The sequence below is a fragment of the Musca domestica genome, unplaced genomic scaffold (assembly GCF_030504385.1).
Source record: "Musca domestica strain aabys unplaced genomic scaffold, Musca_domestica.polishedcontigs.V.1.1 29, whole genome shotgun sequence".
Lineage (NCBI taxonomy): Eukaryota > Metazoa > Arthropoda > Insecta > Diptera > Muscidae > Musca > Musca domestica.
In genome coordinates, this window is record NW_026712296.1 from 6,297,262 (window position 1) to 7,440,348 (window position 1,143,087).

The window sequence follows — 1,143,087 nt, forward strand, 5'->3', positions numbered from 1 at the left end:
ACATACCGTGCTTTTCTTCTTCCAAAATTCGTCGCAATTATCGCACACATTATGCAACATTAGCATTATTGTCAAAGTAATGTCGCATTATTTCACAGCTTTGTTCAAGCGTATGCACAACCATAAATATAAATAATCTATCAAGTCAGACATAAGTTAAATGTTACAATTCACAAAATAAACACTTGTTGAAAAAAAAACGTTAGATTGGTTACGATTAGCAGACCTGTTTCTTTATGGAGACTAAGAGATGTTACAAAGAGTATGACTAAATAAATATACCCTCCTTTCCATAGCGGAGGACTTACAGAAAAGTATATATTTTTCATATATGCCTTGGCTCAAATAAGCAGAAACTACTTTACCAGAATCACCCTATTGTTAAATTGCGTTGCGTGTTTTTTCTGTGTTTCTACACGTCACATATAGATGTCACTATCTGAATTAGTCCAGCAAAATAAAGAGCTAACAGCTAGCTAACAATGCGTTATCTTATCTTACCCACATGATAAGGCATTTAGATAAAAAAAAGTCCATTTGAACAAAACATATTACCACAAACTGTACATACAACAATATAGCGTTTAGTAAAGAAACGACTTTGAAACGGTTACAACAGTCAACGACATAACGAACGAAATTCTCATATTTAAAAAAAGTACAAATAAATAATAAAAAAATATTACAAAATGAAATTAATGAAAAATCCATCGACCTATTTCGTGATTTTCTTAAGTAAGAATTGTTGGATGTAAAGTAAAAACGACAAACACTTAATCCCACAAATATTTGAAAATATTGAATGTGCAACCAAAAAAAATTACTAAGACATTTACCTGTAATTGCTCATTGCCAGTTACGAATTACAAAACCATGCCATTGATAAGAAACAAAGTAGATAAGATAATGAACTTGCTAATGACAAAGTGTATTCAAAGGCAATATTGTGATGATTCAGTGTGGAGTCAAATCTCAATAAAATATTTTATTTTGAAAATAGTTGAATGACGTCACGCTAGAAAAATGGAAATAAAACATTAGAGTTTAGTTTGTCCTCGCAAGGAGCATAGTCAATTGAATTACCAAAACCTAGTTTACACCGAACATAGTACCTAAGATCGCGTTAACTCCTTTGATTTTACACGATTTTTTATAAAGAATATTCATAAAAATGTCGATATAATGCTGGCTTAAGGAATATATTATAAACGGAAACAGGAAATACAAATCGAATAGGTTGACCATTCATTGACCATTCAAAACATTGAATACTTTTAACAATTTTCAATGTTATCATTTTTTGTGTGTGTTTTTAAATGGAAAAGGAAACTTTCGCTATCCACCACAATCTAAAAGAAATATGTGTTAAAATTAGTATTAAGAATTTACAAATTAAATGCTACAATTATATGCATTTCGTTATTAATAAAAAAATATTACACATACCCCACCATTGTATATTATCAGTATTTCAATGTATGCTTTAACCGATTTCGGGCAAAATATAAAATACTAATATAGGGTAAGTGTACCAGTAGTCGGCACTTTTAGGATTTTCGATTTTTCAATCTTTCAACATTCTGAGTGAAATCTTTCAATTGCAGATAAATAAAGTTGTTCAGATTCCAAATTTTGTTTAGTTTTCGAAATAATAAACAAACATTTAATTTGTTTTTATTAAATTGGCAAAATTTTACTAAAATAGTAGTTTTTTTGCCAGTAATCGGCACCATTTTCCAATGCTCGGCATGTCTATTTGCCAGTAGTCAGCATATGGTATTTCCGTAAAAAAATATTATTTTGTATATTTTTTATTTCAAATAGTATAAAACAATGATATATTACTAATTCACAGTTTAATCCAAAATTTGAAATTAATTTCGTTTTTAAATAGTGTTTAAATTAATTATCATTCTAAACCAAATATAGGTAGAAAATCAGGAATGGTATGGTTACCTTCAGTAACGTATGGATTTTCAATTAAAATAAAAATGAGATTAAATAAAAAGAAACAAGTACCTTTCTTATATTTGGAATTTGTGAAATGATCTCTTTCCTTTCGATAGACAACATTTTTTTAAATGCCACCGCTATCTAAAACGTCAAATAGCTGATTTAAAAAACCTACTTAATTTAGAAAAGTTGGTCAAAAAGCACAAATAAAATCAACTGCTGACTAAAACTTATTTTTTTATTTGAATAGTTTTTGGATTATTATACCCTACAACACTATGTGTTGGGGGTATTATAAGTTTGATTGGGCCAGAATTAATGTAACACCTCGAAATATTGGGTTCCCATATAGGAAAATATATGTGGATCTTCCTAGCTCGCCGAGCTGAGTCGATCTAGCTATGTATGTCCGTCCGTCCGTCTGTCCATGTTAATTTGTAATCACTCTACAGGTCGCAATTTTGGTCCGATCCTAACGAAATTTTGCACGAAGGTGGGGTTAGGGTCAGAATAGAAGCATATTTCTTTTGGAGATGATCACCAAATGTTTAGGGGTTGAAATGGACCAAATACTGAAAAAATGTCGGATTTTGCAGTAGCTATACAGGTCGCAATTATAGACCAATCGACGCGGAATTTAACATGTAGCTAGAGTTTAGGGCGGGGAAGAAGCCTACCAATTTGGGTGGTCATCGGATAATATTTAGCGGGTAAAATAGACCATATCTTTTGTGTTGAAAAAATTCAAAATTTTTCATTAAACCGCGAATATTTTAAATCTTGGCGAAATCACAAAGCCATGACAAAGTTACTTCTGATCTTTACATTGATGTTAACATCCAACAAATCGGATATATAGCAAAATATGTGCGATATATATGTCTATCAAAGAAGATATGCTTGAAAGATCTCTTATATGTCGTGAACTGATTTCGGCAGTTCTCATTAATTCAGAATGGCCTCTTGGCAGGAAAGAAAAAAAAAAACGTCTAAAAAATCGCATAAAAATATCTCTCTAAAGATGAAAATATTGATTTTGTAAAATTTTCTCATATTTTTTCAATTTTGTCATATTTTTGGCATATTTTCATTTTGAATTAAACATTTGTTAATATTTCTACAGCTAACAAAACTAAGTAGTTAGGATATCAGGATATCATATACAGATCGCATTTATGGCCCGATCCTTACGAAATTTTGCATGGGAATAAGATGAGGGTCAGAATAGAAGCCTACACTTTTTGGAGATGATCGCCATATATTTAGGGGTTGAAATGGACCAAAAAACTGCAAAATTGTCAGGAGGTCGTAATTATCGCCCGACCCTCTCGCACAACTTTTGTAGACAAAATACGAAAATGTCCATTCCAGTGACTTTTTGGAGAATTCACCAAAACAGGAAAGACGCACTTCTGACTATTTCGTTAACGCTGATTTCGTTGAAGAATATAGTCAAATGTCTGTATCTAATGTAGATGCGTTTCAGTCAAAAATGTTAATCTTTTGCCACTTCTGAGAGATTATAGGTCTTTGGGAAATATTGGTTCCAGATCTAGGAAGACCATTTACGTGCAACATCTACCAATATATATATATATATATATATATATATATATATATATATATATATATATATATTCCGACTAAATTCATCCTACAGGCAAGTACTTCAAATATTGACCTAAAATTCCCTCGAAAAATACCGAAAGGAAAACCTTTATATGGTAGCTATACGAAGACATGGTCCTGCATATACAATTTTTGTCATAGGCTATTATACCCATAACGAACCATAAATAGGAAATTTTTAACAATTATGGTAACAAATGTTTCTAATATCATCAATCTGCGAACAATTCCGGTGACCAATTCTATTTCAGGAGCTAAAGTACTCACAAAGAACTCTTTGTGTAGAATTTCAGACAATTCCGTTGAAACATGTGGCTAAAATCATCAAAATGCAGAATATCGGGGGTACCCATATAACCCATCTTCGAACTTGACCTGCCTGCATCATATATAGGCCGAAAATTATTATTTCGATGAGTTACAAACGGAGTGACGAACTTAATATACCTTTTATACTATGTATGGTGGAGGGTATAAAAATATATTTCAAAGCTATACATATATGTTAAACAATTTTCACCAAATGTCGTATTTTTTCATAAAAAATTGATTCAAATATTTTCTTGATACATAATGAAAATAGAGAAATAGAAATTCCTGGCAGTTAGGTAACACTAAGAAAACACTAAGTATTTTTAATATAACACACAAGTTAATTAAATATATGTTGTTGGTATTTTATACCTATACATACTTTGCTACATCCTAAACTCACAGATGGAAGTAAAAATTATAAAAACATTTTAAAATTACACAGAAAGAGTTTATATTAAAAATTATCCTTCAGGTTATGAAAAATTCATCACACAGACTTATTGCAATATGTGAACAGGAGCTAGTTAAAACCACATTACTATGTTCCTATGGTCATTCCAAATGCAATTGTGTTTATTCACATTCATTGTTAGTTGGAAATGGTAATGAAAACTAATTAAATAAAAACTAAAGTGAAAAGAAAAAAACATTTCTTGCGCATCCTGAACATTTTCAGCATATTAAGAAATTATGATTTAAAAAATGTGCTGTTGTAAAATGTTTTATTATTTTTGTACTCTACGCCACAGTATGGTACATGGTATCATGTCATTGTGCATTTGTTTGTAACATGAATAAAGAAACAAAATAGACCAATAGTTTCTTCAGATCATATTCATAGAATCACATTCTGAGTCGATGTATGAATGTCCGTCCGTCCGTCTGTCCCTGTATTTTTGTAAGTAAAACAGGTCACATTTATTATCTGATTTAGAAGAAATTTCCCACAAATCATTTGTTTTGACCCGAGGCGAACTTTATTGAAATTATTGATAATCGGATCAAATTTGGATATATCTCCCTTATATAGCATCATCCGATTTCATACATACATATAGTTCACCAAATGCGTAATATCAGTGAAATGAATTTGAACACATATGGCCAGGTTCAGACCAGAAGTATTTTCGACGATTTTGGTGAATATCCGTTTTCGTCCGATTTCAATTTTATCGCGCGCCTTATGTCTAATATTCGTTGAAATGGGATGGATTTCGGCACATTCGATCGAATTCAGCAGGGAAACAAGTATTTCAAATCGGTTAAGATATAGCTATAGCTCCCATAGATATGCTCACAATATATGTTTCATTCTGTTTGGGATTTAATATCAGATGCAGCTCAGAAATACCTCTGCCAAATTTCGAAATCGGTTCAGATTTGGATATAGCTTATCCTATTTGAAGTTAATATATAATATCGGACCAAATGGTATGGATTTCTGCACATTCAACAGAATTTATCCCGGAAGCAAATACAACATTTGGCAAAATTCAGTTTCCATATATTATTACCATTATATGGGGGCTATACGAAGACCTGGACCTGCATAAAAAATTTCCTGCCACAGACTGTAGTACCCATAAGGAACTACAAATACAAAATTTAAAACAATTCCGGTGATTAATTTCGCTAAAATCATAAAAACACCGAATATAGGGAGGTACAGTTATATGGAGGCCATACCAAGACGTTGACCTATGTAGCTCATTTCCAATACCAAAATTCCTGCAGACTAAACACACATCTAAGTAAGATTTTGTCAACCTACTTTAATTCGTTCGGAAGCTACAGTGAGTTCCACTGACAGATGGACGAACGTCGCTAAAATGTATATTTGGAGGTGTTACAAACCGTATATTCGGTATTTTGATGATTTCAGCGACATTATTTATTGTATTTGAAGTTCCTAAGGGTACTACTATCTGTGAAGGAAAATTACCTATGCTGGTCCACGTCTTCGCACAGCCTCCAAATACTAGTAGTACCCTATATTCAGTATTTAACCACATTTTTCAATGAAATTGACAGAAAATCCACACGAGGAGTTAATTCTGAGTACTTTATCACCTGTAAAATATCGTATATCCCCCATATAACGGTACCTCCCGATATTCGATATTTTCATGATTGTAGCCATATTTTTATTGTTAGAAAAATTCCAATCTCGTTTCAAATGGTGAAGGGTACTATATGCTTTTATGGTTTAGCGGGATTTCTTATTTCTATTTTTTTTTTAAATCCAAATTCCTTCCAATTTGCATAGCGGTGTAAGGTATCAAAAAGTCGATCCATGTCTTAATGACAACTCAATATTTTGTCGGTTGCTAGAACAACTAAAGGATTGCCCATAACAACTTCAGAATTACTGCCTATATAAATGCATAATTGTATTATTTGAAACTATTTGTAATTCTTGTCATATTTGAATATTTTTTTAATATAACCTCTTTAATTATTTCTTTACAGTTATATGTGCCTGTTGCACCCAAGAAACGGAGGCCGTACGTCGTGTAATGCGAGGACGTCGTACTTTAACCCGTAGATATTTCAGTAAGTCTAAAATACATTAAGTGGTACATTTTTGAATGCAAATTATAAATAAGTCAAAGGAAAAGTATATCATTTAAAGAAGGACCTCTGTATATCGCATCAAAGCGAAAGTAATATATGATTCCCTCAAGATTTGTAGATTCAAATACTCCTGTCAACACTAGATCTAGAGCAGGCAAGTGCCATATCGGTCCACTCCTTAAGGAGCAGGGCCCGCGAAATTGCAATTTTTTTTAAAAAAATGTATATATATATATATATATATATATATATATATATATATATATATATATATAGCCTGAAAGCCTCTCAAAAATTACTGAAAAAGGTTATAGATATTTCTCATATAAGCCGATAAGATTATCGGATATAGTCCAAAATTTGGTATTTAAAAAATGCAAAATGTAAAAAATAGGTCTTCGTTACTTCCATACGTCTTTGGATTGAACAACTATTTCTGATAGCAACTCAAACAAAAAATGAATAATTTCGAATTCTAATAACTCTCATCAGTGTTCGACTTTTCAAACTTCGAATATTCCAATTACAAAAAAAAAATAAGCTCACCTTAAATATGTTGATCCAATTGTGGTTGTCTTCAAACTTCCCACATTGCTATATTCCTTTTAACATTAGGTCTAAAGATAGGATATGTATGTCCAATCTTTGTGGTACTCATCCCCTTTCCCCACACAAAATTGTATACATAACTAAATTCTCAAATGCTACATGTATATACCTGTCGAAGTCCCGACCAACATTTCCAATTTGTTTCTTAAATAAATTGCAATATAAAATTATAATGAAATTGCTTATTCTAAAATCAACTTTAAGGAACTATGGAAAATAACGTAAAGTCAATATTATGCTTTGCACATTATTTATGTGTAAATTTCTGAATTCTTAAATACGCCTTTGACAATTTATCAAAAATGAAATCTACATGCCAAATTTATAAATGCATTAACTCTAAACTTGGAAACTTTTTGGTATATTTTCTTTATAACCTATTCTTCTCTATCCCACTTTGTGATTGCAGCTGGATTGGCTATACCCGGTTGGGCACTTGTGACTCTGATTGGTATTAGTGAACTTTTGCTTGGAGCCGTACTGTACTTTGTGCTATATAAATTTGTCCTTAGCAAAGACTATGAACCAACCACAAACACATATGCACCAGCAGCAACAAATGAGGTTTAGTCGGTTGGAGCACAAATAGTTGGTAGCCGGCTAAACATGCAGATGTACAAAGAGCAGAGGAATAATAAGCAGACAATTTTAGATACATATATATTTACAAACACACCTTATGATGTAAGCAAATACAGAAATATATGAACAATGTCCACACAACACAATATGCAGTAACATACAAACACCTCTGTTATGATAACAAGAAAATAGAAAACACCTGGAATCTAAACAGCGCCCAACTGCTGCAAAACTAAATGCAACAAACAAAACTCTAAAAACCAAAAATATTTTTTTTATAAAGAACTACCTTAATTTGCCTCAATTTAAAAGTTTCTAACTATTCTATTAATTACTTACATATACACACTTGAAAATTTATATGTTTTTCATATTAAAATAAATATAAATACAGAAAAATATATTGTTGTACTCTTCAAAGGTTTAAATCTAAAGGAAAGGTAAGAACTATAGTAGCATTAAAGGTAACTTCATTTAAAATATGCATATGCAGCTCTTTAACTGGACTAATTTAAATGCATAAATGCCGGTCTCATGTACCAAGTAAAAAAAGCAGCTAAATTCGGCCGGGTCGAACTTTTAATAACCTCCCCCATCTTGAAGGAACTTGAAAAATGTCAAAAAATCATAAAAAAATACCTCTCAAATGATACCCAATGATATGGAGATTATGCGAAGACGTTTTCCTTCGTAAGTATTTTTTTTTCATAGGCAGTAGTTTTAATGTCCATACCCCTCATATGGGGGCTATACGAAGACGTTGGCCTTCGTAAGCATTTTTTTCGTATGCTGTAGTAATTGAAACAATTTTGGTGAATAATACCACTAAAATCAAAATACCGAATAAAGGGAGGTATCGTTATATTGGCGATATACGAAGGCCCTGCTTACGTGATTTTTATGTTCTGCACAACATGTGGTAGGTGTATTATGTCTTTGTGCATTTCTTTGTAACATAGAGAAAGAAGCGAGATAGACCCATAGTTCCTTTTGGTGATCTTCATGAAATCACTTTCTAATCTAATTATGCATGTCAGTCCGGCTGTCCATGTATTTTTGTGAAGAAAATGCAGGTCACATTAATTATCCGATTGAGATGAAATTGTACACACAATATTAGTTTTGCCCTATTGGAATTGGTGAGATTCGGTTCAAATTTTGACATAGCTCCCATATATATCTTCAACCGATTTCGGGTTAATTGTGCACCAAATAGCCAACATCAGTCCAAATAATCTTAATTTTGTCACGTCCGACCGAATTTAGACCAGAAGCAAGCACATCAAATTTGGTGAAAATCTCTATCTATAGCTCTCACATATATGTGTCATCCGATTAGGTGTTTTAAGTTCCTCACATGCGTAATATGCACTCCACAAGAATGATGTTTGGTACCACATATCAGATACAGCCCAGAAATACCTCTATCAAATTTAATAGAGATCGGATCAGATTTCAGGTTTATTGTGCACCAAATGACTAATATCAGCGTAAATGAACTGAATTTTGGCACTTCCGACTTAATTCATTCTAGAAGCAAGTTCTTTAATATATATATATATATATATATATATATATATATATATATATATATATATATATATATATATATATATATATATATATATATATATATATATATATATATATATATATATATATATATATAGTCCCTCACATCCATAATATTCACTCCACAACAATGATAGTTGATATCGGGTATCAGATACAGCTCGAAAATACCTCTGCCAAATTCTATCGAGATAGGTTTAGATTTTTATATACATCTTCATCCGATTTTACGGTTAATTCACCATATCATAATTATCAGCCCAAATTGAATAGATTTGTTCATATTCAACAGAATTTTTTCATGTGGTGAAACTCTGTCCGGTATATATATTGCTCCAATAAATATTTCTTTATATAATTATTATCGAAGTCATATCATGAACTATACAGCAATGTCATTAGCAACTAGAGTTGAATATAGTTCCAAAATTATGACTACGCGAAAGCCATGATACGCGTTCAAATAACTACCATAAACTTTGTTGTAACCAAAGCTCAAATACAAATTGTGGTGTAGGGTACTATATATTCGGCCCGCGTGACTTTTGACCTTTTCTTACTGGTTTGTTATATTACGAGCATCATATGGAGGCTATACGAAGACGTGGACTACATACTTTGTAGTACCCATTAGGAATTTCAACTACGAAATTTGAAAAAAAATCCGATGAAAACTATTCTAAAAATCATCAATATACCGAATATTAGGAGGTATCTTTTTATGGGAGCTATGCGAAGATGTGGACCTGAATTCGCAATTTTTTGTCATAGGCTACTACTATTACTACTCATTACGAACTTTAAATAAGAAATTTGAAATAATTTCGGTAAAAATGCCGCTGAAATCATAAAAATACCGGACACCAGGGTATGAGGGATATTTGATATCGTGGACAATTTTCTTCCAGGGGGTAAAGTATTCAGAAGGAACTCCTTGTGTAAAATTCCATTGAAAATGTGGCTACAATCATCGAAATACCTAATATCGGGCGGTACGGTTTTATCGTGGATAGGGCATCTTCGAACTTGACCTTCCTACTGACAAAAGATTGATCTGTGCAAAATGATTACAACAGACGGACGGAAGGTCAGGGCTAAATTTGCTTAGAATTTAACGCTGATTAAGAATATATATACTTTGTTGAGTCTAAAATTATTATTTCGATAAGTTACAAACGGAATGACGAATTTAATATACCCTCCATACAATATTTTTCAATGCTAAAAGTCAGGAAACATATGACCTACACATTGATGAAACCGGTTAGTATAAAGCCTTCAAAATACCATAAAGTAAGCGGTACAGTTATATGGGAATTGGACCAAAACAAAATAAAATAAAAATACACAATTTCCCGCTACAGTGGTTGTTATCTATTGCTAGTTTCACTTACAAAATGTAAAAAATATACATACCATCTCCTCCATTACAAACTCCACATACCGAGTTTTAAACTTTTCCGTTAAAAATTGGGATAAATTCTTCTGATTACCGAATAACGGCTGGTAGCGTTATATAAGGGCTATGGGAAACGTGGACATAACACAAAATTCCATTAGAAATGCGAGAGGAGGAATGACTCATTACAAACTCTAAGTACAAGGTTATAAACAGCTCCGTTAGAAAATGTGAATACAATTTTCAAAATACTAAATTTCGTAAGGTACCATTATATCGACAGACAGAGCCCAATTACGAACTTTTGTACTGACAATATACCCATCTATCCGACATTTTAGCCTTCTATTTCAATTCGTTTAAATTGTATTACGCAAATGCGCAAGGTTCAAATCACTTTAAAAATTATCAAAGTGGTTGAAATGTAATATTTTTTACGTTAGTATTCAGAACAATTTTACCTGGCCAAAAATCGATGACCTTTAGCCACACACAGATATTTTAATCATTAATTTGGGTAGTTAACACCAAAACGATAGAGATATCTTTATCCGACTAAAAGACCCAGATTTCACAAGGAAAATCAATAATGATTTTCAAGGGAGCAGTTTAGGGTATAAATATCTAATGAATCGCCAATAATATCTTATAATAAACTAATAACATAACAAAACCAGTAAAGAAAATTGACATACTAGCTTCTAGACTCAATTCGGTCGTATGTGCCAAATTCCATCCCATTTGGACAAATATTAGATGTTTGGTGCACAATAAAAAATTTAAATCGGCCGAAGTTATATATGGGAGCTATATCCAAATCTGAACCGATCTCGATAAAATTTTGCAAATGTATTTCTGAGCTGTATTTGATATATTTCCCTAAATATTATTGTTGCAGAGTGCATATTACGGCGGCGGTGGACAAAAATAACAAATCGGATGAACAATATATATGGCAGCTATAGCTATATCTGAACCGATTTCGATCAAATTTGGCATACATATTTTCAGGCCTAATTTGGTTGTAAGTGCAAAATTCCATACAATTCGGGCTGATATTACACGTTTGGTGCACAATAAAAGGCAAATCGGACGAAGATATATATGGGAGCTATATCTAAATTTTGACCGATTATCTCCAATTTCAATAGGGTTCGTCCTTGGGCCAAACAAATGATCTGTGCAAAATTTCATCTGGATCGGGCAATAAATGCGACCTGTACTTTGTTTACAAAAATACATGGACAGACGGACAGACGGACGGACGGACAGACGGACGGACGGACGGACATGCATAAATCGACTCAGAATGTGATTCTATGCAGATCATCAAAAGGAACTATGGGTCTATCTCGTTTCCTTTTGCCTGTTACAAACAAATGCACAAAGACATAATACCCTGACCACCTTGTGGTGTAGGGTATAAATACAATTAGTGCTTTCCACCAAAAAAAAAAAAAAATAAATAAAATCCGTTAAAAATTATGTTAAAATCTAAAAAATAATAATATAATCAAATACCAAATACCGGGAGGCACTCTAATATGGGGGCTATACGAAGATGTGGAGCTGCACAGACAATTTTTGTCATAGACTGTAGTATCCATTTCGAACTTCAAATACCAAATTTGAAGCATTTCTGGTGAATAATATCGCTTAAATCACCAAAATACAGAAAATAGTGAGGTAACATTATATAGGGGCTATACGAAGGCGTGGACTTGCACAGACAATTTTCTGTTTTAGGTTGTAGTATCAATTACGAACTTCAAATAACACATTTGAAACAATTCCGGTAATTAATATCGCTATAATCACCAAAATACCAAATATCGGGAGGTACCGTTATATTGTGGCTATACCAAAACGTGGATCCACAAGGCCCATTTTCAATACTAAGAGTCCTGCAGACATAATATACACTTGAGTAAAATTTTATCAATCTACTTCATTTCGTTCGGAAGCTGGAGTAATTTCCACAGACGGGGATGGGGTCTGAAATGTATATTTCGAGGTATTACAGACGGAATGACAAACCTAATATACCCTCCATGATGGAGGGTATAAAAACGAAGGCAAAATATTTTTCGCTTCAAAAGTAATTTTGACAGTTCGAAGGAGTAAATCAGCTGAAATGGTGATTATTTACAACTGTCATAATTATACCCTACACCACATAGCGGTAAGGGTATTATGTCTTTGTGCATTTGTTTGTAACATGGAGAAGGAAACGAGATAGACACATAGTTACTTTTGAGAACCTTCCTGGAATCACTTTTTGAGTCGATTTATGCATGTCAGTCCGTCTGTCCGTCCGTTCGTCCGTCCGTCTGTCCATGTATTCTTGTGAACAAAATGCAGGTCGCATTTATTATCCGATTGAGATGAAATTTTGCAACCAACATTTGTTTGGCCCAAGGACGAACCCTATTGAAATTGGAGATAATCGTATCAAATTTAGATATAGCTCCCATATATATCTTCATCCGATTTCGTGTTAAATGTGCACCAAATGTCCACTATCAGTCCAAATTACCTGAATTTTGGCACACCCAACCGAGTTCGGCCTAGAAGCAAGTATATCAAATTTGGAGAAAATAGGTTCAGATATAGCTATAGCTCCCATATATATCTTTCATCCGATTTGATCTTTAAGTCCCTCACATTCCTACTATGCACTCCACAACCGTGATATTTGGTACCAGGTATTAGATGGAGCACAGAAATAGCTGTTTTAAATTTTATCGAAATCGGTTCAGATTTGGATATAGCTTCCATATATATCTTCATCCGATTTCGGGTTAATTGCCCACCAAATGGCCAATATCATCCCAAATGGCCCGAATTTTGGCACATGTGACCGATATTAGCCTTAAAGCAAATGCAACAAATTTGGAGAAAATCGGTTCAGAAACAGCTATAGCTCCCATATATATGTTTTATCCGATTTGGTGTTTAAGCCTCTCACATTCGTAATATGCACTCCACAAGAATGATATTTGGTACCAGATAAAAGATACAGCCCAGAAATAGCTGTTTGTAATTTTATCGAAATCGGTTCAGATTTGGATATAGCTCCCATATATATCTTCATCCGATTTTGGGTTAACTGTGCACCAAATGGCCGATATAAGTCCAAATGGACTGAATTTTAGTACATCGGACCAAATTCAGCCTAGAAGCAAGTATGTCAAATTTAGTGAAAATCGGTTCAGATGTAGATATAGCAACCATATATATGTTTCATCCGATTTAGTTGTTTAATCCCTTACATTCGTAAAATTCACTCCACAACCGTGATATTTGTTACAAGGTATTAGATGGAGCACAGGAATAGCTGTTTTAAATTTTACCGAAATCGGTTCAGATTTGGATATAGCTCCCATATATATCTTCATCCGATTTCGGGTGATTGACCACCAAATGGCCGTAATAGCATCAATTTTGGCAAATCCGACCGAAACCAGCTTAGAAGCAAGTACACCAATTTTAGTAAAAATCGGTTCAGATATAGCTATAGCTCCCATATATATCTTCATCCGATTTCGTGTTAATTGTGCATCAAATGGCCAATATCAGCCCAAACGGCATGAATTTTCGTACATAAGACCGAATTCAGTCTAGAAGCTAATATGTCAAATTTGGAGAAACCCAGTTCAGAGATAGCTATTGTTCGTAAAATGCACGATAGAATTAGATAGATTTTGATTTTGTACCAAATATCTCATAGAGCTCTGAAATGCCCTGTATAAACCTTTTTACGAGAGTTGTACTAAATATGCATAGTGGTGTAGGGTATCATATAGTCGGCCCCGCCCGACTTTTGAGCTTACCTTACTGGTAATAATAATAATAATAATAATAATAATAATAATAATAATAATAATAATAATAATAATAATAATAATAATAATAATAATAATAATAATAATAATAATAATAATAATAATAATAATAATAATAATAATAATAATAATAATAATAATAATAATAATAATAATATTATTATTATTATTAATAATAAAAATAATAATAATAATAATAATAATAATAATAATAATAATAATAATAATAATAATAATAATAATAATAATAATAATAATAATAATAATAATAATAATAATAATAATAATAATAATAATAATAATAATAATAATAATAATAATAATAATAATAATAATAATAATAATAATAATAATAATAATAATAATAATAATAATAATAATAATAATAATAATAATAATAATAATAATAATAATAATAATAATAATAATAATAATAATAATAATAATAATAATAATAATAATAATAATAATATAATAATAATAATAATAATAATAATAATAATAATAATAATAATAATAATAATAATAATAATAATAATAATAATAATAATAATAATAATATAATAATAATAATAATAATAATAATAATAATAATAATAATAATAATAATAATAATAATAACAATAATAATAATAATAATAATAATAATAATAATAATAATAATAATAATAATAATAATAATAATAATAATAACAATAATAATAATAATAATTAATTATTTTTATTATTTCAATAACATCCGGAATAAGACTTAAACAAGCAGTTGTAAATCTCATGTTTAAGGATGGAATGGAATAATTCGATAAGAATGAAATATTTCGTATTTCAAATTAACCAATTTTAATTACAATCTAAATTCACGAACTATACTTGAAATGTTAATTGCAGTGAAAATTCTGTTTAGTTTTGTAAATTTATAATGAAGATAGACATAAAAAATGCAAACATTTTAAATTCCTCGCACAAAAGACTGTAGGTCCTGCTAGAAATCCGTTTTAAGTTAAATTGATTTCAAATTTGCATTAAATTGGCGAAAAGTACTACATACAAATTCGGATCAATATATGTCCCTTTTAAAAAAGGAAAATTAATAATGCAACCAAATAGTACATTTCTTCGAATTTATATCGTAACCTTGTTAACGCAGATACAATGAAGCCAATCCAATATGAAACTTTAGATTATTCGACGGCAAAGGAGAAAGAGGTTATCACCATCTCAATCTTTACATTGTCGAGAAAGGGAAGTAAAATAAAACGCCGACTTATGTTTTCCATGGCCACTTATCAAACCCAATAAAAAAATGGTTAAAACCCTCCCCTATGGGTGGACGTATAAACAAGAGTTTGCAGATGTGTAGAGTAGTTTTAATGCTGTTCTTAGGATATCCATAGATACAGGACGGCAAACGATAAATCACAATTTTGTCCTTTGGTGACAAAGATCCATGGATTTTGTTTTCAAGTGTCAAGACATATGTGAGTGTGTTTTCGACAATGTGAATAGTGCGTGTGTGTGAGGGTGTTCAATGGTACTATGTCAATAGAAAATATTGCAAACGTTAGTAGTTCTATGGTAACGATTTGCCAACACATTTTATTCAACACATATATAAATCCACGGCATTTAAAGTGAATGAATTAGGTCTAACTATAATGGTATAAGGTTGCGGGTATGAAAAACTTGTATTTTTTGAAAAAGCTATACATGTTATAGACAGTTAAACTCAATTTTTGTTTGCGTATAATTTTTTATTTAACGAAATTGATGAGTAACTTGGCAATATGACACAGAATTTATTAGACTTAACAATGCAGCATTTTGCCTTATTTTCTTGATGTTAGGGATTTCTTTTGCATCCAATCCGAATTGTCAAAATTGTATTTTTTAATGTCGGAAATAGCATCCAATTTTAGAATAAGTTTAGATTTGTTGGAATTGGTCACCTTTGGCACGAATTATGGCCTTCAAATGGCCAATGAAACCGTCACACGCTGCTCGGATGTTGCTTTGCGGTATTTTGGCCCATTCCCGGCGAAACGCTTACATGTGGTGATCGACACATTGACATTTTTTAGTGCCAACGTTGCTTTCCAAAATACTCCAGACACAATAGTCCAACGGATTGGTATTCGGAGATTTTGGCGGCCATTGTGCGCTGGAAATGAAGCGAGGACTGTTATGGCGGCCCACACCCACACCAATGCCGACGCTTGTAAACAATATAGTGAGCTGTCACTGGAATAACTTTAAAAGGCGTCGGACGAGTGGCTTATAAATGACAGCAGTTTGAATTTAATTGCAGTTTTTTCATCTCACCATATATTAGTGTCAAATTCGATTTTATGTTTTGTGTCTTAAAAATAATAACAAGCACCATATTAGTTACGATTAAATATTAGTTTTACATTTTAAAATATATTTATTTAATTTTCCTCTTGGGAAGTTGGAAACTGCATTCTTTACCCTCCACCTTAGAAAGGAGAGCATAATAACTTTGTTATTTCGTTTGTAACATCCCTAAATATTCGTCGTAGACGAATAATCAGTATAAAATTCTAAGTCGATGTGTCTAGGGTCGTTGGTATTGAAAATGAGATATATCGGTCCACGTTTTGGTATAGTCCCCATATAATGGTACCTTTCGATATTCGGTATTTACACGGATTTGTCTAAAAATTGGTAATTGTAGGAGATAATGGCTCTAGTTCCTTTGGCGAAACATTGTATGTGTAGGACAACGTTTTTGTAAAACCCCCATATAACGGTATCTCCCGATATTCGGTATTTTAATGCATTTTGCAGCATTTTCCACGTATTTGTCCAAAAAATTTTATATGTAGTTCGTAATTGGTTTTCGTATAGCCACCACATACATAATGGTACCTCCGGATATTCTGTATTTGGATGAGTTTTTTATCACATTTTCCCAGGATTTGTTTAAAAATTGGTATTTGTAGTTCATAATGAGTTGAACGTTGAATATTTAGGTCCAAGTTTTCCTATAGCGGGCATATAACGATACCCACCGATATTTGGTATTTGGATAATCCTAGTCACATTTACCCACGAAACTGTTTCAAATTTGGTATTGAAGAAGATTTGTTAGATGTCAATCTTTGAAGTAAAAAATTGGCTATGGAGGTTCCCCTTTTGGTATGGCCACCATACAACGGCTTCACCCACTTTACATTTTTTTTTTTGAAAAGTTTAACAGTATTATCCAATTGGTCTTACTGGTATTTGTACTTTAAAGTGGAACACGTTTAAATTCAGATACTTTTATATAAAAATGTTTTTTTTTACCCAAAGATGGAGGGTATTAAAAGTTCCGCCCGGACGATCTTAATGTTGTTTTACTTGTTATGTTTCTTATGTAGGCAACACAGGTAAAAGTATTGGATTCTTCTTCAGGTTTTTCAGTTTAATTACAAATTAAAAAAAAAAATAAACCATTAAAAATTTTCTATATGGTTGTTGTTGGCCAATGTTCGATTATTTAAATATTTTTTGATTTCTGTTATGATTATTCAAATTGTTGACCCTCTATGGAGTAGGTTCCGAAGGTATGGGCCAATATTGCCCATTTCGTATCGGACCTAAATAAATATTATATAAATATTGCGATGCGCCAGGTTTGGACTATGTTAGTTACTTCCTTCACTTTACATGAGATAAGTGATATTTTTTTGAAAATGTTAAAATGTGCGTGATGTACCAGATATAGTGGACCGATTCCATATTCCATTCTCATGCTTCATCTAATGCAGATAAAAATATTGGTATGGGCAATAATACAAGAAAATGGAATATTTATATCCAATTTTATGCGAAATCATAAATTACATATTCAACTCAAATTTTTGGTTGATAGAAATATATTGATATAGCAAGTTGTAAAGAACCTGACTGCTGACTTATTTTGCTAGTTATGACAGATAAAAGTATTGAAATTTGTAACCCTTTACGGGTGAGATACCAGAATGGGTTCACAGATATATATCATATTCACCACAGATCTTGTGTTAGTAAAAATGTTTGCATGTGTGAAATTTGAACGTTTTGTTTTTCAATATCTTGAGCGCTATATGGGGGAGGTAACACAAGAAATGGTCCGATCTCTACCATCTTTATAACATATCTTGTGTTAATGAAAATAATGAAATGTGCCAAGTCTGAATGGAATCGGATGCGGTTTCTGAGCTTCATGGGGGAGGTATCAACAGGAGTGGAGCGATATATTCTATTTTCACACCAGAAGAGGTTTAATAAAAATGATGTGATGTATGCAATTTGAAGACAATCCAACTCTTACAATACATTTTATAAGAGTTATAATTATTCCAAATTTTGACTCGTTGTGGGAGAGGTACTTGATGGAGTGGACCTATATTGTCCACTTTGACCCCTGACCTAGCACTGATGCAAATATAAGGGTTTGCAAAGTTAGTACAAAATCGGAGTATCTTTTCCCTTTCTGTGTGTGGACGAAATCGGATATATCCATAGAGAGTTATCGTGCGCACCAGCCAACCAGACGGACGCTAGATCGACTCCCTATAGCCATATAGTTGAGAGTATACAAAATGTGGGCCCTTTCCATGGTGAAGGGTATAAAAACTGTATATAATATATTTATTTAATGCTTTCCTATAAGAATTAGGCTGTACAAAATTTTATTTTGTCAGACTGAAAAGTTATAAACAGAAAATTAAAAAATTAGAAGGGATTATAAATAAATGGACTTCAAACAGAAAGTACCATTCAAATGAGGCAAAAAAGAAAACAATTGAAAAGCCAGTGAGGAAGAAAAATGTGTGGAGTTGTAATACATTTTCTTGTGGACGAATTGTTCTCATGTCATTAAGCCAAAAATTTAATGCTGAAATTATTCAAATTATTTGTATTTTGGAAGAATCGGAATTTTGATTTAATCTGCAATGATATGTTATCATATAGATCCTCCATCAACATACCTCAAGAATGTTTGGAAATAATTGTGTAAGTCCACAAATTAGTTTGACCATTTGATATATACCCATAATTCAAAATCAAACCAATATCTAACTTTCTTTTGCGATACGACCGGATTTCATCCCTTTTGTTGCAATTATTTTAGGTCAACATTGAAATTCTTCATAATATTTTAATAACCAACATTTATATTCGCGCTTTGTGGTGAAGTTTGAAGTAAATCAGGGAGACATTTTGCATTTTATTAGAACAATTACTGCAGATGATTTCTTGTTATTTTTTTACTGAAAGTTATCTGTTAACTTTTCGCATTGTTAACTAATTGACTAATCTTATTCTTCTACAAGAAGTTTTGAATAATTCATGTTCTTCTTCATCTACAGCATATACGGCGTTCTTAATAGATACTAATTTATTTTTCGGAACTTGTTTAAACGTGTAAAATTGAAATGGGTTTTATTTTGAATGAATATGAAAGGAAATAGTTTTAACAAATTAATTTTGTAGTCAAATTCTTCACCTAATTTTTACTGTATATTTAATTCGGATGTTCTTTTCTTTTAATTTAGAAGTTACTAAATGGTTATAAAAATATGGAATCTAACTACATGTGAAGAATATTATATCGGCATGTCAAAAACTGGCAATTCTACCTTATTATTGCACTTTAGTTGATGCAAATTGGAAAACTTAATATTTTAATTAAGGGATAAAGTTTGTCCCACTTTTAATTTATTTTGTGTTTTAATTTAAATGTATGTGAATTTTTTAATTATCAAATCGGTAACTTAATCGATTTTTTCGAACCCTGTCTGTAGTTTACAATTTAAATGTCAAAATTATAGCATATTTTTAGGAGCAAGAGTTATACAAGTTCTTATTTCATTAAGATTTCTCTTCTTTAATATTTGGAATTTTATTCATATAAAAATTACAGTTGTTAAATAATAGTGGGTGAACAATGCTCTAACAAATTTCAGTTTTTTTTAGGAGTTCGAATATTTTTTAAATCACATTTCCTGAGAGCTATATTGAAGTATCTTAATTAATAAATGACTTTAAAATGACGTTTATTCTAAGTACAACAAATGACGAAATGATGAAAATCGGTTCAGTATCGTTATATATATATATCGGTATATATATATATATATATATATATATATATATATATATATATATATATATATATATATATATATATATATATATATATATATATATATATATATATATATATATTTATTAATATATATATATATATATATATATGTATATATATATATATATATATATATATATATATATATATATATACCGATATATATATAACGATACTGAACCGATTTTCATCATTTCGTCATTTGTTGTACTTAGAATAAACGTCATTTTAAAGTCATTTATTAATTAAGATACTTCAATATAGCTCTCAGGAAATGTGATTTAAAAAATATTCGAACTCCTAAAAAAAACTGAAATTTGTTAGAGCATTGTTCACCCACTATTATTTAACAACTGTAATTTTTATATGAATAAAATTCCAAATATTAAAGAAGAGAAATCTTAATGAAATAAGAACTTGTATAACTCTTGCTCCTAAAAATATGCTATAATTTTGACATTTAAATTGTAAACTACAGACAGGGTTCGAAAAAATCGATTAAGTTACCGATTTGATAATTAAAAAATTCACATACATTTAAATTAAAACACAAAATAAATTAAAAGTGGGACAAACTTTATCCCTTAATTAAAATATTAAGTTTTCCAATTTGCATCAACTAAAGTGCAATAATAAGGTAGAATTGCCAGTTTTTGACATGCCGATATAATATTCTTCACATGTAGTTAGATTCCATATTTTTATAACCATTTAGTAACTTCTAAATTAAAAGAAAAGAACATCCGAATTAAATATACAGTAAAAATTAGGTGAAGAATTTGACTACAAAATTAATTTGTTAAAACTATTTCCTTTCATATTCATTCAAAATAAAACCCATTTCAATTTTACACGTTTAAACAAGTTCCGAAAAATAAATTAGTATCTATTAAGAACGCCGTATATGCTGTAGATGAAGAAGAACATGAATTATTCAAAACTTCTTGTAGAAGAATAAGATTAGTCAATTAGTTAACAATGCGAAAAGTTAACAGATAACTTTCAGTAAAAAAATAACAAGAAATCATCTGCAGTAATTGTTCTAATAAAATGCAAAATGTCTCCCTGATTTACTTCAAACTTCACCACAAAGCGCGAATATAAATGTTGGTTATTAAAATATTATGAAGAATTTCAATGTTGACCTAAAATAATTGCAACAAAAGGGATGAAATCCGGTCGTATCGCAAAAGAAAGTTAGATATTGGTTTGATTTTGAATTATGGGTATATATCAAATGGTCAAACTAATTTGTGGACTTACACAATTATTTCCAAACATTCTTGAGGTATGTTGACGGAGGATCTATATGATAACATATCATTGCAGATTAAATCAAAATTCCGATTCTTCCAAAATACAAATAATTTGAATAATTTCAGCATTAAATTTTTGGCTTAATGACATGAGAACAATTCGTCCACAAGAAAATGTATTACAACTCCACACATTTTTCTTCCTCACTGGCTTTTCAATTGTTTTCTTTTTTGCCTCATTTGAATGGTACTTTCTGTTTGAAGTCCATTTATTTATAATCCCTTCTAATTTTTTAATTTTCTGTTTATAACTTTTCAGTCTGACAAAATAAAATTTTGTACAGCCTAATTCTTATAGGAAAGCATTAAATAAATATATTATATACAGTTTTTATACCCTTCACCATGGAAAGGGCCCACATTTTGTATACTCTCAACTATATGGCTATAGGGAGTCGATCTAGCGTCCGTCTGGTTGGCTGGTGCGCACGATAACTCTCTATGGATATATCCGATTTCGTCCACACACAGAAAGGGAAAAGATACTCCGATTTTGTACTAACTTTGCAAACCCTTATATTTGCATCAGTGCTAGGTCAGGGGTCAAAGTGGACAATATAGGTCCACTCCATCAAGTACCTCTCCCACAACGAGTCAAAATTTGGAATAATTATAACTCTTATAAAATGTATTGTAAGAGTTGGATTGTCTTCAAATTGCATACATCACATCATTTTTATTAAACCTCTTCTGGTGTGAAAATAGAATAGAATAGAATAGAAAATAGAAAGAAAATAGAATATATAGAATGAAAATCGGTTCAGTATCGTTATATATATATATCGGTATATATATATATATATATATATATATATATATATATATATATATATATATATATATATATATATATATATATATATATATATATATATATATATATATATATATATATATTGCTGCCATACATATCTTCATGCAATTTTAGGTTTATTGTTTACCAAATGGATAATATTATACTAAATGGACTTACTTTTGGCTCTTCCGACGGAATTCAGCCCAGAAGCAAGTACTTAAATTTTGTGAAAATCGGTTCAGATATAGCTATAGCTCCCATATATATGTTTCATCCGATTTGGTGTTAAAGACCTTCACATGCGTAATATGCACTCCACAACAATGATATATGATACTCGGCATCAGACACTGCTCGGAAATACATTTGCCATATTTATCGAGATCGGTGCAGATTTTTATATAGCTTCGATATACATCTTCATACGATTTTACGGTTATTGCTCACCATATATGTAATATCAGACCATATTGGATAGATTTTTGTTATATTCCTAAGAATTGTTCCATTTGGTAAAACTCGACCCGGTATATCTTTTGATCCAATAAATATTTTATATTAAAATCCTTATCGAAGTTATATCATGCACTATACAGCAATGTTATTTGCTACTAGAGGTACAAAAGCCTTCGTCAAATTTGTTGAAAATCAATTCAGAGTTGATACGCATTCAAATAAGGTTCATAGTTCGTTAAATTCCAAAATTCTTAAGCCGAGTACTATTTACAACATTGCTCGCTATACCCTCAGCCATATGGGTAAAGAGGGTATGTATCATTTGATACGACCCTTGGTCTCTTTCGACTAAAATCCTTTCAGGACATTTGGAGTCAATTTATGGGTGTCCGTCTGGCTAGCTGGTGCGCACGTTAACTCTCGAAGGTAGCATTTAGTCCAAACTTGGTACATCGTAATATTATTGTGAAACTCTTGTCGGATTCGGAGATGGGCAACATCGTTCCACTCTGGTAACTCCTCCACAAAAAAGTTTTCAAAAAAAATATTTTTCCTCATAAAAAGAAACAAATTCATTCGATTTTGTACAAACTGTGCAAATCCTTATATTTTTGTCAGTGCTAAGTGATGTGTGCAAATGGACTACATCGACCCACTCCATGAAGTACCTCCCCCACAAAGGGTCAAAATTTAGAATAATTATAACTCTTATAAAATGTGATCAACATCCAAGCTCCTCAATTTAGAATAAATTATAGCGTAATGAGCTTCATTCCATCAATTCCATTGCGAATATGTCAAATATAAAATTTAGCGGATTTAATTTGACCTATACGAAATGGAAATGAAAGTTGACCTGTTATGTGTAAACATACTTTGAGTTATTGTTACAAGTCATTATTTCAATAATAGCAAACATCAGCCTGAAAATATGCAACAATGTGATAAATTTTACAAGTTGAAATTTTTGATACCAAATATAAGTATAGTATTTATACCCTACACCACAAGGTGGTCAGGGTATTATGTCTTTGTGCATTTGTTTGAAACAGGCAAAAGGAAACGAGATAGACCCATAGTTCCTTTTTATGATCTGCATAGAATCACATTCTGAGTCGATTTATGCATGTCCGTCCGTCCGTCTGTCCATGTATTTTTGTAAACAAAGTACAGTTCGCATTTATTGCTCTATCCAGACGAAATTTTACACAAATCATTTGTTTGGCCCAAGGACGAACCCTATTGAAATTGGAGATAATCGGTCAAAATTTAGATATAGCTCCCATATATATCTTCGTCCGATTTGCCTTTTATTGTGCACCAAACGTGTAATATTAGCCCGAATAGTATGAAATTTTGCACACACAACCAAATTAGGCCTGAAAATAAGTATGCCAAATTTGATCGAAATCGGTTCAGATATAGCTATAGCTCCCATATATACTGTTCATCCGATTTGTTTTAATTTTTATGCGGAGCTCTACTAAATTAGCAAAGTGGTGTAGGGTATCATAAAGTCGGCCCCGCCCGTCTTTAAGACTTTCTTTACGGGTTTATCTTGAAATAGTTATATACTTAAAGCTCCCACTCACAATTCGGCATTTTAAAATTTTGAAAATGTTTATTTACATATTTTATGAATGATAGAAGTAGTATATTTTAATTAAAAAAATAAATGAATGAAAAACTTGTCAGAATTTTTATTTCAAATTAATAAATTGATAAATTTAAATAATAACAATTTAAAATTTAAATGCTAGTTTTGGATACAACATCAATCTTTTTGGAATACGGAGGAAAGAGTTTGCCACATACTATTCAATGTCACACATACACCTACAAAAGTTCATTGCCGTATTGCAAGCTTAACTTCAATGTTGGATAAAGTTCGATCATTGCAGTCTTAAATCTTCAACAACAATGCATATATAATCAATCTTTTTAGTTTTTCAATTATACTTTGAATTTTTTTATGTAGGAATCGCCTCTAGTTTAATTTAAAATGCATTTGATTGCGTTTCGTCTTCTGGTCCTATTATATATTTATAGGAATTTTTATACACGCAAGGTTGCAACAATTTAAAGAAATTGTTTCAAATTGTTTTCTTTTGTCTGGACACACAAAACGGCCTTTTGCTCTTGTGTACGAAAAATTATTGGGATATTGAGGACGGTAAGTGACTTCTTTTACTATATAGTGGTATTCTCGCAAACAAATGACAAAGATAAAATAAACTTGTAAATCTGTGGGATAAATAATACAATGTACATAGAAGGGAAATGTCAACCATATGCAAGTAAAAACGCTGGCCGAACTTTTAATATCCAAATGAGAACAATTTGGCTAAAATACAACAACTGATAGGAAAATATGAAATATTATCTTCTTTCGAACGGAAGATATTGTATCAGTAATTTTGCACTTTTCACACAAATTTGTTATTATACCTTACAACACTGTGTGTTAGGGAAACTTTGTAATGCCTCGAAATATTGGTCCTGGAAATAGGATGTTATGTATTGAACTTCCTATTTCGCCGAGCTGAGTCAATCTTGGCATGTTTGTCCGTCCGTCCGTTTTAATGCCCGATCCTGACGAAATGAGGTAGGAGTAGGTTGAATGGAAACCTATTGTTTTGGAGATGATAGCAATATTGTAAAGGGTTAAAATGGACCAAACACTAAAAAATTGCTTACTTTGCAGTTGCTTTACAGTCTACAATTATAGACCACTTGACGTGATTTTGCGTGGAGTTAGAGTTTAGGGCTGGACAGAAGCTTACCAATTTGGATTTTTATCGGATAATATTTAGAGGATGAAATGGCCCATAAGATGTCCATTAAACCGCAAATATTTTTAGTCCCGGCTAAATGGCCCCGGAATGATTTTTTCACATTTGGTAACATTTATTCCCTTTGAATTTGCATGTGATTTTTTTTAAAAAAAAATAAAAAAAAATCTGAAATGACATGCGAAAACAATTTTGCAGTTATCAGCAAATATAATTTAATGTTCGAAAATACCAGCTGATTTTATTTGTTCCCATAATTTGGTAATAGCAAATCAATGTGAATGGGAATTCCCAAGACATTTTATTTTATGAATGGGAATTCGCATTCCCTTTGTGAATGGGAACTCCAATTTATTCTGTAATAATAGTAATTAGCAAAATATGTACAATTTATGTGGATGAATGGATTTTTATTATACCGCTTATAGCTGTAGAACGGCTAGAGTGATTTTGACAATTTTCATCAATTCTGAATAGCCTGTGGAATAGAACAAAAGCCTAATATCTTAAAAATCGCATAAAATATTCCAATAAAAAAGTGAATATTTTTATTTTTAGGCTATGCCCGCTTCAAGTCAGAATTTTTCAAAATTATAGGCAACAAGTTCTTTTCAATTATTTGATATTTTTTGTTCGATGATGAATGAAATGCCTGGTGGTTCTCTCAAAAATATGATCCTAAGTGTTCAATCTTTCAATTCCATGGCAAATCTGGTTAATATTTTTAATGCGCGATCCACAATTTAGGTTTCTTCCAATCATTGATTTTGAAAAGGTTTTGTTTTTATTTTTCAAAACATACATACACAAAATTCGCAGAAGTCGGGCACACCATTTGGAACGAATTTGGAAATTTTCGAAAAAGATAACATTCGCCAAAAATTCTGTTAACATCTTAAAAATACCGAATATAGCCGTTATATTAGGGTCTGTACGACATAGGCATTGTTTGTCATAAGCCATTACCATATTCAAATTCAAAACTTGAAAAAAACAGTGAATATTGTAGCTAAAATCGTCAAAATACCGTACATAGGGAGGTACCGTTATATCGGAGCTATACGAAGACCTTGACCTGCATAGAAAATTTTTTGTCACATGCTGTAGCTTCTATTACTAACTTCAAATACGACATCTCAAACAATTTCAATTTACAAAAAAATTGGTATGCCGACTGTTGGAACATGCCATACCGACAATTAGCAAGTGATGCCGACTACTGGCAAAAAAGCATTGTTTTAATAAAACTATAAATTTATGAAATTTAATAAAAAGTTATTAAAAATTTATTTATTATTGCAAAAACTATACAAAATTTCGAATCTGAATAAATTAACTTTGTAATAATTGAAATTTTCCACTCAGAATGGTGAGCGATTATAAACGTGAAAATCCTAAAAGTGCCGACTACTGGTACACTTACCCTATGGAGCCTATACGAAGACTTGGACCTTCATAGACAATTTTCTGTCACAGACTGTAGTTCCAATTACGAACTCTAAATGCGTAATTTGAAACCACTACGGTGAATAATGTCGCTAAAATCATCAAAATACCGAATATAGGGAGGTACCGTTATATGGGGGCTATACGAAGACGTGGGCCTGTCTCAGGCTGTAGTATTCATTTCGAACTTCAAATGCCAAATTTGAATCAATTCCGGTAAATAATGTCGCTAAAATCATCAAGATACCGAATATCGGGAGGTACCGTTATATAGGGGCTATATGAAAACGTAGACCTACAATACACATTTACGAACTTAACCTGCCTACTGGCAAAATAAACATATCTGCAAAATTTTTATCTCGATTCATTCGAAAGATAGCGTGATTACAACAGACAGACGGACGGACATCGCTAAATCGACATAGAATTTTACGCTGATCAAGAATATATATACTTGGTTGAGTTTTACATGAGTATTTCGAAGAGTTACAAACGGAATGACAAAGTTAATATACCCTCCATAGTATGGTGGAGGGTAGGAAAATTGTAATCAGCTGGGAGCTCTACCTTACCTTTTTATTGTACCATGGATTTAGATTAGCAAGGTTAAAATTTTTCACACATGTGTACATTGTCAGCCGACAGTTAAAGTTCGTAAATGGGTCAAGTCTGTCCACGTTTTTGTAAAGCACATATACCATATATACCGTGGACCTATATAGCCTATTTTCAATACCAAGAGGCCTACAGACCTAACACTCATCTAAATAAACATAGAATTTTATGCCAATAAAGAATATATACACTTTGCGGGTCTACAGTTTATGTTTCGAGGTGTTACAAGCAGAATGGCAAACTTATGCTGGATGGTATAAAAACGGTAAATGTTACCCATATATATGTTTTAATAAATAACATATATGTGTTTTAAATCATCGAAATGCCTAATGCCAGGAGGTACCTCAATATGAACTTATGCAAAATTGAAATTGTTTAAAAGTCTAAACTGCATCAAACAGCGATGTAATTGACAAAGTATAATTTTAAGAACATTTTTTTTCCAGAGTACACACGATTAACTTCATAAATGGAACCGAAACTTATTTTTCCTGGTCACGATTATTATCCGAAATTTTGCAAGAGGTTAGTGTTTATAATGTCATACTTACTTATCTTACCCTCTCTCTTTACACAATAAACCTCACATCTGGATAATTTTGAGCCAAATCCAATTATTACTAGAATTTCTTTCAGCAACAGTATAATTTAAGACCACTGTTCCCACTAAATTCCTACCCTAACCCAATCAGGAAAATCATTTTTTGTTTTTAAATTGTCTTTGCTGCTATTCAATCATTTATACAGAACGATTGCTCTTGTTGTCGGTTTTTCGTATGGCGTTCATTGTTTTTGTGCCATAGGCCTTTGTTTACCCATCAACGTGAACAATAACGGCGACGGGAGGTGCCATGGACGTTATGTTTGTTTTGACATGAGTTGGATATTGAATGTCGGACTTTTAAAATTGCTTTTTGTTTTCTTTTATCATTATTGTAAGGTTTTATTTTTCGTATATGGTGCACACAAGTTCAATACATTTGGCTTTTGATAGCTTAAAAAGTGTTAATTGGTTTAAAATGCCGATCATTCGATACCAACTAAATTTAAACTGGAGTTTAATACGTTATGAATGAGGTGTTAAATGTGACGGATAAACAACAAAACATAACGTATGTTAATCTTGTGATTTGAAATGTATGTAAACATACATGTGTACACTGCATAAAATATACACATTCACTTTTGTATTATTAATGGATTTTCGAATTTTTATATAATGAAATTATGATGGTTTTTAGTCAGATGGACCTTCGAGAGCAAACAATGAGGGTCTAAAAACAGGGAAATAAAAGCTCCTCCACCATATGGAAATCAATACTTTTTGAAACATGTCTATAAGTAATGGGATCTGGTGTTATAACGACATATTTTTTCTGTAATCAGGATTTTGTAATTATAAATTTCAAAACAAGTTAAAAAGTATCAGTCGGTATTGACGACAGATGTATACCGTCAGCCAATTTTTGATTATTTAAATATATGTTGACTTCTGTTATGATCATTCAAATTGTTGAACCTCTATTCCGAAGGAATGGGCCTATATTTTCCGTATTGTATCGGACCTAAATAAATATGATATAAATATAGCAACGTGCCAGGTTTAGACTATCGACTACTTCGTTCACTTTATATGAGATATGTGTAATTTTTAGAAAATGTTAAAATGTGTGTGAAATATCAGATATAGTCGACCGAATTATTCCATTTTAATACTTCATCTAATACAGATAAAAATATTGGTATGGGCAAAATTACATGAAAATCGAACATTTCTATAAAAATTTATTCGAAATCATAAATTCCATATTCATCTCAGGTTTCTAGCTGAGAGAAATATTTAGATATTTAGCAAGAGAATTGTGAGAATTGTGACTCTTTATGGGTGAGGTACCAAAAGGGGTTCACAGATATATATCATCTTCACAACAGATCTTGTGCTGGCAAAAATGTTTGTATGTGTGAAGTTTGAAGAGAGTTGGATGCTTATTTCGCTTTCTTTGAGCGTTTTGTTTTTCAAAATCTTGTGGGGGGTACCAGAAGAAATGGTCTGATCTCTACCATCTTTATAACTGGTCTTGTGTTGGTGGAAATAGGGATATGTACCGAGTCTGAACCAAGTTTTATGATCTTCAGGATATTCCAAATGTTGACCCTTTGTGGGGGAGGTACCTGAAGGAGTGGAGCGATATATTTCATCTTCACATCAGACCTCGAGTTGACAGAAATATTGTGATATGTGTAATTTGAACACAATCGGACTTTTATATCACATTTTATAAGAGTAATAATTATTCTAAATGTTGACCCTTTGTGTGGGAGGTACTTGATGGAGTGGACCGATTTTGACCATTTTCGAGAGTTATCGTGTGCACCAGTCTGAATCCTTCCAACCTAAATCGACTCCAAATATCCTGAAACAGATTTAGTGCCAAGAGACCTAGGGTCTAAAACCATTATTTCGATGAGACACGTTTTGGCCGTATCAAATGATATATACCCTAGGTAGCCATATGACTGAAGGTATAAAAAGGATAAAATGATCCAAATACTGATTTTCGGTGGATACAGTGGTATGGGTCTTATGGAAACGTCAACCTGTGTAATTAATTTTTGTCATAGGAGGTGATATCAATTTCATACTCTAAATATCAACTTTGAAAGCATTCCATTATCCATTATCGGGAGGTACCGTTAAATGAGGGCTTCACGAAAACGTTGACCGGTATAGACAAATTTCTGTCATAGAAGATGGAACGCATTACAAAACCCACATATGGAGATTCAGTTATAATGGGCTGTGTAAACCCCTGTGGACCTGTCGCAGGCTTAAAATCTCCAAAAACCGCGTATCGGAAAGTATCGTTATATGAGGTCTGTAGGTATAGTCCTTTATAGAGCTTCACAGACAGTTCTTCCAAAGAGGTTTCATACATAACAGGCAAAGTACTTAAAATTTGGCGTTGCCGCTGTGTTGGTTGAAATGTCAACAGTTAAGCAAAGGCTATAGCCATGTACCATGTGATACACCCGCTAAATATAATCCGATGACCATCCAAATTGGTAGGCTACTTCCAAGCCCTAAGCTCTAACACCCTGCAATTTTTTAAGTTTTTGTGTTCATTTCAACCCATAATAATATTGGGGTCATCTCCCAACCTCTATGCAAAATTGAGGATCGGGTCATGAATGCGGCCTGTAGCGTGATTACAATTTAACGCGGACAGATGGACGGGCATCCATACCTAGGTCGACTCAGCGACGTAAGAAGGTTCATATATAACATGCTATGTCCAAGACCTAAAGTCACATTCTGTGATTATAATATATATATATACTAGCTGAACCCGGTGCGCTTCGCTACCCCTTTTGATTTTATATGCATTCAAAATTTTATTTTCGAATATATGTTGGATAAAGAAAACAAATTTAAAAATTTAAAAAAAAAAATATTGCACTAATTTAATGCGTTAATAAACAAAATCGTTACAAAAGCAGTAACATGACATGCATACACGAAGGGTTTGTCCTTTGTTAGTGAATTCGAGATAGCAACATACTTCGCCGTAATAAGCGTATTTCAAATAAATTGTTGTGTTGTTTTTTAGTGTTAGCCTAAGGCGTTTTGGGTCAATGGTTCTTATTAAAATCATATCCCAATCTGATCCGATTTAAATAAAATTTTAAAAAAATTACTTTTACACCAAACTCCGCCACACCTTTCATATTTCATTGAAATTGGTGCGTCAAATATGTGAAATCGGCCGAGAATACATATATGGGAGCTATATCCAAATCTTAACTAATTTCCAATTAATCACATTTATTATTATAACCAAATTCCGCCACACATTCTGAATTTCATTGGAATCGGTCATATATATCGTGTTTGGTGCATAATATGTATGAAATCGGCCGAAATATATATGTTAGCTATATCCAAACCTCAACTGATTTCTAATTATTTTCTAATCAAAATCCCGTTACATATTCCAAATTTCTTTGGAATCGAACATACATATCGTGTATGGTGCATCAAATACATGAAATCGGTCGAAAATATATATGGGAGCTATATCCAAATCTGAACCGATTTCAATTTAATTTGACAAATTCATTTTGGCTCCCAATTCCGTTACTTATTTTAAATTTCATTACAATTGGAAATACATGTCGTGTTTGGTCCACCAAATACATGAAATCGGCCGAAAATGTATATGGGAGCTATATCCAAATCTGAACCGATTTCAATATAATTTGGGAAATCAATTTTTTAGATAAAATCTATCACACGTTTCAAATTTCATTGAAATTGGGGATACATAGCGTGTTTGGTGCATCAAATGCTTGAAATCGGCCGAAAATATATATGGGAGCTATATCCAAATCTGAACCGATTTCAATATAATTTGGCAAACTTATTTTTGTTCCAAATTCCGTTACGTATTCCAAATTTGGAGACTGTATCTTCAACCAATCAATAGATATGTGCATATAAAATCTAAATTTTTGGGAGGTACCTCCGGTTCTGATGCTATATCTCCAGTTCCAAGTGGAAATTCAAAAATGTATATAGCCTATGTTACTTTCAGGCGATGTTGCAGTATATATGGAAATTTTCAGGAAAATCTATTCAGCGGTTTTCGAGTCCATAAATTACAAACAAACAAACAAACAAACAAACAAACATACAAACATTTTCCTCTTTTATAGATATAGAAGAAGATATATATATATATATATATATATATATATATATATATATATATATATATATATATATATATATATATATATATATATATATATATATGTCATTCCTAAGCCACTCGTCCGACAGCAGTTAAAATTATTCCATACAAATTATTCAAAAGTCAAAATTTTGCTCGGGTCTGTCTTTTGTCTGCAGGCAGGTCAAGTTCGAAGATGGGCTATGTCGGTCCATGATATAGTACAGCCCCCATAAAACAGTATCCCCTGATATTCGGTATTCTGATTATTGTAGCCACATTTTTCGATGGAATTGTCTGAAATTCTACACAATGAGTGCTTTGAGAGTACTTTACCCCCACAATATCCCCCATATATTGGGACCTTCCGATATTCGGTATTTTTCACATTTTAACAGAATTTTTGATGGATTTTATTTTATTTTTTTTAACTTCCTAATTTGTTCCAAATTGTGGAGGATGATCCAAGTTTGGCCCGGTCGAACCTACTGCTTTTTTACTTCTTTATTATAATTTGCTATTACGAATTCTCAATGGATATAGATATTTAGTATTTTCAGCAATTTAAGGGCATGATTAACCTGTATTCACATACAGAATTTTTACAATAACAAAATGTCCTTAATACTGGAATTCGTTCCATATTTTTGTCCGGACATATTTTTCAACGTATTTACTGAGCTTATTATTCATTATTATTCATTTTTTCTTTTTATACCCTACAACACTATGTGTTGGGGGTATTATAAGTTTGATTGGGCCAACAATTATGTAACACCACGAAATATTGATTTCCCACATAGGAAAGTATATATGGATCTTCCTATCTCGCCGAGCTGAGTCGATCTAGCTATGTATGTCCGTCCGTCTGTCCGTCCGTCCGTCTGTCCATGTTAATTTGTAATCACTCTACAGGTAGCAATTATGGTCCGATCCTCACGAAATTGAAAATGGAGGTGGGGTTAATGTCAGAATAGAGCCCTATTTGTTTTGATGATGATCCCATAATATTTAGGGGTTGAAATGGACCAAAAACTGAACAATTTCCTGATTTTGCAGTTGCTACAGGTCACAATTATAGACCAATCGAAGCGAAATTTAGCATGGGGCTAGAGCTTTGGGCTGGGCAGAAGCCTTCCAATTTTGATGGTCATCAGGTAACATTTAGTGATTGAAATAGATCATAGCATTTGTGTTAAATAAAAGTCAAATTTTCCATTAAACCGCGAATATTTTTAATGCCGGCGAAATCACAAATAGACGAACAGGTCAATTCTGACCGTTATGTAGATGCCGATAGTAAAAATATCGGATATATTTGGCGAAATATATACAATGTATATATACAAAGGAAGGGGATGTTAGTTAGAATGCTTATATCTCCAGAATGGCTGGATTTTGAGAAATTTTGTCAATTCAGAATGCCCTCTTGGCATAAAAGTATAAAATCTAAAAAAATCGCATAAAAAGATACCAATAATGATGTTATTATAGATTTTGTAGTATTTTGTGACATTTTTTTCATTTTTTTCATATTTTTTATCGCATGCGATTTTTTCAATTTGACTTATAAAATTCAAGTGTACATTTTGTAATATTTTTTCACCTTACAACACAGGTTGGGGTTATTATTTATATACAGATTGCAATTATCGTTCGATCCTCACGAAATTTTTGGCAAAGGTAGGGTTAGGCTCAGAAGGGCTTCAAAGATGTCCGCAATATGGGGTTGAAATGGACCAGCAACTCAAAATGTTCCTGATTTTGCAGCCGTTATAAAGGTCACAAATAGAAACCAAAGGACATGAAATCTTGCATGAAGTTAGAATTTAAGACAACGGGTAGAATGGACCACTACTTTTGTGTGAAAAAATACCAAAATTACTTACATGTGATATCCGAAATACACAATAGGCGAACTTTTAGCTTTTTTATGCTGATTTCGTTGACGAATATAGCCAAATTGTTTTTGGAGATGATCGCAAAATATTTAGGGGTTCAAAAAACAGAAAAAAATCCTGATCACGCAATTGAAGCCAATCGACACGCCTGTAAAGTGAGAATTCTAGCATTTGGATGACCATTGTTTTATTGATTATATTTAGCCGTAAAATGGACCACAAAAACTAACAGCACGACGCAGTGCATAAATATCGGGAAAATGTCCCTGGTCAAAATGCTAAGGGTAATATCTGGGCTATTCTCTGTGACATAATTTCAATAAAGGGGGCTTCTCACATATTATAGTGTTGTAGGGTATCACATGGTCGGCCCCGCACGACTATAGCCTTTGCTTACTTGTTTTTAATATATTGTTTTGTCGAAGGTTATATTTGACAATAGAATAAAATTTTTGTAACTATACAAAATTATAGAGCATTTTCGAAAAATTAAAAAACACAAAAATCTGAAAATCTTAGCTTTTTTCGCTGCACTTTGTATGTTTGATAACGCTTTGTAACAATTTATATTGGATTTACTTTGAATTTACTTATCGCAATTTTGGTTGTTATTCTTACAAACTTTTTCATCTGGCTGTTGATGCCTTAATAAAACTATCTGTTAATTTCCAAACCTTTCAATCCCACCAACTTTTTTTCATTTTGTTACAATTTTGGGTTTAAATGGATAGATTAGATAGTAGTTAATGTGACAACATTACAGATATATACTCAGATATATACCAAAAATAGAACAAATTTGCATTCTAATTTTTAATAGCATTTATTTGTTCTGTGCTTTCTCGGTCGCCGAATGTGTCACAATATTTCATATACTATGTAATCGCCGCTCATTTGATTATTCGTTCACAAATAATGAAATAATTATTTAATGCCGACATTAGGAACAGAAAAAAACAGATTTGCCAGTAGTCGGCATACTAGAAAAATATAATTTGACCTATTTCACCAAAACTTGAGAAATGTATTAAAAAGTAATCCAAAAACTACTTAAATAAAAAAAAAGTTTTGAGTCGGCAGTTGCTTTTATTTGTGCTTTTTGACCAACTTTTCTAAATTATGTAGGTATTTTTTAAATCAGCGATTTGACGTTTGGCATTTAAAAAAAAATGTTGGTTATCTAAAGAAAAAAGATCAATTCACAAATTCCAAATATAAGAAAGGTACTTTTTTATTTAATCTCATTTTTATTTGAATTGAAAATCCATACTATTCTTGAGTTTCTACCTATATTTGGTTTAGAATGATAACTAAATAAAACACTATTTAAAAACGAAATCAGTTAATTAAACTGTGAAATAGTATTACAACGTTGTTTTATACTATTTGAACTAAAAAAATATACAAAATAATATTTTATTTAATGAAATAGCATATGCCGACTACTGGCAAATTGACATGCCGAGCATTGGAAAATGGTGCCGACTACTGGCAAAAAACTACAAAAAACTAATTGCAAATTTTGCCAATTTAATAAAAACAAATTCAATTGTTGTTTATTATTTCGAAAACTAAACAAAATATGGAATATGAACAACTTTATTTTTCTGCAATTGAAAGATTTCACTCAGAATGTGAAAAGCCTAAAAGTGCCGACTACTGGTACACTTACCCTATATTATGTTTGTTATTTCGTTTGTAACGCCTCGAAATATAAAAATCTATGTCGACTCAGCAATGCCCGTCCCTGTCCTGTTCGTCTTTGGAAATCGCCCTACATTCGGAACGAAATAAAGTAGGTTGGTAGCTTATTACTCAGATATTTAATAGGCTTTCGGTATTGAAACTAGGCAATATAGGTCTACAGGGGAGACCTATATTGTTGTAACCAACTTCAGACTGCTGTCATTTCTAAGCCACTCGTCCGACAGCTGTTAAAATTATTCCAGTGATAGCTCATTTTATTGCTTGCAAGCGTACAAAAGCATTTTGGTGAGGACTTTCCAAATGGTTCGAAAAGTAAAGAAGCGACTTGATCGAAATCCGCGTCGCAGTGGCCGAAGTATGGCTAATGTGCTGAACATATCGCCATTATCCTCGGGGTAAAGCCATTGAAATTCCAAAAAGTGCAAGAACTTACACCGCAACAGAAAGAAAATAGACTCAAAAGAGCTAAATAGTTGCTTTGCTTGGCCGAAAGTGGTGATCTGCGAATTTTTTTCTCCGTTGTCCAGCAGTTTGTAAACAAACAAAATGATCGTGTTTTCTTGCCAAAGAGGTCAGCTGAAAATGTGCACCTTCGGTTGGCCACCAGAACTAAAGCGCCGGCCATGGTGAAGGTATGGCCCCTCGTATTAATCGACCGTGTCATCAGAATAAATGCCGAATATTATCGCGAAATTATTCTGGAGGGTGTATTAAAGCCTTGAGCACGCAAACATTTTGGCCGCAGATCTTGGACATTCCAATAGCACGCGCCACCCTAGAATGGTTACAAAATTAGGTTCCTCTCTTTATTTCCAGCACACAATGGCCACCAAAATCTCCGGATACCAATCCGTTAGACTATTGTGTCTGGAATATTTTGAAAAGCAAGGTTGGCACTAAAAAATACCGAAGTGTAGATCACCCGAAGCAAGCGCTTCGCCGGGAATGGGCCAAAATACCGCAGAAAAACATTCAGGCAGCGTATTGCGGTTTCATTGGCCGTGTGAAGGCCATAATTCGTGGCAAAGGTGACCAATTCGAAAAAATCTAAACTTATTCTATAATTTGATGCTATTTCCGACATTTTTTGCTTTCATTCAATAATATTAAAGAAAATTTAAAAATTATGGCGTTTGATTTTGTTGCAGTTTTTATCACACCCTGTACGCTTTGGTAAAGCCCCCATATAACTGCACAAACAGATTTAAGGTTTTTTGGGTGTTTTAGTCACAATTTAGCCCGAAGTTACTGTAAATTGTCAGATTGGGTTCCCATTATGTAAGAAACATTCTTGCATAGAACTGTCAATATATGTCTAAGTTTTGGTATAGTCTCATATTATTGTACTGATTACTGATATTCGGTATTTTGATGATTTGTGTCATACCTTTCACCGGAAATGTGGAATTTGAAGTTCCTATTGGGTACTACATCCTATGAGAGGGAATTGCTCATACATGTCTATGTCTCCGTATAGATTCCATATAACAGTAACCCCTGATATTCAGTATTTGGATGATTTTAGCGATATTATGCTCTATATCTTTACCACCCTATATTCGGTATTTTTATGATTTTAGCAGCATTTTTCAACGAATTTTTTCTAAAAATTTCCAAATTCCTTCCAAATGGTGGAGGGTATCCAAAGTTCGACTTTTAACAATGATTTTACACACAATGATCATGGGGAGAACAAGAGTTCCCAGCAAGCACTTGGAAGATTATTTTTGAAAAAATGATTTTGCTGAGTCTTTTTCGAGTCCTTTACGTAATCTATCTATCTATATTCTCTATATCTATAAAAGAGGAAAATGTTTGTATGTTTGTTTGTTTGTTTGTTTGTTTGTTTGTTTGTTTGTTTGTAATTTATGGACTCGAAAACCGCTGAATAGATTTTCCTGAAAATTTCCATATATACTGCAACATCGCCTGAAAGTAACATAGGCTATATACATTTTTGAATTTCCACTTGGAACTGGAGATATAGCATCAGAACCGGAGGTACCTCCCAAAAATTTAGATTTTATATGCACATATCTATTGATTGGTTGAAGATACAGTCTCCAAATTTGGAATACGTAACGGAATTTGGAACAAAAATAAGTTTGCCAAATTATATTGAAATCGGTTCAGATTTGGATATAGCTCCCATATATATTTTCGGCCGATTTCAAGCATTTGATGCACCAAACACGCTATGTATCCCCAATTTCAATGAAATTTGAAACGTGTGATAGATTTTATCTAAAAAATTGATTTCCCAAATTATATTGAAATCGGTTCAGATTTGGATATAGCTCCCATATACATTTTCGGCCGATTTCATGTATTTGGTGGACCAAACACGACATGTATTTCCAATTGTAATGAAATTTAAAATAAGTAACGGAATTGGGAGCCAAAATGAATTTGTCAAATTAAATTGAAATCGGTTCAGATTTGGATATAGCTCCCATATATATTTTCGACCGATTTCATGTATTTGATGCACCATACACGATATGTATGTTCGATTCCAAAGAAATTTGGAATATGTAACGGGATTTTGATTAGAAAATAATTAGAAATCAGTTGAGGTTTGGATATAGCTAACATATATATTTCGGCCGATTTCATACATATTATGCACCAAACACGATATATATGACCGATTCCAATGAAATTCAGAATGTGTGGCGGAATTTGGTTATAATAATAAATGTGATTAATTGGAAATTAGTTAAGATTTGGATATAGCTCCCATATATGTATTCTCGGCCGATTTCACATATTTGACGCACCAATTTCAATGAAATATGAAAGGTGTGGCGGAGTTTGGTGTAAAAGTAATTTTTTTAAAATTTTATTTAAATCGGATCAGATTGGGATATGATTTTAATAAGAACCATTGACCCAAAACGCCTTAGGCTAACACTAAAAAACAACACAACAATTTATTTGAAATACGCTTATTACGGCGAAGTATGTTGCTATCTCGAATTCACTAACAAAGGACAAACCCTTCGAGTATGCATGTCATGTTACTGCTTTTGTAACGATTTTGTTTATTAACGCATTAAATTAGTGCAATATTTTTTTTTTTTTTTAAATTTTTAAATTTGTTTTCTTTATCCAACATATATTCGAAAATAAAATTTTGAATGCATATAAAATCAAAAGGGGTAGCGAAGCGCACCGGGTTCAGCTAGTACATAAATGAAAGTTGTGTTAGTTACTACGCTTATAACTTAAGAACCGCTGAACTGATTTTAATGATTCATACAAATTCGGAATTGTCTCTTATCCGAAAAGGATAATATCCAAAAAAATCGCTTAAAAATGTTATATGTTAACATTTTCATTTTGACTTTTGAAATGTACAATAGTAATGTTTTATTTTGCATGATTTTTTTCCATTTTGACTTACTTTTTTCTAATGTACATTTGTAGTGTTTTTTATATTTTATTTTTGAATTCGAATATTAATGACTTGATTTCTTGAGAACTGAAATTGATGGCGGGTTACATCACGGAAAAAGAGATCTCATTGCAACAATTCTCAAAACGGGAAAATATCGAAAAAATTTCCAATGGAATTGAATTTTAAAATAAAAGTACATTCTATTGACGAACTTTGTAAGGATCTTTAAACAGTTGCTGTAAAAAATCAGCGAACAAGTATTGTCAATTTTTTCAATTTGTAATACCATATTGAATTCAGTGGATTTTTTGTGAAAAAAAATAAAGAATTATTTTTCACTATATACAATTTTTCACCAACAAAATGAAATAAGTGCGAAATACGATGGTAACTGACATCTTCCTTTCAACTCCAGGGCCTACATCGTGCTTCAGCTGGAAGATGCGCAGACATTTAAACAAACAAAAATGACCGAAAAAGATTAATGGGTCTTATATCAAAGCGTGGCCCTACTTCTTTCATGTGACAATAATCCGTCCAATGAGAGCTCAAAATGCAAAAAAATTTGGGAGTATAATCAGTAAAATACCAAATATAAAGGGTGCAAAATAGTAGAGCAAATGGGATTCTTAGTAAGAAAAAGATTTCTATCCTTCTAAATATTTTTCCTGAACATTTAAGATACCTTAAATCGCTTTTGCAGGTCATGATATCGATCATAAATAACCATCGTATGATTTAAGCCATTTTTGGAGTCTTCGCCACTTTCTTCTATTTTTGGCCCTTATTTGGCATCTTTGTTTCTAAGGGCGTAGAGAACCTCTTCGCATAAAATTTTCGGAGTAGGGCCCATATTGGTCTTGACCACTAAAAAATTGTATTTATGCTACCCTGGGGTAAGGAACCATCGTACAGATAATTGCCACATAGAAATTTATTCATGTAAAGTCTCCACATTGGAGTATCCCCAAGTCCACTTTCACATCTAATGTGTGGTCAGAAAAGAAAAATTTGTATTCTATTGAATTTGTAACCCCCAAGAGAATATTGGTTGGGAACGTAGATTTGGGATATACATCTATATGAAAAAAAATTGTAAAAGCATGAACAAATTACAAATATAAGAAAGTAGCACGGGACCGAATATTTGTTGAATCGTCATTGAATTATACTATGATGAAAAATATGGACTTTATGGGGACTCCAATTTACAATTTAAATGACAAATAAAATTAGTTTCCATATTACGGTAATGAGTGTAAGATAGTAATTATATTTGACTATTCTGAAATTAGTCTGACCTCAATTATGAGGTGGATAAACCTATTTTTACTTATTTAAATCACCTGATTTTTTTTCAGTTTGACATGCTATGTTGTTCTGCTATATTTTCGATTTGGCCTCTATTTGTCATCTTGGATTATAAGGGGTGAAGAAAGTTTTCAATGTAGGTCGATGTTTCGCAATTTACCATATTTCAAAGGATTTGGCTAAAAATGTATATTTGGGGGGGTGAAAATCTTACACAAAAATTTCAACATATCTACAAATTTTAGAATTTTCTCCATGTAATAGTACCCTCTCAAGTCCACCTTTTGGCGGACAAACAGGCCGACATGGTTAGGGGGACTTATGAGGACTCTAATGCACAATCTGAGGTGCTAATGGGTTTAAAAAAGTAATTAACTTTGGATATTCTTAAATCAATTAGCCCTCAATTATGAGATGTACAAAGTACAGTAAATTCCAAATTACTGCTCATTTGACTAAACATTAAAAACTAATCGACCAGTACGTGAACATTTATAACATTCATATCTTTGAATAATTATGCTTTGACAAATATGTATAATAGACAAAAACTACGGGCCGGCAACGCGGACCGGGCCAGCTAGTCATAGAATAATTAACTCACTTGTATAATGAGCAAAAAGAGATAATTTAAATATGTACAATAACAAAATGTATGGGAATCGCAAATCAATCATTAATTACTCTCGAATTCGTCGTTTGTGTGTGTGGTCGGAAACAGCTTCATATGTATGGCTAACCTATCCCCGCTTTAGTCCCATCCGATTTCAAATTTAAGCCGCTTTAGAGACTAAACACTAAATGAGTATAAATTAAGTCTGTATAATTTACTACACATAAAAGCCCAATATAAACGTCTAATTGTAGAGATAGTTCTACTAAATCTGGATGGTGACATAGGCCTTGGTAGCTATTTTGAAAAATATTAAGTTTATAGAGCCATGTATTCATTTTTATTCATTATAAATAAAAAATAGGTTATAGACGTTATCAAAGTTTTATTTGTTATACTTTCTTCAGTTTGCTCACTCATAGCTGACAAACTGTATATTCCACGGATAATGGAAGGAGCTAAAGTCGATAAAGCAAATAATGTCTGCGATAACTAATTAGGAACACACATGACTTGTTGTTGCGGTGTTATTCCTTAATTGATACAAATTTGACTATTATTTGGTATCCTACCATCACAAAGCAGACAAACACATTGACCCCGTTATTCTACATTCGCTGGTGTGGCTAATGGTCACATTGCTCTCACATGCGTCGAAAATTTCTTTTATATTTACATATTTGTAAAGAATCAACCAATTTAGTCCATTGGTATCCTTATCAGAACATGAACAGAACATCAGAACATTAGCTTAACAAAAATGGTTAAATATATTTCTTTGTAATAACTTACCGGTAGACGACGGTTTGTTTATCGGAAAACTTACCCTCATACACTGTGCATGTAAAAACTAAGAAACAAAAATTTCTGGCGAAGATACTAAACAAAATTTCGTGAAATGTAATATGAATAAATTTAGATTTATTAAATATTAAAATATGTTATCTCCAACACCCTAAAAAAAGTTCGGCTGAGAGGTAGAAAATTGGTGATAGATTAAACAAAAATGGTGATAGATTAAACAAATTGTTGTAAAAATTCATGCATCAGTGATTTCGAAAAACGCGCAGAAAATATGAAAAGCACCACTTACATATATTTACAAAGTATTATTATAGACGAACGTATTAGAGTTTGTCCATTTTGTGAAATAATTGCGTTTGACAGATATTAAAATGTATATAGAAAATTTATGGTCTATGGAAAAGAATTTTCAAACCAAAATTTTGGATTATTCAAACTTTTATTTGTCATGCTTTTACATATTTGTGTTCTTATACCCTCAGCCATATGGCTACAGTGGATATACAGGGTGAGATGAAAAAACTGCAACCAACTTCAGACTGCTGTCATTTCTAAGCCACTCGTCAGGCAGCTGTTGCAATTATTCCAGTGACAGCTCATTATATTGTTTACAAGCGTATAAAAGCATTTTGGTGAGAATTTTCCCGAACAAAAAGTTATTCGTAATGGAATTCAAGCGTGATAGTGTGATTTCTTTATATTTGGCTGGAAAACCACAAGTGGCTATCGTTAAAGCACTCCAGCATTAAAATGTGAATAATACTGGTAGCGTAGCCCGACGTCAAGGAAGTGGACAGAAGAAAACAGCAACATCAGTAGAAATGGTTCGAAAAGTAAAGAAGCGACTTTGATCGAAACCCGCGTCGCAGTGTCGGAAATATGGCTCGTGAGCTGCAACCATTGAAATTCCAAAAAGTGCAAGAACTTACACCGCAACAGAAATAAAATAGACTCAAAAGAGCTGAATAGTTGCTTCGCTTGGCCGAAAGTGGTGAGCTGCCGAATTTGGACTTCTCCGATGAGAAAACATTCGTTGTCCAGCAGTTTGTAAACAAACAAAATGATCGTGTTTACTTGCCAAAGAAGTCAGCTGAAAATGTGCACCTTCGGTTGGCCACCAGAACTCAAGCGCCGGCAATGCTGATGGTGTTGGCCGCCATAACAGCCGCTTTTCGCTCTCCCCTCGTATTAATCGATCGACATCAGAATAAATGCCGAATATTATCGCGAAAATATTCTGGAGGGTGTATTAAAGCATTGGGCACGCAAACATTTTGGCCACAGACCTTGGACATTCCAACAGGACTCAGCACCATCGCACTCAGCACGCGTTTCAAAATGAGGTACCCCGCTTCATTTCCAGCGCACAATGGCCACCAAAACATCCAGATACCTATCCCTTGGACTATTGTGTCTGGAGTATTTTGGAAAGCAATGTTGGCACTAAAAAATACCAAAGAGTCACCTCAAGCAAGCGCTTCGCCGGGAATGGGCCAAATACCACAGAGCAGCATTCGGGCAGCGTTTGAAGGCCATAGTTCGTGACAAAGGTGACCACTTCGAACAAATCTAAACTTATTCTAAAATTTGATGATAAAAATGGTGGTCCGGGTATTATGTCTTTGTGCATTTGTTTGTAACATGGAGAAGGAAGCGAGATAGATGAGGATCTCCATAGAATCACTTTCTGAGTTGATTTATGCATGTCAGACCGTCCGTCCGTCCGTCTGTCCATGTATTCTTGTGAACAAAATGCAGGTCGCATTTATTATACGATTGAGATGAAAATTTCCAAACAATATTTGTTTGGCTCAAGGACGAACCCTATTGAAATTGGAGATAATCGGTAAAAAATTTAGATATAGCTCCCATATATATCTTCGTCCGATTTGCTTTTATTGTGCACCAAACGTCTAATATTTACTCAAATCGGATGGAATTTGGTACATACGATCGAATTGAGTCTAGAAGGTAGTACGCCAAATTCGGTTCAGATATAGCTATAGCTCCCATATATATTGCTCATCCGATTTGTTATTTTATGTCCTTCGCAGCCGTAATATGCACTCTGTAACTACAATATTTAGGGAAATATATCAAATACAGCTCAGAAATACCTTTGCTAAATTTTATCGGGATCGGTTCAGATTTGGATATAGCTCACATATATAACTTCGTCCGATTTGCTTTTTTTGTGCACCAAAAGTCTAATATTTGCCCAAATGGGATGGCATTTGGTACATACGACCGAATTGAGTCTAGAAGGTTGTATGCCAAATTTGGTGAAGATCGGTTCAGATATAGCTATAGTTCCCATCAGATATAGCTAGAGCTCCCATATATTTTGTTCATCTGATTTGTTGTATTTGTTACCCACAGCCGTAATATGCATTCCGTAACAACGATATTCAGGGAAATATATCAAATACAGCTCAGAAATATCTTTGCAAATTTTATCGAGATCAGTTCAGATTTGGATATAGCTCTCATATATATCTATATCTGATTTCAAATTAATTTTGCACCAAATGGGCAATACAAGTCCGAATTTAAAAGATACAAATGCTTCGGCATATTTAGTCCTTTCAACTTTAAATTATAATTATAATCATAGCGTGTACGATTGAATTCTCACATAAAAACTTTTAATTTTTATGTGGAGCTCTACTAAATTAGCAAAGTGGTGTAGGGTATCATAAAGTCGTCCCCGCCCGACTTTAGGACATTCTTTACTGGTTTTATCTCGCCCTGTATATCATTTGATACGTCCAAAACGTGCCTCATCGTAATAACGATTTTAGACCCTAGGTCTCTTTGGATCAAATCCGTTTCTGTCTGCGAAACAAGTTAACGATTCTTCTCATACTTGGTATGTGTTAATATTTTTCTCAGCCAGAGATCTGATGTGAATAGAATGGAATTCATCGGAATCGCCAACAAAAGTTCAACATTTTGATTATTCTCATACAATTGGAAGTATATGTTTGATTTTCTTCAAATTTTGACCATACCAAAATTTGTATCAGTATTAGATGGAGTGGAATACTTGGATCCGCTATACATGGTACCTCACGGATATTTTCGCATTTTACAAAAAAAAAATATATTAACTTTGTAACTCTTCGAAATAATCATGATAGACCCTACAAAGTACATATATTCGGGATCAACGTAAAATTCTAAGTCAATTTAGCGATGTCCGTCCGCTTGTCTGTTGTAATTTTGCACACATGTGTATTTTTCAAGTAAGCAGGTTAAGTTGGGCCATGTCGGTCCACGTCTTCATAGAGCCCCCATATAACGCTACCTCCCAATATTCGGTATTTTTATGATTTTAGAGACATTATAGACCGGCATTGTTTGAAGTTCTACGTCTTCGTATAGCCGCCTATAACGGTTTTCATTTAAACGCTATTTTTCGACGGATTTTTTTTTTTTTTTTACAGTTTTCAAGTTCTTTCCAAATGGCGGAGGGCCGGGCCGAACTTAGGAGCATTTTTATACCCTCCACCTTGAAAAGGAGGGTATATTAACTTTATCATTCCGTTTGTAACATCTTTAAATATTCGTCGTAGACCCCATAAAGCATATTTATTCGTGATCAGCATAAAATTCTAAGCCGATTTAACGTCTATCTGTCTGTCGATACATTATTAGACGTAGAGCTTCAAAATTTGGCCGAACAATTTGTATTGTGTCTAGGATGGTTGGTATTGAAAATGAGATATATCGGTACACGTTTTAGTATAGCCGCCATATAACGGTACCTCCCGATATTCAGTATTTTGATGATTTTTGCCATTTTTTTCCACGAATTTTTCCTAACAATTGGTATTTGTGAGCCATAATGGATTCTAGCTCCGGTGTGGAAACATTCTGTATATAGATCTACGTTTTGGTATATCCGCCATATAACAGTAAACTATAACAGTGGCTTCCGATATTCGGTATTTTTATGATTTTTGCCCCATTTTTCCACTGATTTGTCAAAAAGTCGTTATTTGTAGTTCATAATTGGTTCTAGCTCCGGTGGCTATACTTTGTATGTATAGGTCCACGTCTTCCTATAGCGTATAACGATACCCACCGATATTTATATTTACCTTTAAATTGGTTATTCTGCTCATACTACTTCCAAGAGTTTGCGGGGTATTCAGCCTAGCCTGGCTTTGGTTCAAAACTTACTATGGCACATGAGGTATACTCAAACGTTTGTTTTTGTTTATTTTGAGTTTGAAGCAAAATTTCATCCATGACATGTTTTTCTCCAACTCAAATGAATAGCAAAGCAAAAGTAAACCCATGTAATCATTGATGGCATTGGTTAATTGCTGTAGTAAATTAGGGAAGGCTATAATCATTATTGACCGAAGATCTCATGTGCATGATAAGCGACAACAAAATGCTTACAAAAACTTTAAGATACACAAAGGCTAAATGGAATGCAGCTTATTAACAAAGCCTTGTCAATTTAGGCAAAACTTAAACCATAAATAATGCGTGGATCCGTTTATTTGTTTACATATTTGTTTTAGATATTATGTTTTGATGTTATTGATTGATAAAATTGCCGAACGGGAGGTGTTTACAAACTATCTCTACTATCTCCAATTTATTATTTATGCTCTGAAATCAAAGGTTAGGTTTTGTAAATCAAGTTGGAAACATTCAGTCGGTATTCCTTTAATTTTACATTTTAAGAGTGTTATTGCCTAGCAAGTTCGAGACTTGGCATCAGCAAACGAAGAAAAACATAATAAAATACCATGTCTTCTTGGTGTAGATATATGACTTGAAACAATAGAATAGAACACTTTTGGAATATATTTGTCAAGGTCTATCGTTCCAGCGGGATATATATATTTTTGTTATTAGGAATTTGCAGTACAAAATTTAAATAATTTCAGTAAGGTTCATCCTCGAGCCCAACGAATGATTTGTGGAAAATTTAATCTCAATCAGACAATAAAAGCGACTTGTAGTCGCATTGAACAGACAGACGAACGAACATCCATAAATCGGCGATTCTATAATGGATCCTGATCATATGTCCTCACCACATACAAATATAAACGTGACAAAGTAAGCAATGAAAATAACAAGTGAAAACACATCCACAGGGTGAGATGAAAAACTGCAACCAACTTCAGACTGCTGTCATTTCTAAGTTTCTCGTCCGACAGCTGTTAAAATTATTTCACTGACAGCTCATTATATTGTTTACAAGCGTACAAAAGCATTTTGGTGAGAATTTTCCAGAAAAAAAGTTATTCGTGATGGCATTCAAGCGTGACAGTGTGATTACGACTTGATGGAAATCCGCGTCGCAGTGGCCGAAATATGGCTCGTGAGCTGAACATATCGCAAAATCCATTCGGCAAATATTGAAAAATGAACTCGGGGTAAAGCCATTGAAATTCCATAAAAGTGCAAGAACTTACACAGCAACAGAAAGAAAATATACTCAAAAGAACTAAAGAGTTGCTTCGCCTGGCCGAAAGTGGTGAACTGCCGAATTTGGTTTTATCCGATGAGAAAACATTCGTTGTCCTGCAGTTTGTAAAGAAACAAAATTATCGTGTTTACTTGCGAAAGAGGTCAACTGAAAATGTGCACCTTCGGTTGGCTCAAGCGACGGTCATGGTTATGGTGTGGGCCGCCATAACAGCCGATGGACGCTCTTGGCTCGTATTAATCGACCGTGGCATCAGAATAAATGCCGAAAATATTCTGGAGGGTGTATTAAAGCCTTGGGCACGCAAACATTCTGGCCGCAAATCTTGGACATTCCAACAGCACGCGCCACCCAAGAATGGTTACAAAATGAGGTTCCTCGCTTCATTTCCAACGCACCATGGCCACCAAATCTCCGGATACCAATCTGTTGGACTATTGTGTCTGGAGTATTTTGGAAAGCAAGTTTGACACTAAAACATACCAAAGTGTCGATCACCTCAAGCAAACGCTTCGCCGAGAATGGACCAAAATACCGCAGAGCAACATTCGGGCAGCGTGTGACGGTTCCATTGGCAGTTTGAAGGCCATAATTCGTGCCAAAGGTGACCAATTCGAACATATCTAAACTTATTCTAAAATTCGATGCTATTTCCGACATTTTTTGCTTTCCTTCAATAAAATTAAAAAAAAAAATGTAAAAGTTATGGCATTTGACTTTGTTGCCGTTTTTTATCTCACCCTGTAAGTTCTGCAGGACCGAGCTTTTGAACTTGAAAAATTTAAAAAAAAGAAAAATTCCGTAGAAAAATACCTCTCAAATGTAATTCTGTGTATGGGCTGTAGAACCCATAACGAACTTCAATTACGACATTTGAAACAATTCTGGTGAATCGTCAAAATACCGAAATAAAATCGACAAAGTATCGAACATAGGTATAGTTATAGGGGGCTATATGAAGACAAGGACGTAGACATAGGCTCGAGTACTTATTACGAACCTTAAACACGAAATTTGAAATAATTCCGTCAAAAAATATCGCTAAATATCAATATACCGAATATTGGGAGGTACCCTTATATGGGGCTATATAAAAACGTTGACCTATATGGCTCATTTACAAACTTAACCTACTGGCAAAATACACATGTGTGATAGCGTATACAGCCGGACAGACAGAAAGACACACAGAGGGATACACTGACAGACAGAGAGACAGACGGAAATCGCTAAATCGACTTATAATTATATGCTGATCAAGAATATGTATACTTTGTTGGTTCTGACATGAGTATTTCGAGGAGTTACAAACGGAATGACAAAGTTAATATACCCGTGGTTTAAACAATAGTTCCTAATAACTGCACTGCTAGGTTAAGCTTTAGGTATAGCTCAACTCAACTTTATGAGCTTTATTCGATACTTGTAGGCTTTAAACTATAAATTATAGCCGAAATTCCTAGCAAACACAATAAGTGCAGATCAACTATTCCGTATAGCATTATAACATTACTTATAACAAAACGTGTTGCTCTTTAAAGAGCACTTGATGAATTTTTACAGCACGCAACGTGAGAACTATGCTATGGAAAGCTTTGCTATATGTACATACAAGCACTTCGCAACAAATGTTGCGTATTTTAACAGGCTTATCGTTAATAGAACTCGACAAAATACCACCAGTATGTGCTTGTTGAACAAATTGCAAATTAAGTCGATGGGAAATTGCTCGCTGCAAACCACAAAAACAACAATTTAATTTTAAAATATGTATAGCTAACATCAACGGACACACTCACACACATACACACCATTCAATTTTCGTCTACTTTAAGAGAGTGTCATGCAATGGTTACCATGATCCATGCTAAGTAGAAAAGCTAATGTTAGCCACTGGAGAAATACAAAACATAAGCAACGAATTCGTCAAAGTATAGCAAACAGCTAGAAAAAAAAAACAAAAAAAAAGGAGAAGAAGAAGCATCAAGATTTGCTGTTATCGCCATTTCAACGGCTACTAAATTTTCAACGTGAAAATATCGCACATACGCTACGATGAGTCTCATTCGGAAGTGTAAATAACAAACGGCATTTAGCGGCCGCTAAGAACAGACGTTTCCTCGACTAGCTGCTCGGTGCATGAGAAAACGAACAAACTATTTAGAGCGGAAGATACAACCTAATAGGAAAACGCAAAAGAGAAAAATCGAACAACTAAATGTGTTGCATCATTGTGCATTCATATCGGCCATCCATTAAAAGGATTTTCTAAAGAGTTATTGTGAAACGTGTTTTCTAAACCAACAATAAGTTTTTCTCGATAAAGACTTCAATTCGTCGGAACTGTGCGCGTGTGTAACAAAAGAATTTCCTCCGTCGAGGAAAATCCCTGTTAGAGCTTCGTCTTTGTATTGTGCAAGTAACATATAAATCTCCATCATCGAAGACTGCCATCGTATCAGTGAAAATGCATTCGACTGTCACTAAGCAAACGGGCTTTGTTGCCCTAATGATTGTTCAAATCGTCTTTTTGGTTCTTTACTGGGTGTTCGTGCGTTATGGCAAGGAAGCATCACCAATCGATAAGAATCCACAAGACGCTGGATTAAATGAACAACACGAATCGAAATATCCTCGTGAGTACTGGTTCAAGTATTTTAAAGTGTACATCTCTAAATGTATATATATTTACAAGGTGCATGATGGTGTATAGGTATATGTACGTTTCTCAAGGGGGTTTAATACATCTCAGTTTGTGAATAAAAAACAAAAAAAGATAACTAATTAAAAACAGTAAATGAATAAAATGAAGTGTACTATAGTATTCAGTAAAATTTACTCATAATATTGGCTGTGCATAAGGTCTAATAACTGTGTTACAAAAGTTAACAGAGAAATTTATTTATTTATTTTTTGTTTGCAAAATGTGCAGGCTTTATCCCTTTATTGTTGTTTTTATAAAGTTTTTATTAGTGGAGAACGAGGGTAATGTTTACCAGGGGGTAAGGCAGGGAATACCTAGGTTTCGGAAAGAGCCACCAATCCTCATCAGTTTCCCTGTTTTTGTGTGGGATATTCTCCCCAGAAGTTATTTTAAAAATAACTTCTATAACAAAAAACATTTTTTTACCCAAGTGACGAGATCGTAAGCTCAATATAAGAGGAACCAAAGAATTAAATAAAACATAAACCAACAAAATACCATTTTGCAACAACAAAATACTATGGTATCCCGAACAAACAAGCCAACACTGTTCTAGAAATTTATTTGTATATATAAAACCCGTGAGATAAAGTCAATAGTCGGTCAGAGCCAACTATATGATACCCTACACCACTTAATGCAGTTCAACCTTTGGCTTTAGAGCAGTTATAATTTGGTTTCAGAGGGAACTAATATATAGGAATGGTTTTCACTAAATTTAACGGAGACATTTTTGTCTTTTATACCAGATAATATTGCTATAGAGTGCTTAACAACGTTTCGAAAAGGATTATACTAAAAAAATATATATAGGAGCCAGAGTTCCACCAAATGGAGACGGGCGTCCCGAAATTCACTCCATTTGGGCTGATATTAGCCATTTTTTGCACAATATTCTTGAAATCGGATTAAGGATATATGAGAGTTATATCCAAACCTGAAAAATTTGGCAGAGGTATTTTAGAGCTCTTGGTAGATTATCTGGTACCAAATATCGTTGTTGTCGAGTGCATATTACAAATGTGAGGGACTTAACCACCAATACCAATACCAACCAATATGCGAGCTATAGCTATATCTGAAGAGATTTTCATCATATTTGATGTACTTGCTTCTAGAATTTGGTCTGATGTGCCAAAATTCAAGTCATTTAGACTGATATTAGCCATTTTGTGCACTATTAATCTGAAATCGGTTGAAGATATATATGGGAGATATATCCAAATCTGAACTGATCTTGATAACATTTTGCAGATGTATTTCTGGCCTGTATCTTATATCGGGTACCAAATATCATATTACGAATGTGAAACATATATATGGGAGCTATAGCAATATCTAAACCATTTTTCACCAAATTTCCTGAAAATTGCTTCTAGACTGAATACCGTGGGATGTTCAAAAATTGTCATTTGGACTGGTATTGGCCATTTGATGCACAATTTACCAGAAATCGGTTAAAGATATATATGGGAGGTATATCTAAATTTGAACCGATTTTCGCCAATTTCAATAGAGTTCGTCCTTGGGCCAAACAAATATTGTTTGGAAAATTTCACTTCAATCGGATAATAAATGCGACCTGCATTTTTTTCCGAAATACATGGACAGACGAACAGACAGACGGAGTAACATGTATAATCGGCTCAGAGAGTGATTCTATGAAGATCCTCAAAAGTAACTTTGGGTCGTATAGCCACCATAAAACAATACCTTCCGATATTTGGTATTTTGATGATTTTAGTGACATTATACCATAAAACAATACCACCATAAAACAATACCTTCCGATATTTGGTATTTTGATGATTTTAGTGACATTATATACAGGAATTGCTTCGAATTTCGTATGGGAAGATTTTAATGGATTCTTTAATCTATGGCAGAAAATTTTCTATGCAGGTCCACGTTTTCGTATAACTGTCCGCATATAACGGTACCTGCGTTTTTCTGGATGGATACTAAATCCGATGTGTGAAGATCTTAATAGGTTCTTTGACTCTGATAAAAATTGTGTAAATATGTCTGCTATTGCCTAGAAAATGACCCAAAGTTTTTCTGTATTTTTTAGACTAGAGGGCGTTTATGAAATTTGGCGAAAACCATTCAGATATCAATTCATTCGATTTGAAATTTAAGCGCTTCGAAGCTCTAATATTTCGACGACGTCGGTTCAGATTTAATTTTTTTAGCTTTTGGTGCGCACCATCACTCTCGAAGGGAGTATCAGATTTGGTCCAAACTTGGTACATCGTAATATTATTGTCAAACGTAGATTGAGTTCGGAGATGGGCAATATGGGTTCACTCCTTCTGGTACCTATCACACAAAAAGTTGAAATTTTCAAAAAAAAAAAAAAAAAAACTACACAGAAGGAGAAAGGATAATCCTGTCTTGCTCCAACTTTGAAAATCCTATTATTTGCATCAGTGCTATTTCAGTGAGAAATTAACATCCGATTCCATTCAGACTTGGCACATCTAAATATTTTCATCAACACACGATCATTTATATATGAGGTAGAGATCTGACCATTTCTTCTGGTACCTCCCCCACGTAGGGTTCAAGATTTCACACATACAAACTCAAATTTCACACGTACAAACATTTTTGCTACCACAAGATGTGTTGGAAATATATCTGCAAACCCCGTCTTGTATCTCACTCACAAAGGTCACAATTTTCAATACTTTTATCTGTCATAACTTGCGAAACAAGTCAGCGGTTCTTTACAACTTGCTATATCTAAATATAAAGTAATTTAAATCTATCTAAATATTTCTCTCAACCAAAAACCTGGGATGATCATGGAATTTATGATTTCGAGGAAAATTCGATGTAAATGTTCGTTTTTCTTATTGTTTTGCCCACACTGATATGTATTAGATGAATGAAAATGGAATACTTCGGTCGACCATATCTGATACCCTACTCACATTTCAAACATTTCCTAAAAATTATCACATATCTCATATAAAGTGATAGTCACCAATATTGTCCAAACCTGGCACGTTGGGTCAACAATTTGAATAATCATAACAGAAGTCAATATATATATTTAAATATTCGAACATTGACTGAGGGTATACATCTGTCGGCAAAATCGACTTATACTCTATAACGTGTTTTTTTACTCAAAGAGTTTTTTTATCGCAAATCATTAAGTTCGAGAAAACCGTAATTTAAGCCGAACTATATAAACCCTCCACCATTTGAAAGGAATTTTCAAATTTTCAAAAATAAAAAAAAACTGTTGAAAATACTACTAAAGTCATAAAAATATAGAATATGGACTGTTACCGTCATATTGGAGCTATACAAAGACCTGTTTTCGGCAATTTTTGTCATGGGCCCATTAGGAGCTTCAAATTGCAGAATTGGCACAAATCATCGAAATACCGAATATTTGAAGGTACAGTTATATGGGAACTATATCAAAACCTACTTTGAGTTCTATGCAAGAGTTTTTCTTACAAATTAATTAAATTAATTGTTGCCAATTTAATTTAGGTAAAAATTGTAACCAAAGCAACCAAAAAACCTTAAATTTTTTGGTACAGTTATATGGAGGTTATACCAAAACGTGGGCCTATATAGCCCATTTTAAATACTATATGGAAATCAATTTTGTCACTGTGTTCGATTCTTATGAAATATCGGCCATCCCTAACAAAAGAGAGGCTTTAACGATTAAAGTAAATCATGACATTCAAAAATGCAAGATATAAAAACAATTAATATAATTTGAAAACTTTTCAGGAAAACTGAAAGTCATGAATGAAAAGTATAATGTTGAAAGTTGGCGTATGTACATTCAAACGAAAAAACATTTTGTTACTCTCTCATATAACTCATTCTTTTTGTCCACGAGTTGAAATTTCCGCAGAAACCAGGAAACAAAAAAAGGCATTAAGATGTGAACTTGTGTTTCGACGAAAACAATGTTGACAAGTGTCTCTACGGTTGAATTTTATACTTTATATATAAAAAAATAAACATAATCAAAAAGTTTATAATTAATCATAAAATATATCTTTGAAAAAAAAAAATACATTTATATTCTCTTTTCATATTAGGCATATTTTATGTATTTTCGTTCACATTCCAATAAAAATCAAGGAACAAAAAAGGAATCACATTACAATGAATTTCGAATCATGCGGTGTGAACGCGTAATTTTGTTTGCGTCCATCCTAGTTCAAATTTCAATGAAAACATGGTATAAGATTCGTTAAAAAAATATGCTTCTACGTTTGTATAAAATATTGTTACCTCTTAATTTAAATGCCGTTGAAACAAAAACACAATAAGGAAAACCTCTCATAGAAATACGCAATGCAACTGCTCCTATGGAAATTATAGTCAATTGAATACTGACTATTTAATTGCATATTCCATCAAATATTTTCAGGGATGCAATTAATTCAATTGCAGTTTGTTTAGTTCCCCATATGACTTGGAAAATAAAAAGACAGCAAGGAAAAGTCAAAAGTCGGGCGGGACCGACTATATGATACCCTACACCACTATGCATATGTTGTGTAGATCCCGTTACAAAAGAATTTATTTGACGTGGATCATACCAACTTTCAAGATTTGGCTTTAGACCAGTTATAATTTGGTTTCAAAGCGAACTAATATACGGCAGGGATATCCAATTCTTAATCGATTTTCACTATATATATGGGAGCTATACCCAAATCTTATCCGATCTCAATAAAATGTGGCTCTATAAGATATCTGGTACCAAATATCATTGTTATCAAATGCATATTACAAATGTGAGGGCCTTAAACACCAAATCGGATGAAACATATATATATGACAGTTATAGCTATATCTGAACCGATTTTCTCCAAATCTGAAGTACTTGTTTCTAGGCTGAATACATTTGGTGCACAATTATCCGAAATCGATTGAAGGTATATATTTGGGAGCTTTATCCAAATCTGAACCGATCTTAATAAAATGTGGCAGGGATATTTCTGGGCTGTATCTGACATCTGGTACCACATATCATTGTTGTGGAGTGCATATTATGCACGTGAGGGATTAATCCGAAATCGGATGAAACATATATATGGGGGCTATAGCTTTATCTGAACCGATTTTCACCAAATTTGATGCATTTGTTTCTAGACTGATCGTTCGAATGTGCCAAAATTCAAGCTATTTTGACTGATATTAGACATTTGGTGCACAATTAACCCCATATCAGTTATTGAAGTATATGGGAGCTATATCTAAATTTGAACCGATTCTCAACGATTTGAATACGGTTCGTCCTTGGGCCAAACAAAAATATGCAGACGGACGGACGGACCGACAGACGGACTGACATGCATAAATCGACATAGAAATTGATTCTATGAAGATCCTCAAAAGTAACAATAGCTTTATCTCGCTTCCTTCTCCACGTTACAAATAAATGTACAAAGACATAATATCCACACCACTATGTGGTGCAGGGCCAAACAAAAATATGCAGACGGACGGACCGACAGACGGACTGACATGCATAAATCGACATAGAAATTGATTCTATGAAGATCCTCAAAAGTAACAATAGCTTTATCTCGCTTCCTTCTCCACGTTACAAATAAATGTACAAAGACATAATATCCATACCACTATGTGGTGCAGGGCTAGTTTGCTCGATACTCTACACCCTTATGTAAATGTTTCAAAAATATTTTAGATCTATGGAAACTTTACCTCTAAGTATAAAGGCGTAGGGTATCACATTATCGGTCCACCCGACTACGACCTTTGTTTACATGCTTTTCAATTGGTATCGCTGAATTGTTTATAGTTTCTCATCACTTTCGATTTCAATTTAAAAATTCATTGACAAGCTATAAACTAGAAATCACGTCCAGAACATCAATTACATCCGCATGAATAGCATTTGGAAAACGGAAAAATGTTTGTTTACTAAAGCATAGTTTGCCGCAGGAAAATGCACACAATATAAATTTAATAAATTTATGTTATTGTTTTTGTTTCGTTTTTAATTATTTATTGTGTATAAAGGTAACACTTACTAAATTCATTTTATAGAAATCTAAACAATTAAATTGAAAGAAAAATAGCTTTCCAATAATTAACAACAATTTACTTGTATGGGAAAAATTTAATAGAAATATTTCTAATAAAGCTATCGCCACGAATTATTGAACGTATGTTTATAATTAGCCAAAAAGGTAGAAAAAAATTGTGGATGTAAAAATTATTATTAAACTCAGGTCGATTTCGGAGATGAGCAATATCGGACCACTTCCCCACAAAATGTCAAAATGTTGTCTAGAAAGAGAAGGAGCCTTCGATTTTGTTCAAACATTAGAAATTGTAATATTTGCTTCAGGTGTGGAATTGGACAATAGCGGCCTACTTCTTCAATTATCTCCCCCACAAAGGGTTAACATTTTAAATAATCATATCTGTTATAAAATGTGGAATTAGAGATACATTGAGTTTAAATTTCGTTTAAACCAATATTTCTATCAACACACGATCTGAATATGAAGAACAAGCACTCGTTAAAGTACCTCCCCGACAGCGGTTCACAATTTTGAATGCCCATGACGCCAAAAAAAGGAAAAATCATCCAAATCTTTCCAACCTAACTCAAGCTAATAGATTTTCCACAGATCTAGTGTGGAGATGATGTACCTCCCCCACAAAGAGAGAGTACACTCTCATCACATGCGAACCAAATCAACGATTTTTTTAAAATTTACAACACAATATTTTATACCAACCAGAGATCCGATGGAATATGAATATAGATTTTTTCGGCTCACTCTTCCTGGCACCTTCCCGTCAAGGGATCAAAATTTTGAATAATTATAACCCTTAAACGTAACCGATTTGCTACAAATATCGAGTATCTGAATATTTCTATCAATAACTGATGTTTAAGATTTGGATTAACAGTTAATAGCATAAATTTGGAAATTCGATTTTCATTAAACTTTGCAAATCTCAAAATCAAAAATTTCCAAAAAATAAAAAATTCCCAAAAAAAAACGTGGCTAAGTTCGGCTGAGCTAACCTTTTAATACCCTCCGTCATTTGGAACAAACTTGAACATTTTTAAAAAATTCCGAAATAAAACCGCTTAGATGAAAATCGTATGGAGCTTAACGAAGGCGTTACGAACAGCAAATATGAAATTTGAAGAAATTCCGGTGAATAATGTCGCTGAAATCATTAAAATATCGAATATTGGGAGGTGTAGTTATAGGGGGCTATACGAAGATATGGACCTGCATACGCAAAGTGTTGGCACGAAATTTGAAACAATTCCGGTAAATAATGTCGCTAATATTAAAAAAATAACGAATAGTGAACGGTACCGTTATATGGGGGCTATACGAGGGAGGTGTAGTTATAAGGGGGCTATACGAAGATATGGACCTGCATACGCAAAGTGTAGTCACGAAATTTAAAATAATTCCGGTAAATAATGTCGCTAATATTAAAAAAATAACGAATAGTGAACTGTACCGTTATATGGGGGCTATACGAAAACGTTGACAAACATGACCCATTTTCGAACTTAACCTGCCTACCGGCAAAATACCGATGTGGGCAAAATTTTAGCCTTCTATCTCAATTCGTTCGTAAGACAGAGTGATTACAACAGGTAGATAGACAGACAAACGGACATTGCTAAATCGACTCAGAATTTTACGCTGATCCAGAATATACATATTTTGAAGGTCTAACATGAGTATTTTACAAAACAAGCTGAACCTTTAATACCTTCCACCATTTGGAAAATTTTCAAATTTCGAATGTAAGATCATATGGGGCGAATATCAGATAACAAGATCAGATCATATCTATCATATAGTACCTATTACAAAAAAACAAATAAAATACACATTTTGGAACAAATCCGATTAAAAGTTTGACACAAATCATTAAAATACCGAAAATCTTGAAGTTCAGTTATATGGGGCCTACACTAAACCAATTATCTGCGGAGATGGTGCCTATTACAAACTGCAAAGACCAAGTTTGAGATAATTCTGTTGAAAAATGTGGCTATGTGGGGGCTGTACATAGGTATGGATGGAGGTAGTGTTCATAGCGAACTCCAAATACTAAATTTGAAGTAATTCTGGTTTAAAATGCAGCACAAATCATCAAAACAGCGAATATCTTGTGGTACAGTTATATGGGGTCTATATCAATACCTGGGACTATATTTACAATATTTTGACTAGATCTAATACTTTTTGGCTAGATCTAATTGGTTGATACACAATTTGTCAAACTATGTTTGTATTTGTTTGTAACATGCAGAAGGAAGCGATATATATTCATAGTTACATTTGAGGATCCTCTTAGAATCACTTTCTGAGTCGATTTATGCATGTCAGTCCGTCTGGCCAAGAATTTTTGTGAAAAAATGCAGGTCGCATTTATCAAGCGATTAAGATGAAATTTTTCAAACAATATTTATTTGGATCAAGGACGAAATCGGTTCAAATTTAAATATATAGCTGCTATATATATCTTCAACCGATTTCGTGTTAATTTTACACCGGATGGCCAATATCAGTCCAATTGATCTGTCACATATGACCGAATTAAGTCTACAAGCAATACATAAAATTTGGCGAAAATCGGTTCAAATATAGTTATAGCTCCCATATATATGTTGCATCCGATTTGTTGTTCAAGTCCGTCACATTCATAATATGCACTCCACAACAATGATCTTTGGTACCAGATATAAGATACAGCCGAGAAATACCTCTGCCAAATGTTATTAAGATCGGTTGAGATTTGGATATAGCCCCCATATTTTATGTTTATTGCTCACCATAGATGTAATATCATCTCAAATTGGATAGATTTTTTCTGTGAAGCTCGGTTCGGTATATCTCTTGCACATAAATATTTTTTAATATAATCCTTATCGAAGTCATATCATGCACTATACAGCAATGTTATTTGGTGCAAGAGGTAAAAAAGCCTCTGTCAAATTTGATGAAAATCGATTCAGACTTGTTGTAGTACCGAATTGTGACTGATCTAAAGCCATGATACGCATTCCAATAAGGTTCATAGTTGGTAGATCTGCTTCACATAAATTCCCAATATAAACTTTTTTTGTTACGGGAGCTCCACAAAATATACATAGTGATGTAAGATATCATATAGTCGGCTTCGCTTGGCTTTTGACCTTTCCTTACTGTTTTTTTTTTAACGCAGCATCGACATATCTCTCTAGTGTTGGCTTAGAACAGTGTAAATTCTAGAGCCATGTTTAGTGACCACAATTTTAAAAATTTTGATTTTTTTAATTATTAGTTCTGATGCTAACGAAAATTTCATTTAAGTGTATTATTTACAATAAGAATCTTTGAGAATTCTCCTATCTAGAATTAACATTTTTTGGCCTCTCTGATGTCTCTATACTCATCATTATTATTTTTTCTGTCCTTTCTGTACTCATCATTGTTATTTTTTGAAATTAAAAAATAATAGTTAAGCTATTTTACAATATATTCCACTCTTTCATCATATTCCACCTGACGTTTTATAACTTCACCACAATTCTTATAAATCCCCTGAGAAGACATACCTCTCTGTTATTGGTTTTTTTTTGTCATGTCTCGTTTTTTTCAGTAAATACACTTCCGATGTGAAAAGCTGAATGTTGACATTTTGCCAGTTTCTTTAAAAAACAGTTGCATTTAATTTTTTTAACAGCTACTAGATCTCCTGTTAGTGTAAAGGAATAAATTACATAGAAAACAGAGCCCATCGGAAGTGTAGGAAAAAGGGAAATGCAAATAAAAAAAAAATAAATTTATTGATCACTTCAAAAAAATTGTATTAAAAGGAAGGTTACTCCAGCTAAAAAGATTAATTTTGAAACAATGAATTTTAATATTTCCTTTCAGTATCAAAAAAAAATGCGTTCATTTATAACAAGTTCTTGGTTTTAATAAAATGCTTCGAAGATAAAAATAGAAAATTTTTCGTTAAATAAATACATAAGAATATATGTTAATATAATACTTTCTTATATCTGTAAAATCAACTTAATACAGATTCAGTAACGATCATAGTTTGATAGGATTTACTTTACACAAATCCTGAATACAGTCATACATTTTTCATGAAAAGTTCTGATGTTAAATATGACTTATATTCAGCCCATCCAACTTTTTTCCCTTTATTTGAAAATACTTTAGCCGGCAAAAACCCTGACCAGAACAATATTCACACACACACACACTTTATTCGTCATTTTTGGAAATTGTTTAATTTTAGAGAATGAGAAACACAGTATTCTTATCTGACAGACTTCAATGACAATTTTATAACATTCAAAGTTCAAATGCTCAAACTTTTTGTATTGCATTCCAAACATGTTTGTACCGCTCAATGTAAAGATCTAAGTGACATGTCGTACTTTCCATGTGTCTCTGTTCTCATTTATTGTGATCTTGATAAGATATTTTATGACATTTGTCAATCAAAGGTATCACATGGGATTAATGAGTAACAAATGTTCAACACTTTGGTTGCTGTTTTAGGTTTAAATCTCAGATGTGAATCATTAAACTGTCAATTGATTATTGAACAAAATTAAAAAAATAGGTTGGTGGAGATTTGAAAATCTATTTGGGGAACTACTTTTTAGAGATAACATACGTAAACATACATATATTTATTTAATCATTCAAATAATACCTATCTTCCCACAAGTTCGAGTAGCTGGTGTTGAACTGTAAAGTTGACTGGTTTAGAACAATTTTTGTAACTATTTTATATAATCTCAATAATATATCACATGCTATAGAAAAATAAAATTTTTATGGTGCCAGGTCAAAAACTATATATAAAAGAGAAGAAAAATAACGAATTAACTGGACTAGAATCATCCCCCAGACGTAACGCCTGAAACCAGAATCTTGAATTTTATACGAGGTGTGATAAGGTTGGGTTTTTGGAAATATACGCTAAAAGGGTACAAAAATTACTAAAATGTACTAAAAATTTAATACTTTTTATTTGCTAAACGGAAAGAATTACAATTCTGAAATTTGAGATTAGAGTCACCTGTGAAGTGCAGGATTCGAGCTTTAAGGTTACAAAAAAGTCTAAATTGGTATCAAGGTTGGAAAGAAAGTATGATATATAAAGATGATTTTGGAAATGTGTTCTAAGTGTGCTGTAACTGTACTATATTGATACTTAATTTGGAACAGTTTGGTTTAGGGTGAAAAGATGAAGCTTAAATTTGTTAAGATTGTATTGGGGTGCCTTTTGGTTGGAGGTTTATGATAAAGACGAAATGTGGACTACAAGTGCACAAAAAACTACTGAATAGTACTATATTCGGTCCAATTTTGTATTGTGAAAATATATGTATATTGCTTGAAATCTGAAATTTGGTATTAGGTTCGCTGTTCCTGGACATTCGCTTCTAAACTGAATTCGGTCGGATGTACCAAAAATTCAGGACTTGTGGACTGATATTGGCTATTTGTATCTAAACCGATATTGATACAATTTGGAGCTATATCTAAATCTGAACCGATCTTGATAACATTTGACAGAGGTATTTCTGGACTATATCTGATATCTGGTACCAAATATCATTGTTGTTTCGGAAATGTACAATAATTGTATGAAAAGTACTGAATGGTGCTATATTTGGTGTTGGGTGATATTTCGATTACTGATGGTATGTGTGTTTTGCGATTAAGCAGTGGTTTGGAAATGACTCCTATATTTGTACGAAAAGTACTAAATGGTACTAAATTTGGATAGCCCAGGAATCCTCAAATTTGATATTGAAGTCTCCGTTGGTAACTGGAATTGAGATATGGAGGTGGATTTGGAACTGTGTACTTTTATATACGAAAGGTACTAAATAGTATTAAATTTGGTATTGCGTGAAGGAATAAAACTAAAATTCAGAAATTTGATATAGATGTCACTGTTGGTGTTCGTGGTTAAGATATGGAGGTGGTTTTATATCTAGAATCGTTTAACTGTATGAAAGGAACTAATTGCTACTAAATATTAGTTGAAAGCATAGAGCTGAAATCCTTAAATTTGATATCGATGTCACTGTTGGTATATAGTTTTGAGAGAATGAGGTGGATTTGGCCAGAGTGTTGGCCAAAATTGGATGTGGAACCATAGTGCTAAGGTTTAACAAATATGCTCTTCGGAACATTATTCCATCTATGCTTATTGGGAGCTATATCTTAATTGATTTCCGCTAAAGCATATTTTATTAAATATGTTCCTAAATATTTAAAAGGAGCATAATGACTCAAAATTCAATATTTCGGTCGATTTTAAACATATTGTTGACCTCGATAGCGAACCTATAGATGCTAGTTGCCTTTTTTGCATTGAAATGTTAAATCGTATTTCCGTTTGTTACATGTGAAAATATCCATTTTACACATTAGAAAACAAACAACTGTCCATATAGGTCGACGTTTTGGTATATTTCCCATGTAACTGTATCTTCTAATAGTTGGTTTTTGGATGATTGGGTAATATTTCCTATAACAGAAAATTGCCTATAGAGAATCAGATCTTCGTATAGCCCTGTACAACTCCATATCCGGTACTAAAAAATTTTTAGCGCATTTTCTTTTTTAAAAATTTTCAAGTTTCATCCGAAAGTTGAAGGGTATTTAGAGTTTGGCCCCTTAGCTGTTTCTTTCTGTTTATTTTTTAAGTTATGACAATTTTTGAGTGAATGAGCGATTTAGAGTCAGATGGATTATTTCGATGAGTTAAAACGTCATACCGTTGTGGGGGCTATAGGAAAATCACATCAATTGTTCAAAAAGCGCTTTTAAATGAGATAATAAAAATATTTTGAAGATTTTTAAATATTGATAATAGGTCTTCAAAACAAAAAACACACTTCTAACTAAACACATCTGATATGATACCCTACAAAAGAATTTACTTGAAGTAGTTCATACCAAAAATCAACTTTTGCCTTTAGAGCAGTGTTAGTTTGGTTTCGGGGGAGGCATATCCAATTCTGAATCGATTTTCACTAAGTGTGACTTTTGACGGATTAAGGATATTTAGCCGATCTCGATAAAATTTGGCAAAGGTACTTCCGAGCTATATAAGATATCTGGTAATAAATATCATAGTTGTCGAATGGATATTACGAATTTGAGGGACTTAAACACCAAACCGGATGAAACATATTTGATGTACTTGCCTCTAGACTGGATTCGGTTGGATGTGCCAAAATGCAGGTCATTTGGAGTTTTTTTGGCCATTTGGTGCTAAGTTAACTCGAAATCTGTTGAAGATATATATGGCAACAATATCCAAATCTAAACCGATATTGATGCAATTTGGCAGATGTATTTCTGGGCTATATCTGATATCTGATACCAAACATCATTCTTGTGTGGCGCATATTACGAATGTAGGGGACTTAAACACCAAATCGGATGAAACCTATATGTGGGAGCGATAGCTATATCTGAACCGATTTTCTTCGAATTCGATGTACTTGCTTCTAGACTGAATTCGGTCGGATGTACCAAAATTCTGGACTTGTGGAATGATATTGGGTATTTGGTGCACAATTAAACCCGCAATCGGTTGAATATATATGTGGGACCTATATCCAAATCTGAACCGATCTTGATAAAATTTGGCAGAGGTATTTCTGTACTGTATCTGATATCTGGTACCAAATATCATTGTTGTGAAGTGCTTATTACGCAAGTGAGGGACTTAAACACCAAATCGTATGTAACATATCTATGGGAGCTATAGCTATATCTGAACCGATTTTCACTAAATTTTACTTCCTTGCTTCTAGACTGAATTCGGTTGGATGTGCCAAAATTCAGGTCATTTGGACTATTATTGGCCATTTGGTGCACAGTTGACGCGTAATCTGTTGAAGATACATGGGAGCTATATCTTAAAATGATCCGATTATCACCAATCTCAATCGGATAATAAATGCGATCTGCATTTTGTTCACAAGAATACATGGACGGACGGACAGATATGCATAGATCGACTCAGAAAGTGATTATATGAAGATCCTCAAAAGTAACTATGGGTCTATCTCGCTTCCTTCTCCCTGTTATAAACAAATCTACAAAGACATAAGTATAAGAACATATAAGCTCCCCCGGGCCAAACTTTTATTATCCCCCCACCATTTTGAAGGAATTTCAAATGTATCTTAAATGAAACCCCTGATATGGGAGCTATACGAAGAAGTGGTTATTCTTATGCAATTTCTTGTCGTAGGCCGTAGCACCGATTCCGAACTTTTTATACGAAATTTTAAACAATTCTGGTGAATAATGCCGCTAAAATAATACGAATATTAGGAGGTACGTTGTATACGATACGGGGCTATACGAAGACGTGAACCGACATGGCCCATTTACGAACTTAACCTGCCTACTGGCAAAATACGCATGTTAGCAAAATTTTAGCCTTTTATCTCAATTCTTTCCTTAGATTACAACAGACAGATATTCTAAATTACGTAACCTTCCCTATATAATAATTATTTTAAAATCGCTGGACGTTTCATGGCGCACTCAATTCGGATCTTCACAATTGCACAAATTAATAGAGCAGAACAATACTTATGCATGTTATTTAATTAATAATTTATAGCATTTTAATTCAGCAAAGGTCGAACCTCTTTTTACAGTTAACAACACACTTAACTATATAATTTGAAAATTGTTACATCTAGAAATACCAAAGACTAAGCCGCTTTCGCTCCCATTTATAGCTATTAGGAAACGCTTAAGCGATACTTACATACTTAGAATTTAATGATTATTTATGTCCATTGGCGACAATGCAAATTAATTAATTTCAATTGTTTGTCATTTATCCAAACAATTAAATTGCCATGCGAAAAACAAAACACCCGCATCGTTAATTATACAAAAAAAAAAATAAATAAAAAAAAAACAACGATATATGTGACCCATCGAAGACACATCGATTAGAAAATACTCATATACAACTTTACATATTTATTAATTTTAATTTATTGTGGGAGCCTTAATAGTCACAACAATGTGAATTATATGTGAAATTTGGATGACAATAACCGGACAACCGACATATGTATTCTAAGTGGATGTAGTATTTAAGCAAAGTGGCTTCAATTAATTTACAAATGAATATTAATTATTATTTTTAATTGTATTTTGAGCGTATGAATGTACGTGAATTAGTACTACATTATTAGTTAGAAATTGAAACGAATTATGCAACAAGGATTTTCAAATCAAATAATTTATGTTAATGATGACACTGTAGTACTAAGTGATAAGGACCTAAGCTATGTGCTTAGGAATAATTTAAATTTAAAGCTAACCTTATATGGGGGATATACAAAAATGTCTATATCTGTCAATTTTTAATATCCACGACTCTATAAATAATCCAAATTTCTGAGCCTTATCTTGAATATTGCGAATCATAGCGATCAGTTTCTTAGGGATGAAATGTTGAATATTTTTAAATTACCATAACTCTATAAATATTGAGCTTTCAACGTTTTTCGCTATGATTTGTGATTACTTTTTTAGGCATGAATTATTGACCCATTTTAAAATGGTAATAGCTCCTTAAATATTGAGTTTTCGGCGTTTTTAGCTATTATTTGTAATCACTTTTTATATCCTACACCACATAGTGGTAATGGTTGGTTTGTAACATAGAGAAGTCAGTCCGTCTGTCCATGTATTTTTCTGAAAAAAATGCAGGTCGCATTTATTTTCCGATTGAAATGGCATTTTTCAAACAAGATTGGTTTGGCTCAAATTGGAGATAATCGCTTGAAATTTAGATATAGCTCCCATATATTTCCACAACCGATTTCGGTTGGAATGGCCAATATCAGTCCAAATGACCTGAATTTTGGCACATTCGACAGAAATCAGTCTAGAAGAATGTACTTTAAATTTGGTGATAATCGATTCAGATATAGCCATGGCTCCCATATATACAGGGTGAGATAAAAAACTGTAAAACGGTATTTTGGCCCATTCCCGGCGAAGCGTTTGCTTGAGGTGATCGACACTTTGGTATATTTTAGTGGAAACTTTGCTTTCCAAAATACCCCAGACACAATAGTCCCACGGATTGATACTCGGAAATTTTTGTGGCCATTGTGCGCTAGAAATCAAGCGAGGAACCTAATTTTGTAACCATTCTTGGGTGGCGCGTGCTGAGTGCGGTGGTGCTGAGTACTGTTGGAATGTCAAAAGCCTGTGCCCAAAATGTTTGCATGCCCAAGGCTTTAATACACCCTCCAGAATATTTTCGCTACAATATTCGGCATTTATTCTGATGCCACGGTCGATTAATACGAGCGGAGAGCGACTGTCGTTATGGCGACCCACACCATCACCATGGACGGCGCTTGAGTTCTGGTGGCCAACCGAAGGTGCACATTTTCAGCTGACCTCTTTGGCAAGTAAACACGATCATTTTGTTTGTTTACAGACTGCTGGACAACGAATGTTTTCTCATCGGAGAAAACCAAATTCGGCAGTTCACCGCTTTCGGCTAAGCAAAGCAACTCTTTAGCTCTTTTGAGTCTATTTTCTTTTTGTCGCGGTGTAAGTTCTTTCACTTTTTGGAATTTCAATGGCTTTACCCCGATCTCATTTTTCAATATTTGCCGAATTGAATATTGCGATATGTTCAGCTCACCAGCCATTTTTCGGACACTGCGACGCGAATTTCGATCAAGTCGCTTCTTTACTTTTCGAACCATTTCTGCTGATGTTGCTGTTTCCTTCCGTCCACTTCCTTGACGTCGGGCTGCGCTACCAGTATCACGTTATCGAGCGATGGTACGAGACACAAAAGATTTATTCACATTTAAATGTTGGATAGCCACTTGTGGTTTTCCAGCCAAATTTAAAGAAATCGCACTATAATGCTTGAATGCCATCACGAATAACTTGTTTCTGGAAAATTCTCACCAAAATGCTTTTCTACGCTTGTAAACAATATAATGAGCTGTCACTGGAATAATATTAAAAGCTGTCGGACAAGTGGCTTGTAAATGACAGCAGTCTGAGTTTGGTTGCAGTTTTTTCATCTCACGCTGTATATCTTCAACTGATTCCGGGATAATTGTGCACCAAATGGTCCAAATGACCTGAATTTTAGGTCAGGATCTTTGTGCAGGAAATGGCTAATGGCACTTCCGACCGAATTCAGTAAGATGCTGGTCGCATTCATTATCCAATTGAGATGAAATTTTTCCAAACAATATTTGTTTGGCCCAAGAACGATCCCCATTGAAATTGTAAGAATCGGTTCAAATTTCACTGATTTCAAGTTTGTTGTGCGCCAGATGGTTAATATCAGTCTAGAAGCACTCCACAAAAATGATGTTTGATACCAGATATCTTATATAGCTCGGAAATACCTTTGGCCAAATTTTATCGAGATTGGCTAAGATTTGGGCATATCTCCCATATATATCTATAATCCGTTTTCAGGTTTATTGTGCAAACAAGGCCTAATATCAGCCCAAATGGAGTGAATTTCGGGACGCACATTTCCATATTGTGGAATTCGGCTCCGAAATGTATTTTTTTTAACATAATTCTCCTCGAAGTGATATCATGCACTTTATAGCAATTTTATTTGGTATAAAAGATTAAAATGTCTACGTCAAATTTAGTGAAAATCGATTCAGAATTGGATATGCCTCCCATATATTAGTTCCCTCTGAAACCAAATTATAACTGTTCTAAAACCAAATGTTGATAGGTGGTATGATCTACTACGGGAGATCTACTAAATATGCATTGTGGTATAGGGTATGATCTACTACGGGAGATCTACTAAATATGCATTGTGGTATAGGGCATCATATAGTCGGCCCTGCCCGACATTTGTCTTTTCCTTACTGTTTTTTACTCATTCTTTGGTAGCATTGTCATACCATCGAATTATATTACAAACCAAATATTGCAGATACACCTTTGATACAGATTCAAATATTTTTCCAATAAGTATGGTAGGGATTGGTTAATGTTCGGTTTAAAAGATACGATTTTTAAATTATTTTACGTTAGCACTTATCTTCAAAGTTATATATCAAATAATTTCTTGTTTAAAATCTCAGTTGAAAAACTTTTCTTAACATCAACATATTTCTACAGCGATGTTATTATAGAACCTGATAGCATTTTCAGTGCGCCAAAATTTCAACTATACACTGCAACATCGAACAAATGCTGAGTGTTGTTATCGTTGTCACGCTTGTTGTTCGGTACCAACACGTATAAAACAATCAACATTTCAACAACAACAACAAACTGTGTTTACTTTTTATCTCAAACAAACTTCTATTTTTAATTGATTTATTTTTAAAAACAAACAAAAACTTTAGATGTGTTGTAAATTAACGTTAACGATGTTTAAATCACTGCAATCGGTGAACACATGAACGCGCCGATAAGAATATGTAGGGCCAGATTTCGTGTATCATAATGAGCAATGTTGATAATTTGTACAGTACTTAATTATAATATCAAAGTCAAATGAATACTATTGAAAAATAGTTAACGTAATAGTAATATTATCAAAGGTTTTCAACAAAATACTTTTTTAACCCACTGTATTGATGTTGACAAGGGTCAAATATGTGTTTGGGAGGTGTGATATTTGCTTTGAGCACGTAACAAATAAAACGAAGGTCTAATGAACAGAATGTATGCATCCCGTATATTTACTAAATTAAATTGTATTAAATAATTTCATTTAAAAAATGGGTTAGGTCGTCACATGTTTATTTGCAGTAAATTGCAACAAGTAACTGAAGCGAATGCTTGGTATTTTGGTCCGTCAGAATATATGTAAAAAAAATCGTTTCTTTGATTTATTTTCGCACTTTTCTGAAAACCACAAAATTGTTCATGTAAAGTACAGAATAATTATCCTATGAGTGGCGTTTAACGATTTTATGGTGTCAACTCTTTAAGATAATTTATGATTTTACCCCCGCATGTATAAAGCTCTCCGCTGACTGTCAAGCATGGTGTCCAGAATGAATTTTTCCTTTTAAATGTAAAACTAAATGCTGTATGGAAGAGAATATTGCCTATATTTACAAATTTAGAGGTTTTTCATCACATTTAAAGCGGTTTCATTATTTGGTTTTTAAAATGAAACCGTTTTAAATATGATGAAAAATCTCTATTTTCTTCTAGCATAAAATACATACTGGATATATAGCAAAATATAAAACCATAATAAGTTGCATTGTGTTAGTCATTGAAGTTCTCTGGAGTACGTGAAACGATTGTATTTCTTAGTTCTAGTTACAGCTTTATTAGTGACTTTTTTTGAGAAGCTAAAGTGAATTACTGACCGAATCAATTCCCAACGATTTTATATCTTAGTTCTAGTTACAGCTATTTTAGAGACTATTTTTTTTGTTTTTTGAGAAACTTAAGTGACTTATTGACCAAATCAACGCCCAGGCCCAGAAACGGCTAAAGCTAAAAGCTCAGAAGAATAAAATGTATATTATATGATAATATATTTTAACATTTGACAAAATGTGCGACAAAATTCACTTTTTTCAATAATTGCAGGTAAAATCCAGTAGATTATGAAAGTAAACCTAACAAGTTCCGTTTGGAACGAATCTATTTTTTTTTTTAATTTTTTAAATTAAATCTGTTACAAATTCTGTTAAAATCTTAAAAATACTGAATATAGCTGTTATATTGGGATCCGTATGAAGGCACCTTTTGGCATAAGTTATTACAATATTCAAATACGAAACTTAAAAAAACCGGTGAATAATGCCGCCAAAATCATCAAAATACAAAATATCGGAAGGTAATGTTACATGGGGACAATGCGTATACGTGAACCTGCACCGACAATTTTCTCTCTTAGGCTGTGGACCTCCAAATACGAAATTTGAAACAACTCCGGTGAATAATGTCGCTAAAATAATCAAAATACCGAATATCGGGAGGTGCCGTTATATGGGGGCTATACGAAGGCGTGGACCTGCATATATAATTTTCTGTCACAGGCTGTAGTACCTATTAGGAATTTCAAATACGAAATTTCGAAAAATTTCGGTGAATACTGTACCTAAAATCGTCGAAATACCGAATATGGGGATGTACTGATATAGGGAGCCTATACGAATACCTGGACTTACATAGACAATTTTCTGTTGTAGACTGTAGTTCGCATTAGGAACTCCAGATACGAAATTTGAAACAACTCCAGTGAAGAATGTCGCTAAAATCATCATAATACCGAATATCAGGAGGTGCCGTTATATGGGGGCTATACGTGAACCTGCACGGACAATTTTCTGTCATAGGCTGTAGAATGGATTACGAACTTCAAATACCAAATTTGAAACATTTTTGATGAATAATGTCGCTTAAATCACCAAAATACCGAAAATAGGAAGGTAACATTATACGGGGGCTATACCAAAACGTGGACCTACATGGCCCATTTTCAATACCAAAAGTCCTGCAGACGTAATATTCGAGTAAAATTTTGTCAACCTACTTCATTTCGTTCGGAAGCTAGAGTGATTTCCACAGACGCAGGCGGACGGACATCGCTAAATCGACATAAAATTTTATGCTGATCAAGAATATATATACTTTGTGAGGTCTAAAATTTATATTTCGAGGTGTTACAAACGGAAAGACAAACTTAATGGTGGAGGGTATAAAAAAACAGAAAATATTTCCATTTGTGGAGGGTATATAAAAAAAACCGAAAATATTTCCATTTTATAAATTTTTCATCGGACTTTTTGGCGAGTTGACACCATAAAATTTCATTCTAGTCGGAAAATGTCAAAAGACGAAATATTTTATACAAAATTTCAAAGGAGTTTTGAATTCTTATGCCGGATTCTGTTAAAGCCGTTATATAGCTTTGGTCATATACCAAGGGACCCCTATAATTTGAGATATATTTCGCAATTTCTAGGATAGAGCTTTGAAATTTGACTGAGATCTTTGGATACATATCTGACTACTTTTTGAAATAGCCCCCTTGTGAGGATAACTCTGATTTCAGGTAGTTCTGTCTTCAACGTAATTCTTCTTTGCATAACATGAGTTTTTAATATATATGAATTCCCGGCGTTTATGAAGACTCTTGACGTCTTCTTCAAATACCAGTAAGATCGTTTGGATAATGCTGTTAAACTTTTCAAAAAAAAACTGACTGAGGCAGTTGTATGGGGGAGATACCAAAACGCGAATCTCTATTGGCAATTTTATACTTCAAGGATTATAATCTACTAAAACTTCTTAAATACCAAATTTGGAACAATTTAGTGGATTAATGTGACTAGGATTTTAAAAATACCGAATTTCGGTGGGTATCGTTAGAACCCATTACCAACCACAAATATCAATTTTTAGACAAATCCGTGGAAAAATGTTGCAAAGATCATCAAAATACCGAATATCGGGAGGGATGAGAGCTATATCCAAACCTGTACCGATTTCAATGTAATATACCAAATTAATTTTTAGACCAAATTCCATCGAGCATTCCAAATATCATTAAAATTGGAGATATATTGTTGGTGCATCAAATATTCGAAATCAGCCGAAAATATATATGGAAGCTATAACCAAACCTCGACCGATTTCAATATAATTTGGCAAATTTATTTTTGTACCAAATTTCGTCACTCATGCCGAATTTGATTAGAATCGGACATACGTATCGTGTTTGGGACATCAAATATATGAAATCGACCGAAAATATATATGGGAGCTATATCCAAACCTGAACTGATTTTAATATAATTTCACAAATTTATTTTTGTACCGATTTCCGTTACACATTTCAAATTCGGAGACTTTATCTATAACTGATCAATAGTATTCAAAAACTAAATTTTCTAGAGGTACCCCCGATTCTGATGCTATATCTTCAGTTTCCAGTTGAATTTTAAAAATTTATATAGCGATGGCGATGCTATATAACCCCGAAATCGTTCTTCAAATGTCAGCAGCTTTTTTAGGTGGTAGCAGTAGGTGAATCGAAAAATTTTTAAACCTATATCAACAAAACAATGATTTATTTCAAATTGTACGATATCTCATATTTCCATGCATTTAGTTAATGACAATGTGGCTTTTGTTCAAAATATACATACAAATATATGTGCACATTAATCCCCCATGACTCAAATGATAATTAGTCATTTACAAGTCTGCCCTTCAACTTCCACAAATGAAACATATTTTAATTAGTAAATTTACAATGTTAAGCTTTTCAGACAGAACGAAACTGAGCACCTCTTAATTGAAATTACATCTATCATTTCAGATTTCCAAGATATACAAGTTATGATATTCGTGGGCTTTGGTTTCCTCATGACATTTCTGAGAAAGTACGGTTACAGTGCTACTGGATATACACTCTTCCTAGCTTCATTGGTTATACAATGGTCGGTGCTAATGAAAGGATTCCTGAAAATGGAGGATGGCAAAATAGAGTAAGTAAACAGAAATGAAAATATTTTCTATTTAATTGACAGCAGAAACATGAAACGTAGCAACCTTTGTCAATTGTTTAAATTAACCGTGTATATTCAATAAAAGAATTAATTTTGGCAATATATGGAGTGGTCTGCTAAAAACTATGATGGAATTTTCCCACCACTTGTACGTGAATGTTTTTTGGCATGTAACCACACCAACTCCTGAGTTCTCCATAGATATTCTTTATGAAAAATTCCTCTTTTATACACTCCACCATACATAGTATGGAGGGTATATTAAGTTCGTAATTCCGTTTGTCACTCATCGAAATAATAATTTCAGACCAAAGAAAGTATATATATTCTTGACCAGCGTAAAATTCTAAGATTTAGCACTGTCCGTTTGTTGTAATCACTCTAGAGTCAAAACGAATAAAGATAAGAAGCTAAAATTTTTCACCGATCTGTCTTTTGTCTGCAGGCAAGTCAAGTTCGAAGATGGGATATATATAACCAAATTTGTGAATGGAATTGTATGAAATTGTACACAAGGAGTTTTTCGTGGCTAGTTTACCCCGTGAAGGGAAATGTCTATATAGGTCCACGTTATCTTACGTCCCCCATATAACGGTACCTCCCGAAATTTGATATTTTGATGATTGTAGCCAAATTTTTCAGTATCTGGAGTTGCTTCTGAGTACTTTATCCCTTGTAGGAGAATTGTCTATATAGGCCCACGATATCGTATATCACCCATATAACGAAATTGTCTATAAATCCACACAAGGAATTTCTTCTGAGTACTTCATCCCCTGGAAGGGAATTGTCTATATAGGTCCACGATATATAGGCACCATATAACGGTACACTCTGATGTATGGTATTCTGAAGATTTTAGCGACATTTTTGACCGGAATTTTTTAAAATTTCGTATTTAGTTTTAGTTTGAAGCTCGTAATGAGTACCACAACCTTTGGCAGAAAATTGTTTATGCAGGTCCACGTATTCGCATAGCCCACATATAACGGTACCTCCCTTCATCCGGTATTTTGATGATATTAACAACATTGTACACCGGAATTGTTTCAAATTTTATATTTGAACTTCGGAATCGGTACTACAACCTATGATAAAAAATTACTTATTCAGGTATACGTCTTCGAAAATCTCGATGTAACGGTTTACATTTAAGTGGTATTTTTCGACGGATTGTTTTTTTTTTTAAATTATTAAAGATCCTGCAAAATGTTGGAGGGTATTAAAAGTTCGGCCCGGCCGAACTTGGCTGCTTTCTTACTTGCTTTTTTTGAGCGACACGCGTTTTTTTTTGGCAATTCACGGAAAAATTTTGTTGTAAAAATAATTGTACATACATGCATGTATGCAGGACAGCATTGCAAAGTTTTTTATTTTTTTTTTAATTTCTACCAGTCAGGAATGTATGTGTACAAATTTGAGATAGTATGAAAATTATCTTGAGAAATGGTTGTTTATCGGCCTTTTTATTTGATTTATAAATAATAAGATTTTTTCGAGCTTTAGGCCATTTTCGGATTTATTTTATTGATTACAATAATATGTTCCCAATATTTCGCAATTATCAAATTGCATCTTCAGGGGCAATCTATTTTAGAAAACATAATTATTAGTATCACAGCATTTTGTTATGGGCACAATTATTTTCCAAAAAAGAGATTTCTTACATTTACATAAAATTGTCAGATTTACTTAACAGCTAATGTAGTTTTTACTACCATTGTCTGGTGTTATTATTGCACTGATTATTTCTACGTATTGCACGATCTCTTCTTTGTCAAGTGTCGATAACAATAAGCTGCATTATCGGTGTCGCTTTTGTATACCAAAAGTAGAATTCCGTTAAGTGAGAGACACAATGTAATATATAGCATTGAATGTGATGGAACAAAAGACGAAAAATGTGGAAAAATATATGTTGGTACCACAAAAAACAAATTAAAAACTAGAATATCGGGACATAAATCAGACATTAAATTAAGGAGCCAAAACAATATTCAAAAAACAGCACTTGCGGAACACTGTAAACTTAACAACCACATACCAAACTTTGACAAAATACGAGTATTACAGGCGGAGAACAACTACAACAGAAGGTTAACATTGGAGATGCTGCATATAAATAACATACCAACAAACAAAAAGATCAATTACAAAAGCGACACCGATAATGCAGCTTATTGTTATCGACACTTGACAAAGAAGAGATCGTGCAATACGTAGAAATAATCAGTGCAATAATAACACCAGACAATGGTAGTAAAAACTACATTAGCTGTTAAGTAAATCTGACAATTTTATGTAAATGTAAGAAATCTCTTTTTTGGAAAATAATTGTGCCCATAACAAAATGCTGTGATACTAATAATTATGTTTTCTAAAATAGATTGCCCCTGAAGATGCAATTTGATAATTGCGAAATATTGGGAACATATTATTGTAATCAATAAAATAAATCCGAAAATGGCCTAAAGCTCGAAAAAATCTTATTATTTATAAATCAAATAAAAAGGCCGATAAACAACCATTTCTCAAGATAATTAAAACACGGAGAGCACGCCAAAAACCATAATCATGATCTACAAGAAAACAAATAACAACATACGACACAGCATAAACAGACACAAAAATATGAAGGTAAAAATTGAAAAAATAAAAACAACGTTAACCTTTCTCATACGCTGCCGTAATCATGGAATTATACCTAACTTCATAAAAAATGCAATGAAAAACATATACAATATTTTTAAAACTCCATACTTTCATCACATTCCAAACACTATAAAAAAACACATAGATATATTTCAGAACAAAATCCTTAGTTTAGTGATACAACAAAAACATAAACAACTTGAATATAAAAACAAAGAACTACAAGCACTAGATGAACGTCTAAATAGCCAAATGAGGAAAGAGGATTTTGATAACATTCACGACAACGAAAACATAATTATGTCAAGAACACACAACAAAACCAAAATAGTCCAACAACGAAAATTTGACAAACTAAAAGAAAACCAAATGAGAGAACTAAACATCACTCTCAACGATGGCTGGTTCGTGAATAAAACTAACGTAGAATTCCCAAAAGATGTAAAATGGTTACTCTCGTTAGGAGAAAAATTTGGATTACCAACTAGCAAACAGAACTTTCCACTATTCAAAGTCATTGCTGACGGCGACGACATCATACAAACAAACAACGACAAAGAGCAACAAGAAATAATGAGAACCAAATTTACAACAATGCTAGACTCACATCTAAACAAAATGAGAGATAGCTACAGAGACAAATTTATTAACACAACAGTGGCTCACAGCAAAACATTTTTGAAACAAAATAAAAATATTTTAATTTTAAATGCGGATAAGGGTAATGTGACAGTAGCAATGTATAAAGATGATTATCAACAAAGAATGAATGAGATATTAGGTGACATGATGACTTACCAACGATTAATTAAAGACCCCACATCTAACTTGTCCAAGAAAAACAATGAACTCGTGGAAGAATTGTTTAAAAACAATATACTATCGACGGCAGAGAAAAAATGTCTGAAAACTGACGTGGCTATAGCACCAAGACTATACGGACTACCCAAAATTCATAAAGAAAATTTCCCCTTGAGACCTATATGCTCATCGGTTAACTCACCTTCAATACAATTATGCAAATATGTGGTAAATATTCTAAAAAATCTGACCAAAAACTCCAAATACAATGTAAGTGACTCGATGCAATTTAGAGATAAGATTAAAAACTTGACGATTAAAGACGAAGAGCAGATGGTCTCATTTGATGTTGTGTCACTTTTTCCAAGTATACCTGTGGACCTGGGACTAGAAATAATAGAGAAAAGATGGAACGAAATTGAGGAATACACCAATATGTCAAAGAGCTTATTTTTAAGTATTCTAAAGTTTTGTATTAAAGATAATCGATATTTTCAATATGAGGGCAGAATATACAAACAAAAGAAAGGACTACCTATGGGTTCACCAGCTTCTCCGATTGTAGCTGATATAGTGATGGAGAAACTACTTGACACCTGCATGGAAAAACTTAAGACGAAACCTGTGATATTAACAAAGTATGTAGACGATTTATTTATGATTGTTGGGGAAAATGCAATACAAGAAACATTGACGACTTTCAATAATTTCAACAAAAATATTAAATTTACCATTGAAAAGGAGCATAATGGTTCCATCCCATATCTGGACACACTTGTAATGAGAAAGGACAATAAAATAGAAATGAACTGGTATCAAAAACCGACGGCATCGAGTCGCATATTAAATTTCCACTCGAAACATCCAAAACAAATGATTATTAACACAGGTAGGAATCTTATAAACAGAATATTGAATATTAGCGACCATAAATTCCACGAAACTAATAAAAACAAAATACGAAAAATACTGTCCAAAAACTGTTTTCCAAAATTATTAATTGAAAAATTAATAAATGAATATAATATACCGAAATCTAAGGACAAATCTCAAGAAAAATATTACAAATCAATGATTTATATTCCTGGATTATCTGAGAGATTCCAAAATTCCGATTTATATGACAAGGATAAACTGCAAATAGCAACACGGACAAACAATACACTAAAAAGTTTATTTACTAATACCAAAAGTAGAATTCCGTTAAGTGAGAGACACAATGTAATATATAGCATTGAATGTGATGGAACAAAAGACGAAAAATGTGGAAAAATATATGTTGGTACCACAAAAAACAAATTAAAAACTAGAATATCGGGACATAAATCAGACATTAAATTAAGGAGCCAAAACAATATTCAAAAAACAGCACTTGCGGAACACTGTAAACTTAACAACCACATACCAAACTTTGACAAAATACGAGTATTACAGGCGGAGAACAACTACAACAGAAGGTTAACATTGGAGATGCTGCATATAAATAACATACCAACAAACAAAAAGATCAATTACAAAAGCGACACCGATAATGCAGCTTATTGTTATCGACACTTGACAAAGAAGAGATCGTGCAATACGTAGAAATAATCAGTGCAATAATAACACCAGACAATGGTAGTAAAAACTACATTAGCTGTTAAGTAAATCTGACAATTTTATGTAAATGTAAGAAATCTCTTTTTTTGGAAAATAATTGTGCCCATAACAAAATGCTGTGATACTAATAATTATGTTTTCTAAAATAGATTGCCCCTGAAGATGCAATTTGATAATTGCGAAATATTGGGAACATATTATTGTAATCAATAAAATAAATCCGAAAATGGCCTAAAGCTCGAAAAAATCTTATTATTTATAAATAGATAGTATGAAAATTAATGTGTTTTTTTTTGGGTTATATTTATTTTGAGTTGAGCTAAATGATCTGAAATTTGTAGTGAAAAAGATAGCCAGACACCAACACACACTCTTCACTGTGCGACGTGTTTTGCTGTTGATTAAGTGGCTCATGGTGTGGATGAGGCCTTACAAAGACCGTTCGTATTAATTTTGAAGTTATTGCGATTAAGCATATGCGAATAAAACACCTTAACAATCACAGTTCGACGCATGTTCTACTGGACCATTTTTTCAACAGCAAATCTTTTTTTTGTAGCATTCGGCTTATTTCCTACAACAACTACATTGCTTCCAGTGCATAACAGGCGTTGAAAGCCACAATTCAACATTGAGGAGCACCTTTTAGTTTTTTTTTTTATTTTCAACAAAAGAAAGGAAAATATTTGAAAGTTTGATTGTCTTTAATTTATAGACTCAAAAACTGCTAAACAGATTTTCCCGAAAATATCCACATATACTACAGCTCCGACTTAAAGTAACATAGGCTACATAAATTTTTCAAACTCCACTTGGAACTAGAGATATAGCATCAAAATCGGAGGTTCATCTATTAATCAAATTTGGAATGTGTGACGGAATTCGATACAAAAATAAATTTGTCAAATCATAAAGAAATGGGGTCAGATTTTGATACATCTCCCATTATGTTTTCTGCTGATTTAATGTATTTGATGGACCAAACACGATATGTATCCTCAATTTCAATGAAATTTAAAATTTAATATTTAAAATTTTTAAAATAATTTTTGTCAAATTATATTGAAATCGGTTGAGGTTTGGGTATAGCTTCCATATATACTTTCGGGCGATTTCACATATCTCATGCACCCATCACGAAAAAACTTGTCCGATTCTAATGAAATTCGGAAAGAGTGACGGAATTTGTTCAGAAAATAAATTTGCCGAATTATATTGAAATTGGTTCTGATTTGGATATAGCTCTCCCATATATATGTTTGTTCGATTCCAACGTAATCTGAAATTTGTGACGGAATTTCTTAAAAAATAAATTTGCCAAATTATATTAAATCGGTACAGATTTGGATATAGCTCATAATTTTATATTCGACCGATTTCGTTTATTTGATGCACCAAACACGATTGGTATGTCCGATTCCAATGAAATTCGGCATGTGTGACTAAATTTGGTAGAAAACATAATTTGTCAAATTATATTCAAATCGGTTCAATTTTATTTATAGCTCCCATATATATTTTCGGCCGATTTTACATATTTCATGAACACCACGCGATATGTGTGTCCGATTCTAATAAAATTCGTACAGAGGGACGAAATTTGGTGCCAAAAACAAAAAATGCCAAATTATATTGAAATCGGGTTAAATTTGAAACGAAAATACATTTGCCAAATTGTGTTGAAATCGGTTCAGATTCGGATATAGCTCTCATATGTATATTTCGGTCGATTTCAGAATGTGTGGCGGAATTTTGTTACAATAATAAATTTGACAAATTAATTGCAAATCGCTTAAGATTTGGATATAGCTCCCATATATATATATTCTCGGCCGATTTCACATATTTGAAGCACCAATTTCAGTGAAATATGAATTTGGTCTAAATTCTCTAATTTCAACAGAAATGCCACTCAGCTTCAAAAGATTGCAGTTCCCTGCACGTTTGGCATTTCCTTTGGAATTAATAAATCCGAATGACAAACCCTTCGTTACCTAAATTTAGCATGTTCCTGTTTTTCCCATGGTCAGCTGTCCCTGGCATGATCACGCTTTAGTGAACTGAGCTATTTGTTTGTTTACGCATTAAAGTATTACAATAATTAAGTTTTTAAATTTTTGAACTTGTTTTATTTTTGTTTTTTAAACCAACAATTTTTAAAATCAATCAAATAGGGTTCCGAAGCCCACCCGGTTCAGCTAGTTAAGTTATAAATTACATATAATCACATATATCCTCTATCAGAATTTTTCCAATTTTTAATTACAGAAAAACGCTCTTACCTACTTGACATAGGCTCCATATAAGACCTTCTTTCTAATGTTAATTTTGAATATTCTCCACATTAAGGAAAGCATACTTAAAATTAACATTAACAAAATTAACAAAAAACCCATACAATTGTAATCTCCCCAGTAAATCAAATATTTAAAAAAAAAGTTATTGGTGACAATCAAACTCATTTCTTTTTATTCGAATATTATAAGATGTATCAAAAATTTACTCAAAAAAAATTGAAGATTTTTGATTTTATTTTGAGAAATTTTGTGACGTTTTTTGAACTTTGACTAATGCATTGAAATTAGTGCATCCCATTCCTAAATTATATTTGACGTTATTTATATTATTTCATTCTTTTTCTTTTTTGGATATTATTTCAGTCTTTCATTGGAAAACATAATTGATGCCGATATCGCTGCGGCTGTGCCACTCATTAGTATGGGCGCCTTATTGGGTCGAACCACGCCCATACAATTGTTATTTATGGCTTTATTCGAAATTGCATTGTTTGCCGTTAATGAATACGTTGCATTGGACATTTTGAGTGTAAGTAAATTATATTTTTTTTTTCTATATATATTCACCGCAAATAAGGTTATATTTTATAAATCTAGCTTCACCCTTAAATGTGGTCTACGGCTGTATTACGAAAGTATATAGCATGTGGATTTGGAAATTTCAATAGTTTTTTGTCAAAAACGTGCCTCATTAAAATAACGGTTTTGGACCCTAGATCTGTTTGGGCCAAATCCGTTTTAGGACATTAGGAGTCGATCTAGGGATATCCGTCTCTCCGGATATCTCTCGAAGATAGCATCCGATTTGGTGCCAACTTGCTGCATCGTAATATTATTATATCAAATTCAAATTCAAAGTTATATCAAATTCGGGGATGGACAATATCGGTCCACTTCTTATGAAACCTCCTCCACTACGGGTCAATATTTCGAATAATTATAACTATCATAAAATGCGAAATAAGCATCCGATTCCCCTCAAATTTCTCACACCCCAATATTTTAATTGGCTGAAGATGGGATCTTTCGGAACACTTCTATTGCTACATCTTCCACAAAAGGTAACAATTTTTAATAATAATAACAATAATGCGAAATAAATTTCGGTTTCTTTCTGGAATATGTCGGCCTACTCCATACGGTACCTTTCCCACAAAGTGTATCCGATTCTAGTTAAATTTCACACATCCCAATTTTTGATTTCCAACACAATATTTGGTGAGAAGAAGTTAGTTTTCGGCTACCACTTCTGGTACCTCCCCCACAATTGATAAATATCTATATTTCAATATTTATGTCTCTCATAACTAGCGAAACAAGTCAGCGATTCTTTTCGAACTTGATATATCCAAATACGTCTCTCAACCAAAGATCTGATGTGAATATGGACTACTCCTTCTCGTACCTCCGCCACAAAGGGTTAAAATTTCGATTACCAATTATTGGCATAAAATTGGAGACAAATATTAGATGAAGAGTGAGTGGAACACTTCGGTTTTTTAAAAAATATTATATGAAGGAACTGCTCGAATAGTCCAAAATTGGCACTTTGTGTTATTTATTTCACACTTAGGTCAAAATATATGTAAAATATATGTAAATGAACTGACTGAGGGTATACATCTGTCAGCAAAACTAACTGATACGTTTCAACCTGTTTTGGGTGTAATTTAACTAAAGCTCAAAAAACTCAAAGCTTCAAAACTCAAAAAAACTATACAGTTGTATGGAGAATTTGGCAAATATACCTTTGCTAATATTAAATATTTCCACAAGATGGTCATCTACATATATATAGGAGCTATGGCTATATCTGAACCGATTTTCACCAAATTTGTAGCACTTGCTTTAAGGCTGAGTTACATCCACAACGCATTTCATTTGGGCTGTTATTAGCCATTTGGTGCTCAAAAAAACCTGAAATCGGATGAAGATATATATGGAAGCTATATCCTAATCTGAACCGATCTCGATCAAATTTGACAGAGGTATTTTCGAGCAGTATCTGATGTCCGGTACCAAATATCATTCTTCTGGAGAGCAAATTACGCATGTGAGGGACTTGAAACCCCAAATCGGATGAAACATATATAAGAGAGCTATATATAACTATATCTGAACCGATTTTCTCCAAATTTGATTTGCTTCTAGAGCGAATTCGGTGGCATGTACCAAAATTCAGGTCATTTGGTGCACAATTAACCCGAAATCGGTTGAAGATATATGTGGAGCTATATCTAAATATGTACAGATTTCCACCCATTTCAATAGAGTTCGTCCTTGTGCCAAACAAATATCTTTTGGAAAATTTCTCTCAATCGTATAAAAAATTCGAACTAAATTATGTTTATAAAAATACATGGACAGACGGACTGACATGCATAAATTGACTCAGAAAGTGATTCTATGAAGATCTTCAAAAGTAACTAAGGGTCTATTTCAGTTCCTTCTCCATGTTATAAACAAAAACACAAAAGAAATAATACCCCTACCGCTGTGTGGTGTAGGATATAAAAAAATTTCAGATACAACGTGCGCATGACCACGCAGACCGATCCCACTAGAATGATTTCCACAGACGTATATGCAGACCCATAGTGGGAGACGTACAAAATAGGAGACCGGTTTTTCAAAAAATGTTTACAGGGTGAAACTAAAATTCCAAATTACTGTTAGATATAGTGCTTTAAGCCTTTAAATACTTAAAATATGATATAGTATAAACCTTTTTGGTAAATTGCAAGTGTTTGTCTTATTCCCATTTTTTTATTTTCAATTCGCCGCCATACCATTTATTGCATCAATGTTATCCATAAAATTTGTCTAATCATTTGGAAATAAATCTGCAAATCTGCCATTTTATATAATAAAGGACAACTCGTTAAATATTTAAAGAGCATGAATAATAAATTATCTAATCCATTTTTGTGGCATTTTATGCAGATTTGCGATGTTGGTGGTTCAATTACCGTCCATGCCTTTGGCGCATATTTCGGTCTAGCTGTCAGTCTAATGCTGCGCCCCACCAAGGATCAAAACGATGCAGGCAAATATGAAGGACCCACCTATACATCAGACATGTTTGCTATGGTTGGCACACTATTCCTGTGGATTTATTGGCCAAGTTTTAATTCGGTTTTAGCCGATGGCACTGGCCAAGAGCGAGCCATTTTGAACACGTATTTGTCATTAGCAGCTGCAACAGGTAAGCACGTATTTCTCATTTACTGTAACATGCATATCACTGTCTTGGGCCGGAATGTCATATGTTGTAGCAGCAAGTATGACATATCGATATATGTCCTGTCAGCAAGCACATAGCCGAACTGGCATAGACAGAGCAGAATATAACAGAATAGATTCACAGAGAAACAGAAAAGAACACTTAAATGTTTACGTGCGATTCATGATAAAATGCCAGGGCCGACACAGAGGTTGTAAGGAACAACAATAAAGATTCGGGCTAAAATACAAAATTGTATGCAAAAAAATTAATATATGTATGTTGCTTAAGTTTCGAAAAACGGGTAAAGTAATTTGAATATTTAGTTAAAGTTTCGGCATTATTAATGACCACAGACTTTGAGCAGTCAAATAATGGAACATTGAAGAGCATTGCACTACAATATTAATTAGAAACAAGTAAAAAAACATTAAGTTCGGCCGGGCCAAACTTTTAATACCCTCCACCTTAGGGTAAAAGAAACATTAGAAGAAATGTGGCAAAAACCATTAAAATGCCGAATATCAGGAGGTACCGTTATATGGGGGCTACACCAAAACGTGGACCTATAATTACAATGTTTCGCCACACGAACTAGGACCCATTATGACCCACAAATACCAATTTTTAGACAAATCAGTGAAAAAATGTGGCAAAAATCATCAAATTACCGAATATCGGGAGGTACCGTTATATGGGGGCTATACCAAAACGTGGACCTATAAATACAATGTTTCGCCACACGAACTAGGACCCATTATGACCCACAAATACCAATTTTTAGACAAATCAGTAAAAAAATGTGGCAAAAATCATCAAATTACCGAATATCGGGAGGTACCGTTATATGGGGGCTACACCAAAACGTGGACCTATAATTACAATGTTTCGCCACACGAACTAGGACCCATTATGACCAACAAATACCAATTTTCAGACAAATCCGTGAAAAAATGTTGCAAAAATCATCAAATTACCGAATATCGGGAGGTACCGTTATATGGGGGTTATACCAAATCATGGACCCATACATGCAATGTTTCGCCACCGGAGCTGGAAACCATTATGACCTACAAATACCAATTTTTAGACAAATCCGTGAAAAAATGTGGCAAAAAAACTAAAATACCGAATATCGGGAGGTACCTTTATATGGGGGCTATACCACAACGTGGACCTATACATGCAATGTTTTGCCACACGCTCAGGGACCCGTTATGACCTACAAATACCAATTTCCAGACAAATCCGTGAAAAAATGTGGCATAAATCATCAAAATACCGAATATCGGGAGGTACCGTTATATGGGGACTATACCAGAACGTGGACCGATATATCTCATTTTCAATACCAACCATCCTAGACACAATACCAATTGCTCTGCTAATCGTGATTTCAACAGACAGACAGACGGACAGACAGACAGACAGACAGACAGACGGACAGAAAGACGGACATCGTCAAATCGACCACTATGCATATTTAATAAACCTTATTTGAAGTAAATCTTACTAAATACCTATCAACATTGGGCTTTCGAGCAGCTATAATTCTGAATCGATTTTCACTAAATTTGGCGGAGAAGTTTTTTTCTTTTATACCGAGAAAAATATGTATCGCAGTCGTGTTCCGCCAAATGGAAACGTACGTCCCGAAATTCATTCCATTTAGGCTGATATTAGCCATTATTTGCACAATAAACCTGAAATCGAATTAAGGATAAATATTGGAGCTATATCCAAATCATAGCCGATCTCGATAAAATTTGGCAAAGATATTTCCGAGCTCTTTAATATATCTGGTACCCAATATCATTGTTGTCGAATGAAAATTACGAATGTTAGATACTTAAAGACCAAATCGTATGAAACTTATATATGGGAGCCAAATTTGATGTACTTGGTTCGCGACTGAATTCGGTCGGATATACCAAAATTCCAGTAATTTGGACTGATATTGGCCAATTGGTGCACTATTATCCCGAAATCGGTTAAATATATATGTGGGAGATATTGCTATATCTAAACCGATCTTGATATAATTTGGCAGAGGTATTTCTGGGCCATAGCTGATACCAAACATCATTGTTGTGGAGTGCATATTACGAATGTAAGGGACTTATACACCAAATCGGATAAAACATGTATATGCGAGCTGAAGCCATATCTGAACAGATTTTCTTCAAGTTTGATGTACTTGCTTCAAGACTTCGGTCCGGTGTGCCAAAATTCCAAACATTTGGACTGATATTGGTCATTTGGTGCACAATTAACACGACATCGGTTGAAGACATATATGGGAGCTATATCTAAATTTGAACCGATTCCGAATTTTTAACTTTGGAATGAGAGTCACGGGTGGAGTGCAGGATGGCTGGTACCAAAGTATTTTTAGAAAATTGAACTTTAAATTTGCGAAAAGTTCTAAAATGATACAAAACTTTGAAAATGGTACCATTTGGCATTATGTGAGCGGATAGAACTAAAAATTTGAAATTGGGCATGACGCAAACTGTACTAAATGGTACCAAATTTAGAAATTTTGTATTGTGGTCCCTTTTGGTGGTAGGTAGGTTTTTGATAAAGAGGTTGTTTTTTGGAAATGTGTACTAGAAGTGTACAAAAAGTACTGAATGGTACTATATTTGGTACAATTTGGATTTGGTGAAAAAAAGAGCTTTAAATCTGAAATTTGGTACTGGTGTCGTTGTTCATGTGTAGCCTGGTCATATGGAGTTGATTTCGGAAATGTGTTCTATAATTGTACCCTAAGTACAAAATGGTACAAAATTTGGCATGGGGTCCCTTCACCCCGCGTTGGGTGGAATTCACAAATTTGATATTGAGGTCTCTCTTGGTATCTGAAATTGAGATATGGACGTGGCTTCGGAAGTGTGCACTATAATTGTACGCAAAACACTGAATGGTACTAAATTAGCACTTTGCTGAAGGTATTGAGAAAAAATTCTGAAATTTGATATTTACAAAAAGTACTAAATGGTGTTGGGTGAAGCGATAGGGCAGTAATCCTCAAATTTGACATTGAGGTCTCTGTTGGTATCTGGAACCGAGATATGAATATGATTCTGTAAATGTGAAAAAGTACTAAATAGTACTTAGTTTGGTATTGAGTAAATGTATAGAGCTGGAATCCCGAAATTTGATGTTGAGGTTTCTGGTGGTATCTTGTGGTGGTTTTGTAAAAGCGTTCTATAATTTATCGAAAAATACTAAATTGTCTCATTTTGAATCCCTGTTGGTGTCTAGGATAGAGAGATGTAACCTGTTTTAGATATGAGTTCTAAAAGTTTCTAATTTGGTATTGGTATTAATAGAGCTGAAATTCTGAAATTTTATATTGAGGTCACTATTGGTTTCTAGGGTTTACATATGGATATTTTGGGACAGAAAATTGGATGTGGGTCCATTCTGCAATGGTTTTACTAATATTATCCTCGGCAAACTTCAAGAAGAAAGATTTTGAAGACTATTTGGAGTAAAAGGTAAACATTGTTCTTTCCGAAAAAGGAAAAAAATAATAATATAAGAAACCTTGAAAGTGTGAAAATTTAGTGTTGATTAAAAAATGTTGTCAAACAAAACAAATTGTGAATTTTTAATACGGGTTTGAATCTCTACTCAAACAAGTATTTCGTTATATGGGATATGGCAATATAGAGCTATACGAAGACGTGGACCTGCACAGACAATTTTCGGTGTTAGGCTGTAGTATCCATAACGAACATCAAATACCAATTTTGAAATAATTCCGGTGAATAATTTCGGAAGCTAGAGTGATTTCCGCAAACGAACAGAGGGACGGACGGACGGACAAATGGACATAGAATTTTATGCTGATCAGAATATAAATACCAAAAGTCCTGTAGACATAATATACATTTGAGTAGTATTTTATCAACCTTCTTTATTTTGTGGGACATAGGGACGGACGGACGGACAAATAGACATAGAATTTTATGCTGATCAAGAATATACATACTTTGTGGGGTCTAAAATGTATATTTCGAGGTGTTACAAACGGAATGAAAAACTTAATATACCCTCCATACTATGGTGAAGGGTATAAAAAGGCACATCTTATGTATCAAATTCATTTCAAAAGGTTGTGGTGCCGATTGTTTCTACTCCTTAGCAATAGTAAAAATTATACTTTAGCCTTACCCTTGCCACTTAATAGGTACTATTATGTGTAACGTGCAAATTCATTTCAAAAGGTTGTGGTGCCGATTGTTTCTACTCCTTAGCAATAGTAAAAATTATACTTTAGCCTTACCCTTGCCACTTAATAGGTACTATTATGTGTAACGTAAGAACGGGCCACAACAACAAAATCAATTAAAATTTTAAGAGCATTACAACGTCATATATAAAGGACTTTAAATTGTGTTACGGCAATCTATTTCGATCGTAATTTAATTCTTATAACTAAACTATGGTAACGGAACTAATGGTTGGTCTCTACTCTCTGTTGACCACTAAATGGAAAACAACACAATGTTTGGGGGTCTGCTGTGAAAAGTGAGACAGAAAAAATGAAAAAAAAACAAATAATACTCTAAATGCATTACATCTATAGAGTAACGTATAAAGCACTTTAAATTGTATAATGCCAACCTCAACACAATCAACAAATTGTTGCAAGTTGCAACTCTAATCCTAATGTACTAATGGTACTAACAAAAGTGGATTAATTTAAAGCACAGTAGTTTGAAACCTAAAAATATGATATGTGGGATTTTAGTATAGGGATTTTTTCAACGAATTGTACCCAAATCCCAAATTTAGGATATGTGTGCATTATAAAATTTATAATCGAAAGGAAAAATTGACCCAAAATTGAAGTCATTTTTATACCCTCCACCATACATAGTATGGACGATATATTAAGTTCGTTATTCCGTTTGTAACTCCTCGAAAAAATAATTCTAGACATAACAAAGTATATACAGGGTGAGACAAAAAAAACTGCAAAAAATAAGACGTCATAATTTTTGCATTTTTTTTTTTTTAATTTTATTGAATGAAATCTAAAAATGTCGGAAATAGCATCAAATTTTAGAATAAGTTTAGATTTGTCGAACTGGTCTCCTTGGCACGACTGATGGCCTTCAAATGACCAATGAAACCGACACACGCTGCCCGAATGTTGCTCTGCGGTATTTTGGCCCATTCCCGGCCAAGCGCTTACTTGAGGTGATCGACACTTTAGTATTTTTTAGTGCCAACCTTGCTTTACAAAATAATCCAGACACAATAGTCCAACGGATTGGTATCCGGATATTTTGGTGGTCATTGCTGGTTGGCCGCGCTTGATATGAAGCAAGGAACCTCATTTTGTAATCAGTCTTGGGGTGCTGAGTGCGATGCCGCTGAGTCCTTTTGGAATGTCGAACAACGAATGTTTTCTAATCGGAGAAAACTAAATTCGGCAGTTCACCACTTTCGGCCAAGCGAAGCAACTCTTCAGAGGTGGTACGAGACACAAAAGATTTATTCACTCACCAAAATACTTTTGTATACTTGTAAACAATATAATGAGCTGTCACTGTAATAATTTTAACTGGTGTCGGACGAATGGCTTAGAAATGACAGATTTTTGATGATTTTAGGGACAATATTCACCGGAGTTACTTTAAATTTCGTAGTTAGAATTCGTAATAATGCCAACTACTTCGCATAACAAAGGTAACTCTCAATATTCGGTATTTTGATGATTTCAGCATCATTATTAACCGGAGTTGTTTCAAATTTCTTATTTAGAGTTCGTAATGGGAACTACAGTCTATGACATGATGTCTACGTATAGACCCCATATATCAGTATTAGGTATTTTTGACATTGTTAAAAATTTCGTAATTAAAGTTTCTAATAGGTACTACAGCTTGTGACAAAAAATTGTCTTGCAGGTCCAGGTCATATAGCCCCGATATGACGATACCTACTTGGTATTTTTACGATTATAGGTGCACTTTTCACCGAAATGGTTTGAAATTACATATTTCAAGTTCCTAATAGGTACTACAGCCTACGACAGAAAATTGTCTAGGTCCAGGTCTTCCTATAGCCCTGATATGGTACCTCCCTATATCCGGTATTTTGATGATTTTAGCTACATTATTCACCGGAATTGTTTCAAATTTGGTATTTGAAGTACAGCCTAAGACAAAAAAATGTCTGTGCCGCTCCACGTCTTCGTATAATGGCTTATGACAAAAGTTACCTATGCAGGTCTATGTCGTCGTATAGACCCTAATCTAACAGCTACATTCGGTATTTTTAAGATTTTAATAAAATTTTTAACGGATTTAATTTTTTTGAAAATTACCAAATTCGTTCCAAATGGTGGAGGGTATTCAAAGTTCGGACCGTCCGAACTTACTGCTGTTTCACTTGTTCTTTACACATTTTGATAAAAGGTAATTCCACTGTTGTTCCACATTGCATTTCAGTTACCTATGCATATGGTATGCATTGGAAACAGCTCCCGAAAAAAACAAAAAACAAAAAAAAAACAACTTTGAAAGTTGCATGTATTTAAGCCTAACTTACAGCTTGTTAAGTGGTTGAACAATTTTAATGATGCTCATTTGTATTGCAGTTGGTATTAGGTTTCTTCCATTCGTATGGTTACATTCGCCACTGCCACAACACCATAGCTTGTTGAAGCCGTTTTGTTGATACTACTGTGAGCTGTTAAATTAACACCGAAGGTGTCGTTGATTCTCGACAAATATAAACAGAGTTTCCTGTTTGAAGAGTGGGCGGTGCTCTTAGAATATTTTACCTTTAATGTTCCATCCGAATATCCCATGTCCGAAAAGACCACGTAAAAACATCAATACAATGTCGGTAGAAGTTTTAGCAACCTAGGCTAAAGTTACATTTGGTGTGTTGCTGCTAGTCCCGTTTTTTCAGTTCAAGTAAACAGAGCAACAAAAACAAGTGGCTTCTAAAACCCACATTATGTTGCATTAAATTTACATGCCCAAACATCCTCTAAAGGAATGGGAAAATTCCCGAGGCAGCCAAAGTTTAATTACAATATGGAGGGCAGAAAGCAAAATCGTACAGAGTGCATAGTTTGGAGTAGAGCAACCAACTCCTGTAGATTTGGTAGTGTTGCTTTATTTAGCAAAAAAAAAAAAGACTTTTAAAAGGTAAGGATACTTTAATTGAAAGTAGAATATTTTCAATAGCAATGCTAAATAAATTGTAAAATTGTATTTAAAACAGATAAATATAAGTAAGATATTATTGTACCTTCCCCACCAAGGGGAATTATTGTACCTTCCCCACAAAGGGTCAAAATTTTGAATAATTACAACACTTAAAAATGTTCTGTAAGAGTCCGATTGTCTTCAAATTTCACACATGCCAATAATTTAATTAACCCAAGGTCTGGATAGATATCGGAATATATCGGTCCATTCTTCTCCCCCACAAAAGGTCGACATTTTAAATATACATGAAGCTCATAAAACGCGATATAAATATCCGATTCCATTTAGACTTACCACATCTGAATATTCCTATCAACACAGGATCTATTATAAAGGCGGTAGAGATCGGACCATTCCTTCTGGTACCTCCCCCACAAAGGGTCAAGGTTCTGAATAAGCAAAACGTTTATAAAATCCGAAATAAGTATGAGGTTCTCTTTATATTTCACACATTTCTTTATTTCTACTAACACAAGATCTGTTGTGAAGAAGGGTAAAAATTTTGAGTATCCATGGAGCTCATATAACGCGAAATTAACATCGGATTTCATTTAGACTTGGAACGTCTCACTATTTCCATTAACACAAGATCTGTTATAAAGATGGAAAAGATCGGACCATTTCTTCTGGTCCGGGTGCAAGATTTTGAGAAACCAAACGCTCAAAGAGGCCAAATAAGCATTCAACTCTCCTCAAATGTCAAACATGCAAACATTTTTGCTAACACAAGATCTGTTGTGAAGATGATATATACACATCGCGAAACCCTTCTTGTATATCACCCACAAAGGGTCACGATTTTCAATACTTTTATCTGTCATAACTTGCGAAACAAGTCAGCGGTTCTTTACAATTTGCTATATCTAAATATTTCTCTCAGCCAGAAACTTGGGATGAATATGGATTTTATGATAAAGTTACCATTATAGATCAAACCTGGGACGTCGCAATATTTACATCGTATTTATTTAGGTCCGATGTGAAATGAACAGTATTGAGGGTCAAAAGTTTGAATAACCATAACCGAAGTCAAAATATATTTATACAAACTAACATTGGCTGAGAGTGTACGTCTCTCGGCAGAACCGTCTGATCCTTTTTAACTTGATGGTATTTACAATAGGTGTCTACTCCTCTGACAGAAAATTTTCCAACCATATAACTGTACCTCCCAATATTCGATACTTTCAAATTACATATTTGGAGTTCATAAAAATTTCGTAATATAATTTTTAGAATGGTTTTGCACAGTTATCAAACGCATTTTAATTTAAGAATTTAAAATGAAATAAAAGCACATCAGAAACGTAACCGTTCGTCCCACCTAAAGTGTTTTTTGTAGCAAAATGTGACAAAGTAAACAAATGTATATATGGCCGTGGGTGTTTCAAATTTTAGACACATACAAAAAGGTTTTTAAATTTTGAGTAACATTAGGTCTCTCTGGTTATTCAAAAATGTTGAAAGTTGAAAAAATGGGAAATTCATTAGCATTAGAATAAAACTACCTTTTTTTCTGAATAATCTACTGGGAATCTACTGGGCAATTAAAATTAAAGGTATCATAATTATGCCTTTCATTTGCAAAACTTAGAAATATTCTTCGGAGATCCCATTTAGCGAAATATATAGCGATACCGAGCGATTTTATGCATTTCAAGTTTCCCTGCGAAGAACATCTCCTATATCAAATATTTTAAGATACATCCACAAATACATATAAATTGCAAAGATATAATTAAGCATCCCAAATATTTATGTTCTACAGTTCCTAGTCACATTAAATTTTGTTACATATCTTATATCATCTATATAACGGTAATATGTGCAATTTTAAAGGTTTTATAATTTAAATGTCCTAACTGTGGAGGATGTAAAAAGTTCATCCACGTCGAACTTAACTACGTTTTTACCTGTTTTGCTTGCAATCATATGACTATAGATAACAAAATATGTTCATGGCCACGTGGAATGATCATTCATGAATCTCTGTGTGTACGTATGTATGTGTACTTCCTACTACAGTCATAGTACTTGTATGTCGGTGTGTGAGGTGTCGTACGCCTTTGGTACGTGTTTAAAATATATTATACGAAATGCGTTAACGCAACTATTTGACATTTAATTAGTTTGCGAGCTGAATATCAAAATATTATTGTAACATTTCGGTCGGGAAAGTCAGAAGTTGACCATTTCAAACAAAACATTTAAAAAGGCATTGAGCATGCCGGTGTTCCAGCCGACGCGGTGCTCCATTGCCACCACTGAAATGTTGACCACATCCCAATTGGTTTCTGTGGCTTAATTCCGTGGCTAGTCATCGTCGCTTGCCATACACGCAAATATGAGGCTATTCAAGTCACCGGGAATGCTGGCACATTGTTTGGACGCCATTAATATTTACGAAATTGTATAATAGTAATGGGAATAAGGAAACATGGCATTTTGAGAATATATTTGGGAATAATATTCACTTATAGGTTTTTTTGTACAACTCTAACATTCAGAATTATAAAAATGTGCCTTATATATATTCGATCGCTAATAACAAATTTTAATGAAACTCCAGGTAATTTAGCATTCCGTTCCAGATTAGCACTTTACGGGTTTCTTTCTGTACAGTTAACTTTATTGTAACAGAAAATACACTGAAAAATACATAGCTCTACAAATATCCAAAACTACTACTACGCCTTTTAGTTTATCAAATACCAAAATTCAGAACTGTAGCTCATGACTATCGTTATTATTATAATGCCAAATTTCTGATGGATTTTTTTTGGAAACCATTATAGTTATAATGACCAATATTTTATTCAAAAAATGTTATACAAATTAGTCCTTATGTACTTTTCGTGATCTTTTAGTAGGACTTAGTTTACAGTTTATACCTTCAAAATACATCGAGCCAGATCACAATATTTAGCACTTTCTGTGCATTTCGTATTGTTTCTGTGGGAATTACCAATTCGCCAATCGTTTGCCATAGCCAAACCTTACACAAACATTTAGATCCATAGCATTTTTATACCCTCCACCATACATAGAATAGAGGGTATATTAAGTTCGTCATTCCGTTTGTAACTCATCGAAATAATCATTTTAGACCCAACAAAGTATATATATTCTTGATCAGCGTACAATTCTAAGGCGATTTAGCCCTGCCCGTCCGTCTGTTGTAATCACACTACTGTCAAAATGAAGCTAGAAAGCTAAAATTTTGCACAGATCTCTCTTTTGTCTGCAGGCAGGTCAAGTTCGAAGATGGGCTATATCGGTCCATGATATCGTATAGCCCCCATATAACGGTACCCCCCGATATTCGGCATTTTGATGATTTTAGCCACATTTTTCAATATAATTGCCTCAAATTCCACACAAAGAGTTCTTTGCGAGCACTTTACCCCCTGAAAAGGGAAATGTCTATATAGATCCACAATATCGTATATCCCCCATATAATGGTACCCCCCGATATTCGATATTTTGATGATTTTAGCCACATTTTCCAATGGATAGCCTGAAAATCCTCACAAGGAGTTCCTTGTGAGTACTTTATCCTTCGGAAGAGAATTATCTATATAGGTCCACGATATCGTATAGCCCCCATATAACAGTACCCCCCGATATTTGGTATTTTGATGATTTTAGCCACATTTGTCAATGGAATTGTCTGAAATTCCACACAAGGGGACCCTTGTGAGTACTTTATCCCCCGAAAGAGAATTGTCTATATGGGTCCATGATATCGTATATCCCCCATATAACGGTACCCCCCGATATTAGGTATTTTGATGATTTTAGCCAAAGTTTTTAACGGAATTGACTGAAATTCTACACAAGGAGTTCTTTGTGAGCACTTTACCAGCTGAAAGGGAATTGTCTATATAGATCCACAATATCGTATATTCCCCATATTCGGTATTTTGATAATTTTAGCCACATTTTCCAATGGAATGGTCTGAAAATCCACACAAGGAGTTACTTGTGAGTACTTTATCCTTTGGAAGAGAATTATCAATATAGGTCCACGGTATCGCATAGCCCCCATATAACGGTACCCTCCGATATTTGGTATTTTGATGATTTTAGCCACATTTGTCAATGGAATTGTCTGAAATTCCACACAAGGAGTGAGTGCTTTACCCCCAGACAGAGTCTATATATGTCCACAATATCGTGTATCCCCCCATATGTCGGCACCTTCCGATGTTAGGTATTTTAAAGATTTTAACATAATTTTTTAATGGATTCTATTTTTTTTTTTTTTTTTTGAAAATTTTCTAATTCGTTCCAAATGGTGGAGGGTATTCAAAGATCGGCCCGGCCGAACTTACTGCTTTTTTACTTGTTATAATTTCTCTGTTCTTAGTACATTTTTATACCCTCCACCATACATAGTACATTCGATTTAGCCCTGTCCGTCCGCCCTTCTGAGTGCTTTACCCCCTAGAAGAGAAGTGTCTATATCGGTCCACGATATCCCCCACATAACGGTACCTCCAGATTTAAGTGGTATCTTTCGACGGATTTTTTTAAAATGTTCAAAGTCCTTCAAAATGGTGGAAGGTATTAAAAGTTCGGCCCTTAGCTGATTTGTTACTTATTTTGTTTTACAAAGCAGAACAGGAACTACAGTCTTCAAAATACAATAAATCGGGGAGTACAGTTGTATGGGTTTTTATAAAAAAATTTAACCTACAAAGAATTGTCTTCCACCAGGTTTGTTACCTGTTGCTAGTTTCAAATTCCAAAAGTGAACGAATTCCTTGGAAATACGTGTCTAAAATTACCAATATTGGGAGGTATAGTTTTAAGGGTGCTATAGGAAATCACTGACCTATATAGAAAATGTCCTACCACCGGAGCTTGAAGCAATTACGAACTTCAAATACCGAATGTAAAAAATCCGTTAAAAAATGAAACTTAAATCTTCAAAATACCGAATATACTAATGTGGCGTTATATGGAGGCAATAGTAAATCTTGGACCAATACAGACAATGTTCTGCCACCGAACGTGGAACCCATTATAAAGCATAAACATTAAATGTGCAACAATTTCGTGAAAAAATGGTTAAAATAATCCAAATACTGAATATAGAAAGTTAACGTTATGAGGGGGCGATACCTAATCGTGGACCTATATAGCCCATTTTGAATACCAAAAGTCCTTCAGTCCAAGGACACATTTGAGTAAAATTGTATCAACCTACTTCAATTCGTTTGGAAACTAGAGTGATTGCCACGGACAGATGCACGGACAACGCTTAATGGGATTAGAATTTAGGCCGATCAAGAATACATATAATTTATGTCGTCTAAAATGTATATTTGGAGGTGTTATAAACGGGATGACAAACTTTGTATACCCTCCATGCTATGGTGGAGGGTATAAAAAATTAAATAGTTCCAGAAAAGTTGTTGTGGGTTCCAGGAGCATTATTTAAAAAAAGTTTTTCTAATGAAATTGTTTTTTTTTTTTGTTTGCTACAATTTCAATAAAATCATTAATAAACTTTTTTCTTTTTTATTTTTTTTTTCTGGTCCAATACATACATTTATATATCGATTGATTTTGCCCTCAATCGAATGTGAAACCAACATTGGCTACCATCAACGCTGGTGGCAACGATTACAGTCACAACGTTTGTTTTATCGGCACTTGTTAGCCACGAGAACAAATTGGATATGGTGCATGTTCAGAATTCAACACTGGCCGGAGGCGTTGCCGTTGGTAGTGTCTGTAATTTGCTGATTGGAGCTCATGGTGCCGTTTTAATTGGAATCATTGCTGGTACAATATCGGTGATGGGTTATCGTTTTATAACGGTGAGTGATATTTTTTTTTTTTTTTTCATATATATTTGTTATATATGTAGGCAATTTTTGTCCATATAGCATTGGCTTTGATGTGTAAACAATAAACAACACTGTGCAACAGAATGGAGCTCAAAGAAAAGAAGAATACTTTTTAGTGATAGCCTGAATTTGTCAAGTCGAAAAATTATTATATCCCTGTTAATTCTTATTGTAGCTCACTGAAGAATTCCACAGTCAAATCGATTCAGGCATCAATCTTAAATATTTTTATACCCCATTTTTTTGTAACAGGCAAAAGGAAACGAGATAGACCGATAGTTCCTTTTGATGATCTGCATAGAATCACATTCTGAGTCAATTTATGCATGTCCTTCCGTCCGCCTGTCCGTCCGTCTGTCCATGTATTTTTGTAAACAAAGTACAGTTCACATTTATAGCCCTATCCAGGCACTTACGACCGAATTGAGTCTAGAAGCTAGTATGTCAAATTTGGTGAAGATCGGTTCAGATATAGCTATAGCTCCCATATGTAGTGTTCATCCGATTTGTTATATTTGTTACCCACAGCCGTAATATGCACTCCGTAACATCGATATTTAGGGAAATATATCAAATACAGCTCAGAAATATCTTTGCCAAATTTTATCGAGATCGGTTCCGATTTGGATATAGCTCCCATATATATTTTTATCCGATTTCAAATTAATTGTGCACCAAATGGGCAATATAAGTCCGAATTTAAAAGATACAAATGCTTCGGCATATTTAATCCTTTGAACTTTAAATTATAATTATAATCATAGCGTGTATGATTGAATTCTCCCATAAAAACTTTTAATTGTTATGCGGAGCTCTACTAAATTAGCAAAGTGGTGTAGGGTATTATAAAGTCGGCCCGCCCGACTTTAAGACTTTCTTTACTGGTTTCGTTTTAACTTTAGTCAATCAATGTCCTTTTTGTCCTTTTTATACCCTCGACCACAAATAGTATGAAGGGTATATTAATTTCGTCATTCCATTTGTAACTCATCGAAATCATAATTTAAGACAGAACAAAGTATATGTATTCTTAATCAGCGTAAAATTCTAAGCCGATTTAGCACTGTCCGCCCGTCCGTCTGTTGTAATCACGCTAGAGTCAAAACGAATAAAGACAGGAAGCTAACATTTTGCACAGATATGTCTTTTGTCTGCAGGCAGGTCAAGTTCGAAGATGGGCTATATCGGTTCATGATATTGTATAGCCCCCTAATAACGGTACCGTCCGATATCCGGTATTTTGATGATTGTAGCCAAATTGTTCAATGAATTTGTCTGACTGAAATCCAGAAAAGCAGTTCCTTCTGAGTGCTTTACCCCCTGGAAGAGTATTGTCTATATAGGTCCACGATATCGCATATCCCCCATATAACGGTAACTCCCTATATTCGGTACTTCAATGATTTCAGCTACATTTTTCAATGGAACTGTCTGAAAATCCATATTAGAAGTTATTTTTAACCACTTTACCCCCTGGAAGAGAAATGTCTATATACCCCCACGATATCGTATAGCCCACATACAACGGTACCCCCCGATATTCGATATTTTGATGATTTTAGGAACGTTATTCACCGGAGTTGTTTCAAATTTCGTATTTAGAATTCGTAATGGGAACTACAGTCTATGCGAGAAAATATATGCAGGTCCACGTCTTCGTATAGGCACCATATATCAGTACCTATATTTGGTATTTTGACAATTTTAGGTAAAATATTCACCAAAATTGTTTGAAATTTCGTATTTGAAATTCCTAACAGGTACTACAGCCTGTGACAGAAAATTACCTATGCCGGTCCTGGTCTTCGTATAGCCCCGATATAACGGTACCTCCCTATATTCGGTATTTAATGATTTTAGCTAAATTATTCACCACGTCTTCGTATAACGGCTATATTCGGTGTTTTGAAGATTTTAACATAATTTTTTAACGGATTTCAGAGTGCAGCCCCGCCGAACTTATTGCTTTTTTACTTGTTCCCTCATCATAACTCTTGGATTTTTAGTTGCCGTCTATTTCCCCCACTACCCCTTGCTAAACTAGGCAAATAAAAAGCAGTAAGTTCCACCATTTGGAACAAATTTGGACATTTTCAAAAAAAAAAAAATTAAATTAAATTCGTTAAAAAATTCTGTTAAAATCTTAAGAATACCGAATATAGCCCTTATACTGGGGTCTTTACGAAGACCTACATAGGCAACTTTTAACATAATATACATACAATATTCAATACAATATTCAAATACGAAACTCGAAGGATGTTCCGTTACATCGGGGCTATACGAAGACCTAAACCTGCATAGACAATTGTCTGTCCCAGGCTGTAGTACCAACTAGTAACTTCAAATACGAAATTTCAAACAATTTCGGTGAATATTGCACCTAAAACCGCCAAAATATCGAATATAGGGAGGTACTGATTTATAGGGCCGATGCGATGACCTGGACCTGCATAAACAATTTTCGGTCATAGACTGTAGTTCCCATTACGAAATCTAAATACGAAATTTGAAACAGCTCCCTTGAAAAATTTGGCAACAATCATCAAAATACCGAATATAGGGAGATACCGTTATGTGGAGGCTATACGAAGAAGTGAGACTGCATACACAATTTTTTGTCATAGGCTGTAGTACCCACTACGAATTGTAAGTACGAAATTTGAAACAACTCCGGTGAATAATGTCCCTAAAATTGTCAAAATATCAAATATCGGGGCGGTACCGTTATATGTGGCCTATACGTGCACCTTTATAGACATTTCTCTTCCAGGGGGTAAAGTGCTTAGAAAGAACTTCTAGAATGGATTTTTAGACAATTCCATTGAAAAATGTATCTAAAATCATGAAAATACCGAATATAGGGAGGTGCCGTTATATGGGGGATATATTGTTGACCTATATAGACAATACTCTTCCAGGGGCTAAAGTACCCAGAAGAAACTCCTTTTTCGGATTTTCAACCAATTTCAAAATTTAAACTCATCAAAATATCGAATATCGGACGGTACCGTTATCTGTGGACCGTGGACCGATATAGTCCATCTTCGAACTTGACCTGCCTGCAGACAAAAGACTGATCTGTGCAAAATGTTAGCTTCCTATCTTTATTCGTTTTGACCCTAGCGTGGTTACAACAGACGGACGGACAGGACTAAATCGTTATAGAAATTTACGCCGATCAAGAGAATATATACTTTGTCATGTCTACATTTATTATTTCGATGAGTTACAAGCGGAATGACGAACTTAGTATACCCTAAATTCTATATATATTGTGGAGGGTATAAAAAGCAAAGTTACGGACACTTATTAGTATGATGTCTTGTTATCTTTTTCCTTTGAATCTGCCATTAACAATTCTTCTGTTTGTTAAATGCATTTCCGCTGTTCATTACATCATTCCATGTATGAAGCAGAATCCAGTTTGCTTTTATAGGAATACCAACTATAACTATACAGATACCAAGAATTATTCCTATTCCATAATAATTCTCTACTCAATGCTACAAGCTACACGTATGGAAGGTGCCATTGACAATCTTTATACCCTACAACACTATGTGTTGGGGGTATTATAAGTTTGATTGGGCCAGAATTTATGTAACACCTCGAAATATTGGTTTCCCATATAAGAAAGTATATATGGATCTTCCTAGCTCGCCGAGCTGAGTCGATCTAGCTATGTATGTCCGTCCGTCCGTCTGTCCGTCTGTCCATGTTAATTTGTAATCACTCTACAGGTCGCAATTATGGCCCGATCTTCACTAAATTTAAATGTAGGTGGGGTTAATGTCAGTATAGAACCCTATTTCTTTTGGAGATGATCGCCAAATGTTTAGGGGTTAAAATGGACCAAATACTGAAAAAATGTCGGATTTTGCAGTAGCTATACAGGTCGCAATTATAGACCAATCGACGCGGAATTTCGCATGTAGCTAGAGTTTAGGGCGGGGAAGAAGCCTACCAATTTGGGTGGTCATCGGATTATATTTAGCGGGTAAAATAGACAATATCTTTTGTATTGAAAAAATTCGAAATTTTTCATTAAACCGCGAATATTTTAAATCCCGGCGAAATCACAAGGCCATGACAGGGTTACTTCTGATCTTTACATTGATTTTAACATCCAACAAATCGGATATATAGCAAAATATGTGCGATATATATGAAAATATGCTTGAAAGATCTATTTTATGTCGAGAACGGCTGAACTGATTTCGACAGTTCTCATTAATTCAGAATGGCCTCTTGGCAGAAAAGAAAAAACGCCTAAAAAATCGCATAAAAATATCGATCTAAAGATGAAAATATTGATTTTGTAAATTTCCTCATATTTTTTTCAATTTTTCAATTTTGTCATATTTTTGGCATATTTTCATTTTGAATTAAACATTTGGTAATATTTCTACAGCTAACAAAACTAAGTAGTTAGGATATCCGGATATCATATACAGATCGCATTTATGGCCCGATCCTTACGAAATTTTGCATGGGGGTAAGATGGGGGTCAGAATAGAAGCGTACTTTTTTTGGAGATGATCGCCATATATATAGGGGTTGAAATGGACCAAAAAACTGCAAAATTGTCAGCAGGTCATAATTATCGCCCGATCCTCACGCACATTTGAATGGGGGTTACCGGACATTGCAAAAGCCAAGCAGTTTTGGATGGCCATCCAAAAATATTCAATGTGTGAAATAGTTTGCCATCTTTTGTAGACAAAAGACGAAAATGTCCATTCCAGTGACTTTTTGGAGAATTCACAAATACAGGAAAGACGCACTTCTGACTATTTCGTTAACGCTGATTTCGTTCAAGAATATAGTCAAATGTCTGTATCTCATATAGATGCGTTTCAGTCAAAAACCAATAATAAATGTTAATCTTTTGCCACTTCTGAGAGATTTTGGGTCTTTGGGAAATATTGGTTCCAGATTTAGGAAGACCATTTACGTGCAACATCTACCAATAAATTGGAGATGAGCAAATTAGTTTAAGTTACTATTATTCGAAAATTAGAGAACGAAACCTGATGGTTTTCTTTTATTATTTGTCACAATATCTTGTGAAATTCTTTCGAGTATCTCGCCTGTATAAACTGTATCCTTTATTATAGTGTTGTAGGGTATTCAACGGTCGGCCCCGCTCGACTGTAGCCTTTGCTTACTTGTTTTTATTTACTATTAAAAAAAAATCATGACAACAACTCATATTCATGATAATACAATAAATATTTCTTTTATTTTCCCCGTACGCACAACATAAAGTGCTGTCAAATGGATTTGCAACTAGAATCACATTTGCTTTTTAAACTGCGTTATTTGTACATTGATAGTTTTATGCATCAAGACATGGGTGAGTGTAGTTGATAGTCACCTTTATCGGTTTATAAGTAGGTACGTAGGCTGTGGTACCTATTCACGAACTTCAAATAAGAAATCTGAAACAATTATTGTGAATAATAGCGGCATATGAGAAAAATACCAAATATCGGGAGGTATCGTTATATGGGCTATACGAAGTCATGGACCTGCATAGGTAATATTCTATCATAGGCTGTCGTACCCATTACGAACTTTAAATACGAAGTATAAAACAATTCTGGCGAATAATTCCGCTAAAATCATCAAAATACCGAATATAGGAAGGAAAGCTATATGGGGGTATCCGAAGACGTGGACCTGCGATTTTTTGTCATAGGCTGTAGTACCAATTACGAACTTTAAATACGACATTTGAAAAAATTTCTGGGCAATATGAAAACGTGGACAGACATTTACGAACTTAACCTGCCAGCAAATTCGGGTTAAAGTTAAAGTACAGTTGTATGTAGGGCTATACCAAAACGTGGTCCTATATAGCCCATTTTTAATGTCAAAAGTCCTACGGACATAAAATACATCTAGTAAAATTTATCAACCTTCTTCATTTCGTTCGGAAGCTAGAGCAATTTCTATAGGCGGACAGAAGGAGAAACGTCACTAAATCGACATAGATTTTTATGCTTATCCAGAATATATATGATTTTTGGGTTTTAAAATGGATATATATCTGAATGTTATAAACGGAATGACAAACTTAATATAACCTCCAACACTATGGTGGAGGATATAAAAGTAAAAAAATTACCTTCATGATCCTATCCTGATTTTCATACCCTCCACCATAGTATGGAGGGTATATTAAGTTTGTAATTTCGATTGTAACACCTCGAAATATACATTTTAGACCCCACAAAGCATAAAATTCTATGTCGATTTAGCGATGTCCGTCCGTCTATCCGTCTATGGAAATCACTCTAGCTTCCGAACGAATTAAAGTAGATTGATAAAATTTTACTCAAATGTATATTATGTCTGCAGGACTTTTGGTATTGAAAATGGGTGATGGAGGTCTACGTTTTGGTAAAGCCCCCATATAACGGTACATCCAGATATTCGGTTTTTTGTTAATTTTAGCGACATTATTCACCGGAATTGTTTCAAATTTGGTATTTGAAGTTCGAAGTGGAAACTACAGCCTTAGACAGAAAATTATCTGTGCAGGTCAACGTCTTCGTATAACCCCCATATAACTGTACTTCCCGATATTCGGTACTTTGTTGATTTTAGCAACATTATGAACCGGAATTCTTTCAAATTTGGTATTTGATGTTCGTAGTGGATACTACAGCCTATGACAGAAAATTGTCTGTGCAGGTCCACGTCTTCGTATAGCCCCCATATAACGGTACCTCTGGATATTCGGTATTTTGACGATTTTAGCGACATTATTCAACGGAATTGTTTTAAATTTGGTACTTGATGTTCGTAGTGGATATTATAGCCTATTACAGAAAATTGTCTGTGCAGGTCCACGTCTTCGTATAGCCCCCATATAACGGTATCTCCGGAAGTTCGTAATGGATACTACAGCCTATGACAAAAAATTGTTGAATTTTGAACGGATTTTATTTTGTTTACTTTTGGAGAGTATTCAAAGATTGGCCCGGCCAAACTTACATCTTTTTTACTTCTTTTTGTTTTTTTGTATGACAAAGTTATAGTTATTAACTTTGTCTCCGAGATGAAATTAAAATTTATAACAGTTTCACATGATATGAGTTTCACAAAAATAATTCCTTCGGACCCTGGATCCTCAAAGAATCACTTTCTGAGTCGACTTATGAATGTCCGTCCGTCCGTCTGTTTGTCCATGTATTTTTGTGAACAAAGTACAGGCTGCATTTATCGACATGGCATTTTGAGCAAATCATTTCTTTGGCCCAACGACGGACATTATTAAAATTGGATAAATTAAGATACAGCTCCTATATAAATTCATCCAATTTGGACTTATATCCTGGAGCCAGTTGAACTCATATCTTGGAGCTATATCCAAATCTCGATATAATTTAGCAATGGTTTTTTCCGAGCTCTATGAGATATCTGGTACCAAATATCATTGTTGTAGACTGCATATTACAAATGTTAGGGATTTAAACACCAAATCGGATGAAACATACGTATATATGAGTGCTGCGATTTTCACCAAATGTGATGTGCCAAATTGAGGTCATTTGGACTGATATTGGCCATTTGGTGCCCAATTAACCCGAAATCGGTTGAAGATATGTATACGTGAGCTATATCTAAGTTTCAACAGATCTCGAAAAAAATTGAAGCAGATATTGCTGGGCTGTACATGATATCTCGTATTAGAATGTGAGGGACTTAAACACCAGATCGTATTAAACATATATATTGGAGCTATAGCTATATCTGAACCAAATTTCAAGTACTTGTTTCTAGAAATCGGTCGGAAGTGCAAAAATATAGGTCAGTTAGACTAATATTGGCCATTTGGGGCACAGTTAACCCGAAATAGCTTGAAGATATTTAGGAGCTATGTCTAAATTTTAACCGATTCTCATCCCAATTCGTCCTTGGGCCAAACAAGTATTGTTTGGAACATTTCACCTAAATCGGATAATAATTGCGAACTGCATTTTGTTCACAGAAATAAATTGACGGACAGACGGACTGACATGAATTAATCGACTCAGAAATTGATTCCATGAATATCCTCAAAAGTAAGTCTCACTTCATTCAAAAATGCAAAGTCATATAATGCAAAAAGACACAGATACCACAGATAACGTTATTGAAATTTATACAAAACTCTAAGTATATCAGTGAAAAACTCTTGTTAAAGCAAACCACGTCCGAATAACTTTTTGATAGTCCTACATGTATATGGACACCGAATATTGCTAACCTATAAAGTATAAAAGTTTATTTTAAAAACCCCTGTATAATCTCTCATTTCTCATGTTTTCTTTTTTTCCCCTTTTAGCCATTTTTAACACAGAAATTACGTTTACACGACACCTGTGGCGTACATAATCTCCATGGTATGCCGGCCGTAATCTCTGCCATTGCCTCGGCCATTTTTGCTACGATGGTAACTAGAGAAGAATATAAATCCGATTTTGGTGCTATCTTTCCGGCAATGATAAACGAAACGGAAATATCAGCCAACAACATGACCGAAAACGATGCAACAATCCATATAATGGGGGTAAGTAGAACGGCATAAAACTTCGAAGAAGAAACCATGTTGATGCATTTTTTTGGAAACACATCGATTCTGTACATACAGTCTGTCGTAAAAATTAGTATGCACCAGTGCAAACAAAATATGCATTGATGCCCAATCAACTATTAGGGACATTAAGGTATATAGAGAAATGTTCGGCTCAAATGTATATCCCAAATGTTATTGTATATCATATAGGGTGAGATAAAAAACTGCAACAAAGTAAAACGCCATAATTTTTACTCTTTTTTTAAATTTTATTAAATGAAAGCAAAAAATGTCGGAAATAGCATCAAATTTTAGAATAAGTTTAGATACATTCGAATTGGTCACCTTTGGCACGAATTATGACCCGCATATGCATGTTGCTCTGCGATATTTTGGCCCATTCCCGGCAAGCGTTTGCTTGAGGTGATCGACACTTTCGTATTCATTGCTTTACAAAATACTCCAGGCACAATAGTCCAACGGATTGGTATCCGGAGATTTTGGTGGCCATTGTGCCCCGGAAATGAAGAGAGGAACCTCATTTTGTAACCATTCTTGGGTGGCGCGTGTTGAGTGCAATGGTGCTGAGTTCTGTTGGAATGCCCAAGGTCTGCGACCAAAATGTTTGTTGCCCAAGGCTTTAATACACCTCCCAGAATATTTTCGCGATAGTATTCGGCATTTATTTTGATGCCACGGTCGATTAATACAAGCGGAGAGTGATCATCGACTGTTATGGCGGCCCACACCATCACCATGGCCGGCGCTAGAGTTCCGGTGGCCGACCAAGGTGCACATTTTCATCTGACCTCTTTGGCAAGTAAACACGATCATTACATCAAATTTGGTGAAAATCGGTTCAGATATAGCTATAGCTCCCATTTATATGTTTCATCCGATTTGCTGTTAAAGTCCCTCAAATTCGTTATATGCACTCCACAAGAATAATATTTGGAACCATATATAAGATACAACTCAGAAATACCTCTGCTAAATGATATCAAGATCTGTTCAGATTTTGATATAGCTCCTATATAAATATCTTATCCGGTTTCAGGTTTATTATGCAAATAATGCCTAATATCAACCCAAATGGAGTGAATTTCGGGACGAAGGTTTCGATTTTGTGGAACTCGGCTCCGATATTTATTTTTTTAATATAACCCTTCTCGAAATTATATCATGCACTCTATAGCAAAGTTATTTGGCATATAGGATTACAATGTCTCCGTCAAATTTAGTGAAAAGCGATTTAGAATTGCATATGCCTCCCATATACAAGTTCCCTATGAAATCAAATTATAACTACTCTAAAGCCAAATGTTGATAGGTGGTATGATCTGCTTTAAATAAATTCTAAATATGTATATTGGTCGCCCGACTTTTGAGCTTTCCTTACTGTTTTTATACCCTACACCACATAGTGGTAAGGGTATTATGTCTTTGTGCATTTGTTTGTAACATGGAGAAGGAAACGAGATAGACCCCTAGTTACTTTTGAAAACCTTCATAGAATAACTTTCTGAGTCGATTTATGCATGTCAGTCCGCCTGTCCGTCCGTCCGTCCGTCCGTCCGTCTGTCCATGTATTCTTGTGAACAAAATGCAGGTCGCATTTATTATCCGATTGAGATGAAATTTTCCAAACAATGTATGTTTGGCCCAAGGACGAACCCTATTGAAATTGGTGAGAATCGGATCAAATTTAGATATAGCTCCCATATATATCTTCATCCGATTTCGGGTTAAATGTGCACCAAATGTCCACTATCAGTCCAAATTACCTGAATTTTGGCACACCCAACCGAGTTCGGCCTAGAAGCAAGTATATCAAATTTGGAGAAAATCGGTTCAGATGTAGCTATAGCTTCCATATATATCTTTCATCCGATTTGGTGTTTAAGCCTCTCACATTCGTAATATGCACTCCACAAGAATGATATTTGGTACCAGATATAAGATACAGCCCAGAAATAGCTGTTTGTAATTTTATCGAAATCGGTTCAGATTTGGATATAGCTCCCATATATATCTTCATCCGATTTCGGGTTAATTGTGCACCAAATGGCCGATATAAGTCCAAATGGACTGAATTTTAGTACATCGGACCAAATTCAGCCTAAAAGCAAGTATATCAAATTTAGTGAAAATCGGTTCAGATATAGATATAGCAACCATATATATGTTTCATCCGATTTAGAGTTTTAGTCCCATACATTCGTAATATTCACTCCACAACCGTGATATTTGGTACCAGGTATTAGATGGAGCACAGGAATAGCTGTTTTGAATTTTATCGAAATCGGTTCAGATTTGGATATAGCTCTCATATATATCTTCATCCGATTTCGGGTTAAATGTGCACTAAATGGTCAATATCAGCCCAAATCACCAGTCTAGAAGCTAATACGTAAAATTTGGAGAAACCCGGTTCAGAGATAGCTATAGTTCGTAAAATGCACGATAGAATTAGATAGATTTTGATTTTGTACCAAATATCTCATAGAGCTCTGAAATGCCCTGTATATACCTTTTTACGAGAGCTCTACTAAATATGCATAGTGATGTAGGGTATCATATAGTCGGCCCCGCCCGACTTTTGAGCTTTCCTTACTGGTTTAATAAATAATTTTGTTTTCTTTTTTATCTTCGGCACATTTTGATTGCAGTGGCATATACTTACTTTTGCAACAGACTATACTTGTATCAAAGATTTGACTTTTACATTTTTAAAAAGATGTAAATATGTGTAAAACAAGTTTACACACAATACTGTTGTTATTGAAATATGTGTTTTGGTTACTTATTTGAAACACGATTTATTTAAGCCTCCAATGACATTTTCGATGTCTCTAAAATTTCAAATATACAGATTTACTGCAGAGATATTAATAACACTCATTGTTTGCCCATATCAAGGCTAGTTAAAATCTTAATTGAACTCAAATTTATATTAAAATATGATTTTGATTTGAATTCGCCAGTTCAATATATGAAAACATATCTAACTCATGAGGGCTTTATGTGTACTCGATGTTACATGGTAGACGTCTCACATACACTTTACTCTAACAAATACATACATATCTGAACAGACCTGTTTAGAACTACAAAATTTCAATGTGTTTATTATTGTTTCTTTATTCTCCTATTTTTTTCAATTTTTTTTAGGGCTACGACCGCACTGCCAGTGCACAGGCTGGTTACCAACTATTCGGTATTGCCATGACCATTCTGGTTGCCATAGTTGGTGGCATATTAGCAGGTGGGTAATCCTATTCACATTTATATTGAGTAGGAAATGTCCAACATTTAATATAAAAATATAATAATTTATTTTTCCTTCCTCTTGTTCTCTTCCTCACACTGCTTCATTTATCAACGACTTGTGCTATTTTACTCGATTTCCTTTTTATGCTAACATCATCATCATCGTCATCCACAAACTTCTCTATGGGGCCAATAACCACGAAAACTTTGTTGACTTTATCTTCCGGTCACCGGTCATGTGGGCCCTGGCTGTGGACCATCGAACGTTTGCTGGCGTGTTTCCTTTGTAACTATGGTGATTGTGTTGTAACACACACAGGTTTGGTGCTGAAATACACCGGCTTCCGCAAGTTACAAAAGGAGGAACAACATCAGGATGAACTCTATTGGGAGGTGCCTGCCGAACGCAAGGATGAATAGTAAAGTGAAAATAAACGAATTTTATTTTGCAACGCAAGAAAAGTACAGAACAAAATAAACATTCACCCTGCACTATCCAGAAAAGATCCAAAGGAATCACTTGTATAGCAATCTTTAAATGTGTATTTACAAAAAGAAACTATAGATATTATTAAATTTTATTTAAGCACACAAACACTCATTGGTTTTTTATAATTTATTTTTTTCACATATTGTTTTTGGTTAATAATAATTTTAGATGGCTTGATATGAAATGCGTGTCCACCTTCTTACTAATTGACATCAAACAAGTAAAAAAGCTATAAGTTCGGCCGGGCCGGTATCCATTACGAACTTCAACTACTAAATTTGAACAAATTCCGGTGAATAATGTCGCTGAAATCATAATAGGTTAAATTTGAAACAATTCCGGTGAATAATATCGCTAAAATCATCAAAATACCGAAAATATGGAGGTACCGTTATATGGGGGTTATCCCAAAACGTGGACCTACATGGCCCATTTTTAATACCAAAAGTCCTGCAGACATAATATACATTTGAGTAAAATTTTATCAATTTTATGGAAAGCTAGAGCGATTTCCACAGACGGACGGATATCGCTAAATCGACATATAATTTTATGCTGATCAAGAGTATATATACTTTGTGGGGTCTAAAATGTATATTTCGAGGTGTTACAAAGGGAATTACAAGCTTAATATACCCTCCATACTATGGTGGAGGGTATAAAAACATTAAGTTCGACCGGGGCGATTTTTTAATACCATCTACGTTTTGGGCAAAGAAAACATTTTTTTTATAAAAGTGTCTGGATTCGAACGTGTTTCAAAAAAACCATAAAGTGGATGAGGCCGTTGTATGGGAGCCATACCAAAACGGGAACCTCCATAGACAACTCTATACCTCAAGGATTGTCATCTACTAAATCTTCTTATATACCCAATTTGAAGCAATTTGGTGGGTAAATGTGACTAGAATTATCAAAATACCGAATTTCGGTGGGTATCGTTATATGCCCTCTATAGGAAAACTTGGACCTAAATATTCAATGTTCTACAGGAGCTAGAACCCATTACGAGCTACAAATACCAATTTGTAAACAAATCTGTGGGAAAATGTGGCAAAAATCGTTAAAATACCGAATATCGGGAGGTACCGTTATATGAGGTTATACAAAAACGCGGACCCATACATACAATGTTGCGCTACCACAACCAACAAATACCAATTTTGAGAAAAATCTGTAGAGAAACGTACAAAAATCATCAAAATACCTAATATCAAAAGGTACCGTTGTATGACGGCTATACCAGAACGCTGTCAGACATACGGACATCGTTAAATCGATTTAGAATTTTATGCTGATTAGGAATATATATACTTTATGGGGTCTATGACGAATATTTAGGGATGTTACAAACGGAATGACAATGTTAATATACCCTCCTTTTCAAAGTGGAGGGTATAATTATACGATTGGTACAATTAGACATACAGCAGACATATTTCCCTTTTTATACTTTTCAGAAATAAACAGGTAAGAAAACGACAAAGTGCGACTGGGCCGGATATATGATGTCCTACACCACTCTGTAAATTAAGCATATTCATGTAGATTTAAATATAAGTTCAGGTTGTAATAAGTATCACGTCAGAGTCAGTATTGGTGCATAGGCGTGTGATAAGGCTGGGTTTTTGCAAATTCCTACTAAAAGGGTATGAAAAGTATTAGAATGTACTAAAAATTGAATACTTTGCATTGGATAAACAGAATGAGCTAGAATTCTGAAAGTTGAAATGATGTACCAAAGGGTTTTTGGAAATTCGAACTTTTAGGTACCATTTGGTATTATGTGGATGAATATAGGTAAAAACTTGAAATTTGGTATGAGAATCAAGGTTGGAAAGTGTATTTGATATATTACGGTGGTTTTAGAAATGTGTACTAAGGGCGAAATGTACTAAAGGTACTAAATATGGAACAGTTTGGTTTAGGGTGAATGGAAAAAGCTGAAATTTTTAAATTTTGTATTGGGGTCTCTGTTGGTATCTCGAATTGAGGAGGTGATTTTGCAAATGTGTACTACAAGTGCCCGAAAAGTACTATAATCGGTACAATTTGGTATTGGATGAAAAGATAGTGCTTGAAATTTGATATTAGGGTCGCTGTTTATGTGTAGCATGAACATTTGGAGATGGTTTCTGGAATGTGTACTATAATTGTACGAAAATTAATAAATAGCTCTAAATTTGGTATTTGGTGAAGGGATAGAGATTATATTCTGAAATTTGATTTTTATAAGACTTATGGTATCTGTGTTTGAGATTTTACGGTAGTTCGGAATTGCGTCTTATATATTGGTACGAAAAATACTAAATGGTACTAAATTTGATACTCGATGAAGAAATGGGGCTAGAATGCTCAAATTTGTTGGCATCTGGAATTGAGATAGGGAGATGGTTTTGGAAATCTGTACTATAATTATAGGAAAAATGCTAAATAGTACTAAATTTGGTATTGGTTGAAGGAATAGAACTGGAATCGTGAAATTTGACATAAATGATACTGTTGGAGTCTGTGGTTACGGTATGAAGGTGGTATTGAAAATGTGTACTATAATTGTACGAAAAGTACTAAATTTGGGATATAGCTGAAATCCTGAAATTTTATGAGTATGTTACTGTTGATGTCTGTGGTTGAGAGAAGGATCTGGTTTTAGATATGCGTCCTATAACCGTAATAAATTGCTAAAATCCTGAAATTTGACATTTGATATTGACTGTTCCCAAAGAATTAAATGCTTTAGTTGAAAGAAGGAGGTGGTTTTGGAAATGGACGTACAAAGAGTGCAAAATACCACAAAATGTGCCGTTGAGTGTTGGAATAGAGATGAAATTACGAAATTTGGTATCGAAGTCGCTGTAGTCTTATGGAAAAGTTGAAATCGAAAAATTGTATGTAACCATTGTGCAATGATTTTACTAATATCCTTCTCAGAAAAATTGTAGAATTAAAATTAAAAAATTAAATTGTTGGTGTAAAAGTTAAACACTTTCCTTTTCTTCTTTCCGAAAAAGAAGAAACTTGAAAGTCTGAAAATTTATTACGATGTATGAAGTCTTGATTGAACAATTTTATCATACTGGACAAATTGCACATTTTGAGTACTAACAAGTAAGCAAAGGCTGTAGTCGTGCGACCATGTGATACCCTACAACTCTAAAATATGTTAGAAGTCCCTTTATGTCCAAATCCATTTTGGAAAATTTCGCTTTTGAAATTATGTCACGGAGCATTGCCCAGATATTACCCTTAGCATTTTTACCAGGGACATTTGCCCAACATTTACGCACTCAGTCGTGCTGTTATTTGTTGTGGTCCCTTTTACAGCTAAATATAATCCAATTGTCATCCAAAATGCTAGAATTCTTACCTGTCCTTAGCTCCCTTCTCTTGATAGGCTTCAATTGTGTGATAAAGAAATTTTTTCTGTTCTTGGTTCATTTGAACCCCTAAATATTTTGCGATCATCTTAAAAGCAAGATGTCCCTCTTTTAGACTCATCTATATGATTTGCTTAGTCTATAATTGCGACCTGTAGAGCAATTGCAAAATCAGGATTTTTTTTCAGTTTTTGGTCCATTTCAACCCCTTAATATTTTGCGATCATCTCCAAAACCAATAGGCTTCTATTCTGGCCCTAGCGCACCTCCATTCTAAATTTAGTGAAGATCGGGCCATAATTGCGACCTGTAGAGTGATTACAAATTAACATGAACAGACGGACGGATGGACGGACGTACATAGCTAGATCGACTCAGCTCAACGAGATAGGAAGATTCATATATACTTTCCTATGTGGGAAACCAATATTTCGAGGTGTTACAACATTTTTGGCCCAATCCAACTTATAATACCCCCAACACCTAGTGTTGCAGGGTATAAAAAGGCCTAATACGAACTGTGGAAATAATATAAAATTTTGGATTTTTCGATGACAAAGTAGCCGGCACTTGCTAGGTTAAATATAACAATGAGCAAAAACCTCAAAAAATCTTCAATAAAAGTCCAGATTTCAGGATATTCCCCATAAAACTGACCAATCCAATTATTGGAAATTAGATACTAGTCACAAGTTACAGCGAATTTACTATAAGGTATGTAACTAATAGAATTGCAGGGAGGGAGGGCGCCCTGTGTTACGGACTTCCTCCCAATTTTTGTATATTTTACATAGAACACTTATGTTTGCTACTTGACCCCCTGAATGGTTTTTAAACGATTTTGAATTGAATGAAAATTGAATATTCAATAACATTTTATCTGATGTATATTTAACACAAAATTACAATATAAAATATACCGAAATCGATGGGTATAAAATAGAAAATATAAATAGAAAATATTTAATTTTATTTGATTTTAGCTTGAATGACCGTATTCTGCTTTTAATGTGTTGTTCGCTATATTTGCACGTCGATTTTACGAAACACACAATCCCAATTTGCAATATTATTTATAAATTTTTCAGAAATCATTAAATTTTGTAACTTTTTTTTTTTGAAATTGAATTGCAGTCCTGTTGCTCGTGGCGCTGATGTTCACCAACATCCCAGATTCCATTGTGATTCTCCCCCGTTGGTTTGGTATCCCGCCTATGTACGACATGTTATTGTATCATCACGAGGAGTGAGATAGTTGCGGTATTTTGGTATATTTTTAAATTCACAGTTATTAATATTTAATTTAAAGTTGTAAATAAAAACGTATTATTATTGTTATTAACTTATAAATAACAGCGTTTTATTTCATATTTGATTGTTTTCAATATTTTAATTTAAACTTTTAAACACAAGCAAAAAATAATAGTACCGTGCGACAGCAAAAATACACACTTGCTCTAATGTTCCAATTCTGGTTTGGGGGTTGCCCACATATGATGAATATGCCTATGGTTTTTCTGGGTCACTTCGAAAATTGATTTTATAACAGTAAATATAGGGAAAATCCGAGTATGTTGGATTTTCAAGTTTAAACCTGCATAATTTCTATTTTTAACAAACGCATTATTAGAAGAAGTGTTTTTATACGCTCCACCTTAAAACGGAGGTTAATTAACTTTGTCATTACCTTAATAATCGTCGTAGACCCAATAAAGCATATATATTCATAATCAGCATAAAATTCGAAGTCGATTTAACGAAGTTCGTCTGTCTGTTGAAATCACGATACAGCTCACATTATTTGATAGATATAGCTTCAGAATTTGACTGAATATTTTGTATTTTGTCTAGGATAGTTGGTTACTATAGCTTCAAATTTTGGCAGAATAATTTGTATTGTGATATTGAAAATGAGACATATCGGTCCACGTTTTGGTATAGCCGACATATAACGGTACCTTCCAATATTCGATATTTTGATGATTTTTGCCACATTTTTTAACGGATTTGTCTAAAAATTGGTATATGTAGGTCATAATGGGTTCTAGCTCCGGTGGCGGAACATTGTATGTGTAGGTCCATGTTTCAGTATAACCCCATATAACGATACCTCTGGATATTCGGTATTTTCATTACTTTTGCCACATTTTTCCACGGATTTGTCTAAAAATTAGTATTTGTAGTTCATAATAGATTCCACGTTTTCTTATAGCGCAGATATATAAGTATAAAAATGTCTATGGGGGTTCCCGTTTGGTATGGCCCTCATAAATGGCCTCAACAACTTTATGTTTTTTTTTTTTTTTTTTTTTTTTTTTTTTGAAAAGTTAAAGAGCATTATCCAAACGGTTTACTGTTATTTGTACTTTATAGTGGAACATGTTTCAACTCAGTTACTTTAATATAAATATTTTTTTTTTTTAGAAAATGGTGGGGGTTTTAAAAATTCGAGTACATCTATATCCCATACCCCATCAGCGATACTCATTCCATATTTCAGCTAATTTCTAGCTCTATCCGTTTGCCCAATACAACGGATTAAATTTTTAGTACTTTTAATACTTTAGTACTTTTACTTCGAATTTCTACAAATCCAACCTATTTTACTCCTACATACCAACATTGCCAAATTTCAAGATTTTAGTTTCAGTCGTTTTACCTGGGTGTTGTCAGTAACTCATTACTCCACTCTTTTACACACATAGATTATTAGGTTATTTTACATAATATCGACATAACAGCTAGCAATGTAAACTAAGTTTCAAGAGAGTCTCATAGAACTGAGCGCCTTGAATTATATTCCCTCCCCCATACTTCTCGATATAATCATTCACGAAGTATATTTTTCCTTGATCGGTGTAAAATTCTTAGTCTTTTGTAATCACCAACCAATTAAGATACAAAGCTTATTTATTATTTATGAAGATTTCCGTGAAGAATTTTCCCCCTAAAAATTTACAATTGCCAGTAAGATAGTATTTGGATTTCTACATAGTTCGGTTTTGTATTATCGCGATATATTCCTCCTAAATTATTATTTATCCACTCAAATCATAAGTCTTTCGACTGTATACACTAGTCACATTCCAACGATTTTTAAAACGGTAATAATCGAATAGAGCTCTTAAGCCTTTTCTATTTTCCTTAACTGCATTGTTTGCTCTACCGACTAACTGCCAATGAGCTCAAGTGTTAATTATAAGACAATAAGAGTTTTTTTGCACAAAATCAGTGTTAATTAATCACAAGAGTGCATAAACAGATTGACTAAAAGTTGGTGCTGCCTTTTAGTTTTTTTTCTTTGCAATGTATTTCGATGCCGGAGCAAAGTCAATAAAACGCCTCGTGCTTTCAATTTCACACAAAACTGTGATTAAGGCCAATGTGGAATACGACATTGTTGTTGTTTTGTTTAACTCTATGCTCGCACACATGTATTATGTTTAATAAAAGAAGAAAAGTGTTGAAGTTCATTACACATATACATATCCCAGCAAAAATATCGATAACATATAATAAGTTCGGGTCTTTCTTTTTTTAGAACACTAACTTGAACATTATCGGCTCACTGACTCTGGTACATCCCCGCATAAAAGTTCAAAATGTTTTGCATTAAAAATATTAAAATCTCATATTGGGTAATGGAAGTATTCGATGTAGTTCAGAGTTCCTACATCGTAATATCTAGATAAGACTTAGGCCAGGTGCAAAAATATTCAATAATTGTCCACTGATTCAGACTCCTTCCGATACAAAGGTCAAAATGTTGCATTCTAATATTTTTGTTAATATGAGTGAGAGTGAGAAAAAACAGTAAGATCGGCCAGGACGAACTTTGAATACCCTCCACCATTTGGAACGATTTTGGAAATTTTCAAAAAATAAAATTCGTTAAAAATTCTGTTAAAATCTTAAAAATACCGAATATAGGAAATTGCCTTTATATTAGGGTCTATACTAATACGTGGACTAGCATAGACAACTTTTGACATAGGCCTTACAATATTCAAATACGAAACTTGCAAAAATCATCAAAATACCGAATATAGGGAGGTACCGATTTTTCTGTCACAGGCTGTAAAACAATTCAAATACGAATTTTCAAACAATTTCGGTAAATATTGTACCTAAAATCGTCAATGGACCTGCATAGACAAATTTTTGCTGTAATACCAATTACGAACAATTCCGGTAAAAAAGAGATGAGACAATTCCGGTCAAGGGAATTGGTGGCTATACATACAATGTTTCGCCACCGGAACTAGAACCCATTACGAACGAAAAATACCAAATACCTATACATACAATGTTTCGCCACCGGAGATAGAACCCTTACAAATACTAATTTGTAGAGAAATCCGTGAAATAATGTGGCAAAAATCATCAAAATACGGAATATTGGGAGGTACCGTTATATGAGGGCTATACGTACCGTACATAGGCAATTTCGTGGCACATGCTGTACTACATATTTGGAACTTCAAATACGAAATAGGAAAAAATTTACTAGATATCAAATACAACTCAGAAATACATCTGTCAAATTTTATCGAGATCAGATCAGATTTGGATGTAGCTCCCATATATATCTTTATCCGATATCAGGTTTATTGTGCACCAAATAGCTAATATCAGCCCAAATGGAATGAGTTTTGACATTTCCAACGAAATATAACTAAGAAGCAAGTACATCAAATTAGGTGGAAATCTGTTCAGATATAGCTATAGTTATTATAGCTACAGTTATTGTTGTTAAAGTCCCTCACATGCGTTATATATACTCCATAACAATGATATTTGATACCGGACATCAGATACATCTCTGCCAAATTTTATCGAGATTGGTTCAGATTTTTATATACATTCGATACACATCTTCATCCGAGTTTACGGTTATTGTCCACCATATATGTAATATCAGCTCAAATTGGTTAGATTTTTTTACCATTTGGTGAAACTCGGTCCAGTATATCTATTGCTTCAGTAAATATTTTTTAATATAATTATTCACTGTACTGAAATGTGAAAAGGATTTGTACTAGAGGTACGAAAGCCTCCGTCAAATTTTTTAAAAATCGATTCAGAGTTGGGTATAGTTCCCAAATTGTGAAAATCATGATATGCATTCAAATAAGGTTCATTGTTGGTATGATCTACTTCACATAAATTCCCAATACAAACTTTTTTGTTGCGGAAGCTCTACTAAATACGTATAGTGGTGTAGGATATCATATAGTCGGCCTCGTCCGACTTTTGACCTTTCCTTACTAGAATTATATTTTGGGTAAAAAATCACACAAGAATTCACCTAATATAAATTCTTTATTCGTATACGAAGTATTGGACATTTGCTAGTACTTACAAATATGTTGTTCAAATTCGAATCAAATGTGATAATAAGATTACAAGAACACTACATAATTAAAAAGTGGATAGAAAACATTGAAACGCAAACGACAGACATACAACACCGAAGCAACACCAACAACATGTCAAGTTAAAAGTAGTAGTAGATACCTTTTGTTGCATACATGTGAAAATATACGATTACATGCAACCCGGATACAACCCTGAATTTTTAAAATGTAACGAAGTTGAAGATACGAAGCCAACCTGACAAGGCGTACTAGTTTAAGCTCGTATAATTGATTTTAATAAACGTTTGTGAATTCTTAATTTAATAAAAACGGTCGTTGTATTTCATTTGAGTATACGGAAACCAACAGACTTCAATCGATCACTTGACATTTTTTCTCAGAAGTGGGATACGACAAGTCTTATTGGAAGAAGCGTCTACCAACAAGAAATATGGAGAATTTGCACAAATGCACGGTTAAGCAGTTGCAAGCGAAATGCAGAGAAATTGGTGTTTCTCAAAGTGGTAACAAAAAGCAATTGATCGAACGACTTGAAGTCAACAACGAAAGCGAGCTGCACGGATTCGCATCTCCTCATGATATGCAGGAGCGAATTTCGCATTTGGAAGATATGGTAACTGAATTGCGTTCATCTATGGAGCAACGTGGACAATCAGAATTTGAGCCGAACAACGCATCATCCCCTTTGAACACGTTTTCGACACCGGATGGTAATATGTCCCTGCAAGGCACACGGCCTAGCTTGCCAAACGTGGCAAACGTTGTGACAATATTACCGGAATCACGTTCGATTCCATCGTATGTTCAAACGAATACTTCTTTTGGTGCATTTCAGACTACGTCAACAATTCCAACGGTCCACACGTGTGCTTCTGCTGGTTTACCAACGTTTACACCTTCATTGCACGGACATGCTCAACTTCCACGAAATACAACGCAAAATGTAGCGACGTCATGCTACAACGTACCAACACATATAACGACACATTCGAATTTTACAACAGCAACACCGACAGGAGTGTTCACGCAGCCGAACAATGGATATGTTCAATCAACGCAGCCCTACAACGCATATCTACAACCGCCGATATTTGCAACAAGTGTCTATTCAGCGCCGCCGCAGTCAGAAATAGTTATGCAGCCTTCACAACGTTATGTTCAGCACAACCCCTTTGGGAACGTTAAGGAAATAATTCAACTTTTGCCAGAGTTTAATCCGTCATCTGAAGAATCGATTAATCCTTCACAATTCGTGCGACGTGTGGAATTATTGAAGACAGCTTATAACTGGGACGACGCATCAGTTATATTTGCAGTGCAACAGAAAATGGCTGGCCCAGCCAAGTATTGGGTTGACTCACTGCAAGAGGTATTTCTGTCTTGGCCTCAGTTTGTTAACAAATTTCTTTTAGATTTCCCTCAAAATGTAAATGCAGCCGATGTACACATTAGAATGGCACAGACAAAACGGCAGTTCGACGAAACGCCGCAGGAATATTATTACAGAATGTATGCTATTGGAAAACGGGGCAATATAAATGAATCATCCATAGCACGGCATATAGTCAACGGAATTAATGATCAAGGATTGAAGCAGAAAATATCTAACGAGTATATTACCTGTAATCAACTTTTGAGTGACATCAACGCATACTGTAGTTATAACGAGGTAAGAAGAGTGCTGAACCCGATATCGAATAAGACGAAACGTAGCAATGAAAATAGAACTGCCCCAGAAAGGAAAAGCGATGAAAGAGTGAATAAATTCAAATGTTTTAATTGTGGTAATACTGGTCACAAAGCCGTAGACTGCCCAGATCCACAGAAGAAGAATAGATGTACGATATGCAAACGGACTTCACACGGTGCAAGTGAATGTCCAACAAAAACCCTGAACACAAATGTCAACAATATAAGGGACAGCGTAAAGTCCAACGAAATACTATGTAAACGTGTCAAAGTAAAGGACAAGGAGTTTGAGGCATTTATTGATTCGGGAAGTGATCGGAGTCTGATCAGACGAAGTTTTGCAATGATAATTGGCGAAACGGAAAATTGCAGTATGGTTTTAAATGGCTTTGCTGGTGGCAAATACGAGTGCACAAAGGTGGTTAAAGTGCCAATTGACATTGATGAGACGAGTTACGACGTGAACCTTTATGTTGTGGAAAATTCTATGATCCCGAATGATGTTCTTTTAGGTCGAGATGTTTTATGCCAAAAAGGTCGACGCACCATTATTGAAGGAGATGAGTGTTGGATGCAAAACGTAAATGCGATTAGTATCAACGAAGGCTTAACATCTGAAGAGCATAAGAAGTTGCAGTTGAACATTCAAGAAAACCGACAATGTTTTTCAGAAAAGTCAAGCGAATTGGGTAAGTGTAACTTAGTGAAGATGGAAATCGAAGTTACTACTCCAGAACCAATACGATGCAAGCCATATCGACTAGCATTTGCCAAACGTCCTATTGTGGCAAATATTGTGAAAGACTTACTGGATAACGAAATCATAAGGAAATCGAATTCTCCGTATGCATCGGGAATTGTTTTGGTCGAGAAGAGAAATGGTGAACACCGTTTATGTATAGATTATAGACAGTTGAATCGAATAACCGTACGTATAGCGCATCCTATGCCTGTACTGGATGAACAGATTGCACAACTCGCCGGAAATCGTTATTTCACCACACTCGACTTACGTATGGGTTACCACCAAATTGAAGTAGAGGAAGAATCGAAAAAGTTCACAGCTTTCGTGACTTCAGATGGTCATTATGAATTCAACCGGATGCCATTTGGTTTGGTAAACGCACCTGCAGTTTTTCAGGCAACGATGAACCGAGTTATAAGCTTTATGAAACCAGGAGAAGTTTTAGCGTATCTGGATGACGTCATAATTCCCAGTAAAACAGTCGATGAAGGTCTGGACCGAATAAAAAGATTTTTGGATATCCTTAAGAAATGTGGTCTCACGTTACGATTGGCGAAATGTTCGTTCCTAGCCGAAAAGATTTCTTATTTGGGACACATAGTTACACGTGACGGAATTTTACCTGGAGAAGAAAAAGTAAAAGCGATTAGAAATTTTAAGGTACCAACGAATGTAACAGAAGTACGACGATTCCTTGGCCTAACTAACTTCTTCCGAAAATTTGTAAAGGATTATGCAGCCATTACGAAACCTCTTGCGATGTTGACACGAAAGAGCGAAGAGAATAAATTTCGTTGGGACGTACACCATGAAAACGCATTCAGAAGTTTAATCCAAATTTTGTGTAGTGAACCAGTTTTAGCAATCTACGATATGAAAGCAGATCACGAGGTGCACACGGACGCTAGCAGTCTCGGATTAGCAGGAGTGTTATTACAGTCCGATGGTAATGGTAATTGGCAACCAGTGTTTTATTTTAGCCGCCACTGTTCTGAAACGGAATCGAAATATCACAGTTACGAGCTGGAAGTTTTAGCTGTGGTTGAAACGGTGCAGCGTTTCCGTATATATTTACTTGGAAAGCCATTCCGAATCGTCACTGATTGTGCCGCAATTACTAATGTGAAGACAACGAAGGAATTACAACCTCGAGTAGCACGATGGCTGATGAAATTACTTGAATTTGATTGTGAGTATGTACACCGACAAGGGTCACGTATGGCTCACGTTGATGCTCTCAGCCGTTCACCGGATCAGCCACAGACGGAGATTGAACCAGCAGGGTTCATAATGAATATTGATAGCGATGATTGGATTCTCACGATGCAGCTAAACGACGACCACATAAAGAATATTATGAGAGTCCTGCGAAATGAATTGAAATCTGAGCAAGAGAAACAGATAAAATCTGAATACTTATTGGAAAAACATCGACTATACCGGAAAACGAAAAATGGACTACGATTGGTCATACCGAAGGCTATACGATGGCGCATAGCTAAATACTGTCATGATGATATTGGCCATTACGGGTTGGAGAAAAGCCTCTCACGAGTCGAACAAACGTTTTGGTTCCCCCGCATGAGGAAATATATGAAGGAATACATTGCAGCGTGTGTAGAGTGTTGCTACAACAAGGCAAAAGGTGGTAAACACGAAGGAGCTCTACATTTTAGTAATGTCGAACCGCTACCATTTAGGCAAGTACATATTGATCACTTGGGACCGTTTATAAGAAGCAAGCATGGTCATACACATATAGTGGCAATCGCCGATTCCTTTACGAAATTTGTGGTTATTAAAGCTGTAAGGAATACGAAGACATTGCCCGTCATCAACGTTTTAAATGAGGTTAGTGGATACTTTGGTTTACCTCGAAGAATAATTTCGGACCGTGGGACAGCTTTTACGTCAAAAATGTTTGAGGAATATTGCGATCGAAACAATATTCAACACATTAAGAATGCCGTTCGTACACCAAGAGCCAATGGACAAGTTGAGAGGGTCAATCAACTTATCCTGTCTTATTTACGAACTACCACTGAAGAACCGAAGGATTGGGACTCGGCACTTCACGTTTTACAATGGTCAATCAATTCAACCAAAAATTCGACAACAGGTTACAGTCCGAATGAGTTGATTTTCGATTACAAGCCCACCGACTTAATACAAAACCGATTGTTAGCAGCTGTACAAGATGATGTACAAAACGAAGAAATTTCCATCAACGAAAAACGTATCATGGCCGCAGAAAACATCAAAAGCGAACGAGAACGATGGAAGAAAAGATTTGACAGCAAGCATTCGAATCCGAAATTGTATGTGGAAGGTGACTTGATCCTTATACAGAATGAACCACCAGCGACAGGTGAATCCCGGAAGTTAGAACCTAAATACAAAGGTCCATACATAATAGCACGAGTATTGGGCAACGACAGGTACCTGATAGAGGACATTCCTGGAATAAACATCACGAATAGGAAATTCTGTTCCGTATTCAGTTCCGACAAGTTGAAGAAATGGTGTGAATGTTCCCCCGAATTGGATGTTTCAAGCGAAGATGAAGCCGAGGACGACTTCAGGTCAGGAAAGGCCGAGTTGTCAAGTTAAAAGTAGTAGTAGATACCTTTTGTTGCATACATGTGAAAATATACGATTACATGCAACCCGGATACAACCCTGAATTTTTAAAATGTAACGAAGTTGAAGATACGAAGCCAACCTGACAAGGCGTACTAGTTTAAGCTCGTATAATTGATTTTAATAAACGTTTGTGAATTCTTAATTTAATAAAAACGGTCGTTGTATTTCATTTGAGTATACGGAAACCAACAGACTTCAATCGATCACTTGACAAACACAAATACAGCGTTATTGATTAATCACATACGGAAAACGGTGATACCCTGCACTAACATACATACCAGTACTTCAGTAATCAACGAGCAAATATCAATACAAACTACTGAAAACCGATACCTACCTGTTTTCTGAAAAATTTAAGATTAACATTAGAACAGGTAGAAGACACACACACACGCATACGCATAACACTATATTTGCTTTCAAGCATCAGAATGTAAAGTAACATAACTGAGGTTTTTTAAATTAAAAAAAAATAACTTCTGCTTTACATGAAAATATTTTCAACGCCTTAAAAATAAAAATGCATTGTATGTAGCTTAATTTTGGATAATCAAATTTTATTTTATATGGCGACCAAGGAGATTTTGTTAAATGAAATTGTTTTAAATAAAACCATAAATCGCATACTTATAGGTAAATAAATAAAAAAAAAATATAAATTTGATTTTTTTTTTGGTTATGCTCAATTTGTATTGAATCAGACCAAACTTTTATTACATCACGTGAAAACAGAAACTCATGTAGTCAGTTCCCAAAAAACATTATGATTCGAATTACTACGTCATTTTTTATCCATGATATGTCACTCAACAAAAAAGTTGATATTTTTTTGTATCAGAAAAGAAATAACTATTTAAAAACAAATCCGAAATAATATCTTAAATAAAATCCCGATTATAACCTCCACCACGGAAAGGAGGGTATATTAAATTTGTCATTCGTTTTGTACCCCCTCCAAATATTCTTTGTAGACCCCATAAGGCATACATAATCATGATTATCATAACTTTCCACATTATTTGGCATTTGGCACAATAGTTTGCATTGTGTCTGGAATGTTTGATTTCAATATCAAACATATGAGATATCTCAATCCACGTTTTTGTATAGCCCTCATAAAATCGAAACTCCCGATATTCAGTATTTTCATGATTTTAGGCACACTTTTTCACGGATTTGTCTAAAAATTGGTATTTATAGTTCAAAAAGGATTCTTCTTCCGGTTGCAGAACATGGTCTACACAGGTCCCCATTTTACTATGTTTACGATTTCATCCACATTTACTAACGGGTTTTGTATAAAAGGCAGTATTTTTATTTTAGTTCGTAATTGTTTCTACCCTCGGTGGCAGGACATGGTATGTATAGGTACACAATTTAATATGGCGCCCATATGATGGTACATCCCAATATTCGGTATTTCGATAATTTTATCTAAATTTTTCAGGAAATTATTTCAAATCTAGTATTTAGAGTTTATAATGGGGCTTACCTCCTGTGGCGGAACATCTTCTTGATGTTCTAAATCTATATAAGAGGAAAATGTACGTTTGATTTTTTGTTTGTAATTTATAGGCTCAAAAGCCACTAAACTACTACTACGACATCGCCTGAAAGAATCATAGGCTATATAAATTTTTGAAATTCCACTTGGAAAAAAAACTACTTTTGTTTGCACATATCTATTGTTCGGTTACAGATACGATCAAATTTGGAATGCCCAACGGAATTCGGTACAAAAATTATTACGATAATGTGTGTTGATGCAATGAAATTCAGAATGATTGGCGAAATTTGGCCCAAAAAAATATTTACCGAAATTTATTGAAATCGGTTCAGATTTGGATATAGCTTTTATATATATATTAGGCCGATTTCGGGTTAATTGTGCACAAATATCAGTTCAAATGATTCGAATTTTGGAAAATCCGACCGAATTCAATCCAGAAGCAAGTATAACCAATTTGGTGAAAATCGGTTCATGCACAAATGTCTCCGTCTAATTTAGCGGAAAACGATTTACAGGATATACGTTCCACTCTAAACTGTTCTGAGGCCTAAATGTGCATTCAAAAACTATCATAGTTTCTATGATCTAATCTTCATAGGTTCCCCATAAAAAAGTTTATTTATATTTCGGATAGCTCTACTTAATAAGCATAGTGGTGTAGGGTATCAAAAAGTAATTGAATTTGTTTTATTTTTATTTACAAATCCCAAAATATTTGTGTATAGAATTTTGAATGCATATAAAATCAAAAGGGGTAGCGAAATGTACCGGGTTCAGCTAGTTGTCTACATAGGTTCACGTTTTCCTATATCCCTTACAATTCATAGTTCCGCTATAAGAGAGCTATACCTATATTAAATATTGTGTTCTACTTCATCAGAAAGTGGATTTCAATAAAAAATTCTGGAAAATGTTGGAATTTTTCACAAAAAATTATAGTTTATTTTCGCCCGCTAAATATTATCCGCTGAAAACTACGCTTCGATGGGACTAATATTGTGACACAGATAGTGACTGCAAAATTAGCAAAAATAAGTTTTTGGTCCGTTTCATCCTCCTAATGTTTTGCGATCCTCTGCCCTAACAATATTCTGACACTAATCGGTCTACGAGATCGTATAGCACCCATATAACGGTGCCCCCAGATATTCTGTATTTTTATGATTTTAGCCTCCTCCTCCTCCTAAATGTTTTGCGATCCTCTGCCCTAACAATATTCTGACACTAATCGGTCTACGAGATCGTATAGCACCCATATAACGGTGCCCCCAGATATTCTGTATTTTTATGATTTTAACATCATTTTTCAATGAAATTGTCTGAAAATCCACAAAAGGAGTTTCTTCTGAGTACTTTACCCCCTGGAAGATTATTGGCTATATAGGTCCACTTAATCATATATCCCCCATATAACGGCACCTCCCAATATTCGGTATTTTGATGATTTTAGCGACATTATTCACCGTAGTTATTTCAAATTTCGTATTTAGAGTTCGTAATGGAAACTACAGTCTATGACAGAAAATTTTCTATGCAGGTCCAGGTCTTCGTATAGGCCCCATATATCAGTACGTCCCTATATTCGGTATTTTATCTATAGGTGCAATATTCACCGAAATTGTTTGAAATTTTGTATTTGAAGTTTCTTATATGTATTATAGCCTATGACAGAAAATGGCCTATGCAGGTAAAGGTCTTCGTATAGCCCCGATATAACCGTGACTCCCTATATTCGGATTTTGATGAGTTTAGCTACATTATTCATCGGATTTTTCTTCGAGTTTCGTATTTGAATATTGTAATGGCTTATGACAAAAATTGCCTATGCAGGTCCACATCTTCGTATAGGGCCCCATATAACGGCTATATTCAGTATTTTTAAGATTTTAACTGAAATTTTAAGGAATATATATTTTTTTTTTTATCCAAATTCGTTCCAAATGGTGGAGGGTATTCAAAGTTCGGACCGGGCGAACTTACTGCTTCTTTACTCCGTTCCAAATGGTGAAGGTTCTTTAAAGTACGACCAGACCGAACTTACTGCTTCTTTACTTGTTTTTTTTTTTTTGAGTTTTTACAAAACTTCTTAAAGTTAACCACACACTGTTACAATAAATGTGGCACGTACCCAAAATTTTTCCTATTTTAGCTTCCACAGCTCCGTCTTTGCATTGATTATAATTTTTTCGGACGGATATTATAAATACTAGATATATACTTTTTTGACTCTCCGATAAATATTTTGAGCTGTTGCAAACGGAATGACACATTAAATATACCCTCCATTTCATGGCGGAGGTTGTAAAATGTGTAATGTGAATACCCAAATGAAATAATGAGAGACAATAAAGAGCCGCTGTTTCGATGCCTCTGCCACACCGTAGTGCAATGAATGACAACAACAATAACCACAAAAAATAACAGCTGGCACCCACTACCACATAATAGACCTCACTGCAACGATTCATTACGAATTGGAAAATTGTATCTGCTGCATCGTGGTCGCCCTGTTGCACCCAACGCTCGTCAATGGGAGACGAACCGAATAGGGGCAGTGATTTGGATTTTGTTGTTGATTCTCAGTTGCAAAAGCTAATTTGATGTGAACGGTTTCATTTGTCCAGTGATTTCGGTTCTATAAGTTCTTTTTGGTGTGAATTCTTGTGCGTTTATTCGGAGTGTTTGTTTGTGTTTACATTCGTCCAATTGTATGTACGTACATATGCATGTAATGCCAATGACGTATTGCTGAATCTATGGTGCAATATTATAATGCTCTGCACTGTGTTTGCGTTCGAATGATTTTTGTCAGTGTCCATTATTATCGGCCGAATGATGGAACATCCGTATTTTATGCTTCTTGCCTTCACATGTCTACATATGTATTTGTAACTGATGAAGTGTCATTTGTAATTTTCGAATGAAGTTTTGTGGCATTTATAATGTGATATGTTCAAATGTGGTTGACTTTGATTTCTCAGTGAATGAATACAAATACGTTTCACTTGTTTACTCAAAGAGTGACTTAACTTAGAAATATACGGTGGACCTAGAAATGCATATTATTTAAATTTTTTGAAAATGGTATGGAGACAACCTTATGAGTGAAAGTTCATAATATCCTTAGCCATATGACAGCAGAGAGTGTATGCTAAATGTGCTACATCGAAGTAACAATTTTAGACTGTGCGTCTAGCGGTATTCGTCTGTCTGTCTGGTCGATTTGTGCGTTTGATAACTGGTTTCCATTGATAGTTTCAATTATCAATTTTTATACCCTCCACCTTGGAAAGGAGGGTATATTAACATTGTCATTCCGTTTGTAATATCCTTAAATATTGGTCGTAGACCCCATAAAGTATATATATTCATAATCAGCATAAAATTCTAAGTCGATTTAACGATGTCCGTCTGTTTGTCTGTCCGTCTGTCTGTTGAAATCACTATACAGCCCACATTATTTGACGTAGAGCGTCAAAATTTAGCAGAGCAATTTGTATTGGTATTTAAAATGAGATATATCGGTCCACGTTCTGATATAGTCCCCATATAACGGTACCTCCCGATATTCGGTATTATGATGATTTATGCCACATTTTTTCACGGATTTGTCTGAAAATTAGTATTTGTAGGTCATAACGGGTCCTAGTTCGTGTGGCGAGACATTGCATGTATAGGTTCACGCTTTGGTATAGTCCCCATATAAAGGTACCTCCCGATATTCGGTATTTTGATGGTTTTTACCACATTTTTTTACTGATTTGTCTTAAAAATGGTATTTGTGGGCCAGAATGGGTCCTAGTTCGTGTGACGAAACATTGTATGTATAGGACCACGTTTTGGTATAGTCCCCATATAACGGTACCTCCCAATATTCGGTATTTTGATGATTTTCGACACATTTCTTCACGGATATGTCTAAAAATTGGTAGTTGTAGATCATAATGGGTCCCAGTTCGTGTGGCGAGTCATTGTAATAATAGGTCCACGTTTTGGTATAGCCCCCATATAACGGTACCTCCTGATATTCGGTAATTTGATGATTTTTGCCACATTTTTTCACGGATTTGTTTGAAAATTGGTATTTGTAGGTCATAATGGGTTCTAGCTCCTTTGGCAAAACATTGCAGTGTAGGTCCACGATTTGGTATATACCCCATATAACATTTCTTCTAATGACTGAGGAACCCCGACTTAAACTTTCTAACTTGCTTTATTGAAAAACGACAAAGCAGAAATTTTCAAGTTCCTCGATTTATATAATTTTAATCAAGTCGGATCAGCTCACATATTTTATAGCATTTGACCATTTATTTATGGAGAACCTTTACATTACACTTTCTTCAGTTGTAAGTAAATTTATATATAATTTTGTACGAGCTATAAACGATAAAATACTTATGCCTTTCGGATTATCTTGAAATTATTCAATTAAAACAATAAACTGCATTTTTTTTAATTCGAAATTTTTGAGTTATATCACTGTTTGATTCAATAGACACTATATATACATACATTCACGCATGGTACCATGCATTCACGTTTCCCTTGTAGCTAAAACTCAGTACCAGTTGTACGAACGACCACTGTTCGCCACTGCTTCGTCAATAGGATTTCAATTAGAATAATTAGTAGGAGCTATTTCTATAGAACCATGGCATGCTTACAGGTGACAATCAATAGGCATGGATTTCAACAAAGGTCTAAAATCAATCAATGAAAAAAACGGTTTTATTTGCGTATGTTAGTAGTCAAATACATTGAATCGGCACAATAGATATTGCATTAGAAATTATCGTTTTGAGTATGAGTAGCTTGTTGATGACAAAACCATAACATTCAAGCGACGAAACACAAATAAACAAGTGAATAGTTGAGTGAAAATTTCTCTTATTAATTTGCTCGATAACTAGCTAGAAAATATGGTGAAAGATTTCAATGTATTTCAAATTGACGGAATTAATAGGTGTATTTATACCCTACACCATTCTATGGAGGGTATAATAACTATGTCATTCCGTTTTTAACTCCTCAAAATACTCATGATAGACCCTACAAAGTATATATATTCTGGATCAGAATAAAATTTTAAGTCGATTTAGCGATGCCCGTCTCTCTTTCTCTCTGTCTGTTGTAATCACGCTATCTTTCGAAAGAATTGAGATAGAAGGCCAACATTTTTGCACACGTGTATATTCTGCCAGTATAAGTTTGTAAATGGGGCATGTCGGTCCACGCTTTCATATAGCCCCCATATAACAATACCTCCTGATATTCGGTATTTTAATGATTTTAGCGACATTATTCGTTCGTAATGAATACTTCAAGTTCCTTACAAATGGTATTTTTCGGAATTTGTTGAAAATTTTCAAGTTCCTTACAAATGGTGGAGGATATTAAAAGTTCGGACCGGTCGATCTTATCTGCTTTTTTACCTGTTTATATATTAGGAGAATGAAAGTAGAATAAAAAGGTCCAAAGTCGGGCAGGGCCGACTATATGATACCCACACCACAATGCGTATTTAGTAAAGCTCCCGTAACAAAAATGTGGAATTTACCAACTATGATGCGATAAGGATTATATTAAACAATTCCGGTGAATAACGTTACAAAAATCATCAAAATGCCGAATTTCGGGAGGAACCGTATTATAGGGACCTATATAGACAATTCTCTTCCAGAGGGAAATGTACTCACAAGGAACTCCTTTTGCGGATTTTCAGACAATTCCGTAGAAAAATGTGGCTCAAATAATCAAAATACCGAATATCGGGTGGTACCGTTATATGGGGGCTATACGACATCGTGGACCTATATAGATAATTATCTTCCAGGGGATAAAGTACTCTCAAGAAACTCTTTGTATGGATTTTCAGGCAATGCCATTGAAAAATGTGGCTAAAATCATCATATAGATAATTATCTTTCAGGGGATAAAGTACTCACATGAAACTCTTTATGTGGAATTTCAGACAGTGAATAACGTTGCAAAAATCATCAAAATACCGAATTTCGAGAGGAACCGTTATATAGGGGATATATGATATCGTAGACCTATATAGACAATTCTCTTCCAGAGAGTAAAGTACTCACAAAGAACTCATGTATAGAATTTCAGACGATTCCATTGAAAATGATGGACCGATACAGGGGATAAAGTACTCACAAGGAAGTCTTTGTGTGGATTTTCAGAACATTCCGTTGAAAATGTGAGTAAAATCATCGTTATATGGGGGCTATACGATATCATGTACCGATAAAGGCCATCTTCGAACTTGACCTGCCTGACGGACAGAAGAGGGATTTGTGCAACATCAGTAGAATTTTGACTATATATAGTAGAATTTTACTATATATATATACTATATATATATATATATATATATATATATATATATATATATATATAGAATTTCAAGTTTATTACCCCCATTCATATCTGTTGAATATTGTTTTCGGCCATATTATATGGGAATAATACTATTTTATTCACAAAATAGAAAGGTCGAAAACTCCGTATATTAATTAGCATACAATAGTTATATGTACATAAATAGGGTGAGATAAAAAACTGCAACAAAGTAAATCGCCATAAGTTTTACATTTTTTTTAAATTAAATTGAATGAAAGCAAAAATAAGTTTAGATTTGTTCGAATTGGTCATCTTTGGCACGATTTACAGCCAATGAAACCATCACACGCAGCCCGAATGTTGTTCTGTGGTATTTCGGTCCATTCCCGGTGAAGCGCTTGATTAAGGTGATCGTTCATTACTTTTCGAACCATTTCTGCTGATGTTGCTGTTGACCTTGACGTCAGGCTACGCTACCAGTTTCACGGTGACGAGCGATGGTACGAAATACAAAAGATTTATTCACATTTAAATGCTCTAATGATAACCACTTGTGGTTTTCCATCCAAATATAAAGAAATCACACCATCGCGCTTGAATTCCATGACGAATAACTTTTTTTCTGGAAAATTCTCAACAAAATGCTTTTGAACGCTTCTAAACAATATAATGAGGTTCACTGGAATAATTTTAACAGCTGTCGGGCGAGTGGCTTAGAAATGACAGCAGTCTGAAGTTTATTGCAGTTTTTTCATCTCACCCTGTATAATATTTTGGATACCCGGGCAAATATTGAGAAAATATGCTATTCATTTACTTAAATATTTATTATTCACAAAAAAAAAACGCCAAAAACAAACAACAGCAAAAAATATAACTGACAATGGAAATGATAGTTTGTGGCCTGGAAATATGTATGTATATGTGTGCATTCCATCGCATTACGAGTATTATTACAGAAATTGAAAACACAGTATTTCGATTTATAGAATTATAATATTAGGATGGGCAATTTTATATAATTAAGTTTGTCCGTTGTTTTCACGTGCAACTAACTTCGAACAAGTTCAGTTTTATATTATAGATCCCATCAATATTTTAGAAATAAATGTGGACTAAAATTGACTTTGAAATATAATAATAATAATAATAATAATAATAATAATAATAATAATAATAATAATAATAATAATATATAATATATTATTATTATTATTAATATTATTATTATTATTATTATTATTATTATTATTATTATTATTATTATTATTATTATTATTATTATTATTATTATTATTATTATTATTATTATTATTATTATTATTATTATTATTATTATTATTATTATTATTATTATTATTATTATTATTATTATTATTATTATTATTATTAATAAAAATAACAGATTTTCTTTCCGAACAACCCAATAATTTAAACAACTAATGAAATTCTACTGCACAACCACCCACATAATTTTCCTATATGCACAAATGTGTGTGTGTACAGTGTCTCAATAAAATAAACGCTCAGTCCAGTGAATATAGCATTCAAAAGATTACAAATCACCACACAGCTATATTTTGTTGAGGCTTCACCGTTATAATGAAGTTCTCAAATTCCAAATGAATTCAGTCATGTGTAAAAAAAATATTCTTGTTTGAAGGCCACCACTTTCAGGATTTTAGCCCTGAAACTATAAAATGAAACCTTTCCTTAAATAATAACTAAAATAATACAAAATAATAAGAAATATCAACGCAGCACCGTTAAATCAAGTCAAGTATTTAGAATCTGAATCATGTAACATTCTTTTACGATAACTACATACCAAGAAATGAACTATTTGCCAAAAAGCACATTTTCTAGATAAATTTTGGCATTTCACATTTCTTTCTTTTCATTTACAATTTTATAAAAGAAACCAGTAAGGAAAAGTGAACCGGTCGGGAGGGACCAACTATATGAAACCCTAACCGGACAAAATAATTTATTTATAGAGTACATGATATTAGGAATGTAAAAAAAAAAGAAAAAAAAAAAAAAAAAATATATATATATATATATATATATATATATATATATATATATATATATATATATATATATATATATATATAAAAGAAAGTTGTGTTAGTTACTACGCTTATAACTTAAGAACCGCTGGACTGATTTTAACGATTCATACAAATTCGGAATTGTCTCCTCTCCGAAAAGGATAATATCCTAAAAAATCGCGTAAAAAAGTGATATATTAACATTTTCATTTTGACTTTTGAAATGTACAATAGTAATGTTTTATTTTGCATGATTTTTTTCCAATTTGACTTACTTTTTTCTAATGTACATTTGTAGTGTTTTTTATATTTTATTTTTGAATTCAAATATTAATACCAATTTATTTAATTGACTTGATTTCTTGAGAAATGAAATTGATGGCGAGTTACATGGAAGTGTAGTACCGAATTATGTGGTGGCGAAACGGAATAGATGATCTCGAAATAATTTAATGGAATCGAATTTTAAAATAGAAGTACATTCTATTGACAAACTATATAAGGATCTTTAAACATTTGCTGTAAAAAATCAGCGAACAAGTTGAAAATTTTTTCAATGTGTTATTCTTCTTTTGTCAATTTTTTTTTTCAATTTGTATTATCCAATTGAATTCAGTAAATTTTTTGTGAACAAAGAATAATTTTTCACTATATACAAATTTTCACCAAAAAAATTAAATAAGTGGGAAATACGATGTTAACTTACAACTACCTTTCAACTCCAGGACCGACATCGTGGTTCAGCTGAAGATGCGAACACATTTGAACAAACAAAAATGACCGAAAAAGCCTAATGGAGCTCATTTAAAATCGTGGAACTACTTCTTTCCTGTCACAATAATCCGTCCAATGTTCAATCAGAAAAATACCAAATATAAAGGGTGGAAAATAGTAGAGCGAATGGGACTCTTAGTAAGAAAAGGATTTCTATCCTTCCAGAAATTCTTCCCAAACATTCAAGATACCTTAAATCGCTTTTGCAGGTCATGATATCGATCATAACTCACGTATAAGGGTACAACCCGATTTCATATTTATATAACCATCGTATGATTTAAGCTATTTTTGGTGTCTTGGTCACTTTTTTAATATTTTGGCCATTATTTGGCATCTTTGTTTCTAAGGAGGTTGAGAACCTATTCGCGTAAAGTTTAAAATTTTCAGAGTAGGGCCCATTTTGGTCTTGACCACATTCATTAATTGATTTGGCTAAAAATTGTATTTATGCTACCCTGGGGTAGGGAACCATCATCGTCATATACATTGGAGTATCCCCAAGTCCACTTTCACATCTAATTGGTGGACAGAAAAGAACATTTTGTTTTCTATTGAATTTGTAACCCCCAAGAGAATATGGGTTGGGCCACGTTTTGGTATAACCCTTATATAAATGTATCCCTGATTTCAGCTGTGACCGTGGTCTTGGCCACGTTTTTCAACTGATTTGGCCATTATTTACTGTAGAGTAGAGAACCATCTTACAGAAAAATGTCAACATACGTAAATATTTTGGTACAGTCCCCAGGCCCGCCGATCTATAGTGATGTTTACCGATTGGCGGACAACAACGCGGGTATTGTTTAATCGTCATTAAATTTTACTATGAACAAGAACATAGGCTTTTTGGGGACTCTAATGCGCAATTTGAGGTGCTATGGTAATGGGTGTAAAAGCGTAATTAACTTTGACTATTCAGAAATTATTTTGCCCTCCTTCCATAGTTATTTATTTCTACTTAGTCGAATCAATATTTATATTAAAATTTGTTCACTTTTATGAGCTAGATTTGTGAAATATTATGCTATGCAAAATTTGCATTAAAGACTAAAACTACGGGCCGGCAACGCGGACCGGGTCAGCTAGTATATATATATATATATATATATATATATATATATATATATATATATATATATATATATATATATATATATATATATATATATATATATATATATATATATATATATATATAATATATATATATATATATATATATATATATATATATATATATATATATATATATATATATATATATATATATATATATATATATCGGAGCCGAGTTCCACCAACTGGAAACGTACGCCCCGAAACTCACTCCATCTGGGTTGATATTAGCCATTATTTGCACAATAAACCTGAAAGGTATTTCCGAGCTCTATAAGACATCTGGTACCAAATATCATTGTTGTTGAATACATATTACGAATGTGAGATACTTTTGCACCAAATCGGATGGACCATTTATATGGGAGCTCTAGCTATATCTGAACCGGTTTTCACCAAATTTGAAATACTTGTTTCTAGGCTGAATTTCGTCGGATGTGCCAAAATGCAGGTCGTTTGGACCGATATTAGCCATTTGGTGCACAAAAAACCTGAAATCGGATGAAACACATATATGGGAGCTATAGCTATATCTGAAGCGATTATCACCAAATTTGAAGTAGTTGTTACTAGGATAAATTCAGTCGAAATTGTCAAAATCCAGTCCATTTGGCCTGATATTAGCTTTTTGGTGCACAATATACCTGATATCTGATAATGATATATATGGAAGCAATATCCAAATCTGAACCGATCTTGACAAGATCTTAAACACATATTTTTGAGTTGTATCTGATATTTGGTACCAAATTTCTTTGTTGTGGAGTACATATTACGCACGTGTGGGACTTTAACGCCAACTCGGATGAAAAATATATATGGGAGCTATAACTATATCTGAGCCGATTTGATGTACTTACCTCTAGACTGAGTTCCGTCGGATGTGCCAAAATGCAGATCATTTGGACTGATATTGGTCATTTGGTGCAAAATTTGTTGAAGATATATATGGGAGCTATATCTAAATTTGAACCGATTATCACCATTTTCAATAGGATTCGTCCTTGGGACAAACAAATATTGGTTAGAAAATTTTATGTCAATCGGATAATAAATGCGACTTGCATTTTGTTCACAAAAATACGTATATCTCACATATAACGTTACCTTCCATTTTTCGGCATTTTGATGAATTTAGCGACAATTTTCTCCGGAATTGTTTTAAATTTCGTAGTAGACACTTCAACCCGTAACAGAAAATTGTCTATGCAGATCCACCTCTTTTTTCGACCTTTTGATGATATTAGCGAGATTGTTCAAAGGATTTTTTTTTTAAATTTCGTATTTGAATGGGTGCTACAGACAGACAAAAAAGTGCGTATGCACGTCATCGACTTCGTATCGCTTCCATATAACGGCTTTCATTTAAAGCTCATTTTTCGACGTTCCTTCCAAATATTGGAGGGTATTAAAACTTCGGCCTGAACTTAGGTGCTTTTTTACTTGTCAATATTTATGAAATCTTAACGTTTAGTTAAGATTTAAACTTTTGATGTATGGGAAACATAGTAAAATTTTATGACAAATAATTTTGTAGAGTATTATGATTTGCTATGATCCCATTTAAAAGGAGTTTGTAACCATATTTTGAAAAAAAATAACCAAATATATACCCCTTTCGTTACTCGTTCGAAGATTAATGTTTTTGAAAAAAATCCTTGTACCTAAAACTAAAATAAAATGGATCCAAAGAAAATGTGGAAGAGGATTTAAACACAAGGCCCATGTTACGATGTAGTCATCATAATGATGTACTGCCAGATATTCGGTATTTTTGAGGGTTTTTAAAACATTTTACAATTGCATTTCTGATTACATATTAGAAATAGAAATCTAAAGTATTTAAAAAAATTATTCTGAGCATTCCAAAACATATTTTAATATTTGTTTTCTCTAATGAGGAAGTGTGTGAAAAGTTCCACCTGGCTAAACTTAAGGCCTGTTTAACATGTTTATCAGTCATTTGTGAGACACTGTATGTTCGTTTGTACATACGAGTATGGTATTACATACATATGTACCTACGTCTTTGTGTTTTTGAATAAAACGAAGTGTAACAAATAACGACCACATCGCGTCATATTGAAATTGTGACATTTCAGTGGAAATTATTCAACGAATAAATGGAAAAAAGAATGTGAATACGTCACTCACAAAAAATAAAGAAACAACAAAACAAAAAACAGAAAAGAAATATTCGAACAAAACAACCAAAAACGACACCGAATGACTACCACACAGCCAATAACACAATAATAATATTAAATAATAAATACATAAATAACGATAGCAACAAGAACCTCGACATAAACAATAATAACAATAACAGCGCCAAATGGTTAAGGGCAATTTTATGCTAAAGCAGCGAACATGACACCAGATATTACAAACAAAACGCTATCGGCGGCTGCATCTACAAGTGCAGTTGCGGTCGCAAATACCGGAAGAACAATGAAAACAAAACTATCCGACATTAACGTTCTGTCAGCAAGCACATCATCGTTGCCGCCACCTCCGCCGACCAGCATAAAGCGACATCTTTTGACAATCGAAAAGCTGCGTAATCGTGTGCGTCAAATATTACAATGTGTAATTAATTTGCACATTGATATATTGGTAAATATGAAGCAATTATTAAATATTACCTCATAATTACATATATCTTTTAAATTATACAATTGAATAGCGATATTTCTTTTTAATGTGAATAAAGGAGGAATGAACTATTGTAACGTTTCGCTTTTGTATACCCTCCTGCCTAGTATGGAGGATAACTTAAATTTGAAAAATCTCAATGGGTACTACAACCTATGACAAAAAATTACTTATGCAAGTCCACGTCTTCGTATAGCCCCCATATAACAGGGTGAGATAAAAAAACTGCAACAAAGTCAAACGCCATAATTTTTACATTTTTTCTTTAAATTTTATTGAATTAAAGCAAAAAATGTCGGAATTAGCATCAATTTTTAGAAAAAGGTTAGTTTTGTTCGAATTGGTCACCTTTTGCACGAATCATGGCCTTCAAAAGGCCAATGGAACCGTCACATGTTGCTCGAATGTTGCTCTGCGGTGTTTTGGCCCATTCCCGGCGAAGCGCTTGCTTGGTGCCAACCTTGCTTTCCAAAATACTCCAGACACAATAGTCCAACGGATTGGTATCCGGAGATTTTGGTGGCCATTGTGCGCTGGAAATGAAGAGAGGAACCTCATTTTGTAACCATTCTTGGGTGGCGCGTGCCGACGCGATGATGCTGAATCCTGTTGGAATGTCCAAGGTCTGCGACCAAAATGTTTGCGTGCCCAAGGCTTCAATACACCCTCCAGAATATTGTCGCGATTAATACGAGCGGAGAGCGACCATCGCCCGTTATGGCGGCCCACACCATCACCATGGCCGGCGCTTGATTTCTGGTGGCCAACCGAAGGAGCCGTTTTCAGCTGACCTCTTTGGCAAGTAAACACGATCATTTTGTTAGTTTACAAACTGCTGGACAACGAATGTTTTCTCATCGAGAAAACCAAATTCGGCAGTTCACCACTTTTGGCCAAGCCAAGCAACTCTTTAGCTCTTTTGGGTCTATTTTTTTCAGTTGCGGTGTAAGTTCTTGCACTTTTTGGAATATCAATGGCTTTACCCCGAGCTCATTTTCCAATATTTGTCGAATGGAATATTGCGATATGTTCAGCTCGGCCACTGCGACGCGAGTTTCGATCAAGTCACTCCTTTACTTTTCGAACCATCTCTGCTGATGTTGCTGTTTTCTTCCGTCCACTTCCTTGACGTCGGGATACGCTACCAGTATCACGGTAACGAGCGATGGTACGAAACACAAAATATTTATTCACATGCAAATGTTGAAGTGCTCTAAAGATAGCTCCTTGTGGTTTTCCAGCCAAATATAAAGAAATCACACTATCACGCTTGAATTCCATCACGAATAACTTTTTTTCTGAAAAATTCTCAACAAAATGCTTTTGTACACTTGTAAACAATATAATGAGCTATCACTGGAATAATTGTAACAGCTGTCGGACGAGTGGCTTACAAATGACAACAATCTGAAGTTGGTTGCAATTTTTTCATCTCACCCTGTATATATATACATGGTATTAGATACATTATAGGCCAGAATTGTCTTAAATTTCGTATTTGAAGTTCGTAATGAGCCTATGACAATAAATTGTGTATGTAGGTCCACGTTTTCTTATAGAGCCCATATAACGGTACTTCCCTATATTGGGTATTTTTATGATTTTTACAGTATTTTCTAACGATAGGCAAATGTATAGGCGTCTTAATTAAATTTAAGTGTGTTTCTATAGATCTCAGATAACATCAACATTTTTGGCCGGGAATACATTTCTAATAAAAAAAAATTTAAGGTTTAAAGTCATACTCCACACGAGTTTATGCGAAGTTTTTTCTACGAAACATCATTTTTGAAGGATAACTTTAAAATATTGTTCGTCAAATTTCACAATAATTCACAAAAGAAAAGAAATCTCCATTTTATATCAAGAAAATATTTCTGTTAATTTTTCAAAAAATAACGAAATTATTTGCCATTTTTTTCGAGGAATTTTGTCTTGTTTTGAGTTGATGCGTTAAAGTAATGTAATATTTCGTAATATACAGAATATATCAAACTACAAAATATTCTGCCTTAAAAAGTTCGGCTAAAAACCCGAAAATCCTTCAGGGTTTCCTATCATTTGGAATTTTTCACAATCTAGATAGATTTTTGGATATTTAAAGTAGATATAAGAACATCTGCAGCGAGTTTGGAAAATTTCCTAAATTTGTCGAAAATAAAAAACCAAAGTTGATGATATTTCTATGTTACGTTAAGGTTAATGAAGTTTATGTCAAGTTTACATATTTCTTTTGTTCAGCGTCACATAATGAAATTTGATTTCTTTCTTAGGTACTTTTAGAGAAAAAAATAAATATTAAGCTTACTAAGATTGGAAACGAAGTTGAGAGGATGGGGAAAATCCTTCCTTGTTTTAATGAAAAATATATACTTAAATCATTTTGCCAGAACGACGATATCCTTTGTTAGCCATTTCATTTAATAGCAAAAACAAATTAAAAACCTTCCATTCATATTAACGCCTACCATTTGACAATCTGTTCGCTCTCTGTCAATGGTCATATAATCTCGCAGAAATTGTATTCTACAAAATGTACCTTGACATTTTAATTAAAACAAATATTTGTAATTTGAACTGGAAGGAACACACATACATGCACAATAAAGGATAAAAATTACGATTGGTATTTCCACAGTTGAGTGCGATATTAAAAAGAACTGGAGAAATCAGGTAAATACAGCCAACTATAATTGAGCATTTAAACAGCCGTCGGCAAATAGAAAATATGCAGGTGAAATTTACATATGCAAAAAAAAAAATAATAAATATAGCTATATTAATCGGGAACACATTCACAACATTTGAAACTAAAATGTTATACATGAGATAAAACTGGCGACAATAGAATTGCAACAAGAAATGTACGTACGACACATACGATGGGCTTAAATAGGCCTAAATTCGACATCTTGTCAGAGTCATGATTTTTTACATTTATCATTAGCGTTTTTATGCCCTCGGCTACGTGGCTAGATATATACCTTATCATAACGGTTTTAGATCCCAGGTTCCTTTGAACCAAATCCGTTTCAGGACATTTGGAGCCGACCGTCCGTCCGTCTGTTTGTCTGTCTGGCTGTTGCGTACGATAACTCTCGAAGGGAGTATCCGATTTGGCTAAAACTTGGTACACCGTAATATTATTATCAAACTTAAATCGAGCTCGGAGATGGGCAATATATGTCCTTCTTGTACCTCCACCACAAATTGGTAGAACTTTCAAAGAAAATATTTTACTGCACAGAAAGAGAAAGGATGTTTCGATTTTGCTTCAATTTTGCAGTGCTAGTTCATATGCGAGAATGATTGTCCATTTTCGCATTTACTTCCACTTCATCAAGTACCTCCCCCACTAATTGAATAATTATATCTCTTATAAAATGTGACATTAAAGATCGATTGTCTTCAAATTACACACATCACAATATTTTTACTAGCCAAAGGACTGGTGTAAAGATGGAATGTACCGGTTCACTCTTTCCGGTACCTCCCCCACAAATGGTCAAAATTTTGAATATCCAAGAAGTTCATAAGACGCGAAATGAAGATTTGATTCCATTCAAACTCGGCACATCTCAATATTCCTATCAACACAAGGTATGTTGTAAAGATTATAGATATCGGACCATTGCTTCTGGTACCGCCCCCATAAAGAGCTCAAAATTTTTAATAACCAAAACGAGCATCCAAAATTGCGAAAGAAGTCAACGGTTCTTTACAACTTGCTATATCTAAATATTTCTCTCAACCAGAAACCTGATATCGGAATTTATCATTTCGCATGAAATTGAATATAAATGTTCGATTTTGTTTTGTTTTTACACAGGGTGAGATAAAAAAAAAACTGCAGAAAGTCAAAGGCCATAATTTTTACATTTTTTAATTCTATTGAATAAAAGCAAAAAATTGTCGGAAATAGCATCAAAATTTAGAATAAGTTTAGATTTGTTCGAATTGGTAACCTTTGGCACGAATTATGGCCTTCAAACGGCCAATGAAACCATCACACGCTGCCCGAATGTTGCTCTGCTGTATTTTTGCCCATTCCCACGAAGCGCTTGCATGAGGTGATCGACACTTTAGAATTTTTTAGTGCCAACCTTACCTTCCAAAATACTCCAGACACAATATTCCAACGGATTGGTATCCGAAGATGTTGGTGGCCATTGTGCGCTGGAAATGAAGTAAGGAACCTCATTTTGTAACCATTCTGGGGTGGCGCGTGCTGAGTGCGATGGTACTGAGACCTGTTGGAATGTCCAAGGTCTGCGGCCAAAATCTTTGCGTGCCCAAGGCTTTAATACACTCTCCAGAATATTTTCGCGATAATATTCGGCATTTATTCTGAAGCCACGGTCGATTAGTACGGGCGGAGAGCGACCATCGGCTGTTATGGTGGCCCACATTTCTGCTGATGTTACTGTTTTCTTCCGTCCACTTCCTTGACGTCGGACTACGCTACCAGAATCACGGTAACGAGCGATGGTACGAGACACAAAAGATTTATTCACATTCAAACGATAACGATAGTCACCAAAATGTTTTTGTGCGCTTGTAAAAAATATATTGAGCTGTCACTGAATAATTTTAACAGCAGTCTGAAGTTGGTTGCAATTTTTTCATCTTACCCTGTATTTCAGTGTGTTAGTTACTGACTGACTGAATTATCTATCTAGAATCTTGAAATTTTGCATGTCGGCCAATGTTAGGGTATATGTGTCAGATAAGGCTGGGTTTTTGAAAATTCGAACTAAAAGTACTAAAAATACAACTGGAACTGGAAATTTGAAAGTATGTTTAACAAAAGAGGTGGCTTCGGAAAGACATCGAATTTTACTCTGATCAAGAATATTTATGATCTGTGAACGAATATTTCGGGGTTTTACAAACTGAATAATAAAATTATTATATCGTATGGAGATTATAGAAAAATGTTAAATTTTAACTACCCTTAATCACGGAGTCAAAACTATATATCTTGGATATGATTTATTATACTTTAAACTTAATTATCCTCTTTCCCATTAGGGATATCAGTATTTGAGTTCGTCGCATATACATCAAATAAAAAATTGTTGAAAATAGTTACTAATTTCAATACTTTTTTTCTTTTATCTACAGGTAATCGAATCGAATGTCAATCAACTAATAGATGATGTGAAAGAACTGAATGCAGATCTGTTGGAGGTACAACGTTTAGATAATCTAATACAAACACTGAGAGATTACAATGGTCCCACCATTTTCCACGAATGGCCGTTCCCTTTGGTCTGTCAAGGAACCATAGACGAAGCTGATTTAGCACAAACTTTAAATTCTTAGGAAGTTTTGTTTGTTTTTGTTTAACAGCAAAAATATCGTAGTATTTTATAATTGAATATCATTATATACATAACAAAATAATACCCCCAACACATAGTGTTGTAGGGTATAAATATAAAATAGACTGTTAATTTTAATATAAATCAAAGTAAATGAATGAATACATAACAAAGTGAATAAAGCAAATGTCGTTACTAAAACATATAAACATTAATGTCCTTGTTATCCTCGAAGGTAAAAATTAATTATAATAATAACAAGTAAAAAAGCTGTAAGTTCGACCGGGTCGAACATTGAATATCTTCCACCATTTGGAACAAATTTGGCAATTTTCAAAAAATAAAATCCGTTAAAAATTCTGTTAAAATCTTAAAAATACCGAATGTAGCCGTTAAATTAAGGTCTATACGACGATGTGGACTTGCACAGGCATTACAATAAGCCATTACAATATTCAAATGCGAAACTAGAAAAAAATCGGTAAATAATGTAGCTAAAATCATGAAAATACCGAATATAGGGAGGTACCGTTATATGGGTGCTATACGAAGACTTGGATATGCACAGACAATTTTTTGTAAAACGCTGTAGTATCCATTACAAACTTCAAGTACCAAATTTGAAACAATTCCAGTGAATGATGTCGCAAAAATCATCAAAATACTGAAAATCGGGAGGTACCGTTATATGGCGCTTTTACGAATTTACGCACAGACAATTTTCTGTCATAGGCCGTAGTATCTATTCAAATACCAAATTTAAAAACATTCCGGTAAATAATGTCGGTAAAATCATCAAAATGCCGAATAACGGGAGGGGGCACGTTATATGGGGGCACGGACAGTTTGCTGTCACAGACTGTAGTATCCATTGAAATACCAAATTTGAAACATTTCCGGTGAATAATGTCGCTAAAATCATCAAAATACCGAAAATAGGGAGGTACTATTATATGGGGGCTATAGCAAAACGTACATGGCCCATTTTCAATCCCAAAAGTCCTGCGGACGTAATATACATTTGAGTACAATTTTATCAACCTAATTCATTTCGTTCGGAAGCTAGATAGATTTCCACAGACAGACAGACATTGCTAAATCGATATAGAATTTTATGCTGTATATATACTTTGTGGGGTCTAAAATGTATATTTCTAGGGTGTTACATTCGGTATGGGTGTGAAGATAAATTGGAAAGTTAAATTGGATGTTAACAGACACAGTTACTTAACAGAGCTCTGTTAAGGAATTAACAGAGCTTTGTTAAAGACTGAGTAAAAAAGAAAATTTTGAAAAATATTATTATTTGTTAATTATTATATTAAAATTTATTACTTCGGTAATAGAAATAGCTTGAATACAAATTAAATAAATACTATGCAGCACCAACTATAGAACAAACCGTTTCAGACACCCGAATTGGCTCATATCTTTATTATGATGTAAAAAAACGGAATGGACCACTGTGCAAAGCCTATAAAACCTGCGCGGATCAAACTAGGCTTAAATGAAAGGTCTCTCCGAGCACTTTCAGCCCATATATAGGTTATAGTCCAAAACCGTTTCAGAGACCCAAATTGGACCCATCCTTAATAATAATAAGGTCGTAACAGATTGAACCACTGTGCAAAGCCTATAAAACCTGCGCGGATCAAACTAGGCTTAAATGAAAGGTCTCTCCGAGCACTTTCAGCCCATATATAGGTTATAGTCCAAAACCGTTTCAGAGACCCAAATTGGACCCATCCTTAATAATAATAAGGTCCTAACAGATTGAACCACTGTGCAAAGCCTATAAAACCTGCGCGGATCAAACTAGGCTTAAATGAAAGGTCTCTCCGAGCACTTTCAGCCCATATATAGGTTATAGTCCAAAACCGTTTCAGAGACCCAAATTGGACCCATCCTTAATAATAATAAGGTCGTAACAGATTGAACCACTGTGCAAAGCCTATAAAACCTGCGCGGATCAAACTAGGCTTAAATGAAAGGTCTCTCCGAGCACTTTCAGCCCATATATAGGTTATAGTCCAAAACCGTTTCAGAGACCCAAATTGGACCCATCCTTAATAATAATAAGGTCCTAACAGATTGAACCACTGTGCAAAGCCTATAAAACCTGCGCGGATCAAACTAGGCTTAAATGAAAGGTCTCTCCGAGCACTTTCAGCCCATATATAGGTTATAGTCCAAAACCGTTTCAGAGACCCAAATTGGACCCATCCTTAATAATAATAAGGTCCTAACAGATTGAACCACTGTGCAAAGCCTATAAAACCTGCGCGGATCAAACTAGGCTTAAATGAAAGGTCTCTCCGAGCACTTTCAGCCCATATATAGGTTATAGTCCAAAACCGTTTCAGAGACCCAAATTGGACCCATCCTTAATAATAATAAGGTCGTAACAGATTGAACCACTGTGCAAAGCCTATAAAACCTGCGCGGATCAAACTAGGCTTAAATGAAAGGTCTCTCCGAGCACTTTCAGCCCATATATAGGTTATAGTCCAAAACCGTTTCAGAGACCCAAATTGGACCCATCCTTAATAATAATAAGGTCCTAACAGATTGAACCACTGTGCAAAGCCTATAAAACCTGCGCGGATCAAACTAGGCTTAAATGAAAGGTCTCTCCGAGCACTTTCAGCCCATATATAGGTTATAGTCCAAAACCGTTTCAGAGACCCAAATTGGACCCATCCTTAATAATAATAAGGTCCTAACAGATTGAACCACTGTGCAAAGCCTATAAAACCTGCGCGGATCAAACTAGGCTTAAATGAAAGGTCTCTCCGAGCACTTTCAGCCCATATATAGGTTATAGTCCAAAACCGTTTCAGAGACCCAAATTGGACCCATCCTTAATAATAATAAGGTCCTAACAGATTGAACCACTGTGCAAAGCCTATAAAACCTGCGCGGATCAAACTAGGCTTAAATGAAAGGTCTCTCCGAGCACTTTCAGCCCATATATAGGTTATAGTCCAAAACCGTTTCAGAGACCCAAATTGGACCCATCCTTAATAATAATAAGGTCCTAACAGATTGAACCACTGTGCAAAGCCTATAAAACCTGCGCGGATCAAACTAGGCTTAAATGAAAGGTCTCTCCGAGCACTTTCAGCCCATATATAGGTTATAGTCCAAAACCGTTTCAGAGACCCAAATTGGACCCATCCTTAATAATAATAAGGTCGTAACAGATTGAACCACTGTGCAAAGCCTATAAAACCTGCGCGGATCAAACTAGGCTTAAATGAAAGGTCTCTCCGAGCACTTTCAGCCCATATATAGGTTATAGTCCAAAACCGTTTCAGAGACCCAAATTGGACCCATCCTTAATAATAATAAGGTCCTAACAGATTGAACCACTGTGCAAAGCCTATAAAACCTGCGCGGATCAAACTAGGCTTAAATGAAAGGTCTCTCCGAGCACTTTCAGCCCATATATAGGTTATAGTCCAAAACCGTTTCAGAGACCCAAATTGGACCCATCCTTAATAATAATAAGGTCCTAACAGATTGAACCACTGTGCAAAGCCTATAAAACCTGCGCGGATCAAACTAGGCTTAAATGAAAGGTCTCTCCGAGCACTTTCAGCCCATATATAGGTTATAGTCCAAAACCGTTTCAGAGACCCAAATTGGACCCATCCTTAATAATAATAAGGTCGTAACAGATTGAACCACTGTGCAAAGCCTATAAAACCTGCGCGGATCAAACTAGGCTTAAATGAAAGGTCTCTCCGAGCACTTTCAGCCCATATATAGGTTATAGTCCAAAACCGTTTCAGAGACCCAAATTGGACCCATCCTTAATAATAATAAGGTCCTAACAGATTGAACCACTGTGCAAAGCCTATAAAACCTGCGCGGATCAAACTAGGCTTAAATGAAAGGTCTCTCCGAGCACTTTCAGCCCATATATAGGTTATAGTCCAAAACCGTTTCAGAGACCCAAATTGGACCCATCCTTAATAATAATAAGGTCCTAACAGATTGAACCACTGTGCAAAGCCTATAAAACCTGCGCGGATCAAACTAGGCTTAAATGAAAGGTCTCTCCGAGCACTTTCAGCCCATATATAGGTTATAGTCCAAAACCGTTTCAGAGACCCAAATTGGACCCATCCTTAATAATAATAAGGTCCTAACAGATTGAACCACTGTGCAAAGCCTATAAAACCTGCGCGGATCAAACTAGGCTTAAATGAAAGGTCTCTCCGAGCACTTTCAGCCCATATATAGGTTATAGTCCAAAACCGTTTCAGAGACCCAAATTGGACCCATCCTTAATAATAATAAGGTCCTAACAGATTGAACCACTGTGCAAAGCCTATAAAACCTGCGCGGATCAAACTAGGCTTAAATGAAAGGTCTCTCCGAGCACTTTCAGCCCATATATAGGTTATAGTCCAAAACCGTTTCAGAGACCCAAATTGGACCCATCCTTAATAATAATAAGGTCGTAACAGATTGAACCACTGTGCAAAGCCTATAAAACCTGCGCGGATCAAACTAGGCTTAAATGAAAGGTCTCTCCGAGCACTTTCAGCCCATATATAGGTTATAGTCCAAAACCGTTTCAGAGACCCAAATTGGACCCATCCTTAATAATAATAAGGTCCTAACAGATTGAACCACTGTGCAAAGCCTATAAAACCTGCGCGGATCAAACTAGGCTTAAATGAAAGGTCTCTCCGAGCACTTTCAGCCCATATATAGGTTATAGTCCAAAACCGTTTCAGAGACCCAAATTGGACCCATCCTTAATAATAATAAGGTCCTAACAGATTGAACCACTGTGCAAAGCCTATAAAACCTGCGCGGATCAAACTAGGCTTAAATGAAAGGTCTCTCCGAGCACTTTCAGCCCATATATAGGTTATAGTCCAAAACCGTTTCAGAGACCCAAATTGGACCCATCCTTAATAATAATAAGGTCGTAACAGATTGAACCACTGTGCAAAGCCTATAAAACCTGCGCGGATCAAACTAGGCTTAAATGAAAGGTCTCTCCGAGCACTTTCAGCCCATATATAGGTTGTAGTCCAAAACCGTTTCAGAGACCCAAATTGGACCCATCCTTAATAATAATAAGGTCCTAACAGATTGAACCACTATGCAAAACCTATAAAACCTGCGCGGATCAAACTAGGCTTAAATGAAAGGTCTCTCCGAGCACTTTCAGCCCATATATAGGTTATAGTCCAAAACCGTTTCAGAGACCCAAATTGGACCCATCCTTAATAATAATAAGGTCGTAACAGATTGAACCACTGTGCAAAGCCTATAAAACCTGCGCGGATCAAACTAGGCTTAAATGAAAGGTCTCTCCGAGCACTTTCAGCCCATATATAGGTTATAGTCCAAAACCGTTTCAGAGACCCAAATTGGACCCATCCTTAATAATAATAAGGTCGTAACAGATTGAACCACTGTGCAAAGCCTATAAAACCTGCGCGGATCAAACTAGGCTTAAATGAAAGGTCTCTCCGAGCGCTTTCAGCCCATATATAGGTTATAGTCCAAAACCGTTTCAGAGACCCAAATTGGACCCATCCTTAATAATAATAAGGTCCTAGCTGATTGAACCACTGTGCAAAGCCTATAAAACCTGCGCGGATCGACCTTAAAAAATTCCATGGGACATACACATGCATGCTTCACCAATATTTTTCTTCAACATTTCCTCTTTTATGTTTTATCGCTAAAGTTCTTATTTTATTTTTAATTTCTTTAAATGTTCTACGTCTAAAAAAGTAATAAAACAAAATTCCCGTGCCGGGATTCGAACCTACGACCCAACAGATTTCTGCGGAGCCACTCAACCGACTCGGCCACTGCTCCAGTGTGCAGGCGTTGGCTTAAAGTTATTAACAGTGCCGAACAGTATGAGATCATTTTTGCTGTTGTCAACGTTAATAATCAAAATAAAATTGGTAACGGACATTTTATTGGTTAAAGAACCTCTCATGCAGTGGGTTGCATATTAGCGTAGGTAGGAGGTAGATTATTTTTACTATACTTATTTATACTAACAAATGTACGTTAATTTTTTTATTTGTATATATTCAAAAAAAAAATTTTTATTTATATTTATTTTTTCCATTATAGTTATATATTTTTATTTTCATAATTCCGTATTTATATTTATAATTATATATATCTTTATTCCAAAAAATATTTTATTTATTATATTTTATTATAAATATGTTAAAATGTTGTATTAAAACTAATTCCTTTTTATACTTATTTATATTGTTGTTAAATAGAAACATTTTTTTATTTTGAAATACCCACATCACGATATTTCACACATTCACATCAGTTCATATTTTTTATTCAATTGCATTTATGTGAAGTAACCTATCTGAAAAGCAAAATTCCAAAGAATGTGAACCGTTACATTTCGCACGTACCATTGTTGTTGTTTTTCTAAATGTAGGTTTTTTTTCTGACGAATAACTCTTGTTTATGTTTTCACAAAAAATACTACACAACTTAAGTTCACCATCGTCGTGATCTTGTGGTAGCTTAAGTGATGAAGCTGTTTTGTTTCATGCCTTGCGTCGCGAGTTCAAATCCCGCGGAAGGCGTGTTTTTCTATTGTTAAAAAATATGTTTTTTTTTTTGCATTTAATTTTTATTAAGAATTTTTTACAGAATAAATGTATTTTATGTAAGTATCTGTTATTAAAGTTTATATGTTGGAGCCATAAGTAATTGATTTTAAATTCAAAATTTCAGGAAGACTTCAAATATTTATATATATGGATAATAAACAACCACCAAATTATACAAGCAGCAATCGAACACCAAGAGTGGACAAATAATTTTTAAAAATTGTAAACATATTTAAGGCAATCATTAAGTTTAATATTCTGTAAGGCCATATTATACATTTATACATATCTATTATAAATTGGCTTACAGCTATATTGATCATTTTACAATTTGTAGGTGTTCTATATTATATTAATGTAATTTTTGATGTAGAAAAACATTTTTGGGGTAAAAAGTATAAAACTTTCCTTCAACAGGATTTGAACCCAGGCCGAATGTTTCGTACGCCAGCGCGCTAACTGCTGAGCCACTCGACATACATAGCAGGTTGCGACTATGGCAAAAACGAATAATGAAAATCTCACTAAGCATTGATGTGCAAAACTGTCCAAACATTGCGTTTGGCGGCACTTGTTAAATGCGTATTCTCTTCTCTCTCTTTTCGTCAGCGACTTCTTCATTTCATTGTTTCTAAGTAAATTCTACGACGGTTTTTGTACGCCTACTGAGATACAAACACTGTGTCTCGTCTTCCATCTCGCTCTCTCGAGCACACTTTACAATTTGCGATGACAACAATTGCATAATCTCATTTTCCCCCGAAAACAAGAATGTAGTGTTCCGTAACTTATTAATAACACAAAAACATTTGGAATAGAGGAATGAAACACATCGGATTGTGAATAACATAGGGAAAACATTAAAGGGCGCCTAATAGTATAAAAGCAACGTAGGACTGTGCTACCCACACAAATGCCTTTTTCTGATTGATTGTTGTTCTTCGGGTAAAGTGTGCTCGAGAGAGCGAGATGGAAGACGAGACACAGTGTTTGTATCTCAGTAGGCGTACAAAAACCGTCGTAGAATTTACTTAGAAACAATGAAATGAAGAAGTCGCTGACGAAAAGAGAGAGAAGAGAATACGCATTTAACAAGTGCCGCCAAACGCAATGTTTGGACAGTTTTGCACATCAATGCTTAGTGAGATTTTCATTATTCGTTTTTGCCATAGTCGCAACCTGCTATGTATGTCGAGTGGCTCAGCAGTTAGCGCGCTGGCGTACGAAACATTCGGCCTGGGTTCAAATCCTGTTGAAGGAAAGTTTTATACTTTTTACCCCAAAAATGTTTTTCTACATCAAAAATTACATTAATATAATATAGAACACCTACAAATTGTAAAATGATCAATATAGCTGTAAGCCAATTTATAATAGATATGTATAAATGTATAATATGGCCTTACAGAATATTAGACTTAATGATTGCCTTAAATATGTTTACAATTTTTAAAAATTATTTGTCCACTCTTGGTGTTCGATTGCTGCTTGTATAATTTGGTGGTTGTTTATTATCCATATATATAAATATTTGAAGTCTTCCTGAAATTTTGAATTTAAAATCAATTACTTATGGCTCCAACATATAAACTTTAATAACAGATACTTACATAAAATACATTTATTCTGTAAAAAATTCTTAATAAAAATTAAATGCAAAAAAAAAACATATTTTTTAACAATAGAAAAACACGCCTTCCGCGGGATTTGAACTCGCGACGCAAGGCATGAAACAAAACAGCTTCATCACTTAAGCTACCACAAGATCACGACGATGGTGAACTTAAGTTGTGTAGTATTTTTTGTGAAAACATAAACAAGAGTTATTCGTCAGAAAAAAAACCTACATTTAGAAAAACAACAACAATGGTACGTGCGAAATGTAACGGTTCACATTCTTTGGAATTTTGCTTTTCAGATAGGTTACTTCACATAAATGCAATTGAATAAAAAATATGAACTGATGTGAATGTGTGAAATATCGTGATGTGGGTATTTCAAAATAAAAAAATGTTTCTATTTAACAACAATATAAATAAGTATAAAAAGGAATTAGTTTTAATACAACATTTTAACATATTTATAATAAAATATAATAAATAAAATATTTTTTGGAATAAAGATATATATAATTATAAATATAAATACGGAATTATGAAAATAAAAATATATAACTATAATGGAAAAAATAAATATAAATAAAAATTTTTTTTGAATATATACAAATAAAAAAATTAACGTACATTTGTTAGTATAAATAAGTATAGTAAAAATAATCTACCTCCTACCTACGCTAATATGCAACCCACTGCATGAGAGGTTCTTTAACCAATAAAATGTCCGTTACCAATTTTATTTTGATTATTAACGTTGACAGCAGCAAAAATGATCTCATACTGTTCGGCACTGTTAATAACTTTAAGCCAACGCCTGCACACTGGAGCAGTGGCCGAGTCGGTTGAGTGGCTCCGCAGAAATCTGTTGGGTCGTAGGTTCGAATCCCGGCACGGGAATTTTGTTTTATTACTTTTTTAGACGTAGAACATTTAAAGAAATTAAAAATAAAATAAGAACTTTAGCGATAAAACATAAAAGAGGAAATGTTGAAGAAAAATATTGGTGAAGCATGCATGTGTATGTCCCATGGAATTTTTTAAGGTCGATCCGCGCAGGTTTTGTAGGCTTTGCACAGTGGTTCAATCAGCTAGGACCTTATTATTATTAAGGATGGGTCCAATTTGGGTCTCTGAAACGGTTTTGGACTATAACCTATATATGGGCTGAAAGTGCTCGGAGAGACCTTTCATTTAAGCCTAGTTTGATCCGCGCAGGTTTTATAGGCTTTGCACAGTGGTTCAATCTGTTAGGACCTTATTATTATTAAGGATGGGTCCAATTTGGGTCTCTGAAACGGTTTTGGACTATAACCTATATATGGGCTGAAAGTGCTCGGAGAGACCTTTCATTTAAGCCTAGTTTGATCCGCGCAGGTTTTATAGGCTTTGCACAGTGGTTCAATCTGTTAGGACCTTATTATTATTAAGGATGGGTCCAATTTGGGTCTCTGAAACGGTTTTGGACTATAACCTATATATGGGCTGAAAGTGCTCGGAGAGACCTTTCATTTAAGCCTAGTTTGATCCGCGCAGGTTTTATAGGCTTTGCACAGTGGTTCAATCTGTTACGACCTTATTATTATTAAGGATGGGTCCAATTTGGGTCTCTGAAACGGTTTTGGACTATAACCTATATATGGGCTGAAAGTGCTCGGAGAGACCTTTCATTTAAGCCTAGTTTGATCCGCGCAGGTTTTATAGGCTTTGCACAGTGGTTCAATCTGTTAGGACCTTATTATTATTAAGGATGGGTCCAATTTGGGTCTCTGAAACGGTTTTGGACTATAACCTATATATGGGCTGAAAGTGCTCGGAGAGACCTTTCATTTAAGCCTAGTTTGATCCGCGCAGGTTTTATAGGCTTTGCACAGTGGTTCAATCTGTTAGGACCTTATTATTATTAAGGATGGGTCCAATTTGGGTCTCTGAAACGGTTTTGGACTATAACCTATATATGGGCTGAAAGTGCTCGGAGAGACCTTTCATTTAAGCCTAGTTTGATCCGCGCAGGTTTTATAGGCTTTGCACAGTGGTTCAATCTGTTAGGACCTTATTATTATTAAGGATGGGTCCAATTTGGGTCTCTGAAACGGTTTTGGACTATAACCTATATATGGGCTGAAAGTGCTCGGAGAGACCTTTCATTTAAGCCTAGTTTGATCCGCGCAGGTTTTATAGGCTTTGCACAGTGGTTCAATCTGTTAGGACCTTATTATTATTAAGGATGGGTCCAATTTGGGTCTCTGAAACGGTTTTGGACTATAACCTATATATGGGCTGAAAGTGCTCGGAGAGACCTTTCATTTAAGCCTAGTTTGATCCGCGCAGGTTTTATAGGCTTTGCACAGTGGTTCAATCTGTTAGGACCTTATTATTATTAAGGATGGGTCCAATTTGGGTCTCTGAAACGGTTTTGGACTATAACCTATATATGGGCTGAAAGTGCTCGGAGAGACCTTTCATTTAAGCCTAGTTTGATCCGCGCAGGTTTTATAGGCTTTGCACAGTGGTTCAATCTGTTAGGACCTTATTATTATTAAGGATGGGTGAAATTTGGGTCTCTGAAACGGTTTTGGACTATAACCTATATATGGGCTGAAAGTGCTCGGAGAGACCTTTCATTTAAGCCTAGTTTGATCCGCGCAGGTTTTATAGGCTTTGCACAGTGGTTCAATCTGTTAGGACCTTATTATTATTAAGTATGGGTGAAATTTGGGTCTCTGAAACGGTTTTGGACTATAACCTATATATGGGCTGAAAGTGTTCGGAGAGACCTTTCATTTAAGCCTAGTTTGATCCGCGCAGGTTTTATAGGCTTTGCACAGTGGTTCAATCTGTTAGGACCTTATAATTATTAAGGATGGGTCCAATTTTGGTCTCTGAAACGGTTTTGGACTATAACCTATATATGGGCTGAAAGTGCTCGGAGAGACCTTTCATTTAAGCCTAGTTTGATCCGCGCAGGTTTTATAGGCTTTGCACAGTGGTTCAATCTGTTAGGACCTTATTATTATTAAGGATGGGTCCAATTTGGGTCTCTGAAACGGTTTTGGACTATAACCTATATATGGGCTGAAAGTGCTCGGAGAGACCTTTCATTTAAGCCTAGTTTGATCCGCGCAGGTTTTATAGGCTTTGCACAGTGGTTCAATCTGTTAGGACATTATTATTATTAAGGATGGGTCCAATTTGGGTCTCTGAAACGGTTTTGGACTATAACCTATATATGGGCTGAAAGTGCTCGGAGAGACCTTTCATTTAAGCCTAGTTTGATCCGCGCAGGTTTTATAGGCTTTGCACAGTGGTTCAATCTGTTAGGACCTTATTATTATTAAGGATGGGTCCAATTTGGGTCTCTGAAACGGTTTTGGACTATAACCTATATATGGGCTGAAAGTGCTCGGAGAGACCTTTCATTTAAGCCTAGTTTGATCCGCGCAGGTTTTATAGGCTTTGCACAGTGGTTCAATCTGTTAGGACCTTATTATTATTAAGGATGGGTCCAATTTGGGTCTCTGAAACGGTTTTGGACTATAACCTATATATGGGCTGAAAGTGCTCGGAGAGACCTTTCATTTAAGCCTAGTTTGATCCGCGCAGGTTTTATAGGCTTTGCACAGTGGTTCAATCTGTTAGGACCTTATTATTATTAAGGATGGGTCCAATTTGGGTCTCTGAAACGGTTTTGGACTATAACCTATATATGGGCTGAAAGTGCTCGGAGAGACCTTTCATTTAAGCCTAGTTTGATCCGCGCAGGTTTTATAGGCTTTGCACAGTGGTTCAATCTGTTAGGACCTTATTATTATTAAGGATGGGTCCAATTTGGGTCTCTGAAACGGTTTTGGACTATAACCTATATATGGGCTGAAATTGCTCGGAGAGACCTTTCATTTAAGCCTAGTTTGATCCGCGCAGGTTTTATAGGCTTTGCACAGTGGTTCAATCTGTTAGGACCTTATTATTATTAAGGATGGGTCCAATTTGGGTCTCTGAAACGGTTTTGGACTATAACCTATATATGGGCTGAAAGTGCTCGGAGAGACCTTTCATTTAAGCCTAGTTTGATCCGCGCAGGTTTTATAGGCTTTGCACAGTGGTTCAATCTGTTAGGACCTTATTATTATTAAGGATGGGTCCAATTTGGGTCTCTGAAACGGTTTTGGACTATAACCTATATATGGGCTGAAAGTGCTCGGAGAGACCTTTCATTTAAGCCTAGTTTGATCCGCGCAGGTTTTATAGGCTTTGCACAGTGGTTCAATCTGTTAGGACCTAATTATTATTAAGGATGGGTCCAATTTGGGTCTCTGAAACGGTTTTGGACTATAACCTATATATGGGCTGAAAGTGCTCGGAAAGACCTTTCATTTAAGCCTAGTTTGATCCGCGCAGGTTTTATAGGCTTTGCACAGTGGTTCAATCTGTTAGGACCTTATTATTATTAAGGATGGGTCCAATTTGGGTCTCTGAAACGGTTTTGGACTATAACCTATATATGGGCTGAAAGTGCTCGGAGAGACCTTTCATTTAAGCCTAGTTTGATCCGCGCAGGTTTTATAGGCTTTGCACAGTGGTTCAATCTGTTAGGACCTTATTATTATTAAGGATGGGTCCAATTTGGGTCTCTGAAACGGTTTTGGACTACAACCTATATATGGGCTGAAAGTGCTCGGAGAGACCTTTCATTTAAGCCTAGTTTGATCCGCGCAGGTTTTATAGGCTTTGCACAGTGGTTCAATCTGTTAGGACATTATTATTATTAAGGATGGGTCCAATTTGGGTCTCTGAAACGGTTTTGGACTATAACCTATATATGGGCTGAAAGTGCTCGGAGAGACCTTTCATTTAAGCCTAGTTTGATCCGCGCAGGTTTTATAGGCTTTGCACAGTGGTTCAATCTGTTAGAACCTTATTATTATTAAGGATGGGTCCAATTTGGGTCTCTGAAACGGTTTTGGACTATAACCTATATATGGGCTGAAAGTGCTCGGAGAGACCTTTCATTTAAGCCTAGTTTGATCCGCGCAGGTTTTATAGGCTTTGCACAGTGGTTCAATCTGTTAGGACCTTATTATTATTAAGGATGGGTCCAATTTGGGTCTCTGAAACGGTTTTGGACTATAACCTATATATGGGCTGAAAGTGCTCGGAGAGACCTTTCATTTAAGCCTAGTTTGATCCGCGCAGGTTTTATAGGCTTTGCACAGTGGTTCAATCTGTTAGGACCTTATTATTATTAAGGATGGGTCCAATTTGGGTCTCTGAAACGGTTTTGGACTATAACCTATATATGGGCTGAAAGTGCTCGGAGATACCTTTCATTTAAGCCTAGTTTGATCCGCGCAGGTTTTATAGGCTTTGCACAGTGGTTCAATCTGTTAGGACCTTATTATTATTAAGGATGGGTCCAATTTGGGTCTCTGAAACGGTTTTGGACTATAACCTATATATGGGCTGAAAGTGCTCGGAGAGACCTTTCATTTAAGCCTAGTTTGATCCGCGCAGGTTTTATAGGCTTTGCACAGTGGTTCAATCTGTTAGGACCTAATTATTATTAAGGATGGGTCCAATTTGGGTCTCTGAAACGGTTTTGGACTATAACCTATATATGGGCTGAAAGTGCTCGGAGAGACCTTTCATTTAAGCCTAGTTTGATCCGCGCAGGTTTTATAGGCTTTGCACAGTGGTTCAATCTGTTAGGACCTTATTATTATTAAGGATGGGTCCAATTTGGGTCTCTGAAACGGTTTTGGACTATAACCTATATATGGGCTGAAAGTGCTCGGAGAGACCTTTCATTTAAGCCTAGTTTGATCCGCGCAGGTTTTATAGGCTTTGCACAGTGGTTCAATCTGTTAGGACCTTATTATTATTAAGGATGGGTCCAATTTGGGTCTCTGAAACGGTTTTGGACTATAACCTATATATGGGCTGAAAGTGCTCGGAGAGACCTTTCATTTAAGCCTAGTTTGATCCGCGCAGGTTTTATAGGCTTTGCACAGTGGTTCAATCTGTTAGGACCTTATTATTATTAAGGATGGGTCCAATTTGGGTCTCTGAAACGGTTTTGGACTATAACCTATATATGGGCTGAAAGTGCTCGGAGATACCTTTCATTTAAGCCTAGTTTGATCCGCGCAGGTTTTATAGGCTTTGCACAGTGGTTCAATCTGTTAGGACCTTATTATTATTAAGGATGGGTCCAATTTGGGTCTCTGAAACGGTTTTGGACTATAACCTATATATGGGCTGAAAGTGCTCGGAGAGACCTTTCATTTAAGCCTAGTTTGATCCGCGCAGGTTTTATAGGCTTTGCACAGTGGTTCAATCTGTTAGGACCTAATTATTATTAAGGATGGGTCCAATTTGGGTCTCTGAAACGGTTTTGGACTATAACCTATATATGGGCTGAAAGTGCTCGGAAAGACCTTTCATTTAAGCCTAGTTTGATCCGCGCAGGTTTTATAGGCTTTGCACAGTGGTCCATTCCGTTTTTTTACATCATAATAAAGATATGAGCCAATTCGGGTGTCTGAAACGGTTTGTTCTATAGTTGGTGCTGCATATTATTTATTTTATCTGTATTCAAGCTATTTTTATTACCGAAGTAATAAATTTTAATATAATAATTAACAAATAATTATATTTTTCAAAATTTTCTTTTTTACTCAGTCTTTAACAAAGCTCTGTTAAGTCCTTAACAGAGCTCTGTTAAGTAACTGTGTCTGTTAACATCCAATTTAACTTTCCAATTTATCTTCACACCCATACATTCGGTATGGCAACTTAATAAAGGTACTAGGTGGAGGGTATAAAAATTGCCAACATTGATCATATTTTTGATATGGCTCCCATATAAACCTACCCCCGATTTGAGGGATTTTTAAGATTTAAAAATACATACCTTATTGCAAAAAAAAAAAGTTAAAAATTTTCACATTTAAATTATTTCAAAGGTTAAGGTGACATTTCAAAAAACGAGTAGGATCCACATATGCAGATATTATGGAAAAAAGTTTGAGAGTGTCAAAGAATGCCCCAGATATGCCCTAAATTCGGTATTTTTATGATTTCTACAGTATTTTTATACCCTACACCACAATGTGGTCAGGGTATTATGTCTTTGTGCATTTGTTTGTAACAGGCAGAAGGAAACGAGATAGACCCATAGTTCCTTTTGATGATCTGCATAGAATCACATTCTGAGTCGATTTATGCATGTCCGTCTGTCCGTTTGTCCATGTATTTTTGTAAACAAAGTACAGGTCGCATTTATTGCCTGATCCACATGAAATTTTGCAAAGATCTTTTGTTTGGCCCAAGGACGAACCCTATTGAAATTGGAGATAATCGGTCAAAATTTAGATATAGCTCCCATATATTTGCTATTTTTGTCCACCGCCGCCGTAATATGCACTATGCAACAACAATATTTGGGGAAATATATCAAATACAGCTTAGAAATACATTTGCTAAATTTTATCGAGATCGGTTCAGATTTGGATATAGCTCCCATATATAACTTCGTCCGATTTACCATTTATTGTGCACCAAACATCTAATATTTGTCCAAATGGGATGGAATTTGGCACTTACGACCGAATTGAGTCCAGAAGCTAGTATGTCAAATTTGGTGAAGATCGGTTCAGATATAGCTATAGCTGCCATATATTTTATTCATCCGATTTGTTATATTTGTTACCCACAACCGTAATATGCACTCCGTAACAACGATATTCAGGGACATATATAAAATACAGCTCAGAAATATCTTTGCCAAATTTTATCGAGATCGGTTCAGATTTGGATATAGCTCCCATATATATCTTTATCCGATTTCAAATTAATTGTGCACCAAATGGGCAATACAATTCCGAATTTAAAAGATAGAAATGATTCGGCATATTTAGTCCTTTGAACGTTAAATTATAATTATAATCTTAGCGTGTATCCATAAAAACTCCCATAAAAACTTTTAATTGTTATGTGGAGCTCTACTTAATTAGCAAAGTGGTGTAGGGTATCAAAAAGTCGGCCCCGCCCGACTTTAAGACTTTTTTACTGGTTTTTTTTTTTTTTGAAAATTTAAAATTTCTTCGAAATGGTAAATTAAAATTTCGCCCTAGCCGAACTTAACTCTTTTTTACTTGTTTAAATTAAAAAAATACAAAATGAAAAACATTATGGTAAGTAGGCAGCATCATTGTCAATCCACACCAAAATGCCCAGTATACATTCAGTTCTCTCTGCACCTTCATGTCTCTCAGAAGATCAGGAGGACAGTTCGGCTACAGTGATATCTCGAATTTATTAAAAAAGCACATAATTAATAAACGAATATGAACTGTTCGCAGTTATTGTTTACGCGCGATAAGAAGAACCCGGTATTTGCAATAACCACAACAAACGCATGTCGCTTCAGTAACGTGAATCATTCGAGCTTTCGAGTGGACAAACAGCGACCGATACGCCTCAAAGTGTTACATTGCTGACGATAATGGAGCAGACAATCTTTTAATGGTTTATGGGGTAACTTTATAGTGTGGTTTCTTCTGCTGACAGTATGTATGTCTATGGATGTATATACAAATGCAACTCGTCCTCTACTTTCATGGCATTCAGAAGCCAAGATTAATAACAATCATCGGTATATTTCATTTCATTTTTATCAGCAACGTCTCCGTGGCCTTCCATTGCCGTTTGAACTCTTTGTCATGCAACGACCAAGAAAACAAAGTTAAAAGGCCTCCATCTGTATTAATACGCTACACCTCACTGTGGTACAGGGTATAAGAGAGCCAAATTTTTGGTCTGTTCCAGTACCTGCAAGTAACTAAATATGTTACTACGATAACCGACTTTTTTCTTGCAGGTTTTGGAACAGAGAAAATTTGTCTGTTCCAGAACTGCAAGAATGTAAAAGTTTTTACTGCAATAACCGATTTTCGAAAATATTGCAAGGTTCTGGAATAGGGCAAATTTCTTTTATGGGCGCCCGCTAAGACAATTTTTTTATTGAATTTGAAAAATAACAACAAAATATTTTTACATTCAATGGCGTAAAAATGTCCATAGCGAGCGCGCATTAAGTATATTAGCCTATTTTGTGGCAGTGAATTATACAACAGTATATAATAATAATAATGATATGACATAATAATGATGATAATGACATAATAATAATAATAATAATAATAATAATAATAATAATAATAATAATAATAATAATAATAATAATAATAATAATGATATACATAATAATAATAATAATAATAATAATAATAATAATAATAATAATAATAATAATAATAATAATAATAATAATAATAATAATAATAATAATAATAATATGGGGCTATACCATACGTTATATGGGGGCTATACCAAAACGGGAACCTAATATGTGGGCTATAGGAAAACCTGGACTTAGATATTCAATGTTCTGCTACCAGAGCTAGAACCCATAACGAAATAAAAATACTAATTTTTAAACATATCTAAATCATCTTAGAATTTTACGCTTATCCAGAACATATGTACTTTTTAGGGTATATTATGAATATAGAATGGTGGAGGGTATACAAATCAGAGCTTCGCAGTCGCTTCATTTGATTTAAAAAGTAGTTTGTTAATTCGTTTTAGTACTTTTCGTACAATGTCGAATGTCTTCATGATTAAAATTTCAAAATTTCCTAAAATGATTCCCTGTGGGTCCACGTTTTTGTACCTCTCCGAAATTGGTAAAAATTGTCAAAGAAGTTCCGAAGTAGATACGAAAACTTGTAACCATAGGGGTCCCTTTTCTAACCAGTTTCGGGATAGTGTAATGTGACAGCCCAAATAAAATGAAGTTTGGCACATACGACAAAAAAAAAATCATGACAGCAAAGTATCCACTAAGAATTTAAAATGTCAAATTACAGATTATTTGGTTGGAAATTTGGGCCGAAACTTAAAAAAAAAACAAGTAAAAAAGCTGATAAGTTCGGCCGGGTCGAATTTTTAATGGAAAGAAACTTCAAAAATTCCTAAAAATATACGAAGACGTGGAAATGCATAAGGATTTATGTTTTTTGAAATTTGAAACAATTCCGTCGAATAATGTCGCTAAAAATCATCAAAATACCGAATAAAGGGATGTGCCGTTATATAGAGGCTATATAAATTTTTAGGCATAGGCTTCGAATACGAAATTTGAAGCAGTTCGGGTGAATGATGTCGCTAAAATTATCAAAAAAGGGAGATACCGTTATATGGAGGCTCTACGAGAACGCGGACCAACATAGCTCATATGCGATATTAATCTGCCTAATACACATGTGTGCAAAATCTTAGCCTTCTATCTTAATTCTTTCGAATGATAGCGTGATTACAAAAGACAGACAGGCCGACAGACGGACATCGCTAATTCGTCTTAGATACATATACTTTATAGGGTCTATTATGAATATTTCGAGGAGTTACAAACGGAATGTCAAAGCTACAATAATGAAGGATATAAAGCGAAAAATCCAGTACCTCCCGCTCATCCAAGTAACAGTACCTTGTACAGTTTTGACTGCAACAAAAATTAAGTCTCATTGAAATTTTTCGAGAAGTAAATCTACTTACATTTAATACTTAGAAAATGGGCAGCATTTCCAAAATACTGAATATCAGGAGATACCGATACCAAAACCCGAACCATTTTCAATACCAAATATCCTAGGAGTAATGTCTATGCCTAAGCAAAACACTAAAAGTTCGACCTCCAAAGTGTTTTTCTACAGAAGACATGCATGACAAAATCAACATGGAGTTTTACGCTGATCGCGAATATATGTATATACATTATTGTGTATCCGACGAATATTTTGAGAAAAAAGAGGTGTTGCAAAACTATATATGCTATCAACTGATTTTCCAAACGATTTTTTCTTGCATTTTAAGGCCAACAAAAAATAAAAGATATAATACAAGTTTTCCTGTCCAATTTCAAAGCTCAGCAGAAATGTTTCATATGCCATTCACCATAAATTCCGCCTATTGTTCTATGCAATTTTTTCATCAAACGCAATGGTCACTATAATTACGAGAATTTTTTTTTCCAAGGGGCAAAGCAATGCTCAAAGAATTGCAGATGAATAAATACCAGCCAGTTCACAATAACAAACTATAGCAACCGAATATATATGGGGATAGGAGCAACGACAAATAAACAAACTAATAAATAGAACACATACTGTTAGTCAGAATTTTTGCTTTGGATTATTGGTACATGGATCATGAGAATTTTAAAATAAAGTGAATGACAGGGCACAAAACAAGAACATAGAACCAGATTGAAATTTCCCATAATCCAGAAATTTTAATAAAACAAAAAGATGTGTTCGGTGTCATTTGAAATGGGAGATAAGAACAAAAGTATAATAATTGGGTTTTTGTTATAAATCATGTGTATAGTGATTATGAAACCAAAAATTACTTTGAAATTGAAAATTGTGGAATGTCTATAACAAAAACACAAGTAAGGTCTTCGATAGCAAAAGGTTCCAATGTAAATGACGGTAATAATGAACGAAGTACTCTGGATTCGCCAGTGGCCAATATGGCCAGAAATAAGCCGAATACAAAAACGCAAACGGTAGCGTTGGATGGAATTATTTTACAAACCGAAAACTTGCCAAAGAAATTACACAAACAAAAGTCGAAAATAGTGTCGACTGCAGTAGGAAATGTCTCAGAGAAACAAACACAAAAACGCACAAACTCCACCATGGCTACCATAGCAGCCATAGCTTCGGTTCCAATATTAGCCGGCCATGTCCCAACAACTGTCATATCGAATATTAGCAATAATAAAAATGTACTACCTCAAAACACTGCAACAATAACGACCACAACAAATTTGCTGAAAATAGAACCCTTTGTTCCTAGTCTAAATACCACACGTCCTTCTTACAATAACAACAATACTAATAAGATTATTAGGCGTTCTTATAGTACTTTATCTACAACAGCCCTCAAGAAACGGCTGAATACGAATTTAGCCATTAACTTGGGAGTAGCTGCAAATCACAATGGCACTAATGTTGGTGGTGCTGTGAAATCGACTCCTGCCTCCAATTCACCTTTACCGAAAATGTTAAAGACAAAAGCCGCCCAACATTTACCCCAAAATGTGCGCAGAAGACCACCAGTTCGTGGAAATATAAATCGTCAAAGATCTAAATCAACATCCTCTTCGAATTCGGCATCCAATCGCCCCAATACATCATTGGCTATGGTAACAGCAACAACACCCAGCATGGGTACACCCACCTGCGCCACGCCAAACAGTGCGATTGTCATACCACAGCCGAATGGCATTTGCCGCATACAACGTAATCCCAAAGACCAGGAAAAGCTGCCGGATCGCATTAATTATGATAAACGGGGACTAACCGCAATTCCCATATTTGAAAATGAGCCAAATTTACGTTTGTTGTCGCTGCAGCATAATCTCATCAATACATTTCACATACCCAAGGAGGAAGTTAAATTGTTCACAGAAGCGAAGGAAAACCAACAGCAGCAGCAGCAATTGAATACCCACTTTCCAATAAGCCATAATAAATTTAGTTTTCCTCCAAATTCACCTAATCATGAGCAGCAGGCCAATGCTTCACATAGCCGGCCATATGCACCGCCTTCATCTCCTTTGACCGTAAGCAATTTAAGTAACGCTCATGGGGGTGGCACTGCAATCTCCTATACGCCGCTGCCAAGAAATGCATTACTGCAACGCTCCATAAATTTGAATCAATTACATTTACAACAGCCAGCTTCCAACCAGCAGTTATCTTGCGACACCGCCATGCGTTTTTCCATGCGCAAGTCAAAAAGTTTTGTCAACAATTTCCAATTGCAATATCAACTTAACAAGCGCGGCCTTAAACCTCAACGCTCAAATCTTCTTAAAAGACTGGAAAATTCCGGAAATTTAATGAGCATTGATTCCACGTCTTCGGCCATTAGTACTATGACAGTGACTACAACGGCCACCACTGACAGCTCATATCCAACAAATTCGGATGGCATCACTCACGACGCCGGAGAGCGAAGTGTGGAAATCACAGGCACCGAGTTGGAGATCAAAAATAAACAATTGCTCATTAGTTACGGCAATATTTTTAAAAATTTAGTTTTTCTCGATTTGTATGACAATCAAATTGAGCGTATCTCCAATTTGGATGGCCTCGGTTCCCTGAGTGTTTTGCTTTTGGGCAAAAATCGCATATCAGACATTTCCGGTTTGAGTTCCTTGAAATCGACGCTGAGAGTTTTAGATTTGCATGGCAATAAAATCTGTTCCATTGCCAATAAAATCAACTGCCTCAAGGAACTCAAGTCGCTGAATTTAGCCGGTAACCAAATACGTCAAATCAATCATAACGACTTTTTGGGTCTGGCCAATCTCAAGGAGCTGAATTTGAAACGTAACAAATTGAAACGTGTTAATGGCTTTCAACATCTTTGTTCACTGGAACGTCTGTGGCTGTGCCACAACGACCTGCACAAGGTCGACGATATGGCAAGCATAGCACAGGCTTTTAATATTATCGAAATAACCATAGAAAATAACCCCGTATCACTGGCCGGAGATTGTGTATCGTTTTTGGTCAGTCATTTGCCAAAACTGCAGAGCCTAAGTCAAATGCCTATAACGGAACAGGTACGCCAGGCCGCCATGACCTGGCGCAGTAATAAAGAACTATCCCAGCAGAGCAATCAACAGGGCAATAAGGAAGCTTTCAATTTGATAAGGCGTGAAGAAATCATCTCCAATGCCCGCACCAACTGGGAATTGCTCAGATCGCAGCAGTTTTTGCAAACTTCCCATGTGACCGCCAATAATGTCACACCCGCTGGCAACAAATTAAAAGGTCCCAAACGCAACAACATGGAATTGGAAAAGATCAATGAAACCAATGAGCAGAGTTATGAAGAATTTCTAAAACTACCACCCATAGAGGCAGCCGTGACCAGCGAGGACAAACAACAGACACGAGAAGAACATAATTCATCCACAGCCTCAAGCTTGGGACCCAATGTCAACTCTTCCTCCAGTTGCTATACATCAGCCGATGAACAGGATGCCGAAGAAGATTTGAGAGATAAGACGTCAACTCAAAATTCTCCAATGACAACAGTATCATCGACAAATGCACCAGAAGATCAATTGAAAACTGACCAAACGGCCAGCTCGTGCACTCCCACTCTGACAATAGAATTTCCCTTAGACTCCTCAAATGACAGCAGAATGTCACAGCATCAAAGCCCAAATTCAAATCAAACATCCCTAATAAATGCAAATCTATCGGCATCCTCATCAAACACCTCAACGGCATTGATGACCACTACACCGCCATTGCCCAAGACAACAACATCCACGACTGGAGCAATAACGGCTGGTGCGAGCAAACGCTATGTACCCAGCTCCTTAATGAGATCCCAGACAATTGTGGGTACAGGTGGATTCAATGGAGGATATGCGATTAAAGCAAATGTCAATACGAACAGCAACAACAACCACAGCAACAGCAAAATCTCAGTCAACACCACCACAACAGTGACCGCCAATAACATCAACATTTTACGCTATCACTCGGCTAAACTGAATCCGGCTAGTTCAGCCGCCCAGCAACAGGCGGCAGCAGCAACAACGGCAACGACAACATGTGCGCCTCAGCACTATGCAACACCACCACACCACATAATACCATCAACATCCGTACATGACGATAGTCCAGCGAGCTGCAACAACTCAACAGCAACAACAACAACGGTCAATGCCAATAAGCTAAGCACCATGAGTATAGGGAACACAAGCGTACCAGCAACAATATCCTCTGCATGCACAAATCCAAATGCCACTGGACCTGCTGCGACATCATCGAAACTCACTGCCATTGAACGTGAACGTGAGCAAGGCGGTGACTATTTGATTGAGATTTGTGGTCGTTATCTCAACATTTATGGCCAAGGCGCCTTACGTTTTATCGACAAACAATGGAATCCCACAAAAGCCAATGATGTTCATACCTTAAATTTCAGCTACATCAATTTCAATAACATCACCGCCATATTGTCACGCATCAAGATACGTTTTCCGCATGCCGAACATTTTGTGTTCCGTGAAACGAACATCCACTGTCTGGGCCAATTAAATGCGCTGGCCGAATTGCAGGGTCTTACCTCGCTCTATATCGACCCGGAGGGCAACCCGCTGACCAATAAAGAATTCTGGCGCCAATATGCCATTTATCGCCTATCCCATTGGGGCCTCAAAACGCTAAATGGTCTTGAAGTAACAGCGGAAGATGTCGACCAGGCCAACAGCATTTATGTTGGTCTTTCCGATTTAATACTCTGGTCGATGCCAGATGCAATGCTGCATCCTTTGTTGGCACGTTTGCGTTTGGATGAATCCTGTTCGGCTAGTAAAATGCTGCCCAAACAGTGGCTACTGAAGCCGGATAACCGGTCTCTGCGTTTAGTTGTGGGCAAGGAGGCGCTACAATGGAAAAAGTCACATCATTCGAATCACCACCTGCAGCAGCATCAACAACAAAACCACCTGCACCAGCAAGAGCCACACACGCTGCCCACGCCGCAGCAGGTCAGACAATTACAATTGCAGTTTCTTCAGGCAACAACAGCCAGTGATTTCAATCAACACTCATTATTAATGCCATCATTATCATCGTCGCTGTCATCGCTATCACCCTGGTTTACACAATCCACTACCTCATTATCCGGCTCATTATCTTCCCCAGCTAACTCGGGTCCATCCTTATCATCGGCGTCACACTTGGCAGCGCTAACACAACGAGAACGTGGCAAAATCCATTTCACCATAATAATGGAAAATACCTGCCATGCCGTGGAGAAACTACACCGACTGGAACAGTTATGGCCGATGATTCTATTGAATATTGTACGCAACACCTTATTAGACTATGCACAATTGGACGTGTATATTCGTGATTTGATGACCGAAATAATGAAGTGAATGCATTTAAGAAGAATTTTAAGTTTAAATTGCATCCAAGCTGAAATTGTATGTATTTACATACATTTACATTAAAATTTCAAACTGATTAGGTAAAAATGTAATAAATTATTTGTTGTGCCAGTGCAAAATGAATAGTAAATATAAAAAATGAATATTTCAAAACAGGTGGTTGAGTTTGCTAGAACTTTCAACATTTTCAAGAGAAATTTCTTTCAGCAAAATCAAGCAACTCTTATTAAAACAGCCTTGTCTGTTAAATATCCACTAAAATTTGGATACACATAAACATGTCCTATTTAGACATTATTCACAATCAAGAGTGGACAGAAATACCCAGAATTAAAAATAAACTTTAGTAGTGAGGTATGATTTATGCATGGCAGAATTATACAAGGTAATAGGTGTGTCTGGTTACTTTTCCAGCAGGAATTGTCCAGCAACTTCTTTCTGAGAGAGTAAGGTAGTTTTATTCTCTTTTGCAAGGAAAATGCGAAAAGTAAACAGACGCTATTCCTGCAGAAGCTTGCAACTAATCAGCTGATTTGTCAAAACAAACCAATTTGTCCCCCATAAGGAGAATTAAAACAAAGGAACCAATACTAATTTTACAAGTTTTTTAAATAAAAATGTTGGAAATAGTCTTTTATTTTCTTATTACATATTAACATTTACGTTTTTCACATTTTGTAAAGTTGTTCTCCAAAAACAATCAGTCTTGCTAATTCCAAAACAATATTTTCAAATTAAAATCACAAAAAGAAATAAATAAACAATAGAAAACATCTGATTGAATGTCGATGAATGAGAAGAAGAAGAGTTGCAAGAGATTGCAAGAAGAAATTTTTCCAGCAAGAATTTGCAAACTCTCACTGAAAGAACTGTCAAAATTTCTCTCTCCAACCGCTCTCTTTTGCAGAACTTTCGGGTTAACAGACGACTTCCAGTAACAATTTGTAACAATTGTTACAAATTTTAGGGTAACCAGACACACCTAATATCATGCTAACGTATAACATTACAATCCCAGTAACATTTACTCAAGAAGAAGTTACTGGGAAAAAGTAAAAAAGATGTAAGTTCGGCCAGGCCTAACATTGAATACCCTCCATTATTTATATCGAATTTGGCAATATTAAAAAAATAAAGTCCGTTAAAAATTCTGTTGAAATCTTACAAAACCCATTACAATATTCTAATGCGAAATTAAAAAAAAAAAATCGGTGTCATAGGCTGTAGTATCCATTACGAACTTTAAACATCATGGAAATATATATAGACCTATATAGAGACAATTCTCTTTCAGAATTTTTCTGAGAATTCCATTGAGGATTTTAAGACAATTGCATTAAAAATGTGGCTAAAATCATCAAAATACCGAATATCGGGGGACCACCTTGTGTAGTCTTTCAGACGATTCTATTAACAAATATGACTAAAATCATCAAAAAACGAATATTGGGAGGTACCGTTATGTGGGGGATACTCGATATCGTGGGCCTATATAGACAATTCTCTTTCAGAGGGTGAAGCAATCACGAAGAACTCCTTATGTAGAATTTCAGACAATTCTATTGAAATATGTGGCTAAATTAATAAAATCAGAATATCGGAGGTACCGTTATATGTGGGCTATACAATATCGTGGATACAATACCGATGGATAATGTCGCTAAAACATCAAAATACCAAACTTAAGGAGGACCCATTATATGGGTGCTATATGCAATTTTCAACTGAATACTACACATTTGGAACTTCATATTTGAAACATTTCCGGTATTAACCTTCTACATATACAGGGTGAGATAAAAAAAACTGCAACAAAGTCAAACAGCATAATTTTTACATTTTCTTTTTAAATTTTATTGAATGAAAGCAAAAAATGTCGGAAATAGCATCAAATTTTAGAATAAGTTTAGATTTGTTCGAATTGGTCACCTTTGGTACGAATTATGGCCTTCAATCGGCCAATGAAACCGTCATACGCTGCTCGAATTTTGTTCTGCCTTATTTTGACCCATTCCCGGCGAAGCGCTTGCTTGGAGTTATCGACACTTTGGTATTTTTAGTGTCAACCTTGCTTTCCAAAATACTACAGACACAATAGTCTAACGGTTTGGTATCCGGAGATTTGGAGACCATTGTAGGCTGGAAATTAAGCGAGGAACCCCATTTTGTAATCATTCTTGGGTGGCGCGGGCTGAGTGCGATGGTGCTGAGTCCTGTTGGAATGTCCAAGGTCTACGGCCAAAATGTTTGCGTGCCCAAGACTTTAATATTCGCATTTATTCTAATGCCACGGTCGATTAATACGAGTGGATAGCGACCATCGGCTGTTATGGTGGTCCACACCATCACCATGGCCGGCGCTTGAGTTCTTGTGGTCAACTGAAGGTGCACATTTTCAGCTGACCTCTTTGCCAAGTAAACAGGATCCACGATCATTTTGTTTGTTTACAAACTGCTGGACAACGAATGTTTTCTCATCGGAGAAACCCAAATTCGGCAGTTCACCACTTTCTGCCAAGCGAAACAACTCTTTAGCTCTTTTGAGTCTAATTTCTTTCTGTTGCAGTGTAAGTTCTTGCACTTTTTGGAATTCCAATGGTATACCACGAGCTCATTTTTCCTTATTTGTCGAATATAATATTGTGATATGTTCAGCTCGCGAGCTATTTTTCGTCCACTGCGATCAAGTCGCTTCTTTACTTTTCGAACCATTTCGGCTGATGTTACTGTTTTCCGTCCACTTCCTTGACGTCGGACTACGCTGGTTTTCCAGCCAAATATAAAGAAATCACACTATCACGCTTGAATTCCATCACGAATAACTTTTTTTCTGGACAATTCTCACCAAAATGTTTTTGTGCGCTTGTAAAAATTATATTGAGCTGCCAGTGGAATAGTTTTAACAGCTGTCTGACGAGTGACTTAGAAATGACAGCAGTCTGAAGTTGGTTGGAGTTTTATTCATCTCACCCTGTACAAGCAAGTTCTGGCTAGAATAAAGTCTGCCAAGTTTGGACTAATTCCGTTCAGAAACAGCTTTTACTCTGATATATATTTTACCTTCTAATAGTCATAACATGCACTCTATAGCAATGATATTCAAATATAGAGGTCACATGCAACATACGAATTCCTCCATTAAATTTGGTGCAAATCGATTTAGTTATAGTTCCAGCCCAATTTAAATTTTTACCATTCTAAAGTAGTAGCAGGCAACAATAACAAGTATAGTGGATATGATTTACTTTTCATACATAGTTGTGTATGTACCATATATCGGCCACGCCCGACATTTGTTATTTCTTTAGTGATTGTTTATTGTTTAATATTGTACATTTAAAATTTTGATCAATTTTGGTAAAAGTTGCAAAATTGTATTGTGTGTATTAGGGTTATGACTTTTTTACAACCTCACGAAAGCTGATAAATAAAGCTTTTAGCAATGAAAGAAGTTAAATCTTTACAAAGAATGAAATTAAATATTTACTGACCCAAGGATTAATCTCGCTAGGAGTTTGCCCTTATTACGGCAGGAGTTGTAGCAACTTTCTATGTAAAGAGAGACTTTTCTAAATATTCAAATGGAATAAGTGTTATTTTAGACCTTAATAGGTAAAAGTTGATTCATTCGTGATACGGAAAATCATTTTAGAGAAATTCCAACAAGTCATAGCCCTATTGTATGAATGTACAGACAACCATATAGATTTTAATAAACATATGTGCACATTTGTATGTACTTGTATTTACAATACATGGCGATATAATTATGAACGAATGAAATAAAAAACACTATTCCAAATAAGTTTTTTTAATTTTAATTAAATCAAAAATTTGAAAATATTTGGAATGGTATTTTTCCTTCGCCTTTATCTCGTATCGCCACATCGAAACAGAAACAATAGAAATAGTTTTTGTTTATAACAATAACATATACGAAACAAGTTATGGTCTAGACCAATTATACAATTTGTTTCAACACAGGACCAAGACCAATACATATAATGTAGTATTTAAGTAAACTATGAATTTGTAATATAATTTTTTTAGTATAGAACTAATAAAAATTATAATAAATAAAAAGTATACGTACATAATAGAAAATGGTGTTTTGTTACATACAAAGTATGGCCCAATTTTTATAGAAAAAGTTTTTTTTTAACATTTACGACTTTTTTGGACTTTAAAGTGCTCTATATTACCTTAAATGCTCGCACCGGTAGCTCCTTACAAATCGGAATGTATGGCAGCCATGATAGATCAGTTATCGCCTTAAAAAGTTTCAAATAAGCGAAGCTTAAATGATACAAAGCGCAACAAAAGAATAGCCATTTTGCGATTTAAAAGAAAATTGAGGAGAAAGTGGCAATCGCTGAGAATGACGTTAAAAAAAAAAAACTTTTTACTGGAAAAGTCAGGCAGGAAAGTGGTAGCATCATTAACAGATTCTGCTTGTATATTTTGTGTATACATTTCTGTAAACCTTTAAACCCAACGTTTTTTAACCTACAGGTTTTGTGTTATTATATCGTCAGCCATATAGCATAATACGGCCAAATAGTGCCTCATCAAAATAACGGCTTTAGACCCTAGGTCTCTTTAGACCAAATCCGTTTAAGGACGTTGTCCGTCCGTCTGTCTGACTGTGCACGAGAACTCTCGAAATGAGTATGCGATTTAATCCAAACTTGGAACATCGCAATATTATTGTAAAACATAGAAAGAGAAAGGATAATCCGATTTTGCTCCAACTTTGCCAGTCGTCATATTTTGCATCAGTGCTAGGTCAGGTGCGAAAATTGACAATATCGATCACCTCCATCAAGTACCTACCCACAAAGTGTCATAATTTTGAATAAATATAACTCTCATAAAATGGGATGTTAGAGTCTGATTGTTTTCAAATTACACACATCACAATATATTTATTATTCCAAATACTGGTGGAATGTATCGGTCTACTCCTTCTGCTACTTCCCCACAAGGATCAAAATTTTGAACATTCATGAAGCTCATAAAACACGAAATTAACATCCGATTCCATTTAGACATGGCACATCTCAATATTTCCATCAGCAGAAGATCTGTTATAAAAATGGTAGAGATCGGACTATTCCTTCTGGTACTTCCTCCACATAGGACTCATGAAAGGCAAATAAGCATCTAACTCTCTTCAAATTTCACACAGTCAAATATTTTTGCAAATGCAAGATCTGTTGTGAAGATGATATACATCTGCCAACCTCTTCTTGTACCTCACCCACAATAGGTCACAATTTGCAATACTTATATCTGTCATAAATTTCGAAACAAGTCGGCAATTCTTTACAACATGCCATATCTAAATATTTCTCTTAACCAGAAATATAATATGAATATATAATTTATCGGAATTTATGGTTTCGCAAAAAATGCGATTTTTTCAAATTTTGCACATACCAATATTTGTATCTGTATTAGATGAAGCATGAAAATGGAATGCTTCTGTCCACTATATCTGTTTCCTCACGCATATTACCACATTTTCCAAAAAATTGCGCATATCTCATATAAAGTATAGGAAGTATTTGTTATAGTCCAAATCTGGCACGTTTGAAATTTTTTTTCAGTCTTAGGTCAGAATTAGTCAATATTGTGCAACTGCTTCAGAATTGGTCAATATTGTTCAACTGCTTCAGAACCTCCCCCATAAAGGGTTAACAATTTGAATAATCATACCTCAAGGCTGGGGGCATGCATCTGTCCGCAAAACCGACTGATACTATTTTACTTGTTTTCGATATGTAAATTGATACACATAAAGGTTGTGGTATAACTCATATAGCTTTTTGAAAATCTTAATCACTTTTGGTTCCGCCCTCATAAGTAAAAAATAAACAAATAAATTTCACGTCCAATTTTCCAAGCTTGACATATTGATCTCGGCTCACGCTGAAAATACCAAAGGAGTGGATTTTGTATTTGCGTTATTGAAATGACTGTAGAGTCTTTCACCTAAGGAAATGAGCCTAGAGTTTCTAGTAATTTTTATTATTTCTGGTCAATTGTTAATTTTTATAATTTCTTTAATACATTCACAAATGTCAAATACCACTATATTTTAATTATTAACAAACACTTTGGCTTTTTAACTGCTTTGAATTTCTATAGCTTTATTCTTTTTACATTTTCAAAGTGTTAGTATGTGTAAATTCTTATTTTCAAAAGTATACTTAAATATAAACATAAATTACCATTATAAACAATTACCTATTGTAAGTGTAACCATAGACAAAAAATTGTAATATTAATTATATACTAATGTCCAACATCTTCAGTGGCTTTTTCCGAAGACGTTTTCTTTTCCTCTTTCACCTTGTCCACATAAATATTAAGAATTGCTTCAATGCCCGGATATAAAACAAAATTTGTTGTGCGAATCTTTTTGTCTATTAAATATGACGTTACTGAGTCCGTATTAAATGCCAAATCCAAAGCATCGTTGTGTGTTACTTTATCGATATGACTACGAGGAATTTTAATGCAACAATTTTCAAAGCCGTTTACTTTGATAGCCAAATCCAACTGGTAGTGTTGATCAATTTCGGGCCACTTCTGTGACAATACATCTTTGTCCCACTGTAACTCGGTTGATGATGAATTAATGCGATTACTGGCAGAAGCAAACTTGGACCACAACTCCGACGCGAAATGTGGAGCCATAGGTGCCAACATAATAATTTGTGAGGCCAAAGCACGTTCATACTGTTTGCTGTAACGCATAACAGGTTTAGCGACGCGCTTTAAAAATAAAACATTAATTATGTATTGTTGATGTGAAATAAACTAAAAAGTAAAAAATATTTTCAAAAACTTACTCTTAGCGAATTTGTAAGGCCCTGCATTTTGGATATAGCCACACTTAGCTGATGAGTGTGACGATAATTGAATGTGGCACCCTTAACGTAGAAATTTCTGGCATCAAACATTTTGTCCTCCTCTTCTTGGAATTCTTTGGAATTAATATCAGCTTTGACTTCTTCCGGGGAAGATCGTAATTCGCAGAACTCATTTACTGTTAGCCAAAGGCGTTTCTGCCAATTCAGAATCCCGGGAAATGCTAGAAAACAGTTATATAAAAAAATTAAATATTGAACTCGGACGCCTGCAACAACGAATAATATATGTATACACTATTTAGATCAGTAATTAAAGCTGATTTTAAATACTGATCTGACCCTACTGTAACAATAGGTGTTAACTTATTTTCAATCGTATAATATACTTACTCGCACTGGACCAATTCCTGTGTGAAGTGGGTGCCACATCGGCCAATATGATCAGTCGCGTGGTATCAGTTCCATAATCTCGAAACATGTCGGTAGGATCAACCCCATTCATTTTTGATTTAGACATTTTCTCCCATGTCATTACCACTGGTTCTTTGGTTTCCTTCAAAACTGCCTGGTTCTTTTTGCTATTTACAATCTCAACTTCATGCTCTTGTACGTAACGTCCACTGCCTTTAACGCGGAATGAACGGCCCATCACCATTCCCTGGACTAGTAGGCGTGAAAATGGTTCGGAACAGTTTACAAGACCTTGTGAATGTAGAAAATGGTTCATGAAGCGAGCATAATACAAATGCAAGACGGCGTGTTCCTTCCCTCCAATGTACAAATCGACTGGCATAACTTTAGATATGACATTTTCATCGAATATACTTTTTGTATTTTCTGGATCCAAAAAACGCAAATAATACCAGGAAGAGTCTACAAACGTATCCATGGTATCTGACTCCCTTATGGCATTTGGGTTTTGACATTTGGGACAGGTGCATTTAAGTGCCTCTTCGCGATTTTTATCAATTTCTGATTTTTCCGGCAGTATAACAGGGAGGTCTTCGTCAGGAACTGGAACTACACCGCACATATCACAGTGTATAACGGGTATTGGTGTTCCCCAGTAACGCTGTCTTGATATTAGCCAGTCTTGTAGTTTTGACGATACTTTATAACCTCCCAATCTTAGTCTCTTGGCGGTTTCCAACACCTGTAGTCGCATTTGTTCTACATTTTTCTTTTCAATTTTCAACTCCTCATTTGCGAAGAAAGATAAACTCAAAGACTCTTGTAATTCTTTATCCTCATCCCGAAAACTAGGCGCAGCTAAATATACATCACACTTATCCGCAAATACTGGTGCATCACTAAATATAACCGGCATTATGGTACCTGTAAAAGGATTTTCAATTGTAATGCTAAACGAGTTGCTTTTGTCTTTGGCCAGATAGTGGCTGGTTTTAAGTACAACAAACGCATTTGGATCTTTAAAATGCTCAGGATTTGCCGTCCACAATCTCAAAATAATGGATGCCGATGTCAATAATTGGAAGCCATAACCATCACATTCTCCTATCCAATGTCTTTGCAGATTTATTATATCGCGCCAATCGATAAGTGTTGGGTCATCCAAACCGTCCAAAAGTTGTTCAGCGAATGCAGTAGTTTTTATAAACCACTGCTTCAAAAGTTTCTTCTCCACCTTTGCTCCCGATCTCCACGAACAACCATTGGCGTCCACTTGCTCATCTGCCAGTACAGTCTTGTCAATGGGATCCCAGTTTACCAGAGCTTCATTCTGATAAGCTAATCCTTCTTTGTGCAGCATGAGAAACAACTTTTGTGTCCATCGATAGTACTCTGGGCTACATGTCGACATTTCATGTTTCCAATCAAAGGAACATCCCAAATCTTCTAATTGTTTCTTCATTTGGGCAATATTATGTTCCGTCCATACTTTCGGCTCAATGCCACGCTGTATTGCTGCATTCTCAGCAGGCAAACCAAAAGCGTCCCATCCAATTGGCTGGAAGACATTAAAGCCACACATACGCTGAAATCGTGCCACAGTATCGCTGATAGTATATACTCGCACATGGCCCATATGTAAATTTCCCGAGGGATAGGGAAACATCGACAGAACGTAAAACTTATTGTCCAATCCTTTTAGATCAAAGTTACCCTGACCAAGAGAACTTCTCCAATGCTGTTCGATGCGATGTTTTACATCTTTTGTCAGTTCTGAACTCTAATTGTAAAAAATAGGAGATGAACTGATTGCATCACTTGAATATAGTCGACTTACTTTAGATTCCGTACAAGCCTGCGTCAGCCATCGTCTTCTGGAGATGTTAGTTATTTGTTGTAATAGACCTTTCCGTAGAAATATATTCATATTAATGTTACTTTAATTAATAAATTTCGAAAGAATGATGCTAAACAAAAACAATTATATAGTCGATAGTCTAGCGGCTTAAAAAAAGAAAAATATGTAAACAGCTGTTCTCGCATATGAATTTGATTGTAATAGATTAAACAATCCATATGACATTAGGGCCGTCTTTTTTCGCTATTGTAAAAATGCCTTTAAAAAATTGAAAAATTTTTTCTAAAGTTGGGAATACATAAAAGTTATATTTTGATATTCCTAAATTTGAGCATGTATCACTTCAGTGGTCAGTTAAAAATTCATTATGTATGTAATTCATCCCGTAGAATTTAAAAAAAAATAATTTATTTTGACATATTATTGCTATGTAAGTATATGCAACATGTAATGATTTTTATAAATGCAATGTGTAATATTCTAGCTTTTTAAAACAAATTAAAGTAATTGTAGATATTTGTATGTTGTTAATTATACCCTCTGCCATATGGCTAGTTAAATATAAATACGGTTATAATGTGCCTAGTCGAAATAACGATTTTAGACCCTAGATATCTTTGGACCAAATCAGTTTCAAGACATTTGGAGCCGATCTAGTGATGTTCTCGAATTTAATCCAAACTTGGTACACCGTAATATCCTTGTCAAACTTAGATTGAGATCGGAAATTGGCAATATCGGTCTTCTCCTTCTGGTACTTCCCCCCAAAAGGTCGAAATTCTCACAAAATACATTTTTTGCACAGAAAGAGAAACGATAATCAGATTTTGTTTGAACTTTGCAAATCCTAATATTTGCGTCAGTTCTAGGTCAGGTGCGAAAATGGATAATATCGGCCCACTCCATCAAGTACCTACCCCACAAAGGGTCAAAATAGGGAATAATTACAACTCTTATAAAATGTGATGTAAGAGTCCGATTGTTTTCAAATTTCACACATCCGAATATTTTTATTAACCCAAGGTCTGGTGTTAAGATCAGTGTTGCCGTTTTGGGCGTTTCCGTCCAAATTTGGGCGGAAAAAAGATAAATTTTGTGGTTTGGGCGGATTTTTTCCATATTGGGTACAAATTTATTTTTCATTGTTTATTTTTACGTAATTTAATTTTTTTATTACTAACTGAATTTTATATTTTTTTATTGAGATGAATCGTAATTTATTTTATGGATTTTTATTAAGCTTTTTAATAATATATATGTGATACCCTACAACACTACAATATGTTAGAAGTCCCCTCATGTCCAAATCCATTTTGGAAAATTTCGCTTTTGAAATTATGTCACGGAGCACTGCCCAGATATTACCCTTAGCATTTTGACCAGGGACATTTTCCCAATATTTATGCACTCCGTCGTGCAGTTAGTTTTTGTGATCCATTTTACGGCTAAATATATTACAATGGCCATCCAAAATGCCAGAATTCTTCCCTGTGCTTACCTATCTTCTCAGGCGTGTCGATTGGCTTCAATTGTGCGATCAGGAAATTTTTTTCTGTTTTTGGCTCATTTAAACCCCTAAATATTTTGCGATCATCTCCAAAAGCAAGAGGCCCCTCTGTGTCTCCAAATTTAGACTCATCTATATGATTTGCTTGTCTACGATATTTGGCTTATTCGTCAACGAAATCAACATAAAAAAGCCAGAAGTTCGCCTATTGTATATCGCCTGTAAGTAATGTTGGTATTTTTTTACACAAAAGTAGTGGTCCATTCTACCCGCTTCCTAAGCTCTAACTTCATGCGAGATTTCGTGTCCCTAGGTTTATATTTGGGACCTTTATAACGGCTGCAAAATCAGGAACATTTTGAGTTGCTGGCCAATTTCAACCCCTAAATATATTGCGAACATCTTTGAAAACAATAGGGCTTGCCCTTCTGAGCCCAAACCTACCCTTGTGAAAATTTTCGTGAGGATCGAACGATAATTGCAATCTGTATATAAATAATAACCCTAAAGTGAAAAAATATTACAAAACAAATACTGTCACAAAATACTACAAAATCTATATGAACATCATTATTGGTATCTTTTTATGCGATTTTTTAGTATTTATACTTTAATGCCACAAGGGCATTCTAAATTGACAAAATTTGTCAAAATCGCTATAGCCATTCTGAAGATATAAGCATTCTAGCTGACATCCCCTTTCTTTGTATATATACATTGTATATATTTCTCTATATATATATCCGATATTTTTACTATCGGCATCTACGTAACGGTCAGAATTGACCTGTTCGTCTATTTGTGATTTCGCCGGCAGTAAAAATATTCGCGGATTAATGGAAAATTTGACTTTTATTTATCGCAAATGCTATGGTCTACTAAGCCACTAAATATTACCCAATGACCATCAAAATTGGAAGGCTTCTGCCCGGTCCAAAATCTAGCCCCATGCTAAATTTCTATATATCTATCTAAAATTGTGAAGATCGGGCCATAATTGCGACCTATAGAGTGATTACAAATTAACATGGACAGACGGACTGACGGACATATATAGCTAGATCGACTCAGCTCAAATATATAGATAATATATATAATATATATATATATATATATATATATATATATATATATATATATATATATATATATATATATATAGTATAGTTTATAGTTTATATATATATATATATATATATATATATATATATATATATATATATATATATTAACTATAAACTATACTATAGAAAAAACTATATATAAAAACTTGAAGTAAAATAACATAAAATTTTTATTATCTCTAATGTATTTAATACATAGAATGTAATGAAACTTGAGTACCTTTTTATGTATAGTGTAAAATTTGCAATAAAATTTACTTGAATACAAACTACATATAAATTATTCAACTTTCTACAGTTTGGGCGGGTATGGTCGATTTTGGGCGGTTTTTATAAAAAATTTGGACTGAAATAAAAATTTCAAACGGCAACACTGGTTAAGATGGGCAATATCGGTCGACTCCTTCTAGTACCTCCCCCACAAGAGGTTTAAATGTTTAAAGAAAATATTTTACTGCACAGAAAGAGAACGGATGATCCAATATTCAAAATCCTAATATTTGTGTCAGTGCTTGGTAAGGTGCGAAAATGGACAATATTGGTCCACTTCATCAAGTACCTCCCCCACAAAAGGAAAAACTTTTGAAAAATAAAAACTCTTATATATATATATATATATATATATATATATATATATATATATATATATATATATATATATATATATATATATATATAAACTATACTATAGAAAAAACTATATATAAAAACTTGAAGTAAAATAACATAAAATTTTTATTATCTCTAATGTATTTAATACATAGAATGTAATGAAACTTGAGTACCTTTTTATGTATAGTGTAAAATTTTCAATAAAATTTACTTGAATACAAACTACATATAAATTATTCAACTTTTTACAGTTTGGGCGGATATGGTCGATTTTGGGCGGTTTTTATAAAAAATTTGGACTGAAATAAAAATTTCAAACGGCAACACTGGTTAAGATGGGCAATATCGGTCGACTCCTTCTAGTACCTCCCCCACAAGAGGTTTAAATGTTTAAAGAAAATATTTTACTGCACAGAAAGAGAACGGATGATCCAATATTCCAAATCCTAATATTTGCGTCAGTGCTTGGTCAGGTGCGAAAATGGACAATATTGGTCCACTTCATCAAGTACCTCCCCCACAAAAGGAAAAACTTTTGAAAAATAAAAACTCTTATAAGACGTGATGTAAGAGTCCAATTATCTTCAAATTACACACATCACAATATTTTTATTAATCCAAGGTCTGGTGTGAAAAAGAAATACATCAGTCCACTCCTTCTAGTACCTCCTTCACAAAGGGTCAAAATTTTGAATATATATGAAGCTCATAAAACATGAGGTTTTCCCATAGAGTACAAAATTATGGAAATAGAACGCTCAAAGAAAGCGAAATAAGCATCGAACACTCTTCAAATTTCACACATACAAACATATATCTGTTGTGAAGATGATATATATCGGCGAACCCCTTCTGGTACCTCACCAGCAAAGGATCACAATTTTCACTTATTTTATATGTCATAACATGCGAAACAAATCAGGGACTCTTTAAAACTTGCTTAATATTTCTTTCAACCAGAAACCTGAGATGAATTGTAATTTATAATTTCGCATTAAATTGGATATAAATGTGCGTTTTGTTTGTAATTTTACCCATATCAATATTTTTATATGTATTAACATTTATTAACTGTTTAACATTTATGTCAGCACGCCACGTCCAATATTTTCGGCCCAATAGACAATATTGGCCCATTCCTTCGGAACCCACTCCACAGAGGGTTAAATAATCGAACATTGGCTGATAGTGCACATCTGTCGGCAAAACCGACTGATATTTTTTAACTTGTTATATCATTAATATTACAATTTTCATTCAAAGTTTGAACTTTTTGTGTAAATGTTGATATTTTTAATACATTTTGGTACTGTTCTGTTTTTAAGCACTGATTTGCAAAATAAAATCGATACAAAAATTTTGAAAAAAGTGAAATTTGTTTCTGTGGAAATTTCAAATCGTGGACGACATTTCCTTTGATTTTAATGTACATATGCAATTTAGCATAGTCATTTTCTTTCATAATTTTCAGTCTTCTTGAACCTTTTTATAATTGCATTAAATTTTTCTATTTTTCAATTTCAAATGTCATAATTTATTTTTTTGATAAATTTATTATCATTTATTAGGGATGGCACATATTTCACCTTAGTTCTCAAAGTGATTTGAATAAAACTAAGAATAAAAATTTTGGTTCGCTGCACAAATTTTGTGTTGGGAATTATGTAGATATTTATTAAATAGTGGTCGATATGAACTTAGCATTATTCTATCTTTTATTATCGTTCTTACAATTGTCTAGACGCCAGTCTTGTACAGGCAAATTTTGCTCTTTTTACAAATATACACTCTTCGACGTGTCTTTTGTAAATGCTGGGGATGGAAATTCTCACTGGAAAAGTAAACAAACAAACCTTATGCCAAGCAGTGATACCAACATCTGCATCCATATAGTCAATAAATGTTGCCAGATTGTAATGTATGCTTTTATAAAATACACATATTTTTAGTTACCCTGAAATCATAAAAAATACAGAGAATCGTTTAAATCCATTGAATTTTAAGTCTGACAATAAATTTTACGGAATATAACACACTTTATCAAATGTTCTTTTAAAATAATGTAACTTCATTCATTATGAAAAACTACAATTTTTTCTATCACATAAAATTACATTTCGATCTGGTAGCACGAAATTATTTTTCTGCACAGTCGATTGATTTTCACAACCAAGTGCGGACGTGTTCAATCGACGCTCCGCAGAAAAATTGCAAATTAAAAAAGTTATTGTGTGTAACCAACAACAAATTCATCAAAAACAACTAAATTTTCATGGGTGATTCCTTGGAAAATCCCGATACTTCGGTGGAGGCGGTTCAAAATGTTACCATTGTGGATTATGGAGCATTCGCCAATTATATACGCAAAGCCGTCACAATCTTATTGCCGGAGGAGGATGTGGTGCCACCGGCTCTAAATGTGGCTTTAGAGGATCCAGATAACCAGGATAAAATTAAAAAATTCTTATCGGATCCTCAGGTCCAGGCTTTGTATATTCAAAGGAATTGTTTGAAAGGTATGAATTTGTTGGTTATATGTTAACGGGATGTCTTAAAGTGGTGACGCCCAAAGTTTTTTTGTGGTTGTCTAAAATGGCGTCAAGTGGTTTTTGCATTAAATTCTTCAGTTTTTTCCTGTTGGAATCGATGGAACTCTTCCAACATTTTATGTCTTTAATCCTTTTGTGGAAAGAAATATATATATTTTAACAATTACCAATTAGAAAAATCGATATAGTGGCAGGTTTTCTGAAAATTGACGTCATTTTTTAGTTGATGAGTCATACTATGTGCTCTATTACAATTCCGTACGGTAGCAATTCTATTACTTTCGCAAAATTGAAATGTTGCAAAACCGGACCGGTATAAATAAAGAACAGCTGTTTAGTGTTTGTTTACAAACAATTGGATTGACAAACTAGTCGCATTGTAGATTGGAAGTTGAGGGACTTAATCGTATCGTTATGTTATTATTTATCTATTTTGGTACTTATTTATTTACTTATGTATTAACATCGATCTAAAGATTTTACGACAAGTAATTCTTGTTATTTGTTGTTGTTTTCATTAAACGCGAAGTTATCAGACTGTAGGTCAACCTTAAATGTACTATTCGTTTATTGCCCTATTTCAGAAAAAATATGGTGGTCAAAATAAAAAAAAAATAATTACAATAATTACATACCTATTCCAAAAATACATTTATATTAATAATTATTTCAAAGAATTCAATCTAAATTTCTTGAATATTATATTTATAATTTTATTTTTGAATTTTTTTCAACGAACCTATTTTTATTTTTCTTTAACAGAGGACGAAAATGAGCAACCAGCTGAGGGTGAGGAAGAGAAGGAATTTGTCACCTATCAAATCAGCAATGATGTTCATTTTACCAACAGTCGTATGGCCTCGTTGGCTTGTATTAAACGCGGTACAGTCATCGAAGCCGACAAATCTATACATTCCCAATTGCGTCTCATCAATTTTTCGGATGGTTCACCATACGAAACTTTACACGCTTTCATTAGTAAATCTTTGGCACCTTATTTCAAGTCATATGTCAAAGAATCTGGCCGTGCTGATCGTGATGGTGACAAAATGGCACCATCTGTGGAAAAGAAGTTGGCTGAGCTGGAAATGGGCTTGTTGCATTTGCAGCAGAACATTGACATACCGGAAATTACTTTGACAGCCCATAATACCGTCAATGCTGTCATACGTAAATGTGCAGATGAAAATCGCAAAGCCAAAGTGGCCGATTTTGGTGATAAGGTGGAGGATTCGTCATTTTTGAATCAACTGCAAAATGGCGTTAACCGCTGGATTAAGGAGATCAAGAAAGTAACTAAACTTGATCGTGATCCTTCATCGGGCACGGCTTTGCAGGTAAGTTTATTGTTAATAATACTTCACACATCAGTTAACAAGTATCTTTTTTTTGTTTAGGAAATTTCATTCTGGTTAAATTTAGAGCGTGCTCTTTATCGTATCCAAGAGAAGCGCGAAAGCCCTGAAGTTGCTCTGACTTTGGACATTCTCAAGCATGGCAAACGTTTCCATGCAACCGTGTCGTTTGATACTGACACTGGCCTTAAGCAGGCATTGGCCATGGTTGCTGATTATAATCCTTTAATGAAGGACTTCCCTATAAACGATCTTCTTTCTGCCACTGAATTGGAGAAGATTCGTCCTGCTGTGCAGCAGATTTTCTCTCACTTGCGCAAAGTACGAAACACTCGTTATCCCATTCAGCGTTGTCTTAAGCTTATCGAGGCAATATCTCGCGATTTGTCCCAACAACTGCTGAAAGTTTTGGGTACCCGTCGTCTTATGCATATTCCGTTCGATGAATTCGAGCGTGTAATGAATCAATGTTTTGAAATATTCAGTTGTTGGGACGACGAGTATGATAAGCTACAAGGATTGCTACGTGATATTGTCAAAAAGAAACGCGATGAGCATTTAAAAATGGTGTGGCGTGTATCGCCAGCTCATAAGAAGCTACAAACCCGCATGGAGCATATGCGCAAATTCAGACGCCAACACGAACAATTGCGCACGGTCATTTTGCGTGTTTTGCGTCCCACTAAACAACAACAGCAAAACGAAAGTAATGCGGGTGAGACAAAGCAACCTTACAGCTTGGAAGCCGATGATGCCAATGCAATTGAAGAAGTCAATTTGGCGTATGAGAATGTGAAGGAGGTGGATTGTTTGGATATTTCCAAGGAGGGTTCAGAGGCTTGGGAAGCCGCTGTGAAACGTTATGAAGAACGTATCGATCGTGTTGAAACGCGCATAACTGCTCACTTGCGTGATCAATTGGGCACGGCCAAAAATGCCAATGAAATGTTCCGAATTTTCTCGCGATTCAACGCCCTATTCGTACGGCCTCATATTAGAGGAGCAATACGAGAATATCAAACTCAACTTATTCAAAGAGTGAAGGATGACATCGAAGCTTTACATGAGAAATTCAAAGTAAGATTCATTTCTTATTTTTGAGGATTTTATTGTCTTAACTCTGTTGTCCATAATTATAGGTTCAGTACCCTCAGTCAAAGAGCTGTCGTCTTTCTACTGTACGTGATTTGCCCCCGGTGGCAGGTTCCATCATTTGGGCTCGCCAGATCAACAATCAACTTACCATGTATTTAAAACGTGTTGAAGATGTTTTGGGTAAAGGTTGGGAATCCCACATTGAAGGACAAAAACTTAAGGCTGATGGCGATAGTTTCCGTGCTAAACTAAATATCGATGAAGTCTTTCAAGAATGGGCACGAAAAGTACAAGAGCGTAACTTTGGCAGTACCGGGCGTATATTCACCATTGATTCTGCCCGTTCTCGTTCCGGAAAGGGAAATATTTTAAAACTACGTGTTAATTTTTTGCCCGAAATAATTACCTTGTCCAAGGAAGTTCGTAATATCAAGAATTTGAGTTTCCGGTATGTTTGTACTTCGGGTGTTGTAAATTAAAATCTTATGTTTGTCATTTATTTTTCAGAGTTCCCCTTGCCATTGTCAACAAGGCCCATCAGGCAAATCAAATTTATCCATATGCTATATCATTGATTGAAAGTGTTCGCACCTATGAACGTACTTTGGAAAAGGTAAGGTTTTGATAGTTTAATAAATTAAATGTGATAACAAAGGTTAATCAGCTTTAATTAGTTATTTTCTAAATTACATTTGTTAAACACGAATGTAATTTGCGCACAAGTTATGGAAATTATTGCTTAACCTTTGTTTCTGTTTATGTCGGATAATTTATTTCCTTTTTACAACATATCTACTCTAACACATTTTTGTTATCACAAACATTTATGTTAAACAAAATGTAATACTATTATTTATATTTTTTATAAACACCAATCGAGCATGTACCTTTCAATAAAGGCAGCATATAGCTTATTGCATAATTGTTTCTTCTACACCATTATTACTCATTTCTAGAGATATTTCATTTGAAATTCAAAAACTGAAAACAGAGGTGACCTCTAGCTAAAGTTTTTCCAAACAAAAATGGACAGTTATTTTGGACAGTCCATTTGAAATTTTTAATTTTTTTTTTTATTTTATTTTGATATTTTGAATTTCATGTGAAATATATCTATTTTTCATTAATACACATGATTGATCATATTAAATTAATGCTCCTCCATATTACCTTCAAACCAAACAAACAATCCTTCTTATTTACATGCAGCTAAATAATAGGAGTTTAGCACAAAATTCTGTCTTCAAGGTAGTAATTAAAAAAGATTTGTTAAACTTAAAAAATATGTTTTGATGAAATTGTTGGTTATCAGTGTGTCCTAATTTTATATTTATACATCATAGAAGTGTAACGTTCTATTTTATATTAAAAACGGCATGCTTTTTCATATTTTACACTCTTAAAAGATATTACCTAGAAAAAATTAAATTGAACATTTGTTAATGTCTTATTGTTTTCAATTAATAATAAAATAGATTGATGATCGTGCCAGTATTGTGCCACTGGTAGCCGGTTTGCGTAAAGATGTTCTCAATTTGATTTCTGAAGGCATTGGATTAGTGTGGGAATCTTACAAATTGGATCCATATGTATTGCGCCTATCGGAGTGTGTAACACTATTCCAGGAAAAGGTAACTGGCAGTAAACATTTTACAAAACTCCCTTGGTAATATTGCTTTTTGTTTCGTCGCAGGTTGAAGACCTTTTGGATATCGAAGAGCAATTGGATGTCGATGTACGTTCGTTGGAGACTTGTCCCTATAGCGCTGCTACCTTTGGGGAAATTCTTTCGAAAATCCAACATGCTGTTGATGATTTATCTCTACGCCAATATTCAAACCTGAGTGTTTGGGTCCAACGCCTCGATGAAGAGGTCGAAAAGAAATTGGCTTTACGTCTACAGGCCGGTATACAAGCTTGGACTGAATCCCTGACAGGCAACAAGAAGGAAGTAGATCTTTCTATGGACACGGATGCCCCAGCTCAGCCAACTCATAAACTTGGCGGTGAACCCCAAATTCAAAATGCCGTTCATGAAATACGTATTACTAATCAACAGATGTATTTGTATCCATCTATTGAGGAGGCCAGATTCCAAATTATGCAGCAATTGTTCGCTTGGGAGGCTATTGTTACTTCTCAAGTGCGTTTGCAAAGTTCTCGCTATCAAGTCGGTTTGGATAAGCCTGTATTGCAAACTTATCGCAATTTGCTAACTAAGTTGCCGGAATGCAAGGTATTGGAAATGGCCTATGATGCCATTGAAAGTAAAATTGGCGAAGTACGTAACTATGTCGATGAATGGTTACGCTATCAATCATTGTGGGATTTACAAGCCGATACTTTGTATGGTCGCTTGGGTGAAGATGTCAATCTATGGATAAAGTGTTTGAATGATATTAAGAAGTCACGTACCACATTCGACACTTCTGATACTCGCCGGGCATACGGTCCTATCATAATCGACTATGCCAAGGTGCAGGGCAAGGTGACATTGAAGTATGACTCGTGGCATAAGGAAGCGTTGGGTAAATTTGGTTCATTATTGGGCAATGAAATGACCACATTCCATGCCAAGGTTTCGAAGTCCAGAACTGATCTGGAAATGCAAAGCATTGGTAAGAGATATACAAAAGTAAGAATTTTTGAAAATTTAACATTTCCATATATTTTTTACAGAGGCTGCCAGTACTACTGATGCTGTAAGCTTTATCACGTACGTGCAGTCGCTTAAAAAAGAAATGCTTGTCTGGGACAAACAAGTTGAAGTGTTCCGTGAAGCCCAACGAATTTTGGAGCGTCAACGCTTCCAATTCCCCAACAGTTGGTTGCATGTCGATAACATTGAGGGTGAATGGTCAGCTTTCAATGAAATCATCAAACGCAAAGACACTGCCATTCAAACTCAGGTGGCAAGTTTGCAGGCTAAAATTGTGGCAGAAGACAAAGCGGTTGAGACACGTACTCTTGATTTCCTCAAGGATTGGGAAGACAATAAGCCTACTGGTGGAAAGATTCGCCCCGATGATGCACTTCAACAATTGCAATTGTTCGAAAGTAAATACTCTCGTTTGAAGGAAGAACGTGATAACGTCGCCAAGGCCAAGGAAGCATTGGAATTACAAGAATCTGCTGTGGCCAATAACAGCTCAGAAAGAATGAATGTCGCTTTAGAAGAATTGCAAGATTTACGTGGTGTTTGGAGTGAATTATCGAAGGTCTGGACACAGATTGATGAGACTCGGTACGTTTTGTTTGGTAAAAATGTAAAGCTTGTAATTAACCTTATCCTTTCAATAGCGAAAAACCATGGTTGTCTGTACAACCACGCAAGCTCCGTCAACAATTGGAGGCACTGATGTCGCAACTAAAAGAATTGCCGGCTCGTTTGCGTATGTACGAATCATACGAATATGTCAAGAAGCTTATTCAGAGCTATATTAAGGTCAACATGTTGATTGTGGAACTTAAATCGGATGCTCTCAAGGAACGTCACTGGAAACAACTTACAAAAGAGTTGCGTGTAAACTGGGTTATCTCTGATCTTACCTTGGGTCAGGTTTGGGATGTGAACTTGCAAAAGAATGAAAATATCGTAAAAGATATCATGCGTGTTGCCCAAGGAGAAATGGCTTTGGAAGAATTCTTGAAGCAGGTCCGTGACACCTGGCAAAGTTACGAATTGGATTTGATCAACTATCAAAATAAATGCCGCATTATACGCGGATGGGACGACTTGTTCAATAAGGTGAAAGAACACATCAATTCTGTGGCTGCCATGAAGCTGTCACCTTTCTACAAAGTTTTCGAAGAAGAAACTCTAACCTGGGAAGAGAAGTTGAATCGCATTAATGCTTTGTTTGATGTTTGGATTGACGTACAACGTAGATGGGTGTACCTCGAAGGAATATTCTCGGGTAGTGCAGATATCAAGTCTTTATTGCCTCAAGAAACCTCAAGATTCCAAAGCATCAGCTCCGAGTTCCTGGGTCTTATGAAAAAGGTGGCCAAATCTCCGAAGGTTATGGATGTTTTGAATATACCAGCTGTTCAAAGATCGCTTGAACGACTGGCAGATCTGTTGGGCAAAATCCAAAAGGCTTTGGGTGAATACTTGGAAAGAGAACGTACTTCATTCCCACGGTTCTACTTTGTCGGTGACGAAGATTTATTGGAGATTATTGGCAATAGCAAAAATATTGCCCGTTTGCAAAAACATTTCAAGAAAATGTTTGCTGGTATTGCTGCTATCATATTGAATGAAGATAACACTGTTATATTGGGTATAGCTTCACGTGAAGGCGAAGAAGTTCGTTTTATTAATCCCGTATCCACTGTGGAACATCCCAAGATTAATGAATGGTTAACATTGGTTGAGAAACAAATGCGTTTCACACTTGCTTCATTTTTGGCCCAGGCCGTGCAAGATATCAAACAATTCCGTGAAGGACAAATTGATCCCCAAAAATATATGGAATGGTGCGACAAATACCAAGCTCAAATTGTAGTTTTGGCTGCCCAAATTTTGTGGTCTGAAGATGTCGAGGCCGCTCTGCAACAGGCTTCTGAAACGAATTCAACTAAACCTTTGCAACGCGTTTTAGGAACTGTTGAATCAACATTGAATGTGCTGGCCGATTCTGTGTTACAGGAACAACCACCATTGCGCAGAAAGAAGTTGGAACACTTGGTATGTACAAAAGAGACAAAGTTAAAATAATTAGTTGAAAATGTTGTTTTTGTTTAGATTAATGAATTTGTACACAAACGTACTGTCACTAGACGTTTAATAACCAATGGCGTTACTCATCCAAAATCATTCCAATGGCTAACCGAAATGAGGTTCTATTTTGATCCCAGGCAGACTGTGGTAAGTTAAATTATTTTCATTTGGTCTGTCAAGTTATATTTTACGTTAATTCTTTCGTCAAACAGGTTCTCCAACAGCTCACTATTCATATGGCCAACGCACGTTTCTACTACGGTTTTGAATACTTGGGTGTACAGGATCGTCTGGTGCAGACTCCTCTTACCGATCGTTGTTATTTAACCATGACTCAAGCTTTGGAATCTCGCTTGGGTGGTTCTCCCTTCGGTCCTGCTGGTACCGGCAAAACCGAGTCCGTTAAAGCTTTGGGCAACCAGCTGGGTCGTTTTGTGCTGGTATTCAATTGCGATGAAACATTCGATTTCCAGGCAATGGGTCGTATTTTTGTTGGTCTATGTCAAGTTGGCGCCTGGGGTTGCTTCGATGAATTCAATCGTTTGGAGGAACGTATGCTCTCCGCGTGTTCACAACAAATCCAAACAATACAAGAAGCTCTTAAATACGAAACCGATAGCAACAAGGAGAGCATTACGGTTGAATTGGTGGGCAAACAAGTACGTGTCTCTACGGATATGGCTATATTCATAACAATGAACCCTGGATATGCTGGTCGTTCCAATTTGCCAGATAATTTGAAGAAATTGTTCCGTTCATTGGCTATGACCAAACCTGATCGCCAATTAATTGCTGAAGTCATGTTGTTCTCGCAAGGTTTCCGCTCGGCAGAGAAATTGGCCTGCAAAATTGTACCGTTCTTTAAACTCTGCGATGAACAATTATCAAATCAATCTCACTACGACTTCGGTTTGCGTGCTCTGAAGTCAGTTCTTATTTCGGCTGGTAATGTAAAACGTGATCGCATTCAAAAGATAAAAGAAACGCTTAAACAACGAGGTGAAGAAAATATCGATGAAGCTTCGGTAGCTGAAAATCTACCAGAACAGGAAATACTTATACAATCGGTATGCGAGACAATGGTTCCGAAATTGGTGGCCGAAGATATTCCATTGCTGTTCTCTCTATTGAGTGATGTATTCCCCAATGTTGGCTATACTCGTGCCGAAATGAAGGGCTTAAAGGAAGAAATTCGTAAAGTATGCCAAGAAGATTACTTGGTTTGTGGCGAGGGCGATGAACAAGGTGCTGCTTGGATGGAAAAGGTAGGTTGTTTGTTTTTGCCGAAATGCAACCAATGGGAAATAATATTCATTTTATCTGGTTTGATAAAGGATGTGATTAGTTACGATCACAAACTATATTTGGCACACATATATTATAAAAAGATATCAAATTAGTTTTGGATTTCAATCTCCCATTATTCAAAAAATAAAAACTAGGATTTTTTCTTTATTTAAAAAATAATGTAATTGTGATTTCAAAAGTTTTAGGGTAATTTACTATCATATGCCTTTATCAAATTCTTAAAAAGCAAATTAAGGATTTCTTTCACTTCATTATACATATTTAGAACACGAACATAAAATATATATTTTTATTTTATTTGACATATTTTTAAAATATTTGTATTAAATTTCTTCCTTATTAATTTCAAATTTCTCTTACAAAATCTTAAAAATATGAAAAATACTTGCACAATAACCAACTGTAAATTAATGAACAAATTTGCTTTAACAAATGATAATGAAAACAATGTATGAAAAAAGGGATTTGGTGAAACTTGGGTTGATAAAGTAAGAAATTTTCTAAGTTCTTATTCATAACAGCTGTAAATATTGTAGAGAACAAGTTTAAATCATAAATGTGAAAACAACTAATATTCCCAACTCGATTTAGACTTGTTGATAATGCTTTCATTGTGATTCCCGTATGTTTCCCTGGTCGATGATTAGTTTCTAATTGTATTTTTCTTTCAATTGAAATCCAAATATAGGTCTTACAATTATACCAAATTTCCCGTCTCAATCATGGTTTAATGATGGTGGGCCCTTCTGGATCCGGAAAATCAACAGCTTGGCGGACACTGCTCAAGGCATTGGAGCGTTTTGAGGGCATTGAAGGTGTTGCCCATGTCATTGATCCCAAGGCTATATCTAAGGAAGCTCTGTATGGTGTATTGGATCCAAATACTCGTGAATGGACCGATGGTCTTTTCACCCACATCTTGCGTAAAATCATTGACAATGTACGTGGCGAAATTAATAAACGTCAATGGATTATTTTCGATGGTGATGTTGATCCGGAATGGGTTGAAAATTTGAACTCAGTGTTGGATGACAACAAATTGTTGACATTGCCAAATGGTGAACGTTTGTCGTTGCCACCAAATGTACGCATTATGTTCGAGGTACAGGATTTGAAATATGCCACTTTGGCCACAGTATCACGTTGTGGCATGGTTTGGTTCTCTGAAGACGTTCTTTCAACTGAGATGATATTCGAAAACTACTTGCTGCGTCTACGTTCAATACCTTTGGAAGATACTGATGATGACTTTGTTGGTATTTCTCAACCAACCAAGGACAAAGAGGATGAAGTATCGCCATCGCTGCAGGTACAGCGGGATATTGCAATGTTGCTGCAACCATATTTCTCAGCTGATGGTGTTGTTGTACGCAGTTTGGAATATGCTGCCAATGAGCAAGAACATATAATGGACTTTACACGTTTAAGGGCATTGAGCTCCTTGTTCTCGATGCTGAACCAGGCCGCCAGGTAATGTGCACACTTGCTCCTTTTCTTGACCAACATACATAACAATGACCTCTTATATTATAGAAATATATTGAACTATAACGCTACACATCCAGATTTCCCGTGCTCCAATGATCAGTTGGAACAATATATTACTAAATCCCTAATTTATTCAGTTCTTTGGTCATTCGCTGGCGATTCTAAGCTTAAAGTACGCACTGATTTGGGCGATTTTGTACGTAGTGTTACTACTGTACCACTGCCGGGATCGACTGGTGTGCCAATTATTGATTATGAGGTCAGCATTAATGGAGAATGGGTTCCATGGTCCAATAAGGTACCTGTTATTGAAGTTGAGACCCATAAAGTTGCTTCGCCGGATATTGTGGTACCCACCTTGGATACTGTTCGTCATGAGTCTTTGCTCTACACTTGGTTGGCAGAACACAAGCCTTTGGGTAGGTTATTTTAACTTTGAAAGGTTCCTATAAATAAATTTTGTCACTCCCCTAGTTTTGTGCGGTCCTCCTGGTTCTGGTAAGACAATGACTTTGTTCTCAGCTTTGAGAGCTTTACCCGATATGGAGGTGGTTGGCTTGAACTTCTCGTCAGCCACAACCCCCGAGCTCCTACTTAAAACATTTGATCATTATTGCGAATATCGTAAAACTCCAAACGGTGTGGTATTGTCACCAGTGCAAATTGGCAAGTGGTTGGTTTTGTTCTGCGATGAAATTAATTTGCCGGATATGGATTCGTATGGCACTCAACGTGTTATTTCCTTCTTGAGACAATTGGTTGAACATAAGGGCTTTTATCGTGCCAGTGATCAGGCTTGGGTATCTTTGGAACGCATACAGTTTGTGGGAGCCTGTAATCCTCCCACAGATCCTGGCCGCAAACCTTTGTCGCATCGCTTCTTGCGCCATGTACCTATTATTTACGTCGATTATCCTGGAGAGACCTCTTTGAAACAGATTTATGGAACTTTCTCAAGGGCCATGTTGCGTCTAATGCCAACACTTCGAGGATACGCTGAACCCTTGACAAATGCCATGGTAGAATTCTACCTGGCTTCCCAAGATCGTTTTACACAGGACATGCAGCCGCATTATGTTTACTCGCCCCGTGAAATGACCCGCTGGGTTCGTGGTATCTGCGAGGCTATTCGTCCTTTGGATTCTCTACCGGTTGAGGGTTTGGTACGCATTTGGGCTCATGAAGCATTGCGACTCTTCCAAGATCGATTGGTCGAAGAATCGGAACGTAGGTGGACCAATGAAAATATTGACACTGTCGCCTTGAAACATTTCCCTGGGATCAATTCCGAGGAGGCCTTGGCTCGTCCTATTTTGTATAGCAATTGGCTCTCAAAGGACTACATGCCTGTCAATCGCGAAGAATTGCGTGACTACGTACGAGCCAGGCTTAAGGTATTCTACGAAGAAGAACTGGATGTTCCTTTGGTCCTATTTGATGAAGTTTTGGAGCATGTTTTGCGTATCGATCGTATTTTCCGTCAACCTCAGGGCCATCTTTTGCTTATCGGTGTTTCTGGTGCAGGCAAGACTACTCTATCACGTTTTGTGGCCTGGATGAATGGTTTGTCCATCTTCCAAATCAAGGTCCACAATAAATACACTGGCGAAGATTTCGATGAAGATTTACGTTCAGTCTTGCGTCGATCTGGCTGCAGAGATGAAAAAATTGCTTTCATTTTGGATGAATCGAACGTCTTGGATTCCGGCTTTTTGGAACGAATGAACACTTTGTTGGCCAACGGGGAAGTTCCTGGTCTGTTCGAAGGCGATGAATATACTACATTGATGACTCAGTGTAAAGAAGGAGCCCAAAGAGAAGGCTTGATGTTGGATTCGAGCGACGAATTATACAAATGGTTAGTACGACTTATTGCTTCTTTATTTCCATAAGACGAAAATTATCGTCGACTGTGTTTTTTAGGTTTACACAACAGGTCATGCGCAACTTGCATGTTGTCTTCACCATGAATCCTTCTACTGATGGTCTGAAAGATCGGGCAGCTACATCACCTGCTTTGTTCAATCGTTGTGTACTTAACTGGTTCGGTGACTGGTCAGATTCAGCTCTCTTCCAAGTTGGCAAAGAATTTACCACTCGTGTTGATTTGGAGAAACCAGCTTGGACACCACCTGACTTTTTCCCATCAGTATGTCCTCTGGTGCCATCGCAACCAACTCATCGCGATGCCGTCATTAATAGTTGTGTCTATGTACATCAAACACTTCACCAAGCCAATGCCCGTTTGGCTAAGCGAGGTGGTCGCACAATGGCCGTTACTCCACGCCACTATTTGGACTTTATTCATCACTTTGTTAAGCTGTACAATGAGAAACGTAGCGACTTAGAAGAGCAACAATTACATTTGAATGTGGGTTTGAACAAAATTGCTGAGACAGTGGAACAAGTAGAGGAGATGCAAAAGTCATTGGCTGTTAAGAAGCAAGAATTGCAGGCTAAGAATGAAGCCGCCAATGCTAAACTCAAGCAAATGTTCAAAGATCAACAAGAGGCCGAAAACAAGAAAAAACAATCGCAGGAATTGCAGAACAAGCTGGCTGAGCAGAACATTAAGGTAGAGGAGAAACGTAAATATGTCGTGGCTGATTTGGCTCAAGTAGAACCGGCCGTTATTGACGCACAACAAGGTATGTTTTCAGATTTCAATTTTCACCATATATCCTATTTTAGAATTAGTTTTAAAACATTCTAAGTTAAAATTAAGTCTATAAACCTAATGCCTAAGTTTAATTTAAATTTTACGAATGAATCTTTAGCTGTTAGCGGCATTAAAAAGAAACAATTGGCTGAAATACGTACCATGGCAAATCCACCGCCACCTGTTAAGTTAGCCTTGGAATCGGTGTGCGAGCTACTCAATGAGAATGCACCCGACTGGAAGACAATGCGCGGCATTATTGTTAGAGAAACCTTTATATCATCTATTGTCAATTTCAAAACCGAAAATATCACGTACGACCCGTTTATAATCTACAATACATATATAACTACTAGTATACATACATATATCCACATCCATGTTTATATCGTCCTAATCTCGTTTCACAACTCATTCTAAATCAAAGACCTATTTGCCTTAACCATTTAAATGACCCCATTCTTTGCTAATTCATCCTGTATTCAAAATTAACGTCTTTGTCTAAAATGCAAAACTTTAAACTGAATATTTATATTTTCATTTGGCTAGGCTGTACATATATATATTTTTTAACATTCTTTGTTGCTAATTTATTAAATACGAATTTAAAACGTGGCCACTTTACATATTGTCCCCATAGAAGTTTTTATCCCCGCCCACCTTTTCACTTTCCAACCCGTCATTTTATTTATATGAGACACCAATCACCAACTTATGCCAATGCAAATGCCGTGCACTGAAGTCTTAATACCCATATTATCTAGCTAATATTACAGTTTATGTTTAGCTATATTTTTTTTGTTTTATAATAATATTCAATACTACTATTTGTATGAAATAAGTTTGAAGTGAAAATGTCAAGAGCCAGGCGATGTGTAGGTGTCTCGCGCTTTTGAACAGCCAAATTCAAATTCGACGTTCCATACAAAAAACTTCAACTTTCGCACTATGGTAAAATTCTTAGTACGGCCGTATTGGCCAAATAAGCCAAGTCCACGTCAGCAAACATACCGTGTAATAACGTTGTAAAAATTAAACACATTTAACATTTCCCATATGATAATATTTGATATATAACATATAAGAGAGAGTAACGGAAATCGATTCCGACGCAGTAGCAATTTTCGGTTTTAAATAGTTTCAAAATGAAATTAATAAATTATTTTTCATGGAGTTCCCTGTAAATATTGATGAAAACGTTTGAAATATTATGAAATTGCTTATTTTAGGTATTTTAATTTAAGAATGTCCCTGTCCTCCTAACGCATCTGAAATAGACTCAATTGTTGTAGGTTGTTCCTTTATACTTTGAATAGACTTTCCTGATAGATATAAACAAGGCGACGTTAAACATTACTAGCATAATTTAATTTATATCTCAGAGAATACAATTATTTTCTTATCTTATGAAAGTTTCCCAATGAACCTAATACTTCTTGATCGACTTTCTACGTAATTTTTAGTTACTTTGTGTGTGGTGGAATTGTTATATTCAGTTAGGAAAGCATAGACGACACGTTAAAAAATAGTTTATAATTCCACTTTTAACTGATTGATTATCGTTATTCTATATGTAGAAACGGCTATAAAGTACATGGTAGACAAACTGTAAATAAATCGAAACATATGTATTCATGTTAATTATGACATGCATAAGCCTTCAATCAAAGTCTTGGTGAATGCGTCCAGAAATAATATAATTCTATTCTGGTGTAGGCCGAAAGTAATAGTTAACAGATATGGATTGGAGATCGAAAACAATTCAAAACAATCTGCTACCTGACTTATTTGTATATTTGACGGAAGAAGACACTATTGCAGAGTCTAATTGTACCCTACATCAGATAGTGTTAAAGGTATTATGCCGTTGTTTGTAATAGAGAGGAGGAACCGAGATAGACCCATAGTTACTTTTGAGCATCTTCATAAAATCACTTTCCTGAGGCGATTTATGCATGTCTGTCTGTCCGTTCGTCCATCCGTCTGTCCATGTATTCTTGTGAACAAAATGCAGGTCACATTTATTATCCGATTGAGATGAACTTTTCCAAATATTATTTGTTTGGCACAAGGACGAACCCTATTGAAATTGTTTATTTAGATATAGCTCCCATATATCTTCAACCGATTTCGGGTTAATTGTGCACCAAATGTCCAATATAAATCCTAATGGCCTGAATTTTGGTACATTCCACCGAATTCGGTCTAGAAGCAAGTACATCAAATTTGGAGAAAATCAGTTCAGATATAGCTATGCTCCCATATATATCTTCAACCGATTTCGGGTTAATTGTGCACCAAATGGCCAATATCAGTCCAAATTATCTGAATTTTGGCACATCCGACCGAATTCAGTCTAGAAGCAAGTACATCAAATTTATTTTATTTATTTCAGTTCATTCATGTAATGAAAGCCTTTAAGGCCAAAAATATTAGTGAAAATTGGTTCAGATATAGCTATTGCTCCCACATTTATGTTTCATCCGAATTGGTGTTTAAGTCCCTCACATTCGTAATAAGAATTTGACAACAATGATATTTGATACCAGATATCTTATAGAGCTCAGAAATACCTTTGCCAAATTTTATCGAGAACGGCTAAGATTTGGAAATAGCTCCCATATATCCTTAATACCATTTTAAGCTAATATCAGCCCAAATGGAGTGAATTTCGGAAAGTACGTTTCCATTTTGTGGAACTCGGTTCCGATATATATTTTTTAAATACAATCCTTCTCTCATGCACTCTATAGCAATATTATTTGATATAGATTAAAATATAGAATTGAATATGCCTCCCATATATTAGTTCCCTCTGAAACCAAACAATAACTGCTCTATAACCAAATGTTGATAGGTGGTATGATCTACTTCAAATAAATACTTTGGTTACAGGATATCTACTAAATATGCATAGTGGTGTAGGTCGGGCCCCGCCCGACTTTTGACTTTTCCTTACTGGTTTCATGTAGATTACATTTACATAAAAATTAATATTTTATTACAAAATGTACAATATTTTTTCGGATTAATACCAGAGTTGCATTGATGAACAAATTCAATTATTGATCTTGTCTGAATGTATGGAAGGTGTACAATACTTCCCCCAAATACAGCTAGCTTGATACCTATATTTGAACAATACATTTCTGCTTCTCCAAAATTCAACATGAATAATATTCTTAAAAAATATTCAGGCTACAAATACAAGAATTTTTGTCTGGATTTTTTCTGGCTCATGTCATCGGCTGGCTTTTTTTCATGCAAGAACAACGAATTGTGGTGACCTAGTTTAAATTAAGAACTTACTTTCTGAAAAAAGACAAGCCAAAAAAGTCTATGTATATTTCTCAAATTATTTTCAACAAAGGTAAGGGGCTGAAAATTGAACAAAGTCAGGCTAATATTATTCTAGGTTTTTTTTTTAGATATAGCCCACATATATTTTGAATGTTTGAGGATGTAAAATCTCTTTCCGCAACAGAAGTTTAATACAACTCCGCTACCCAATACATCGGCACCTTCGGGTTTTAAATACCTTTTCGGGCTTAGGCGGATTTTATAACAGATCAGTGGTCATTTGGCGAGTACATAAACCCTTTCTGTAAAATTTGTTCTGTATAGGTCCATTATGTAGTATAGCCTGCACATATCCATACCTTCTGAAATTCTACATTTTGAAGTCTAAATTTTAATTTTTTTAACTTTGGAGTGGTGGCCATATAATAGTATCCCACAATTATGCGTGTGTAAAAGGCCCTAGTTAGATTTTTCAATAATTTATTGATTTGGGATAGTAAGCGGTACACACTATCCGGCAAAAATATACAATGGTATCGGCATTATGTTTCCGAAAATTTTTTTTTAAAGGTTTACCTCAGGTTACCAATTAACACAACCATTGTACTGCGTGCCAACCACCAATCATCATCACACAGTACGTTTGTAAGATTGAATAGAGTATTGAAAATATATACCAGATTCAGGATTATCTTTTAATTCAACACAAACATTACATTTGACTTCATCAAATAAAAAAATACTGCTTAATATTAAGTATTCTAAAGTATGATCTCGTAATGTGCGTTTTTTTTTTAATATCGTCTTATGTATTAGAATATATATTAATGTAAGGAATGCATTTAGTGAATAAAATACGTACTATGTTATATGAATAATAAACTGTAGGGATCGATAAGATTCTGTTTTCAACCATAAATAAAACAGAATTTCTTACATCAATCCTTATCCATTAAATAGTATTTTCAATGATTCTCGTGTCAAACACACCGAATTAAAGCAAAATAAATTTAAAAAAAAACTACCCTCTACTGAAGTAAGAAAATGTTACATTAAGTTTAGAGTATTATAAGGCAGGCAGAAAATTGTTTTAGTGTATATATTTTAATTGAAACAAAAGACTACATACTAACCTTTCTTATACAATGTCTACTTACAATCCATTCCAATTGTGCGAACAAAAAAATGTAGCTGTGAAATCTATACGCAAACAACAACTTGTTGAAGTGAGAACAATGGCAAATCCACCCTCCGTGGTGAAATTGGCCCTTGAATCGATCTGTTTATTACTGGGCGAGAATGCAACCGATTGGAAGTCGATTCGCGCCGTTATTATGCGTGAAAATTTCATAAATTCAATTGTCTCTAACTTCAGTACTGAAATGATAACGTAAGCATGAAATGTTTCTATCTTTCTTATATTTCAAACGTTTATGGATTTCTTGTTGTTCCTGTTGTTGTTTTTTTTTCAATTCGTCCTTCTTTTGTTATGTTTTTTTTACTGTTGTTGATGTTAATGGGACATTAAAGATAATAATGATACACCCATACAACATGGAGTATGGTATCATTTGAGTTGTTTGACACAATCCTGCATTCCACGTAGTGTTATACTTTTTAGTTTTTGCAAATTTTACGTTTGTTCCTCCCTTATGGTTTAACAATATTCGATTCTTTTGCATATAATTTTACTAATCTGTAGATTTTTTATTTATTTTTGTTTAATTTGAATTGGTTGAAATGGCTTTGGTTTTTTGTGCTCTTTGCTTTTGCATTTCACCACTTTTGCATGTCTGTTCCATTTTGTTTAATTTTTCAACATTGAAGAAAATCTAATAATGTACTATTTTTAATATTTAGCGATGAAGTACGCGAGAAAATGAAATCGAAGTACCTAAGCAATCCCGATTATAACTTTGAAAAGGTTAATCGTGCTTCGTTGGCTTGTGGACCTATGGTTAAATGGGCCATTGCTCAGGTATGTAACGTGCTTATTTTGTAATTCAAAATTATCACTAAATGGAATGATAATTCGAATATCTGATCTATACCTTTTAAAAATGTCTACAGATTGAGTATGCTGATATGTTGAAGCGTGTCGAACCTTTGCGTGATGAGTTGCGTTCACTTGAAGAACAGGCTGCCATTAACAAAGCCAACGCTGATGAAACCAAAGCTTTGGTTGAACAATTGGAGCAAAGTATTGCTGCATACAAAGAAGAATATGCTCAATTGATTTCACAGGCCCAGGCCATTAAAACCGATTTGGAGAATGTGCAAGCCAAGGTGGATCGCTCCATAGCTCTGCTTAAGAGCTTAAATATTGAACGTGAACGTTGGGAGAGTACCAGTGAAACGTTCAAATCTCAAATGTCTACCATTATTGGTGACGTTTTGCTGTCGGCTGCTTTCATTGCATATGGAGGTTACTTTGACCAACACTACAGAACAAATCTCTTTACCACATGGAGTCAACACTTGCAAGCGGCTAACATACAATATCGTGCGGACATTGCTCGCACCGAATACTTGTCTAATCCCGATGAACGTTTAAGATGGCAAGCCAATGCTTTGCCCACCGATGATTTGTGCACCGAGAATGCCATTATGCTCAAGAGGTTCAATAGATATCCTTTGATTATCGATCCTTCAGGTCAGGCTACCACTTTCTTACTTAACGAATATGCAGGCAAAAAGATTACCAAGACCAGTTTCTTGGACGACTCATTCCGTAAGAATTTGGAATCTGCTCTACGTTTCGGTAATCCACTATTGGTACAAGACGTTGAAAATTATGATCCTATTTTGAACCCGGTATTAAATCGTGAATTGAGACGTAGTGGCGGTCGTGTTTTGATTACCCTGGGTGATCAAGATATCGATTTGTCACCATCGTTTGTCATATTCCTTTCAACCCGTGATCCAACTGTGGAATTCCCTCCGGATATATGTTCTCGTGTTACTTTCGTCAATTTCACTGTTACCAGAAGTTCATTGCAGTCGCAATGTCTGAACCAAGTTCTCAAGGCCGAAAGACCAGATATCGATGAGAAACGTTCTGATTTGTTGAAACTTCAAGGTGAGTTCCGTTTGCGACTGCGACAGTTGGAAAAGAGTTTGCTGCAGGCCTTGAACGATGCAAAGGGCAAAATTTTGGATGATGACTCTGTTATTGCCACCCTGGAGACACTGAAGAAAGAAGCATACGACATCAATCAAAAGGTGGACGAAACCGATAAGGTCATTGCAGAAATTGAGACTGTGTCTCAACAATATCTCCCACTATCTGTCGCTTGCAGTAACATCTACTTCACAATGGACAGTTTGAATCAAGTCCACTTCCTATATCAATATTCATTGAAAATGTTTTTGGACATTTTCTCTACGGTTTTGTACAATAACAAGAAATTGGACGGCAAGACAGACAATGCTGAGCGTTTGGGCATAATTACGCGTGATCTCTTCCAAGTTTGTTACGACCGAGTTGCCCGTGGTATGCTGCATAACGATCGTTTGACATTCGCATTGCTGATGTGTAAGATTCATCTTAAGGGCACGTCGGAAATGAACTTGGACTCGGAATTCAATTTCTTCTTGAGAAGCAAGGAAGGTTTAATGGCTAATCCCACACCTGTTGAAGGTCTGACTGCGGAGCAAATCGATGGTGTTAATCGTTTGGCCACACGAGTGCCAATATTCCGTAAATTAGTTGAAAAGCTTAGCACCATTCCAGAATTAGGCGCTTGGTTGCAACAAAGTTCACCTGAACAATGTGTTCCACTGTTGTGGGATGAATCCAAGGCTCTAAGCCCAATAGCAACTTCAGTACATCAGCTGTTATTGATTCAAGCCTTTAGGCCAGATCGTGTAATTGCAGCTGCTCATAATGTTGTCAATGCTGTTTTGGGCTCAGACTTTATGCAGACGGCCGAAGATGAGTTGGACTTTGCAGCTGTTGTGGATAAACAATTGAACAGTAATACGCCAGCCTTGTTGTGCTCGGTACCAGGTTTCGATGCTTCTGGACGCGTTGATGATTTGGCTGCTGAGTTGAACAAACAAATTTCAAGTATTGCCATTGGCTCGGCTGAGGGCTTCAACCAAGCTGAATCGGCTATAAATATGGCCTGTAAGAGCGGTAAATGGGTAATGCTGAAGAACGTTCATTTAGCACCACAATGGTTGGTACAATTGGAAAAGAAAATGCATTCACTGCAACCTCACTCCGGTTTCCGTTTATTCTTAACCATGGAAATTAATCCAAAGGTACCAGTCAATCTGCTTAGAGCTGGTAGAATCTTTGTCTTCGAACCACCACCAGGCATTCGTGCCAATTTGTTGAGAACCTTCTCTACAGTGCCTGCAGCACGTATGATGAAAACACCCAGTGAGAGGGCACGCTTGTACTTCCTTTTGGCTTGGTTCCATGCCATTGTTCAAGAACGTTTGCGTTACGTGCCTTTGGGCTGGGCCAAGAAGTACGAGTTCAATGAGAGCGATTTGAGAGTAGCTTGCGACACCTTGGATACTTGGATCGATAGTACAGCCATGGGTCGCACCAATTTACCACCCGAGAAGATTCCTTGGGATGCCTTGGTCACTCTCCTTTCTCAGTCTATATATGGCGGTAAAATCGACAATGACTTCGATCAACGTTTGCTGCAGTCATTCTTGAAGAAGTTGTTCACAGCACGTTCGTTCGAAGCCGATTTCGCTTTAGTCGCCAATGTAGATGGCGCTTCCGGTGGCCAACGACACATCACCATGCCCGACGGCACTCGCAGAGATCATTTCCTTAAATGGATTGAAAATCTTACCGACCGTCAAACACCATCCTGGTTAGGTCTACCTAACAACGCTGAAAAGGTTTTGCTCACCACACGTGGTACTGATTTGATTAGCAAACTTTTGAAAATGCAGCAACTGGAGGACGACGATGAACCAGCTTATACTGTTGAAGAAACTAATGAACAAGCAGCGGTTGCCGCTGCAGCACAGCGAGAAGACGGCCGACCTTCGTGGATGAAAATTCTTCACAAGTCAGCTACAGCTTGGTTGGATCTGTTGCCTAAAAATTTGCAAACTCTTAAGAGAACTGTGGAAAATATTAAAGATCCTCTTTACCGTTACTTCGAACGTGAAGTCACCATGGGTGCTAAATTGCTACAGACAGTCATATCTGATCTACAGGATGTCGTTTTGATTTGTCAAGGAGAAAAGAAACAAACCAATCACCATCGTTCCATGTTGTCGGAATTGGTCAAGGGTATAATACCCAAGGGCTGGAAGCGGTACACTGTGCCAGCTGGCTGCACAGTAATCCAGTGGATTACAGATTTCAGCAATCGTATACAGCAATTGCAAAAGGTGTCACAACTTGTATCACAAGCTGGAGCCAAGGAGCTGCAAGGATTCCCCGTATGGTTGGGTGGCTTGTTAAATCCTGAAGCTTATATTACAGCTACACGTCAATGTGTAGCCCAGGCTAATAGCTGGTCTTTAGAAGAACTCGCTCTGGAAGTGACCATAACTGAAACTGGCGTAAACACCGAGACCAAGGATAGCAGTTTCGGCGTAACTGGTTTGAAATTACAAGGAGCCCATTGCAAGAACAATGAATTGTTGTTGGCCACCACTATTATGATGGATTTACCATTGACTGTCTTGAAGTGGGTTAAGTAAGTATTTCCCTAAATTAATTAGAGTAGCACCTAAATGATGGATGTTTCCCCCTGTTTTTTTCTAGGATTTCAAGTGAACACCGTATAAGCAAACTAACATTACCGGTATATTTGAATTCAACCCGTTCGGAATTGCTTTTCACTATTGATATGGCAGTTGCTGCTGGCCAAGATCCTCACAGTTTCTATGAGCGTGGTGTTGCAGTATTGACTTCAACCGCATTGAATTAAAAGCAATTTAAGTCTAAACGAAGTCAGTCCAATTTCAAGCAGTATGCATCTCTTAACAATATAAAAATACTTATTCAATTAATAAAGAAGTGAATTATAAAATACTATTTAATTATCTAATAAAACTTATTAATCCAATTATGATTATTCAGAATAATAAAACTCGCATTTTAAATTTACTGCAATTTTTTATGAGGTCGTTTGACAAAAGGATAATTCGGACATGCGCAAAGCAACTCTGTATTTATAGTATAGATGTTGTTTGTCGGCGTTTAAAACATAATTTTTGTTATCCTTTGCAATATGGAGTCCTTAACGGGTTCCATGGTGTAATGGTTAGCACTCTGGACTCTGAATCCAGCGATCCGAGTTCAAATCTCGGTGGGACCTACACTTTTCAATTTTTATTTTTGGATATGTGTAACATAAATACTAAAAACATCCCCTTTCTCACGAAGAGTGAGTCCAGTGACCTTAAGCAAAATTTAAAAATATACCCTTCATTTGCCGATCAATAACAGTACTTCTATACGCAACACTGCCCATTGTGCTGGTGGGGGACCTGCTTGGGCTGAAAGTGCCCTTAGACTCCGATGTAGGAAGGGAATGTAGAAAACACAAAGATACTTTGGGGTGGTATAAGGGTTTTTTCCACCTATCGCCTCACCATAACGCATAACGTAGGGAGCGTGTACACCCCATAGTCCATCAGATTGTTAAACAGTCTAAGAGATTACATTATGTAAACAAATGTAACAATAAAAACCAGTAAACAAAGTCTTACTTATAATATCCGACTTTATAATACCCTACATCCCTTTGCATATTTAGTAGAGCTTCACATAAGAAAAAAAATTTTATGGGGCATTTGTGAGAACTAAATCATACAAATTTAAAAAAAAAAAAAAAAAAAAATATATATATATATATATATATATATGGGAGCTATCCAAATCTGAACTGATCTTCATAAAATTTGGCAAATGTGTTTCTGAGCTGTAGTTGATGTGTTTCCCCGAAAGTCATTGTTACGGGGTGCATATTACGGCTGTGGAGAACAAATATAACAAATCGGATAAACAATATATGTTGAAGCTATACCTATATCTGAACATTTGGGCAAATATTACATGGGAATAAAAGGCAAATCGGACGAATATCTTCGTATATAGGAGTTATATCCAAATCTTAGCCGATCTAGATAAAATTTGGGAAAGGTATTTTGTGCTGTATTTTATATATTTCCACAAATATCGTTGTTACGTTGTTACGGCTGCAGAGGACAAAAATATCAAATCGGATGAACAATATGTATGGAAGCTATAGCTATATACGAACCGATTTATATTTTTATATCATAAATTTTCGCGAAAAACGCTAAAATTTAGGATATAAAAATTTTCCATTTCCTGGAAATAGTGCCATTTAAAATGCAATAACCTAAACCTTAAAACTCAGAATTACCAACCTCACCTGGGTACAGTTTGAAAGACCTAGGTACAATAGTCAGCGCTGAGAAAAAAGAACAACAATATACGTTCAATGGAGTTAAATGTCGATTCGCTCTATTCCTTTTAACAAATTATTTTGCATTTGTACTTCTTCATATTTCATTTTGTCAAAACTGAGCCTATTGCAGTGTAGGTCAATGACCTCCTCTGCAACGCCACCTGTTACAGTTTAGATTGCATGAATTCCATGATAGACACACGTATCAGTACGATATAGACATTTAATTAATTTTTCGTATACTAAAATGATCGTAAACATCAGCAGAACATTTTTATACCCTACAATACTATGTGTTGGGGGTATTATAAGTTTGATTGGGCCAAAAATTATGTAACACCTCGAAATATTGATTTCCCACATAGGAATGTATATATGGATCTTCCTATCTCGCCGAGCTGAGTCGGTCTAGCTATGTATGTCCGTCCGTCCGTCTGTCCATGTTAATTTGTAATCACTCTACAGGTCGCAATTATAGTCCGATCCTCACGAAATTGAAAATGGAGGTGGGGTTATGATCAGAATACAACCCTATTTCTTTTGGAGATGATCGCATAATATTTAGGGGTTGAAATGGACCAAAAACTGAAAAATTTCCTGATTTTGCAGTTGCTCTACAGGTCGCAATTATGCACCAATCGATTAGCATGGAGCTAGAGCTTAGGGCTGGGCAGAAGCCTTTCAATTTTGGTGGTCATCGTGTAATATTATTTAGTGGGTAAAATAGACCATAACATTTGTGTTAAATGAAAGTCATATTTTCCATTAAACCGCGAAAATTTTTAATTCCGACGAAATCACAAACAGATGAACAGGTCAATTCTGACCGTTACGTCGCTGCCGATAGTAAATATATCGGATATATATAGCGAAATTTATACAATGTATATATATGTACATAGGAAAGGGATGTTAGCTAGAATGCTTATATCTCAAGAATGGCTGGACCGATTTTGACAAATTTTGTCAATTCAGAATGCCCTCTTGACATAAAAGTATAAAATCTAAAAAAATCTCATAAAAAGATGCCAGTAATGATGTTAATATAGATTTTGTAGTATTTTATGAATTTTTTTTATTTTTTTTCATATTTTTATCGCATCATATTTTTATAGACAAGAACCTACCCCATCCGACGAGCGATCAGGTGACGGGAACCGAGCATGCTACAATCATATGTCTACGTCAGAAGCATCGTTGAATTTTGTTAAACAAAACTCAACAGAAAATCGAATAGTTATATGCTACAAGACATTGGAGACATTTACTTTCTATTTCGTTATTAAGGTTTCACTCCCACAATTTTTTGCCTACTGATTGCTTTAATGAAAATATACATCGTCACTTATAAAACCAACGCATAAAGTGTTAATCAGCGATTCAAACTTGATTTTACTTAAATTACATATGACTGGAAGTGGTAAAGTCGCAGCAATTGAGTTAATATTGTAAGAGTGAGTAAGGAAAGGTCAAAAGTCGGGCGTAGCCGACTATATGATACCCTACACCACTATGAGTATTTAGCAGATCGTACAAACTATGAACCTTAGTTGAATGCGTATCATGGCTTTAGAGATCCAACTCTGAATTGATTTTTATCAAATTTGACGGGGGATTTTGTGCATTTGGTACCAAATAACATTGCTGTATAGTGCATACCCGACCGAGTTTCCCTAAATGAAAAAATTCGGTCGAATGTGAAAAAATCTATCCAATTTGGGCTGATATTACATATATGGTGGACAATAATCGTAAAATCTTATGAATATGTATATCGAAGGTTTATAAAACACTGAACCGATCATGATAAAATTTGGCAGAGGTATTTTCGAGCTGTTTCTGATGTTCTGTATCAAATATCATTGTTGTGGAGTGCATATAATAACATCAAATCGGATGAAACATCTATATGGGAGCTATAGCTATATCTGAACCGATTTTCACCAAATTTTAAGTAGGATGAATTCAATCGGAATTGCCAAGATTCAGTTCGTTTGAGCTGATACTAGTCACTTGGAGCACAATAAACCTGATATCGGAGAAAGATATATGTGGAAGCGTTATCCAAATCTGAACCGATCTTGATAAAATTTTCTTTTTTTTATTTCTGAGCTGTTACTGATATTGTTACCAGATATATTAGCCATTTGGTGCACAAAAAACCTCATATCCGATAAGATATATATGGGTGCTATATCCTAATCTTATTCGGTCTCGATACAACTTGACAGAGGTATTTCTAGGCTGTATCTCATACCTAATTTTATTCTTGTGGAGTACATATTATGCATGTGAGGGTCTTAATATCCCAAATCGGATTAAGCATATATATTGGAGCTAGCTATAGCTCCAATCTGAACCGATTTTCACCAAATTTGAAGATTGATGTGGTCGGATGTGCCAAAATTCAGGTCATTTGGAATGATATTGATCATTTGGTGCACAATAAACCTCAAATCGGTTGAAGATATATATGGGAGCTATATCTAAATTTGAACCGATTCTCACCAATTTCAACAGGGTTCGTCCTTGGGTTTAACAAATATTGTTTGGAAATTTCATCTCAATCAGATAATAAATGCGATCTGCATTTTGTTCACAAAAATACATGAACAGACGGCTCAGAAGGTGATTCTATGAAGATCCCCGTCGATAGTTATCGTGCGCACCAGCCATACAGACAGACGGACGGACATCGCTAGATCGACTCCAAATGTCCTGAAACGGATTTGGTCCAAAGAAACCTAGGGTCTAAACCGTTATTTCGATGAGGCACGTATTGGACGTATCATATGATACATACCCTCTCTAGCCATATCGTATATTTACTTCAATATTTTTTTTTTCACGGCCAAACAAAAGAACCGCTATAAACAAAAAAAAGAAAACATTTTGTTCACAGAATGCTCAGAATGTGATTCTATGAAGATCCCCAATGTATAAATCGTATTTAAACAATAAAAAAATATATATATATATTTCATCCATTCAATTAAGGCTGTACAGTTTATTTTGACTTTTATAGTATTTGAAATGGAAGAAAATATATATATATATATATATATATATATATATATATATATATATATATATATATATATATATATATATATATATATATATATATATATATATATATATATATATATATATATATATATATATATATATATATATATATATATATAATTTTTTTTTTTGATTTTACCAGTGTGAATTTTCCACTTGCAACAGTTTCGGTTGCTCTCTCACAATTTTCTTCCATTTCAAATACTATAAAAGTCAAAATAAACTGTACAGCCTTAATTGAATGGATGAAATATATATATATATATTTTTTTATTGTTTAAATACGATTTATACATTCCTCTTTAAAACAGAAAAGAATTAGAAATAAGCCAATTGAAGTCTAATACACAAAAAAAAACAAGTGAATTAAAAATTTCCCTTTATATACCATTTGTTCAAATTTATTCAACGGGGACCGCTTTTAATTACCAAATGCTTAGTCCCGGTTGTTGGTCCCATTATGAACTACAAATACCAGTGAAAATTTTGTGTATGTGTGCTATAGGAAAACGTGGACTTGCATACACAGCGTTCCGCGACTGGAGCTGGAACCCATTACGAACTATACCAATTTTTGGACAAATCTGTCGAAAAATGTGGCTAAAACCATTAAAATACTGAAAATACTAAAGGAGTACCTATACAACTAAGGTTCTGCCACCAATCAAAATGCGGCAAAAATCATCAAAATACCAAATATCGGGAGGTAGCGTTATATGAAGCTTTATCAGAAGGTGGACCGATATATTTCGTTTTCAATGCCAACAATCTTAGACACAATACAAACTATTGTGCTAAATTTTAAAGTTCTACGTCAAATAATGTAGGCTGTATCATCCTCCTTCCATGATGGAGGAAAAAACAAATCTAACATATTTGTTCGAGGTGATCGTCCTGTTATGAACAATTCAACATTAGTTTGTAAACAAATCACTCAAGTGAGCTTTTTGATTGCGAACACAGAGCATTGATGAGTTCGTGTTTGCTCACAATTTTTTCCTTTCGTTTGACCAACTGGAATCAACATGTTACATCGGACCGGCTGATTGAGCTTGATTTAGCTGTAACAGGTTTTTAGACTGGGAGAACATATATGATCGTGCTTCGATATATCCAATATACAATAAAACAAGTTAAAAAGTAAAGTAAAAAGCTAAATTGTTATTCAAAATTCTTATCCTTTGTGGGGGAAGTACCAGAAGGAGTGGACCCATACATTCCACCTTCACAGCAGATCATGTGTTAGTTAGAAATAATAGGATGTGTGAAATATGAAGAGAGCCGGATGCTTATTTCGGATTTTATAATCGTTTTGGTTATTCAAATCCTTGACTCTTTGTGGGGCGGTACCAGAAGGAATGGTCCGATCTCCCTACCATCTTTATAACAGATCTGGTGTCGATGGAATTATTAAAATGTGCCAAGTCTGAATGTAATCTAAACTTAATTCCGCGTTTTATGAACTTAATGGATATTCAAAATTTTGACCCTTTGTGGGGGAGATACCAGAAGGAGTGGACCGATATATTTCATCTTCACACCAGACCTTGGTTTAATAAAAGTATTGTAAAATGTGTTTAATTTGAAGATAATCGGACTAATGATGGAGTGAACCGATGCAAATGCAAATACTTAGCAGTAAATTGTTTTCTTTGAAAATGTTGACATTTTGTGGGGAAGGTACCAGATGAAATGAATCGATATTTTCCATCTCCGAACTCGATCTAACTTTGACAATAATATCACGATGTACCAAGTTTGGATCAAATCGGATACTCCATTCCAGAGTTATCGTGCGCACCAGTCATACAGATAGACGGACGGACGGACGGACATCGCTAGACCAACACCAAATGTTCTGAAACGGATTTGGTCCAAAGAGACCTAGTGTCTAAACCGTTATTTCGATGAGGCACGTTTTGGCCGTATCAAATGATACATACCCTCTCTAGACATATGGTATATTTACTTCAATATTTTTTGTCACGGCCAAACAAAAGAACCGCAATAGTGCCAATAAATTTCACACTTTAAACAAAAAAGCAAAACATTTTTAACTCACACACACAGAGAAAAGTGTTTTTATTTAAATTTTATTTGACGAGAAATAGCTTCTAACAAGTTGAAATGCAATGCAGGGATGGACAATCATATTCCTTCCTTCATACTTTTTTATCCTCATGTTAAAATAGTCCGTTGTCATGAAGCTAAACAATTATTTTAAATGCGATTCAATTCCCCACAGGTAGATCGCCCCACGATATTTGTACTTATTACATAAATTCAAATTGAGTTAATGTACTACAATTGACAAGAATAATGTAAAAACATGATTTTAAACACCATGTCATCAACCGGTTCTATGGTGTAATGGTTAGCACTCTGGACTTTGAATCCAGCGATCCGAGTTCAAATCTCGGTAGAACCTATAATCATAAGCTTTTTATTCAATTTTTTTTTTTAAATTTTTGGTAAATAATAAATATATTTATATGTTCAGCAAGAAAGAGCGGAATCCCCCCAATAAAAATGCGGGGTAGTATTTTATATAAAATAAATATATTCATTTTATAGATAAAATATTCATATGAGCCTTTTAATTAAGATTATTTAAAAAAACGTTAAAAAAATGTTGTGTCTTTTGAAAACTTTAAAATTTCACTTAAATTCACATTAAAATATTTTATAAATATACCATGTATATTTTTATATTAATCGATTTGGTACAATAAACCTCGCAAATATTTTATTATGAAAAAATTGTATTACATATTTTAGGGGTGTTTTAAAATAAATATGTATCTGTGTGTGTCGCAGAGAAATCCACAATGTGTGGATATTGTGGATTTTATCAGGTCACATGCGCATTAGAATCCATTCCTGTTAATATTGGTGTTTAAACAAAGCACTCCTGAGCGGTTCCATGGTGTAATGGTTAGCACTCTGGACTCTGAATCCAGCGATCCGAGTTCAAATCTCGGTGGAACCTGAAAAATGATTTATTTTTGGCAATGACTGCATAAATAAAAGCAAATGAAATAAATTATACAGGGTAAGATAAAGAACTGCAATAAACTCAAACGTCATATATTTTAAATTTTTCTTTAAATTTTATTAATTGAAAGCAAAAAATGTTGGAAATAGCATCACATTTTAGAATATGTTTAGATTTGTTCCAATTGGTTACATTTGGCACGAATTATGGCCTTCAAACTGCCAATGAAACCGTCACATACTGCCCGAATGTTGCTCTGCGGTATTTTGGCGAAGCGCTTGCATGAGGTGATCGACACTTTGGTATTTTTAGTGCCAACCTTGCTTTCCAAAATATTCCAGACACAATAGTGCAACGGATTGGTATCCGGAGATTTTGGTGGCCATTGTGAGCTGGAAATGAAGCGAGGAACCTCATTTTGTAACCATTCTTGGGTGGCGTGTGCTGAATGCGATGGCATGTCCAAGTCCTGTTGGAATGTTCAAGGTCTGCGGCTCAAATGTTTGCGTGTCCAAGGCTTTAATACACCCTCCAGAATATTTTTGCGATAATATTCGGCATTTATTCTGATGCCACGGTCGATTAATACGAACGAAGAGCGATCATAGGCTGTTATGGCGGCCCACACCATCACCATGGACGGCGCTTGAGTTCTGGTGGCCAACCGAAGGTGCACATTTTCAGCTGACCTCTTTGGCAAGTAAACACGATAATTTTGTTTGTTAACAAACTGCTGGACAACGAAAGTTTTCTCATCGGAGAAAACCAAATTCGGCAGATCACCACTTACGGCACAGCGAAGCAACTCTTTAGCTCTTTTGAGTAAATTTTCTTTCTGTTGCGAGCTCATTCTTCAATACTTGCCGAATGGAATATTACGATATGTTCAGTTCACGAGCCATTTTTCGGCCACTGCGACGCGGGATTGGATCAATTCCCTTCTTTACTTTTGGAACCATTCCTGCTGATGTTGCTGTTTTCTTCCGTCGGGCTACGCTACCAGTATCACGGTAACGAGCGATGGTACGAGACACAAAAGATTTATTCACATTTAAAAATTCACAAATAACCGATCATGTGATACCCTACGACCATGTGATACCCTACTCATTTTAGTCGATTATTTGAAATAATGCCATATTGTCCTTATATCTACACTCTATGTCGTGCTGATAGGTATCCAAAACAATTGCACACAAAAGTTGTGGTCCATTTTATCCGCTAAATATATTTCAAGGATCGTCCAGAATGATACACTTCAGCGCTGTCTTAAACCCTAACTTGCAAAATTCCGTGTCGATTGGTTTTTAATTGTGACCTGTAGTGCCACTACAAGATAGGGAAATTTGTAATTTTTGGTCCATATCAACCTCTTAATATACATCTTGAAAACCAATAGGCTTTAATTCTAACTCTAACTCTATCCCCATGCTAAATTTCTTGAGAATCGAACGATAATTGTGACTTGAATATAATACTCACAAAACATTGTGTTGTAAGGAGAAAAATATTAAATATTAATCAAAGTTCAATATTCTAAGTCAAATATAAAAAAATCTCATGCGATAAAAAATATAACAAAAAATAAAAAATATTCACTTTTTTTTTCTTAGATTTTACAAAATTTCCTGGCAAGGAACCATTCCGAATTTGTGAGAATTGTAAAAAAAACTCCCCAGCCGTTCTTGAGTTATAAGCTGTCTAACTAACATCCCCTTCATTGATATATGAGATTGTAAATATTTTTTTCTATATATGCGACATTTTCGTGCATTTGTGATTTCGCTAGGATCAAAAATATTGGCGGTTAAGTGGAAATTTCCGTATTTTTTACATAAAAATTATGGTTTATTTTACCCGCTAAATATTGTCCGATGACCGTCCAAGTCGGTAGGTCTCTGTCCGTCCAATCCCAAACTCTAAGTACATTCAAAATTCCGATTCGATTGGTAGATAATTGTGGCCTGTAGAGCAACAGCAAAATCAAGATTTTTTCTGTTTTGGTCCATTTCAAGCCCTTAATATTTCTAATCCGACCCCTTCTAATCTGACCCTAACCCCACCTCCATTTTGAATTTCGTGAGGATCGGGTCATAATTACGACCTGTAGCTTGATTACAAATTAACATGGGCAGACGACCAGAAGGACGGACGGACATACATAGCTAGAACGATTCAGCTCGGCGATATAGGAAGATCTATATATACTTTCATTTGTGGGAAACCAATATTTCGAGGTGTTATATAATTTTTGGCCCAATCAAACTTATAATACCCCAACATATAGTGTCGTAGGGAATAAAAATTCGTAATTAATGATAACCGATATATGGGGCTATACGAAGACGAGGACCTGCATAAGTAATTTTTTGTCATAGGCTACAGTATCGATTCCGAAGTTCAAATGTCGCTAATATCATCAAAATACCGAATATTAAGAGGTACCATTATATGGTGGCTATACGAAGTCGTGGACCTGCAAAGACAATTTTCTGTCTTTACGAATTTCAAATACGATATTGGAAATAATTCGGGTGAATAATGTCACTTGAATTATCAAAATACCGAATATCTGGAGATATCGAATCTATATCTATCTATAAGAATATGTCTACCTTTATAGGTAATTTTTGCCATCGGCTGTAGTACCCATTACGAAGTTCCAATACAAAATTTGAAACAATTCCTGTAAATAATGTTGCTAAAATCATTAAAATTCCGAATATTGAGAGGTATTGTTACATGGGGGCTATACGAATACGTGGACCTGTATAGTAATTTGTTGTTATCGGTTGTAGTACCCATTACGAATTTCAAATACGTAATTTGATAATTCCGGCTAATAATGTCGCTAAAATCCTGAGAATACCAAATATTGAGAGGTATCGTTATATCGGGGATATACGAAAACGTGGTCAGTTCCGTCACCGAAGCTGGAACCCATTACAATCAACAAATACAATTTATTGGACAAACCTGTGGAAAAATGTGCCAAAAATCATAACAATAACGAATACCCTTATATGGAGGATCCACATATTAAATGTTCCGCTACTGGAGCTAGAACCCATAACGAACTACAAATACCAATTTTTGGACAAATTGGTGCAAAAATGTGGCTAAAACCATCGAAATGCCGAATATCGGGAGCTACCGAAGCGTTGACCGATGTATTTCATTTTAAAAACCAACCATCCTAGACACAATACAAACTACTGTGCCAAATTTTGAAGCTCTGTGATACCCTACAACATTACAATATGTTGGAAGACCCTTATGTCCAAATTCATTTTGGAAGATTTAAATTTACGCACCCCGCTGTGTTGTTATGTATTCGAAATAAATTCATAAAAGTCGTGGTTCATTTTACAGCTAAATATAATATGATGGTCATCCTAAATGCTGGACTTTTCCCTGTACCTAACTTTCTCCTCAGAGCGACTGAAAAATCAGGGAAATTTTTTTTTTTTTGGTTCATTTCAAGCTTTTTTAATTTTTAATTCTGACACTACCCCCATGCAAAATTTTGAAAGGATGGGACAATAATTGCGACCTGTATATAATACCTTCAATACATGGGGCGTGTAAAAAAACTTTAGCAAAAGTACAATTCAAAATTGTATGTCAAGTTTAAAATATCGCATGCGATTAAAAAATATGACAATAATTGAAAAAATGTAACAAAAAATATTCACTTTTTTATGGCATGTTTTTACGCGATTTTTCATAGATTTTATCTTTTCTGGCAAGAGACCATTCCGAATGGATGAGAATTGTGAAAATCTCTGCAGCGGTTCTTGACTTATAAGGGTTTTAAATAGCATTTCCTACTTTGATGTAAGAGTTTGTATATATTTTGCTATATACCTTGCATATGAGCATCAATGTAACGGTCAGAAGTGACATTTTCGTGTATTTGTAATTTCGTCAGGATTAAAAATATTCGCCGTTTAAATTTTCGTACATACAATGTATGGTATATTTTACCCGCTAAATATGGTGCGATGACCATCCAAATTGGTAGGCTTCTGCCCAGCGCTAAACTCTAACTCCATGCAATATTCCTTCGATTGGTCTATAATTGTGGCCTGTAAAGCAAGATTAAATCTAAGATTTTTTTTCTGTTTTTGAAACATTTCAACGCCTAAATATTTTGCGATCATCTCCAAAAACAGTAGGGTTCTATTCTGACCCTAACCCCATTTCCATTTTCAATTTCGTGGGGATCGGACCCTAATTGCGACCTGTAGCTAGATTATAAATTAACGTGGACAGACGGACGGACATACATAGCTAGATTGACTCAGCTCCGCGAGATAGAAAGATCCATATATACTTTCCTATGTGGTAAATCAATATTTCGAGGTGTTACATAATCAAACTTATAATACCCTACAACACTATCAACAAGAACAAGTAAGCAAAGGCTATAGTCGTGCGGGGCCGACTATGTTATACCCTACAAAACTACAATATGTTAGAAGTCCTCCTATGTCCAAATCAGAGGGCTGCAATGAGTATGATCGAGTAGGCTTGATCACACACAGTGGAAATACAATCAAACTCAATCAGTCGGTCAGATGCAACATGTTCATTCGAGTTACTCAAGCCAAACGAAAAAGATGTGATCAAACATGTATTGATCGAAGTTTTGTGATCGCAATCAAACAGCTTACATGAGTTATTTGTTTACGAACTTATGTTGAATTGTTCATAACGGGTCGATCATCTATGAGGAGTCTTGTCGGTTTGATTCATCCCAGTTAAGTGAGTGATTTGATTTGATTAAAACACAAATGTTCGAAACTGAGCGAAATCATGATTGTAATTTTACAAAGGATTTCATAACTAAAAGCTGTCCCCATAAAAAAAATTGGTGCAAATTATATTTAAACAATGTTTTCGTTTTATTTGGCGTTTTGGTGTGTTAGACTTCAGTGACTTATTTGAAAAAAAAAAAAAAAAAAAAAAAAAATTAAATTTTTTAATAAAGAAACACATCATTGGTATTTAGAAAACTAAAAATGTTTAAATATTTTTTTTTATTTTACAATATTGGTCAAGATTTTTCACAAACTTCGACCTCTTCGTTGACCTACACCTGTGTAGTTTCTGCTTGCAACAATTTCGTTCGCACTATCACAATATTCTTCCATTTCAAATATTAAAAAAGTCAAAATAAACTGTCCTAACTTGATTAAATGGTTGAATAAACAATGACGCTGAGCGAACTCGATTCAAAGAAGACAATCACGGTTGTGATTGCTCATTTACATTCATGTGTTCGATCAACTCACGTTGCTGAACACATCAAACCGTCTCGAACGCTCATGTTTGATTGTGAGTGAAGTGATTCAAACTGAGCGTTCGATTCGATCCGAAGCGAAAACGGTCATTTCATTCAGATCAAACTAAACGACTGCATCAACAAAAATCAGGTAAGAAACCGAGTATGCTTGAATTTTTGCATACTCGTTGCAGCCCTCTGGTCCAAATCCATATCGGAAGATTTCGCTTTTGAAATTAGGATTTTGACTAGGGACATTTGTCCAATATTTATGCACTCCGTCGGGCTGTTAGTTGTTGTGGTCCATTTTACAGCTAAATATAATCCAATGGTCATCCAAAATGCTAGAATTCTTCCCTGTTCTTAACTCTCTTCACATTCGTGTCGATTGGCTTCAATTGTGTGATCGGAAAAACATTTCCGTTTTTGGTTAATTTGAACCCCTAAATATTTTGCAATCATCTCCAAAAGCAAGAAGCCCAAGAATGATTTGCTTGTCTACGATATTTGGCTATATTCGTCAACGAAATCAGCATAAAAGCCTTTTGTGTATTTCGGATATCGCCTGTGAGTAATGCTGGTATTTTTTCACACTAAATTAGTCCATTCTACCCGCTGTCCTAAACTCTAACTTTATGCGAGATTTCGTGTTCAATGGTTTCTATTTGTGACCTTTATAACGGCTGCAAAATCAGGAAAATTTTTGGTTGTTGGTCCATTTCAAATCCTAATATATTACTATCGGCATCTATGTAACGGTCAGAATTGACCTGTTCGTCTATTTGTGATTTCGCCGGGATTAAAAATATTCGCGGCTTAATGAAAAATTGGAATTTTATTTAACACAAATTTTATGGTCTTTTTTACCCACTAAATATTACCTGATGCCCATCAAAATTGGAAGGCTTCTGCCCAGCCCTAACATCTAGTTTTTGGTCCATTTCAACCCCTAAATATTACGCGATCATCTCCAAAAGAAATAGGGTTCTATTCTGACCCTAGCCTCCATTCCATTCACGGACATAGATAGCTAGATCGACTCAGCTCGGAGAGATAGGAAGATCCATATATACTTTCCTATGTGCGAAACCAATATTTCGAGGTGTTACATAATTTTTGGCCCAATCAAACTTATAATACCCCGAACACATTGTGTTGTAGGGTATAAAAATGAAATTTTACCTCTTTTCAATTATATCCCAAAAAATCGGAAGTTTACTTTTGCGCCACTTTGGCAAAATGTCGCTAAATATTCGTAAAATAAAATATTTTCAGAATATGACATTGCATTAGAGTACAAAAAGTAAACTCCTTCAGGTTCCACCGAGATTTGAACTCGGATCGCTGGATTCAGAGTCCAGAGTGCTAACCATTACACCATGGAACCACACATCACAGCTGCCATAAATTGCGGTTTTATAGTTGTGACCTTGGACACACAAATCGTTTTAATCTCTACAAAATGTGTTTCGTTCTTATTCGAAAACTATGGGGTGTGAAAGAAACGGTTTAGTTAATTCAACAACCAATCATTCGAATCATCCGAATATACAGTAGTGGTCAAATTTTTAGATACGTGGTTAATTACATTAGTTTATTTTTTCAGTTTCTAGAAGCTGATTCAACAACCATTGTGTATTCTCAATGGAGGCAGCTAGGAAATGAAATACAAATTAGGAAATATTTTATCGTTTTTTTTTGGTAACATTGACGCAATTGCTTTCTTTATAAATTATAGAAATAGAGATTTATTTTCTTGTTTAATATATTTCCTTATTATCAAGGATTTTCTATCAGAAACAGTTTCGAACCCGACGAACAGTGAATACTTTTTTTGTTTCGAAAATATTTTCTATACATTTAGAGATTTTGGAAAAAAAAAATAAAAATTGTACAAATGCGATGGTACATTTTAAATGTTCATTTTCTTTAGGTTGTGATTTGTAGGTCTATTGCCATTTTCCCTGTATTTTACCACTTTCCAAAGAAAATGTGAGAGAAATATTTATTCAGCGAGTCTCACAACCCTTTTAGATTGAAAGGACTAAACGAGCATAAGAATGGAACTCATTTTCGGCATTGCCTCATTTCTTTGCCCTTAAAAAAATTCATGTTATTAAATTCACAATATAAATTATGGAGTAAGCGCGTTCTTAAAACTTTACTATAATATAAATTTGGATTAAACTCGTTCAATATGGTAAAAAATTGGTTTATCTTTATCTATGGATTTGATTTTGTTTATAAGTATGTGTGTACGTGTATGCATGCACAAATAACTAAAACCCCAGCGGGATTTTCAACTAGTCGTTAGTTATAAATGCATTATTCGTCAACTAACTACAAATTGGTTGAAAAGTTATCTGGAGATCATAAAGCTAAGTGACCACTACAGGTTGATATTCAGATCACTTTTCAACCAATTTGTAGTTAGTTGAAAAATAATGCATTTATGAACTAACTTCTCTGCGGGACTTTTCTCAAACTGTTGAGAAAATCATTGGTTATAAATAGATTATTCTACAACTAACTACAAATTGGTTGAAAAGTCATCTGAAGATCAACCAGTTAAGAAACCACTACTGGCTATCGTTAGAGCAATCCACCATTTAAATGTGAATAAATCGTTTCTGTCTCGTACCATCACTCGTTACCGTGATACTGGTAGCGTAGTCCCACGTCAAGGAAGTGAAAACTGCAACATTAACAGAAATGCTTCGAAAAGTAAAGAAGCGACATGATCAAACCCCGCCTCGCAGTGGGCGATAAATGGCTCGTGAGCTGAACATATCGCAATATTCAATTCGGCAAATATTGAAAAATGAGCTCGGGGTAAAGCCATTGAAATTTCAATAAGTGCAATAACTTATACCGCAACAGAAAGAAAATAGACTCAAAAGAGCTAAAGAGTTACTTCGCTTGGCCGAAAGTGGTGAGCTGCCGAATTTGGTTTTCTCCGATGAGAAAACATTCGTTGTCCAGCAGTTTGTAAACTAATAAAATGATCGTGTTTATTTGCCAAAGAGGTGCACCTTTGGTTGGCCACCAGAACTCAAGCGCCGCCGATGTTCGCTCTCCACTCGCATTAATCGACCGTGGCATCAGAACAAATGCCGAGTATTATCGCGAAAATATTCTGGAGGGTGTATTAAAGCCTTGGGCACGCAAACATCTTTTCCGCAGAACTTGGACATTCCAACAGGACTCAGCACCATCGCACTCAGCACGCGCCCTCCAAGAATGTTTCCAAAATGAGTTTCTTCGCTTGATTTCCAGCGCACAATGGCCACCAAAATTTCCGGATACCAATCCGTTGGACTATTGCGTCTGGAGTATTTTGGAAAGCAATGTTGGCACTAAAAAATATCAAAGTGTCGATCACCTCAAGCAAGCGCTACGCCGGGAATGGGCCAAAACCCCGCAGAGCAACATTCGGGCAGCGTGTGACGGTTTCATTGGCCGTTTGAAGGCCATAATTCGTGCCAAAGGTTACCAATCGAACAAATCTAAACGTATTCTAAAATTTAATGCTAATTCGACATTTTTTGCTTTCATTCAATAAAAATTAAAAAAATTTAAAAATTATGGCTTTTGACCTTGAAAATATTTGTCATGTTAATATTTTCAAGAAGGCATTTTTCATTCTGTTTCGATCATTCATTCTATTGAGTTCTAATTGTTTTTACTTTCAAATAAATGTTTTATATTTTTCTTACAAAATTTAATCATCGGAATTTTCTACATCACAAACTATGTACATGGTAATGTTTTACTTGTAGTATTGAAGCCAGACTGCCAATTTTACATTATTTAATTTTTTTTCCATTCTTCTTCCCATGTTTGGTGATTTTTCCCAAATAAATGGTGGAGGGGAAAAAATATTTAGCTGGCTTCACAACCCTTTTTAAATTGAAGGACCTAACGACAATATTGTAAATAAGTATTATGTATACTTAAGGATTAGTTTGCCGATATAATTTGTTTTTCTCCGAAAAAGATATTCTTGTGTTTAGTGGAGGTTGTTTTTCGAAAGTGGTTTGAAAAGTTAAACATTTTTCTATTCACAATAGGAATTATGGCACAACGTGCCCTATAAACATTGATATAATAACAATCTGATTTCTGCAATATGGTGAATATTTTTATTATCTTTATCTATGGATTTTGTTACGTCTGTGTGTATGTGTTCGTACACATATTTAAGAATTATCTGAATGTAATAATATATAATAGCAACTTAAATTAAAATGAATTTACATTAAAAGTTTAATGTATTTTTTCACTTCATTTTAATTTTACGAAGTATTTATTTTTTATTTATCATCGAAACGAATTAAGACAGAAGACTAGAATAATGTGAATTGGTGTCTTGTGAACGAAGTTGGTTTATATTTACCTACGATTTGATAAAGTTTCAATATTATGCCACCCCCATTTCTGGTCTCCGAATGGACCAGGTATTTTCAGTGCAGTTCCACTATTTGGTATAGTCCAAATATTCAATGTGACCAAATATTTAATATTCGGAAAAATGTGATAAGGATGCTACAAGAGAAAATTGTAGCCGATTTCGCAAAATTTTTCAAATATATAATGGATGTGTATGAAGTTTCGTACTAATTATCATCAATGTCGGGAAATGGAAAAGTTCATTTTTATACCCTCCACCAAAAAAAGTATGGAGGGTATATTAAGTTCGTCATTCCATTTGTAACTCATCGAAATAATCCTTTTAGATCCAACAAAGTATATATATATTCTTGATCAGCGTAAAATTCTAAGACGATTTAGCCATGTCCGTCCGTATAGCCCCCATATAACGGTACCCCCGATATTCGGTATTTTGATGATGTTAGCCACATTTTTCAACGGAATTGTATGAAAATCCACACAAGTAGTTCCTTGTGGGTACTTTATACCTCGGCAGAGAATTATCTATATAGGTCCACAATATTGTATAGCCCCCATATAACGGTAACCCCACGGAATTCGGTATTTTGATGATGTTAGCCACATTTTTCAATGGAATTGTCTGAAAATCCACACAAGTAGTTCCTTGTGGGTACTTTATCCCTCGGCAGAGAATTATCTATATAGGTCCACAATATCGTATAGCCCCCATATAACGGTACTCCCCTATATTCGGTATTTTGATGATTTTAGTCACTTTTTCCAATGGAATTATCTGAAAATCCACACAAGGAGTTCCTTGTGAGTACTTTACACTCAGACATAGATTTGTCTTTATAGGTCCACAATATCGTATATCCCCCCATATATCGGCACCTTCCTATATTAGATATTTTAAAGATTTTAAAAGAATTTTTAATGGATTTTATTTTTTTGAAAATTTTCTAATTCGTTCCAAATGGTGGAGGGTATTCAAAGTTCGGCCCGGCCGAACTTACTGCTTTTTTACTTGTTTTTAATTGGACCATCCCGATATGGTTTCGAAAATCATCTGCATACGTTCCTGTCCGTTCGACCACAAACATGTACAACTTCAGCACAGATGTGTACGAATCAGCATCGGCACATGGCCACAAACATCAGCAACACAAGCCAAACATGCGTCCATGTTGTAGAAAACAATGACGACGATCTTACACTTCATAATTCTTAGAAAGCATAAATATTTATTCGGTTTTGACCAGATAAATGGTAAGTACATAATAAGACACTTTTTATACCCTCCACAATGGAGGGTATATTTACTTTATCATTCCGCTCGTAACTCCTCGATATAAATTCATGTGAGACCCAACAAAGTGTATGTGAATTTTGCTAGTAGGCAGATCAAGCTCGTAAATGGTCCATGTCGGTCCACGCTTTTGTATATCATCTCGATATTCTGTATTTTCATAGCCACCATGTAACGGAGTTTGAGCGGCATTTTTCGACGAAATTATGTGCTTTTTTACTTGTTAATTATCAATTTGAATTATGTTAAACTTTTTGCACCATAAGGGACATTTCGGAGTTAGCCCTATTTAAAACAAATTTAAACCAGTAAAGAAAAAAATTGGCAGAGGTATTTTCGAGCAGTATCTGATGCCCCGTATCAAATATCATTGTTGTGGAGTGCATATTACGCATGTGAGAGACTCTAACACCGAATCGGATGAAACATACATATGGGAGCTATATCTGAACCGATTTTCTCCAAATTTGATGTACTTGCTTATAGACTGAATTCGGTCAGAGGTGCCAAAATTCAGGTAATTTAGACTGATATTGGCCATTTGGTGCACAATAGACCCGAAATGGGTTGAAGATATATATGAGATCGTCCTTGGGCCAAACAAATATTGTTTGGACAATTTCATCTCCATCGGATAAAAAATGCAACCTGCATTTTGTTCACAAATATACATAGACAGACGGATGGACTGATATGCATAAATCGTCCTAGATAGTGATTCTATGAAAAGTAACTATGGGTCTATCTCGCTTACTTCTCCCTGTTACAAACAAATGCACAAAGACATAATACCGCTATTTGGTGTAGGGTATAAATATCAGCCGGTTTGGCGACAGATGTGCACCCTCAGGCAATGTTTAATTAATTGAATATATTTCGACTTCTGTTATGATTATTCAAATGATTGGCCCTCTCGAAGAAATGGGCCAATATTGTCCATTTCATAGCGGACCTAAATAAATATGATATAAATATTACGACGTGCCAGGTTTGGACTACATCGACAACTTCCTTCACTTTATATAAGATATGTGATAATTTTTAGAAAATTTTGAAGTGTGCGTGAGGTACCGAGGACCGAAGTATTCCATTTTTACACTTCATCTAATACATATTAAAATACTGGTATGGGCAAAATTACAAGAAAATTTAACATTTTTATCCAATTTTATGCGAAATCGTAAATTCCGATCAATTCCATATTCATATCACGTTGAGAGAAGTATTAAGATATAGCAAGTTGTAAAGAATGACTGTCTTGTTTCGCAAGTTATGACCGATATAAGTATTGAAAATTGTGGTACGATCAACTTAGTATTTGTATAACTCTAATAATAGTTAGGAATCGGCGATGAAACCATGTCAGTGCCATCTTCAATCGAGATCAAACTGATACAAGAAGAAGAAAGTTAATATCGTGCTTTCTAAATGGAACAGGTTTTACGAAAATAATATTCATAATTGATATTGCGAAAAGATACCCATCAATGTTCTGTCGGCAAGTACCTTAGGTAAATTTAAATCGAATAACACTTCATAGATATTAAAACATTGATTATACCCTCAGCCATATGGCTAGAGAGGGTATATGTATATCATTCGATGCGGCCAAAACGTGCCACATCGAAATGACGGTTTTAGACTCTAGGTCCGTTTGGGCCAAATCCGTTTCAGAACATTTGGAGTCGATCTAGCGATGGCCGTCCATCCGTCCGTCGGTGCGTCTGGTTGGCCGGCTAGTGCATAAGGTCGAAATTTTGAGAAAAAATATTTTACTGCATACAAAGATAATCCGATTTTGCTCCAACTTTGCAAATTCAAATATTTCTATCAGTTCTAGAAAATGGACGATATCGGTCTACTCCATCAAATACCTCCCCACAAAGGAACAAAATTTTGAATATTTATAACTCATATAAAAATGTGATGTAAGAGTCAAATTGTCTTCAAATAACATATATCACAATATTTTTATTAACTCACGGTCTGGTGTGAAGATGGAATATATCGATCCACTCATTTTGGTACCTTCCCACTAAGGGTCAAAATTTTGAATATCTCTGGAGCTCATAAAAAACTCGAAATTAACATCCGACTCCTTTTAGACTTGGTACATTACAATATTTCCATCAACACAAGATCTGTTATAAAGATGATAGAGATCGGATCACATAGGGTTCAAGATTTTGAAAAACCAAACGCTCAAGGAAAGCGAAATAAGCATACAGCTCTCTTCAAATTTCACACATACAAATATTTTTGCTAACGCAAGATCTGTTGAAAGATGATATACATCTGCCAACCCCTTCTGGTATCTCACCCACAAAGAGTCACAATTTTTAATACTTCTATCTGTCATAACAAAAAAAAAATTGGGTATAAATGTTCGATTTTCTGTAATTTTGTCATACCAATATTTTTTTCTGTGTCGGATGAAGTGTGAAAATGGAATAAATCGGTCGACTATATGTGGTACCTCATTTCAACATTTTCTAAAAATTATCACATATCTCATATAAAGTGAAGGAAGTAACCAAACCTGGCACTTCACAATATTTATATCATTTTTATTTAGATCCGATACGAAATTGGTCCATTACCTCGGAACCTACTTCATAGAGGGTCAACAATTTGAATAATCATAACAGAAGTCAAAATATACTTAAATAATAAGTCAAAAATATACTTAAGTAATAAGTAAAAAAAAAATAAATAATGCCATATTAACATCACCGGCTAAATTACAGTAGCCGATTCTCAGGAAAGTTCTGTATTACGTTAATCGACAATTTATGATTATAACCCGTAGTATTGTTGTCATCTGTATTTATTTGGCTGAGGCTATGATAAAAATACGATGACTTGTGAAACAACCGTTAACGTTCGTTACCGTGGAGTAAAATATATTTATTTTTTCCGATGTTGATTTTGAATAGTCGTAACTGCTAAAAGTTGTTAAGAAGACCCTTATTTGGTAATCAGAGTTTTTGAGCGCTCGCTAGCTTCAATTCTTCCACACAGAAATATTTTGGAGAATATGAGAAGAAAAATATTGAAAAATATCATTATGGAATCTTGTGAGTGAGAAAGCCTAATAATAAAAGACTTTGGTGGCAAATTGTATTCAATATTTATTTGTCATCATCATCGTCAAATACACAAAATGCAACAAATACTGTATTAAAAACAAATATTTAAAATATATAACATAATGCTTTCGTTCGTTCCATGGCCATTTTACAGGGAGGATTGTGCAAATGCAATTACATCAACGGCTCTGGCTCTTTCCGGCATTGTGCGATGCATTTCGTATAAGCCCTTCCACACTTTAAGTTTTTCCATTTCCGGCAAATCGATGAATGTTAAGCTATCGTCGATATTCAAACATTTGTATGCCTCCTCGTTGTTATGTCGGTGGTGCAGCGAACGCCATTTGTTATCCGGCGTTTTAGCACTGTTTGGATTTCCTGCCTCAGCGAATTGTGTCCACATTGAAATCATGCGTTTTAAACAGGTATATTCACGGCTTTGCCGGTCCATTGGTTCGGCTAGAATACTGCTAAAGAGGAAAGCAAGTTCATCGGTGTGTGCCACACCTTTGACATCGCCTTTTCCACCAGATTCATCGGCATCGTCCCAGTCTGGGGAACGCATTAAACGGAAAGGATTTATAAGTTTATCCGAACGAAAATCAAAACGATACAAAAATGTTGGAGTTTTGCGGGCATACTTTAAACGCGCCTCAATGACTTTCTGTATGGGATGCCAATAATAAGCGAATGTAATGATCTGTAAAGAAAGTTAAACTGGTCACAGAGTGCACACACACACACACATAGAACTTCAAGTGAAGCATAACATGCCAAAGCATACCACATCAAAGGGCTATCAAATGACACAAACCTCATAAAAGTCATCCAATGTTGGTCGTTGGCCTTTAATGTGAATTTTGCGTAATTTCAAACCCTTGTCCAGACACTCGGGACTTTCACGGCGTACAGCTGCTGCCTTGGGTACATATTGGGCACATGTCTCCAATAGTTGTAAAATTGCATCTTTGTTCTTAAGAGCAGCTAAAAAAGACAAAAAAAACATATTCAATAATTGCCATATTTCATGTATTTCAAAACTTACTTCTTTTAAAGAAGAGTCCCTCAAGTGAATTGGCTCCCAAAATCAATGGTATGCTATTACCCCAAGCATGAGCCATTAGTTCTTCTGCTGGCTTGCAAATCACAGTATGAGCTGTAAAATAGGGCTCTATGCAGGGTGCGAATCCGAACAATTCACGATCATTTCGCTGCAGACATTTTGCCTCTGCTTTGAGAATTTCATCGGCTGGCAGTTTCAGTAGATATTTCAGAATATGTCTCTCCTTATATTCGCCTTCATAGCCAGCATTTTTGGCCAAATCATAGGCTCTTTTAGTGCAATCAGTAATGGCCCAATCGCTAACGGCTGTCCCCGATTGCAGAATGGCGCGATGGAAGAGACCTCTTGCATGTTCGCAAAGCATTAGATAATGAACGGCCGCAGCTCCGGCACTTTCACCAAATACGGTCACACATTCAGGATTACCACCAAAGCTGGTCGCATTTCGTTTTACCCATTTGAGTGCAAGAATCAGATCTTTAAGGCCTGCATTGCCAGGTGTATGTAAGCCAGGATCGTTAAGACTGAGGAAGCCTGTGAAATAGAAATAAAACCTTGTAATCAAGTGTTAGAATTTTTATATCTATCTAAATATATGAAAAAGGAGTGGTATAACTGACTGACTGATCTAGGATCAACGCCCAGACGAAAAGGCTGAAGTTAGAATCTTAAAACTTTGTACAAGGGTAAGTCTTGGTACGTAGGCGCTTGATAAGGCTGGAAAATTCGTACTAAAAGGTTACGAAAATTATTAAAATGTTCTAGAAATTAAATACCATGTATCGGACAAATAGAATGAGTAAGAATTCTGAAATTTGAAATGTGGGTCACTGTTAGAGTACATCAAAGGGTTTAATGTTACGAAAAGTTTTAAAATGATACTAAACTTCTAAAATTGTACCATTTGGTATTATGTGAACGAATAGAGCTAGAAACTTGAATTTTTGTACGAGAATCAGGTTGGATATATAAAGTGGTTTTGGAAATGTCTACTAAGTGCGCGAACTGTACTGAATGGCACTAAATTTCGAACACTTTGGTTTAGGGAGAATGGATTAAGCTGGAATTTTGAAATTTTGTGGTGGTGGTAAGTTTGTGATGAAGAGGTGGTTTTAGAAATGTGTACTACAAGTGCTCGAAAAGTACTAAATTGTACTATATTTGGTACATTTTGGTATTGTGTGAATATATAGTGTTTGAAATCTGAAATTTGGTATTAGGATCGCTGTCCATGGGTAGACTGTACATATGGAGATGGTTTCGGAGATGTGTACTATAATTGTACAAAAAGTACTAAATGGTGCTTTATTTGGTATTAGGTGAAGGGATAAAATTAAAATTCTGAAATTTGATATTTAGATTACTGATGGTACCTGAGTCTTAGATTTGGCGATGGTTTGGAAATGCGTCCTAAATTTGTACGAAGAGTACTGAATGGAACATAATTTAGTATTGGGTGAAGGAATAGAGCTGGAATCCTCAAAATTGATATTGAGGTCTCTGTTGGTATCTGGATTTGCGATATGAAAATAATTGTTAGAAAAGTACTATATTTCGTACAATTTGGTATTGGGTAGACAGACAGTGCTTGCAGTTTGAAATTTGGGTTATGTGCAGCCTGGACATATGGATGGATAATTGTTCGAAAAGTACTTAGTGGAACTAAATTGTGAATAGGAATACCGAAATTCCTGGAATCCAATTGGGTATCGAGTGAAGATATGGTGCTTGCAGTTTTAAATTTGGTATTATGATCGCTTTTCATGTGTAGCCTGGATATATTGAGATGGTTTCGAAAACATGTACTATAATTGCACGAAAAGTACTAAATTATACTATATTTGGTATTGGGTGAAGGGATAGAGACGTAATTTTGAAATTTGATATTTATATTACTGATGGTATCTTAGATTGCCGACGGTTTGCAAATGCGTCCTAAATTTGTAGGAAAAGCACTAAATGGAACATAATTTAGTATTGGGTGAAGGGATAGGGCTTGAATCGTCATCTTTGATATGAAGGTCTCTGTTTGAATCTGGAATTGAGATTTGAAGATGTATGGAGACACATTATAGTATTACTTACCCAACGCTCCCATACGATATTGAACTGTAATCAGTACCACATCTTTCATCATAAAATAGTCGGGGCCATATTGTTCACAATTTGCTTCGCCAAATTGGAATCCTCCGCCATGGACCCAAAACATTATGGGTCGAAGTTTAATGGGTTTTATCTAAACATGCAATGTAATGCGAACACAATTAAAAAAAAAACAGAACTAAAATACATACACAACATACATACATTATTTGTATAGACATTTAAAAAGAGACAATCTTCCGATCCCTCAATGGTCATTGGATCCATGGGATTTCGTTGCATGGCCTTCGGACCATGCCAGGTACAATCTCTAACATGCTTCCATGCGGTTATCGGTTTCGGAGCCCGAAATCTTAATTCACCCACCGGAGGCAAGGCGTAAGGTATGCGTTCAAAACTGTAATACGCCTTGCGGTAAATGGTTAGGCGTTTAGATCCGCGAATTTTTCCGGTGTGGACTTTAATCGAAACGTCTTCATCGTTAAGACGTTTCTGCAGCTGATCTATTCTAAATTCCAAAGTTCTGTAGGAAAAAAATTACATTTTTAAAATACAGGTATAATATGGAGCTCTAAAACTTTAATCTGCTTGAGATTGTAGATAATCGCTTTTTTGATAAGAATATTGTTTAAAGTGCATTAAGAATGTCTGTTAAAAACACACAAGCATTGGTTTGTTGTTTGTTCATTTTTTCTCCACTTTATTGTTTACTAATCTGCACATACACACACAACATCACCTTATTTTTAAATGTAGTTTTTGTTGTTCCGACAATTCGTAATCCATGCTTATTTTTTGTATTTTTTTTTACTTTTTTGTAGTTCTTTGTGTTCTATGCTTCGAGTTTGACGTTCAGTGGAATACTGAAGAGCTGTTAAATAAAAATAATTACTTGGCTAGGGGGTACGCTTATCTGTGCACTGGAAAAAATTATGTTTCGATAAGATTCAATTTGACTTTTGTTCGTATGTTCGCCAATGATGACAATTTTAAATATATCTCAAAGCAGATAAGTCGAATGCCAGCTCGTTACTTCATTGCTAAAATGGGAAAATATTTATGCATTTCAAAACTAACGTTATAAATTGCATGCACCCGTACCTCATAATTCCAGCTCTATTCCTACACTCTATAAAAATTTTTATACTATTTAGTACTATCTCCTACTATATACTGTGTATTTTCAACCAAACCTTCTTATCAAAACGATTCACTTTTATACAGTGATGGTGATAACAAAATTCCAGTTCTTTTCCCACACTACATATCAAATTTATTACCATTTAGTTCTTTTCGCATATCTTAAAGTACTAACCTCCAATTTGAATTCCTAACTAAGCGATAGATAATCACAGTGTTCCTAATAACAAAATTTATATTTTCACTTCTTCTCCTACCCTCTATGCCAAATGTAGTACTCCCTCCTAGAGCTTAAATTAATTAATAGATTATTTCATAAACATGTTTATAGATTCCAAAAATAGTTAACCAATGATTTTGTAAGTCTCAGGAATGTAGATATTAAAAAACCAGTAAGGAAAGCTCAAAAGTCGGGCGGGGCCGACTATATGATACCCTACACCACTATGCATATTTAGTAGAGCTCTCGTAAAAAGGTTTATACAGGGCATTTCAGAGCTCTATGAGATATTTGGTACAAAATCAAAATCTATCTAATTCTATCGTGCATTTTACGAACTATAGCTATCTCTGAACCGGTTTTCTCCAAATTTTACGTATTAGCTTCTAGACTGAATTCGGTCTTATGTACGAAAATTCAGGTGATTTGGGCTGATATTGACCATTTAGTGCACATTTAACGCTAAATCGGATGAAGATATATATGGGAGCTATATCCAAATCTGAACCGATTTCGATAAAATTTAAAACAGCTATTCCTGTGCTCCATCTAATACCTGGTACCAAATATCACGGTTGTGGAGTGAATATTACGAATGTATGGGACTAAAACACTAAATCGGATGAAACATATATATGGTTGCTATATCTATATCTGAACCGATTTTCACTAAATTTGATATACTTGCTTCTAGGCTGAATTTGGTCCGATGTACTAAAATTCAGTCCATTTGGACTTATATCGGCCATTTGGTGCACAATTAACCCGAAATCGGATGAAGATTTATATGGGAGCTATATCCAAATCTGAACCGATTTCGATAAAATTATAAACAGCTATTTCTGGGCTGTATCTTATATCTGGTACCAAATATCATTCTTGTGGAGTGCATATTACGAATGTGAGAGGCTTAAACACCAAAATCGAATAAAAATAAAATTTGTTGTATTTGCTTTAAGGCTAATCTCGGTCACATGTGCCAAAATTCGGGCCATTTGGGCTGATATTGGCCATTTGGTGGTCAATTAACCCGAAATCGGATGAAGATATATATGGGAGCTATATCCAAATCTGAACCGATTTCGATAAAATTTAAAACAGCTATTTCTGTGCTCCATCTAATACCTGGTACCAAATATCACGGTTGTGGAGTGCATAGTAGGAATGTGAGGGACTTAAAGATCAAATCGGATGAAGGATATATATGGGAGCTATAGTTATATCTGAACCGATTTTCTCCAAATTTGATATACTTGCTTCTAGGCCGAACTAGGTTGGGTGTGCCAAAATTCAGGTAATTTGGACTGATAGTGGACATTTGGTGCTCATTTAACCCGAAATCGGATGAAGATATATATGGGAGCTATATCTAAATTTGATCCGATTCTCACCAATTTCAATAGGGTTCGTCCTTGGGCCAAAAGAATATTGTTTGGAAAATTCCATCTCAATCGGATAATAAATGCGACCTGCATTTTGTTCACAAGAATACATGGACAGACGGACGGACAGACGGACATGCATAAATCGACTCAGAAAGTGATTCTATGAAGGTTCTCAAAAGTAACTATGGGTCTATCTCGTTTCCTTCTCCATGTTACAAACAAATGCACAAAGACATAATACCCTTACCACTATGTGGTGTAGGGTATAAAAACAATTGTTATTCCTTGTACTTGTCATTGCTTAGAAATATAATGCAATACGGGCTTTGTTATGCATGCTGATGTTTGTAAAATAAAAAAAAAAATAATTAAAAGCTGCGAGACTTACAACTTTTTTTTGAGTGTATTTTCAATTGATAAGAAAATAAAAAATCATTTATGATAACAAAAGTCGATATGGGTATTTCCATTTTAAAAGGTCAGAAAAAATAAGTCACCTTGCTTCGATCGCATGCAACTTTAAATGTTTTTATATCCTACACCATAGTATGGAGGGTAAGTGGTGTTTTTTATGGAGGTATAGAACTTCGAATTGAAATAAAACACAAGAAAATAGTTTTAATATCGATCAATTTGGCTTTATTGGAGGGTGTCGATATGGGTATTTCCATTTTAAAAGGTCAGAAAAAATAAGTCACCTTGCTTCGATCGCATGCAACATTTTAAATGTTTTTATATCCTCCACCATAGTATGGAGGGTAAGTGGTGTTTTTTTATGGAGGTATAGAACTTCGAATTGAAATAAAACACAAGAAAATCGTTTTAATATTGATCAATTTGGCTTTAATATTTAAATATGATTTCGGGCATGTGGCCTCCTCGGCTGGCTCGAATAAAACCAATTCTACAGGTCCAATTTTAAACCACTTTTTCGAGTATATGGGGCAATAACGCCACGAATATTGGCTTCCAAGTCCACTAACGTTTCTGGTTTGTTGGCGTAGACGAGCGACTTCACATATCTCAAAAGAAAATAATCCAATGATAAAATCACACGATCTTGGTGGCCAATAGACAGGTCCATTTCGCGAAATTTTGCGCTCATCGAATGTTTCCTTCAATAATTCGATAGTGACGTGCGCTGTGTGGCATGTAGCGCCATCTTGTTGGAACGACAACTCATCCAATTCGGGAACAAAATAATCTGTTATCATGGCTCTATACCGGTCTCCATTAATGGTAACTGACTCTCCAGCATTATTTCACTGACACTTCGAAAACGATGAACGAATGGCTCGAAAGCTGAACATATCGCAATATTCCATTCAGCAAATATTGAAAAATGAGCTCGGGGTAAAGCCACTGAAATTCCAAAAAGTGCAAGAACACCGCATCATGGAGAAAATAGACTCAAAAGAGCTAAAGAGTTGCTTCGCTTGGCCGAAAGTGGTGAACTGCCGAATTTGGTTTTTCCGATGAGAAAACATTCGTTGCCCAGCAGTTTGTAAACAAACAAAATTTTCGTGTTTACTTGCCAAAGAGGTCTGCTGAAAATGTGTACCTTCGGTTGACCACCAGAACTCAAGCGCCGACCATGGTGATGGTGTGGGCCGCCATAACGGGCGATGGTCGCTCTCCACTCCTATTAATCGAACGAGGCATCAGAATAAATGTCTAATATCGTGAAAATATTGTGTACTAAAGCCTTGGGCACGCAAACATTTTCGCCGTAGACCTTGGACATCCCAACAGAACTCAGCACCACCCAAGAATGGTTACAAAATGAGGTTCCTCGCTTCATTTCCAACGCACAATGGCTTCCAAAATCTCCGGATACCAATAAATCGTGCCAAAGGTGACCAATTCGAAAATCTAAACTTATTCTAAAATTTGATGCTATTCCCGACATTTTTTGCTTTCATTCAATAAAATTTAAAAAATAATGTAAAAGTTATGACATTTGACTTTGATGCAGTTTTTTTTTATTTCACCCTGTACAGCCTATGACAGGAAATTGTGTGTAATGGCTTATAACAGAAGTTGCTTATATAGGTCCACATCGTCGTATAGACCCTAATATAACGGCAACATTCGGTATTTTTAAGATTTTTTTTACGGATTTTATTTTTTTTTTAATTGCCAAATTTGTCACAAATGGTGGAGGGTATTCAAAGTTCGGCTTGGTGTACTTACAGCTTTTTTACTTGTTTTTTTTTTCTGGAAAATTTTTCCTCTATTTAATAACATAAGAAGACGTAGATCGATCTCCATCTGCATATCATTTCTCGTCCTAATTTGGTATAAATATTAAATGTATAGATGTGTACGGTAACCTAAAATCGGTCCTCCCAACTTTTATCCCTTCCTTACTGGTTAAAAATTGCATTCATATTGTTGATACTGGGTACATCAATATTGATATTTGGTGTGTTTGAGGAAAAGTTGTTACTATGACACTGTAATTTGTCATGGCATGTATGGTCAGACAAGACAGTCATCAAAGATAATCTACCTCAAACCTGTCCAAATTAAGATACTACATATCAATTTGCAAGCACATCGTTAATGTACATACAAAACTCATGTCAATATATTTTAAAAAATTGTGTCATTTTTTGAGCGTAAATGAAACAAGACTTGTGTATGTTATTGTATGGACATTACACATTTAAATACCGGTTTCGCCTTTACTCAGATTCCCTTAATGAACCTCCATGTGTAAAACGCAAAATATTGCAACTTTTGAGATTTTGTATGAACGTAAATGGTATGCCACTTGGGGCAAAGCAATTGCGGTGCATACCTTCTCATTCATATCCAACAACATATAGGCTACCACATGGGTATATGTATGTATGTTGCATAAGTGAAACACCTTCAACTGGTTCTTTGGTGGACATAATATCACGTGTAAATAAACGGGCTGCCCGTCAGCCTGTGCGCTTGCCAAAACAGTTGGCTACATTTTTGTCTTAGTTTATAAAAAAGTGATAAATTATCGAATGTTTAAAGTGTTCAAATTGATGTGAAACAAAAAAGTTTTCATCCCAATTCTTTTGATGTTTATGTTGCTCAAAAGTGAGTGAAAGTTGACTCCAATCTTTATTTTTCTTTTTTAAATAATAGTCTCATCGTTGTGTGATTTTTATACCCTACACTACATAGCGGTAAGGAATAGAAGATAGACCTATAGTTAATTTTAACGATCTTCATAGAATCACTTTCCGAGTCGGTTTATGCATGTCTGTCCGTCCGTCTGTTCATGTATTCTTGTCAACAAAATTCAGGTCGCAGACGAGATTCGCTAAACAATATTTGTTTGGCCCATGGGCGAACCCTATCGAAATTGGTAAAAATCGGTTCAAATTTAGATATAGCTCCCATATATTTCTTCACCCGATTTCGGGTTAATTTTGCATAAAATGGCCAATTTCAGTCCAAATGACCAGACATTTGGCACTTCAGGCGGAATTCAATCTAGAAGCAAGTACTTCAAATTTTGGTGCAAATCGGATCAGATATAGCTATAGATCCAATATATATGTTTCATCCCATTTGCGGCTTTAAATCACTCACATGCGTAATATGCACTCCACAACAATAATCTTTGGTACCAGATATCAGATACACCTCAGAAATAAGCATTTAAAATTTTTTCATCATCGGTTCAGATTTAGATATAGCTGCCATATATATTATTATCCGATTTCAAGTTTTTTGTGCACCTTATGACTAATATCAGCCCAAATGGACTGAATTTTGGCACTTCCGGCAGAATTCAGCCTATAAGGAAGTGCCTCAAATTTTGGCAAAAATCGCTTCAATCCTTTCATCCGATTTGGTGTTTAAGTCCCTCACATTCTTAATGTAAACTCCTCAAGAATAATATTTGGAAATACCTCTGCCAAATTTTATAAAGATCGGTTCAGATTTGGATATACATATAGCTCCCATAAATATTTTATACCGATTTCAGTTTTTTTGTGTGGAACTAATGGACTGAATTTCGGCACTTCCGACGGAATTCAGCGTAGAAGCATGTACTTTGGCCAAAATCGGTTCAGATATAGCTATAGCTTCCATATATATATTTCATCCGATTTGGTGTTTATGTCCCTCTCGTTCGTAATATCCAACCCACAAGAAGGATATTTGGTACCAGATGTCTTATAAAGCTCTCAATATTTTTGGCAAATTTTATAGAGATCGTCTGAGATTTGGATATAGCTCCCATATATACCTTGCAGGTTTATTGTGCACCAAATGGCAAATATTATTGTATTAATGTTTACGCGTAAAAAATCCCTTCTTTCCTTTTCCGTAAACTGATTAGGGACTGAATAGCTCTTAATGTCATTGTGAATGTTTAACATAATTCAAATTGTTGTTGATGCGTGTTTACTGATTTTCTTTTTTATCACAAAAGAATCCCTTTAGTTAATTCGGGACAACTCAGACGAAGGCAATACATTCAAAATAATTACATTTATTATTCAACTTCATTTATCAGCTAAAAGAACTCTATATTGTCGGACACAGCTATATAAAAACACTTACATTTTCACTTACTATAATGATATTTCCAATTCTGTAACATGTCCGCCCTCATCTGGCCCAATAATGTATGTGGCCATTCACCAATTGTTGTGCAGCTGCGACAAAGGTATGTTTATTTGTATATTAGAGTGGCCTATTTTATTGAATCAAAAAGAAAAAAAAAATAAAATAATAAAATAAATAAATAAAAAGAAGAAAAAAATAATTGGCGAAGAAGTGGTTTTTATACCATACACCACTATGTATTGGGAGTATTATAAGCTTGATTTATATTTATTTCAATCTATATTTATAAGAAATTCGCAACACTATGTTTATACCCTACACCACAAGGTGGCCGGGGTATTATGCCTTTGTGCATTTGTTTGTAACAGGCAAAAGGAAACGACAAAGACCCATAGTTCCTGTAGATGATCTGCATAGAATCACATTCTGAGTCGAATCATGCATGTCCGTCCGTCTGTCCATGTATTTTTGTGAATGAAGGACAGTTAGCATTTATTACCCGATCCAGATGAAATTTTGCACAAATCATTTGTTTGACCCAAGGACGAACCCTATTGAAATTGGAGATAATCGGTAAAAATTTAGATATAGCTCCCATATATCTTCATCCGATTTGCTTTTATTGTGCACCAAACGTGTAATATTGAATGAAAATTGGCACTTACGACCGAATTGAGTCTAGAAGCTAGTATGTCATATTTGGAGAAGATCGGTTCAGATATAGCTATAGCTTCCATATATATTGTTCATCCGATTTGTTATATTTGTTACCTCCTTATGTCCAAATCCAATTTGGAAGATTTCGTTTATGATATGATGTCAAAATACTCTATCCTTAGCTTTTTGGCCGGGTGCATTTCCATTTCCGTCATGCCATTAGGTATTCAAAACAATTTCACACGAAAACTTTTGGTCCATTTTACAGCTAAATGTAATCCAATGGTCATCCATGCAAAATTCTGTGTCAATTGGTTTTTAATTGTGACCCGTATGGCGACTGTAAAATCAGGAAAATTTTAATTTTTTGGTCCAATTGAACCCCAAAATATACATATTCAAAACAATAGGCTTTAATTCAGATCCTAACCCAAGCCGAAATGATGGGAATTGTGAAAATCGGTCCAGCGGTTCTCGACTTATAAGCATAATAAATAGGATCTATTATTTTTTACATATATATTGTTCCTATTTTGCTATATATCCGATTTTTTGGCTATCAGCATCACTTTAATGGTCAGAATACACCTTTTAATGTATTTGTGGTTTGGCTGGGATTAAAAATATTCGCGGTTTAGTGGAAATTTTCTAATTTTCTTACATAAAAGTTAGGGTCTATTTTACCCGCTAAATATTGTCCGATTGCCGGAAATTGGTAGGCTTCTGCCCAGTCCTAAACTCTAACTCTATGTAAATTTCCGCGTCGATTGGTTCATAATTGTGGCTTATAGAGCAACTGCAAAATCAGGAATTTTTTTATGTTTTTGGTTCATTTCAAGCCCTAAATATTGTAAAACCACCTCCAAAAAAATAGGGTTCTATTCTGACCCTAACCCCACCTCCATTTTCAATTTCGTGAGGATCGGGCCACAATTGCGACCCGTAGCTTGATTACAAATTAACATGGACAGACGGGCGGGCGGACATACATAGCTAGATCGACTCAGCTCGGCGAGATAGAATGATCCATATCTACTTTCCTATGTGGAAAACCAATATTTCGAGGTGTTACATAATTTAAGGCCCAATCAAACTTATAATACCCCCAACACATAGTGTTGTAGGGTATAAACAAGTTAAAAAGTATCAGTCGGTTTTGCCGACACATAGTGTTGTAGGGTATAAACAAGTTAAAAAGTATCAGTCGGTTTTGCCGACAGATTTTTTACCCTCAGCCAATGTTCGATTATTTCAATTTATTTTGACTTCTGTTATGATTAAAGGTGAGGTAAAAATGTTCGTATGGGAAAAGTTACAAGAAAATCGACCATTTATATCCAATTTTATGCGAAACCATAAATTCCATTTTCATCTCAGATTTCTGGTTGAGAGAAATAGTTTGTTGTAAAGAATTGCTGACTTCTTTCACAAGTTATGACAGATAAAAGTATTGACAATTATGACCCTTTGTGGGTGAGGTACCAGAAGGGGTTCGCAGATATATATCATCTTCACAATCGATGTTGTGTATGTGTGAAATCTGAAGAAAGTCGAATGCTTATTTCGCTTTCTTGGAGCATTTTTTCTTCAAAATTTTGAAGGTACCATGTTGGGAAGGTACCAGAAGGAATTATTCGATCTCAACCATTTTTATAATGGATCTTGTGTTGATAGAAATATTGAGATGTGCCAAGTGAATGGATAATTTTGGCCCTTTGTGGAGGAGGTACCAGAAGGAGTGGACCGATATATCTCATCCATCCCACAGCAGATCTTGTGTTAGTAGAAATAACGGAATGTGTGAAATGTAAAGAGAACCGGATATTTATTTCGGATTTTATAATAATTTCGGTTACTCAAAACTTTCACCATTTGTGGGGAAGGTACCAGGTACGATCTCAACCATTTTTATAACACAGGTCTTGTGTTCATAGTCTGAATGGAATTGGATGTAAATTTCGTGTTTTATGAGCTGCATGGATTTTGAAAATGTTGACTTTTGTGGTGGAGGTACCAGAAGGAGTGGACGGATATATTCCATTTTCACCATAGACCGTGTCCCCATCACATTTTATAAGAGTTATAATTATTCAAAATTTCGAACTTTGGGGGGAGGTACTTCATGGAGTGTTTCGATATTTTCCATTTTCATATCTGACGTAGCACTGATGTATTTGCAAATATCAGCATATTTTAGTACGTACTTCCAAAACCACTTCATATCTCAAACGTACACACCAATATCAACCACAATTAAAATTTCAGTGCCATTTAATATCTTTCATACCAATACCATCTCCATATCTCAACAATACATACTAATTCTGACCCAAGCATCAAACATCATAAATCTAATTATACCTACGATCAATACTAAATTTTGTACTCTTTTTACCTCTTGTACTCTTGAAGTACTTATTTCCAAATTAAAAAACTCCAGCTCCGTAGGTTCACCCAAATGCAATTTATAACAAATTTAGTTCTATTTAGTACACACAACTCACCCCAAATTTCGGGATTTCAACCCTATCGCAAACACATCCAAAACCAAATTTAGTGTCATATAGTACACAAAAGTTCGAATTTACAAAACTACTTACATCATACAATCTAATAGAAACCTTATTTTCAAATTTCAGTCTTCCAAGTCTACCGGGTCACCCAAAATTTAAATGGGACCAAATTTAGCATCATTTAGTACACATAAGTACAAATTTCCAAAACTACCTACATTTTTCATTTTTTATTTCCAAGTTTCAGAATTCCGACTCTAACGGTTGTCCAAAAATTTTAAATTGTGCAAGTTTGGTACCATTTCGTACACATAAGTACAAATGTCCAAAACTACCTACATACCCTATTCCTACAATGCAAAGTAATCATATTTCCAAATTTTTAGGTTCCAGCTCTCCCAAAACTATCTACCTTCATCGACTCTACTCCTCAACCTCCATTCCCATTCCGAATTTCAAGTTTTTAGCTGTAACCGTTCACATAATACGAAATCGTACCAAATGTAGTACATTTTTGTACTTTTCCTACACTTATAATGCGAATTTCCAAAATCTCTTTGATACATCAATCACGCACTCCATCAGTGAACCTCATTTCAAATTTAAGAGTTCTAGCTCTACTGCTTCCTAAAATACAGAGTGTACTTTTTAATACTTGTCCGTCCTAGTACGAATTACCAAAAACGCAGCCTTATCTGAACCCTTCGGACCAAGAGTGACCCTCACCCAAAATTTCAAGATTTTAGCTTCAGCCGTTTTGTCTGGGCGTTGATGAATCAGTCAGTCAGTCCATTACTTTACTCCATAGATAACAGTTTTTAAGAAAGTTGCATTCGAAATTAATTTATTACAACTGGAAATTGTTTGGTTACTTTTTTGACTCTTGATTTAATACGTTTCCAAATTGAGTCCAGCTGCACCCAAACGCTTGATATTTTTAGGAAAATATTGATTGATTGCAAAGTGGATCATTTTATTCGTTCTAGCATTCGTTAAATATTGAGAAATTTCAATCCGAAACATTTCGGTGTAGGGTATCACAAGATCGGACCAGCCCGACTATAGCTTCTGCTAATGGTTTTATTGAAACATCAAGCAATTCATAAATATTATTATGCTATGCTCATGGATGGTTGTGTGCATGTGTACTCTTCGTAGAAATATGTCATAAATATGTAATCATGAATTCAACCATTGGCAATGCATATGTATGTACATTCGTTTGCGGTTTTCTTATTGGGTATATTTATTCACATTTCAACATCATGTCAATATTTATGGTGCAAATATCCAATCTGCCGGTCGGTAATTGTTTTTATACAAATTTCCACTCACATCCCATTACTGAATATCCTGGAGACTTCAGGTGCATTGAATTGCTCAATCATTTTATCGCTTTTTTTCCAGATCGACATCCATGAAATTGATTAACACTTCCAACGACAGTTTTGGCGTGGTGTGTAAATGTGTTGGTGATAACACTTCAGTCCCCCTCCCCCCGTCCATACCAAATAATTTCATATTCACAATTCAGGCAGATATTCGTTTAAATGCCTACAAAGACTTCCCATTCATCTTGGTCCAATGAATACTTCTGCAGGTCATGCATTCATTGGCATGGAATCTCAACGATCTGAGATTGAAAGTTGCAATTAATTATGTAAGTTAACGATAAATTGGCTTTCCTTAAATGGTTTATTGAAAATCGTATTTAACGTGGATTGGAAATCATTTATGTATTGGACATTCTGAGTATTGAAATGAAATACCCAACCACCATTAAGGGATAGCCATGGAATTAAATGTGTAAATTACAAGTGAATTGATTTAAAAAATGGGAAATGTCATAAATGCCTGGCTGACAAATCAATAATGCCCATGAATTGAAAATATCGCAGTGCAAGATGTGTGTGTGTGTATGTGTGTAAAGTGATGTAATAATGAACATGCACCACGTTCGTGTAGTCCAGACTTTGAGAGAAAGAAAGCCCTTGAAAATATAGAACAAAATAAAACGAGCTATAGTTGTACGAACTCAGCATTGAGAAGGAACATCTACGGATTTGCCAGCGTACATTCGTATGTAAAAATATCTGCAGCTTCCGAACGTTATTTAAGATGGGAAATACGTGTCCACGTTTTGTTATTGCTCACATATAACATATAACGTATTTTTCAATCGAATTTTCTGTACATAAAAAAGTAAGTCCTCAATTCAAGCTTGATATCAAGGTTTTGGAGGATCCTGTCAGCATGAAGGTATTTTCAAGTCTATTTTTGTCCTTCAGCCCGAACAGCGAAATTCTTCGCATCCCTGCGCTTTCAGAAGTGAAAGTTACTAAATTTTTAGAAGAATTAACACATCTTCTATATCTATAAATAAGGCAATAGTCATTCGTGGCCGACCACCTACAACACTACAATATGTTAGAAGCCCCCTTATGTCCAAATCCATTTTGGAAGATTTCGCTTTTGAAATTATGTCACAAAGCACTGTCCATATATCACCTAGTATTTGCAAAGGGACATTTGCTCAATATTTACGCACTCCGTCGTGCTGTTAGTTGTTGCGGTCCATTTTACATCTATACATAACCCAATTGTCGTCCAAAATGCTAGAATTCTTCCATGTCCTTAATTGGCGATTGGCTTCAATTGTGTGATCAGACATTTTTCGTCTATTTTTGGTTCATTTGAAACATATTTTGAGATCATCTCCAAAAGCAAGATGCCCCTTTGTATTAAGACGTATCAAATTAAGACGTATCTATATGATTTGCTTGTCTACGATATTTGGCTATATTCGTCAACGAAATCAGCATAAAAAAGCCAAAATTTCGCTTTTTGTGTATCGCCTGTAAGTAATGCTGGTATTTTTTCACACAAAAGTAGTGGTCCATTCTATCTGCTGTCCTAAACTCTTACTTCATGCCAGATTTCGTGTCTTTCGGTTTCTATTTGTGAACTTTATAACGGCTGCAAAATCAGGAACAGTTTTAGTTGTTTTTCCATTACAACCCCTAAATATATTGCGAACAAATTTGAAAACAATAGGCCTAGCCCTGACTATATCCTATCTGAGCCTAACTATATCCTTGTGAAAATGTTCGTGAGGATCGAATGATAATTGCAATCTGTATATAATAACCCCAACCTGTGTTGCAAGGTGAAAAAATATTAAAACACATACGCTCCAATATTATAAGTCAAATTGAAAAAACTGCATGGAGATAAAAAATAGGAAAAAATAAAAAAATGTCACAAAATACTACAAAATTTTTATTATAATCATAATTGGCATATTTTATAGATTTTATACTTTTATGCCAAGAGAGCAATCTGAATTGACAAAATTTGTCAAAATCGGGCCAGCCATTTTTGAGATATAAGCATTCTAGCTAACTTCCTCTTTATTTATATGTATATACATCGTATATATTTCGCTATATATATCCGATATATTTACTATCGGCATCTACTTATCGATCAGAATTGATCTGTTCGTCTATTTGTGATTTCGCTGGGACTAAAAAACTCCATTGGGGTTAATATTAGCCATTATTTGCAGAATAAACCTGAAATCGGATTAAGGATACATATGGGAGCTATATCCAAATCTTAACGGTTCTCGATAAAATTCGGCAAAAGTATTTCCGAGCTCTATAAGATATGTGGTATCAAATATTATTGTTGTCGAATGCATATTAGGAATATGAGGGACTTAAACGCCAAACCGGCTGAAACATATATATGGGAGCTATAGTTATATCCGAACCGATTTTCTCAGAATTTGATGTATTTCCTTCTAGACTGAATTTGGGTCGGATGTACCAAAATTCAGGACTTTTGGACTGATATTGGCCATTTGGTGCACAATTAACACGAAATCGTTTGAAGATATATATGGAAGCTGTATCCAAATCTGAACCGATCTCGATAAAATTTGGCAGAGGCATTTCCGAGCTCCAAAAGATATCTGGTACCAAATATCATTGTTGTCAAATTCATATTACGAATGTGAGGGACTTAAACAAAAAGTCGGATTAAACAATAAATTCGATTAGCAAATGTGGCAATGACCCTTTGTATGTTCAAAATCGGTCGGCACATTATATAGTGGTTATACATACGCAAGCAACAATTTGGCCAGATATTTTATTTTCTAGAACCAAACTTTTGTACGGTTTGGCAACTTTTGCATGTTTTTCGATATCTGTTAGCAAAATTTTGTAGAGACTGCTTTCAACTCACATTTTATTATTTTCGGGAATTCAAATTTGCTTTGATATTCATAGTTCTTACAGCTGGAACGACAACACTGCCTATTACATATACCTTGGCTTTTAGAGTTCAACTTCAACCTAGCATATTGCACAATTTATTTGTGTACTTTAACCTGTCATTTACATAATTAATTAAAGAAATTGTAATAAATAAAAGATTATGTTTACACAGCATAATAACATGCCACGGATCCAATATTGAGAATCATTCCAATGTCTGACACTACACTTGGTTGTATTGTTCGATAGGAATTGATTGATTTTTATTTTATTTCCCTTTTAACACCAATAAACTACAACAACTGGTTGGAGACGAATACATTTATATGTAAATCCTTTTAACTGTACGATTATTACACTTCCAGGCAGAGATTGTTGGTGGGACCAACCCACAATCCACCCCACCTCCAGTGTTTTATGGCCAATTGTGCAGACAGCCCGCTCATCCGGCAGGGCAGGAATTACAACATGCTCATTCATATTCATTGATTTCTGGCCATACGTAAGGATTGTTTCATAAAAATTCATGCAAACATAAATATGTATATTTGGATTTACCGCACAAGAGTGAGAGTTCATATATTGGCAATAAATTCTTGGAATTTGTTTGAGAAATACTTATCGGTCTTTAATGAACATTTTTTGTAGAATTACAGTGAACACTATAAGCAACTACTACATTTGTTGTTAGGTTTTTTTTATGAGTCTCTGAACAAAATAAATGTGAATCATAAAAACATATCATCAATCAATCAGAGGTGAGGCGAATTCCAAGTGGATGTGATAGATTGATATATCTAAATTCCACAAGGCCCAACATTTGTTTATGGCCTGTTATGTTTAGCCATACCTATGCACACAATAATGACCCCAATATTCTGAACCAAGCTTTGCAAATTGTAATATAGAGCTCTGAAATTTAATATAGACTTTTGGATTACTTCTCGGGGCGTAGAACATCTGTTCGCAATAAATACAAAATATTCAATATTGGTACATGCTTCAATATTGGTCATACTTCCCAATATAACAGTATCTCATAAGGTCAAAAATCCAATGGAATGGTTGTGAAAAAAATCCTTTTTATCTGGCCTCAGCCATATGACTACAGAGGGGATATAACACTTGATGTGGCCAAAACGTGCTTGATCGAAATAACGACTTTAGACCCTAGGTCTCTTTAGACCAAATACGTTTCAGGACAATTGGAATCGATCTGCCAGCCAGGCGCACAATAACTCTTTGCAGGAGGCTTCCAATTTGATCCAAAATTGGTACATCGTAATATTTTTGTCAAACTTAGATCGAGTTGGGCAATTTCGGTCTTCTCCTTCGGGTAGCTCACCACAAAAGGTCAAATTTGTCATAAAAAATAATGTACCTAATAAAACAAGAAAGGATCATCAAATTTTTTAAAATCCTAACATTTGTATCAGTGATAGGATGAGTGCCGAAATGGATAATATCGGTCCACTCCACCAGGTACCTCCCCCACAAGGTCTCGAAATTTTGATAGTCATAACTCTTATAAAATGTGAAACAACAGACCGATTGTCTTCAAATTTCGCTTATCTCAATATTTCCACCAACACAAGATCTGGTATGAAGAATAGATAGAACGGATTTCATCTGGTACCTCCCACACAACGGGTAAAATTTTTGAACCATGAAATTTATAAAACGCTAAATTAGCATCCAATGACCTTCAAACAATACAGCCCACATTATTTGACGCAGAGTTTCAAAAATTGGCAGAACAATTTGTATGGTGTCTACCATGGTTGGTATTGCAAATGAGATATATCGCTTCACGTTTTGCTATAGCCCCCATAGAATGGTATCTCACGATATTCGGTGTTTTAATGATTTTTAACAGATTTTTCCACGGATTTGTCTAAAAATTGTTATTTGTAGGTCATAATGGGTTCTCGCTCAAGTGGCGAAACATTGTATGTATACTTCCACTTTTGTGTATAGCCCTCATATAACGGTACCTCCCGATACTCGGTATTTTGATGACTTTCGCCACATTATTTGACGGAGTTCTCTACAAATTAGTATTTGTAAGTCATAATGGGTTCTACCTCCGGTGGCGAAACATTGTATGTATAGCCACCATATAACGGTACCTCCAGATAGCCGGTGTTTTGATGGTTATTTCCATATTTTCCACGGAAAATTGGTATTTGTAGTTCGTAATGGTTTCTAGCTCCTGTGGCGGAATATAGTATTTAAAAGTCCACGTTACAGATTATCCGAACAGTCTTACCGGAATATGTAGTTTAAACTGGAACACGTTAGAATTCAGATACTTTTGCATAAACATGTTTTCTTTATCCAATGGTGGATCGTATTAGAAGTTCGGCCCGAATGTCTTTTTACTTGTTTGTGTTATGCCACTCTGTGAGCAAGCAAACGATTTGTTTCAATTATTCGAATTCCACTCTAATATTCACATTATAAACTGTAAGGCAAGGCAGTCGGCAAATAGTAAGCCACAAAAAAACCTAATCCCAATGTACACGTCTGAGAAAAGGTGCAAAGAAGAAATGGAGAAATGTTATGAGTCTATGGTGGTTACTTGAGATTTTATTCAATTCATATCTATGTTAAGTTCATGACATAAGGAAGAGCATATAATCTTTAAGGGCTGTGCATTTTTTAAAATATATTGATTTGTTATATGCATCATAGTTGCAAGAGTACACACTATGCAAGATTCACAAGTTGTGATTTTTGTCTAAGAAAATATGTGTAATATGTATCCCAGCAAACGATTTGATGCGTAGGGTAGACTGTTCAAGCATAAGTTATTTTCTTTTTCCGAAGCCTAATATGGAATGTGTTGGGGGTATTACAAGTTTGATTGAGTCAAAATTTTGTAACAATTCGAAATATTGGTCCTGCACCCACGATGATATATCGCCGAGCTGAGTCGATCTAGCTATGTGTATCCGTCCGTCCGTCTTTTCATGTTAATCGGCATTGTTTCAAAAAAGAAATCTATCAAAATGGATTTGGACATAAGGTTGCTTCCATCATATTATAGTGTTGTAGGGTATCACATGATCGGCCCCGCACGGCTATAGCCTTTGCTTACTTGTTCTACCCTACACCACATAGTGGTAAGGGTGTTATGTTCTTGTACATTTCTTTGTAACATGGAGAAGGAGGCGAGATAGACCCATGATTACTTTTAAGGATCTTCATAGAATCACTTTCTCAGTCGATTTATGCAGGTTAGTCCGTCTGTCCGTCCGTCCCTCTGTCCATGTATTTTTATGAACAATATGCAGGTCGCATTTATTATCCGAATGAGATGAAATTTTCCAAATATATTTGTTTGGCCCAAGGACGAACCCTATTGAAATAGGTGAGAATCGGTTAAAATTTAGATATAGCTCCCACATATATCTTTCGATTTCGTGTTGATTGTTCACCAAAGAGTCAATATCGGTAATGACCTGAATTTTGGCACATCCAACCAAATTCAGTCTACAATAAAGTACATGAAGTACAAGAAAGTATATCCCATATATATATTTCATACGATATGGAGTTTTAAATCCCTCACATGTAGAATATGCACTCCACAAGAATGATATTTGGTACCGAACATCAAATACTGCTCGAAATACCTCAGTCAAATTTTGTCGAGACCGGTTCAGATTAGGATATAGCATCCATATATATTTTTATCCGATATCAAGTTTATTGTCCAAATGGCCAATATAATTCTAAATACCTGAATTTTGTCATATCGTACCGAATTCAGTCTAGAAGAAAGTACATCAAATTTTGAGAAAATCGGTTCAGATATAGCCATATATATATTTCATCCGATTTCCGGATTTAAATCCCCCACATGCGTAATATGCACTCCTCAAGGATGATATTTGGTACCAGAAAATTTTGTCGAGATCGGATCAGATTAGGATATAGCTCCCATATGTATATCTATATTCTATATCAGATTTTTTTGTGCACCAAATGGCTAATATCAGTCCAAATTGACTGAATTTTAGCGTTCCGACAAAATACATCCTAGAACCAGGTATGTATTGCTTCACCCGATTTGGTGTTAAAGTGCCTCACATGCGTAATATGCACTACACAACAATGATATTTGATATCGGGCATCAGATACTACCCGAAAATACCTTTGCCAAACTTTATAGATTCCGATTTTTATATTTTTAGGTTATTTCTCCCCTTATAAGTAATATCAGCACAAATTGAATAGAATTTTTCATATTTATTCGAATTTTACCATTTCGTCAAACTCGGTCCGTTATATTATATCATGCACTATACAGCTATGTTATATGGTTCATAGTTGGTATGATCTACTTCACATAAATTCCCAATACAAACATTTTTGTTACGTGAGATCTACTAAATACGCATATTGGTGTAGTGTATCATATAGTCTTCCCGCCCGACTTTTGACCTACCCTTTCTGGTTTTTTTCTGCTATTTAAGTTATATATTTTTATATGTCACGACATAGTTGTATAACGCAAAGGGAAACAAATACATTGCCTTGTTTTCAATTGATAAATAATAATAAATTATAAAAAATGGACTGAAGCTCTCTCACAGCATGAACGACATCTATTGAAGCACTTTTTCCGGAGATAACAGATGAGACAACTTTTTAGTCTATACCTTTATTAGTCTATAGTTATAGATGATGAAAATTTCATTTGCCAGCCCAGCCGACTATACGTAAATACCTTTTTATTTCTTCTACCAAAAGGTTTACCATGCTATTGCCGAATTATGGAAATGCAATATTATTTGCCTGTTGGTAATATCCTCTTCCTAATCGTTGATAGCAACTTTTATATACATTGTCAATATCAACAACTCCAATAGCACATTCAAAGCAGGAAGTGTAAAGGAGAAATGAGGAAGGCGAAATAACAAAATCAAATACAAGAACACTTAACCTCATTGCTGACAAACATACATATAAAAAAGTTTACAACTGATGTCTGCAATCGTTGACTTTGCTGTTATTGATGGACGTTTTATGAGAAATGTATTTTTAACAGAGATTTTTTTAACTTAAGCAGATGAATTTTGATGAAAATAAGTAAAAAAGCAATAAGTTTTGCCGGGACGAGGGTGTTCAACATTCATCATTTGGAAGGAATTTGCAAATCTTCAAAAAAAAAAGTCCGTTGAAAAATACTGCTAAAGTTATAAAATATATTCGGAGTTATGTTTATATGGGGCCTATACGCAGACGTGGACATATAAGCCATTACGATACTCAAATTCTAAACTTGAACCAATTCCTGTGAATAATGTCGCTGAAATTATCAAAATACCGAATATCTGGGGGTAAAGTTATATGGGGTCTATATGATGACGTGGACATGTATAGACAATTTTCGGTCACAGGCTTAGCACCCATTACGAACTTACCATACGGAAATTTAAACAGTTTCGGTTTCGGTAATCATTAAAAAATATCTGGAGTCACATTTACATCGGGACTATACCAAAACTAAGATCTATATTGAGAGTTTTCAGCAAATTCGGGTCAAAATTAATACTAAAACACCTAAAAATCTTTAAATATGTCGGTACAATTATTTGGGGGCTATATTAATGGACCTATATAGCCCATTTTTAATACCAAAAATCCTGCAGACTAAATACATATCTGAGTAAAATTTTATCAACCTACTTCTTTTCGTTCGGAAGCTAGAGTGTTTTCCACAGACGTACAGACAGATGGACGGACATCACTTAATCGACATAGAATTTTATGCTGATCTGGAATATATATATATATATATATATATATAATTTGTGCAGTATAAAATGTGTATATATCAAGGTGATACAAACGGAATGATACCCTCCATACTATTGTGGAGGGTATAATGGAAATTATGGCAAAGACCTAAAATGGTAAAGACTAGACAAAATGCATTTTGAGCAAATGGTTTGTGTCTACAATACATAGAGTAACAGCTCATGGCAGAGACATGTTAATATAAAAACCACAGTTACAGAAACGAATAACCAATAAAAATTTGAAAAATCCAAAATTTTGGTTTCGAAATTTTATTCCATAGACCTTTCCAAAAATTTGCATATTGCTTTAGCGGTTTAAATCAGTTAACATTGGTGACTATGTAGTTATGATATCGTAACAACAGTCGATCTAGCTATGTATGTCCGTCCGTCCGTCTGTCCGTCTGTCCATGTTAATTTGTAATCACTCTACAGGTCGCAATTATGGCCCGATACTCACGAAATTTAGAATGGAGGTGGGGCTAGAGCCAGAATAGAACCCTACTGAAATAGGAGAAGATCGCATAATATTTAGGAAATGGATGAAATGGACCAAAATCTGAAAAATTTACTGATTTTGCAGTTGCTCTACTGGTCGCAATTATAGACCAATCGACGCGGGCTGGGCAGAAGCCTTCCAATTTTTATGATCATCGGGTAATATTTAGTGGGTGAAATAGACCATAACATTTGTGTTAAATAAAAGTCAAATTTTCTATTAAATCGCGAATATTTTTGAGCCCGGCGAAATCACAAATAGACGAACAGGTCAACTCTAACCGTTACGTAGATGCCGATAGTAAATATATCGGATATATATAGCGAAATATATACAATGTATAAATATTATGGAAGGGAATGTTAGCTAGAATGCTTATGTCTCAAGAATGGCTTCACCGATTTTGACAAATTTTGTTAATGCAGAATGCCCTCTTGGCATACAAGAATAAAATCTAGAAAAACCGCATAAAAAATGCCAATAATGATGTTAAAATAGATTTTGTAGTATTTTGTGACATATTTTTATTTTTTCATATTTTTTATCGCATGCGATTTTTTCAATTTGACTTATAATATTGAATTGTACATTTTGTAATATTTTTTTCATTTTACAACACAAGTTGGGGTTATTATATAAAGATTGCACTTTTCCTCTCGAAAAAGGGTAGGGTCAGGCTCAGAAGGGCTAGGCTTATTGTTTTCAAAGATGTCCGCAATATATTTAGGGGTTTAAATGGACCAATAACTAAAAATGTTCCTGATTTTGCAGCGGTTTTAAAGTTAACAAATTGAACTCAAAGGAAATCTCGCATGAAGTTAGAGTTTAGGACAGCGGGTAGAATGGACCACTACTTTTGTGTGTAAAAATACCAACATTACTTACAGACGATATCCGAAATACACAAAAGGTGAACTTCTGGCTTTTTTATACTGATTTCGTTGATGAATAAAGCCAAATATCGTAAACAAGCAAATCATATAGATGAGTTTATATTTGATGATACAGAGGGGCTTCTTGCTTTTGGAGTTGATCGCAAAATATTTCAAATGAACCAAAAACAGAAAAAATTTCCTGCTTAGACAACTGAAGAGAGTTAAGAACAGGGAAGAATTCTAGCATTTTGCATAACCATTGGTATATGTAGCTGTAAAATGGACCACAACAACTAACAGCACGATGGAGTGCGTAAATATTGGACAAATGTCCCTGGTCAAAACGCTAAGGGTAATATCTGGGCAGTGCTCCATGACATAATTTCAAAAGCGAAATATTCCAAAATGGATTCGGACATAAGGGGGCTTCTAACATATTGTAGGGTATCACATGGTCGGCCCCGCACGACTGTAGCCTTTGCTTACTTGTTATACCTGTGTTAGCCCCCTTATAACGGTACCTCCCGATATTCAGAATTTTTATAGTTTTAGCAACAAATTTCCACCAATTTGTCTAAAAATTGGTATTTATAGTTCGTTATGGGTTCTAGCTATAGTGGCGGAACATTGTACATATAGGTCCACGTTTTCGTATAACCCCTGTATAACAGTACCTCCCACTATTCGGTATTTCGATGATTTTTGTCACATTTTTCCACAGGCTTATCTAAAAATTGGTACTTGTTGTTTGTAATGTGTTCCAGCTTCGGTGACAGAACATTGATTATATGGGTCCACGTTTTCGTATAGCCCCCATATAACAGTACCTCCCGATGTTTGGATTATTTTTGACACATTTTTCCACGGATTTGTCTAAAAATGATATTTATTGTTTGTAATAGGTTCCGGCTTCGGTGACAGAACATTGGTTATATAGGTCCACGTTTTCGTATAGCCTCCATATAATGGTACCTCCAGATATTCGGTATTTTGATGGTTTAGCCACATTTTTCCACATTTGAATGGATAATTGATTAATATCGTAATAATTGATTGATATCGTAATAATAAGAAACTTTAGAGCTCACAATCCCATATTTAACCGATCCATTTTAATATCAAATTAATAGTCTGAAGACATAGTGAACTGCCTATACCCTCATTTCACCTCTGATTTCATACGACCCAAGCAACAACAGTTTAACCGTTATACAAAGAAAAAATTACGAAAAATAAAAAAGTCTTTTAAAAAGATTACACGCCCTTGTGGCAATTGAGTGGCTTTTAAGCCGCAGCTATAAAACATGGTAGGCGAATGTATGGATGCATATACATATATGTATGCATGTTAAAGAAACCAAATGAAATTCTACCCACAATAGGGCAGAGCAGGAGACAGAAATCTTTTTTTCAGGGTAGTTTTATTGCAAAAATTTTAGTTGCACATTTCAGGGTGCAATATGAAGTGGGGTGGGCTGGTGTGGCTTTCGAATGGGTTTCCATTCTTTACATCGCGAAATATTTTTATGGACAAACGGGGGTAGAAACAGTTGTATAGACACCACTTGTTTTCATAGAAAACTACTTGGTATGTGCGTTCGCGTGGGTGAAAAATGCAAGATACCTTCTCAATTATTTCCATCAAATAGTGAACAGTGGGTTCGTGTTAGTGTTTATTTAAAGAATGCTTATTGTCATCGAAAGTACTTTATGTTATCAAAAGTAATGGTCTATTCAACCAATTCAATATTATCCGATCATGTCCCAAAGTTTAAAACTTTTTGTTTGCGTTGAACCTACGATTGGGCACATTTCTTAATAAAAATTTTAATTGTTTTCAAGCTAATGATACAATATGATTTATACCAGCTTAAATTACATACACCTTTATGACTTATCGTTTATAAAAATTGAGATTGCTAGATTATATGTACATATATATACAGGTTCAGTGTGTTCAGTCAGGATATTGCGTCTGTTATGAAGGACTGCAATTCCTAAATATTTCCTGGAAAATATGGTATAGAGCAATTGTGAATGATGAGGTAAATTGTTTGTTACACACAGCTAGCGTCGTCAGAGAGTCTCCTGGCTCATGTTTCCATTGCTCTCTCTGTGGAAGAGCCACTTAAGTTAGGCAATGGTTTCCGTGATACAATACAGTTCTTCTGTTTTGTGATATCTAAGCTGCCATATCTAAGCTGTCTGGATGTTGAAATTTTCGATGCAAAATTATTTAGCTAGCATTAATAGAGGTTTCCCGGTTTTCTGCATAGTTTTATGGGACATGGATAGGTCTAAATTGAGGGGGAATACTAGTAGTTCCGGCAATTTTGTTATGCTTTGGTTTAGAGCTAAAACTTGGAGGCTGTCGATTCGGTTGGTGTTGAGTTTACAGTTCCTTTTATCAGTTAATTAATTATTCGATGTCGCTTGAAAATGAGTGAGCATATTTACCTAGTTTTTGAGTGGGAGCAAACCTTTTTATATACTCAGCCATATGGCTACAGAGGTATATATCATTTGATACGGCCAAAACGTGCCTCATCGAAATAACGAATTTAATATTATTATCAAACTTAGATCGAGTTCGGAGATGGGCAATATCGGTCCACTCCTTCTGGTACTTCCCCCACAAAAGGTCGAGATTTTCAAAAAAAAGTTTACTGCACAGAGAGATAGAGAGACAGTGAAAAGATAATCCGATTTTGCTCCAATTTTCCAAATCCTAATATTTTCATCTGGTGAGAAAATGGACAATATCGGTCCACTCAAACAGGTACCTCCCCCAAAAAGGGTCAAACTAATTATAATTCTTATGAAATGTGATGCAATAGTTCGATTGTTTTCAAATTACACACATCACAATATTTTTTACTTCCCCCACAAAGGGTTAACATTTTGAATATCCATGAATCTCATAAAACGCGAAATTAACATCCGATTTTATTCAGATTTGGTACATCTCAATATATCCATCAATTAAAGATATGTTATAAAAATGGTAGAGATTGGGCCATATGTTCTGGTACCTCCCCCCAAAGGGTTCAACTTTTGAAAAACAAAACGCTCAAAGAAACGAAATAAGCATCCAACTCTCCTCAAATTTCACACTTACAAACATTTTTGAAATACAAGATCTGTTGGGAAGATAATTATATAGTGCATATTTTTATCTGTCAACATAGGAAGTGATTTTTAAGGCTTGTCTACGTCTCTCTCATCACTGTGGAGGGAAGTTACAGTAGTTTATATTCCCAATGCGAGGAAACCGCTTATATGAAAGGAAAATCTGTTGAAACAGCGCAGCAAGACGTCGCGGGTTTTGTGGCCTTCAACAATGTCACACTTGAGACAATTCATGATTCCCTTACAAAATTTAGTTTACCCCCATTCCTAATTGAATGGATGCTCAGAATCATCAACTCATGAATCGGCATACTAAAAGACTTGGAACATGAAAGAATAAAACTAGTCGCTTACGCTGACGACGTGTCTCTGTTGATTGCGGGTAAATTTTTGCAAACTGTTTCAGATCTTATGCAGGGAGTTCTTGTTAAACTTTCCAGGGGGGGCACAACGTAACGGGTTAGGTAAGGAAGCGAAAAATCCTAGATTTTTCCTTACCTATGCTGGATGGAGTTAGATTAATCCTATCAACGGAAGCTAAGTACCTGCATACCATCCTTGACAAAAACTAAATTGGAAAAGGAATGTCTAGGAGCGAGCGAAGAGAGGCTTAATCGCAGTCAATTCTTGCAGAAACTCCATGGGGAAGAGCTAGGGACTTAAACCATATATAATGAAATGGATATATGAATCAATAGTTCGATCAATTCTAACTTATGGAGAACTAGTAGAAGAGAGGTGGCAATCTCTAGGTAAAACTATCTTCAACAAAAGCATTGATAAAATCCAAAGAGCAGCATCGTTACTAATTACGGGTGCATTTAAGAGTACGCCCCAGTCTGAACTCGACACTCTACTCAACTTAAAGCCTTCAAGTCTCTTTGTATAGTAATAAGCTGCTAGATGTGCCCTGCGGCTCATTGAACTAGGTCTATGGTGGAGTCAGTAATTTGGGCACTCTGTCATTCTTAAGTATGTGGGGAACATAGGAGGTCGGGCTATAAGCAGTGATTACATATCACCTAAAAACTGCTTGAAAAAAGAAGCAATGCGTTGAATAGACCGGTTCCGGGGCCTTCAAGGTTCTCAATTCTTTAACAATCAAATTTATGGCTGTTCTGTAATGCAAAAATGTTCTGGAAAGGCTTAAATCGTTGGTAAAACTTTGTTGGGTCCCTAGCCATTGTAACATATCGGGCAATGAATCAGCAGATGAATTGGTCAGACCCAGATCTGAGTCTGTAGATTTAGAGATCGACAGTTCAGTGAAGCCTCCATTATGCCACTTCTTTCAAGTACTGCACAAGCACTTCCTTGGGAGATTCAATCAGAACTGGCTGACTGGAAGGGGATGTAATGTCTCCAAAAAAATATTGCCAGTGATCTCCGAAGATCAGTGTCGCTCATCTCATTAGCGAAATCTGACCTAAAGGTTATGGTAGGTCTAATTACGGGACACTGTAACATAAGGGCCATCAAAAAAGGGGGGAGCGAAGAATCTGACCGAAATCTGACTTAAGCTTATGGTAGGGGGGGGGGGGGGTGTTGGTCGACCAATACTGCAGGCTCTGTCAGGACGAAGAGGAAATCGATACGGTATAGCACTTACTCTGCCACAGTCCAACTCTCTTTGGAGTCAGGCAGGGGCTACTGGGTAAGCAAATTCTGCCAGACTTGTTCCCCGTCTCTGAATGTGAACCAGCAGCTATGCTTCAGTTAGCCAAAAGACTGAAATGGCTAAAGAAAATACGCTACGGCGTTGCTGTACTATCATAATTTTCTTATCTCTATTTTCTAACTCTACCCTTTTTTATACCCTCCACCATGGGTAGGAGGGTATATTAACTTTGTCATTCCGTTTGTAACACCTCTAAATATTCGTCGTAGACCCCATAAAGTATATATATTCATAATCAGCATAAAATTCTAAGACGATTTAGCGATGTCCGTCTGTCTGTCCGTCTGTCTGTCTGTCCGTCTGTCTGTTGAAATCACGATAGAGCCCACATTATTTGACGTAGACCTTTGAAATTTGGCACACGTGTGTGTATTGTCCCTAGGATGGTTGGTATTGAAAATGAGATATATCGGTCCACGTTCTGGTATAGTCCCCATATAACGGTACCTCCCGATTTTCGGTATTTTGATGATTTATGCCACATTTTTTCACGGATTTATCTGAAAATTGGTATTTGTAGGTCATGACGGGTCCCTGAGCGTGTGGCAAAACATTGCATGTATAGGTCCACGTTTTGGTATAGCCCCCATATAACGGTACCTACCGATATTCGGTATTTTGATGATTTATGCCACATTTTTTCACGGATTTGTCTGAAAATTGGTATTTGTAGGTCACAACGGGTCCCTGAGCGTGTGGCAAAACATTGCATGTATAGGTTCACGTTCTGGTATAGTCCCCATATAACGGTACCTCCCGATATTCGGTATTTTGATGATTTATGCCACATTTTTTCACTGATTTGTGTAAAAGTTGGTATTTGTGGGTCATAATGGGTCCTAGTTCGTGTGGCGAAACATTGTAATTATAGGTGCACGTGTTGGTGTAGCCCCTATATAACGGTACCTCCCGATATTCGGCATTTTAATGTTTTTTGCCACATTTCTTCTAATGTTCTTTTACCCTAGGGTGGAGGGTATTAAAAGTTTGGCCCGGCCGAACTTAATGTTTTTTTTACTTGTTATTTTCTTACCTCTCCTTCTTTCCTTTTTTATCAGTTAATTCTCTTTCAGATAGGATGATCACAATGGACCAGCAGGTCATCGAGTGAAGCGGTTGTTCGAAAAACCACGCATCCTTTAACCTAACCTAACCTCATTTTAACCACAGATGATCTAATTCAAATAATTTCTTTTGTTACGGGAGCTCCACTAAATATGCATAGTGGTGTATGGTATCATATAGTCGGCCCCGCCCGACTTTTGACTTTTCCTTAATGGTTTATACGTATAGCTTAACAATCCAACTTATGGTGATGGGTACAAGATATTGTCCTCCACTGTGCAGCTAACAATTTTTTTTGCTCTCCATGACTCTTCGCAATATTTGTGATCACTGTTCTGACCGTGTGGCGCCTACATAGAAGCATACAAGTACTTCACCATTAAATTCATATGCACGATTTCTTGTCTGAACAAAAACGCACATGGTTTGTCATCCCAGCAAAAACTTGTATTCACAAATGCACTTGAATAAGTAGTGGGTGTTTATCTAATTCCTTTGTCATAACTGACGTTGTCGATGATCTGCGGGTTTTAATTCTTGAACCATTCATTGCACATTCCTAGCTACATTTCCCGTGCGCGTTGAGCAAATCTGTTACGGTGTCATGTTGGTGCTAAGCAACAATTCATTGTTCAGAGGTCTTAGTTCCTAATGTGATTAAATTTTCTTTTGTCTCTGATCTAATTTTTTCTGTTTCCTTGTTCAGCTTTTTATATCTCCATTATTAATTCCCCAAATGTTATTTATATAAACTATATAAAAACATAAAAATGAGGAGATTCGAACTGTAACGAAACACATAGAAAATCCCTATTCCAAATTCGATGAAGGCCAATTAGTTTGCTGGGAAATTAAACCGCACCTAACAATGCTACAGCGATTTTCAGAAGCAACAGTAGTTTCAATTCCAATTTTTCAATTCCAATTTTTCAATTTCAATTTTTCAATTTCAATTTTTATTTGCTACTGTTTTTTTTCGCTTTTAACAATTTTTGATGGGGTATATAACAATAATAAACTGTTCTTGAATTCGGTTATAATTATTGTAAATGATTTTTGTTCCTTTTAGGCTTATTATTGTGATTTTCCCAGATTGTCTAATCATATATCTGATTCTATTCTCGCCCCAAATGAATACATACCCCGATTTAGTTATTTTTATATATTTCCATTTCCATTCATTATGTGCATCTGCGTTTTCGTTCGATTGATCTTCAATGGACGAAATTTGGGCCTTTTTGGTTTGAAATACTAAAGTTTGCAGAAAACATATAGAGTGGCATTTCCACGAATACATCTAAAACACACACATACACATGTATTCACTCACAAACACTTTCCGACATAAAATATTGAAATTATTGCCAACAAAAACAAAAGCAACCTACCCGAACAGGCAATCATTTCCGAACGCTTCTTTCTACCCTTGTATGGCAGCTACACATTCAACATGCGTTGACATAGACCCTCTGACGACCACATTACACACAATTGCCTTGTGTGTGTGTTCCCTTTCACATACAACGGAAACCTATCGCACCTTACCGGAAAGTGGCACGGCACAATATAACGAGAGAAAGGCGCAACAATTGTGCTACAACGTTGGAAAAAACATACCCTGACACCTGATAATGAAAAAATACACCACCACAGACAAACGATAAACAATTTCAAAATTTGTTATCAACGAACGTTAGAACGTTGAAAAAAAAAAAAAAACGAGACTGTCACGCAAAACGCTTTGATTTCAAAGGAACCCCCATGCAATTAGTTTTGGCTTGTCTTTTGTCTGCCTACCATGTGTAGCACAGTGGCCAATAACTGTATTTTATTTTGATTATAGAATAAATTTATATATGTGTGGGAGCTGAATAAGTATCAATCATTAACAACTAGGAGATAATACATACATACATGCAAACAAAGTTAAACGTCATAGTTTTTACATTTTTATACCCTACAACACTATGTGTTGGGGGTATTAAAAGTTTGATTGGGCCAGAATTTATGTAACACCTCGAAATATTGATTTCACATATAGGAAAGTATATATGGATCTTCCTAGCTCGCCGAGCTGAGTCGATCTAGCTATGTATGTCCGTCCGTCCGTCTGTCCGTCTGTCCATGTTAATTTGTAATCACGCTACAGGTCGCAATTATGGTCCGATCTTCACGAAATTTAGAATGTAGGTGGGGCTTGGACCAGAATAGAACCCTATTGCTTTTGGAGATGATCGCCAAATGTTTGGGGGTTGAAATGGACCAAATACTGAAAAAATGTCGGATTTTGCAGTAGCTATACAGGTCGCAATTATAGACCAATCGACGCGGAATTTCGCATGTAGATAGAGTTTAGGGCGGGGAAGAAGCCTACTAATTTGGGTGGTCATCGGATAATATTTAGCGTGTAAAATATACCATATCTTTTGTGTTGAAAAAAAATCAAAATTTTTCATTAAACCGTGAATATTTTAAATCCCGGCGAAATCACAAAGCCATCACAAAGTTACTTCTGACCTTTACATTGATGTTATTATCCAACAAATCGGATATATAGCAAAATATGTGCGATATATATGTCTATCAAAGAAGATATGCTTGAAAGATCCATTTTATGTCGAGAACGGCTGAACTGATTTCGACAGTTCTCATTAATTCAGAATGGCCTCTTGGCAGGAAAGAAAAAACTTCTAAAAAATCGCATAAAAATATCTCTCTAAAGATGAAAATATTGATTTTGTAAAATTTTCTCATATTTTTTCAATTTTGTCATATTTTTGGCATATTTTCATTTTGAATAATATTTCTACAGCTAACAAAACTAAGTAGTTAGGATATCAGGATATCATATACAGATCGCATTTATGGCCCGATCCTTACGAAATTTTGCATGGGGATAAGATGAGGGTCAGAATAGAAGCCTACTCTTTTTGGAGATGATCGCCATATATTTAGGAGTTGAAATGGACCAAAAAACTGCAAAATTGTCGGCAGGTCGTAATAATCGCCCGATCCTCACGCACATTTGAATGGATGTTACCGCACATTGCAAAAGCCAAGCAGTTTCTAATGGCCATCCAAAAATATTCAATGTGTGAAATAGTTTGCCAACTTTTGTAGACAAAATACGAAAATGTCCATTCCAGAGACTTTTTGGAGAATTCACAAATACAAGAAAGCCGCACTTCTGACTATTTCGTTGAAGAATATAGTCAAATGTCTGTATCTCATATAGATGCGTTTCAGTCAAAAACCAATAATAAATGTTAATCTTTTGCCACTTCTGAGAGATTATAGGTCTTTGGGAAATATTGGTTCCAGATCTAGGAAGACCATTTAAGTGCAACATCTACCAATAAATTGGAAATGAGCAAATTAGTTTAAGTTGTTATTTTTTCGAAAATTAGAGAACGATACCTGATGGTTTTCTTTAAATATTTGTCTCAATATCTTGTGGAATTCTGTCGAGTACTTCGCCTATATAAACTGTATGGTTTATTATAGTGTTGTAGGGTATTCAACGGTCGGCCCCGCTCGACTGTAGCCTTTGCTTACTTGTTTTTTTTTTTAAATTTTATTGAATCAAAACCAAAAATATCGGAAATATCATCAAATTTTGGAATTTGACACTTTGGTATTTTTTAGTGTCAACCTTGCTTTCCAAAATACTCCAGAAACATATCATTTGAGACGGCCAAAACGTCCCTCATCGAAATAACGGCTTTACACCCTACAGCTCTTTGGACCAAATCCGTTTCAGGACATTTGGAGTCGATGTAGCGATATCCGTCCCTCTGTCCCTCCGTCTGCCTGTCTGTCTGCTGGTGCGCACGACAACTCTCGAAGGGAGTATCCAATTTGGTGCAAACTTGGTACAAAGTAATATTTTTATTGAACTTTGGTCGATATCGGAGATGTGCAATATCAGTCAACTCCTTCTTGTACCTTCCCCACAAAAGGTCGACATTTTCAAGAAAAAATATTTTACCGCACAGAAAGAGAGAGAATCATCCGATTTCACTGCAACTTTCAAATCCTAATATTTGCATCAATGTTTAGTCATTGGTAATATTAACTCCCTCTCCCATTAAGGGTAACAATTTTAAATAACCAAAACTATCATAAAATTCGAAATAAGCATCCGGTTCTCTTCATATTTCACGCATTTCATATTTCAAATATTTCTACTAACAAAAGATCTGCTGTGAAGATGGGCACAAAAGGCACATAAAGGGAAAGGATAATCCAATTTTGCTCCAACTTTGCAAATCCTAATATTTGCATCAGTGCTAGGTCAGGCGCGATAATGGACAATATTGATCCACCCCATCGAGTACCTACCCCACAAAAGATCAAAATTTTGAATAATTATAACTATTATAAAATATGAAATAAGCATCCGATTGTCTTCAAATTACACACATAACAATATTTTTATTAAGCCAAGGTCTTGTGGGAAGATGGAATATATCGGTCCACTCCTTTTGGTACCTACGCCGCAAAGTGTCAAATTTTTGAATACCCATGAAGTTCATAAAACGCGAAATTAACATCAGGTTCCATTCATACTTTACATATCTCAATATTTCTATCAAATGATTTTCAGCCACTAAGACGCGGGTTTCGATCAAGTCGCTTCTTTACTTTTCGAACTATTTCTGCTGATATTGCTGTTTTCCACTCCGCTTTCCGTCCACTTCCTTGACGGCGGGCTACACTACCAGTATCACGGTAACGAGCGATGATACGAGATTTATTCACATTTAATTGCTAAAGTGCTCTAACGATAATCATTTGTGGTTTTCCAGCCAAATATAAAGAAAGCACACTATCACGCTTGAATTCCATCACAGTCTGAGGTTGATTGCAGGTTTTTCATTTCACCCTGTATGTGTGAGAGCTGAATTAGTAGCAACAACTAGACCCCAAAGGATCAACATTTGAAATTATAAACTCTCATAACATGCGCATTAGAACAACGGCCAAAACATGCCTCATCGAAATAACGGTTTTAGACTCTAGATATATTTGGACCAAATCCATTTAAGTACATTTGGAGTCGATCTGGCGATGTTTGTCCGTCTGTCTGTCTGCTGGCTGGCTGGCGCGCATGATAACTCTCGAAGGGAGAATCCGCTTTGGTCCAACTTGGTACATCGTAGTGTTATTTTCAAACTTAGATGGTCAATATTAGTCCACTTCTTCTGGTACCTCCCCTACAACTGACTGCACAAAAAGAGAAAGGATCATCCATTTTTTATCTAACTTTGAAAATCCTAATATTTGTATCAGTGCTAGGTCAGGTGCGAAAATAGACAATATCAGTTCACTCCATCAGGTACCTCCACCCCAAAGGGTAAAAATTTTGAATAATTATAACTCACATAAAATATGACGTAAGAGACGGACGGACGGACATGGCTACAACGACTTATGATGACGACGAGTTTGTCTCTGAATTTTAGGAGGTCTCTGGTAAATATTTCGAGGTATTGGAAATGACAAGTTAATATTGTCAATTTATCAATTTAGTCAATTTTTTATCAATTTATGTTTGTTGAATAAAGTTATTAAACAAATAATAGCATTTTTTTATTAAGCTACTCAAAGTATACATTTAATCCAGCCTTATTATTATTCTTACTAAAATTCACCAGTGTCCTTTCATGTTTTCAGTTTCATAGCACTGTGCCTTTACGTTTAATAAGTGACTAGCTGAACCCGGTGCGCTTCGCTACCCCTTTTGATTTTATATGCATTCAAAATTTTATTTACGAATATATGTTGGATAAAGAAAAACAAATTTAAAAATTAAGAAAAATATTGCACTAATTTAATGCGTTAATAAACAAAATCATTACAAAAGCAGTAACATGACATGCATACACGAAGGGTTTGTCCTTTGGATTTATTTATTTCATAGCAAATACCAAGCGTGCAGGAAACTGCAATTTTTTTAAGTAGAGTGGCATTTCTATTGCAGGTAGTGAATTCGAGATAGCAACATACTTCGCCGTAATAAGCGTATTTCAAATAAATTGTTGTGTTGTTTTTTAGTGTTAGCCTAAGGCGTTGTGGGTCAATGGTTCTTATTAAAATCATATCCCAATCTGATCCGATTTAAATATAATTTAAAAAAAATTACTTTTACACCAAACTCCGCCACACCTTTCATATTTAATTGAAATTGGTGCGTCAAATATGTGAAATCGGCCGATAATATATATATGGGAGCTATATCCAAATCTTAACTAATTTCCAATTAATTTATCACATTTATTATTATAACAAAATTCCGCCACACATTCTGAATTTCATTGGAATCGGTCATATATATCGTGTTTGGTGCATAATATGTATGAAATCGGCCGAAATATATATGTTAGCTATATCCAAACCTCAACTGATTTCAATATAATTGTGCAATTTTTGCTGGTGCCAGATTTTGTCTCTCTCGCTTTGGGTGCATCAAATATGTGAAATCGGCTGAGTATATATATGGAGCTATAATCACATATGAGCGTATTTGAATATAATTTGTCAAATGTGCATCAAATATGTGAAATCGGCGGATAATATATATGGGAGCTATATCCAAATCTGAACCGATTTTAATATAATTTGACTAATTTATTTTCTAATCAAAATCCCGTTACATATTCCAAAATTCTTGGAAATCGAACATACATATCGTGTATGGTGCATAAAATACATGAAATCGGTCGAAAATATATATGAGAGCTATATCCAAATCTGAACCGATTTTAATATAATTTGACAAATGTATATTTGTTTTAATTTCCGCTACACATTTCAAATTTCATTGAAATTAGAGATACATAGCGTGTTTGGTGCATCAAATACATGAAATCGGTCGAAAATATATATGGGAGCTATATCCAAATCTGAACCGATTTCAATATAATTTGAAAAATTAATTTTTGCTCCCGATTCCGTTACTTATTTTAAATTTCATTAAATTTGGACATACATATCTTGTTTGGTCCACCAAATACATGAAATCGGCCGAAAATGTATATGGGAGCTATATCCAAATCTGAACCGATTTCAATATAATTTGGGAAATAAATTTTTTTAGATAAAATCTATCACACGTTTCAAATTTTATTGAAATTGGGGATACATAGCGTGTTTGGTGCATCAAATGCTTGAAATCGGCCGAAAATATATATGGGAGCTATATCCAAATCTGAACCGATTTCAATATATTTGAATATAATTTGTCAAATGTGCATCAAATATGTGAAATCGGCGGATAATATATATGGGAGCTATATCCAAATCTGAACCGATTTTAATATAATTTGACTAATTTATTTTCTAATCAAAATCCCGTTACATATTCCAAAATTCTTGGAAATCGAACATACATATCGTGTATGGTGCATAAAATACATGAAATCGGTCGAAAATATATATGAGAGCTATATCAAAATCTGAACCGATTTTAATATAATTTGACAAATGTATATTTGTTTTAATTTCCGCTACACATTTCAAATTTCATTGAAATTAGAGATACATAGCGTGTTTGGTGCATCAAATACATGAAATCGGTCGAAAATATATATGGGAGCTATATCCAAATCTGAACCGATTTCAATATAATTTGAAAAATTAATTTTTGCTCCCGATTCCGTTACTTATTTTAAATTTCATTAAATTTGGACATACATATCTTGTTTGGTCCACCAAATACATGAAATCGGCCGAAAATGTATATGGGAGCTATATCCAAATCTGAACCGATTTCAATATAATTTGGGAAATAAATTTTTTTAGATAAAATCTATCACACGTTTCAAATTTCATTGAAATTGGGGATACATAGCGTGTTTGGTGCATCAAATGCTTGAAATCGGCCGAAAATATATATGGGAGCTATATCCAAATCTGAACCGATTTCAATATAATTTGACAAATTTATTTTCGGATCAAATCCCGTCACATATTCCAAATTTCATTGGAATCGAACATTCATATTGTGTTTGAGGCATCAAATGAACGAAATCGGTCGAAAATATATATGGGAGCTATATCCAAATCTGAACCGATTACAATATAATTTAGCAAACTTATTTTTGTTCCAAATCCGTTACACATTCCAAATTTGGAGACTGTATCTTTAACCGATCAATAGATATGTGCATATAAAATCTAAATTTTTGGGAGGTACCTCCGATTCTGATGCTATATCTCCAGTTCCAAGTGGAAATTCAAAAATGTATATAGCCTATGTTACTTTCAGGCGATGTTGCAGTATATATGGAAATTTTCAGAAAAATCTATTCAGCAGTTTTCGAGTCCATAAATTACAAACAAACAAACAAACAAACAAACAAACAAACGTACAAACATTTTCCTCTTTTATAGATATAGAAGAAGAAGAAGAAGATAGAAGAAGAAGAAGAAGATATCGTTGAGTGTGGTTATGTGTTTCCCGGTGCCGGGCACCACATGCGATGGCTTCCTACCCAAACTTTGTTTTACACACCCAGCCGCTGTAGAAGACACACTCGATAATGACTTCAAAAGCAATCAGCAAAAACGACGCGTGCAATTGCACTTAGGCTGCCTTCCTTTAATGATTCTACACTTGAACAGCCAGTGTGATTCGTTGACGATAATGACGTTGATGGTGGGCATACTGTTCTGGAGGTTTTTGTTACTGTTGTTGATTTTGCCTACACAGCGGCGGATGCTGTTTTGACATCCGATTCGTTTTTACTATCTCTGCTACGTCGTTGGGACTTTATCACATTTAACGATAATAATCATGGGAACAGTATGAGAAAGAGGACGAAGAGACATTATTGTTGTTGTGATAATGCTCTCATCTAATCGAATGATAAGGATGTGAATCGGCCAAGAAAATGATGATGATGATGATGTTGTTGCTGATGTTTACTCTTGGGAATACCCAACAAACGTGTGTTGTGAATGTCTAGCACAAGGAAGAAATGAAAAGAGCGCATTCTGCTAGCGTTGTGCCGACATCGCCGTCAACGTTCTCAGCAGCTGCTGCCGTTCGTTTGACTTGCTGCCGCAGCATGTTGTGTGAGGGTGTTCTCTTTGCATTTTCAACCAACATGTGCTCAGTTTAGTCTTGTAGCCGTACCAAGGCGCACCCAAGAGTTTTAAATCTTCTGTTGTCTGTCGTGTTTTTGTTTACTCAGTTCCATAATAATATTGCTTCATGGCGCTCTTTGTGGGCCAGGGATATGGATGGTGGTATTACGTGTTGTGATTTTACGCACAACAACTTGTTAGAATGTGTAGTCAAGCAAAAGGTAGGTGGGTTTGGAGATAGACGTGAATGTTCGTGGATTTGTTGTGTATCTGCCACTTCCCAAACACCTACCAATCATTAAATATCTACAACGAGTTTTCTTTCTTAAGCCAACTTGGGATATGTATGGAGGGTATATTATTGAGGGTATAATAAGTGTGTAACTCACCGAAATAATCACTTAAGATCCTACAAAGAATGCATTGTTAACCAGGGTAGCATTTTAAGACGATTTTAACATGTCCGCCTAACTAACATCGATTTAGATTTTACCGTTTTGTGTAGGCACCTTCCGATATTCCCTATTTTGATGATTGTAATAAACGGCACTTCCCCATTTTCGGTATTTTAATGCTTTTTGCGGCATTTGCAACGGAACTCACTGACATTTGGTAGTTAAATTTCCTAACGGGAACTACATTCTCTGCCAGAAAAGTTCTAAGGTCCGTCAAAAAACTTTTTGTTTAATCGAGTATAACTTCGAGGAGTTGATTTAGTTATATCCGATCGTCCGTCTGTCTGTCTGTCTGGCTGGTGCGCACGATATCTCTCGAAGAGAGTCCAAACTTGGTACATCGTACTATTATTGTCAAACTTAGATCGAATACGGAGATGGGCAATATCGGTCCACTCCATCTGGTACCTCCCCGACAAAATGTCGAAATTTTCAAAGAAAATAATTTACTGCACAGAAAGAGAAAGAAAAATCCGATTTTTCTCCAACTTTGCAAATCCCAATATTTGCATCAGTGCTAGGTCCGGTGCTAAAAGGGACAATATCGGTCCACTTCCTGCAGTACCTCTCCCACAAATGGTCACAATTTTAAATACTTATAACTCTTATATATTTTTATTAACTCAAGGTCTGGAGGATGGAATACAGGGTGAGATAAAAAAACTGCAACAAAGTCAAACGCCATCATTTTTAAATTTTTATTTAAATGTTTTTGAATGAAAGCAAAAATGTCAGAAATAGCATCAAATTTTAGAATAAGTTTAGATTTGTTCGAATTGGTCACATTTGGCACGAATTATGGCCTTCAAACGGCCAATAAAACCGTCATACGCTGCCCGAGTGTTGCTCTGCGGTATTTTGGCCCATTCCCATGCTCGGGATGATCGACTCTTCCTTTGATCTTCCTTTGATGATCGACACGACTTTGTAACCATTCTTGGGTGGCGTGTGCTGTGTTTTTGAGTTTGAGTGTCCAAGTGTCAATACACCTTCCAGAATATTTTTGCGATAATATTCGGCATTTATTCTGGTGCCACGGTCGATTAATACGAGTGGAGAGCGACTATCGGCTGTTATGGTGGGCCACACCATCACCATGGCCGGCGTTTGAATTCTGGTGGCCAACCGAAGGTGCACATTTTCAGCTGACCTCTTTGGCAAGTAAACACGCTCATTTTGTTTATTTACAAACTGCCGGACCACGAATGTTTTCTCATCGGAGAAAACCAAATTCGGCAATTCACCACTATCGGCCAAGCGAAGCTACTCTTTAGCTCTTTTGAGTCTATTTTCTTTATGTTGCGGTGTAAGTTCTTGCAATTTTTGGAATTTCAATGGTTTTACCCCGAGCTCATTTTTCAATATTTACCGAGTGGAATATTGCAGTACGTTCAGCTCACGAGCCATTTTTCGGTCACTGCGACGCGGGTTTCGACCAAGTCTCTTCTTTACTTTTCGAACCACACTTTTTTCTGGAAAATTCTCACCAAAATGCTTTTGTACGCTTGTAAATAATATAATGCTGTCACTGGAACCATTTTAACAGCTGTCGGACGAGTGGCTTAGAAATGACAGCAGTCTGAAGTTGATTGCAGTTTTTCATCTCACATAGATTTATGTGTTTTTATAAACCACATTTTTCAAGCGATTTTTTTTTGAAATTTGATATTTAGAGGCCACCTCCTATGACAAAAAATTGGATAAACACATTTTTACATATTCCTATAGGAAATCTGTAAATCCCGATAGGCTTTATATTGAGAATTTAGCCACAGTTTTTAACGAAAGAGTTTAAAGATTTTCATTAGAGTTAACACAATGACATAGGCGAACGCCCCCCTTGAATCCCTTCGATTTCGACGCTAACGAAAGAAACACCAAACGTTTCACAATTTGAAACGTCACTGCCAAAATCACCTGTTCTCTACGACTTTTTACGTTTGTTTTCTAAAATATGATCAAATTTTTAAGGAGAAACTTTTTGATGAATACTTCTGAAAGTCTGCCAAGTAGAAGTTTCCTTAAACTCTCGCATAACTCACAATGGGATGGAACAATGAAATGCACTGGCATTTTGTGAAACTTTGGCCGTAGACACACTCCAAAATGCTGATTAAGTTTAAACTGTGTGAGGATAATGGCCAACTGAAAAGACATTAAATTAAATTGGGTACAGCCGAATGCTGCAAATGTTTGTGAAACTTTAAACGGGTATGTAAGTGTGAGCGGGGAAAAAAAGAATGCTTTAAGAATCGTTATGCAGTCCGAAATGTGTGTAGTTAACATTCTAATAAATAATAAGATTTCCTTTATTTTGGTCGGCCAGATTGGTTTAAACCATTGAAGAAGCTAAAAATCGCATGCGATAAAAAATATGAAAAAATAAAAAATGTCACAAAATACTACAAAATCTATATTATCTTTTATGCCAAAAGGGTATTCTAAATTTACAAAATTTGTCAAAATCGCTCCAGCCATTCTGAAGATATAAGCATTCTAGCTAACATTCCCTTCCTTTGTATATATACATTGTATATATTTCGCTATATATATCTGATATTTTTACTATCGACATCTACGTAACGGTCAGAATTGACCTGTTCGTCTATTTGTGATTTCGCCGGCATTAAAAATATTCGCGCTTTAATGGAAAATTTGACGTTTATTTATCACAAATGCTATGGTCTATTTCAACCACTAAATGTTACCCGATGACCATCAAAATTTTAAGGCTTCTGCCCAACCCAAAGCTCTAGCCCTTTGCTAACTTTCGCTAGATATCGATAGTAAAAATATCGGATATATATAGTTTCAATCCTCTTCAGTTTCGCGATCTAAATATTATAATTCAAATAATAACTTCATGCATTTTTCTGAATTCCTCCACCTAAAAATATCCTAATAAAAATGTTTGTATAAAATATATTTTTTTGTGAAATATTTTCTTTTCTTCACCCAATACCAAATTTAGTACTTTTCGTACAACTATAGTACACATTTTCGAAAACACCTACATATCTCAATTCCAGATATCAACAGAGACCTCAATATTGATTTCAAGGATTCCAGCCCTATTTCTTCATACAATACCAAATTTAGTACCATTTATTACTTTTTGAACAATTGTAGTACACATTTCCAAAACCACCCTCTTAACTCAATCCCAGCAACAATCCGAAACCTAATACCAATTTTAGGGGTTCCAACTCTCTTCTCTTCACCCAATACCAAATTTAGTACCATTTAGTACTTTTCGTACAAATATATCTCCACATGCACAAACACCAACAGTGACATCTATATCAAATTTCAAGATTTCAGCTCTATCTCTTCACCCATACCAAATTTACATTACACATTTACATTGTACACATTGTTAAAACCAGCTCCTTATCTCAATCCCAGATACCAACCTACACATAAATATTAAATTTGGAAATTTCAACCCCATTACTTCAATATTAACCTAAAGTTAAACCATTTAGTACTTTCTGTAAAAATATAGAAAAACAAGTAAGCAAAGGCTATAGTCGTGCGGGGCCGACCATGTGATACCCTACAAGACTACATAATGGTAGAAGTCCCCTTATGTCCAAATTCATTTTGGAAGATTTCGCTTTTGAAATTGTGTCATAGACCTTTTTGACTAGGGACATATGCCCAATACTTACGCAAACCGTCGTCCTGTTAGTTACAGTTAAATATAATCCGATGGTTATCCAAAATGCTACACTTCTTCCCTGTCCTTTATTCTCTTCTCATGCAAAATTTCGTGACGATTGGTTTCAATTGTGTGATTTGGAAAATTTTTCTGTTTTTGTACATTTGAACCCCTAAATATTTTTCGATCATCTCCAAAAGCAAGAGGCCCCTCTGTATCTCTGAATTTAGACCCATCTATACGATTTGCTTGTCTATGATATTTGGATATATTCGATTTCACAAAATGCCAATAGTTCGCCTTTTTGTGTATTTTGGATATCGTCTGTAAGTTATTTTCAACGTTTCGGTAAAATGTAAATTTTTGTTTTTTTTTTCTCACAAAAGTAGTGGTCCGTTCTACCCGCTGTCCTAAACTCTAACTTTCGTGACCTTTCGTTTCTATTTGTGACCTTTATAATTTTTAGTTATTGGTCCATTTAAACCCTAAATATATTGAGGGCATCTTTACCCTAAGCTCTAGCCCCATGATAACTTTCGCTTCGATTGGTCTATAATTGTGACCTTTAGATCAACTACAAAATCAGGAAATTTTTCAGTTTTTAGTCCATTTCAACCCCTAAATATTATGCGACCATCTTCAAAAGAAATAGGGCTCTATTCTGACATTAAACCCACCTACATTTTAAATTTCGTGAGGATCGGGCCATAATTGCGACCTGTAGAGTGATTACAAATTAACATGGACAGACGGACGGGCGGACATACATAGCTAGATCGACTCAGCTCGGCGAGATAGGAAGATCCATATATACTTTCCAATGTGGGAAATCAATATTTCGTGGTGTTACATAACTTTTTGGCCCAATCAAACTTATAAAACCCCCAACACATAGTGTTGTAGGGTATAAATATCTCTATATCACTTCACTCAATACCAAATCCATACCATTCAGTACTTTTCGTACCATTATTGACTCTCATTTTTACTCATTTGTCCAATACAAAGCATTAAATTTTTCCAACAACTCAGTCTTATCGCTCGACAGAAGACTGACCCTCGTGCCGAACTTTTAATACACTCCACAATTTTGAAAGATCTTGAAAAATTGCCAAAAAGTTACAAAAAACACCCATTACAAACTATACATAAATATGAAATTTGAAACAATTCCTGTAAAAACTGTCGCTAAAACCATCCAAATAGCGAATATGGGGGATACCGTTGTATGGGTATCCCGATATAGTGACCTACATATTTCAAGGGGGTAAAGTACTTACAAAAAAGTCCTTCAGTAGAATTTCAGACACTTCCATTGAAAAATGTGCCCTAAATGTAATATCGGAAGGTACCGTTACATGGAGGATATACGATATAGTGGACCGATATAGCCTATCTTCGAACTTGACCTGCCTGCAGACTAAAGAGTTTTAGACCAAGCAAAGTAGGTCTAAAATTATTATTTGGATGAGTAGCAAACTAATTAACTAATTAATATACCCCATCATACTATGTATGATGGAGGGTATAAAAAGCAGGAATTTGGACCACTTTATGGACATTGAAAAATATATGGCAATAACACACAAAACAAAGGAACCATTAACAAACCAAATTCGGAAGATGCAGATGCTAAGTTTTTTAAAACAGAAAAGTCAGAAGATACGGATTATATGGGCTAGATTTTTATACCCTCCACCATACATAGTATGGCGAAATACCCATTATGACTAATGCCCTCATGTAACGATACCCCCGATATTCCAGGATTTTTGCGACATTATTCACCAGAATTGCGTCAAATTTCGTATTTGAAGTTCTTAATGGGTACTACAACCTATGACGGAAAATTGTCTATGCAGGTCCGTTGTATGGGTATCCCGATATAGTGATATAGTGAACTTGACTTGCCTGCAGACTAAATAGTTTTAGACCAAGCAAAGTAGGTCTAAAATTATTATTTGGATGAGTAGCAAACTAATTAACTAATTAATATACCCCTATCATACTATGTATGATGGAGGGTATAAAAAGCAGGAATTTGAACCACTTTATGGACATTGAAAAATATATGGTAATATTACACAAAACAAAGGAACCATTAATAATCCAAATTCGGAAGATACAGATGTTAAGTTTTTTTAAAACAGAAAAGTCAGAAGATACGGATTATATTGGCTAGATTTTTATACCCTCCACCATACATAGTATGGCGAAATACCCATTATGACTTATGCCCTCATGTAACGATACCCCCGATATTCCAGGATTTTTGCGACATTATTCACCAGAATTGCGTCAAATTTCGTATTTGAAGTTCTTAATGGGTACTACAACCTATGACGGAAAATTGTCTATGCAGGTCCGTTGTATGGGTATCCCGATATAGTGATATAGTGAACTTGACTTGCCTGCAGACTAAATAGTTTTAGACCAAGCAAAGTAGGTCTAAAATTATTATTTGGATGAGTAGCAAACTAATTAACTAATTAATATACCCCTATCATACTATGTATGATGGAGGGTATAAAAAGCAGGAATTTGAACCACTTTATGGACATTGAAAAATATATGGTAATATTACACAAAACAAAGGAACCATTAATAATCCAAATTCGGAAGATACAGATGTTAAGTTTTTTTAAAACAGAAAAGTCAGAAGATACGGATTATATTGGCTAGATTTTTATACCCTCCACCATACATAGTATGGCGAAATACCCATTATGACTTATGCCCTCATGTAACGATACCCCCGATATTCCAGGATTTTTGCGACATTATTCACCAGAATTGCGTCAAATTTCGTATTTGAAGTTCTTAATAGGTACTACAACCTATGACGGAAAATTGTCTATGCAGGTCCGTTGTATGGGTATCCCGATATTGTGATATAGTGAACTTGACTTGCCTGCAGACTAAATAGTTTTAGACCAAGCAAAGTAGGTCTAAAATTATTATTTGGATGAGTAGCAAACTAATTAACTAATTAATATACCCCTATCATACTATGTATGATGGAGGGTATAAAAAGCAGGAATTTGAACCACTTTATGGACATTGAAAAATATATAGTAATAACACACAAAACAAAGGAACCATTAATAATACAAATTCGGAAGATGCAGATGCTAAGTTTTTTAAAACAGAAAAGTCAGAAGATACGGATTATATGGGCTAGATTTTTATACCCTCCACCATACATAGTATGGCGAAACACCCATTATGACTTATGCCCTCATGTAACGATACCCCCGATATTCTAGGATTTTTGCGACATTATTCACCAGATTTTTTTTTTAATTTTCAAGTTCCTTCCTCATGGTGGAGGGTATAAAAAGTTCGGCCCGGCAGAATTTAGGTGCTTTTTATACCCTCAGCCACATGGCTACAGAGGGTATATATTATTTGATACGGCCAAACTGTGCCTTATCGAAATAACGGTTTTAGACCCTAGGTCTCTTTGGACCAAATCCGTTTCAGGACATTTGGAGTCGATCTAGCGATATTTGTGTAAACCCAAGATCTGGAGTTAAGATGGAATATATCGGTCCACTCCTTGTGGTACCTCCACATCAAACGGTCAAAATCTTTAATATCCATGAAGATCATAGATCGCGAAATGAACATCCGATTCCATTCAGACTTGGTACATCGCAATATTTCCATCAACACAAGATCTATCATAAAGATGGTAGAGATCGGACGATTTCTTCTGGTAACTCCCCCACATTGGGTTCAAAATTTTTAGAATTTTACACATACAAACATTTTTGTTAACAAAAGATCTGTTGTGAAGATGACATATATCTGGGAACCCCTTCTGGTGCCTCACCCACAAAGGAGCACAATTTTCAATACTTTTATCTTTACAAATTGCTATGTCTAAATATTGCTTTGAACCAGAAACCTGGGTCGAATATGAAATTTATGAATTCGCATAAAATTCGATTTACTTGTATTTTCTCACTTCGATATATTTATCTGTATTACATGAAGTATAAAAATGGAATGCTTCGGTCGACTATACCTGGTACCTCATGCACATTTTAACATTTTCTAAGAATTATCACGTATCTCATATAAACCAATAAAGTTCAAACCTGGCACGTCGAAATATTTATATCATATGTGTTTGGGTCTGATACAAAATGAACAATATTGGTCCATCACTTCAGAACCTACTGCATAGAAGTTCAACAATTTGAATAATCATAACACAAGGGTATACATCTGTCGGCTAAACCGAGAGATACTTTTTAAATTGTTTACTTGATTATTATTATTTTCTTCTGCATTAAACACTAAGTTGCGGACCGGGCCATTGCGGACTAATATGATGTTCTGCAAAAAAGCTTCTCCATAAGACGATATGATTTTTGTAAGAAAACATAGTTTCTTTAAAAAATACGACTAAATAACAAAATTGCTTTGCAGAAAAAAATCCTTTGAAGCCATGCTTTGAAGCATATTTTCTATGTCAAATGTCTAACATCATGTTTCTACAGGCCTTTAACGAACTTCATAACTACGTCGATTAATATCGTGCCAACCGGTTTTAATGAAAACTTGCCGAAACATAACGAGATCTCGTCTTAAATATTTAAGCAATTTTTGAAAAGTTAAGGATTTAACAAGTACATCGGGATTTTTTATTTGTGTCTGTTTATTCCATAAGTCTAACATACCAACATACATGCATACATATACGTGTAATGTACATATCCACTTTAATGTCTACGACCGACAAACTGCAAATAAAAATGATTTATTTATGAGTGGAGCCGGTTAAGTTACTTTACACTGAAAACGGAAGAAAATCAACATAAATTTTAAAATAGTTCTACTGCAAAGAATTTGTTGTTATTATCATTGCTGATGTGTAAATTTTGCCACTGGTGTTGAATGTACACATGATTCTGCACATGTACATAGATATGTATCCACGTTCAGATTCTCCGTTTCAAATCTCAAATGTTTATTGTCTGATTTCATGGGATTTGCAAGCAGCAATATTATACGTGCGAATGTCTGTATTCTCCGACAAGACAAAGAAGTTGAATATATTTTTAAACATTTTGAGCCTAAGACGTAGGAGGAATTCTCTTTTCAAAAAGAGAAACTCCCAAACCATCTAATACACTGCCAAAAGACAACACTTTCAATTACAAGTTCCAACAATATATGTTAGCAGCAGGATCTGATGTTGTAGACACACACACACACACACACATAAATGATTGCATTGCATTAGGGGCTTACGCAAATTTAAAAATAATAATATTAAATAACGATTGTTTTCATTAAATGTGTTTGATGACATAAAGAATGAGTGCACTGAACAACAGGAAAATTGGATTATATGTATATCAGTAAGCTGCGAACAATTTTGCGAAACAAATTCTAAACAAATCGCATACAAATAACTTTTAGACTGCCTCGTAAGGAAAGGTTGTAAGTCCTTTTATATACATTTTTAGGGGAAATCACTTTAGAGTTTTCTACAGGGTGAGATGAAAAAAACTGCAACCAACTTCAGACTGCTGTCATTTCTAAGCCACTAGTCTGACAGCTGTTACAATTATTTCAGTGACAGTCCATTATATTGCTTACAAGCGTACAAAAACATTTTGGTGAGAAATTTCCAGAAAAAAGTTATTCGTGATGGAATTCAAGCGTGATAGTGTGCTTTCTTTATACTTGGCTGGAAAACAACAAGTGGCTATCGTTAGAGCTCTCCAGCATTTAAATGTGAATAAATCTTTGGTGGTAGCGTAGCCCGACATCAAGGAAGTGGACGGAAGAAAACAGCAACATCAGCAGAAATGGTTCGAAAAGTAAAGAAGCGACTTCATCGAAACCCGCGTTGCAGTGGCCGAAAAATGGCTCGTCAGCTGAACATATCGCAATATTCCATTCGGCAAATATTGAAAAATGAGCTCGGTTACCTCGAGCCACTGAAATTTTTAAAAGTGCAAGAACTTGCACCGCAACGGAAAGAAAATAGACTCAAAAGAGCTAAAGAGTTGCTTGGCTTTGCCAAAAGTGGTGAACTGCCGAATTTGGTTTCCTCCGATGAGAAAACATTCGTTGTCCACCAGTTTGTAAACAAACAAAATGATCGTATTTACTTGCCAAAGAGGTCAGCTGAAAATGTGCACCTTCGGTTGCCCACCAAAACTCAAGCGCGGGCCATGGCGATGGTGTGGGCCGCCATAACAGCGGATGGTCGCTCTCCGCTCGTAACAATCGACGGCATCTGATAAATGCCGTATAGCCACCTATCGATATTTGGTATTATGATGATTTTAGCGACATTTTTCAACTGGAATTCTATCTGTAATACAGCCTGCGACGAAAAATTAACTATGCAAGACCACGTCATCGAAATTTTTCAAATTTCTTCCAAAATCTGTATGATCCTGTCTCTTTCGTTAAAGTAAAATACTTTGTTTGAAAATGGTGACCTTTTGTTGGGGATGTAGAGTGGGCCGTAATGGCCATCTCCGAGCTCGATCTAAGTTTGATAATAATATTACTATGTACCAAGTTTGAACCAAATCGGATACTTCCTTTGGAAGTTATCGTGCGCGCCAGTCAGTCCAAATGTTCTGAAATGGTTTTGGTTCAAAGGGACCTACGGTCTAAAACCATTATTTCGATGAGGCGCGTTTTGGCCGCATCAAATGATATATCTACCTTTTTAGCCATATGGCTGAGGGTGTAAAAAGTGGCTTAGTAACATTTGTTGCAATTGGTAACCAGTTACAATGAAACCTTTTACTATGAAGTGTCAATTCAAAACCAATTATGCATCACAGTTCTTTTATGATTCATAAACCTGACTGTGGGTTAGAAAATTGAAAGCATTGCTACAACAGAGCAATGTCGATGGTAAAAGTAGTTTGGCGTCATCAACATCAACTGTGTAGTGAGAAAAAAGTGATGCACTTGTACGGAAGATGGTACACCCAACAATAGTTGTACAGGGATGTCAAACAATGGATGAACACAATTTGATTTGTGACTTTCAATAAACGTACATGTGTAATGACATCCTCGCTTGGATCCATCCCCATTATGCGTCAAAATTCATATGGAAAATATTTAATAAATCACGAATTTTATATTAACTGGTTTTACAAAAATCTAAACCGTAATCCCTACTAGATTTTGTAGCAAACATTTTATTCCAGTGCTGTTTATGGTCTTCTCTTTAACTAGGCATTTTTAAGTTTTGACCACTCACTGCGGAATGTAACAGACTTCAGTAGAACACTTACAAAAATACCAACAAAAGAAGTAAACGTTGAAAACAGAAGGAAAAATTGAAAAGTATGCTTAACAAATTCCAATGAATTGGCAATACATAATGTAAATGTTGACAATATAACAATAAATGTTCTACTGATGTTGTCTGACATGTCAACATGTCTGCCCGCGTGACGACAATGAGTGAATAATGATGAACCACCATCAGCAAAGTATTATTTTGTGTGTATATATGTACATTGTTCTTAGCAGTGTGAAATGGAAAGTTGAGTAAATAATATAGAAGTAGACAGAGCTTTGAAACAATTGTATAATGAAGTTCATGTAATGACATACACTGGTGGCCAAAACTAAAGCAACTTAAATCGCAAAGACAATAAATGTCCTGTAACTTTTACAAATCGTAATTATTTTTCCAGTTCTAAATGAGGGGTTTAATTCACTTTTAAGAAACTAAAAATAAAAATACAAAAATAATTTTGAACGAAAAATAATGTGTGGAAAACTAAAATGACCCAATTTTTGCTTGGTCAAAACTAAAGCAACTTTTGATTTTTTATTTTAAAATAATTAAATTTTGGCTAGTAGTCGATAGCATAACCATTATTTTTGATAGCAGCTGCACACCTATAACGCATTGAATCTATAACACGCTCAATTTGATCCTTGGGTGTGCTTTCCCAGGCACCCCGAATTCTTTAGAAAATGTTGTGCTTATTTATTTCCGAATCTCTCTTGATCTTCCTATCTACGATACTCCAAAGGTTTTCTAAGGAGTTTAGGTCAGGTAATTGTGTCGGCCATAACAAAACATGAATTTTTGACTCCCGCAACCAATATTTGACAAGTTTTGATACAAGTTTGGGATCATTGTCATGCTGAAACACCCAAATCAGCCGAATATTTTACTCAGCGTAAGGGAACAACGTGATGTCCAACACATCCTTGTAAACAAACCGATCCACAACTTTCTTTATTTTATGGATAGGCCCAAGTCCATAGAAAGAAAAACAGCGCCACGCCATTTTTGATCCTCCCTCACGCTTCACAGTACCTTTGCAACACTGTGGCTTGAGTCCTTCATTTTTTGGTCTTCTCACCGTAAAATTGTTCACGTCTGAGCCTTTAATATTAAACGTAGACTCATCCCAGAAATAATGTTTTTTCCATTGAGCTTGATTCCACTTAATATTATCGTTTCCGAAAGCCTTTTTGATTTTTTCAGATATAAATGGTTTTTTGATGTCTTACGGGCATGCAGACCAGCTGCCACTACTCGTCTACGCACTGATCTCGAGCTTATATCCAATGATTGCTCTCTCACCAATCCAGTTGAACTCTTAAATAGTTGTTTTTTATTTCTCTCACAATTTGTGGATCAGTACGGGCTGAAGTTTTTCAGGACCTTCATCCGTTATAGACTGTTACTATTGATCCAGTTTCAAAAATCCGACTTAGTATACAGAAATAATTATGAAATCACATAAATATTTATGAAATATTTCTCGGAGATCATTTTCTGTGATATGTTGTTTTGATAGTCACTGATAATTTGCTGTTTTATTCAGGTACTGTATTTGATTCTAGCCATTTTTTAAATTTTTTGGACAGTACTTAAAAAACGAAAAGAAAAACCCATACTGTTGTAAAAAACTTCTCAAAAAGGATTTATGACAAGCGAAATTGTCGAAGGAAGCAAAAAGCAATAAATATCACAGTAAAAACAACTGAAATTGCAGCGGTTATATGAATGTACAACAGAGTTGCTTTTGTTTTGTCCAAGCCAAAATCGGGTTAATTGACTTTACCAAATATTATTTTTTATATAAAAATGAATTTTGGTTTTATGTTTTAGGTTTTTAAAAAGTGAATAAAGTACCTAATTTAAAACAAGAAAAACTTTCTCAATTTCTTAATTTTTGAAAAAGTTGCAGGGCATTCAATCTCCTTGTAATTTCAGTTGCTTTAGTTTTGGCCACCAGTGTATATGTATGTGTTTATCTTTAATTACGCATTCCCTGTTTATATATCTTACTAGCTGAAAACAAGTAACAAGGGGTTTAATTTCGGCCAAACTTTTTATACCTTCCACCACTATATAAAATAATCCGAACTATATAAAAATAATGGATATCATCTAATTTCGTTGCAAAATGTGGCATAAACCTTCAAAATACCATAAATCGGGAGGTACCGTAATATGGGGACTAGACCAATTAGTGTACCTGAATTGAACATTTCACGCAGGGAGAGAATGACAAATTTCAATTGATTTTGTTGGAAATTGTGGCAAAAATACCCTAAATAGGTACGTTCCGTTATATGGGGCTATATCAATTAGTGGATCTGCATCTAACTTTTGTTGTAAGGAGAGAACTGACCTACCGAGAACCCCAATTGTCAAGTTTCGTCTAATTTGGTTGGAAATTGTGGCAGAAATTTTCAAAATACCGAAAATTGGGAGGTACCGTTACGTGGTGGCTACGCCAATCAATGGACCTTAATCGAAAATAGCGAAAATCTGGAAGTACCGTTATTTGGGAGCTAAGCTGGATATTTGAAGTCGAACTAGCGATGTCCATCTGTCCGTGCGTCTGTCTGGCTGGTTGTTGCGCACGATAGCTCTCGAAAGGAGTATCCGATTTGAACCAAACTTGATATATCGTTATATTGTTATCAAACTTAGATCAAGTTCGGGGATGGACAATATCGGTCCACCCCTTCTTCTACCTCCACCATTAAATATCAACATTTTCAAAGAAAATAATTTACTGCACTGAAAGAGAAAGGCTAATCTAATTTTGCTCCAACTTTGCAAATCTTAATATTTGCATCAGTGCTTGGTCAGGTGCGAAATTGGACAATATCGGTCCACTCCACCCTCCCCACAAAGGGTCAAAATGTTGAGTAATTATAACTTTTATAAAATGTGATGTAAGTGTCCGATTGTCTTCAAATTACACACATCATAATATTTTTATTAACCCAAGGTCTCGTGTGAAGATGAGATATATCGGTTCACTCCTTGTACCTTCCCCACAAAGGGTCAACGTTTGAAATAACCAAAACGATCATAAAATCCGAAATAAGCATTCGGTTCTCTTCAAATAACACACATCACAATATTTTTACTACCCCAAGGTTTGGTGTGAGGATGGGGAAAATCAGTCCCCTTCTTCTGGTACCTTCCCCACAAAGGGTCAAAATGTTGAATAATTACAATTCTCATAAAATGTGATATAAGAGTCCGATTGTCTTCAAATTTTACACATCCCAATATTTATATTAACCCAAGGACTCGTGTGAAGATGGTACCTTCTGGTAACTTTCCCACAAAGGGCCAAAGTTTGGAATAACCAAAAAGATCATAAAATCCGAAAAATTAGTCCATTTCTTCTGGTACCTTCCCCACAAAGGGTCAAAATGTTGAAAATTCATGAAGCTCATAAAACACGAAATTAAGATCCGATTCCATTTAGGCTAGGTATATCCCAATATTTCCATCAACACAAGATCTGTTGTAAAGATGGTAGGGATCGGACCATTTCTTCTGCTACCTCCACAACGACAAAACGCTCAAAGGAAACTAAATAAGCAAACCAACTCTCTTCATATTTCACAAATACACAAATATTTTTTTGTTAACACAAGATCTGGCCTCCCCTTCTGGTACCTCATACACAAAGGGTCACAATTTTCAATACCTTTATATGTTATAACTTGCAAAACAAGTTCAATGTAATTCTTTACAACTTGTTATATCTAAATATTTCTCTTAACAAGAAATCTGATATGAATATGTATCGAAATTTATGGTTTCGCATAAAATTGGATATTTGTTATACCCTACAACACTATGTGTTGGGGGTATTATAAAATTATGTAAGACCTCGAAATATTGGTTTCCCACATAGGAAAGTATATATGGATCTTCCTATCTCGCTGAGTTGAGTTGATCTAGCTATGTATGTCCGTCCGTCCGCCCGTCTGTCCGCCTGTCCATGTTAATTTGTAATCACGCTACAGGTCACAATTATGGCCCAATCCTCACGAAATTGAAAATGTAGGTGGGGCTATGGTCAGCAAAGAAGCCTATTGTTTTTGGAGATGATCGCATAATAATTAGGGGTTGGGCCAAACATTTTCCGGATTTTGTAGTTGCTCTACAGGCCAATCGAAGCGATAGTTCGCATGGGGCTAGAACTTAGGGCTGGGCAGATGGGTAATATTTAGTGGGTGAAATAGACCACAAAATTTGTCAAATTTTCCATTAAACCGCGAATATTTTTAGTCCCGGCGAAAACACAAATAGACGAACAGGTCAATTCTGACCGTTACGTAGATGCCGATAGTAAATATATCGGATATATATATAGCGAAATATATACAATGTATAAATATTATGGAAGGGAATGTTAGCTAGAATGCTTATGTCTCAAGAATGGCTTCACCGATTTTGACAAATTTTGTTAATGCAGAATGCCCTCTTGGCATACAAGAATGAAATCTAGAAAAACCGCATAAAAATGCCAATAATGATGTTAAAATAGATTTTGTAGTATTTTGTGACATTTTTTTATTTTTTTTCATATTTTTTATCGCATGCGATTTTTTCAATTTGGTTGGGGTCATTATATACAGGTTGGTGTCATTATATACAGATTTCAATTATCGTCCGATCCTCACTAAAATTATCATAAGGGAAGGGTTAGGCTCAGAAGGGCTAGGCCTATTGTTTTCAAAGATATCCGCAATATATTTAGGGGTTGAAATCGACCAAAACTACAAATGTTCCTGATTTTGCAGCCGTTATAGGGTCACAAATAGAAACCAAAGGACACGAAATCTCGTATGAGGTAAGAGTTTATGACAGCGGGTTGACTGGACCACTACTTTTCTGTGAAAAAAAAACCAGCATTACTTTCAGGCGATATCCGAAACACACGAAAGGCGAACTTCTGGCTTTTTTATGCTGATTTCGTTGACGAATATAGCCAAATATCGTAGGGGTTCAAATTAATCAAAAACAATAACCAATCGACACGCCTGTGAAGAGAGTTAAGCATACGGTCTTCCATCTTCTAGCATTTTGCGTGACCATTGGATTATATTTAGCTGTAAAATGGACTACAACATCTAACAGCACGACGGAGTGCATAAATATTGGGTAAATGTCCCTAGTCAAAATCCTAATTTTAAAAGCGAAATCTTCTAACATATTGTAGTGTTGTAGGGTATAACATAGTCGGCCCCGCACGACTATAGCCTCTGCTTACTTGTTTTTATATGTATTAGATAAAGTATGAAAATGGTATGCTTCGGTCCGGTATACAAATTTCACAATATATTACATATAATTTAAATCCTTACATAGTACGATAACTGTTGTAGTTATGAACAAGTAAAAAAGCAGTAAGTTCGGCCGGGCCGAACTTTGAATACCCTCCACCATTTGGAACGAATTAGAAAATTTTCAAAAAAATAAAATCCAATAAAAATTATTTTAAAATCTTTAAAATATCTAATATAGGAAGGTGCCGATATATGGGGGGATATACGATATTGTGGACCTATAAAGACAAATCTATATCTGCGTGTAAAGTACTCACAAGGAACTCCGTGTGTGGATTTTCAGACAATACGATTGGAAAATGTGGCTAAAATCATCAAAATACCGAATATCGCGGGGTACTTTTATATGGGATCTATACGTTATCGTTAACCTATATAGAGAATTCTCTGTCGGTGGGTAAAGTGCTCACAAAGAACCCCTTGTGTACAAAAAACCCCTTGTGATCATTCCGTTGAAAAATATGGCTAAAAACATCAAAATACCGAACATCGGGGGTACCGTTATATGAGGGCTATACAATATCGTGGATCTATATAAATAATTCTCTGCCGGGGTATAAAGTACCCACAATTTCCAGACAATTCCGATGAAAAATGTGGGTCAAATCATAAAATACCGAATATCGGGAGGTACCGTTATATGGGGGATATACGATATCGTGGACCTGTATAGACAATTCTCTCTCAGGGGGTGAAGTACTCACAAGGAACTACTTGTGTTGATTTTAAGACAATTTCATTGAAAAGCGTGGCTAACATCATCAAAATACCGAATATCGGAGGTTACAGTTATATGGGGGATATACGATATCGTGGACCTATATAGACACTTCATTTTGAGGAGGTAAAATGCCCACAAGGGACTCCTTTTGTGGATTTTCAGACAATTCCGTTGAAAAATGTGGGTAAAATCATCAAAAACCAAATATCGGGGGGTACCGTTATATGGGGGCTATACGATATTGTGGACCTATATAGATAATTCTCTGCCGAGGTATAAAGTACCCACAAGGAACTCTTTGTGTGGATTTTCAGACAATTCCGTTGAAAAATGTGGGTAAAATCTTCAAAATACCGAATATCGGGGGGTACCGTTATATGGGGGCTATACGATATTGTGGACCTATATAAATAATTCTCTGCCGAGGTATAAAGTACCCACAAGGAAATCCTTGTGTGGATTTTCAGACAATTCCGTTGAAAAATGTGTGTAAAATCAGCAAAAAACCGAATATCGGGGGGTACCGTTATATGGGGGCTATACGATATTGTGGACTTATATAGATAATTCTCTGCCGAGGTATGAAGTACCCACAAGGAACTCTTTGTGTGGATTTTCAGACAATTCCGTTGAAAAATGTGGGTAAAATCATCAAAATACCGAATATCGGGGGGTACCGTTACATGGGGGCTATACGATATCGTGGACCTATATAAATAATTCTCTGCCGAGGTATAAAGTACCCACAAGGAACTCTTTGTGTGGATTTTCAGACAATTCCGTTGAAAAATGTGGGTAAAATCATCAAAATACCGAATATCGGGGGGTACCGTTACATGGGGGATATACGATATCGTGGACCTATATGGACAATTCTCTGCCGAGGTATAAAGTACCCACAAGGAACTCCTTGTGTGGATTTTCAGACAATTCCTTTGAAAAATGTGGGTAAAATCATCAAAATACCGAATATCGGGGGGTACCGTTATATGGGGGCTATACGATATTGTGGACCTATATAGATAATTCTCTGCCGAGGTATAAAGTACTCACAAGGAACTCCTTGTGTGGATTTTCAGACAATTCCGTTGAAAAATGTGGGTAAAATCATCAAAATACCGAATATCGGAGGGTACCGTTACATGGGGGCTATACGATATCGTGGACCTATATGGACAATTCTCTGCCGAGGTATAAAGTACCCACAAGGAACTCCTTGTGTGGATTTTCAGACAATTCCGTTGAAAAATGTGGGTAAAATCATCAAAATACCGAATATCGGGGGGTACCGTTACATGGGGGCTATACGATATCGTGGACCTATATAAATAATTCTCTGCCGAGGTATAAAGTACCCACAAGGAACTCTTTGTGTGGATTTTCAGACAATTCCGTTGAAAAATGTGGGTAAAATCATCAAAATACCGAATATCGGGGGGTACCGTTATATGGGGGCTATACGATATTGTGGACCTATATAGATAATTCTCTGCCGAGGTATAAAGTACTCACAAGGAACTCCTTGTGTGGGTTTTCAGACAATTCCGTTGAAAAATGTGGGTAAAATCATCAAAATACCGAATATCGGAGGGTACCGTTACATGGGGGCTATACGATATCGTGGACCTATATGGACAATTCTCTGCCGAGGTATAAAGTACCCACAAGGAACTCCTTGTGTGGATTTTCAGACAATTCCGTTGAAAAATGTGGGTAAAATCATCAAAATACCGAATATCGGGGGGTACCGTTATATGGGGGCTATACGATATTGTGGACCTATATAGATAATTCTCTGTCGAGGTATAAAGTACCCACAAAGAACTCCTTGTGTGGATTTTTAGACAATTCCGTTGAAAAATGTGGGTAAAATCATCAAAATACCGAATATCGGGGGGTATTGTTACATGGGGGCTATACGATATCGTGGACTTATATGGACAATTCTCTGCCGAGGTATAAAGTACCCACAAGGAACTCCTTGTGTGGATTTTCAGATAATTCCGTTGAAAAATGTGGGTAAAATCATCAAAATACCGAATATCGGGGGGTACCGTTATATGGGGGCTATACGATATCGTGGACCGATATACCCCATCTTCGAACTTGACCTGCCTGCAGACAAAAGAGAGATTTGTGCAAAATTTTAGCTTCCTATCTTAATTCGTTTAGACTGTAGCGTGATTACAACAGACGGACAGACGGACGGACAGGGCTAAATCGTCTTAGAATTTTACGCTGATCAAGAATATATATACTTTGTTGGGTCTAAAATGATTATTTCGATGAGTTACAAACGGAATGACAAAGTTAATATACCCTCCATACCTTTTTTGGTGGAGGGTATAAAAATGTTGATTATCCCACCTAGTGATTAAGTGATTAAAAATATAGTATTAATTCAATTGATGGAATGACCATTTTTCGTGTGAGTGTGCATTTTATGGTAACATCTCAAAAAAGTAATAAAAAACATTTAAAAATATTTAGTATCAATGCTTCTCTAGAAATTAACAACAAAACGCAAAAAAAAACCATTAAAATTTAATAATGCAGAAAAGGAAAACGAAAGGGCTTTGACATATGCTACTCTTTAGACGTGGCTGGCTTACATAATTCTTGCACACTGGTGTTAATGGAACCGTACAGTCATGGAACTGTATGGTCATAAATAAGTTAGGTTATTTAACCGAAATTTCAAGGATAAATGACAGAAACTAGGATCTTAAACCTGAGTTGTGAACAAGGTACATTAATATTAAATGTACCAAAGAATGCTTACAACAAATGAAACTATATATTGTGGCAGAAAACTATCGGACAGATTTTTTGCGGTGTGACTTCGTTTTTAAAGAAAGATATGATAAAATTCTTCTTTTGTTATTTTTCTGTTGTCTAGAGTTAAAACCGGAATCCTTTGTCGTAAATGGACAAAAGTAGCGATGTTCGGCCGCCCCGAACTTTTAATATCCTCCACCAATTCGAAGGAAATTGAAAATTTTCCCAAAAATTCTGTTCAAAAATACCGCTCAAAGGAAACCCGTTATATGGAGGAGTACCCATTACGAACTTTAAAAAGCAAAATTTGAAACTATAGCGGTAAAAAATATCTCCAATATCATCAAAATTGGGACAGTTCCTGTGACTAATGCCGCTAATATCATCAAAATACCAAATATAGGGAGGTTATAACGGCACCTGGACTATATGAAGACGAGGACCCACATAGACAATTTTCCACCATTGGTTGTAGTACCGAATACGAGCTTCAAATGCCAAATTTGAAACAATCTCGCTGAATAATGTACATAAAACATCAAAATACCGAATATCGGGAGGTATCGTTATATGTGGCTATACAAAGACGTGAACCTGCACACGCAATTTTTTGTCATATTCTGTAATACCCATTACCAATTTTAAATACTAAATTTTAAATAAACCCGGTAAAAAATTTCGCTAAAACATCAAAATAGCGAACATTGGGAGTTACCGCTGTGTGGATCTATGTATAGGGTGAGATAAAAAAAACTGCAACCAACTTCAGACTGCTGTCATTTCTAAGCCAATCATACGACAGCTGTTAAAATTATTCCACGCACAGCTCATTATATTGTTTACAAACGTACAACAGCATTTTGGTGAGAATTTTCCAGAAAAAAAGTTATTCGTGATGGAAATTAAGCGTGATAGTGTGCTTTCTTTATATTTGGCTGGAAAACCACAAGTGGCTATCGTTAGAGCACTCCAGCATTTAAATGTGAATAAATCTTTTGTGTCTCGTCGCATCGCTCGTTACCGTAATACTGGTAGCGTAGCCCGACGTCAAGGAAGTGGACGAAAGAAAACAGCAACATCAGTAGAAATGGTTCGAAAAGTAAAGAAGCGACTTGATCGAAACCCGCGTGGCAGTGGCTTAAAAATGGCTCGTGTGCTGAACATATCGCAATATTCCATTCGGCAAATATTGAAAAAGTAGCTCGGAGTAAGCCATTGAAATTCCAAAAAGAACTTACACCGCAACAGAAAGAAAATAGACTCAAAAGAGCTAAAGTGTTGCTTCGCTTGGCCGAAAGTGGTGAACTGCCGAATTTGGTTTCCTCCGATGAGAAAACATTCGTTGTCCAGCAGTTTGTAAACAAACAAAATGATCGTATTTTCTTACCAAAGAGGTCAGCTGAAAATGTGCACCTTCGTTTGGCCACCAGGACTCAAACGCCGGCCATGGTGATGGTGTGGGCCGCCATAACAGCCGATGGTCGCTGTCCACTTGTATTAATCAGAATAAATGCCGAATGTAATTGCGAAAATATTCTGGAGGGTGTATAAAAGCCTTGGGCACGCAAACATTTCGGCCGCAGACCTTGGACATTCCAACAGGAATCAGCACGCGCCAAAATGAGGTTCCTCGCTTTATTTCCAGCACACAATGGCCACAAAAATCTCCGGATACCAATCCGTTGGACTATTGTGTCTGGAGTATTTTGGGAAGGCAAGGTTGGCACTAAAAAATACCAAAGCGCTTCGCCGGGAAAGGTCCAAAATGCCGCAGAGCAACATTTGGGCAGCGTGTGACGGTTTCATTGGCCGTTTGAAGGCCATAATTCGTGCCAAAGGTGACCAATTCTAACAAATCTTAACTTATTCTAAAATTTGATGTTATTTCCGACATTTTTTGCTTTCATTCAATACAATAAAAAAATGTAAAAATTATGGCGTTTGACTTTGTTGCAGTTTTTGTATCTCACCCTGTACATAGAAATTGGTAGACTTCTGCTCAGCCTTTAAACTCTAGTCCCACGTCCCACGCCAAATTGCGAGTTGATTGGTCTATAATTGTGGACTGTAGAGCAACTGCAATGTCAAGAAAAGTACATAGATCCAGTCCAACCTACATATTTTGCGATTATCTCCGAAAAATTCAGACCACCTTCATGTGGAAGTTTATGAGGATCGGACCACAATGGCGACCTGTAGCGTCTCAGGGTACCGACTCGGTTTGGTGAGATGGGAAAATCTTATATAACTTCCTATGACTTGAAACAATTTTTTGAGGTGCTACAAACATTTTGGTCCAACCAACTTATAGCCCTTATGATATTCAGCCCCGACTATAAATATTCCATTTTACGACACTGTGTACAATCATTATGAAGTTGCTTACTGCACAGTGCAACCTCAAAAGCTTCGGATAACTACCAATGTTTTTCTGTTTTTGATTCATCCCCTCCAACCTTGTGGCTGTGTCCATTGCCTGGTAACATCGACTTATTAACCTTAGCCTTTGAGAGATTTGGCGGCTTAGAGAGAAGCCGATTGTTGGCTTGTTTGTTCCTTGATGTTTACATTGTGTCTTGCTTCTCATTGTTGACGTATGTATGTATGTAAGTATGTTGCGGTAGCTGTTTAGGCGGCGTTGGCGGCAACTTGCGAAAATCCATTCAATTGATGTCGTCGTCGCCCTCAGTGATGAAGGAGAATGGCCATTCCGTTGACTTGGATTTTTCTTTGCCGTGTGCGGCGCTGTGACAGCGATGCTGCAGTGTGACAGAGCTGCTGTTCATTCATTCACTGCCTATACTTCTCATCTTAGCCGAACAACAAACAACAACAGCCTGCCGCCACAGCCACTTTTGGTTTGATGCCTGAGCACTGATATTGTTTGGAAGCACTCTCTGTTTTGGTTCTGCCTTTTGCTCTGTTGTGAACGAATTCATGGCAAGTATGAATGAATGAATGCCAAGAATGCCTGTTGGTTGTGTCGGCACCATGGATAGCTGGCTAGATGGTCGGTCGCCTGACTGCCGGCTTAACTGCTGCTGTGCAGTTCGGCCAGCTGTGATACACACACTCCCAGTGTATATTTTGCTCAGCAAGTGAGTGGGGTTGGATGTGAGTGTGGCAGTTGTTTTTGTTGTTTGGAGGGTATCATCGTTCTGAAAGTAAAAAGCCTGCTTTAGTCTGTCGTCTGACGTTCAGAGAAGCATACATTGTGCAGGCGTGAATATACGTTTTTTCTCTCAACTCGACAATAAAACGTGCGTTGTATTTCCCCCCATACATTGGTTGGGGGAAGATAATAAAAAGGGGCAAAATATACGTATGAAATAACACGAGGGCGGGCGCGTGCTTTTCCGAGCTGTAACACATGATTTTCACAGGACGACTAGGAAGATGACCACAACAATAAGAAAAACAACATTGAAACAACATCATCGCCATCAATGCAAAAACGGAACACCAGCAACACTAGTGAACACCGGTGTAGCATTTTTTTTGTGTGTGTGGGAAAATAATATATTTGCTTATTTTTTATTCGCGTTAAGTGGTGTTTTTCAACACAATATTTTAAATAAAAAAAAAAAAAAAATAAAGTGAAAATTGTAAATGTTGATTTTAAAAATATACACATGTATATAGGTAGATTCCTAAAGGATGTTGTTTCATTGTTGCACTACCTCCATTCAACGGTGGGGGGTGGCTTTTCCTGGCATCATTCGCGTGTGTGTGTGTTAAGTGTAATAGTTAATGGCATATATATGTGCGTGTGTGTGTGTTTTTGTGATTTTAATTACGAGCAAATTCTTATCCTCTTAATTTTTTATAATATGAAAAATTTACACAAAACAAAGAATTAAAATCTTTTTTTTTTTTGCCAAAATGAAAAGCAAATTTTTTATTTATCGTAAAAAGAATGTGCATCTTGTTGTTTTGTTCAAGTCATTAACGATTTTTTTATGTGTAACACAAATGATCGTCAAGGCTGAGAATAAGCAGCATCCAATTGGATACCTATATTGGATTCGGAGAAATAATTTATAATACCATATTGCAATTGGAGAAACAAAAAACACAAGGTGGGCAATGTTTTCTAACAGCTTCTTTAATTTGATAAATAATTGCATTGAGTTGTTTTACAGAACAAACAATCTAATAAAATATCGAAGTTTTCGTATTCGTATTTGGAAAACATTTACTGTACAAAAGAATGCTAACAATTTGTATGGGTGATTAGAATTGAAATTAAAATGTTGTTCGTCCTATTTATATTATCGGACAAGTGGAATCAATAAAATAAAATGTTAACTTTCAATATGGTTGTTACCAAGTGCATATATTTTTAGAAAACCATAATTATTTTAAACATTTTGAATAATTATAGCCCAATCCTCACGAAATTTTGCATGGAAGTTGGGACTAGGGTCAGAATAGAAGCCTATTGTTTTTGGAGAAATGGAATGAACAGAAAAATGTCCTTATTTTGCAGTTGGTCTACAGCAATTATAGACCAGTCGAAGCGGAATCTAGCATGTGGCTAAAGTTTAGGGCTGGTCGCAAGCCTACCATTTTGTTTGTAATATAAATCATAACTTTTATGTAGAAACCAGTAAGGAAAAGTCAAAAGTCGGGCGGGGCCGACTATATGATACCCTAAAGCACTATGAATATTTAGTAGAGTTCCCGTAACAAAATAATTTATTTGAAGCAGATCATATCACCTATCAACATTTGGCTTTAGAGCAGTTACAGTTTGGTTTCAGAGGTAACAAATATATGAAAGGCATATCCAATTCTGAACCGATTTACACCAAAGCACTTACTTCTAAACTGGTTTCGGTGGGATGTACCAAAATTCAGGTAATTTGGCCATTTGGTGCACAATAAACCTTATATCGGATAAAGATATATATGGGAGCTATATCCTAATCTGAACCGATTTCGATAAAATTTGAAGGATGTTTTTTCGAGCAGTATCTGATGTCCTGCTGAAGCTATAGCTATATCTGAACATAAAAACCGCGAATATTTTTAATCACTTCACTCCTGACCGTTACATTGATGCTCATATCCAAGATATCGCACATATTTACAATCTCATATATCAAGGTAGGGGATGTTAGTTAGACCGCTTATAACTCAAGAACGGCTGGGCGGATATTGACAATTCTCACAAATTCGGAATGGCCTCTTGCCAGAAAAGCATAAAATCTCGTGAAAATATGCCAATAAAAAAGTGAATAATTTTTTTTATTTTTGTCATATTTTTATCGCATGAGATTTTTTCATATTTGATTTACAACATTCAATTTTACGTTTGGTAATATTTTTTCACCTTACAACACTATGTTATTCAATTATTCTGTATTATATTCAAGTCACAATTATCGTCCGATTCTTAAGAAATTTTGCATGGGGATAGATTTATGGTCAGAATTAAAGCCCATTGTTTTTCAAGATGTATATTTAGTGGTTCAAATGGACCAAAAATTAAAACTTTTCTGATCTTGCAGTGTCTCTACAGGTCACAATTAAAAACCAAGCGGCACGCAATTTTGCATGAGGTTAGGGTTTAAGACAGGGTAGAAGTGAAGCATTTTGGACGACCCTAGAATTATATCTAGCGGGTAAAATGGATCACAACTTTTGTGCGAAATTGGTATGATTTGTGCAGGACATTATGGCATTATTTCACATGATCGACTAAAATGGACTGCTTGGACCTTTGGAGGTTCTACATGTACTCCCTTGATGGGTCTTAAATAGAGCAATCTGTAGACAAACTTATTTGGTCCGAAAATGATCAAAATTTCGTTGGAAATTGGGGCAGAAACGATTGAAATACCAAGTTCAAAATACTGAAAATTTGGAGGTACACTTATATGGCCTAAAACGGTAAATACTAATCATCCTAGACACCTGATCAACTATTATGGAACATTTTCATACTCTACATAAAATAATATGGACATTATTTTGAATCTAACAGACAGAACTTTGGAATTTTGTGGATATCAAAAAATTATATATTTTATGAGACCGAATATTTGGAGGTGACAAATTTTATGTACCCTCCAGCTTTTTTGGTGGATTATATAACAAATATGGTCATAAGTATTTAGTACCGTGTAACGTATTAAACTTTCGGCCACATAGACATAGTAACCTCTCTTTATTCGATCAATCATACTTCTGCTTAGAATTTGGCTCTTCGGCAATATTTATTTCCCTTATCAGTTGGGTGTTTTGATTTTGTTGTTGTAGCTATTGCGAATACAGCTTAGCATATGTTTGTAGTCGTATTTGTGCTCTTAAAAAATGTTGTCATTTGGCAGCAAACGTTCCATGTCATTTTATTTCGTTTTTTATTCACCGCCATCATAAATTTCCCTTTAAATTGAATTATTGAGATATCCAAAACTGATGCTTCGCCAGGTTGTGGTTGGTTGGTTGGCTGGCTGCTGCTGCTTGTTTCCGTTCCGTTGTTTTTCATTCTGTTATGCCGACATGGAAATTCATAAATATATCGATACTGAATTCAGCTATTTTCCCCGCAATGTTTGTTTTCATGTTCTTCTATCGCTGTTCGGAAGTGAACATTTGAATTTTTAATTTCTTCCATTCGAATTCATAACTTAGTGCCATTGTTGGGAATTTTGATAGATATTCAAGTGTTATTGCAGATTAATTGGTTATCTCGTCTTATTCGGTTTTAAGTGGTGAATTGGAAATAATTTGATGTTTTATTTTGGTTTTATCTCTGTTCTTTTAATTTTGTTTCGTTATTTGCTCTTCTAAATATGACTAATTGAATTTTGAATGAATGAATAATTTTCGTAGCGTTTAAGGGAGCGTCTAGAAACGAAGTTAAGTTCTGCTCGTGCACTAGAATATTCGAACAAAAACATGTCAGTTGTTACTAACAGAAATTTAGAAAATTGATGTTAAATAAAAACCAGTAAAGAAAGTCTTAAAGTCGGGCGCAGCCGACTTTATGATACCCTACACCACTTTGCTAATTTAGTAGAGCTCCACATAACAATTAAAAGTTTTTTGGAAGAATTCAATCATACACGCTATGATTATAATTATAATTTAAAGTTCAAAGGACTAAATATGCCGAAGCATTTGTGTCTTTTAAATTCGGACTTGTATTGCCCATTTGGTGCACAATGAATTTGAAATCGGATAAAAATATATATGGGAGCTATATCCAAATCGGAACCGATCTCGATTAAATTTGGCAAAGATATTTCTGTATTTGTAGCTGTATTTGATATATTTCCCTGAATATCGTTGCTACGGAGTGCATATTACGGTTGTAGGTAACAAATATAACAAATCGGATGAATAATATATATGGAAGCTATAGCTATATCTGAACCGATCTTCACCAAATTTGACATACTAGCTTCTAGATTGAATTCGGTCGTAAGAGCCAAATTCCGTGCCATTTAGACAAATATTAGACATTTGGTGCACAATCAATGGTAAATCGGACGAAGTTATATGTGGGAGCTATATCCAAATCTGAACCGATCTCGATAAAATTTAGCAAATGTATTTCTGAGCTGTATTTGATACATTTTCCCAAATATTGTTGTTACAGAGTGCATATTACGGCTGCGGAGGACAAAAATAACAAATCGGATGAACAATATATATGGGAGCTATAGCTATATCTTAACCGATTTCGATCAAATTTGACATACTTATTTTCAGGCCTAATTTGGGTGTATATGCAAAATTCCATTCAATTTGGGCTGATATTACACGTTTGGTGCACAATAAAAGGTAAATCGGACGAAGTTATATATGGGAGCTATATCTAAATTTTACCGATTATCGCCAATTTCAATAGGGTTCGTCCTTGGGCCAAACAAATGATCTGTGCAAAATTTCATCTTGATCGGGCAATAAATGCGACCTGTACTTTGTTTACAAAAATACATGGACAGACTGACAGACGGACGGACGGACATGCATAAATCGACTCAGAATGTGATTCTATGCAGATCATCAAAAGGAACTATGGGTCTATCTCGTTTCCTTTTGCCTGTTACAAACAAATGCACAAAGACATAATACCCTGACCACCTTGTGGTGTAGGGTATAACAAGGAAATATTAGGATTGGAAAAATAGGAGCAAAATCGGATTATCTTTCTCTTTCTATGCAGTTAAATATTTTTATTCCATCAGCCAGATGACAACAGAGGGTATATATAATTTGATACGGTCAAAACGTGCTAGTCGAAATAACGGTTTTAGACCCTAGGTCTCTTTGGACCAAATCCGTTTTAGGACATTTTGAGTCGATCTAGCGATGTCCGCCCGTCCGTCTGTCTGTCTGGCTGGCTGGTGCCTTCAAATGTCACACGTGCCAATATTTTTATAAACCCAAGGTCTGGTGTTAAGATGGAATATATCGGTCCACTCCTTCTGGCACTTCTCCAACAAAAGGTCAAAATTTTGAATATCCATAAGGCTCGTAAAAAGCGAAATTAACATCGGAATTCATTTATTTACAGGATCTGTTAAAAACAACGGTAGGGATTGGACCATTCATTCTGGTACCTCCCGCACAAAGGGTCAAAGTTTTGAATAACCAAAACATTTATAAAATCCGAAATAAGCATCAGTTTATCTTTAAATTTCACACATCCCATTATTTCCACTAACAAAAGATCCGTTGTGAATATGGGATATATCGGTCCACTCCTTCTGGTACCTCTCCGACAAAGGTTCAAAATTTTGAATATCCATGAAGCTCATAAAAGCGACATTAATATTCGATTCCATTCCAGACTTAGTACATCTCAATATTTCCAGAAACCATGGAATGGAATTCATGATTTCGCATAAAATTGAATATAAATGTTCGACTTTTTGTAGTTTTGGCTTAATTATATTATTATCTGTATTAGATGAAGTATGAAAATGGAATGATTCCATCGACTATATCTGGTACCTGACTCACATCATCTAAAAATATTTCAAACAAACTGAAGGAAGTAACCAATAGAGTCGAAACCTGACACGTCGCAATATTTATATCATATTTATTTCGGTCTTATACGAAATGGGTAATATTGGTCCATTCCTTCGGAATATACTCCATAGAGGGTAAAAAATTTGAATAATCAAAACAGAAGTCAAAAAATATTTAAATAATCGAACATTGGCTGAGGGTATACATCTGTCGGCAATACCGACCGAGACTTTTTAACTTGTTTATGAAAATTTCAACCTTTCGTGGGGGAGGTACCAGAAGGAGTGGACCTATATTGCACATCTCCGAACTCGATTTAAGTTTGATAATAATTTTACGATGTACCAAGTTTGGACCAAATCGGATACTTCCGTCGAGAGTTATCGTGCGCACCATACAGACAGACGGACGGACGGACTTCGCGAAATCGAATCCAAATATCCTGAAACGGATTTGGTCCAAGAACACTTATCGTCTAAAGCCGTTATTTCGCTCAGGCACGTTTTGGTTGTATCAAATGATATACAGGGTGATATGAAAAATTTTTCTAGAAAAAAAGTTATTCGTGATCTTCTTGGCTCGTGAGCTGAGCATATCGCAATATTCCATTCGGAAAATATTGAAAAATGAGCTCGGTTACCCCGAGCCATTGAAATTCCAAAAAGTGCAAGAACTTACACCGCAACAGAAAGAAAATAGACTCAAAAGAGCCAAGAGTTGCTTCGCTTGGACGAAAGTTATGAACTTCCGAATTTGGTTTTCTCCGATGAGAAAACATTCGTTGTCCAGCAGTTTGTAAGCAAACAAAATGATCGTCTTTACTTGCCAAAGAGGTCAGCCGAAAATGTGCACCTTCGTTTGCCCACCATAACTCAAGCGCCGGCCATGGTAATGGCGTGGGCCGCCATAACAGCCGATGGTGGCTCTCCGCTAGTATTAATAGACCGTGGCATCAGAATAAATGCTGAATATTATCGCGAAAATATTCTGGAGGATGTATTAAAGCCTTGGGCACACAATCATTTTGGCCGCAGATCTTGGGCATTCCAACAGGACTCAGCACCATGGCACTCAGCACGCGCCACCCAAGAATGGTTACAAAATGAGGTTCCTCGTTGAACTATTGCGAATTTTGGCAAGCAAGGTTGGCGCTAAAAAATACCAAAGCCCAAGCGCTTCGCCGGGAATGGGTCAAAATACCGCAAAGCAACATTCGGGCAGCGTATGACGGTTTTATTGGCCGTTTGAAGGCTATAATACGTGCCAAAGTTGACCAATTCGAACAAATCTAAACTTATTCTAAAATTTGATGCTATTTCCGACATTTTTGCTTTCATTCAATACAATATTAAAAACAATGTAAAAATAATGGCGTTTGGCTTTGTTGCAGTTTTTTTTATCTCACCCTGTACATATTACATGTAAATGCAGAAATATATAATATTATTAGAGTATTAAATTTATGTTACTCTTTGGAACTTCTTGTGCAGTGTAATAAAACTAGATTGATCTCCAGAAACACTAACTTTGCCTTTAAGCATTATTTAACTAAATCTAGATGTTACATAATAATGTAACCACATTTCTTCAGATATCTTTGTTAAAATTAGGAAAATACCAATTGAAATGCTTTTAGATATTTCACAGTACCAATGTGTTTTTTAGGCAGTTGTCATCGGTTTGCCTAATGTATGTACTTCACAGCGAAATGATTCATTGGTTCGAGTTCGATTCTCATGTGAAAACCATAAATAAAAATTGACCTATTTTTACTGTTCTCCAGCATGACATTTGAGCTACTTAAAACAAACGGAGAAACACGTGTTTCCATTCTTGTTGGAGTGGTTTTTACTTTGTCTACACTTCCTAGTTAACATCAAAAATTTGTTTAAGCATTCCATTTTTATTGTAATCTGAACATGTGTTTTCGTTTTGTGTAACAACATTGTTTGGAAGATATTCACTTAATTACCAATAGCATATTAAACTCTACACAGTGTTATGAGTTATAATTTTAAGGGGGGTGAGATATTTAGGTTTGGGGATGAACATTTTTGATAAGCATATTTATTTATATATAAGATATTTAATATATATGACATAATATGATTTTGAAATAAAATTACCTCTAACAGTGGCGCCACGTACACAACGTAAACAAATATAAGGCATTAAGTTTGGCCTGGCCAAAGTATTAATATATAACATTTTTATATAAAAGTATCTGAATTGAAACGTGTTAAACTTTAAACTACAAATACCAGTAAGACAGTTTGGATAATGCTATTAAACTTTACAGAAAACCATAACGAGGGCGAGGCCATTAAATGGGGGTGATACCAAAACGGGAACCTAATATTATACTATAAGGAATGTTATCTATTTCGAGTCTTAAATATCAAATTTAAAACAATTTCGTGGATAAATGTAACCAGGATTATCGAAATACCTAATATATGAGTACCGTTATATGTGCGCTATAGGAAAACGTGGACCTAGATATTCAATGTTCTGCCACTGGAGCTAGAACCCATAATGAACTACAAATACCAATTTTTAGACAAATCCGTAGAGAATTCTGGCAAAAATCAACATTTTTTTCTCAAAAGTGTTCTTCGTATTTTTATCTGCAATGTTGCCGTAGACACTATATATACCTAAAATGCACGGATTCAGAGGAATCATAAATCCAAAAATTTCCAAAATTGTGGAAGACCTTACTGCCTCTATTTAGGTTACTTTGCGATGCAAACTTTAACAACGTTGATAAATGTGTCTTCTGTAGCTCTGCTCCCATTGAAAAAATTGAATTTTGTTACAAAATGTTATTCCACATTTTGATCCTTTCAAATGATTGGGCCGGTCCGGTCCCGTGGAAGACGTGGACCTGCACAGAAAATTGTCTATCATAGGCTGTAGTATCCACTACGAACATCAAATACCAAATTTGAAACAATTCCGGTGAAAAATATCGCTAAAATCATCAAAATACCGAATATCGGGGGGTACCGTTATATGAGGGCAATATGAAGACGTGAACCTGCACAGACAATTTTCTGTCATAGGCTTTAGAATCCACTACGAACATTAAATACCAAATTTGAAAGAATTCCGGTGAATAGTGTCGCTAAAATCGTGGAGACGTGGACTTGCACAGACAATTTTCTGTCATAGGCTGTATTATTCATTTCAAACTTCAAATACCAAATTCGAAACAATTCTGATGGATATTGTCGTAAAAATCATCAAAATACCGAATAACGAGAGGAGGCTATACCAAAACGTGGACCTACATGGCTCATTTTCAATATTAACAATTCTGCAGATATAATATACATTTAAGTAAAATTTTATCAAACTACTTTATGTATACTTTATGGGGTCTAAAATATGTATACTTTATGGGGTCTAAAATGTATATTTCTAGGTGTTACAAACGGAATGACAAACTTAATATACCATCCGTACTATGGTGGAGGGTATAAGAAATTGGTGCAATTATACCCCACCAACCCTTATTTTAAATTCAAGCTCTATCCGCTTGACAAATAAAATGCACTCAATTTTTATTAGCTCTAGTACACTTATAGTTCGAATTTCCGGAATCCGAGCTTTATATCACAACAGCACACAACATTTCTTGATTCTAGCTGCTGCCATTTCTACTCTACTCTTTAAACCCTACACCATTTAGTGGTGAGGGTATTATGTATTTACGCATTTGTTTGTAACATTTAGAAGGAAGCGACATAGACCCATAGCTACTTTTGAGGATCTTCATGGAATCATTTTCTGAGTCGATTTATGCATGTCAGTTCGTCTGCCCATGTACTTTGGGAATAAAAAGCAGGTCGCATTTATCATACGTTTAAGATGACATTTTCCAAACAATATTTGTTTGGCCCATCGACGAACCCTATTGAAATTGGTGAGAATCGATTCAAATTTAGATATAGCTTCCATATATATCATTAACTCATTATGGGTTAATTGTACACCAAATGGCCAATATCATCGGTCTAAATGACCTGAATTTTGGCACATTCGACCGAATTCAATCTAGAAGCAAGTACATCAGATTTGAAAATCGAAAACAATTTCGTGGATAAATGTAACCAGGATTATCGAAATACCTAATATATGAGTACCGTTATATGTGCGCTATAGGAAAACGTGGACCTAGATATTCAATGTTCTGCCACTGGAGCTAGAACCCATAATGAACTACAAATACCAATTTTTAGACAAATCCGTAGAGAATTCTGGCAAAAATCAACATTTTTTTCTCAAAAGTGTTCTTCGTATTTTTATCTGCAATGTTGCCGTAGACACTATATATACCTAAAATGCACGGATTCAGAGGAATCATAAATCCAAAAATTTCCAAAATTGTGGAAGACCTTACTGCCTCTATTTAGGTTACTTTGCGATGCAAACTTTAACAACGTTGATAAATGTGTCTTCTGTAGCTCTGCTCCCATTGAAAAAATTGAATTTTGTTACAAAATGTTATTCCACATTTTGATCTTTACAAATGATTGGGCCGGTCCGGTCCCAAATTCGAAGTTTTGATTCTTTATGGGAGAAGTACCAGAAGGAGGGAACCGCTTTTGCTCCCATTATCTTTATAAGGTAAACCAGAAAATATTCGATACATCTGCAGCGAAGAGGCCAACAGCTTCGCAAATATCTGAATAAAGATGAATTCAAAATATATAAGAATGTCCATTGATTACTGATGATTCAGCCATATAAATAAGGGCATATTAATTCTGTCATTCCGTTTGTAAGAATTGAAATGGATGGACTTTTTGGAAACACATCATACAAAAAGTAGTATTACTAAATGTTGTATTGTCAAGAGTCGTTTAAGACTTCATTCATTATATAATGATATCATTTTATAATGATACCCCCTGATTCGTTAAAGACTTCAGTGAAGAAGATTGTCGCAATTTATCCAGGTTTTCATATAAGAATGGTAAAAAAAAAGAATTTGGTTTTTTTGGGTATTTTATTTGAGTGCAATTTTCTAAATATCTCCATATGAAGTAGCAGTCAACATTGTATATCAAAGAATTTTAAAATTCTGGCTCTTCCTATATATCCAAACAGTGATCTACATACCGAATTTCATAATTCCAACTCTATCTGTACACTCTATTATTCTACACGCCCCTTTTCATTCACTATACAGTTTGGATTTCCTAAAACGCCACATTGTCTACACTCTATACTAAATTTAGTACTTTTCATACACTATGCTATACCGCAATGTCAGCTGTTTTTAGTACTTTTAGTACGCTTATAATCCGAATTTCCAAAAAAAAACAAGTAAAAAAAAACTGTAAGTTCGGCCAGGTCGAACTTTGAATACCCTCCACCATTTGGAACGAATTTGACAATTTTCAAAAACAATTAAATCCGTTAAAAATTCTGTTAAAATCCTAAAAATGCCGAATGTAGCTGTTACATTAGGGTCTATACGACGACATGGACCTGTATAGGTAACTTTTGTCAAAAATACCGAATATCGGGAGGTACTGTTATATGGGGGCTATACGAAGACGTGGACCTGCATAGACAATTTTCTGTCATAGGCTGTAGTATCCATTACGAACTTCTAATACCTAATTTGAAACAATTCCGGTGAAAAATATCGCTAAAATCATCAAAATACCGAATATCGGGGGTACCGTTATATGAGGGCAATACGAAGACGTGAACCTGCACAGACAATTTTCTTTCATAGGCTGTAGTATCCACTACGAACATTAAATACCAAATTTGAAAGAATTCCGGTGAATATTGTCGTAAAAATCATCAAAATACCGAATATCGAGAGGTACCGTTATGTGGAGGCTATACCAAAACGTGGACCTACATGGCCCATTTTCAATATTAAAAGTCCTGCAGATATAATATACGTTTAAGTAAAATTTTATAAAACTACTTCAATTCATTCGGAAGCTAGAGTGATTTCCACAGACGGACAGACAAACATACGGATAGAGGGACAGACGGACGGACATCGCTAAATCGAAACAGAATTTTATGCTGATCAAGAATATGTATATTTTGTGTTGTCTAAAATGTATATTTCGAGGTGTTACAAACGGAATGACAAACATAATATACCCTCCATACTATGGTGGAGGGTATAAGAAATTGGTACAATTATACCCCACCAACCCTTATTTTAAATTCAAGCTCTATCCGCTTGGCAAATACAATGTACTCAATTTTTATTAGCTCTAGTACACTTATAGTTCGAATTTCCGGAATCTGAGCTTTATATCACAACAGCACACAACATTTCTTGATTCTAGCTGCTGCCATTTCTACTCTACTCTTTAAACCCTACACCATATAGTGGTGAGGGTATTATGTATTTACGCATTTGTTAGTAACATTTAGAAGGAAGCGACATAGACCCATAGCTACTTTTGAGGATCTTCATGGAATCACTTTCTGAGTCGATTTATACATGTCAGTTCGTCTGCCCATGTACTTTGGGAATAAAATGCAGGTCGGATTTATCATACGTTTGAGATGACATTTTCCAAACAATATTTGTTTGGCCCATCGACGAACCCTATTGAAATTGGTGAGAATCGATTCAAATTTAGATATAGCTTCCATATATATCAACCCATTATGGGTTAATTGTGCACCAAATGGCCAATATCATCGGCCCAAATGACCTGAATTTTGGCACATCCGACCGAATTCAGCAAGTACATCAGATTTGAAAATCGGTTCAGATTTCATGTTTAAATCCCTCACGTGCAACAGTGATATATGATACCGGACATCAGATACTTCTCGAAAATACCTCTGCCAAAAGTTTTCAAGATCGGTTCGGATTTTTATATATCTTCGATATACATCTTCATTCGATAGATTTTTTCATATTCAACCGAATTTTTCCATTTAGTAAACAGCAATGTTATTTAGTACTGGAGTACAAAAGCCTCCGTCAAATTTGTTGAAAATCGATTGAGTGTTGTGATTACTCTAAAGCCATGATACGCATTTAAATAAGGTTCATGGTCGGTATGATCTCTTCACATAAACAGCCAACGTAAACTTTTTTGTTATGGGAGCGCTACTAAATACGCATAGTGGTGTGGTTCCTTACTGTTTTATATATGGAGATTATTTTCTTTATTTTGCGTGGGGAAGAAGAGGGCCTATTTTGCTCATCTCCGAATTCGATAAAAATATTATGAAGTACCAAATTTTAGGCACCGGAAACGGTTACTCCAGAAATCAGCCTTTAGGAGATTGTAAGATCGGCGCCAAATTTCCTGAAATAACTTTCATTCAAAGAGACCTAGGGTGTAAAAAAATTATTTCGGTGAGACACATTTTGGCCGTTCTGCAATAGGGCAATAAAAGCTTAAAACATATCCAGCACATATTTCTCCCTCATTATCTAATTGAAATATAATTTATTAACTTTTAAGTTACCATATAATATGCTTATTTAATTAAATGAGACGCGTACACATTTCTACCAGCAAACAGCGGCAAACATTTAACGACTTTTAACACCAAGAAGTGTTGAAAATTGGAAACTCAATTGTGCTCTTACAAATTAAGAGTAATTTTACGGTTTCAATTTATATCCATTTGTTATGTCTCATTTATGTGGTTGGGAACAGTGTTCCGTTGGAAGGGTGAAATAGTAATAGTATTTAATTGGTCGAATATACTTTGTATTTGTGTGTGTGTGAGGAGAGGTCTTGATGTTTGTTTCTGTTGTAATATTGAAATTAAGAGGAAACTTATTCTTTTGTTGTGTCACAACATTACATCTTAAAGTAATTCAAAGAATCCCTTCGATTTGCGGAAAAGCCACAGTGGAGGGTTGCGCTCGAATGGATAAAAAAGAAATAAAGACACTGACAATTAGACTCGACTGCAATTAGCATTTAATGTAATAATTTTTCATTTAAATGTGCAGTGCTACAAGTCTTAAAATTCATGAGTGAGAATGTCTTAGTGTTGCCTTTCAAAATTGTTGTTATTAAAACTTGAAATTATTATATGTATTTTTTATAAATAGCTTTTTATCTGTCCGTTATATTAAAAACCAAAATGACATGAAACATGTGGAACCAAAAAGGGCAATATTTTTAAAAGACATCTTAATGGAATCTCATTACGAAATATTGTATGGAGGCTCAAACAACTGGTAAATTAATGCCGTTCTATTCAAGTGTGGCGGAGATATTCAATTACTAATGTTTGGGAAGTAATGGTTTGAAAAAGAAGCTCTCTTATTAAGAACCTCCAATTTTAACACTGCTAATTTGGTTGAATATTGTTAAATTTTTCGTTTCAATCAAAGTATAAATCCAAAGCAGTCGTGTTGGGGAACCACACCATAGGACCATAGGTGTTAATCCTGAATTTAAAGATACCAACAAAAGCTTGAAAAAAAGTATATCCCTTTCCTGAAAATTGATTTTTATGTTACTACCATATCCAAATTATCCGGATTTCAAATAAACGTAGAGCTTTAAAATTTGACACCGTTGTTTACTTTGTGTCTAGGATGGTTGGTATTGAAAATGAGATATATCGATCCTGCTTTTCGTATAGCCCCTATATAACGGTACCTCCTGACATTTGGTATTGTCATGGGTTTAGCCACATTTTATTCAGGGATTTGTCTAAAAATTGGTATTTGTAGTTCGTTATGGGTTCTAGCTCCGGTGGCAGAACATTGTATACATAGGTTCACGTTTTCGTATAGCGAAAATATAATGGTATATCCGGTAATTCGGTATTTTGATGATTTTTACCACATTTTTCAACGAATTTGTCTAAAACAAGTAAAAAAGCAACTAAATTCGGCCGGGCCGAACTTTTTATACTCTCCACCATTTGAAAGATACTTGAAAAATTTCAAAAGAAATTTCGTCAAAAAATACCTGTCAAATGAAAACCGCTATATGGGGGTCTATATGAACCCGTGATCCTGCATAAGTAATTTGTGTCATAGGTTGTAGTAACGGTTCCGAACTTTACATACGAAATTTGAAACAATTTCGGTGAATAATGCCGCAATAATTATGAACGTACCGATTATCTGGGGTACCGTCATATGAGTGCTATACTAAAACGTGGACCTATTTAAACAATTCTCTGCTAAGGGGAAGTACTCAGGGAGAACCCCTTGTGTGTCCATTGAAAAATTTGGCTGAAATCAAAAAAATACCGCATATTGGGGGTACCGTTATATGGGGGCTATACGATATCGTCGACCAATATAGATAATTCTTTTCCAAGGGATAGAGTACTCACGAGGAACTCCTTGTGTTACATGGGGGCTTTATAATATCGTGGATATATAAAAATAATTCTCTTCCAGGAGAATCAGTACTCGCAAGGAACTCCTTGCGTGGATTTTCTGACAATTCCATTGCAAAATGTGGCTAAAATCATAAAAATACCGAATATCGGAAGGTGCCGTTATATAGAGGATATACGATATCGTGGACCTATATAATTCTCTTTTATGGGGTGAAGTACTCACAAATTACTTCTTGTGTAGAATTTCAGACAATTTCATCGAAAAAATGTGGGTAAAAACATCAAATTACAGAATATCGGGGGTAACATTATATGGGGGCTATACGATATCGTGGACCGATACAGCCCATCTTCGAAATTGATCTGCCTGCTAACAAAAGACATATCTGTTAGCTTCTTATCTTAATTCGGATGGAAAGACGGAAAGGGTTAAATCGTCTTAAAATTTTACGCTGATCAAGAATATATATACTTTGTTCGGTCTAAAATTATTATTTCCATGAGTTACAAATGGAATGACGAACTTAATATACCTTCCATACTATGTAAGATGGAGGGTATAAAGAGTTATTTGTAGTTCGTAATGAGTTCTAGCTCTGATGGTACCATATTTTTATTCGATATTTTTTGGTTTAATACACATTTTTTAATAGATTTGTACGAAAACTGATATTTGTAGTCCGTAACGGGTGGCAGAACATTTAATATCTAGGTCCACGTTTTCCTAAAGCGCACATATAATGGTTGCATCGGATATTCGGCATTTTGACGATTTAAAAGCCATATTTTCAAATAGGTTGGTGTGGAATTTTGTATTTATACTTCATAATGGGTTTTAGTACGACCCCATATAACGGCTCCAATCAATCTCCTACCGATCTTACTGGAGTTTGTAGTTTAAAGTGGACCTGGTTTGAATCAAGATACTTTTGCATAAAACGTTTTATTTACCCAATGGTGGATGGTATTATTACTTATTGAATTTTGTATTGGGGTCTCTCGTTATGGTAAGTTTGCGATAAAGAGGTGGTTTTGGAAATGTGTGCTGCAAATATATGAAAAGTACAAAATAGTACTATATATTGCACTAAATATAGTCTATGGTCTTGGGTGAACAGATATTGTTTAAAATCTGAAATCTAGTATTAGGGACGCTCTTCGTGTGTGTAGACTGGGCATATGGAGGTGTTTTTAGATATGTGTACTATAATTGTACGAAAAGTACTGAATGGTACTATATTTGGTATTGGGTGAAGGGATAGAGATAAAATTCTTAAATTTTATGTTTAGATTACTGATTTGTATTTAGATTACTGATTTATATTTAGATTACTGGTTTGGATTTGCGTCCGTTATTTGTACGAAAAGTACTAAATGTTACTAAATTTAGTATTATTATTATTATTATGGGACTGAGATCCTCAAATTTGATATTACGCTCTCCGTTGGTATCTGCAATTGAGATATGGAGTTGGTTTTGAAAATGTGCACTTTAATTGTACTAAAAGTACTGAATGGTACTAAATTTGGTATTGCGTGAAGAAATAGATCTGAAATAATGAAATTTTGTATGGATGTCACTCTTAGTGTATGCGATTAAGACATGTAGATGAGTTTGGAAAAGCGTACTATAATTGTCCAAAAAGTACTAGGTGGTACTAAATTGTGTATTGGGTGAAATAATACAGCTGGAATCCCAAAAGTTTATATTGAAGTCACTTTTGATATTTCGAATAGAGATATGGAAGTGGTTTGGAAATGTGTACTATAGTTGTACGAAAGGTACTAAATAGCACTAAATTTGTTAGAATATAGCTGAAATTTGAAATTTGAGTTTTGTAGGGTGTACATATGGAGATGTTGAAATAGTTTTGGACAGAAAAATTGAATGTGGGTGCATTGTGCAATGATTTTACTTATATCCTCCTCTGTAAACTTCAAAGTGAACGATTTTGAAGATTTTTTTTGGTGTAAAAGATAAACATTTTCCTATTATTCTTTCCGAAAAAAGGAAACACTTAAATAATATATAAAACCTTGAATGTCTAAAAATTTAGGAAGATGTATGAAATTTTTATTAAAAATGTGTATCAAACTGAACTTGTTATGCAGTACTAAAGTACTAAAAAGGTCTAACACGAACTGATGGAATAAATCTAAAATTTTAAGTTTGACTTTTCTCTGACGATAGCGTAAGTTATTTTTGATACAAGTCGTCATGTCGGACATTTATGATAAAAAAGTACTAAAAATTACGATAAAAAAACTAGTCACTAGGGTCAGTATTGATGCAGGGTGTTAGATAAAGCGGTGTTTATGGTGGTGGTACTAAAAAGTAATAAATATTGTACTCTTAGAGCCAGAATTCTGAAATTTAATATTTAGATTTATTTGACTATGCAAAATTTTCTGACAATATCATTTTCGAAAAATTGTACATTTTTGGTACTAAATGACATGACAAAGCATATTTATTCTTGATCAGCGTAAAATTCTAGACGATTTAGCCTTGTCCGTCCGTCTGTTATAATCACGAGAGAGTTAAAACGAATAAATTTAGGAAGCAAAAATTTCTGCAGGTAAATCAAGCTCGAACATGGGCTATGCACAATATTGTATAACCATATAACGGTACCCCCCGATATTCGGTATTTTGATGATTGTAGCCAAATTTTTCAATGAAATTGTCTGAAATCTACAAAAGGAGTTCCTTCTGACTACTTTACCCCCTGGAAGAGTATTGTCTATATATGCCCACGATATCGTATATCCTTATATAACAGCACCTCCGTATATTTGGTGTATTGGTGATTTTAGCTGCATTTTTCAATGGAATTGTCAAAAAATCCATACTAAAAGTTCTTTTTAAGCACTTTACCCCCTGGAAGAGAAATGTCTGTATATAGCCCACAGACAATGGTACCCCCCGATCTTCCGTATTTTGACGATTTTAGATACAGTATTCACCGAAGATGTTTGAAATTTCGTGTTTAAAATTCTAATAGGTAGTACAGCCTGTGGCAGGTACAGGTCTTCGTTTAGTCCCGATATAACGGTACCTCCCTATATTTGGTATTTTGATGATTTTAGCTACAATATTCACCTGTTTTTTTCAAGTTTCGTATTTGAATATTGTAATGGCATATGACAAATGTTACATATGCTGGTCTACGTCTACGTATGGACCACAATAAAACTGCTGTTTCGGGGTTTTAAGATTTTTACAGAGTTTGTAACGAAAAACTTGCCCGGCAACTTATTGTTTTTTTATTTGTTAAAGTTCGGATTATAAGTGTGGTAAAAATACAAATGTTACTAAAAATTGCATTCATTCTTTCAGGCTAACTTATAGAGGTAGAATGTCGAAATTTGGAATAAGGGTTGCTGATAGGCGGCTGATGTAGGAAAGATGTGGCAAAGGTTTTTTTTTGAAATTTAAACTATAAGTGCACTACTGCACATCTACAGCACTAATTTTTTTTCATGTGAACGGATCGAATAAAGTCTTGACATCTGGTAAAACAATTGATTTTGAGAGGTTGGGTTGGCGGTTTTGGAAATGCTTTCTACAAGTACACGAAAATCCTAAATGGTACTAAATTTGGTATTGGGTGAACTGATAGTTATTAAAATTTTAAATTTTCATTAATTAATATTTAATCTATATATATAAATGAAAGTTGTGTTAGTTACTACGCTTATAACTTAAGAACCGCTGAACTGATTTTAATGATTCATAAAAATTCGGAATTGTCTCTTATCCGAAAAGGATAATATCCAAAAAAATCGCGTAAAAATGTGATAAATTAACATTTTCATTTTGACTTTTGAAATGTACAATAGTAATGTTTTATTTTGCATGATTTTTTCCATTTTGACTTACTTTTTTCTAATGTACATTTGTAGTGTTTTTTATATTTTTTTTTTTTTTGACTTCGAATATTAATACTAATTTATTTAATTGACTTGATTTCTTGAGAACTGAAATTGATGGTGGGTTACATGGAAGTGTAGTACCGAATTATGTGGTGGCGAAACGGAATAGATGATACCGAAATAATTTAATGCGGTCACACCAAAGTTAAAAGATAATTACTTTTTCAAAATCGCTAAAAAATCACGAAAAAGAGATTGCAAAAATTCTCAAATCGGGAAAAAATCGAAAAAAAAATTCCAATGGATTTGAATTTTAAAATAAAAGTACATTCTATTGACAAACTTTGTAAGGATCTTTAAACAGTTGCTGTAAAAAATCAGCGAACAAGTTGAAGATTTTTTCAATTTGTTATTCTTCCTTCGTCAATTTTTTTCAATTTGTATTATCATATTGAATCCAGTGGATTTTTTGTAAACAAAATAAAGAATATTTTTTCACTATATACAATTTTTCACCAAAAAAAAAAAAAAAAACAAAAAAAAAGAAATAAGTGCGAAATACGATGGTAACTGACATATACCTTTCAACTCCAGGGCATACATCGTGCTTCAGCTGGAAGATACGCATACATTTAAACAAACAAAAATGACCGAAAAATACTAATGGGGCTTATTTCAAAGCGTGGATCTGCTTCTTTCATGTGACAATAATCCGTCCAATGGGAGCTCAAAATGTAAACATTTTGGGAGTACAATCAGTAAAATACCAAATATAAAGGGTGCAAAATAGTAAAGCGAATGGGACTTTTAGTAAGAAAAGGATTTCTATCCTTCCAAAAATTCTTCCTGAACATTTAAGATACCTTAAATCGCTTTTGCAGGTCATGATATCGATCATAAACAACCATCGTATGATTTAAGCTATTTTTGGAGTCTTCGCCACTTTCTTCTATTTTTGGCCCTTATTTGACATCTTTGTTTCTAAGGGGGTAGAGAATTTCTTCCCATAAAATTTTCGGAGTAGGGCCCATATTGGTCTTGACCACTAAAAAATTGTATTTAGGCTACCCTGGGGTAAGGAACCATCGTAGAGATAATTGCCACATAGAAATGTATTCATGTAAAGTCCCCACATTGGAGAATCCCCAAATCCACTTTCACATCTAATGTGTTGTCAGAAAAGAAAAATTTGTTTTCTATTGAATTTGTAACCCCCAAGAGAATATTGGTTGGGAAGGTAGATTTGGGTATACATCCATATGAAATAAATTGTGAAAACATGAACTAATCTATATATATAAATGTAAGTTGTGTTAGTTACTACGCTTATAACTTAAGAACCGCTGGACTGATTTTAACAATTCACACAAATTAGGAGTTGTCTCCTCTCCGAAAAGGATAATATCCAAAAAAATCGCGTAAAAATGTGATATATTAACATTTACATTTTGACTTTTCAAATGTACAATAGTAATGTTTTATTTTGCATGATTTTTTTCTATTTTGACTGGCTTTTTTCTAATGTACATTTGTAGTGTTTTTTATTTTTGAATTCGAATATTAAAACCAATTTATTTAATTGACTTGATTTCTTGAGAACTGAAATTGATGGCGGGTTACATGGAAGTGTAATAACGAATTATATGGTGGCGAAACGGAATAGATGATATCGAAATAATTTAACGCGGTCACACCAAAAGAAAGATAATTATTAATTAAAAGATAATTACTTTTTCAAATTCGCTAAAAAATCACGAAAAAGAGATCTCATTGCAAAAATTCTCAAATCGGGAAAAAATCGAAAAGATTTTCAGTGGAATCGAATTTTAAAAAAATAGTAAGGGTCTTTAAACATTTGCTGTAATAAATCAGCGAACAAGTTGAACATTTTTTCAATTTGCTATTCTTCTTTTGTAATTTTTTTTAATTTGTATTTAAACAACCAAAAATGACAGAAAAAGCCTAATGGAGCTCATTTCAAAGCGTGGACCTACTTCTTTCATGTGACAATAATCCGTCCAATGAGAGCTCAAAATGCAAAATTCTTTGGAAGTACAATCAGTAAAATACCAAATTTAAAGGGTGCACTTTTGCAGGTCATGATATCGATCATAACTCACGGATAAGGGTACAACCCGATTTTATATTTATATAACCATCATATGATTTAAGCTATTTTTGGGGTCTTGGCCACTTTTTTCTTTTTGGCCCTTATTTGGCATCTTTGACTCTAAGGGGTTAGGGAACCATCATACAGATAATTGCCACATAGGAATTTATTTAAGTAAAGTCCCCACATTGGAGTATCCCCAAGTCCACTTTCACATATAATGTGTGGTCAGAAAAGAAAATTTTGTATTCTATTGAATTTGTAACTCTCAAGAGAATATTGGTTGGAAACGTAGATTTGGGAAATACATCTATATGATAATATGGTGGATAAAACTATTTTTACTCATTTAAATCACGCGGAATGTTTTTCAGTTTGACATGCTATGTTGTTCTGTTAAATTTTTGATTTGGTCTCTATTTGTCATATTGGATTATAAGGGCTAGAAGAATGTTTTCAATGTAGGTCGATGTCTCGGAGTAGTGCCCATGTAAAAGTATCTCCTGATTTTACCATATTTCAAAGGATTTGGCTAAAAATGTGTATTTGGGGGGTGAAAACTTACACAAAAATATGAACATATCTACAAATTTTAGAATTTTTTCAATATAATAGAACCCCCTCAAGTCCACTTTTTGGCGGACAAACAGACCGACATGGTTAGGGGGACTTATAAGAACGCAAATGGACAATCTGAGGTGCTAATGGCTTAAAAAAGTAATTAACTTTGGCTATTCTTAATTCATTCAGCGCTCAATTATGAGGTGTACAAAATACAGCAAATTCCAAATTACTGCTCATTTCATTGGAAGATTTTGCTACGATTTTTACCATACTAAAAATTAATTTGATCCCTTACATGGGGATAAGATTGATATATACTTTTTAATAGATTTGTATAGCACATCCACACCTTTGAAGCCCACGGCTTAAATATGGGTACAGGTATTTTAAAACACTTATATCAGTCATATCTGTGAATAATTATGCTTTGACAAATATGCATAATAGACAAAAACTACGGGCCGGCAACGCGGACCGGGCCAGCTAGTTTATAATAATTAGATTTGAAAATACGTACTAAAATGTACTAAATTATACAAAATTTGGCATTTGGGAAAGAATCATAGTTAGAAATTAAATAATTGAAATGAGAGTCGATAATATTGTTTGGAATAGTCGAAATCAGGACAATAAAGTAAAATCTGGCAATTTGGTATGAGAATCACATTTGGGAAGTAGGGGGCCGAATAGCCCCCATATAATCAATGCGTACATATAAGTACATATTTTATTTTGCCTTAACCAATTTTTTTTTTTAATTTTAGAGTTCTTTCAACTGACTGTATATTCAACATTTTTGAGCTGTGATTGACATACATACATATTGCAATGCCCTGGAGACTTTCGCTTTTCGGGAATGTAAATACGTATTTTTTACGAAAATATTTTCACATGTGTCTCCCATGCGATTTTATGCGTTTTTTCTTTCGTTCCAAAGGGAAGAAAAGAAGAACTCAGCCAGTTTCCGCTTTTTATTAATGCATGAATCATTGCCTTATGATTCCAAATATCTTGTTGACTTGAAGTATATTTTGGGAAATGGTTGTTTGTTTTTCTTACAGTCGTTTAGATTTTTCTTAGCATTCGACTGTGTACTAAAGTCTTTATTTTTAGAATGTGTGTTTGACCTACTATATACATATAATAGCGTTTTGCTTTTATGCCTGGAAGAATTGAAGTTATTACAAATGATTTCATCTCCCACAATATTCTTCCCCTTACATGTCACTGTGTTAATTCGTTAATTTTATAATATCTAAAAAAAGAACATTGCAGAGAAGTGTGTTTGAATATGATATAGGGAGATATAAATACAAACAAATATATAAATTCGATCAAAATAAGCTTTGTTGTAACAATGGCTATTCAAATGTACAGGGTGAGATGAAAAAACTGCAACCAATCTTAGACTGCTGTCATTTTTAAGCTGTTAAAATTAATCTAGTGGCAGCTCATTATATTGTTTACAAGCGTACAAAAGCATTTTGGTGAGAAATTTCCAGAAAAAAGAGTTATTCGTGATGGAATTCAAGCGTGATAGTGTGATTTCTTTATAATTGGATGGCAAACCCCAATTGGCTATGGTTAGAGCACTCCAGCATTTAAATGTGAATAAATCTTTTGTGTCTCGTACCATCGCTCGTTACCGTGCTACTGGTAGCGCAGACCGACGTCAAGGAAGTGGACGGAAGAAAACAGCAACATCAGCAGAAATGGTCCGAAAAGTAAAGAAGCGACTTGATAGAAACCCTCGTGGCAGTGGCCGAAAAATGGCTCATGAGCTGAACATATCGCAATATTCCTTTCGGCAAATATTGAAAAATGAGCTTGGGGTAAAGCCATTGAAATTCCAAAAAGTGCAAGAACTTACACCGCAACAGAAAAAATAGACTTAAAAAGCTAAAGAGTTGCTTCGCTTGGCCGAAAGTGGTGAACTGACGAATTTGATTTTCTCCGATGGTGTGGGCCACCATAACATCCGATGGTCCCTCTCCGCTCGTATTAATCGACCGTGGCATCAGAATAAATGCCGAATATTATCGCGACAATATTCTGGAGGGTGTATTAAATCCTTGGGCACGCAAACATTTTGGCCGCCGACCTTGGACATTCAAACAGGACTCAGCACGTGCCACCCAAGAATGGTTACAAAATGGGGTTCTTCGCATGATTTCCAACACCCAATGGCCACCAAAATCTCCGGATACCAATCCGTTGGACTATTGTGTCTGGAGTATTTTGGAAAGCAAGGTTGGCACTGAAAAATACCAAAGTGTCGATCACCTCATGCGAGCGCTTCGCCGGGAATGGGCCAAAATACCACAGAGCAACATTCGGGCAGCGTGTGACAGTTTCATTGGCCGTTTGAAGGCCATACATCGTGTCAAAGGTGACCAATTCGAACAAATCGATGTCGATTTCGCAATATCCGTCCGTCTCTCCGTCTGTGGAAATCACTCTAGCTTCCGAACGAAATGATGTAGGTTTAAACAAATTTACTCAAATGTATGTTATGTCTGCAGAACTTTTGGTATTGAAAATGGGTCATGTCGGTCCACGTTTTGGTATAGGCCTATATAATAGTACCTCCCTATTTCGGTATTTTGTTGGTTTTAGCGACATTATTCACTGGAAATGTTTCAAATTTGGTATTTGAAGTTCGTAATGGATACCTATAACAGAAAATTGTCTGTACAGGTCTACGTTATAGGCCCAATATAACTGTAGCTTCCTATACACGGTATTTTGGTACTTTTAGCTACATTATTCACAGAATTTTTTATTGTAATTGTTTATGACAAAAGTTGCCTATGCAGGTCCACGTCGTCGTATAGACCCTAACATAACAGCTATATTTGGTATTTTTTAACAGACATTTTAACGGATTTTATTTTTTTGAAAATTCCCAAAATTGTTCCAAATAGTGTTGGGCATTCAAAGATCAGACCGGCCGAACTTACAGCTGTTTTAATTGTTTGCAAAAAAACGTAAAAATTATTGCGTTTGACTTTGTTGCAGTTCTTTTTTTATCTCATGTATGTATGTTAATATTATATGAAAATAAAATCTTTAGGAAAAAATTACCATCGTAATTTATTACATTGCACTATGGCTACAGAAGTTCGGGCGGGCCGAACTTAAAATAATCTCCACCATTTGGAATTAACTTTAAAATTTTTGTTGTTGTAATCACGCTAGAGTTAAAACGAATTAAGATTGGAAGCTAATATTATGTACAGATCAGTCTTTTGTGTGCAGGTAGGTCAGTTTCGAAGATGGGCTATACCGATCCACGATATCGTATGGCCCCCATATAACGGTGGCCCCCGATATTCGGTATTTGTATGCTTTCGGCCAAATTTTTCAATGAAATTGTCTTAAAATCCACCAAGGGGTTCCTTTTTAATACTTTACCGCCTAGAAGAGAATTGTCTAAATAGGCCCATGTTTTAGTACAGCGCCCGTATAACGGTAATTTTCATGATTTGTGCGACATTATTCACCTGAATTGTTTCGAATTTCGTATATAAAGTTCGGAATTGTTACAATAGCCTATGACACAAATTACTGATGCAGGACCACGTCTTCGTATAGCCCCATATTACGATTTTCATTCGGGCGGTATTTTTCGATGGAATTTTTTTTAGCTGCTTTTTTACTTGTTAGCTCTAATTTCATAATCTACTCAGTTGTCCCAGTAGTTATTTTTTGTGTCGAAAAGTGTTATGTTGAGTCTTTGGAAAACCCTCTGTTTCGTAACCTTATTTTGGTTTTTTTTGTGAGTCTATCGACATTTACTATAGGGATAATGTAAACAGATTGTTCCGAAAAAAACTTTATTTCAGAGAGACAAAGTCAAAAGCATCTCTGAAATTGTATACCTGTATTTTTAGACAACCACATACGTTTAATCGTTCATTCCCATACATTGCAATCTATCACCTATTTTTTCACAACTACTTAACCTTCAAGTCTTTAAGATTTTCGTCTGGGCCACATCGTAATTCTTGCCTGAAGCATACTTATATTTAACTTAATGTTCAATCAATCAATCTTTCGATTTATGTTAAAAACAAAACGTTTGTATCCGCAGCGAAATTTCATCTCATTATTTGAATGCGAATTAAAAATTGCCCTTGGCATAAACGATAGACTATATGACAAAGGGTATGCGTCAACAAATTGTCAGTCAGTAAGTGAATAATGCTAATAATTTTTATAACCTTCCATTGTTGGTATGACAAGTATAAATAAAAAGGTAGGTTATCTTGAAGAAATATGAACAAGAAACAAGTAAAATAGCTGTGAGTTCGACCAGGCCGAACTTTGAATACCCTCCCCCATTTTGGAACGAATTTAGAAATTAAAAAAAATAAATAATGATAATCTATATATATAAATGTAAGTTGTGTTAGTTACTACGCTTATAACTTAAGAACCGCTGGACTGATTTTAACAATTCACACAAATTAGGAGTTGTCTCCTCTCCGAAAAGGATAATATCCAAAAAAATCGCGTAAAAATGTGATATATTAACATTTTCATTTTGACTTTTCAAATGTACAATAGTAATGTTTTATTTTGCATGATTTTTTTCTATTTTGACTGGCTTTTTTCTAATGTACATTTGTAGTGTTTTTTATTTTTGAATTCGAATATTAAAACCAATTTATTTAATTGACTTGATTTCTTGAGAACTGAAATTGATGGCGGGTTACATGGAAGTGTAATAACGAATTATATGGTGGCGAAACGGAATAGATGATATCGAAATAATTTAACGCGGTCACACCAAAAGAAAGATAATTATTAATTAAAAGATAATTACTTTTTCAAATTCGCTAAAAAATCACGAAAAAGAGATCTCATTGCAAAAATTCTCAAATCGGGAAAAAATCGAAAAGATTTTCAGTGGAATCGAATTTTAAAAAAATAGTAAGGGTCTTTAAACATTTGCTGTAATAAATCAGCGAACAAGTTGAAGATTTTTTCAATTTGCTATTCTTCTTTTGTCATTTTTTTTAAATTTGTATTTGCGAACACATTTAAACAACCAAAAATGACAGAAAAAGCCTAATGGAGCTCATTTCAAAGCGTGGACCTACTTCTTTCATGTGACAATAATCCGTCCAATGAGAGCTCAAAATGCAAAATTCTTTGGAAGTACAATCAGTAAAATACCAAATTTAAAGGGTGCAAAATAATAGAGCGAATGGGACTTTTAGTAAGAAAAGGATTTCTATCCTTCCAGGAATTCTTCCCAAACATTCAAGATACCTTAAATCACTTTTGCAGGTCATGATATCGATCATAACTCACGGATAAGGGTACAACCCGATTTTATATTTATATAACCATTTTAAGCTATTTTTGGGGTCTTGGCCACTTTTTTCATATTTTGGCCCTTATTTGGCATCTTTGTCTCTAAGGGGTTAGGGAACCATCATACAGATAATTGCCACATAGGAATTTATTTAAGTAAAGTCCCCACATTGGAGTATACCCAAGTCCACTTTCACATATAATGTGTGGTCAGAAAATAAAATTTTGTATTCTATTGGATTTGTAACCCCCAAGACAATATTGGTTGGAAACGTATATTTGGGATATACATCTATATGAAATAAATTGTGGAAACATGAACAAATTACAAATATATGAAATTAGCACGGGACCGAATATTTGTTGAATCGTCATTGAATTATACTATGATGAAAAATATGGTGGATAAAACTATTTTTACTCATTTAAATCACGCGAAATTTTTTTCAGTTGTTGTTGTTCTGCTATATTTTTGATTTGGTCTCTATTTTTCATATTGGATTATAAGGGCTAGAAGAATGTTTTCAATATAGGTCGATGTCTCGGAGTAGTGCCCATATAAAAGTACCTCCTGATTTTACCATATTTCAAAGGATTTGGCTAAAAATGTGTATTTGGGGGTGAAAATCTTACACAAAAATTTGAACATATCTACAAATTTTAGGATTTTTTTTCCATATAATAGTACCCCCTCAAGTCCACTTTTTGGCGGACAAACAGACCGACATGGTTAGGGGGACTTATAAGAACGCTAATGGACAATCTGAGGTGCTAATGGCTTAAAAAAGTAATTAACTTTGGCTATTCTTAATTCATTCAGCGCTCAATTATGAGGTGTACAAAATACAGCAAATTCCAAATTACTGCTCATTTCACTAGAAGATTTTGCTACGATTTTTACCATACTAAAAATTAATTTGATCCCTTACATGGGGATAAGATTGATATATACTTTTTAATAGATTTGTATAGCACATCCACACCTTTGAAGCCCACGGCTTAAATATGGGTACAGGTATTTTAAAACACTTATATCAGTCATATCTGTGAATAATTATGCTTTGACAAATATGCATAATAGACAAAAACTACGGGCCGGCAACGCGGACCGGGCCAGCTAGTAAATAAATAAATCCGTTAAAAATTCTGTTAAAATCTTAAAAATAGCGAATTTAGCCGTTATATTGGGGTCTATACGAAGACGTGGACCAGCATAGGCAAATTTTATCATAAGCCATTAGAATATTCAAATACGAAACTTGAAAAAAATCTGGTGATGTAGATAATGTAGCTAAAATCATCAAAATACCGAAGATACTGAAATATGGGGTCTATTCGAAGACTTGGGTGTGCATAAAACATTTTTTTTTGTCATAGGAAGTACTACCTATTAAAAACTTCAAATACGAAATTTCAAACAATTGCGGTGAATATTGTACCTAAAATCGTTAAAATAACAAATATAGGGATGTACTGATATACGAAGACCTGGACCTGTATAGAAAATTTTTTGTAATAGACTGTAGTACCCATTACGAATTCTAAATAGAAATTTGAAACAACTCCGGCGAATAATTTCCCTAAAATCGTCAAAATATCTAATATCGGGAGGTACCGTTGTATGTGGGCTATATGATATCGTGGACCTATATAGGCATCTCTCTTCCAGAGGGTAAAGTGCTCAGAAAGAACTAGTATGGATTTTTAGACAATTCCATTGGAAAATGTAGTTCAATTCATAAAAATACCGTGTATATGGAGATAACGTTATATGGGGGATATACAAAATCGGGAACCTACATTTTAGACCCCAGAAAGTAAATATAATCTACTTTCTGGGGTCTAAAATGTATATTTCTAAGGTGTATCAAACGAAATAACGAACTTAATATACCTTGCATACTGTGGTGGATGATATAAAAAGGTTTGATGATTTTGATTTTGGTAATTTTTAAGCAGAAAATTTTGCTACTGAACGAATTAAAGTAGGTTGATAAAATTTTACCCAAATGACTTTTGATATTGTGCTATATTGTTCACCGGAATCGTTTCAAATTTCGCATTTGAAGTTTCTAATAGGAACTAAGGCCTGTGACAGTAAATTGCCTATGCAGGTCCAGGTCTTCGTATAGCCCTCATGTATCGGTATCTCTATATATTCGGTATTTTGACGATTTTAGGTACAAAATTCACCGAAATCGTTTCAAATTTTGTGTTTATAGTTCCTAATGGGAACTACAGTTTATGGCAGAAAATTTTTCCCTGCAGGTCCAGGTCTTCATATAGCCCCCTGTATTCAGTACTTTGACAATTTTAGGTAAAATATTCACCGAAATTGTTTCAAATTTCGTGTTTGTAGTTCCTAATGGGTACTACAGCCTGTGACAGAAAACTGTCTATGTAGGGCCAGGTCTTCGTATAGCCCCCATTTAACCATACCCCCATATATTAGGGGGTATTATAAGTTCATAGTGGATACTGCGGTCTATGACAGAAAATTGTCTATGCAGGGCCAGGTCTTCGTATAGCCCCCATATAACCATACCTTCTATATTTGGTATTTTGATGACTTTAGCGACATTGCTCACCGACATTGTTTCGAATTTCGTATTTGAAGTTCCTAATGGGCACTACAGCCTGTGACAGAAAATTGTCTATGCAGGCCCAGGTCTTTCGTTTAGCCTCCACATATGGGCACCTTCCTATATTCGTTATTTTGATGGTTTTAGCTACATTATTCACTGGATTTTTTCAAGTTTTGGATTTGAATATTGTGATGGCCTATGACAAAAAATGTCTACGTCTATGTATAGACAACACCCTTTATTCGGCATTTTTAAGATTTAATAGAATTTTTAACCTATTTTACTTTTTTTTTTGAAAATTTCCAAATTTGATCCAAATGGTAGAGGGTTATTAGTTAATTTTATTTATACAAAATTTAGTATAAATCAATTAGAGACATATACTAAAAAACTGTTATTATTATGAAGGAAGAAATTACCCGGTAAATAAAATGTAGAGAAAATCCTTAAAAAAATAAAATAAAAATCTTCTAAATTTCATCGGGATTGTATCAAATGGTTTTATACAAAGCAAACATATCTAGATCGGAGCAAAGAAGTTCACGAATTTCATTAGGGTTCATAATTTTACCTATTGTCGAATCTCATTTAATTTCAATATATAACTTAAATTTGAAATATAATAATAATTACCACCAACGATTTCCATTAAGTATTACGGTTGTAAATATTTCCTTAAATTTTCCTTAAGAAACAAACTCTAACGTTACAGATTGATAAAAACTACAAAAATATTAAATAAACTGTTATTTTGCTTTATACAATTTTTTGAGAATTCCAGATGTCAATTTTACAACTGTTATAGCCAATATTATTATACTTATGTCTCATATGCTTCCTTGATTTCTTGGTTTGACATTTTATTACTCCAAGTGGATGACATTTTATTTTATACAACTTCTTGGGTTGTTGCTGACAGCATCAGATGCCATTATAAGAATAAATAAAATCAAGGTTGTCAACAATTTGATGAGTTGTGAAAATCGTTTATATTGACAATATGAAATTTAAATACAATAAAGAATGATTCATTCAAATATTAGCAGAGTGATTCAAATGCAGCTGTAAATCATTTGATAAGTTCTAGTTTTCGAATCTAAATAACTTCTATATGCATAGAAAATTTGTTTAAATTATGGAATTTTTTACTCTATTATGTAACCCCTCAAAATATTGGTCCAAGACATAGGATCTTATATTTGGTTCTTCCTTTCTCGCCGAACTGAGTCGATCTAGCTGTCCATGTTTCTTTGTAATCACGCCGCAGTTCGCATTTATGGCCCAATCCAGAAATTTAGCATGTAAGTCAGGTTAGAATCAGAATAGAAACCTATGGGAGATGGAGATGATCGCAAAATATTCAGGGGTTTATATGCACCAAAAACAAAACAGTTTTTGCAGTTGCTTCACAGGTTATAATTATCAACCAATCCATGCGAAATTTTGTTTGAGGTAAGAGTTTAGGCTAGGGCAGAAGTCCACCAATTTAGATGGTTATCGCAGCTGAAATTAACCATATCTTTTATGTAAAAAATAATATTTCCATTAACCGCGCATATTTTAAAATCCAGCTAAATCACAAAAAGACAGGAAAGTAACTTCTGACCTTAACTCGCAATTATCGTTCGATCCTCACGTAATTCCCATGGGGGTAGGTTTGTGGTCAGAATAGAAACGAATTGTTTTTGAAAATGGATATTTAGGGGGTTAAAATGGTTATGATTATTCAAAATGTTGACCCTCTATAGAGTACGTTCCTAAGGAATTTCGTATTGGACCTAAATAAATATGATGTAAATAATGCGACGTGCCAAGTTTGGACAACATTGGTTACATCCTTCACTTTATATGAGATATGTGATGATTTCTAGAAAATGTTAAAACGTGCCGATGTACCAGATATAGACGACCGAAGTATCAAATTTCCATGCTTCACCTAATACAGATAAAACAAGTCAGAAAATATCAGTCGGTTTTGCCGACATATCTGTACCCTCAGCCAATATTCGATTATTTAAATATATTTTGGCTTCTGTTATGATTATTCAAAATGTTGACCCTCTAGAGAGTAGGATTCGAAATCATAAATTCCGATAAATTACATATTCATATCAGATTTCTAGTTAAGAGAAGTTCTAAAGAATCTGGTATAGCAAGTTGTAAAGAATCGCTGACTTGTTTCGCAAGTTATAAGAGATAAAAATATTGAAAATTGTGACTATCGTGGGTGAGGTACCAGAAGGTGTTCGCAGATATTTATCATCTGCACAACATACTTTGTGGTACCAAAAATGTTTGTATGTGTGAAATCTGAAGAGAGTTGGATGTTTATTACGCTTTCTTTGAGCGTTTTGTTTTTTAAATCTTAAAACCTTTGTGGGGAAGGTACTTGGAAGAAAGGGTCCGATCCCTCCCCTTTGTGGGAGATGCACAAGAAGGAGTGGTCCGATATATCCCTTCTTCACAACAAACTTTGGGTTAAAAAAATAAGGTGATATGTATAATTTGAAGAGAACCGGATGCTTATTTCGGACTTTATGGTCGTTTTGGTTATTCAAAATGTTGACCCTTTGTGGGGGAGGTACCAGAAGAAATGGTCTGGTCTGTACCATCTTTGTAAGATATCTTGTGTTGATGGAAATATTGAGTTATTGAATGGAATCGGATATTAACTTCGCGTTTTATGAGCTCCATGGATATTTAAACTTTTGACCCTTTGTGGCGGAGGTACCAGAAGGAGTGGGCCTATATATTCCAGCTTCACAGCAGATTTTGTGATATATTTGAAGAGAACCAGATGCTTACTTCGGATTTTATTATCGTTTTGGTTATTCAAAACTTTGACTCTTTGTGAGGCAGGTTCCAGAAGCCATGGTTATCTCTACCATTTTTATAACTTATCTTGAGCTATTAGAAATATTGGGATGTGCCAAGTCTTAATAGAATTGGATGTTAAATTCGTGTTTTCTGAGCTTCATGATGTTAACTCTTCCGTTGACCGGCAGAAAATCAAGGGTAAAATGTTTGCAGGACTGTATGGTCTTTTTTTGAAACAATCGACTACAATGTGTTTGGACCCACGGAGGTTTTCCAGTATATATTCAAAGATATAGAGGTAGTAAGATGGGACAAGACAAAGTAAAAATATTGTCACCATGTGCAAATACCTCTGTTGTTATGATATCGTAACAACATAGTTATCAATGTTAAGTGATTTAAAACGCTAAGGCAATAGTAATTAATTGGAAAAATCTATGAAATTTAAATTCTAAACCAAATTTTTGGATTTTTCAAATTTTTATGAGTTATTATTTTCTAAATATTGTTTTTTATATCAACATAAAAAACACATGAGCTTTTGTCATGAGCTGTTATCCTAGATAGTGTAGCCACAAACCATTTGTTCAGAATGTATTTTGTCTAGTTTTTACCATTTTAGGTCTTTGATATATTATGGTATAGGGTATCACATTTATATTGTTTAACATCCGTGGTTAATAATTGTTTTATTCACTGTGGCCCAAGTTTTGACTATTTCGTGTTTCACCGGTTTATAGACCATCCCTGCAGACTCATATAAAGGAGTACCCATGATATTTAACCGTAATTTATTGGTAAATTTTGTTATGAGTGGATGCAAAATAAATTTGTCATTACGTTTGAAATACCTCCAAAAATTCGTGGGAAATTCAAAGAGTAATATATTCGTAATCAGCATAGAATTCTACGTCGATTTAATGGTATCCATCTGACTGCCTGTTAAAATTAAGATTCAGCCCATATAGTTTCACGTGGAGTTCTTAAAATTTGACGAAATAGTTTGCATTGTTTCTAACGATTTTCCCACGTTGTTTCTAACGATTAGCCACCAGATAAAGGTAAATCCCCATATTCGGTATTTCGACATTTTCTAGCTGAATTCTTGATAATAGAGGCAGATTTCACTCGCAAAGGTATTTATCTCTTAACTTGTTTTAAATCAAAATTTGTCTGACTTACTATCAGTTACTGTCATTTTTTTTCTCTTCTTCACCAAGTCCGATAGTTTGATGGTGTGACAAATTAACCAGATGTTGCATATATTTTTTTTTTGCATAGCAGTGAGCTTGTTCCCTGTTGATGATGTGATGACTTCCATCACTACCCCAATCCCCATGTCCTTGTCGGCGCTTATAACATCATGGTTTTCATGTAATTTTTTGACACATTACTGACGTGTCAGATTTAAAACGTTGTCAGCAACATCACAAATAACACTAAGCAGCAGCAAAGTGTGGTGCTTAGATGGGTGTTATAGTTTATGACGGAACAGTGGTGCGAAAAAAGTAGTTGTTGGGGTTTTTAGAAATATCCCTGACATGGCATGTTCTAGAAATATACTATGAACACTGATTAACATTGATATATGGAAAACAAATGTTGAACCTAATTGTTTCTCTTTTCGAATAATCAGTATATGTATATTTATATTTTTAATTTCTCTTTTTGATTCCCTGTATCTCCCATATTTCTCCAACGAAAGCAGCATCAATATAAGGGTCCGAGGTGCGCCTTTCATGTATTTGTGAATTCGTTAACTTTGGTATTTTTTTCACACACATTTGTGATCCTTTATCCGATGACCAACCATGCTACGTTTTAGCGCTTTCCTAAATTTTGCCGTCATAAAAATTCCATATCTATTGATCCTTAGTTAAGAACTATTGGGCGACTGCAAAATCTGGACAATTTTTATATTTTGGTCCATTTTAAACTTTTCCATCTTCTAAAATAATGGGCTTCTATTTTGATCCAAATCCTACACCCATACAAAATTCCCCATTCGCCCATCAGTAGGTTTCTATTCTACTTTTTACCACACCCTTCGTGAGGATCGGGCCATTATTGCGAGCTGTGGCGTGTTTAAAATTTAACATTCTAAGTTCAGGACCAATATTTCGAGGTGTTACATACTTTATATACCCCCAGCCCTACACATACAAAAATTTTTGCTAACACAAGATCTGTTGTGAAGATGATATATATCTGCGAACCTGGGGACCCACAAAGGGTCACAGTTTTAAAAATGTTTATTTTGGATTATGGAAATTTATGATTTCGCATAAAATTGGATATAAATGCTAAATGCCAATATTTTTTGCTGTATACTAGGTACCTCACGCATATTTTAATATTTTCTACAAATTATCACATACCTTGTATAAAGTAAAGGAAGTAATCAATGCTGTCCAAATCTGGAACGTCGCAATATTTATATCATATTTATATCATATCATGTTGGAAATATGCGTGAGGTACCAGATATAGCGGACCAAAGTATTCCATTTCATCTAATACAGATAAAAATATTAGTACGTTCAAAATTTAAGAGAAATCGAACATTTATACCCAATTTTATACAATCACTAGCTGAACCCGGTGCGCTTCGCTACCCCTTTTGATTTTATATGCATTCAAAATTTTATTTACGAATATATGTTGGTTAAAAAAAAAACAAATTTAAAAAGTAAAAAAAAAAATATTTCACTACTTTAATGAATAAATAACCAAAACCATTAGAAAAGCAGTAACATGACATACATACACGAAGGGTTTGTCCTTCGGATTTATTTATTTCATAGCAAATACCAAGCGTGCAGTAAACTGCAATCTTTTTAAGTTGAGTGGCATTTCTATTGCAATTAGTGAATTCGAGATAGCAACATACTTCGCCGTAATAAGCGTATTTCAAATCAATTGTTGTGTTGTTTTTTAGTGTTAGCGTAAGGCGTTGTGGGTCAATGGTTCTTATTAAAATCATATCCCAATCTGATCCGGTTTAAATATAATTCTAAAAAAATACTTTTACACCAAATTCCGCCACTCCTTTCATATTTCATTGAAATTGGTGCGTCAAATATGTGAAATCGGCCGATAATATATATATGGGAGCTATATCCAAATCTTAACTAATTTCCAATTAATTTGTCACATTTATTATTGTAACCAAATTCCGCCACACATTCTGAATTTCATTGGTATCGGTCATATATATCATGTTTGGTGCATAACATGTAATAAATCGGCCGAAATATATATGTTAGCTATATCCAAACCTCAACTGATTTCAATATAATTTGGCAATTTTTTCTGGTGCCAGATTTTGTCTCTCTCGCTTTGGGTGCATCAAATATGTGAAATCGGCTGAGTATATATATGGGAGCTATAATCACATCTGAGCGTATTTGAATATAATTTGTCAAATATATTTTTGTACCAAATTTAGCCAATCATGCCGAATTTCATTGAAATCGGAAATACGTATCGTGTTTTGTGCATCAAATATGTGAAATCGGCGGAAAATATATATGGGAGCTATATCCAAATCAGAACCGATTTTAATATAATTTGACTAATTTATTTTCTAATCAAAATCTCGTTATATATTCCAAATTTCTTTGGAATCGAACATACATATCGTGTATGGTGCATAAAATACATGAAATCGGTCGAAAATATATATGAGAGCTATATCCAAATCTGAACCGATTTTAGTATAATTTGACAAATGTATATTTGTTTTAATTTCCGCCACACATTCCAAATTTCATTGAAATTAGAGATACATAGCGTGTTTGGTGCATCAAATACATGAAATCGGTCGAAAATATATATGGGAGCTATATCCAAATCGGAACCGATTTCAATTTAATTTGACAAATTCATTTTGGCTCCCAATTCCGTTACTTATTTTAAATTTCATTACAATTGGAAATACATATCGTGTTTGGTCCACGAAATACATGAAATCGGCTGAAATTGTATATGGGAGCTATATCCAAATCTGAACCGATTACAATATAATTTGGCAAACTTATTTTTGTTCCAAATTCCGTTACGTATTCGAAATTTGGGGACTGTATCTTCAACCAATCAATAGATATGTGCATATAAAATCTAAATTTTTGGGAGGTACCTCCGATTCTGATGCTATATCTCCAGTTCCAAGTGGAAGTTCAAAAATGTATATAGCCTATGTTACTTTCAGGCGATGTTGCAGTATGTATGGAAATTTTCAGGAAAATCTATTCAGCGGTTTTCGAGTCCATAAATTGCAAACAAACAAACATACAAACATTTTCCTCTTTTATAGATATAGATAAATTCCAATTAATTACATATCATATCAGATTTCTAGCTAAGGGAAATATTTAGATATAGCAAGTTGTATAGAATCACCGACTTATTTCGCGTGAAATATGAAAAGAACCAGAAGCTAATTTCGGATTTTATGATCGTTTTGGTTATTCAAAGCGTTGACCCTTCTTTATAAAAGATCTTGTCTTGAGAGAAATTTTGAAATGTTCCAGTCCTGAATGGGATCGGATATGAATTTCGCGTCTTATGAGCTTTATATCGGTAAAAATCACTATAGATCGGCGGCCCTGGGGACTATATGGGGACTGTGCCAAAATATTTGCGTATGTTGACATTTTTCTGTAAGATGGTTCTCTACTCACAAAGTAGCCTAAATACAGCAAAATCGATTGGAAAATGTGGTCAAGACCCTCGAAATAGAAAAGCCAAGATGCCAAATAATGGCCAAATCAGTTGAAAAACGTGGCCAAGACCACAGTCATAGCTGGAATCAGGGATACATTCATATGAGGGTTATACCACAACGTGGCCCAACCAATATTCTCTTGGGGTTACAAATTCAATAGAATACAAAATTTTCTTTTCTGACCACCAATTAGATGTGAAAGTGGACTTGGGGATACTCCAATGTGGGGACTTTACTTAAATAAATTCCTATGTGGCAATTATCTGTATAATGGTTCCCTACCCTGGGGGCATAAATTTTTTTTAGCCAAATCAATTGATGAAGGTAGTCAAGACCAATATGGGCCCTACTCTGAAAATTTCAAATTTTATGCGAAGAGTTTCTCTACCCCCTTAGAAACAAAAATGTCAAATAAGGGCCAAAAAATGAAAAAGTGGCCAAGACCCCAAAAATAGCTTAAATCATAGATGGTTATATAAATATGAAATCGGGTTGTACCCTTATCCGTGAGTTATGATCGATATCAAGACCTGCAGAGGCGATTTAAGGTATCTTAAATGTTTGGGAAGAATTTTTGGAACGATATAAATCCTTTTCCTACTAAAAGTCCCATTCACTCTAATATTTTGCACCCTTTAAATTTGGTATTTTACTGATTATACTCCCAAAGAATTTTGCATTTTGAGCTCTCATTGGACGGATTATTGCCACATCAAAGAAGAATGTCCATGCTTTGAAATGAGCCCCATTAGACTTTTTCGGTCAATTTTATAGATCCTTACAAAGTTTGTCAATAGAATGTACTATTATTTTAAAATTCTATTCCATTGAAATTTTTTTTCTATTTTTTCCCGATTTGAGAATTTTTGCAATGAGATCTCTTTTTCGTGCTTTTTTAGCGATTTTGAAAAATTAATTATCTTTTAACTTTGGTGTGATCGCGTTAAATTATATCGATATCATCTATTCCGTTTCGCCACCACATATATATATATATATATATATATATATATATATATATATATATATATATATATATATATATATATATATATATATATATATATATATATATATATATATATATATATATATATATATATATATATATATATATATATATATATATATATAGATGTTGACCCTTTGTGGGAGAGGTACTTGATGGAGTAGACCGCTATTGTCCATTTCGCATCTTCGTAGCACTAATGCAAAGGTGGAGCAAAAAAAGATTATACTTTCTATCTGTGTGCAGTAAAAAATTTTCATTGAAAATTTCGACCATTTGTGGGGGAGGCACCAGAAGCAGTAGACCGATATTGCCCATCTCCGAACTCGAGATTATTTTCATAATAATATTACGATGTACCAAATTTGAATCAAATCCGATACTCCTTCCGAGAGTTATCATGTGCACCAGCCAGCCAAACAGACGGACGGACGGACATCCCTAGATCGACTCCAAATGTCCTGAAACTTATTTAGTCCAAAGAGACCTAGATAGATATGTACCCTATCTAGCCATACGGCTGAGGGTATATAAATAACGCCGTGAAAACATGTCTTTATAGGGGCTGGTGATGCCGCATCAACCATTGGCCATTGAAAGGATCATGTTACAGCCCCACTAATTTAACGTTGCATTATCCTATCTTTTGTATTTCACTCCACCCAGAGAATCCTATGCGATTTGCAAGCTAAACCAGATGAACAGCCTCAATGTCATAATGTAGTGCTTGAAGTGTCTGCTTATACAGTGGACATGATTAGGACTGTCACATATGAATGTGGCATACGATGGGATTTGATAAACAAAGCCTGTACAAAAAAATTCTCATTTTAATTAACAACATGTCTGTGTTAATGTTGTAAACAACCTGAGGATGTTAAGGACGATTATTCACATTCATATAGGGTAAGTGTGCCTAAGTTCGGCATGTCCCAGTAGTCGGCACTTTTTATTTTTAAGCCCAAATAAATGAAACTATTATAACTAAATGTATTTTGTTTACTTCAAATATACTGTCAGCTATCTTTGTGTACAATTTCGCTAAGAAAAGATGATTTATTATAATAAAAATTAAATTTTTGTCTGTGAATGTCCTCAACAATCCATATTCTTAAGAAAAGTACAATAAAGACGTCGAATCAGTTTAACTAAACACAAATATTATATTTTAATGAATTAATTTATTATTATTATTAATTATGCTTACAGAAAAATTGATATGCCGACTGTTGGAACATGTCATACCGACAATTAGCAAGTGGTGCCGACTACTGGCAAAAAAGCATTGTTTTAATAAAACTACAAATTTATGAAATTTAATAAAAAGTTATTGAAACTTTATTTATTATTGCAAAAACTATACAAAATTTCGAATCTGAATAAATTAACTTTGTAATAATTGAACATTTCCATTCAGAATTGTGAGCGATTAAAAACGCGAAAATCCTAAAAGTGCCGACTAGTGGTACACTTACCCTATATAGTTGTTAATTTTTTAAAGCCCATAATACTTTTAGAGCCCTATTGCAATGCAAAGCACTGAGACCATTACTTACTGTGTTCTGTTCCAGCCCAAGTTGATATGCTATATCATTCGTGTTTTAATTAAAATTCTTGCCGAGCATTGGCTTGTCTACATATTTATGTAGTGGTCAGTGTTGTTGTTTTTTTTTTTATTTTTTTCATATTACAGTTTATTGTCAGTGTGCAGGACCATCGACGGTCACACCCAACCAATCTCATTCACCGCCCTCATTCCGTCGTTGTTGTTGTTGTTGTTTGTTACTTATGGTGTTGCTTCATTAGTTTTTGTTCTTGTGCTGTTTTGCATTTTTAATTGATTTATAATGCGTGTAATATCTTTGTTGCTGTTGTTAGGCTGTTGCTCCTTTTGTTGTATGTCAAAAAGATTCACATGTAGTTTGTTGTCACGATGATGATGGTCTGCTGCTGTCACTGAGTTGTTGTTTTTTTTTTGTGTATTGCAACATGCAGCACCCTTCATTTTCAATAGCACTCATAGTGAGCTTGTGGCAATTACGATGATGATGGTGATAATGACGTTGATGTCTGTTGCATGGCGTTTAACATTTGTTAAACAATTCATTCCATTGTCACGATGGCGAATCTGAGTATTTAAAGGCTTATTTTGCCGTTTTGGGTGGCACAGTACGATAAGTCGGGAAATTGCAATTTACATTTTTGTTTTGAGGGACAAAATGTCCTTAAATTGTCATAGAGCATATGCAAGTATGATGATTGTTATCAATGAAAGGGTCTTCACCAATGAGTGTGGTTTTAGTTGCCCACTTTAAAAGTGACAGCTGCCGACGTTCAGCAAGTATAAATTAAGCCAGATAGAAAAGGACAGTTCTGAAGTTTACAGATCGATGGTGAGTTTTACACATAAAACTATGATTGTGTGCGAGGGGTGTTCAATTTCACATTTGCTGGTTTTTGGCTATCCCTGCTTTATTCTATCTACAGTTAATGTACCATGACTCCGAATAGATCGTTATTGAATGCGTAATATGGCTTCATACGTATATATGTGATATGGACAAAATTTGGCAGAATTTATTCTAGTCGGAACTTTATCGTGTGATTCATAAACTGGGTAGTAAGTAACAAATCTGAAATCTATACTTGAACCGATATTTTTAACAAACTAAACTTTGACATAACTTATTTTTTTTAATATATGTATGTTGAACATAAAATTCGGAATAATTTCGGTAAATAATGTCGCCAATTTTAGACAAATCCGTAGAAAAATGTGCGTAAAACCATTAAAATACCGAATATCGAATACCCTACACCACTATGCATATTTAGTAGAGCTCTCGTAAAAAGGTTTCTACAGGGCATTTCAGAGCTCTATGAGATATTTGGTACAAAATCAAAATCTATCTAATTCTATCGTGCATTTTACGAACTATAGCTATCTCTGAACCGGGTTTCTCCAAATTTTACGTATTAGCTTCTAGACTGGTAATTTGGGCTGATATTGACCATTTAGTGCACATTTAACCCGAAATCGGATGAAGATATATATGAGAGCTATATCCAAATCTGAACCGATTTCGATAAAATTTAAAACAGTTATTCCTGTGCTCCATCTAATACCTGGTACCAAATATCACGGTTGTGGAGTGAATATTACGAATGTATGGGACTAAAACTCTAAATCGGATGAAACATATATATGATTGCTATCTATCTATCTATCTTAACCGATTTTCACCAAATTTGATATACTTGCTTCTAGGCTGAATTTGGTCCGATGTACTAAAATTTAGTCCATTTGGACTTATATCGGCCATTTGGTGCATAATTAACCCAAAATCGGATGAAGATATATATGGGAGCTATATCCAAATCTGAACCGATTTCGATAAAATTACAAACAGCTATTTCTGGGCTGTATCTTATATCTGGTACCAAATATCATTCTTGTGGAGTGGATATTACGAATGTGAGAGGCTTAAACACCAAATCGGATGAAAGATATATATGGGAGCTATAGCTGTTTCTGAACCGATTTTCTCCAAATTTGTTGTATTTGCTTTAAGGCTAATCTCGGTCACATGTGCCAAAATTCGGGCCATTTGGGCTGATATTGACCATTTGGTGGTCAATAAACCCGAAATCGGATGAAGATATATATGGGAGCTATATCCAAATCTGAACCGATTTCGATAAAATTTAAAACAGCTATTTCTGTGCTCCATCTAATACCTGGTACCAAATATCACGGTTGTGGAGTGAATATTACGAATGTAAAGGGACTAAAACACTAAATCGGATGAAACATATATATGGTTGCTATAGCTATATCTGAACCGATTTTCTCCAAATTTGATATACTTGCTTCTAGGCCGAACTCGGTTGGGTGTGCCAAAATTCAGGTGATTTGGACTGATAGTGGACATTTGGTGCACATTAAACCCGAAATCGGATGAAGATATATATGGGAGCTATATCCAAATCTGAACCGATTTCGATAAAATTTAAGACAGCTATTTCTGTGCTCCATCTAATACCTGGTACCAAATATCACGGTTGTGGAGTGCATAGTAGGAATGTGAGGGACTTAAAGATCAAATCGGATGAAAGATATATATGGGAGCTATAGCTGTTTCTGAACTGATTTTCTCCAAATTTGTTGTATTTGCTTTAAGGCTAATCTCGGTCACATGTGCCGAAATTCGGGCCATTTGGGCTGATATTGGCCATTTGGTGGTCAATTAACCCGAAATCGGATGAAGATATATATGGGAGCTATATCCAAATCTGAACCGATTTCGATAAAATTTAAAACAGCTATTTCTGTGCTCCATCTAATACCTGGTACCAAATATCACGGTTGTGGAGTGCATAGTAGGAATGTGAGGGACTTAAAGATCAAATCGGATGAAAGATATATATGGGAGCTATAGCTATATCTGAACCGATTTTCTCCAAATTTGATATACTTGCTTCTAGGCCGAACTCGGTTGGGTGTGCCAAAATTCAGGTAATTTGGACTGATAGTGAATATTTGGTGCACATTTAACCCGAAATCGGATGAAGATATATATATGGGAGCTATATGTAAATTTGATCCGATTCTCACCAATTTCAATAGGGTTCGTCCTTGGACCAAAAAAATATTGTTTGGAAAATTTCATCTTAATCGGATAATAAATGCGACCTGCATTTTGTTCACAAGAATACATGGACAGACGGACGGACAGACGGACTGACATGCATAAATCGACTCAGAAAGTGATTCTATGAAGGTTCTCAAAAGTAACTATGGGTCTATCTCGTTTCCTTCTCCATGTTACAAACAAATGCACAAAGACATAATACCCTTACCACTATGTGGTGTAGGGTATAAAAACGTGGACCTATATACACAATGTACCGCCACCAGAGCTAGAATGCATAGAGAACTATAATTACCAATTTTCAGAAAATCCGTGGAAAAATGTGGCTAAAACAATTAAAATACCGAATATCGGGAGGTTCCGTTACATAGGGCTATACAAAACGTGGACAGATATATCTCATTTTCAATACCAACCATCCTAGACACAATGAAAACTACTATGTCAAATTTAAAGGCTAACTTCAAATAATGTGAGCTGTATCGTGATTTCAACAGAATAGCCGAAATCGGTCCCGCCTTCTATAGATATAAGCGTTGTAACTAGCATCCCTTTCTTTTATACATATAGATTGTACATATTTTGCTATATAATCAACGTAATAATCAGAATTGATCATAAACTGTATTTATTGGCTGCTGCCCAGCCCTTAACTCTAACGCCATGCTAAATTAAGCGTCGATTTTTCTATAATTGCGTCCTGTAGAGCAACTGCAACATCTTAATTTTTTCAGTTTTTTTGTACATTTCAAACCTTAACATTATTGAGATCTTCTTCAAAATCAATTGACTTCTATTCTGTCCATATGAAATGTCATGAGAATAGGACCATAATTGCGACCGTAAGCTAAGTAAGATCATTTATGATATTATACGATATTGTTGATTGTCGCTCTTGACTTAAGTTTGATATAAATATAACAATGTGTGAAATTTTAACCCAACCGAACACTCCTTACGATTTATTACAACACTATGTCTTGGGGTATTATAAGTTTGATTACGCCATATATTATGTAACATCCGAAATATCGGTTTCCCACATAGGAAACTTCCTATCTCGCCGAGCTGAGCCGATCTAGCTGTGTATGTCCGTCCATCCGCCCGCATGTCCATGTTAAATTGTAATCACGCTACAGATCGCAATTATGCTCCGATCCTCACGAAATTGAAAATGGAGGTGGGGTTAGGGTCAGAATAGAACCCTTTTTCTTTTGGAGATGATCGCATAATAATGAAATGGACCAAAAACTGAAAAAATCCTGATTTTGCAGTTGCTCTACTGGTCGCAATTATAGACCAATCAAAGCAAAAGTCAGGATGGGGCTAGAGCTTGGGGCTGGGCAGAAGCCTTCCAATTTTGATAATATTTAGTGGGTGAAATGGGCCACAACATTTGTGTTAAATAAAATTCAAATTTTCCATTAGACCGCGAAAATTTTTAATCCCGGCGAAATCACACATAGACGAACAGGTCAATTCTGACCGTTACGTAGATGTCGATAGTAAATATATCGGTTATATATAGCGAAATATATACAAAGAAAGGGGATGTTATTTAGAATGCTTATATCTCAAGAATGGCTGGACCGATTTTGACAAATTTTGCCAATTCAGAATGCTCTCTTGAAATAAAAGTATAAAATCTAAAAAATCCCAGAAAAATGTGCCAACAATGATGTTAATATAGATTTTATAGTATTTTGTGACATTTTTTTATTTTTTCATATTTTTTATCGCATGCGATTTTTTAAATTTGACTTATAATATTTTGTAATATTTTTTCGCCTTACAACACAGGTTGGGGTTATTATATACAGATTGCAATTATCGTCCGATTCTCACGAAAATTTTCACAAGGGTAGGGTTAGGCTCAGAATGGCTAAGCCGATAGTTTTCAAAGATGTCCGTTGTTATATTTAGCTGTAAAATGGACTACAACAACTAACAGCACGACGTAGTGCGAAAACATTGGGCAAATGCCCCAGGTAAAAAAGCTAAGGGTATTATCGGTGCAATGCTCTATGACAAAATTTCAAAAGCTAAATCTTCTAAAATGGATTTGGACATAAGGGGGCTTCTAACATATTGTAGTATTGTAGGGTATCACATTGTCGGCCCACACGAGTATAGCTTTTGCTTACTTGCTTTTTTATAATTTCGTCAATTGTTAGGGGTACCAGATAAGGGAAACGGTAGCCAATCTTCAAACGCAACCAAAATTTCACAAAAAGATTACGATGTGCAAAGTGTGAACGCTAATAACTCAAGAAGGACTGGACCGATTTTGACAATTCTCAGTAATTTAGAATGGCCTGAATCAAATTGGATACATAGCCATAACCATACGTCTGAGGGTATTAAAATACTCATATTATGCATCATCGATTCTGAATTCTTACCGAAATTGACTTAATTTTGCCGACCTCGTTAATTTTGGATATTGTTACAATAAAAGTATGTCTGGATTTGTAACGTATCTTGTTCACACAAGCTGCACATTAAATTCATTCATTATGGACGTTTAAATACAAAAAGAAACAACCCCTCCATATGTTAATTAATTGTCTTCTTCTTATCATTCAATTTAAGGCGAACTTTTCAGGATATCTTTTTAAGATTTTATGACAACATAATATGGATTTCTTTTTATTTGAAAATAAAATGAATTTCTTGAACATTTTTAATTGCAGATGAAAGTGAACTTCGACTTAATTGTAATTTATTATAAAAATTCTGTGAAATGATTCTGTGATTATAATAAATTGTTTTTTTTTTATTATTAATCGTTTAATAATTTTACATGTTGGACCTTAAAGTTTTTATAATATTGGTTTTCCACATAGGAAAGTATATATGGATCTTCCTATCTCGCCAAGCTGAGTCGATCTAGCTATTTGGGTCCATCCGTCCCTCTGTCCGCCTGTCCATGTTAATTTGTAATTCACGCTACAGGTCGCAATTATGGGCCGATCCTCACGAAATTGAAAATGGAGGTGTGGTTATGGTCTGAATAGAACCCTATTGCTTTTGGAGATGATCGCATAATATTTAGGTGTTGAAATGAACCAAAATTTGAAAAATTACCTAATTTTGCAGTTGCTCTACAGGTCGCAATTATAGACCAATCGGAAGTTAGTATGTGGATAAAGCTTAGGGCTGGACAGAAGCCTTCCAATTTTCATGGTCATCGGGTAAAATTTAGTGTGTGAAATAGGCCATAACATTTGTGTTAAATAAAAGTCACATTTTCCATTGAACCGCGAATATTTTTAATCCCGGCGAAATCACAAATTGACGAACAGGTCAATTCTGACCGTTACGTAGATGCAGATAGTAAATATATCGGATATATATAGCGAAATATATACAATGTGTATATACAAAGGAAGGGAATGTTAGCTGGAATGCTTATATCTCAAGAATGGCTGAACCATTTTTGACAAATCTTGTCAATTCAGAATGACCTAAAATATTAAATCTAAAAAAATCGCATAAGAAGATACCAATAATGATGTTAATATAGATTTTGTAGTATTTTGTGACATTTTTTTTTATTTTTTCATAATTTTTATCGCATGCGATTTTTTTGGAATATATTTAGCTTTAAAATGGACCACAACAACTAATAGCACCACGGAGTGCGTAAATATTGGTCAATTGGACAATGCTCTATGACATAACTTCAAAGCGAAATCTTCCAAAATGGATTTCGACATAAGGGGGCTTCTAACATATTGTAGTGTTGTAGGGTATCACATGGTCAGCCCCGCACAACTACAACCTTTGCTTACTTGTTTCAATTTGACTTATAATATTGATGTGTATATTTTGTAATATTTTTTCACCTTACAACACAGGTTCGGGTTATTATATACAAATTACAATTATCGTCCGATCCTCAAGAAAACTTTTATAAGGGTAGGGTTAGGATCAGAAGGTGTCCGCAATATATTTAGGGGTTGAAATGGACCAGCAACTAAATATGTTGCTGATTTTGCAGCCGTTATAAAAGTTACAAATAGAAACCTATGGACACGAAATCTCGCATGAAGTTAGAATTTAGGTTAGCGGGTGGAATGGACCACTACTTTTGTGTGAAAAAATATCAGCATTACTTACAGGCGATATCCGCTATATTCGTTGACGAATATAGCTAAACATCGTAGACAAGCAAAACACATAGATGAGTCTAAATTTGGAGATACAGAGGGGCATCCTGCTTTTGGAGATGATCGCAAAATATTTGGGGGTTCAAATGAACCAAGAACAGAAAAAATTTCCTCATCACACAGTTAAAGCCAATCGATACGCCTGAGAAGAGAGTTAAGGACAGGGAAGAATTCTAGCATTTTGGATGGATTTGGACATAAGGGGGCCTGTAACATATTATAGTGTTGTAGGGTATCACATGGGCGGCCCCACACGGCTATAGAATTTGCTTACTTGTTTACTTGTTATGTTCTTAAATTTATTTAATTTTTATTTCAAAACCACAAAATATTTGTATATAAAATCTTGAATGTATGCTAAAACCAAAAGGGGTATCGAAACACATTGAGTTAAAATATAATGTAATTTCTTGAAACGAAATTTTGTGGAATTCTCGTGCATATTCGTCATTTCAATTTTCTTGTAATTGTAATTTCACTTTTATTATTTGCTGATATCTAACGGATATTAAATAACACATTCATCAGCAAACAAAACGTCAAAGTAATAAAAACAACTCGAAATGTTGATAAACGCCTTCAGCGTACAGAGAAGAAAGTAAAACTTAAATAAAATGAGTCTCATGGAAACATAAAGAAATAAAATAGCATTTATTCGAGAGCAATTATCACGAATTCTTTAAATAATTGCAAATTTAAAATATTCAACCCAGGACCAACTGCACATTTTTTTTTTTATTTTTATCAATGACTCTTTATTGACGACAACACGTGACGTACTCACTCCTCACCCTGTTACAAACTGGTGATTGGCAAACCATTGAGGCATTTAATATCGATTTCATGCAATTTGCATAATCTGAGGCTGGAAAAAAAAGAAAACTGAATTCAAAAAACAAGTTTCTTCTCAGTGAGGCTAGCAATGAATGGATTTATGAATGCATTTGCCAAGCCAACAACATGCAATTTATTGGCGCTAAAATTGCCAGCAGAAAAATGCAGCAGCACCATCGACGTTTGGCTTCGCATAATATTTATGTAGTGGTTTTTTACAGCCAATGTCGTAAAAATGCCGGCCACTTGCATAGATTTGTAATAAATTAATATATTCAATAAGGAGTGGCGACAGATAAATGTGAGAAACATTTAATACTCTGTGGGGTAAAGGGGAAAGAAATTGTTGGCACATTTTAAGGCGATATGAAAAGGGTTTACAAAAAGTTGGACCACCATATTCCAAGAGCTTTCGCACAGTGTTTCTTCCGGCAAATCCAGTGTGTCACCTTAAGATTTAGACCCATTCTTCGCCAGCAGCTTACATTGTAATTTGCGTGGTAGATTGGTTCAAATCTCCTATTACTGGAGATCGCCAGAATACTTTTTATGGTAGTAACCTACAGGAGTGGCATAAAAACCCACTGTGGAATCTCGGGAGAAAATAATACAGAACTTATTCTGAGCAGTACCAGACTCCTGGATTAATACAGTATGTAATTAACCTATATTTATGGAACCCATCAGCTCTTCAATTCCTTTTTATACCCTCCGCTACAGTATGGAGGGTATATTAAGTTTGTCATTCCGTTTGCAAGACCGCAGAACGATTATATATTCTTGATCAACATAACATTTTATGTCGATTTAGCGATGTCCGTCTATCCGTCTCTCCTTCTGTGGAAACCACTTTTGCTTCCGATGGAAACGAAAGATTTTTGGTATTGAAAATGGGCCATGTAGGTCTACTTTTTTGTATAGCCCCCAAATAACGGTACCTCCCGATATTCGGTATTTTAATGATTTTGGCGATATTATTCACCGGAATTGTTTAAAATTTGGTATTTGAAGTTCGAAATGGATACTACAGCCTAAGACAGGAAATTGTAAGTGCTGGTCCACGTTTTCGTATAGTCCCATATACCGGTACCTCCCGATGATTTTAGCTACATTATTCACCATTTTTTTTTTAAGTTTCGCATTTGAATATTGTAATGGCTTAATGGCAAAAGTAACCTATGCAGGTCCACGTCGATGTATAGACTCTAATACAACTGCTACATTCAGTATTTTTAAGATTTAAAAAAAAAAACATTTTAATGGATTTTCTTTTTTTGAAAATTGTCAAATTCGTTCCACTTGTTAGCGCAATACAAGTCTTTTCTGGATGATCCTGATCATTGGTAATGCTCTGATGGGTGTTCTTGCAAGTGTAAATATTCGGTGCGTTTCTCTCACCTTTCTTACTTAGATATTAAATATGTTCCCAGTCCATAATGTCGTGCTCGTTTGCGTCGATTTTTCCCACCCCACTTAAAAGACCTCAACATGCGAAACATAGAGAGGCATCCTTTGGCAGACTGACCAGGGAGAGATCACACAGGGATCACACAAACAGAGACATCCTCCTACTGCAGCCGTTCAAAACCTTTTTTTGTAGATCTAGCATCATGCTGCTCTTCTAACGTACCTAGCTTACTTTGGGTCGAGATTGAACTTCCTAATAGGATGTATGAATGTATCATTTACCTCTACTGCATTGATCACAATCGCTGGATGATGGCGGGGTTTTACGCAAGGCAGAATATCCATATCATACGGCGGCGCTGGGTTATTTACCGTAAACCCTCTGATACTATTTAACTTTTTTTAGTTTAGCGACTTCCCACAACAAAGAATTTATTTTGTGTTAGAAAACTCCCTCTTCTGATGATTTGGTTCAAGAAAAATTCTGTCATTTTTATACCTCTATCCTTTTCTTCGTAAACGTTTCCACATATCTGCTGGCAAGTTAACCGGTATTACGCTGATTGTGTGTCCGCCTCCTATAAATTGGTTTCGTTGGTAATATTTTTGCCTTCAAAATGTTTGAAGTATTTTTTTACCTACACCGGGCTGCATTATCGACGATCGAATAATATTTTACATGCGTATTAAGCTGATACATGCCGTGATATAAAGATGGTGCGGGCAACACTGTCAAACTGTAAATTATGATTGCAATCGTGATCTGATATGCAATATAATCTTAATGTATACCAAACAGTGTTACTTTTCCGTTGTGGAAGTAAATTATTATTTAAATAATTGTCAATATTATTGTTTCCATATTTAGGAGAGTAAAATTTTCAAATCAAATTTAATTTTTGAGAGGCAGTGCCGACCCTAGGATACCCTAAATCATTTTACTAGGGAATTGGGCTGTGACATCATTGCATATTCCATTTTGAATTAGGGTCACAAAGGAAATACAATTTCAATGAATTACTCAAATAAAAAGGATGCAGATTCATACGTTATTCAGAAATATTGCCAAATTGTTTCTATTTTACTGCAGTATCAGTTTAGATAATAGCTCTATAGGCAACTTGGCTAGCATTCTAGACCCCTCTAAACAAATATATTCTTCATCATCATAACATTCTATGCTGATTTAGCCATGTCTGTCTGCCTGTCTGTGGGAACAAGTAGGTGGACACAATTCCACTTAAATGTATTTTAAGTCCATAGAAATATTGGTATTGAAATTGGGTGTAATGTCGATATATAGGTCCAAGTTTTTGGTATAGCCCAGAATTAACTGTACGAACATATGAACGTTGTTTTGGGTATTTAAGTTATTATACATCGAATTTGTTGTAACTTAGGCGTTTGTCTTTCCTGTAAATAGAAAACATTTTGCAGAGGAATGCATATAAAAATCCGAGTTTTGGACAGACAGACAGTTTTGGTACAGTACTCATGTTAGGAATTTTGTTGGCTTGTGTCACATTTTTCATGGTAATTTTCTCAAATTTGTTATTATTATTATTAGAACTTCGTAATGTGTATCACCTCCTATGACAGAAAATTGCCTATAAAGGCCCACGTCTTCGTATAACCGCCATATAAAGGTACCTTTATTCGGTACTTTGATGATTTTAGTTATGGCAATATTTTAAAGACAGTATTTGATGTTGGCAATAGGTAATATTTTCTCTGATAGGCCCACATTTTCTTATAGTCCCCTATAACTGCACCTAACGATATTCGGTATTTTGATGGTTTATGTCACGTTTTTGAACATAATTTTTTCTAATTTGGTATTAAGAGTCCAATAAAGGCATCGTCTTCTCTGATAGTTAATTGTCAATACAGGCCCACGTTTTAATATAGCACCCATATAACTATGCTACCCAATATTCAGTATTTTAATCATTTTAGCAGTACTTCTTTTTAGCGGTACTTTCTTTAGTACTCGAAGCATGAAGCAAATCGCTGTACTCTTTTAGCGGAGGTATAACACCGAGGGGGTGGGGGCAATAAATCCCAAATTCCTAACAGAATTTGTGTTGATGAAAATATTGGGGTGTGCCAAATTTCCATTTTAATACCAGAAATTTTGCGATATGTGAAATTTGAAGGACTCCTCTTTCACATTTTATAAACTTTGCGATTATTTAAAATGTTGACCCTTTATGAGGGAGGAACAAGAAGGAGTTGTTTTATATAGGGTGAGATGGAAAAACGGCTACCAACTTCAGACTGCTGTCATTTCCAAGCCACTCGTCCGACAGCTGTTAAAATTATTCCAGTGACAGCTCATTATATTGTTTACAAGCTTACAAAAGTATTTACGTGAGAATTTTCCAGAAAACAGTTATTCGTAATGGAATTCAAGCGTGATTTCTTTATATTCGGCTGGAAAACAACAAGTGGCTATCGTTAGAGCACTCCAGCATTTAAATGTGAATAAATATTTTGTGTCTCGTACCATCGCTCGTTACTGTGATACTGGTAGCGTAGCCCAACGTCAAGGAAGTGGACGGAAGAAAACAGCAACATCAGCAGAAATGGTTCAAAGGTAAAGAAGCGACTTGATCGAAACCCGCGTCGCAGTGGCCTAAAAATAGCTCGTGAACTGAACATATCGCAATTTTCTATTAGGCAAATATTCGAAAATGAGCTCTGAGTAAAGCCATTGAAATTCCAAAAAAGTGCAAGAACTTACACCGCAACAAAAAGAAAATAGACTCAAAAGAGCTAAAGATTTGCTTCGCTTTGGGTGAAAGTGGTGAAATACCGAATTTGGTTTTCTCCGATGAGAAAACATTCGTTGTTCAGCAGTTTGTAAACAAACAAAATGATCGCGTTTACCTGCCAAAGAGGTCAGTTCGGTTGGCCACCAGAACTCAAGCGCCGGCCATGGTGATGGTGTGGGCCGCCATTATGACCGTGGCATCAGAATAAATGCCGAATATTATCGCGAAAATATTCTGGAGGGTGTATTAAATCCTGGGCACGCAAACATTGTGGCCGAAGACCTTGGACATTCCAACAGGACTCAGCACCATCGCACTCAGCACGTGTCAACCAAAATGAGATTCCTCGCTTCATTTCCAGTGCGCAATGGCCACCCAAGGCTCCCGAAACCCTTCCGTTTGACTACTGTGTCTGGAGTATTTTGGAAAGCAAGGTTGGCACTAAAAAAATTCAAAGTGTCGATCGACGCAAGCAAGCGCTTCGCCGGGAATGGGCCAAACTACCGCAGAGCAACATTCGGGCAGCGTGTGACAGTTTCATTGGCCGTTTGAAGGCCATAGGTGACCAATTGAAATAGGTGACCAATTCGAACAAATCTATTTTTTTTTTAAATTTGATGCTATTTCCAACATTTTTTTTCATTCAGTAAAATTTTAAAAAAATGTAAAAAATATGTCGTTTGACTTTCAGTTTCAGACTTCCATTTTTTTTATCTCATCATGTATGAACGTAATACGCCCTCAATGTCGGTCACAGTTGGTATGACTTACTTCACATAAAACACAAATATAAACATTTATAAGTTACGTGTAGCTCTTCTAAATATGCACATTAGGTTTAGGGTATCAGAATGTCAGCCCGTCCGACTCTTGTCCTTTTTTACCGGTTTTTATTGCAATTGTTTTATTTCATTTAATGTTTTAGTTTGTTAGCTCATCCATCCCTCCATCTATTTAATTTGAACTCGGGTCAGGTGTTTTAATTAGATTTGTTTGATTGGTTTTTACCTATTGTTTTTTTTTTTTTTTTGGCTTTTCAACATTTAGTAAACCACTTATAACAGTTAACCGCATTTAACTCGATTACTCGCTGCTGGTGGTAATTGTTTGTGGCCATGCAAGCCAAACGACAATTTAGTTGTCATTGGCACTTTTTGCATTTGCTGTGATTTGGCTGCAAATGTAAAACAAGAAAAAAAAAATAAAAAAACAATTCTTCCATTGTTAATTAAATGGATTTGACAGCTCGCTGGTATTTCGAATTGGCAACAGTGTTAATTATTATCAATTAATTACACTTTAATTGGTTGGAACAATTATTTGCAAAGATGATTCAATGCCATGTTTTTTCAATGTTAATTTTGAATATTTACTGCTGAATTGATGTTGATTTATTATATTATAAAAAAGTTATACTTTTTGGCTTAGTACCTTTTTGGTAGAAATATCTAAATAAAATTAAATGTTTTACATACGATTTGCTATTGGTTATATTGTTTAACTGAATTCAATCACATTCCTATATAATGGAATATCTATTTCTCTCTTTGTCCATCAATTGAATATCCAAAGGTAGTATAACGTTACAACTACTTCTCTTATTGCTTAATATAAATAACCAGTGAGGAACAGTAATATTTGGTAGCCACAAGGACCAGATGTTTCACTATAAGATACATATACCTTAAATTACCAGTAATAATAAATTATTTCCCACAAAATTACCTGGCAACATAACTTACATCGCTTGTGTTCGTGTGGTTCCAAATTTATTTTGGATTAATAAACATCTAAGTTACTAGGGCCAAAAAACTTATTAAAAGGTAAGAACCAGTAAACAATGGTCAAAAGTCGGTCGTGGCCGAGTTTATTATGCCCTACACCACTGTGCTTGTTAAGTAGAGCTACCAGCAGTACAAATACACGTTTATATAGGGAATTTATGTGGAGTAGATCATACCAAATACAGCGTAAGATAAAAAACCTGCAACAAAGTCAAACGCCGTACTTTTTACATTTTTTTTAATTTTATTGAATTAAAGCAAGAAATGCCGGAATAGCATCAAATTTTAGATTAAGTTTAGATTTCTTCGAATTGGTCACCTTTGGTACGAATTATGGTCTTCGCTGCCCGTATATAGCTCTGCGGCATTTTGGCCCATTCCCGGCGAAGCACTGGCTTGAGGTGATCGACACTTTGGTATTTTTTACTGCCAACCTTGCTTTCCAAAATACTCCAGACACAATAGTCCAACAGATTGGTATCCGGAAATTTTGTTGGCCATTGTGCGCTGGTGAAGCGAGGAACCTCATTTTGTAACCATTCTTGGGTAGCGCGTGCTGAGTGCGATGGTGCTGAGTCCTGTTGGATTGTCCAAGGTCTGCGGCCAAAATGTTTGCGTGCCCAAGGCTTTAATACACCCACCAGCATATTTTCGCGATAATATTCGGCATTTATTCTGATGCCACGGTCGATTTATACGAGGGGAGAGCGACCATCGGCTGTTATGGCGGCCCACGCCATTACCAGCGCTTGAGTTCTGGTGGCCAACCGAATGTGCACATTTTCAGCTGACCTCTTCGACAAGTAAACGTGATAACTTTGTTTGATAACAAACTGCTGGACAACGAATGTTTTCTCATTGGAGGAAACCAAATTCGGCAGTTCACCACTTTCGGCCAAGCGAAGCAACTCTTTAGTTGTTTTGAGTCTATTTTCTTTTAGTTGCGGAGTAAGTTCGTGCACTGTTTGGAATTTCAATGGCTTTACCCCGAGTTAATTTTTCAATATTTGCCGAATGGAATATTGCGATATGTTCAGTTCACGAGCCATTTTTCGGCCACTGGGACGAGGGTTTCGATCAAGTCGCTTCTTTACTTTTCGAATCATTTCTGTTGATGTTGCCGTTTTCTTCCGTACACTTCCTTGATGTCGGGCTACGCTACCAGTATCACGGTAACAAGCGATGGTACGAGACACAAAAGATTTATTCACATTTAAATGCTGTGGTGCTCTAACGATAGCCACTTGTGGTTTTCCGCCCAAATATAAAGAAATCACACTATCACGCTTGAATTCCATCACCAATAACTTTTTTTTCTGGAAAATTCTCACGAAAATGCTTTTGAACGCTTGTAAACAATATAATGAGCTCTCACTGGAATAATTTTAATTGCTGTCGGGCGAGTGGCGTAGAAATGACAGCAGTCTCGACCGGGCAGAACGTTTAACACCCTCCACCAAAATTTGGTGATAATTACGCTAAAATCATTATATTGGGGGCTATACGAAGACCTGCACCTGTTGGAGTAATTCATTAAGAAATTTTAGATTCAAAATAATGCCGATAAATAATTTCGCTGAAATCATCAAAATACCGAATATCTAGAGGTACAGTTATATACCAAAACCTAGGCAGTTCTATGCAAGTATGTTTCTTGCATAATGGAATCACATGCTGTCAATTTACATTTACATTCGGGTTATAATTGTGTTTAAAACACCCCAAAAAACTTTAAATCTGTCGGTACAGTCCTATGGCGGCTATACCAAAACATGGACCTGTATATCCCTTGGTCCAGAAGTCCTGAATACCTAATACACACCTGAGTAAAATGTTATTAACCTACTTTATTACATTCGGAAGCTAAAGTGATTTCCACAGACAGACAGACAGACCGGAAAATTGGCATCGCTAAATCGACATAGAATTTTATGCTCATCAACAATATATATATTTTGTGGGGTCTAAAATTTATGTTTCTAGGTGTAACAATGACAAACTTAATATACCCTCCATACTATGGTGGAGGGTAAACAAATAATGTGTTATCCTTTTAATAATTACAGGACATTAGAAATTACTTATGTTATTACTAAGTAATGAGTAACATGGCCACAACGTATGCGCGTTCGACTACAAAGCCAAAGGGTTTGAGTTCGAGACTCAGCAAATGAAGAAAATCATATGAAAATATTATGACTTGTCGATGTAGATGTAAGACATTAAACATGCTTGTAATCATGGCACAGTGTGTAGTGCATTAAATTAAAAATAAGAGGACTGTAAGTTCAATATCAGCAGCAGATGAGGTAAAAAGAGGTTGTGGAAAACATGGTGCATTTATTCTAAAAATTAAACAAATTATACTACCGTGAATTTTTGTTCTTCAATGGAAGCAATATATTTCATGTCCATTTTCTGCCACGTAGCGACTTCGATGACCAGCCTTACCCATTCAAAAAATTCCTGGCCTAACTACCTTATTATCAATCAACATATGAATATTTTGAATGATGTTGTGGCCACTGTTTGTATTCTTTCATATAATTTGGGTCATGTAGAAGCCCATGAAGTGTACCCCCATTGAACTCTTCAAGTAGACTGCAAATAGACATTGATTCAATATATGAATGGAATGAAAGTAAATTGAAATAAAATCGATAGTAAAATATAGTTGGTTATATTTATTTTAAATGCGTTTAGTACAAGTTGTGTTTACAAAAAATATCCACAAATGTTGCAAGCTTTAAGAATAAACATTGTTGCTGTTGACAAAGTGAGTTAGTTAATTTAATTGACAAACTGGTTATAGCTTTTTTAGGATTTTAATTTAATGGGCAAATTCAGATACCGTCTACCATAATATAAAGGGTATATTAAGTTTTTAATTCCCTTTTGTAACTCATCGAAATACTAGTTTCGGAAAAGTAGACCCATTCTGCAACTTTTTAAGAAATGTCCTTTTTGTTTATTTTTATTTTTTGTAACAATAACAAAAGAAGTTTTAACAACTTTTCAATCGATAAAAGTTAAATAAAAAACAAGTAAGCAAAGGCTACAGCCGAGCGGGGCCGACCGTTGAATACCCTACAACACTATAATAAACGATACAGTTTATGTAGGCGATATACTCGAAAGAATTCCACAAGATATTGTGACAAATAATTAAAGAAAACCATCAGATTTCGTTCTCTAATTTTCGAATAATAGCAACTTAAACTAATTTGCTCATTTCCAATTTATTGGTAGATGTTGCACGTAAATGGTCTTCCTAGATCTGGAACCTATATTTCCCAAAGACCTATAATCTCTCAGAAGTGGCAAAAGATTAACATTTATTATTGGTTTTTGACTGAAACGCATCTATATGAGATACAGACATTTGACTACATTCTTCAACGGAATCAGCGTTAACGAAATAGTCAGAAGTGCGTCTTTCCTGTATTTGTGAATTCTGAAAAAGGCAACTGGAATGGATATTTTCGTATTTTGTCTACAAAAGTTGGCAGACTTTTTCACACATTGAATATTTTTGGATGGCCATCCACAACTATTTGGCTTTTGCAATGTCCGATAACCTCCATTCAAATGCGCGTGAGGATCGGGCGATAATTACGACTTGCTGACAATTTTCCAGTTTGTTTTGTCCATTTCAACCCCTAAATATATGGCGATTATCTCCAAAAAGAGTAGGCTTCTATTCTGACCCTCATCTTATCCCCATGCAAAATTTCATAAGGATCGGGCCATAAATGCGATCTGTATATGATATCCTGATATCCTAACTACTTAGTTTTGTTAGCTGTAGAAATATTACCAAATGTTTAATTCAAAATGAAAATATGCCAAAAATATGACAAAATTGAAAAAATATGAGAAAATTTTACAAAATCAATATTTTCATCTTTAGAGAGATAATTTTATGCGATTTTTTAGACGTTTTTTCTTTCCTGTCAAGAGGCCATTCTGAAGTAAGAGAACTGTCGAAATCAGTTCAGCCGTTCTCGACATATAAGAGATTTTTCAAGCATATCTTCTTTGATAGATATATATATATATATCGTACATATTTTGCTATATATCCGATTTGTTGGATGTTAACATCAATGTAAAGATCAGAAGTAACCTTGTCATGGCTTTGTGATTTCGCCGGGATTTAAAATATTCGCGGTTTAATGAAAAATTTTGAATTTTTTCAACACAAAATATATGGTCTATTTTACCCGCTAAATATTATCCGATGACCACCCAATTTGGTAGGTTTCTTCCCCGCCCTAAACTCTAGCTACATGCGAAATTCCGCGTCGATTGGTCTATAATTGCGACCTGTATAGCTACTGCAAAATCCGACATTTTTTCAGTATTTGGTCCATTTCAACACCTAAACATTTGGCGATCATCAGCTTCTATTCTGACCCTATCCCCACCTCCATTCTAAATTTCGTGAAGATTGGGCCATAATTGCGACCTGTAGAGTGATTACAAATTAACATGGACAGACGGACAGACGGACGGACGGACGGACGGACATACATAGCTAGATCGACTCAGCTCGGCGAGCTAGGAAGATCCATATATACTTTCCTATATGGGAAACCAATATTTCGAGGTGTTACATAAATTCTGGCCCAATCAAACTTATAATACCCCCAACACATTTTGTTTTAGTAAAAATGTTTATATGTATGAAATTTGTATGAAAGTTGGATGATATTCAAAATTTTTACCCTTTGTGGGTAGTGGGATGATATATTCCATCTTCACAGTAGATCTTGGTCTAGTTAAAAATGGGATGTGTCAAATATGAAGAGAACCGGTTGCTTATTTTGGATTTTATAATGGTTTTGGTTATTCAAAACATTGACCCTTTGTGGGAGAGGTACCAGAAGGAATGGTCCGATCTCTACCGTCTTTTGGAACAGATCTTGTGTTGGTAGAAATATTGAGATGTGCCAAGTCTGAATGGAATGAGATGTTAATTTCGCGTTTTTTGAGCTTCATGGATATTCAGATAGAGTTGACTGATATACACCATCTTCACAGTAGATCTTATGTAAGTAGTAATAATGTGATGTGTGTAATTAGAAGACAATGGGAATATTTTTTCATATTTTATAAAAGTTATAATTATTGAAAATGTTGACCCTTTTGTGGGGGAAGTACCAGAAGAAGTGGTCCCATCTTCACACCATTTTATTGACCATTGTCGCACCAGACCTAACAAATATTGGGATTTTAAAGCTGGAGCAAATAGGATTATCCTTTCTCTTTCGGTGCAGGAATTTGGAATTTTCGACCTTTTGTCGGGGAGGTACCAGAAGGAGTGGGCCTATATTGCCCATCACCGAACTTGATCTAAGTTTGATAAAAATATTATGATGTACCAAGTTTGGACAAAATAGGATACTACCTTCGAGAGTTATCGTATACACCGGTCAGCAAGCCAGACAGACGGACGGGCATAGCTAGATCCACTAACCAAATGCCCTGAAATGGATTTGGTCCAAAGAGACCAAAGAGGGGGCCCAAATCTTTTATTTCTATGAGGCACGTTTTGGCGATATGGCTGAAGGTATAATGAAATAATGCAAAGCGTAGAATATGTGTACTTAGGATGTCAATCCGTTTAACTAAAATAAAAGAAGTAAAAAAGCGGTCGGGCCGTACTTTTAATACCCTCCACTATTTTTAAGGAACTTACAAAATTCCGTCGAAAAATACCGCTTAAAGGAAACCCGTTATATGAATTTGAAACAATTCCGGTAAAAAATCCTCAAATTGGAAAGAGTTCCGGGCAATAATGACGCTAAATAAAGGGAGGTGCCGTTATATTTGGGCTATGTGAAAACGTGGACCTGCATAGACAATTTTCCAATTTTTGTAGTATCAGTACGAGCTTCAAATACGAAATTTGAAACAATCCCTGTGAATAACTTTCTTAAAATCATCAAAATACCGAATATTAAGAGGTATTGTTATATTATAGCGTTACATGGGCTATATGAAGACGTGGACCTACATAGAGAATTTTCCGCCATTGGGGGCATACGCAATTTCTTGTCATCGGCTTTAGTACAAATTTGGGCCTTCAAATGCGAAATTTAAAACGATTCTGTTGAATATCTCAATTCGTTCGAAATACGACACACAGACGGACATCGCTAGATCGACTTAGAATTTTGCGCTGATACAAAATATGTTCTCTATCTTGGGTCCGACATGAGTCTTTTGAGGAGTAATAAACGGAGTGACGATGTTAATATACCCTCCATAATATTGTGCAGGGTATGAAAATATAAAGAAATGTTTCAAACTTGGCAGTATTGTTCGGCATCTATAAGAACTATTGTAGCATAAAAGTATGTACCTAGGTCCACGTTTTCGTTTAGCTCCTTTAAAACGGTACCTCCCGATATTAGGTGTTTGAATGATTTTTGTCCATTTACTTTTCATAGTTTAAAGTGGATTCTACCTCCTATGTGAGAATGTTTTACAAACTCTTAATACCAAATTCAAAAACATTTCGTGAAAAAAGGCCAAAATACTGACATCCTGGAGGATTGTATGAACTCAAGCCCTATATATAACATTCTGCCACCGGATCCGGAAACCTTTACGAAATATAAAATTTTAAATTAATCTGTTAGAACATGTGTATTTAATCCTCAAACAAAAGAACGGAATATCAAAAGTTACCGTTATATGGGGGTTATACGAAAACCTGGATAGATATACCTTATTTTCAATACCAACCATCCTGAAATCGACTTAGAATTGTATAAACATAAAATAATGGGTACTTTAATAATAAGTTAATCAATTCAGTTTATGAGTGTTTAATGCTAAAAAGGTTCCAATAAACAAATATGGTATCTTAATGTGACCTCGAAAAACCATGTAAACTGACGCGAGTTGAATAAATCAAAATGTACGTTGCTTTCCACATAATGATGTAATTATTTAGATATACAGGGTGAGATGAAAAAAACTGCAACAAAGTCAAGCGTAATAATTTTTAATGTTTTTTGTTTAATTTGTCGAAAATACCATCAAATTTTAGAATAAGTTCAGATTTGTTCGAATTGATCATATTTGGCACGAATTATGGCCTTCAAACGGCCAATTATAGCGTCACACACGTTGCCCGAATGTTGTTTTGCGGTATTTTGGCCCATTCCCGGCGAAGCGCTTGCATGAGGTGATCGACACTTTGGTATTTTTAGTGCAAACTTTGCTTTCCAAAATAACCCAGACGCAATAGTCCAACAGATTGGCATCCGGAGATTTTGGTGGCCATTGTGCGCTGGAAATGAAGCGAGCACCCACATTTTAGCTGACCTCTTAACACGATCATTTGTTTGTTTACAAACTGCTGGACAACGAATGTTTTCTCATTGGAGAAAACCAAATTAGGCATATCACCACTTTCGACCAAGCGAAGCAACTCTTTAGCTCTTTTGAGTCTATTTTCTTTCTGTTGCGGTGTTAGTTTTTGCACTTTTTGGAATTTCAATGGCTTTACCCTCATTTTTCAATATTTGCCGAATATTGCGATATGTTCAGCTCAGGTAAAGTCAAAGTAAAGTCGCTTCTTTACTTTTCGAACCATTTCTGCTGATGTTGCTGTTTTCTTCCGTTCACTTCCATGACATAGGGCTACGCTACCAGTATCACGGTAACGATCGATGGTACGAGACACCAAAGATTTACTCACATTTCAATGCTGGAATGCTCTAACGATAGGCACTTGTGGTTTTCCAGCCAAATATAAAGAAACTACGCTTGAATTCCATCGCGAATAACTTTTTTTCTGGAAAATTCTCACCAAAATGTTTTTTACGCTTGTAAACAATATAATGGGCTGTCACTGGAATAATTTTATCAGCAGTCGGAAGAGTGGTTTCGAAATAACAGCAATCTGAAGTTGGTTGAATTTGTATTTTAAATTTAAAAATTCCTCAACTAGTTACATTTTATCTCTATATATCAATTGCCTTGCTGGTTAAATCAATTATCATATTACTTGTGTCTAATGGAAAAAAAACAAACAAGTTTAACATAGAATTTGTTAAATTGTCAAAACAAATTCACTTTTGTTGGCATTGTATCAAATCTAGTTCATAGACGTTAACCTCAACCGAATAAGACAATGACACCAAATAGAAAAAAACAAAATAACACTAGCCGGTATGCGGTGAGCTATTTGCAATCCTTTTTCTTTTTCTTTTTTTTTGCATTTATGTACATGCGGATTGCAGTCATCAAATTGTCAGAAATGTATGCATTTATATTTACATATATTGTTTTATTATTTTGTTAAACTATTTGTGTTAATTAAACAATAGAAAGAATGAAAAATAGTTACAACAATACAATTTATATGACAACTTAATAGATAAGACACAGAAGTGTAGATGTGACCAGTTTGTAAAATTTATTCATATATTTTTTTTCAATTCAAAGCGATTCTCTGTCCGGCGTCTGCATCAACAATACAATGCAAGTCCATGCAATTTATTAACACATTTTCATTGAAATGCATTAAAGATAATCGTCTCGAGACGCCGCGGCGTTAAGCAGGCATATGAGCAGGCGTTGAGATGGGGACAGGCAATTTTAGATTAATCATCACATTTTGTCTTGGGTGATCTTGTCATTAATTCTGCATATAAATCTTAAGTGGAACAGGCCTCAGTGATCGTCATTTAAAAGTGATTTGTTTTGATGTAAATATGAAAAATAAAAACAACTGTCGCTTTGTGAACAATGGATGTTGTAAATTGAATTTATGAACACTGAACAACATTTGCATAAATATTATGGTTCTAAACTAATGAATTAAGTTCAGCAATAGCCATATATTGGAGGCATGATTGTTGTGTAATGGTGAAAGTAATTACTTTAATGACAAAACTACGATTCAAGTACTTCTTCGTCTCAGCAAATAATTGTCTCCAGAAAAAAGTAAAGGAAGGCCAAATGTCGGAAATTGGACATATGGCAATATATATATATATATATATATATATATATATATATATATATATATATATATATATATATATATATATATATATATATATATATATATATATATATATATATATATATATATATATATATATATATATATATATATATATATATATATATATATATATATATAAATATGAACCGATCTCGATAATATTTGCCAATGAGCTCAGTTGATTCACAATTAACCCGCAGCCGGTTGAATATATATGACAGCTATATCTAAATCTGATCCGACTTTCACCAAATTCAAAAGGGTTCGTCCTTGGGCTTAACAAATATTGTCTGGAAAGTTTCATCGGATAATAAATGCGACCTGCATTTTGTTCACAAAAATATAAATGTGGGTAAAGTTATCAAAATACCGAATATCGGGGGTACCGTTATATGGGGGATATACGATATCGTGGACCGATATAGCCCATCTTCGAACTTGACCTGCCTGCAGACAAAAGAGAGATCTGTGCAAAACTTTAGCTTCCTATTTAAATTCGTTTAGACTGTAGCGTGATTACAACAGACGAACGGACGGAGAGGCGGGCAGACGGACGGACAGGGCTAAATCGTCTTAGAATTTTACGCTGATCAAGAATATACTTTGTTGTGCCTAAAATGATTATTTCGATGAGTTACAAACGGAATGACGAACTTAATATACACTCCATACTATATATGGTGGAGGGTATAAAAATCGCATGCGATAAAAAATATGACAAAAATTGAAAAAAAAAAATCCACAAAAGATATTCACATTTTTATTGGTATTTTTTCCGCGATTTTCTTAGATTTTATCCATTTCTGGCAAGAAACCATTCCGAATTGATGGTAATTGTGAAAATCAGCCCAGCGGTTCTTGATTTATAAGCAGAATAAATAAGATCAGTTCTTTTACATATATTGTGCCTATTTCTTGGCTATTTGCATGACTGCAATTGTCAGAAGAGATCTTTTAATGTATTTGTGATTTGGCTGGGATTAAAAATATTCCTATTTTCTTACATAAAAGATAGGGTCTATTTTACCCGCTAATTACTGTCCGATGGCCGCCCAAATTAGTATGTAGGTTTCTGCCCAGTCCTAAACTCTAACTCCATGTATATTTTCATATCCAAAAACAATAGGGTTCTATTTCGACCCTTACCCCACCTCCATTTTAAATTTCTTGAAGATCGATTGATAATTGCGACCTGTAGCTTGATTACAAATTAACATGGACAGACGCACAGACGGACGGACGTAAATACATAGCTAGATCGACTCATCACGGCATGATAGGAAGATCCATATATACTTTCCTATGTGGGAAACCAATATTTCGAGGTGTTACATAATTCAAACTTATAATACCCCCAACAGATTGTGTTGTAGGGAATAAAAACTTCTATTTAACTGGAACATTAATTTAAAAATTGTTGTTCTCCATTGAAATTTTCCGTTGGACCTTCTGTGTAATGAGAAACACATGAAGCATAAATAAAGAGTGTCCAAACAAGAGAGCAATTTTTAAGTTTGGCGTCATTCGAAGTGGCATTGTTTTACATACGAACAATTAATATTGTTTGCTAGTAGAAGTTACGAGGTTAGTAAAAATGAAGCGCTACAGCATGAAAATACTGATTTTGCCGATAAAATCATCTTCATTGACGAGACCATTTTCATCTTGATGGCTTCGTCAATAGGCAGAATTTGGCATTTAGTGTGAGGAAAATCGTCGAATGATTCAAGAGAAGCAAGCACATTCACAATGTGTCACTGTGTGGTTTGGTTTTTTTGGGCTGGGGAATCATTTTTTATGAAAATGAGGCAGGCCAAGCGCAAACATTCAGACAGAGAAATAATTTAATTGCTGCATAAATTATTTTCCGTTCGTGTTATTTAATGTTTGGAAGACTAGAATTGGCCGCCTAGATCATGCGATTTAACACGTTCAAATGTTTTTCCTAGCTGTTTTTTTTTTTTTTTTTTTGAAGTCGATGATTTACGCGAGTAAGTTGGCGACAGCTCAAGCCTTAAAATAGCATTTGTTTGTAACATGGAAAAGGAAGCGAGATAGACCCATAGTTATTTTTGAGGATCTTCATAAAATCACTTTCTGTGACGATTTATGCATGTCAGTACGTCCGTCTGTTCACGTATTTTTGTGAACAAAATGCAGGTCGCATTTATTATCCGATGAAACTTTCCAGACAATATTTGTTAAGCCCAAGGACGAACCCTTTTGAATTTGGTGAAAGTCGGATCAGATTTAGATATAGCTGTCATATATATTCAACCGGCTGCGGGTTAATTGTGAATCAACTGAGCTCATTGGCAAATATTATCGAGATCGGTTCATATTTATATATATATATATATATATATATATTTTTGTGAACAAAATGCAGGTCGCATTTATTATCCGATGAAACTTTCCAGACAATATTTGTTAAGCCCAAGGACGAACCCTTTTGAATTTGGTGAAAGTCGGATCAGATTTAGATATAGCTGTCATATATATTCAACCGGCTGCGGGTTAATTGTGAATCAACTGAGCTCATTGGCAAATATTATCGAGATCGGTTCATATTTATATATATATATATATATATATATATATATATATATATATATATATATATATATATATATATATATATAAATATGAACCGATCTCGATAATATTTGCCAATGAGCTCAGTTGATTCACAATTAACCCGCAGCCGGTTGAATATATATGACAGCTATATCTAAATCTGATCCGACTTTCACCAAATTCAAAAGGGTTCGTCCTTGGGCTTAACAAATATTGTCTGGAAAGTTTCATCGGATAATAAATGCGACCTGCATTTTGTTCACAAAAATATATATATATATATATATATATATAAATATGAACCGATCTCGATAATATTTGCCAATGAGCTCAGTTGATTCACAATTAACCCGCAGCCGGTTGAATATATATGACAGCTATATCTAAATCTGATCCGACTTTCACCAAATTCAAAAGGGTTCGTCCTTGGGCTTAACAAATATTGTCTGGAAAGTTTCATCGGATAATAAATGCGACCTGCATTTTGTTCACAAAAATACGTGAACAGACGGACGTACTGACATGCATAAATCGTCACAGAAAGTGATTTTATGAAGATCCTCAAAAATAACTATGGGTCTATCTCGCTTCCTTTTCCATGTTACAAACAAATGCTATTTTAAGGCTTGAGCTGTCGCCAACTTACTCGCGTAAATCATCGACTTCAAAAAAAAAAAAAAAAAAACAGCTAGGAAAAACATTTGAACGTGTTAAATCGCATGATCTAGGCGGCCAATTCTAGTCTTCCAAACATTAAATAACACGAACGGAAAATAATTTATGCAGCAATTAAATTATTTCTCTGTCTGAATGTTTGCGCTTGGCCTGCCTCATTTTCATAAAAAATGATTCCCCAGCCCAAAAAAACCAAACCACACAGTGACACATTGTGAATGTGCTTGCTTCTCTTGAATCATTCGACGATTTTCCTCACACTAAATGCCAAATTCTGCCTATTGACGAAGCCATCAAGATGAAAATGGTCTCGTCAATGAAGATGATTTTATCGGCAAAATCAGTATTTTCATGCTGTAGCGCTTCATTTTTACTAACCTCGTAACTTCTACTAGCAAACAATATTAATTGTTCGTATGTAAAACAATGCCACTTCGAATGACGCCAAACTTAAAAATTGCTCTCTTGTTTGGACACTCTTTATTTATGCTTCATGTGTTTCTCATTACACAGAAGGTCCAACGGAAAATTTCAATGGAGAACAACAATTTTTAAATTAATGTTCCAGTTAAATAGAAGTTTTTATTCCCTACAACACAATCTGTTGGGGGTATTATAAGTTTGAATTATGTAACACCTCGAAATATTGGTTTCCCACATAGGAAAGTATATATGGATCTTCCTATCATGCCGTGATGAGTCGATCTAGCTATGTATTTACGTCCGTCCGTCTGTGCGTCTGTCCATGTTAATTTGTAATCAAGCTACAGGTCGCAATTATCAATCGATCTTCAAGAAATTTAAAATGGAGGTGGGGTAAGGGTCGAAATAGAACCCTATTGTTTTTGGATATGAAAATATACATGGAGTTAGAGTTTAGGACTGGGCAGAAACCTACATACTAATTTGGGCGGCCATCGGACAGTAATTAGCGGGTAAAATAGACCCTATCTTTTATGTAAGAAAATAGGAATATTTTTAATCCCAGCCAAATCACAAATACATTAAAAGATCTCTTCTGACAATTGCAGTCATGCAAATAGCCAAGAAATAGGCACAATATATATGTAAAAGAACTGATCTTATTTATTCTGCTTATAAATCAAGAACCGCTGGGCTGATTTTCACAATTACCATCAATTCGGAATGGTTTCTTGCCAGAAATGGATAAAATCTAAGAAAATCGCGGAAAAAATACCAATAAAAATGTGAATATCTTTTGTGGATTTTTTTTTTTCAATTTTTGTCATATTTTTTATCGCATGCGATTTTTATACCCTCCACCATATATAGTATGGAGTGTATATTAAGTTCGTCATTCCGTTTGTAACTCATCGAAATAATCATTTTAGGCACAACAAAGTATATTCTTGATCAGCGTAAAATTCTAAGACGATTTAGCCCTGTCCGTCCGTCTGCCCGCCTCTCCGTCCGTTCGTCTGTTGTAATCACGCTACAGTCTAAACGAATTTAAATAGGAAGCTAAAGTTTTGCACAGATCTCTCTTTTGTCTGCAGGCAGGTCAAGTTCGAAGATGGGCTATATCGGTCCACGATATCGTATATCCCCCATATAACGGTACCCCCGATATTCGGTATTTTGATAACTTTACCCACATTTTTCAATGGAATTGTCTGAAAATCCACACAAGGAGTTGCTTGTGGGTACTTTATACCTCGGCAGAGAATTATCTATATAGGTCCACGATATCGTATAGCCCCCATATAACGGTACCCCCCGATATTCGGTATTTTGACGATTTCAGCCACATTTTTCAATGGAAGTGTCTGCAATTCCACAAAAGGAGTCCCTAGTGAGTATTTTACCCCTAAAAAAGAATTGTCTATATAGGTCCACGATATCGTACATCCCCCATATAACGGTACCCCCTGATATTCGGTATTTTGATGATTTTACCCACATTTTTCAACGGAATTGTCTGACACAAGGAGTTCCTTGTGGGTACTTTATACCTCGGCAGAGAATTATCTATATAGGTCTACGATATCGTATAGCCTCCATATAACGGTACCCCCCGATGTTCGGTATTTTGATGATTTTACCCACATTTTTCAACGGAATGGTCCGAAATTGTACACAAGGAGTTCTTTGTGAGCACTTTACCCACCGAGAGAATTTTCTATATAGGTTAGCGATATCGTATAGCACCCATATAACCGTACCCCCGATATTCGGTATTTTCATGATTTCACCCACATTTTTCAACGGAATTATCTGAAAATCCACACAAGGAGTTCCTTGTGAGTACTTTACACCCAGACATAGATTTGTCTTAATAGGTCCACAATATCATATATCCCCCCATATATCGGCACCTTCCTATATTAGATATTTTAAAGATTTTAAAAGAATTTTAATGGATTTTCTTTTTTTTGAAAATTTTCTAATTCGTTCCAAATGGTGGAGGGTATTCAAAGTTCGGCCCGGCCGAACTTACTGCTTTTTTACTTGTTTCAATTTGACTTACAATTTTGAATTGTAAATTTCCTAAATTTTTACACCCATCAACACTACGTTTTGAGGGTAATATATGTATGTCGCAATTATCGTCCGTTCCTCACGAAATTTTGCATGGGGGCAGGTTTAGGGTCAGAATTAAAGCCTATTGTTCTTAAGATGTACATTTAGGGGTTCAAATGGACTAAACAATTTTAATTTTTTCTAATTTTGTAGTCGCTCTATAGGCCACAATTGAAAAATAGGGAAGAAGTCTAGCATTTTGGATGGCCATTGGATTATATTTGGCTGTAAAATAGACCACAACTTTCGTGTGAAATAGTTTTGAATATTTAACAATACCACGAAGTGCGTAAATATTGGCCAAATTTGACCCGGAGAATTTGGCCAATATTTACGCACTTCGTAGTATTGTTAAGTATTCAAAACATAAGGGTAACCCCTGTGTAGGGCTCTTTGACAATATAGTAAAAGCGAAATCTTCCAAAATGGATTTGGATATAAGGGGACTTCGAACATATTGTAGTGTTGTAGGGAATCACATAGTCGGTCCCGCACGACTGTAGCCTTAGCTTACCTGTTGTGATATTTTTCACTTTATACTGAGAGTGTTTCCGGACAATTGTTAAGCTAAGATGGACACCCGACAGACAGAGATAAGACGGCCAATGCATTAAATGGTGAATTAAACGAGAAACGACAAAATTGGTAATGTTAAACATTTTTGGTCCAAAACATGCTTAGCATTTCCTTCCAACAGACTATTTTCGGAATACGGCGCTGATCGGTATATTTATATACACATAAATATAATATGTATATACATATTTAAAATAACTTAAATTTTTGTAGCACATTAAACACATTGCATATTTGGTCAGTACTGACAAGGGATGTTATTTATTATATTGGCCGGATATTAGTTGACACACGTCACAGAGTTCAAGATACGCTATATTGTCTGTCCAAGTTAATGTGCGAAAAACATATTTCAAATTTTATTCACAAACGTCAGAAATAGTTGGTAAAGGGAAGGGAAGAAACAATTTAAAAACAATACAAATGCCTCCCACTTCAATACATATATATTTCGCCACAGAACTTAGCAACATATTGGCAACAGCAACACTTTGTTTTTATGGAACAGAAATCATTAGTTACGGTCGATAGTTGTTTTTTTTTTTTTCAAACAAATTGGTCAACGCTTTCCTTTGAGGTGACAATAGGGAATTTTACTCTCTCAATTTAAAATGTTTATAATTTAATTTGAAATGTGTCTGACTTTGAAATGTTGATTCCTTCTTTTTATTGCTTAGGGTCTAAGTACATAAGAAGCTTGAAGTCATGGCTAGGCATATTTTGTGACATTTCATAAAGGGATTACAGAGCCGCACTAAAATCCTGCCGTCGTTTTCCATTATAATTTGACATTAATATGCCTAGCCATGACTTCAAGCTTGTTATGTACTTGCACCTTTAGAGTTTTAAGGCATAATTTCAATGCAAATAGTAGACAAGTAAGCAAAGGCTGTAAAGTTTCTGCAAATCTGAAACCCTTTAACCCTTTTTAAAATCTAGTTTTTAGGTTTTGTGTCCATTTTAAACCCTAAATATTTTGCGAACACCTTCTTAAAAAAATGGGCTTTTAATCTGATCCTATGCCAACCCCCATACAAAAATTCGTGAGGATCGGTCCATAATAGCGTTATTAGAATTTAGTATAGAAATATAGTCGAACAAAGAGACATACATAACTATATCGACTAAGCTCGGCTAGATAGGAAGATTCATATCCCTAACGTCCTATGTTCAGGACGTTGCCGTGCCATAATCCCCACGGACACAATCCCCAGAAGGAAGGGTTGATTATTAAAAAAAACAGTCATAATCCCCATAAAAGTAGCTGACATAACCCCAAAACGATTGCGGGCATAAACGCCATTATGGGGTACGTATTTTCAGCCTGATTATGGCAAAGTAATTTTTTCGTGGGGAAAGTACCTAGTTATTCGAACCAAAAATTCGGATACAAAATCCTGGTTTTATACTGATATGTACAAAATTTATGTATCTATCGGTCGTAACTTAAGATTTTATCATCTAGGGTATGTCCAATGTCGCCTTCGCAATCCATAGTTTTTCTAAACTTTATAACTCTGGCAAGTAGCCGGCCTTCAATTTTAAAGTCAATGTATTCAACTCATATGGCACCATTTTCTAAAGACAAAAGTGAAGGCTATAATGTGGTATGTAGAATGCACCATAATGAGTCTAAAGTTTCAAAAAGTTTCGGTACAAAAATACCAATTTTCTTGAATTGCTGCGAAACAGGTTAAAGCAACCCCATCATATGGCCCCGTGATCTAGATCTTTTTTGTTCAAAATCGGATGATACTACCTTATTTTATGAAATAAACTTTTTTCTTTCCAAATTTTCATGTTTTGTAATTGTAATTTATCTGGGCAGTGCTCCGTGACATCATTTCGAAAGGGAAATCTTCCAAAATGGATTTGGACATAAGGGGGCTTTTAACATATTGTAGTGTTGTAGGGTATCACATGGTCGGCCCCGCATGACTATAGCCTTTGCTTACTTGTTATACCCTACAACACTATGTGTTGAGGGTATTATAAGTTTTATTGGTTTCCCATATAGGAAAGTATATATGGATCTTCCTAGCTCGCCGAGCTGAGTCGATATAGCTATGTATGTCCGTCCGTCCGTCTGTCCGTCTGTCCATGTTAATTTGTAATCACTCTACAGGTCGCAATTATGGTCCGATCTTCACGAAATTTTCTATTTCTTTTGGAGATGATCGCCAAATGTTTAGGGGTCAAAATGGACCAAATACTGAAAAAATGTCGCAATTATAGACCAATCGACGCGGAATTTCGCATGTAGCTAGAGTTTAGGGCAGGGAAGAAGCCTACCAATTAGGGTGGTCATCGGATGATATTTAGGGGATAAAATATACCATATCTTTTGTGTTGAAAAAATTCAAAATTGTTCATTAAACCGCGAATATTTTAAATCCCGGCGAAATCACGAAGCCATGACAAGGTTACTTCTGACCTTTACATTGATGTTAACATACAACAAATCGGATATATAGCAAAATATGTGCGATATATATGTCTATCAAAGAAGATATGCTTGAAAGATCTCTTATATGTCGAGAACGGCTGAACTGATTTCGACAGTTCTCATTAATTCAGAATGGCCTCTTGGCAGGAAACAAAAAATGTCTAAAAATCGCATAAAAATATCTCTCCAAAGATGAAAATATTGATTTTTTAACATTTTCTCATATTTTTTCAATTTTGTCATAATTTTGGCATATTTTCATTTTGAATTAAACATTTGGTAATATTTCTACAGCTAACAAAACTAAGTAGTTAGGATATCAGGATATCATATACAGATCTCATTTATGGCCCGATCCTTACGAAATTTTGCATGGGTATAAGATGAGGGTCAGAATAGAAGCCTATTGGAGATGATCGCAATATATTTAGGGGTTGAAATGGACCAAAAAACTGCAAAATTGTCACGCACATTTGAATGGGGGTTACCGGACATTGCAAAAGCCAAGCAGTTTTGGATGGCCATGCAAAAATATTCAATGTGCGAAATAGTTTGCCAACTTTTGTAGACAGAATACGAAAATGTCCATTCCAGTGACTCTTTGGAAAATTCACAAATACAGGAAAGACGCATTTCTGACTATTTCGTTAACGCTGATTTCGTGGAAGAATATAGTCAAATGGCTGTATCTCATATAGATGCACTTCAGTCAAAAACCAATAATAAATGTTAATCTTTTGCCACTTCTGAGAGATTATAGGTCTTTGGGAAATATTGGTTCCAGATCTAGGAAGACCATTTACGTGCAACATCTACCTATAAATTGGAAATGAGCAAATTAGTTAAATTTGCTATTATTCGAAAATTAGAGAACGAAACCTGATGGTTTTCTTTTATTATTTGTCACAATATCTTGTGGAATTCTTTCGAGTATCTCGCCTATATAAACAGTATCGTTTATTATAGTGTTGTAGGGTATTTAACGGTCGGCCCCGCTCGACTGTAGCCTTTGCTTACTTGTTCCAATATAAAAATGTGTAGCATTATAATTGTGACACTAACTTCTTTCTTCGTATTCATATTTATTCGATACCCATGAGCAGACCTCTAATGCTAAGGTACTTATTTTCCTTTTTTTATATCCGATATATTATTATTTGATAAACTTATTATTTGTTGCTTTATTTTTAGTAGTCGTTTATATCTAAAGACAGTTGTATGGATTTGTAAAACCAACAAATACAGATATGAGGGACTACAAGACATTTTGCGGGGGATGATGCTTGGCAATTGTACATCATAAATGGCAAAGGTCGCTGCTTAATTTACCATAAAATGTATGTAAGCGTTGTCTTTCGTAAAGCCCCATCATCTTCTAACTACCAGAGGCCTTAGAAGTTTTTTTCGTCAACGATTTTGTTCTTTACCATGTAATGACTTTATTTACATGCCTTATCATCATAATCATCGATGTGGTTTCTTTACAGCAGCGAAATACTTCCGTTTCCTGTTTAATAAAGTTACCCTAAGAAAGCCAATCAGTCCACCCATACGCACATGTCACAAAGGTAGGAACAACACCAGCCAAAAGGCAAACGACGACGATGGGCACAACCCTGAGAGAACGTGCGTTATTTAGAATCCTGATGATGAGATATTTATTTTCTTTTCCCTGGCATTTTTCTCATTTGCCAGGGATGTGTGTGTGTGTGTGGTTGCTTACATCCGTATTAACTGAGTGTTTCAAATGCTTGCCTTTTCTGACATGTTGTTGCTTCTATGATACTACTTAACCTTTCAAGTTGTTTTCGTGAAGAAAGTCGTCAAGAAGTTCACGTCATTGTCTAATACGGTGAGTTGTTTCTGATTTCTACCATGTTGTGGCTCAGCTCCCCTCCCCCATCTTCGTGCTGTGCCATTGGAAACAAACACTGTTTGCCAGCCAGTTTATGTCCTTTAGGGCAAATAAACAAAAAAGTGTTACCTTCATTCTTAAGAAGAATTTTGCTTTAGGCTTAGCATAACTGACATTGCCAACGTTTCGTATGATTATTTTTCTTCTTCATCCCTTAGGATACGACGCATTTTTTCATTTTAGCCTTGAGTAAGAAGATTTTTTTCGACATTCGATTTGAAGCCTTAACACATGGTATGTTCTGGAGTAACTAAGTACAAACAGAACAGAACACGGCAGGAAATATTAAATAAATTTTTTTTTTATGGAATCCTGCTCATCTTGTGTTTGGCTAATACGACTTCATCACAAAATCAGAATTATTTTCTTGCCTAATCCTCAAGTATTAACATAGCTATTTTTATTAAAACGATTTCAATATTGGTATGGCCAACTTTGTAGACAAATGAAAATTAAACCATGAAATTTCATAAACTGGAGTTGTTTCGACCAAACAAAGTAACCATTTCGAGAAGAATCATTTATCAATCAACAATCAATTAAATGCCATTTCTCAGGCATTGGTTTTTGACCCTCGTTTGTTAAGAAGCTGTCACACATGGCTAAATATCTTTGTTATCATTTTTTCTTTTCTATAACCAAATACAGAAAAGGATAACTTTTCAGAAGGGCTAACTAGGAAATCCTTTTTATCTCTGGACTGTAAAGTGGCGTTACTAATTACAGACATTCCTTATGGTAATGTACATATGAAGATATCTGTACAATAGAGTAGCTTCTTGAGCAATGCATATTAAAATAAAAAAAAATCCTGCCATGTACTATGTGTTGGGTATTATAAGTTTGATTGGGCCAACAATTATATAACACCTCGAAGTATTGGTTTCCCACATAGGAAATTAAATATGGATCTTCCTATCTCGCCGAGCTGAGTCGATCTAGCCATGTATATCCGTCTGTCCGCCTGTCCATGTTAATTTGTAATCACTCTACAGGTAGCAGTTATGGCCCGATCTTCTCGAAATTGAAAACGGAGGTGGGGTTAGGGTCAGAATAGAACACTATTTTCCTGACTTTCCAGTTGCTCTATAAAATACAATTATGCACTTGGAGTTAGAGTTTAGGACTGGGCAGAAGCCTACCAATCGCCCATCGGACAATATTTAGCCGGTAAAATAGACCCCAACATTTATGTAAGGAAATAAGAAAATTTCCACTAAACCGCGAATACTTTTAATTCCAGCCAAATCACAAATACATTAAAAGGTCACTTCTGACCATTAAAGTGATGATGATAGCCAAGAAATCGGATATATAGCAGAATAGGTACAATATATATGTGTCAAAGAATAGATCTTATTTATTCTGCTTATAAGTCAAGAACCGCTGGGCCGATTTTCACAATTCCCATAAATTCGAAATGGTCCTTGCTCAAAAAGGATGAAATCTAAGAAAATCGCTGAAAAATATAGCAATAAAAAAGTGAATATATATTGTTCCTTTTTTAAATTTTTGTCATATTTTTTATCGCATGCGATTTTTTCAATTTGACTTACATTTTTGAATTATACATTTTTTAAATTTTTACACCCTGCAACACTACGTTTTGAGGGTATTATATGCTTGTCGCAATTATCGTCCAATCCTCACGAAATTTTGCATGGGGTAGAGTTAGGGTCAGAATTAAAGCCTATTGTTCTTAAAATTTACATTTAGGGGTTCAAATGGACTAAATACATTTTTCTAATTTTGTAATCGTTCTATAGACAATTGAAAACTAATCGACACGGAATTTCGCATCAGAAGAGAGTTAGGTACAGGGACATTATTTTTTGACATTATTTCAACAACGTTATTACTTAAATGGATTTGGACACAAGGGAACTTCGAACAAATTGTAATAAAAAAAATATTTTTAAAATCAATCATGGGATATTAACCATTAACCGCATTTGCCAGATTTACCATGCAATTGAAAGATTGAACACTTAGGATCAAATTTTTGAGAGAACATCCAGGCATTTACCTTACCTAACTTTTAGATATTAGAGATCGGCTAAAATATGGATGTGCTCCCATATATCCTTAATCCGATTTCAGGTTTATTTTGCATATAACATCTAATGGCGGAACTCGGTTCGTAAAAATCCGCAAAAAATACTAAGTCGATTTAACGATGTCCGTCTGTCTGTCTGTTGAAATCACGATACAGCCCACCTCAAAATTTAGCAGAACAATTTGTATTGTGTCTAGGATCATTGAAATTGAAAATTAGATATATCGGTTCACGTTTTGGTATAGCTCCCATACAACGGTACCTCTCGATATTCGGTATTTTGATGATTTTTCCACATTTTTTCGCGGATTTGTCCAAAAATTGGTATTTGTTGTCATAATGGGTTCTAGCTCCGGAGGCGAAACATTGTATGTTTAGGTCCAATTTTTGATAGAGCTCCCATACAACGGTGCCTCCCCATATTCGGTATTTTGATGGTTTTTACCACATTTTTCCATGGATTTGTCTGAAAATTGGTATTTGTAGGTCATAATGGGTCCAAGCGTGGCGCAACATTGTATGTATAGGTCCACGTTTGGCATAGCCCCCATATAACGGTACCTACCGATAGTCGGTATATTGATGATTTTTGTGACATTTTTCACGGATTTGACTACAAATTGGTATTTATTGGTCATAATGAGTTCTAGCTCCTATGGCGAAGCATTGTACGTATAGGTCCACGCTTTGAGATAGCTCCCATACAACGGTACCTCCCGATATTCAGTATTTTCATGATTTTTGCGACGTTTTCCCGCGAATATGTCTAAAAATTGGTATTTGTGGGTCATAATGGGTTTTAATGTGTCCGGCCAAAATGGACCGGCCAAACTTAATGTTTTTTTACTTGTTTTAATATAATATTTCTCGAAGTGATATCATACATTCTATAGCAATGTTATTTGGTATAAAATATTAAAATGTCTCCGTCAAATTTGGTGAAAGTCGATTATGAATTGGATAGGCTTTGCTCTCTGGCAAAAAAAAAAATAATATATGTAAAGTGAGAAATCGTTTTACCCACTTTAATATCCACAATGTAGCCGTCTGCAAATTTCGACATATGTTTTTGACACATATTTTAGTTATTCTATCTATTCTATTCAATTTATTTTGTTATTTATATTCGAATTGTTTGTTCATCTTTTATTAATTTAATCCTTGCTTTTTTATGTTTCTTTACAGGAAAAGGTCCATGATTATTGCCGTTGACTGGTATCCCGAACATTTCATGAATGTGCGTATTAAAATTCGATTTGCGTGTTATATGCGAGTTTGCAACCAGACATTTCCGTTAGTGTCCCATTGCTTTTGTGTCAATGGATGTGCTTTTGGGTTTTTTCCCTCCGAATGCTGTGGGCCAAACGTGTGATAAATAGCAGTGCGCGTATGTGTGAGTGGAGATTTTAATACACAAGGTTATATTACCTTGTGCTTGGCCATCTTAAGCCAACATGCCCAAGTGGCGAGTCATGTGCTAGGTAATGCGTACAAAAACAACACTTTAGTGGTCCTCGTGGGTTTGTTTACTCACATCCGTATTCGTGCCACTGAGCAGTGAGTGTTATTAAGGAGATAGTGTAAAATCGTGTATATGCTTGGAATCAAATCCACATGTGCCCTCGTTTACATCTCACCAAATGAACATTCCTAAATATCAACCCAACAATGTTCCAAAATATAAACAGCCCACAAAATATACTTATTTTCCGCCACAAATGTATATTCCGAGTGTGTGTTTTTAGTGTTAAATATGAAAAATGAATTATTAAAGCTAATCCGACCGAGCATAAATCATTTTAAGTGAAAGATAAAAATAAAACTCTAAATTCAGAATCAAATGAAACGTAGTGTGTGTGAGTGAATAGTGAGTGTGTTATACAAAATATACAAGTAATATGCCATTAATTATTAAAAAAAAATATATAGTACCGTATTAAGTTACATATGTTTTTGTACAATTGTGTTCAATTTAATGGAACAAAGCCTATAAAGTTGCACAGGAAAATTAAACTTTAATTGCTTTAAAAACGTGAATTTTATATCATTTCAGTTTCAAAGTCAATTATATCTGCACCGATAACAACATAACACACGAACTATTAACTACATCTAATTCCAGTTAATCAGAATTCTGTGACACAGGAGCCATTATTGGCATCCTTGCTTGTTGTGGGAATTAAAACTAAATTGAAGCAAATTGATTCTCAGAATGCAAATCATGTGGTAAGTTTTACAATTTTTTTGTGTTATGATATTATTTGAATGAAAAATATATTTGTTTCAAATTTAAATATTAGTAATATAACAATGTTGGTGGATATCTGGACATAAAATGCATTCCATAATATTTTGTTAAGCGGATATTTTTCAAAATGTATGCGCCACCTCAAAATGGATGCTGAAGTTATACCCGGCATCACTCTGTTGTAGAGACTATTATGTCTTTGTTCATTTTTTGTAGCATGAGCATTTTTTTATTATTTAATTTGAAAAGCAAGTTAGAAAGTTTTAATAGGGGTTCCAATAACATTTTAATACTTGCTTATGTACACTACTTTGGGGGACGTGCCAAAAGATGTGAGTACCAATTTTGGAATGTGCGTAGTTTGAAGATAACTGAAGAATAAAATTGTATTTAAGAATGTTATGATTATTATTGATTATATTAAGCGAGATTTAATGCTGTCTAATTGGGCTTTGTAAAGTTTGAAGAAAATAGGAAACTGATTTCACATTTTACTAGAGTTATTATTATTTAAACTTTTGGGTACCAGAAAATTGTACATTGATTTCTTATTTTAAAAGAATTGCCCTTATTCAAAATTTCGACTTGTTATGAGATGGATCTAGGTTGACCAATATTAATGATTTTCGATAGTTCTGGAGAGAGTTGAACAATATTTTCCATTTTCGCAAGTGAACTAAGTTTTATCACAATTTGCCATGTTTAACTATATCAGGTACTCCCTCAATTTTTTCATAAGCTCGAATTAAAGCAAATATATTAGGATGTGCAAAGTTTAACGAAAATCGGACACTGATATAATTTATTTATTATTATTATTATTATTATTATTATTATTATTATTATTATTATTATTATTATTACTACTATAACATTTATATAAATATATAGACAACTAGCTGAGTCCGGTGCGCTTCGCTATTTGATTTTATATACGAATATTTGTTGGTTAAAAAAAAAAAACAAAACGTGATTATTGTAACACTTTAATGCATAGACAACATTCCAAAGACGGGAACATTTCAAATTAAGTCGTCATAAACAAAGGGCTACTTCATTCGGTTATATAATTTTAATAGCAAATTGCAGGCGTGCAGTCTTTTAAAGATGAGTGGCATTTCTGTTGCAATTAGTGAATTCGGGGTAGCAACATACTTCCCCATAATAATAGTATCCTCAATTAAATTGTTGTGTAGTTTTTCACTGTTAGCCTAATACCCTTGCAAAGGCGTTGTGGGTCAATGCTTCCTAATAAAATCATATCTGAACCGATTTAAATATAGTTTAACAAAATTTACTTTTAGACCAAATTCCGTTACACCTCCTATATTAAATTGAAATTGGAGGTAAGTACCTTGTTTGGTGCATCACGCACAAATCCCGTCACACATTCCAAATTTCATTGGAATCGAACATATCGTTCAATATAATTCAGTATACATATATATCAATATAATTCAGTAAAATTATTTTTGTACTAAATTTAGTCACCCATGCTGAATCGGACATTAGTATCGTGTTTGGTGAATCAAATCTGTGAAATCGGCCGAAAATATATATGCGAGCTATATCCAAATCTGAACCGACTTATATGGGAGCTATATCCAAACTTGAAACCATTTCAATATAAATTGGCAATTTTATTTTTGTTCGAACATATCGTTCAATATAATTCAGTATACATATATATCAATATAATTCAGTAAAATTATTTTTGTACTAAATTTAGTCACCCATGCTGAACCGGCATTAGTATCGTGTTTGGTGAATCAAATCTGTGAAATCGGCCGAAAATATATATGCGAGCTATATCCAAATCTGAACCGACTTATATGGGAGCTATATCCAAACTTGAAACCATTTCAATATAATTTGGCAAATTTATTTTTGTTCCAAATTCCGTTACTCATTCCAAATTTGGAGACTGTATCTGTAATCGATCAATAGATATGTTCATATAAAATCTTAATTTTTGGGAGGTACCTCCGATACCTCTGATGCTATATCTGCAGTTGCAAGTGGATTTAAAAAACGTGATTATTGTAATACTTTAATGCATAGACAACATTCCAAAGACGGGAACATTTCAAATTAAGTCGTCATAAACAAAGGGCTACTTCATTCGGTTATATAATTTTAATAGCAAATTGCAGGCGTGCAGTCTTTTAAAGATGAATGGCATTTCTATTGCAATTAGTGAATTCGGGGTAGCAACATAATTCCCCATAATAATCGTATCCTCAATTAAATTGTTGTGTAGTTTTTCACTGTTAGCCTAATACCATTGCAAAGGCGTTGTGGGTCAATGCTTCCTAATAAAATCATATCTGAACCGATTTAAATATAGTTTAACAAAATTTACTTTTAGACCAAATTCCGTCACACCTCCTATATTAAATTGAAATTGGAGGTAAGTACCTTGTTTGGTGCATCAAATATGAGAAATCTCTCGGTCGATATATATGGGAGCTATATCCTAATCTAATTAATTATTGTAACCAAATTCCGCCACACATTCTGAATTTCATTGGAATCGGACATACATAGTGTGTTTGGTGCTAACATACATGAAATCGGCTGAAATATATACATGGGAGTTATACCCAAAACTCAAGTGATTTCATTATAAATTTGAAATTTCTTTGGAACCAAATACATTCTCTTTGCTCGAATTTCATTGAAATCGGACATACATATCGTGTTTGGTATATCAAATATGTGAAATCGGTCGAAAATATATATGGGAGCTATATCCAAATTAGAATCGGTTCCTACATAATTTGGCAAATTTATCTTCTGAACAAATCCCGTCACACATTCCAAATTTCATTGGAATCGAACATATCGTTCAATATAATTCAGTATACATATATATCAATATAATTCAGTATACATATATATCAATATAATTCAGTAAAATTATTTTTGTACTAAATTTAGTCACCCATGCTGAATCGGACATTAGTATCGTGTTTGGTGAATCAAATCTGTGAAATCGGCCGAAAATATATATGCGAGCTATATCCAAATCTGAACCCACTTATATGGGAGCTATATCCAAACTTGAAACCATTTCAATATAAATTGGCAATTTTATTTTTGTTCCAAATTCCGTTACTCATTCCAAATTTGGAGACTGTATCTGTAATCGATCAATAGATATGTTCATATAAAATCTTAATTTTTGGGGGTACCTCCGATACCTCTGATGCTATATCTGCAGTTGCAAGTGGAATTTCAAAAACGTATATAGCCTATGTTACTTTCAGGCGATGTTGTAGTATACTTGGAAATGTTCAGGAAAATCTGTTTATCGGGTTTCGAGTCCATAAATTACAAACAATAATTTTCCTCTTTTATAGATATAGATTACATCACAGAAGGCTAATATCGCCCAAATATCGAAAATGACGAAAACGTGGACCTGTACAGACAATGTTCTGTTACAGGAAATAGAATCGATTATGCACTCTAAATACTGAATTTGAAGTGATTCTGCTGGAAAATGAGGAACAGGTTAGCGGACGAAGGGAAATTTTGGAATTTTTTTTCACAAAAGTTTTAATCTATTTTATATGTCATATAGTATTCGATGACCATCTAAGTGGTAATCTTCTGCACTGTCCTAAACACTATTCAAAAGCATTGGAGTTTAACTATGGGCTATTTAAACAAGTAAATTGTTTGCGATCATCTGCAAAATAAATAGGCTTTTATTCTGACACTAGCCCTAACTCCATTAAAATTAACAAGGAGAAATGGACGAACCGACTAACATAGCTAACTGATTATATTGTTGTAGGATATAATGAAATCAAAAAGTCAAGTCAAGTCTGATGTCCTTTTTGGATACATAACACTATATATATAGCTTTCCGGAAATTGTCTTAATTTACAATAATTTCCTCTAAAAAGATCTCGAAATTAATTTGAAAGAAATTTAAACCATAAACACTCAAAGTTCATTGTACTCAGAATCATGACGCCTAGGTATTGCCAAAATAATTATTATCTTCATCAACATCAGAACGGACAAAATTCCGCCCACCCATGCATGTAAAATAATTGTTGATGTATTTTTGTTTATTTCCTTTAGAGAAAATGCCACATGAAAACACTTCAATTACACTCAGCTAAATATAGTCATATATTCTCAGAAACGCTTGTTTATGCCCGGAGATGGCGAGTTGAGAGCTATGTATATTTTGTTTTGTTTATATGGTGTGTTTTTGACATATTAAAAATGTGTTCATAATGCTTTGCAACTAAATTGAACTGAGACTGGAAACGTTTTTATGAAAGACCTTGTTGAGTTTGTTTTAAGCACCAAAAGGAAAATATCCTGATTTTTTTTGACGTGATTGATTTTGACATAGTAAACCTATGATGCAGTATGTCTTGAGCCACATCTAATGAGGAAGCTTTTTTAAAGAACACTATTGACGTCCTTCGGTGCTTGAACCGTGATCAAAGTATTTTAAAATGAGAATACCTTGTCATATAAATTCTACTGTTTGAAGTCTTTATAAAATATGATATAAAACATTGCAGCTTTGTATTAAGTGCTTTAGACAATATTCATGCATCATCCCATTACGAACTTCAAATACGAAATTTGTTACAATTTCGGTGAATAATGTCGCAAAAATCATGAAAGTACGGATTATCGGGAGGTACCGAAGACTTGGACCTACACGGACAATTTTCTGTCTTAGATTGTATTACCCATTAAGATCTTCCAGTATGATATTTGAAACAATTTCGGTGAATAATGTTGCCGAAATCATCAAAATACCAAATATCGGGATGTATTGTTATATGGGGGCTATACGAAGACTTGGACCTGCATACAAAAATTTTTGTCGTAGGCTGTAGTGCCCATTAGAAACTTCCAGTACGAAATTTGAAATGATTCCGGTAAAAAATGTTCCTGAAATCGTCAAAATACCGACTATCGGGAGGTTCCGTCATATGGTGGCTATACAAAGACGTGGACCTGCATAGACAATTTTCTGTCTTAGGATCTAGTACTCATTTGGATCTTCCAGTAAGAAATTTGAAACGATTCCGGTGAGTAATGTTGCTGAAATCATCAAAATACCGAATATCGGTAGGTAACGGAGGCTACAAAAATTTTTGTCATGGGCTGTAGTACTCATTATAAACTTCAAATACGAAATTTGAAACGATTTCGGTGTATAATGTTGGTGAAATCCTCCTATCTCAATTCGTTCAAAAGATAGCGTGGTTACAACAGACGGACAGATAGACAGACGGAAATCGCTAGATCGTCTTAGAATTTTACGCTGATCCAGAATATGTATACTTTGTAGGGTCTATTATGAATGTTTCGAGGAGTTACAAACGGAATGACAAAGTTAATAAACCCTCCATAGAATGGTGGAGGGTATAAAAATATGTATTACGTGTGTCGGCGTTTCAATTTGTCTATTTAATCAATTAATTTTACATAGTAGGCTAACCAAATTAGGGCGGAGAAGTTCTGTCACTTTTTATAGAATCAATATATTTTAGGTATATAGCGTCTTCGGACTTTCGCCAGTCAATGGAACATTTTTTATTAAAATTAAACCTCAGTCGATTCATGAAAAATCCTTTCATACGTTATAGAATCGGGTCAGATCTAGTAACCACACAATTGCCATCCTAAAAATTTACTATCGAAATACTGCAAAAAACTCAAAATCTTACCAAAAAAACAGAAATCGGTAAAATTAAAAAACACATTTTTGAGTCCAAAGTCGCACTTCATCTGAGTTTATGAGTTTAACCTCATCTTTTAAAATCATGGATATTACGGTCTGTAATCATATTTAGTTAAACTAGAATATAATCGCACAATACCCACCTATATTGATATATCTGGAACAAATGTCTTAACCTGATGACAAAGTTCGATCTGGTTTTTCTAGTTTTCCGACCATATGATATCCTACAACACTACAATATGTTGAAAGCCCCCTTATGCCCAAATCCATTATGAAAGACTTTGTTTTTGAAATGATGTCAAAGAACCCTGCCCAGATGTTACCCTTAGCTTTTTGACCGGTTTGAGGTTCGGACGTCAATTGCGATCTGTATTTAATACCCTCAACGCACATTGTTGCGGGGGGTAGAAAAATTTTAAGAAATGTACAATTCAAAATTGTAAGTTAAATTGGAACAAGTAAGCAAAGGCTATTGTCGTGCGGGGCCGATCATGTGATACCCTACAATTTGTTCGAAGTCCCCTTATGTCCAAATTCATTTTGGAAGATTTTGTTTTTGAAATAATGTCAAAAAAAAAATGCCTCAGTCCTTAACTCTCTTCTGATGCGAAATTCCTTGTCGATTATTTTTTAATTGTGGTCTATAGAGCGACTACAAAATTAGAAAAAATTAAATTTTATAGTCCATTCGAACCCCTAAATGTACATCTTAAGAACAATAGGCTTTAATTCTGACCCTAACCCTACCCCCATGCAAAATTTCGTGAGAATCGGACGATAATTGCGATACACATATAAATTCCTCAAAACGTAGTATTGCGGGGTGTAAAAATTTAAATTCAAAATTTTAAATCAAATTGAAAAAATCGCATGCTATAAAAAATATGACCAAAATTGAAAAAAGAACAAAAAACATTCACTTTTTTCCGCTATATTTTTCCGCGATTTTCTTAGATTTTATCCGTTTCTGGCAAGGACCATTCCCAGTTGATGGGAATTGTGAAAATCTGCCCAGCGGTTTTTGATTTATATGCAGAATAAATAAGATATATTCTTTGACATATATATTGTACCTATCTTGCTATATATCCGATTTCTTGGCAATCAGCATTACTTTAATGGTCAGAAGTGACCTTTAAATGTATTTGTGATATGGCTGGGATTAAAAATATTCGCGGTTTAGTGGAAATTTTCTTATTTCCTTACATAAAAGTTAGGGTCTATTTTACCCACTAAATATTGTCCGATGGGCGATTAGTAGGCTTCTGTCCAGTCCTAAACTCTTATTCCATGTAAATTTCCGCGTCGATTGGGTCATAATTGTGGCTTATAGAGCAACTGCAAAATCAGGAATTGTTTCTGTTTTTGGTCCATTTCAACCCCTAAATATTGTGCAATTCTATTCTGAACCTAACCCCCCCTCCATTTTCAATTTCGTGAGGATATGGCCATAATTGCGATTAAAAAATGTAACTTTGGAGAAAGTGAGTTTTTCACTGTAAAATATTTCAGCTGGCCCTGAAGTATTTATTTTAAAATTTTAGTTTTTTCATTTTCCTTTCTCAAAAACGTTAATGTTAAACGTTCTGTGAATTTCTCTGCTTTTTATGATTGCAAGTGCTAAAGTTAAAACCATTTGCTTTCCAAAATTGACATTTAATTTCAGCACTTAAATTACAATCATTGTGTATTGATTAGCAATTAGATAGTGATAAAAAAACAGCAATGATAATTAGTCGAACAACAAACAAAATATTAAAAAACAATTGATTCTGCCAATAATCAATTGGTTCTTGCTTTATTTTGCATTCTAATTTTGCAAATTTTCATTCTTTTTATACCCAACACCACATAGTGGTAAGGGTATTATGTCTTTGTGCATTTGTTTGTAACATGGAGAAGGAAACGAGATAGACCCACAGTTACTTTTGAGAACCTTCATAGAATCACTTTCTTAGTCGATTTATGCATGTCAGTCCGTCTGTCCGTCCGTCTGTCCATGTATTCTTGTGAACAAAATGCAGGTCGCATTTATTATCCGATTGAGATGAAATTTTCCAAACAATATTTTTTTGGCCCAAGGACGAACCCTATTGAAATTGGTGAGAATCGGATCAAATTTAGATATAGCTCCCATATATATCTTCATCCGATTTCGGGTTAAATGTGCACCAATTGTCCACTATCAGTCCAAATTACCTGAATTCTGGCACACCCAACCAAGTTCGGCCTAGAAGCAAGTATATTAAATTTGGAGAAAATCGGTTCAGATATAGCTATAACTTCCATATATATCTTTCATCCGATTTGATCTTTAAGTCCCTCACATTCCTACTATGCACTCCACAACCGTGATATTTGGTACCAGGTATTAGATGGAGCACAGAAATAGCTGTTTTAAATGTTATCGAAATCGGTTCAGATTTGGATATAGCTCCCATATATATCTTCATCCGATTTCGGGTTAAATGTGCACCAAATGGTCAATATAAGCCCAAATTGCCCGAATTTTGGCACACCCAACCGAGATTAGCCTTAAAGCAAATACAACAAATTTGGAGAACATCGGTTCAGAAACAGCTATAGCTCCCATATATATGTTTTATCCGATTTGGTGTTTAAGTCTCTCACATTCGTAATATGCACTCCACAAGAATGATATTTGGTACCACATATAAGATACAGCCCAGAAATAGCTGTTTGTAATTTTATCGAAATCGGTTCAGATTTGGATATAGCTCCCATATATATCTTCATCCGATTACGGGTTAATTGTGGACCAAATGACCGATAAAAGTCCAAATGGACTGAATTTTAGTACATCGGACCAAATTCAGTCTAGAAGCAAGTATATCAAATTTAGTGAAAATCGGTTCAGATATAGATATAGCAACCATATATATGTTTCATCCGATTTAGTGTTTTAGTCCCTTACATTCGTAATATTCACTCCACAACCGTGATATTTGGTACCAGGTATTAGATGGAGCACAGAAATAGCTGTTTTAAATTTTATCGAAATCGGTTCAGATTTGGATATAGCTCCCATATATATCTTCATCCGATTTCGGGTGATTGACCACCAAATGGCCGTAATAGCATCAATTTTGGCAAATCCGACCGAAACCAGCTTAGAAGCAAGTACACCAATTTTAGTAAAAATCGGTGCAGATATAGCTATAGCTCCCATGTATATCTTTCATCCGATTTGGTCTTTAAGTCCCTCACATTCGTAATATGCACTCCACAGGTATGATATTTGGTACCAGATATCAGATAAAGCCCAAAAATAGTTGATTTTAATTCTATTAAAATCTGTTCCGATTTGGATATGCCTCCCATATATATCTTCATCCGATTTCGTGTTAATTGTGCATCGAATGGCCAATATCAGCCCAAATGGCATAAATTTTGGCAAATTCAACCGAAACCAGCCTATAAGCAAGTACACCAATTTAAGTAAAAATCGGTTCAGATATAGCTATAGCTCCCATATATATGTTTCATCCGATTTCGTCTTTAAATCCCTCACATTCGTAATATGCACTCCACAGGAATGATATTTGGTACCAGATATCAGATAAAGCCCAAAAATAGTTGATTTTAATTTTATTAAAATCTGTTCAGATTTGGATATAGCACCCATATGTATCCTCATCCGATTTCGTGTTAATTGTGCAACAAATGGCCAATATCAGCCCAAATTACCTTAATTTTCGTACATAAGACCGAATTCAGTCTAGAAGCTAATACGTCAAATTTGGAGAAACCCGGTTCAGAGATAGCTATAGTTCGTAAAATGCACGATAGTATTAGATAGATTTTGATTTTGTACCAAATATCTCATAGAGCTCTGAAATGCCCTGTATAAACCTTTTGACGAGAGCTCTACTAAGTATTCATAGTGGTGTAGGGTATCATATAGTCGGCCCCGCCCAACTTTTGAGCTTTCCTTACTGGTTTCTGACATGTCTACATTATTTTGGTTCCTGCCCTTTGCTTTTAGCTATGACGGGTCGGATTGTAATCGTTGTATTCTCGGGCCAGTCAGTCACTCAGTCAGTCTCACGCAGACCAGAACAACCACTTTCGAAGGGTACTTTGAAGCCAATAATATGCATGAATGGTGTAGAAATGACTGTGAAAGAAATCGTTTTGGCTCACTGGTATGCAGCAGACTAAAGAATGACAGAAAAGAAACTAAAAAAAACTAAACTTCACCAGAGATGCATGCGAACGAACGAACGAAAGCTGCAAGTGCAACGTTCAAGATTCAATGCTAAATGGGGAGAAGGGAGTGGGACTTTGAGATGCTGTATCATAATAAAAGAGTTTTGTGCGATATCAAATGCAGTTTTTTCGTCGTATCGTGCTGTGTTACTTTCACAGAAATGTTTCATTTTTTTCTCTCTCTTTGCCAGTTTTAAATTGCCCCTTTTCAGTGTCGCCCATGGAAACATTTATGGAAGTCAATTTGCTGTCACATCGATATTCTTTGTTTCTGAGCAGCTATACAACCGACTGTATTCACATGATATTGGCTTGTTCCTTGGTTTTGTCATAACTCTGTACCATTATAAGAAAGTGTTCAATGGCATATGAATAAATAGTTATCCTGTTGGACTCTTTAATATCGGCATTTAAAATTATCAGAAAATTGTAATGATCTACCCATACTCTGTACGGAGTTTCAGAATAGAGATTCGATACAAAGCTCCGAAATACATAGATATCACCATGCTCTCTTAATGTGGGGGTCTAATATATCACCAAAAACTCCCAATAACAAATACAGGTTGAGATAAAAATTGTAACAAAGTCAAACACCATAATGTTGCTCCGCGGTATTTTGGCCCATTCACGGCGAAGCGATTGCTTAAGGTGATCGACACTTTGGTATTTTTTAGTGCCAACCTTGCTTTCCAAAATACTCCAGACACAATAGTCCAACGGTTGGTATCCGGAGATTTTGGTGGCCACTGTGCGCTGGAACTGGAACCTCATTTTGTAACCGTTCTTGGGTGGCGCGTGCTGAGTCCTGTTGGAAAGTCCAAGGTCTGCGGCCAAAATGTTTGCGTGCCCAAGGCTTAAATTCAACCTCCAGAATATTTTCGCGATAATATTCGGCATTTAGTCTGATGCCACGGTCGATTAATACGAGCGGAGAACGACCATCGGCTTTTATGGCCACCACCACCACACCATCACCATGAGTTCTGGTGGCCAACCGAAGGTGCACATTTTCAGCTGTCCTCTTTGGCAAGTAAACACGATCATTTTGTTTGTTTACAAACTGCTGGACAACGAATGTTTTCTCATCGGAGAAAACCAAATTCTGCAGTTCACCACTTTCGGCCAAGCGAAGCAACTCTTTAGGTCTTTTGAGTCTTTTTTCATCCCGTTGCGGTGTAAGTTCTTGCAGTTGGTATTTTAATGGCTTTTCACCGAGCTCATTTTTCAATATTTGTCGAATGGAATATTGCGATATGTTCAGCTCACAAGCCATTTTTCGGCCACTGCGACGCGGGTTTCGATTAGAAGATTTATTTATATTTAAATGATGGAGTGCCCTATCGATAGCCAGTTGTGGTGTTCCAGCTAAATATAAGAAAATCAGACTATCACGCTTGAATTCCACAACGAAGAACATTTCTTCTGAAAAATTCTCACCAAATTGCTTATGTACGCTTGTAAACAATATAACAAGTAAGCAAAGGCTACAGTCGAGCGGGGCCGACCGTTGAATACCCTACAACACTATAATAAACGATACAGTTTATATGGGCGAGATACTCAAAAGGATTCCAGGTTTCGTTCTCTAATTTTCGAATAATAGCAACCTAAGCTAATTTGCTCATTTCCAATTTATTGGTAGATGTTGCACTTAAATGGTTTTCTTAGATCTGGAACCAATATTTCCCAAAGACCTATAATCTCTCAGAAGTGGCAAAAGATTAACATTAATTATTGGTTTTTGACTGAAACGCATCTATATGAGATACAGACATTTGACTATATTCTCCAACGAAATCAGCTTCAACGAAATAGTTAGAAGTGCGTCTTTCCTGTATTTGTGAATTCTCCAAAAAGTCACTAGAATGGACATTTTCGTATTTTGTCTACAAAAATTGGCAAACTATTTCACACATTGAATATTTTTGGATGGCCATCCAAAACTGCTTGGCTTTTGTAATGTCCGGTAAACCCCATTGAAATGTGCGTGAGGATCGGGCTATAATTACGACCTGCAGACAATATTGCAATTTTTTGGTCCATTTCAGCCCCTAAATATATGGCGATCATCTCCAAAAAGTAGGCTTCTATTCTGACCCTCATCTTATCTCCATGCAAAATTTCGTAAGGATCGGGCCATAAATGCGATCTGTATATGATATCCTGATATCCTAACTACTTAGTTTTGTTAGCTGTAGAAATATTAGCAAATGTTTAATTCAAAATGAAAATATGAAAAAATATGAAAAAATTTTACAAAATCAATATTTTCATCTTTAGAGAGATATTTTTATGAGATTTTTTAGACGTTTTTTCTTTCCTGCCAAGAGGCCATTCTGAATTAATGAGAACTGTCGAAATCAGTTCAGCCGTTCTCGACATATATAAGTTTTTTCAAGCATATCTTCTTTGATAAACATATAGTTTGCTATATATCCGATTTGTTGGATCTTAACATCAATGTAAAGATCAGAAGTAACCTTGTCATGGATTTGTGATTTCGACGGGTTTTAAAATATTCGCGGTTTAATGAAAAATGTTGAATTTTTTCAACGAAAAATATATGGTCTATTTTACCCGCTAAATATTATCCGATGACCACCCAAATTGGTAGGCTTCTTCCCCGCCCTAAACTCTAGCTACATGCGAAATTCCGCGTCGATTGGTTTATAATTGCGACCTGTATAGCTACTGCAAAATCCGACATTTTTTCAGTATTTGGTCCATTTCAACCCCTAAACATTTGGCGATCATCTCCAAAAGAAATAGGGTTCTATTCTGACCCCAGTCCCACCTCCATTCTAAATTTCGTGAAGATCGGGCCATAATTGCGACCTGTAGAGTGATTACAAATTAACATGGACAGACGGACAGACGGACGGACGGACATACATAGCTAGATCGACTCAGCTCGGCGAGCTAGGAAGATCCATATATACTTTCCTATGTGGGAAACCAATATTTCGAGGTGTTTCATAATTTTTGGGCCAAGCAAACTTATAATACCCCCAACACATAGTGTTGTAGGGTATAATGAGCTGTCACTGGAATAGTTTTAACAGCTGTCGGACGAGTGGCTTAGAAATGATATATAGAGCCCGTAGCCCAACCTTACAAAAGCATGTTTGTAGTTAGGTTCGTTAAAAAAAGTGTGTAGCACTTCGAAATATTGGTCCGAATCCCATCATGTTCTTCCTATCTTGTTGAGTTGATTTACCTGCACCAATCTTCACAAAACTTTGAATGGGTTTAGGATCAGAATGAAAGCCTATTGCTTTAATAAAGATTCACGTTATATTTAGGGGTTAAAACAGACAAACAATTGAAATATTATTTTTGGTGGGGTTAGGGCAGGCCAGAAACCCATCCCATGGATGGTCAACGGATAATATTAGGGGGTGAAATGGACCATGAGTTTTGTGTGAAATTTACTAACATTTTCATAGAATCGCGAATATTTTTACTGCAGGAAGTCACTTTCCTGTAAAATTTTAAATATATGAAAATAGGACATTTACATTGATGCTGATTTGGTTAAGGTATGTAGTGAGATATCGGACACATAGCAAGATGTAATCTGGAATCTAAATTTTCAAATACTGTTTGGAATAGCCTTAAGCATGGCAGAAGGCGTACTTGTATTCCCATCATAAATTATGGCATCCCGTCCTAGGTACCGATCAGAGGGGTATGGTGCTGGCTTAACAAATTAATAGCTCCACGTTTTGCACAGTAAATGAGGACGTACCAACTACTGCCAGTTCTGACATAACCTGGCAATCTGTAATATCTTTAGGCTCAGACCACCTCCCCCTCATAGTCGCTATCAACAGATTCGACGGTATTCACTCAGAATGACGAACTTTCTTCATCTAGAGGAACGCCAATAAACAAGAATATACCTATCGCCCGAGCCAGCTGATGTTCAGATAGGCATTTCCGGGACATTATCAAGGCTGCAGCCGCTCGTTGGTCCAATACCTGAAATAAGACCAATTTCCAGATAGAGGCAGCGGAATTAGCAAATGAGCAAGATGAGGATAATTTCGTAAATGTGCCAAGTAGGTCCACGTTTGCATATAGCGGAGGACTAAGTCTTGGTATAGCAATTATATAATGGTTTTGTACCGGCGACCCTAGAATTTGTAGCCGGACAAGCAAGAAGTAAGTTTTTTGCCTTGTAAATAGTATAGGAATAAATCTTTATTCTTTAGTTTACTGGTTATGCCGAGGGTATATAGAGTATATGAAATTGTCACAATTTTGATACACTGGCAATTAAGAAATATATGGTTGTCACCACCATCAATTTTGAAATTGACATTGGTAGGCGTATTCCAAATTTTTGCTGAGTTTATATTCCACAGACGCAGAACTTTATAAGGTCGAAGAACTTGTTTCTATTTTCTGGTAAAATTTGAGTCCAATTTATTAGTTTTTTCAGTGGTTTTCTACCAAAAAATGTGAGTGGAATGTGAGTCATTTCTCAAAATGTTATAGCCATCGAAATGTTGCAATATGTAAGTGTCTTTCAGTTTTGTCTCTTAAAGAGCAGAGACAATCATGTTTCTCCTCATTTAACTCATTTAATATTCTTTCCCTCCCATTACAAAATAATATATAATATACAGAAGTGGTGTGGTAGGGTTTCGCATGGTCGGTTTCTTTCTTTGCATTACTTTAAGGTTAAAAGGCTACACTACTTTATTCTTCTCTTACAAATATTGCATTACTGTCTGAGTTGAAGTGGCTGGACATTTTACAATTCCCACAACCTATCCAGTGGACTTTTTTAAATCACTTTCAATTTTTTCATCGTTATTTCTTGCCGCATTGTAATTCCGGTTCGTTGAAATCGATCTTGATAATTTCATAATGTTTGTGTTGCATTTGAACCTCCTACATAACTCAAGTTCATGTACCGGTCATTTTAGTCTGCTGGCTTCCATATAAGTAGCCGTCTGAGATTGTTATTGCGATATCAGCGATGTATGTTGGTTTTTTTATTGTGTCTGCACTCTTTGGGTTGCATGACTGGTCTCTCCCGCCACTAGATGTGGCAACAGATGTCACTAAGGAAACAAAAAAGATGAGTGCAACTCCGACACACAGGCAAACGAATTATTACGATTGCAGTTGTACGGGTTGTAGCCGTTCGTAGTGTCACATATTTTTCAGATATAGCCTATCATATAGACTTTAGGGGACTGTTCTATTATTTAGTCTATTCATTACTTTATGTTTGATTTTGTATATCCTAGAAAGGTAGTTAGGAGCTACAACTTCATTACACCTTTAGCTGAATGACTAGAGAGGGTATACATCATTTGATACGACCAAAACGTGTCCATCGAATTAACGGTTTCAGACCCTAGGTCTCTTTGGACCAAATCCAATTCAGGACAGGACACGCGATGTCCGTCGACTGTCTGGCTGGCTGGTGCGCACGATAACTCTCGAAGGGAGTATCCGATTTGGTCCAAACTTGGTACATCGTAATATTATTATCAAACTTAGATTGAGTTCGGAAATGGGCAACATTGGTCTACTCCTTCTGGCATCTCACCCACAAAAGAACGAAATCTTCAAAAAAATATTTTACTGCTCAAAATCCTAATATTAGCATCAGTTCTAGATCAGGTGCGAAAATGGAAATATCGGTTCATTCCATCAAGTACCTCCCACACAAAGGGTAAAATTTTTGAATAATTTTAACACTTCTAAAATGTGATGTAAGAGTCCGATCACACATCCGATCCGATTACACACATCACAATATTTTTATTAACCCTAGGTCTGGTGTGAGGATGGAATATATCGGGGGATATAGAATGAATTCTTGTATATCCCCCACAAAGGGTCAAAGTTTTGAATAACCAAAGCGAAATAAGCATTCGGTTCACTTCAATATTTTTACCCATACAAGATCTGCTGTGAAGATGGAATATTATTAACCCTAGGTCTGGTGTGAAGATGGAATATATCGGTGGATATAGAATGAGTTCTTGTATATCCCCCACAAAGGGTCAAAGTTTTGAATAACCAATGCGAAATAAGCATTCATTTTTACCCATACAAGATCTGCTGTGAAGATGGAATATATCGTTCCATTCCTTCTTGTACCTCCCCTACAAAGGGTCAAAATTTTTAATATCTATGAAGCTCATAAAACGGCAAATTAACATCTGATTTCATTCATACTTGGCACATACCACTATTTCCATCAATACAAGATCTGTTATAAAGATGGTAGAGTTCGGACCATTTCTTCCGTAACTCCCCCCCCCCCCCCCCCATACAGGGTTCAACATTTTGAAAAACAAAACTTTCACAGAAAACGAAATAGGCATCCAACTCTCTTCAAATTTCACACGTACAAACCTTTTTCAAATACAAGATCTGGTGTGAAAATTATAAAAATCTGCGTACCCCTTCCTTCCCACAAAGGGTCACAATTTTCAATACTTTTATATGTCACAACTTGCGAAACAAGTTAACTTGCTTTATATTAATATTTCTCCCAATCAGAAACCCGAGACGAATATGGAATTCATGATTTCGCATAAAACTGGGTAAAAATGTTCGATTTTCTTGTTTGGCCTTTATTTATTTTTTATAGATGAAGATGATATGAAAATGTTTTACTTCGATCGACTATATCTGGTATCTCACGCACATTTTAACATTTTATACAAATTATCAAATATCTAATATAAAGTGAAGGAAGTTACCAATACAGTGCACAAGGAATATCTATATCACTTTTATTTAGATCCGATACAAAATGGACAACATTACTCCAATCCTTCTGAACCTACTCCATGAATAATCATAACAGAAGTCAAAATATATTTCATTAATCGAACTTTGGCTGAGGGTATACATATATCTTTTAGGAAAACCGACTGATACGACTTAATCGAAACCCGCATCGCAGTGGCCGAAAAATGGCTCGTGAGCTGAACATATCGGACTATTCCATTCGGCAAATATTGAAAAATGAGCTTGGCGTAAAGCCATTGAAATTCAAAAAAGTGCTCGAACTTACACCGCAACCGACAGAAAATAGATTCAAAGGAGCTAAAGAGTTGCTTCGCTTGGCCGAAAGTGGTGAATTGCCGAATTTGGTTTTCTCCGATGAGAAAACATTGGTTGTTTAGCAGTTTGTAAACAAACAAAATTATCGTGTTTACTTGACAAAGAGGTCAGCTAAGAATGTGCACCTTCGGTTGGCCACCAGAACTCAAGCGCCGGCAATGGTGATGGTGTGGGCCGCCATAACAGACGATGGTCGCTCTCCGCTCGTATTAACCGACATTGTCATCAGAATAAATGGCGAATACTATCCTGGAGGGTGTATTAAAGCCTTGGGCACGCAAACATTTTGGCCGCAGACCTTGGACATTCCAACAGGACTCAGCACCATCGCACTCAGCACGCGCCACCCAAGAATGGTTACAAAATGAGATTCCTCTCTTCATTTCCAGCGCACAATGGCCATCAAAATCTCCGGATACCAATGCGTTGGACTATTGTGTCTGGAGTATTTTTGAAAGCAAGGTTGGCACTAAAAAATACCAAAGTGTCGATAACCCCAAGCAAGCGCTTCGCCGGGAATGGGCCAAAATACCGCAGTGCAATAGTCGGGCAGGCGGTTTTATTGGGCGTTTGAAGGCCATAATTCGTGCCAAAGGTGACCAATTCGAACAAATCTAAACTTATTCTAAAATTTGGTGATATTTCCGACATTTTTTGCTCAACCTGTACTTTTTAACATGTTCGTGTATACAGATTGTCATGTTTTGAACATATTTTTTTCCAAAATATTCCAATCGGAAAATCAAGATACTCTACAAAACATGGCAATTCCGTTTTTCGGTCGATTTGGGATTACGTAAATCTTCTATTCGGAATCTCCTGTTTGTTTTTTTTTTTTTATTGAAACTACAACTACATATATTCACATTTCATCCTCAACCAAACTTATAAAAACCACATCAAAAAAGTTTTACAAAATCACCATATGGCCCATTTGTTTTCGTAATGGTGAATGGGGGCGAGCCTGTTCGGTGTCGTATTCTGGTTGAAATATCAAACTTTTCGGTTACGGTTTATTTTTGTTGTTCATTGACTTAATTGGTCATTTTTTTAAAGACAGCCAGTCTTTTCTTTACTTTGTTTTACAATAGCTTTATTTTGGATTTGTAATCCAACACACAACCACTTGGTGTTGTAGCTATTTTTAAAGAATTCACTTTTATAGAGTTTATACAACATACACACACTGCGTGCATACTTATATTTGTATGGACATTATACATATGTTTGAGAAGACCTGTTTATTCCAGCAGCTGATCTCACTGCACTTGCATTGAGTCATCGTGTAATCATCATTATAGGCATCAGGACTAGCCTCCCTCTCACGGTTATGGTTGTACAGACGTTGGAAGATGGTGTACAACAGAGATGATGCACAAATGTTGCAAATGCATGGTGCATAGCCTACAGTCATCCAACACGGGTTGCATTTAATTGGAATAGCCAAAGTTGGGAGGGAAAATTTTCATTCATTACTCATTGCATGACTGGAAATATGATGCTACTCTCTAGTCGACTGCATAATATTTGCAGTAACATCAATGTGCTAAAATTGAAATGTTAATTTTCCATTTAGGAATTTACAACAGGTTGCTTAATTTTTGGCCGGACGATTCATATGTTTATTGTGTTTGATGTATGAAGCTGACCTAATTTTTGCTATGTTATATCACACTAGCTGAACCCGGTGCGCTTCGCTACCCCTTTTGATTTTACATTCATTCAAAATATATGTTGACGTAAAAAAAATAAAATAAAATCAAAATTTAAAAAAAAATTGTTGTAATACTTTAATGCGTAAATAAACAAATAGCTCGGTCTACCAATCGTGAACATGACAGGAACCATGAGAAAAGCAGGAACATGCCAGAAGTTGAGTGGCATTTCTGTTGCAATTAGAGAATTCGAGGTAGAGACATATTTCCCCGTAATAATCGTATCATCAATTTAGTCACTCATGCCGAATTTCAATGGAATCGGATATATGTATCGTGTTTGGTGTATCAAATATATGAAATCGGCCGAAAATATATATGGGAGCTATATCCCAATCTGAACCGATTTCAATATAATTTGGCAAATTTATTTTTGATTCAAAATCCAGTTCCAAGGGGAATTTCAAAAATGTATATAGCCTATGGGAGGTACTTCCGATGCTGATGCTATATCTCCAGTTCCAAGAGGAATTTCAAAACTTTATATAGCCTATGTTACTTTCAGGCGATGTTGTAGTATACTTGGAAATTTTCAGGAAAATCTGTTCAGCGGGTTTCAAGTCCATAAATTACAAACAAACATTTTCCTCTTGTATAGATATACTAGCTGAACCCGGTGCGCTTCGCTACCCCTTTTGATTTTATATGCATTCAAAATTTTATTTACGAATATATGTTGGTTAAAAAAAAAAACAAATTTAAAACTTAAAAAAAAATTATTGCACTACTTTAATGCGTAAATAAACAAAACCATTAGAAAAGCAGTAACATGACATACATACACGAAGGGTTTGTCCTTCGGATTTATTTATTTCATAGCAAATACCAAGCGTGCAGGAAACTGCAATTTTTTTAAGTAGAGTGGCATTTCTATTGCAATTAGTGAATTCGAGATAGCAGCATACTTCGCCGTAATAAGCGTATTTCAAATAAATTGTTGTGTTGTTTTTTAGTGTTAGCCTAAGGCGTTGTGGGTCAAAAGTTCTTATTAAAATCATATCCCAATCTGATCCGATTTAAATATAATTTTAAAAAAATTACTTTTACACCAAATTCCGCCACACTTTTCATATTTCATTGAAATTAGTGCGTCTAATATGTGAAATCGACCGAGAATATATATATGGGAGCTATATCCAAATCTTAACTTATTTCCAATAATTTATCACATTTATTATTATAACCAAATTCCGCCACACATTCTGAATTTCATTGGAATCGGTCATATATATCGCGTTTGGTGCATAATACGTATGAAATCGGCCGAAATATATATGTTAGCTATATCCAAACCTCAACTGATTTCAATATAATTTGGCAATTTTTTCTGGTGCCAGATTTTGTCCCTCTCGCTTTGGGTGCATCATATTTGAGAAATTGGCTGAGTATATATATGGGAGCTATAATCACATCTGAGCGTATTTGAATATAATTTGTCAAATTTATTTTTGTACCAAATTTAGCCACTCATGCCAAATTTCGTTGGAATCGGAAATACGTATCGTGTTTTGTGCATCAAATATGTGAAATCAGCGGAAAATATATATGGGAGCTATATCCAAATCTGAACCGATTTTAATATAATTTGACTAATTTATTTTCTAATCAAAATCCCGTTACATATTCCAAATTTCTTTGGAATCGAACATACATATCGTGTATGGTGCATAAAATACATGAAATCGGTCGAAAATATATATGAGAGCTATATCCAAATCTGAACCGATTTTAATATAATTTGACAAATGTATATTTGTTTTAATTTCCGCTACACATTACAAATTTCATTGAAATTAGAGATACATAGCGTGTTTGGTGCATCAAATACATGAAATCGGTCGAAAATATATATGGGAGCTATATCCAAATCTGAACCGATTTCAAATTGATTTGACAAATTCATTTCGGCTCCCAATTCCGTTACTTATTTTAAATTTCATTACAATTGGAAATACATGTCGTGTTTAGTCCACCAAATACATGAAATCGGCCGAAAATGTATATGGGAGCTATATCCAAATCTAAACCGATTTCAATATAATTTGGGAAATCAATTTTTTAGATAAAATCTATCACACGTTTCACATTTCATTGAAATTGGGGATACATAGCGTGTTTGGTGCATCAAATGCTTGAAATCGGCCGAAAATATATATGGGAGCTATATCCAAATCTTAACCGATTTCAATATAATTTGACAAATTTATTTTCGGATTAAATCCCGTCACACATTCCAAATTTCATTGGAATCGAACATTCATATTGTGTTTGAGGCATCAAATGAACGAAATCTGTCGAAAATATATATGGGAGCTATATCCAAATCTGAACCGATTACAATATAATTTGGCAAACTTATTTTTGTTCCAAATTTCGTTACGTATTCCAAATTTGGAGACTGTATCTTCAACCAATCAATAGATATGTGCATATAAAATCTAAATTTTTGGGAGGTACCTCCGATTCTCCAGTTCCAAGTGGAAATTCAAAAATGTATATAGCCTATAGCAGTATATATGGAAATTTTCAGGAAAATCTATTCAGCGGTTTTCGAGTCCATAAATTACAAACAAACAAACAAACAAACAAACATACAAACATTTTCCTCTTTTATAGATATAGATTTTTGTCAGTCGTAACTACTTACTCACCAACCTACAAATCCATTAGTTTTACAAGAGCTGTTTTAATTTAAGAATATTTATTGTTTATTCCTAGATTTCGCAGCGCCTCAACCGCACTCAAAAGTATGTACAAAAGTATTTAGTCACTAATAGTCTATAAAATAAAAAGATTATTTTCATTCATTTCTTGTCATATAGGATATTATGGCTTTGCGGATTTTTTTATAACATGAACAAGTAAAAATTCGTTGAGTTCAAATTCACATTATAATACCGAATATCGGTAGATACCGCTATATGGGGCCTAAAAAAATATATATAGACTAATATATCTATATGCGATAATGATTGTTATCAATTGGAAATATAAAAACCCACATTCGAAATACTTCCGCAGAAAGAACAAGCAAGGAAAAGTTACTACTATATGATATCCTACACCACGATTAATATTTAGTAGAGCTCCCGTAATAAAATAATTTTGTTGAAGTAGATCATTCCAGCTATCAACGTTTGGCTTTAAGGGAATCAAAGGGAATTAATATATGGGAGGCATATCAAATTCCGAATTAATTTTTTCTTCACTTGATGGAAACATTTTTATCTTATATATAGTGCATGATATCACTTCGAGAAGGATAATATTAAAAAAGTATATATCGATTTCCAAAATGAAAGCAAAAAAAAAAGCAAATTTGAGAATAAGTTTAGTTTTGTTCGAATTGGTAACCTTTGGCACGAATTATGGCCTACAAACGGCCAATGAAATTGATACACCCTTCCCGAATGCTGCTCTGCGGTATTTTGGCCCATTCCCGGTGAAGCGCTTGCTTAAGGTGATCGACACTTTGGTATTTTTTAGTGCCAACTTTCTCGAGATACAATAGTCCAATGGAGTGGTATCCAGAGATTTTGGTGACCATTGTGCGCTGGAAATGAAGCGGGAAACCTCATTTTGAATATTTTCGCGATAATATTCGGCAATTACTCGGATGCCACGGTCGATTAATATGAGAGGAGAGGGACCATCGGCTGTTATGGCGGCTCACACCATTACCATGACCGGCGCTTGAGTTCTGGTGGCCAATCGAAGGTGCACATTTTCAGCTGACCTCTTTGGCAACTAAACACGATAATTTTGTTTATCTATATTCAGCTCACGTGACATTTTTCGGCCAATGCGACGTGGGTTTCGATCAAGTCGCTTCTTTACTTTTCGAACCATTTTTGCTGATGTTGCTGTTTTCTTTTGTCCACTTCTTTGACGTCGGGCTACGCTACCAGTATCACAGTAACGAGCGATGATGCGGGACACAAAAGATTTATTTACATTTAGGCGATAGCCACTTGTGGTTTTCAAGCCAAATAAAAAGAAATCAAACTATGACGCTTGAAATCCATCGCGCATAACTTTTTTTCTGGAAAATTCTCATCAAAATGCTTTTGTACGTTTGTAAACAGTATAATGAGATCACTGGAATAATTTTAAAAGCTGTCGGTCGAGTGGTTAAAAAAATAGTCGGGCCCGCCCGACTTTTGACCTTTCCTTACTTTTTTAATCCAGTCACCATTGTCTTCCATTCCCAAAGAAAGAATTTCCCATTCCCCCTACAAAAGAATTTGTTGCACAGCGTAATTTGTTCACATTCACACGATAATAAAAATAAACGAATGAATGTCGTTGTTGTTAATGATATAAAGACTATTTTCAACATATGCCAAATGACCTTGAAAAAATTCTTTAGCTGATAATATTACTTATTCATGTGCGACGCCACTTTAATGCCTTCAATTTCATTGTCTATATTTGCTGTAAAATGAAAGTGAAATTCAAACAAATTGAAACGAATAAATAATTCTTGCTTTCCAATAGATATCACTCCAATAGTTGAGGCCAAATATTGAATATCCATTTTACTTCAAATGTTCCACAATTTCCAGAAATAGTACGAGCTTAGTAGTATTGTCTACCTCAAATGTGCAGAACAACATCTGCAGGCCGATAACATGTCATTGGCATACAATTGATGCAATTTCATTCAATTGCCTGGCAAATACGGACAACTAAAATAGAAAATATGAATTTTTCTCTATTACTATCCACATATGCTTCTTCGGTGAACAGAAGTATTTTATTGAATTTGTTTATACAATTTCAAAGGGTGAGCCGTTTAATTATTATAATTTTTTATTGTATATTGCAAATAATGTTTGCAAAAAGAATGTATTATACGATTTAAATGAAACGCAATTAAAAATGTGTTAATATATCTTCTTCTATATCTATAAAAGAGGAAAATGTTTATACGCTTGTTTCTTGTAATTTATAGACTCAAAAACCACTGAACAGATTTTCCCGGATACAGATACAGATACATTACAGCATTAACTGAAAGTAACATAGGCTATATAAATTTATGAAATTCCACTTGGAACTGCAGATATATTTTATGGAAAAAATGTTCCAAATTATATTGAAATTGGTTCAGATTTGGATATAGCTCTCACACATATTGTCGACCGATTTAGCATCTAACACGCTATATATATCTGATTCCATTCAGGTTTGGAGTGAGTGACTGGGAGAGATTTTGTCAGTTCTGAGCTCAAAATGTCAAGTTAGTCTTGAAGGGGTTTAAAATTCTATTGGAAACCTTCAAAATATCAAAAATTAGGAGGTACAGTAATTTGGGGTCTATGCCAAATAGGGGAGCAATATTAACATTTTTTAGCAAGGAGAGATTATATCTACTCCGAACTTTAAATGTCAAGTTACAGATGATTTGATTTAAAATTGCGATCAAAACATTCAAAATACTGAAAATCTGGAAGTACCGCTATATTAGGGCCTTGCCAAAACGTGGACCTATTTGCCCCATTTTTAATACCAAACATACTAGGGGTAAATGTCTAATCTCCGTTTTGGGGATCTCGCCCCACTGTGCGACAAATTGCGTAAATATTGGGCAAATGTCTCTGGTCAAAATGCTAAGGGTAATATCTGGGCAGTGCTCTATTACATAATTTCAAAAGCGAAATCTTCCAAAATGGATTTGGACATAAATGGGCTTTTAATATATTTTAGTGTTGTTAAAAATTATTAAATAAATAAAAATTCGATGCAGATAGTCATGAGTTTTATTCCCTCAAGAATTTCTCTTTCATTATTTTGCCTATCTATGCTCGAGAGACACATTTAGCTTCTATGAAACACACATGCTTCTCAATATGCTTCTTAATCTCCCAATATTGATAATTTTGTTGTATACATCTTCGGACCTATAAAAATACTAAAGTTAAAATACCCTTAATGTTTTGACAGTGATTGGCATTTGTGTGATTTGCATGACATAAATATACTATTCATGTCTAGACTGATAAAAGATATTAATTGTATTTCATTTAACGCTTCACTAGGTGGCGTGTGCTCACTCTTTATTAATCAATCATAATTATTATTCTGATACCGCTGTTCCGTTATTTGGATACCGCGTTTATGGGATTGTTAATTATTCGACCGGTTTCCTATATATGTATATATACAGTGAATGTCACCGAATTTGGAACAGAAATTTATAATAAAATTCAGTGCTTCTCTAATTTCAAATATTTGAATATTTTTGTGGCATAAATATTGTGTACTATATAAAGTAAAAGCGGTTAACACATTCTACGAAAGGCAAAATGTTTACGTCAAACGTAAAAAGATGTACTGCTATAAAATATTTCGTAATAGGTCTGATGATCTAATTGAGAATGACATCAATAAAATCAATATAAATGTTAATTTTTGTTGTTGTAAAATGGTCAGACTTAATCCCTTTATTGTTGTTTTAATAAAAACAGCGTTTGTTTATTAGTGGAGAACATTGGTAATGTTTACCATGGGGTAAGAATTTTAGCTTTATGCAATTCTTTGGTTCCTGTTTTATTGAGCTTACGATCTCGTCACTTGGGTAAAAAAAGTTTTGGGTCATAGAAGTTATTTTTGAAATAACTTATGGGGAGAATATCTCAGACAAAAAACAAGAGAACTGATGAGGATTGGTGGCTCTTTCCGAAACCTAGGTATTCTCTGTCTTACCCCCTGGTTAACATTACCATCGTTCTTCACTAATAAACAAACGTTGTTTTTATAAAAACAACAATAAAGGGGTTAAGTTTGACCATTTTGCGACAACAAAATACTATGGTATCCCGAACAAACACTGTTCTATAAATGTTAACTGAATATAAATATCATTGAAAATCTTTTTGAATTTAGATACCTAATCATGAATTTAATTGTTCTGATTCCCTAATTATTTCAAAGTTGTTTTTAAATCCTGAATTGACTCCCACGTTTAAATGATATAATGTTAATTGCGTTTCACTACGTGGGCTTTATTATCCCCAAAATTGTTTTCAGTCATTGAAAATAAGACCATAATCTTCAGTCAAAGGTTTTTGTGGAAAAATGTGGCGTTGCAGATGACAAGCAAAATTATGAACTAAAATATTTCATAGAAAAATATGATAAAATATGAAACTACACTTAATGTTCTTAACCATGGGGCAGTGTTTAGAATGTTTAATTACAAATCGTAAGATTTTGAGTTCAATGCCATGATTTGAAATATATAATTAACAAGTTGAGAAGTATCAGTCGGCTTTGCGACAGAAGTATACCCTCAGCAATTGTTCGATTACTTAAATATATTTTGACTTCTGTTATAGTTGTTGACCCTCTATGGAGTACGTTCCGAAGGAATGGACCAATATTGTCCATTTTGTAACGGTCCCAAATAAATATAACACAAATAGTGCGACGTGCCAGATTTGGACTTTATTGGTTACTTCATTCCCTTTATATGAGGTATGCGATAGATATAGTCGACCGAAGTATTCAATTTTCTGATTCTATCTAATGCGTATTGAAAATGTTAGTATGGGCAAAATTAAAAACAAAATCGAAAATTTATATCCAATTTTATGCGAAATCATAAAATCCATAGTCATCTCTGGTTGAGAGAAACATTTAGATATAGCAAGTTGAAAAAAACTGCTAACTTGTTTCGCAACTTATAACAGATAAAGGTACTGAAAATTGTGACCCTTTGTGGGTGAGGTATCAGAAGGGTTCTATATAACATATGTACTGGGTGAGATAAAAACAAGTAAGCATGTGATACCCTACAACACTGCAATATGTTCAAAGTCCCCTTATATCCAAATCCATTTTGGAAGATTTTGTTTATGAAATAACTCTCTTCCGATGCGAAATTCCGTGTCGACTAGTTTCAATTGTGGCCTAAAGAGCGACTACAAAATTAGAAAAAATTATTTTTTTTTTAGTCCATTTGCACCTCTAAATGCACATCTTAAGAACAACAGGCTTTAATTCTGACCCTAACCCTACCTCCATGCCACATTTCGTGAGGATCGGGCGATAATTGCGAGATACATGTAATACCCTCAAAACGTAGTGTTGAAGGGTGTAAACATTTAGAAAATTTACAATTCAAAATAGTAAGTCAAATTGAAAAAATCGCATGCGATTAAAAATTTGACAAGAATTGAAAAAAATGAAACAAAAAATATTCACTTTTTTATCGGTTTTTTCGCGATTTTCTGCTTTTCTGGCAAAAGACCATTCCGAATTGATGGGAATTGTGAAAATCGGCCCAGCGGTTTTTGATTTATAAGCAGAATAAATAAGATCAATTATTTTACATATATATTGTACCTATTTTGATATTTTTTTTTTTTTTTTTTTTTTTTTTCGAACGTTCCCACGCCTCACATTCCCACCCCTGCCGACCGAGGGGGCGACCTCCCTTTACGGAGGGATCGCGTACACATCATGATCCGCATCATAATGGGAATTCAGTAGGAAATTTAAAACCAGCTACAGAATTTAATTCATCAGCTAGTTTGTCAAATAATAAAACATGTATGTTAATTGTTTAAAAATAAAATTATTCTAGATTTAATAACTTCTAAACTCATACCAAAATCTACATTACAGTACACAGAATTAAAGTCAACACACATTTTACTAAGAGGTTCGCCCATTGAATAATTCGTGCGGTGAAAAACAGTATATAATAATTGGTAGTATCTACTAGATCTAAACGGAACATTAATTCTAATAGATGAAATCAGAAAATCTGAGGGTATATTACCATTTAATATTTTTAGTACAAACATGGAGTTCAACATAATACGTCTGCTTTTAAGTGTAGGCAATCTAATTAATTTTAGCCTGCTAGCATAAGAAGGCAAAACAAAATCACTATTCCAATGTAAACCTCGTAAGGCAAATAGCAGAAATTGTTTTTGCACGGATTCTATTTTATCTGAGTATATTGCATATTGAGGATCCCATACAACAGAACCGTATTCCAATATAGGTCTAACAAGAGACGTAAATAACTGTTTTGTTATATATGGATCAGAAAATTCTTTGGCCCACCGTTTAACAAAACCTAAAACACCATTTGCTTTATTTACCATTGTTATTACATGGCTATTAAAATTTAATTTTGGATCCATCAAGAGGCCAAGATCAACAAATGAATCTACAGTTGATAATGAATGACCGTCAATATTATATTTTAATATCAGAGAAGAAGATCTGGAGAAGCACATATGCTTACATTTGCTTAAATTTAACTCCATACAATTTACAATCTAAATCGTTTTGAAGTAAACTCGCTCGTTTATCACAATTATGGGAAATGAATAATTTAACATCATCTGCGTACATTAACAATTTCGAGTAATTTATGGAATTAGGTAAATCGTTGATAAATAAAAGAAAGAGGACCGGTCCAAGGTGACTTCCTTGCGGAACACCCGATGGAACGTTAATCGTTTTGGATAGATACCCTTCAAACAAAACTAGTTGTGATCTATTTTGTAAGTAAGATGATATCCATTTGACTAAGTTTGTGTTGAAACCCATATAATTTAATTTATATATTAGGAGTTCATGGTTAACCCTATCAAAAGCTTTACTAAAATCGGTATAAATTGTATCAGTTTGTTTACGCTGAACAAATCCTTTTATTACTGTTGACGTAAATTCTATAAGATTTGTTGTAGTTGAAAGACCACTACGAAAACCATGCTGATATGGACTCAATATAGATTGAATTTTCTGTGAAATTACTGCAGTAATTAATTTTTCAAACAATTTTGGTATGGCACTTAATTTTGCAATTCCTCTATAATTTGACACATTAGTAAGACTACCAGACTTATGTAAAGGTATAATATAAGATTTTTTCCAAAAAGTAGGAAAGTGACCAAATTTAAGTGAATAATTAAACAATATAGTTAACGGATGTGCTAATGTTTCTGAACAATATTTAAGAATTATATTAGGTATGCCATCCGGTCCTGGACATTTAATCGATTTTAAACTACGCAGACTATTGGATACATCATGACGTTGTAGAAAAGGCATATAAATTTGATCAGCCTGTGATAACTTATAAGGATACGAGTCTTTAATTTGGCAAGATGTACTGGAATAGGTTGTGGCAAAAAAATCTGCGAAACATTCAGCAATATCTGTGCCTGTGACAAATTCTTTATTGTTATATTTCAATACTGAGGGCTTTGAGGAAACTTTTCGTTTTAGATTAACAAAATCATAAAAAGATTTAGGATTGGATTTAACATTATTTTTAATCTTGTCTAGGTAAAGATTATACAATCTACGAGACTCTAAAGTATATTTAGATCTAGCAACAGAGTAATTAGTGTAGTCTATTGTTAAGCCTGATTTTTTATATTTACGAAAAAGCTTATTTTTAGAATTTTTTAAACTTGATAACTCAGGGGTTATCCATGGATGTTTATTTGAATTTTTAACTCTAGTGGTTGGAACACATTCCAGTTTAAATCTATTTAAAATATCATAAAATTTATCAATTACATATTCTAAATCTGTATGGCTGTTACACAGGCACACAGAAGCCCAATTTATGGAGGAAATGAGGGTATTAAGTTTTCGAAAATTAGTTTTTTTGTAATTAAGGACTGTTTTAAATGAGTCGGACTGACTTTCTTCAATTACATAACTGTGAGTCATGGAGATATATAAAGTTGGATGGTATTATCTTCAGGAGTGCATATTGGAGGAATTCTGAATATATCAAAATGCTGTGTTATATTTACAAACGCCAAATCAAGAATTTTTCCGTGGGAATTTTTTACACTGTTTATTTGATAAAGATTTAAGTCACACAAACTATTTACAACATCAAATGTATACTGGGTACTGTTCATTTCAGATTGCAAAGGAATCAAAGCTTCAGAATCTGGCATTGGAAGCCATTTAATAGAGGGCATATTAAAATCACCAAGGATCAGAATGCGATCGGAATCTTTCATTTTTTCAGCAATTAAATTTATTTCTGATAAATGCTGATTATAAATGTCGAGTGAAGATGAGGGGGGAATATAAGAGCAAGTTACAAACAATTTAGATTTGCCCAATTCAATGGAAACACAAACAAATTCTATATCAAGAAAATCATTTAGATCAATTAAATTAGTGGTATATTTGGTATCAACTGCAATAAGGACGCCACCACCTTTTTTACAAACACGATCTTTTCTAAATATTTGATATTTTGAACATAAAATTTCACTATTTAATATAGATGTTTTTAACCAAGTTTCGGAGAAAACCAATACATTATAATTGAAACCAATGCTATCAGTATATAAACTGGTTAATTTTGTATTAAGCCCCCTTACATTCTGATAGCAGATAGAAAATGAGTCATTTAGTTTTTTGGCACCGAGTCTGGTCTAAGAGGCAAATGAGCTAAATTATCGGATCTCTCCACAAATTCTTTAATAAATGCCCTAGCAGGCCAAAATTCTTTTAAAATCAACTGTACAAAAATATTGTCAGGCACAACGATTTTGAAAGAAGATCTACTTTCAGAAAATGCAGATCGGAGCTTATAACATTTCAAAAAGTAATCTCCCTCAATTTTTGATTTTATATAATAGTTTATGTCATCGGCCGTTGTTTCTGGTGCAAACCTTGTTGCAAATATCATTTTCATGGCGGGGGCCATGGATAATGATCTTTGGACAGGTTGAGTTTTGCCAGTAGCAGTCTCGGGACGATCACTAGTGATAAGTGAAGGAAATGATAATTCCTGTATGTCACGAGTAGATTGTGAGGTTTTCTTAGAAACCTCACTATCAATATTCATAACATCAGGATTAATTACCCCTTTACCTATACCGCTGTTATCTACCGGAACTGGGTGTGTAATAACACTGGCATACGACTGTTCACGTCCAGTCTCAGTTGTATCAGTGATATTAACTGAGACCGGTTGTGGAACAGTGTTCTCAACAGAAACTATTGCTTTGCAACTAGGCATTCCCTTAGTTGGTGCCTTTTTCGCAGCCCTTTTGCGTTTCTGTCCAGAAACTGACGGTGACGACACAAACTCATCTAACTCTTGGTATTTCTCAAACAATGTAGAGAAATTCTCAAATCGGAGTGATAATGAGGAAAAATCTTTTTTCATCGATGTCAATTCCGACTGCAAATCCTTTACAAAATTATAAAAGTCTGCAGAGAGTTTCCTGCATTGCACACAACACCAACGAACACCAACATTATTTCTAATTGTGTCTACTACTTTTGCATTAATCCTAGCACATTTTGCATGCCATTGATTAAGACAAAACCAACAGGTAACACACAATTCATCCTCTGCAACAATATTACACAATTCAAAAGGGCACGACATTTTCTTTATTTTAATTATATCTATTTCTTTTTTAATACACAAGTTACAAATATTTATTTAAGATTAGATCTGTAGCTGGAATTTTTGTTATTTATATTTATTCTTTTTTATTTTTTTTTAATGTTGGCAACTCTTTTGAGATGACAAACAAAACAAGACGATAATGTTACAACAACTAATTAGCTAATGTAACAAAAGAAAGAGGATAAAAGGAAAATGTAAAACTACACAATTTTAAAATTGATATAACTTTAAAACACAAAACAAGATTTTAAAACACTACACCAATTATCACTTTGAGTTACAAATCACTATTGAACACTTTTAAACACTTTTTTACCAGATTAATTAATTTAATAACGCAATAACTATTAATTTTTTCAAAAGCACGGAGCACCACAATTTTTTGAACTAATCACAACAGGGTTGCCAACACAATATACCCGATTTCTCGGCTATTAGCATCACTGTAATGGTCAAAAGTGATCTTTTAATGTATTAATCATTTGGCTGGGGTTGAAAATATTAGCGGTTCAGTGGAAATTTTCCTATTTTCTTACATAAAAGTTAGGGTATATTTTACCCGCTAATTATTGTCCGGTCCCAAATTGGTAGGATTCTGCCCACTCCTAACCTATAACTCCATGTAAATTTTCGCGGCGATTGGTTGATAATTGTGACATATAGAGCAACTGCAAAATCAGGAATTTTTTCTGTTTTCGGTCCATTTCAACCCCTAAATATCGTGCGATCATCTCCAAAACAATAGGGTTCTATTCTGACCATAACCCCACTCCATTTTCAGTTTCGTGAGGATCGGTTCATAATTGCGACCTGTAGCTTGATTACAAATTAACATGGACAGACGGACAGACGGACGGACGGACATACATAGCTAGATCGACTCATCTCGGCGAGATAGGAAGATCCATATATACTTTCCTATGTGGGAAACCAATATTTCGAGGTGTTACATAATTTTTGGCCCAATCAAACTTATAATACCCCCAAGAGGTAAATTCTGACCGTTACGTGGATGCCGATAGTAAATATATCGGACATATATAGCGAAATACATACAATGTGTATGTACAAAGGAAGGGGATGCTAGCTTACATCCTTAGCTTATATATCAAGAATAGCTGGACCGATTTTGAAAAATTTTGTCAATTCAGAATGCCCTCCTGGCATAAAAGTATAAAGTCTAAAAAAAAAATCTCATAAAAAGATGACAATAATGGTGTTTATATAGATTTTGAAGTAAATGCCACAATTTTTTTATTTTTTCATATTTTCTTATCGCTTGTAATTTTTTCAATTTGACTTATAATATTGAAGTGTATATTTTGTAATATTTTTTCACCTTACAACACAGGTTGTATGTTTTATGTATGTACAGATTGCAATTATCGTACGATCTTCACGAAAATTTTCACAAGGGTAGGGTTAGGCTCAGAAGGGCTAGGCCTATTTTTTTTCGAAGATGTCCGCAAGGAGTTGAAATGGACCAACAACTAAAAATGTTCCTGATTTTGCAGCCGTTATAAAGGTCACAGATAGAAACAAAAGGACATGAAATCTCGCATGAAGTTAAAGTTTAGGACAGCGGGTAGAATGGACCACTACTTTTTTATGAAAAAATACCAACATTACATATAGGCAAGGGTAGGTTTAGGCTCAGAAGGGCTAGGCCTATTGTTTTCGAAGATGTCCGCAAGGAGTTGAAATGGACCAACGACTAAAAATACACAAAAGGCGAACTTCTAGCTTTTTTATGCTGATTTCGTTGACGAATATAGACAAATATCGTAGACAAGCAAATCATATAGATGAGTCTAAATTTGGAGATACAGAGGGGCCTCCTGCTTTTGGAGATGATCGCAAAATATTTAGGGATTCCAAAGAACCAAAAACAGAAAAAAATTTCCTGATCATACAATTGAAGCCAATCGACACGCCTGAGATGAGAGTTAAGGACAAGGAAGAATTCTAGCATTTTGGATGACCATTGGATTATATTTAGCTGTAAAATGGACCACAACAACTAACAGCACGACGGAGTGCGTAAATCAAAGTTTAGAAAAAGTTTAGATTTGTTCGAGTTGGCCACCGGCCAATGAAACCGTCACACTCTGCAAGAATATTGCTCTACGGTATTTTCCGGCGAAGCGCTTGCTTGAGGTGATCGACACTTTGGTATTTTTTAGTGCCAACCTTGCTTTTGATTTTGGTGGTCATTGTGCGCTGGAAATAAAGCGAGGATCCTCATTTAGTAACCATTCTTGGGTGGCGCGTGTTGAGTGCGATGGTGTTGAGTCCTGTTGGAATGTCCAATGTCTGCGGCCAAAATGTTTGCATGCCCAAGGCTTGAATACAACCTTCAGAATATTTTCGCGATAATATTCGGCATTTATTCTAATGCCACAGTCGATTTATACGAGCGGAGAGCGCTCATCGGCTGTTATGGCGGCCCACACCATCACCATGGCCGGCAGTTCAAATTCGTCAGTTCATCACTTTCGGCCAAGCGAAGCAACTCTTTAGCTCTTTTGAGTCTATTTTCTTTTTGTTGCGATGTAAGTTCTTGCACTTTTTTTTTTTTTCTATCCACTTCCTTGTCGTCGGGCTACGTTACCAGTAACGAGCGATGGTACGAGACAGGAAAGATTTATTCACATTTAAATCCTGGAGTGCTCTAATGATAGGCACGTGTGGTTTTCCAGCCGAATATAAAGAAATCACACTATCACGGTTGAAATCCATCACGAATAACTTTTTTCTGGAAAACTCTCACCAAAATGCTTTCTTATTATCTAATATATAATATAACTAGCTGAACCCGGTGCGCTTCGCTACCCCTTTTGATTTTATATGCATTCAAAATTTTGTTTAAGAATATATGTTGGATAAAGAAAAACAAATTTAAAAATTAAAAAATATATACATATATATATATATATATATATATATATATATATATATATATATATATATATATATATATATATATATATATATTTAATGCGTTAATAAACAAAATCATTACAAAAGCAGTAACATGACATGAATACACGAAGGGTTTGTCCTTTGGTTTTATTTATTTCATTGCAAATACCAAGCGTGCAGGAAACTGCATTTTTTTATGTAGAGTGGCATTTCTATTGCAATTAGTGATTTCGAGATAGCAACATACTTCGCCGTAATAAGCATATTTCAAATAAATTGTTGTGTTGTTTTTTGGTGTTAGCCTAAGGCGTTGTGGGTCAATGGTTCTTATTAAAATCATATCCCAATCTGATCCGATTTAAATATAATTTAAAAAAAAATTACTTTTACACCAAACTCCGCCACACCTTTCATATTTCATTGAAATTGGTGCGTCAAATATGTGAAATCGGCCGAGATATATTGGAGCTATATCCAAATCTTAACTAATTTCCAATTAATTTATCACATTTATTATTATAACCAAATTCCGCCACACATTCTGAATTTCATTGGAATCGGTCATATATATCTTGTTTGGTGCATAATATGTATGAAATCGGCCGAAATATATATGTTAGCTATATCTAAACCTGATATCAATATAATTTGGCAATTTTTGCTGGTGCCAGATTTTGTCCCTCTCGCTTTGGGTGCATCAAATATGTGAAATCGGCTGAGTATATATATAGGAGCTATAATCACATCTGAGCGTATTTGAATATAATCTGACAAATTTATTTTCGGATTAAATCCCGTCACACATTCCAAATTTCATTGGAATCGAACATTCGTATTGTGTTTGAGGCATCAAATAAACGAAATCGGTCGAAAATATATATGGGAGCTATATCCAAATCTGAACCGATTACAATATAATTTTGCAAACTTATTTTTGTTCCAAATTCCGTTACGTATTCCAAATTTGGAGACTGTATCTTCAACCAATCAATAGATATGTGCATATAAAATCTAAATTTTTGGGAAGTACCTCCGATTATGATGCTATATCTCCAGTTCCAAGTGGAAATTCAAAAATGTATATAGCCTATGTTACTTTCAGGCGATGTTGCAGTATATATGGAAATTTACAGGAAAATCTATTCAGCGGTTTTCGAGTCCATAAATTACAAACAAACAAACATACAAACATTTTCCTATTTTATAGATATAGATTAGCTGTTACTGGAATAGTTTTAACAGCTGTCGGACAAGTGGCTTAGAAATGACAGCAGTCTGAATTTGGTTGCAGTTTTTTTCATCTCACCCTTACAGAAAATCATATGAAAGAATCTAAATTTTCAGATATTGTTTTTAATACCCATTAAGAAGATTTGCATAACCTTGTGGGTTCGGTCAAAAGTCTAGAAAAAACTTTTGCAGGAATATGTAACATTATATCATACATGAAATATAAATCTTCAATATGAATGGAAAAAATTTTGAATGTAAAATGTCTGTTCTTTCCAAAAGACGTCGTTGACGTCGTAGGAACATCTGTTTTTTTAGAGATCGCATATTTTTGGAAAATATTGGTTACAGATCTATGATGATTATTCGAAAAGAGGAGCAATCCCATTCAACATTTGCTTTTTTATGTAGTAGATATGGAGATGTTATTTCAATCTAGTCAAAAGGGTTTCAGATCTGCCTATCTATTTATTTAATTTAAGCCCTCTCGAAGCCATGCAATTTTACGGGTTTGTCTGATAAATATGCATAGTGGTGTTGGGTATCATATAATCGGGCCCTTCCAACTTTTCAACTTTCGTTACACAGCGTATTGCATTTGCATTCGAGGCAACTCTTCAAGAATTGGTCACCACGAAAAGCTGTGTTTTCCTAAATTTACCAAAAATTGTCCATCTTTCGTTTTGGTTTTATGTATAGATTTTTAATTAAAATTTCCCTCCTAAAAAACGGTTGTGAATATCATTGGCGCCATAACAATAGCAGTAAAACCAATAGTTGTAAATCTTTGTAAAGTAATAATAACAGGAAACCAAAAAAAGGGGGAAACAAAAAATACAACAAACAAAAACTACAAGTTCAACGAAAATAAAGGTTTTTTGCACCATTCCCCAAATACCATGACTGCAGCCGCTGCTCACACTTCATGCACATTCTGTCGACCACAAATTGTATTTATTATGTGGCTTCTGTGTAAACCTCAACTATATAACGACGAAATTCTGACAAACAAAAGCCGTCTCTCTAAAAATAACAAACAACAACTACAAATATTTGAATCACACTTTGACCCGCCAGGACATGTGTGTGCCTGTGTGTGTGTGATGACGGCCAACATTGCTTTGTGTTATTGCCACGTTTTTTTTTTCGTAGTGTAGTTTAAAAAAAAAAAAAATCATATGAATTGAGAATGTAGAATGATGAAATAGTGAATTAAAAGAAATGCACGTGAAGACTTTAAGCCTTAATTGAAAAGCGAATGTGGTTGGTGAAGTCTTTTCATATAAGGAAAAAATTAACGATTTTATCATACTTGTATTAAAAAACCTGCAAAATAGTACTATATTGTACAAATTTTTATATCCTCCACTATTGTATGAAGGGCATATTAACTTTGTCATTCCATTTGTAACTCCTCCAAATACTCATGTCAGATCCAAAAAATGTATATAACGGTACCTCCCGATAACCGGTGTTTTCACGATTTTAGCGACATTATTTACCGGAATTATTTCAATTTCGTATTTGCAGCTTATGACAATTTTTTTTTGTATGTAGGTCCACGTCTTCGTATAGCCCCCATATAACGGTACCTCCCGATAGTCGGTATTTTGATGATTTCAGCAAAAATTTTCACCAATATTATTTCAAAATTCGTATTGGAAGATCCTATTGAATACTTCAACCTATGACGCATTTATTATCCGATTGAGATGAAATTTTCCAAACAACATTTGTTTGGCCCAAGGACGAACCCTATTGAAATTGGAGATAATCGGTAAAAATTAAAATATAGCTCCCATATATATCTTCGTCCGATTTGCCTTTTATTGTGCACCAAACGTGTAATATCATCCCGAATAGTATGAAATTTTGCACATATAACCAAAATAGGCCTGAAGATAAGTATGCCAAATTTGCTCGAAATCGGTTCAGATATAGCTATAGCTCCCATATATATTTGTTCATCCGATTTGTTATTTTTGTCCTCCGCAGCCGTAATATGCAATCTGTAACAACAATATTTAGGGAAATATATCAAATGCAGCTCAGAAATACCTTTGCTAAATTTTATCGAGATCGGTTCAGATTTGGATATAGCTCCCATATATAACTTCGTCCGATTTACTTTTTATTGTACACCAAACGTCTAATATTTGCCCAAATGGGATGGAATTTGGCACATGCGGCCGAATTGAGTCTAGAAGCTAGCATGCCTAATTTGGTGAAGATCGGTTCAGATATAAGTATAGCTTGTTCACCCGATTTGTTGTATTTGTTACCCACAGCCGTAATATGCACAACGATTTTCAGGGAAATATATCAAATACAGCTCAGAAATATCTTTGCCAAATTTTATCGAGATCGGTTCAGACTTGGATATAACTTTCATATATATATATATGTCGGTACATTTTTCGGAGCAGCGCTCATATTAAGGTACCTCCTGATTTTACCTATTTTGGGGGACTTGAACCCATTCTCCAATCGATTTGGCTACTTTGGATAGAGAACCATATTAGAGAATAATTTCAACATAGCTATATATTTTGGTGTAGTCCCCATAGAACGGTACCTCCCAGGTCCACTATTATGAGCCCGATCTGTAAATTATTATGCTTTTAAAAATATGCATTAAAAATTAAAACTACGGGCATGCGACGCGGTCCGGTCTAGCTAGTTTATTATATTACTGGGAATTGGATTTTTTCATTTGTAATTCGAATTATATGATCTTTAATTTCGATTACAATGTGCGAAAAAAATATTTTTTCAATAATTACAGGAACAACCGAGCAGATTATGAAAAAGAGCTAAAAATAGCAGAAACGTGTACTTGCGTTTATATCGAAAAGTAACCCAAAATAAAGTTGGCATGTTCATCCACTTTTTGTCGGAAACCTCTGCTATTTTTACAACCGTTTCATAAAACTTTACCATGCTACTGTATTACTAGATACTCAAGGGTTAATTATAAATGCATATACCCACTTCATTTATTATCCTGATAATGTTTTATTTACACACATATATAGTTATTGGGGCTTGTTGCTTGGCAAAAATGCTGGTTGCATATGAGGGGTAACTCTTTCTTTTTTCAGTGTACTCCCCCATGTCTTTAGTTCGTATAAGGCAAGTGTTTGATATTTGCTTCGGTTTGACACTTGCTCCATTTGGAAATGAAAGTAGTTCTTTGTCACCCTTCTCTTTTGAGACAGGTAACTAATATGTGTGTTTTGTGGTAATAGCTAATACTTTGTCGTTTCATAGGATTTGGAGGGAACCTCATGTGCTGTATTTGTGTATGTGTGTTACTTACGCCAATAATTGCGGTTTTTTGGTTACTAACGGGAAAGCTGATATGATTGGGCATTGTTTTTGAAGTGGAATGAGCTGTTTATTTGCATGTACATTCTAAAATCAGGTAATCAAAGGCTATAGTCGGGCGGACCGACCCTTTTGATTTGAAGGAAGATTCCTTTAAGATCATCCCCATATCTACTACATAATAAAACCAAATTTTGAACTTCTCGAATAATCATCTGTAAACAACTCTACCCTTACAAAAAGTTTCATGTCTCTTAGTCCTTAGTTGAGACATGTGGGGTGAGTGCAACATCTAGACAATTGCTAGGTTCTAGTTTTTATTGTGGTTTCCATTTTAAACCTTAAATATATGATGCGTAATATGCACTCCACAACAATAATCTTTCGTACCAGATATCATTTACAGCTCAGAAATAAGTGTTTACAATTTTGTTAAGATCGGTTCAGATTTGGATAGAGCTCCCATATATATATTTATTCGATTTCAGGTTTTTTGTGCACCAAATGACTAATATCAGCCCAAACGGACCGTATTTTGGCACTTCCGACGGAATTCAGCCAAAAAGTGAGTGCTTTAAATTTTGGTGAAAGTTGGTTCACTATATGTGTATAGCTCCCATATATATGCTTCGACCCGATTTGGTGTCAAAGTCCTTCACATGCGTAATATGCACTCCGCAACAACGATATTTGATACCGGACATCAGATACTGCTCGAAAATACTTCTGTCCAATTTTATCGAGAGGTTCAGAATTTTATACATCGAAGCTGTATAAAATTCTGAACCTTCACGCCTTCATCCAATTTTACGGTTATTGCTCGCCCTACAGGGTGAGATAAAAAAACTGCAACAAAATCAAACGCCACAATTTTTACATTTTCTTTTAAATTTTTTTGAATGAAATCAAAAAATGTCGGAAATAGCATCAAATTTTAGAATTAGTTTAGATTTGTTCGAATTGGTCAACTTTGGCACGAATTATGGCCTTTAAACGGTCAATGAAACCGTCACACGCAGCTTGAGGTGATCAACTCTCAACAAGAGAAAACCAAATTCGGCAGTTCACCACATTCGGCTAAGCGAAGCAACTCTTTAGCTCATTTGAGTATATTTTCTTTTTGTTGCGGTGTAAGATATTGTTTAGTTTAACCCCGAGCACATTTTTCATTTTTTGCCGAATGGAATATTGCGATATGTTCAGCTCATGAGCCATTTTTCGGCCATTGCGACGCGGGTTTCGATCAAGTCGCTTCTTTACTTTTCGAACCATTTATGCTGATTTTGCTGTTTTCTTCCGTCCACTTCCTTGACGTCGGGCTACGCTACCAGTATCACTGTAACCCGATAAGCGATGGTACGAGACACAAAAGATTTATTCACATTTAAATTCTGGAGTGCTCTAACGTTAGCCACATTGAAATAATGTTAACAGCTGTCGGACGAGTTTCTTAGAAATAACAGCAGTCTGAAGTTCATTTTACCCTGTGTATATATTATCAGCCCAAATTAAAATAGATTTGTTCAAATTCAACCGAATTTTACCATTTGTTGAAACTCGGTGCTGTATATCTATTGCTCCAAGAAATATTGTTGTAATATAATCCTTATCGAAGTCATATCATACACTATACAGCTATGTTATTTGGTTCATAGTTGGTATGATCTACTTCACATGAATTCGCAATATAATTTTTTTATTCAGGGAGCTCTACCAAATACACATGGTGGTGTAAAGTACCATATATTCGGCCGCGCTCGACTTTTGACCTTTCCTTACTCCAAAAAGGTCATTCTGAATTGGTGGGAATCCTCGAAATTCGTGAAAATTCTTGATTTATTAGCAGTTTAACTTCTTTGACATATGAAATTGTATATATTTTGTTATATTAGCAATATCTTCGCTAGCAGCATCACATTAACGGACAGAAGTGACATTTTAATATGTTTGTGATTTCACCGGGATGTAAAATATTTGCGGTTAAGTGAATTTTTTTTTAGTTTGGCTAAATATTTGTCCGATGACCAATCAAAGTAGTAGGCTTCTGCCCAGCCATAAATTAGCCCACGCTAAATTTCGCTTCGATTTGTCCATTTTTGCGACCTGTGGAGCAACTGCAAAATCAGAATTTTTTAGTTTTTGGTTTTGCGATCATCTTTAAAGGCAATAGGCTTCTATTCTGACCATAACTCTATCTACGTGGAGTCTTACATTCGCGAGAATTGGGGCATAATTGCGACCTGTAGCGTAATTACATATTATAGTGGACGGACACACATATCCGGATCTACTCAGCTCGACGAGATAGTAAGGTCCATATATAAAATACAATGTCGAGGACCAATATCCCGAGGTGGTACATAATATTTGGCCCAATCGATGGGTATAAATATTGAGGTTTCTTTTTATAGGGTCAAGGCTATATTAAGGATTTAAAAAAAATTAACCTAAATTTTCATGTACACACCGAGTACCATAAAATGCATTTGGAATATTCCACAATCAATAGTGGCTACTGCACATATAGTGAAATTACAGCGAATTCGGAAAAATGCTAAATTTATTATGATTAAACAATTAAAATAGGAAATAATTTTAATACCCTCTACCATTTGAAAAGAACTTAAAAAATTTCAAAAAAAAAAAAATCCATCGAACAATACAGTTTAAATTTAAATCATTATATGGGGGTTTAGGCGAACACGCGGACCTGCCTTTTTATAGGCTGTGGATGCGAGCTTTTAATACGAAATTTGGAACAATATCGCTAAAATTATTGATATACGGAATACATGGGCTTGGGGCTATATGATAACCTGAATCTGCCTATACAATTTTCTGTCATATGCTGATGTACCCATTAGGAACTTCAAATATGAAATGTAATACAATTCCGTTAAAAATGTTGCCAAAATTTTCAAAATACCGAATATGGGGTGGTACAGTTATATGGGGACTATAGGAAGACCTGAACCTGCGTAGTCAATATTCGTCATACACTAAAATACGAAATATCTGTCGGTACAGTTATATGAGGGTTATACCAAAACTTGGTATTTAGCCCATTTTTAATGCTAAAAGTTCTGTAGACCTAACACATATCTGTGAAAATTTTATCAACCTACTCCATTTCGTTCGTGATTTCCACAGACGGACGGACATCGCTAAATCGACAAAGATTAAACAAGATCAAGAATATATACCTTGTGGGGTCTAAAATTTATATTTGTAGATGTTACGAACGGAGTGACAAACTTAACCTACCATCCATACTATGGTGGGGGTATAAACTCTACAATTTTCTAAAATTAACGTGAAAAATGTAAAAGTTTTTTTGGGTCTTTCAGCAAATACACACAAATATTAGTTTTATACATTCAGATAGTTTAAGAGGACAACATAAAATAGTTTTTAATTTTTTTTTCTGTTTTTCTTTTCAGTTCTTGGCGGAAAATGTTTTCGCTTCTATTAATTGTCCTTACCGTGGGAAGGACGCAGACAATTGAATTAACTGGCCAAGCTATCAAAGGTAAGTGGAATGACATTGATTTTTTCTATTACTTTAAAAAATTATTAAATAAAAAAATGGAAATTTATCCATAAATAATCTCTTTAGCTTCAAAATACAGTGATGAAGAAGATTGTGAGGGTTTGTTTTATTATTTCTTCTACATTAAAACACAGCTAGCTAGTGAATTATTTTTTAGTCTTGCTTGTAAAAATGAACAAATGAAAAACAAAAGCCTTGCATACTTTTAGGCTCGTAGAAAATATCCCAACATTTTCAATTGCTTTGCTTATTTCTTTATGTTCTTTTACTGATAATTATCAACTGTTTACAGATGCCATTGCCGAATACGATTTACTGGCCATGATTAATGAAAATTTAAATGGCATTGAATTTGATTATGCCGAGGATGGTTTTCCAGCTTACAAAATTTTGCAAATTGCTGATATAAAATCACCCTATCGTATGATCCTACCCGAAAAACTAAACGCTTTTGCCATACAGACGACATTTCAGACAACATCACCTAAGGGTGGTTATCTATTCAGTGTCGTGGATCCTCTAGATACAGTTGTGCAATTTGGTGTGCACTTTTCTCCGGTCATCAAAGATTCATGGAACGTATCACTACTGTACACAGATTCAAATATCAGTCCGATTAGCAAACGTTTGGTCACCTATCAGTTGCCATATGAACCAAAGAAATGGATAAAATTGGCATTTAAAGTTATGAGCGACAAGGTGGTATTCTATTACAATTGCGAAGAGAGGGAGACGACATCGATTGTAAGAGATCCATTGGAATTGGTATTTGCCTCATCATCCACTTTGTATTTGGCTCAAGCTGGGCCGAAATTGGGTGGCAACATGGAGGTAAGTAATCAGATTTCTAATTAACTGTTTATTAGACTAATATTATTTTCCCTCGATGAGCCAAACAATAGATGAATTAAATGTTTATTTCTTGAATTTTCAGCGGTTGGTGTATATTAAAAAAATGGCAAAAAAATAAATTTTTAGAAAAAAGAGTACATGTATATATACCTATACTTGTATTTAAATAATGTGGGTTTACAGCATTTTATTAAACTGCCCAGCTAACAATTTATTCCGAACTCGGAAAATAACTCTGCACAAAGTTCCGATTCTGATGTCGAATTCGAAACGACCTCGGAACAACGTTGTGTGAGATTGCCCAATATTTTCAAAGTTCTTTCGAAAAAATATTGGAAAGAACATTAGAGTTTCGTAACGAGTTCGATTAGAATTCGCAAAAGAAAAAAAGAAAAAAAAAATATCAAGATCGCTTCAGATTTAGCTTCCATATATATCTTCAACCTATTTCGGGTTAATTGTGCACCAAATGACCAATATCAGTACAAATTACCTGAATTTTGGCATTGACATCAAATTTAGTGAAAATCGATTCAGATATAGCTATAGCTCCCATATACATGTTTCATACGATTTGGTGTTTAAATCCCTCACGTTCATGATATACATTTGACAACAGTGATATTTGTTACCAGATAACTTATAGAGCTCATAAATACATTTGCCGAATTTTAGGCTTAGATTTGGATATAGCTCACATATATATATATAATTATCCGATTACATGTCTATTGTGCAAATAATGTCTAACATCAGCCCAGATGGAGTGAATTTCGGGACGTACGTTTCAATTTAGTTGAACTCGGCTCCGATATATATTTTTTCATTATAGTCCTTCTCGAAGTGATATCATGCCCTCTATAGCAATATTATTTGGTATAAAATATGAAAATGTCTCCGTCAAATTTAATGAAAATCGATTCAAAATTGGATATGCCTCCCCTATATTAGTTCCCTCTGAAACCAAAGCATAACTGCTCTAAAGCCAATGGAGCCCATACCAAAGCCATAGACAATAGAAAAAACGTGGGCCTTAATATTCAATGTTCTGTCACTACCAATTTTTAGACAAATTCGTGGAAAATGTGGCTAAAATCATCAAAATACCAAATATCGGAAGGTTCCGTTTTTTGGGGGCTATACAAAAAAGTGGGGGCTATACAAAAAATGTTTCGCCCCCGGAGCTATAATTCGTGAAAAAAGTGGCGAAAATCATCAAAATACTGAACATCGGGAGGTACCGTTATATGACTGGCTGTACCAAACCGATTTACCTCATTTTCAATACCAACCATCCTAGACACAATACAAATTGTTCTGCCAAATGTTGAAGCTCTACGTCAAATAGTGTGGGCTGTATCGTGATTTCAACAGACAGACAGACGGGAAACCGACTTAGAATTTTATGCTTATTATGAATATATATACTTTTTGGGGTCTACGGCGAATGTTTAGGGTTGTTATAAACGGAATGACAAAGTTAATATACCCTCCGTTTCAAGGTAGAGGGTATACAAATCGGATATCAGAGCCTCGGAAAATGTTAGCTGGGTGCTTAGTAAGCTGGAGCAAAAAAATACTCCACATCCAAATGTTTTTACTTTTGAAAGAATTGTTGTAATCGTCGAAAGCTATATGCTAACATATTGGTCGATTTTATAATTTTTATACTACTGTGAAAAACTTGTCGACTCTCTAAACTTGCAAAAGCTTTTCCACTCGTTTAATACATATGCTTTTACCGTTAGCTTTACAAAATACAAAACAAAGAGCGCCATTTTTTGTGTTTGGCGCATATTTTCTGAATTATATTTTCGAAGAACAACAAATATACTCTCTTTTCAAAGCAAGTTTAAGAGATTTTCATCCACCATTGACACGAAGTTGTAGGTACACGAACGCTGCATGACCTACGACAAGGTAAAAACGATTGATACAGGTTATATTTTCTAGGGGTTGTTTGTCTATATACAGTCTATGGTTCAGAAAAAAGCGTATAGGTGGCGCTAGAGTTTCTTTGTAATTTTGACAAAAACTCGGAGCGCAATGTGTAAATATAAATACAATGTGGGTATATGTTATACATACTTATTAATGTACATACATAAGTATATATTTAGAAATGAAGAGAAAATCCGATTTGCCTTAAATGTACCTTTACATATGCTTTTGCAGTAAAGCATTGCTGAATAGGAAAATGTTTCACAATATCTTGGCATATTACTCATTTAACTATGTATGTGTATGCCTTGTTATTGACACAGTTTTTCAGAAAAAAAAACTGGTTAATACACATGTTCTGACCAAATCAATTTATCATACTCTAATTGTTATTTTATTACAAATTTATCTTTATTTATTTTATTTTTTAAGCCTTTTTTTAATCCTTAAAAGTATATTTAAAATACTTTTTCAAGGAACAAATCTCTGACACTCTTAAAGCCAATTTTAAGAGATTACCAGCCTTTAGATTCCCATAATTTTATGAGAACATATTCATTGTATTTTGAAGAGAAACCCTGTGTCCTTTAAAAAGTATTTGCTGAATATGAGAGAACTCGTAGCACATATTTGCTTCGTGTAAATGCGTAGGCCAGCGAGAATGCCTTTGGAAATGTTTTCAAGCTCTAAGAAAGTGTAAAGGAATTTTTTGAAACTTATCATTGTTTTCTGTCACACGATGTTTTGTGTAATGGGAGAGAGCGAGATGTGTTAGAGAGTGGAGAATTGTAAGACTCTTGTGGTTTTTTACTTGCCGTTGTATTTCAGCCCCCAAAAATAACACCGCTATTCCTGAAAATCATTGTTTTATGCTCTTTTTACACCTTTTGTTACCCCCTGGTTTCTCTCGCACGAACAACCTATAAGTGACCAAAACGAATATGCCAACGAGTACATTTACCTCAGTCGCGTTTTAAATCGCAACCGGTTAAGATGCTCCTGGAATGTACAGCATAACTCTATATTTTGTGGATATTTCGTTGATGGAGTAATTAAATGGTTACAAATACGGTGGACGAACACGAGAACTCTCTTTCGCTGGTTTAAGATTATTTATTTTAATCATCAAATTTATTCGTTGTGACAACCAAGGAATTATTGTGCAATAAAATCCATAATGTGGCCAAAAATTAATTCAAATTTTGTGCAGTTATACCGTTAAATGCAAAAGAAGAGCTCCATTGTTTTTTTTTGTGCAAGTGTGTTCTATATTGTCCACGAAAAGCAAAAAAAATGAATGTGTCATTTCGAGTTGAAATTCTGCCGATGGTCTTGCGGTTGATCATAAAGTTAATTAAAATGTATGGTTTTTATGGTTTATCCTTGCTACGTTGATTGCTTTAAAGTATAATTAAAATAACAACAACCGCGACTCCGTAGAACGGAATTTTTACGAAAACCTCCGAATCGAGAGGAGTTACACGTGCTTCGCGAGGCATTTCGGGTCGTAAAATCATAATTGGCGGTAGAAATACGGGCGCGTGTTTTCTTTGAAATTACAAAGTTTTATAATTCTGCCGGTATAAAACAAGTCCTTTATTTTACGTGGAATCGAGTGGGGTAGTGAAAAAAAATCAATATCAAAGTTATAAACTCTAAAAACAAAGCCAAACAATTTGATAAGGCTGAAGTAGAGTACGATTTAACGATAAAAGGTAAAATTAGTGTTTCAAAGCTCTAGATAGAGGAAACGGCGTAAAACAAAACGACGCCAACGAAACTTATTTACCCCAACACACGGATTTAATTTTAATATTTACCTTAAACCCAAATCAAAATATTTAGACTGAACGCTGTCTTCAGGTCAACATTTAAGTGCAAATGAAATTTCGGCCTTGATGGCAGCGTTGCTAGTATGTCAACAATGTGATGTGTTTGTTTTTGTCGTCGTTCCAGCCTGATTGTATCGCATGTTTTGTTGTTGTTGTTTTCCTTTTTTCTATTTAATTAAACATCATTCTTGACACGCATTCATTCGGTGGTGTCCGGATTTCCAACTATGGGTTTTGTGTGGTGCTTGTCACTAAGCTCATCATCATCATCGTCGTCGTAGTCATTGTGATCCTGGGCCACCATCATGCCCCCGCCGCCACTCAAATTTAATGAAAGATTGTCGTCAGGTGAACACACAAATTGTTGCTTCCGCACGCCTTTTGTAAACTTATATTTACATTTGTCGGACTGGCGTTCATTGGCCGGATGTAATGTTAGGAAAAACATTGTTCTTTGCAATTCCATCCCTCAACAGGCCAGCAGAATGAGTGAAAATTAATGCGTGTACTTATACCAAACTATTCATGTAATCATATCGCGATGGGTATAATCAAAACAAAGCAAAACAACAAATTACCCTTGTGCAATTTAAAATTAAAAACATAAAATATGGAAAAATATAATAAAACAACAAGGACTTAAGAAATACATAAATAACAAAAAAGTTGATGAAGTTGAAAACACAAAAGGATAAAAAGTTCATTTTAAAACACGGCATTACATTTAATTATTAAAATTAAATAGAAAGTGAAATATTTAAAAAAAATGTAAACAAATGTGGAAAAAAGGAAAAATAACAAAAACAAAAATACTAAAGTAAATAAATTAATAAAATCACATGTTAAAGTGTTGGAGAAAATTGGCGGTCGACAAACCCCACACCACTTATTAATGTATGGGTTTTGTGAAAATATGTTATGTGTATGTTAATTATTGTGGACATACGTATTCTATAAGAAGTAAAAAAACATTAAGTTCGGTCGGGACGAACTTTAAATACCCTCCACCATTAAGTAAAGAAAATATTAAAAAAAATATTTGGATTTAAACGTGTTCCATTTTAAACTTCAAATTCCTGCGAAATCGAAACAGTAATGGAAAGTCAAAAGTCGAGCGGGCCGACTTTATGGTATCCTACACCCCTTTGCATATTTAGTAAAGCTTCATAAAATAAATACAAGTTTTTATGGGAAATTAGTGAGAATTAAATCATTATAGTTATAAATCAAAGTCCAAAGGAAATAATATATGAGAGAAATATCCTCTTCTGAATCGATTTTTACCAAAATATATGTCGTGAAATCGGATGAAGATATGTGTTCGAGTTATATCCAAACATGTACTGATGTCAATAAAATTTATGAAGTGTTTATATTCTCTATCTGAAAGCTATCACCAAATATCGTTGATGTGGAGCACACTTCACGAGTATCAAAGGCTTAAATACAAAATCAGATGTGACATATATACGTGACTTATATCTATGTCTTAACCAATTTTTACCAAATTTGGCACACTTTCTTCCAGGCTGAATTCGAAATACATCCTATTTGGACGAACATTACATATTTGGCGCACAATAAAATTGAAATCGGATGAAGATATACATGGAAGTTATATTCCAATCTGATCTTGCTAAAACTTGGCACAGGCATTTCTGAGCTCTATGAGATATCTGGTACAAAATATCATTGTTTTAGATTGCATAACACCAAATGGCAGCTATATCTGAACCTATTTGTACTAAATTTGAAATATTTGCTTCTAGACTGAATTGGGTCGGAAGTGCCAAAATTCACTCCATTTGGATTGATGGAAGAGAGTGTGCCAAATTTGATAAAAGTTGATTAAGATATAGGTCTAGGTCCCGTATATATGTCACATCTGATTTTGTATTTAAGTCCTTGATACTCGTAAAGTGTACTCCACATCAACGATATTTGGTGATAGCTTTCAGATAGAGAATATAAACACTTCACTGTTTCAAATGTATTACTGGGGGTGTTTCTGATATCCGGTACCGAATATCATTTTTGAATGGAGTGCATATTACGAATGTGAGGGGCTTAAACACCAAATCGTATTGAAGTACTTACTTCTAGACTGAATGTGGTCGGAAGTGCCAAAATTTACTTCATTTGGATTGATATTAGGTCGAAGATATATGGGAGCTATATCTAAATTTGGTCGGTTCTCACCAAAGAGGTTCGGAAGTGCCAAAGTTTTAAACCACCCAAAGTATATATATTCTTGATCAGTTGTTGCAAAATGTTCAGGCTTAAAATGAGGACATCATAATGATGAACGTACATTTTTTTCGATACATAGTAATTGGGTATATCCATGTCCATCAGTCTGAATTTTTTGAACTTTATTTATGGATATATTAATCATGGCAAAAGCTGTAATAGATCATATTTTATGTTAGATACCATAAAAGTTCAACAACAGTTAAAGCTAAATTATTTTCATTTCGGTCAGACTAGGCATAGCATATATATCCGTATTTACACTTTTCAATGTGTCAATTATAATAGGTATTTTAGATATTTTGAATAGCTCCAATATAACGGTCCCGCCCACTTTATGATTGAATATTTTACCTCATTGTGGAGGGTATTTGGCTAGGTATTCGGTTGGGAGGTTAACGTTGTTTTGCTAGTTGCATTTGTATTCAATCTGCAAGTATATTAAATAATGCTATGTAGTGTTTCTGAAGCTCCTGAAAGTATGCTATGAAAATAAATAAAATGGAAAATTACACTTTATTTATTACGAATTAAAAATATTATTACACAAAAAATTTAATAACTGCATAGGCAATAACTTGCAATGATACTGCCAGATATCAGTGCTAATTGTGCAAAAACTGGGGGGAAAATTAGGATCACAAACTCTATCAAAATTGCATTTTCCTCTAGAAAAATCTTCCTTGCAAAACTAAAGAGAATTTGCAATAAAATTGAATTATTTATAACAAAAAGCATCAGCGTGGCATGGGTTTTTGTACATTAGTTAGTAACATGGAGAAGGAAGCGAGATAGATCATTAGTTTCTTTTGATGATCTTCTTAGAATCACTTACTGAGTCGATTTATTCATGTCAGTCCATGTGTCCATATATTTTTTTGTTGCATTATCATCCGATTGAGATAAAATTTTCCAACTAATATTTGATTGGCCCAAGGACGACACCTATTGAAATTGGTGAGAATCGGTTCAAATTTAGATATAGCTCCCATACATATCTTCAATCGATTTCACGAATATTGTGCAGCGCAAACGAAGTGAATTTTGGCACTTCCGTCGAATTCAGTATAAAAACAAGAACTTCAAGTTTGGAGAAAATCGGTTCAGATACAGTTATAACTCCCATACATATGTTTCATCCGATTTTAAGTCCGTACCATATTTGGTAATATATAATTTTTGGAGCTTCAAAATACCTCTGTAAAATTTTATCGATATCGGAGAACATTTAGATATTTCTCCCACATATTGGGTTTATTGTGCACCAAACGGCTAGTATCAGCCCAGGTGGACTCAATTTTGCATTATCTTAGATACAAGTACTTTAAATTTGGTGAAAATCGGTTCAGATATAGCTTTAACTCCCATATATCGCTTCAGATTTGGATATAGCTCCCATATATACGTTTTTCCGATTTCAGGTTTATTGTGCACCAAATGGCTAATATCAGTCAAAAATCAGTCAAGAAGCGAGCACATCAAATTTGGTGAAAATCGGTTCAAATATAACTATAACTCCCGTATATATGTTACATTCACCTTCGTAATATGACTTCTAAAAAAATGTTATTCGGTACCAGTTATCTCATAGAGCTCAGAAATACATCCATCAAAGTTAGTGAACATCGCTTCAGATAAAGATATAGCTCCCATAATTCCATTCGATTTCAAAGTTCAACTGATCTAAAGCCGGAGAGCATTTAATAACTATCAAAGTTGGTATGGTTTGCTTGTATTGGATAGAATCGGTAAAAACATTTATAGTCGGACCCTTTATTTCTTTTTGTTTTTCAGTTTCCCAGTTTCCTCGAAATTACATTTCAGCCCGCTTTTATTCTTGTAAAAATATTATGCAGATTGTGGTCACGTATTTCCCAAAGCCCAGAGAATGGTGGTGTGGGTTAGAATAATGCAATTTCATAAATGAATTGTTAATAATTAAATTTATTATTTTTGTATAATTTCTAGAATTTTCATATCACTTGTAACTGGAAAAGATAGAACATATCAGTATTAATGGAAAATTTCACAATCGAAAATAAGCAAAAGAAAACATATCAAGGCAGTATTAATTAATAAACTGTTTTAAAAACACAATAAATTGCTCGCAAAACTAAACAGAAATGAAGTAAACAAAAATATCATCGCGAATTTGAAAACGAAAAATAATAATAAAATAAATACATATATATCTATTACATATATATGTATATCAATTGACAATGCATTTATCTGTGATTTGGGGCAATGAACACATCAATTCAATAAAAAAAAACCTAATTATATTTAGAAGAAATTTAATGCAACATTTGCGTAATTAAAATAAATTAACAACAATAATAATTATAGAAAAAAGTCATTCAGAATAAATGGATGTTATATTAGTAATAAATTATTAATTGTTATTCGAATAATACGTCAATTAAATATTAACATGTTTCCAAAAATATATATATTTATATTCTAAAACAATACTAAATGCTTAAATTATTTTTTCATATTAAAAACAAAAAACCTGTCAATCATATATGGATATTGCATATTGCCGAGGATTCAGTTAGAGGTACGTATTACCCAATTTTACTACATTAAAAATTACATACAATAAAATATTTTCAAATGTCATCTGCGGACTAAAGCCATTATTGCTTGGATTTTAATTATTTCATTATGAGAATGCACGATTCAGCATTCTAATTGATTTTTTGTAATCTAAAGATATAGAGGCTATCACTTTAACTACTACAATCTTCGGAGATGCTGAGTAGTTTGTTGGAGGTATTTAGGTACTGGATGAATAGAAAGTGGTTATTCAATTATTTTCAATAAAAATACAGACGGCCAAACTTCTTTTTATAACCTACAACACTATGTGTTGGGGGTATTATAAGTTTGATTGGGCCAAAAATTATGTAACACCACGAAATATTAGTTTCCCACATAGGAAAGTATATATGGACCTTCCTATCTCGCCGAGATGAGTCGATCTAGCTATTTATGTCCGTCCGTCTGTCCATGTTAATTTGTAATCACAGGTCGCAATTATGGCCCGATCTTCACGAAATTTAGAATGGTGATGGGGCTGGGCCAGAATAGAAGCCTATTGCTTTTGGAGATGATCGCATAATATTTAGGTGTTGAAATGGACCAAAAACTGAAAAATTTACTGATTTTGTAGTTGCTCTACAGGTCGCAAAGTTAGCATGGTGCTAGAGCTTAGGGCTGGTCAGGAGTCTTCCAGTTTTGATGGTCATCGGGTAATATTTAGTGGATGAAATAGCCCATAACATTTGTGTTAAATAAAAGTCAAATTTTCCATTAAACCGCGAATATTTTTAATGCCGTCGAAATCACAAATAGACGAACAGGTCATTTCCTACCGTTACGTAGATGCCGATAGTAAATATATCGGATATGTGTATATACAAAGAAAGGGGATGTTAGTTAGAATGTATATATCTCATTAATGGCTGGACGGATTTTGACAAATTTGGTCAATTCAGAATGCCCTCTTGGCATCAAAGTATAAAATCTAAAAACATCACATAAAAAGATGCCAAAAATGATGTTAATATAGATTTTGCAGTATACTGTGATATTCTTTATTTTTTCATATTTTTTATCGCATGCGATCCAATTTGACTTGTATTGTTGAAGTATATATTTTGTAATATTTTTTCACCTTACAACACAGGTTGGGGTTATTATATACAGATTGCAATTATCGTCCGATCTTCACGAAAATTTTCACAAGGGTAGGGTTAGGCTCAGAAGGGCTTGACCTATTGTTTTCGAAGATGTCCGCAAGGAGTTGAAATGAACCAACAACTAAAAATGTTCCTGATTTTGCAGCCATCATTTAGGTCACAAATTGAAACAAAAGGACACGAAATCTCGCATGAAGTTAAAGTTTAGAACAGCGGGTAGAATGGACCACTACTTTTGTGCGAAAAATACCAGCATTACTTATAGGCAATATCCGAAATACACAAAAGGCGAAATTCTAGCTTTTTTATGCTGATTTCGTTGACGAATATAGACAAATATCGTAGACAAGCAAATCATATAGATGAGTCTAAATTTGGAGATACAGAGGGGCCTTTTGCTTTTGGGGATGATCGCAAAATATTTAGGGGTTCAAATGACCCAAAAACAGGAAAAAAATCCTGATCACACATTTGAAACCAAGGACAAGGAAGAAGTCTAGCATTTTGGATGACCATTTAATTATATTTAGCTTTAAAATGGACCACAACAACTAACAGCACGACAGAGTACGTAAATATTTGGCAAATGTTCCTTGTCAAAATGCTAAGGGTAATATATGGACAGTGCTCAGTGACAAAATTTCTAAAGTGAAATCTTCCAAAATGGATTTGGATAAAAGGGGGCTCTTAACATTTTGTAGTTTTGTTGGATATCACATGGTCGGCCCCGCACGACTATAGCCTTTGTTACTTGTTTTGTGTTAAATTTGTGGTGGATTTTTAAAAACTTATCTGTTCTGATTTTTACGTCGGAGCAGTTGGCATCGCTGCCGAGAACGGAATTCGCTCTGTTTTCTTCCATAATTTCTAGTACAGCGCCAGTGATAGTAGCTCTCTATTATATCTCTCTATTTTTCTCTCGTGAGTCGTTCTACCCAAGTGAATTATCTCTTGATGTATAGGCTATACCCAAGTCAGTATTGGCATCGATGTTGTTGCTGGTATTTTCATACTTTTCACAATGAAGAAAGCCTAAAAATGAAGTAAGTAGATATTCAATCGGTCGCAAATGCCACCAATAATATGTCAGGACGTTATGAGTTTATAATCAGCTGCGTATGTGATTATCTCAATGTCACCAAGAGATGTGGAATAAAAGAAACGTAGAGGCTAACAAGTCTATATTATTCCACAATTTATATTATTCCACTTTGTGGGACTCCCTACTTCTCTCTACGGATCTTGACTTCTTATATCTGAATTCCACATATGACTGGCGCCTAAACACGATATCCTAAAACGTAGTGATATACTATATAAAAACCTCTTTAATACTATCAATACTTCTGTTGAACTTTTTTAACTGAGTGCCCTATTACAATGTGTTGAAATATCGTAGTAGCTATTGAACTGCCATCAAAATTCGGAGAGGGTGTGATATAGCCGGGAGCGCCACAACACGCTATGGCAAAAGTGAATTTAAATTTTAATTGAGAAACATGAACGTCTAAAGTACAAAGGAGTACTGGAATTCGACATTTTTAAAATATATCAAATTAATTTTTCAAAAAATTAGTTGTGAACGTGATAATTTGACCACCATAATCATTTGATTTTAATATTATACCTTATTAAAACAGTAGATATTAATTACAATCACATGAAAACATTTTAGTATATCCAATCAATTAGTCAACCGCATACAACGTATACGTGTATTAGTTTAACATTTGTGGGTTATGGCATTGATTTGTTCTGATAGTGTCACCTTCGTTTAATTAAACCTTGAATGGTAACATAAAATATTGATTTGTATGGTTGAAATGATATGAAATCGTTTGAGCGCATGTTTCTACAAAAAGTGGGGGGAAAATTTTCCTATTTTATAAATGGAGTTTAGTTATTTAAAGTCGACTGTATGCCATAAATTTGTAGGTTTATTTTTGTTAAAAAATTGTGTATATTTAGAGAATAAGTTTAATGCCGACAGATACATATTATTTTTTTTTTCTCTAAGCAATTATACTCTTTAATTTTAAATGATTTATTATTTATATCAATGAGAAACTAAAAAACTAGAATATGTAAACTAAAAAAAAAAAATTACACAGATACATAATTTTAAAGCTCCTAAATTAGACTGAAAATTACCCTGCAAACACTTTTATATGGTACAGGAAATTATTTCTTTGTTAAGGATATTATTTCTACCATTATTACGGTAGCATAGCCCGATGTCAAGGAAGTGGACGGAAGAAAATATCAACATCAGCAGAAATGGTTCGAAAAGTAAAGAAGCGAATTGATCCAAACACGCGTCGCTGTGGCCGAAAATGGCTCGTGAGCTGAACATATCGTAATATTCCATTCGGGAAATATTGAAAAATGAGCTCGAGGTAAAGCCATTGAAATTCCAGACGATGGTCGCCCTCCGCTCGTATCAGAATAAATGATAAATTAAATTGGCATCAGAATAAATTTCGAATATTATAGCGAAAATGTTCTTGATGTTCTATTAAAGCCTTGGAAAGCAAGGTTGGCACTAAAAAATACCAAAGTGTCGACCACCTAAAGCAAGCGCTTCGCCGGGAATGGGCCGTTTGAAAGCGATAATTCGTGCCAACGGTGGCCAATTCGAACAAATTTAAACTTAGTCTAAAATTGTATGCTATTTCCGACATTTTTTGCTTTCATTCAATAAAATTAAAAATGTAAAAATGATGGCGTTTAACCTTGTTGCAGTTTTGTGATCTCATCCTATAATAACGTTATTCGGTTCAAGAACACAACCACACCCTGGATTTTTCTTCTGCCAAATTTTATCAAGATTGGGTCAGATTTGGATATATCTCAATGATACCTAATATCAGCCCAAAAGGAGTGAATTTCGGGACATATCTTTCCATTTTGTGGAACTTGGCTCCAAAATATATATTTTTAAAATAATCCTTTTCGAAGTGATATCATGCGCTCTATAGCAATGTTAGTTGGTATAAAAGATTAAAGTGTCTCCGTCAAATGGATTCAGAACTTTATATGCCTCCCATATATTAGTTCCACCTGAAACCAAACTATAACTGCTCAAAAGCCGAAAGTTTATAGGTGGTATAATCTACTTCAAATGAATTCTATTGTTAAGGGAGGTCTACTAAATATGCATAGTGGTGTGGGTATCATATAGTCGGCTCCGCCCGACTTTTGACTGTTCCTTACTGGTTTTTTAGCGAATAACTTAACTCGATGGTAAAATTCTAATAAATATATACCAAACGGAAAATCTTTCCAAATTTTCAAGAATTTTTTTCTTGAACTCAGAGCGAGTTCGTCTGGAAACTCTAATATATTTTTTTGGAAATTTCTTAGGTAAACTTTCCGATTTCAGTGACCACGTCCATAAAACTTCTGTAGCAAAATCGAAAATTGCAGCAGATATTCGCACGGAATTCGGAATAAAATGTCAGCTGGGATATCAGCAACCTTCAGTTTTTTATTCGAACTGTGCCGATGTTACTCATTGCTCGTTAAGGAGGGAACTGAGTTATTTTGAAGTAATTTTTTTAATAATTGAAGATGTAGCCCAAAATTTTCAACCCACTGCTTGCGTTAAGGTTAATTTGCTTACATTACCTCTTAATCTGTTATTCGACTCATGTGGCTCTCAAATATTTCAAGGAAATATTTAAACAGATATGCCTAGATCAATAATTTAGATACCGGACACTTCACTACAATCTAAAACCGCTACTGTTTTCCATACATAACTTCATATTCTGAGGTTTACTCCCATACATTTCCTTTGCCACCTAGGGAACGTAACTTTGTTTATTTGTTTTTATCTTGTGATATATTTACAGCAATTATTTGTTTTTTTTTTCTTTTTCATACAGAGCAAACAAAGCATAAACCATCCAAAGTTGAATGTTGCATTAACTTTTCATATGTGACACACATAGCAAAAACAGCTTACCAGCAAAGGAACGAATCAACGATTGTGTTCATATAGTCGCAGTCATTCATATGTCAGTATTAATTTATACAAACTTTCAGAAATAAAAAAAGCAAAACGAATAAATAAAACATTTTTACTCGTCAGCCTGCTTTGTTTTAGGGGGAGGGGGCTGGGTGGAATAAAAATGACAAGGGTTAATAACGAAATAGGAACTTCTAATGCCTAATGCTACGCACATGCGAACACAATGTCAAATGTAATAAAAAGGGTTCAAAAATTTTACATGTGTAGCAGCTATACATGTATGTATACCCATATACATACATACGTTCCCATACAAACAGCTGAACGTGCTCATATGAAAGGGACATTAATTTAATGATACTCATTTGAAACCAAACAAAGACATAATTTTTTATTTTACCCAAAAATAACTTCTACTAACCTCATTGTGCTTGTTTGCGACGTTTAGAACAGGTATCAACCTGCTCCGGGTTTAATCTGCTTGTTATTGTTGTTGTCGTCGTCGTCATCATCGTTTTAGATGTCTATGTCTGGGATTTGTCCACGAACAAAATATGATGTGTTTGCTTGCTTTATTGTTGATGTACAAAACGTTTTATGCCTGGTTGCCTTTTGGGCCAATTGTTCATGTGCTCTCCCTCTTTTTTTAGAACTGTTGTTGACGTCACATAAATAAACACATTTAATTGAGACTAATTAGTTAGATCGTTATTTATTCTAGTCCATATATCTAAATGTTTAGGGTAGCAGTTTTTATGAGAATTTTAAAAGTTATGTGTGCACACAAATAAGCTTTGATCTGTAAATCTTTCCGGTTATAATCAATGAAGTTGTACAGGCTTGTTACAAATAGAATCTGTTTGCACAATATCCTATAATTATATGAGAAATAAAGTTTTTGTTTCTGGATATGTGATTGAATGTATGTGATGAAAATTTTGTGCATAATCTTGAGGCTTATTAAAAAAGGAAAAATAGAAAATTTAATGAAATGTTAAAATTTCTCTGAGAAAATAACTTGAAATCTGGCATTTTTTAGTGTCAACCTTGCTTTCCAAAATACTCTAGACACAATAGTCCAACGGATTGGTATCCGGAGATTTTGGTGGTCATTGTGCGCTGGAAATGAAGCGTTGAACCTCATTTTGTAGCCATACTTGGGTGTCGCGTGCTGAGTGCGATGGTGCTGAGTGCTGCTGGAAAGTCCAAGGTCTACGGCCAAAATGTTTGCATGCCCAAGGCTTTAATACACCCTCCAGAATATTTTCGCGATAATATTCGGCATTTATTCTGATGCCACGGTCAATTAATACGAGCGGAGAACGACCATCGGCTGTTATGGCGGCCCACACCATCACTATGGCCGGCGCTTGAGTTCTGGTGGCCAACCGAAGGTGCACATTTTCATCTGACCGCTTTGGCAAGTAAACATGATAATGTTGTTTGTTTACAAACTACTCGACAACGAATGTTTTTTCATCGGAGAAAACCAAATTCGGCAATTCACCACTTTCGGCCAAGCGAAGCAACTCTTTAGCTCTTTTGAGTCTATTTTCATTCCGTTGTGGTGTAAGTTCTTGCACTTTTTGAAATTTCAATGACTTTACCCCGAGCTAATTTTTCAATACTTGCCGAATGGAATATTGCGATATGTTCAGCTGAGAAGCCATTTTTCGGCCACTGCGACGCGGGTTTCGATCAAGTCGTTTCTTTACTTTCTGAACCATTTCTGCTGATGTTGCTGTTTTCTTCCATCCACTTTCTTGACGTCGGTCTACGCTACCAGTATCACGGTAACGAACGACGGTACGAGACACAAAATGCTGGAGTGGTCTAACGATAGCCACTTGTGGTTTTCCAGCCAAATATCAAGAAATCACACTATCAGGCTTGAATTCCATCACGAATAACTTTTTTTTTTTGGAAAATTCTTACCAAAATGCTTTTGTATGCTTGTAAACAATACAATATATGAGCTTAGAAATAACATCAATCTGAAGTCGGTTGCAGTTTTTTCATCTCACCCTGTATATGCGATATCTTGAATATCAGCAAAAATTTAAGGTCAGAAGTGACATTTTATTCGTGGTTTAATGGAAATATTCTTATTTCTACATAAATGTATTTTTTATCACCCTATAAATGTTATTCGATAATCATCAATAATCATTGGTAGGCTGTTGCCCAGCCCTAAACTGTAGCTCCACGCAAAGGTCAATTGATCTGTAATTGGGACCTCTAGGGCAACTTTAAAATCAGTTGTTGGTCCTTTACAGTCTCTAAATATTTTGCGATCAACCCCAAGAACAATAGGCCCCTATTTTGACCTTAGCTCCACCTCCATGCAAAAATTACGTGAAGTTTGGGCCATAATTGCGACATGTGGCAGATTACAATTAAACATGGTCAGATGTTCAGACGTATGATATACATAGCTAGATCGACTCAACTCGGCGAGATAGGAAGACTGATATACAACATCCTATGTGCAGCACGAATAATTCGAGGTATTAAAGAATTTTTGCCCAAACCAAAGCTATAATACCACCAACACAAAGTGTTGCAGGATATAAAAATTACAAAAACTAAAAAAAAAGTAAAAAAGTATCGGTCGGCTTTGCCAACAGATGTATACCCTCAGCCAATGTTCGATTATTTTAATATATTTTGACTTCTGTTATGATTATTCAAATGTTTAACCCCTTATGCAGTAAGTTCCGAAAGAATGGGCCAATATTGGCCATTTCGTATCGGACCGAAATAAATAAGATATAAATATTGCTACGTGCTAGGTTTGTACCGTGTTGTGTTGATGGAAATATTGGGATGTACCACATCTTGAATGGAATCGGATGTCAATTTCGCTTTTTATGAGCTTCATGGATATTTAAAACTTTGAGCCTTTGTGGGGAGGTACCAGAACGAATGGACCGATATATCCCATCTTCACAACGGATCTTTCATTAGTGGAAATTATAAGATGTGTGAAATATAAGTAGAACCTGATGCTTATTCCTTATTTTATAAACTTTTTGGTTATTCAAAACTTTGACCCTTTGTGGGGGTACCACAAGGAACGGTCCGATCTCTACCGTATTTTAACAGATCCTGTGTTGATAAAAATATTCAGATGTGCCAAGTCTAAATGGAATCCGATGTTAATTTCGCGTTTTATGAGCTTAATGGATATTCAAAATTTCGACCTTTTGTGATGTAGGTACCAGAAGGAGTAGACCGATATATTCCATCTTAACACCAGGCCTTGGGTTCATAAAACTACAACACATTTTATAAAACTTACAATTATTCAAAATATTTACCCCTTGTGGGGGAGGTACTTGATGGAGTGGACCGATATAGTCCATTTTCACATCTGACCTTGCAAATATTAGGATTTGCAAAATTGGAGCAAAATCGGATTACCGTTTCTCTTTCTGTGCAAAAAAAAAAAAGAAATATTTTTTTTTTGAAAATTTCGATCATTTGTGGTGGAGGTGGCAGAAGGAGTGGACCGATATATTCCATCCTAACACCTGACCTTGGGTTAATATAAATATTGGTATGTGTGAAATTTCAAGACAATCGGACTCTTACATCACATTTTATAAGAGTTGCAATTTTTCCAAATTTTGACCATTTGTGGGGGAGGTACTTGAAGGTGTGTTCCAATATTGTTTATTTTCACACCTGACCTAGCACTGATGCAAATATTAGGATTTGCAAAGTTTGAGCAAAATCGGATGATCCTTTCTCTTTCTGTGCAGAAAATACATTTTTCCCTTCGAGAGTTATAGTGCGCACCAGCCAGACAGACAGACGAACCGACGGAAGGACATCGTTAGATCGACTCCAAATGTTCTGAAACGGATTTGGTCCAAAGAGACCTAAGGTCTAAAACCGTTATTTCGACTAGGCACGATTTGACCGTATCAAATGATATATACCCCCTCCAACAAAGTTGTCCACATATTTGATGGCGTATTTTTATGCGATTTTTTCGATATTATCCTTTTATGTAGAGGACCATTTAACGGAATTTTCCGAGTTTTCCACTAAGAGTTTCCAAATTTTCCATTCGAAAAATCGAAAATTCCATATCATAAAAAAACATTGTTTGCATAATTTTTATATACATAGAAGATTGTTAACAATTCCAGTCAAAGCTTCAAATATAATTTTTAATCAGTTCTTTCAAAAGCGTTTGTCTTAAAGTGGGAGTTCATCAGCGAACGGTAAAGAACAAACTTCTGAGAAATCAATGATAAAATCAAAATAAATTTCTAATTTCTTCAAAATTTATAATTATGCTTGGCAAATGTGGCGTTTGTCGTAATGTACGATTCAGAAAAAATAATCCACATAAATGTAAAGAAAAGGGAAAACTTTTGTACTTGAAATTCTCAACTGGAAATCCACATTCTTTCCTTTAAGTGCATATGCAATGAATCAGTTTCCTTAAAATAATAGGAGTATATAATCTTTTCATTGCTATACATCTTATTTAATGGGTATTAAAATTAACTTTTACACTCGTACATCATTATTCAAAGTTCTTTTACTTTTCGTACCGTGTCATGTTTCCTTCTTCTTCTTCGTCTTCTATTTTGAACACACTTCCAACACTTTTCCATGTCCTTTGAAACAGATTATAATGTAATAAAACCATTAAGCATTCCATGAAAAAATATAATAAAAGCATCGTCATCATCATCGTCGTCGTCGTCGTCGTCACGAACAACAACACCAACAACATTTGTGAAAGAAATATTTAAAATAATTTTAAATTTCCCAGAGCTACACAAATTTCAGTATTGTATACAGATAGAAAATAGAACACACAAGAAAATATGGCAACAGAGCTATTTTGGCTACGGCAAAAACAAAAGGAAGAAGTTAATGAGAAAAAAAAGTTGAAAAGAAAAAATCTAAAGTTTTGAAACTCTGTGTCTACAATTTCATTAAAGCTAATTTAATCCCACTTTTTATACCCTACAACATTATGTGTTGGGGGTATTATAAGTTTGATTCGGCCAGAATTTATGTAACACCTCGAAATATTGGTTTCCCATATAGGAAAGTATATATGGATCTTCCTAGCTCGCCGAGCTGAGTCGATCTAGCTATGTATGGCCGTCTGTCCGTTTGTCCGTCTGTCCATGTTAATTTGTAATCACTCTACAGGTCGCAATTATGGCCCGATCTTCACAAAATTCAGAATGGAGGTGGGGCTTAGGTCAGAATAGAACCCTATTTCTTTTGGAGATGATCGCATAATATTTAGGTTGAAATGGACCAAATACTGAAAAAATGTCGGATTTTGCAGTAGCTATACAGGTCGCAATTATAGACCAATCGACGCGGAATTTCGCATGTAGCTAGAGTTTAGGTCGGGGAAGAAGCCTACCAATTTGGGTGGTCATCGGATAATATTTACCGGGTAAAATAGACCATATCTTTTGTGTTGAAAAAATTCAAAATTTTTCATTAAACCGCGATTTTTTTAAATACCGGCGAAATCACAAAGCCATGACAAGGTTACTTCTGACCTTTACATTGATGTTAACATCCAACAAATCGGATATATAGCGAAATATGTGCGATATATATGTCTATCAAAGAAGATATGCTTGAAAGATCTCTTATATGTCGAGAACGGCTGAACTGATTTCGACAGTTCGCATTAATTCAGAATGGCCTCTTGGCAGGAAAGAAAAAACGTCTAAAAAAATCGCATAAAAATATCTCCATGAAGATGAAAATGTTGATTTTTTAAAATTTTCTCATATTTTTTTCAATTTTGTCATATTTTTGGCATATTTTCATTTTGAATTAAACATTTGGTAATATTTCTACAGCTAACAAAACTAAGTAGTTAGGATATCAGGTTATCATATACAGATCGCATTTATGGCCCGATCCTTACGAAAATTTGCATGGGGATAAGATGAGGGTCAGAATAGAAGCCTACTCTTTTTGGAGATGATCGCCATATATTTAGGGGTTGAAATGGACCAAAAAACTGCAAAATTGTCAGCAGGTCGTAATTATCAACCGATCCTCACGCACATTTGAATGGGGGTTACCGGACATTGCAAAAGCCAAGCAGTTTTGAATGGCCATCCAAAAATATTCAATGTGTGAAATAGTTTGCCAACTTTTGTAGACAAAATACGAAAATGTCCATTCCAGTGACTTTTTGGAGAATTCACAGATACAGGAAAGACGCACTTCTGACTATTTCGTTAACGCTGATTTCGTTGAAGAATATAGTCAAATTTCTGTATCTCATATAGATGCGTTTCAGTCAAAAACCAATAATAAATGTTAATCTTTTGCCACTTCTGAGAGATTATAGGTCTTTGGGAAATATTGGTTCCAGATCTAGGAAGACCATTTACGTGCAACATCTACCAATAAATTGGAAATGAGCAAATTAGTTTAAGTTGCTATTATTCGAAAATTAGAGAACGAAACCTGATGGTTTTCTTTATTATTTGGAACAATATCTTGTGGAATTCTTTCGAGTATCTCGCCTATATAAACTGTATCATTTATTATAGTGTTGTAGGGTATTTAACGGTCGGCCCCGCTCGACTGTAGCCTTTGCTTACTTGTTATACCCTACAACACTATGTGTTGGGGGTATTATAAGTTTGATTGGGCCAGAATTTATGTAACACCTCGAAATATTGGTTTCCCATATAGGAAAGTATATATGGATCTTCCTAGCTCGCCGAGCTGAGTCGATCTAGCTATGTATGTCCGTCCGTCCGTCTGTCCGTCTGTCCGTCTGTCCATGTTAATTTGTAATCACTCTACAGGTCGCAATTATGGCCCGATCTTCACAAAATTCAGAATGGAGGTGGGGCTTAGGTCAGAATAGAACCCTATTTCTTTTGGAGATGATCGCATAATATTTAGGGGTTGAAATGGACCAAATACTGAAAAAATGTCGGATTTTGCAGTAGCTATACAGGTCGCAATTATAGACCAATCGACGCGGAATTTCGCATGTAGCTAGAGTTTAGGTCGGGGAAGAAGCCTACCAATTTGGGTGGTCATCGGATAATATTTACCGGGTAAAATAGACCATATCTTTTGTGTTGAAAAAATTCAAAATTTTTCATTAAACCGCGATTTTTTTAAATACCGGCGAAATCACAAAGCCATGACAAGGTTACTTCTGACCTTTACATTGATGTTAACATCCAACAAATCGGATATATAGCGAAATATGTGCGATATATATGTCTATCAAAGAAGATATGCTTGAAAGATCTCTTATATGTCGAGAACGGCTGAACTGATTTCGACAGTTCGCATTAATTCAGAATGGCCTCTTGGCAGGAAAGAAAAAACGTCTAAAAAAATCGCATAAAAATATCTCCATGAAGATGAAAATGTTGATTTTTTAAAATTTTCTCATATTTTTTTCAATGTTGTCATATTTTTGGCATATTTTCATTTTGAATTAAACATTTGGTAATATTTCTACAGCTAACAAAACTAAGTAGTTAGGATATCAGGTTATCATATACAGATCGCATTTATGGCCCGATCCTTACGAAAATTTGCATGGGGATAAGATGAGGGTCAGAATAGAAGCCTACTCTTTTTGGAGATGATCGCCATATATTTAGGGGTTGAAATGGACCAAAAAACTGCAAAATTGTCAGCAGGTCGTAATTATCAACCGATCCTCACGCACATTTGAATGGGGGTTACCGGACATTGCAAAAGCCAAGCAGTTTTGAATGGCCATCCAAAAATATTCAATGTGTGAAATAGTTTGCCAACTTTTGTAGACAAAATACGAAAATGTCCATTCCAGTGACTTTTTGGAGAATTCACAGATACAGGAAAGACACACTTCTGACTATTTCGTTAACGCTGATTTCGTTGAAGAATATAGTCAAATTTCTGTATCTCATATAGATGCGTTTCAGTCAAAAACCAATAATAAATGTTAATCTTTTGCCACTTCTGAGAGATTATAGGTCTTTGGGAAATATTGGTTCCAGATCTAGGAAGACCATTTACGTGCAACATCTACCAATAAATTGGAAATGAGCAAATTAGTTTAAGTTGCTATTATTCGAAAATTAGAGAACGAAACCTGATGGTTTTCTTTATTATTTGGAACAATATCTTGTGGAATTCTTTCGAGTATCTCGCCTATATAAACTGTATCATTTATTATAGTGTTGTAGGGTATTTAACGGTCGGCCCCGCTCGACTGTAGCCTTTGCTTACTTGTTTTTAAATGTTATTGAATGAAAGCAAAAAATGTCGGAAATAGCATCAACTTTTAGACAAAGTTTAGATTTGATCGAATTGGTCACGTTTTGCACGACTTATGGCCTTCAAACGCGCAATGAAACCGTTAGACACTGCCCGAATGTTGATCTGGGATATTTGGCCCTTTCTCGGCGAAGCGCTTGCTTGAGGTGATCGACACTTCGGGATTTTTTGCTTTCCAAAATACTCCAGACACAATAGTCCAACGGATTGGTATCCGGAAATGTTGGTGGTCATTGTGCGCTGGAAATGGAGCGAGAAACCTCATTTTGTAACCATTCTTGGGTGGCGTGTGCTGAGTGCGATGGTGCTGAGTCCTGTTGGAATGTCCAAGGTCTGCGGCCAAAATGTTTGGTGCCCAAGGCTTTAAAACACCCTCCAGAATATTTTCGCGATAATATTCGGCGGCCCACACCATCACCGTGGCCAGCGCTTGTGTTCTGGTGGCCAACCAAAGGTGCACATTTTCATCTGACCTGTTTAGCAAGTAAACACGATCAATGTGTTTGTTTACAAACTGCTGGACAACAAATGTTTTCTCATCGGAGAAAACCAAATTCGGTAGTTCACCACTTTCGGCCAAGCGGATTAACTTTTTAGCTCTTTTGAGTCTATTTTGCCGAATGGGAAATGCGATATGTTCTCTAACGATAGCCACTTGTGGTTTTCCAGCCTAATATAAAGAAAGCACCCTATCACGCTTAAATTCCATCACGAATAACTTTTTTCTGGAACATTCTCACCAAAATGCTTTTGTACCCTTGAAAACAACGCAATGAGCTGTCACTGGAATAATTTTAACAGCTATCGATTACCTTAGAAATGGCAGCAGTCTGAAATTGGTTGCAGTTTTTTTCATCTCATACATTGGTAGGTCTAAAATTATTATTTGGATGAGATACAAACGGTATGACTAACTTAATATACCCTCCTATATAAGTTAATATATCCTATTTAAGGTGGAGTGCATAAAAAACAATTGATGACAAAAAGAGGAAGGGGAGGATTGTTCAATCGAACTATAGGTCTGTTCTCTCTGCCTTCTCCTGTCGCCATAACTTAAAACATTAATAATATTTTTGAAACTTATTTTTCTATGCACTTCGATTTATTAAAATATTCCAATGGTGTCTATTTATAAGTATTATATATGTTGTGTAAATTTTAACTGTTAATCTCATTTTTACAAAAAGTTGATTCGTTAATTTTTCTACTTTAATTTAAGATAATTATACAAAGCAAAAAATTGTGTATATATTGTTCGTTACTAAGATTATTTGAGAAAAGGACAAGTTTTTTTTGTGATTTTTTTCAACTACTTTCCGATATTCTTGTAAACCCTTAGCTGAAAAAAGCATGGACAACAGCTAAAAATCCTTGCATCGGCAAAGCATGAATATCTGGCTGGAAAATAAGTAGATAAGCTACTTTGGCTGTTCTTGTTATGAAATAAATCAGTTTTTTCCCTTACTAAGTTATATTGTTCTTGACTTTTTCAATCTGAATAGAGCAGACAAAAAAAGTTTTTAGTTCATGCACTGGAGATAGCATTTGATAAAAAAGAATTTCAATGGCTTATGTTCAGGGTTTTTTTCTGTTTTGAACTGCAGCCCGTAACATATATAAAGGTTTCGGAAAAAAATCGTTTTTTGTTCTATATTTTTTAATAGGAATTTATAATTTAGCCAGGGTGATCATTGTGGTACTCCTTTTCAATTTATTGTTTTAAACAAATGGCTATTTTTATAGCCCACAACACTATGTGATTTTGATTGGGCCAAAAATTATGTAACGCCTCGAAATATTGGTCCCCGACATAGGAAACTATATATGGATCTTGCTATCTCGCCGAGTCGATCTAGCTATGTGTGTCCGTCCGTCCCTCTAATTACAGGTCGCAATTATGGCCCCATCTTCACGAAATTGAAAATGAAGTTGGTGTTAGGGTCCGATTAGAAGTCTATTGTTTTTAGAGATGATCGCAAAATATATGGGGGTTGAAATAGACCAAAAATATTGTTTTCAATTTGACTTACAATTTTTAATTATACATTTTCCGAAGTCATCAGGGCAGGGCTCTATGACATTACTTCGAAAATGAAATCTTCCAAAATGGATTTGGACCTTAGGGGGCTTCCAACGTATTGTAGTGTTATAGCCAGCTCCGCACTACTATAGCGTTTATGCCCTCCACCATTGTATGTAGGATATATCAGGTTTGTCATCCCGTTTGTAACACCTCGAAATATAAATTGTAGACCCTACAAAGGGTATATATTCTGGATCAGAATAAATTCTATGTCGATTTATCGATGTCCGCCTGTAGAAATCACTCTAGCTTCCGAACGAAATGAAGTAGGTTGATAACATGTTACTCAAATGTATTTTATGTCTGCAGGACTTTTGATATTAAAAATTGTATTAATTTAAGCGACATTATTCACCGGAATGTTTCAAATTTGGTATTTGAGGTTCGTAGTGGATACTACAACCTAAGGCAAATAATTGTCTGTGCAGGTCCACGTCTTCGTATAGCCCCCATATAACGCACCTCTGGATTTGGTAAATTTGGTATTTGAAGTTCGTAATGGATACTACAGCCTAAGGCAAATAATTGTATGTGCAGGTCCACGTCTTCGTATAGCCCCCATATAACGGTACCTCTGGATTTGGTAAATTTGGTATTTGAAGTTCGTAATGGATACTATAGCCTAAGGCAAATAATTGTCTGTGCAGGTCCACGTCTTCGTATATCCCCCATATAACGGTACCCCTGGATATTCTGTATGTTGATGATTTTGGCTAAATTATTCCCCGGAATTGTTTCAAATTTGGTATTTGAAGTTCGTAATGGATACTACAGTCTATGACAGAAAATTGTCCATGCAGGTCCACGTTTTGGTATAGGAAATTAAATTTTACACAATCATTTGTTTGGCCCTATTGAATTTGGTGACAATTATTTCTGCAGGCAAATTAAGTTCGAAGATGGAAAATATCAGTCCACGATATCGGGTAGCCTACATATAACGCTAGATCCCGATATTAAGTATTTAGAGTCCAAAATGGAATTTTTTATGGTGGCTAAACATTGTCTATGTGGATACAAGTTGACTATGTGGGTCCAAGTTGTCTATGTGGGTCCAAGTTGACATATAACAGCCATACAACCGTACTCTATGATATTCGGTAATTTGACGAACTAAGAAACATCTTTTTGTTTAGAATTCAGTATTAAGATTTCGTAAAGGGATCTACTTAGGTTGGTATATTTATCCAGTATTTTAATGATTTCAGTCACATTCTTCAGGTGTACGATATTCTTCAGTCCCCTTTTTTTAAATTCTGTATTCATAGTTTGTAATGGAAATTATACCTGATGGGAATATTACCAACCTAGGTCCACGTTTTTTTATTGCCGTCTCATTTTCTAAAGGAATTGTTTAAAACACCATCCATAGATTTCATAATGGAGTTTTATCTCCTGTGGCAGAACATTGTCTATATAGGTCCACGTTTTTTATAGCCTCCATATAACGGTTCCTATTAAAATTCTGTATTCTGAGCTCCTGCGGCAGGTTCACGTTTTCTCAAAAACCCCCATGTTTCAGTACTTCCCGTTATTCTAAGGATTTTGTCACATATTTCGGGGAAAGCATTTAAAATTAGAAGTGTATAGTCTGTAATCGAGGGTCATAGGGTTATAACACCGTTTTTACATGTTTTTTTTTTTAATTTGGAATTTGAAACTAGCAAAATATAACAACCATTTCGTAGGAAAATGGTAAAATGCATTTTACGTAATATTTAAGGCTTTATATCAACCAATTTCACTGGCCAAAATGGAAGTGGATCCTACATTCAATCCCAATTTGTTATTCCTAAAGGTTTAATTGCCCTTATAGCGGAGGGTAATTAAAGTTCGGTTCGGTCAACTAAGTGCTTTTTTACTTGTTTCTACTTGTCCTGGTTGCACTTCATTGTTTAATTTTAGCTAATATTATTGCAATTCTCAAAAGCTCTTCCTTTCAAAATTAGTATTGTTTTGGGAATTATGTAGTTTCATAACAAAAAAATTCATAATAATAATAATACATATCGGCGCATTTTCGCAGAAACAAACAAGAAAACAAATCAAGAGGATTCATGTTTTGCTAACAATTCCTTAATCTTAATATCCTTAAAAATTGAATTACTTAGCTGAGAAAAATTTTGCGTTTGTTTTAATGAATTTACGATACTTTTATTCAATTTCCATGTATCCCAATCAATCTCTGCCTATTAAGCTAGAACATTTAAAATGCAAAAGTTGTTCTTCCTTTTTATGTCAATTTTTGTCCTCCCCTCTAATCTTGTTTTGCATGCCTTCAATGTCGTTGTCGCAATCAATTGGCTTTATTTTTCTTTTTCTTTCAAATTGTTTATTTATTGGTGAGAAAATTCTATTTATACCCTACACCACAAGGTGGTCAGGGTATTATGTCTTTGTGCATTTGTTTGTAACAGGCAAAAGGAAACGAGATAGACCCTTAGTTCCTTTTGATGATCTGCATAGAATCACTTTCTGAGTTGATTTATGCATGTCAGTCCGTCTGTCCGTCTGTCCGTCCGTCCGTCCGTCTGTCCATGTATTCTTGTGAACAAAATGCAGGTCGCATTTATTATCCGATTGAGATGAAATTTTGCAAACAATATTTGTTTGGCCCAAGGACGAACCGTATTGAAATTGGAGATAATCGGTAAAAATTTAGATATAGCTCCCATATATATCTTCGTCCGATTTGCCTTTTATTGTGCACCAAACGTGTAATATCAGCCCGAATAGTATGGAATTTTGCACATACAACCAAATTAGGCCTGAAAATAAGTATGCCAAATTTTATCGAAATCGGTTCATATTATATATATTGTTCATCCGATTTGTTATTTTTGTCCTCCGCAGCCGTAATATACACTCTGTAACAACAATATTTGGAGAAATATATCAAATGCAGCTCAGAAATACCTTTGCTAAATTTTATCGAGATCGGTTCAGATTTGGATATAGCTCCCTTATATAAAACTTCGTCCGATTTACCTTTTATTGTGCACCAAAAGTCTAATATTTGCCCAAATGGATGGAATTTAGCCTAGAAGGTAGCATGCCAAATTTGGTGATGATCGGTTCAGATATAGCTATAGCTCCCATATATATTGTTCATCCGATTTGTTGTATTTGTTACCTACAGCCGTAATATGCACTCCGTAACAACGATATTCAGGGAAATATATCAAATACAGCTCAGAAATATCTTTGCCAAATTTTATCGAGATCAGTTCAGATTTGGATATAGTTCCCATATATATCTTTATCTGATTTCAAATTAATTTTGCTCAATATGGGCAATATAAGTCCGAATTTAAAAGATACAAATGCTTTGGCATATTTAGTCCTTTGAATTTTAAATTATAATTATAATCATAGCGTGTATGATTGAATTCTCCCATAAAAAACTTTTAATTATTAAGTGGAGCTCAACTAAATTAGCAAAGTGGTGTAGGGTATCATAAAATCGGGCCCTCCCGACTTTAGGACTTTCTTTACTGGTTTTAAGCTGCTTTTGTTGTTGTTGTTGTTCTCGTGGGAAGTTTCAAATGACGTAAAACAAAAACAAATAATTTTCAAACTTTTGTCGTATGATTGAGTGGAATAATTAATACATTAAACACAATAATGAAACCTAATGAATTACCTCTCCTATACAGGTGTCAAAAGGTTGATGATTTTAATACCCTCCACCATAGCATAAAATATTAAATCTTTTATTCCGTTAGTAACACCTCCAGGTCCACGCCTTCATATAGCCTCCGTATAACGGCACCTCGCGATATTCGGTATTTTGATGATTTTAGCGACATTGTTTATCGGAACTGTTTCAAATGTGGTATTTGAAGTTCGTAATGAATACTACAGCCTATGACTGTAGTTTCTTTGTGCATGTCCACGTTTTTGTATAACCCCCATATGGTACCTCCTGTATTCGGTATTTTGATGATTTTAGCTAGGGTAAGTGTACCAGTACTTTTAGGATTTTCGAGTTGTTAATCGCTCACTATTCTGAGTGGAGCTTTTCAATTATTACAAAGTTAATTTATTCAGATTCGAAATTTTGTATAGTATTTGCAATAATAAATAAAGTTTTAATAACTTTTTATTAAATTTCATAAATTTGTAGTTTTATTAAAACAATGCTTTTTTGCCAGTAGTCGGCGCCACTTGCTAATTGTCGGTATGGCATGTTCCAACACTCGGCATACCAATTTTTTTGTAAGTATAATTAATAATAATAATAAATTAATTCATTAAAATATAATATTTTTGTTTAGTTAAACTGATTCGACGTCTTTATTGTACTTTTCTTAAGAATATGAATTGTTGAGGACCTTCACAGACAAAAATTTAATTTTTATACCCTACAACACTATGTGTTGGGGGTATTATAAGTTTGATTGGGCCAAAAATTATGTAACACCACGAAATATTGATTTCCCACATAGGAAAGTATATATGGATCTTCCTAGCTCGCCGAGCTGAGTCGATCTAGCTATGTATGTTTGTCCGTCCGTCTGTCCGTCTGTCCGTCTGTCCATGTTAATTTGTAATCACTCTACAGGTCGCAATTATGGCCCGATCTTCACGAAATTTAGAATGTAGGTGGGGTTAAGGTCAGAATAGAACCCTATTTCTTTTGGAGATGATCGCCAAATGTTTAGGGGTTAAAATGGACCAAATACTGAAAAAATGTCGGATTTTGCAATAGCTATACAGGTCGCAATTATAGACCAATCGACGCGGAATTTCGCATGTAGCTAGAGTTTAGGGCGGGGAAGAAGCCTACCAATTCGGGTGGTCATCGGATAATATTTAGCTGGTAAAATAGACCATATCTTTTGTTTTGAAAAAATTCAAAATTTTTCATAAAACCGTGAATATTTTAAATCCCGTCGAAACCACAAAGCCATGACAATGTTACTTCTGACCTTTACATTGATGTTAACATCCAACAAATCGGATATATAGCAAAATATGTGCGATATATATGTCTATCAAAGAAGATATGCTTGAAAAATCTCTTATATGTCGAGAACGGCTGAACTGATTTCGACAGTTCTCATTAATTCAGAATGGCCTCTTGTTAGGAAAGAAAAAACGTATAAAAAATCCCTTTTTTTTTATTGGATTTGTAACATTTTCTCATATTTTTTAAATTTTGTCATATTTTTGGCATATTTTCATTTTGAATTAAACATTTGGTAATATTTCTACAGCTAACAAAACTAAGTAGTTAGGATATCAGGATATCATATACATATCGTATTTATGGCCCGATCCTTACGAAATTTTGCATGGGGATAAGATGAGGGCCAGAATAGATGGCTACTCTTTTTGGAGATGATCGTTTTATATTTAGGTGTTGAAATGGACCAAAAAACTGCAAAATTGTCAGCAGGTCGTAATTATCGCCCGATCCTCACGCACATTTGAATGGGGGTTACCGCACATTGCAAAAGCCAAGCAGTTTCGGATGGCCATCCAAAAATATTCAATGTGTGAAGTAGTTTACCAACTTTTGTAGACTAAATCGAAAACGTCCATTCCAGCGACTTTTTGGAGAATTCACAAATGCAGGAAAGACGCACTTCTGACTATTTCGTTAACGCTGATTTCGTTGAAGAATATAGTCAAATGTCTGTATCTCATATAGATGCGTTTCAGTCAAAAACCAATAATAAATGTTAATCGTTTGCCACTTCTGAGAGATTATAGGTCTTTGGGAAATATTAGTTCCAGATCTAGGAAGACCATTTATGTGCAACATCTACCAATAAATTGGAAATGAGCAAATTCGTTTAAGTTGCTATTTTTCGAAAATTAGAGAACGTTTCTTTTATTATTTGTCACAATATCTTGTGGAATAAACTGTATAGTTTATTATAGTGTTGTAGGGTATTCAACGGTCGGCCCCGCTCGACTGTAGCCTTTGCTTACTTGTTATTAGAACAGTTCATATTTTCTTAGCAAAATTTTGCACAAAGATAGCTGACAATATATTTGAAGTAAACAAAATATATTTAGAACAGTGTTTGTTGTTGCAAAATGGTCAGGCTTTATCCCTTTATTGTTGTTTTTATAAAAACAACGTTTGTTTATTAGTGGAGAACGATGGTAATGTTTACCAGGGGGTAAGGCAGGGAATACCTAGGTTTCGGAATGAGCCACCAATCCTCATCAGTTCCCTTGTTTTTTGTCTGGGATATTCTCCCCAGAAGTTATTTTAAAAATAACTTCTATGACAAAAAACATTTTTTACCCAAGTGACGAGATCGTAAGCTCAATAGAAGAGGAACCAAAGAATTAAATAAAACTAAAATTCTTTTGGAAAGTCAATAAAGGGATAAAGCCTGACCATTTTGCAACAACAAAATATATTTAGTTATAATAGTTTCATTTATTTGGACTTAAAAATAAAAAGTGCCGACTACTGGGACATGCCGAACTTAGGCACACTTACCCTATATTATAATTCTTATTATAAAAAAAAAAAAAAAACAAGTAAGCAAAGGCTACAGTCGAGCGGGGCCGAATGTTGAATACCCTACAACACTATAATAAACGATATAGTTTATATAGGCGAGATACTCGAAAGAATTCCACAAGATATTGTGACAAATAATAAAAGAAAACCATCAGGTTTCGTTCTCTAATTTTCGAATAATAGCAACTTAAACGAATTTGCTCATTTCCAATTTATTGGTAGATGTTGCACGTAAATGGTCTTCCTAGACCTATAATCTCTCAGAAGTGGCAAAAGATTAACATTTATTATTGGTTTTTGACTGAAACGCATCTATAAGAGATACAGACATTTGACTATATTCTTCAACGGAATCAGCGTTAACGAAGTCAGAAGTGCGTCTTTCCTGTCTTTGTGAATTCTCTAAAAAGTCACTGGAATGGACATTTTCGTATTTTGTCTACAAAAGTTGGCAAACTATTTCACACATTGAATATTTTTGGATGGCCATCCAAAACTGCTTGGCTTTTGTAATACGCGGTAACCCCCATTCAAATTTGCGTGAGGATCGGGAGATAATTATGACCTGCCGACAATTTTGCAGTTTTTTGGTCCATTTCAACCCCTAAATATATGGCGATCATCTCCAAAAAGAGTAGGCTTCTAATCTGACCCTCATCTTATCCCCATGCAAAATTTCGTAAGGATCGGGCCATAAATGCGATCTGTATATGATATCCTGATATCCTAACTACTTAGTTTTGTTAGCTGTAGAAATTTACCAAATGTTGAATTCAAAATGAAAATATGCCAAAAATATGACAAAATTGAAAAAATATGAGAAAATTTTACAAAATCAATATTTTCATCTTTAGAGAGATATTTTTATGCGATTTTTTAGACGTTGTTTCTTTCCTGCCAAGAGGCCATTCTGAATTAATGAGAACTGTCGAAATCAGTTCAGCCGTTCTCGACATATAAGAGATCTTTCAAGCATATCTTCTTTGATAGACATATATATCGCAAATATTTTGCTATATATGCGATTTGATGGATGTTAACATCAATGTAAAGATCAGAAGTAACCTTGTCATGGCTTTGTGATTTCGCCGGGATTTAAAATATTCGCGGTTTAATGAAAAATTTTGAATTTTTTCAACACAAAAGGTATGGTCTATTTTACCCGCTAAATATTATCCGATTACCTCGCAAATTGGTAGGCTTCTTCCCCGCCCTAAACTCTAGCTACATGCAAAATTCCGCGTCGATTGGTCTATAATTGTGACCTGTATAGCTACTGCAAAATCCGACATTTTTTCAGTTTTTGGTCCATTTCGACCCCTAAATATTATGCGATCATCACCAAATAGGGTTCTATTCTGACCCTAGCCCCACCTCCATTCTAAATTTCGTGAAGATCGGGCCATAATTACGACCTGTAGAGTGATTACAAATTAACATGGACAGACGGACAGACGGACGGACGGACGGACGGACATACATAGCTAGATCGACTCAGCTCGGCGAGCTAGGAAGATCCATATATACTTTCCTATGTGGGAAATCAATATTTCGAGGTGTTACATAATTTTTGGCCCAATCAAACTTATAATACCCCAACACATAGTGTTGTAGGGTATAAAAACATTAAAACTGTAATACCTGTCAATTTAACAACATAGAAATGAAATATTAATAAAATATTCCCCTTTTGTACATAAACAGAGTGATGTAGGTTATGAAATATCCATCGACTTTGATCTTTTTCTAATGGTTTTTATTGAAAAGATTTTTACCATTTTTACCCCCATTAAATATTTACCGAGAATTCCAATCATATTTTGCATATTTCCACGTACATTAAACATTTATTGAAAATTGCAATCATAATTTTCAACTTGTTTCAATTATTATTCCTTTGCACAGTGGGGTCAAATACAATATATTTTAACAACAACGTTTTTAAAATAAAAGAAAGGGAAGAAAAAAAGGAAAATACTAGGTAAGTTCCGAAATTTTAATACCCTCCCCCATTTGAAAGGAATTTTAAAAATTAAAAAAAATCCGCCAAAAAATACTGTTATATGGGGGATACGAATACCTGCACCGGCATAAGTTTTATATCCTCCACCGTAGTATGGAGGGTATATTAAGTTTGTCATTCCCTTTGTAATACCTCGAAATATACATTTTAGACCCCACAAAGTATACATATTCTTGATCAGCATAAAATTCTATGTTGATTTAGCATCTGTGGAAATCACTCTAGCTTCCGAACTAAATGAGGTAGGTTGGTAAAATTTTACTCAAATGTATGGTATTATTATGATTTTAGCGACATTATTCACCGGAATTGTTTTAAATTTAGTATTTGAAGTTCGTAATGGATACTACAGCCTATGACGGAAAAATTTTTGTGCAGGTCCACTCCTTGGCATGGCCCTCATATAACGGCACTTCCCGATATTCGGTATTTTGATGTATTTAGCGACATTATTCACCGGAATTGTTTCAAATTTGGTATTTGGATTTCCTAATAGATACTACAGCCTATGACAGAAAATTGCCTATGTATCTCCAGGTCTTCGTATAGCCCCCATACAGCGGTGAGTGCCTTTGTTCGGTATTTTGCTGATTTCAGCAACATTATTCACCGGAATTGTTTCAAATTTAGTATTTGAAGTTCGGGATCGGTACTACAACCTATGTCAAAAAAAAAAAACGTATGCTGGTCCACGTCTTCGTATAACACCCATATAACAGTTTAATTTAAGCAGTATTTTGGCGGTCTTTTTTTAATTATTAAAGTTCCTTCCAAATGGTGTAAGTTATTAAAAGTTGGGCCCTGCCAAACTTAGCTGCTTTTTACTTGTTTGGTACAGTCCACATAAAACTATATCTCCTGATTTTCTGTTTTTGAAGGTTTCGGTTAAATTAATCCAGCTGCAATTTGGTATTTTCTTTTTTTGTGAGTAGCACAACTTCTCTTAAAAATATTCTATTTAACTAAATTCTAAGTTTGAGAAAAGTGGATGTTGTTATAAGGCAATTTTTCATATATCGTCATTGTACCCTAGACCACACTGTGAAACAGGGTATTATGTCTTTGTGCATTTGTTTGTAACAGAAGAACGTAAATGGGAAAACAACCATAGTTAATTTGTCTCCATAGAATCACATTCTGAGTCGATTTATGTATGTATGCCAATTCCTTTGTCCATTTATTTTTGTAAGCAACATACAGGTTGCATTTGTTGTCGGATTGAGATTAATTTTTCTACCAATTATAAGTTTGGCTCGAGGACGAACAATATTTAAATTGGTGACAATGGCTCCAAATTTAGCTATAGCTTCCATACATATTCTCGCCCGCTTTCAAGTTCATTGTGCTCCTAATAGAATGTATTTTTGCACATTCGTCAGTATTTGACCCGGAAGCAAACGTGTCAAATTGGGTTCAAATCGGTTCAGATATAGCTTTAGCTCCGATGTATGTGATTCACCTGATTTTAATTTGAGTCTTTTCGAAGTCAAAAAATGTACTTCATAACAATGATATTTGGTACATTGTAAAAATGCATTCCTCAAATTTTGTGGAACCCGATTGAGTTCAATGTCTGTCTAAAGCAATTAAGAGCGATCATCGTTGGTAATTCACATAAATTCCCAATACAACATTAATTTCTTACAGGTAGCTCTACCAAATATGCATAGTGGTGTAGGGTATCGGCCCCATCCGATTTTTCCCCTTCTTTACCGGGTTTCACTTGTTTTTGGGTCCACTGCAATATGTCCCAAGTAGTAGCATTTGCTTAACGGTATTCGTTTTTAATTTTAAAACTATGAAGAACCCGGATTTTGTTTGATATCTTACTTACAGTCTAGCAAACTGTCTTGTCTACTCTTTTCACCAAATATACCTTAGGTCATATAGACGCTACTTTTAATTCAACAAACTGTGATATTGCCAACAATTTCCATTTTTAAACCATAAATCTGTTTACCTATGTGTCAGATGAAATTATGCTTATTTTGCATATACTCTGTACCCTTTTCCGCCAACCTGACTTGCTTCATTTTTGTTGCTATTTTTTCTATGCATTACCATCTAATTGCCAGCTTCCGCTGTTGTTTGGGCCCAAACTCTATGGTGGAGATGCAAAGTTTGTTTTTTCCTTATTTTTATACATTAGGCCGGAAGTAAAGAGATACATACATGCATACATACTCACCCTTGTTTAACAACATAACAGAAGTTACGCAAACACTTTGGATGATGGTGCTTTCCAAGTTTTCTTCTTGACTTTACATAAAACTTTTGAAACAATTTTTCGGAAGTTTTTGGTGATTTTACCTTTTTGTTTTGTAGATGACAAAACCGGGTTAATGGTCAAATCATATTTGGGTTCATTATGGTGGTTTACTTTGTTTTTATGTTTCTCATTTTGTGTTTTTTGTAGATACCGTCATTTTATTTCTATTAGTAAAAAGGGTTTGTTGTTTGTATGACAGGTGATTAAAATTTAATTGAAATATAATGGAAAGCAGAAAATCGGAAAGCCCATCCAAGGTGATTTGTTCATGAACATTTAAAATCAACATAAATAAAATTCTTTTTTTATATTTTCTTTTCCGTTTACATACATCAGCTACTTCTTTTTTTTTCAAAAAAAATTAATAAATAAAAAAAAAACTCAGGGTTTTCTTTTTTTTTTCCTAGACAATTGCCAACAAATGTAAGTATTTTCTCCTTGTAAAAAATAAAGTCGTCCATGTGATATCCTACAACACTATAATATGTTATGTTATAATCCAATGGTCAACCAAAATGCTAGAATTCTTCCCTGTCCTTAACTCTCTTCTCAGGCGTGTCGATTGGCTTCAATTGTGTGATTAAGATTTTTTTTTCTGTTTTTGGTTCATTTTAACCCCTAAATATTTGGCTATATTCGTCAAATCACGAAATCAGCATAAAAGGCCAGAAGTTCGGCTTTTTGTGTATTTTGGATATCGTCTGTAAGTTATTTTCAGAGTTTCGGTAGAATGGAAATGTTGGCTTTAGTACTGGTCCATTCCACACGCTGTCCTATACTCGAACTTCATGCGAGATTTCGTGTCTTTTGGTTTCTATTTGTGATTTTTATAACTGCTGCAAAATCAGGAACATTTTTAATAGTTAGTCCATTACAACCCCTCAATATATGCGGACATCTTTGAAAACAAAAGACCTAGCCGTACTGAGCCTAACCCTACCTTTGTGAAAATTTGCGTGGGAATCGAACGATAATTGCAATCTGTATATAATAACCCCAACCTGTGTTGTAAGGTGAAAAAATAATACATTGAAGTGTGCATTCATTATTATAAGTCGAATTGAAAAAAAAATGTTGCAAAATACTAAAAAAATCTATATTAACATCATTATTTTTATCTTTTTATCCTATTTAGATTTTATTATTTTAAGCCAATGTTATGGTCTATTTTACTCACTAAATATTATGCGATCATCTCAAAAAGCAATAGGTTTCTATTCTGGCTCTAGCTCCACCTCCATTCTAATTTTCGTGAAGATCGGGTCTTAATTGCGACCTGTAGAGTGATTACAAATTAACATGTACAGACCGACGGACTAGAGCTAAATCGAATCAGCTCGGCCAGATAGGAAGATCCAAGTAAAACATCCTATATTGAGGATCAATATTTCGAGCTTGTACATAATTACTGACCCAACCAAACCAGGGCAAAATAAGCAAGCGTGGGATAGTAAAAATTATGATTCCCAAGTAAATGAAACGGAAACACATGTATAATAAAAAAATTAACAGCACATATGTAAACTAGTATGTAAACCAGCTATAAGTTCGGCCGTGCAGAACTTTGAACACCCTCCACCATTTGGAACGAATTTGGCAATTTTCAAAAAAATAAAATCCGTTAAAATCTTAAAAAAATCTAAACGAAGACGTTGACCTGCATTGGCAACTTTTGTCATAAGCCATTACAATATTCAAATAAAAAACTTGATAAAAATCCAGTGAATAATGTAGCTAAAATCATCAAAATACCGAAAATAGGGTGGTGCCGTTATATCGCGGCTATATGAAGACCTGGACAGGCCTAAAATCATCCAAATACTGAATAATGGGAGGTAGCGTTATATGGAGGTTATACGAAGACGTGAATCTGCATATATATTTTTTGTCATAGGCTATAGTACCCATTACGAATTCTAAATACGAAATATGAATAAATTTCGTTGAATAATGTCCCTAAAATCTTCAAAATTTCGAATATCGGGGTTACCGTTGTATGTGGTCTATATGATATCATGGACCAATATAGACATATCTCTTCAAGGGAGTAAAGTGCTTAGAAAGACCTTCTAATATGGATATATACTTTGTTATGTCTAAAATTATTATATGGATGAGTTGCAAAGGGAATGACGTACTTAATATACCATCCATCCTACAGGTGAGATAAAAAATGCAACAATGTCGAACACCATAATCTTTACATTTTTTTTTTTTTAATTTTATTGAATGAAAGCAAAAAATGTCGGAAATTGCATCAAATTTTAGAATAAGTTTAAATTTGTTCGAATTGGTCACCATTGACGCAAATTATTGCCTTCAAACGGCCAATGAAATTGCCACACGCTGCCCGAATGTTGTTCTGGTGTATTCTGGTTCATTGTCGGCAAAGCGCTTGTTAGGTGATCGAGACTTTGGTATTTTTTAGTGCCAACCTTGCTTTTCAAAATACTCCAGACACAAAAGTCCGGAGATTTTGAATTTCCAGCCAAATGTAAAGAAATCACACTATCACACTTGAATTCCATCACGAATAACTTTTTTTTCGAAAAATTTTCAGCAAAATGCTTTTATACGCTTCTAAATAATATAATGAGCTGTCACTGGAATAATTTTAACCGCGACTTAGAAATGACAGCAGTCTGAAGTTGTTTGCAGTTTTTTCATCTCACCCTGTAGGTATGGTGTTGGTATAAAAACATTCCATCCCTTAGCGTACATGCATGGAAACAATAATTGGCAATTAAAAACTGAGTTCATATACTTTATATCAACCGATTAAGAGGTATATTGGGACTTCGAATTGCAAGGAATATATCCGATCCATCCATGAATTTTCCTAGTCGTCGCTGTATATTGAGCTTCATTCTACAGATATTTTCGCTTTTCCCTTGTCGTCACTGTATTTGGAGCTTCCTTTGAGTGCTTAGCTTTCACTGCAAATTGGCCAATTTCAAGTATCGGAATGTTACTTTTTCCACTGTTTTCATGTGTTGATTAAATTTTGAAATCAGCTACTTTGGATACTCATTTTTCCCATCAAAGGATTTAATTGTGAAAAATATTGCAACATTCTGTCAATGAATGCTTTCCCAACGAAACACATTTTCCCAATGTGCAACAATACAATCTCTATAGGATATTTTTACAACACGTTTGTTTTTCCACTATTTTTTGGAAAAAAGTTGAAGTGAATCGAAATTAAAAATATTTTTAGCATTTCTTTCCGCAACACCACCAGGTGATTTCAAAAGAAATATTTTTAAATGTGCGAATCTGAATTTCCAGCTAAACAGTGCAATATAGTGACATATGCATTTACTGTGATTTCTAACTTGATTTTTATGTTTTTCAATTCACAATTTATTGCAATGCGCATGGTCATCTTGTTGCCCTTAGAGATCGGGATGCAAAGTATTGGCTATTGTCTTCCACATCCCATAATTCCTCATATTTATAATGCTGCCAAAGGGTATAAAATGATTTTTGTTACCTGAGTAAAAGGGAGTCTAGTAGTGTTACTGAAAGGTGTCGGATCCCTGATAACATTTATAGTTTGCGAATAGGGAAAAATTTAAATACACTGTGCGTTTTGTGAAATCAAATGTGTTGATGTGTTTAAAAGTGATTAATTATTTCTTAAAATATAAATATAATCTTATATATAATAATATATATATTATAAACCAAAAAAGTTCTGAAGGAAAAATAAAATATGTCTATTAAAAAAAAAAACTTCATAATTACGACTATTAAACAGATTTTTTTATAATCCATTCCTCAGGATATTGGCACAAATAATTGAAATAAAAATCATTCCAAATTTTAAGGTGTTGTTTACAATACATTAATTTCTAATCCTCATAAATCAAAAAGGAATATACATCAATTTGTTGGTTTTCATTATCCTCATTTGTTTCCTTTAAATTCTTTTTCGGCCCGAATGTGACATTTGAAAATATTTTACAAAACCCTAGAATTTCTTTAAATATTATTAATTGTTTCTGTATCTTCTTTTTCAGAATATCCGCGGCATCAAATTAAGTAGAACTAAATTCAAAATTCTTTTTAAAAAAAAAAATGCAATTCCGAGATTTTTAAAATCATTCTAAGATAAAAATAAATCAATACACATTGCTCCAAACAAAATTCTAAACGGGAAATCACGCTCACGTAGATTTACAATTGAAAATAAAGATACAGATCGTCTTGCCAAAAAAAAGAAAACAGACGGGACAAAATGGCTATGGTTATATCAACGCGCGCAAAACTCTTAATAACCGCCCTAATAGTGTTCTTTTTACTTGGTGTAGTCCTGGTGACCGGTTCAACGAAAGGTTGGTTCATACCCAATCGATACAACGGGGAACGTGTTGCTGCTAGGATACAGGTAATAAGATATGATAGAAACATGTCAGTTTAGAATAATAAATTGATGCAAATAATTAATTAATTAATTAATATAAAACCCTTGTGGGACAATGTTGCCGAGAGGCAACATACGCACATACTTATGGATAAATGCTTCACAACCAATATTAAAAGGAATAACCAAAACTTTTTCCAGTTTTCAATAATATTTGGTCACATAAATGGGTGCAATACAAATTTAGTCTATGATCTGCATGTTCAATATTATTGTCGTTTTCAAAGGAACATATTTAAGAGGTTTTATCAGAAAAGTTAAATATTTTTAATTATGGACATACATTTTTCATAAAAAGTACTGTATTCTAATTGTCCGATTACATCAAACTATTAAAGAAATTATTTATTTCCTACAAAACTATGTGTTGGAGGTATTCTAAGTTGAGTTAGGGCAAAAAGTTTGTAACACCTCAAAATATTGGTCCATACTTTGGAGGTTATATTAGCTTTGTCATTCCGTTTTAAGCTCCTCAAAATGCTCATGTTAGACCCAACAAAGCATATATATTCTTCATCAGCGTAAAATTCTAAGCCGACTTAGAAAAGTCTGTATGTATGTCTATTGTAGTCGCGGCATCTTTTTAACATGTCGAGATAGAAGGCTATAATTTCGCAGGTCAAGTCCGTTAAAAATTCTGATAAAATCTTAAAAATACCAAATGTAGCCGTTATATTAGAGTCTATGCGACGACGTGGACCTTCATAGGCAACTTTTGTCATAAGCCATTACAATATTCAAGTGAAAAACTAAAAAAATACGGTGAATAATGTAGCTAAAATCATCAAAATACTAAATATAGGGATGTCCATGGGAGCTATACCAAAACGTGGACCTGTACATACACTTTTCTGGCATAGGCTGCAGTATATATTACGAACTTCAAATGCCATATTTGAAACAATTTGGGTGAATAACGTCTCTAAAATAATCAAGGTACCGAATATCGGGAGGTACGTTGTATGGGGGCAATACAAAGACGTGGACCTGCACAAACAATATCCTGCCTTAGGCTGTAGTATCCATTACGAACTTCAAATACCAAATTTGAAACAATTCCGGTGAATAATGAAGCTAAAATCAAAATACCGAAAATCGGAAGGTACCGTTATATGAGGGCAATACGAAGACGTGGACCTGCACAGACAATTTTCTGTCATAGGCTGTAGCATCCATTACGAACTTCAAATACCAAATTTGAGACAATTCCGGCAAATAATGTCGCTAAAATCATCAAAATACCGAATATCGGGAGGTGCCGTTATATGGGGGCTATACCAATACCAAAAGTCTTGCAGACATCATATACATTTGAGTAAAATTTTATCAATCTACTTCATTTCGTTCGGAAGCTAGAGTTATTTCCACAGAGGGACGGACATCGCTAAATTGACATAGAATGCTGATCAAGAATATATATATACTTTGTGGGGTCTAGTTAAAGTTACTTAAAGTGAGGTGATACCAGAGGGAGTTAATCTACTTCTCTAATTTTTTCATGTGACCTCAAATGTAAAAATTTGCAAATTTCGAACGCAATCTTTTTCTCTTTATAATTTTGATCTTTTGTGGGGGAGCTACCAGGAGGAGTGGCCCGATTTTTCTTAATATCCGAACTCGTTCTAGGTTTCATAGAAATATTATTATGCACCAAATTTGTTTGTCGAGATCGCATAATACTTTTGACTCCAAAAATTCTGAAACGGATTTCCTTCAAAGGGACTGAGGGTAAATCTGTTGATTCGTTGAGGCACATTTTAGCCGTATCAAATGATATTACCTCTATAGTCATATGGTGGATGGTATAAAACGTCCTGTACAAAATATATATATTTTTTAAGGTTTTAAGGGAAACCCGATTTGGTGATGGGTTTACTTTTTCCAGTGTGAGCGGGTCTCCCGTCTCACAGCCCGTTTTTAAGAACACGCTATAATATTTTTCACATTTATATTAGCAGTATTGAATTCCGTCGTTGTTAGCATTAATAACATAATTATACACCAAACGCCAAGAAATGTGTTAATAATTTAATCAGCCGTTAATGGTATACCAGTCAAAATATTCGTCTGGTTGCGTTACACGCATTATTACCAGCCAATCATAAACCTCCGACCTCTTTGGAAAATAATTCAACATTTTAACAGAGAAAAAAAGTTTCGTGTTTTTAGGAGACACCTAAGTTACTTCAAATCATGGACTGAGCAAAAAGGTGCAGAGGTTGGGTGTTAAATTCGTTTTAGCAAATATTACAACTATAGAAATTCCCAATGCTAAAACAATACAAGAGGGTAACGTCTATTAAGAAATGCAAAATAACCACAAACAAAATAGTCAGAAAGGGCTGTAATATTGCTAAGTTGTTGCCGCAGAATAAATTATAATACAAGCCAAAAAAAGGAAGCCATCAATGAAATGAAACGTAGTTTTTTATGTTAAAGGTTATATGAAGTTATAACCGGAATCAAGGACATTTTGGTGTCGGTATTTTGTACAATATGAGATATATTACGAATGAATTTGGTATTGCCTGCTAAAAAAAAAAAACAAAATAATAAGGTCCGGTTGAGACGTGTAAAATATTCGTACGCCAATTATGGTTAATATTAAGTTATTATGGCTATTTCACTGTACTGTAAAAAATTATGCAATTACAATAAAACTGAAATAAGGAAATGCTTTGTTAAATATGTTAATAGGTAAAGATGACATATATTTCAAGAGCATTTTCGTACTTAAGAACGATGGAATGATTCATATATTTCTAAATTAAAACATATAAGCAAAGGCTTTAGTTGGGCGGGCCGACAATTTGAAACCCTACAATACTACAATTTGTTTCTGCAGATCCGAAACCCTTTCGACTAGACGTAAAATTCCCCCTAAGAATCATCCCCATATCGACTACATAGTAAAAGAAAATGTTGAACTTAATTGCTTCTCTTTTCGCATAATCATCGTAGATCTGGAACCAATATTTTCCAAAAACATAAGATCTGTAAAAAACATCGGTACTTGACGAAACTTCATATTTAAAATATTTTTCCGTTCATATTGGATATTTTATTTTCGTTTCATTCTTGAAATTATGTCGCATAGTCCTGCAAAGTTTTTATCTTGGCATTTGAGCGACACCACTAGGTCATGGAAATCTTGGTAGCTTTTACTTATACTTATTTAGAACAATATTTGAAAATTTACATTTTTCTATATCTCCGACATTTGGCTTTATTCGTCAACGAAATCAGCATCAATGTAAAGGTCAGATGTCCAACTTTCATGTATTTGTGATTTTGGTAATTATAGTATTTTTCACACAAGATTGTGGTCCATTTCGCCATATAAATATTATCCGATGATCATCCAAAATGATAGGTTTCGGCATGGGTCTAAACTCTACCATCAAAAGAAAAAACAAAAAAAAAAAAATCATGTCTATTAGTCGTTAGTTCAGAATTGTTGGGAGACTGTAAAATCTAGATAATTTCTAGGTTTTTGGTCCATTTTAAACCCTAAATATATTGCAAACATCTTCCAATACAATAGACTTCTATTTAGATCCTAAACGAACCTCATGCAAAATTTCATTAAGATAAATGCTACCTATAATATAATAACTCCATACATACCCCAACCCTCAATACCCCCATACATATCTCCAAAATTTTTCAAAATGTATGATTCAGAACTGTAAGTCAAATATGAAGTTTGATACAATTCCGGCGATTAATATCGATAAAATCATCAAACTACCGAATATAGGGCGGTATCGTTATATGAGGGCTATAGTATAGCCTATGGACCTATGTGCAATTTTCTGACATAGTAATAGGAACTTCAAATTGAAAATTTGAAACATTTCCGGTGACAAGTGTGGCACAAATCAGCAAACTACGGAATACTACGGAACATATGTTTGGTTAAAATTTTGACTAACGCAGCCAAAAACTTTATATATCTCGGTACAGTTATATGGGGGCTGTACCAAAACGTGTACCTATATAGCCCATTTTCAATTCCAAAAGTCCTGCAGAACCAACACACACCTACTTCGTTTCATTCGGAAACTAGAGTGATTTCCACAGACGGACGGACATCGCTAAATCGACATAGCATTTTATGCTGATCAGGAATATATAAAGTATAGGGTCTAAATGTATATTTCGAGATGCTACAAACGGAATGATAAACTTAATATACCTAAAAATGCTACAGAAATATATTCACATTTTTATTTTTCTTTTCTAATTTTTTTTTCATGTTATTTTTCTAGATTTTTTTTGTTGCCAATAGGTCATTCTGAAGTGGTGAGAATTTATATAAAAGTTATGGTCGATTTCACCCGCTAAATATTATTCGGTGGCCATGCAGCTAGGCTACTTCCTAGCTTTAAACTCTAACGTCATGCAAAATTCCGAATCGATGGGTCTAGAACAACTGTAAAACCAGACATTTTTTCTGTTTCTGGTCCGTTTCAACCCCTAAATCTCCGATCATCTCATAACAATTGGCTTTTATTCTGACCTTAATCTCCATGCAAAATTTCGTGAGGATCAGGCCATAATTGCGACCTGTACAGTGATTACAAATTAACATGGACAGACGTACGTACAGATGGACATACATATCTAGATCGACTCATCGCAGGTCGATCGACTATGTGCAGGAACAATATTTCGAGATTTTACATAATTTTTGGCCCAATCAAACTTATAACACTACCAACACATAGTGTTGTAGGGTATAAAAATCATACTGAATTATGCCTAATATATATTAAAATTAAAAATACATAATTTGTTGTGTTTTTTGTTCATAAAACTCACGTATTTAATTATTCACTTTAATTAATTATTCACTGGTAACACCTTAATTATTCACTTGTAACACTTTTAACTTGGCGCTTATTTAACATGAGCTGTTGTTGATTTTTCTATTATGCAAATGGAACACAAAATTCTGATAAAGAGGGATAGCAAATTTAACACTATAGATTATTTAAGAAAATAAAACTTATTTCAAATTTAAAATTACTGCAATAATTCTTATCATATTTTAAATCATGATGTTGTGTAGGCTATTATGCAATTCTTTCGCAAATATTTAGGGCACCAAAGCGACAAATCCAATGGGTTGAGATTTTGGGGAATTCGTCACTGTAATAGGCAATTACTTTGTCCTAGTGGCGTTGTGAACGATGTTCCAGGAATATTTAAATTAAGAAATGTTTTCCTCAGTTATAGCTTCAAATATTGTGATTAAACAAAGGTTGAACAGGCCATGTGTCGAATTCCGATTCATAGTCTAGCTTAAGATACTATGAAAATGTTGCAAAACGCAACAGGAAGTACTTTCTGTGAAACGGAAGAAATGCCGCCTGATGTCCTTTATTGAATAAAATCCATTTTTGCAACCTATTCATTGCCGATAGTCTTGTGCCGTTCACTGCTGCCAACAATTATAACTTTGACAACAATAACGCTGTTGCATCAAAGCCTTTCACTTTGTTTGTTGTTAGTGACGCAAGATGCTATTATAGATGATGACTGGGTTCATGATAATACCATACTCGTTTGAGAGCATTTTATGTGCCTGTCGATACTTGCTGAGTAATTAATGAATATTTTTGAATGTTGAAGCAATGCAGTCATTTTAAAGCCTTTAATATCAACGACTATTTTTATGAAGAATCATTTCGGTATGGAAATTGTTATTTTATGCCCTCCGCCTTATGGGTACAAAGGGTATGAAACATTTGATACGGCCAAAATGTGCTTTAACAAAATAACAGTTGTTGACATCCGGTATTTTTGGGAGAAATATTTGGATTCGAAATAGGTATATAACCCTGTAAGTTTGGCTGGCTGCTTGGCACGATAGTTTTCAAAGGGAGTATTCGATTTGGCCCAAACTTGGTTCATCGTAATTTCTATACCCTCCACCATAGTATGGAGGGTATATTAAGTTTGTTATTTCGTTTGTAACACCTCGAAACAAAAATTTTGGACCCCTCAAACTATATACATTCTTGATCAGCATTAAATTCTATGTCGATTTAGCGATGTCCGTCCATCTATCCGTCTGTCCTTCTGTGGGAATCACTATAGCTTCCGAACGAAAGGAAGTAGGTTGAACAAATTTTACTAAAATTTTATGTCTGCAGGACTTTTGATATTGACAATAGGCCATGTAGGTTCACGTTTTGGTATGGCCTCCATATAATGGTACCTCCTTATTTTCGGTCCATACCTTCGTCCCCATATAACTAAAGCCCTCGACATTTGGTATTTTGATGATTTTAACGACATTATTCACCGACATTGTTTCAAATTTGGTATTTGAAGTCCGTAATATTTACTACAGTCTAAGACAATATTCTATGTGCAGGTCCACGTTTTGGTATAGCCTCCATATAATGAAACCTTCCTATATTCGTAATTTGATGATTTTAGCTACACCGATTTTTTTCAAAATTCCCATTTGAATATTGTAAAGGCTTATTACAAATGTTACCTATGTAGGTCCACGTCGTCGTACACATACGGCTACATTCGGTATTTTCGTTCCAAATGGTGGAGGGTAATCAAAGTTCGGTCCGGCCGAATTTACAGCTTTTTTACTTGTTTTACCAAATGTTGATCAATTCCGAATATGGATAATTAGGAAGGTAACAATGGTATATCCCCCACATAAGTACAAAACTTTATGCAAGAAAAAACAAATAAATAAAATAAAATAAATAAATAAATAAAACAAGCCAGTAAGAAAAAGTCAAAAGTCGGACGGGGTCGATACCCTACACCACTATGCATAATTTGTAGAACTCCCGTTACAAAATAATTAATTTCTAGATCATATTACCTATCAACATATAACTGCTCTATAGTTTAGTTGCAAATGTAACTAATATATGGGAGGCATATCCAATCCTGAATCGATTTTCACTAAATTTGGCGGATACATTTTAATCTCTTATCCCAAAAATTCCACAAAATTCACTCCATTTGGGCTGATATTAGCCATTATTTGCAAAAAAAAAGCCTGAAATTGGATTAATGGTATATATCTGATTAAGAATATACTTTTCAAAGTTATTTCCGAGCTTTATAAGATATCTGATACCAAATATCATTGTTGTTGAATGCATATTACGAATGTGAGGGACTTAAATACCAAATCGGATGGAATGGATATTGGAGCTAGAAACAAAAATATCTGAACCGATTTTCATCAAATTTGATGTACTTGCTTCTAGACCGAATTCGGTTGGATGTGCCAAAATTCAGGTCATTTGAACTTATATTGGACATTTAGGAAGCTATATCTAAATCTGATCCAATTATTACAAATTTCTATGGGGTTCGTCTTTGGGCCAAACAAATATTGTTTGGGAAATTTCATCTCAATCGGATAATAAATGTGACCTGCATTTCGTTTACAAAAATACATGGACGGACGGACTAACATGCATAAATCGACTCAGAAATAGATTCTATGAATATCCTCAAAGGTAATTATAGGTCTATCTCGCTTCACTCTTCATTTTTCTGGATTTTTTTATTTTCTACCAATAGGCCATTCGGAATTCGTGAGAATGGCCGAAATACCTCCTGTTATCCTTAAGTTATAAGCAGTCCAAGGAACATCTCATTCTTTAATATATGTATGAGATTGCATATATTTTCTATATACGCGATATAATGGATATCAGGAACAATGCAACGCTCCTATGTGTGTTATTTCGCCGGAATTTAAAGTTTTAATTGTTTGTATATTTTTACATAAAAGTTATGGTCTATTTCAACTGCTAAATATTATTTGATGATCAGCTTCTACCTATCCCTAATCAAATTTCCGAGTCGATTTTTTTATAATTGACAGACGGTTGGGCGGACGCTCACAGCTAGATCGAATCAGCTCGGCGAAATAAGAAGAAATATGACCAAAACACCGCCATCCTTCCACCCAAAAAAAAAAAAAAAAAAAAAAAAAAAAATAACGAGGCAGACGGGTAGAATTTTAGGACTTAACCTGCCTACTGGCAAAATACACATGTGTGCAAAATTTTCTGACATACATATTTTACAAACGTGCTTCATTGCCCTCGGAAGCTAGAGCGATTTACACAGACTACGAGACCGACGGACTAATTAATATAAGATCAAATTTCTGATTTGGGTCAAAGTCTCTATATATACCGAATTGTAATCCGTTCAGTTTGAAAATGTTGTTAAGACCTCAAAAATGTCCATAATTTGTTCGATTTTTGCAGGATCATTTTCTCCGCATTAAAATATCTTACAAAGAGAGAACATTATATGTCTACAAATTACTGTGACAATTAAAAATCAGAAATTAAATCCATCCAATGGCAACGAACTGTTTTTATTGGCCATCGTCAGTGGCAATGCCAAATTTCTATTGGTACTCTATTAAAAAGATAACGATTTTTGAAATGCCTTCTTCAGCCAGCTTCTCTTATCTTTGAGTGCTGACATCAACATAAGTTCATGTATGGATGTGCAATCAAAAACAGTTTATGAACCTTTTAAGAAAAATTGGAATTGGCATACGCTGAGGTTTATGCTGAACCATCCTTCTCGTTGTGCCAGTAGTTTTTGTTCTGCTTGTTTGGAGTGGCGTACTAAGCTCGAAATGTAAAATCGGCACAAATGTAACATATTTACTTGTTAAGGACTCACTACAATAACTGTTGGAAGTGAAACAGGAGAGGAGTATGATATGCATACGTTGGAGCTGCATATCAAGAGCATTGTTATAATCCGGCAACAACAAACATGCTCGGTATGTATAGGTTGGGCCGAAAGGCATATACATTTTATGGAATCTTCAGTTACCGTGATATAAAATGTATTCCTAACTCTGGATGTTTTAGTATTCCTCTTGTTCTGTTGTAATGTATTGAACATGCAGGAAGTCATATGCAAATAATTTTGATTTTGAAATGAAGTTCAAACGAATTTAGCCCAGTCGCTTAGTAGTCGCTTATAATAAACACTGTACTACGCCAGGAATTCAAACTGGCCTCAACCTAACATGTACTCAAACAGGTCTGTATTACTTCATTTGAGACCAAGAATTACTTTAAATTATATTGAACACTGTGCTTCCAGAAATGCCACAATCGTAGAGTACCTTAATATATATAGAGGTTTAATGAATATTCAATATCTTCAAATATCTTTGTAAAATCCAATATTAATTCTTTGTATATCCAATACCGAACAAAATCTGATCTTTACGTTTTGTGGAAGGTTGGAAAAATTGCACCTTCAGCCAATGTCGATGCAGAAGAATATATTTGGCTTCTGAAAATCTAATGAAAGCTAACTTCAGACATCCAAAAAATTTAGTCAATTTTAATAGTTGTTACGAAGAGCTCAACTAGTTTTTATACCCTACACCACACTATGGTCAAAATATTATGTCTTCAGCATCTCCCATATATATTCTCTTCCGACTTGTCTTTAACTATACATCAAATGTGTAATATTACTCTAAAGAGGAGGGAGGTATCGTAATATGGGCGAAATACGAAGACGAGGACTTGCATATGCAATTTTTATACCCTGCCCCATATGGTGGTAAGGGTACTATGTCTTTGTGCATTTTTTTGTAAAATGGAGAAGAAAGCGAGACAGACACTTATTTTTGAGGATCTTCATAGAATCACTTTCTGAGTCGATTTATGCATGTCAGTCCGTCTGTACATGCATTTTTGTGAACAAAATGCAGGTCGCATTTATTATCCGATTGAGATGAATTTTTCCAAACAATATTTGTTTGGCCCTAGGACGAACTCTATTGAAATTGGTGAGAATCGGTTCAAATTTATATGGGCCAATATCAGACCAAATGACCTAAATTTTGGTACATCCGATCTAATTCAGTCTAGAAGCAAGTACTTCAAATTTTGTGAAATCGGTTCAGATATAGCTATAGATCTCATATATAGCTATAGATCCCATATATATATCCCTTACAGTCGAAATATGCTCTAAAACCAATGATATTTGGTTTGGTATTTTGCATGAAGGTGGGTTAAAGTTGCTCTAGAGGTCAGAATTATAGGCCGATCGACTTGGAATTTAGCAAGCGGCTTGAGTTTAGAGCTCAGCAGAAACCTAACACTTCGAAAGTCTAGCGAATAATATTTAGCAGGAAAATTTCCATTTAACTGTAGATATTTGTAATTCCAGCGAAATCACAAATCTGAAAAATCGCTTAAATGTATTAATAAAAATTTGAATATTTTTTTTAATCTTTTGTGATATTTTGATTTCTCATGCGATAAGATTTTTTTAATTTGACCTTTAATATTGAATTGTACGTTTTGCATTGTTTTTACGCTCTATATTACTATGTGTTGCTATTATTATATTAAGTAGTGGAATTCTTTAACTTATTTTTGGAGTTACCGACAAAAATCGGGAACTTTCAAACGCAAAATTTTGATATAAAAAAGAAATAAAAGTTGACAACTTCGTAAGGTCTTAGCGGCTACTTTGGTTTCGGCGACAAACTCTGTTAGTAACCGAAATTATAAGTATTTGAATTTCAATGATTTTTTTCGAAAACTCAGAAAATGAGTTACAGAATTTCACCACAGATCACGAAATTTCTCATAAGGGTTGGTTTTTTTTTTTAAATTTTCGCAAAATATTTAAGGCTTGAAATGTACCGAAATCTGAATATGATTTTGTAGTCGCTATACAGGCCACAATTAAAGGACAATCGACACGGAATTTCGGACACCTAAGGTAACATTTTTGAGGGACTGTATGTCATTATTTTAAAAATCAACTAAAATGGGTTTGGACCTAAGGGGATTTTCCAATATGTTATAGTGTTGTAGGGTATCACATGATCAGCCTCTCACGACTATATCCTTGGCTTTCTTGTTTTTTCTATAACATTCTTGACATTTTTTCATATAAAAATAATTGAGCTAAATATTTTCATAAAGCAAAAGCAATAATCAATTGTACTATTTTGAGAACCCTTTATTGTCAAAATGGTTTTTGTTTTTGCATACGAATATATATTTGTATAAATGTGCCTTACCTCACACCAGAAATGACACACATAACAAGCGAAGGAATCGCAAAGCAATACAAAAGCAGAAAATTTCACGCTTGAGTGGAAATGTTTTTAGAGGATTTACTTCTTATTCTAGAGTTATGATGTTATCATAGTATCATAAACACATATATAGAAATAGAATATGCATTTCTTTGTTATCATACCACAGTTGGGTAACTTACATAGGTAGCTTAAAGGAATATACTCCCAAATATAGTATCATAGAGCCTTTTCTTTTTTTTTTTAATTGTTGAATTTGCCTTTTTTCCAATTTTTTAGAGCATTAGAGAGATAATTTGTTTCAGACACAATTTATCTGTTAAAAATTTAGTTTTATTTAATCAGGACTATTTTCAATTTTCTAAACATTAATATCTAAAGATGGTTTAAATACAGCTAGGATCCCGGTTGGTATTGGCAACATCACTTCACTTTAGCCATATCACTATCCATACACTAATTATTTTTTATACCCTCAACCATACTATGGAGGGTATATTTACTTTGTAATTCCTCGAAATAATCATGTCAGACCCAACCAAGTATATATTTCTTGATCAGCGTAAAATTCTAAGTCGATTTAGCGATGTCCGTCTGTCCATCTGTCTGTCTGTTGTAATCACGCTATCATTCGAATGAATTGAGATAGATGGTTAAAATTTTGCACACATGTTTATTTTTCCAGTAGGCAGGTTAAGTTCGTAAATGGCCATCTAGGTCCACGTTTTCATATATCACCCATATAACGGTACCTCCCCATATTCGGTATTTTGATGATTTTAGCGACATCATTCACCAAAATTGTTTCAAATTTGGTATTTGAAGTTCGAAATGGATACTACACCCTAAGACAGAAAATTGTCTGTGCAAGTCCACGTCTTCATATAGCCCCCATTTAACGGTACCTCCCAATATTCGGTATGTTGATGATTTTAGCGTATTTAGAGTTCTTTATAAGAACTACAGTCTGTGACAGAAAATTGTCTATGCAGGTCCAGGTCTTCGTATAGGCCCCATATATCAGTACCTCCCTATATTCGGTATTTTGACGACAATACCCATCGAAATGGTTTGAGATGTAGTATTTGAGGTTTGTAATGGCTACAGCCTGTGACAGAAAATTGTCTATGCAGGTGCAGGTCTTCGCACAGCTTCGATATAACGGTACCTCCCTATATACGATATTTTGATGATTTTGGCTACATTATTCACGGTTTATTTCAAGTTTCGAATAAGCCATTACCATGGCTTATGACAAACAATGCCTATGTAGGCCCACCCAATACCCCAATATAACGGCTATATTCGGTATTTTTAAGATTTTAACAGACTTTTTAACGGATTTTATTTTTTGAAAATTTCTAAATTCGTTCTAAATGGTGGAGAGTGTTCAAAGTTCGGCCCGGCCGAACTTACTGCTAGTTTTTTTTTTTTTTAATTTAGTAGAGAACCTCTACATGTAGGCAGTACCATTTAATGATGCAACCGGGTGGGAGATTTTTTGGAATACATGCAATTAATGCTATTGGTGTTCTTTTTGTTTAGCTATTTGCTTTTTCTTATTTTATAAAGTCAATAATTCTTGAAGAGTACCACCAATTCACTTCACAAAAAAAAAAAACTTAACACACAGTTTGTACGACTATTTGTCAATAAAAGTTTATATCTATTGAAGGGAATTATCCAATGATTCAACTTCCGTATCTGCACATGAGATTTAGTTGTATGAAATCATTTGAACTTTCACGCGGAATTTGGAAATCTTTTCAAATTGAGTATATTTTGCGCTCTGTGATAAAATCGACACTTCTTTCCGAATGAATAGTGTAGACTTTTTCACTTGTGCTGCCATTGGCCATGAGTGACATGAGACTACTACTGTATACATATGCTTAAGTGTACCACATGTTATTTGCCTGTTTTGGGAGAATTTGAAATGCTTGGGATCGCAAATGCAAAGCTGGTACAAAAAGTTAAAACTTTAAATGAATATCTTATTACATATAACATGCACTATATACGGTTGTTCAAAATGACAACAATTTTAAAATAAAGTTAGTAGTTTTTACACAATTTGTTTTTATTTGAATTTCAGTTCACAATTATTTATTTTGACAGCAAGCTTAGTAGTCAGATTGCCCAACTGCCCGATCTCATAAAGGGTAATTTATATTTTAAACGAACTTTTGTGTTTCTATGTTCACTTTTTGCTATGCATTCAACATTTCTTGTTTATAAAGTTCCAAAATTAAACGAGATCAGAGGGATAACTAACCAGTAAGTAAAGGGCAAAAGTCGGGCGAGCCGACTTTATGATACCCTACACCACCATGCGTATTTAGTAGAGCTTCCGTAACAATAACAAATGTTTATATTGGGAATTTATGTGAAGTAGATCATACCACTTATGAACCAAATAGCATCAAATCTTTATAAAAATCTGAACCGATCTCTATAAAATTTGACCGAGGTATTTTCGAGCAGTATCTGATGCCCGGTACCAAATTTCATTCTTGTAGAGTGCATATTACGCATGTGAGGGACTCTAACACCAAATCGGTTGAAACAAATGTTTGGGAGCTGTAGCTATTTCTGAACCGATTTTCACTAATATTTGAAGCACTTGATTTTAGGCCGGCGGATATGTCAGATTTAATTTCAGCCCATTTGGGCTGATAATAGCCATTTGGTGGACAAAAAAACCTGAAACCGGATAAAGCTACATATATCCAAATCAGAACCAATCTTGACATAATTAAAAACACTTATATCCGAGCTGCATCTGAATATTATAGTCGTGGAGTACATATTATGCATGGGCCGATTTTCACCAAAGTACTTGTTACTAAATTGCTAAAATTCAGTCCATTTGGTCTTATATTAGCCATTTTGTGCACAATAAACCTGATATCGGGTAATGGTATATATTGGAGCTATATCTTAAACTGATCCGATATCGATAAATTTGACAGAAGTATTTATCTGGTATCATATCATTCTTTTGAAGTGCATATTACGCTTGTAATATTTGAACCGATTTTCTCCAAATTTGATGTACTTGCTTCTAGACTGAATTCGGTTGAAAATATATATGGGGGTTATATCTAAATTTGAACCGATTCTCACCAATTTCAATAGGGTTCGTCATTGGGCCAAACAAATATTGTTTAGAAATTTTCATTTCAATCGGATAATAAATGCGACCTGCATTTTGTTCATAAGAATATATCCTACACTATGTGGTGTAGGGTATAAAAATTCTAGCATGTTTTTTTTTTTTTTTTAAAGGGATTGGTTTTTCAGCTTAAATGATCATCAATCCAAACAACCTCATCATCGCTCCATGCTTCTGATGTGTATGGTTTGATAGTTTCATATTTTCCCTTAAGCGTATTCTTTCAATTTTCCGACAAGATTTCATGTTGTTGAGTATTTGTTTGCTATTTTTTGGTTGTCATAGTTTATTGTTTCGAGCTGTCTTATTGCACACAGTTTCCTAGCAAACCATTCAATTCAAATCCCACCAGAGCTGACACACTTTTGTCAGAGTACACTCCTTTTGGTATTCTTTCGAATTTCTACGCTTTTCTTCTTGCATCTAACTATAGCAGGATTTGGTTTTTCTCTAAACGAAACAACAAAGACGCAAAAAGCTGAGGTTCATCTGGAGTAAATTTACGTATGTGTCTGCATGTATCTATGCTACTGTATTTCTTAAAACAATCACATTAGCATGTGAGATGCAAGTTAACATTTTTAAATGCACTCAGCATAATTTGACACTAGGGATGAGAGTTTTTCGGAATTCTGGGAATTTTTTTTAATAAATTAGAATTCAATAATACTAATAGATTTGGATTTGAGAAAAATATCAATAAATAGTAGGAAATTTTGGTAAAACTCCAGGGAAGTCCGAGTTCGGTCCAACTTCTGACCGAAAGTTATGTGGAATGGTTGACGTGTTATACAAAAACGGCCTATACAAAAACGTGGACCGATTTCCTCAAATGGACAGATAGTATGGTGAAAAGTATCTATAAAGAAAAAACTCTGCACTGAATATTGCACTAATCAAGAGCATTTTACTTTATGTGTGTGTGTGCGACAAATATATATTATGATACAGGAGGCAAATATTACAAAATGAATTTAAAAATACCCCAAAAAACCCTCTCGATTTCGAAAAGTCTACCATCGACATCACTATTTGGTGCTAATTGCAAAGAAGTAAATGCTCCTGCAACTGAGTGTGTTCATAACCGCTTACCAATGATGTGCACTTTGCCAACTAGACTAGCTTGTCTGCAGTGCTCTTGCCCGTCGAGGGACAAGCACGAGGTGTTATAGTACTTGAGATAATTAATGGGTCGAGCGACACCAAACGTTACCATTGCCATTGGCTGGCAAGTAAAGAGCACAATGGGAATAGTGTAGTTTCTTTTCAATTCCACTAAAAATGCAGGACGATTAGAGGTTGAAAGAAATAGAGCATATACAACTAACCAAGTGGATTTCCCGTTTGCATTGCATGTAATGGAAGTTTACTTATTTTAATCAATTGTCAGTCATTAACAATAAACCACATTCGTTGATTTAAAAAAAGATATCAAACCAGGAAGGAAAAGTCAAAAGTCGGGCGGGGCCCACTATGTGATACCCTACACCACTATGCATATTTAGTAGAGTTTATTCCAAGTAGATCCTACCGACTATCAACATTTGGCTTTAGAGCAGTTACAGTTTGGACAGATATTAGCCATTTGGGCTGATATTAGCCACTATTTGCACAATAAACCTGAAATCGGATTAGGGATATATATGAGAGCTTAATCCAAATCTTAGCCGTTCTCAATAAAAATTTAGCAAAGGTATTTCGGAGCTCTATAAGATATCTGGTACCAAATATCATTGTTGTCGAATGCATATTACGAATGTGATGGACTTAAACACCAAATTGGATGGAATATGGGAGCTATAGCTATATCTGAACCGAATTTCACTAAATTTGATGTACTTGCTTCTAGACCGCCAAAATTCAGGTCATTTGGACTTGTATTGGACATTAAGGGAGCTATATCTAAATCTGATCCAATTATCACAAATTTCAATAGGGTTCGTCCTTGGACTAAACAAATATTGTTTGGAAAATGTCATCTCAATTGGATAATAAATGCGACCTGCATTTCATTGACAAAAAGACATGGACAGACGGACGGACTATGAAGACCCTCAAATGTAACTATGGGTCTATCTAGCTTCCTTCTCCATGTTATACGATTTTTTCTTTACTACTTATCTATGTTGTTTATGTTATTTAGCATGTATTATACTCTAGTGTTCTAGGTAATATGATTTGTCCAAATAGTAGACATGTGATTCATTACGAACTATTATCTCATTGTGGTCTTGTTTCCTTTTCGGTTTGTTCTACATCCTGCAGTTAATTTAGATTAATATCTCATATGATCATAAGATATTTCTGTTCATTTGTATTCGCTTCCAACAAATTTGTGCCATCACTTAGGAATGTTATTCTTTCATATAGTTAGTGCAATATTAACGGCTATCAACAATTTATGTAAATAAAGAAATAGCAGTTAGACATAAAAAATAAAAAAACAAAATAAATAAATGAATACATAAATAAATAAAATAAACTAGTTTATATTTCATCCATGGTAAAATTAGAAAGGTATAATCAATTCAAATAAGCATATCCATTTCTGCATTTTCTACAATTTGTATATACAATGGATTAATACTTAAAAAAATTTAGCAAATACACATTTTGACAATGAGTCAAATAAATAATTTTGAAAAAATGTTAAACATATGACATTACCTTTTTAAATCGAAAGATGTAGATTTAAATCATCACTTAATTTTGTAGGGGTCGAAACAGTTCAAGCATTTTTAGTAGGCCGGGACGAAATGGAACGAATTTTAAAATGTTCAAAAAACAAAAAAATAAATAAATAATAAATAAACTGTAAGCAGTTTATTTATTATTTCGGCCGGGCCGAACCTTGAATACCCTCCACTATTTGGAACGAATTTCGCAATTCTCAAAAACAATAAAATCCTCTAAAAATTCTGTCATAATCTTAACAAGTAAGCAAAGGCTACAGTCGAGCGGGGCCGACCGTTGAATACCCTACAACACTATAATAAACGATACAGTTTATATAGGCGAGAAACTCGAAAGAATTCGTTCTCTAATTTTCAAATAATAGCAACTTAAACTAATTTGCTCATTTCCAATTTATTGGTAGATTTTGCACGTAAATGGTCTTCCTAGATCTGGAACCAATATTTCCCAAAGATCTACAATCTCTCAGAAGTGGCAAAAGATTAACATTTATTATTGGTTTTTGACTGAAACGCATCTATATGAGATACAGACATTTGACTATATTCTTCAACGAAATCAGCGTTAACGAAATAGTCAGAAGTGCGTCTTTCCTGTATTTGTGAATTCTCCAAAAAGTCACTGGAATGGACATTTTCGTATTTTGTCTACAAAAGTTGGCAAACTATTTCACACATTGAATATTTTTGGATGGCCATCCGAAACTGATTGGCTTTTGCAATGTGCGGTAACCCCCATTCAAATGTGCGTGAGGATCGGGCGATAATTACGACCTCCTGACAATTTTGCAGTTTTTTGGTCCATTTCAACCCCTAAATATATGGCGATCATCTCCAAAAAGAGTAGGCTTCTTTTCTGACCCTCATCTTATCCCCATGCAAAATTTCGTAAGGATCGGGTCATAAATGCGATCTGTATATGATATCCTGATATCCTAACTACTTAGTTTTGTTAGCTGTAGAAATATTACCAAATGTTTAATTCAAAATGAAAATATGCCAAAAATATGACAAAATTGAAAAAATATGAGAAAATTTTACAAAATCAATATTTTCATCTTTAGACAGATATTTTTATGCGATTTCTTTAGACGTTTTTTCTTTCCTGCCAAGAGGCCATTCTGAATTAAGGAGAACTGTCGAAATCAGTTCAGCCGTTCTCGACATATAAGAGATTTTTCAAGCATTTCTTCTTTGATAAACATGTATATCGCACATATTTTGCTATATATCCGTTTTGTTGGATGTTAACATCAATGTAAAGATCAGAAGTAACCTTGTGATGGCTTTGTGATTTCGCCGGGATTTAAAATATTCGCGGTTTAATGAAAAACTTTAAATTTTTTCAACACAAAAGATATGGTCTATTTTACCCGCTAAATATTATCCGATGACCACCAAAATTGGTAGGCTTCTTCCCCGCCCTAAACTCTAGCTACATGCGCAATTCCGCGTCGATTGGTCTATAATTGCGACCTGTAGAGCAACTGCAAAATCAAGAATTTTTTCAGTTTTTGGTCCATTTCGACCCCTAAATATTATGCGATCATCTCCAAAAGAAATAGGGTTCTATTCTGACCTTAACCCCACCTACATTCTAAATTTCGTGAAGATCGGGCCACAATTGCGACCTGTAGAGTGATTACAAATTAACATGGACAGACGGACAGACGGACGGACGGACATACATAGCTAGATCAACTCAGCTCGGCGAGCTAGGAAGATCCATATATACTTTCCTATATGGGAAATCAATATTTCGAGGTGTTACATAAATTCTGGCTCAATCAAACTTATAATACCCCCAACACATAGTGTTGTAGGGTATAAAAATACCGAATGTAGCTGTAATATTAGGGCCTATACGACGACATGGACCTGCATAGGTAACTTTTGTCATAAGCCACAATAATAATAATAATAATAATAATAATAATAATAATAATAATAATAATAATAATAATAATAATAATAATAATAATAATAATAATAATAATAATAATAATAATAATAATAATAATAATAATAATAATAATAATAATAATAATAATAATAATAATAATAATAATAATAATAATAATAATAATAATAATAATAATAATAATAATAATAATAATAATAATAATAATAATAATAATAATAATAATAATAATAATAATAATAATAATAATAATAATAATAATAATAATTATAATAATAATAATAATAATAATAATAATAATAATAATAATAATAATAATAATAATAATAATAATAATAATAATAATAATAATAATAATAATAATAATAATAATAATAATAATAATAATAATAATAATAATAATACTAATACTAATACTAATAATAATAATAATAATAATAATAATAATAATAATAATAATAATAATAATAATAATAATAATAATAATAATAATAATAATAATAATAATAATAATAATAATAATAATAATAATAATAATAATAATAAAATTAATAATAATAATAATAATAATAATAATAATAATAATAATAATAATAATAATAATAATAATAATAATAATAATAATAATAATAATAATAATAATAATAATAATAATAATAATAATAATAATAATAATAATAATAATAATAATAATAATATAATAATAATAATAATAATAATAATATTAATAATAATAATAATAATAATAATAATAATAATAATAATAATAATAATAATAATAATAATAATAATAATAATAATAATAATAATAATAATAATAATAATAATAATAATAATAATAATAATAATAATAATAATAATAATAATAATAATAATTATAATAATAATAATAATAATAATAATAATAATAATAATAATAATAATAACAAGTAAGCAAAGGCTACAGTCGAGCGGGGCCGACCGTTGAATACCCTACAACACTATAATAAACGATACAGTTTATATAGGCGAGAAACTCGAAAGAATTCGTTCTCTAATTTTCAAATAATAACAACTTAAACTAATTTGCTCATTTCCAATTTATTGGTAGATTTTGCACGTAAATGGTCTTCCTAGATCTGGAACCAATATTTCCCAAAGATCTACAATCTCTCAGAAGTGGCAAAAGATTAACATTTATTATTGGTTTTTGACTGAAACGCATCTATATGAGATACAGACATTTGACTATATTCTTCAACGAAATCAGCGTTAACGAAATAGTCAGAAGTGCGTCTTTCCTGTATTTGTGAATTCTCCAAAAAGTCACTGGAATGGACATTTTCGTATTTTGTCTACAAAAGTTGGCAAACTATTTCACACATTGAATATTTTTGGATGGCCATCCGAAACTGATTGGCTTTTGCAATGTGCGGTAACCCCCATTCAAATGTGCGTGAGGATCGGGCGATAATTACGACCTCCTGACAATTTTGCAGTTTTTTGGTCCATTTCAACCCCTAAATATATGGCGATCATCTCCAAAAAGAGTAGGCTTCTTTTCTGACCCTCATCTTATCCCCATGCAAAATTTCGTAAGGATCGGGTCATAAATGCGATCTGTATATGATATCCTGATATCCTAACTACTTAGTTTTGTTAGCTGTAGAAATATTACCAAATGTTTAATTCAAAATGAAAATATGCCAAAAATATGACAAAATTGAAAAAATATGAGAAAATTTTACAAAATCAATATTTTCATCTTTAGACAGATATTTTTATGCGATTTCTTTAGACGTTTTTTCTTTCCTGCCAAGAGGCCATTCTGAATTAAGGAGAACTGTCGAAATCAGTTCAGCCGTTCTCGACATATAAGAGATTTTTCAAGCATTTCTTCTTTGATAAACATGTATATCGCACATATTTTGCTATATATCCGTTTTGTTGGATGTTAACATCAATGTAAAGATCAGAAGTAACCTTGTGATGGCTTTGTGATTTCGCCGGGATTTAAAATATTCGCGGTTTAATGAAAAACTTTAAATTTTTTCAACACAAAAGATATGGTCTATTTTACCCGCTAAATATTATCCGATGACCACCAAAATTGGTAGGCTTCTTCCCCGCCCTAAACTCTAAACGATACAGTTTATATAGGCGAGAAACTCGAAAGAATTCGTTCTCTAATTTTCAAATAATAGCAACTTAAACTAATTTGCTCATTTCCAATTTATTGGTAGATTTTGCACGTAAATGGTCTTCCTAGATCTGGAACCAATATTTCCCAAAGATCTACAATCTCTCAGAAGTGGCAAAAGATTAACATTTATTATTGGTTTTTGACTGAAACGCATCTATATGAGATACAGACATTTGACTATATTCTTCAACGAAATCAGCGTTAACGAAATAGTCAGAAGTGCGTCTTTCCTGTATTTGTGAATTCTCCAAAAAGTCACTGGAATGGACATTTTCGTATTTTGTCTACAAAAGTTGGCAAACTATTTCACACATTGAATATTTTTGGATGGCCATCCGAAACTGATTGGCTTTTGCAATGTGCGGTAACCCCCATTCAAATGTGCGTGAGGATCGGGCGATAATTACGACCTCCTGACAATTTTGCAGTTTTTTGGTCCATTTCAACCCCTAAATATATGGCGATCATCTCCAAAAAGAGTAGGCTTCTTTTCTGACCCTCATCTTATCCCCATGCAAAATTTCGTAAGGATCGGGTCATAAATGCGATCTGTATATGATATCCTGATATCCTAACTACTTAGTTTTGTTAGCTGTAGAAATATTACCAAATGTTTAATTCAAAATGAAAATATGCCAAAAATATGACAAAATTGAAAAAATATGAGAAAATTTTACAAAATCAATATTTTCATCTTTAGACAGATATTTTTATGCGATTTCTTTAGACGTTTTTTCTTTCCTGCCAAGAGGCCATTCTGAATTAAGGAGAACTGTCGAAATCAGTTCAGCCGTTCTCGACATATAAGAGATTTTTCAAGCATTTCTTCTTTGATAAACATGTATATCGCACATATTTTGCTATATATCCGTTTTGTTGGATGTTAACATCAATGTAAAGATCAGAAGTAACCTTGTGATGGCTTTGTGATTTCGCCGGGATTTAAAATATTCGCGGTTTAATGAAAAACTTTAAATTTTTTCAACACAAAAGATATGGTCTATTTTACCCGCTAAATATTATCCGATGACCACCAAAATTGGTAGGCTTCTTCCCCGCCCTAAACTCTAGCTACATGCGCAATTCCGCGTTGGTCTATAATTGCGACCTGTAGAGCAACTGCAAAATCAGGAATTTTTTCAGTTTTTGGTCCATTTCGACCCCTAAATATTATGCGATCATCTCCAAAAGAAATAGGGTTCTATTCTGACCTTAACCCCACCTACATTCTAAATTTCGTGAAGATCGGGCCATAATTGCGACCTGTAGAGTGATTACAAATTAACATGGACAGACGGACAGACGGACGGACGGACATACATAGCTAGATCGGCTCAGCTCGGCGAGCTAGGAAGATCCATATATACTTTCCTATATGGGAAATCAATATTTCGAGGTGTTACATAAATTCTGGCTCAATCAAACTTATAATACCCCCAACACATAGTGTTGTAGGGTATAATAATAATAATCTTAGACTGTAGTATTTCGAACTTCAAATACCAAATTTGAAACAATTCCGATGAATATTGAATAAAATCATCAAAATGCCTAATATCGGGAGTTACCGTTGTATGGGGCCTGTACCAAAACGTTGACCTACATGGCCCATTTTCAATACCAAAAGTCCTGCAGACATAATTTACATTTGAGTAAAATTTTATCAATCTACTTCAATTCGTTCGGAATCTAGAGTGATTTCCATAGACGGACTGACGGACATAGAATTTTATGCTGATCAAGAATATATATACTTTGTGGGGTCTATAATGTATATTTCGAGGCGTTAAAAACGGAATGACAAGCTTAATATACCCTCCATACTATGGTGGAGGGTATAATAAATAAAATCGTTAACAATTCTATTAAAATCGTATGAATGTAGAATATAGAGAGTTTCCGTTATATTGGGGTCCATACGAAAACGTGGATGTGCATATGCAATTTTTGTCATAGCCATCGAAATACCGAATACATGGAGGTACCTTTATATGGGGGCTATACGAAGACCTGTACCCGCATAAACAATTTTCTATCACAGACCGTAGTACTAATAATTAACTTGAAATACGAATTTTTAAACAATTCCGGTGAATAAAGTAGCTGAAATCATAAAAATACCGAATATAGGGAGGTATTGGGACTATACGATAGACAATTTTCTGACACAGGTTGTATTACTCATTACGAAGTGGAAATACGAAATTTAAAACCATTCTAGTGGTCTTCTACGAAGACCTGGACTATTAGGAACTAGAAATTCGAAATACCAAGGTTTAAAATTATGAATCGGTCGGTACCGTTATATGGGCTATACCAAAAAGTGAACGTTATGGCCTATTTTCAGTACTATTTTCAAAATTTCTGCGGACTTATACTACATCTGAGTAGAGTTCTATAAAGCTAATTTATTTCGTTCGGATCGAAAGATGGACTTTATGGGGTCTAAAATGACAAACATAAAATACCCTACACACCCATTCTTTTTAATTTATGTTACGATTTGAGTAAGTTCATTAACTTTTCTACAAATATATTTTCATTCAAACAAATATTTGCCTTGAACATAGTACGGTTTTTAGATTTTCTTTTATTGATTACACACATTTTCCCCATTGTATGTACATATAAATATAAACGCTAACACAGCAAATGCATACATATATACGAACGTTCCGCTCTGTGGTAAAACTAACGCCTTTTATTTCAATCCATAGTTGCTATGCAATAAGCTAAGCGTTGAAATTGAAGGCCGGATGACTATCTGACTTACCCACCGACTGACTGACATTTATCGAGAAATGGTGAAATCCTGAAAATACTTATGTTGAGGCTTTAATACGTTTTCCTAGCTCCCTCTTCTCTGCGATGCATACAGCAGAATACAATGGAAACCAACAAGTACAAAAGCAAAAACAAATAAGGATTTAATATTTGTTCAATAAGCACAGTAAAATAAACCTGGCACAGAATTTTCACATTTCGATTTCATGGCTGTAACGTGAACACATGTTTGCTTTACAGCTTTGTACAACTAGACGTCCCCTGCCGAACTGGTCCGTTTCCTTTTTATGATGTGTGAAAGTATTGGTTTGTTTGGCAACCACCAACACTGCTACTAGTATTGGTTAGGTTTTGTGTTAAAAAAAGAACAACAAGAAAAACGGAATATTGTTAAGGCAATAAAAGCTTACACCCTGGGGGCACATTTATACGGACGAAATGTTTCGAAATCGAGAGGCTGGATTTCTTGCAAATGAAATTCATGTTCTTTACCTTTTTTTTCATATTTCATTTCGATAGTTTTTCGGTGTACAAACATTTGGTTTTTGGCATTTGGAATGACTTCGTAATAAATACAGGTGTGGAAAATTTTCTAAATAACTTGTAAAATGGCTACAGGTGATTTCCTTGTTATTGATTCTTTTCAGATGTTAGTTCTATATACGTAAGAATATAGAATACCTAAAATAAGAAAAATGAAATCATTTGCAACTTAGGTACGTGAATAAATTATAGAAGGAAGGAGGTCTTCTCAGGAAAAGGTGTATTGAAAAACTTTCTAAAGAAGTCTGTTGACATCTTTATGACCTCAGTATTGTGACCACATGGTTTGTATAATATAATATGGTTAAAAGTTTTCCTCTTTAACATAACGGCGTTTGACCCTATTTAACTTTGTAAAAAAAAATTTTGGAATAACTATAACTCTAAAAAATAGAAATAAACATCAGATTTTCTTAAAATTTTACACATTCTACACATATTTCTACTAATACAAGATCTGCCATCACCATGGCCGGCGCTTGAGTTTTGGTGGCCAACCGAAGGTGCATATTTTCAGCTGACCTCTTTGGCAAGTAAACACGATCATTTTGTTTGTTTACAAACTGCTGCACAACGAATGGTTTCTCATCCTTTCTGTAGCGGTGTAGGTTCTTGCGCCTTTTGGAATTTCACTGGCTTTACCCCGACCTCATTTTTCAATATTTGCCGAGTGAAATATTGCGATATGTTCAGCTCACGCGCTATTTTTTCGGCCACTGCGATGCGGGTTTCGATCAAGTCGATTCTTTACTTTTCGAACAATTTTTGCTGATATTGCTGTTTTCTTCCGTCCACTTACTTGACGTCGGGCTACGCTACCAGTATCATGGTAACGAGCGATGGTACGAGATACAAAAGATTTATTCACATTTTAATGCTGGAGTGCTCTAGCGATAGCCAATTGGGGTTTTCCAGCCAAATACAAAGAAATCACACTATCACGCTTGAATTCCATCAAGAATAACTTTTTTCTGGAAAATTCTCACCAAAATGCTTTTGTACGGTTGTAAAAAATATAATGAGCTGTCACTGGCATAATTTTAACAGCTGTCGGACGTGTTACTTCGAAATGACAGCAGTCTGTAGTTGGTTGCAGTTTTTTCATCTCACTCTGTACTCTCACACTTTCTGGTACCTCCCCCCACAACGGGTCAAAAGTTTGAATACTCATATCTCACATTAATGCAAAGTAAGCATCTGATTCCCTTCAAATATTACACAAGATCTGGTGTAAAAATAATAGATATTTCTATACTTATATCTCTCATAATTTGGGGGACAAGGCATCGATTCTTTAAAAATGTTCGACAATTTGAACAATCACATCACAAGTAAAAATATATTTAAATAAATTTATAAACCAAGATATATGATATTTTTTGTGACACATAAGAGCTATAGGAGAGTTTTTTTCTTTAAACAAAGTAAGTAAGACAAAGAATTCTCAGTAGGTAGCCTGTCAAAATCACTCCCTCGGTTCACTCTAATTTACTGGACTTTTCATCTTAAAGCATCCAGTGATAAATTGTATAAATTTTTACTAATTATTGAGTTTAAAAACAAAGCATTTTATTTTTTATCATTTACTTATTTTCCTCATCTCTTCTGAACTTACATGCAATTTAGCTTAACTATGTTTTAATGATTAAAATGCGACATTTTTTTAAGAAAAACCAATTCTTTGTACCCAAAGCTTTTAAGTAGTAGTTCTTCATCTTCATCATCATCATGTTGATTGTAATTTCCTTGTAGATCATTGTAGCATTGTCTACTAACCTCGTTTAAATGGAAATCTTAAACAAATAATACTTTAATCGAAAAACTTTTACGCTTTCTGTAAGAAGCTGAAATATCAGTTGGAGAAATAAAAAAAGAAGTTTTGCACCAGAGCTTGTGAATAGAAGGCAGAATGCCAACATAACAAGAACAACATCATCCGCCCCAATTTCTCAATCTAAGGGAACACAGTTGCAACAACAATGACAAGCTAAAGAAAGAAAATAACATTGAAACAACAATCTTTGTTGAACAACATTATTCACGGCAGCAGCACCAACAACTTCAGCAATTTTATTTTTTTATGTTTGTTTGGTAGCTGGAATAAGGTTGCTGTCATTGCCTCATTGCCAAGAAGAGTAGTGAAAAAATGCTTTGCTAAAAAGCCAAGTGAAATAATATCTGAATTGCTTTAAAGTCAATAACACTGGGTTTTTGTTTTCATAGTTGTCACCAATTCTATCAAAGTTATATATATATGGCACTGCAACGACTCATGGATATTCCTTTCCAAAGTTCTAGCGGCTTAAAAGCCTTAATTTTTCTTGTAAATGTTGTACTACCAAAACAGTTTCCAGCTCAAACACCAAAGGTGTCATAGCAGACTGTCGATTGTTTGTTCTCTACGTTTCTAAAGTAATCTAAGAACTAGAAGGGAAAAAGTATGCGAACAAAAAGAACAAATCACATTCCATGCAAATTTTTGTTTGGAGACAAAAGAAAGAAGGATAAAGAATAATCCTTAAGAAGCACAACGCATTCAGCTGTGTAAATACCAATAATCTTCCTATCCGTTTTTTTTATTTTCATTGGATGTTGCCAAGGAATGGGACAAATTTTGGATATAATAAACATGAAATTCACACAAATGTGGGGGACATAGGCAATCCAGTCTGGCCGAGTTTTTATACCCTACACTATGTGATGGAGGTACTACAATTTTGATTGGGCTAAAAATTATGTAACACCTCGAAATATAAGTCCTGCACAGAGGTCGTTGTATATGAATCTTCCTATCTCGCCAAGCTGAGTTGATTTAGCTATGTGTGTCCGTCCGTCCATGATAAATTATAATCACGTTTCATTTATGGCCCGGTCCTCACGAAATTATGCATGGGGGTGGGGTTATGGTCAGAATAGAAGCCTATTACTTTTGGAGATGATTATAAAATATTTAGGGGTTGAAATGAACAAAAAAAAATGATTTTGCAATTGCTCTACAGGTCGCAATTATAGACCAGTCGACGCGGAATTTAGTGAATTTAGTACGTTTGCTCATCAGACAATATTATAGGCAGAAAAGGATTTAACAATAAGCAAACATGAGATTTTTTCTATTTGATTTACAATATTGAATAGTTTAAGGTACCATATTAAGGTCGCAATTATCCTCCGATCCTGAAGTTGCCCCACAGTTCTCAACCAAGGACCAATTGACATGACATTTTTTTTTTGATTTTGACAATTCTTACCACTTCAGAGTGGCTTTTTGTGGAAAAAGTTGAAATAGCGTTACAATATAACAAGTAAAAAGCTGTAAGTTGTAATGTCGCTTAAATCGCAAAAATACCGAAAATAGGGAAGTACCATTATAAAGGGGGCTATAACGTGGACCTACATGGCCCATTTTCAATACCATTTTGAATTTTATCAGCCTAATTCATTTCATTCGGAAGCTAGATTGATTTTCACAGACGGACGGACATCGCTAAATCGACATAGAATTATATGCTGATCAAGAAGATATGTACTTTGTGGGGTCTAAAATGTATATTTCAAATTAATGAAATCACAAGCACATGAAAGGAGGACCTTTGATCTCTACATTGATACTGATTTTGTTAACAAATATAGCTAGATACCGGACATACAGAAGATCGTATAGAGGAATCTAATTATATTCTGCAACGCTATGTGTTGGGGTATTGTAAGTTTGATTGTACCAAGAATTATGTAACACCTCGAAATATTGGTTTCCCACATTCGAAAGTGTATATGGGTCTTCCTATCTCGCCGAGCTGAGTCGATCTAGTTATGCATGTCCGTCCGTCCGTCTGTCCATGTTAATTTGTAATCACTCTACAGGTCGCAATTATGACCCGATCTTTACGAAATTTAGAATGGAAGAAGTGAAATTTAGAATGGAAGTGGAGAAGAAGCCTATTGCTTTTGGAGAAGATCGCGTAATATTTAGGGGTTGAAGTCCAAATTCTGCAATTGATCTACAGGGCGCAATTATAGACCGATCGACGCCGCAGTTAACATGGAACTAGAGCTTAGGGCTGGGTAGAAGCCTTCCAATTTTGATGGTCATCGGATAATATTTAGTGGGTGAAATAGACCATAATATTTGTGTTAAATAAAAGTCAAATTTTCCATTAAACCACGAATATTTTTAATCCCGGCGATATTACAAATAGACGAAGAATGTACGTAGATGCCGATAGTAAATATATCGAATATATAGCGAAACATATAGAATGTACATATACAAAGGAAGGGGATGTTAGCTAGAATGCTTATATCTCAAGAATGGTTGTACCGATTTTGACAAATTTTGTCAATTTAGAATGGCCTCTGAAGATGGGAATAATGATGTTAATATAGATTTTTTAGTATTTTGTGATATTTTTTAACGCATGCGATTTTTTCAATTTGACTTATAATATTGAAGTGTATATTTTGTAATATTTTTTCACCTTACAACACAGGTTGGGGTTACTATATACAGATTGCAATTATTGGCCGATGAAAATGTTCACAAACGCTATGCCTATTTTTTTTCAAAGATGTCCGCAATATATAAATAGAAACCGAAGGACGCGAAATCTCGCATGAAGTTATAGTTTAGTATAGCGGGTAGAATGGACTACAACTTTTGTGTGAAAAAATAACAACATTACTTACAGGCGATATCCGAAATAAACAAAAGGCGAGCTTCTGGCCTTTTTATGCTGATTTCGTTGACGAATATTGCCAAATATCGTAGACAAGCAAATCATATAGATGAGTCTAAATTCTGAGATACAAAGGGGCCTTTTGCTTCCGTTACATAATTTCAAAAGCGAAATATTCCAAAATGGATTTGGACATAAGGGGGCTTCTAACATATTGTAGTGTTGTAGGGTATCACATTGTCGGCCTCGCACGACTATAGCTTTTGCTTACTTGTTTGCTTTAGTCATTAGCGAAAAAAATACCGCAACTATACAAAATTTTTGAATTGTGGGAAGAAATTTTGGACTAAAAATTCACTTGCATGGGATTTTCTTTCTTTAACAGTTTCCATCATGTTTTGTTAGATTCGGGAGATTAGCAGGCTGTCGTTGGGAAATTTCACATACATAAGAGACGTTTCCATTTTGAATGGCACTGACTTTCACATATTTTTTTTTATAAAAGCGAGGTTTTTATTTACACAGTGTGACGACGTGTTTTCACTTTGAAGCTGGGGTAGGTTCAGCGGGGGCCAGAGTCGTCACAAAAATTTATTTGTTAGGACATAAAGAGAGAGAGAGCGAAGCAAAAATATTTTCTTAAAACGTTATAAATTTATTTCCTTAAATAACACTAAACACTACACTAAACACAATAAAATCACGTTCAGAACTTTTTACGAAGAACACTAAATCACAAAGTTCAGTCGAAATGTTAATAAACGGGTAGCAGTGGTGGCAGCTTGGCACAGCGGCGGCCCGATGAATAGGCGAGCGACGAATAGAGTGGCGGCAGCTTGGCACAGCGGCGGCCCGATGAATAGGCGAGCGACGAATAGGGTGGCGGCGGCTTTGGCACAGCGGCGGCCCGATGAATACGTCAGCGGCGAGTAGTAGTGGCGGCAGCTTGGCACAGCGGCGGCCCGATGAATAGGCGAGCGACGAATAGGGTGGCGGCGGCTGTGGCACAGCGGCGGCCCGATGAATACGTCAGCGGCGAGTAGTAGTGGCGGCAGCTTGGCACAGCGGCGGCCCGATGAATAGGCGAGCGACGAATAGGGTGGCGGCGGCTTTGGCACAGTGGCGGCCCGATGAATACGTCAGCGGCGAGTAGTAGTGGCGGCAGCTTGGCACAGCGGCGGCCCGATGAATAGGCGAGCGACGAATAGGGTGGCGGCGGCTTTGGCACAGCGGCGGCCCGATGAATACGTCAGCGGCGAGTAGTAGTGGCGGCAGCTTGGCACAGCGGCGGCCCGATGAATAGGCGAGCGACGAATAGGGTGGCGGCGGCTTTGGCACAGCGGCGGCCCGATGAATACGTCAGCGGCGAGTAGTAGTGGCGGCAGCTTGGCACAGCGGCGGCCCGATGAATACGCGCACGACGAATCGGGTGGCGGCAGCTTTGGCACAGCAGCAGCCCGATGAGTACGTCAGTCGCCGTCAACGCAGCCCGAAGAATAGGGAGTATTGCTACAACCCTCACTTGACCCTGCGTTCAGTCGCCGTCAACGCAGCCCGAAGAATAGGGAGTATTGCTACAACCCTCACTTGACCCTGCGTTCAGTCGCCGTCAACGCAGCCCGAAGAATAGGGAGTATTGCTACAACCCTCACTTGACCCTGCGTTCAGTCGCCGTCAACGCAGCCCGAAGAATAGGGAGTATTGCTACAACCCTCACTTGACCCTGCGTTCAGTCGCCGTCAACGCAGCCCGAAGAATAGGGAGTATTGCTACAACCCTCACTTGACCCTGCGTTCAGTCGCCGTCAACGCAGCCCGAAGAATAGGGAGTATTGCTACAACCCTCACTTGACCCTGCGTTCAGTCGCCGTCAACGCAGCCCGAAGAATAGGGAGTATTGCTACAACCCTCACTTGACCCTGCGTTCAGTCGCCGTCAACGCAGCCCGAAGAATAGGGAGTATTGCTACAACCCTCACTTGACCCTGCGTTCAGTCGCCGTCAACGCAGCCCGAAGAATAGGGAGTATTGCTACAACCCTCACTTGACCCTGCGTTCAGTCCAGTCCAGTCACCACAAATAGTCAAGGCTTATTGTTTGGCTTACTAAGACTCAATTCAACCGAGGTTGCGCGCCTTTTCTTCCTCCCAATCACACTTGACTTACCAGCCATCAACAGAAGACTGATCCCGATTGGGTGAAATGCGTCTCCTTTTATACCTTTTTGGCTGGACAACGATTGTTGTTTTCTCATGACAGCAGCTGATCCCAATCTGACAGTTTTGCGTAGTTCCGCCATTTGCCACCAGGGGTTCCAATGTTGTATTTTAAGTATACTTCTTTCTACTAGGGAACAATAATAATGTACCCCAAAAACGAAAGCATGACTTTTGGGCGTTACATGGCATCTCTTCCTCCCTCGGATTTTTGATTCCTTGATTTGCTTTCTCTATTGCTATTGGGTTTCAATAGCCAGGAAGCCCTAGGGTGTTATGTAACCTTTTATTTCTCCGACATGGGCACTTTGGTTCGACTATATCTCGGTCGAATAGGAAGGTATGTTAGAGACCAATTGCAGAAGTTCGGAGAGATACCTTCACTACCCCGTCTGCTGATATTATTATGCGGTACTGCTTGCCATCTTGTTTAACAATTCGCTTCAGTTTGTGTCCCTTTTTCCAATTGTTTTTAAACTTCTCGATACGGCTTTGTAGGTTTTCGGGATAATTTGGCAGTTCGAGAAATGTGTTATTGTTCACGGGATTGTCTGTCGAGGACGATGGCGTTGACTCAGTTGGGATTTCAGTGACTGGCAATTTGATTGTACTTGGTGTGCTATTATTCTCCTTCGCCCGTTTGAATTTTTTTCGTGTTGGGGCTATCTTGCTCCATCGTGATGTTGAAATTTTGAGAATTGCGATGGTCTTTGAAGTATGGGCTTATATTAGGACACTGATTAGTTTGGGTATTGTCAATTTAATGTCTAAAAATAAAGTAAGAAATTATAATGAAATGGCATCACATAAACGTAAGTGGAACTACAATCAACATTCTACTTCTATGTCTACAATTTAATTTTGTTCTTCATAAAAAGGCTTAATTTCACTTAAGAGCGCGACGCGGGTGATGTTGTCTTTTCCTCGGACTACAACGATTACTGGCGATTGGAATTTTTGTACGACAAACGGCCCTCCGTATTTGGGCGCTAGTTTGGCGGCGAAATTTTCGACGGCCTTCGACTGAGGATGTAGACGGACTAGAACTTGCTCCCCAATCTTTGGTTTCCAAACTCGTCGTCTAAGGTTGTACTGTCTCCGCTGGTTTTGAGATGCTTTTGCCAAGTTTCGACGCACTATCTTAAATATTTCTTTCAACTCCTGGGCCCGGTCTTCTGGTAAGACTATTCTAGCACCAGTTCCTGTTGTGAGCTGATCATATAATGCCTGGGGCAGTCGCGGTTCTCTTCCTTGTGTCAGGTATGCCGGCGAATATCCAGTGGATTCTGATGCACTAGTGTTTATGGCTAACATTATTTCGGGCAGCATATCGTCCCATGTATTATGTTGTTTCGAAACCTGTGCTATCATTGTTTTCACTGTCCGATTTGTCCTTTCAGTAGGGTTCTCTTGCGGGGTGTAAGGAGCCGTAAGTTGATGCTTTATACCCATTTCTGCTAGGAATTTTTCGAATTGGTTGCTAGTGAATTGGGTTCCGTTATCGGTTATCAATATTTTTGGAACCCCATATCTAGAAATAATTCTTTCTCTGCATGCCTTTATTAATCCCTCTGTCGTAGCCTTCCGCAATGGAACCAACTCCGTCCATTTTGAGAATCTATCCATAATAACGAGTAGCATTGAGTTACCGTGCTTAGATCGCGGTAGGGGTCCTACGAAGTCCGCACAAATAGTGGCCCATGGTTCCTCCGGGATTCTTATCAACATTTCCCCTGCTGGTTTCTGTTGGCTGACTTTATATTTTTGGCAACATTCGCACTGCTGGACATAACGTTTGATGTCCTGGAACATACCAGGCCAAAAATATCGGTTCGCCACCTTGTTGCTAGTCTTTCGCACTCCCAAATGACCTCCGGTGACACTGTCATGATTTTCTCTAAGGACCTGAATCCTTGATCCGGTGGGCACACACAGCTTCCATGGTGTGCAATCTTCATCGTTTATTTGCTTGGGAAGATGTCGATAAACATTTCCCTCAATGATTGTATAGTCTGGATACTTCTTCGGATTCTTGGTTATGGTTTCCTTCAACTTTTCTAGCCATGGGCACGGACTGGTGTCATAGTTTACTGTGGCTAGGTCTAACGTTTCCAAAGGTGTTCTCGAAAGCGCATCCGCCACAACGTTCTGTTTTCCTCTGCGGTATCTGATCAAAAAATTATATTGCTGTAGCTCGAGAGCCCAACGTGCGAGTCGACCTGTAGGGCTTTCAATAGAATTTAACCATTTTAGGGCCAAATGATCGGTAATAACTATAAACTGGTAACCCTCTAAATAGGGTCTCATGTGTCTGATGCCCCACAGTATGGCTAGACATTCCTTTTCAGTCGCTGAGTAGTTCTTTTCAGCCTGTTTTAAATGTCTGCTGGCGTAGGCTATGACACGTTCCACGTTATCTAACTCCTGTGTTAGAACTGCTCCAAGGCCATAGTTGCTGGCATCAGTTTGCAATATGAACGTCTTTGTGAAATCCGGACAAGCCAGAACGGGGGCTTCAGTTAACTTTGCTTTTAGGTCTGAGAATGCTTCTTGTTGTTCGGGACCCCATTTCCAATGTTTTCCCTTTTTAAGAAGACTAGTCAATGGTTGTGAAATTGTTGCAAACTGTGGGACAAATCTTCGGTACCAAGATGCTACTCCAAGAAATCTTCGTACCTCCTTTACCGATGTTGGAGGTTTCATTTCCACTATTGCGGCAACTTTATCTGGATCCGTCTTTATTCCCTCGCTACTCACAACATGGCCTAAATACTTCGTTTCTTTTCTGAAAAATTCGCATTTCTCAATGTTTATTCTCAGGTTAGCTGATCGCAATCTTCTGAACACTTCTCTCAAGTTCCGCAAGTGTTCCTCAAACGTTTTTCCAATGACGATGATATCGTCAAGGTATGCAAAAGCGTGGGGGTCCATTTCAGGCCCAATCACACTATCTAATGCCCGTTGGAAGGTTGCCGGTGCTGAATGCAAACCGAAAGGCATCACTTTCCACTGATATAGACCTTTACCAGCTACCGCAAAGGCCGTGTATTTTCTGCTCTCCTTCGCCATCGGTATTTGCCAATATCCGTCTTTAAGGTCCAGGCTACTCACGTATTTGGCATCCCGTAGTCGATTCAGTATTGTGTCGATGCGGGGTAAAGGGTAGGCATCTGGAACAGAACGTTTATTCAATTGGCGAAAATCCATACAAGTTCTCCAATTCCCATTTTTCTTTCTGACTAATGTGATGGGGAAACAGTATGGGCTTGTAGACGGCTCTATACATCCTCGTTCTTCGAGCTTTCTCACTTCGGCATTAATCACGGCTTGCATTGCAGGATTTCGCGGAGCATATCTTAATTTAATGGGTCGATCGTCGGTCATTACAATCTTATGTTCAGCTATTGACGATAGGCCATTTAATTGTTGGAACTTAGGGAGTTCCTGTGCCAGAAAATTTTCAACGATCTCACATTGCGTTTTACTCAATTCATCGTTTAAGAATTTAGGTCTGGGGGATACATTATTCGTAGCTGTCATTGTATCTATTACCTCTTTTGATGGGGTTTCCTCTCCTATAGCCACGGTACAATGCTCCGTTGATGTGGTTGGCTTACTTAATTTGACACTTATACCGGCGCAGTGAATGGTCGTGTGGAACTGTTTTAGAAATTCCAATCCCAATATGATGTTTTCCTTGAATTGCGGCATGATGAGAAATGTAACATCTGAGCTTTGGTTTCCAAATGTAACAGGTAACACTGTTGATCTTGTGATGTTCACCGTGGTGCCGTCTGCGAGGATAACATTTGCCTCATGCCGTGAATAAGTAAACCTTTTCTTGATTTTTTCCGCAAATTCTCTTTTTATAAAACAGCTAGTGGCACCAGTGTCGACAGTTGCTTTAATAGCTTTCCCCTCTATTAAGACAGTTGCAGTAAGGCGATATTCTTCACATTGCAATGATGTAATATTCTGGTTACTCTTCTTTGCCGGGGGTTCATCCTGCTGCGTTTCTGGATTGGATGAGCTTTCGTTTAGCACTTGGTCACCTTGATTGGTGCAATACAGGTTATTTCTAGAGTTGTCCGCACGTCGATTATAGTTTTGTTGATTTCGAGGCTGTTCTGACCGAGAATTATTTGGTATGCTTTCGAGTTCGTCTGCCAAGGAGATCAATTCCGAAAGTGTGGTAAAGTCTTTACGGCGAATGTACCATTGATAATCCGAATGCGCGTTTCTAAAAATTCGTTCCAATTTTTGTTCTTCGGTCATATTGGTGTGCTGCATAAGATGCTGTATAGAGAGTACATATTCCTTAAACGGCTCCTTATTACGCTGTATCCTTCTCCTAATTTCATCCTCCAATTTCTCAAAGTATCTCGGTGGCAAAAAGAATTTCAGAAAATCACTCTTAAATTCGTTCCAGGTAGTCCAGTGTCGGTTGTTGTTCCTTAGCCAGATTAAAGCTTTACCTCGTAACAACTCTGGCATTACTTTAATTATTTGATTCAATTCCACGATGTACATTTCAGCCATTTCTTCTACACGTTCTACGAATCCAATAGGGTCCATTCCATTTTCAAAAGTAATATTCCATTTTCGGATTTGGTCGAGAATTACGAGTAACGACGAATTATTGGATGGCTTGGGCGGAGAATCTTTTTGAAATCCATATTCGGGGTTTGTTGGCGACATCTTCTGTACTTTGTGATCGTTTGTTACCCCTGTGCTTGACTCTCCATGTGACCTTTCCGCGGAAATGTGGGGAAGGGCGTACTCTGTTTTTATTGGGGATAATACTATTGCTTCTGCTCCACACGGTGTTACGGTTATAAGGGGTTGTTTTGTGACGGCTCGCAATGTCGGCGATTTGGTCGGACTGGTACTTTCATGTTTGTTCTGCAACTCTATAAGCCGTCTGTATACATCGGCTTCATGGTCGTTGTGGAGAAATTTAGCCCATCTTTTTCGGAGATCGTCCACTTTTCCAACTGGATCAAGATTGAATTCAGTAAGATATGTTACCAAGTCTTCTTGCTTTAGCATATAGGCCCAGGAGACCTTCAACATTGTCTTTTCGTTTGACATTTTTTTTTTTTTTTGAACTGTTTTTTTTTTTTTCACTGGGTTTTCATCTGTATTTGTCTAATTATTGTTCACTCATTTATTTATTCTTTCTCTCTTTTATGGTCCCTGCTCGGGCGCCATTGTGACGACGTGTTTTCACTTTGAAGCTGGGGTAGGTTCAGCGGGGGCCAGAGTCGTCACAAAAATTTATTTGTTAGGACATAAAGAGAGAGAGAGCGAAGCAAAAATATTTTCTTAAAACGTTATAAATTTATTTCCTTAAATAACACTAAACACTACACTAAACACAATAAAATCACGTTCAGAACTTTTTACGAAGAACACTAAATCACAAAGTTCAGTCGAAATGTTAATAAACGGGTAGCAGTGGTGGCAGCTTGGCACAGCGGCGGCCCGATGAATAGGCGAGCGACGAATAGAGTGGCGGCAGCTTGGCACAGCGGCGGCCCGATGAATAGGCGAGCGACGAATAGGGTGGCGGCGGCTTTGGCACAGCGGCGGCCCGATGAATACGTCAGCGGCGAGTAGTAGTGGCGGCAGCTTGGCACAGCGGCGGCCCGATGAATAGGCGAGCGACGAATAGGGTGGCGGCGGCTGTGGCACAGCGGCGGCCCGATGAATACGTCAGCGGCGAGTAGTAGTGGCGGCAGCTTGGCACAGCGGCGGCCCGATGAATAGGCGAGCGACGAATAGGGTGGCGGCGGCTTTGGCACAGTGGCGGCCCGATGAATACGTCAGCGGCGAGTAGTAGTGGCGGCAGCTTGGCACAGCGGCGGCCCGATGAATAGGCGAGCGACGAATAGGGTGGCGGCGGCTTTGGCACAGCGGCGGCCCGATGAATACGTCAGCGGCGAGTAGTAGTGGCGGCAGCTTGGCACAGCGGCGGCCCGATGAATAGGCGAGCGACGAATAGGGTGGCGGCGGCTTTGGCACAGCGGCGGCCCGATGAATACGTCAGCGGCGAGTAGTAGTGGCGGCAGCTTGGCACAGCGGCGGCCCGATGAATACGCGCACGACGAATCGGGTGGCGGCAGCTTTGGCACAGCAGCAGCCCGATGAGTACGTCAGTCGCCGTCAACGCAGCCCGAAGAATAGGGAGTATTGCTACAACCCTCACTTGACCCTGCGTTCAGTCGCCGTCAACGCAGCCCGAAGAATAGGGAGTATTGCTACAACCCTCACTTGACCCTGCGTTCAGTCGCCGTCAACGCAGCCCGAAGAATAGGGAGTATTGCTACAACCCTCACTTGACCCTGCGTTCAGTCGCCGTCAACGCAGCCCGAAGAATAGGGAGTATTGCTACAACCCTCACTTGACCCTGCGTTCAGTCGCCGTCAACGCAGCCCGAAGAATAGGGAGTATTGCTACAACCCTCACTTGACCCTGCGTTCAGTCGCCGTCAACGCAGCCCGAAGAATAGGGAGTATTGCTACAACCCTCACTTGACCCTGCGTTCAGTCGCCGTCAACGCAGCCCGAAGAATAGGGAGTATTGCTACAACCCTCACTTGACCCTGCGTTCAGTCGCCGTCAACGCAGCCCGAAGAATAGGGAGTATTGCTACAACCCTCACTTGACCCTGCGTTCAGTCGCCGTCAACGCAGCCCGAAGAATAGGGAGTATTGCTACAACCCTCACTTGACCCTGCGTTCAGTCCAGTCCAGTCACCACAAATAGTCAAGGCTTATTGTTTGGCTTACTAAGACTCAATTCAACCGAGGTTGCGCGCCTTTTCTTCCTCCCAATCACACTTGACTTACCAGCCATCAACAGAAGACTGATCCCGATTGGGTGAAATGCGTCTCCTTTTATACCTTTTTGGCTGGACAACGATTGTTGTTTTCTCATGACAGCAGCTGATCCCAATCTGACAGTTTTGCGTAGTTCCGCCATTTGCCACCAGGGGTTCCAATGTTGTATTTTAAGTATACTTCTTTCTACTAGGGAACAATAATAATGTACCCCAAAAACGAAAGCATGACTTTTGGGCGTTACAACAGTGGCCTGCAAATTATTATGACATTCAAGCGAACGAATTTTTTGACAAATGTACTTTAATTGTTCTAAATAGCTACAATGTTTGAGTTTATCTTGAACCCTTACATTTAAGATACTTTTTATGTGAAATGAATACATTTTTTATTTGAATAGCATTTAAATTTCGTTTTTATTCCATTCCAATTTTTGTTTTCTGAGTTATACAGCCGGACAAGATGCAACTGTGACGTGGCATGTTAAATAGTTGTTGCTCATGCTGTTACTTGTGTTGCCGGGTTCCTTGACTTGAACAACATAACATCTCCAGTTGAATTTTTGCGTGTGTGTGTGTGTGTGTTTGTGAGGGTTTGTGTTCTGTTGCAAGTTTTGCACTTCCTTTCTTCTATTATTTGTTGGTATACTACGTTGACTGGTCTGTTGTTTGTTTGTTCTACACTTGGCATTATGCGCATTGAATTTGACCCAATTTTTTTTTTTTTTGGTTGGTATTTTTAGGTTTTCGTATGTGAATAATTTGCGACAGAACTATTGTAACAACTAGAAAATATTTACTAACATTACTTAATACATTGTTGTTTCTATGACATTTTCAATTCTAATTCGTGAGCTTACATTTGACTATTTACGACAGCGACGAAAATTAATTAATAGATTCTAAAACATTCTCGCTTTACGGCATAGGGTATGTGTCTTTGAGAATTTCTTGGGTTAGTCAAAAGTAAATATTTTATACTTACACTTATTCTGAATGATTTAGCAAAAATCTAAATTTTATGTCCTGTATTTTTCGGATTTAGAAGAAGTTGTTCTTAATTTAAGGATTAGTTTAAGAAAAATAATCTAATTAATCTGGTCATGTGATAAAAGAATGAATCAGTCCAAATATGCATTCAGATTAATGTTTAACTTGTAATGATTTTTTCAAACGTTGTATCTCAATTTCTTCAACATTGTATTGAATTATAACTCTGAACAAGAATAATTAACCACAAGACGTACTGTAGGCTATTTCTCTAGTAACTGTGTTATCCCGTTTGCCACTGAACGTAATGCATGTCAAAGACCACATAAGGGGTCCAATGTAGCTGTATGGTGGTTATGGTTACATCGTGTGGATAAGTCCACATTTTGATATAATCCTTGATTTAAAATATTTTGTTAGTTTTAGATAACTTCATTTGGCTACATTCCTGTGCCTTCGATCCTAAGTACTAATTTGATTGATGTAGAATCAATTCTCTTTTTAAATACGTTATATCTTATACAAATGAGCTACTATTTTTCTCTTTGCTGAATTCAATCGGAAATACTCCTGTGTGTAAAAAGAATTATTTTTCGAGTGGGAGTAAAATTTGCTAGAAATGGATGAGATTACACTTTTGCCGGGACTCTTTTAAGTTTCTTAAGTACGCTAATATTTTGAACCCACAACTGCAAATGAAACAAAAACTAATACCATTTTTTGTGTACACATAATTAACCGGCTGCTTGCAATATTCTGTTTATGATGTTTTCATAACCTCCACCATAGTATGGAGGCTATATTAAGTTTGCTATTGAAACCACTCTAGCTTTCGAACGAAATAAAGTAGGTTAATAAAATTTTAGTCAGATGTGTGCTAGGTCTGCAGGACTTTTGGTATTGAAAATGGGCAACATATGTCCAAGATTTGGTATATGTAGACCCCATATAACTGTACCTTCAAATATTCGATGCTTTGATGAATTTAGGAACATTTTTCACCAGAACTGTTTCAAATTTTGTATTTAAAGTTCATAATGGGTAGTACAGTCCATGACAGAAAATTGCATATGCAGGTCCAGGTCTTCGTATAGCGCCCATATGACGGTACCCCCCTATATTAGATATTATTATAATGTTGCCAATATTTTTTAATGAAATTCAATGTCAAACTTCCAAATTCTATTCAAATAGTGGAGGGTATTCGAAATTCGGCACGACCGAACTTTCTGCTTTTTTACTTGATGTCTTCTTGGCGATTTTGACTCCCACTCTTTTTTGAACAAGGCAAAAAAAAGAAGAGTACATGTCTTAAAATACTTTTTACTATCGAGCAAAATCGATCGATCAATTCTCCAGAAATTCTTAGAAAAATATAAAAGAATGTACTTTGGTTAAAATATCCATTTTTAATTTTTTTTATAAAAGTGTGTTAGGATGATTTTATGACTGACTTATTCATCGAGGCCCAGCAAAACGACTGAAGATAGAATCTTGAAGAATTTTGCATATAGGTCAGTATTGGTGTGTAGGGGCGAAATAAGGCTTAGTTTTTGGAAATTCGAACTTAAAAGGTACTAAAATGGTTTCCATTGGCTTGGAATATAATTGCACTAAAAGTTCCAAAAAGTACTACATTTGGAACCATTTAGTAATATGTGAACGGATAAAGCTAAAATCTTGACATTTAGTATCAGAATCATTTTTATACCCAACAAGGTATATATATATTCTTAATCAGCGTAAGAATAAAGGTCGATTTAGCGATGTCTGTCTTTCTGTCTGCTGTAATAACGCTATACTTCGAACGAATTGAGATAGAAGAATAAAATATTGCAGACATGTATATTTTGTAAGTAGGCATGATGAATGGTTAAAGATGGAATGTTAAAATTTAATAAGGAAAGATGTCTTTCTGTTAAAGTGTACAGTAAGTGTACGAAAAGTACTAAATGGTATTAAAATAAGCATATATAATACAAATAGGACTGTAATTATGAATTCCAGTGTTAGGATCACTGTGAATACGATGAATTTAGATAAGGAGTTGAATTTGGACGTGTAGGAAAAGTATTAAATGGTACCAAATTTGATATAAAGTGTAGAAAAAAATCGAGAATTAGATAAGGAAGTGAATTTGGAAACCCGTGATAGAACATTTACGAAAGGCACTAAATGATACTGAGTTAGATATATGTTTAGGAATAGAGCTGAATTTGAATCAAATTTTTTTATGAGAATAAAGTGGAAATAGTATGCAAAATGAGGAGAACATGTCATATGAAGGGTAATTAATTTCGATTTTTATGGAAATAAGGGGTTCAACTTATAACCTGCAAGAGAAACTAATCGAAGGCGGGGCCAATATTATAACATATATTGTGTATATAAATAACAAGACGTTTTATTCAATTATTTAAAATTTTAAGTTCTGTTCTTTTATTTCCAATGAAAGGGGGTTATATAATGTATTTATTGATAATATATAGGCAGGTATAACATTCCTCCTTTTGGATGGGGTTTTTCACACAAAAGTTGTGATCAATTGTACCCCCAAAAGATTATTTAATTGTCATCCAAAAAAAAAAAAAAAAAAAAAAAAATAAAATAAAAAATAAATAAATTTTTAACACCATCTTTGTAAGCGTTTTTTTTCTCCAGATTCTATACTTTTCTGGCATAAGACCATTTTGAATTGGTGAGAATTGTCAAAATCTGTGTATTTTAACTAACATCCCCTCATTGTAATATTTAGCTATATATCCGATATCTTACATAAGCAAAACAACAGCAACAGCAAAATCAGGCAATCTTTCTGTTTTTGGTCTATTTCACCCCTATTTTACGATCATTTCCAATTTAAAGATGTGTACTGCAAAATTTCCCTCAATTCTCAATATGCCAAAAGAGGTCCATTTGTTTGATTCATCTTAGCAAACCTATTCACATAGTATAGGATCGTTAAGAGCAATTGCATGTACGAATTTATGTCTTAATAGAGAGTTGTTACAGTATGTTCATGTATAGCATTAATTTATTTGAAAATAGATTATAAAATGAAAATAGCTGCTCTTCTGTACAACATATATTTTGTGATTTGCTCATTTAAATTTTCCTCTTCGTATTAATTTTTGAGATTTCTTTATACCTTGCAAATTACATGTTCTAGCATTCTTATGGCTGTTTTTCGCAAAACCTGAAATAAGAAAAAAATAATGCACCTATTTAAATATTGCAATTCCCTAGCATTTGTGTGAGTGCAATAGATTCTGATACTAACAAATCTAAGGTAAATCTGTAATTCGCCATACTCTTCTCCGTTTTCCCATACCTTGAAAACAATCCGTAAGACCAACTTCCCTACTTAAGTTTCGATACTTAAAACCATAAAACGTTCTGTTTTTTTGTGTGCACTTAATACCCTTACCCTTAAAGCTCTTACCGTTTATGGTATGGTCCTTCAAACCAACCACCGCAACGACAATCATCCTACATTAACGTTTCGGGCAAATCCACATTAAACTGCATTAAGTGAAATAATGTCACTGAGAAACCCCTCCCTTTTCGTTCCAAACTCAACGGTCATTGTAATATATTAGCCTTTCCTTTTATTTTTGTTCTCTCTGTTTTAACCAGACAAACTATGTTGCCCAACAAGGAATGGGTTGTTGGAATATCCAACAAATCTAACTACATCATTACGAACATTTCGTTGAGTACAAGTTACATAACATAGGGTATTGGTCATTTACAGAACGAAGGGCATTTCGTAGCCAAGATTGGGCAAACATTTTTCACAATTTTATTGTGTGCTTGAATTTTTAGCTTTTTGTTTTGGCATTTTTAAAGTTTTAAACATTAGTTCGACACCAAACACCTTTACGTGTAGGGAAATTCCAGTTGCACTATAATTCTCAATGATTTAATTCCCTAGAACGATAAGTACAAATAAAGTTCTCAGCTATACTTAATTAACAGCATAAGCTCATTTACTCAAACAGGGTAGCATTTGAAAAAAACCAGTTTGGAACGGACAGAGGTCGGACGGGTGATACCCTACATCACTGTTATTAAGTGCAACAAATCTCTTTTATAAGGAAAGTACTCATATATATATATATATATATATATATATATATATATATATATATATATATATATATATTATCTCCAAATCTAAACCGATCTCGATATTATTTGGCAAATGTGTTTGTGGGCACTATTAGATATCTGGTGCCGAATTCAAATGTGTTTGTGGGCACTATTAGATATCTGGTGCCGAATTCAATTTTTGTAGAGTGCATATTACGGAATTGAGGGATTTAAATATTAAATCGGGTGAATCATATGCTATATAGCTATATCTGAGCCGATTTTCATCAAATTTGATTTACTTTATTTTAGGCTGAATTCGGTGGGGAGTGCCACATTTGACTCCATTTGGACTGATATTAGCCATTTGGTACACAATAAACCTGAAATCGGATATGGGTATACATGGGAACTATATCTAAATCTGAACCGATCTTTATAAAAATGTATTTCTGGGCTGTATCTGACATCTGGTACCAAATATCATTCTTGTAGAGTGCATATTAGGAATTGAGGGACTTACGCCAAATCGGATGAAATATATATGTAGGAGCTATAGCTTATCTCACCCTGTACATGGGAGCTATATCTAAATTTTGACCGATTATCTCCAATTTCAATAGGGTTCGTCCTTGGGTTAAACAAACGATTTGAGAAAAATTTGCTTCCAAATGGTGGAGGGTATCAAAAGTTCGGCACGGCCTTCTTCTTTTCTATTGCTTGTATTTCTTAGAGGGCTCCTGCTCGACTTCGACCTTGTTTCACTCCTTACAAATTTAATATTTATCTAAGTGGAGGTTATAAAAACAAACCAGAAAAGAAAGGCTAAAAGTCAGGCGGGAACGACTTTGTCACTTCGCATATTAAGTGATGCTACCCATTACAAATAAACGTTATTTATGAGAATTAAATTGAATTAAATTCAATTTAGTCACACCAATTTAGTTAGTTTTTGACTGCTTATTATACTTTCTAATACGGGCTTATATTAATAAACTTGAAATCGAGTAAAGACATTTATGGGAGCTATATCCAAATCTGAACCGATCTCGACAAAATTTGACAAAGGTATTTCTGAGCTTCATTTGATATATTTCCTCGAATATCGAATATCATTGTACAAATTACGGCTGTGGAGGACAAAAATATCAAATCGGATTAAAAATATCGCACGAAAATATATATAGTAGCTATATCTAAATTTTGGGGTTGGTCCTTAGGCCCAATAAATGATTTGTATATAATTTCATTTCTATGGGGCAATAGATGCGACCTGTACCTTGTTCCAAAAATACATGGACAGACGGACGGACACACATAAATCGACTCAGGGTGTGATTCTATGCAGATCTTCAGAAGGAACTATGGGTCTATTTCGCTTCGTTCTCTATGTTACAAGCAAATGCCCACAGAAATAATAACCAGACAACTGTGTTGTGTAGGGTATAAAAATCACTTCCTCACAAAGTGTGTGAGTCAAAACATAGGGTTACAGAACATAAAGACAATGTGTTTATGGCTTCACTTTCAAAGACACTTGCATACATACACTCATACATACATATATATGTATCTAGGCATATTGAGTTAATAATACACACACAATGATGAGACCATAATGTGTCGGTTTTTCAACGGCATCATAACACTTTTTCTGGTATCTTTCAAATGATGTAAATGTGTTTGTGCAACAGCTGTTACGGCAAGTACCATGGCGACAATTAGTATGAGAATAGCTTGAACGTTTTCCAAGACGTCGTGTTAACCATTTGTTAATACTCTTGTGTATTCGCTTACTATTGCTTTGCAAGTGATTAAATTTTATTTTTAAGTCGTTTGTCGCAGACATCAAACGCAATGTTATGTCCCAAGGAAGTTGTATCTGCAAACTTTTGAATATAACAATGCTGCTAATGGTGTATATTTACATACATATGAGCATGTTTGTCTAGACACGAAGTCGATGTCGAACGAGAACAATGCTATCATCATGAAGTAAACATTGAAACTGGAAATGTTTCTTTTAACTAAACAATTCATAAATCTAAATGATAACATTGGAAATTAAGAATATGTTAATGTGTAATAACTGAAATATAAACGGTAGAACACACATAGTATATTAATGTAGGGGAGAACAAGTAAAGAAATAGCTAAGTTCTGCCAGGCTGAACTTTTAATACACTCCACCATTTGGAAGGCATTTGGATAGATTTAAAAAAAATACCACTCAAATGAAAGCCGTTATATGGGGACTATAGGAAGGAGTGGATCTGCATACAAACATAGGCTTTTGTACCCATTACGAACTTCAAATACGAAATTTGTTACAATTACGTTGAATAATATCGCAAAAATCATGAAAATACCGAGTATTGGGAGGTATCGTCATATGGGGGCTATACGAATATGTGGACCTACAAACAAAAATTTTCGCTATAGGTTGTAGTACCCATTAAGATCTTTCAATACGAAACTTGAAACGGTTCTGGTAAATAATGTTGCTGAAATCATTAAAATACCGAAAATAAGGAGGTATCATTATATGGGGGCTATACGAAGACTTGGACCAGCACAGACAATTATCTGTCTTAGGCTGTAGTATCCATTTTAAACTTCAAATACCAAATTTGAAACAGTTCCGGTGTATAATGTCGCTAAAATCATCAAAATACCAAATATCGGGAGGTACCGTTATATGGAGGCTATACGAGGCTATAGGCTATATTACCCATTACGAATTCTAGGTACGCAATTTAAAACAACTCCGACGAATAACATCCCTAAAATCGCCAAATATTTAATACCGTTGTATGTGGGCTATACGATATTTTGAGTGCTTGGTAAGAACTTCAAGTATGTATTTCTAGACAATTCCATTGGAAAATGTTGCTGAAATCGTCAAAATACCGAATATGGGATGGTGTCGTTGTATGGTGGCTATACGATATCGTATACCGATATAGCCCATCTTCGAACTTGACCTGCCTGCAGACAAAAGACTGATCTGTGCAAAATTTTGGCTTACTATCTTCATTTGTTTTGACTCCTGCGTGATTACAACAGACGAACGTATGGACATCGTCTTAGAATTTTACGCTGATCAAAAATATATATACTCTGATATGTCTAAAATGATTATTTCGATGAGTTACAAACGGAATGACCCTCCATAATATGTATAGTGGTGGGTATATACAAATACTCTAAGGCAAACAATTTTTCTTTAAAAAATATCAACGATAAGTCCAGATTTATAAAACTATATATGTATATATATATATATATATATATATATATATATATATATATATATATATATATATATATATATATATATATATATATATATATATTTTTTTTTTTTTATACCCTACAACACTATGTGTTGGGGGTATTATAAGTTTGATTGGGCCAAAAATTATGTAACACCTCGAAATATTGGTTTCCCACATAGGAAAGTATATAAGGATCTTCCTAGCTCGCCGAGCGATCTAGCTATGTATGTCCGTCCGTCCGTCTGTCCGTCTGTCCATGTTAATTTGTAATCACTCTATTATGGCCCGATCTTCACGAAATTTACAATGGGGGTGGAAACCAGAGGACACGAAATCTCGCATAAAGTTAGAGTTCAGGACAGCGGGTACAATGGACCACTAATTTTGTGTGAAAAAATTTCAGCATTACTTACAGGCGATATCCGAAATACACAAAAGGCGAACTTCTGGCTTTTTTATGCTGATTTCGATGATGAATATAGCCAAATATCGTAGACAAGGAAATCTTATAGATGGGTCTAAATTTATAGATGAAGAACGGCTTCTCGCTTTTGGAGATGATCGCAAAATATTAAGGGGCTCAAATGAACCAAAACAGAAAAAATTACAGATCACACAGTTGAAGTCAATCGACATGCCTGAGAAGAGAGTTAAGGATAGGGAAGAATTCTAGCTTTTTGGATGACCATTGGATTATATTTAGCTGTAAAATGGACCACAACAACTAACAGTACGATGGAGTGCGCAAATGTCCCTAGTCAAAATGGTAAGGGCAATATCTGGGCAGTGCTCCCTGACAAAATTTCAAACGCGAAATCTTCCAAAATGGACTTGGACATAAGGGTGCTTCTAACATATTGTAGTGTTGTAGGGTATCACATGGTCGGCCCCGCACGACTATAGCCTTTGCTTACTTGTTTTTTTTTTTTAAATACGTTTACCCTAAATCACGCTTTTGCTCATAATTAAATACGAAACTGTTCATATACATACATTAAGCATATTTATAAGAGTTTCAAATGTGTTGGTATATTGACTTAATGAAACTTCACAACTGTGTGCGTTCACATAATAATAAGCTTTTTTCTATGAAGTTGTTTACAAAAACATCCCTATGACATCTTACCTCCCTCATGTTTTTATTCCTGTGGCATCGTTTTTTCTGTTATTCCCTATTCGTTGAACGACATTCAGCAATGACTCGAGCTCGATATGATGGCAATTAGAAATATGTAACATGATATACATACATACTTTGGCTTCGAGTAAAAGATACTTTGTAATTAAATATTTACACTCAATTAAAAGATAATTTGTGCTTAAGGAGCAAGGACATTAAAAGAAACTGTAAGACATGTTTTTATGATTTTTGATCTTCTTATACTTTTGAATATACAAACGTCACGTGTCGTTATGTTGCGGCATAAAATTGGCGTATTATAATTTTGTATTTATAATTACTTGCCTTTGCCCGCTATGCTTATGGAATAGGCTCAAATTTCTCAATTTAGGTCATGTCCAATGATGTATTTTATGTCTACCCACAATATTATATTAAATATTTAAAATAAGCTTTTAACAACGAAATCTAAAATATTGCCTACATGAATAATTTGCTCGAAATTTTTATTAAATTTTATATATTTTTTTATTAACCGTATGACACTTCAAACTAAATACATCAACCCTGTAAGGGCTTATAATATTTAGCCACTTTTTTATACCCTCAGCCATATGGTCACAGAGGGTACATATCATGTGATACGGCCAAAACGTGCCTCACCAAACTAACGGTTTTAGACCCGATTTCTCATTGGATCAAATCCGTTTCTGGACATTTGGAGTCGATCCAAGGGGGTCCGTCTGTCTGGCTGTTGCGTACCATAACTTTTGAAGGGAGTATCCGATTTGATCCAAACTTGGTACATCGTAGTATTATTCTCTAACTTAGTTTTGAAATAGACAATATCGGTCCACTCCTTCCGGTACCTGCGTCAGTTCAAAATTTTCACAAAAAAATTACGGAGTAGAACATGAAAAAGTCATCCAATATTGTACATTCATCGCAAATCCCAATATTTGCATCAGTGCTCTATCAGGTGCAAAAATGGGTAGTATCAGGGCACTCCATCATACAGGGTGAGATAAAAAACTGCAACAAAGTCAAAAGCCATAACTTTTATTTTTTTTTAATTTCATTGAATAAAAAAAGCACAAAATGTCGGAAATAGCATCAAATTTTAGACAAAGTTTAGATTTGTTCGAATTGGTCACCTTTGGCACCAATTATGGCCTTTAAACGGCAAATGAAACCGTCACACGCTGCTCTGCGGTATTTTGGCCCATTCCCGGCGAAGCGCTTGCTTGAGGTCATCGACACTTTGGTATTTTTTAATGCCAACATTGCTTTCCAAAATACTCCAGACACAATAGTCCAACGGATTGGTATACGGAGATTTTGGTGGCCATTGTGAGCTGGAAATGAAGCGAGGAAGCTGAGTTCGATGGTGATGAGTCCTGTTGGAAAATCCAAGGTCAGCGGCTTAATACACCCTCCAGAATATTTTCGCGATAATATTCGGCATTTATTCTGATGCCACGGTCCATTAATACGAGCGGAGAGCGACCGTCGACTGTTATGGCGGCCCACGCCATCTCTATGGCCAGCGCTTGAGTAAATACGATAATTTTGTTTGTATACAAACTGCTGGACAACGAATGTTTTCTCGTCGGAGGTCGGAGAGAACCAAATTTGGCAGTTCACCACTTTCGGCCAAGCGAAGAAACTCCTCAGCGCTTTTGAGTCTATTTACTTTCTGTTGCGGTGTAAGTTCTTGCACTTTTTGGAATTTCAATGGCTCATTTCAATATTTGTCTAATGGAATATTGCGATATATTCAGCTCACGAGCCGCTTTTCGGCCACAGCGACGCGGGTTTCGATCAAGTCGCTTCTTTACTTTTCGAACCATTTCTACTGATGTTGATGTTTTTTTCCGTCCACTTTCTTGATGTCGGGCTACGCTACCAGTATCACGGTAACGAGCGATGGTACAAAACACAAAAGATTTATTCAAATTTAAATGCTAGAGTGCTCTAACGATAGTCACTTGTTGTTTTCCAGCCAGATGTAAAGAAATCACACTATCACGCTTGAATTCCATCACGAATAACTTTTTTCTGGAAAATTCTCAAAATTCTTCTTTTGTACGCTTGTAAACAATATAATGAGCTGGCACTGGAATAATTTTAACAGCTGTCGGACAAATGACTTAGAAATGACAGAAGTCTGAATTTGGTAACAGTTTTTTTCATCTCACCCTGTATAGCCCCCATATTACTGACTTTATTCACCGGAATAAGCCTGCGACAGACCTATGCAGGTCTAGGTCTTTGTATAGCCCCCCTATAACTGTACCTCCCTATATTCCGTATTTAGCTGTTTTCGCGCCATTATTTAACAAATTTGTTTCAAGTTTCGTTTTAGAATTTTGTAATGACCTATGACAAAAATTGTCCATGCAGATCCACGTCATCATATAGACCCAAATACAATGGTAACTTCTTATATTCGGTATTTGTAAGACTTAAACAGATATTTTACCGGATTTAAGTTTTTTTTATTTTAAATCTTGTGTGTTCCAAATTTGTGCTGAATGGTGGAAGGTATTCAAAGGTCGGTACAGCCGATCTTATTACTTTTTTACTGGTTTATTATTGTTTTTTCTACATAATGGTGGAGAAAATCGAAAGTTGGGCCAGGCGGAACATACTTTTTTTTAATAAAATGGACTGAAAGTTTGTAATGTCCATGTTGGTTCAGATATTCGATTTGCCGACTCGATATTCGGTATGGTGATGATTTTATAACACGTTCCGCTCGAATACTGCACCTCGGCACTAATAGACATATTTTGAAAATAATTACTTTCCAATGGCGAAGGGTAATAACGTTTTTGTCGACGTTGACTTCGAAGTATCTTATTTGGTACCATTTTAAACATGTATTTTTTTCGAAAACGTAACTATATAAGTTGACTGACTTTGTGGCAATCACGCAGATTTTTTTTTATTTTATACAAATACAAGAACTTCAACTCTACAATTGGCCAGCTTAAGCAGGTTTAACTACATAAATGTGTATAAAAACATGAAAAATATTTGGCAATAAAATGAGGCTTCATTACTACCGTATATATTCCTGCAAGCCCGAAAATTCCCATACAAAATGGAAAAACAAACTACATAATTAAATACTGTTCGTGTTACACTTTATTGTTGGGACCTTGTCTCTGGGAACGTCATTTGTTTTTTATTTTTTATTTAAGGCAGAAAAAGTTTTATTTTAAAGTTTTTGGGGTGAAAGTTTTTTATGTAGGCTACAGCATGGTAAAGTTTGTTTCTCCTAATTAGTATTCTCTTATTGTTAATTTACTCAACTCACTATAGTTACAATTTGTATATATATGTATTTTGTGTATGGCCTCCTTTTTTGGTGGAGCGCTATTGCCAAGATGAACTTTACACACGATGTTGATAATTATAACGTTAGCCACGTTTGTATACTGGCTGCTAGAAGTAAACGGAGAATAACAGACACAAACATAAGCAAAAGAATTGCCAACAACAAACTTTTTACAATTTCTCTCTTACCAAATAACTTTTAACGTTGCTGTCTATTTTGCTATTAAACCTTCTCACTATGACACGAAGAAGACTTTGTTATCCTGTTGTTATCAACTCAATCATATAATTACAGTATAAAATAAAATATATTAAGCTATAACATAATTTAATGAGAAAGCAAAAGCTATAATCGCACGATAATGTTATACCCTACATTACTACAAATTGTGATAAAGTTTCTGTAGATCTGAAACAAGAATGAAGGAATAATAAATAAATCATTTTTGTACACATGTCATGTCTCAGTCTCTACAATGGAATATGAGCTACATCAAGCCAGCATATCTATATTTTGTAAGTTCCCCGTCTATATAGCTTTTAGCAAGTGGTCTTAGAAGTTTACCTCACAATATTTCCTATTTTATTTTGTTATTTGTAAAATGCTCCACACTTTAACTATCTTGATATCTTTCAAAATTTAACCTTCGTTACACAAAAGCAAAAATACAACATGGCTGAGATTTTGCTCTATTTCATTCTTGAGAGTGGTTTTTTGGTGTTCTACATTTTTGTTCGTTTTTTATGTAACCGCCTCAAATATTCTCATTATTCTTGCCCTAAATTCTGGCAAAGCAGCAAGTATTCGCATTGGGTAAAATGTACATATTTCGTTTTCTTTGGCCTTGGCACATATGGATTGGATTTTTGAATTTGTTCTGTTACTAATGACAAAAAAACATTTAAGATATTCTCTTTTTATACCCTCCACCATAGTATGGATTGTACATTAAGTTCGTCATACCGATTGTAACACCTCGAAATATACATTTTAAACCCCACAAAGTATATATTTTATCGATCAGCATAAAATTCTATGTCGATTTAGCGATGTCCGTCTGTGGAAATCACTCTAGCTTCCGAGCGAAATGAAGTAGGTTGATAAAATTTTTCTCAAATGTATATTGCATCTGTAGGACTTTTGTTATTGAAAATGTGCCATTTTTTAAAGTTGGTATTTGAAGTTTGTAACGGATACTACAGCCTAAGACAGAAAAGTGTCTGTACAGGTTCACGTCTTCGTATAGCCCCCATGTAACCTCCCCATATTCAGTACTTTGGAGATTAAAGCGACATTATTCATTGGAATTGTTTCAAATTAGGCATTTGAAGTTCGTAATGGATACTATAGCCTATGACAGAAAATTACCTGTGCAGGTCCACGTCTTCGTATAGCCCCCATATAATAGTACCTCCCTATATTCGGTATTTCGATGATGTTAGCTACATTATTTTTACACCGATTTTTTCAAGTTTCGCATTTGAATATTGTAATGGCTTTTAATAACAGTTGCCTAAGCAGGTCCACGTCGTCGTATGGACCCTTTTGATATTTTTAAGATTTTAACAGAATTTTCAACGGATTTTATTTTTTTGAAAATTGCAAAATTCGTTCCAATTGGTGGAGGGTATTCAAAGTTCGGCTTGTTTTTATTTATAACTGTTAAATTTGGTGGAAATCGATTCCCAAAATTATTGATTCCAAATTATGACTGCGTCATAATACCCACTCAAAATAGGTTCATACTTGAAATGATATATGTCACATAAATTTCCAACATAATCGTTTACAGTGGGGTATCGTATGATATAGTGGGCCCCTCACGACTTTTGACTTTTCTTTACTTGTTTTTCTATAACATATTTTTTGTCTTTACGAAAGATTTTACTAAGAAAAAATGGCGATGTCTCAATTCAACACCCAAACAGGGATATCCCATGATTTTTCAAGATATGAATGCAGTTTATGTAACAAAATTGCATTAAAATATATTACAATATTTCTAATAAATATACATACATGTATACATACATAATGTGAACTAAAACCCCCATAATGACATTTGTTTAGCACCTTTCCTTTATAATACAATTCGGATGAAATTTAAACGGGTACTGAGGTTGTGCAATTTCATATATATTCACACTCTCTTAAATACAGATACACATACACACAAAGGATACTATCCTTAGGTATTTGTATATAGGACCTTAAGTCATTTTTCTTAACATGTAAATACCCAACACACAAAGTTTTACGATATCGGAATTGATGTGGTATGTAATTTTGTTATGCCCTCCAGATATATATGTTCATATTTTGGGGATTAACATATGTCATAAATCTGTTTTTTATTACACTCGTCATATTTTACATTTCGGCTTAACGCTATAAGAGGTATGTCATGTCATTGGTGACATATGTCATTACTAGGTATGTCACCAAACTCAATTGACAGGCATTTTCGTAGACATAAAAGGCTAAAATCTTCAAAACACCATAGATCTGGAGGCATCTTTATAAGCGTACTACACCAAAACGGACCTATTTCTTCATTTTAATACCAAAATTTTTTCTGAAACACACTTGATAAACATTTTATCCATGTACCTTAAACTTTTCTAAAGCTAGAATGACGGATGGGCACTGTTTAAAAATTCTTGGAACTTCATGCCAAGCTAGAATATAGACCATGTATGGTCTATCGTGGTTGTTACAGAAAGTTGCAAGACAATCTAACTGCAGTCGGTGAGCAAATACTTCGACATGTGGTTTGCTGTGTAATTTTATGTATATAACATACATATATTTATCATTACATAAGTGTATACATAAGTGTGTATGTATGTATTTGGTTTTATTCGTTCTTAGCATACAGCTATTTGATAGCTTGATACCATCGCAGAATGAGTATGAGAATTAAGAGCAGAAACTGACATAGCATCTTTAAGATAGAAGATTAAAATGCAAAAGTCTGACAGCAGATGTGTAGAAACTAACACACAGATAGAATATTCGTATTCTTTCTTTTTTTGCACTATAGCGACAGTGGAATTACCTAGATAACATTCTTAGGAATTCAGAAGAAAATTCTTGGGACATTCAATGGGACATTTAGATGTTCATGACTGTTTAAGACAAAAATCTAAAGAGAGGTAAGAAAAGGATACATTCGGGCGGAATACTCTACACCACTATGCATAATTAGTAGAGACACCCGTAACAAAATAAACGTCATGAACCATTTTTAAATGCGTATTATGGCTTTAGAGCAGTTATAACTTGCTACCGAATATAATTAATAACTAAGAGGTATACCAAATTCCGAATCGATTTCCACCAAATTTGACGGAAGCATTACCAAATAACAATGGCAAAGAGTTTGTGTTAAGAAATATATATCGAAACAATATATATGTAGGAACCAAGTTTCACCCAATGAAGTATTTGCTTCTAAAATTTGAATGTGGTTGAATGTGCAGAAATCCAATCAACTTCAGACTGCTGTCATTTCTAAGCCACTCGTCCGACAGCTGTTAAAATTATTAAAGTGACAGCTCATTATATTTTTTACAAGCGTACAAAAGCATTTTCGTTAGAATTTTCCAGAAAAAAGTTATTCGTGATGGAATTCAAGCGTGATAGTGTGATTTCTTTATATTTGGCTGGAAAACCACAAGTGGCTATCAACATTTAAATATAAATAAATCTTTTGTGGGTCGTACCATCGCTCGTTACCGTGATACTGGTTGTTGTTGTTGTAGCAGTAGTACATGTGTGTGTTTGTGTTCTGCTAATCTGGTTCCAGCTCCAGGTTTAGAAATTCGGCTACTTTAACGGGCTGTAGCCAGAGATCCTCTGGAGTGAGTTGGGTAGGTTTGGCTGAGCAATTAAAAAGGTGTAGTGTATTGTGCGTATTGTGTATTGTGTATTGTGATACTGGTGGTGTAGCCCGACGTCAAGGAAGTGGACGGAAGAAAACATCAACATCAGTAGAAATGGTTCGAAAAGTAAAGAAGCGACTTGATCGAAACCCGCGTCGCAGTGTCCGAAAAATGGCTCGTGGGCTGACCATATCGCAATATTCCATTCGGCAAATATTGAAAAATGAGCTCGGAGTAAAGCTATTGAAATTCCAAAAAGTGCAAGAACTTACACCCCAACGGAAAGAAAATAGACTCAAAAGAGCTACAGAGTTGCTTCGCTTGGACAAAAGTGTGAACTGCCGAATTTTGTTCTCTCCGACCTCCGATGAGAAAACATTCGTTGTTCAGCAGTTTGTAAACAAACAAAATGGTAGTGTTTACTTGCCAAAGAGGTCAGCTGAAAATGTGCACCATCTGTTGCCCACCCGAACTCAAGCGCTGGCCATGGAAATGATGTGGGCCGCCATTACAGCCGATGATCGCTCTCCGCTCGTATTAAACGACCGTGGCATCAGAATAAATGCCGAAAATTTATCGCGAAAATATTCTGGAGGGTGTACTCAGCATGCGCCATCCAAGTATGGTTACAAAATAAGGTTCCTCGCTTCATTTTCAGCGCACAATGGCCACCATAATCTCTGGATACCAATCCGTTGGACTATTGTGTCTAGAGTATTTTGGAAAGAAAGTTTGGCACTAAAAAATACCAAAGTGTCGATCACCTCAAGCAAACGTTTCGTCGGGAATGGGGCAAAATACCGCATAACAACATTCGGGCAGCCTGTGACATTTTCATTGGCCGTTTGGAGACCATAATTGGTGCCAAAGGTGACCAATTCGAACAAATCTAAACTTATTCCAAAATTTGATGCTATTTCCGATATTGTTTGCTTTCACTCAGTAAAATTAAAAAAAAAAATGTAAAAATGATGGCGTTTGACTCTGTTGCATTTTTTTATCTCACCCTGTATATGACAGCTATATCTAAATTTTGACTGATTATCTCCAATTTCAATAGGGTTCGTCCTTGGGTCAAACTTGACTTGAACAAAATTTCATATGGGTCGGGCAATAAATACGAACTGTACTTTTTTTTAAAAAATACATGGACACATAAACGGACGAACGGACATGCATTAATCGACTCAGAATGTGATTCTATGCAGATCATCAAAAGGAACTATGAGTCTATCTCGTTTCCTCTTGCCTGTTACAAACAAATGCACAAAAACACAATACCCTTGCCACGTTGTTGTGTAGGCTATGAAAATGTTTCTATTCGAGGTGAATTCAAAATTTGAATTTCAAATTTGTAATTGCTGATTTTGTTCCCCACCTCGGTTATTGATCTAGTTGGTTTGACTTTTGTGTTGGTGTTTTTGCGAGATTTCTACAGTTTTGTTCAACCGTATTGTTCTACATGATGTGTGTGGCGTTCACCACAGTTTTTCATTTAATGTCTGTGCTAATTTAGTTTTAATTACTTTTTTGCTGTTCGCCATCCTTTTTCGGTATTTTTTGTTATTTATTTATTTATTTTTTTTTGATTCCCAACCGTTTAAAACCTTTTTGGCAGCAAACGTGAATTTAGGATTCCATTAGCTTTATAATGTTAATATGGAATTTAGTGTTGAATTTTGAAACGTTTATTAGAGTCGATAGCCGGATGATATGATTTTTTATTTTTCATAATTGATTTGTTGCTTTATTTTTTCAAATGGTATTATTTTTTTAAAATGGTGTAAGGCATCACTTTTCGATTACAAAGTTGCAGAAATTGAAGACGCTTGCACCTGAAGGAACAAAGTTAATTTCTACATACTGAGATCACATCACTATACTTCCCATCATACAAAGAAGTTTCTTGCCTATATTCCCCTTTTTATTGGACATAACCAAAAGATCTTAGCCAACACAATTATTTAAAAATTATCTATATATATATGTATCTTCTATATCTATAAAAGAGGAAAATGTTTGTATGTTTGTTTGTTTGTTTGTTTGTTTGTAATTTATGGACTCGAAAACCGCTGAATAGATTTTCCTGAAAATTTCCATATATATTGCAACATCGCCTGAAAGTAACATAGGCTATATACATTTTTGAATTTCCACTTGGAACTGGAGATATAGCATCAGAATCGGAGGTACCTCCCCAAAAATTTAGATTTTATGTGCACATATCTATTGATTGGTTGAAGATACAGTCTGCAAATTTGGAATACGTAACGGAATTTGGAACAAAAATTAGTTTGCCAAATTATATTGTAATCGGTTCAGATTTGGATATAGCTCCCATATATATTTTCGACCGATTTCGTTCATTTGATGCCTCAAACACAATATGAATGTTCGATTCCAATGAAATTTGGAATGTGTGACGGGATTTAATCCGAAAATAAATTTGTCAAATTATATTGAAATCGGTTCAGATTTGGATATAGCTCCCATATATATTTTCGGCCGATTTCAAGCATTTGATGCACCAAACACGCTATGTATCCCCAATTTTAATGAAATTTGAAACGTGTGATAGATTTTATCCAAAAAATTGATTTCCCAAATTATATTGAATTCGGTTCAGATTTGGATATAGCTCCCATATACATTTTCGGCCGATTTCATGTATTTGGTGGACCAATCACGACATGTATTTCCAATTGTAATGAAATTTAAAATAAGTAACGGAATTGGGAGCCAAAATGAATTTGTCAAATTAAATTGAAATCGGTTCAGATTTGGATATAGCTCCCATTATATTTTCGACCGATTTCATGTATTTGATGCACCAAACACGCTATGTATCTCTAATTTCAATGAAATTTGGAATGTGTAGCGGAAATTAAAACAAATATACATTTGTCAAATTATATTAAAATCGGTTCAGATTTGGATATAGCTCTCATATATATTTTCGACAGATTTCATGTATTTTATGCACCAAACACGATATGTATGTTCGATTCCAAACAAATTTGGAATATGTAACGGGATTTTGATTAGAAAATAAATTAGTCAAATTATATTAAAATCGGTTCAGATTTGGATATAGCTCCCATATATATTTTCCGCCGATTTCACATATTTGATGCACAAAACACGATACGTATTTCCGATTCCAACGAAATTCGGCATGAGTGGCTAAATTTGGTACAAAAATAAATTTGACAAATTATATTCAAATACGCTCAGATGTGATTATAGCTCCCATATATATACTCAGCCGATTTCACATATTTGATGAACCCAAAGCGAGAGAGACAAAATCTGGCACCAGCAAAAATTGCCAAATTATATTGAAATCAGTTGAGGTTTGGATATAGCTAACATATATATTTCGGCCGATTTCATACATATTATGCACCAAACACGATATATATGACCGATTCCAATGAAATTCAGAATGTGTGGCGGAATTTGGTTATAATAATAAATGTGATAAATTAATTGGAAATTAGTTAAGATTTGGATATAGCTCCCATATATATATTCTCGGCCGATTTCACATATTTGACGCACCAATTTCAATGAAATATGAAAGGTGTGGCGGAGTTTGGTGTAAAAGTAATTTTTTTTAAAATTATATTTAAATCGGATCAGATTGGGATATGATTTTAATAAGAACTATTGACCCACAACGCCTTAGGCTAACACTAAAAAACAACACAACAATTTATTTGAAATACGCTTATTACGGCGAAGTATGTTGCTATCTCGAATTCACTAATTGCAATAGAAATGCCACTCTATTTAAAAAAATTGCAGTTTCCTGCACGCTTGGTATTTGCTATGAAATAAATAAATCCAAAGGACAAACCCTTCGTGTATGCATGTCATGTTACTGCTTTTGTAATGATTTTGTTTATTAACGCATTAAATTAGTGCAATATTTTTTTTTTAATTTTTAAATTTGTTTTTCTTTATCCAACATATATTCGAAAATAAAATTTTGAATGCATATAAAATCAAAAGGGGTAGCGAAGCGCACCGGGTTCAGCTAGTGTATATATATATATATATATATATATATATATATATATATATATATATATATATATATATATATATATATATATATATATATATATATATATATATATATATATATATATATATATATATATATATATATATATAATGACAATATGTTCTATACTGCACCCTAATATTTCGAAATTGATTCCATGCTGTGGCTTGCCATATGTTTTTGGGGGTTGGTGTCAATGTGGTTTGGACTCAAATCAAATACACGTTCTTTGGCAAAATTGAATGAATTTTTGCATTTTGTGGGTATTGTTATATTTGGTTATGTGGCAATTTAGAATAACTGGAAAAACGAAAGAATTGAAGATTTCAGTGATTTCGGCAATGATTCATTTAATTAGTGTTGTCCAACGGGGGAATTGATTGGGAATTGCATTTTATCAAATGGGTATGCGGAGAAAAATTTATTTATTTTTACTGAAAAAAAAAAAAAAAAAAAAAAAAAAAAAAACATTTATATATTATTGATCAGAATAAAATTCTTAGGTGTATGAAAATCACTTTTAGTTTTGTTGGGATCGACTCAGATGGCTAAAATATTAGTATTACATATGTAATGTCTCAAAAGGGGTCCCATTTATGTATAGCCCCTATTGACGATATTCGGTATTTTGATGTTTAAAATTACTCTGACAGAAAGCGGTGTATGTAGGTCCATGTATTCGAACAGCCCCCAATATCAGTATATCGCTCTGTTCGGTATTTTCATGATTGTAGTCACATTTTCCAACGGAGTTGTTTGAAATCAGTGCCTCTCCCTGTTCGGTATTTTGATGAGTGGCTTATAAATAACAGAAGTCTGAAATTGGTTTCAGTTTTTTCATCTCACCCTGTATATGCAAAAGGTAGAACATATTATTGGTATCGCAAATAGATTTAATCTACTTATATTAACAAAATACAGCAGCCATAAATACAAAACATAATTCAATGTAATTGCAAATATTTTTGTTTGAATTATATAATATAGTATATAGGTTATTATTTCGAATATTCAATAATTTTCAAGTTTTGTTAGTGTTTTTGTCATTGGGTTTTCATGTGTTGGTTACATTAAATACCCATATAAGAAAAAATCCAAATTCGACAAGTTGATGTGAGTAATTATTTTTGTATTCAATTTATATGGTATTGATAGAGTAATATTATATTTTAAATACAGTAGGAAATAAACACACATACTCTTCTGAGGATTTTAAAAAAGGATTTTCTCCCTTGATTGAGCTTACCAAGTTTGGTTTGGTCTACCATCGGCGTAGTTAGAAGGTGGGAAAAGGAGGCCCTGGCCCTCTCCGAAAAGTTAATTTTTTAAGGTATTCTGTTAGATAATCTCAGATTTTGTCGGATGGGCTCCCGGAAATGGTTTTGAAGGCATTTCTGCCTATGTCGGTGAGGTGCAGTACAGTCTCAAAAATATTTTTCATCTATTAGATATTTAAGCCTCTCCAAGGGCATAATATAAATGAAATCACCATGACATTTGGTACAAGCGAACACGTATAGCCCAAATATGGCAAGGTAGTTTAAAATGTGATCAGATATTACTATATCTTCTGTTTATGTATATTTCTCAGCCATAATATGAATGTGATTTTTATTTGTTTCGAGTAATGTACTACTCTGTAATGCACTACTCTGTTTGACTTAGTTTCCACAAAGATCATCAATGATTTAAAATCATTAAAGTCAAACACAAAACACCAAATGACACTCAATCACTTTGCATTTTAACACAATTGTAATCATATCCTACACCACAAGGTGTTCAGGGTATTATGTCTTTGTGCATTAGTTTGTAACTGGCAAAAGGAAACGAGATAGACCCATAGTTCCTTTTGATGATCTGCATAGAACCACATTCTGAGTCGATTTATGCATGTTCGTCCGTCCGTCTGTCCGTCTGTCCATGTATTTTTGTAAACAAAGTACAGGTCGCATTTATTGCCCTATCCATATAGAATTTTGCACAAATCATTTGAGTGGTCCAAGGACGAACCCTATTGAAATTGGAGATAATCGGTCAAAATTTTAGATATAGCTCCCATATATATCTTCTTCCGATTTGCCTTTTATTGTGCACCAAACGTGTAATATAAGCCCGAATAGTATGGAATTTAGCACATACAACCAAATTAGGCCTGAAAATAAGTATGCCAAATTTGATCGAAATTGGTTCATAATCGGTTCAGCTATGGCTCCCATATATATTGTTCATCCGATTTGTTATTTTTGTCCTCCGCAGCCGTAATATGCACTCTGTAAAAACAATATTTGAGGAAATATATCAAATACAGCTCAGAAATACACTTGCTAAATTTTATCGAGTTCGGTTCAGATTTGGATATAGCTCCCATATATAACTTCGTCCGATTTACCTTTTATTGTGCTCCAAACGTCTAATATTTGCACAAATGGGATGAAATTTGGCACTAACGACTGAATTGAGTCTAGAAGCTAGTATGTCAAATTTGGTGAAGATCGGTTCCGATTTAGATATAGCTCCCATATATAATGTTCATCCGATTTGTTATATTTGTTACCCACAGCCGTAATATGCACTCCGTAACAACGATATTCAGGGAAATATATCAAATACAGCTCAGAAATATCTTTGCCAAATTTTATCGAGATCGGTTCCGATTTAGATATAGCTTCCATATATATCTTTATCCGATTTCAAATTAATTGTGCACCAAATGGGCAATACAAGTCCGAATTGAAAAGATATAAATGCTTTGGCATATTTAGTGCTTTGAACTTTAAATTATAATTATAATCATAGCGTGTATGCTTGAATTCTCCCATAAAAATTGTAATTGTTATGCGGAGCTGTACTAAATTAGCAAAGTGGTGTAGGGTATCATAAAGTCGGCCGCGCCCGACTTTAAGACTTTCTTTACTGGTTTTTATATATAATTAATTCCGGTAAGAACTATATCATTGATTTAAAAAAAAAAACTTTTCATTCCGCTATTTTTTAGCCTTTTTAAGCCCTAAAATTTCACAAATTTTATTCGGTCTCTGCTTTTGGATCATAAAAACCTTCTCCAATTGATTTTGTAAAAATGGTTTGATTTAATTAGAATTCCAATAGTATTGTCTTACAATCTGTCAAATATGCTAACAAATGATGATTATTGAGGTTTAATAATGTTTGTACATATGTATATAATAATATGTGAATATATATGAATTTGAACTTTATTTAAGCCAGAATAAATTTCTCTGTAATGTCAGTGACATCGAAAGTGATAACATTAAGAGCTCCCGTGTACGTATTCTCGGAAATTCGCCAAATCTAATACTAAAAAATGGAAAAATATAATGCTTGTTGACCAACACAAAAGTTAATGTTTGTAAACGTTTTTTATTTCAAAATGTATAAATTACTATGTTTTCTGGCATTTTTTTTAATTACATACATATGTCCTTCACGTAGCCTGATTTTGGAAAATAATGAGGCAGTTATTTTTTATTTGAATTCAGAGCAGACAATTAAATTGTTATATAGAATACGTCACGCTCTATGATGTTCATATTTCCTGAATTTCAAAGAAGTAATGACTTAGAAGATTCATTTTCAAAAAATATAACAGAAAATATAACAGAAGAAAGCCCAAACACATATATCTTACTTATGTAGGACCTATGTGTTATAAAATTGCACGCAAAAAAAGAGCATTCTGCACAATTTTGAAAGATGCTGAATAATTAAAAAAAATCGTCGAAAAATACCATTTAAATAAAAGCTGTTATATGGGGGTCTGCACAATTTTTTGTCACAGGCTGTAGTACCGATTCCGAACTTCAAATACGAAATTTGAAAAAATTCCGGTGAATAATGGTGCAAATATCAACAAGAACCTAATGAAGGGAGCCGTTGTATGGGGGATATACGATATCGTGGATCTAAAAAGACAATTCTCTTTCAGGGGGTAAAATACTCAGAAGGAACTCCTTGTGGGCATTTTTGCACAATTCCATTAAAAAATGTGGCTAAAATCATGAAAATACCGAATATTGGGAAGTACCGTTGCATGGGAGACATACGATATCGTGAACCTATATAGACAATTCAGTTCCATGGAGCAAACTACTCAGAAGGAACTCCTTGTATAGATTTTCAGACAATTCTATTGAAAATTTTGGCTATAATCATTAAAATAACGAATAACGGGAGGTACCGTTATATGGGGACTATACCAAATCATGGAGCCATACATGCAATGTTTCGCCACCGGAGCTGGAACCCGTTATGACCTACAAATACCAATTCTCAGACAAATCCGTGAAAAAATGTGGCATAAATCATCAAAATACCGAAAATCGGGAGGTACCGTTATATGGGGACTATACCATAACGTGGACCGATATATCTCATTTTCAATACCAACCATCCTAGACACAATACAAATTGCTCTGCTAAATTTTGGCGCTTTACGTCAGATAATGTGGGCTGTATCGTGATTTCAACAGACAGACAGACGGACATCGTTAAATCGACTTAGAATTTTATGCTGATTATGAATATATATACTTTATGGGGTCTACGACGAATATTTAAGGATGTTACAAACGGAATGACAAAGTTAATATACCCTCCTTTCCAAGGTGGAGGGTATAAAAAATCGCAAGGTCCCATCAAATTTATCATGAAAACACCATTTGGTACAAATTTGGCAATTTCCAAAAAATAAAACCCGTTAAAAATTCTGTTAAAATCTTAAATATACCGAATGCTTATACGACGACGTGGGCCTGCATAGGCAACTTTTGTCATAAATTATTACAATATTTAAATGCGAAACTTGAAGAAAAATCTGTTTATAATGTAGCTAAAATCGTCAAAATACCGAATATGGGGGGTACCGTTATATGGGGGCTATACGAAGACGTGGACCTGCACAGACAATTTTCTGGCATGGGCTGAAGTATCCATTACGAACTTCACATACGACATTTGAAACAATCCCTGTAAATAACGTCGCAAAAATCATTAAAATACCGAATATCGGGGGGTACCGTTATATGGGGGCTATATGAAGACTTGGACCTACATGGCTCATTATTTGGCTTTGGATGAAGTATCCATTACGAACTTCAAATACCAAATTTGAAACGATCCCGGTAAGCAATGTCGCTAAAATCATCAAAATACCGAATATCGGGGGATACCGTTATATGGGGGCTATATGAAGACGTGGACCCACATGGCTCATTTTTTGATTTAGAATGTAGTATCCATTTCGAACTTTAAATACCAAATTTGAAACGATTCCGGTAAACAATGTCGCTAAAATCATCAGAAACCCGAATATCGGGGGGTACCGTTATATGGGGGCTACAGGAAGACATGGACCTGCACAGATAATTTTCTGTCTTAGGCTGTAACACCCATTACAAACTTCAAATGCCAAATTTGAAATAATTCCGGTGAATAATGTCGCTAAAATCATCAAAATACCGAATATCGGGAGGTACCGTTATATGGGGGCTATATGATAACTTGGACCTACATGGCCCATTTACGAACTTAACCTGCCTACTGGGAAAAAATACATGTGTGCAAAATTTTAGTCTTCTATCTCAATTTGTTCGAAAGATAGCGTGATTACAACAGACAGACAGACAGACAGACAGACAGACAGAGAGACAGACACACAGACAGACAGACGGACATGGCTAAATCGTCTTAGAATTTTACGCTGATCAAGAATATATATACTTTGTTGGGTCTGACATGAATGTTTCGAGGAGTTACAAACGGAATGACAAAATTAATATACCCTCCATAGTATGGTGGAGGGTATAAAAACATTTCACTTAACGTGTTTCACATTGAAATGGCCAAATATAAAACTTTCTGTTAGCAGTCTGCAAATTAAATTCTTAATTTTTTATACAAAGTTCATTTGGTTTTTCATAATGCCCTTAAGTCCTTTAAACAGCAAAAGTTTTCCAAATCATTTTGTTTTTTAAAAGTGGTTAACTTTATCAATGCCAGACATGAATTCAAAGCAAATATTGGTATGAAGTTATAGAAAAAGCAAGGCACGTGTACAATTACAAAATATCCATGCCTTGTATTCAGATATATTTGTTGTCCTAGTTCAATACTTTTGGTGCCGCTCACTTTTTGCCATGAACCAGATGGCTTGATTCAGTATTTACCATTTTTTTTTAAAGAGGTTGATAATGGTACGTAATTATATGTTTGCAAGTTAAATGGTTAACAAATGTTCGATTATTTAAATATATATTGACTTGCGTTATGAATATTCAAAGTGTTGATCCTTCATAGGAGAGGTTCCCAAGGATTGGGCCAATATTCTGATATTAATATTTGAACGTATCTGATTTGTATTTTATATCGACTTCTTGCTTCACTTTAAATGAGGTTGTTGATACTATTTTGAAAAGTTCGCGTTTTATGAGAGCTATAATTATTTAAAATTTTGCCCCATTGCGGGGCAGGTACCAGAAGGAGTAGTCCGATATTGTCCATCTTCACAATATATCTTGTGTAAATAGAAATATTGGGATGTGCCGAGTTTGAAAGTATTCAGGTTCTTATTTCGCGTTTTATGTGCTTAATGGTAATTCCAAATTTTGATGCTTTGGGGGGGAGGTACAAGAAGGAGTGGTCTGTTCAATATTGAAATGTGCGAAATTTAAAGATAATCTTAGATCAAATTTTATAAACGTTATAACTATTCAACAATTTGACCCTTTGTGAGGGAGGTACCAGAAGGAGTGGTTCGATTCACATCAGATTCCATTTTCACATCAGATCTTTAAGTAGAAGTATTGGGATGTATAAAATTTGAAAAGAATCGGATGCTAATTTGGCGTTTTACGAGCATCATGGTTATTCACAATTTTGACCCGTTGTGTGACAGGTACCAGAAGGAGTGGATCGATATATTTCATCTTCACCCAGACCTTGGGTTAATAAAAATATTGCGATGTGTTTAATTTGAAGACAATCGCACTCTCACATCACAATGTATAAGAGTTAAAACTATTTCAAAAAAAAACCCTTTGTGAGGGAGGAAGTTGATACGTTGAACCGACATTGTCCATTTTCGCACCTGAAGTAGCACTGATATTTGGATTTGAATAGTTGGAGCAAAATCGGTTTATAATTTCTTTTTCTGTGCAATAAAATATTTGTTTGATAATGTCGACCTTTGGGGGGGGAGGTACCAGAAGTGGAGTGGACCGATATTGCCCATCTTCGAACTTGATCGAAGTTTGACAATAATATTTTGATGTACCAAGTTTGGCCCAATTCGGATGCTCCCTTGCATATTGGCAGAATTCCCCTTTCGCAATAGAGACGATTTTTACACCCGATGGTATAATGTATTATGTCTTTGTGCATTTGTTTGTAACATGACGAAAGAATCGAGATATACCCATAGTTTCTTTTGATGATCTTCATAGAATAACATTCTGAATCGTTTTATGCACATTCGTCCGTTTGTGTGTCCATATATTCCTTAAAACAAAGTAGAGACCGCATTAATTGCCTGATTTAAATGAAATTTTCCACAAATCATTTGTTTTGCCAAACGGCAAACGCTATTGAAATTGTTGATAATTGGGTCAGATTTGGATAAAGCTCCCATGTATAGTGTCTTCGGATTCTATCAGTGTTGTGCACCAAATGCGTAGCCAAGTTTAGCCCTGAATTATGTCTGGCAATTTTGGCGAATATCGGCTCAGATTTACATAAGGCCCTTATACATATTTTCGTCCGATTCCAATGTTATTATGCGCCATATGTGTAATATTCGTCCAAAAGGAAAGAATTTCGGCACATCTGATCGAATTTAGTCTAGAAGCAAGTATTTAAATCGGTTCAGATATAGCTATAGCTCTCATACATATGTTTCCGATTTGACGTAAAAAATACATCGAGGACGCCACTTTTGATCAAATAAAGTAGTTTCATTCGATTTTATATTTAACTATTCTGAAAGTATATAGCAACTAAATTTGGTTCGAGAGGTCACATACAACATAAATCTACCTCAGTAAAGTTTAGTGGAAATCGATTAAGATATAGCTTTTATAGATTAGAGCCTCTTATAGATTAGAGCCTTTTATAGATTAAAGCCTCTCTAAAGCCTTAATACGCAATTAACATTTTTTTGCTACACGTGACTCTACGAAATAGCCATAGGGTTGTTGGGTATCATAAAGTCGGCACCGCCCGATTTTTGTCTTTCTTTACAGGGTTTACATTTGTTTATCAATTTGCTAAAATTGTTTGCATTATGCTAAATATTTGAATTTTCGATCAGGGCGGTAATTATTCCAGCCAATATCAATTTGAAAAGTGGATACGTTCTTTTGTCGGGCTATGGGAAAAACTGGGTTCAAAAAGCGAAACACTTAGGGTATAAGACATTTGAAATACTTGAGGATGTACTATGAGGAAGAATACTAACAGATTCTACCAAAAGAGAACTTATGTCAGGATTCTGAGGACATACATTGATTATACTGCGGGAGAAGAAACACTTAAAAAGGATATACAAGAATTAAGCCATAATCCTGGAGTATAGTAAAATATGCAAGACATTGGGTCTAGAGGATAAGTACTCTAACACATCATGCCTGGATTTAATCGTTCGAGATTTGCAATAAATCTGTTCAAATTTATAGCAAAACAAGTGTAGCAAGCCTTATACCCTCCCAATCTTATGGAATATCAACTTAAAATACATTTCTGATAATTAAAGTACTGGACATAAAAGTCAAATATTTTTATTTAAGACTCGTTTTCAATTGACAACAGGAAATTCCTCCTACCGAAAATAACTCTGACTATGTCTGGATGACATTATTCATTGAATATTTTTCTCGCAACTCTTTGTGTTTTTACATTTTACAAAAAAAAAAGAAAAAAGAAAAACATTCACAGATATGTAAGCTTACAAGTTTACAAGTGAAGTCTCGTGCAGCAACACTGAGTGTAAGACGAAAAATCCCATAATTGAAAACCACGGAAACGGAAACGGATATGAGTAAATTCCTTATTTTCGTTTTCATTTCGTTTGTTTGTAACACATTACGAAATAGTACCGTACATGATATTTTGGTCTCAAACGAATTTATTTCGTTCTCTATATCCTGGCAAAACAAATTTCTTCGGTTATTTCTTATTGTTGATGTTCAGGTACCTGGCTGTTCTTGTTATCCAATACGTTTTGTGCGGTTTTAACTTCCGAGAATTTAGATGGTGTACTCTTCGTTGTCGTACTGCTCGACTCAATGCCATCCATGTTTTGCGTGTTTAACAGACCTTATAAATGAATAAGTGAGTGAGTGCGTGCCTACTTCGGGCGCATATTTGTCAATTGTATGTACGTGTTCTTGTGTGATTTTCAATAGCGGAAATGCCAATTTGTAAACTGGATTTCGTTCTACATGGCAGCAAAGCAATTTTTATATTTAGTTTGTAGTTTTGTTTCCTAGAACACTATGTGTTGGTGTATTATAAGGGCAAAATTATGTAACACCTCAAAAATTGGTCCAAGGCATAGGAAGAGATACAATTAAAGACCAATTTACCTTAAATTTTGCAAGTGGCTAGAGTTTAGGGCTGGGCTGGGTGAAATAGACCATACATTTTATGTAAAATAATACGAAATTTCATTACACCACGAATATTTTTAATCCAAGCGAAATCACAAATACACGAAAAGGTAATTTTTGACTATTACATTGACAGCCAAGATATCGCATAAATTGCAAAATATATATTATGTCATATATCAAAGAAAGGGATGTTAGGTAGACTCAAGAACGATTGGACGGATTTTTACAATTCTCACCAATTAGGAATGGCCTTTTGGCAGAAACAATAAAATTTTAAAAAATCACATTAGAAGATCTTATAAAAATGTGAATATTTTTTTTGTCATATTTTGTATCGCATAAGTTTTTTTTTTTTTTGCAATTTGACTTACTATATTGAATTGTAGATTTTGTAATAATTTTTTCGCCTTACAACACTATGAGTTGGGGATATTATATTCAGGTCGAAATTTTGCATGAGGGTTATGGGTTTAGTATCAGAATAGAAGCCTATTGTTTTGGTAGGATTTTTTTCATAGTCGAAAAAATGCAACTTTCGGGTCAGAGTCCGATCAAAAATAGCGCGACTCCACAACCCCCATTGGAAGCACATTTGCAGGGATAGACATCGATATTTTGCAACTCTATTCAGTTCCTCAAGAAAATAATTTTTGGTATATATAAGTATCTGAATTCAAACGTGTTCAACTTTTAACTACAAATACCAATAATACCGTGTGGATAATGTTGTTAAACTCTTCAAAAAACCATAAAGGGTAAATGTGATTTTGATTATCAAAATACCGAACATCGGTGTTTTTTTTTTTGAGCTTTAGGAAAACGTGGACCTATACATACAATATTCTGCCACCGAAGCTAGAACCCCTTACGAACAACGAATCCCAATTTTTGGACAAATCCGTAAAAAATGCGGCTAAAACTATCAAAATACCGAATATCGGGAAATACTGTTATATGGGGGCTATACAATGACGTTGACCGGTATATCTCATTTTCAATACCAACCATCATAGACACAATACAAACTTTGTGCTGTACATCAAATAATGTTGGCTGCATTGTGATTTCAACAGAGACGGACATTGTTAAATCGACTAGGAATTTTATGCTGATTATGACAAAGCAAACAAAAACAAGTAAAAAAGAAGCTAAGTTCGGCCGGGTCGAACCCTCCAATATTGGGAAGGAACTCGAAAAATTTCAATAAATTACGAAAAATACCGTTGTATTGACGACCATGATACGGTCGTCAGGTCCGGGCTATACCTGGACCTAGATAAGTATTTTTTGTCATGGGTTGTGAAACAATTCCGGTTGATAGTGGCTAGCGCTAAAATCATCAAAATAACGAATAAAGGGAGAGACCCTTATATGGGGGCTATACGAAAACGGGGACTGACATGTCCCAAAGACCATAGCGTTATTACAACAGACAGACAGATGGACATCGCTAAATCATCTCAGAATTTTGCGCTGATCCAGAATATATATACCTTGTAGGGTCTAACATGAATGTTTCGAGGAGTTACAAACGGAATGACAAAGCTAATATACCCTGCATAGAATGGTGGAGGGTATAAAAATAAAAATCAAGTGGACAATGAATGAGACAAAAAACAAGTAAAAAAACATAAAGTTCGGCCTGGCCAAACTTTTAATACCCTCCACCTTAGGGTAAAGGAAACATTAGAAGAAATGTGACAAAAAACATTAAAATGCCGAATATCGGGAGGTATCGTTATGTGGGGGGTATACCAAATCGTGGACCTACACATGCAATGTTTCGCCAAAGGAGCTAGAACCCATTATGACCTACAAATACCAATTTTCAGACAAATCCGTGAAAAAATGTGGCAAAAATCATAAAATTACCGAATATCGGGAGGTACCGTTATATGGGGACTATACCAGAACGTGGACCGATATATCTCATTTTCAATACCAACCATCCTAGACACAATACAAATTGCTCTGCTAAATTTTGGCGCTCTACGTCAGATAATGTGGGCTGTATCGTGATTTCAACAGACAGACAGACGGACATCGTTAAATCGACTTAGAATTTTATGCTGATTATGAATATATATACTTTATGGGGTCTACGACGAATATTTAAGGATGTTACAAACGGAATGACAAAGTTAATATACCCTCCTTTCCAAGGTGGAGGGTATAAAAAATCGCAAGGTCCCATCAAATTTATCATGAAAACAAGTAAAAAAGCTATAAGTTGCCGGGCCGAACTTTTAATACCCTCCACCATTTGGTACAAATTTGGCAATTTCCAAAAAATAAAACCCGTTAAAAATTCTGTTAAAATCTTAAATATGCCGAATGCTTATACGACGACGTGGGCCTGCATAGGCAACTTTTGTCATAAATTATTACAATATTTAAATGCGAAACTTGAAGAAAAATCTGTTTATAATGTAGCTAAAATCGTCAAAATACCGAATATGGGGGGTACCGTTATATGGGGGCTATACGAAGACGTGGACCTGCACAGACAATTTTCTGGCATGGGCTGAAGTATCCATTACGAACTTCACATACGAAATTTGAAACAATCCCTGTAAATAACGTCGCAAAAATCATTAAAATACCGAATATCGGGGGGTACCGTTATATGGGGGCTATATGAAGACGTGGACCTACATGGCTCATTATTTGGCTTTGGATGAAGTATCCATTACGAACTTCAAATACCAAATTTGAAACGATCCCGGTAAACAATGTCGCTAATATCATCAGAAACCCGAATATCGGGGGGTACCGTTATATGGGGGCTACAGGAAGACGTGGACCTGCACAGATAATTTTCTGTCTTAGGCTGTAACATCCATTACAAACTTCAAATGCCAAATTTGAAATAATTCCGGTGAATAATGTCGCTAAAATCATCAAAATACCGAATATCGGGAGGTACCGTTATATGGGGGCTATATGATAACTTGGACCTACATGGCCCATTTACGAACTTAACCTGCCTACTGGGAAAAAATACATGTGTGCAAAATTTTAGTCTTCTATCTCAATTTGTTCGAAAGATAGCGTGATTACAACAGACAGACAGACAGACAGACAGACAGACAGACAGAGAGACAGACACACAGACAGACAGACGGACATGGCTAAATCGTCTTAGAATTTTACGCTGATCAAGAATATATATACTTTGTTGGGTCTGACATGAATGTTTCGAGGAGTTACAAACGGAATGACAAAATTAATATACCCTCCATAGTATGGTGGAGGGTATAAAAACTAGTAAGCAAAGGCTATAGTCGTGCGGGGCCGACCATGTGATACCCTACAACACTACAATATGTTGGAAGCCCCCTTATTTCCAAATTCATTATGGAAGATTTCGATATTGAAATAATGTCATAGAGGCCTGCCCAGATGTTACCCCTATTTACGCATTCCGCCGTGTTGTTATGTATTCGAAAAAAATCACAAAAGCCATGGTCCATTTTACAGCTAAGTATAATCCAATGGTCATCCAATATGCTCGACTTCTTTCCTCTTTCAGGATTTTTTTTTGGGTCCATTTGGACCTCTGTATTTGAATCTTCATAACAATAGGCTTTAATTCTCACCCTAACGCTACCCCATGAAAAATTTCGTGAGGATCGGACGATAATTGCGACCTGTACATTATACCTTGAACACATAGCGTTGGGGGGTGTAGAGAAACTTTAAAAATTTACAATTTAAAACTGTAAGTCAAATTGAAAAAATCGCATGCGATAAAAAATATGACTCAGCTCGGCGAGCTAGGAAGATCCATATATACTTTCCTATGTGGGAAACCAAAATTTCGAGGTGTTACATAACATAGTATAATAAAAGTATAACAAAATGTGACAAATAATCCCTCAAATGCACTATTATTTTGCTAGGAAAAAAGGATTATTGCTAGAAAAAAATGCAGAATTAAATATCGTCTGAATAATATGCTTACAAATTGTAATTTCCCAGTTGTGCAAATTGTAACTTCCCAATAGTTATCAACAAGCAAAAATCGAAACATACTTAGCAGAGTTTAATTTTTAAAACTTCCTTTTTAATTTATCACCATTCCGTAATCAATTAAGCAACAAACACTCTAATTACATATTTTTTTGTCGCATACCATAATGCTTTACCTTGAGATTTACTTTAAACAAGACTTATTTATAAATCATCACATTACTGATACATGTATACATAATATCCTAAGTCAATAAACTTTATCCACAAGTTGTAACAATGACAACAACCAAAAGAAAATAAGCAGTAAACTAAATTAAGAACATCAAGTCGTAGATGCGAATGGATTAAGAATAAAGATACCTAGCTGAAAAACTAAATGGAAAACTTTTAAGAATGATGAATAGCACTAATGCAGAGAATTAGTAATGAAAATCGCATTATATTGCTAGGAAGCTTAACAGAAATTAGTTGTAAAACTATAACAATAGAACTTCCTACATCGGCACAGAAATGGTTACATCTTGTACGCACATACATGCATGCAGCCACAAACGCTCACAAAACGTTGCCAACATATTTCGTCTTACAGCTGTGTAAAAAAAAACCTCAACACTTTTAATGCTCGAGTCATAGAAATAATGCTGTTTTCTCTTCCCTATACACCAACACACACACACTCTTCATCATTATGATCTCATGTAGTTCCTTCTATTGTTATTTGCGAACTCAACTGAAGTTGAATGAAGAGAAGAAGACACATAAAATAAGTTATATTTTCCGCAGTGCAACATACAACAATTTTGAAAGCCATCATGGATTTAGCTCAGACCATATTTTTAAACTTTTGTAGTTTGTTTTCCGTTTTCACTCTTCGTTTTCTTGTTTCTTGTACGACTTTTCTCATGTTCACCTTTCGCAACTTTACATTTAACAAGTAAGCAAAGGCTACAGTCGAGCGGGGCCGACCGTTGAATACCCTACAACACTATAATAAATGATACAGTTTATATAGGCGAGATACTCGAAAGAATTCCACAAGATATTGTGCCAAATAATAAAGAAAACCATCAGGTTTCGTTCTCTAATTTTCGAATTATAGCAACTTAAACTAATTTGCTCATTTCCAATTTGGCTTTTGCAATGTCCGGTAACCCCCATTCAAATGTGCGTGAGGATCGGTTGATAATTACGACCTGCTGACAATTTTGCAGTTTTTTGGTCCATTTCAACCCCTAAATATATGGCGATCATCTTCAAAAAGAGTAGGCTTCTATTCTGACCCTCATCTTATCTCCATGCAAAATTTCGTAAGGATCGGGCCATAAATGCGATCTGTATATGATATCCTGATATCCTAGCTACTTAGTTTTGTTAGCTGTAGAAATATTACCAAATGTTTAATTCAAAATGAAAATATGCCAAAAATATGACAAAATTGAAAAAATATGAGAAAATTTTAAAAAATCAATATTTTCATCTTCATAGAGATATTTTTATGCGATTTTTTTAGACGTTTTTTCTTTCCTGCCAAGAGGCCATTCTGAATTAATGAGAACTGTAGAAATCAGTTCAGCCGTTCTCGACATATAAGAGATCTTTCAAGCATATCTTCTTTGATAGACATATATATCGCACATATTTCGCTATATATCCGATTTGTTGGATGTTAACATCAATGTAAAGGTCAGAAGTAACCTTGTCATGGCTTTGTGATTTCGCCGGTATTTAAAATATTCGCGGTTTAATGAAAAATTTTGAATTTTTTCAACACAAAAGATATGGTATATTTTACCCGCTAAATATTATCCGATGACCACCCAAATTGGTAGGCTTCTTCCCTGCCCTAAACTCTAGCTACATGCGAAATTCCGCGTCGATTGGTCTATAATTGCGACCTGTATAGCTACTGCAAAATCCGACATTTTTTCAGTATTTGGTCCATTTCAACCCCTAAATATTATGCGATCATCTCCAAAAGAAATAGGGTTCTATTCTGACCTAAGACCCACCTCCATTCTAAATTTCGTGAAGATCGGGCCATAATTGCGACCTGTAGAGTGATTACAAATTAACATGGACAGACGGACAGACGGACAGACGGACAGACGGACGGACGGACATACATAGCTAGATCGACTCAGCTCGGCGAGCTAGGAAGATCCATATATACTTTCCTATATGGGAAACCAATATTTCGTGGTGTTACATAAATTCTGGCCCAATCAAACTTATAATACCCCCAACACATAGTGTTGTAGGGTATAATTACTATAAGAAGAAGAAGGAAAAAGAACAACGGAGTAGTACACTTGGTACACACATCAGCCACAGATAATTTAACCATCATGCATTGTGTGAGGCACAGTGACGTTAAGAACATAATGAATATGATCCAACTTCCATCTATCTATTTATACCCTCAGCCATATGGCTAGAGAGGGTATATACCATTTGATACGGCCATCGAAATAATGGTTTTAGACCCTAGGTCTCTTTGGATCGAATCGGAGTCGATCGAGTGATGTCCGTCCGTCCGCCCATCTGTCTGTGAAATTATTATCAAACTTAGATCGAGTTCGGAGATGGGCAATATAGGTCCACTCCTTCTGGATCAAAAAAAAAAAAAAAAAAAAATACTATATACCTAGAAAAAGTAAAAAAGCTGTAAATTCGGCATTGCCGAACACTGAATATCCTCCGCCATTTGTAACAAATGTTGCAATTTTCAAAAAAATAAATAAATTAATTAAATAAAATCCGTTTAAAATTCCGCTCAAATCTTAAAAATACCGAATGTAGCCGTATGTATACGACGACGGGGATCTGCATAGCCAATTTTTCTCATAAGCCTTTACAATATTGAAATGCGAAATCTGAAAAAAATCGTGAATAAGGTAGCTTTATGGGGGCTATATCAAAACGTGGTCCTGCACAGACATTTCTCTATCATAGGCTATAGTTTCTGTTACGAACTTCAAACCGAATATCGGGGGTACCGTTATATAGGAGCTATAGGAAGGCGTGGACCTGTACAGGCAATTTTCTTTCATAGGCTCTAGTATCCATTACGAACTTCAAATACCAAATTTTAGATATTTTCCATGAATAATATCGCTAAAATCATCAAAAACCAAATATCGGCTATACCAAACCATGGACCTACATATCCCATTTTCAATACCAAAAGTCCTGCAGACAAAATATGAAAATATATAAATTTTGTCAACCTATTTCATTTCATTCGGAACTAGACATGAACAGATGGACAGACATCACTAAATCGACAAAGAATCTTATGCTGATCAAGAATATTTATACTTTGTGGGATCTAAAATGTATATTTCGAGGTGTTACAAACGGAATGACAAGCGGTGGGGGGGGGGGGTATAAAAGCGATTATCCAAATTGAAATTCTAGGCCAGGCGCGAAAATGGACAATATCGGTATCATCAAATAATGTAAAATAAAATCTGATATAGGAATCCGGTTCTCTTCATATTTCATACTTCCCATTATTTCTACTCACACAAGCTCTACTGTGAATATGGAATATATCTGTCCACTCCTTCTGAGACCTCCCCCATTTCGGGTCAAAAATTTGAATAACCATTAAGCTCATAAAACGAGAAATTAACGCCCGATTTCATTCAGAATTTTCACTTCTCAATATTTCCATCAACACATGATCTGTTATAAAGATGGTAGATATTGGAGTATTCCTTTTGATCAAAGTTTTGAATAACCAAAATGATTATAAAATCCGATATAAGCATCCGGTTCTCTTCATATTTCATACATCCCATTATTTCTACTAACACGAGATGTCCTGTGAATTTGGAATACATTTGTCCGCTCCTTCTTCTACCTTCCCCACAAAGGATCAAGATTTAGAATATCCATGAAGCACATAAAACGCGAAGATAACATCCAATTTCATTCAGACTTGGTATATCTTAATATTTCCATCAACACAAGATCTGTCATAAAGATGCTAGAGATCGGTCACAAGTTTTCAATACTTTTATTTCTCATACCTTGCGAAACAAGACAGAAATTCCTTGCAACTTGCTGGATTTAAATACTTCTCTCAACTAGAAACCTGAGATGAATAAGGAATTTATGATTTCGCATAAAATTGGATATAAATGTTCGATTTTCTTGTAATTTTGCCCATACCAATATTTTTATCTGTAGACGAAGTATGGTCGACTATCGACTCACGCACATTTTCTAAAATTATCACATATCTCATATTAAGTGAAGGTAGGGAAGTAACCAATATAGTCCAAAACTGGCACGTCGCAATGTTTATATCATATTTATTTAGGTCCGATACGAAATGGACAAATTAGGTCTATTCCTTTGGAACCTACTCCATAAAGAGTCAACAATTTGAATAATCATAACAGAAGTTAAAATATATATAAATAATCGAACGTCGGTCTGCACACAGACTGATACTTTTTAACTTGTTTATATGGAACTAATTAAGAATTAGCTCTTCATTTTCTCTATTATATATTTCTATAACTTTGATCAAAATATGTCGATTTAGGAATTTTACTCAAATATATTTTTGGGCCCTCATGACACCTATGTATTTGAAACTAATGAAAAAGGAATTTTACAACTTACATCACCATTTGTTAAACTAACTTTCTATATATAATGGGTACAATAACATATGACGGTATTTTTCGGAATTTTTATACCCTACAACACTATGTGTTGGGGGTATTATAAGTTTGATTGGGCCAAAAATTATGTAACACCTCGAAATATTGATTTCCCACATTGGAAAGTATATATGGATCTTCCTATCTCGCCGAGTTGAGTCGATCTAGCTATGTATGTCCGTCCGTCCGTCTGTCCATGTCAATTTGTAATCACTCTACAGGACGCAATTATGGCCCGATCTTCACGAAATTTAGAATGGAGGTGGGGCTAGGGTCAGAATAGAAGCCTATTTCTTTTGGAAATGATCGCCAAATGTTTAGGGGTTGAAATGGACCAAATACTGAAAAAATGTCGGATTTTGCAGTAGCTATATAATTATAGACCAATCGACGCGGAACTTCGCATGTAGCTAGAGTTTAGGGCGGGGAAGAAGCCTACCAATTTGGGTGGTCATCGAATAATATTTGGCGGGTAAAATAGACCATATCTTTTGTGTTGAAAAAATTTAAAATTTTTCATTAAACCGCGAATATTTTAAATCCCGGCAAAATTACAAAGCCATGACAAGGTTACTTCTGATCTTTACATTGATGTTAAAATCCAACAAAACGGATATATAGCAAAATATGTGCGATATATGTCTATCTAAGAAGATATGCTTGAAATATCTCTTATATGTCGAGAACGGCTGAACTCATTTCGATAGTTCTCATTAATTCAGAATGGCCTCTTAGGAGGAAAAAAACATCGTCTAAAAAATCGCATAAAAATATCTCTCTAAAGATGAAAAAATTGATTTTGTAAAATTTTCTCATATTTTTTTCAATTTTGTCACATTTTTGGCATATTTTCATTTTGAATTAAACATTTGGTAATATTTCTACAGCTAACAAAACTAAGTAGTTAGGATATCAGGATATCATATACAGATCGCATTTATGGCCCGATCCTAACGAAATTTAGCATGGGGATCAGATGAGGATCAGAATAGAAGCCTACTCTTTTTGGAGATGATCGCCATATATTTAGGGGTTGAAATTCACCAAAAAAACTGCAAAATTGTCAGCAGGTCGTAATTATTGCCCGATCCTCACGCATATTTGAATGGGGGTTACCGGGCATTGCAAAAGCCAAGTAGTTTTGGATGGCCATCCAAAAATATTCAATGTGTGAAATAGTTCGCCAACTTTTGTAGACAAAATACGAAAATGACCATTCCAGTGACTTTTTGGAGAATTCACAAATACGGAAAGACGCACTTCTGACTATTTCGTTAACGCTGATTTCGTTGAAGAATATAGTCAAATGTATGTATCTCATATAGATACGTTTTAGTCAAAAACCAATAATAAATTTTAATCTTTTGCCACTTCTGAGAGATTATAGGTCTTTGGGAAATATTGGTTCCAGATCTAGGAAGACCATTTACGTGCAACATCTTCCAATAAATTGGAAATGAGCAAAATAGTTAAAGTTTCTAATATTCCAAAATGAGAGAACGAAACCTGATGGGTTTCTTTTATTATTTGTCACAATATCTTGTGGAATTCTTTCGAGTATCTCGCCTATATAAACTGTATCGGTTATTATAGTGTTGTAGGGTATTCAACGGTCGGCCCCGCTCGACTGTAGACTTTGCTTACTTGTTTAAATTTTTTCTATTTTCTTCTAAATTGTAGTTTCTTCCAAATATTCGCTACTTTCTTCTTGTTTCACTACTTTCTACTTGTTTATCCCTTGCCCCTTTCAGAATTAATAATACAAAATTCATTCCAACTCTGTTTGAACTTATACTTTTTACCTCATCTTGAAACTTTACTATTGTTCAACGACTAAAGAATTTAATTTTCTCATGATTTGGTTGTTGCTGTTGTTGCACTACATAATATACAATAAAGTTACCATTTATTTCTTAAAAATTACTCATTACTCTAGATTCGTTGTCGAGCGTTAGTAAAGCGGATTTGTAAATTAATTTGTATCTCCAATGAGTAGCAATGCTAATTAAAAGCGCACAACTCCAAAAACAGACATTAGATAAAGTACCAGCTAAAGGGATGTTGGTGGCTGAGAGAACGGAAAATAAAATGTTAAATTTTGACTTCGATTTAATTAAATCTTCCAATTAGTAGCTTATAATAAAATTTCTACCGTTGCTTCAACCTTTGATAGGGAGGCTCCATTACGGCAAGTTTATGTGTTTATATTTTGCGAAAATTTTCAAACACACATACACAGGGATGGCTAAAATCATCAGTGAAATGCAATGCTAGATTTTGTGTTGATGCCTTAAATAAATGAAAAATAATTAAAAGAGAGTGTCAATGATGGAAATCATCACACTGTTTCCTTTTTGTGAAACCAGAAAACATAGTAATATTTTCCTCGACTATATGATACCCTACACATTAGATCATACCAATTATGAACCTTTTTTGAGTGCGTATTATAGCTTTAGAGCAGTTCTAATTTCGAATCAGGAAAAACTAATATATGGGTTGTAAATCCAACTCATAGCTACAGAGTGTATAATATGACTTCGAGAAGGATTATAGGGTATAGTGTACCAGTAGTCGGCACTTTTAGGATTTTCGATTTTTCAATTTTTCAACATTCTTAGTGAAATCTTTCAATTGCTAAAAAAGAAAGTTGTTCAGATTCCAAATTTTGTTTAGTTTTCGAAATAATAAACAACCAGTAAAGAAAGTCCTAAAGTCGGGCGGGGCCGATTTTATGATACCCTACACCACTTTGCTAATTTAGTTGAGCTCCACTTAATAATTAAAAGTTTTTTTATGGGAGAATTCAATCATACACGCTATGATTATAATTATAATTCAAAATTCAAAGGACTAAATATGCCGAAGCATTCGTATCTTTTTAATTCGGACTTGTATTGCCCATTTGGTGCGAAATTAATTTGAAATCGGATAAAAATATATATGGAACTATATCCAAATCTGAACCGATCTCGATAAAATTTGGCAAAGATTTTTCTGAGCTGTAGTTGATATATTTCCCTGAATATCGTTGTTACGGAGTGCATATTACAGCTGTGGGTAACAAATACAATAAATCGGATGAACTATATATATGGGAGCTATAACTATATCTGAATCGATCTTCCAAATTTGGCATACTACCTTCTGTACTAAATTCGGTCGTATGTGCCAAATTCTATCCCATTTGGACAAATATTAGACGTTTGGTGCACAATAAATGGTAAATCGGACGAAGTTATATATGGGAGCTATATCCTGTTACAAACAAATGCACAAAGACATAATACCCTGACCACCTTGTGGTGTAGGGTATAAAAATTGAATTTGTTTTTATTAAATTGGCAAAATTTGCAATTTTACTAAAATTGTAGTTTTTTGCCAGTAGTCGGCACCATTTTCCAATGCTCGGCATGTCTATTTGCCAGTATTCGGCATATGGTATTTCAGTAAAAAAATATTATTTATTTATTTATTACAAATTTAACTTATAACTAAAAAAATTACAAGCTAAATATAGAGAAAAGGGATATGGCCTGACAGCTAAGGTCTTAAGCCAAATGGAACATTAATGGGTATAAAGTTAATTACATTGTTAAAACATCTTAATCAGATTTGTTGTTTTAAGGAAGTTTATCAAATCCGAAACATGTTTATCCTGAAGGAAACTCAAAGTAGATGTTGGTGCAATATTTTTAAAAATAGTCCTTCGAACAGTCTCAAAAAATGAGCAATTATCCAATAAATGTTCGATCGAAACATATTCGATATTACAAAATGAACACGTTGATGGAATTGTCTTGTCCATATAATGTTCGTGAGTAATTCTTGTATGACCTAATCTGAGCCGAATCAGTTTGGTAATATCGACTTTATCTAAGTTTTGAAAATTATTATACTTAGGTAGTCAAATATTGTATTTTTTCCCTCATTTACCTTTTTATAATATTCAGATGTTTTTGTAAATCCTTGTAATAAATTTGTATTCATATCTATTTTTAAGAGTTTTTTAACGTCTCCATAATTAAAATTGTCAACAGTTGTTAAAGGTAAATTTAGAGCATTTTTTGCCGTTTGGTCAGCAAATGCATTACCGTTGATACCGCAATGACTAGGTATCCACATAATCTTTATTAAAGGGGCATAATTTATAAGACTACTTCTGATGTGTTTAGGGTAATAGTCATTATTGTTTATATTCTTTATGGCTTTCAATGAAGCTAACGAGTCTGTACAAATGATATATTCTTCTTTTTTCTTTTTGACATAATCAATAGCATAATAAATTGCAATTATTTCGGCAGAAAAAACTGACGAGAAATGATGTGGCAAAAAAGCATTGTATAAAACTGTATTATCTGTAGTTATAGCAAAAGCAGTAATATCGTCCTTTTTCGAACCATCAGTATTGATGATTTTAAAGTTTTTAAATCTGTTTTTAATTTCTCGAAAAGCTTGAATGAACATTTCTTTAGGGGTTGATAATTTGTTACACAGGCTAAGTTCATCTATTATGGATTCATTTAAGTATTTTAAATAATTGTTGGAACTTGGTAATTTTATAATCTTTAAAGGTAAGTCGTTTTTTCTGCAAAAATCAATTATTCTTTTGTTTGAAGATATTATTCTATTTTCTCTTTTTCTTTTAAAGCACTTTTTAATGGAGTTAGAGTTAGGGGTTTCCCCGCTGAATATTATATTTTTGTAGAGACGTTTAATAGCATTGTCTCGGATATCTTCTAAAGTGGGAGATTTTGTTTCGAAAAGCATATTATTAATGGGAGTTGTACGAAAAGCTTTTAATGCGATTCTGATTGCGCTATTATACAAAGTTTTAATTTTATTTAAGTTTTGTTTTGAAGAAAACCCGTATATGTATATTCCGTATTCAATTTTACCGATTATTAAGGATCTAATTACTGAGAGTATGGTACAAATATTGGATTTAAATTTATTACAGCTTAAATATTTTATAATATCAAGTCGTTTGGGTAATGATGTCAAGAGGTATTCAATATGGGAAGTCCACGTATATCTTGAGTTGAAATAAACTCCAAGAATTTTCATCGATTCTGCTGTTGGTATTGCACATTCACCTATATTAATTGACATTTTACAATCCTTTTTTCGACAAATGTGCAGATGTTTGCACTTAGTTACCGATAACGATGCACCTGAATAATGAGACCATTGATTTATATTGCGGATAATTGGGCTTAAATCCCATTCGTGAGCATTCCGAGGAAACTGTTTTAGAATAATAAAATCATCTGCATATGCACAAAACTTTATGTCTTTGAAATTAGATAGAACATTACATAGTTTGTTGTATGAAATAAGGAATAATAAAACTGAAAGTGGCGATCCTTGTGGGATTCCATTATAAAGAGGAAATAATTTTGAAACATTGTTATTAACTCTAACCTTTATTTGTCTATCTATATATATAAAAGAAAGTTGTGTTAGTTACTACGCTTATAACTTAAGAACCGCTGGACTGATTTTAACGATTCATACAAATTTGGAATTGTCTCCTGTCCGAAAAGGATAATATCCAAAAAAATCGCGTTAAATGTGATATATTAACATTTTCATTTTGACTTTTGAAATGTACAATAGTAATGTTTTATTTTGCATGATTTTTTCCATTTTGACTTACTTTTTTCTAATGTACATTTGTAGTGTTTTTTATATTTATTTTTGAATTCGAATATTAATATCAATTTATTTAATTGTCTTGAAATTGATGGCGGGTTAAATGGAAGTGTAGTACCGAATTATGTGGTGGCGAAACGGAATAGATGATATCGAAATAATTTAACGCGGTCGCACCAAAGTTAAAAGATAATTACTTTTTCAAAATCGCTGAAAAATCACGAAAAAGAGATCTCATTGCAAAAATTCACAAATCGGAAAAAAATCGAAAAAAATTCAATGGAATCGAATTTTAAATTACAAATAGTACATTCTATTGACAAACTTTGTAAGGATCTTTAATCATTTGCTGTAAAAAATCAGCGAACATGTTCAAGATTTTTTCAATTTGTTATTTTTCATTTGTCAATTTTTTTCAATTTGTATTATCATATTGAATTCAGTGGATTTTTTTGTGAACAAAATAAAGAATAATTTTTCACTGTATATAATTTTTCTCCAAAAAAATTAAATAAGTGCGAAATACGATGTTAACTGAGATCTACCTTTCAACTCCAGGGCCTACATCGTGGTTCAGCTGGAAGATGCGAGCACATTTAAACAAACAAAAATGACCGAAACAGCCTAATGGGGCTCATTTCAAAGCGTGGACCTACTTCTTTCATGTGACAATAATCCGTCCAATGAGAGCTCAAAATACAAAATTCTTTGGGAGCACAATCAGTAAAATACCAAATATAAAGGGTTCAAAATAGTAGAGCGAATGGAACTTTTAGTAAGAAAAGAATTTCTATCCTTCCGGAAATTCTTCCCAAACATTCAAGAAACCTTTGGGATGTACACCTATATGAAATAAATTATGAAAACATGAACAAATTACAAATATAAGAAAGTAGCAAGGGACCGAATATTCGTTGAATCGTCATTGAATTCTACTATTGGACTTTATGGAGTCTCCAACTTACAATTTAAATGGCAAATAAAATTAATTCCCATCTTACGGTAATGAGTGTAAAATTCTGAAATCATTTTGCCTCAATTATGAGGTGGATAAAACTATTTTTACTTATTTAAATCGCGCCAATTTTTTTCATCTTGGATTATTAGGGGTAGAAGAAACTTTTCAATTTAGGTCCATGTTTCAAAGTGGTGTCCGTATAAAGGTACCTCCTGATTTTACCATATTTCAAAGGATTTGGCTAAAAATGTGTATTTTGTGAAAATATTACACAAAAATTTTAGCATATCTGCAAATTTTAGAATTTTCTCCATGTAATAGTACCCCTCAAGTCCACCTTTTGGCGGACAAACAGACCGACATGGTTAGGGGGACTTATGAGAACTCTAATGCAGAATCTAAGGTGCTAATGGGCTTAAACAAGTAATTAACTTTGACTATTCTACAATCATTCAGCTATCAATTATGAGGTGTACAAAATACAGTAATTTCCAAATATATGCTCATTTGACTGGAAAATTTTGCTACGATTTTTACCATACTAACAATTAATTTGATCCCTTACATGGGGATAAGGCTGGAAATACATAAAGAGCATATTTGGCTGGCTTAAGTCATCGGCTGGCTTCTTCGGAAATGAATAAAGGAGCCTAGGCCCAAAATCGAACTAAATCAACCTAAAACTCCTTTGTTCATCTACGAAGAAGCCAGCCGGTGACTTAAGCCAACGAAATATGCTCTTTATGTATTTCCAGCCTAAGTTTGATTTATACTTTTTAATAGATTTGTAAATCACATCCACACATTTGAAGCCCACGGTTTAAATATTGAAGCCCATGGCTTAAATATGGGTACAGGTATTTTTAAACACTTTTAATCGACCAGCATGTGAACACTTATATCAGTCATATCTGTGAATAATTATACTTTGACAAATATGCATAATAGACAAAAACTACGGGCCGGCAACGCGGACTGGGCCAGCTAGTTTTTCATAAAATTAAAAACATATGAAATTATAGAGGGACCTAGTTTCCATGATTTTAATTGATCAATAATGGCATGTACGCCTATTTTGTCATAAGCTTTAGAAAAGTCCAGTGAAATTAGTGATATATGATTCCTCTTTGATATGGAATCTGTTATTAGGTTATCTACATAAAGAAGATTATCTATAACAGATCTTCCCGGCATAAATCCAATTTGTTGACTACAAAGAAGTTTATTTGTCTCTGTAAACCACCTGAGTCTATTCGCAATGATTTTATCTAAGATCTTAGAGAAACAGCAGTTGAGAGAAATTGGTCGGTAAGATTTCAATAATGTTTTATCGGTTTGAGGTTTTGAGATAGGTACAACAACACTTATTTTATAGGACTGCGGAATATTATTTCTAAAAATATTATTGAATAGGATTAAGAGTCGATTCTTAATTTCGTTTGGCATCTTTGAAATCATTTCGTAGTTACTGCGATCTTCTCCAGGTGTTTTACCCTTAAGCGAATTTAAGACAGAATTAAGTTCAAACAATAAAATGGGTTCCTCTATACTTATAGCCGAATTAGAAGGAATATAGTTGGAAGTAGGATTAGTTCTAGCTTTACTTTGTCTGAATTCTGTAGAAAAATTATCATCTTTAGAATCTTTAGACCAATATTCGGCGAAAGCATTTGCAATGTCATCCTTTTGCACTATTCTAAAATCAGTGTCACATTTTCTTATACAGTGTACATCGTGATTATTATTTAATCCATTAAATCGTCTTATATTGCTCCATATTTTTGAAACAGGAGTTAAGGGATTTATTTCAGCTGTGAATTTATTTATGCTAGACTGTTTTGATAGTTTTATCTCTCTTTTAAATATTGCATTTGATCTCTTAAACTCAATTAAATTTTCTGTTGTCATGTTACGATTGAAACTGTTCCATTTTTTATTTCGTTCCTTTTTCAGAGTCTCTAATTTTCTATTCCACCAGGGAACAGTCTTTTGTTTTCGGTTTGTTATCAAGGGAATAGATTCATTCGCAGCTTGATGTACGATTTTTCTCAAATTTGCTGATTCTTTATTGACATCTTTACTGATAGGTCGAGTACTGCTGTAATGTATGAGGCGATCTCTGAATTTGGTCCAATCTGCTTTTTTAATGTCAAATTTTGGGGGTAATTTAACGCTACCAAATGAGATTTTAGGAAATAAAGTTATATATACAGGGAAATGGTCACTACCATGGAGGTCTTCAAATACCTTCCAATGAGAGCCAATAGCTAGTTCAGGAGATGCAAATGATAAATCAATGTGTGAGAAAGAATTATGTGTTGAAAAATGAGTGGGGGAGCCGTCATTTAGAAGAATCAAATTAGATTGATTAAAAAATTTTGCAAGCGTTTTACCTCTACCATTGCTGTATATTGAACCCCACTGCTTATGCCAACTATTAAAGTCGCCTACAAATAACATTGGAGTGGTAATGTTTTCAACGGTTTTTACTAACTGATCTAAACTGAATTTTACACTTGGGGATATATAGGTTGATACAATTGTAAAATTAATTTTTGTTGAAATGTTTGCCGAAATAATATCAAATTCGTTCCCATTCATGTTTACACTATGTTGAATTGTTTTATGAATTAACAGGGCTGAACCACCGTATGAGTTTTCAGTGTTATTCACATTGTAGATGTTGTAATTAATAGGAATTGGAATATGTTGAATCGAACATAAATGGGTCTCTTGCAATGCTATTATATGCGGAGTATGATCTTTGATTAATAAGAGCAATTCATTGTAATTATTTATGTATCCCTTAATGTTCCATTGGATTATTTTTAAAGACATAATTATGAAAGAAAGAGAAATATTATAAAAGGGTAAAGAGAACTAAATATTAAGATTGCTCTGAAAGAAAATTAAATACAAATATTTAAAAATCATCATCTACAATATTTACATCATCATTATTTGTTATATCAATATTCTTCTTTTTACTTTTTAATTGACGTTTTAAACGATTAGAAATTTTTCTAGGTAAAATTTTAACATTTTTATTAGATTTTAAGTTAAGAGAACTTGTTTTCTTGCACGGAATACTACCATCATCCATTAAAGAGTAATCTGAGCATACATCTTTCTCTTGGTGGTTGTTGAGGGAGGATGAGTGCATAAGAGAATTATTCTCATCCGCTGATTGTAAAGTACAATGGTTTTCGTATGCTTGATCCAAACTGGTGTTTTGTGGAGACATTTGTTGTGACGAGTCTGGTGAGGAATTTGAGTTACAGTTATCAGCTATTTCTCTTTCTATGATTGGAATTTGAGTAAAGGGAGGGGAATCGTGGAGGGAAGTGTTATTGTTTACATCTTCTTTTTCTTGAATAATTTTACCAAAAGTGTTGAACGAGTTGTAATTTGTTGTTGTTCTTTGTGAAGGTAATATTGAGGAATGGCATGTTCTTTGATTAAGTATTTGACGGGCTGTTTTTAAATCTACTTTTTGAATGGTTTTTATAGCTTGTATCTCTTTTTCTCTTATGTAAATAGGGCACTTCTTATCGAGTGAGTTATGAAGGGTGTCATCCAATTTGTAAATTTTACAGTCTGTGCAAATTGTTGTTAGAGTACATTTTTCGTTTTTTCCGATGTCAATGTGGTGTGTATAACCACAGTTTACGCATTTTTTTGGGTCTCGGCAGAATTTAGTGGGATGACCAAATTTGAAACAATTGAAGCAACGAAGTGGGTTGGGAATGAAGGGTCGGATTTGTAGAAGTTCATAACCTACAAATATTTCTTCTGGAGGCGAAGTAGTCGCAAATGTAAGTATTATAAGACCTGTTTCAATCATTTCTTCGTTCGCCCTTCTCTGAATTTTTCTGACTTCAATGACGTTAAAGATTTTTAATTCATTTAATATTTCTTCTTCTGGTACTCCAATTAATTCTTTTGTGAAAATAACTCCTTTGGAGTTATTTAGGAAGTTATGTTCGGTAATATCTACGACAATCGTTTGTGAAATTTTGGTTATTTGGACCAATTTTTTGGCTTGATCAACATTTTTGGTTTTAATTAGTACAAATCCACTCCTAGTTTTCTTACACAATTCCACTTCTCCGCCGCACGTTGAATCAATCACCTTTTTTAGTAGAAATGGAGAGACTTTCTGTAAGTCCCCACCAAATTTTCTCTTCATGACAAGAAACTTTGAACCTGGGGTTTTGTTTTTAAGTTCTCTCTCCTTACTACATGATATTGGAGATTCGTCTCCATTTGCTTCACAAAACATTTTTTCTGTGTTACAGTTATATCGTATAAATAAGTTTTTTTTTTTTGTTTATTTAACAGAAATTATTATAGATTTTTTCTTGGAAATACTTCAGAACTATTAAAAAACTTATATTATTATTGTTTTCGATCGTTAACTTTTATTAACTTTAAGGGTATTTAATGATTTAAACAGAATCGCCTTAATTAGTTTAACGCTTTCACATATGCAACCGATCACTTCAAACGTTCGAGCAAGACTGAGTAAAAAAAAAAAAAAATATTATTTTGTATATTTTTATTTCAAATAGTATAAAACACAGTTTAATCCAGAATTTGAAATTAATTTCGTTTTTTAAATAGTGTTTTATTTAATTATCAATAATAATTTAATATTCAATTAAAATAAAAATGTGATTAAACAAAAAAAGAAAAAAGTACCTGTCTTATATTTGGAATTTGTGAATTCATTTTGTGTTAAAGTTCGTAATGGATACTACAGCTTATGACAGAAAATTGTCTATGCAGGTCAACATTTTCGTATTTTTATACCCTACACCACAAGGTGGTCAGGGTATTATGTCTTTGTGCATTTGTTTGTAACAGGCAGAAGGAAACGAGATAGACCCATAGTTCCTTTTGATGATCTGCATAGAATCACTTTCTGAGTCGATTTATGCATGTCCGTCCGTCCGTCTGTCCGTCCGTCCGTCTGTCCATGTATTTTTGTAAACAAAGTACAGGTCGCATTTATTGCCCGATCCATATGAAATTTTGCAAAGTCCTTTTGTTTGGCCCAAGGACGAACCCTATTGAAATTGGAGATAATCGGTCAAAATTTAGATATAGCTCCCATATATATCTTTGTCCGATTTGCCTTTTATTGTGCACCAAACGTGTAATATCAGCCCGAATTTTATGGAATTTTGCATATACACCCAAATTAGGCCTGAAAATATGTATGTCAAATTTGATCGAAATCGGTTCAGATATAGCTATAGCTCCCATATATACTGTTCATCCGATTTGTTATTTTTGTCCACCGCCGCCGTAATATGCACTATGCAACAACAATATTTGGGGAAATATATATTAAATACAGCTCAGAAATACATTTCCTAAATTTTGTCGAGATCGGTTCAGATTTGGATATAGCTCCCATATATATATTTCTTCCGATTTAACTTTTATTGTGCACCAAACGTCTAATATTTGTCCAAATGGGATGGAATTTGGCACTTACGACCGAATTGAGTCTAGAAGCTAGTATGTCAAATTTGGTGAAGATCGGTTCAGATATAGCTATAGCTTCCATATATATTATTCATCCGATTTGTTATATTTGTTACCCACAACCGTAATATGCACTCCGTAACAACGATATTCAGGGAAATATATCAAATAAAGCTCAGAAATATTTTTGCCAAATTTTATCAAGATCGGTTCAGATTTGGATATAGCTCCCATATATATCTTTATCCGATTTCAAATTAATTGTGCACCAAATGGGCAATACAATTCCGAATTTAAAGATACAAATGCTTCGGCATATTTAGTCCTTTGAACTTTAAATTATAATTATAATCATAGCGTGTATGATTGAATTCTCCCATAAAAACTTTTAATTGTTATGTGGAGCTCTACTTAATTAGCAAAGTGGTGTAGGGTATCATAAAGTCGGCCCCGCCCGACTTTAAGACTTTCTTTACTGGTTATATATGCGAGATTATTCAACGGAATTTTTATAAATTTCGTATTTGAAGGTCCTAGTGGGTACTACAGCCTATGGCAAAAATTTGGTATACGGGTCCCCGTCTTCGATTAGCTATCATATTACGGGTTTCCTTTGAGCGGTATTTTCAACGGCATTTTTTGGAAATTTTTCTAGTTCCTTCAAATTGGTGGAGGATTTTAGAGGTTGGGTCGGCCGAATAAAACTGCTCTTTTACTTGTTTAGTACTAGTACCTGCGGCAAACTTTTCACCAGATTTGCTTAAATTTTGCAGTTTGGAATTCTTAATGTGTAGTATTTCCGGTAAGAAAAAATTGCCCATACACGACTTCAATATGATTGAATATTATCTAAACAGCGCCATATTCTCCCATAGTTCCAAATTACTGTATCCGAAGATAGTCGGTATTTTTTGGGACATTTTTCAACGAAATTATCTCAAAATTGAAATTTGCAGATCGCAATAGACACCATCGTTCCTGGTAGATTATTTAATGCGCGGGTTCCTGTTTTTGTACATCTCACATAAATCTGTATCAACCGATATGCGTTATCTTAACAATTTTAGCGACATTTTCCAACGGATATTTTCTGATTTTTTGTATAATTATCAATGTGAAATCAAAAAAAAAAAAAGAAAAAAAAAATGAAAAAAATTGAAAGTTTAATGAACTCAGAATGGTTCTACAATATTACTTAAAAAGAAAAGAGATTAACAACTTCGAATGTTTTTTTGTTCTTATATTTTTTGCTTAACCAAACAAAAGTGCTGTCTTGTGTTTTGGGATTAACTTTAGACTGTTTATGGCTTTATAAATACATAAAAAGAAAGTTGGATAAATATACAGTGGCGGTAGCATAACTTATGACCCTAGTTGCTGCAATATGTTTTTAATACCTTTTGAACTTGAAGTCACATTCGTGGTTATATTTTTTCATTCTTTTAATTATTGCACTTAACGCCGAATACGACAGGTATCTATAGATCTCGATTTCACGTTTGTTTCAAAGTTACTGTCTGGAGTTGGAACACGGACAAACATATCTAAGTGGTGGGTATAAGAAATAGTGTTCCCAATAAAGTTACCAACACTGTTCATGTACACAAAACAATGTAAAATAATCAACACACATATCTGGCTGTAGTCTACTTCTCATTGTTCCACTTTTGAGAACAATTGCCGAATTTTTATTGAAGCTAAACGTAATGCAATCTTGCACTGTGCTTTGCTCTTAGTTTGTGCGCCTTTCTAGATGAAATTGCAATCTTTTATTTGTCTGCACACAATTCCCCATCGATAAATATAACATACTACAAAATTTAGCTTGTACGTCTCACAAAGGTATATATATTTATGTTCGCTGAGAATGCTGATGAAGTTGAACTAAATCTCGGCATATTTGATATGCTATATGTGTGAGTTTGAATATAAGTATTTGGGTTTAATATTGGTTTACACATTGATACCATATCCTTGGTGATTTTTATAAGTATTCTTGGAACACACATATGTATTAGTAATATGCACAGTGCTGTATGTATTAAATGTTGCCGTAGAAGGAATTCTCGATGCAATAGCAATTAATATCCTTTAAGTTGAATTTTTTATGCAGTAATTGACTTAATTCCCGTTATTAAATATTCAACAAATTCACAGTAATTTTCTGAAAGATTACTTGGATAACTATGGAATTCGCGATATATTTTAATGAATATATTTTCAGAAATATTTTGAAAATACATTTCTGAAGAATGACAAAGCAGGAATATGAAAAATATGAAGCAAAAGTTTATATTTAATTGTTAAAGAGTATACCGGTTATGTAGTAGTCTAAAATTGCAAATCTTAACTAAATAATTTATTATAATTTCAATATCAGCTGAGTAGCTACGAACACATATGTGAATTTCGAAACCATTTTGCGGGGAGAGTCAAACTAGAAGAAAATTAACTTTTCCATGTAAAATATACAAAAAATAGCAAAAAAGTTGGAAGGAGCCTGACACCAGCAATGTGCAGGTCCCTGCTTTTGTAAAAATATATTACGAAACGGCTCCTTTTGTAAACAAGTAAAACACAGTAAGTTCGGCCGTGTAAAACTTTTAATACCTTCCACTATTGGGTAAAGAAAACATTTTTATATAAAATTTTCTGGATTCAAACGTGCTCCAGTTTAAAAAATAAATACTGTTTGGATAATGCAGTTAGTTTTTCCAACAAGCCATAAAGTGGGTGAGGCCGCTATATGGGGCTATACTAAAGGAATCTGGAATCTCTATAGACAATTTTATACTTCAAGGCTTATCCTCTACCAAATCTTTTTAAATGCCAAATTTGAAGCAATTTCGTATGTAAATGTAACTAGGGTTATCAAAATACCGATAGGAAAATGTGGACCCAATTATTCCATGTTCTGCCACTGGAGCTAGAACCCATTATGAACTAAAATACCAATTTGTAGACAAATCCAATGTAGCAAAAATTATCAATATACTGAATATCCCGTGATACCATTATGGGGGGCTATACGAAAACCTGGATATATACATACTTTGTTCCGCTAAAGCAGCTTGAACCCTCTATAAACTGCAAACATCAAGTTGTAGGCAAATCCGTGAAAAAGGGTGGCAAAAATCATCAAAGCACCGAATATCGGGAGGTACAGTTACATGGGGGCTATGCCAAAACGCAGACCTATATATACTATGTTTCGCCACCGGCGCTACAACCCATTACGAACTACAAATATCGTGGAAAAATGTGCCAAAAATCAAAAATAACGAAAATCGGAAGGTTATATGGGGCTATACGAAGACCTGGACCAGCTCAGAAAATCTTCTGTCACAGGCCTTAATACCTATTAGGAACTTCAAATCCGAAATTTCAAAATATGGTACCTAAAAACGTCAAAATACCGAATATAAGAAGGTACTGATATATGGGTCCTATACGAAGACCTGGACCTATATTACGAATTTCTAATACGAATACCGAATATCGGGGGCTTCCGTTATATGGGGGATATACCATATCGTGGACCCATATAGACTATTCTCTCTCAGTTTGTAAAGTACTCACAAGGGACTCCTTGTGTGGAATTGCAGACAATGCCATTGAAAAATGTGACTAAAATCGTCAAAATACCGAATATAGAGAGTTAAAGTTATATGGGATATAAACGATATCCTGAACCTATACAGACAATACTCTTTTGTGGATTTTCAGACAATTCTATTGAATAATTTGGCTGCAAATACCGAATTTCGGGTGGTACCGTTATATGGAGGCAATACGATATCGTTGACCGATATAGCCCATCTTCGAACTTGACCTGCCTACAGACAAAATAGTGATCTGTGGAAAATTTTAGGTTCTTATATTTATTCGTTTTGACTCCATGATTGAAAAGCCCTTAATTCAGCGGAAATTTAATTGGGAACTACACCAGAAGTTAGATAATTTTACTAAAATACATTTGATTACAATTTCATCAACGTACTTTATTTCGTTCGGAAGCTAGAGTTTATTCTAGAAACGGACGGAGGGTGATGGCACGATTATCAAGAATATATTTTCATTTAACGCATTTTGTATTCACATCATAATGCCTTTCGTTCTATTTTCATATTTTAACTGAATGCTTTCGTTAATCATTCCATGTTAACCCCTAATCCTTTTCTTGGGAGTTCTTTGAAAATTTTACACTCAACTGCCGGTATTATGTTCTTTCCCATAGATAATAGTAATTAGCTCTACTTTTCATTCCTATTTTCCCCCTTCTAAACAAATGCCACATCTTATATTTCCCTGTACTATTAATACAGATGTTTCACTTAAAATATCCCATGCTATGCAAAACAACACACAAATCTGAAAATGAGGAGTAGTTTATAGTTTATTACATTCCTAGAAAATGATGGAGAAAGCTCACAGTGAGCAGAAAGTAAAAGAATTAAGCTCTTAGTTTCAAAGAGCAATTAGGAAATTGCTTAAAAGGCAGAGGAAAGGAAAAGCTGTTTTTACAATTGAATTAAAAATATTAAGATTGTGAATTGTATTTTGGTTTTTACAGCATATACAGGGTGAGAAAAAAACTGCAACAAAGTCAAACGCCATAATTTTGACATTTATGTTTTTAAATTTTATTGAATGGGATCAAAAAATGTCGGAAATAGCATTAAATTTTAGAATAAGTTTAGATTTGTTCAAATTGGTCACCTTTGCATGTATTATGGCCTTCAATGAAACCGTCACTCGCTGCCCGAATGATGCTCTGCGGTATTTTGTCCCATTCCCGGCGAAGCGCTTGCTTGAGGTGATCGACACTTTGGTATTTTTCAGTGCCAACCTTGCTTTACAAAATACTCCAGACACAATAGTCCAACGGATTGGTATTCGGAGATTTTGGTGGACAATGTGCGCTGAAAATGAAGCGCCCCCTATTCTTGGGGGGCGTGTGCTGAGTCCTGTTGGAATGTCCAAGGCCTGCGGCCAAAATGTTTGCGTCCCAAGGCTTTAATACACCATCCAGAATATTTTCGCGATAAAATTCGGCATTTATTCTGAGCGGAGAGCGACCATCGGCTGTTATAGCGACCCACACCATCACCATGGGCGGCGCTTGAGTTTAGGTGGCCAACCGAAGGTGCACATTTTCAGCTGACCTCTTTGGCAAGTAAACACGATCATTTTGTTTGTTTACAAACTGCTGGACAACGAATGTTTTCTCATCGGAGAAAACCAAATTCGAAAGTTCACCACTTTCGAAGCATCTCTTGAGCTCTTTTGAGTCTATTTCTTTCAGTTGCGGTTTAAGTTCTTGAACTTTTTGGAATATCAATGGCTTTACCCCGAGCTCATTTTTCAACATTTGCCGAATGGAACATTGCGATATGTTGAGCTCACGACCCATTTTTCAGCCACTGCGACGCGGGTTTCGATCAAGTCGCTTCTTTACTTTTCGAACCATTTCTGCTGATATTGCTGTTTTCTTCCGTTCACTTCCTTGACGTCGGGCTACGCTATCAGTATCACGGCAACGAGCGATGGTACGAGACACATAAGATTTATTCACATTTAAATGCTGGAGTGCTCTAACGATAGCCACTTGTGGTTTTCCAGAAAAATATAAAGAAATCACACTATCACGCTTGAATTCCATCACGAATACCATCTTTTCTGGAAAATTCTCACCAAAATGCTGTTGTACGGTTGTAAAAAATATAATGAGCTGTCACTTGCATAATTTTAACAGCTGTGGGACGTGTTGCTTCGAAATGACAGCAGTCTGTAGTTGGTTGCAGTTTTTTCATCTCATCCTGTATATTGGTATGGTAGGCCCAATAACAGTGTTATAGTGTTTCGGACAATATATTGTTTTCAAAGTACAGGCCGTAATTGGATATTAATTTTCAGAAAATGTTGAATGGACGTCAGATATATGTTAAAAGGGAAACACTTAGGCCAATTTAATATTTAAAAAAAGTGTATTCCAACATTAGTACCCATGTTGGAGGAAGCATTAGACATTGGCGTTTTTCTCTCAATTTTTGAACATGTCATGCAGTTAATGCAGTAGGCAGTTTGTTTGCATTCCCTTCTAATGGGTTAACCGCCTTATATTGCTCCCAAATTTGCAGGGCTATAACTCATAATTGAAATAAGTGGTGTTTCAAAATGCACTGGATTCAGGTGGAAAATAAATTTACTAGCTAACTTATTTTGCGGCAATTTATTAAAACAAATTTCCATTTTAAATTTTATACATCCTACACCCTAAAATTGTAATTGTAAATTAGCACAAATTAAATTTGACAATTTATACGTACTAATAGTCTTGTATAGAATTTACCCTTGAACACACCATGAAATCTATTATCACAATTTAAATTTGCGAAGCACACACACCCAACCAGTAACAACAAATTATCATCCATAAACTATTGTTGAACGGCCTCTAATTTTGGTTTCTTATCTGGCAAGTAAATGTCTGTTTAATTGCAAATTTCTGCAGTTCATTAAACGCCTAATAATGGCTATTTAGTGAGCATGATTATGATCTATTATTGTGTACCAGTTGATTGTTGGGGATCCTGTAGAAGTGAGTATTGTTATTAAACTACGTGATGACCATTCATTGAAAGAGTGGAATAAGTCAAAAAGTCGATATTCCACAAATTTGGAAGTTTAATTTAAAAGGTCTGGGGCTGAATTTTTGTTCTATGAAAATGTGAAAATGCATTCCGTATACATTTTTTTGTTAAATATTTTTTTCCTTTATAAGTAGCGCAAATTCTCATTACCAAATACGGTGTTTATTAAGTAAAATTATACACCAGTAATTACTTTCAAACAGTGCATCCAAACCTCTGACAAAGTCATAGGCAGTAAATGCTCGCCACATAGCCACGAAGAGCTAATAAAAAGTACAAAGAACTTACTTTTTGAATATTAATATTGAATGTGTTTTAACTAAAACTAAACCCCACGAAAAGTAAAAATGTAGAAAAAATGCGATTAGAGTGTAGCGCTAATAATAGTGTGAATATTTTTGTGTAATATTTTGTGATATTCTTTATACCCTATATCATATAGTTGTAAGGTATATGTATGTATTTGTTTGTAACATGGCGAAGGAAGCGAGATGGACCCATAGTTACTTTTGAGTATATATATATATATATATATATATATATATATATATATATATATATATATATAAGAAATACATTTGGTGCCACATGACTTATGGAGCTCAAAAATATACCTTTGTCGAATTTTATCGAGATTGGACCAGATTATATATATATATATTATATATATATATATATATATATATATATATATATATATATATATAACGCATTGAAATAGTGAAATATTTTTTTTAATGTTTAAATTTGTTTTTCTTTATCCAACATATATTCGAAAATAAAATTTTGAATGCATATAAAATCAAAAGGGTTAGCTAGGCGCACCGGCTTCCGACTTTTTTTCATCCTAAAAACAAGTACTTAAGAATTTGTGTAAATCGGTTCAGATATAGCTGTAGCTCCCATATATATCTTTATCCTAAAATCAAGTGCTCCTAATGTGCTCAGATAAAATTCGAAATTTTTTCATTTCGAATTGGTTTTAAAGTCCCTCACATGATTAATATGTACTCCACAAAAATGAGATTTGGTATTGGGCATTGAATATACTTCTGCTAAATTTGATAGAGATCGGTTCAGATTTTTACAAAGTTTCGATATACATCTTCATTCGATTTTACAGTTATCGCTCACCGTGTATGTAATATCAGCCCAAATTGAATAGATTTTTTCATATTCAACCAAATTTTGCCATTTGGTAAAACTCCGTCCGGTATACCTATTGCCCCAATAAACATTTTTATACCCTACACCACATAGTGGTAAGGGTATTATGTCTTTGTGCATTTGTTTGTAACATGCAGAAGGAAACGGGACAGAACCATAGTTACTTTTGAGAACCTTCATAGAATCACTTTCTGAGTCGATTTATGCATGTCAGTCCGACTATCCGTCCGTCCGTCTGTCCATGTATTCTTGTGAACAAAATGCAGGTCGCATTTATTATCCGATTGAGATGAAATTTTCCAAACAATATTTTTTTGGCCCAAAGACGAACCCTATTGAAATTGGTGAGAATCGGATCAAATTTATATATATCTCCCATATATATCTTTATCCGATTTCGGGTTAAATGTGCACCAAATGTCCACTATCAGTCCAAATTACCTGAATTTTGGCACTCCCAACCGAGTTCGGCCTAGAAGCAAGTATATCAAATTTGGAGAAAATCGGTTCAGATATAGCTATAGCTCCCATATATATCTTTCATCCGATTTGATCTTTAAGTCCCTCACATTCCTACTATGCACTCCACAACCGTGATATTTGGTACCAGGTATTAGATGGAGCACAGAAATAGCTGTTTTAAATTTTATCGAAATCGGTTCAGATATAGCTATAGCTCCCATATATATCTTCATCCGATTTCGGGTTAATTGACCACCAAATGGCCAATATCAGCCCAAATGGCCCGAATTTTGGCACATGTGACTGAAATTAGCCTTAAAGCAAATACAACAAATTTGGAGAAAATCGGTTCAGAAACAGCTATAGCTCCCATATATATGTTTTATCCGATTTGGTGTTTAAGCCTCTCACATTCGTAATATGCACTCCACAAGAATGATATTTGGTACCAGATATAAGATACAGCCCAGAAATAGCTGTTTGTAATTTTATCGAAATCGGTTCAGATTTGGATATAGCTCCCATATATATCTTCATCCGATTTCGGGTTCATAGTGCACCAAATGGCTGATATTAGTCCAAATGGACTGAATTTTAGTACATCGGACCAAATTCAGCCTAGAAGCAAGTATATCAAATTTAGTGAAAATCGGTTCAGATATAGATATAGCAACCATATATACGTTACATCCAATTTAGTGTTTTAGTCCCTTACATTCGTAATATTCACTCCACTACCGTGATATTTGGTACCAGGTATTAGATGGAGCACAGGAATAGCTGTTTTAAATTTTATCGAAATCGGTTCAGATTTGGATATAGCACCGATTTCGGGTGATTGACCACCAAATGGCCGTAATAGCATCAATCGACCGAAACCAGCTTAGAAGCAAGTACAGCAATTTTAGTAAAAATCGGTTCAGATATAGCTATAGCTCCCATATATATATTTCATCCGATTTGGTCTTTAAGTCCCTCACATTCGTAATATGCACTCCACTCCAAATCACCTGAATTTTCGTACATAAGACCGAATTCGGTCTAGAAGCTAATACGTCAAATTTGGAGAAACCCGATTCAGAGATAGCTATAGTTCGTAAAATGCACGATAGAATTAGATAGATTTTGATTTTGTACCAAATATCTCATAGAGCTCTGAAATGCCCTGTATAAACCTTTTTACGAGAGCTCTACTAAATATGCATAGTGGTGTAGGGTATCATATATTCGGCCCCGCCCGACTTTTGAGCTTTCCTTACTGGTTTTATATAATCTTTATCGAAGTCATATCATGCAATATACCGCAATGTTATTTAGTTCATAGGTGGTATGATCTACTTCACATAAATTCCCAATATACTCTACTAAATGCGCATAGTTGTGTAGGGTGGTCCTTACTGGTTTTATTTTTCCGATCCGATCTTAATGAAATTTTGCGTAGGGGTACGGTGAGGGTCAGAAAGAAGCCTCTTGTTGTGGACTCCAGTCATTTGTATGAAATCTGTGCGTATGAATGATGTAAAATATAAAAAAATCACTCATACGTCTATGAACTAGATTGGTACAGCTCTTTTAGAATATTGAACGTAAACAAACGCAAATCCGATATATAAGTGCGTAAAAAAATTTTTGATTTGATTTTTGAAACTCAATCATAAAACTTTCAAAATAAGGAAATTGCCAACGTTGTTTTTGAGATACTGGATTATCATATTATAATAGGATATGCTTTTCCAGGGAGGGGGATATGAAGTAGAACACAAGACCAACTGGAAAGAAACATTAGAAAATATAATCTTATATTCCAGCATCACAGTATATAATTCCAAAATTTGAAAAAGGATTAAGAAGAACATGTAGAAACATATTAAATGAAATTTTGGTGATATGATTTATGATGACATACCATTTCCTTTTATATCATTTTTCTTTTGGGATTCATGACCACATTCACGACATAGTGGTACACTAACAAAGATTTGATATAAGATATTAAGTAAAACTTAGGGTAATCCTCATGACAATGATGGAATGATGTCCTCTAGCGAAATAACTACATTATGTCAGAGAAAGCTGAAAGGGGCATCTTCTACGATGATTGATGAAAAAGTTTAATTTTTTTCTTTTTTGGCATTCATTCAATATTTCTATAAACACAACAGTCCTAAAGATGGTAGAGACTGGACCATTCCTTCTGGTACCTCCTCCGCAAAGGGTCAAAGTTTTGAATAACTAAAACGATCATAAATTCCGAAATAAGCATCTGGTTCTTTTCAAATAACACACATTGAACTATTTTTATTAACCCTAGGTCTGGTGTGGGATATATCGGTCCACTCCTGCTTGTGCCTCCCACTCAAAGGGTCAACATTTTGAATATCCATAAAACTATCTCATAAAACGGGAAATTAATATCAAATTCTATTCAGACTTGGTACATCTTAATATTTCTAACAACACAAGCTTTGTTATAAAGATATTAGAGATCGGACCATTCCTTCCGGTACCTCCCACATAAAGGGTTCAAGGTTTAAAAAAGTTCAAAGAAAGTGAAATAAACATTCAACTCTTTTCAAATTGTGCACATTCAAATCTAATACTTCGGTCCACTATATCTGGCAAATAACACATGTTTCCACATTTTCCAAAAATTTGCACATATCTCATATAAAGTATAGGAAAAAATGGTCAACTGTTTGAATAATCATAACTCAAGGCTACGGATATAAATTTGTCTGCAAAACAGACTGATACTATTTTACTTGTTTAATTTGGTATTTGACGACCTCTTTGGTAGGAAACTGTTACCATCGAATTTACTGACAATTTAGAAACTTTTTAAAATCCGTTTTTATTAGCAACAAGTAAGCAAAGGCTACAGTCGAGCGGGGCCGACCGTTGAATACCCTACAACACTATAATAAGTTTATATAGGCGAGATACTCGAAAGAATTCCACAAGATATTGTGACAAATAATAAAAGAAAACCATCAGGTTCCGTTCTCTAATTTTCGAATAATAGCAACTTAAGCTAATTTGCTCATTTCCAATGTATTGGTAGATGTTGCACGTAAATGGTCTTCCTAGATTTGGAACCAATATTTCCCAAAGACCTATAATCTCTCAGAAGTGGCAAAAGATTAACATTTATTATTGGTTTTTGACTGAAACGCATCTATAAGAGATAAAGACATTTGACTATATTCTTCGACGAAATCAGCGAAATCAAACTGCTTGGCTTTTGCAATGTGCGGTAACCCCCATTCAAATGTGCGTGAGGATCGGGCGATAATTACGACCTGCTGACAATTTTGCAGTTTTTTGGTCCATTTCAACCCGTAAATATATGGCGATCATCTCCAAAAAGAGTAGGCTTCTATTCTAACCCTCTCCATGCAAAATTTCGTAAGGATCGGGCCATAAATGCGATCTGTATATGATATCCTGATATCCTAATTACTTAGTTTTGTTAGCTGTAGAAATATTACCAAATGTTTAATTCAAAATGAAAATATGCCAAAAATATGACAAATTAAAAAAAAATATGAGAAAATGTTACAAATCCAATATTTTCATCTTTAGAGAGATATTTTTATGCGATTTTTTTGGACGTTTTTTCTTTCCTGCCAAGAGGCCATTCTGAATTAATGAGAACTGTCGAAATCAGTTCAGCCGTTCTCGACATATAAGAGATTTTTCAAGCATATCTTCTTTGATAGACATATATATCGCACATATTTTGCTATATATCCGATTTGTTGGATGTTAACATCAATGTAAAGGTCAGAAGTAACCTTGTCATGGCTTTGTGATTTCGACGGGATTTAAAATATTCACGGTTTAATGAAAAATTTTTAATTTTTTCAACACAAAAGATATGGTCTATTTTACCCGCTAAATATTATCCGATGACCACTCTAATTGGTAGGCTTCTTCTCTGCCCTAAACTCTAGCTACATGCGAAATTCCGCGTCGATTGGTCTATAATTGCGATCTGTATAGCTACTGCAAAATCCGACATTTTTTCAGTATTTGGTCCATTTCAACCCCTAAACATTTCGCGATCATCTCCAAAAGCAATAGGCTTCTATTCTGACCCTAACCCCACCTTCGTGCAAAATTTCGTAAGGATCGGGCCATAATTGGGACCTGTAGCGTGATTACAAATTAACATGGACAGACGGACAGACGGACGGACGGACATACATAGCTAGATCGACTCAGCTCGGCGAGCTAGGAAGATCCATATATACTTTCCTATATGGGAAACCAATATTTCGTGGTGTTAAATAATTTTTGGCCCAATCAAACTTATAATACCCCCAACACATAGTGTTGTAGGGTATAAAAATGGAAGTGGACCCAATATTCAACCTTAAAGTGGATGGTATTAAAAGTTCGGCCCAGCCGAACATAACCATTTTTAACTCTGTTCATATCACATGAAAACCATAATGTGACATAAAAATTTTGTAGAATTCGGCAGATTTAGTTTTATCAAATACCTATAACATTTTAATTAATGAATTATTTGTTATCAATCAAATCGAAATCAAATTTTCCAATTTTTTATGACCACAACTTATTTCATTTTGACGACATCTTAACAACGACATTTATTAAAGGCTTTAGACTTATAAGCAACTGATGGTAGTTGTAGTTTACATTAAGATCAAAAGCATTACACAGAAAATCTAGAAGTTTCAACAATGATTAATCTTACATGTATACATATAGTTATAATTTGGTAGCTCAGATGAGTCAGTTTATCTCTATCAAACCTTTTGGTATTGAAATATTATTACACACATATTACACCCGAATGTCTTTTTTCAAAATTCCTCCCCAACTTATTTCAAGTCCTTTTGTTTTCCTAAAATAAAAATAATATGTTCCGAACAGCAAGAATTCTTGCTAAATCTATTTTTGTATTGTGTTCTTGACAGTAATGAAAGAGCTTTGTTGTTAAGTTGGCGACTCATATCACCATCATCACCTTTTCCACAACAAATTGCTGGAACTTTCCAGCAGGTTTGTAATAGAATTGTTTTTTTTTTTTTTTTTTTTTTTTTTTTTTTTTTTTTTCATTAGAAAAATGAGATAACAATGGTACAGTTCTGGACTCAGCACAACATTCTAATTCTTAACTAATATGGTGAAAACAGAGTGATGTGTTTTTGGTGTCCCTCTGAATGTTTTTGGGTCTGCAGACCATGTATTGTTCCTAGAACACTGAAACTTATGAACGGTACGTACCTAGTATTTGTGTAGGCAATTAAATTGGCACAGCGAGTGTAATAATGTGGTTGGACATGTGCGTGTATGTGTGTGTGTGTTTATAAATTACTACAAGTCCCCAGGATACTTAAAAAAGTTGGGGGTTGTCGCCAAATGGTGCCTTTCCAACAGAATCTGTTGCTTCTGTTTTTCATGTTGTCTGAATCAAAACAAAAGCTTTGTTATTATTTATGCTCCGATAATTGTACGCTGTGCTTTATCATCGAAGACGGCAAAGTTTTTGAAGACACACAAAGCATTCAACTAAAATAAACTATTTCAGGGGCGAGTTTCTAGCATAAAAATACTCCAGCTTTAAAGATGTATTATAAGGAAATTGAGCTATGTTTTCCAATTTATCTCTATTTTAATATTTATTATTCAATTTCATTAACTGAATAAAGATTGGAACATAAGACGTAATGTATTCCTTTTATTTTTAATCATATTTGTTTTCATGCGAGGAAGCCTTATGCGTATTTCTGTCCACATTCTGAGAAATATAAACCCTTTTTCTGTGTATAACATTGACAATGGCTCACCGCAGTATTTATCCGGCTCAATCGAAATAATGCTTCCAACTGTGATACATCCACAAAATGCTTTTAGGTGTTTGCTGTTTAGTCCGAGGAAATGGAATACATTTTTTAGTAAATGCATTTTTATTAAAACATTTTATTATTTCAGATAAACAAATTTTGTGTGGAATTCATATTGTTTAAGCGAGTGTATAATTCGAATAAGAATGCAAACAAGCCACACAATCCATTGTTTAATAACCAGATTTTAAGAGAAAAAATTATGTATTTTTTTTTTTAGTAATAAAGTATTTTAACATATAATTATTCATTGTGAGAAATTGTTGTTTTTTAGCTACTTATACAAATAAAAAATAAACGATATTGAAGTCAGCAACTGAAATATTTTGTGAACAAAAAAAAAAAAAAAAAAACTTTAACTTCCCCTCTACGTAAAATACCTTATTACTCATCTTTAAGTTTAGCCCCATATAATCGCATATTCGATATTTTGAAGGTTTTATTAGGTGCAATTTTCATTATTTGCCACGATCCCATAGTATGGGACCTACAGATTCTTCCGACTTTAATTTGCAACTTTACACTTTGGGGTCTTCCCAAGTATAATTTCCTATGTTTGCTACGGCCCCCATAAAATCCGGTGAAATCCGATTATGGGTACCTTATGGGTTTCTGTCTCAACTTCAAACGGAAGTAGCTAAAATATGATATTTTCGGTTCCCTTCCCCATATATAGTATGGAGGGTGTATTCCGTTCATCATTCCGCTTGAAATTCATCGAAATAATAATTCCAGACCTTGTATATATATTTTTGATCAGCTTAAAGTTCAAAGACGATTTAGCTCTGTCCGTCTGTTGTAATCACGCTGGAGTCAAAACGAATTAAGATGGGAAGCTAAAATTAGTTTTGTCTGCAGGCAGGTCAAGATCGAAGATGGGCTATATCGGTCCACCATATCGTATAGACTCCATATAACTGTACCCTCCGATATCTTTGTTAGTACTTTACTCCCTGCAAGAGAATTGTCTATCTAGGTCAACGATATCGTATATCCCCAAGATACGATGATGATTTTAACCACATGATTCAATGAAATTTTCTGAGCATCCGCACAAGAAGATCGTTCTGATTACTTATCAACTGGAAGAGAATTTTCTATATAGGTCCAGGAAAACGATATCCCCAATATTTTAGCGATATTTTTTATCGGAATTCTTTTAAATTCCGTATTTAAAGTTCGTAATGGGCCAACAGTCCATGATCAAAAATGCTTATGCAGGTCCACATCTTCGTCTTGCCTCTATATAAAGATGCCTCCCGATATTCGCTATTTTGATGATTGTAACCAAGATTTTTTTTATCAGAATTGTTTCCAATTTCCTATTAAAAGTAGGTAATGTGTAGTACAGCCTATGACTAAAAATTTGATTATGTAGGTCCATATACATCCCGATATTCGGCATTTTGATAGTTTTAAGAACATTATTCACCTGAATTGTTTCAAATTTTGTATTTGAAGGCCGCAATGGGTACTACAAACTATGAATGAAAATTGTCTATGTAGGCCCACTTCTTCATATGGCTTACATATAACGGCACCTCCCTTAACTTCATATTTTGATGATATTATCCATCGGAATTGTTTGTCAGATACATTTTTACCGGAATTGTTTCAAATTTCATATTTAAAGTCGTAATGAGGACTTCAGCCCATGATAAAATATTTTTTATGCAGGACTACGTCTTCGTATAGCCCCTTTATAACGGTTTCCTACTAAGATATATTTTTCGATGATTTGTTTTTTTACATTTTTCTAGTTTCTTCAAATTGGTGGAGGGTATTACAAGGCCTGGCCGAACTGAGCTGATTTTATACTTGTTAAATATGTACTTAGTGTGTATATTACAAAATAAAGCAGTTAATTTTGATATTAGAACAAAGCTTTCTATTGTTCATACATTTTTGCATAAGTTCGCATACACATGCTTGCATGTATATAATATATGTATGTATGGATTGATGTGTATTGAATCAATTTAATACTACTACATATATTACGTAGTATAGTTTTGTAGCACCATGTTCACAAACTTAGGAACATCTACACATGTATATACATGTATTTATTAAATACATACCTTAGCTTATTGTACATCATTTATTTTAAAATATACTGTTGCATAATATACTAGCAATTGTTTCATTTCAAATATAAAAAAAACTTGTTTTTATAGGGTGGAGGCATAGTATGGTGGGTACACTAAATTTGTCATTCCGTGGGTAACACCTCGAAATATACATTTTAGACGTCACATTTTTAATCAGCATAATGTTCTATGTCGATTTAGTCATGTCCATCCGTTTGTGGAAATCACTCTACCTTCCGAACGAAATTAAGTAGGTTGATACAATTTTGCTAAGATGCTTTTTTGATCCCTAGTCCGAGGGCACGATATTCGTTATTTTTTTCTATTTGTGCACATTTTTCACGGGAATTGTATCAAATTTGGTATTTGGAGTTAGTGGATAATGGATACTACCTCCACTGATGGAAATATAGGTCCACGTCTTCATATAACACCAACATACCTTCCTATATTCGGTATTTTATTCCACTTTCACTTTCGGCACTTTTCAACGGAATTATTTAAAATGTTGAACTTCACTACTACATCCTGTCACAGAAAATTTCCTGCGCCGATCCTCGTCTTCGTATAGTACATTCCATTATTCGGTATATTGATGGTTTTAGCTTCGTTTTTCAACAGAATTAAAACTTGGTATTTTGTGTTTGTTATAATCACCACCCTCGCTGACAGATAACTGGCTGCAAAAGTCAACGTGTATGTATAGCCCTATACTGCAACGCCTGAAATTCGGAGTTTTAAAAGTTTTAGTGTTATTTTTCAAAAGAAAATATTTAACATTCTGCAAATTTCTTCTAAATGGTGAAGGGTTTTCAAGGTCCTATAATCTTCTTTTTTGACAATTTTTAATTTGAACTCCCTTGCCATTACCAGGAAGCTTTAAAGCAAAATGAGAAACCACACATATATTTGAATTCTATTTTATTCATAAATAAATTTTAATTTCATTCTTACTCGTTATTAAATTTAGAGTCCGTAGCGGGTCCTATTTCCTGTTGCAGGAAATCGTTAATTAGGTCCAAATTTTTCTATAATCACCATATGACGACACCTCCAAGTACTCAGCATTTTGATGACTTGAGACACATCTTTATTAGGTTTCAACTTTTATATTTTATGTTCAGTGTTAATACTAACAAGTAAGCAAAGGCTATAGTCGTGCTGGGCCGACCATGTGATACCCTACAACACTACAATATGTTAGAAGCCCCCTTATGTCCAAATCCATTTTGGAAGATTTCGCTTTTGAAATTATGTGACGGTGCACTGCCCAGATATTACCCTTAGCATTTTGACCAAGGACATTTGCCCAATATTTACGCACTCCGTCGTATTTTGCAATCATCTCCAAAAGTAAGAAGCTCCTCTGTATCTCCAAATTTAGACTCTTCTATACGATCTTCTTGTCTACGATATTTGGCTATATTCGTCAACGAAATCAGCAAAAAGGCAAAAAAGCTAAATTTCGGATATCGCCTGTAAGTAATGTTGGTATTTTTCAGACAAAAGTAGTGGTCCATTCTACCCGCTGTCCTAAACTCTAACTTCATGCGAGATTTCGTGTCCTTTGGTTTCTATTTATGACCTATATAACGGCTGCAAAATCATGAACATTTTTAGTTGTTGGTCCATTTCAACCCCTAAATATATTGCCGACATCTTTGAAAACAATAGGCCTAGCCCTTCAGAGCCCAACCCTACCCTTTTCGTGAAGATCGGACGATAATTGCAATCTGTATATAATATCCCAAACCTGTGTTTTAAGGTGGTAAAATATTACAAAATATACACCTTAATATTATAAGTCAAATTGAACAAGTAAAAAAGCTGTAAGTTCGGCCGGGCCGAAATTTTAATACCCTCCACCATTTGGTACAAATTTGGCAATTTCCAAAAAAAAAAAAAAAATAATAATAAAATCCGTTAAAAATTTAGTTAAAATCTTAAACATACCGAATGCTTACACGACGACGTGGGCCTGCATAGGCAACTTTTGTTATAAGTTATTACAATATTTTAATGCGAAACTTGAAGAAAAATCTGTTTATAATGTAGCTAAAATCATCAAAATACTGAATATGGGGGGTACCGTTATATGGGGGCTACACGAAGACGTGGACCTGCACAGACAATTTTCTGGCATGGACTGAAGTATCCATTACGAACTTCACATGCGAAATTTGAAACAATCCCGGTAAATAATGTCGCTAAAATCATCAAAATACCGAATATCGGGGGGTACGGTATATGGGGGCTATACGAAGACGTGGACCTACACAGATTATTTTCTGTCTTAGGCTGTAGTATCCATTACGAACTTCAAATGCCAAATTTGAAACAATTCCGGTGAATAATGTCGCTAAAACTATCAAAATACCGAATATCGGGAGGTACCGTTATATGAGGGTTATATGATAACTTGGACCTACATGCCCCATTTAAGAACTTAAATATACATGTGTGCAAAATTTTAGCCTTCTATCTCAATTTGTTCGAAAGATAGCGTGATTACAACAGACAGACACACACACAGACAGACGGACATGGCTAAATCGTCTTAGAATTTTACGCTGATCAAGAATATATATACTTTGTTGGGTCTGACACGAGTATTTCGAGGAGATAGCGTGATTACAACAGACAGACAGACAGACACACACACACAGATGGACATGGCTAAATCGTCTTAGAATTTTACGCTGATCAAGAATATATATACTTTGTTGGGTCTGACACGAGTATTTCGAGGAGTTGCAAACGGAATGACAAAATTAATATACCTTCCATAGAATGGTGGAGGGTATAAAAAACTTGTTTTTATAGGGTGTAGGTATAGTATGGTGGGTATACTAAATTTGTCATTCCGTGGGTAACACCTCGAAATATACATTTAGTATACATAGCTTCCGAACGAAATTAAGTAGGTTGATACAATTTTGCTAAGATGCTTTTTTGTTCCCTAGTCCCCTGTGCCCCCGATATTCGTTATTTTTTCGATTTGTGCACATTTTTCATGGGAATTGTATCAAATTTGGTATTTGGAGTTAGTGGATAATGGATACTACCTCCACTGATGGAAAATTTCATATATAGGTTCACGTCTTCATATAACACCAACATACCGATACCTTCCTATATTAGGTATTTTATTCCACTTTCACTTTCGGCACTTTTCAACGGAATTATTTAAAATGTTGAACTTCACTACTACATCCTGTCACAGAAAATTTCCTGCGCCGTATAGTACATTCCATTATTCGGTATATTGATGGTTTTAGCATCGTTTTTCAACAGAATTAAAACTTGGTATTTTGTGTTTGTTATAATCACCGCCCTCGCTGACAGATAACTGGCTGCAAAAGTCAACGTGTATGTATAGCCCTATATTACTGCAACGCCTGAAATTCGGAGTTTTAAAAGTTTTAGTGTTATTTTTCAAAAGTAAATGTTTATCGTTCTGCAAATTTCTTGTAAATGGTGAAGGGTTTCAAGGTCCTATAATCCCTCGCCATTACCAAGAAGCTTTAAAGCAAAATGAGAAACCACACATATATTTGAATTCTATTTTTATTCATAAATAAATTTTATTTCATTCTTACTCGTTATTAAATTTAGAGTCCGTAGCGGGTCCTATCTCCTGTGGCAGGACATCGTTAATTAGGTCCACATTTTTCTATAATCACCATATGACGACACCTCCAAGTATTCAGTATTTTGATGACTGAGACACATCTTTATTGGGTTTCAACTTTTATATTTTATGTTCAGTGTTAATACTAAAAATTGTAGCATATTTAGAATTGCCATGTTTTCTTATAAAATCCAATTTGTTAACAAGATTTTTCTAAAAATGACAATTCGTCCCATGTTCTCCAGATAATTTTCTAAGCAAGTCCGCGTTAGGGTAAAACCCCCATTTAAACATTCCCCCAAACTCGGCATTTTGATGATAATAGACACAGTAGGAATTTTCTCAAAGAAGATATCTGGAATTTGTGACTGGTTTAATAAATTAAATTAATAAACCACCACACATGATTGGATAAGTTGACGCATATTTTTCAAAGGTATTTTCTCAAATTTGGAGTTTTCTGTTTTTGTATATCGCCCATATAACGGAACCACCCGAAACTCAGTATTTCAATCATTAAAATTACAGCTTTCTTTTAAAAAAGAGCTTAGATTTAAATAGAAGAGTTATCAGGATCAGAGATGGTGCTATTTTAGTTTCCTTAACTGTTTATATGCACGTATACGATGCCACTTACCAAATAACCAATATTGCACATATAAACAACCACCCATAAACGATGGGTGAGCATTGTTGCATGCCATGTTATCGTAAAGCAATAGCTGTTAATTATAGACGTCAGTTCGTGCAAGGGTTTCCAAGTGGTAGTCAAGTATTTGAGCATTTTGTTGAATGTTGAAAGCCAAGTACATCGAGACAAAGTATGTATTTACACGGCCCTCTTTAAAAGAAATGTTTAAAATTACTTTTATATGAATACACATATACAAAGAAGAAACACATTTAAGTTTGTTGCAATATTTTTTGGAGCAATATTCAGTGCGGTTTAAGAAGTCTTTATAAAGTATTTTATGCCTAACAGCCAAATTCTTGAACTTGCCACAAAAGAAAAGAACAATGCTGTGTCAGGTTTAGCATTTTTAAAATTTCTACTTTCTGCTACCTTTTTGTCCTCCCAAGCTGAACGGATACCAACGTTTTGCGATTTTGGCGCTTAAGGTATGAATAAACAAAGCCTGAGAAATTTCATTGTGTTTCCTTATTAGCGTTAGGAATTGGTGGAAATGCACCCATTCATCCAAAAGGCTTTGCAATAGAAATGCAATTCTTACTTTTGTTATTTCAAGGTACCTTAAAGAGTCGAAATTGAAGTTTAAATTTTATATTAAAAATATTTTTTAAATAGTCTTTAATATAACGGTAGCTGAATATGTCTCTGAAGTGCGTGAACCAATATGTTCCTAAAGAAGTTTTGAAAATTATAATATTATGAAAAATATGTGTTAAACACTGAAGAAACAATGGGCCAGCAACGTGGCCAAGGTCAGATAGTCATATATATATATATATAAAGACTCCCCACAGCAATTCAATTTAAGGTAATGTATCTATATACGGACTTCTTAAAAATTATTAGAAATATCACGGCTCTTCCTCTAATTTTCGATTAGTTGGATTTATAAATAAAGTGTTCATATCCAATTTAAAAGTTAATGTTGTGAATATTAGGTCCACATACCGAATGATCCTCATAGATATGGAACCAATATTTTTAATTTTTCACACATTTCACAGTCAAACTATTTTTTCCCAGCATGATGAACAATTCACCAAAAGGCTATAGGAAAGATTAAAACAAAAAAATCAGAAAAATGCTTTAAATATTTATTTGTGTTGATAGTTAGGTCGATAAATTTAATCTTAGAAGATTATTACATGCAAATGCTGACCGCGACTGCGACTCAAATGGTTTGTCGGTTTAGTCCAGTTTTTACATGGACGGTGTAGGTTAACCGATAGAGCTAGAATTTTACTATTATATTCTAGGACTGAGGGTTGTAGGTAGGTTTGGAAATTCGTACATATTTGAACCAAATTATACTAAATTTGGTACAATTGAAATTTTGGGAGAAACAATAGTGTTGGAATCCTAAAATTTGGATTAAGGTATGTAGGTAGTTTTGAAAATGTGTATGTGTACTAAATGGTACCAACATTTGGTACAAATAGAAGTTGAAAATTGGTATTTTTAAACATTTTGTTTAGTGTGAACGGATGAAGCTAACATTTTGAATATTTTACTGTGGTTCCTGTTAGTAGTAGGTTTGTAGTAAAGTTTTGTGGTTTTGGGAATGTGTACGAAAAGTACTACATTTGGTACAATTTGGTATTGGCTGAAACGAAATTCGGAAATGTGTACTATAATTTTACGAAAAGCACTGAATGGTACTAAATCTCTAAAATTTGATATTTAGATGACTGGTTGTATCAGTTTGGTATTTGGCCTTGATGTGGACATGAGGACTATATTTGTACGAAAAGTACTAAATAATACTAAATTTGGTATTGATACAAGTACTAGTGGACTTTTCGCTGAGGAAATAGTAGTAAATAAAAAAAAAAATAATCTAAAGGCGGAAAATCGCTCAATCTAGGCGGCCAATGACCGGTTGCGAACGTGAAATAAAATGTTCTCCAAACTTACCTCTCATTAAGTCCATTGTTACGCGTGCTGTGTGGCAAGAGTTGTACAGATCACATGTCTTGAAATTCAAGCTATCGCATTTTGGACAAAAAATTAAAAATATCGAGGGTATATGGAGCCCTATACAGACAAATTTATACTACATCGATTGTAATCTATTGTGAGTCTTAAATACCAAATCTTACATAATTTCATGGGTAAATGTGACTAGGATGACGAGGACCAATATGGAGAATGTTTTGACGCCGGTTGTAGAACCCATTATGAAGTACAAGTACCAAATTTCACACAAATCTATTAGAAATGTGGATTAAATTAAAATACAGAATATCCGAAGTTGCCATCATAGCTAAAAACCAATTTTTAGACAAATCCTTAGAGAAATAGGAGTGAAACTATTAAAATACCGAATATCGGGAGGTACCGTTATTCGGCGGCTATACGAATACGTGGACCTATATATATAATTTTCAATACCAACCATCCTAGACACAATGCAAACTACTGCGCCAAATTTCAAAGCTCTATAATGTGAACAGACAGATAGACGGACTTCGTTAAATCGACTTAGCATTTTATGCTGATCATGAATATATATATATATATGTATATATATATATATATATACTTTATGGGGTCTATAACGAATATTTAGAGGGGTTACAAACGGAATGACAAATTTAATATACCCTCCTTTCCAAGGTGGAGGGTATATAACTCAGCTTCATTTTTTTTCATATAAATATAAGACAATGTTAGTGACAGGAACCCCTTACATATCTCTCAATATCAACATATTATATCTATTGACATGATATCAAAAACAAAACATAATATCTTAATTGTTTTAAATAACAAACAATTTTCTTTTTTGTCCCCCTACATTGTGGTTCCTAATTAAGCCATTCAAACATACGGTCAATTCGCAAGTGGCACAGTAAAAATGCTAAACATTCCTCTGTAAAATATTCCCTTTTAACTGAAAAGCGGACTATAATAATTACTTATCTGAATGAATAAATCTTAATAACATGAAATGTAATATTAGCCGAACAAAACAAAACTGCAATGATTTCCTTAAACATTTTAACGTGGCTGGCCAACCTACTGCAATCGTTGGGAAATTACCATAAATTTCCTGTTTCATCAAAATACCACCGCCTTGGTATTTGGAAGTGAAATCAGAACACAAACACATAGCCTAGCATTATTTAACATGAAACGCAAATAATAAAAGAACAAAAAAATACGAAAACACGAACATGGCCAGCAACATCACAATCAAGTTGCAAAGGCATATTTAGACTACGAAAGCGACTGGAATGAAAACAAAACAAAAACTATAAGCCCTGGAATTAAAACTTTTTAAATCAGCTGGATAAAATAATAACAAAATTGTGCATGCAATAACTTGAAAGAAGAACGTGGTGAATTATTAAAACAAACAACAACAACATGAAAATGATGGCGAATTATTAATGTCGAACTCAAAAGGATGTCATGAAAAGCCAGCCGAATGAACGACATCGGGTACATTGCATGGCAAATGAAAAATATTTAAAGCTTGTCAAGTTGGGAAATTTAAGGAAAACTACAAATTGCTTTACGAACACCATACGTAACCACTTAATGCACCGCAGGCACTGGGACAGACTTAAAAGCTAACATTTTGTATGCAACGATATGTTCAAGTTTGAAATGCAATAATTGACCACATACATAGGTATGTGCGTTAGTGTGTATTGTGTTTATCGGAATATTGTACACATACATACGACGAAAACTAACATCTTCGGGCCACCGCGGTAACCACAGTCACCACATTCCAATTAGACGTTATTTATAAACTGTTCCTTGCACACTCGCACACACACACACACATTTGCAATGTTGGCGGCTATTGTGGTGCATCTTATTAACTATACAGTTTACACACACGTACGTAATTGAGTATAGTGCTATATACTGTACTATAAACCTACAGCGAAATAATTGCGTTTTTTTTATTAATAATATTGATAAATCGTCAATATTATTGACAGCAGGTGGATTATTTTGATTGGTTCTGTCGAATAGTTCCTTACCATAAAAAAACAAAATTTAAATATTTGTTTGACTTGAGAACCCGAAACCCTTTTTAAACCCTCTACCATACAGGGGAAGAGAGAAAGATATGGGAGAGATTCAAAATTGTTACCTTTTGTGGGGAAAGTAACACAAGGAGTAACCCGATATATTCCATCCTCACGCCAGATCTTGTCGGGATGTCAGAAATTTGAAGACAATCGTACTCTTATTTCAAATTTAATAAGGGTTATAATTAATTTAAGGGTTGTGTTAAGTTTAGCTTTAAAAGCTAAAATGGTTAACGGTGAGTTAGGTTATAATCCAAATATATTTGTCTTTCGGTCCATACCAATTCAGTTTCTACGGCAAAAGTAAGATTTCATTATTTTTGCCTGTTTTATTCATTGTTAGTTTTCCTCTTTTTATATCCTAAACCACATAGTGGTAAGGGTATTATGTCTTTATGCATTTGTTTGTAACATGGAGAAGGAAACGAGATAGACCCATAGTTCCTTTTGAAATCACATTTTGAGTCGATTTATGCATGTCCGTCCCTCCGTATGTCTGTCTGTCCATGTATTTTTGTAATTATTATTTGATTGATATGAAATTTTCTAAATAAAATTTGTTTGGCTTAAGGACGAACCCTATTAAAATTGGTGAAAATCAGTCCAAATTTAGATATAGCCCCCATATGCACTCCACAAGACTGATATTTAGTACCAGATATCAGATACAGCCTACAAATTCATAGATCAAATTTTATCAAGTTCGGTTCAGATTTGGATATAGCTCCCATATATATCTTCATCCGATTTTAGGCTTCTTGTGCATCAAATAGCTAATTTCAGCCCAAAGTGAGTGAAATGTTGCACTTCCAAGCGAATTTATTCAAGAAGTTAATACTCAAAAATTGGTGAAAATCGCTTCAGATATAGCTATAGCTCCCATGTATGTTTCATCCGATTTGGTGTTTAAATCTAAATCTTAGCATTTTGACCAAGGACATTTGCCCAATATTTACGCACTCCGTCGTATTTTGCAATCATCTCCAAAAGTAAGAAGCTCCTCTGTATCTCCAAATTTAGACTCTTCTATACGATCTTCTTGTCTACGATATTTGGCTATATTCGTCAACGAAATCAGCAAAAAGGCAAAAAAGCTAAATTTCGGATATCGCCTGTAAGTAATGTTGGTATTTTTCAGACAAAAGTAGTGGTCCATTCTACCCGCTGTCCTAAACTCTAACTTCATGCGAGATTTCGTGTCCTTTGGTTTCTATTTATGACCTATATAACGGCTGCAAAATCATGAACATTTTTAGTTGTTGGTCCATTTCAACCCCTAAATATATTGCCGACATCTTTGAAAACAATAGGCCTAGCCCTTCAGAGCCCAACCCTACCCTTTTCGTGAAGATCGGACGATAATTGCAATCTGTATATAATATCCCAAACCTGTGTTTTAAGGTGGTAAAATATTACAAAATATACACCTTAATATTATAAGTCAAATTGAACAAGTAAAAAAGCTGTAAGTTCGGCCGGGCCGAAATTTTAATACCCTCCACCATTTGGTACAAATTTGGCAATTTCCAAAAAAAAAAAAAAATAATAATAAAATCCGTTAAAAATTTAGTTAAAATCTTAAACATACCGAATGCTTACACGACGACGTGGGCCTGCATAGGCAACTTTTGTTATAAGTTATTACAATATTTTAATGCGAAACTTGAAGAAAAATCTGTTTATAATGTAGCTAAAATCATCAAAATACTGAATATGGGGGGTACCGTTATATGGGGGCTACACGAAGACGTGGACCTGCACAGACAATTTTCTGGCATGGACTGAAGTATCCATTACGAACTTCACATGCGAAATTTGAAACAATCCCGGTAAATAATGTCGCTAAAATCATCAAAATACCGAATATCGGGGGGTACGGTATATGGGGGCTATACGAAGACGTGGACCTACACAGATTATTTTCTGTCTTAGGCTGTAGTATCCATTACGAACTTCAAATGCCAAATTTGAAACAATTCCGGTGAATAATGTCGCTAAAACTATCAAAATACCGAATATCGGGAGGTACCGTTATATGAGGGTTATATGATAACTTGGACCTACATGCCCCATTTAAGAACTTAAATATACATGTGTGCAAAATTTTAGCCTTCTATCTCAATTTGTTCGAAAGATAGCGTGATTACAACAGACAGACACACACACAGACAGACGGACATGGCTAAATCGTCTTAGAATTTTACGCTGATCAAGAATATATATACTTTGTTGGGTCTGACACGAGTATTTCGAGGAGATAGCGTGATTACAACAGACAGACAGACAGACACACACACACAGATGGACATGGCTAAATCGTCTTAGAATTTTACGCTGATCAAGAATATATATACTTTGTTGGGTCTGACACGAGTATTTCGAGGAGTTGCAAACGGAATGACAAAATTAATATACCTTCCATAGAATGGTGGAGGGTATAAAAAACTTGTTTTTATAGGGTGTAGGTATAGTATGGTGGGTATACTAAATTTGTCATTCCGTGGGTAACACCTCGAAATATACATTTAGTATACATAGCTTCCGAACGAAATTAAGTAGGTTGATACAATTTTGCTAAGATGCTTTTTTGTTCCCTAGTCCCCTGTGCCCCCGATATTCGTTATTTTTTCGATTTGTGCACATTTTTCATGGGAATTGTATCAAATTTGGTATTTGGAGTTAGTGGATAATGGATACTACCTCCACTGATGGAAAATTTCATATATAGGTTCACGTCTTCATATAACACCAACATACCGATACCTTCCTATATTAGGTATTTTATTCCACTTTCACTTTCGGCACTTTTCAACGGAATTATTTAAAATGTTGAACTTCACTACTACATCCTGTCACAGAAAATTTCCTGCGCCGTATAGTACATTCCATTATTCGGTATATTGATGGTTTTAGCATCGTTTTTCAACAGAATTAAAACTTGGTATTTTGTGTTTGTTATAATCACCGCCCTCGCTGACAGATAACTGGCTGCAAAAGTCAACGTGTATGTATAGCCCTATATTACTGCAACGCCTGAAATTCGGAGTTTTAAAAGTTTTAGTGTTATTTTTCAAAAGTAAATGTTTATCGTTCTGCAAATTTCTTGTAAATGGTGAAGGGTTTCAAGGTCCTATAATCCCTCGCCATTACCAAGAAGCTTTAAAGCAAAATGAGAAACCACACATATATTTGAATTCTATTTTTATTCATAAATAAATTTTATTTCATTCTTACTCGTTATTAAATTTAGAGTCCGTAGCGGGTCCTATCTCCTGTGGCAGGACATCGTTAATTAGGTCCACATTTTTCTATAATCACCATATGACGACACCTCCAAGTATTCAGTATTTTGATGACTGAGACACATCTTTATTGGGTTTCAACTTTTATATTTTATGTTCAGTGTTAATACTAAAAATTGTAGCATATTTAGAATTGCCATGTTTTCTTATAAAATCCAATTTGTTAACAAGATTTTTCTAAAAATGACAATTCGTCCCATGTTCTCCAGATAATTTTCTAAGCAAGTCCGCGTTAGGGTAAAACCCCCATTTAAACATTCCCCCAAACTCGGCATTTTGATGATAATAGACACAGTAGGAATTTTCTCAAAGAAGATATCTGGAATTTGTGACTGGTTTAATAAATTAAATTAATAAACCACCACACATGATTGGATAAGTTGACGCATATTTTTCAAAGGTATTTTCTCAAATTTGGAGTTTTCTGTTTTTGTATATCGCCCATATAACGGAACCACCCGAAACTCAGTATTTCAATCATTAAAATTACAGCTTTCTTTTAAAAAAGAGCTTAGATTTAAATAGAAGAGTTATCAGGATCAGAGATGGTGCTATTTTAGTTTCCCTAACTGTTTATATGCACGTATACGATGCCACTTACCAAATAACCAATATTGCACATATAAACAACCACCCATAAACGATGGGTGAGCATTGTTGCATGCCATGTTATCGTAAAGCAATAGCTGTTAATTATAGACGTCAGTTCGTGCAAGGGTTTCCAAGTGGTAGTCAAGTATTTGAGCATTTTGTTGAATGTTGAAAGCCAAGTACATCGAGACAAAGTATGTATTTACACGGCCCTCTTTAAAAGAAATGTTTAAAATTACTTTTATATGAATACACATACACATATACAAAGAAGAAACACATTTAAGTTTGTTGCAATATTTTTTGGAGCAATATTCAGTGCGGTTTAAGAAGTCTTTATAAAGTATTTTATGCCTAACAGCCAAATTCTTGAACTTGCCACAAAAGAAAAGAACAATGCTGTGTCAGGTTTAGCATTTTTAAAATTTCTACTTTCTGCTACCTTTTTGTCCTCCCAAGCTGAACGGATACCAACGTTTTGCGATTTTGGCGCTTAAGGTATGAATAAACAAAGCCTGAGAAATTTCATTGTGTTTCCTTATTAGCGTTAGGAATTGGTGGAAATGCACCCATTCATCCAAAAGGCTTTGCAATAGAAATGCAATTCTTACTTTTGTTATTTCAAGGTACCTTAAAGAGTCGAAATTGAAGTTTAAATTTTATATTAAAAATATTTTTTAAATAGTCTTTAATATAACGGTAGCTGAATATGTCTCTGAAGTGCGTGAACCAATATGTTCCTAAAGAAGTTTTGAAAATTATAATATTATGAAAAATATGTGTTAAACACTGAAGAAACAATGGGCCAGCAACGTGGCCAAGGTCAGATAGTCATATATATATATATATATATAAAGACTCCCCACAGCAATTCAATTTAAGGTAATGTATCTATATACGGACTTCTTAAAAATTATTAGAAATATCACGGCTCTTCCTCTAATTTTCGATTAGTTGGATTTATAAATAAAGTGTTCATATCCAATTTAAAAGTTAATGTTGTGAATATTAGGTCCACATACCGAATGATCCTCATAGATATGGAACCAATATTTTTAATTTTTCACAAATTTCACAGTCAAACTATTTTTTCCCAGCATGATGAACAATTCACCAAAAGGCTATAGGAAAGATTAAAACAAAAAAATCAGAAAAATGCTTTAAATATTTATTTGTGTTGATAGTTAGGTCGATAAATTTAATCTTAGAAGATTATTACATGCAAATGCTGACCGCGACTGCGACTCAAATGGTTTGTCGGTTTAGTCCAGTTTTTACATGGACGGTGTAGGTTAACCGATAGAGCTAGAATTTTACTATTATATTCTAGGACTGAGGGTTGTAGGTAGGTTTGGAAATTCGTACATATTTGAACCAAATTATACTAAATTTGGTACAATTGAAATTTTGGGAGAAACAATAGTGTTGGAATCCTAAAATTTGGATTAAGGTATGTAGGTAGTTTTGAAAATGTGTATGTGTACTAAATGGTACCAACATTTGGTACAAATAGAAATTGAAAATTGGTATTTTTAAACATTTTGTTTAGTGTGAACGGATGAAGCTAACATTTTGAATATTTTACTGTGGTTCCTGTTAGTAGTAGGTTTGTAGTAAAGTTTTGTGGTTTTGGGAATGTGTACGAAAAGTACTACATTTGGTACAATTTGGTATTGGCTGAAACGAAATTCGGAAATGTGTACTATAATTTTACGAAAAGCACTGAATGGTACTAAATCTCTAAAATTTGATATTTAGATGACTGGTTGTATCAGTTTGGTATTTGGCCTTGATGTGGACATGAGGACTATATTTGTACGAAAAGTACTAAATAATACTAAATTTGGTATTGATACAAGTACTAGTGGACTTTTCGCTGAGGAAATAGCGGATACTTGGTAGTAAATAAATAAAAAAAAAATAATCTAAAGGCGGAAAATCGCTCAATCTAGGCGGCCAATGACCGGTTGCGAACGTGAAATAAAATGTTCTCCAAACTTACCTCTCATTAAGTCCATTGTTACGCGTGCTGTGTGGCAAGAGTTGTACAGATCACATGTCTTGAAATTCAAGCTATCGCATTTTGGACAAAAAATTAAAAATATCGAGGGTATATGGAGCCCTATACAGACAAATTTATACTACATCGATTGTAATCTATTGTGAGTCTTAAATACCAAATCTTACATAATTTCATGGGTAAATGTGACTAGGATGACGAGGACCAATATGGAGAATGTTTTGACGCCGGTTGTAGAACCCATTATGAAGTACAAGTACCAAATTTCACACAAATCTATTAGAAATGTGGATTAAATTAAAATACAGAATATCCGAAGTTGCCACCATAGCTAAAAACCAATTTTTAGACAAATCCTTAGAGAAATAGGAGTGAAACTATTAAAATACCGAATATCGGGAGGTACCGTTATTCGGCGGTTATACGAATACGTGGACCTATATATATAATTTTCAATACCAACCATCCTAGACACAATGCAAACTACTGCGCCAAATTTCAAAGCTCTATAATGTGAACAGACAGATAGACGGACTTCGTTAAATCGACTTAGCATTTTATGCTGATCATGAATATATATATATATGTATATATATATATATATATATATATATATATATATATATATATATATATATATATATATATATATATATATATATATATATATATATATATATATACTTTATGGGGTCTATAACGAATATTTAGAGGGGTTACAAACGGAATGACAAATTTAATATACCCTCCTTTCCAAGGTGGAGGGTATATAACTCAGCTTCATTTTTTTTCATATAAATATAAGACAATGTTAGTGACAGGAACCCCTTACATATCTCTCAATATCAACATATTATATCTATTGACATGATATCAAAAACAAAACATAATATCTTAATTGTTTTAAATAACAAACAATTTTCTTTTTTGTCCCCCTACATTGTGGTTCCTAATTAAGCCATACAAACATACGGTCAATTCGCAAGTGGCACAGTAAAAATGCTAAACATTCCTCTGTAAAATATTCCCTTTTAACTGAAAAGCGGACTATAATAATTACTTATCTGAATGAATAAATCTTAATAACATGAAATGTAATATTAGCCGAACAAAACAAAACTGCAATGATTTCCTTAAACATTTTAACGTGGGGTGGCCAACCTACTGCAATCGTTGGGAAATTACCATAAATTTCCTGTTTCATCAAAATACCACCGCCTTGGTATTTGGAAGTGAAATCAGAACACAAACACATAGCCTAGCATTATTTAACATGAAACGCAAATAATAAAAGAACAAAAAAATACGAAAACACGAACATGGCCAGCAACATCACAATCAAGTTGCAAAGGCATATTTAGACTACGAAAGCGACTGGAATGAAAACAAAACAAAAACTATAAGCCCTGGAATTAAAACTTTTTAAATCAGCTGGATAAAATAATAACAAAATTGTGCATGCAATAACTTGAAAGAAGAACGTGGTGAATTATTAAAACAAACAACAACAACATGAAAATGATGGCGAATTATTAATGTCGAACTCAAAAGGATGTCATGAAAAGCCAGCCGAATGAACGACATCGGGTACATTGCATGGCAAATGAAAAATATTTAAAGCTTGTCAAGTTGGGAAATTTAAGGAAAACTACAAATTGCTTTACGAACACCATACGTAACCACTTAATGCACCGCAGGCACTGGGACAGACTTAAAAGCTAACATTTTGTATGCAACGATATGTTCAAGTTTGAAATGCAATAATTGACCACATACATAGGTATGTGCGTTAGTGTGTATTGTGTTTATCGGAATATTGTACACATACATACGACGAAAACTAACATCTTCGGGCCACCGCGGTAACCACAGTCACCACATTCCAATTAGACGTTATTTATAAACTGTTCCTTGCACACTCGCACACACACACACACATTTGCAATGTTGGCGGCTATTGTGGTGCATCTTATTAACTATACAGTTTACACACACGTACGTAATTGAGTATAGTGCTATATACTGTACTATAAACCTACAGCGAAATAATTGCGTTTTTTTTATTAATAATATTGATAAATCGTCAATATTATTGACAGCAGGTGGATTATTTTGATTGGTTCTGTCGAATAGTTCCTTACCATAAAAAAACAAAATTTAAATATTTGTTTGACTTGAGAACCCGAAACCCTTTTTAAACCCTCTACCATACAGGGGAAGAGAGAAAGATATGGGAGAGATTCAAAATTGTTACCTTTTGTGGGGAAAGTAACACAAGGAGTAACCCGATATATTCCATCCTCACGCCAGATCTTGTCGGGATGTCAGAAATTTGAAGACAATCGTACTCTTATTTCAAATTTAATAAGGGTTATAATTAATTTAAGGGTTGTGTTAAGTTTAGCTTTAAAAGCTAAAATGGTTAACGGTGAGTTAGGTTATAATCCAAATATATTTGTCTTTCGGTCCATACCAATTCAGTTTCTACGGCAAAAGTAAGATTTCATTATTTTTGCCTGTTTTATTCATTGTTAGTTTTCCTCTTTTTATATCCTAAACCACATAGTGGTAAGGGTATTATGTCTTTATGCATTTGTTTGTAACATGGAGAAGGAAACGAGATAGACCCATAGTTCCTTTTGAAATCACATTTTGAGTCGATTTATGCATGTCCGTCCCTCCGTATGTCTGTCTGTCCATGTATTTTTGTAATTATTATTCGATTGATATGAAATTTTCTAAATAAAATTTGTTTGGCTTAAGGACGAACCCTATTAAAATTGGTGAAAATCAGTCCAAATTTAGATATAGCCCCCATATGCACTCCACAAGACTGATATTTAGTACCAGATATCAGATACAGCCTACAAATTCATAGATCAAATTTTATCAAGTTCGGTTCAGATTTGGATATAGCTCCCATATATATCTTCATCCGATTTTAGGCTTCTTGTGCATCAAATAGCTAATTTCAGCCCAAAGTGAGTGAAATGTTGCACTTCCAAGCGAATTTATTCAAGAAGTTAATACTCAAAAATTGGTGAAAATCGCTTCAGATATAGCTATAGCTCCCATGTATGTTTCATCCGATTTGGTGTTTAAATCTAGAGCTCAGAAATACCAAATATAAGCTTTCCATTTACGAGAGTTCTATTAAATATGCATAGTGGTGTAGGGTATCATATAGTCGACTTTTGAGCTTAACTTACAGGTTTTACTTAGTTTCATAATACAGAAAGCTCTTTGTATTGGATCTTCAATGATTCAATGAAAGGAGGGTATATAATCGTTATCATTCCGTTTGTAACATCACTAAATATATATATATATATATATATATATACTACAGGGTCTACGACGAATATTTAGTGATGTTACAAACGGAATGATAACGATTATATACCCTCCTTTCATTGATTTTTGCCACATATTTCGACGGATTTGTCCAGAAATTGGTATTTGTACTTCATAATGGGTTCTAGCTCCGGTGGCGAAACATTGTATGTATAGGTCCACGTTTTGGTATAGCCCCCATATAACGGTACCTCCCGATATTCGGTGTTTTGATTATTTTTGCCAAATATTTTAACGGATTTGTCCAGGAATTGGTATTTATAGTTTGTAATGGTTTCTAGCTCCTGTGTCGAAACATATAACGATATCTGCCGATATTCGATATTTTGATGATTTTTGAAACATTTTTCCATGGATTTGTCTAAAAATTGGTATTTGTAGTTCATTATGGTTTCTAGACCGTTGACAGAACATTGAATATTTAGTACCACGTTCCAACGCACATATAACGATACCCACCGAAATTCGGTATATTGATTGTCCTAGTCACATTTACCCACATATTTGTTTCAAATTTCTTATTTTACAAAATTCCCCTTTTTGTATTCCCCTTATAACGGCCTGACTAACTTTATGGTTTTTTGATAAGTTTAATTGCAGTATCCAAACGGTCTTACTGGTATATGAAGCTTAAAGTGAAACATGCTGGAATTCAGATACTTTAATATAAAAATGTTTCCTTTAAAAGTTCGCCCCAGTCGAACTTAATGTTTTTTTACTTGTTATTATAATATTTACATTTACAAGTTTAACGCAAAAGTATAGGAGACAAGCCTAATGGCATTTAGGATTCTTAGCAAGAAAAACCAGTTTTGTAACAATAATTCGGAACGGATGTATTTGGACATATTAACCGGTCGAACTTAACGCCATTTTATTTATAAACCTTACGGGGGTTTACAATACTAGGAAAGATTGGGACTTGATTTGAACTCGCAGGTGTGTAATGAAAAATATCGGATATTGCTTAATTTAATTTGAGGACCTGCAAAAGAACCATTGAAGCAATGACAACTCTAATTCCTTCCATTTTATTTGCAAAGTGGATACAAACGAGTACATGAATCATTATGCCTTCTTTTAACTTACAAACCAATCAATTGCAAATTGTTGTTATTTATTTCTCTGTTTCTGTTGCCCTAAATGCCTTAAATTCATTTCAAGATAGCACAATCTTTCCAGGAATTTCTTGGTTTTTTTCTCATTTTTGTGCACTTTTGCTTATATTGTATGCTTAGAAGTATATATTGCATTTAATTATTTTCTATTTTAATGATGTTCCTCCTGAGTACATTTTGTTTTTCGGTTCTTTTTTTTTTGGCTAGGAACAACTGTAGAAAAAGAAACATGTAATAATTGGAAAAATTGCTAGTTGTAAAATATTTTTTTTCGTTTTCTTTAATTAAAATAAATTTAGCTTACGAGCCAATATAACAAAAAAAAGTTTGTAATATATTGGGGGCAGAAGTTAAAAACTAAATTTTTAAATGAAAAATAAATGAATCTATCTTTCAAACCAATTAGTGAAGCGATGGAATAAACCATTGATGGATTCGACGTTTTGATAATTTTAGGGCCATTATTCAGCGGGATCGCATAAAATTTCATATGTTTGAAGATCCTAATGGGTAATTCATCTTATGACAAAAAATTCCATATGTAGGACCATGTCTTCTATATAACGCTACCTCCTTAATTGATGATGATTGAACTCTTCCATCATATTTTATAAAAGTTATATTTATTCAAAATTTTGACCCTTTTTGGGGGGTGGGGGTGGATGGAATGGACCAGTATTGTCAATTTTCGCACCTGACCTAGCACTGGATATACAAAGTTGGAGCAAAATCGGATTATCCTTTCTCTTTCTGTGCCAAAAAATTTCGGAAATAGCATCACATTTTAGAATAAGTTTCGATTTGTTCGAATTGGTCACCTTTGGCACGAATTATGGCCTCCAAACGGCAAATGAAACCGTCACACGCTGCGCGAATGTTGCTCTGCGGTATTTTGGCCCATTTCTGGCGAAACGATTGCTTGGGATGATCGACACTTTGGTATTTTTTAGTGCCAATGGCCAACCTTGCTTTCCAAAATACTCCAGACACTATAGTCCAACGGATTGGTATCTGGAGATTTTGGTGGCCATTGTATGCTGGAAATGAAGCGAGGAACCACATTTTGTAGCCATTCTTGGGTGTCGCGTGCTGAGCACCATCACACCAAAATGCTTTTATACGCTTGTAAAAAATACAATGAGCTGTCACTGGAATAATTGTAACAGCTGTCGGATGAGTGGCTTAGAAATGACAGCAGTCTGAAGTTTGTTGCAGTTTTTTTCATTTCACTCTGTACATTTAATTGCGGGTTTTATGCGTTGTTATATAATACATTTAGTAAAATTATAGAGCAAATTTTATTTTTAATAAATTAAAAATTGCAAATTTTTAATATTTTGCCAAAATGTACATTTATTTTAATGGTCTTGACGAAGCCGCCCTGAAATTAGCATCAGCGAAAAACATTTATGAATTTATTAAAAAAAGCACATGTGTCCTATTGTGTGAGATCAAACACACCTACCAAAGCCCACCCATTTTCATGGCATTTTGGCCATAAATTTTCTTCTATTTAAATATTTTTTTTAATAATTTCGCAATGGCAGAGGCATTTAATAATAATGACAAAATAGCTTATGAAAACCGTATTGTGTGTAGGATATGAAGAAGAGGGATGGCGGAGAATACGCGTGATTTATTGCGTTTATGTAAATGAGATGGATCGTCGTATTTGCGCCGCGGCACTGCTAAACAAATGAATATATTCAAATGATACCATGTGCAACGTCACGAAGTTTCATGGTCATTTTGTGTTCACAAGTGAAAAACATAAACACCTGGCCATTTCACGTGCCATTTTATCCCAATTAAAAAAGTGGAGCCGAAGGTCTCGCAGCCATCCGATTTGGAAAAATTTCCACCATATTTGCTTTTAAACATTGAACCATTTAACTTTTCAAAGTTTTGCCCATTTGCAGCTGCATTGCAAAATACTGCTTTAAGTATTTCGTTTTTTTAACGTTTTTCCTTTCGGTTTCCCATAGCCTTAATCGTAACTTTAAACATTTTTTATGCAGGTATTTAAAGAAACCCGTTAGCGTTTTTAGTTTGAACTTCTTTTCATAGTTTTGCACGGAGATATTCGTATTTCTTTTATTACTTTTCCCATTGTATTGCTTTCAAATCTGAAATTTATACTTTTAAGTTTATCCAAAGGTTATTGCTGAGCTTTTTTTTACGTTTGTATTCAGTTCATTGGATAGAAGTTATTTAAGTATTTAAAGAATGATCATTACATTTTTCGAATGGTTATCAGCATAGACTGTTACTAAAATCGTAATGGTGGAAAATTTATTTTAAGTTGGAAATCATTTTCCATTGAGGACACAAAAAAAGTTTTTTTTTGTCATAGGAGTTATTTTTTAAAATAACTCCAGGGGAGAATATCCAAGACAAAAATCAGGGGACTGATGAGGATTGGTGGCTCTTTCCGAATCTTAGGTACTCCTTGCCTTACCTCCTGGTAAACATTACCATCTAATAAACAAACGTTGTTTTATAAAAACAAAAATAATGGAATTAAGTCTAACTATTTTGCAACAACAATATACCACTGTATCCCGAACAAACATGCCAACACTGTTCTATTATCGGTCTATATGAAATGTTTCATATTTTCGAAAGAGACTTTTTTTGACATGAAAGGATAATTGGTTAGATCTAGTACACTCTTACGCATAACTCTCTCATAACTGTCCAAGCCGCTATTTTAGCATATCCATAAACCATATAATATCCATCAAGCTGTTTCTCTTGATATTCGCTCTTTCACTTTCAACCGATAAAGCCATAAGTTAGGTCATCGTGGGTACGGTTTCTTTCGTCTGCTCACTTTCTACCAATTAATGTTTCACTTTCTACATGCTTTCAAAATGAATTTTCTTTCCTTATTAACAAGAAAATACTTCTAAAATACTGAATAAACCAATTTCAGTAGTTATTTCTCATTCCAACAAAGATAGAAAGGTTAAAAAACACCAATGAAAACAACTCAATGGCATTCTTTTCATCCAAGCATTTGTTTGGATTGCAAAACAAAAACTACAGTTATCGTAAATAACTGCAATCTTTTGTGATAACAAATAAACAAATTACAGTTGTTGACTAAATATTAGTTTTTTTTTTTTTTTTTTGTGTTTATTTCAACGATTTACTTGTTGGGATACTTTGATGCTTTTCCGTAAGATTGTGTTTTAAACAAAAGCATTAACAATGCGCTTATTCACTTCTATTGTATTCTTACGATAACTGTAACGACTTGCAGGTGAGCAAAAACAATGTCTTAAACTTAAAGTTTCATGTATCTGTTTTGTTGAAAGGATTTGTATTTTAGATACGAAGTATTTTGTGAGTTTTTTTTTCAATACAGTGACACCAATGTGATTGTAACCTGTAAGGATAAATCAAAAGTCTGGCGGTGCCGACTATATGACACCCTACACCACTATACATGTTTAGAAGAGCTCCTGTAACAAAAGAATTCATTTCAAGTATATCATACCACCTATAAACATTTGGCTTTAGAGCAGTTATAGTTTGCTATAGAGTGTTTTATATTACTTGGAGAAGGATTATATTAAAAAACAAGTAAGCAAGGGCTATAGTCGTGCGCGGCCGACCATGTGATACCCTACAACACTACAATATGTTAGAAACCACCTTATGTCCAAATCCATTTTAGAAGATTTCGCTTTTGGAATTATGTCACGGAGCACTGCCCAGGCATTTTGACCAGGGACATTTGCCCAATATATACACACTCCGTCGTGCTGTTAGTTGTTGTGGTCCATTTTATAGCTAAATATAATTCAGTGGTCATCGAAAATGCTACAATTCTTCCCTGCCTTTAACTCTCTTCTTAAGCATGTCGATTGGCTTCAATTGTGTGATCAGAGAATTTTTTCCGTGTTTGGTCCATTTAAACACCCAAATATATTGCGGACATCTTTGAAAACAATAGGCCTAGCCCTTCTGAGCCTAACCCTACCCTTGTGAAAATTTTCGTGAGGATCGGACGATAATTGCAATCTGTGTATAATATCCCAAACCTGTGTTGTAAGGTGAAAAAATATTACAAAACAAACACTTCAATATTATAAGACAAATTGAAAAAATCGCATGCGATAAAAAATATGAAAAAATAAAAAAATTTCACAAAATACTACAAAATCTATATTAATATCATGTTAGGCATCTTTTTATGCGTTCTTTTTTGATTTTATTCTTTTGTGCCAAGAGGGCATTCTGAATTGACAAAATGTGTCAAAATCGATACAGCCATTCTTGATATATAAGCATTATAGCTAACATCCCCTTCCTTTGTATATATACATTGTCTATATTTCGCTATATATATCCGATACATTTACTATCGGCATCTACGTAACGGTCAGAATTGATCTGTTCGTCTATTGGTAATATCGCCGGGATTAAAAAAAAATCCCCGTTTTAATGGAAAATTTGACTTTTATTAAACACAAATGTTATGGGCTATTTCACCCACTATATATTAACCCATGACCACCAAAATTGGAAGACTTCTGCCCAGCCGTAACCTCTAGCCCCATACTAAATTCGGCGTCGATTGGTCCATAATTTTTTGGTCCATTTCAACCCCTAAATATTATGCGATCATCTCCAAAAGAAATAGGGTTCTATTCTGGCTCTAGCCCGACCTCCATTGTAAATTTCGTGAAGATCGGGCCATAATTGCGACCTGTAGAGTGATTACAAATAAACATGGACAGACGGACGGACGGACATACCTAGCTAGATCAACTCAGCTCTGCAAGATAGGAAGACCCTATATATACTTTCCTATGTGGGAAACGAATATTTCGAGGTGTTACATAATTTTTGGCCCAATCAAACTTATAATACCCCCAACACATAGTGTTGTAGGGTATGAATATATATCGGAGCCGACTTGCACAAAATGTAAACGTGCGTCACGAAATTCACTCCATTTGGGCTGATATTAGCATTTATTTGCATAATAAACTTGAAATCGGATTAAGAACACATATATAGTGAGGGACTCAAACGCCAAATCAGATTTTATGTATTTGCTTCTAGACTGAATTCGATTGGATGTGCTAAAATTCGAAATCGGTTGAAGATATATATTAATTTGAACCGATTCTCACCAATTTCAATAGGTTTCGTTCTTGAGCCAAACAAGTATTGTTTGGGAAATTTCATCTCAATCGGATATTAAATGCGACCTGCATTTTGTTTACAAAAAAAAAAAATGGACAGACGGACTGACATGCAAAAATCGACTTAAACGTGATTCCATTAAGATCCTCAAAAGCAAATATCTATCTATCTATCTATCTATCTATCTATCTAATTTTGGCCGGGTCGAACTTTTCATACCCTCCAACATTTGGAAGGAGCTTGAAAGTTTAAAAAATAAATTTCATCGAACAATAACCTTTAAATGAAAACCGTTACGTTGATGCCGATGGTAAATATATCGGTTATATATGGCGAAATATATACAATGTGTATATACAAAGGAAGGGGATGTTAGTTAGAATGCTTATATCTCAAGAATGGCTGGACCGATTTTGACAAATTATGTCAATTCAGAATGCCCTCTTAACATAAAGGAATAAAATCTAAAGAAATCGCATAAAAAGGTATCAATAATGATATTAATATAGATTTTGTAGTATTTTGTGACATATTTTTATTATACCCTACAACACTATGTGTTGATTGGGCCAAAAATTATGTTACACCTCGAAATATTGGTTTCCCACATAGGAAAGTATATATGAATCTTCCTATCTCGCCAAGCTTTGTCGATCTAGCTATGTAGGTCCGTCCGTCCGTCTGTACATGAAATTTAGAATAGAGGATTTCATGATTTTGCAGCTGCTCTACAGGTCGCAATTATAGACCAATCGAAGCAGAGCTTAGGGCTGGGCAGAAGCCTTCCAACTTTGATGGTCATAGGGTAATATTTAGTGGGTGAAATATACCATAACATTTGTGTCAAATAAAAGTGACATTTTCTATTAAACCGCGATTATTTTTAATCCCGACGAAATCACAAATAGACGAACAGGTCAACTCCGACCGTTACGTAGATGCCGATAGTAAATATATCGGATGCATATAGGGAAATATACACCATGTATATATAGAAGGGAAGGTAATATTAGTTAAATTGCTTATATCTCAAGAATAGCTAGACCGATTTTGACAAATTTTGTCAATTTAGAATGCCATTTTGGCAAAAAAGTATAAAATCTAAAAAATCGCATACAAATATGCCTATGATGATGTTAATATAGATTTTGTAGTATTTGGTGACATTTTTTATTTTTTCATATTTTTATCGCATGCGATTTTTTCAATTTGACTTATAATATTTTGTAATATTTTTTTTTCCTTACAACACAGGTTGGGATATTATATAAATATTGCAAGTATCGTCCGATCCTCACGAAAATTTTCACAAGGGTAGGGTTGGGCTCAGAAGGGCTAGGCCTATTGTTTTCAAAGATGTCCGAAATATATTAGGTTGAAATGGACCAACAACTAAAAATGTTCCTGATTTTGCAGCCATTATAAAGGTCACAAATAGAAACCAAAGGATACGAAATCTCGCATAAAGTTGGAGTTTAGGACAGCGGGTACAATAGACCACTAATTTTGTGTGAAAAAATTCCAGCATTACTTACAGGCGATATCAGAAATACACAAAAGGCGAACTTCTGGTTTTTATGCTGATTTCGTTGACGAATATATCCAAATATCGTAGACAAGCAAATCATATAGATGAATCTAAATTTGGAGGTACGGAGGGGCTTCTTGCTTTTGGAGTGATTGCAAAATATTTAGGGGTTCAAATTAACCAAAAACAGAAATGTTTTTCCGATCACACAATTGAAGGCAATCGACACGCCCGTGAAGAGAGTTAAGGACAGGGAAGAATTCTAGCTTTTTGGATGACCATTGGATTATATTTAGCTGTAAAATGAACTACAACAACTAACAGCCCGACGGAGTGCATAAATATTGCGCAAATGTCCCTAGTAAAAATCCTAATTTCAAAATCGAAATCTTCCAATAGGGATTTAGACGTAAGGGAGCTTCTAACATATTGTAGTGTTGAAGAGTATAACAAAGTCGGCCCGCACGACTATAGCCTTTGCTTACTTGTTTTGTCATAGGTTATAGTATCCATTATCAACCTCAAATACGAACCTCGAAGCAATCCCCTGAATAATGTCGCTAAAATAATCAAAATAAGAAATATCGGGAGGAATCGTTATATAGGGGCCTTCCAATGTGAAATTTGAAACAATTTCGGTCTATAATGTCGCTAAAATCATCCAAATACCGAATATTGGGAGGTAGCGTTATATGAGTGCTATACGAAAACATGGACCGAAGAAAACGAACTTATCCTGCCTACTGGCAAAATACACATGTGTGCAAAATTATAGCCTTCTATCTCAATTAGTTCGAAAGATGGCGTGATTTCAACAGACAGACGCTGATCAAGAATATATATATTTTGACATGAGTATTTCGAGGAGTTACAAACGGAATGACGATTTTAATATACCCTCCATAGTATGGTGGAAGGTATAAAAATATATACTCTTAATTCTATGGTTGAGGGTATAAAAAGTTTGTATACAAAAGCAACATCAAAATAGAGGAAATAAATGTAGGAAAGTTACATTTATATATACCCATTTAATACTAATTTCGATAAACTTGTTTCCGCATTTGGTGCACAATTAACGTGAAATCGGTCGATTTCGCTCGATTTCAGAGGGTTATTCATTGGACCAAACAACAGAACCATGCAAACTTTTGTCTCAATCGGGCCTTTAATTTGCCTAAAAATGAATGGTCTGCCAAACGTGTATAAATCGAACCAGAATGTGATTCTATTCTGACATGTTACAAACAAATGCACAAAGACATAAAAACTATGTTTTTAGTTCTAGTTTCAAATATGAATGTCAAAATCTCTTCGCGAAAACAAAGGTACGAAAACTTATGTTACATAGTCTGGCAAAGTTACACTCAGCTATTCAAATGTTGGCAATCATTCTTGCCCGACGAGATGTAATATATTAATTTGTCATTGCTCTTCTCGACCACATAATACTGTTCCGTTCATATTAAGGATGGTGGAAAATAAATATATTTCCACTTCATTGGAAAATTTTAAAAAGAGCATCAGGGTATAATTTTTTTGGGTAGCATATGTCATTAAGAAAAGGAACTTCCTTCTTGATTACGGTACATTTATAATGTATATTAACCATAATGTCATACAAATCTATCTTTAAATCATTTATTCTTATGTAGTTTACTAAAATAATATAAATGTGATGGCTTCCTCCTAAGCGGAATGTGGGTAATTTGCTTTAAAAAAAATATGATAAAAAATATCCTCTCCTAGCATTTCTGTATATATAATAAATATGTTGTCATTTTTCATACTCTTTCTTGTCGAATTCGTATCCGCATTTGTTTCATTTTTGGTACAATGCTATAACCGCCATATTTTCATATTGAATGTAAAGTGTTCGAATTTATTCAAACTTCGAGGACAAAGATATAGGTTAGTCGTTCATTGAGCGAATGAATAAGAACAACGCATCACATACAAAACAATGTACGTGAGACCATAAAAAATATTTTATTTCTGAAATCATCTTTTAGATATAAAGGGATGTATGCCTGATGTATGAAGAAGGCACTTTAACAGACCTTAATGGTATTTGGGTAAATAATTTAAAAAGATAAACATACAGTTCGTAAGATACAATCATCTGGAAAAAATTATATCTTTACAATACTTGCCAGCTCAGATGTTAATTATTTTTAAGTTTTTAATCAGATTTTTCACTTTGAATTATAGTCTACATACACCTTGAACCTCGTTATGATTCAGGGTGTTCTTTGAGGCTTTATTTCACATTTAAATTTTCTAAATCCTTGGTTGGTAGTTAATCATACAGGCAAAATTTCAATCCAAGTTCGCAAGACACAAAAAGTCTTTCGATTAGTCTAAATGGAGGAAGAAAACGAAAACTTCCAAAAATAAATCCACATTTTTCATTTGGCGTACCTTCCCCTCACAAAACTGTCCTTAATCCATTGAACAACAACGGGAAGAAAATATGCAATGTCCTTAAAGTAAATAGTATGAAATCTATCAAACTATGTCTATAGATTTTGATGGAGTAGCATGATATTGCGGCATTCAATAGACCATGAATAACGAAGCAATGCCACAAGTAGAATTGACAAATAAGATGCCGAAAATTATGATATTTATGGCCTTGTCGATATTAAAAATTCCAGGCAAGCCTCATGTCAAAGGAGAGATGGAAAGTATAAAAATGAAATAAGTTATGAGTGTTATTAATTTAATAATAAAGCAAGTAGGCAAAGGCTGAAGTTGGGCCGGGTCGAACGTTTGATACCCTACCACACTACAATTTGCCGTAAAATTTTAGCTGATCTGAAACCAGTTTACCCAGAATGAAGATTCCATTAAGAAACATCGACATATCTACTACATAACAAAAACAAGTTAAAAAAAATAAATTAAATTTGGCCTAGCCGAAATTTAATACCATCCACCTTTGTGTAAAAAAAAAACATTTTTGTATAAAAGTATCTGAATTCAAACGAGTTCCACGGAGCTAGAACCCATTGCGAACTACAAATACCAATTTTTAGAAAAATTTGTAAAATTGTGAAATGAATTTGTGAAAATGTTGCAAAAATCATCAAAATACCGAATATCGGGAGGTTCAATAACAACCATCCTAGACATATTACAAATTGTTCTGCCAAATTCTGAAGCTCTATCGTGATTTCAGCAGACAGACAGTCAGACGGAGAGACAGTCACACGGACAGACAGACGGACGAACATCTTTAAATCGACTTAGAATTTTATGCTGTCTTTACAAGCGTAGAATTTATGCTGTCATTTACAAGCGTACCGTAGCATTTTGGTGAGAATTTTGCAGAAAAAAGTTATTCGTGATGGAATTCAAGCGTGATAGTGTGATTTCTTTATATTTGACGGGAAAAACAAAAGGGGCTGTCGTTAGAGCATTTAACTGCGAATAAATCTTTTGTGTCGCGTACCATCGTACCGTGATACTGTAGCGAAACCCGACGTCAAGGTAGTGGACGGAAAAAACAGCAACATCAGCAGAAATGGTTCGAAAAGTAAAGAAGCGACTTGATCAAAACCCGACTTGATCGGCCACTGCGGCCGAAACTTGATCGCAGTGGCCGAAAAATGGCTGAACATATCGCAACATTCCCTTCGACAAGTATTGAAAAATGAGCTCGGGATAAAGCTATTGAAATTGCAAAAAGTGCAAGAACTTACACCGCAACAGAAAGAAAATAGACTCAAAAGAGCTAAAGAATTGCTTCGCTTGGTCGAAAGTGGTGAACTGCCGAGTTTGGTTATCTCCGTTATCCAGCAGTTTGTAAACAAACAAAATGTTCGTGTTTACTTGCCAAAGAGGTCAGCTGAAAATGTGCACCAGAACTCAAGCGCCGGCCATGGTTCTGGTGTGAGCCGCCATAACAGCCGATGGTCGCTCTCCGCTCGTATTAATCAACCATGGCATCAGAATAAATGCCGAATATTATCGCGAAAATATTCTGGAGGGTGTATTAAAGCCATGGGCACGCAAACATTTTGGTCGCAGACCTTGGACATTCCACCACGCGCCACCCAAGAATGGTTACAAATGAGGTTCCTCGCTTCATTTCCAGCTCACAATGGCCACCAAATTCTCCGGATACCAATCTGTTGCACTGTTGTGTCTATAGTATTTTGAAAAACAAGGTTGGCACTAAAAAATACCAAGGTGTCGATCACCTCAATCAAGCGCTTCGCCGGGAATGCGCCAAAATACCGCAGAGTAACATTCGGCCTTTGACGGCCATAATTCGTGTCAAAGGTGACCAATGCGAACAAATCTAAACCTATTCTATTTCCGACAATTTTTGATTTTATTTAATAAAATGAAAAAAATGTAAAAGTTATGGCGTTTGACTTTACAGTTTTTTTAACTCACCCGTATTTCATTTAGTCGACATAATTTACTTCAAAGAAATTCCCAATAGAAACGAACAAAGTTCTGAGAAACATCCATTTTTAGCTTATTTTTCTATTTACAGCCACGCCCAATTCTATCTAGACGAAGCAAAATTATTTTGGATATATATATTTTTTTGGTTTATTTGAAATAGATATTACCCCATCTGTTAATGATTGTTACTATTGTATGTGTCTATCTCTAATTAGCTAAAGATTAATAAACCATTCTGTGCCAGAAATAAATAAGCCTGAGTAGCCAATGCATGATTATAGAATTTCAGCCTAATTAATAAACTATTATGACATTTTCTTATTATCTACAAAAGATTTGCGAAACAACAACAACAAATACAAACACAAACAAAACCGCAAACAAAAATAAGAAAACAATAGAAAACTAGAATAGAACTATATAAGAATTGAATGAAAAGAAATCTATTAATTAGTCATTATACGGCAAATTATGGTGCCCGATGTAAAAGAGCATGACTGTTAAATACTAGAAAACAAAAAAGACAAAACAAAAATTAATGGCAAATTAATAACTTTATCCATTAAATGATTTGCAGGAAAAATAAATCCGAAACACAATATGACGGCAAATAAAATTGCAATTTTCTCGTTTATATAAGAGAATTAATAGAGGCATGACATACAATAACCAAAGAGGGGTTAATATTCCATGGAAAATGTTTCAAATATACTCGTCACATGAAAACTGTACTCACTTGAAATTATGAAAGTGTTATCAAATTGAGAACCACAGATAGCGATAGAAAATTTGTTTATGTTAGCATAAACGTCGAACAAAATCATGTTCTCCAGTTTTAAACATTTTACCCACATTTGAATTATGTGCTCAAAACAAATAGTGATTAACTTCACATGTTCAATCCAAAATAATTGCATACCTCTCTAATGTAGCTTAACAACTCCAATTGTAAAATTATCCAATTTCACTATTTTGGCAAACAAATATTCCCATAAAAAACATTTATACCTCAGAATTCCGCAAAATTTTGTGATTATGGCATTATTGGCTTAATTACTTAATAACGTCTGTTTTATGACCACTTCAGAGAAAAAAACTATTCCAAAGCTATGGATACGTTTCCATTCATTCATTTAACTACGCCAAACGCTCAACCCACTACACGCTCAAAATTAATTACCATTCTCGCCTTGGATGGGGCAGGGGTTTAGCAAAAGTGTTATAAAGTAGTTTTTGGTCAATATTCTGAATACAGTGCATACAAAGCTGTGAAAATCCGAATGAGGCCAACCAAACACAATTGATGTTCATTCATCAATGGCTTCTATGTAAAATAAGACCTTAGAAATGAATGGATGGTATTTGAACATTGTACTCGGATAAATCTCTATAAATTGTTTATACTCTCCATAATATAATGGAGTGGTGAATTAAATTCGGCATGTCATTTGTAACATGTCAAAATAATCACTTTTAAAGCAGGGCGACAAAAAGGAGACCAGACGAAAATTATTATGTAAGAGAACAAGTTAAAAAGTAATAGTCGATTTTATCAACAGATGTATACCCTCAGCTATTGTTCGTTAATTTAAATATATTTTGACATTCGTTATTGTTAAAATGTACGAAAAATTTAAAAAAAGTGTGCGAGGCATAGTGGACCGTAGTATTCCACTTCATCCAATACTGATAAAAATAAAATCGAATATTTATTTCCAATTATGTGTGAATAATTATAAATCAAAATATTAACTTTTTGTGGGAAAGGTACGAGAAGGATTAAATCGATAAATTCCATATTCACATCAGGTCTCTGGTTGAGAGAAAAATATAAATTTTGGAATACAAGAAAATACAAGTTTGGAAAGAATCGCGGCCCGTTTTCGTAAAGGGTGGGCCACATTTTCATCTTCACACCATATGTTATGGCAATAGAAATGCTTGGAGGTGTGAAATTTGAAGCGAATCGGATGCTTCTTGACGCCTTTGTGGGGGAGGTACCAGAAGGAGTGGACCGATATATCCCATCTTCATGGCAGATTTTGTATCAATAAAAATATTGATATGTGTGAAATTTGAAGAGAAACGGAGGTTTATTTCTTTTATTTGAGATATATATAGCTATACAAAATGTTGACCCGTACTCTGGATGTACCAGAAGGCGTGGTCCGACATATTCCATTTTCACAACTGATCTTGTGTTGATAGAAATATTGGGGTGTGCCGAGCTTGAAATAATCGCATGCTCATTTCCCATTCTAGGAACGTTTGTTATTCAAAATTTTGATCCCTTTGTGTGGGACTGGTACCTGGAATTATGAAATGGAATTATTTCATCTTCACACCAATTATTTTGTTGGTAGAAATATTGTAATATGCTAAATTTCAAGAGAATATAATATTTGTTTCTCATTTTATAAGAGTTACTGGCCCGGTCCGCGTTGCCGGCCCGTAGTTTTTGTTTATTATGCATATTTTTAAAAGCATAACTATTCACAGATATGACTGATATAAGTGTTCACGTACTGGTAGATTAAAAGTGTTTTAAAATATCTGTACCCATTTATAAGCCGTGGACTTCAATATTTAAACCGTGTGCTTCAAATGTGTGGATGTGCTATACAAATCTATTAAAAAGTGTATATGAATCTTATCCCCATGTAAGGGATCAAATTAATTTTTAGTATGGTAAAAATCGTAGCAAAATTTTACAGTCAAATGAGAAGCAATTTGGAATTTACTGTATTTTGTACACCTCATAATTGAGGGCTGAATTATTTAAGAATAGGCAAAGTAAATTACTTTTTTAACCCCATTAGCACCTTGGATTGTGCATTAGAGTCCTCATAAGTCCCCCTAACCATGTCGGTCTGTTTGTCCGCCAAAAGGTGGACTTGAGGGGATACTATTGCATGGAGGAAATTCTAAAATTTGTGAATATGTTGACATTTTTGTGTAAGATTTTCACCTCCCGAATACACATTTTTAGCCAAATCCTTTGAAATATGGTAAAATCAGAAGGTACCTTTATATGGGCACTACTCCGAAACATCGACCTACTTTGAAAACTTTCTTCTACCCCTTATAATCCAATATGACAAATAGAGGCCAACTCAAAATTATAGGTATTTCACACCCATTACCGTAAGATGGGAATTTATTTTATTTTCCATTTAAATTGTAAATTGGAGACCCCATAAAGTCCATATTTTTCATCATAGTATAATTCAATGTCGATTCAACAAATATTCGGTCCCGTACTACTTTCTTATATTTGTAATTTGTTCATGTTCCCACAATTTATTTCATATAGATGTACATTCCAAATCTACGTTCCCAACCAATATTCTCTTGGGAGTATCCCCAATTCCACTTTCACACATTAGGTGTGAAAGTGGAATTGGGGATACTCCAATGTGGAGACTTTACTTAAATAATTCCTATGTGGCAATTATCTGTATGATGATTCCCTTCCCCAGGGTAGCATAACAAATTTTTTTAGCCAAATCAATTGATGAATGTGTTCAAGACCAATATGGGCCCTACTCTGAAAATTTCAAATTTTATGCGAAGAGGTTCTGTACCCCCTTAGACACAAAGATGCCTAATAAGGGCCAAAAAATAAAATGGGACTAAGACCCCAAAAATAGCTTGAATCATACGATGGTTATATATATATATAAAATCGGGTTGTACCCTTATCCGTGAGTTATGATCTATATCATGACCTGCAAAAGCGATTTAAGGTATCTTGAATGTTTGGGAAGAATTTCTGGGAGGATAGAAATCCTTTTCTTAATAAAAGTCCCATTCGCTCTACTATTTTGCACCTTTTATATTTGGTATTTTCCTGATTGTACTCCCAAAGAATTTTGCATTTTGATCTCTCACTGGACGGATTATTGTCACATAAAAAAGGTATGTTCACGCTTTGAGATGAGGCCCATTTGGCTTTTTCGGTCATTTTTGATTATTTAAATGTGTCCGCATCTTCCAGCTGAACCACGATATAGGCCCTAGAGTTGAAAGGTAGATGTCAGTTTACATCCTATTTCGCACTTATTTTGGTGAAAAATTTTATATAGTGAAAAATTATTCTTTATTTTGTTCAAAAAAATCAACTGAATTCAATATGATAATACAAATTGAAAAAAATTGACAAAAGAAGAATAACAAATTGTAAAAATCTTCAACTTGTTACCTGATTTTTTACAGCAAATGTTAAAAGATCCTTACAAAGTTTGTCAATAGAATGTACTATTATTTTAAAATTCGATTTCATTGAAATTTTTTTTTTCGATTTTTCCCCGATTTCAGAATTTGTGCAATGAGATCTTTTTTTCGTGAGTTTTAGCGATTTTGAAAAAGGATTATCTTTTAACTTTGGTGTGACCGCGTTTAATTATTTCGATATCCTCTATTCCGTTTCGCCACCACATAATTCGGTACTACACTTCCATTTAACCCGCCATCAATTTCAGTTCTCAAGAAATCAAGTCAATTAAATAAATTGGTATTAATATTCGAACTCAAAAATAAAATATAAAAAACACTACAAATGTACATTAGAAAAAAGTAAGTCAAAATGGAAAAAAATCATGCAAAATAAAACATTACTATTGTACAATTCAAAAGTCAAAATGAAAACGTTAATATATCACATTTTTACGCGATTTTTTTGGATATTATCCTTTTCGGAAAAGAGACAATTCCGAATTTGTTTGAATCGTTAAAATCTGTCCAGCGGTTCTTAAGTTATAAGCGTAGTAACTAACACAACTTCCTTTTATATATATAGATAACTATTCAAAATTTTGACCGTTTGTGTGTTAAGTACACTATGAAGTGGACCGATAGAGACTATTTTCTCACCTAACATAGAACTGATACAAATATTGAAATTTGCAATATTTGTGTACAATTTGATGATGAAAATGGTGACCTTTTGTAGGAGTGGACCAATATTTCCCATATCTGAACTCGATCTAAGTTTCACAATAATATTACGAATTACCATGTTTGGAACAAATCGGATACTCCCTTCTAGAGTTATAGTGCACACTAGCCATCTTACCAGACAAACAGACAAAGAAACCTATGGTCTAAAGCTTTTATTTCGATAAGGCACGTTTTGGCCGTATCAAATGATATATACCCTCTGTAGCCATATGCCTGAGGGTATAACGGGTAAAAAGCACATAACTTTGGCCAGGCCGAACTTTTAATACCCTCCACCATTTAGAAGAAGCTTGATCATTTTTCAAAAAAATTCAGAAAAATACAGCTCAAGTGAAATCCGTAATATGGAGACTATACGAAGACGTGGGCGGGCAGAGGTAATTTTTTGTCATAGGCTGTAGTTCCCATTAAGATCTTCAAATACGAAATTTAAAACAATTCCGATTAAAAGTTACCATTGTATATTCCATTAAGATGTTCCAATACGAAATTCGAAACCATTGCGGTCTTTACAGAGTAGATGAAAAAACTGCAACCAATTTCAGAATGCTGTCATTTCCAAGACACTCGTCCTACAGCTGTTAAAATTATTCCAGTGACAGCTCATTATATTGTTTACAAGCGTACAACCGAAAAATGACTCATGACCTTAACATATCGCAATATTCCTTTCTGCAAATATTGAAAAATGAGCTTGGGGTAAAGCCATTGAAAATCCAAAATTGCAAAAACTTACACCACAACAGGAAGAAAATAGACTCAAAAGAGCTAAAGAGTTGCTTCGTGGTGAACTGCCGAATTTGGTTTTCTCCGATCAGAAAACATTCGTTGTCCAGCAGTTTGTAAACAAACAAAATGATCGTGTTTTTGCTTGCCAAAGAGATCAGCTGAAAATGTACACCTTCGGTTGGCCACCAGAACTCAAGCGCCGGCCTTGGTAATGGTGTGGGCCGCCATAGTATCCGATGATAGCTCTCCGCTCGTATTAATCCCGAAAATATTCTGAAGGTGTATTTAAACCTTGGCTACGCAAACATTTTGGCCGCAGACCTTGGACATTCCAACAGGACTCAGCACCCAAGAAAGGTGACAAAATGAGGTTCCTCGCTTCATTTCTAGCGCACAATGGCCACCAAAATCTCAGGATACCAATCCGTTGGACTATTGTGTCTGGAGTATTTTGGAAAGCAAGGTTGGCACCAAAAAATACCAAAGTGTCGATCACTAAAGCGAGCGCTTCGCCGGGAATGGGTCAAAATACCGCAGAGCAACATTCGGACAATTTGAACAAATCTAAAGTTATTCTAAATGTTTGCTTTTTGACATTTTTTACTTTCTTAAAAAAAATTAAAAAAAAAATAAATATTATGGCGTTTGACTTTATCTTAGCCTGTATGTGGACTATACGAAAACGTAAAATGCATAGACAATTTTTTGTCATAGGTTATAGTAGCCATTAAGATCTTCCAATACGAAATTCGAAACCATTCCGGTCTATAATGTAGCTAAAATCATCAAAATACAGAATATTGGGAGGTACCGTTATATGGGGGCTATTTGAAATAGTCCAATTATGTGTCCCTATTTCTTGAAGACTTTTCAATCCAAATGGTTATAGAACTACAGAAAATTATAGCGTTGTAAGAAATTTCATGGTATAAAACTTGCCTTTTACAGTGACCAATAAAATCTTCAAGCTTTTACTCTATATACTTAAGCTAAAAATTAGTACCTTTTAACCACTTTGCTTAGCTGGAAAATTCAGTAATTATTTGCTCAAGTTAAGATATCTTTAAAGTGTCTAGCGAATATACACTCAATAAAGCCTTCGTTTTGTGGCGTGTGTTTACCACTGCCATTTCTGTTGGAAAAGTTAGATTTTTTCTCCTCCGTCGTTTATAGCTGTTAATTGCTTTCAAATAGTTTGACAATAAAAATTTACGAGTTCACTTCATTTTTAATGGCGCCATCTTTGGCACACACAACTCTCGGAGAGTAGTGTCTGTGTTTTCCATTACTGTTTTTTTTTTCTCAAGAGTGATAACGAACAGAGCTTATTGGCTAGATTTTTGAGAACTCTTTCGCTTTTTTTTCTTGTCGTACATCCACAACTCCACTACGCCATCAGCGAAATGACTTTTGGCTTATGGTTTCAAATGTAAATTACGAGGTTTTTGAAACGGAGCAACTGTTGGTAAATCTACTTCGATTGAAGCTAGTGCATATGCATTTGAGTGTATATTTTAGACCAGGACGCAGTGTGAATTGCAGTGTTGCAGTTTTTATGTTTCTTTCATTACCTATTCAGTCTGTGTGTGCGTGTTTGTGTAAAACTTTGTTGTAAAAGTGTTGGCAACAACAAGTACCTCACCAAAACGAAAACGTTGATGAGTGGCGCCTATGTAATGCGAAAACAGCAATTAAAATACGAAGTACAGCTGTACTGTGTTAGGAACGAATCAAATATTAACCTTGAACCTGTAAGGGTACTATGTGATAACGCACACTATTATCAGCTACACTTACTATTAACTTCAAATTTGAAACAATTCCGTTGCAAAATGTGGCTAAAATCATTCCACAAATTTGGGAACATAAACTGCAGCAAATTCGGTGGGATCGGGGGGTATGTTACATGGGAATATTCCAAATCGTAGACCTACATGTCATGCATAGGCTGCATGATATCACTTGGTGAAAGATTATGTTAAAAAATATGTATCGGCGCCTACTTGCTCAATATGGAAACGTACGTCCCGAAATTCACTCCATTTGGGCTAAAAATTGCTATTATTTGCACAATAAGCCTAAAATCGGATTAAGGATATATATTGGAGCTGTATTCAAATCTTAGCCTTTCTCGATACAGTTTGGCAAAGGTATTTCCGAGCTTTATAAGATATCTGGTACCAAAAATCATTCTTGTCGAATACGATGATCTGAACCGATTTTCACCAAATTTATTGTACCTTCTTCTAGACTAAATTCGGTTGGATGTGCAAAAATTCAAGTCATTTGGACTGATATTAGCCATTTGGTGCACAATAAAACATATATCGTATAAAGATATATATGGGTACTATATCCTAATCTGAACCAATCTCGGTAAAAATCTACTGAGGTATTTTCGAGCAGTATCTGATGTCCGGTGCCAAATACCATTGTTGTGGTGTGGTTATTATTCATGTGAGGGACTTAAAACCCCAAATCGGATGAGACATATATATGGGAGCTATATCTTTATCTGAAGCGATTTTCTCCAAATTTGATTTACTTGCTTCTAGACTGAATTCGGTGCAATGTACCAAAATACAGGTCATTTGGAGTTATATTAGCCATTTGGTGCACAATTAACCTGAAATCGGTTCAAGATATATGGGAGCTATATCTAAATCTAATCCGATTTTCACCATATTCAATAGGGTTCGTCCTTGGGCCAAATAAATATTGTTTGCAACATTTCACCTCAATCGGATAATAAAAGCGACTTGCATTTTGTTCACAAAAATACATGGACGGACGGACAGACGGACTGACAGGCATAAATCGACTCAGAAAGAGATTCTATAAAGATCCTCAAAAGTAACTATGGGTCTATTTCGCTTCCATCTCCATTTTACAAACAAATGCACAAAGACATAATACCCATATACCATAAATTGTATTCAGGTTACTTTAATGCCCTTCCTTGCAATCTGATTTTATGGATAATCAGTGTGAACCTGAAATATCCCAATGAAAAAAAATATCGCAGACAAAAATCTACATTTTGTTATGAAATATTTTTATATATGTAGTTCTGAGTTTTTCGGTTCATGCTCATCATAAGACATACATATATAATTTTTTATTACCAAATTGTTCGCAAATTCTAAAAAAAACTTCTCACCCAACAAATCACAAAATATCTCCCAAATCCTGCTGTTCAGTAACACACGTTTGGCTATTGGAACATATGTATATGTAATTGCTTCCAGAGCCCGTTTGCCTATGGCAGAACATAGAGCAAACCGGGTGAGTTTTTTTTATTCCAATCACAATGATTCCATTTTCATTTTAGTTTACAACTGTCAAAACCCCTCAGAAACCCATCATTACATACGTGCAAACTATTTCCGTATACTCACTAAAAAATTTTTTGGCTAAGTTCACGTTTGAAAACGCCATGGCTTAACACATACCTTAATACTATTAAGCAATTTCTGCCACCATATGTTTGGGAAATAGCTGCCAGCATGCTGCCCGTGGGCTGATAAAAATATAGGAACTTTGTTGCCAAAACAAACACACACACACAAAGAGAGAAATTAAAATTTACAATTTTTCAAAATCAGTTACGTGAAGCAACGACAAGCAGCAAATGCGAGGTAAAAATGTATAGTTTGTATGAAGAGCAATATATTTATGATGCTTCGGAAGATGTTAAAGAAGTAATAACCATAAACATTGCTTTTGATGTATTTTGGCAAGTATTTTATATCCGACGAAAACATTTCTATTTCAAAAAATAAAAAAACAGTTTTAATATCAGTTTTTTTGCAGTTGTAACTACTTGTAAATCAAGCTAACCTTTATTTTTACAAAAGAATGTTTGTCTGTTATTATACGTTATCTTTTGAGACATTGAGATAGGAGGCTAAAATTTTTCACAAGTTCGTAATTGGACCATATCGGTCCAATTTACACACACTTTTTAATGAAGCAGTTTCAGAACATTGTTTATATGGGTCTACGTTTTCTTATGTCCCCTTTATAGCGGTAAATTCGAATATATATTAAATATTAACCATTTTATCAGACAATTGTCTATACAGGTTGAGATGAAAAAACTGCAACCAACTTCAGACTGCTGTCATTTCTAAGCCACTCGTCCTATTATACTATTTACAAGCGTATAGCATTTAGGTGAGAATTACCAGAAAAAAAAGTTATTCGTGACGGAATTCAAGCGTGATAATATGATTTCTTTATATTTGACGGGAAAACCGCAAGTGACTATCGTTAGAGCACTCCAGCATTTAAATGTGAATAAATCTTTTGTGTCTCGTACCATCACTCGCTACCGTGATACCGGTAGCGTAGCCCGAAGTCAAGGAAGTGGACGGAAGAAAAAAGCCACATCAGCAGAAATGGTTCGAAAAGTAACGAAGGGACTTGATCGAAACCCGCGTCGCAGTGGCCGAAAAATGGCTCGTGAGTTCCATTCGGTAAATATTGAAAATGAGCTCGGGGTAAAGTCATTGAAATTCCAAAAAGTGTAAAACTTACACCGCACCAGAAAGAAAATAGACCCAAAGAGCTAAAGAGTTGCTTCGCTTGGCCGAAAGTGGTGAACTACCGAATTTGGATTCCTCCGATGAGAAAACATTCGGTGTCCAGCAGTTTGCAAACAAACAAAATTATCGTGTTTACTTGCCAAAGAGGTCAGCTGAAAATGTGCACCTTCGGTTGGCAACCAGATCTCCGCTCGTATTAATAGTACCATGCAGTATTTTTCATACAGCTATAGTACATTTTTCCGAAACCACCTCCATATGTCCAGCTTATACATAAAAGGCGACCCCAATACAAAATTTCAAAATTTTAGCTTCATCCGTTCACCCAAAACAAAACTTTTCCAAATTTAGTACCATTTAGAAATTTGTACCAAATATAGTACAATTTGGTACTCTTCGTGCACTTAGAACACAAACCAGCTCCAATATCAAACTTATTTTCCAATCTTGATTCTCATCATAAATTTCAAGTTTAGCACGATCAAATGGAAGCAGTTTAGAAGTTAAGTATCATTTTAGAGCTTTTCGTAACCTTAAAGTTCGAATTTCCAAAAACACATTGTTCATCTTTACTTCACTCTATCAGTGAATGCTACAGCCTAAGGCAGAACATTTTCTGTATAGGTCCACGTCTTCGTATAGCCCCCATATAACGGTACCTCCCGATATTCGGTACTTTGATGATTTCAGCCACATTATTCACCAGAATTGGTTGAAATTTGGCATTTGAAGTTCTTAATCGATACTACAACCTATGACAGAAAATAATCTGTGCTGGTCCACGTTTTGATATAGCCCCCATTTAATGGTACCTCCCTATATTCGGTATTTTGATGATTTTTGCTACATTATTCACCAATTTTTTTTTCAAGTTTCGCATGGTATCTAATGTTCGGACCGGCCGAACTTACAGCTTTTTTACTAGTTTGCTTTTAATTTTCGTTACATCTACTCCATACTGGCTACATTCAGTAGCCACACGATTAAATCTAGAAAAACAATGTGTTAACTCTTTTTTACCGATTTAATGGAAACATCACTGTTCTTATCTTCAAATGGTTTTTTAGGATGCCAAATTAAGAAAAAACACTTAAGACAACCCAAAGCAAGTAATTTCCCTTTAATGTTTTATATATAGAAAAAAAGATGAAAGAGCAAAGTGACCCAACCATTGGCACTCACAGCAGCTTTGATAAATAATTGCTTAGCCGCCTTTGAATGCTTTTTGTCACCAAATATTTTAACAGGAGCACAACTAATCTGTAATGTTGGCTAGCGATATGGCATCACATTTTCTTATTATGTTGGTATTTTTTCTATTTTTGTTTTTATTTTGTTGTTTCCTTCCTTTTTTGAAGATGGTTCAAGCGGTCGGTAGCGGTCTTTTACGTCAAAATCAGCAAATTTAGGATCTGTGTTATTTTAACGTAAAGAAATAAAAAACAAAAGGACCGAGAATAAGATAACATCTTTGACAAACATGAACAACAAAAATTGTTATTTGTCGCATTGATGAAAATGAAATACAAACAAGCACCATGTAAAAATGAGTGCGCCACACAAAAGCCTTACAAAAATGTATAAAACTCAAAATTGTCCTCCAGACTGTTGAAAATGGGAAGGTTGAAGTGGTAGTTCGTGATACAGTATGTTTGTCTCCTTGTGCGGTTGATAGAATCTACAGATAAAAATGGCATACAAAAAACTCATCTACAAAGTAACAATCTTGGCGTGATATTCCACAAAAAACTATTTTATATCCATATCTCTACTCGACCCAAACGTTGCATACCAAAGTTTTGAGTAACAATGACTAACGACTTAACTTAACGACGCCGACGACCATATTTCAATGGTAAAATGTTCGTAGCTCTCTTAAATGCAATCGTTTTGTGTTATCTTTGTGAGTTACTTTGTATGAAAGTTTAAGGGCTCGTACGCATACAAAACATGTAAAGTAATGCCAGTACAAACATTCTTCCGATGGTTATGTATGTAACTTCCTATGAGTACCAAGATTGGTTTGCGAAGAAACATTGTGAATATACTTTCTTAACAAGTAAACAGAAAGGCTATATTTGGGAGGGACATTTGATAAACTACAATGATGATGCGGTAAAGTTTCTGCAGACTAGAATAAAGAATCCCTTAACAAACATCCCCATATCTACTACATAATAAATGGAGGTGTTAAACCTAATTGCTACTCTTTTCGAATAATCATCCTAGACCTGGAACCAATATTTTCCAAAAACATACGATCTCTTAAAAAGCATCGCCATTTGACGTCAGGGATGCTCTCACTACGTGAAATACCTAAATCGCTCTTTACAAGGAATGGAAATTTCACATTCAAAACTTTTCATTTTTTTTTTTTGTATTCATATTGAACATATTTTTTCATTTCATTTTTGAAATAATGTCACAAAGTCCAAAGATACCTCAAATTTTAGTTATTGCCAGTGTCTTGGCAATATATTCCAGTCGAGAGAGGGAAAACTTGCCCCTTTTTATACCCTTCACCATAGTTTCTCATTCCGTTTGTATCACCTCGAAACATAAATTTTGGACCCCACAAAGTATATATATTCTTGATCAGCATAAAATTCTATGTCGATTTACCGTCCGTCTAACCATCTGTCCGTCTGTGAAAAGCACCCAAGCTTCCGAACGAAATGAAGTAAGTTGATAAAATTTTACTCAAATGTATATTATGTCTGCAGGACTTTTGGTATTTAAAATGGGTCCATGTAGGTCCACGTTTTCCTTTAGGCCCTATATAATGCTACCTCCCTAGTGTCGGTGTTTTGGCGATTTAAGCGACATTATTCACCGGAAAGGTTTCAAATTTAGTATTTGAAGTTCGTAATGGATACCACAGACTATGACAGAAGGTTGTCTGTGCAAGTCTACGTCTTCGTATAGCCCCCATATAACGGTAGCTCCCGATATTCGGTATTTTGATGAGGTTAGCGACGTTATTCACCGGAATTGTTTCAAATTTGGTATTTGACATAAAATTGTCTGTGCTGGTCCTCGTTGTGGTATAGCTCCCGTATAATAGTACCTCCCCATTCTTGGTATTTTATCGTTTTAGCTACATTATTCACCATTTTTATACCCTACAACACTATGTGTTGGGGGTATTATAAGTTTGATTGGGCCAAAAATTATGTAACACCTCGAATTATTGATTTCCCACATAGGAAAGTATATATGGATCTTCCTATCTCGCCGAGTTGAGTCGATCTAGCTATGTATGTCCGTCCGTCCGTCTGTCCATGTTAATTTGTAATCACTCTACAGGTCGCAATTATGGCCCGATCTTCTCGAAATTTAGAATGGAGGTGGGGCTAGGGTCAGAATAGAACCCATTATAGACCAATCGACGCGGAACTTCGCATGTAGCTAGAGTTTAGGGCAGGGAAGAAGCCTACCAATTTGGGTGGTCTTCGGATAATATTTAGCGGGTAAAATAGACCATATCTTTTGTGTTGAAAAAATTCAAAATTTTTCATTAAACCGCGAATATTTTAAATCCCGTCGAAATCACAAAGCCATGACAAGGTTACTTCTGATCTTTACATTGATGTTAACATCCAACAAATCGGATATATAGCAAAATATATGCGATATATATGTCTATGTCGAGAACGGCTGAACTGATTTCGACAGTTCTCATTAATTCAGAATGGCCTCTTGGCAGGAAAGAAAAAACGTCTAAAAAAATCGCATAAAAATATCTCTCTAAAGATGAAAATATTGGATTTGTAAAATTTTCTCATATTTTTTTTAATTTGTCATATTTTTGGTATATTTTCATTTTGAATTAAACATTTGGTAATATTTCTACAGCTAACAAAACTAAGTAGTTTGGATATCAGGATATCATATACAGATCGCATTTATGGCCCGATCCAACGAAATTTTGCATGGGGATCAGATGAGGGTCAGAATAGAAGCCTACTTTTTTTGGAGATGATCGCCATATATTTAGGGGTTGAAATGTACCAAAAAACTGCAAAATTGTCAGCAGGTCATCCTCACGCACATTTGAATGGGGGTTACCGGGCATTGCAAAAGCCAAGCAGTTTTGCATGGCCATCCAAAAATATTCAATGTGTGAAATAGTTTGCCAACTTTTGCAGACAAAATACGAAAATGCCCATTCCAGAGACTTTTTGGAGAATTCACAAATACAGGAAGGACGCACTTCTGACTATTTCGTTACCGCTGATTTCCTTGAGGAATATAGTCAAATGTCTGTATCTCATATAGATGCGTTTCAGTCAAAAACCAATAATAAATATTAATCTTTTGCCACTTCTGAGAGATTATAGGTCTTTGGGAAATATTGGTTCCAGATCTAGGAAGACCATTTACGTGCAACATCTGCCAATAAATTGGAAATGAGCAAATTAGTTAAAGTTGCTATTATTCGTAAATTAGAGATCGAAACCTGATGGTTTTCTTTTATTATTTGTCACAATATCTTGTGGAATTCTTTCGAGTATCTCGCCTATATAAACTGTATAGTTTATTATAGTGTTGTAGGGTATTCAACGGTCGGCCCGCTCGACTGTAGCCTTTGCTTACTTGTTTTTTTTTAAGTTTCACATTTGAATATTGTAATGGCTTATGACAAAAGTTGCCTATCCAGATCCACGTCGTCGTATAGACCCTAATATAACAGCTACATTCGGCATTTTTAAGATTATAAGAACATTTTTAACAGAGTATATATATTTTGGAAAAATTGCTAAATTCGTTCCAAATGATGGAGGATATTCACACCTTCATTACTTTTTTTTATTTAGCTTACTTTGCGTAACAAACTTTAATACATCAATACATATGTTTCTTTTATACCCTCCGCCATATGGCTACAGAGGGTAAATATCATTTGATACGGTCAAATGTTCCTAATCGAAATAGCGGTTTTATCTTTGGGCCAAATTAGTTTCTGGGTATTTGGAGTCGATCTAGGGCTATCTGTCCTTCCGTGCATCTGTCTGGCTACTGCGCATTATAACTCTGTAAGGGAGTATTCGATATTATTTACACTTGGTGCATCGTAATATTATTGTCATGCTTAGATCGAGTTCGGAGATGGGCAATATCGGTCATTCCTTCTAGTACGCCACAAAACACCCATAAAATGCAAAATTACCATTTGCTTACTTGTTTTTACTTGCCTAAGAGCATTCGTGGATCTTGGAAAGAATTTGGTTGATTTAGTTCATAGAAATAAGCTACAGATTGTTACTATTGCTATTCTTTACTTTTTGGAATTCTGTAAATATGTCTGTCCAATTTTAAATTTATTCGTTTTTTTTTTTTTTTTAATTTAAATGACAGAAGTTACCCCAACAATCTGTCAATTCGTGATTTTAACTTTATTTTAAATGTGGCTCTTGTCGTTATTTTTCTAGTACACTTGACACAATCAAGATGTCATTCGCCATTATGATTGCACCAAATCATAAAAATTTATTGCTTAATATAGAAGACATCCAATTGTTTATATGTTTGTAAGTATGTTTTCAACGGCAACAACGTCAAGAATAAGTGTACATTTAACGGCGACTCTTCGATAAATCTAAACAGTATTAAGACAGTAAGAGAAAATAGTAAAACACTATTGTTGTTCCTTCCTGAAAACCCTGTTACGAGCTATGCGTTCATGGTATGGCCATTGTTAACAATGTTGACGTGTTGTATTTGTGTCACTCTTGATTTCCGTTTGTTTAGTTCGGTTCGTGGCTACACAAACTGCCAAGAAATACGTGTTCTTATGCTATTCCAATGGTGGCCGTTCAAAATGAAGACACCGGACTGTAAAGCTGTCGGTACATTTTTCCAGACACATTACCCAGTCCATAGCAGCGAGTGTTTTCTTTTTGAAGAAAGTAAAATGTATTCCAACCCTTGCATGAACAATGAAAGGGAGTTTTCATCGCTAACATATGTGCAAGCTGTTGATTGCCAGTGTACACAAAAATGTTTCCTAAAAACGTTAACAATATATATGGACCTTTTCATAGATAATGAATCCAGATCCTTGCTCGATCAAATGTAGAAGGAAGAAAAGTTTTTACAAAATCTTAAGTGCTGTCCATTATTACATTTTATTAGTTATTAGTCAATATTTACATAGGAAGTAAGTACTTAAAAAACTACCACCAAAAAGCTAAAATAAATTTTTATTACAAACAAAACAAGTAAAATAGCAGTACGTTCGGCTGGTTTGAACTTTGAATACCATCCACCATTTGGGAGGAATTTGGAGATTAAAAAAAACAAAAACATGTTACAAAGCAGTAAGCTCGGCCGGGCCGAACTTTGAATACCCTCCACCATTTGGAACTAATTTGAACATTTTCAAAAAATAAAATCCGTTTAAAATACTTTTCAAATCTTAAAAATACCGAATATAGCCGTTACATTGGGGTCTATACGACGTGGACCTACATAGGCATTGTTTGTTATAAGCCATTACCATATTAAAGACGGGTATAATGTAGCATCTTCAAAATACCATATATAGGAAGGTACCGTTATATCGGAGCTATACGAAGACCTGGACCATCCATTAGCAATTTCAAATACGACATCTCAAACAATTTCGGTGAGTATTGTACCTAAAATCGTCAAAATACCGAACATAGGGAGGTACTGATATATGGGGCCTATACGAAGACCTGGACCTGCATAAAAATTTTTGTGTCACAGACTGTAGTTACCATTACGAATTCTTAATACGTAATTTGAAACTACTTCGGTGAATAATGACGCTAAAATCATCAATATACCGGATGTCGGGAGGTAGGGTTATACGAAGACGTGGACCTGTACAGAACATTTTCCGTCTTAGGCTGTAGTATGCGTTACGAATTTCAAATACAAAATTTGAAACAATTTCAGTGAATAATGTAGCTAAAATCATCAAAATACCGAATATCGGAAGGTGCCATCATATGGGGGCTATACGAAGGCGTGGATCTGCACTGACAATTTTCTGTCACAGGCTGTAGTATCCATTAAGAACTTCAAATACAAAATTTGAGACATTTACGGTAAATAATGTCGCTTAAATCACCGAAATACCGTAAATGGGTAGGAACTATTATATGGGGGCTATACCGAAACGTGGACTTACATGGTCCATTTTCAATGCCAAAAGTCCTGCACCCATAGTATATATTTGATAGATATTTATCAACCTACTTCATTTTGTTCGGAAGCTAGAGTGTTTTCCAGAATATATATACTTTGTGGGGTCTAAAATGTATTTTTCGAGTTTTTTATGTGTTTGATTTCTTTTTCGAGACGAGCTTAATGATCTGAAATTTGCAGTGAAAAGGAAAGCCAGATAGACACTATCACACACTCACCACTATGCGACGCGTTTCGCCGTTGGTTAAGCGGCTCATCAGGCATATTTGGTGTGGATGATGGCTTACAAGGGCCGTTCTCTGGAAAGTAGTATATATTTCGAACTTATTGCAAATTAGCATATGCGAAATATACACTAGAAACTCTCCAGGTTCGACTCTAGTTCTATTGGCAGATCTTTTTTTTTTTTCACAGCAAAGTTTTTTTGTTTTTGGTTTTACAAAGGGAATGACAAACTTAATACCCTTCAAGCTATGGTAATAGCTTAAAAACAAAAAAATCCGTCCAGAAAGTTGTTTAATATAGCGAGGAGTCGTTTTTCCAGGAAAATAAATCCATTTTTGAATACACTCTACGATAGTATGTAGGGTGTATTAAGTTTGTAACACCTTGAAATATAAATTTTAGACCCCACAAAGTAATTATCATTTGGATTCGCTGGAAACGTTATTTATGTTTTTTCGCGCAATGTGAGAGATTTTCACTGGGAGCTATTACACAGAAAGTGGTGATGGTAAAAGCTATGCGCACTTAAATATCTCTATGCAAATGTGTTAAATTAAACCCTGAGAATAGATTTACACCTACATTCATAGACACAGCTCAACAAGCAAGAGTCATGCTAGATATCTTGTATAGATTCACGTTTAATGGTTAGATTGATATCAATGCAACCTATCATGCGCTTAAATGCGATTTAGCGAACGGGGAAAAAACTCGTCGAAGAATAAACCGATATGTTGCTTTGATATGAGACATGTTAGCACATTTTAGTTCTTCATAGCGTAACGGATACAAACAAGAACTTAACCCTAAATCTCAAACCTTTACAGAGGGATATGAATGTATTTGGAAATCACCATTGCTTCTGCTCGCATTCATACTCTATTACAATTGGGGGTGGGTGGTAGGGTTAACATTTAAACTCCTCCATTCAAAATAACTGTTGACGTACAACGCACGGCATCGATTGATTTGCAACATGTTAGTATGTAAACTTGATGCCAAGTTTTAGTGTTTTTCTTTTCCGACCTCATTCGTGTTTCCAAAGCAATAATCCTGAACTAACAAAAAAAGAATGAAGTAAACTTCGGTTCTTCAGAAAACTTTGTCTGCCAACTGTACAATAACTAGAATACGTACAAGTGTAAACTTGCACAATATTGACGAATGCCATTGGCATCGTTTCGATATCTTCAGTAATGTCAATTTAATATTTATAAACAGTACGCTCCAGAACGCGGAATATTGATGACTACTTATTTGACCAATAATCGGTCGTTGACTTTGGCACAACGTGCCGTCAGGCGTGGTAGACCCCCGGAGTATTCGTTCTGCAGAGCATATTGCCGACGATGTCATGGAAGCGCCTTCTACATCGACAAGACAACGTTCCATGCAAATGGGTATCAGTCGACGGTCTTTTCAGCGAATTTTGATACAAGATTTGAAGATGTTTCCGTATAAAATCCAGATGGCGCAACAGCTAATCGCGTCTGATGAGAAGATGATTCTTCATCAAAAATAATCATGTGTGATGAAGCCATTTTACTCTTAGTGGATACGTAAATAAGCAAAAGTTACGCTTCTGGGGCACTGAAAATCCGTGTGTAACCCACGAAGAGTCATCGGGCCTTTTTTCTTCGAATATGTCGTGGGACAAACGGTTACTGAGAATGGTGAGCGCTACAAAGCAAAGATCAACGACTTCTTTTGGCCGCAACTTGATGAGTTGGGATGGGAAAACATGTAGTTCCAACAGGACGGTGCAACGGCACACACTGCATGCATTTCCCGGGCGTCTAATCTCCCATTTTGGCTATTTGCACTGACCAGCTAAATCGCCTGATGGTCCATTTGGATAAATATATTGCGGACATATTTGAAAACAATAGACTTAGACCCACTGAGCCTAACTCTATACTTGGAAAAATTTTCGTAAGGAACGTACATAATTGCAATCTGTATATAATAACCCCACCCTGTGTTGTAAGGTGAAAAAGTATTACAAAATATACACTTCAATATTATAAGTCAAAATAAAAAATCGCATGCGATAAAAAATATGAAAAATAAAACCAGTAAAGAAAGTCCTAAAGTCGGCGGGGCCGACTTTATGATACCCTACACCACTTTGCTAATTTAGTAGAGCTCCACATAAAAATAAAAAATTTTTATGGGAGCATTGAATCATACACGCTATGATTATAATTATAATTTACAGTTTAAAGGAATATTTAGTCCCGAAGCATTTGTATCTTTTAAATTCGGACTTGTATTGCCCATTTGGTGCAAAATTAATTTGAAATCAGATAAAGATATATATGAGAGGTATATACAAATTTGAACCGATCTCGATAAAATTTGGCAAAGATATTTCTGAGCTGTATTTGATATATTTCCCTGAATATCGCAGTTACGGTGTGCATATTACGGCTGTGGATGACAAATACTACAAATCGGATGAACAATATATATATATAGCTATACCTTAACCGATCTTCACCAAATTTGGCATACTACCTCCTAGACTCAATTCGGTCGTATGTGCCAAATTCCATCCCTGCATTTGATATATTTCCACAAATATTGTTGTTACAGAGTGCATATTACGGCTGCTGAGGACAAAAATAACAAATCGGATTAACAACATATATGGAAGCTATAGCTATATCTGAACCGATTTCGATCAAATTTGGCATACTTATTTTTAGGCCTAATTTGGTTGTATGTGTAAAATTCCATACTATTCGAGCTGATAATACACGTTTGGTGCACAATAAAAGACAAATCGGAAGAAGATATATATGGGAGCTATATCTAACTTTTTACCGATTATCTCCAATTTCAATAGGGTTCGTCCTTGAGACAAACAAATGTTTGGAAAATTTCATCTCAATCGGATAATAAATGCGACCTGCATTTTGTTCACAAAAATACATGGACAGACGGAAAGACGGACGGACATACGGACTGACATGCATAAATTATTATTATCTTATTATGTGTTTTTTTTAGATTTTATACTTTTATGCCAAGAGGGCATTCTGAATTGACAAAATTTGTCAAAATCGGCCCAGCCATTCTTGAGAGTATTCTAGCTAACATCCCCTTCCTTTGTATATACACATTGTATACATTTCGCTGTGTATATCCGTTATTTTTACTATCGGCATCTACGCAACGGTCAGGATTGACCTGTTCGTCTATTTGTGATTTCGTCGGGATTAAAAATTTTCGCGGATAATTGGCAAACTTTATTTTTATTTAACACAAATGTTATGGTCTATTTCACTCACAATTGGAAGGCTTCTGCCCAGCCCTAAGCTCTAGCCCCATGCTAACTTCTGCAACCGCAAAATAAGGAAATTTTTCAGTTTTTCGTCCATTTCAACCCCTAAATATAAAGCGATCTCCAAAAGCAATAGGGCTGTATTCTGTCCCTAGCCCCACCTCAATTATAAATTTCCTGAAGATCGGGCCATAATTGCGACCTGTAGATTGATTACAAATTAACATGGACAGACGGACGGACGGACATACATAAAAATAAGATGATCCATATATACTTTTCTATGTGGGAAACCAATATTTCGAGGTATTACATAATCAAATCAAACATGTAATACCCCCAACACATAGTGTTGTATTCTCTAAATTTTTACAAAAAAATCACCACATTGACATCACTGGTTTGTTTTGCAAAGAAGAACACTTCACTTGAATGTTTACCTCAACTATTCCTCACACAACCAACGTAGTCTATATGCATTATGTACATAGAAAGTTTTCATAACGTATTTTTGTGTGCTTGCCTTCGTCCTTTGCCAGTCAGTCCAGCCGCGGTATGTGCCTTGTTTCCGTTTCATAAGTTGTTGAGTGCGGTTGCAAAGTTTTTACTTTAAGCTTTCCATGTCACGTGATATGCATATTGTGTGTTGTGTGAAACCTGACAAGATTTTTATAATTTCTAGGAGGAAGTGGGATATATCTAACAACAAAGGGTTGAATAGTAATCTGACAAAAAAGTAACGTTCGTTAATACATATATATGAATGGTGGAATTGGAAAATATTTTCAAAAGGACACACATATGTACATCATCTAGATTTAAAGAAATTAAACTTCTATTTCCTTTGACCGTACTCAGACGCGGAAAGTTTGTGCAAACGAAAAATGTGTTTTATGCTAAATAAAAAGTTAAATGAGGTAAATGTCAGTTTTTCTTCGGCTCCCTTTCCCAAAAACTCATTCTTCTTTCCGGCAAACTTTACACTTATCAATTGGGACTCCACCATAGTATGTAGGGTATATTAAGTTTTTCATTTTATTTATAACACCTCGAAATATAATTTTTAGACACCACAAAGTGTATATATTCTTGATCAGCATCAAATCCTATCTCGATTTAACGAGGTCACTTTAGCTTCCGAACAAAATAAAGTAGGTTTATAAAATTTTGTATAGCCCTATATACGAGTAGCTGCTCCGACGGATTTTTTTTTCTTTTTCTAATTTGCGTGTGTTCCCATTATATAATAAATATCCTTGCATTGAACTGCCAAGATAGGTATACGTTTTGGTATGGCCCCATATAACTGTACGTCCAGATATTCGTACAGATATATGATTTAATAGATCCAAAACGTGTCTAGTCGAAATAATGGTTTTAGACCTTTAGACCTAGGTCTCTTTGGACCAAATCCGTTTCAGGGCATTTAGAGTGGATCTAGCGATGTCCGTCCATCTGTCTGTCTGGTTGGCTGGTGCCACGATAACTCTCGAAGGGAGTATGCGAATTGGGTCATGCTTGGTAGATCGTAATATTATTCTGAAACTTAGATGGAGTTCGGAGATGGACAATATAGGTCCACGCCTTCTCGTACCTCCCCCACAAAAAGTCAAAATTTTCAAAAAAAAAAGATACTGCACAGAAAAAAAGGATAATCCGATTTTGCTCCAACGTTGTAAATCCTAAAATTTGCATAAGTTATAGGTCAGGTGAGAAAATGGACAGTATCAGTATCATGTATCTTCCCCACAAGGGGTCTAAAATTTTGAATAATTTTAACTCTTATAAAATGTAATGTAAGAGTCAGATTGTTTTCAAATTACACACATCATAATATTTCTATTAACCCAAGGTCTGGTGTGCAGATGGAGTACATCGGTCCACTGCATCTGGTACCTTCCCCACAAAGGGTCAACATTTTGATTACCCATTAAGCTTATAAAAACCGAAATGAACATCCGATTCCATTCAGACTTGCCATATCTCAATATTTCTATCAACAAAAGATCTTTTGTAAAGATGGTAGAGATCGGACTATTCCTTCTGCAACATCGCACACAAAGGGTCAACGTTTTGAATAACTAAAACGATTATGAAATCCGAAATAAGCGTCCGGTCCTCGTCATATTTCACACATCCCATAATTTCTACTAAAACAAGATTTGCTGTAAAGATGGGATGTATCGGTCAACTCCTTCTGGTATCTTCCCCACAAAGGGTTAAATTTGGAATATCCATGAAGCTCATAAAAGCTCATTCGATTCTATTCAGACTTGGTACATCTCGATATTTTCATATACACAAGATCTGTTATAAAGATGATAGAGATCGGACCATTTCTTCTGGTACCTCCCCCAAATAGGGTTCAAGGTTTTGAAAAATAAAACGTTCAAAGATAACGAAATAAATATCCAACTCTCTACAAATTTCACACATACAAATATTTTTGCAGTTATGAAGATAACATATATCTGGAACCCCTTCTGGTGTCTCACCCACCAAGGAACAATATTTTTATTTGTTATAATTTGTGAAACAAATCAGGGACTCTTAACAACAAAATATTTCTCTCAACCAGAAACCTGGGATGTTCGAAAACATGTTCGATTTTCTTGTAATTTTGACCACACTAATTTTTTTATGTGTACTAGATGAAGTATTAAAACTTCGGTCGACTATATCTGGTACCTCACACACATTATAACATTTTCTAAATATTATCGAAAATCTCATATAACGTGAAGGAAGTAGCCAATATTGTTCAATATATATCATAATTATTTAGGACCAATTTATAATATTCCTTTGGAACCTACTCCATAAAGGGTCAACATTTTGAATAATCATATCACATGTCAAAATATAGTTTAATAATCGAACATTGGCTAAGGGTATACTTCTGTCGGCAAAACCACCTGATGCTTTTTAACTTTTTTTTGTTTTGAAAATTTGCAATTTTCTTTCAATGTTTGGTCCGACCAAACATTACTTGTATTTCTTACAATTTATGCAAGTCCAACTTCTTCCTTTCTGTAAAAATACCCACAAAACCCCACAGATTTTCCTTTTTCGCTTCTTAAAAAATCCACGACATTTAAAAATCAAAAAAAAAAAAAAAAAAAAAAAATTAGTAGTCCTCTTTTAAGCTCCGCAAAAGAACTTTGTGCCATTTCATTTAATAAACTACCTTATATTCATCTTGGCCTTAATTACCCTTTAAAAATGGTTTTTTATGTTTAAATAAAGATCTCTCTGCAAAAATTTACAAATTGTGCCAACATAAAATACAGTGAGCCATTCAATTTAAAAGATTTTCTGTTTTTGTTGTACTTCTTGTTGTTGTTGTTCGAGCACAAAGAGTTTGCAAACTTTTCTTACTTAAAATTCTATTTACAAAATACCCGAAAAGTCCTGTATTTCATTTTCACAGCAATGTTCCTCGAGGAAAGGCAAACTTGGGGCGAAAGAGATTTCAGAAAAAAAAACTCTGCTTTACTTTGTGTAAACAAAAACTGTAATCTCCCCTGGTGTGACCCATCCCTGTGCACACAAACAAAATGCTTAGCTCGTTGACCATTATCGCCAGAACCCCAGTTCTCCAGCCCCCTCCCTCCTGTTGCCGTCGCCATAACCATCACACAATATTGAATTAAACCAAACTTTTGCCAAACAGCTTTAAACATGAAGAGCCTTTTATTCGCCGTTATAACAATGGAGGCAACACCTTTTGTCATGTATTGTTTCTCTCCCTAAATATTGTTTTTTTTTTTTTGTTGTTGGCATAGTTGTTGTTTTTTGTTTGTCACAAAACCCCAAAAACCGAAAAAAGATGAAACAAAATGCCAAAAACACCAACAACCCCAAATTTCAATGGAAAAAAATGTACAAGTTTCGTATGCTTAAAGGGCAGTAAACATTGTTGCAGCGCCGAATTACGAATTGTTTTTAGTTTCAAGTTATAACAATTTGTTGGTTCGTAGTCATTTTGCTTCTGAATATCACATTCACGTCGGCCTTATCGAGTGGGTCTGGAACATTGTTAGTGTGGGCACACAACAATTTGTTATCTTCCAGAAAGATTTTTTAAGTTGCCTCTAAGTTATGTTTCTCATGCTTTGCAAAACTTTCGCTGATTGTTTTTACATTTGTCTTTTGTCCATATAGTAGTCGTGGAGGAAGTGTGTATTATTATCAATCCCATGATATAAATATGATACGATATTGTTTAGGGGAATAGTGCCAAAAAAATTTATTGCTGATGACTGTCTTAGAAGCTGTGATTGTGTTTTTAACTCTAAAGCATTGATGTATAGCACCCAAAGTTCCTTATACTCTCAGTTTGTTTTCTTAAACTTGTTTTATTATTCTTTATTTTGAAATATTTAATTATGTGTTGTTAAAGTATTAAAAATTAAAAATAAGACTCAAAATATTTAATAGATATTGTCTCAGTCCCCTTTGCGTTTCAATGGTCTAAACCAGTGCTGATCAACATTGGATTGACCTAATTGTACTACTCAGATTTGCGAAAATTATATTCCGGTCGAAAGAATTGTGTTCCATGATTGTCCCTTGTCAAATTTTCCCATATCTTGATAACCTTCACAATATACAACCACACCCATTATATAAATAGTAATTATCGAAATAATATTCGTTGGTCGCGTAATGGACAATTCAGCTTTCGGCAAAATGTCCTTTACGGAATAAGGCAAATAATTCTCATTTGTATTCGGTTTGGATTACGATGAGACAGGATTACTACTATATACCGGGAGCTTGCCAAAGGGTAATTAGTAATTTTCTGAATCAAATACTATTTCGTAGACTGGCTCTCTTGAAGTTGAGTGGCCGTTAGTTCATTTACACAGGGCTTCGTTTCGTTGTTCCGCAGGAGCTTCGACTCGCTATTCAGTAGCATCATCGGCTCGCTGTTCCGCAAGAGTTTCCGTAGCCTATTCCGCGAAAGTTTCGGTTCGTTGTTCCGCAGGAGTTTCGGCTCGCTGTTCTGCAAATGCCTATCGGCTCTCGAGCATATCCACAGTAAGTCGGCCAGCCTGAATGAATCCCAATAATTCGTAGAATTCCTGGACAGCTGCCTCGAGCGTATCCACAGTAAGTTGCCGAAAACGAATGAATTCCGATCCATCTTAGAAGACCAGAACCGCTCCTGAGTATCTCCAGTGGACTGTCGCCCGTCTCTGAAGACCTGGACATAAACACCCCAATTACATACTTCGGAAATCACCGAAGTTCCCGATTACCCTTAAATCAACAACATCCCTAACGCCGACGTTACTCGAACAAAAACGTCGTAATTCCTTATTATATGCAACCCGTCGACAACCAACCATAACAACCGATTACCTTCGAATCGTCACCATTGCAATTCCTGATCTTCTTCACTTGTTAACATCCGACGGTCACGCACAATCTTCTTCGAATCGTCGGTTAACCACACATCTTCCGAATACCAATCATATACAACCAGATATCGTGCCGTTTGTAACTCCTTGAAATACTCATGTCAGACCCACCAAACTATATATATTCTTGATCAGCGTAAAATTCTAAGACGATGTCCGCCTGTCTGTTGTAATCACGCTATCTTAGAAGGCTTAAATTGTGCACAAATGTGTGCATATTTTCCTAGTAGACAGGTAAAGTTTGTAAATGGGCTATGTCGGTAAGCGTTTTTGTTTGGCCCCCATATAACGGTACCTCCCTTTATTCGGTATTTTGATGATTTCAGCGACACTATTCACCCGAATTGTTTCAAATTTCGTATTCGAAGTTTGTAAGGGATATTAAAGCCTATGGCTTAAAATTTCATATACATGTCCACGGTACGGTTCGGTATTTTGATGATTTTAACGACATCATTCACTTGAATTGTTTCAAATTTGGTATTCGAAGTTTATAATGGAAACTACAGACTATGCCTAACAATTTCGCATGCAGGTCCACCTCTTCGTATAGCCCCTATATTCGGTATTTTTATGATTTTAACGAAATCATTTAACCGAATTGTTAGATACTAAAGCCTATGCCTAAAAATTTCGTATGTAGTTCCACGTCTTCGTATAGCCTCCCATATAATGGTACCTCCATTTATTCGGTATTTTGATGATTTTAGGACATTATTCGCCAGATTTGTTTCAAATTTCGTATTTGAAGATCTTAATGAGTACTACCACCTATGATAAGACCAGTAAAGAAAGTCCTAAAGTCGGGCGGGCCGACTTTATTATACCCTACACCACTTTGCTAATTTTGTAGAGCTCCACATAACAATTAAAGATTTTATAGGAGAATTCAATCATACACGCCATAATTATAATTTAAAGTTCAAAGGACTAAATATGCCGAAGCATTTGTATCTTTTAAATTCGGACTTGTATTGCCCATTTGGTGCAAAATTAATTTGAAATCAGATAAAGATATATATGGGAGCTATATCCAAATCTGAAACGATCTCGATAAAATTTGGCAAAGATATTTCTGAACTGTATTTGAAATATTGCCCTGAATATCGTTATTACGGAGTGCATATTACGGCTGTGGATAACAAATACAACAAATCAGATGAACAATATATATGGGAGCTATAGCTATATCTGAACCGATCTTCACCAAATTTGGCATACTAGCTTCTAGATTCAATTCGTTTGCATGTGCCAAATTCCATCCCATTTGGGCAAATATCAGACGTTTGGTGTACAATAAACGGTAAATCGGACGAAATTATATATGGGAGCTATATCCAAGTCTGAACCGATCTCGATAAAATTTAGCAAAGGTATTTCTGAGCTGCATTTGATATATTTCCCCAAATATTGTTGTTACAGAGTGCATATTACAGCTGCGGAGGACAAAAATAACAAATCGGATGAACAATATATATGGGAGCTATAGCTATATCTAAACCGATTTCAATCAAATTTGACATACATATTTTCAGGCTTAATTTGATTGTATGTGCGAAATTCCATACTATTCGGGCTGATATTACACGTTTCGTGCACAATAAAAGGCAAATCGGACGAAGATATATATGGGAGCTATATCTAATGTTTTACCAATTATCTCCAATTTCAATAGGGTTCGTCCTTGGGCCAAACAAATGTTGTTTGGAAAATTTCATCTCAATCGGATAATAAATGCGACCTGGACAGACGTACGGACGGACGGACAGACGGACTGACATGCATAAATCAACTCAGAAAGTGATTCTATGGAGATCCTCAAAAGTTACTATGGGTCTATATCGCTTCCTTCTCCATGTTACAAACAAATCCACAAAGACATAATACCCTTATCACTTTGTGGTGTAGGGTATAAAAATTACATCTTCGTATAGCCCCCGTATAAAGCTCATTAACTAAGAAACTTTTTTACTTGTTGCCATTAATTCTACCATCTATATTTCATTTGACAACAGAAGTTAAAAACCCAATGACAATTAGTAATGCCGACATTAATCCCAGGAAAGTATATTTTTCATTATTATGTTAAAAATGTCGATTATTTTCAATATCTGTCGTCCTAAACTAACATTTCGACACATACATTTGTATGTATTGTAAAATAAAACTAAAACGTTTAGCATATTAAATTTAAAAGAAATTGAATATTTGGATGCTAACAAAACATATTGAGTTATTGAGACCAATGACAGCTTTTAGACAATTTAAATAAACTCACCAACAAAAGAAAATGAAGACCATCAGGAACGATGGTTTACCTACATAAATAAAGAAACAGACCCAACAAAACCTCAAAAATATGGGCTTACAATGCGACAACTGTACACACATACATATATATGTATCTAAGGGATTGTTACCGTCCACAGTGTCACACGCACACAAACACAACAAACATGAATGGTCAGACTGTTGTCTTTATTTGTCCAAAACATTGATTCATTTCTTTTGTTTCGATTTGCGTTTGTCCCTTTTGTATTGAAAGGATACGGACACCAATGAAAAATAACCATTTTCACAAAATGTTTCAATTTTGTCATGAGCTGGGTGGACATTTGCCTTCCATTTTCATTGGAACATATGTTTGCACAGTGAAAAGTTGAAATGTTATTTCTAAAAAGTTATACAATAACATTTCTGGTTTCAACTTCCACTACCGATCTGTCATATCAGACAAGACCATAACTTTTTCACCGAATGTATATTTCGGTACACAACCTTTAAAATATACTATTGTATTATGATATGGTACTTTATGCAATGCTACTACTTATATTCGATCTGCGATTAATTAATGAATATAGAAAAAAGAAACAGCATAAAAATCAGACTTGTCTTTTTATACCCTCCACCATAGTATGGAAGGTATAGTAAGTTTGTCATTCCGTTTGTAACACCTCGAAATATAAATTTTAGACCCCACATATATATGTATATTCTTGAGCAGCATAAAATTCTAGGTCGATTTAGCGATGTCCTCCCGTCTGTCCATCTGTGGAAATCATTCTAGCTTCCGAACGAAATGAAGTAGATTAATAAAATTTTACTCGAATGTAAATTATGTCTGTAGGACTGTAGGTATTGAAAATGGGCCATGTACGTTTTGGTATAGCCCCCATATAATGGTACCTCACTATTTTCGGCATTTTGGTGATGTTAACGACTTATTCACCGGAAATATTTCAACTTGGGTATTTGAAGTTCGTAATGGATACTACAGCCCATGGTACAATGAAGAGAAGGTAGGTCAACTTTGAAAAAATTGCAAGTATAGAGGTCTACCTGTTTGGCTTGTAATGTCAGAAATAGTATCAAAACAATAACAAAATCAAACAACTTGTTGAATTTATTTTGAATAAATAATTGAAAACCGCGAAAACTGAATGAAAGGTCAACCCTTCTTTTCAAAACCAGGTTCTATATATCTCTAAAGGATTATTTCGCTACAAAAACTCTAGATTTTGTCGATGCATACGATGAAATAAACATTTTGAAAACATCCGAATTTGAATGTTTTCTGAACAATTTTTTTGTTATTGAAAAGAAAACACATACATAAACAAATAAAGATGACATATTAAGCCAAGAAAATAAAAACAAGTAAAAAAACATTAAGTTCGGCCGGGCCAAACTTTTAATACCCTCCACCCTAGGGTAAAAGAACATTAGAAGAAATGTGGCAAAAAACATTAAAATGCCGAATATCGGGAGGTACCGTTATATAGGGGCTACACCAACACGTGCACCTATAATTACAATGTTTCGCCACACGAACTAGGACCCATTATGACCCACAAATACCAACTTTTACACAAATCAGTGAAAAAATGTGGCATAAATCATCAAAATACCGAATATCGGGAGGTACCGTTATATGGGGACTATACCAGAACGTGGACCTATACATGCAATGTTTTGCCACACGCTCAGGGACCCGTTGTGACCTACAAATACCAATTTTCAGACAAATCCGTGAAAAAATGTGGCATAAATCATCAAAATACCGAATATCGGTAGGTACCGTTATATGGGGGCTATACCAAAACGTGGACCTATACATGCAATGTTTTGCCACACGCTCAGGGACCCGTCATGACCTACAAATACCAATTTTCAGATAAATCCGTGAAAAAATGTGGCATAAATCATCAAAATACCGAATATCGGGAGGTACCGTTATATGGGGACTATACCAGAACGTGGACCGATATATCTCATTTTCAATACCAACCATCCTAGGGACAATACACACACTTGTGCCAAATTTCAAAGGTCTACGTCAAATAATGTGGGCTCTATCGTGATTTCAACAGACAGACAGACAGACGGACAGACAGACAGACAGACAGACAGACAGACGGACATCGCTAAATCGTCTTAGAATTTTATGCTGATTATGAATATATATACTTTATGGGGTCTACGACGAATATTTAGAGGTGTATATATATACTTTATGGGGTCTACGACGAATATTTAGAGGTGTTACAAACGGAATGACAAAGTTAATATACCCTCCTACCCATGGTGGAGGGTATAAAAATGAAATCATATGGTATCATAGCCCTACCTTGATTGTACCATGCTACAGCCTATGACAGAAAATTGTCTGTGCAGGTCCACGCCTTGGTATAGCCCCCATATAACGGTAATTCCCGATATTTGGTACTTTGATGATTTTAGCGACGTTATTCACCGGAATTGTTTAAAAGTTGATATTTAAAGTTCATAATGGATACTACAGCCTATGACAGAAAATTGTCTGTGCAGGTCCACGTCTTGGTATAGCCCCCATATAACGGTACCTCCCGATATTTGTTACTTTGATGATTTTAGCGACGGTATTCACCGGAATTGTTTAAAATTTGATTTTTGAAGTTCGTAATGGTTTTTGAAGTTCAAATTTGATATTTGAAGTTCGTAATGGACACTATGACAGATAATTGTCTGCGCAGGTCCACGTCTTCGTATAGCCTCCATATATCGGTACCTGCCAATATTCGCCATTTTTATGATTTTTCCGACATTTTTCTCAGGATTTTTTTTTTTTAAATGATGACAGAAAAGTTGTCTGTGCAGGTCCACCTCCATATATTCGGTATTTTGATGATATAAGTGACATTATTCATCGATTGTTTTCAAGTTTCGCCTTTGAATATTTAATGGCTTATGACAAAAAATTGCTATGCAGGTCCACGTCGTCGTATAGATCCTAATATAAGGGCTAAATTCGGCATTTCTAACGGATTTTACTTTTGGAAAATTACCAAATTCGTTCCAAATTGTGGAGGGTATTCAAAGTTCGGCCCTGCCGAACATACAGCTTTGTTTACTTGTTTATATTAATTTATTTTTCAGGGATCGAAAAGAATAAGGAATGCCTTATAAAGAGCCATACTAGTCACACAATTCTAATGTGTATTTTGGGGTTTGTATCCAAACCAGTATTTAAAATCCAAGTGCTCAAAATATTCCCAGTGTTTGTATTTCTTTACGACACCTTAATATTGAACGCATTGGTAAGGTTCTGAAACATATTGTGTTTTAATACTGATTTACTTACTCGAACACGAAGTTGAGTACAATATTTCGAATATTTCAATATATTTTGCTATTGTGCAACTTTGTTGACTATGATTTACTGTGCAACATAAATACAGAAAATGGAATTCTAAAAAAATAGAAATAAAATCCTATCACGCATTGTGGCAAAATATAAAGCAAACATTCAACTGTTGTGGTGTAAAATAACACAGGCAAATGGATTTTTTTAGGGGAATTGTTTTTATTTTTTTGTGTTGTTGTTATTTCAGCAAGTTGTAGCCTTATGGCCAAAATGTGCCTCATCGAAACGATGATGAAATCTGTTTTAGAACATTTGGAATCGATGAAGTCATGTCTATCCGTCCGTCTATCTGGCTTGTTCATGTGATAACTCTCTAAAGGGTTTAGTCCAAACTTTGTACATCGGAATATCTTTATAAGCCTTAGTTTTGCTTAGCAATAAAAATAAAGAATATCGGTTCATTTCTTCTTTCTCTTCCTTTGAAACAGTGAAATTACTTCCAGATTTGGTTTATTTTAATATTTCTTTCAATATTATTTATTGTGGGAAAATTGTACAACAAAAACCAAATTTCATGGAAAACAAACCGACTCCACGAAAAAGGCCACATTTCATAAGGCCTAGACCCACGCAATAACTAAAATCAGGTGGTATATTTGTATAAGGGCTATTCCAAACCGTGAACCTAAAGTGATTGTTTTTTGCTAGAAGAGCTTCTACATAATGTGAACTCAAAATACCAAAATGTGACGAAATGGAAATGGAAAATATGACAAAAACGTATGTAATATTTAAAATCTGAGTCGACTTGCACGAAAACTAAACAAAAAATTGTCCAAAATAACCTATTTTTTAAACTCATTATTCTTGAATTTATCCAAAGCCCTCTAGAAATTCAAAGCTCCTTGTTAAATGTTGGAACATATATTTCGGCATACATGTATGGTTGTATAAAACAGTTGAAAAATTTGACCTGAGATTCTGATACTGTTTTGGAGTTAAATCCACTTGAAGTTTTCTAAAAAATTTCCAATATAGCTATTGGACATTGATATTATGCAGTACATTCGGAAAAAGTGTTAAATTAGTCGAGAATGTTTTTTTTTTAATTTGTGATGTTTTGTTCAAAATCTCAAAATGAAATCTGATCTGGAAAATGTTGTCCTTTGACTTTTTCCCCCCAAAAAGTTAAGTATTAAAAGAGATTAATTGAATATATCGGATTGTATTTGAAACGTGTTATATGAGCAGTAAAAAAGTAAACTCATATTTTCCACTTGTAATATATAAATTTGGATTGGTATTTTATTAAAAACCGTTTTAATTAGTAGTATATGATGATTATGTGAAATGTTTCTTTTTTTGACACTATCCACCTGAATTGAAATTTTATGTTACTTTCCCGCATCAATCATGCAAATGAATATTTTAAAAAAGGGACCAAAAGAGAGAAAATAGCGAGAACAGGAACCTGCATCAGTAATTTTCTGCTGTACCGATTCCAAACTTTAAATACGAAATTTAAAGCAATTCTGGCAGCAAATATCATTAAAATACCAAAAAAAAAAATAGTAAGGAAAAGTTAAAAGTCCCTATGGTACCCTACACCACTGTGCATATTTGGTAGAGCTCCCGTAACAAAATAATTTATATGAATTAGATCATACCTCCTATCAGCAGTTAAAGTTTGGTTTCAGAGGAAATTAATATATGGGAGGTATATTTAATTCTGAATCGATTTCCACCAAAATTGAGATTGACATTTTTATCTTTTATAGCAAATAACATTGCTAAAGAGTGCATGATATCACTCCGCGAAGTATTATATTAAAAATATATATATCCTAGCCGAGTTCCATAAAATGGAAACGTACGTCCCGAAATTAACTCCATTTGAGCTGATAATAGACATATAATAAACCTGAAATCAAGCTGAAGATATATATGGGAGCTATATCAAAATCGTAGCCGATCTCGATAAAATTTCGCAGTGGTATTTTCGATATCTGGTATCAAATATCAATGTTGTCGAATGCATATTACGGATCTGAGGAACTTAAACACCAAATCGGATGAAACATTTATATGAGAGCTATAGCTATATCTGAACCGATTTTCAAAATTTGATTTTCCAAATTTGAAGTACTTTCTTCTAGACTAAATTCGGTCGAATGTACCAAAATTCAGGTCAGTTAGACTGATATTGGCCATTTAATGCACATTTAATCCGAAATCGGTTAAAGATATATATGGGAGCTATGTACAAATCTGAACCGATCTTGATAAAATTTGACAAATGCATTTCTGGGCTGTATCTGATATCTGGAACCGAAAGTCAGCCAGACCACTCCTTCCTGTACCTCCCCCACAACAGGTCAATATTTTGAATAATTATATATTTTATAAAATGAAAAAAACCACCAGATTCTCTTCAAATTTCACACATCCCTACATTTTTATACCCTACACCACAAGGTGGTCAGGGTATTATGTCTTTGTGCATTTGTTTGTAACAGGCAATAGGAAACGAGATAGACCCATAATTCCTTTTGATGATCTGCATAGAATCACTTTCTGAGTTGATTTATGCATGTCAGTCCGTCTGTCCGTCTGTCCGTCCGTCTGTCCTGGGGGCTGGGGGCAATATTTATAATTGGTATCCAATATTCAGAATTTCGATAATTTTCGTAGTGGGTGCCATCAACTGCAGCAGAAATTATCTATATGGTCAGAGGTACCTCCTGATATTTGGTATTCTAATGATTTTAACCGTATTTTTCAACGGAATTTCCAGAAATCGGGTATTGCGAGTTCCTTACTACAGGTATAACATATACTGTGCAAATACTGGTTCAACGCACTTATAGACATACTAGCTGAAACGGGCGCGCTTCGCTACTCCTTTTGATTTTATATGCATTCAAAATTTTATGTACGAATATTTTGTGGCTAAAAAAAATAATAAAAGAAATTCAAGAATTTAAAAAAAACGTAATTATTGTAAGACTTTAATGCGTAAACAAACAAAGCTATCCACGAGAAAAGCAGGAACATGCCAAATTTAGTCCGCATATACGAAGAGCTTGCCCTTCGGATTTATTAATTTCATAGCAAATGCCAAGTGTGCAGGAAACTGCAATCTTTTGAAGTTAAGTGGAATTTCTGTTGCTATTAAAGAATTCGAGGTAGCAACATACTTCCCCATAACAATCGTATACTCAATTAAAATTTTGTGTAGTTTTTATACCCTACACCACAAGGTGGTCAGGGTATTATGTCTTTGTGCATTTGTTTGTAACAGGCAAAAGGAAACGAGATAGACCCATAGTTCCTTTTGATGATCTGCATAGAATCACTTTCTGAGTTGATTTATGCATGTCAGTCCGTCCGTCTGTCCATGTATTCTTGTGAACAAAATGCAAGTCGCATTTATTATCCGATTGAGATGAAACTTTGCAAACAACATTTGTTTGGCCCAAGGACGAACCCTATTGAAATTGGAGATAATCGGTAAAAATTTAGATATAGCTCTCATATATATCTTCGTCCGATTTGCCTTTTATTGTGCACCAAACGTGTAATATCAGCCCGAATTGTATGAAATTTTGCACATACAACCAAATTAGGCCTGAAAATAAGTATGTCAAATTTGATCGAAATCGGTTCAGATATAGCTATAGCTGCCATATATATTGTTCATCCGATTTGTTATTTTTGTCCTCCGCAGCCGTAATATGCACTCTGTAACAACAATATTTGGGGAAATATATCAAATGCAGCTCAGAAATACCTTTTTTATTTTTTGTCGAGATCGGTTCAGATTTGGATATAGCTCCCATATATAACTTCGTCCGATTTACCATTTATTGTGCACCAAACGTCTAATATTTTTCCAAATGGGATGGAATTTGGCACATACGACCGAATTTAGTCTAGAAGGTAGTATGCCAAATTTGGTGAAGATCGGTTCAGATATATTTATATATATTTGGATATAGCTCCCATATATAACTTCGTCCGATTTACCATTTATTGTGCACCAAACGTCTAATATTTGTCCAAATGGGATGGAATTTGGCACATACGACCGAATTTAGTCTAGAAGGTAGTATGCCAATTTGGTGAAGATCGGTTCAGATATATTTATAGCTCCTATATATATTGTTCATCCGATTTATTGTATTTGTTACCCACAGCCGTAATATGCACTCCGTAACAACGATATTCAGGGAAATATATCAAATACAGCTCAGAAATATCTTTGCCAAATTTTATCGAGATCGGTTCAGATTTGAAATGGACAATACAAGTCCGAATTTAAAAGATACAAATGCTTCGGCATATTTAGTCCTTTGAATTTTAAAATATAATTATAATCATAGCGTGTATGATTGAATTCTCCCATAAAAACTTTTAATTATTAAGTGGAGCTCAACTAAATTAGCAAAGTAGTGTAGGGTATCATAAAATCGGCCCCGCCCGACTTTAGGACTTTCTTTACTGGTTTTAATTGCAATTCAAAGGTAAAGTTATGGACTCGAAAATGAACCGAATAAGGAAGTGTATGTATATCACTTTGGGTCTTTGGGTCTCAGATTCAAATTATTGAATAAATTTCATTCCCTAACAAATTGTTTCAATAATTTGCTCTTTGTTTCTTAGAAATATTTGTTACCTCAATACATTTTAGCTATTTTCTGTTAAAGGGGTAACAATTTTAACTCAATGCCTGAAAATAAAACGCAGTTTTTGTGCAATACATGGTTACAACATTTCTCAAATGCCATGATGAGAAACAAGAAATGGAGCGTTAGAATAACACCACAAACAAAGTTCTTGGTTTAGCAATGGAAACTCCAGCATCATCATCATCGTCATAGATGGCATTGATGCCACCACTACAGATCCTTTTATATCATATTCACTCATCCAAAACATTCAGTAGAAGAAGAGAGAGCGCATGTTCAGCATTTTTGTGTTTTTGTCACAGTTGCAGTAAAAACATGACACAAAAAGACAACAACAACAACAAAATGAAAAGCGAAACATGTTGACACATACATAGCTATAGTTAATGTTTAGCTTGACAAGCATAACTTCGGCTAATGGTTTGCTTATAGATTACACTACGCAACAAGACGGTGTGCATTTGAAGTTGGTTTTTCCTTGTGTCGAATAGTAGAAAATACAAAACTTATTTTGTAAAAATTACAATATATTTCATTGGAAAAATTAATTATTTTTAATAAGGCAGTAAAATAATTTTGGTTTAATATGATTTCTATATTGTCATTATACCCTAGACATATGGCTAATCGAAATAACGGTTTTGGACCCTAGGTCTCTTTGGACCAAATCCGTTTCAGGACATTTGGATTCGATCTAGCGATGTCCGTCCGTGCGTCTGTTTGTCTGTCTGGCTGGCTGTTGCGCTCGATAACTCTCGAAGGGAGTATCCGATTTGATCCAAACTTGGTACATCGTAATATTTTTGTCAAACTTAGATGGAGTTCGGAGGTGGAAAAGATCGGCCAACTCCCTTTGGTGCCTCCCCCATAAAGGTCGAAATTTTCAAAAAAAAATATTTTACTGTAAATCATAATATTTGCAGATGAGAAAATGGACAATATCGGTCCACTCCATCAAGTACCTCCCCCCGCAAAGGGTCAACATTTTGAATAATTATAACTCTTATAGAATGTGATCACAAAATTTTGAATATCCATGAAGCTCATGAAACATGAAGTTAACATCCGATCCCAGTTAGATTTGGCACATCTCAATATTTCTATAAACACAAGAGAAGATAAAGATGGTAGAGATCGGATCATTTCTTCTGGTACCTCCCCCACAAAGGGTCATAATTTTGAATATCCATGAAGCTCTTAAAACGCGAACTTAACATCGAATTCCATTCAGATTTTCCACATATACATATTTCTATCAACATCAGATCTGTTATAAAGATTGTAGAGATTGGTCCACTCGTTCTAGTACCTCCCCCACAAAAGGTCAACTTTTTGAATATTCATGAAGATCATAAAACACGTAGTTAACATCCGATTCCATTCAAAATTGGCACATCTCAATATTTTTATCAACACAAGATCTGTTGTAACGATGGTAGAGATAGGACCATTCCTTCTGGTATCTCCCCCACAAAGGGTCAAAATTTTGAATAACCAAAACTATTATAAAATCCGAAGTTAGTATCCGGTTCTCTTCATATTTCACATATACCATTACTTCTACACGTATGTTATGCTGTAAATATGGGACTTGTCGGTCAACTCCTTGTGGTACCTCCCCCACAAAGGGTCAAAATTTTGAATATCCATGAAACTCATAAAACGCGAATTTAACATCCGATTCTCAATATTTCTATCAACACAATATTTGGTACAAATATGGTAGAGAGATCGGAACACTTCTTATAGTACCTCCCCCACATAGGGTTCAAGATTTTGAAAAACAAAACGCTCAAAGAAAGCGAAATAATCATCTAACTCTCTTCAAATTTCAAACAAACATTTTTGCTAACTCAAGATCGGTTGTGAAGATGATATATATCTGCGAACCCCCTCTTGTTACACACCCGCAAAAGTTCACAATTTTCAATACATTTACCTGTCATAATTGCTAAACAAGACAGCGATTCTTTACAACTTGCCATATCTAAATATTTTTCTCAACCAGAAACCTGAGATGAATATGGAATTTATGAGATGGCATAAAAATGGATATAAATGTTCGATTTTCTTGTAATTTTGCCCATACCAATATTGAAATGTGAAAATGGAATACATCGGTCACTCACGCACATTTCAATATTTCATCAAAATTATCACATATCTCATATAAAAGAAGTAGTCGATGTAGTCGGAAACTTGCACCATTCCTTCGGAACCTACTTTATAGAGTAATCAAAACATAAGTCAAAATATATATAAATCTCTCGGCAATACCTACTTATACTTTTTAACTTGTTTTATTTAATCATTAACATATGTGCTCTTTTAATTCCATTATTTTTTTAGAATGTAGTCCTTAAATAATTTACTTCTATGATATTGACTTTTTCGCATAGAAGTTTTAAAAAGCAGAATTTTTCCTCAAATGGTAACGTTTTGTTGTACAGTGTTGAAGGCAAACGAATACTGTTGCACTGGTTGCATTTTCCTGCTTTCTTTGTGAAACGAATAGAAGCCTGTGGTAGAACTCCAGTTAGGATGAAATAGCGTTCCCCATATACTACGTTCTGATTTACCACGATTATGACGATGATGATGACGACGACGATGGCTTGTGAAAAATGCATACCTTTGGGGTGCAAATGACAATGTTTCAGATGGGTTTGTTTGCGTAGGTGGATGTTGCAGACTTGACGTTCTACAATATTTTGACTTAGAGTTGTTACAGTACGGGCATCGTTGTTCCCTAGATGTTGTTCTGCTGCTGCTGTTCTTATGTCAGTTGCTGATATTCTCATGTTTGTGTTGACATTGTTGTTGGCAGCTATACTGTTTTCTTTTGTTAAGTGGCAGAACATTGTCATTTATTTAATTTTGTTGACAGTTTTCTTACTGATGCTACCGATGATGTGTCAAAATAACAGAAATGATTAATTCATATTTTTCCACTCTTTGTTTTTGGTGCATTTGGCAAGGGATGTGTTTTGAACAGCTGTAGTTAGTTTTTCCAGAAATTTTGCTACATGACGATAATAAGGAAACATTAGTTTTCCTGATTTTTATCACATAATTTTATATGGTCTTCAGATTCATTATGACATTAAATATTGTTTTCAAAGAAAATTTTATGGAAATATTTAAAATTAAATATATATACAAATCTCATTTATCGTTTGGCTCTCAAGAAGGAAAATTTAATGCGTTATTAAAATTTACATACTTAAAATATAAAATACCTATTTTCTTAATCAGGGATTTTTACAAAAACTCAATGTTTATGGTAACCCAGAAGCTTTATCCATAACTTGTATACCTCAGCCCAAGGAAACGGTAAGTTGCATTTTATATTTTTATACCCTACAACACTATGTGTTGGGGGTATTTTACATTTATCTTTCAGAAAAAAAGAAACTTATAAACTAAATCGGATCAATTGTCGATTAGTGGAACCATATCAAACACCAGTCGCGTATATTTTAGAGAACTATTTTTGTGTATATACATAAATAAATACATTTCAATTTTTTTTTTTTAAATTTTATGAAATGAAAGCAAAAAATGTCGGGAATAGCATCAAATTTTAGAATAAGTTTAGATTTGTTTGAATTTGTGACCTTTGGCACGAATTATGGCCATCAAACGGTCAATGAAACCGTCTCACGATGTCCGAATGTTGCTCTGCGGTATTTTGACCCATTCCCGGCGAAGCGTTTGCTTGAGGTGATCGACACTTTGGATTGGTATCCGGAGATTTTGGTGGCCATTTTGCCCTGGAAATGAAGCGAGGAACCCCATTTTCAATGGCTTTACCCCGAACTCATTTTTCAATATTTGCCAAATGGAGTATTGCGATATGTTCAGCTCACGAGCCACTGCGACGCGGGTTTCGTTTAAGTCGTTTCTTTACTTTTTGAACCATTTCTGCAGATGTTGATGTTTCCTAACTTCCGCTTCCTTGACGTCAGGGCTACGCTACCAGTATCACGGTAACGAGCGATGGTACGAGACATAAAAGATTTATTCACATTTAAATGCTGGAGTGCTCTAATGATAATCACTTGTGGTTTTCCTTGACGTCAGGGCTACGCTACCAGTATCACGGAGTGCTGGAGTGCTCTAATGATAATCACTTGTGGTTTTCCAGTCAAATATAAAGAAATCACACTATCACGCTTGAATTCCATCACGAATAACTTTTTTTCTGGAAAATTCTCACTAAAATGCTTTTGTACGCTTGTAAACAATATAATGGGCTGTCACTGAAATTACACTCGAAATTACAGCAGTCTGAAGTTGGTTGCAGTTTTTTCATCTCACACTGTATATGTTTCATCGCAATTAATATTGAGACCCTCCACAGCCTTGATATGCACTCTATGTCAATGAGGTTATGAGAGAAATAACAGAAAGAGAGAGGGGGGGGTGGTGGTCCTTTATATTTCATCGTCACACCAGATCTTGCCTTAATGGGGGAGGTATCGGAAGGAGTGGATGTATATATTCCATGTACACACCAGATCTTGCAATATAACTGAATTTATAGACATCGTAAAGAGGTAGAGTCCTGAGTAGAGTCTAGATTTTATCATTGTCCTAACCTTGCATAAAATGATTACCTCACCCCGAATTTGGTTAACATTTTCACATTTATGTTTGGGTTTTTCAAAATAAAGTATTGAGCCGAAACTACTGAATTTGTTATTTTTCGCATAAAGATATAATCATTTATTTTAATGGTATATTTTTTTGAGACAATCCTATTCCTATTCTTAATATTCACTTTCCTCAAGATCACTCTTAATCTCATAATAAAAGTGTATTTTTCTAACAAATTCGTCACAAATACACCAAAAAATTTGTATTAAAAACTTTTAATTTTTTTTCACAATTAAATCGGTTATATCATAAAATCACTTAATCACGCAGCGTTTAAAAATTATCGATTATTATTTTTTTTAATTCATTCATTTAAATGTTCTCTGAGGCTTATATAATAATATTAAATGAAAATAAAAATGGCTCGCTTATCATCATCACCTGCACCTCCCAGATATATGGCATATAATACAACTACATATACATATGCATGTATATGTGTGCATATAGTTTTTAAAAATCTTTAGGAAAAAATCGACTGTTTACATTAAAGCGTATGTGAATATAAAACAATGACAAACCATTATCATGGTCACCATGACACAATTCTTAAACATGGAAATTAAAAATGGAGGGATAGCATATTATTTCAGTTATGCACTGCAGGGTAGGAATGTACATTTCGTGTGTTTTTTCCATTTTGGCTATATGGATTAATCCATTTGGAATCCATAGAAATAACAATAGCAAATAATTATAAAAATCTAAATGAACTCGTATTTTAACTAATAATTAAAATATATGGAGCACACGACTTTTTTCTAATTGCTTTTTTTTTGGCAAGGCGGTTAGTGATTTGTTGGGTCACATACAGATATAAGGAAAGAATAATTCGGCCAATTTTGTTTGATTATTTTTACGCCATATGGAGGAGTGTAGGCAGAGACATTATTTGATTTGATGTTTGGTGTTGCAAATTATACATGTCGGTCCATGCCAAGGTATAGCCTCCTATAACGGTACCATATGATTTTCGTTATTTTGGATAATTAAATGAGCTGTGCGAAGTTTCGTTCTATTGGGCCATAAATGCGTCAGGCATAAATTGACTCAGAATGTGACTTTATGCAGATCACCAAAATGAACTATGTCCTAAATTTTTATTTTCGTTGTTACAAACAAATGCACAAAGACCAAATACCTTGTACCACAGCGTGGTGTAGGTTATCAACTTCAGTGTACAAGGTGAGATAAACAAACTGCAACAAAGTCAAACGCCATATTTTTTTATTAATTTTTTTTTAATTTTATTGCATGAAAACAAAAAATGTTGGAAATAGCACCAAATATTAGAATAAGTTTAGATTTGTTCGAATTGGTCACATTTGGCACGAGTTATGGCCTTCAAACGGCCAACGAAGCCGTCACACGCAGCCCGAGGCGCTTGCTTGAGGTTATCGACCGTTGGGTATTTTTTACGGCCAACCTTGCTTTCCAAAATACTACAATAGTACAACGGATTGGTAACCGGAGATTTTGGTGGCCATTGTGCCTTGGAAATGAAGCGAGGAACCTCATTTTGAAACCATTCTTGGATGGCGCTTGGATGGTGCTGAGTCCTGTTGGAATGTCCAAGGTTTGTGGCCAAATTGTTTGCGTGCCCAAGAATCCAGAACATTTTCGCGATAATATTCGGCATTTATTCTGATGCCACGGTCGATTAATACGAGCGGGCCACACCATCACTATGGCCGGGGCTTGAGTTCTGGTGGCCAACCGAAGGTGCACATTTTCAGCTGACCTCTTTGGCAAGTAAACACGATCAATGTGTTTGTTTACAAACTGCTGAACAACGAATGTTTTCTCATCGGAGAAGACCAAATTCGGTAGTTCACCACTTTCGGCCAAGCGGAGCAACTTTTTAGCTCTTCTGAGTTCTGTTGCTGTGTAAGTTCTTGCACATTTTGGAATTTCAATGGCTTTACCTAGAGCTCATGTTTTAATATTTGCCGAATGGAATCTTGCAAGTTTCGATCAAGTTGCTTCTTTACTTTTCGAACCATTTCTGCTGATGTTGCTGTTTTCTTCCGTCCAATTCCTTGACGTCGGGCTACGCTACCAGTATCACGGTAACGAGCGATGGTACGAGACACAAACGATTTATTCACATTTAAATGCTGGAGTGCTCTAACGATAGCCACTTATTGTTTTCCAGCCAAATATAAAGAAATCATACAATCATCATAGAAATCATGAGCTGTCAATGGAATAATTCAATAGCTGTCGGGCGAGTGGTGTAGAAATGACAGCAGTCTGAAGTTGGTTTCAGTTTTTACTTATGGGGTCTAAAATTCAAAAAACGTTAGCTAATTGCATTCAAAATAGGGTTTTAAACTCGAAAAAAATTTATATTTTATTTTTATTTTACTAAGATGTGCATTGTTTTAAAGTTAGAAATTGAATAATATGTCATATGAAGAAACGTGTTTGCTTCAACACATTTTCCTTTATTTTTTTACAATAATATAAACAAATTTTTCGTGCAAAATATTTAAAAAAAATCTTATTTCCAATTCATTTAATCGTAATGTATTTGTAGATCGCATAGAAACATAACAGGTCGCGAGTTACAATACTCCAATCATGCGTTTCAACATGTGTTCAATTTGTAAAGAAAAGCCCATCTATTTATTATGATAATAATCAGACCACACTTGCTGCCATTAAAATTTTCCGTTGAAGGTATTAATTAATAATACTCTTTACATTGTGTTTCCATCGCCATAAAAGCAACTGCATATTTATACACGCTTCCATATGTGTGCACATCGGTAAATTAAGTCATCAAAATTTCTTTGTGCAACACTTACACTTGAAGAAATATCAAGGAGTTATATTTAAGATGATCGAAGTTGGTGAAGTTATGTAATGTTACATAGTATTTATACCTTAAACTGCAGGGTGGTACAGGGAATTATGCCTTGTGAAAACTTGCAAAAGAGGCGACAACATGGAACTGTAGCTACCTTTGATGATCTGTATATTACTTTTCGTTGAAATTTTTGATAATCTGATTTAAACACTGGATAGACCTGTTCGCCCCATTTCACGTTAATTTTATGTCCACATAGAGGGGATTTGGCACATTTAAAAAAAAAATCAGCACGGAGATTAGTCCAATAAAAGGTTGAGTTACAATTTCACATATGAGTCAATCAACTCCGTAATATGCTTTCCATAAACTCAATACAATACCAAAAATCAGTTTCCATTTTCAGAAGGAAAGGAGGTTGGTATCCATATAATGGTACCACACGATTTTGAAATAATATTTTAGTGAAAACCTAAATATTTTAAACACTTGAATTTTGTAACAAATTTTTACTGAAATTATCGACGTTGATCGGAAATTCATTTTATACACTACACCACAAAGTGGTAAATTTATGCATGCCAGTCCGTATTTATTATCCGATTAAGATGAAATTTTCCAAACTATATTTGTTTGGCCTAAGGACGAACCTTTTTGAAGTTGGAGATAATCGGTTGAAAATTAGATATAGTTCCCCTATATATCTAAAGTCGATTTCGGGTTAATTGTGCACCAAATGGCCAATATCAATCCTAATGACCTAATTTTTGGCACATCCGACCGATTTCAGTCTAGAAGCAAGTACATCAAATTTGGTGAAGATCGGTTCAGATATAGCTTTAGGTGTTTAAGTCCCTCACATTCGTAATATGAATTCGACAACAATGATATTTTGTACCGGATATCAGATACAACCCAGAAATACCTCTGCCAAATTTTATCAAGATAGGTTTAGATTTATAAATACCATATATATCTTCAACCGATTTTGGGTTAATTGTTCACCAAATGGCCAATATCAGTCCAACTGACGAATTTTGGCATATCCTACTGAAATCGATTCAGATATAGCTAAAGTTCTTATATATATATTTTATCCGATTTGGTCTTTAAGTTCCTCACATTCGTAATATGCACTCCACAACAGCGATATTTAGTACCAGATATCAGATACAGCCCAGAAATACCTCTGCCAAATTTTATCAAGATCTCTTCATATTTGGATATAGCTCCCATATATTCATCCGATTTGGGTTAATTGTGCACCAAATGGCCAATATCAGTTAAAATTACCTTAATTTTGGCACATCCTACCAAATTCAGTCTGGAAGCAAGTACAACAAATTTGGTGAAGATTGGTTCAGATTTAGATATAGCTCCCGTATATATGTTTCATCCGATTTGGTCTTTATGTGCCTCACATTCGTAATATGCATTCGACAACAATGATATTTGGTACCAGATATCTTATAGAGCTCGGAAATACATATGCCAAATTTTATTGAGATCGGCTCAGATTTGGATATAGGTCCCATATATCCTTAATCCGATTTCAGGTTTATTGGCTAATGTCAGCCAAAATGGAGTTAATTTCGGGACGTACTTTCCCATTTAATGGATTCGGTTCCTAATAATTTTTTTTATATAATCATTCTCGAAGTAATACCATGCACTCTATAGCAATGTTATTTGGTATTAAAGATGAAAATGTCATTCTCAAATTTGGTGGAAATCGGTTCAGAATTTGATATGCCTCCCATATATTAGTTCCCTCCCAATTATATTAGTTCCTTCCAAATTAGAACTGCTCAAAGGCCAAATAAAAATTATTTTGTGATATATTAATTCTTTTGACACGGGAGCGCTATTAAATATGCATAGTGGTCTAGGGTATCATATAGTCGGCCCCTCCTGAATTTTGACTTTTCCTTACCGGTTCGATACTCCAAATTTCAATGTTTCATGATTCAGAAGAGAAGGACCATGTTAAATTTCGACAGGACATGTATTTCTGTTACACATGTACAAAAATAGTCACTCTGAATATTATACGGTAACAATATAAGAATGTAAAGAGTGATTTGTTAAGAGCTTGATAACTTTTAAAAAAAAAAAAAAACGCATAAAATTTGCAAAATCTCATCGGTTCTTTATTTGAAACGTTAGATTGGTCCATGACATTTACTTTTTGAAGATAATTTCATTTAAATGTTGACCGCGGCTGCGTCTTAGGTGGTCCATTCGGAAAGTCCAATTTTGGGCAACTTTTTCGAGCATTTCGGCCGGAATAGCCCGAATTTCTTCGGAAATGTTGTCTTCCAAAGCTGGAATAGTTGCTGGCTTATTTCTGTAGACTTTAGACTTGACGTAGCCCCACAAAAAATAGTCTAAAGGCGTCAAATCGCATGATCTTGGTGGCCAACTTACCGGTCCATTTCTTGAGATGAATTGTTCTCCGAAGTTTTCCCTCAAAATGGCCATAGAATCGCGAGCTGTGTGGCATGTAGCGCCATCTTGTTGAAACCACATGTCAACCAAGTTCAGTTCTTCCATTTTTGGCAACAAAAAGTTTGTTAGCATCGAACGATAGCGATCGCCATTCACCGTAACGTTGCGTCCAACAGCATCTTTGAAAAAATACGGTCCAATGATTCCACCAGCGTACAAACCACACCAAACAGTGCATTTTTCGGGATGCATGGGCAGTTCTTGAACGGCTTCTGGTTGCTCTTCACACCAAATGTGGCAATTTTGCTTATTTACGTAGTCATTCAACCAGAAATGAGCCTCATCGCTGAACAAAATTTGTCGATAAAAAAGCGGATTTTCTGCCAACTTTTCTAGGGCCCATTCACTGAAAATTCGACGTTGTGGCAGATCGTTCGGCTTCAGTTCTTGCACGAGCTGTATTTTATACGGTTTTACACCAAGATCTTTGCGTAAAATCTTCCATGTGGTCGAATAACACAAACCCAATTGCTGCGAACGGCGACGAATCGACATTTCACGGTCTTCAGCAACACTCTCAGAAACAGACGCAATATTCTCTTCTGTACGCACTGTACGCATTCGTGTGGTTGGTTTAATGTCCAATCAAGTAAACTGAGTGCGAAACTTGGTCACAATCGCATTAATTGTTTGCTCACCTGGTCGATTATGTAGACCATAAATCGGACGTAAAGCGCGAAACACATTTCGAACCGAACACTGATTTTGGTAATAAAATTCAATGATTTGCAAGCGTTGCTCGTTAGTAAGTCTATTCATGATGAAATGTCAAAGCATACTGAACATTTTTCTCTTTGACACCATGTCTGAAATCCCACGTGATCTGTCAAATACTAATGCATGAAAATCCTAACCTCAAAAAAATCACCCTTTAGATGTTTATACCCTACAACACTATGTGTTGGGGGTATTATAAGTTTGATTGGGCCAGAATTTATGTAACACCTCGAAATATTGGTTTCCCATATAGGAAAGTATATATGGATCTTCCTAGCTCGCCGAGCTGAGTCGATCTAGCTATGTATGTCCGTCCGTCCGTCCGTCTGTCCGTCTGTCCATGTTAATTTGTAATCACTCTACAGGTCGCAATTATGGCCCGATCTTCACGAAATTTAGAATGGAGGTGGGGCTAGGGTCAGAATAGAACCCTATTTCTTTTGGAGATAATCGCATAATATTTAGGGGTCGAAATGGACCAAAAAATGTCGAATTTTGCAGTAGCTATACAGGTCGCAATTATAGACCAATCGACGCGGAACTTCGCATGTAGCTAGAGTTTAGGGCGGGGAAGAAGCCTACCAATTTGGGTGGTCATCGGATATTATTTAGCGGTTAAAATAGGCCATATCTTTTTGTTGAAAAAATTCAAAATTTTTCATTAAACCGCGAATATTTTAAATCCCGGCGAAATCACGAAGCCATGACAAGGTTACTTCTGACCTTTACATTGATGTTAACATCCAACAAATCGGATATATAGCAAAATATGTGCGATATATATGTCTATAAAAGAAGATATGCTTGAAAGATCTCTTATATGTCGAGAACGGCTGAACTGATTTCGACAGTTCTCATTAATTCAGAATGGCCTCTTGGTAGGAAAGAAAAAACGCCTAAAAAAATCGCATATAAATGTCTCTATAAAGATGAAAATATTGGCTTTGTAAAATTTTCTCATATTTTTTCAATTTTGTCATATTTTTGGCATATTTTCATTTTGAATTAAACATTTGGTAATATTTCTACAGCTAACAAAACTAAGTAGTTAGGATATCAGGATATCATATACAGGTCGCATTTATGACCCGATCCTTACGAAATTTTGCATGGGGATAAGATGAGGGTCAGAATAGAAGCATACTCTTTTTGGAGATGATCGCCATATATTTAGGTGTTGAAATGGACCAAGAAACTGCAAAATTGTCAGCAGGTCGTAATTATCGCTCGATCCTCACGCACATTTGAATGGGTGTTACCGGACATTGCAAAAGCCTAGCAGTTTTGGATGTCCATCCAAAAATATTCAATGTGTGAAGGAGTTTGCCAACTTTTGTAGACAAATTCGAAAATGTCCATTCCAGTGACTTTCTTGGAGAGTTCACAAATACAGGAAAGACGCACTTCGGACTATTTTGGTAACGCTGATTTCGTTGAAGAATATAGTCAAATGTCTGTATCTCATATAGATGCGTTTCAGTAAAACACCAATATTATATGTTAATCTTTTGCTGTATCGTATCGTTTATTATAGTGTTGTAGGGTATTCAACGGTCGGCCCCGCTCGACTGTAGCCTTTGCTTACTTGTTTTCTTTTCCTAAAGCATACCCAGAATGGTGTTTTAGTTAGGACCTCGAATTCATAACTCTACAACTGGTAAGTGAAAAATTAAATATATATTCTACGAGAATAACCAGAAATATTTAAAATGCAGATCATGAAAATTTGATTATGAGACATAAATATGGTTGTCTTCGTGTATACAAATTCAAGTCTACGAAAATAATTTTTCCCGCAGCCCGCATTTTCTTTTTTCTCGATGTACATCATAGGATCTTTATTAATATTTTACCTCTTAAATTGACAACAAAAAACATTGCCAGCCAGGAAACAGGATACTTATCTTTAGCAAGAAAAAATGCGAAATAGAGAACATCCGATAAACAACCATTCTCTTTTAATACCTGTGTTTGTTTTACCACTTCGCCGTAGGAGCAGAGGGTCCTGAAGATTTACAATTGAAAACGTAACATAACAAGGCGCAGTTCCAGCACTAATGACTTTGTTATTTGCTGAGCATTTAGAGTGTTTGTTGAAGTTAGAAAAAAGCTACCGGTAGACATCCTGCCGTGGATGGTAAAATAAATGACATGGCAACTGTGTGGAAAAGTTAAAAGGATAAAAATTGTTTATGGCAAAAGCATCATGGTATCCCAACTGAGCTTGTGTAAAACCTCTGAACACTCATTAAATTCTTCTTGCTAACATCAAACTTGTTTGTTACATCTCGCCTGGAAAGGGTCCTTACGGAAAGGAAAGATTGATTTAGATACGGACGCTTTTTAGGTTGATGATAATCGGACTGGATTTAGATATAGCTTATAACCTTAATGAACACTGGACTGACATGTGGACAAGTCGAAATCGACTCGTTATCACACTATATTATAAGTCATTTTATTATCAATAACGAACATTAATAAATTTGTGGTTTTTTGTATTGTATACACCACATAGTGGTAAGGGTATTATGCCTTTGTGTATTTGTTTGTAACATGGTGAAGGAAGCGAGATAGTTACTTTTGAGGGTCTTCATAAAATTAATTTTTGAGTCGATTCATGCATGTCAGTCAGTCTGTCCACGTATTTCTGTGAACAAAATGCAGGTCGCATTTATTATTCAATTGAGATGAAATTTTCCAAACTACTTTTGTTTGGCCCTAGGACAAGCTCGGTCCGGAAGCAAGTACATCAAATATGGTGAAAACCGGTTCACATCTAGCTATGGCTCCCATATACAGGGTTGCCCATATTCGACCGACCTTTGGGTCCTTTGGGCCCATTCCAATCGACGAGGCTTGTCCGCAGGCAACATTCTTTGCGTCAATTGAATTTTGTACGGGAACAAATGCAAATCAATGCGAATAATCCGTTGTAAAGTGGACCGAGCCATGCCCAACTGCTGAGAACGGCGTTTTTGTGATGTTCTTGGGGACCTCTCAACACTGGCTCGTACGGCAGCGATATTCTCGGCCGATCGCCTTGGTCGACTTTTATATGGCCTCTTCGGAGTAGAAAGAGCCTTACCAGTCGAAAATTTTTCGTATAAACGCTTAATGGTGTTCTTAGAGGGCGCACTTCTCACATTTTTTAATGTTTTAAAAGCACGTTGAGTTTTCACAATTGACTTCTTCTGTTGAATGTAAATTTCAACTTGGTTCATGGTAAAAATCTGCTTGGACTGACGCTTCAAACGCGGTATGCCATTAAGCGATGTGACATCTCTGTCAAAAGTTATGGCGTTGCCAGATGGGTCCGTCGAATATGGGCAACCCTGTGTATATTTCATCCGATTTGGTGTTTATGTCCTTCACATTCGTAACATGCACCCCACAAGAATGTTATTTGGTACCAGATATCAAGTACAGCCCAGAAATAACTTTTTCCAAATTGTAACAAGATCGGTTAAGATTTGGATATAGCTCTCATTTTATATCTTAGACCTGTTTCACGTCAATTGTGCACCAAATGGCTAATATCAACCCAAATATACTGAATTTTGGTAATTCCGACTGAACTCGTCCTAGAAACAGGTACTTAAAATTTAGTGAAAATCGGTTTAGATATAGCTATATACCCCATCCGATTTGGTTTTATAGTTCCTCATATGCGTAATATGGTATTTGATACCGGACATCAGATACTGCTCGAAAATACCTCTACCAAATTTTATCGAGATCGGTTCAGATTTTCATATAGCTTCGATATACATCTTCATCCGATTTTAGATTATTGTCCATCATATACGTAATATCAGCCCAAATTGAATAGATTTTTTCATATTCAAACGAATTTTTTCATTTGGTGAAACTCGGTCCGGTTTATGATTTTTGGGACATTATTTACGGGAATTGTTTAAATTTTCGTATTTGTAATTCGTAACGGCTACGGAGGACAAAAATAACAAACCGGATGAACAATATATATGAGAGCCATAGCTACAACTGAACCCATGTCGATCGAATTTGGCATACTTATTTTCAGGCCTAATTTGGTTGAATGTGCAAATTCCATACTATTCGGGTTGATATTACACGTTTGGTGACAATTAAAGGCAAATCGGACAAAGATATATATGGGAGTTATATATAGATTTTTACCGATTATCTCCAATTCCAATAGATTTCGTCCTTGTACTAAACAAATGATTTGTGCATTTCAACAGTACTTTGTTTACAAAAATACATTGACAGACGGACGGACATGCATAAATCGACCTAGAATGTGATTCTATGCAGATCATCAAAAGGAACTATGGGTCTATCTCGTTTTCTTTTGCCTGTTACAAACAAATGCACAAAGACATAATAACCTGACCACCTTGTGGTGTAGGGTATAAAAAAATTGCAAAAATAGAGCTTCCCCCCTCCACTTTCCTTTTTTTTAGATATAAACTTTCAAAACTTAAACTAGTAAAGAAAGTCCTAAAGTCGGGCGGGGCCGATTTTATGATACCCTACACCACTTTGCTCATTTAGTTGAAAGTTTTTATGGGAGAATTCAATCATACACGCTATGATTATAATTATAATTTAAAATTCAAAGGACTAAATATGCCGAAGCATTTGTATCTTTTAAATTCGGACTTGTATTGCCCATTTGGTGCGAAATTAATTTGAAATCGGATAAAAATATATATGGGAACTATATCCAAATCTGAACCGATCTCGATAAAATTTGGCAAAGATATTTCTGAGCTGTATTTGATATATTCCCCTGAAAATCGTTTTTACGGAGTTTCATATTACGGCTGTGGGTAAAAAATACAATAAATCGGATGGACAACATATATGGGAGCTATAACTATATCTGAACCTATCTTCACCAAATTTGGCATACTCTGGCACCTTCTAGACTAAATTCGGTCGTATGTGCCAAATTCCATCCCATTTGGACAAATATTAGACGTTTATATCCAAATCTGAACCGATTTCGATAAAATTTAGCAAAGGTATTTCTGAGCTGCATTTGATATATTTCCCCAAATTTTGTTGTAACAGAGTGCATATTACGGCTGCGGAGGACAAAAATAACAAATCGGATCAACAATATATATGGGAGCTATAGCTATATCTGAACCGATTTCGATAAAATTTGGCATACTTATTTTCAGGCCTAATTTGGTTGTATGTGCAAAATTCCATACTATTCGGGCTGATATTACACGTTTGATGCACAATAAAAGGCAAATCGGACGAAGATATATATGGGAGCTATATCTAAATTTTTACCGATTATCTCCAATTTCAATATGTTCGTCCTTGGACCAAACAAATGTTGTTTGTAAAATTTTATCTCAATCGGATAATAAATGCGACCTGCATTTTGTTCACAAGAATACATGGACAGACGGACGGACGGACTGACATGCATTAATCAACTCAGAAAGTGATTCTATGCAGATCATCAAAAGGAACTATGGGTCTATCTCGTTTCCTTTTGCCTGTTACAAAAAAATGCACAAAGACATAATACCCTGACCACCTTGTGGTGTAGGGTATAAACACGTATTTTGTATTCTTAACTCAATTTTTTTAATCTACAAATTTTTGGTGTAATGTGGAAACAAATTAATTTTGTGGCCCAATGTATCAAGGGTTAAATGAAAGGTTTAAATTATTCTCCAAATTAAATGAATTTAACAACTTAAGCTTTTAATCTATTAAAAATTTATTTTATGCATATTTTAGAATTTAATTATGAGGACAGATCTTCACTAACGTGGGATATCTTCTATAAATTCTAACATCATCAAATGTGTGTTTCCATGCCATTATAAATAGTACTCCAAATAACAACCATTTGCTGTTTATATTTCCTTGCTTTGGAATTTTCGAAATTTATTTTTCGTCACTCCTCTGCATAGTGTATTACTATGTAAAGGCGTTTACCTCTATTTTCAGTCATATATCATTTGTCGCACATGTCCTCCCAGATGTAGTCTTAACGTGTCAGCAGACAATTCAAGTGGATTAAATGTTGTTTACAAATGCCATTAATGTAACGATCATTCTGGCAAGTAATGAAACAATTCATAGCAACTAGACCTGCTGTAGACCGCCACTAATATCAACTCCCGCCCCCACTTAAGCTATTGATGGTCAACACACGCAAAAATAAATCTATATTCTGCGCCGCCAATGGAAACGGTCGGAGTGGCTGCAGTTGATGTTAAATGTTTGTAACTTTTTGCCATTTCTCTGGCCAAAGCGATTGTTAATGAAAGCCAAGTATTTATGTTTACCCCTAGTTTTATTGGCAGTAGTTTATGGTAACAACATTTATATCCCACTTGAAGCATGAAGTGTAAATATGTATGAAGAAAAATGGGTGGTGATGGAAATGACCGAATGTTAAAATATTAAATAATGGATACTTGTGTGTGTGTATGTACAGAATAAAAACAAGTAAGCAAAGGCTACAGTCGAGCGGGGCCGACCGTTGAATACCCTACAACACTATAATAAACGATACAGTTTATATGGGCGAGATACTCAAAAGGATTCCAGGTTTCGTTCTCTAATTTTCGAATAATAGCAACCTAAGCTAATTTGCTCATTTCCAATTTATTGGTAGATGTTGCACTTAAATGGTTTTCTTAGATCTGGAACCAATATTTCCCAAAGACCTATAATCTCTCAGATGTGGCAAAAGATTAACATTTATTATTGGTTTTTGACTGAAACGCATCTATATGAGATACAGACATTTGACTATATTCTCCAACGAAATCAGCTTCAACGAAATAGTTAGAAGTGCGTCTTTCCTGTATTTGTGAATTCTCCAAAAAGTCACTAGAATGGACATTTTCGTATTTTGTCTACAAAAATTGGCAAACTATTTCACACATTGAATATTTTTGGATGGCCATCCAAAACTGCTTGGCTTTTGTAATGTCCGGTAACCCCCATTGAAATGTGCGTGAGGATCGGGCGATAATTACGACCTGCAGACAATATTGAAATTTGTTGGTCCATTTCAGCCCCTAAATATATGGCGATCATCTCCAAAAAGTAGGCTTCTATTCTGACCCTCATCTTATCCCCATGCAAAATTTCGTAAGGATCGGGCCATAAATGCGATCTGTATATGATATCCTGATATCCTAACTACTTAGTTTTGTTAGCTGTAGAAATATTACCAAATGTTTAATTCAAAATGAAAATATGCCAAAAATATGACAAAATTGAGAAAATATGAGAAAATTTTAAAAAATCAATATTTTCATCTTTAGAGAGATATTTTTATGAGATTTTTTAGACGTTTTTTCTTTCCTGCCAAGAGGCCATTCTGAATTAATGAGAACTGTCGAAATCAGTTCAGCCGTTCTCGACATATATGAGATTTTTCAAGCATATCTTCTTTGATAAACATATAGTTTGCTATATATCCGATTTGTTGGATCTTAACATCAATGTAAAGATCAGAAGTAACCTTGTCATGGCTTTGTGATTTCGACGGGTTTTAAAATATTCGCGGTTTAATGAAAAATGTTGAATTTTTTCAACACAAAAGATATGGTCTATTTTACCCGCTAAATATTATCCGATGACCACCCAAATTGGTAGGCTTCTTCCCCGCCCTAAACTCTAGCTACATGCGAAATTCCGCGTCGATTGGTTTATAATTGCGACCTGTATAGCTACTGCAAAATCCGACATTTTTTCAGTATTTGGTCCATTTCAACCCCTAAACATTTGGCGATCATCTCCAAAAGAAATAGGGTTCTATTCTGACCCCAGTCCCACCTCCATTCTAAATTTCGTGAAGATCGGGCCATAATTGCGACCTGTAGAGTGATTACAAATTAACATGGACAGACGGACAGACGGACGGACGGACATACATAGCTAGATCGACTCAGCTCGGCGAGCTAGGAAGATCCATATATACTTTTCTATGTGGGAAACCAATATTTCGAGGTGTTACATAATTTTTGGGCCAATCAAATCAAACATAGTGTTGTAGGGTATAATAATAAAATCAGTAGCAGCAACAACAATTTCGAAATAAATAACAACATTGTAGAAATAAGTATAAATACTATCTGAAATATATAAATTAAAAGCAATTGTTTTATTTCCACACACACACATTCGTGCAAAATAACAATTTCCTTTGAATTAAGTTATTAAAATAATTTGTATTAATTTGTATCTTATCCACCATCAGTGGTGAAAGTTTAAAGAATTCATACTTTTTTATACTTCGAGTATATCCTAATCAAATTGGTAAGGGGATTACATTAAATTTGTCCATTTCCATTATCATGTTTTCTTCATTTTCAATCATTCCATTTGGTTTTTATCATGGTACAGATTAATTGCTAAATCTAGGTTTACACTTTATATCGATTTCTTATTTGTACACTAAACCGTTTAAAAGCTTAAAAGAGTTATCTATGAATTTGATTGGGCTGCTTGATTTTTAGTGCACTTAATGCTTAAGGTTAATTGGGGTCAAGTTATACAGTTTCAGCAAGAGGATTTGCTCTTCACTTTATGTTTTTATACCCTACACCACATAGTGGTAAGGGTATTATGTCTTTGTGCATAAATATTTTGTGTCTCGTACCATCGCTCGTTAGCGTAGCCCGGCGTCAAGGAAGTGGATGGAAGAAAACAGCAACATCAGCAGAAATGGTTCGAAAAATAAAGAAGCGACATGATCGAAACCCGCGTCCCAGTGGCCGAAAAATGGCTCGGGGCTGAACATATCGCAATATTCTATTCGGCAAATTAAAAAAAATACCTCGGGGAAAAGACATTGAAATTCCAAAAAGTGGAAGAACTTGCACCGCAACAGAAAGAAAATAGACTCAAAAGAGCTAAAGAGTTGCTTCACTTGGTCGAAAGTGGTGAACTGCCGAATTTTGTTTTCTTCGATGAGAAAACATTAATCGTGTTTACTTGCCAAAGAGGTCAGCTGAAAATGTGCTCCTTCGGTTGGCCACCAGAACTCAAGCGCCGGCTATGACGATGGGGTGGGCCACAATTACAGTCGATGGTTGCTTTCCGCTCGTATTAATCGACCGTGACATCAGAATAAATGCCGAATATTATCGCGAAATTATTCTGAAGGGTGTAGCTTCGCAAACATTTTGGCCGCAGACCTTGGGCATTCCAACAGGACTCAGCATTATCACACTCGGCACGCGCCACCCAAGAATGGTTACAAAATGAGGTTCCTTACTTCATTTTCAGTGCACTATGGCCACCAAAATCCGTTGGACTATCGTGTCTGGAGGTTAGCACTAAAAACTACCAAAGTGTCGATCACCTCAAGCAAGCGCTTCGCCGGAAATAGGCCAAAATATCGCAGAGCGATATTCGAGCAGCGTGTGACGGTTTCATTGGCCTTTTGAAGTCCATAACTCGTGCCAAAGGTGTCCAATTCGACCAAATCTAAACTTATTCTAAAATTTGATGGTATTTCCGACATTTCTTGCTCTCATTCAATAAAATTAAAAACAAAATGTAAAAATTATGACGTTTGACTTTGTTGCAGTCTTTTTATCTCACCATGTATCTTCATCCGATATCAGGTTTATTTCCGAATACGCATTCTAAAAATAAAACTTCATACCCATAATTTTCCGAATACCAAAGATCATAATTCCAATTCTTAAACAGAAACCACCTCCTTGTATTAGGCATGCTTTCCCATATAAAACATTTAGTTTTATCCGTTAAAAAAAGTCATGGAATATCCATTAAGCTCATGAAACGCGAAATTAACATCTGATTCCATTCCGACTTGGTTCATCTCAATATTTCCATCAATATCAAAAAGGTGGTGGGGATTGCACCAAATCTTCCGGAACCTCCCTCAAAACGGGTCCACATTTTGAATAATTATATACCTCATAAAAAGCGAAACGAGCATCTGACTCTTTTAAAATTTTACACTTACCAATCTATTAACACAAGATATAGTGTAAACTTGAGATAGACGGAGTAGATCGATAGCTCCTTCTGGTAACTAACACAAGATATGGTGTGAAGATGATAGATATCGGCCTACCCCTTGTACCACACTTGGTATATCTTAATATTTCCCTCAACAATACCTTCTGGTACCTCCTCCCCTACGAAAAGTTAACATTTAAAATTTTAATTTACAACTATTCGCATAAAAATAATAAAATTGAAAAGAAATGTTCGATTTCCTTTTCATTTTGTAAGTCTCACTATTTTTATTGGTATTAGATGAAGTGGAATACATCGATCTACTATATCTAATACCTCGCGCATATTTCAATATTCTCTAGAAATTATCGCATATATCATATAAAGTGATGTAGTCCAAATATGGCACGGTGTAATATTTACATCAGACATATGTCAAAGAGGAGTTGGACAATATTGGCCAACTCCTTCGGAACCGCCCCCATAAAGGCATAACATGATGAATCATAAATACAGTTGCCAAAATATGTTAAAATATAGAGGCATAAGTTAAGGGGAATGCATCGGTGGGAAAAGACCGACAGATACATTTTAACTTGTTTTTTTTTTTCAACTTTTAAAGTTCTTTCCACATGGTGGAGGGTATTAATAGCTCGGTCATTCACACTTTTAGAGGAAACTCTCGCTCTATTCTGAGTAGACTCGGAGAAAAATTCCCACCTTTTAAGCAATACTGCTCGCGAGCAAGTTTCGCTCCCTCGCAAACCTGTGCTTTGATTTATATTGATTGCAGATCTGTGAGAAACACCATTTTTTATTTATTTATTTTTTTGTTTTATTTTTTTATTTTTTTCAATATAATTTTCTCATAATTTACTTATTATTATTTTTCTTACATTTTAATTTATTCATTTTTTGTTTTTCATTTATCTTTTTATTTTCATTTTAGGACTTTTTATCACAAGATTATAATGATGTTGATTTTAGTAACTTAGCTTCGGTATGTTCTACTCTTAATTTAATTTTTAAATTTTATTTGATAATAATAATTTAATAAAATTTGTTGTTTTTCTCAGAGAAAACCAAATCGGGGTTTTAAGGTAAATTGGCTTTTTTCTAAATCTAAATCAAAATTTATTCTATTCATATTCTATTCTATGTATTGTTGGGATTCAATAAGACGTTTGACAAAATTAAGTGTTACATATATTTAATTTAATTAGCCGCAGCGCATTATCAGATCTCAACAAAACATAGAAATGAATGAAAAACAACACGTTTCGTTTTATATTTTATGTGTTTTTTATTTTCTTTCTTTTTATGCTTTTATGTGTTTATGTTTTTAACAATTTTAATTTTATGTTTTCTATTAACATTTATTTAATATTGTTTTGTTTTTGTTTAATTCATATTTTCCTTTTTTTTATTTTAATTTTATCAACATCCATTGTTCATTAATAGTTTCCCAGTTTAGAAGAAGCATCCGGTGATTATTCAGATTATTTTAGTTGGGACAAAGTAAGTATTTTTTTTTTAAATTATTCACTAACATTATACTTAAGAAGGTCAAATAATAATATGAACAATAATTGTTATTTCCAATTTAAATGTTGGCATTTTCATCTTCAATGCTATATATTTGCATCAGATGTTTTATAAAGACAAAACGCTGATGTAAAATAATCATAATAATATCCCAACCAACAGACGGCAAACCTGTTTTATTTATGGGCAAATGAGCGACGGTGCGCAGTCACCGTCAGTTAAGTCCCCAAAATATGGAGATTAATTAAGGGAAACATTCTGTCGTTTTGAAATTTGGCCCACGCGTTGGTATTACTCCTAGGATACAGGGTGTGCCATATAATGTTTATTTTTCTTATTGCGTGAGTGATAACATTTAGCTCACGTCTGATTTGAAGGATAATTAGTTTTATCCTTCCGCTGAAGGAATATGCATGTGACATTACAATACTTTGAAAATCGAGCAACTATATTTACCAATACAAGGTCTGGTGTGAAGATGGCATATACCGGTCCACTATTTCTAGTACTTCCACCACAAAGGGTCAATATTTTGAATAATCGTAATGCTTATTAAATTGGAATTTCGCATACCCCAATACTTTTAATAACTCTAGGTCTGCTATAAAGGTGGGATAGATCGGACCACTCCTTCTGGTTCCTTCTCTACCAAAGAAACAAAATTTTGAAAAATCGCAACTTTTTGGTAAAAATTTTGAATACTCATCACCCTCATTAATGCAAAATGAGCACCCGAACCCTCAAGGTGTCAAAATGTTGACATACGTAAGTCTCATTACATTCGAAACAAGTCAGCGATTTTCTCCAAACTTCGGATATCCCAATTATTCAATCAACAAAAAATTACATAACAAGTAAAAAAAACATTAAGTTCGGCCCGGCCGAACTTATAATACCCTCTACCTTAAGGTAAATGAAACACTAGAACCCATTATGACTCACAAATACCAATTCTCAGACATATTCGTGGTAAAATGTAGCAAAAATCATTAAAATATCGAATATCGGGAGGTACCGCTATATGGTGCTATACAAAAAAGTGAAACTTTACATACAATATTTCGCCAACGGAGCTAGAACCCATTAGGACACACATACACCAATTTTTAGACAAATCTGCGAAGAAATGTGGCAAACATCATCAAAATACCGAATATCTAAGGGTACCGTTATATGGGAGCTATACCAACACGTTGACCTATATGTTTTGCCACCGCAGCCAGAACCCATTATGACCAACAAATACCAATTTTTAGACAAATCCATGAAAAAATGTGACAAAAATCGGGTGGTACCGTTATATGGGGGTTATACCAAAGCGGGGACCCATACACACAATGTTACGCCACACCAACTAGTGCTTGAAAACCCTCCACCATTTGGAAAGAATTTATGGAAGCTATACGAAGACCTGAACTTGCAGTACCTATTGCGCACTTCAAATACGAAATTTGAAACAGATCCGGTGCAGAATGTCGCTAAAATCAACAAAATACTGAATATAGGGAGGTACCGTTAAAGGGGGCTACATGAAGTCGTAGACAATTTCCTATCACAGGCTGTGGTACCCATAACGAATTTCAAATACGAAACTTGAAACAATTTCCATTAATAGTGTCGCAGCAATACATCGAAAATAGGGCGGTACCGTTATATGGGGGCTATACGAAGACCTGGACATGCATAGACGGTGTTCTGTCATAGGCTATAGTACCTATTAGGAACTTCAAATACTAAATTTGAAGCAGATCCGGTAAATATGTAATGTCGCTTAAATCATGAAAATACCAAATATTGGCAGGTTCAATACCAAAAGTCCTGCAAACGAAACACACATTTGAGTAAAATCTTTTCAACCTACTTCAATTGGTTCGAAAGCCAAAGTGATTCCCACAGATGGACAGATAGTCAGTAGGACGGTCATCGTTTAATCAACACAGAATTTTATACTGATCAAGAATATATGGTATCTGAAAAACCTAATTTTTCCTATTGACGATTTCTGATCTAAGCGGGTTAATTTAAGGAGTTAAATTAGAGTTTTTCTAAATATATTTGAAAATATTTTTGAGATTCTATTGTAAATTAAATATTTTACTAACAAATTTTTAAATTATAAATTAGATTAATTTGAATTTCTCTAACAACTGCAACTATGACAGACTCTGCAGGGAGAAAAATCATTTTTTATTCAAAAATGCCTATAAATTTCCACACCGAAAACGTTACTGTAACTACACACTTCAAAGTTGTACATTATGTACACGTAACATTATTACCTACTATAATATTACAAAGTTACGAAAGACTTTGTTATTTATTAATTACTATATAATTATATATGTAAATATTTAACTTTATTAAATTGTCAAATATTTTTTGTTTCTGTTACTTTTAGGCGACAAGCATATACGATGGCAGTGGTATGCCGCCACAGCAAACGCAATATCAACATGAAAGACGTAAGTAGATAAATTAAAAATGTTTTTAATAATGTTTATTAAGACCTAAAGTTCAATTTTGTTTGCCGTTGATAAGTTATTGTAATTACACAGAGAGCTAATGGTATACTCAAAACTGAATGGTGCTGGGCGTTATCAAAAGAACGGCACAATGGAGGGTAATTAATTAAATTTCGCAAAACTTAAACATGAAATTCATGCAGTTTTAAACAAATAAAAAATGACGTTATATCATACACAGTATTCATATATATTGGACCAAAAACTGAAAATTTCCTGATTTTGCAGTTGCTCTACAATTATAGACCTATCGACGCGAAAGTTAGCATGGGACTAGAGCATAGAGTGTGTATATACAAAGGAAAGGGATGTTAGCTAGAATGCTTATATCTCAAGAATTGTTGGACCGATTTTGACAAATTTTGTCAATCCAGAAAGCCCGCTTGGCAGAATAAAATCTAAAACAAGTAAGCAAAGGCTATAGTCGTCCAAATCTAATTTGGAAGATTTCGCTTTTGAAATATGTCACGGAGCACTGCCCAGATATTACCCTTAGTATTTTGACAAGGGACATCTGCACAATATGTACGCACTCCGTCGTGCTGTTAGTTGTTGTGGTCCACTTTACAGCTAAATATAATCCAATGGTCATCCAAAATACTAGAATTCTTCCCTGTCCTTAACTCTCTTCTCAGGCATGTCGATTGGCTTCAATTGTGTGATCAGGACATTTTTTCTGTCTTTGGTCCATTTGAACCCCTAAGTACATTGCGATCATCTCGAAATGAAAGAGGTTCCTCTGTATCTCCAAATTTAGACTCATCTATGTAATTTGACTAATTGTGTCAATTCACAATGCCCTCTTGGCATAAAAGTATAAAATCTAAAAAAATCGCATAAAAAGGTGCCGATTTTTTCAATTTGACTCATAATATTGAGGTGTACATTTTGTAATATTTTTTTTTTACTTTACAATACAGGTTGGGGCTATTATATACAGATTACAATTATCGTCCGATTATCACGAAAATTATAATTATTATATTTAGATGTAAAATGTAGACAGTGCTCCGTGACATAATTCCAAAAGCAAAATCTTCCAAAATGGATTTGGACATAAGGGAGCTTTTAATATATTGTAGTATTGTAGGGTATAGCCTTTGCTTACTTGTTTTCAAGTTGGCTTCTCATTTTGAATTCAATTTCTTTTTTATGAGCAAAATAATTTTTTAAATTGACATAATATATTGAAATGTAAATTTTTTATTGCTTTGAATTTTGAATGACAGATATAAAAAATGAAATGACTGCGCAATACGAAGTTAAATGGGGATCTTACAAACAAAAATGACAGACAAAGCGATAAGGGGCACATTCCAAAACGTGGGCCTCTTTCATTCATATGACAATAATCCGTCCAATGAGAGCCCAAAATGCAAAATTCATTGGGACTGCAATCTGTGAAATACCGAATATAAAGGGTACTAAATTGTAAAGCGAATTGGACATTTAGAAAGAAAAGGATTTATATCCTACCAGAAATTATTCCTTAACCTTCAAGATATCTTAAGTCGGTGATGATATGAGTTTTATCGGTTCACGTTTTGTTATAACACCCCTCTAAGTATGAATTTCGATTTCAAGTATATTTTACATTTTAGCAATATTTTTCATACTAATTTCGGCAAATGTTGGTATTTTGAGTTCTTAGTAAGAAGAAACTATCCATTCAAAAAAAATGATCACGTTTTGGTATAACCATCATATGATTTAAGCTATTTCTGGGGTCTTGGACACTTTTTTCAATTTTTTGGCCATTATTTGGCATCTTGATTCCTAAGGGAAAAGAAAATCTCTTCGTATAAAATTTTCAATTTTTGGAGCAGAGCTCATGTAGAGATATCTCCTGATCTTGGTCAATCGATTTACTTAAAAAAATGTATCAAGACTGTTCTGGGGTAGAGATCCATCTTACAAATAATTGCCCATACAGGCATATATTTAAGTATAGTCCCCACATTAGTGTACCCCTACCACGTCCACGTTTCCAATAAAAGTGTGTGATTTGTAAATTCCAAATTCGTGTGACGGTATTAGGTCAGAAAAAAATGTCTATATTAGGTTAACTCCGAAATGTCAAACTGGGACTCATTCAGTGGGAAATTGTGGCAGAAAAATGACAAAAAAAAAATACGAATATTAGAAAGTAACACGGGACCGAACATTTCTTTAATCGTCATTGTGATGAAACATATGGACTTTATGGGGTTTACTATGCACAATCTGAATGACATCTTACTGTAATGGGTGTAAAAAAGTAAATAACTTTGACTACTCTGAAATCATTCTGACCTCAATTATGAGCTGGACAAAACTAAGTACGGTCTTTTAAACGTTGGAAATACAAAATTCCAAATAACAGCTCATTTGAATGGAAACTGTTGCTAAGATCTTTACAATACCAAAAATTGAGCTAAGCTATCACATGTGCCATTGTAGATTTCATATACAGGGTTGCCCATATTCGACGGACCCATCTGGCAACGCCATAACTTTTGACAGAGATGTCACATCGCTTAATGATATACCGCTTTTGAAGCGTCAGTCCAAGCAGATTTTTACCATGAACCAATACACGCCACACGAGCGCTCTGAAATAGTTGAAATTTACATTCAACAGAAGAAGTCAATTGTGAAAACTCAACGTGCTTTTAAAACATTAAAAAATGTGAGAAGTGCGCCTTCTAAGAACACCATTAAGCGTATATACGAAAAATCGACTGGTAAGGCTCTTTCTAATCCGAAGAGGCCAAATAAAAGTCGACCAAGGCGATCGGCCGAGAATATCGCTGCCGTACGAGCCAGTGTTGAGAGGTCCCCAAGAACATCCCAAAAACGCCGTTCTCAGCAGTTGGGCATGGCTCGGTCCACTTTACAACGGATTATTCGCATTGATTTGCATTTGTTCCCGTACAAAATTCAATTGACGCAAAGAATGTTGCCTGCGGACAAGCCTCGTAGGATGGAATGGGCCCATGGGTCCATATGGGCAACCCTGTATCAATTATGTTTTGAACACTTAAATTAGAGCCTATGGCTAAAAAATTGGATCATGCTATTTAATCATTTCAGGTTATTATTAGTTTTGACATGAATATTTATTTCTATTTAGAAATTGTTATCGAGACATGTAATAAAAATTGTGATACTTTATAAGTCTTATCTGTGTTTTATAATGTTAAGCCAAGTAAAAAAGCTGTAAATTCGGCCGTGCTGAAATGTTATCATTTATCAACAACAACATTATTAACTAAAATTTTTTAGAGCTTAATTTTGCCCATGTCATTTCTCCGATGCGATGGATTTTGCTTTCCATTTTATTTATTCCCCAAAAAAAAGGAAACATTTGTAGCTATTGCACATTATTGCTCTGATTTGCATTTGTAAACATATACAATTTGATTCATACTCGAAACGGAAGTTGCACACACCCTTATTCCCTAAGTAAACACAAAGCGTTTACCAAAGGATATGCAACGTATGAATATATGCATGCCTGCATATATACTTGATCAAAATACATTGGAATATACATACGTGTTCGATGCATGCTCTGGCAAATTTGATGTTGTTAATGTGTTCCCTGACCGAGTTGAATGCAACACCAATTGATATTTTGAAAATAAACATGCATTTATTATCGAGTTGAAAATATATATTTTTTTGCACTCTCTTTGCTTCAGCATGGTTACAATTCATAATTGTAGACCATTCACTTTCTTGTGTCACCCTTTTAAAGGGCCAAAATATTTATTACCATACCCGACCGGAAAGTAATGGAGGAAATATCAATACATTTGGTAAATTCAAGTGATTTTTGGGTGGAAAATGGATGTTTTTTTTGCGATTTCACTTAATCAAAATATTTTTAAAAATAGGTGGAATTATTTTTAAAATATTGAAAGAATATGCAACAAATCGGTGTTTTGTGCTAGTTGGAACAATGGACCAATAGAATACCGGAATGGAGGGGTTGTTTACTCAACCACGCATCCTTTAACCTAACCTAGTTATTATGAAATTACTTGAAAAAAATATTCAGTATTTGCAGGTATTGGTAAATCGACGTGGTGGTTTTAATAGCATACAACGATGCATCGACTCAGAATTTACAATGATATGTGCAACAAATATTTAGAGGTGTTACAATTCAAATAATAAAATTAATGTAACCAAAAGAGTAACAAACTAACGATTCACCTACTCAGCTCAAACGACGATTTTTTGCATATGAACACACCCATCTCCACCCATCACACATGTAAATACACGAATGATTGTAGCAAGTGAAACAAAAAATTGAACGTGTTGGTAACACCTTTTTGTCGTTGTGTGGTAACGAAATGCAAACATTCAACATTGAATGTTGACACAGATATTGGAGCAAAAAAAAAAAAAAAAAAAAAAAACTCACTAACATATTTAATGTTGGCTATATGTATATGTAGTTTGTGTACGAAATGATAACTTTAGAACGAATAACACCAATTGCAACGAAATTGAAAAAAAATCTTATGGCTGGAAGTTGCAAGCGACAGACAATGTTGGTCACCGACACATTCAATTGTTAGCTATATCAGACTGTGCCATTACTCTCAAATACATTGACAAAAAATAACAAAAACAATACTTGATTCAGTGCAATGTGGAAATATGTAATAACATGCCATGATGCGGCCACATCAAATTGCATGACTTCACAATCAAAAGTCAACATTTTGCATAACAATTCATTGAAATTATTCAACAGCACATAAAATTTAAATACTTCCCAACACACCAAAAATTATTGAAAATCAGTAAAGAGGACGTTATGAGAGGTCACTCCGAATTCTAGAAGGGTTAAATAAGAATACATACATATGTACGAATGCCCTCAAAATCTCGAATATCGGACAATATATGAAATATATCGCAACGTGGATCTCTATGGAGCTTTTAATGCTAGCATATCAAATATAAAAAAAAAAAATTATCTCAAATAAGGCAATAACTTTTAATAGACCTAATTTTGGTTGTTGCATTGAAACATAGTAGAGAAAAAATACTTTATTTTCCCTTCTTTAAAAGAAGAATAGCATTATGCTTAGTTAGCTATTTATATCATTATATTAGTTACATTCAAAGTCCTCTCTGCTACATATATGAAATATAGAACATTTTAGTTGCAATTAATACCGTAATTATTAATACCCATTGGGCCAAAAAGTTTGAAATATTGGTCCTGGACATAGGGTGTTTAGGATTGGATTGGACTCATGACCATCCAAATTAGTGCCTACTAATCATTAGTCATGGAATAATATTTAGAGTGTAAAATATAACATAACTTTTATTTTATTAAAAAAAAAACCGCGAATAATTTTAATTCCAGCGAAATCGCACATACACGAAAAGCACACTTCTGAATCTTAAATTGATGCTGATATCCAAAGTATACATATTCTTGATCAGCATAAAATTCGATGTCAACTCAGCGATGTCCGCCCGACTGTCTACTTATCCGCCTGTCCGTCTGTGGGAATCATTTTAGCTTTTGAACGAATTGAAGTAGGTTGATAAAATTTTACTCAGATGTGTGCTTGTTCTGCGGGACTTTTGGGTTGGTATACGTTTGGTTATAGCCCCCATACAACGGTATCCCCCTATATTCGATATTTTGATGATTTTAGAGACATTATTCGCCGAAATTGCTTCAAATTTCCTATTTAAAGTTCCTAATGGGTACTGCAAGCTATGATAGAAAATTGTCTATGTATAGCCCCTAAATATCGGTACCTTTCTATATTCGATAATTTGATGATTTTAGCTTCATTGGAATTGTTTCAAGTATCGTATTTGAATAAAGATCAAATCGGATGAAAGATAACAAAAATAGCCTATGCAGGCCCACTTCTTGGTATAGACCCAAATATAACCGTTACTCCCTATACACGGTATTTTTATGATTTTAGCAGTATTTTTCAATTTATTTTAATTTCCAAATTCCTTCCAAATGGTGGAGAGTATTCAAAGTTTGGCCCGATCGAATTTACTACATTTTTACTCGTTTTAAATATATTTTGGCTTGCGTTTATTCAATCTGTTTAATCCATAAAAGAGAGGTTCCGAAGGATTTGGCCAATATTGTCAATTTCATAAATGATCTAACGTGCCAAATATCCAATATTTACAATTGAGATATACTATAATTTTTTGAAAATATCGAAATATATGTGAGGTACCAGATATTGTGGACCGAAGTGTTCCACTCCATGTAATACTAATAAAATTATAAAGGACATTTAAAAAAAGTGTATTATTTTATGCGAATAAGTTTTAAAAAATGTTAACCCTTGTGGAGAAGGTACAAAATGGTGTGGCCGATATGTCCCACTATTACACTAGATTTGTGTTGGAAGCAAACACACTATCGGACTTTTATTTCACATTTAAAAAGAGTTGTATTTATTTCAATGTTTTATCCCTGTTTGGGGAGGTGCCAGAAGGAGTGGTCCCACATATTCCATCCTCACAACAAATCTTATGTCGATAGAAATATTGAGATGTGACAAATTTTAAAGAATTTGGATGTTCATTTCGCGTTTTAGTCAAAACAATTAATTCGATTAGGCACGTTTTGGCCGTATCAAATGATATATACCCTCTGTAGCAGTAGAATTTGTTTTTCAGGTTAGAGTTTAGGAGCTCTGAAGCCCAGTTTTCGGATGGTCATAGGATAATATTTAGTGGGTGAAATGGATTTTATGTTGATATGAAATTGAAATTGTTATTCTCGGTATGTTGGGTGGTTCTTTGATTGACTGAGTAGCTGGGAATACCTTTGTGGTTGATGTGTATTTTGCTAAATAAATATTTGTGTTGAATTATTCCATCACTTAAACAATGGAAATTATAATGAAATGTTTTTATTTTTCATTTCAGCTTATCGTACTATAAAAGGTGAAAAAGGTGATCGTGGACCCAAGGGACCACCTGGTGATAGCATACGTGGTCCCCCGGGACCACCAGGTCCTGCTGGTCCTAAGGGTGAACCAGGATCATTTCCGCCTTTTATCGATTTTGCGAGTAATCCGGAAGCGGTAAGTGTATAAATAATATAAAAGATATATAAGCCATTGCTGATTTGGTTTTACTGCAATATTGCTGTCAAATTCGATACTATATTTTTGTTTTAATTTCCGATTTTAAGTACATTTGGGATAAACTTTTTTTGTGCGTCACAAATTTTTTCCCTGATAATAGAATGACAATGCCGTTGGTACTGAAACTGTTGTACGGTCTATTCAATATTTGAAATTATTTTATGCAAATGTTGACCGGAACTACGCCTCAAATGGTCCATCCGATTAGTCCAATTATGACATACTCTTTTCAACATTTCGGCCAGTATCTCACGAATAAATGCTTCAACGTTGTCTTCCAGTAAGTCTACATAGACTTTATATTTAACATAGCCCAAAAATAGTCTATAGGCACACACACGCTCTGCGCTCCCAAATTGTTCACCGAACTCGACTCTCAATAAGCCCTTTGTTACACGTGCATGCGAATCAAGCTCTTGCATTTTGGGAAAATAATGTTCGATATTATCTCACGGTAGCGCTCACCATTCACAGTTACGTTACGATTCGCAGCATTATTGAAGATGTACAGTCTATTGATGCCACCAGCCCCTAAACGGCACCAAACTGTAATTTTTATACCCTCCACAATACATAGACGAACTTAACATACCCTCCATATATACAGTTAGTCGTTCCGTTTGTAACATATCGAAATAATAATGTTAGGCATATATTTTATATATTCTTGAACAGCATAAAATTCTAAGACGATTCAGCCCTGTCCGTCCATCCGTCAGTTGTAACAAGCTAGACTCAAAACGAATGAAGATAGGAAGCTAGAATTTTGCACAGATCAGTCTTTTATGTGCAGTCAGGTCAAGTTCGAAGATGGGCTACATCGGTCCATGACATCGTATAGCCTCTATACAACGGTACCGCCGATTTTGGTATTTTGATTATTTTAGTCACATTTTTCAATAAAATTGTCTGAAAATCCACAGAAGTAGTTCCTTCTGAGTACTCTACCCCCTAGAAGTGTATTGTCTATATATGTCCATGATATCGTATATCCCCCATACAACGGTACCTCCCTATATTCGATATTTTGATAATTTTAGCTACATTTTTCAATGGATGGGACTAAAAATCCATGCTATAAGTTCTTTCTAAGCCCTTTACCCCTCGAAGAGAAATGTCTATGTCTATATAGCCCACATACAACGGTACCCCCACTATTCGATATTTTTATGATTATAGGGACATTATTCCTATGGGCCCCATATATCAGTACCTCCCTATATTCGCTATTTCAACGATTTTAAGTAAAATATTTTTTGAAAACTTACAAAATCGTTGAAAATCGTGGAGGATATTTAAAGTTCGGCCGGGCCAAACTTACTGCTTTTTAATTTGTTTCTGGAGGCATTGGTGCATTTGCAATGCTTATGGCTGATCTTTAGTGCCAAATCGACAGGTTTGCTTATTTACATATCCATTGAGCCAAAAAGAGCTCCGTCACTGAACACAATTTTTCTTCAATCTTTTTTCTACACATCTAAATCTTTAAATCAAAGACAAAATACTTATTAAAGAAAAATTACAATTTAATAACTTACAGATTTAGTAATGCAAATATAAAAAAAATATACCTTTAAAAAAGAGAACTGAAGAAGAAACAAATTCAGAATAATTACGATTTATGTTACCAAGGAGCATATCAATGCATAAACATGCATGCCTGAATATTCATAAAATACACACACACACACAGTTTCAATTAAGCATAGCAACTCTGATGCTAATCGCATAGGGAATACGTACAATATCAATATATTTGACCATAGATTGTATTATTTTTACAAAGAATTTTTAAATCAAATATAAACGTTTGTCATGAGCAATAATATAGATATGCAAGTGATAGAAGTTTTTTGTCAAAATTAGTTTTAATCTATGGGAATTTGTTATTTGCTATATATACTTGTAAATCTTTCCACTTCAACGCACAGAAAATGATTTTTTTTTTCAATGTTTTCATAAGCGATAATTTCGGATATGATATCCTTTACCACGAGGTAATGAAAACATTGATAAATTCGTCAGAATCGGACACACTATGTTATGATTTTACATATTCATGGCAAAGTCTGCGTAGCAAATTGCAAATAAACGTAATTCAAACAAGTAACCAAAGGCTATATTCGGACGAGGCCAACGTCTTGATGCCCTACAACACTAAAATTTGCAGTAAAGTTTCAACAGATCTGAAAACCTTTTGACTAGTATGAAGATTCCCATGAGAAACATTACCATATCCACTACGTAATGAAAGCCAGCAAGCGAAGCAAATTTTCCTACTAAGTTAAATACCTACTTCGTTGTTTCGGAAAGTACAGAAATTTGACATTCAATTTTTTCCATACATATTGAACATTCTATTTCCATATAATAATGCCGCAAAAGTTTTATCTTGACCTTTGACCGATATTGAGGTCCTGCAAATCTTCGCAACATTTACCCCATTTTTAGCCCTATATCGAGTTTCAAATATTGAATAATTTGCCAATACCCATTTCAAGACAATATTTGAAAATTTTGATTCAGCCTATATGATTTACAGTAGCTCCCATATTTGGGTCAGACAAAGCGCCATTAATGAAATTGTGATTTTTTAAATTTTCGATTTGTGGTCCATTAACCAGTTAAAAATAAACCGATGTCCATCCAAAATTCCAGCGCGGTCCTAAACTCTAATCTCGTGATGATCGGACGATAAATGTGACCATAATATAAAACCCACAACATATAGTGTTGTAATGTGAAAGAAATATTATAAAATGTACAATACAATATCGTAAGCCAAATTGAAAAAAATCTCATGCGATAAAAAATATTAAAAATAGGACATATTTTTTCCCGATTTTTGTAATTTTTTTTCTTTTCTGCCAAAAATTCATTCTGTATTGGCGAGAATTGTCAAAATCCAGCCCTCTTTGAATTATAAGCGGTCTAACTAACGCCACCTTCTTTGATATATGAGATGATATATATTTTGCTATATATACGATATCTTGGAGTGTAGCATCAATGTGATTTCGCCGGGATTAAAAATATTCGCGGTTTAGTAAAAAAGTTAGTATTTGTTTACATAAAAGTTAAAGCCTATTTTACCCCTTTAATATTTTAAGAGAACCAAACAATATGGTAGACTTATGTCCTGCTTTAAACTCTGTGTCCATATATTTTATATATATTTCTCCCAGCACATAGTGTTGTAGGGTATAGATACAATTTTAATTTAACAATTTAACCCCTCCAGTCTTCGGATAGGCATTTTCATTAGCTTTAAAATTATACGAATATTGTCCATTACGGTTCAGTAGATCCACGTCTAACCTGAGTCTTATAATTTCATTTTCTGGTGAAATAACTGCGTTCCGGGTCAATTCCCTCAAAAAAATGCTTTGCCAGAAACAGGGTACAGATATCTACCTCTGGAAAACATTTGTGAAAAATTAGAGAGTTTTTACCGAACTGCAGTTAAGCTTAGGAGGAACCCTTATAAGAGTTCTTTACCGAATGTGGATCGATTTGACATTTAAGCTCATCAAAGCTGAATAATGCCACTGCAAAGTTTTGTTCAAATTGGTTCAGATTTCGATGAACCGATGTATATATTAACAACAAATGTCATATTAGGGATTACTAGGATATGATTTGCAGTACGATTTCAACGAATTCAACTGAAGTACTATTTTATTAAATTATATAATCTTTTCCAGTACGTTCAAGAATATGGGAAATATTCCAGAAAGTAAGGTAATAATAGGAATATGCATATAGTTGTCAAAAATAACTTTTCCAAACTGCAACCAACTTCAGACTGCTATCATTTTAAGCCACTCGTCCGAATACTGTTGTTTATAATGGTACAAAAGCATTTTGGTGACAATTTTCTTAAAAAAAGTTATTCGTGATGGAATTCAAGCGCGATTTCTTAATATTTGGCTGGAAAACAACAAGTGGCTATCGTTAGAGCACTCCAGCAATTAAATGTGAATAAATCTTTTGTGTCTCGTACCATCGCTCGTCACCGTGATACTGGCAGCGTAGCCCGACGTCAAGGAAGTGGACGGAAGAAAACAGCAACATTAGCAGAAATGGTTTGATAAGTAAAGAAACAACTTGATCGAAACCCGCAATATTCCATTCGCCAAATATTGAAAAATGAGCTCGAGGTAAAGCCATTGAAATTCCAAAATGTGCAAGAACTTACACAGCAACAGAAAGAAAATAGACTCAGAAGAGCTAAAGAGTTGCTTCGCTTGACCGACAGCCGATGGTCGCTCTCCGCCCGTATAAATCGACCGTCGCATCGGAATAAATGCCGAATATTATCGCGAAAATATTCTGAAGGGTGTATTAAAGCCTTGGGCAGGCAAACATTTTGGCCGCAGACCTTGGTCATTCCAAGAGGACTCAGCACCATCGCACTCAGCACGCGCCATCCAAGAATGGTTACAAACTAAAATCCCTAGCTTCATTTCCAGCGCCACCAATGGCCACCAAAATCTCCGGATACCAATCCGTTGGACTATTGTATCTGGAGTATTTTGGAAAGCTAGGTTGGGCCAAACTGGACAGAAACCTAACAATTTGGACGGCTACCGGACAATAATCAGACCCTAACTTTTATGTAAGAAAATAGGAAAAATTCCACAAAACCACGATTTTTACAATTACATCAATTCGGAATGGTATCTTGCCAGAAAACGATAGAATCTAAGAAAATCGCCGAAAAATATTCCAATAAAAATGTGAATATCTTTTGTTCCATTTTTTGAAACTTTTGTCATATTTGTATCGCATGCGATTTTTTCAATTTTAAATTGTAAATTTTCTAAATTTTTACTCCCTTCAAAACTACTTTTAGAGGGAATTATATGCATGTCGCAATTATCGTCCGATCCTCACGAAATTTGGCATAGGGGTAGAGTTAGGTCAGAATTATAGCCTATTGTTCTTAACATGTACGTTTAGACGTTCAAATGGTTTAAAAAAATTAAAATTTTTCTAATTTTGTAGTCGCTCTATAGACCACAATTGAAAACTAATCGACACGGAATTTCACATCAGAAGAGTGTTAAGGACAGGGAAGAAGTCCATCATTTTGGATGACCGTTGGATTATATTTACATCTGGGTACGGCTCTCTGACAGAGACGAAATCATCAAAAATGGACTTGGATATAAGGGGACTTCGAACATATTGTAGTGTTAGGGTATCCCATAGTCGGCCGAGCACGACTATAGCTTTGCTTACTCCTTTTTGTTTTTATCTCGCCCTGTAGGTTATGAGTTATAATTTTTTCAGAACAATGTGTCACTTTTCCCTTCGTTTTCTGAAAAATCGCCTTCCTAGTGCAATGATACCCTAAGCTCTAGCTAACTTCCGCTTCGATTGGTCTATAATTACGACCTGTACAGAAACTGCAATATTAGGAAATTTTTCAGTTTTTGGCCCATTTCAATATTATACGATCATCTCCAAAAGCAATAGGCTTCGATTCTGGCTCTAGCCCCACCTCCATTTTTAATTTCGTGAACCGACGGACGGACGGGCATACATGGCTACATCGACTCAGCTTGGTGAGGTAGGAAAATCCATATATACTTTCCTATGTGGGAAACCAATATTTCGAGGTTGTAAATTTTGCCCCAATCAAACTTATAATACCCCCAACACATAGTGTTGTAGGGTATAATAACAAATATATATCACAAAATATTACAGAAAAATATTGAGATCTTTATTATCATATTTTTATGAGATTTTTCTAGTTTATATCCTTTTTTGACAAAAAGCCATTCTGAATTGGTTGGAATTATCAAATTATCAAAGTTATCGTGGCTTAATTTACATTTTCGTACCTAAAAGTTATGGTATATTTCTACCGCCAAATATTACTCGTTGACCATCTCAATTGGCAGGCTTGTGTCCAGCCATAAACGCTAGCCCCATGCGAAATTCCTTGCCGATTTGTCTATAATTGTGATCTATAGAGCAACTTCAAAATCAAGAAATGTTTCTCTTTTTGGCTCATTTCATCTCCATCGGCTCATATTCTGACCCCAATGCCATGCAAAATTTTGTGGGAATCAGATTGGCGAAATAGGAAGATCCATGTGTAACATCATAGTTCTGGGACCAATATTTCGAGGCGCTACAAACTTTTTGGCCCAATCAGACCTATAATACTACCAAAAAATAGCGTTGTGGGTTACAATTAGGAAAAATTTTCACTTTTTTTGGCAATATTGATGGAAATAGTTTCTTAATATATAATGGAATACATCTTTCATTTATTTAGTGATATATTGTAGAATTTGATAAAGAATATTTTTGTCGTTGTTGCTTCCCTTTTTAAATGAATTTTGCATGAAATAGGTCATTAACACTAAAATGTGTTTTTAAATATTCATTAATTCCGGACGTTTAGGTGAGTTTGTTTTATATATTCTGAAACATATAGTAGAATCTTATGAACAAAAACTTTGTAGTATGTTTTGACCCATAAAAATGTATTTTAACCTTACATATGTTGAAAAAGAAGCCCTGTGGTGAATCGTTTGTGATTAAAATTTGCTACCAAAATACAACACTCGCATTGTTATCTGAACAAGAAATAACTTCTTATTATCCGATACATAATAAATATTTTTCCTGAGAGTATCGCGCTTTACCCGCCTAAATGGCCTTTTTTGTGTTTAACGGCCATAGAAGTATTTGTTCTATCATTGTACGTATGTGAAAATGCGTTTGTTGGCCATTGCTGTAGACGTGTTGGTGGACATTTGTCCTCGACAACTAACACGTGGAAATAATGTTTACCTTCCATTGCACACATACACACCCACATACAATTTTAGTTCCAACTTTCATCAACAATTGTATTTTTGTTTCTTTTGTCAAAATATATACATAATCACATATATGTACAAAGCTAAATGTATATGTGTATGTGATAATACACGCTCCTCTCTACTATGATGCTTTACCAAACAAGATACAAACAAATATAATCTGGTTCACATCTCCGTATTTCTACTAAACTAAGACGAAATTCAATGGCAATGTTTAAAAATACTTTTGTACTCACTCTCATGCATTATGTTGCGGATTATATAGAACAATTTCTTCAAGTGGGCCCAGCGACATTTGGTTTATTAATGTAAGGTGTGTGTGTGTTCATATACATCTGTATATACTTGCAAAAATGTGTATATGGATATGAAAACTGAAATTGGTATACACGCAGCACACATACACACACTCAATTTTTCTTTTTGAAGTAGTTATGTGTTATGGCCATGGCTGATTGTGCGATGTTGACCCTAGCCGCCGTTTAAACACACACAGAGTATGTTTGGCTGTGTGCGTTTGTGTACAAATCATTATAATCTTATCATTGTTTATATTGGTGTTGAGGTCAGCATTTTATGAACTATGCATTGTACATCTCTGGTCAATTTACGTGCATATGTTTGGGTGCTGAATGTAGGTTTTCTGTTTTTGTAAACATCGTATTCGTAATACGTACTCGATTTGATGTAATTGATGGAGCTTTGTTGTTGCTAAAAATGTTGTTCCATTCAACATTATTTAGACAAAAAATATATGTTGAGTGCAGATCAGACCATTAGTTTTTAATAGTAAATACTTTTTTTTGTCGACTTTTTATACCCTCCACCATATTATGGAGGGTATATTAACTTTGTCATTCCGTTTGTAACTCCTCGAAATACTCATGTCAGACCCAACAAAGTATATATATTCTTGATCAGCGTAAAATTCGATTTCGAGTCGATTTAGCGATGTCCGTCTGTCTGTCCGTCTATCTGTTTTAATCACCCTATCTTTCGAACGAATTGATATAGAAGGCTAAAATTTAGCACACATGTTTATTTTTTCAGTAGGCAGGTTAGGTTCCTAAATGGGCTATGTAGGTCCACGTCTTCGTATAGCCCCCACATAACGGTACCTCCCTATATTTGGCGTTTTGATGATTTTAGCGACATTATTCACCGGAATTATTTAAATGTTGGTGTTTGAAGTCCGTAATGGATACTACAGCCTAAGACAGAAAATTGTCTATGCAGCTATGTATGTAGGTCCACGTCTTCGTATAGCCCCCATATCACGGTACCTCCTTATATTCGATATTTTGACAATTTTAGCGTCATCATTCACCGGAATTTTTTCAAATTACGTATTTAGAGTTCGTAATGGGAACTACAGTCTGTGACAGAAAATTGTCTATGCAGGTCCAGGTCTTCGTATAGTACCTCCCTATATACGGTATTTCGATGATTTTAGCTACATTATTCACTATTTATGCCAAGTATCGAATTTGAATATGGTAATGGCTTATGACAAACAATGCCTATGTAGGTTCACGTTGTAGAGACCCCAATATATAAGATTTTAAAAGACTTTTTAAGGGATTTTATTTTTTGAAAACTTCCATATTCGTTCCAAATGGTGGAGGGTATTCAAAGTTCGTCCCAGCCGAACTTACTGTTTTTAACTTGTTTTGTATTCTTTAGACCACTTTTGTTTGTAACATATACACGGATCATTTCTAAGTCAACTAATTAATGTCCGATCACCTATTCGTCTGTCCATGTATTTTTAAGCAAAGTACAGGTCGCAAATATTGTCCGATTGAAATAAAATTTTCCTTAAAAATGTGTCTGATCCAAAGACGAAACTCATTGAAATTAGTTATTTAAATCCTATTACTGAATGAGTAATATTTACCCAACTAGAATGGAATCCGGCACATGCATCCGGATTTAACCTAGAAGAAAAATGCATCAAATATGATGGAAATCGGTTCATTTGCAGTTATAAATGTTTCAACCGATTTCATGTTTAAGTCCCACCAAGATATCAGATAAAGCTCGAAAGTATATCTTTCAAAATTTGGCGAGATCAGTACAGATTTAGATATAGCTCCCACACGCATTTTTCTTTACTTTTCGAATAACAACTATAGATCTGGAACCAATATTTTCGAAAAACATACGATGTCTAAAAACACATCAGTATATGACGAAGCAGGTGCTCCTATTACGTAAAATACCTAATTCGCTCTATTCATATCGAACATTTTATTTTCATTTCATTCTTGAAATAATGACACATAGTCCAGAAAATCATGGAACTCTTCGTAGCATTTGCCCTATATTTACGCCTTATGCCGTGTTAATGTGCATTCAAAACAATATATGAAAATTTAGATTTCTCGATATGATTTCCTGTATATCCCATATTTTGATACAAATATTAATGATTCAAGCATTAATGATTTCGTTATTTTCCTTATTTTTTCACACAAAATTGTGGTTCAATTCACAAGCCTAATATTATCCGATGGCCATTTAAAATGCTAGGCTTCAAGGCTGTCCTTAACTCTAACCTCATAAAAAGTTAATGTCTATTGGTTCTTAGATTGCAGATTCCATACAATTTTTAGGAATTTTGGTCAATTTTAAGCTCTAAATATTTTAAGAAACTTTTCCAAAACAATATGCCCCAATTTGGACCCTAACCATACCTTCATGCAAAATATCGTAGGATACCCTCAACACATAGCAATGTACAGGGTGAGATGAAAAAACTACAACCAACTTCAGACACACTTGTCCGACTTCAAGCGTACAAAAGCATTTTGGTGAGAATTTTCCAGAAAAAATGTTATTTTTGATGGAATTCAAGCATGATAGCGTGATTTCTTTATATTTGGCTGGAAAACCACAAGTGGCTATCGTTAGAGCACTCCAGCATTTAAATGTGAATAAATCGTTTGTGTCTCGTACCATCGCTCGTTACCGTGATACTGGTAGCGTAGCCTGACGTCAAGGAAGTTGACAGAAGAAAACAGCTACATCAGCAGAAATGTTTCGAAAAGTGAAGAAGCGACTTGATCGAAACATGCGTCGCAGTGGCCGAAAAATGGCTAGTGAGCTGAACATGTAGCAATATTCCATTCGCCAAATATTGAAAAATGAGCTCGGGGCAAACCCATTAAAATTCCAAAAAGCGCAAGAACTTACATCGCAACAGAAAGAAAATAGACTCAAAAACGATAAAGAGTTGCTTCGCTTGGCCGAAAGTGGTGAACTGCCGAATTTGGTTTTCTCCGATGAGAAAACATTCGATGTCCAGCAGTTTGTAAACAAACAAAATGATCGTGTTTACTTGCTAAAGAGGTCCACTTAAAATGTGCAACTTCGGTTGGCCACCAGAACTCAAGCGCCGCCATAACGGCCGATGGTCGCTCTCCGCTCGTATTAATCGACCGTGGCATCAGAATAAATGCCGAATATTATCGCGGAAATATTCTGGAGGGTGTATTTAAGCCTTGGGCACGCAAAAATTTTGGTCGCAGGCCTTGGACATTCCAACAGGACTCAGCACCATCGCACTCAGCACGCGCCACCCAAGAATGTTTGAGGCTCCTCGCTTCATTTCCAGCGCACAATGGCCACCAAAATCTCCGGATACCAATCCGTTGGACTATTGTGTCTTCAGTATTTTGGAAAGCAAGGTTGGCACTAAAAAATACCAAAATGTCGATCACCTCAAGCAAAAATACCGCCAAAATACCGACCAAACCGACCAAAATACCGCAGAGCAACATTCGGGTAGAGTGTGACGGTTTCATTGGCCGTTTAAAGGCCATAATTCGTGCCAAAGATTACCAATTCGAATAAATCTAAACTTATTCTAAAATTTGATGCTATTTTAGACGTTTTTTGCTATCATTCAATAAAATTAACAAAAAATGTAAAAATTATGGCGTTTGACTTTGTTGCAGTTTTTTTTTTATCTCAGGGTGAAATAACCTTACAAATTGTGCAATTCGAAATAGTAAGTCAAATTTAAAAATCGTCATGCGATAATAAATGCGAACTTTGAATACTCTACACGATTTAAAAAAACGACTAAAATGGTCTTGGACCTCAGGAGGTTTTCCAATATATTGTGGTGTTGTAGGGTCGGTCCCACACGACTGTAGCCTTTGCTTTCTTTCTTATATACGGAAGATATATGTATGTCTTTGTATCGAAAGTTTTAAACATTTTTGTGAGAGGTTCCAAAAAGACCACACTTCTCCAATATAGACCAAAATATATGGATGTTAAAAATTGATTTAGCACGTTAATAGAAATCTTTTTATTAAAATGTTGACCTTTGAGGTCACCCTCAAGTACAAGAACCTGACCTGTGTCTCGCCGAAGTATTAAGTATTATATTATGTACTCCCTTTGCTCAGTATGAAATTTGTGTTTGTTTGCAGGATGAACTTTTGAACTTTTGTGACATTTATATGCATATTTTTAGGTTTGTAAGAAGTGGAAATATTGGTTTATTGGGTAGCTAAGCGTGTCCTTCCCTCTGTCCATTATAATTTGTAATCACATGGCCGGCCCGCCTGGTCTTTGCTCACTTGTGTTTTTATTCATTATTTATGTTTTTCTTTAGTTGCTTTTCCATTTTTGGCCATCACCTTATATTGGAACAAAAAAATCCACAAACAAAATCCCGAATCCCAAAGGACACTGGCATCACTTTTTATTTTTTTATGTCAATTTGTACTAGTGTTGGCAAATAAATAATGTCACAGCCCTAAGCCCATTTTTTTAGGGGACGCTAATTAGTTTTAACTCAACGTTTTCGACAGTTTAACAGAATCCATTTCCATAAGTATAAACGAATATTGTAAACGTGTTAGCTAATTAATGCCTGTGATTTAACAACGACAACCATGGACTGGAACATTAAATCAATTCTACGTTATTTCCGAATAGCTTCGTTGTTTCACACATGTCCTGCACAAACACCAATCGAAGTCACAAAATCCCACATAGCTACATAAATAAATTGGTGTTTATGTGCCATTATTTCATTATAGCTAAAGTATTTATTTATAATTACCCAACACCAATAGGTGGAGTGCTTTTGTTGTCGTCGTCGGATTGAAACTGTTGCCTGTTAAGCAATTACGACTGTTGGGTGTGGCATGGGGTGGTGATTTGTCGATAATTGCTACACATATTTGCTTGTTGTTGTTGTTATTGTTGTTGTACCTACATAGATTACATGCGACTTTTCTGTCAGCACAGCACCGAACAGAACACATGCTATGAGGTTGACTGCGGGCGTTGTTGCTACTTTAAACGAATACTTAGAGCAAATATGAAATAATTTTGGGGGGTATTTACATAAATTGGAATTAATGCAATATTTTACAGTTTGGAAAGTGGGGTAAGTGCTAAATCGAGTTGAATTATTGCAGATTGTAAATGTCAATGTTATTACATCTACTATCTACTCTGTTTGCTGAAATAAAATAGTGGCATTAAAAATTGTTCGATTATGTAAACATATTAATTATTAATTAAAATTAATTAAATTGTTGACTCCTCTGACCGAAGAAATGGACCAATATTGTATCGGACCTAAATAAATATGATATTAATATTGCCACATGCCTCCACCATACTATGGAGGGTATATTAACTGTGTCATTCCGTTTGTAACTCCTCGAAATATTCATAATAGACCCTACCCTATTCTAGATCAGCGTAAAATTCTAATACGATATAGCCATATCCGTCTGTCTGTCCCTCTGTCGGTCTGTCTGTTGTAATAACGCTATCTTTCGAACGAATTGAGGTAGAAGGCTAAAATTTTGCATACTTGTATAGTTTACATGTGGGCAGTTTAAGTTCGTAAATGGCTCATGTCGGTCCACGTTTTCGGTTACTCCCGATATTCGATATTTTCATAATTTTCGCGACATTATTTACGAAATTTTTTCAAATTTCGTATTTGAAGTTCGTAATGGGTACTTCAGCCTATGACAAAATAGTTTGTATGCAGGTCTACGTCTTCGTATAGTCCCTATATAATGGTTTTGATTTAAGTGGTAGTTTTCGGAATTTTTAAAAGTTCGTCCGGCCGAACTTAACTACGTTTTTACTTGTTATACTTCATATAATACAGATAATGATATTGGCATGGGCAAAATTTCAAGAAATTCGAATCGAATATTCAATTTTATGAGAAATTATAAATTCCTTATTCATGTCAGGTTTCTGGTTGAGATAAATATTTAGATAGAGCAAGTTTTAAAGAATTGCTGACTTGTTTCACCTTTTGTACCCTTTGTGGGTGATGTACCAGAAGGAGTTTGCAGATATATATATATATATATATATATATATATATATATATATATATATATATATATATATATATATATATATATATATATATATATATCTATATATATAAATGTAAGTTGTGTTAGTTACTACGCTTATAACTTAAGAACCGCTGGATTAATTTTAACGATTCACACAAATTCGGAGTTGTCTACTCTCCGAAAAGGATAATATCCAAAAAAATCGCGTAAAAATGTGATATATTAACATTTTCATTTTGACTTTTCAAATGTACAATAGTAATGTTTTATTTTGCATGATTTTTTTCCATTTTGACTTACTTTTTTCTAATGTACATTTGTAGTGTTTTTTTATATTTTATTTTTGAATTCGAATATTTATACCAATTTATTTAATTGACTTGATTTCTTGAGAACTGAAATTGATGTGGTGGCGAAACGGAATAGATGATACCGAAATAATTTAATGCGGTCACACCAAAGTTAAAAGAAAATTACTTTTTCAAAATCGTTAAAAAGAAACACGAAAAAATAGATCTCATTGCAACAATTCTCAAAACGGGAAAATATCGAAAAAAAATTGCAATGGAATTGAATTTTAAAATAAAAGTACATTCTATTGACAAACTTTGTAAGGATCTTTAAACAGTTGCTGTAAAAAATCAGCGAACAAGTTAAATATTTTTTCAATTTGTTATTCTTCTTTTGTCAATTTTTTTTTCAATTTGTAATATCATATTGAATTCAGTGGATTTTTTGTGAACAAAATAAAGAATAATTTTTCACTATATATAATTTTTCACCAAAAAAATGAAATAAGTGCGAAATACGATGGTAACTGACATCTACCTTTCAACTCCAGGGCCTACATCGTGCTTCAGCTGGAAGATGCGCAGACATTTAAACAAACAAAAATGACCGAAAAAGACTAATGGGGCTTATTTCAAAGCGTGGCCCTACTTCTTTCATGTAACAATAATCCGTCCAATGAGAGCTCAAAATGCAAAAATTTTTGGGAGTACAATCAGTAAAATACCAAATATAAAGGGTGCAAAATAGTAGAGCGAATGGGACTTTTAGTAAGAAAAGGATTTCTATCCTTCCAAAAATTCTGCCTGAACATTTAAGATACCTTAAATCGCTTTAGCAGGCCATGATATCGATCATAAATAATCATCGTATGATTTAAGCCATTTTTGGAGCCTTCGCCATTTTCTTCTATTTTTGGCCCTTATTTGGCATCTTTGTTTCTAAGGGGGGTAGAGAACCTCTTCGCATAAAATTTTCGGAGTAGGGCCCATATTGGTCTTGACCACTAAAAAATTTTATTTATGCTACCCTGGGGTAAGGAACCATCGTACAGATAATTGCCACATAGAAATTTATTCATGTAAAGTCCCCACATTGGAGTATCCCCAAGTCCACTTTCACATCTAATGTGTGGTCAGAAAAGAAAAATTTGTATTCTATTGAATTTGTAACCCCCAAGAGAATAGTGGTTGGGAACGTAGATTTCGGATATACATCTATGTGAAATAAATTGTGAAAACATGAACAAATTACAAATATAAGAAAGTAGCACGGGACCGAATATTTGTTGAATCGTCATTAAATTATACTATGATGAAAAATATGGACTCCAACTTACAATTTAAATGGCAAATAAAATTAATTCCCATCTTACGGTAATGGATGTAAAATAGCTATATTTTTGATTTGGCCTCTATTTGTCATCTTGGATTATAAGGGGTGAAGAAAGTTTTCAATGTAGGTCGATGTTTCGCATTTTACCATATTTCAAAGGATTTGGCTAAAAATGAGTATTTGGTGATGAAAATCTTACACAAAAATTTCAACATATCTACAAATTTTAGGATTTTCTCCATGTAAAATTTTGGCGGACAAACAGACCGACATGGTTAGGGGGACTTATGAGGACTCTAATGCACAATCTGAGGTGCTAATGGGTTCAAAAAAGTAATTAACTTTGCCTATTCTTAAATCAATTAGCCCTCAATTACGAGTTGTACAAAGTACAGTAAATTCCAAATTACTGCTCATTTGACTAAAAATTAAAAACTAATCGACCAGTACGTGAATATTTATAACATTCATATCTTTGAATAATCATGCTTTGACAAATATGCATAATAGACAAAAACTATGGGCCGGCAACGCGGACCGGGCCAGATAGTGTATATATATATATATATATATATATATATATATATATATATATATATATATATATATATATATATCAACTTCATTATTTATTTATTTTATTTCGCTTTTGTTTGAGAGTTTTATTTTTCAAAATCTTAAACTCTATGTGGGGACGTACAAGAATAAATGATCCGATCTCTACCATCTTTATAATAGATCTGGTCTGAATTTAATCGGATATTAATTTCTCTTTTTATGAGCTGCATGGATATTCAAAATGTTGACCCTTTCATGGGGGAGGTACAAGAAGGTGTAGAAGGTGTATATATATATATATATATATATATATATATATATATATATATATATATATATATATATATATATATATATATATATATATATATATATATATATATATATATATATATATATATATATATATAAAAGGAAGTTGTGTTAGTTACTACGCTTATAACTTAAGAACCGCTGGACAGATTTTAACGATTCAAACAAATTCGGATTTGTCTCTTTTCCGAAAAGGATAATATCCAAAAAAATCGCGTAAAAATGTGATATATTAACATTTTCATTTTGACTTTTGAAATGTACAATAGTAATGTTTTATTTTGCATGATTTTTTTCCATTTTGACTTACTTTTTTCTAATGTACATTTGTATTGTTTTTTTTTATATTTTTTTTAATTCGAATATTAATACCAATTTATTTAATTGACTTGATTTCTTGAGAACTGAAATTGATGGCGGGTTGCATGGAAGTCAGTCAAATGATATCGAAATAACTTAACGCGGTTAGACCAATGTTAAAAGATAATTACTTTTTCAAAATCGCTAAAAAACACGATAAAAGAGATCTCATGGCAAAAATTCTCAAATCGGGAAAAATCGAAAAAAAAATTCAATGGAAATTGACTAGATATGGAAATAATCCATCCAATGAGAACTTAAAATGCAAAATTCATTGGGACTGCAACCAGTGAAATACCGAATATGAAGAGCACTGTTATATGCGAACTATATAAAATAGTGGAGCCAATTGAAAATTTGGAAAGAAAAGGATACATTTCCTCGGAAAATTCTTCCGAAACCTTAAAAGTAACCTTAACTCCCATGAAACGTTATACGGTGACTATGCGCTATCATCAGTAGTCAGTTTGGTTGGTACATAACAATCCCAAAAAGGGGGGATCAAACGTTTTTAGGGTCCATTTTATATAGTTTAACCAAACACAAAGGGCCTCAAATATTTTGCTCTATACATCGCAAAAGTTACCATAGAGTTTTAAATTTTTCCTAGGGGTTTCATGAATAATCAGTTGTTCAAAATATATATCAGATGTATATTAAATGTTGGTAATTTGAGATTTTAAGAAGAACAACACATTTTTTCAAATAATTATAAGAATAGGACCATGCTTTGGTATAACCCTTATATGTGAACCTATTTCTTTCATATTACAATAATCCGCCCAATGAGAACTCAAAATGCAATTCATTGGAGCAAAATGGTGCAAAATGGTAGAGTGAATTGGACATTTAGGAAAAAAAAAACTTTCAAGATATCTTAAATCGCTTTTGCAGGTCACGATATATGACCCCCGGATAAGGGTACACTCCTTTTTCAAGTATAGTTTACATTTTAACCATATTTTACTCATACGCATTTTAGCAAAAGTTGGTAATTTGAGAAGAAACCATCCTCGCAAAAAATGATCACGTTTTGGTATAACCATTATATAATTTAAGCTATATTCGGGGTTTTCGACATTTTTCTTTCATTTTTCAGGCCTTTATTTGGCATCTTTGTTTCTACGGGTGTAAAAAACCTCTTCTCATAATATTTTGACTTTTGGAGTAGAGTCCATCTTGGTCTTGATCACATTCATCAATTGATTTGGCTAAAAAATTGTATTTAGGCTACTCTGGGATAGAGAATCGTCTTACAGATAATTGTCCACATAGGCATTTATTTGAGTATAGTTCCCACATTAGTGTACCCGCAAATCCACCTTCCTAACCAATGTTTGGTCAGAAAAAAAAATTTGGTATACTATTGAATTTTTAACTCTCAAGAGAATATTGGCTGGGAACGTAGATGTGGGATGTACGTCTACATGCTTTGATCTCCGAAATATCAAATTGTGGCAGAAACATGAAAAAATCACGAATATTATTTTTTGGATCGTTATTGAATTATACTATGAAGAAAAATATGGACTTTATGGGTTTTCCAACACACAATTTAAATGACAAAAATAAATTAATTCCTATCTTAAGGTAATGGGTGTAAAAGACCAATTATCTTTGACTTTTTTGAAATCATTCAGATCAGTGTTCTATAATGCCTTAAAAAATATGCATTAAAAACTAAAAGTAGGGGCCGGCAACGCGGACCGGGCCAGCTAGAATATATATATATATATATATATATATATATATATATATATATATATATATATATATATATATATATATATATATACTAGCTGGTCCGGTCCGCGTTGCCGGCCCTTACTTTTAGTCTTTAATGCATATTTTTTTAAGCATTATAGAATTATGAAAGCGGCACAATTTTTATTATAAGTAAAATAACTCCATAGTAATTTCTAAATAGAAATAAACATTCATGGGAAAAATTATAATAGATAATAATCTACCGTCGGTTTTAGATATTTTGAATAGCCTGATCTTATTTTTCAGCCTAAGGCTATAATTGAGTGTTAAAAACCTGTATGATATAGAACTTCTATAATAGCCCCATGTGAAAACTCAGCTAAATTTTTGGTATTGAATTTCCAATGTTAAGAATACCGTGCTGCGTGGTATTTAGTTTTGTCAACCTCATAATTGAGGGCGGAATGATTTCAAAATAGTCAAAGATAATTGCTTTTTTACATCCATTACCGTGAAATATTAATTAATTTATTTTTGTCATATAAATTGTGAGTTGGAGAACCCATAGAGTCCATATTTTTCATCATAGTATAATTCAATAACGAACAAAAAAATTAATATTCGTGATTTTTTCATGTTTCTGCCACAATTTGATATTTCGGAGTTTATGGCATGTAGATGTTAATCCCACATCTACGTTCCCAACCAATATTCTCTTGGGAGTTTCAAATTCAATAGTATATCAAATTTTCTTTTCTGACCAAACATTGGTTAGGAAAGCGGATTTGTGGGTACACTAATGTGAGAACTATACTCGAATAAATGCCTATGTGGATAATTATCTGAGGGACGATTCTCTACCCCAGAGTTGCCTAAATACAATTTTTTAGCCAAATCAATTGATGAATGTGGTCAGGACCAAGATGGACTCTACTCCGAAAATTGAAAATATTATGAGAAGAGGTTTTTTACACCCTTAGAAACAAAGATGCCAAATAAAGGCCTAAAGATGAACAAAATGTTGAAGACCCCGAACATGGCTTAAATTATATGATGGTTATACCAAAACATGATCATATTTTGCGAGGATGGTTTCTTATCAAATTAAAATGAGTGTGAGAAAAATGTGGTTAAAATGTAAACAATACTTGAAATAGGGTTGTACCCTTATCCGGGGGTCATATATCATGACCTGCAAAAGCGATTTAAGACATCTTGAAAGTTTAGGAACAATTTCTTTCTTTTTTCCTAAATGTCCAATTCGCTCTACCATTTTGCACCCTTTATATTCGGTATTTCACTGACTGCAGTTCCAATGAATTGCATTTTGAGTTCTCATTGGGCGGATTATTGCCATATGAAAGATGTAGGTCCACGTAGGTCACTCATTTTATTTTAAATATTATTCATTCAGATTTCAAGGCAATAAAAAATGTTCACTTCAATATAGTATGTCAAATTGAAAAAAATCACACCAAAAAGAAATTTTTTATTAATATTTTTATTGGATACCATTCCAAAATTGTATGAATTGTCAAGCCGTTCTTTAGTTATACCTTATGTAATTTTTTCCCCGATTTGAGAATTTTTGCAATGAGATCTCTTTTTTCAAGATTTTTAGAAATTTTGACTTAAATTTGGTGTGACCGCGTTAAATTATTTCGATAACATCTATTTCGTTTCGCCACCACATAATTTGGTACTACACTTCAATTTAACCCGGCTTCTATTTCAGTTCTCAAGAAATAGAGTCAAAATAAATAGGTATTAATATTCGAATCAAAAAGAAAAAAAAATATTATAAAAAACACTACAAATGTATATTCGAAAAAAGTAAGTCAAAATAGAAAAAAAAACATACAAAATAAAACATTACGATTGTACATTTCAGAAGTCAAAATGAAAATGTTAATATATCACATTTTTACGCGATTTTTTTGAATATTATCCTTTTCGGAAAAGAGACAATTCAGAATTTGTATGAATCGTTAAAATCAGATCAGCGGTTCTTGAGTTATAGGCGTAGTAACTAACACAACTTACATTTATATATATAGATATATATATATATATATATATATATATATATATATATATATATATATATATATATATATATATATATATTACTGCACAGAAAGAGAAAAGATAATGCGTTGTTTCTCTTTTGAGGTGGGGGTACCAGAAGGAGTGGACTTATACTGTCCATCTCCGAATTCGATTTGAACCAAATCGGATACTGCCTTCGAGAGTTATCGTGCGCACCAGCCAGGCAGATAGACGGACGGGCATCGCTACATCGACTCCAAATATCCTAAAACGGATTTGTCCAAAGAGACCTAGGGTCTAAAAACGTTATTTCGATGAGGCTGATATATACCCTCTCTAGCCATTTGGTTGAGGGTACAAAAAAATATTTCAAGGGATATACATGCCATATAAACTATGTCCAAATTTAAATGATTTATAAAAGACTTGTCTTTCGGCATTGGTTTATCTTTATTTTTTTATACCCTCCACCATACTATGGAGGATATATTAATTTTGTCATTCCGTTTGTAACTCCTCGAAATACTCATGTCAGACCCAACAAAGTATATATATTCTTGATCAGCGTAAAATTCTAAGACGATTTAGCCATGTATTTTGATGATTTTAGCGACATTATTCACCGGAATTGTTTAAAATTTGGCATTTGAAGTTCGTAATGAATACTGCAGCATAAAACAGAAAATGGGCTATGTAGGTCCACGTCTTCGTATAGCCCCCATATAACTGTACCTCCCTATATTCGGTATTTTGATGATTTTAGCGACATTATTTACCGGAATCATTTTAAATTTGGTATTTGAAGTTCGTAATAGGTACTACATCCTAAGTCAAAAAATGAGTCATGTAGGTCCAGGTCTTCGTATAGCCCCCATATAACTGTACCCCCCGATATTCGGTATTTTGATGATTTTAGCGACAATATTTTAAGGGAATCGTTATTTATTTATTTTATTTTTTTTTTTTTTGGGAATCGCCAAATTTGTACCAAAAGGTGGAGGGTATTAAAAGTTCGGCCTGGCCGAACTTACAGCTTTTTTACTTCTTTTTTTTTAAGACGACATTATCTGAAAATCTTAATATTCTCGATTGTGTGCTATTACCAATTACTGTGAAGCTACGGTAGTAATTATTCTTTTATTATGTTATGAAAACTTTTCAGATATGCTAAAGTTAGAAAATGCTTACTGCTCCATGTGAAATACAACAAGAACAGAGAACAGAACACAGAAGGGCATTATAAATGATGTCGAAGTAGTTGTTAATATTTCTACGAAATATACATGCATGTTCTTGCCATGTATGTGTATGCTCTCCATAACGTATGGCCCCTGCCATAATGGTATCTCTCGAAATATATGAACATTGATGCATATTTGAATGCAAATGTAAAAAAAAAAATGAAAAAAACTGTAGCAGATTTGGTAATATGATGTTCAAGAACCAGAGGCAATGTGGGATGCATTTATTTTACTTTGGAACACATTATTCATTTGTTTCACCATGGAAATGATGAACGGTTTAGCCGAGTGCGAATGTGTTTTGCTCTTCTGGGTAATATTAGGTGGAAATGTGTGATTTAAAATGGAAACTTGTTCGGTACGAATTGTTGCTACATACACAGGTTTTATAATATTCTTTTCATTTCTAAGTAATCATCATTATTTATGAGAAGTAAGAAAAAAATCAAATATAAATGATCTCTCATTGCAAAGTTATTCCAATAAGAAACAAAAAATGAGAAAACTGTTGGAAAACAAAATGCTTAAACAGTGAGCTTTTTACAATTAAAGTTTATAGAATGCTATAAAAAGACATGATAAATTTGCATTGAGGTTATATTTTTCTATGGAAAATATTGTTATAATTAATTTCATACTGTTTGCAACAGATTCTTTGAAATTTGAAAAATGCAAACAATTTAATATAGTTACAAATAAAAAGCTTGAAAGTATTGAAGCGAACTTGCCTTTATAAAAATCATACGCTCTTATTTTATTAACATTGTGAGAAAAACTACATTGATAACCAGGAAATTAGGAGGATAAGGTTATAGGTTCGGTTTAGGAAAGGGAATGGGTATAAGGTAACACAAAATGTTTGAAAAGGATTTAAGTTTGCTCTATTTTGAAAATGATTTATCTTCCCATAGTATGAGACGTATTTCATCCTAACAAACCTTCCCAGAATCTTAACATCCATTAAATAACACCAATTGTCATAAGTCTTAGGTCGTAAATATCGTAAATTGAAAAGATAACAAGTAACAAGTAAAAAAACATTAAGTTCGGCCGGGCCAAACTTTTAATACCCTCCACCTTAGGGTAAAAGAAACATTAGAAGAAATGTGGCAAAAACCATTAAAATGCCGAATATCGGGAGGTACCGTTATATGGGGGCTACACCAAAACGTGGACCTATAATTACAATGTTCCGCCACACGAACTAGGACCCATTATAACCCACAAATACCAATTTTTAGACAAATCAGTGAAAAAATGTGGCAAAAACCCTCAAAATACCGAATATCGGGAGGTAACGTTATATGGGGGCTATACCAAATCATGGACCCATACATGTAATGTTTCGCCACCGGAGCTGGAACCCATTATGACCAACAAATACCAATTTTCAGATAAATCCGTGAAAAAATGTGGCAAAAACCATCAAAATACCGAATATCGGGAGATACCGTTATATGGGGGCTATACCAAATCATGGACCCATACATGCAATGTTTCGCCACCGGAGCTGGAAACCATTATGACCCACAAATACCAATTTTTAGACAAATCTGTGAATAAATGTGGCAAAAAAACTAAAATACCGAATATCGGGAGGTACCTTTATATGGGGGCTATACCACAACGTGGACCTATACATGCAATGTTTTGCCACATGCTCAGGGACCCGCTATGACCTACAAATACCAATTTCTAGACAAATCCGTGAAAAAAATGTGGCATAAATCATCAAAATACCAAATATTGGGAGGTACCGTTATATGGGGACTATACCAGAACGTGGACATATATATCACATTTTCAATACCATCCATAGACAATAGCTCTGCTAAATTTTGGCGCTCTACGTCAGATAATGTGGGCTGTATCGTGATTTCAACAGACAGACAGACGGACACCATTAAATCGAATTAGAATTTTATGCTGATTATGAATATATATAATTTATGGGGTCTAAGACGAATATTTAAGGATGTTACAAACGGAATGACAAAGTTAATATACCCTTCTTTCCAAGGTGGAGGGTATAAAAAAGCAGTTAATTTCGGCCGGTCCGAACTTTTAATACCCTCTACAATTTGGAAGAAACTTGAAAATTAGTTCGCATTTTATGAGCTTAATGGTTATTCACCCTTGTGGTGGAGGTACCAGATGGAGTGGTCCTTTTTACCTGCCTATACTCGATATTTTGATGATTTTAGCGACATTATTCACCAAGAATTGGTTCAAGTTTCTTATTTGAATATCGTAATGGCCTATGACAAAAATTGCATATAAAAGTCCACGTTTTCGTATACTCTCCAATATAATGGCATCACCCTTTTTTCTTCCAATACTGGCGGATATTGAAATTTCGGTCCGTCCGAACTTACTGCTTTTCCATTTGCTAATTAATATAAATTCGTAATAACTTAAGTATATGAAATTTTGTGATACCTTGAAATATTGATCCTAAACCCACCATGAACAGAATAACAAGTAGAAAATAAGCTAATTTCGGCTGGACTGAACTTTTAATACGCTCCACCATTTTGAAGAAGCTTGATTTTTTTCCAAGAAAAATTCCGTCGAAAAATATCGCCGTTACCGTTGTACCGTTATATGGGGGTTACACGAAGACGTAATTTTTTGTCATTTGTTTTTTTATACCCTCCACCAAGTATGGAGGGTATATTAAGTTTGTCATTCCGTCTATAACACCCCGAAATATACATTTAGATCCCACAAAGTATATATATTCTTGATCAGCATAAAATTCTATGTCGATTTAGCGATGTCCGTCCGTCTGTCCGTCTGTGGAAATCACTCTAGCTTCCGAACGAATTGGTGTAGATTGATAAAATTTTACTCATAAATATATTATGTCTTTTGAAATTGAAATTGGGCCATGAAGGACCACATTTTGGTATAGCCCCCATATAACGGTACCTCCCGATATTCGGTATTTTGATGATTTTTGCGACAATATTCATGGGAATTATTTCAAATTTGGAATTTGAAGTTCGAAATGGATGATTTAGCCTATGACAGAAAATTGTCTGTGCAGGTCCACGTCTTCATATAGCCCCCATATAACGGTTCCTCCCGATATTCGGTATTTTTATAATTTTAGCTCAATTATTTCTTGATTTGTTTTTAAGTTTCGCATTTGAATATTATAATGGCTTATGACAAAAGTTACCTATACAGGTTCATGTCGTCGTATAGACCCTGATGTTACTGCTATATTCGGTATATTTAAGATTTGAACAGAATTTTTAACGGATTTTATAGTTTTTGAGAATTGCCAATTCGTTCCAAATTTTTTGGCTGTGTTACCCATTACGAACTTTAAATACGAAACTTAAAACAATTCCGTTAAAAAGTTTGGCGAATATCATCAAAATGCCGAATAAAGAGAGGTGCCGTTATATGTAGGCTATATGAAAACGCGGATCATCCGCCATAGGCTGTAGTACCCATTACGAACTTCAAATACGCATCAAAATATCGAAAATCGGGGGTACCGTTGTATGGGGAATAATACGATAAATTCCATTAAAAAATTTGGGTACAATCATCAAAACACCAAGTATCGGGATATACGTGGGGATATACGTTAAAAAAATTTCCATTCAGCACCACTCAATGCTAACTTCCCGAACCCCTCAATAACATGGAAAAATCACATTGATACTGATTTCATTTAAATATAGAGTCAAATATGGAAGATATAGGATATATTCAATTATTGTTTTGATACCCATTAACATGACGGAGAGGGTAAATATATGTGACATTATTTTCAGAACGAAGTGGAACATACATAACCATAAGTACACGAAATGCTCATTATGCTTTCAAAATGAAAACCGAAATATCGAAAATTAGTGAAGGATGATGTTTTTAAAAAGTACAATTATCTTTCCCAATTTTATTCGTTCACTCTTCTAAGATGGTCATGTCTACTTTTCTTAAATTGTAGTACACTAGGGTAGCCTTTGTTGACATGCAGATAATGACAATAAATTGCAATTCTTATTTTAATCAAATTTCAGAAATACACTGGCAAATGTACATGTAATGCGTCTGATATCCTAGAAGCTATCAAAGAAAACGATTTGCTGCGCGAAACTATACGAGGGCCACCAGGACTACCGGGTAAAGAGGGTAAAACTGGAGCTCCTGGACGAACGGTAAGTTTCGAATTTTTCTAGTTTCTAATATGCCATGAAATGAAAATGTTAACAATTTTGATTACTACGGTTAATGTAGAACTGTTAAGGACTTAAAAAATTGTTTATACAAGTTATACATATTTGATGTTTACTGGAACTTATTTTAGTAAATATTTATTAATTATTAGCTTAGCAACATTCAATTTTCGAGGCACACCATACAGTAGGAGTACATTAATAAATTATTTGTGACACATAAACTCGTGTATGTATGGATATCAAAACCATTTTTATTTTGAAAATTTCTTTAATTTTTTTTCTAATATTTTGGGTCTATGTACTACATTAGCAATCTTCAATACTTTATTTTATTAAAATAATTTTATATTTTCTTTAAATTAGCAACAAAACATGTACAATAAATTTTTGTTATATAATAATCTCACATTTCCAAAAAAAAAAAAAAAATAATAATTTAAATGACGAGAAATATTGTATGGTGTGCTGTTTAATATTTTGAACTATATTTAATGTTAATAAATGTTAAAAAGCGTGACACTTGAATAAAATATATAACATTTATTGGAAATATTTCATGAAGTTAATCAGCAGACAAACTAAAAAGATTTTTGTTACAATGACATTATGCGGTTTTCTTCAAAATGTTTTAAATTTAATCCATTTTGTGCCAAAAATCTCATATCCCAACTAACAACAACAAATTGGCTGATTATATTTATGATTTTTTTTAATTTGTTTTAAATTTATATTCCCCACCCGTTTTACAGGTTACAATAACCGAAAAGGTAAACATTATTCAAGTTTTATTACCGAAAGATTTACAGCCTGTTCCACGATCTCGAAAGAAAATTTGTGCGAACGAAGGCTACTCACTCACTTTCGCATAAGAATGCGTTCCACTAACTTTCGTTCTTTCTTTCGCATAGCCTTACGTGATTCAGTGTTGCAAAATATTTTTTGGCAAAATTAATCGCGAAATAAGGCAAAAAAAAGCGCCAAATGTCTAATTTAAACGCGAAAAAGCAGCAGTGGCTCTGTCTCAACTGACAGTTCAGTTGTAAACAAACAAATTGTAAATAAACAAACAAAATAAAATTTCTAGTGATTGAGTTCAGATTATTTGTGTTCTTAAAAAAGAAAAAAATGAATATTTCTGTGGCCCTGTTTTTTATGGATGATGAGGAGGAGGTACAAAATGTGCCACGGAGGCATTTAAGAGATGCTTCGAATTTATTTGAAGTACCTAACAACCAGTAAGTATGATTGTATTTTTACATTTTTGAAATAATAAAAAATGATTTTTTCTAGGTTTGTGGCCAATTTTCGTGTGTCGAAGGAAGTTTTTCGGGCTCTTTTGGATATGATGGAAGAGAAGTGGGTGGCCGGTTGCAGAACTACCCAAATCCGCCCCGATTTAAAACTTGGCACATTCTTGCGGTTTTTGGCAACAGGAAGCTACCAACAGAATCTAGGGAACGAAGCCTTGACTTCAACAGCGAAGTCGACAGTGAGCAGAACCATTGCGGAATGTCTGCAGATTTTTGAGGACCACGTTTGCGACCAATGGATAAAAAAGCCGACACTTACAGAGGAACGCAACACAATGGAGGCTTTCTATGAAAGAACAATGTTCCCTGGAATTGTTGGATGCGTTGATGGCACGCATATCCGCATCAAGTCACCAGGGGACGAATTGAAAGCCCTTTACTATAATAGAAAGGGTTATTATAGTATAAATGCAATGGTGGTAAGTAAATACATTTATCGTAAAGCGATTTTAAAATTATTGTGTTTTTTCGAATTAGATATGTGACCATAAAATGCGTATAACATTTGTCGACGCTAGACATCCCGGAAGCAACCATGATGCATTTGTATGGGAAAGGAGTGATCCAGACAAGTGTATGCAAAGGGAGTTTGACAATGGAAAACGAAACTTTTGGATTCTCGGTGAGTAATTTGTATACATCTTATATCATAATACATCAATTACATTTGTGTTTTCTTTTTTATAGGGGATGGAGGATACAAATTGAAGCCCTTTCTTATGACGCCTTACCGCAGCCCTAGAGATGTCGCCGAGAAAAAATTCAATAAGAGACATGCTAGTGCGCGTAACGTCATTGAAAGGTGCTTTGGGGTCCTAAAAAACAGATTCCGATGTATCATCGGATCTCGGGGCCTTCATTATGACGCTGCAAAGGTAGTGCAAATTATAAATGCATGTTGTGCGCTGCACAACATGTGCATACACTACCGATCTGAAGAGCCGCCAGGTGATGTTATTGATGATGATCTGGAAGACGAAGTGGATGACAATAATGATCTTGAAAGCAGAGCTGACGCAATAAGGAGAAAAATTGCAATAAATTTGTAAAATTAAAAGAATTTTTTATTAAAATAAAATAATATAAATTAAAAATTAAAAAATTAGTTTAAATTATTATAAAAGGACTATAGTGAATTGTTTTGTGAATTGTTTTGCAAAAAAGTTGATAGAATTGCTTCTATAGACTTAAGCATTTTTGTTTGGGCCTCGGCACAATCTGCCATTCTCTCTGCAGCGTCAGCCATCCTTTTGCTTGCATCTGCTTGCTCCTTGGCTATTGCATTTGCCTGCTCGACCAGCCGCAATTGCCGACGGATAAGAGGTATTTGCTCTCCGACGTTGGAACGTTTTTTTGCTGATGATGTGGATGGAAAATTATGTTGTGATGTGCATTTGAATGGGGGTGATTTCTGCACGGTTTGATGTTCCATGTGTTGACGAGGGGACGTTGTTTGTTTACGTTGGTGTTGCTGTTGGGTCTGTGTTTGTTGTGTGTGTGCTGACTGTGTCTGTGTTTGTTGTGTGTGTGCTGACTGTGCCTGTTGTTTTGCAGTTTGTGTGTAGAAATGGGGTGAGATTTTTTGTCTTTTGGCTGGTGGTTGGTATTGTTGAGTTGTGATGGTACAGGTTTGTACGTTTATTTGTTGTTGTTGGTTATGTGATTCTGGGGAACTGAACTGCCTGGTAGGTGTTACCACTGCTACGGTCTTGGATGGTCTTGATGGTGTGGTATCCAATGCCTCGAAGCAGTAATCTATTTCGTCCGCGTAGCCAAAAGTTTTACCACTTGGTGCTGCGGACTTCGACAAGAAGAGTGTCCGGTCAATTGCTGTTTCCAGCTCCGTTAGGCACTCAAACCGGTATAAACCACCACCTGTACCTTGCAGCCCTTTTTTATTTTCCGCAATTTTCTTTTTGGTGCGGGACTTTAGATCGGCCCACGTCTGTAAATAGTAATGCCGGTCAGACAAATAGATCGTAAGCCGAGTTTTCTGACTTACCTTTTTCCACTCTGCAATTGTGCGGGAAGGAGGACCCATGGTATTTAATTTAAAAACTAACTTCTTCCAGTGGTCCTCCAGGGATTGCCTGCTGCTTCCAAAAATTGGCACTCCTCTGGCAAACTCGGGATTCTCCTCCATATACTCAACCAGTGCCCGCAGCTGTGTAGTTGATGATTTTTTCGTGCTGGAATTGAGAAAATAAAAAAATATATTTATTGTTCCCATAATAAATTGGATTTATTATTTTTACTTACATTTTTGTTTCCATTTTCAATTAAGCAATGTTTATGTTTTAAAACAGATTTTCCTTAATTGTTATCGTACGACAGCAAACACACAAGTGACTGATTTTGACATTTGTGTTCGCATGCGTACGAAAGAAAAAAGATAGTGGAACGCAAAATTACACTGAAACGCTTACGTTTTCGTTCGCATTGATTTTCGTGCAAATTTTCGTTCTGATGGATTTTAGTGGAACGGAAATCAGCTGTTTGTCGTGTAAAAGTTGTGCGAACGTGTTCTTTCGATATCGTGGAACAGGCTGTTAACCTTGCTTCATTAGCAGTCAAACTAACAATTACAAATTGGTTGATTGGAAGCACTTGTCTAACATTATTGACTAATTTTCAAGCGTTTGCAATTATTAACTTCTGCTTCTAACTTTCCCAGCATTAACAATTACCTTAAGAAATAGATTAATCTTTTTATGCCATATACAGACGAGAGCAAATCACACTCTGTATCTCTATTATCATAAAGGATTAACTCCACCTTTATTTGCCAGGTGTTAAGACCTCTCTCTCTCTCAAAACAATATTATATTATTAATAAATTGATATATCTTCTATATATACATAAAAATCAATTATTGTTCGTTGGTAAGGTAATCACTTGAGAACGGCTGGGCCGATTTGCATAATTTTTTGTACAAACGTCTATTAGGTTTTTAAAGACCACGTCTACTTTTACGCCCATTATTTCGATTTATCCAAAATCCTTATATATGCCAAAATAATGAAGATATCGGTTTGAAATTTATTACACGAGATACTGTTGACTTTTCATCCAACCCTAAGTATTTATTTACGGGCTGAGGAACTAACCACGGCTCCTTTATATCCATATATGTGTAATAATCAATTGGTAATTGTATCAGTTCGTTGGTAATTGAATCAGTTGAGAACCGAACCCTGGACCGATTTGGATTTGAAATAGTCGTCCTACCTCGAGTTAGGTTTTTATGCAAAGAAAGACGCCCCTAATAATTGAATTAAGAATTAAGGTAGCAAAGTAAGTTTTATATGTGTAAGTAGTATTGGAAACGTGTATATATATATTCTGGATCAGCGTCAGATTCTAAGAGGATTTAGCGACGTCCGTCAGTCTTTCTTTCCGTCTGCCTATTATAGTCACGCTATCTTTGAACGAATTGAGATACAATTTTGCAGATGTGCATAGTTTGCCAGTAGGTAGGTTAAGTTCGTAAATAGGTCTATGTCGGTCCACGTCTTCGTATAGCCCCCATATAACTGTACCTACCGAAAGTCGGTATTTTGATGATTTCAGCAACATTATTCACCGGAATTATTCTGTTTTATTAAATATTCATAGTCACGTCGGGTGTCATAAAGTCGGCACAGTCCAACTTTTGTCTTAAATTACAGGTTTTCTCTGTTGTTATGATATCATAACAACACAGTTACCAATGTTAAGTGCTTTTAGCCGCTTAGACAAAATTCAATTATTAAATTTTGGGCCCCTATTTTTGATCCACTGAAAAATTTTTTTGTCAATCTGCTCTATAGTTGTGTTTTATACCCTCCATTTGTTCAAGTAGTGCAATTATGTATCCCAATATTCTGAGGATATCTTTCATTCTATTCCAAAGGTATATTTCGCACTACCTTTCGAGATTTTTCTAAACGGTATAATTGATTCTTACTTCACTAATCTGATTTAACTATATATATTGTAAATTGGGATCAATTAAAAGACCAATCGTCTTTTCCGTTTGAGCGTTTGTAAGACACTGAATTTATTTATTAAAAACATTTCTTAAGAACTAGTTGTGATAATATGACTTAACCTAAATTATAACTAAGTGTAAATGAGAGAGAGAGAGAGATAGATACCAACCGTACACATGCATATGCACCATGCCACCATAAACCTTAGGGGGAGGTCATACACACGCATAGCTATCTCACATGTGGCAAGCAAACATGCTGCACTTGCTTATCAGTCTGAGTAAAGATTACATCCCCTAATCTAACTCCACCATAACACATGCAGCAATTGAAAATTCTGTATTATTTATTTCTAACTCGAAGGTCTGCTCACCACATTTTTTTATCTTATTTCATGTGGACTGTATTAAGAAGATCCCAGTTTAACAAATCCCTCTCATCTACACTAGGTAGCCCCGCTATTCTCTTTTATTATAAAACATGTTCACTTATCCGTGAACATTCTTGGCAGGGGCAAAAATACATATAAAATATAAAAATTACAAATATGAACAATAAAATAGATCTAATAGAAGTGACATTTTAAGAGAAAAGAAGTTAAGTTATAACACCCAAGTAACTCCTCCATCTTTCCAGCCTGTCTCTCTTGAACATCCCACCTCCTTTATCTGCCGGCTTCAATTTCCAGGCTGAATCCATTTTATCTGTCGTCTTCTTTTTGTAGCCAAAGTTCTCATCCTTCTCTGGAAGCGCCATCTCACCAACCTTGGACAGTTTATCGTTCCAGCGTTCATAATTTTCTGTCACTTTGGCTTGTATTTTATTCGCTGCACAAATTCCACTAGGCATCTTCATTACAACTTGATTTTCTTCCAGCATCTTATTATTCCAGCGACGCAGATTGCTTTTCTTCTTAGTTTTCATCTCGCTGGCAAACAGTTTATCTTCGACTTTTTCCAATCTCCCTGTGTCCAGTTTTCCAGGGAGCTGTTCATCTACCTTTTCCAAAGTTGATTCCTTTTTGGCAATTGGGTCTTCCATATAAACCTCTTCAACCATCATTTCTTCGTTGATATTGACCACTAATTTTGCAGCCAATTCATCAGCCTCGATTTTGGATGTTTTCTGCGATATGAGCAACTCTTCCTTAAGTTGCAATATTTCAGCCTCCAGCAGAAATATCCTTCTTTCTTTTTCTTCATCAGCTTCTAGATTTGCAGCCAACCCGTCACGTTCGGTTGCAGCTGCAAGTCGTTCTCTTTTTGCACAAGACAACTCATCACTAAGTTGTCTTATTACGGCCTTCAACGCCTTGCCCTCGCGTTCTGCCTCCTTGTTAGCCGCTCGTAATTTGTCCTTAGTATCCTCGGCTACACACACAGCATTTCCGACTTCCTCCTTCAATTTGGAGACAAGTTTGAGGGCATCTTCTTTTTCATCTTTCTGTGAAATCAAGGCAAACTCCATTTCCTTAATATCACCTTCCATTTTTCTCATTACGGCTACCGCTGCTTCGCGCCCCTCTCGCTCGACGTCCAATTTGGATGTTATGCAGGCCACTTGTTTCTTCAAGCCAAGGACTTTCTCTTTGGTCTCCACATTAAGAGCCTGCGTGACTTTAAGGATGATCTTAACATCTTCCAAATACAGCCTCGCTGTCTCATTCGGCTGACTTGCTCTGATAGCAGCGGCTAATTTGGACTTCTTTAGAAGCATCTCTAAAAACCGCCTATGAACGCATGGATACAATATTATGTCTCTTGCCGCGTCCATAAGTTTTTCTTTGGCGAAGTCAAATACGCCTTGTATGGCTTCTTCCGTCTTTAATGTACTCATTATTTCCATAATGGTACCCATCATTTCGAGAAGAATGGCAACATCTTCCTTTATTTTCATCATTGGCGGCCGTTTCACCGATTCGTCCTCCTGGGCATATGCATCATCCCTTCTTTCTGAAGATTTCAAATATGAAGCCCCCTCGGTGTGCACCGCCACCACAGTCTTCTGTGCTGAAATCTCCTTCTGACTCAGCATCCTTTTATTTGGCTTATAAATTTCTTCTGTATGGGAACAATTAAAGCTGTAGTTTTAGCTCGGTAATTTTCCACTCTTGAAGACCAATTTTAGCCTGATAGAATTTCCTCGATGTTAAGGCAAATTCTTCAACATTTATCCTCTACCGATCCGGCTCGAAGGACCAATGTAAATTGGGATCAATTAAAAGACCAAACGTCTTTTCCGTTTGAGCGTTTGTAAGACACTGAATTTATTTATTAAAAACATTTCTTAAGAACTAGTTGTGATAATATGACTTAACCTAAATTATAACTAAGTGTAAATGAGAGAGAGAGAGAGATAGATACCAACCGTACACATGCATATGCACCATGCCACCATAAACCTTAGGGGGAGGTCATACACACGCATAGCTATCTCACATGTGGCAAGCAAACATGCTGCACTTGCTTATCAGTCTGAGTAAAGATTACATCCCCTAATCTAACTCCACCATAACACATGCAGCAATTGAAAATTCTGTATTATTTATTTCTAACTCGAAGGTCTGCTCACCACATTTTTTTATCTTATTTCATGTGGACTGTATTAAGAAGATCCCAGTTTAACAAATCCCTCTCATCTACACTAGGTAGCCCCGCTATTCTCTTTTATTATAAAAACATGTTCACTTATCCGTGAACATATATGTACTCCACCAAGTCGGATGTAATTAGCTTATTTGCAACGAATTCTTTTTTCGATTTATTTTTCTAGTTCTTAACAACATTCATATGTTGCGTTTCAGAACATCATACCGATTTTATTAGGTGCATATATATGTCGTACATATCTAGGCTTCTTCATCCCACATATTTGTAAACAAATACATAACAGGATTTACATCCTATTGTATACAGTATTGCTATCACATATCCCTTTCTCTGTGTTACTATGGATTCGCTTATACGATTAAATGCCGGAGTGAACGAAGTGTGTTGTGTTTCTATCCTACTTTTACATATTTCATTTGAGAGGATTCGGCACTCTTTCCAAATGCAGTGCTACTCGACTAGTGCGTTGAAGACTTACTGCACTTCCTTTTACCTGTTTTTAATTATACCCTACAACACTATGTGTTGGGGGTATTATAAGTTTGATTGGCCCAAAAATTATGTAACACCTCGAAATATTGGTTTCCCACATAGGAAAGTATATATGGATCTTCCTAGCTCGCCGAGCTGAGTCGATCTAGCTATGTATGTCCGTCCGTCCGTCTGTCCGTCTGTCCGTCTGTCCATGTTAATTTGTAATCACTCTACAGGTCGCAATTATGGCCCGATCTTCACGAAATTTAGAATGGAGGTGGGTCTCGGGTCAGAATAGAACCCTATTTCTTTTGGAGATGATCGCCAAATGTTTAGGGGTTGAAATGGACCAAATACTGAAAAAATGTCGGATTTTGCAGTAGCTATACACGTCGCAATTATAGACAAATCGACGCGGAATTTCGCTTGTAGCTAGAGTTTAGGGCGGGGAAGAGGCCTACCAATTTGGGTGGTCATCGGATAATATTTAGCGGGTAAAATAGACCATATATTTTGTGTTGAAAAAATTCAAAATTTTTCATTAAACCGCGAATATTTTAAATCCCGGCGAAATCACAAAGCCATGACAAGGTTACTTCTGATCTTTACATTGATGTTAACATCCAACAAAACGGATATATAGCAAAATATGTGCGATATATACGTTTATCAAAGAAGATATGCTTGAAAAATCTCTTATATGTCGAGAACGGCTGAACTGATTTCGACAGTTCTCATTAATTCAGAATGGCCTCTTGGCAGGAAAGAAAAAACGTCTAAAAAAATCTCATAAAAATATCTCTCTAAAGATGAAAATATTGATTTCGTAAAATTTTCTCATATTTTTTCAATTTTGTCATATTTTTGGCATATTTTCATTTTGAATAAAACATTTGGTAATATTTCTACAGCTAACAAAACTAAGTAGTTAGGATATCAGGATATCATATACAGATCGCATTTATGGCCCGATCCTTACGAAATTTTGCATGGGGATAAGATGAGGGTCAGAATAGATGCCTACTCTTTTTGGAGATGATCGTCATATATTTAGGGGTTAAAATGGACCAAAAAACTGCAAAATTGTCTGCAGGTCGTAATTATCGCCCGATTCTCACGCACATTTGAATGGGGGTTACCGGACATTACAAAAGCCAAGCAGTTTTGGATGGCCATCCAAAAATATTCATTGTGTGAAATAGTTTGCCAACTTTTGTAGACAAAATACGAAAATGTCCATTCCAGTGACTTTTTGGAGAATTCACAAATACAGGAAAGACGCACTTCTGACTATTTCGTTAACGCTGATTTCGTTGAAGAATATAGTCAAATGTCTGTATCTCATATAGATGCGTTTCAGTCAAAAACCAATAATAAATGTTAATCTTTTGCCACTTCTGAGAGATTAAAGGTCTTTGGGAAATATTGGTTCCAGATCTAGGAAGACCATTTACGTGCAACATCTACCAATAAATTGGAAATGAGCAAACTGGTTTAAGTTGCTATTATTCGAAAATTAGAGAACGAAACCTGACGAAACCTGGTTTTCTTTTATTATTTGTCACAATATCTTGTGGAATTCTTTCGAGTATCTCGCCTATATAAACTGTATGGTTTATTATAGTGTTGTAGGGTATTCAACGGTCGGCCCCGCTCGACTGTAGCCTTTGCTTACTTGTTTTTTTCTAGGTTTTTGCATAGTTTTTGGTTTGAGGTATTTTGGTTGTTTTGTTGCATATATAGCAATCATAATACACACATAAAATGTTTTTGTGCCAGATAATTATTTGTAAGAAAATCTCTCTCTCTCTCTCTCTCTCTCTCTCATTATTATGTACAATGTAATATTCGGAACAACTTAACTATAGAGTAACGTTGAAGTAGGTACTTCAATATTATTATAATGCAGCAAAATATTTGTATACCCTCCACCCTCCTATGGAGTGCATATTAACTTCGTCATTCCGTTTGTAACTCCTCGAAATACTCATGTTAGACCCTACAAAATATATATATATATTGGATCAGCGTAAAATTCCTAATCGACTTTTCTTTCGAACAAATTGATATAGAAGGCTAAAATGTTGCCCCATATAACGGTACCTACCGATATTTGGGATTGTAATGATTTTGTCTACATCGGAGTCTTCTTAAATTTCGTATTTAAAGTTCGTAATGAGTAGTACAACCTATGAAAGAGTATTTTTTATGAAGGTCCATATCTTCATATAGCCCAAATATTACGGTACCTTCCTCTTTTCAGCATTTTTATGATATTAGCGACATTATTCATCGGAATTATTTTAATTTTTGAATTTGAAATTTTTGAAATTGTATTCATTTAAGCGGTATTTTTATACCCTCCATCTCCTATGGAGGGTATATTAACTTTGTCATTCGGTTTGTAACTCCTCGACCCTAAAAAGTATGTACGTTCTAGATCAGCGTAAATTTCTAAGACGATCTAGCGATGTCAATCTGTCTATCTGTGATAATCACGCTATCTTTCGAACGAATTGGGAAAGAAGGCTTAAATTTTGCATACATGCATAGTTTACCAGTATGCAGGTTAAGTTCGTTAATGGGCCATGACGGTAACGGTACCTCGCAAAATTCGGTATTTTCATGATTTCAGCGACATTACTCACCTGAATCATTTCAAATTTCGTATTGTAGATTTTAATGGTTACTACGATCTATGAAAAAATTATCGTCCACATCTTTGTATAGATATTCGGCTTTTTAGCCACATTATATACCAGAATTATTTCTAATTTCGTATTTAAAGTTCGTAATGGGTGCTACAGCCTATTACAAAAAATTTTGTATGGCGGTTCACGTCTTCACATAGCCCCATATGACGGTACATCCCAATACTCGGCATTTTGATGATTTTAGCGACATTATTCACCGGAATTGTTTCAAATTTGGTATTTGAAGCTCGTAATGGGCACTAAAGCCTATGACAAAAAAAATCGTAATCAGGTTCACGTCTTCGTATAGTCTCCATATAACAGTTTTCATGTAAGTGGAAGTTTTTGGAACTTTTTGACATTTTTCAAGTTCCTTCCAAATGGTGGACATTTTCCATGGGGGTAGTGTTAGGGTCAGAATTAAAGACCATTGTTTTTGAAGATGTATATTTAGGGGTTCAAATGGACAAAAAAAATTAAAATTTTAACAAAGATCACAATTAAAAACCAATCTTACTTGTTTTGTACAAAGGTTCATAGAGAATATCTAGTTAATTTAATAAACAGTAAACAAATAAAAAAACAGTAGGTTCGGCCGGCCGAAGACGTGGACCTGTGTAGCCAACTTTTGTCATAGGCTGTAGTGCCCATTACGAACTTATAGTTCTAAAAAGTAAAACCTTGTTAGGTAGATAATGTCGCTAAAATCATTAAAACACTAAATATATTGAGGTACCGTTATATGGAGGCTATACCAAGACCTACATATCCAATTTTCTCTCTGGAGTACTCATTAGGAACGTCAAATTCCAAACCTTTTCGGTGAAAACTGTGACACAAAACATCAAAATACCAAACCTATCTTGACGTACAGTTATATGGGGGCTCTACCAAAACTTGGTCCATTTTCAATACGAAAATTCATGCCTGCCAAACACACACTTGATTTATATTTAACAACGTGCTTCATTTCGTTCTGAAGCTTAGCTGATTTCTACAGACGAACACATGTACGGACATCTCTACATCTACATAGATTTTTTATATATATAATTTGTGGGCTCCAAAATTGATATTTCGAGGTGTTACAACCGGACAAAATTAATATACCCTCCATATTATTGGGGAGGGTATTTATTTCCAAATAAAGGGTTGGTTCGTTTCCTTATAACATGGCTCCGGTCGAACATTCATCATAGATCTGGAGCCATACTTGCCATCTGCAGAGTAATTGCATATCAACTTGGATAGACGGGCGAACGAACACACATTTAAAGTTTAACTTGGCGAGAGCCGATGTGTCTACAGAAAAAAAGTATATGCTCTGCAAGCTTATCAGAAGAGAGACGACAAAAACACAAAGGTGTCGTGTTTTTGCCCGTTAAGGCAGAGCCTGACATCCAACTTGATGTATAAGACGATTTCAGGACCACAAGCGAAAAATGCATCTCACTATATATTGGAAGTTCGACTCACGGCGAGTCTGATCTTCGGTGGTTTTTATATACTTACCACTACAGTTCGTTTTCAAAACGTCGGTTCACAGTATAATTTATATTTTCTTATTTACCGCCATGCCATATCAAATAAACCAATTTTTTTTTAATAATATGATTTATGCAGAACATGTCAAAATTGACAATCGCTTAATTTGTTATTGCTGCTCAAAAAAGTACCCCTTTACAAACCCATCATTTGGCGCTGCTGCATTTTGCAGAGAAATAGTTGACATCATTATGATCATACGTAAATCACCTGAGACCCTCTCTAACGTAGGATGCTAACCGTCCATCTGGTTTTCATAACAATGTTTACACCTGAGACCCACATATTCTACTATGTTTTGCATGCGTGTACTGTTTACCTTGTCCGTGTGTGTACTTAAACTAATGATGGCATACGTACTTATGTATACGTACGTACATATATGCTACGTAGGTGTTATCTGACATATGCTGGTTGCTGAATACAGAGCAGACACACGCACACGCACTCCCCAGTACAACTCCCAATGTTTTGTAATTTACATTCACTAAGTAGGGATAACGTTTTAAGTTCAAAATTAAATGAAAGGATTTTAATGTATCACTCTTACTTATTCACTGCAGACGTACACACCGTTGATAGTAGTGATAGAGACAGGGAGAGTGTGAGAGAGCAAGGGGTTTCGTAAACTATGTGGAAATGGTATATTAATCCCCGGTGGTATGACTTGATTTTAACGAGTTTTATATTTAAATTCTGACAGTTGTTACTCTTGTTGAGCACATAATTGAAGATTAAGACTTTAATGAGTGGTAGTATTTCAAATAATTTATAGAATAGCTAAAACTAAAATATAATTTGATTTCAAAGAATACCATGATGAGATTATACTATTATAAGACCAATAAAAAGCGTACGAAAAAAAAACAAATTACCCAAATTAAAATATTTTTCACAGACAATTAGAATTTGCAAACATCTGGGGAGAGTAAATATTTCATTTGTATCAATATAACCTCTTATTTTATGCAAAATGGAATGTAAAAAGAAAATAATGGAATTCTTGCATGAATATAAAACAAGTAAAAAAACATTATGTTCGGCCGGGCTAAACTTTTAATACCCTCCATCTTAGGGTAAAGGAAACATTAGAACCCAACCATGCAATGTTTTGCCACCGGAGCTAGAACCCATTATGACCAACAAATACCTATTTTTAGACAAATCTGTGAAAAATGTGGCAAAAATCATCAAAATACCGAATATCGGGAGGTACCGTTATATGGGGACTATGCCAAAACGATGACGGTTATATCTCTTTTTCAATACCAACCATCCCAACAAATTATTCTGCTAAATGTTGACGCTCTTCGTCAAATAATGTGGGCTTTATCGTGATTTCAACAGACAGACGGACACCGTTAAATCGACTTAGAATTTTTAGCTGATTATGAATATTATGGGGTCTACGACGAATATTTAGGGATGTTACAAACGAAATGACAAAATTAATATACCCTCCTTTCCAAGGTGGAGGGTATAAAAATATTAAAAATTGGAAATTTGAAAAGCTATTTAAGCACATTACCCAGATTCAAGGTTTTGGTTTTCAGTTATGGTTTGCATTAATCATAAAGTTTCAATGAGTGTGTCAACAATTAATATATTTATGGTTTTATAAATCGTATTTTTATACCCTCCACCATACATAGTATGGAGGGTATATTAAGTTCGTTATTCCGTTTGTAACTCATCGAAATAATAATTTTGAACATATTAAGTACATATATTATTGATCAGCGTAAAATTCTAATTCCGTCTGTCCGTCTATTGGAATCACGCTAGAATCAAAACGAATAGAGATAGAAAGCTTGCACAGATCAGTCGCATTTGAAGTTCTTAGTAGGTACTACAAACATGTAGTAGGTACAACAGCATGTGACAGATTGTCTGTGCAGGTCCAAGTCTTCGTATAGCCCCGATATAACGGTACCACCCTATATTCGGTATTTTTGAAAGTTTCGTATTTGAATATTGTAATGGCCTATAAAAAAGTTGCCTATGCAGGACCACGTCTTCGAATAGACCCCAATATAACGGATATATTTGGCATTTTTAGGATTTTACTAGAATTTTTAACGGATTTTATATTTTTGAAAATTCCAAATTCGGCCCGGCCGAACTTACTGCGTCCTGCTTGTAATTTTTGGTGTTCTAAATTTTCTATGATGAAGGATAACTGTAACTCAAATTTATTCGAAAAAATTGAGTAATACAATTTTTTTCCTTTTTTCCCCATCAGTTAGGCCTGGCCTATCTTTAATTACCAAGAACTAAAAAGAAAACCTATTTAAATCAATGTATCAAGATTCGATATTTGAAAGAGTTCCATTTCCAATTACATTTCAGCGAAAATGGTACGCAAATGCAATTGAAGTCTTCAAACTGCCAGTGGGCGATACAGTAATTGGTTGCTATACGAAACATAATTTTCTGCTAATGTTGTGCCACATGAAGTAGTCCCCATTAAAAGTTCTAAATATGAATTTTTAAACAATTATTTTGAGAAATGTGGCAAATATTATCTGAATATTGACATCGGAAGATACGGATATATCTCTATAGAAATTATGGTGAATATGACCCCCATGATAAAGTGGGGATTATGTTTGCTTCCAAAATGGACATTATCCATTGTGGGGATTCAAAATTCAAATGATATCCGTTTTGTACATATCAGTTTTACGCCGAATAAAGCCTGGATTTTGCTTTGCGAATTTTGGGTCGAATATCAAGGTATTTCCCACACGAAAAAAAAAAAAACAAGTAAAAAAGCAGCTAAGTGCGGCCAGGATGAACTTTAAATACACTCAACCATTTGAAAGGAACTTGAAAATCTTCAAAAAAATTACGAAAACTACCACAGAAATTAAAACCGTTATATGGGGACTATACGAAGACGTTGACCTGCATACGAAATTTTTTGTCATAATTACGAATGAATTTTTTTAAAATTACGGTGAATAATATCGCAAAAATAATGAAAATACCGAGTGTCGAGAGGTACCGTTATATGGGGGCTATACGAAGACGTGGACTGAATACGAAAAATATTGTCATAGGTTGTAGTACCCATTAAGATCTTCCAATACGAAATTTGAGACGATTCCGGTGAATAATGTTGCTGAACTCATCAAAATATCGACTGTCGGGAGGTGCAATTATATTTGCATACAGCAATTTTTGTCATAGGCTGTAGTACCCATTACGAACTTTAAATATGAATTTTGAAATAAATCCGGTATATAATGGCTCAAAAATCATGAAAATGCCGAATATCAGGAGGTACTGTTATATTTTGGGATATACGAAAACATGGACCGACATGGCCCATTTATGACCTTTACCTGCCTACTGGTAAACTATGCATGTACGCAAAATGTTAGCCTTCAATCTCAATTTGTGTGAAAGATATCGTGATTACAACAGATATACGGACAGAAGGACAGAAGGACAAAGCTAATACACCCTCTATAAAATGTTGGAGACTATAATTGCCGTCATGAGGTTAAATGTACCTACCCCATAATAGGGTTTATTTCCTCAATCTGTGTGGACATAATAATTACGGCGATTATATCCGTGTGGCAATGTTACATAAATCGCCAAAATACCGTGTATCGGCAGATTTCGTTATATCGCCATTCATCCTAGACACAATGCAAACTACTGCGCCATATGTTAAGGCTCCACGTTAAATGATATGGGCCTTATCTTGACCTCAAAAGCCAGGTGGTTACAAAGAATGACGTATAATTAAAGCGACCTATTTTATGGAGTCTACTACGAATATTTGAAAATGTTACCAATATAACGACATATTTAATACACCCTACCTTCAATGTGAAAGAGAGGTTGTAGCTTGCTGCTTGCTTTGATATTAACTGTCATAATCAACACTAATTGTGGGCATAACAATTATTATTCAGGCATAACAATTTCTCTGTCAGGAAATATATCGGAGCTCTGATGAACCTCTTCTCTCTGATGAACCCTATTGAATTTGGTGATAATCATTTTCCCACTAGAATACAATCTGCCAAATTCGGATCAAATTATTTCAGATATTATACATGTTTCATTTGATTTTATGTTTATGTTCTTACAACAGTTAAAATATGCTCTCTATTAAATATATCTCCTTAAAAGTTTCGGAGCTGTAATTATATCTGAAATAAAACTCTTAACACCATTTACCCGTTATCACACTACCCCTTATCACAGTTTTGGTTTGGTATTAAAACAACAATATAATTATGGAATGTTGTAGTAACAAAATGTCAAGGTTGACTTTGATGTATAGGATGTAACCGAGCTGATAACGATTTTACTCAGCCTTAAACTTTTTTTGAAATTTCGGAGTAAATAGTCTAATAACTTCTGAATTGATTTATTCTATATTATTAACTTCTTAGAATTATCTTTATTTTCCTTTAATTTGTTTCATTTTTCTATACATTTTTTTGCAATTTTTTTATTTTTCTCACATGTTTTTGTTTTATGATAAATTAGCCTCTTGTGGAACGGAGCCTTATGCAATACATAAAACGTAAAGCGGTTGGTAATATATGTATATCGAAACAAACTTGACCCCACCCAATTGCATCCACCCGCTTCCAAATTTATTTATTGGCCGTAACCATTGCAAATATTCTGGCCAACATTAAAGCCATAATCTTTACAAATTCCCATCATAAATCAGACCACTGAACGACCACTCATAAAAATAAACCAAGCATTTCGTCTCTATTTGCTATCCCTCTGCCACTTGTCCAACTGAAGTAGAAACATTTTTGGGTCGACCTTACGTATTTATTCGCTAAATAATCCACTTGAATGCTATGTGAAATATCCCAGCACCATCTGCCAGCAAATGCTGTGAATGATTACTCGAAATGGAGTAGAAGTTGGTGCAAAACAAACAACCATGGGCTGCACGTCTTTATGGACTGTCATAAATAACAATAAGAATAATTCTGCGGAAGATTTCATAATCCAACTCATTATGTATTAGTGACATAAAATAATTTCGAATTGTTGTTGGTATTTAAATTGTCGACTGGTGTTCTTTACATTTTAATGAAACATTTGTTTTTATCAATGTTTAACTTTGAGTCCATGCCTAATTTTTAATATTTTTTTTACAGCATTACCTTAAAATCGTATTCCTCACTATACGCTATGGGTCAAACTGGTAACTTTACTAATAAAGGCTATAGTCGTGCGGGGCCGGCTATGTTATACCCTACAACACTATAATATGTTAGAAGCCACCTTATGTCCAAATCCATATTGCAAGATTTCGCTTTTGAAATTAGGATTTTGACTAGTGACATTTGCCGAATATTTATGGACTCCCTCGGGCTGTTAGTTTTTGTAGTCCATTTTACAGCTAAATATAATCCAATGGTCATCCGAAATGCTATAATTCTTCCCTGTCCTTAACACTCTTCACTGGCGTGTCGACTGGCTTCCATTGTGTGATCGGAAAAACATTTCTGTTTTTGGTTAATTTGAACCCCTGAATATTTTGCAATCATTTCCAAAAGCAAGATTTGCTTGTCTACGATATTTGGCTATATTCGTCAACGAAAACAGCATAAAAAGACCAGAAGTTCGCCTTTTGTGTATTTAGGATATCGCCTGTAAGTAATGCTGATACTTCAAAATTAGTGGTCCAGTGTACCCGCTGTCCTAAACTCTAACTTCATGTGAGATTTCGTGTTCTTTGGTTTCTATTTGTGACCTTTATAACGGCTGCAAAATCATTAAAATTTTTAGTTGTTGGTCCATTTCAACCCCTAATATATTGCGGACATCTTTGAAAACAGTAGGCCTTGACCTTCTGAGCCCAACCCTACCCTTGTGAAAATTTTCGTGAGGATCGGACGATATTTGCAATACTTATATAAAATCCCCAACCTGTGTTGCAAGGTGAAAAAATATTACAAAATATTATAAGTCAAATTGAAAAAATCGCATGCGATAAAAAATATAAAAAAATAAAAAAATGTCACAAAATACTACAAAATCTATATTCACATCATTATATGCATATTTTTATGCGATTTTTTTTAGATTTTATACTTTTATACCGAAAGGGCATTCTAAATTTACAAAATTTGTCAAAATAGCTCCAGCCATTCTGCAGATATAAGCATTCTAGCTAACATCCCCTTCCTTTGTATATATACATTGTATATATTTCGCTATATATATCCGATATTTTTACTATCGGCATCTACGTAACGGTCAGAATTGACCTGTTCGTCTATTTGTGATTTCGCCGGCATTAAAAATATTCGCGGTTTAATGGAAAGTTTGATTTTTATTTATCACAAATGCTATGGTCTATTTTAACCACTAAATATTAGAGCAACTGCAAAATCAGATAATTTTTCAGTTTTTGGTCCATTTCAACCCCTAAATATCATGCGATCATTTCCAAAATAGGGTTATATTCTGATGTAAACCCCAGCTCCATTTTCAATTTCGTGAGGATCGGGCCATAATTACGACCTGTAGAGTGATTACAAATTAACATGGACAGACGGACAGACGGACAGACGGACGGACGGACATACATAGCTAAATCGACTCAGCTCGGCGAGCTAGGAAGATCCATATATACTTTCCTATGTGGGAAATCAATATTTCGTGGTGTTACATAATTTTTGGCCCAATCAAACCAACACAAAGTGTGGTAGGGTATAATCATATAAATAAAAAATATTTACTTTATATAAGAATTGATTTTTCAACTTCGAAGACTGAAAAAAATAGGGAACTATTTTCAACATTTTAGGTAATGTCCGATAATCCTAAAACTAAAATGGAATTATTGAACACTTTAGCCAAAAACGCCGAAAACTCAATATTTAAGGATTTGTGGTCATTTTAAAGTATTAATTAATTCATGTCTGAAAAAAAACTATTTTCAAATAAATAAGGTTTCGCTGTAAATCTGCGTTCCCAACATTCTTTTCTTATGCCATGTTTATGTTAGAACTTTTTGTAGGGTTAACCTACTTTGAGAGGATTTATTTGAAGTAAAAGTAATGGATATGACAACTTAAACCCAAATCCAGTGGGTTAACCCTCATATATATAAACGTACTGTTACTCCTTTAAATCCGGATTAAGATTCTTTGAAATTCATTCATGTGTTTATAGCCTACAACACTATGTGTTGGGGGAATTATAAGTTTGATTGGGCCAAAAATTATGTAACATCTCGAAATATTGGTTTCCCACATAGGAAAGTATATATGGATCTTCCTGATTTTCACGAAATTTAGAATGGAAGTGGGGGTAGAGCCAGAATAGAACCCCATTGCTTTTGGAGATAATCGCACAATATTTAGGTGTTGAAATGGATCAAAAACTGAAAAATTATAGACCAATCGATGGGGCTAGAGCTTAGGGCTAGGCAGAAGCTTTTCAATTTTGATCGGGTAATATTTAGTGGGTGAAATAGACCATGACATTTGTGTTATATAAAAGTCAAATTTTCTATTAAACCGCGAATATTTTTAATCCCAGTGAAATCACAAATAGACGAACAGGTCAACTCTGGCCGTTACGTAGATGCAGATAGTAAATATATGTATATAGAAAGGAAGGGGATGTTAGCTAGAATGTTTATACCTCATGAATGGCTAGACCGATTTCGACAAATTTTGTCAATTCAGAATTCCCTCTTGACATAAAAGTATAAAATCTAAAAATATCGCATAAAAAGATGCCTATAATGATGTTAATATAGATTTTGTAGTATTTTGTGACATTTTTTAATTTTTTTCATATTTTTTATCGCATGCGATTTTTTCAATTTGACTTATAATATTGAATTATACATTTTTTAATTTTTTTTCATTTTACAACACAGGTTGGGGTTAGGCTCAGAATGGCTAGGCCTATTGTTTTCAAAGATGTCCGCAGTATATTTAGGGGTTGAAATGGACAAACAACTAAAAATATTCCTGATTTTGCAGCCGTTATAAAGTTAATAAATTGAATCCGAAGGAAATCTCACATGAAGTTAGAGTTTAGGATAGCGGGTAGAATGGACCACTACTTTTGGGTGAAAAATACCAACATTACTCACAGGCGATATCAGAAATACACATATGGCGAACTTCTTTTCTTATGCTGATTTAGTTGACGAATATAGCCAAATATCCTAGACAATCAAATCATATAGATGAGTCTAAATTTAGAGATACAGAGGGCGTCTTGCTTTTGGAGTTGATCCCAAAATATTTAGGGGTGCAAATGAACCAAAAAACAGAAAAAATTTCCTGCTCACACAATTGAAGAGAGTTAAGAACAGGGGAAGAATTCTAGCATTTTGGATAACCATTCGTATATGCAGCTGTAAGATGGGCCACAACAACTAACAGCACGATGGAGTGCGTAATATATCTGAGCAGTGCTACATGACATAATTTCAAAAGCGAAATATTACAAAATGGATTCGGACATAAGGGGACATAAGTAGAATACAATTTATTATGCCAAATTGAAATCGAAGGTGGCCGCCGCTACCAAATAACAATTGTTTATCAATCCCACCAATATGGGTATCAAATAAAAGGGCTGGACAAGAAGAATACAGAGCACTATACAACCTCACTATTTAAGATGGGCGCAGTCACTAAAGGTCAATTACTCGTGGGAACAAAATGGTAAAAAATATAAAAAAATACAAACAACACAGCGTAAACGAATGCCTCAAAAAGCGAAAGAAAAATATAACAGATATATCACCACTGTCCCTAAGCTATTTGCGAATAATGAGGCAACAATGGCATCAGACAGAATTTTTGATTGTAGACGAGATTTCCATGGTGTCTTATCAAATGTTATACATGATGGAAATGGAAAATTAAGAACTGTGAAAATGAGTTTTTTTGAGGAATAAGCGGTGATCTTTTACAACTGCCTCCTTTTATTGATATTTTGAATTCTTTGGGAGTCGGTGAGCTAACAACCAAAATGTTGGTATTTTAATGGGAAGACTTCTTCAAGACACCAGTGATGAGTTTGAATCAGAAAAAGCGTTAAGGGTGTACTCCACATATCAACAAGTTAATGACCACAACTCTGCTGTCTTCAATTTGTACAGAAATAATGGTGCATGCATTTACAAAATAAAAGCGCAGGATAAGCTAGTACACCCCACACGAAATGCAATTGCAAATGCAGACAATATGGATATAGCTACTATAATACCAGATGATATCAACAAAACGGGGGTTTTACCAGCGGAAAAATGTGTGGGGGCAAAAGTCATGCTACGGTCCAATATTGACGTTTCAAAGGGATTAGAAATGGCGCTATAGGGTACATCAACGAAATCGTTTGGCTTTAATTTCGTCGAACTCAGATGTATGCAACAGATGTAGCTTCCGTCCGAATTGATTTCGCAAGAGGCGGAGTACATCTTATACACCCGAAAGCCATACAGTTTCCAGCTAAGTACAATTACGGCACGTCTGAAAGAAGAAGGTTTCTTTTATTACTATCATGGGCTTCTACAATATATAAAATACAGGATCACGCAGTCGTATACTTAGGTGCGAAACTGTTTGAAGAAGGTCAAGCCTATGTGGCCCTTAGTAGAATAAGATCTTTGCAGGGACTACGTATAGAGCAGTTCGACTGCAATGAACTAACGGACAAGAAACCTTGCAATAATGAAGCACTAAATAAATTAAACAGAATGCGAAAGCCGTGGGTCACGTGAATACTCTACAAATTATCGATTTAGTGTGCGTTCACACTGCTGGCTGGCGAGAATCTCGTCCGTTCGTCCATGCATGTCGAAATTATTATACGACTGAGATAAAATTTTCCCAACAATATTTGTTTTGCCCAAAGGCGAACCTTATTGAAATTGGTGAGAATCGGTTCAAATTTAGATATAGCTCCCATATATATCTTCAACCGATTTCGGGTTAATTATGCACCAAATGGCCAATATCAGTTCGAATGACTTGAATTTTTGCAAATTCCGACGGAATTCAGCTTAGAAGCAAGTGCTTCAAATTTGGTGTGAAAATAAGTTCGGATATAGCTATAACCCTCATGTACATGTTTCATCCGATTTGCATTTTTAAGTCAATCACATACGTAATATGCACTCCACAATAATAGTATTTGACAGCGGGCATCAGATACTGCTCGAAAACACCTTTGTCAAATTTTATCGAGGTCGGATCAGATTTGGATACAGCTCCTATGTATGTATTTATCCGATTTTAGGTTTATTGTGCACCAAATGACTAATGTTAGCCTAAATGGACTGAATTTTGACAATTCCGCTTATTAGCAATTCAGCTTAGAAGCAAGTGCTTCAAATTTGGTGTGAAAATAGGTTCGGATATAGCTATTGCTCCCATATATATGTTTCATCCCTCACATGCGTAATATGCAGTTTTTATTTACACCTTCATCCGAATTTACGGTTATTGCTCACCATATATGTAATATCAGCCCAAATTGAATAGATTTTTTCACATTCATCCGAATTTTACCATTTGGTGAAACTCGGTCCGGTATATCTATTGCTCCAACGATCCTCATCGAAGTCATATCATCCACTATACAGCAATGTTATTTGGATCATAGTCACATAGATTCCCAATATAATTTTTTTTTTTTACGGGAACTCTAGTAAATTTGCATAGTGATTTAGGGTATCATATAGTCGGCCTCTCCCGACTTTTGACCTTTGAAATTTAATACATGATATATATCAAAAGATTTTTTCCGCTTAAGAATAAAGGTAAAGTAATCTCATGCAGTAACATAAAACATAATGATACAGAGAACAGAATTCTGTACTCCAGTACCATACAATAGTGGTTTATTCCGTTGTTTTTGTATATATAAGTAGATCATATTAGAAATATCCTTAGGAATTCGTAACTAAGTCCTTTCATGTTAAATTGTAAATTTAAAACTATATTTTCACTCGATGCATTTTGTTATGACATAAATTAAAACGAAACTCAAAAATCTATGGAACTTAACATTATATATACGCACCTACAAACCACATGCCTGCCACTAGAGCATTTTACCATATCATAATATTGTTTTACAACCTATATATCTAAAAAGCTTTCTTGTCATACAAAAAAAAAAACTAAATGGGGTAAAACGTTTTGCTTCCCATTAACACGAGACTATCTTCAGGCAATATTGTAACACGGATAGACTTTCATATCTGGCAAGTCTTGTTATAAACAAAAACAAACAAAGCCCATGAAATATGTTGAAATGCCGGAAAATCCGGTATGGCCACCGCCACCACCATCATCACGGTAATCCCTTCTTACTTACAGCAATTAATTTAATCCGATAAGAAATGCCGCAATAGGAAAAAGCCGACATATATATATATATAGGTACAAACACATTGTTGTCACATACTCCTGCCATCTGCTGGCAGTTCGTTCTCCTATCGTGGGGAGTGCTAACAACAGCAGCAGCAAACACTTTCTTTGAGCGATATATCGGAACACGCAATCATTAAGAAAACATGATTATTTCTTGTTGTTTTTTCTTTTCCTTGTTCTTCTTCTTGCTATTCTACTTTCATTCATTTGGTGATAAATTTCTCAGACATAAAGTCGAGAATATAGGGGCGTGGAATAAGCGAAAGTGCAAGGAAAGGAAAAGGCATTTTTTTTTCTCACAATATGTATGTATATGGATATTGAAAGACACTAACAGCTAGCGTTTATATATACCTACACATACATACATCCAAAGTTCAAACGTCAACAAGAAGTTCCCCGTTAACACGCTTACCTCCATAAAACCAAATACATTCAAAACCCCAGCCGAGACCAATCGATATCATGGTGTTAGAGCTTTAGTTATAATCGTTGTATTAGTAAAACAAGGAGTGTCAATATGGTGTAAATTTTATGACCCCAACAACAGTAATTTATTTTATTCCATTTGCCCTTTACTTCCGTTTGTTTTTTGTTATTTAAACGCCGATATTAAAAAATAGAGCGTATAATAAAACTAAGCCCACAGTCAAAGGATATGGCTTGTAAAATGCTGTCTACTGCCAAATGTGATACCATTTCTGAGTCACATAAAGCTTACCCACAATCATGTCATATCTGTACGCTTTGCTTTGTTAATTCTATTGCCGCAATTATTGAAACACACCTTAATTTAAGTCTTTAATGTTAGTCTGTCTTTAGAATGGCGGATAGTAGTAAAAATGTATATTTTAGTTTTCTAACCTGTCATGTATGTTGTTCTTATATTGTATTGTTGTATTCTTTATGTTTATTAATATATATTTTCTTTGTTTTCTTTCTTCTTCTTCTTTGTCTTCCGTGTTGCATTTAGGGTGCTACTGGGGTGCCAGGTGAACGCGGTGCCCCCGGTCCCAAAGGTGACCGCGGCGATAGGGGCGATCCTGGTCCTCGTGGTCCCGAAGGTCTACAGGGTCAGAAGGGTGAACCAGGTGTCGACGGTATGCCTGGTGTTGTGGGTCCTCCTGGACCGCCAGGACCACCTGGTTTGCCGGAGAATTATGATGTAAGTATTGTTGATAATTTTCAATTAAAAAAAATATTTTCTATATTTTTTTGTTTTAAAACTGCTCTTATTTCCTGTTAAGAAAAGAAACTGTGGAAGAAGTTGTGTCAACGTGGTAGTGACTTTTTATGTAATACTGCTTATTTTTTACCCTTAACCATCGATTGATTTTCACATTTTCATTCCGTTTATAAGACATATGCAATGGAAGATTAACTCACTGCGCTAAACATATATGTAGTGGATTAACCTTGAAAGTTTGGGTACATCGCTCAACTGACCAAAGGAGAATACAAAAAAGTAAAAAAAAAAAAAAAACATTAATTAGGGCGGGCCAACCATCCTCCATCAATACCAACCATTCCAGACACAATACAAATTGTTGTGATAAATTTTAAAGCTCTATGTCAATTAACGAGGGGTTTATCTTGATTTTAACAGACAGACAGATGTACATCTTTATATGCTGATCATGAATATATGTACTTTATGGGGACTACGACGAATATTTATGGATGTTTCAAGGTGGAGGGTATAAAAACAGTCAAAAACGATGTAGCGATATAAACCTCATATGCATACAATTGATTTTGAAAAATAAGTGGCCGTCAGCAAGAAAAACAAGTAAGAAGTCATTAAGTTCGGCCGGTCCGAATTTCCAATTTCCTCCATCATTTTGTAAAGAAAACATTTTTGTACAAAAGTATCTGGATTCAAATGTATTTCAGTTTAAACTACAAGCTCCAGTAATATCGTCAGAAGAATTAGGACCATACCAAAACGGGAGCCAATATAGACAATTTTTTACTACAAAGTTTGTAATCTATTGCAAGTCTTAAACACCATATTTAACATAATTTCTTGGGAAAATTTGACTAGGATTGTCAAAATACCGAACATCGGTCTATATATCAAATATCATATACCGAACGGTCGACCATTATGTACAATGTTTTGACACTGGTTGTAGAATCGCCAAAATACCGAATGACCGAAGGAAGCGTTATATGTGCGCTATGCGAAAGCTTGGACCTAGATATTCAATGTTCTGCTACCGGAGCTAGATCCCATTAAACCACCAATTTTTAGACAAATCCGGGGGGAAAAGTAGCTAAAGCCATCAAAATACCGAATATCGGGAGGTACCGTTGTATGGGGGCTATATCTTTCCAAGGTGGAGGGTATAATAATGGAGAAGGAAATTAGATGGACCCATAGTCACGTTTGAGGATTTTCATAGAATCGCTTTCTCAATCAGTCCGTCCGTCTGTCCATATATTGTTGTGAACGAAATGCAGGTCGCATTTATTATCCGATTGAGATGAAATTTTCCAAACAATATTTGTTTGGTCCACGAATCGTATTGAAATTGGTAAGAATCAGTTGAAATTTAGATATAGCTTCCATATATATCTTCAACCAATTTCGGGTTAATTGTGCACCAAATGGCCAATATCAGTTCAAATGAACGTAATTTTGGCACATACAGTCTAGAAGCAAGTACATTAAATTTGGTGAAAATCGGTTCAAATATAGCTCCCATATATTTGTTTCATTTGGGATTTAAAGTCCCTCATACGCGTAATATGCACTCCACAGGAATGATATTAGGTACCAGATAACTTATGGAGCTCAAAAATACCTCTGTCATATTTTATCGAGACCAGATCAGATTATGACATGGCTTACATACATATCTTTATCCGATATCAGGTTTATTGGCTAATATCAGCCCAAATGGACTGAAATTTGGCAATTCCGACTGAATTCATCCTCGAAATAAATACTTCCAAAGTTAGTGAAAATCGGTTCAGATATAACTTAGCTCCCATATGTTTGTTTCACCCGATTTGGTCTCAAAGTCCCAATTTTGGTACCAGATATCAGATACAGCACAGAATAAGTATTTAAACTTTTGTCAAGATCGGTTCAGATTTGGATTCAGCTACCATATATATCTTTATTTATTTGATTGGGCTGGTATTAGTACCAAAATACTAATACCAGCCCAAATGGATCGAATTTTGCCACTTCCGACGGAATTCTGCCTAAAAGCATGTGCTTAAAATTTGGTGAAAATCAGATACTGCTGGAAAATACCTTTGTAAATTTTTATCGAGATCGGTTTGGATTTTTATGTAGTATCGATCCGATTCATCCGATTTTACGGTTACTGCTCACCATATATGTAATATCAGCCCAAATATATATATATTTTTTTTAATATTCATCCGAATTTCACCATTTGGTGAAACTAAGTCCGGTATATATATTGCTTCAATAAATATTTTTTAACATAACAGAAGACAGAAGACTGCTGTAATAGTCTCATTATTCAATATACCACGGGCAAAAACAAAAGGCAAGATTTTTGAAGGTCTGCATGGCATTATTCCTATTATATTTCTAAATATCCACTAAAATGGGTTTGGAGCTAAGAGGGGTTTTAAATATATTATAGTATCGTAAGGTATCACATCTTTGGTACGTACGACTATAGCCTTTGTTTACTTGTTTGTATTAGTAATTTGGTTGAATATATCCGGCTAAAATAATACATAATGTGAATTAATTCGTATAAAATATTAAATCTAAAAGCGTTCTGAGTAAATTTCGAAAAAAAAAAGATAGAAGGTTAACATTTTGCACAAACATGTTTTTTCATATCTCACCATTTGAAATGTTTAATCAATCTTATTTTGATACTGCGATATTTGTGAAAAGAGCTTCTTGTAGGAATTGTACCTCACAAGTCACATTTGTTGTAAGTGATATGACAACAATACATAAGGTACGTTGTCGCCATTGTTTGTAGTTCAGAGTTCTTTTTAAAATGAAGAACTATCTTGTGCGTCCTTTTTCCTAAATCCGACTAACAAAACTGTTTTCGTTATTGTCATGGCCAAATTCCGCACAAGGAAATACTAGAGTTGTTTTGCCACTGAAAAACATTTTCCCAAACATTCACAATTTTATTTGTATCTGGATATTATTATTTCAAGTTCAAATAGCCATCCAATAAAATAAAACCAAGTAGAAATGTTTAATAAACAAAACAAAGCAGAACATTTTCTGTGGAAATTTAATCAACAAAAAAGGAAAAAACAGAAAACCCAAAAACATTTAAAAAAAAACATGGTCAGATACTACACATATAGTTGAGTCAAATGAAAGGCGTTGAAGTAAAAAACAAAAAAAAGAGGACACTAAATGAGCATGAAACAACCAAAAACCAAACATAGAAAAACGTGACTAAAATAGAAAGTTCAGGGCTCAACAACTGGGCCGAAGTCCATTAAATACCTCATCACAGACGAAATAAACAATAAAATTAGCTCTACAAATACTTGGGACTTTGGTTGCCGCTTGGCCGTTACAAACATATTTACGTTTTATGCTGCAGGACCAACACATTAAACGCAGCTGATGGGTTAGGCCACACAATTATACTTAAACTTTGCAAAATAGCGACAACAAAAAGCGAATTTCCTCGAAAAATAAACCTGAAAATAGCTTCGACGGAAAGTAGAACAATAAAGTAGAAAAAATTGCAGAAAAAAAAAATATCCGAAAAACAGTAAAAAGCCTATAAAATTTGAAGGATTTATTTTTTGTTCATCATTAAACGGACAGGGGTATATTTGATGGAGTAAATTAAACGCCCTTTTATACCCTACAACGTTATGTGTTGGGGGTATAAAAAGTTCGATTAGACCAACAATTATGTAACACCTCGAAAGATGGGTCCTGCACATATGACGTTATTTATAGGACTCACGAAATTTTGCATGGAAGTGGATTTTTGGTCAGAATAGAAGCCTATTGTTTTGACGGCAAATATTTTGGGGTGGAAATTGACGAAAAAGAGATTTTGCAATTGTTATACAGGGTTAGAGTTTAGGGCTGGGCAAAACCTATCATTTTTTGATCATCATTAGCGGATATAATAGACCACAATTTTTATGTAAAACAAGAGAAAAAAAAACATAAAGTTCGACCGGGCCGAACTTTTAGTACCCTCCACTATTGGGTAAAGAAAACATTTTTAAATAAAAGAATTTGAATTCAAACGTGTTCTAATTTAAACTACAAATACCAGTAGGACCGTTAGGAAAATGCTGTTAACATTAAAAAAAACATAAGGTGTGTGAGGCCTTTATATGGGGGCAATACCAAAACGGGAACCTCTATAGAAAATTTTATGCTTCATGGATTGGATCTACCAAATCTTCTTAAATACCAAATTTTGAAACAATTTCGTGGGTAAATGTGACTAGAATTATCACAATACCGAATGTCGGTGGGTATCGTTATATTTTACATACATACTATGTTCCGCCACAGTAACTAGAACCCGTTACGAAATGCAAATACCAATTTCTAGACAAATCTGTGAAGAAATGTGGCAAAAATCAAAATACCTAATATCTGGAGGTACCGTTATATGGTGGTATGTCACTTTTGACCGTTACAGTGATAGTGATAGTTATTGGATATATAGCAAAATATGTACAATCTATATGTAAAATAAATAAAGCAGCTTGATATAATGGCTAGGCATATTATATCAAATTATAAGGAAAAACGACTGCATGATTCGAGTGTGAATCTAACATCCCTTTATGATATGTCGCAAAATATGACACGTGCAGATTTGAAACTGCATACGATCCGTACACCTGTAGTTATTCCGCTTATAAATCAAGGACCGCTGGAATGATTTTGACAATTCTCAACAATTCGGAATGGCTGCCTGGCAAAAAAGATCTAATAAAAATTCGAATATTTGTTGTTATATTTTGTGATATTTTTTATTTTTTGTCATATTTTTTTATGGCATGATTTTTGTTTTTTTTTTTTTTTTTAATTTGACTTACAAATTTCTATTGTACTTTTTTTACACCCTACAGTTCTAGGTGTTAGGGGTATTTTATTCAGGTACCCATTATTGTCCGATTCTAACATGGGGGTAGATCTAGGGTCAGAATTGAAATTAATTGTTTTTGAAGATGGTTATTTAAATTTTGCATGAGGTTAGAGTTGAGAACAAAACAGAAGGGTAAAGTGGATCCCAACTTTTGTGTAAAATTGTTTTGAATTTCTATCATGTCTAAATTATTTTACTCTCTTCTTTGATCAGCTATTTTATGATTAATTGCTTATTCTAGTGTTTTCTTTGCTAATGTTTACAAACTATCGTTTTCTCTATTTTTTGCGAAAGGGAAATATCTGTCTTGGTTTCGGAAAATAACTTACTGAGTAAGTTTTACAGAAAATAAGGAATACATACTTCGTATCAAACTATTTATATAATTATTGGGAACTCCTGAAATTTTTTTGGGCTTAGGATTTCTCAAAAATAACTAGAGAAGATATCGGAAAACTGACCAAAAAATTCAGAAAGCACATACCGGAAAACCCTAAAACTCGGCTATATCTCCAAAAGTCAATATGTTTTGCTATAATATAGACGAAAGTTTAGGCTTATTTAAAATCGGGTACTTATTTCACTAATCACTAATCTAAATTATTGACCCTTATTGAAGGAGAGGTACCGGAAGGAGTGGGTCGATGTATCCAATATCCACATTAGATCTATTGTAGATAAAAAAATATTAAACAAGTAAGCAAAGGCTATAGTCGTGCGGGGCCGACCATGTGATACCCTACAACACTACAATATGTTAGAAGTTCCCTTATGTCCAAATCCATTTTGGAAAATTTCGCTTTTGAAATTATGTCACGGAGCACTGCCCAGATATTACCCTTAGTATTTTGACCAGGGACATTTACCAAATATTTATGCACTTCGTCGTGCTGTTAGTTTTTGTGGTCCATTTTACGGCTAAATTTAATCCAATGGTCATCCAAAATGCTAGAATTCTTCCCCATTCTTACCTCACTTCTCGGGCGTGTCGATTGGCTTCAATTGTGTGATTAGAACTTTTTGTTTGTTTTTGGTTCATTGAACCGCTAATTATTTTGCGATCATCTCCAAAAGCAAGAGGTCCCTCTGTGTCTCCAAATTTAGACTCATCTATATGATTAGCTTGTCTACGATATTTGGCTATATTCGTCAACAAAATCAGCATGAAAAAACCAGAAGTTCGCCTATTGTGTATTTCGGATATCGCCTGTAAGTAATGTTGGTATTTTTTCACACAAAAGTAGTGGTCCATTCTACCCGCTGTCTTAAATTCTAACTTCATGCAAGATTTCGTGTCCTTTGGTTTCTATTTGTGACCTTTATAACGGCTGCAAAATCAGGAACATTTTGAGTTGCTGGTCCATTTCAACCCCTAAATATATTGCGGACATCTTTGAAAACAATAGGGTTAGCCCTTCTGAGCCTAACCCTACCTTTGTGAGAAATTTCGTGAGGATCGGACGATAATTGCAATTTGTATATAAATAATAACCCCAACTTGTGTTGTAAAGTGCAAAAATATTACAAAATATACACTTCAATATTATAAGTCAAATTGAAAAAAACGCATGCGATAAAAAATATGGAAAAATAAAAAAATGTCACAAAATACTACAAAATCTATATTAACATCATTATTGGCATCTTTCTATGCGATTTTTTTTTTAGATTTTATACTTTAATGCCAAAAGGGCCTTCTAAATTTACAAAATTTGTCAAAATCGCTCCAGGCATTCTGGAGATATAAGCATTCTAGCTAACATCCCCTTCCTTTGTATATATACATTGTATATTTTTCGCTATATATATCCGATATTTTTACTATTGGCATCTATGTAACGGTCAGAATTGACCTGTTCGTCTATTTTTGATTTCGCAGGCATTAAAAATATTAGCGGTTTAATGGAAAATTTGACTTTTATTTATCACAAATGCTATGGTCTCTTTCAACCACTAAATATTACCCGATGACCATCAAAATTGGAAGGCTTCTGCCCAGCCCAAAGCTCTAGCCCCATGCTAACTTTCGTTTCGATTGGTCAATAATGGTGACCCGTATAGCAACTGCAAAATCAGGAAATTTTTCAGTTTTTGGTCCATTTCAACCCCTAAATATTATGCGATCATCTCCAAAAGAAATAGGGTTCTATTCTGACCTTAACCCCACCTACATTTTAAATTTCGTCAAGATCGGGCCATAGTTGCGACCTGTAGAGTGATTACAAATTAACATGGACAGACGGACAGACGGACAGACGGACGGACGGACATACATAGCTAGATCGACTCAGCTCGGCGAAATAGAAGGATCCATATATACTTTCCTATGTGGGTGTTACATAATTTTTGGCCCTATCAAACTTATAATACCCCCAACACATAGTGTTGTAGGGTATAAATATACGAAATTTGTGTCATGGTAGACTTGCGTCACGTGTTATGACATTTGTGGTCATTCAAAATTTTAACCCTTTTCGGGCCTGACGTATGGAGTGAACCGATTTCATCAATGGTCTCTGTTTGGCGAATGTTTTATTTTTCGAAAATTTTCAAATTTGTTCTAAATGGTGGAGGGTAATCAAAGTTCGGCCCGGCCGAACTTGCTGCTTTTTTACTTGTTTAATAATATTGTTGTTATTGTTCTACAAAATTGTTTCAAATTTGGAATTTAGACGAACTTCGGTGGCTAAATATTATCTATATAGGTCCTCAACTTCATTCTGCAGCCGATTTGGATTTGAAAGATTGGGATTTGCATTTTCAAATATTATATTCAAATACTTGTATTTATGAGGAACTTCATTCGAGAGACGCAGTTCGCACAGGTTGCAAATATGACAAAAACATCCACAATTCCAGTTTTTAGCAAAAATTTCAACAGACCTAGAATGAATTAGAATTAGAACAACAAATTCTTCACATATTCCCTCCATTCGAATGCTAGCATGATTTCCATAGCGGGACAAATCGGTGTAGAATATTTTCCTTGGTCTAATATAATTATTTGCAAATGCTTAATACCCTATATTATATAGTGGAAGGTATTAAACGAACGGCGTTTCGTTTACTTCGAATTGCACTTCTTCCCGCCCCACATCTTTCCGACACATTTACTCTTCGCTTGCCAGTAACATAAACAAGCAAACATTTGCGACTGTGACAAAAAAAAATTCACGATAATTCCTATAACAATAGTGGAAATCACGCAACTTGAAAAAAGAAAACTGCATTGAAAGAGAAACAAATCCACCACCACAGAACATTTCGTTTCGCTGGTTTCCATATCTGAAGTTGTGTAAACACCAAACCGAAAAGAAAAACTTTTTCAAAGGTCCAGACAGAGATTTTTCTTTACCTCCTCCACCACAGGTTAGTTAGTCGGTTCTTTTGAGTGCCTCTGACGTTTTAAGGAGCCCTTTAAACGACAGCACACGAAGAAGACAAGACCAAAATGGCAAGGAATAGCAAAACAAAAACATGAAATCCTTATAGCGACAAGAAGAAGTTAACACTAAGTTTACAGTTGAGTGAAATGTCTCAGGCTATTAAGTTCTTCTATAGAAGACGGCATTCTGATACACCGCAGATAAGGGAATATAGAAAATGTTGGCGTTTTCTGATGTGGCTTAAAGTGTTTATATTTTCAAGGATGGGGAACCCCCATTCCCTTTCGTTTGTGAAGATATGAAGGTAATGTTTTTAAAAGGTACACTTTTTGTTAAATTTTTGATAAAAAGCCGTTTCAAAAACCCGGCAATGAATTGGATGTCATCTAAGTATATATGTCGTGAATATTACAACGAGCACCCCCAGCAAACTTTATAAAAACTAATACAAGACTACTTTTTCAATTTATTATGGTGTTTTCCTTTCTCCAATCATCCTCCTGTTTAAGTAGCGGTGCTGTAGGTCATACCTGCAGAGGTGTGTTTCTTTACCACTTTGGCAGACATGCCTTATCACAGGGAGTCAGTGGTTTGCCTGTAAAGAAAGTTGAAATTTCATTGCATGACAGCCAGTTGGGATTTTTGGCACGTTATACAAAACAGCCGGCTGCAGTTAAACGATGAGATATTTAAACATAACGTAACCAGCCACATGGTGGTGTGGTGAGATAATTTTGTGATCTCCATTTGTTGACACTAGAATGGTTTTTTTGGTATTCTATATGTATTTTTGTTTTTGATTAATAGGTACAAACAAAATATGAAAAGTAAACAAAATAGGGTGAAAGGATTTTTTGTCGGTGTCATGCTTAAATGTTCCCTACGCTTTTTATACCCTCCACCATAGTATGGGAGGTATATTAAGTTTGTCATACCGTTTGTAACACATCGAAATATACATTTTAGAGCCCACAAAGTATATATGTTCTTGATCAGCATAAAATTCTATGTCGATTTAGTGATGTCCGTCCGTCTATCCGTATGTCCATCTGTGGAAATCCATCTAGCTTCCGAACGAAATGAAGTAGGTTGATAAAATTTTACTCAAATATTTATTATGTCTGCAGGACTTTTGGTATTGAAAATGGGTGATGTAGGTCCACGTTTTGGAAATCGCACGTTTTGAAATCGAAAAAAATGACGAAAACAGGCAACTAAAAGCATGAAATTTTACACATTTAATCCAGAACATATCCGCGAACATTTAAATCATAAAAAGTCAGGGAAATACTATAAAAATGTCAGGTTTGTTAAATCGCAACATTATGCCATGCCATGATAAAGGGTAAAGTGCTGGTGGTATATATCAAAGACTGAAACTTTCTAACGCTTTCCCACTGAAATTTTCAGATAAAGTTTCAAATAAATAAACAGATGTTATTGATTTATTATCTACATCACATAGTGGTAAGGGTATCATGTCTCTGTGCATTTGTTTCTAACATGGAGAAGGAGGGAGATAGACCCATACTTACTTTTAAGAATCTTCCTAGAATCACTTTCTGAGTCGATTTATGTATGTCAGTCAGTCCCTCCGTCCATGCATTCTTGTGAACAGAATGCAGGTCACATTTATTATCCGACCGAGATGGCCCAAGGACGAAGCCTATAATAATCGGATCAGATTTAGATATAGCTCCCATATATCTTCAACCGATTTCGGGTTAATTGTGCTCCAAAAGTCCTGAATATTGGCACATCCAAACGAATTCAGTCTAGAAGAAAGTACATGAATTTTGGAGAAAATAGGTTCAGATATAGCTATAGCTCCCATATATATGTTTCATCCGATTTGATGCTTAAGTCCCTCACATTCGTAATATGTATTCGACAACAATGATATTTGGTACCAGATATCTTATAGAACTCGGAAATACCTTTTCGAAATTGTATCAAGATCCGTTCAGACAAACATGTAGTTCCCATATATATCTTCTGCCGATTTCGGGTTAATTGTGCACCAAACGGCCAATATCAGTCCAAAAGTCCTGAACTTTGGCACATTCGACCAAATTCAGTCTAAAAGAAAGTACATCAAATTTGGTGACAATCAGTTCAGATACAGCTATAGCTCCCATATATATATGTCTCAACCGATTTGGTGTTTTAGTCCTTCACATTCGTAATGTACATTCGACAACAATGATATTTGGTACCAGATATCTTATGGAGCTCAGAAATACATTTGCCAAATTTTATCGGTTCAGATTTGGATATAGCTCCCATATATATCCTTAATCCGATTTAAGGTTTATTGTGCAAATAATGCCTAATATCAGCCCAAATGGGCCGAATTTTTACTCTTCCGTTGGATTTTGGCCTAAAAGCTAGTGCTTTAAATTTTGGTTAAAATCGGTTCATATATAGCTATAGCTTCTAGATATTGTATTAGGGTCCCTCACATGCGTAATATGTAGTACACAACAATGATATTTCTTACCGGGCATCACAACTCCCGAAAATACCACTGCCAAGTGTTATCGAGATCGGTTCAGATTTTTATATTGCTTCATCCGATTTCCGGATATTGCTCCCCATATATGTAGTATCAGCCCAACTTGAATAGATTTTTTCATATTCAACCGAATTTTACCACCACGTTGTCGTATAGACCCTAATACACAACTACATTCGGTATTTTTAAGATGTTAATAAAATGACGTTAAAACCTGTAAGGAAAGGTCAAAAGTCGGGCGGGGCCAAATACACCACGGTCCGGTGGTGTAGTGTATCATATATTTGGCCCCGCCCGACTTTTGACCTTTCCTTACAGGTTTTAACGTCATTTTATTAACATCTTAAAAATACCGAATGTAGTTGTGTATTAGGGTCTATACGACAACGTGGATCTGCATAGGCAACTTTTGTCACAAGTTATTACAATATTCAAATTCGAAACATGAAAAAATATGCCTATAATGTAGCTAAAATCATCAAAATACCGAATATATGGAGGTTCCATGGGGATTATAAAACGTGTACCTGCACAGACAATTTTCTGGCATAGGCTGTAATATCCATTACTAACTTCAACTACAAAATGTGAAATAATTCCGGTAAATGATGTCGCTAAAATCATCAAAATACCAACTATCGGGGGGTACGGTTATATGGGGGCTATTCAAAGACGTGGACCCAAACAGACAATTTTCGGTCATAAGCTGTAGTATCTATTAAGAACTTCAAATGCGAAATTTGAAACAATTCCGGTAAATAAAGTCGATTAAATCATCAACATACCGAATATCGGGGGGTACCGTTATATGGGGGCTATATGAAGCCCTGGACCTGCATAAGCAACTTTTCTGTCATAGACTGTAGTATTCATTACGAATTTCAAATACTAAATTTGAAATAGTTCCGGTAAATAATGTCGCTGAAATCATCAAAATACCGAATATCGGGAAGTAACGTTATATGGGGGCTATTCGAAGATGTGGACCTACATGGCTAGTATCTATTACGAACTTCAAATACCAAATTTGAAACAATTCCGGTAAATAATGTCACTAAAATCATCAAAATACCGAATATCGGGAGGTACCGTTATATGGGGGTTATACGAAGACGTGGACCTACATGGCCCATTTTCAAAACCAAAAGTCCTGCAGAGATAATACACATTTGTGTAAAATTTTATCAACCTACTTCATTCCGTTCGGAAGCTAGAGTGATTTCCACAGCCGGACAGACGGACGGACATTGCTAAATCGACATAGAATTTTATGCTGATCAAATATAATAATGTGTTACAAACGGAATGACAAACTGAATATACCCTCCATACTATGCCCGAAAAGGGCAGTGCTATGCCAGTGCTACTGCAAATTACTCAAAATATGGACACCCAATTTTTATCACTGCCTAATGCTCACTTAAGGTCGCGGTTATTATTAACACCGCCAACAACAAACGACCATGTTTACACATCTACCAATGAACACCCCAGTTTGGCAGGAAGGAAATTAGTTTTCTTAGCAAATTGCTTTGGCTGCCGCAGTGAGTGACTGGTGGTGGTGATAGCAACTGACTGTATTATCTGGCAGTTTTTGTACCATTCATTCATTTTCATTACCGGTGAGATTTTCAGAGCGAGAGACAGAGTGAGAGAGAGAGAGAGTAAACGATATTTATAGAAGAGTTACGGATATAAAATACATCGAAACACAGTGAAGGGTTATTGTTAACAAACTCGGCCAGGTTCATTAACCTTAATTAATATGGTTTCCGTCCCTGATGGTGTACACAATGTTCAAATATCGCTGTGGACTGGCTGTTGTTCAAACCCCATGCTACCATTGAAAATTTAAGTTTGACCTAATTTGTTGTAAAATAATGATATTGGCATATTATCGTAGTTGGATGAACACTTCAAAAGGACTCTGTGCATTTCTATTTTTCTCTTCCTCACTATACATTATGTTCAGCCCTGCTGATGGTAGTATAAAAATCCATACAACCGGCAACTTTAAAGTTTTATCTAACAAAGCTTTATACGTATATATTTCTGCTACTGTTGTTTTCATTCCCTTCCACGTTATATACCTTAGCTTTGTAGTCTATAAGAGATATGAAATAAAAGGGCTATTTATTGTTTCAGAATATCGCTAGGCAAAGGGCCGAAAAGGAAATAAATATTAATTACACTGAAGAATGGAAATGTGAATAAATAACTTAATTTACGTGGGATATAATTTAATTTAACAGTTTAAAGAAATTGATGGAAATTAAAGGCTTGGCATCAGGTTCCAAGGAATATTTCCGTACAGTTATATTTGAAATAGAGTGTCTTAAATATATAGATTTTTTATAGAACTCCTTACTGTAGTATGCGGAGAGGGTATTCTATGTTTGTTATTACCAGGAAGTTGGTTAAAATTCGAAATATTGGTCTAGGTCCACTTTTTAGTACACCGATAAGCTAGATAAGTTACATTGTTGGGACTGTGCACAGACGTATACATTATGCTTATGAAGATTGATATTCAAGAAAGCAGAAATAACCAGTAAAGAAAGTCCTAAAGTCGGCCGATTTTATGATACCCTACACCACTTTGCTAATTTAGTTGAGCTCCACTTAATAATTAAAAGTTTTTATGGGAGAATTCAATCATACACGCCATGATTATAATTATAATTTAAAATTCAAAGGACTAAATATGCCGAGGCATTCGTATCTTTTAAATTCGGTCTTGTATTGCCCATTTGGTGCGAAATTAATTTGAAATCGGATAAAAATATATATGGGAACTATATCCAAATCTGAACCGATCTCGATAAAATTTGGCAAAGATATTTCTGAGCTGTATTCGATATATTTCCCTGAATATCGTTGTTACGGAGTGCATATTACGGCTGTGGGTAACAAATACAATAAATCGGATGAACAATATATATGGGAGCTATAACTATATCTGAACCGATCTTCACCAAATTTGGCATACTACCTTCTAGACTAAATTCGGTCGTATGTGCCAAATTCCATCCCATTTGGACAAATATTAGACGTTTGGTGCACAATAAATGGTAAATCGGACGAAGTTTTATATGGGAGCTATATCCAAATCTGAACCGATCTCGATAAAATTTAGCAATGGTATTTCTGAGCTGCATTTGATATATTTCCCCAAATATTGTTGTTACAGAGTGCATATTACGGCTGAGGAGGACAAAAATAACAAATCGGATGAACATTATATATGGGAGCTATAGCTATATCTGAACCGATTTCGATAAAATTTGGCATACTTATTTTCAGGCCTAATTTGGTTGTATGTGCAAAGTTCCATACTATTCGGGTGATATTACACGTTTGGTGCACAATAAAAGGCAAATCGGACGAAGATATATATGGGAGCTATATCTAAATTTTTACCGATTATCTCCAATTTCAATAGATTGGTAGATGTTGTTGATAGATTTCAGATGTTGTTTGCAAAATTTCATCTCAATCGGATAATAAATGCGACCTGCATTTTGTTCACAAGAATACGTGGACAGACGGACGGACAGACGGACTGACATGCATAAATCAACTCAGAAAGTGATTCTATGCAGATCATCAAAAGGAACTATGGGTCTATCTCGTTTCCTTTTGCCTTTTACAAACAAATGCACAAAGACTTAATACCCTGACCACCTTGTGGTGTAGGGTATAAAAATAGTGTACACTTTAAAAACTCTACTATTTTATACCCTCAACCATAGTATGGAGGGTATATCAAGTTTGTCATTCCGTTTGTAACACATCGAAATATACATTTTAGACCCCACAAAGTGTATATATTCGTGATCAGCATAAATTTTATGTCGATTTAGCGATGTCCGTCCCCTAAACTCTAGCTTCCGAAGGAAATGAAGTAGGTTGATAAAATTTTACTAAAATATATATTATGTCTGCAGGACTTTCGGTATTGAAAATGGGCCATGTAGGTGTACGTTTTGGTATAGCCACTATATAAGGGTACCCCCCGATATTCGGTATTTTGATGATTTTACCGACATTATTTACCGGTACTATTTAAAATTTGATATTTGAAGTTCGTAATGGATACTACAGACTATGACAGGAAATTGTATGTGCAGGTCCACGTTTTGGTATAGCCTCCATATAATGGTCCCTCCCTATATTCGGTACTTTGATGATTTTATCGACATTATTTACCGGAATTGTTTCAAATTTTGTATTTGAAGTTTGTAATAAGAACTACAGCCTATGACAGGAGATTGTCTGTGCAGGTCTACGTGTTGGTATAGTCCCCATATAATGGTTCCCCCCTATATTCAATATTTTGATGATTTTAGCGACATTATTTACCGGAATTGTTTCAAATTTGGTATTTGAAGTTCGTAATGAGAACTACCGCCTGTGGCAGAAAATTGTCTGTGCAGCTCCACATTTTGGTATGGCCTCCATATAATGGTTTCTCCCGATATTGAGTAATTTGATGGTTTTATCGACATTATTCAACGGAAATGTTTTAAACTTGGTATTTGAAGTTCGTAATATCAAGATGTTAACAGAATTTTTAACGGATTTTATTTATTTATTGTTTTTTTTTTTTTTTTTTTTTATACCCTACAACACTATGTGTTGGGGGTATTATAAGTTTGATTGGGCCAGAATTTATGTAACACCTCGAAATATTGGTTTCCCATATAGGAAAGTATGTATGGATCTTCCTAGCTCGCCGAGCTGAGTCGATCTAGCTATGTATGTCCGTCCGTCCGTCTGTCCGTCTGTCCGTCTGTCCATGTTAATTTGTAATCACTCTACAGGTCGCAATTATGGCCCGATCTTCACGAAATTTAGAAGGGAGGTGGGGTTAAGGTCAGAATAGAACCCTATTCCTTTTGAAGATGATCGCATAATATTTAGGGGTTGAAATGGACCAAATACTGAAAAAATGTCGGATTTTGCAGTAGCTATACAGGTCGCAATTATAGACCAATCGACGCGGAATTTCGCACGCAGCTAGAGTTTAGGGCGGGGAGAAAGCCTACCAATTTGGGTGGTCATCGGATAATATTTAGCGGGTAAAATAGACCATATCTTTTGTGTTGAAAAAATTCAAAATTTTTCATTAAACCGCGAATATTTTAAATCCCGGCGAAATCACAAAGCCATGACAAGGTTACTTCTGATCTTTACATTGATGTTAACATCCAACAAATCGGATATATAGCAAAATATGTGCGATATATATGTCTATCAAAGAAGATATGCTTGAAAGATCTCTTATATCTCGAGAACGGCTGAACTGATTTCGACAGTTCTCATTAATTCAGAATGGCCTCTTGGCAGGAAGGAAAAAACGTCTAAAAAAATCGCATAAAAATATCTGTCTAAAGATGAAAATATTGGTTTTGTAACATTTTCTCATATTTTTTCAATTTTGTCATATTTTTGGCATATTTTCATTTTGAATTAAACATTTGGTAATATTTCTACAGCTAACAAAACTAAGTAGTTAGGATATCAGGATATCATATACAGATCGCATTTATGGCCCGATCCTTACGAAATTTTGCATGGGGATAAGATGAGGGTCAGAATAGATGCCTACTCTTTTTGGAGATGATCGCCATATATTTAGGGGTTGAAATGGACCAAGAAACTGCAAAATTGTCAGCAGGTCGTAATTAATGCCCGACCCTCACTCACATTTGAATGGGGGTTACCGCACAGCAGCTTCGGATGGCCATCAAAAAATATTCAATGTGTGAAGAAGTTTGCCAACATTTTTAAACAAAATACGAAAATGTCCATTCCAGTGACTTTTTGGAGAATTCACAAATACAGGAAAGACGCACTCCTGACTATTTCGTTAACGCTGATTTCGTTGAAGAATATAGTCAAATGTCTGTATCTCATATAGATGCGTTTCAGTAAAAACCAATAATAAATGTTAATCTTTTGCCACTTCTGAGAGATTATAGGTCTTTGGGAAATATTGGTTCCAGATCTAGGAAGACCATTTACGTGCAACATCTACCAATAAATTGGAAATGAGCAAATTAGTTTAAGTTGCTATTATTCGAAAATTAGTGAACGAAACCTGTAGTTTTCTTTTATTATTTCTCACAATATCTTGTGGAATTCTTTCGAGTATCTCGCCTATGTAAACTGTATCGTTTATTATAGTGTTGTAGGGTATTCAACGGTCGGCCCCGCTCGACTGTAGCCTTTGCTTACTTGTTTTTTTTTTTTTGAAAATTGCTTAATTTGTTCCAAATGGTGGAGGATATTCAAAGTTCAGCCCTGTCGAACTTACAGCTTTTTTAATTGTTTTATTTTCTTTAATTCAATTAATTAACATTGCATGAGCAACAAAATTCGCACCTTTCCGTATTTCGGAATTCCGCTTACTCCACTTAAGAATTTAACATTATTTTTTATTTCACCAACTTAGTATTTCTAAATTCCACTCACTCCACTTAGGAATTTAACATTTTTCATTTCAACAAATTCCTCTGAGTTGTAAATTGCAAATGGCTCTTCCCCTTTAAGTTAACTAGAAAAACAATATGAATAGTCTTTACTAATTCATTTCGAAAAAGACACGACCCTAAAAAAACTAAAAAATAAAGAAAAATGAATAGAAGTATTAAACCTAGAGTAATTTGACAGCACTTTAGAATGAACTTGTGTAGCTAAATTGCATTTGCATGTAAGCCATGTGATAAACTTGTATGGGTTACCAAAGAGAAAGGTTTGAATAAAATCATCAAATCATGTATTGTTTCCAATAGTCTTTACTGGAATTGTATTTTTGAACTTTTTGATTACCTGGCCATATTAAGTTCAACTTTTAGTGAAAAATAGATAGAGAATTTTTGATTATATTCCAAGGAAGTTTACAATTTCAATAATAATTACACATATTTGCAAAGGACTCAGATGCTTTGATAAAGCAGTTTCAATAATATTGAAATTTACTATTGCTATGCAGTCAGATTTTCAATATGGAAGTTATTAGAAAATCTTGTCTCTTAAAAAAATGGAATATGGAAAAAATTAATTATTGCCATAGTTACTATAATTTTAAAATATTACAAAAGGGGAAAATATTTATTCTTCTTTTCGGCCTTTTGGGTTATATACCTATTTTAACATATCGAAAAACATATGCATGTCCATATTGGTCGTATACGTATTTGACATACATAGGTGAATACATCATACGCCTAAGGTAAGTATGTAAATGCTACCACTAATTTATTAGCTTTCGCTTCCACCATTCGTTTTCTTTTCAAGGATAAGAGCAGTTTCGTATTGTGTTTTCAATTTTATTTTCTATTTTTCATAATATTAAAATATTTATTAATGACAAACAATCACTTTCCTTCTAAACTCAAATTATTAAAATATTATCACAAATTTACAAAAATGAATTGATAAATTATTACAAAACAGATCAATTGGAATCCTACAAGGACATTCAAGGTATACCTGTATATATTTATATTATTTTTATTTGGTTAGATGTACGTATGTTATTTAAAATGTATTAAATTGTTATATATGGTCATATATGTCTACTATATAAATTAAGTTATTATTAAGAATAAAACATCTATATTAAATTATATATCTAGGAAAGATTTGTGAAGCATTCTAAAAATAACTAAAAATATGATTTTTTTTTGCGAAATTAGACGTAAAATGTGACTAAAGTACTCGGGGTGTAACATTGGCCCAAAATTGGGGTTCTATGAAATCACCTGTCAGTTTCGCTTGAAAAACATTACTCTCTGTAATAGACAGTCATAAGAAGTAAAGCCAATTGGGGAATACTCCAGACTTATGCAATAAAAAGGATTTTTATCAACCAAAATTAATATTAGATTTTGCTATACATAATAGACTTAAATTTTTCTTTTGTTTAGAGACCCATAATGAAATTTTATGAAGAATATTTTTTCGTTTGACAATTTTTCCCAAGAAATAAAGAATCAAGGAAAATCTGGACTGAAATTGCAAATGTTTTAAATATAATTTGTAATACATAAGTTTTTAATTAAATGTCCACTAAAATTGTTTTTAGTAGATATATAGGGTGAAATAAAATAAACGGCAACAAAGTCAAACGCCATAATTTTTACATTTTTTTTAAAAGTTTATTGAATGGAAGCAACATATGTCGGAAATAGCATCAAATTTTAAAAAAAAGTTTAGATTTGTTCGAAATTTTCACCTTTGGAACGAACTATGGCCTTCAAACGACCAACGAAACCATAACACGCTGCCCGAATGTTGCTCTGCCGCATTTTAGCCCATTCCCGGCAAAGCGCTTGCTTGAGGTGATCTACACTTTGGTATTATTTAGTGCCAACCTTGCTTTCCAAAATACACCAGACACAATAGTCCAACGGATTGGTATCCGGAGATTTTGGTGGCCATTGTGCGCTGGAAATGAAGCGAGGAACCTCATTATGTCACCATTCTTGAGTGGCTCGTGCTGAGTAAAATGGTGCTGAGTTCTATTGGAATGTCCAAGGTCTGCGGCCAAAATGTTTGCGTGCTCAATGCGGGATAATATTCAGCATTTATTCTGATGCCACGATCGATTAATACGAGCGGAGAGCGATCATCGGCTGTTGTGGCGGCCCACACCATCACTATGAGCTTGATACCACTTTCGGCCAAGCGAAGCAACTCTTTAGTTCTATTGAGTTTATTTTATTTCTGTTGCAATGTAAGTTCTTGCACTTTTTGGAATTTTAATGGCTTTACCCCAAGCACATTTTTTAATATTTGCCGATATGTTCAGCTCACCAGCCATAAGTCAAGAACCGATGGGCCGAATTTCACAATTCCCATCAATTCGGAAAGGTTTCTTGCCAGAAAAGGATAATGTCTAAGAAAATCGTGGAAAAAACAATAAAAAAGTGATAGTTCTGCTCAATTTTTTCAATTGTTGTCATATTTTTATCGCATGAGAGCTTTCTAATTTGACTCACAATTTTGAATTGTACAAATTCTACAGTGCTGAGGTTATGATATACAAGTCGCAATTGTCGTCCGATCCTCCCGAAATTTTACAGGGGTAGGATTTGGGTCAGAATTAAAGCCTTTTGTTATGGAGATGTACATTTAGGGGTTGAAATGGACAAAAAAAATTAAAATTTTCCTGACGTTGCAGTCGCTCTACAGGTAACAATTGAAAACCAATCGCCACGGATTTTTGCACGAAGAGAGAGTTATGTGCAGGGAAGATGTCCAACATTTTGAATGATCATTGGATTACATTCAGCTATAAAATGGACCACAACTGTACTAGCTATCTATAAAAATATCACCACAATTATGATATCGGTGTATTATGAATAGTTGTAAACTAAGTAGCATGGTGACTAGAAAGAAAATATGAAATACCACTGTCAATGCTCTTTAATTTTAAAAAAAAAATTGGAGGAACCACCTACCACTGTAGAAGCTGCCTGCGAGTGTATAGGCTTAGAGTTGCTTTAATATAAACGAATACTATTGCTTCTGATTAGGTCAAAAGCTCTGGCAAAATCAAACTCTACTCTAATGGTCACTTATCTCTGGTCAAAGTCCTCCATAACGTATGGTACACAAAAAAAAGAACCTGGTTTAAAATAGCAAATAATTATCGTTGGTGAACTACACCAATAACACCAATCGAGTATAGAGCTAATACACACAGTATCATTAATATAAAGAAAGGTACTTAACTCAATCGTTTAGTTACAGCAAAATATATTTGAAACATTCATAAAATTCAATCTTTACAGGAGTGTTAGCAATTTCCCCTCTTACCAGCAACAATCAACCCCTTTATATAGCAGCACATATCAATATTAAGTCAATATTTTGCAGTTAAAATATAAAAACACTAAATAAAATATGAATCCACTATATTTTTGAAGTAACCATATTCATTTCGTTGTTTTTGTGCATTTGTATATGTATTTCAATATTCCCGATTAAATGGTAAGTGGGTGTGGAACGATTTCAAAAGAATGAACGAAACATTTGCTGTATTCATAAAAATTGTAAACATCGGCATGCAAATTTAATATTTTCAATATTTTTTTTATCGTATTTATTGAACAATATTGACCAATATTGTAAATTCGTTGTTTGTTAAAAGAAAGGATTACATAAATGGAAAATCGAAATTTTTCTGATATTAGCTATAATTAAACCTTAAGAGTGATACAGAGTTAATTTTTTTGTGGCAACCGAAAAATCGTAAGGCCATAACACAGAAACCTGACTTTTAATTATATACTTTGAAATCTCAATAGTGAGAATATATTCTTCTGTATAATATCCTGTGTAAAAATCACATTTACGATATTTATATATATTATATTATTTGTATTGATGATTGTGATACATTACTGTGGATTTGCTTTGCCAGCTCTTGAAACTGGATACTCCATTTGGAATTTTTATAATAGGGCGTTCGCGAGTTACATACAATGTTCCACCACCAGATCTAGAGCCCATTATGACCTACAAATTCCAATTTGCGGACAAATCCCTGAAAAAATGTGGCAAAAATCGTCAAAATACGGGGTCAATATGAAAACGTGGACCTATACATACAATCTTCCACCAACGGAATTAGTAGCCATTATGACCTGCAAATACTAATTTTTAGACAAATCCGTGGAAAAATGTGGCAAAAATCTTCAAAATACCGAATATTGGGAGGTACCGCGGCTATACTAAAAGGTGGACCGATATATCTCATTTTGAATACCAACCATCCGAGACACAATGCAAATTGTTTTGCCAAATTTTGAAGCTCTACGTCAAATAATGCGTGCTGTATCGTGATTTCAGACGACAGATTGACATTGTTAAGTCGACTTAGAATTTTATTCGACGAATATTTAGGGATGTTACAAACAGAATGTCAAAGTTAATATACCCTCCTTTTCAAGGTGGATGGTATTAAAATAACACAATTTACAATTCTATTTGTAATTCAAATTGAAAAAATCTAATGCGATAAAATATATGACAAAAATGAAAAATATTACAAAATATTACAGAAAAATATTCACATTCTTTAGAAATATACACATTTTTATGCGATTTTATACCCTACACCACATAGTAGTGTCCGTCTGTCCAGTTACTCTTGTGAAAAAAATGCAGGTCGCATTTATTATCCCATTGAGATGAAATTTTCCAAACAATATTTGTTTGGTCCAAGGACGAAACCCATTGAAATTGGTGAGAATAGGTTCAAATTTATATCTTCAACCGATCCAAAATGACCTTAATTTTGGTACATCTGACCGAATTCAGTATAGAAGCAAGTACATCATTTGGTGCAAATCGGTTCAGGTTTAGCTATATCTCCCATATATGTGTTTCATCCGATTTGGTGTTTACGTCCCTCACATGCGTACTATGCACTCTAAACGAATGATATTTTGGTACCATATATCAGATACAGCCCAGAAATAAGTGCCTAAAACTTTGTCAATATCGGTTAAGATTGGGATATAGCTCCATATATATATTTTTCCGATATATGATTTATTGTACACCAAATGGCAAATATCAGTCAAAATTGACTGAGACTTGGCAACTCCAACTGAATTCATTTAAGACATAAGTACTTCAAATTTGATGAAAATCGGTTCAGATATAGCTATAGCTCCTATACATATTTTTCATCCGATTTGGTGTTTAAGTCCCACACATGCATAGTATGCACTCCACAACAATGATCTTTGGTACCAGATATCAGATACAGCTCAGAAATAAGTGCCTAAAACTTTGTCAAGATAGGTTAAACTTGGGATATAGCTCCATAAATATCCTTATCCGATTTCAGGTTTTTTTGCACTAAATGGATAATATCAGCCCAAATGGACTTAATTTTAGCACTTCTGACGGAATTCAGTCCACAAACAATTACTTAAAATATTGGTGAAAATCGGTTCAGATATACCTATAGTTCCCAAATTGTGACTACCGTTAAGCAATGATACGTTGGTATGATCAGCTTCAAATAAACTCCCAATATACATTTTTTTGTTACGGGAGGTCTACTAAATACGCATAGTGGTGTAGGGTATCATATAGTCGGCTTCGCCCGACCTTTGCCCTTTCCTTACTGTTATGGTCTATTTCACCCGCTAAATATTATTCGATGACGGTAAGGTTCTGCCCAGTCCTAAACGCTAGCTCCATGATAAATTCCGAGTTGATCAACCTCTATCCTCTAGATCAACTGCAAAATCGGGAAATTTTCCATTTCAACCCCTAAATATTTTGCGATCATCAATAAACTTCTATTCTGACCTCCAAGTAAAATTTCAACACAATGTGTTGTAGGGCATTAAATTGTCGCTTTTAAATATTGTATGCGTTTATAAAGTTAAAATTAATTTGAGTATAATTCCTCAACAGCAATACAATGTTTAGGAATTAGAAAGGATGTACTCACATTTCAACTTAAGTATTGCATCAGGAGATAGTGTAAAAATATATTACTACTGTGACATTCCATAAATTTGCAACACGAGAATCTTAGAATTTTGCTTTACTTCTTTACTGGCTCAAATAACATTAACAAGCTATTATAGGCAATGAATGACAGCATACCTTTCCGGCGAAGGACTGCTTGGATGTTTACTTCGATTGTTTGCTTAGTTTTTACGTTTTATTTATTGGTAAATACAATTATCCTCTGGACAAATAGAATTCTACTAACTTTGTTTTTTAAGAAAAAAATCAAATAACATTAAAGGTTAAGTAAAAATCATACTGGCGTTTTATTATGCCAATAGCACTGTGTAACAGCCAATGTGGAGTGGAAATTCTAGGTGGAGGTGGTTGTATTGGGTTAATAGATAAAAATGCCAACAGGGTTCTGAGTTCCCAGGTCAAACTTTTGGTAGGTCTTTTTCATTATATATAACCTAACTCATAAACAAAGGGAAACAATTTTTTTCTTTACATTCCGCAAAATTTAAGATTGAGCTTTTAAATTTGACATTGTCTTATGGATTAAATGTAGAATCATTTGTACAAAATATGCGTTATGTCCGTCCACGTTTGGTATACCCGGCTTTCATGTATTTTTTACATTATATTCGATTTCGGAAAGTTTTGATAATTTGAATTCTTTGCAAGAAGACGCCATACTTGTCAAAAATTATCACTACACGCCCATGTTTTGGTATAACTCTCATATGAAGGTATCCCCTGATTTTTGCTATTTCCGGGGTCTCGCCATATTTTACAATTGATTTGCCATTATGGGGTTTAAGGGGAAAAACTTTTTGAAGAAAATTGTTCACGTAGGTCAATAACAATACGGAGTAGCGCCCATGTAAATATGTTACCTGATTTTACCTCTTTCGAGGGTATTGGCCACATTTTTAATCTTTTCTCCCAAACAATTGTATTTATTCTACTTTGGGGGTAGGAGAACATTTTACAGACAATTTTCGATATAGGTATATTTGGTATAGTTTTCATAAAATTTTAATGTGGGAGGTACCGTTATGTGGGACTATATCATAAAATAAAAAATTGGCACGAACATTTTAAACTCTTTAAGGAAACGTGGACCAGGGAGTTACCGTTATGTGGGGACTATGCCTAAATGTATACCTACCACCAAAATAGCTATAGGTATAGGTAAAACTATGAGGTGACTTTATATGAGCGCTACTCCGAAACATTTACATACATTGAAAATTTACTACTAAGAGATTTTCTTCCCCCTTAGAAACGATGACGTCAAATAAGGGCCGAATCGCAGCTCTCATGTATATCCTTAATCCGATTTCAGGTTTGTTGTGCAAATACTATCTAATATCAGCCCAAATGGTGTGAATTTCAGGACGCACGTTACCATTTGCCGGAACTCGGCTCCGATATATATTTATGCCTTACAACACTATGTGTTGTGTCGTAATTATAGACCAATCTTCGAAATCGAAAGTTAGCATACGGCTAGAGCTTAGAACTGGGCACAAGCCTTCCAATTTTAATGGTCATCGGGTAATATTTAGTGGGTGGAATAGACCATAACATTTGTGTTAAATGAAAGTCAAACCACAAATTTTTTAATCCCGTTGAAATCACAAATAGACGAAAAGGTCAATTCTGAATGTTACGTAGATGCCGATAGTAAATATATCGGATGTATATAGCGAAATATATACAATGTGTATATACAAAGGAAAGGGATGTTAGCTAGAATACTAATACCTGAGGAATAGCTGGACGAGTTTGACAAATTTTGTCGATGCCCGTCCGTCTGTCCGTCTGTCCGCTTATCCTTCTGTCCGTCTGTGGAAATCACGTCTTCATAAAGCCCCCATATAAAGGTGCCTCCCGATATTCCGTATTTTGACGATTTTAGCTTCATTATTCACCGATTTTTTTTAAGTTTCACATTTAAATATTGTAATAACTTATGAGAAAAGTTACCTATACAGGTCCATGTCGTCGTATAGACCCTAATATAACAAATACATTTCGTATTTTTAGGATTTTAACATAATTTTTAACTGATTTTATTGTTTTGAGAATTGCCAAATTCGTTCCAAATGGTGAAGGGTATTTTTTACTTGTTTTAATAGAATTGTTTTTTTTTTTTTAATATTTTTCTAGAAATAACATTTTCTTTGTGGAGTGTATGGTTGTTAAATCGTTTGTCCTCTCTTCCTTAGCGTTTCCGATTTGTTTGACTTCCCTCCATTGCAAAGTACATTCCATTAAATATCAAACATATATTTCCAGTTTTTTTTTTTCGACATATAAATATCTTTAAATCACTAAACACGAATTCTGAGTAGGCAATTGATGTATTTTGGCCAAGCTAATCTTTCTTTCTCTCTCAATCTTTCCACCAATCACAGAGCCATCCATCCATCCATCCATCAATCAATCTATTTTTTGAAATATGCCAACCAATCAAGGAAATCGTTGTTTACTTAGAAGTGATTGTTATTCCGGGTCTTTAACACCACTGTACGGAAAAAGTTGTCAAAATACATGTGCCATTTTGTTAGGTTTATTTAAATCATTCAACATCTAGAATTGTCTTTTATGTTTTTGTTGTTTTTGCTGCTGTTGGTATTTTTTGCTCTTTTGTGTGTATGCGTGTTTTGTCTGTTAGATAACGGCAATTTGTCGATTATTTGAATTCTGGCGAACCAAGTGATATTTCATGATTGGGGTTTTCACATTTTTTCATTTCTCTATTTTCGTTTTCAAATTGTAGACGATGACTTGATGTCTTTTAAGTCGACATAAATGATTTAACAAGAATGTACTTGAGTTAAGAGGGATGTTCCTTTTTTAATATGTATATTATTGTGTTGAAAATGTAGATTATTTGGGAAAGTTATGTCCATATGAAGAGACTGGCAGACAAACTTGATTGAATTCCAATGAATTCTCATGCTCTCCGTCATGAGGTTAATCCCCACCAGTCAAAATCATTACAAATCTGATAACAATTCCAAATAATTAGACATTTCCTAACAACAAATAAAAAGTACCAAAGAAAAACAAGTTAAACAAGTAAAAAAGCTGTAAGTTCGGCCGGGCCGAATTTTTTATACCCTCCACCATTTGGTACAAATTTAACAATTTTCGAAAAAATAAAATCCGTTAAAAATTCTGTTAAAATCTTAAAAATACCGAATGTAGCCGTATATTAGGGTCTATACGACGACGTGGACCTGCATAAGCAACTTTTGTCACAAGCTATTACAATATTCAAATGCGAAACTTGAAAAAAATCTGTTTATAATGTAGCTAAAATCATCAAAATACCGAATATTGGGAGATACCATTAGGGTTATAAAACGTGGACCTGTACAGACAAATTTCTGTCATTGGCTTTAGTATCCATTACGAAGTTCAAATACAAAATTTGATAATGAATGAATAATGTAGCTAAAATCATCAAAATACCGAATATAGGGGCTATACGAAGACGTGGACCTACATGACCCCTTTTCTGTTTTATGCTGTAGTATCTATTACGAACTTCAAATATCAAGTTTGAAACATCGGGAGTTATATGCCGGCATTTTCAATACCAACCATCCTAGACACAATACAAATTGCACTGCCAAATTTTGAAGGTCTACGTCAAATAATGTGGGCTGTATCGCGATTTCAACAGACAGACGGACATCGTTAAATCGGCTTAGAATTTTATGCTGATTATGAATATGTATGGGGTCTACGATTAATATTAAGGTATGTTACAAACGGAATAACAAAGTTAAAATACCCTCCTTCCCAAGGTGGAGGGTATAAAAAAACTTACACATTTGTCGTCTAATTTCACTCGACATGCCCTTGTTAAAATATTATATAAGTTTTCTAGTTTAATGTAACGTAGTATATTTCCTTTCGTTCACGAAAAATACCTAATTTCGCTTCACTGTATGCTGATTGGTGTAGTGCAAACTGTATTAAGAATTTAATGTCCTATTATGGCTACTATGGAGCCTATATAAAAGGTGGACCGATATTAAAAATTACTTAGTTCGAATTGTCATCCAGTAACTGCACAAAAACCAAATATTTACAAACAATTTTTTAGCACATTGGCTTAGAGATATGTCAAGTGCCGAATATTGGGAGATACAACTGAATTGTGCATTACCAAAAAGTCTCATTTCTTCCGGCTGAAACGTATCCACTGAAAACATCGGAATTCGAAGAAACCCTTTAAAGCTGTTTAAAGTGAGAATGACAAATATATGGAGGAAATAGAGAGAGATTTGTAGAGAGAAATTATCGTCACAGCACTACAATATGCAATATAAACCAATAAGGGAAGGTCAAAAGTCGGGCGGGGCCATCTATATGTATCCCTACACCACCAAGCGTATTTAGTAGAGTTACAAACTATGAACCGAATTAAATTGCTGTATAGATGTATAGATTTTCACCAACATTTTACGTACTTGTTTCTAGACTGAATGCGGTCGGATGTGCAAAAAAGCAGGCCATTTGGACTGATATTGGCAATTCTGACCGTATCCCCACGTCCATGCAAATTGTCGTTAGGGTCGGCAATAATTGCGACCTGTAACATGATTACAACTTGACATGGACAAACGGACGAACATACAAAGCTAGATCGAATCCGCTCGGCATAATTGTGGGCCCAATCAAACCTAACACATGTAGGCCTAATCAAACACACATTGTTGTAGGGTATGAAAACAGCTCATTCGGGTGGGCATTGTGATTGAAGTCTTTATAATATTTTCAATATACAATTACATGCCTTATTTACTCAGAGTGATATATTTGAAAAAAAAATCATTTTATTCTGTCGGTTGAAATTGGACTTTTCAACATAAAAAGAACTCTGGATATTTTTCACTCTAACCGTTCTCTAAATTTTCCTTTTTTATTATTCTCCACAAATGCCAGACAGTTGTTCAAAAAAATCTAAAGGAACTACCCCAAAAATCACTGATTACCTTCATATGTCAATTAAACTTGTCTATCCTTTCTTTTTGTTCTGGCAACATTTCATAGGCTTGTGGTTGTTTATTTGTCTGAGCGCACACACATACGAATGTACATTTTATCCCAAAAACATCAATTAATTTAAAAATATAAAGTAATTTATCAATGTTAGGAGAGTAAAGCCGCAGGTTACAAATATCAACTACAAACACAAATGAGCAAGCTTTTCACAACAAAATTATATTGAAAAACGATGTAAATCAGAGAATAAAAGTGTCAAACAGAAACGAGGACGTAAAACACACACACATATACGTACAATCGTATGCAAAGTTTGACCTAGCCTACAACTTTTTTCAACATTTTCAAACAACAACTATGTCAATAAAAACTAATTTAAACAAATTCACATACAAAAGTAATTTACAGGATAGGGTAGGCAACAGATTAATGAATGTTATTCGTTATATAATACATACACACGAAAAGTCTATAAGAGTATTTGTTTGAAAGGCACGAGTTTCCCTCTCCTATTGCAGTAAATATTTATTTAAGAAAACACATACATTTACATGACACAAATAGGTATACTTCTTTACTTTTAACTACGCATTTGTGATTTGTCAAGTTAATATTTGTATATCTTGCTTCATAATTCAGATCTTGATACATAATTTTCAACATATTTCTAATGATATAAGTATTTTTTTTTTAAATTTAAGAAAATTTAATTGGGATCGAAACTGAAGAATTTTGGGCTGCAAGGAATTCTCCAGTTTATGCATTGGTACACGGATTTCGAAAAAATAAAACGTTTTTAGAAAGTTTACATCACTAAACTAATCTAAGTAGAGGGTGCGGAAAATTCAAAAAATGGGGGGGAAATTTCAACATACAAGATGAAAAAACTGCAACCAATTTAAGACTGCTGTCAATTCTAAGCCACTTGTCCGACAGCTGTTACAATTATTCCAGTGACAGCTCAATATAATGTTTACAAGCCTACAAAAGCATTTTGGTGAAAATTTTCCAGAAAAAAAGTTATTCGTGTTGGCATTCATTGGACGTTTGAAAGCCATAATCCGTGCCAAAGGTGTCCAATTCGAACAAACGTATTCTAAAATTTGATGCAATTTCCGACTTTTTTTGCTTTCATTCAGATTTCATAAGATTTAAAAAATTAAAATAAAAACTATGGCGTTTGACTTTGTTGCAGTGTTTTTTTTTATTTCATCCTGTATATTATAAAATACGTATATAAATACATATTATGATAAGACTTATTTTCAAATTTTATATTTATTTTCATGCGAATGCATATTGAAATAACAATAATATTCTTGAATAAAAATCAAGTAATGTTCGGATTGTTGAATCTTCCAGAATGTATAATTGGGTATTGAAAAAATCGTATGTCCTAAAAAAAATCCGATATTATGGATGGTACTGAATAAGAAAGTCTATATTTAATATAAATTTTCTATAATTTTTATTACTGATATAAACGAAATAAATTGTAATATTTTACTAATATTTTTTTTTACTAGTTCCTAATAATTAATATTAAATTATTATATTATATATTGTTATAATATATTTACATTATTTACTTTAAATTTGATTAAACAACTATAATTCCATAGTCTTATAAAAAACAAATGGCTCATATGCCATCTATCGATCAACCTTAAAATTTACAACCAATGAAAAATATAGCCCCACAATATCATCATATTGTTAAGGACTTAATTCTAATACATTGGCATTACATATAAAGAAATTAATGGAAAAATGTTCAAAACAAATTACTAACATATTTTTTGTGTGCTTACATGTTTCCCTTTTTTTAAACCTTCCACGTGGCAATCACACCAAACGTCTGATGTTCTCCCGCTGGAAATCAAACAACATCTATTAATATGGCAAATTGTTTCTCGTCTATTGCTAACTGGGGTCAACATATAAACCGAAAAAATTGGGATACATCTCAATGAAACAACAACAAAACCAACTTCATTACAATGCCATCATGTCTTACCATGCCGCATCATTTGTTATGTTTTCTCATGAATGAATGGTTCGCTCTAACCTCTCGGAATTTTGCTGTACCCAATGAATAGGAATCGTTAATGGGCAACTCAATGGGATCATTACGCAGCAGTTCACCTGGACCCAAGGGCGAACCAGGCATTAAAGGTGAAATTGGTCGACCAGGTGAAAGAGGTCAACCGGGGCAGAAAGGTGAACGTGGAGACCCAGGAATGAGTGGTGAAAAAGGCGATAGGGTGAGTACAAGAACATTAAAAATAGATGTGAATTATTAAGTAATATATGTGTGAGTAAAGATATTGGCATTTAATATATTTGTAATTAAAAAATTGCATATTTGATGGCAGCATAATTAGAATGATACGATTAGGCACTATTAGAAACCATTTTTAACAAAGCCAATGTCTCGGTAAAACTATTTATGCAGGAAAACAACAAAATGGCGAAAAGTTTAATTTATATATGTAACTAAATTTTTTATTTTATAAATACTTAATTTTTAATTATTAACTTCGTATGCAATGGGTTAGTATGGTGTTATATAAAGGAAGAGTAATTACAAATTGCAATGAGGACATGATATTACATTTCTCTTGCAATTATAATTTATGGCTTATTACACTCATATTTTTATTAGCAAATAGAAAGCACTTGCTTGTTTACTTTTTATACCCTACACCGCATTGTGTTTCAGGGTAATATGTCTTTGTGCACATGTTTGTAACATAGAGAAGGAAGCGAGATAGACTCATACTTCCTTTTGATTATCTACATAGAACCACATTCTGAGTCGATTTATGCATGTCCGTCCGTCTGTCCATGTTTTTTTTTTTTTTTTGTTTTTAAACAAAATGTAGGTCGCATTTATTGTCCGATCCACATGAAAATTTTTACAAATAATTTTTTGGCCTAAGGACAAAACCCTAGTTGGAGAAAATCGGCCAATATTTAGATATAGCTTCCAGAAAAAAAAAATGAAAAAACTGCAACCAACTTCAGACAGCTGTCATTTCTAAGCCACCCGTCCGACAGCTGATAAAATTATTCCAGTTACAGCTCAATATATTGTTTACAAGCATACAAAAGCATTTTAGTGAGAATTTTCCAGAAAAAAAGTTATTCGTGATGGAATTCAAGCGTGATAGTGTGATTTCTTTTTATTTGGCTTGAAAATTACAAGTGGCTGTCGTTAGAGCACTCCAGCATTTAAATGTGAATAAATCTTTTGTGTCTTGTACCGCTCGTTGCCGTGATACAGATAGCGTAGCCCGACGTCAAGGAAGTGAACGGAAAAAGCAGCAACATCAGCAGAAATGGTTCGAAAAGTAAAGAAGCGACTTGATCGAAACCCGTCGCAATGGCCGAAAAATGGCTGGTGGGCTGAACATATCGCAATATTCCATTCGGCAAATATTGAAAAATGAGCACGGGGTAAAGCCTTCGATACTACAAGAAATGCAAGAACTTACACCGCAGTAGAAAGAAAATATACTCAAAAGAGCTAAAGAGTTGCTTCGCTTGGTTGAAAGTGATGAACTACCGAATTTGGTTTTCTCCGATGAGAAAACATTCCTTGTCCAGCAATTTGTAAACAAACAAAATGATCGTGTTTACTTGCCAAAGAGGTCAGTTGAAAATATGCACCTTCGGTTGGCCACCAGAACTCAAGCGCCGGCCATGGTGATGGTGTGGGCCGCCATAACAGCCGATGGTCGCTCTCCGCTCGTATTCGTTTACCGTGGAATCCGAATAAATACCGAATATTATCGCAAAAATATTCTGGAGGGTGTATTAAAGACTTGGACTCGCAAACATTTTGACCGCAGACCTTGTATAGTTTTGACCACAAACACCATAATTAGTGCCAAAGGTGACCAATTCGAACCATTGTTTTAAATCTAAACTTATCCTAAAACTTGATGCTATTTCCGACATTTTTTGCTTTCTATCAATAAAATTAAAAAAAAAATAAATTAAAAATTATGTAATAATTGTGTAGGGTATAATAAAGTCGGCCCTCCCGGACATTTGACCGTTCTTTACTGGTTTTATCCACACATGATCTTCATAAAATTCTATCTTTTAAAATACTTTTGAACTTTTTCCATTTATAACACCGTTGCTCTTTACAACTGTAAGATGACCAACGAAAAGATATATTTTTCTATTACTTCTGTTTGGAAAACATATGCATATATACATTTGTTTGTTCACTTTTTTTAGTCTTCTCCATACACTTACTTATTGTCAGAAATTTGCTGCCAGTCTAGCATGCCTTAGCAAATAAATACCACAATCTCGTAAATCTCTTAATTATAAGAATTGTTTCATTTCATTTTCGCTTTTGTCACCTTTGAATGGGCTAATGTTTTGCCACGCCGAGTCATTGCCTATTTTAGTCGAACAAATGATTGGCAAAAAAAAAAAAACTAACTAAAGATGTTCACAATCCCCCACCGTGCATGCGAACGAAGGTTAATACATGTGGCTTTACATTGGCTTTTTCCTTGGCGTGTGGTGTGCTCTTTCACTCCTAATGCCATTTAATTACCTCAAATGATGATGTTGATTTACTTGTGAGAGAAAATGCTATTCATCTAATTATAATTGCTTATTTTATGGCAGCCAATAGTTAATGTTCTTAGAATGACACATTACTTTAATATCCCTAAGGATATAGCATTCATTAGGGAGATGTGGGATAAGGGTAACTTGGGTATGTGCGTGTGTATTGCATAAGGGATACGGGGGAGAATTGTGATATGTGGGTGTATTGCATGCACGAAACCACATGTAACACATTATCGAAGCAAAGGAAATATCTGTCAATTGCAAAGTATTCTAGGGAAAGGTAACAGAATTTTTTTTTATAATAAAAATAATATAATTAATTTCATATTATACATTTATTAATTACTAAAAGTCATTAGGATTAAATTCCAGTGTCTAGTTAGACAAGAAGGTTTGTAGTCTCTTGTTTTAAAGCTGTCCCTCACGTCTATTCTCTACGCCATTTCGTTGTGCTAGAAACAAATGTTACAGGCGGAAAATACTACAAAATAGACTATCAGGTTAGAAATAGCTAGCCTTCCCTGTACATGTTTCACCCCTGTTAATATGGTCTCATTGCCGGAGCTGCAATATTCAAATGATATTCGGTACAAGATATCACATATAACGTAGTATAACCCTTAAAAGTTTAGTCGAAATTAGGTCGATTTTATTATAACTCCCATATGTATTTCGGGATTTGATAATCTAGTGTTTTGATACATATTTATGTATTTAGTATGGAGAAATAATGAATGTAGACCTAACAAAGTACATAAATTCTTGATCAGCACAAAATTCTAAGACGATTTAGCACTGTCCGTCCGTCTGTTTTAATTACGACAAACGAATTAAGATAGGAAGCTTAAATTTCCCCCATACAATGGTAGCCCCCGATATTCGTTATTTTGATGATTTTAGCCACATTTTTCAATGGAATTGTCTGAATTCTATACAAATAGGTTTCTGTGAATAATTTAACCCCTGGAAGAGAATTGCCTATATTAGTCTAGGATATCGAATAGCACCCATACAATGGTACCCCCACAATATTCGCTATTTTGATGATTTTAATAACATTTTTTTACCGAAATTGTTTCAAATTTCGTATTTAAAATTTGTAATAGGTACTAAAGCCTTTGACAAAAAATTTCATATGATTTTTGGGACAATATCTCCCGGAATAGTTTCAAATTTCATATGTCAAGCTCGTAATGGGTACTACAATCTATGACGGAAAATTGTCTATGATGGTCCACGTCTTCACATTGATGATTTTAGAGACATTATTCACCCGATTTTTTCAAAATTTCGTGAGTTCGTAATAGGTACTACAGCCCATGATAACAACTTATGCAGAATCACGTCTTCGTATAGCTTCCATTTAACGGTTTTCCCTTGAGCTGTATTTTTCGACGGAATTTTTTGGTGGAGGGCCGAACATTGAGGATTTTTTATTTATTTCATATAATCCTTCTCGAAGTCATATTATGCACTCTTTAGCAATGTTATTTGGTAGAAGAGGTGCAAATTCCTCCGTCAAATTTGGTGAAAATCAATTCAGTGTTGGATATACATGCCATATAACACTTTCCTTTGATTCCAAATTATAACTGCTCTGAAAGCATAGTATGTTTCATAAGGTTCATAATTGGTATAATCAATTTCACATAATTTGCCAATATAACCCTTTGTTGTTACGGTAGTTTCACTAAATATGCGTAGTTGGGAAGGATTACATAGTCAGTCCCGTCCTGCTTTTGACATTCCTTTCACGTATAACCTAGATTTAAATCTGAAAATAATTTTTTGGTAATAAAAGTTTATAAAATGTAACTGACTGAACATCGTAATGTGTTCTAGATCCGGTGGCAGAATATTGTATATATTGGATCCCGTTTTACTACGATCCGAATACAACGGTACCTTCGGACACTTGGTATTTGGATGATTCTTGCCCCATTTTTCAACGGAATCTTTTCAAAAAAGGTATTAACGAGCTCTACCCCGGGTAGGTGAACATAGTCTGTAAAGGTCCACATATTTCGAATCGCACCCATATCAGTGTTCCTGCAGATATTCTAAATTTTTACTTTTTTGTCCATATTTTCTATTTGATTTTTTATCAAAATCGGTATGGGCTTCAAAAGTTTTCAAGATATATTGACACTTAAAAAGCAATTCATTCGAGGACAATTCTATTCTATTTGGCTTCAGCATGCGCCACTTTAGCATTACTAGTAATGACAACCACATAACTCCTGCATTACACGTAAGCTGAAAATAATTAAGTCATTCCTGAAATAATTTCGAACAAAATAACTCACTTCATTATAACATACAAAGAGTAACAGCGGAACAGAGAACTAGAGAGCACCTTAACTCTTTTTTTTTTAATTTTGCCAAAATGTTCCTAAGAAGCCCCTTTATTGGAAATGAGCCTCTTGCTGCATTTTTATTCCCTACCCCATAGTATGGAGGGTATATTAAGCTTCTAATTCCGTTTGTAACACCTCGAAATATACATTTTAGACCCCACAAAGTATATATATTCTTGATCAGCATAAAATTGTATGTCCGTCCGTCTATCCGTCTGTGGAAATCACTGTAACTTCCGAACGAAATGAAGTAGATTGATAAAATTTCACTCAAATGTGAATGTCTGCAGGAATTTTGGTATTGAAAATGGGCATGTAGATCCACGTTTTGGTATAGCCCCCATATAACGGTACCTCCCGATATTCGGTATTTTGATGATTTTAGCGACATTATTCACAGCCTATGACAGAAAATTGTCTGTGCAGGTCCACATTTTGGTATAACCACCATATAATGGTACCTGATTGATGATTTTAGCTACATTATTCACATGAATTGCCTATGCAGGTCCACGTCATCGTTTAGACCGTTTTAATATGACGGCTACATTTGGTATTTTTATGATTTTAACAGAATTTTTAACGGATTTTATTTTTTTGAAAATTGCCAAATTCGTTCCTAATGGTGGAGGGTATTCAAAGTTTGGCCCGGCCGAACTTACAGCCTTTTTACTTGTTCCTTATATATGTGATAGTATTGACATTTACAGATTTTCTGAAATAGTAATATCGGAACTATCTACTAGTACGAATGCCGATAGTCTTACCTATCAAACAAGAATCTGATCACCATATGTGAAAAACACCACCATCTATATGAGAATTAGTTACCTTATGCAATTATCGGCATTTTGTTAGGACCAGAATTTGTCTGTTAACAAGTGCTTGGTTCGTTGTCCCTTTCTTAATGGGTTTTGTTGTGGGGCTCATCTGCCCCATCTTAAATCCTGCAAGAACTTAAATAAAGGAACAAATAAGACATTACTTGATTACAAAATAAATTCATTTCAAAATATATTTTATGTTGCAGACCTTTATTTCTTGCCGACTTTAACAATTTGGAAAAAAAAACAAAATCCCAAAACAACTATTAAAGGTGGGAAAAACATTCTCGATGCCTTATTTTCCAACCCCTCCAAATATGTATGTTTGCAAACTTTTTTGTGATGGCCAAAGAGAAAAAAAAAAAAAAAAACTGTACGGAACATTATAGTAAACAAGTTGTCGTCTTATTTCTTGAAAATCCTCGAAAAGAAGAATAAAAATGGCTTAACACTAAGCCAATAAAATATTAAAGGATACCAAACGACAACGAAATAAAAACATCTCAATGCTACATAACTAACTGAAAAAAAAAGAACATAACAAAAACAGGGACTATGAGTTAAGTGTTAACCCTTATTTCTATGTAATCCTTGACAACGGTTTGACCCACATTAACATATTTTCAAGGATTTATTTTGCCTTGAAATGTGTGTGAAAGGGGGTGGGGCGGTGATGAAAAATAGTGACATTTTTTTTTGTTCTGCCCACGTGTCTTATATGTTACTATGGAAATATATAATTTTTCTTGCATAAGATAAGTTTTATTTTCTTTTATGAAATATTGATTTATTTTGAGTGGTTTTACTGAAAGTTCCTCAGCAATGTCATTAGAAAAACAAGTAAGCAAAGGCTACAGTCGAGCGGGGCCGACCGTTGAATACCCTACAACACTATAATAAATGATACAGTTTATATAGGCGAGGTAGTCGAAAGAATTCCACAAGATATTGTGACAGATAATAAAAGAAAACCATCAGGTTTCGTTCTCTAATTTTCGAATAATAGCAACTTAAACTAATTTTCTCATTCCCAATTTATTGGTAAATGGTCTTCCTAGATCTGGAACCAATATTTCCCAAAGACCTATAATCTCTCAGAAGTGGCAAAAGATTAACATTTATTATTGATTTTGACTGAAACGCATCTATATGAGATACAGACATTTGACTATATTCTTCAACGAAATCAGCCTTTCCTGTATTTGTGAATTCTCCAAAAAGTCACCGGAATGGACATTTTCGTATTTTGTCTACAAAAGTTGGCAAACTATTTCACACATTGAATATTTTTGGGATGGCCATCCAAAACTGCTTGGCTTTTGCAATGTCCGGTAACCCCCATCCAAATGTGCTTGAGGATCGGGCGGTAATTACGACCTGTTGACAAATTTTGCAGTTTTTTCGTTCATTTCAACCCCTAAATATATGGCGATCATCTCCAAAAAGAGTAGGCTTCTAATCTGACCCTCATCTTATCCCCATGCAAAATTTCGTAAGGATCGGGCCATAAATGCGATCTGTATATGATATCCTGATATCCTAACTACTTAGTTTTGTTAGCTGTAGAAATATTACCAAATGTTTAATTCATAATGAAAATATGCCAAAAATATGACAAAATTGAAAAAATATGAGAAAATATTACAAAATTAATATTTTCATCTTTAGAGAGATATTTTTATGCGATTTTTTAGACATTGTTTCTTTCCTGCCAAGAGGCCATTCCGAATTAATGATAACTGTCGAAATCAGTTCAGCCGTTCTCGACATATAAGAGATCTTTCAAGCATATCTTCTTTGATAGACATATATATCGCACATATTTTGCTATATATCCGTTTTGTTGGATGTTAACATCAATGTAAAGATCAGAAGTAACCTTGTCATGGCTTTGTGATTTCGCCGGGATTTAAAATATTCGCGGTTTAATGAACAATTTTGAATTTTTTCAACAAAAAAGATATGGTCTATTTTACCCGCTAAATGTTATCCGATGACCACCCAAATTGGTAGGCTTCTTCCCCGCCCTAAACTCTAGCTACATGCGAAATTCCGTGTCGATTGGTCTATAATTGCGACCTGTATAGCTACTGCAAAATCCGAAATTTTTTCAGTATTTGGTCCATTTCAACCCCTAAACATTTGGCGATCATCTCCAAAAGAAATAGGGTTCTATTCCGGTCCAAGCCCCACCTAGATTCTAAATTTCGTGAAGATCGGGCCATAATTGCGACCTGTAGAGTGATTACAAATTAACATGGACAGACGGACAGACGGACGGACGGACATACATAGCTAGATCGACTCAGCTCGGCGAGCTAGGAAGATCCATATATACTTTCCTATATGGGAAACCAACATTTCGAGGTGTTACATAATTTTTGGCCCAATCAAACTTATAATACCCCCAACACATAGTGTTGTTGGGTATAAATACATTTCGAACAAAGTTGTATTGCTGTGACATTTATTTTTTAATATTCCAAAATATATTATTATTTTCAGGACTGTTCAGTAAGAGTGTTCTTTTACGATGTTGTGGTATTCGGTATTTGGTATTTTTATGATTAAAAAATTACACACAGTACAATCAAGGCCGATATCATACATGAGGACTGTAGACCAGAATACTGTAGATTTGCGAATAAAAATAGGAAGTCGGCAGGAATTGTAAATTGTTTGAAAAAAATTTTAATTACATGAGATTATATTTATTTTTTCATTCAAGGTCCTATCATTTGAAAATATAATCTTTACTAATATTCGAACACGCGTCCTTGAAAAATGATTAATTCCAAACACTTTACACTTTTTATCCTTTTGACTAAGTTCTGCTTGGACACTATTATTAGTAAACAATCCAGGAAAATATTGTTTGTTTCAGTTTCGCTCAATTCTCTAAAGTTAGATTTTTAGGGAGATTTGTTCCACGAACATTTTTCACATATTCAACTGCCGATAGGGTTATTAAGAAAAAATATGTTTTTTTTTTAGCAAACAAAAAATTGTAAATTTTTTCTTTCTGAGCTATTTCTTATGTCTTCTGTGGAACTCAAGGAGTTACACCTGTTTTCAATGAAGTTGAAACAAATCAACGAATATATTGAGTTTATGAAGCACTTAAATACTTCGAAAGGAATAACTTGATAAATTTAACAGATGTGTTGCAAATTACTTTTATTTTCCCATATTATGAGATTTTGATTGAAACACATCATATTACCCATGTATATGTCATTCGCAATATTTTGGGGGGTATGAATATGAGTATAGCGGTTTCAAATATTTTTTAATAACCCCCTATATTCCGTAGTGTTTAACCCTATATTCGAAATTGCTAAATATCGCACAATAAATACATATTCACACTCACTTCAAAGAGAAGGCATACAAGCGCGCTTTCTATGTATGTTTATTTGCATGAATTGCTCTCGAGAGATACAATAGTTGCAGAGTATTTTCGAATACATATGTATGTGCATGTGTCGTAGCAAGTGCGAAAATTTTAAAGCATTTGTTTATGCCACACTTAATAATAACAAATAACATTCAATCTGAATTTATAAACGCTAGGGTAAGTGTACCAGTAGTCGGCACTTTTAGGATTTTCGCGTTTTTAATCGCTCACCATTCTGAGTGGAACTTTTCAATTATTACAAAGTTAATTTATTCAGAGTCGAAATTTTGTATAGTTTTTGCAATAATAAATAAAGTTTTAATAACCTTTTATTAAATTTCATAAATTTGTAGTTTTATTAAAACAATGCTTTTTTGCCAGTAGTCGGCACCACTTGCTCATTGTCGGTATGGCATATTCCAACAGTCGGCATAACAATTTTTTTGTAAGAATAATTAATAATAATAATAAATTAATTCATTAAAATATAATATTTTTATTTAGTTAAACTGATTCGACGTCTTTATTGTACTTTTGTTAAGAATATGGATTGTTGAGGACCTTCACAGACAAAAATTTAATTTTTATTAGAGTAAATCATCTTTTCTTAGCGAAATTGTACACAAAGATAGCTGACAATTTATTTGAAGTAAACAAAATATATTTAGTTATAATAGACTCATTTATTTGGGCTTAAAAATAAAAAGTGCCGACTACTGGGACATGCCGAACTTAGGCACACTTACCCTATATAACTGTGAATATTTCAATGTGTTACTTATTTTTAGTGAAAAATATTTTGAGATTCATACACTAGAAATGTACGAAATGGTACTAAATTTGGCATTTGTTGAGGCTGACATCCACAGATTTGCTATTGAGAACACTGTTAGTGTCTAGGGTCTACATATGGAGACGTTGAAACAGGTTTTGACAGAGATATCGGATATAGGTTCATTGTGCATTGGTTTTACTAATATTTATATTTGGTATTGGGTGAAGAAATATGGCTGAAATCCTGATATGCTATAATCGGTCCGCTCCTTCTGGTACCACTCCCACACAAGGTGGAAATTTTCAAAAAATATTTGCATCAATGCTAGGTCAGGTGCGAAAATGGACAATATCGGTCCCTCCCCCACAAACGGTCAACTTTTTGAATAATTACAACTCTTATAAAATGTGATGTAAGAGTCCGATTGTCTCCAACTTTCACAGATCCCAAGAACTGGTGTTAGGATGGAATATATTGGTCCACTCCTTCTGGTACCTCCCCAAAAAATCGAAATTAAAAAAAAAAAATTCTGCCCAGAAACAGAAACAATAATCAGGGTTTGCTTCAATTTTGCAAATCCTAATATTTGTGTCAGTTCTAGCTAAGGTGCAAAAATGGATAGTATCGGCCCGCTCCATCAAGTACCTGCCCACAAAGGGTAAATATTTTGAATAATTATAAGTCTTACAAAATGAGATGTAAGAATCCGATTGTCTTACAATTCCACACATTCCAACATTTTCATAAGCCAAAGATTTGGTGTTAAAATGGAATATATCGGTCCACTAGGTCTTGTACCTCCCCCACAAAATATTCAAAATTTTGAATATCCATTAAGCTCATAACCATTAAGCTCACATTTAGATCTGTTAAAAAAAGGTAGAGATCGGACCATTCCTTCTGGTACCTCCCCCACAAAGGGTCAAAGTTTTGAGTAGCCAAAACGTTCATAAAATCCGAAATAATCATTTAGACTTGGCACATCTGAATATTTCTATCAACACAGAATCTGTTAAAAAAACGGTAGAACGGTAGGGCCATTCTTTCTGGTACCTCCCTAAAAAGGATCAAAGTTTTGTGTAACCAAAACGTTTATAAAATCCGAAATAAGCATCAGGTTCTCCTTATATTTCACACATCCCATTATTTCCACTAACAAAATATCCGTTGTGATGGTGGGATATGTCCAAACCTAGAATGCCGCAATATTTATATCATATTTATTTATGTCCGATATGAAATGGCCAATATTGTCCCATTCTTTCGGAACCTACAGCATAGGGGGTTAAACATTTCAATAATCGTAACAGAAGTCAAAATATTTTTAAATAATCGAACATTGGCTGAGGTCGGCAAAACCGACCGATACTTTTCTAACATGTTTTTTGTAACATTTAGTAATATTTTTTGTCATCTTTTATATCGCATGAGATATTTTCAATTTGACTCACAAAATTGAATTGTACATTTTATACAGGGCGATTTGCATTTGAACTAGGCATATTGATATGATCTATTTTTTTTCGTTTCGCCTAAAGTCATAGCCACTGGGGAAACTCGCTTTAAAGAAGAATTAAAAAGTTTCCCGTTAACAAAAATATATTTATTCATGCAAAACTACCAGATGGGAATTTAATAAAACTTGTATAGATTACCTTTTAGATCTCTTTGCGTTAAAGGCACAATGTTAACCCAACTAATACATAAGCCCTTAACATTATTCCCATGATAATCGCATACCAATTAAAAGTTTCCGCTAACATTTCTGTTGGCTTATTTGTGACATATCAATTTATATTCAATTCATGGCTGGGGTACCCCAACGAACGCCCGCCTACGCCTGGAGATTTGCATAATTTAATAGATTCTAATCTCTACAATCACCGCAAAACATATTCCCCACTTAATCTTATCAAAATTGAGATAACATTTAAATAAAATCCATTATTATTTGTTTTTTTTTCTGTCTATTTTGAGTAGCGAATGGAATGTTGTCCTCTTGACAGTCTCGTCCAGAAAAGACTTTTGATTGTTGTTGTTGGTATTTCCTTTGTTTTGCTTGCTGTTATCCTTCAACAATTCTAAATCATTGGATGCTTTTTTTGATACAGTTGGCCATATAAAAGCTCGAACAACACTAGCTTACAAAAAATGTGAAATGTGTGAAATGTGATTATTTCTTTATGTTTCTTTTATCATGTTGTTTGACTTTCGCTTATAGAACATAATATATTTACTGTGGAAGTTTTTTTTATGCAAGAAGTCATCTATTACTCTATAGGGTGACTTTTAATGGCCTACAACATTATGTGTTGAAGGTATTAAAACTTTGATTTGGTCAAGAAGTTTGTAACACCTTCAAATATTTGTCCTAGACCCACCATGTAGGATGTCAATATTCGTATCTTGCCTAGCTGTGTCTATTTAGATATGTGTGTACGCCTGTTTATGTCAATTTGTAACAATTCCGCAGATCGCAGTCTATTGCCTTTGGAGTTGTTCGCAAAACAGTTAGGGGTTAAATTAGTCCAAAAGGTTACAATTATACCAATATAGACTCATAATTTAGCATGAGGTTAGAGTTTAGGAAAGGAAGGGCCTACTATTTCTAATGGTCGTAAAAAAATATTCCGTTATATGGGTGCAAAATTGGTAGTTTTCTGTCACGCGAAGACTGATTATAAACTTTAGATTCCAATCACTAAAAACCTTAAATTTATGGATACAGTTATGTGGAGCCAACATCAAAACGTGGCCTATATGGCCCATCTTCAATATAAAAAGTCCTGCAGACCTAAAACACGCCTGAGTGAAATTTTATTAACCTACTTCATTACATTTGGAAGCTAGAGTGATTTCCACAGACCGACGAACATCGTTAAGTCGGCATATCCTGATTAAGGAAATACATACTTTTTGTATATTTCAAGGTTTTTGCAAATATAATAACAAACTGAAGAATCAAAATCATCAGAATGCTGAATATCAGAAGAAGCAGCCATATGGGGGCGTATTTGCTTCTGGGCTGAATTCCATCGGAAGTGCCAAAATTTTATCCATTTAGGCTGATATTAGCCGTTTGGTGTACAGTAGACTTTATATCTGCTAAAGATATATATATGGGAGCCATATCCAAATCTGACCCGATCTCGATTAAACTTGGCAGAGTTATTTTTGAGCTCCATGAGTTGTCTGGTTCTAATTATTATTGTTGTGCAGTGCATATTACGCATGCGATAGACTTAAAACCCCAAATTGGATACAACATATATATGAGAGCTTTAGCTCTATCTGAAATGATTTTCACCAAATTTAGTGTTAATGCTTCTAGACTGAATTCGGTCGGAAGTGCCAAAATGTAGGTCATTTCGATTGATACTGGCCATTTGGAACACAATTAATCTGAAATGGGATGAACATATACATGAGGGCCCACAACTATCTAAATTTGAAACGATTCTAACCAATTTCAATGGGGTTCGTCCTTGGGCCAAACACTTATAGTTTGTGAAATATCATCTCAATCGGATGATAAATGCGATCTGCATTTTGTTCATAAAAATACATGGGCAGACGGACGGACAGATGGAAAGACGAACTGACATGCATATATCGATTAAAAAAGTGAGTCTATGAAGATCCTCAAAAGTAACTATGGACCTATCTCGCTACCTTCTTCTTGTTACAAACAAATGCACAAAGACATAATACCCTTACCACGATGTGGTGTAAGGTATAAATATGAGAAAAATAGTCAAAGGGAACCCGAGCCACCACCTTACATTCGTCCTTTTAAAGGGGGCATAATAAATTAAATTCTGTATAAATAAAAAATTTCTTAGGAGATATGAGTTGAAATTTTTAAATCTAGAAATATATTCAATAATATATAACGATTATGCCTAGGGTGGAAATTCCCATCCACTTATAACCCAAAGTGCTATTTTATGGCCACCTATTCTAAAAAAATGAGTCAAAGCTTTCATAACAATACCCAATGAGGTGGCATTCTCTAAACTTTGTTATAACACGCAGCCATGGTTATATTAATCAAGAAATATAATTTTACTATAAACTGCATTTTGTAGCATAGTGTCCCAATTTCATTTTCGTTAAAACGAAAATAAAAACAACATCCATTTACACTCCATGTAAATGTTGGTTTGGCCCCAGCTCTAGGCTTTATTTCTCGCCATTTCCATTTCCATTCATGGGACATCACATCTCTAACACAAACGTCATTCATGTTAACGCTTCTTTAGATTGTTGAAATTCTGAATGAAACCAGAAAAACAACGTACTTCAAAAAAAGCTACGAAAAAGGAAAAACACAAAGCTAGTCAAATAAATGTGGGTTGAAGTGTTGTCAAGGCAATAAATAAAAATTCAACCAAAGTAAGATAAATAATGTGACAAAGGTCAAATAAATCTTCTACTTCGTATTGAGATGTCATGTCGCTCACACATACACAAACAACCGCCAATTGACAAAAGTACGGAAATAAAAACATGTTACAGCATCGTCAGGATCAACGGCAACAAAAAAAGGCAAAAGCCACAATACCTTAAGCGAAGGCCCAACAAGACAAGAAATAAATAAAACAATAGACAGCCAGCTAAAACCCAAACTACCTCAACAACACAAAAAAAAAAACTATGTTTAAGAAAAATACCATTGGGGGTGGAAGACTTAGAATAACTCGCAAACTCTCGATAACCAATCTTGAGAACAATTTGGATAATTTTACCAACTTTTGAAAGAAAACACATTAAGGGGATAATGTTACCACATCGCAACGAACATTCAATATCCATGTGTGTGTATGTATGTATGTGTTTTGGTTTTTCATGTACCCACACTCCATGCCCTTTTGTGCTCCGTTGAGCATGCTAGGATTTGTTTTTGTTTACTGGCAAACTCAGAACTTTCTGCCAAGGAAAAATGTTTTTGAAGAGGGACACATTCACTTGTTAGGGTAAAACGCTTGATTTCAAATTCTATAGGGCATTAAGACCTAACCTGAATAAGTAAAAAAGGATAACAGTCTGGCGGAAGCTGGCCATATAAAACCCTACGAATATATGTATATGAATAAATATTTCTTTTAAGACATCAACATGCACTATTGGAATTTTAGTTCTCTACACCCTTAAAATTTGTATTTGCCTAATAATTGGTAATTAGGTATACTACACTTAGCACTATTATTTCAAACATTATAGATTGAAACACCTACTTCTACACAAGCAACTCATCGTGTGTTTAAACCCTAAAACACACTTGAAAAAATCCATTTGCTTGTGACATGCAGCACTACAGGGTGAAATGAAAAAAAAACTGCAATAAACTTCAGATTGTTGTCATTTCCAAGCCACTCGTACGACAGCTGTTAAAATTATTTCAGTGGCAGCTCATTATATTGTTTACAAGCGTACAAAAACCATTTTGGTGAGAATTTTCCAGAAATAAAGTTATTCGTGATGGAAATTAAGCGTGATATTGTATTTTCTTTATATTTGGCTGGAAAACCACAAGGAAGCGGACGGAAGAAAACAGCAACATCAGCAGAAATGGTTCGAAAAGTAAAAAAGATACTTGATCGAAACCCGCGTCGCAGTGGCCGAAAAATGTCTAGTGAACTGAATATATCACAATATTCCATTCGGCAAATATTGAAAAGTGAATTCGGGGTAAAGCAATTGAAATTCTTAAAAGTGCAAGAACTTACAACGCAACAGAAAGAAAATAGACTCAAATAAGCTAAAGAGTTGCATCGCTTGGCGGAAAGTGGTGAACTGTCGAATTTGGTTTTCTCCGATGAGAAAACATTCGTTGTCTAGCAGTTTGGAAACAAACAAACTGATCGTGTTTATTTGCCAAAGAGATCAGCTGATAATGTGCACCTTCGGTTGACCACCAGAACTCAAGCGCCGGCCATGGTGATGGTGTGGGCCGCCATAACAGCCGATGGTCGCTCTCCGCTCGCATTAATCGACTGTGGCATCAGAATAAATGCCGAATATTATGGCGAAAATATTCTGAAGGGTGTATTAAAGCCTTGGGCACGCAAACATTTTGGCGGCAGACCTTGGACATTCCAACTGGAATGTCGCACTCAGCACGCGCCACCCAAGAATTGTTACAAAATGAGGTTCCTCGCTTCATTTCCAGCGCACAATAGCCACGGTTTCATTGGCCGTTTGAAGGTCATAATTCGTGCTAAAGGTGACCAATTGGAACAAATCAAAACTTATTCTAAAATATGATCCTAAATCCGACATTTTTTGCATTCATTCAATAAAATTTAAAAAAAAATGTAAAAATTGTGGCTTTTGATTTTGTTGCAGTTTTTTATCTCACTCTGTATATGAGATAATTAATAAATTATTCCTTAACTTGTAAAATATGTGTGACTATTTATAATCACACCACAGAAAGAAATTTTGGCCCTGTCTTCACGAGGTGAGGTTCGCACAATATTTAGGGGTTGAAATGGACCAAAAACAGAAAAAATACTCCTTTTTCAGATTTTCTACAGGTCAATACTATGGAGAAATCAAAGAAATTTTGCATATGGAAAGAGTTTGAGACAGGGCAGACCCATTCCAACTTTGATTGCCATCGTATAACGTTTAGAGGCAGAAAATATGTGAAAAATATGTCAATAAATATGTAAATATTTTTTGTTACATTGTGAGCATTGTTTGTCATATTTTTTATACCCTCCAACTCATTCCGTTTGGAACATCCCTAAAAATTCGTCGTAGACCCCATAAAGTAAATACTTTCATGATCAGCATAAAATTCCAAGTCGATTTAACGATGTCCGTCTCTCTGCCCTTCTCTTACTTCAGATCACGATACAGACGTATAGCTTCAAAAATATTGTGCCGAGGATAGTTGGTATTGAAAATGAGATATATCGGTCCACGGTTTTGTATTACCGCCAAATAATGGCACCTCTTGATATTCGAAGTTTCGAAGGTTTTTTGAAAATTTTGAAATGGACCAAAAACAGAAAAAATACTCCTTTTTCAGATTTTCTACAGGTCAATACTATGGAGAAATCAAAGAAATTTTGCATATGGAAAGAGTTTGAGACAGGGCAGACCCATTCCAACTTTGATTGCCATCGTATAACGTTTAGAGGCAGAAAATATGTGAAAATATGTCAATAAATATGTAAATATTTTTTGTTACATTGTGAGCATTGTTTGTCATATTTTTTATACCCTCCAACTCATTCCGTTTGGAACATCCCTAAAAATTCGTCGTAGACCCCATAAAGTAAATACTTTCATGATCAGCATAAAATTCCAAGTCGATTTAACGATGTCCGTCTCTCTGCCCTTCTCTTACTTCAGATCACGATACAGACGTATAGCTTCAAAAATATTGTGCCGAGGATAGTTGGTATTGAAAATGAGATATATCGGTCCACGGTTTTGTATTACCGCCAAATAATGGCACCTCTTGATATTCGAAGTTTCGAAGGTTTTTTGAAAATTTTAACAACGTAGGACACGTTTGAATTCAGATACTTTTATACAAAATGTTTTCATTAGCCAATAGTGGACGGTAGTAAAAGTTCGCCCGGCCAAATTTATTGTTTTTTTTTTTTTTAATCATTATCATTGCCTTTCTGAATCATCCATTTTCGTGTGAAAATATATTTTCGAAGTAAATACTTTCAATATTCCCCAAAGCATCCATATTGGAAAAAAACATATCCCATACAAATCACATTTTTTTTCTTTTTTTTTTTGTAAATGACATTTTTCAGTTTGACGTGTAGTATCGCATTATAAATTTTGTAATATTTTTACAATTATGTGTTAAGGATTGGGAAGCCTTTTGTTTTTAACGATGTTCCCAATATATTTAGGGCTTGAAATATTACATATTACGTGTTTTTATACTAAGTTCCATTCCTTAAGATCAAAAATATTGCTATTTCGCGCGTAAGCACTAAAATACGAGGCATAAAATAAAATATTAGAAAATGTACAAAAACTACCAAATATTGTACTGCTGGAATTCTGAAATTTTATACTAGTTTTGCTTATTACCTTTAGGTGACTTGGCGATATATACCTACTTTCGAAATGTTGATACTACTCTATTTTTAATTTCATAATCTGTTGGATTTTCCCTCTATTATTTTATTGTGCTCCACAGATTTTTTTGTGCTGCACAGTGTTATACAAATTTTTATTGGAGTACTTAATTGCTTTTAAAACTTTGTTATAAAGTTGCTATTAAGTTTTAGGTCGAAATCGATTGTCAAGGTATTTGATAAAAAGACCATGATATTATTAAAATAAAAATTAATTGTTTTAACTTGTCACATGAATAGAATTCAAAATACAAGATATGTAAAAATATTACGTTTACGATGCAAGAGGATTTAATTGTATCCTGCAAATGCTTTAAATTGGTAACTTCGTTTAAACTTCGTTAAACAAAAAAACTAATTTAACCGAGAACGTTGTTACATCTTTGAACTGAACATCAAAATTGCGAACAGCAAAAAAAAAGAAAAACTTAAAAGGAAATGGGAAGGACGAAGAAGCAAATGCCATAAGTGCCAGCATTTTGTAATTTAAGAGTCCGTATTTGTATAGCTTTATTAACCAATTACGCACAGCTATGATAACTGGCCCTAAAAGGCCGTATATTCTCCCCTTGCCGTTTTCTAAATTGTTTTGACTCTCCCACAGGTTTTGCTTCCTTTGCAACAGATACTTGTATTTATCTCCTTTAGATGACGAAAGAGGATCAGAGCAAAGTTTTTTTTTCTACAATAGACTGAAGCCAAGATGTAGCCTGGCACCAACGATTTGATGGACTAGTCCTACTATCTTTTCGCAACAGACACGTAAATGGTATCAAGTATCCTTTTTTATCGTTCCCCAGAGGAAAGCCAAAAAATGTGTGTTTAGCATTTGAATAGTTTGTATGATTTTCTTTGTCTACTGCATTCATCGTTTGATGGCCATTTTATTGCTGGACGTCTTCGTCAATTCACATCAACGACGTTATACACATGAAGATGGAATTAAGTGTGAAATTTTAAAGACTATTAAGAGTGGCATGGGATTGAATAGTTGTGTTGTTTTTTAAGGGGGATACAAAATTTGTTGATATCCAGAGGGTGACTGGTGAAGAGTGGCGATAAAAAACAGCTATTCCTTTAAATGGTGTGAAAAGTGTGATTCGGATGTATTAGTGTGGTTTCCACATTCGGCAACTTATATACATAATTCAATTTGTTTCTGGAAAGCATTATATTTTTTCTGAGCAAGAGTTGCCGAACTATTTGATCGGTAACCAAAAGCCTGGATATTGCATAGAATCGATTTAAAAACTTTAATTTATGATATTATAAATAAGTGTATAATAAACCCGGTTGATAAATCCTATACTATTTAATGTTGCTCCAGCTATCATTAACATACAAATTTTGCAACACCAACATTAGATAAGTTTTGGTAATTTATTTAGGATACAGTAATTCTTTTGTTGTTGCAACATAGTAAGGCTCAATCCCATTATTGTGGTTTTTGTAAAAAACATTATTTATGTTTACAATGGGGTAAGCAGGGAATAAATATATTATTTTAATAATTTAGTTGGGCCAAATTATTCAAATTTTCCACCATGGAAATGCTTAATAATCAAATCGATCAAAATTTATTTTAATGTTTGAGTATATATAATGTTTATATCCTACACTACATAGTGGTAAGGGTATTATGTTTTTGTGCATTTGTTTGTAACATGGATACAAAAGCGATGTAGTCCCATAGTTACTTTTAAAGATTTTCACACAATCACTTTCTGAGTAGATTTATGCATGTCAGGCCATCCGTCCGTACGTCCATGTATTTTAGTTAACAAAATGCATGTCGCATTTATTATCCGATTTAGATGAAATTTTCCAAAAAAATGGTACCTAATGGCTAATGTAAACCCAAATGAACTGAATATTGGCAATTTCGACCGAATTCGTCCTAGAAACATGCTCTTCAAATTTGAAGAGAATCGGTTCAGATATAGCTATAGCTCCTATATATGTGTTTCATCCGATTTGGGGTTTTAAGTCCCTCACATTCGTAATATGCACTCCACAAGAATGATATTTGGTACCAGATATCAGATACAGCTCTGTAATAAGTGTTTTAATTTATTTTCAAATTCGGTTCAGGGTTGGATATAGCTCCCATATACATCTTTAGCCGATATCAGGTTTATTATGCACCAAATGGCTAATATCAGCCCAATGAAGTGAATTGTAGCACTTCCCACCGAATTCAGCATAGAAACAAGTACTTCAAATTTGGTGAAAATTGGTTCAGATATATCTATAGCTCCCATATACAAGTTTCATCCAATTTAGTGTTAAATTTCCTCACATGCGTAACATACACTCCACAACAATGATATTTGATGTCAGGCATCAGATACAGCCCGAATATAATTCTGCCAAATTTTTTCGCAATCGGTTCAGATTTTTATACACCTTCGATATACATCTTCATCCGATTTTACGGCTATTGCCCACCATATGTAATATCAGCCAAAATTGAATAGATGTTTTCATATTGAACCGAATTTTTCCATTTGGTGAAACTTGGTCCGGTAAATCCATTTTTTATACACTCAGCCATATGGCTGGATAGGGTATATATGATTTGATAGGTCAAAACTTGCCTAATCGAAATAACGGTTTTAGACCCTAGGTCTCTTGGAACCAAATCCGTTTCAGAATATTTGGAATCGATCTAGCGATATCCACCCGTCTGTCTGTATGGCTGGTGTGCACGATAACTCTCGAAGGGAGTATCCGATTTGGTACAAACTTGGTACATCGTAATATTTTTGTAAAACTTAGATAAAGTTCTGAGATGGGCAATATCGGTCCACTCCTTCTGGACCCCCACAAAGGGTCGAAATTTTGAATATCCATTAAGGTCAAAAACGCGAAATTAACATGCGATTCCATTTAGATTGCAATACTTTTATCTGTCATAAATTGCGAAATAACTCAGCGATCCTTTACAACTAGCTTTTTTAAATATAGGTCTCTCAACCAGAAACCTGAGACGAAAATGGAATTTATGATTTCCCATATACTGTATATAAATGCTCGTTTTTCTTATAATTTTGGTCATACCAAAATTTTTATCTGTATTACATGAGGCATGAAGATGGAATACTTCGGTTGACCATATTAAGTACCTCACGCACATGTTAACATTTTCTAAAAATTATCACATATCATATGTAAAGTGAAGGAAGATATCACTATAGTACAAACCTGTCACGTCACAATATTTATATTATCTTTATTAAGGTCCGATACGAAATTGACAATATTGGTCTTTTCTTTCAAAACACACTCCATTGAGGGTCAAGAGTTTGAATAATCATAACAGAAGTCAAAATATTTTTAAATAATTGAGTATTGGCTGAGGGTATACATCTGCCGGCAAAACCGACCGATACTTGTTTTGATGTTATTTGGTACTAGAGGTACAAAAGCCTCCGTCAAATTTGTTGAAAATCGATTAGGAGTTGGATACCGTTCCCAAATTGTGAAAACCATGATACGCACTCAAATAAGGTTCATAGTTTTTTTGTTACGGGTGATTTACTATATACGCATACTGGTGTAGGGTATCATATAGTCGGACCGTCCGACTTTTGACCTAATTTTGAACTGAAATTTACCAAGGAGGTCAAACCTAGCAATGGACACCTTTAGTTTCTGGTGGTGATCGCACTATATTTAGGAGATGAAATTGACAAAAAACCCTAGCAGTAGCTCTAGAGGTTATAATTATCAGCGGTGGACACGATATTTTGCAAGGTGTTAGTGTTTCTAGAATATGAATAAAGACTTCAATTTTAATTATTGATCAAATAATATTTTGACAATTACGTTTATGTGAAAAATGTTAAAATATTTTAGTCGAAATAGTTTCAGATCTACATAAACTTTACAGATTTTACTTATTTATTTTTCTTTAAATTTTGTCAGCTCGAAGTATCACCCCTAACCAACAATTGATAGTTACCTTGCAATACAAAATAAAAGCATAGCATTCCTTCGTTTTTCTTTAGCATATTTTGCTACACAATGGTATGCAAATGAGAGTGGTTACTATGTTTTCAAAGAAACTTATATTGGTTAAGAGCTCTTCAGAAATAACTTTAGTTACCATTTTACTTGGTTTCACCCTCCTCGCAAGCAATCTGTAATATGGCACAGCAGTAACCCCTTTTTTAGGGCTTAACCTGCCTTAGCCATTTTTTAATGTTCTGCCATTAACATTTTGGGGTAAATTTAAAGTTTCTGAGACATGTTTGCCTGTGTACCATCAATGACCCTTAAGTATTAAAATGAAGATATTTTGTGGCATTATATTCTTTGGGTTTGTTTAAGTTTCTAACGATTATATTAAAATTATATGCACATGTGTTGTCCATGGGATAAGAACACATAGAAAATGGGGTCATATATTAAAAAAGATTTTTTTTAATAAAGAAAACATTGTCATTGTATCGTTTACGTCCTTATCTCTTAAGATGGTTAAATTTTAAAGGCTATAAAACCTTAATATGTATAAAATTCGATCCAATGGCAAAATTTCGTTTCATATCGTTCAGAACGGATGTTTTGTTGTATGTAAAAGTATTTTTTACTTTTATAAGTTGTGTTGCTTTTTTAATAAACTTTCAGTAGCACTCAAAAAAAAAAAACAATATTCTTGCATACATACATATGTAGTTATTAAAAATGGTAATATATATATATATGTTCTGTTGTATTTCAAATGTGAGTATTCGAGAGAACGAAAAGGGTTTTCAATAAAAAAAAGCAGCAACAACAATCCATCATTGCGAGACCACACACCAAACATGGGTTAGAAATAGTATTCAGCAAAATATACATAGCATCGAACACAGAAATACGGAATGAATTTTAACTTTTTTCGAAATGTAGATGTTGGAAAATGAATGATTTTACTCTATTCTTAATATGAAACGAAACAGTGTAACACTAAGTGGCAAAAAGCTCATTAATAATTCATTAGATTTTTGTGAATGAAATTTGCACAGTAGAAATGCTGAATAGCCCGGTAGTGTTATAGAACTTTACATAACCCTTGATCCAAGCGCTCGTTAATAATGTTATTACTGAGGGATATGTGTATATCATCATGCCATCTCTCGTCCTTGCCATTGAATATAAAAGGGTGATTCGAGAAATGAGAAAACGTCATTATTGTCATCAATTGCTACTAATGAATAACAGTCAGGAAATTTATACACAAATGTTGAAACAAATACGACGCTGAAAATGGCTATACTTTAATTCAAGCAATGATAGAACGCCCCAAATGCGGTAATTTATAAGGGTTAGTGTCAAAGACTGAAGCAGTCTTTTCAAAACATATTCTATTATAGAATAGAATATAGAAATATAATAGATAAATAGGGCATGTACAATTTGATGTGCGACTAGCAGAGATTTTCCTATCCTAGGCTATATCTTCATTTGTACCATTTAATACCCGAACGTTATAAACTTCCTAAATTCAATATAACTATTTAATAGCACTATACCATACAAATAATGATTACAAAAAAATCCTGCAGATTATGAAAGAAGTTAACAAAGGCTATAGTCGGGCCAGACGAACCATTTGATACCCTACAACACTACCATTTGCGGTAAAGTTTCTGAAACTCCTTTGACTGGAATGAAGATTTTCCTATTAAACATCCCATACGACTCCTTTTAACAATTAAAAAATCTTAAGTTCGGCCGGGCCGAATTTTTTAATACCCCCCACCGTAGGGTAAAGGAAACATTTTTATATAAAAGTATCTGAATTCAAGCGTGTTTCACTTTAAACTTCATATACCAGTAAGACCGTTTAAATAATGCAGTTAAACCTAAAACATACAGTGAGCGAGGCCGTTATATGGGACCATACCAAAACGGAAACCTCTATAGGCAATTTTATACTTCTAAAATTGTCAAAATTTGAAACAATTAGGTGGGTAAATACCGAATATCGGTGGGTATCGTTATATGTGCGCTATAGGAAAACGTGGAACTAAATATTCAATGTTCTGCCATTGGGCTAGAATCCATTATGATCAACAAATATCAATTTTTAGACAAATCCGTGAAAAAATGTGGCAAAATACCGAATATCGAGAAGTACCGTTATATGGGGACTTTACCAAAACGTTCGCTAATTTTAGTATTTTTATGCCCTCCACCTTGAAAAGGAGGGTATAATTACCTTATCATTCCGTTTGTAACATTGCTGAATATTCGTCGTATACCCGAAAAACAAACTTGTGGTCCATTTAACCAGCTAAATATTATACGATGATCATCAAAAAAGGTAAGCTGCCGTGCTATCTTAAACTCCAACCTGATAAAAATCCGACTGCAAAATCCAGACTATTTTTAGGTCCATTTTAAATCATAAATATTTGGCGAACATCTTCCAACACAATAGGTTTCTATTCTGACCCTAACCCTACCCCTATGCAAAATTTCATAAAGCTCAGACCATGATTGCGATCCGAATATAAACCCCAAAACATAGTGCTGCAAGGTGAAAAAAATATTACAAACTATACAATTGGATTTTGTAAGTAAAAAAAAAAACAAGTAAAAAAACTGTAAGTTCGGCCGGGCAGAACTTTGAACACCCTTCACCATTTGGAACGAATTGGACCTGCATAGACAATTTTTGTCTTGGGCTGTAGTATTCATTACGAACTTCAAATACCAAATTTGAAACAATTCCGGTGAATACTGTCGCTAAAATCATCAAAATACCGAATATCGGGAGGCACCGTTATATGGGAGCTATACGGAGAGGTGCACCTGCACAGACAATTTTCTGTCTTATGCTGTAGGACCCATTACGAACTTCAAATACCAAATTTTAAACAATTCCGGTAAAAATGTCTCTAAAATCATCCAAAAACCGTATATAGGGAGGTACCGTTGTATGGGGGCTATCCCGAGAGGTGGATCTACATGGCCCATAGTGGAGGGTATAAAAATCAAAAAATCGCGTTTTATTATCATCTTTTTATGTGATATTTCTATTTTTCATTCTTTGCTGCTATATGTTCATTCTGAATTGGTGAGAATTGCCAAAATCCGTCTAGCCATTCTTGTATTATAAGAATTGCAAATTGGTAGGCTTTTGCCCAGCCCTAAACTTTAATGTGCTGCAAAATTCCGAGTCGATTGATCTAGAATTGTGATCTTTGGAGCAACTGAAAAGTCAAGAAATCTTTCTGTTTTTGGGCCATTTCAACCTCTTTATATTTTGAGAGCTAGATCGACTCAGCTCGGCGAGGTAGGAAGAAATATATACAGTTCCCAATGTCTTGGACCGATATTTAGAGGATTAACACATAATGTTGTATGGTATAAATAGTGCTGAAAATAAAAGACACGTGTATAGGCGGTTTGAGAGCAGACATCGCAAAACAACGTAAATAGAGGGTGACAGTTCCAAATTTCTTGAAGATTTCGGATGAAGATACCTTGGAACCCGTTGATTGGTCGAAAATGTTAACCTTCGCCTTTTTTCAAAATTTGGTTTAAAACTCCTATTAAACGCGAACCTAAGAATATTTCCTTGGTATGCCATATCAAAAGTCTTAAAAAAGTCAAATTCACTAGGAATTTTCCATAAGCCAGACTGGCTATTGGACAGTGAAATTAAAAGAAAATTTGCAGCAAATTTGGAAAAATGCTTAAATTTGTCGAAAATAAAAATGGTTTTTAATTATTCATATATACATTTTTTTAAATAAGTTACAACATTTCTCTCTACATACCTCTCACCATAACAACCAACCTATTCATATTTCATCTCAGAATTAACTTTCTAGGTTATACATTGTAAAACTTTTAAAGGCATCCATATATCATTAAATATACTCTGTCTATAAAAGGGTCAGAATATATTTTGCATGGATATTTGTAAGTGTTTGTATGTATTGCTTTTTAACAAAGTCATAACTGATATACATATATACTTGTGTAAATACATATAAACATACATACATACATACATACATAAATGAAGCACATATTAAGGAATATTATTAACTTACTCACGCACACACACGCAAAAATATCCAGCTTATACATAAGAACACCTACATATACGAACAACTACACAAACCATTTTGCAAGTAAGGGTATGACGCGCAACTATGTTAAGGATTTATGACGGAACAAAGCAAAACTCATTTTAAAGGGACAAAAAACGTTAATGGAAAAAGAAGAAACACGCGTTACCGTAAGCCAAAAATTGGAATACAATGTTTACATGGCAATGATGTTGATGGTGTGCTATAGCACATTGGCTTGGAATATGAGATTTTTTAGAAATATCCGGAAGTACATGTATATGCGTCAGAAACGTCTTTGTATAGCCATCATATAACGCTACCTCGCAATATTCGCAGTTTTGATGTTTTGCGACATTATTCACAGGAATCTCGTTAAGTTTCGTATTTGAATATTGTAATGACCTATGACAATTATTGTCCATGCAAGTCCACGTCTTCGTATAGGCCCCAATATAACGATATTTTTTATGACTTGTGCAGTATTTTTAATGTTTTTTTTCCTTTTTTAACAGAAAGAATATTTTCTGTATAGATCCAGATTTTTGTACAGCCCATCTATCAAAAATAATATGTAATCAGTTTGTAGCAGCCCCCATGTAACAGCTCCGCTTAGTTATTGGTATTGTAAAGTATTTAGAAACATTTTCCTGTCAAATTGGCTGTCAACTCGTTTTTATTGATATAGTTTTGTTTACCTCAAACTTACTTTGTAACATCTCAAAATGTTCGTTGGGGACCCCATAGATTATGTATTCTGGATCAGAGTAAAATTCTGTCGATTAAATTATGTCCGGGTGCCTCTTTGTCAGTCAATTGTAATCAATCTATTTAAAGCAAGTAAGCGAAGGCTACAGTCGTGCGGGACCCACAATGTGATACCCTACAACACTGCAACATATGTGAAAATCTCCTTAGGTCCGAACCCGTTTTAGTCAATTTTTTTTTAATAATGCCATACAGTTCCGGGAAAGAGGCCTTTCCGAATTGGTGAAAATTGACAAAATCAGTCCAGCGGTTTTTTGACTTATAAGCCGAATAACATCAATTTTTTGTACATCAGGTTGTAAATATTTTTCTATGTACCTGATATCTTGGCTTTCAGTATCACTGTAACGGCCAGAAGTAACACTTTAATGTATCTGTGATTTAGTTGGGTTAAAAATTTTCGCCGTTTAGTGGAAATTTTCATTTTTTTAAATAAAAGTTAATGTCTATTTTACTCGCTAAATATTGTTCGAGGACCATACAAAATGTTAGGCTACTGCCCAGCCCTAAACTCTAGCCCATGCTAAATTCCACGTCGATTGGTCTATAATTGCGACCTATAGAGCAGCTGCAAAATCAGGATTTTTTTCTGTTTTTAGGTTCATATCAACCCCTAATTATTATGCGATAATTTTCAAAAACAATAGGATTATTTTCTGACCTTAACTCCACCCCCATTCTCGATTATTAGGCGATCATTTCCAAAATCAATAGGATTATTTTCTGACCTTAACTCCACCCCCATTCTCGATTTCGCGAGGATTGATCCATAATTGCGACGTGCAACGTGATTACGATTTAACATGGACAGACGGACGGACGGACATACATAGCAAGATCCATATATAGTTTCCTATATCGGGGACCAATATTTCGGGGTGTTACATAATTTTTGGCAGGTTACAATGAGTCATTGAAACTTGCAGAATCTTGTATATTATGGGATGTTTGATATTATATATTGGTCCTCGGTTAGGTATAACTATCATATAATGGTGATATCTCCTAGTATTCTTTGATCAAATTTGCTCGACTTTGGCATTTCGGAAATAATCGTTCAATTCTGGTCCAATATGGAACATGTCCCTCTGTCGATGTTAGGTATTTTGAATCTTTTAAAGCATTTTAGGAAATAAAACCAGTAAAGAAAGTCTTAAAGTCGCTATGATTATAATTATAATTTAAAGTTCAAAGGACTAAATATGCCGATGCATTTGTATCTTTTAAATTCGGACTTGTTTTGCCCAATTGGTGCACAATTAATTTGAAATCGGATAAAAATATATATGGGAGCTATATCCAAATCGAAACCGATCTCGATAAAATTTGGCAAATATATTTCTTAGCTGTATTTCATATATTTCCCTGAATATCGTTGTTACGGAGTGCATATTACGGCTGTAGGTAACAAATATGACAAATCGGATGAACAGTATATATGGGTGCTATAGCTATATCTGAACCTATCTTCACCAAATTTGACATACTAGCTTCTAGACTCAGTTCGGTCGTAAGTGCCAAATTTCATCTAATTTGGGCAAATATTAGACGTTTGGTGCACAATCAAAGGTAAATCGGACGAAGTTATATATGGGAGCTATATCCAAATCTGAACCGATCTCGATAAAATTTAGCAAAGGTATTGCTGAGCTGCATTTGATATATTTCCCCAAATATTGTTGTTACAGAGGGCATATTACGGCTGCGAACGACAAAAATAGCAAATCGGATGAAAAATATATATGGGAGCTATAGCTATATCTGAACCGATTTCGATCAAATTTGGCATACTTATTTTCAGGCTTAATTTGGTTGTATGTGCAAAATTCCATACTATTCGGGCTGATATTACATGTTTGGTGCACAATAAAAGGCAAATCGGACGAAGATATATAGGGGAGCTATATCCAAATTTTTACCGATTATCTCCAATTTCAATAGGGTTCGTCCTTGGGCCAAACAAATGATTTTTGTCAAATTTCATCTGTATAGGGCAATAAATGCGATCTGTACTTTGTTTACAAAAATACATGGACAGACGGACGGACGGACAGACGGACGGACGGACATGCATAATTCGACTCAGAATGTGATTCTATGCAGATCATCAAAAGGAACTATGGGTCTATCTTGTTTCCTTTTGCCCGTTACAAACAAATGCACAAAGACATAAAGACCACCTTGTGGTGTAGGGTATAAAAATGTATGTCACAAAATTCGCATAAAATCTACTATTTGTTGTATCCCCTATATAGCAGAACCTCTTGATATCCGGTATTTTTTTTTTTCTATTCTCACTGAATGGAAATTTGTCACAAAAAATGAGTAGTTTTCGATTCTTTAAACATCATAGTCCAACTAAAGTAACTAGAAATTCATAATCTCAATGCATTTTTGTCACAATTCTAAAATAGAGTATGACAATCGTGTAAGCACTCTGCATTCTCTGGTTAAAATTCTTCCCATGGTGATTACTTTAGGTTTTATGTTTAAATATATAGTTCCTATTATATGTTCATGGGCGTTTATTTTAGGAATGACTGAATATATTCTAAACAAGTAAGCAAAGGCTACAGTCGAGCGGGGCCGACCGTTGAATACCCTACAACACTATAATAAACGATACTGTTTATATAGGCGAGATACTCGAAAGAATTCCACAAGATATTGTGACAAAGAAAACCATCAGGTTTCGTTCTCTAATTTTCGAATAATAGCAACTTAAACTAATTTGCTAATTTCCAATTTATTGGTAGATGTTGCACTTAAATGGTCTTCGTAGATCATTAGTGGCAAAAGATTAACATTTATTATTGGTTTTTGACTGAAACGCATCTATATGAGATACAGGCATTTGACTATATTCTTCCACGAAATCAGCGTTAACGAAATAGAAGTGCGTCTTTCCTGTATTTGTGAGTTCTCCAAAGAGTCACTGGAATGGACATTTTCGTATTTTGTCTACAAAAGTTGGCAAACTATTTCGCACATTGAATATTTTTGGATGGCCATCCAAAACTATTTGGCTTTTGCAATGTCCGGTAACCTCCATTCAAATGCGATCGGGCGATAATTACGACTTGCTGAAAATTTTGCAGTTTTTTTTGTCCATTTCAACCCCTAAATATATGGCGATTATCTCCAAAAAGAGTAGGCTTCTATTCTGACCCTCATCTTATCCCCATGCAAAATTTCGTAAGGATCGGGCCATAAATGCGATCTGTATATGATATCCTGATATCCTAACTACTTAGTTTTGTTAGCTGTAGAAATATTACCAAATGTTTAATTCAAAATGAAAATATGCCAAAAATATGACAAAATTGAAAAAATATGAGAAAATATTATAAAATCAATATTTTCATCTTTAGAGAGATATTTTTATGCGATTTTTTAGGCGTTTTTTCTTTCTTGCGAAGAGGCCATTCTGAATTAATGTGAACTGTCGAAATCAGTTCAGCCGTTCTCGACATATAAGTGATCTTTCAAGCATATCTTCTTTGATAGACATATATATCGCACATATTTTGCTATATATCTGATTTGATGGATGTTAACATCAATGTAAAGATCGGAGGTAGCCTTGTCATGGCTTTTGATTTCGCCGGGATTTACAATATTCGCGGTTTAATGAAAAATTTTGATTTTTTTCAACACAAAAGATATGGTCTATTTTACCCGCTAAATATTATCCGATGACCACCCAAATTGGTAGGCTTCTTCCCCGCCCTAAACTCTAGCTACATGCGCAATTCCGCGTCGATTGGTCTATAATTGCGACCTGTACAGCAACTGCAAAATCAGGATTTTTTTCAGTTTTTGGTCCATTTCAACCCCTAAATATTATGCGATCATTTCCAAAAGAAATAGGGTTCTATTCTGACCTTAACCCCACCTACATTCTGAATTTCGTGAAGATCAGGCCATAATTGCGACCTGTAGAGTGATTACAAATTAACATGGACAGACGGACAGACGGACAGACGGACGGACGGACATACATAGCTAGATCGACTCAGCTCGGCGAGCTAGGAAGATCCATATATACTTTCCTATATGGGAAACCAATATTTCGAGGTGTTACATAAATTCTGGCCCAATCAAACTTATAATACCCCCAACACATAGTGTTGTAGGGTGTAATTAATAAATAAGCAGACAGTTAAATTTTTAAAAACATAATATTAATTTTTTTTTTTCACCTCTATTATATATATAACTTAAGGCTTCGTTCACCTATTCAATAGCTTAAAACTCATTCTTTTTATATTTACAGGGTCATACCGGACCACATGGTCCTGCTGGAGCTAAAGGCGAACCAGGACAGCCGGGTATACCCGGCATTAGCGGCTCTCCCGGAGCTCCTGGCTTGAAAGGCGATCGTGGTCTACCCGGCGAGATTGGCCCACTGGGGCCACCCGGACCACCAGGACAAATTGTTTATGCGGATACACCATATGGATTACAAAATACGACACAGTGTACTTGCCCGGCTGGTCCGCCTGGTCCAATGGGTCCACGAGGTCCTGCTGGCTATGATGGTGCACCCGGTTTGAACGGTGAGCCTGGTCCAGCTGGATCAATCGGTTTGACCGGCCTGCCTGGCAGTAAGGGCGACAAAGGCGAAAAAGGTTTGCGTGGCTTGACTGGACCGAAAGGTGATCGAGGACCAGAAGGTCCGCCTGGACAGGCCTTTTTCGCTGGTGGTTTCGAAGGCATGGCAATGAATGGCACCAAGGGTGAAAAGGGTGATAAAGGTATGCGTGGTCGTCGCGGCAAACCGGGAACAGCTGGACCAATCGGACCTCCGGGCAAACCAGGTATTATGGGCGAAATGGGACATGCGGTAAGTTATTATGTTTTTTACATGAACACACAATATATATAAATGCAGGTAAAGCATTCAGGTTTCGAATTTAGATATACGACATTTTTTTATATTTTTGGTTTAGATTAAGGCATAGAGTTCCAAATTGCCAATACATGTAGTTACAAATATTTATCGTAATTTTTTCAGCTTATTATGTTACCTATGTCAATATATGTTTTTCCAAAATTATTGCATTTTATATGGAAACTCCTCTTAAGAACAGATCTTAGCCAATTTAATTTTAGCACAATCCGATAAAATTTAAACTCATTGCGAATAAATGAAAAAAAAACAGTAAGGAAAAGTCAAAAGTCAAGCGGTGCCGACTATATGACACCTAACACCACTATGAGCTCCAGTAACAAAAGAATTAATTTGAAGTAGTCCATACTACCTATCGACATTTGGCCTTAGAGCAGTTAGAGGGAACTAATATATGGGAGGAATTTCCAATTCCGAATCGATTTTCACTTAATTTGACGGAGACATTTTTATATTTTATACCAAATATTAAAAAATATACATCGGTACCAAGTTCCACTAAATTGAAACGTACGTCCCGACATTCAGGGCTTAAAGGATATATATGGGAGCTACATTAAAATCTTAGTCGATCTCGATAAAATTTGACAAAGAAATTTCCGGGCTCCATAAGATATTTGGTATACAATATCATTGTTGTCAAACGCATATTACGTATGTGAAGGAATTAAAGACCAAACTGGATGTAACACAAATGTGTGAGCTATACCTATATCTGAACCGATTTTCACCAAAAGTACTTGCCGTTTGGCTGAATTCAGGTAAATTGGACTGATATTGGTCATGTGCTGCACATTTAATCCGAAATCGGTTGAAGATATATATGGGAGCTCAATCCAAATTTCAACTGATCTTGAGACAATTAGGCAGAGGCATTTCTGGGCTGTATCCAATATCTGGTACCAAATATCATTCTTGTGGGGTGTGTATTACGAATGTGAGGGACTTAAACACCAAATCGGATGAAACATATATCTGGTAGCTATAGCTAGATTTGGACCGATTTTCACAAAAAAATTGAAGTATTTTGAAGTGCTGTTAGACTGAATTCGGTCGGATGTCCCAAAATTCAGGTCATTTGGACTGATATTGGCCATTTGGTGCACAATTAATCCGAAATCTGTTGAAGATATATATGGGAGCTATATCCAAATCTGAACCGATCTTGATAAAATTAGGTAAAGGTATTTCCTGGCTGTATCTGATATCTGGTACCAAATATCATTCTTGTGGGGTGCGTATTAGGAATGTGAGGGACTTAAACACCAAATCGAATGAAACATATATATGGGAGCTATAGCTATATCTGCACCGATTTTCAACAAAATTTGAAGTACTTTGAAGTGCTATTAGGCTGAATTCGGTCGGATGTGCCAAAATTCAGGTAATTTGGACTGATATTGGCCATTTGGTGCACAATTAACCCGAAATCGGTTGAAGATATATATGAACCGATATTGATAAAATTTGGCAGAGATATTTCTGATGTCTGGTACCAAAGATCAATGTTGTGAAGAGCATATTGCGAATGTGAGGGACTGAAACACCAAATCGGATGAATATGGGAACCGATTTTCACCAAATTTGATTTACTTGATTCTAGACTGAAGTCGGTCGTATGAGCCAAAATTCAGATCATTTGGTGCAAAATTAATCTGAAATCTCTTAAATATGTCGTTGGGCCAAACAAATAGCGTTTGGAAAATTTCATCTCAATCGGATATGAAATGTGACCTTCAGTCTGTTCACAAAAATACATGGACGGACAGACAGACGGACTGATATACATAAATCGACTCAAAAAGTGATTCTATGAAAATCCTTAAAAGTAACTATGGGTCTATCTCGCTTCCTTCTTCTTACCGCTATGTTGTGTAGGATAAAAATAAAGTGTAGCAAAAAAACGCAATGCAATAATGTCAGAATTGTCAAATGTTCTTCGGCTAATGTTACACTAAGATTTATAATAATTTGATATTATTGATATTTTGTAGATTTTTTATTCATCAGATGGTAAAAATGTCCACGAAAGTTGTTAAATAAGGTCAACATTTATTCTGCTAATTTAATACTTAGTTTTTTTTTTAATTAATTGATTTTATAGATATAAAATAGATTTTTTCAATTCATTTTCTATTTTATACATACATCAGTTGGTAAAAAAGTAAAAAAAAAATATTAATTTAAAAATGAAATATGCTGAACCGATACCTATATAAATTGTATCTGTACTAAAATATATGTCTTATCTCACAACAGGGACGACCCGGAGTACCCGGACCGAAAGGTGATTTGGGGCCGAAAGGAGCCAAAGGCGAACCAGGCGGACGAGAAGGTGTAAGTACAGTTTGAAATCAATTTTTATGTTATTATTTTATCTTTCATAAATTTGAAATATCTGCGTAATGTCGGTGCAATACACAAGATACACAAAATAAGTCCCAAAAAATTATACAATGTGTTTTATCTTCACTGGCTTAATGAATAACACTTCTGCAATAATAACAAAATTTGTCTAACAAATAAGCAGTACAGAAATACAGCCTAAATGGAAACGGAAAAACGTTTTCATAAAATGTATTTCTGTCGGCAGCAGATATGTCATCAGAATCAAAATCTTAGGTAATTCCGTAAAAGAAATACCTGTCAACCTCAAACTTTCATCGCAATCCGATAGGTTTCATCAAACCGCACCGACCACCCCCTGTCAGAGACTTGTCTCTAATTTTCTACCCTGCATGAAGCAGAGGCAATGGTAGTGCCACAACGAGACACTTCTGTCGCAGAAGAGAGAAAGCAGAAGGAGCGATAAAAAATTTAACGTAGCAGAGACTTATGTTAACCTAAATTTTGACAAACTACAGCAACGGTTATATTTTCCTCAGTACAGAAAAAAGTCTTCTCCTTAGGAAGCTGTATATTTGTATTTTTTTCTCGTTTATTTAACCATTAAATTCAGCAGGTAAAACTGAGTGACTGCTCAAAATAAAATAAAATAAAATAAAATGGTTATGACAGAAAGTAAAAGCGAATCAGAGAAGAAAAAAATACACATAAAACAAATCGGATTCGCCAGTTTCTTTATATGAATGTAGATGGGTAAAAAACGCGAAGAAGAAAAAATTGCCACTTAAGAATAAAATAAAACTTTGTAGCAGAGAGGAAAAAGAATGACACTTTAAATGATTTTTGGGGATTAATCTATAAAGGTTTTAGAGGAAAATGTAGAATTTATTTAGCTATGTATTTATAGCCCCAAACAACGAATTTTGTACTGATTGATAATTTTTCATCAGTTTAACATAAACGGTTATCTCTAGATTTCACATGTTTTGTATTTTTATGAAAAAAAAAAAAAAAATAGAAAATGAGACTCTAAAAAACTATTAATATTTTTCTTTGCGTGTGGCTCCCACTTAATATATTTTATAGATGTTACTTTACAGAAAAACAGGAAATTACTGATTTTCGAATTTATCGTATTATTCAGCTAATATAAGGATATGTGTAATCAAGCAGAATTTGAAGATAAATTGAAAAGAAGTACGCAAAGGCATTAGTTGGGCGGGCCAACCAAGTGATAGCCCATGCCAAGTTTCTTTACTTCTGAAACCCTTGCCATTAGATTGTAAGATCATTTAAAGTATGTCATGTTTTGGTCCATTTGATTCTTCAAATGTTGTCAAATATTGTCCCGAAATGTGAACCATTATTGATAATATGACATATGCCCCATTTTTTAGAGCAATGAATGATTAATTAATCTAAAGCTCTGTTCACATTTTCAAAACTCTCTATTAAATATTACGAAATACAACTACAGACTGCTGTCATATCTAAATTAAAAAAAAAAAAAACTAAATTAATGTTAAAATTATTATTAAAAAATCTCAGGATACCAATCCGTTGAACTATTGTGGCTGGAGTATTTTTGGAAGCAAGATTGGTACTAAAAAATACCAAAGTGTCGATCACCTCAAGTAAGTACTTCACCGGGAATGGGCCAAAATACCGCAGAGCACCATTCGGGCAGCGTGTGACGGTTTCATTGACAGTTTGAAGGCCATAATTCGTGCCAAAGGTGACTAATTTAAACAAATCTAACTTATTCTAAAATTTGATGCTATTTCCGACATTTTTTGCTTTCAATAAAATAAAAAAAAAATTAAAAATTATGGCGTTTGACTCATATGATTCACCCAATTTGGGGTTTTATACCCCTCGCATGCGTAATATGCACTCCACACAATGATATTTGGTACTAGATTCAGATTTGGATATAGCTCCTATATATTTTTATCCGATTTCAGGTTTATTATGAACCAAATGGCTAATATCAGACCAAATAGACTGCATTTTGACAGTTCCGAACGAATTCATCCTAACCACAAGTGCTTCAAATTTAGTAAAAATCGGTTCAGATTGAGCTATAGCTCCCATATAAATGTTTCGTCGGATATGGTCCACAACAATGATATTTGATAACGCACACCAGATACTGCTTGAAAATGCTAAATTTTAGCGAGATCGGTTCAGATTTTTATATAGCCTCTACATACATCTTCACCCGATTTTACGGTTATTGCTCACCATATATGTAATATCAGATCAAATTGAATAGATTTCTGCATACTCAGCCATTACCATTCGGTGAAACTCGGTCCGGTGTATCTATTGCTCCAATAAATATTTTTTAATATAATCCTTATCGAAGTCATATCATGCACTATACTGCAATGTTATTTGGTTCATAGGTGGTATGAACTACTTCACTTAATTCTGAATACAAACTTTTTTTACGAGAGCTCTACTCAATACGCATAGTGGTATAGGGTATCATATAGTCGGCCCCGCCCGACATTTGACCTTTCCATACTGGTTATTAAAAAAAAACCTTGTTTATTTCGGAAAAATTTAGCCCTTTCCATAATTCGGTGTATGTGTTCTTATAATTACATTGTAGAATAGCCTATCTGAGTTGTGGAAAATGCCAAGTAGACTTGATAGTAGTGTTTTTTAGATTAAAACCTCAAAGGCATCCCTGCTTCTTAGGCCAAATGTTGTTTGGGACTTTATGTAATTTTGACAATGTACAAAGGTATTCCTATAGTTTCACATATACTTCGCAATGTTTAGGGTAGAGCTTTGGGATTTGATAGAAATTTTTGGATTACATCCACAACCAGTGGTAAAGAAAATGGGACATATAGGTCTGCTTTTTGCATGATTGAAAATGATTTCCAATCATTTTCACGATTTTGCCATGTCTCTCTCATAAATTTGCCAAATATTAGCATTTTGAACTCCTATTATGTAAAAATTATATTTACAAAATGTTATTGATATACCCCATGATATAAATTATTTTGAGGTTCTGGGCCATATTTTTCAATCGATTTGGAGGAAATTTAGTATTTTGGTATCTTGGTGAAAAGAAAACTTTCCGGCTGAATATTGAGGTATATGTTACATCTTTACGATTGAAACTGTACGATTATTGAAATGTCAAATATTGGGAGGTATCGTTATGATAATTTAAGACAATTGAATATCGTGGGCTATATGGACATTTCATTGCCAGGTACCTTAATTCGCGTGGCACCATTATATGAGAAAGATATAAAATCGTGAACCTATATGGCTCATTTTAAATATCAAAATTTTACGGAACCAAAATACGGTTGCGTTGAATTATATAAACCTATTTCATCCCGTTCGAATGTTATTTTCAAAGACGGGCCGGCATGGCTAAATTGTCATACAATCTTCTGCCGATCCAGAATATATACACCATAATGGGGTATTAAATGCTTATTTCGAAGGGTTACTATTCATCCATTATTCTATGGTGAAGGATATAAAAAATAGAGTTATCTTATCAAATGTTTGTGTAGGTTTTTCATAAAAAGAAGTAAATATCGAACAAGTAAAAAAGCAGTAAGTTCGGCCAGGCCGTTTATGGAACGAATAAGGACATTTTCAAAAAATAAAAATAAAATCCATTAAAACTTCTGTTAAAATCTCGGAAGGTGCCGATATATGGGGGGATAAAAGATATTGTGGACCTATATAGACAAATCTATGTCTAGGGATAAAGTACTCACAAATAACTCCTTGTATAGAATTGAAGACAATTCCGTTTAAAAATGTGGCTAAAATCATCAAATATCGAATATCGGGGGGTACCGTTATATGGCGGATATAAGATATCATGGACCTATATAAAAAAATCCCTGTCAGGGGGTAAAGTGTTCACAAAGAACCCCTTGTGTATAATTTTAGACAATTCCGCTGAAAAATGTGGCTAAAATCATCAAAATACCGAATATCGGGGGGTACCGTTATATGGGGGATATACGATATCGTAGTTCTATATAGACCATTCTCTTTCAGGTGGTAAAGTGCCCCTAAAGAACTTCTCGTGTGGATTTTCAGACTATTCTATTAGAAAATGTGGCTAAAATCATCAAAATGCAGAATATCTGAGGATACCGTTATATGGGGGCTATACGATATTGTTGACCTCTATATGATTTTCTTAATTCGTTTAGGCTGTAGCGTGATTACAACAGACGAACAGACGTGCAGGGCTAAATCGTCTTAGAATTTTACACTGATCAAGAATATATATATATATATATATATATATATATATATATATATATATATATATATATATATATATATATATACTATATCTATATATATATACTTTGTTGGGTATAAAATGATTATTTCGATTAGTTACAAACGGAATAACGAACTTAATATACCCTCCATACTATGTATGGTGGAGGGTATAAAAATACATTCGAAACGGTAATGCAATATCGTTTACATTTTTAAAATATCTCAATTTTAGGATTTCATTTTTTAAGAAGGTAGAAACTTGTTTAACTATTTGTATTGTAGATTATTTCAGGCCATATGGAGAATGATTAAATTCGGCAATGCTTGTTTGGTTAAATTTTCTCAATCATTCTAAAATACACGGAACACCTAAGGTGCCACAATATCTTGACTATTAACTTTGCTTGCATGTATGTATAAAATCCATTTCCGTCATACACTCTCTAAGTTGGCCGTTCTACTTTATGTGTGTGTAGGAAAACTGCAAGACTTTAACGACTAATAAAGTCCCTTGTTAACCGCATCCAGAACGAAATTCATAGTGTTAGTGGTTTACTGAATATATGAAGTCGTTACCGAGGCAGTGTCATTTTGATTGCGACGCGACTCTTCTGAACTACTCAACTAGACTACTTCATAGACTCATTACCACAAATACTGGAATATGAAAGAGAACGTGGAGTGGCATACATACATACATAAATGTATAAACTAATGTACAATGTGGTTTCAAAAGGCAAAATGTACATAAAAAATACTCTTTTAATAAAACAAGTTAAAAAGATATACACCCTCAACCAATGTTCGATTATTTAAATATATTTTGACTTCTGTTACGATTATTCAAATTATTGACCCTCTATGGAGTAGGTTCCGAGGTTTGGACTATATTGCTTACTTTCTTCCCTTTATATGTGATAATGTGATGTGTGGTAGCAGATATAGTCAACCGAAGTATTCCATTTTCATACTTCATCTCAAACAGATCAAAATATTGGTCTAGCCAAAATTGCAAGAAAATCGAACATTTATATCCAATTTTATGCGAAATCATAAATTCCATATTCTTCATCCGGTTTCTGGTTGAGAGAAATATTTAGATATAGCAAATTGTAAAGAATCGCTGACTTGTTTCGCAAGATATGATAGATAAGAGAATTGAAAATTGTGATCCTTGTTGTGGGTGCGGTACCAGAAGGGGTTCGCAGATATATATCATCTTCGCAAAAGATCTTTTGTTAACAAAAATTGTTGTGTGTGTGAAATTTCTCTTTCTTGGCGAATCAACGATATGTGGGGGAGATATCGGAAGAAAAATGTCAGATCTCTACCATCTTTACAACAGATCTTGTGTTGCTGGATATATTGAGATGTGTCAAATCTAAATGGAGTCGGATGTTAATTTCGCTCCCTTGTGGGTGAGATACTTGATGGAGTAGACCGATATTGTCCATTTTCTCACCGATGCAAATATTAGGATTTGCAAAGTTGAAGCAAAATCGGATTATCCTTTCTGTTTTTGTGCAGTAAAATATTTTTTTGAAAATTTCCATATTTTGTGGGGGATGTACCAGAAGGTGTGGACCGATATTGCTTATCTCCGAAATCGATCTAAGTTTGATGATAACATTACGATGTACCAAGTTTGGACCAAATCGAATACTCCCATAGAGAGTTGTCGTGCGCACCAGCCAGCCAGCCAGGCAGACATATGGACGGACATCGCTAGATCGATTTCAAATGTCCTGATATGGGTTTGGTCCAAAGAGACCTAGATTCGTAGACCGCATCATATGATATATACCCTCTCTAGGCATATGGCTTAAGTTATAATTAGAAGGTCGTGCGTCCTATTCCAGCAATGGACATTAAAAAAAAATTGAACAAAATGCTTTTGAAGGAATATCTTTTTACACTGGGAACACAATTTACAGCTAATTCAGATTTTACAGCTTCACTTCGACTTTTAATGTACATAATAATGTGTTATTTTGTTTATATGTAAGTGATTGTCAAAAATTGGCCAGAAAACTCCTTATTTGGTAATATTGGTTGCTGGCATATAATTCTTGTCGTACGCTAACAGCGTAGCGATTTTTGCCCTACAAAACCGAATTTCATTCAAATACCCAATTTTAAAGTTGCAGTGGCATGTCATCATAAAAGTAATCGTATATTGGCACTTGGCAAAACGATTTTCTACATGGTAAGAAACCATAGTTCCAATGTTATATTTCTTCGAAAATATATATTATTCAACCTACTGTCCACCATTCATGCATACATACATACATTTATTATACAACTAAAGGACAATGTGTGTAACTGTGCATGTCGCATAGGAAGTTCTTACATTGTTATTTGTAACTCTCAAAATATTATTGTCTCACACACTGGAGTATTAACGTTCCGGTTCCCCTTATGCACAATAATAACGACGACGATGATGAGACTATGAGAATGAAAATGGCAGTGGCTCGGGTCGAATGTGGTAATGATGGTGATACCGGAGTTTATGCGCTGGTTATATATATATATATATACGCTTGTTGTTTTGGCTTGTGTTGTCGTTGTGTTTGTACATGGTAACATGTACAAGTTGTACCAACGCTAAGCTGATGGAAATAGAGAAAAAAGAAACAATCATCCCCATCTGAAATTCAATTTAGGGTTATATACGAACTACAAATGGAACTAATTCTTGTTGTGATGTTATAGGGAATATAAAGGAAAGCTTAAAATCATAAACATGTGAATATATACGACTCTTGTTGTTATGAGTTTTTTCCCCCACAAAACTAATAAGGTAATATATGAGGTAAAACGAGAGAAATGTTGATGAAGTAAATTAGCATTATTGTGAGATAAAATGCAATTTTACAATATTCACAGGAAAACACAGCAGATTATGAAAGTGTACCGGCATTTTTAAAGTTTACATCGCAAAGTAGACTTCTTTTGCATTTTTTTCGATTAAAATTTTTTTAAATCCTTGCATTTAAGGTACATATCATCTTCGGCAATATTATTAACAACAATCCAAAAATTTTTTTGGTCCGCAAATTTTATTCCCACGTCACCAAAGTATTTTTTTCAAAATATTTTTTAAAAACTGCCTTTAATCTGGATTGTAGAAGTCAGAATATCCTACGAAATTATTTGTCATGCAAATCATGTGGGTTTAAACAAAATTATCCCATGGTATTGCTTCAAAAAATTCACAATAAGTCAAAAAAAATGTGCATAATAAAATTTTTGATCATTTTTTCTTCGCACATTCGAGTCTACGCAAATTGGTAAAAGAAAAAAATATTGTACACAAAATTTCTCTCAAAATAAAACGTTTATCTAAGAACTATCAAGTTCCCGGTACTTCGCCAGCGAAAAGTCCACCATAACATTTTAGATTCTTTCATGAAGATCATGTAATTTGCCCCAATACCAAATTGTGTATCCATCCAACAGTAATCCAAAATTAGTACCATTTAGTACTTTTTGAACAATTAGAGTATACATTTCCAAAACCACCTCATATCTCTCATCTACAGACACCAATATAAAATTTCAAAATTTCAGCCCTATTCTTTCGCCCAATATAAAATTTCGTACTCTTTATTACTTGTCGTACAAGTATAGTACACATCTCCACACCGCCTCCATATGCTCAAATTTCCAAAACCATCTCCACATGGACATCGACCTTATTATCAAATTTCAGATTTCAAGCATTATTTATTCACCTAATAACAAATTGTAATATATTTAAAGTTTTTTTGCTCTATCCGCTCATATAATACCAATTTATAGCATTTTAAAAGTTTAGTAATTTTCATTACCTTAAAGTTCCAAATCTTTGATACAGCAATCCTGTACTCCATCGATTCACCGATTATTCCAAAAAAATTTCAATTTGTAGTACATTTTACTACTTTTCGTATCCTTTTTAGTACTTTTTTGCAAAAACCTGGCCTTATTACACACCTACTCATTAAGACTGACCCTCGTGCAGAATTTCAAGATTCCGTTTTGAGCCGTTTCATCTGGGTGCTGTTTTTCGACCCGTCAGATATTTCACTACTCCTTTATATATATCCAAGTTTAACGGATTTGTAAAAATTACATTATAAGTGTATATTTTAACCAGTAAAGAAAGTCTTAAAGTCAGGCGGGCATACACCACTTTGCTTTGCCCAAACTCGTCAAAAATTTAGCAAAGGTATATCTGACCTGTATTTGATATATTTCCCCAAATATAGTTGCTACAGATGGCAAATTACGGCTACAAAGGACAAAAATAATAAATCGGATAAAAAATATTTAGGAGCTATAGCTACATCTGAACCGATTTAGATCAAATTTGGTATACTTATTTTCAGGCGAAGTTTGGTCGTATGTGCACTGATATTAATCAGTTCAAATAGTATGGAATTTTGCACTTTTAGTGCACAATAAAAGGCAAATCGGACGAAGATATATATGGGAGCTATATCTAAATTTTGGCCGATTATCTTCAATTTCAATAGGGTTCGTTCTTGGGTCAAGCAAATGGTTTGCGCAAAATTTTATCTGAAACGGGCAATAACTGCGAACTGTATCTTGTTTACAAAAATGCATGCACAGATGAACGGACGGACTGTCGGATATGCATTAATCGGCTCAGAATATGATTCTATGCAGATCATCAAATGGAACTATGGATCTATATCGTTTCCTTTTGCCTGTAAAAACAAATGAACAAAGACATAATACCCTGACCACCATGTGGTGTAGGGTTTAAAAATTTATTTACCTTTTTACTCTCCCTCTCTCCCTAATACTTTATTTTTTTTTTTCGAGAAAGTTCCAAAGGAGGAAATATTCTTGGTCAAATTTTATTGTGAGTCTTTGAAAGAGCTGTACATCTATTCATAATAATTTGTAATGACCCTACAGGTGGCAATTATAGGTCAATTCCTACGACATTTTTAATTAAGTTAGGGTTAGGGGCACAATCGAGAGATGATCCGATATAGTGGGAGGATTGAATGTACCAAAAACCAAATTATACCTGATCGCTTTATTGACAATGTTCCATTGCGAACTCTTAATACAGAATTTGAAACAATTCAATTAGAAAATGTGGCTTATATTGTTAGAATAGCATATAACGGGCAGTATGTGCAAAATGTTAGCCTTCTATGTCAATTTGTTTCAAAAATACAACATATGGATGGTCACACAGGCAGACATCTCTAAATCGGCTACATACTCCGCAGGGTCTAATGTGAATATTTCAAGGTTTTACAAACAGAGTAACATAGTATTGTGGCATGTATATAAAAAGGAAAATTTTCAATGTGAATGTTATCAAATTTTATTAATTTCAAATCTGAAATAAAATAATGCTGGAATTTAATTTGAGTAAAGAAAAATCGTATTCCATTTTGTATACCCTACAACACTTTGTGTTATGTAACACCTCGAAATATTGATTTCCCACATAGGAAAGTATATATGGATCTTCCTATCTCGCCGAGCTGAGTCGATCTAGCTATGTATGTCCGTCCGTCCGTCTGTCCGACTGTCCAGGTTAATTTGTAATCACTCTACAGGTCGCAATTATGGCCCGATCTTCACGAAATTTAGAATGGAGGTGGGGAAAAGGTCAGAATAGAACCCTGATCGCACAATATTTAGGGGTCGAAATGGACCAAAAACTGAAAAAAATCCTGATTTTACAGTTGCTCTACAGGTCGCAATTATGGACCAATCGACGAGGAAATTAGCATGGGGCTAAATCTTCGGGCTGGGCAGAAGCCTTCCGATTTTGATGGTCATCGGGTAATATTTAGTGGGTGAAAAAGACTATAATATTTGTGATAAATAAAAGTCAAATTTCCATTATACCGCGAATATTTTTAGTCCCGGCGAAATCATAAATAGACGAACAGGTCAATTCTGACCGTTACGTAGATGCCGATAGTAAATATATCGGATATATATAGCGAAGTATATACAATGTGTATATAGAAGGAAAGGAATGTTAGATGGAATGCTTATATCTCAAGAATGGCTGGACCGATTTTGACAAATTTTGTCAATTCAGAATGCCCTCTTGACATAAAAGTATAAAATCTAAATAATAAAAAAATAAGTCAAAAATGATTTTAATATAGATTTTTTAGTATTTTGTGACATTTTTTCATTTTTTTCCTATTTTTTATCGCATGCGATTTTTTCAATTTAACTTATAATATTAATGTGTACATTTTGTAATATTTTTCCACCTTACAACACAGGTTTAGGATATTATATACATATTGCAATTATCGTCCGATCCTCACGAACAGGGTAGGGTTAGGCTCAGAAGGGCTAGGCCTATTGTTTTCAAAGATGTCCGCAATATATTTAGGGGTTGAAATGGACCAACAACTAAAAATGTTCCTGATTTTGCAGCCGATATAAAGGTCATAAAGAGAGTTTAGGACAGCGTGTAGAATGGACCACTACTTTTGTCTGAAAAATACCAACATTACTTACAGGCGATAGCCGAAATACACAAAATGCGAAATTCTGCCTTTTTCTGCTGATTTCTTTGACGAATATAGCCAAACATCGTAGACAAGAAGATCGTATAGAGTCTAAATAGAGTCTAAATTTGGAGATACAGAGGAGCCTCTTGCTTAAATAAATATTGGGCAAATGTCCCTGGTCTAAATGCTAGGGTAATATCTGGGCAGTGCTCCGTCTCATAATTTCAAAAGCGAAATCCTCCAAAATGGATTTGGACATAAGGGGGCTTCTAACATATTGTAGTGTTGTAGGGTATCACATGGTCGGCCCCGCACGACTATAGCCTTTGCTTACTTGTTTATATATGCAGACCAATATAAGTCTAGCTTATAGTCATCATCGTCCAAAAGATATCCTTCAAACATAGGTTTATTGATACATCATAGTTGAGTAGAGAATCAAAAAATATGAAAAAAAGAGTAACCTCTTTTAGTAATGCTCTCAACGCTTCAAAAGTCTTAGAGATAAATTTAGTAACAAGCTCCATAACGAATGTGAATGACTCTAAAGACACCATTATTCGTATTTTTACCCCAGATTATTGCACTGTGTGTGCGTCTCATTTCCTTAGCGGCAGAATAGAACAAAACAACAAAAAGAACACAAAACAAACCCCTGCAACAAAAAGAAAACAAGGATGTATATATTACGGCAAAACGGTATGTATTACCATAAATGACAGTCACTCCTCCTTAGCCTGTTGACTGTTTCATAATTTGCGTTTACCCCAGCTTAACTATGTATGTGTATAAAATTTTCTTTGCTATTTCTGGATTCAGTCTTGTTACAAAGTCTCTTTGTAAAGCCACTGACGGAGTGATTGTAAGACATCGTATTCCCGAGGATGAGTTTAATGAGGCATATTGTCGTTTTTTTATTTTTTTATATTTTTATGTTTGCTAGTATTTGTAAGTCACTAACAAGGGCATCGGTCTACGACATCGTCCCATTGTCATAAAGTATCCTTTTTATGTCATTCGTCTATAAGGGTACTTAAAAGTGCTAGTGCCATTACCGGTAGTGCATATAATATGTTTGCAATGACTAAAGTCCTAACTCTGTGATTGTGGCTAAAGATAAGTGGGAAAGTAGCTTAGTGCGGTTTGAATTTGAAATCAGTTGGATCATATAGGTATATGGGAGCTATATCTTAAACTGAATCGATTCTGGATTTTAAAAACGCATTTTTGGGTTCCACGTGATCATTAATAGTAAATATCATTGCTGTAATGCGCATGTTATGACTGTGGGAAATCTGAAATATAAAACGGGATAAAACATATATATTTGAGAGTAGTCCAAAATTAGAAAAATTTTTTAACAATTGCAGTTGGGTTCATCATACACTTGGCCGCTGTTACAAACATTATTTGTTTTTTTTTTTTTATCAACTTGTATGTGCGTCGGCTAACTCTTCGTACTTTCTAAATTTTTATATCCTCAGCCATATGGCTACAGTGGGTATATATCATTTGATATGACCATAACGGTTTTATATTCTATGTCTCCTTGGACCAAATCCGTTGTTATTGTCAAATTTAGATCGAGTTCGGAGATGGGCAATACTCCTTCTGGTACTGACATTTTCATAGAAAATAATTTAAATCGTAGAAAGAGAAAGAAATTTTGGCTAACCTTAGAATACCAAATATTTTTGTCAGTGCTAGTTCAGGTACGAAAATTGACAATATCGTCCCAATCCATCATTTACCTCCCCTACAGCGGGTCAAGATTTTGAAAAGTTACGTCTCTTAAAAAATGAGAAATCACAGTCTGATTGTCTTCAATATTCACACATCCCAATGTTTTTATTAACACAAGATTTAGTGCGATGATGGGATATATCGGTCGAATTGAGCCTCTGATTTCTTTCAAACTCGACACACCTCAATATTTCCATCAACGCAAGATCTGGTGTAAAGATGGAATATATCTGTTGACTCCCTCAATATTTTCTCTCATACTCCTAAAAGACATAGACGACATCTGCTGATTCGAATTTTTTCGATAATAAACAGAGAGAGAATTTCTTCGTCTCTATTTTCATTAGTCTATGAATATACAGGGAGAGATAAAATAAAAAAACTTCAACAATATCAAACGCCATTGTTTTACATTTTTTATATTTTATTGAACGAAAGCAAAAAATGTCAGAAATAGCTTAAATATTTAGAATAACTATAGATTTGTTCGAATTTGTCACATTAGGCGCGAATTATGGCCTTCAAACGGCCAATGAAACCATCACACGATGCCCGAATGTTGCTCTGCGGTATTTTGGCCCATTCCCGGCAAAGCGCTTGCTTGAGGTGATCGACACTTTGGTATTTTTAGTGCCAACCTTGCTTTTCAAAATACTCCAGATACAATAGACAAACGGATTGCTATCCGGAGATTTTGTTGGCCATTGTGCGCTGGAAATGAAGCGAGAAACCTCATTTTGTAACCATTCATTGGTGGTGCGTGTTGAGTGTAATGGCTGAGTCCTGTTGGAGTGTCCAAGGTCTGCGGCCAAAATGTTTGCGTGCCCAAGGCTTTAATACACACTCCAGAATGTTTTAGCGATAATATTCTGCATTTATTCTGATGTCATGGTCGATTAATACGAGCGGAGAGCGACCATCGGCTGTTATGGCGGCTTACACCATCATCATGGCCGGCGCTTGAGTTCTGGTGGCCAACCGAAGATGCACACTTTCAGCTGTCACTATCATTTTGTTTATTTACAAACTGCTGCACAACAAATATTTTCTCATCGGAGAAAGCCAAATTCGACAGTTCACCACTTTCGGCCAAGCGGAAAAAATATTTAGCTCTTTTGAGTCTATTTTCTTTCTGTTGCGGTGTAAGTTCTTGTACTTTTTGAAATTTCAATGGCTTTACCCCGAGCTCATTCTTCAATATTTGCCGAATGGAATATTACGATATGTTCAGCTCACGAGCCATTTTTCGGCTTCTTTACTTTTCGAACCATTTCTGCTGATGTTGATATTTTCTTCCGTCCACATCCTTGAACTAGGGCTACGCTACCAGTATCACGGTAACGATTGATGGTACGAGATACAAAAGATTTATTCACATTTAAATGTTAGAGTGCTCTAACTTGTGGCTTTCCAGCCAAATATAAGTACATCACACCATCACGCTAGAATTCCATCACGAATAACTTTTTTCTGGAATATTCTCACCAAAATTTTTAACTTGTTATGTTTGCCGACACTCTTTTCCCCCGATAGTCATTCATTGGTACGATAAATTCAAGTTATTTCGGCTTATAGATATTTTTTGGATGACCTGTATTGCCATTACATGTGGCCTTCTGTAATGGAGAAAATAAGTTCATTGGATTTACCGTTGAAATAAACCATTATTTTGAACATACATATAGCGCAAATGCATTATCTTTTATTAAGTTATTCGGCTTATGTGCTCCTAATCATTTGTTACCAAATAAGTTTGTCATTCCTTGGTTACAACAAGGAATAACTACTTATGCGTTGAATATTTGTGGCCAAGTGATAACTACCTATTTCGAGTAGTTAGTAACCTGATGTGTAATGATTATTTTTGCTCTGATGTATTTATACCCTACAACACTATGTGTTGGGGGTATTATAAGTTTGGTTGGGCCAAAAATTGTGTAACACCTCGAAATATTGGTTTCCCACATAGGAAAGTATATACGGATCTTCCAATCTCGCCGAGCTGAGTCGAAAAGAATAAAATCTAAAAAAATCGCATAAAAAGATGCCGATAATGATGTTAATACAGATTTTGTAGTATTTTGTAACATTTATTTTATTTTTTCATATTTTTTTATCGCTGCGATTTTTCCAATTTGACTTACAATATTGAATTGTATATTTTGTTATATTTTTTACAACACAGGTTGGGGTTGTTATATACATGTTGCAATTATCGTCCGATCCTCACGAAAATTTTCACAAGGGTAGGGTTTGGCTCAAAAGAGCTAAGCCTATTGTTTTCAAAGATGTCCGCAATATATTTAAGGGTTGAAATGGACCGAAAACAGAAAAAATTTCTAGATCACACAATTGAAGCGAATCGACACGCCTGAGAAGAGAGTTAAGGACAGGGAAGAATTCTTGCATTTTGGATGACCATAGGATTATATTACGCTGTATACTGGACCACAACATCTAACATCACGACGGAGTGCATAAATACTGGGTATATATCCCTGTTCAAAATGCTAAGGGTAATATCTGGGCAGCGCTCTATGACAAAATTTCAAAAGCGAAATCTTCCAAAATGGATTTAGACATAAGGGGGCTTCTAACATATTGTAGTGTTGTAGGGTATCACATGGTCGGCCCCGCACGACTATAGCCTTTGCTTACTTGTTTTATACTCTTATTGTTTAGGCAAAAGTTTTGTTTTTTTTTTTTTTTTTTTTTTTTTGACGCTAATCTAATTCCATTGTCATTCACCTTTTCACAAATCAATGACTACATTTTTGTCCATTAATTATATGCTCTACGAAAGTTTCTAAAAACAATCTGCTGCCTGTGCCACAACATTGTTGGCCGATTATTTCATGTCTTCATCATTCCTTTCCATCCATCCAACTAATTGTACAATCATTGCCATTGTGAAAGTTTGGGCATAGTTAAGACCATTACGGCTTACCTTTTTGTCAACTAATTGACAATAATATGTAATAATGACAGGTTTTGTTTGAAACCAACTTACTGCTATTGTCAGTTTGGGATTAACTAAACAATTATTTGATAATAGAAAACAAAGCGTAGAAACAAAGGTTGAACGAAAAAGAAAAAACCTCCCACCACTTGTTTGTTTTGTTTTCTTTTTATGTACCCATAAATGCAAAGATTGAATAAAACTATGTTGATATGACAGGAGTTCACAACCAAATTTATTTAAAGCAACAATTGTTGATTGAATTCTTTTTATTTTGTTCTTTTTCTTATACAGCCTAAAGGAGAAAAAGGAGATCGTGGTACCGATGGTCGTGATGGCAAGCCTGGTCCACCAGGTTTACCCGCAGCATCTGGAGAAGGTGTACAATATGTTCCTATGCCAGGACCACCTGGTCCTCCCGGCCCTCCTGGACCACCCGGCCTGCCGGGACTTTCAATATCTGGACCAAAAGGTGAACCCGGCGTCGATTCTAGAAGTGGCTATTATGGTGATGCTTCATATTATGGTCGACCAGGTGAGTAATTGCAAATAATTTGCTATATACGAAATTGATTTATATAGTTGTAATGTTTTATTATATAATATATACTGGCAAGTAGTTTATTATGATGTACGGATACAGATCTCTTTAAAAAAAAACGTCATACGTACGATATTAATAGCTATAGACTTCCTAATGGACAAAATCTTCTTATATTTTTTTGGAAAATCTCAGTAAAATTTTCCAAACAAATTGGGTAAAAACCATTTGAAAACAAGTAAGCAAAGGCTACAGTCGAGCGGGGCCGACCGTTGAATACCCTACAACACTATAATAAACGATACTGTTTATATAGGCGAGATACTCGAAAGAATTCCACAAGATATTGTGACAAATTATAAAAGAAAACCATCAGGTTTTGTTCTCTAATTTTCGAATAATAGCAACTTAAACTAATTTGCTCATTTCCAATTTATTGGTAGATATTGCACTTAAATGGTCTTCCTAGATCTGGACCTATAATCTCTCAGAAGTGGCAAAAGATTAACATTTATTATTGGGTTTTGACTGAAACGCATCTATATGAGATACAGACATTTGACTATATTCTTCCACGAAATCAGCGTTAACGAAATAGTCAGAAGTGTGTCTTCCCTGTATTTGTGAATTCTACAAAGAGTCACTGGAATGGACATTTTCGTATTTTGTCTACAAAAGTTGGCAAACTATTTCACACATTGAATACTTTTGGATGGCCATCCAAAACTGCTTGGCTTTTGCAATGTCCGGTAACCCCCATTCAAATGTGCGTGAGGATCGGGCGATAATAACGACCTGCTGACAATTTTGCAGTTTTTTGGTCCATTTCAACCCTTAAATATATAACGATCATCTCCAAAAAGAGTAGGCATCTATTCTGACCCTCATCCATGCAAGGATCGGGCCATAAATGCGATCTGTATATGATATCCTGATATCCTAACTACTTAGTTTTGTTAGCTGTAGAAATATTACCAAATGTTTAATTCAAAATGAAAATATGGCAAAAAAATATGACAAAATTGAAAAAATATGAGAAAAGGTTACAAATTCAATATATTCTTCTTTAGAGAGATATTTTTATGCGATTTTTTTGACGTTTTTTCTTTCCTAACAAGAGGCCATTCTGAATTAATGAGAACTGTCGAAATCAGTTCAGCCGTTCTCGACATATAAGAGATCTTTCAAGCATATCTTCTTTGATAGACATATATATCGCACATATTTTGCTATATATCCGATTTGTTGGATGTTAACATCAATGTAAAGGTCAGAAGTAACCTTGTCATGGCTTCGTGATTTCGGCGGGATTTAAAATATTCGCGGTTTAATGAAAAATGTTGAATTTTTTCAACACAAATGATATGGTCTATTTTACCCGCTAAATATTATCCGATGACCACCCTAATTGGTAGGCTTCTTCCCCGCCCTAAACTCTAGCTACATGCGAAATTCCGCGTCGATTGGTCTATAATTGTGACCTGTATAGCTTCTGCAAAATCCGATATTTTTTCAGTATTTGGTCCATTTTAACCCCTTAACATTTGGCGATCATCTCCAAAAGAAATAGGCTTCTATTCTGACCCTAGCCCCACCGACGGACAGACGGACGGACGGACATACATAGCTAGATCGACTCAGCTCGGCGAGCTAGGAAGATCCATATATACTTTCCTATATGGGAAACCAATATTTCGAGGTGTTACATAAATTCTGGCCCAATCAAACTTATAATACCCCCAACACATAGTGTTGTAGGGTATAACAAGTAAAATTAAGGAAATAACTAGGGCTACCTTTTTCTTTTTTTTTTTTTTTCATTAACCTTTTTCTCTGTCAAGGTTAACGTATCCACATATTTTTGTAAGAACGTTTCATTTTCTATGTGAACCAGAAATATAAAATTTTCCTGATGTGAAGATCGGCTTTTGGATCTGGTTTTTTCAATTAAAGCCGGTGATGAAAGGTTATAAGTCGGGCGGGGCGGTCTATATGATACCCTACACAGCTACGCATATTTAGTACAGCTACTCCTAACACATAAACGTATGAATTGTGTAAGGTACATCGGACCAACTATGAAGCTTATTTGAATACATAAAATGACTTCGACAAGATGGGACCAGAGTTTCACCAAATGGAACATTTCTATTGAATGTGCAAAAATCCATCCAATTTGGACTGATATTACATATTTGTTCATAATAACGGTGAAATCGGATGAGGTTATGGAATGGAAGCTATATTCTAATCTGAACCGATCTTCATAAAATTTGCAAAGGTATTTCTTAGTTGGTATCTGTTACCTAATATCATAGTCGTAGAGTACATATTACTGTTATATGGGAGCTATAGCCATATCTAAGTCGATTTTCAAATACATAGTACTTGCTTCTAGGCTGAATTCTGACGTATGTGCCAAAATCCATTCGATTTGGGCTGATATTAAACATGTGGGGCACAAAACCTGAAATCGGATAAAGTTATATATGGGAACTATATGCAAATCTGAGAGGATCTCTATAAAATTGTGCCCAAGCATTTCTGAGATATTTGAGATATCTGGTACTTCATCTTCAAATTTAGACTCATCTATATGATTTGCTTGTCTACGATATTTGGCTATATTCGTCAACGAAATCAGCATCAAAAAGCCAGAAGTTCGCCTTGTCCTTGTAGTGGTCCATTCCACCCGATGTCCTAAACTCTAATTTAATGAGAGATTTCGTGTCCTTAGATTTCTATTCGTGACCTTTTTAACGGCTGAAAAATCAGGAACATTTTTATTTGTTGGTCCATTTCAACCCCTAAATATATTGCTGATATCTTTGAAAACTATAGGCCTACCCCTTCTGCGTCTAAAAATGTGAACATTTTCGTGAGGATCGGACGATAATTGCAATCTGCATATAATAACTCCAACCTGTGTTGTAAGATGAAAAAATATTGCAAAATAGACACTTCAATATTAAAAATCAAATTGAAAAAATAGCATGCGATAAAAAATATGAAAAAATAAAAAAATGTCACAACATGCTACAAAATCTATATTAACACCATTATTGGTATCTTTTTATGCGAATTTCTTAAATTTTATTCTTTTAGGCCAGGAGGGCATTCTGAATTGACAAAATTTGTCAAAATCTGTCCAGCCATTCTTGAGATATAAGCATTCTAGATAACATCCCCTTCCTTTGTAGATACACATTGTATATATTTCGCTATATATATCCTATATATTTATTATTGGCATCTACGTAACGGTCAGAATTTACCTGTTCGTCTATTTGTGATTTCGACGGAATTACAAATATTCGCGGTTTAAGGAAAAATTTTTCTTTTAAACAAATAGTATGGACTATTTCACTCACTAAGTATAACCCGTTGACCATCAAAATTGGAAGGCTTCTGCCTAGCCCAAATCTCTAGCCCCGTGCTAAATTCCGCTTTGATTGGTCTATAATTGCGATCTGTAGAGCAACTGCAAAATCATTCAATTTTTCAGTCTTTGGTCCATTTCACCCCCTAAATATTATGCGTTCATCTCCGAAAGAAATAGGGTTCTATTCTGGACCCAGTCCCACCTACATTTTCAATTTCATGAGAATCCGGCCATAATTGCGACCTGTAGAGTGATTACAAATTAACATGGACAGACGGACGGACATACATAGCTAGATCGACTCAGTTCGGCGAGATAGGAAGATCTATATATACTTTCCTATGTGGGAAGCCAATGTTTCGAGGTGTTACATAATTTTTGGCCCAATCAAACTTATAATACCCCCAACACATAGTGTTGTAGGGTATAAAAATTGAATGATCATCATATATGGGAGCTATAGCTATATCTTAACCGGAACCCAAATTTTATATACTTACTTCCAAGCTCAATTCGGAGGCATGTGCCAAATTCCATTCATATTACACATTTGGTGCACAATAAAAGAAGAATTGGAATTATATGAGAGCTATATCCAAATCTAATCCGATTATCTCCAATTTTCAATAGGGTTTACGTTATTCGATGCACATCATCAGAAGGAACTATTGGTCTACAAAAATTCTTATTCTTCTTGTTACAATCAGATGTACAAAGACATAGTACCCAGACCACAGTGTAGTGTAGTGTATAAAAGGTAACCAGTTGTCATATACGACTTGGATACGCTAAACTTATCTTCTTTCAAGGCAGTTATACTCATGTAGCCTTTAAAACCTTGGGGAGATTCATTCTCCACATTTTTTACTTTTCAACGACTTGCCAGTGTTAGGAATTTCTATCATTAAACATAAGCTATAACTTAACGCTAAGTAATTAAATATATTTCAATTCATTCATTTTTTTATTTCATTTAACTCGTAATAATGCCAGAACCTACTGCTTTTTCTTATTTCCCCCAAACATTTGTTACACAAAACTTGAACCCAATCCAATAAAAAACTGCACCAACAACACACTGTCCCAAAAAAATACTTTAAAATATTCACGTTCACTGCCAAACATTTTTTACACTTTAGACGAACTTAAAGCTCTGCGTGAACTGCAAGATTTAAGAGATCGCCCGGATAAAAGTTCGGGTAAAGAAATTCATTACATTTTTTTTCACATTTTCATGAATTAGATGTTCTTACCATGTCAAATTATTGCGCACAATGTTCTTCTTCTTTAATTTGCTGTAGCTTAATATTTTTTTTTTTTTTTTGTATTCACTTGTTACAAGTTTTCGCTATAGTGTTTGATTTCTATCAATACAAATCTATTATCCTTTTTATTTTGTTTTTTTTCGTAAATATCTTTTGATAGCTGCTACCCTCAATTGAATTCATTTTGTTGGTAGAATTTGTCTTGCACATTGGACCATAAACAGAAAATAATTTTAAAATCGTTTTGGAAATTGTTTTTATAAAATAAAATCCAAGTTTAAATGAGTTACGATATACATTTGTGAATGTAAGCATATTCATGGGGAGTGGAAAGAATCTAAAAAATTGTGCATTGTGTTACTGACACTAAATAGCAGCAACCCGTTTTCTTTCATGAGTAATTAAGTTCGAACAAGAACACATGTGAATTATCTTCGTGGTCTTTGGACGTCTTGGCTGTCTGTTAATATTATCACTTGCGTATTGGCAAAGCAAAAACCAATATTTTTATAACAAATTTGGTAGGTCGTTTTTAGTCTGATTGCCGTCCAACAGACACAATTTTACAGACGTATATAAAGGCAAATACGGAATTAATCGATTTTGCTTTAATTAATTTAAGGTATTGTCATTGGAGATAAATACAAGTAGCCAATATTAATAATATTTCTTGTGAAAGATATTGACACACTTCCAATTAGGTCTAATAGCAGATTGCCAGAAATAGTTCAAAACTCATAATTCTGCAAAATTCGTGAAAGAGTCGACATCACTTGAAGGTTTTCTGAAAGGCAAAGTTTTATGCCACGAATGACAAATTTTTTATTGAATCGTTTCAATAAAAATAAGTTGCATTGGGTTAGTTATTGATGTTCTCTGGAATGTGAGAACGAATTTTGTTTCCGCATACTTCATATGAAATGTATCGTCAACGCCAAGGTTTATTTTAGAGCTTCAAGAACGTGCACTTTGTTCTGCCACAGTAGGCAAAACCCATTTTAAGCTGTGACTACCGAGTCTTATTCCAATACGCTAGAAACTGAGGCTAAATTGATCAAAATCCCGAATTTGGGAGTTTACCGTTATATAGGAGCTATAGAAAACATGAACAAATATAGATCATTTTCTTTCATAGGAAATATGATGAAAATATGATCTATTATGAACTGCAAATTCCGAATTTTGAGCTATTCCGCTAGAAACTGTGGTGGAAATCCTCAAAATTTTGAATACCGGGAGGTATAAGGTGTACCTTATAGGCAGTGTTCTGCCCGAGAGGGTAGAAGCCACTATAAACTCTAAATACTGAAATTTTAAATGTTCTGTTAGAAAGTGTGTACATTATCATCAGAATCTCGAATACGGGGAAACTGTGGGTTAAAACATCACAATGCCGAATATGGGGAGGTTCAATTACATGTGGGCTATACGAAGACGTTGACCGATATAGCTCAGAGACTGCAGAAAAAACACAAGAATATATATACAAGGTGGCGCAAAAGTAATCCTCCTATAAATTTTAGGATTAGCCCCTAATGTCAGTTCTTTTTTTGACGTTTTTGTAGTAAACACATGGGAAATACACATTAATAAACAATGATACGCTACACTGCTCCAGAACGCAGAATATTGGTAACCATTTATTATTCCAATAATCGGTCGGTGACTTTGCTACAACATGAATTTCGTCGCATATTTCATGCCAGTCCAACGCCTAGTGTTCAAACACAGCGACGTTTAGCCGCTCGCCTCGACTGGCACAACAAAAGATGCTGCCAAGCGTGGTAGTTCCCGGAGTATCCGTTCTGCAGGGAAATATTGCTTCTGTAGCCGATGATGTCATAGAAGCGCCGTCGACATCGACCAGACGACGTGCCTCGCCAATGGGTATCAGTCGACGGTCTCTACAGCGAGTTTTGGTACAACATTTGAAGATGTGTCCGTACAAGGTCCAGATAAACAAATTGTTTTAGCCACATTTTTCATTGACATTGTCTGAAATCCCAAACAAGGAGTTCTCTGTGAGCTTTTTACCCCCTGAAAGAGTATTGTCTATATAGGTCCACGATATCGTATAGCCCCGATACAATGCTACCCCCCGATATTCGATATTTTGATGATATTAGCGACGGTGATATTCACCGGAATTGTTTTAAATTTCGTATTTGAAGTTCGGAATAGTTACTACAGCATATGACAAACAAAAATTATTTTTATTTTTTATTTTTAATTTTTCAACTCCTTTCCGAATGTTGGATGGTATAACAAGTTTGGCCCGGCCGAGCTTAGCTGTTTTTTTACCCTCCACCATAATATGGAGCGTATATTAAGTTTTTCATTCCGTTTACAACACCTCGAAATATACATTTTAGACCCCACAAATTATATATATTCCCGATCAACATATAATTCTATGTCGATTTCCGTCCTTCTGTGGAAATCACTCTATTTCCTGAACGAAATGAAGTAGGTTGATAAATTTTAGTCAAATGTAAATTATGCCTGTAGAACTTTTGGTATTGAAAATAATGGTTTTTTTTCGTTATTTTGGTGATTTAAGCGACAGTATTAACCGGAATTGTTTAAAATTTGGTATTTGAAATTCGCAACGGAAACTATAGCCTATGACAGAAAATGTTCTATGCATGTCCACGTTTTGGTATAGCTCCCATATAATGGTACCTCCATATATTCGGTGTTTTGATGGTTTTAGCTATATTATTCACCGATTTTTTTCAAGTTTTGCAATTGAATATTGTAATAGTTTATGACAAAAGTTGCCTATGCAGGTCCACGCCGTCGTATAGACCCTTATATAAAGGCTATATTCGATATTTTTAAGATTTTAAGAGGATTTTTCAAGGATTTAATTTTTTTGAAAATTGTCAAATTTGTTTCAAATGGTGGAGCGTATTCAGCCCGGCCGAACTTATTTGTGCCCTAATAATGCCCTGGTAATACAGAGGTGTTGTGTTGTTATTACAAGTAATTCTGAAAGTGTCGCATATGTCAACGGAATCTTTTTTTGGAATGGATATAAATTTACTTTCGTTCGTTTGGAGCAAAATTACACGACTTAGTTTAGACGTATTTTAACCCAAATTTGATGTTATTTCTAGGTTGCTTTAAATTCTCCGTCCAGTAGTTGCAATGTAATTTCTAGTTTGGAAATACAAAATCAAATCAATTACTCCTGATTACAGTTACTTCGATTTTTATACCCTACACCACATAGTGGTAAGGGTATTATGTCTTTGTGAATTTGTTTGTAACATGGAGAAGGAAACGAGATAGACCCATAGTTACTTTTGAGAACCTTCATAGAATCACTTTCTGAGTCGATTTATGCATGTCAGTCCGTCTGTCCGTCCGTCCGTCTGTCCATGTATTCTTGTGAACAAAATGCAGGTCACATTTCTTATCCGATTGAGATGAAATTTTCTAAACAATATTTTTTTGGCCCAAGGACGAACCCTATTGAAATTGGTGAGAATGGGATCAAATTTAGATATAGCTCCCATATATATCTTCATCCGATTTCGGGTTAAATGTGCACCAAATGTCCACTATCAGTCCAAATTACCTGAATTTTGGCACACCCAACCGAGTTCGGTCTAGAAGCAAGTATATCAAATTTGGAGAAAATCGGTTCAGGTATAGCTATAGCTCCCATATATATCTTTCATCCGATTTGATCTTTAAGTCCCTCACATTCCTACTATGCACTCCACAACAGTGATATTTGGTACCAGGTATTAGATGGAGCACAGAAATAGCTGTTTTAAATTGTATCGAAATCGGTTCAGATTTGGATATAGCTCCCATATATATCTTCATCCGATTTCGGGTTAATTGACCACCAAATGGCCAATATCAGCCCAAATGGCCCGAATTTTGGCACATGTGACCGAGATTAGCCTTAAAGCTAATACAACAAATTTGGAGAAAATCGGTTCAGAAACAGCTATAGTTCCCATATATATCTTCATCCGATTTCGCGTTAAATGTGCACCAAATGTCCACTATCAGTCCAAATTACCTGAATTTTGGCACACCCAACCGAGTTCGGCCTAGAAGCAAGTGTATCAAATTTGGAGAAAATCGGTTCAGATATAGCTATAGCTCCCATATATATCTTTCATCCGATTTGGTGTTTAAGCCTCTCACATTCGTAATATGCACTCCACAAGAATGATATTTGGTACCAGATATAAGATACAGCCCAGAAATAGCTGTTTGTAATTTTATCGAAATCGGTTCAGATTTGGATATAGCTCCCATATATATCTTCATCCGATTTCGGGTTAATTGTGCACCAAATGGCCGATATAAGTCCAAATGGACTGGATTTTAGTACATCGGACCAAATTCAGCCTAGAAGCAAGTATATCAAATTTAGTGAAAATCGGTTCAAATATAGATATAGCAACCATATATATGTTTCATCCGATTTAGTGTTTTAGTCCCATACATTCGTAATATTCACTCCACAACCGTGATATTTGGTACCAGGTATTAGATGGAGCACAGGAATAGCTGTTTTAAATTTTATCGAAATCGGTTCAGATTTGGATATAGCTCTCATATATATCTTCATCCGATTTCGGGTTAAATGTGCACTAAATGGTCAATATCAGCCCAAATCACCAGTCTAGAAGCTAATACGTAAAATTTGGAGAAACCCGGTTCAGAGATAGCTATAGTTCGTAAAATGCACGATAGAATTAGATAGATTTTGATTTTGTACCAAATATCTCATAGAGCTCTGAAATGCCCTGTATAAACCTTTTTACGAGAGCTCTACTAAATATGCATAGTGGTGTAGGGTATCATATAGTCGGCCCCGCCCGACTTTTGAGCTTTCCTTACTGGTTTTTCTTTTAACAGCATCTAATTTGTAATTTATTTTAAAGGTTGACTTATACATTTTATGCATAATTTCTAAAGCTTACTGCTTTAAACATAATTATCAACAAGATACGGCACCGACTTCTGATCTGAGCAGTCCTGCAAAGAAGTATGGATAACTAAATATTTTATGCTCTTATAGAACAATAATTATATTTTATTTGATATCTCAACCCACTGTTTTATAAAGTTCATTGTATTATCGAAATTGTTTTGCGTTCCATTAGTATTTGTAGTCTTTTAGTTGTGTTTCTTAAGATTATTTTGTGAGGAACTTTTATTGCAAATGATTTTTTGTTACCATTTGTCTTACATTTCGGTTTCTTTGTTGTCAATGGTTATGAAAGGCCAAATCGAATGAACGAATGGCGGCAGCGCACAGGGGGTGGCGAATTACGTTCCGTTTGCCCTCATTTTCTTTTATTGTTATGGAGAGTCCTTTTTGTCGATTTTTTTTCCTTATTCACTTCAGTGCACTCACGTTTCTAATTTATTTTATTGAATGCACTTTCTTCGGGTGTTTGTTGTTGTTATTGTTCCTAGAATTCAATGGATGAAACAAAATAATTCACAACCAAAAAATTATTTAGATTTCATTGGACCATCTAGCCAAGAGTTTTGCTTATTCATTCCTTTGATGTCAGATAATTTTGGTTTGCACCGCTTGAAGTCGAGGATTGCGCACTGGAATTATGTTGATGGTTTCGCATGTTAATGAGTTTCTGTTTTTTTATGGATTTTAGTTGATGAAGTATTTTTTGCCAATTTAAATAAATTCAATTTAATGTTGCTTGTTCTCTGTTAAGACCCATGAATCGCCTGGGATTCTTTTTGTCGGCATTTCCTTTTATTCCTGAAGAAAATTCATTGAAAAGCTATTCAAAATATTATTAACGAAGCCACTGGTCCATGCTTCAGCATGCTACGTGCCTTTATTTACATTTCTTTTCTGTGGGTGTAAGTCTCTTCGGGATGAATGATTTTCTTTTTATTAGTGAAAAAAAAAATTAAGAATTTTAAGTGTTTTATTATTCATTATAAACTTCAATATGATTAATAATAAAATCGACAAATTACATTCATAGCCCTATAATTCCAAGTAGCACATAATTGTAATATTAACCACCAGAGAATTTTGATATTCTTTGCATATTTTCATAATCGAAGTATAGGTCGATTTTATTGTGCGATTGATATATTGGAAGCAAAACAATTTGGGTTGAAATAACAGTCCTGCAAAAATGTCACTTTTGACATATACAGAGTGAAATGAAAAAAACTGCAAACTGCTGTCATTTCTAAGCCCCTCGTCCGACAGCTGTTAAAATTATTTCAGTGGACAATATATAATGTGTTTACAAGCGTAGAAAATCATTTTGGGGAGAATTTTATAGAAAAAAAAGTTATTCGTGATGGAATTCAAGCGTGATAATGTGATTTCTTTATATTCGGCTAGTAAACAACAAGTGACTATCGTTAGAGCACTCCAGCATTTAAATGCGAATAAATCTTTTGTGTCTCGTACCATTGCTCGTTACCGTGATACTGGTAGAGTAGCCCGACGTCAAGGAAGTGGACGGAAGAAAACAGCAACATCGAAATTAAAGCCATTGAAATTCCAAAAAGTGCAAGAACTTACACCGTAACTGAAAGAAAACAGACTCAAAATAACTAAAGAGTTGCTTCGTTTGGCCGAAAGTTGTGAACTGCCGAATTTGTTTTTCTCCGATGAGAAAACATTCGTTGCCCAGCAGATTGTAAACAAACAAAATGATCGTGTTTACTTGCCAAAGAGATCAGCTGAAAATGTGCAACTTCTGTTTGCCATCAGAACTCAAGTGCCGGCCATGGTAACAAAATGAGGTTCCTCACTTCATTTCCTGAGCACAATGGCCACCAACATTTCCGTATACCAATCCGATGGACTATTGTGTCTGGAGTGTTTTGGAAAGCAAGGATGCCACTAAAAAATACCAAAGTGTCGATCACCTGGCGACGGTTTCATTGGCCGCTTCAAGGCCATAATTCGTGCCAAATTTGATGCTATATCCGAAGTTTTTTGCTTTCATTCAATAAAATTAAAAAAAAATTGTTAAAATTATGGCGTTTGACCTTGTTGCATTTTTTATCTCACCCTGTATTTACGCCCTCGGACATGCTGATAGTTATTCAAAAGAATTTCACATCATTCGATGACCATCCAAAATACTAGGTTTTTGTCTGTGCTAACTTGTAACCTCATGCGAAATTCCGTGCTAATTGTTCTTTAATTACAAGCTGCATAGCCACTTCAAATTCAGGAAAAATTTCAGATGCTTTTGTATTTCCACCCCTAAATATTTTGCCAACAAATTAAAAAGCAAACGGCTTCTATATTCTGGCCCTACTGGCGACCGATATATAATACTCCCAGCACTTAGTGTTGTACTGTGTAAAAAAAATGACAAATTGAAAAAAATGCTTGTGATAATTTTTCCGACAAAAAAGTCAAAAAAATATTTGAATTTTCATTGGCATCTTTTAATACGATTTTTCTAGAGTTTATTGTTTTCTCCAAAAAAGTATTTTTTCACATAGAAGTTATGGCTTATTTCAGCCGATGGCCATCCAAATTGGTTGGCTTCTGCCCAGCCCTAAACTCTAACCCTTGCAAAATTAATACGCGTCGCTTAGTCGATAAGCAACTACAGCATCAGCATTCCAGCTTCCAAGTCTTTGCTAGAGAAAAAAACAGCAAGTAAAAAAGCAGCTAAGTTCGGCCAGACTGGATTTTATAAAATCCTTCGAAAAATACCACTTAAACGAAAACTATTATATGGGAGCTATATGAAGAATTGGATCTGCGTAAGTAAATTTTTGTCATAGGCTATAGTACTGATTCCGACCTATAAATACGACATTTGAAACAATTCCGTTGAATAATGTCGCTAATATCATCAAATTTGAAAAAAATCCTGTTAATAATGTTGTCTTTACCATCAAAATACCGAATATCGAGAGGTACCGTTATATGGGGAATATACGAAGACTTGGACCTGCACAGACAATTTTTTGTCTTAGGCTGTAGTATTCATTACGAACTTCAAACACCAAATTTGAAACAATTCCGGTGAATAATGTCTAAAATCACCAAAATACCGAATATCGGGGGGTAACGTTATATGGCGGATATCATGTATTTATATCGACAATTCTCTTCCAGGGGGAAAAGTATTCAGAAGAAACTAAAAGAGTGGATTTTCAGACAATTTCATTTCAAAAATTGCCCACAATCTTCAAAATGCCAAATATCGGGAGGTACTGTTATATGAGAGATATACGATACCATGGACCTATATAGACAATTCTCTTACTGACAGTAAAGTACACGGAAAGAACTCTCTGCGAAGAATTTCAGACAATTCGATTGCAAAATGTGCCAAAAATAATCAAAATACCGAATATCGGGAGGCACCGTTGTATTTGGAGCTATACGATATCATGAACCTATACAGACAATACTTTTCCAGGAGGCAAAGCACTCGGATTTTCAGCCAATTTTTATTGAAGAATTTGGCTACAATCATCGAAATACCGAACATCGAGGGGGGAGGGGGGGGGGGGCGTTTATCGTTTTATTGGGGCTATACGATATCGTGGACTGATATAGGCCATCTTCGAACTTGATCAGCCTGCTCACAAAGGACTGATTTCTGCAAAATATTAGCTTCCTACCTTAATTCGTAATTACAACAGACGGACAGGGCTAAATCGCCTTAGAATTTTCGCTGAAATATTTATACTTTGTTGGGTCTAAAATTATTCAGTATTCTCTGCTGTGGGTCTCCAAATACGGGTTTAAAATTCCAAAAATATTATTGAAATATCAAGAGGATTTTTGCAGCGTTAAATTTAACCGGCTATTTTAAGCCGAATATCTCATTTAAACATTGCTACCCAACTTGGCAACATAATAAATAATATTTGAAATAAGGAATATTTTATTGCCGTTCGACTTACAATACTTATTAATGTCAAGCCTTATATACTAAAAATGTTTAAAAGCTTTGATTTTAAAATGAAAAAAAGCAACAAACAACGTTGTCCTTGTCCAATGTCCTTGTGAAATAACATAAGAAACTACCGTCAACCTTTGGATTTTTTAATTCTTCGCATTACTTTGTAGTTTACTCATTTGTGTGCTGTAGCATTTCATCAAAATGGAATTAGCTACATGGAAATTAAAATGCTTCAGATGCCAAAAAAAGTCAATTAACTTAAGACAATAACATTTCATTTTCATTCCTGTTTAGCAGCATTTCTTCTTTATCCTTCGTTTCGATTTTTTTTTTTTTGGTCTTGAAGAATTTTCAGTGTAACTGTAGCTGCCCTTGCTATTGTCTGCGATGTATAGAGACCATTACAACAAATTCGACATAATCATTATCCTTATTGATTTGTCATTTCCCTCAAAGTTTTTCTGCTATGTTTTCATCTTTGAACGACATTGGTTTCACTCTCAGGGATATAGATTTGGGACAACAATAAAAAAACGATAGACGAAAATACAGAAATAGCAAAAAAACCGGAACATAATACAAAGTCAAAACAACAAAGCAAAAAATTTTAACGAATTGTTGTATTTAATTAAGAAGTTCTTCGATTCGCATTGATTTCGTTTCTGCTTCTACTAATTAATATTGGCAGACAGAAAGAAGTACGATAGCGCTACAGATGGCTTTGCTCTTATCTACAATGTAGACGGACATACTCGTATATGTGAAAAACGACGATATTATCCAATATTACTCGATTATTCGAAATGAAAGAAAGAAAATGTCTTACCTTCCACTGTGGGGTAATAAAAACCAATAAGGAAAGGTCAAAAGTCGGTCGAGGTCGACTAAATGATACACTACACCAAAAATTATTATATTGGGAATTTAAGTGAAGTAGTTCATACCAACTATGAAAGAAAAATAATTGCTGTATAGTGCATGACATGACTTCGGTAAAGATTATATTTTTTGAAGAATATTTATTGGAGCAATAGATATACCGGGCCGATTTTTACTAAATGGAAAACTGGGTTGAATGTGAAAAAATCGATTCACTTTGGGCTCATATTACATATATGGTGAGCAATAACCGTAAAATCGGATGAAGATGTATATTGAAGCTCGATAAAAATCTGAACCGATCACGATAAAATTTGGCGGAGGTATATACCAGCTATATATACCGGTTTTCAACAAAATTTGAAGTACTTGCTTCTAGACTGAATTTAGACGGAATTGCCAAAGTTCAGTTCTTTTGGGCTGATATTAGTCATTTTGTGCAAAATTAACCTGATATCGGATAAAGACATATTTGGATATATATCTAAATATGATTCGATCTTGACCAAATTTAACAGATCTATTTCTGGGCTGTGTCTGATATCTGACACTAAAGATCATTGTTGTGGAGTGCATATTACGCATGTGAGGAACATAGAACTCCAAATCGAAAGTCAAAGGTCATAATTTATACAATTCTTTCTTTATTTTTATTGAATGAAAGCAAAACATGTCGGAAATAGCATCAAATTTTAGAATACGTTTACATTTGCTCGATTTGGTCACCTTTGGCACGAATTATGGCCTTCAAACGGCCAATGAAACCGTTACACGCTGACGAATATTGTTCTGCGGTATTTTGGACAAATCCCGGCGAAGCGCTTGCTTGATTTCATCGACACTTTGGTATTTTTTAGTGGCAACCTTGCTTCCCAAAATACTCGAGACACAATTGTCCAACGGTTTGGTATCCGGAGATTTTTGTGGCCATTGTGCGCTGGAAAAGAAGTGAGGAACCTCATTTCGTAACCATTCTTCGGTGGCGCGTACTGAGTGCGATGGTGCTAAGTTCTGTTGAAATGTCCAAGGTCTGCCACCAAAATGTTTGCGTGCCCAAGACTTTAATTCACCCTCCAGAATATTTTCGCGATAACATTCGGCATTTATTCAGATGCCACGGTCGATTAATACGAGCGAAGAGCGACCATCGACTGTTATGGCGGCCCACACCATCAGCTTTGCCTGTTGCGGTGTTAGTTCTTGCACTTTTTGGAATTTCAATGGCTTTAACCCGAGCTCATTTTTTGTTTCTGTTGCGGTGTAAGTTCTTGCACTTTTTGTAATTTCAATGGCTTTACCCCGAGCTCATTTTTCAATATCTGTCGAATGGAATATTGCGATATGTTCAGCTCACGAGCCATTTTTCGGCCACTGCGTCGCGGGTTTCGTTCAAGTCGCTTCTTTACTTTTCGAACCATTTCTGCTGATGTTGCTGCTTTCTTCCGTTCACTTCCTTGACGTCGGGCTATGCTAGAAGTATCACGGTAATGAGCGATGGTACGAGACACAAAAGATTTATTCACATTTAAATGTTGGTGTGCCCTAACCACAAGTGGCTATTGTGGTTTTCCAGCCAAATATAAAGAAATCACACTATCACGCTTGAATTCCATAACGAATAACTTTTTTTGTTGGAAAATTCTCACCAAAATGCTTTTGTACGCTTGTAAACAATATAATGAGCTGTCTCTGGAATAATTTTAACAGCTGTCGGACGTGTGGCTTAGAAATGACAGCAGTCTGAAGTTGGTTGCCATTTGGTGCGCAATTAACACGAAATCGCTTAAAGATATATATGGGAGCTATATCTAAATTTGAACCGATCTTTACAAAAAATAGTTTGGAAAATTGCATCTCAATCGGATAATAGATGCGATCTGTATTTTGTTCACAATAATACATGGACAGACGGAATCGACTCAGAAAGTGATTCTATGAAGATCCTCAAAAGTAACAAAGGGGACTATCTCGCTTCCTTCTTCCATCCTTGAAAAGTGAAGTAGTAAATGGCTTTTTTTACTTTTTTTATTTTGAGGTCAAGTACAATTAAAGCTAAATATAGTAATGTACTTACATACTCAGATGGATGGAAATGCATAATTCGATTCTGAAAGTGTTTTTACGTAGATTCCGAATATTATCATTTTGTACGCTATAAATGAAGCATAGTACAGGTTTTAGTACACACAAATATCGGGTAATTTTGAAATTCGTGCCAAAAAGGTGTAAAATCTGCAGAAATGCATTCATATTTATTCACATCCTAACAATGAATATGTTACACCATCAATAACATATTAATTTTAATTTTTTGCCATTCTTCCTATTTAAAATAAAATATGAGTCTTCACACTTAACCCAAATGCATTGCCTTGCCCTTCGAGGAAACCAACCCTATTTATATACGTGTATACAGTACACAATATGTGAGACCAAGAATCAATAAATTGCACTCAATGAACTCGCAGCAATCAGTTTAAATCATTCGAAATATCAGATGCATTGAAATGGCCACGAAAGGAAGAAAAAAGAAAGAAAATAAAATAAAAACATTACCACACAACGAATCTGTGGCATGCAATAAAGAAACAGAAATGGTCATCTTCTGTCGCTAATATCATCAAAATATCGAATATCTGGAGGTACAGTTATATGGGAGTTATTCGCACACACGGACCTGCACCCATTACGAATTTAAAATACGAAAATATAGGGAGGTACCGTTATATGGGGGTTATTCGAAGGAGTAAACCTGCATATGCAATTTTCTGTCACAGTACCTATTAGAAACTTACAATATGAAATTTGAAACACCTGTGAATAAAGAAGCTAAAATCGTAAAAATACCAAATATAGAGAGATAGCGTTATATGGGGGCTATACGAAGACCTGGGCCTCAATTCTTGTTCTATGAAAATGTGAAATGAAAACTTTTATAAAGGAAAGAAATGTCAAATTAATTTTTCATTTCTTATTTTCATAGAACAAGAATCCAGCCTCTGGATCTGCATATGCAATTTTCTGTCATAGGCTGTAGTATCTGCTAGAAACTTTAAATACGGAACTCTATACAATTCCGATAATTAATGTCGCTAAAATCATCAAATTATTAAAATGCATAGAGTAGTCACGATTTGGGAACTATATCCAAATCTAAAGCGATTTTCAACAAATTTGAAGGGGGGTTTTAACCTCCGGTACCAAATAACATTGCTGTATAGTGCATGATATGACTTCGATATGGATTATATTAAAAAAATATTTATTGGAGCAATAGACATATTGGACAGAGTTTCACCAAATGAAACCAGTAAGGAAAGCTCAAAAGTCGGGCGGGGCCGACTATATGATACCCTACACCACTATGCATATTTAGTAGAGCTCTCGTAAAAAGGTTATACAGGGCATTTCAGAGCTCTATGAGATATATGGTACAAAATCAAAATCTATCTAATTCTATCGTGCATTTTACGAACTATAGCTATCTCTGAACCGGGTTTCTCCAAATTTTACGTATTAGCTTCTAGACTGAATTCGGTCTTATGTACGAAAATTCAGGTGATTTGGGCTGATATTGACCATTTAGTGCACATTTAACCCGAAATCGGATGAAGATATATATGGGAGCTATATCCAAATCTGAACCGATTTCGATAAAATTTAAAACAGCTATTCCTGTGCTCCATCTAATACCTGGTACCAAATATCATTCTTGTGGAGTGCATATTACGAATGTGAAAGGCTTAAACACCAAATCGGATAAAACATATATATGGGAGCTATAGCTATATCTGAACCGATTTTCTCCAAATTTGTTGTATTTGCTTTAAGGCTAATCTCGGTCACATGTGCCAAAATTCGGACCATTTTGGCTGATATTGGCCATTTGGTGGTCAATTAACCCGAAATCGGATGAAGATATATATGGGAGCTATATTCAAATCTGAACCGATTTCGATAAAATTTAAAACAGCTATTTCTGTTGTCCATCTAATATCTGGTACCAAATATCACGGTTGTGGAGTGCATAGTAGGAATGTGAGGGACTTAAAGATCAAATCGGATGAAAGATATATATGGGAGCTATAGCTATATCTGAACCGATTTTCTCCAAATTTGATATAATTGCTTCTAGGCCGAACTCGGTTGGGTGTGCCAAAATTCAAGTAATTTGGACTGATAGTGGACATTTGGTGCACATTTAACCCGAAATCGGATGAAGATATATATGGGAGCTATATCTAAATTTGATCCCATTCTACCAATTTCAATAGGGTTCGTCCTTGGGCCAAAAAAATAATGTTTGGAAAATTTCATCACAATCGGATAATAAATGCGACCTGCATTTTTTTCACAAAAATACATGGACAGACGGACGGACGGACGGACAGACAGACTGACATGCATAAATCGACTCAGAAAGTGATTCTATGAAGGTTCTCAAAAGTAACTATGGGTCTATCTCGTTTCCTTCTCCATGTTACAAACAAATGCACAAAGACATAATACCCTTACCAAAAAAATTAGGTTGAATATGAAAAAAAAAATCTATCCATTTTGGGCTGATATTGAATATAGGGTGGACAATAATCGTAAAATCGGATGAAGATGTATATCGAAGCTATATAAAAGTCTGAACCCAACTCGAAAAATTTGGCAGAGGTGTTTTCGAGCTGTATCTGATGTGAGGTATCAAAGATCATTGTTGTGGTATGCATATTACGCATGTGTGGGACTTTAACACAATATCGGAATATATATATATATATATATATATATATATATATATATATATATATATATATATATATATATATATATATATATGTGAGCTATAGCTATATCTGAACCGATTTTTATTTAATTTGAAGCACTTGTGGTTGGAATGAATTCGCAGGAACTGCCAAAATTCAGTCCATTTGGGCTGATATTAGCCATTTGGTGCATAATAAGCCTGAAATCAGATAAAGATATATATGGGAGCTATATCCAAATCTGAACCGATCTCGATAAAATTTGACAGAGATATTTCTGGACTGTATCTGATATCTTCTACGAAATATCGTTCTTGTGGAGTACATGTTACAAGTATGAGGGAGCTATAACTTTTTTTTTCACAAAATTTGAAAAACTTGTTTCTAGGATGAATTCAGTTGGAATTGCTAAAATTCAGTTAATTTGGGCTGATATATAGAAATTTGGTGCCTATAAACCTGATATTGGATAAAGGTATATATGGGAGCTATATCCAAAAATAAACCGACCTTTATAAAATTGTAGGCACTTAATTCTGAGCTTTATTTTATATCTGGTACCCATGATTATTTTTGTGGAATAAATATAAAGCATGTGAAGGACTTAAAGCCCCAAGTCGGATAAGACGTATTTATGGGAACTATATCTGAACCGATTTTCATCAAATTTGATGTACCTATTTCAAGACTGAATTAGGTCTTATGTGCCAAAACTCAGATTATTTGGACTGATATTGGCCATTTTGTCAAAATTAACCTGAAATATGTTGAAGATATGTGGTAGCTATATCTAAATTTGAACCAATTGTCAGCAATTTTTATAGGTTTCTTCCTTAGACCAAACAATTTTTTTTTGAAATTTTCATCTCAATCGTATAAAAAATGCGACCTGCATTTTGTTCACAAAAATACATGGACAGACGGACGCATTGACATGCATAAATCGACTCAGAAAGTTATTCTATGAAGATCGTCAAAAGTAACTAGGGATCTATCTCGCTTCCTTCGCCATGTTACAAACAAATGCACAAAGACTTGCCACTATGTGGTGTAGGGTATACAATTTGGACCTTCAAATGAAGTATATGCTCAAACATTGAAAATGCCTAAAATAATGACGGTATGCCTAAACTTAGTTTGTAATAGTAAGTTTTCAATACCAATTATACAAGACATAATACTGGCAATTCTGTCACACTTGCACATATGTAAAAGACATGCCCAATAGGCAATACCTCTTGCAATATCATTTAAAAAAAAAATTACTCTGGAATCACATACTTCTTTGGCATGAAACATTTTGCCGGTACATACATATATTATTTTAATATATCACTAATAATATCCTTTTCCAAAAATCATTTAAAGTTAATTCCAATTATTATTGTATGTCTGTCAATGTTAACCTCGGTGTTGCTTTTAATCTTAAAATATATATGTTTTAATCTTTAACATTGTTGCTTTTATATTCATATTTTGAGCACTTCTTACAAATAAAACATATTGCTGTACTGCTATCATTTTTCACCATTGTGGTTTTTTCTTTTTTTTTTCAATTAAAAGGACCACCAGGCCCACCCGGACCACCTGGCTCGTCAGCCGGTAGCAGTTCCAGCCGCCATCACGATCGTGAAGAGGATGAGGAAACACCTTATTTTTCTGCATCTTCTTGGAATATGCGTATCGTTCCTGGAGCTGTTACCTTTCCCAACATTGATGAAATGACAAAGGTATGTGGATATGAAAACATACATTACTTTTTTTATTTATTTTTATTAACCGTTAAAAATATTCGTATGCTTTTGAACCGTATGGCCACCGACCATATTGTTTTCTTCTGGAAATTCCGATAGAGATCTGCCATGAATCCACCGGGCACTTTGGCTTACATTACCGAAGAGGAAGCTTTGTTGGTCCGAGTCAATAAAGGCTGGCAGTATATAGCGGTAAGTGCATAAATGTTATACGAAATAAAAACAATTTAATAAGGTAACTACTAAAACGGAAGGAAATGGAATAACGATTTTTTTATAAATCGTTCATTTATGAAAGAGATAAAATTAATTTCATAGAATACGTAAGAAAATAAAGAATCTATAAAATTCAGGTGGGATCGATTATATGCTAATTAAAATTTTATACTGGGAATTTATTCGTTATTGATTGCGTGTTACGGATTTGGAGGGGTTCAAATTTAAAATCGGATGAAAGTGACATATCGTACTTAATTCTTGATGCACTGTTTATATCTTCGGCTACAAAAAAATATAGTTTAAAAAAATTAAAATCGGGGGGTAGGGTTCTATGGGAGCTATATCAAGTTGTGGTCCATATTAAAATTATTAAAACAAAAAGTCGTGCGGGGCCGACCATGTGATACCCTACAACACTACGACATGTTAGAAGCAAAATGTCCAAATCCATTTTTGAAGATTTCGCTTTTGAAATGATGTCACGGAGCACTGCCCAGATATTACCCTCAGAATTTTGACATTTGGTCAAATTTATGCACTCCATCGTGCTGTTAGTTGTTGTGATCCATTTTACAGCCAAATATATTCCAATGGTCATCCAAAATGCTACAATTCTTCTCAGTCTCAGGCGTGTCGATTGACTTCAATGGTGTGATCAGGAATTTTTTTTTTCTGTTTTTGATTCATTTGAACCGCTAAAATATTTCGCGATTATCTCTAAATGCAAGATTACCCTCTGTATCTCCAAATTCAGATTCGTCTATATGATTCGCTTGTCTATGATATTTGGCTATATTCGTCAAAGAAATCAGAAAAAAAGACAGACGTTCTCCTTTTGTGTATTTCGGATATCACCTGTAAGTACTGTTTGTATTTTTTTCACATAAAAGTAGTAGTCCATTCTACCCACTGTCCTAAACTCTAACTTCATGCAAGATTTCGTGTCCTTTGGCTTCAGTGCAAAATCAGGAACATTTTGAGTTGTTGGCCCACTTCAACCCCTAAATATATTGCGGACATCTCCCTTCTAAGCCTAACCCTATTCTTGTGAAAATTTTCGTGAGGATCGGACGATAATTGCAATCTGTGCTGTAAGGTGAAAAAAATTTACAAAATATATACTTCAAGTCATATTTTGAAAAAATTGAAAAATCGCATGCGATAAAAAATATGAAAAAAATTGTCACAAAATATTACAAAATCTATATCATAATTATTGACATTTTTTATACGATTTTTTTTTTTTTTTTTTATTGAATTTTTTTTTTTTTTTAAAAAGGGGCATTCTGAATTGACAAAATTGGTCCAGCCATTTGCCAAAATTGGTCCAACCATTCTTGAGATATAAGCATTCTAGCTAACATCCCCTTCCTTTGTATATACACATTGTATGTATTTCGCTATATATATCCGATATATTTACTATCGGCATTTACGTAACGGTCAGAATTGACCTTTTCGTCTATTTGTGATTTCGCCAGGATTAAAAATATTCGGGGAAATAAAAATAAATGGAAAATTTGATTTTTATTTAACCAAAAATGTTATGATTTATTTCACCCACTAAATATTACCCGATGACCATCAAGGCTTGAAGGCTGCCCAGCCCTAAGCTCTAGCCCCATACCAATTTCTATTCTATAATTCCAAACTGTAGAGCAACTGTCAAATCAGCAATTTGTCAATTTTTGGTCCATATCAACCCCTAAATATTATGCTGTCATCGCATTTCGAGCCGTAATTGCGACCTGTAGAGTGATTACAAATTAATATGTACAGACGGACATACATAGCTAGATCGACGCAGTTCGGTGAGATAGGAATATCAATACATACTTTCCTATATGGGAAACCAATATTTATTTACATAATTTTTGGCCCAATCAAACTTATAATACCCCCAACACATAGTGCTATAGGGTATAAGAAATCATATCAAATTACATTCCATTTTAATAAAATAATGTACCTAAAATCTCCAAATTTCTTCAAATCGGAGGGTTATGTTATATGGGGACCATGTCTAAAGTGAACCAATCATCACAATTTTTTTAGTTACATAAGCTGATTAAAAAGCTTCTCTAAAAAATAAAATCGGTTTGTTATAAAGAAACATTTTTGTCACACCTTGCCATACCTTGAAATTCGAATCTTATTCGGCTCAAGGGCGAATCCTATTAAAATTGGGAATATTCGGTTTATTGTGAACCGAATATGTAATAACAACCCAAATTGGTTTAATACGAACGAATTTAGCCTGGAAGCAAGCAAAATCGCTTCTGATATAGTTACAGTTCCCATATATATTTTTAATTCGATTTGACATTTCAGTCCTCAAAAGCCGTAATATGCACTCCATAACTATAAAATTCAGTAAAAGATGTTGGCTGGAAATACCTTTGCTAAATGTTATCGAGATCGGTTACGATCTGAATATGGCTTTAATATATCTTCATCCGAATTCAAGTTTTTTTTTTGTAACAAAGGTTACAAAATGTTGCCGAGAAGCAATATAGATTCGTAATTCCTCTTTCGTTCATAAATTCCTTTTAGCATTATAGTTCATTCATGCTTAATCTTCTCTTTTCGTTCTATCGTTCCTTTTTCTTCAATCTTCCATTCATCCTCTTGACGTTTAACAAGTGAAAGATAGGATTTTGTAATTGAGAAACACTTTATTTTGTTCATTTATATAACTAAAAGTTATGCAAAAATATTTCCTTTTTCTATACAAATGAAAAAAGTTTAACAGGAATCACAAAGGGAAATTAAGTTAAAGAAGGTAATAAAGTGAAGGAAAGAACCAAAGAATAAAACATTAAGTTCGAATTTTAATAACCTTTAAAATTTTATAAAAACTTTATTAATAAAAGTACAGGATTCAACATTAGAACGTGTTGAATTTTATTCTTCAAAATATCAAACAACACAAAACAGGTGCCTTTATATGAGAACTATAAAATGTGAGCCCACACTGACAATTTTCTGCTGCAGGAGTTTTTACTTATGGCTAACTTAAAATACATAATTGTATTCAAATAAAAACTATGGCTTAAATCAAAAAAAAAAAAAAAAAAAAAAAAAACAAATAGCGATATGTACACAAGTTATATGGGGATATACGAAAAAGTCGTCCTTTTTGGACCACATTCTGTCTGAGAGTGAATTTCAAATACCAAACATAAAATAATTCAGTTGAGTTCGGCGCTTGAGTTCTGGTGGCCAACCGAAGGTGCATATTTTCAGATGACCTCTTTGGCAAGTAAACTCGATCATTTCATTTGTTTACAAATTGCTGGACAATGAATTTTTTCTCATCGGAAAAAACCAAATTCGGCAGTTCACCACTTCCGGCCAAGCGAAGCAACTCTTTTGAGTCTATTTTCTTTCTGTTGCGGTGTAAGTTGTTGGACTTTTCGGAATTTCAATTGCTTTACCCCGAGCTCATTTTTCAATATTTGCCGAATGGAATATTGCGATATGTTCAGCTCACGAGTGATCTAAAGATAGCCACTTGTTGTTTTCAGGCCAAATATAAAGATATCACGCTTGAATTCCATCACGAATAACTTTTTTTCTGGAAAATTCTCAACAAAATGCTTTTATACGCTTGGAAGCAATATAATGAGCTGTTCCTGATTAGAAATGACAGCAGTCTGAGTCTGGTTGCAGTTTTTTTCTTCTCAACCTCTACTTGTTTCTAGGCTCAATTTGGTCGCAAATGCCAAATTCCACCAAATTTTAGCTCATATTACACGATTGATGCACAATAAAAAGCAAATCGAACGAAGATATATGTGGGAGCTAGATCCAAATCCGAACGGATCTCGATAAATTTTGGGAGAAATATTTCTGTGCTGTATTTGATATAATTCCAAAAATATCGTTGTTACAGAGGAGGACAACAAGATCAAATCGGATGAAATATATATATATATGGGCTACAGCTTTATCTGCACAGATTTCGATCAAATTTGGCATACTTATTTCCAGGTCGTATAAACAAAACTTCGTACTATTTGGCTGATATTATACATTTGGTGCACAATTAAAGGCAAGTCTAACGAAGTTATATGTGGCAGCTATATCTAAATTTTGACCGATTATAACCAGTAGGGTTCATCCTTGGGTCAAACAAATGAGTTGTGCAAAATTTCATCTGGATCGGACAATAAATGTCGCATGTACCTTGTTTACAAAAAGTACATGGACAAACGGACCTACAGAAAGGCAGGCATGCATAAATCGACAGAAAATGTGCTTCTATGCAGATTATCAAAAGGTGCTATGTACCTATCTCTTCTTTTGCTGTTACAAACAAAATAACACCCTGACGAGGGTATATTTAGAGAATAACCCTCAACATTTAGAATATTTTAGTGTATTATAGTATCAGAGGTCAGTCCCGCACTTTTCATGGACAATGAAAAGTCCATAAATATTATACGTATGAGTGATATCAATTTTGAAATATATGAAATTACTCATACGTTTAGGAACTGCTGTACTGAACTATGAACACATTACACACACAACTCCACCCTACACTACATAAGAACTCTGGGCTGGTATTTTGTCCATTCTATCCCTCGAAGTTAAACATGTATCTCCTCGAATCATTTTTATTTTATACTGGTCTTTGTCTGCCAGACATAATTAATTTCTCCCAGTATTTTTTAAAGAATTCATAAAGGCACAAAATAAACATTCCACAAATACAATTTTCTTCATTTGTTCAACGTAAAGATAGAATTGTTTTTTTTAATATTTGATATTAAATTCCTGAAAATGCATTATAATTTAATAAAAAAAAATAATTCACTGTTGTGTCACATTGCCAATTGAGAATGAATTTACATTTACAAATGTTGCCATCATTGAAACAATGGAAGACATATTGCCAAAGAAAATATTCAGTATCCACATTGCAACGCGTAATTAAATAATACATAAATATTTTTTGAGTTGAGGAATTTTTATAATTTAATACTGGGTCGATGACAAGGATGACAATATCATAGTAATAAGATGACATCACTTAATAAATTACATGGACAATGTTTCCCAGAAACATGTCAACTTTTATTCATTAACATTGAAAACATTAATTAGGTGAAGCGCAACAACATTCTGGTTAAATATCATTTGAAATAATTAAATTCTTTGTAAAGTTTTCTATCTATATATATAAAAGAAAGTTGTGTTAGTTACTACGCTTATAACTTAAGAACCGCTGGACTGATTCTAACGATTCATACAAATTCGGAATTGTCTCCTGTCCGAAAAGGATAATATACAAAAAAATCGCGTAAAAATGTGATACATTAACATTTTCATTTTGACTTTTGAAATGTACAATAGTAATGTTTTATTTTGCATGATTTTTTCCATTTTGACTTACTTTTTTCTAATGTACATTTGTAGTGTTTTTTATATGTTATTTTTGAATTCGAATATTAATACCAATTTATTTAATTGACTTGATTTCTTGAGAACTGAAATTGATGGCGGGTTACATGGAAGTGTAGTACCGAATTATGTGGTGGCGTAACGGAATAGACGATATCGAAATAATTTAACGCGGTCACGCCAAAGTTAAAAGATAAATTATTTTTCAAAATCGCTAAAAAATCAAGAAAAAGAGATCTTATTGCAAAAACTCTCAAATCGGGAACAAATCGAAAAAAAATTTCTATGGAATCGAATTTTAAAATAATAGTACATTCTATTGACAAACTTAAGGAGGATCTTTAAATATTTGCTGTAAAAAATCAGAAAACAAGTTGAAATTTTTTTCAATTTGTATTATCATATTGAATTCAGTGGATTTTTTGTGAACAAAATAATGATTTCTATCCTTCCAGAAATTCTTCCCAAATATTCAAGATAACTTAAATCGCTTTTGCAGGTCATGATATCGATCATAACTCACGGATAAGGGTACAAACCGATTTCATATTTATATATCCATCGTATGATTTAAGCTATTTTTGGGGTCATGCCCACTTTTTTCATTTTTGGCCTTATTTGGCAAAATTTGAAATTTCCAGAGTAGGGCCCATATTGGTCTTGACCACATTTATCAATTGATTTGGCTAATAAATTGTATATACGCTATCCTGGTGTATGGAACCATCATACAGATAATTGTCACCTAGGAATTTATTTAAGTAAAGCCCCCACATTGGAGTATCCCCAAGTCCACTTTCACATCTAATGTGTGTTCAGAAAAGAAAATTTTGTATTCTATTGAATTTGTAACCCCCAAGAGAATATTGGTTGAGAACATAGATTTGGGATGCACATCTATATGAAATAAATTATGAAAACATGGACAAATTACAAATATAAGAAAGTAGCACGGGACAGAATATTTGTTGAATCGTCGTTGAATTATACTATGATAAAAATATGGACTTACAACTTACAATTTACAACCAACTTACAATTTAAATGGCAAATGAAATTAATTCCCATGGGTGTAAAATTGCTATATTTTTGATTTGGTCTCTGTTTGTCATATTGGATTATAAGCGGTAGAAGAAAGTTTTCAATGTAGGTCGATATTTCGGAGTAGTGCCCATGTAAAGGTACCTCCTGATTTTACCATATTTCAAAAGATTTGGCTAAAAATGTATATTTGGGTGGAATCTTACACAAAAATTGCAACATATCTACAAATTTTAGAATTTTCTCCATGTAATAGTACCCCCTCAAGTCCACGGCTTAAATATAGGTATAGGTATTTTAAAACACTTTTAATCGACCAGTACGTGAACAGATATCAGTCATATCTGTGAATAATTATACTTTGACAAATATGCCTAATAGACAAAAACTACAGGCCGGCAACGCGGACCGGGCCAGCTAGTTTAATATAGATTCAAAAAAAAAAAAAAAAACATTTCATTACAAGTAGAAATGTAAAGTTTGGGGGTGATTCATTTTTACAGATTCATTTAATATACTACGTTTATGGCTTTCTTTAAAAATAATTCTTATTAATTTATATTCGTATATATATCGCCTTGTGTAAATATAGACTTGTTAGTTCTTTAAATTTAGAAAAACAATAAATTTTTAGAAAAGTAATACCCTCCACCACTTGGAAGAAGTTTGCAATATTCCTTTGAAAAAATGTCTCTAAAACTATCACAATATCGAAAATCGGTTGGTTGGTTGGTTGGAAAATCCCGTTGAAGAATATAGCTAAAATCGACATAATTCCGAATATCGGAAGGTTCCGTTAATTTAGGGCTATATGAAGACGTGGGAAAATTTTATATTAGAAAATATAGTACCTAACACCAAAAAATCCGTTAAAAATGTCTCTAAAGTCATCAAAATACTGAAAATATTGAAGGAATATACGAAGATGTGGATCTGTGTAAGCAATTTACTGTCATAGGAGATAGAACTTCAAATAGCAAAGTTGAAATTATTCCTGTGAAAAGTGATACGCAAATTATTGAAATATCGAATATCTGGAGGTACAGTTATATGGCGTCCATACCAAAACTAGGACCTAAATGTCTTCTGGGGCTGGTAGAAACTGAAATAGATGTATTCAACCAATATCTTTATAAAGGAGAATACAAAATATAGACCTATATTCATTATATTTTTAATTATATATAATAAGAACTCAAACTGGTATTGAAAATGAGACATATCGGTCCACGTTTTGGTATAGCCGCCATATAAAGGTACCTCCCGATATTCGGTATTTTGATGATTTCTGCCACATTTTTCCACGGATTGGTCTAAAAATTGGAATATGTTGGTCATGATGGATTCTAGTTCCCGTGGCGAAACATTGTACATATAGGTCCACGTTTCTTTATATTGATGATTCTAAGAATTTGTCTAAAAATTAGTATTTTTTGATCAGTTCAGCTCAGCTCAGCTATGTATAGGTCCACGTTTTGGCATAGCCCACATATAACGGTACCTCCCGATATTCGGTATTTTGATGATTATTGCCTCATTTTCCATGGATTTGTCTAAGAGTCTTTGGTATTAATAGTATTATGAACTACATAATCATTTCTAGCTCTGGTGGTAGAACATTGATTATTAAGGCCCACGTTTTCCGATTACACACATACGTTACCCATCGATATTCGCTGTGTTGACAATCCTAGTCGTATTTGTGCACGAAATTGTTTCAAATGTGGTATTGTAGTTCAAAGTGGAATTCAGATAATTTTATAATTTTTTTTTTACCCAATAGAAGTGGTGGAACTAAAGGTTTTTTACTTATTTTAACGAATGATTTTTGAAGTAACAAAAAAAATTAATTAAAATTAAAATTGTTTATCAACAGTGTAGCAGCAATTATGGATAAATATTTAAATGGAATCGTAACCAGTCAAAATGATCCAGAATATGTTTGCCACAATATTTGACTGTTGGTCTAAGAAACAATTGGTCCAAGCTCTAAATTCAGGAATTTTGTATATTTTTATATATGTATATATATATATATATATATATATATATATATATATATATATATATATATATATATATATATATATATATATATATATATATATAAAAATATACAAAATTCCTGAATTTAGAGCTTGGACCAATTGTCAAATATTGTGGCAAACATATTTCTGGATCATTTTGACTGGTTACGATTCCATTTAAATATTTATCCATCCATAATTGCTGCTACACTGTTGATAAACAATTTTAATGGCCGGTAAGACTTATAGTCCAAAGTTCAAAAAAATTCCCACCAAAAACATGGCCTCTCATACATATTGTTATTGTTAGTTTTTGATAACATAACTTAACAACTAATCTAATCTTAGGGATATTCTCCAATTTACGAAACGCATCCTTCCCGTTTTGATTTTTCAATTTTATTAATTAGCATTTATTTCAAATCAGCTATTCTTTCTTCCTATTGCTTATCACAGCTTATGAATCAATCGATTTGTCTATTCTCTCTTTTTTATAACAATTCATTTGATTTCTTCAAGTGGTAGTCTGATATTAGGGCACTCGATGCAAGAACACATTTTCTTGTATCCTTTATTGCTGTCGTTTGGGTTCATATGAAGCATTTGTTGTTGTTTTTATATATGTTTATGCTTGATATCTTAGGGAACCCATCTGCTGAAAATAATGTTACAACATCCTCTGATATGAATGTGTAATGTTTGTCAAATATTGCACAGTGGTAAATACTGTGTTTGTTTGAAATGGGCTTATTAAATGGCCAGAAATAAAATAAATAATAGATGTACTGAATATCATAAATAACAATTCGCCAAATCATGCAAAATTTTAAAGCTCTTTATAAAACAAGTTAGAAAACTTCTGTCGGTATTCCAACTAATATATCCTCAGCATTTAAACACATATTTATAGACATACATAATTTTTATACCCTCCACCAGTTTATGGAGGGTATATTAGCTTTGACATTCCGTTTTTAAATCCTCGAAATATTCATGATAGACCCAATAAAGTATATATATTCTGGATCAGCGTAAAATTCTAGGACGATTTAGCGTTTCCCATCTGTTTGTTTGTCCGTCTGTCTATTGTAATCACACTATATTTCGAACGAATTGGTATAGAAGTTTAAAATTTTCATAATTCAATCTTTATTCCAAAATCCATGTGCCGTTGTCGCACTTTTCGTACATTCACAGTACACATTTACAAAACTACCTCCTTCCCTTAACTACAGACACCAACAGTGATATGCATATCAAATTCCTATAACATTGCCCAACTGAGTACTTTTCGAACAATTATAGTATCATTTCTAATACCACCTCCTTATTTCCATTTCAGTAACCAATATAGACCTCTCCCTTCACCTTACATTAACTTAAGTACGATTTAGTACTTTTCGTTTGGAAATATGAGACATATTTCCAAACCCACCTCCAACTGTTATAAACATATCTAATGACAGAATTTAACATCTATCCCTTTACCCAATAGCAATTTTTGCACTATTCGGTACTTTTCGTTCAATTATAGTACACATTTCCAAAAACATCTATATTCCAGATACCAACAAAGACCTCAATATCAAATTTCGGGATTCCTGCCATATACTTTCACCAATACCAAATATAGTAACTTTCTCTCATATCATATCTCTATCCGTTCACATAATACCAAATCGTACTATTTCCAAAGTTTAGTACCATTTTAGAACTTTCCCGAAACTTAAAGTTTGAATTTCCCAAAACCATTTGCTATATCCACCATACACTCCACACTCCTCCATACACCATTTTAGTACGAATTTCCAATGATCCAGCCGTATCACAAGCCTACGCACCAAGACTGGCCCTCGTGTAAAAATGCAAGATTCTAGCTTTAGCGGTATACGAAGCAGTGGACCTATGTTTTACATATTCCTAAGTCTCAAATATATAATATTTCTAGACCAAATTTGGACTTTGTAGGGAACGCGATTCGTTTTAAATGAGATATATGTATGATTTATGTGAGAGACACAAAAATGCGTAGCCAATACCGTGCGTGATTGCCTTAACTGAATGAGTTTTATTATTATTTTTTTTTTTTGGACCGTATTTTTCGTACTTGATAAATGTTAGGATTCTCAAGGTTTGAACAAAAACACTGAATTTCTTTTTTCTTTAAATGGGTAAAATTATTTTTGATTTTTGGCCATTAGTGGGGGGAGTACCACAAGGAATCATTGTTGATCTTCATATAAGTTTAACAAGTAAGCAAAGGCTACAGTCGAGCGGGGCCGACCGTTGAATACCCTACAACACTATAATAAACGATACAGTTTATATAGACGAGATACTCTACAAGATATTGTGACAAATTATAAAAGAAAACCATCAGGTTTCGTTCTCTAATGTTCGAATAATAGCAACTTAAACTAATTTGCTCATTTCCAATTTATTGGTAGATGTTGCACTTAAATGGTCTTCCTAGATCTGGAACCAATATTTCCCAAAGACCTATAATTTCTTAGAAGTGACAAAAGATTAACATTTATTATTGGTTTTTGACTGAAACGCATGTATATGAGATACAGACATTTGACTATATTCGTTAACGAAATAGTCAGAAGTGCGTCTTTCCTGTATTTGTGAATTCTCGAAAAAGTCTCTGGAATGGACATTTTCGTATTTTGTCTACAAAAGTTGGCAAACTATTTCACACATTGAATATTTTTGGATGGCCATCCAAAACTGCTTGGCTTTTGCAATGTCCGGTAACCCCCTTTCAAATGTGCGTGAGGATCGGGCGATAATTACGACCTGCCGACAATTTTCAGTTTTTTGGTCCATTTCAACCCCTAAATATATGGCGATCATCTCCAAAAAGAGTAGGCATCTATTCTGACCCTCATCTTATCCCCATGCAAATTTCGTAAGGATCGGGCCATAAATGCTATCTGTATATGATATCCTGATATCCTAAATACTTAGTTTTGTTAGCTGTAGAAATATTACCAAATGTTTAATTCAAAATGAAAATATGCCAAAAATATGACAAAATTGAAAAAATATGAGAAAATTTTACAAAATCAATATTTTCATCTTTAGAGAGATATTTTTATGAGATTTTTTTAGACGTGTTTTCTTTCCTGCCAAGAAGCCATTCCGAATTAAACACAACTGTCGAAATCAGTTCAGCCGTTCTCGACATATAAGAGATCTTTCAAGCATATCTTCTTTGATAGACATATATATCGCACATATTTTGCTATATATCCGATTTGTTGGATGTTAACATCAATGTAAAGGTCAGAAGTATCCTTGTCATGGCTTTGTGATTTCGCCGGGATTTAAAATATTCGCGGTTTAATGAAAAATGTTGAATTTTTTCAACACAAAATATATGGTCTATTTTACCCGCTAAATATTATCCGATGACCACCCAAATTGGTAGGCTTATTCCCCGTCCTAAACTCTAGCTACATGCGAAATTCCGCGTCTATATTGGTCTATAATTGCGACCTGTATAGCTACTGCAAAATCAGACATTTTTTCAGTATTTGGTCCATTTCAACCCCTAAACATTTGGCGATCATCTCAAAAAGAAATAGGGTTCTATTCTGGCCCGACCCCGACCTCCATTCCAAATTTCGTGAAGATCGGGCCATAATTGCGACCTGTAGAGTGATTACAAATTAACATGGACAGACGGACAGACGGACGGACGGACATACATAGCTAGATCGACTCAGCTCGGCGAGCTAGGATGATCCATATATACTTTCCTATGTGGGAAACCAATATTTCGTGGTGTTACATAATTTTTGGCCCAATCAAACTTATAATACCCCCAACACATAGTGTTGTAGGGTATAAAAATCGAATAGATCAACCCGAAATATTCTGATAGAGGCACAGGGATTTGGTTTGGGTTGCACTTTTCTTGTGGGCGTTTTAATATCCACAGAAAATCAATGAAACAAAATAAAAGCCAATTGCTTTAAAAATTTACCTAAAACAACCAAAATCCAAAAAAGGATATACCTTGTCAAACCCCTTAAATCCGAATTGCCAAATTGCACTGCATATCAGGAGGTATCTGTACATGGGAAAAATAAAATATATCCACTCTTTGTAGGGTCTAACATGATTATTTCTATTAGTTATAAACGAAAAAGCAAAGTTAATATAATATTTATTTTATGGGTGGATGGTATAACGACAGAAAGACCCGGGCATACAGATTACTTAGAAATTGATTATCATTGTGTCCCACTGTACATTATAAGTGATGTAAAAAAACGTATATATAATATCAAAAGAACAAAAACCCTGTCATCTGAATAAAAATCATCGAAATCATTGTCAATAAAATAATGTTGCCTAAGGGAGCAATTTTTTTTTCATTTAATGTGTTTGTCGTTAAATTGTTGGCATTGTTGTTGCCTTTGTCTTCGGTTCAGTTCAAAACGAACAATAAACGGAAGCCACACAAGCGCGGCATTTTACTTTACATATGTTTATAGCCAAGTAAACACATATATGTATGTATGTCGAAATATTGACAATAAAAAACAAGACAACAACAAACCAAATGTAGTAGACAAACAATACGACATCCCATATAAACAAAATAAAATCAGCTCTTTTACACATGTAAATGCTTAAAAAACAAATCTCTCTCTCTTATACAATGGGGTGTATGTGGGTAACTTGTATGTTATCCTGTGAGAGTTGACTTCCATACAAAACAAAATGGAATGAATGTTGATGTTTGCCTTTCAATATCTCTTCAATAACCAACCAAATGTCACTGGTGGTATATTAGGCAATGAATTTTCGTGTGCCTCTGTGTGTGTGTGGGTGTGTGGGGGAATATAATACATACCAATAATATTTGTTTGTTTACAACAATTTAGATTAAAAGCAAAATATTTAATGTATAAACAGGAGTCCTTGGCTCTTTGGAGCTTTTAGTCATGAAACTTCTGCACCACCAGTTAAAACACTGTTGTTCTTTTCAAACAACTTTTTTATACCCTCCACCATAGTATGGAGGGTATATTTAGTTTGTCATTCCGTTTGTAACACCTCGAAATATACATTTTAGACCCCACAAAGAATATATATTCTTGATCAGCATAAAATTCTATGTCGAGTTAGCTATGTCCGTCTGGGGAAATCACTCTAGCTTCGGTCTTTTGATGATTTTAGCGACAATATTAATCAGAATTGTTTCAAATTTGGTATTTCAAGTTCAAAATGGATACAACAGCCTAAGACAGAAAATTGTCTGTGCAAGTTCAGGTCTTCGTATATCCCCCATATAACGGTACCTCCCGACATTCCTTGGTTTGATGATTTAAGCGACATTATTCACCGGAATTGTTTCAAATTTGGTATTTAAATTTCCTAATGAATACTAGAGCCTATTACAGAAAATTGTCTGCGCTGGTCCACGTCTTCTTATTGCCCCCATATAACGGTACCTCCCGATATTCGGTATTTTGCTGATTTTAGCGACATCGGAATTGTTTCAAATTTCGCATTTGAAGTTCGTTGCGGATATTGCAGAAAATTGTCTGTGCAGGTCCACATTTTGGTATAGCCCCCATATAATAGTACCTCCCTAATTTGATGATTTTAGCTACATTATTCACCGATTTTTTCAAGTGTCGCATTTAATATTGTAATGGCTTACGACAAATGTTGCCTATGCAGGTCTACATCGTCGTTTAGACCCTAATGTGATGGCTACATTTGGTATTTTTAAGATTTTAACAAATATTTTTACGGATTTTATTTTTTTGAAAATTGCCAAATTCGTTCTAAATGATGGAGGGTATTCAAAGTTCGGCCCAGCCGAACTTACTGCTTTTTTACTTGTTTATATTGACCTACGTATATATGTATGTGTACATGAATGATTGATATTCCACACAAAACATAATTTACGTGTTCACACGTACATTGCAAAATATTTATTTTACTAAATAATACATTGAATTTTCCATAAGCCGAAAAATAAACACAACGGAGCTAAAAGCTTGTCAATAATTTTGTTATTCTACGATTATTTACGAACACACAAACTAAAACGTAAATGGATGCAATTAACAAAATGTAAAACGCTAAATTGAAATAAAACCTATTTAAATGTATAAGGGCTTACTCTAAGGTTTTTGTGCTTTTAAAAATACATCACTTTTTCCATGAAATTTAAACCATAAAAAATAGTTTTCCTTTTAGGAAAAATAAATGCTTTTGAAATTTCCTTTGAACTAAATAAAACTTTCATAATTTCCTTTGTTTTAATTGTAAAAAAAAAATAATAAAACCTCGCACATTAATTGATGAACCCGTGTTTTAAATCGTTAAATACCAGACAAATACCAAGCCAGTGTAAGGATGTCTTATCCCTCTAAAAATTTGGAGCAATCAGGAGATGGACAAACAGTCTGCATTATGGGAAGAAAATCCAAAACTCGCTAAACATTTTCTGTTAAGTTATGAGAAAAATTTTGCTTCCGGTCAATTAAACGACTCTCTTTTTGGAACAAATTCAGAAGGATGTTCGGTCTATTTTGACAATAAGCCAAGTAAGTGATGTGCCTTCTTTATATCTGCAAGTCGACTCGAATTTGAAGTTCCTACTAATTTGAAAAAGATGTTCCATCAACTTGAAGCTTCTAGAAATCACAGTCAGACTAGTACAGACACAGGTAATGGCTCCAAGTTACGTTTAGGTTTTTAGCTGACACCTGAGCCGATTTATCGGTAATTCCTCCGAGCTTTGAAACTGCAAAACAAGGCCAGACTATGATATTAATTTTTTTATGACCTATGGTTCCCCAGTTCTTGCATTCGGTCAGAAGATTATACATTTAGAATTAGGATCACGCAGAAAATATTCGTGGCCCTTCATAATAACACATACTGCAATACCAATCAGTGGATATAATTGTACCCTTAGCCATATGACTACAGAGGGTATATATCATATGCCAAAATGTGCCTCATCATCTCTTCGGACCAAATCCGTTTCAGGACATTTGGAGTCGTTCTAGTGATGTCCGTCCGTCCGTCTGCCTTCCTGGCTGGTTGGTGCGCACGATAACTCTCGAAGGGAGTATCCGATTTGATTCAAACATGGTACACCGTGATATTTTTGTCAAACCTAGATCGAGTTCGGAAATGGGGAATGTCGGCGCCCCTCCCCCATATAAGATCAAAAATTTCACACAAAATAACAACTTGAGAAAATTACATTTTGAATAACCATAAAAAGCGAAATGAGCATCCGATCACTTTCAAGCTTGGCTCATCTCAATATTTCTACAAACACGAGATCAGCTGTGAAGATGGAATATATCCCCTCCCAAAAGGGTAAAATTTTTTAATAATTATTATTCCCATAAAATGCGAAATATGCATCCGATTCTCTCAAAATTGCACGCATCCCAATATTTCATCTAGCTCAATATCTGGTGTGAAGATTAAATATGTCTTTCCATTTCTTCTGCGACTTACACCACAAAGGGGACAACACTTTGAATAAAAAAGGCCCAAAAATGCGAAACTAGCATTCGATTTTCTTCTCATTATACCCTACAACCCTATGTGTTGGAGGTGTTATACATTTGATTGACATAAAAATTATGTAACACCTCCAAATGTTGGTCCTGCACAGAGGGTGGATCTGCTTTTTTCGCCGTAATGAACCGATCTAGCTATGTATATCCGTCCTTCCGTCTGTCCATGTTAATTTGTAATCAAGCTACAGGTCGTAATTTTGGCCCGATCCTCACGAAATTGAAAATGGAGGTGGGCTTAGGGTCAGAATGAAAGACATGATTGCAAAATATTTGGGGGTTGAAATGGACAAAAAATAGACAAAATTCTTGATTTTGTCAATTTTTGGTCCACCTATACTATAGACCAATATATATACTCTATATTCGGCCATGTCGACCTCTGAATACTCTCCACCATTTGGAAAGAATTTGGCAGTTTTCGAAAGATTAGAATCCGTTAAAAATTTTGTTAAAATCTTAAAAATACCGAATGTGGCCGTTATATCAGGGTTTATACGACGACTTGGACCTGCAAAGTCAACTTTTGTCATAAGCCATTATAATATTCAAATGCGAAACTTGAAAAAAAAATCGGTTAATAAAGTAGCTAAAATCATCAAAATACCGAATATAGGGAGGTACCATTATATGGGGCTATACCAAAACGTGGACTTGCACAGTCAATTTTCTGTTAAATTTGAAATAATTCCAGTGAAAAATGTCGCTAAAATCATCAAAATACCGAATATCGGGAGGTACCATTATATAGAGGCTATACGAAAACGTGGACCTGCACAGACAAATTTCTGTCATTGGCTTCAAATACCGTTATGAACTTCAAATACCAAATATGAAACAATTCCGGTGAATAATGTCGCTTAAATCACCAAAATACCGAAAATAGAGAGGCACCATTATATGTGACCAAAACATGGACCCATTTTTAATACAAAAAGTCCCCCAGACGTAAAAATTTATTAACCTACTTTATTTGGTTCGGAAGCTAGAGTGATTTCCACAGACGGACGGACATCTCTAAATCATCATAGAATTTTATGCTGAACAAGATATATATACTTTGTGGGGTCTTAAATATTTATTTCGAGGTGGTGCAATCGGAATGACAGACTTAATATAGTGAGGACATAAAAAGTGAATATTTTTTGTTACATTTTTTCAAATTTAGTTATATTTTTTTTCGCATGAGATTTTTGTAATTTGACTTAAAATTTTGAATTGTAAATTTTCTAAATTTTTTCTAAACCTCCCAACACTATGTGTTGAATGTGTTATATACAGTTCGCGATTATCGTACGATCCTTACGACATTTTGCAGGGGGTCGGTTTAGGGTCAGAACTAAAGTCTATTGTTATGGGGATGTGAATATAAAAGTTCAAATGGACCAAGAAAATTAAATTTCCTGATTTTTGCCGTCGCTCTACGGACATTATTTCAAAAAAAAATCTTCCAAATTCGATTTTGACATGAGGGGGCTTCCAACATATTGCAGTTTTGTAGGATATCGCATGTTTGATCCCGCACGACTATAGCCTTTGCTTACTTGTTTTGATTTACAATTATTCGCATGAAATTGTAAATAAATAGTTGATTTTTGTACATTCCAATATTTTAATAAGTTTTAGGTGGAAGTGGAAGACATCGGTCCACTATATCGGGAAACACATGCACATTTCAACATTTTTCTAAAAATTATCACATGTGACATAAAGAGTGAAGGAGGAATATATAGATAACATCTGGCAAGTTGTAATATTTACATCTGCCTTAGGCCAGATACGAAATGGAAAAAATTCCTTAAACACCTTGCTATTGATCTTGTTCCACATCATCACAAAATATCCTTGAAGAAATTTGTCTAACAATTCCCCTAAATTAAAATCGGTGTTGATACTCGTGAAATGTAATAGTGCTTATTTTCTTGCTGACCCAAAGCTTTATGCCATATCCATTTAAATCAATATTATTAGTTGTAGGATTTTATATAATAACTTTTTATAAATTAACCAAGGCTATAAAAATGAAATTGAACAACCAAATGGCTTTGCACTTTATTTTTTTTTCTACATCCATTTCAATATCCAAAAAACTGCTTTCCTCTAATCTAAAACACTTCACATATATCAATAAAATTAAATGGTTGTGCGGATGTGAAGAACGTCTTGAAAGACCAACCAAAAAAATATTTTCGAATATCGACAATTTGATAGTTTTCTCCGGCTTAACGATTTCCGATGGCATACTATTGTAGGAACATGATACTGAACCCACTGAAATCACATTGTTTGTGCCAAAATATTGCTGCGATGTTGCCGAAGAAAAAGATTAACTTCATGCTGCTGTTTGAATTTCTTATCAAAAATTTGTTTTCTTCTTTGGTGATTCAAAACCCCAATAAAATCTCTATACAATTGATATTGCATTGATGATTCTAATATTGGCTCTGCTCTGTTTTTATTTCGTGTTCCCACTGAAGATTGAAATGTCTGACATTGCTACAGAACATTGATTTTAATGTTTTATGGCTGAAAACAACATTTCCGCACTGACAAGAAAAAAAAAATAAAAACAAAAACAAAATACTCCGCCGAGACAAGTGCTTCAGAGATTTTGTGAGTGTGTTGTAAAATTGACAATTTGGTTCTTTTTTTGGAATATAAATAAATAACATATTAGAGGGTTATGACAAAGAAGTTGTTTCGAAAATTGAAAATGAAATGGAATTTAAACATGTTTAGACCATCACCGCATATGTGAAAACATACATTTCTAAATACTTTGAAATTTTTTTGAGGAAAAATGTAGCATTTTATGTTGGTAATTGAAATTTAACTTTCCAAATTAAAACCAACTCGAGTTAATGTCGTTTTTCTTGTATTGTAGTATTCCCAATCCATTTCTTAATAAGGTTCCCACTATTTGGGATGATTGAATGAATTTGTTTTTCCAAAAAAGAACTCATTTGGATGAATTACATGTTGAATATATTGAAGGATTCTTCCACCGAATTTTAAATAGAAAAAACACTTAATACCAAAATGTCAACATAGGCTCACGTAATGGCATGATTAAAGTGTTCAGAAGCTCCTGACAACATACATATATGCATACATAATCAGCATAAATATCCGTCTCTTTGACGTAGAGCTTCAAAATTTGGCATAACAATATGTAATGTATTTAGGATAGTTGGTATTGAAAATGAGATATATCGGTCCACGTTTCGTATCACCCCCATATAACAGTACACCCCGATACCACTTATCCTACTTTTCTGGAGATTTTTCTCAAAAATGTATGCAATACAAAAAACCGAATCAAAATGTGAGTCAAATGGGCTAAGGTATTCTCAATCAGTTTTGCCGATAAAATATATTTTGACTTCTCTTATGATTATTCAAATTTTTGGCCCTCTATGGAATGGATTCCGAAGGAATAGAAAAAAATTGTCAATTTCGTATCGGACTTAAATAAATATGATATAAATATTGCGTCGTGCCAGGTTTAGGCTATATTGGTTACTTCCTTCACCTTATAAGAGATATGTGATAATTTTTATAAATAGTTTTCAGAATTTTTTTATTTTCATACTCCATCTAATACAGATAAAACTATTGATATGGGCTAAATTACAACAAAATGGAACATATATCCAATTTTATGGGAATCATAAATTCCATATTTATCCCAGGTTTTTAGTTGAGAGAAATATTTAGATAGAGCAAGTTATAAAAAAAAAAATGACTGACTTGTTTCACAAATTATGGCAGATAAAAGTATTGAAAATAGTAACCCATTCTGGGTGAGGTGTTCGCAGATATATATAATTTTCACAATAGATGTTGTGTTAGCAAAAAATGTTTGTATGTGTGAAATTATAAGAGAGTTGGATGGTAATTTCGCATTTTATGAGCTTCATGGGAATTCAAAATTTTAACGCAGGAGGAGTGGACCAGTATATCTCAGAGCATATCTTATGCTAGTATAAATAATGAGATGTGCGAAATAAGAAAAGAAGCGGATGCTTTTTTCGGATTCTATTGGTTATTCAAAACTTTGACTCTTTGTGGGGGAGGTACCGTAGGGAATGGTCCGATCTCTACCATATTTATAACATAAGTTGTTTGAATGGAACCGGATGTTAATTTCGCGTTTTAGAAGCTTCATTGATATTCCAAATTTTGCCCCTTTGTGGGGGAGGTACCAGAAGGAGTGGACCGATATTCTATCTCCAAACCAGACCAGGTTTATAAAAGTTTTGAGATGTGTGTAATTTGAAGACAATCGGATTGCTACATCATTTTTTATAATATTCAAAGTTTTGACCCTTTGTGGAGGAGGTACTTGATGGAGTGGACCGATATTGGCCATTTTCACCCCTAACCTAGAATTTGTTTGTAACATGGAGAAGAAAACGAGATAGACCCATATTTCCTTTTGGTGATAAGCATAGAATCACATTTTGAGTCGATTTATGCATGACCGTCCGTCTGTCTGTCTGTCCGTCTGTCCATGTATTTTTGTAAACAAAATGCAGGTCGCATTTATTATTCGATTGAGATGCAATTTTCTAAATAACATTTGTTTGGCTCAAGGACGATCTCTATTGAAATTGCTGACAATAGGTCCAAATTTAGATATATCTCCCATATCTTCATCCGATTTTAGGTTTCTTGTGCACCAAATAACTAATATCAGTCCAAATGGTGAGAATTTTGCTACATCCGACCGAATTCAGCCTTCAAGCATATGCTTCAAATTTGGTGGATATCGGTTCAGATAAAGCTTTAGCTCTCATATATATGTTTCATCCGATTTGGTGTTTAAGTCCCTCATATTCGTGAGGGAGCGAAAAGGTTCATTTTCTATCGAATTCATTCTAGACGTTAACATTTAAAACTTTGTTTAATTCTCCAACTTTCCGAATATGCACTCTACCATAATCATTTTTTGTACAAGATATCTCATTGAGTTCAGAAATGCCCAATATAAACATTTCTTTTACGAGAGCTCTACCAAATATGTATAGTGGTGTAGGGTATCATATAGTCAGCCCCGCCCGTCTTTTGAGCTTTCCTTACTAGTTTTTTGTGGTAGATGTGCCTGAAGGAGTGTGATAATAATGTTACGATGTACCCTTCGAGAGTTATCGTGCACACCAACCAGCCAGACAAGCAAACGGACGGACAGACATAGCTAGAACTACTCCAAATATCCTGAAACGGATTTGGTCGAACGAGACCTAGGGTCTAAAACCGTTAATTCGATGAGGCGCGACGAGAAATTAAGTCGAAATTTCTAACTCCAAAAAAGTAATTGGAGGTTTTAATCCTCCGATTTTACATTTTAAAAAACAGATACTCTGTTTAAATGTGTTGGTTTGCAATTGACTAAAGTCAATTTACTACATATCATATTTTGAATTCATTTTGATAAAATGTACATTATTTAAGATTCCTCTCCTGCTCCTAATATGAATGGTATTGACCCATTCATAAAATCATAATATTCATCTGAGTGATGTCTTGCACAAATATGGGGCTTTTTAAAAAAATCCCAAATAATAGTTTATATAATTTCAATAATGAATTTTGATGATCAATTTATTCAGTTCATTTTTAATAACCTTTTCATTGCATTGGAACAGAATTTGTACATATGTATATATGTTTGTGCTTAATCTCTGACATTATGTTTATGTTTACGTTGTTTCGCTTCGCTGCGATAAGAAACAGATTTTGAAGAAAATTGCCATCGTATAAAACGATGTTTTTTAAAACTCTTTCTTAATCGTTCGAAAACATCCCATTGACTTTATTCATTTTTTTCATAATGTCTCATATAGGCATAATTTAAAATGTGATTTGGAAGTAAAAAGCATTTTTACCATTAAATGTTATGGTTTTTTTTTATTATTATTTAAGAGTATTTGAATATTTTTGCAAACATAAAAATAAAGGTTTTGGCAATGAGAAAATATGTGGGAGTGTAATAAATTTTAAAAAATACCGTTCATTCGAATAATTTGTTGTCATTAAATCTTTTTAATGATGAGGCACAGTTTACTTTGATGAGGCACAGTTTGTAGCCTCTGAGGGAACAACAACGCTGTAAACAACAACTTTTTCCGAATTTATGTTTAAACAAGTAAAAAAGCAGCAAGTTCGGATAAGTTTAACTTTTAATACCCTCCACGATTTGGAAAGAATTAATAAATTATCAAAAAAAAAAATAAAAAAACAAAATCTGTTAAAAATTCTGCTAAAATTATAAAAAGTACCAAATATAAAATATCGTTACATTCTGGCCTATACGAAGACATGGACCTGCATATGCAATTGTTGTCATAGGCCATTACGATATTCAAATACCAAATTTGAAGCAATTCCGGTAAAAAAATGTAGCTAAAATCATCAAAATACCGCATATAGGGAGGTACAGTTATATGGTGGTTCCGCAATTGTTTGTCATAGACTGTAGTACCCATTGGGAACTTCAAATACCGAATTTGAAACAATTCCGGTGAAAAATGTGACACAAATCATGAAAATATCGAATATAGGGAGTGTCCGTGATATAGAGCCTATACCAAAACTTTGACCTATATTGTCAGTTCTATGCAAGGGCGTTTCATATATAATGGGAACACAGGCTGCCAATTTAGAGCAAATTCGGTTATGAACTGAAAGATATCGTATATCCCCCATGTAAAGGTACACCCTCCCCACCCATATTCGGCATTTTTTTAGCCACATTTTTCAATAAAATTGTCTGAAGATCCACACAAGGAGTTCCTTGTGAGTACTTTAATCCCTAGAAAAGAATTGTCTACATAGGTCCACGATATCGTATACCCCCCATATAACGTTACCCGCCGATATTCTGTATTTTGATGATTTCAGCCAATTTTTTTAATGGAATTGTCTTAAAATCCACCCACGTTTTAGTATAGCGCCCATATAACGGTGCCCCCAGATATTCACTATTTTCATAATTTTTGCGAAATTCTTCACCGGAATTGTGTACATTTCGTATATAGAGTTCGAAACAGTTACTACAGTCTATGACACAAATTACTTCTGCAGGACCACTTCTTCGTATAGCCCCATATAACGGTTTTCATTTGAGCGGTATTTTCCGACGGAATTTTTTTGAAATTTTTCAAGCTTCTTCCAAATGGTAGAGGATATAGAAAGTTCGGTTCAAACTTAGCTGCTTTTTTTACTTTCTTAAATTTATTTCCAATATTTTACAGTATTTAAAAATATAAAATAATTAAAATATTTCCAAAAAACACCAACACCAAATTTGTTCAATATTCACTACCAATTTTTGTTTATATATCTACATGCTATGCCTTGTTAACTTTTGGGCTACATGTTGTATATACCATATAAATATATATATTTTTTACATACATACACATGTATACATTTGTATGTTCGTACGCATACAAACATTTACCAACATAAACACAAGCATAACATTTACTTTGCACTTGACTTCTTAGCTGTGAAAAGATATTTGTGTTTTCTTTGTTTCCTCTTTACTTTGTCGCTATTTTCTATTTTCATTGATGGAAAAAAAGTTGGAAAAACAAACTACAGCGTTTGTTAAGTCTGATTTTTATCGAAGGGAAAAAGAAGAAAGTAAGAAGGTCATAAAGTTGGGACTGGTAGTACTCGTGACACCCTCCACGTTTTGAAAAAAATTCACAATATGTTGTCAAGTGGAACCGAAATACAGAATTAAAGATGGAAAATTGTTGCTGAAAGTGAACGTGTACAACGCTCAAATTGAATATTTGCGAAAAATTTTTTTGTTAGTTTTTTCGAAAAAATACCTTTAAGAGGAAACTAGGGTCTGCTTTTGCCTCTTGTGTGTCTTTATTAAATTGGCTATGGCTCGAATCGTTTTACTGCCCAAAATCTAGATATATAAATTATATAATATAAAATTGGGGTTTTAAAGGCCTACATATAACAAAGACGTCTTCGGATACCAATGAACCTAAAGCTGATCAAGAACGCACGTACGCATATATGCATGTTAGTGACTCTTCAACAAAAAAACGAATTAAATCAATATACCATCCATATTATAGCGCACAAAGAACATAAAACGTTTCCTTGTGCCTCTCACAGCCGCAGTACATATGAACATGTAACAGAACATTTGTACATATATAGTATATACATGTATACGTATATATGTGCGTTCATCGGTTAGGTTAACAAATCATATTTTTTCGTTGGTTAATTCGAAGAACACACTTCGAGTAGGTTTGAAGATGATTGTTGCGAGATAGCATTTCTACTTCCTTCCTATTTGTGTTCTTCTTACCGTAAGTGTTCATTTTGTTGTATATTGGGAATCATCTTATTGGGTTCATCGCAGGCAACATTTTCGCATGCAACTATGATAAGTGTTAACATAGCCATTTGTCCAAGTGACTCAGAGTAGTCGGGGTAGGAATGTTTGTCTAAATATGTATATATGTATATGTACACAGATCAGATAAAACGGAACCAACCAATATTCGGCCTCTTGAAGTTTTCAAAAGAAGCTTTGATATTAATTTTGATGAATTTTGAATAATTTCGAAAGCTTCCCGAATTTCTGCATTTTGTTCGCCATATTTTCCATCAAATTTGTCGGTAATTTGGTATTTCAAGGATTTTCGAGATATCCCTATTATTACAATTGGTTTATTAAAATGGATCAGATTAGTAACGGGTTTATTAAAAACATTTTGGCAAAAGAAACTAATTACAAAACGGCTTGATAGCATGATATTGGAAGTATTTACTTATCAAACTTCCCAAAAACCGTCTGGCTGGAAATCTCTCCAGTTTCCGAACAATATCATGAAAAATTTTATTATTTAAAAAAAAAATAAAAAATCAGTAAGTTCGGCGGGACCAAACTTTGAATCCTCTCCACCATTGGGAACGAATTTGGCAATACTCAACAACAACAAAATCCGTTAAAAGTTCTGTCAAAATCGTAAAAATACCGAATGTAGCTCTTATATTAGGGTCTATTTGACGACATGGACCTGCATAGAGAACTTTTGTCATAGGCCATTACAATGTTCAAATGCGAAACCTAAAAAATCTAAAATCATCACAGACAATTTTCTATCATAGGCTGTAGTATCCACTTCGAACTTCAGAAACCAAATTTGAAACTATTCCGGTGAATATTGTCGCTAAAATCATCAAAATAACGAATATCAGGAGGTACCGTTATATGGGGGCTATACCAACACGTGAACCCAATTTCAATACCAAAAGTCCTGCAGACATATTATACATTTGAATAAAATTTTATCAATCTACTTCTTTTCGTTCGGAAGCTAGAGTGATTTCCACAGACGGATAAACGGGCAGACGGACGGACATCGCTAAATCGACATAGAATTTTATGCTGATCAAGAATACATGTATTTTGTGTGGTCGAAAATGTATATTTCGAGTTACAAACTTAATATACCCTCCATACTATGGTGGAGGGTATAAAAACGCATCATGCCTATTCACATTTTAACGCACAACTTTCGTTTGGTTTGGTTCTTGTGCCAATTCTTGTTATAGTTGTAAATAAAATTTTCCCGTGATTCCCAATCTTATCGTAAATAATATATCATTAAGCAAGGCGTGTAGATTCATAAAAATAACAAGTAGATTTATGTTTACATCTGCTGTATTTGTTTTACAAATATTGTAAATAGTTTTAAAATACAATATATTTATTTTCACTAGAAATTTATTAAAGCTATTTTACCAGTATATTTATGGGATAAGTTTTCATCAATTGAAACTTGTTTATTAGTTATTCTGAGAACCAACAGCCTGCTTGATTAACTCAATATTTCTACTTTTCTAGTAAGAGAAATCTTATACACATATGTGTATATACTTCAACTTTACCCCCAAATTAACATCAAAATTCTGGGTATTTCAATAGAGAAACATTAATTTGATTTTATTTGCTTAAGCAACGATATAGCAGCTCAACATATTTGCTTTTTTTTTGTTCGCCAAAGATTAAAAAAGTTTTTGTTTTACAAAAAAAAAGTATTTAAGACCACAGGATTATTTGACAAATTCCTGGTATTAGTTGAAAAAAAAAAACTACATTATATTTTCCAACGATAACGCGTATTACCAAATTGTCGAGCCAACAAAAGAAGGAAATTCATTTCCTAGAAAAAAAAAAAAAAAACAGTGCCTTTGTTAATTTCAATTATTCATGCCAGACTTGCCTAATGTTATAAAAGACCAAATTTGACTTCCCTCTCTCTCTCCCTTTCGCTCTCATGCGATTTCATGCCATTGTAAACAAAATATTAATGGATTTCTTAATTATCATGTAATTTGCATTATTAAAAATTTACAAAAGTTTTTCATTTTCTTTATTGTCATAATGATATAAATCTTGCCGTGCCGTTGTGTGCTGAGAAATTTGTGAAAGAACACAAAGTCTGTGGGTAGAAAGAAAATATTTCTGGTGATTTTTAGATGAAATCACAATTATTTAATTACAAGACAAATATTATTTATGTACACAAGTAATGTGAGTTGAAGTGAAACAAAAGTTTTACTTTAATATTTAGAAATTTAATAATGAAAGATGCAGCTACATTAGGCAATTTAAAACTCTGTTTTTATACCCCCACCATAAGATGGAGGATATATTTGATTTATCATTCAGACCTCGAAATATTGATCGGAAATCTCATAGAACATATATATCCGTTGGTCTACATAAAATTCGAAGTCGATCTTAATCTTAATTTCTTGAACTCATATATATCCAGAATTTGGAATGTTCAATAGCCATCATGATACTTTAAGTTCTAATTATATAACATTTTCTCCTACAAAAATATTTTGATATTAGTCAATCAGCCTAAAAAGGACCAAAAATGATCACAACTTCATATCGGCTCCAGTTCTAGTAAGCTAAATAATTATGTGTTATTCCTCTAAAGTGTATAAGTAATAACGGTATAGTGAGCACATCATACTACAAGATGAATTTCCGTGCAAAAAAAAAAAAAAAACCAGTAAAGAAAGTCTTAAAGTCGGGCGGGGCCGTCTTTATGATACCCTACACCACTTTGCTAATTTAGTAGAGCTCGGCATTACAATTAAAAGTTTTTATGGGAGAATTCAATCATACACGCTAGGGTTATAATTATAATTTAAAGTTCAATGGACTAAATAACCTGAACCTATCTTCACCAAATTTGGCATACTACCTTCTAGACTCACTTCGGTCGTAAGTGCCAAATTTCATCCCATTTGTGCAAATATTAGACGTTTGATGCACAATAAAATGTAAATCGGACGAAGTTATATGTGGGAGCTATATCCAAATATGAACCGATCTCGATAACATTTAGCAAAGGTATTTCTGAGCTGCATTTGATATATTTCCCCAAATATTGTTGTTACAGAGTGCATATTACGACTGCGGAGGATAAAAATAACAAATCGGATGAACAATATATATGGGATCTATTGCTATATCTGAACCGATTTCGATAAAATTTGGCACACTTATTTTGAGGCCTAATTTGGTTGTATGTGCAAAATTCCATGCATTTCGGGCTAATATTAAAAGTTTGGTGCACAATAAAAGGCAAATCGGACGAAGATATATATGGAGCTATATCTAAATTTTTACCGATTATCTCCAATTTCAGTACGGTTCGTCTTTGGGCCAAACAAATGTTGTTTGCAAAATTTCATCTCAATCGGATAATAAATGCGACCTGCATTTTGTTCACAAAAATACATGGACAGACGGACTGACATGCATAAATCAACTCAGAAAGTGATTCTATGGAGATCCTCAAAAGTAACTATGGGTCAATCTCGCTTCCTTCTCCATGTTACAAACAAATGCACAAAGACATAATACCCTTACCACTATGTGGTGTAGGGTATAAAAATATTAATACCCCGACTAACAATCAGGAGATCGCCATTTCAACCCCCAAACAAACAAAACAAAAAAAACATAACCAGCGACCCGGCCGAACTTTTAATACCCTCCATTTAAACCAACCAACTAACCATTTGAAAAGTACTCTGTTGATAAGAACCAGTAAATACAGGGTGAGATCAAAAAATTAAACAAAATCAAAGTCCACACCATCACCATGGTCGACGCTTGAATTCTGGTGGCCAACCGAAGGTGCACATTTTCAGCTGACCTCTTTGGCAAGTAAACACGATCATTTTGTTTGTTTACAAACTTCTGGACAACGAACGTTTTCTCATCGGAGAAAACCAAATTCGGCAGTTCACCACTTTCGGTCAAGTGAAGCAACTCTTTAGATCTGTTGAGTCTATTTTCTTTCTGTTACGGTGTAAGTTCTTGCACGTTTTGGAATTTCAATGGCTTTACCCCGAGCTCATTTTTCAATATTTGCCGAAAGGAATATTGCAATATGTTCAGCTCGCGAGCCACTGCGACGCGGATTTCGATCAAATCGTTTCTTTACTTTTCAAACCATTTCTGTTGATGTTGCTGGTAACGAACGATGACAAAATATTTATTCACATTTAAATGCTGGAGTGCTGTAACGATAGTCACTTGTGGTTTTCCAGCCAAATATAAAGAAATCACACTATTACGCTTTAATTCTATTACTAATAACTTTTTTCTGGAAAATTCTCACCAAAATGCTTGTACGCTTGTAAACAATATTATGAGCTGTCACTGAAATGATGTTAATAGCTGTCGGACGAGTGGCTTAGAAATGACAGCTGTCTGAAGGTGTTTGCAGGTTTTTCATCTCACCCTGTGAAGGTCAAAAATCGTGAGCAATTTTTATTTGGAATCAGAGCGAACTAATGTATGGGCTCTGCATCCCACTTTGAATCGATTTCCAGTAAATTTAACGAAGGATTTTCACCTTTCGTACCAAATAACAGTACATTAGTGCATGATATGACTTCGAGAAGGATTATATTAAAAAATATTTGGTGTACAATAACCGTGAATTCAGATTACGATATCGGATCAGTGTTATTTCTGAGCTTTTTCTCATATCTGGTACCAAATATTATTGTCGTAGAGAGTATATAATGAATATGAAGTACTTTTACACCAAATCCAATGAAACATGTAGATAGAAGCTATAGCTATATCCGACCCGATTTTCAGAAAATTTTATATATTTGCCTCTAGGCTAAATTAGGTTGTCTGTGCCAAAATCCACTCTATTTGGTCTGATATTAACAATTTGTTGCACAATAAACCCGAAATCGAACAAAGATACACATGGGAAATATATGTTAAAATTTGATAACTTTTGCATTTTTGAACTGATATCTGGTACAGAATATATCAATTTTTCAGATTGCATATATTAAAGTGTGGTATTTTAACACCAAATCGGATGCAACATACATATGGGAGCTATAGCTATATCTGAACTGAATTTGCTTCTGGGTTGCATTTGGTCGTATGTGCCAAAATCGAATTCATTTGGTCTGATATTAACTATTTGGTGCTCAATAAACCTATCCAAATCTGATCTAGATAAAATTTGGCAGAGGTCTGTTTGATCTACATTTGATATTTTCTCACGAACAACATTAATATGGAGTTCATATTATGACTGTGGGGTACTAGAAAAGCAAATCGAATGAACATTATATGTAGGAGCTATAACTATGTCTTAACTGATTTTCACTAAATTTGACATACTTGCTCCCAAGCTCAATATTCTTCAATCCTATTTGGGCTACTATTACACATTTGGTGCACAATAAAAGACAAAGCGGTCGAACATATATATGGGAGCTATACCCAAAACAGATTCAATTATATCCAGTTTTTATAGGGTTCGGCCTTGGGTAAAACAAATGTACAACTTCGTTTAAATCGGATTTTAATTATGACCTGCATGTAGTTCACAATGGTATATGGACGGCCTGACGGACAAACATGCATAAATCGACTCAAAATGAGATTCTATGCAGATCAGCGAAAGGAACTATGGGTCTATCTCACTTCATACTCCATATAAAAAACAAATGCATAAAGACATAATAGCCTAAACACCATACCACACTGTGTTTAGACTGTTATGTCTTGGTGCAAAAATATGTAGTGCTGTAATTTTTTTTTAATCATAACGTTAAATGGAGGCTCTACGAAAACGTGCACATTTATAACCTGTATAGTATATATTTTTTGCCATAGGGGGTGGTGCGTATTGCGAACTCCAAACGTTAACTTTGAAAATATTTCCATAAGATATGTACCTAAACTTACCAAACGACCGAATATTGGGAGGTAATATTATATGGACCTGTTCATACATTTTTTTACAAAAGGTTGTGGTGCATTTTAGGGTAGTCCAAAACGATAATTCGAAACAATATAGATAAAAAATGTGGCTAAAATAATTGAAATATTGAATATCGGGAGGTAAAGATATATGGAGACATATATACGACTTTTTACAATATGAGGTGGTACCCATTGTGAACTCCATATTGAAATTTTGAAACAATGTTTTGGACCTGTATATGTACTGTTTTTTACATAATCCCTTTTTATGTCCATAAAACATAAAATTCATGGTAATGAAGTTTGAGTGAGAAACCCGCGTCGCAGTGAAAGAAAAATGGCTAGTGAGATGAACATATCTCAATACTCCATTCGGTAAATATTGAAAAATGAGCTCGGGATAAAGCCTTCGATATTCCAACAAATGCAAGAACTTACACCGCAACAGAAAGAAAATAGACTCAAAAGAACTAAAGAGTTGCTTCGCTTGACCGAAAGTGGTGAACTGCCGAATTTGGTTTTCTCCGATGAGAAAACATTCATTGTCCAGCAGTTTGTAAACAAAAGAAATGATCACGTTTACTTGCCAAAGAGGTCAGCTGAAAATGTGCACCTTCAGTTGGCCACCAGAACTCAAGCGCCGGCCATGGTGATGGTGTGGGTCGCCATAACAACCGATGGTTGTTCTCCGCTCGTACCAATCGACCGTGGCATCAGAATAAATGCCGAATATTATCGAGAAAATAATCTGGAGGGTGTATTAAAGCCTTGAGAACGTAAACATTTTGGCCGCAGATCTTGGACATTCCAGGACTCAGCACCATCGCACTCAGCACGCACAACCCAAAAATGGTTACAAAATGAGGTTCCTCGCTTCATTTCCAGCGCACAATGACCACCAAAATTTCCGGATACCAATCCGTTGGATTATTGTGTCTGGAGTATTTTGGAAAGCATGGTTGGCACTAAAAGATACCAAAGTGTCGATCACCTCAAGCAAGCGCTTCGCCGGAAATGGGCCGAAATACCCCAGAGCAACATTCGGGCAGCGTGTGACGGTTTCAATGGCCGTTTGAAGGTCATTATTCGTGCCAAAGGTGACCGATTCGAACAAATCTAAACTTATTCTAAAATTTGATGCTGTTTCCGACATTTTTTGCTTTCATTCAATAAAAAAAAGTAAAAATTATGGCGTTTGACTTTGTTGAAGTTTTTTTTTTTATCTCTTCCTGTATGTATGAGTAGGTAAAAAAAAAGTTTTTTTTTTTGTATTTATTTTTTGTTAACTCCAAGAATACCTAACCGAAGATTTGAGGGTGATTGCTAAAATAATGTTTCTTCTTACTTTCTATTTACGCTCCTTTTACCATAAGTGTTGAATTCTTTGTATATTGGGTATCATCTTATTGGGTTCCTTGTAGGCAATAGTTTGCGCGTGTAACTGTGATAGTGACTCGAAGGGGCAAATGCGGGAATGTTTGCGTACAACTCAGTAATAACGGTAACATTCATCTTTCGGTACCTTAAAGGATTTCGAAGGTTTATTTAATGTATTACCGCTATATTTCGATGAAATTGGGATAGAAGACATTGAAGCTGGAACTTTCATAGAATATGCCAGTAGGAAGTAGGATAACAGAATAATAAGGTTTGGTACCAGTAACTTCTTAAAAATGACCAACCTTATTTCTTATTTTAAAATGTGCATGTCGTAGCAAGCAGGTACTTACCAAACTGTCATATATGGGTAATACCCTCCAATTGTTGAGATTTTGATTGTACTAAACATGTTTTTGAATTCACTAGACTATAATTCTATACTTCTATAGGTTTTGACAAATTAATCTAGCCCTTAATGTACTGTTTTTTTTTTTAAATAATTATTAAGTCTGACAATGTTTAATATTTTCTGGTACTGTAACATTTCCAAATTTCTTTATTCAGATTGTTAGCTCCATAGAGAATAAATACGATTTTCGTATATATTATTATATATTTATTATATTTATATTTATTTGTATATTTATATATTATATTTATATATTATTATGATATATTAATTTATATTAAAGTCAAACCCATCTTTCAAATTTTACCACGTCATATCAATTCAAAAAAAAAAAAAAAAAAAAAATAGGAAATAAAATATATAAGAATGAATTGGTTAAATAATAATTACTTGTCCTTCATGTATTCAATTTAAATAACAAAACCCAACCCCTTACTGGACCCACACCATATCCAAATCTATTTTGTCATTCATTCATTTTCCCTTTACCATTGTTATTTTGTGTATTTCCCTTTTCTTCTTCTATGCTGTTGAATATTCAATATTTATTTTGCGAATTAACTTACAAGAAGCTAAATTGAATTCAAATCAATTGGATTTCTCGCCTAGAAAAGGCCAATCCACAAGCAAGCAACAATCAAAGAAAACAGCAAAACCAGAAACCATTGAAGAAAATTGATGATGTAACTCGGTGAGCGCAGTAAAAGGAAATAACGAAAAACAAGAACAAACCGATAAGGAAAACATTGGGAACATGTAATAAGAAATCAGCAAAATTAAACTCCAGCTCATTTCCCCATGGAGTAGACATTATGGGACGATAGACCAACTGGTTAAAATTTCCACTTTCATCAATAATTCACTTATGGTACAGGACGACCCTTGAATGACAGCCAGAGTTGGATGTTTTTTTTTTCTATTTTTTCCATTCTTTCTTCATCCGGAAAAATGTATAGAAAAAAAAGTAGCGAGAAACACTTCGAAACACATCAAATGTCACAAAAATAAGGGGCTAAAGTTTTGTTTTTCCCAAAAGATCTTAAGCATTTTATATAAAATTCAAATTGATTGGGGGTTGATTAAATAATAAAATGGGTTGCGTCATTTAGCATTAAATTGAAGGTGGACTATGATGAGGATTGCAATTCAATATTTATTTAAACTCAACTCAAAACACAAAATAACAAAAACAATAAAAAACTAGGTTCCGGGTCGAACTTATAATACCCTCCACCAATCGGTTTTGCCGACAGATGTATACCCTTAGCAAATGGGCGTATATATAAACATATGTATTTAGACTAGCATTATGCTTATTTAAATTGTTGACCCTTTATGGGGGAGGGGACCAATATTGTAAAATTCGTATCTGACCAAAGTCGATTTCAAATATTACAAGGTATCAGATTTGGCCTATAATGTTAAAATTGGCGCTATGCACCAGATACAGTGGACCGAAGTTGCACTACATCTAATACTGACAATAATATTCGAATGTGCAAATTTTAAAGAAAATCGAATACTTATTTACAATTCTATAGGAATAATTTCTGGTCAAAAGTTTAACCAGAAGGAGCTAACCGGAATATATATTAGATATTTGGTTAACAGAAATACAGATACATGAAGTTTGTGAAAATCTCTGACTTGTTTAATAACTATTTTAAATGTTAACCCTTTTTGTGAGGGAAAAGAATCGCTGATTTGTTTCGCATGCTATGAGAGATAAAATAATTCAAAATGTTGACCCTTAAGGTACCACAAGAAGTAACCCTATATATTCCATCTTAGGAGAACCATCTTCACCAGATTTAGCTTTAGTAGAAACATTAAGATGTGTCAAATTTTAAGAAAATTTGGAAGCTAATGTCGCGATTTCGAGCTTCATAACTATTCAAAATTTTGACCCGCTGTGGGGGAGGTACCAGAAGAGTATACCGATTCACACCAGATTTTGTGTTAATAAAAATATTTGGATGTGTGAAATTTGAAGACAATCGGACTCTTATTTCAAATTTTATAAGAGTGATAATTATTCGAAATTTGACCCCTTGTGGGGTACTTAATGGAGTTGGCCGATATTTGTCCAGTTTCACAACTTACCCTGCATTGGCAAAAAAAAAAAATGGGATTTGCAAAGTTTACACAAAATCGAATGATCCTTTCTCTTTCTATGAAGTAAATTATTTTCTTTGAAAATGTTGACCTTGTCTGGGAGAGGTACCAGAGGGAATGGACAGATTTTGCCCATATCCGAACCAGATCTAAGTTTGAGAATAATATTACGATGTACCAAGTTGGAATGAAATTGAATACTCCCAGCCAGCCAGGCAGGCAGCAGACGGACGAACGGACGCCTCTAGATTGACTCCAAATGTACTGAAACGAATTTGGTCCAAAGAGACCTAGGGTCTAAACCCGTTATTTCGATGAGGCACGTTTTCGCCGTATCAAATGATATATACTCTCAGTAGCCATGTAGCTGAGGGTATAAAAACCTTAAATCTGTCAATACAGTCAAACGGGGCCTATACCAGATCGAGAACCTACATAGTCGATTTTCAATACCAAAAGTCCTGCAAACCTAAAATACCTTTAAGTAAAATGTTATCAACCTACTTCATTTCATTCGTCTATCTATCAACAGATAGACGGACAGACACACGGACGTTCCTAAATCGTCATAGAATTTTATGCTGATCAAGAATATGTATCTAAAATGTGTACTTTAAAGTGTTAGGAACGGAGTGAGAGGGGTGGCACAGTTATATTGGGACTATATGAAAACGCGTATCTGCCAGATATGGCGAACTCCAAATGCCAATTTTGGAACATGTTGATAGTAACGGTATAATATCGAATATCAGAAGTTACTATTATAAAGGGTGTATATGAACATTTTGAACTGAATGGTGAGCTCCTTGTACCAAATTTGAAAAAAGTCCATGGAAAAAATGTGAACTAAGTCCGAATATCCCTACGTACATTTATGTGGGGGTATCCAAATACCTGTACCAAAACATGGACCTATATGTCCCATTTTTAGTACCAAAAATTCATCCACAGATGGACTAACATGGCTAATTCGACATAGATTTTTATGCTGATCAAGGGTGCATGCAGCGTGAGATAAAAAACTGCAAAAAAGTCAAACGCCATAATTTAAAAATTTAATTAAATAAAAGCAAAATATGTCGTGTGGAAGCAGTATCAAATTTTAGGACATGTTGGCCCATTCCCGGCAAAGCGCTTGCTTGAGGTGATCGACACTTTGGTGCAAACCTTGCTTTCCAAAATACTCCAGACACAATAGTCCAACGGATTGGATTACGTGCCCAAGGATTTAAAACACCCTTCAGAATATTTTCGCGATAACATTTGGCATTTATTCTGACGCCACGGTCGATTAATGCGAGCGGAGGGCGACTATCGGCTGTTATGGCAGCCCACACCATCACCATGGCGAGCGCTTCAGTTCTGGTGGTCAATCGAAAGTGCACAAGTAAAAATTATCATTTTGTTTGTTTACAAACTGCTGGACAACGAATGTTTTCTCATCGGAGAAAACTAAATTCAGCAGTTCACCACTTTCGGCCAAGCGAAACAACTCTTTAGCTCTTTTGAATCTATTTTCTTTTTGTTGTGGTGTAAGTTCTCGCACTTTTTGGAATTTCAATGGCTTTACCCCGAGCTCATTTTTCAATATTTGCCAAATGAAGTATTGCGAGCCATTTTTCGGCTACTGTATAATTTGTGAGGTCCAAAGTGGATATTTCCAGGTGTTGCAAACGGTATGACCAACTTGATATGCCCTTTAACTATGGTGGAGTATATAAAACTTAAGTAGAGTAAAATTCAGCACTAATTTACCTTTAGTGTTTCAGAAATAGAAATTCTACTTTTTGACTGTGGTTGGCAGCTTGGAAAGTGCCTACATTCAATGGCATGTCCATGTTAAAATAAGGGATTAGAATCCTCTTTTATAAGTTGGTACTGGTGTCACATGTACTTAATAAACCCATTTTTTGGTTATAAGATTTTTGATTGGTGGTTTCGTCGTTTTAAACTCACAATCCTCGATACTGCAGTTAGACACTTACACTATGTACCACGCCTACACCTTACTTAGCAATGAGTAAATTTAGATCTGAAATATTTCAATTTTTTAACCCCCTCAAAATGGTTGGTTGATTGTTTTTCATATCCATGGCGATTGGTTTTCATTTCCATTTAGTGAGTTATTCGGATTTGCACCCCAATGATTGGTTAGATGAAAGAATTATATTTTGAATTGTAAATTTGTGTTCTTTATTTTTGACACTCTATTTATCAGATTTGTTGTCATTATTTATATACGGGAAGTGACTTGTTTTTACTTCTCCTGCCAAAAATATAGAAGTTGAATTAGTTTTAAAATTTCTGTTTTTCTTATAGCCACACTTATATATTTATATCACAAATTTCCAAGAGTAATGTAGCGAATCACAAAACTTTAACTTATTTCTGTCATTTGCTGCTGTATTGTTCTATTTGATTTATGATTTAAGAGATCTTTTTATCTCCAACATCAAAGGCTTCGAGACAGAAATTAACATAATTTATGTTTGTTGGGAATGTGATGTGATTAACATTTTAAAAGTAGATTACATTTCTGCTTGATTGATTACAACAAATAAAGAACAAAAGTAAATACCAACAATTATGTCGGAACTTGAGCATTTACAACAGTCAAAGTTATCTTTAGGTTTTACAGAGAAAAATCTTCAAAGGATTTGCCTTGCGTTCAGGTCTCCCATTTTTAATTGTGGTTTTTGTTTTTATTGTTGAAAAGAAAGAAGCTTTCAGTAAATCGTGCCGACGCACTTCAAAGTAATTAAAAATGTATGATTTATTATCTTTGCGGTTTGGGGTAATAAATTTGTTTCGAACAATGGAAGCATAGAAAGTGAATCTCCAAGTTGTCTCCAACAACGATAAGTATATAATCAATAATAATTTTCACTAACAAAATCATTTAGCGCAACAATAGGAAACGGCTTTATCCAACTACAAATAACACTAGAATTCCAGTTCAAAAGTAAATGTTGAAAATTCTAATCGTGAAACGGTCTGGCAGAAATTAATGTCATTTTTACTTGTTTTTCCTAATTTCAGTTCGATAAAACTAATAAGGAAAGGTCAAAAGTCGGGTGGGCCGACTATATGATACCCTACACCTATATGCGTATCAAGTATAGCTTACGCTAACAAAAAAGTTTATATTGGGAATTTATGTTAATAGATCATACCAACTATGAACCAAATATCATTTCTATATAGTGCATGATATGCCTTCGATAAGGATTATATTAAAAAATATTTATTAGCGCAGTAGATGTTCCGGATCTAGTTTCACCAAATGGTAAAATTCGAATATTAAAAAATCTATTCAATTTAGTCTAATATTACATATATGGTGATCAATAATCGTAATATCGGATGAAGATGTATATCGAAGCTATATAAATGAAGCTATATATATATATATATATATATATATATATATCTGAACCGATTTCGATCGAATTTGACAAAGGTATTTTCGAGCAGTATCTGATGCCCGGTATCAAATATCATTGTCTTGTAGTGCATATTACGTATGTGAGAGACTTTAACACCAAATCGGTAGAAACATATATATAGGAGCTATAGCTATATCTGAACCGATTTTCACCAAAATTTTAAGTATTTGCTTCTGGCCTGATTTCTATCGGAAGTGTCAAAATTCAGTCCAGTTGGCGTGATATTAGACATTTGGTGCACAATTGACCTGAAATCGGATAAGGATATAATCTGAACTGACCTTAACAAAATTGTAGGTACATATTTCTGAGCTGTATCTGATATCTGATGCAAAATATAGAAAATCTGATGGAACATATATATGTAGGAGCTATATGTGAACCGATTTTCAACAAAATTTTAAGTACTTGCTTTTAGGCTGAATTCTGTCAGAAGTACCAAAATTCAGTCCATTTAGGCTGATATTAGACATTTGGTGCACAAAAAACCTGAAATCGGATAAAAATATATATGAGAGCTATAAACAAATCTGAGTGCATATTACGCATGTGAGGTTCCCAAATCGGTTGAAACATATATATGGGAGCTACAGCTATATCTCAACCGATTTTCATCCAATTTGAAGTTTCTAGGGTGAATGCCGTTGGAAGTGCCAAAATTCAGGCAATTTGGGCTGACATTAGCGATATATATATATATATATATATATATATATATATATATATATATATATATATATATATATATATATATATATATATATATATATATATATATATATATATATATATATATATATATATATATAATATATATATATATATATATATATATATATATATATATATATATATATATATATATATATATATATATATATATATATGACAACTATATCTAAATTTGAACCGATTTTCAACAATTTCAATTAGGTTCGTCCTTGGCCCAACTGTTGTTTGGAAAATTTCATCTCAATCGGTTAGTAAATGCGGACTAAACTTTCTTTATAAAAATACATGCACGGAAGCACGGACTGATATGCATAAATCGTCTCAGAAAGTAATACTATCAAGATCCTCAAAAGCAACTATGGATCTATCTCGCTTCCATCTCCATGTTACAAACAAATACGCAAAAACATAATACCCTTACCACATTGTGCCGTAGAATATAATTAAATATAGGTTCCCACCAAATAATTTAGCCCGTAAATAAAGTAATCAATATTCTATCTTAACGAGTCAAAGAGCAATTACGCAAGGAAATTAAAAGTTAATGTACTCAGTTTGTCCATCACTGTTGATTAATCCATTAGGTATGAACTGCAAGGAACTCGAAGTTTCTGAAGTGTTATTAAACGCCTCCTAACACACCCTACAATTATTATTTAATTTATGCACAATGTCTATAATTATATTCTTGCGTAAATATGTCTATATGCTTGTATCTTTTATTGTTAACTTGTTGGAAGGGTGAAACCTAATCAAGTAATATTATGAGGTACAATCAACTGAACGGAACTAGTGAGGAAAGGATAAATGTCTGGACGACATAGAAATTATGTTTCAGAAATAAAAAGTGTATGAAAACTTTATCTCTTTTATCCAAAAAAAAAGTCCTTGCAATGATCCAAAAAGTTGCACTCTTTTTTTAACCAAAAGGGTACCCTCTTCATTTAACTACATATTCTATTTAGAAAATTGTTGTACTAAGAATTTGGGCATTTTGTTCAAATTGCTACTTTTCCGTTCCCATATATTTTTTAACTATTCTTATATTTTGACTGTTAGCTTGTTTTAGTACTTTTACTACTAAAATATTACGGGAGCTGTTACGGGAAATCACACTATCACGCTTCCATCACGAATAACTTATTTTCTGGAAAATTCTCAACAAAACGCTTTTGTTCGCTTGTAAACAATATAATGAGCTGGAATAATTTTAACACTGGAATAATTTTAACAGCTGTCGGACGAGTGTCTTGGATATGACAGCAGTCTGAAATTGTTTGCAGTTTTTTCATCTCACCCTGTATACTTTATATATACTTAGTGGACTCTGAAATGTATATTTTGAGGTGTTTAAAACAGAAGGACAAACTTAGCATACCCTCCAAACTATACAAACTGGAACCACCCTAAAGATAACAAAGTTAGGACGTATTCAAACTGAACGAATGAATAGTATTACATGTAAATGTGTATTTTGGAAAACAAGGTTGGCACTAAAAGATACCAAAGTGTCGATCACCTTAAGCAAGCGCTTCGCCGGGAATGGCCAAAGTACCGTAAAGCAACATTCGGGCAGCGTGTAACGGTTTCATTGGCCGTTTGAAGGCCATAATTCGTGCCAAAGGTGACCAATTCGAACAAATCTAAACTTATTCTATAATTTGATGCTATTTCCGACATTTTTTGCCTTCATTCAATTAAATTTAAAAAAAATGTAAAAATTATGCCATTTGACTTTGTTGCAGTTTTTTATCTCACCCTGTATATTTTTTATCAGCATAAAATTCAATGTCGATTTATGGATGTCCGTCCAATCCAAAGTAGGTTGATAAAATTTTACTCAAATGTGTGTTTAGTCTGCAGGACTTTTGAAAATTGTCTATATAGGTCAACATTTAGGTATAGCCCCCATATAACTGTACCCAAATATATTCGGTATTTTGATGACATTATTCACCGGGATCGTTTTAAATTTTGTATTTCAAGTTCCTAATAGGCTATACGAAGACCTAGACCTGTCTATGCAGGTCTAGGTCTTCGTATAGCCTACACATAACGGTACCTCTCTATATTCGGTATTTTGATGATTTTAGCTAAATTTTCCTCCGGATTCGTTTCAAGTTCCGTATTTGAATATTGACGAAAGTTGCCTACATTCGGTATATTTAAGAATTTAATTTTTTTTAACGGATTTTATTTTTTTGAAAATTTTCGGATTAGTTCCAAAGGTTGAGCGAATTCATATTTCGGCCCAGCCGAACTTATAGCTCTCTTTTTAAAGGAGGGTATATTAACTTCGTCATTCCGTGTGTAACATCCCTAAGTATTTGTCGTAGTTCTCATAAAGTATATATATTTATGATCAGTATAAAATTCTAATTCGATTTAACGATGTCCGTGTGTCTGTCTGTATGTTGAAATCACGACACAGCCCACATTATTCGACGTAGAGCTTCTTATAACGTTTCCTCCTGATGTTCGGTATTTTGATTATTTTTGCCACATTTATCCACGGATTTGTCTAAAAATTGGTATTTGTGGTTCGCAATGTGTTCTAGCTCCTGTGTCGGAACATAGTATGAATAAGTCCACGTTTTCCCCCACATAATGGTACCTCCGGATATTCGGTATTTTGATGATTTTTGCCACATTTTTTCACGGATTTGTCTAAAAATTCTTATTTGTGGTTCGCAATGGGCACAGGATATGAATAAGAACACGTTTTTATATAGGCCTCACATAATGCTACCTCCCAATATTCAGTATTTAGATGAGTTTTGTCACATTGTCCTACGGATTTTTCTAAAACTTGGTATTTGTACTTCGTAATGGGTTCTAACTCCGGTGACAGAACATTAAATATTTAGATCCACGTTTTCCTATAGCGCACATATAACGATACTAGTCTTCTTTTTAATTTGGTGATGACTATTCTTAAAGTATAAGATTTTCATTAGAAGTTGTCGTTTTGGTATGGCCCCCATATAACGGTCTCACCTACTTTATGATTTTTTTTTTTTAAGTTTTAAAGGCATTATCCAAGATTTCTTACTGGTATTTGTAGTTTAAAGAGGGACACGTTTGAATTCAGATACTTTTATATAAAAATGTTTTCTTTACCCTACGGCGTAGGGTTTTAAAAGTTCGGCCCGGCCGAAGTTAAATGAAAAATTCAATTTAGCATTGACTTATTTTACATTTGCAATGTATGCATAATGAAGTCCAGCTAAAGGGTTATTAAAATATAGTAACAAGAAAACGATAGAGGCAAAAATACATACGCAAACTGGTTTGTAAAAATCATTCATTATTATTTCACAACCCTATAAATTCTACCAAACACATCTTTACAGAAATGAACAATTTCTGTATTCAAAACTAGAAAATATTTCACAAATATTTATTTTGCTAAAATTCTTACCATAGACCGAAAACCGCAAAACCGACACGAGAAAAAGGGGTGAATTCTCGTGTCGGTTGAACATTTTGAAAACTAAATCTTTGTACGTGTGTTAAATGCAAAAAATCTTTAAAAATGAAAAACATACTGTCTAGTTTAAGTTGTATATATATGAGAAAGCTTGCATGATCTTAATTTTTGTGAAAAGAATCCCGACCGTCTATGTGGTCACAAACATATAGAAAAACAAGTAAGCAAAGGCTACAGTCGAGCGGGGCCGACCGTTGAATACCCTACAACACTATAATAAACGATACTGTTTATATAGGCGAGATACTCGAAAGAATTCCACAAGATATTGTGACAAATAGTAAAAGAAAACCATTAAGTTTCGTTCTCTAATTTTCGAATAATAGCAACTTAGACTAATTAGCTCATTTCCAATTTATTGGTAGATGTTGCACTTAAATGGTCTTTCTAGATCTGGAACCAATATTTCCCAAAGACCTATAATCTCTCAGAAGTGGCAAAAGATTAACATTTATTATTGGTTTTTGACTGAAACGCATCTATATGAGATACAGACATTTGACTATATTCTTCCACGAAATCAGCGTGATTTTCCAAAGAGTCACTGGAATGGACATTTTCGTATTTAGTCTACAAAAGTTGGCAAACTATTTCGCAGATTGAATATTTTTGGATGGCCATCCAAAACTGCTTGGCTTTTGCAATGTCCGGTAACCCCCATTCAAATGTGCGTGAGGATCGGGCTATAATTACGACCTGCTGACAATTTTACAGTTTTTTGGTCCATTTCAACCCCTAAATATATGGCGATCATCTCCAAAAAGAGTAGGCTTCAATTCTGACCCTCATCTTATCCCCTTGCAAAATTTCGTAAGGATCGGGCCATAAATGCGATCTGTATATGATATCCTGATATCCTAACTACTTAGTTTTGTTAGCTGTAGAAATATTACCAAATGTTTAATTCAAAATGAAAATATGCCAAAAATATGACAAAAATTTGAAAAAATATGAGAAAATATTACAAAATCAATATTTTCATCTTTAGAGAGATATTTTTATGCGATTTTTTAGACGTTTTCCCTTTCCTGCCAAGAGGCCATTCTGAATTAATGAGAACTGTCGAAATCAGTTCAGCCGTTCTCGACATATATGAGATCTTTCAAGCAAATCTTCTTTGATAGACATATATATCGCATATATTTTGCTATATATCCGATTTGTTGGATGTTAACATCAATGTAAAGATCAGAAGTAACCTTGTCATGGCTTTGTGATTTCGCCGGGATTTAAAATATTTGCGGTTTAATGAAAAATTTTGAATTTTTTCAACAAAAAAGATATGGCCTATTTTACCCGCTAAATATTATCCGATGACCATCAAAATTGGTAGACTTCTTCCCCGCCCTAAACTCTAGCTACATGCGAAATTCCGCGTCGATTGGTCTATAATTGCGACCTGTATAGCTACTGCAAAATCCGACATTTTTTCAGTATTTGGTCCATTTCAACCCCTAAATACTATGCGATCATCTCCAAAAGAAATAGGGTTCTATTCTGACCCTAGCCCCACCTCCATTCTAAATTTCGTGAAGATCGGGCCATAGTTGCGACCTGTAGAGTGATTACAAATTAACATGGACAGACGGACGGACGGACGGACGGACATACATAGCTAGATCGACTGAGCTCGGCGAGATAGGAAGATCCATATATACTTTCCCCCAACACATAGTGTTGTAGGGTATAAATAAACAAAACATATATTCCCAAACTTCTTTAAGTAATTAAACTTTTACAAATATAAATGTATATGTGCTATGTTTGTATTAAAAACAAATCTTCCACATAAGTGTGCACATTTATTTTAAATGCTATATTTAATTGACACAATTTGCAAATTTAATAAGTATAGATGATTGCAAAATGTTGGTATTGACTCTATACACAAACAATTTTTCAAATAACTTGTAAAAGCAAACAAGCTAAAACAATGCACAATTTTGAAATCAACAATGGCATCCATAGCAGTACAAATAGTCACAATTTTTATACCCTCCAGCAGAGGGTATATAAAGTCTGTCATTCCGTTTGTAAAACCATCCATATATATATATATATATATATATATATATATATATAGGCTTTAATATGTATTACGAACTTCAAATACCAAATTTGAAACAGTTCCGGTAAATAATGTCGCTAAAATCATCAAAATGCTGAATATCCGTAGACCTACATAGCCCATTTTCAATACCAAAATCCTGCAGACATTATACATATTTGAGAAAATTGTTATATATATATATATATATATATATATATATATATATATATATATATATATATATATATATATATATATATATATATATATATATATATATATATATATATATTTGTTCAGCATAAAATTCTATGCCGATTTATCAACGTCCGTCTGTGAAAATCACTCCAAACGAAATGAAGTAAGTTGGTAACAATTTTCTCAAATGTGTATAATGTCTGCAGGATTTTGGTATTGAAAATGGGCTATGTAGGTCTACGGATATTCAGCATTTTGATGATTTTAGCGACATTATATACCGGAATTGTTTCAAATTTGGTATTTGAAATTCATAATAGATATTACGGCCTATGAAAGAAAATCAGTCATGTAGGTCCACGTCTTCGTATAGCCCCCCATAAAACTACACCCTTCGATATTCGGTATTTGGATGATTTTAGCGACATTATTTACCGGAATTGTTTCAAATTTAGAATTTGGGGTTCGTAATGGTTGCTGCAGTCTCAGACAGAAAATGAGCAACTAGGTTCACTTCACAAATTTTGTATTGAATTTTTATATTTGCAGGTCCACGTATTGTACCTCCCTATATTCGGTATTTTATTTATTTTAGTTACATTAAAAACAGATTTTTTTCAAGTTAAGCATTTCAATATTATAATAGCTTATGACAAAAGTTGCCTATGCATGTCCACGTTGTCGTATAGGCCCTATATATACGGCTACATTCGGTATTTTTAAGGTTTTAGCAGAATTTTTAATAGATTTTATTTTTTTTTTTGAAATTGCAAAATTTGTACCAAATGGTGGTGGGGATTCAAAATTCGGCCCGGTCGAACTTACAACTTTTTTACTGTTTTTTTCTAAAATTGAAATCGAAATAAATGTTATGATAGGACAGAGCGAAACATTTCTAAATTTTAACAAGCAAATAAATATTAAGTTCTTTTAATATCCTCCACCTTTGGGTAAAGGAAACATTAGAACCCATTATGGCCCAAAAATACCAAAATGTGCAAAAATCGTTAAATCGACTTATTATGATTATGAATATATATACTTTACGAGGTCTACGACGAATATTTAGGGATGTTACAAACGGAATAACAAAGTTAATATGCCCTCCTTTCCAAGGTGGAGGGTATAAAAATGAATGCTGTTTAAATGAAGGGTATTGCGGTCCTAAAGCTTGTCCCTTACAATGTTCAGTAATTAACAAAACTTGTCGTTAAGTTGTTGTTGTTACTATTTGCACGAAAATTTGTGTTTGAAAATGATATTGATACTTGTCGGTAAAGCCAAAAAGAGTTAGGGAAACCTATTACTGATAATTTCCATTTATAAGAACAAGTCGATTGCTTGATGGTAATTTAATTTTACTTATATTACATTTTGAATGGTTCCTATAGTTTTCCAATAAGAGTTTTTGTTTTTGTTTTGAAAGATAAAAATTTTTGATATACTGAGATGCTTATAAAATGCAGACAAAGATATGTCGTTAAAATTTACAAACAATATCAGCCACATATAAATAAATCGCAATGTGGCTGGCATATGTATTTGAACACCCTCCACCATTTGGAACAAATTTGGCAATTTTCAAAAAAAAATAAAATAATATCCGTTAATAATTCTGTTAAAATCTTAAAAACACAGATGTAGCCGTTATATTATTATTAAAATTGAAAAAAAAAAATCGATGAATAATGTAGCTAAAATCATCAAAATACCGAATAAAGGGATTAACTATTATATGGGGGCAATACCAAAATGTGGATTTGTACAGTCAATTTTCTGTCTAAGGCTGTAGCATCCATTACCAATTTCAAATACCAAATTTGAAAAAGATCCAGTGAATAATGTCGCTAAAATCATCAAAATACCGAATATCGGGAGGTGCCGTTATATGGGGGCTATACCAAAACGTGGACTTGAACAGACAATTTTCTGTCATAGGCTGTAATATCCATTTCCAACTTCAAACATCAAATTTAAAACATTTCCGGTGAATAATATCACTTAAATCATCAAATACCGAAAATATGGAGGTACTTTTATATGGGGGCTACACCAAAACGTGGACCTACACGGTCTATTTTCAATACCAGAAAACATAATATACATTTGAATAAAACTTTATCTACCTAGTTCATTTCGTTCGAAAGCTGGAGTGATTTCCACAGACGGACGGACATCGCTAAATCGACATGGCGGAGGGTATACAAAATATTATCTTTCCTAATGGCAGTTTGGAGGGTGCTTTTAAATTTGTTTTGAGAATAAATACCTAAAGAAATCCGTGAAAATTGTAAATTTTTAAATAATTTTATTTTTTTAATTTCAATGGAACAGGCCATGATTTTTTGAAATAGTAACTTAAAAGTTTATATATTTGATAATGACAAACGAAGAAATCGCTTCGTTGAAAAATATTTTCCCATCAACAATTTTCCTACAAACAATATAATCAACTGAAATTTTGTTTATTTTATATTCAGCGCCACAGTATTCATGGTTGGTCTATTCTAAAGTTTTCCCATTGATTTTGTAGTTTCGGGTGTTTTTGCTCTGCTAAACCTTTCATCAAGGTTTGCCCATGTTGACACTGTTTTCGCTGTGTGTTTGTTTTTCTTTTTTTAATTTTATTCGTAAAATGGCAAAAGTTTTAATTACTATTTGCCATAGTTAAGACAGTTAACTCGTGCTTGGAAAATCTAATTAGACTGTTTAAGTTAAGTTAAAGGCATCAAATATCTGGCCAACGTAGTAGTTTTGCCAGAGTGGACGACCGTTGAGTGCATTTGGTGGAACCATCGGTGTCTACACTTTGGCAGTTGTAGTGTTTTTCCCGAAAAAAAATAAAAAAAAATGTGGAGCGCTGCATGGTGAAAGTGCATGGACAACTTGTCCTTGTTGGAACTGTAGGTAATGGTTTTGGTGTTCATTCTAGTTCATGGTAACTGATGCCGTGCTCTCCAATTACCTTCAAATTCTTTTTAATGAATGCCATTATGTCGAAAGGAGTAATATTAATATTCCACTCATGCCGAGCATGAGTAAAAAAATTCGTGAAGGGATTAAATACATTGTCACACAAAATTATGAATGAAAAAACTACCAATGGCGATAAGTCAACACTGGCTACGTGAAAATATCGGTGAAAAAATAGTTGTATTGGTATTTGAGTAAGAAAGAAAAGAGGAGGAGCAATTTCAAATGAAAAAAAAAAAAAAAATATATATATATATATATATATAAAGAAAGATTTTGCCTTTCAATTTTTCATAGAGCAAGAATTCGGCCAAAGTAGTGGGATTTTATAACGTTTGTTTGCCTTACCAAAAAAATCGATAACTTCGAAACGCAAAATATAGATATAAAATGTGAAATAAAAGTTAATGTTGTACCTATCAGTCTTAAATAAGAGAGTCTTAAATTACGTTCAGATAGCATATACATCATGTAATATCCACTGGATTTATGAATATGGTTTACGTAATGTGTACGCTACGAAATTGATATTTAACAAATAAAAATAAGCAGTAAGTTCGGCCGGGCCGAACATGGAATACCCTCCACCATTTGAACGAATTTGGAAATTTTCAAAAAATTAAAATCCGTTAATTAAACGGTAAACTAAGAATTGTACCTGCATAGGCAAATTAATCTTCTATCACAAGCTTAAAATAATTCCGGATATTGTTTTACCTAAAATCGTCAAAATACCGAAGGCCTGGAACTGCACATAAAATTTTCTGTCATAGATTGAAGTTCCCATATCGAACTTCAAATACGAAATTTCCGGTGAATAATGTCGCTAAAATCATAAAAAATCCGAACACCGGGGGTTCCTTTGTATGGGAGCTATGCCATATCAGGGACCTATATATATACAATTCTTTTCCAGGGGTAAAGTACTTAGAAGAAACGTCTTGTGCGGATTTCAGACAGCTGCATTTAAAAATGGAGCTAAAACCATCAAAATACCGTATATTGGGAGGTACCGTTATATGGGGGCTATACGAAAACATATAATTTTCTGTCATAGGCTGTAGTATCCATTTCGATCTTTAAATACCACATTAGAAACAATTCCGTTGAATAATGTCGCTAAAATTATCAAAATACAGAATATCGGGAGGTACCGTTACATTGGGACTATATAAAACCTGTAAGGAAAGCTCAAAAGTCGGGCGGGGCCGACTATATGATACCCTACACCACTATGCATATTTAGTAGAGCTCTCGTAAAAAGGTTTATACAGGGCATTTCAGAGCTCTATGAGATATTTGGTACAAAATCAAAATCTATCTAATTCTATCGTGCATTTTACGAACTATAGCTATCTCTGAACCGGGTTTCTCCAAATTTGACGTGAAACAAGACTGAATTCGGTCTTATGTACGAAATTCAGGTGATTTGTTGCACAATTAACACGAAATCGGATGAAGATACATATGGGTGCTATATCCAAATCTGAACATCCTGTGAAGAGTATGCTATGCTATGCTATATCCAAATCTGAACAGATTTTGATAAAATTAAAACCGACTATTTTTGGGCTTTATCTGATATCTGGTACCAAATATCATTCCTGTGAAGAGTATATTACGAATGTAAGGGACTTAAAGAGCAAATCGGATGAAACATATATATGGGAGCTAGAGCTATATCTGAACCGATTACAGGCTGGTTTCGGTCGGATTTGCCAAAATTCATGCCATTTGGGATGATATTGGCCATTTGATGCACAATTAACACGAAATCGGATGAAGATATATATGGGAGGCATATCCAAATCGGAACAGATTTTAATAAAATTAAAATCAACTATTTTTGGGTTTAATCTGATATCTGGTACCAAATATCATTCCTGTGGAGTGCATATTACGAATGTGAGGGATTTAAAGACGAAATCGGATGAAAGATATATATGGGAGCTATAGCTATATCTGAACCGATTTTCTCCAAATTTGTTGTATTTGCTTTAAGGCTAATCTCAGTCACATGTGCCAAAATTCGGGCCATTTGGGCTGATATTGGCCATTTGGTGGTCAATTAACCCGAAATCGGATGAAGATATATATGGCAGCTATATCTAAATCTGAATAGATTTCGATAAAATTTAAAACAGCTATTTCTGTGCTCCATCTAATACCTGGTACCAAATATCACGGTTGTGGAGTGCATAGTAGGAATGTGAGGGACTTAAAGATCAGATCGGATGAAAGATATATATGGGAGCTATAGCTATATCTGAACCGATTTTCTCCAAATTTGATATACTTGCTTCTAGGCCGAACTCGGTTGGGTGTGCCAAAATTCAGGTAATTTGGACTGATAGTGGACATTTGGTGCACATTTAACCCGAAATCGGATGAAGATATATATGGGAGCTATATCTAAATTTGATCCGATTCTCACCAATTTCAATAGGGTTCGTCCTTGGGCCAAAAAAATATTGTTTGGAAAATTTCATCTCAATCGGATAATAAATGCGACCTGCATTTTGTTCACAAGAATACATGGACGGACGGACGGACTGACATGCATAAATCGACTCAGAAAGTGATTCTATGAAGGTTCTCAAAAGTAACTATGGGTCTATCTGGTTTCCTTCTCCATGTTACAAACAAATGTACAAAGACATAATACCCTTACCACTATATGGTGTAGGGTATAAAAAGTGATCCTACACGGCCTATTTACGAATTTAACCTGCCTACTGGAAAAATAAATATGTGGGCAAAATGTTAGCCTTCTATATCAATTCGTTCGAAAGATAGCGTGATGGCCCGATGTGGCCCATCTTCAAACTTGACCTGCCTGCAGACAAAAGACAGATCGGTGCAATATTTTAGCTTCCTATCTTAATTCGTTTTGACTCTATCGTGATTACAAAAGATGGACGGACTGAAAGCGCAAAATTGCCGTAGAATTTTACGCTGATCAAGAATATTTTTACTTTGTATGGTGGAGGTATAAAAATCGAGTGGATTAAGTAGTCTAAACGTGTTCCTATCTCTTTTAAGTGATACTTAGACATCTCGAAATTATGAGCAATTGCAAAATTGTTGTTATCGATAATTGTCTTTAGTTATAGAATCGTTCCTGCAGATCGACACTAAAAGGAGTTAGTTAAAGTAACCGATATCCATAGTATGTTGACATTTTATTTAAAGTTCCAGTTAAAATTAAAAAAAAAAAAAAACAAGTAAGCAAAGGCTATAGTCGTGTGGTGCCGACCATGTGATACCCTACAACACTACAATATGTTAGAAGTACCCTTATGTCCAAATCCATTTTGCAAGATTATGATATAGAGTACTGCCCAGATATTACCCTTAGAATTTTGACTTTTGCCAGATATTTTCGCACTCCATCGTGCTCTTACTTGTTGTGGTCCATTTCACAGCTAAATATAATCCAATGGTCATCTAAAATGCTAGAATTATCCCCTGTCCTTAACACTCTTCGCAGGCGTGTCGATTGGCTTCAATTGTGTGATCAGGAATTTTTTCTGTTTTGGGTCATATTTTGCGATCATCTCCAAAAGCAAGAGGCGCCTCTGTGTCTCTAAATTTAGACTCATCTATATGATTTGCTTGTCTACGATAATTGGCTATATTCGTCAACGAAATCAGCATAAAAAAGATAGAAATTCGCCTTTTGTGTATTTTGGATATTGCCTGCAAGGTATTTTCTGCGATTCGGTACAATGGAAATGTTGGTATTTGTTCCCACAAAAGTAGTGGTCCATTCTACCCTCTGTCTTAAACTCTAACTTCATACGAGAGTTCGTGTCCTTTGGTTTATATTTGTGACCTATATAATGGCTGCAAAATCAGGAAAATTTTTAGTTGTTGGTCCATGTCAACCCCTAAATATATTGCGGACATCTTAGAAAACAATAGGCCTAGCCCTGAGCCTAACCCTACCCTTGTGAAAATTTTCGTGAGGATCGGACGATAATTGCAATCTGTATATATTATCCCAACCTGTGTCGTAAGGTGAACAAATATTACAACATGTATATTTCAATATTATAAATCAAACTGCAAAAATCGCATGGGATAAAAAATATGAAAAAATGAAAAAATGTCACAAAATACAAAAAAATCTATATTAACGTCATTATAAGCATCTTTTTGTGCAATTTGCATTCTGAATTGACAACATTTCGCTATATATATCCGATATATTTACTATCAGCATGTACGTAACCGTCTGAATTGACCTGTTCGTCTATTTGTGATTTTGCCGGGATTAAAAATATTCGCGGTGTAATGGAAAATTTGACTTTTATTTAACACAAATTTTGTGGCCTATTTCACCCACTAAATATTACCCGATGACCATCAAAACTGGAAGACTTCTGTCCAGCCCTAAGCTCTAGCGCCATGCTAACTTCCGCGTCGATTGGTCAATAATTGCGACCTGTAGAGCAACAGCAAAATCATGAAATTTTTCAGTTTTTGGTCCATTTCAACCCCTAAACATTATTCAATCATCTCCAAAAGAAAAAGGGTTCTATTCTGACCCTAGCCCCACCTCCATTCTAAATTTCGTGAAGATCGGACCATAATTGCGACCTGTAGAGTGATTACAAATTCACATGGACAGACGGACGGACGGGCTGGCGGACATACATAGCTAAATCGACTCAGCTCGGCGAGATAGGAAGATCCATATATACTTTCCTATGTGGGAAACCAATATTTCGAGGTGTTACATAATTTTTGGCCCTATCAAACTTATAATACCCCCAACACATAGTGTTGTAGGGTATAAAAACACGTAAGTGTCAAATTCCATCCCATTTGGGCTAATATTACACGTTTTGTGCACAATCAAAGGAAAATCGGGCGAAGTTATGTATGGGAGCTACATCTACATTTTGACGGATTATCTAAAATTTCAATATGGTTCGTCCTTGGGCCAAACAAATGATTTCTGCAAAATTTCATCGGGTAATAAATGCGACCTGTACTTTGTTTACAAAAATACATGGACGGACGGACATGCATAACTCGACTCAGAATGTGATATTATGCAGATCATTAAACGGAACTATGGGTCTATCTCGTTTCCGTTTGCCTGTTACAAACAAATGGACAAAGACATAATACCTGACCACCTTGTGGTGACCACCTTGTGGTGGTGGCTTGTCCTGGTCCTGGCATTTTCAAATATTTAACACAAATTTTAAGGAAATCCTTACTTATGTTCGGTATAGTGTTATGTAGTGCAAGGGACCGCCATTTTGCGTAAGCGAATTTTTTGCCTATTTGGGCCCAAAAATAATAAATTCCAATATTAGCATCATTGTATATCAATAGTTAAACCAATATAGGCCCATTTAATATAATTTATGGCATTTCTATCCTTTCGAGGTGATCCTTTTCGTCATTGCTGAACTCTTAGTTTGAGTTTTTGGAAACTACAAAAACTTTAACAACTGTTTTCTTTTTTTGTCATTTTCAATTGATCCTGTACTTATAATTGTTACAAAAAAATCAAATTGTACCTTTATGTACAATAACAACTAAAACAAAAATTAACAATTTTTATCCCAACACACGGATGGCAAACGACAATATGTGGAGAAAAACTTTGGTACTTCAGTTTATTCCCTTGATGGCTTAATTTGACACTAAATTAATTTAATCGGATAACTTAAAAATATCCTGTGGATTTATTTATATTTTTTGTGACAGAATTTGTAGATATATTTAAAATATGGAATTCATTAAAATAAACAAAAACTACCCATCATAAACCGGGGGCCTGTATGAGACGAATAACCAATTAAAAGGTACTGTAAACAAATTACATTTTGCATTACCAGTACTTTTAAAATGTGAATATATTAGCATAAATATTTTTAAATGAATATAAAATTATGAATCAAAAGAACTTACTTTCTACAGTACGTAGTAAAAAGTAAATTGGCACAGGTATTTGCTCTGCACTGATATTCATCAATATCCATCCTATTTTAACTGAATTACTTTCTTTAGGCACAATAAACGTGAAAAAGATGAAGATATATACGGGAGCTATATCCAAATCTGAACCGATATCGATACAATTTTGCAACGGTATTTCTGATAAATGAATGATAAATTGTTGTTTCTCAAAAAAAAGTTTGAGCTATCAAAAGTTTGGAGCTCCAGAACTTAAAAGCTTTTCTTAAATAAATTTACCAAAAATTGAGGTGCCATGCCACCTGCATAGCTATTGCCTGGGATTTGACGTTTCTGACCTAAAGATTTTCTCTATTTCGAAAATTTTATACACATTTTCTTAGAAAATTGGCTGCAGTTTGTCATGTAAGCTTCGCAGTGAGTAAAGTTAATGTCTCATAAAACGGTACCACCACATTTTCTGAGTTCTAAGTATTTATGTTGCATTTTTCGAACGAATGAAGTGTAGCTTTTATAACCTCCACCTTGAAAAGGAGGGTATATTAACTTTGTCATTCCGTTTGTAACATCCCTCAATATTCGTCGTAGACCCCTTGAAGTACATGAATTCATAAACAGCATACAATTCTATGTCGATTTAAAGATGCCAGCCTGCCTGTCTGTCTGTCTGCCTGTTGAAATCGCTATACAGCACACATTATTTGACGTAGAGCCTCAAAATTTGGCAGAACGATTTTTATTGTGGGTATGATGGTTGGTATTGAAAATGAGTTACATCGGTCCACGTTTTTGTATTGCCCCCATATAACGGTACCTCCCGATTCGGTTTTGTCTAAAAATTGGTATTTGGAGTTCGAGATGGATTCAAGTTCCATATAGGTCTACGTTTTGGTATAGCCCGAAAGTCGGAGTTTTGATGACTTTTGCCACATTTTTCCACGGATTCGTCTAGGTTGAACATTTAGGTACACGTTTTCCTATAGCCCCCCATATAACGATACCCACAGATACTTGGTATTTTGATAATCCTAGTCACATTTAGTCACGAAATTATTTCAAATTTGGTGTTTAAAAAACATTTGGTAGATGACAATCCTTGGCTTAATAACCATATAACGGCCTCATCCACTTTATAGTTTTTTGAATAGTTTAACAGCATTATCTAAACGGTCATACTGGAATTTTGTAGTTCATTCAGATACTTTTATACAAATTTGCATGATCATCGGATAGTATTTAACGGGTAAATGGACCGCAACTTCTGTGTGAATTTTTTGAATACCTACTAACACGGTAGAGGGTGTAAATATAGGGCAAATGACACAGGTCAGAAATCAAAAGTAACATTTTTGGAGGACTGTATGGTATAATTAAAAAAAAAACGAATAAAATGGGTTTGGACCTTAGGGAGTTTTCCAAGATATCATAGTTTTGTAGGGTATCATATGGTCGGCCCGCACGACCGATTTGTAATGATTTTTTATTACCGAAAATGCCAGATTTCAATGGAAAATGTCAAAAATGGTAAAACCGAGATTTAAACAAAAATTTACTCATCCAATTTGTAAAAAAATTTTGGGTTTACTTTTGTGGGCTATTAGGTAAAAATCTTCGATTTCAAACCGAATGTGATGTACCTTGCAATTCTCACATAATATTCAATTTAAGATCTGGAATCTTGGCATGCTCCTCAATAGGAATACCTTCGATTCATCGATTCGATCCATTCAAAGGTTGCTTTAATAATTTTTAGTCCTTAAAAGTTTAGTTTCAATTGTAGTGATGAGGGATATTACACATTTTTCCACCTTATCTACATAATTTGCTTACTTAGTTTTTACAAAGTATGTTTTATATTATTATCTATTAAGTTGCCATGCTACTTTTTTATACCATTAAAAAAATACATTGTTCATTAGTGTAAATATTGTGTGGCTTTTCGATTATTATATTAAAACACAGATCTACTTTTTTATTCGAATTTAAATTAAAGCCTTGTCAGTACCAAAACAAGCACTCAAATAAAGGAACCTAATTGTTTCTACAGCCCAACGTAATAATGTATGTACATGTATATGGTACATATGTATGCATGTATTGCATGACACCATATTTCTGTAATCTGTCATCGTATATCAAATGCAGCACAGACAATTGACTGGAGAACAGAAACTGGAAATTATACGCACTTGTTAACCTTTTCATGGGTATGTTTTCACACATTGTGCGTTTTTTTTTTTTTTTTGTTACATCTGTTTGATATCAATCAAAAAGGCCATATCTATAAAAGAGGAAAATGTTTGTACGTTTGTTTGTTTGTTTGTTTGTTTGTTTGTTTGTTTGTTTGTAATTTATGGACTCGAAAACTGCTGAATAGATTTTTCTGAAAATTTCCATATATACTGCAACATCGCCTGAAAGTAACATAGGCTATATACATTTTTGAATTTCCACTTGGAACTGGAGATATTGCATCAGAATCGGAGGTACCTCCCAAAAATTTAGATTTTATATGCACATATCTATTGATTGGTTGAAGATACAGTCTCCAAATTTGGAATACGTAACGGAATTTGGAACAAAAATAAGTTTGCCAAATTATATTGTAATCGGCTCAGATTTGGATATAGCTCCCATATATATTTTCGACCGATTTCGTTCATTTGATGCCTCAAACACAATATAAATGTTCGATTCCAATGAAATTTGGAATGTGTGACGGAATTTAATCCGAAAATAAATTTGTCAAATTATATTGAAATCGGTTCAGATTTGGATATGGCTCCCATATATATTTTCGGCCGATTTCAAGCATTTGATGCGCCAAACACGCTATATATCCCCAATTTCAATGAAATTTGAAACGTGTGATAGATTTTATCTAAAAAATTGATTTCCAAAATTATATTGAAATCGGTTCAGATTTGGATATAGCTCCCATATACATTTTCGGCCGATTTCATGTATTTGGTGGACCAAACACGATATGTATTTCCAATTGTAATGAAATTTAAAATAAATAACGGAATTGGGAGCCAAAATGAATTTGTCAAATTAAATTGAAATCGGTTCAGATTTGGATATAGCTCCCATATATATTTTCGACCGATTTCATGTATTTTATGCACCATACACGATATGTATGTTCGATTCCAAAGAAATTTGGAATATGTAACGGGATTTTGATTAGAAAATAAATTAGCCAAATTATATTAAAATCGGTTCAGATTTGGATATAGCTCCCATATATATTTTCCGCCGATTTCACATATTTGGTGCACAAAACACGATACGTATTTCCGATTCCAATGAAATTCGGCATTTGGTACAAAAATAAATTTGACAAATTATATTCAAATACGCTCAGATTTGATTATAGCTCCCATATATATACTCTGCCGATTTCACATATTTGATGCACCCAAAGCGAGAGAGACAAAATCTGGCACCAGAAAAAATTGCCAAATTATATTGAAATCAGTTGAGGTTTGGATATAGCTAACATATATATTTCGGCCGATTTCATACATATTATGCACCAAACACGATATATATGACCGATTCCAATGAAATTCAGAATGTGTGGCGGAATTTGGTTATAATACTAAATGTGATAAATTAATTGGAAATTAGTGAAGATTTGGATATAGCTCCCATATATATATTCTCGGCCGATTTCACATATTTGACGCACCAATTTCAATGAAATATGAAAGGTGTGGCGGAGATTGGTGTAAAAGTAATTTTTGTAAAATTATATTTAAATCGGATCAGATTGGGATATGATTTTAATAAGAACCATTGACCCACAACGCCTTAGGCTAACACTAAAAAACAACACAACAATTTATTTGAAATACGCTTATTACGGCGAAGTATGTTGCTATCTCGAATTCACTAATTGCAATGGAAATGCCACTCAACTTCAAAAGAATGCAGTTTACTGCACGCTTGGTATTTGCTATGAAATAAATAAATCCGAAAGACAAACCCTTCGTGTATGTATGTCATGTTACTGCTTTTCTAATAGTTTTGGTTATTTACGCATTAATGTAGTGAAAATTTTTTTTTTTTAATTTTTAAATTTGTTTTTTTTTTAACCAACATATATTCGTAAATAAAATTTTGTATGCATATAAAATCAAAAGGGGTAGCGAAGCGCACCGGGTTCAGCTAGTTATATATAATTAAATGGGAAATAAAGAGAAATATTTCAATATTTTGAATTTATTTTCGTACGCTTGTGTGTATGTTTTTATACAAATATTTACATTGTAAACGCCGGCATATTTTATGTCCTAACATATATTCTCGAGATGTTAATTGAAAGCATGTTTGAGGAAATCATTCAAATCGAAGCAATAAAGTACAGTTTATAATATTTATGTAGCTGCAACATGTTTAAATAATTGTTTATATATATTTATTTAAAACCAGTAAGGAAAAGTCAAAAGTCGGGCGGGGCCGACTATATGATACCCTTCACCACTATGCACATTTAAAACAGCTCCCATTACAAAAGAATTTATTTGAAGTAGACAATAATACCTATCAACCTTTGGCTTTCGAGCAGTTTTAATTTGGTTTCAGAGGGGACTAATGCATATATTGAAGACATACCCAATTCGGAGCCGAGTTCCACCAAATGGAAACGTAAGTTCCGAAATTCACTCCATTCAGGTCGATGACAGCCATTATTTGAATATTAAACTTGAAATCGGATTAAGGATATATAAGGGAGCTATATCCAAATCTGATCAGATCTCCATAAAATTTGGCAAAAGTATTTTCGAGCTCGCTAAGACATCTGATACCATATATCATTGTTGTCGAGTGCATAGTACGAATGTGAGGGTCTTGAGCATCAAATCGGATAAAACAAAAATGAGTTATACCTATATCTGCACCGATTTTCACCAAATTTGCCGCACTTGCTTCTAAATTTCGGTCGGATTTAAAAAAATTCAGGCTATTTGGACCGATATTGGCCATCTGGTGCACAATTAACCAGAAATTGGATAAATATATATATGGGAGCTATACCCTAATCAGACCCGATCTCGATAAAATTTGACATATGTAATTCTGTGCTCCATAAGTTGTCTAGTACCAAAGATCATTGTTGTGGAATGTATATTACGCATGTGAGAAACTTAAAACTCCAAATCGGATGAAACATATATATATATGGGTGCTATAGCTATATCTGAACCGATTTTCACCAAATTTGATGTACTTGCTTCTAGACTGAATTCGGTGGGATGTACCAAACTACAGGTCATTTCGAGTTATATTAGCCATTTGGTGCACAATTAACCCGAAATCGTTTGAAGATATATGAGAGCTATAGATAAATCTGATCCGATTATCACCAATTTCAATAGGGTTCGTCCTTGGGCCAAAGAAATATTGTTTGCAAAATTTCATCTCAATCGGATAATAAATGCGACCTTGTTCACTAAAATACCTGGACGGACGTGCAGACGGGCGATCATCAAAAAAAAGATCATCAAAAGTAACTATGGGTCTATTTTGCTTTCTTCTCTATGTTAAAAATAAATGCACAAAGACATAATACCTTTTACACTATGTGGTGTAGGGTATAAAAATAAGCAAAAAGTTTAAAACAGATTTGCTGCAATTCGTGATTCTACTTAGAAGGCAAGTTTTTCACGAAACAAATATCTATAATTCTAGGTTTTAATGTAGTCCCAGGTAACGGGTTCTTTTCTGTTGAGGAATTTTTAATTTTTGGCTTTCTCTCACAAATTTCACACGAAAGGTTCAAGAAACGGCACAATAACATATATTCTTTTACAGCCTCGTAATCATAATCAATTATTCTTCCATAATAACATATTAAAACATAATTTCATTAACCACAAAGATGGCTTAGAATCCGTTGAATCTCTGTGCGGCAAAATTACATGGAATGAATTGTGGCTTTAAGTTAGTCGGAAAAAGTCTGCTGATAATGGCACTCGGGGGACTTGTAGTTGAACTTCTTGAATCTAAAATGGCATAGAGTGAGATTGCCCTTGGAAACTGTTTTTGCATGCATTCAAACATTCAACACGCACGATTCATATGTGCCGAGCAAAAAAGAAAAACAACAAAAAACGATTTATCATTCGCACAATTACGCATTCTGTTAACACTTACATAACTCAACTACCCTCTATAGCGAGTTTCACACATTATGACGCGATGGGGAGATGGCATGAAGGTTAAACGACATCTATGATAATGACTGTGTAAAAGTACAAAAAATATGCATAAACATACACACACACACACACACACACACACACACAGAAGCATATGTTAGTGTTTGTGTAAAGATTCAATACCAAATCTTCAAGAATTGAGATCCATGTAATAAATATGATTCTCAGATTTACACAGATGCACGCTCTCGTGATATCATCTAACACTCACATACGCATTTGGAACGTGTATTTCATAATCATGAATGTATGTATGTACGCATCATGTACGTATGTTGTACCCTAAAATTATACGTTCCGACAATAGAAGCAGCCACGTCTGAACATAATCGTGTGTTTATAACCCCTATTCAGTTTTCCTTTGTGTGTTTTTCTGGTGTATAAAATGAGAAAATTACCCTCCCACTAAAGTGGAAAACTCTGAATAGCGGAAATATTTCCATATCATCATCGTCACATCTAATTTATATGCATTCAAGGTATTGCTGGGTGTTCATAAAACCTGTATAAATCTTAGTTTCCATATCCGGCACCGTAGTAGTATTTGCCTTTCACGAAACGTGAATGTGTGTCTGATACAATCTTAGTTTCGATTTTTATTATTCTTAGCAATATGTAAATTTTCTGTAGTGTTTCAATAATATTTATCGAGGGCAATTTAAAACATAAATCGTATTATTGAATATAAATATATATATATATATATATGCGAAGGCAATTATCACAATGGCTTTAATCTGGATCATTGACTTTATGGTCACCATCAACTTCACTGCTGTGCCTTTGAGAAAAGATGTGATGATGTGTATAAGATGCGATATTTAAAAATGACATAAAGGGTAAAAATGCATGAATAAAATTGTACCCACTTGAGCGATTAAATTTGATAATGCGATAAGAGTCAGGAAGATAGTGTGGACGGACAAGAGATAAGACATGCCGGGCAGTGCTTTTAATTCAGTTGCTCATACATATATGAGCGGGTAAAATGGATAATAGGATATGAATAATTAAATTGATTTTAAAATAAATAACCTTTACAGCAAAGAAGAATGTATATAAAGTACAAAGTCCTTTTGCGCCCTATCTCATTGAATATTAACCATACGAAATTGTACAATGGTGTGGTTAATGTAGTTGAACATTTTTTACAGAGTATTATGTATTTTTGCATTTGTTGGCAACATGCAAACGGAAACAAGATCAGTTTTTGTTATTTGTGCGAAAATTACAGTTCTCGTTTACTGTCCAATTGATACAAAACTTTGCAATTTGATACAAAATTGACTTGAATTGATTTGAAATTTATAAGTATTCAGGCCAAGTTTGGGCATATCTCCCATATACATACACATATTATGTATTTCATCCAGTTTCATAATTAAGACGTTCTTCGAAAGAAATCAGATACAGCCCAGACATAGATCGAGAACCGACTAGAATAAAGTCTGGCAAATCTTGGCCCAATCGATTTAGATATAGCTGACACAAGTTTTACCCATACTTATATTTAAGTCTTAATATACTAACATAATGAAAAAAAAAATCGTAAAAATTTAATGGAAGTCGAATCCGAACAGCACTAACATTTTTTTTTTTTTTGAAATATTTAGAATTTTTGAAATACCGTAGTTATTTTGCTGTTGCAAGGGAAAGGCAGGGAATACCATGGTTTCGGAAAGGACCACTAATCCGTAACATATCTCTTGATTATAACCTACACCACATGGTGGTAAGGGTATTACGTCTTTGTGCATGGAGAAGGAAGCGAGATAGACCCATAGTTACTTTTGAGGATCTTCATGGAATCACTTTCTGAGTCGATTTATGCATGTCAGTACGTCTGTCCATGTATTCTTGTGAACAAAACGCAGGTCACATGAAATTTCCCAAACAATATTAGTTTGGTCCAAGGACGAACTCTATTGAAATTGGTTAGAATCGGTTTAAATTTAGATATAGCTCCCATATATATTTTCAACCGATTTCGGGTTAATTGTGCACCAAATGGCAAATATAAGTCCAAATTTTGGCACATCCAACCGAATTCAGTCTAGAAGTCAGTATATCAAAATCGGTTCAGATATAGCTATAGCTCCCATATATATGTCTCATTGGATTTGGCGTTTAAGTCCCTCACATGCATTTCACAACAACGATATTTAGTACCAGATATCAGATGCAGCCCAGAAATACCACTGCCAAATTTTATCAAGATCGGTTCAGATTTGAATAAAGCTCCCATATATATCTCCAACAGATTTCCGTTTAATTGTGCACCAAAAAACCAATATCAGCCCCAATGACCTGCATTTAGACACAACCGAATTCAGTCTAGAAGCATGTGTTTCATCCGATTTGGTGTTTAAGTGCCTCTCATTCGTAATATGCACCCCACAAAAATTATATTTTTGGTACCAAATATCATATATAGCACAAATTCTATCAAGATCGGTTCAGATTTGGATATAGCTCCCATATATATCTTCAACCGATTTCGGGTTAATTGCGAACCAAGTGACCAATATCTGTCCAAAAGTTCTGATACCAAGTTCGACCAAATTCAGTCTAAAAGCAAGTACTACAAATTAGGAGAAAATTGGTTCAGAAATAGCTATAGCTCCCACATATATGTTCCATCCGATTTTGTGTTTAATTCGTAATATGCATTCGACAACAATAATTTTTGGTACCAGATATCTTATAGAGCTCGAAAATACCTTTGCCAAATTTGATCAAGATCGGCTAAGATATAGCTCCCATATATATCCTTAATCCGATTTCAGGTTTATTGTGCAAATAGTGGCTAATTTCATCCCAAATGGAGTGAATTTTTGGGCATACGTCTCCATTTAGTGGAACTCGGCTTCAATACGTATTTTTTTAATATAATCCTTCTCGAAATGATATCATGCATTCTATACCAATGTTAGTTGGTATAAAAGATTAAAATGTCTGTAGTGAAAATCGATTCAGAATTGGATATGCCTCCATATATATTGGTCCCCTCTGAAACCAAACTATAACTGCTCTAAAGCCAAATGTTGATACGTGGTATGATTTACTTCAAAAAAATTCTTTTGTTATAGGAGCTCTACTAAATATGCATAGTGGTGTAGGGTATCATATAGTTGGCCCAGTCCCACTTTTGACTTTTCCTTACTGGTTTTAACTTGTTTTTGTATGGGATATTCTTCCAAGGACTTATTTTAATATAGTCCCTATGACAAAAACTTTTTGGTACCCAAGTGACGATCGCAAGCTCAATAGGAGTGAAAGAAAACAATTATATAAAACTAAAATTCTTCTAAATCTTACAACCGCATTTAAAAACATTTTCTTGAACGGAATCAGCATTGTCATGGAACGAAAAATATTGGAAGGTACAGATGTAGATAACGTTATGCCACAATCCTATATCAAAGCTCCATTTAAAGGCTATATCCTGACATCAAGAGACGAACTGACGTATTTCGTTAAGACGTCTTAGAATTTTATGCCGACCAAGAAAATATATAATTTATGGGGTCACCAATGATTATTTCGAGATGTTCCAAATGGAATTATGGTAATATCATAATACAAGTTTTTTAATGGACATCGACAAAAATTCTCAAACTATTTGAACATCATAGGAATCGCCCTAAGGCTTTACTGAAAGATACAGAACATTATTTGTGATATTATCTTCTAAGATATGCTAAGGACTTTACAAAATACCAATATTATATTGTCATATCATACCGCTCTGCGATAATGACAATAAACGATTATGAAAGAAAACCCGAAAATACGAGACACGTAAGTTTATATCGAAAAAAAGATGGGAAATTTGTGCCCATACTTACTTTTTTGAAAATACTCGAGTTATAAAATTCATGAATTTTATGTTCATTAAATCGTGGGACCATTATGGAGTCATTTTTGTAATTTTCTTCAAAAACTCCAATAAAATGTGAGCGTATTAAATTCCGTAAATGTTCCAAAATTACAACACAGGTTGGCAGATGTGTGTCAAAATTTCAAATATCTAAATGATCGTTAAATCGAATCGTTGTCAAACTCGGGATTTCAGCTGTATCTTTTTTTCGTAATTACGAGCAAAATCCATTACTCAATTTACAATAATTGTTAGGATTTTTAGGATAACGGCTTTTCCCTTAATACGAATCTATACTTTAAATCATTTCAATAATTAAATCGATAATGACGCCATATATACTTTTTCGTATCTCTTTATATAAACTTTAACTTTAAATTCGAATAAATGTTTACTGCAATGCAAATATTTACAAAAACTGAGCTTTAAATTGAACATTCTCCTGTCCATATATCTTGTATAATATTTTTATATATTTTTTATTTACCTATCATTCCAGCTTGGCACATTGGTACCCATTGCAACGCCACCCCCACCGACCACTATGGCACCTCCGGTGCGTGTGGATATACAATCTTCCAATTTATTAAATAATTTACCACCTCTACTCAATACACCAACGGTAAGTCATCAAAAAATTGTGTTTCTGTCAGTATTGCATGATAATACCAATAGCGATATTGATTTCATTTTTTCATTTTCATTTTATTATTTTTTAAGTCCATTTTTTTCAAATCGATATATTCATATTACGTATGAAGTGGGTGTTGTAAAATTGAGAGCAATTTGAATGCACTGGAAGCCTTTTAATATGTAAAAAAACATTACTATTTGGCTTATATATCATACATTGCATGAGATATATATAGCACGTAGAACATCGTTTATTGAACGAAAAATTTAGTTTTTTAGTTATTTTATATTTATATTTTTTAATTAAGAGCATTTACAGATTCAGACAATTTTGAAGACAATACCTTACAACACAACAAATAATTGCTGGAAAACAACCACTTAACATGTTTTCCGGTGTCTTGAAAGTATACTTCAGACGTTATCCTTAATGGGGATATTATTTCCAAGTTGTTTTGTATTTATTCCAAACGTAATAACGAGGAGTTTTTCGAATATTTATACATCCTATAACAACTTTCAAAAGTATATTATAGCCTTTTGGGGAGAAAAGGTAACAAAAACCCCCTTCATTGAGTCGCGTGTGTGCTAACATTTTTCACGGAAATACCCTTTATGTTGGTTTCTTCATTATTGCTCGCAATAATATTTAAGAACACAAAATTCTAGGAAAAGGGATATTGTGCCCCTGTATAAATGACATAGCGCATTTAGACAGGGGCACAATATCCCTTTTTCCTAGAATTTTGTGTAAACTTTCAAAATGTCCACTACATCGTGTTCTATTGTTACCTTCGGTTTTATGACCGAAATTTTTCTTTAATTTGTATATGTTCTCAAAACTGTTATCTTGCATCAAAAATAGTGCGCACATTGCGATAAGATACAGGCCCACACTAACCTAGCTGGTTTTTGTTTTGTCAGATACAGTTCGGATTTTATGGCCTCAATTAAATCTGCGAAAAATTAAATTTTTATTTTATTTTAATATGGGTTTCTGATATACTAGTAAAATTTTGTTTTACAGTCTTTATCAATTCGCCTTCAAATGATAGAACCAATCATTTAAAGATGTGTCAAACGCATTAAAATCGATCAAATATATCAAATTTCAAAATTTCTGAAATTCTGATCGATTGATGATAAACTTTTCAAAAATCTAAGGAAAGGTCAAAAGACGGGCGGGGCCGACCCTAAACTACTGTGTGTATTTAGTAGAACCCCCATAGATCATACCAACTGTGAACTTTACTTGAATGCGTATCATCAATATTTGGGAACTATATCCAACTTTGAATCGATTTTCAACAAATTTGGCAGAGGCTTTTGTACCTCTAGCACCAAATCACATTGCTGTATAGTGCATGATACGACTTCGATAAGAATTATATTAAAAAATATTTATTGCAGCAATATATATACCGGACCGAGTTTTACCAAATGGTAAAATTCCATTGAATATGAAAAATATCTTTTCAATTTAGACTGATATTACGTATATGGTGAGCAATAACAGTAAAATCGGATACAGATGTCTATATAAATATGTATATAGAAGCTATATAAAAATCTGAACCGAGCTCGAAAAAATTTGGCAGAGGTATTTTCGAGAAGTATCTGGTGCCCGCTATCAAATAACATTGTTGTGGAGTGCATATTACGCATAAGATGGACCTAAAAAGCCAAATATGGGAGCTATAGCTCTGAATAGATTTCGACCAAATTTAAGGTACTTCTTTCTGGGATGAATTCATTCGAATTGCCAAAATTCAGTATATATGGTCTGATATTAGCCATTTGGTGCACAATAAACTTGATATCGGATAAAGATATATATATGGGAGCTATATCCTAATCGTATCCGATATCCATAACATTTGACATAGGCATTTCCAAACTCTATGAGATATCTGGTACCAAATATAATTGTTGTGGAGTGCATGTTACGAATGTGAGGGACTTAAATGGATGAAAAATGTATAGGAGTTATAGCTATATCTGAATTGATTTTCAAAAAAAAAAAAAAAATTAATGTACTTGCTTCGAGACTGAGTTCCGTCGGATGTACTAAAATTGAGGTCATTTGGATTTATATTGGCCATTTGGTGCACAATTAACTCGAAGTCGGTTAAAGATATATATGGGAGCTATATGCTTATCTGATTCGATCTAAACAAAATTTGGCAGAGATGTTTTCGACCTGTATCGGATGTCCGGTATCAACTTTCTCCGACTTTCTTCAAATTTGAAGTACTTGTTTCTAGACTGAATTCGGACAAAAATATATATGGGAGTTATATCTCAATTTGGACCGATTATCACCAACTTCAATAGGGTTCGTCCTTGTATCAAACAATTGATTTTTGGAAAGTTTCATTTCAATCAGACTTATAAATGCTACCTGTACTTTATTGACAAAAATACGTGGACAGACGGACGGACGAAATGACATGCGTAAATCGATTCTGAAAGTGGTTCTATGAAGATCCTCAAAAGTAACTATAGGTCTATCTCACTACCTTCTCTATGCTACAAACAAATGCACAATGACATAATACCGTTACCACTATGTGGGCCAGGGAATAAAAATTTAAAGGTGCAAAATTGCACGATTTTGACAATTTTGAATAGTCGAAAAAAATTATAAGTAGTGCAAGTCAAACTCTTGCATTTTGGGCAAAAAGTTGTGTATCATCTCACGGTAGCGCTCACCACTCAGTTATCATAAACTTCGCAGCATTTTTAAGATGATGCCACCAGCACATAAATCGCACCAAACTGATTCTGGCTGATCTTCACTCCAAAATCGGCAATTCTGCTTATTTACGTTCCCATTGAGCCAAAAAAATATAGATTCGAATAAAAAAATTAAATATTTTAAATAGTATACTAAAATTGTACTAAGTGGATGGAGCATTTGAGGCGCAGTCGCTGTCAACATTTTCATGAAACAATTTTTTAATATTACTTATATAGACAGCAGACAAACAGCGATTTAATTCTTTATTCCGAACTTCATGTGTCATTATAAAATTATTGTAAATTTTTTTATTTTACATATGCTGTAAAACGTAGGTTATTTTAAAAGAAATGGCTTATATTTTCTTCCGTAAAAAAATAAATTTGATAAAAACTCCATTGAAATTGGTAAAAATCTAAAATTTAAGAGATGCTTACATTTAATGGTGTATTGACCTATTCGTCTAAATGGTCAAATGTCTATTTCCACTTTACAATTGCTCAATCGAAATCATCGATAATTGCGAAAAAGTTTCTGATTCTTTCATCTTTGGTATTCTCAAGGTTTTAATATTGTAAGAAGTAGCCTTTTATTTCAACAATATTCAATTAAATTCTGAACACAATCCCAACCACTGACATTTAAAGATTTCAGGTACAAATTGCTGTGCTATTTGTAGTCATGCAAATTTCTGGGAATTTGCATGTAAAGAATATCTCAATTTATATGTTCATAACAAAACAGCATGGAAGAGGTTTTCACAAACAGGGAGAAGATGTATTGTGGAGAAACATTTTCAGGGCATTTGTCTTTAAACAGCTGTAATAAAAACATTGAATTTTCTTACCAGTTTAAGATAAGCAAATTTGGAATTTCCATTCAGAAAACATGAAATATTTTTTTTATGTGTGTGTGTTTTTATATTTATTTTTTATTTGCATTACGTAAATAAAAGAATTGTTTAAGTTATGTTTGGAAATGTTTTCATTTATTTTAGCAAATATTTTTATGACAAATGCATTTTAGATATTTTATTAAAAAAACTAACACATTTTGATTTCATAAAAAGTATTTCATTAGCAAGAGGACGAATGAAGAATGTTTCAGAAATTTACACTTTCCAAAATACACTATTAACATTTTATTGTATTAAATTCTGCAGATTCAATCTGAAATATGAAATATAAGATATATGCCAAACAAAAATGGAAAAAGCTATTTTTTTTTTATACCCTACAACACTATGTGTTGGGGGTATTATAAGTTTGATTGGGCCAACAATTATGTAACACCACGAAATATTGATTTCCCACATAGGAAAGTATATATGGATCTTCCTAGCTCGCCGAGCTGAGTCGATCTAGCTATGTATGTCCGTCCGTCCGTCTGTCCGTCTGTCCATGTTAATTTGTAATCACTCTACAGGTCGCAATTATGGTCCGATCGTCACGAAATTTAAAATGGAGGTGGGGCTAGGATCAGAATAGAACCCTATTTCTTTTGGTGATGATCGCATAATATTTAGGGATTGAAATGGACCAAAAACTGAAAAAATTCTTGATTTTGCACCTGCTCTACAGGTCGCAATTATAGACCAATCGACGCGGAATTTCGCATGTAGCTAGAGTTTAGGGCTGGCAAGAAGCCTACCCATTTGGGTGGTCATCGGATAATATTTAGCGGGTAAAATAGACCATATCTTTTTTGTTGAAAAAATTCAAAATTTTTCATTAAACCGCGAATATTTTAAATCCCGGCGAAATCACAAAGCCATGACAAGGTTACTTCTGATCTTTACATTGATGTTAACATCCAACAAATCGGATATATAGCAAAATATGTGCGATATATATGTCTATCAAAGAAGATATGCTTGAAAGATCTCTTATATGTCGAGAACGGCTGAACTGATTTCGACAGTTCTCATTAATTCAGAATGGCCTCTTGGCAGGAAAGAAAAAACGTCTAAAAAAATCGCATAAAAATATCTCTCTAAAGATAAAAATATTGATTTTGTTACATTTTCTCATATTTTTTCAATTTTGTCATATTTTTGGCATATTTTCATTTTGAATTATACATTTGGTAATATTTCTACAGCTAACAAAACTAAGTAGTTATGATATCAGGATATCATATACAGATCGCATTTATGGCCCGATCCTTACGAAATTTTGCATGGATATAAGATGAGGGTCAGAATAAAAGCCTATTCTTTTTGGAGATGATCGCCATATATTTAGGGGTTGAAATGGACCAAAAAACTGCAAAATTGTCAGCATGTCGTAATTATGGGGGTTACCGGATGGTTTTCTTTTATTATTTGTCACAATATCTTGTGGAATTCTTTCGAGTATCTCGCCTATATAAACTGTATCGTTTATAATAGTGTTGTAGGGTATTCAACGGTCGGCCCCGCTCGACTGTAGCCTTTGCTTACTTGTTTTGAATTTATAAATGTTAAGTTTTTCAATATGATTACATCATATAGATCGAAATCAAGTATATAAACACTTCCCATAAAAACCATATCAAAAGATAAAAAACATTCCAACTTTCGTTAAACTTTTTATTCAGATGAAGTGCTTCATTCGGCACATCTTTGCTATTGAGGGTGCAAAATTTTGATACAAATCTGGTTCCATGCATAAAATAATACTTACAATGACGGATTTAATTTAATTAAATTTAAAAAACTTAATTATTGTAATACTCTAATGCGTAAACAAACAAATAGCTCATTCTAACAACGCGTGAATATGCCAGAAACAGCTGACCATGAGAAAAGCAGGAACATGCCAAAATTAATCCGCATACACGAAGGGTTTATTAATTTCATAGCAAATGTCAAGCGTACAGGAAACTGCAATCCTTTGAAGTCGTGTGGCATTTTTGTTGCAATTAGTGAATTCGAGGTAGCAACCTACTTCTCCGTAATGATCGAATTCTCAATTAAATTGTTGTGAAGTTTTTTTTTACTGCTATCCTAATACAATTGCAAAAGCGTTGTTGGTTCTGTCTTCTTAATAATATCGTGTCCTAATCTGAACCGATTTCAATATAACTTGACAAAATTTACTTTTACACCAAATTCCGTTGCACCATCCATATTTCATTAAAATTGGTACGTCAAAAACCTAAAATCGGCCAAATCTTAACCGATTTCCTATTTAATTTCACAAATTTATTATTATAACCAAATTCCGCTACAGATTTTGAATTGCATTGGAATCGGTTATATATATTTGATACCAAATTTCCGAATTTCATTAGAATCGGACATACAATTCGCGTGGTGTGCATCAAATATGTGAAATCGGCCGAAAATATCTCTGAACCGATTTCAATATAAAATTACAAAATTATTTTCTGATCAAAATCCTGTCGCACATTCCAAATTTCATTGGAATCGAACATACATATCCTGTTTGCTGCATGAAAAAAAGACGAAATCGGTCGAAAATGTGTAGTATGGGAGCTATGTCCAAATCTGAATCGATTTCAATATAATAAAAATAAAAAAAATAAAGTTCTAGACAAATTCCATCACGCTTTTCAAATTTCACTGAAATGTGGTGTACAAAGCGTGTTTAATGCATCAAATACATGAAATAGGCTGAAAATATATATGGGAGCTATATCCAAATCTGAAACGATTTCAATATAATTTGGCAAATTTAAAAAATCTAAACTTTTGGGAGGTATCTTCGATGTTGATGCTATAACTCCAGTTCAAAGTGGAATTTCAAAAAAGTATATAGCCTACATTACTTTCAGGAATATCTGTTCGTTTTTCGAATCCATAAATTACAAACAAACAAAGATTTTTCTCTTTCATAGATATAGATATAGTCTAAAAAATGTTTTAACTCCGGAAGAATGGCAAAATACAAAATTACAAAAAATAATGTCGAAAATATACAGGGTGAGATAAAAAAAAACTACACCAAATAAGAAATGTCGGAAATAGCATTAAATTTTAGAATAAGTTTAGATTTGTTCGAATTGGTCACCTTTGGCACGAATTATGGCCTTCAAACGAGCAATGAGAAAGTAACACGCTGCTCGAATGTTGCTCTGCGGTATTTTGGCCCATTCCCGGCGAAGCGCTTGCTTGAGGTGATCGACACTTTGGCATTAGTGTCAACTTTTCTTTCCAAAATACTCCAGACACAATAGTCTAACGGATTGGTATCCGGAAGTTTTGGGTGGCCATTGTGCGCTGGAAATGAAGCGAGGAACCTCATTTGGTAACCATTCTTAGGTGGCGCGTGCAGAGTCCTGTTGAAATTTCCAAGGTCTGCGGCCAAAATGTTTGCGTGCCCAAGGCTTTAATACACCCTCCGGAATATTTTCGCGATAATATTCGGTATTTATTCTGATACCAGAATAAATGGCGGCCCACACCATCACAATGGCTGGCGCTTGAGTTCAGGTGGCCAACCGTAGGTGCACATTTTCAGCTTACCTCTTTGGCAAGTAAACACGATCATTTTGTTTGTTTACCAACTGCTGGAAATCGAATGTTCTCTCATCGGAGAAAACCAAATTCGGAAGTTCACCACTTTTGGGCCAAGCAAAGCAACTCTTTAGCTCTGTTGAGTCTATTTTCTTTCTGTTGCGGTGTAAGTTCTTGCACTTTTTGGAAAGGAATATTGTGATATGTTCAGCTCGCGAGCCATTTTTCAGCCACTGCGACGCGGGTTTACATCAAATCGTTTCTTTACTTTTCGAACCATTTCTGTTGATGTTGCTGTTTTCTTCCGTGCACTTCCTTGACGTCGGGCTACACCACCAGTATCACGGTAAAGAGCGATGGTACGAGACAAAATATTTATTTACATTTAAATGCTGGAGTGCTCTAACGATAGTCAATTGTGGCTTTCCAGCCAAATATAAAGAAATCACATTATCCCGCTGTAATTCCATTACGAATAACTTTTTTCTGGAAAATTCTCACCAAAATGCTTTTGTGCGCTTGTAAACAATATAATGAGCTGTCACTGAAATGATGTTAACATCATGTCGGACGAGTGGCTTAGAAATGACAGCAGTCTGAAATTGGTTAAAGTTTTTTTATCTCACCCTGTAGTTTCTATGTCGGAGACCAATATTTCGAGGTGTTACATAATTTTTGGCCCTGTAAAACTTATAATACCTCAACACATTGTGCTGTAGGGTATACATCCAAAACATATCATAACATATCTGCTTTCATTTCTTTCCGAATTTTGAGTATATTGGGAATATTTTCTCTGAACCTTAATAAGTCGGAGTTCAATAGCCACGAAGTTCCTCCGAATTGAAACTCTAAGAGTAATAAATATAAGTTGTTTATATACAAATAATGATATAAAATACAACCGCATACCTATTCATAACACAAACACTGTTACAACAGCAACACAAATTTCAAAACCTATACAAATACAAAATTCGTAAAAAATATTAAATATTTCATATATGCTAAATATTCATAACTCAGTTCTTATTGATTGATTACTTCAATGCATTTTATTGTTGTTTTGTTCAATGCAAATTTGATCTTAGTTCGTTGCCAATTAATTCAATTGTTTGCAATATATTTTATAGCAAACTAAAACATGCGTATTCATAGTGTTGTGTGTGTGTGTTTTTTATTAAAATTTTAACTAAAATTTCGTTTAAATACTCTTTTGAAATGTAAAATGATAACTAATACGTCTGTGTGTTTTTCATCTTTTGTACATAAATTCCGCATTTTAATAAAACAATTTTGCGGCCAATTGAAATAGTTTACTACGGCTCCAGAATATGAAACGGTAAATATTGCAATAATTTGACAATTTAATTGAAGCAATAATTTCTGCATACATTTTTCACATCATCAATGTTCTGTTTTAATACTTATACCATTTCGAACGGCTTTGGGGATAAGTTATATTTTATATGCATAGTTTTTGATTGTTGATGTCGTTTATAATTTATTACAATGATTTATTGAAATACTCTGGTTTATGGCGAAACACGTTGCTTTAAACATCAGAAAGTGGCTAGTTTTTGTTTGATGACTTTCGAGATCACACAAAGTTTCGTTTACATTTGCACCAACGAAATCCTTTCATAAATAAGTAAATAAATGACTGAATAAATATAAAAAAAATATAAATAATTATTTAACAGCCCAAAAATAACCCAATATCGAAAAAACTGTGGAAACTTTTAATTGTCGGAGAAATGCAAATTTCGTGAAGATTGTCAGTAAAATAGTCCTTCGTGCAGGTTATTACTTTTGTTTTAGGCATATTTGTATTTAACCATAATCAAAGACGCTTTACGATGTCCGTTTTAGTATGTTGGAATGAGTTTTGAGATTTAAAAAAAATACAGGGTTGCCCATATTCGACGGACCCATCTGGCAACGCCATAACTTTTGATAGAGATGTCACATCGCTTAATGACATACTGCGTTTAAAGCGTCTGTCCAAGCAGATTTTTACCATGAACCAATACACGCCACGCGAGCGCTATTAATTAGTTGAAATTTACAAGAAGTCAATTGTGAAAACTCAACGTGCTTTTAAAACATTAAAAAATGTGAGAAGTGCACCTTTTAAGAACACCATTAAGCTTTTATACGAAAAATGTTCGACTGGTAAGGCTCTTTCTAATCCGAAGTGGCCATATAAAAGTCGACCAAGGCGATCGGCCGAGAATATCGCTGCCGCACGAGCCAGTGTTGAGAGGTCTCCAAGAACATCCCAATAACGCCGTTCTCAGCAGTTGGGCATGGCTCGGTCCACTTTACAACGGATTATTCGCATTGATTTGCATTTGTTCTCGTACAAAATTCAATTGACGCAAAGAATGTTGCCTGCGGACAAGCCTCGTCGATTGGAATGGGCCCAAAGGGTCCAAAGGTCCGTCGTATATGGGCAACCCTGTATATACAATACTTCTAGAATTATTGGTGCTTAAACAGGCTCACCAATCATTGCTATTTTTTTCCTACACACAAATTTCTGATTTTTATACCCATAGCCATATGGCTAGAGAGAGTATATATAATTTCATACATGCCTAATCGACCAAATCTGTTTCAGGACATTTCGAGTCGATCTAGCTATGTCCCTCAGTCTGTCTGTCTGGTTGACTGGTGCGAACGAAAACTCTAGAAGGAAGTATCCGATTTGGTCTAAACTTGATATATCGTAATATTATTATAAAAACTTGGATCGAGTTCGGAGATGGGCAATATAGGTCCACTCCTTCTGATACCTTCCCAAAAAAGATCGAAATTAAAGAAAAAGTAAAAAAGCAGTAAGTTCGGCCGGGCCGAACTTTGAAAAACCCTCCACCATTTGGAACGAATTAGAAAATTTCTAAAAAAAAAAAAAAATCCATTAAATTTTATTTTAAATCTTTACAATATCTAAAATAGGAAGGCACCGATATATGGGGGTATATATGATATTGTGGACCTATTAAGACAAATCTATGTCTGGATGTAAAGTATTCACAAGGAACTCCTTGCGTGGATTTTCAGATAATTCCATTGGAAAAAGTGGCTAAAATCATCAAACTACTAAATATCGGGGGTATCGTTATATGGGTGCTATACGATATCATTAGCCTATATAAAGAATTCTCTGTCAGGGGGTAAAGTGCTCACAAAAAACCCCTTGTGTACAATTTCCGTTGAAAAATGTGGGTAAAATCATCAAAATACCGAATATCGGGGGATACCGTTATATGGGGGATATACGATAACGTGTACCTATATAGATAATTCTCTGCTGAGATATAAAGTACCCACATGGAACTCCTTGTGTTGATTTTTAGACAATTCCGTTGAAAAATGTGGGTAAAATCATTAAAATATCGAATATCGGGGGGTACCGTTATATGGGGGAAATACGATATCGTGGACCTATACAGATAATTCTGTGCTGAGGTATAAAGTGACCACATGGAACTGCTTGTGTGTACTTTTCGTACAATCACAGTACATATTTTCAAATGCACATCCATATCTCAAATCCAGATATCAACAGAGACCTCAATATCAAATTTGAAGAATTCAGTCTTATCTTTTCACTCAGTACCAAATTAAGTACCATTTAGAACTTTTCGTACAAATATAGCACACATTTTTGAGACCACCTCCATTGTCTAGGCTACAAATGAACAATGACCCTAATACCAAATTGTACCAAATTCAGTACTAGTTACTACTTTTCCTGCACTTGTAGTACAAATTTACAAAATCACCTCTTTTTCGCAAACCTACCATCAATACAAAATTTTCTTGTCTTATTCGTTCAACCTAAACCAAACTGTTCCCAATTTAGTACAGTTAGCATACTTAGTTCATATGTCCAAAACCACATAATATATCAAAATTACTTTCCAACCATGATTCTCATTTCCAATTTCCCGTTTTTAACTCTTACCGTTCACATGATACGAAATGGTACTAAATGTAGTACATTATAGAACTTTGCGTACACTTATAGTTCGAATTTCCAAAATTTCCTCATTCCAAATCTAAATTCTAGCTCTACTGGTTCGTTAAATACAAAGTAGTAAATATTTAGTATATGTTAGTACTTCTCGTCCCGTTTTAGTACGAATTTATCTTATCTGACACCTTTTGAATAAGAGTGACCCTTGTTCAAAATTTCAACTTTCTAACTTCAGCCGTTTCGTGTGGGCGTTGATGAATTTCTAAGGCATAATGTCGGTCAATCAATCACTTTTTTATACCCTACACCTCATAGTGATAAGGGTATTATGTCTTTGTGCATTTGTTCGTAATATATAGAAGAAAGCGAGATAGACCCATAGTTACATTGGAGGATCTAAGCTCCCATATATTTCTTCAACCTATTTCGGGTTAATAGTGCACCAAATCCGTCCAAAAGTCCTGAACTTTGGTACATCCGACCGAATTCAGTCTAGAAGCAAGTACATCAAATTTGGAGAAAATCGGTTCAGATAAAGCTATAGCTCCCATATATAAGTTTCATCCGATTGGTGTTTAAGTCCCTCACATTCGCAATATGCGTTCAACAACAATGACATTTGAGTTTTGCCTTGTTAAGGCGAAGATCATATGTTTTATGATTTAAGTGTTTGTTTTCTCTTTCGAGACGAGCTTAATGATCTGAAATTTGCAGTGAAAAGGAAAGCCAGATAGACACTATCACACACTCACCACTATGCGACGCCTTTCGCCGTTGGTTAAGCGGCTCATCAGGCATATTTGATGTGGATGATGGCTTACAAGGGCCGTTCTCTGGAAAGTAGTATATATTTCGAACTTATTGCAAATTAGCATATGCGATGCCATTAACCCGTCTTCCTAAAGCAGCACTAAAACAAGTGTATGCATTGGAAGCAATGTAGTTGTTGTGGACAAAAAATTCATCACTACAAAAACAAAACTTTGCTGTGAAAAAGATCTGCCAATAGAACTTGAGTCGAACCTGGAGAGTTTCTAGTGTATAATTCACATATGCTAATTTGCAATAAGTTCGAAATATATACTACTTTCCAGAGAACGGCCCTTGTAAGCCATCATCCACATCAAATATGCCTGATGAGCCGCTTAACCAACGGCGAAACGGGTCGCATAGTGGTGAGTGTGTGATAGTGTCTATCTGGCTTTCCTTTTCACTGCAAATTTCAGATCATTAAGCTCGTCTCGAAAGAGAAAACAAATACAATGACATTTGTTATCGGATATCCTATAGAGCTCGGAAATACCTTTGCCAAATTTTATCGAGATCGGTTAAGGTTTGGATAAAGCTCCCATATATATCCTTAATCCGATTTCAGGACGTACGTTTCCATTGAACTCGGCTCCGATATATATATTTTTTGAATATAATCATTCTCGAAATTATGTATATCATACACTCTATAGCAATGTTATTTGGTATAAAAGATTAAACATTTTCCGTTAAATTTAGTGAAAATCGATTCCGAATTGGATATGCATTCTATATATTATGTCCCTCTGAAACCAAACTATAACTGCTCTAAAGCCAAATGTTGATAGGTGGTATGATCTACTTCAAATAAATTATTTTGTTACGGGAGCTCTACTAAATATGCATAGTAGTGTAGGGTATCATATAGTCGGCTCCACCCGACTTTCGACTTTTTCTTACTGTTCTTTAGTTAATATAGATTTTTCCACGTGATATATTTGAAATTTCTACTCAAAACCCAACATTCAAAGTAAAAATATTTAAAAAATTTAAAAAATTGTTGTTGCAAAATGGTCTGGCTTTATCACTTTATTGTTGTTTTTATAAAAACAACGTTTGTTTATTAGTGGAGAACGATGGTAATGTTTACCAGGGGGTAAGGCAGGGAATACCTAGGTTTCGGAAAGAGCCACCAATCCTCATCAGTTCCCTTGTTTTTGTCTGGGATATTCTCCCCAGAAGTTATTTTAAAAATAACTTCTATGACAAAAAACATTTTTTTACCCAAGTGACGAGATCGTAAGCTCAATAGAAAAGGAACCAAAGAATTAAATAAAACTAAAATTCTCTTGGAAAGTCTTCTAAATCTTACAACCGCACTTATAAACATTTACATCTTTCTCCACTTGTTATGCTTTCGTTCAGCCTGAACGAAGTAGCATAACCATGTAAGTTGGTTTTGTCTGTTACAACAAAAACCCCTTCGTCGACCGTGCCTTGTCTATTAATAGAACAGTGTGGCTTGTTTGTTCGGGATACCGTAGTATTTTGTTGTTGCAAAATGGTCTGGCTTTATCCCTTTATTGTTGTTTTTATAAAAACAACGTTTGTTTATTAATTTATTTAATTCTTTGGTTCCTCTTCTATTGAGCTTACGATCTCGTCACTTGGGTAAAAAAATGTTTTTTGTCATAGAAGTTATTTTTAAAATAACTTCTGGGGAGAATATCCCAGACAAAAACAAGGGAACTGATGAGGATTGGTGGCTCTTTCCGAAACCTAGGTATTCCCTGCCTTACCCCCTGGTAAACATTACCATCGTTCTCCACTAATAAACAAACGTTGTTTTTATAAAAACAACAATAAAGGGATAAAGCCAGACCATTTTGCAACAACAAAATACTACGGTATCCCGAACAAACAAGCCACACTGTTCAATTTAAAAAATTGGTTTCTAAATTGAAAAATCATTATGTTACTAACCTTTTAGCTAACTTCGATGTAAAACTAAAGGAACCCACCAGCAATGTTGTCTGGAATTTATATGACATTAATAATACAAATAGCTGCAATATATACATACACATTTACACCTACATTCGTGTTTCACAATTTCTTTTGCAACCTTGACAAAATTTAGCCAGATTGACTTTTGCGCCTCTTGAGGGTTGGTGGGTTTCTCAAGGAATGTAAAATGTATTTGAGGTATCTTCAGGTTAGAATTGTATGTTCCATGTCAAGTAATTTGAATTGTCATTTTTCTACGCACTTTTGAACTCGCTCAAGTAATAATGTGTGTGTGTGTGTGAGTGTTCGTGTCACAAGGGACGTGGTGTGCTCTATGTCAAATCACCAGAAATCAAACTTGGTTGGGAAGAGAAGAAGAGATGTCACAACACTTTCGCAGGTAGATAGATAAATGTGGTTGAATTATTTCTCGTTTTATATCAACCTAGGTATATATGTATATATGTGTGTATGTACATATCATATCGTGCATTTCATTGAAATAAATTAGATTTTTTGTGGCCGCAAAAAGTTAACAATGTTAAAGTGATTTGAATGTGGCAGTAGAAAGATGGTTTGCGTGATATTTTATGCAGCTTAACATGGATGGTGTCTGTCATTTCACTTGTGTACCCTACTCCACAACAGACAGGAGGAACTATTGATTTTTTGCAACCCTTTAAATTATTTATGCTGTATGCTGATATGGCTCATCTACTCAAGGAGTGGCATAACTCGAAAAATGTATTTCTAGGATTGCCAATTTCTTTTTTATTTCTACCAATTTTGCTTTTTCTTTCATTAAAATTTTGGGTATATTGGACCAGTTAAGCAAGTTAATTACAAAATAGGTCATGTCGGTCCATGACTAAGACTTTCGACTTGTGTAGTCGGAAACTCCCTCTCTGTATCGAAATTAATGTGGAAAGTAAGTTCTAATTTGTACGCTTAAGGAATGTCGCATTATCTTCATCCTACCTATATTAAAGTTTTTTTCGGCTCCAACAGTTTTCAAGTTTTGCTGGGGTGACATGCGGCCAAGTGTTTGTAGGTAGTTGGTGGTTTTCATACTATGGGTTGAATGTTTTGAATTTGATTGGGCTAAAAATTATGTAACAACTCAAAATATTGGTCCTGGACATAGGATGTTATATATCAATCTAGCAATGGCCCGATCCCGATGATCAGAATATAAGTCTATTGCCTTTAGAGATGATTACAAAATATTTAGAGGTTGAAAGGGACCAGAATGGGGTTGAAATACGCCATAACTTTTATGTAAAAAGTACGAAAACGTCAATTAATTCTCAAATATATTTAATCCCGGGGATATTACAAACAAGGTCACTTCTAACATTTACATATATGCCGATATCAGATATATGGTGAAACAGATACAATCTATATATATCAAAGAAAGGGGTGTCAGTTAAACCGCTTATAACTCGAGAACGGCTGGACAGATTTTGACAACTCTTACCAACACAGAATGGCTTTTTTGCAGAAAAGAATAAAAACAAAGAAGAAATTCTATAACAGTCGCAATTATCATCTAATCCTCTCGAAATTTTGCATGGTGGTTAAGTCATTATTAAAGCTTAATGCTTCCATTTTTTTTTTTTACTTTTTTTTTGGAAAATTAAAGACCGATCGACAAGGAATTTTTCATAATTTTAGGACAGGGAAGAAGCCGAGCTCTTTGGATAGCTATCAGATATTATTTTGGGAGTCAAAATGGATCATAAATGTTGCTTTGCGGTATTTTGGCTCATTCCCGGCGAAGCGCTTGTTTGAGGTGATCAACACTTTGGTATTTTTTAGTGCTAACCTTGCTTTCCAAAATACTCCAGACACAATAGTCGAACGGATTGGCGTCCGGAGATTTTGGTGGCCATTGTGCGCTGGAAGTGTAGCGAGGAACCTCATTTTGTAATCATTGATGGGTAGGGCCTGCTGAGTGCGATGGTGCTGAGTCCTGTTGGAATGTCCAAGGTCTGCGGCCAGAATGTTTGCGTGCCCAAGGCTTTAATACACCCTCCAGAATATTTTCGCGATAATATTCGGCATTTATTCTGAGGCTGTTATGGCGGCCCACATCATCACCAGCGCTTGAGTTCAGGTGGCCAACCGAAGGTGCATATTTTCAGCTGACCTCTTTGGCAAGTTTGTGCTGGACAACGAATGTTTTCTCATCGGAGAAAATCAAATTCGGCAGTTCAATACTTTCGGCCAAGCGAAGCAATTCTTTTGCTCTTTTGAGTCTATTTTCTTTATCCAAATATAAAGAAATCACATTATCACGCTTGACTTCCATCACGAATATGTATTTTTCTGGAAAATTCTCAGCAAAATGCTTTTGTACGCTTGTAAAGAATATAATGAGCTGTCACTGGAATAATTTAAACAGCTGTCGGACGAGTGGTTTAGCAATGACAGCAGTCTGAATTTGGTTGCAGTTTTTTCATCTCACCCTATATATTCTTGATCAGCCTGATATTCTATGTCGATTTAGTCCATGTCCGTCCGTTCCTTTGTACATTCAAGTTCATATAAGTTTTGGTATTGAAAATGGACCATATAAGTCGACATGTATATTTAGCCTCGATATAACTGTATCTCCAGATTTAAGGTGTCTTGGCTGTTTTATTCATTCACCTCCGCTAACAAAAAATTGTTGATATAGGTACACGAAAAAATGTTTCTAAATTAGAAAAAAATTCATGAAGTTAATATGGAAAATGTGGTCCTGGAGCAGAACATGGCAGGAGGTTTGTGTGAAATTGGTTTCTAAAATTTCTATTAATAGGATATAAAGATCGATAGGTAAGAACTAGAAGTAATGAACTTTTGAAAAATCAGCATTGTGGCAGACATATTTGTTGATATTCATAAATCTTACATGGTATGGTATTTCAAAAAAATACTAAAAATTAGTACATTGCTATTAATTTTGCAAGAAATTTGTTAGGAATACTATTTACTGTCAATGGAAAAAATAATATAAAAAAAATAATTATAAAATAATAATAAAAATACCCAAATATGAAAAGGATTTAATAGGTTAAATTCTTTAGGATTTAATAGGTTAAATTCTTTTTTTTTTTTGTTATTGTTAGCTTTTTTTAAGAGGAAGGTGATTCTTGACATTCTTTCATCCGGCAGATTTCAAAAACATTTGACCGTGATTAAAAAATAAACTGTTTTTATGTTAATTTCTTTCATATCAAGTAAAACTTTTTCAGAAATTGGATTTTTAATTTTTTTTTTTTTTTTTGATAGACTCAGGTAATGAAGCAGATTCCATATAATATTGCTGTTCGTTTTAAAGTATTATAAGGGTTCTAGTCACCTTTTTCACCCAAGCTGGATGTAATTTGTTTATACTCCAATTTCATGGAAATACAATTTACTGGAGGTCAAAACTATCAAATCATTAAACGTACATTTGCAAACATCATCACTAAACCTCTTTAATTTATGTAGCAAATCAAACCTAATGTATGACCACTTGAGTTTATGACTATTCTTTGGGTTCTATATTCTACACAGAAAAATTATTCACTGTCAAATGCCGGCAATATAAATAGTTTATTAAACCAACACGTGTGTGCGTGTGTCTACCAAATTCTTCCAATATCTACATATGCCAATGCCACAATAATAGAACACAAATCTAATCAATTATTGAACACATATATGATTTATGATCGGACAGTGAAAATAAAACAGGTTGACACCACAAGATGGATGGATGGGAGTCATATATTTGTAGTTTGCACATCAAATGAATGATCCATTAAATCGACCATAAAAAACCACCTGCGAATGAATACCCATAGCTAATAGATTTTTAGTTGTTTTTGTTAATTTTCTATTGTCACAACAAAATAAAATTTAATATACCTATATTCAGAGAATATTGGAGTGTATGTAAAATTTTATTACATATTAAATGAAGTATTAATTTTTTTTTTGTGTTATGAAAGGGCTGTATATGTGGAGGCTCTGTACAAAGTTACATGGGTACATCCTTGCAGCTACTTTATGTGGTCAACGACCACTATTTCAAGGTTTTTTAGACAGAGTGACAAATTAAAAAAAAATGGTGGAAAATCTTTGTGGAAAAAAGAGTTTTGAATTTAAGAGGAGCATATAATATTTCGAAGTGTTCTGATTTTTGACAAAAATATGTATTATGGTTAAAACGGAAAAAATGTATATGATTTACATGGTGAGATGAAAAAAACTGCAACCAAATTCAGACTGCTGTCAATTCTAACCCACTCGTCCGAAAGCTGTTACAATTATTCCAGCGACAGCTTATTATAATGTATACAAGCGTATACAAGCATTTTTGTAAAAATTTTCGTGATGGAATTCAAGCGTGATAGTGTGATTTCTTTATATTTGGCTGTAAACCCACAAGGGGCTATTGTTAGAGCACTACAGCATTTAAATATGAATAAATCGTGCCATCGCTTATTACCGTGATACTAGTAGCGTAGCCCGACGTCAAGGAAGTGGACGGAAAAAATAGCAACATTAGCAGAAATGGTTCGAAAAGTAACGAAGCGACTTGATCGAAACCCGCGCAACATATCGCAATATTCCATTCGGCAAATATTGAAAAATGAGCTCGGAATAAAGTCATTGAAATTCTAAAAAGTGCAAGAACTTACGCCGCAACAGAAAGAAAATAGACTCAAAACAGTTTAAGAGTTGCTTCGCTTGGCCAAGAGTGGTGAACTGCCGAATTTGATTTTCCCCGATGAGAAAACATTCGATGTCCAGCAGTTTGTCAGCAAACAAAATGATCGTGTGTAGTTGCCAAACGCCACCCAAGCATGGTTACAAAATGAGGTTCCTCGCCTCATTTCCAGCGCACAATGGCCATCAAAATCTCCGGTTACCAATCCGTTGACCAATTCGCATTTTTTTATCTCACCCTGTATATATGGAAGTTATAGCTATATCTGTACTGAAAATGTACGAACTTGATTCTAGGCTAAATTTAGTGATCTCTGTCAAAGTTCATCCCTTTTGTCCTAATTTTATACATTTGGCGAAAAATATACTTGAAATCGAACGATGATATATATGGGAGCTACATTCAAATCTGGACCGATCTGGATAAAATTTGGTAGAGGTATTTCTAAGTTGTATCAGATATCCTACACCTGTGGAGTGCATATTAAGAATATCGGGGACTTAATCCCAAATCGGATGAACACTATATACGGGAGCTATATCTGAACTCACACAAAATTTTAAGTACTTGCTTCTGACCTGAATTCGATATATGTACAAATGGACACTTCAATACACCTGTATATATAAACGTATAATTCTCCAAAAATATATATTTTTACTGGTGGTAATTTTTAAAAAAGAAAAAGACAAATTTTTTCCTAATACTTTTTTTAAGACTTTAACACCTACCGAACGATTCCAAATCAATCTCCCGATATAGACCAACACAAATACAAATATGTTATTAGAAAATTGATATTGATTAAATTACAAATATTTTCAAAATTTTATTAAAATATTACAACAATTTTCCAATTAACTTTTCTTCCCAACAATGCATTCACAATCGGATAATATTAAATTAATGCTGCGTTAATATACATCAGTGGTATCCACGAATGGTAAGTGAGATAGTGGCATTTGCAAAACATATACCCGTGATTGACACTACAGTTTTGCATAATTTTTATTTTTACATTTTTTTTCTTTGTTAAACAAAACCATTACTTTGAAATGTTTTAATATTTTTTTTCATTGTTTGGTAATTATCACTTCATTATATATTATTATTATTATTTAGGTTATTTTTTAATCATATTGCGTTTTTTCTCCTTTTAATTGTTTTAATGTTTATGTTAATTGTAGGTATTTTTTTACTGTAAATGATTATAGTTTTTTTCGACAGGGTTTTATATAAATTACTTGGTATTTACCATATAAATTGACTTTAAAATTGCATTATTTACATTCTCATTTTTATTGTATTTAATTGCTTTAATAGTTTTTAAAAATAATAATTGCATTAATTTTCTGATATTGTCATAATTTTTCTTTTATATAGTTAAGAATTGCTGCCTTGAATGAGCCATACATTGGTGATCTACAAGGTATACGAGGAGCTGATTTTGCCTGTTATCGTCAAGGTAGAAGGGCAGGTCTTTTGGGCACATTTAAGGCTTTCCTATCCTCGAGGTAAGTATTTTTCCATGTAAATAAGTAGGTGTGAACTCAACCTGTATTGAAATTTCAAAAATTATTTTTATATTTGAATACAACTATGCATAACCTATATGAGACTTGTACATAGTTAGATTCCTTCTTAGGTTTTAATGCCAAAAAATAAATCGTTGTAACTGGCCCTTACGCATATTAATAATTTAAAAGTTCCAAACCTTGGTAAACAATACAATTTATTCTCCACTAAGTAATAAATGCTCCTTTTATAATATGATAGTTATAAAAACGACAACCATGTGAATGAATCAAAGTCTTTTGAAAAAAGAAACAAGTAATACAGCTGTAAGTTCGGCCGGGCCGAACTTTGAATACCCTCCACCATTTGGAACGAATTTGGCAATTTTCAAAAAAATAAAAACCGTCTAAAAAATCTTTAAAAATAAAATCTTAAAAATACCAAATGTAGCCGTTATAGTAGGGTCTATACGATGATGTGGACCAGCATAGGCAACTTTTGTCATAGGCCATTACAACATTCAAATGCGAAACTTGAAAAAAAAATCTGTGAATAATATAGCTAAAATCATCAAAATACCCAATATAGGGAGGTACCATTTTGGCTATACCAAAACGGGGACCTGCACAGAAAATTTTCTGTCTTAGGCTGTAGTATCCGTTACGATCTTCAAATACCAAAGTTGAAACAATTTCGGTGAATAATGTCGCTAAAATCATCAAAATACCGAATAACGGGAGGTACCGTTATATGGAGGCTATACGAAGACGTGGACCTGCACAGACAATTTTCTGTCATAGGCTGTAGTATCCATTATGTACTTCAAATACCAAATTTAAAACAATTCCGGTGAATAAATTCGTTAAAATCATCAAAATATCGGTAGGTACCGTTGTATGGGGACTCTACGAAGACGTGGACCTACACAGACAAAAAAAATTATGCTGATCAAGAATATATACTTTGTGGGGACTAAAATGTATATTTCGAGGTGTTACAAACGGAATAACAAACTTAATATACCCTCCCTGCTATGGTGGAGGGTATACAAAATATACACTGTTTATCAGTGGGAAAATGTACATTTATACGTAATCAAATTTTCTACCATTGGTGTTCTGAAAGGTTTTCTTCTAACTGGTAATGACCGTCTACACTAACAGAATCCCAAAAACAAGTAAAAAAAACATTAAGTTCGGCCGGGCCGAACTTCTAATACCCTCCACCTTAGGGTAATTGAAACATTAGAACCAATTATAACCCACAAATACCAATTTTTAGACATATTCGTGGGATAATCTAGCAAAAATCATCAAAATACCGAATATCGGGAGGTACCGCTGAATAAGGCTATAAAAAACGTGGACCTATACATACAATGTTTCGGAGCTAGAACCTATTATGACCAACTAATTCCAATTTTTAGACAAATCAAACCCATTATGACTCACAAAACCCATTATGACTCACAAATACCAATTTTTAGACAAATCCATAAAAAAATGTGGGAAAAATCATCAAAATACCGAATATCGGGAGGTACAGTTATATTGGGGCTATGCCAAATCGTGCAATGTTTCGTCACCGGCGCAAGAACCCATTATGACTCACAAATACCAATTTTTAGACAAATCCATAAAAAAATGTGGCAAAAATCATCAAAATACCGAATATCGGGATGTTCCGTTATGTGGGGACTATACCAAGACGTTGACCGATATATGTCATTTTCAGTACCAACCATCCTAGACACAATACATATTATTCTGCTAAATGTTGATGCTCTACGTCAAATAATGTGGCCTGTATCGTGATTTCAGTAGACAGACAGACGGACATCTCTCGACTTAGAATTTTATGCTGATTATGAATATATATACATTATGGGGTCTTCGACGAATATTTAGACATGTTACAGACGGAATGACAAAGTTAATATACCCTCCTTTCCAAGGTGGAGGGTATAATAATGACTACCACGTACCCTCTGCATAGTGAGTTATTCCTTTAAAATTTTCAAAGTAAAATAACTTACTTTTATCATGCCATAATTTTATAAATTCCGAATATCGGGTAACGTGAACACTACAGCCAGTTATCTGCCAGGTAAGATTGGAACTATAAAAAAACTTGGACCTATATTGACAATGTTTTGCTACAGAAGATAGAGTCCGTTACAAACTCTAAGTACTGAATTTCTGTTTGAAAATGTAGTTTAAATCCTCGAAATTCCGAATATCGGAAAATACAGTTATATGAGGCCAATAAAAAAATGTGGACCCATTTGCAAACTTAACCTGCCTACAGACAAACACAGACACACACAATCTATCTCAGTTCATTCTAAGCCGTAATTACAATGGCAGACAGACATTGCTATATCGACTTAGAATTTTACGCTCATCAATAATATATATACTTTGTTGGGTCTAACATGATATTTTGATATTTCGAAAGTCCAAAGTATGGGAGGGAGGGTTTAAAAACATAGAGAGGCGAACATCATGTGTCCATTTTGTGATTATACATAAATCACTAAAAGGGATTATTGGTCTATATCGTTTCCCTTTGCATGGTACATACAAATGCACATAAACATAATACCATGTACCACAGTGTGGCGTTGGTATAATAACCAATGTCTGCTCCCACACACACCCACATCTAAGTAAGTAAGTATCTTATATTGGATAGTCCTTTGATCACTATTATAATTCTTTTATTTTCACAATAACGATTGAGGTCAAGTTGAAGCAGTCAACTTCTCAAACGTGCTGCACTCTGTAGTCTTGAATATATTTGTATATACTTCTGTCGACTGTTGCAATTTACGAAGCTTAAGACTTTTATTATTGTAACTTTTGCTGCATACACGTGTTTTTTGTTGTAGTGGCACAAACCTTGTGTGTGTGTACAATTTCTCTGCCCTGAGCATTTGTGGGTATGTGCAGCGTCTTGCAAAGTTAACATTTGAGCTTCGAGTGTTAACTCATGCATCTGCATAAATACATACACAGGTATGTACCTACTTTTCGCATACCCATTCAACCTACATAAGCTTTGTTCTGAGCCTCAGACATATTTAACGATGTTATGATGGTAACTATGCATATATGCCCTCTATTTGTATGGGGAGGGAAATATGGATGTTTTCGAAATTTTCATAAACTGAAATAAATTGAACCAAAATTCATCAATATATTTTGAAGGTATATAATTTAACATATACCTTCAAAAAATATTAGGTAGATGATATGTCGCCAAATGTAGGGGAAATGGAACGTGAATATTATGTAAAATTGTCTTACCTCGACCCATTATCCAACCATATTGCAAAGTTCTCCTCATCGATTATTTTTTACCCATCCTATTGTGACACATTATGCCTTAGCATAACTGCTGTCACATGTATATGCTTATATGTATAAAAATAGCTTTCTTAGGTTATCTGTATGTACAACTTTTCATTTCGTTGTGATGGTTTATTCAACCTGTAACCTCTAAACTAAAAAGTGCTCAGTGTCATAACCTACATAACGTATGCCATTGCTACATGACATTCTGTGGTGCTCTTAGTTTCGTACCAAAATAGAAAATACAAAATCTTGAAGAGAAAATGCTATCTTGAATGAACGTGACCAAGAAAGGCATGATGTTTACCAAAAAGTGGTAACAACATTCTTTTGAAATATAAATAATAAAACAATTGGGTGTAGTTAAAGAGCAAAAAAAAGTGTTTCTTTGAAAACAGTAGTACAGTTCTTTATAAGCATAACCTTTATGAAGACCAAGAATATGCATGCTTTCCCATGTTCTCGAGTCATTTTAGACCTACATAATTTAGACAAATATTCGATCGATCGATTAATATGAGCGGAAAGCGACCATCGGCTGTTATGGCGGCCCACACCATCATGGCGCTTGAGTTCAGGTGGCCAATTGAAGGTGCACATTTTCATCTGACCTCTTTGGCAAGTGAACACGATCATTTTGTTTGTTTACAAACTGCTGGACAACGAATTTTTTCTCATCGGAGAAAACCAAAATCGGCAGTTCATCACTTTCGGCCAAGCGAAGCAACTCTTTAGCTCTTTTTAGTCTATTTTCTTTCTGTTGCGGTGTAAGTTCTTGAACTTTTTGGAATTTTAATGACTATACCCCTAGCTCATTTTTCAATATTTGCCGAATGAAATGGCCACTGCGACGCGGTTTTCGATCAAGTCGCTTTTTTACTTATCGAACCATTTCTGCTGATGTTGCTGTTTTCTTCTGTCCATTTCCTTGACGTCGGGCTGCGCTACCAGTCTCACGATAACGAGCTATGGTACGAGACACAAAAGATTTATTCTCATTTAAATGCTGAAGTGCTCTAACGATAGACACTTGTGGTTTTCCAGCCAAATATAAAGAAATCACACTATCACGAATAACTTTTTTTCTGGAAAATGCTCACCAATATGCTTTTGAACGCTTGTAAACAATATAATGAACTGTCACTGGAATAATTTTAATGTCGGATGAGAGGCTTAGAAATGACAGCAGTCTGAATTTGGTTGCAGTTTTTTCACCTCAACCTGTATAGCTAGGTAATACATCCGATTTGTATAAATATTACAGATAGGGCGCGAAATACAATTGAAATCGGTCCGAGATATATATGGGAGCTATATCTAAATCTGAACCGATATTCACCAAAACTGCCAGACATACTTCTGGACTAAACTTGAATGTGTGTGCGGTCCGGTCTGGTATTGTTCACATATGCTCCACAATACTTATGAAATCGGACGACAGTATTTATTGGAGCTATATCCAAATCTGATCCGATTTGGTATTTGAAGTTCAAAATGGGTTCCAACATCGGTGTCGGAACATTGTTCATTTTGATCCACTGTTTCCATATTACAGTACCCACCTATATTTTGTATCCCAATGATAGTAGCCAGATTTCCCATGAAATTTTCATAAATGTATTTTAGACGCACAATAGATAACAATGCTGGTAACAGTAATTTGTATCTATGGGTTCATGTTTTGGTACCATTCATATGATGGTACGCTCCATATTTGGTTAACGAAAACGTTGAGCGACATGGTCCATTTATGCATTTGACCGTTTATACAAAGGTTGTTGTCCTCCTATCTCATTTTTTTCGAAATACAGTGTGATTACAACAGACCGCCAGACAGTAGGTGGACATCGCTATCGGTAGATACCACCACATGATGGTTATACAACTTTGGCTATAGACCTGACCTGTCTAGGCAATTTTCTGTCAAAGAAAATTATATCTCTCACAAACTTTAAATATAAAACTTGAAACGATTAAATCCTCAAAATATGGGTGTTTCACTTAGGAAAAAAATGCAGTTGAAACATGTGACTAAAATCATCAGAATACCGAATATCGGATAATAACTCAATTTGGAACTAACTGGGCAGGACATTTTAAGCTGTGAACATAGACTATCGATTTAAAGCAAATTCGGTGGAAAATATCCTATATCGTCCAATTTTCAATACAACTAAACAGTCCCAAAATACATTTGAGTGAAAATTTATCAACCTATACAGATCAAAAATATGTAAGCCTATTCCAAGAAGTTCAAATGGAATGGCAAGCTAAATATTTCATGTGGTGATGTTTAGAAAACTAGATCCGAAAATATACCCCAGTCTGGAAGTTCGAAGTCGATTAATAAAAAATGAGTTATGCAAATTATTATATTATCCTTAAGTTACGCATAACTTAACTAACCTGGTTAAGTAGAATATAATATTCGATGATACTCATATACACCACACATTTGTGTCTATATATGTGTCGAACGAAAATTTTAAAACATTTTTTTTAGGAATGGAGAAATACTTTTACGTGATATTTGGTTTGTCCATCTATTTGACTGACTTTTAATTTTCTAATGTCAATCAAACCATTTTTGTGGTTTAGCTTATGCTGAGCATCATAAAAAACATGTTAAGGGAAATATTTTTCACTGCTTTTTGGTGTGATGTGTAAACATATTTGCTTACGCCAAAAAAAACGAAGTCCTGTCAGGCATGATATGAAAAAGTAATGTAAAATGCTATTAAAAGTTTTCACTGAGAGTAGCACATGTTTGTTGAAATAACCACAAGGATTTGCCCTTTTCTACCAAATGCAAAACCACCAAACGACAGTAACAACTACAGCATCATAAAAATAATTAACTATAGAGAGGTTGTTGTTGTTTTTATTATTTTTTTCTTTTTTCGTAAAGTTATTTATGCAAAATTAATCCCCAACTTATTTTGCTAAACTGAACTGGCAGTCAGGATAGATGGTTGGTCGGTTGGTTGGTTTGAACTTCGTTTGTAATTATGCAAAGCATTTATTAGTTTTCCATGTCAGACAAAGAGCTACCTGTTATAAATTTCATAAAAAATAATTTTTAGTTTAACATTTCTGTGGTAGCGCAATTTTTTTTATACTGATGGTGAATTATATAACATATAATATGTGGTCCACATTTACATTGCTGCAAGGTATTTGGCAACAAAAGTCTGAACACACCTTGCTTTTTCTGCAAAATAATTTTGAAATTCTCAATTTTCCATAAACTTTAGGATATCCTTATGTAAAATTGTTTTTTTTTTTTTCTCCAAGCCATCCAAGGCAGACGATTTTCGTTTGGTCCAATGCCAATTTTTTATGTCGGCAGTGTATTGAACCAAGAAAATCGTAAACAACCAACAATGGTGTTTTACGCGCATTTCAATAAAACGTACGAATGGAGAACATAAATCTTTGCGAAAGGTGTTCCTAACACTTAAGCAGTCAAGCGTAGAGAAATGTGTACATATTTCATTATAAATTAAAACAGGTCGACAAATAACGCAGGATGACAAGGGTATGGCATGATTCACAGACATGAACAGGAAGGTAGAAATAAATGTTTAATGCTATAACTTAGTTGAGTGATAATAACCGAATTAACCCCAAAATGTGTACACACATAGCGCTGTGATTGATAAATTACACTCTATGTATAATTAACAATAACACATAAAAAGGAATTTAAGCAATGTTTTACTAAAGTAAAAAAAAATCTCGTTATCAAATATTACTAAACCAAAATTTCAACATGTATCTGTCATAGGAAGTAAGCTCTTACAAAATTGCCACAAGAAATCAATAAATAATTAAACCAGTAAGGAAGTCGGGGCCGACTATATGATACCCTACACCACTATGCATATTTAGTTGAGCGGATAAAAGAATATTTTATTTTAATGAGTATCTGGGCTTTAGACCAGTTATAATTTGGTTTCAGAGGGAACTAATATAGGGTAAGTGTACCAGTAGTCGGCACTTTTAGGATTTTCGCGTTTTTAATCGCTCACCATTCTGAGTGGAACTTTTCAATTATTACAAAGTTAATTTATTCATATTCGAAATTTTGTATAGTTTTTGCAATAATAAATAATGTTTTAATAACTTTTTATTAAATTTCATATATTTGTATGCTTTTTTTGCCAGTAGTCGGCACCACTTGCTAATTGTCGGTATGGCATGTTCCAACAGTCGGCATACCAATTTTTTTGTAAAAATAATTAATAATAATAATAAATTAATTCATTAAAATATAATATTTTTGTTTAGTAAACTGATTCGACGTCTTTATTGTACTTTTCTTAAGAATATGGATTGTTGAGGACCTTCACAGACAAATATTTAATTTTTATTAGAATAAATCATCTTCTCTTAGCGAATTGTACACAAAAGATAGCTGACAATATATTTGAAGTACGCAAAATACATTTAGTTAAAATAGTTTCATTAATTTGGGCTTAAAAATAAAAAGTGCCGACTACTGGGACATGCCGAACTTAGGCACACTTACCCTATGAGAGGCATATCCAATTCTGCATTGATTTTCAACTGGTCTATATTGGTTACTTCCTTCACTTTATATGAGGTAAGTGATAATTTTTAGAAAATCTTAAAATGTGCGTGATGTACCAGTTATAGTCGACCGAATTACTTCAATTTATTACATCATCTAATACAGATAAAAATATTGGTATGAGCAAAATTGTAACAATCATTTTTATCCAATTTTGTTCGAAATCATAAATTCCATATTCATCACAGGTTTCTGGTTGAGAGAAATATTTAAATATAGCAAGTTGTAACGCATCGCTGACTTGTTTCTCAAGTTATGACAGATAAGAGTATTGAAAATTGTGTCCCTTGGAATGTGAGGTACCAGAAGGGGTTCACAGGAAAACATGTTTGTATGTGTGAAGAGAGTTGGATGCTTATTTGGTTTTCTTTCTTGAGCATTTTGTTTTTCAAAATCTTGATCCCTATGTGGGGGAGGTACCAGAAGAAATGGTCCAATCTCTACCATCTTTATGACAGATCTTTTGTTGATGGAAATATTGAGATGTGCCAAGTCTGAATGGAATCGGATGTTAATTTCGCGTTTTGTGAGCTTCATGGATATTCAAAATGTTACCCCTTGTGGGGGAGGTACCGGAAGAAGTTGACCAATATTTTCCATCTTCACAGCAGATCTTGTGTTTGTGGAAATAATGGGATGTCTAAAATATGAGGAGAATCGAATGCATATTTCGGATTTTATAATCGTTTTGGTTATTCAAAATTTTTACCCTTTGTGGGGGAGGTACCAGAAGAAATGGTCCGATCTCTAGCAATTTTATTAAAGATCTTGTGTTGATAGAAATATTGAGATGTGCCAAGTCTGAATGGAATCAGATGTTAATTTATCTTTTTATGAACTTCATGGATATATAAAATTTTGAGCCTTTGTGTTGGGAGGTACTTGATGGAGTGGACCGACATTGTCCATTTTCACACCTTACCTAGCACAGATGCAAATATCAGGATTTGCAAAGTTGGAGCAAAATCTGATAATCCTATCTCTTCCTATGCATTAAAATCATTTCTTAGAAAAATTTGATATTTTGTGGGGGAGGTACCAGAAGGAGTGTACTGATATTGCCCATTTCCGAACTCGATCTAAGTTTGTTAATAATATTATGATTTACCAAGTTTGGATCAAATCGGATACTTTTTTATGTAAAATTTTGAAGGCCTTAACTGCACTCTGTTACAGCATTTTAAAAAAATCTTGGCCGTTAAGTGACATGATTTATTTAGACTTTCACTTAACAGTAAACTTATATGACTAATTTTCATAAAAGATACCAAATCAATGTTAAATATTATATATAGCGATATTGAAAATATTGCAAGCATTGGGGTACAAGGTTGCAAATTAATTTAACCACTCATTCCTCCCTCTTAAATCAATTCGAAAAATTCATTAAATTAAGATAATTTAATTTGAACATCTGTTGTACTTCCTGTCCCGTTTTAAAGGAATATTATACAAAAGGCTTTTTGCAACCATCTGCGGAATTATATTTTCCAACTTTAGGGGCAACATACCTACCTGTAAGGTGCTTAAATATAAACAAAGCAGAAAGAACAACAACTAAGCCAACAAATGCCATAATAATGGCGAAGATATTCATAAGTACTTTGCAGCGAACCCCACTTGCGCCCCACACACCAAACCACCACCAATTCTGCTAATGTTAAATATAAAATAAAACAAAGACTCTAAAGTCAAACAAATTGTATACGTTTCGTGCCTTATCTTAGAATTGGAGCATTTTCTTTTCTTATATTTCTTCTGTTTGTCATTGTTTGTTTTGCTTTTTCCACTTCCTACCGCACACCTTTGCCCGAATTCGATTATAAATGCATACCTATAGATAAGAGTCTGTAAGCCAGGTTGTAGGCAAGAAAAAGCCCACCACGTAAAATTCATTTTATTAATTTGAATTTAAATTCATACCCGTCGATACAATGAATTTGTGCCTCATAGTATGGGATCCATGGTGAAAGGAAAATATTGAAAAAAAATATTCCAGTGAACTTTATGTATATTTGTGTGGGGTTTCAGTGAATTGTTTTCTTTGAGACTTTTGAAGTATCAATATATAAAAAGAAATTTGATTACCTTTATAATAAGCTTATATAAATTTCTGAAACGAACATATAATTAATATCAGAGCAACATCGTTAGCTTAAAGATCCACACAATAAATATTATCACACTAGTTGTTCGGGCTATATTTGTCTAAATATATATTTTATATGATATGCATAAGTTTTTGTACCTTGGCTCTGATAGGTATCATCTGGGTATCATCCAAATTTGTAGACTGCTATTATGAGGCACACAGTGTTGTCAAGTATTTGTAAAAAAGAACAGAAATAGAAAGAACAAGTGAAAACATAAAGTTCGGCCGGGCTGAACTTTTAATACCCTCCCCCAGTGGGTAAAGAAAACAATATTTATAAAAGTATCTGAATTCAAACGTGTTCCACCTTTAACTACAAATATCAGTAAGGCCGTTTGGATAATGCTGTTAAACCTAAAAAAAAAAATCATAAAGTATGTGTGGCCGTTATATGGGCCATGCCAAAACGGGAATCTATATAGGCAATTTTATCCTTCAAGGATTTTCATCTATCTAATCTTCTTAAATACCACTTTTGAAACAATTTCGTGGCTAAATATGACTAGGATTATAAAAAAAACGAATATAGGTGTGTATAGTTACATACGCGCTATAGGAAAACGTGGGCCTATGCATACAAAGTTTCGCCACAGGAGCTAGAACCCACTATGAACTAAAATTAACAATTTTTGGACAAATTCGTTGAAAAATGTGATTAAAATCATCAAAATACCGAATATCGGGAGGTACCGTTATATGGGGGCTATACAAAAACGTGGACCTACACATACAATGTTTCGCCACCGCAGCTAGAACAAATTTTTACTAATTTTTAGACAAATTCATGGAAAAATGTGGCGAAAATTATCAAGATACCGAATATCGGGAGGTACCGTTATATGGCGGCTATGCCAAAACGTTTATCGATATATCTCATTTTCAATACCAACCATCCTAGACACAATTCAAATTGCTCTGCGAAATTTTGAAGCTCTACGTCGAATAATGTGGGCTGTATCGTGATTTCAATTTTCTATATCCTAGAAACCAAAAGTGGCCTCTATATCAAATTTGAAAACCCAAATCTATCTTAAGATCCAATCCCAAATTTATTACCATACTTTTCGTACAATTGTACTTCGCATGTCCAACCACCACTTTTTGAAAAGTTATTGTACACATTTTCAAAACAATCTCCGTATCTCAACCTCAGATACCAACAATGACCTCAATATCAAATTTCAGGATTTTAGTTCCTTACTTTCCCCAAATGCCAAATTTATTACCATTTAGCACAATAATAGTACGCATATTCTCCTTCTCGCAACCGCTGACACCAACAGTGACATCCATATCGAATTTATCTAACACTAAATGTATTAGTTTTTAGAACTTTTTGTACAGTTGTGGTATAGATTTCCAAAAGACCTCAATATCAAAAGACCTCAATATCAAATTTTAGCTCTATTTCTTCACCCAATGCCAAATTTAGTACTATTTACTTACTTTTCGTACAATTATAGTACGCATTTCCAAAACCACCTTCATATCTCAATTCCAGATACCAAGACCTCAACATTAAATTTCAGGATTTCAGCTCAAATTTACTTTTACTTACTCCTTCGCTCAATACCAAATTTAGTACTTTTCGTACATTATGGCACACATCTCCGAAACCACCTCAACATCTCAACATCAGATACCAACATATACCTCAATATCAAATTTCGGAATTCCAGCAAATACCAATTTTAGTACTTTTCGTAAAATTTTCCAAAACCACCACTATATCTCAATTCCAGAACTCAATAGCAATACCAAATTTAGTACTATACAGTACTTTTCCTACAAATACAGGACACATTTCCAAACCACCGTCAAATCTCAATCACAGATACCATCACATATAAATAATTTTGTATATTTTTAGAAAATGTCGAACATTTGTTGTGCTGGTAGCAGAAGAAGTGAACCAATATATAGCCCATCTTGTCAAATTCTTGATATAAATTTTATGATGCGACAAGTTTAGATTCTTTGAGTTATAAAAATTGTGTATAACAAGGCATATTTTTGAGATCGAATTGTATAGAAACCACATAAGCTGATGTCAGTAAATAAATCCTTTGCAAAAATGTCTTAATTTAGACATTAAACTTTTTAATTTAAAGAACATAACTTGTAGTTTTAAAAAATGGACAAATACATACATATAATTTCTAACCCAATCATAAATGAGAAAAATCAAACTTTACATATAAAATTAAAAGTCCATTAACAAGTTTTTCCTTCAATGTTATCTAGGAAAGAATTAACCTAACGCCATAAGTTCAACATTGAATTTATTACTGTAATTAAAACCTGAAACCTCCACCATCATAGAATTTCCAATGACGCTGCTCAGAAATATTCATTATAAAATACCTTTGGCAATTTATTTTTATATCATAAACTTTGACACAGCTAACAATGTGGATTATTAAAATTAAAAGGTGCCCCACAAAATGCGTAATCTCGATTATTTTTTTTTTATTTGCCACTCCAAAACGCACCTTGGCTGCCATAAAACAAATGACAAGAATAATCGTCGAATCTACGAAATAAATGTTTACCTAGCCCAAAAACCACCAACGCCACTATTAGCAGCTCTCAACGGAGTGCAGGGGCTCGAATTTCCTGCAAAAATAATGAGCCGTCGTGGAAGAAGATGAAGGGTCCTTATGTTTCTTCGTCTGGAAAAGAAAACACAAAGAATCTATTCGATTTTGCCATGGCATTTTTTGGGATAAACACCGTGAGAGACACACTGGCATACAAGCGTGGAGCAAGCACATGAAATGAATGAAATGCTTGTAGGTTGAAGCGAAACACAGAAATTTAAAACAATTTCTAATTTGTATTTACTTTTACCACCCACAAAACCAGCTATTAAAATAATAGCCGATTATAAAACGTGTTCAAAATACCCAAGAAATATTTTCCCTATTCGATGAGTGGTGGAAGAAGGATGGATAAGAATCATTGGTTGGTTTTGTTTCGCTGGTAGAGTTTTAAAATTGCTCGATTAACCTGATTAACCTCTTTTGCAGGAGAGATATTTCATTGTGGTGAGAGCTAATAGTAAATACGGCAAAAACATAATTGCCGAGTTGAGAAAATCATTGGAGCTGAAGAAAACATGAATTACAGCTATTTGTCAGACTTCTTAGCCATTCGTCAGTTGAATAGAAGACAAATTGTTATTCAAGTAACACGGATACAAATAATGAAATAAATAATTGCTAATTATATTGATTTATTAATCTATCATATCTAAAATTCTATTCGGATTAAAATTGAAACAGAAGTTAATTACACAGGTTAGAGTTTAACCTTCCTGTAGCTTTAATGAGCAGTCTAATCTTTTTATACCCTCCACCATAGTATGGAGGGTATATTAAGTTTGTCATTCCGTTTGTAACACCTCGAAATAAACATTTTAGACCCCGCAAAATATATATACTTGATCAGCATAAAATTCTATGTCGATTTATCAATGTCCCTCCGTTTATCCGTCTGTGGAAATCACTATAGCTTCCGAACGAAATGAAGTAAGTTGATAAAAATTTGTGTATTATGTCTGCAGGACTTTTGGTATTGAAAATGGGCCATGCAAGACCGCGTCTTCGTATAGCCCCCATATAATGGTACCTCCCGATATTCGGTATTTTGATGATTTTAGCGACATTATTTAACGGAATTGTTTCAAATTTGGTATTTGAAGTTCGTGATAGATACTACAGCATTAGACAGAAAATGGGTCATGTAGGTCCACGTCTTCGTATAGCCCCCTTATAACGGTACCCCCCGATATTCGGTATTTTCATGATTTTAGAGACATTATTCACCGGAATTGTTTCAAATTTGGTATTTGAAGTTCGTAATAGAAACTACATCAAAAGACAGAAAACGGGCCAGGTAGGTCCACGCCTTCGTATAGCACCTACATAATAATACACCCGATATTCGATATTTTGATGATTTTAGCGACATTAGTTACCGGAATTGCTTCAAATTTTGTATTTGAAGTTCGTAATGGATACTACAGCCTATGCCAGAAAATTGTTTGTGCAGGTCCACATTTTATAACGCCCATGGTATCTCCCTATATTCGGTATTTTGATTATTTTAGCTACATTATAAACTGATTTTTTTCAAGTTTCGCATTTGAATATTATGATAGCTTATGACAAAAGTTGCCTATGCACGTCCACGTCGTCGTATAGACGCTAATGTACGGCTACATTCGGTATTTTTAAGATTTTAACAAAACTTTTAACGGATTTTATTTTTTTGAAAATTGCCAAATTTGTACCAAATGGTGGAGGGTATTCAAAGTTCGGCCGAACTTACAGCCTTTTTACTTGTTTTTTTTTTTTCATTTGTCATATGAAGCTCTACTACCCTTGTGAAAATTTTCATGAGGATCGGACGATAATTGCCATCTGTATATAATATCCCCAACCTGTGTTGTAATGTGAAAAAATATTACAAAACAAACACTTCAATATTATTAGTCAAATTGAAACCAGTAAGGAAAGCTCAAAAGTCGGGCGGGGCCGACTATATGATACCCTACACCACTATGCATATTTAGTAGAGCTCTCGTAAAAAGGTTTATACAGGGCATTTCAGAGCTCTATGAGATATTTGGTACCAAATCAAAATCTATCTAATTCTATCGTGCATTTTACGAACTATAGCTATATCTGAACCGATTTTCACCAAGTTTGATGTATTTGATTCTAGGCTGAATTCGGTCAGATTTGCCAAAACCCAGGACATTTGGGCTGATATTGGACATTTGGTGCGCAATCAACACGAAATTGGATGAATATATATATAGGAGGTATATCCAAATCTGAACCGATATTTGTAAAACGGAAAAAGAAGATATTTCTTGGCTGCATCTGATACCAAATATTATTCTTGTATCGTACATTTTTCGAATTTGAGGGACTTAAAGTACAAATCGGATGAAAGGTATATATAGGAGCTATAGCTGTATCCGACCGATTTTCACTAAATTTGATGTACCAATATTAGCCATTTGCTGCACATTTAATCCGAAATCGGATGAAGATATATTTGGGAGCTATAGCTATATCTGAAACGACTTTTACTAAAATTGGTGTCCTTGCTTCTAGGCTGAATTTGGCCAGATATGCCAAAATTCATGCCATTTCGGTTGATATTGGCCATTTGTTGCACAATTAACTCGAAATCGAATGAAGATACACATGGGTGCTATATCCAAATCTGAACAGATTTTGAGAAAATTAAAAGCGACTACTTTTGGGCTTTATCTGATATCTGGTACCAAATATCATTCCTGTGAAGAGTATGCTATGCTATACTATATCCAAATCTGAACAGATTTTTATAAAATCAAAATCGACTATTTTTGGGCTTTATCTGATATCTGGTACCAAATATCATTCCTGTGAAGAGTATATTACGAATGTAAGGGACTTAAAGAGCAAATCGGATGAAACATATATACGGAGCTAGATCTATATCTGAACCGATTTTTACTAAAATGTGTGTACTTGCTTATATTCTGGTTTCGGTCGGATTTGCCAAAATTCATGCCATTTGGGCTGATATTGGCCATTTGATGCACAATTAACACGAAATCGGATGAAGATATATATGGGAGGCATATCCAAATCGGAACAGATTTTAATAAAATTAAAATCAACTATTTTTGGGCTTTATCTGATAACTGGTACCAAATATCATTTCTGTGGAGTGCATATTACGAATGTGAGGGATTTAAAGACGAAATCGGATGAAACATATATATGGGAGCTATAGCTATATCTGAACCGATTTTTACTAAAATTGGTGTACTTGCTTCTATGCTGGTTTCGGTCGGATTTGCCAAAATTGATGCTATTACGGCCATTTGGTGGTCAATAACCCGAAATCGGATGAAGATATATATGGGAGCTATATCCAAATCTGAACCGATTTCGATAAAATTTAAAACAGCTATTCCTGTGCTCCATCTAATACCTGGTACCAAATATCACGGTTGTGGAGTGAACATTACGAATGTAAGGGACTAAAACACTAAATCGGATGAAACATATATATGGTTGCTATATCTGTATTTGAACCGATTTTCACTAAATTTGATATACTTGCTTCTAGGCTGAATTTGGTCCGATGTACTAAAATTCAGTTTATTTGGACTTATATCGGCCATTTGATGCACAATTAACCCGAAATCGGATGAAGATATATATGGGAGCTATATCCAAATCTGAACCGATTTTCTCCAAATTTGTTGTATTTACTTTAAGGCTAATCTCGGTCACATGTGCCAAAATTCGGGCCATTTGGGCTGATATTGCCCATTTGGTGGTCAATTAACCCGAAATCGGATGAAGATATATATGGGAGCTATATCCAAATCTGAACCGATTTCGATAAAATTTAAAACAGCTATTTCTGTGCTCCACCTAATACCTGGTACCAAATATCACGGTTGTGGAGTGCATAGTAGGAATGTGAGGGACTTAAAGATCAAATCGGATGAAAGATATATATGGGAGCTATAGCTATATCTGAACCGATTTTCTCCAAATTTGATATACTTGCTTCTAGGCCGAACCCGGTTGGGTGTGCCAAAATTCAGGTAATTTGGACTGATAGTGGACATTTGGTGCTCATTTAACCCGAAATCGGATGAAGATATATATGGGAGCTATATCTAAATTTGATCCGATTCTCACCAATTTCAATAGGGTTCGTCCTTGGGCCAAAAAAATATTGTTTGGAAAATTTCATCTCAATCGGATAATAAATGCGACCTGCATTTTGTTCACAAGAATACATGGACAGACGGACGGACGGACGGACAGACGGACGGACATGCATAAATCGACTCAGAAAGTGATTCTATGAAGGTTCTCAAAAGTAACTATGGGTCTATCTCGTTTCCTTCTCCATGTTACAAACAAATGCACAAAGACATAATACCCTTACCACTATGTGGTGTAGGGTATAAAAATCGCAAGTGATAAAAAATATGGAAAAATAAAAAATTGTCACAAAATACAAGAAAATCTATATTAACATTATGCGATTTTTTCAGATTTTATTCTTTTTTGCCAAGATGTCATTATTGACATCTTTTTATGCGATTTTTTCAGATTTTATTCTTTTTTGCCAAGAGGGCAAAATTGACAAAATTTGTCAAAATCGTTCTAGCTAACATCCCCTTCCTTTGTATATATACATTGTTTATGTTTCGCTATATATATCCGATATATTTACTATCGGCATATACGTAACGGTCAGGATTGACCTGTTTGCCTATTTGTGATTTTGCCGGGATTAAAAATATTCGAGGTTTAATGGAAAATTTACACAAATGGTCTTGTTTACCCACTAAATATTACTCTATGATCATCAAAATTGGAAGACTTCTGCCTAGCCCTAAGCTAGCCCCATGCTAACTTCCGCGTCGATTGATCTATAATTGCGAAATGTAGAGCAACTGCAAAACCATGAAATTTTTCAGTTTTTGGTCCATTTCGACCCTAAATATTATGCTCATCTCCAAAAGAAATAGGGTTCTACTCTGGTTCTAGCCCCACCTTCATTCTAAATTTCATAAAGATCGGACCATAACTGCGACCTGTAGAGTGATTACAAATTAACATTGACAGACGGATGGATGGGCATACATAGAAGAGTTTGTCCTTGAGAGTTATTTTGAGTTAATAAATAATATATATTTTGAAGGTATATCCAAATCTGAACCGATTTCTATATAATGTGGCAAGTTTATTTTGGTACCAAAAGTCCGTTACACATTCAAATGTCATTGAAATTGGAGATACATAGCTTGTTTTGGTCCATCAAATATACAAAATCGGCCGAAAATATATATGGGAGTTATATCCAAATCTGCTCAAATTTTAATATAATTTGTACCGAATTCCGAAAACCGATCGATATATATGGCCATAGAAAAACTATTTTTTGGGAAATCCTACTACAGATCAAATAATGTAGTATGTAAAAAATATTGTTTACCATTTACCCTAGATTTTGTACACGATTCTAAAAAAAGTGATCGCAATATAAAGTATTAACTATAAATGGCACGAACATTAATAGCATTTATATAATTAAATAGACCATTTACTCCAAACAAGACATTTACGTACTACTAAAACTCTCCTACACATTTTTTTTTTACTGTCCGCATCTTTATCTTTTCTCAATAGAATAATATTATTTTTTAATTTTCAACAGAAGCGTGTGAATGAAAAAATATTTTTACTCCAAGGATATTTATTTCATTTTTTTTTTTTAGAATAGCCATTATTGTTTTTCTTGCCGTTTTCTTCGTTTCCATTCACATGACCTTTTGTGCTAATTTCAATTGTATTTTATGCATTTATTTTACCTATTCCGTTTTGTGTTTTCTTTGCAGGGTTCAAAATCTAGATTCAATTGTACGTGTCGCAGACCGTGATCTGCCGGTGGTGAATACAAGAGGTGATGTCCTCTTTAATTCGTGGAAGGGCATATTTAATGGCCAGGGAGGTTTCTTTTCGCAAGCGCCACGTATCTACAGTTTTAGCGGCAAAAACGTTCTGACAGATCCCTTATGGTAAGTTTCTTTTTAATTACAATGTTAAATATTGTTTTGTCATTTAAATAGATATTTGGTTTTTATTGTATTATATTTGAAAATATTTGGTGATAACAAAAAATACAAAATAATAAGAAATTTATAATTAAAACGTATTAAAGGTAATAATAAGTTCGAAATGCTTTGGCCTTTAAAATGTCTAGAATGGATATTTTTAAAAAGAAAATGTGTGAAGTATTGAACAAAAATAAACCACATGAAACGTTTGCAGCCAAAAGTTTCCATATTCAATACAATGTAAGAAATCATTTTCAACTGTAATTCAAATACCATTCGAAATTCAAATAATCTGCTTTAATAGAAGAGGATTTTAGTTGAAAATCAAATTTCTCACTTTAAATTAAGAATGTGGCAATTGAAATTCAGAATTTCTATTTAAAATTCAGAACGCGACAATTTTCATTCACTTAACAACAAATGATTATCTTCAGATTGTTAATGTTTATGTTGCACTGTCTTACAATAAGTCAAAACAAAAATAAATTAAAAGGTACCAGTCGGTTTTGTCGACAGATGTATACCCTCAGCCAATGTTCGAGTATTTAAATAAATTTTTTACTTCTGGTACGTTTATTCAAATTGTTAATTCTCTATGCAGTAGGTTCCGAAGGAATGGGCGAGTATTGTCCATTTGGTATCGGACCAGAAAACTCAGATGAATATGGAAATTATGATTTTGCAAAAAATTGGATATAAATGCTCCACAAGGTGAGATGAAACCAGTAAAGAAAGTCCTAAAGTCGGGCGGAGCCGATTTTATGATACCCTACACCACTTTGCTAATTTAGTTGAGCTCCACATAACAATTAAAAGTTTTTATGGGAGAATTCAATCATACACTCTAGGATTATAATTATAATTTAAAGTTCAAAGGACTAAATATGCCGAAGCATTTTTATCTTTTAAATTCGGACTTGTATTGACCATTTGGTGCAAAATTAATTTGAAATCAGATAAAGATATATGTGGGAGCTATATCCAAATCTGAACCGATCTCGATAAAATTTGGCAAATATATATATCGGCTGTATTTGATATATTTCCCTGAATATCGTTGTTACGGAGTGCATAATACGGCTGTGGGTAACAAATACAACAAATCGGATGAACAATATATATGGGAGCTATAGCTATATCTGAACCGATCTTCACCAAATTTGGCATACTACCTTCTAGACTCAGTTCGGTCGTATGTGCCAAATTCCATCCCATATTAGACGTTTGGTGCACAATAAAAGGTAAATCGGACGAAGTTATATATGGGAGCTATATCCAAATCTGAACCGATCTCGATAAAATTTAGCAAATGTGTTTCTGAACTGCATTTGATATATTTCCCTAAATATTGTTGTTACAGAGTGCATATTACGGCTGCGGAGGACAAAAATAACAAATCGGATGAACAATATATATGGGAGCTATAGCTATATCTGAACCGATTTCCATCAAATTTGGCATGCTTATTTTTAGGCCTAATTTGGTTGCATGTGCAAAATTCCATACTATTCGGGGTGATATTACACGTTTGATGAACAATAAAAGGCAAATCGGACGAAGATATATATGGGAGCTATATCTAATTTTTTACCGATTATCTCCAATTTCAATAGGGTTCGTACTTGGGCCAAACAAATGTTGTTTGGAAAATTTCATCTCAATCGGATAATAAATGTGACCTGCATTTTGTTCACAAAAATACATGGACAGACGGACGGACGGACGGTCGGACAGACGGACTGACATGCATAAATCAACTCAGAAAGTGATTCTATGCAGATCATCAAAAGGAACTATGGGTCTATCTCGTTTCCGTGGCATCAGAATAAGTGACGAATATTGTCGCGAAAATATTCTGGAGGGTGTATTAAAGCCTTGGGCACGCAAACATTTTGGCCGCAGATTATTAAAATAATCGAACATTGGCTGAGGGTCAACATTTGTCGGCAAAACCGATTGATACTTTTTATCCTGTTTTTGAAAAGTTCGACCTTTTGTGGGGGAGGTACCAAAAAGTGTGGACCGAAATTGTCCATCTCCGACTCGATCTAAGTTTGATAATAACATTATTCAATAACATGGTCCAACAGCAAGTTTGGACCAAATCGGATACTCCCTTCGAGACGAATGGACATCGCTAGATCGACTCGAAAAGTCGTGAAACGGATTTGGTTCAAAGAGACCGTTATTTCGATGAGGCACGTTTTGGTCGTATCAAATGATATATACCCTCTCTAGCGATATGGCTGAGGGTATAAAAATTCTATTTGTATAACGTCCGACAAGTATTTTTTTAATTCGTCCAACATGGACCGATAGGGTTATGACCCCTGTTTGCTCATTTTCATAAAAAGATTGTCAATTACGTGTCTGGGTCAAAATTCTCACCAAACAGGTACTCAATTTGTCTGCGTGTACCCTAAATGTTTTCTTAACATGATTTTTAAAATAATGTCGAAATATTTTCGACCGTTGTTCATGTGTATACGCAACCATATTCTTTCAGCAGAAGGACAAATCTAAATATCTTACAAATCAAATATGAACTAGATGTTGCCACTCACCAAATGAGCACCAGTTGAAAACAATTTAGATTGCGGACCCGTGATTTTAGTCAATCCTGCATTATCTCTATACAAAATTAACCAAAATACCTTAATTCAGGTTTCTTTGTTGTGTTTCGTTTGTATAAATTCGTTTCTTTGATACTTTCATTGGCCTGCTCAAATTTAAGTGGCCATCAATTTTTCTGACATTAAAGATAAAATGGTACTGGTATTGCTGTAGCACTGTTAGTTCGTTCCCTTACCCATGCCACTTCAGGCTACTGGCGCATACAACCTAGTTTCAGCGGGGCATCATCCATATACAATGGGCATGTACCACCCAACCACTCACCCATGAATACCTCTACTTTTGTCGAACTGAAAACGTTATCAGGTTTAGCTTAAGGTTAAATACTTTTGAGATATAAATGTTTTTGTGTAATAATTCTTTTTATTAGATTAACAATTAGCGATATTGAAATACTTCGTCTCCTTGTTCGCACAATTGTGGGGTGTATTTGTAAATAAGCTTTTCGGTCGAAGTTCTTACTCATCTGTAACATAAACAAACATATGGATGTAAGGGTCCATTGAAATGACCCATTATAGCCAATGTGCTTTGATTTATATGCCAGTTTAATTGAAACGTTCAATTCGGTTATCGCCCATTTATTTTATTTGTTCTCATTATGGGTCAGAATGATGTGGCTTCGTTTTTTTTGTTATCTATAAAGTCGTGTTACGTCTTCACATATATAAATCGTCGATAATTAATGTTAAATAGCGTGATGTGATTTTGTCTTTTTTGAAAGGAATGATTACATGAAGCAATACGGAAAGGACAACCTTATCCCACCACTATGTTTATTTAACAGTTTTACCCGCAAAAAAATTAAGTTAAATTGGGAATTTCTGAAGGCTTTCTAAAAGGCAGAATAATGAAAAAAACCTCCAAAACATAATTTTATAGGGCTGATGTTAAAGACAAAAATATCATACAATTTGACTGAAAATCAAAAACGAAAATAAATCTGTATTTACATTACATATCAAGGGAAATATATATTCCATTTTGTTTTTGGTCTTTTAAAGGGGACTTGACCCTCCACCATAGTATCGAGGGTATATTAAGTTTGTCATTCCGTTTGTAACATCTCGAAATAAACATTTTAGAAACTACAAAGTATATATACTCTTGATCAGCATAAAATTCTAGTTCGATTTTGCAATGTCCGCCCGTCTGTGGAAACCAATCTAGTTTCCAAACAAAATGAAATAGATTGATAAAATTTTTCTCAGATGTGTTTGTTCTGCAGGACTATGGTACTGAAAATGGGCTATATAGTTTCAAGTTTTGGTATGGCCCCCATATTGCTGTACCGAAAAAATTTTCACAGATCAGTCATTTGCCTGCAGGCAGGTCAAGTTCGAAGGTGGGCTATAACGGTTCAAGATATCGTATAGCCTCCATACAACTGTACCTCCCGATATTCGGCAATTTTATGATTTTAGCCACATTTTTCAATAAAATTGTCTGAAAATTAGAACAAGGAGTTCCTTATAAGTACTTTACCCCCAGCAGGATAATTGTCTATGTTGGTCCACCATATCGTATAGCATCCATACAAAGGTACCTCCCTATATTCGTTATTTTGATGATTTTAGTGACTTTAATCACCGGAATTGTTTCAAATTTCGTATCTTAAGTTCAAAATGGGTGCTACAGCGTGTGACAGAAAAGTGCATACATAGGTCTAGGTCTTTGTATAGACCCCATATAACGGTACCTCCCCATATTCCGTATTTTCATGATTTTAGCGACTTTAATCTCCGGAATTGTTTCAAATTCCGCATTTGAAGTTCCTAATAGGTACTACAATCTATGGTAAAAAAATACTTATGCAGGTCCACTTCTTCGTCTAGCCACAATATAACGCTACCTCCATATATTCGGTATAGTGATGATTTTCAAGGCATTTTCCACCGGAATCGTTTCAAATCTCGCATTTGAAGGTATTGATGGGTACTTCAGCATAATAACTGTTTTCAATTCATTCGAAAGATAGCGTGATTACAACAGACCGACGAACATCGCTATACCGACTTAGAATTTGGGTCTTTTTGGTTCTGACATAAATATTTCGAGGAGTTACAAACGGAATGACAAACTTAATATACCCTTCGAACTGTTAAAACCCTCCACCATTAGGTAACAAAAATTTTAAAAATAAAAGTAATGAAGTTGAACACACAAACATTTTGGCCGAAGACCTTGGAAATTCCAACAGGCACTCAGCACGCGCCACTCAAGAATGGTTACTAAATGAGGTTCCTCGCTTCATTTTCAGCGCACAATGGCCACCAAAATTTCCGGATACCAAACCGTTGGACTACTGCGTCTGGGTTATTTTGGAAAGCAAGGTTGGCACTAATAAATATCAAAGTGTTGCTCACCTCATGCAGGCACTTCACCGGGAATGGACCAAAATACCGCAGAGCAACATTCGGGTAGCCTGTGACGGTTTCATTGGCCGTTTGAAGGCCATAATTCGTGCCGAAGGTGACCAATTCCAATAAATCAAATTTATTCCCGACATTTTTTGCTTTCATGCAATAAATTAAAAATTATGGCGTTTGACTTCGTTGTATTTTTTTTTTATCTCACCCTGTATATGGACAAGGGTTTGATAAAGGAGAACCCACTACGAGCTTTAAATATCAATATTGAAAGATTTCGCTTAGAAAATGTGGCTTTAATTTAAAACCAGTAAAGAAAGTCCTAAAGTCGGGCGGGGCCGATTTTATGATACCCTACACCACTTTGCTAATTTAGTTGAGCTCCACTTAATAATTAAGTGTTTTTATGGGTTATAATTATGATTATAATTATAATTTAAAATTCAAAGGACTAAATATGCCGAAGCATTTGTATCTTTTAAATTCGGACTTGTATTGGTGCGAAATTAATTTGAAATCGGATAAAAATATATATGGGAACTATATCCAAATCTGAACCGATCTCGATAAAATTTAGCAAAGGTATTTCTGAGCTGCATTTGATATATTTCCCCAAATATTGTTGTTACAGAGTGCATATTACGGCTGCGGAGGACAAAAATAACAAATCGGATGAACAATATATATGGAAGCTATAGCTATATCTGAACCGATTTTGATAAAATTTGGCATACTTATTTTGAGGCCTAATTTGGTTGTATGTGCAAAATTCCATACTATTCGGGCTGATATTACATGTTTGGTGCACAATAAAAGGCAAATCGGACGAAGATATAAATTTTTTTTTACCGATTATCTCCAATTTCAATAGGATTCGTCCTTGAGCCAAACAAATGTTGTTTGCAAAATTTCATCTCAATCGGATAATAAGTGCGACCTGCATTTTGTTCACAAGAATACATGGACAGACGGACGGACGGACAGACTGACATGCATAAATCAACTCAGAAAGTGATTCTATGCAGATCATCAAAAGGAACTATGGGTCTATCTCGTTTCCTGTTACAAACAAATGCACAAAGACCTAATACCCTGACCACCTTGTGGTGTAGGGTATAAAAATGGGAGCTACATGAAATCGTTGAAATATATATACAATGATCCGCCACATGAGGAATGGCAAGGTTAATAAACTCTCCATAGGCGGAGGGTATAAAAAATGTTTATAAGTTTGATATATTGAAACATTAAACTATAGAGAGCTTGTAATAATGGTCTTTTGAAATTTTAATTATTTTCAAAAATGCTTCAACAAAAACATCATTATTTAATGGTAATGCTTTGCAATTGCACCTTTTCTTTAATTCCACGATAAATCACATTATACAAATAGAAAACAAGGATAATAATTGATTGCATTCTTGCTCTTCAAGTAGCAACCGTAAGTTTTAAGTGTTCTTACTAGAAAAAATATCCGTTAGGTTCCATTGAATTCCAATAGTTATTATGTCTACAAAAAGAAAAACACTTGCCAATATTGCCACCCAACAGCTATAGTTAAGCTTATTATATTCATCTTAATAACATATCTTTCTATCATTTGATTGTCATGACTTTTGTTAAATGTAACTATAAAAGCATTTCACATATTCAACTGAATGGAATTCAACGAAGAGGCCTTCGCAAAAACACCAGCAAAAAATGCCAATTACAAACAAAACTCAACTTAACGAGCCTTAAAACAATGGCAGAAAAAACATTTAGCAATTTGCATATGAAAATTTAATAACCGTAACAACACTCAGCAGGATAACAAAAATAAAACGAATGCTTGTTCGTATATCACAAAGGAAATGACATTAAAATGGAATTCTAAACAAGAAGAAGAACAACAACAATAACGAAAAAAGAGCGAATCTTCTTCATACATTTGAATATGGCAAGGCATTTAGTCGGTAGTTTGGAACCTATATGTGTGTGGAGACAGGCAAACGGACGGACGGACGCAGACAAATAGCAAATGACATGTACACCATAAACACGTACACAAACTTAATACGAATGATAGAACACATGAATTCACACAGACACACATACACACTCACATCCATGTGTACGCATTCCTGTATAACGTTTATATCTTCTCACTTTCGCAATTTGTTTGCTCGTACTTCTAGACATTGCTCACTTTTTCAGGATCTTTGTGTGAGTTTTGGCATTTTTATTTTAGCCAGTTATGTTTGTTGTTGTTGTTGTTTTTCTGTTGTATTTGTGCCAGTTGATGACTTCTTGTCTTTTACATTCAATTGCATTTAATTATGCAAATTTTTTAAAATGCCAACACACACACACACACATATACATGTAGCATGCAAGGATGTATGAACACTTATAATAGATGCATTTCATTTCGCCTACAGGGCTGACAAAAATGTGTGTCTTGTTTACACATGACTCGCTCTAAAGACCAACCATCTACCAATGAAGGATATACAAATACCTATATGCGCATTAGAACGCGCATATACTGCATACAGACAGAAAATTTAAAAAGTTACTGACAATCATTACAAGGTGGGGCAGATTGATTAAATTTGAAAAACTATGAACTAAGAATCTTATAACTTCAAATTTACTGAATTTACTGTACTTAGGTGATTTTAATGGAATACTTTGTACATTATTGTATATTGTAGTGTAAATTTCTAGTACTTTTCGGTAGCACAACCATAGACAAATGAAAATATAAACGGATGTGAGATGTCGTTTATTTTGTTTCAGTGGTGTGAGTGAAAATATCGAAGTCACTCAATTCTAAAATTTTAAAAATATCATGAACTGTAGGGTTTTTGTCAGTTGAAAATTGTTCCATATAATAAGATGATTCAAAATTTGCTATGCCATCAAAAAATAGGGAATAATCAAGTGAAATTCGAACCCAACAAACCAAAACGCTTTAAAATAAGTTTGTAACAAACTTACTATCATAAGTCTTAAGCTTAGAAAACTGTTATGATTACTGTTATGAAAGGCAATTTAATAATTATAGAATAATGAAAATTGAACCCTTGTGATAATATTACTAGTCAATAGTATGAAACAAGCTAGTAACTTTAATCTTAGAATAAGCTTGTTATTACTATTATGAAAGGCTTGTAAACAATTGCTGAATAAATCAAATTGAACCCTTGCTTTAATATTGCTGGTTTATAGTTTGCAACAAGCATAGAAGTCTAATTATTAACTATGCTTGAAGAAAAATAGTTTTCTTATCATATATAAATTAAACTTATCTTCGTAATAGTTTTATAAACCTTTTAATTTTATTATTTTTTATAGTTTAATTTTTATTTTGTACATTTTTATCAGGTGTATTATTAATATAAGGTATATTACTAACATAAGAAAAAAATTAATTTTTGTTTTTTGTCTTTGGAGTATATTTTTGTTTTGATTCTTGCCTATTTTTCGCGAACTGGAAAAAAGATTTTGTGCTTTTTATATATTCATCCTCGCTCAATCCAATAGAAATTGCTGCATCTATAATATTTCAAAAGAATTAGAAAAGCAAGTAAATATGTAAATTAAGAACACGTGTAAATTACTTACTTCTTATTGCTTTTGCTGAACTGAGGCTGCGTACACTTTTTTTCTCCTCTGTCCCCTTCCAACACATCTTTTGCGCCAGTTCGTCTACTAGTAGCTTTCGCCAACAGTTTTTTGTAAAATTTGGAGTTTTGGCAACCGTTAACAGCTCCTTTCCCTTAGAAGAAGTTTATTATATTATTAGGTTACGGTTAATTTTCCTTTGCTACTTACAAACATATTCAAAAACTTTTTGTCTTCCTGCAATTTTTTTTCGAAATCCATAAACTCGTCTATATTTTTAAAAGGGCTTTCAGGCATCAACAACTCAACAAGCGATTTCTCCTTCTTCAATTCCTTAACTTCATTACGCAGGACATTTATTTCATGACGTAATGAAGTGACTTCATTAGTAAGCCTAATAAACATGGGTTCAATTGCTTTTGAAAAATGTGCCACCATCCCTGAAAAGAATTAGAAAAAATATCGGCAATTGGTGTCCATTATACCATCGAAATATTTCACCGAATATTTACCTTATAGTGTCACAGGTTGTAGGGGGCCCATATTATTTAATAATGGTTGTAAGGAAGTAAGATTATGCGAGTTGTTGAATATGTTGTTGAAATTTATGTTACTGTCCTCAGTCATAGTGTATAACTGGAAAAAAGCCAAATTCATCATTTTTGTTTCTTAAAGCACAGATTTTAGTAATGTCTTTCAAGCTATGTTGGTAGGATTCTTGTGAAACTGTTAACTTAGTTGTTTGCCAAATATCAAGAAGAGACGATTCCAGTGGATTATGGAACATTGAACTCAAATTCAAAACTTTCTGTCCAATGACTTTACTATCTTGATTGCTTATTGATGACACGCGATATAGATTATTTTGAGCTTTATAATAATTATTAGGGTGGACTACTGAAAAAAATGCACATATTTTGGGTTGTGTATTATCCCTATGTGAGATGTTGATACTTTGCTCCACTAGTCGATTATATAGTTGAGCCGATATATTATTTTTTTTCTTTAAAAGCCTTTTCAACATTCCCAGCTTATTTTCAAATTTAAATGCACTAAAAGTTTCACATGATCCATATTGCAAACAATCGCTGGCTAGGTGAGTGAGACAATGAAAATTGTACGTTGAAATACTTTCGTCATAAAATTTAGGCAAATACTTCAAAAAATTCTTTAATAATGCGTCAGCGCACTTATTCTTTGATCTACATTGTTCAGGGCTTAACAAAATTCTAATAGCTAAACTCAATTGCAGAAAATGAAAATACCGCTCGTCATCCAAAATTCCTTTTAAGATAAACGGACCAACATACAAAAGAAATGTTCGCAATTCAGTTGCTTTATACCGATCAAACTCATTGAGATCTCTTGTACTTCTTCTAAACTCACGAGGAAGTTGTCCTTTTAAACACAAGAGAAGATTGTTTAATATTGTAATTTTGTCCCTTGAAAGGGATGATGTTGTATTTCTCTTTTTTATCCATGAAGTCATTAAAGTTTTGACAACACCCAGGCAAACCACATGCATATAATCCATGGGAAACGATGTTATTAGGTCTATTGGCAAGTCTTCTATGGCCATGTGATTATGTATTTTGTAATGATTTTTATCTAAGCGTTTTCTAAAATTTTCATCAGTGCGTAATGTGTTCTCTTCATATTTGAACACCATGCGGTTGTTTATATGATCACCCTTCTGGTTGCATTTGTGGCAACAACTGTATCCAGTATGAGTTTTTATTCCCAGAACTAGTGACCTTGCCGGCGCATCACATATGAAAGCTCTACAGTTAACTTTATATGTCTTATTATCAAACGAAAAATTGTCCTTCATAAGCTCGGTTAATTCTTTGATAAAGGGACCTAAAAACTCATTAACATCTATTGGCTTACTGTTTCCACTATAAATACCAACTGTATGCACAAAATCAGTGTCATTGACATTAATAAGAACGGGCCAGGCTTGTGCTAATGAACTTTTTGCTACCGGTAATCCATCTATGTTAATATTTAAATCAATAGAAGTCTTTAGATATTTTTTCGTGCATGACAAGAAATCGGTTAGACAATCTTTCAATCCGTAATGTACATAGTTTCCTCCTTGTATTGCAACTATCGGTGCATCGCGCGGTGTTTGTTTTAATGTCCTAGCATCTTTTGGTAAAAAAGGAAAGAATTTTCTTAAAATATTCAGCAAATCATTTGTAGCACTAGTTGTTATTGTGTGTTTGATAGCCCAAGCTGCAATTTCACTCTTTATATCAGCTGAATCTATAAATTCGGCATTGTCGTCCGAACTGGAAAACTCTATTTTATTTAAATTGTCATCACTCGAATAAGAACCACTTTCACTGGCGCCGACTACATCTTCGTTGGAATCGTCTTCTTTACGTTTTTTAGCATTTAACAACAATTCAACAATTTCTTTTGATTCTTTACGAACACTATGTTTTAATTTGTACGGCATATTTAAAATATGACTTAATACGTACCTGTGTCAATTATATAATATAATAATTATTCAATTAAGTTGACTTTTATTTTTACGTTCACTTTTTATTGGGCACTTTTTAATCTTCACTCTTCAAATAAAACTCGGAGAATGAAGTAAATCAGAATATTGCAAAACACTCCTGTTAAAATAACGGGATACAATTTACAAAACATTTGTAAAACTGTTGCAAGCATAAGTCGTTTGCAAACACATTTGCGAAATTGTTGTTCGCACGAAATGTATAACAAATGTTATTGCAAACAGTTACAATGCTACGCGTTTTTAAAACCCTGCTTGGCAAAGACATTTGTAAAATTATAGCGAGCATAAGTCTTTTCCAATCACATTTGCAAAATTAATATTCTGACAAAGTGTATTGCAAGTGTTATTGCAAATATTGTTGCAATGCTAACCGTTTTTGAAGCTCAGTTTGAAAATGTTATTTCGAAAATTCTTATATAAATCTTGCGAACATAAGTCATTTGTAATCGCATTTGCAAATATATTATTCTAGCAAATGTTTTGCAAGTGTTATTGCAAATACAATTACTATTTTAACCGTTTTTAACACACGGTTATAAAAGTATTCATATTTTCTACTTTAACAAACCAATCATAAGTATGCTTATAACAGGTTGTAGAAAATGGCTTATTGTAAGTTTATTTTTGTATTCATTTAAGATGGGTTAATGAAATGGTTTATTGGGAATAGACTGCGTCAATCAGCATGTTGATAATGCTAAAGCCTACTATTCACTAGTCTATGACAAAACTACTTACGAACAAACCAAGGATATATTGGAACTTTTTTTAAATTTGATAAAAATATAAAATCGTGTTCGAACTCTATGAAACTTTCTACAAAAAGCTTGTGGCACTAAATTAAGAAAAATACCTGTAAGGGAAGATCAAAAGTTGATCGGGACCGAACAAAGGTTGAGATAAAATAAACTGCAACAAAGTCAAATGCCATAATTTTTAATTTTTATACCCTACAACACTATGTGTTTCTTCCCACAGAAGAAAGTATATATGGATCTTCCTATCTCGCAGAGCTGAGTCGATCTAGCATGTAAGTCCGTCCGTCCGTCTATCCATGTTAATCTGCAATCACTCTACAGGTCGCAATTATGGCCCAATCTTCACGAAATTTAGAATGGAGGTGGGGCTAGGGCCAGAGTAGAACCTTATTGGAGATGATCGCATAATACTAAGAGGTTGAAATGGACGAAAAACTGAAAAACTTCCTGATTTTGCAGTTGCTCTACAAGTCGCAATTATAGACCAGGTATAGACCGGAGGTTAGCATGACGCTAGAGCTTAGGGCTGGGCAAATGCCTTCCAATTTTGATGGCCATCGGGTAATATTTAGTGGGTGTGTCAAATAAAAGTCAAATTTTCCATTAAACCGCAAATATTTTTAATGCCGGCGAAGTCACAAATAGACGAACAGGTCAATTCTGACCGTTACGTAGATGCCGATAGTACAAATATCGGATATATATAGCGAAATATATACAATGTATATATACAAAGGAAGGGGATGTTAGCTAGAATGCTTATATCTCCAGAATGGCTGGAGCGATTTTGACAAATTTTGTCAATTCAGAATGCCCTCTTGGCATAAAAGTATGAAATCTAAAAAAATCGCATAAAAAGATGCCAATAATGATGTTAATATTGATTGTGTAATATTTTGTGACATTTTTTTATTTTTTCATGTTTTTCATTGCATGCGATTTTTGACTTTTATTTGACTTATAATATTGAAGTGTACATTTCTTAATATGTTTTCACTTTATAACACAGGTGGGTTTATTATATACAGATTGAAATTATCATCCGAACTTCACGAAAATTTTCAGAAGGGTAGGGATAGGCTCAGAAGGGCTAGGCCTATTGTTTTCAAAGATGTCTGCAATATATTTGGGGTTGAAATGGACCAACAACTAAAAATATTCCTGATTCTGCAGCCGTTATAAAGGTCACAAAGGTCACGAAATCTGGCATGAAGTTTGAGTTTAGGAAAGCAAGTAGAATGGACCCTTACTTTTGTGTGAAAGAATACCAACATTATTTACAGGCGATATCCGAAATACACAAAATGCGAACTTCTAGCTTTTTATGCTGAATTCTTTGACGAATATAGCCAAATATCGTAGACAAGCAAATCATACAGATGAGTTTAAATTTGGAGATACAGAGGGGCCTCTTGCTTTTGGAGATGATCGCAAAATATTTAGCGGTTCAATTGAACCAAAAACAGAAAAAAGTCCTGATCCCACAATTGAAGCCAATCGACACGCCTGAGAAGAGACAGGGAAGAATTCTAGCATTTTGGATTACCATTGGATTATATTTAGCTGTAAAATGGATCACAACAACTAACAGCACGCTGGAGTGCGTAAATATTGGGTAAATGTGTCTGGTCAAAATGTTAAGGGTAATATCTGGGCAGTGTTCCGTGACATAATTTCAAAAGCGAAATCTTCCAACATTGATTTGGACAAAAAGTGGCTTCTAACATATTGTAGTGTTGTAGGGTATCACATGGTCGGCCCCGCACGACTATAGCCTTTGCTTATTTGCTTTTTTTTAAATTTTATTGAATGAAAGCAAAATATATCGGAAATAGCATAAAATTTTAGAATAAGTTTAGATTTGTTCGAATTGGTCACCTTTGGCACGAATTATGAAACCGTCACACGCTGCCCGAATGTTGCTCTGCGGAATTTTGGCTCATTCCCGGCGAAGCGCATGCTTAAGGTGAACGGCACTTTGGTATTTTTTAGTGCCAACCTTGCTTTCCAAAATACCCCAGACACAATAATCCAACAGATTGGTATCTGGATATTTTGGTGATCATTGTGCGCTGGAAATGAAGCGAGGAACCTCATTTTGTAACCATTCTTGGGTGGCGCGTGCTGAGTACGATGGTGGTGAGTCCTGTTGGAAGGTCCAAGGCCTGGGACCAAAATATTTTGGCGATAATATTCGGCATTTATTCTGATACCACGGTCGATTAATACGGGCGGAGAGCGACCATCGGCTGTTATCGCGGCCCACATCATCACCATGGCCGGCGCTTGATTCTGGTGGCCAACCGAAGGTGCACATATTTAGCTGACCTCTTTGGCAAGTAAACATGATAATTTTGCTTGTTTACAAACTGCTGGCCAACGGATGTTTTCCCATCGGAGAAAACCAAATTCGGCAGTGCACCACTTTCGGCCAAGCGAAGCAACTCTTTAGTTCTTGAGCTTATTTTCTTTCTGCTGCGGTGTAAGTTCTTGCACTTCTTGAAATTTTAATGGCATTACCCCGGGCTCATTTTTCAATATTTTCCGAATGGGATATTACGATATGTTCAGCTCTCGAGCCATTTTTCGGCCACTGCGACGCGGGTTTCGATCAAGACGCTTCATTACTTTTCGAATCATTTTTGCTGATGTTGCTGTTTTCTTCCGTTCACTTCCTTTACGTCGTGCTACGCTACCAGTATCACGGTAGCGAGCGATGGTACGAGAGCGATGGTACGAGACACCAAAGATTTTTTAAAAAAATGTAATGCTGGAATCCTGTAACGATGGCAATTCATCACTTCATCTCACCCTTTACACATATAAAGAAAAATCGTATTAAACCGCCCAACAAAAAATGTTTCATATAATTCTCTCAAAGAAGGAACAAAATTATTTTGTTTTCCACTTACATTTATTTCTTCTTTTATTCCAATGTAATTAGTGAATTGATGTTGAATAACCCCAATGTAAATTTTACCAATGGCTTTATAATATTCACAATAAACATCAGGGGCATCATTGCAGACACTATCCTTCCCACACTGTACTCTTCGCCATTTGTCCTAATATCCACAGAGACACAAAACACAATTTTTTTGGATTTTGCTTTCTTTGGCATTCCTGGCCCGAAAAGCGATTTTTATTACCAAAATATAAAAATGAAATGTGGCCCTACAAACGAACAACTAACTCTGTATTTATGTCCGTAGCAAAGTAGTTTGGCAACCAGGCCATCGTTAATTCAAGTTGATATTTTTTTAGTTTTATTCTACTTTAGTATAACATTTGAATTTGGAAAATTTTCACAAAAATGACATAGTAAAGGCACAACAGACAGCCATCCCTAGCTGTGGTTCTAGACGGACAACAAAAAATGTCTGTGAAAATATTTCTAAAACTTTAAATGTCAAAATTAATTTCAAAAGTAATTAACGTACAAACTTTTTATGTCAACATTTTCTGTTTTTGTTCATCTTAGTTCCTTCTTTCGTTTTTTTATCGCCCATCATGGTCGTTGTTTTGAGATTATTCTCCCGCCCTGTGGAAAGGAAAGTTGAATACAGTTGTGTGTGGGCCCTTTATAATATGCCGAACACAAGGCATTTATACATACATATATAATTTGTACAGGGTTAGATGAAAAAACAGCTACCAATTTCAGACTGCTGTCATTTCTAAGCCACTCTTCCGACAGCTGTTAAAATTATTCCAGTGACAGCTCATTATATTGTTTACAAGCGTATAAAAGCACTTTGGTGAGAATTTTCCAGAAAAAAGTTATTCGTCATGGAATGCAAGCGTGATAGTATGATTTCTTTATATTCGGCTGCAAAACAACAAGTGGCTGAGAGCACTCCAGCATTGCTCGTTATTGTGTTTCTGGTAGCGTAGCCCTACGTCAAGGAAGTAGACGGAAGAAAACATTAACATCAGTAGAAATGGTTCGAAAAGTAAAGAAGCGACTTGATCGGAACCCGCGTCACAGTAGCCAAAAACGGGCTCGTGAGCTGAACATATTGCAATATTCCATTCGGCAAATATTCAAAAATGAGCTCGGGGTAAAGCCATTGAAATTCCAAAACGTGCAAGAACAAATATTGTCGAATATTGTTACGAAAATAGTCTGGAGGTGTATTAAAGCCTTGGGCACGCAAACATTTTGGCCGCAGACCTTGGACATTCCAACAGGACTCAGCACCATCGCACTCAGCACGCGCCACCCTAGAATGGTTATACAATGAGGTTCCTCGCTTCATTTCCCACGCACAATGACCACCAAAATCTGCGGATACCAATCCGTTGGATTACCGTGTCTGGTGTATTTTGGAAAGCAAGGTTGGCACTAAGAAGTACCAAAGTATCGGTCACCTCAAGCAAGCGCTTCGCCGGCAATGGACCAAAATACCGTAGAGCAACATTCGAGCAGCATGTGACGGTTTCATTGGCCGTTTGAAGGACATAATTCCTGCCAATTGTGACCAATTCCAACAAATCTAAACTTATTCTAAAATTTGATGCTATTTCCGACTTTTTTTTCTTTCATTCCATAAAATTTAACCAAAAAAAAAAATGTAAAAATTATGGCGTTTGACTTTGTTTCAGTTTTTTTATATCACCCTGTATATACAAAATAAAAGTCCTGAATAGAATGGTGAATTAATGGATATGCCCGGGTGGTAGAAAAAGCAAATATTATTTTCCTCTATTAGCCTTAAAAATAAAATGGAGTTTGTACTTTGCCCAACACATAGAAATGGTAGTACCAATCGGACCACTTAGCATAGTGTTTTTCATAACTCGGCGAATTTAAACACGCGTTGCACTAGGTCAAAATTTAAGAAAGCAATTAACTCGATAGAATTTACGCCAGGATGTGGTTTTATACTGAAAATAATTTTGATAAGATTGTCTTCCTTCATAAAATTCAAGGCACGAGACCACATCCAATTGGAGTGAAAATGTAACCATGACCCTAAAAGTACGTTAGCTCTAGTGCTAATATTACAAGACCATTAAAGCACATTTATATACTTTCCTGAAATTTTACATCCAACTTAGGCAATTGTTTTTTCCCGTAATTGTCTGCAGGCCACAGAATCATTGCTGTTACTCTGTCCGGTTTTATAATTGTTTTTCCACGCTTTGTTCAAAAGTTTGCTGACCGTAATTCTTTGACATTATTTTTGTGATTTTTCTTTGGAAGTTGGACAAGGGTTTCAGCTCACGGTCATTAGTTAAATTAAATAGAAGTTGTCATACTAAATAGTTTTAGTGCTGTGTGTTTTATTTAAAATTGTTCTAATTCCACTTCTAAATAATTGTTTAACCGCCACGGCTGCTGTTCTTAGCGAATTCATTTTTTGCTACATTTCGCGCTTTGAGTTAACTTTCATAAACTTTCAAAAAGTAACAAATGAAATGTTAAGGAAATGAAAAGCTCTTTTATAAACTAAAAGTTTAAAGATGTACATAATATTGTTTATGTTTTGATAGCCTCGTATTTATGTTTTAATGCAAGGTTTTCCAATACTTCACCATAATCCCTACAAGGAATAATATTAAAGGAAATTTTATAAGATCTTGAAAAAATGTTTTAGAAAATATTTTTCAACGAAACAAAATCGTATGTTACTCATAACGGAGAAATTGTTTCAAATTTAGTTACAATTTAAGGGTAGGCATGGGTATTAATTACTATGACAGAAATTTGTCAATTCAAGTCCACGGCTTCATAGAGCTCCCACATAATGGTATCTCCCTATTTTCAGTATGTAAATGATACTACGACATTGATCAACGAAATTATTTATCAGTTGGCATTTGATGTTGACAATGAGTACTATATTGTCTGATAGAAAGTTATATAAATAGGGCCACATTTTCGTATAGACCCCATATAAATGTTCGGTATTTTGATTTATGTCACACTTTTCGACATAATTCTTTCGTAATGGATGTCACTTCCTATCACAGAAAGTTACCTATACCTTCAGATATATAGCCATATTTTTCTACATAATTATCTCAAAATGGTATTTTGAGTTCGTTATAGACATATCCTCTCCTGGTAGATAATTCTACATACTGGTCCACTTTTTCGTATATTCTCATATCACTGTGCATCCCTACATTCCGTATGAAATTTAAAAAAAAATATTCCAAATTGTTGAGGATATTAAAAGCTCGGTCCGGCCGAGTTCAAACGTCATACGAAATAGGTTGTTATTCTAAAAAAGCAGCTAAGTTCGGCCGGACAGAACTTTTAATACCCACCACTAATTGGAAGGAAGTTTAAAAATTAAAAAAAAATTGGAAAGCCACCCCTTAAATGAAAACCGTTTTACGAAGACGTGGACCTGCTTGCGAATTTTTTTGTAATTGGCTGTAGTACCCATTACGAACTTCAAATACGAAATTCGAAACAGTTCCAGTGAATAATGTCGCTAAAATCTTGAAAATACCGAATATTTGGAGGTACAGTTATGTGGTGGCTATACGAAGACCTGGACCTGCGTATGCAATTTTCGCTCGCAGACTATATCACCTATTACGAACTTAAAACACAACATTTGAAACAATATCGGTGAATAAAGTCGCTCATGACCTCAAAACACGGAAAATACGGAAAATACGGGAGCTACTGTTATATGGAGTTATACGATGACGGGGACTCATAGGTGCAATTTTCTGTCATAGGAAGTAGCTCCGGTTAGGAACTAGAACCGATATTTACAGGTGTTACAAACTCTTTGTTCAATCAAACTTATAATACACTCAAAGCACGCGTTAATGTTAAGAATAATGTTTAGAGTTCAAGTATTAAAACGCACTGACAATTTTGGATTTAAACTTAAGACAGAAATTAAATAAAAAATATAAAAACATTTTACATTCCCCAAATCACCAACAAGGTCATCTCTAAAAATCTTAAGAGTATATCCAAAAAAATGCATTTAAAATAACAATAAATCTTTGCATTTGTTTATTCCATTCGTTTGAATGATTTTTGTTTAATTGTTTTTTTATTTGCATATGCTTATAATGAGAGTGTGTTGTACAAATGTGTGTGTGTGCTGTATATACCTCTGTATGTGTGTATAAATTTATTTTCAATGAAATGGAAAATATTTGCATGCAATAATTCACATGAATACCCAAAGGTGTGATAAACACATACACAAAGCTCTCAGTCGGGCCAGTAGATCCACACGAGTTTGCCTCATAAATCTTCTCAATCTATGAATAATGAAAATGTAACAAAACAAATACCCACAAATATATGTATGTATATACAAACATTCGTAAATACGCATGCAAATGAATGATGATGACAAGGTAAATCCCAGTCATGACAAAACATTTTCATAAACACTAAATGAGTATTGCGTAGAGAATTGAAAATGTACGGACAAATCAACTTTTAAATTTCTTACTTTGTTTTGATATTTGAAGTGGAACGAACTTACATTAGGAATAAATAAGTTGTTGAATATACGATTTTTTAAATATACAGTGAAAATTCCTTTCCGACGATTGAAGTGTGTTAAAATCAAGGCTCAAACGGAAATGCTCGGAGAGAAAATTTTCACACAAAGTTTACTCTCCACACTTTTATTTTATGTGGGAAAGCTCTCGAGTTACTTATCTTTGAAAGAAAATCTGTTGGAAACAGAATGCTCAAAATAGGGTAAGAGTTTACTCTATTAAAATTGTGTTGAAAAAATTATGTTGTGCCTATTAGAAAATATGTTTTGATGTTGCTATGAATTTTGGTGCGGGGGAATCGTATACAAAGCTGTAAAAGAAAAAGACCTGGGGCTGGATTCTTGTTCTATGAAAATAAAAAATTATAAAATATATAAAATTATAAAATATATAACATTCCTTTATAAAATTTTTCATTTCATAAAAGTTTTCATTTCACATTTTCATAAAACAGGAATTGAGGCCCTGGATTTTCTGTACAAAAACAACAACACTATCATATGCTTTCTTGTTCAAAGTAGAATCTACTCGATTTTGAGAGGATTTTATTCGCAGTCGAAAACGAACAAAGCCTACTCCTACCTTTTTGAGTCACAAAGAAAAATAGAATATACTCGATTTCGTCTTCTAACTGCCAAGAGTGAGACCCACACGAATTTCGAAGCGATCATAAAAATATTTATAATGATAAAGGTTCGGTCCCCGATTACGGATAAAGATATGTCATGTGTCAAAAATTGGATAACATTTGGAAGCATTATAGAACATTTTTGAGATAAATATTTAACTGCACTAGGTATTTGAAAACTAAAGTCAAGCCATATGTCAATGTAAAATCAGATTTCAAACCACACGATGCACCGTTAAGTAACTGACATCTTGAAGGAAATGGGCACTTTTTATATCGTACGCCACACAGTCGTACAGGGTATTTTTTACGGGAAATTCTTCAAGTTTAAAATTTGAAGTTCCTAATGGGTACTTCAGTGTACGACAGAAAATCGCATATGCAAGTCCAGCTCTTCGTATAGCCCCCATATAGCGGTACCTCCTTATATTTGGAATTTTGGTGATATTGGCGACAAAATTCACCAGAACTGTTTAAAGTTTCGTATTTATATATCGTAATGGCCTATGACAAAAATTGCATATACATGTTTACGTCTTCATATAGGCCTCAATATAAGGGTAAATCCCTATATTCGGTGTTGTAATGATTTTTGTACTTCACACAAATTCCTAAAGTAAAATTGCTAAATAGTGGTGTATGTATATCATAGGCATATTCTGATCAGCTTAGGATTCTAAGACTATTTAGCACTGTCCGTCTGTTTTAATCAATCTAGAGTCAACACGAATTTTGTGTGCAGGTAGGTTAAGTTCGGAGATGGGCTATATAGGTCCCCGATATTGCAAGCCCCCACACTTTTCAATGGAATTGTCTCAAAATCCACACCAATAGTTTCTTTTAGGTACTTTACATCCTGGAAGAGAATTGTCTATATAGGTCCACGATATCGTATATCCCCCATATTGCGGTGCCTCCCGATATTCGGTATTTGCATGATTGTAGCCACATTCTTCAAAGGAATTGTCTCAAAATGCACACCAAGAGTTTCTTTCGGGTGCTTTACCTCCTCGAAGAAAATTGTCTATATCGGTCCACATCTTCGTATAACAATCATATAACGGTACCTCCCATTATTCGATAATTTGTTGCTATTAGCAACATTATTCGCCGGAATTGTTTCAAATTAGATGATATTAGCCACATTATGGAATTGTTTCAAATTTCGTATTTGAAGTTCGGAATTGGTACTACAGCCTATGGCAAAAATTACTTATCAAGTCCATATTACGGTTTTCATTTAAGTCGTATTTTTGATGGATTTTTTTCTGAAATTTTTTAAGGTCCTTCAAAATGGTGGAGGATATTAAAAGTTTGGGCCGGCCGAACTTACCATCTTTTTTACTTATTTAATTTCAATTGGTTTGGATACTAACATGATTACAACAGACAAACGAATTTGGGTAAATTCAAGAATGCATGTAACTCTCAAAACTTTCATCATTACTTTGCCGGCAACATGATTAGGAGATACCATAAAGCAGCACATGAGGTCTCATACATAGACATCTAAGTTTCTACTGATTTCTAAAGGGAAATCCTTAACATTTCTGAAACTTAAGACCACACCACAACATGTGGTTGGAACAAAATTGAAAATAAAATTTGATTTATTTTCATATTCATAAACATCGATTCTATTTAACATTTCATAGCTATCCAAATGGTAATTTAGTTATGTCCGAACGCATCAAACAATTATTGTTTCAAACTCATATGTTATTGGAAATGTTTATGATGTTGTGTGTTCGAGTTAATTACATTAATTTTCACATCTGTAGTTTTATGTTTTGATGTTGTTCTACACATTCTTACATGACTGGTCATTATGAGAAGGATAAAATACAAATTATTTATTTATATTGAAAATCCTTGCCAGCATCAACATAATATGATTACATTCTATTTCACTTAAGTGTATCGGGATTGAGTCGTTTCAAACTGATAGAGTACACCAACACACCGACAGTCAAATGGACAATCAAACCGCCCGTTCGACATAATCACATTCGCCACGAATGCCCATTCATGTGAAGGAAAATTGTTCAGCTTCAGTTGGAGTCCCATCTACCATCTATGAAAGGGTATAGTTGCAACTGCTGCCACTGGCATTAATTAAAACCATGATCATGATGATGATGATGTTTGTTAGATAGAATAGCATTTGAAAATGTTGAATTTGTAGTAAATAAATTATTGACGTGTGTTGAGACCTTTGAGTGGAGAAAAGTCAAAGAAAATTAACAAGTTTTCACATTCAATGTTCGACAGTGTGTTGTACAAATAGTCAATTCAAACCAACAGTCATTGCTGCATTCAAGCCAGCATTCAATGTATTAATCATACGAAATGTGAACAAATGTACACACTGCCATCCATATTTGTACCATATATTTACACATATATACTCATAAATGTATGTTTAAATTATGTGTCGGTCGGCAAAGTACTATTGAGTGTATGTTAAGGATTACCAAGTCCAGTCACATTTCTGTTTCCTCCCTGCAAACTAAATAATGAATATTCCGGTAAGTCTTACTTTGCAAATAAGCAGAAATGTCTTATTTGGGATTCAAAGTTGATCAGAAAGTCATAAGTGAATTGATGAACTGATATTTAATGTGGATCCAGTATTTGGTATTCTTAGGCTCTGTGAGAAATTAGAATCTTCTGCGCAGGTTCTTTACTCATTATTTCCCTGATATAGAAGTACATCCTTTGATTTGGTTGTTTGGAATATTTTCAGCTCCAATTTTTCGACCAACGCACAACATTATAGCGGCAATGATTGATTTTTTGTGTGTTTTGAGACTTTAGAACACATCTTCCAGCCAAATTACTGCGATTTTATATTTGGAATTCAAGGAAAATATTATTCAATATAGGCCAAGGTTTTGGAATAGTTCCTATATGCCTCCCAATAACAATATTCAACTGGGGGAGGTTCAAGCATTTTTTTACATTTTATCCATATGTTTATACCCTCCACCATACTATGAAGTTTGTAACACCTCGTAATATAAATGTTACACCTCACCAAGTATATATATTCTTGATCAGCATAAAATTCTAGGTCCGTACGTCTGTCCATCTGTAAAAAAAAACTCTAGTTTCCGAACGAAATGAAGTAGGTTGATGTTATTTTACTCAAATGTGGTATTGAAAACGGGTTACATAGGTTCACTTTTTGGTATAGCCTCCATATGGGTGTATTAATCACAATCTTAACCGAAAATTTTGTATAAATTGACAGCATTTGTTCCCATTATGTCTATATATATGTCAATATATGTCTATGTGTTGGTATAGTGCCCATATAACTGTACCTCCAGATTTTCGTAATTTAGACTTGTGTCACTATTTTCAACGGGAATGTTTCAAATTTGAAATTTGAAGTTCCTAATGGGTATTACAGCCTTTGACAAAAAATTTCCTAAGCAGGTTCAGGTCATCGTAGAGCCCCCATATAACAGTACCTCCAAAAATGCGATATTTTGTTGATTTTATCGACATTATTTATCGGAATTGTATCAAACTTGGTATTGTAAGTTCGTTATGATTACTACAGGCTGTGACAGAAAATTGCATATGCAGGTCCACGTCTTCGTATAACACCCTATAACGGTATCTCACTATATTCGGCACTTTGTTTCAAATTTCGTATTTAAGTTTTGTGTTTGATTATCGCAATGAACTATGACAAAAGTTGCATAGAAGTCCATGTCTTCGCAGAACCCCCATATAACGGAACTTCCCAATGTTCCATATATTAGCTGCATTTATGAATATAGTAATGACCTATGACAAAAATTGTATATACAGGTCCAGGTCTTCGTGTAGGTCCCAATATACAACCGTAACTCTCTATATTCTATATATTTTAATCTTAACAGTATTTTTCCACGGCTTTTTTTACTACATTCTTCCAAATGGTGGAGTTCGGCCCCGTCGAACTTACTGCTATTTCACTTGTTCATAATAAATTGGGCAGATTTTGGTATTTGAGTCCTAAGTAAGAAGAAATCATCCTTGTGAATAATTGTCTATATAGGTCCACGTTTTAGTATATTCATCTGATTCCAGCTATTACCGAGGTCTCGAACGTGTTTCAATTAATTTGGTCCTTATTTGGCATATTGTTTCTAAAGAGGTAAAAAAAACCTCTTCGCTGATTGACATATTTTCCAATTATTCATCGTTGAAAGTTTACATCGCAAAGTAATCTAAAATGTTTACATTTTCCATTTTTATACCCTACAACACTATGTGTTGGGGGTATTATAAGTTTGATTGGGCCAGAATTTATGTAACACCTCGAAATATTGGTTTCCCATATAGGAAAGTATATATGGATATTCCTAGCTCGCCGAGCTGAGTCGATCTAGCTATGTATGTCCGTCCGTCCGTCTGTCCGTCTGTCCATGTTAATTTGTAATCACGCTACAGGTCGCAATTATGGTCCGATCCTTACGAAATTTTGCACGAAGGTGGGGTTAGGGTCAGAATAGAAGCCTATTTCTTTTGGAGATGATCGCCAAATGTTTAGGGGTTGAAATGGACCAAATACTGAAAAAATGTCGGATTTTGCAGTTGCTAGTCGCAATTATAGACCAATCGACGCGGTATTTCGCATGTAGCTAGAGTTTAGGGCGGGGAAGAAGCCTACCAATTTTGGTGGTCATCGGATAATATTTAGCGGGTAAAATAGACCCTATCTTTTGTGTTGAAAAAAATCAAAATTTTTCATTAAACCGCGAATATTTCAAATCCCGGCGAAATCACAAAGCCATGACAAGGTTACTTCTGACCTTTACATTGATGTTAACATCCAACAAATCGGATATATAGCAAAATATGTGCGATATATATGTCTATCAAAGAAGATATGCTTGAAAGAACTCTTATATCTCGAGAACGGCTGAACTGATTTCGACAGTTCTCATTAATTCAGAATGGCCTCTTCGCAGGAAAGAAAAAACCTCTAAAAAAATATCATAAAAATATCTCTCTAAAGATGAAAATATTGATTTTGTAATATTTTCTCATATTTTTTTAATTTTGTCATATTTTTGGCATATTTTCATTTTGAATTAAACATATTTCTACAGCTAACAAAACTAAGTAGTTAGGATATTAGGATATCATATACAGATCGCATTTATGGCCCGATCCTTACGAAATTTTGCATGGGTATAAGATAAGGGTCAGAATAGAAGCCTACTCTTTTTGGAAATGATCGCCACATATTTAGGGGTTGAAATGGACCAAAAAACTGCAAAATTGTCAGCAGATCTTAATTATCACCCGATCCTCATGCACATTTGAATGGGGGTTACCGGACATTGCAAAAGCCAAGCAGTTTCTAATGGCCATCCAAAAATATTCAATGTGTGAAATAGTTTGCCAACTTTTGTAGACAAAATACGAAAATGTCCGTTCCAGTGACTTTTTGGAGAATTCACAAACACCGGAAAGACGCACTTCTGACTATTTCGTTAACGCTAATTTCGTTGAAGAATATAGTCAAATGTCCGTATCTCAAATAGATGCGTTTCAGTCAAAAAACAATAATAAATGTTAATCTTTTGCCACATCTGAGGGATTATAGGTGTTTGGGAAATATTGGTTCCAGATCTAGGAAGACCATTTAAGTGGAACATCTACCAATAAATTGGAAATGAGCAAATTAGTTTAAGTTGCTATTATTCGAAAATTAGACAACGAAACCTGATGGTTTTCTTTTATTATTTGTCACAATATCTTGTGGAATTTATTCGAGTATCTCGCCTATATAAACTGTATCGTTTATTATAGTGTTGTAGGGTATTCAACGGTCGGCCCCGCTCGACTGTAGCCTTTGCTTACTTGTTTTTTTTTAATTTTCAGATTAAGATTTCTTGTAAATTGAGAATTGTATTTGTAATTCGAATCATTCCAATTCTAATTCGAATTATTCCATTTTTAATTTAAAATCTTTCATTTATAATTATACCCTACAACACTATGTGTTGGGGGTATTACAAGTTTGATTGGGCTAGAATTTATGTAACACCTCGAAATATTGGTTTCCCATATAGGAAAGTATATATGGATCTTCCTAGCTCGCCGAGCTGAGTCGATCTAGCTATGTATGTCCGTCCGTCCGTCTGTCCGTCTGTCCATGTTAATTTGTAATCACGCTACAGGTCGCAATTATGGCCTGATCCTAACGAAATTTTGCACGAAGGTGGGGTTAGGGTCAGAATAGAACCCTATTTCTTTTGGAGATGATCGCCAAATGTTTAGGGGTTGAAATGGACCAAATACTGAAAAAATGTCGGATTTTGCAGTAGCTATACAGGTCGCAATTATAGACCAATCGACGCGGAATTTCGCATTTAGCTAGAGTTTAGGGCGGGAAAGAAGCCTACCAATTTGGTTGGTCATCGGATAATATTAAGCGGGTAAAATAGACCATATCTATTTTGTTGAAAAAATTCAAAATTTTTCATTAAACCGCGAATATTTTAAATCCCGGCGAAATCACAAAGCCATGACATGGTTACTTCTGATCTTTACATTGATGCTAAGATCCAACAAATCGGTTATATAGCAAAATATGTGCGATATATATGTCTATCAAAGAAGATATGCTTGAAAGATCTCATATATGTCGAGAACGGCTGAACTGATTTCGACAGTTCTCATTAATTCAGAATGGCCTCTTAGCAGGAAAGAAAAAACGCCTAAAAAATCGCATAAAAATATCTCTCTAAAGATGAGAATATTGATTTTGTAACATTTTCTCATATTTTTTCAATTTTGTCATATTTTTGGCATATTTTCATTTTGAATTAAACATTTGGTAATATTTCTACAGCTAACAAAACTAAGTAGTTAGGATATCAGGATATCATATACAGATCATATTTATGGCCCGATCCCTACGAAATTTTGCATGGGGATAAGATGAGGGTCAGAACAGAAGCCTACTCTTTTTGAAGATGATCGCCATATATTTAGGGGTTGAAATGGACCAAAAAACTGCAAAATTGTCAGCAGGTCGTAATTATCGCCCGATCCTCGGGCACATTTGAATGGGGGTTACCGGAAATTGCAAATCCAAGCAGTTTTGGATGGCCATCCAAAAACATTCAATGCGTGAAATAGTTTGCCAACTTTTGTAGACAAAATACGAAAATGTCCATTACAGTGACTTCTTGGAGAATTCACAAATACAGGAAAGACGCACTTCTGACTGTTTCGTTAACGTTGAAGAATATAGTCAAATGTCTGTATCTCATATAGATGCGTTTTAGTCAAAATCCAATAATAAATGTTAATTTTTTCCCACTTCTGAGAGATTATAGGTCTTTGGGAAATATTGGTTCCAGATCTAGGAAGACCATTTACGTGCAACATCTACCAATAAATTGGAAATGAGTAATTTAGTTTAAGTTGCTATTATTTGAAAATTACAGAACGAAACCTAATGGTTTTCTTTTATTATTTGTCACAATATCTTGTGGAATTCTTTCGAGTATCTCGCCTATATAAACTGTATCGTTTACTACAGTGTTGTAGGGTATTCAACGGTCGGTCCCGCTCGACGGTAGCTTTTGCTTACTTGTTTGAATTGTTGTAATTATAATTCGAATGATTCATTTTGCTTTTTCAAATGAATTGCAGTTGGAATCATACGAATTACAATTGAAATAAATTGAATTTGAAAGTCTCGCACAAATTTCATTATGAATTTCTGAACAAAAAAAAAATCTCATAACTTAATATGTACCATAAAAATAACATCAATTTTGCCTTATTTTTTTAATTTTCCACAAATTTCTATTCTATGCCAAGTTCAATGCTATTCTTCTTAAGCTGTTACTAAACTTAAAATTAAACTAAGGTGTAGGAAAGCCCAAGTAGATTTAATAGCATTTGGTTTATGGATGTAAAATCAAATCAGTTATTACATTTTGCTGGTTTTGACATTTTGTTTGCTTGGCGTGGGCATTTGCGTCTACAAAAATTAACAAATTGAGTAATAATTCAAGCCTTGGTAATATATACTTCGCCAATTCCCAATTAGGACATTTCAATGCATAGACTATACATTTCGTAATGCCATTAAGGTTAACACATCTTTTTACGGCTTAAAGAAAACGAAGGATTCTACCTCTTTCATAAATTATATTTTAAAATATGAAATGGGCAGAGAAAACAAACAAATTAAATGAGACTTAAGGGGATTACTGGGGTTTTTAGAACTCATGCATGTACATACACACATATTTAATTTTATTTTCGTTTTTCAAGTTATCTTTCGGTAGAAATTCTAAAGCATATTTTATTTTTTTATATTCTCTTTTGTGTGTGGATTGTTTTTCTTTTTATAGATATTTTATGAGCTACGCCAGAATAAAGTTCGATATTTCATCCTAAAACTCATATTCGTAAGGTACAACAAGTAAAAATCATATAAACTCGCTTGGGCTGAACTATTTATGCCCTTCACCATTTTGAACAAACTTGAAAAAAAAAATAGTTATATGGAGGCTATACGAATACGAGAACTTGTAGATTCACTTTTTACACCACATAGTTGTAAGGGTGTTATGTCTCTGCGCATTTGTTTGTAATGTGGAGAACAAAAGCGAGATAGACCCATATTTACTCTTGAGCATCTTTATAGAATCATTTTCTGAGTCGATTTATGCACGTCAGTCGGTCCGTGTGCTGTTTTATGAATCGATTTTTATACCCTCCACCATACTATGGAGGGTATATTAATTTTGTCATTCCGTTTATAACTCCTCGAAATACTCATGTCAGACCCAACAAAGTATATATATTCTTGATCAGCGTAAAATTCTAAGACGATTTAGCCATGTCCGTCTGCCTGTCTGTCTGTCTGTCTGTCTGTCCGTCTGTCTGTCTGTTGTAATCACGCTATCTTTCGAACAAATTGAGATAGAAGGCTAAAACATGTATATTTTGCCAGTAGGCAGGTTAAGTTCGTAAATGGACCATGTAGGTCCAAGTTATCATATAGCCCCCATATAACGGTACCCCCGATATTCGGTATTTTGATGATTTTAGCGACATTGTTTACCGGAATCGTTTCAAATTTGAAATTTGAAGTTCGTAATGGATGCTACATACTAAATCAAAAAATGAGCCATGTAGGTCCACGTCTTTATATAGCCCCCATATAACGGTACCCCCCGATATTCGGTATTTTGATGATTTTAGCGACATTATTTAGCTTAATCGTTCCAAATTTGGTATTTGAAGTTCGTAATAGATACTGCAGCATAAAACAGAAAATGGGCCATTTAGGTCCACGTCTTCATATAGCCCCCATATACCGTACCCCCGATATTCGGTATTTTGATGATTTTAGCGATATTATTTACCGGGATTGTTTCAAATTTCGCATGTGAAGTTCGTAATGGATACCTCAGCCCATGCCACGTCTTCATATAGATCCCATATAAAGGTACCCCCCATATTCGGTATTTTGATGATTTTAGCTACATTATAAATAGATTTTTCTTCAAGTTTCGCATTTAAATATTGTAATAACTTATGACAAAAGTTGCCTATGCAGGCTCCCGTCGTCGTATAACCATTCGGTATGTTTAAGATTTTAACACAATTTGTAACGGATTTTATTTTTTGGAAATTGCCAAATTTGTACCAAATGGTGGAGGGTATTAAAAGTTCGGCCCGGCCGAACTTATAGCTTTTTTTTTGTTTTTATTTCGTTTGTAACACCTCAACGTATACCCCATACGACGTACATCCCATAAATTATATATATTCATGATCAGCATAAAATTCAATAAAAATAAAGTCAATTTAACTATGTCCGTCTGGCTGTCTGTCGGTTGAAATCACGACACAGCCTACATTATTTGATGTGAAGCTTAAAAATTTGGTAGAACAATTCGTATTGTACTTAGGATGAGATATATCGGTCCTCGTTTTGGTATAGCGGTACCTTCTGATGTTCGGTGTTTTGATGATTTTTGCACACATTTTTCCCCGAATTTGTCCAGAAATTGGCATTTTCAGTTCGAAATGGGTTCTAGATCATGTGGTGGAATACAGTATGTATAGGTTCACGTTTTCGTATGACCACACATAATGGTACCCCCGATATTCGGTGTTTTGATGATTTTTGCCACATTTTTCCACGGATTTGTCCAAAAATTGGTATTTGGGTTCAAGCTCTGGTGGAAGATTTGGTAGATGATAATCCGTGCGAAAATTACGTTGAAAATCCATTGAAAAATTTGGCTAAAATCTTAAAAATACCGAATTTCGGGAGTTGCAGTTATATGGCGGCTATACGATATCGTGGACCTATATAGACCATTCTCATTCAGGGAGTAAAGTATCTGACATGAACTTCATATGCAGAATTTCAAACAATTCCATTTAAAAACGTGTCTACATTCATCAAAATATGGAATATCAGGAGGTACCGTCATATGGGACTATACTATATCGTGGAACAATACATCCCATTTTCGAACTTGAAATGCCTACAGGCCAAACCCTGCCCTATGCCAAATGTTTTGTTTCATAATTTTTTTTCCACTCTGACGTGATTTTTGCAGACAGACGGACGGAAAGAGCCCGATCAAGAATATGTATACTTTGTAAGATCTAAAATCATTATTTCGATGAGTTACAAATGGAATGACTAACTTAATATACATGGCTAAATCGAACATGACTAAGTCGACAAAAAAATTTATATTTCGAGCACTTACAAGTGGAATGATAAACTTAATATAATCTCCATGCTATGATGGAGGGTATAAAACTGGAACTAAGTACGAAAAGAGTATGAGAATTTGTTGTACATAAGGGATACCGAAATATGGCATTATAACAACAAACAATGATAGGAAATAATCTTTTCATTATGAAGCCACCTTCTTAATGTTTACAAACAACTGGACATTGACATAAAGACAGCTACTTTTAAATGCCACATTGTGCGGGTCAATAGGTATTGAATATTGCTTGGTTCAGAACTTCCAAATATACATTTGTATTTATGACGAGACACACACTTACATGTGGGCATAATTACCCTTTGTCACATTGTATAGGGTATTACGACTTATTTTTAATTCGACTGCTTGCCCATACATTTGTGCCCAATTCGAAATTAGATTTGTTAACAAGACTTTGTAGGGTATCATACTTTCGCTCCTACCAGACATTGCTTCCTTTCTGTTTATTGTTATGAAAATTCGAAGGAATTATAAGCAGTTTTAAAAGGTCAAACCGTATAGAAACCACAATGGTGTGAAGCAATTAAAATTCCAATTTATTCATTCCAATTCGAGTCATCAATATCCGTAGGAAGCGATATACAAATAAACGTGTCAGAAAGTAGTTGTGTATTGTGAACAGAAATATTATAGACATCGTCACAATATCAGGAATGTGAATACATCATAACATAATTTCCTCAACTTATTATTGATAGCTGGAATTGCGGCAAATTTACACTATCAGTAATCTAAATGTCAAACTTCGTAATTTTATCTCTATCCCTTTACTCTGTACCAAATATAGTACAATTCAGTACTTTTCGTACAATTATAGTACACATTTACAAAAGCTTAATACCAAATTCCAGATTTCAAGCACTATCTGTTCACAGAAAACCAAATTATATCAAATATAGTAATATCTCGTACACGGGTAGTAGACATTTTCTAAACCACCTCTTTATACAAACCTACCACCAAGAGGGACTCCAATACAAAATTTCAGAATTTCAACTTAATCCGTTCACCATTAACAAAACTGTTACAAATTTAGTACAATTTAGTACAGTCCGCATACTTAGCACACCTTCGTATATAAACAACTTACAAATCCCAATCTTACACTCCGACAGTAATCTTATTCTCAATTTTCAGGATTCCAGCTCTATTGGTTCACCCAAAATCCAAATTGTACCTAATTTAGTACATATAAGTCGAAATTAACAAAATTACCTACATTTCTTGTACACCACATAGGTGTAAGGGTATTATGTCTTTGCGCATTTGTTTGTAACATATAGATGGAAGCGAGATTGACCCATAGTTACTTTTGATGATCTTCTGTATTCCTGTGAACAACATGCAGGTCGCATTTATTACCCGACTGAGATAAAATTTTACAAACAATATTTATTAGGCCCTAAGGACGAACCCTATTGAAATTGATAATCGGATCAGATTTAGATATAGCTCTCATATATTGTGGACCAAGTAGGTAACATAAGTCAAAATGGCCTGTATTTGGGGTTTGAAGTATATATATATATATATATATATCGGACTTAAAACCCCAAATACAGGCCATATATATATATATATATATATATATAAACCCTAAATCAGATAAAACACACACACACACAAATATATATATATATATATATACATATATATATATATATATATATATATATATATATATATATATATATGCATTCCCCAACAATAATCTTTGGTACCAGATATCAGCTACAGCTCTGAAATATGTGTACCAATTTTGTCAAGATCGGTTTATATTTGGATATAGCTCCCATACATATTCTCAACCGATATCGGGTTAATTGTGCACCAAAAAGCCATTATCAGTCCAAATAATCTAATATTCGGCTTATCCGAACGAATTCATTCAAGAAGCAAGTGCATTAAAATCGGTTCAGATATAGTTATAGGTCCCATATACAGGGTGAGATGAAAAAACTGCAAGCAACTTCAGACTGCTGTCATTTATAAGCCACTCGTCCGACAGCTTTTAAAATTATTCCAGTGACAGCTCATTATATTGTTTACAAGCGTACAAAAGCATTTTGGTGAGAATTTTTCAGAAAAAAAGTTATTTGTGATGGAATTAAAGCGTTATAGTGTGATTTCTGGAAAACCACAAGTGGCAATCGTTAGAGCACTCCATCATTTAAATGTGAATAAGTCGTTTGTGTGTCGTACAATCGCTCGTTACCGTGATACTGGTAGCGTAGCCCGACTTTAAGGGAGTGGACGGAAGATAACAGCAATATCAGCAGAAATGGTTCGAAAAGTAAAGAAGCGACTTGATCGAAACTCGCGTCGTAGTGGGCGAAAAATGGCTCGTGAGCTGAACATATCGCACTATTCCATTCGGCAAATATTGAAAAATGAACTCTGGGTAAAACCATTGAAATTCTTTCGGTTGGCCTCCAGCACTCAAACGCCGGCCATGATGATGATGTGGGCCGCGATGGCAGCAGAATAAATGCCGAATATTATGGCGAAATATTCTGGAGGGTGTGTTAAAGCATTGGGCACGCAAACATTTTGGCCGCAGACCTTGGGCATTCCAACAGGACTCAGGGCCATCGCACTCAACACGCTCCACCCAAAAATGGTTACAAAATGAGGTTCTTCGCTTCATTTCCAGCGCACAATGACCACCAAAATCTCCGGATACCAATCCATTGGACTATTGTGTCTGGAGTATTTTGGAAAGCCAGGTTGGCACTAAAAAATACCAAAGTGTCGATCACCTCAAGCAACCGCTTCGCCGTGAATGGGCCCAAATACCGCAGAGCCGGCCATGGGCCGCCATAACAGGACGGGATGTACATTTCCATTTTGTGTAACTCGGCTCCGATATATATATTTTTTAATATAATCCTTCTGCAAGTGATGTCATGCACTCTATAGCAAACTATAACTGATCTAAAACCAAATGTTGATAGGTGGTATGATCTACTTGAAATATTTCTTTTGTTACGAGAGCTCTACTATATACGCATAGTGGTATAGGTCATCATATAGTCTTCCCCGCCCGACTTTTGACTTTTTCTTCACGATTTATTTATATAGAGAATACAAATGTAACCTTCTCCAAAATTAAACATGTATATAAAATTAAATCCCTTAATGGAAATTCGTTGACATAACTCATTAATATTTGAAAACATTTTTGTACTGTGCCCAATTTTATCCATTATTAAACTTGTGTTAAAAACTATATTTTGCTTAAATAACTTTGGTGATGTTTAAGCCACAAAAGCCATACATACCTACCACACACAACATATTTATATGATTTTAAAATTTTGCAGTTTTTGCCTATCATATTATGCGGCTCATAGGTGGTTGACTTTTGCTAAAGTCACATCAACAATAAATTGTGAAAACGAAACTTTTCTAGACAAATCTTAAGATACTGCTAATGAATTAAATGTCACTTTCGTAGACACTTAAACGCATATGTATATAATTTAAAGGCGTTTATGTGAATTTCAACTCGTCCATACTTTATTTGGCCACAGTTTGAATAACAGAATAACCTCAAAAGTGAATTCGAGTAAATAAATAATATTTTCAAATGTTATTAGGCCAACATTATTTGAACACATATGTGTGCGTGTGTAGAGATGTATTGTGCACATCATATTCCTAAATAAATATATTTTAAATACCAATGCCAACAAAAATGAAACCAAAAAAACAAAACAAGTGTCAAATTTATTTAATTTTTTGCTGTTAGACACCCAAACAGCCAGCCATTATGAATATATAAAATTTCATAAATAAACGCAATGCATTCCATACCACATTCAACTGTATCTTATACAAATAAACCAGCAATATTTGTTTGAACAACTTTTGGTTTTTTTGTCCATATTTCAATTTTTTAATATTTCACATTGTTTTTCGTCCAACATTTTTTTGTAGGCCACAAAAACATGTCTGGCATGGCGCTTTACCCAATGGCGAACGTTCGATTGACACATATTGTGATGCCTGGCATAGTGGAGCAAGAGACAAAATTGGCTATGCCAGCAATTTGTTGGGAAACAAATTATTGGATCAGGAGCGACTAACGTGCGATAGCAAATTAATAGTACTTTGTGTAGAAGCACTTTCGCAGGATCGACGGAAAAAACGAGATTTGAGTGACAGGTAAGTTAATGAAAATGTTCACAAAATGGACTGTTAAGCGACACACCATACGCATGAATGAACTAATGTACCCCAGTACAGTGACAGTGACTTTTACTAAACATATTACAGTATTTGGTGTAATATGTTTTTTTCTAAAAATGATATTTGTTAAAAAGAATTTAGATTTAATCATGTGAATAACATGTATTCCCATAGAAGCTATATAAAGTCATCTGTATATTTCTCACTACCCAATGAGTGTCTCGACTAAATAGAAGAAAAAAACAATAAAAAAGCTTTGAGTTTTGCCTTGTTAAGGCGAAGATCATATGTTTTATGATTTATGCGTTTGTTTTTTCTCTTTCGAGACGAGCTTAATGATCTGAAATTTGCAGTGAAAAGGAAAGCCAGATAGACACTATCACACACTCACCACTATGCGACGCGTTTCGCCGTTGGTTAAGCGGCTCATCAGGCATATTTGGTGTGGGATGATGGCTTACAAGGGCCGTTCTCTGGAAAGTAGTATATATTTCGAACTTATTGCAAATTAGCATATGCGAATTAAACACTAGAAACTCTCCAGGTTCGACTCAAGTTCTATTGGCAGATCTTCTAAAACAAGTGTATGCATTGGAAGCAATGTAGTTGTTGTGGACAAAAAATCCATCACTACAAAAACAAAACTTTGCTGTGAAAAAAGATCTGCCAATAGAACTTGAGTCGAACCTGGAGAGTTTCTAGTGTATAATTCGCATATGCTAATTTGCAATAAGTTCGAAATATATACTACTTTCCAGAGAACGGCCCTTGTAAGCCATCATCCCACACCAAATATGCCTGATGAGCCGCTTAACCAACGGCGAAACGCGTCGCATAGTGGTGAGTGTGTGATAGTGTCTATCTGGCTTTCCTTTTCACTCCACCATTTGGAACGAAATTGGCAATTTTCAAAAAAAAAAAAATAATAATAATAATAAAAAATAAAATCCGAATCCGAATTCGAATGTAGCCGTTATATTAGGATCTATACGACGACGTCGACTTGCATAGGCAACATTTGTCATGAGCCATTACAATATTCAAATGCGAAACTTAAAAAAAATCGTTGAATAATGTAGCTAAAATCATAAAAATACCGAATATAGAGAGGTACTGTAATATAGGGGTCTATGCCAAAACGTGGACCTGTTCAGACAATATCTTGTTATAGGCTGTAGTATCCGTTACGAACTTAAAATACCAAATTTGAAACAATTCCGGTGAATAATGTCGCTAAAGTCATCAAAATACCGAATATCAGGAGGTACCGTTATATGGAGGCTATACGAAGACGTGGACCTGCACATCAAATTTTCTGTCAAAGGCTGTAGTATCCATTACGATCTTCAAAAACCAAATTTTGAAACAATTCCGGTGAACAATGTCGCTAAAATCATCAAAATATCGATTATCAGAAGGTGCCTTTGTATAGGGGCTATACGAAGGCGTGGACCTGCATACAAATATTTTTGTCGTAGGCTGTAGCACCCATTACGAACTTCAAATACAAAATTTCCGGTAAATTATGTCGCTAAAATCATGAAAATACCGAATTTTGGGAGGTACAGTTATATAGTGGCTATACGAAGACGTAGACCTGCATACAAAATGTTTTTCCGTAGGTTGTAGTAACCATTAAGATCTCCCAATATGACATTTGAAACGATTCCGGTGAGTAATGTTGCTGAAATCATCAAAATACCGAATATCGGGAGCTGCCGTTATACAAAAATGTTTGTCATAGACTGTAGAACCCATTACGAACTTTAAATATGAAATTTGAAATAATCCCGGTAAATACTATCGCTAAAATCATGAGGTACCGTTATATGGGGGCTATACGAAGACGTTGACCGACATATCCCATTTACTAACTTAACCTGCTTACTGGTAAGCTATGCATGTATGCAAAATTTTAGCATTCTATCTCAATTCGTTCGTCTTAGAATTTTACGTTGATCCAGAATATATTACTTTGTAGGGTCTATTATAAATATTTCGAGGAGTTACAAATGGAATGACAAAGGGCATAAAAATTATAAAAATTTATATAGCCTATGTTACTTTTAGGCGATGTTGCAGTATTTTTGGAAAGTTTCAGGAAAATCTGTTCAGTGATTTTCGAGACCATAAACTACTGACAAACAAACAATCAAATATACAAACATTTTCCTCTTTTATAGATATAAAGCGAAGGTGTACACATCAAGTTTTCTTTATTATCCTTAATGCACAGTGCAAGGATTCAACTTTCCATTCATTTTGTGTGTCAACATAAACGCACTTCGGCACACATGTCCTGGGAATTAGTGACATAAAATGTCACATTCGAATTACAACGTTTTACTAGGGATGTGTATTACTTTGGGGATATTGGTAAAGAGGTGAATTTGCAAACGAGCATGGCTATGTAGAATTCGGCGAAAGTGTATTCCAATCTAATCGATGTGGATATGAGTATCGATTTTGTCATCTAACGTTTAAAAGTAAAGTTTTACTAATTGTCATAACTCTGGGTCAGTATGAGATACCTAAAGCTATGGGTTATCAATTACCACAATTGGCATTCACAAAGTTGTAATTATAATTCACCACTTTTGCAAAGGACGAAATGCAAATTTTTGAGAGGGATTTGAAGGGTAATCGTCTAATGATGGCATGACACTTGATTCGGAGTGGACAAATGTTCGAATACGCATTGCATATATGTAGTGCATACATATTTGTATGTTAACATAAAAGTATTGCAATTAGTCAAATTTAACGAATCGAAGATTTGGACTGATGTCACTGATGACTGTCAAATTATTATTTGTTGACCCAAAGTCTTCATAAAATAATTTTAAAAGCCAAAGAAGTTAATTATTTTTCATTTCATTAATTGCAATGATGAATAAAAGAGAAACACCGGGAAAAAGCATGAAAACATACGCCCCATGCATATTTAGCAATTTGTCTACCTGTAACAAGTATTTTTTATGTCAAAAATGTTAGTAATTTGAAAGCATCGGTAGTTTGCGTTCCCAGCGGACAAAAAACCTCTTTGTAGAATACTGTATATATCGAAATTATACAATATACCGATTTTCGGTATTTGGATGATATTAGATACATTGTTCATGGGAATTTTCTTAAAGTTAATATTTGCAGTTCGTAAACGACCCCACATAATGTGGCACATAGTTTTCTATTTTAATCTACTTTTGGAATAAGTACCACTTTTTGTACAGGTTCGATATTTCCATGCCTCATTTTTCAATTTTAGCCACATTTCTCAGCAGATATACCAAACACCGCTTCAATAGTGGACATCTGTGGTTTTTCAAATCGGTCGATTTGAAGCGTGTTCACTCGTACAATGGTATGGATACACTCAGCCATGTGGCAACAGAGGATATATTTCATTTCATACGACCAAAACGTCTCTTTGGACCAAATCCGTTTCTGAACATTTGGAGGCGATCTGGAGGTGTCCGTCCGTCTCTCTGGTTGGTAGGTGCACATGATAACTCTGGAAGGCAGTATCCGATTTGATCCCAAATTGATATTTCGTAATATTATTGTCAAACTTAGATTAGTTAGAAGATGGGCAATATCGATTCAGTCCTCTTCCACAAAAGTCAAAATTTTCAAAAAAAAAAAAAAAAAAAAAAAACTTTGCAAATTCCTTATACCTCCCCACGTAAGATCAAAGTTTTGAATAAGAATAACTCTTACACATTTTACATTCAATCACAGTTATGATGTGAATACCAAATTTATCGGCCCGCTTCTTCTAGTGCCTCCTTCACAGAAGGTTAAGTTAAAATTATTCACATACAATTTAAAATAAATATACAACTTTCTTCAAATTTTGCACATCCGAATACTTTATCAGCATTTGTTGAAGTGGAATACATCGATCTGTTATATCTGCTATCTCACGTATATTTCAACATCTTTCAAACATCATCACATATATAAAATGAAGGAAGTAGTCGATATAGTTCGGATCTGGAACGTTATAATATTTATATCAGACTTTTGTCAGCTATGAAGTGTACAATATTGGCTCAGTCTTTCAGAACCTTCCCCATAAAGGATCAGCAGTTAAAATAATATTTAAATAAACGAACATTGGTTGATGGTATACATCTGGCGGAAAAACCATACGATACTTTTTAACTTGTTTTATGTAACATAGATCGGGTAAAGGGTATGATCACTCCTTCAGTACTTCCCCCACAAACCGTCAGAAATTTCGGTCAATTTGTCGTTGAAACCTCGAAATATCGAATATAGGAAGGGTACTGCAATATGCTTGATATACCAACTAATGGACCCAAATTGAACATTTTTGACGGGGACAATTTGTAACCTCTGAAATACAAAATTACAATAAATTTGGTAAAGGAGGCGTCTGTTACCTTTGAAATAATTTAAGTCTGGTGGTACCTTTAAATGGGGGCTGTACAAATTACTGGACCTATAGACATATACACACCAAATGATAATCTAAAATAATAAAAAACAGCTGATTTCAAATTCAAATTCTTATACAGGGTTGCCCATATTCGACGGAGGCCCATTCCAATCGACGAGGCTTGTCCGCAGGCAACATTCTTTGCCTTTTTTTTCTTTTCACAATTGACTTCTTCTGTTGAATGTAAATTTCAACTATTTCAGAGCGCTCGCATGGTAAAAATCTGCTTGAACTGACGCTTCAAACGCGGTATGACATTAAGTGATGTGACATCTCTGTCAAAAATTATGTATATTATGACATCTACCTTGATTTTGAACAGATGGGCGGGTGGTCACCGTTAAATGGTCTAGGAATTTTAATTTGATCTCCGACGATTATTTCGAGGTGTTTGCAAGCAGTTTGTCATTCCGTTAATATACCTTCTTTCATTCTTTTGATGGAGTTTTAAAAATTCTATATCTTGTGGGAAACGAAGGGAATATTATATTTTATATTTCTATTTTTCTTCAATCTTGGCATATCGAAATATTTACATCAGATATAGGATTTTATAAACACCATCAGAGGAATGAAAGGAACGGTATATCCTTCCCTTTTGAATTGTACCACAAATGCACAAACACCCTATAGCACTGTGTGGTGCAGGGTAAACATATAGGGAAAGTGTGGCCATAAAGAGAATTTAAAAAAAAAAGAAAATTCGTCAGATATATGAAACGAAGAATATTACTTGTGTTTACACATGATCTAATAAACAGAAAATAATAACCAATTTACCAAAACAAAACTTTTGTTATAAAAAGAATAGGTTAGGAAAAGAGTGCAATGAAGAACTGATTGGTCCACACATTTCGAATTTAGTATTATTAGCATTTTGCTATAACATGTGTGACATGTAGTGTTAACTACAACTCAGTATATTTATTTGGTTTATTGAATATGTAATGTATGAGATCCTTTCATTACCGAAAATGGTAATAATGTACATGAGTGTGTGTGGCAACATGCAGTTATGACAACACAAACTATGACAAGTATTACTTATGATACTGACAAGTAATACCTATGAATGTATATTGGACAAAACGAAATGTGATTGTACGTACGTATAAATACAGTCTGTTTCCTAGAGGCGCTTAATTGACGCTGTTATTGGAAGGACTAAAAGTAAAGTAGTTTTTTGCATTGAAAGTAAAAAAATGAATTTTTGGTTTATTTCAAACTTCAACTAAAAAAATTTAACTACTTGAGTTCTACTATATCAACATGTAGTTTAAACAAGTTGGTGCCACACCATGATGCTAAGCAATGGATTTTGTAAGGTTCGATGAACAATTTATTTTACAATCGGTACCTAACAATTGGCCGCATAGCTCGTGCGATTTAACTCCTTTAGACTATTTTTGGGGGGCTATGGGACTCTTTTTGTATGGGCTCATGTCTATACCAACGAGCCCGCATCAGTTCTATCATTTAATTTAATGCATTGATTTTTAAATTATTTGTGTTTATTTTTTGGAACTTTTAGGTAGCCCTTAAAAATCACCCCTTTTTCGGGTTCTCAATAGTTTAACTCCTAGCAAATAATACTCAATGTAGGTGCACTTTTTGAATTAGTCTCCTGATTTTGGTAATTTTAAAAGATTTGGCCCTAATTTTTTACCTAATCAGCTGTAATTGTATATTTTTGGGGTCTATGTTGGCAGTATATTGCCTGGTAAAAACAGGCCTGCCGAATTTTTGTCAAAAACAATAAAACAATTTTTTGTAAGGCAGTTAAACACCCATTCGAAACTGCAAACACACAATTTCAGACAATTTCTTTGAAAAAATTGGGGAAAACCATGGGAATACTGAATATTCCCATGGGAATACTGAATAAAACACACAATTTCAGACAATTTCTTTGAAAAAATTGGGGAAAACCATGGGAATACTGAATATCATAAGTCATTATATGGGATATATACCACAATGTGGACCAAACAACCTTCAAATACTAAAATTCCAGACAATTCATTTGAAAAATGAGAGGATACCGCTATATGGTGGCTATACGAAAACCTTGGCCGATATAGACAATCTTCGAACTTGTCTAAGTTTGAGGCCAAAATACGTGTGCATCAAATTTCAGTAATCTATCTCAATTAATTTGGAAGACAGCGTGATGATGACATGGAGTTAGAGTTTTTGGCTGGGCAGAAGCCTACCAATTTTGACTGTCATCGGACAATATTTAACGGGTATTATAACTCATAACTTTTATGTCAAAAACTACGACAATTTCCACAAAACCGCGAATATTTTTAGTCCCGGCCAAATGGAAAATTTATTAGAAGGTCACTACTGACCATTACAGTGATGCTGATAGCCAACATATCGGATATGTAGCGAAATAGGAACAATCTATATGTAAATGAAATTGATGTTAGTTATTCCGCTTATAAGTCAAGAACCGCTGGATGGATTTGGACAATTTTCACTAATTTGAAATGGGCTCCTGCCAGAAAAAGGGTAAAATCTAAGCAAAACGCGTAAAAATCTGCCAACAGAAAAGTTGAAATTTTTTGTTACATTTTTTCAATTATTGTCATATTTTTTTTTTTTTTTGAATTGTACGTTTTCAAAAATATATAATATTGTTGCTGGGGAGTAATATAAATATTGTAAGCTGTATTTTATTCAGATAGAGACAAATATAACTTTTTGTAGTGCTATTTTAAAATATTAAATATTTCAGCAACCAACCGTTATTTACAAAAATAAAACTATTTTAATATTTTGTGCCTTTTTTATATTTCCAGCGATCAAGAATTTTACACGGCTGAGGAGTACGAAGAACATCTAAGAAGTGTACTGACTTGAAATTAAACTTCTCAAATCGTCTTGTCATAATATAACTTCCACAGTCACAACAAGAATCATCAACATTCAACCAGACTTTCAAACATCACCGCAAATTTGTCAACATTTATTGAATCCAGCTAGAGAGAAACTAATCAGTAATTAAAAAAAAACAGTTTTTACAGACTTCCGTAAAATGAAATGAATTCAGTTTTGCCATACATTTATCAATTATACTTTAAGTTCAATTTATTTTGTAAGTCTTTGTTTGACCATATCAGACCTCTATGTCCTGTTTTAGCTGATCATAATTAAAACCAAAATACATGCACGTTTCATTTGTACCCCCTCGTAATTAAGTTGCATAGTTTTTACAAATTTATATAATACTTATAAAAATACACAAGAAATGCAAAAAAAAAAAAAACAATAATTATAAATAAAAATAATTATATAATACTTATAAAAATACACAAGAAATGCAAAAAAAATAACAATAATTATAAATAAAAATAAAAATGTGAGAAAATGAAGTAAATGTAAGCAAACAGATATTTTTTAACACAAATAACAAAAACAGAATAATACATCTGAAATAAGTAAGAATATATAAAAAAAAGAATCACATTTTTGTATATATTGTAATATTATAACAAATGAAATGGTCACGGCCACACACTAAACTTATATCGAACAACCAACAATTTTCCACTATATGTTGAACGTTAATATGTAATTAAAAGAACAGGAGTAAATAAATAAACAATAAAAAATTATGATATTTTCAAATTGGCAAACACATATACACGATCCACTTTCTTCTCTTCTTTCTTCTTCAATTGGAACCCAAGACATGTTATGGTGCTTTGGGATTCTCAGAGACTGCTGGCCCAAAAGTCTGGACAAAAAATCGCAATTTGTTTCCAGCATTTATCATAAAATTGAAAACAATTTGTTTCATTGATGATTACATTATTATCATGACCGATTAACAGGCGGAAGATTTGGAAACGATTTTATCATAAACTTGTCTCCGGATTTCATATATTTCGTCCGTTACTTAAAATGTCCAAAATAAGCTCAAATATAACATCCAAATATAATCTTTCTTCAGTATTTTCTTTTTAGCTGCGTTTTGCCCTATGCTGACCTAAAAACATTTGATTTATTTTACATTTAAATGGTATTTTAATGCATATTCAAAAGCTTAGGCAGAGATGCATTAAAGATCTGCACGTTTTCATCCAATGTGTTTATTATGTCTGAAGTATTAAACACATATATTTGCGAACTAAAAAAGATGAGCCAAATTCAACCATTCTGTTTTTATATAATAATAAAGTATTTAAAGCAGAAAGCTTAATAAGAAATGATGTAATTATTATAACCTACAACACACTGTGGTCAAGGTATTATGTCTTTGTGCATTTGTTTGTAATATGGAGAAGGGGGCGGGGTAGTTCCTTTTCCATAGTTCCTTTTGATTATCCGCAAAGAATCACATTCTGAATCGATTTATGCATTTTCGTCGGTCCATGTGTATATATATATATATATATATATATATATATATATATATATATATATATATATATATATATATATATATATATATATATATATATATATATATACTTTTAAATCTATCTCTCTATATGTAAAAGAAAGTTGTGTTAGTTACTACTCTTATAACATAAATACCGCCGGTCTGATTTTAACGATTTAGACAAATTCGGAATTGCCTCCTGGCAGAAAAGAATAAAATCCAAAAAAATCGCGTAAAAAAAGTGAAATTTGAACATTTTCATTTTTACTTTTAGAATATACAATAGAAATGTTTCATATTGCATATTTTTTCCATTTTGACTTACTATTTTCAAATGTACATTTGTAGAGTTTTTTTTTTGTTTTTTTTTTTTTTTTTTTTTTTCGAAATCTAATGTGATTTGTAGTTTTTTTTTTGGTAGTATAAAGCGACAACGGATTAAATTATTATTTATAGATTTTATGTATTTATTGGGTAATACGAATAATATCATTTCAGAAGAGAATAAGATATGCAAATTCTAAAATCGGGAAAAATCTAAAATTTTTCGATGGAATCGAATTTCAAAATAATAGTACATTCTTCCGACAAACTTCGTAAGGACCTTTAAAAATTTGCCGTAAAAAATCAGCGAACCAGTTGAAGATTCGAAAAAGCGTTATGGGGTTCAATTCAAAAAATGGACCTGCTTCCTTCATATGACAATAATTCGTCCAATGAGAACTCAAAATGCAATCAATGAAATATCGACTATAAAAGACGCAAAATAGTAGAGCGAATTTCTTCCAGAAATTCTTCCTAAACATTCAACATACCTTTAAACCCCCGATAACGGAACAACCCGATTTCCAGTATATTTTACATTTTAACCATATTTTTCGTACTAATTTAGGCTTATGTTGATAATTTAAGAAGAAACCATACTTGCAAAAAATGATCACGTTTTGGTATCACCATCATATTTAAGCTATTTTCGGGGTCTTGGCCACTTTTTCTATTTTTTGGCCCTTATTAGACATATTTGTTTCTAATGGGGAAGAAAACCTTTTCTCATAAAATTTTTATTTTTCGAAAAAGGGCCTATCTTAGTCTTGAGGCTACCTGGGATAAAAAACCATCTTAAAGATAATTATCCACATAGGCATTTATTTAAGTACAGTCCTCACATTAGTATACCCCCAAGTCCACTTTCCCAACCAATGTGTGATTATTTTGTAACCCCCAAGAGAATATTGTTTGGTAACGTAGATTTGGGATGTACGTCTACATGAAATAAACTCCGAAATGTCAATCTGGGACTCATTCAGTCGGAAATTGTGGCAGAAACAGGAAAAGATACGAAATTAGAAAGTAACACGGGACCGAATATTTGTTTAATCATCATTGAATTATACTATGATGAAAAATGTGGACTTTATTGGAGCTCCACCGAACAATTTAAATGACAAAAAATCAAACTTGTGCCGCTTACATAAATCAGATGTGTGATTTATTATGCTTTAAAAAATACGCATTAAAGACTAAAAGTACGGGCCAGCAACGCGGACCGGGCCAGCTAGTATATATATATATATATATATATATATATATATATATATATATATATATATATATATATATATATATATATATATATATATATATATATATATATATATATATATGTACTAGCTGGTATATATATATATATAGATACAGCTATAGCTTCTATATATATATGATCCATCCGATTTAGTGTAAAGTCCCTCACATGCTTAATATGCACTCCAGATCAATGATATTTCATACCCTATATAAGATACAGCTTGAAAATACCTCTGACAAATTTTATCGAGATCAGTTCAGATTTTTCTGTAGCTTCGATATAAATCTTCATTCGATTTTATGGCTATTGTTCACCATGCATGTAATATCAGCCTAAATTGGATAGATTTTTTCCATATTCAAAAAATTGTATTTAGGGGGTAGCTTTGTTCTACCTTCTGTAATTGTGCCAGGATTGCTAATACCTGCCCATATAGGCACATAAGGCAAAGAAATAATGATGCGCTGACTCAAAGTAGATATTCTTTATTACAGTTTCATCGGTGAAAGTCTTAACTATCAGTTCTTCCATATGCAATTTATTACATCATATTTTAATTGAAACAAATTTATCATATCAATACGGTAGAACATATCAAATGACACATATCAAATACCTATTACTCATCAAACGATTACTAAACAAGTAAAAATGAAACTAAGTTCGGCCGGGCCGAACTTTTCATATCCTCCACCATTCGGAAAAACTTGAAAATTTTCAAAAAAAAAACGTAGAAAAATACTGCTCAAATGAAAATCTTTATATGGGCGCTATTCGTGGTGCTGGATAAGTACTTTTTTTGTCAAAGGCTGTAGTAACAATTCCGAACTTCAAATACGAAATTGGAAAAAATTCCGGTGAATAATATAGCTAATATCATCAAAATACCGAACAAAGGAAGGTACCGTTGTATGGGGGTTATACTAAGACGTGGACCTGCATAGACAATTTTCCGTTGGAGATTGTAGTACCCATTACGAACTTCAAATACGAAATATGGCGCAACTCCGGTGAAAAATGAAATTGGAAATACCGAATATCTCGAGGTAGCATTGTATGGGTGATATGCTAAAACGTAGACCTATATTGACAATTCTCTTCCAGGTGGTAAAATTACTCAGAGGGAACTCCTTGTATGGATTTTCAGACTATTCCATAGAAAATAGGGGGTTCCATTGTATGGGGTCTATATGATATCATGGATCTATATAGAAAGTTCTCTTTCAAGGATAAAGTAATCACAGAGAACTCCTTGTATAGAATTTCAGGAAATGCCATTGAAAAATGTGGCTACAATCATCAAATTTACCGAACCGTATGTACGTTGCATAGAGGATATCGTGAACCTATATAGACAATTCTCTTCCAGGAGGTAAAATACTCAGTAAGAACTCCTTGTGTGGATTTTGAGACAATTCATCAAATATGGGGGGTAGCGTTACATGGGGGCCATACGATATCATGGGTCAATATGGCCCACAGACAGGGCAAAATAGTCTTAGACTTTAGTTGTTTGACAAGGGATGTAGAACCAATTATGAACCCCTAATACCGAATCAAAAACAATTTCTTTGGAAAATGTGGCTTTAATCCGAATATTGGGAGCTATATGAAATCGTGGACCTAATTGCTTTAAGTTTTGATTTCATACAATTTTTTTAATAATGTCCACCAATAAGTCATACACACATCAAAAAGTCTTAAAGTGGAATTGGTTTTAGTCAACTTTGGTTTGATAAGTCAGAATCGAAAAATCGACCTCGGTGTGCAGACATCTAGATGTTGCCGTCTCAATCGGTCCGGTTTTTTCATCCGATTTCACTAGAAAAATGGAAGTGGACCCAATATTCAATTCCGATAATGAAAATATTTTGAAAGATTTTCTTTACCTCAAGACATATTTTTTACTTGTTTCTTTATAACTGACTGAAATGTTGTTTTCACTCGACAAATTTACGAAAGAACAAAAAACACTTAAAACAATGATGAAGCCACTTTAAAATTTTACGATTTCTTTTTTACTTTTATTTATTTTTAATAAAAAACGAATTGCCTCGAAATGGAAAAATTCAAAGGCAGATCATAAATATTGCAGCAACTCCAATTGTCTTATGTCTCAATAAAATATATTATATCCCAAAATTTTAAGCACAGTGGGTTCTATATAATACCCTCTTTCCAAGATATATTATCTGATAATTCTACAATGTTGAAGTTGCTTGCTAGGGAGTAAAAATTTTTTTTTTTTTACACATTACTAATATGTTGAAAATAATGGATTATTTAATTTTCAAGTAATAAGTAAAGTCGGCATGAATTGTGCAAAACCGAAGCTTGTGGGTTCGTGACTCTGTGTCGAAAATCAAAGAAAGATTTCCAGTTTTAAGGATAAGGAACGATTCTCTTAATGAAATGCTAAAATAGGTACAAGTTGCAGATTCTTTCACATAAAGGAACAAAAGATAAAATTATCGCGACTGCAGATCGTCTTTGAAGAACCCCTAAAGTGTTAAACCATATGATTTGGGCGCAAAAAAATTAATACTTTATGCTGTGTTGTTTAGCGGATTCTAATAGATATTAGAATATTATTCTGTAGAAATAAATTATTCGATTTTATTACTTTTCTCATATTTCCCTACTGAATTAGAGATATGAGAAAAAGTGATAAAACCGAATATTTTTTTTCTACAGAATAATATTTCAATATCTATTAGAATCAACTAAACAACACAGCACAAAATAAATATTTTTTGCGCCCAAAACATATGGTTCAACACTTTAGGGGTACTTCAAAGACTTTTCGAAATAGTTGTCTGTTTTCTAAGATTATTTTGGGAAAGAGGGCAGAATCCTTAATTTAAAATAATCGAGGGTACGAAATTCCATTTTCATTAGGCAAATAAGATAAATTCCAACTTAATTTGCAAATATTGAAATATTAAAAATTGTTTGTATTCAACTATTTTGAAAGAGGAAAGAAAGAAAGGAGGAGTGAATAGATAAACATTCACAATTCAGTGAGAATAAATAATTTATTATATTAATTTTTAGTAATTACTTTTTTGGACACACACAAACACACTTTTCATGAAAACCCCACCCTAGTTTATGTTTCAATGTAATCATCTACAAACTCATACACCTACATACACACACAAATACACCTTAAATATTTACTAAGTGTAATGAGTATACAGTCCTTTTTTATACGTGAATCAATAACAAAATAAAATACACACACTAAAATCTGAAACATAGTATTAGCCATAATTGAAAAAAAGTATTGAAACAAAATGTTAAAGTAATGCAAAAAAGTAGGTATGCATTTAATGTTTAAAATCAACAATTTACAAAGAATATTAAAAAAACTAACATAAAATAACATATGCAATTACGAAAAAAAAATTTAATTATTTCTAGGCTACTTTATGTATCCGAGAGCTATATTATTCTAATTTATATGGATGCCAATTACACTTATTGGTCATTTCTTTAGACAGGATCGCACCTCAAAAAGACAGCTTAAAAGTTGGATAATGCAGAATGAATTTGTTTAATAAGTTTATACCCGACAACACATAGTTGGGGGTATTATGAGTTTGATAGGGCCAAAAATTGTGCAACACCTCGAAATATTGGTCCTGCACACAGGATGTAATGTATGGATCTTCCTATCTCGCCGAGCTAAGTGGATTTAGCTATGTATTTCCGTCAGTCCAGTGTTAATTTGAAATCACGCTAAATATCGCATTTATGGCCCAATCCTCACGAAATTTCGCATTGAGTTAGGGGTGAAGTCAGCATAGAAAAAATATTTAGGGATTAAAATGGACCAAAAACAGGAAAAAATTCTGATTTTTAAGTTGCTCTACAGGTCCCAATTATATACCAAATACGAACATTTCCATTAAACCGCTAAAATTTTTTTTCAGCCTATTAAGAAATACACGAAATGACCACTTCTGGCCGTTAAATTGACGCTGATATCCGATATAGCGCTTGAAGATCAAAATATAGAAAATCTTATATATCAAAGAAGGGGATGTTAGTTAGACCTCTTATAACTCAAGAACGGCTGGACGGATTTTGACAATTTTCACCAATTCAGAATGGTCTTTTGGCAGAAAAGAATAATATCTACAAAAATCTTCCAAAATATTATGACAAAAATATGCATATTTTTTTATTTTTGTCACATTTGTTATCCTATGAGGTTTGTATACCCTACACCACATGGTGGTAAGGGTATTATGTATTTGTACATTTCTTCGTAACATGGTGAAGGAAGTGAGATAGACCAACAGTTACTTTTAAGGATCTTTGTAAAAGATCGGTTTAGATTTGGATACAGCTCCCATATATATCTTTAACCGATATCAGGTTTATTGTGCGCCAGATGACTAATATCAGATATGTGCAGCCCAAATATACAGATATGTGCAATCCAAATGAACTGAATCTTGGCACTTCCGACCGAATTCAGTCCAGAAGCAAACAATTTGGTGAAAATCGGTTCAGATATAGCTATAGCTCACATACATATGTTTCCTCCGATTTGGTGTTTAAGTCCCTTACTTACTCCACTACAATCATCTTTGGTATCAGATAAAGCTATGAAATAAATATTTAAAATTTTGTCAAAATTGGTTCAGATTTGCTTTTAGCTCCCATATATATCTTTATCCGATTTCAGGTTAATTATGAACCAAATGGCTAATATCAGTCCAGTTGGACTGAATTTTGGCACTTCTGACCAAACTCAATGTAAAAGCAAGTACTTCACATTTTTTAAAACTACAGTTCTCAGCTAAGGAGTAACAGACATGGATTTTTTATGAGATTATAGTTGAGGACTGCGCTGAAGCCTAGTATTTTGTGTGGTTATCGGATAACATTTAGCTGGTGAAATTGATTACATTTTGTGTGAAAAAAATCCTAAATTTGAGCTCGAGGTTTCAGTCAAAAGCCAAGATAAAACTTTTGCAGGACTATGTGACATTATTTCAAGAATGAAAATAAAATTTACAATATACTTGGAAAACAATGTTTAATTTGAAACTTCCGTTTTTCCGAACGAGCGAATTATGTATTTGACGCAGTAGGGACATCTGCCTCCGATCCTTTTTTAGAGAAGCAATTAGGTTCATTATTAGCTTTCATCATGTAGTAGATATGTTGATATGTCTTAAGGGAATCTTCATTCATTCAAAAGGATTGTAGATCTCATAATAAATAGAGAATCATATGACCAAGAAATTGTGAATATAAATCCATGTTTAGACATGGTCTTCATATAGCGTTTCCCTTAAGTTTGAAAAAATTTAAGATTTTAGATACATTTTTTATGAAAATGATTTATAATTTGGTATTCTGTGTTCTTAATGGCTACCTGATGGCTTCACAAAAGATTTTACGATATGGGTTCACAATTTTTCGCCCTCAGCCATATAGTTAGAGAAGGTATAGATCATTTCACTCATCGAAATGACAATATTAAGTCCTTTGGATCAAATCCGTTTCAGGATATTCGGAGTCGATCTAGCGATATCCGTCCGCCTGTCCACCTGTCTGTCTGGCTAGCTGGCTGGGGCGCACAATAACTCTCGAAGGGAGTACCCGATTTGATCCAAACTTGGTACATCGTAATATTATTGTCAAACTTAGATCGAGCTCGGAGATGGGCAATATCTGTCCACTCTTTCTGGTACCTCCCCCAAAAAATGTCAACATTAATTTTTATTAACCCAAAAAAATGTCAACATTTATTGTTATTAACCTTCTGGTACCTCCCTCGAAAATGGGTCAAAATTTTGAGTATCCATGAAGCTCATATGTCATTGCACATATCATTTGTTCTCATTGAATATAAGTTTCCTCCAATTTTGTATCCACAGTTCGTTATCGTTAAAAATATTGCCCAGTATTCCCAGATTTAGGGTATTTTAAAGCATTTAATTAATTAATGTTTTCCATATTAAATTCAAGTTACACTTAACGCTTCTTTAAATTTTGTAGTTCATAACTTATTCCATTTTATTAAAATTTTGGCTGCGGTCTCCAAAAGTATTCTAGATATAATTCAATATGTTATATACACAAATACATATGCACATATACAAAAAATATGTGAAAAACGAGAACCTATTATCATTAATTAATTATTCATTTCTGAATAAATCTGTATAATTGTCATTAATAAATGACTAGAAAACTGAACATCTCTCTGCAACATTTCACCATTAAAATTAAAAAAAGAAATCAGCATCATAAAAAATATAAATATTTTAAATAAATGCATTTATACTTAAAAAGTATTGATAAACTAAAATAACAAACAAAAAATAATAATAATAATTTTTTATAATTTGTTTACATAAATGTAACTGAAGTGAAAACTACAACAAAGTAAATTATGTGAAATGGAAAATTGTATAAGTAATAATGTAGCTGTAATGATCATAAATATTACAACAATTATTATTTGTTAAGTAAATAAAAACAAACCAGTCTAGTCCTAAGGCAATAAATAATGATACAAATACATTTAAATAGGAATCTCATAACGGAATGAAAAAAAAAAACAAACGTATTCAAATCAGAAATACAATTTTAAAATTACCAATGCATTAATTGAACAGACAGACAGACAATGAGATAAATGCATCAATTGACACAAAACGAACTTAAACTTTAATGTAAACATAAAATCTGAAACATAAATAAAGTAACTGAAAAATATAAATGTCAATGAAATGCATTGATTTTAATTTTACAAAACCTGGAGGTTGGGAGTACTATGTATCGTGGGAACAGGTAAGTGTAAATATTTAATACTAGCGTTTAAACAGTTCGGGTAGGCCTTTTAAGTAGTAAATGTGAACAATTTGTTCAGTTTGACAAACATTTTTAATAAAAACTTCATGCATCGTACTAAATTTTCAGACTTTCACTGTTTTATATATTATTCAAGTTTTTCATTTTCGCAAAGAATTATAGGCAAATGTTTACCTTTTCCACAAAAATTTCTTCAAAATCCGCTAGGATATTAGTAATACTATGGCACAATGGACCCACAGCCAATTTTTCTGTCCAAAACAATTTTGACGTATCCATATGTAAACCTGAGAAATCAACAGCGAATTCAATATCAACGCATATCCAAAAAAATCTACATCTCTCCATCCTAGACACCAATAGTGATTCAAAATTACTACCATTTTCTACTTTTCAAACAATTATAGCATGCATATGCAAAACCACTACCATCCCAATATACCAAAAATCCAATACAGCTTGAGAATAATATTATAAAACAAGTAAGCAAAGGCTATAGTAGTGCGGGGCCGACCATGTGATACCCTACAACACTACAATATGTTAGAAGCCCCTTATGTCCGAGTCCATTTTGGAATATTTTGCTTTTGAAATTATGTCATGGAGCACTGCCCAGATATTACCCTTAACGTTTTGACAAGGGACATTTGCTTAATAATTACGGACTCCATCGTGCTGTTAGTTGTTGTGGTGAATTTTACAGCTACATATACCAATGTTTATCCAAAATGATAGAATTCTTCCCTGTTCTTAACTCTCTTCAATTGTGTGAGCAGGAAATTTTTTCTGTTTTTGGTTCATTTGAAGCCATAAATATTTTGCGATCAACTCCAAAAGCAAGAGGTCCCTCTGTATCACCAAATTTAACCAGCATCATAAAAAATATAAATATTTTAAATAAATGCATTTATACTTAAAAAGTATTGATAAACTAAAATAACAAACAAAAAATAATAATAATAATTTTTTATAATTTGTTTACATAAATGTAACTGAAGTGAAAACTACAACAAAGTAAATTATGTGAAATGGAAAATTGTATAAGTAATAATGTAGCTGTAATGATCATAAATATTACAACAATTATTATTTGTTAAGTAAATAAAAACAAACCAGTCTAGTCCTAAGGCAATAAATAATGATACAAATACATTTAAATAGGAATCTCATAACGGAATGAAAAAAAAAAACAAACGTATTCAAATCAGAAATACAATTTTAAAATTACCAATGCATTAATTGAACAGACAGACAGACAATGAGATAAATGCATCAATTGACACAAAACGAACTTAAACTTTAATGTAAACATAAAATCTGAAACATAAATAAAGTAACTGAAAAATATAAATGTCAATGAAATGCATTGATTTTAATTTTACAAAACCTGGAGGTTGGGAGTACTATGTATCGTGGGAACAGGTAAGTGTAAATATTTAATACTAGCGTTTAAACAGTTCGGGTAGGCCTTTTAAGTAGTAAATGTGAACAATTTGTTCAGTTTGACAAACATTTTTAATAAAAACTTCATGCATCGTACTAAATTTTCAGACTTTCACTGTTTTATATATTATTCAAGTTTTTCATTTTCGCAAAGAATTATAGGCAAATGTTTACCTTTTCCACAAAAATTTCTTCAAAATCCGCTAGGATATTAGTAATACTATGGCACAATGGACCCACAGCCAATTTTTCTGTCCAAAACAATTTTGACGTATCCATATGTAAACCTGAGAAATCAACAGCGAATTCAATATCAACGCATATCCAAAAAAATCTACATCTCTCCATCCTAGACACCAATAGTGATTCAAAATTACTACCATTTTCTACTTTTCAAACAATTATAGCATGCATATGCAAAACCACTACCATCCCAATATACCAAAAATCCAATACAGCTTGAGAATAATATTATAAAACAAGTAAGCAAAGGCTATAGTAGTGCGGGGCCGACCATGTGATACCCTACAACACTACAATATGTTAGAAGCCCCTTATGTCCGAGTCCATTTTGGAATATTTTGCTTTTGAAATTATGTCATGGAGCACTGCCCAGATATTACCCTTAACGTTTTGACAAGGGACATTTGCTTAATAATTACGGACTCCATCGTGCTGTTAGTTGTTGTGGTGAATTTTACAGCTACATATACCAATGTTTATCCAAAATGATAGAATTCTTCCCTGTTCTTAACTCTCTTCAATTGTGTGAGCAGGAAATTTTTTCTGTTTTTGGTTCATTTGAAGCCATAAATATTTTGCGATCAACTCCAAAAGCAAGAGGTCCCTCTGTATCACCAAATTTAAACATTCGCGGTGTAATAGAAAATTTGACTTTTATATAACACAAATGTTATGGTCTATTTCACCCACTAAATATTACCCGATGACCATCAAAATTGGAAGGCTTCTGCCCAGCCCTAAGCTCTAGCCCCATGCTAACTTCTGCTTCGATTGGTCTATAATTGCGACCTGTAGATCAGCTGCAAAATCATGAAATTTTTCAGTTTTTGGTCCATTTCAACCCCTATATATTATGCGATCATCTTCAAAAGAAATAGGGTTCTATTCTGACCGTAACCCCATCTACATTTTAAATTTCGTGAAGATCGGCCCAAAATTGCGACCTTTAGAGTGATTACAAACATGGACAGACGGACAGACGGACGGACGGACATACAGAGCTAGATCGACTCAGCTCGGCGAGATAGAAAGATCCATATATACTTTCCTATGTGGGAAACCAATATTTCGAGGTGTTACATAATTTTTGGCCCAATCAAACTTATAATACCTCCAACACATAGTGTTGTAGGGTATAAATATAATTTTTCAACAATGCTTGAGAGACACTTATGTTCCACAAACTTTTCTCAAATCTGTCCTTAGTTGACAAATTAGTTTTGATTTTTTGTGAAAATTGTCAGCAAGAAATTATTTTCTTTGATAAAAAAAAAAACAAAATCGCTCGAATTTAGGACACATTTCTGCACCAAAGGGTGCTTAAAGTATGCATGAATAATAAATCCGAGAATCTTTGACATATATTATTTCAATCCCATTTCGGATTGGAAGCATCAAAAAAGTTGCAGGAATTCAATAGATGTGTAGTCTTAGAGGAATAGGTGCAGAAGCTCAAATAAGGGAGAAGAAAGCGTCATGGTATCAAGGCCACATGAGGCAGTGACTACTGGGATGTCCATCAAGAAAAATTTGAAAAATGATTAAAAATTAATATTTTATACTATTACAAGAATAAGCTTTATATAATATTATTTTCGTAAGCTTATTCTACAATTTCAAGTATAAGCTTATAAATAAGGGTTCCGTTTCGATTATTCTATACTTGTTACACAAATATTTTTCAATGTTTTCCCAAGATTTTCTCAAGCTTAAAGCTTATGTTCATAAGCTTATTGTAATATTATTCTCAAGCCATTTTGGTATGTTGGGATATCTCGACACCAGAAACAAAGACATAGAACTATAAAGATTGGACAAAATGCATATGGGCTTTAATTTTTCCATCAGGTAATAGATGGCAGGCGACATAAGAGAAATGCATTGGAAATTTTAGAAAAATATGAGAGCATGTGTATCATTTCTGACACTTTTTCCGCGTATTTCTGCCAATTTTCGGCGATATCGGAATAACATATTTTTCTAAAATTTTCAATGCATTTCTGTTAAGTTGCCTGCCATCTATTACCTGATGGAAAAATTAAAGCCCATATGCATTTTGTCCAGTCTTTATAGTTTTATGTCTTTGTCCCATCTTATTATATTATATGTCTTTGTATTATATGTCTTTGCCAGAAACCAACAGACACCTCAAATCAAATTTCCGGGGCTCCATCTCTATACATTCACACAATACCAAATTCAGTAACATTTCGTACTTTCGAACAATTCCAATATAAATTTCCAAAACCACTGTCATATCTTAACCACAGACACCAGCAGTGACACTATATAAAATTTGAGGATTTCAGCTATATTCCTTCACCTAATACCAGATTTAATACTATTTAGCACTTTACGGTGTAATAATTGTAAACATTTCTAAAACTACATCTATACCTCAACACCTGGTACTAACGGAGGCCACAGCTATATTCCTTCACCTAATACCAGATTTAATACTTTTCGGTATATTGATTGTAAACATTTTAAAAGCACATCTATATCTCAACCCCTGATACCAACAGAGGCCCCAATATCAAATTTGAGAAATTCAGCTATATTTCTTCACCCAACACCCAATTTAGTACCACTTAGAACTTTTCGAACAATTATAGGAAACATTTCCAAAACCATTTCCATATCTTAACCACAGACACCAACACTAACATCTATATTAAATTATAGAATTTCAGCTCTATTCCTTCACCCAATACCAAAATTTGTACCATTTAGTAATTTTCGCACAAATATAGGATGTATTTCCAAATCTCAAACACATATACCATCAGAAATCTAAATATCACATTTCATAAATATATCTCCATCCCTTCACCCAATACTAAATGTAGTACCATTGAGTACTTTTCGTACAAGTACAGTACACATTTCCGGAATCATCTTCATATGTCAAGGCTACACATATACAAGGCTACATTAATACAAAATTTTAGATTTCAAACACTATTCGTTCACTAAATACCACATATAGAACTATGTAGTACTTTTCGCACACTTAGTAAACATTTCCCAAATCACCTTCATATATCAAACTTAGTTCAAGATTAAATAAGGTAAATTTTCTGGTTAAATGGAAAAGAAAATTGCCGAAAATACAGGGTGAGATGAAAAAACTGCAACCAACTCCAGACTGCTGTCATTTCTAGGCCACTCGTCCGGCAGCTGTTAAAAATTTTCCAGTGACAGCTCATTATATTGTTTATAAGCGTACAAAAGCATTTTGGTGAGAAATTTCCAGAAAGAAAGTTATTCGTGATGGAATTCAAGCGTGATAGTGTGATTTCCTTATATTTGGCAGGAAAACCACAAGTGGTTATCGTTAGAGCACCCCAGCATTTAAATATGAATAAATCTTTTGTGTCTCGTACCATTGCTCGTTATCGTGATACTGGTAGTGAAGCCCGACGCTAAGGAAGTGGACGGAAGAAAACAGCAACATGAACAAAAATGGTTCGAAAAGTACAGAAGCGACTTGATCTAAACCCGCGTCGCAGTGACCGAAAAATGGCTCGTGAGTTGAACATATCGCAATATTCCATTCGGCAAAGACTCAAAAGAGCTAAAGAGCGAAAGTGGTGAACTGCCAAATTTGGCTTTCTCTAATGAGAAAACATGTGTTGTCCAGCAGTTTGTAAACAAACAAAATGATCGTGTTTATTTGCCAAAGAGGTCATCTGAAAATGTACACCTTCGGTTGGCCACCAGAACTCAAGCTCCGGCCATGGTGATAGTGTGGGCCGTCATAACAGCCGATGATCGCTCATATTAGTCGACCGTGGCATCAGAATAAATGCCGAATATTATCGCGAAAATATCCTAGAGGGTGTATAAATGCGTTGGACACGCAATCATTTTGGCCGCAGACCAACAGGACTCAGCACCATCGCACTTAACACGCGCCACCCAATATGGGTTATGAAATGAGTTCCTCGTTTCATTTCCAGCGCACAATGGCCACCAAAATATCCGGATATCAATCCGTTGGACTATTGTGTCTGGAGTATTTAGGAAAGCAAGGTTGGCACTAAAAATGCCAAGGTGTCGATCACCTCAAGCAAGCGCTTTGCCGGGAATGGGCCAAAATACCGCATAGCAACATTCGAGCAACGTGTGGCGGTTTCATTGGTCGTTTGTAGGCCATAATTCGTACCTAATGTGACCAATTCGTACAAATCTAAGCTTAATCTAAAATTTCATGCTATTTCCGATATTTTTGGCTTTCATTCAATAAAATTTAAAAAAAAAAATTGTAAAAATTATGGCGTTTGACTTTGTTGTTGTTTTTTTTATCCCACCCTGTAATTGCCTTGTATAAATACAATAGGCAAGTTCAAAAGAAACGGGTAAATTTGCATGCGATAAACTCGCCTAATCTATATCTGGACTTTAGTTGCATTCTTTGATTCTCATACGCCTACGCGCCATGACTACTCTTTTATATGTAGGGATAATAGACACAAATTAAATGCACTTATTCCGAATTGCGGTCGCATGCAAATTTCTAACAAGATTTCTCTGATGTCGCTCAAAGTCCTTCAAACTTATGTACAATATGATTTAAAATATTTAAAAATGTTTAGTCCAATATATCATGCCACCGCAGATTATTTTTTCCACAAAATGTTGTGAATTTGAATTGGGATTTCGGGGTGTTGAGGAAATATAAAAAACTTTGCCAAATATAAAAAACTTTGCCAAATGTTCAAAAATTATAATAGCTTTCGATTTTTATGGCGAATATACTAAAAATCAGTAATTGACCTGGAGAACATGTATTAGTTCATAAACAGATGAAAATATATTTTGAAAACAAATGGCAATTGAAATTTCTATCATAATTATTAAAATTATGTGTGTAAAATTGTCACAAAATTTTACTGGTTGTTGGCCTTTTAGACCACAAGAAAAGAACGACGAGTCTGTAATTTGTGTGTTTGGAATTTACACACATGAAAGAGAAACCCCTATTAATAACAGCTGCAACGAAATCGTCGAATAAGCCTCTAACGGGAAAACTGTAAACTACAGCGTATCGTCAGAAATCACCCCTATTTCGCATAATGGAAACTTCTAAATAAGTAAAAGCTATAAGCGCAAAGCTTTACAGATTAATCGTACAACTTTTCTTGGGAAATGCTGGCATTGAAGAGCTTTCGTTAACGTAGAAACAAGCGCATGTTCATAAGGGAAGACCGCTTTAACATAGACTAAAAAATAAATAGAAGACGAGAGCTTTTATTTCCTGTCCCTAATAGATGTCAGCTACACAGTTTTTATGTACTCAAATTACAGCATATAAAAATCAACTATATCATAAGAATAGACAAATAAAGGTATAGACTAAAAAGTTGTCTCATCTGTTATCTTCGAAAAAAAGTGATTCAATAGATGTCGTTCATGCTGTGAGAGAGCATAAGTCTATTCAAGTATTTCTCTCAAAATTAAAAATATTGAATTTATTTCTGATTTATTATTATTTACCAATTGAAAACAAAACAGTGACTTTGTTTATATTCTCATTACCCAACTATGTCATGAAATAAAAAAATATAGAACTTAAAAAGCAGAAAAATGACTAATTGTTTTCGAAGTCGAGTGACTTTACTAGTCCTGACATAGACAAATGAAAATATAGACAACGAAAAGTTAGTTTTGTCTTTTTTTCCAGATGGCTCTCATCATGTTTTGCATAGTCAACATGCTGATTTACGCGTTCAAGCCACTCGACTTCGAAAACACATTTATCGTTTTTCAAGAATTTCACTGGAATATTCCTATATTTTTCGATGTCATCACGTTCTTTTCACATTTCTTTTATTATGAAATAATTTTCAACTGGCAAATATCCTACAGTTTTTGTTATTTTTAACGTTTTAGAATTGAGTGACTTCAATATTCCCACTCAAACCCCTGAAACTATATGAACGACATCTGCTGATTCGATTTTTTTCGAAGATAAACGGTGAGAGCATTTCGTTGTCTATATTTTCATTTGTCTATGGTCCTGAGCGATTTTACTGTCACAATGATCAACAATGGTGACCTCTGTCGGGAGGTGTAAACTTTAATACTTTTTATACCCTACACCACAAGGTGGTCAGGGTATTATGTCTTTGTGCATTTTTTTGTAACAGACAGAAGGAAACGAGATAGACCCATAGTTCCTTTTGATGATCTGCATAGAATCACATTCTGAGTCGATTTATGCATGTCCGTCCGTCCGTCTGTCCATGTATTTTTGTAAACAAAGTACATGTCGCATTTATTGCCCGATCCAGATGAAATTTTGCACAGATCATTTGTTTGGCCCAAGGACGAACCCTATTGAAATTGGAGATAATCGGTCAAAATTTAGATATAGCTCCTATATATATTTTCGTCCGATTTGCCATTTATTGTGCACCAAACGTGTAATATCAGCCCGAATTGTATGGAATTTTGCATATACACCCATATTAGGCCTGAAAATATGTGTGACAAATTTGATCGAAATCGGTTCAGATATAGCTATAGCTCCCATATATATTGTTCATCCGATTTGTTATTTTTGTCCACCGACGCCGGGAAATGTGGGGAAATGTATCAAATACAGCTCAGAAATACATTTGCTAAATTTTATCGAGATCGGTTCAGATTTGGATATAGCTCCCATATTTAACTTCGTCCGATTTACCTTTGATTGTGCACCAAACGTCTAATATTTTGAAATTTGGCACTTACGACCGAATTGAGTCTAGAAGCTAGTATGTCAAATTTGGTGAAGATCGGTTCAGATATAGCTATAGCTTCCATATATATACTTCATCCGATTTGTTATATTTGTTACCCACAACCGTGATATGCACCCCGTAACAACGATATTCAGGTAAATATATCAAATACAGCTCAGAAATATCTTTGCCAAATTTTATCGAGATCGGTTCAGATTTGCATAAAGCTTCCATATATATCTTTACCAGATTTCAAATTTATTGTGCACCAAATAGGCAATACAATTCCGAATTTAAAATATACAAATGCTTCGGCATATTTAGTCCTTTGAACTTTAAATTATAATTATAATCATAGCGTGTATGACTGAATTCTCCCATAAAAACTTTTAATTGTTATGTGGAGCTCTACTAAATTAGCAAAGTGGTGTAGGGTATCATAAAGTCGGCCCCGCCCGACTTTAAGACTTTCTTTACTGGTTTTGTCTATGGTGGGGTTACTTGCCTCACCTTCAATTTTGACTGATGATCCAATTTGAGAGAGATATAATGATCCAATAATCAGAGAGATTCAAGGGAGGAACATTTCCTCCTTCATTTTAATGAAGATTTTCAACATCATCATCCTTTTTATAAAAATATATTCACAAGGTTTTGGTATATTTCAGATATGAAGGCTAAATTGCCAGACAGTTTTTATACCCTACAACATAGTGGTAAGGGTATTATGTCTTTGTGCATTTGTTTGTAACATGGAGAAGGAAGTGAGATACCCCCTTGTTACTTTTGAGGATCTTCATAGAATCACTTTCTGAGTCGATTTATGCGTGTCAGTCAGTCCGTCCGTCCGCCCATGTATTCTTGTGAACAAAATGCAGGTCGCATTTATTATCCGATTGAGATAAAATTATGCAAATAATATTTGTTTGGCCCAAGATCTAATGAAATTGGTGAGAATCGGTTCAAATTTAGATATAGCTCATAAATATATCTTCAACCGATCTCGGCTTAATTGTGTTCAATATATTCAAATCAACTGAATTTCGGCACATCCAAGCAAATTCAATCTAGAAGCAAGTACTTCAAATTTGGTGAACATCGGTCCATATATAGCATTTTCAGATTAAATGAAACCTTTTGCAATTCAAATGAATCTTTTTGCAGCGGGAATGAAACCTTTTGCAGTGGAATTGAAACTTTTTGCAGTGGAAATGAAACCTTTTGCAGTGGGAATGAAACCTTTTGCAACCGAAATGAAACCTTTTGCAACCGAAATGAAACCGTTTGCAACCGAAATGAAACTTTTTGCAAATCAAATGAAACTTTTAAATTTATAGAAGGAAAAATAACAAAACATTTATATTTTTAGTAGTTTTTAAATTAAATCAATTAATTATAACTAATATATTGACAAAGAGGATTTTTTATTGATTATAAATATCTACATTTATTTATATTATTTCTTAAATTTTCAATTATTGTAATAAAAAATGGTTCTTTATTGATTTGGTATAAAATGCTTCCATATTATTAAATTCCAAATGCTTAACGGTAAAAAGAGAAATTTAAACAAATTTTGGCCTTTATAGGTATGGCCAGGACTGAAATGTGAAATTAAGCTTTACCACAATTTTTTATAGTTATAGTATACTATTAATCTTTCCTAATAGGGGATTCCCGCTTCGCAGCTTTATTGATTATGGAGATAAAGCAGTCGTGATTTCAATAGACAGATAAGTGGAAATCATTAAATCAACTATGATCATGATTGTATATACTTTATGGGGTCTACGACGAATATTTAGAGGTGTTACAAACCGAATGACAAATTTAATATATTCTCCTTTCCATGGAGAAGATTATAAAAAGGTATCTAATTCGGGTCCTTTGAAAAAAATACCTTGAAAAACTTTTTTCAATCTTTCTGCATCTACACTTGTGTTTTATGGAAGCTTAAGAAAAAAATTTATAAAAACATAGTTATTAATAATCAATAAAAATTCCTCTTTAACTATATATTAGTTATAATTAGTTAATTTAATTTAAAAACTACTAAAAATAAAAATGTTTTGTTATTTGTCCTTCTATAAATTTAAAAGTTTCATTTGATTTGCAAAAAGTTTCATTTCGGTTGCAAACGGTTTCATTTCGGTTGCAAAAGGTTTCATTTCGGTTGCAAAAGGTTTCATTCCCACTGCAAAAGGTTTCATTTCCACTGCAAAAGGTTTCAATTCCACTGCAAAAGGTTTCATTCCCGCTGCAAAAAGATTCATTTGAATTGCAAAAGGTTTCATTTAATCTGAAAATGCTATATATGTTGCATACGATTTGGTGTTCAAGTCCCTCACATTGGTAATATGCACTCCACAACAATGATATTTGGTACCAAATATCTTATAGACCTCGGAAATAACTTTGCCAAATTTTTATCTAGATCGGCTAGGATTTTGATATAGCTCCCATATATATCCTTAATCCGATATCAGGTTTATTGTGCAAATAATGGCTAATATCAGCCCAAATGGAGTGAATTTCGGGACGTACATTTCCATTTCTTTGTTCATTTGTAATTTCGTTCGATTTAAATATTTTAGCGTTTTATTGGAAAATGTTGTATTTTTACACCCTCCACTTTAAAATTTTAGGCGTGGACCCCATAAAGTATATATATTCATAATCAGCAATATTCATAATCATTCTAAGTCGGTTTAACGATGTCCGTCTGTCTGTCGTCACCCTGTCTGTCTATTAAAATCACGATACAATCCACATTATTTGAACAATTTGTATTGTATCTAGGATAATTGGTATTGAAAATGAGATATATCGGTCTAAGTTTTGGTATGACGGTATCTCCCAATATTCGGTATTTTAATGATTTTTGCCACTTTTTTCCACGGTTTTGTCTAAAAATTGGAATTTGTGTGTCATATAGGGTTCTAGGTTCCTGTAGCACAACCTTGTATTTATTGGTCCATGTTTTTGTATAGCCCCCTACAACGGTACATCCTGACATTCGGTACTTTGATAATTTTTGCCATATTTTCCCCGGATTTGTCTGAAAATTGGTATTTGTAGTTTATAATGGGTTCTAGCTCCCGAAGTAGAAATTTGTATATTTAGGTCTACGTTTTCCTATAACGCACATAAAACAATACCCACTTATATTCGGTATTTTAATAATCTCAGTCTCATTTATCCACGAAATTGTTTCAAATTTGGTATATACGAAGATTTGGTATTTAAGAATAAGATTGGTAATTCTTGAAGTATAAAATTGTCTATAGAGGTTCCCGTTTTGGTAAGACCCCTAAACAACGGCCTCATCCTCTTTATGGTTTTTTGAAAAGTCTAACAGCATTATCCCAAGGGTCTAACTGGTATTAGTAATTTAAAGTTTGAATTCGGATAAATGTATATACAAATGTTTTCTTTACCCAAAGGTGGAGGGTATTAAAAGTCCGGCCTGGGCGAACTTAATGTTTTTTACTTGTGGTACTTAAAAAATGATGGTCTATTTCAGCCGGGAAGGCCTATTTCTAAAAATAAAATTAAATTCTTCCTTATGTCCAAAATAAGGAATAAAACATTTTTTTTATTTCGTTTTTTGATTTCAATAATTCATTTATTAATGTTTATGTATGGATATTTTAATTAAAACCAAACAAAAAGAAAAAAGAAAATGTAATGTAACAATATTTTTGGAAAATGTTAACAATTTCAGAATGCTTTGATTTTTATTATTAATTAAACGTATCTTGTGTCACAAACAGTATTTAATTTTATATATTTTTGTATCTACATATTTACAGAACAAAAACGAATAATTGCTATAAAAATATTTTTTTTTTTAAATATTAAATAATTTAAATTGTCAGTCAAAATTACTGTAATTTTATTTGATCTTTACTTTGTTTTACTTTTTTACTTTGATGCTGGCCCATTAGTTATGGCCAGGCCAAATATATTATCAATTATATCTATGTAAATATGTATATAATTTCATTTTTTTTTAATTTACCATTCAAAACTTTATTTTGTATTTTTTGATTTTTTTATTTGGGATGTGAATAAACCGTTTTATTATTTAGATTGAAATAGCATATGGTACTTTATAGAAGGAAACCTTATTTGTTTTTATTTTATAAAAAATTACTTAAAAATACATTGGTTTATTTTATTTGTTAATTTGTTCATAGTTTTTATATTTATTTTCAGGAAAGCAACAAATGCTTAATATTGGTCCAAAATATTTAGGTTTGAAAAAATGTTAAACAATATGTAATTTGTGAAAACAATAATTTACAATATAAATACATTTTTTAACAATTTCATAGCATATACTTTGCATATTAATTTGAGTGCTTGTGAATATTGTTTTGGTTTGCCGAACTCTGTCCTTATTAACTTTAAGGAAATCCTGTATGGTTCATGGGGAGATCATTCATATAAACGTTGGCTTAACCTTTAAGAAATCCAAAATACGAGCAAAAAATAATTATGACTTTACCAAGGGAAATTTTGATTGGAACTAGGAATAAATTGCCATGAAGTCTTCTAATTAAATTCAAAATTACAAAAATTGCAAAAGTCAAATAATGTATTGTCCACACAAGAAAAACACAAAAAGTTTTGAACTCATGCAGACCAGAATGTTTTCAATCTACGGTAAATTAAAATGCCACATATAGTTAAATGGGAGCGTTTGAGATCTTTCAAACTTTTAATAAATAACAAGTAAAATAGTATCAGTCGGTTTTTCTGGCAGATGTATGCCCTCCGCTTTGAGTTAAGATTATTCAAATTGTTGGCCCTTTATAGGGGAGGTTCGGAAGCAGTTGGCCAATATTGACCAATTCGTATATGGTCTAAGACTGATGAAAATATTACAACGTGTTAGATTTGGACTCTATCGACTACTTCTTATACTTTATATGAGATATGTGCAAGTTTTTGGAAAATTTGGAAATATGCGGGAGGTACCAGATATAGCCAACCGAAATATTTCATTTTCATACTTCATCCATTACAAAAAAATATTGGTATGTGCAAAATTTGAAGGAAATAGAACATTTATATCCACTTTTTTGCGAAATCATAAATTCCGATATATTAAATATTCATATCTGATTTCTAGTTGAGCGAAATATTTAGATATAACAAGGTGTAAACAATCGCCGAATTGTTTCGCAAGTTATGACAGATAAAAGCTTTGGAAATTGTGACCTTTTGTGGGTGAGGTACCAGAAGGGGTTGGCAGATATACATCATCTGCACAACAGACATTGAATTGATAATTTTTTTAATTTAAAGACAATCGAACACTTACATCACATTTTATACGAGTTATAATTATTCAAAATTTTGACCCTTGTGCGGGAGTTTCTTGATGGAGTGGACCGATATTGTCCATTTTTGCACACGACCTAGAACTGATTCAAATATTAGGATATGCAAAGTTGAGTCAAATGGCTGGAGGGGGTATATATCATTTGGTGCGACCAAAACGTGCCTCATCGAAATAACGGTTGTAGACCTTAGGTCTCTTTGGTCCAAATCTGCTTCACGACATTCGGAGTCGACCTGCCAATGTCCGTCCGTCCGACTGTCTGTCTGGTTGGCTGGTGTGCACGAAAACTCTCGACCCGATTTGGTCCATACTTAATACATCGTAATATTATTATCAAATTTAGATCGAGTTGGGAAATATTTGCCCACCTCCTCCACATAAGCTCGAAATTTTCAAAAAAAAATTTTAGTGCACAGAAAGAGAAGGAATAATCCGATTTTGCTCCAACTTTGCAACTCCTAATAATTGCATCAGTACTAGATCAGGGGCAAAAATGGGCAATATCGGTCCACTCGGGTCCATATAAATGTTCGATTTTCTAGTCATTTTGCCCAGACCAATATTTTTATCTGTATTAAATGAAGTATGGAAAAGGAATACTTCGGTCGACTATATCTGACACATTTGAACGGAAGAAATCAGCAGTAATGGTTCGAAAAGTAAAGAAGTGACTTGATCGAAACCCGCGTCGCAGTGGCCGAAAAAATGGCTCGTGAGCTGAACATACCGCAATATTGCATTCGGTAAAGTAATTGAAATTCCAAAAAGTGCAATAACTTGCCGAATATTGTCGCGAAAATATTCCGGAGGGTGTATTAAAGCCTTGGGCGCGCAAACATTTTGGCCGCAGACCTTGGAAATTCCAAAAGGACTCAGCACCATCGCACTCAGCACGCGCCAATGGTTGCAAAATGAGGTTCCTCGTTTCATTTCCAGCTCACAATGGGCACCAAAATTTCCGGATACCAATCCGTTGGACTATTGTTTCTGGAATATTTTGGAAAGCAAGGTTGGCATTAAAAAATACCAAAGTGTGGATCACCTCAAGCAAGCGCTCCGCCGGGAATGGGCAAAAATACCGCAGAGCAACATTCGGGCAGCGTGTGACGGTTTCATTGGCCGTTTGAAGGCCATAATTCGTGCCAAAGGCGACCAATTCGAACAAATCTAAACTTATTCTAAAATTTGTTGCTATTTCCGACATGTTTTGCTTTCATACAATAAAATTTTAAAAAAATGTTTGACTTTGTTGCCTTTTTTATCTCACCCCGTATTTCTATTTTATTTATTTATGTCAATATTGGCCCATTCCATCGGAACCTACTGCATAGAGAGTCAACAATTTGAACAATCATAACATAAGTCAAAACATAGTTAAGTAATCGAATATTGGCTGAGGTTATACATCTATTGGCAAAATCGATTGATGCTTTTTAACTTCTTAAATAAAATTTATAACACATGTTTTTCTGAAATTATCTGAAAATTTTGTTGTTTTCTAAATGCTCTAAATTTCTGTTATCAAATTACAAAGATTCTATATACAGTAAGAAGACTTCGACAAAGACATCAATATGTCATGGTTTGAGTTCTACTCAGAGTTTATAAAAATATAGAATTTGTTTCTACCACTATAAACCAATTTGAGATATTTAATTTCCAGAATATTTTTAAGGTTTCTTGTCAATGGTATAGCTTTTTGATTTTAAAATTGTCTGTTGTAAAAAAATCCACCCAAACTTTTGCAGAAATTTTTCTGTTGTTGCATATGTGGATAGTTTTCTAAATATCCTTCATAGTTAGTGTAGTATTTCTCATATATCTACTAGCATTCGAAATTTTGTCCAGATAAACTCAAAACGCATGTTGCATTAAAAAATAATCTGATATGAAATTAATTGCAATACTTAACAAATTATTGTCGATTTATGAATATATCTTATAACAAATACATATAATTTTTTTAACAATACATTGTTTTTTGTAACTAAATGCAAAGGCTTTCATAACAAAATATTTAGGTATTTATAAAAGCTTAGCTCAAAGAAAGTTATTTCTTAGTATTAAAAATTGGTCGGGTTAGTTTCATAGTTTGTAAGTTGCAGTATTTTTGTATTTAGTTATAGAAATCGGTGAGATATATTGGTAATGTATGAATATTTATATAAATATATATGGAATAAAGTTGTTATTTAATTTTATTTTATGGCATAAGATATGTTATATTTTAGTAAATGATAATCGATTACAGATTCTAAAGACGCTCTATGAAATGTTGACTTTTGTGGCAACACATAAAATGTGTAAGCCTATATAGTTATATAAGCTATAGGTTTTAAGTATCGGAAAAACGTAAAAACAAAATATGAGGGATGGTGAAAATATCATGTACAGATATACACACATATAGCTTTTTTACTCAAAGAGTGACATAACTTAAAAAATTGTGTCTAGTGTTAATTTTATTTTTCCTTTTTATATTATTATTTTTTTGTGAAATAACCTCCCTAATTTAGGGAGTCTAATTCCAATCGACAATTTCAAAATGAATTCTTCTCGAAACTGATTTAAGATGGAATGTATTTTGAGTAAATGAACATCTATATGGCCAAACAATTTGAAAAAATAAATTTGGCGAACCCTGTTAGTTTGCTTTTCATATTTTATCTGACCTTATAATTTGTCTGCATACTACAGCAATTGGTCTTTTGCCAAATTATGCCGTCGAAAAATGTACAACCATCTCCATTCGAACATAAACTCTCAGTGAGATCATTTTTTAGAATCTGTGTCGATTATCTCTTTTTTGGCAAGAATATTTAGATATATATTATTAAACATATTTGCGGATAGAAAAGCAAAGAGACTCTTCTTCATACTTCATTATTATTACGCAATGAGATAATAAAAGTTATAAATAAACATCCTAACTTTATTAACATGTTCACAAGGACTATATTTATTAAAAAAAAAAAAAATAATTAGTTTCACGAACTGTTGCTTCAAAACTGTATTATGCTGAAAGGCTTTAAAATAAATAGAGAAATATCGCATTGGATCCGTTTGAGGGAACTGGGGCCAAATTCTCGCATTCGAAGTAAAAGAAATTTCGATTGAAATGGATTTAAATATGTAAATTTCAGCTTGATTGTATTGAGATTTGCAGAGAAACATCCTAATATCTAGAGTTAAACGTCAGTTGCTTCAACCAATATTTCAATTTTCATCAATCTAAAATGTGCATACACAAAAATAGAACCAAATCTTTCGAATATCAAATGTAAACACTTGGCCAGAGCACTGACAATTAAATCATTAGCAGTTCCACCCGTAGCACATAGATGCGCGTGTAAAAGGGGTTTACTTTCGTAATCCATTGGAGTTAAAATATGGGAAGTATGTATATTTCATCTCGGAGGCAAATGGTCTTATCCGATATAGAAAAAATGTCAATTTTAATACGCCAATTTTATGTTGATTAAATTGAAAATTTCGGTAGAGATGGTCAAATACCGAATATAAGATATTGTAATTTCTACCCAAACTTTCATTTTATCAGTCTAAAACTAGTAAGGAAAAGACAAAAGTCGGGCGGGGCCGACTATATGATACCCTACACCACTATGCATATTTAGTAGAGCTCCTGTAACAAAAGATTTTTTTCATGTAGATCATAACACCTATCAATATTTGGCTTTAGAGCAGTTATAGTTTGCTATAGAGTGCATGATATCACCTGGAGAAGGATTATATTAAAACAAGTAAAAAAGCAGTAAGTTCGGCCGGGCCGAACTTTGAATACCCTCCACCATTTGGAACGAATTAAAAAATTTTCAAAAAAAAAATAAAATCCATTAAAAATTCTTTTAAAATCTTTAAAATACCTAATATAGAAAGGTGCCGATATGGGGGATATACGATATTGTGGACCTATAAAGACAAATCTATGTCTGCGTGTAAAGTACTCACAAGGAACTCCTTGTGTGGATTTTCAAAATACCGAATATCGCGGGGTACCGTTATATGGGAACTATACGTTATCGTTAACCTATATAGAGAATTCTCTGTCGGGGGGTAAAGTGCCCACAAAGAACTCCTTGTGTGGATTTTCAGACAATTCCGATGAAAAATGTGGGTAACATCATCAAAATACCGAATATCGGGGGTACAGTTATATGGGGGATATGCGATATCGTGGACCTATATAGACAATTCTTTTTGAGGGGAAAATGTCCACAAGGGACTCCTTTTGTGGAATTTCAGACAATTCCATTGAAAACTGTGGCTAAAATCATCAAAATACCGAATACCGTGGGGGTACCGTTATATGGGGGCTATACGATAATGTGGACCTATATAGATAATTCTCTGCCGAGGTATAAAGTACCCACAAGGAATTACTTGTTTGGGTTTTCAGACAATTCCATTGAAAAATGTGGCTAAAATCATCAAAATACCGAATATCGGGGGTACCGTTATATGGGGACTATACGATATCGTAGACCGATATAGCCCATCTTCGAACTTGACCTGCCTGCAGACAAAAGAGAGATTTGTGCAAAATGTTAGCTTCCTATCTTAATTCGTTTAGACTGTAGCGTGATTACAACAGACGGACGGACAGTGCTCGTCTTAGAATTTTACGCTGATCAAGAATATATATACTTTGTTGGGTCTAAAATGATTATTTCGATGAGTTACAAACGGAATGACGAACTTAATATACCCTTGTTCTCCAAATTTGATTTACAAAATACAGGTCATTTCTACCTATATTAGCCGTTTGGTGCACAATTAAACCGTTAAATTAATCTGTTAAAGATTATGGGAGTTATATCTAAGTCTGATCCGATTATCACCAATTTCAATAGGGTTCGTCCTTGGTCCAAACAAAAAAAAAATTTGCAAAATTTCATCTCAATCGTAGATTTTTTGGGGTCAGGAAAAGGTCTTGTGAATGAAATATAATCACTATATGAACATGTTCTAAAAATTAAATTTTTAATATAATGTAACAAGTATGGCATAATTATAAAAGGTAATATATTACATTAGACATGTGATTTCCAAAAATTAACCTTTGAAAAGATTCAGTTTTTAAAATTTAGACCTAAACGAATTGAAAGCATGATGTCTTGTCTTTGTCTTGCCCAAATGGTTACGGTAAATTGTTTATATTATTTTCAATTCCTTTTTGAAATGATAGATAAAAATAAAAGAGGTTCTTATTATCTAATGATACTACCTTCTATAATTATGCCACGATAACAACAAGGTTATAATTAGTATGAAAATGTAATGTCTTTAAGGATTACTTATATTTGATGTAAAAATATTACTTATCAGGAATAAATTTTGTTATTACGAAAGGGATGAAAAATCGATTAATATAATTGGTTTTTTAACGTTTCCTTGCTTTTTGTATTTGTTTTAAATAGTTCTTAATTGCATAGAAAAATAACAATATTTCTTATGTATGTATGTGTATAATATATGCAAATATATTTTTTTTTCTTCTTTTTTGTTATACATAATTTATGTTTGTCTTTCTGTCTGTATGTGTTTATATTCAATCAACTACTATCACAATATGAAATGTCTTATTTTGGTTAGATGCAATATTGGCGGAGGGGGTTTTCCTTACATAATTACGCATTTTTTACGTGCCACTGAGCTCTCTCCCTCGTTCATCGCCATTGTTTTTGAGCGCATTAAATTTAAATCCGTTCGAATGCTCGGCCTCCTGGCATTTGGGGTAACCACACCGCAGGCATCACTAAATCTGCGCTTTATGGAGAGAGCATTCTTTTTTGTGCCACCAACCGATGAATGGGGTGGCAATGGTGATGGTGCGCCGAAGACAGTAACCACACGTCGATGATGATTGGGCGCCATTTCCAGGGGTAAATTTGAAGCCGTAAAGAGTTCATAGAATAATTCATCAATGTGGTAATTTTGTTTGGCCGAACATTCTACAAAAACGCAGCAGTTGTCCTGCCCAGCTATATAGCCCATAACTTCATCTAGTTGAACCGTTCTGTAAAATTAAAATTGTAACATACTTTTTTATAGATTTTTAAAATATTGACATTACCTTTGGTCTTTGTCACATTTATTGCCTGCCAAGACCATGGGTATTTTTGGCAACGCTTTCTTTTTGAATCCGCTACCAGGATTAAGTGCTGCCCATTTAGTTTCCAATATGTTTTCCCTCAGCCTTACAACCTCCTCAAACGATTCTCTTGAATCCATGCTGAATACCAAAATAAAAATATCACCTGTAAGAAAAAAGCAAATGGATGGGATTTGAGTTAGAAATTAATCAAAATGACTTCAAGCAGTTCAGTCATAAGGGCCTTAAATGTCTTTAAAGTGCGAAATTAACATAATATTCAATTGATTTCGCAGACAGATAATACACAGAAATGTATTTTTGTATACCCTCTCTTCCATATTATTATGTTTGTCATTCCGTTTGTAATACCTCGAAATATAAATTTTAGACCCAAAAAAGTATATATACTTTTTAATATATGCTTATTATAAAATTCTATGTCGATATAGCGATATCCATCCATCCATCTGTGGAAATTCGTCTAGCTTCCGAACGAAATGAAGTAGATTGATAAAATGTTATTCAAATATGTGTTAGGACTGCAGGACTTTTGGCACTGGAAATAGGCTACATAGGTTAACTTTTTGGTATAGCCCCCATATAACTGTACTGCCTTTTTTTTTTTTGCTTTAGTCACAAATTAATTCCGAATCTTCATATAATCACATTTTGGGTCAATGTACGCATGTCAGTCTGTCTGTCCGTCAATCTTTCCATGTACTTTTGTGAACAAAATGCAGACCGCCTTTATAACACATCTGAGATGAGAATTTGAAAAAAAATATATATTTGTTTGTCCAAGGGAAAACCCTTTTGAAAATGGTAGGAATCAGTTCACATATAAATATAGCTCCCACATATATCTTTAAGCGGTTTCGGATTAATTGTGCACCAAATATATATATATATATATATATATATATATATATATATATATATATATATATATATATATATATATATATATATATATATATATATATATATATATATATATATATATATATATATATATATATATATATATATATGTTCCTCACTTTCGTAATATGGTAGGAATCAGTTCACATTTAAATATAGCTCCCACATATATCTTCAAGCGGTTTCGGATTAATTGTGCCCCAATATATATATATATATATATATATATATATGTTCCTCACTTTCGTAATATTCACTCTACAACAATGGTATTTGGTGCCAGATCACTTATGGAGCTCAAAAATTGCCTACGTTAAATGTTATCGAGATCGGATCAGATTTGGATTGCGCGCCAAGTGTCTAATATCAGTCCTAATGAACTGAGCTTTGGCAATTCCGACTGTACTCATGATAGAAACAGGTATTTCTAATTTGTTGAAAATCGGTAAAGATATAGCTATAGCTGTCATATATATGTTTTATCCGATTTTTTGTAATATATACTCAACAACAATGATCTTTACAGCTCAGAAATAGGTGTTTCAAATTTTTCTGAGATCGGTTCAGGAATGGATATACCTCCCATATATATGTATATCTATCTTTATCCGATTTCAGATTTTTTTCGTACCAAATGGTTAAAATCAGTCCAAATTCTCGACGGAATTCAGCCTAGGTGCAAGTACTTCAAATTTTGGTGAAAATCGGTAAAGATAAGATTTGGCGATAAGTCTTTCAAACGCGTGATATCGGACATCAGATACATCGGACATCGAGAATACCTTTGCCAAGTTTATTGAAATTGGTTCAGATTTTTTATAGTTTCGATATACATTTTCATCCAATTTTACGACTATTGTTCACCATATATGTAATATCAGCCCAAATCGGTTAATTTTTTTAATTTTCAACCGAATTTTTCCATTTGGTGAAAGTCGATCCGGTATATATTGCTCCAATAAATAGTTTTAATGTAATCCTATACAGTATTTTCCATTTCGTGAGGATCGGGCCACAATTGCGACCTGTAGCGTGATTCCAAGTAATATGGACATACGGACGGACGGACTTACATAGCTAGATCGACTCAGCTCGGTGATATGGGAAGATCCATATACAGTTTTCTATGTCGGAAACCATTATTTCAAGGGTTACATCAATTTTGGTTGAAGGTGGTCTCAAACAAAATTAAAATTTCGCATCCTACTGTGTAAGAAAATTCGAAGCCATTAAAAAAGTCTGGCGCTTATTTTTTTTTTTTTTTTTTTTTGGTGAAAATAACAATGCCAGAAAAAATTTCTGCATCCGAAATCATCCAATTAGGAATACTATCGGACGATATTTATGCAATGTTTTTAAAATAAATATCCCTCTGATCCTAAATGTGCAACAATGTCCTAATTTTCCTACTTTGTTACACTTTCAGGTTATAGATAAACACCAGAAACAACACAGCGAAACTAAAGAGAAAACGATATTAAAGTTCTTAAAAAGAGCTTTTTAGGATCCAAAAAATCTCCATGTGCTTACATTTACAGAACTTCAATTCTAATTAGTACTTACTTTCTTATTACAGAGCACAGCAGTAAAAGTTTATACATAGATATACATACATACAGATGTACATATATTGCTATGTATATCTCATAACATTAATTGTCGCACACCCTCTCGAATGTCACAATGTCTTATCTGCATTACTTTTCGGCACATGGTAAATGTTAATTGCCCAAATAACTTAATAAAATTGTAAATACTAGGAAAAAAGGGGCGTCTGTAGCATCTATTCCAGATGTGTATTTGTGTTCTTATGAAACGTTTACTTGAGTTTATAGTTTGTCATTTGTTTTGTCAATTATGACTCTGATAATGAAATGTACATCTAACAAAAATGTGTACAGAATGAATAATCTTTAATGTAGGAAATATATTTGTTGCATTTAATAGCCAAAACTATTCCGATATAAAAAAGTCATAACGAATGTAAACTATGAGGCAGACGCATAGTTACTTTTGAGGAGAGATTTTTAGATTCCATCCAAAATTTGTCGGCATCGGCCGACTTATATTTCTTAGTTCTTTGAGAACTCATAACATTCGATTGTGAAGTCGAAGGAACACACTTCATGCTGACGTTACTCATTATTTGGCAATGAGTAAAGTAAGCTCTTTTGTTTTGTACGTTTTAGAAATAACCTATTATTTTCAATCTACTGATCATGCAAGAAGTATATCCATCAAACAATCCTTGAATGGGTTATTCCCCCCAAATGTCTCCCATTAAAATTGATGATAATCGGAATCATATGCTCAGATTTATTTAGAAGTACATGTCAGGATTATGCGCAAGTACATGCGCAATATCTGCCCAAAAAGCATAATTCTAAGGAGATCCTACAATATCTCCCAAAATTCTAAAGGCGACTTATGAATACATATTTTATTTTATTTTTGTATAAGACAATCCAGAAATTTACACCATAGAATTTAGTCTTTTTATACTTTCCACTAATGCCTCGAAACAAAAAATGCACATACAGGTCCAGGTCTTCGTACAGCCCTCACATAATGGTACTTCCATATGTTAGGTATTTTGATGATTTTAACGACATTGTCTGGAGTTATTTCAGATTTCGAATTGTAAGTTCGTAGAGGGTATATTAGATCATATGTCACATGGCCTATGTAGCGATATCTCCCAATATTCGGAATGTTGATGTTTTTGAGACATATTCGCAGTGATTGTTTTAAGTTTCATATTTACACCCTACAACACTATGTGTTGGGGTATCATAAGTTTGATTGGGCCAAAAATTATGTAACACCTCGAAATATTGGTTTCCCACACAGGAAAGTATATATGGATCTTCCTATCTCGCCGAGCTGAGTCAATCTAGCTATGTATGTCCGTCCGTCCATGTTAATTTGTAATCACTTTACAGGTCGCAATTATGGCCCGTTCTTCACGAAATTTAGAATGGAGGTGGGGCTAGAGCCAGAATTGAACCCCTTTGCTTAATGATCTCATAATATTTAGGGGTTGAAATGGACCAAAAAGTGAAAAATTGCCTGATTTTACAATTGCTCTGCAGGTCGCAATTATGGACCAATCGAAGTTAGTATGGGGCTTGAGCTAAGGACTGGGCAGAAGCCTTCCAATTTTGATGGTCATCGGTTAATATTTAGTGGGTGAAATAGACCATAACATTTCTGTTAAATAAAAGTCAAATGTTCCATTAAACTGCGAATATTTTTAATCCCGCCGAAATCACAAATAGACGAACAGATCCATTGTGACCGTTACGTAGATGCCGATAGTAAATATATCAGATATGCATAGCCAAATTTATACAATGTATACATACAAAGGAATGGGATGTTAGCTAGAATGCTTATATCTTAAGAATGGCTGGACTGATTTTGACAAATTTTATCAATTCAGAATCCCCTCTTTGCATAAAAGAATAAAATCGTAAAAAAAACGCATAAAAATATGCATATAATGATGTGAATATAGATTTTGTAGTATTTTGTGACATTTTTTTATATTTTTTATCGCATGTGATTTTTTCAATTTGACTTGTAATATTGAAGTGTATATTTTGTAATATTTTTTCACCTTACAACACAGTTTGGGGTAATTATATACAGATTGCAATTATCGTCCTACCCTCACAAGGGTAGGGTTAGGCTCAGAAAGGCCAGGCCCATTGTTTTTAAAGATTTCGCCAATATATTAGGGGTTGAAATGGACCAACAACTAAAAATGTTCCTGATTTTGCATCCATTATAAAGGTCACAAATAGAAACCAAAGGACACGAAATCTCCCATAAAGTTAGAGTTTAGGACAGCGGGTAGAATGGACCACTAATTGTGTGTGAAAAAATACCAGCATTACTTACAGGCGATATCCGAAATACACAAAGGGCGAACTTCTGGCTTTTTTATGCTGATTTCGTTGACTAATATGGACAAATATCGTAGACAAGCAAATCATATAGATGAGTCTAAATCGCAAAATATTTATAAAAACACAAAATGTTTCCTGATTTAGGACAAGAAGAATTCTAGAATTTTGGATAACCATTGGATTACATTTAGCTGTAAAATAGACTTACAACTTACAGCATGACGGAGTGCGTAAATATTGGGCAAATGTCCCTGGTCAAAATGCTAATAGTAATATCTGGGTAGTGCTCCGTGACATAATTTCAAATGCGATATATTCCAAAATGGATTTGGACATAAGGGGGTTTCTAACATACTATATTGTTGTATCACATGGTCGGCCCCGCACGACTATAGTCTTGTTATATATATTTAAAGTCGTATATAATATGTGATCATCATCTACGTTTAGCATAATTAGACACTGAGGCTGATATACCCGATACGTTTATTTTGTTACAATTATCGGCAGATCTATGAACATTATTTCGATGTGTTACAAACTACTAAGCATAAACGTAATTATAATGTCCTTCTTCACTACAACCATGTGTTGTGCTAACAGTTGTTTCACAATTGAATTCGGAGGTAAATTTCATATGCTTACAAAATTGGCTTCTCGGCTATAAAAACTTTTTATACCCTCAGCCATATGGTTACAGAGGGTATGTATATTTGATACGATCAAAACGTGCCTAGTCGAAATAACGGTTTTAGACCCTAGGTCTCTTTGGACCAAATCCGTTTCAGAACATTTGGAGTCGATCTAGCGATGTTCGTCCGTCCGTCTGTCTGGCTGGTTACTCTCGAAGGGAGTATCCGATTTGGTCCAAACTTGGTATATCGTAATATTTTTGTCAAACTTAGATCGAGTTCGGAGATGGGCAATTTCGGTCCACTCCTTCCGGTACCTCCCCCACAAAAGATCGAAATTTTCAAAAAATATATTTTTTGCACAGAGAGGAAAAAGGATAATCCGATTTCGCTCGTGAAAATGGACAATATCAGTGCACTCCTTCTGGTACCTCCCCCACAAATGGTCAACATTTTAAATAATTATAACTCTCATAAAATGTGATGTAAGAGTCCGATTGTCTTAAAATTTCACACATCCCAATAATTATATTAATCCAAGGTCTGGTGTTAAGATGGTCCACTAATTCTGGTACCTCCCCCACAAATAGTTGAAATTTTTAAAAATATATGTTTTTTTGCACAGAAAGAGAAACGATAATCTGATTTTGCTCCAACTTTGCAAATGCTAATATTTGCGTCAGTGCTAGGTCTGGTGCGAAAACGGACAATATCGGTCCACTCCTTTTGGTACCTCCCCCACAAATGGTCAAAATTTTAAATAATTACAATTCTCATGAAACGGATATAAGAGTCCGATTGTCTTCAAAATTCACACATCCCAATATTTATATTAACCCAAGGTCTGGTGTTAAGATGAAGTATATTGGTCTACTCCTTCAGGTACCTCCTCCACAGAGGCTCAAAATTTTAAATATCTATGAAGCTAATAAAAAGCGAAATCAACATCAACATGGTACATCAGCACAATATTTCCATCAGCACAAAATCTGTTATAAAGATGGTAGAGATCGACCAGTTCTGTTGCTACCTGCTCTGCATAGGTATCAAGATTTTGAAAAACAAAACGCTCAAAGAAAGCGAAATAAGCATCCATTTCTCTTTAAATTTCACACATACAGACATTTTTGCTTACACAAGATCTGTTGTGAAGATACTATATATCTGCAACCCCCTTCTGGTACCTCACCACAAAGAGACACAATTGCCAATACTTTTATCTGGCATTAATTGCGAAACAACTCAGCGATTCTTTACAACTTGTTATATGTCTCTCAACCAGAATCCTGTGATGAATATGAAATTTATTATTTCCCATAAATTGGATATAAATGTTCAATTTTCTTATATATTTATAATGTTATTTATATCATATTTATTTAGGTCCGATACGAAATGGACAATATTGATCCATTCTTTCAAACCCCACACCATAGAGGTTCAAGAGTTTGAAAATTCATAATAGAAGTCAAAATATTTTTAAATAAAAGGACATTGGCTGAGGGTATACATCTGTCGGCAAAACCGACCGATACTTTTTAACTTGTTATTTAGTAAACATTGGCAAATGTCTTTGGATGGTTGTCCATTTCGATTTGATTTTGGTTGGCGTTCGTTTATTTCCGTTTGAAGATGGTAATCTCCTTTTGAGTTCTGGTGGCTTTGTCGGGTGATTGAGGTTTTGTCTAGAATTTGCATTTCCTACTATAAATGGAATAAAAGTATGTCAGTCAATTGTTCGTTTTGCATATGTCAACTTATGCTGCAGATAATATAAAAAAATAGTCTCAGAAGACTTTTTGTTCTCTTCCTAATGAAATTGATAAAATTATCGAAGGAGTGGTCCAATATTGGGATTTGCAAAGTTTGCACAAAATCGAATGATCCTTTTTCTTTTTAGGGCGTAAATTATTTTTTCTGAAATTTTGAACTTTTTTGGGGAGGTTCCAGAAGGAGTGGATCGATGTTGCCCATATCAATATTATTATATACCATGTATGGAACAAGTCGGATACTCCCTTCTTGAGTTATCGTGCGCACCAGCAAGACAGGCGGACGGGCGGACACCTCTAGGTCGACTCCAAGTGTCCTGAAAAGAATTTGGTACAAAAAGACGTTTTGGCCGCATCAAATGATATGTACCCTCTGTAGTCATATGGATGAGGGTTCCTGCCCAGACGGGAACTTAACAGATTTTTAACTGTACTTCTTTCATTTTATATTGAAAGTTTCTAACATTCCATTTCAATCCCTAAATATTGTGCGATCATCGTCAAAAACAATAGGGTTCCATTCTGACCCTAACCCACGTCCATTTTCAAATTCGTGAGGATCGGTCGACCTATATCGTGATAGGAAGATCCATAAATTACTGTTTCGCGGTGTTACATAATTTTTGGCCCAATCAAACTTCTAATACCCAAATATATAGTGTTGTAGGGTAAAAAAAGAACGAAACTTGAATGAATTCCAGTGAATAGCATCGCTAAAATTCTCAAAATACCGGATTAGGCACGTACCATTTAATATTGGGGCTTTACGAAAACCTAGACATGCCTAGGCAATTTTCTGTCACGAATGGGAGTACCCATTAAAGACTTTCAAATTCCTAAATTCCGGTGAATGACACAAATCATCAAAAATGTCTGGAGGAATGTATGGGGACTATAACACACCTTAGACTTATATTGCCATATATGGGGGCTATACCAAAACGTGGACCTGTATTGCCCATCTGAATAAAATTTTATTAATCTACGGCCATCGCTAAATCGACATAGAGTTTTATGCCGATGAGGCACATATATATGTAACTTGTTGGGGTCTAAAATGTATATTTCTAGTGGTTACAAATGAAATGGGGGAATACTACGGTCGATAGTCCCATATGCAACACCTCACTTCGGATTCCTTAAAATTATAGTGATTTTTCAACTGAATTTTTGTTTTCGTTTTAAGCGTTCCGTCCAAATGGTGGAGGGTTGTGCTTTTTTACTTGTTTACTTTAAATTTTTAATCTATGGCAACACAGAATAGAGGGAACTAAAGTTGTAACACTTCATATTAACATATGGCCAGGAAAAATATTGAAAGGCATGCTTTTGCAATTCAGAGATAAATATATAAAATTATTTTTCTTCATTCAATAAATAATAAAAATATGTGTTTCGCCTCAAAGGCTTCGACAGCATGTGCTTTTTGCTCTCATAAAACCCCAACATTCTCCTTTTTTTTTTTTTTTTTTTTCAATTATAGCTTCAGGCATTTTGCTTGTGTCAACCACCCACTTAAATTCTTAGGACTTTGATTCAAAGCGAATAGAAGACCGCAAGGAAAACAACTACACGTAAAAATATGTCATAAATATAAGATTATTGTGTGTCATATGGGTTTGGCTCGTTTATTTGCTGTTGATATCGAATTCATGTGATTTCATACTGGCAAATTGCATGTATTAATCATGTCCAAGAATTTATCTCATACCATACACACACACAGTCTCACGCACAAATACAGCAGTCAGGAATTTAATATGACTTTTAGTGCACACGCATATTACGACTAATAGATATTTGTACACCACACAATTTACTTACCCGTTAGAAATGACAGTCGACGCATAGCCGGAAATGGATGGTGGCCAGATGTGTCCAGAATATCTAATTGATAGACTTCATTACGGATGCGGTACAATTTGCGATGAAAATCCTCAATAGTCGGTGTATAGGCTTCTTCAAAACGATTACCAAGAAAGCGAGCAACTATAGACGATTTTCCCGCCCGTGAAGATCTGTAAACAGGAATAGATTATTAGGGTTATTAAATATGCAGTATTTTTCGACTAGATACTGACTATTCGTTAAATCTTATCGATTGCCTGTATCATCCATCTTTCCGAAGTATGATAAAATATATTTTGCAAATTCTTTTTTGTGGAATATGTTTTATGGCAGATAATTTTATGGCAGATTTTGCAATACGTAAACATATCTATATCTAAAATAATAAATAATAATAATATCTATATCTAAAATAATAAATAAATAAAAAAAGAAAAATGTTTGTATGTTTATTTGTTTGTAATTTATGGACTCGAATACCGCTGATGGATTTTATATAAAACAAGTAAGCAAAGGCTATAGTCGTGCGGGGCCGACCATGTGATACCCTACAACACTACAATATATTAGAAGACCCTTTATGTCCAAATCCATTTTGGAAGATTTCGCTTTTGAAATTATGTCAGGGAGCACTGCATTTTGACCAGTGACCACATAAATATAATCCAATGGTCATCCAAAATGCTAGAATTCTTCCCTGCCCTTAACTCTCTTCTCAGGCGTGTCGATTGGCTTCAATTGTGTGATCAGGATTTTTTTCTGTTTTTGGTCCATTTGAACCCCTAAATATTTTGCAATCATCTCCAAAAGCAAGAGGCCCCCTGTATCTCCAAATTTTGACACATCTATATGATTTGCTTGCCTACGATATTTGTTATATGCGTCAAAGAAAACAGCGTAAAAGCCAGAAGTTCGCCTTTTTGTGCATTTTGGATATCGCGTGTAAGTTATTTTTAGCGTTTTGGTAGAATGGAAATGTTGGTTTTTTCACTCAAAAGTAGTGGTCCATTCAACCCGCTGTCCTTAACTCTAACTTTATGCGAGATTTTGTGTCCTTTGGTTTCTATTTGTGACCTTTATAACGGCTGCAAAATCAGGAACATTTTTGTTGGTCAATTTCAACCCCTGAATATATTGCATACATCTTTGAAAACAATAGGCTTAGCCCAACCCTACGCTTGTGAAAATTTTCGTGAGGATCGGACGATAATTACAATCTGTATATAATAACCCCAATCTGTGTTGTAAGGTGAAAAAATATTACAAAATGTATACTTCAATATTGCTAGTCAAATTGAAAAAAATCGCATGCGATGAAAAATGTGAAAAAATAAAAATATGTCACAAAATACTACAAAATCTATATTAATATCATTATTGACATCTTTTTATGCGATTTTTATAGATTTTATTCTTTTATGCCAAGAGGGCATTCTGAATTGACAAAATTTGTCAAAATCGGTCCAGCCATTCTTGAGATATAAGCATTCTAGCTAACATTCCTTTCCTTTGTACACACACAATTTATATATTACGCTATATATATCCGATATATTTACTATCGACATTTATGTAACGATAAAAATTGACCTTTTCGCCTATTTGTGATTTCGCCGGGATTAGAAATATTCGCGGTTTAATGGAAAATTTGACTTTTATTTAACAAAAATGTTGTGGCCTATTTCACCCACTAAATATTACCCGATGACCATCAAAATTGGTAGGCTTCTGCCAAGCCCTATGCTCTAGCCCCATGCTAACTTCCGCTTCGATTGGATTATAATTGTGACCTGTAGAGCAACTGCAAAATCAGGAATTTTTTTTTTTGTTTTTGTTCCATTTCAACCCCTAAATATTATGCGATCATCTCCAAAAGAAATAGGGTTCTATTCTGACCCTAGCCCCACCTCCATTCTAAATTTCGTGAAGATCGGGCCATAATTGCGACCTGTAGAGTGATTACAAATTAACATGGACAGACGGACGGACGGGAAACCAATATTTCGTGGTGTTACATAATTTTTGGCCCAATCAAACTTATAATACCCCAACACATAGTGTTGTAGGGTATACAAATATTTGCAAACATATATTGAAATCGGTTGAGATTTGTATATAGCTCCATATAAATTTTCGGCCGATTTCATGTATTTGGTGCACCAAACACGATATTTGTCTCCAGTTTTAATGAAATTTTTAATGAATAAGGGAATCGGGAACAAAAATGAATTTGTCAAATTATATTGAAATCGGTTCAGATTTGAATATAGCTCCCATATATGTTTACAGCCGATTTCAAGCATTTGATGCACCAAACACGCTATGTATTCCCAATTTCAATTAAATTTGAAACGCGTGATGGATTTTATCTAAAAAAATATTTGCCAAATTATATTGAAATCGGTTGAGATTTGTATATAGCTCCCATATATATTTTCATCCGATTTTACATATTTGATGCACCAAACACGATACGTTGCCCGATTCCAATGGAATTCGGCTTGAGTGACTAAATTTGGTACAAAAACAAATTTTCCAAAATTTATTGAAATCGCTGAAGATTATCTCCCATATATATTTTTGAGCGATTTTGTTTATTTGTTGGGTTGTGTGCCGGGATTTGATCAGAAAATAAATTTGTTAAAATATATTGAAATCGGTCCAGATTTGGATGTAGCTCCCATATATATTTTCGGCCGATCTCATATATTTGATGCACCAAACACCATACATATGTCCGATTTCAATGAAATTGAGAGACGAAATTTGGCACCAAAAAAATTGTCAAATTGTATTGAAATCGGTTGAGGATTGGGTATAGCTCCATATATATATTTCGACCGATCTCATGTATGTTATACACCAAACACGATATGTATGTCCGATTCCAATGAAATTCAGATTGTGTAGTGGAATTCGGTTACAATAATAAATTTGATAAAATAATTAGAAATCGGTCAAGATTTGGATATAGCTCCCATATATATTCTCGGCCGATTTCACACATTTAACGCACTAAACACGGTATGTACCTCCAATTGTAATAAAATATGGAAGGTGTAACGGAATTTGATGCAAAATTATTTTTTTTTTTTTTTTCAAATTATATTTAAATCGGTTCAGATTGGGATATGATTTTATTAAGAAGTATTGACCCACAAAGCCTTTGCAATGGTATTAGGCTAACAGTAAAAAATTACACAACAATTTAATTGATGATACGATTATAACGGGAAAGTATGTTGCTACCTCGAATTCACTAATTGCAACAGAAATGCCACTCAACTTTAAAAGATTGGAGTTTCCTATACGTTTGTCTTTTGCTATAAAATTAATAAATCCGAAGGACAAAGTCTTCGTGACATGTTCCTGCTTTCCTCATGGTCAACTGTGCCTGGCATGTTCACGCGTTGGTAGACCCAGCTATTTGTTTGTTAACGCATAAAAGTATTACAATAATTACTTTTAAAAATTTTTGAGTTTGTTTTATTTTTTTTTAACCAAAAAATATTCGTATATAAAATTTTCAATGCATATAAAATCAAAAGGGGTAGCGAAGCTCACCGGGTTCAATACATTAACACATATACATATATTTTTTTATTTCGATAATGTATAAATAAGGATTGAGATATAAATGGTCTTGAAAAAACAAATGTAACCAATGAGTAAACCAATAGAAATTATGATATTAAACAAGTAAAAAACAATATGTTCGGCAGGGGCGAACTTTGAATACCCTACACCATTTGGAACGAATTTGGAAATCCTCAAAAAAATAAAATACGTTAAAAATTTTGTTAAAATCTTAAAAATACCGAATATAGGCGTTATATTGGGGACTTTACGAAGACAAGGACCTTCATAGGAAGTTACCACCATACATAGTATTGAAGGTATATTAAGTTCGTCATTCTGTTTGTAACTCATCATCATGCCCTGAAAGAAAATGGTATATATAGGTCTACGATATCGTATATACCCCACATAACGGTTCCTCCCGATATTCGGTATTTTGATAACTGCAGGTAAATTTTTCAATGAAATTGCCTGAAAATCATCAACTCTTTCTGAGAACATTACTTCTGAATACTTTACCCCCTGGAAGAGAATTGTCTACAAAGGTCCACGTCTTAACATAGCGTCCATATAACGACTACCCAGATATTCGTTATTTTGATGAATTTAGCGACATAATTCACCGTAATAGTTGCAAAGGAATATATGCTATACAGGTTCTTATCTGCTGTTTACTTTTTTATTCTCCATTCGTCAACTAAATCAGCAATAATGTGAAGGTCAGAGATGCGTCTTTCATGTATTTGTGATTTCCGTAATTTTGATTATTTTTTCACGCAAAATTATGGTACATTCACCAGCTGAATATTATCCGATAAACATCCAATAGGCTTGGCTTGGACGTTTTCCTGAAGTCTAACCTCATATAAAATGACATGTCTAATGGTCCTTAGTTGAAAACTGTAGAATTGTAAAATCTTAAAACTTTTTAAGTTGTTTGGTTCATCTGAAACCCTAAACATTTTGTGAGGATCTTCCAAAACAATAGGCTTCAATTCTGACCCTTCCCCCATGCAATAAGGATCGGATGATAATTGCGAACACACAGTTTTGTAAGATTAAAAACTATTACAAAATGTACAATAATGTAATTCAAATAGAACAAGTAAAAAAGCTGTAAGTTTGGCCAGGCCGATCTTTGAATACCCTTCATCATTTGGAACAATTTTGGCAATTTTCAAAAAAAAAAAAAAAAAAAAAAAAAAAAACAAAAATCTGTTAAAATCTTAAAAATACCGAATGTAGCCGTTATATTAGAGTCAATACAACAACGTAGATCTGCATAGGCAACCATTGTCATAAACAATTGCAATATTAAAATGCGAAACTTTAATAAAAAAAAACGGTGAATAATGTAGCTAAAATCATCAATATTCCGAATATACGGAGGTACCATTATATTGGGGCTATACGAAGACGTGAACATGCACAGATAATTGTTTGTCATAGGCTGTAGTATCCATGTTGGTACCGTTATATGGGGGCTATAAGACGTGGAACTGCACAGACAATTTTCTGTTATAGGCTGTAGTACCCATTACGAACTTCAAATACCAAATTTGAAACAATTCCGGGGAATAATGTCGCTAAAATCATCATAAATAAATCATATCATTGTATGGGGGCTATACGAAGACGTGGAACTGCACAGACAATTTCTGGTGAATAATTGGCGCTTAAATAACCAAAATACCAAAAAAGGGAGGTACCATTATATGGGGACTATACCAAAACGTGTACCTACATCACCCATTTTCAATACCAAAAGTCCTGCAGACATACAACACATTTGAGCAAAATTTTCGTTCGGAAGCTAGAGTGATTTCTACAGACGGGTAGACGGACGGACATCGCTAAATCGATATAGAATTTTAAGCTGAAATGTATGTTTCGAGGTGTTACAAACGGAATGGCAAACTTAATATACCCTCCATACTATGGTGGATTGTGATTTCGCTTGAATTTTATACATACAATTATGGTCTATTTCACCCGCTAAATATTATTCTATGATCATCCAAATCGGTAGCCTTCTGTCTAACTGTAAACTCTAGCCCATGCAAAATTCCGAGTCGATCGGTCTATAATTTTGACCTCTAGGGTGACTGCAAAATCAATAAAGATTTCTGTTTTTGGCCCTTTTCACCACATAATAATATCATCGATCATCTCCAAGAACAATTGGCTTATATTTTGACCATTGACCAATTCCAGATTGTAAATAAGGTGATAATATTTTCATAACCCTATTACACACATGCGTATCTATGTTAGAACGAATTAACTATTTTTGTTAATTAAATGTAAATACGTGATTTTATTGGGCTACTTCCTTTCGATAATCCCTTGGATACCCAGTAAATCAAGTGGAACTTATTCATAATGAGGCTTTCTTTTCATAGCGTTCTTGTGTAGTCATAAAAATTCATTGTGTTTTTCACCATTCCTAGTTTTATTAATAAAGTTATAGCAACTGAAAGACAATATCAGTAATATGTATATTTTACATCTTTAATAACGAACCATGGTAGAATTAATCTTAATCTTAATTTGATCAACACAAACTCTTTTTGGTATTCTCAATGGAAATGGGAATAAAAAACGAAATTGACTGTATTCTAGCCATTCCTTGTCATTGTTAATATTATGACTTCTTTCAGGTCAAACAGTGTGTGATTTGAAATGACTTGTACTAATGGTGCAACCACATTTTGACACCAAACATTTTACTGGGTACTTTCAGAGAACCAAATACAGAGCAATGAGTAAATCCGTTAGATGTCGGTGGCTGACTTAATTAAAATATGACCATAATATCCCAGTAATTACCTACGCTTACAGTCGCTACATAGAGTTAATTAAGTAACTTAATTCGTAGACGAAAGTTTTACATATCCTAATATAAACGTATTTAGGAGAACTTTCGTCTTAATTGACTTTGTTGTAGGCAAAAGAAAATGAGAAAATCAATTAAATCTTTTACCTTTTTCCGCTTCAATTCAGACAAGTACAAAACATGTTTCATCGTTGGGCATTGATTTGTGTTTACACAAACAGAATGCAAAAAGATAGACCCATAGCTATTTTTGATAATCCACTCAGTATCACATTCAAGGTAGATATATGCATTTTAATTTAGCATCCAAAAATATATATTTGTGCACACGTGTGATCAATGGGAAGTATTATTATTTCCAAAGGTAAACACATGGCAAATTTCAAAATAAATTTTCCCGTGTTTCTGAATTTGAGGCAAATTTTTTTTGATAAAAGAAAAAAAGTTAAGGACATTCATAATTAACACTATAATTCTTTTAGACAAACGAGACAACTAAATTAGTTTCTTTTTATACCCTCCACCGTACTATGAATGGTATATTCGTCAATTCCGCTGAAAAGTCTGACACAAATCATTAAAATACTGAATATCTGGAGGCACCGTTATATGGGGGCTATGCGAAGACGTGAACCTGTATGAGCAATTTTCTTTCATAGGATTTAGTATCCATTAGTAACTTCAAATTCCAAATTTAAAAACACTTCAGATGAAAAATGTGACACGAATCATAAAAATCACATCTAAGTAAAATTGTATCAACCTACTTCATTTCGTTTGGAAGGTAGAGTGATTTCCACAGACGGACATCGCTTAATCGACATTGAATTTTATGCAGATCAATAATATATGGGGTCTAAAATGTATATTTCGAGGTGTTAAAAACGGAAAGACAAACAATGCAGGGTGAGATGAAAAAACTGCAATCAACTTCAGACTGCTGTCACTTCTAAGCCACTCGTCCAACAGCTGTTAAAATTATTTCAGTGACAGCTCATTATATTGTTTACAAGCGTACAAAAGCATCTTGGTGAGCATTTTCCAAAAAAAAGTTATTCGTGGCGGAATTCAAGCGAATTCAATTCTTATATTTTGCTAGTGGCTATCGTTAGAGCATTCCAGCATTTAAATGTGAATAAATCTTTTGTGTGTCGTACCATCGCTAGTTACCGTGATACTGGTAGCGTAGCCCGACGTCAAGGAAATGGACGGAAGAAAACAGCAACATCAGCAGAAATTTTTCGAAAAAAGCGACTTGATCGAAACCCGCGTCGCAGTGGCCGAAAAATATCTCGTGAGCTGAACATATCTCAATATTCCATTCGGCATATATTGAAAAATGAGATCGGGGTAAAGCCATTGCAATTCCAAAAAGTGCAAGAACTTACACCGCAATCGAAAGAAAATAGACTCAAAATAGTTAAAAAGTAGCTTCGCTTGGCCGAAAGCGGTGAACTGGCGAATTTTGTTTTCTCTGATGAGAAAACATTCTGAAGGGTGTATTAAAGCCTTGGGTACGCAAACATTTTGGCCGCATACCTTGGACATTCTAACAAGAATCAGCACCAACGCAATCAGCACGCGCCACCCAAGATTGGTTACAAAATGAGGTTGTTCGCTTCATTTCCAGCGCACAATGGCCTCCAAAATCTCCGGATATCAATTCGTTGGACTGTTGTGTCTACAGTATTTTGGAAAGCAATGTTGGCACTGAAAAATACCAAGGTTTCGATCACCTCAGGAAAGCGCTTCAAAATACGCGTCAAAATACCGCAGAGCAACATTTGTGCAGCGTGTGACGTTTTCATTGGCCGTTTGAAGGCCATAATTCGTGCCAAAGTTGACCAATTCGAACATTTCTAAACTTATTCTAAAATTTGATGATATTTCCGACATTTTTTTCTTTCACTCAATAAAATTTAAAGAAAATGACTTTGTTGCAGTTCTCAACCACACTATGGTGGAAGGTATAAAAAAACGGGCGGTACCCTATGCATATGGTCACAATACTAAAACGCGGAGCTACGAAATACCAAATGGTCCTAAATACTTTTGACTTAAATTCCCATTCGGAAGTTAGAGTGACCGTCGTAATGGCTGCTACTGCCTGTGACAGAAAATTGGGTATGCACGTCTTCGTATAGCGCCCATGAAATGGTATCTCCCCATAAAATGGTATTTTAATGATTTTAAGGACATTAAATACCGGAATTCTTTCAAATCTCGTATTTTAAGTTCTTAACAGGTACTACATCCTATGACTCTCAGGTTCATGTTTTCACATAGCCCGATATAACTGTACTTCCAGATATCCTGTGTTTTGATGATTTGTGTGGAAATTAGCTGATTTTTTAATCGTTTTTTTCGGAGGCTTTAGTCATGACTTTCCTCCAAATTTTGTTTATATTGAAATTGTGCGTATCGGGAAGAGTCCTTGCAAAAAGCTTTTGAAGTAGGTTCAAGTTGTGGTACTGAGTCACATAACGGTACCTCATCATATTCTTTATTTCGATGTTTTTAGCCATATTGTTCTCAAAGTTGGTATTTGAATTCGCAATAGATACCTTTTCTGGCAGATAACTGTTCTTACCATAATTACAAAAATGGTTATTGAGTTATTCATAAAAGTCAAACTCCCAATATATACTTTTTAATGATCTTTGTTGCAATTTTCAACTTTTTTGTGGAATTTCCGTCTCTCTCCCTCTCTCTCTGTCTGTTGAAATTAGAGCATAGATTTGCTCGTTTTCACTCGGGAGTGAAACTCGCTCGAAGGGTGGGAGTTTTATACGATAGATAGTTTGCTCTAATCATATACAACGGGGCCTCCTTATATTCATTATTTTAATGATTTTAGCCATATTTTTCAACGGAATTGTTTCAAATTGGGAACCAAAAAATTCGCAATTGATATAAAACCCTGTAGCAGAAAATCTCCACAAAATTGACATCAAATTACGGTAACTCCACTTTATCACATTGGAAAGGCTTCTACTGGATTTTCCAACCGATTTCATTGACATTTGCAGTTTGATATGGAAATCGTTCGAATACTGGACTTTCATTTTGTCATCGATTTTCGAAACTAGCATGATACCGATGAAATACTGAACAATGCCACTTAATCATTGATTTAAACTTTTAAAAACTCTATTATGCTTGGCGCCCAACAATGTTCATAAGTTAATATAAGACTGTAATAAGCTGAATATTTTTAACACAATTATAGATATTCAGTATTGCGCTGTGGGATAATTTATGATTTTACTTTTTCCCTTAAAGCTATTAACTTGTTCTCTTTATTTCTTCCAAACTAATTAACAAATAATTATCGCACATATGCCATAGCTGTTAAGATAACAGCGATGTAATTATGTTTCTTAATTGAAATCGTATTTTTTCAATTTTTTTATAACAAAGGCACAACGATATGGCGAAGGGAGAAAAATGACAAATAAAAGTAATTTTACTTGTGAAATGGCCAATGAAGGTATGCTATACAAAGCTAAGATAGAACATGACTGAGCGTGTTAGGGGGCATTTAATTATGATTTTAAACGATATTAGATTAAACAGGATTTTTAGGAATATATTTGTTCCAACTGCTAGCTGAACTAATTTATGAAGCAATCGATGGACCACATAGCATAAATTATTTTCATACCCTCCATCATAATACGGAGGATATATTAAGATTTTCATTCCATTTGCAACACCTCGAAATATAAATTCTAGAACCTACAAAATATATATACTCTGAAACAAATGAAGTAGGTTGATAAAATTTTTCTCAGATGTATTTTTGGTCTGTAGGACATTTGGTATTGGGCCCATACAACACGTTTTGGCATAGCCCTATATAACTTTACCGACAGATTTAGGGTTTTTTTGGGTGTTTCAGTCACAATTTTAAAACACATTTGCAGTAATTTGGAATCATATGTTGTACCTTCAGATATTCCTTATTTTGATGGTTTGTGTCACACTTTTCACCGGAAAAGTTTCAAGTTGAAGTTAAAGTGTTTGAAGTTCCTAATAGGTACTACATCCTATGACAGAATTATTCATACAGGTTCACGTCTTCGTATAGCCGCCATATATTCTGTATTTTGATGACATTAGCCGGAATTTTTCATATTTCATATTTGAAGTTCCTAACGGGTGCTACAGCCCATGACAGAAAATTGCGTATGTAAGTCCAGCTCTTCGTATTACCCCTATATTTAATACCCAACAATGTATATATATTAATAGTCGACCTTAATTCCTAATTGAATGTAGCCATCTACGTCCGTCTGTCCGTCTGTCGAAGGCATTGAGATAGGATGCTGTAATTTGGTACACATGCGTTTTGGGTCTGAACTTAGATCAAGTTCGAAGGTGGGCTATATCGACAAACTTTTTTCTAAGCCCCATGTAACGTAACACCCCCACCCCCATTTTTAAGCATTTCGAAGATTTTCTGCAAATTTTTGAACGACATTATCTGAAATATGTAATTTGAAGGTTGTTACGGGTCCCCAACCATCTTCCAAAGACCAGTTAATATAAGTCCATATCGTTTTTCGCTTCCATATAACGGCACTATTTCAACGGAATTGCCTGAAATTTGGCAGTTGAAGGTTGTTACGGGTTCCCAACCACCTTGTAAGAACCAGTTAATGCAGGTCCACATAGTCGTATATATCCCATTTTTTCAAGGGAATTGTCGGAACTTGTAGATGACGTTTCTAATGGGTGTCTAACTGCCTTATAAAAATATTGTTGATATAGGGGTACGGTATCAAAAGTTCGGTTCGACCCGGCCGAACTTACTACTTATTTACTTGTTTTTATTTAAGAAACCGCAGTTTTTGAAAATTTGAAAATTAAGAATGATTTGATTTTGAAAATTAAAGTCCGATAAATGGAAATATTAGAAGTGCTGATTGTGTAGAAACGAAAAAGATATTACGAATTAAATTCAAAATTTCAAATATGGAGAGAGGACTATACGACGCACCAGTTTTCATTAAAAACAAGTACAAAAACGGGCCGAACTTTTAATACCCTCCAACTTAGGGTAAAGGAAACATTAGAACCCATTATGACCCACAAATACCAATTTTTAGACATAATCGTGAGAGAATGAGGCGAAAATCATCAAAATATCGAATATCGGGAGTTACCGCTATCTAGGGCTATAAAAAAACGTCAACCTACACATACAATGTTTCGCCAACGGAGCTAGAACCAATTAGGACATACAAATACCAATTTTTAGACAAATCCTTGAAGTAATGTGGCAAAAATCAATCAAAATACCGAATATCTGGAGATACCGAATATCTGGAGATACCGTTATACGGAAGCTATACCAAAACGTGGACCTATACATACAATGTTTCGCCGCCGCATTCAGATCCATTATGACCAACAAATACCAATTTTTAGACAAATCTGTGAAAAAATATGACAAAAACCATCAAAATACCGAATATCGGGAGGTACCGTTGTATGGGGCTATACCAAAACGTGGACCTATACATACAATGTTTCGCCACCGCATCCAGATCCATTATGACCAACAAATACCAATTTTTAGACAAATCTGTGAAAAAATATGACAAAAACCATCAAAATACCGAATATCGGGAGGTACCGTTGTATGGGGCTATACCAAAACGTGGACCTATACATAGTATGTTTCGCCGCCGCATTCAGATCCATTATGACCAACAAATACCAATTTTTAGACAAATCTGTGAAAAAATATGACAAAAACCATCAAAATACCGAATATCGGGAGGTACCGTTGTATGGGGCTATACCAACACGTGGACCTGTACATACAATGTTTCGCCACCGCATCCAGATCCATTATGACCAACAAATACCAATTTTTAGACAAATCTGTGAAAAAATATGACAAAAACCATCAAAATACCGAATATCGGGAGGTACCGTTGTATGGGGCTATACCAAAACGTGGACCTATACATACAATGTTTCGTCACCGGAGCTAGAACCCATTATGGCCAAAAAATAAAAATTTTTAGACAAATTCGTGAAAAAAATCATCAAAATACCAAAAATCGGAAGGTACCGTTACATGGGGGCTATTCCAAAACGTGGAAAATTTTATCAATCTACTTCAATTCGTTCGGAAGCTAAATCGACATTGAATTTTATGCTGATCAAGAATATATATATATATATATACTTTGTGGGGTCTAAAATGTCTATTTCGAGGTGTTGCAAACGGAATGACGAACTTAATATTCCCTCCATACTATGGTGGAGGGTAAAAACATTGTATTTAGAAGTAGCTTGTTCTACCTTCTTTAATTGTACCATGGAATTATATAGATATATATTACGAACAAATTCACAACGACATAATATCATTTACCAGCCACAAATTAGTCTTTGCTGTGTAAATACCCTAAAACTAGTTACCGTATATCGAGTGTGTGCCGAGTAGAGCCCCCATATCCTCATATTGAGTTTACCATAATTAAATCTCTTATCCAAGTTTTTAATATAGTAAATGAATTACTTACCCCAATATCACTAAACGATAACAATTTTTCGAGCCTGGCAATGTATCGTCACACAGCAGCGACGAACTGACCACTTGACTGGCTATGAAATCATCATCGAGGACATCTAAATCGTCAGATGTGTGACGATGGTCGTGGGTATTCTGATGCAGATCGGTATGGTTCATTAAACGTGTCGTTGTATTGACAACACCATTGCTGCCACTGGGCACATCGTCCAAAAATGTGACAACATGTGATCCAACACCGCTGCCAGCACCTGACTGAGCAGCACAGCCGCCCGTTGAATTGCTCATTGGCGGATTTGTTGTTGCACCTGTTGCCGAGTTGTTGGTAGCAGTCATTGCGTGGTTGCCAATATGGCCTGTTGCGGTGGTAATTTTGCCGTTGATCTGTTGATGCGGTCGGTCTGGTGTTACGACACTGGTGGTTGGTGGCGTTGTTGTTGCTGTTGTCGTTATCGTTTGTTGTTGTGATGTATTTTTGTTGGAATCGCCAAACAAAACCTCGGCGTAGTCATTGTTATTGTTTCGAGCGCAAAACCAATTTTTGCAACGTATCATATTGGCATTCATTTCGGAAAAGATGTGTAGTGTCTATTCAAGCGTTGATAAAATTGCCTCGTTCGGCTTCACTGGTTTTGTGGGATGGAAACAGTGTGCGTTGTTACGAGAGCAACGCAGACCCACCATCAGCAACAGCTATTAACAGAGATTACATTCGCCACTATTATCTTTAAAGCTTGCTGGCTGTGGGTTTTTTATTAGCTTCTATTCCACTTCCGGTTTTAAATGAAAATTGCATTGACTATTTTGTTAGCAAATGGTCTACGGCATACCATTCCCATTTAAGGCAAAACTTGAATGAGATTTATGGCAACATTGCCATGTTGAAGCCAAGCATTTCTTTATGACTGTTTTGTTGTTGTAACCAGTACATTTTTTGTTGTTGTTGTACTCCTGTTGCTCCAAATATCCTATTTTTACTTGTTAGAGGGCTCCCATCTACCCCACTCCATTCAGGCAACTTTATTCAGAATATTGTTTGCCTCTTCGAATTGTCATCGATATCCAAGTGATGTGGAAATAATTGCCAACACTATTATTCTATCAGGACACACAATTGAGAGACATTGACACAGAGTGGTCGATACGACAATATGTGGCCCCTTGCATGTGGGTATGTATGTATCTATATATTTTTATGATGTACGTCGGATGCGTATGTTATAAATCTTTTTGGTTTTATTATCGCCTGTTGTGGTTATTATCGGTGGTAAAATGCTGTGGCATTTGATTGCTAAGCAAACTTTATTTAGAGCAATGGATGTTGCGCCCTTTGGTCCTTGTCGATTGCCATTGAACTGAAAGACATAAATTAAACTTTAATATGATCTTCTGTTATATTTTGCCCATTGAATGGGAGTAGTTAAAGTTTCGCATTAGAATAGAATATTGGCCTTCTAAGCTGCATATTCGCTTCTATTGCTTTACAAAGATGGGAAGCAAATAAATTGGGGTATAATGGGGGAATATCTTCTAGAGTGTCTTGTTTATGTCAAAGAACGGAACTGCACTAATTGCGAAAAAACATATCTCTTGTTAATGTGAATATTAAGAAGGGGTCTGTTAATTATAAATCTAACCTGTAAAAAACGGCCAAGACCACGTATTTAGTAGAGCTCCCATATCAAAAATGTTTTTATTGGCAATTTATGTGAAGTATATAGGATTATATTAAATACTATTTATTGGAGCAATATATATACCGGACCGAGTTTCACTAATCGCGTGAAGACGTATATCGAAGCTATATAAAAATCTGAACATATCTCGATAAAATTTGGCAGAGGTATTTTCTTGCAGTATCTGATGTCCGGTATCAAATATCAATGTTGTGGAGTGCATATTACGCATGTGAATCCAAATCTGATGGATAATATAAATGGGAGCTATATCTGAACTGATTTTCACCGATTTCAAGTGATATACTTGCTTCTAGACTGAATTCGGTCGGATGTGCCCAAATTCCGTTCAGTTGGACTATATCCAAATCAGAACAGATCTTAATAAAAAGTAGCAGAGGTATTTGTGGACTATATCTGATATCTGGTGCCAAATATCCTTGTTGTGGAGTGCGTTTTAGCGATGTAAGGGACTTAAAAACCAAATCGGATGAAACTTACATATGGGAGCTACAGCTATATCTGAACCGATTTTCACAAAATTGTACGTACTTGCACTATACGTATTTAGTAGAGCACATGTAACAAAATATTTTTTATATTGTAAATTTTTGTGAAGTAAGTCATACCAACTATGAACTACTAGAACAGTCACTAGTATCAAATAACATTGCTGAAACATATATATGGGAGCTATAGCTATCTCTGAACCGATTTTCACCAAATTTGATGTATTTGCTCCTGGATTGAATTCGTCGGATGTCAAAAAAAATGCGGGTCATTTGGACTGATTTTGGCCATTTATTGCAAAATTAACCCGAAATCGGTTGAAGATATAGAGGGTGAGTTGAAAAACTGCAACCAATTCAGACGGCTGTCATTTCTAAGCCACTCGTCCCACAGCTCTCAAAATTATTCCAGTGACAGCTCATTGTATTCTTTACAAGCGTACAAAAGCATTTTGTGAGAATTTTCCACAAAAAAAGTTATTAGTGATGGAATTCAAGCGTGATAGTGTGATTTCTTTATGTTTGGCTGGAAAACCACAAATGGCCATCGTTAGAGCACTCCAGCTTTTAAATGTGAATAAATCTTTTTTCGCTCGTTACCATGATACTTGTAGTGTAGCCCGACGTCAAGTGAGTGGACGGAAAAAAACAGTAACATCAGCAGAAATGGTTCGAAAAGTAAAGAAGCGACTTAAACGAAACACGCGTCGCAGTGGCCGAAAAATGGCTCGTGAGCTGAACATATTGCAATATTCCATTCTTGAAGTATTGAAAAATAACCTCGGGGTAAAGCCATGGAAATTTCAAAACTTGCAAGTACTTACACCGCAACAGAAAGAAAATAGACTCAAAAGAGCTAAAAAGTTGCTTCGCTTCGCAGAAATAGTTCGAAAAGTAAAGAAGCGACTTAAACGAAACCCGCGTCGCAGTGGCCGAAAAATGGCTCGTTAGCTGAACATATTGCAATATTCCATTCGGCATATATAGAAAATTGAGCTCGGGCTAAAGCCATTGGAATTCCAAAAAGTGCAAGGACTTACACCGCAACAGAAAGAAAATAGACTCAAAAGAACTAAAGAGTTGCTTCGCTTAGCCGAAAGTGGTGAACTGCCGACTTTGGGTTTCGACATTCGTTGTCCAGCAGTTTGTTAAGAAACAAAATTATCGTGTTTACCTGCCAAAGAGGTCAGCTGAAAATGTGCATCTTCGGTTAGCCACCAGAACTCAAGCGCCGTCCATAGTGTTGGTGTGGGCCGCCATAACAGCCGATGGTCGTCTCCCCTCGTATTAATCGACCGTGGCATCAGAATAAATGCCGAATATTATCGCGAAAATATTCTGGAGGGCACGCAACCATTTTAGCCTTGAAGATTCCAACAGGACTCAGCACAAGCCACGCAAGAATGGTTATAAAATGAGGTTCATTCCTTTATTTCCAGCGCACAATGGCCACAAAAATCTCCGGATACCAATCCGTTTCGCTATTTTGTATGGAGTATTTTGGAAAGCAAGGTTGACACTAAAAAATACCAAAGTGTCGATCACCTCAAGCAAGCGCTTCGCCGGAAATGGACCAATATACAGCAGACCAACATTCGGGCAGCGTGTCACGGTTTCATTGGCCGTTTAAAGGCCATAATTCGTGCGAAAGGGGACCAATTCGAAGAAATCTAAACTTATTCTAAAATTTGATGCTATATCCGACATTTTTTGCTTTCATTCAATAAAATTTAAAAAAAAATGTAAACATTTATTGCGTTTGACCTTCTTGCAGTTTTTTATCTCACACTGTACATGGGAGCTATATCTGAATTTGAACCCATTCATACCAATTTGATCGGGTTTGGGGACAGTTGTGTGAGGACAATACCAAAGCTGGGATTTATATGGATTATTCAAGGATGTTTCTCACATATTGGGGACACCAAATACCAATTTACATTAAGTTCAGTTCAAAACTATGCATTCAATGACATAAAAGTGAAAAGATTGAACAAAATGCGTATGTCCTTTTAATGTCTCGATCAGAAAATAAGTGGCATGCAAAAACTGCATTGGAAATTTTACAAAAATCTGTTATTCCAAAATCGTTGAAAAATAAAATTCTCTAGAGCATTTTCGTGTACATTGAATCGATAAAAATAGGCGAAATCCCTATAAAAGTGGGAGCTCTTTTAGATTATAACGTAATGCTATGTCACGATATGGTGATATATTTTTTTAACACCAACGCATTACATTTAATCAACGCTACAATGAAATGCCCCATCAAATTATGTTTTGTCTTTAACTTCACTGAAAATAAAAATGATCGATTTTTCCTTCTTTCTTGAGTTCTCTAGGATATGCGATGGATGCTTTCTTTTGCAATACATTTCCTCGCCAGCGCTTTCATCATATTTTTTCTGCAGACACAATTTTTGCTGATTTAACTAAAATAAAGTCTCTGGTAAAAATTACGTTTGATGTACGTTTTCATACAATTGTCGTGATAATTGAACATCAAAAAAAAATTGGCTATGGAAAACATACGAAAACTTTGTCAATTCTCGCTGTCTATCGCATCAAAACATTGTATGTTAACGTACTTTAAAAGTTTTCAAATAGCTCAACACACGCATTCACATTTGCATTGAAGTGTAACCATCTACATTTGTATATAACACACGAACAAATGCTTTACGGACAAACGAGTCCGTCCCACCCATTTTGTATCATGTCTGTTTTACATGGAATTGGCGGAAACTGTGCAACGTACTTCAGGTAAAATTCTTTTGTTTTACTCCTTGGAATTGCAATCTCTAGTTTACCATTTGTTGGTGGTGTTGGTTGGGTTTCATTGTGATTATAATTTCCGGCAACAAAAGCGCTTCCAACGAAACGGAAAAATAAAATGTTGTTTGGGTTCGTTTCACCGTTTGCTAAAAGACAATGGCATTTTTCACACTGTGTTTTGAAAAAAATAACTTTTGAGGTTTGAGATAAGTACACCTGTAGCTATATTTTCATATAAAGTTAGTTGAAATAGGCATGCTTCGAAACATCCATCGAAAATGAATAGCCATGAGCTTTTAACACTTTTTTATTTAGATTGCCCTTTCCACGAAATAGCGATAGGTTTAGCAATGCGGCACCCAAAACTAAAATAAGTGCCTGTTTTCAGGAACTTAATACACCAATTAAAAGAAGAAAAAAAACATTAAAAATTTGATTGCATCGTCAAAATACCGTTTGTCTGGAGGCTATACAAAGACCTGCACCTATCTAGAAATTTGTTACCATATACTTAATTCCAAACAATTCTACCGTTACCGTTACCGTTATGAAAAATGTAGCAACAATTTTCAAAATACTGAAGTTGAGATGTTCAGTAATATGAGGACACATGACCTGCAGGAACATGCGTAGGAAATTTTCTATTGTAGGAGGTGTTACCTCCATATTTCAACCTTGTAATAATTCCTTTGCATTTAAAACAATTCGGAATGTCTAAATTTACCGTTATATGAAGATTGTACGAAAACATTGAGCTGTATAGAGAAGTCCAAGTACAAACTTTAGCAAAATTCCCCAAAAAAACGTCAAAATAAGAATTCATACTACAACTTGGATGTTGCTGGGAACACAACCTACTGATTAAAAACTGTAAATTCTTAAAGTTATCCAAAGCTCACTATGCGTATTTAACGGTATCTCTCCAAATGCGGTATTTTGATGATTTTTGACACATTTCTTCATAACATATAATGATACCTACCAATATTGATAATCCTAATCACATTTACGCACATAATTGTTTTAAATTTATTATTTTTGAAGGTTTAATAGATTACAATCCTTGAAGTATAAATTTGTCCGCAGAGGTTCCCGTTTTCGTATGGCCAATATGGGTTTATGGTTTTTTGATAAGTTATGGTTTTTTGATAAGTTAACTGCATTATCCAAACAGTCTTACTGGTATATAAAGTTTAAAGTGAAACAGGCTTGAATTCAGATACTTTTATATAAAAATATTTTCTTTACCCTAAGGCGGATGATAATAATAGTTCTGCCCGGCCGAACTTAATTTTTATACCCTACAACACTATGTGTTGGGGGTATTATAAGTTTGATTGGGCCAGAATTTATGTAACACCTCGAAATATTGGCTGCCCATATAGGAAAGAATATATGGATCTTCCTAGCTCGCCGAGCTGAGTCGATCTAGCTATGTATGTCCGTCCGTCCGTCTGTCCGTCTGTCCATGTTAATTTGTAATCACTCTACAGGTCGCAATTATGGCCCGATCCTTACGAAATTTTGCACGAAGGTGGGGTTAGGGTCAGAATAGAAGCCTATTTCTTTTGGAGATGATCGCCAAATGTTTAGGGGTTGAAATGGACCAAATACTGAAAAAATTTCGGATTTTCAGTAGCTATACAGGTCGCAATTATAGACCAATCGACGCGGAATTTCGCATGTGGCTAGAGTTTAGGGCGGGGAAGAAGCCTACCAATTTGGGAGGTCATCGGATAATATTTAGCGTGTAAAATAGACCATATCTTTTGTGTTGAAAAAATTAAAAATTTTTTATTAAACCGCGAATATTTTAAATCCCGGCGAAATCACAAAGCCATGACAAGGTTACTTCTGATCTTTACATTGATGTTAACATCCAACAAAACGGATATATAGCAAAATATGTGCGATATATATGTTTATCAAAGAAGATATGCTTGAAAAATCTCTTATATGTCGAGAACGGCTGAACTGATTTCGACAGTTCTCATTAATTCAGAATTGCCTCTTGGCAGGAAAGAAAAAACGTCTAAAAAATTCGCATAAAAATATCTCTCTAAAGATGAAAATACTGATTTTGTACAATTTTCTCATATTTTTTCAATTTTGTCATATTTTTGGCATATTTTCATTTTGAATTAAACATTTTGTAATATTTCTACAGCAAACAAAACTAAGTAGTTAGGATATCAGGATATCATATACAGATCGCATTTATGGCCCGATCCTTACGAAATTTTGCATGGAGATAAGATGAGGGTCAGAATAGAAGCCTACTCTTTTTGGAGATGATCGCCATATATTTAGGGGTTGAAATGGACCAAAAAACTGCAAAATTGTCAGCAGGTCGTAATTATCGCCCGATCTTCACGCACATTTGAATGGGGGATACCGGACATTGCAAAAGACAAGCAGTTTTGGATGGCCATCCAAAAATATTCAATGTGTGAAATAGTTTGCCAACTTTTGTAGACAAAATACGAAAATCTCCATTCCAGTGACTTTTTGGAGAATTCACAAATACAGGAAAGACGCACTTCTGACTATTTCGTTAACGCTGATTTCGTTGAAGAATATAGTCAAATGTCTGTATCTCATATATCTGCGTTTCTGTCAAAAACCAATAACAAATGTTAATCTTTTGCCACTTCTGAGAGATTATAGGTCTTTGGGAAATATTGGTTCCAGATCTAGGAAGACCATTTACGTGCAACATCTACCAATAAATTGGAAATGCGCAAATTTGTTTAAGTTGCTATTATTCGAAAATTAGAGAACGGAACCTGACGGTATTTTTTTATTATTTGTCACAATATCTTGTGGAATTCTTTCGAGTATCTCGCCTATATAAACTGTATCGTTTATTATAGTGTTGTAGGGTATTCAACGGTCGGCCCCGCTCGACTGTAGCCTTTGCTTACTTGTTTAAGTTGTTTTTAAAGTAATATGTAATATTTGTCATTGAAATTGCGCGTTGGAGACCCCATAATGTCCGTATCTTTTATCATAGTATAATTCAAAGACGATTAAACAAATGTCCGGTTCCTTAATTAATATGATGGTTATACAAAATGTGATCAGTTTTTGCAAGGATGGTTTCTACCCAAATTACCAACATTTGCCGAAATTAGTATGAAAATATGGTTAAAATGTAAGATATACTTGAAATCGGGTTGTATCCTTATTCGGGGGGTTATGACCCATATTTTGAACTGCAAAAGCGATTTAAGGTATCGTGAAAGTTTAGGAAGAATTTCTGAAAGAGTAGAAATCCTTTTCCCTTTCCTTTTTGCGCTTCTATATTCGGTATTTCACTGATTGCAGTCCCAATGAATTTTGCATATTGAGTTCTCATTGGACGGATTATTGTCATGTGAAAGAAGTAGGTAGGTGCACGTTTTGAAATGAGCCCCATAACATTTTGTCGTTTATTTTTGTATGTTTAAATGTGTTCGCATCTTTCAGATGAAGCACGATGTAGATCCTGGAGTTGAAAGCTAAATGCAAATTTCAGACATGAAAAATCGCCATTTAACATCGTCTTGCGTACTATTTCTTTTTGATATTATTTATTCAGAATTCAAAACAATAAAAAATTTACACTTCAGTATAGTTTTTAAATTGAAAAAATTTCACGCCAAAAGGATTTTTTATTTTTATTGGCATATTTTACAAAATTTTTTTTTTTGCCAAGATAAAAATCCAAAATTGTATGAATTGTAAAAATCCGTCAAAACGTTCTTGAGTTATAAGCATAATAACTAATAAACAAATTGAAAAAAAAAAATCTTCAACTTGTTCGCTGGTTTTTTACAGCGAAGGTTTAAAGGTCCTTACGAAGTTTGGTCTTTACTATTATTTTCAAGTTTGATTCCATTGAAAAAAATGTTCTCTATTTTTCCCCGATTTTAGAAATTTTGAAATGCAGTTGGCTTTTTTTTTTTGATTTTTTAGCAGCTTTGAAAAATTAATTATCTTTTAACTTTGGTTTGACTACGTTAAATTATTTTGACATCATCTATTCAGGTCCGGCACTCCACAATTGTCGTCGCTTTATACTACCCAAAAAGAAAAAAAACACACTACAAATGTACATTCCAAAATAGTAAGTCAAAATGGAAAAAAAAATAATGCAAAATAAAACATTACTAATGTACACTTCAAAAGTCAAAATGAAAATTTTCAAAATTCACAATTTTTTTATTTTATCCTTTTCTGCCAAGAGACAATTCCGAATTTGTGTGAATCGTTAAAAACAGATCAGCGGTTCTTGAGTTATAAGCGTAGCAAGTAACACAATCTTATTTTTTATATATAGGTAGATTTGAAGTATGCGTTGTCAGTTCTTCAGCCCCCAAATAAATCCCTAGGATTGGAGGGAAAGTCAACAGTATTGCGTGTAATAATTTTCAAACCGATATCTTCATTATGGGCGTAAAAGTATGCGTGGTCAATATTTTTCCTTTAAAAACGAACGTTTGTACAAAAAAATTACGCAAATCGGTCCAGCCATTTTCAACTGATTCCATTACCAACAAACAACAATTGATGTGTATATATATTGATATATATATATATGTATATATATATATATATATATATATATATATATATATATATATATATATATATATATATATATATATATATAGATATATATATATATATATCATAATATCATCAATATACCTTTATTCGGTATATTGATGATATTATGATATCTGATCCATAGATTATTGTTGTGGAGGAGATATAACGCATGTGAGAGTCTTTAAACCAAAATCGGATGAAACATATATGTAGGAGCAATAGCTTTATCTGAACCGATTTTCACCAAATTTGAAGTGCTTGTTTCTAGGATGAATTCAGTCAGGAATTGTCAAAATTCAGTCCAGTTGGGCGGATATAAAAATATAAGAGCTATATCCAAATCTGAACCGATCTTGGGATAATTTTAAACCCTTATTTCTGAGCTGTGTCTGATATCTGGTATACAAGTTCATTGTTGTGGGGGTCATATGAGGCACGTGAGGTACTTTAAACCCCAAATCTGATAAAACATATATAGGGGAGCTATAGCTATATTTGAACCGATTTCCATACTTGCATCTAGACTGAATTCGGTCGGAAGTGTCAAATTTCAAGTCATTTGGACTGATATTGGTCATTTGATGCACAATTAACCCGAAATCGGTTGAGATATATATAAATTTAAATCGATTCTCACCTACTTCAATAGGATTTATAACTGGGCATAACAAATATTGTTTGAAAAAATTAATCTCAAACGGATAATAAATGAGACCTGCATTTTCTTCACAAAAATACAGGGACAGACGGACGGATTGACATGCACAAATCGACTCAGAAAGTGATTCTATGAAGATTTTCAAAAGTAACATGGGTCTATCTCGCTTCCTTCTCCATGTTACAAACAAATGAACAAACACATAATACCCTTACCACTGTGTGGTGTAGGGTATACAAAGTGTATGCCTATTGCATATCAAAAAGTTGAATTAAATCACAAAACGTCATGTCGAATTTGACACTAGTATTACTATAGAGAAAAATCAACTGCGGTTTGAACCTGAAATAATTATATATAGTATAGTGAAATTTAATATATATATATATTTTTTATTTTCAAACAAAATAATTCTCGTATTGTTTTCAGTAATATTGTCGCATACAATATATATTTAAAATGCAAAGATTCCACAAAATCTTAGTCTGAAATCTCCATAAAATTAAAAAAAAAAACAGTAGAAACGCTGTAAAATCACAGGCCGAACTTTGAATACCCTCCACCATTAGGAACGAATTTGGTAATTATCAAAAAAAGAAAATAAATAAATAAATAAAATAAAATCCGTTGAAAATTCTGTTAAAATCTTACAAATCATATGTCAGTACAATATTCAAATACGAAGCTTAATAAGATAAATTCGGTGAAAAATGTAGCTAAAATCATAAAAATACCGAATATAGGGAGATATCATTATATTATATGGGGCTATACCCAAACGTAAACTTGCACAGACAATTTTCTGTCTTAGGCTGTACTATCCATTACGAACTTCAAAAACCAAACAAAACAAACCAAAAATATTTCAAATATTTCCAGTAAATAATGTCGCTTAAATCAACAAAATACCGAAAAAGAGGGGTACCATTATATGAGCTATGCCAAAGTGTGGACCTACATGACCCATCTTCAATATCACACATTTGAGTAACATTTTATCAACTTACTTCATTTCGTTCGGAAGCTCGAGTGATTTCCACTGACGGACGGACGGACATCGCTAAATCGACATAGAATTTAATACTGATCAAGAATATATGAAGGAGGGGTAATTAATATACTCCACAAAGTATGGTGGAGGGTATAAAAATATATATTTCCTTAATAGAAGTTAGTTTTTTTTAAAGAGGATTTAAAAGCTCTACAGCTTTTGTCATGGAAATGTTGGTGTCATTTGATCAACCCTTCCTAAGTGTTATATATGAAATAAGAAATACCAAAAAATGAAGTTCACAAATCGGGTACTTGTCGTTAACATTCAAATTTCCATATACCTTGCATTAATTTGTTAACTCAATTTAATACTTGTCATCAAGATTTCAATTCGTGCCAAGCAAAGCACTTTTAATTAAAAATATTAATTCATTCTAAACGAATTGTATATTTTTGCTGATATATTTTATTTTAAATGAGTTAAGCGTTAATAACAACCCAACAGAAATTAAAAGGAATGAGTGGCTGAATGACTGAATCCTTTTCATTCAAATGACGATTGTTATGCAAATGCCGGGAACGTTTGCCTCCAGTCAGCCAGTCAGTCACTAACGACGGTTATAGAAGAATAGAGAAAACTAAGAATTACAAGTGTGGGTAGCAGTGTGCGCGAACAGGAAGACAGCCGGTTATAAAGGCCTATAACGTTGGCCATTCTTAATAATTATGCTAATTAAATTACCGCTGATTAAAATATTAATTAAAAACTTGCGCATGACAGAATTATCATCTGGAAACATGGACGAAGTGGTTTCTGATTAATAAATAATTGCTATATAATGGCATACAGAAATTGTAATTTTAACATAAGTTTTGTTTATATAGTTTTTGGAAGTATGATATTGCATTGTTAAAATGGAGTTTAGTTTTACGAAGTTTTTTATTAGAGTGTTTGATTGTGTTCTGGTACTCTGTCCTGTAACATAGCTCCACTTTAAGTATTATAAAGATCGTTGTGGAATTTTACATAGTATGGAGGTTATATTTATTCTTTATCCTCAAAAAATTCTCTGTCGATCTAGCCATGTCATCCTTTCATATTTTAAACTTGTATAACGAGTTGCTAATAACACCGCTCAAACACTACACCTCAGCGCCCATGGACATAATTTAACACGTGTAACTTTCCAAATTGTGGAGAGGAGGCTTTTTAAGTTCGCAATAGGTACCGTCCTCTCTGGAGAAAAATTGCCTATACAGGTCCACGATTTCATACAGCGCCCATATGATCCCCTGATTTTAGGTATTTTTATACTCTTCACCAAACATAATATGGAGGTTATATTAAGTTCGTCATTTCGACCCAACAAAGTATATATACACTTGATCAGCGTACAATTCTAAGACGATTTAACCCATCCGTCCGTCTGTTATAATCACTCTAGAGTCAAAATGAATTAAGATAGAAAGCTAAAATTTTGCACAGATCAGTATTCGAAGATGGTCTATATCGGTCCACGATATTGAATGGCCCCCACATAACGGTACCCCCCGATATTCGGTATTTTATTGTTTTTACCACATCTTTCAATGGAATTGGCTTAAAATCCACACAAGGAGTTTCTTCTGAGTAAATTACCTCCTGAAAGATAATTGTCTCCACGATATCGTATATCTTTGTTTTTAAATTTTTCGAATAATGCAGGGTATACAAATTGGACCTTAACTGCTTTTTACTTGTTTAATACTTAGTATCTCAAGTTCTTAATAAGAGGCCGCATTTAACTGTATACATGTCTTGATTCCGCACTGCCGCTATGTTTTTATACCCTACACCACATAGTGGTAAGGGTATTATGTCTTTGTGCATTTGTTTGTAACATGGAGAAGAAAGCGAGATAGACCTATAGTTACTTTTGAGGATATCCATAGAATCACTTTCTGAGTTGATTTATGCATGTCAGTCCGTCTGTCCGTCCGTCCGTCTGTCCATGTATTCTTGTGAACAAAATGCAGGTCGCATTTATTATCCGATTGAGATGAAATTTTGCACATGTCATTTGTTTGACCCAAGGACGAACCCTATTGAAATTGGAAATAATCGGTCAAATTTTAGATATAGCTCCCATTTATATGTTCGTCCGATTTGCCTTTTATTGTGCACCAAACGTGTAATATCAAGCCGAAATTTATGGAATTTTGCACATACAACCAAATTAGGCCTTAAAATAAGTATGCCAAATTTGATCGAAATCGGTTCAGATATAGCTATAGCTCCCATATATATTGTTCATCCGATTTATTATTTTTGTCCTCCGCAGCCGTAATATGCACTCTGTAACAACAAAATTTGGGGAAATATATCAAATACAGCTCAGAAATACAATTGCTAAATTTTATCGAGATCGGTTCCGATTTAGATATATATCCCATATATAACTTTGTCCGATTTACCTTTTACTGTGCACCAAACGTCTAATAATTGCCCAAATGGGATGAAATTTGGCACTTACGACCGAATTGAGTCTAGAAGCTAGTATGCCAAATATGATGAAGATCGGTTCAGATATAGCTATAGCTCCCATATATATTGTTCATCCGATTTGTCATATTTGTTACCCACAGCCGTAATATTCACTCTGTAACAACAATATTTGGGGAAATATATCAAATGCAGCTCAGAAATATCTTTGCCAAAATTTATCGAGATCGGTTCAGATTGGGATATATCTCCCATATATATCTTCATCCGATTTCAAATTAATTGTGCACCAAATGGGCAATACAAGTCCGAATTTAAAAGATACAAATGCTTCGGTATATTTGCTCCTTTTAACTTTAAATTATAATCATAGCGTGTATGATTGAATTCTCCTATAAAAACTTTTAATTGTTATGTGAAGCTCTACTAAATTATCAAAGTGTTGTAGGGTATCAAAAATTCGGCCCGCCCGACTTTAGGTCTTTCTTTACTGTTTTTTTTTTTCAAATACGAGGATAGTTCTATAAGGATGCAAAATTTTTAAACTCCTAAGAATAAGCTAAGTTCGACAAGGCCGATCTTTTCATACCCTCCACCATTGCGAATAAACTTTGCAAAATTTAAAAAAATCCTTGAAATTCTGATTACGTCTGCCTGAGAAGGTGATGCCTATAACGAACTCAAGTTTGAGATAATTCTGTTGAAAAATGTAGCCAACATCATCGGGGAGGTGCCGTTGCATGGGGGCTATACGAAGGCGTAAATCTGTAAAGGAAATTTTCTGTCATAGAAGATAGTAATCATTATGAACTCCAAATACCAAATTTTAAACAATTGCGGTAAAAATGGGGCTCAAATCATCAAAATACTGAATATCTGGAGGCTAGCGGATATTTCTATGCAACGACTGAAACACACAAACAGCCTATTTACAGCAAATTCGGATTTAAATTGTGACCAAACAACCAAAAGAACTTAAATCTGCAGGTACAGTTACATAGGGGATATATCAAAACGTGGACTTATAAAGCCCATATTCAATTTAATATATAATATGATTTTCACAGACATGGGAACGGACATCGCTAAATCCAGATAGATTTTTACGCTGATAAAATAATATACCATCCATACCATGGTGGAGGGTATAAAAACGATCTAATCAAGTACCTTTAGATAGGAGTCTCATGTTAAGTTCTGAGAGACTTTTGTCAGTAGTATGTATTCCTTCCAAAAAAAGTCAATATTTGACCTGAATCTTTTTCTCCAGAGCCGTTTATTTGTGTTTTGGGAATTGGTTATAATTATTATACACAAACAAATTAACGGGTCTCCCACACCGGTCACAGACTTATTGGTCCTCCCTCGTACTTTTCGCATTAAATGCATAGCATTTTTTTAAACAGAAATTACAAATGTGTAAATACATTGTGGTTTCTATGCCTATCCTCGCTATCGCATTTTGAATATAAACATGCCATTGAAGCGTTGTCGTTGTATTAAAATGCTGACTTTAATTTAAATAAAGTCCACCGCAATGGAAAAAGGTTATCAGCAAATGAGGCACCACGAATGTTTTATCAGCATCCGATTGCTCTTTTCTATCCGCAAACATTACTCTTAGCGCATGAAATTCCAATTCGTGAAATTGTTTGATTATTGTAAACGTTGGACAAAAGTGAAAAAGAATTCAAAACAAAATAAAATACAAAAAAACTGAGAAATACCATTAGTTTTACATAAAACAAATATGGTGCTCATAAAAGAATTAAATCAAAAAATTGTTATTGCTGCCATACTTGTGTCGTTTGGCTTGATTGTCGGTTCGATATACCTTCACATACGACAGAAACACCATTTCGGACGTTTAAATATCGGCGATGATCGAGTGCATCCAACGACTGGTGTTGGTATGTAAAGCCAGCTTTAAAATTGTATGAATTCTTCCAAAAATTGCAAACATGATTACACTGCACGATAGACGATATATATTTGTGATCTTATCATGTATCCTAACTTTAGATATTTTCCCCAAGGATGGAGATGATACCGGCAGTACAGAAAGTGTCATAAAATCAACTAAACAATTTATTCAAAACATAGAGGAGGATTATAGTTCGGCAAACAGTGGGGAATATGCAAATGATGAATCCTATACAACTATGTCACAATATGGCGGCATGAATTCTGCGGAGCAATCGGATGAATTCACATCATCCGATTCATATGTGGTGGACAATGATTATGCCAATGACTACAGCACTGCGTCCAATGTGCAATCATTCTCTGGGAATGCCATGGATGTCATATCGGATAAATGTTTAAAATGTCTTTGCGTAACAGCAAGTGATTGTCGTCCAGTCAAATGTCAAACTACAGATCCTTGTGGCGTTTATGGTATATCAAAACTATATTGGATTGATGGTGGGAAACAAGTTGTAAAGGATAAACGAAGCATGAATAACACAGAAGAGGAGGAGCATAACGGTAAGTTTTTTTTTCGGCGAATAATATGCGGATATTTTTACCTGATATTTTGTAACGAAATATACTGGATGTTCAGTCCAATAGAAGAGAGACGTGAAAGGGAAATTTTGACACGTGCGTCTTGAGAGTTTACTGAATACAAATAGACAAAACAAAGAAAGGACAAAAGTCAGCACTTGGAAGCCAGATTTTAACCGAATTCAACTATATCTGACGGCAGTATTTATACCCTACACCACAAGGTGGTCAGGGTATTATGTCTTTGCGCATTTGTTTATAACAGGCAGAAGGAAACGAGATAGACCCATAGTTCCTTTTGATGATCTGCATAGAATCACATTCTGAGTCGATTTATGCATGTCCGTCCGTCTGTCCGTCCGTCCGTCTGTCCATGTATTTTTGTAAACAAAGTACAGGTCGCATTTATTGCCCGATCCAGATGAAATTTTGCACAGATCATTTGTTTGACTCAAGGACGAACCCTATTGAAATTGGAAATAATCGGTCAAAATTTAGATATAGCTCCCATATATATCTTCGCCCGATTTGTGTTTTATTGTGCACCAAACGTGTAATATCAGCCCGAATTGTATGGAATTTTGCATATACACCCAAATTAGGTCTGAAAATATGTATGCCAAATTTGATCGAAATCGGTTCAGATATAGCTATAGCTCCCATATATATTGTTCATCCGATTTGTTATTTTTGTCCACCGCCGCCGTAATATGCACTCAGCAACAACAATATTTGGGGAAATATATCAAATACAGCTCAGAAATAAATTTGCTAAATTTTATCGAGATCGGCTCAGATTTGGATATAGCTCCCATATATAACTTCGTCCGATTTACCTTTTAGTGTGCACCAAACGTCTAATATTTGTCCAAATGGGATAGAATTTGGCACTTACGACCGAACTGGGTCTAGAAGCTAGTATATCAAATTTGGTGAAGATCGGTTCAGATGTAGCTATAGCTCCCACATATACTGTTCATCCGATTTGTCATATTTGTTACCCACAGCCGTAGTATGCACTCCGTAACAACGATATTCAGGAAATATATCAAATACAGCTCAGAAATATCTTTGCCAAATTTCATCGAGATCGGTTCAGATTTGAATATAGCTCCCATATATATCTTTATCCGATTTCAAATTAATTGTGCACCAAATGGGCAATACAATTCGGCATATTTAGTCCTTTGAACTTTAAGTTATAATTATAATCATAGCGTGTATGATTGAATTCTCCCATAAAAACTTTTATTGTTATGTGGAGCTCTACTAAATTAGCAAAGTGGTGTAGGGTATCATAAAGTCGGCCCCGCCCAACTTTAAGACTTTCTTTACTGGTTTTATATTGCATGCGATCTCTCGTACGTAATTATACCCTGCACCACATAGTTATATTATGTCTCTGCCCATTTTTTGTAACAGGGAGAAGGAAGAGAGATAGACCCATAGTTACTTTTAAGAATCTTCATATAATCACTTTTTGACACCATTTATTCATGTCAGCCCGTCCGTTTGTCTGTCCATGCATTTTTGTAAACAAAGTGCAGGCCGCATTTATTATCAGATTGAGATTAAATTTTCCAAACCAAATTAGTTTGCCCCAAGGACGAACCCTATTAAAATTGGTGAGAATCGGCTCAAACTTAGATATAGCTCCCATATATCTTCTAGCGATTTTGGGTTAATTGTGCTTGGTGGATGGCCAATATCGGTACAAATGACCTTAAATTTGACACCTCCAACTGAATTCAGTCTAGAAGAAAGTACATCAAATTTGGAGAAAATCGGTTCAAATATAGCTATAGCTCGCATATACAGGGTGAGATAAAAAAATGCAAAAGTCAAACGCCATAATTTTTACTTTTATTTAATTTTATTGAATGAAAACAACAAATGCCGGAAATAGCACCAGATTTTAGAATATGTTTAGATTTATTCGAATTGGTTTTGCACGAATTATGGCCCTCAAAACGGCCAATGAAAGCGTCACACGCTGCCCGAATGATGCTCTGCGGTATTTTGGCCTATTCCTGGCGAAGCGCTTGCTTGAGGTGATTGACACTTTGGTATTTTTTAGTACCAACCTTGCTTTCTAAAATGCTCCAGACACAATAGTCCAACGGATTGGTATCCGGAGATTTTGGTGGCCATTGTGCGCTGGAAATGAAGCGAGGAACCTCATTTTGTAACCATTCTTGGGTGGCGCTTGCTGAATGCTGTTGGAATGTGTGTATTTTGCCAGTTGGCAGGTTAATTTTGTAAATGGGTCATGTCGCTCCACCATATCCTCCAAATATTCGGTATTTTGATGATGAAATTTCGTATTTGAAGATCTTAATGACAAATGTCGGATGACCCCAAATATCAAAATATATTTCATTAAATGTTACTATAAATACCTAAAGAAAATAAATCTATACTTTTATCGCATATCAAAAGAAAAATATTAAACCGAATGGTGGAGGGTATTAAAATGTAAATAATATTTACACAAATATGACAAGCAAAGTTTTTTTCTGGCGTCATTTCGTAAATGTACAAAGAACTGCAAAATATTTTAACATAGTAAAAGAGAAAGCTTTTAAAATAAACCCTAGTATTATAGACTCATTATCTTCGGCGGGGATTTACTTTAAACGCGAAACTCTGCGATAATATCTTGGATAAACTCATATAGTTATATCAACAATAATTTTAAATAATCTTATTGTTTTTTTTTTTTTTCTTTTTCAGATTATTTACGATGTGTCGTCAATGACGCGTGTGCAAAAAATACAATAAATTCTTATCTTAAACGATATCGCAGAGATTGTAATAAAGATGGAGTTATTGACTGTGCTGATTTTATATCTCTGCATGTGTTTGGACCATCTGGATGTACATACCAGAAGTTCCCTCTAATACAAAAATTTCGAATGAATCAGTGTCTCAAAGAAATGAATTTAACTTCCATTACATAAAAAGATATTACATTTATGTCTTTAAAGTGTAACTGTCATAAAAATAACAAATAAATATATATTTAATTAGGAATTTTTATTTAAACTCACCGATACTATGTTCCTGGATATAAACGAGTGTATGCATACTGAGGTGACATTTTCTGGAAAAAAGAAAAACTAATACCTTAGTACTTTATTTAAGAACAATGTACCGTAAAGGCAGAAAAGATAGATGAAACAGTTTATCAATATATGTAATTAATAAAAAACGGAAACGAATTAACCAGACAAAACAGATACGTATTCAATATTTTAATTTCATTTTTATACCCTACACCACAAGGTGGTCAGGGTATTATGTCTTTGTGCATTTGTTTGTAACAGGCAAAAGGAAACGAGATAGACCCATAGTTCCTTTTGATGATCTGCATAGAATCACATTCTGAGTCGATTTATGCATGTCCGTCCGTCTGTCCATGTATTTTTGTAAACAAAGTACAGTTCGCATTTATTGCCCTATCCAGATGAAATTTTGCACATATCATTTATTACCTCCTATTGAAATTGGAGATAATCGGTAAAAATTGAGATATAGCTCCCATATATATCTTCGTCCGATTTGCCCTTTTTTGTGCACCAAACGTCTAATATTTGCCCAAATAGTATTACATTTTGCACATACAACCAAATTGGGCCCAAATAAATATGCCAAATTTGATCGAAATCGGTTCAGATATAGCTATAGCTCCCATATATATTGTTCATCCGATTTGTTATTTTTGTCCTCCGCAGCCGTAATATGCATTCTGTAACAACAATATTTGGGGAAATATGTTAAATGCAGATCAGAAATACCTTTGTTAAATTTAATCGAGATCGGTTCAGATTTGGATATAGCTCACATATATAACTTCGTCCGATTTACCCTTTTTTGTGCACCAAACGTCTAATATTTGTCCAAATGAGATGGAATCTGGCACTTACGACCGAATTGAGTCTAGAAGCTAGTATGTCAAATTTGGTGAAGATCGGTTCAGATATAACTATAGCTCCCATATATAATGTTCATCCGATTTGTTATATTTGTTACCCACAGCCGTAATATGCTCTCCGTAACAACGGTTTTTAGGGAAATATATCAAATACCACTCAGAAATATCTTTGCCAAATTTTATCGAGATCGATTCCGATTTGGATATAGCTCCCATATATATCTTTATCCGAATTTAAAAGATTCAAATGCTTTGGCATATTGAGTCTTTTGAACTTTAAATTGTAATTATAATCGTAGCGTGTATGATTGAACTCTCCCATAAAAACTTTTAATTGTTATGTGGAGCTCTACTAAAATAGCAAAGTGGTGTAGGGTATCATAAAGTCGGCCCCGCCCGACTTTAAGGCTTTCTTTACTGGTTAAATAATGTCACAGTCCTGCAAACGTTTTATCTTGGCTTTTAATCGGAACTATGGGGTTAGGCGCCCTATGTCGTGTTAATGGAAATCAGTATCAATGTAAAGGTCAGAGGTGCGTCTTTGATGTATTTGTCATATATACATATATATATTCTTGGTCAGCGTAAAATTCTGAGATGTACCCCCCATAATCGGTATTTTGATGATTTTGGCCACATTTTTTATGGAATCGTCTTAAAATTGACGCAAGGAGATCCTTGTGAGTATTTTACTCCCAGAAATAGAATTGTCCATATAGGTTTACGAAATCGTATATCCCCATATACAAAAAAACGGCACCTCCCGATATTCGGTACTTTGATGATTGTAGCCAAACTTTTCAATGAAATTGTCTGAAAATCCACACCAGGAGTTACTTCTGAGTACTTTATCCCCTGCAAGAGAATTGTAAATATAGGTTCACGATATGGAATATACAAAGGTACCCGCCAATATTCGATATTGATGATGATTTTAGCGAAATTTTTTACCGTAATTGTTTCAATTTCGTATTGCATATGCAGGTCCAGGTATTCGTATAGACCTCATATAACGGTTCCTCCTTATATTCGGTATTTTGATGATTTTTGCGACATTATCCACGGGAATTGATTCAAATTTCATATTTAGAGTTCATATTGGGTTCTACATCCTGTGACTGAAATCCCTCCCTATATTCGGTGACCCCTCCCTATATTCGTTATTTTTATGATTTGGCGACATTATACACTGAAATTGTTTCAAATTTCGTAATATAAGGTCGCATTTGTTTGTTGAAAATTTGCGATTTCCTTCCAAATAGGAGAGTGTATACGAAGTTCGACTCGGCCGAACTTACTACTTTTTCACTCGCTGTAAGTTTTTATACCCTACACCACATAGTGGTAAGGGTATTATGTCTTTGTGCATTTGTTTGTAACAGGCAAAAGTAAACGAGATAGACCCATAGTTCCTTTTGATGATCTGCATAGAATCACTTTCTGAGTTGATTTATGCATGTCAGTCCGTCTGTCCGTCCGTCCGTCTGTCCATGTATTCTTGTGAACAAAATGCAGGTCGCATTTATTATCCGATTGAGATGAAATTTTGCACATGTCATTTGTTTGACCCAAGGACGAACCCTATTGAAATTGGAAATAATCGGTCAAATTTTAGATATAGCTCCCATATATATGTTCGTCCGATTTGCCTTTTATTGTGCACCAAACGTGTAATATCAAGCCGAAAATTATGGAATTTTGCACATGCAAATTAGGCCTTAAAAAAAGTATGCCAAATTTGATCGAAATCGGTTCAGATATAGCTATAGCTCCCATATATATTGTTCATCCGATTTATTATTTTTGTCCTCCGCAGCCGTAATATGCACAAAATTTGGGTAAATATATCAAATACAGCTCAGAAATACAATTGCTAAATTTTATCGAGATCGGTTCCGATTTGGATATATGTCCCATATATAACTTTGTCCGATTTACCTTTTATTGTGCACCAAACGTCTAATATTTGCCCAAATGGGATGAAATTTGGCACTTACGACCGAATTGAGTCTAGAAGCTAGTATGCCAAATTTGATGAAGATCGGTTCAGATATAGCTATAGCTCCCATATATATTTTTCATCCGATTTGTAGTATTTGTTACCCACAGCCGTAATATTCACTCTGTAACAACAATATTTGGGGAAATATATCAAATGCAGCTCAGAAATATCTTTGCCAAATTTTATCGAGATCGGTTCAGATTGGGATATATCTCCCATATATATCTTCATCCGATTTCAAATTAATTGTGCACCAAATGGGCAATACAAGTCCGAATTTAAAAGACACAAATGCTTCGGTATATTTGCTCCTTTTAACTTTAAATTATAATTATAATAATGTATGATTGAATTCTCCTATAAAAACTGTTAATTGTTATGTGGAGCTCTACTAAATTATCAAAGTGGTGTAGGGTATCATAAAGTCGGGCGGGGCTTTCTTTACTGGTTTTCATTTGTTTCTTACAGCGACTCGAGATATTCAATATTTATTTTTAAAATTAAACCACATTTTCAGTCACCCCTTTGATAAAATATTTCTGAATAAACAAGTAAAACAATGCTATGTTCGGTCGGGTCGATCTTTTTAAACATTACACTATGAAGTATACAAAACCTTTAAAAAGAAATAATCTCATAATTTATTATTAAAACGTGTTCCATTTTAATAATCTATATATAAAAGAAAGTTGTGTTAGTTACTACGCTTATAACTTAAGAACCGCTGGACTGATTTTAACGATTCATACATATTCGGAATTGTCTGCTGTTCGAAAAGGATAATATCCAAACAAATCGCGTAAAAATGTGATATATATTAACATTTTCATTTTGACTTTTGAAATGTACAATAGTAATGTTTTATTTTGCATGATTTTTTCCATTTTGACTTACTTTTTTCTAATGTACATTTGTAGTGTTTTTTATATCTTATTTTTGAATTCGAATATTAATACCAGTTTATTTAATTGACATGATTTCTTGAGAACTGTAATTGAGGGCGGGTTACATGGAAGTGTAGTACCGAATTATGTGGTGGCAAAGCTAAATAAAACCAAAGTTAATATATAATTACTTTTTCAAAACCGTTAAAAAATCACGAAAAAGAGATCTTATTGCAAAAATTCTCAAATCGAAAAAAATGTCAATGGGATCGAATTTTAAAATAATAGTACAAACTTTGTGAGGATCTTTAAACATTTGCTGTAAAAAGTTGAAGATTTTTTCAATTTGTTATTCTTTTTTTTTTTTGTCAATTTTTTTCAATTTGTATTATCATATTGAATTCGGTGGATTTTTTGTGAACAAAATAAAGACAAATTTTTCACCAAAAAAAAAAATGAAATAAGTGCGAAATAGGATGTTAACTGACATCTACCTTTCAACTCCAGGGCCTACATCGTGGTTCAGCTGGAAGATGCGAACACATTTAAGCTAACAAAAATGACCAAAAAAGCCTAATGGGGCTCATTTCAAAGCGTGGACCTACTTCTTTCATGTAACAATAATCCGTCCAATGAGAGCTCAAAATGCAAAATTCAGGTCATGATATCGATCATAACTCACGGATAAGATTACAACCCGATTTCATATTTATATAACCATCGTATGATTTAAGCTATTTTTGGGGTCTTGGTCACTTTTTTCATTTTTGGCACTTATTTGGCATCTTTGTTTCTAAGGGGTAGAGAACCTCTTCGCATAAAATTTGAAATTTTCAGAGTAGGGCCCATATTGGTCTTGATCACATTCATCAATTGATTTGGCTAAAAAATTGTGTTTATGCTGCCCTGGGGTAGGAAACCATCATACAGATAATTGTCACATTGGAATTTATTTAAGTAAAGTCCCCACATTGGAGTATCCCCAAGTCCACTTTCACATCTAATGTGTGATCAGAAAAGAAAATGTTGTATTCTATTGAATTTGTAACCCCCAGGAGAATATTGGTTGGGATTTGGAATGTATATCTTTATGAAATAAATTGTGAAAACATAAACAAATTAGAAATATAAGAAAGTAGAAAGTAGAAGTAGTAAAGTAGTAGTAGAATTATACTATGATGAAAAATATGGACTTTATGGGGTCTTACGGTAATGGGTGTAAAATAGTAATTATATTTGACTATTCTGAAATCATTCTGCCCTCAATTATGAGGTGGATAAAACTATTTTTACTTATTTAAATCACGCGAAATTTTTTTCAGTTTGACATGTTATGTTGTTCTGCTATATTTTTGATTTGGCCTCTATTTGTCATCTTGGATTATAAGGGGTAGAAAAAAGTTTTCAATGTAGGTCGATGTTTCGGAGTAGTGCCCATATAAAGGTACCCCCTGATTTTAATACAATTTTTTAGGGTTTGGCTAAAAATGTGTATTTGGGGGTGAAAATCTTACACAAAAATTTAAACATATCTACAAATTTTAGAATTTTCTCCATGTAATAGTACCCCCTCAAGTCCGCCTTTTGGCGGACAAACAGACAGACATGGTTAGTCGGACTTATGAGGACTCTAATGCACAATCTGAGGTGCTAATGGGTTTAAAAAAGTAATTAACTTTGGCTATTCTTAAATCATTCAGCCCTCAATTATGAGGTGTACAAAATACATAAAATTCCAAATTACTGCTAATTTGATTGGAAATTTTTGCTACGATTTTTACCATACTAAAAATTAATTTGATCCCTTACATGGGGATAAGATTGATATATACTTTTTAATAGATTTGTATAGCACATCCACACATTTGAAGCCCACTGCTTAAATATGAGTACAGGTATTTTAAAACACTTTTAATCGAGCAGTACGTGAACACTTATATCAGTCATATCTGTGAATAATTATGCTTTGACAAATATGCATAATAGACAAAAACTACGGACCGGAAACGCGGACCGGTCCAGCTAGTAAATAAATAAATAACTGTTAGAGAATGCAGTTAACGACAATTTTCTGTTTTATTTGGATTTTAAGTTCCAAATTTGGAACAATTCCAATAAAAATATGCCTAAAATCATCAAAATTAGGAATACCGGTGAGTACAGCTTTATGGGGGCTATTTGATAACGTGACGCTATGCAGACAAATATCTGCTACAGTGAACATCAAATATCAATTTGTAAAAATATCTGCTGAAAAATATAGCCTTAAATACCAAATTTCGGGCGGTACCATTATAAGGGGGCTATGGGAAGACGTGGATCTATGTAGACATTATTCTACTCCTGGATGTTAAAACACTGCTAACTATAAATACTAAATTTTAAACAATTTCATTATTATTCGAGAAGTTACAAACGGAATAAAAAAGTTAATATACTCCACAAAGTATGGTGGAGGGTATAAAAAAACAATAATACAACTGTGAAAATCATAATTTATATATTCACCAGACAGTTGAAAAATAAACATCAAAATGCTAACATCACAAAGGAAACAACAACTGTCCATAGCCGTCACATCAATATGTCTAATCCTAGTTATTGGAATGGCATTTCGACATTTTGGACATGGGACACATTTCAATCATAAAGTCAAATTAGTATCTGAAAAAATGAAAGGTATGTTTTGAAAATAATATCCAATATACCATTATATTATTTGTAAGGCTTTTGTATTTCTTTAGCAAAAGAGGCAACAAGTGAAAATGTTAAGATAATATTATTGGAAAATATGACAAACGGTAGTAATGGAACACGTCGTAAGTCTAGTGATAACAAGATACAGCCTATGGATGAGCAGTGCATGCATTGTCTTTGTACAACCATCAATGATTGCAAGCCGGTGAAATGTTTGAAAACGTATACATGTGGAATATTTGAAATTTCCCACAGCTATTGGATGGATAGTGGTAAAACAGTACTTAATGGCAATTTGAATTATTATACTGGTGGCGAAGAGGAATTCCGAGGTAATTTATTGAACTTTTTAATGATTCATTTTTGTTTGTGACAAAGCAATTTTAATATTGAAAAAAAAAATGGCAACAAGCTTTTTTTGCTAAAAAAAAAATACCAATGACTATGATAAATTATGGGTTTGACAAGTTTCTGCTCAAAAACTACACTGTGCGACAGCATAAATACGCACTTGCTCTATTCTTCCCATTCTGGTTTGTGGCAGCTCACAGATGACGAATATGCCTTTGGTTTATATGGGTCACTTCGAAAATTGATTTTATAATGGTAAATATAGAGAAACCCGACTTTCTTGGATTTTCAATTTTAAACGTGCATAGTTTCTATATTCTTTGAAAGGTCAATTGTTAACTCGCAAACAAATCAACCATTTTTAAAATCGGTTACAAAATGGCAAAGTTACAGTGGCTTAAGTGTTAAAAATGCATCAAAGAACAGGAACTGGCATCAAAGAAAAAATTGTCTTCGTGCTATACATATCGTAGTACTATTTATCTTAAGGACATTTTATAAGCTTTCAAAAACTGGAAAAATTATTAAAATCGCTTGAGAATAGACGAGTTAGAACTTTGTTATACCCTACACCATATAGTGGTAAGAAATCGGTTTAAATATAGCTATATCTCCCATATCATATCTCCCAACAATCATATTTGATACCGTGCATCAGACACTGCTCGAAAATACCTCTGCCAAATTTTATCGAGATCGGTTCAGATTTTTATATATCTTCGATATACAGCTTCATCCGATTTTACGGTTATTGCTCACCATATATGTAATATCAACCCAAATTGAATAGATTTTTTCATATTCAACCGAATTTTACCACTCGGAGAAAATCAGTCCGGTATGTCTATTGCTCTAATAAATATTTTTATACACACCATATAGTGGTAAGGGTATTATGTCTTTGTGCATTTGCTTATAACATGGAGACGGAAGCGAGATAGACCCATATTTACTTTTGAGAATCCTCGTAGAATCACTTTCTGAGTCGATTTATCCACGTCAGTCCGTCCGCCCGTCCGTGTATTCTTGTGAACAAAATACAGGTCGTATTTGCTGATAATCGGATCAAATTTAGATATAGCTCCCATATATCATCAACCGATTTCGAGTTAATTGTGCACCAAATGGCTAATATAAGTTCAAATGGCCTGTATTTTGGTACATTCCACCGAATTCAGTCTAGAAGCAAGTAAATGAAATTCGGAGAAAATCGGTTCAGATATAGCTATAACTCCAAAATATATATTTCATCCGATTGTGTGTTTGAGCCTCTCACATTCGTAATATGCATTCGACAACTATGATATTTGGTACCAAATATCTTATATAGCTCGGAAATACATTTGTCAAAGAACGGCTAAGGTTTCATATATTTCCCTAATCCTATTTTAAGTTTTATTCTTAAAAAAATGGCTAATATCAGCCAAAATGCAACTAGGCTCCAATATATATTTTTGAATACAATCTTCCTCCTAAAGCAATCTCTAATTGCTCTAAAGTCAAATGTTAATAGGTGGTATGATCTACTTAAAATAAATTCTTTTGTTACGAGAATTCTACTAAATATGCATAGTAAAGTAGGGTATCATATAGTAGGCCCCTGGTTTAATATAATCCTTATCAAACCCGTTGTAAAAAATTAAAGTTATGCACGTGTAAAGATGAAAATCCAAGAAACTCAGATTGCCTCTATAATTATAAAATCAATTTTCCCAGACCCAGAAAAACCAAAGGCATATTTGTAATTTTGGGCCCATCAAACCACAATTGGAACATTAGAAGAATTGTGTATTTTTTCGAAGATTTGTGTCACAGTGCTATGATTTCGAACTATAATTTCCGTAAACGACATGACTGATTAAGATAACGCAGAAATAATTTAGATATTTTAATGAGTATATACCGCCATATGAACTGATTACGTTTGGGTACAATTACATTGCTGGGCGTTATGTTCCGTCGCTAATAAATATATATTTTTCATTATTTTGCATTAGCTAATGAAAATATTCTTTAATTTTTCAGACTATCTTCAATGTATTAATGACGACAAATGTTCCCGTGAAACTGTTATTAAATATATGCAACGCTTCCAGGAGGACTGTAATAAGGATGGTGTGATTGACTGTTACGATTATATTGCACTTCATTTGCTTGGCCCCAAGGGTTGTAAGACACAACCTCTTGCCGCGTATCACAAAATGCGAATGCATTTATGCTTGAAATGATTCATTGGATTAAGCTACACTTATATTGATAGATAAAATTATATAAAACACAGTACCATACGAAGAAAAGTTAATAATTTAAATAAATATTTAATATTTTAATAAATATTTACTTAAAACAATATGGAAAGACCATACTATTGAATTTCTTTGATTGACAACCACAATGTTGTTGGTGTAAAATTATTAGTTGTTACTTTATGCACAATAAACAATGAAATCGGATGAAGATATATATGGGACCTATATCCAAATCTGATCCAATCTCTATAAAATTTAACAGATATCGTTTTTGTGAAGAGTATTTTACGGGTGTGAGAGAGTAAAATACAAAATCGGATAAAACCTATATATGGGACCTATAGCTATATATTAACCGATTTTGATATCCTTCCTTTCAGAATTCGGATTCGTTAGTATGTACCAAAATCCATTCAATTCGGGCTTATATTAACAATTTGGTGCATAATAAACTTAAAATCGTACGAAGATATTTATGGGAGCTATATATTAATCTGAACCGATCTCGATAAAATTTGGCAAAATTATTTCTGAGCTGTATTTGATATATTTCTCCGGACATTGTTGCATATTACGACTGTGGAGGAGAAATCGGATAAGGAATTTATATGGCAGCTATAGCTATATCTGAACCGATGTTCACCGAATTTGACACTCCACATAAAACAGTACCACCCCACATTCGGTATTTTGATGATTTTCGCGACATTATTCACAGGAATAGTTTCAAATTTCCTATTTGAAATTCCTAATGGGTTCTACAGTCTATGACAGAAAATTGTCTTTGCAGGTCCAGGACTTCGTACAGCTCCTAAATATCTGTATATTCAGTATTTTGATGATTTCAGTGACATTATTCACCGAAATTGTTTCAAATTTTTATTTGAAGTTCCTAATAGGTAAATCCCTGTATTCGTTATTTTTATGACTTTAATAGAATTTTTAATGGATTCTATTTTTATACCCTACAACACTATGTGTTGGGGGTATTACGAGTTTGACTGGTTCAAAAATTATGTAACACCTCGGAATATTGGTTTCCCACATAGGAAAGTATATATGGATCTTCCTATCTCGCCGAGATGAATCGATCTAGCTATGTATGTCCGTCCGACCGTCTGTCCATGTTAATTTGTAATCAAGCTACAGGTCGCAATTATGAACCGATCCTCACGAAATTGAAAATGGAGGTGGGGTTATGGTCAGAATAGAACCCTATTGTTTTTGGAGATGATCGCTCGATATTTAGGGGTTGAAATGGACCAAAAACAGAAAAATTTCCTGATTTTGCAGTTGCTCTATAGGCCACAATTATAAACCAATCGACCCGAAAATTTACATGGAGTTAGAGAATGGGAGTGGGGAGAAAGGGCTGACATCGGACAAAAATTAGCGGGTAAAATAGACCCTAACTTTTATGTAAGAAAATAGGAACATTTCCCCTAAACCGCGAATATTTTCAATCCCAGCAAAATCACAAATACATTAAAAGATAACTTCTGGCCATTACAGTGATGCTAATAGCCAAGAAATTGGATATATAGCAAAATAGGTACAATATATATGTAAAAGAATAATATTTATATAGTGCTTGTAAGTCAAGAACCGCAATTCGGAATGGTCCCTTGCCAGAAACGGATAAAATCTAGGAAATTCGCGAAAAATATACCAATAAAAGAGGTAATATCTTTTGTCATATTTTTTATAGCATGCGATTTTTTTAATTTGACTTAAAATTTTGAATTGTTAATTTTCTAAATGTTTACACCCCCCAACACTACGTTTTGTGGGTATTATATGCATATCGCATTTATCGTCGGATCCTCACGAAATTTTGAATGGGGGGTAGGGTTGGGGTCAGAATTAAAGCCTATTGTTCTTAAAATATGGATTTAGAGGTGCAAATGGACTAAAAAAAAAATAATTTTTTCTAAATTAATAGTTGCTCTATAGGCCACAATTGAAAACTAATACACCCGGAATTTCGCATCAGAAGAGAGGGAGAGGGACGGGGAAGAAGTCTAACATTTTGGTTGACCATTGGATCATATTTAGCTGTAAAATGGACCACAACTTTCGTGTGAAATTATTTTGAATGTTTAACAAAACTACGGAGTCCGTATATATTGGCCAAATTCTCCGGGTCAAAAAACTAAGGGCAACCTCTTGGCAGGGCTCTTTGACATTATTTCAAAAACGAAATCTTCCAAAATGGATTTGGATATAAGGGGACTTCGAACATATTGTAGTGTTGTAGGGTATTATATGGTCGGCCCCGCACGACTATAGCCTTTACTTACTTGTTTTAATTTATATATATATATATTTTTTTTTTTTGAACATTTTCAAATTCGTTCCAAATCAAGGAGGGTTATTCAAAGGCTTTTTGACTTGTGTTTACATACAAATTATGGTCTATTTCACCCTCCACATAATAAACACTAGCGCCATCCACAATTCCGATTGTTCTATAATTTGACCTCTAAAGCAATTACAAATTCAAGAAATGTTTCTGTTTTTGGTCCATTTCAACCCCTAAATATTTTGACATCATCTCCCCAAAAGATACGCTTCTATTCTGTCCATGCGAAATTTCGTGAAGATTGGACAATAATTTCGACCTGTATCGTAATTACAATTAACATGGACAGACGGACGGACACATTAGCTAGATTTACTTAACTTGGCGAGATAAGAAGCTCCATATATATATAAAATAATCAAACGTATAATGACAATGAGAACTTTTAACTTCTTCAAATTCGCTTCTCTAATATAAAAGTGTTAACTTTAATGGGATTGGTTATGATATAAGTTAGCTATCCTTTGAAAAAAGGAAATCGCAGAGCTAAGATAATTTCAATTTCCTCTAAGGAATATAATTTCTCTTAAAGATGTTCTATATTTTCTGTGGAATGAATAAAGAAATGTTGAATGAACCTTCCTTGAAATAGATACCCATACCTCAGTATAAAGCAAAAAAATATTCTAGTCACGCAAAATAAATTAGGGCAACTTTGTCTATATAATGATTGTATTTTTGCACTTAAAAGCTATTTTGAGACTGTGAACGAAATGAATGAATGTATGTGTGTGGGACTGTTTTACTGTCAGAGTTGCCAATTTGTGTTTAGTTTGTGGCTGTCAATTACCATTCCAGTTACACAGGGGAAAATCTCTCACTTCAAAATCGTCTATCTGAGTTTTAAATCTGTCAATCAATGGATAATAAACCCTATTGTCACCAAAGGACCACGTTTTCCCATATCCCCCATGAAACGCTACCTTCCGATTTGCGGTATTTTTATATAGATGAGCCCACATTTTCAGTAAATTGAAAGACATCTTTGAATATTTTCTTTTTTACTGCACTTTCGGGAAAATTTCAAACAATTTTTTTTTTGCTGAATGTCGAAATTTTGTATACATATCACAGATAAGGTGAAGAATATGTTGTCTTTTTTTGAGAGAGGGCAATCCTATTCGCAGCAAAACTCTATTACTACAACAACTGTAAATTACATTGGGTGGTTGGTTGTCACCCACCCTAAAGACAAAAACGTATATTAATATTTCGTTATTTTCCTTTTCTCAAAGAACCAACCAGAAGGTGATAATAAAGTAAATGGTGATGAAGACAAAGTCGACGTTTGTCGTCCCCTCTGTCGTCTATGATGATAATAATGACAATGACGTTAGATATTTTGCGGATGCCTATAAAGAAAAACTACGGAACGTGTTTGAACCTTAGTTCGGGGGTTATTGAAATGAAAGTGGTGAAGTTAGGAGAAGTGGCAATTGAAGTTAATGACAATTTGTACAATCATGTCTGTGCATTTGGTGATGTGGCGCACCAACGCGGCCATTTAAATGCATGAATGAACAAAGCCCAGAATTAAATTATGAAATTTAAGGGTGCAGATTTATTTTTGCATTTATCTAACATATAGAGCTCTCCTCCTACAGTATTCGCATAAATACTCACCTGATATTTGTCTGACGTATTTCGATAAGATTTTTCATTTAGATTCTACAGGTCTGAGAAAGGGCTGTTCGCTTCTTTATAAACCTTTGTTTGTAATATGAAGAATGAAGCGAGATAGTCCATAGTTACTTTTGAGAATCTTCATAGAATCATGTTCTGGGTCGATTTATGAATGTCAGTCCGTCTGTCCATGTATTTTTGTGAACAAAATGCAGGTCGCATTTATTATCCCATTGACATAAAATTTTCCAAAAAAGATTGGTTTTGCCCAAGGACAAACCCTATTGTGGTTCAAATTTAGATATAGCTCCCATATATATCTTCAACCGATTTCGGGTTAATTGTGCACTAAATGGCCAATATCAGTGTATATTACATGAATTTTGGCACATCCGACCGAAATCAGCCTCGAAGCAAGTACTTCAAATTTGGTGGAAATCAGCTCAGATATACATATAGCTTCCATATATATTTGGATATTGCTCCAAATGGCCAATATCAGTCCAAATGACTTGCGTTTTGGTGCATACGATCGAAATAAACCTAGAAGCAAGTTCATCAAATTTGGTCAAAATCGGTTCAGATATAGCTCTAACTCCCATATATATTTCATCCGATTTGGGATTACGTTTTTTTAATTTTTGTCAAGGTCGGTTTAGATTTGTATATAGGTCAGACATATATTTTTATCCGATTCCAGTTTTTTTGTACACCAAATGGCAAATATCAGTACAAATGGAGTGAATTATGACACTTCCGACGGAATTCAACCTAGAAGCTTGTACTTTAAAACTCGGTTTGGATATATCTTTAGCTCGCATATATAAGTTTCCGATTTATGATTTTAATTCCCTTACATGCGTTATAAACTCTCCACAATAATGATATTTGATACTGGGCATCAGACACTGCTCAAAAATACCTCTGCCAAATTTTTTTGTAATATCATCCCAAATTGAACAAATCTATTGCTCCAATAAACATTTTTTAATATTTCTTGAATTTCAGTTTTCTTCATTTTAATGAGGAAATATTATGAATCTTAAATGAAATGTTCGCTTTTTTAAGTAGATACATAGTGGTATTTACAACTTCAATTAAGAATTATTTTGCTGCCATGGAACACCACCCATGTGAGTCAAAATGGGTAAAAAGTTTTCGATATTCTGCACATTGAGGGATTTATCAATATAAGCAAATCTATTGGAAATTAGAGAAAAACTTTAACATAAAATTGGTGAGCTGGTCGATGCCCAGATCAGATGGATGGGGGTATATTAAATTTGTCATTCCGTTTGTAACACTTCGAAATATTCGTCGGAGACACTATAATATGCATATATTAAAAATTAAGACAAAAATCTAAGTCAATGAAACCATAAGTATTTTGAAATCAAGATAGATTAATGAAATTCGTATATGGTTGGTATTGAATATGGACTATATCGGTCCACATTTATGTATAGCCGTCACATACAATTATCCACTGATTTTCGGTATTAAAATATTTCCAACCGAATCAGCCTCTCATTGGATAGATGAACTCCTCGCTCAAAATATTCAATGTAAGTCAACTTCTTGTATCGACTTCCATGTTATAAGGGTACATCCGTATAAGGGCAGATGCTGATTTTCATATTTAGGTCCACATTTCCAACCAACTCAGCTGTATTTCAACATTCTGCATTATGAGTGGCTAGTTAACTCCTCGAAATTTGTCCAATATAGGTCCACTTTGAATATGGACTCCCTGCTTTTCGGCAGGTTTAAGTTTCGGACGCAATTTCCAAAATTAATTTAATTTAAGTTGAAATTTGGGGTCCTCATAAACTTCTAGTGAAAAATATTCAACGTATGTCCAGTTTATGGTATCGAGTTATTGAAAGCGTTGGTCCTCATAACAAACATTTTGGGTTCCCCTCGCGAAAATATTTTACGTATGTACACACTATGCTACAGCCCTCACTAATATTCAGAAGTTTGTAGGATTCGGGTACTATTTGCAACCAAATCAGATGATACCATAACTCCTCGCCAAAAACATTCAATGTAGGTCCCTTTATAGGTATAGTCCCACATATCAGTACCTTCTGATTTTCGGTGTTTTGAGTGCTTTAGCTTAATTTTCAATCAAAATCAGTTAAGTAAATGCGTTTGTTATAGCCCTCATCTAACGGCACCTTCTTATTTTCCCTATTTTGAAGATTTCGTCTTAATTTCTTACCAAATTCGTTATAATTTGACATTTTGGCTTCGTTACGCGTATATTTGATCCCCTAAGAAAATATTCAATGTAGGCATAACTCCTATGTAAGGGAACTACGAAATTTCTGGTATTTGAGAATTGTTTATTTATTATACCCTCCACATAATATGGAGGGTATATTAAGTTTGTCAAATATATTCTAATAATATATTCAAATATATCCACAAAATAATATATTCTTGATCAGCATAAAATTCTATGTCGATTTAGCGATGTCCGTCTGTCTGTGGAAATCACTCCGAGCGAAATGAGGTAGATTGATAAAATTTTACTCAAATGTATACTATGTCTGCAGGACTTTTGGTATTGAACATGAGCCATATAGGTCCCTATCCACAATTATACCTCCCTATTTTTGGTATTTTGGCGATTGAAGCGACGTTATTCAACAGAAATGTTTCAAATTTGGTATTTGAAGTTCGTAATGGATACTACAGCCTATGACAAAAAATTGACCGTGCAGGTCCAAGTCTTCGTATAGCCCCCACATAAGGGAGAGAAGAGATTTTGGTGGCAATTGTGCGCTGGAAATGAAGCGAGGAACCTCATTTTGTAGCATTCTTAGGTGGCGCGTGCTGAGTGCGATGGTGCTGAGTTCTGTTGGAATGTCCATGTTTGCGTGCCCAAGGCTTTAATACACCCTCCAGAATATTTTCGCGATAATGTTCGGCATTTATTCTGATGCCACGGTCGATTAATACGAGCGGAGTGCGACCATCTGCTGTTATGGCGGCCAACGCCATCACTATGGCTGGAGCTTGAGTTCTGGTGGCCAACCGTGCACATTTTCAGCTGACCTCTTTGGCAAGTAAACATGTTTACAAAATGCAGGACAACGAATGTTTTCTCTTCGGAGAAAACCTAATTCGGCAGTTCACCATTTTCAGCAAAGCGATGCAACTCTTTAGCTCTTTTGAGTCCATTTTCTTTCATTAGCGGTGTAAGTTCTTGCACTTTTTGGAATTTCAATGGCTTTACCCTGAGCTAATTTTTCAATATTTGCCGAATGGAATATTGCGATATGTTTAGCTCATGAGCCATTTTTCGGCCACTGCGACGCGGGTTTCCATAAATTTCAATCATTTCTACTGATGTTGCTGTATTCTTCCGTCCACTTCCTTGACGTCGGGCTACGCTACCAGTATCACGGTAAGGAGCGATGGTACGAGACACAAAGGATTTATTCACATTTTAATGCTGGAGTGCTCTAATGATAGCCACTTGTGGTTTACCAGCCAAATATAAAGAAATCACACTATCACGCTTGAATTCCATAACGAATAACTTTTTTTCTGGAAAATTGTCACCAAATGTCTTTTATGCGCTTGTAAACCATATAATGAGCTGTCGGACGAGTGGCCTAAAAATGACAGCTGCCTGAATTTGGTTGCATTTTTTCATCTCACACTGTAATTGTGGCATGTAAATAAAAATTTACAAAGATATAATACACCGTAAAACAGTGTGGGATATAGTAACACTTATTGCTGATTTCTTATAAACTAAATTACTATTTTAATATCAGTTATCAATTAAAAGCAAGATCAATTGAAATTTAAAAATAAATCATAAAGATATTGTACGAATTTTATTCATATTTATCACGTTGTACTTACTGCAATTAAAAAATCATTTCTGTTATCTCACATTACCTATCATTTATGACAATTTACAATAAATAAATATAAAATCAGGAAAAACATGTTTTACCTTTATTGATGGTAATAAAACATTGACGCACATTCAAAAATATTAGTCAAGTCGTTATCATCATCATTACCATCGCTTTTCAGAGATGATTGCCGTAACTCAGTGGCACAGTTAAAGTACAAAAAGTGAAGAAAGAAAGCAAAATTCAAAATTCTTAACTTAGATGAAAGGCATAAAAGTTAACACTCTTCTCCAACACCGCCTCCCTAAAAATCTCCACATGCTCGTTTTCCCCCAAAGGAGACTTTCAATAAAAATGTCAAAAAACATTCTTCTCACTTCAGTTCATTGGAAATGCCAAGTTTCTGAGGGGAAGTGAATGTTGATGGTTGTAGCAGTTGAATGCTCAACATTTATATATGTATACTTTATTACATCCTATCGATATTTTCTTTAGCTTTAATGTAAATGTCTCGTTGTTGTTATTGTTTGTAGAAAAGAAACTTTAAAATTTATGGCAAATTGTCGGGACAAATTCAATAACAAGTAAATGTTAATAACATCAATGATTTTAGCAACAAATTTCAACAGAAATGTTAATTAATTGCAATCTTAAAAATTCCATCAATGTCATACGATAATATTTATGTAATTGTACAGATTAATTGGCTAAAGTCACTGATCACATATGACTTGGCTAAACTTGGAACAACAACAAAAAATCTATATTAGAAAATTCGGGTTAGAACATGGCTTAACGACAAATAAATCTAATTAACTAAAAACCAATAGTAATAAATTAAAATGTTTTCATATTTATACAGACAGAGTCCAAAATTTATCTCCACGTAAGTTAATATTCGTTTAATAAATAACACTGTACAAAAAAAAAACTCAATTTTTCAATAATTACGAGGAAAATCCGGCAGACTATGAAAGCAGAGCTAAAGAAGGAAGACACGTGTGACTATATGATACCCTACACAACTATGCATATTTAGTAGAGCTTCCGTAACAAAACAATTTATTATACCCTACAACACTATGTGTTGGGGGTATTATAAGTTTGATTGGGCCAAAAATTATGTAACACCTCGAAATATTGGTTTCCCATATAGGAAAGTATATATGGATCTTCCTAGCTCGCCGAGCTAAGTCGATCTAGCTATGTATGTCCGTCCGTCCGTCTGTCCGTCTGTCCGTCTGTCCATGTTAATTTGTAATCACTCTACAGGTCGCAATTATGGCCCGATTTTTACGAAATTTAAAATGTAGGTGGGGTTAATGTCAGAATAGAACCCTATTTCTTTTGGAGATGATCGCCAAATGTTTAGGGGTTGAAATGGACCAAATACTGAAAAAATGTCGGATTTTGCAGTAGCTATACAGGTCGCGATTATAGACCAATCGACGCGGAATTTCGCATGTAGCTAGAGCTTAGGGCGGGGAAGAAGCCTACCAATTTGGGTGGTCATCGGAAAATATTTAGCGGGTAAAATAGACCATATCTTTTGTATTGAAAAAATTCGAAATTTTTCATTAAACCGCGAATATTTTAAATCCCGGCGAAATCACAAAGCCATGACAGGGTTACTTCTGATCTTTACATTGATGTTAGCATCCAACAAATCGGATATATAGCAAAATATATGCGATATATATGTCTATCAAAGAAGATATGCTTGAAAGATCTCTTTTATGTCGAGAACGGCTGAACTGATTTCGACAGTTCTCATTAATTCAGAATGGCCTCTTGGCAGAAAAGAAAAAAACGCCTAAAAAATCGCATAAAAATATCTCTCTAAAGATAAAAATATTGAAATTTTAAAATTTTCTCATATTTTTTCAATTTTGTCATATTTTTGGCATATTTTCATTTTGAATTAAACATTTGGTAATATTTCCACAGCTAACAAAACTAAGTAGTTAGGATATCAGGATATCATATACAGATCGCATTTATGGCCCGATCCTTGTAGACAAAATACGAAAATGTCCATTACAGTGACTTCTTGGAGAATTCACAAATACAGGAAGACGCACTTCTGACTATTTCGTTAACGCTGATTTCGTTGAAGAATATAGTCAAATGGCTGTATCTCATATAGATGCGTTTCAGTCAAAAACCAATAATGAATGTTAATCTTTTGCCACTTCTGAGAGATTATAGGTCTTTAGGAAATATTGGTTCCAGATCTAGGTAGACCATTTACGTGCAACATCTACCAATAAATTGGAAATGAGCAAATTAGTTTAAGTTGCTATTATTCGAAAAGTAGAGAACGAAACCTGATGGTTTTCTTTTATTATTTGTCACAATATCTTGTGGAATTCTTTCGAGTATCTCGCCTATATAAACTGTATCGTTTATTATAGTGTTGTAGGGTATTCAACGGTCGGCTCCGCTCGACTGTAGCCTTTGCTTACTTGTTTAAAGTAGATCATCCCACCTATCAACTTTTGGCTTTAGAGCAGTTATAGTTTGCCAAAGAGTACATGATATCACTTGGAGAAGGATTATATTAAAAAAAATATATATCCGAGCCGAGTTGCACAAAATTGAACGTACGTCCCGAAATTCACAACATTTGAGCTAATATTATTATTAGCAGACTGCTGTCATTTCTAAGCGACTCGTCCGACAGCTGTTAAAATTATTCCAGTGACAGCTCATTATATTGTTTACAAGCGTACAAATGCATTTTGTTGAGAATATTTTTTTTCAAGCGTAATAGTGCGATTTCTTTATATTTGGCTGGAAAACAACAAGTGGTCACCCGCGTCGCAGTGACCGAAAAATGGCTCGTGAGCTGAACATATCGCAATATTCCATTCGACAAATATTAAAAAAAGAGCTCGGGGTAAAGCCATTGAAATTCCAAAAAGTGCAAAAACTTACAACGCAACAGAAACAAAATAAACTCAAAAGAGTTGCTTCGCTTGGCCGAAAGTGGTGAACTGCCGAATTTGGTTTTCTCCGATGGAAGAAACATTCGTTGTCCAGCAGTTTGTAAAGAAACAAAATTATCGTGTTTACTTGCCAATGAGGTCAGCTGAAAATGTGCACCATCGGTTGGCCACCAGAACTCAAGCGCCGGCCATGGTGATGATGTGGGCCGCCATAACAGTGGCATCGAAATAAGTGCCGAATATTTTCGCGAAAATATTCTAGAGGGTTTATTAAAGCCTTGGGCACGCAAACATTTTGACCACATACCTTGGACATTCCACCAGGACTCAGCACGCGCCACAAAATGAGTTCCTCGCTTTATTTTCAGCGCACAATGGCCACCAAAATCTCCGGATACCAATCCGTTGGACTACTGTGTCTGGAGTGTTTTGGAAAGCAAGGTTGGCACTAAAAGTGTCGATCACCTCAAGCAAACGCTTCGCCGGGAATGGGCCAAAATACCACAGAGCAACATTCGGGCAACGCGTTACGGTTGCATTGGCCTTTCGTGTCAAAGGTGACCAATTCGAACTAATCTAAACTTATCATAAAATTTGATCCAATTTCCGACATTTTTTGCATTCATTCAATAAAATTAAAAAAAAAAATGTAAAAATAATGGGAGCTATATTCAAATCTTAGCCATTTTCGATAAAATTTGGCAAAGGAATTTTCGAGCTTTGTAAGATATCTGGTACCAAATATCATTGTTGTCGAATGCATATTACGAATTTGATTTAAACACCAAATTGAATGAAACATACATAAGGAAGTTATAGCTATATCTGAACCGATTTTCTCCGAATCCGATGTATTTGCCTCTAGACTGAATTCGGTCGGTTGTACCAAAATTTACTGCATTTGGACTGATATTGGCTATTTAGTGCACAATTAACCCAAACTCGGCTTAGGATATGTATAGGAGCTATATTCAAATCTGAGCCGATCTTGACGAAATTTTATATACTTATTTCAGATCTTTGTGTGATATCTGGTACCAAAGACCATTGTTGTGGAACGCATATTACGCTTGTAAGGGACTTTAAACCCCATATCGGATGAGACATATGTATGGGAGCTATCGCTACATCCGAACCGATTTTCTCCAAATTTGATGTACTTGCTTCTAGACTGAACTCTGTTGGATGTGCAAAAATACAGGTCATTTGGACTGATATTGGCTATTTGTTGCACAATTAATCCGAAATCGGTTAAAGATATATATGGGAGCTATATCTAAATTTGAACCGATTCTCACCAATTTCAATAGGACCATCTTTGGGCCAAACAAATACTATTTGGAAATGTTAATCTCAATCAGATAATAAATGTGACCTGCATTTTTTTTTCACAAAAATACATGAACAGACGGACGGACGGATGGACTGACATGCATAAATCGACCCAGAAAGTGGTTCTATGAAGATCCTCAAAAGTAACTAATTGTCTGTCTCGCTTCCCTCTCGATGTTACAGACAAATGCACAAAGACATAATATCGTGACCACAGTGTAGTGTATAAAAAACAGCTAAGTTCGTCCGGTCCGAACTTTTTATATTCTCCACCATGTGGAAGGAACTTGCAAAATGTTAAGAAATCCTAGACATGCTCACGCAACTTGTTGTCATAGGCTGTAGTACACATTAGGACCTTCAAATGCGAAATTGAAACAATTCCAGTCTAGAGTGCTCCTATAGGGAGGTACCGTTATATAGGAACTATATGAAGGCCTGGAACTGCATAAGCAATTTTTTGTCTATATATAGTACTCATTAAGATCTTCAAATACGAAATTTTAAATAATTCCGGGAAATAATGCCGTTAATATTCTCAAATGGAGATACCGTTATATGGAGGATATACTTAGGCTTGGGCCCTCATAAGTATTTTTTTGTCTAGATTTAGTACTCATTAAGATCATCAAATACGAAATTTGAAACAATGCCGAAGAATAATGTCTCTAAAATACTTAACGAATATCGGGAGTTATCGTTATAAGGTGGCTATACGAAAGCGTGAACATGCATATACAATTTTCTGCCATAGGCCGTAGTACACGATACGAACTTTAAGCACGAAATTTTAAACAATTCCGGCCTGAAATGTGGCTAAAATCATCAAAATACCGAGTATTTAGAGGTACGAACTAAACCTGCCTAATGACAGAATACACATGTATGCAAAATTTGAGCTTTCAAGCAGCAGACATGTCAGCAGATAAAACTAGTTACTCTTTGGTCATGAAAGTCGGCAAATGAGAAGAAAAAGCAGTTATTTAAAATTAATGCTCCAGTGTACTAGTCGGACGCGTACACTCTGGTCCGAAAAAAAGAAAAGTAAGTTGTTTTACTTTGTATTTTTTAACAACTCATTGGTTTCAACCTACAATGCTGGTGGTAGTACGATTACAATACATTGAATTGGGTTTTTCGGCTGCCAAGTTTTTGTATGATCCATCTTCTCTTCTTCTTCTTCTTCTATATCTATAAAAGAGGAAAATGTTTGTACGTTTGTTTGTTTGTTTGTTTGTTTGTAATTTATGGACTCGAAAACTGCTGAATAGATTTTTCTGAAAATTTCCATATATACTGCAACATCGCCTGAAAGTAACATAGGCTATATACATTTTTGAATTTCCACTTGGAACTGGAGATATAGCATCAGAATCGGAGGTACCTCCCAAAAATTTAGATTTTATATGCACATATCTATTGATCGGTTAAAGATACAGTCTCCAAATTTGGAATGTGTAACGGAATTTGGAACAAAAATAAGTTTGCTAAATTATATTGTAATCGGTTCAGATTTGGATATAGCTCCCATATATATTTTCGACCGATTTCGTTCATTTGATGCCTCAAACACAATATGAATGTTCGATTCCAATGAAATTTGGAATATGTGACGGGATTTGATCCGAAAATAAATTTGTCAAATTATATTGAAATCGGTTCAGATTTGGATATAGCTCCCATATATATTTTCGGCCGATTTCAAGCATTTGATGCACCAAACACGCTATGTATCCCCAATTTCAATGAAATTTGAAACGTGTGATAGATTTTATCTAAAAAAAATTATTTCCCAAATTATATTGATATCGGTTCAGATTTGGATATAGCTCCCATATATATTTTCGGCCGATTTCATGTATTTGGTGGACCAAATAAGATATGTATGTCCAAATTTAATGAAATTTAAAATAAGTAACGGAATCGGGAGCAAAAATGAATTTTTCAAATTATATTGAAATCGGTTCAGATTTGGATATAGCTCCCATATATATTTTCGACCGATTTCATGTATTTGATGCACCAAACACGCTATGTATCTCTAATTTCAATGAAATTTGGAATCTGTAGGGGAAATTAAAACGAATATACATTTGTCAAATTATAGTAAAATCGGTCAGATTTGGATATAGCTCTCATATATATTTTCGACCGATTTCATGTATTTTATGCACCATGCACGATATGTATGTTCGATTCCAAAGAAATTTGGAATATGTAACGGGATTTTGATTAGAAAATAAATTAGTCAAATTATATTAAAATCGGTTCAGATTTGGATATAGCTCCCATATATATTTTCCGCCGATTTCACATATTTGATGCACAAAACACGATACGTATTTCCGATTCCAATGAAATTCGGCATGAGTGGCTAAATTTGGTACAAAAATAAATTTGACAAATTATATTCAAATACGCTCAGATTTAATTTTAGCTCCCATATATATACTCAGCCGATTTCACATATTTGATGCACCCAAAGCGAGAAAGACGAAATCTGGCACCAAAAAAAATTGCCAAATTTTATTGAAATCAGTTGAGGTTTGGGTATAGCTAACATATGTGTGGTTACAATAATAAATGTGACAAATTAATTGGAAATTAGTTAAGATTTGGATATAGCTCCCATATATATATTCTCGGCCGATTTCACGTATTTGACGCACCAATTTCAATGAAATATGAAAGGTGTGGCGGAAATTGGTGTAAAAGTAATTTTTTTAAAATTATATTTAAATCGGTTCAGAATGGGATATGATTTTAATAAGAACCATTGACCCACAACGCCTTAGGCTAACACTAAAAAACAACACAACAATTAATTTGAAATACGCTTATTACGGCGAAGTATGTTGCTATCTCGAATTCATTAATTGCAACAGAAATGCCACTCAACTTCAAAAGATTGCAGTTTACTGCACGCTTGGTATTTGCTATGAAATAAATAAATCCGAAGGACAAACCCTTCGTGTATATATGTCATGTTACTGTTTTTCTAATGGTTTTGTATATTTACGCATTAAAGTAGTGCAATAATTTTTTTTTTTAATTATAAAATTTGTTTTTTTTTAACCAACAAATATTCGTAAATAAAATTTTGAATGCATATAAAATCAAAAGGGGTAGCGAAGCGCACCGGGTTCAGCTAGTGCATTTATAATTCACACAAAAACTATAACAGGGGCTTTCTGCTGATATCCATTATTTATTCCCAGAAGGATAATTCACACCTAATTTCCCACATTTAATCATCGCATTTCATTTAAAATGTTTCTATTGCACGTTTAGCTATTTATGGCAAGTACTTCAGAGTTGTACTTCAGAGCAAATCACTTTACAACATAACTTCTGGTGTGCCAAATTGGGATAAACCGCAGAGATTTGTCTACTTTACTTTCAAACTTCAGAACAATTTCAAACCCAATGAGGTAGCGTATAACGACACACATACATCCTGCTTGCAGGTTATTCTGCTTACTTTTAATTATGTTATTATTTTAAAAATGTGTGTACGAGGTATTAAGAGGTTATGAATGTGTGAACACATACATGAATTCCTATATGCAGGGCTTAACAATGGTGGTTGCCTTCATATAAAAGTTAGAACGAATTTGTGTTCATTTTGACTATCAAAAGCCAAAATACATACATACATGCCATATTTTATTATACAATAGTTATTCAACGCTTTATACCAAATCCGTTATCCACAATAGTTTGCAAAGAATGGCATAATTAAGCGAACACGGATTTTTAATTAAAATCCGTCAAGAAAGTCTGCGGCTTTGTGTGTGGCAAATACAATTTTGTCATTGTAGCGTGGGAATATTTCATTTTGAACACTTGTTGTCAATTTCAGTTTGACTTCAAATGTTAATTTATTATTATTGATTTTCCATGCTACATCATCAATTCTTCTTATCCCCGATTTCAAAAAAAAATTGATAGGATTCGAACATACTTTAATGAACTGAGCCAATAACACTTCGCAACACAAAAAATAATTATGGGGAAATCACAGTAGATAATGAATTTCTAAAATACGATTAAAACCCACTTTAGAAGGGATCATAACAAATCAGAATATTCTACAAATCAAAAAGTCTAAACCTTCAAATATATCAAAAAAAGAAGACTTCGTACTTCGTGTGAGTTTATGCAAAAATCTTCAACAAAGCATTATTTTAAGAAAAAATATTCATCATCAAATTTCACTACCAGCCAACAATGAAACGAATTTTTTTTCCATGAAAAAACGGTAACCAACTTCAGACTGCTGTCATTTCTAAGCCACTCGTCCGACAGCTGTTAAAAATATTCCAGTCCCAGCTCATTTACAAACGTACAAAGGCATTTTGGTGAGAATTTTCCAGAAAAAATTTATTCGTGATGGAATTCAAGCGTGATAGTGTGAATTCTTTATATTTAGCTCGAAAACCAAAGGTTGCTATCGTTAGAGCACTCCATCATTTTAATGTGAATAAATCCTTTGTGTCTCGTAACATCGCTCGTTACCATGATACTGGTAGCGTAGCCCGACGTCAAGGAAGTGGACGGAAGAAAACAGCAACATCAGCAGAAATGGTTCGAAAAGTAAAGAAGCGACTTGATCGAAACCCGCGTCGCAGTGGCGGAAAAATGGCTCTTGAGCTTATCAATTCGCCAAATATTGCAAAATGAGCTCGGATAAAGACATTGAAATTAAAAAAAAAAAGGCAAGAACTTACACCGTAACAGAAAGAAAATAGACTCAAAAGAGCTAAAGAGTTGCTTCGGTTGGCCGAAGATGGTGATCTGCCCAATTTGCTTTTCTCCGATGGGAAAACATTCGTTTTCAGTTTGTAAATGCCGAATATTATCGCGAAAATATTCTGTAGGGTGTATTAAAGCCTTGGCACGCAAACATTTTGACCGCATACCTTGGACATTCCAACAGGACTTAACACCACCGCACTCAGCACGCGCCACCCAAGAATGGTTACAAAGGGTCCTCGCTTCATTTCCAGCGCACAATGGCCACCAAAATCTCCGGATACCAATCCGTTGGACTATTGTGTTTGGAGTATTTTGGAAAGCAAGGTTGGCACTAAAAGTGTCGATCACCGCAAGCAAGCGCTTCGCCGAGAACGGGCCAAAATACCGCAGAGTAACATTCGGACAGCGTGTGATGGTTTCATTGGCCGTTTGAAGGCCATAATTCATGCCAAATCTAAACTTATTCTAAAATTTGATGATATTTCCGACATTTTTTGTTTTCATTTAAGAAATTAAAAAAAGTAAAAACTATGGAGTTGACTTTGTTGCAGTTTTTTATCTCACCCTGTATATCAAAACAGTTTAGACGATTTCTGCCGGTTTTTGCCGACAATGTCCGTTTATGAAAATAACTTTTGACTTGGGGTATGATTATTTAAATATTGACCCTGATGGTATCGGAGGTATAGGCCAATATTTTTATACCCTACACCACATACTGGTAAGGGTATTATGGCTTTGTGCATTTGTTTGTAACATGAAAAAGGAAGCAAGACAGATCCATAGTTACTTTTGAGGATCTTCATAAAATCACTTTCCGAGTCGATTTATGCATGGTCTGGATTTATTATCCGATTGAGATGAAATCTTGCAATTATTATTTGCTTGCCCCAAGGACGAAACCTATTGAAATTGGTGATAATCGGATCAGATTTAGATATAGCTCCCTTAAGTAATATAAGTCTAATACTATTATAAGTCCAAATCACCTGTATATTGGTACATCCCACCGAATTGGATCTAGAAGCTAGTAAATCAAATTTGGAGAAAGTCGGTTAAGATTTAGCTATAGCTCCCATACATATATATCATCCGATTTGGGGTTTTAAGTCCCTCACATGCGTAATATGCACTCCAGACGAATGATATTTCGAAAATACATCTATGATACTGTTCGAAAATACATCTATGAAATTTTATCGAGGTGGGTTCAGATTAGGATATAGCTCAGGATTATTGTACACCAAATGGCTAATATCAGCCCAAACGGACTGAATTTTGGCAATTACGACTGAATTCATCTTATGAACCAGTACTTCAAATTTGGTGTAAAGCGGTTCAGATATAGGCATAGCTCCCACATATATGTTTTATCCGATATTGGGATTAAATTCCCTCACAAGCGTAATATGCATGCGACAACAATGATCTTTGGTACCAGATATCAGATACAGCTCTGAAATAAATGTATGAAATTTTGTCAACATCGGTACAGATTTGGATATGACTCCCATATATCTCCTCAAACGATTTCGGGGGTATTGTGCACCAAATAGCCAATATCAGTCGAAATGACCTGAATTTTGGCATATCCGGCTAGAAATCGGACGGTCTAGAAGCAAGTACATTAAATCGGTTCAGCTATAGTTGCCATATATATGTTTCATCTGATTTGGTGTTTAAGTCCCTCACATTCGTAATATGCACTCGACAACAATTCGGTACCAGTTATCAGATACACCCCAGAAATAGCTCTGCCAAATTTTATCAAGATCGGTTCAGATCATATATATATTCATCCGATTTCGGGTTAATTGTGCACCAAATGGTCAATATGAGTCCAAAAGTCCTGAATTTCGGTACATCCGACCGAATTCAGTCTAGAAGCAAGTGCATCGAATTCGGAGAAAATCGGTTCAGATGTAGCTATAGCTAACATATATATGTTTCATCCGAGCAAACTACAACTGCCAAATATTGATCGGTGGTATGATCTACTTTAAATAAATTCTTTTGTTACGGGGCTCTACTAAATATGCATAGTGGTGCAGGGTATCATATGGGCCCGACTATTGAGTTTTCCTTACTGGTTCTTTATTTCATTTCAAATGAAAAAGTAAGCAATTTTTCCATCTGCTTGCAACATTTTGATGGATTTGATCAGCTTAGGTAGATGTAACGATATTTGTCCTCAAAATGTTTGAACTTCTAACTTGGTGACCCGGAATATACTATACAAATCTTAATTAGGGAGACAAAATGGTAAAACATATTCTTAATAAACTTTGTTCTAATAATCCAATCCAATTCCAAATATTCCTCCCATATTCTCGCCACGTTTCATTGCGACTAAGCTCAACCATGGTTATAAAAGAAAATCTCGTTAAGATGTCCAATAAAAAACAACGAGGATAACCTTTCAACGAGAAATCAACACAATGTCAATTAAATTTGACAAGAGTCTGGTTGTGGCTTCAAAAAAATATCCCTACGGTGCTATTTTGCTTTCGCTAACCAATTTCAGTCTGGCTACGCTTTGGTATGAGCTATTTTAATGGCTATATTTTACAGCGTTAGATGAAGAAAAATGTGTTACAATAAAGAGCAAAGCAAACGCTGAAACAACATTTCAACGTACCAGGCATTTTATTGTGAAGAATAACAAAAGAAAATGTGAAGTAAAAAAGGCCAAATGAAGAATATATTACGAAAACAACAAAGAGGATGTAGATGCATATAAATTAGAATTGGTTCGATGCTCCTACTGCAGTTGCGAGTTTCCTTTTTTTAGTCCAAATGATGTTTATTAAAATGTAATGAAAATATCTGGAAAGTACAATGGCTGATTTACTTCAAAGGGATAATGCGAAAAAATTTTGAAAAATTTATTGAAAAAATAATATTTTTCGTTTTAATATCAGCAAAATTTCCATTCTTTGAGAAAAAAGAAAAAATAATAGGATGTTTGCTTAGTAATATTAGTAATCGATTAAACTTGTAGAATTTATAAATAGCAACGAGGTGAAAATTTTTAATTTATATTTCTACAATAAGGCATGCTTAACAATTTTCCTTTCATGTAAAGGATAAAGAAAAAAATAAAGAAGCTTTTTGTAGAAATTTAAATTTTAGTCTAAATTAACAATTATTTCAAATTAAGTGATATATGTTTTCTTGCATTGTTATACCCTACAACACTATATGCTGGGGGTAAGTTTGATTGGGCCAAAAATTATGTAACAGCTCGAAATATTGGTTTCCCACATGGGAAAGTACATATGGATCTTCCTATCTCGCCGAGCTGAGTCGATCTAGCTATGTATGTCCGTCGTTCTGTCCATGTTAATTTGTAATCACTCTACAGGTCGCAATTATGGCCCGATCTTCACGAAATTTAGAATGGAATAGAATGGCCAGAATAGAAACATATTGCTTTTGGGAATGATTGCATAATATTTAGGGATGGACCAAAACTGAAAAAATAATGATTTTGCAGTTTTTTGCAATAGACCAATCGACGCGGTAGTTAGCAGAAGTCAGAAGTCTTCCAATTTTGATGGTCATTGGGTAATATTTAGTGGGTGAAATAGACCATAATATTTGTGCTAAATGAAAGTCAAATTTTCCATTAAACCGCGAATATATCTAATCCCGGCGAAATGATAAATAGACGAACAGGTCAATTCTCACCGTTACGTAGATGCCTATAGTAAATATATCATGTATATAGCGAAATATTTACATGAGTATATACAAAGGAAGGGGATGTTAACTAGAATGCTTATATCTCAGGGCTAGGCCTATTATTTTTAAAGATGTCCGCAATACATTTAGGTGTTGAATTGGACCAACAATTAAAAATTTTCCTGATTTTGCAGCCGTTATAAAGGCCACAAATAGAAACCAAAGGAACCAAAACATCTCGCATGAAGTTCAGGTTTGGGGCAGCGGGTAGAGTGGACCACCACTTTTGTGTGAAAAAATACAAACATTTCCATTCTACCGAAACGCTGCAAATAACTTACAGGCGATATCCAAAATGCACAAAAATGCGAACTTCTGCCTTTTTATGCTGATTTCGTTGACGAATATAGCCGAATATCGTAGACAAGCAAATCATGTTAATGAGTCTTAATTTGGAGATACAGGGGGGCCTCTTGCTTTTGGAGTTGAACGCAAAATATTTGGGGGTTCGAATGAACCAAAAACAAACAAAAAACAAGTAAGCAAAGGCTACAGTCGAGCGGGGTCGACCGTTGAATACCCTACAACACTACAATAAACGATCCAGTTTATATAGGCGAGATACTCGAAAGATCAGGTTTCGTTCTCTAATTTTCGAATAATAGCAACTTCAACTAATTTGCTCATTTCCAATTTATTGGTAGATGTTGGACGTAAAAGGTCTTCCTAGATCTGAAACCAATATTTCCCAAAGACGCATAATCTCTCAGAAGTGGCAAAAGATTAAAATTTATTATTGGTTTTTGACTGAAACGCATCTATATGAGATACAGCCATTTGACTATATTCTTCAACGAAATCAGCGTTAACGAAATAGTCAGAAGTGCGTCTTTCCTGTATTTGTGAATTCTCCAAAAAGTCACTGGAATGGACCTTTTCGTATTCTGTCTACAAAAGTTGGCAAACTTTTTCACACATTGAATATTTTTGGATGACCATTAGAAACTGCTTGGCTTTTGCAATGTGCGGTAACCCCCATTCAAATGTGCGTGAGGATCGGGCGATAATTACGACCTGCTGACAATTTTGCAGTTTTTTGGTTCATTTCAACCCCTAAATATAAGTCGATCATCTCCAAAAAGAGTAGGCTTCTATTCTGACCCTCTTCTTATCCCCATGCAAAATTTCGTAAGGATCGGGCCATAAATGCGATCTGTATATGATATACTGATATCCTAACTACTTAGTTTTGTTAGCTGTAGAAATATTACCAAATGTTTAATTCAAAATGAAAATATGCCAAAAATATGACAAAATTGAAAAAATATGAGAAAATATTACAAAATCAACATTTTCATCTTTAGAGAGATATTTTTATGCGATTTTTTAGACGTTCTTTCTTTTCTGCCAAGAGGCCATTCTGTATTAATGAGAACTGTCGAAATCAGTTCAGCCGTTCTCGACATAAAATAGATCTTTCAAGCATATCTTCTTTGATAGACATATATATCGCACATATTTTGCTATATATCCGATTTGTTGGATGTTAACATCAATATAAAGATCAGAAGTAACCTTGTCATGGCTTTGTGATTTCGCCGGGATTTAAAATATTCGCGGTTTAATGAAAAATTTCGAATTTTTTCAATACAAAAGATATGGTCTATTTTACCCGCTAAATATAATTCTATGACCACCCAAATTGGTAGGCTTCTTCCCCGCCCTAAACTCTAGCTAACTGCGAAATTCCGCGTCGATTGGTCTATAATTGCGACCAGTATAGCTACTGCAAAATCCGACATTTTTTCAGTATTTGGTCCATTTCAACCCCTAAACATTTGGCGATCATCTCCAAAAGAAATAGGGTTCTATTCTGACATTAACCCTACCTATATTTTAAATTTCGTGAAGATCGGGCCATAATTGCGACCTGTAGAGTGATTACAAATTAACATGGACAGACGGACAGACGGACGGACGGACATACATAGCTAGATCGACTCAGCTCGGCGAGCTAGGAAGATCCATATATACTTTCCTATATGGGAAACCAATATTTCGATGTGTTACATAAATTCTGGCCCAATCAAACTTATAATACCCCCAACACATATAAAATCAAAAAAAAAAGTAAAAAAAAATCACACAATTGAAGCCAATCAACACGCCTGAGAAGAGGGTTCTAGCATTTTGGATGACCATTGGATTATATTTAGCTGTAAAATAGACCACAACAACTAACAGCACGACGTAGTGCGTAAATATTGGACAAATGTCCCTGGCCAAAATGCTAAGGGTAATATTTGGGCAGTACACCTTAACCTAATTTCAAAAGCGAAATCTTCCAAAATGGATTTGTACATAAGGGGGCTTCTAACATATTGTAGTATTCTAGGGTATCAGCCACGCACGACTATAGCCTTTGCTTATTAGTTTTCAGTTATTTTTTTCGGAATGGGACAAAGTTTCGGCATATTTGAGTATCGAGGCCATATAAAAAGTTTCATTATAGCGCATACGAAAATTTTCAAGGAGTGGCTTATGGAAAAAAATTCATAACTCATACGTCACAAATGATTTGTAGAACAGCAGTTTGATTATTGATGAAAAAATACATGGATGTAAAAAATAAATAAGGATTTAGATTGTAAAACTTTTTCATTTAACTTAACATATAGAATATGATTAATATAAGCGTATGGAAATAAGAATTTTAATAGACTTTTTAGTTGGCTTAACAGTTAACCACAAGTACAAGTTAACATCGAAAATCATGGAACAAACATTGCATGCTCAGTCTAATTTTCATTTGAGAACAAAAAAAAAATGTTTTTTACATTGGGCGTTCTTGGTCGTACATAAAAATGAAGCCATGTGTCAGGGATTTTTAAAAATTGCTAGTTCTTTATTTGTTTCACAATCTTTTTTCTCTTTTATCAGTTTCTGAAGTAGCTTGCACTATAAAACAACATGATAGATAAGTAAATGAAAGTGTAAACCTTTTTAAATTTGACAAAAACAGTCCCAAGCTGAAAATACAACAAAAAAATGTATACTCATGATGCGAATAAATTATATACGTAGTCCTTGAAGATACAAGTGAATAATGAGATGCAATGCCTGGACTGCAACAATGTCGAAAGACATAAGTTCAAGATTCTGTTAAAATTGGTTTGTTGTTTTAGTACGCATTCATTTTGTTGTTGTTTCAAATGTGTTCTGTGTAATTGTAAACTATACAACATCAATTGTAAAGTGTAACGTTTTTTCGGCTGAGGGTATATTAACTTTGACATCCCTTTTGTAACAATTCCAAATAATCAATTTAGACCAGGATAAGGAAAGGAGATTCCCACGTGAGTAATGTTGATAAAATCATCAAAATACCAAATATAAGAACGTACCGTTATATGGGGGCTATGCGAAGACGTGGACCTGCATATGCAATAATCTGACATGGGGTGTAGTACCCATTAGGTACTTCAAATTCCAAATTTGAAACATTTTCGGTGAAAAGTGTGACACAAACCATCAAAATAGCGAATATCTGAAGGTACTGTTATATGGGGGCTATACCAAAACCTAAACCCTTATTAACAGTCATATACAAGCATGTTTCTTACATAATGGGAACACATGTAGCTAATTTACAGCAAATTCGGATTAACATTGTTACTAAAACACCTAAAACCCGTTAAATCTGTCGGTACAGTTATATGAGGGCTATGCCAAAACGTGAACCTATGCAGCTCATTTTCAGTACAAAAAGTCCTGTAGACCTAACACAATTTGTTTTTGTTTCTTTTGCAACTATTAGTTAAAAATGCACAATGTTATGAAAAACATGTTTAAAAGTATCAGTCGGTTTAGCCGCCAGATGTATACCCTCAACCAATGTTCGATTATTTAAATGTATTTTCAATTCTACTATGATTATTCAAATTGTTGACCCTCTGTGGAGCGGATTCCGAAGGAATGAGCCAATATTTTCCATTTCGTATAGGACTTAAATATTAAAACGTGTCAGACATGGACTACACTGGTTACTTCTCTCACTTTATATGCAATATGTGATCATGTTTGGAAAATTTTGAAATGTGCTGGAGTACCAGACGGTGTGGACCAATACATACCATCTTCACAACAGATTTTGTTTTAGTACAAATATTGAGATGTGTAAAATATTAAGAAACCCTGATTCTTATTCTGGATTTTATAATCGTTTTGGTTATTCAAAATATTAACCCTTTGTGTGGGAGGTACCAGAAGGAATGGTCCGATCTCTACCATCTTAATAACATATATTGTGTTGATAGCAGTATTGAGATGTACCAAGTCTGAATGGAATCGGATGTTAATTTCGCGTTCTATGAACTTCGTTCATATTCAAAATGTTGACCCTTTCAGGTACCAGAAAGAGTGGACCGATAGATTCCATCTTTATACCAGACATTGGGTTAATAAATGTACTGTGATGCGTGTAATTTGAAGACAATTGGACTTTTACATCATATTTTATAAGAGTTATAATTATTCAAAATGTTGTCAATTTGTAAGGTAGATACTTAATGGAGTGGACCGATATTGCCTATTTTTACACTGATGCAAATATTAGGTTTTGAAAAGTTGGAGAAAAATTGGATTATTCTTTCTGTGAAGTAAATTTTTTTTTTTTTTTTTTTTGAAAATTTCGACCTTTTCTTGGGGAGTGGAGCGATAGTGCCCATCTCCGAACTCAATCTAAGTTTAATAATAATATTAAGATGTACCAAGTTGGACCAAATCGGATACTCCCTGCGAGAGTTATCGTGCGCACCAGCCAAACAGACGGACATCGCTAGATCGACTTCAAATGTCCTGAAACGGATTTGGTTCAAAGACCATAACGTAATTTCAACGGACGGACCCGGCTTAACCGAAATAAAATCGACATTTGTTGTCGTTGTCTTAAATATTGTCTTAAATATTTCGAGGTGTTATAAATTATTTTTTTTATTAAATCCTATGTTTTGCAATGTATTTTGATATTTTCATCATCATTTAATAAATATATTATTTTAAATCAAGTCTTCATGAATATATACAGCTTTTATTGATTTTTATAAGCAATCAACAAGTTTAGTTTTTACACACACACAAAATTATTGCTAACATTTGTAATGCATTTTCATGTTTCAGCCTTCAAGGCACGCGGCTATAATGCATCCAATTATAAATACAATTTGTATTCGATTTTTTTTTCTTTTTTGCAAAAATTTACATATGCATAGGTATGAATCTGTTTACTTGAATATGGAAATCGTAACACATATATCGCTTTGAAATTATTTACATAAATTACTCACAATGCCCTCGCATCGAAGGTCGTTTAGCGTGGAATGATTTCGGAGAAATTGTCGAACAAATATCTGCAATAATATTTTCTTGGTTTTCAAAGGATACGGGGTAAAGCCACAAGATATCAAAGGGTTTAAACTTTTAATTATTTTTTTGTTTACATATTTTTTCTTAGATTCTATAAATAGCACATGGAAGCAAAATAATGAAAAGATATGCAGCTGAACGAAGAAACAGAAAAATAGGATTTTATAATTTAAATCAGAGATCAATTATTTTAAGCATATTTTGGAGACGGCATCACCAGAAAACCGACTCGAGCAGGTAGGTCAGGTTGAAGTAGGACTGCGGAAAATGGTAAACGAGTAAAGCAAAGTGTACGGGGCATAACATCAAAATTTGGCTAAATTAAATGGAAAGTTAATTAAACCGGAATTAACATTACAAGGGCACAATTCCAAGAGGGGCCGATATGACACATTTTCTGGACCATTTTCTGGATATGACCCATTTTCTGGCCACTCACAATTGTGCGCTGGAAATGAAGCGAGGAACCTCATTTTGTAAACATTCGTGGGTGGTGCGTGCTGAATGCGATTGTGCTTTTGGAATGTTCAAGATCTTCGGCCAAAATGTTTGCCTGCCAAGGCTTTAATACACCCTCCATAATATTTTCGCGATAGTATTCAGCATTTATTCTAATGCCACGGTCGATTAATACGAACGGAGAGCGACCATCGGCTGTTATGGCGGCCCACACCATCACCATGGCCGGCGCTTTAGTTCTGGTGGCCAACCGAAGATGCACATGTTCAGTTGACCTCTTTGGTAAGTAAACACGGTCATTTTGTTTGTTTACAAACTGCTGAACAACGAATGTTTTCTCATCGGAGAAAACCAAATTCGGCAGTTCACCACTTTCAGCCAAGCGAAGCAACTCTTTAGCTCTTTTGAGTCTATTATTTTTCTGTTGCTGTGTAAGTTCTTGCACTTTTTTTAATGGCTTTACCTCGATCTCATTTTTCAATATCTGCAGAATGGAATATTGCGATAGTTCTTTATTTTTGGCTCGAAAAACAATAATTTTAATAATTAATAATTAATAATTTTAACAGCTGTCGGACGAGTGGCTTAGAAATGACAGCAGCCTGAAATTGGTTGCAGGTTTTTCATCTCACCCTGTAAACTAATACATAAAACCCAATCATTAATCATTTTGTTTTTTCTTCATTGGCTTTAGGAATTAAAACATAATAATGTCTTGCATTGTCTTGTATTGACAATGGTCTTATTATCAATATGTATATTCTTGTTTATCTTTGACGGACTGAAAGAACTATTCAATTTGGTGACATTATTCTTCCATTTGTGCCATAATCATAATGGCTCCACTTAATTTCTTATGGTTATGAGTCTACTTATACTAATACAAAATTATCTCGTTTATAATACATACACTTAAAATGTTGAATGGGCCCTTCAATCTAAAGAGAATTCTTAAGAGGAAAAATTTATGATGCCTTAATGATCCTACAGCTTCTTCACTGTTCCCTCTCTCTCTCTCTCTCTCTCTCTCTCTCTCTCTCTCTCTTTCTCTCTAAACAAACTAAACTTGATTGGTTAACAAATGACAGTTATTACAACGCTTTATATTGATTTTGAATAAAGGAAAAGTATCGAAGAGCAGTGTTGAACAGTTTGTTCTTTTGTGCCATTGTTTTGGGAAGGCCTTCTCCTGCTCTTTCCCCACCACTGTGGGGGTGGTATTAAAAAGACAAATAAAGCTAAAAGATTGACTCTCCGTCACCAATTTACTATTTGCCATTAGGCTAATGTACTTTGGATGTGCCAGGCCATATGTTTAAATTGGCTTCACCCAGACTATTGGCATTATGAAAAATATCCTAAGTGGGCTGTTAGTCATGACCATAAAATAAACAAATACTTGAGTGTATTATAAGTATTATATCTCTATATTTAATATGTTTCACTGTATAACAGCAATGAACTGAAATTTAAAAATGTAAATGGGGGTTTATTATAGGTTTTAGGGAGAGGAGAATTTTTTAAAATATCAGTTGTACTGCCAACAGATTTATACCTTGGCTGCATGATTTATATCTTAGCCTTTGCATAACATGACATAATTATTACGATATCCGTATTGATATAAATCTCCTTAATACTCTTGGCCATTCTTCATTCTTGGCTATAATTTTATACGGCCAATATGTGCCTCATCGAATTAACGGTTTTAGACCTAAGGTCCCTTTTACCAAATCAGTATCAGGATATTTGGAGTCAATCAAAGGGTGTCCGTCCGTCCGTCTGCCTGCTTGTCTGGTTGGTAGGTGCTCTTGATAACTCTCGAAGGGAGTGTCTGATTTGATCCAAACTTGGTACAGGTGCCTCCTCCTCAAATTGTCAAAATTTTGAATAAAACGTGAAATGAGCAATGGGTTCTCTCCAAACTCGGTACATTTCTTTATTTCTATCAATAAAGGAACTACTTCTTTTGGAATCTCCCTCACAATGGGCCAAAATTTTGAAAAATTGTATCTCTCATAATATGCGAAGTATGCGTTAGATTCTCTAAAATTTTCACACATACCAATATTTATACCCACAACTACATGGCTACAGAGGGTATATATCATTCGATACAGCCAAAACGTGCCTCATCGAATTAACGCTTTTAGACCTAAGGTCCCTTTTACTAAATAAATTTCAGGATATTTCGAGTCTATAAAAGGGTGTCCGTCCGTCCGTCTGTCTGCCTGTCTGGCTGGTAGGTGCTCTTGATAACTCTCGAAGGGAGTATCTGATTTGATCCAAACTTGGTACATCGTAATATTACTGTCAAACTTAGTTGGAGTTTGGAGATGAGCAATATTGGTCCTCTCCCGTGGTACATTCCGCACAAAATGTCAACATTTTCAATGGACACTACCGGTCAGCAATGGAAAAAACTGGTCCCCTCCATCAAGTACCTCCCCCTCAAAGTGTCAAAATTTTGAATAATTATAACCCTCATAAAACGTGAAATGAGCAATCGGTTCTCTCCAAACTCGGTACATTTCTTTATTTCTTTCAAGAATGGAACAGGTGTGAAGATGGAATATATCGTAATAATTCTTTTAATACCTCCCTCACAATGGGCCAAAACTTTGAAAAATTGTATCTCTCATAATATGCGAAGTATGCGTTAGATTCTCTAAAATTTTCACACATATCAATATTTATACCCTCAGCCACATGGCTACAGAGGGTATATATCATTTGATACAACCAAAACGGGCCTCATCGAAATAACGGTTTTAGTCCCTAGGTTTCTTTGAACCAAATCCGTTTCAAGACATTTGTTTCTGATGCACACGATAACTACCGAAGGGAGTATCCGATTTGATCCAAACTTGGTACATCGTAACATTATTATCAAACTTAGCTTGAGCTCGGTGATGGGCAATGTCGGATCACAACTTCTGGTACTTCCACCACAAAAGGTTGACATTTTCAAATAAAATATCTTGTTTCTTACAAAAAGAAAGGATCATCTGATTTTACTCCGAATATGCATGACCTAATATTTTCATCTGCTCTAGATCAGGTTCGGAAATGGACAATATCAGTCCATTCCATCAAGTAACTCCCCCACAAAGGTTCAAAATTATAACTTTTATAAAATGTGAAATAAAAGTCTAATTGTCTTCCAATTATACATATTCTAATATTTTTACCAGCACAAGATCCCATATATCGGTACCTCCCCACATTCGGTATTGTGATTATTTTAGCAACATTATTCACGGGAAATTTTTCAAGTTTTGTATTTGAATATTGTAGTGGCCTATGCAAGTCCACGTCTTCATATAGATCCCAATATGGTGGCGAATTCCTATATTTGGTATTTTTAAGATTTTAGCAGAATTCTTAACGATTTTGTTTTTTTTTTGAAAATTTCTAAATTCATTCCAAATGGTGGAGGGTATTCAAAGTTCGGCTCGGCTCGGAACTTACTGCTTTTTTACTAGTTTCTTGTACACATTATAAGTCATCCAATCAATAATGATTGGGTGATAATGTAAATTAATATTGTTTTATGACTTCACTCCTTCACTGTTTGGCCATTTTACGAATGGTCTAGACTAATAATATTCTTTTAAAAACTTGAAGATTTTCATTCCAAGAAGAACTTATGAATAACACGTGTATATATATCTACATCTGTGTGTATGGCGATACTTGTAAACCGTACAAAGATTTATGTTTAACAGATATTGAACAATATTTATTAAAATTTGATTGATGTATTGTGTTTCACGCCCAAATTGCCTCATTGAGTGATGGCGATTATTACAAAATTTATGACCTTTTAGTCGTAAATCAATGTGGGAGAAAAAATAATTGCAAAGCTAGACAAGGGCGAGTGATGGGATGCATAGTGCTAATCTTCACGCAATACCAAATATCTTGCTAGACATCGAAAAGATATTGATAATTTCCAATTTATTTTTCTAATGGTTAAATGGTTAAATTGTTTTATATGTAGGATGAAAATTCAATAGTACAGGTAATATGTGTCTGACTTACATCTATTTCCGACAAGCGTAATAATTTTCAAGTATTCACAGTTTTTAAATCTGATAGACGGCGCGGTCCTGTAAACTTATGTATTTCCAAATCAATTTTAATCCTAATTTTGATTAACTCATTTTCATTTAATATTAACTATTTTAATTATTATAGTAAATAATGGACATATGTTTCTCCCGTAATAAGATTTCAATATCATTGGGAATAAAATTCAAATAAAAACAAGTAAAAACGCTGTCAATTCGGACGGGTCGAACTTTTAATACCCTCCACCATTTGGTACAAATTTGGCAATTTTCAAAAAAATAAAATCCGTTAAAAATTCTGTTAAAATCTTAAAAATACCGAATGCCTATACGACGACGTGGACCTGCATAGGCAACTTTTGTCATAAGTTATTACAATATTTAAATGCGAAATATTTAAATGCGAAAAATCTGTTTATAATGTAGCTAAAATCATCAAAATGCCGAATATAGGGGGTACGGTATATGGGAGCTATACGAAGACGTGGACCTACATGGCCCATTTTCTTTTTATATGCAGCAGTATCTATTACGAACTTCAAGTACCAAATTTGGAACGATTCCATTAAATAATGCCGCTAAAATCATCGAAATACCGAAAATCGGGGGTACCGTTATATGGGGGCTATATATCGATTACGAACTTCAAATTTGAAATAATTCCGGTAAATAATGTCGCCGAATATCGGGGGGTACCGTTATATGGGGGCTATACGAAGACGTGGACCTGCACAGATAATTTTCTGTCTTAGGCTGTAGTATCCATTTTGAACTTCAAATGCCAAATTTGGAACATTTCCGGCGAATAATGTCGCTAAAATTATAAAAATACCGAATGATACCATTTGGCAGAGGTATTTCTGGGTTGCATCTGGTATCTGGTACAAATATTATTGTTGTCGAATGCACATTACGAATGTGAGGGGCTTAAACACCAAATCGGATGAAACATATATATGGGAGCTATAGCTGAACCGATTTTCACCAATTCGGTTGGATGTGCCTAAATTTAGGTCATTTGGACTTATATAGGCCATTTCGTGCACAATAAACCCGAAATCGGTTGAAGATATATGGGACCTATATTTAAATCTGATCCGATTACCACCAATTTCAATAGGGTTCGTCCTTGAGTCAGATAAATATTGTTTGGAAATTTTCATCTCAATCGGATAATAAATGCGAACTGCATTTTGTTCAAAAGGATGCATGGGCAGACGGACTGACCTGTATAAATCTACTCAGAAATTGATTCTATGAATATCGTCAAAAATTGGGATGTTCCGATCATGTATTTCGCATTTTATGAGCGTTTGGTTATTCGAAATGTTGAACCATTGTAGGGGGAAGTACCGTTCTGTTCTACCGTCAACACAAACACATTGTGATACATCTTTCATATAACGGTACCACCCTACATTCGGTATTCCATACATAGTATAGAAATAATAATTGTAGACCTAACAAAGTACGTATATTCTATATAAGCGTAAAAGTCATTCTTTTATCTGCAGCAGGTCAAGTTCAAAGATAGGCTATGTCAGTCCACGATATCGGAGTTCTTTGTAAGTACTTTTCCCCGGGGAAGAGAATTGTTTATATAAGTTCACGATATCGTATATACCCCATATAACAGTACCCCCCATATTCGGTATTTTCATAGTTTTAGCCACATTTTCAATAAATTGTCGCAAAATCGATACCTGAAGTTCTTTCTGAGTACTTAACCCCCTGCAAGAGAATTGTCTATATCAGTCCACGATATCGAATATAACGGTACCTCCCGATATTCGGTATTTTCATAGGTTTAGCCACATTTTTCAATGGAATTGTTTCAAAATACACCGAAGGAGTTCCTTCTGAGTACTTTACCTCCTGGAAGAGGTAAGGTCTGTATAATCCCTATGAACAGTTTTCAGCGATATTTTTCGACGGATTTCTTAGAAATTTTTTAAGATCCTTCAAAATGGTGGAGGACATGGCCGAACTCAGGTTAACTCTTTAAAAAAAAATGTAATAAAGAAGATTTAATGTTTCACGTCTTATATGGGGATGCGAAGACAATGGAGTTTAATACAATATGACCCTGTTTAACCTGCTCTTTTCTTTTGTGGATGGTTTAGGACCTTTTTGTCAATCAATCAAATTATTTTAATGTCCACTTGCCAATATTAATTCGTTGCGTTCTTATTGCTTCAAGTATTGATGGTCACATTTATCAATTGTGCTTATTCCAACAACGTTCGAGAGCTCAAGTTGCCGACACTATGAAATAGATGTGCCCACCACAAATTACATCCAATTTATTTTGTCCTCCTCCTCTTTCACAACTTTCTGTTTCTACGTTCTGTTTGCTATGCCGAATGAAACTTTTAAAAATAAAAATGGCCTGGACGTATTCAATAATATGTTTATTCTTGCCATTTATAGCTAAATGATTTACAGTTTTTTTTTTTTTTTTTTTTTTTTTTTGCAACTAACAGTGTTATACCTGGTGTTCTATGGGATTTAAGTTGCAGGAAACCATGGAATAAAGTGGCATTTCATCCATTCTACATTTTTATTGGCAGTAAATAATAGAGTTGTTTTCACATGACGTAAGACTTAGACCATACGATGAAAAAATATATACCTTGTTATACCATAGGGAAAAACCAATACACCTACATGCACACCAATCGACAAATAAAACCCACACGCACACACAATTCACTTGTAACTTCCGCTATTGTTAGTGATGTTTTACTTGTATGTGTCGAACCAAGAGTGCCAATAATAGAATGTGTGTGGGGTGTATGTGAATATCTAAAAGCTATGAAGGTAATATGATTTTATGCTGGTTCAAAAAAAAAATGTTGAAACGTTTGATTTTTCAACTCAGATTTTGTTTGTACGTATGTGTTTATTTCTCAATACTTACATTGTGCGGAAATCTGATTTTATTGTTTGCTTCTAGAAGCTCACCTGGAAGTCAATAGACATCCGATGGGATTTTTTTTTGCTCAAATGTCAACCCTTTTAAGATACGTTGTATGCTTGTAACCCAATTATGTACAACTTTGTGTTTTTTTATTTTGGGAGCTTCACACATTCAATAAATCTACATGTACTTCAGTATAGGCCACAATATGGTAAACTGATCACGTAACTGACCCAGTTTTAACACTCTACATTTTTCATTGTGTTGGTTATCAAACTGTGACTACAACAGAGAGTACATACTTCAAACGAATAAGAATATGAGGTCTTTTCTTTATTTGCCAGCAGAGATTTGCGTACAATGTATATTATTGTCATTCCAGAAAATGATGGGTTATGTACATTATTTTCATAAAAAAAACAAAAAATATATTTATATATATAAATTTTCTTTTTGAAATGAAAAATATCACACATCACTGTTCATCAATATCACCATATTCACCAAATGGAAAAAAATCGGTTGAATATGAAAAAAATCTATCCAATTTGTGCTAATATTGGATATATGGTGGACAATAACCGTAAAATTGGATGAATATGTATATTGAAGCTATATAAGAAACTGAATCGATCTGGATAAAATTTGGCAGATGTTTTTTCGAGCTGTATTTGGTGTACAGTATAAAATATCCTTGTTGTGGAGTACATATTACTCATGTGAGGGACTTTAACACCAAATCGGATGAAACGTATATATGGGAGGTATTGCTATATCTGAACCGATCTTCACCAAATTTGGAGCTCTTGCTTTTAGGCTGAATTCCTTCGGAAGGGCCAAAATTTAGTTCATTTGGCCTGATATTAGCTATTTGGTGCACAATAAACCTGAAATCGGTAAAGATATATATGGGAGCTATATCCAAATCGGAACCGATCTCGATAAAATTTGGAAAAGATATTTCTGAATGCATATTACGGCTGTGGGTAACAAATATAACAAATCGGATGAACAGTATATATGGGATCTATAGCTATATCTGAACCGATCTTCACCAAATTTGACATACTACCTTCTACATCAAATTCGGTCGTAAATGCCAAATTTCATCTCATTTGGGCAAATATTAGACGTTTGGTGCACAATAAAAGGTAAATCGGACGAAGTTATATATGGGAGCTATATCCAAATCTGAACCGATCTCGATAAAATTTAGCAAAGGTATTGCTGAGCTACATTTGATATATTTCCCCAAATATTGTTGTTACAGAGGGCTTATTTCGGCTGCGGAGGACAAAAATAACAAATCGAATGAACAATATATATGGGAGCTATAGCTATATCTGAACCGATTTCGATCAAATTTGGCATACTTATTTTGAGGTCCAATCTGATCGTATGTGCAAAATTCTATACTAATCGGTCTGATATTACACGTTTGGTGTACAATAAAAGGCAAATCGGACGAAGATATATATGGGAGCTATATCTAAATTTTGACCGATTATCTCCAATGTCAATAGGGTTCGTCCTTGGGTCAAACAAATGATTTGTGCAAAATTTCATCTGGATAGGGCTATAAATGCGAACTGTACTTTGTTCACAAAAATACATAGACAGACGGACGGACGTGCATAAATCGACTCAGAATGTGATTCTATGCAGTTCATCAAAAGGAACTATGGGTCTATCTCGTTTCCTTTTGCCTGTTAAAAACAAATGCACAAAGACATAATACCTAATAGGTAGGGTTAGGCTCAGAACGGCTGGGCCTATTGTTTTCAAAGATGTCCGCAATATATTTAAGGGCTGAAATGGACAACAAAAAGTTCACAAATAGAAACCAAAGAACACGAAATCTGGTACGAAATTAGAGTTTAGGACAGCGGGTAGTATGGACCACTACTTTTGCGTAAAAAAATACCAACATTTCCATTCTACCGAAGCGCTGAAAATAACTTGCATGCGAAATCAAAAATACACAAAAGGCGAACTTTTGGCTTTTTACGCTGATTTCTTTGACGAATATAGGCAAATATCGTAGACAAGCAAATCATATGGGATAGACTAAATTTGGAGATACAGAGTAGCCTCTTTTTTTAGATGATCTCAAAATATTTAGGGGTTTGAATGAACAATGGCCATCAAATTGGATTATATTTAGCTGTAAAATGGACCAGAACAACTAATAGCACGACGGAGTGCTTAAATATTGGGCAACTATCCCTTGTCGAAATGCTAAGGGTAATATCTGGGTAGTACTCCGTGACATAATTTCAAAAGCGAAATCTTCCAAAGTGGATTTAGACATAAAGGGCTTCTAATATATTATAGTGTTGTAGGGTATCATATGGTCGGCCCCGCACTGCTATAGCCTTTGATTGCTTGTTTTTAATATAATTGTTATCGAAAATATATAATGCACTATACAGCAATGTTATTATGTACTAGATGTACAAAGACCTCCGTCAGACTCTGAATATCGATTCAGAGTTAGATATAGCTCCCAAATTGTGACTACTCTAAAACCATGATACGCATTCAAATAAGGTTCATAGTTGGTATGATCTACTTCACATAAATTCCTAATATAAACTTTTTTATACAGGTCAAGTACGAAGATGGGCTATATCGGTCCACGATATCGTAGCTCCCATATAACGGTACCCCCGATTTTCGGTATTTTAATGATTTTAGCCACATTTTTCAATGGAATTGTTTGAAATTCTACACAAGGTGTTCTTTGTAAGTATTTTACCGCCTAAAAAAATACTTACAAAGCCTCTCGTTTCAATGGAATTGTCTGAAATTCCACACAAGGATTTCCATGTGAGTACTTTAGCCCCTAAAAGAGAATTGTTTATATAGGTCCACGATATCGTATAGCCCCCATATAACGGTACTCCTCTAATTCGTTTCAAATGATGAAGGGTATTCAAAGTTCGGCCCGGCCGAGCTTACTGCTTTTTACTTGTTTTGTTACGGGAGCTCTACTATATACGCATAGTGGTGTAGGGTATCATATCATAATATTTGTAAACTTAAGGGTCATAACAAATGTGTCGGGAAGTTGCAAACGGAATGACATATATAATAGTTCTAATATTTAAAATAATCATATAGACAATGCTACTGAGTAAAAACATGAGGATTAAGTCCTGGGGTATGTACATTTCTTTTCCATAATGGAAAAAAATGATAAACTCTTCATTATGAGCAAGTTATGATATTTGACACTGGTGTGGTCTAAGGCCCCTAAATGTTCACTGTTTACCGATTTTTTCACATTTTATTTGAAAAAGACTTTCTTCAGCAAATACATTTTTTAAGTAAATGGTCCCCGAATTTAAAGCTACAAACTTAGAGACATACAAACAATGAAACAAACTTCGTTCACCCTTCTTTCTAAGGTGGTGGGCATAAATACTTCAATGCCATCAGCTGTTATCAATGACGAGATAATAGAGAATACCCCGATGTCGCGTGTCAACTGTTAAAAGGAATTACGCACATTTGAGGATGGAAAATAATCCCCGGTTCATGGAGCAAAAGGTGGATATTTTTTGTGTCTTTGCCATGCGTTAGCTTGTTTCTACCATCGTGAAAGGAAACAACAACTGGTTGTCGCAAAAAGAGAGGGTCAGAACAGTATGATGTTGTGTTTTGTTAACTTATTCTGAAGTATGCTTAAAAACTTTTTAGCTGTACAATCTAAATAGCTTAATTGCCTGCACAAAACTTGAAAGTATAAACAACTGTGACAGCCTTTCGCTGTTCTTCTCTTCTTTAAAGAGTTGTATCAATTTAAGTCAAAACATAGCCTAAAAGCCTAGACAACACCGTAGAGGGGAAAAGTTTTAAGAAGTGTAATGGCCATCGGCAGTTAACTGGTAAACAATCAAAAAAAGTGGTGTTTCTTTCGAGCAAGGAGGGGGTGGTTGCTATTAAAAATATTGTGGCTCATTTTTGTTTTGGTTTCTTTAAGGATATAATGGTCGCAATTTGGTCCCACCATATCCAAATGACACTTATTCTAGACCGGGGAGGCAAATGTAGTTACCACGTTAATTAAGGTACATAAACAGGAAATTCGCACAAAACATACTGTGTAGTAGTATAATCATCAGTAGTTATTTCTATTTCAAATACAGTACTCGAATGAATAGAGGGTAGTCTATATTTACAATTCGTTGGGCAAGATGAAGAAGCTTTAGTTGCTGTTTCTTACATACGCATATACAACATTCTTGAATGAAAATATATTATTTATAGAGACTGTGAATTTAAAAGAAAAACAAAATGAAATTATATTTTGCCAAGTCGAAACTTGAATATGAAAAGAATTCCTAAATTAACAAGAGTTAAATTAAAACCTGATGCTCACTTAGGTTTGTTAAATTCTATAGGGAATATATAGAATAGCTTTCAAACTGCCAACACCGTTGTATGGATTGAACATTGTTGAGTAAACTTAAACAGTTTGTGAAATTAGAGGAAAGTAGAAACTTTAAAATTGATTTGCAATGGGTATAGTTCAATGATACGTTACCATATTCGATTTTTATATCCTACAACACTATGTGTTGGGGGTATTATAAGTTATAAGGTCGCAATCATGGCCCGATCTTCACGAAATTTAGAATGGAGGTGGGGCTAGGGTCAGAAATATTTCTTTTGGAGATGATCGCATAATATTTAGGGGTTGAAATGGACCAAAAACTGAAAAATGCCTGAATTTGCAGTTGTTCCACATGTCGCAATTATAGACCGGAAGTTAGCATTGGGCTAGAGCTTCGGGCTGGGCAGAAGCCTACCAATTTTGATGATAATCGGGTAATATTTAGTGGGTGAAATAGGCCACAACATTTGTGGTAAATAAAAGTCAAGTTTTCCATTAAACCGCGAATATTTTTAAACCCGGCGAAATCACAAATAGACGAACAGGTCAATTCTGACAGTTACGTCGTAGTATTTTGTGTAGTATTTTGTGACATTTTTTTATTTTTTCATATTTTTTATCGCATGCGATTTTTTCATTTTGACTTATAATATTAAGGTATACATTTTGTAATATTTTTCCACCTTACAACACAGGTTTGGGATATTATATACAGATTGCAATTATCGTCCGATCCTCACGAAAAGGGTAGGGTTAGGCTCAGAAGGGCTAGGCCTATTGTTTTCAATATATTTAGGGGTTGAAATGGACCAATAACTAAAATGTTCCTGATTTTGCAGCCGTTATAAAGGTCACAAATAGAAACGAATGGACACGAAATCTAGCATGAAGTTAGAGTTTAGGATAGCGGGTGGAATGAACCACTACTTTTGTCTGAAAAATACCAACATTACTTACAGGCGATAGCCGAAATACACAAAATGCGAAATTCTGCCTTTTTTTGCTGATTTCGTTGACGAATATAGCCAAATATCCTAGACAAGCAAATCATATAGATGAGTCTAAATTTAGAAATACAGAGGGGCCTCTTGCTTTTGGAGATGATCGCACAATATTCAAAAACAGGGAAAATTTCCTGATCACACAATTGAAGCCAATCGACACGCCTAAGAAGAAAATTAGGGACAGGGAAGAAGTCAAGCATTATGTATGGCCATTGGATTATATTTAGCTGTAAAATGGACCACTACAACTAACACCACTACAACTAATATCCCTGGTCAAAATGCTAGTAATATCTGGGCAGTGCTCCGTGACATAATTTCAAAAGCGAAATCTTCCAAAATGGATTTGGACATAGGGGGGCTTCTAACATATTGTAGTGTAGTAGGGTATCACATGGTCGGCCCCGCACGAGTATAACCTTTGCTTACTTGTTTTTTTTTTTTTTTTTTTTTTGGAAATGTTGAATACATGATTTCACAGAAAGTAATTCAGGAGAAAGGATCATCATCATCAGCAAACCATCATATTTTTATGAATGCTAGACCAGATGCCCACTTCCTTTTGTGCCTACCCCACAAAGGATTTAAATTTTGAAAAGTCTTAACCCTCAATCATAACCATTTAAAATGCTATTGCCAAATAGCAACTAAAATTTTTAGCCTTACCTGCTAAAAATGAACTACGCCAACAAATAGCAACGCATTACAAAAAGAAATAAAATAAAAACAAATAGGCAAAGGCTATAGTCGCGCGGGGCCGACCATGTGATACACTACAACACTACAACATGTTAGAAGCCCCCTTATGTCCAAATCCATTTTGGAAGATTTCGCTTTACAAATTATGTCACGGAACACTGCCCAAAAAATAACCTACCATACATAATTCTAGACTTCTTCCCCATCCTTAACTTTCTTCTCAGGCGTGTCGATTGGCTTCAATTGTGTGATCAGGAAATTTTCTCTGCTTTTGAATATTTTGTTATCACATCTCTAAAAGCAAGAGGCCCCTCTCTAGTTCTAAATTTAGATTTGACTTTTATTTAACAGAAATGTTATGGACTATTTCAACAACTAAATATTATGCTTTCATCTCTAAAAGCAATAGGCTTCTATTCCGTCCCTAGCCCCACCTCCATTCTAAATTTCGTGTAGATCGGTCCATCATTGCGACCTGTACAGTAGATTACAAATTAACATGGACAAACACATATAAAAAGCCAAAAGTTCGCATTTTCTGTATTTCGGATATCGCCTGTAAGAAATGTTAGTATTTTTATACCCTCCACCATACTATGGAGGGTATATTAATTTTGTCATTCCGTTTGTAACTCCTCGAAATACTCATGTCAGACCCAACAAAGTATATATATATATATATATTCTTGATCAGCGTAAAATTCTAAGACTATTTAGCCATGTCCGTCTATCTGTCTGTGTGTCTGTCTGTCTGTTGTAATCACGCTATCTTTCAAACAAATTGAGATAGAAGGCTAAAATTTTGCACACATGTATATTTTACCAGTAGGCAGGTTAAGTTCGTAAATGGGCCATGTAGGTCTAAGTTATCATATAGCCCCCATATAACGGTACCTCCCTATATTCGGTGTTTTGATGATTTTAGCGACATTATTTAACGGAATCGTTCCAAATTTGGTATTTGAAGTTCGTAATAGATACTGCAGCATAAAACAGAAAATGGGTCATGTAGGTCCACGTCTTCGTATAGCCCCAAATATACCATACCCCCGATATTCGGTATTTTGATGATTTTAGCGACATTATTTACCGGAATCGTTTCAAAGTTGGCATTTAAAGTTCGTAATAGATGCTGCAGCATAAAACAGAAAATGGGTTATGTAGGTCCACGCCTTCGTATAGCCCCCATATAACGGTACCCCCTATATTCGGTGTTTTGATGATTTTAGCTGCATTATAAACAGATTTTTCTTCAAGTTTCGCATTAAAATATTTTAATAACTTATGACAAAAGTTGCCTATGCAGGTCCACGTCGTCGTATTTTTAACAGAATATTTAACGGATTTTATTTTTTATACCCTCACCACAAGGTGGTCAGGGTATTATGTCTTTGTGCATTTGTTTGTAACAGGCAAAAGGAAACGAGATAGACCCATAGTTTCTTTTGATGATCTGCATAGAATCACATTCTGAGTCGATTTATGCATGTCCGTCCGTCCGTCCGTCTGTCCATGTATTTTTGTAAACAAAGTACAGTTCGCATTTATTGCCCTATCCAGATGAAATTTTGCACAAATCATTTGTTTGGCTCAAGGACGAACCCTATTGAAATTGGAGATAATCGGTCAAATTTTAGATATAGCTCCTATATATATCTTCGTCCGATTTGCTTTTTATTGTGCACCAAACGTCTAATATTGGCCCAAATGGGATAAAATTTGGCACTTACGACCGAATTGTCTAGAAGCTAGTATGTCAAATTTGGTAAAGATCGGTTCAGATATAGCTATAGCTCCCATATATACTGTTCATCCGATTTGTCATATTTGTTACCCACAGCCGTAATATGCACTCTGTAACAACAATATTTGGGGAAATATAGCAAATACAGCTCAGAAATATATTTGCCAAATTTTATCGAGATCGGTTCAGATTTGGATATAGCTCCCATATATATCTTTATCTGATTTCAAATTAATTTTGCACCAAATGGGCAATACAAGTCCGAATTTAAAAAATACAAATGCTTCGGCATATTTAGTTCTTTGAACTTTAAATTATAATTATAATCATAGGGTGTATGATTAAATTCTCCCATAAAAACTTTTAATTGTTATGAGCAGCTCTATTAAATTAGCAAAGTGGTGTAGGGTATCATAAAGTCGGCCCCGCCCGACTTTAGGACTTTCTTTACTGGTTTTGATTTAAAAATTGTGTAGGCTTGAAAGTAATTGCACGAGTCGGAAATAGATGTATTAAGCCGGTTGTCATAGACTCATATCTACGATATTAATGAAATTTCAATTGTACATAAAAATAAAATAAATTAGAAATCTAAATTGGAAACTATTAATATTTTGTCGATGTCTTGCAAGTTTTTTTAGTATTGAATAAAGATACTTTATGTAGCTTAGTGCTACACGTGCCATCACTCGTGCATGTCTAGTTGTGCAATTGTGTTTTCTCCCATATTGAGTTACGACTAAAAGTTCATAAATTTTGTAATAATCGCCATCGCAGTTTGGTCGTGGAACACAGTACATCAATCAACTGTTAATAAATATTTTTCACTATCTCTCAAACATAAATCTTCTGACGTTTTACAAGTAGCGTTACACATACATATGTACATATATACATGGTACTCATAATTTCTACACGGGATGAACATTTACAAGTTGCTAAAAACATATGATTAGGCTAGACAAAAACCTATTTTTGTAAAATGGCAAAACAATTAAGGAGTGAAGTCATAAAACAATATTAATTCCCATTATCACCCAATCATTATTGGTAGGACGAAATATAATGAGTACAACAAAAAACGTACATAAGATCTAGAAAACAAAAAAAATTATTTAGATCTCGAAAGTCAACCGAATCATGAAATCGAATTTTTGATCATCAAAATCCTATAAAGCAGACCTGTAACAAGTAAGCAAAGGCTATAGCCCTGCGGGTCTACCATGTGGTACCCTACAACATTATGATATATTGGATATATAATAGCATTTTGTAGTTTTCGAATTAATGAATAGGATTTTGTCATTATTTCATTCCTCCGTCCAAATCTTTAACCTCGTGCAAAATTCCGTGTCGATTGTTCTTTACTTGTTTTTGGTCCATTTCAACCCCTAAATATTTTGCGATCATCTTCAAAACCAATAGGTCTCAATTCTGACCTTAAATGAAAAAATTTTCACTTAGTATTGGAATATTTTCATGCAATTTTTCTGTTCTGAAGATATAAGCGTTATAACTAACATCCTTTTTAATACATATACAGGGTGAAATGAAAAAACTGCAACCAACTTCAGACTGCTGTCATTTGTAAACCACTTGTCCGACAGCTGTTAAAATTATTCCAGTAACAGCTCATTATATTGCTTACAAGTGTGCAAAATCATTTTGGTGAGAATTTTTCGTGATGGAATTCAAGCGTGATAGTGTGATTTCTTTATATTTGGCTGGAAAACCACAAGTGGCTATTGTTAGAGCATTCCAGCATTTAAATGTGTGTCCAGCATTTGTGTCTCGTACCTTCGCTCGTTACCGTGATACTGGTAGCGTAGCCCGATGTCAATGAAGTGGACGGAAGAAAACAGCAACATCAGCAGAAATGGTTCAAAAACTAAAGAAGCGACTTAATCGAAACCCGCGTCGCAGTGGCCGAAAAATGACTCGTGAGCTGAACATATCGCAATATTCCTTTCGCAAATATTGAAAAATGAACTCGGGGTATAGCCATTGAAATTCCAAAAAGTTCAAGAACTTACACCGCGACCGAAAGAAAATAGACTCAAAAGAGCTAAGAGTTGATTCGCTTGGCAGAAAGTGGTGAACTGCCGAATTTGGTTTTCTCCGATGAGAAAACATTCGTTGTCCAGCAGTTTGTAAACAAACAAAATGATCGTGTTTACTAGCCAAAGAGGTCAGCTGAAAATGTGCACCTTCGGTTGGCTACCAGAACTCAAGCGCCGGCCATGGTGATGGTGTGGGTCGCCATAACAGCCGATGGTCGCTCTCCGCTGGTATTAATCGACCATGGCATCAGAATAAATGCCGAATACTGTCGCGAATATAATCTGGAGGAAGAGTCCAACAGGACTCAGCACGCGCCACCCAAGAATGGTTACACAATGAGGTTCCTCGCTTCATTTCCAGCGCACAATGGCCACCAAAATCTCCGGATACCAATCCGTTGGACTATTTTGTCTGGAGTATTTTGGAAAGCAAGGTTGGCACTAAAAAATAAAAAAGTGTTGATCACCTCAAGCAAGCGCTTCGCCGGGAATGGGCCAAAATACCGCAGAGCAACATTTGGGCAGCGTGTAACGGTTTCGTTGTCCGTTTGAAGGCCATAATTCGTGCCACACTTATTTTAAAATTTGATGCTATTTCGGACATTTTTTGCTTTCATCTCATCCTATATATTTGAACGGATTTTCAAATGAACAGTGGAAAAAATTTTGTTCAATCGAAAAATAAATATGGTATGTACTTTACGGACAGATGGGCGGTTATAGACATACGATCGGACATACATAAATCGACTCACAGTATGATTCTGTGGAAACCATCAAGAGGAACTATGGATCTATCTCGTTTTCTTCGGCATGATACAAACAAATGTACAAAGACCTAATACCCTGTACCGCAGTGTGGTGCATGTCATAAAAACGACACACAAGCCACAAAAAAATATCTTCACTTAGCAAAATACGAAAACATGTACCACAACATATATTCTCTCCCGTTTAGTTATTTTGTATTGAATGTTCAGAGCAAAAAACACTTGCTCGTGAAACAACACATTCCATTCCATGGACAAAAACAATTGTGCCCATTGAGAATTAATGTCAATTTAGAAAAATTGCGGTTGACAATGTCATACAATATTTCGTGACAGTATTCTTATTTCTTAATGATGTTTGTTTGCTTAAATTGTTCAAACTTAAAATTGTGTATCCATTTGTTGAGTAAATCACAACAAAAGTGTTTCCCACAAGTAAATCAATAGAGGTACAAATAACGCTGTAACTGACATCCACACAAAGATTAGATTGAATTTCTTTGCAAATAGCAATTTGATCGCCTCTGCGAAATGTCACACATGTATTTTTAATTTCAATAAAATTTCGTAGAAGTCATAAGTGTAATTTTTATTTAGCTAATTTTCTAATAGTGTTTGCAACGTGTTTATGTTTTGTTATTCAAGGGCAATTTCTAAACATTGTTCGCCTTCAAATATTCTCTGAGAAGCAACAAAATATGCTATGTCTGCAACGAGTGGAGTACTATTTAGATATAGCAAGTTGTAAAGAATCGCTGACTTGTGTCACCAGAAGGAATGGTCCGATCTCTACCGCCTTTATAACAGATCCTGTGTTGATAGAAATATTCAGATGTGCCAAATCTATGTGGAATCAGATGTTTAATTCGCGTTTTATGAGGTTAAAGAATATTCAAAATTTCGACCTTTTGTGGGGGAGGTACCAGAAGGAGTGGACCAATATATTCCATCTCATCACCAGAGCTTGGGATAATAAAACCAGTAAAGAAAATCCTAAAGTCGGGCGGGGCCGATTTCATGATACCCTATACCACTTTGCTAATTTAGTTGAGCTTCACATAACAATTAAAAGTTTTTATGGGAGAATTCAATCGTACACCCTATGATTATAATTTAAAATTCAAAGGACTAAATATGCCGAAGCATTTGTATCTTTCAAATTCGGACTTGTATTGCCCATTTGGTGCAAAATTAATTTGAAATCAGATAACTATATATATATGTGCTATATCCAAATTTGAACCGATCTCGATAAAATTTGGCAAAGATATTTCTGAGCTGTATTTGATATATTTCCTGAATATCGTTGTTATCGTGCATATTACGGCTGTGGGTAACAAATACAACAAATCGGATGAACAATATATATGGGAGCTATAGCTATATCTGAACCGATCTTCACCAAATTTGGCATACTACCTTCTAGACTCAATTCGGTCGTATATGCCACATTCCATCCCATTTGAGCAAATATATGACGTTTGGTGCACAATAAAAGGTAAATCGGACGACGTTATATATAGGAGCTATATCCAAATCTGAACCGATCTCGATAAAATTTAGCAAAGGCATTTCTGAGCTCCATTTAATATATTTCCCAAATGAACAATATATATTAGAGCTATAGCTATATCTGAACCGATTTCGATCAAATTTGTCATACTTATTTTCAGGCCTAATTTGGTTGTATGTGCAAAATTCCATACGTTTGGTGCACAATTAAAGGCAAATCGGACGAAGATATATATCGGAGCTATATCTAAATTTCAATAGGGTTCGTCCTTGGACCAAACAAATGTTGTTTGGAAAATTTCATCTCTCTCGGATAATAAATGCGACCTGCATTTTGTTCACAAGAATACATGGACAGACGGACGGACGGACTGACATGCATAAATCAACTCAGAAAGATGCAGATCTTTAAAAGGAACTATGGGTCTATCTCGTTTCCTTTTGCCTGTTACAAACAAATACACAAAGACATAATACCCTGACCACCTTGTGGTGTAGGGTATAATTATTGGTATGTGTGAAATTTGAAGACAATCGGATCCTAAATCACATTTTATAAGTGTTGCAATTATTCAAAATTTTGAAACTACGTGGGGGAGGTATTTAATAGAGGCAAATATTTGGATTAGCAAAGTTGGAGCAAAATCGGATTACCGTTTCTCTTTCTGGACAGAAAATATATCTTTTGAAAATTTCGATCTTTTGTGAAGAAGGTGCCAGAAGGAGTGGACCGATATATTCGATATTAGCAGAGAACCTTGGATTAATAAAGTTATTGGGATGTGTGAAATTTGGAGGCAATCGGACTCTTAGATTACATTTTATAAGAGTTGTAATTATTCAAAATGTTGACCCTTTGTAAGAGGTACTTGATCGAGTGGACAGATATTGTCCATTTTCGTACCTGACCTAGCACTGACGCAAATATTTGGATTTGCAAAGTGGGAGTAAAATCGGATTATTGTTTCTCTTTCTGTGCAGAAAATATATATTTTTTAAAAAATTCTACCCTTTGTGGTGGAGGTACCAGAAGGATTGGAACGGTATTGACCATCTCCGAACTGGATCTAATTTTGACAATAATATTACGATGTACCATGTTTGGACCAAACCGTATACTCCCTTCGAGTCTTATGTGCACCAACCAGACAGACGGACGAACGGACGGACACCACTAGATCAACTCCAAATGTCCTGAAAAGGATTTGGTCCAAAGAGACCTACGATCTAAAACAGTTATGTCGACTAGGCACGTTTTTACCGTATCATGTGATATATACCCTCTCTAGCGATATGACTGAGCATCTCAGAAAAATGAAAATGTGAAATACACACAATAGGCGTTTTCATAATTTTTGGAGGTTAGGTAAGAATTTAATGCTATAATAAACATTTTGCGTTTTTTCAATGTAATTCTTGGGCATTTGTTATTGCATGTTTCTAATAAAAAATAATACCCAGACCACCTTGTGGTGTAGGGTATAACCAGTAAAGAAAGGACAAAAGTTGATACCCAACACCAGAGCTACTCATGACAAATAAATGTTTATTTTGTGAACTTATCTGAAATAAATCATACCAATCATAACTCTCTCTGAGATTGCACATTGAACAGAGATAAAGTGGTTCTGGACATTTGCTATTCCGATTAGTATACCTCCACCAAAGTAGTTTTTCGAAAAATACATTTTAGATCCTACAAAGTATATATTGTTAATCACCATAATATTCTATGTCGATATAGCCATGTCCGTCTTTGGGTCTATGGGGATTACTCTAGATTCCGAAAGAAAAGAAGAAGGTTGATTAAATTTTAATCAGTTGTATTTTATTTTGGTATTGAAAATGCGCCATTTAGGTCCATGTTTTGGTACAGACCCCATATTACGGTATTTTCATGATTTTAGCCAAATTTTGCTCCTGACTTGTTTCAAATTTTGTACTTAAAGTTCGTGATGGGTACTATCTCCAAGTGCTCCCTTCTATCTTCGTACAGCCCCATGTAATTGTATCTCCTGGAATTCGGAATTTTCACGATTTTAGCGACATTTTTCACAAGAATTATTTCAAATTTTAAATTTGGACTTCGTAATGGGTACTACTTTAAATGGCAGAGAATTGCATATACAGATCCGAGACCAAATGGTGGAGGTTTTTAGAGCTGCCGAACTAGGCTCTTTTCTACTTGTTTTTATATCCTCCACCATGAAAAAGAGGGTATATTAATTTTGTCATTCCGTTTGTAAAATCCATAAATATTCGTCGTAGATCGCAAGACCTATGTCGATTTAACGATTTCCGTCTGTCAGTTGAAATCACGATACAACCCACATCATTTGACTTAGAGCTTCAAATTTGGCAGAACAATTTGTATTGTGTCTAGAGTAGTTGGAATTGAAAATGAGATATATCGGTTCACGTTTTAGTATAGCCGCCATATAACGGTACCTCCCTATATTCCGTATTTTGATGATTTTAGCTACATTATTAACCGATTTTTTTCAAGTTTCGCATTGTAATATTGTGATGGCTTATGACAAAGGTTGCATATGCAGGTCCACGTCGTCGTATAGACCCTAACATTACGGCGACATTCAATATTTTTATGATTTTAAAGACTTTTTAATGGATTTAATTTTTTTTAGAAAATTGCCAAATTCGTTTCAAACGGTGGATGGTATTCAAAGTTCAGCCCTGGCGAACTTACAGCTTTTTTACTTGTTTTTATAAAACTAGTGGGTTATCTCCAAATAACAGTGAGATCGGTGGTAGAATCTTGTTAAAATTTCCAAAACACAAAAAATGGATGGAAACGTTATATGGATACCAAAACCGAAATATATGTAGACAATTTTCTAGTACGAGTACAAGGAGTATTATCCAATATCACATATGGAAAAATTTCGTAAAAAAATGGGTCTAAAATCATTAAAATATCGAATTCTTGGAGGTACCGTTATATGGGGACTATACGAAAAAGTGTGACGATATACAGATATACAGACAGACAGATTCCGACTTGGAATATTATGCTGATATATACTTTATGGCAATGATATGTTCACTATAATATATCAAATAATTTTTCCTGGATCATTCCTCCGAATATTAATAATTTTAGATCAAATCGGTTAAAATATTCTCTTTAGCAATGGTATTTTTCTTGGATGAGATAACTCTCATCAGATGGATGTATTAGTTTGAAAGTATTTTAGAGCCTTTGCTACTTCATTTATTTATCCTGTAGTATTAAAATCAACAGGCTTCCTGGATTCATATTAAGTAAAAATAATTGAGTTAAATTTCAAGTTTTTATCCATTTAAGGACATTCTTTATAGTTTTTTTTTATCGAATATACATATACAATTTAAAAAAAAATGTATTTTAATAGCATTTCCTTCCCGAATTCACAGACTATAAAGAAACCTTGTTAAAAAAAAAAATAAATCAACCTTATGTCACGTCATATTTTAAGGGACACTATTTCAAACTACCTTTTGGCGGTTAAATGATATATTTTGTTCGTAAAATACCCAATTAGTTTAAAAGCAAAACAATGTTGATAAATATATTGCAAGCAACAACACATGTACATACACGCTTAGAGTTATGTCTCCGAAGGGTAAACACTTGCCTATTTGTTTGTCAAAGTAGTTTGCGACACGTTAGCTGCACATGACCCCATGTTTAACAGGTAACACGAAAAAGCACCATTACAGCTTAAACACGCTGGGAAGTACACAGGAAATATTGCCACTTTAAATATACACACACATACATACATATATTTTTCTCTTGTACTTTAATGTTAACACTTCAGATATTGGCCTTTATTAAATATTTACATTTCTTTTGGCCACAATTTTTTTCTCTTTAAATTTTCATATTCTTCCTATATTTCAATCTCATAAAATTACTTCTATATTCAATTACGAAAAGCACAGTAACACATCTGCGTTTTATTCTTTTTCTCCGCTTTTGATTTTTACTTTGTTATAAATATATACATATAGATGTTTTTTATTGTAAGTTAGGGCGACCCTTCGCGTATATCCTGTTGGGGTTCAACCGTTAACGGCACCTTGTAATCCTTGCTCGACGGTCAACGTTTTGAAAATAACTGCTGCTCGCTTGTGTACAGGCGGTTTTATGTAGATGTTTCGATGATGTTTCCACTTTAACAGCAATGCTCTCTTAACACATGTTAGGTTAAGGCAAAGGATACTACATTAAGAGAGAGAGAGAGAGAGAATCTTATAAGATATTGCCCTGTTGGTTCTCTTAATGTGCCTTACTTCTGAAAAGCCCCACTGTTATTTTAAACAGAAGTGCTAGGTTACTGTGACAACCGCCTCTTCGAATTTTAAATGTGATTTATGAATGAAATGATATATATCACTTGTAAAAATCGCTATGGGAATATAAACAATTTCTGTTAAAAGAGAATTTTCCATTGCTGAGAATCTTAACATATGTTTTGTTTTAGAATGTTAAATTTGAATTTAAAAAGAAATTATGTCAGGTCAGTATTGCAACGTTAAGTATCATTTTGAAAATAAAACTAAGAGTCAGAGTATACATTTTAGTCTGCAGTTTGTTTTAATTATCCGCATTTACAAATAAATTGAAGCGGGGGCCAATGTTTTGAAACTAAGAGTCAGAGTATACATTTTAGTCTGCAGTTTGTTTTAATTATCCGCATTTACAAATAAATTGAAGCGGGGGCCAAAATTTTGAAGTTCCTTTCAAATGGTAGATGGTATTAAAAGTTCGACTCGACCGAACTTAGCTGCTGTGAAACAAAAATGATAGATTATAACATTCTGGGGTAATGTGCAGTATTTTCGGTATCTGCTCTAAGTAATTTTTAAGATATATTCATAATTTTTAAGATATCTCCGTCCATCTGTTCTAATCACGCTAAAGTCAAAACGAATAAATATAGGAAGCAATTGGATTTTTTATCAGTACTTTACCCACTGGAAAAGATTTGTCTTTATAGGTCCACGATATCGCAAAGGGCCAATATAACTGTATTCGGTATTTTGATGATTTAAGCCACATTTTTAATGGAATTGTCCGAAATTCTACACATGGAGTTCTTTGTGAGTACTTTACCCCTGAAATAGAATTGTCTGTATGGGTCCACGATATCGTATAGCCCCCACATCGCGATACCTCCCGTTATTGGGTATATTGATTATATTAGCCACATTTTTCAATGACATTGTCGTATTTGAAGCTCGTTATGGGTACTACAATATATGACGGAAAATTGTCTATGCAGGTCTACGTTTTTGCATAGCCCCCATACATCGGTACCTCCCTTTACTCGGTATTTTAATGATATTAGCGACACTATTCACCGGAATTGTTTCTGTTCTGAGCTAGAACCTATTATGACCAAAATATACCAATTTTTAGAGCAATCTATGGAAAAATCTGGCAAAAAGCATCAATATACCGAATATTGGGAGGAACCGTTATATGGGGATTATACCAGAATTTGGACTTTTATGTACACTTTTATGCAGGGATGTTTCCTACATCCTACGATCACATGCCCCCAATTTACAGAAAATTAAATTTAAAATTGTAACTAAAACCCCTAAGTCTGCCGGTAATGTTATATGGTGACTATACCAAAACGTGGACCTTTATTGGCAGTTCTATAAAAGGCTGATTCCTATATACTGAGAACACCAATTTAAGCAAATTCGGGTTAAGATATCAAAACGTGGACATATATAGCCCATTTTCAATACCAGCAAGTAAAAAAGCAGTAAGTTCGGAAAGGCCGAACTTTAAATACCCCACACCATTGGAACGAATTTGGAAATTTTGAAGAAAATAAAATCCATTAAAAATTCTTCTAAAGTCTTAATAATACCGAATATAGCCGTTATATTGGGGAATATACGAAAACTTGGACCTTTTCTCATAAGCCATTACAATATTCAAATAGGAAACTTGAAAAAAAAGATCCGTTGAATAATGTAGCTAAAATCATGGAAATACCGAATATAGGCACTATATGAAGACCTGGACCTGAATAGACAATTTTCTGTCACAGGCTGTAGTACCTATTAGGAACTTCAAATACGGATTTCAAACACTATCGGAAAATATTGTAACTAAAATCGTGAAAATATATTGGGAGGTACTGATATATGGAGTCTATACGAAGACCTGGACCTGCATAAACAATTTCTGGCGTAGACTGTAGTTTCTATACGAACTTTAACTACGAAATTTAAAAAAAAACTCCGGTGAATAATGTCGAAAAAAGTCATCCAAATAGCGAATATTGGGAGGTACCGTCACATGGAGGCTATACGAAGACGTTGGTCTGCATACACAATCTTTTCTCATAGGCTGTAGTACCCACTACGAATTCTAAACAGGAAATTTGAATCAACTCTGGTTAATAATGTCCCTAGTATCGTCAAAATCTTGAATAACAGGGGGTACCGTTGTATGTGGGCTATATAATATCGTGAAACTATATAGACACATTTCTTCCAGGGGTAAAGTGCTTAGAAAGAACTTTTAGTATGGATTTTTAGACAATTCCATTGAAAAATGTAGCTAAAGTCATCAAAATATCGAATATAGGGGGGTACCGTTATATGGGGGATATACGATACCGATATATAGACAATACACTTTCAGGGGATAAAGTACTCAAAAGGAAATCCTTTTGTGGATTTTCAGACTATTTGGCTACAATCATCAAAATACCGAATATCGGGAGGTACCGTTATACGGGGACTATACGATATCATAGACGGATATAGCTCATATTCGAACTTGCCTTCAGACAAAAGACTGATATGTGCAAAATTTTAGATTCCTATCTTAATTAATTAGTGTTGACTTTTACGACAGACGGAAAGGTATGGCTAAATCGTCTTATAATTTTACGCTGATCGAGAATATATATACTTTGTTATGTCTAACATTTTTATTTCGATGAGTTACAAACGGAATGACGAACTTAATATACCCTCCATACTCCTCCATAATATGTATGGAGGGGGGGATTGACAATCCTGAAGACTAAAATTGCTAAAGTATTTTCACAGACAGACATCGGATGGACATCGGAAAAATAAGTGTAGACAAGTTGAATGAAATAATGTTTTTAACAAGTCTATATTTTTTATTGCAGCAGATACTTTTTTGAGCACTTGTTATTTCATATTTAATTACAATATAAATCATGCACATTTTATCCTGTGGTTTATTTTACAATATCGAAAAAATATGAATGCAAAAAACACCAACATATAAAAAAATCAAGAATTTTCTTCCTTCGCCGCAGTACAACATGGCTTTCACTTGTAAGTAATTTTATTTTAAGTTTTACATGCTCTGGGATTCCAATGTGTGCTGTATGTGTTATGTTTGTATTGCGGAACCCCCTGAGGATGCATTTAGTCAATTGTGAAATATTGGAATATAAAACATAATATGGCCTTAGGCTCAACAGCAAATACAACTGTTTCAATGAAATCTAGAAGGTCTGCAAAACAACAATAACCTAATTTATCTCCAGTATTATGTTAAAGAGAAACACATTTGGAATGGTGTTTTTCTTTCGCATTCAAAAAACAGTATTTTGCATAAAAAGTTGTATTTCACCTGTAGACAGTTTGGCAACTTCTGTGCTGAATTTGCACTGCCTTTATCAAAAGCGATGCAATTAAATTCGTGTTGTAACACATATAATACATTCAACACATAGTGTTGCAGGGTGTAGAAAAACTTTAGAAAATGTAAATTCAAAATTGTAAGACAAATTAAAAAAAGTGCATGCGATAAAAAATATGACTAATATTGAAAAAAATATTTTACAAAATATAATCACTTTTTATTGGCATATTTTTACGCGATTTTCTTAGATTTTATCCTTTTTTGGCAAGAGACCATTCCGAATTGATGAGAATTGTGAAAGTCAGTTTAGTGGTTTTTGATTTATAAGCGGAAAAGTCAACACCAATTTACTGTACATATAGATTGTACCTATTTTGCTATGTACCAGATATATTGGCAATCAGCATCAATCTAATGGTCAGAAGTGACCTTTTAATGTAATATTCGCAGTTTAGGGGAAATTTTCGTATTTTTTGACATAAAATTTTTACTTTATTTTACCCGCTAAATATTGTAGGCTTCTGCCCAGTCATAAACTCTAACTTCATGCAAAATTCCGAGTTGATTGGTTTTTAATTGTGGCCTGTAGAGTAACAGCAAAATCAGGAAAATTTGAAATGACAACATTTATATATCTTCCATGTTAGAGATTTAAAACCATCATGGACAAATTAATTCAGATACTGGGTGCCACCGGGATGTCCTTGGATTGTGTTAAGCACAGGGCGATTTCTTTCCAAGTCAATGATTCTGTACATACATCCCTATGAGAACTCGTCCATACATTTTATTTGATGAACATCGATGAAGTGGAGTAGAAGAAAATCTGGGTAGAACTTGTATATCACTCTGCTACAGGTGTCGTTTGTCAGGTCGTCTTAAACGACTACATCAAATGGGCGTTTGAAAGAAATGGTTGATGTTGCTTTCGTATTGGCAATTGTTTTTCCCATCTTTAGGGGTTGGAGAGACCGTTCTCGTTGAAGCTTAAAAACTTTTTATGTAGTTGGAAGGTCATTTTTTCGGATACCGTCACTATGTTTGTGTATTTTAGTTTGCCCGCCCCGTCAAGTTAGTGCAACGTAAGTGTTTTTGCCAACATTTTTATCAATCTTCCCAAGTATAATTCTTTTTTTTTTTTGGTACTGTTAATTTTCCAGTTTGACCATCGTTTGGGACAGACAGAACTGGAGTTAATTTGGTTGGTTACAGTTGAGTTGTAACAACGCTAATATATATCATGGCGTATATCTTTAATATCATGGAGCTAACGACTTTAACTTTTGGTAACATCAAACAATGTGATTACATATCTTGCTGATTGCTACGAGAGTAAAGGTCTATCTTGAAAAGGGTTATTTTTGAAGAAGTTCAGAAAAGTTTTTTCAAAAAAAAACTTGTAATCTGAATTTGGATTGTTACTACGGTCCATATAATTTAAGGTTTGAAAATTACTTTATACAAATGTAGACCGCGACGCGTGGCAATTGTCGTATATTCACTTGGTTAAATGGAAATGTCAGTATTTTTCACACAAAAGTTATATCCATGTCGGTAGGCTCCTGCACAGTCCTAACACGTTAATTTATTGATAATGGTGACAAATGACGACTCTAAAATAAAGAAAAAAGTCGGTTTTATCCAACAATAATAGGCTTCTACTCCGATTCTAACTCACCAAGCTAAATTTTGTGATGATCTGACCATAGAGTAAAAATTATCATGGTCAGACGGACGGACACACATAGCTAGGTATTTTTACCTTATCTATGATAAATATTTCAGACCAGTCCGAACTTTGCACCTACAACAGGAGCCACCCTTGGAAATAATAGAAAAACCAGTAAGGAAAGGCCAAAAGTCGGGCGGAGCCGGCTATATAATACCCTACGTCTTTAGAAGAGCCTGCGTAAAAAAGTTTTTTTTGGAATTTATGTGAAAAAGAAAATACCAACTATAACCCTTATTCGAATGCGTATAATGGCTTTAGAGTAGTCACAATTTGGGAACAATATCCAACTCTGAATCGATTTTCAACAAATTTGACGGAGGCTTTGTATCTCTAGTACCAAATAAAATTGCATGATATAACTTCTATAAGGATTATATTTAAAAATATTTGTTGGGGCAATAGCAGTGGAATAATAGCAATTCCACCAAATGGAAAAATTCGGTCGAATATGAAAAAATCGATCCAATTTGGCTGACATTACATAAAGGGTGAGCAATAACAGTAAAATCCGATGAAGTTGTATATCGAATAAAAATCTGAACTGATCTCAATAAAATCTGGCTGAGGTGTTTTCTAGCAGTATCTGATGCCCGGTATTCGTGAAGTGCATATTATTTCATTGTTGTGAAGTGCATATTACGCATGTGAGGGACTTTAACACTGAATCGGATGAAACACATATGGGAGCTATAGCTATATCTGAACAGATTTTCACAAAAATTTGAAACACTTGCATTTAGACTGAAATGCCAATTTCAGTCCATTGGGGCTGATAATATTTTTGGCGCACAAAAAAACATGAAATCGGACAAAGATATGTATGGGAGCTATATCCAAATCTGAACCGGTCTTGACAAAATTTGAAACACTTATTTCTGACCTGTATTCGATATCTGGTACCATAGATTATTGTTGTGGGGTACATATTTCGCATGTGAGGAACTTAAAACCCCAAATCGGATGAAACATATATATGGGAGCTCAGGTCGTTTGGACTGATATTGGTCATTTGGTGCACAATAAAACCGAAATCGGTTGAAGATATTTATGGGAGCTACATCTAAATCTGAACCGATTCTCACCAATTTCAATAGGGTTCGTACTTGGGACAAACAAATGTGTTTTGCAAAGTTTCATGTCAATCGGTAATAAATGCGACCTACCTTCGGGGTATAAAAATTTGAACATTCTATGACATACATCCGCACATCTCTTTATATATGTACATCGTGTGCTTATATTTTATTTAATACTTAAATTTACCAAACGAAAGAGAATAAAATAACACAACCCCTATGGATTAACCACTACATGTTAATGTTCTAACTTGTTTTTTTATTTTTCGTAGAATTGTTCTAGTTGTGTTTTTTCCTTTTCCCCTAGTTATTTTACTTCATTAATCAAAGGACCACTCGACCGCTTTAAACTGCTTTCTGCATCACTCTAGCATAACATTTGCCTGGTTGAGTTATAACAAAGGAACGAAGGAGAAAAAAATCATTTCACTGAAATAATTGCACTACTTTCAAGTCAGCCTTCCCTTGTTGCGCTATGCTTACCCACTAGCCTGCCTGCCTGCATGGTGATTGATTAGATACAGTGAAGAATGTAAAGCAAAAGACCAGTCAAAGTTGGCTAAACAAAAACCTGGAAAATCCTGTAATTAATTGATTGATGAATTGGTCGAGCAGGAACAAGGGTCATAGTAGTTGATAATAACTCAAGCTTTTCACATCTACCTTTAAAACAGACAGAATGTGACATAAACATTTTGACTTTGTCAATTTCTCTTTTACCTAATATTAAAAATTACAATTGGCAACATTTTTAACTTCAAACAACGACTTCATCACCCAAGCAGGATTAGCTTGCAACCTAAGACATTTTTGAATGAATTAATTATGACGTATTAGAAACGGTTCGTCAAACGTAGCTGTGTTCTAGTAAACACCAGTCAAGAATTGAATTGAGTTAAGCTAATCACCATTTATATATGTACTAGGTGACCCGATAAGCATAAAATTCTATGTCGATTTAGCGATGTCCGTCCGTCTGTCTGTCCGTCTGTGGAAATCACTCTAGCTTCCGAACAAAATGACGCAGATGGATAAAATTGTAGTCAGATTTTGTTATTGGTCTGCAGGACTTTTGGTATTAAAATGGGCTATATAGGTCCACGTTATGGTATAGCTCCCATATACGATTCCTCCCGGTGTTCGGTATTTTGATGATTCTAGCGACATTATTCATCGGAATTGTTTCAAATTTCGTATTTGCTGTTCGTAATGGGTACTACAGTCTGTTACAGAAAATTGTATATACTTTAAAGGCCCCATATAACGGTACCTCTTGATGTTCGGTGTTTTGATGATTTTTGCGACCGTACTCATCGGAATTGTTTCAAATTTCGAATATAGTAATGTATACTTCAGTCTATGAGAGAAATTGTATTGCAGGTCCACGTTTACGTATAGCTCCCATACCTCCCTTTGTTCGGTATTTTTAAGATTTTAACCGAATTTTTTGCGGATTTCATTTATTTATTTTTATTTTATTTATTTATTTATGTTTTTTTATTTATTTATTTATTTATTTTTTATTTTTTTTTTTTTTTTTTTTGAGAAATTTTTACATGTTTTTTTACTTGTTTACTGTTAGCCCAGCACAATAGCAAAGGTGTGGTGGGTCTACATTCTTCAATAAAATAATATCCAAATTTATTTACAGACCAAATTCCGTCACACATTCCAGATTTCAATGTAATTTGAGATATATAGTGTGTTTGGTGCATCAAACACCGACGTTGCCGGGGGAAACAGTTAAAAAATTGAGTTTTCAATCAAATCGTCCTAAAAATATCTAAGAATTAAATATTGACCGAGAGCTATATCCAAATCCGAAATGATTTCGTCCAAATTTATCAGAAGAATTTCTTTGCTATGTCGGATATTTTGTACGAAAGACTAATGTAAACAATGATTTAAAGCATTTTTCTGGATTGTATTTATTTTTAAACCCTCAGCCATATGTCTAGAGAGACTAATTATAGTATCTCTTCAAATTTCACACCTACAAACATTTTTGCTAACACAAGATATGTTGTGAAAACTATATATATATATCTACGAACCCCTTCTGGTAACTCACCCATAAAGGGTAATTTGGCTAGAGGTCAGTAGAATGAAAAACAATTAATTTTGTTTCATCATTTTATTTCCAATATTTCGATCGGCCATACAAACAATATTTTTAATTCATATTTTAATTAGTACATTCTATGTATTTTTATTGGGTTTTATCCTTTTCTGCCAAGAGACCATTCCGAATTGGTACGAATTTTCAAAGTCATGCAGCCTTTCTTGAGTTATTAGCGTAGTAACTAACATCATAGAAAATATACGAACGATAACTTACTTATTATTAATGGAAGTCTACACTCTGCTAATGCCATCACATCTGTTTTTGATGCTTTTAGTTAGTTAACAACATACGCTGTTCTCACATTAGTAATTCCTAGCAATAATTAGTTGTTGGTGTTTTCTTCCCTGATACAGCAAACGATGTCTGAATTCAATAAACGCAAATGGGAATGGCATCAACGACATACATAATAAACAGAAATGCAATTACATGGACGTATCCTGTTATAACATTGTACATCTAGTTGTACCTGTGGTCCATAATTGACTGCATTATTGAATAACTGAATGACACAATGCTGAGCAAATATATAGGTATAAATAAATCTCAAATCGACAATGTCGACCATTGACAAATACATTTTCAGATTTTGTTCTCGTTAGATTTCTTCGGAGATTTTTATTTTTTGCTTAATTATGAACTTCTGTGGGTGAGGTACCAAAAGGAGAGGAGCGATATTGCCCATCTCCAAACTCGATCTAATTTTGTTAAAAATAGTACTATGTACCAAGTTTGCACCAAATCGGACAATCCTTCCTAAAGTTAATGTGCACACCTCCATATATTTGTCTGACCAGCTGGTGCGCAGACGGAAATGGCGGTAGTCCTGAGAGTCATAGTGTCCAAGACCGTATACGGTGCAATCATATATCCGATAAAAAGCGAGTGATATATCAGACTTAGTTGAAATTTCGCACATGACTAACAGAACGTAGGCCCCTCACAAAGGGTCACAATATATTTTAAACAAGTTAAAAAGTATCAATCGGTTCTGCCGACAGACTCAGCAATTGTTCGATTATTTAAATATATTTTGACTTCTGTTAGAATTATTCAAACTGTTGACCCTCTATGGAGTGGGTTCTGAGGGAATGGATCAATATTGTCTATTTCGTATCGGACCTAAATAAATTCGAAATTAATATTCACTTCACTTTCACATATGAAAATATTGGTGTGGACAAAATTAGCGTTTAAAGCGTTTTGTTTTTCAAAATCTTGAAACTTATGTGGGCAGGTAGCAAAATAAATGGTCCGATCTCTACCATCTTTTTAAGAGATCTTGTGTTAATGGAAATATTAAGATCTGGAATGGAATCTGATGTTAATTTCGCTTTTTATAAGCTTCATGGATATTCAAAATTTTGACCCTTTGTAGGGGAGGTACCAGAAGGTATTGTCCGATCTCTGTCGTTTTTATAACAGATCCTAAAAAGAGCTATAATTTGTCAAAATTTTTACCCTTTGTGGGGGAAGCAATTGATGGAGTGGACCAATATTATCAATTTTTGCATCTGACCGAGATCTGAGCAAATATTATGATTTGCAAAGTTGGAGCAAAATCGGATTATTGTTTTCTTTCTGTGCAGAAAATATTTTTTTAAATTTCGACCTTTTGTGGGACAGGTACCAGAAGGATTGGACCGATGTATTCCATCTTAACACCAGACATTGGGTTAATAAAGTTATTAGGATGTGTGAAGTTTGAAGACAATCGACAATCAATAAAATTTAAAGAGTTGTAATTATGGAGTAGACCGATATCGTTCATATTCGCACCTGACCTAGAACTGACGCAAATATTAAGATTTGCGAAGTTGGATCAAAATCGGATTATCGGTTCTCTTTCTGCGCAGAAAATATCCATATCCGCACTCGATCTAAGTTTTACAAAAATATTACGATGAACCATGTTCGGACCAAATGGGATACTTCCTTCGAGAGTTATAATGCGCACCAGCCAGCCAGACAGGCAGACGGACGGACGGACATCGCTAAATCGACTCCAAATGTCCTGAAACGTATGTGGTCCAATGAGACCTGAGGTCTAAAACCGTTATTTCAACTAGGCACGTTTTGATCGAATCAAATGATATATACCATATGGCTGAGAGTATAAACTTCGAACCCTGTATTAATAAAAATCTAAATATTTTTCTCTACCCTCTACCATATTATGGAGAGTATATTAAGATTGCCATTCCTTCCTTCAAAATATACATGTTAGACCCTACAAGAAGATTGGTAAAATTGTACTCATATTTATTTTAGGGCCGCAGGGTTTTTGGTATGAAAATATGCCAAATTTTGATGCAGTCCCATATAATGTTACCTTCCGAATTGATTTTTGGAATATTATTCATTGGAATTGTTTCAAATTGCGTATTTTGAGTTCGAAACGTGTACTACCTGTGATGGACAATTGCCTATGCCGGTCCATGTATAGCCCCCCATATAACGGTACCTCCCTATAATCTGTACTTTGATGATTTTAGCGACATTATTCACGGAAATTGTTTAATGTTTCGTAGTTGAATATGACAAAACTTGCCAATGCAGGTCCACGTCTTGGTGTAGACCCCAATATAATGATAACGCCCTATATTCTGTATTTTTATGATCGTAACAGTATTTTTCAAGTTTTTTTTTTTTCATTTCATAATTCTTTCCAAATTGTGGAGCGTATTTAGCTTACTGTTTTTATACCCTACATCACATAGTGGTAAGGGTATTATGTCTTTAAGCATTTGTTTGTAACATGGAGAATGAAAAGAGATAGACCCATAGTTCCTTTTGGTGATCAGCATAGAATCACATTTTGAGTCGATTTAGGCATGTCCGTCCGTCTGTCCATCCGTTTGTACGTCCGTCCGTCTGTCCATGTATTTTAGTAAGCAAAATGCAGGTCGCATTTATTATTCGATTGAGTTGAAATTTTCTAAATAACATTTGTTTGGCTCAAGGACGAACCCTATAGAAATTGGTGAAAATTGGTTCAAATTTAGATATAGCACCATCATATATCTTCATCCGATTTTAGGTTTCTTGGACACCAAATGGTTAATATCAGTTCAAATGGAGTGAACTTTGCTACATCTGACCGAATTCAGTCTACAAGCAGTGCTTCGAATTTTGTGAAAATCGGTTCAGATATAGTTATAGCTCCCATATATATGTTTCATCCGATTTTGGTGACTGATATTTAGCACCAGATATCAGATACTGCCTAGCAATTCATAGATTAAATTTTATCAAGTTCGGTTCAGATTTAGATATAGCTCCCATATATATCTTCACCCGATTTTAGGTTTCTTGTGCTCCAAATGGCTAATATCAGTCCTAATGGATAATATCAGCTCAAATGGACTGAATTTTGGTACTTCCTTTCGAATTCAGTCCAGAAGCAAGTACTTCAAATATTGTTGAAAATCAGTTCAGATATACCTATAGCTTCCATGTATATGTTTCATGTTCACCATATATGTTATATCACCCCAAATTTAATGGATTCATATTCAACCGAATTTTGCCCTTTGGTGAAACTCGGTACGGTATATCTATTGCTCCAATAAATATTTTTTTATATAATTCTTATCGAAGTCATATCATGCCACTATACATCAATGTTATTTGGTACTAGAGGTACAAAAGCCTCCGTCAAATTTGTTGAAAATCAATTCAGAGCTGGATACAGTTCCCAAATACTGACTGCTCTAAAGCCATTATACGCATTCAAATAAAGTTCATAATTGGTATGATCTACATAACGTAAATTCCCAATATAAACTTTTTTGTTACGTAAGATCTACGAAATACGCATAGTGGTGAAGGTTATCATATAGTCGACCTCGCCCGACTTTTGACCTTTCCTTGTTTTGTTTTTTTTTTCGCGAATAAAATATACATTTTTGGTATATTATGGCATTTGATAAGAAATACTGTTAGTAGTTTATGACTAAATTGTCCCTTTACACGAATTATCAATTTAAAAAAATGTTTCCTCTTCATTGCATAAAAACTTTTATAAATCCCGGGTGCAACATCCATTTTTTTTAAACGTAAACAGATTTGAATCCAACATTTTTATTCCTAACCAATTTACCAGTAGTCGTTGGATTTTGAAAGAAAATTGAAATTTCCCATATATATAATATTCTTTCATCTACAGTATCATTAACCATTATTTCAGCAACTGTCGAATACAAATGCATTAAAGTATACGAGAATTTTAATATCAGTCAAGGGGGCGTTAACATGTTTAGCACATGAACATGAAATGTAAAAACTGCATTATTAAAAATAAAGAGGCAAATGGTCTACGTGATTAAAAAAATTAGGTCAAACATCTTGTAATTGCTAAAAAAATTCTTTCGCAAACATTGAAAATATGAATTTGAATTTTCAGGACTTTTTTCTTTCTTTTCTATTTCTTGAAAGAAATTTCAACCAATCACAATTTTTAAACACAATTTATTTGGACCACTTTGAAATGTAAATTTATGAAACAATACTAACAGCAGCGAAGAATGTGGATGAATTCATATCCTGAACAAACTTATTAAATTAGCCTTGACTTACCATTATACAGATAATGTTTTTGTTTTGACAGAACAGGGACACAATAAAAACCAATAAGGAAAAGTCAAAAGTCGGACAGGGCCGACTATATGATACCGTACACCAATTAGCATATTTAGTAGAGCTCCCGTAACAAAAGTATTTATTTGAAATAGATCATACCACCTATCAAGATTTGGTTTTAGTGCAATTATAGTTTCGCTTCTGAATCGATTTTCACTAAATTTGACGGAGACACTTTAATCTTTTATACCAAATAACATTGCTATATAGTGTATGATATCACTTCGAGAAGGATTATATTAAAAAAATATATATCGGAGCCGAGTTCCACAAAATGGAAACCTACGTCCCGAAATATCCAAATCTGAACCGATCTTGATAACAATTGGCATAGGTATTTCAGGGTTGTATCTTATATAATATTGCTATAGAGTGTATGATATCACTTCGAAAAGGATTATATTAAAAAACCAATCAAGTCGGGCGGGACCGATTTTATGATACCCTACACCACTTTGCTAATTTAGTTGAACTCCATATAACAATTAAAAGTTTCTATGGGAGAATTCAATCATACACCCTATGATTAGAATTATAATTTAAAATTCAAAGGACTAAATATGCTGAAGCATTTGTATCTTTTAAATTCGGACTTGTATTGCCCATTTGGTGCAAAATTAATATGAAATCAGATAAAGACATATATGGGAGCTATATCCAAATCTGATCCGATCTCGATAAAATTTGGCAAAGATATTTCTGAGCTGTATTTGATATATTTCCCTGAATATCGTTGTTACGGAGTGCATATTACGGCTGTGGGTAACAAATACAACAAATCGGATGAACAATATATGTAGGAGCTATAGGTATATCTGAACCGATTTCGATCAAATTTGGCATACTTATTTTCAGGCCTAATTTGGTTGTATGTGCAAAATTCCATACTATTCGGGCTCATATTGCACGTTTGGTGCACAATAAAAAGCAAATCGGACGAAGATATATATGGGAGCTATATCTAAATTTTTACCGATTATCTCCAATTTCAATAGAGTTCGTCCTTGGACCAAACCAATGTTATTTGGAAAATTTCATCTCAATCGGATAATAAATGCGACCTGCATTTTGTTCACAAAAATACATGGACAGACGGACGGACGGACGGACGGACAGACGGACTGACATGCATAAATCAACTCAGAAAGTGATTCTATGCAGATCATCAAAATGAACTATGGGTTTATCTCGTTTCCTTTTGCCTGTTACAAACAAATGCACAAAGACATAATACCCTGACCACCTTGTGGTGTAGAGTATAAATATATATCGGAACCGAGTTCCACAAAATGGAAACCTACGTCCCGAAATATACAAATCTAAACCGATCTTGATAACAAATGACATAGGTATTTCTGTGTCATATCTGATTTCTGTGTCATATATGCACTCCTGTGGAGTGCATACTACGCCTTTGAGGAACGTTAACACCAAATGAGAGCTATAGCTATATCTGAACCGATTTTCACCAAATTTAATGTACTATCTTCTAAACTGAATCCGGTGCCAAAATTCAGGTCATTTGGACTGATATTGGCCATTTGGTGAACAATTAACCCGTAATCGGTTGAATATATATATGGGAGCTATATCTAAATCATAGTATCACCAATTTCAATAGGGTTCGTCTTTGGGCCAAACAAATATTGTTTTAAAAATTTCATCTCTATCGGATAATAAATGCGACCTGCATTTTGTTCACAAGAATACATAGACAGACGGACGGACGGACTGACACGCATACATCGACTGAGAATGTGATTCTATGAAAATCCTCAAAAAAAACTATGGGTCTATCTCGCTTCCTTTTCCATGTTACAAACAAATACACAAGGCATAATACCCTTACCACTATGTGGTGTAGGGTATAACCAGTAAGGAAAGGTCAAACGTAGAACGGAGCCGATTACATGATACCCTACACCACTATGCGTATTTAGAAGAGCTCCCGTAACAAAAAAGTTTATATTGGGAATTTACGTGAAGTAGATCATTTTCTTGCAACCCCCCCTCCATTTTCAATTTCGGGGGATCGGGCCATTATTTCGACTTAAAGCGTGATTACAAATTAACATGTACAGACGGACAGACGAAAGGACATACATATCTAGATCGACTCAGCTCGGCGAAATAGGGTATAAAAATCATAATATATAACATAAATATTTGTATGAAAAGCTCAAGCAAAATGTTTTAGATCAAAAAATGTAGTTATTATGTCTTTAATATTAAAACTGTGTTCTTTCAATTGTTTAAAAGGACAAATTTATTTTTAAAACAAATGCATTCGTCTGGTTCGTCAACAGTCCTAATGGTGACTTTTTTGACGTTTCCTAAACCACACATTTTTTTCATCCCCATTTGTGACTGATTTCCTCTACCAATTAACTTAATGTGTCTCAAACTAAATTACTTTCTACATTTCCGGTGATAGCATGCTGTGCATTGCTTTGTGTACCTTACGTACAGTAAAATGGAAGGGAAATCGACAAGAATCCGGAAATGACAGCACTAAGTGTTGAAATGAAAAATTGTGTACATATACATAGGGTAGATGAAATGTGTACAAATGCTTACAATCTCGTGATAAGGAAACATTTATCAAAAACTTTTTTTTCGGTAGAAGGTAACTATATGATATGAGTATTACACGACCACCCAAGAGAAATATATATCTGTGAAGCCGAAACTATACACTGTCTATCTAAGGTGGTCTGAAAAACTATATTGTATTAAAAATTCATTAAACCACATTTATGTCCTACAATTCTATCTTGTGGGGTATTAAAAGTTTGATTGGGCCAACAATTTCTTACAACTCGAAGGACCTAGCTGTGTGTGTCCGTCTTCTCTCTGTCTTTGCAAATTTATAATGACTCTACAGGTCACGATTTTGTGGTCAATACATCTGATGCTACTGTCATTATAATGCAGTCTATTTAGATATGGGTTATTTTGTTGGTTTTAAAGGTATTTTATAACCGGCATCTAGGAAAGGTGCTCTCCGACTTATTTCCCACTAAACTATTACCTAAATTAATATTACATCTTATACAGGTTGAGATAAAAACAAGTAAGCAAAGGCTATAGTCGTGCGGGGCCGACTATGTTATACCCTACAACACTACAATATGTTAGAAGCCCTCTTATGTTCAAATCCATATTGGAAGATTTCGCTTTTGAAATTAGGCTCTTGACTAGGGACAGTTGCCCAATATGTATGCACTCCGTCGGGCTGTTAGTTGTTGTGGTCCATTTTACAGCTAAATATAATCCAATGGTTATCCAAAATGCTAGAATTCTTCCCTGTCCTTAACTATCTTCACAGGCGTGTCGATTGGCTTCACTTGTGTGATCGGAAAAATATTTCTGTTTTTGGTTAATTTCAACACCTAAATATTTTGCGATCATCTCCAAAAGCAAGAAGCCCCTCTGTATCTCCAAATTTAGACTCATCTATATGATGTGCTTGTCTACGATATTTGGCTATATTCGTCAAAGAAATCAGCATAAAAAACCAGAAGTTCACCTTTTGTGTATTTCGGATATCGCCTGTAAGTAATGCTGGTATTTTCTCATACAAAATTAGTGGTCCATTGTACCCGCTGTCCTAAACTCTAACTTTATGCGAGATTTCGTGTCCTTTGGTTTCTATTTGTGACCTTTATAACGTCTGCAAAATCAGGAACATTTTTAGTTGTTGGTCTATTTCAATCCCTAATATATTGGGGACATCTTTGAAAACAATAGGCCTAGCCCTTCTGAGCCCAAACCTACCCTTGTGAAAAATTTCGTGAGGATCGGACGATATTTGCAATCCTCATATAATATCCCCAACCTGTGTTGTAAGGTGAAAAAATATTAGTAAATATTATAAGTCAAATTGAAAAAATCGCATGCGATAAAAAATATGAAAAAATAAAAAAATGTCACAAAATACTACAAAATCTATATTAACATCATTATTGGCATATTTTTCTGAGATTTTTTTAGATTTTATAATTTTATGTCAAAAGCGCATTCTGAATTGATAAAATTTGTCAAAATCGGTCCAGCCATTCTTGAGATATAAGCATTCTAACTAACATCCCCTTCCTTTGTATACACACATTGTATATATTTCGCTATATATATCCGATATATTTACTATCGGCATCTATGTAACGGTCAGAATTGACCTTTTCGTCTATTCGTGATTTCGCCGGAAATAAAAATATTCGCGGTTTAATGGAAAATTTGACGTTTATTTAACACAAATGTTGTGGCCTATTTCACCCGCTAAATATTACCCGATGACCATCAAAATTGGAAGGCTTCTGCCCAGCCCTATACTCTAGCCCCATGCTAACTTCCGCTTTGATTGGTCTATAATTGCGACCTGTAGAGCAACTGCAAAATCAGGCATTTTTTAGTTTTTGGTCCATTTCAACCCCTAAATATTATGCGATCATCTCCAAAATAAATAGGGTTCTATTCTGACCCTAGCCCCACCTGGACAGACGGACATACATAGCTAGATCGACTCAGCTCGGCGAGCTAGGAAGATCCATATATACTTTCCTATGTGGGAAACCAATATTTCGTGGTGTTACATAATTTTTGGCCCAATCAAACTTATAATACCCCCAACACATAGCGTTGTAGGGTATAAAAACCGCAACAAAGTCAAACGCCATCATTAGTACATATTTTTTTTATTTTATTTTATCGACGGATTTGTCTTAAAATTTGTATTTGTAGTTCACAATGTCTTCTAGCTCTGGTGGCAGAACATTGAATATCTAGGTCCACGTTTCCCTATAGCCTGCATACAACGACACCCACCAATATTCGGTATTTTGATAATCCTGGTCATATTTACCCACAAAATGCAAATTTTTTCGCAATACATAACAATCTTTGTAGTATAAGATGGCCTATATACCCACCTGTTTTGGTACGGCCCCCATATAACGTCTTCACCCACCCAATTGTTTTTTTTTTTTCAAAAGTTTAACTGCATCATACAAAAGGTCATACTGGCATTTGTAGTTCAATGTGGAACACTTTACATCCAGATACTTTTAAATAAAAATGTTTTCTTTGTCCAATGGTGGAGGGAATTAAAAGTTCGGCCATTGAGTTCGACTCAATGTTTTTTTATTGACTTTCACTTGACGTGGACCTAGTCTTGATATAGAACCCAATATAATTGTACGGACAGATATGAGGTGTTCTATGTGTTTAAATCACAATTTTAAACTTAATTATATTTTACCAGTATGTAGGAAACATCCTTGTTTGGGACTGTTCATAAAGGTCCAAGTTTTGGTACATATAACTGTACCTACAGATATTCGGTATTTTGATAATTTGAGTCAATCTTTACACCCGGATGAGATTAAATTTGGTATTTGGAGTTGGTAATGGGTATTATGGCAGAAAATAGCCTGTACGGTCCCACGTCTTCGTATAGCCTCTATATAATGACACCGTCCTATATTCGGTATATTGATGATTTAAGCGACATTGTTCAACGGAATTACTTCAGATTGATATTAAGTGTTTACAATATTTACTATTTTTTTCTTATAGAACATTATCTATAGATACCCAAATTTTCGTAAGGCCGCCATTACAATACATGACGATGTAGTTTTACTCTTTCTGAAGTCTTTAGGATTTGATAGTATTTATTATCAGTGTTTTAGTGGCTTCGGCATCCAGATTGACTGTTATTTCAAAATAGAATGTGAACCAGGTTCATGTTACGGTATATCTTAAGTGGTTGGAAGGTCTTAATCAAAAAATCAAGTCACGTGGCTCTAATTTAATAATTTGAAATTCTAGTAGACGAAATACCTCGATCAAAAATAATATATCCACGTTTTATCGTGTGAAGCCACACTCAATTATTAGGACGGTAAACTATTCATTTTTTAAAAACCCGAAGTATGTGTGGTGTAGCACCTTTCCAAATTTTAAAATTGTACACTTATAGTTCGAATTTACAATAACCCAGTCCTAACTCACCCATCACACCATCATTGACAGATATGCAAAATTTCGCGGTTTTTTGAATTGTCTAAAATTTTCAATAAGAATTTAAAATTTTTCCATTTGAAAAAATATTCCCAAACACTTCCACACAAAATTCCAGTCTAAGAAACATCAGATTTTTGAAATTTCGCTACTTTTCCGGAAGTTTTTCTTAAATTTTTCTCTTGTTCGTTCGAATAATAAAAGAATTTATTTAAAGTCCATCCATCAATATTTGGCTTTAGAGCAGTTATAATTTGGTTTCAGAGGAAACTAATACATGGGAGGTATATCCAATTTTGTATTGATTTTCACTAAATATGACGGAGACATTTTAATCTTTTATACCAAATAACATTGCTATATAGGATTATATTAAAAAATATACATCGAAGCCTGGAAACGTAAGTCCAAATTCACTCCATTTGATCTGATATTACCCATTATTTGCACAATAAGCCTGAAAACGGTTGAAGATATACATATATGGGAGCCAAATCTGAACCGACCTTGACAACACTTATTTCAGAGCTGTATCTGATATCTGGTACCAAATATCATTCTTGTGGAGTGCATATTACGCATGTGAGGGACTTAAAACACCAAATCGGATGAAAAACACACATGGGAGCTAAAGCTATATCTGAACCGATTTGCACCAAATTTAATGTACTTGCTTCTAGACTGCATTCGGTGTGATGGACGGATAGACAGACGAACTGACACGCATAAATCGACTCAGAAGGTGATTCTATGCAGATCCTCAAAAGTAACTAAGAGTCTATCTCGCTTCTTTCTCCATGTTACAAAGAAATGCACAAAGACATAATACCCTGACCACCTTGGGATGTGATTCTATACATTCTGAGTCGATTTATGCATGTCCGTCCGTCCGTCTGTCCGTCTGTCCATGTATTTTTTTAAACAAAGTACAGGTCGCATTTATAGCCCGATCCAGATGAAATTTTGCAAAGATCTGTTGTTTGGCCCAAGGACGAACCCTATTGGAGATAATCGTTAAAAAATTAGATATAGCTCCCATACATATATCTTCGTCCGATTTGCTTTTTATTGTGCACCAAACGTGTAATATCATCCCGAATTGTATGGAATTTTGCATATACACCCAAATTAGGCCTGAAAATATGTATGCCAAATTTGATCGAAATCAGTTCAGATATAGCTATAGCTCCCATATATATTTTTGTCACCGCCGCCGTAATATGCACTCTGCAACAGCAATATTTGGGGAAATATATCAAATACAGCTCAGAAATACATTTGCTAAATTTTATCGAGATTGGTTCAAATTTGGATATAGCTCCCATATATAACTTCGTCCGATTTACCTTTGATTGTGCACCAAACGTCTAATATTTGTCCAAATGGGATGGAATTTGGCACTTACGACCGAATTGAGTCTAGAAGCTAGTATGTCAAATTTGATGAAGATCGGTTCAGATATAGCTATAGCTTCCATATATATTATTCATCCGATTTGTTATATTTGTTACCCACAACCGTAATATGCACTCCGTAACAACGATATTCAGGGAAATATATCAAATATAGCTCAGAAATATCTTTGCCAAATTTTATCGAGATCGGTTCAGATTTGGATATAACTCCTATATATATTTTTATCCGATTTCAAATTAATTGTGCACAAAATGGGGAATACATTTCCGAATTTAATAGATACAAATGCTTCGGCATATTTAGTCCTTTGAACTTTAAATTATAATTATAATCTCAGATCGCTCGGCCCCGCCCGACTTTAAGACTTTCTTTACTGGTTTTAAATTACTTTTCTAGAAGTTTTTCTTAAAATTTTCTTTTGTTCGTTCGCGGAACAAAAGAATTTATTTGAAGTTGTTCATGCCATTCATCAATATTTGACTTTAAAGCAGTTATAATTTGGTTTCAGAGAAAGCTAATATATGGGAGGCATATCCAATTTTGAATCGATTTTTACTAAATATGACGGTAACATTTTAATCTTTTATACCAAATATCATTGCTATATAGGATTATATTACAAAATATACATCTGAGCCTGGAAACGTAAGTCCAAAATTCACTCCATTTGAGCTGATATTACCCATTATTTGCACAATAATACCAAATATCATTCTTGGTATTATTTTTTCATCCAAATCGGATGAAAAACACACATGGGAGCTAAAGCTATATCTGAACCGATTTGCACCAAATTTAATGTACTTGCTTCTAGACTGCATTCGGTGTGATGGACGGATAGACAGACGAACTGACACGCATAAATCGACTCTGAAGGTGATTCTATGAAGATCCTCAAAAGTAACTAAGATTCTATCTCGCTTCCTTCTCCATGTTACAAACAAATGCACAAAGACATAATACCCTAACCACTATATGGTGTAGGTTATACAAACCTAGGCTGGGATATAACGAACATTAGAAAAAATAGTTATCCAAACTAACGGCATTTTCGAATATTTGTTAATTCCTCCCAAATTGTGAAGGGTACTCAAAGTTCGGCCCTGTCGAACTTACTTCTTTTTATTTGTTGCCAATTACAAACTCTTTTACTATCGAGTATTCTGAAGTCAATGAGAATTATACTCACTTCTTGCCTTTTCCAAAATAATCACAAAAAAAGTATTATCAAAGATCGTTAGCATTTATTGTCTTTGAAAAATTCTTGACAATAACAAAAACTTATTCTAAATTATTTGTCTCGAGAAAAATGTCAAGTAAGCATTTGAATGTATATTTATATCTCATTTACATTTATATCTCAATTACTCGGTATAGACACATATCTTAATAAATTTTAAAATATTCTTTGAAACACAATTTTCTTTTATTAGCATCGCATCAGGTGTTCTGTGGCGGCAGATTTTACTCTATTACATATTCAGACAGGAACTCAACTAATAGTCCACAACTGGGCACATGTGTTGGCAGGCTTAAAATTGGAATATGTAGCAACACGTTGCTTTAACAGCTAACACTTAAATACAAATATTTATTATATCGTCAATAGTTGTCAAATCTGTGGGGACATGTGTGTGTTTGTTATGTTCCAGCAAAGTCTGTTTATATACCAAACTGGCATATATACAACATGTTCGTATGTATGTACGTTTGGCAGGCATAAGAAACACCAAGATGTGTATATGTGCATGCTCTGGTGTGAAAAAGCTATGTGGATACACCATAGACGTATGTCGGAATAACACAATTTACAACAAAAAAATATTAAGGTGGTTCAAAAATTACATAGGATTGAATTGTGAAGTGAAAGAGCATTGAATTCGAGCGGAACAAATGGGACTTTTGAGTTGTATTTGAATTTCTCCAGAATGAGATGAATGAAATATCTAGACTAGGGTGATTCCGTTAATATTGCCCGATATTAATATACCCTCAGCCGTATGGCTACAGAGAGTATATACAATTTGATACGGTCAAAACGTGCCTAGTCGAAATAATAAATTTTAGACCCCAGGTATATTTGGACGAAATTCGTTTCAGAACATTTGGAGTCGATCTAGCGATGTCCGTCCGTCTGTCTGGCTTGCTGACGCACCATAACTCTCGAAGGGAGTATCCGATTTGATCCAAACTGGGTACATCGTAATATTTTTGTCATACTTAGATCGAGTTCGGAGATGGACAATATCGGTCCACTCTATCAGGTACCTCCCCCACAAATGGTCAAAATTTTAAATAATTACAACTCTAATAAAATGTGATGTAAGAGTCCGATTGTCTACAAATTTCACACATCCCAATATTTATATTAACCCAAGGTATCTCTCCCACAAATGGTCGACATTTGCAAAAACAAGTAAAAAAGCAGTATGTTCGGTCGGGCCGAACTTTGAATACCCTCCACCATTTGGAACGAATAAGGAAACTTTAAAAAAATAAAATCGATTAAAAATTCAGTTTAAAGCGTTAAAATACCTAATATAAGAAGTTGCCGATATATGTGTGGATATACGATATTGTGGACCTATATAGACAAATCTATGTTTGGGGTTAAAGCACTCAAAAATAACTCCTGTATAGAATTTCAGACAATTCCGTTGAAAAATGTGGCTAAAATCATTAAAATACCGAATATGGGGGGTACCGTTATATGGGGGCTATACGATATCGTGGGCCGATATAGCCCATCGTCGAACTTGACCTGCCTGCAGGCAAAAGAGAGATCTGTGCAAAATTTCAAAATTTTGACTTAAAATATTGAAGTGTACATTTTGAAATATGTTTTCACCTTACAAGACAGGTTGGGTTATTATATACAGATTGCAATTATCATCCGATCATCACGAAAATTTTCATAATGGTAGGGTTAGGCTCAGAAGGGCTAGGCCTATTGTTTTTAAAGATGTACGCAATATATATAGGGGTTGAAATGGACCAACAACTAAAAGTGTTCCTGATTTTGCAAACGTTATAAAGGTCTCAAATAGAAACCAAAGGACACGATATCTCGCATGAAGTTAGAGTTTAGGACAGTGGGTAGGATGGACCACTACTTTTGTGTAAAAAAATACTAACATTTCCATTCTACCGAAACGCTGACATAAGGGGGCTTCTAACATATTGTAGTGTTGTAAGGTATCACATGGAAGGCCCGCACGGCTATAGCCTTTGCTTTCTTGTTTTTCTAATAGAACATTATCGATTCATGGCATTTTCGTAAGTCCCCCATTAGCGTACATTAAGATGTTCGGTATTTTAATGTTTTATGTCATAGTTTTCAATTGGATTGTTTGAAATGTGACATGGCAATTCAAGGCATTTTCGTAAGTCCCCCATTAGCGTACATTAAGATGTTCGGTATTTTAATGTTTTATGTCATAGTTTTCAATTGGATTGTTAGAAATATTACATTGGCGGTCGTAATGGTAACCACTTCCTATGGCAAAAATTACATATAGAGATCCACATCTTCGTATATCCCCTCTTATAACGGTGCCGTCCGATATTCGTTATTTTGCCAATTTTTGACACATACATATTTCAAAGGAATTATCTCAAAATTTGTATTTGGATTTCGCGATGGGAACCGCCTTCTCTGGCCCCCGGCATTCCGGACTTCAATCAATTTAGCGGTATTTTTATATCCGACACCACACTGTGGTACAGAGTATTATGTCTCTGTGCATTTTTTTCTTTTTTTAACATAGGGTAAGTGTACCAGTAGTCGGCACTTTTAGGATTTTCGCGTTTTTAATCGCCCACCATTTTGAGTGAAACTTTTCAATTATTACAAAGTTAATTTATTCAGATTCGAAATTTTGTATAGTTTTTGCAATAATAAATAAGGTTTTAATAACGTTTTATTAAATTTCATAAATTTGTAGTTTTATTTAAACAATGCTTTTTTGCCATTAGTCGGCACCACTTGCCAATTGTCGGTATGGCATGTTCCAACAGTCGGCATACCAATTTTTTTTTTTGAAAGAATAATTGATAATTATTATAATTAATTCATTAAAATATAATATTTTTGTTTAGTTAAACTGATTCGACGTCTTTATTGTACTTTTCTTAAGAATATGGATTGTTGAGGACCTTCACAGACAAAAATTTAATTTTTATTAGAATAAATCATCTTTTCCCACCGAAATTGTACACAAAGATAGCTGACAATATATTTGAAGTAAACAAAATACATTTAGTTATAAAAGTTTCATTTATTTGGGCTTAAAAATAAAAAGTGCCCACTACTGGGACATGCCGAACTTAGGCACACTTACCCTACAGAAGGAAACGAAATGGATCTAGTATATTGTTCGCCAAATGTGTAATATTAGCCCAAATGGGATGATTTTGGCAGATACTACCAAATGTATCCCAGTTTATTAAATTTCGGATATAGCTCACATATATATGTTTTATCCGATTCTGATTCAAATCCGTATAATACACCCCATAACAAGTATTTCCTGTGCAAGATTTTGGGTACATCCCTAAAATACCTTTACCAAGTTTTGTCGAGATCGGTTCAGATTTGGATATGTCTCCCATATATATTTGCCTGTAATTTGATGTGAATAATACACACATCGAGGACGCCGCTTTTGATTAAAGAAAGTAGCTTCATTCGATTTTTTATTTAACTATTCTGAAAGTCATAACGTACACTCCGTAGCTACGATATTTGGTTCGAGATGTCACATACAACATAAATTTACCTCAGTCAAGTTTAGTGGAAACCGATTAATACTTTTTACAGGTTAGTTTTAACCTATTCCAAATTTAAATCACTCTAAAGCCCTAATACGCAATTACACCAAAATTACCAAAATGAACGTTTATTTAATACGTAACTCCACTAAATATTCATATTGGCATTGGGTATCATAATGTCGCCATCGCCCGACTTTTATCTTTCCTCACTTGTTTTTTAATTCTTTGAAATTTTGCAAGTTCCATCCAAATGGCGGTGGGTATTCAGCCCGAACTGTCGAACTCAGCTGCATGTTTACTTTTTTACTCGTAAACCAAATTTAGTACCATTTGGTATTTTTCGTGCAGTATTATGTACTAATTTACAAGTCCACTTCCTTATCTAAAAGCTACACACTTACGTGGATCCTAATACAAAACTCATAGTTACAGCTGTATTCCCACACGCCATATCAACTTAAGTATTCTACTACATAGCAGGTATTTCCAAAAACTGTCCATTGCCCAACCAACAGCTACAGTTTTAGCTAAGTTAATAATTAGCGGTCACCCCCATACCAACAATTCAAATTTGTAGCTCCATCCGTTAACCCACAACCAATATGTATCAAATTACTATACCCAAATCAGAACCAATTTGCTATATCCAAATCTCAACCGATTTCAATATAATTTGGCAAATTTATTTTTTTCCGAATTCCGTTACACCGTCCAAATTACATTGAAATTGGGGATACATAGCATATTTGGTGCATCAAAAGCATGAAATCGTTCGAAAATATATATGGCAGCTATGTAATAATCTGAACAGATTTCAATATAATTTGACAAATTTATTTTTGTACCAAATTCGTTAAAATTTTTTTTAAAAATGTCGTTGACGTTAGATATATATAGCGTATTTGGTGCATCAAATACATGAAATCGACTGAAAATGTATATGGGATCTATATCGAAATCTGAACCGATTTCTTTATACTTTCGGTAAATTATTTTTTTTTTTTTACCAAAGTCCAACACTCACTGCAAATATAATTGGAATCGGTCTTACAAATCGTTTTCAGTGCATGAACCCGGTCGAAAATAGATGTGGAAGCTATATCCAAATCTCAACCGATTTCAGTATAATTTGCCAAATTTATTTTTGTATCAAATTCCGTCACACATTCCAAATTTCATTGAAATCGGACAAACATACAATTATGTGAGATCGACCGAAAACATATATTGAAGCTATATTCAAATCTGAACCATTTTAATATACATAATTTGGCAAATTTATTTTTGTACCGATTTCGTTACACATTCTAAATCTGGATCGATTATAGATACAATCGATCAATGGATATGTGGAATTTTAAAAATTTATATAGCCTATGTTACTTTCAGGCAATGCTATAATATATATGGACATTTTCAAAAAAATCTTTTTAGCAGTTTGTTCAGTTTATAAATTAGAAACAAACATACAAACATTTTCATCTTCAATAGATATAGAAAGAAAACGATTTTTAGGAAAATTTGTGCAGTCTATAAGGAAGTTATATACATAGAATATAAAGGGATATGATACAAGAAAATATTGGTTGATTTGAAAATTAATCTTTTTCCATTTAAACATAACTACAATTCCATAAAACAAAAACAAGACTTTGGGAGTCTCCCTATTATCCATATGAACACATTACCTTTTACATGCGGAGATTGTGTGTCGTTTCCAGAAAACATGGAATGTAATTACATTGATTATATGATAGAATGATGAATCGGATATTTAAAAAGCGAAAAATTTGCATAGTTTGTGTGAGGAAATTCGATTTTGATTTTATCGCAGTCAATATGAAACTCAATGGCAATAATACGGACAGACACCGCCTGTCATAGAATGCAGTAATATATATTAATATTTAGTTTTAGTTAACTTATTGCAATACCAAGGATACTTTTTAAAATGGGTGCGAATAATTTCGTATGAAATGACTCATTCATTTTACAATATGCTGAATATTCTAAAAAGTGCATAGGGTAAGTGTGCCTAAGTTCGGCATGTCCTAGTAGTCGGCAGTTTTAAAATTTAAACTTAAATAACTAAGAATAAAATTGACCAAATAATGAAATAATTGCAAAAATACATCAACAGTGTTCTCTGCTCTCTTTCTGAAAAAAACAATGACCTACGATAATTTATTAAGAGAGAATAACGGTTTTCGTCAGTGAGTGTCTCCCAATGCGTGCGATAGTGCTTGTTTGTAAAAAAAATTAGTTGTGGCGTCAACTTAATAATCAATTTAACTAGATTTAATTTAATACTTTTGGAATAAGAAATATTTTATAATAGTAAATAACAGTCTAAAGATCATTTTATAACTCAAAAATATACAAATCAAGCATTTTTTTGTTATATTATTTAATGCCGACATTAGGAACAGTAAAAAAGAGATTTCCCAGTAGTCGGCAGGGGGTGCCGATTACTAGAAAAATATCATTTTTGACCAAATTCATCAAAACTTGAGAAAAGTATTAAAAAATAATCCAAAAAGTACTCAAATAAAAAAATAGCTTTGAGTCGGTAGTTGCTTTTATTTGTGCTTTTTGACCAACTTTTCTAAATTAAGTAGGTTTTTTAAATCAGCTATTTGACGTTTTAGATAGCGGTGGCATTTTTGGAAAAAAATGTTAGCTATCTAAAGGAAAAAGATCAATTCACAAATTCAAAATATAAGAAAGGTACTTTTTTCTTTTTTTATTAAATCTAATTTTTATTTTAATTGAAAATCCATACGTTACTGAAGGTAGTGATAATTAAATAAAACACTATTTAAAAACGAAATTAATTTCAAATTCTGGATTAAACTGTGAATTAGTAATATAGCATTGTTTTATACTACTTGAAATAAAAAATATACAAAATAATATTTTTATACCCTACAACACTATGTGTTGGGGGTATTATAAGTTTGATTGGGCCAGAATTTATGTAACACCTCGAAATATTGGTTTCCCATATAGGAAAGTATATATGGATCTTCCTAGCTCGCCGAGCTGAGTCGATCTAGCTATGTATGTCCGTCCGTCCGTCTGTCCGTCTGTCCGTCTGTCCATGTTAATTTGTAATCACTCTACAGGTCGCAATTATGGCCCGATCTTCACGAAATTTAGAATGTAGGTGGGGTTAAGGTCAGAATAGAACCCTATTTCTTTTAGAGATGATCGCATAATATTTAGGGGTTGAAATGGACCAAAAACTGAAAAAATTCCTGATTTTGCAGTTGCTCTGCAGGTCGCAATTATAGACCAATCGACGCGGAATTGCGCATGTAGCTAGAGTTTAGGGCGGGGAAGAAGCCTACCAATTTGGGTGGTCATCGGATAATATTTAGCGGGTAAAATCAAAATCATCAGACCATATCTTTTGTGTTGAAAAAATTCAAATTTTTTCATTAAACCGCGAATATTTTAAATCCCGGCGAAATCAAAAGCCATGACAAGGTGACTTCTGATCTTTACATTGATGTTACCATCCATCAAATCGGATATATAGCAAAATATGTGCGATATATATCTCTATCAAAGAGGATATGCTTGAAAATCTCTTATATGTCGAGAACGGCTGAACTGATTTCGACAGTTCTCATTAATTCAGAATGGCCTCTTGGCAGGAAAGAAAAAACGCCTAAAAAATTGCATAAAAATATCTCTCTAAAGATGAAAATATTGATTTTGTAATTTTTTCAATTTTGTCATATTTTTGGCATATTTTCATTTTGAATTGAACATTTGATAATATTTCTACAGCTAACAAAACAAAGTAGTTAGGATATCAGGATATCATATACAGATCGCATTTATGGCCCGATCCTTATGAAATTTTGCATGGGGATAAGATGAGGGCCAGAATAGAAGCCTACTCTTTTTGGAGATAATCGCCATATATTTAGGGGTTGAAATGGACAAAAAAAACTGCAAAATTGTCAGCAAGTCGTAATTATCGCCCGATCGCATTTGAATGGGGGTTACCGGACATTGCAAAAGCCAAATAGTTTTGAATGGCCATCCAAAAATATTCAATGTGTGAACTAGTTTGCCAACTTTTGTAGACAAAATACGAAAATATCCATTCCAGTGTCTTTTTGGAGAATTCACAAATACAGGAAAGACGCACTTCTGACTATTTCGTTAAGGCTGATTTCGTTGAAGAATATAGTCAAATGTCTGTATCTCATATAGATGCGTTTAAGTCAAAAACCAATAATAAATGTTAATCTTTTGCCACTTCTGAGAGATTATAGGTCTTTGGGAAATATTGGTTCCAGATCTAGGAAGACCATTTACGTGCAACATCTACCTATAAATTGGAAATGAGCAAATTAGTTCAAGTTTCTATTATTCGAAAATTAGAACGAAACCTGATGGTTTTCTTTTATTATTTGTCACAATATCTTGTGGAATTCTTTCGAGTATATGGCCTATATAAACTGTATCATTTATTAGAGTGTTGTAGGGTATTCAACGGTCGGCCCCGCTCGACTGTAGCCTTTGCTTACTTGTTTTTATTGAAATATCATATGCCGACTTCTGGCAAATAGACATGCCGAGCATTGGAAAATGGTGCCGACTACTGGCAAAAAACTACTATTTCAGTAAAATTACAAATTTAGCCAATTTAATAAAAACAACAAACAAATATGCCATGCGAAGACTTCAAGCTGGTTATGTACTCTCATCTTAAGTTTTTGTCATTTTAGCCACTTTTGTTTGCATTTTCAAAAACACTTTTAAGGAGCTTCAAAAACAAAAACACTTTTAAGTTTCATTCGATTTGGGGATGATATTTAGTACCAGATATCAGCTACTGCTCAGAAATACCTTTCAAATATTTATCGATATCGGTTCAGATCTGGATATAGCTTCAATGCATATCTTCATCCGATTGAAGGTTATTGTGCACCATATTGGATGTATTTTTTCACATTCTACCGAATTTATCCATTGTATCTAGTGCTTCGATATATATTTTTATACCCTACAACACTATGTGTTGGGGGTATTGAATTGGGCCAGAAATTATATAATACTTGGAAATATTCGTAATACGCAGGAAAGGTGAGATAAAAAACTACAACAAAGTCAAACGCCATAATTTATTTTAAATTTTTTTTTGAATGAAAGTAAAAATTGTCGGAAATAGAATCAAATTTTAGAATAAGTTTAGATTTGTTCGAATTGGTCACCTTTGGCACGAATTATAGCCTACAAACGGCCAATGAGTGCTGGAAATGAAGCGAGGAACCTCACTTTGTAACCATTCTTAGGCGGCACGTGCTGAGTGCGATGGTGCTGAGTCCTGTTGGAATGTCCAAGGTCAGCGGCCAAAATGCTTGCGTGCCCAAGGCTTTAATACACCCTCCAGAATATTTTCTGATACCGCAGTCGATTAATACGAGGGAGTGCGACCATCGGCTGTTATGGCGGCCCACACCATCACCATGGCCGGTGCTTGAGTTCTGGTGGCCAACCGAAGGTGCCCATTTTCAGCTGACCTCTTAGGCAAGTAAACACGATCATTTTGTTTGTTTACAAACTACCAAATTCTTCAGTTTACCACCTTCGGCCAAGCGAAGCAACTCTTTAGTTCTTTCGAGTCTATTTTCTTTCTGTTGTTCGGTAAGTTCTTGCACTTTTTGGAATTTTAATGGCTTTACCCTGAGCTCATTTTTCAATATTTGCCGAATGGAATATTGCGATATGTTCAGCTCACGAGCTATTTTTCCGCCACTGCGTCTTAGGTTTCGATCAAGTCGCTCTTTACTTTTCGAACAATTTGTTGTTGTAATGTTGTTTGCTTCCGTCCACTTCCTTGACGTCGGGCTACGCTGCCATTATCACGGTATCGAGCGATGGTACGAGACACAAAAGACTTATGGTACGAGACACATTTTACATGCTGGAGTACTCAAACGATAGCCACTTGTGGTTTTTCAGCCAAATATAAAGAAATCACACTATCACGCTCGAATTCCATCACAAATAACGTTTTTTCTGGAAAATTCTCAGTAAAATGCTTTTGTACGCTTGTAAACAATATAATGAGCTGTCAATGGAATAATTTTAACAGCTATCGGACGAGTGGCTTAGAAATGACAGCAGTCTGAAGTTGGTTGCAGTTTTTTCATCTCACCCTGTATATACAATATTTCTATATCTTTGTCATATTTTTTATAGCTTGAGATTTTTCTCATTTGTCAAATAATATTAAATTTTAATATATATTTACCTTACAACAATATGTGTTGTGAATGTTATTCAAGACACAATTGTACTCCGATTTTTTCGCAACTTTTGCACGCGTGTAGGGTTAGGATCAAACGAAGTCAAAAATACATGAAAGTCGCACATCATGCAGAGGTCGTAAATATTGGGCAAATGTCACGAAGATTTGCATGACCGTGGTTTCGGTCAAAAGGCAAGATAAAACATTCGCAGGATTTTTTTTTTTTTTTTTTGAGCGTGAAATTTCTTTTCTTTCCGCTTTTTGGTTTCTTAGGGCAATCTTCATTATAGTCAAAAGGGTTGCAGATCTTCAGAAACTTTACCGCATATTGTGGAGTTGTTTTCTAGTAAATTGTCGGTCCCGCTCGACTATAGCCTTTTCTTGCCTGTTTTGTGTAATTTCACTTATTTTAAAGAAAGGCCTTTAATAACCAAGATTATCAATTGAGAAAATGAAACCTTATGAGAAAATATGTAATAAAATCTAAACAGTTGTATGGAGCATACACCAAGGAGATTTTCAGATTAGTTTATTTATTTCGTCGTCACATTGCGTTTAGTAAATCGATTTATATCACTTTTTGTTATCCAGATTGTTTTACATTTAAAAATGAAATCGGCATGGCCTTTGCGCAATAGCAAAAATTGTTTTTTAAACGAATTTCAGATGCGTAATATTTTAATCGATTATCATGTAGTTTAAAAATGTTTTATCTTGATTTTTTTTTGGTTTGACGAATAAAAAATGGAAAATGATCAAATAAAACATTTATATTTTTTCAATATACATACATTAATAATAACGAACCAATCTGATGGGAGAAGAAATAAATTTTTTTTTTTTAGTTACATCTCATTGTTAACGCCTGTAGTATTTTAAAACCCGTACATCATCATCCATCAAACCGGTCGTATAAGTATTTTTTCATAACAAAAAATTATCATACGCAACACAAATACAAATTTCAACTTTAATAAACTAATTTATTATTAATCAATGTATGGAAATTACATGGTTGATAGCTATGTAATAACGTTTATATTTGCATTCTGACAACGGTAACTTCATTCATTCAATGTCTCATTTGACAGGTTTCACAATACTAACACCACAATGTCGATGTCAATTGACAGCCACTGCAGTTGGTGCACTTCCTCTCAATGCTGACTTTTTTGTGTCAGGACTTTGACAATTCATGGGGGTAAATGTGTACATGGGTAAATGTTAATCAATGAGTGATTGGCATGAATCAATGTGTTTTATGTACAACCACAGGGTCAACCATGTGATGTGGGGTGCATTGAAAAAACGATGATGTTCTTTAAATCATTTTTAAATTCGAAATAGCCTTCAGAAATTTTTCAATAACTGCATTTCAAATTTGAGAATGTTTTGTGTTTATTTGTTTCTGTTTGTCATATTCTTAGTTTCGGTAAAGGAATGAAATCATAATGAAATTGAAATAAAAGCATAAATTGTCTTTTGTATGTAGGCAGGTTAAGTTCCTCCCGATATTCAGTATTTTGATGTTTTAGCCACACAAGAAGTTCCTTGTAAGTAATTTAATCTCTGGAAGAGAATTTCCTATATAGGTCCATGATATCGTATAGCCCCCGTACAACAGTAACCCCGATATTAGCCGTTTGGATTATTTTGGACCCCTCTTTTTACCGGAATTGCTATATATCTTGTATTAAAATTTCGCTATTTTTCGACGGATTTTTTTTTAATTTTTTTTAAGTTTCTTCAAAATGATGGAGAGTATTTAATGTTCGACCCGGCCGAACTTAGCTGCCTTCTTACTTGTTTAACATGATCCTTCTCGGAGTCATGTTATGTGCTCTATAGCAATGTTATTTTGTACGAGGTGTACAAATGCCTCTGTCAAATCGGAATGAAATCGATTCAGAGTTGGATATATCCCCCATATATTAGTTCTCACTAATTTTAAATTAAAACTGCTCTATAGCATACTGCTCTATATACACATACAAAAAAGTTTCATAATTGGTATCATAACTACAATAATTACTAGGCTGGGCAGGTTGATTAAATTTGAGAAACACAACCCTGACGCAAGAAGTTTGTTTCGTTTATTTGAGACTTTTCTGAAAAAGATCTAATTTAAGAGAAAACCGCAAAAAATTAATAGAACTCAGAGGATATTTCACAACATCGAATTCCTAATACGATCACAACTGTTTTTTTATCCCAAAACACAAATATTCACCATTCCAAAAATTTAAATAAATTGAAACTTCAACAGAATTTGAAAATGATTATGCTTATTATTCAAAACGATACATATACATAACTACGACTGTGTATGTGATTTGACATCACAAGACTACCAAAAGAAAAAAATATATTTATGCCTTGGATATAATTGTACCATAGTTAGTTTATTTGTAACGGGTAACTCTACTAAATATGGATCGTGGTATAGGGACTTTCGACCTTTCTTTACTTGTTTTATTTTATATACTTTACTTTATATACCAGTTAAGAAAGAAACCAGTAAAGAAAGTCTTATAGTCGGGCAGGGCCGACTTTATGATACCCTACACCACTTTCCATATTTAGTAGAGCTTCACATAACAAATAAAAGTTTTAATGGGGAATTTGTGAGAATTAAATCATACCAACTATGATTATAGTAATAATTAAAAGTCCAAAAGAACTAATATATGAGAGGAATATCCTCCTCTGAATCGATGTCTACTAAATTTGTCGATGCATTTGCGTCTTTTCAATTCGGACTTGTATTATCCATTTGGATATGAGAGCTATATCTAAATATGAACCGATCTTGATAAAATTTGGCAAAGGTATTTCTGAGCTGTATCTGATATATTTCCCCGAATATCGTTACTACGGATTCCATATTACGGCTATGCAGGGTAAATTCAACAAATCAGATGAACAATATGCTACAGCTATATCTGAAACGATTTCCAACAAATTTTACTTACTGGTTTCTAGACTCAATTTGTTCGTAAGTACCAAATTCTATTCCATTTGGGCTAATATTAAATGTTTGGGGCATAATAAAAGGCAAATCGGACGAAGATATATATATAGGGGCTATATCCAAATCTGAACTGACCTCGATGAAATTTAGCAAAGGTATTTATGAGTTGTATTTGGTATTTTTCCCCAAATATCGTTGCTGCAGAGTGCATATCACGGCTGCGGAGGACAAAAATAAAAAATCAGATGAATTATATATATGGGAGCTATATCTGAACCGATTCCGATCGATTTTCCATACTTATTTGCAGGTCCAATCTGATCGTACATGCAAAATTCCATACTTTTTGGGCTGATATTCCAAATTAGGTGCACAATATAAAAAAAATATATATGGGAGCTATACCTAAATTTTGACCGATCATCTCCAATTTCAATAGGGTTCGTCCTTGGGTCAAACAAATTTTTGCAAAATTTCATCTGAATCGGGCAATAAATGCGACCTGTACTTTGTTTACAAAAATACATGGACAGACGGACGGACATGCATAAATCGACTCACAATGTGATTTTATGCAGATCATCAAAAGGAACTATGGGTCTATCTCGTTTCCTTTTGCCTTTTACAAACAAATGCACAAAGACATAATACCCTGACCACCTTGTGGTGTAGGGTATGAAAAGTCGTGCTGTACCGACTCTACGATACAAAACTCCACTATGGGTCTCTCTCGGTTCCATTTACATGTTAGAATCAAATGCACAAACACATAATACACTTGTAAAGAGAAAGTATTGTAAAACCAGTAAGGAAAATTTAAAAGTCGGGTGGGGCCGAATATATGATACCCTACACCACTATGTATATTTAATAAATTTCACCAAATTTGACGGAGACATTTTAATATTTTATACCAAATAATATTGCTATGGAGTGCATATCACTTCCAGAAAGATTATATTAAAACAAGTAAGCAAAGGCTACAGTCGAGCGGGGCCGACCGTTGAATACCCTACAACACTATAATAAACGATACTGTTTATATAGGCGAGATACTCGAAAGAATTCCACAAGATATTGTGACAAATTATAAAAGAAAACCGTCAGGTTTCGTTCTCTAATTTTCGAATAATGGCAACTTAAACTAATTTGTTCATTTCCAATTTATTGGTAGATGTTGCACGTAAATGTTCTTCCTAGATCTGGAACCAATATTTCCCAAAGACCTATAATCTCTCAGAAGTGGCAAAAGATTAACATTTATTATTGGTTTTTGACTGAAACGCATCTATATGAGATACAGACATTTGACTATATTCTTCAACGAAATCAGTGTTTACGAAATAGTCAGAATTGTGTCTTTCCTGTATTTGTGAATTCTCCAAAAAGTTACTGGAATGGACCTTTTCGTATTTTGTCTACAAAAGTTGGCAAACTATTTCACACATTGAATATTTTGGATGGCCATCCAAAACTGCTTAGCTTTTGCAATGTCCGGTAACCCCCATTCAAATGTGCGTGAGGATCGGGTGATAATTACGAACTGCTGACAATTTTGCAGTTTTTTGGTCCATTGGTCCATCCAAAAAGAATAGGCTTCTATTCTGACCCTCAAATGCAACCCCCCCATGACCCCATGCAAAATTTCGTAAGGACCGGGCCATAAATGCGATCTGTATATGATATCCTGATATCCTAACTACTTAGTTTTGTTAGCTGTAGAAATATTACCAAATGTTTAATTCAAAATTAAAATATGCCAAAAATATGACAAAATTGAAAAAATATGAGAACATTTTTCAAAATCAATATTTTCATCTTTAAATAGATATTTGTATGCGATTTTTTAGACGTTTTTTGTTTCCTGCCAAGAGGCCATTCTGAATGAGAACTGTCGAAATCAGTTCAGCCGTTCTAGACATATTAGAGATCTTTCAAGCATATCTTCTTTGGTTGACATATATATCGCACATATTTTGCTATATATCCGATTTGTTGGATGTTAACATCAATGTAAAGGTCAGAAGTAACCTTGTCATGGCTTCGAATTCGCGGTTTAATGAAAAATGTTGAATTTTTTCAACACAAAAGATATGGTCTATTTTACCCGCTAAATATTATCCGATGACCACCCTAATTGGTAGGCTTCTTCCCCGCCCTAAACTCTAGCTACATACGAAATTCCGTGACCTGTATAGCTACTGCAAAATCCGATATTTTTTCAGTATTTGGTCCATTTCAACCCCTAAACATTTGGCGATCATCTCCAAAAGAAATAGGCTTCTATTCTGACCCTAGCCCCACCTCCATTTTAAATTTCGTGAAGATCGGACCATAATTGCGACCTGTAGAGTGATTACAAATTAACATGGACAGACGGACAGACGGACGGACGGACATACATAGCTAGATCGACTCAGCTCGGCGAGCTAGGAAGATCCATATATACTTTCCTATATGGGAAACCAATATTTCGAGGTGTTACATAAATTCTGGCCCAATCAAACTTATAATACCCCCAACACATAGTGTTGTAGGGTATAAAAATACATATCAGAGCCAAATTCCACAAAATGGAAACGTACCTCCCGAAATTCATTCCATTTTGAAACACCAAATTAAACACCAAATTTAATGTACTTGCTTCTATACTCAATTTGGTCGGATATGCCAAAATTCAAGTCATAAAGACTAATATTGTCGATTTAGTGGGCATTTGAAGATTTATGGGAGTTATATCTAAACCTGGTCCGAATATCACCAATTTCAATGGGGCTTGTCCTTGGGTCAAACAAATATTGTTTTCAAAATTTCATCTCGATCGGGTAATAAATGTGAAATGTGTTTTGTTCACAAGAATACATGGACAGACGGACGGACAGATATGCATAAAATGACTCAGAAAGTGATTCTATGTAGGTCTATCTCGCTTCCGTCTCCCTGTTACAAACAAATGCACAAAGACATAATACCCTTACCACTGTGTGGTGTAGCGAAAATAATTGTTGATAAATTTTTCAATGATTTGAGCTATATGTTCCATAACTACTTTAAATTTTTCTAAAAATATATTGGTATATTTGCTCTGTACTCACAATTTCTGTCTATAGTACTAAGCACCAACTTCTTATGTTTACTTTAACCAGCAACTTTGACATTCAGCAAAAACCGACATAAAGCACGTTTTTGCTATACACTCTCACATCAGAATTTGTTTTTTTTTTCAAATTTTCGATAAAAACCCAAATTTATAGTCGAACTGTGTACGTAGTTGTATACATATGTACACAATTTTACCATGACGTGATATGAATGTGAATAATATTTTCCAAATAAAACTATACATGTGTGAATATAATTATAAATGTATGTTTTGTCTATAAGACATACCTAACGTACCATATAACTCGTAAGCACTATTGTAAATATTTTTTGGGGAAACAAAGGAAAATAAAAAACTTAGTTAATATTTATGTTCGGTGTTAGCATTTTTTGTTAAGAACTGTATATTTGATAAACAGTTAAAGGAGTTAGTTGGGCCTGCAATATACTGCAGAGTAACATTCGGGCAGCGTGGGATGGTTCCATTGGCCGTTTGAAGGCCATAATTCAAAGGAGAACAATTCAAACAAATCTAAACTTATTCTAAAATTTGGTGCTATTTCCGAAATTTTTTGCTATCATTCAATAAAATTTAAAAAAAAATGTAAAATATAATGCGTTTGACTTTGTTGCAGTTTTTCTATCTCATTCTGTATTTTGAAGTCACTGTACCACTCGTTCTGACAATAAAGTATTTTAAATGTAATCCAAGTTGGAATATAAAAGTGCTAAGCAATTAAATATGTATTGTTAAATAAAAACTGTGTTGCCAAATTTTCTTGAACCATTGACACTGCCATTAACAATATTAACAAAAAACAATTAAGCAAAGGCTCTAGCCCCATGCTAACTTCCGCATTGATTGGTCTATAATTGCGACCTGTAGAACAACTGTTTGGTCCATTTCAACCCCTAAATATTATGCGATCATCTCCAAAAGAAATAGGGTTCTATTCTGACCCTAGCCCCACCTCCGTTCTAAATTTCGTGAAGATCGGGCCATAATTGTGACCTGTAGAGTGATTACAAATTAACATGGACAGACGGACAGACGGACGGACGGACGGACATACATAACTAGATCGACTCAGCTCGGTAAGATAGGAAGATCCATATATACTTTCCTATGTGGGAAACCAATATTTCGTGTTGTTACATAATTTTTGGCCCAATTAAACTTATAATACCCCCAACACATAGCATTGTAGGGTATAAAAAATCATTTCTTAGGATAGATACAACCCACATCTTAAACTTGTGAATTTTGGGTAATATGCCATAAATAAGCACACGACAATTTGTTTCATAAGAACATTCCATTTATCCTAGCTTTTTATCGATATCAAAATAAACACTATAAATAAATAAAAATAAATTATTGCTTCATTATTAAATTCAATTCAGTCTCATGTGAATTAGGTCAATCAAGTTGAATATTGGCCATTAGAAGAAAAAGAAAACATAACAAAAGTGTAGCAGTGACCATGACAAGAGAAAATGTATTCAGCCGAAAGCAGCCATTAGTTGCTGTTGTAACTAAATGCTGGTGATGACAGTGATGACTGGATGACAAAAACAAAAGAAAACAGAAATAAGTGCTATCTCAATGCGGGAACAAGCCAGGATAACGAATTTTCCACGAAGGAGACAAGCAACATTTGCACCTGTATAAATATTGAGATAGCTTAGCCGGAGTCGAAAAGCCATTGTTATTCTGTTCGGTTTGACTTCCATTGACATACTTATTCATTGTAATAACAAGCAGATAATATCTTGTAAAATGTTTATTGTGTTTCAGGGAAGTTCTTTTGATGCCCTACATTAAATTAATTTGTATGAGCTCTTGATTTCTGGCAAATATTTATTAAAGTAGAAGTCGATTGAAGTGATGCTGTATAAATTATCATAGTCACATATATCCGAAGGAGTTACCAAGCTTTAATGCAAATGTTCTCAAATTTTTAAACGCATGTCAATAATACATACTCTCTTGCATAACCAGCACGGAACAATTAGTGAAAACTGTATACCCTCTGCATTTACATTAAGCTAAAAACAAGCTAAAACGTATCAGTCGGCTTTGCCGGCAGATGTATTCTCTCTTATTTAAATTGTTGACCATATATGGAGTAGGTTCCGAAGGAACATAGGTCTAATACTGTCAGTCCTAAATATATGTATGAGATATGTGATCATTTTTAGAAAATGTGCGTCAGGTACCAGGTATAGTCGACCGAAGTATTCCATTTTCATACTTCATCTCACACACATAAATATATAAATATGGGCATGGGACTTACAAAAGATATTTAGATAGAGCAAGTTGTAAAGAATCGTTGACTTGTTTCGCAAGTTATTACAGATAAAAGTACTGAGGTACCAAAAGGAGTGGACCGCTATTGTCCATCTCCGAACTCGATCTAAGTTTGATAATAATATTACGATGTACCAAGTTTGGACCAAATCGGATACTCCCTTAGAGAGATATCGTGCACACCAGCCAGACAGACGGTCGGCAAGAAAGTACAAAAAAATTCCAATTTGAGTCTGAAAATAAACTAATTGGTTTAACAGTATTTTAAGAAAACTCCATTCTAAATACTTTTTTGGGTCTGACATGAGTATTTAGAGGAGTTCCTCCATAGTATTGTGAGGGTATAAAAGGTTTACACATTAAATGTAATATTTTGAAAGTGAGAATTATGCATTTAAGTTTTTTTAATGTTAATTTAACATGTCTCAATTCTAAGTCAAAACCTCCTTTAATACTTAATTTTTATTTGGAAAGTGAAAGTGTCAACGGAAGATATATTCTAAATCAAATTTCATTGTAAATCTCTGAACAAAGGATATTTGTATATTTAGTATGTACCATAGAAAAATATCATCAGTTTCGATTTATAAAAAAAAAACTTTATTTTCGGCAAATGTAGCACTTTTTACGAAATAGCTGAAAACTTTATTATAATTTCACCGCCCAATATCCATTTGCTCTTTTGAAAATGTCAAGCGGATTTGACAATACTTGGTTTGTAGATCAAAATCACTAACATGTGTGGCAGATCCCGGAGTATCCGTTCTGCAGAGAATATTGTAGCTGTAGCCGAGGATTTCATGGAAGCGCCGTCGACATTGACCACACGTCATCCACGCAAATGGGTATCAGTCGATTTTTGCTATAGTGAATTTTGGTACAATATTTGAAGATGTTTCCATACAAAGTCCATGCATCCGCTGTTAGCTGCTGACCGCCAATCACGTCTAATATACGCTCAAACCATATTTAATCACCGCCAAGAATAAGATGACTTTTCATCAAAAATAATCATGAGCGATGAGGCCCATTTCCCCCCTAGTGGGTACCTACAGGGTTGCCCATATTCGACGGACCCATCTGGCAACGCCATAACTTTTGACAGAGATGTCACATCGCTTAATGACATACCGCGTTTGAAGTGTCAGTCCAAGCAGATATTTACCATGAACCAATACATGCCACGCGAGTGCTCTAAAATAGTTGAAATTTACATTCAACAGAAGAAGTCAATTGTGAAAACTCAACGTGCTTTTAAAACCTTAAAAATGTGAGAAGTGCGCCTTCTAAGAACACCATTAAGCGTTTATACGAAAAATTTTCGACTGGTAAGGCTCTTTCTAATCCGAAGAGGCCATATAAAAGTCGACCAAGGCGATCGGCCGAGAATATCGCTGCCGTACGAGCCAGAGTTGAGAGGTCCCCAAGAACATCCCAAAAACGCCGTTATCAGCAGTTGGGCATGGCTCGGTCCACTTTACAATGGATTATTCGCATTGATTTGCATTTGTTCCCGTACAAAATTCAATTGACGCAAAGAATGTTGCCTGCGGACAAGCCTCATCGATTGGAATGGGCCCAAAGGTCCGTCGAATATGGGCAACCCTGTAAATAAGCAAAATTTACGCTTCCGGGGCACTGAAAAAAATGTAATCCACGAAGAACCATTACACCCACTCATAGTCACTGTATGGTGTACTGTTTTCGCTGGAGGTGTCATCGGAAGTTTTTCCTTCGAAGACGTCGCGGTAATCCACAAGAAGAATCACAATTTGTAGACCCTCCACCATTCTATGGCGGTTATATTAGCTTTGGCATTCTGTTTGTAACTCCGAAATATTCATGATAGGCCCGACAAAGTATATATATATATATATATATATATATGTATATATATATATATATATATATATATATATATATATATATATATATATATATATATATATATATATATATATATATATATATATATATATATATATATGTGTGTGTGTGTGTGTGTGTGTGTGTGTGTGTGTGTGTGTGTGTGTGTGTGTGTATATGTATTCTGAATCAGCGTAAAATTCTAAGACGATCTAGCAATGTCTGTCTGTCCGTCTGTCTGTTGTAATCACGCTATCTTTCGAACCAATTAAGATAGAAGGCTTACATTTTGCACACATGCATAATTTACCAGTAGGTTGGTTAAGTTCGTAAATGGGTTCATGTCGGTCCATGTTATCGTAAACCCCCATATAGGGTACCCCCCCATACTCGGTATTATTATGATTTTAGCCACATTATTTACCACAATTTTTTCGTTATGGGTACTACAGCCTATGACAGAAAATTGTCTGAGCAACGAACTTCAACTACCATAATAATGTCGCCTAAATCACCAAAATTCCGAAAAAAGTGAGGTACCATTCCATTGAGGCTATACCAAAACGTGGACCTGCATGACCCATTTTTAATACCAAAAGTCCTGCACACATAATACACATTTTTTAGTAAAATTTTATCAACCTACTTCATTTTGTTCGTAAGCTAGAGTTATTTCCACAGATGGACATACGGAAGGACATCGCTAAATCGACATAGAATATTTCGAGGTGTTACAAACGGAATAAAAAACTTAATTATACCCTCCATACTATGGTGGAGGGTATAAACATGGGCCATGTCGGCCCACTTTCTACTTTAGTTCCTATATGAAACCCTGATTTCATTTTTACGTTTTTATCAAACGCAAACTTACATTTGCGCCTATTAAAATACACATAATTAAGCAATACATTTAATTAAAAATCGTTGTTCATCAATATCATTTATTTACATATGATGAACTTTAAAAGCTGATACATAAAAACACCACATAATCCGCAAGGACTTTTAATCTGACAGTTCATTGATTTAATTTGATAATTATAATGTAGTGTGTGGTGAGCACATTGGCAATTGTCGGGGGTATGTGATGAGCACTGACACCCCCCATATTATTGAATGTTTTTCTTATACGGCATCAGCATCATCCTCATCAACATCATTAAGAACACTAACGCTTAATCTTGCAGAATAGCGTCAACAAAGCCATTATCTTGAGCATCCTTTGCTTTCGCTAGTAGCTATTGTGTGCTGCTAGTGAATGGGGAAACGATACTTTGTTATAGTATGTGAGCCATATCTAAGGTAGTGGGGGGTAGAGGGTGGTAACGAATGTACCAGAGAAAGTGACAGCTGTAGCCTTGGCAACTTGTACAAAGGAACAACGACTGCAATGACAGACATCGCATTAATAATCATAATTTATGGCTCTAAGCGATAATTTTCCGCATGGAAATCTCAAAACGTTGAGTGTTGATGGCTTTCAATAACATGCCCATTGCGAATTTCCTAAAGCATTCTTAAAAAAAAAAAAACAAGTGTGAAAGATATTTACTTTGACCACAAATTGATTATGAAATAACTGGTTTATTATGGAAATATTTAAATTCTATCAAATAACCATAGAATACAATTTAGAATCCCGGATCAAGGTTTGAATATAACTCTCCTAGATATGCTTCACCGATTTAACTATATCATTGTCCCTCCAGTCTTATGATATCAAGGCTGTTCTTTATCGAGACTTTAAAATATCCTTTGGTAATTCTTATAAAAGGCAACAAGTAAAAGAGCTCCTAAATTCGACCGAGCTGAACTTTTAATACCCTCCAACCTATTTCGTATCTTAAAAATAAATGTCGTCAAGAAAATTAAAACGAATCAGTCGCATTGGACCTAAATAAATATGACATAAATATTGCGACGTGCCAGGTTATAAAAATAAATAAAAGTTTAAAATGGTGACCCTTTGTGAGAGAGGTACCAAAAGGAGTTCGCAGATATATACCATCTTCACAACAGATCTTGCGTTAGCAAAAATGTTTGAATTTGAAGAGAGTTGGATGCTTATTTCGCTTTCTTTGAACGTTTTGTTTTTCAAAATCTTGAGCTTTTTTTCGTTTTGTCTTTTCAAAATCTTGAGAGGTACCAGAAGAAATGATCAGATCCCTACCACCTTTATAAAAGATCTTGTGTTCGTAAAAATCGGATGGAATCGGATGTTAATTTCGTGTTCTATGAGCTTCATGGATATGCAAAATGTTGACCCTTTGTGGGGGTGGTATCAGGAGAAGTGGATCAATATATCCCATTTTCAGACCAAATCTTAGGTTAAAAAAATAATGTGATGTGTGAAATATTAAGAGTACCGGATGCTTATTTCGGAATTTATAATCATCTTGGTTATTCAAAACTTTGACCCTTTGGGGGGGGAGGTACCACTTTTATAGCAGATTATGTGTTGATAGATATATTGGTATGTGCCAAGTCTGATTGAAATCGCATGTTAATTTCGCGTTTTATGAGCTTCACGGATATTCAAAATTTGGACGCATTTTGGGGGTCGTACCAGAAAGAGTCTACCGATATATTCCATCCTTACACCAGACCTGAAGTTAATAAAAATATTGAAATGTGTTTAATTTGAAAACAATTGGACTGTTACATCACATTTTGTAAGAGTTTTAACTATTCAAAATTTTGACCCTTTGTGGGGTAGGTATTTGATGGAGTGGATCAATATTGTCCATTTTCGCACCTGACCTAGCTCTGATACAAATATTAGGATTTGAAACGTTAGAGCAAAATCGGATTATCTCTTCTCTTTGTGCAGAAAAATATTTTTTGACAATTTCCGAGAGGTACCAGGAGGAGTGGACCGATATTGCCCATCTCCGAACTCGATCTAAATTTGATAATATTATTACGATGTACAAGTTTGGACCAAATTGGTAACTCCCTTCGAGAGTTATCGTACGCAGCAGCCAGACAAATGGACGAACGGTAATCGCTAGATCGAAGGGAGCTACCGGTATGTATGGTCTATAAGAAGGCGTGGAGTTTCAAATACGAAATTTAAAACAATCTTGGGAGGTACCGACATATTGGACCCATGCGAAAATGTGGACCTGCATACTTACCTTTTCTTAGTAGGCTGTAGTACCCATTACGAACTTTAAATACCAAATTTGAAACATTTCTGATATATAATGTCTCTAAAATCATAAAAATCGAATATTGGGAGGTGTAGTTATATGGGGGCTATTTGTAGTCGTAGACCTGTATAACAAATTGTTGGTTTCAAATACGAAATATAAAAGAATTCCGGGGAATTTGTCGGTAAAATCATCAAAATTCCGATTACTTGGAGGTACAGTTATATGGGGGCTATACGAAAACGTTGACCGACAAGACCCATTAACGAACTTAACATGCCTACTGGCAAAATTTAAATGTTTGCCTTCTATATCAATTCGTTCGAAAGATAGCGTGATTACAACAGAAAGACAGACAGACACACAAACCGACAGACAGACGGACATCGCTAAGTACAGGGTGAGTTAAAAAAATTGCAACAAAGTCAAACTCCATAATTTTTAATTTTTTTTATTATTGAATGAAAGCAAAACCGTCACAAATACCATCAAATTTTAGAATAAGTTTGGTTTGTTCGAACTGGTCACCTTTGGCATAAATTATGACCTTCAAAGGGGCAATGAAACCGTCCCACGCTGTCTGAATGCTGCTCTGCGGTATTTTGGCCCATTTCCGGCGAAGCGCTTGCTTGACGTGATCGACACCTTGGTATTTTTTAGTGCCAACCCTGCTTTCCAAAATACTCCACACACAATAGTCCAACGGATTGGTATCTGGAGATTTTGGTGGCTATTGACTATTAAATTCTATAACGTAATGTTAGCATGATCCAACAAATGGCCTTAGTAATCTTTCTCAATTGAAAAGTAAATGAAATAAATTGTTGACTCATAGACACATACGAGTTTTATATTAACCACCTTTTGTGAAACATCATTTCGTGAAAATCTCACAAACAAATCTCAATATTTTTTATTTATGAATGTTTTGACCTTCGCTTAAATTAACAGCATTTATTAAGTAATCTGACAAAAAGTACTGATATAACGTGTAATCGAGAATGACAAACCCTAGGCAATTGAAGGCAATTAAATTAATTGTTTCTTCCAATTGTTTTAGGTTTTATCGTCTGGTCATTTCGTTTGCCTTGTCCATAAGGATGCTAAATGTTGAAAAGAATGTCGTCTGTTTTCGCATCCTTTTTGTTCATAAATTATTCATGAAATTGTTATTTCCTACCATTCATAGATTTGTATGGATTTCATTTCATTGAACTTTCTTCGGAAAACACACACAAAAGGAAAACTTTTGAGGTATATGTGCCTTTGCGGGATTACTTTTTCCAAGAATAAATGTCAGAAACCATTTCGTTTGTTCAGTACATACGGAATTATCAAGAGAAATATTGTTTTTCTCGTAATCTATGAATCAAATGCAATTTATATTTAATGCAACATCTGGCGCATAAAGTGTTGAAATACCTACCAACAGATAATTGGATGATAGCAAAATATATCTATTTTATCCATTCCAGCATTTCGTGTTAGGCCTTTTTAGTACTCAAAATACACAATTTGTTCAATTAGAAAAATCTTTTTTATCAAAACTTCACGCATCGTTATAAACTTTCAGACTTTCGAGGTTTTATATATTATTCAAGTTTTCCTTTTTCGGAAAGAATAATAGGAAAATGTTTACCTTTTATACCAAAAAAATCTTCAAACTCGTTCATTTTTAAGGTTAACCGAACAATGTATTAGTAGATTAGATTGAGATGATTTTTTCCAATTTTTTTTTTTTTTTTTGGCCCAAGGACGAATCCTATTGAAATTGGTGAGAATCGGTTCATATTTAGATATAGCCCCAAATGGCTATTATCAGTCCAAATGAACTGAATTTTGGCGCATCCGACCAAATTCATTTATGGTCATTGTCCACCATATATGTAATATCAGCCCAAATTGGATAGAATTTTTCCATTTGCTTGAATTTTTCCATTTGCTTAACTCTGTCCGGTTTATCTATTGCTCCAATAAATATTTTTTGAACTCCATGTTATTTGGTACTTGAGGTACAAAAGCCGCGGTCAAATTTGTTGAAATTCGATTTAGAGTTGGATATAGTTTCCAAATTATGACTACAATAAAGCCATGATACGAATTCAAATAAGGGTCATAGTTGGTATGATCTAATTCATATAAATTCCCAATACAAACTTTTTTGTAACGGGATTATAACCTAATACGCAATGGAGGTGTAGGGTATTATATAGTCGGCCCCGCTCGACTTTTGACCTTTCCTAGCTTGATTCGAATTTGGTGTTTGAGACTCGTTATTGATAACTACACACTGGAAAAAAGTTGTCAAAATAGGTTTGGTAACGGCGCCTTCCAATATTCGGTATTTTAAAAGCTTTCAACACTTTTTCAATAGAATTACCTGTAATTTAAAATGTGAAGTTCTTTATCTGTACGATAAAACAAGTAAGCGAAGGCTATAGCCGTGCGAGGTCGCCCATGTGATACCCTACAACACTACAATATGTAAGAAGCCCCTTTATGTCCAAATCCATTTTGGAAGATTTCGCTCCGCTCCGCTCACATATTACCCTTAGCATTTAGATCAGGGACATTTGCCCAATATATACGCATTCCCGCGTGATGTTAGTTGTTGTGGTCCATTTTACAGTTAAATATAATCCAATTGTCATCCGAAATGCTAGAACTCTTACCTGTCCTTTTTTGGATGTTGGTCGATTTCAACCCCTTAATATATTGTGGACATCTTTGAAAACAACGAAAATTTTCGTGAGGATCGGACGATAATTACAATCTGTATATAATAACCCAAATCTGTGTTGTACGACGAAAAAATATTTCAAAATATACACTTCAATATTATAAGTCAAATTGAAAAAAAATCGCATGCGATAAAAAATATGATATATGTCACAAAATACTACAAAATCTATATTAATATCATTATTGACATCTTTTTATGCAATGTTTTTAGATTTTATTCTTTTATGCCAAGACGGTATTCTGAATTGAATTTATCAAAATCCGTCCAGTCATTCTTAAGCATTCTAGCTAACATCCTCTTCTTTCGTATGTACACATTGTATATATTTAGCTATATATATCCAATATATTTACTATCGGAATCTACTTAACGATCAGAATTTACCCTTTCATGTATTAGTGATTTCGCCGGGATTAAAAATATTCGCGGTTTAATGGAAAATTTAACTTTTATGTAACACAAATGTTATGGTCTTTCACCCACTAAATATTAGCCGATGACCATAAAAATTGGAAGACTTCTGCCCAGCACTAAGCTCTAGCCCCATGCTAACTTCCGCGTCGATTGGTGTATAATTGCGGCCCGTAGAGCAAGTGCAAAATCAGGAAATGTTTCAGTTTTTGGTCCATTTCAACCCCTAAATATTATGCAATCATCTCCAAATATAATAGGGTTCTATTCTGACCCTATCCCCACCCCCCATTCTAAATGAAGATCAGGCCATAATTGCGACCTGTAGATTGATTACAAATTAACATGGACAGACGGACGGACGGACATGCATAGCTAGATCGACTCAGCTCGGTGAGATAGGAATATCCATACATACTTTCCTATGTGGGAAACCAATATTTCGAGGTGTTATATAATTTTTGGCCCAATCAAACTTATAATACCCCAACTCCAAGATAATAACATCTTGCATATATGGCATAAATATAGATTTATGAGTTTAAATGACTTCCCTTCACATTAGATCATCTTAAATGATGTATAGCCCTCGGCACTTTGAGACAAACATTTAAACGCTCTCTCACCAGTTTCTACATTGAAATGTAAATAATTTGTTAACAAGAATACTTTTACAAACGGACGGACATATCAAAATCAACTCTGAGCGTTAATCGCCATTTGAAGGAAAGCAATTAATAATTTGCTATTGGACGAATATTTCGAAATAACAAAAACACCTGTGGGGTGTTGGGTATAAATATACTTGTAGATTGTAATACCTACTTTTCTAAGTAACTGTAGTCTAAGGCAAAGCTGTTGTTGCTAAAAACATCCCTTTAAATCGTAGGTGTTACATTTATGTTGGTTTCTTGGTTTCTGTTAAAGTGTTTCAACAAATGTGACCTTTAGATGGGCCACAATATTGAAATGTCTTTGACAGCATTTATCCAACACTTAAGTAACAACCCACACATTTATGTATACGAATTCCTTTACATTGCATGCATTTGGACAGCTATCAACAATTTGTTTGATAAAGACCTTTTCCCACTATTAATAACTTTTAAATGTCAAAATTATTTAAAATAAAAAATATGATTTTGACGTTGAAACATTTAATTTTAAAATAAGTGAAAACATAAACCAGTACAGCTGTTCAAAAGCCACACTGTAAGTGTCATGATATGAAAATGTATAAAATTTGAGAATTGTTGACATTTCCATACTATGTACAATGTATTTCATAGCATTAATGGATCTTCCTATCTCGCCGAGCTAAGTCGATCTACCTCCATGTTAATTTGAAATGACGCTACAGGTCTATCCTAAAGAAATTTTGCACGGAGGTTGTGGATAGAACGGAAGCCTATTGCTTTTGTAGATTATCGCAAAACATTAAGGGGTTGTAATTGACCAAAAACAGAAAAATTTCCTGATTTTTCAGTTGCTCCACAAGTCACATAAATAGCTCAATAGGGATGAATTTACCATTTTGTTTGGGCATCGGACAATATTAAGCAGGAACAAGTAAAAAAGCAGTAAGTTCGGCCGGGCCGAACTTTGAATACCCTCCACCATTTGGAACGAATTAGAAAATTTTCAAAAAAAAAATAAAATCCATTAAAAATTCTTTTAAAATCTTTAAAATATATAATATAGGAAGGTGCCGATATGGGGATATACGATATTGTGGACCTATAAAGACAAATCGATGGCTGCGTGTGAAGTACTCACAAGGAACTCCTTGTGTGGATTTTCAGATAATTCCATTGGAAAAAGTGGCTAAAATCATCAAAATACGGAATATAGGGGAGTACCGTTATATGGGGGATATACGATATTGTGGACCTATATAGACAATTCTTTTTGAGGGGATAAAATGTCCACAAGGGACTCTTTTTGTGGAATTTCAGACAATTCCATTGAAAAATGTGGCTGAAATCATCAAAATACCGAATACAGTGGGGGTACCGTTATATGGGGGCTATACGATATTGTGGACCTATATAGATAATTCTCTGCCGAGGTATAAAGTACCCACAAGGAATTACTTACAGACAATTCCATTGACAAATGTGGCTAAAATCATCAAAATACCGAATATCGGGGGTACCGTTATATGGGAGCTATAGGATATCGTGTACCGATATAGCCCATCTTCGAACTTGACCTGCCTGCAGACAAAAGAGAGATCTGTGCAAAAATTTAGCTTTCTATCTTAATTCGTTTAGACTGTAGCGTGATTACAACAGACGGACAGACGGACGGACAGGGCTAAATCGTCTTAAAATTTTACGCTGATCAAGAATATATATTCTTTGTGGGGTCTACAATGTATATTTCGAGGTGTTACAAACGGAATGACGAACTTAATATACCCCCATACTTTTTTTGGTGGAGGGTATAAAAATATACTATAACTTTTATGTTAAATAATAAATCCAATAAAGAAAGGCTTAAAGACGGGCAGGGTCGATTTCATATATATATAATTAGTATAGCTATACATAACAAACAAACGCTTTTATGGAGAATTTATTAAAAATAAATCATAACAACCACCATTGCTTTTCAATGCATATTATGGATTTAAGGCAGTTATAATTTAAAATCGAAAGGACCTAATATATTTGAGTAATATCCTCATCTGAATCGATTTTTACTGAATTGGCTTAGGAATTTGTGTCTGAACTGATATTCATCAAAATCCATTCTATTTTAGCAGATATTACACTTCTTTGGCCCAATAAACGTGAAATCGGATGTAGATATATGTGGGAGCTGTATACAAATCTGAGCTGATCTCTATAAAATTTAGCGAAGTTATTTATTTGCTGTATCTGCTAGCTCATTTTAAGATCAATAAACTTGAAATCGGGAAAACATACAGGGTGAGATCAAAATTACAACAAAGTAAAGCGCCATACTTTTTAATTTTATTGAATAAAAGCAAAAAATGTCGGAAATAGCTTAAAATTTTAGAATACGTTTAGATTTGTTCGAATTGGTCACCTTTGGCACGAATTATGGCCTTTAAACGGATAATGAAACCGTCATACGCTTCCCGAATGTTTCTCTGCTGTATTTTGGTCCATTCCCGGCGAAGCGCTTGCTTGAGGTGATAGACATTTTGGTATTTTTTAGCGCCAACCTGCCAAAATATGCCAGACACAATAGTCCAACGCATTGGTATCCAGAGATTTTGGTGGTCATTATGCGCTGGAAATGAAGCGAGGTCCTAATTTTGTAACCATTCTTGGGTGGGGCGAGCTGAGTGCGATGATGCTGAGTCCTGGTGGAATGTCCAAGGCTTTAATACACCCTCCAGAATATTTTCGCAATAATATTCGGCATTAATTCTGATGCCACGTTCGATTTATACGAGCGGAGAGCGATCATCGGCTGTTATTGCGGCCCACACCATCACCATGGCCGGCGCTTATGATCTGGAGGCATATTTTCAGCTTACATTTTTGCGGTCTGAAGTTGGTTGTAGTTTTTTCATCTCGCCCTGTATTAAAGCCTTGGGCACGCAAAAATTTTGGCCGCAGGCCTTGGACATTCTAACAGGACTCAGCACTATCGCACTCAGCACGCACCACCCAAGAATGGTTACAAAATGAGGTTCCTCGCTTCATTTCCAGCTCACAATCAATCCGTTGGACTAGTTGTCTGGAGTATTTTGGAAAACAAGGTTGACACTAAAAAAATACCAAAATGTCGATCCCCTCAAGCAAGCGCTTAGCCGGGAATTGGCCAAAAAACCGCAGAGCAACATTCGGGCAGCGCCTGGCGGCTTTATTGGCCATTTGAAGGCCATAATTCGTGCCAAAGGTGACCAATTCGAAAAAATCTAAACTTATTCTAAAATTTGATGCTAATTCCGAAATTTTTTGATTTCATTCAATAAAGTTTGAAAAAAAAATTAAAAATGATTGCGTTTGACTTTGTTGTTATTTATCTCAACGTGTATATATAAAAGAAATTGATCTTAGTGACTTTGCTGATGTGCCAAACAACACTGGATGGATTTTGACAACTCTAGTCAATTCAGAACGGCCTCTTAACAATAAAGTATAAATTAAAAAAAAATAATTTTAATTAATTTAAATATTTATACCCTAAGCGTTATGACTAGATGGTGCATATATCGTTTGATACAGCCTCATCGAAATATCAGTTTTCTATTTTGGACCAAATCCGTTTCAGGACATTTGGAGGCGATCTAGCGTTGTCCATCTCTCTGGCTGACTGGCTGGCTGGTGCGCCCAAGGGATCATCGAATTTTGTGCAAAGTTTGCAAATTCCAATATTTGCATCGGTGCTAGTTCAGGTGCAAAAATGGACAACATCGGTCCACGCCATCAAGTACCTTCCCCACAAAGGGTCAAAATATTGAATATCCATGATGCTCATAAAACGCGAAATTAGCATTCGTTTCCATTCAGACTTATCACATCTCAATACTTGAATCAACACAAGATTTGTTATAAAGGTAGGATCATGTCATTTCTTCTAGTATCTCCCCAACATAGGGTTAACGATTTTGAAAAACAAGACGCTGAAAGAATTTATTTATTTATTAGGTCCGAAACGAAATATACAATATTGACCCATTCTTTCGGAATCTACCCCATAGAGGGTCAAAAATTTGAATAATCAAATCGAAGATTGGTTCAGGGTCTACATCTGTCGTCTAAACCGAGTAATACTTTTTAACTTGTTAGATTGACAATTATTTGAAAATTCCCTTTTCAATCCCTTCTTTTTTGTTTAATTTTTTCATGAAATCTTTCAAATATTAAATTTCAACCCACACACAATTAAGATATTTATTATGTACAAAATAAATAATTATGTATTTAATTAGATTTGAAACTGCCTTGTAGATAATCAGATTCCGATTTTTGATACAAAAGGCAACAAAGACCTATTTGTTGTAATATTCTCATAGCTCATATGCGTATACATATTATTTACAAGTAAAACAAATATATGTGATAGTGAAAATCATATCACGATAAGCAAACACAAAGGATATGAATTTGGGCAACAAAATTAATTTACATTCCCATACACTTTATGGCAGACAGAAGGATGTCCGTTGATAAAGAAGCATAAAAGGCACTCTCTGCCGTAAGTATTATTCTTTATTGTATTATATTAGGTTATTCCCGATGAAAACATGGTGAAACGCCAAAATACTTAAAATTAAGGGCAATACCAAAACTGGCACCACAAATGACATGTACTGGTGCCAACTGTATCTATTAACAATTCCGTATAACCTTCCGTTTCAGCTATTTTCTCCAAAGTCAAAACCCAACCTTCTTGTGGTTTGAGCTCAGAATAGCTCCCTGTTAATTATCATTAATTATGTATTTGTGTATTTGTTTGTGACATGTAGAAGGAAGCGATAAAGATCAATAGCTACATTTGAGGATCTTCATAGAATCACTTTCCGATTCGATGTATGCATGTCAGTTCGTCTTTCCGTCCGTCCGACCACCCATGTATTCTTGTGAACAAAATGCAGTTCGCACTTATTATCCCATTCAGATGTGAATTTTCCAAACAAAATTTGTTTGGCCCAAGGATAACCCCTATTGAAATTGGTGATAATCGGATCAGATTTAAATATAGATCCCATATAATTTCAACTGATTTCGGGTTAATTGTGTACCAAATGGCCAATATCAGTCCAAAAGTCCTAAATTTTGGTACATCCAACCGAATTCAGTCATGAAGCTGGTACATCGAATTCAGAGAAAATCGGTTCAGATATAGTTATAGCTCCCATATATAAGTTTCATCCGATTAGGTATTCGTAATATACACCCAAAAAAAATATGCTTGGTATCAGATACAGCTCTGCAATAAATGTATCAAATTTTGTCAAGATCGGTTCAGATTTGGATATAGCTCCAATATATGCCTAATCCGATTTCAAGTTTATTGTGCAAATAATACAATAAACTTGCTGGCTAATATCAGTCCAAATGGAGTGAATTTCGGGACGTACGTTTCCATTTTGTTGAACTCGATTCGATATATATTTTTATACCCTACACCACAAGGTAGTTAGGGTATTATGTCTTTTTGCATTTGTTTGTAACAGGCGAAAGGAAACGAAAAAGACCATTCCTTTTGATGATCTGCATAGAATCACATTCTCAGTCGATTTATGCATGTCCGTCCGTCTGTCCATGTATTTTTGTAAACAAAGTACAGTTCGCAATTACTGTCCCATCCAGATGAAATTTTGCACAAATCATTTGTTTGGCCCAAGGACGAACCCTATTGAAATTGGAGATAATCGGTCAAAATTTAGATATAGCTCCCATATATATCTTCGTCCGATTTGCCTTTTATTGTGCACCAAACGTGTAATATCAGCCGAATAGGCCTGAAAATAAGTATGTCAAATTTTATCGAAATCGGTTCAGATATAGCTATAGCTCCCCTATATATTGTTCATCCGATTTCTTATTTTTGTCCTTCGCAGCCGTAATATGCACTCTGTTACAACAATATTTCGGGAAATATATAAAATACAGCTCAGAAATATCTTTGCTAAATTTTATAGAGATCGGTTCAGATTTGGATATAGGTCCCATATATAACTTCGTTCGATTTACCTTTGATTGTGCACCAAACGTCTAATATTTGTCCAAATGGGATGGAATTGAGTCTAGAAGCTAGTATGTCAAATTTGGTGAAGATCGGTTCAGATATAGCTATAGCTCCCATATATAGTGTTCATCCGATTTGTTATATTTGTTACCCACAGCCGTAATATGCACTCCGTAACAACGATTTGCAGGGAATTATATCAACTACAACTCAGAAATATCTTTGCCAAATTTTATGGAGATCGGTTCCGATTTGAATATAGCTCCCATATATATCTTTATCCGATTTCAAATTAATTGTGCATCAAATGGGCAATACAAGTCCGAATTTATTTAGTCCTTTGAACTTTAAATTATAATTATAATCATAGCGTGTATGATTGAATTCTCCCATAAAAACTTTTAATTTTTATGTGGAGCTCTACTAAATTAGTAAAGTGGTATAGGGTATCACAAAGTCGGCCCCGCCCTACTTTAAGACTTTCTTTACTGGTTTTATACATCAAGTTTGTCATTCCGTTTTTAACACCTCGAAATATACACTTTAAAACCCACAGAGTATATATATATTCTTGATCACCAAAAAATTCTATGTCGATTTAGCGATCTATCCGTCTGTGGAAATCACTCTAGTTTTATAATTATACCCTCCACCTTGGTAAGGAGGGTATATTAACTTTGTCATTCCGTTTGTAACATCCTTAAATATTCGTCTTAGACCCCATAAAGTATATATATTCATAATCAGCATAAAATTCTAAGTCGATTTAACGATGTCCGTCTGTCTGTCTGTCCGTCTGTCTGTCTGTCCGTCTGTCTGTTGAAATCACGATACAGCCCACAGTATTTCACGTAGAGCGCCAAAATTTTGCAGAGCAATTCGCATTGTGTCTAGGATGGTTGGTATTGAAAATGAGATATATCGGTCCACGTTCTGGTATAGTCCCCATATAACGGTACCTCCCGATATTCGGTATTTTGATGATTTATGACACATTTTTTCACGGATTTGCTTGAAAATTGGTATTTGTAGGTCATAACGGGTCCCTGTGCGTGTGGCATGTATAGGTCCACGTTTTGGTATAGCCCCCATATAACGGTACCTCCCGATATTCGGTATTTTGATGGTTTTTGCCACATTTTTTCACTGATTTGTCTAAAAATTTGTATTTGTAGATTATAATGGGTCCTAGTTCGTGTGGCGAAACATTGTAATTATAGGTCCACGTTTTGGTGTAGCCCCCATATAACGGTATCTCCCGATATTCGGTATTTAAATGGTTTTTGCCACATTTCTTCTAATGTTTCTTTAGGTGGAGGGTATTAAAAGTTTGGCCCGGCCGAACTTAATGTTTTTTTACTTGTTTTTTACTCAAATGTGTATCATGTCTGCAGTACATTTGGTATCGAAAAAGCGACATTATTCCCCGGAAATGTTTCAAATTTTGGTAGTTAAAGTTCTTAATGGGTACTACAGCCTATGACAGAAAATTGTCTGTGCAGGTCCACGTCTTCGTATAGCCCCCATATAATGGTACCTCCCTATATTCGGTATTTTGATGATTTTAGCGACATTATTCACCGGAATTGTTTCAAATTTGGTATTTGAAGTTCTTAATGGATACTACAGACTACTTGTTTGTTTTTACTTGTTTGATTCTCAAGTTCCCAATGTCGAAACCATATGAAAAAAATCTTGTTTTCACACGTTTATCCTGACTATCTTCGTATTAACCAATGTTCGCTATAGCCACTTTCGATAATATTCAAATAAACTTATTCAAATACATTTACATAGACGCCAAATAACGAATCATCTTAGACAAACAAATTTGCCATAAAAGATACAAACTAATTTACCCAACTTGCTGATTTATTCATGAATTCACACATAGGACTCCTAGAGTACACGCATACAAACATACGGGTATTTACATGAGGCTTCGGGTGCCGTGTCAGAACGTTTTGCCGGTTCATATTGTAGTTGCGTGGAGATGTCTTGAACACAAGGTTACAAAGATTTGAAAACGATTTATGGTTTCTGCCCAAAAATATGATGGAAATTGTTTTTAAAACAACTCAAGTTAGGCTCATTTGGTTTGAATTATTTACGAAGAGAATTATGTACCAGATGTGTATAAATTTGTTGTATTTTCCCTCTGTCTCAGATATTATAAAAGTTTTTTGTTTTTTGTTTTCATTCATATGAGCATTTTAAGCATGGTCTTAGGGTTATAAATGTGCGGTAAAAGAGGGTAATACATGTGGCTGCTTTTTGTATTACACAAATATTTTTCAAGGTCCTTCTGTCTTCTCTGAAATAATTTTTAACATTCATCATTAATGAGAAAGCACAACAGACCGAGCCAGCATTTCAATCTTGACACCAAATCATGATACCATTTCGGATAAAAGTATACAGTGTAGGCTACTCGTTACTCTTTTACCAGAAATGAAAGGCTTTATATGCAGCTTATGTGTACAATTTAAAATTCCGGAATTCAAAGTATTTAACCTACGTCTTCTTATTTTGAGAATGAAATAAGAGGATATGAAATTAGTTTTAATAAAATAAGTTTGTTGTGAACGCCACAGAGTTATTATTTTCTCCAAATATGCAACAGGGTGGTGCAGGATATCTTACAGCTCCTGTAAAAAAAAAAAGATAATACAGGGTGAGATAAGAAAAACTGCAACAAAGTCAAACGCCATAATTTTTACATTAAAAAGCCGGAAATATCATCAAATTTAAGATTAAGTTAAGATTTGTTCGTTGGTTGCCAATGAAACCATCATACACTGCCCGAATGTTTCTGAGCGGTATTTTGGTCCATTCCCGGCGAAAAGCTTGCTTGAGGTGATCGACACTTTTGTATTTTTTTAGTGCCAATCTTGCTTTCCAAAATACTCCAGACACAATAGTCCAACGGATTGGTATCCCGAGATTTTGGTGGCCATTGTGTGCTGGAAATGAAGCGGGGTCCTAATTTTGTAAACATTCTTGGGTGGCGCGTGCTGAGTGCGATGGTGCTGAGTCCTGTTGAAATGTCCAAGGCTTTAATACACCCTCCAGAATATTTTCGCAATAATATTCGGCATTAATTCTGAAGCCACGTTCGATTAATACGAGCGGAGAGCGATCATCGGCTGTTATGGCGGCCCACACCATCACTATGGTCGGCGCCTGAGATCTGGTGGCCAACCGAAGCTGCACTTTTTTAGCTGACCTCTTTGGCAAGTAAACTTGATAATTTTGTTTGTTTACAAACTGCTGGACAACAAATGTTTTTTCATTGGAGAACACCACTTTCTACCAAGCGAATCAACTCTTTTGCTCTTTTGAGACTATTCTCTTTCAGTTGCGGTGTAAGTTCTTACACTTTTTGGAATTTCAATGGCTTTACCCCGAGCTCATTTTTTTAATATTTGCTGAATAGAATATTACGATATGTTCAGCTCACCAGTCATTTTACGACCACTGCGACGCAGGTTTCGGGCTACGCTACCAGTATCACTGTAACGAGCGATGGTACGAAACACAAAAGATTTATTCACATTTAAATGCTGGAATGCTCTAACGATAGTCACTTGTGGTTTTCCAGCCAAATATAAAGAAATCACACTATCACGCTTGAATTATATCACGAATAACTTTTTTTCTGGAAAATTCTCACCGAAATGCTTTTGTACACTTGTAAACAATATAATGAGCTGCCACTGGAGTAATCTTGACAGCTGTCGGACGAGTGACTTAGAAATGACAGCAGTCTGAAGTTGGTTTGACCTTTTTCATCTCACCCTGAATATATTTCTTCCCGTTTGGTATTTATACACATTCATAATATGCCCTTCACAACAATGATACTAAGTACCAAATATCGTATAAAGCTCAAAACTACTTCTGTCAAATTTAATAGAGATTGGTTCAGATTTGGAAGTATTTATTTGGGGCCTGAGGAACTGACCAAACCTACTTTTTACTTTATATATAAACCAATTGTTGTTCATTGGTAATTGAAACATTTGAGACCGGCTGGAACTATTTGGATATTTTTTAAATGTTCGTCGATTTAGGTTTTTATGCAAAGAAAAAGTGACCACGCCCAATTTTACGCCCATTTTTTCGATTTGTCTAAAATCGTAATATTTGGCAAAATCATGAAGATATCCTTTCCACAGTTAGTATACGACGTAATTTTCACTCTCTCCCCGCCCCCCAACCCTAGGTATTTGTTTGGGGTCAGAGGAACTGACCACACCTCCTTCATTAAATTTATATGTAAAAAAAATATTGAAAAGTATACGGCTGGGCCGATTTGACTCAAATTTTCTTTTGGTTATTTGTAATTACAGTGGAAACGTTGTCATGAAAGAAAATTTTGAGAAAAATCGCGGAACTGAAAAAATTGACTGTTCTATTATGATATGGAATTTTGTGTAGAATTCAGAATGTTTCAGAATGTCTTTTGGAATTAAAAATTCTTATTGAAAAAACCGAAAAATCGAGAAAATTTTGCATATTTTCTTATAAATGCTGTTATATAGTTGCATTACCCAAATTTTCAATTTTGATTAGATATGGAAATAGTAGAGTGAATTGAAAATATAGTAAGAAAAGGATTCATATCCTCGGAAAATTCTTCCGAACCCTTAAAAGTGATTTTAGCTATTACCAGGGTCTTGGTCACATTTTACAATTGATATAGCCCTTATTTGGCATCTATCCTTTGGTACAAGTACTCTTTGCGGAAATTTTTCAATGTCAATGTTTCGGAGTAGCGCTCATTTAAAGTACCTCCTGATTTTACCTATTTCGAGGGTTTTGATTATATTTTCGAAACCATTTGACTTAAAATGTGTGTTTAGGCTACTTTGGGGGTAGAGAACCGTCTTACATGGGCCTATTATAAACAGTTAATGTATACTTTTTAATATATATTCTATATTATTTAGGTTTTTAACTCTCAAACTAAAACCTCTTACTGAAAAATAGGATCAGGTTTTTTGAAAGGCGTGTTTTTCTATTTAATCGAGTCATCATTTATACTAAAAACTATGCGCCAGATATGAGCCAGATTTCTGAATTTTTATGCTTTATAAACTATCCATTAAAGACTAAAACTACGGGTTAGCAACGCGGGCTGGGCCAGCTAGTAAAAGTATAAAACTCCTATTACGAACTCCAAATACCAAAGTTAAAATGATTCTCTTGGACAATTTAGCAAGAATCCTTAAAATAGCGTATACCCAGAGGTATACGTATACTGCGAGGATTTGGACCTGTATGAGCAATTTTCTGTCGTAAGAAGGTATTTATTATTAACTCCAAATTACCAAATTTGAGACAATTCCAGTGGAAAGTGTGACTCAAATCATGAAAATGCTGAATATCTGAAGGTACAGTTATATAGGGCCTACACGAAAGTCAACCAATTATCTGCCAGTGATGGCGACGCTAAAATCCTTAAAATACCGAATAGTGGGGATACTGTCATATGAGACTATAACAAAACTTGGACCTACAAAGCCCATTTTCAAGCCCAAGAGCTATGTAGACCTAATACACATTTGAGTAAAATTTTATCAACCTACACAATTTCGTTCGGAAGCTAGAGTTATTCCCACAGACGGGCGAACATCGCTAAATCGACATATAACTTGATGCTGATCGGGGTAAAACTTTTATATTTTGAGGTGGTACAAATGGGCATACTATGTTTGGTCCTACGAATTTATGATTGTTTTTTTTATAGATTGATTTTTTTAATGCCACTGAATATGAATGTTTACTGGATAGCACGGTATATATGCAACCTCTGGCTACAAATGACAATGTCTTTCATACGAAAGTAGTTTTAGAGTATATCTCTCTGGGACTTGTAAGTTTCTTTTTTGTGCACTGTGCTTTTAATGAACCTCTGAAGAAGCAAACATTTGTCTGAACGTGTTTTCAACACCATACATGTGAACATATACATACATATATGTATGTACATATCACTGAAACAATATGATACACGCACACACGGCTCAACAACTCTAATCAGAATACCAACCGTGCGAAACGTTTACGTTTTAGACATTGTTAGAATTTTTATAGTCGCTGAAATGGTCCGTTTATTTTTGTCATCGCCATGGAATGCTGAAACAGTAAAAGTCAACCACACATCATGCGTTTCAAATGTTAACTAAACACAAGTAACTGGGCAGTGGCATCAATGAACTTCTTCGGGGAATTATGTGGCTAAAAAAATTTCCTGCCATCCATTCAGTCAAATCCACACCCTTAAAAATGTAAATGTGGCACGCATAGCCCTAGAGAATTAAGAGACAACACGCATAAAACGAAGAAATGCTCTTAATTTTTGTAAGAGGAATCAAAAAGAGAGCACACGCTCTTACATTTTTAAGAAAGAGAAATCTATGTTAAAAATGATATGTAATGCAACATACACAAATAATAACATTTTCGGCGGTGTTAATTAAAGAAATCCTGTTTAAGGTATATTTCGATGGAGGTTTTCAAATTATTATTTTATTATATTAAAAATTAATAAACCAGGAATTTTAAAAATAACAAAATTTCCATTCAATCTTGAATATTTTAGTGCTAAAAATCACTCTCCAACAAAATTGCAAATATTAGAAATGGGTGCTTCTGTCATTTATATTGACATTTGTTCCTGCTTGTTTATATAAAAAAGTCGTGCGGGGCCGACCATGTGATACCCTACAACACAACAATATGTTAGAATTCCCCTATGTCCAAATCCATTTTGCAAGATTTCGTTTTTTAAATTACATTACGGAGCACTGCCCGGATATTACCCTTAGCATTTTGTTCAGGGGCATTTCCCAATAATTACGCACTCCGTCGTGCTGTTAGTTGTTGTGGTTCATTTTACAGCTAAATATAATATAATGGTACTCCAAAATGCTAGAATTCTTTTCTGCCCTTAACTCTCTTCTCAGGCGTGTCGATTGACTTCAATTCTGTGATCAAGACGTTTTTTCTGTTTTTGGTTCATTTGAACCCCTAAAGCAAAGCGGCAAAGCGGGGCCGACCATGCGATACCCTACAATACTACAATATGTTCGAAGTCCCCTTATATCTAAATCCATTTTTGAAGATTTCGTTTTTGAAATAATGTCAAAGAGCTCTGCCTAGAGGTTACCCTTATTTTTTTGACCCGGGGAATTTGGCCAATATTTACGCACTCCGTAGTGTTGTTAAGTATTCACAACAATTTCACACGAAAGTTGTGGCCCATTTCACAGCTAAATATAATCCCATGGTCATCCAAAATGCTAGACTTCTTCCCTATCACTAACTCTCTTCTGATGAGAAATTCCATGTCGATAAATTTTCAATTGTATAATTATTTTTTTTAGTCCATTTACACCTCTAAATGTACATCTTAAGAACAATAGGCTTTAATTGTGACCCTATATATATGATTGCGGCCTGTGGAGCAACTGCAAAACAAGAATTTTTTCAGTTTTTTGGGTCAATTTCGACTAAATATTATACAATCATATCCAAAAGCAATAGGGTTCTATTCTGGATTTGCCCCACCTTCATTCTAAATTTGGTGAAGATAGGGACATACGACCTGTAGAGTGATTACAAATTAACATGGACAGACGGACGGACGGACATACATAGCTGAATCGACTCAGCTCAAACCTGCCACGGCGCAATATTTATATCATATTTATTTAGGCCCGAAACGAAATGTACAATATTTGTATATGTATATATATAGGTCCACATTTTGATATAGTCCCCATATAACTATGCCGCAAGATTAAAGATGTTTTTGTTGATTTAGTAATACCGTTTTAGTAGTACCCAATTTGTTGAAAGTGGGTAGTTTGTCCTCCTTATA

General features: G+C 34.5%; 13 protein-coding genes, 1 long non-coding RNA gene and 4 other non-coding genes across 37 annotated transcripts; 12 read left to right on the top strand and 6 right to left on the bottom strand.

Annotated features, from left to right (window-relative positions):
* Positions 1 to 576: 576 nt before the first annotated feature.
* On the top strand, positions 577 to 8,063 carry LOC101887333 (uncharacterized). The gene is made up of 3 exons (XM_005182241.4): positions 577 to 735; positions 6,367 to 6,450; positions 7,490 to 8,063. The coding sequence occupies exons 1-3, from the start codon at positions 690 to 692 to the stop codon at positions 7,648 to 7,650; spliced, it is 291 nt and encodes a 96-aa protein (XP_005182298.1). The 5' UTR covers positions 577 to 689; the 3' UTR covers positions 7,651 to 8,063.
* Positions 8,064 to 50,008: 41,945 nt separating this feature from the next.
* Positions 50,009 to 109,339, top strand: LOC101901795 (ammonium transporter Rh type A). Its single transcript, XM_005182240.3, has 8 exons — positions 50,009 to 50,598; positions 73,044 to 73,212; positions 80,946 to 81,111; positions 83,526 to 83,787; positions 96,685 to 96,875; positions 105,244 to 105,468; positions 108,646 to 108,739; positions 109,064 to 109,339. Exons 1-8 carry the CDS (start codon positions 50,430 to 50,432, stop codon positions 109,162 to 109,164), a joined length of 1,377 nt encoding a protein of 458 aa, XP_005182297.1. The 5' UTR covers positions 50,009 to 50,429; the 3' UTR covers positions 109,165 to 109,339.
* On the top strand, positions 76,282 to 78,545 carry LOC109612359 (uncharacterized). The gene is made up of 2 exons (XM_059124426.1): positions 76,282 to 78,354; positions 78,435 to 78,545. The coding sequence occupies exon 1, from the start codon at positions 76,459 to 76,461 to the stop codon at positions 78,268 to 78,270; it is 1,812 nt and encodes a 603-aa protein (XP_058980409.1). The 5' UTR covers positions 76,282 to 76,458; the 3' UTR covers positions 78,271 to 78,354; positions 78,435 to 78,545.
* A 17,803-nt stretch (positions 109,340 to 127,142) lies between the features above and the next one.
* Positions 127,143 to 143,067, top strand: LOC101901630 (uncharacterized). Of its 7 annotated transcripts, none has more exons than XM_011293690.3 (3): positions 127,143 to 127,242; positions 136,983 to 137,496; positions 142,660 to 143,067. In XM_011293690.3, exons 2-3 carry the CDS (start codon positions 137,251 to 137,253, stop codon positions 142,858 to 142,860), a joined length of 447 nt encoding a protein of 148 aa, XP_011291992.1. In that variant the 5' UTR covers positions 127,143 to 127,242; positions 136,983 to 137,250; the 3' UTR covers positions 142,861 to 143,067. The 7 variants fall into 7 exon arrangements, with proteins under 7 accessions (XP_011291992.1, XP_019891889.1, XP_005182296.1 ...); XM_020036330.2 differs by having other exon boundaries at positions 127,150 to 127,269; XM_005182239.4 differs by having other exon boundaries at positions 127,152 to 127,287.
* Positions 143,068 to 162,099: 19,032 nt separating this feature from the next.
* On the top strand, positions 162,100 to 167,805 carry LOC101887674 (uncharacterized). Its single transcript, XM_020036328.2, has one exon. The coding sequence runs from the start codon at positions 162,590 to 162,592 to the stop codon at positions 167,135 to 167,137; it is 4,548 nt and encodes a 1,515-aa protein (XP_019891887.1). The 5' UTR covers positions 162,100 to 162,589; the 3' UTR covers positions 167,138 to 167,805.
* Positions 167,806 to 173,273: 5,468 nt separating this feature from the next.
* LOC101887502 (leucine--tRNA ligase, mitochondrial) lies at positions 173,274 to 176,439 on the bottom strand. The gene is made up of 4 exons (XM_005182242.4): positions 176,276 to 176,439; positions 174,418 to 176,218; positions 174,007 to 174,248; positions 173,274 to 173,929 (listed from the first exon to the last, which is right to left on the bottom strand). The coding sequence occupies exons 1-4, from the start codon at positions 176,363 to 176,365 to the stop codon at positions 173,447 to 173,449; spliced, it is 2,616 nt and encodes an 871-aa protein (XP_005182299.1). The 5' UTR covers positions 176,366 to 176,439; the 3' UTR covers positions 173,274 to 173,446.
* A 5,246-nt stretch (positions 176,440 to 181,685) lies between these two features.
* LOC101900664 (dynein heavy chain, cytoplasmic) lies at positions 181,686 to 204,090 on the top strand. Of its 8 annotated transcripts, none has more exons than XM_020036325.2 (21): positions 181,686 to 182,055; positions 182,851 to 183,425; positions 183,486 to 184,520; positions 184,583 to 184,986; positions 185,046 to 185,151; positions 185,748 to 185,786; positions 186,014 to 186,169; positions 186,232 to 187,156; positions 187,218 to 187,782; positions 187,839 to 189,228; positions 189,286 to 189,408; positions 189,474 to 190,526; positions 191,031 to 191,057; positions 191,258 to 192,039; positions 192,103 to 192,476; positions 192,532 to 193,915; positions 193,981 to 194,705; positions 194,835 to 195,030; positions 199,877 to 199,994; positions 200,087 to 203,694; positions 203,763 to 204,090. In XM_020036325.2, the coding sequence occupies exons 1-21, from the start codon at positions 181,812 to 181,814 to the stop codon at positions 203,926 to 203,928; spliced, it is 13,995 nt and encodes a 4,664-aa protein (XP_019891884.1). In that variant the 5' UTR covers positions 181,686 to 181,811; the 3' UTR covers positions 203,929 to 204,090. The 8 variants fall into 8 exon arrangements, with proteins under 8 accessions (XP_019891884.1, XP_005182291.1, XP_019891886.1 ...); XM_020036324.2 differs by lacking the exon at positions 194,835 to 195,030 and adding an exon at positions 199,208 to 199,406 and having other exon boundaries at positions 181,687 to 182,055; XM_005182234.4 differs by lacking the exon at positions 191,031 to 191,057.
* Positions 204,091 to 204,246: 156 nt separating this feature from the next.
* On the top strand, positions 204,247 to 204,318 carry TRNAQ-CUG (transfer RNA glutamine (anticodon CUG)). Its single transcript has one exon. It is a non-coding gene; the product is annotated as a tRNA-Gln (tRNA).
* A 6,544-nt stretch (positions 204,319 to 210,862) lies between these two features.
* On the top strand, positions 210,863 to 210,934 carry TRNAQ-UUG (transfer RNA glutamine (anticodon UUG)). The gene has a single exon. It is a non-coding gene; the product is annotated as a tRNA-Gln (tRNA).
* A 489-nt stretch (positions 210,935 to 211,423) lies between these two features.
* TRNAQ-CUG (transfer RNA glutamine (anticodon CUG)) lies at positions 211,424 to 211,495 on the top strand. Its single transcript has one exon. It is a non-coding gene; the product is annotated as a tRNA-Gln (tRNA).
* Positions 211,496 to 218,103: 6,608 nt separating this feature from the next.
* TRNAQ-CUG (transfer RNA glutamine (anticodon CUG)) lies at positions 218,104 to 218,175 on the bottom strand. The gene has a single exon. It is a non-coding gene; the product is annotated as a tRNA-Gln (tRNA).
* Positions 218,176 to 225,607: 7,432 nt separating this feature from the next.
* On the bottom strand, positions 225,608 to 229,825 carry LOC101900490 (esterase B1). The gene is made up of 6 exons (XM_005182230.4): positions 229,484 to 229,825; positions 228,949 to 229,267; positions 228,727 to 228,877; positions 226,624 to 227,175; positions 226,393 to 226,562; positions 225,608 to 226,278 (listed from the first exon to the last, which is right to left on the bottom strand). The coding sequence occupies exons 1-6, from the start codon at positions 229,528 to 229,530 to the stop codon at positions 225,727 to 225,729; spliced, it is 1,791 nt and encodes a 596-aa protein (XP_005182287.2). The 5' UTR covers positions 229,531 to 229,825; the 3' UTR covers positions 225,608 to 225,726.
* A 59,239-nt stretch (positions 229,826 to 289,064) lies between these two features.
* Positions 289,065 to 951,207, top strand: LOC101889444 (collagen alpha-1(XVIII) chain). Of its 5 annotated transcripts, XM_059124488.1 has the most exons (26): positions 289,065 to 289,151; positions 366,706 to 366,878; positions 409,013 to 409,101; positions 409,415 to 409,953; positions 624,583 to 624,660; positions 642,942 to 642,992; positions 643,069 to 643,092; positions 643,454 to 643,510; positions 645,936 to 645,999; positions 652,984 to 653,141; positions 678,293 to 678,430; positions 679,201 to 679,218; positions 703,433 to 703,624; positions 734,072 to 734,236; positions 765,155 to 765,724; positions 768,050 to 768,127; positions 783,929 to 784,169; positions 804,925 to 805,091; positions 805,215 to 805,307; positions 869,039 to 869,161; positions 877,687 to 877,713; positions 888,750 to 888,764; positions 889,205 to 889,335; positions 907,867 to 908,046; positions 942,837 to 943,064; positions 950,358 to 951,207. In XM_059124488.1, exons 2-26 carry the CDS (start codon positions 366,865 to 366,867, stop codon positions 950,416 to 950,418), a joined length of 3,501 nt encoding a protein of 1,166 aa, XP_058980471.1. In that variant the 5' UTR covers positions 289,065 to 289,151; positions 366,706 to 366,864; the 3' UTR covers positions 950,419 to 951,207. The 5 variants fall into 5 exon arrangements, with proteins under 5 accessions (XP_058980471.1, XP_058980472.1, XP_058980473.1 ...); XM_059124489.1 differs by lacking the exon at positions 877,687 to 877,713; XM_059124490.1 differs by lacking the exons at positions 877,687 to 877,713; positions 888,750 to 888,764.
* On the top strand, positions 679,245 to 680,864 carry LOC105262386 (putative nuclease HARBI1). The gene is made up of 4 exons (XM_059124493.1): positions 679,245 to 679,686; positions 679,742 to 680,180; positions 680,239 to 680,383; positions 680,449 to 680,864. Exons 1-4 carry the CDS (start codon positions 679,577 to 679,579, stop codon positions 680,808 to 680,810), a joined length of 1,056 nt encoding a protein of 351 aa, XP_058980476.1. The 5' UTR covers positions 679,245 to 679,576; the 3' UTR covers positions 680,811 to 680,864.
* On the bottom strand, positions 680,804 to 682,306 carry LOC131803343 (uncharacterized). Of its 3 annotated transcripts, none has more exons than XM_059124495.1 (3): positions 682,021 to 682,306; positions 681,764 to 681,950; positions 680,804 to 681,706 (listed from the first exon to the last, which is right to left on the bottom strand). In XM_059124495.1, the coding sequence occupies exons 1-3, from the start codon at positions 682,032 to 682,034 to the stop codon at positions 680,888 to 680,890; spliced, it is 1,020 nt and encodes a 339-aa protein (XP_058980478.1). In that variant the 5' UTR covers positions 682,035 to 682,306; the 3' UTR covers positions 680,804 to 680,887. The 3 variants fall into 3 exon arrangements, with proteins under 3 accessions (XP_058980478.1, XP_058980479.1, XP_058980477.1); XM_059124496.1 differs by having other exon boundaries at positions 680,804 to 681,271; positions 681,302 to 681,706; positions 681,764 to 682,306; XM_059124494.1 differs by having other exon boundaries at positions 681,764 to 682,306.
* Positions 916,385 to 917,201, bottom strand: LOC131803344 (uncharacterized). Its single transcript, XR_009342531.1, has 3 exons — positions 916,908 to 917,201; positions 916,698 to 916,851; positions 916,385 to 916,628 (listed from the first exon to the last, which is right to left on the bottom strand). It is a non-coding gene; the product is annotated as an uncharacterized LOC131803344 (long non-coding RNA).
* A 27,987-nt stretch (positions 951,208 to 979,194) lies between the features above and the next one.
* On the bottom strand, positions 979,195 to 1,021,628 carry LOC101889270 (GTP-binding protein Rhes). The gene is made up of 5 exons (XM_005190794.4): positions 1,021,535 to 1,021,628; positions 1,002,286 to 1,003,648; positions 989,305 to 989,498; positions 980,224 to 980,407; positions 979,195 to 980,166 (listed from the first exon to the last, which is right to left on the bottom strand). The coding sequence occupies exons 2-5, from the start codon at positions 1,002,858 to 1,002,860 to the stop codon at positions 979,770 to 979,772; spliced, it is 1,350 nt and encodes a 449-aa protein (XP_005190851.2). The 5' UTR covers positions 1,002,861 to 1,003,648; positions 1,021,535 to 1,021,628; the 3' UTR covers positions 979,195 to 979,769.
* LOC109614089 (uncharacterized) lies at positions 1,017,529 to 1,030,641 on the top strand. Its single transcript, XM_020039375.2, has 6 exons — positions 1,017,529 to 1,017,889; positions 1,018,002 to 1,018,466; positions 1,021,218 to 1,021,442; positions 1,027,828 to 1,027,983; positions 1,028,049 to 1,028,333; positions 1,030,378 to 1,030,641. The coding sequence occupies exons 1-6, from the start codon at positions 1,017,730 to 1,017,732 to the stop codon at positions 1,030,578 to 1,030,580; spliced, it is 1,494 nt and encodes a 497-aa protein (XP_019894934.2). The 5' UTR covers positions 1,017,529 to 1,017,729; the 3' UTR covers positions 1,030,581 to 1,030,641.
* The last annotated feature ends 112,446 nt before the right edge of the window (positions 1,030,642 to 1,143,087 follow it).

Bases quoted from the DNA above. Each gene is read 5' to 3' on its own strand.
- LOC101900664 (XM_020036324.2), top strand. From the start codon at position 181,812: ATGGGTGATTCCTTGGAAAATCCCGATACTTCGGTGGAGGCGGTTCAA. The intron at 194,706-199,207 runs GTATGTTTTCAG...AAAAAAATGTAG, and splicing joins CGTTATTGACGCACAACAAG to CTGTGAAATCTATACGCAAA. The intron at 203,695-203,762 runs GTAAGTATTTCC...GTTTTTTTCTAG, and splicing joins ACTGTCTTGAAGTGGGTTAA to GATTTCAAGTGAACACCGTA.
- LOC105262386 (XM_059124493.1), top strand. From the start codon at position 679,577: ATGAATATTTCTGTGGCCCTGTTTTTTATGGATGATGAGGAGGAGGTA. The intron at 680,181-680,238 runs GTAAGTAAATAC...TTTTCGAATTAG, and splicing joins ATAGTATAAATGCAATGGTG to ATATGTGACCATAAAATGCG. The intron at 680,384-680,448 runs GTGAGTAATTTG...TCTTTTTTATAG, and splicing joins ACGAAACTTTTGGATTCTCG to GGGATGGAGGATACAAATTG.
- LOC101900490 (XM_005182230.4), bottom strand. From the start codon at position 229,530: ATGGATTACGAATTGTCGGAACAACAAAAACTACATTTAAAAATAAG. The intron at 228,878-228,948 runs GTATGTATGTTG...TTGCATGTTTAG, and splicing joins TAAATGTCTATACAAATAAT to ATAAAACCCATTAAACTTCG. The intron at 227,176-228,726 runs GTAAGTAATACT...TCTATTTCACAG, and splicing joins ATATCGTATGGGAGCGTTGG to GCTTCCTCAGTCTTAACGAT.
- LOC109614089 (XM_020039375.2), top strand. From the start codon at position 1,017,730: ATGGTGCTCATAAAAGAATTAAATCAAAAAATTGTTATTGCTGCCATA. The intron at 1,017,890-1,018,001 runs GTATGTAAAGCC...TCCTAACTTTAG, and splicing joins GCATCCAACGACTGGTGTTG to ATATTTTCCCCAAGGATGGA. The intron at 1,028,334-1,030,377 runs GTAATTTATTGA...TTAATTTTTCAG, and splicing joins TGGCGAAGAGGAATTCCGAG to ACTATCTTCAATGTATTAAT.
- LOC101901795 (XM_005182240.3), top strand. From the start codon at position 50,430: ATGCATTCGACTGTCACTAAGCAAACGGGCTTTGTTGCCCTAATGATT. The intron at 73,213-80,945 runs GTAAGTAAACAG...ATATTATTTCAG, and splicing joins ATGGAGGATGGCAAAATAGA to TCTTTCATTGGAAAACATAA. The intron at 108,740-109,063 runs GTGGGTAATCCT...TAACACACACAG, and splicing joins AGTTGGTGGCATATTAGCAG to GTTTGGTGCTGAAATACACC.
- LOC101901630 (XM_011293690.3), top strand. From the start codon at position 137,251: ATGACACCAGATATTACAAACAAAACGCTATCGGCGGCTGCATCTACA. The intron at 137,497-142,659 runs GTAAATATGAAG...TTTTATCTACAG, and splicing joins ATTTGCACATTGATATATTG to GTAATCGAATCGAATGTCAA.
- LOC101887502 (XM_005182242.4), bottom strand. From the start codon at position 176,365: ATGAATATATTTCTACGGAAAGGTCTATTACAACAAATAACTAACATC. The intron at 174,249-174,417 runs GTAAGTATATTA...ACTGTTTTCTAG, and splicing joins CAGGAATTGGTCCAGTGCGA to CATTTCCCGGGATTCTGAAT. The intron at 173,930-174,006 runs GTAAGTTTTTGA...TTATTTTTAAAG, and splicing joins GCCTTACAAATTCGCTAAGA to CGCGTCGCTAAACCTGTTAT.
- LOC101887333 (XM_005182241.4), top strand. From the start codon at position 690: ATGAAATTAATGAAAAATCCATCGACCTATTTCGTGATTTTCTTAA. The intron at 736-6,366 runs GTAAGAATTGTT...ATTTCTTTACAG, and splicing joins CTATTTCGTGATTTTCTTAA to TTATATGTGCCTGTTGCACC. The intron at 6,451-7,489 runs GTAAGTCTAAAA...TTGTGATTGCAG, and splicing joins TTTAACCCGTAGATATTTCA to CTGGATTGGCTATACCCGGT.
- LOC101889444 (XM_059124488.1), top strand. The intron at 643,511-645,935 runs GTAAGTATTTTT...TGTTACTTTTAG, and splicing joins ATTATTTTAGTTGGGACAAA to GCGACAAGCATATACGATGG. The intron at 805,308-869,038 runs GTAAGTGCATAA...CTATCATTCCAG, and splicing joins AAGGCTGGCAGTATATAGCG to CTTGGCACATTGGTACCCAT.
- LOC101889270 (XM_005190794.4), bottom strand. From the start codon at position 1,002,860: ATGAATGCCAATATGATACGTTGCAAAAATTGGTTTTGCGCTCGAAAC. The intron at 989,499-1,002,285 runs GTAAGTAATTCA...TCCTGTTTACAG, and splicing joins TATCGTTTAGTGATATTGGG to ATCTTCACGGGCGGGAAAAT. The intron at 980,167-980,223 runs GTAATGTCAATA...TTAATTTTACAG, and splicing joins AAATGTGACAAAGACCAAAG to AACGGTTCAACTAGATGAAG.
- LOC109612359 (XM_059124426.1), top strand. From the start codon at position 76,459: ATGAGAACCAAATTTACAACAATGCTAGACTCACATCTAAACAAAATG.
- LOC101887674 (XM_020036328.2), top strand. From the start codon at position 162,590: ATGTCTATAACAAAAACACAAGTAAGGTCTTCGATAGCAAAAGGTTCC.
- LOC131803343 (XM_059124494.1), bottom strand. From the start codon at position 681,991: ATGGGAACAATAAATATATTTTTTTATTTTCTCAATTCCAGCACGAAA. The intron at 681,707-681,763 runs GTAAGTCAGAAA...TACTATTTACAG, and splicing joins CAATTGCAGAGTGGAAAAAG to ACGTGGGCCGATCTAAAGTC.